General features: G+C 43.7%; 7 protein-coding genes and 2 pseudogenes across 16 annotated transcripts in view; 4 read left to right on the forward strand and 5 right to left on the reverse strand.

Moving 5' to 3' along the window:
• Positions 1–2,554: 2,554 nt before the first annotated feature.
• On the reverse strand, positions 2,555–91,595 carry LOC145359897 (uncharacterized). Its single transcript, XM_080214743.1, has 20 exons — positions 91,536–91,595; positions 86,446–86,559; positions 79,205–79,269; positions 77,060–77,133; positions 72,225–72,356; positions 62,549–62,628; positions 54,492–54,598; positions 53,062–53,248; positions 46,821–46,928; positions 38,635–38,787; positions 37,052–37,117; positions 35,041–35,148; positions 33,460–33,538; positions 30,866–31,059; positions 14,362–14,443; positions 12,451–12,590; positions 10,383–10,464; positions 9,219–9,494; positions 3,821–3,915; positions 2,555–2,755 (listed from the first exon to the last, which is right to left on the reverse strand). Exons 1-20 carry the CDS (start codon positions 91,566–91,568, stop codon positions 2,555–2,557), a joined length of 2,376 nt encoding a protein of 791 aa, XP_080070869.1. The 5' UTR covers positions 91,569–91,595.
• Positions 72,745–73,063, reverse strand: LOC145361680 (NADH dehydrogenase [ubiquinone] 1 alpha subcomplex subunit 5 pseudogene; annotated as a pseudogene).
• A 10,227-nt stretch (positions 91,596–101,822) lies between the features above and the next one.
• LOC145358853 (NEDD8 ultimate buster 1-like) lies at positions 101,823–140,049 on the reverse strand. 2 transcript variants are annotated; one of them, XM_080213195.1, is made up of 16 exons: positions 139,954–140,049; positions 134,058–134,187; positions 130,217–130,375; positions 122,674–122,741; positions 122,020–122,090; positions 120,983–121,165; positions 120,242–120,330; positions 116,072–116,178; positions 114,534–114,720; positions 114,090–114,197; positions 112,567–112,719; positions 109,591–109,740; positions 106,830–106,922; positions 105,661–105,829; positions 103,869–103,913; positions 101,823–103,303 (listed from the first exon to the last, which is right to left on the reverse strand). In XM_080213195.1, the coding sequence occupies exons 2-16, from the start codon at positions 134,184–134,186 to the stop codon at positions 103,146–103,148; spliced, it is 1,869 nt and encodes a 622-aa protein (XP_080069321.1). In that variant the 5' UTR covers position 134,187; positions 139,954–140,049; the 3' UTR covers positions 101,823–103,145. The 2 variants fall into 2 exon arrangements, with proteins under 2 accessions (XP_080069321.1, XP_080069329.1); XM_080213203.1 differs by lacking the exon at positions 103,869–103,913.
• Positions 140,050–211,651: 71,602 nt separating this feature from the next.
• Positions 211,652–908,017, forward strand: obscnb (obscurin, cytoskeletal calmodulin and titin-interacting RhoGEF b). Its single transcript, XM_080214757.1, has 127 exons — positions 211,652–211,912; positions 212,372–213,432; positions 249,881–250,150; positions 257,399–257,659; positions 273,626–273,931; positions 284,149–284,415; positions 289,380–289,664; positions 291,336–291,608; positions 296,890–297,165; positions 309,558–309,833; positions 326,197–326,472; positions 339,565–339,840; positions 348,026–348,301; positions 349,996–350,262; positions 352,863–353,132; positions 358,025–358,291; positions 366,670–366,936; positions 414,101–414,262; positions 415,189–415,293; positions 415,593–415,859; positions 418,839–419,108; positions 427,351–427,617; positions 434,913–435,179; positions 438,297–438,563; positions 443,938–444,207; positions 448,603–448,869; positions 449,832–450,098; positions 461,325–461,597; positions 477,617–477,883; positions 520,015–520,281; positions 522,587–522,853; positions 530,552–530,818; positions 535,358–535,624; positions 536,734–537,000; positions 537,905–538,171; positions 543,757–544,023; positions 544,919–545,185; positions 546,084–546,350; positions 547,245–547,511; positions 548,418–548,684; positions 549,582–549,848; positions 550,755–551,021; positions 551,928–552,194; positions 553,090–553,356; positions 554,263–554,529; positions 555,436–555,702; positions 556,608–556,874; positions 557,781–558,047; positions 558,943–559,209; positions 560,116–560,382; positions 561,286–561,552; positions 563,641–563,907; positions 570,200–570,466; positions 575,541–575,807; positions 578,155–578,421; positions 595,462–595,725; positions 598,658–598,924; positions 612,084–612,350; positions 615,550–615,816; positions 628,307–628,573; positions 630,952–631,224; positions 631,529–631,795; positions 647,020–647,292; positions 650,601–650,867; positions 651,237–651,503; positions 652,831–653,109; positions 655,720–655,977; positions 658,187–658,453; positions 659,496–659,768; positions 664,070–664,336; positions 680,739–681,014; positions 681,315–681,587; positions 692,836–693,126; positions 694,816–695,085; positions 701,577–702,908; positions 705,677–705,961; positions 706,364–706,439; positions 706,630–706,757; positions 713,616–713,813; positions 716,291–716,335; positions 720,174–720,272; positions 720,583–720,801; positions 721,247–721,313; positions 723,273–723,307; positions 723,790–723,939; positions 726,910–727,049; positions 733,906–734,106; positions 735,290–735,369; positions 735,661–735,834; positions 740,545–740,704; positions 743,417–743,533; positions 743,946–744,110; positions 750,024–750,182; positions 753,651–753,828; positions 755,917–756,030; positions 757,434–757,601; positions 759,954–760,056; positions 762,345–762,474; positions 768,480–768,582; positions 786,860–786,902; positions 789,221–790,785; positions 809,742–809,853; positions 811,392–811,849; positions 814,295–814,424; positions 814,664–814,785; positions 817,863–817,964; positions 823,094–823,181; positions 830,184–830,384; positions 838,652–838,712; positions 845,603–845,680; positions 852,857–853,029; positions 853,664–853,690; positions 856,633–856,785; positions 858,545–858,590; positions 864,910–864,987; positions 869,733–872,316; positions 875,968–876,105; positions 877,968–878,078; positions 881,648–881,815; positions 882,318–882,440; positions 884,553–884,714; positions 888,564–888,642; positions 890,077–890,316; positions 893,811–894,034; positions 898,162–898,237; positions 901,551–901,700; positions 906,536–908,017. Exons 2-127 carry the CDS (start codon positions 212,379–212,381, stop codon positions 906,723–906,725), a joined length of 32,499 nt encoding a protein of 10,832 aa, XP_080070883.1. The 5' UTR covers positions 211,652–211,912; positions 212,372–212,378; the 3' UTR covers positions 906,726–908,017.
• On the forward strand, positions 400,462–400,613 carry LOC145362000 (U2 spliceosomal RNA; annotated as a pseudogene).
• Positions 908,018–909,464: 1,447 nt separating the features above from the next.
• LOC145358865 (guanylate kinase-like) lies at positions 909,465–954,429 on the reverse strand. Of its 8 annotated transcripts, XM_080213261.1 has the most exons (10): positions 954,321–954,387; positions 944,940–944,997; positions 933,888–933,934; positions 925,911–926,024; positions 924,299–924,340; positions 918,612–918,708; positions 916,170–916,308; positions 912,637–912,721; positions 912,289–912,374; positions 909,465–910,250 (listed from the first exon to the last, which is right to left on the reverse strand). In XM_080213261.1, the coding sequence occupies exons 4-10, from the start codon at positions 926,020–926,022 to the stop codon at positions 910,218–910,220; spliced, it is 594 nt and encodes a 197-aa protein (XP_080069387.1). In that variant the 5' UTR covers positions 926,023–926,024; positions 933,888–933,934; positions 944,940–944,997; positions 954,321–954,387; the 3' UTR covers positions 909,465–910,217. The 8 variants fall into 8 exon arrangements, with proteins under 8 accessions (XP_080069387.1, XP_080069401.1, XP_080069394.1 ...); XM_080213275.1 differs by lacking the exon at positions 933,888–933,934; XM_080213268.1 differs by lacking the exons at positions 933,888–933,934; positions 944,940–944,997 and having other exon boundaries at positions 954,355–954,429.
• A 3,424-nt stretch (positions 954,430–957,853) lies between these two features.
• On the reverse strand, positions 957,854–1,062,019 carry ttc21a (tetratricopeptide repeat domain 21A). Its single transcript, XM_080213284.1, has 30 exons — positions 1,061,986–1,062,019; positions 1,061,775–1,061,832; positions 1,049,948–1,050,077; positions 1,039,650–1,039,760; positions 1,033,272–1,033,438; positions 1,031,743–1,031,865; positions 1,029,339–1,029,496; positions 1,025,306–1,025,390; positions 1,020,135–1,020,233; positions 1,019,316–1,019,508; positions 1,014,886–1,014,983; positions 1,010,557–1,010,757; positions 1,008,128–1,008,257; positions 1,002,852–1,003,009; positions 1,000,256–1,000,477; positions 996,754–996,992; positions 992,309–992,381; positions 989,976–990,086; positions 986,743–986,881; positions 982,818–982,924; positions 981,561–981,749; positions 978,894–979,004; positions 977,603–977,684; positions 974,556–974,706; positions 971,069–971,230; positions 967,745–967,943; positions 965,602–965,826; positions 959,294–959,414; positions 958,778–958,845; positions 957,854–958,020 (listed from the first exon to the last, which is right to left on the reverse strand). Exons 2-30 carry the CDS (start codon positions 1,061,799–1,061,801, stop codon positions 957,943–957,945), a joined length of 3,957 nt encoding a protein of 1,318 aa, XP_080069410.1. The 5' UTR covers positions 1,061,802–1,061,832; positions 1,061,986–1,062,019; the 3' UTR covers positions 957,854–957,942.
• A 4,277-nt stretch (positions 1,062,020–1,066,296) lies between these two features.
• Positions 1,066,297–1,103,973, forward strand: gorasp1b (golgi reassembly stacking protein 1b). Of its 2 annotated transcripts, XM_080213301.1 has the most exons (10): positions 1,066,403–1,066,418; positions 1,066,965–1,067,054; positions 1,076,009–1,076,089; positions 1,078,743–1,078,946; positions 1,081,988–1,082,074; positions 1,086,963–1,087,093; positions 1,090,374–1,090,509; positions 1,096,957–1,097,086; positions 1,098,097–1,098,258; positions 1,100,325–1,103,973. In XM_080213301.1, the coding sequence occupies exons 4-10, from the start codon at positions 1,078,818–1,078,820 to the stop codon at positions 1,100,594–1,100,596; spliced, it is 1,047 nt and encodes a 348-aa protein (XP_080069427.1). In that variant the 5' UTR covers positions 1,066,403–1,066,418; positions 1,066,965–1,067,054; positions 1,076,009–1,076,089; positions 1,078,743–1,078,817; the 3' UTR covers positions 1,100,597–1,103,973. The 2 variants fall into 2 exon arrangements, with proteins under 2 accessions (XP_080069420.1, XP_080069427.1); XM_080213294.1 differs by lacking the exon at positions 1,066,965–1,067,054 and having other exon boundaries at positions 1,066,297–1,066,418.
• Positions 1,103,974–1,121,798: 17,825 nt separating this feature from the next.
• LOC145361686 (uncharacterized) overlaps positions 1,121,799–1,153,433 on the forward strand; it is an 82,927-nt gene continuing 51,292 nt past the window's right edge. The window contains exons 1-2 of the mRNA XM_080217599.1: positions 1,121,799–1,122,081; positions 1,151,995–1,152,133. Of these exons, the coding sequence (XP_080073725.1) occupies positions 1,121,967–1,122,081; positions 1,151,995–1,152,133 (254 nt within the window). The 5' untranslated portion in view covers positions 1,121,799–1,121,966. The remainder of the gene's footprint in view (positions 1,122,082–1,151,994; positions 1,152,134–1,153,433) is intronic.

Below are 1,153,433 nucleotides of genomic sequence, written 5' to 3' on the forward strand. Positions count from 1 at the left end.
TCCTGGACAGAATCACAAAACAAAAAGTTTCAGAAGACTGGATACATTTATTTAAAATGTGTCTGCTATTGTTCATTTCAAATCTCTTTTTACTCTGTTTCACTCATGCTAACATTAGGTGCGGACATTGAAGAGGAGGACAGGAACATGACTGTGTGAATCCACTCACCTTCCCCTGACACCAGACGTTAATGTTCAGTTGAAGAGATTTCTTAATGCAGCTAATATTAGGTCAGATAGCACACAGTGAACGTACAACTTTGTCAACACAACACCTTCCAAGGAAACGATGGATAATTGTTCTAACTGCACACCTGAACTCTGAGTTGAGCACGATCCAAGTTTGAGGCTGACATCTTCTTATTTTGCAAAGATGTTCGCTGGGATTTACCACAAAACCCACCACGCTTTTACGCCGGTGAGCGGTGACTTGCTGGGGTCTTCTGGTCCTGCCATCATCAATGCATTATCCCATTGAATACACCCCTCGCTGCAGCAAAACCCACAGTGGGACTGGGAGATCCCGCCCACGTGAACACCAAAGTTCCATCCGGAATTTATTTTTCTCGTTCATTGTTTGTGCATGTTAAAGTATAGCTTTTGGTTTTGGGAATTGAAGTCTTAACTGTGGAAATGGCATCAATGCAATTCAAGTAATATTGAAATCTATTACACTTAAAACATGCTAACTTGATAGGTTAACAGCCAGAATGGTAAGATCATAAAACAGCAGCTAGACTTACTTAGCTGAAGAGGTGGAGTCAGGAATCTGTAATGCTTGCAATGAAGTACAGTCCGGAGAGATGCTGTTGTTCTGGGAGGCGGAGGTTAATTAGTTTGAAAACATTCAGTAAAGACTATTTGCTTCATCAGATCGAAGAAAAAATTGTAAATGGGGGGGCGGAGGGGGGTGATTAACTTAAAGGTCAAGGTGAGGACAGCACATTGCAGGCCGCTTCATCAAGGAAATAAGTGAAGCTTAGGAAGGATCTCTGGTTTCAACTTATCTGGATGTTTGCTGGGTGAAGATTTTGCAAAGCGGACCTTGTGTGGTTTGCAGCACACTGAGAGAAGTTAGCCAAAGTAAAAGACTGTTACACAGATCTGCACTGTAAGCAGATTAAAACACTTATTGATGGCATGGAATGCTGGTGAATTTTAATCTCCTTTTGGAATGTTATGATGAGCAGAAGCTGTAAGATTGACTTGTTTGGATTTGGAAGGATACATAGCAGGCCTCAGTGTCTTATTACTAAAGAGTATAACCTGCAGAGTAGCTTGGAAGTATTGGAAAATAACCTCAGCAAGGGACTGAGGTCTCCACAGTCAAGAGAGAATGAATGAAAGTTTTGCCTCTGAGAATTGAGAACAATTCTCCAAATGACTGTGGCATAATTATGCAGGGTCCCTGCAGGAATGAATCTATAGGAGGCACATAAAGTACCCAAAAAGGAGGAGTCCTGAGGAAGGTGATTGCCTCGTGGTATTATCACTAGATAATTAATTAAGGGGATTTTCACAGTAATTTCATTGCAGGGCTAATGTAAGCCTACTTGTGATGCTCATAAATAAACTCTAACTTTTAAACTTTAAAAACTTTAACTGAGAAACTCTGTTAATTGTGATGTTAGTGTGCCTTTAAGAATTTTAAAAAAAAATCATGTTCTCTGCAGATTATCTGTGAGATCCCCCTTCATTCATCTAAACTCCACCGTAACAATCCTAACCTCGTGCTATTCTAAAAGAAGATGAGTCTTTTCAGATTTGTGGAGATATTAATCAAACAGTAAACAAGGGTGATTGTGATTGATACTCACCCACTGCCTACCGATGAAGATTTGTTTTCTAACTTAGCCACTGGAAGATAATTCAAGATAAATTTGCCAAATGCGTATTTGGAATTAGAAATAGCTGACAAGAGACTGGAAGTACTTATTATTCATACATTATGAAAGGTTAGCATCTGGGCTGTCTACTGTAGTGTTCCAGAGTATCGTGGATCAGGTGTTAGGTGGGGTGAGTGCTTAGATTGCATTCGGCTCGGGGGGTGCCAGCGGAGTTGGAGACCCCAGCTTCAGAGGACCCTCATGTCCTTCGATGGTCTGTTAGGCGCCATGTGTCGCTGGAGACTGTTTCTCAGCAGGGGGACAGTGTGGCACTTGTGCCATGATCCAGTGGACCTGGCACCTCGTGGATGAGGAGGACGTCCGCTCCTGATGATGTTAAGAGCAGCTGTCAATTATTACGCGTCTGGGTCCTTCCAGGCTCGAGCGGGGATTTCTGCGGAATCTCACAGTCGTCTGCACACAAGGTTACCCGTGAGATTACGGGTGTTCTGTACACTCAAACATTCAATGACATCCACTTCAGTGTGGGCCAGGCCCAGCAGGATGCCCAGGCCGACAGGCTTCACTGCCATCACTGGGATGGCCCATGTGCAGGAGGGCTATTGACAGCACACACTTCGTCCTGCAGGCCCCATGAAATCAGGGGGGCCGTGGTGGTCTGCTGTGCGCTCCACAACCTGATGCAGCAGTGAGGGGCGGGGAGATTTTCAGGTGGAGGAGGAGGACCGGGAGGATGACAGCGAGGAGGAGTTGGAGGGCAGGTGGAGGCAAGTGTCCAGCAGGGCAGGGCAGCGAGGGAGGCCCTCATCGTGACAAGCTTCACAAACTAATATCCGGCAGCCCCAACTCCCAGTGGCTCCGGGGGACGATGAGGGTGCGATCCCAGGCTGTCCGTCATTGTGGTGTAGCTTCCAACGGTGTGAGATCAAGCTTATAAAGGTGAGGTTTGAGTTGTGGTTGATAGAGAGTGCTGTGGGGGTGGGGGGAGGGTAGGGCGGGGGTGGCGACAACATTTCTCAATCCCAACATCAATACCTTTTGGGGAAGAGAATGTTCCAGATTTCCACTGCACCCCTGAACAGCCAGTCTGAATTTTCTCTATTTACCCCAACAACTTGTTCAATCATCCTAAGCAGATCAATTAGCTCGCCCATTAATCTTTTATCTGCTAAGGAATACCAGCCTCGTCTGTAAAACCCATTTTAGCAGCCGTCATTCTGCTGAATCTGGGCTGCATCCCTGTCACACGATCTCTCTCTCTCACCCAGCGCCCAATCCTCTCTCCTTCCAGTCCAAACCAAATGGCATCACAGGGGTTTATTTTCCTCCAGCCCCTCAGGAATCATTGAATTATACAGTACAGAAAAGGCCCTTCGGCCCAACAAATCTGCACCGACATGTGTGAAACACCTGACCTCCCACCTAATCCCATTTACCATAGTCCTGAATGTTATGATGTGCCAAGTGCTCATCCAGATACTTTTTAAAGGATGTGAAACACCCTGCCTTTACCACCCTCCCAGGCAATGCATTCCAGATTGTCACCACCCTCTGGGTAAATAAGATTTTTCCTTAAGTCCCCCCTAAACATCCTGCCCTTTACCTTGAACCTGTGTCCCCGCATGGCCCTTCAACTGAGGGGAACAGCTGCTCCCTATCCATTTTGTCCATATAATCTTGTACACCTCAATCAGGTCGCCCCTCATAATAATAAACACCTAATGACGTGGCTGCCCCTTTTTTTATTCCTAAGCTCTACCCACATTTGATGTCCCCTCCACGATATCATCTCTCTTTACTGCAATAACTGAATCCTGAGCTAATACTGCAATGCTTCCTCCTCTTCTACCTCCTCCTCTGTCTCACCTGAAGATTCTATATCCCGGAATCGTGTCATTCCTTCAATGTCTCTGTGATGTTGACTATGTCACGCTTCCATGCGTCAATCATCGCCCTCGTCTCATCTGTTTTACCTTCAACACACTGGTGTTAAAGCAGAAGCCATCCAGCCTGGCCTTACTCCCTTGAAACTTAATACAGCTGCACTCCCTCTGACTTGACTGTTTTACTGTGAAAGCGGAAAAAAGTCATAAAGGTGGGTACCTGGCATAAAAATAGCTGTCCGGCATATAAGGGGTTAAAAGGCATTAAACCTGCACTGATTTCCAACACAGACACTGACTTTCAAACACAGACAGACAATCACTTAAAATTTAAACCACAGGACAGACAGTTAATTGAATTAAAACAGGGAACAGACGCTTCAGGAAGCCAGGCACCTTAAAAGAGACAAAGATAGTCCTGGGACAAAGGGGTCTGATAGGGAGATTGAGAGTAGAACATAGAACATAGAACATTACAACGCAGAACAGGCCCTTCGGCCCACGATGTTGCGCCGACCAGTTAAAAAACAATGACCCACTAATCTAAACCAATCCCTTTTCGTCCATAAACCTATCCACGGATCTCTTAAACGCCCCCAAACTAGGCGCATTTACAACTGCAGCAGGCAGGGCATTCCAATCCCTCACCACCCTCTGGGTAAAGAACCTACCCCTGACATCCGTCCTATAACTACCCCCCCTTAATTTAAAGCCATGTCCCCTCGTGCTAGCTTTCTCCATCCGAGGAAAAAGGCTATCACTATCCACCCTATCTAAACCTCTAATCATCTTACATGTTTCAATAAGATCCCCTCTTAGCCGCCTTCTTTCCAGCGAAAACAACCCCAAATCCCTCAGTCTCTCCTCATAGGACCTCCCCTGCATACCAGGCAACACCCTGGTAAACCTCCTCTGCACCCTCTCCAAAGCCTCCACATCCTTCCTGTAATGTGGGGACCAGAACTGCACACAGTACTCCAAGTGCGGCCGCACCAGAGTTGTGTAAAGTTGCAACATGACGCTGCGACTCCTAAATTCAATCCCCCTACCAATAAACGCCAAGACACCGTATGCCTTCTTAACAACCTTATCTACTTGATTCCCAACTTTCAGGGATCTATGTACACATACACCTAGATCCCTCTGTTCATCCACACTATTCAAAGTCCTCCCGTTAGCCTTATACTCAACACATCTGTTATTCCTACCAAAGTGAATTACCTCACACTTCTCTGCATTAAACTCCATCCGCCACCTCTCGGCCCAGCTCTGCAACCTGTCTAAGTCTCCCTGCAAACTATGACACCCTTCCTCACAATCTACCACACCTCCGACTTTGGTGTCATCAGCAAATTTACTAGTCCACCCAACTATACCCTCATCCAGATCATTAATAAAAATTACAAACAGCAGTGGCCCCAAAACAGATCCCTGAGGCACACCACTCGTAACCGAACTCCATGATGAATATTTACCATCAACCACCACCCTCTGTCTCCTATCTGCTAGCCAATTCCTGATCCAATTTCCTAGATTACCCTCAATCCCATACATCTGCATTTTCTGCAGAAGCCTACCATGGTGAACCTTATCAAACGCCTTACTAAAATCCATATACACCACGTCAACTGCCTTACCCCCATCCACCTCTTTGGTCACTTTCTCAAAAAACTCAATAAGGTTAGTAAGGCACGACCTACCCGCTACAAAACCATGCTGACTACCTCTAATCAATTCATTACTCTCCAAATAACTATAAATCCTATCCCTAATAATTTTTTCTAAAACCTTGTCCACAACAGAAGTAAGACTCACCGGTCTATAATTCCCGGGGAAGTCTCTGTTCCCCTTCTTAAACAACGGGACAACATTCGCTATCCTCCAATCTTCCGGTACTATACCAGAGACCAACGACGACCTGAAGATCAGAGCCAGAGGCTCTGCAATCACCTCTCTTGCCTCCCAGAGAATCCTAGGGTAAATCCCATCCGGACCAGGGGGCTTATCTATTTTCAAACCCTCTAGAATATCCAGCACATCCCCCTTATCAACTGCAATACTGTCTATTTTACACCCCTGCAACCCAGTGTCCTCCTCAGCTATATTCATGTCCCCCTGCGTGAACACCGAAGAGAAATATTGGTTCAATGCCTCTCCAATCTCTTCTGGTTCCACACACAACTTCCCTCTACTGTCTGTAACTGGCCCTAATCTTGCCCTAACCAACCTTCTGTTCTTGACATACCTATAGAACGCCTTAGGATTCTCCTTAATCCTATCAGCCAAAGTCTTCTCATGTCCTCTTTTAGCCCTTCTTAACTCACTCTTCAACTCCCTCCTAGCCAATCTAAAGCTTTCTAATGCACTACCTGAGCCCTCAAGCCTCATCCGAACATAAGCCTCCTTTGTCTTTTTAACCAACGAATCAACTTTTTTGTGCACCACGGTTCCCTAGCCCTACCAAATCCTCCTTGCCTGACAGGGACATACCTATCACGGACTCGCAGTAGCTGCTCCTTGAAAAAACTCCACATTTCGGACGTTCCCAGTCCCTGTAATCTCCTAGTCCAACCTATGCTTCCTAATTCTCTCCTAATAGCTTCATAATTACCCTTCCCCCAGCTAAAACTACTGACCCAAGGTTCATGCCTATCCCTTTCCATCACTAAGGTGAACATAACCGAATTGTGGTCACTATCACCAAAATGCACACCAACTTCCAAGTCTAGCACCTGGTCTGGCTCATTTCCCAACACCAAATCCAATATAGCCTCACCTCTAGTTGGCCTATCAACATACTGAGTCAAAAAACCTTCCTGCACGCTTTGTATAAAAACTGACCCCTCTAACGAGCTAGAGCTATAGCAATTCCAATCAATATTAGTAAAGTTAAAGTCCCCCATAACAATTACCCTATTACTTTCACTCCTAACCAGGATCGTCTCCGCAATCCTTTCCTCAACCTCTCTAGAACTTTTAGGAGGTCTATAAAAGACTCCCAACAGGGTGACCTCTCCTCTCCTATTTCTAATCTCCGCCCATACTACCTCAACAGACAAGTCCTCATCAAACTTCCTCTCTGACACTGTGATACAGTCCTTGACCAATAATGCTACCCCTCCCCCCCTCTACCTCCTTCTCTACTCCGACTAAAGCATTTGAACCCCGGGACCTGCAACAACCATTCCTGACCCTGCTCTATCCATGTCTCTGAAATGGCCACAACATCAAAGTCCCAGGTACTGATCCACGCTGCAAGTTCATCCACTTTATTGCGAATACTCCTCGCATTAAAGTATACGCATTTCAAACCCTGCTCTGCCCCACCCCCACGATGCCGTGCATTGCAGTCCCCATCTAAGCCCCCCTCACTTTCACCCCCTCTACTCAGGACCCCCCTACTCAGGAACGCATAAACACAAAGGAACCACAAGAATAGAATAAAATTAAGTCATTGATAAAGAGGAAATGTACCCATTCATGGAACAATGTGATATTGAAACAATAATGGCTGTACCTGTCCATAATAATGAACTAAGAAATGTTGTACCCATTTGACTATAACGATGTGATAATCGTGTCCGGTCCACCTATTGTGTAAAGGGTATAAAGATGGACCACTTCTATTGTTTCATCGAGAGGAGGTAGCTGTCCAGTACTGCGAGGTGCTGGTGCCTTTTCTCCACGAAGCTTCGTTAAATAAAACTGTATTGTTCCTCCAGCCTGACTCTGAAGTGGTAATTTTCCAAAAACAACTGTATGATGCTGCGCCCTTATCCTGCTAACAGCCTGTGCCCCCTCAGGAATGGCTGGGTAAGTGCATGAACACAGTAAGGAGTCTCACAACACCAGGTTAAAGTCCAACAGGTTTATTTGGTATATGAACACCATGTTGCCGATGTGTGGCGTCGCACTTGAAATGTGCGTAGAATGGACATCAGGTCTGGAGCATCTTACCTTCCCTCCCCCCATTCTCACACCTGGGATTAAATATAACCAAGATAACATTCTGAGTGGAACTTGTGAAGGCAAACGGCAGAAAATAAATCATATATTAAGCTGATCTTTCTCTTCACCCTATCTGTAACTGCAACACTATATTCTGCACCCTCTCCTCTCCTTCTCCCCTATGTACTCTATGAACGGTATGCTTTGTCTGTATACTGTGCAAAAAAAAATACTTTTCACCGTCTCCCAATACATGTGACAATAATAAATCAAATCAAATCAAAACTGGATTCTATAATTATCAAAATGATTGATAGGCAACAGCTCACAAGAATGGCAGAAATATTTGAACCAAAATCCGGTGAAAGGTTTAAGTAAAATTTTTGTGTGTGTTCTGAAATCTGTTTCTGTTGAGATAATATTGGATTTTTATATAAGACAGATCGAAAACACAGCACTTAAATCTGGGAAACTTTTCGAAGAAGGCTGTAACAGATGATTTCAAGAGTCTCAGTGGAAGAACGGCAATATATTTCCATGTCAGGGTAGTGAGTGACTTGGAGGGGGTCTTCCAAATGGTGATGTTCCAATAGCATTACCATCACTGAAATCCCCACCGGCACTTATCAGTGACCACAAACTGAACTGGGCCAACCACTGTGGCTCCAAGAGTAGGTCAGAGGCTAGGAATCCTGCGGCGAGTCACTCACCCTCTGACTCTCCTCCTGCTGCCCTTTCCCTCAAGTCATCATGGATTTGAAGGTGCGGCCTAAGGATTCTTGATGAGTTCGTGCAGTGCATACGGCTGCCACTGTGCATCAGTGGCGGAGGGAAGCAATATCATGGACGGGGTGCTAATCAGTTGGACTCTTGGTCCGGGATGATCTCGAGCTTCTTGAGTGTTGCTGGAGTTGCACTCATTCAGGCAACTGGAGAGTATTCCATCACACTCCCGAATTGATAAATATAGGACGGATGTCAGGGGTAGGTCCTTTACTCAGAGGGTAGTAAGGGCGTGGAATGCCGTGCAGTTGTGGACTCGCCAACTTTAAGGGCGTTCAAATGGTCTTTGGATAGGCATATGGATAACATTGGAATAGTTTGGGTTAGAGGGTCATTAGATTGGTTCCACTGGTCGGCGCAACATCGTGGGCCGAAGGGCCTGTACTGCGCTGGAATGTTCTATGTTCTAATTGTGCTTTGGAGATGGTGGACAGGCTTTGGAAAGTCAGGAATTGAGATACTTGCACAGGATTCCTAACATCTTGCCTGTTCTTGGATTTATTTGATTAGTCCAGTCAATAGTAATCTCCCAGGATATTGATAGTGGAAGTTTCTGTGATGGTCATGTCACTGAATGTCACATGGTGATAGAAGATTCTTTCTTGTTGGAGATGGTCATTGCATGGCATTGGGAGAAAATCTTGGAACTCTCTCCCTAACAGCACTGTGGGTGTACCTACACCTCATGGGCTGCAGCGGTTCAAGAAGGCGGTTCACCACCACTTTCTGAAGGTAGATAGGGATAGGCAATAAATACTATCCTCGTGAGCGATGCGCCATATCCGGCGAATGAGAAAACATAAAGAGATAGATAAAACAATCAGATAACAGCATTTCCAGCCCCAGTTATCTTTTTCCGCTGTCATCCCGCGTTCTGTTTTCACCTGTTTCGGCTCCTCCTTTTCATTGAAATTTTCATCATTAATTGTTAGGCTAGGATTGTTTGATTCATCTTCTGGTGGGTTCTGGATGGTGCTTAGGTCTGGGGTGTCTGGTTGGTCAATGATGCCTGCTGTGGGCTCAGGTTGTATCTCTGTGTTTAATAATAATAATGAAGAAAGTCAAATCCACTTATTACAGACAGACACAAGGACTTGTAGTTACATAATGCCTTTCATGTCCAAAGATCTTTACACCAACGAAATACATCTAAGAACATAAGAACTAGGAGCAGGAGTAGGCCATCTAGCCCTTCGAGCCTGCCCCGCCATTCAATAAGATCATGGCTGATCTGATAGTGGGTTCAGTTCCACTTACCTGCCTGCTCCCCATAACCCTTAATCCCCTTATTGATCAGAAATCTATCTACCTGTGACTTAAACACATTTAACGAAGTAGCCTCCATTGCTTCAATGGGCAGAGAATTCCAAAGATTCACTACCCTCTGGGAGGAGAAGCTCCTCCTCAACTCTGTTCTAAAGAAGTTTGAACTGTTGTGCTGTAGGAAAACTCAACAATTAACTTACGCATGGCAAGATCCCACATGTAGCATTGCAGAAATGACCAAATCATGGGTTTCTGCCTTCACTGGCCGTGGGATAAATATTGGTCAGGATATCAGCGGAGTACACCACTGCTCTTCTGGAACTAGGGTTATGGGACAGGGTGGATGGAACCTCAGCTTAATGTCTCACCCCAAAAGACAGCTTCTCCACACACTAAATTGAACCTGGAAAATGTGCTCTTGTCTCTGACAGACAGCCTGAGCATGACCTGTCTCATACGGGAGAGCGATACCAATGGCTATCATGGGCACCTACTAACATTACAAAGACCTTGGAGAACAGGATTGATTTGAACTTGGCTCTAGATAGAGCAAAGCAAATCGGAAGAGAGAGAGGCACAAATCTCTCTATGTCGCTCTTAGTCACAACGAAATGGACAGTTTTGCAGAATTCTTATCTAACATTTTCATTTTTACCTGGAGATGGGGGATTAGGGGTCGGTGAGACTGGAGTTGGGTCTTCATCAGGATCACTTGGTGAGGAGTCTGCAGGGAAATCCTGGACAGAATCACAAAACAAAAAGTTTCAGAAGCCTGGATACATTTATTTAAAATGTGTCTGCTATTGTTCATTTCAAATCTCTTTTCACTCTGTTTCACTCATGCTGACATTAGCTGTGGACATTGAAGAGGAGGACAGGAACATGACTGTGTGAATCCACTCACCTTCCCCTGACACCAGACGTTAATATTCAGTTGAAGAGAATCATTTCTTAATGAAGCTAATATTAGGTCAGATAGCACACAGTGAACGTACAACTTTATCAGCACAACATCTACACACTTCCAAGGAAACGATGGATAATTGTTCTAACCATGATGGTGATGTTCCAATATCATTACCATCAACATCCTGAGAGTTAACATTAACCAAAAACTGAACGAGACTAACCACGTAAATACTGTGGTCTCACTGTTCCTCTCTATGATGGTGGTAGTGAGTTAGGAAGGTGCTGCCTAAGGAGCCTTCTTGAGTTCCTGCGGGGCATCTTGTGTATGGTACACATGGCTGGCACTGTGCGTCATGGTGGAGTGAGTGATTGCGGATGAGGTGCTAATGAAACGGTTTGTTTGGTTCTGGATAGTGTTGAGCTTCTTGAGTGTTGATGGAGCTGCACTCATCCAGGCAAATGGGTAATGAATAAGGATGTGGAATGATACTAATGTTTTTCTCTTTTAATTCACAGGTTTTAAGTCGGTCCGCCTTGTTGTCCAACGAGGGGCATACACGCGATGGGTCGTACTAGGGCTGCTCTTGGACGTTCGAGAATAGCCTAGTGCTTCATGTCCTTGAGTGACCATCACTGTTTGCTGTGCAGACACATGGATTTGGGCCGGTGTCTGTGGAAGTTTGCGCATTCTCCCCGTGCTTGCGTGGGTTTTCTCCGGGTGCTCCCGTTTCCTCCCGCACCCCAAAGATGTGCTATTAGGCTGATTGGTGTAACAAATTGTCCCTAAATTAGTTTTCCCTCAATGTGGAATGCCATAAGCATAGATAAGGGTCATGGGTGGAGGGGGGACTGGTAATGTTAAAATGGCGGCGCAGGCTTGTTGGGCCGAAGGGCCTGTTTCCCGGGCTGTTTTTGTGCTTTGTTCTTTGTACTCCTGACCAGAGCCTTGGAGATAGTGGACAGGTTTTGTGGAGAAGGTGAGTTCCTTGCCACAGGATTACTAACCTCTGACCTGCTGCTGTATTTATTTAGTTGGTCCAGTTCAGTTTCTGGTCAATGGTAATCTGCAGGATATTGATAGTAGAGGCTTCAGTGATGGTCATGCCATTGAGTGTCCAGGGACAAGGGAAGATTCTTCCTTGTTGGGGATGGTCATTGCCTGGCACTGTCGCTGGGAGAAAACCTTGGAACTCCTTCCCTAACAGCAATGTGGGTGTACCTACACCACATGGACTGTAGTGATTCATCACCACCTTAAAGTTTATTTATGAGTTACAAATAAGGCTTACACTAACACTGCAATGAAGCTACTGTAAAATTCCCCTAGCCACCAGACTCCAGCGCCTTCTGAAGGGCAAATAAGGATGAAGAATAAACACTGGCTGAGTTGGCGATGCGCCACATCCCACCAGTGAAAAAACACAGTGAGATGGCATGGTGGCACAGAGATTAGCACTGCTGCCTCACAGCACCAGGGGCCTGGGTTCAATTCTGGCCTGGGGGCACAGTCTGCATGGAGTTTGCATGTTCTCTCCGTGTCTGCGCCATTTCCCCGGGTGTCCAGTTTCCTCCCACATTCCAAAGATGTGTGGGTTAGGTTGATTGGCCATGCTAAATTGCCCCTTAGTGTCAGGAGGTTAGGTGGGTAAATAAATAGGGTTATGGGAATAGGGCCAGGGTGGGATTGTGGTTGGTGAGGACGCAATGGGCCGAATGGCCTCCTTCTGCACTTGTAGGGATTCTATGTTTCTGTAGATAAATAAAATAATCGGACAAGTGCATTTCCAGCCCCAGCTATCGTCTCCAACAATCACCCTGCGATCCACCTTCATCTCTTCTGGCTTCTCCTCCGTGTCAGTGTTGTTTTCTTCACCTTCTGGTGGGTTCTGGGTGGTGCTTAGGTCTGGGATGTCTGGTTGGTCAATGGTGTCCGCTTTGGGCTCAGGTTGTATCTCTGTGTTTAATAATAATGAAGAAAATTAAATCCACTTGTTGCAGACTGAAGTAAGGACTTGTGGTATCTTGTGCCTTTCATGTCCAAAGTGTTGCCCAGCTGAGGAAACATAGAAACTCGAAGCAGGAGAAGGCCATTCAGCCCATCGAGCCTGCTCCGCTTTTCATTTTGATCATGGCTGATCATCAAATTTAATATCCCGATCCCCCATCACCCCCCCCCCCCATATCCCTTTAGCCCCAAGAGCTGTATCGAATTTCTTCTTGAAATCACACAATGTTTTGGCCTTGACTACTTTCTGTGGTAGTGAATTCCACACATTCACCACCCTCTGGGTGAAAACATTTCTTCTCACATCAATCCTCTTTATCCTCCAACTATGACCCCTCGTTCTGGACTCCCGCACCATCGGGAACACTCTTTCTGAATCCACCCTGTCTTCTCGGCCTTTTGGCCGAGATCAAGTGTAATATTGACAATGCTGTACTTAATTGAAGTCATTAGGTTACATTTTTAGCTTAATTTGAAGCAATTTTTAAAAGCGGCTTCTCGGCCTTTTGGCTAAGATGCAAATAAGATCAAGCCTTGGAGGAGGAGATATGCCTGCTCCAATCAGCTTGGATCATGTATTTCAAACCCAAGACAGGAGGTGAGAGCCCTGTCTTGTCAGCCTGGATCGGGAATGTCTCAACTTGTTGAGACTCTGAATAGGACTTGATTGGATTGAATTGGAATAAAAACAAAACAAAACAAAACAAAATTCTGTTTTTGAAAGTCTACAAGTTTCTATGAGATCCCCTTTTACTCTTTTAAATTCCAGTGAATATAATCCTGACAACATTCACAGAGAGACATTTAGAAGTGTAATAACTGTTGTGCTATAGGAAAATTCGACAACTAACTTGCACATAGCAAGGCCTAAGGATCGGAACTTTCCTGTCCCGCTCGCCATGGGAATTGTAGCGGGCGTGGGGCGGGCCATGAAAAGGTCTGTTGACCTCGGACAGGATTTTCCAGTCTTGGGGTGAGTGTGGCTGAAAAATCTCACCCCACAGCGGCACACTGCTGTTTTGCTGTGCTAGGGACCAGGGTTCGATTCCCTGCTTGGGTCACTGTTTGTGTGGAGATTGCACATTCTTCCCGTGTCTGAGTGGGTTTCCTCCGGGTGCTCCGGTTTCCTCCCACAATCCAGAAGACATACTGGTTAGGAGCATTGGCCATGCTAAATTCTCCCTCAGTGTATCCATACAGGCACTGAAGTGTGGCGACTAGGGAATTTTCACAGTAACTTCATTGCAGTGTTAATGCAAGCCTACTTGTGACTTAGAAATAAACTTTAACTTTGTATAAATGACCAATTCATGGGTTTTTGCATTCATTGCCTGTGGGATAAATATTGATCAGGATATCAGCGGAGAACTCCCCTGCTCTTCTGTAACTAGTGTCATGGGAGAGTGTGGCTGCAACCTCAACTTAATTCCCTCCAAAAGACAGCTTCTCCTCACCCTAAACTGAACCTGGAGAAGGTGCTCCAGTCTCTGACACAGAGCCTGAACCCCATGACCCGTCTCAGACAGGAGAGTGATACCATTGGCCATCGCTGGAACCTACTAACCTTACAAAGACTTTGGAAAACGGGATTGAATTGAACTCGGAGTAAACATGGCTCCAGGTAGCACAAAGGCAATCGGAAAAGAGAGAGGCACAATTCCCTTAATGTCGCTCTTAGTTACAACAAAGTGGACAGTTTATCTAACATTTTCATTTTTACCTGGAGATGGGGGATTGGGGGTCGGAGAGACTGGAGTTGGGTCTTCAGCAGGATCACTTGGTGAGGAGTCTGCAGGGAAATCCTAGACAGAATCACAAAACAAAAAGTTTCAGAAGACTGGATACATTTATTTAAAATGTGTCTGCTATTGTTCATTTCAAATCTCTTTTTACTCTGTTTCACTCATGCTGACATTAGGTGTTGCATGGATTAATAATCACATTAGTTTAAAAATCACAGAAGCTTCTGTCCTTTGAGTTTTTTTTTTAAGATACACAATGGGACATACTAGCATGTTAAGTTTTCTTGGCTCACTCTCCACACTTTTCGGTTCTGTAGAAACGTTAACTATTCCAGCAGACAGTTGACTTGTTTTTAAATTGGCCGGACGCTTAGTGTGTAATGGTGGCATTACGCAAAGCAATTAAATGTGGAAATTTTAAGCATCGGCTGGAGGTATTTGCAAGAATCCCGAGAATCTGATAGCTGTATTGTGGTCAGGTTAATTAAAATATGGGTTCGTTGAATTGTTTGATTGACGTTGGGTCAAAATCTGTCAGATCAAAAGATACGGGGACAGGATTTTCCCATCCTGCCCACCATGGGAAGCGTCGTGAGCAGGACGGGAACACGCAAAGGTCTATTCACCGGGACAGGATTTTCCGGTCTTGGGGCGAATGCGAACCCAAAGTCCTGCCCACATTCCTGATAGAATTGGCACAATAAAAAGAAAAATTCAACAATTAAATAGTGAGTAATCTAATTTAAAGAGAACCCATTCCCCCTTATAGGGAAGGCACAATGGCTGGAATTTTATGAGATATTTTTCTAATTTTTTTTCTAAGTGTCCAGCTAGTCTGAAAAAGGGAGAGTTTCAGGTCCGTTTTTTGGGTGAGTTTTTAGGCCTGATCTTATGCACTGAGTCTCTAAAAAGACGGGCTAGTCAGTTTCTAACCAAAGAGGCCGTGGGCAGCGTGTAACTCACTGCACAGACTGTAGAGGGAGGTATTGCGCATGTGCAGACCTCTCATGCCACACATGGGTATTAACAGTAACAGGGGTCTGACAGATAAAAACAGAGCTGTCAGACCCCTGCTACTGCAGGCAGCCTCAAACAGCAACCCCTCCCCCCACAATCATGGGGGCGTAGCCCCTGCCTCTCCCCATCAGCCCTGCCCTGTTGGCCCTGCCCCCATTGGTCCCGCCCCTCACACTGCCCGGTGGGCATTGCACAGGTGCTTAGGTGCCAGCCTGGCAGTGCTCAGGTGCCAGAGTGGCACTGCCAGTCTGGCACTTCCCAAGGGGCACTTCCGCCTTGTACTCATCCTCCCTGGGTGGGGGGTGGGGGGGCAGGGGGTCCCTGAAAGGTCTCCAGCTCCACTGTTCATGGGGAGCATGTCTATTCCTCACTGGAGAGAACCTCTCCCAGCAAGGCCATAAAGGCAAATGAGCCCGGATGATCGAGCGCCGAGCTTGTAAAACAGATGGAAATGAATGTTAGAATACATTTAAATAAATTAATCAGCCTCTCGCCCATTTCCGGTGCGAGGCTGACCGCGTCGGAAATCTGGGTGTCATAAAATCGTGACAGGCATGAAAACTGGCGCCAATCGCACGAGTCACGTTACGCCCAATTTTGCAGCATTTTCCCGCTGGAAAACAGGCGACCATAAAATTCTGCCCAATGTCAGTAAAGCCTTATTTTAGTAAGGCGTTTGATAAGGTTCCCCATGGTGGGCTGATGAAGGAAATTTGGCCGATTGGTTAAATAACTGGCTGTCTCACAGAAGACAGAGGGTGGTGGTGGAAGGAAAATTTTCAGACTGGAGGCCAGTTACCAGCGATGTACCACAGGGGTCAGTGCTGGGTGTCTGCTTTTTGTTGCTTTTATCAATGACTTGGAAGAGGGGGCTGAAGGGTGGGTGAGTAAATTTGCTGACAACACCAAGATTGATGGAGTAGTGGATGAGGTGGAGGGCTCTAGCAGGCTGCAAAAAGACATTGATAGGATGCAAAGCTGGGCCTAAAAGTGGCTGATGGAGTTTAACCCTGACAAGTGTGAGGTGATTCATTCTGGTAGGACAAACTTGAATGCAGACTACAGGGTCAACGGCAGGGTTCTGAGGAATGTGGAGGAACAGAGAAATCTTGGGGTTCATATCCACAGATCTCTGAAGGTTGCCACTCAAGTGGATAGAGCCGTGAAGAAGGCTTATAGTGTGTTAGCGTTTATTAACAGGGGGTTTGAGATTACAAGCTGTGGGGTTATGCTGCAACTATACTGGACCTTGGTGAGACCACATTTGGAATACTGTGTGCAGTTCTGATCACCTCACTATAAGAAGATGTGGAAGCATTGGAGAGAGTGCAGAGGAGATTTACCAATATGCTCCTGGTTTGGAGGGTAGGTCTTATGAGGAAAGGTTGAGGGAGCTGGGGTTTTTCTCTTTAGAGCAGAGGAGGATGAGAGGTGACTTAATAGAGGTTTATAAGATGATGAAAGGGATTGATAGAGTGGATGTGCAGAGACTATTTTCTCGGGTGGATGTTGCTGTTACAAGGGGGCATGACTGTAAGGTTCATGGTGGGAGATATAGGAAGGTTGTCCGAGGTAGATTCTTCACTCAGAGGGTGATCGGGGTGTGGAATGGACTGCCTGCTGTGATAGTGGAGTTGGATATTTTAGGAACTTTGAAGCGATTATTGGATAAGCACATGGAGCACACCAGAATGATAGGGAGTGGGATAGCTTGATCTTGGGTTTGGACATAGCTCGGCACAACATTGAGGGCCGAAGGGCCTGAACTGTGCTGTACTGTTCTATGTTTCTGTGTTTCTATGTCAGTTTTCCTGGCTCAGAATCATCACAAACTTATTAATATCCCCTTCTCAAACTAGCTTAAAGTTTATTTATTAGTGCCACAAGTAGGCTTATATTAACAGTGCAATGGAGTTACAGTGAAAATCCCCTAGTCGCCACACTCCGATGCCTGTTCGGGTACACTGAGGGATGGATGAACATTGAAGGAAAGGACCATGTGTGCGATGTGCAGATGAGATGTGAGGAATTCAGCAGGGTAACAGAAGAGGCGTTATAGGGGAGCTGATGTGACCTTCTTTGTTGATGGGTTTCAGTGGAGTTAAAGGAGAGCCAAGGACAGGATGGGCAACAGTTGAACAGGGTAAAAAATCTGCCTCGGTAGGATTTATTTGATGGATAATGAGAATGATGATGGTGATAAAAAAAAATTTAAAGGGAATCTAAACAGAATGCACTGTTTAGGTGGTAGCTACAGACGGAGGAATAGTTTTTTTAAAGAAGAGATAAGATAGGTATTAATAGACATTTGAAAGCCAACAACACTGTTTGAATTTAAGGTCATTCTGACATAGGGAAAATGCACTGTTACCTTAAAAATGATGCTATTTAAGACAAAGTGCGAGCAATCAAAATAGGTTATTGCTTGGAATCAAATAGAAAGATTAGCTTTCTGTTCTAAAGATGTTATGAGGTAATCTGGATAGGATTAAATAATTGAGGGTAGAAATTGGAGACAGGAACTTAAGCAGTAAATGGGAATTGGAATATTGAATGCAATTCAATTCATTGGATATTTCAATTTGACATGAATGTATATTTTAGCAAAAGGAAAGTATAGATGGGCTCGTACATTGATAACTTTCTATTGGTGATATTTGCGTCTTTGTCTACATTTTTTAAGAGAACAGAATTTGATACTCTGATTGCCACTTGAGGCATCTGGACCATACATAGAGAGATGAGTAAAGACTTCAAAATCTTTTGACAAAATCACCCAAAAATCAAGAAGGTATTGGCATGATATTGAGATCCTTCATTAGTGTGCAGATGAGTTATGTACAAAGTAACTAATATGCAGGAAATGAGTCCAAAATAGACCCATTCAAGGGCTTGGAAGTGCTTGCAATTATACATTTAAGGCCAGGTCTCAGACATGCACATCCCTCGACAAACAACATGACATAGAACAATAGGCCAAAAGTGATTAATGGACTCACGCATTGGGATAGAATTAAATATATCAGTGCCTGTCAAAAATTCAAGGAGCAAAACTATAGTGAAAAAGTAAATAATTCAGATGGGCACCAGTAAATGCTTAGTAGCAAATAAACCTGGTGAGGAATATCCATAAGCTAGATACAGATAAATGGAGAGCTGGGGAATATTTTAAGTCCATGAATGGTGTTATTTTGAATGATATTGAACAAAGAACAAAGAACAACACAGCACGGGAAACAGGCCCTTTGGCCCAACGAGCCCGCGCCGCCATCTTAACATTGTGCTTGTCCTCTTCCACCCTTGACCCGTGTATACGCTTATGGTACCCACATTGGAAACCAGATTGAGGGGAGAATAATTTAGGGACAATTTGGTACACCAATCAGCCTAAGAGCACATCTTTGGGGTGTGGGAGGAAACCGGAGCACCCGGAGGAAACCCACGCAACCACAGGGGGAATGCGCAAACTCCCACAGACACCGGCCCAAATCCATGTATCTGCACAGCTAGCAGTGATAGTCACCGAGCTGTTGTGGTGCCCATCTACTGGTCCAGTTTTAAGCACACACCACGACGCGAAGTACTAGGCCACTCTCGAAACATCCAAGAGCAGCCCACGCACGACCCACCGTGTGCATGCCCCTCATTAGACAACAAGGTGGACCAACACACCTGCGGAGTAAAAGAGACAAAACATCAATACATGTAACATTAGATTTCCTGGAACTTCCTGAGGCTCTGATCCTTATTTAAAACAGTCTCCTCCAACCCTCTGTCCCTATTTCGCTCATGTGTCTATCTAAGTAAACCTTAAACAAGTCCAGCGTGCCTGCCTCCACCACCTTACTTGGTAGCGCATTCCATACCCCCATGACCCTCTGTGTGTAAAACCTCCCTCTAGCATCCAAATTATACTTCTCCCCCCTCACCCTTAGCTCGTGGCCCCTCGTGATATTTGTCTCCAATCGAGGAAAAAGCCTGCCACTGTTTATCTATACCCTCCATTATTTTATACACCTCTATCAGATCCCCCCTTAATCTCTGTCTTTCTAAGGGAAACAGCCCCAATTTACCCAATCTTTCCTCATAACCCAGTCCTTCCATACCAGGCAGCATCCTGGTAAACCTCCTCTGCACTCTCTCCAGGGTCTCCACGTCTTTCCGGTAGTAAGGTGACCAGAATTGGATGCAGTACTCCAAGTGCGGTCTAACCAACGTTCTGTACAACTGAAGCATTAGACACCAGCTCTTGTACTCTATACCCCTTCCTATAAAGGCTAGCATACCGTAAGCTTTCTTCACAACCTTCTCCACCTGTGTTGCCACCTTCAGAGACTTGTGCACTTGCACTCCCAGGTCCCTCTGCATTTCTATACTCTTAATAGGTTAATAGATCTACCCTTTATCATGTAACTCCCCTCTACATTATTCCTTCCAAAATGCATCACCTCGCATTTATCAGGATTATATTCCATCTGCCATTTATCTGCCCAATATACCAGCCTATCTATATCCTGCTGTGTCACCTGACACTCCTCCTCACTGTCCGCCAATCCTACCATCTTGCTGTCATCTGCAAATTTGCTGATCACACCACGTACGCCCTCTTCCAAGTCATTTATATATATTACGAAGAGAAGAGGTCCCAGTATTGAGCCCTGCGGCACACCACTGGTGACAGACCTCCAGCTAGAAAAGGACCCCTCCACTACTACTCTCTGTCTCCTGTTACCTAGCCAGTTCTCAATCCTTCTAGATACCTGTCCCTGTATCCCATGAGCCTTAACCTTTTCTACCAGCCTACTGTGAGGGACTTTGTCAAACGCCTTACTGAAATCCATATAGATGACATCAACGGCTCGTCCTTCGTCGATCGTTTTTGTCACCTCCTCAAAAAATTCTGCCAGATTCGTAAGGCAAGACCTCCCCTTAACAAAGCCATTGTGTGTATCTCTAATCAGATCACAATGCTCTAAATGCTCATACATCCTATCCCTAAGAATTTTTTCCAACAACTTTCCTACCACTGCGTCAAACTCACTGGCCTATAATTACCAGGGTTATCCCTACTACCCTTTTTAAACAGTGGTACCACATTTGCTATCCTCCAGCCCTCTGGGATCTCACCTGTGTGCAAAGAAGAGACAAAGATTTGCGTCAGAGGCCCAGCAATTTCATCTCTTGCCTCCCTAAGCAGCCTGGGATAAATGCCATCAGGCCCCGGAGATTTATCAGTTTTTACGCTGCCTAAAAACCTGAACACTTCCTCCCTCATAATGGATATTTCCTTCAACTGGTCTACAGCTCCCTCCAAGACAGTACAAGACACGAAGACCCTCTCCTTTGTGAATACTGACGCAAAGTATTCATTCAGGATCTCCCCCATTCCCCACTCTATGCACAGTTCCCCTCCTTTGTCCCTAAGAGGACCAATTTTCCCTCTAATCACCCTTTTGTTCTGAATATAAGTGTAAAATGCCTTTGGATTTTCCTTAATCCTATCCGCCAAAGCAATTTCACACCCTCTTTTCGCCCTTCTAACTCCCCTTTTGTGCTCCCTCCTACTCTCTCTATATTCCTCCAGTGCTCTCTCTGTTCTGAGGTGATCTACAGGTGGAGATCTAATCATTCAAGAGAACACATTCAAGTCAATTTGATTTGATTTGGTTGGATTTATTATTGTCACACATGTTGGCATGTAGTGAAGAGTATTATTTCTTTGTGTCAAACAGACAAAGCATACAGTTCATAGAGGAGAAAAGATGGGCAGTGTGGCCAGTGGGCAGTGTCACGGTGCTAGGCTGGCAATAGCCAAGAGGTACCTCCCCTCGCCCCCGACCTCTCCGGTGGCCTGAATGGCCTTCGGTTCTGGGGATCACCTATGAGTCTTGCCGAGAGAAGCTCTCTCAGCGAGGCCACAGAGGCAAGTGAGTCGGAAGCTCTCTTTGTAGAACCTTAGTTAGGCCACACTTGGAATATAGTGTTCAATTCTGGTTGCCACACTACCAGAAGGATGTGGAGGCTTTGGAAAGGGTACAGAAAAGATTTACCAGAATGTTGCCTGATTTGGAGGGCATTAGCGATGAGGAGAGGCTGGAGAAACTTGGTTTGTTCTCACTGGAGTGACGGAGGTTGAGGGGAGGGAGACCTGATAGAAGTCTACAAGACTATGAGAGGCATGGATAGTCAGAAGCTTTTTCCCAGGGTGGAAGAGTCAAGTACTAGGGGGTATAGGTTTAAGGTGCGAGGGGCAAAGTTTAAAGGAGATGTACGAGGCAGATCTTTTACACAGAGAGCGGTGGGTGCCTGGAACTCGTTACCGGGGGAGTTAGTGGAAGCGAATATGGTAGTGACTTTTAAGGGGTGTCTTGACAAGTACATGAATAGCATGGAAGTAGAGGGATATTGTCCCCGGAACGCTAGGGGGGGTGGTTTTAGTTAAGTCAGGCAGTGTGGTTGTTGCAGGGCCAAAGGACCTGTTCCTGTGCTGTAATTTTCTTTGTTCTTTGTTTTTTGATTGAGTCTCGGGCTCACTAAACGCATGCAAAAGGTATTTAAATTTAATTTAAATAATGTATTCACTGGAAACGGACAGGAGGTTGACCTGGCCAGATACACGGTGCCGGTAAGATTGTGAGAGGCTAGAAGTTGGGCGGGAACCTGATTCCTCAGCTCTCGCCTGAGTTTACCAGCTTGCCCCACACGTGGGCTGGCAGGGCCAGTGATAGGATTGCCCCCAGGGAAGTTGGTGGAAGCATTATTATCAGCTCAAAATGTCTGAGGGCCCTAAACCCGAACAAACCTGACGACTGCCCAAATAGTGGGGAGCAGTTTTAATGTTTTCACTGGTTCTAGTTTATCCTGATGACTATTGTGGAATTGTGGACATTTAGCGACCCACAGTGGGGGACAGGAGAGCGGATAAAGAAACCCAACTTCAGGATATTGGATCAATTGTTCCCCCACCAGCCACTGGACACGAGTAATCGAGCCGTCATGGATAGGGTTCACCGAGCCGGGTCTAAAGGGTATATGACCCATCAGGAAGACCTTGACCTGCGTGAGTCAGAACACAGAATCAGAGTGTTTCTTAGTGTGGGCTTGTCAGACCCTCGCGCCTCCAGGGAAAATCAGCAAGGTAATCATTGATATCTTACCATTGATGGGGCTAGTTAGAGCAGTGCAGGTGGGACCCACACAGTTGTACGTATTTACCCCGGAAACAGAAATAATCTCTGGGGATTTACTTTGTGAAAGTAATCACAGTTTTCGTCTGCAAGTGACAGACTCATCGACTGGAAATCTACCAGCTCACCCACCACCGAACCGAAGCGGACGCGAGGCCGACAACGGAAATCTCCGTAGACCTCAGGTGGGAATTTCCGGTTTCACCCAAGCAAAGGCTGTAAAATCCCATCCATTGACTGTGGGAAAAGTTCCAGTTGGCTGGAAAAACATTGGGATAGTTGTTTGATGTCTGGTGGGATGACTCGTTATACACGAACGAGATACCAGAGGAAGTGGTCCGATCGGCCATGCATGAAGCTTTGGAAATCGTTCACGAATCTCCAAAGAACAGAGCCACAAGGGATATAACAGGTGAACCTGGCCACCCAGACTGCCACCAGACTAAAATAATCAGGAACACATTTGTTCTGGGAATGGCAGGCAACTGCCTAACCAATCGTTGGGAAATAATCGGGATGGGGATGGCTGTAAGGATAGGGCTAGTGTTTCCATACCTCCCTGTATTAAAGAAGGGAAAAGCTAGAAGCTAAAATTTACAGCAGAGTAGATTAGGATATGTCTCAACATCTGGACAACTGGCCACCCAAAGGATTCGGAGAGGTATTCTCAACATTTTATTGGCCTCTTTGGATGGTCACCCGATGGCCAAAAAGGGGGGACTTAAAGGGTTAATAATCACACAAGTTTATAAGTTACAGATCTCATTGAGACGTATAAGATGTTGAATGGGATGGATAGGATAGAGGTGGAGAGACTCTTCCTGCTCAGAAAGGACAGTAGGACTAGGGGGCACAGCCTCAAGATAAAGGGGGGACGGTTTAGAACGGAGTTGAGGAAGAACTTCTTCACTCAAAGGGTGGTGAACCTCTGGAATTCTCTGCCCGTTGAAGTGGTGGAGTCTGCCTCGCTAAATATTTTTAAGACGCGGGTTGATGGGTTTTTGATAAGAGAGGGGACTAAGGGTTATGGGGAGAGGGCGGGAAGGTGGAACTGAGCCACGACAGATCAGCCATGATCTTATTGAATGGCGGGACAGGCTCGAAGGGCCAGATGGCCTACTCCTGCTCCTATTTCTTATGTTCTTACATTCTTATAAGCTGCTATGAGAAAACAACAGAGGTCTTTATAAAAGTCGCCACAGATAAGCACCAAGGCCTTTAACCTGAGATAATTCATTAAATCAGACATCTGGACCTAGGAGAAGTAATATACACAGACACAGACACAAACTGGGACACCAATGATAGCTTCTAACAATGATAAATTAGGTCAGCTAACATGACTAAGTCTTCACGCTGATTGGATAGTATAATTAAGCAGGCATGCAATGATTGTGATTGGTTTTAATATCTGTACCTTATGAATGATACAACCTTAATCAATAGCTATAAATGGATAGAGATAACTTGTTCCTTGTTTGGTATAAGCTAATTATTTGTAATTGAATTTAAAACTATAACTGCTTGCGTATTCTTGAATTATGGACTCTGGCTAGTTACTGGCTCTGACCTGTGACTTTCCAGTGTCCTCACTGAAGCTTGAAATGAAAAACAACTGTTTAAGAGAACTCTGTGGCTTGGTCTGGTTACTTGAAGCCTCAACATTATTGACTATACCCCTCGCTGCAGCAAAGCATGCAGAGGGACCAGAAGATCCCGCCAGCATGAGCGACTGGAAAGCTGTGGCCAGAATATTTTTTTTAATTCATGGTTTGTGTGTGTCAGAGTATGGCTATTGATTTTGGGAATTAAGGTTTTAACTTCAGGAAATGGGATCAATGCAATTCACTTCATATTAGAGTCTATTGCACTTAACACATTTGGGCCATGCTGACTTGGTGGGTTAATAACCAGGATGGTAAGATTATGAAACAGGAAGTAGACTTATTTAGCTAAAGAGGTGGCGAGAGGAGTCTGCAATTCTTGCAAAGAAGCACAGTTCAGATAGATGTTTTTGTCCTGGAAGGTGGAGGCCAATTAGTTTGAAAACATTTAGTAAAGACCTTCATTAGATCAAAGAAAAAATTGTAAATGAGAGTTAATTAACCTAAAGGTCAAGTTAAGAACCGCACAATGCAAAACACATTATTGAGGAAATGAGTGATGCTTAGGGAGACTCTTTGTTTTCAATTTATTGGGATGTTTGCTGGGAGAGGACTTCAGTTACAGAGCGGACCTTGTGTGGTTTGCAGCTCACTGAGAGAAGTTAGCCAAAACAAATGACAGATAGACAGACCTGCTCGGTAAGCAGATTAAAATGCTAACTTCACTATTGATTGCATGGAATGCGGGTGAGGCTTAATCTACTTTTTGAATTTTATGAAAAACACAAGCTGTAAGATTGTCTTATTTGTGTTTGGAAGGATATATAGTAGGCCTCACAGTGTCTTATTACAAAATTACATAACCTGTGAAGTAGCTTTGTAGTACTGGAAAGTAACCGGAATAAGAGACTGAGGTCTCTACATTCAAGAGAGGGTAAATGCAAGTCTTGCCTCTGAGAATTGAGGACAATTCTCTAAATGACTGTGACATAATTATGTATGGTCCCTGCAGAAGGGAGTCTGTAGAGGGTCATATAGAGTACTGAAAAAGGGGAAAGCCCACTTGGCGGTCACCAGATTTCATGGAGTGGGGGTCTCCATATAGAGACAAAAATACCCTCAGAGGTGCAAAGCCGACCTTAACTGGCCAATTAAATGGCTCACTTAGGTTCTAATGGGCGGCCAATCAACATTCGTTCTTTCTGCTGGCGAAACGGCTTGGTGGTAGTTGGACAGAGGCCTTTCTGTGCCAGTTTTCCTGCCTACCTGCCTGCCAACCAATCCCAAAAAAACAGATCAAATATTCAGCCCAAGTCTGTTCACATCCCTTAAAAAGTATTCTGGGTGGAATTCTCCCATTTTCAGGCTAAGTTCCCAAACCGGCAAAAAAACAAGAGTGATTCCCACTGGTGTTGGGAGAGTCAGTCAGCTGGGATTCATCCACCTGAAATATGCTAATGAAGTCATTTTTGAGAACCTCGTCAGTCAGGCCCGCTGTTCCCAGATCGGGGCATTGATTATAAAGAATCGCCCGATCTCTGTGCTTAGAGACATTCCCCCTTCCCCCCAGAAAATGAAATGGTGAGTGGGGAAGAGGATGTTAAGGGGCTTCAAAGTAATTTAGACGAGTAAGTGAGTGGGCAGATGCATGGCAGATGCAGTTTAATGTGGATAATTGTGACATTATTCATTTTGGACAGGATATTTTGGCCTTGGAGGGAGTGCAGAGGAGGTTTACTAGGCTGATACCGGAGTTGAGGGGGTTGAGCTATGAGGAGAGGCTGAATAAACTAGGCTTGTACTCGTTAGAGTTTAGAAGAATGAGGGGAGATCTCATTGAGACGTATAAGATGATGAATGGGATGGATAGGATAGAGGTGGAGAGACTCTTCCCGCTCAAAAAAGACAGTAGGACTAGGGGGCACAGCCTCAAGATAAAGGGGGGGCGGTTTAGAACGGAGTTGAGGAGGAACTTCTTCACTCAAAGGGTGGTGAATCTCTGGAATTCTCTGCCCGTTGAAGTGGTGGAGGCTGCCTCGCTAAATATTTTTAAGAAGCGGGTTGATGGGTTTTTGATAAGAGAGGGGATTAAGGGTTATGGGGAGAGGGCGGGAAAGTGGAACTGAGCCACAACAGATCAGCCATGATCTTATTGAATGGCGGGGCAGGCTCGAAGGGCCAGATGGCCTACTCCTGCTCCTATTTCTTATGTTCTTATGTTATTTAAATGGTGATAGACTGGGAAATGCTGATGTACAAAGGGACCTGGGTATCCTTGTACACCAGTCATTGAAAGCACTGGCACTACAAATTGGCACTGCCGAGGCATCAAGTTGGCAGTGCCAAAGGGAGAGGTGGCTGAAAGGAAGGTGAGGGTGAGGGTGAGGAAGGGAAAGGCCTGAAAATTAGAGCATGGGGGAGCCTTAAAGGGGGACAAGGCCAAGGGTCCTGCGGGGGGGCCTTTGGTGACCCTCACTTGGGAGGGGGGGCATGTTGTTGGGGGTGTGGGCCTGATGTCAGTGAGTGGTGAGGGAGAGCCTGTTAACAGTGAATGGGGTAAGAACTGGATTATTAATTAACCCCTTCTCAATGGCCTTATTTGCTGCCAGTCCTTGTTCTTCTGCCTTCCACTTCTGCTTTCTACTTTTCTGTCTTTCATTTCTATCTTTGTTTCCTTCTCATGTGTCTCCCCGCTCAGGTTCTCATCCCCCTCTCACCCTAGTTTACACCCTCCCCACAGTACTAGCAAATACTTGTCCCGGTGCTACTGGTGTGCAACCAGAGGGGAACAAATATCCTGGGGGGTAAATTTGTGAAGGCTATGCGGGGTGGTTTAAACTGATTCAGAGGGGGGGTGGGATCCTGAGTAGAGGGGGTGAAAGTGAGGGGGGCATAGATGGGGACTGCAATGCACGGCATCGTGGGGGTGGGGCAGAGCAGGGTTTGAAATGCGTATACTTTAATGCGAGGAGTATTCGCAATAAAGTGGATGAACTTGCAGCGTGGATCAGTACCTGGGACTTTGATGTTGTGGCCATTTCAGAGACATGGATAGAGCAGGGTCAGGAATGGTTGTTGCAGGTCCCGGGGTTCAAATGCTTTAGTCGGAGTAGAGAAGGAGGTAGAAGGGGGGGTGGGGTAGCATTATTGGTCAAGGACTGTATCACAGTGTCAGAGAGGAAGTTTGATGAGGACTTGTCTGTTGAGGTAGTATGGGCGGAGATTAGAAATAGGAGAGGAGAGGTCACCCTGCTGGGAGTCTTTTATAGACCTCCAAAAAGTTCTAGAGAGGTTGAGGAAAGGATTGCGGAGACGATCCTGGTTAGGAGTGAAAGTAATAGGGTAATTGTTATGGGGGACTTTAACTTTACTAATATTGATTGGAATTGCTATAGCTCTAGCTCGTTAGATCAGTTTTTGTTCAAAGTGTGCAGGAAGGTTTTTTGACTCAGTATGTAGATAGGCCAACTAGAGGTGAGGCTATATTGGATTTGGTGCTGGGAAATGAGCCAGACCAGGTGCTAGACTTGGAAGTTGGTGTGCATTTTGGTGATAGTGACCACAATTCGGTTACGTTCACCTTAGTGATGGAAAGGGATAGGCATGAACCTCGGGTCAGTAGTTTTAGCTGGGGGAAGGGTAATTATGAGGCTATTAGGAGAGAATTAGGAAGCATAGGTTGGACTAGGAGATTACAGGGACTGAGAACGTCCGAAATGTGGAGTTTTTTCAAGAAGCAGCTACTGCGGGTCTGTGATAGGTGTGTCCCTGTCAGGCAAGGAGGATTTGGTAGGGCTAGGGAACCGTGGTGTACTAAAAAAGTTGATTCGTTGGTTAGGAAGAAAAAGGAGGCTTATGTTAGGATGAGGCTTGAGGGCTCAGGTAGTGCATTAGAAAGCTTTAGATTGGCTAGGAGGGAGTTGAAGAGGGAGTTAAGAAGGGCTAAAAGAGGACATGAGAAGACTTTGGCTGATAGGATTAAGGAGAATCCTAAGGCGTTCTATAGGTATGTCAAGAACAGAAGGTTGGTTAGGGCAGGATTAGGGCCAGTTACAGACAGTAGAGGGAAGTTGTGTGTGGAACCGGAGGAGATTGGAGAGGCATTGAACCAATATTTCTCTTCGGTGTTCACGCAGGGGGACATGGGTATAGCTGAGGAGGTCTCTGGGGTGCAGGGGTGTAAAATAGAAAGTATTGCAGTTGATACCGGGGATGTGTTGGATATTCTAGAGGGCTTGAAAATAGATAAGTCCCTGGTCCGGACGGGATGTACCCTAGGATTCTCTGGGAGGCTAGAGAGGTGATTGCAGAGCCTCTGGCTCTGATCTTCAGGTCATCGTTGGCCTCTGGTATAGTACCGGAAGATTGGAGGATAGCGAATGTTGTCCCATTGTTTAAGAAGGGGAACAGAGACTTCCCCGGGAATTATAGACCGGTGAGTCTTACTTCTGTTGTGGGCAAGGTTTTAGAAAGAATTATTAGGGATAGGATTTATAGTTATTTGGAGAGTAATGAATTGATTAGAGACAGTCAGCATGGTTTTGTGGCGGGTAGGTCGTGCCTTACTAACCTTATTGAGTTTTTTGAGAAAGTGACCGAAGAGGTGGATGGGGGTAAGGCAGTGGACGTGTATATGGATTTTAGTAAGGTGTTTGATAAGGTTCACCATGGTAGGCTTCTGCAGAAAATGCAGATGTATGGGATTGCGGGTAATCTAGGTACTTGGATCAGGAATTGGCTAGCAGATAGGAGACAGAGGGTGGTGGTTGATGGTAAATATTCGTCATGGAGTTCGGTTACGAGTGGTGTGCCTCAGGGATCTGTTTTGGGGCCACTGCTGTTTGTAATTTTTATTAATGATCTGGATGAGGGTATAATTGGGTGGATTAGTAAGTTTGCTGATGACACCAAAGTCGGAGGTGTGGTAGATTGTGAGGAAGGGTGTCAAAGTTTGCAGGGTGACTTAGACAGGTTGCAGAGCTGGGCCGCGAGGTGGCGGATGGAGTTTAATGCGGAGAAGTGTGAGGTAATTCATTTCGGTAGGAGTAACAGATGTGTTGAGTATAGGGCTAATGGGAGGACTTTGAATAGTGTGGAGGAGCAGAGGGATCTAGGTGTATGTGTACATAGATCCCTGAAAGTTGGGAATCAAGTAGATAAGGTTGTCAAGAAGGCATACGGTGTCTTGGCGTTCATTGGTAGGGGGATTGAATTTAGGAGTCGCAGCGTCATGTTGCAACTGTACACAACTCTGGTGCGGCCGCACTTGGAGTACTGTGTGCAGTTCTGGTCCCCACATTACAGGAAGGACGTGGAGGCTTTGGAGAGGGTGCAGAGGAGGTTTACCAGGATGTTGCCTGGCATGGAGGGGAGGTCCTATGAGGAGAGACTGAAGGATTTGGGGTTGTTTTCGCTGGAAAGAAGGAGGCTAAGAGGGGACCTTATTGAAACATATAAGATGATTAGAGGTTTAGATAGGGTGGATAGTGATAGCCTTTTTCCTCGGATGGAGAAAGCTAGCACGAGGAGGCATGGCTTTAAATTAAGGGGGGGTAGTTATAGGACGGATGTCAGGGGTAGGTTCTTTACCCAGAGGGTGGTGAGGGACTGGAATGCCCTGCCTGCTGCAGTTGTAAATGCGCCTAGTTTGGGGGCGTTTAAGAGATCCGTGGATAGGTTTATGGACGAAAAGGGATTGGTTTAGATTAGTGGGTCAGTGTTTTTTTTTAAAAAAAAACTGGTCGGCGCAACATCGTGGGCCGAAGGGCCTGTTCTGCGCTGTAATGTTCTATGTTCTATGTTAACTCCTTCCCCCAGCTTGTACTTGACCAAACACCCCCAGAATCAGTCCCAATGCCTCAGGAATCCAAATCCCTCTCACCAGCCATACATTCACCTGGTCTGTTCTTTTATTAGCATGTGGCACTGGGAGTGATCTTGTGATTACTACCTTTGAGGGCCCACTTTTTACTTTAGTTCCTTGCTTCTTATATTCAGCTTTCAAGACCTCATCCCTCTTCTTACAGACGTCACGGGTACTGGCATGGTTCACAACCTTTGGCTGTTCACCCTCCTTGTTCAGAATATCCTACAGCCTCTCTGAGACATCCTTGAGCCTGGCACTCAGGAGGCAACATACTACCCTGGTGCCCAGAAACATCTATTTGTTCCTCTTACAAAAGAATAGATGCATGCATTTGCTGCCAACGTACCCCAGTAGAGTAAGGAATCAAACTAAGGTGGTTAATTGGGTACCAAAAGAAAAAATGCAAGAAAATAGCAGATCGGGTGCCTATCAAGCAGGCTGCTTTGCCCTGGATGGTGTTGAGATTCTTGAGTACTGTTGGAGCTGTGGGGAGTATTGCATGTCACTAATGAGTGTGTCCTGTAGATGGCGGACAGACTTTTGCATGAGTTACAGATGCACAATTCCCAGTGTCTGACCTGACATGAGCAAGGTTCCCTCTAAGCTCCTGGTTTGAATGTCCACACAGCAATTGGGGATGTCCAGTGCAGGGAACCAATAGGCCACACACAAGAAACATTCCCTTTAAATGCTCGCATAAGTGGCCAGGCATAGCAGACAGAAAACAGGAGGTGATTGGAGACCATTGTAGTAAATGGGTGGATTCTGGGTTGACTTAAATTTCTTTTGTGGTAGTTGTAATCTCCACCTTTTCTGTTAGCCTTTTCTTCTTTGGGGTGGGTGGTGTATCCTCCTCAGGCTCCTTAACAGGTGGAGGAAGTTTGTTCAGATATTTCATGATAAGGTCTTCCTCTTCCTCCAGGGTCACATCAATATAGTCATCAGCATCCAGAGGCAGAAATGACAGGATTTCCTTAAGAATCTCATCATTGTTCTCAGAATCTGATAATAAAGAAACAAATATCTCAAACAAATATGTTAAAATAAAGACAGAAAGACTTGCATTTACATAGTCTTTTATCATTCATGTGTGGGACATGGCGTCACTGGCTAAGCCAGCATTTATTACCCATTTCTACGCTACCTGAGGGCAGTTGAAAGTCAACCACATTGCTGTGGCTCTGGAGACACATGTAGGCCAGACCAGGTAAGGAAGGCAGATTTCCTTCCTTAAAGGACATGAGTGAACCAGGTGGGCTTTTCTGACAATGGTTTCATAGCCATCAGTAGATTCATAATCCCAGACATTATTTTACTGAATTCAAATTCCACCATCTGCTGTGGTGGGATTCGAACCCAAGTCCCCCAGAACATGAGCTGAGTTTCTGGATTAATAATCTAGCGATAATACCGCTAGGACCATCCCACACTTCCTCATCCCCCTAAACATCCCATTATGTTCAACAGTTAGTGAAATACTTTGAGAAGAGTGTGTTTGAATATGTTTAAGTCACGGGTAGATAGATTTCTGATCGATAAGGGAATTAAGTGTCATGGGGAGAGGGCGGGAAAGTGGAACTGAGCTACTTCAGGTCAGCCATGATCTTATTGAATGGCGGGGCAGGCTCGAAGGGCTAGATGGCCTACTCCTGCTCCTATTTCTTATGTTCTTAGTAGTGACAGCAGAGAAATGTGACAACAAATGTGTGCACAGGAAGGTCCCAGAAATAGGATCCCAGAAACAAGGATATGGGAAGGTTCAAACTGTCGGCTTTTGCAGTGTTGGTGGAGGGATAGATATTGGTCAGAGCACCAGGGAGAACACTACTGCTCTCCTTCCAATGGGAGGAGGCAAATGGAGCATCATTTAAACTTCTCATCCTGAATGACAGGTTCTCCTCACACTGAACTAAAGGACAAGCTCAAAATACAAGAAACAAGATGCATAAACAGAGAGAGATTTGTGCTTTAGCAGAAGGAAGGAGACAGTCAGATAGCATACATAGCAGTGGTGGCACAGTGGCTAGCATGGCTGCCTCACAGCACCAAGGACCCAGGTTCGATTCCCAGCTTGGGCCACTGCCTGTGTGGAGTCTGCATGTTCTCCCCGTGCCTGTGTGGGTTTCCTCTGGGTGCTCTGGTTTCCTCCCCCAGTCCAAAGATGTGTGGGTTGGGTTGATTGGCCAAGCTAAATTGCTCCTTAATGTCAGAGGGATTAGCAGGGTAAATGTGTGGGGTTATGGGAATAGGGCCTGGGTGGTGCAAATTTGATGGGCCAATTGGCCTCTGCCTGCACTGAGAGGTTTCTGAGTCTATATCCCCCTATTCCTTTCTTCCTCATTTGTTTATTTTGCTTCCCCTTTATTGAATTCATCTATTATTGAATTTGAATTCATGTAATGAGGGTGATGGGGCTAAGTTGAGTTCTCTTTGGCACAGGTTGCCTGCACAATATGAGCAAAAGGGAATGTGGTCTTCGTATTCCTTAGTCCCATCAAGGAGATTACAAAATCTGCCCTCCGTCCAATTTAGGAAAATAGGCTCAAAGTGCACGGTGGAAAAGTGGTTAGCACTGCTGCCTCACAGCACCAGGGACCCAGGTTCAATACTGGCCTTGGGTGATGGTCTGTGTGGAGTTTGCATGTTTTCTCGTGGGTTTTCTCCGGCTGCTCTGGTTTCCTCCCACACTCCAAAGGTGTGGGCCTGCTAAATGACCACTTAGTGTCAGGGTGGTTATCAGGGTAAATACGTGGAGTTATGGGGATAGGGCCTGGGTGGGATTGTTGTCCGTGTGGATTCGATGGGCCAAATGCTTCCTTCTGCACTGTAGGATTCTATGATTCTATAATCTTATAGAGGTCTATAAAATAATGAGAGACGTAGATCAGCTAGATAGTCAATATCCTTTCCCAATGGTCGGGGAAAACTAGAGGGCATAGGTTTAAGGTGAGAAGGGAGAGACACAAAAGGCTCCAGAGGGGCAATTCTTTCACTCAGAGGATGGTGACTGTTTGGAACGATGTAGTAGAAGAGGTGGGTACAATATTTTAAAAAGCATTTAGACATGGGCAAAATGGGTATAGAGGGATAAGGGCCAAATGTAGGCAATTGGGACTAGCTTAGTGTAAAAACTGGGCAGCATGGACACATTAGGCCGTAGGATCTGTCTCCATGCTGTAAACCTATGATATCTTTTGACTCTATGAAAGTTGGAGCTCCTTGTGTATAATCCAATAGTGCCTGTAAGGGATGGTGTGGGATCTGAAGTGATTCCAGCTCAGTTGGCTCCAGCTAGTGTAAAGGTGATTGAAGAAGAGAGAGGGTCACAGGGTCCTTTCTGCAGCTCTCAGTAACAGCAAGGTTGGAGGTTTTGCAGAATTATTTCTGAAACTTTTCTCTTACCTGAAGGTGGAGAGGTTGAGTTTGGAGGGTGTGATGGTGCTGTCCCATCAGCAGGTTGTGAGGGATTCTGAGGCGAAACCTGGACATTAACACCAAATACACATTTAGAAAACTGTGACACAGGTGTTTCAATGTGTAAGAGTATTAATGTTATTTCTCATTTTGGAAGGCGGTCACATCAAAACAGGAATCGGCCATTCAGCCTCCTGAACCTGTTCTATCTTTCATTGCAATCTCTGCTGATCTGTGACCTAACTCCACCCTAATACCTTTAGTTCACAAAAATCTGTCAATTTCAGATTTAAAATTAATAATTAAAAGCTCATCAGAAACAAAAGCTCGGATTGGAGCCTGGTTTCTCACCTCTCACAATCTTACTGATCCCGGATATGCAATAAGATCAGCCCTGCACCTGGGAAAGGCGCAAGGCTGATTATAGTCTTTAAATCTATGTAAGTACTGATTTAAATATAATTAGTGAGCAGGGACTCACTTGTCTTAATGGCCTCGATGGTGAAGGTGCTCACCAACGGGGATTTGACGCAATGGTCTTGCCGGTGAGACCGGAGGCCATAGAGGTCCTCCTGGTAGGCTGGGGTCATGGAGTGCCGTGCTAGCCTGGAACCTTGACAATGCGAGCCTGGCACTACCCACCAGGCACCCTGGAACTGCCCACTGGGCAATGCCGAGGGGGTGTGGCCTGAGGAAGTGGGGTCCAAGGGGGCAGGGCCTAAGAGGTTGGGGCTGTGGAGGGATCAGGGCCATGATGAGGCTGGGGCCTGAGGAACAGCAGATTGGGAGGATCTGCGCACTCTACGGTGGGGATTGGCTGGAAGGGGAGAAATGCACTCAGCAACCAGCAGCTGGCAACCATCCGCGGTGGCAATAGATGGGCTGGTCAGGAGAGTGTGATCGGCCAGGCTGAGGGGGGAGTAGGGGGAGGAGAGGGTTGTGATCATCCAGGTCAGGGGTGGAGTGCAATCGGGCAAAGGTGAGTGGGGTGTCAACATCCAGTGGGGTGGAGGAGGGCAATCAGCCAGGGAGGCTAGTGACCATGAGGGGGGGAGGCGGATGGCATCCAGAGGGGGGGTGCTGATTGACAGAATTCTCTGCCCTGTTGCACAGAACAGAGACATTTGCACATGCATGATTGCACCCACTCCTGCTGGCTTTTTGGCAAACTTAGGCACCGCCCCCTCCCCCTACTGGTGGGAAACAGATTGTGTATAATTGTTTGCAATTGTTTGTAAGCGGTGTAAGATATCATTTGTAGCTTTGCTACAAAAACAGATCTGAAACTCTGTCATTTACGTGCGCGTTTAGTGCTTAGAATTGTCTTGGTAAGATAGCCCTCTCTATATTTTTGACCAAGCTTTAAGCCACTTGTTCTAATATCTCTTTATGTGGCTCACTGTCAGATATTGCCTGATAGTACTCCAGGGGAGCACCTTGGGAGATTTTACAGCTTTAGGGATGCTATATAAATGAAAGCTGCTGTTGTTGTAAACAGTGAAGTCCCTATTGAAACAGACTGCACTGCAGCGTCTGTGGGAATGTTAGCTGCTGTGTTTCCATTTGTACCTGGTTTGCCTGGTCAGCGACACTGTTCACATCAGGCACGCCTTGTGCTGGATTGTTCCCTGCTTGAAGCTGTTCCCCTCCTCCATCTCCTCCTGCTTGTTGCTCGCTCTGTTTGAAACCACAAAGTAAAAATTGATTAGTTTGAATTTACTCATGAAGAATAGTTGATGTGGGCAGTCACAATTCAATTCACAGAATCCACAGATTTATTCATGTCAATAAAGCGAGTCAGTGCGAAGAAAAATTGGCTAAATTTTTTGGGCTTGTCTACACAATGGCGATGTGGAGATGCCGGCGTTGGACTGGGGTGGATACAGTTAGGAGTCTCACAACACCGGGTTAAAGTCCAACAGGTTCATTTGGAGCTTTTGGAGCGTCGCTCCTTCTTCAGGTGAGTGGAGTAGGGGAGGACTGCTCACTTGATGAAGGAGCAGCACTCTGAAAGCTCTTGGTTCCAGATAAACCTGTTAGACTTTAACCTGGTGTTGTGAGACTTCTTACTGTACACAACCGTATGACAGGCTTCAGTGAATGACAGGAGCTGCACCTGTCAGCAAGAGAGCTGCCCGAGTCCTGGGTCACTTCCTCTGCGTAAGGCCCGTGATGTTAAGTGCCGGTCAGACACTCTCCCGTGAACAAGGACGCTGAGAGAGGGGGGAGGTAAATCCCACCTTCCTGAGAGCTGCTAGTCAACCAGAGGGCAGCAGCTCATCATTGGGGTGGCACGGTGGCACAGTGGTTATGTGGGGTTACGGGGATAGAACCTGGGTGGGATTGTTATCGGTGCAGGCTCAATGGGCTGAATGGCCTCTCTCCGAACTACAGGGATTCTATGATTGCCATCAGCAGCATTGTGGGAATGGTGGCAACCACCAGGCAATGCATTTCCCAAAGGTCAGAGGTGAACAAGAGACCAATGCCACAGATCAGCCAGGGCAGGATGGGGGTCACAGAGGGGTGCTCCCGGCTGAGTGCAGGTCAGGAGGTTGGAATAAAGGGCGGGGGCTGGTTCTCAGTGTGCTGCCCTTCCCAATGCCCTCCCTTCGATCGGGAACCAAAGGCCTGACCTTGGGCGATTGCCCCAAGAAGTCCGCAACCCAATACGGCTTCCTGCAGAGCAGCTCCCCCGCCCGTCGCTGGTTCAAAACCAGCAGCAGGAGGGTAACCACCTGCCTTCCAGCACAACCCTCCCACCCTCCCACACATACCACCCCCCACCATGACACTCTCACTCCACACCACTCTCCCACACCATACCCCCACCCACTCCATACCCCCACCCACTCCATACCCCCACCCACTCCATACCCCCACCCACTCCATACCACCCCCCCACTCCATACCACCCCCCCACTCCATACCCCCACCCACTCCATACCACCCCCCACTCCACACCACCCCCCACACTCCATACCACCCCCCCACTCCATACCACCCCCCCACTCCATACCACCCCCCACTCCACACCACCCCCCACACTCCATACCACCCCCCCCACTCCATACCACCCCCCCACTCCATACCACCCCCCACTCCACACCACCCCCCACACTCCATACCACCCCCCCACTCCATACCAACCCCCCCACTCCATACCACCCCCCCACTCCATACCACCCCCCACTCCACACCACCCCCCACACTCCATACCACCCCCCCACTCCATACCACCCCCCCACTCCATACCACCCCCCACTCCACACCACCCCCCCCACTCCATACCACCCCCCACTCCACACCACCCCCCACACTCCATACCACCCCCCACACTCCATACCACCCCCCACACTCCATACCACCCCCCCTTCTCCATACTACCTCACCACGGCCCTCCCACCCTCCCCACTCCATACCACCTCACTTATATCTCGACCCTCACAATCTCCTCCCCCCTCCTCTATACCCGGCACACAACTTCATGGCTCTCCTCCTCATCTAATCCCCCTCGCCCCCGCCCCCCCCAGCACTGACCGTCCTTCCTTATCAGTACCTCCTGCAGCAGTCCACCTACCGCCTCTGCCTCTCTCCTCAGCCGCTCTCTTCTTTCCTCTGCCTCTCTCCTTTCCTGCTGGGCTCTCTGTTTGAAACCACAAGGTAAAAACTGAGTGGTTTGTTTGATTTTACTCACAAAGAATAATTGATGCGAGCAGTTACCTTCCGACTCGCAGAACCGCAGCGCTTTGTTTATGTCAATAAAGCCAGTCAGAAAACTGATGAGAGTTTGCGTGTTAGCCTCCACAGCCACGTGACAGGCCTGAGTGAATGATAGGAGTGACGGGAGCACTGCCCCGAGTCCTGGGTCACTTCCTCTGGATAAGGTCGGTGATATTATGTGCCGGCCTGACACTTGGAGTGGAGTTTTATCGGCACGTCTGCCCAAGGTTTGTATGATCCCTCCCGAGGCCAACGGGGAATGCCTTTCTCCGAGCCTTCCCCACCCCCGGATTTTGGGCAGGCATGCCAGTAAAACTCCAACCTTTGGGTGCAACTTTTCCAGCCCACTACACTGTTTAAAGTAAGATGTTTACTCATTAGTCACAAGTAAGGTTTACATTAACAGTGCAATGAAGTTACTGTGAAAATCCCCTAGTCGCCACACTCCAGCACCTGTTTGGGTGCACTGAGGGAGAATTTAGCGTGGCCATCACACCTAAACAGCACGTCTTTTGGACTGTGGGAGGAAACCGGAGCACCCGGAGGGAACCCATGCAGGAACAGGGCAAACGTGTCTGCACAGACAGTGACCCAAGCCAGGAATTGAATGTGGATCCCTGGCGCTGTGAGGCAGCAATGCTGACCACTGTGCCACCATGCAATGGAGCAGGGCGGGAGGTTTAGGCAGGAGGTCAAAAACGGGAATCGTGATCTTCCCAGGACGTTTTTTTTCTGACATCCCCCGGGCGAACAGAGTGAGGCTCATTACAACATTCATCAGGTCATTTAAATCCATTTAGCGAGCCCAGGGCACAATCATCCAGGCTCACCTGGATTTCTGACCTCTCCAGTTGTGGTCCTCACCAGCAGGGATCGCATTTGGTTCCCCAGCAACTGGGACCGGACATGATGGCCTCGCCTGGTGGGATTGCAGGCCACTGCGCACCCCCCTGGTGGTGTGGGGCAGTGGAGGGCACTGCCAGCCTGGCACCTAGGCAATGCCCACCAGGTACTGGGCAGTGCTGAGGGGGCAGGGCCTCACAGGGAGGGAGGGGGCCTGTAGGAGGCGAAGGAAGGGGGAACTCTGCATCAGGGAGTGGTGGCTGCTGTGGGGTCAGTGATCAGAGGCCGGGGCTGGCCATCGGGAGGCCGCACTTACTTTCAAATTCCTCAAGGGGTCTTGTAGAACGGAGGTGAAGAAAAATTTCTTCACCCAGAGAGTGGTGAATATGTGGAATTCACTACCACAGAATGTAGTTGAGGCCAAAACGTTGTCTGATTTCAAGAAGAAATTAGATATCACTCTTGGGGCTAAAGGGATAGGGGGGAAACGAGGGATTAGGATATTGAATTTGATGATCAGCCATGATCAAAATGAATGGTGGAGCAGGTTCCAATGGCCTACTCCTGCTTCTCATTTCTATATTTCTATCTACTCACCTCTCTCTTTTTTTTAATATATCGCCTGGCCTTCTCCATGTCACCTTCAGCGGCTCGCAAAGCTAATCGTGCTTCCCGAGTAGTGAATCCTTCATTCGCAAGGCAAACGACATCAACATCATCCAATCTCAATTTCTCCAATTGCGCTTCTGCCTAAATACAGATGGACAAGGAACAAGCAACTGCTTCAGCCAATTCACCCCTTTAATCACAGTAAACAATTGAATTTTAGTGCTGGTTTCTGGGTTTAGTACTTGTTCTGGCATTGACACCTTAACCGGAAAAGACCTGCTTTTCTTTACTATTGGCCAATTCCGCAATTGTAATTTTTTTTTAAACCAAAATGGACTTTGCATTTTCTTGCACCTTTCAGCTTAAACTATGCAAAAATGCCAATGTACATATGAAATGTGTTAGGAAAACAAAAGTAGTTTTAAGGGATTTTTACTTTTATTGGTAAACATTAGAAATAAGGCACTGTTTTAAATGTATTTAATTTAATGTTTCAGTGCTGGGAAAGTTAAAACCTATAGTTACATTCATATTGGACAAAGGTGTGTGCGTAGGGTTTGATTAAGTTCCAATTGTGTTTCTATTAAGCTTAGGGAGTGCTATGGAAATGAATAAAAGGCATATGGCTAAAAGCAAATTAATATGGATGCTGGATCCTGAATCACAAATAGAAAATCTCAGCAGATCTGACAGCATCTGTAGAGACAGAATAGAGCCAATGTTTTGAGTCTGGATGATCCTTTTAAGAATAGAAAAACTTTTAGGTTTTGATTTTAGCTGAGTAGATTGCACTTGGAGACAATACACTGGCAAGTGAGCATCTCTCGACTCTGCTGGAAAGATTGAACTTGGTTGGAGCTGCAAAGAGGCATGCTTCCCAGGGAATAAGTTACAATCCAGATAACCAGGGAATTGGGACAGAAAGAATATCTTAAGACAACTGAAGTTAAGAGAGCAGAGACCAAGGTGCTGGTTAGAAGAATTCAAAGAAGAGTAAACAGTGTGTTCTGGGTTAAAGAGAAAATTGCAGTAACCAGGTTTAAAGTGGAAAGGCAGACTTTAGAGGTAAATCAAAAGTTTGATGCCATTTTAATACAGTCTAGGAATTGAGAATTAAAGCAATTGTGAACAGTTTGTGCAGCAGTCAAAACAAAAAAAATCCTTAAGGTATAAAACCAGGACTGGATCTGCTGTTAAAAGTGAAGCAGAAGTTTTATTTAAAAGTGCCATTTGGAAAACCTGGACAGGATTTCAGAATGTAAACCTCGAATGAAAAGCATTATTGTGAACAAAGATTATAAAATATGTTTTTTTGGGAGCAGAATTTTGAAACTCTCACATGACTCTCGTTTGGGGATTCTGAGGAGAAATCCATAGACACTAATTTGAGTTCCGAGCAGTGTGTGATTATTTGACCACAGCCAATCTGTGTGCTTAAAGGGATTTTGTGTTAACGAGACCACTGGACTTTGTAATTTAAAAAAAGCCATTTTATGGGATTATGGGCATCACTGGCTATACCAGCATTTATTGCCCATCGACATTTCCGGACAAATGTGAGGTAATGCATTTTGAAAGGTCTAATACAGATAGGAAATGTACAGTAAATGGCAGAACCCTTAAGAGTATTGATAGGCAGAGGGATCTGGGTGTACAGGTACACAGGTCACTGAAAGTGGCAATGCAGGTGGAGAAGGTAGTCAAGGAGACATACAGTCTTCATTGGCCAGGGCATTGAGTTAAAAAATTGGCAGGTCATGTTACAGCTTTACAAAACCTTAGTTAGGCCGCATTTGGTTCAATTAGTGTTCAATTCTGGTGGCCACGCTACTAGAAAGATGAGGAGGCACTAGCTATGAGGAGAGGTTGGAGAAACTTGGTTTGTTCTCGCTGGAATGACAGAGGTTGAGTAGCGACCTGATGGAAGTCTGCAAGATTATGAGGGGCATGGACAGAGTGGATAGTCAGAAGCTTTCTCCCAGGGTGGAAGAGTCAATTACTAGGGGGCACAGGTTTAAGGTGCGAGGGTCAAGGTTTAAAGGAGATGTACGAGGCAGATTAGTACATCTGCTCATACTAATCTGGAGGTAGTGGAAGCAGATACGATAGTGAGTTTTAAGAGATGCCTGGACAAATACATGAATAGGATGGGAATAGAGGGATATGGTCCCCAAAACGGTGGGGGTTTTAGTTCAGTTGGGCAGTGTAGTCAGTGCAGGCTTGGAGGGCCAAAGGGCCTATTCCTGTGCTATAATTTTCTTTGTTCATAGTTGCCGTCTTGAGAAGGTGGTTGTGTGCTGCTGTCTTGAACTACTGCAGTCCTGAGATATAGGTACAGATATAGGTACACCCAGGGCTGTTAGTCAGGGAGTTCCAGGATTTTGACCCAGTGACAATGAAGGAACAGCGTTATATTTCCAAGTCAGGAGGGCAAATCACTTGGGGGGGACCTTCCAGGATTGGTGTTCCCGTGTATCTGGCGCTCCTGTCCTTCTAAACAGTAGTGGTTGTCAGTTTGGAAGATGCTGCTAAGTGTCGTTGGTGAGTTCCTGCACTGCATCTCATAGGTGGTACACATGCCTGCCACTGTTCTTCAGTGGTGGAGGGATTGAATGTTTGTGGATGGAGTAGCAATCAAACAAGCTACTTTGTCCTGGATGGAGTCAAGTTTCTTGAGTGTTGTTGGAGTTGCACTTACCCAAACAAGAGTGAAGAGCAAATATGTAAGGAAATTACAGATAGCTTCAAGAAAAATAGGGTTGTAATAGTAAGGGATTTTAACTGTCCCAACATTGACTGGGATAGCCATTGTATTAGGGGTTTGGATAGAGAGAAATTTGTTGAGTGTGTTCTGGAGGAATTTCTCATTCAGTATGGGGATGGTCTGACTAGCGAGGGGGCAAAACTTGAACTCCTTTTGGGAAATAATGATTGGAGATGCTGGCGTTGGACTGGAGTAGGCACAGTGTGTGCGGTACAGTGAAGTGCTGAGGTGTCTGTACTTGATGGAGATGTGTGTGTCCAAGAAAGCAAAGAATTCTGGAAAATAGTTTCACGGTGAGTCCGATGGTGGGATGGGACTTGCTGATGTCATCATATAGTTGTTTCAGTGATTGTTCGCCACGAGTCCAAACAAAGAAAATGTCATTGATGTATTTAGTTTGTAGCACCGGTTAAAGGTCCTGTGCGGTGAAGAGGTCTTGTTCGAACCTGTGCATGAAGATATTGGCATATTGAGGTACGTATTTGGTTCCCGTGGCTGTTCCATATGTCTGGATGAAGAACTGGTTGTTGAAGGTGAAGATATTGTGGTCCAGGATGAAGTGGGTGAGTTGTAGAATTGCGTCTAGAGATTGGCAGTTGTCGGCGTTGAGTACTGAGGCAGTTGCAGCAATGCTGTTGCTGTGGGGGATGTTGGTGTAGAGCGCTGAGACATCCATTGTGATGAGGAGTGTTCCTGGTTCAACTGCTCCATGGGTGCTGAGTTTCAGTGAGAAGTCCGTAGTGCTGTGACAGAAGCTGGGGGTTCTTTGTACGATGGGGTTCAGGATGTCTTTGATGTAGCCAGAGAGGCTCTTACACATTGCCTGAAGGATGGTCACCTCAGCACTTCACTGTACCGCAAGCCCGTGGAAAATCTCACGATACTCCACTTCTCCAGCTTCCACCCTAAACACGTTAAAGAAGCCCTTATGGACAAGCCCTCTGTATACATAGGATCTGCTCAGGTGAGGAGGATCGCAACAGATTCCTACAGGCATTGAATGACGCACTTGTAAGAACAGGATATGGCGTTTGACTCATTGATCAACAGTTCTGATGTGCCACAGCGAAAAACTGCACCAACCTCCTCAGAAGACAAACACGGGACATGGTGGACAGAGGACCCTCCATTGTTCAGTACTTCTCCGGAGCGGAAAAGCTACAACGTCTTCTCTGAGCCTTCAACATGTCATCGATGAAGATGAACATCTCGCCAAGGCCATCCCCACAACTCGACAGTCACCAGGCAGGAGTGTTCCCTTCCAGTTGGGGAACACTTCAGCAGTCAAAGGCATTCAGCCTCTGATCTTCGGGTTAGCATTTTCCAAGGCAGCCTTCAAGACACACGATGACGCAGAATCGCCAAACAGAAACTGATTGCTAAGTTCCACACACATGAGGACAGCCTCAACTGGGATCTCGGGTTCATGTCACACTATCTGTAACAAGGCTGGTAGAAGTTTGGAACCCTAGACGACTCGGTATACTGAGACCCTAGTCAAGAAGAAGAAGGAGGCACATGACATGCATAGGCAGCTGGGATCAAATGGATCCCTTGAAGAGTATAGACAGTGTAAGACTAGAGTTAAGAGAAATCAGGAGGGTAAAAAGGGGACGCAAGATTGTTTTAGAAGATAAGGCAAAGAGAAACTCAATGAGTTCTACAAATACATAAAGGGCAAAAGAGTAACTAGGGAGGGAGTAGGGCCTCTTAAGGATCAACAAGGTCATCTATGTGCAGATTCACAAGAGATGGGTGAGATCCTAAATGAATATTTCTCATAAGAACATAAGAAATAGGAGCAGGAGTAGGCCAACTAGCCCTTCGAGTCTGCCCCGCCATTCAATAAGATCATGGCTGATCTGTCATGGCTCAGTTCCACATTCCCGCCCTCTCCCTATAACCCTTAATCCCCTCTCTCATCAAAAACCCATCAACCCGCGTCTTAAAAATATTTAGCGAGGCAGCCTCCACCACTTCAACGGGCAGAGAATTCCAGAGATTCACCACCCTTTGAGTGAAGAAGTTCCTCCTCAACTCCGTTCTAAACCGCCCCCCTTTTATCTTGAGGCTGTGCCCCCTAGTCCTACTATCCTTTCTGAGCGGGAAGAGTCTCTCCACCTCTATCCTGTCCATCCCATTCATCATCTTATACGTCTCAATGAGATCTCCCCTCATTTTTCTAAACTCTAACGAGTACAAGCCTAATCTATTCAGCCTCTCCTCATAGCTCAACCCCCTCAACTCCGGCATCAGCCTAGTAAACCTCCTCTGCACTCCCTCCAAGGCTAAAATATCCTTGCGTAAGTACGGCGCCCAAAACATCAATATTTACTGTTGAGAAAAGCATGGATGTGAGGGAACTTGGGGAAATAAATAGTGATGTCTTGAGGAGTGTACATATTACAGAGAAGGAGGTGCTGGAAATCTCAGAGTGCATCAAGGTAGGTAAATCCCTGGGACCTGATGAAGTGTATCCCAGGTCATTGTGGGAGGTTAGGAAAAAATTTACAGGTCTCTTGGCAGAGATATCTGAATCATCGATAGTCACAGATGAGGTGTCTGAAGATTGGAGGGTGGCAAATATTGTGCCTTTGTTTAAGAAGGGCTTGCAGAAAAAGCCTGGGAAGTGCAGGTCAGTGAGCCTCACATCTGTGGTGGATAAGATGTTGGAAAGTATTTTGAGAGACCTACAGGCATTTAGAGAAGCAAGGATTGATTAGGGACAGTCAGCATGGCTTTGTGAGTGGAAAATCATGTCTCACAAATTTGATTGAATTTTTTGAAGGGGTAACCATGAAGGTAGATGAGGGCAGTGCAGTTGATGTTGTCTACATGGACTTTAGCAAGGCCTTTGACAAGGGACAGCATGGTAGGTTGTTGCATAAGGTTAAATCTCACGGGATCCAGGGTGAGGTAGCCAAATGGATACAAAATTGGCTTGATGACAGAAGACAGAGAGTGGTTGTAGAGAGTTGTTTTTCAAATTGGAGGCCTGTGACCAGTGGTGTACCTCAGGGATCGATGCTGGGTCCACTGTTATTTGTCATTTATGTTAATTATTTGGATGAGAATTTAGAAGGCATAGTTAGTAAGTTTGCAGATTACACCAAGATTGGTGGCATAGTGAAGAGTGAAGAAGGTTATCTAGGATTGCAACATGATCTTGATCTTGGCTAGTGGGCTGACAAATGGCAGATGCAGTTTAATTTAGACAAATGTGAGGTGATGAATTTTGGTAGATTGAACCAGTGCAGGACTTACTCAGTTAATGATAGGGCACTGGGGAGAGTTATAGAACAAAGAAATCTAGGGGTACATGTTCGTAGCTCCTTGAAAGTGGAGTCACAGGTGGACAAAATGGTGAAGAAGGTATTCAGCATGCTTGGTTTCATTGGTCGTAACATTGAATACAGGAGTTGGGACATCTTGTTGAAGTTGTACAAGACATTGGTAAGGCCACACTTGGAATACTGGACACCCTATTATAGAAAGGATATTATTAAACTAGAAAGAGTGCAGAAAAGATTTACCCGGATGCTACTGATGGTTTGAGTTATAAGGAGAGGCTAGATAGACTGGGAATTTTTTTCTCTACGAGTGCAGAAGGCTGAGGGGTGATCTTATAGAAGTCTATAAAATAATGAGGGGCATAGATCAACAGAAAGTCAATATCTTTTCCAAAAGCTCGGGGAGTCTAAAACTAGAGGGCATAAGTTCAAGGTGAGAGGTGAGAGATACAAAAGGGTCCAGAGGGACACTTTTTCACACAGAGGGTGGTGACGACCTGGAACAAACTGCCAGAGGTAGTGGTAGAGGTGGGAACAATTTTGTCTTTTACATAAGAACATAAGAACATAAGAAATAGGAGCAGGAGTAGGCCATCTAGCCCTTCGAGCCTGCCCCGCCATTCAATAAGATCATGGCTGATCTGTCGTGGCTCAGTTCCACTTTCCCGCCCTCTCCCCATAACCCTTAATCCCCTCTCTTATCAAGAACCCATCAACCCGCTTCTTAAAAATATTTAGCGAGGCAGCCTCCACCACTTCAACGGGCAGAGAATTCCAGAGATTCACCACCCTTTGAGTGAAGAAGTTCCTCCTCAACTCCGTTCTAAACCACCCCCCCTTTATCTTGAGGCTGTGCCCCCTAGTCCTACTGTCTTTTTTGAGCGGGAAGAGTCTCTCCACCTCTATCCTATCCATCCCATTCATCATCTTATACGTCTCAATGAGATCTCCCCTCATTCTTCTAAACTCTAACGAGTACAAGCCTAGTTTATTCAGCCTCTCCTCATAGCTCAATCCCCTCAACTCCGGTATCAGCCTAGTAAACCTCCTCTGCACTCCCTCCAGGGCCAAAATATCCTTGCGCAGGTGCGGCGCCCAAAACTGCACACAGTACTCCAGCTGCGGCCTCACCAATGCCCTATACAGCTGCAGCAAGACCTCCCTACTTTTATATTCAATCCCCCTCGCTATGAAGGCCAGCATCCCATTCGCCTTCCTGACCACCTGCTGCACCTGCAGGCTGGGTTTTTGCGACTCATGCACAAGGACCCCGAGGTCCCTCTGCACCGTCGCCTGCTGCAGTTTTTTGCCACGTAAGTAATAGTCCTTCCTACCATTCTTCCTACCAAAGTGGACCACCTCACACTTGCCAACATTAAATTCCATTTGCCATTTCCTGGCCCATTCGCCCAGCCTATCTAGATCCTTCTGCAGACTCTCCACACCCTCCGCACAATTTGCCTTTCCCCCAATCTTGGTGTCATCAGCAAATTTCGACACCCTGCACTCGGTTCCCTCCTCCAGATCATCTTTTAAAAGGCATTTAGACAGTTCCATGGGTAAGATAAGTATGGAGGGATATGGGCCAAATGTGGACAACTGGGACTAGCTTAAAAAAAAGGTGGCATGGACAAGTTGGGTGGAAGGGCCTGTTTCCATGCTGTAAACCTCAATGACTCTATTTCATTACACTCCTGACTTGTGTGTTATACATGTTAGACAGGCTTTGGGAGGTCAGGAGGTAAGATCCCCGCCAGAGGATTCCGAGCATCAGACCTGCTCTGGTAGCCACAGTATTTATATGGCTAATCTTCTCTCCTCTTGTAACAGACTCTTTAAAACCTGCCTCTTTTACCAAGCATTTGGTTACCTAGGTAGCTGGGTGGACCATCAATCAGTCCTGTGGGGTATTTTATTGTGTTAAAGACAAATGCCATTCTGGGTATAGTTGACGTTGAAACCCAAATCAGTTGGTCAAGGTGACAGCAGGTGTCCCAGCCTAATGCAGCCATCCACCTCTATCCCCACAGACCTCCAGCACTAAGGTGTGGGTAATTAGAGTGAACAAGATAAGGGAACAGCTGGAGCCATCGATTTTACGCTGAAATTGGAGACTTTACCTTCTTCAGCTCCCTCCAAGCGTCTTTCTCCATATTTTTGTGATAGAAATATACCCCCCAGAGTAAATTGAGCCTCAGGTACAATATCTTGTGACGCCCACTGTCATCCTGCAAAAAGAAAGGAGAGTTTTTCCCAGGTGAATTTGTTTGCACCCATTTCACTTCAAGCAGCTTCACAATGTGATATCAGAGAAGATTTGTCCTCCGAATCTAACCCCCCACACAATGCCCACTACCCTGATCTGACCTTACCCAACCCTGCCACTCTACCCACCACATACCCCCAACCCCCTCACCCACCCTGCTGCCTGACACACCCTAACCCCCTGACACACCCTAACCCCCTTACACACCCTAACCCCCTGACACACCCTAACCCCCTGACACACCCTAACCCCCTGACACACCCTAACCCCCTTACACACCCTAACCCCCTCACCCACCCTGCTGCCTGACACACCCTAACCCCCTTACACACCCTAACCCCCTTACACACCCTAACCCCCTTACACACCGTAACCCCCTTACACACCCTAACCCCCTTACACACCCTAACCCCCTCACCCACTCTGCTGCCTGACACACCCTAACCCCCTTACACACCCTAACCCCCTTACACACCCTAACCCCCTCACCCACTCTGCTGCCTCACACACCCTAACCCCCTTACACACCCTAACCCCCTTACACACCCTAACCCCCTGACACACCCTAACCCCCTGACACACCCTAACCCCCTGACACACCCTAACCCCCTGACACACCCTAACCCCCTGACACACCCTAACCCCCTGACACACCCTAACCCCCTTACACACCCTAACCCCCTTACACACCCTAACCCCCTTACACACCCTAACTCCCATACACACCCTAACCCCCTTACACACCCTAACCCCCTGACACACCCTAACCCCCTTACACACCCTAACCCCCTTACACACCCTAACCCCCTCACCCACTCTGCTGCCTGACACACCCTAACCCCCTTACACACCCTAACCCCCTTACACACCCTAACCCCCTTACACACCCTAACCCCCGACACACCCTAACCCCCTGACACACCCTAACCCCCTTACACACCCTAACCCCCTTACACACCCTAACTCCCTTACACACCCTAACCCCCTTACACACCCTAACCCCCTTACACACCCTAACCCCCTTACACACCCTAACCCCCTTACACACCCTAACCCCCTGACACACCCTAACCCCCTTACACACCCTAACCCCCTTACACACCCTAACCCCCTCACCCACTCTGCTGCCTGACACACCCTAACCCCCTTACACACCCTAACCCCCTTACACACCCTAACCCCCTGACACACCCTAACCCCCTTACACACCCTAACCCCCTTACACACCCTAACCCCCTCACCCACCCTAACCCCCTTACACACCCTAACCCCCTTACACACCGTAACCCCCTTACACACCCTAACCCCCTCACCCACCCTAACCCCCTTACACACCCTAACCCCCTTACACACCCTAACCCCCTCACCCACTCTGCTGCCTGACACACCCTAACCCCCTTACACACCCTAACCCCCTTACACACCCTAACCCCCTTACACACCCTAACCCCCTGACACACCCTAACCCCCTGACACACCCTAACCCCCTCACCCACTCTGCTGCATGACACACCCTAACCCCCTTACACACCCTAACCCCCTCACCCACCCTAACCCCCTTACACACCCTAACCCCCTTACACACCCTAACCCCCTCACCCACCCTAACCCCCTTACACACCCTAACCCCCTTACACACCCTAACCCCCTCACCCACTCTGCTGCCTGACACACCCTAACCCCCTTACACACCCTAACCCCCTTACACACCCTAACCCCCTGACACACCCTAACCCCCTTACACACCCTAACTCCCTTACACACCCTAACCCCCTTACACACCCTAACCCCCTCACCCACCCTAACCCCCTTACACACCCTAACCCCCTGACACACCCTAACCCCCTTACACACCCTAACCCCCTTACACACCCTAACCCCCTTACACACCCTAACTCCCTTACACACCCTAACCCCCTTACACACCCTAACCCCCTCACCCACCCTAACCCCCTTACACACCCTAACCCCCTTACACACCCTAACCCCCTTACACACCCTAACCCCCTGACACACCCTAACCCCCTTACACACCCTAACCCCCTTACACACCCTAACCCCCTGACACACCCTAACCCCCTTACACACCCTAACCCCCTTACACACCCTAACTCCCTTACACACCCTAACCCCCTTACACACCCTAACCCCCTCACCCACCCTAACCCCCTTACACACCCTAACCCCCTGACACACCCTAACCCCCTTACACACCCTAACCCCCTTACACACCCTAACTCCCTTACACACCCTAACCCCCTTACACACCCTAACCCCCTTACACACCCTAACCCCCTTACACACCCTAACTCCCTTACACACCCTAACCCCCTTACACACCCTAACCCCCTCACCCACCCTAACCCCCTTACACACCCTAACCCCCTTACACACCCTAACCCCCTCACCCACCCTAACCCCCTTACACACCCTAACCCCCTTACACACCCTAACCCCCTTACACACCGTAACCCCCTTACACACCCTAACCCCCTTACACACCCTAACTCCCTTACACACCCTAACCCCCTTACACACCCTAACCCCCTCACCCACTCTGCTGCCTGACACACCCTAACCCCCTTACACACCCTAACCCCCTTACACACCCTAACCCCCTGACACACCCTAACCCCCTTACACACCCTAACTCCCTTACACACCCTAACCCCCTTACACACCCTAACCCCCTCACCCACCCTAACCCCCTTACACACCCTAACCCCCTGACACACCCTAACCCCCTTACACACCCTAACCCCCTTACACACCCTAACTCCCTTACACACCCTAACCCCCTGACACACCCTAACCCCCTTACACACCCTAACCCCCTAACACACCCTAACCCCCTTACACACCCTAACCCCCTTACACACCCTAACTCCCTTACACACCCTAACCCCCTGACACACCCTAACCCCCTTACACACCCTAACCCCCTTACACACCCTAACTCCCTTACACACCCTAACTCCCTTACACACCCTAACTCCCTTACACACCCTAACCCCCTTACACACCCTAACTCCCTTACACACCCTAACCCCCTGACACACCCTAACCCCCTTACACACCCTAACCCCCTCACCCACTCTGCTGCCTGACACACCCTAACCCCCTTACACACCCTAACCCCCTTACACACCCTAACCCCCTTACACACCCTAACCCCCGACACACCCTAACCCCCTGACACACCCCTACCCCCTTACACACCCTAACCCCCTTACACACCCTAACCCCCTTACACACCCCTACCCCCTTACACACCCTAACCCCCTTACACACCCTAACCCCCTCACCCACTCTGCTGCCTGACACACCCTAACCCCCTTACACACCCCTACCCCCTTATACACCCTACCCCCCTCACCCACTCCCTTACACACCCTATCCCCTCCCCACCCACCCTATCCCCTTACACACCCTGCCCCCCACCCAGCCTACCCCCTTACCCTTCCTACCTCTCTCACCCACCCTACCCGCTTACACACCCTACCCCCTCACCCACCCTTCCCTTTAATACCCTACCCCCCTCACCCACCCTTCCCTTTAATACCCTACCCCCCTCACCCACCCTACCCCCTTACATACGAGGAACAAAGAACAGCACAGGAAACAGGCCCTTCGGCCCTACAAGCCCGTGCCACCCATTTTAACACTCAGTGAGTGCCTTATTCGAGTCTTACGTCGCTCATCGACGTTTTTGTCAACCTCTAGTGGAACCCACAATAAAGGCGGGGGGGGGGGGGGAGTTTAGGGAATTATATGTGCGGCAGATTAAGGGAGATCCAATTAAGGGACAATTTATTGACGCCAATCAGCCTAAAAAGCACGTTTTTGGAATGTGGGAGGAAACCCTACCCCCTCACCTACCCTACCCCCTCACCTACCCTTCCCCCCTCACCCACCTTCCCCCTTAAACACCCTACCTCCCTCACCCACCTCCTTAGACTCTCTACCTCACCCACCCTACCTCCTTACACACCCTACCCCCCCCGCACCCACCCTGCTCCCTTACACACCTTACCCCCCTCACCCACCCTACCCCCTTATACTCTCTACGCCCCTCACCCACCCTACCCCCTTACACTCCCTGCCCCCCTCACCCACCCTACCATTTATCTACCTGACTCTCTTACCCACACCTTCCCTCCATCGCTTTTCAATCAAGCTTTGGGGCAACGAGACGCTTCACTGACCAGAATACGCTGGTCTTTCCCTGACGATCCGGTGACACAAAGAAGCAATTCCACTTCGGTCAAGCTCAGCATTTTGGGAGAAGCCAGGATCAGAAATCCCGGCCAGGAATGCAGAGTTCAGGTACGGCATGGGAAAGCAGGAGCGGAACAGCAATGTAATGGTGATAGTTGCTCCTCGGAAGATTCAGGCCGATATGTTTTGGGTAAAGTGGGAAATCACGTTGCGGCAATATAAAACCTTGGCTAGGCTGCATTTGGAGTATTGCGTGCGGTTCTGGTCACCACACTATCAGAAGAACATAGAAGCTTTGGAGAGAGTGCATAGAAGGTTCACCGGGAGGTTTCCTGGTCTCGAGGGCATCGGCTAAGAGGAGAGGTTGGATAAACTAGGATTGTTTTCACTGGAAATACGGAGGCTGAGGGGAGACCTGCTGGAGGGCCACAAAATCATGAGAGGCATGGACAGGGTGGAGAGTCAGGGGCTTTTACCCAGGTGGAAGTGTCAATTATAAGGGTGCACAGGTTCAAGGCAAAGGGGGGAAGCTTAAGGGAGGTGTGCGGGGAACGTTTTTCATGCAGAGTGGTGGGTGCCTGGAACGCGCTGCCAGACAAGCTGGAGGAAGCAGGCACTTTAGCAACATTTAAGAGACACCTGGATGGATACATGAATAGGGCGGGGATAGGGTGGTACAGATCGAGTAAGGGCAGAAGGTAGTTTTTTCAGTTTTATTAGGGCATCATGATCAGCACGGTCTTGGAGGGCCGAAGGGCCTGCTCCTGCGCTGTACTTCTCTTTGTTTTTTGTTCTTTGATTTGGTAATTTTAAACTTGACAGGTTCCTGGGATAAGGCGTGTTGGGAGTGAGAAAAGGTTGCACAGGCTGGGATTGTATCCATAGAGGTTTGGAAAGATGACGGGTGATCTAATTGAAACGTATAAAATCCTGAAGGGACTTGACAGGGTGGAGGCTAAAAGGGCGTTTAAAGTTAAAGTTTATTTATTGGTCACAAGTAAGGCTTACATTAACACTGCAATGAAGTTACTGTGAAATTCCCCTAGTCGCCACACTCAGGCACCTGTTCAGGTCAAAGCACCTAACCAGCACGTCTCTCAGAATGTGGGATGAAACCGGAGCATCCAGAGGAAACCCACGCAGACATGGGGAGAACATGCAGACTCCACACAGACAGTGACCCAAGCTGGGAATTGAACCCGGGTCCCTGGCGCTGTGGGGCACTAGTGCTAACGAGTGTGCCACCATGCCACCCATTTCTCCTTGTCAAGGGACTAAAACTAGGCAGACGTGAAAGTGGAGTTGAGACCACAATCAGATCAGCCTTGATCTTACTGAATGGCTGACATCAAGGGCTGAATGGCCTAATCCTGCCCTTAATTTATCTTCATTAACCAGAGTATGTTTAAAAAAGTAGACACAGTAATTTGGCATAAACTTATTATTAAGTTGAAATAGCAATAAAAAGCACATCAGGATTCTCTCTAAGAAATCTCACAACACCAAGTTAAAGTCCAACAGGTTATTTGATAGCACAAGCTTTCAGAGCACTGCTTCTTCATTACTTGAGTCGCTACTCACCTGATGAAGGGGCAGCGCTCCAAAAGCTCATGTTACCAAATAACCTGTTGGACCTTAACCTGGTGTTGTGAGACTTCCTACTATGCCCACCCCAGCCCAACACCAGCATCTCCACATCGAGGATTCCCTCTAAATACACCACTGGAAAAAAACAAATGTTGAATTTGCCAAAAAGGCTCAAATCTAAATGATGAATAAATTAAAGATATTATCAAGCAACCTGTAAGTTGAGGCTGATTGTCAAGGTGCCATACCCAGGTAAATAGGAAACTCTTGCAAACAAAATATCAACCAACCTCTAGTCGTTGAAGACGTTCTCCATTTTCTCCAAAACATTTGTTGAAATACTCCTGAGCTTTTTCTAACCTTTTCTTTGCATCATTGAGACAATCAATTTTCTCCAGCTGAAGGCAGCACCAGGTTACATCCAGGTTCAGCACTCCATAGTTGTCAATGCTGTTGAGATGTCCTTCATCGCATTCGCTGTAAAAGCAAGCAGTACATCAAAGCACTGAAAACAGAGAGTTCCAACCTTTCCCTTATCTCCCGAATGATGTGACTTTCCTGCTACACAGGGAAGGTTGATTTGGACTGAAATTACAGCACTTTTCACTGAGAGGAGAGACTGATCTCCTGGCTTCTTAACCTACCAACACGTATTTATACCAAATGAACAAATGATTTCAGCTATGAAGAGAGGCTGGTTAGGCTGGGGCTTTTTCCTTCGAGCAGAGAAGGCTGTGGGGGTGGGGGGGGTGATGGGTGGGTTGTGGATTGAGGTGGTTCAAAATTATGAGGGACATAGATAGAGTAGATAGGAAGGAACCTTTCCCCTGAGCAGAGGGATCAATATCCAGGGGGTGAAAATTTAAGGTAGAGGGGATTTGAGGAAAAGCTTTCTCACCCAGGGGGTGGTAGGAATCTGGAACTCACTGCCTGAAAGGGTAGTAGAAGCGGAACCGTCACAACATTTAAGAAGCATTTAGATGAGCACTTGAAACACCATAGCATACAAGGCTAAGGAACAAGTGCTGGAAAATGGGATTAGAATAGATAGATGCTTGATGGCTGGTGCAGACATGATGGGCCTAAGAGCCACTTTCTGTGCTGTACCACTCTAAAGTTTATTTATTTATTAGTTATCACAAGTAGGCTTATATTCACAAGATGATGAAATTACTGTGAAAATCCTCTAGTTGCCACACTCCGGCACCTGTCTGGGCACACTGAGCGAGAATTTAACATGGTCAATTCACCTAACCCACACATCTTTGGACTGTGAGAGGAAACCAGAGCACCTGGAGGAAACCCAAGCAGACACGAGGAGAATGTGCAAACTCCACACAGACAGTGACCCAAGCTGGGAATCGAACCCAGGTCCCTGGAGCTTTGAGACAGCAGTGCTAACCACTGTGCCACAGTGCTATGACTCAATGGCTCTGTTCAAAGTGATGGTGGAATTTGTCACAGGCTCAGCTCTGAAGAATGCCAATGTTATTACATTTGTAATAAATTAGATTTTTGTAACTTCAGGAATACTTTTACTGTGAAACACTCATGAGCTTGTGACAGGGTCCCATTCATTGTCCTGTTCTTACAACCTTTGGCTTCTCTCTGCTTGCTCAGAAAGCCGTGGTGAAGATAATATTAATAAATTTCAATGTTGATCAGGTTTAAAAAAAATACTTTCCATGTACCAAGAAATAAAAATGAGAAAATCCATCACCTGAATTTATTTTCTGCGAAATCTAAAAACTTGAGTGCTTCTTTATAATTGCTTTCCTTCATTTTGGACCGGCCTACCTCATGTAGGATCAGGGCTTCCAGAATAACCTGTCCCAAAATAAATACAAAGGACAAATTAACAAAGCAGGTCCAATTGGGAAGGCTTCACAGAAACTTACAGTGCAGAAGGAGGTCATTCAGCCCATCGAGTCTACACCATTCACAATTTCACCCAGCCCTATCCCCATAACCCCATGTATTTACCCTAGCTAACCCCCCCCCCCCATGACACTAAGGGGCACTTCAGCACGGCCAATCCATCTAACCCACACATCTTTGGCACGTGGGAGGAGACCAGAGCACTCAGAAGAAACTCACACAGACACGGGGAGAATGTGCAACCTCCCCTCAGACAGTAATCCGAGCTGAGAATCAAACCCGGGTCCCTGACACTGTGAAGCAGCATTGCTAACCACTGTGCTACCGTGCCATCCCTTTAAAATATTGTCTGATTGTGGCTCAACAGGTTTCACTCTCAGCAATCAACCAGAAGGCTGTAAGCTTAAGATGTCACTCCAGAGATTTCTGTGCAATGCAGAAGGCATACTTCACTGTCAGAGACGTCATCTTTGATTAAGATTTGATTTGATTTATTATTTTCTTGCACGCTATACAGACAAAGCATACCGTTCATAGAGAAGGAAGTGAGAGATTGCAGGATGTAGGGTTACAGACATAGCTAGAGTGCAGAGAAAGATCAACTTAATGCAAGGTAAATCCATTCAAAAGTCTGACAGCAGCAGGGAAGAAGCTGTTCTTCAGTTGGTTGGTACGTGACCTCAGACTTTTGCATCTTTTTCCCGAAGGAAGACGATGGAAGACAGAATGTCCGGGGTGTGTGGGGTCCTTAACTATGCTTTGCCGAGGCAGTGGGAAGTGTAGACAGAATCAATGGATGGGAGACTGGTTTGCGTGATGGACTGGGCTACATTCATGACATGTGGCCTTAAACCGACACCTTTCTTGCCCTTTTAGGTGGATGTAAAAGGTCCCATTGCACTGTTCTGTCTTTCTCCCCAGTGACACAATCAATATTTATCTCTCAATCAGCATCATTATAAAACACATTATCTGATCATTAGTGGTGTTTGGAGGTTGTTCTTGGTTGCTTGCTCTGTGCAAATTTGCTGCTCTACCTTCTGGTGTTTTCTGATTCTGTATAGTTCGAAGGGGTAGCCGAGAATTAATCATTGAACCATAGCAAGGTTACAGCACACAAGGAGGCCATTCAGCTCATCTTGTTCCATGTCAGCCCAAGGACACCCACTTAATCCCACTTTAGGAAACATAGGTTGGACTAGGAGATTACAGGGATTGGGAACGTCCGAAATGTGGAGTTTTTTCAAGGAGCAGCTACTGCGAGTCTGTGATAGGTATGTCCCTGTCAGGCAAGGTGGAATTGGTAAGGCTAGGGAACCGTGGTGCACCAAAAAAGTTGATTCGCTGGTTAAAAAGAAAAAGGAGGCTTATGTTCGGATGAGACGTGAGCACTCGGATAGTGCACTAGAGAGCTTTAGATTGGCTAGGAGGGAGTTGAAGAGCGAGCTAAGAAGGGCTAAAAGAGGACATGAGAAGACTTTGGCTGATAGGGTTAAGGAGAATCCTAAGGCGTTCTATAGGTATGTCAAGAACAGCAGGTTGGTTAGGGCAAGGTTAGGGCCAGTTATAGACGGCAGAGGGAAGTTATGTGTGGAACCGGAGGAGATTGGTGAAGCATTGAACCAATATTTCTCTTCGGTGTTCACGCAGGGGGACATGGATATAGCTGAGGAGAACACTGGGTTGCAGGGGAGTAGAATTGACAGTGTTACAGTTGATAAGGAGGATGTGCTGGATATTCTGGAGGGTCTGAAAATAGATAAGTCCCCTGGTCCGGATGGGATTTACCCCAGGATTCTCTGGGAGGCAAGAGAAGTGATTGCAGAGCCTCTGGCTCTGATCTTCAGGTCGTCGTTGGCCTCTGGTATAGTACCGGAAGATTGGAGGTTAGCGAATGTTGTCCCATTGTTTAAGAAGCGGAACAGAGACTTCCCCGGGAATTATAGACCGGTGAGTCTCACTTCTGTTGTGGGCAAGGTTTTAGAAAAAATTATTAGGGATAGGATTTATAGTTATTTGGAGAGTAATGAATTGATTAGAGGTAGTCAGCATGGTTTTGTAGCGGGTAGGTCGTGCCTTACTAACCTTATTGAGTTTTTTGAGAAAGTGACCAAAGAGGTGGATGGGGGTAAGGCAGTGGACGTGGTGTATATGGATTTTAGTAAGGCGTTTGATAAGGTTCACCATGGTAGGCTTCTGCAGAAAATGCAGATGTATGGGATTGGGGGTGATCTAGGAAATTGGATCAGGAATTGGCTAGCAGATAGGAGACAGAGGGTGGTGGTTGATGGTAAATATTCATCATGGAGTTCAGTTACAAGTGGTGTGCCTCAGGGATCTGTGTTGGGGCCACTGCTGTTTGTGATTTTTATTAATGATCTGGATGAGGGTACAGTTGGGTGGATCAGTAAATTTGCTGATGACACCAAAGTCGGAGGTGTGGTAGATAGTGAGGAAGGGTGTCATAGTTTGCAGGAAGACTTAGACAGGTTGCAGAGCTGGGCCGAGAGGTGGCGGATGGAGTTTAATGCAGAGAAATGTGAGGTAATTCACTTTGGTAGGAATAACAGATGTGTTGAGTATAGGGCTAACGGGAAGACTTTGAATAGTGTGGAGGAGCAGAGGGATCTAGGTGTATGTGTACATAGATCCCTGAAAGTTGGGAATCAAGTAGATAAGGTTGTTAAGAAGGCATACAGTGTCTTGGCGTTTATTGGTAGGGGGATTGAATTTAGGAGTCGTAGCGTTATGTTGCAACTGTACACAACTCTGGTGCGGCCGCACTTGGAGTATTGTGTGCAGTTCTGGTCCCCACATTACAGGAAGGATGTGGAGGCTTTGGAGAGGGTGCAGAGGAGGTTTACCAGGATGTTGCCTGGTATGGAGGGGAGATCCTATGAGGAGAGGCTGAGGGATTTGGGGTTGTTTTCGCTGGAAAGAAGGCGGCTAAGAGGGGATCTTATTGAAACATATAAGATGATTAGAGGTTTAGATAGGGTGGATAGTGATAGCCTTTTTCCTCTGATGGAAAAATCTAGCACGAGGGGGCATGGCTTTAAACTAAGGGGGGGTAGTTATAGGACAGATGTCAGGGGTAGGTTCTTTACCCAGAGGGTGGTGAGGGATTGGAATGCCCTGCCTGCTGCAGTTGTAAATGCGCCTAGTTTGGGGGCGTTTAAGAGGTCTGTGGATAGGTTTATGGACGAAAAGGGATTGGTTTAGGTTAGTGGGTCATTGTTGTTTTTTTTTAACTGGTCGGCGCAACATCGTGGGCCGAAGGGCCTGTTCTGCACTGTAATGTTCTATGTTCTATGTTCTATGTTCCTGCACTCAACTTAAAGCTCTTTATAGAATAGAACCAGAGGGTCATGGTAGGTTGGTTGTAAACGTTAAGGCTCATGGAATACAAGGAAGGTATCTAGATGGATTGATAACTGGCTTGGTAATCGGAGACAGAGAGTAGTAGTGGAAGGGTCTTTTTCTAGCTGGAGGTCGGTCACTAGTGGTGTGCCGCAGGGCTCAGTACTGGGACCTCTTCTATTTCTAATATATATAAATGGCTTGGAAGAGGGAGTACGTGGTGTGATCAGCAAATTTGCAGATGACACTAAGATGGCTGGATTGGCGGGCAGTGAGGAGCAGTGTCTGGCAATACAGCGGGATATTGATAGGCTGGTTGATTGGGCAGATAAATGGCAGGTGGAATTTAATCCTGATAAATGTGAGGTGATGCATTTTGGAAGGAATAATGAAAGGGGGAGTTATATGATAAAGGGTAGACCTATAAAGACTATAGAAATGCAGAGGGACCTGGGGGTCCTAGTGCACAAGTCTTTGAAGGTGGCAGTACAAGTGGAGAAGGTTGTGAAGAAAGCTTATGGTATGTTATCCTTTATAGGAAGGGGTATAGAGGATAAGAGCTGGAGTCTAATGTTGCAGTTGTACAGAACGTTGGTTAGGCTGCATTTGGAGTACTGCGTCCAGTTCTGGTGGAAAGACGTGGAGACCCTGGAGAGAGTGCAGAGGAGGTTTACCAGGATGCTGCCTGGTATGGAAGGACTGGGTTATGAGGAAAGATTGGGCAAATTGGGGCTGTTTTCCCTTGAAAGACGGCGACTGAGGGGAGATCTACTAGAGGTGTATAAGATTATGAAGGGTATAGATAGAGTAAACAGTGGTAAGCTTTTTCCTAGATTAGAAATCCACATTACGAGGGGCCACGGGCTTAGGGTGAGGGGGGAAAGGTATAACACGGATGTTAGAGGGAGGTTTTTCACACAGAGGGTAGTGGGGGTATGGAATGCTCTGCCAAGCAAGGTGGTGGAGTCAGGCATGCTGGAGTTGTTTAAGAGTTACTTAGATAGGCACATGAGCAGGATGGAGATGGAAGGATATAGGAGATTGTTTTAAATAAGGTTCAGGAGCCTTGGGACATCCCTGGGAATCAATTGATTCCTATGGACCTTCCAACATATTTTCTGGCTCACTTGTTTTACTTTTGAGCTTCTGGGAATTCCCTTAAATGTTTGTATAAGGATGTGCATGTTATTGATGTTTCTCTCTTTTAATCCACAGGTGCTTCGGTCCGCCTTGTTGTCCAATGAGGGGCGTACACGCGATGGGTCGTACGAGGGCTGCTCTTGGTTGTTTCGAGAGTAGCCTGGTACCTCATGTGGTTAGTGTGTGCTTAAACTGGATCAGATGCTGGGCAACACGACAGCTCAGTGACTATCACTGTTTGCTGTGCAGATTCTTGGATTTGGGCCGGTGTCTGTGGGAGTTTGCGCATTCTCCCCATGCTTGCGTGGGTTTTCTCCGGGTGCTCCTGTTTCCTCCCACATCCCAAAGATGTTCTATTAGGCTGATTGGTGTAACAAATTGTCCCTAAATTAGTCTTCCCTCAATGTGGAATGCCATAAGCATAGCCAAGGATCATGGGTGGAGGGGGGACTTATAATGTTAAAATGGCAGCGTGGGCTCGTTGGGCCGAAGGGCCTGTTTCCCGGGCTGTGTTGTTCTTTGACAGTTGGAGGAGGTCATTTCATTGGCCAGTGATAATGACTAACATATTTGCAGAAACTCGCCAAAATACATAGTACAATTCCACATACCCAGTTTTGCTCCATTTCCATAGCTAACCTCATCTCTATCTGAATCTTGACTGGTTTAATATTTTTATTCATTCGTGGGAGATGGGCATTTCTGGCTGGCAGCATTTATTGCCCATCCCTGGTTGCCCTTGAGAAGCTGGTGGTGAGCTGCCTTCTTGAATCGCTGCAGTCCATGTTCTGTGGGTTGACCTACAATGCCGTTAGGGAGGCAATTTCAGGATTATGACCCAGCGACTGCAAAGGAACATTCCCAAGCCAGGATGGTGAGTGGCTTGAAGGGGAACTTGCAGTTGGTAATGTTCCAATGTGTCCCTTGTCTTCTAGATGGAAGTGGTGGTGGGTTTGGAAGGTGCTGTCTAAGGATCTTTGGTGTATTGCTGCAATGCATCTTGTAGATAGTACACACTGCTGCTACTGAGCGTCGGTGGTGGAGGGAGTGGATATTTGTGGATGTGGTGCCAATCTAGCAGGCTGCTTTGTCCTGGATGGTGTCAAGCTTCTTGAGTGTTTTTGGAGCTGCACTCATCCAAACAAATTGAGAGTATTCCATCACATCCTTGACCTGTGCCTTGTAGATGGTGGATAGACTTTGGGGAGTCAGGAGGTGAGCTACTCAGCTCTGTATTCTGAGCCTCTTGGAGCCATTGTGTTTATGTGGTGAGTCCAGTTGAGCTTCTGGTCAATGGTAACCCCAAGAATGTTGACAGTGGGGGATTCAGTGATAGTTACATCACTGAATGTCAAGGGCGGTGGTTAGAGTGTCTCTTATTGGTGATGGTCATTGGGCATTCATGTGGTGCGAATGTTACTTGCTACTTGTCAACCCAAACCTGGATATTGTCCAGATCTTGTTGCATTTGAAAATGGACTGCTTCAGTATCTGAGGAGTCGCAAATGGTGCTGAATATTGTGCAATCATCAGCAAACGTCCCCACTTCTGACCTTAAGATGGAGGGGAGTTCATAGATGAAGACGCTGAAGATTGTTGGGCCTAGGACACTCCTCTGAGGGACTCCTACAGAGATATCCTGGAGTTGAGATGACTGACCTTTCACAATCACAACTATCTCCCTTTGTACGAGTCTGACTCCGATCCGCAGAGAGTTTGCCCCCCATAACCATTGATTCCAGTTTTGTTAGAGGCCACATTTGGTCAAATATGGCCTTGATGTCAAGGGCTGTCACTCTCACCTCAACTCTGGAATTCAAGTCTTTCATCCATGTTTGAACCAAGGCTGTAACGAGATCAGGAGCTGAGTGACCCTGACGAAACCCAAACTGAGCGTCACTGAGCAGGTTATTGCTGAGCAGGTGCTGTTTGATAGCACTGTCGATGATCCCTTCCATCTCTTTACTGATGATCGAGAGTAGACTGATTGGGCAGTGACTGGTCGTGTTGGATTTGTCCTGCTTTTTGTGTACAGGACATACCTGAGTAATCTCCCACATTGTTGAGTAGATGTCAGTGTTGTAACTGTACTGGAAGAGCTTGGCTCGGGGAATGGCATTTTCTGGAGCACAAGTCTTCAGTACTATTGCTGGAATGTTATCAGAGCCCATTGCCTTTGCAGTATCTAGTGCCTCCAATCGTTTCTTGATATTACGTGGAGTGAATTAAATTTACTGGAGATGCTGGGGACCACTGGAGGAGGCTGAAATGGATCATCCACTTATAACTTCTGGCTGAAAGTTGTTGTGAATACTTCAACCTTACCTTTTTAACAGAACTGCAATTTTCTAACGATCCATCATAGTCTCACATCCAGACATCTTTAATAGGCTCTTATTCCTCAAGCTACTCTCTTTTTCTTCATCTATTCAATAGATTAAGATTAAGTCCAGGGATATGCAGGTTAGGTGGATTAGCCACCATGGTAAACGTGTGGGGTTACTGGGATAGGGTGGGAAATGGGCCTGGGTAACAGACTCTGTCACAGAGTCGATACAGACTTGATGGGCTACAAGGCTTCCTTCTGCACTGTGGGGATTCTATGATTTTAAAAAAGTGCCGTTAGCTTTGGTATTCTTTGCAAGCATTTTGCTCACTTACCATTTTTGATCATTTGCTGTGTGACCCTTTCTTGTTTTTTGATAGATCTCTCAGCCTGCTGGCTTTAGAAACATTGAAAATCAGTGCAGAAGTAGGCCATTTGGCCCTTCGAGCCTGCACCAACATTCAATATGATCATGGTTGATCACGCTCCTCGAGTATCCCACCTTCTACAGTTGTGTGAGGCTTTTACTTTGTCTCTTACTTAATTTATTGGCCGTGACTGAAGCCAGAAACCAGACCAATTGGTTCGGGAGTGCAACGTTCTGTGCTCAGGAAAGAACAATGACCAGCGTTAGAAATAGACTTCCAACAGTAACTCACAGCCAAGAGGACAGAAACAGCTGATTGACTCTCCAGTTTGTACCAGTCAGCTGCTTGCCTGCAGCTAGAGCGGGAGAGGCCACCCTGGCTCACACAGTCACACCTGAATCTGCTCTACACGGAGATGTACGGACAACTGTGCCATCAGCAAAGCTGCAGAAGATTTCTCAGAAGCCTCCATACCTATTTCTACCAGCTGTACATCATCTAGGAATAGAAACATGCAGGTGGTACACTAATCCTGGGTTAGGCACAATAACATATCATGTGAACACTTCAAAAAGACAGTCATTGACTGCAAAGTTCTAGCAATTTGATACTGTGTTTTGTAAATACAAGTCCTGTAATTACTAGCAACACTCCGCAGGTTTAGAGTTCTGAAAAGGTTTAATGTGTGTTCCTATAAACACTCACCACTCGTTCCTCTTCAGGAACCTCAATCATTTCCCCATTATGGTTTACTATTTTTAAATAGGGCTTGTCGAAAACTTCATCTGAAAGTGAAACAAAAAAATTAGTCTCTGCATGCTTGCGCCTCTTCAATCAAGAGTCAACTTGCTTCACAAAATTATCTTACGTACCCAGGATACCAGCCTCTTCCTCATTCCCAAGTCCTGTTGTCTAGCACTGGTGTCATTCCTTCAACCATTCAGTTGTAGCTCCTGGAAATTCCTCCCCAAAATCTGCTACCATCCTTTCAGTTTTAATCATTCCCTTTGTTCACTCACTTTTTCCCCTCCAAGGTTGTGTTCCCCCTTTCTTAGCATCCACCATACTTTCTGAAAAATGTCCTTGGGTGGGGAGGTGGTGACGTAGTGGTAATGTTAATGAACTAGCAACCCTGAGATTACAACACAGCCTTACGTGTTTTTACCTGTTAATAACCCCTAGTTTTTTGAAGGGGTAACCAAGAAGATAGATGAGGGCAGTGCCGTTGATGTTGTCTACATGGACTTTAGCAAGGCCTTTGACAAGGTACTGCATGGTAGGTTTTTGCATAAACTTAAATCTCACAGGGTCCAGGATGAAGCATCTAAATGCATACAAAATGGGCTTCTTGACAGAAGCCAGAGAGTGGTTGTAGAGGGTTGTTTTTCAAACTGGAGGCCTGTGACCAGCGGTGTGCACACAGTAAAAAGTCTGACAACACCAGGTTTTAGTCCAACCTATTTATTTGATAATATTCTCACAAGCTTTCGAGGGGTTACCCTCTTCGTCAGGTGAATGGAGAGTTCTGGCCTCAGACAGAGCATATAACTCTCCATTCACCTGACGAAGAGGGTAACCCCTCGAAAGCTTGTGAGAATATTATCAAATAAATAGGTTGGACTAAAACCTGGTGTTGTCAGACTTTTTACTGTGTTTACGCCAGTCCAACGCCGGCATACCCACATCATGACCAGCGGTGTGCCTCAGGGATCAGTATTGGGTCCACTGATATTTGTCATTTATATTAATGATTTGAATGAGATTATAGAAGGCATAGTTATTAAGTTTGCAGATGACACCAAGATTGGTGGCATAGTGGATAGTGAAGAAAGTTACCTCCAATTGCAACGAGATCTTGATCAATTGGGCCAGTGGGCTGACGTTGACAGGTGGAGTTTACTTTAGATAAATGCATTTTGGTAGATTAAACCAGGGCAGGACTTACTCAGTTAATGGTAGAGTGTTGGGGAGAGTTACAGAACAAAGAGATCCAGGGGTACGTGTTCATAGCTCCTTCTAAGCGGAGTTACAGATGGACAGAGTGGTGAAGACGGCATTCGGCATGCTTGGTTTCATTGGTCAGAACACTGAATACAGGAGTTAGGACATCTTCTTGAAGTTGTACAAGATATTGGTAAAGCCACATGGAGTATTGTGTACAGTTTTGGTCACCCTATTATAGAAAGAATATTAAAAAGAGTGCAGAAAAGATTTACTAGGATGCTACTGGGACTTGATGGTTTGAGTTATAAGGAGAGGCTGAATAGACTGGGACATTTTTCTCTGGAGCTTAAAGGCTGAGGGGTGATCTTATAGAAGTCTATAAGAAAAGGTTGCAGGAAAGACATGTGCCCGTTGAGAGGAAGGATGGGAAAGGTAGGATTAGGGAGCCATGGATTACAGGGGATATTGAGGACTTGGTCAGGAAGAGACAGAGGCATATGTTAGGTCTAAGCAACTGGGAACAGAGAGAGCACTTGAGGAATATAGAGAGAGTAGGAGGGAGCTCAAAAGGGGAGTTAGAAGGGCGAAAAGGGGGCATGAAATGGCTTTGGCGGATAGGATTAAGGAAAATCCAAAGGCATTTTACTCCTATGTTAGGAACAAAAGTGTGGTTAGAGGGAAAATCGGTCCTCTCAGGGACAGAGGAAGGGAACTGTGCTTAGAGTCTGAGGGAATGGGGGAGATCCTGAATGAATACTTTGCGTCAGTATTCACGAAGGAGAGGGTCTTCGTGTCTTGTAATGTCTTGGAGGGAGCTGTAGACCAGTTGAAGGAAATATCCATTATGAGGGAGGAAGTGTTAGGGTTTTTAGGCAGCATAAAAACTGACAAAGCTCCGGGGCCTGATGGCATTTATCCCAGGCTGCTTAGGGAGGCGAGAGATGAAATTGCTGGGCCTCTGACGCAAATCTTTGTCTCTTCTTTGCACACAGGTGAGATCCCAGAGGGCTGGAGGATAGCAAATGTGGTACCACTGTTTAAAAAGGGTAGTAGGGATAACCCTGGTAATTATAGGCCAGTGAGTTTGACGCAGTGGTAGGAAAGTTGTTGGAAAAAATTCTTAGGGATAGGATGTATGAGCATTTAGAGCGTTGTGATCTGATTAGAGATACACACAATGGCTTTGTTAAGGGGAGGTCTTGCCTTACGAATCTGGTAGAATTTTTTGAGGAGGTGACAAAAACGGTCGACGAAAGACGAGCCGTTGATGTCACCTATATGGATTTCAGTAAGGCGTTTGACAAAGTCCCTCATGGTAGGTTGGTTGAAAAGATTAAGGCTCATGGGATACAAGGACAGGTATCTAGAAGGATTGAAAACTGGCTAGGCAATAGGAGACAGAGAGTAGTAGTGGAAGGGTCCTTTTCTAGCTGGAGGTCTGTCACTAGTGGTGTGCTGCAGGGCTCAATACTGGGACCTCTTCTCTTCGTAATATATATAAATGACTTGGAAGAGGGCGTACATGGTGTGATCAGCAAGTTTGCAGATGACACAAAGATGGCAGGATTGGCGGACAGTGAGGACGAGTGTCAGGCAACACAGCAGGATATAGATAGGCTGGTATATTGGGCATATAAATGGCAGATGGAATTTAATCCTGATAAATGCGAGGTGATGCATTTTGGAAGGAATAATGTAGGGGGGAGTTATATGATAAAGGGTAGACCTATTAAGAGTATAGAAATGCAGAGGGACCTGGGAGTGCAAGTGCACAAGTCTTTGAAGGTGGCAACACAGGTGGAGAAGGTTGCGAAGAAAGCTTATGGTATGCTAGCTTTTATAGGAAGGGGTATAGAGTACAAGAGCTGGCGTCTAATGTTGCAGTTGTACAGAACGTTGGTCAGACCGCATTTGGAGTACTGCGTCCAGTTCTGGTCACCTTACTACCGGAAGGACGTGGAGACCCTGGAGAGAGTGCAGAGGAGGTTTACCAGCATGCTGCCTGGTATGGAAGGACTGGGTTATGAGGAAAGATTGGGTAAATTGGGGCTGTTTTCCTTAGAAAGATGGAGGTTGGGGGGGATCCAATAGAGGTGTATAAGATTATGAAGGATATTTTAAATTCTATCAAGATAGATAAGTCACCAGGACTGGATGGGATGTACCCCAGGTTACTGTGGGAGGCGAGGGAAGTGATTGCAGAGCCCTGGCGATGATCTTTGCATCATCGATGGAGACGGGAGAGGTTCCAGAGGATTGGAGGATTGCGGATGTGGTTCCTATTTTCAAGAAAGGGAACAGGGATAGCCTGGGAAATTACCAACCGGTGAGTCTGACCTCAGTGGTTGGTAAGTTGATGGAGAGGATTCTGAGGGACAAGATTCATGAGCATTTAGAGAAGTTTAGAATGATCAGGAATAGTCAGCACGGCTTTATCAAGGGCAGGTCGTGCCTTACGAGCCTAGTTGAGTTCTTTGAAAATGTGACTGAACACATTGACGAAGGAAGGGCGGTGGATGTGGTTTACATGGACTTCAGCAAGGCGTTTGATAAGGTCCCCCATGCAAGACTTCTTGAGAAGGTGAGAGGGCGTGGGATCCAAGGGGCTTTGGCCTTGTGGATCCAGAACTGGCTTGCCTGCAGAAGGCAGAGAGTGGTTGTGGATGGGTCTTTTTCTGCATGGAGGTCAGTCACCAGCGGAGTGCCCCAGGGATCTGTTCTAGGACCCTTGCTGTTTGTCATTTTCATAAATGACCTGGATGAGGAAGTGGAGGGATGGGTTAGTAAGTTTGCCGATGATACGAAGGTTGGTGATGTTGTGGATAGTCTGGAGGGATGTCAGAAGTTGCAGCGTGACATAGATAGGATGCAAGACTGGGCGGAGAAGTGGCAGATGGACTTCAACACGGATAAATGTGTAGTGGTCCATTTTGGCAGGACCAGTGGGATGCAGGATTACAATATCAAGGGTAGGAGTCTTAGCTGTGTTGAACAGCAGAGGGATCTTGGGGTCCGGGTCCACAGGACTCTTAAATCAGCCTTGCAGGTGGAGGATGTGGTCAAGAAGGCGTATGGTGTACTGGCCTTCATTAATCGAGGGATTGAGTTTAGGAGTCAGGAGGTAATGCTGCAACTTTATAAGACCCTTGTCAGACCCCACTTGGAGTACTGTGCGCAGTTCTGGTCGCCTCACTACAGGAAGGATGTGGAAGCTATTGAGAGGGTGCAGAGGAGATTTACAAGGATGTTGCCTGGATTGGGAGGCATGCCTTATGAAGATAGGTTGAGGGAGCTAGGTCTCTTCTCCCTGGAGAGACGAAGGTTGAGAGGCGACCTGATAGAGGTTTATAAAATGTTGAGAGGAATAGATAGGGTGGATTCTCGGAGGCTATTTCCCAGGGCTGAAATGGTCGCTACGAGAGGACACAGGTTTAAGGTGCAGGGAAGCAAGTACAAAGGAGATGTTAGGGGTAAGTTTTTCACTTAGAGGGTGGTGAGTGAGTGGAATCGGCTGCCATCGGTGGTGGTAGAGGCGAACTCACTGGGGTCTTTTAAAAGACTTCTGGATGAGTATATGGGATCTAATGGCATTGGAAGTTACAGATAGTTCTACGGCTTGGTAGGTATAGATGTGATCGGCGCAACTTGTGGGCCGAAGGGCCTGTTTGTGCTGTACTGTTCTATGTTCTATGTATAGATAGAGTAAACAGTGGCAGGCTTTTTCCTAGATTGGAGACAAATATCACGAGGGGCCATGGGCTTAGGGTGAGGGGGGTGAGGTATAATTTGGATGCTCGGGGGAGGTTTTTCACACAGAGGGTCATGGGGGGTATGGAATGCACTGCCAAATAAGGTGGTGGAGGCAGGCACACTAGACTTGTTTAAGGTTTACTTAGATAGGCACATGAGTGAAATAGGGATGGAGGGTTACAGGAGACTGTTTTAAATAAGGATCAGAGCCTCAGGAAGTTCCAGGAAATCTAATGCTACATGTGTTGATGTTTTGTCTCTTTTACTCCACAGGTGCGTTGGTCCACCTTGTTGTCTAATGAGGGGCATGCACACGGTGGGTCGTGCGTGGGCTGCTCTTGGATGTTTCGAGAGTGGCCTAGTACTTTGCGTTGTTTGTGTATGCTTAAAACTGGACCAACAGATGGGCACCACAACAGCTCAGTGACTATCACTGCTAGCTGTGCAGATACATGGATTTGGACCAGTGTCTGTGGGAGTTTGCGCATTCTCCCCGTGGTTGCGTGGGTTTCCTCCGGATGCTCTGTTTTCCTCCCACACCCCAAAGATGTGCTCTTAGGCTGATTGGTGTACCAAATTGTCCCTAAATTATTCTCCCCTTAATCTGGTTTCCAATGGGGGTACCATAAGCATAGACATGGGTCAAGGGTGGAGGAGGAAAAGCACAATGTTAAAACAGCAGCGCGGGCTCGTTGGGCCGAAGGGCCTGTTTCCCGTGCTGTGTTGTTCTCTGTTCTTTGTCTATAAAATAATGAGGGGCATAGACAGAACAGATAGTCAATATCTTTTTCCAAGGTAGGGCAGTTTAAAACTAGAGGGCATAGGTTTATGAGAGGGAAGAGCTACAAAAGGATCCAGAGAGGAATTTTTTCACACAGAGGGTGATGAGTGTCTGGAACAAGCTGCCAGAGGTAGTAGTAGAGATGGGTACAATTTAAAAAGCATTTAGACAGCTACATGGGTACGATGGGTCTAGAGGGATATGGGCCAAATGCGAGCAATTGGGATTAGCTTATGGGTTTCAAAAAAGGCAGCATGGACTTTGGGCCAAAGGACCTGTTTCCATGCTGTAAACCTCTATGATTCTATGACTATATGACTCTCTAATAGCCCTACAGCCTTTTGAACTCTGGAGAGAGAGAGAGAGAGAGAGAGAGAGAGAGAGAGAGAGACAAAGAGACACCTCTTGCTTCTTTGAGGAACAGGCAGAAACTGACTGTTTAAAAATAAAAGAGAACTGTGTGTTTTCCCTGAAAGCCCATTCAATCAGTCTAATCAAAGCCCTACTCTGAAACCCCAGGAAAAAAACCCAAAATAAACAAAAATGCATTAACTTAGATTAAAACAAACATCCCTTGCTAACATCAATCATTAGCCTGCATTCTCAGCATGTGCAGACAAGCTGGCACCATGTAAACACAGAGCTGAATTTCAAATATACCCCTTACAAGACATGTGATACGAATACAATTTCTTAAAGGCACAGAATCATCACAAAATCTATGTGAGGAATATTCATACAAGTGTAAATTGGCTTTTCCTTGTAGGATAAGGAACATTCATATAAGACATAACATCGTTAAGGTGGGGCTGGGAAACAGTGTGTTGGAAAGAGACATAAGACTTGATCTCAGGAAAGTTGTGGACTCAACAAAGAGACCGATGTAGAAACAAGTAAATACATCGAACCCAGAATCACAGAAAAGCTGGATTATACATTTGAAAGCTGGAAAATTAAAGCAATAGCATTCTGACTGAAAGCACCTGAAGTGAAGGTAGAGAGGGAGATCGCCTGAAAGCCTATTTTTTATTTATTTGTGGGACTTGAATGTTGCTGTCTGGGCCAGCATTTATTGCCCATCCCTCGTTGCCCACGGGCATTCGAGACTCGAACACATCGCTGTGGCTCTGGAGTCGCATGCAGGCTAGATTAGGTAAGAACGACAGATTTCCTTCCCTCAAGGACATTAGTGAAGCAGATGGGTTTTTCTGACAATCAACAATGGTTTCACGGTCATCAGTGGATTCTTAATTCCAGCTATTGTTTTATTGAGTTCAAAGCAGCTCCATTGCAGAATCGTAAGCAGAAAGGCAGAAGAGAAAGAAATCTCATTGAGCAGCTAAGGGTTCCACAGGACCTCATGGAGACCCATTGTGAATGGCCACAGAGTGCAGAGTCAAAGGACCTGGAAGGATGAAGAGAACATTCAGTTCTTTAAAAACAGCAGAGACACCCATTCCTAAAATCACTGCGGGTTCAGAGTTGGCACCATATTATATATTGCAGCTGAGCTCATTGTAAAAATAAAACCCAAAGGTTTAAAAGCCTTGGCCAAACCAAGGAATCGATTGTAAAATGCTCGCAAACCCTGCAGTGTCACATGGCAGACCCCAAACTGTCAATTTAACAAATCACTACAAAAACACTAAAGCCTAAATAGGTCAGGACCATCATTGACATGGCTGCCCAGCCATCTTTCTGTGACAAGCGAGGGTCTTCAGCTCTGAACTGTCTTCATTCTTCGCAGGGGCCAGACGTCCTTTGATGGTCAGACTGGCCAAACCTTCAGATAATCACCACTGTACCTCAAGTGGAAGACACACAGGAAAATGACCAGCAACAGAAGCATGAGCCCTGATGCCAGGCTCCAACAGTTACTCTCATACGACCTGTAAACAGCAGAGCACAGACAATGTGCAAAGCAGTAAGGCAATGCTGGAGCAAGGAAGCAGAAACCTTCCATACACCTTAATGAGGAATGAACATACAGAAGGACACAGTATCGCAATAAAAATGCAAACTGCAAAGTGAGCCCTTTCTTGAAAAATATCCAAAAGAAGGGAGAGACATCTTCAACTACCACAAAGACCAGAGCAATCTACGTGGCAACAGAAAAACTGCGTTCATGTTACAAATGACCTGAGTGAACACCCTCTCTGGAAAGAACGGTCCAGCCAAAGGGCCCCAAGTGGAGCAGACAAAGAGTTCATCATGAGAAGTTCAACTCCAAGCGGCAGAAAAAGATAACCAAATCCCAGAGACACAGATTGCAACTCAAACTCCCAACTGAAAAAAAGGTCACCAAATCAACAGAGTGAATCAACTCCACCAAACATAACCAGAGTGAGAGCTCACGAGCTGTCAAGCCTTTAGACTGTCTAAATTTATAAAGTCAGGCATTTGAGTGGGGAGCAGGGAAAAGGGAGAACGTTATTGAAATGTAAATACACTGACTAAAGACTTTGAGGATGTGTAATATAAGGATATCCAGCCTAGAAAGAGTTCAAGAGAAACGGTACTGCCCACAGTGCAATGTGAAAAGATACATGTCATTAGGTTAGAGTGACTTGTAAACTGGACAGGGACCTGTGGAGAAGCAAGCATGGGGTTAACTCACAATGTGGTCTATGCCCTATATATGTGCCTAGTTATGTGTTATTAATAAACATTTTGGGAGTAATCTTACCTGCTGTTCATGCCAGGTCCGAGAATGCAGCGAGGTCCGAGAATTTGCTGCCCAGCTAAATCTCTGTTCACTGCAGCGGGAAGGGTGACATTCTGGTCTTCATTATTCAAACTTACAAGACTTGGAACTTCTTTGTGACACCAACTGAATATAGAACATTCTTCACAGTGCTTCAACTAAAATCTTATATACCAATAGGGAGTGCCTATTGGTATTCTAATGGTAACTTGGTGTCCAGGTTAACATTAATCCCTCAGTGAACAGCACAGAAAGCAGAATACCTGGTCATTAACTCATGGGCATTTGTGAGACCTCACTGTTCCCACATCACAGAATTAAATAATAGAAAGAGACCATTCGGCCCATTGTGTGTGGACCAGCTCTCCAAATGAGCATCGTGATTGAATGCCAGTCCCTTGTCCTTTCCCCATATCCCTGGACATCGGTTAAATAGAAACGATCACCTAATGCTCTCTTAAATGCTTCAATTAAACCTGCTTCCACCACACTTACAGGCAATGCATGCCAGGCCTGAGCCACTCACTGTGTGAAAATATTTCTTCACCTCAAAGTGCTTAATTGGATGTGAAGTATTTTGGATCCTCCTGTGTTTGTGGGAGGTGCTATGTAAATGCAAGTTCCTTCTCTTTTTGCAATCCATTCAGAGGAACACTCTCCATTGTTAGGCTACATGAATAGATTTAGTACAAAGGGGAATTAGAACGAAGAGAAAGGAGCACATGCCTGTGAAATGATTATAACCAAATGGATTTCACACACATCCAAGGACCTGAATCAGCAAGAACTCTCCAACAAGGCTTGAGTTGTTTCTGTCAGAACAGAGATTCTCTGGCTAGGGGGAGATAGTGGTCCTGCTTTTGGGTGAAAAGTCTAATAATACAAGATTGGAAATGAAACAATGTTCTGTATACTGAATAAACTGTGTATATCTATGAGTTAGAAGGGAAAGCTGCATTAGAGTTGTCTCCCTGTGAAAGTTGTATCAGAGGAGAGTGTTGCTGCAGAGGTTTCTCTGGGGTAGTGTCCTCCATGCTTGAATTATGAATAAACAATTGTAATCTGTCCCTGAGTCTCCTGCGGTTAGTTGGAAGAAGCCCACTGCAACACCATCTTTAGTCTTTATCTTGTCTATAGATAAAATTTTTAATAAGCTTCATTCAACATGTACTGAGATGGACTGGGGTAATAATGATACTGACCTTGTTTTGCCAGTAATTCTGCTCCTTTCTTAATTCTAGACAAAATCTGTGTCTTTTCTCGTTCTTCCACATTTACCAGTCTGAGCATCATCTGTCCTTTGTTCTTTACACGTTGTTCTTTCAGGCTCTTTGCTGGAGTGAGAAATTGGAAAAATTGTTTAGTCAGGCAATAAATTGGATCTCCATGGATTATAACAGTTGCTCAGCTGCTAGGGTCATGGATGTTTTGAATAGATAACAGTCAGTCAGAGCTAAGTAATGGATACCAGAAGGCTTGACAAGATGTCTTGGGGTTTCACTTGAATACCTTTAAGATTTATGAAGAAATGTTTGGAGTGTGAAGAATCTGGTTTGATAGTCCAAATGCTCTTTCTGATTTCATGCTTTCATATATTGTTGTTTTTTTTAATGTTTCAGAGATTCATTTTAATAACATCTATACAGGTTAGAATTAACAAAACAGGCAATGTGGTTTGCCAAATAAAGCAATGTAATTGACATGAAGTTTAAAGTGGCCTTTTCATTGATTGTGAGGGGTTTCTTCTATTCATGGTTCCCAAGGTTTCCACCTGGCCATTTTCTATGCCAGAGTAAGTTCATTATCAGCCTGAGAAATGACTTCCTCTATCTGCTCACAGTTGATTTTGCCTTCTAGTTTTTGAACGTCATGCTCCGATTTTACAAAGTGAAACCGTTTCATTGACGGTCTGCTCAGTGTACCTCCGGGAGGCTGCATCCTGAGGGATGGGTTGCAGGACAGTAAGAATTCTGGAGTACAAAATTCTCAACGCCTCACGAATATTCACCAACCCAGTCATTTTCTTCAGGATTCAAGACATGCTAACATTTTGTAGTCAGATAGTCTGGATATTACTTACTCTTGTCTGTAGAACCAAGAATCAAACAAGGTCAAATTAACTTTCTTAAGTAAATTTGTCTGGCTTGATTGCATGATTCCACTTGAACCTCGTCTGCCTGGCTCAAAGTCATAGGAATATAGGAACTTAGGAATTAAGAGCAGATTGAACTCTTTGAACCTGCTCTGCCATTCAGTCGGGTCATGGGTGATTTCTCCCAGGTCTCAAATCCACCTCCCCACCTGTTCCCCATATCTCTTTATCCCTTTTTATCAGAAATGTACCTATCACCTCCTTGAAACCATTCAATGATTCAGACTCCACTGTGCGAGGGGCAGCAAGTTCCACAAATTCACCACTCTCTGTGAGAAATAGTTCCTCCTCATCTCAGTGTTAAATCTACCGCCTTTCAACCTATACCTGTGCTCTCCTGTGCCCCATAAGAGGAAACATTTGGTCTACATTTACTTTATCAATCCCTTTTAAAATTTTATATACCTCAATCAGATTGCCTCTGCGAGTACAAGCCCAAACAATTTTACAAACTCGTGTTTGTAATCTCTCCTCATACATCAACTCTTTCATCCCCGGAATCCAATGCCACCAAATCCTTCCTCAAATAAGGAGACCAAAACTAGACACAGTACTCCAGGTGTTGTCTCAACCTATACAATTGCAACAACACTTCTCCAATTTTATATTCCAATCTCTTTGCAATGAATTCCAACATCTCATTTGCTTTTTTTTATTACATGCTGCACCTGCATTCTGACTTTCTATGATTCGGGAATATAGATACCCAGATCCCTCTGCCCAGAGGCATTCTGGTTTCCATTTAGGTAATAATTTGCCTTTCTGTTCTTTCTGCCAAAATGGATAATCTCTCACTTATCCACATTAAACTCCACCTGCCAATTCTCCTGGCCTATTTATATCCACCTGTAGAATCTTTATATCCTCTCCACTGCCTGTTTTCCCACCTATTTTAGTGTCATCCACAATTTTTGCTATGTTACATACTGTGCTTGCTTGCAGATCATTTATATAGATTGTAAGCAGTTGGGGTCCAAGGACTGACCCCTACGGCATCCCATTAGTTACATTTTGCCAGCCAGAGAAGGACCCTCTGCTTTCTGTCAGTCTGTCAATCCTCAATCCAATCTAATTATTTGCGAAAGGATATATCTATTTGCGAAAGGATATATCTATTTGCAAATGGATACATTGGCCTTGGAGGGAGTACAGAGAAGGTTCACCAGGCTGATACCGGAGATGAGGGGGTTAGCTTATGAGGAGAGATTGAATAGACTGGGCCTGTACTTGTTACAGTTTAGAAGGCTGAGGGGGGATCTTATAAGAACATAAGAAATAGGAGCAGGAGTAGGCCATCTGGCCCTTCGAGCCTGCCCCGCCATTCAATAAGATCATGGCTTGGAGACTTACAAGATAATGAAGGGGATGGATAGGGTAGAGGTAGAAAGATTCTTTCCGCTTAGAAAAGAAAACAGAACTAGAGGGCACAGCCTCAAAATAAGGAGGGGGTGCAGTTTAGAATGGAGTTGAGGAGGAACTTCTTCAAAGGGTGGTGAATCTCTGGAATTCTTTGCCCATTGAAGTGGTGGAGGCTGCCTCGCTGAATATATTTAAGTCACAGGTAGATAGATTTCTGATCGACAAGGGAATTAAGGGTTATGGGGAGAAAGCGGGAAAGTGGAACTGATCCACTTCAGATCAGCCATGATCTTATTGAACGGTGGGGCAGGCTCGAAGGGCTAGATGGCCTACTCCTGCTCCTATTTCTTATGTTCTTATTAGTATTCCACCCCCAATCCCCAGTGATCTCACCTTCTGGATCAGTCTTTTATGTGGCACTTCTGGAAGTCCAGATACACCACATCCACAGGTTCCCCACTATCCACCTTGCTGGTTATGTCCTCAAAGAACTCAAGCAAGTTTGTCAAGCATGGCCTATCCATCATAAAACCATGCTGGTAATGGTGGATTGAGCTTTGACTTTCTAAATGATCGTTCATCTCCTCCTTAATGATTAATCCCAGCAACTTCCCCACCACAGAGGTCAAGCTAACTGCCCCGTAGTTTCCTACTTTTTGCCTCTCTCCCTATTTGAACAGGGGCATCACATTAACATGTTTTTAATCCACCAGGACCTTATCAGAGTCCAAGGAAATTTGAAATATTACAACCAATGCATCCACTATCTCTACTGTCACTTCCTTTAATACCCAAAGGTGTAGGCCATTAGGTCCTGGAGACTTATATGCCTTTAATCCCATTGGTTTATTCAATACCTTCTTCCTAGTGATGGTTATTTCACCAAGTTCCTTTGCATTAACTACAGTTTTTGGAAAATCTTCATTATTCTCTACCCTGAAGACAAAGGCAAAATATTGGTTTTGTGCCTCCTCTGTGTTCCTCATTAAAACCTCACTAGCACTGTCCTCTAATGGGCTAACATTTAATATAGCTATTCTGTTTCTCTTCATATACTTACAGAAGCTTTGGTATCTGTGTTTATGTTTTCTGGTAGTTTCCTTTCGTAGTTTATCTTAGCTTTTTTGAATCAGTTTGGAAAGTCTTCAGACAATGACTGTTATCTCATAGAAATGTTTCTAATCTGAAGTTAGCTGGGCTTCAGGTAGCATTTTCAGTTCTGAGTCAAAGATTTCTAAGTTGGAGAGACTCAAGCACTAAAGTCAAGGCTGACTCTCCAGTGCAGCGCTGAGGGGATGCTTCAGTGTGGGAGGTTTTGTTAAACCAGGGCCCTGTATGATCCTCTGGTGGATATGAAAGACAGTCAAAAGTCTGATAACACCTTTCATATTCACATCATGGATATGAAAGACCCCATGGCATGATTTTGAAGAAGAGAAAAGACTGGTGACCTGTTCCAGGAATTACTCACCATGGAAAGGAATGAGAGTCTGCCTTAGTGCACCACTAGGTTTGGGAAGAGAATTAGAATGAAAGACCTCTGATAATTTCATACTAATAGACTTTATATTCTTATGTTTTTAAAGTTAAAATGTTTATTTATTAGTCACAAGTAAGGCTTATATTAACACTGCAGTGAAGTTGCTGTGAACATCCCCTAGTCACCACACTCCAGCGCCTGTTCAGGTCAATGCACCTAACCAGTACGTCTTTCAGACTGTGGGAAGGAATCAGAGCACCCGGAGGAAACCCACGCAGACATGGGGAGAACATGCAAACTCCGCACAGACAATGACCCAAGCCAGGAATCGAACCTGGGTCTGTGGCACTGTGAGGCAGCAGTGCTAACCATGAGACACCGTGCCACCCAACATTTCCATATTTGTGAAAATGTTAAAGGATGTGTATTGCTAGAATTTCGAGGAGACTTACACTATTGGACTGGAACATCTACAGAGTGCCCAATTTAGCACGGTCACTGCACCTAATCTGTATGGTGGCACAATGATTAGCACTGCTGTCTCAGTGCCAGGAACCTGCGTTTGATTTCTGGTTTGGCTCACTGTCTGTGTGGAGTGTGCATGTTCTTCCCATATCTGTGTGGGTTTCCTCCGGGTGCTCCAGTTTCCTTCCACAATCTGAAAGATGTGCTGGGTAGATGTATTGTCCATGCTAAATTCTCCCTCAGATGCCAGAGTGTGGTGATTAGGGGATTCTCACAGTAACTTCATTGCAGTGTTAATGTAAGCCTACTTGTGACGCTAATAAATAAACTTCAAAACTTCAAACTCTTTGGAGCGTGGGAGGAGGCCAGAGCACCCAGAGGAAACCCACGCAGACATGGGGAGAACATGCAGATTCTGCACAGTTACCCAAGGCCGGAATTGAATCCTGGTCCCTGGAGCTGTGAGGCATCAGGCCACCATGCCACCTTCTACAAAGTTTGCAGTAAGAATATGAACTTGTGATGCTACTATAACTTGTAAAGATCTAACATAAAGTAAGACCTCCAGAATTTGTACTTACTCTCATCCAGGTCGTTCCCTTTATATGTTAATATCATACTCTTCACATCAATGTCAGCAAACTGGTCTGCGATCCTAGAAAAATATCATTCAGCTAATTACAGATCTATAATAATCGAGGGCAGAATAAATATACATTTGTACAACAAGGTCAGGCGAGATTACAATGTGTCTATTCTTCTCGAATCCCTGGCTCCCACTAAGAGTCTCTCCTAAACCCGCGGTCTGCGCCCCCCTGTGATTGGCTCTACCTCCCACCGGAGCGATCAAATAGGGTCCTCGCTGATCACAAGATCTTCAGGAACTCCCCCCCGTTCCAAAATGAAATGCTACCGCAAGATCAATCAGTGAACATGGTGGTGAACCACTAAGAAAATGATCATTAGTTGACTGGAGCAGAGGCAACCCTTTCCACCACTACTCTCCTCTGACTAGAAAGTATGTGTCCTGTCCCTCAACATTTCTCCTTCAATTAATCTCATGTTCTGCAGACAAAAGTTGTGGCTATGGGCACCTGCACGTGCCCCATTTCTGCCTATCTTTCTGTGGGACACTCCTTGTTCCAGTCTCACTCAAGCCCCCTCCCACAATTCTTTTTCCGTTCCATCAATGACTGTATTGGTGTTGTTTCATGCTCACACTTGAATTTATCGATTTTACTTCCAATTTTTGCCTCTCTCACCTTCACGTTGTCTATCTCCGACACTTCCCTTCCCTACCTTTACCACTCCATCTCAATTTCTGACAATAAAATGATGACAAATATTCATTACAAACCCATCCACTCCCACAGATACACCGAGCACAGCTCCTCACACCCCACTTTCTGTAAGGACTCTATTTCATTCTCACAGTTTCTCCACCTCTGTCACACCTGTTCCAAAGATCCCACCTCCAAAAACAACACTTCTCAACTGAAGATTCCTCCCCGCTGAGGTCGGACAGGGCATTCAACCATGTCCAACATATCTCCCGTACCTCTATCTTTTCCCCTTCTCCACCCTCCCAGAACCATGACAAGGTCCTTGCCTTTCACCTCACCAGCCTTCACATTCAAAGAATCATTCTCCACAATTTCCACTAATTCCAGCATGATGCCAACTCAAAATACATCTTCTCCTGACCCTCCGGTCAGCATCCCTCCCTGATACCCTGGTCCACGCTTCCAACCCCCACAACTCTTCATCTCCTTTCCACGGCATCTTTCCATGCATTTGCAGAAGGTGCAACCCCTGCCACTTTACCTCCTCCCTCCCCACTGTCTGAGGCCCCAAACACTCCTTACAGGGTAAGCAATGTTTCACTTGCACTTCTTTCAATTTGGTCTACTGTATTTGCTGTTCCCATCACGATCTCCTCCTCACTGGGAGACTAAACACAGATTGGGTGATCACTTTGTCGAACACTTCACTCAGTCTGCAAGCGTGACCCCAATCTTCTGGTCAACTCAGTGTCTTGCTCTCATGTTCACATCCTGGGCCTGCTGCAGTGCTCCAGTGAAACCCAACCCAAATTGGAAAAACAACACCTCGTCTTCCAGTTTTGCATGTTACAGCCCTTTGGACTCAACATTGAGTTTAACAACTTTAAATTTGAACTTCCTCCTCCATCTTGATCCTTTCGGTTCCTTTGGTTTACCCAGCACAACCCCATTCTCCCCCACACAGCCATCTGTCCCTTGTTTATCAGTTTTGTTTTCACTGAGCAGTCATCTTTCTTCTCCTATTAACACATTCTGCTATCTTACTTTTATGCCACTATTAGACTTTGTTCACTCCTTAATGCTTTATCTTCTATCCATGACATCGTTGCCCATGTCTCCTTAGCTCCGACTGATCCCTGTCCTTCTATTCTGTCTCCTCCCTCACCTTCTCCAACAATATTATTCATTACATTACTCTTTAATTCTGTAGAAGAGTCATATGAACTTGAAACATTAACTACGTTTCTCCTTCCACAGATGCTGTCAGACCTGTTGAGTTTATCTTGCTTTTTTCTGTTCTGTTGTTGCTTTTGGGAATCATTGCAGCAGTTGCCAATCCATCTATACTTCAGGAATCAATGCCAGGGTTTTATATGCCTTAATGTAGGAGCTAGTTGATCAAATCTTTGTTACCATCAAATCCCAAAATTAATCATTACTTACTTCTTGCACAGCTGAAGACCTGTAGCATTTGGAGAGATTGTGATTTGTATTTTCCTTTTTGTTGCCTGAAAAATAGGATAAAGTTCAAGCTCAGGAAAGCACATCAAACCCAGACTTTGCAAAAGACAAGAACAAAGAACAAAGAATAGTGCAACACAGGAACAGCCCTTCGGCCCTCCAAGTCTGCATCGATCACATTGTCCTGTCTAGACCAAGCGCCTGTATCCCCCTATTCTCTGCCTGTTCACGTGTTGATCCAGATAAGTCTTAAATGTCACTAATGTGTCTACCTCAACCCCCGCCTCACTTGGCAGTGCATTCCAGGCCCCCACCACCCTCTGCGTAAAAAACTTTCCGCACACACCTCTACTGAACCTTTCCCTCTCTACTTTGAACTTGTGCCCAGTTGTAATTGTCATTTCTGCCCTGGGAAAAAGCTTCCAACTGTTCACTCTATCTATACCCCTCATAATTATATAAACTTCTATCAGGTCACCCCTCAGCCTCCGTCTTTCCAGGGAGAACAGTCCCAGTTTATTCAACCTCTCCTCATAGCTAATACCCTCCATACCAAGCGACATCCTGGTAAATCTTTTCTGTACTCCCTCCAAAGAACTTCCTTAAACAATAGAAAAAGAGGCTCGTTGGCCCACCCAGTTTGTGCTGACTCTTTCAAAGAGTGATAGCAAGTTTTGAAATTCAGCCCCACCCTTGCCAATGGGCTTGATGACAAAGTTGGGGTTGGACCTAAGAGAGCGAAGTGCAGCAAGTTCAGAGGGAGATAGGTTAGAGTGGGTGAGAGGGGCAGAGAAAATGAGATGGCCAATATTACGCCGACAGTTCTGAGTGGAAAGATCAAGAGCAGGTGAGAGGCCGGAGGGAGGGGTTGAGGTGGTTGGAGAGTGCTGGAGGCAAGTGAAAGGATCTGCCGAACAGGGTGAGGACTCCGGCCCAATGAGTTGAGCATGGAGACAAAGGCAGTGGAAGAAGAGTTCCGCATCGTGTCGAGCCCGAAGGTAGTTGAGATGAGGATATAAGGATAAGAAGCTGGGTCCTTTGCTGAGTACAGCACGTTCAGCCTCAGAGAGGGGGAGGTCAGAGGGTATAGTGAATACATGGCGAGGGCTGGGGTTAGGAGGGATGGAGTCCATGGGATGGGAAGGGGAGGAGGGTCCTGGATGGGCATTGGTGGCGATGAGTTGTTGGAGCTTGTATTCCTAAACACCTAAAAAGAAGAGAAAACTTTTCTTGTTAAGACACTGGATGAGACGATGAATGAAATGAAACTGGGAACCAGGGCAGCTTTGAGATAGAGTGAGTCAATGCAGCTGGAGACAGATATTGAGTGTGTACATACAGCAATACAAGGCACTGAGCATGGATCTCAGGATGCGGTAAGAACAGCAGCCCAAGGAAGGTTCTGGAGGGTGAACAAGGCTAGCATTTACTGACAATCCTAATTGCTCCTGGGAATGTCGTTGTCAGCCACTTCTTGAAGAACCATAAAAGTCCATGTGGTGTGGGTAGACCCACAGTGCAATCTGATCTGTTAATCAATTCAGAAGATTGTTAATCTGCAGAGTGCAGTGAAAGCTGAGTCACTGAAATCTTACGGTCTTAAGACTGGGTCACTGAATATATTCGAGGCTGAGTTAGACAGATTTTTGATTGAACAAGGCAGTCGAGGGTAATGGGGAGCAAGCAGAATGTGGAGTTGGAATCATAGAATCCCTACGTTAGTGTATTAGATACGAAGAGTGCTGTTCTATGCAACCACCCAGACTAACACCTGGAGCAAACATTTGGCATGTCTGGCAGCATCTATGGAGGGAAACTAAGTTAACACTTTGAGTCCAAATGACTCTTCAATAGAACTGCAGATAGGTAGAAATGTAATGAATTTATAATATCCTTATCCTCCTTTCTGTAGTCTGTTGTTTGTTTTCTTCCAGTTCCATTGCCCCAATGTAACCCCCCCGCCTTGCCCCACACAGCGAACTGTCCTTTGCAGTTCAGTTTTGATCTTATTGACACATTCTGCTATCTTACGTTTTGCTGCTATTAGCGCCCTTCATCCCTTAATCACACCGTTAACACTTCACTTTGTCGTGCGTCCATGACCTCTCCCTGTCAATCTATTCTGCCCCACCTCCTCCACCCACCTCTCCTACTAAATCATTCATTACATTACAGACTTTTCTTCAGGTCTATAGAAGAGTCACTTGGAAACATTAACTCTGATTCTCTCCACAGATGCTGCTTATCCTGTAATTTCTCTTTCACTGCAGATTTCCAGCATTGATAGTATTTTGCTTTTATTCGAGAGGCTGATACCTGGAGTGGGTGGGTGGGTGGGTTGTCTTATGAGGAAAGGTTGTACTCCGCTGGAGTTTAGGAGAGTAAGAGGTGACTTGATTGAAACAGATAAGACCTTGATAGGCCTTGACAAGTTGGGTATGGAGAGGATGTTTCCTCTTGTGGAACAGTCTAGAATCAGAGGTCGCAATTTATAAATAAGGGGTCACCCATTCAAAACAGAGATGAGGAGAAATTATTTCTCTCAGAGAATCCTGAATCTTTGGCACTATCTTCCTGAAAGGGATATGGAGGTAGAGTCTTTTTAAAGTTGAGGAGGATAGATTCTTGTTAAGCACAGGTTACTGGGTGTAGATGGGATGGAGATCTGAGGTTACTATCAGATTTGCCATGATCTTATTAAATGGCGGAACAGGCTTGACGGGCTGAATGGCCTAACCCTGCTCCTTGTTTAATATACAGCAATCTACTTAGAACATAGAACACTACAGCGCAGAACAGGCCCTTCGGCCCACGATGTTGCGCCGACCAGTTAAAAAACAATGACCCACTAACTTAAACCAATCCCTTTTCGTCCATAAAACCATCCACGGATCTCTTAAACGCCCCCAAACTGGGCGCATTTACAACCGCAGCAGGCAGGGCATTCCAATCCCTCACCACCCTCTGGGTAAAGAACCTACCCCTGACATCCGTCCTATAACTACCACCCCTTAATTTAAAGCCATGCCCCCTCGTGCTAGCTTTCTCCATCCGAGGAAAAAGGCTATCACTATCCACCCTATCTAAACCTCTAATCATCTTATATGTTTCAATAAGATCCCCTCTTAGCCGCCTTCTTTCTAGCGAAAACAACCCCAAATCTCTCAGTCTCTCCTCATAGGACCTCCCCACCATACCAGGCAACATCCTGGTAAACCTCCTCTGCACCCTCTCCAAAGCCTCCACATCCTTCCTGTAATGTGGGGACCAGAACTGCACACAGTACTCCAAGTGCGGCCGCACCAGAGTTGTGTACAGTTGCAACATGACGCTGCGACTCCTAAATTCAATCCCCCTACCAATAAACGCCAAGACACCGTATGCCTTCTTAACAACCTTATCTACTTGATTCCCAACTTTCAGGGATCTATGTACACACACACCTAGATCCCTCTGCTCCTCCACACTATTCAAAGTCCTCCCGTTAGCCCTATACGCGACACATCTGTTATTCCTACCAAAGTGAATTACCTCACACTTCTCCGCATTAAACTCCATCCGCCACCTCTCGGCCCAGCTCTGCAACCTGTCTAAGTCTCCCTGCAAACTATGACACCCTTCCTCACAATCTACCACACCTCCGACTTTGGTGTCATCAGCAAATTTACTAATCCACCCAACTATACCCTCATCCAGATCATTAATAAAAATTACAAACAGCAGTGGCCCCAAAACAGATCCCTGAGGCACACCGCTCGTAACCGGACTCCATGACGAATATTCACCATCAACCACTACCCTCTGTCTCCTATCTGCTAGCCAATTCCTGATCCAATTACCTAGATCACCCCCAATCCCATACATCTGCATTTTCTGCAGAAGCCTACCATGGTGAACCTTATCAAACGCCTTACTAAAATCCATATACACCACGTCAACTGCCTTACCCCCATCCACCTCTTTGGTCACTTTCTCAAAAAACTCAGTAAGGTTAGTAAGGCACGACCTACCCGCTACAAAACCATGCTGACTATCTCCAATCAATTCATTACTCTCCAAATAACTATAAATCCTATCCCTAATAATTTTTTCTAAAACCTTGCCCACAACAGAAGTAAGACTCACCGGTCTATAATTCCCAGGGAAGTCTCTGTTCCCCTTCTTAAACAATGGGACAACATTCGCTATCCTCCAATCTTCCGGTACTATACCAGAGACCAACGACGACCTGAAGATCAGAGCCAGAGGCTCTGCAATCACCTCTCTTGCCTCCCAGAGAATCCTAGGGTAAATCCCATCCGGACCAGGGGACTTATCTATTTTCAAACCCTCAAGAATATCCAGCACATCCCCCTTATCAACTGCAATACTGTCTATTTTACACCCCTGCAACCCAGTGTCCTCCTCAGCTATATTCATGTCCCCCTGCGTGAACACCGAAGAGAAATATTGGTTCAATGCCTCTTCAATCACTTCTGCCCTAACCAACCTTCTGTTCTTGACATACCTATAGAACGCCTTAGGATTCTCCTTAATCCTATCAGCCAAAGTCTTCTCATGTCCTCTTTTAGCCCTTCTTAACTCACTCTTCAACTCCCTCCTAGCCAATCTCAAGCTTTCTAGTGCACTACCTGAGCCCTCAAGTCTCATCCGAACATAAGCCTCCTTTGTCTTTTTAACCAACGAATCAACATTTTTAGTGCACCACGGTTCCCTAGCCCTACCAATTCCTCCTTGCCTGACAGGGACATACCTATCACGGACTCGCAGTAGCTGCTCCTTGAAAAAACTCCACATTTCGGACGTTCCCAGTCCCTGTAATCTCTTAGTCCAACCTATGCTTCCTAATTCTCTCCTAATAGCCTCATAATTACCCTTCCCCCAGCTAAAACTACTGACCCAAGGTTCATGCCTATCCCTTTCCATCACTAAGGTGAACGTAACCGAATTGTGGTCACTATCACCAAAATGCACACCAACTTCCAAGTCTAACATCTGGTCTGGCTCATTTCCCAGCACCAAATCCAATATAGCCTCACCTCTAGTTGGCCTATCAACATACTGAGTGAAAAAACCTTCCTGCACGCTTTGTACAAAAACTGACCCCTCTAACAAGCTAGAGCTATAGCAATTCCAATCAATATTAGTAAAGTTAAAGTCCCCCATAACAATTACCCTATTACTTTCACTCCTAACCAGGATCGTCTCCGCAATCCTTTCCTCAACCTCTCTAGAACTTTTAGGAGGTCTATAAAAGACTCCCAACAGGATGACCTCTCCTCTCCTATTTCTAATCTCAGCCCATACTACCTCAACAGACAAGTCCTCATCAAACTTCCTCTCTGACACTGTGATACAGTCCTTGACTAATAATGCTACCCCTCCCCCCCTTCTACCTCCTTCTCTACTCCGACTAAAGCATTTGAACCCCGGAACCTGCAACGACCATTCCTGTCCCTGCTCTATCCATGTCTCTGAAATGGCCACAACATCAAAGTCCCAGGTACTGATCCACGCTGCAAGTTCATCCACTTTATTGCGAATACTCCTCGCATTAAAGTATACGCATTTCAAACCCTGCTCCGCCCCACCCCCACGATGCCGTGCATTGCATTCCCCATCTATGCCCCCCTCACTTTCACCCCCTCTACTCAGGATCCCACCCCCACTCTGAATCAGTTTAAACCTCCCTGCATAGCCTTTGCAAATTTACCCCCCAGGATATTGGTTCCCCTCTGGTTCAGGTGTAAACCATCACTCTTATAGAGGTCCCACCTTCCCCAGAATGAGCCCCAATTGCTCAAGTACCTGAACCCCTCCCTCCTGCACCATCCCCTCAGCCACGAGTTCAAACTTTCCCTCTCTCTATTCCTCTCTAAACTATCCCATGGCACAGGCAAGAGTCCGGAGATAACCACTCTGTCTGACTTGGCCTTTAGTTTCCACCCCAACTCCATAAATCTCTGCTTAATATCCCCTTCCCTTAACCTCCCTATGTCATGCGTCCCCACATGAACTACGACTTGGGGTTGATCCCCCTCACCCTTAAGAGTCCTGAATACCCTTTCTGATACATCCCGGACCCCAGCCCCTGGTAGGCAACACACCAGCCCTGAGTCCCTACCATTACTTCCGACTCTCCTATCCGTCCCCTTAACTGTGGAGTCCCCAATCACGAGGCCCAATCTTTTACATCCCCTAACCACCTGAGCTTTCACAATAGGCTCACCCCCAGAGACCTGCTCCCTTTGGCCATCCCCAGTTGATTCCTCCTCAACTGTAGCCTCCAGGACCGAAAACCTATTTTGGAGGGGAACAGCCCCGGGGATTGTCCCCCCACTTGCTTCTTTCCCCTCTTCCTGGCAGTGACCCAAGACTCATTTCTAGGAGTGACTATCTCCTTATAACTCCTATCGATGTCCGCCTCCACCTCCCGAATTATGCGGAGTTCCTCTAATTCCACCTCCAGCTCCTTTACACGCTCCTCCAGAAGCTGCAATCGAACACACTTCCTACAGGTAAAATCACCTGAAACACTACTGGAGTCCCTCACCACATACATCCCACAGGAGATGCAGCTTACTGCCTGAACTGCCATCCCTGAAACAATTACCAGCAGAAAAATAAAAATATATAAAAAAAAAACTTCCCCCACACTTATAATTTAGGTTAGAGGAGGTGGGAGGGTGGGATTCTCTACCAGTGTAGAGGATCGGGTATCCTCTCTACACTAATTCATAGGGTTAGGGGCCCGAGAAAAAAGAACTACAACTACCGGTAAGCGTCCTAGTGACGATTTCCGGTTTCTAACTGATTTAAAAAAAACCGCCGATACTCGCGACTTTAAACTAGAAATAAAAAGTTAAACAATATAAACAGAAAATGTACCTTTCTTGCTGCCTCCTCACACGCCCAAAAATCGCTGCCTCTCGATACTGCTCCTCAGGAACAATGCCTCCACTATTCTAGTTTGATTGGATTATAAAGATCCTAGGACATTTCTTGAAGGAGAGCAAAAGAGTTCTTCTGATCTAGTGGACCGCTTTCCTTTTGCTATTAAAAGCAGCCTTACTGTATTGCTGTTTGTGGGATCTTGCTGTGCACAATCATGACTGCCATATTTGCCTACACGGCTGTTATTGTGAATGACCTTTCCTGTTCCTTTGGCACTACACAATCACTAGCACAGTGGCCAATGAGATTGTGGTGAGGAGCACTCTTACCTGAATTACCACTGGCAACTGGATCCTAATGACAAGATCACCAGAACTGCTGCAGGCCCCCTCTTGCCTCGCTCCCGTATCACTCTCCATAGCGTGATTGATGTCCTGTTCTTGCTGCAACAGAAAGAAAACACAATTGTCATTCCCATGGTGTCAGTTTTATTGAGAAGTAGATAGGGTGGTAAAGAAGAAGTGTGGCATGCTTGCCTTTATTGGTCGGGGCATTGAGTACAAGAGTCAGACTGTCATGTTGCAGTTTTAGAAAACTTTGGTTAGGCCGCACTTAGAGTATTGTGTTCAATTCTGGTTGCTGAATTACAGGAAGTGTGTGGAGAGGGTGCAGATGAGGTTTACTAGGATGCTGCCTGGATCAGAGGACATGAGCTATAGGAAAAGGTTGGACAAACTGGGGTTGTTTTCTCTGGAGGAGTGAAGGATGAGGAGAGACCTGATTTTTCTTTTTATTCATTTATGGGACATGGGCTTCAGTGGCTGGCCAGCATTTATTACCCTCCCCTAGCTGCCCGAGGGCAGTTGCGAGTCAATCACATTGCTGTAGCTCTGGAGTCACACGTAGACCTGATAGAAGTTTATAAGATTATAAGAAGCATAGATAGGATTGACAGCCAGAATCTTTTTTCCCCTGGAGTTGAATTGTCTAATCCTAGGGGGCTTGCACTTAACGTGAGAGGGGAGAAGTTCAAAGGAGGTGTGAGGGGCAAGTTTTTAACACAGAGAGTGATAGGTGTCCAGAACGCACTGCCAGACATGATGATGCAGGCAGATACAATAAGGGCGTTTAAGAGTCATTTAGTTTAAGATTAACTTTGATTTAGATTAACTAACAGAAGGATGTGGAGGCTTTGGAGAGGAAACAGAAAAGATTTACCAGGATGTTGCCTGGTATGGAGGGCATTAGCTATGAGGAGAGGTTGGAGAAACTTGGTTTGTTCTCACTGGAACGATAAGGCGATCTGATAGAAATCTACAAGATCATGAGTGGCGTGGACAGAGTGGATAGTCAGAAGCTTTCTCCCAGGATAGAAGTGTCAATTACTAGGCAGCATAGTTTTGAGGTGTGACGGGCAAGGTTTAAAGGAGATGTACGAGAGAAGTTTTTTACACTGAGGATAGTGGGTGCCCGGAACTCGTTGCTGGGGGAGGTAGTGGAAGCGGATACAGTCGTGACTTTTATCTTGACAAATTCATGAATAGGATGGGAATAGAGGATATGGTGCCTGGAAGGGTGGGGGGCTTTAGTTCAGTCAGGCAGCATGGTTGGTGTAGGCTTGGAGGACCAAAGTTCCTGTGCTGTAATTTTCTTTGTTCTTTGTTCTAGATAAGCACAAGAAAATGCAAGGAATGGAGAGATAGGGACAAAGGTCAGGCAGAAGGAATTGTTTAATTTGGCATCATGTTCAGCACAACATCATGGGCCAAAGGGCCTGTTCCTGTGCTGTACTGTTTTATGTTCTATGCCCTATAAGTATGAAGTCCCTTTAATATTTCCATTATCTCCTGTAATCAATCTACAGGTCTTGTTGAGTGGGTATCTGAACTTGTGTCCAGTGGGCAGTTCAGTGTTACAGCCACAAAATCTTAACGCCACAAATATCTTACGCCAATTCATTCACATGGTCAGTTTGATGATCACATTTTCAGCTACAACTAAGGTTAAGTAATCCCCACACCTTGAGAATGAATAAAGAGTAACTTGTTAATAAATAACTGAGCAACATGTTTAATCCAAGACTCAGGATTAAGGTCTCTGTCACGTTCTACAATACATATCTCAGACTGACTTTGAGGAACTCCAGTGACAAGCGTATCATTGACAGAAATTGGAAATAGTTGAGGTCCCTGTGACACTCCACTCATCACATTTTGTAACCCTTATCTGAAGAAGGACGTCCTTGCTATAGAGGGAGGTCTGACATATGAGGAGAGATTAAGTTGGTTAGTTGTGGACTCACCAACTTTAAGGGCATTCAAATGGTCATTGGATAGGCATATGGATAACATTGGAATAGTTTAGGTTAGAGGGTCATTAGATTGGTTCCACTGGTTGGCGCAACATCGAGGGCCGAAGGGCCTGTACTGCGCTGTGATGTTCCAGGATTGTATTCATTGGAGTTTAGAAGAGTGAGATAGGACCTCAGTGGAACTTATAAAAATCTAACAGGGTTAGACAGGGAAGATTCAGAAAGAATGCTCCCAATGGTGGGAGAGTCCAGAGCTAGGGGTCATAGCTTTTGGATAAGGGATAAACTGTTTGGAACTGAGATGAGGAGAAATGTCTTCACCCAGAAGACAGTGGATGTGTGGAATTTACTACCACAGAATGTAGTTAACTGATTTTAAGAAGAAAATAGATCTAGCTCTTGAGGCTAATGGGATCAAGGGCCATGGGATGAAGGCGAGATCAGGATATTGAATTTTATGATCAGCCATGATCAAAGTGAATGGCGGAGCAGGCTCAAAGGGCCGAATGCCTAATCCCGCTTCTAGTCTCGATGTTTCTATATTTCTATCCCAAATTTATTATTTTCCATTGTTAATTTCCCATTCTCATCCTCTAGAGAACCAGCACTCACTTTACGTACCCTTTTCCTTTTTAAAAACTGTAGAAACTCTTACTATCTATTCTTATCTTTTTAGTTAGTTTTCTTTCATTTCTCTTCCTTATTAGTATTTTAATCATTCTTTACTGTTCTTTATATTCAGTCCAATCTGCTGCCCTGTCATTCGTCGTTTCCCAAATGTACATATTTTCTTTTATTCTGACACTATCTTTAACTCCTTTAGTTTACCATGGATGGTGCATTCTTCCCAAGGCTCTTTCTTTCTCACTGGAATGTATCTATTGTGAATATTCTGAAACTTCTCCTTAAATGTCCACCACTACGTAACTATTGATTTATCCCTCAACGTGATTTCCCAGTTCACTTTCGCCAGCTCTTTTCTCAGACCCTCATAATTGTCCTTATTTAAGTTCAAACCACTAGTCTTAGACCCATTCTTCTCTCACTCAAACTAAATGTGAAATTCAATCATTTTATAATCACTGCTACCTAGGAGCGCTTTCATGTGAAGTCATTAATTGATCTTACTGCATTGTAACTGGTAATCTTTAAGGTGGAGATGCTTCAGGTATGGGCTGGTTACATTCCAAAAAGGGTGAAAGTTAAGGGAGCCAAAAACAGAGCTCCTAGGTTGATAAGGGAGACAATAATTAAAATGAAACAAAAAAGGAGGATATAGGATGCACATCAAATAAAGCTTCAAATGAGAAGCAGATCAAATAAAATGGATTGAGAGGAAAATAAGACCAATCAAGCGACTGCTTTGTCCTCAATGGTGTTGAGCTTCTTGAGTGTTGTTGGAGCTGCACCCATCTAGGCAAGTGGAGAGTATTCCATCACACTCCTGACTTATGCCTTGTAGATGGCAGAAAAGCTTTGCGGAGCCAGGATGTGAGTTAATTGCTGCAGGATTCCTGGTCTCTTGAGGTGTCTAAGATTGTGAGAGGTATGAACAGAGTGAGTATGAGAATAGAATGACAGTCAACATAAATCTCCTACCAGATGTAACTAATGAGTGAGAGGTGAAGTGGGCCCTATATAGGCCTCTAGTTTCAGTGTGAGTGCAAAGTGCCTTGTTTTAGCAAGATAACGCATATACATTCTCTATTGCTTCAAATAGTGAGTCATCACGTTGGCTTGTCAACTTTGCACAAGTAGCTTTCATTTTTAGCAACACACAAAAGGGGAACTACTGCTGGGAATCCCCAACTAACTTACCGAGCTCACAGTGAGACAGAGAGACAGAAACAAGCACATAGACACTCTGTGTGAGAGAGAGAGAGAGAGAGAGAGACATGTACACAGACACTCAGGGAGAGAGAGAGAGAGACATGTACACAGACACTCAGGGAGAGAGAGAGAGGGAGACATGTACACAGACACTCAGGGAGAGAGAGAGAGAGACATGTACAAAGACACTCCGAGAGAGAAAGAGAGAGACATGTACATAGACACTCCGAGAGAGAGAGAGAGAGAGACATGTACACAGACACTCAGGGAGAGAGAGAGAGAGAGAGACATGTACATCGACACTCGGGGAGAGAGAGAGAGAGGGAGAGACATGTACATCGACACTCGGGGAGAGAGAGAGAGAGACATGTACATAGACACTCCGAGAGAGAGAGAGAGAGAGGGAGACATGTACACAGACACTCAGGGAGAGAGAGAGAGAGAGAGAGAGACATGTACATAGACACTCCGAGAGAGAGAGACATTTACATAGACACTCCAAGAGAGAGAGAGAGAGAGAGAGAGACATGTACATAGACACTCAGGGAGAGAGAGAGAGGGAGACATGTACACAGACACTCAGGGAGAGAGAGAGAGAGACATGTACATCGACACTCAGGGAGAGAGAGAGAGACATGTACATAGACACTCCGAGAGAGAGAGAGAGAGAGAGGGAGACATGTACACAGACACTCAGGGAGAGAGAGAGAGAGAGAGACATGTACATAGACACTCAGAGAGAGAGAGACATGTACATAGACACTCAAAGAGAGAGAGAGAGACAAGCACATAGACAGACAAGGAGACAGAAAGAGAAAGGCGCAAAGAATTGGAGACAGGTGCACAGAGCATGAGAGAGAGACAGACAGACAGACAGGGACAGAAAGTGAGACAAACGCACAAATAGAAAGAAACACAGAGAAAGACAAACGCAGAAAGAGACAAACAGTCACATAAAGACAGAGGAGAGTTAAACAGACAGAGACAGAGTCATACACACACAAACACACTCAGACAGAGCCAAATACAGATAGAGAGCAGATACAGAGATACACACATACGGGGACACACACACACACACACACATATACTGACAGGGACACACACGGACAGAGAGACACAGACACACACACACATACATATGCATACAAACAACACATATTTGTGGTCCAATCTTTGCTCTTCTTGACATTTACAGAAATATATTTGCTTCATCGACTTTTCCTAATAATGTGCCAAAAAATTCCCAACACTGTTTTCTATCATATTTCAGCCTACCTGGTTCCCCAGAGTTTGTTTCCCTTCTGCCATGGCTTCTTGTTTCCTCTGTCTTAACAGTTATTTGAAATGGGCAAGTGAAAATGAAAGTAATTTGGAAGGGTTATAACGCACTTCCTTTAGCTTTTCTTTTAAATAAGACCAACAGATTGAACTTTCATTTTGCAGAGGAAAGCAAAGGTTGAATTGCAGTTTAATGAGTGACAATATTTCATTACTATTATCTCCTTTATCTGAACTGTAATTCTGCAGCTTGACCAGAGAACCATAGAAACAGGCCTTTTGGCCCTTCTTGTCTGTGCCGAACCATTTTTTGCCTAGTCCCACTGACCTGCACTTGGACCATATCCCTCCACACTCCTCTCATCCACGTACCTGTCCAAGTTTTTCTTAAATGTTAAAAGCGACCCCGCATTTACCACTTTATCCGGCAGCTCATTCCACGCTCCCACCACTCTCTGCGTGAAGAATCCCCCCCTAATATTCCCTTTAAACTTTTCTCCTTCCACCCTTAACCCATGCCCTTTGGTTTTTTTCTCCCCTAGCCTCAGTGGAAAAAGCCTGCTTGCATTCACTCTATCTATACCCATCAAAATCTTGTACACCTCTATCAAATCTCCCCTCGTTCTTCTACGCTCCAGGGAATAAAGTCCTAACCTATTCAATCTCTCTCTGTAACTCAGCTTCTCAAGTCCCAGCAACATCCTTGTGAACCTTCTCTGCACTCTTTCAACCTTATTTACATCATTCCTGTAACTAGGTGACCAAAACTGTACATAATACTCTAAATTCGGCCTCACCAATGCCTTATATAACCTTAACATAACACTCCAACTTTTATCCTCCATACTCCGATTTATAAAGGCCAATGTACCAAAAGCACTCTTTACGACCCTATCTACTCGTGATGTCACTTTTAGGGAATTCTGTACCTGTATTCCCAGATCCCTCTGTTCAACTGCACTCTTCCGAGTCCTACCATTTAGCCTGTATGTTCTACTTTGGTTTGTCCTTCCAAAGTGCAATACCTCACACTTGTCTGCGTGAAATTCCATTTGCCATTTTTCAGCCCATTTTTCTAGTTGGTCCAAATCCTGCAAGCTTTGAAAACCTTCCTCACTGTCCACTACACCTCCAATCTTTGTATCATCAGCAAATTTGCTGATCCAATTTACCACATTATCATCCAGATCATTGATATAGATGACAAACAACAACGGACCCAACACCGATCCCTGCGGCACACCACTAGCCACAGGCCTCCACTCAGAGAAGCAATCCTCCACAACCACTCTCCGGCTTCTTCCATTAAGCCAGTGTCTAATCCAATTTACTACCTCCCCAGGTATACCTAGCGACTGAACCTTCCTAACTAACCTCCCATGAGGGACCTTGTCAAAGGCCTTGCTGAAATCCAGGTAGACAACATCCACCACCTTTCCTTCATCCACTTTCCTGGTAACCTCCTCGAAAAACTCTAATAGATTGGTCAATCATGACCTATCACGCACAAAGCCATGTTGACTCTCCCTAATAAGTCCCTGTCTGTCCAAATATTTGTAGATTCAATCACTTATCATACCTTCCAATAACTTGCCTATCACCGACATCAAACTTACTGGCGTCTAATTTCCCGGATTCCTTTTGGAACCTTTTTTAAACAACAGAACAACATGAGCCACCCTCCAATCATCTGGCACCTCTCCCGTGCATACTGACATTTTAAATCTGTCTGCCAGGGCCCCTGCAAGTTTATTACTAGCCTCCCTCAAGGTCCGTGGGAATACCCTGTCCAGTCCTGGGATTTATCCACTCTGATTTGCCTCAAGACATCCAGCACCACCTCCTCTTTAATCTGTTAAGGTTCCATGACCTCCCTACCTGTTTGCCCGATTTCCGTAGACTCCATGACCATTTCCTCAGTAAATAGGGATGCAAAAAGCCCATTTAGTACCTCCCCCATCTCTTTTGGTTCCATACACAGTCTACCACTCTGGTCTTCAAGAGGACCAATTTTATCCCTCACTATCCTTTTACTCCTAACATACCTTTAGAAGCTCTTTGGATTTTCCTTCACTCTGTCTGCCAAAGTAACCTCATGTCTTCTTTTAGCCCTCCTGATTTCCCTCTTAAGTAGCTTCTTGCACTTTTTATACTCCTCGAGCATCTGATCTGTTCCTTGCTGCCTGTACATTTCATACAACTTCTTCTTCCTCTTAACCAGCGTTACAATCTTGCTCAAGAACCAAGGTTCTTTATTCCTATTCACTTTGCCTTTAATCCTGACAGGAACATACAAACTCTGCACTTTCAAAATTTCTCCTTTGAAGGCCTCCCGCTTTCCATTTACATCCTTACCAGAGAACAGCCTGTGCCAATCCACGCTTCCCAGCTCCCTTCTCCCTTGATTAGAAATAGTCAACATGGTTTTGTAGCGGGTAGGTCGTGCCTTACTAACCTTATTGAGTTTTTTGAGAAGGTGACCAAAGAGGTGGATGGGGGTAAGGCAGTTGACGTGGTATACATGGATTTTAGTAAGGCGTTCGATAAGGTTCACCATGGTAGGCTTCTGCAGAAAATGCAGATGTATGGGATTGTGGGTAATCTAGGAAGTTGGATCAGGAATTGGCTATCAGATAGGAGACAGAGGGTGGTGGTGGATGGTAAATATTCATCATGGAGTACAGTTACGAGTGGTGTGCCTCAGGGATCTGTTTTGGGGCCACTGTTGTTTGTAATTTTTATTAATGATCTGGATGAGGGTATAGTTGGGTGGATTAGTAAATTTGCTGATGACACCAAAATTGGAGGTGTGGTAGATTGTGAGGAAGGGTGTCATAGTCTGCAGGGAGACTTAGATAGGTTGCAGAGCTGGGCCGAGAGGTGGCGGATGGAATTTAATGCGGAGAAGTGTGAGGTAATTCACTTTGGTAGGAGCAACAGATGTGTCGAGTATAGGGCTAACGGGAGGACTTTGAATAGTGTGGATGAACAGAGGGATCTAGGTGTGTGTGTACATAGATCCCTGAAAGTTGGGAATCAAGTAGATAAGGTTGTTAAGAAGGCGTACGGTGTCTTGGCGTTTATTGGTAGGGGGATTGAATTTAGGAGTCGCAGTGTAATGTTGCAACTGTACACTACTCTAGTGCGGCCGCACTTGGAGTACTGTGTGCAGTTCTGGTCCCCGCATTACAAGAAGGATGTGGAGGCGTTGGAGAGGGTGCAGAGGAGGTTTACTAGGATGGTGCCTGGTATGGTGGGGAGGTCCTATGAGGAGAGACTGAGGGATTTAGGGTTGTTTTCGTTGGAAAGAAGGCGGCTAAGAGGGGATCTTATTGAAACATATAAGATGATTAGAGGTTTAGATAGGGTGGATAGTGATAGCCTTTTTCCTCGGATGGAGAAAGCTAGCACGAGGGGGCATGGCTTTAAATTAAGGGGGGGTAGCTACAGGACAGATGTCAGGGGTAGGTTCTTTACCCAGCGGGTGGTGAAGGATTGGAATGCCCTGCCTGCTGCAGTTGTAAATGCGTCTAGTTTGGGGGCGTTTAAGAGATCTCTGGATAGGTTTATGGACGAAAAGGGATTGGTATAGGCTAGTGGGTCATTGTTTTTGTAACTGGTCGGCGCAACATCGTGGGCCGAAGGGCCTGTTCTGCGCTGTAATGTTCTATGTTCTATGTTCTCATTTCATTAAATTTGGCCTTTTTTCAGTTCAGAACTTCAAGCCGAGGACCAGATCTATCCTTATCCATTGACCCCTCGGGCATTTGCCCACGTAACTGATCATTAGAATTTATTTGGTAGTTGTGGCACCCAGTCTGTCCCTGAACCATGCTCACTCCATCATAAAACACTGGAACCTGACCATGAAAATACTGAGGGAGTGCTGCACTGTCATTGCTGTCATCTTTCAAATGATCCATTAACCCTGACTGCTCGCTTAGGGGCTCTGTAAGCCTTTAGGGTTTTGAGGTATAAAACTGTCCTAATTAAAATCCCTCAAAGTCAAAGTTTATTTATTAGTCACAAGTAGGCTTACATTAACACTGCAATGAAGTCACTGTGAAAATCTCCTAGTCGCCACACTCCAGCACCTGTTCAGGTACGCTGAGGGAGTTTAGCATGGCCAATGCACCTAATCAGCAGGTCTCTCAGACTGAGAGAGGGAGCTGGAGCATCCGGAGGAAACCCTCGCAGACACAGGGAAAAAGTACAGACTTCACACAGACAGTGACCCAAGCAGGAATCGAACCTGAGTCCCCGGCATTGTGAGGTAGCAATGCTAACAAGTGTGTCATCCTCTCATGTTCTGATTTCTTAATTTCTCACATTAGGATCCTCAGTTGTGCCTGATCTAACACAGTGTGAATAATCATTTATTAATCAAGTAGAATTTATTAAGCAAGATTTTACACACACTTAATAAAAAGCAGTCAGGACAGCCTAGAAGTCTCTCATCCCTCAAGTTCGAAGGATTCCAACACAGTCAATATACTTGCCTTCTTCTGTCAGTGAAACAATTTTGAACTGTGTCTCAGAAGAATCATACCAGAAAAGTGTGCCAAAGACTCAAGAGTTACCAATAATGATTTCCACTACTGCATTTTGGAGTACCATTTTTAGAAATAGTCCAAATTAACCTCTTCCATTGGCTTAACTTAGAAACTGGAAGCAGGAGGCGGCCTTTTGGATCTTTGAATCTGCTTTGATCTGCTCTGATGATCATGGCTGATCATCAAATTCAATATCTTGATTCCCCCCTTCCCTTTGTGCCCCTTCAACCCTTTAGCCCCCAGAGCTATATCTAATTTCTTCCTGAAATCTCAGTACATTTTGGCCTCAATTACATTCTGTGGTAGTGAATTCCACACATTCACCATTCTCTGGGTGAAATCTCTCTTCACCTCAGTTCTAAAAGGTTTACCCCTTATCCTCAAACTATAATCCCTAGTTCTGGACTCTCCCACCATTGAGAACATTCTTTCTGAATCTACCCTGTCTAACCCTGTTAGAATTTTATAAGTTTCTATGCAATCCCCTCTCACTCTTCTAAATCCAATGAATACAATCCTAACCAACTTAGTCTCTCCTTATATGACAGACCTACCATCCCTGAAATCTTTGCTGCACTCCCTCTATAGCAAGGACATCCGTCCTCAGATAAGGGCAGCAAAACTGCACACAATATTCCAGGTGTGGCCTCACCAAAACCCTGTACAGGCTTAGGGCAAGGGTCATGTGGTATCACCCCACTCTGCAACTAGACTCATGCAAACTAAAGGCAAATGACCACCTATTTCTGGTGCCCCTGGAATTTACATTCCATAGTGGCTCATTTCCTTTAGATACAGAATAGTTACAAATAATGTAATCCACCCTCTTCAACCTATTTTAACCCATGTTCCACACATACTAAAGCCATAAACAACAAATTTTCATAACACTTCCCACCATAATGTCAAAACATAAAGCAAAGTTTCACTCTAATGCAAATATGGTAAATCAATTGCCAATGCATTGATTTTGTTTAAAGATAGCAAGGGAGATCTTGGGCCGGTGCTCTCCCTCCATGGGAATGGCACTGGAGGCACAAGATGTGGCAGAAGCTGGAATTCATGAATCTCACTGGCGAGATCATGATATCCAATTTTTGGCACCCTTCAACATGCATGAACTTGATCTAATACATTTAAATATATTTAAAAATTAACCACCCCCCGCTTTGCCAGATATAAACCCCTTGTCCTATTTTCAAACCTCGCCAACATGGTGTCACCATGTTTATAATAGCTTCACCCAGATATGAACCTGCTAATGGGGATATCCTGGCAGCTATACTCCCCTTTGCCCCTTGGTGCAAGTTGGCACTATGCCAATATGGCAGGGCCAACCTGCCAGTGCCAAACTACACTATGTAGTGCCAGGGCAGATGAATCACTTATTTAGGTGAAGGGTGGTTGGCTGACACAGGAGCTGGGGCTGCCAGCATTGACTGCTCGGGTTGGGGGGTATACAGGCTCTGATCGTGGGGTGGGGGGGAAAAAAGAGAGGTGATGGGAAAAGAGAAGCTGGCTCTGATCCAGGGCAGGGATCGTGAGGGGGGAGAATGTTTGCTATGATAGTGGCATGGATGGCCTGACACCTCTGTGGTGGGGAGGTGTTTTTTTCCCTCCTTGGATCAGAATGCTTCCATTTTGGTGCAACCAGGCTTTGTTGTGCTGTTTATGCCCTGCCTGCTAATGTGAAACACACCCATTTTTTTCATGACAAGGTCTCAAAAGATCTCGAGAGAAAACCAGCTAGTCATATCCTGTGTCATTCTAACTAAGTCAGAAAACACTGGTGGGAGTTGTTTATAGGCTCCCTGTTAATAGTTATACTGTTGTGCAGAACAATAAGCAAGAAACTACTGGAGCTTTCTAACAAAGCCAATGTAAAAATTGCAGGGGGCTTGAATCTTCAAAGAGACTGGGACAATTAAATTGGTAAGAGTGGTATAGAAGATTTTGTGGAATGCTTTTGAGACAGTTTGAGAGCAAAATGCTATGGAACATCTAGGGATAAAGCTATCATAGATTGTATTGTGTAATGAAATAGGGTTAATTGGTAATGCCATGGTCAACAAACCTCTCAAACAGTAGTCATAATACCATTAAATTTCATGTCAAGCTTGAAAGTGATATATTCCAATCATAACCATGAATCTCAAAGCCAATACACCAGGTACGAGTGGAGAACTAGCTAAGGTTAATTAGACAAACAGACAAGATAGGGAAGTAACCATTTAAATGAAACAGTTCGAAATCTTCAACAAAAATACATTCCATTGAAAAAAGTCCCATCAAGAGGTTCACAATGCTGCAAAAAGCAACAGTGGCAATTCTGAGGATTTGGATCATCTTAGAAACCAGAAGGTCATCAAAACATTGATGGAAATCGAAAATGTGGACTGAGTAAACTCATCATGAGTATAATTAATTGTAAGAGCATTTATAATTATACAGGAAGAATGTAGCTGAAGTAAATGTTGGCCCCTTTGAAGCAGAGTCAAGAGAAATCATCACAGGGATTGAGGAAATGGTAAAACCACTGAGCAAATATTTGGTGCCAGATTTCACAGTAGAAGACAAACTTCATATCAGAAATATGATAATCTAGGTGCTAAAAAGGAAATTGATATCAGCAGAGGAAAACATATTGGTGAAATTAAAGGACTACAATCTGACAAACTAAGATCTGATGGCCTCCATTCTAAGAACTAGCTGCAGAATCATTGAATCCCTACAATGCAGTAGGAAGCCATTCAGCCCATTGAATCAGTACTGACAGATCATCTGACCCACCCACTGCCCTCTCCCTGTAATCCTATGCATTTACCCCACTAATCCTCCTAACTTACATATCTTTGGACTATGGGGGGAAAATGGGAGAATCTAGAGGAAATTCATAGGGTGAATGTGCAAGCTCCACATAGACAGCCTCCCAAGGCTGGAACACAGGCCCCTGGCAATGTGAGGCAGCAGTGCTAACCACTGTGCCATCAGAACTTGTGGATGTACAAATTTAGCTTATATTCTCTAGAAATGAAGTACATTCGCATCAAAACCTATCCTGAAATTTAATAGGACAGACACACTGTTCCCATCTGTTGATGGGGGCGGGGGGTGGGTGGTTGTTGTGGAGGGAGTCTAAAACACAGGGGCATAGTTTCAGGATAAGGGGGCCAATCATTCACGATCAAGGTAAAGAGACATTATTTGGGTTGTGAATCATTGGAATTCTCTACTCTGTGTTATAGATGCATCATGATTTAAAACATTTTAGGCTAAGATGGAATGATTTTTGGTTTTGCAAGGAATTAAAGGGTCAAGTCCAAAGATGTGTGGGTTAGCTTGATTGGCTATGCTAAATTATCCCTTAGTGTCAGGGGACTAGCAGAGTAAATACATGCGATTACAGTGTTAGAGGCTGGGAGATTGTTGTCAGTGCAGTCTCAAAGGGCTAAATGGCCTCTTTCAGCATTGTAAGGATTCCATGGGGAGGGGTGGAGAAACAGTTGAAGCTCAAGAGCAGCCACAATCATACTGAACAGCAGCGGAGTAAGTTCAAAGGGCTGCATAATCTACTACTGCTCCTATTTTGTGCGTTTCAAGCCTGGCATGAAAATAAGTAGGAGAGTAGTAGTGATAATTTGGGTTAGGAATTAGAAGCAAAGTAACTGACAGGGAAGAAATGATCAAGAAGGGGAGGTAGCAGCAGAGAAGAGCCCAAAGGGATTAAGGGGAGATGATGGCCTAGTAGTATTATTGCTAGACTATTAATCCAGAACTCAGCTAATGTTCTGGGGATCAGCGTTCGAATTCTGCCACAGTAGATGGTGGTATTTGAATTCAATAAAAGATACCAGGAATTAAGAATTTACTGATGACCTTGAAACCATTGCCAATTGTCAGAAAAACCCATCTGGTTCAATATTGTCCTTCAGAAAAAAATCTGCCATCCTTATCTGGTCTGGCCTACGTGAGATTCCAGAACCCAGAGCAATGTGGTTGATTCAACCGGGGTTGGGCAATAAAACCTGGCCAACCAACGATGCCCATACCCCACGAATGAATTAAAGAAAATAGAACTTAGGGAAAGGCAGCAAGAATCATGGATCCAAAGTGACAACCAAAATGTAAATGGACAAGAGAGGAATTCCAATTACATAGCCAAGATGATGATTGCAAATTACCCATCCCAGCAAAAGAGAGAGAGAGAGAATGAACACTGCAGAAATTGATTATGAATTTGCACCTCATTTGTCAAGAGTGTCCCAGGTCTGTTATTGTGACATTGCTGACTTTGCTGGAGTAAATTGCTTTGGGGTTGAGGGGCATCCCACAGGAAGTGAAGGGGGATTATGGTTAAAAAAGGCTGAAAACAAGAACAGCATCATGATCTGAATACTGAGGAAAAAGCAGATACAAGCTTCATACGTGTCAGGGGATTAACAGCTGGCATGTGAACTGAAACCGAAAACTGTTTGTGACATTCCTAAACTTTGAGATAGACATCAACCCTTGAGGCAGCCAACAAAACAAAGACTTCTGCTGCAACTTCAGTCTTTTCCACACAGCCCTTTCTCTTTACAAAACTTCAGATGACCTTTCCCCCCCACCATCCAATCAAATATTTTATTACAATCCTTTCCGTGCCTTTAAGTTTTCTTATCCCCCCACACTTCTCTGCCAAAATAATCTCTTCACTTGTCGAAAGCACATCTAATCGCCTTTTTTTTGGCCACTGAAAGCTCAATGCTTGACCGTGTGCAAATTGTCAGCAAAGGAAACTTTGAATCAGCGGCTGGACAACAGATCCAGTCCCTGGAGCCTGCTGCCATCTACACATTTCAATTCCAACTATGCTGGAGGGTGTCAACTTTATCCTTTAGACTCATCTGACTTTTGCAATTTTGCTCAGGAGCCAACTAGGGATTTGAAACCGCGGCAGCACTATATTTAGCTTCTTTGACATCTAATTATTCCAGATAGCAACCACTCTAAATCATGTATACACACACACACAAAACATTCAGTACACAGTATCATTTTATTTGAATATTATAAACTACTTAAAAATTACAATTCCCAAGAAGCACGACTTCAAGAACAGAGGGGCAATAATTCATTGGTGAAGTAATAAATTAAAACAGAAAAAAAAAAGGAAAGGGAGAAGACATCCTAACAAAGCACAGCCATTTAAATTCGGAAATGTACTTGGGGACGGTCAGGATGGGAGGAACATTCAATCAGGCTGCAAAAATAAAAATTTGATCTTTTGAAGTTTGACAAATCACAATTGATTCAAGTTGCTGCATTCCCAATCTATCTGGTTAAAAGCATCTGATGAAGCAAAGTATTTGAACGGGGTTCTGGAACAAACGTTGGTCTGGACAGCAGGTAGAAACTCCCTATTCTTCAAATAGCGTCACAGGATGTTTTATATTTGATAGAGAAGGCCTTAGTTTAAGGTCAGGTGGCACCTCCTGACCATGTCAGCCTGGATTCTGGGCCCGAGGCAAAAGATGCCACTGAGCCAAGGCCAAATATGGATGAATTCCCATGTCGTGTGCCCAGTATTTAGTCAGAGAAATAAAAGGATACAATCAGCTCAGTTCAAGTGAATCCACTACAGCACATTTTACTTTATAAAATAATCTGTCAGTGTTATTGCTGAAAAGAATTGGCTCTGTACACATTTTATAAGACAAAATACATTTTTCAAAAATAGGATTGCATATGCTTTCTATTTAAATCTGTACATTCTTATTGAAGTTAAAGATCATTCCTATTTTCACATCTTTAAACTCCCAGCAGCCCCTTTTAGTCAGTATCCAGTTAATTTTAAGCACCCATTAGGATTTTACCATCAGCAGTTAAAAGCTCACTAATCAATCAAGTCCCAGGTATGTTATTTAGAAAATCAGTGAGAGGCACTCCTGACTTGCTGGAGCAAATTGCTTTGGAGGTTAGCCCTGAAGCACAGGAGATGAAAGGGGATTATGGTTAAAGGAAGTGCTGAAGACAGGAGCAACATCATGATCCAAATACTGAGCAAAAAGCAAATACAAGCCACTGAACAAGTGTGCCTCATCAGGGGTACGGTCGCTAAATATCTGCTTCAACAGGTACAATGTAATCAACCTCAATCTGTGGAATGAAATCACTTGCTTTGCAGATCATTCTCACTCAGATAAGACTTCAGTTTGGAGGTAGAACAGCTATTGCGAGTATACCTCTGCATTTGTCTCCGGCCTCAAATCTAACCCCTGGTTTAATTTGAGAGAATAAAATTTTGAGCATCGATGCTTGAAACACCACCTCTAGTTTCAGGGTGTATTACAATCAGACCCAACACTGGCGTGGAATCGAGAGCCATGGATAACTGCGACCAGGAAGCTTCCAATGTGGATTATATTCTCTGCAATCAGAAATCAGTATTGGGGCAAGAAAGTCAATTATATTGTCCACTGAACTGAGGTTCTTCTGTCAAAAAAAAAAATCACAACTTAAGGCTGTTGCACTAGCAGGTAAAAGCTTGGTGATGCAATCAAGCATCTTCAAGGGGATATACTTGACAGAAATCTGTCTGACTGAGCTCATAAAACTCGAATCAGACAAACTTTTCTTATGCTACCGAACTTTCCCCAACTAGAATTTGCAGTTCAGTAAATGTGAAACCAAAATCCAGAGAAGCCAAGTAATCGGCACCTCCTTGTCAAACAAGTACCCAGCATTAGCAGTAGCCAAATTTGGATCTGCTGTTTACTGCAACACCAGCATCTATTTTGGTAATGAGGACACTGCTGGTAAACTAACTGTCCACATTTACAGCAAAAGGTAGCAGAGCAACACATTCTCGTTGCTAACATTTGCACTAAAAGCTGGTTTCATTTTTAAAGGATGCCATGGCTTCAGGTTTTTAAATAAAAAAATTGGCAATTAAATCATTAACAAGTAGTTTAAAAAAGTTGGTGAACCATTAAAATATAAAAAGGCATATTTTCTAGACAGATGCATGAGGCACAATTCAGTGACTGGGTTTCAACACCAATTCCTTCACTGCTCATAATTGGTGTGACCCTTGTAGCCAAGTCTTGTACTTGATAATGACCTCCCTCTCTTCCTCCAGGGTCATGTCAAGGTAGTCCTCTTCATGTTCTGGGATATCTGCCAAAACCTCTTCCACAATTTCACGTTCCCTTTGTTTTTCTTCTGAGGACTCTTTGGTGGCAGGCACAAAATAAAAAGCAATTTTTAAATTCTTGGCTGAAATTTAGACACTTCAATTTAGCAAAAGATCAAAAATATAGTTCACACAATATTATCTGTTGGGCCTAAATACTACCAGCAGTCACTGCTAGATTTACATTTATGTAGACATTGGTCTTGGCTGTGACAGTCCCACATCAGGGTGGAAGGGACTTGAAGTCACCCACAATCAACATTCTATCATTAACTAAAAACTGAACAGAATCAGCTATATAAATACTGCTGTGGCTACAAGAGTAGTTCAGAGTCTGGGAATTCTGCAATGTCCAACACCTCCTGACTCCCTAAAGCCTGCAGTATCCACCATCTACAAGGCACAAGTCAGGAGTGTGAAGGAATACTCTCCAGTTGCCTGGATGAGTGCAGTTCCAACAACACAAGAAGCTCAACACTATCCAAGACAAAGCAGTTTGCTTGATTGGCACTGTATCCACTATGTTTAACATTCACTCCCTCCACCACTAGCACACAACAGCAGCACTTATTACTATCCACAAGATGCACTGCAGCAACTCACCACGGCTCCTCCGGCAACGCTTTCCAAACGCACGACCTCTACCACCTAGAAGGACAAGGGCAACAGATACATGGGAGCACCACCACCTGCAAGTTACCCCCAAGTCACACACCATCCTGACTTTGAACATTGCTGTTCCTTCACAGTCACTGCATAAATACCCTGGAACTTGATCCATAACAGCGCTGTGGACGTACCTACATTATGTGGACTGTGGCAGTTCACCATCACCTGCTCAAGGCAGTTAGGAATTGATAAATACCGGCCTTATCAGTTGACTTTCATATCGCAAGAATGAACAAAAAAACTGGATAGCTAAATTTGGACTGAAAGAATTGGAAGGATGGAAGTTGTTAAGCTCTGGCTGCTAATAACCCACAATTTTGTATAGATTTATACAGGATACATGTAAAATTAAGAGCAACCTGGTTTCCTTTAAATGTTGCATTTACTATTTCAGAACATTTGCTTCAATCTGCATTTGTCTGATGGCATTTTTCCAGAAAGGATCTGTGAAGATAATGAGTGTCCAACTTGATCTCCAGTGATTGGAGTCACAGTTAAGGCCCCACTATTAACCCTAGGCATATTATGCTGCTTACAGAAGCACAAAGTTCTGTTCAAAGAATGGATCCTCATACTATGGTGTTTCAGTGAAGTATTGGGCAGAAAGTCTGAATGGTAATGTTACCAGATGAAATCATATTTACCCAGGAGTAATAAATAGGAGGGAATATCTTTTCCACTCATCCATGCACATATTCCAAGAAACAGCAACACTAAGCACAAGAAATAAAGTCACCAAGTAACAGGAAACACCCTTTCAAACAGGGAGGTGAAGACTGCTAGGTGCAGAATTCTATATATGAAATTAATTTGTCATTTCTTAATCCGGTTCTTAGTCAGTGAAGATCTATAGTAAAAAAATTCATAATTATGTAAAAGATGGCAACCAGAGTGCTATGGGAAGAAATGTTGCACTGCTGTAGAGAACACTAGAATTAGGAGGAGAATGTGCCATTAAGATCTTGACTTATCTGATTGTGGTCTTGACTCTACTTTCCTGTATGCCCCCTATATAACCTCAATAGCCCCACTGATCAATGAACATATTCAATGACCAGTCTCCATTGCTCTCTTGTTGCCCATTGTGTAAAAAGATTTGCCCTTCAGTTCCGTGCATTACATTTGGCCTGGAGAGGATTATGCTGACAACAGTTGCCGAAAGGGATTCTAAAGTGTACCTGACCTTAAAATTCATCTCAATTTGTTTCTTATTTGTTGCTATATAAAACACGAATAGGAGTCAGGAGCTATTATAAGCCTCCATCACAGAGGAAATCTTTTCCTCGCAAGAGTGATTATACCACACAGCATAAGATAGAGCTGAAATGCCAGCCTGGAAATATTCTAAAAGAAACAAGGAAGGAATATGTTGAGATTGGTTGTATATACCAAATAGAACTGGAATAGAGAACTAGAACTATTAGAGGCTTTTGGACTTGGTACTAAAATTCCGGAGAGTTTTTCTTTCCTTAAAAGAAATGAAAGACAAAGACTCTATCCTCTATCACTGTCTCCCCAAGTGTGCCACCCAACGCTCAAGAAACTCACTCGGTGTGGGACACTGCTTTAAAAAGGAAACAGAGACAACACCCTCCGTTTGAAAGAGGGCACAGACTTAAAAAAAAAGGTGCTTTCCCCCCCCCCCCCTCATGTTTCACAATACTCACTTTTTGCACATTCACACACAAGCATGGTACAGACTTACTAATTAGGGAATTTAAATCACCTTCAATCTCCATATCCTCTGGAGAAGATGATGAGGGAGAGGAATTAAGTAGACTCGATGGAAGATAGCCACCATGATCTATCAGCGCCTGAACAGCACGCTCAATGTTCCCATTAAATCTCCTGAGGGCAATTTCTGCAGCAGAGTGATCAAAGCCCAGAAACGCCACCTATAATTTTTGGAAAAAGGGAAAAACCTCCTTTAAATGTATTGATCTATAATTAAAATCATCACGAAAATCAGAAATTTTGATACATCAGAAACTCATTAAAAGTAGACTCTGATTATCAAGGTTCTCTAGCCTTGAATTTTACGCTGAAGTACACTTATTTCATTACTAGCATAAATAATAATTTGGATCTCAGTAAACCAAAAAAGGATGTCAAAAAATAAAAAAGTCTGACACCAAGTTAAAAAGCCCAGCACCAAGTGCTCATCCATCTGTAACGAAGAGGCACTGACACTGAAATGTTTTCCATCAAAAAAACTACAAGGAACTCGGTTTAGAGGGCCAGTCCAAGAGCGACTGGTAATAACATAGGCCTTCATATCTGGGGTTCATTTGGCTAGAGACGTTAAAGGCAGAGACCGCATGGTTCTTGGTTGTTGCTAAGAAAATGTTAAACAGATTAAAACTTAGTCTAACATCTGGGTACACAACTGACTCTCCTGTCACAACGCCACCCCCACTATCCCCCCCCACCCCCTTCTGCTGCCCACTCCCTCTGCCACCTCATTCATCAACTACTGACCCATTCACGAAATCTCAGCTTACAACAGGCAGTGCAGTGAGGGGGGAATGCCCCACCTCCCCAAAGGACATACGTTCTGCATTTCTTTGGAAGCCAGACTTGGAAGAGCCCAGAAAAATGCACATCGGCATCAAGTTGAGGAAATCTACGAGTGAAGTGGCAATCTGATCATTGCAAGGAAGATCTGGGCCACTATTATATGTAGGTTCATGCAGAGAATGATTGCGCGAGACATACATAGTAGAGGTTCACAGCCATAAAATTATGCCTCAAGGCGATTGAGAAGGGGAAAATAAACTGGAGGGAGCAGAGGAAGAATTAAGAATTTGGGAGCGTTGTCAATAGGCAAGCAAGGCTGTGAAATTTCAGAAAGCTTGTGTAAGTTATCTGTGACTGCGGAACAGCAACAATGCACACCTGGTTGATAGTTTCTTCAGAGATTTCAACTCTGTTACTTGGTCCAGCTTCTTCATCGTCTAGGTGGGCTGGCTCAGGGCTGCGTTTAAGTATCTGAAAGAAAATTCAACGAATGAGGGCAAGTCATTATTACCTGTAATAATGAAACCCATCTTGATGAGCAAAGTTTAGTATATTGAAAATAGATGGGTTAAAATAGAATTTAATATCTCCGTTCAACAGTTGGATGTTAAGTGCATAAGTCTGAAAAACAAATCAGCATATTCAGAGGATGAGAATTTTGGTAGATTATTTCTACTAAACATGTCAGCAACTGAAGAGCCTCAGACGTTGCCAAGATTAGATTTCAGCTGAAAAATGCCATCGTGATAAAGGAGTTAAAGACTTGGCTAGGAATAGCCACTCAGCAGAACTGATTGGCATTTTTTTCTGCTACTGTTCATTAAAGAACTCTGCACAGCATTAAAGGAGGGGAATAGTGTTGACTGAACTAACAGCAATTAGTAGATTGGGAGTAAACACTGCCGATTGAGAGTAGCACTGCTGCCTCACAGTGCCGGGACCCAGTTTCAATTCCAGCCTCGGGTTACCGTCTGAGTGGATTTCGCATGTTCTGCGTGGGTTTCTCTCAGTGCTCCTGTTTCCTCCCACAGTCCAAAGATGTTCAAGTTAGGTGAATTAACTATGAAAAATTGCCCCTTAGTGTCCCAAGATTTGCGAATCAATTGGATTAGCCATGGTAAATATGTGGGGCGAGAGCCTGTCAAAGAAACGGTGCAGACTTGATGGCCCAAATGGCCTCTTCTGCACTGTAGGGATTCTATAAGTTGAAGATTACTTTGAACATCACTTAAAAAGGTAATGTTCATCTATTACAGTTCACTTGCTGCTAGAGGCTTCAGTAGGACTTACGAGTCATGCTGGGGGATTCTAACACTTCTGTAAATTCTGACCAGCTAAAAAGAGCAAGTAATGGTCTAACTCTTATCTAATAGGAGTCACCAAGAGAAAGGGAGTGTTTAGTCCATCAGCATCCAGCTCAGGGCCCCTTTTGGTCTGCAGCAAGAATGGGAGGACGCCTTTAAAGCTAAAGTATAGTTCATTTATTAATTACAAGTAAGGCTTACATTTACACTGCACTGAAGTTACTAAGAAATTCCCTTAGTTGCCACACTCTGGCGCTTGCTCAGATTAATGCAGTTAACCAACATGTCTTTCAGAATGTGGGGGGAAACTAGAGCACCTGGAGGAAACCCACACAGACATGGGGAGAACATGCAAACTCCACACAGACAGTGACCCAAGTTGGGAATCAAACCTGGGTCCCTGGCGCATTAAAAAGTCTGACAACACCAGGTTTAAGTCCAACCGATTTATTTGATAGTAAACTCACAAGCTTTCGAGGTTTCCCTCTTCGTCAGGTGACTGGAGAGTTCTGGCCTCAGACAGAGCATATAAAGCACAGACAGTTTAGAGATTACTGATTAGAATGCAAATCTTTACACCTAACCTGCTGTTCAAGTCCTAAAGTGGCTGACAATGTGTGTGGAAGGAGCACTGATCACATTGTCAGCCACTTTAGGACTTGAACAGCAGGTTAGGTGTAAAGATTCGCATTCTAATCAGTAATCTGTAAACTGTCTGTGCTGTTATATGCTCTGTCCGAGGCCAGAACTCTCCATTCACCTGACGAAGAGGGAAACCTCGAAAGCTTGTGAGTTTACTATCAAATAAATCGGTTGGACTAAAACCTGGTGTTGTCAGACTTTTTACTGTGTTTACCCCAGTCCAACGTCAGCACATCCACATCATCCCTGGCACATTAACAGTGCTAACGAGAGCTCATGGAATCTCACCTACTGCACTTTTGTTTGATTCAAACTACTTCACATTGATATCATTGGTTAGTGCATACAAGTGACATCCATAGATCAATTTGCAGTAACCCTCTGCCTATCATTTTTTTTGTAATACCAATAAATAAGTTTAAATTAAGTTTATTTGTTAGCGTCACAAGTAGGTTTACATTAACACGGTAATGAAGTTACTGTGAAAATCCCCTAGTCACTACACTCCGACGCCTGTTTGGGTAGGCGGAGGTAGAATTTAGCATGGTTAATGCACTGAACCAGCACGCCTTTCGGATTGTGGGAGGAAATCGGAGCACCTGGTGGAAACCCATGCAAACACGGAGAGAACGTACAGACGCCACACAGACAGTGATGCAAGCTGGGAATCGAACCAATATTCCTGGCGTTGCAAGGCAGCAGCTTGTACCACTCTGCCACCACTATGATGGTCAGTTTTCTAGGGTTATTTTTCATCAACTTTAACTGGAACCTCCATTAGTCAGCAGTAAAAATGCAGTGCAAGCTTATTTCATCTTATAAACTCAAACTCAACACAGTGGCACAGTAGTTAGCACTGCGCCTCACAACGTCAGGGACTCAGATTCAATTCCCAGCTTGGGTCACTGTCAATGTGCAGTTTGCATGTTCTCCCCGTTTCTATGTGGGTTTCCTCCAGGTGCTCTGGTTTCCTCTGACAATCCGAAAGACATGCTGATTAGGTGCACTGGCCACGTTAATTCCTCCTCAGTGCACCCAAACAGGCGACAAGTGCGGCGACTAGGGGATTTTCACAGTAACTTCATTGCAGTGTTAATGTAAGCCTACTTGTGACACTGATAAATAAACTAAACAAAAAACTCCCAATAATGTTTGGGGACACTAGACAATTCTGAGTAGTGAAAGTGACTGACCTCTATAGCACGATCCAAGTTATTATTCGCTGATCTAAATGCCTTGGCAGCAGCTTTTTCTGAATAGCCCATTGCCACCAAGGAATTTACAGCTTCTTGTTTTTTCCTTTTTCTCTCTGCTTTCTCTTTTCTCCGAATTTCAGCTTTCTCCTGCAGAATACAACACAGAAAATAAGTCAGTTAAAGTCTGGATAACTTCAGCTGGAAGAGTTCAAAGAGGCAAAATAAAAATCTTGGCCCATTTTTAAAAATAAAGAAACTGAATTTGGAAAAACACCAAGTTACAGAGCAGTTCACATCTCTAGGTGGCACTTGAACTATTAAAAACTTGAAATTTACTTCTAAACAAATTAAAGAGGAAACACTTCAATTCAATCTAATAGAGTTGGAGGGCATTAGGAGAAGTTGAAGAAACTTGGTTTGTTCTCATTGGAATGACGGAGGTTGAGGGGCGACCTGATATAAGTCTACAAGATTGAGGGCATGGACAGAGTGGACAGTCAGAAGCTTTCCAGGGTTGAAGAGTCAATTATTAGAGGGCATACGTTCAAGATGCGAGGGGCAAGGTTTAAAGGAGATGTACGAGGCAAGTTTTTGTTTTAAACACAAAGAGTGATGGGTGCCTGGAACTTGCTGATCAGGGAGGTAGTGGAAGCAGATACGATAGTGACATATGAATATGATAGGAATAGGGGGATATGGTCCCTGGAAGGGTAAGGGATTTTAATTCAGACGGGCAATGGCATGGTTGGTGCAGGCTCGAAAGGCTGAAGGGTTTGTTCTTGTTCTGTAATTTTCTTTGTACAAAATACAGTTGGAAGCAGAGTTAATGACCTCTATCTTGCTGCATTGGTGTCTTGACCCAACATCAACAATACCAGTTGATCCATTTAAAGCAGCTAAAGGTGAGTGTAGGGAGGTCTTGTGGCTCAGTGGTTGGGGCCTGTGTTTTGCAGCATAAAGTTCCTTATTCCAAGTCCTACTCTGCGATACGTTGGCTATGGAAGACCTGTGCATGACATGGCCAAACAGGTTGATAATGAATCTGCCCTCTCTTCCAATCTGCCCATAGCAGGGAGTGAAAGGGTCCCCTCATCAGCCATGCCTATGTGGGATGATGCCCCTCAATCAAAGCCTCTTGTCTCTCTCTGTTAAATAGATGCCTATGGCCTCTTGTGGACCAAGGCTAATGAAGGAAGAAAGATGGGATTCATCAAGTAAAGGCTGGTCATTCAAATCAGTAATCAGGCTTCTTCTGCCTTTACTGCCACATCCACAGTCCTAATCCAGAGATGCAGAGTAGCACTGGGAGAACATAATTCCTAGGTTTCAAATAAACAAAGTTAAGCAAATATCTGTAGGGGAACCTCCATTATCTGTCACAACGTAGGAACATTGTCATTCTCCATCAAGACACTACAAACTTCGGTGGTAGTCAGTGTTGTTAAGTGGTCACGTCAAGAGCAAAAATGAAGAAAAACCCACAACAAGCAGAGACAGGTCAGTCCTTTTTAGTCAGTCTTTTGACATGAAGGTGAAACGAGTCTAGGCAATTTAGTATATTGTAAAAATCTGCATAAACCTGAAATGCTTGAGTTAGACAAATAAGAACATAAGAAATAGGAGCAGGAGTAGGCCATCTAGCCCTTCGAGCCTGCCCCGCCATTCAATAAGATCATGGCTGATCTGTCGTGGCTCAGTTCCACTTTCCCGCTTTCTCCCCATAGCCCTTAATCCCCTCGCTTATCAAAAACCCATCAACCCGCGTCTTAAAAATATTTAGCGAGGCAGCCTCCACCACTTCAACGGGCAGAGAATTCCAGAGATTCACCACCCTTTGAGTGAAGAAGTTCCTCCTCAACTCCGTTCTAAACTGTCCCCCCTTTATCTTGAGGCTGTGCCCCCTAGTCCTACTGTCCTTTGAGCAGGAAGAGTCTCTCCACCTCTATCCTATCCATCCCATTCATCATCTTACACGTCTCAATGAGATCTCCCCTCATTCTTCTAAACTCTAACGAGTACAAGCCTAGTTTATTCAGCCTCTCCTCATAGCTCAACTCCCTCAACTCCGGTATCAGCCTAGTAAACCTCCTCTGCACTCCCTCCAAGGCCAAAATATCCTTGCATAAGTGCGGCACCCAAAACTGCACACAGTACTCCAGCTGCGGCCTCACCAATGCCCTATACAGCTGCAGCAAGACCTCCCTACTTTTATATTCAATCCCCCTCGCTATGAAGGCCAGCATCCCATTAGCCTTCCTGACCACCTGCAGGCTGGGTTTTTGCGACTCGTGCACAAGGACCCTGAGGGTCCCTCTGCACCGTCGCCTGCTGCAGTTTTTCGCCACGTAAGTAATAGTCCTTCCTACCATTATTCCTACTAAAGTGGACCACCTCGCACTTGCCAACATTAAATTCCATTTGCCAGTTCCTGGCCCATTCGTCCAGCCTATCTAGATCCTTCTGCAGACTCTCCACACCCTCCGTGCAATTTGCCGTTCCACCAATCTTGGTGTCATCAGCAAATTTCGACACCATACACTCGGTTCCCTCCTCCAGATCATCTATATAAATGGTAAAAAGCTGAGGCCCCAGCACCAACCCCTGGGGCACTCCACTAGTCACAACCGCCAATCCGAATAGCACCTTATCTTTCAGTCCGTAAGAAAATAGTGTTGTTTACTGCATTGCCTCATTTACAAAGAGGGAATTGAAGTTAAGATTGGAACATATTTTCTAGAAAACAAGCTGCTCATTAGCTGTGAGGTGAGCCTGAAATCTGCCCCAGAGTGGAGGTGGCATTATGCTGGCTTTCCAGCCCTATCAGGGTCACCACCAGCCTGAAATAATGGAACTCACGATGAGAGCATTGTTTACAAGAATGTCAGCACAGTGAACCAGAGGAGATCACTCAAGGCAAATTCCATACGAGGTAACAACAGGTTACATTGCTAGAAATACTTAAATTTAAATTACCTCTCGTCTCTGGTAGATGTGTGATGCAGCAAAATCAATATCACCGTTACATGCTCGCAAACTTAACCTTGCCTCCTGGGCTGTAAATCCAAGACTCATAAGTTGCACCACCTTTTTATCATCCACAGAAAGCTTTCCCAATAACATTTCTGCCTAAATCAAATAAGCAGGAGAGAAATAGTGATGAAATTTAATGCAGAGAAGTGCAAACTGATACAAAAAAATGACGTGGAGATGCCAGCATTGGATGGGGGTAGGCACAGTAAGTAGTCTCAACACCAGGTTAAAAGTCCAACAGGTTTATTTAGTAGCACAAGCTTTCGGAGCACTGCTCTTTCATGAAGGGACTCACCTGATGGAGTAACGCTCCGAAAGCTTGTGTTACTAAGTAAACCTGTTGGACGTTATCCTGGTGTTGAAAAAAAAATTAAGAAAGAAAGAGAGAGACAAAGTAAGATAGAGGGTATAATTCAAAACAGTGTGGGGACAGAGACCTGGAGTATAGGTACACAGTGAAAGGGCAGCCTGAGAACGCAAAAAGGCAGATGAGATTCTGGGCTCTAAGTACGAAAGATTCAGCATAATTTCCTTGCTTTATGAATCACTGGTTTGGCCTCAACTAGAGTATTGTGTTCAATTCTTGATTGGCCACACTTTAAGAAGGACGTGAAGGCTTTAAGGAAGGGTACAGAAGTGATTTACACAAACAATTCTGAGGGGCAGTGATGGGGAGATGCCGGCGTTGGACCGAGGTAAATACACTAAGAAGTCTCACAATACCAGATTGAAGTCCAACAGGTTAACAGGTTTATTTGATAGTAAATGCCGCAAGCTTTTGGAACGTTGTTTCTTTGTCAGGTGAGTGTAAAGTTCTTTCCACTCACCTGACGAAGGAATAGCGTTCTGAAAGCTTGCGGCATTTACTATCAAAATACCAGGTTAAAGTCCAACAGGTATATGTGAGACCTCTTACTCAGAAGCTGGATAGACAGGAGCAAGCTGAGGCTGTTCTCCCCTGGGAAGAACAAGTAGAGAGGAGATTTTGTAGAATAGTGCAAAATTGTGAAGGATTAGAGAAAGCAGATAGAGATTCACATTGGTGGAGGGGTCAAGGACTGGAGGGGGGGGGGGAAAAAGAGAGAGAGAGAGAGATGCAGATTTAAAGGGAAGGAGGTTCAATTATGATAGAAGAATTGGATGAACAAAGAGAAAATGTTTGTAGGACCATGAGGAACGAGGGACAGGGACTAACTGAATTCCTCTGGCAGAAAGCTGGCACAGACAATAGGTTAAATGGTTTCCTATGATTTTATTTCTATGAATCGTAGCAATATTTTCCCACACATTTCACTTCACATATTACTGGAATCCAAAACTCCAAAAAAAATTGTGTTTGAAATAAAAGAGTAATAAAAGGTAATGCATTTTACTGCCAAATGAAATAAACCTTACTGCAGAACCAAATGGAACTAAAAGTGATATTAAAGAAAACTACAAGCAGAAATCAAGATAAAAGCCTGCACCTCATTGAGATGATTTTTAGTTTGATCCAGCTTTCCTTTATGGTACAATACCACTCCCTGAAGAAGCTTGAGTCGCAAGTAAAGCACCTGCTCATTGGCAGTGTTACCCTATGAAATGCAAAATGAGTATGAAAAAAAAACAAAACAACATATAGGTGCACAAATCAACATCAACAGCGCTCAGTTCCGGCCATTGCTTGGAAATACTATCAAAGTCACCAGGTTGGCAGTGACTGCATGCATTAAAGCTCATTTAAAGGGTCAAATGACATGACAAAAGTAAACCATATCATTTGTAACAGTTAAGTCAAAATTGGGGAAATTATTGCTGCTCTCAGCTGTGTATTACATTGCAAATTTACAGTTGATTTGTAATTTGTAGAAAATCTGTATTTTACCTTAAAGCAAAGTTATCCAACAAGTTTAAGAACATGAATAATAAACCTTCAGGTTGTAGAGTCGCTCCAGGTTCTCTCCGTAGCAATTATTCAGTCGCGTTTGGGCGCGTTTTAATCTCCCTTCTGCATCACGAAGGCAGTCGAGCTGCTCCAGCTGCAGATAACACCAAACTACTTCCAGTTGTAGGACTGCGTAGTTATCTACGGTGTTCAGGAGCTCAGACCCACATTTTCTAGGACCGTAAACGATATATCAATACATCATTTAAATCCCAAAAGATTTATAGTCGACAGTTTGAGATTCATGCAAATTGTGCACACAAGGCAGACAATAAACAATGACTTCAAAAAGTACTTCACTGGCATGTACAATTCTGGGATCACAACTTAGGAAGGATATGAAGTCATTGGAGTGAATGCAGAATGATTCCAGAAATGATAAACTTCTGTGATGCATTGGTATTCACCAAGGAGAAGGACATGGAGGACAGTGAGATGAGTATGGAGCATACTAACATGCATTGAGATCAAGAAAGGCGGCAGGGGAACAGCACTGAATGGACAGCCCGTGCAGACACACAATGGGCTGAATGGCTTCCTCCTGCACTGTAACAATTCTGCGATTTTGGTTCTGTGATTCCAGAAAGCTCAGCTCATGAAAAAGCACTAAATAAACAGAAGCCTTTTCTTTTACGTAAAATAACCTTTCCATTTTGGGCATCCAGCATCATTATTAAAGCAGATCCAGTAAAGCAGATCTTGCTCGGGTGCAGATTAAATTGTATGCTTCACATTTCACATATCACTTATCCATGAAATTGTCAACTTTATTCCCATTAAATGTGAATCAAGACTCTATTTGAAACAAAGCCCAGCAGACAGATTGAAGTAGAAACTGTACAATTAAGTTAAGCAAATGCAATCGAAAAGGGAGAAAAATCTTCCAGTGAAACTAATTTATAACTAATAAACAATTACATAATTGCATAAATATTAAAGAGATGCAAACATTCGTTCGAAGAGAATTGAACAGGAGATAGGAGGGGGAAAGGGCAAGATCTTTAGTGTAGCTATCCAAATTAAATATTATTGATATAGAATAAGAAATGCGAATATTGAATAATATAAAGGAGGCACTATTTTTCTCTCCTCCAATAGAGTATATAGTCAAATATTTGAATTAGAAAGCAGACCTTCAATTATAAATGTTAATATTAAAATTGCAATCAGCATAATTCATCACAAATTGCAGGACAATAATTAAAGCCTGGGTAGCGTGGGAAAAAAGCCACAGAACAAATCCCTTTCAAGTAATACGAGTCTGAACTCCATTAGTCATGGCACTGATGAAAACTATGATGAGGGCAGGGATTAAGGTCCAGGTTCTCACTCCAGACCAAATGCTGATGAAACATTTGAATTTGGAAACAAAGTATTTGATAAAAATACTGTAGAATTTCCTGCAGAAGGAAAGTTCTGGAAGGCACAGGATTGTTGGGTGCAATAAAGGGGAAAACATCATCATCTGCCCTGGAAGCTCCTCAATGTCGCATGCAAATGAAGCAATGTGAAAAGAGTAGTTACCCAAATTCTTCGTCAGCATCCAATAGATACAACAGAGCCGAAGCATAATCTTTCTTCTTCATAAAGGCTCTGCCTTTTTCATGGAGTGTCATAGCTAATAAAAGTGCCTAGCAAGCAAATAAAACAGGAATTTAAAATCAAATTATTGCAGGAACTGTTAACAAAGAACAGTACTGCATAGGAGCAAGCCCTTCAACCCTACCAAGCCTGCGCTGTTCATGTTGTCCTTTCTAGGCCAATCGTTTGTATCCCTCTATTTCCACTCATCCATGAGTCTATGCAGCAAGTCTCAAATGTCATTAATGTCTCTGCCTCAACCACCTCACTTGGCAGTGCATTCCAGGTCCCCACCACCCTGTGTAAAAAATTTTCTCCGCACATCTGCGTCCAGTTCTGGTCACCTTATTACCGGAAGGACGTGGAGTCTCTGGAAAGGGTGCAGAGGAGGTTTACTAGGATGTTGCCTGGCATGGGGGGACTGGGTTACGAGGAGAGATTGAAGAGACTGGGGCTATTCTCCTTGGAAAGACGGAGATTGAGAGGGGACATGATAGAGGTATATAAGATACTGAAGAGAATAGATAGAGTTAATAGTGAGAGACTGCTCCCTAGACTGGGTACGAACACGAGAGGTCATCACTTAAGGGTGAGGGGGGGAGGTATAATTTGGAGGTAAGAGGAAGGTTCTTTACGCAGAGAGTTGTGGGGGTCTGGAATGCGCTACCGAGTAGGGTGGTGGAGGCAGGAACGTTGGACTCGTTTAAGATGCAGTTAGATAGGCACATGAGTGAAACAAGAATGGAGGGATATGGTAGGGGCTATTAAATAGGGTTAAACCTCAGGAGACACCGGAAGGGCAGGCTGTATGATTAATATTTTTTGTCTTTATTCCACAGGTGGAGGTCCACCTCGTGTCAAGCGAGGGGCATGCACACGGCGGGTCGTGTGTGGGCTGCTCTTGGAAGTCCAGGAGTGGCCTAGTACTTCATGTCGGTGTGTGCGCTTGATCCTGGACCGATAGACGGGCGCCGCAACAGCTCAGTGACTAGCACTGCTAGCTGTGCAGATACATGGATTTGGGCCTGTGTCTGTGGGAGTTTGCGCATTCTCCCTGTGGTTGCGTGGGTTTCCTCCGGGCGCTCCGGTTTCCTCCCACACCCCAAAGATGTGCTCTTAGGCTAATCGGTTTCCACCAAATTGACACTATTTCTTCCCTGAATCTGACTGAGTAGGGTCCCATTCGTAGACATGCAGGGTAAAATAGGTGTAGGGTGATGCGGCGGCACGGGCTCGTTGGGCCGAAGGGCCTGTTTCCCATGCTGGGTTGTTCTTTGTTCTTTATCTCTACTGAACCTTTCCTCCCCTTACCTTGAACTTGTGCCCCCTTGAAATTGTCATTTCTACCCTGGAAAAAAGGCTTCCACTGTCCACCTATGCCCCTCAATTTTATGAGCTTATCAGGTAACCCCTCAGGCTCTGACTTTCGAGGGAGGACAATCTCAATCTCTCCTTATAACTAATATTCTCCTTACCAGGCAATATCCTGATAAAGCTTTTCTGTACTCCCCCCAAAGCCTCCACGTCCTTCTGGTAGTGTGGTGACCAGGATTGGACACTATTCCAAATGTGGCCTAACCAAAGTTGCATATAACTAACGTAATCTGCCAACTTTTATACTCGATGCCCCGGCCGATGAAGGCAAGCATGCCATATGCTTGCATCATCTTTTCCACCTGTGCTGCCACTTTTAAGAATCTGTGGACCTCTACTCCCAGATCTCTGTGCGTCTATGTTCCTGATGGTTCTGCCATTTATTTTATCGTTCCCAGCTGAATTTGGTCTACCAAAATGCATCAATGTGCATTTGTGCGGATTAAATTCCATCTGCCTTTTCTCCATCCAATTTTCCAGCCTATAATCCTGCTGTGTTCTGACAATCTTCAACACTATCTGTAATTCCAGCAACCTTAGTATAATCTGCAAACATGCTAATCAAGGCCAGCTATGTTTCCACCCCCGCCCCCCCCACACCCCAAGTCATTTATATACTACAAACAGAAGTCCCAACACTGATCCCTGAAGAACACTACTAGTTACAGATCTCCATTTAGAAAAACACCCTTCCACTGCTATCCTCTGTTTTCTATGGCCAAACCAGTTCTGAATCCATCTAGTTAGTTCACCCTTGATCCCATATGATTCAACCTTTTGCTGCCATGACGGATCTTGTCTACTGCTTTACCAAAGTCCGTGTAGACAACATCCACGGGAATTCTCTCTTCAATCATTTTTGCCATCTCCTCATAAAACGCAAATTAGTGAGATATGACCTCCCTCGTACAGAACCATGCTGTCGCTAATAAGACCTTTCAGTTGCAAAAATGTATAGATTCTATCCTTGAGAATCTTCTCCAACAGTTTCACCATCAGTGACATCAAGCTCACTAGCCTATAATTACCCAGGTTATCCTTGCTACTCCTCTTAAATAACATCAGCTTTCTTCCAATCCTCTGGGACCTCACCTGTGGCTAACAGTGACACAGTAAAAAGTCTGACAACACCAGGTTTTAGTCCAACCTATTTACTTGATAATATACTCACAAGCATATAATAAATAGGTTGGACTAAAACCTGGTGTTGTCAGACTTTTTACTGTGTTTACGCCAGTCCAACGCCGGCATACCCACATCATGACTAACAGTGACACACAGATTTCTGTTAGAGGCCCAACAATTTCGTCTCCTGTCTCCCTAAGAAATCTGGGATAGATGCCATATGGCCATGGGGTTTTGTCTACCTTAATGCTTTTTAAACACACCCAACACTTCCCTCCCTCATAACGATGACTTGCTCTAGAGGGTTTACATACCCTTCCAAGGCATCAATCGACAAATCCCTCTCCTTTGTGAATACCGATGCAAAGTACTCATTAAGAATCTCATCTACTTCCTTTGGTTCTACGCATAATTTCCCTCCTTTATCCTTGATTGGACTAACTTCTCTAGCTATGCTTTTGTTCCTAATGTGTATAAAATATCTTGGGATTCTACTTAATCCTACCCACCAAGGACATTTCGTACCCTTCCTAACTCCCTACTTGAAGTCTTTTCTACTTTCCGTGTATTCTTCAAGTGCTTCATCTGTTTTTAGTTGCCTAGATCTAGAAAAAGTTGAACACTGCAATTAACAGCCAGTGAATCTTTACTAAGTTGCTTTCTGAAATTAAAAAAAATTAAAAGGGTACAACATTTGGAGCACTGGAAGTTTGGTATTGGTAACAACAAAAAGCCATAAACTAAAGTATGACACTGAGCCACTTAAGGAGATTATAGGTCAGACAGCCAAAAGGTTGGTCAAAGAGGTAGGTAGGTTTTAAGGAATGTCAGAAAAGGAGAAAAGCAAGATAAATTGGGAAGGCACGATACAAATTTTTGTTCATTTCAATGTCTTAGCTCATTCACTGCAGGAGAAAGGAAGCTCGTCCTGCTATTCCATGCTACTTTGCAGAACTCCCTGGGGGAGTGTGAAACCTACAAACGGGAACAGGCTGTCTCATTGTCTTGGCCTTGTATAGTGTATTGTGCAGGTGTGTGTGCCCACGCACATGTGTGGTGGCGGGGGTAGAAAGAGAGACAGAACATGTGAATTTCATGATGGGATGGAGTACTGCAGTTGACGTAGTGGATTTCATCGTTATTCTGTGAGTACCATCACCAGAAGGAATATAGCAGGGATTGAAAAAGGGAGAAATTAGTGAAGGTCAGCACATGTGGCTTTGTCAAAGTCACCAACATTCAGAAGAAATTTAAAAAAAAAAATGACTAATAAAATTCCCCCAACTCCTTCAAGAAAGATTCTTTTTGGGTCTATCTTAAAAGTAATCTAAGCATCAAGATTATCCAATCATTACCTGGACTCAGTGCCTTTAAAGAGGATAGGTGGAGTATAGAATTGATGCTAAGAAACTATTCATGATGGTTTGTTGGACACACACGAAATATCATATTTGATAAACAAACCTGATCTCAGCATAGAATTTATATATACTAAACCATATCCCATTCAGTCCTGATTCAAATGTAAAGATATTTACAAGCTAAGCATGGCAATATTGCTCGAAAGCTGTACAATGAGCTGAGAAACTTATCCATTAGACACAAGCCACTTGCCTTTTTTTCTACAGGTGGAATAGGGATGGGCCGTCCTTTCTGATCTGCAATTTCTAAGTATGGAACATTACTAAGATCTGTATTTTCACCTAGAGGAAAAGTTACATTCAATTTATTTCAAAATAGACAATCATAATGGTCTAAAAATAAAAAGCATTCTAGGTGAGCATCGGAAACTGAAATAATCACCATATAGTCCACAGCTTTCATATCAAGCCAAGAATATTGGCTGGATTTCAGGAGCAGACATCCAGGCTGATTTAACTCACCATATCATAAAAAAAGCATAGTTATAACATTCATGGCTATGGGCCAAGTGCTGGTAGATGGGATTAGGTGGGAGTTCAGGTGTTTTGTGCATGTCAGTGTAGATTTGATGTGCCGAAGGGCCACTTCTGCACTGTATGATTCTAACAGCGGAGAGGGGAATTGCAATATGTCATCCGTTTCCCCAGCCAAGGTCAGCCCAAGGGAAAATTGTTCACTCGCTGTTAAAATTCTATAGCATTTCAGATGTTGCTGGGAATACTTACCAGAATAATTGTCTCTTTCTTTCCTGCAACCATCGCCCCCTTGCTCATCCCTCAATCTACTCACTAACCTACTGAGGCAGTTACATATACAACCCTTGAGGGTCAGGGTAGACAAAGTACACCCAACTCTAATTAATGCAGTCAGGGTTCCACGAATAAGGCAGAGGGGCAGGAGACTTCATTCAATATTCTTCTTAGTGAAACTCACCATGCTGAGCTAAAATTTCAGCTCCCTTTCTGGTCCTCGATATTTTGGCTTTCCTTTCATCTTGTTCCCTCATCTCCTCTTGGAAGACTGTTTCTTGCTCTTTTGCTTCTTCTTCAGTTAGAGTTATTTGCATAACCATAATCATGGAATTATTTTTTACATTCTGTTCAGCAAGTGACCGATCTGAAAAATAAAAAAGACTCTTACCAGCAGAGAAAAAGAAATGCAACAGGTTTGCTCTGACAACGGCATTGCAACAGTGTGTTGAAGCGGAAGGATACGGGATGAACTTTCTCTAATCCTGGAATTATTGACCTCAGCTTTGCTGGTGAGTTTGATTTTTTGCTTTATAAAATCAAACACAGCACGTATAAAATAATGTACAAACACATTAGCTATTCAGAGCAACCAAATAATCAATGGTGGGATTGAATTCTGATTTAGTCATGTTAAAACGCATGGGTTTGGGAAATCTTGTGGCAATATTAAGATTAGCTTCAGCCTGTACCAAAGAACCCTTACAGTGCAGAAAGGGGCCACTCAACCATCTGAGTCCATTACAACTCTGAAAGAACATCTTATCCAGGCGCTGCCCTCCACGCTATCCCCACGCATTTACCACAGCTAACCCACAGAAACCAGCACATCTTTGGATTGAGGGGGGAAACTGGAGCATCCGGAAGAAACCTACACAGATATGGGGAGAACATGCAAACTCCACGCAGAAAGTCACTCATTGGGTTCCTGGCAATATGGCACCTGTGCTAACCGTTGTTGTAAATCTAGGAAGGCACATCAGTGAAATACAATTCCCTAAAAGGCGCCACAATTATTTAGGGAATTGCATCTATCGGAGTGAACATGCAATCTATATGAAGGTGTCATTGCCCTTTACGTCAGGTGTACAATTGTGACGGATATAAGTAATAGGAAAGCCACCCACTCGGAAGACCTTGGTAAGGGTCCTAAGGAGGTTAACATGGAGCTCTCTCCAGACTTGTTGCTAGAAAATTGCACTATTATGCTAACCTACTCACCCATTTTAAGAACTTTGGAGTTCATGATGAGTTTAACATGCTCTTCCTTCATTCCAGTCAATTTTGCAATTCTGTACAAGGAGGAAAATACACTTATGAAGATACCATTTTTATAGAAAAAGGGATGACTGCAAGTATAATAGAATTCTTTTCAAATAGAACCCAGTTTCCCTCAGTCCATCCTATGAATGAATGAAAAATTAGCCATCATATGTACAAGATAGGTATTTTAGAAACACTTGGCTTGCTTTTTGGCACTTTGAGGTTAGTGTGCAGAACCCTCAGTTTCTAAATTATATTTCAGTGTGCAGCTTTTTCCAGCACAGACTAAGCGTAAACATTTATCAATCTACTCCAATGATAGCTTACAGTCCATTTGTCAGTAGCCTGTGTAACATTTGTGCTACCAGCACTAAACATTGGACTTCCTAGCAATGCTCAAATCCAGAGAATAATCTTTGTATTGCATTTGAACGTAAAAAATAGAAATTATACTAATCAAATTATTTGTGGCAAGTATCAAGAGACTTAAAATGTGAATTCTCTTTCAAATGAGTGCAAAAGCGAATCGATGGCAGAAATCACATCAGTTTAAGTTTGGAACATAAACACTCATTTCAATTCCTCACAACACAAGAGATATGCAGGACTTACTCAGCTCTTAGATCTTTAGCTGAAATGTTTAGTTTAGTTGTCAACTTGGTTTTCTCTTTCCGCTTTGTCTGCAATAGTAAAAACAATGCGTCTTCAAATTGCAACATGCTCTAAACAACAAACTGGAACAAGTTTTAAAGAAAACTGCCAGTGACTAAAAAGTTTAAAATCAGTTCCTTTTGACTGCAAGTCAGCTGTATAAAACAGTCTAATGGTCTAATCAGTTGTACGCAAGGTTAGACATACTGATGAAAGTAAGAAACCCCACTACACTACGACTTAGTGGGTAATAATGTAGTCAACAACTACATTACTGCGCCATCATACTGCTCTTAATCAGCACTGCTGCCACACAGGGCCAGAGATCTGGGTTCAATTCCCAGCTTGGGTCACTGTCTGGTGGAGTCTACATGTTCTCCCCATATAGAACATAGAACACTACAGCACAAACAGGCCCTTCAGCCCACAAGTTGCACTGATTATATCCCTACCTACCAGGCCTAACTATAACCCTCAATCCCATTAAATCCCATGTACGCATCCAGAAGTCTCTTAAAAGACCCCTGCGTGGGCTGCCCCCTGCAGTCCAAAAAGTCATGCTGGTTAGGTGCATTGAACAAAAGAAAATTACAGCACAGGAACAGACCTTTCACCGCCGCCCCCCCCAAGCCTGCACCGACCAGGCTGCCACACTTAACTAAAACCCCATATCCCTCTATTCCATTCTATTCATGTATTTGTCAAGATGCCCCTTAAAAGTCATAACAGTATCCGCTTCCGCTATCTCCCCCAGCAACGAGTCCCAGGCACCTACCACCCTCCGTATGAAAAAAAATCTGCCTCGTACATCTCCTTTAAACCCCCCCCCCCCCCCCCCCCCCCCGACTTCGCACCATTAGAGGTTTAGATAGGGTGGATAGTGATAGCCTTTTTCCTCGGATGGAGAAGGCTAGCACGAGGGGGCATGGCTTTAAATTAAGGGGGGGTAGCTACAGGACGGATGTCAGGGGTAGGTTCTTTACCCAGCGGGTGGTGAGGGATTGGAATGCCCTGCCTGCTGCGGTTGTAAATGCGTCTAGTTTGGGGGCGTTTAAGAGATCTCTGGATAGGTTTATGGACGAAAAGGGATTGGTATAGGCTAGTGGGTCATTGTTTTTGTAACTGGTCGGCGCAACATCGTGGGCCGAAGGGCCTGTTCTGCGCTGTAATGTTCTATGTTCTATGTTCTAAACTTGTGCCCCCTAGTAATTGACTCTTCAATCCTGGGAAAAAACTTCTGACCATCCACTCTGTCCATGCCTCAATCTTGTAGACTTCTATCAGGTCACCCTTCAATCTTCATCGTTCCAGTGAAAACAAACCAAGTTTCTCCAACCTCTCCTCATAGCTAATACCCTCCATACCATGCAACATCCTGGTAAATCTTTTCTGCATCCTCTCCAAAGCCTCCATCCTTCTGGTAGTGTGGCGACCAGAATTGAACACTATATTCCAAGTGCGGCCTAACTAAGGTTCTATAAAGCTGCAATATGACTTGCCAATTTTTAAACTCAATGCCTTGGCTGATGAAGGCAAGCATGCCATACGCCTTCTTGAATACCTTCTCCACCTGACTCTTCAGCCCTGATCGCTTTGCCTATCAATATTCTTAAGGGTTCTGTCATTTACTGTATATTCCATATCTGTATTAGACATTACGAAATGCATTACCTCACATTTGTCTGGATTAAACTCCATCTGCCATCTCTCTGCCCATATCTCCAATTGATCTATATCCTGCTGTATCCTCCGATGGTCCTCATCACTACCTGCAAACCCACCAACCTTTGTGTCGCCTGCAAACTTACTTATCAAAGCAGTCACATTTTCCTCCAAATCATTTATATATACAGCAAAGCTCCCTACACTGATCCCTCAGAAATGCCGCTTGTCACAGCCCTCCATTCAGAAACGCACGCTTCCACTGCTATCCTCTGTCTTCTTTGACTGAACCAGTTTTGTATCCACCTTGCCAGCTCACGTCTGATCCCACGTGACTTCACCTTCTGCACCAGTCTGCCACAGGGGACCTTGTCAAAGATCTTACTGAAGTCCATGTAGACAACATCCATTGCCCTATCCTCAATCATCATTGGTCATGTTACATTCTCACTCAGTGTACCCAAACAGACACCAGAGTGTGCCAACTAGGGTATATCACAGTAACCTCATTGACTTAATGTAAGCCTACTGGTGACACTAATAAATAAACTTAAAACTTATTAGCTGCCACAGTGCCAAGGATAGAGTTTAATTCCAGCCTTGGATGACTTTCTGCATGGAGTTTGTATGTTCTCTCCTCATTGTTCCATGGGAGCACTGAAGAGAGGCTGTGATTTGCGAGTGGAGAGCTTGTGGGTGAGTACAGCGACTTTTTCTTTTAAAAAAAACTAACTTTGTTTTAGTGAGTTTAGTGGGGTTTTTTTTTTGCTTGCTTTAAGTTTGACCCCGGAAGTAGTTGCGAGGGCACTCGGGTCAAGTTTTTTCTTCACCTACTATAAATTAGACCGGAGGGGATTCCCGATACTCTACACAGGTAGAGTATCCCAGCCCTCCCCCTCCTCTAACCTAAAAAGGAGAGAGAGGGGCTCTGACTGAGAGCAGGTAAGACTGCTTTTGTTTTTGTGTGTGCTGTAAGGGCTTCGGCTCACAGGGCCAAAGAGATAAGGTAAGTTATAAGTTTTTTTTTTACTTTTTCCTCTGGGTTGCTATAAAGGGCAGGTATGGGTGTGAGACCTGTATGCTGTTGCCAATGCAACATGTGGGAGGTCTTGGAGGCTCCTGGTCTGCCAGACATCCACACCTGTGCTCGGTGTGTGGAGCTGCAGGCCCTACGAAACCAGGTTAAGGAGCTGCAATTGCAGCTTGAGGACCTTCGGCTCATTCGGGAGAGTGAGGAGGTTATAGATAGGAGCTACCAGCAAGTAGTCACACCAGGGCAACGGGATGAGGGCACTTGGGTAACTATTAGGAAGGGGAAACCACGGGTGATGGAGAGCACACCGGTGGATGTCCCCCTTCAAAATAAGTACTCCGGCCTGAGTACTACTAGGGGGGACAGCTCATCTGAGGGAGGAAGCGGTGGCCAGGTCTCTGGAGCTGAGCCAGTGAGTCAAAAAATCAAAAAAGATAGCAGAAAGGTAGTGTTAATAGGGGACTCCACAGTGAGGGGTGCGGACAGGCGTTTTTGTGGACGTAGACGGGAGTCGCGGATGGTGGTTTGTCTCCCTGGGGCTGGGATTCGGGATGTCTCTGGGCGTGTCCCAGACATCCTGAAAGGAGAGGGTGAGGAACCAGAGGTTGTAGTACATATAGGTACTACTGACGTAGGCAAGAGGGAGGCACTCGTGAAAAGGGACTATAGAGAACTGGGTAGGCAGCTGAGGAAGAGAAAAGCAAAGGTAGTAATCTCAGGATTGCTGCCTGTGCCATGGGAGAATGAGGGAAGAAATGAAATGAGGTGGAGGCTGAACGCGTGGCTGAGGGACTGGTGTAGAGGGCAAGGATTTTGGTTCCTAGATCACTGGGACCTCTTTAGGGGTAGGTGGGACCTGTACAGCAAGGATGGGTGGCACTTAAATCCCAGGGGGACTAATATCTTGGCGGGAAGACTGGCTAAGGCTACCGGGGGGACTTTAAACTAGAAAGGATGGGGGGAGGGAATTGCGATGGGGAAACTGGGACGGAGGAGGTTAGCTCCCAGGTAGGGGAGGACCGCAGGCAGTATGGGAGGGAGGTTAGACAGGGGGTGGAGAAGGGAAATGCCCAGACTGAGGGGCTGAAGTGTATATATTTTAATGCAAGGAGTGTAGTGAATAAGGTAGATGAGCTTAGGCCGTGGATTGCTGCTTGGGATTGTGATGTGGTGGCCATTACGGAGACTTGGATGTCTCAGGGACAGGACTGGGTACTTCAGGTGCCAGGTTTCAGATGCTTCAGGAAGGACAGGGAGGATGGCAGAAGAGGTGGTGGAGTGGCACTGTTGATCAGGGACAGTGTCATGGCTGCAGACAAAGAGGATGCCGTGGAGGGACTATCTACAGAGTCTCTGTGGTTGGAAGTTACAAACAGCAAAGGGTCAAAAACTTTGCTGGGTGTATTCTATAGGCCGCCCAATAGTGACAGGGAAGTTGAAGTGCAGATAGGGAAACAGATTCTGAAGAGATGTATTAATAACAGAGTTGTCGTGATGAGAGACTTCAATTTCCCAAACATCAACTGGAATATCCCTAGGGTAAGGGGTTTGGATGGGGAGGAGTTTGTTAGGTGTGTTCAGGAAGGTTTCCTGACACAGTATGTGGATAAGCCTACGAGGGGAGAGGCTGTACTTGACCTGGTACTGGTGAATGAACCAGGGCAGGTGATGGATCTCTCGGTAGGAGAGCATCTTGGGAATGGTGACCATAATTCTACCTCCTTCACAACTTCATTGGAACGAGATAGGACCAGGCAGGCTAGGAAGGTGTTTGTCTGGAGCAAGGGAAGATACGAAGAAGTCAGGAAGTTACTTGGACAAATAAACTGGAAGGAGGCGTTCTTAGGGAAAAGTACCAAAGGAAGGTGGCAGATATTCAAGGAATGTTTGTCTGGAGCTATGCATGACAACGTTCCGATGAGACAAGGGGGTTTTGGTAGGTCGCGGGAACCGTGGTGCACGAAGGCTGTGTTGAACCTAGTCAGGAGGAAAGGGAAGGTGTACAAAAGGTTCAGGGAACTAGGAGAGGTTAAGGATCTTGAGGAGTATAAGGACTGTAGAAAGGAGCTTAAAAGGGAAATTAGGAGAGCCAGAAGGGGTCATGAGAAGACCTTGGCGGGTAAGATTAAGGAGAATCCCAAGGCCTTCTATAAATATGTGAAAGGTAAAAGGATGAGAAGAGAAGGGATAGGACCTATAAAAGGTGAAGGGGGAAAGGTCTGTGTGGAACCAGAAGAAATGGCAGAGGTGCTCAATGAGTACTTTGCCTCAGTATTCACGGTGGAAGCTGATCTGGGAGATTTTGCTACGGATTTGCAGCAGATGGAAAAGATCGAGTTTGTGGATATTAAGGTGGAGGATGTGTTAGAACTTTTGAATTCTATCAAGATAGATAAGTCGCCAGGACCAGATGGGATATACCCCAGGATACTGTGGGAGGTGAGGGAAGTGATTGCAGAGCCCCTGGCAATGATCTTTGCGTTGTCAATGGAGACGGGAGAGGTTCCGGAAGATTGGAGGATTGCGGATGTAGTCCCTATTTTCAAGAAAGGGAACAGAGATAGCCCGGGAAATTACCGACCGGTGAGTCTGACCTCAGTGGTTGGTAAGCTGATGGAGAGGCTTCTGAGGGACAAGATCTATGAGCATTTGGAGAGGTTTGACATGATCAGGAATAGTCAGCATGGATTTGTCAAGGGCAGGTCGTGCCTTATAAGCCTAGTTGAGTTCTTCGATAATGTGACTGAACACATTGACGAAGGAAGTGCCGTGGACGTGGTGTACATGGACTTCAGCAAGGCGTTTGATAAGGTCCCCCATGCAAGACTTGAGAAGGTGAGAGGGCATGGGATCCAAGGGCCTTTGGCCTTGTGGATCCAGAACTGGCTTGCCTGCAGAAGGCAGAGAGTGGTTGTGGATGGGTCTTTTTCTGAATGGAGGTCAGTCACTAGTGGAGTGCCCCAGGGATCTGTTCTAGGACCCTTGCTGTTTGTCATTTTCATAAATGACCTGGATGAGGAAGTGGAGGGATGGGTAAGTAAGTTCGTTGATGACACGAAGGTCGGTGGTGTTGTGGATGGTCTGGAAGGATGTCAAAAGTTGCAGCAGGACAAATAGGATGCAGGACTGGGTGGAGAAGTGGCAGATGGACTTCAACGCGGATAAATGCGTAGTCGTCCATTTTGGTAGAACCAACGGGATGAACGAGTACACTATCAAGGGCAGGAGTCTTAGTAGTGTTGAAGAGCAGAAGGATCTTGGGGTCTGGGTCCACAGGACTCTTAAATCGGCCTCGCAGGTGGAAGAGGTGGTCAAGAAGGCGTATGGTGTACTGGCCTTCATTAATCGAGGGATTGAGTTTAGGAGTCGGGAGGTAATGCTGCAACTTTATAAGACCCTTGTCAGGCCTCATTTGGAGTACTGTGCGCAGTTCTGGTTGCCTCACTATAGGAAAGACGTAGAAGCTATTGAAAGGGTACAGAGGAGATTTACAAGGATGTTGCCTGGACTGGGAGGCATGCCTTATGAAGTTAGGTTGAGGGAGCTGGGTCTCTTTTCCCTGGAGAGACGAAGGTTGAGAGGCGACCTGATAGAGGTTTATAAAATGTTGAGAGGAATGGATAGGGTGGATTCTCAGAGGCTATTTCCCCGGGTTGAAATGGTCGCTACGACAGGACACAGATTTAAGGTGCGGGGAGGAAAGTACAGAAGTGATGCTAGGGGTAAGTTTTTCACTCAGAGGGTGGTGAGTGAGTGGAATCGGCTGCCGTCAGTGGTGGTGGAGGCGAACTCGCTGGGGTCTTTTAAAAGACTTCTGGATGAGTATATGGGGTTTTATGGGATTGGGGGTTATAGATAGGTGTTGATGTGATCAGCGCAACTCGTGGGCCGAAGGGCCTGTTTGTGCTGTAGTGTTCTATGTTCTATGTCTCAGTGGGTTTCCTCCAGATGCTCTGTTTTTGTCCCACAGTCTGAAAAATGTGTAGGTTAGTTAATGTAGACTGCTCTATTCTTGCAACATAAAATGATTGACAATTTTTCCTACTATTCAAGGACAATAGCTTAGCTCTCACTAGCCAATTTGCTTGCAATGGAATTTGGGCAGGGGAGGAAAAGAGATTTGCTATTGGGTTGAGATTGCTCCTCAATTCATTTCGTTTATTGCAATCATCCCAGTTTTCATGCAGTTCAAGCTAGATGTGGATGTGAATGTGAATCCAAAACAAAAGAGAAACAGTGCTGCTCAGGATAACTATGAAACATTTTTACACACTGGCCCTTCAAAAAGGCCATGATCTTATTGAATGGCGGAGCAGGCTCGAAGGGCTAGATGGCCTACTCCTGCTCCTATTTCTTATGTTCTTACATTCTTATGTTCTAAGAAAAGATTCCTTTGCAGCCTCTGAACAACACAACTTAATGACTTAATAGAATGTAAATGTATTAGTTTCTTTAATGGCTACACAACACATCCATAATTTATGCATTCTTTGCTTTGGGCACATAAATCAAAATTGCAATTTAGAATTCAATTGCCACAGATTCCAAGGGAAATAAGTTTTACTTGAGAAATCTTCACATTACTGGAACAGCAATCACTCAGTGTGCACTTAAAGCATCAAGTTTATTGAAAGGAGAATTTTTGTTAAAAAAACTTTCTTCAGTAGAACTACTGAAGCAAATGCTCATCTTGGCTTGACTAGAATATGTGGCCCTGTCTAGATTTTGCTTCTTTTTTTAAAGTTGATTTTTGTTCTTCAGGTCAGAGCTCATCAATCAGTTGTTCAATTAAAACAACAAGTCACTTACTTGACTGGTATAACTGATACGGATTGTTGCAAGTCCGGTGTCCTCAAATGTCTTTTTTGCACTTAGCCCTTGCAGTGAATTACATCTCAAACTTTCAAGAACATTTTCCACTGTACCCAGATCAACGCACAGCTGTAAAGCATACTTCTCACCCAGAACCTTGATTGGAATAGAAAAAGTAGTGATGGTTATTTTTATTCTCTGTACGAAGTTGATTATTCACATCAGAACATAACTAAACCAAGTATGGGCCAAGTGATTAACCAAAGCCTAGCTGGCAAACAAGTGACAAACTGGTTTTCTGGAAGATGTCAAGTTCCTAGGATGTATTTACTATTGCATTGAACAGCACCTTTATAATCAAGATTGCTGTTAAACAGCAAAACCAAATCCACTTTTCATTAGGTATAGAACATCGCCCAAGTGTTTTAAACAAACAAAATGCTGGTAAATACATTTGGCTCAAACTTTTTAAACACGTTACCCACGCATTTTCTCTACCCTACCTGAAAACTAGCATAGAAAATGGGAGAATCTGAATAGGGAAAAAAATCCCAGTTTACTCACTGGACTTCATGTTCCAGCTGTGCATTTATGGCACTAGCAACCAAATAAATTTCAGTCTGGCCTGTTTCTCTCACATCCAAACACTCAGTTATATAGAATCATACAACACAGAAAGGAAGGCAGGTGCTGACGTTCTACCTGTCAAAATAAGCACTTTTTTACTTTGGATCAGGCCTGCTAGTGTTGAACAAATCAGTGGAGTTTACAAAGTATCATGAGCAAGGACTTGGCAAGAGCTCGGATCCATTCTGCAGATTCTCATGGGATGGGGCACAAAAGGAATTTGATTATTGCCTAACAGCAATAAGGTTCACCATGGTAGGCTTCTGCAGAAAATGCAGATGTATGGGATTGAGGGTAATCTAGGAAATTGGATCAGGAATTGGCTAGCAGATAGGAGACAGAGGGTGGTGGTTGATGGTAAATATTCATCATGGAGTTCGGTTACGAGTGGTGTGCCTCAGGGATCTGTTTTGGGGCCACTGCTGTTTGTAATTTTTATTAATGATCTGGATGAAGGTATAGTTGGGTGGATTAGTAAATTTGCTGATGACACCAAAGTCGGAGGTGTGGTAGATTGTGAGGAAGGGTGTCATAGTTTGCAGGAAGACTTGGACAGGTTGCAGAGCTGGGCCGAGAGGTGGCGGATGGCGTTTAATGCGGAGAAGTGTGAGGTAATTCACTTTGGTAGGAATAACAGATGTGTTGAGTATAGGGCTAACGGGAGGACTTTGAATAGTGTGGATGAACAGAGGGATCTAGGTGTATGTGTACATAGATCCCTGAAAGTTGGGAATCAAGTAGATAGGGTTGTTAAGGAGGCATACGGTGTCTTGGCGTTTATTGGTAGGGGGATTGAATTTAGGAGTCACAGCGTCATGTTGCAACTGTACACAACTCTGGTGTGGCCGCACTTGGAGTACTGTGTGCAGTTCTGGTCCCCACATTACAGGAAGGATGTGGAGGCTTTGGAGAGGGTGCAGAGGAGGTTTACCAGGATGTTGCCTGGTATGGAGGGGAAGTCCTATGAGGAGAGACTGAGGGATTTGGGATTGTTTTCGCTGGAAAGAAGGCGGCTAAGAGGGGATCTTATTGAAACATATAAGATGATTAGAGGTTTAGATAGGGTGGACAGTGATAGCCTTTTTCCTCGGATGGAAAAAGCTAACACGAGGGGGCATGGCTTTAAATTAAGGGGGGGTAGTTATAGGACGGATGTCAGGGGTAGGTTCTTTACCCAGAGGGTGGTGAGGGATTGGAATGCCCTGCCTGCTGCGGTTGTAAATGCGCCTAGTTTGGGGGCGTTTAAGAGATCCGTGGATAGGTTTATGGACGAAAAGGGATTGGTTTAGGTTAGTGGGTCATTGTTTTTTAACTGGTAGGCGCAACATCGTGGGCTGAAGGGCCTGTTCTGCGCTGTAATGTTCTATGTCCTATCTACTTTTAGAAGTAAGCTCCCAGCAGTTGAAGATAGAAAAGTCTAAATGACAGCAATAAAATTATAAAACTTGACCAGCGTTAAATAAAATCAAATCTAATTCACTGTAGGTGGGCAGGCCAAGACCTTTTATGTGTCGATAGAGACTCGATGGGCCGAACAGCCTCTTCTGTACTGTAGTATTGTGTGATCTATGCCAACTTTGTCCAGCTAACCACTTTTGTTCCCTGGTCCTCCCCCCTTCACAGTAAAAAGTCTGACAACACCAGGTTTTAGTCCAACCAATTTATTTGATAGTAAACGCACAAGCTTTCGGGTTAGTCCCTTCATCAGGTGAATGGAGAGTTCTGGCCTCAGACAGAGCATATAAAGCACAGACAGTTTACAGATTACTGATCGAAAGCTTGTGCGTTTACTATCAAATAAATCGGTTGGCCTAAAACCTGGTGTTGTCAGACTTTTTACTGTGTTTACCCCAGTCCAACGCCGGCACATCCTCCCCCCTTCGCCAGGGGAAACTTCTCAAATACTTATCCAATTTTCTATACTGAATTTGCTTCCACCACTCTTTCAGACTTCAAAACAGATCAAGGAAATTAGTGAGTTTTTGTTTACACCAAGCATTGCTGGTAGAAGCCGTTCCACTTTACAAATTAGTAACATTCCACATGTCAAAATAATCACTTTTTTACTTGGATCAAACCTGCTAGTGTTGAATATAACATCAGACAGCATCATGCAATTAAACACCATATGCATTATTAAAACACCATTCTCTATGGGGCAACAGCACTTCCTGACTTTCTGTACTTTCTGTAGTGAAACAATATTGGTTTGTCAGGATAGACAGTAAATTGTCACCCATTATAAATCTTGTGAATTACTAAGCTGAACGCAGTCCTGAAAATACACTGGAAAGCTTAAACTGATCAAAGTGTTGTATAAAGCAACATGCTTGTCCTTCAGCTATAATGAACTAGATCTGATTTTATTTAACACTGGTCAAGTTTTGCAATTTTATTGCTGTCATTTGGAATTTTCTACATTCAACTGCTGGGAGCTTACTTCTAAAAGTAGATAACTATTTGGCAATAATCAAATTCCTTCTGTGCCTCATCCCATGAGAATCTGCAGAATGGATGTGAGCTCTTGCCAAGTCCTTACCCATAATACTTTGTAAACTCCACTGATGTTATATTCAACACTAGCAGGTTTGATCCAAGTAAAAAAGTGATTATTTTAACATGTGGAATGTTACTAATTTGTAAAGTGGAACAGCTTCTACCAGCAATGCTTGGTGTTAAAAATAAACTCACTAATTTCCTTGACCTGTTTTGAAGATTTGAATAGTTAGACCAAGACCTTGACATGAACAAATAGTCCATTGATATTTTCCATCTTGATTCATTCACTTTATAAAACTAATGTAGATCACAAAACACCTTGGATAATTAGAGAAAATAACATTTTCTGCATTCATATCAATTTGATATGAAATTAGATCAATGCTAGAATTTTGTCTCAAAGCACTTACAACAAATTCCACATAGCAAGAACATTTGCCCTAATGCATTCAGTCTTTTTCTTGTAGGAATCAGGGGGCAATCAGTCACAACAATTTACATTGCACCTTTAATACATTAAAACATGCCAAAGGAACTTAAACATTATTAAATGCTAGAATCCAGCATTGCTAAGACACCAGAACCAAAGTAGCTTAAAAGAGGAAAATATCAGATAGTTTGCTCTCTAAAATCTAACTAAAATGTAAAAATTTGATGCACTGCTAGTTACTACATAGTGCAAAGATTTCTTGCGATTTATCTTGTACCGTACTTTTAGCTCTGGTGAAGCAGATTTATCTTCTGTCGTGTAAGGAGGCTCCCAAAGTTTGACCTTTTCGCTCTCCAGCAGTGACCTAACTTGATCCTGAACCACATTCTCTGGTGGGCCATCAGTCGCCATTCTGCCAAAGGGGAAAGAAAGTTTCAAAACAAAATCCCAATTAACACATTGTATTGACGCCCAACACTTTCAGAAAAAAGGTTCTGTTTAATTAATGAAGATTGTACAAGTTGGAGGAAAGGATCATGGGAATTCATACCATTAAGTTAACACACAGTCAGTGATCATTTAATTAAAAAATGTATTTCTCAGTTTTGATGCAACATAATCTAGGAATACAAGTGCAATAGGCATTAAATGAGCAATTAAAATGATTTCAGACACATACTATGAGACCATCCTTAACATATAGGACACTGCTGACTTGTTCAAGGCTAACATTGTTGTTGAAGCCAAGTGGTATGCTCTCATTATTACAAGATGCAGGCAAGAAAACAATGCACTAAAACTACTACATTGCAAAGTAGCACACCCATGACCACCACTCTGCTAGACTATCTAGATATCCTTTGACACAGGGAATGCTAGTAGCATATATGAAAAGATCAAAAAGGCATCACTGAAAGCAAAGGCAGGGGATGGCATCATCAAAGGGATTGGAGGAACACCACCTCAAGTTGTATTCTAGGTCAAACAAATTCAGGAAGTTTTGTTGTGGATGTTGAACCTACAGTGGAAGAGTTTAGTGAAGCTATGACTCACTTGTTATGGATGAAGCACCAGATGCTGATGCTACATCACTTGAGTTGCATCAAAACAGAACTACAGAAACTTCTTGGACTCTGCTGGACAGAGGGGTCTGTGCCCCAGGATGTCTGATGCAAAGACTAACTACAGAGATTGCAACTATCGAGGCATTTACCTTAAGCATAATTTGCCCTCGTCAGAGGCTGAATGGATCTGAGAGAGTTTGGAGAATCATATTTTACATTTGTAAGATCTAAGACAAAAGGTACTTCAAGTTTGCAGGAATTACTCTTGTCTATAGTGCTGCAGTTTTTAAACAAATTATTGAGGGGACATGGGAACTGAGTGGCTTGCTAGGCCATTTCACAGGGCTGTTAAGAGTTCACCACATTGCTATGGATCTGGAGTCACATGAAGGCTGGACCAAGATGGCAGATTTTCTTCCCTAAAAGATACAGACTTTTAATTCCAGATTTTTATTGGATTCAAAATTTCACCATCTGTGTTGATGGGATTTGAACCCAGATCCCCAGAACATTATTCTGGGTCTCTGAATTACTGGTCCAGTGACAATATCATTACACTTTGTAGTCCTGCAGCTTCAAGAGACATACAATAAATGAAAGGAGACCAGTAGATGTTACCTCCATTGATCTCACCAAGATCTCACCAAATGATCTCACCACATGAGCTGAAGCAGAGTATTTAAGCTATTGGGAGAATGTTGTCTCCTTCCTAGAGATGATGGAGAAGGTCACCTACAAGTGGACATCAGACTTGCAGTGTGGTCAGACAGTGTTGTTTTCTGACACCGACACTCTTTGGCACATCATTCTCTTTGCTGCCTTCAAGTCATCTACAGAGGATATCTACTTACATACCAGAACTGGTGGAAAGTTATTCACCCTTGCTTCTCTGAGATCCAAGACAAAGGTGCACCAAGCCCTCAGTTGCTCTAGTCTATACTGAATGCTGCACTAGCATTCCATACAATGGAACATCTTCAGTAGCAAAATGACTCTCCAATGCCTGTAAAAGGTTTGGTTTGACCATCAGCATGTGATGGCAACAACTGGACCATACGACCATCTATTAGCATTGGCAACACGAGGCTGGAGGTTGTTACTAGTTTCACATATCCAGGTTCCATAATCACCAATCTGTAAATTGATGCCAAGATCAGCACAAGGATTGCAAAATCTTCAGCTGCTATTCCCAAAGAGTAAAACAGTCTGACTGAGAACAGCAGAGTCTACCAAACCTGTGACCTCAGTGCACTCTTTTACTGTGGAGAGACATGGCCAACAGATGCTTGGCAGAACAAAATGCTGAACAGTTTCCACTTTTCCCTCAGATCTACCCTTGGCATCTCTTAACATGACAAGGTCACCAATCCAGGAGATCCCACGAGTGTACTATTTCCATCAGAACACACTTATTGCTAAGCTAACAATATCTGTGTTGGGTCAGCACATTCATTTAATAGATGACAACTAGATACACAGACCTTCTGCATTGCAAACTGTCCATTCCTGGATGTCCATACCGCTGTGATATGGAAACCTGCAAGCAGGATATGAAGATGATGGATGTTAAGACTTACAGCTGGCAGCCAGCTGTTGATAGCTATGAGCTCTGGAGACTGAATATTCAGAAGAACATTGGATGAGGTGCTCAGAAACAAAAAGCTCAGCTGGCCAAGAAAAGGGTCCATTGAAAAACAAAGGGGCCGGTGAATTGCACACCTTCTCAGACCACTGTCTTCCTCTGCAGTAAATGCAGCAGAGACTGATGTGCCGGAGTGCACTTCTGAGTTACACCAGAGGTGCTTTTTAAAAATTACTCCTCCTTGGGATGCTGGTGTTGTTGGCTAGGCCAACATTCACTGCCATTTCTAATTACCCTTGAGAAGGAGCCAAACTGTCTTTTTGAACCACTGATCAAGTTTTACAATTGCACAAGAGTCAAGGAAATAAATTTGTTACCTATTAAGTTGATATGCAGGACTACAGTCTATTGTACTTTCGATATTGAAAGATGGGGATTTCCAATTGTTAAAATCAGCATTATGATCTAATGCTTACGTTAAACAACATTTGTGTAGAAGTAATTCTCCTAGCCTGGAGTTCCAACACATTCCCCACACCAAACAGTCCCTATCTTTGTTATTAATCATTCATAATTATGGTAAAGATAATTACGATCAAAAACAGGAATAATATGGTCAAATTGTTTACTGGACTAATCACCACCACTTTTGCAACAGCAATTAGGGATGGACAATAAAGAGTGTGCAGTCCCATGAAAAAAAATTTAAAAAATTAAGTAGTGTCTAAATGATTGTCTCAACTATTCATTACAGTATTACAGGAAAAAGGGATTAAATATTAGAAAAAGTATCTTCAGTGTTGGGTATTTTAGACATTCACACCTTGCTTTCAGTTTCATTTAACTGCTTAGGTATTGGAGGAAGCTGGGGTTTGTTTTAAAATAGGCAGCCTCCCTGCAGAAGTATCACAAGAGAGAATCTGGTCCCATCCATGTAACCTTTCCAACTTAACAGGTACCAAAAGTTCCATGACACATACTTAATTGTATAACTTACTTTTAGATCAAGTTTTGAGTCCTTTTGACACATTAAAAAAGTGTTTTTTTTCTCCCTAAAACTTTAGAAAATAAAAGGTAAGGTTAGAAAAGTGAGCTCTTCATAGAGCCCATGTAAAACGCCCTGGTTTCTTTTGAAGAAGATTGGGCCAGTAAGGAAATCTCTACTACCCTTACTCCCAAGTGCCACAGTCATGCAGAGATTGACCAACAGGATATTTTCTTCTTCTCTGTTGAAGTGTTTGAGAGAATGTAAAGTGATAAAACTACCAAGACAGATGATGGAGAACAAATACTACAAAGCTGTCTAGTTATAGCCTCTAAACATAACACTCAGTAATATTTCCAGAATATTGGATAGTTTGCTCAAATGTGATATACACTAGTCGACCAAACAACACAATTGGATCAGGAATTGGCTGGCAGATAGGAGACAGAGGGTGGTGGTTGATGGTAAATATTCGTCATGGAGTTCGGTTACGAGTGGTGTGCCTCAGGGATCTGTTTTGGGGCCACTGCCGTTTGTAATTTTTATTAATGATCTGGTTGAGGGTATAGTTGGGTGGATTAGTAAATTTGCTGATGACACCAAAGTCAGAGGTGTGGTAGATTGTGAGGAAGGGTGTCATAGTTTGCAGGAAGACTTGGACAGGTTGCAGAGCTGGGCCGAGAGGTGGCGGATGGAGTTTAATGCGGAGAAGTGTGAGGTAATTCACTTTGGTAGGAATAACAGATGTGTCGAGTATAGGGCTAACGGGAGGACTTTGAATAGTGTGGATGAACAGAGGGATCTAGGTGTATGTGTACATAGATCCCCGAAAGTTGGGAATCAAGTAGATAGGGTTGTTAAGAAGGCATACGGTGTCTTGGCGTTTATTGGTAGGGGGATTGAATTTAGGAGTTGCAGCGTCATGTTGCAACTGTACACAACTCTGGTGCGGCCGCACTTGGAGTACTGTGTGCAGTTCTGGTCCCCACATTACAGGAAGGATGTGGAGGCTTTGGAGAGGGTGCAGAGGAGGTTTACCAGGATGTTGCCTGGTATGGAGGGGAGGTCGTATGAGGAGAGACTGAGGGATTTGGGGTTGTTTTCGCTGGAAAGAAGGCGGCTAAGAGGGGATCTTATTGAAACATATAAGATGATTAGAGGTTTAGATAGGGTGGACAGTGATAGCCTTTTTCCTCGGTTGGAGAAAGCTAGCATGAGGGGGCACGGCTTTAAATTAAGGGGGGGTAGTTATAGGACGGATGTCAGGGGTTGGTTCTTTACCCAGAGGGTGGTGAGGGATTGGAATGCCCTGCCTGCTGCGGTTGTAAATGCGCCTAGTTTGGGGGCGTTTAAGAGATCCATGGATAGGTTTATGGACGAAAAGGGATTGGTTTAGGTTAGTGGGTCATTGTTTTTTTAACTGGTCGGCGCAACATCGTGGGCCGAAGGGCCTGTTCTGCGCTGTAATGTTCTATGTTCTATGTTCTATTTACAAATTCTGATCAAGTGAAGGATTTACCACAGTCAAAAAGCAAGATTTACAACAGTTGGTCATTCAACCCACCACATTAAAAACCATCTAATCTCATCTATAACTATTGTGTAATCCTTGAGCCTTGCCTGTCCCACCCAAATGATTTGCCCTTACACTTTCCCAGAATTAAATACATTTGTCACTTTTCTGGTCATCTTTCTGCAATCATCAGATCTTGGACCCTTACCATTACACAATTATCATGCATTTACTAAATCAGTGTCTCAGTTAAATCAAAACCCCTCAAAGCTCCCCATGACCAAGATCCTGAAGTTTAAATTTTCAAGGGCTGGAAGTGGTAGGCAGTTCTGATCGTGTCCAAAACCAAGAGTGAATAAATACCGAATTAAACATAATTTAACTGATATGCAGCTCTAGACAATCTTTAAAATAATCATTCAGGGTCAAAAGGAACCCCAAATATTCAAGTATTGGGGGCAACATTGACTAAAACAGAAACACAACTGTAGCTCAGTCGAGCCGGATGTGGTTTTGGTTTTTCTGGTCGGTCCTGTTGAACATTTTACAGCATTTTCTATTCTCAATCTAACAAGACGACAAGGTGGGAATTAAACTCGGGGCTGTGCAACCCTGGGTGGACCTGCAGAAATGGGTAAAAGGGCATTACAGCGGAAAAAAAGTACAGGAAAGTCTCAGTAGGTGCGACAACAATGTTAGTTAGCTCTGTTCCCTCTGCAGGAATGGGGGATATTGTCACAGCTTAGAGTGGAGGTGATGGTTTATCTTCCTGTGGATGAACAGTTGATGCTGGGTGATTTACCCCCCTCCCACCAGCATTGGGCTGAAGCCGTTGCCTGAATGGCTTCGGGACTCTGGTCGGTGCGGCTCCCCCGCCCCGTTATCCGGGACCATTGTTAACACTGAGCCACCGTTACAGTGCGGAGGGGGGAGGCCGCAGCCCAGCGGTCAGGGGGAGCGGATTTATGACCCGGCCCACCACCAAATACCGGACAAGGCCAGGTATTCTATTGTCGGACTGTGCCCCGGCTTACCCTCTGTCTGTCTGTGTGTGTGAGTCCCGAATCCCTCACTCAGCCACTGTGCTCCACTCCCGTTGTTGTTGTAATATTAGACATCTGATCCCGCCCCCCAGCCCAATGGCGGACTTCATCACGCGGCCTCCGGCGTCCTGACGTCAGACGTCAGCCCTGCCCACCTCACCTCTCTCCCCGCCCCCTTCCCCACGTGCCCCGTTCACCACGCCCCACCTCACGCGCCCCGCCCTTTCCCCATGCGCACCGCGCCTTTTCCCATTCGTCCCGCCCCCTTTCCTCACTCGCCCCGCCCCTTCCTCACTCTCCCCGCCCCTTCCTCATTTGCCCCCCCCTTCCTCACTCATCCCGCCCCCTTCCTCACTCGCCCCGCCCCTTCTTCATTTGCCCCCCCCCTTCTTCACTCATCCCGCCCCCTTCCTCACTCGCCCCGCCCCCTTCCTCACTCGCCCCCATCCCGTGTCCTGGCCGCTCAATCGACTGACATCTTGTGGCTCCGCCCACCCACCAGGACGCTTGCGCCATCGCCGTTGACTTCATTGCCGATAGGGAGTGGAGTCGGGGAGTTACCCCTGCTTCTCCACAGGCGCTGCCAGATCGGTTGAGTATTGTCAGCACCGTCTGTTTTTATTTCAGGGACATTTAAATTGGAAAACGGTTAATAGAGGGCAGATAGATTTCATACATTTAAAATATCTAGAAACTAACGGTTTGGCAGGGCGTTTCGTGTGTGGTCCCAGGCCCCGCCCCCGACCCATATCAGGGTGACGCCCCCTTTTCCTGGCCCCGCCCCTTCACATAGACCCGACCCTATACTAACGCCGGCCACGTCCACCTTCCCGGATACGCCCCTCCCGATTCGCCGCTTTTCCACTCCGGGCCCCGCCTCTCCTGTTTGTCAAGCCCCTCCCCCTCTGGGATATTGACCCCCTCAGGAGCATGGAGATGTTCTCACATTTATAGCTGAGTTAATTGGCTAAGCTGCAGTTCGTTCAGGATTGTGGAAATAACACAAGCTCATTACTCTTCTTCTAATCGTGCTTTTAATGTTTGTGACACTTCACCTTAGTGTTTGATTTGGACAAATGTGAAGACGGAAGGACCTTCAGCCCCAGTCTATCCAATCTTACAAACACTGCTCTCCATCCTGGATTATGCACATTCATCTAAATTCTCAACTGCCCTCCATGGACAGCTAGGGATGGGCAATAAATGCTGACTAGCCAGCGATGCCCATGTCCCATGCATGAATTAAAAAAAACTCCTCCTGTATTCCTTCAATATCTAATGAAATCAGACACAACTTTCCCATGCTAACAACCCTGGTTCATAATCACTGGTCTAAAATCAGCTTATCCTAGGCTGCATAGATAGATAAAATGTACAGCATCGAAACAATCCATTAAGGCCAACTGGTCTTCTTTATAACCCTTCTGATGAAGTAAGAAGTCTCACAAATACCAGGTTAAAGTCCAACAGGTTTATTTGGTAGCATGAATTTTAGGAGAGCTGCCCCTTCATCAGGTGAGTGGAGGATTGGGTCCATTCATCCGTTGTTGTGGCGTCTGCATGGTCTTGCCAATGTACCATGCCTCAGGACATCCTTTCCTGCAGCGTATCAGGCAGACAACGTTGGCCAAGTCGCAAGAGTATGTATGTATAGCTGGAGGATGATATTCTCATGTGAGATAATGGCACCTGTGTTGATGATCCGGCATGTCTTGCAGAGGTTGCTGTGGTATGGTTGTGTGATGCTGTGGTCACTTTTCTCCTGAAGGCTGGGTAGTTTGCAGCGGACAATGGTCTATTTGAGGTTGCGCTGTTGTTTGAAGGCAAGTAGTGGAGGTGTGGGGATGGCCTTGGCGAGATGTTTGTCTTCATTGATGACATGTTGAAGGCTCCGCAGAAAATGTCATAGCTCCTCCGCTCTGGGGAAGTACTGGACAACAAAAGATACTCTGTCCGCCATGTCCCGAGGCATGGTACATCGGTGAGACCATGCAGACACTACAACAATGGATAAATGGACACTGCTCGACAATCACCAGGCAGACATGTTCCCTTCCTGTTGGGAACACGTCAGTAGTCAAGGGCACTCAGCCTCTGATCTTCAGGTAAGCATTCTCCAAGGCGGCCTTCAAGACCCACGACAATGCAGAATCACCAAGCAGAAACTGATAGCCAGGTACCACACACATGAGGACGGCCTCAACTGGGATCTTGGGTTCATGTCACAGTACCTCACCTGATGAAGGGGCAGCACTCCGAAAGCTTGTGCTACCAAATAAACCTGTTGCACTTCTTGTGAGACTTCTTATGGTGCCTGCCCCAGTCCAACTCCGGCATTGCCACAGCTTCTGATGAAGATTTTCCATCCATGCTAGCCCCGAAACCAGAAAATCCCACCCAAGGTCAACAAACACAGTGGTTAGCATGGATGTTTCACAACATCAGGGACCCAATAATGGCCCCAGGTCACTGTCTGTGGAATTTACACATTCTCCACAATCAGCACAGGTTTCCCCTGGGTGCTCTGGTTTTCTCCCACACTCCGAAGATGTACAGGTTAAGCAGATTGGCCATGATAAATTGACCCTGAATGCCACGAGGATTAGTAGGATAAATATATGGGATCACGGGGCCTGGGTGGAATTGTGATCGGTTCAGATTCGATGAGCCAAATACCCTCCTCCTGCACTGTAGGGATCCTTTGAAACCTTTGCATGGTTCTTATCCACCCACTGTGATTCCCATGGTAGGCAAGACAGGAAATTTCAGCTCCCAGACTTGAAACATTGACTTTATTCTCTCTCCAAAGATGCTGCAGACCTGCAGAAATTTTCCAGCATTTTCTGTTTTTGTTTCAGATTCCAGCACCTGCAGTAATCTGCTTTATCTACATTCTTGTTTATGCTCCACTCAAGCTTCCTCCTACCTCTCTTCATCTAATCCTATCAGTATATTCTTCAATTCTTTTCTCCCTCATTGTTTATCTAGCTTTCCTGCTCCTCTGTACAGGACATTGGTAAGGCCACACTTGGAATACTGTATAGTTCTGATCACCCTATTATAGAAAGAATATTATTAAAATAGAAAGAGTGCAGAAAAGATTTACTAGGATGCTACTGGACTGGATAGGTTGAATTATAAGGAGAGACTGGATAGACTGGGACTTTTTTCTCTGGACCATAGAAGGCTGAGGGGTGATGTTATAAAGGTCTATAAAATAATGAGGGGCATAGATCAACTAGATAGTCAATATTTTTTCCCAAAGGTAAAGGAGTCTAAAACTAGAGGGCATTGGTTTATGGAGTGAGGGGAGATACAAAAGTGACCAGAGGGGCAATTTTTTCACACAGAGGTGGTGAGTGTTTGGAACAAGCTGCCGGAGGTAGAACATAGAACATTGAACATTACAGTGCAGTACAGGCCCTTCGGCCCTCGATGTGCACTGACCAATGGAACAAATCTAATGACCCTCTCACCTAAACTATTCCAATGTTATCCATATGCCTATCCACTGACCATTTGAACCCCCTTAAAGTTGGCAAGTCCACAACTGCTGCAGGCAGGGCATTCCACGCCTTTACTACCCTCTGAGTAAAGACTCAATTAGTAGTAGAGGCGGGTACAATTTTGTCTCTTGAAAAGCATTTAGACAGTTACATGGGTAAGATGATAGATGGCTATATGGGCCAAATGCAGGCAATTGGGACTAGCTTAGGGGTTTAAAAAAAAGGGCAGCATGGACAAGTTGGGCTGAAGGGCCTATTTCCATGCTGTAAACCTCTATGACTCTTAGATAATTCACATCTTTACCACTCTTTTGGTGAAGAAGTTTCTCCTGAATTTCCCCCTGGATTTATTAGTAGCCATCTTATATTTGTGACCTGTAGTTTTGGACTTCCTCCCAAGTGGAAAATATTTTCCGCACATAAGAACATAAGAAATAGGAGCAGGAGTAGGCCATCTAGCCCTTCGAGCCTGCCCCGCCATTCAATAAGATCATGTCTGATCTGTTGTGGCTCAGTTCCACTTTCCCGCCTTCTCCCCATAACCCTTAATCCCCTTGCCTATCAAAAACCTATCCACCCGCGTCTTAAATATATTTAGCGAGGCAGCCTCCACCACTTCAATGGGCAGAGAATTCCAGAGATTCACCACCCTTTGAGTGAAGAAGTTCCTCCTCAACTCCGTTCTAAACTGCCCCCACCTTATCTTGAGGCTGTGCCCTCTAGTCCTACTGTCCTTTCTGAGCGGGAAGAGTCTCTCCACCTCTATCCTATCCATCCCATTCATCACCTTATATGTCTCAATGAGATCTCCCCTCATTCTTCTAAACTCTAACGAGTACAAGCCTAGTTTATTCAGCCTCTCCTCATAGTTCAACCCCCTCAACTCCTGTATCAGCCTAGTAAACCTCCTCTGCACTCCCTCCAAGGCCAAAATATCCTTGCGTAAGTGCGGCGACCAAAACTGCACACAGTACTCCAGCTGCGGCCTCACCAGTGCCCTGTACAGTTGCAGCAAGACCTCCCTACTTTTATATTCAATCCCCCTCGCTATGAAGGCCAGCATCCCATTCGCCTTCCTGACCACCTGCTGCACCTGCAGGCTGGGTTTTTGCGACTCATGCACAAGGACCCTGAGGTCCATCTGCACCGTTGCATGCTGCAGTTTTTCGCCATGTAAGTAATAGTCCTTCCTACCATTATTCCTACTAAAGTGGACCACCTCACACTTGCCAACATTAAATTCCATTTGCCATGTCCTGGCCCATTCGCCCAGCCTACCTAGATCCTTCTGCAGACTTTCCACACCCTCTGCACAATTTGCCGTTCCACCAATCTTGGTGTCATCAGCAAATTTCGACACCATACACTCGGTTCCCTCCTCCAGATCATCTATATAAATGGTAAATAGCTGAGGTCCCAGCACCAATCCCTGTGGTACTCCACCAGTCACAAACCGCCAATCCAAATAGCACCCATTGACCCCCACTCTCTGCCTCCTACTAGACAGCCAATCCTTGATCCACGCTAACACCTTACCCCCAACTCCATGCCCCCTAACCTTCTGTAGCAACCTTTTGTGAGGCACCTTATCAAACTCCTTTTGGAAATCTAAAAACACCACATCTACCGGCTCTCCTCTATCCACCGCCCTAGACACATCCTCATAGAACTCCAATAAATTCGTCAGACACGACTTCCCCTTAACGAAACTGTGCTGCATCTGCTCTGTCAAACAATTCTCCTCAAGATGCCTCGCTATTTTCTCCTTGATTACGGATTCGAGCATTTTACCTACAACAGACGTTAAACTAACCGGCCTATAATTCCCTGCCTTTTGCCTGCCACCCTTCTTAAACAACGGCGTAACATTAGCCGTTTTCCAATCCTCCAGCACTTCCCCAGAATCCAGTGAGGTTTGGAAAATAATCACCAAGGCATCCACTATCACCTCTGCCATTTCTTTCAGAACCCTTGGATGCATTCCATCCGGTCCTGGGGACTTGTCCACAATCAGTCCCTCCAGTCTGTCGAGCACTGCCTCTCTAGTAACAATAATGTCATTCAGGCCCTCCACTCCTACCATCTTTCCATCGCTAACACCTGGCAAACTATTCACGTCCTCCTCCGTGAAGACCGAAACAAAAAAGTTATTCAAGGCCTCAGCCATTTCCCCATCCCCTACCACTAAGACCCCCTCTCATCCTCTAAGGGTCCAACGTTCACCCTAGTCAGCCTCTTCCTTTTTATATATTTATAAAAACTCTTACTATCCTTTTTTATATTTAGCGCTAGCCCAGCTTCATAGTTTATCCTACCCTTCTTTATCAACTTCTTCGTCATTCTTTGTTGATATTTAAACCTCTCCCAATCCTCTTCTCGCCCACTACTCTTAGCTACTCTAAACGCATCCGCTTTTAATTTAATACTCTCCTTTACCTCCTTCGTTATCCACGGCTGATGATCTCTCCTCCTATGATCCTTTTTAACCATCGGAATAAATTTCTGCTGAGCACCAAGAAAGATCTCCTTAAAGATCCTTCACTGTTCCTCAGCAGACCTACCTTCCAATGTGCTCTCCCAATCAACATTCGCCAATTCCTCTCTCATCCTATCGTACTCCCCTCTGTTCAAACAAAGGGCACAGGTCCGGGAACCCACTTTCTCCTCCTCCATCTGCATCAGAAATTCCACCATACAATGATCACTCTTCCCAAGAGGATCCTTCACCACAAGATCCCTAATTCTACCTGCCTCATTACATAACACCAGATCCAAGATAGCGCGCTCCCTTGTCGGCTCCAACACACACTGTTAAAGGAAACTATCCCGGCAGCATTCCAAGAACTCTTCCTCAAGCCCACTGCGTCCAACATGGGTCAACCAATCAATATGTAGATTGAAATCCCCCATAATTATCGCCGTTCCATTCCTGCACGCCTCATTTATTTGCGTGTTAATAGCCTGCCCCACCTCCAGATCATTATTCGGGGCCTATAGACGACACCCACCAGCATCTTCCTCCCTTTGCTGTTCCTAATCTCCACCCACAACGATTCCACTTTCTGCTCTTTGGCTCCTATATCATCCCTTACTACCACCCTGATGCTATCCTTAATCAGCAGAGCTACGCCCCCCCCTTTTTCCTCCTGCCTATCCTTCCTAAACTCTTGATACCCTTGTACATTCAGCTCCCAGTCCCTGTCACCCTGCAGCCACGTCACTGTAATGGCCACCAGATCATATCCATTTGTGCTGATCTGCGCCACCAGCTCATTCACTTTATTCCGAATGCTTCGTGCATTCAGATAAAGTGCCTTCATCCCAGCCTTCACCTGTACCCTATTTGCAGGAACGCCACCAACCTTACTCACGTCCCCTACTCCCTTTATTATTGGGACATCCTTGGCCTCTTCCCGTACCTGTACCCTCTCCTTTACTTTAGACTCTGTAATTTCACCTACCCTCGTACCCTCCCCCCCCCAATTAGTTTAAAGCCCTATCTACACGATTCGCCAGGACTCTGGTCCCAGCACAGTTCAGACCAACCCCATCCCACCTGAACAGGTCCCACCTATCCCAATACTGATGCCAATGTCCCATAAATTCAAACCCATTCTTCCGGCACCAATCCCTGAGCCACCCATTCACTTCCTTAATCTTATCAACCCTACGCCTGTCTGCACGCGGTTCAGGCAGTAGTCCAGAGATAACCACCTTGTTGGTTCTACTTTTTAATTCCATTCCCAGCTTTTCATACTCCCTCCCCAGATCCTCAGTTCGCATTTTGCCTACGTCGTTGACACCCACATGTACCACAACGACCGGATTCTCACCCTCCCACTCCAGGTTCCTCTGCAGCCCAGATGCGACATCCTGGACCCGAGCACCAGGCAGGCAACACACCCTTCTGTGCTCTTTGTCATTGTGACAAAGGACAGTGTCTATACCCTTAACCACACTATCCCCAATTACCACTACATTCCTTTTCACTTTCTCTTTGTCAATGCTCTGTGTCTGCATCACTGTACTGTGTGCAGTTTGCTCACCAACCTCACAGTCCTCGTTCTTGTCCACACTGGAAGCAAGAACCTCAAACCTGTTATGCAGATTGAGAGGCTGAGGCATTTGGTCCCCACCCTCCTTCCTCCGGTCTCCACCCTCCTTCCTCCGGTCTCCACCCTCCTTCTCCGGTCCCCACCATCCCTTGTGTTTGTGCCAGATCTTTAACAGAGCTATCCAATTTAGTCCAACTGCCCCTGCTCTTTCCCCATAGCCCTAACTCACTTATAAGATTGTGAAATAGCATTACCAAAACCTATTACAAGAGACAATGTGAAGATCTTCAAAATGAGGGTTTGTCAAATTGATTATTGAATAGCCTTGATTGTTAACCTTGGTCAAACCCTGGAATATTTATTGTACGCATTGCTGGTACCACACCTCAGGAAAGCTGGACAAACTTTGGAAAGGGAACAGTGAAAATTTTCCAAAATAATACTTTGCCTTAAAGGGTTAATTTATTAGGGCACAGTCTGCATAAATGTGGCCTGAATTTGTTTGTGCTTAGAGTGTTCAGGTATGAATTAGCAGCAATGTTTACAGTTATTACAGTAGTTAGCATTGCTGCGTCACAGCAGCAGAGACCCGAGTCTGATTCCCAGCATGGGTCACTTTCTGCGTGGAGTTTGCACTTTCGCCCGTGTCTGCGTGGGTTTCCTCCAGGTACTCCGGTTTCCTCCCACAATCCAAAGATGTGCAGGTTAGGTGCATTGGCCATGCTAAATTCTCGCTCAGTGTACCCAATAGGTGCTTGAGTGTGGTGACTAGGGGATTTTCACAGTAACTTCATCACAATGTGAATGTAAATGTACTTGTGACGAATAAATAAATAAACTTTAAACTTTAACTTTATTAAACAATTGTCCTCTGGTGCGGGGCGCACTTGAACAAAGAGGCACAATGTTAACATTAGCACTATGCCATTTGGGAGTGAAATCAAGAAGCACTTTTTCACATAAATGCAAGTGCAAATGTAGAATTCTCTTTCCCTAAGGCTGTGAATGTGGAATCAATTGAAATTTCAATAACTATGAATTAGATTACTTATTAAGCAAGAGTATTAAGAGAAATGGATCAAAGGTGGCCAAATGGAGTTGAGCTCCAGTTCAGCCATGATCTCGTTGTACAACATAGAACAGGCTAAAGAAATGAACTTGGCACCAACTCAAACCAACTTACAAGGACTTTGCTTGTAATGTTCAATAAATAAAGTCACTTACTGTACAAAGGGCACTTCATTACTTAAAATTAGAGAGACAACCTACATATTAGACTGAATGTTCATTGAATAAAAGGGTTGAAAATTGCCTTAGTAAAGATTAGAAATGGAATTGCTGCTGCCTGAAGGAGGAGACTATTTAACAAATAACTGAATCCTTCACTTGTAGTTAAATAAGAGGGAAAAAACCCACACTGTTCATGAACAAACAAATAGCAATTTAGCTTTCACAAAGCTGTCTGAGAGTGTGAGTGCTTTCCAATTCTGTTCGGCATTCTCAAAATCTGATGAGGAACTGGTCTCAGAGAATGTTATTGATTAATGTTAGGATTATAGGAAATTTAACTAGAATCATGAGACAGTGCCAACAAGGTGGAAGGAGTTAGTTTCAGCAGCAATACCAGTCCAACTCACCAGAAAGCTGGGACAATGACATAAGGAATTTATTGAATGAAGATTGATTATTCGTATCTTTTACAATACTGCTTGTATGGGAGTACAGATAAAAAGCAGCAGTATCCTGAAGTTCCATTCACCATGCTAGCTGTGGCTCAGTTGGTGGTATTCATGCCTCTGAGGAAGGGAGCTGGAGATTCAAGTCCCAGTTCAGGGCTTCAGTACAAAATTGAGCCTGACACTCACAGTAACACAAAAATGTAATATTGACGATTGGAGGTGCTGTCTTTCAGGTGTGATGTTAAACCAAAGCCCTAGCTGCCCTTTCAGTTAGATGTAAAAGACCCTATATTGCAATGTTAGAGAAGGGTCCCTTTTCCCCAATGACCCAGCTAATATTTATCCCTCAGTGGACAGCACTTAAAAAGAGAAACAGATTATGTGGTGATGATCATATTGCTATTTGTGGGAGTTTGCCAAGCACAGATTGACTGTTCCCTTCATGGATTAACTTCAAAAGTACTTCATTGGCTGTGAAGGTCTTTGTGGTGTCCTGAGGTTGTGAAAGGTGTTATAGAAGGCAAGTCTTTTCTTGATGAACTGGTTGCAATTTGCACATAGCCTCATAGAATCCCTACAGTGCAGAAGGAGACTGTTTGGCTCATCGAGTCTGCCTCAACAACAAACCCACCCTATCCCTGTAACCCCATTTATCCCCCTGACACTAATGGCCAATTTAGCATGACCAGTCAACTTAACATACACAGTGTGAGTGTGACACAGTGTCTGTGTTATCATGAAGGGCTAAGACTTTTGCCAAATGCGTTTTGCTTGGTTTGGGGTCTGTGGACTGAAAGCTGCTAGTACTGTGCATGCACTTTCTGGACACAGAAACTAGGATCCAGAGGAGAGGGAAAAAAACTAATCTCCCCACCATCAATTTCGAAACATCTGGCCCCCAGCTACTGGTGGCCCAAGGCAGAAGAGCCAAACAATAACTACTGAAAAGATCTTAAGAAGTGAAGTCCATTCTGTAATATGCTAGTCTGTGTGGTCTAAGCAAGAGTCCGTATAAGTTTAACATAACCTCTGTTTATAAATTTTATTTCACTCGCAATGGAGCCCAGTGTTTGGTTTGTTCTGCTCGTGGCTTTATTAACCTGCATTGCTTCTTTTAGTGCTTTGTGTAACTGTGCCCCTACTGTATCTGCCTCTGCTCCTCCACCACATTCAGACTTCTATTATCCAAGTATGTTGGCCCATTATTGTAGCTAGCCCAACATGTCACCCTTACCTCTTTTAAATGAATTTGCCAGTTACATGTTCATTCTGAAAGCTAATTGATTGCTTCTTGTATTGAAACATAGGAAGACAGGAAATAGGAGGAGCAGAAGGCTCCTTGCGTTCTCCTTACAATTCCGCCTAATGTCAACCAATTTTCAATCCATGCCAATACATTAACTCGTGCCATGTGCCTTAATTTTTCTCACTAACCTCTCATGAGGGACCTGTTATGCCTTGCTGCAGTGTGTCTTGAACCCTTATACAATGGACAAAGAATTGCGCGTCTACTTTTTATTAATATAATAATAACGTTTATTCATTCACACAATTAATATTAGTTACAGTAGTTACTTTTACAGAACAATCAGAAGTTTCAAACTTAATGCTGGACTTTGACTTAGCTTTGAGTGGCTGACAAGTACCCAAGCAGATATTGGCCTGTATCTACATGTTGGTCTCTGCAGGCATCTCGATATGGTCTGGTCTTTGGTCTGGTCTTATCCTCTTCTTCTGGGTCTGATCTGTTCTTCCTTCTCCTCTGGATGCTCCAGCGTCTTCCTTCATGGTAGTTAGTCTCTAGAGTCCCCACTGTTAGTACTGTGTGGCACAGCATCTTTATCCTTAGATTATTTCACACCCTTTAGGGCCGGCCATCGATCACTACCAATTAATCGACCAGGGCTCGATCACCCTAATCGATGAAGTCCAATCAGGTGCTGCCACACCAGTTTCGGGGTGTGTACCAAGCAGCCATGCCTGTGGATGCTGGAGGCATGTAGGTTACATACCTCCATCCCAAATAAAGGGCTAAGGTGTCCTTTGTTTGGTAATCAAGTATGTTTGATCAGAGAGTGTCCGTTGTCTTCAGGATGGCCTATTTCCTGTGTATTCCCATAGTCTAAGGCTGTGGCCCGCTTGCCTCAGTCCAATATTCCTTTAGGGTTGCACGCTGTTTGCCTTAGTCTTTACACACACTTAGCCATCCTATCCTACCATGCTTGAAATCACCATCTTTGGTGGCTCATTTGGCATGATGTTCCACACACACCTGACGAAGGAACAGCATTTCCGAAAGCTTGTGGGTTTACTATCAAATAAACTGGTTGGACTTTAACCTGGTGTTGTGAGGCCCATTTGGTCACAGACCTTATCAAAAGCCTTCTGAAAGACCACTTACATCACATCCACCGGTTCTCCCTTATCCTTTTTTAATTCATTTGTGGGAAATGGGCGTCGTTGGCTGGCTAGCATTTATTGCCCATCCCTAATTGCCCAAGGGCCGTTGAGAGTCAACCACATTGCTGTGGCTCTGGAGTCACACGTAGGCCAGACCAGGTAAGGACGGCAGATTTCCCTCCCTAAAGGACATTAGTGAACCAGATGGATTTTTTCTGACAATAAACAATGGTTTCATGATCATCAGTAGATTCTTAATTCTAGGTTTTTTAAAAATTCAAATTCCATCATCTACCATGGTCGAATTTGAACCTGGGACTCCAGAATATTAGCTGAGTTTCTGGATTAATAGTCTAGTAATGATAGCATTAGGCCATCACCTTCCCATGCTATTAATTACAGCCTCAAAGAACGCCAGTAAATTTGTTAAGTGTGATTTGCTTTTCATAAACTCATGCTGGCTTTGTCCAATCCCATTAATGCTTTCCAAATATTCTTTATCATGTCTTTTATAATAGATTCTAGTACCTTCCCCAATACCAATGTCAGGCTAACTGGCTAACTAGTAGAGTTTATTGCACTTTAAATTGACTAATTTATTGGAGCTTTTTGAGGAATTAACAAGCAACATGGGTAATAGGGAACTTGGTGTACTTGGATTACCAAAAGGTATTTGACAAAGTGCTGCATCAAAAGGTTCTACATAAAATAAGAGCTCATGGTATGGGGGGGTAACATATTAAAAAAAACTTAATATTAATCAGCAATGTATACACTGAGTTTGTACCTAACGTCCCTCCATCCTCCTCAGATGCCAGTTTACACCTGTGCAATACCTTTAATATGGGGTGGCACTGTGGTACAGTGATCAGCACTACCGCCTCACAGCTCCAGGGACTTGGGTCAATTCTGGCCTTGGGTCACTGTCTGTGTGGAGTTTCAACAGTCTCCCCGTGTCTGCATGGTTTTCCTGTGGTAGCTCTGGTTTCCTCCCACAGTCCAAAGATGTGTGGGTTAAGTTGATTGGCCATGCTAAATTGCCATGTAGTTTCCCGGGACCATAGGTTAGAGGGATTAGTAGGGTATATGTGTGGGGTTACTGGTTTGATTCCTAGCCTTCTTGGGTTGGATTGTTATTGGTGCAAAGAAATACCAAATCCTTGATGCATCACATAACCCATAAATACATTTATTTAATTTCCACAAAAGTCCTTGTGTATTACCTGCTTCTTCGGGTGGCCTCAAAAAAACTTCTCTTTGAAATATTTCGCCCTGCAAAAATGCTGCTTTAATGTCAATTGATTTAGACATCCAATTATGAGATGCTAGAATAGCAAAAAAAAATTTCAGTGTCAATTTCCCTGCTGTGGGTGAATCAACCCTAATGTCTCTCCCATCCAAATATTCCTCATACCCATGAGCTACTAATCTGGCTTTAGCTTTAAACATTTCAGTTTGCAAAACTTTCTCCATGTAAACCCACCTTTGGGACAAAGCATGCTGCCCTTCATCTGGTACCTTGGTGTACAGCCCAAACTCCTTCCAACTGTCCAGCTCCCTTTGTTTGGCCTCTCTTACTTCCGTGAGCTCTATTTTGTTTGCAGCTATCAATACTTCCTTATCATGGGGGCTTCTACTCCTATTCCTGTCATTGGTTTGATTTCTAGCCTTCCTTTTTAAACTCCGGCCTGTACTGCCATGTCTGTTTCTGTCAGGGCTGCTACTCTCAGACCACTGTTCTCTATTGACACACCTCCGGTCACAGATTCATGACATCGTCCTGGATTCAAAAATGTTTACTGTCTCATTCTCAGGGCTTAGGTCTAGCTTTTTTTGTTTCCATCTGTCCACCCCATTTTCCCAATCTATAGGTTTGGCTTGTTGCCCTCATTCTTGTATGTTGAGCCAGTGTTTGTACTTTCCTAAGGCCTTTCCTGCTTTCCTGATTATAGTGGCCTCCCTCTACTCTCTTGACCCTTCGGATATGTATACCACTGCACCTACTTTGGGTAGCTGAAGTAGCAGCTTCATCCCCTGCTTCCCTGGTCCTTTGTTGATCATCGGATTCCCTCTCATCTATTGATGACTACTCATAATAACTCAGGGTATGTATATGTGAGGTAGAAGATGCCTCCTGCACTTCTGCATCTTGCTCAGATGCTCCAAATTCATACCCAAGTCCCAGTACTCTTGAAGAGTGGGTTTGCACTGTCTGTACTGTAATAACCTTGCTGTCTATTCTGATCATTTTCCCAGGCTCTTTCTACTCTTTTTTGCCCTCGCTTTTATAGTAGACCCTATCCTCTTTCTCACAGTGTACCCCTGGTGGACTTATGTGATGTCTTATTTGTTTTGAAACCTCAGCTTTAATGAAGGCCTTTCTCCCTGCATGTTTAGCATTTAAGTGTGCAGAAAACACGGAGCTAATGCTTGTTCCCCCTGGCACTGGGGGAAGCATCTGTTAATATTGACGGCAACTTTGGATTCCTCCCGTATACCGACTGGTATGGACTTCAGCTCCCCACCATTTGTAACAAATTTTTTCACGTGCATTGAACATAAGAACATAAGAAATAGGAGCAGGAGTAGGCCATCTAGCCCTTCGAGCCTGCCCCGCCATTCAATAAGATCATGGCTGATCTGTCGTGGCTCAGTTCCACTTTCCCGCCCTCTCCCCATAACCCCCAATCCCCTCTCTCATCAAAAACCCATCAACCCGCGTCTTAAAAATATTTAGCGAGGCAGCCTCCACCACTTCAACGGGCAGAGAATTCCAGAGATTCACCACCCTTTGAGTGAAGAAGTCCCTCCTCAACTCCGTTCTAAACCGCCCCCCCTTTATCTTGAGGCTGTGCCCCCTAGTCCTACTGTCTTTTTTGAGCGGGAAGAGTCTCTCCACCTCTATCCTATCCATCCCATTCATCATCTTACACGTCTCAATGAGATCTCCCCTCATTCTTCTAAACTCTAATGAGTACAAGCCTAGTTTATTTAGCCTCTCCTCATAGCTCAACCCCCTCAACTCCGGTATCAGCCTAGTAAACTCCTCTGCACTCCCTCCAAGGCCAAAATATCTTTGCGTAGGTGCGGCGCCCAAAACTGCACACAGTACTCCAGCTGCGGCCTCACCAATGCCCTATACAGCTGCAGCAAGACCTCCCTACTTTTATATTCAATCCCTCTCGCTATGAAGGCCAGCATCCCATTCGCCTTCCTGACCACATGCTGCACCTGCAAGCTGGGTTTTTGCGACTCATGCACAAGGACCCCGAGGTCCCTTTGCACCGTCGCCTGCTGTAGTTTTTCGCCACGTAAGTAATAGTCCTTCCTACCATTCTTCCTACCAAAGTGGACCACCTCACACTTGCCAACATTAAATTCCATTTGCCATTTCCTGGCCCATTCGCCCAGCCTATCTAGATCCTTCTGCAGACTCTCCACACCCTCCGCACAATTTGCCGTTCCCCCAATCTTGGTGTCATCAGCAAATTTCGACACCCTACACTCGGTTCCCTCCTCCAGATCATCTATATAAATGGTAAAAAGCTGAGGCCCCAGCACCGACCCCTGGGGCACTCCACTAGTCACCATCCGCCAATCCGAATAGCACCCGTTGACCCCCACTCTCTGCCTCCTATTTGACAACCAATCCTCTATCCACGCTAACACCCTACCCCCAACTCCATGTCCCTCGACCTTCTGCAGTAACCTCTTGTGAGGTACTTTGTCAAACGCCTTCTGAAAATCCAGAAAGACCACATCCACCGGCTCTCCTCTATCCACCGCCCTAGACACATCCTCATAGAACTCCAGTAAATTTGTCAGACACGACTTCCCTTTAGTGAAACCGTGCTGCGTCTGCTCTATCAAGCAATTCCCTTCAAGATGCCTCGCAATTTCCTCCTTAATGACGGATTCTAACATTTTACCTACCACAGACATTAAACTAACTGGCCTATAATTCCCTGCCTTTTGCCTGCCACCCTTCTTAAACAATGGCGTAACATTAGCCGTTTTCCAATCCTCTGACACTTCCCCGGAATCCAGCGACGTCTGGAAAATAACCACCAAGGCATCCACTATCACCTCCGCCATTTCTTTCAGAACCCTTGGATGCATTCCATCCGGTCCTGGGGACTTGTCCACAATCAGCCCCTCCAGTCTGTCGAGCACCACCTCTCTAGTAACAGTAATGTCATTAAGACCTTCCAGTCCTACCACCTTTCCATCACTAACACCCGGCTAATGCAATTTACAGCCTGATTGATCCACCAAAATTTTATGCAACATGTCATCCATAACCATGTAATTCCTTTCACAGAGGCCATTGCTGAATGGGCCCTCTGCTGCAGTGTGCATTACTACAATATTTAAATTTTTGCACATATCTTGAAACTCATCATTTGCTAATTCGCCCCCATTGTCTGTCAAAAATTTAGACAGTGCCCCCAATCTTGTTCCAATCCAGTGGGTCATAATTTTATCTATAATGGTCTTTTTATCTTTGCTGTAAATCACCATGGTTATGCTAAACCGGGTGGCCATTACGACAAAATGCAATAGATAAATGCCTTTGTCCTTGTCCCATATCTTTAGATCCATCGCCACTACGTCATTGAAATCTTGTGCTAGTGGTAGACACACGACTAGACGTGGAGGTGTCCTATATGATATAAATTTCACATTGGGCTGATATTTGTTCTATGAGATCATTCTATCCTTTGTCCAGCGCACCTGCATCCTGCAGCAGTGCTCTCAGTCTGTGATGCTGGATGAGCAAACTGCTTATGGAGTTTCAGAATGATCTTTTTGACCATCATGCTGCTGCCTGTTAGTGACACCAATGCCTCATGAATCCTTTGGTTTGATAATTTTGGTTTGCTTAAAGGAAGACAATAATGGCCAGATCTTGTAAAATATAGGTCCACAGTTTTCCCAAATACCACAGCCTTATCCTGCTTCAAATCGATGGTCATCTGAGCTTTCTTCATTCCAGACGACAAAGGTGCAACACTGGAAACTACATTGGCACTTATAAATAAAATGATTCCTGCAATCTTACAGGGAAGCATCACCCTTTTGGAAGATGTTAGAGTGTTGTCATCTCCAAATCTAAAGCAGGTGGAACTATCACGTTCTTTTACTTTCGGTCTTTATGATCAAGAGACTCTAAATAACAAGCTAGCCAATCTTGGCCGCAGACAGTGGACGTACATCCACTATCTAAAACAGCACAATTGAAAGAGTCTATCAAGATGTTCATTATGGGACTCAACTTTTCTGCCACTAAAACAATGCTGTCCTGGTTCTTATCCTTGTCACTGTCAGTTTCCATGTATTCTGTGTGACATATGGTTTCAAAGACACTATTTCTTCTTTTTGGGCAATTTATAATGTAATGGTATGGGGAATTGCATTGGAAACAGCGATTCACAATTCCTCTAGCATTCTTTTGATTTAAACATCTTTTATTAATATCCCATGTGCATCTTCTTTCCCCATTTTCAAATTGGTTATAACCATTTTTGACACTATGTCTGTTATTAATGTAACTGTCTCTGTTTAAAGACCTTCATGTACCATTTGGTCTGGCATGCTGAGTCACCATTGGATCCTCCGTTCTGGGCACTATGGCATTCCAGTCTGTATTGAACAAGGTGGTGGGGGAGGACTATTTCCCAAAAATCTTTTTTTTAATGATGCTGCCATTTGATCAAAGATGGGCGCTGCTCCCCTTAATTGTGTTCCAGTCATTACTAAAATACAACAGACATGCACAGTCCAACAACTTAAAGACCAATATTGCATCTGGAATCTCCAAATTAAATTTCATTAGCCTGTTATGGCTCCTTTCAAAATCCGTAATATGCTCTTCCATGGACTGGGTATCTTGTCTCCTAATCCTGTCAAACATCACCCACCATTCATAATTCTCCAAGAACTCATCTTTCTGGTAGAACTTATCTAAGTATCAGGAGCTTCTTTATTCAGGGCATCTGCTGTTCAATCAGAAAATACATTCCTTCTTGTTCCTAAATGGAAGTGACAAAGCTAATGCCATACCTTGTTTTTTTTCGGTATTGTGGTGACAAGGGTCCACACTTCCACCTCTGCCTTCCATTGCTGATATGGTTTGGCGTCTGAAAAGAGAGGGGGACAATCCAATCCTACTGGTTTACTTCTACCTTCTGTCTTGGTTGTAGTACTTATTCAAAACCAAACATAAATTACAACGGGTTTTCCTCAACTACCAACATTTCTTCAGAACGCTTCAAAATGCAGCTAATGAAAATACAACACAACTTAATCTAGTTATAAATCAAAGAAAGGGTTTAATAAAGAAACATCATTACTCTAAACTTGGGGCTTTGCCCTGGGCCATTCCATACTTCCAACAATTATCATAGTTCTTTATTTATAGTGAATCAGCTGGTCAGCTGACTTTACATCACTCTATAATTTGTTCCATGTTTTATTGGATTAGCTGACCCTTACATCTTGTTTCCATTGGTCACATTACATCCAATACAAAGTTGTCACCGGTTATATTCTAAAATTATACCCCATGCATACCTTTTATACTCAAATTACCTCTTCCTAACCTGTCTCAATTACCTATTTCCTTTAACCCAAATTATACGAAAGAAGCTTGCTAACATCTATTGAACCCTCAGCATCTATCATACATTGTGGCCGGAATTTTACAGCCTCGTCCAGCCTGGAATTGGGGCTGGTGAGGATCGCAGAACAGAATTCTCTGTTGGCATTAGGTGGGATTTTACGAGCCTTGCCCAAGTGAGGTCGTAAAATCTCATCCAATGATTCCAGTTGATGCTAATACTAGACAAGTCAGATCCCAGAGTGTAACTTGGCTTAGTAGATGCTAACTGTATTTTTTTGCTTAAAAACCATGGCAGTCAGTTACTGAACACATTCACAAGAGTTTGTCAGTATACTGTTAAAACGAAGAATAAAATGTTTATTAAACAAGAAAAAATGAATTGTATTACACTAGACAAAAAAATTGGAAAGAATTCAATTTAAACACCAGAAAATGATTCAAACTCACATTATTCCTTTTAATGCAGCAACTCTTACAGACGCAAAACCCCAGTTAACATTTATCATTATCTCAACATTAAGGTTTCTTGAAACAAAAACAGAAAATGCTGAAAAGCCTCAGCAGATCTGACAGCATCTGTGGAGACAGAATAGAGCCAACGTTTTGAGCTGACGAGGGGTCAGACTCGAAACGTTGGCTCTATTCTCTCCCCACTGATGCTATCAAACCTGCTGAAATTTTCCAGCATTTTCTGTTTTTATTTCAGATTCCACATCTGCAGTATTTTGCCTTTACCAAGCTTTCTTGCTTGGGTTAGCTCTATTTCAAATGAAATTTTTTCCGGCGAGCTTCTGAACATTCACCAGATGCTTTTCATCATTTGTTTTCTTTCCATGAGATACCCAAAACCTGCAATCTAAAGTCACTATTACTTCATCTTCAGAGCAAATATATGAGTTCCTTAAAGTCAGTTCCCCAGTAGGCCTGCAGGATTTCTTAGTAGAGAGATTAGGCTTACTGCCTGCACTCTGGTATATACACACACTGACTGCCTTTCTGTCTTTTTCTCTCTCTCTTAGCACCCCTGGAATCCTGTCACTGTAGGCAACAGCACATTTTTGCTACTTGGTTTTTGTTTTAACTTCACTAAGCTAGTAACCACTTGGTAACCGATCTCTTCATTTCAAGAGTTGTAAACACCCATTAAAAATATATATTTTTGAATATATTATAGACATACTATATGTTTATAGTAATGATCTGGACCTTGATGTATAGGGCAAAATTTCAAAATTTGCACACGATATGACACTTGGAAGCATTATAAATGTTGAGGAGGTTAGTGTGGAACTTCAAAAGGTTATAGACAAGTTGGTGGAATGGGTGGGCAAGTAGCAGATGATGTTTAGTAGCAGTGTGAAGTGATTCATTTTGATAGGAAGAAAAGGAAAGACAATATAAAATAAAGAATACAATTCTAGATGAGGTGCTGGAGCAGACGCATCTTGGTGTATAATTGCATAAGTCATTGAAGGTGGCAGGAGAGGTTGAGAGAGCAGTTTATAAAGCATACAATGTCTTAGGCTTTGTTAATAGATACATAGAGAAAGGTTATGTTAAACTTGTATAAAACACTGGATTGACCGCGCTTGGAGTATAGCATTCATTTCTGGGTGCCACACCATTGAGAAGATCTGAAGATATTAAAGAGAGTGCAGAAAGGATTCATGAGAATGGTGCTGGAGATGAGGAGCAGTTATGTGAATAGATTGGAGAAGCTGGGATTGTTATCCTTGGAGATGAGAAGGTCGAGAGGAGATTTGATAGAACTTTTCAAAATCATGAGCAATCTGGACACAGGAAATAAGAAAATCTGTTCTCACTGGTGGAACGATTGAGAAGAAGAGGGGAGAGATTTAAGATAATTAGCAAAGAAGGAATGGAGACATGAGGAGAAACTTCACACGCAGCAGTGGTTAAGATCTGGAATGCACTGCCTGAGAATGTAGTGGAGGCACATCCTGTTGAGGCATTTGAGAAGGAACAGGATTATTATATGTAAAGGAAGAATATGTAGGGTTATGGAAGAAGATGGGGAAGTGGCAGTAAGTGCATTGTTCATTCGGAGAGCTGATACAGACATGCTGGGTTGCATGTCTTTCAATGCTGTGACACTTTTTCTAAAGTTTAATCAAACAGCAATTTTTTTTACTGGTATTGATTATGAGATATGAAAGAACTTCCTGCTCTTCTTCAATCTTTTACATTTACCTGAATGAGCAAAGTAGTACACATTTCATGTGCAGGAAGCCTGGTGCTCCTACTTAATGCTTTTATATGGGACTTCTTCCTTTACAATTTTAACTGAGGCTTTAATTTGTTTATGACTTAGAATCTCTACAGTACAGAAAGAAGCCATTCGGCCCATTGAGTCTGCACCAACCACAATCCCACCCAGGTCCTACCCCCATACCCCTACATATTTACCCACTAATCCTCTAACCTACGCATCTCAGGACACTAAGGGCAATTTTAGCATGGCCAATCAACCTAATGTGCACATCTTTGGACTGTGGGAGGAAACTGGAGTACCTAGAGGAAACCCATGCAGACATGAGGAGAATGTGCAAACTCCACACAGATAGAGACCCAAGCCGGGAATCGAACCCAGGTCCCTGGAGCTGTGAAGCAGCAGTGCGAACCACTGTGCCGCCCATTTAAACAAGAGAAGGCCCTTGTTAAAATAGAGGACATTCAAGTATGTTAGTATGCCATGGCATAATTTTAAGGCCTGTGGGCTTTAATCCAAACTTTAAATATAATTTGAATTGGCCTACCCTTGATGGATATGTTACATTGGATTTTGACTAGATCACTAGGGAAGAACAAAAGCAAAATACTGCAGATGCTGGAAATCTGAAATAAAAACAGGAAATGCTGAAAATATTCAGCTGGTCTGGCAGCATCTGTGAAGAGAGAAACATAGTTAACTTTTCAAGTCCATTTGACTCCACAGCTCTGAATAATTCCAGCATTTCCTGTTTTTATTTCATTGAGTAGTATGCTTTACAACAGCACAATGCTTTATCTCAGTGGGGGAGGAAAGTGAACAAGCTTAATTCTTTTTCTGCAACCTAGACCCTGACTAAAACAAGGCAGTATATAAATAACAAGAGAGTGTAAAGAAAAACAATAAAGTTGATTTTTCACAAAATACATCTAACTTAATATGTTTATAGCATTACATCATCTACATACATTTAACAACGCTTTAAAAACTAGTGACCTAACTTGGTCATGGAATAAAAATTCTTAATATTCATTACAATGCACATTTGATTTATAAGGTGTGTGATCAGCTAATGGTAAACCTGCATTATATCACTTGATATACTATCATTGCACTACTACATTGCATTTGTCTCCTTGGCAGATTATCTTAAGGAGCTCATTTCTTTTTAAAACTAAAATTCTTCTAACACAGGTTTTCAAAGAAACAAGTTGAAAGCTAAAATTCTCAAAATGGAGTAGACGTTGCTTTCATTCATAATTGCTTTTCTATGGAAAAATAACTCGGTCTTTGGGGCAACCATGATTACTCTTTTAGTGGCGGTGTCTTAATACTTGGCATATAAGCCAAGGCTCTTGGCAGTGTCGGACTTCCTTGGAGTTTTCATCTGAGGGAATGGGTAATAATTCCCTTTTGTGGCAGTTGGTGCTATCTTAGTGAGAAGCCCATTTTTGCTTGCCCATATGTTTGATCTCTCATTTGGAAATGAAAATCTTTTATGGATCTTGGGTATGCAGTGATTATGGTTGGTAAAAGAGTGGATTGCCTTTAATTCAATCGGTTTGCAGGCCACATGGGTTGTTGCTTCTCCATTGGCTCCTTTATAGTTACATGACTCAATTATACCTTTGTTGAGTTGATTTTGTTCATTTAGTTCCTTGTTTTCCTGAAAGAGACTTGTTTGACCCACTTTCTGTATCTGAACCACCCGATGAATATCTAGATGTGTACGCCAAGGAGTTTCACCTTTCTGGGTATAATCTTTGTTTGGAAAGTCAAGCGTGACATTGTTAACAGGAAGGCGTTCTTCAAATGCCTTTGGTTTTCTGACAGTGCAGTTGACTGACACTGTTTTGACTTGGAGCTTGAAGAATTCTTCATTTGCATGTTTACTTTTACCTGCAATTAAAACAAAATTTGAGACATATTTTTGTTCATGCTTTTAACATTACTGAAAACCAAGTGTTCATGAATAACCATGAATCCTTACTTACAGTGGCATCATCATTACTGACTACAAATCCAGTCTCAAGTTAATGGAAGAAATTACTGAAAAAAGTGTTTTGTATTCATGCAAGAGTGCAGAAACTAAGGAATTTGATGATGCAATTGGTTAAACCCTGGATTAGGTGAAAGTACACACTTACTCTATGATATTAGTTCAGGCATTTTCAATAAATTTATGAAGTTAAAATTTATTCACATGGAATAAATTGCCATGAATGTGCAAGGATGTGGAGTAAGTACATTAGCAGCAGTGGGGGGGGAATAGGAGGTGAAATAATGACCAGAGTTGTGCTTTTTCTGCTAGATTGGTTTGAGACAATGCCCATTCCTTCATATACATTTGACCTGTGAAGATAATATAATTTCAATTAATTGAGCATGATAGGTGTCTGAGCAAAAACAGATAAGGAAGCCGCCATTAGGGACAACAGCAAAGCAGTGTAGCAGCTCAGTAAATTAAGTATTAACACATTAATGAGGGAGAGGAATGGGATTTTTATGGTTTGAATGGAGTTGGCAGCTGAAAAATTGTCGACAACATTGTGCAAGTCAACGACTGCCTCATTTTGCATGAGACATTTATGTGAGGGCATGGGGAGTATGGGCCTGTTTGCCCATCTACGCACCTGTGTATATATACATGTCTACACTCTTGTGAACACGTCCACACAGCCCAATTTTTCTGCAGGTTTTCAAGTTTGGTGGAGGTGGCATTTGTTTAGGAGTTGCCTGCCTTAGGCTACCTGAATGTATGCATGAACCAAGTCAGAGAGGCCAGAATGGTTTTTACAGGAAGCCTAAATGCTGATTACAGTTGAAAGGACTTACGTCTTTGAAGTAAAAGCTGTGGCAGCTCATCACAAGTCAGGGAAGGAGTCAGCATTAAGAACTTTTATTTTTATAGTTTTTATTTATTAGTCACAAGTGAGGCTTACATTAACACTGCAATTAAGTTACTGTGAAATTTCCAAGTCGCCACAGTCCAGTGCCTGTTTGGGTCAATGCACCTAACCAGCACGTCTTTCAGAATGTGGGATGAAACCGGAGCACCCAGAGGAATCCCGTACAAACACGGGGAGAACATACAAACTTCACACAGACAGTGACCTAAGCCGGGAATCAAATCTGGGTCCCTGGCACTGTGAAGCAGCAGTGCTAACCACTGTGCTACTGTGCTGCCCCACTTGACCATTTCAGGGGATCATCACCCTCTTGGTATTGCTTGGGCTCTGGAGTTTGGGCCAGGCTGTTTGTACTCCACCTGAGCAGCAGGGAGGACACCGCTGGAACTGTGTGCTGTGCCCTCAGAAAAGCCATTGACGGGAAGGAGCAGCAGCTTGCACAGTAACGGAAAGCGACAAGTTGCACAAAGGAGACATTGGCCTGAACACTATTCAGTTTGAAATGAAAACGTGACTCTCAGTCCCCAAACATGGCCTCTCAGGAAAATAGAGATAAGGCTGATGTTCAACCATGATTGTATTGAATGGTACACCAAGCTAGAGGGGGCCATAGGATCTATCTTTGCTCCTAACTTATTATGTTATATGTTAAGTTTCTATGCAATATACCCAGTAACAATCCATGACCTCCTGCAATGCCCCATTATTCACTCTCTGAATTAGATTTATGGAGTGTTAGTAATAGTGTGGGTACATTACTATTGGACTTTCAATTCAATCTGTGATGTCATGATCCCACGCATGTGACAAGCCAAAAAAATGATACAAATGGCTGTCTGCTGGACGTCCATTGACTCAGCATCTGCTGGGAAACCTGATAAACTGACAATACATTGGACCACACAATGGCAGTTCTTAAGTTTGCACAGGGTTATCCAGTGACCTCATGAGCAAACACTGGGCTACACGATGACATTACTTAATCTGCACTGGGTCACATGATGATTATGCCAGGAATATGATTCTTATTTCCACACGAGGTGAAATAACTGCTTATTAAGTTCATCATTTAATGGTCTAAATCATTAGGAATGCTTTTTAATGTCACCCATGTAAGATTACAGCCCAGAAATAGACCATTCAGACTAACTTGTCCAGTGTTAATGAACTGCACAAGCTTCCTCCCATCCTACTTTATCTAACCCCATCACCATATCCTTCTATCTCTTTTCACCCTCATGTTTTCATCTCTTAATTGCATCAATGCTATTCACCTCAGGAATACTGTGTGGTAGCAAGATCTACATTCTAACCACTGTCTTAAGTTTCTCCTGAATTCCGTGTTGAATTTACTATTGACTATCTTATTTATGGCCCCTAGTTTTGGAAACAATTTGTCATAGAATCATAAAATCCCTACAGTGCCATTCAGCCAATCGAATCTGCACCAACGACAATCCCATCCAGCCCCTATTATGCTATGCCCCTGACTCAAGGGGCAATTTGCCATGGCCAATCAATTTAACCCATGCATCTTTGGACTGTGGGAGGAAACCCACACAGACACAAGGAGAAGGTGCAAACTGCACACATACAGTGACCCAAGCCAGAAATCAAACCCAAGCCCCTGGTGCTGTGAGGCAGCAGTGCTAACTACTGTGCCGCCTACAGCATTCCCATCAAACCCCTTCATCACGTGCTCCATCATATCATCTCTCAGCCTTCTCTTTTTTACAGCCTGTTCAGTATTTCCTGAAAAACATCTTCTCACTCTTGGACATTATTTGCACCGTCTATGGTACTCATACATCCTTTTTTTTTACTAGAGACCAGCACAGAATTCTAAATGAAAGGACAACTTGTCTGTTCCTATAGTATAATGTAAAACAATCTGTTCATCAATTACAGTGGTTTGAATGTGTGTTTTTTCCTACAAATTATTAATTGTGCCTGTTTACAATTATCACATCCTTAAAGAGTCAAATTCCATTCACTTGGCACAGCTGGCCTACATATGGTTTGACTCCAGTCAAAGAGAGCAGAGCATATTGTACAGAAAAATGGGTTGCAGTGCAAACATCATTCATATCTTGGAGTAATTCACCAATGCATATGATTCAACCTCTCATGACACATTTATACTGTAGCTATTACTCCCAGTATTGATTGATTTTAATTTTATCTCTGCTGTCTGTTTCTGGTTCAACTTTTTCAAGAGAGGAAGGCGATCTCTCCACAGGTTGTTGATAGTGCTAGGGGATGACATTGACAGTATATTTAAATAGATGTGGGTAAATAATGAAACATGAGCCAGATTTTTACGGCCCCAGCTCCCAAGCCAAAATGTCAGGCACAATCTCATTGGGAAGCCCTGACCTAATTTAATGGCTATTAGACTGTTAATTTGCTCAGGTCGAGACTTCTGCGGCTATCTAGGAGGAAGCCCCATCTCCTAGAGATGCTAGCCAATCAAATAGCCATTAGATCCCCAGTCCCAACAGTGCCACCAGGAGCAGTGGCCATTGCTAGGATTGCAGTCAGTTCCCCAGGAACTGGAGCAGGGTACAAAGATGAATGGATATGATTCATTGGGGCCAATCTGGCAGATGGGTTGGGGGAGCAGCAATCGAGGAATTGAGGACAAGACGTGAGAGTGGAAAGTATCATGGGACAGGTTTTCCATTGGGCACAGTGCCAGAACTGGAATGACCACTTCCCCAGTCCACAACAAGGCTGCCAGGGAGGCACCCGCTCTGTTGATAAAAAATGAGTGGAGGCTGGTGGACGATGGGTACAATGCCATCTGGTTTTATGTCCCTGTCATCTGCCAGGTTTCAGGTGGTGTAAAATTCCAAACATGCTTTAATGCAACACTGGAGTCATGCCCTATCCTTAAAGCCTACCACTTTGACCAAGCATTTGACCATCTTTCCTAATATCGTCTTAAGTACCTTCGTGCTTAATTTTGCTTCACAATGTTCCTTGGGACATTTTATTACATTATAGGTTTAATATAGAACCATAGAATCTTACATGTAGGAGGAGGCCATTTGGCCCATCAAGTCTTCACCGACCACAATCCCACCCAGCCTCTATCCCCATAACATTACGTATTAATCTTAGCTAGTCCCCCGACATTAAACAGCAATTTAGCATGGCCAATCCACCCAGCCTGCACATCTTTGGACTGTGGGAGGAAAGCCATTCAGGCACGGAGACAGTTTGTAAACTCCACAGACAGTGACCCAAGCCAGAAATTGAACCTGGGTCCCTGGTGCTGTGAGGCAGCAGTGCTAACCACTGTACCACCATGCTGCCTAAATTGTAGTTGTGTGGTGTGAAACACATACAGTGGGAGACTGCCTTCTGTAAGGTACTTCTTGGTGCACTTTATTATAAATCTAGTATTTTCAAGTGTGATTTACAAATTTCTTAGAGTGGGAGTTCTATGGTTCGTAAAATTGTCCATTTTAATGGATAGGAACAGAGTATTTGTGCATGTGTGTATTAATCCAGAGCTAAAAAAAATCAATTTGGATCAGCAGGAGCTCGGCAGTTATGCAAAACACTTTGCAGCAATGTTAAAGTTGCAGAACAACCACACCCTTTAAATTAAACTTGTGACTTGTGTTTAAAGTATATCTGACACAGGTTGTAAATCTAGAGGTCAATCCAGCCAGTCTTTCTATTTTAACATTACATTATCACGAGAAGTCTCCAGAACAAAGAGTTTAATCACAATGCCAAATATAGCATCTCCACTGAAGAAATAGTCACACCATTTGTGTTTCTTTTAAATGTTAACCAGTTAAGAGGTTATATTTAACTTAAATAAAAATAATTATGCTCATCTAGGTGAAGAAAGTTACTGGTAATACAAGGAAATGTTCTATATTACAGCAGTTACCACACTTCATCCTGAGATTGCAAAAAGGAACCTATTAATGCAAGTTCTTTTTTTTCTGAATGGAACTCTTCCCATTCAGCAACAAAAAACTCCAGGTCAGCTATTGCCCACAGTCAGTTGCACAACAATGTTCTGGTGTCCTCTCCTAACAATATGCAATAATCTCCATCTCTAAAGACCACATCCTGTTCCTGCAGTACGAACATTTTTCAATTTCTGCACCAATGTTTTATGAGCTGGCTGACTGATGAACTAATGCTGAAGTAGGGATAGTATTGTGATGTTCAAATCAATTTTTCATAGTTCCCTTAAAACCAGCAGGCAGAGGAGGCTGCTAAGACATTGACAAAGCTAGATATATGATTCTAATTACCTCTGGTTACACCCTCTCTCTCCCCAATGTAGTTGGACTGGATTTCAACTCATTCCGGAACTGAAAGGCAAATATTTAAATGATTTTACCACCTACCTTGAGTGATGATGTTTGTTCAGCTCCAGGCACCTAGCTGTTTGATTTTATATTATTTGTTTTTTGTTGCAATAATTTTAAATTAGAAGTCTAACTTTATTTAACAGATCCTTGTCTGCTAAAACTGTTCCAAACAAATTTCTTTTCAAACGTATATGCTCAATAGACCTACTTAAAGCAGGTTTCTGTCAGTGAAGGTTGAGTCCCTGCGCTGACTTTGTAAGGTTTAATATACAGTACTGTGGCACTGAAAACTTAGCATGACAGTGATATGTTAAATAGAATTACTTAGAAATTACAGCGCAGAAACAGGCAATTCAGCTCAACTGGTCTGTGCTGGTGTTTATCCTTCATATGAACCTTCTTCTGCCTTACGCTATTTTATCAGCATATACTGCAAAGCATATAATATTAATTGAACAAATAAACACTTTGAAGTTGAATAAAAGCAAAATACTGCAGATGGTGAAAATCTGGAAATAAAAGCAGAAAATGCTGGAAATACTCAGCAAGTCTGGATAGCAACTGTGGAGAGGGAAACAGTTAACATTTCAAGTCCAATATGACTTAGTTTTAGTAATATTCATTGACCGTTTCCAACTTATTCTAGCTCATTATGTATATTTTAATTACACCTTTTTTGGAAAAGGAAGCTGGCGTGGTTTGATGCTAGGATTTTCAGTGAATTAAAAACAACTTTAAATCATTTCAGAGTCCCTTTTGTAAAGGCTGGTCTGATTACTGCATAAGCACAATCAAGTTAATCTCTGATGTGTTGGTGCAGACTGAAAATGCAGAAGGCCAGCTGTTGATCTGTATTTACAGGGGTACAGTGAGACAGTGAACAATGATATGAAAGGGGCGGGGCGACACAGTAGCAAGCACTAGTCCCTCAGAGCTCCAGGGATCTGGGTTTGATTCCTGGCTTGATTCACTGTCTGTGTGGAGTTTGCATGTTCTTCCCATGTCTGCATGGGTTTCCTCCAGGTGCTCTGGGTTTCTTCTCCCATTCCAAAGATGTGTGTTAGGTTGATTGGCCATGCTAAATTGCTCCTTGGTGCCCTGGGATGCGTAGGTTAGAGGGATTAGTGGGGTAAATATGTGGGGTTATGAGGATAGGGCCTGGATGGGATTGTTGTTGGTGCAGACTTGATGGGACAAGTGGCCTCCTGCACTGTAGGGATTCTGTGAAAGTGTACTGCTAATTGTCTTTTTTCTAAAAGTAAAATTAAAAACTCATTATAGCAATACAATAATCCTAGTAGCCACACAGTTAAGAGATTTCTGGATGAGTACATGGGACCTATTAGAATTAAGGGTTATAGGTAAGCCTAGTAGGTAGGGATGTCATTGGTGCAACATGCAAGGAGTATAGTGAATAAGGTAGATGAGCTTAGGGCGTGGATAGCTGTTTGGGATTGTGATGTGGTGGCCATTACGGAGACTTGGATGTCTCAGGGACAGGACTGGGTACTTCAGGTGCCAGGCTTCAGGAAGGACAGGGAGGGTGGCAGAAGGGGTGGTGGAGTGGCACTGTTGATCAGGGATAGTGTCATGGCTACAGAGAAAGAGGATGTCGTGGAGGGATTGTCTACAGAATCTCTGTGGGTGGAAGTTAGGAACAGCAAAGGGTCAAAAACTTTGCTGGGTGTATTCTATAGGCCGCCCAATAGTGACAGGGAAGTTGAAGTGCAAATAGGGAAACAGATTCTGGAGAGATGTTTTAATAACAGAGTTGTCGTGATGGGAGACTTCAATTTCCCAAACATTGACTGGAATATCCCTAGGGTAAGGGGTATAGATGGGGAGGAGTTTGTTAGGTGTGTTCAGGAAGGTTTCCTGACGCAGTATGTGGACAAGCCTACGAGGGGAGAGGCTGTACTTGACCTGGTACTGGCGAATGAACCAGGGCAGGTGATGGATCTTTCGGTAGGAGAGCATCTTGGAAATGGTGACCATAATTCTATCTCCTTCACAATTGCGTTGGAACGAGATAGGATCAGGCAGGCTAGGAAGGTGTTTGTTTGGGGTAAGGGGAGATACGAAGAAGTCAGGAAGTTACTTGGACAAATAAACTGGAAGGAGGCGTTCTTAGGGAAAAGTACCGAAGGAAGGTGGCAGATATTCAAGGAATGTGTGTCTGGAGCTCTGAATGACAACGCTCCGATGAGACGAGGGGGTTTTGGTGGGTCGAGGGAACCGTGGTGCACAAAGGATGTGTTGAACCTAGTCAGGAAGAAAAGGAAGGTGTACAAGAGGTTCAGGGAATTAGGAGATGTTAAAGATCTTGAGGAGTATAAGGACTGTAGGAGGGAACTTAAAAGGGAAATTAGGAGAGCCAGAAGGGGTCATGAGAGGACCTTGGCGGGTAAGATTAAGGAGAATCCCAAGGCCTTCTATAAATATGTGAAAGGTAAAAGGATAAGAAGAGAAGGGATAGGACCTATAAAAGGTGAGGGGGGAAAGGTTTGTGTGGAACCAGAAGAAATGGCAGAGGTGCTTAACGAGTACTTCGCCTCAGTATTCACAGTGGAAGCCGATCTGGGAGATTTTGTTATGGATTTGCAGCAGATGGAAAGGATTGAGTACGTGAATATTAAGGAGGAGGATGTGTTGGAACTTTTGAATTCTATCAAGGTAGATAAGTCGCCGGGACCAGATGGGATGTACCCCAGGATACTGTGGGAGGCGAGGGAAGAGATTGCAGAGCCCCTGGCGATGATCTTTGCGTCGTCAATGGAGACGGGAGAGGTTCCAGAGGATTGGAGGATTGCGGATGTAGTTCCTATTTTCAAGAAAGGGAACAGAGATAGCCCGGGAAATTACCGACCGGTGAGTCTGACCTCAGTGGTTGGTAAGCTGATGGAGAGGCTTCTGAGGGACAAGATTTACGAACATTTGGAGAGGTTTGACATGATCAGGAATAGTCAGCATGGATTTGTCAAGGGCAGGTCGTGCCTTACAAGCCTAGTTGAGTTCTTCGATAATGTGACTGAACACATTGACGAAGGAAGTGCCGTGGACGTAGTGTACATGGACTTCAGCAAGGCGTTTGATAAGGTCCCCCATGCAAGACTTCTTGAGAAGGTGAGAGGGCATGGGATCCAAGGGCCTTTGGCCATGTGGATCCAGAACTGGCTTGCCTGCAGAAGGCAGAGAGTGGTTGTGGATGGGGCTTTTTCTGAATGGAGGTCAGTCACCAACGGAGTGCCTCAAGGATCTGTTCTGGGACCCTTGTTGTTTGTCATTTTCATAAATGACCTGGATGAGGAAGTGGAGGGATGGGTAAGTAAGTTCGCTGATGACACGAAGGTCGGTGGTGTTGTGGATGATCTGGAAGGATGGCAAAAGTTGCAGCAGGACATAGATAGGATGCAGGACTGGGCGGAGAAGTGGCAGATGGACTTCAACGTGGATAAATGTGTAGTCGTCCATTTTGGCAGAACCAACGGGATGAACGAGTACACTATCAAGGGCAGAAGTCTGAGTAGTGTTGAGGAGCAGAAGGATCTTGGGGTCCGGGTCCACAGGACTCTTAAATCGGCCTCGCAGGTGGAGGAGGTGGTCAAGAAGGCGTATGGTGTACTGGCCTTCATTAATCGAGGGATTGAGTTTAGGAGTCGGGAGGTAATGCTGGAACTTTATAAGACCCTTGTCAGGCCTCATTTAGAGTATTGTGCGCAGTTCTGGTCGCCTCACTATAGGAAAGATGTAGAAGCTATTGAAAGGGTACAGAGGAGATTTACAAGGATGTTGCCTGGACTGGGAGGCATGCCTTATGAAGTTAGGTTGAGGGAGCTGGGACTCTTTTCCCTGGAGAGACGAAGGTTGAGAGGCGACCTGATCGAAGTTTACAAAATGTTGAGAGGAATAGATAGGGTGGACTCTCAGAGGCTATTTCCCCGGGTTGAAATGGTCGCTACGAGAGGACACAGATTTAAGGTGCGGGGAGGGAGGTTCAGAAGTGATGTTAGGGGTAAGTTTTTCACTCAGAGGGTGGTGAGTGAATGGAATCGGCTGCCGTCAGTGGTGGTGGAGGCGAACTCGCTGGGGTCTTTTAAAAGACTTCTGGATGAGTATATGGGGTTTAATGAGATTGAGGGTTATAGATAGGTCTGTAGGTTGGTAGGTGATGATGTGATCGGCGCAACTTGTGGGCCGAAGGGCCTGTTTGTGCTGTAGTGTTCTATGTTCTATGTTCTAACATGTGGGCCGAAGGGCCTGTTTGTGCTGTAGTTTTTCTATGTTCTATGTTCTAAAGGGGACTATCACTTGCCACATGGTCACCAGTGCATACTTAACTACTTCAATGCTCTCCTGACCTACCTCCCATCTTCCATCCTCTGGAAATTTGAACTCACCCAAAACTCAAGTTTCCTGCACCTTAACTTGCATCAAGTCCCTTTCACTCATCACACCACACACACTGGATTATGTTGGCTTCTGGTCTGGTGATGGCTCGATCCTTGTTTTCAAATTATTCTATGGCCTCAGCCCTCTCAATGCCGTAAACTTCTCCAGCTCTACAACTCCGAGTGTTCTACCTTCATCCAATTCTAGCCTTTTGTACATGCTCAATTTTACTATTCACAACCATGCCTACAGCTGCCTAGGTCCAGAACTCTAAAAGTTCCTCTATTAGCTCTTTGCCTCTCTACTACCCCATCCTCCTTTAGAAAATACTTAAAACTTACCTCTTTATCAAAACTTTTGATCACCTGTGCTGCTGTCAGTTTATTTTTCTGATTATGATCCTGTGAAGTGCCTTGGGATGAGAACATTCAAAGCATAATATATACTGTTGTTGAATGTAGATGTGTTAGTGACTTGAAATAGTTAGGGCCTACATCTTCAAAATCGCCATTTTACTCACCACGAGAAAATTTACATCAGTTTAGAGGGTACGTCTAATTCAAAGCCTATGGACCTGGACCCCAAGGTCCTTCTGATCCTCTACACTGCTAAGAGTCTTACCCTTGATATTATACTCCTTCATCCCATTGGTCCTGCCAAATTGGACCACTACACATTTATCCGGGTTGAAGTCCATCTGCCACTTCTCCGCCCAGCCTTGCATCCTATCTGTGCCACGCTGCAACTTCTGACATCCCTCCAAACTATCCACAACACCACCAACCTTTGTGTCGTCAGCAAACTTACCAACCCATCCCTCCACTTCCTCATCCAGGTCATTTATGAAAATAATAATCAGCAAGGGTCCCAGAACAGATCCCTGGGGCACTCCACTGGTGACCAATCTCCATGCAGAAAAAGACCCATCTACAACCACTCTCTACCTTCTGTGGACAAGCCAGTTCTGGATCCACAAGGCAACAGCCCCTTTGATCCCCTGCCCTCTCACTTTCTCAATAAGCCTTGCATGGGGGACCTTATCGAACACCTTGCTGAAGTCCGTATAAATCACATCCACTGCTCTTCCTTTGTCAATGTATTTAGTCACATTTTCAAAGAACTCAACCAGGCTTGTAAGGCATGATCTGCCTTTGACAAAGCCATGCTGACTACTGTTCAGCATACTAAACTTCTCTAAATGTTCATAAATCCTGTTCCTCAGAATCTTCTCCATCAACTTACCAACCACTGACGTTAGACTCACCGGTCGGTAATGTCCTGGGCTATCCCTATTACCTTTCTTGAATATAGGAACCACATTTGCAATCCTCCAATCATCCGGAACCTCTCCCGTCTCCTTCGATGACGCAAAGATCATCGCCAGAGGTTCTGCAATCTCTTCCCTTGCCTCCCACAGTAACCTGGGGTACATCCCATCCGGTCCCGGCGATTTATCTATCTTGATGCCATTCAAAATTTCCAACACATCCTCTTTCTTAATGTCCACATACTCAATCTTTTCAGTCCACCGCAAGCCTGCAGTACACCCGCCCAGATCTTTTTCCACCGTGAATACCGAGGTAAAGTATTCATTAAGCACCTCTGCTATTTCTACCAGTTCTGTACAAACTTTCCCACCTTCACATTTTATAGTTCCTATTCCTTCACATCTCATCCTTTTACTCTTCACATATTTGTAGAACGCCTTAGGGTTCTCCTTAATCTTACCCGCCAAGGTCTTCTCATGACTCCTTCTGGCTCTTGTAATTTCCCTCTTAAGTTCCTTCCTACAACCCGTATACTCCTCTAGATCCCTAACATCTCCTAGCTCTCTGAACCTTTTGTACGCTTTCCTTTTCTTTTTGACTAGGTTCATTACAACTTTCATGCACCACGGTTCCCGTAACTTACCAAAACCTCCTTGTCTCATCAGAACGTTGCTGTACAGAATTCTAGACAAACATTCCTTGAAAATCTGCTACCTTACTTCGGTACTTTTTCCCGAGAATATCTCCTTCCAATTTAATTTCCTTTCTGATGGCTTCATATTTCCCCTTACTCCAGATAAACACTTTCCCAACTTGCCTGATCCTATCTCTTTCCGATGTTAGCGTAAAGGAGATAGAGTTATGATCACGATCCCCAAAATGTTCTCCCACAGAGATCCGACACCTGTCCAGGTGCATTAGCCAGTACCAGATCGAGTACAGCTTCTCCTCTTGTAGGCTTATCCACATACTGTGTCAGGAAACCCTCCTGAACACACCTAACAAACTCCTCCCCATCCAAACCCCTTACCCAAAGGATATTCCAATCGATGTTTGGGAAATTAAAGTCTCCCATCACAACTCTGTTATCACTACATCTCTCCAGGATCTGTTTCTCTACCTGCTCCTCAACATCCCTGTTACTATTGGCCAGCCTATAGAAAACACCCAGCAAAGTTATCGACCCCTTCCTGTTCCGAACTTCCACCCACAGAGACTCAGTAGACAATCCCTCCATGGCCTCCACCTTCTCTACAGCCGTGACACTATCCCTGATCAACAGTGCCACTCCCCCCCCCGCCAACTTCTGCATCCCTCCCTATCCTACCTAAAACATCTGAAACCCAATTAACAGCAATGTTTCTGGCACTCTTCTACACCTTTATCATTTTGAGGATTATTTCATTTAACGACGTCTCTGTCTCCATCCTTCAAAATTTCAGCTAATCTAGAAATCATAGAAATGTTCTAGCACAGAAGGAGGCCATTTGGCCTATGGCGTCTGCCTTGGGCAACATATTCATCTAACCACTTTCTGGTTCTTGATCTACATTTGGTTACAAAAGCATGTTTTACAAATATATATTCACGTACTTTTTAAGTATTTTGAGGGTTTCTGCTTCTACCCTTCCAGACAGAGTCCCAGATCCGCACTGCTGTCTGGGTGAATAAATTTCCCCTCTAAATTTCCGACCATTTTTTGTAAATCTATGCCCTCTGGCTATGGACCCTTCAGCCAAGCAGAATAGGCTATTAATAGAATCATAAAATGTACAGTGCAGAAGGAGGCCATTTGGCCCATCAAGCCTGCACTGACAATAATCCCACCTATGCTCTATCACGATAACCCTACATATTTACTCTCCTCATCTCCCAACACTAAGGGGCAATTTATCATGGCTAATCCACCTAACCTGCACATCTTTGGACTGTGCAAGGAAACCAAAGCACCCAGAGAAAACCCATGCAGAAACAGGGAGAACATGCAAACTTCACACAGGTAGTCACACGAGGCCGGAATTGAACCTGGGCCCTTGGCGCTGAGAGACAATAGTGCTAATAACTGTGCCACCATGTCGCCCATGTATTGTATTGTAATTTTATTCACCTTTAGCTATCCCCTCGGCCAGCTCGGTTGCTTTCCCACATGTTTTCCTTCATTTTCATCCACTGCTCATCAGAAATAATTTTCCTCTCTTGGTTAACTCTTTTCTCTCCTCCTTTATTGTGTTATAGTTTCAAGAGATGTTGAATTTCACCTATTTTGTTAAAATGTCTCATCTTAGTGAGTAAGTTTTTTTTGTAAACCTGTAAATCCAGATATTTACTAAAGAATGAAGCCACATGGTTCACAGTTTAAACAAATTTTACTACACAAAAATCAAAGTACAATAATAACTGATCATTTAAGGTAGTGTGTAGTTTAGATAAAAATATTACAAGTACACAAACACAGCTGCTTTTACTCTAAATCAAACTTATTAACTCAACTTTCCTGATCCTCATTTGACTTATACCCCCAATAAACTAAGTCAGGCACTGATCAGAGTTTGGAAAATGAACCACTTGATCTGAATACTGTTTCACGGATTCACATAAGGTTGAAATTTCCTGGGCCTTCTGCTCGTGGAAAGGCTATCCCTTCGAATCTCCTCCGTCCCAAGACTGTGGACTCTCAGTTCAACATTGGCATCGCTAGTGTATTAAGTGTAGCCACATCAGGTCAGAACTCTTCTGGAGGCTGCCTCGCTAAATATTTTTAAGAAGCGGGTTGATGGGTTCTTGATAAGAGAGGGGATTAAGGGTTATGGGGAGAGGGCGGGAAAGTGGAACTGAGCCACGACAGATCAGCCATGATCTTATTGAATGGCGGGGCAGGCTCGAAGGGCTAGATGGCCTACTCCTGCTCCTATTTCTTATGTTCTTATGTTCTTATGTTCTTATGTTCTTCTGATTTTAACTCTGGAGTCTCGTATGTAAAACTCTCTTTTTCTCTTCTCTGCTTGGCTGTTTGGCTCCTGTTCTTGATAGCTGCCAACTAGCTGTGGTTGAGTATACATATATGTGTTGGCTGAGGTCATGACCAAGTTTAATTCTGATGCTTTTCATAAACTGAATAGCCTGATAACATTCTGATTAGATTTTTAAATCTGGATTAATTCTAGTAAGGCTGGAGAAGCAGCCTTATTGTTCCTCAGGGGTAGTGGAGAAAAGTGAAAACCTACTAGTAGTTAGCACTGCTGCTTCACAGTGCCAGGGACCCGAGTTTGATTCCTGGCTTGGGACACAGTGTGAATGGAGTTTGCATGTTCTCCCTGTATTTGCGTGGGTTTCCTCTGGGTGCTTTTCCTCCCACGTTCTGAAAGACGTGCTGGTTAGGTGCACTGACCCGAATAGAACATAGAACATTACAGCGCAGTACAGGCCCTTCGGCCCTCGATGTTGCGCCAACCAGTGGAACCAATCTAATGACCCTCTAACCTAAACTATTCCAATGTTATCCATATGCCTATCCACTGACCATTTGAACGCCCTTAAAGTTGGCGAGTCCACAACTGCTGCAGGCATGGCATTCCATGACCTTACTACCCTCTGAGTAAAGAACCTACCTCTGACATCTGTCCTATAATTACCACCCCTTAATTTAAAGCTATGTCCCCTTGTGTTAGCCATTACCATCCGAGGTAAAAGGCTCTCACTGTCCACCCTATCCAATCCTTTGATCATCTTGTATGCCTCAATCAGGTCACCTCGTAACCTTCTTCTCTCCAATGAGAATAACTTCAAGTCCCTCAGCCTTTCCTCATAAGACCTTCCCACCACACCAGGCAACATCCTGGTAAACCTCCTCTGCACCCTTTCCAATGCCTCCACATCTTTCTTATAATGCGGCGACCAGAACTGTATGCAATACTCCAAGTGCAGCCGCACCAGAGTTTTGTACAGTTGTAACATGAATAGGAGCCAGACTGTGGCAAATAGGGGAATTTCACAGTAACTTCATTAGAGTATTAATGTAAGCCTTACTTGCGACTAATAAATAAATAAATATTTCAAATCTTAACATAAGAACATAAGAAATAGGAGCAGGAGTAGGCCATCTAGCCCTTCGAGCCTGCCCCGCCATTCAATAAGATCATGGCTGATCTGTCGTGGCTCAGTTCCACATTCCCGCCCTCTCCCCATAACCCTTAATCCCCTCTCTTATCAAAAACCCATCAACCCGTGTCTTAAAAATATTTAGCGAGGCAGCCTCCACCACTTCAACAGGCAGAGAATTCCAGAGATTCACTACCCTTTGAGTGAAGAAGTTCCTCCTCAACTCCGTTCTAAACCACCCCCCCTTTATCTTGAGGCTGTGCCCCCTAGTCCTACTGTCCTTTCTGAGAGGGAAGAGTCTCTCCACCTCTATCCTATCCAATCTTCTTTAAATACATATTCTTAAAATGGAACATGGGCATTTCCAGTCCACCAGTACATTCAATCTGCATCCAACAAGCCAGAACCATGGCTGGGATTCTCCAAAAAAAACTAAGTGTCCAATGGGTGGGGAAATTACACTTTGCCGCCCATTTTTTGGGCATACTTAGTTTCATGAACCTCTGGCACTCTATGCATGGTGTGCCTCAGAGAGATTCCGACCAAGAGGCCAGCGGCATAGGGTTAAGCAGGCCATTGTACATGTGCCAATCTGTCAGTGGGGACATTGGCACATGCATATTGGTCCCCCTTTGCCAGCCTCCCGATTGCTGGGCACCTCGATGTTCTCCCTGACTGCCCCCCCACCGCCCCCCCCAACCCCACACTGGCCTCCCTGATCATCCCTCTTGATTAATGACCTGCCTGACAACCCCCTCCCCCTACGATTGCTGGCCTGCCTAAACCTCTCCCCCTCTGATTACTGGCCTACCTGACCCTCCCCCAGGCCAGCCCCAATCACCAGCCCTGATGTTCTCCCACTCCATGGCCAACTTCAACCCCCTTGTCAATGGCCAGCCCAGATCACCCTCCTCCCTCCTTTCCCCACCGATCCCATTGCAGGGTGGGTCATCTCCATTGCCCTTGACCTCCCCGGGGGTTCTTAATGGCCTCTGTCCCCACCAGTGGGTGAGCACACCTGTTCCTTGTTGGTAGGGAACTGTAAATCCCTCAGTGGGAATCTTTTCTGGCTCGGAGGGAGACACTAGTGGGTCTGGAGACTATGTCCCAGGCTTGCTAATTATATGGAAATCTGCCCCACATCGGAAAAAAGGGCCTGGGAGACTCACATTCGCCGGACACCTGTCGCAAATCCCACTACAGGCCCCTTGTTGATGTCTCCCACCCCGCTGTGGTACTCAAGTAGCGCAACAGACCTAGAGAATCCTGGCCATGTCTTTACACTCGTCAGGAAAAATCTCCAGAGAAACAGAGAGTACGGCTGAAGTCAATTATTTCCCAAAGCCATTCTCCTCAAGGGGCAAGAAACAGAATTATTACTCACATAACCTTTGTGATATTTTCATATGTATGCATGAGGGTTTGGGTGTATGATTCATTGACTTCATAAGCTCATAAGAAATAGGAGCAGGAATTGGCCATTCAGCCACTTGAACCTGCATTGCCATTCAATAACTTAATGGTTGATCTGATTGTGCCTTAAGTCCATATTGTTGACTCTTAACTGTCCTCTGAAATGGCCTAGCAAGCCACTCAGGTGTATCAATCAAAGGCAACTAGGGATGGCCAATAAATGCTGGCCAGCCAGCAACACCCATGTGCCACCAATGAATACTTTTTAAAATGCTGCCTCCACCCTTCCCGCACCTCCCCTGTAACCCTTCGTAGATCAAAAATCTGTCTAACTCAGTCTTGAATATGTTCACGGATCCAGTCTTTGCTGCTCTCTGGGAAAGCCAGTTCCAAAGGGTAAAGAAATTCCTTACCTTTGTCTTAAATGAGGGATTTTTTTTTAGCTGTAACCCCCAGTTCTAGATGTCCCACGAGGGAAAAACTCCTCTCAGATTCTACCTTGTCAAAGCCCATCCCCAACTCCTCCCAGATCTTCTCCCATCCTTCTAAACACCAATGATTGTGACATATACCTGCACACTAAAAAAAAGTGTTTTCTTTATGCATTTTAAGACATGATCAAGGTTGGCCTCAGTTTTAAAGGCTTTTTGCTTTAGCTCTCCCGATGCTTCGTTGGATGAAAAGTCATTGACACGAAACATCAACTGTTCTTCTTTCCACAAATGTTGCCTTATCTAATAAAAGTCTCCAGTATTTTCCATCCTTTTTTTCTAATTTTCAGTATTCACACATTTTGCTACTGTAAAACAGGGTATCTCTGCGCTGATGGTAAGCGTTTCCGTTTCTGTGTTGCCAAACTCTGCCTCGTCTTTATAGAGCACCTTTCTCTACGACCTCCTAGAAAGAAAGACTTAACATAAATAAAAAGAAACGATTTTCACTGGCGTGAGATTTGGGCACACACAGTAAGAAGTCTCACAACACCTGAGGATAAAGATGTAAGGAAATTAGCAAGAGAACTGGAGGGAGCTGGAGACTTGCTTGATATTGTGTTGTGATGATCTGGAATCCACTGCCTGAAAGTGTGTGCAAGAACATTTCATAATCATTTTTATAAGGGAATTGGATATATGTTTATAAAGGGGTTATGAGAAATGGAATTATTTGGGCGACTTTTTTCAAATGGCCTCCTTCAGTGCTGTGTTATTCTACGATCGACAGAGCTCACTTCAAATTAAATTAAAACTTCTACTAGACCAACGAGATAAAATAAACACCCATCACGTTACAATTGCACACAGCAGCACACATGCACTCCGGTTCCCATTCCTATCTGAAGACAAAATCCTTATGCATGCGATAACCAAGCATGTTTTATCTCAGAATTCAGTACGTACCTGTTCTATAAACAACATGTGTCTGTTCTTTCTGTTTCTGTCGCATGGAGTCATACTGTTCTTCCAGCTCATTTATATCCATCAGCAGTGAGTTGTCTTCTAAACTGCTGCTCTGCCAGTGTGTGACTGCCGAGTGGCTACGCCTGTTGATTATTTGAGTCAGGTACAATTTCCCCCGAACTATCTGTTCCCAAACAAAGGTTAGCTTTGGGCAGCAGCTGAATACGAGCATCCTCGTTTGTTTAAAATTCGCAAACACTTCGCAGATGACTCAGAGGCCACTTTAAGGGATACTCAGTAGCCGCCAGGTTTCTGAATTCTCGGAATTGCCCTTTCGGATTGGCTTAAGTTTATTGAATGTGAACCGCTCTCAAAAAGTCACCTACCTGCAAAAAAAATCAAAGGCCGAGCAGAAAACCTTCTGTACCAAGGAACACGTTACACCATTTAGCTGTGTATGAAAAAAAAGCCAAGCGCTGCCAAAACAACTGACAAAAAAATTAACACATTCGTTTCTGCCAATTTGTGCTGTTAAAATTTGCAAAAGGATAAACTTGACTCAGTTAAACGGTAACTAAGGAGTTTCCACTTTGTTTCCAGTTGCAAAGGGCTTGGTAACCAGAGGGCACAGATGTTTAAGTGATCTGTAAAAAGACAAGAGGATGTCACGAGAAAGAAAGGTTAACAAAGCCACTTTTAGGATCTGGTATACATTGCCTGAAGGGTGATGGGACGGATTTAATAGTAGTTTTCAAAAGGGAATTGGATAAAACAGGGCTGTGGGGAAAGAGTAGGGGAATGGGAGTAACTGGATAGCACTTTCCATTGCACAGGAGAACCAAGTCAGCACAAAAACATAACACATAATTAGGATATAAAAATTTATATATGACATTAACAGACACATGAAATAAGGGAAGATTGGGACAAGAATTCTAAGAGGGAAATTCTCCCGTTTTGAGACTAAAAGTTTGTCTGGTGGGAAATTGAGAGTGAATTGCACTGCCATTGGCACATCACCAGGAAAGATGGCAGGAAGCCAGCTCTGCACTTCCTTGATGCAGATGTGGAGTGTATGTTGAGTACCATCAGGGTGAGGAGGGCAATCCTGTTCCCTGCTAATATAATGGCAGAAACCTGTGAGCTGGTGGCTGAGGCTGTCAGCAGCAATAGCATGACCAGGAGGAATGCAGAAAGAAAATAAGTGACAGGACTATGCCAGACTAAGTGGTTAACAGGTCCAGGTATGCAGGAGTCCAGATGGTCTCTGTGCATGGTCTCTATGAAGCCAGAAGGTTAGTGCTGAGATCAGACACAGAGAGAACCAACACTTACAACACTCAGGTTTCTAAAACTGATATGGATCAGGTTAGCTGGAACACTACAAAGAATCAATGGAAGTGGTTGAAAAGGTGGACACGGTTATTGCAAGGAGGGGTGTGGGGTTGCAGGTTCCCCTCCGGGGTGGGGGAGCAGAATCGGGAGCTGGAGCTACTGGACACCAAGCCTCCTAATCGAAGCACCTGGTGTCAATCAGAACCTCTCTGGTCCTCCTGGCATGCGAGACCCTTGCTGCATCCTTGAATTCTCTTCTGGCTCTCCCTCTACTCCCTCCTGGTCTGGCTCCTTCCAAAAGAATATGCATAGTTCTCCTCCAGAATGTCATCTCACTGCTGTGCAAGGCACAGCAGACTACCACAATGCAGGAGACCCTCTGGGGGTCATACTGAAGAGCATCGCCACAGCAATCCAGGCAGTGGAACTGCATCTTAAGCATGCCAATGCACTGTCCAATGATAGATTGGGTGGCAGTGCGGGCCTCATTGTCACAGGTCTCTCTACCTCAGTCTCAGGCTTCTGCACCAGCATAATTAGCTATCACTTCAGTGGGTAGATCTTGTCTTCCACAAGCCATCCTGTTAGCCTGGCCTGGTTCTCAAAGATCCCGGGGATGTCCGAGTGCCCCATGATGAAGCTGTCATGCTATCATACTCAATGCACCTGGGCAATCAGTGCATGAACTGTGACTTATAACTCAAAGGAGAGTCAGATGTTAGCCCCCTTCCCCACTCTCAAGGTGTCTGTCCTGCCTTCTCTGAGTGAAATATGGCTAGCCCCTTGTGCTAGTACATTTCAGTTGTGAAAGACCCACCCACTCAAGTACGGAACTCTGGCACCCCTGGTCATTGGCACCAGCATGTGGCACTTTAGGCTGATCTCTATGGCGCTCATGTAGATAATCAAGGTGGCTGTGGGGAATGCTTGCAGTGTGATTTCTGGGTGTAGCCAACTAAACTAGCCTCTACGAATGGCATACAGTTCAGAAAAAACCCTCCTAACTTCCATGTGATTAGACATTATGCTTCTTATTGTAGGAAGCAGTTCAGAGTTTTTGCAGTGTGAAGAGCAGTCCTGACAATCTCCCTTGATTGAGGCAACAGCTGCCAGACTGGTGCTTGTAGCTGTTAGTGGGGCCTGAGATGGAATGTCAAAAATAAACCATAGAGCCTTTCGAGCAGGGTAACCAGTGCGACATTAATGAGTTTTGCAATTGGCATCATAGATAATTAGGGGCCTCTCAGAAGCCAGTGAGAATACTCGCTACATAAGCTCCAACCAGGCGGTGGCTCTGACTGGCAGACCTCCAGCTTCACCAAGCTCCCCCCAAACCACTGCACCCTGAAGGGTTCCCTACTCCACTGCACCCTGCAACATGGCAGTGGCTGACTTGGCATTTTGCACCCTGGAGGTTTGTGCTAAGTGGTACTCAGCTCCTCGCTTGCCCTCGCAATCCATGGCGCCTGGACCACACTTCAAGGGGCAATAGTGATTTGTGCCTGTGTGAAATCCCCCTGGAGGGGGAAGTGATTGCATTCCAAACTCGAGTCAATCTCATGCTAATCAGCCTTGCACTTTTTCTGGGTGAGATCCAGTTTGCGCCAGCAGAAAGGGACTGGGAAGATTGCAAACCATTTGACGCCAGGCACAAAACCCATTTTTGGGTCCACACACAATTTTCCCAGATTAGCACAATCTGCACCAGGCGCAACATGGATGGAAAATCATGGCCATTGTCTGATTTCCCCCTAGGAACAATGAGCACTGATAGCCTCATTTTATTCTTACAGAAAAATTTAGGGCATTGTAATTAATCTCCCATGATATTGTTAGCAGACAAAAGATTGTCCAATTTCCTGTGTTCACTTCCTGTACACTCTCTAATTCTTTTTCTGTTGTTCTATCCTTGTCTTTAAGCCTACTTTTCCCACTGTACTATTAAAGCATATATGTTCTTATTTATAGCTTCAAAACAATAACATTTTAAATAAAAACATTGACCATCAGGCATCTCAGAGGTAATAAGCATATACAATACATGTGATAGTACGTAAACGCACACTTAAAAGGTAATGCAATCAGTCAGTTGGCTGGGGGCAAATTTGTTATAGACCTGAACACAACTTTTATGAATCCAAATTCTGATCACAAATGCCCATTTTTAGAAGTGTTTTTCTTACTCCTTCCACATGAAAGTAAATAAAATTCTACACTATGTAATACATCACTACACATCGGTAATTTTAATGAAGTTGTTCCTAAGCAATAACTTTAGTTTTATCTGGTTACTTTTCCATAGATGAGTACGTATCTCTTCTTTCTTACCTTATTGATCATTTCACTCGTCACATAAAATTGCTATTCCATTAAGTGAAATCTGCAATTATAAGTTTGTCTTTCATTCTGAACCATTTCAGATTAATCTCATGCTTCTAAAAAGGATGCTGTCTACTTTGGTGTTATTTATTCTTTTTCAGAACTGTCTGTTTCACCTGCACTTATATGTGCAAGCATAAGCACTTGAAACACCATAGCTTACAAGGCCATGGACCAAGTGCTGGAAATGGGATTAGAATAGATAGGCGCTTGATGGTGGTGCAGGCACAATGGGCTGAAGGGCCTCTTGCTGTGCTGTAAAACCCCATGACTTCATGCTTTTTAGTTAGGTTTATTGAAGTGACTAAGCTGACATCAATTTAAGGTCAGTCTTTGTTCAACATGTTCAGTGCTCAGTGCACTTAAATTGATTTTTACTTTTTCATCCAACATTTAAAAAAAGGATATTAATTAATTTTAAAGTGAAATTCAACTTCAGGGAAGTCTGATTAATCCTTTCCTTACTGTAAGACTATCACAGATTTTTCTTGTTGTGGGTTCACTTTCACTCCTTTTCAATTGTTTCTTTCACATTAGAAATGCAGATAATGGCATAGTTCCATCTAACACAATGGGTTTACAAGGCACGCCCTGAATAAAGAGTTGCTACATACAACCCTCTACCACTCTCCTGTTCATACACGCTCAAGACTAGTGAGCCCATCCTATGTTCTCACGAGCTGGGGCTGGTGCCAGCTCAGTTAGAAGCAGAAAGCAAACTCAACAACACAGAAGTGAATGAGGTACTGAGGATTTCAACACCTGTTTTCAAAGCCCTCAAATTGCAGCTGGAAAAGCTGACGTTTACACCTAAAGACAATTAGTAACAATGCATACGTGAGGCCACTAGATGTCAGCTTTCACAAATAATGGACTTGAGAAAAATGGTCCTAAATAAAAATCCCCAAATCCTATGTATTAAAAAGGAATTTAACTTAATCAAATTCCTTGAAACAATGGGCCTGGATCTTGGGCCTTCATTCAAAGCAGTTTGTCCACCATGAGTCATAAAACTTTCATTGATGATGTTGCAACTTTTGTAAATTTGTGTGTCAGCTTTTGTAGGTTGGCATGTACAGAATTGACTCAGATTGTGGCCTAGGTCTACCTGATTCAAAAACCAGGAAACACAGCACAGATACAGATCAGAAGCTGGTGTGCTGGGCCACATATCCTAAATGAATATTTCTCATCAGTATTTACTGTTGAAAAAAGCATGGATGTTAGGGAACTTGTGGAAATAATGATGTCTTGAGGGGTGTACACATTACAGAGAAGGAGATGCTGAAAGTCTTAAAGCACATCAAGAGAGATAAATCCCCGGGATCTGTGTCCCAGGACATTGTGGGAGGCTAGGGAGGAAATTGTGAGTCCCCTAGCAAAGATATTTGAATCATCGATAGTCACAGGTGAGGTGCCTGAAGATTGGAGGGGGCAAATTGGAGGGTGTGCCTTTTTTTAAAAAGGGCTGCAGGGAAAAACCTGGGAACTACAGGCCAGTGAGCCTCAGATCTGCAGTGAGTAAGTTGTTGGAAGGTATTTCGAGAGATAGGATCTACAGGCATTTAGAGACACAAGGACTGATTAGGGACAGCCAGCATGGCTTTGTGAGTGGAAAATCATGTCTCACAAATTTGATTGAATTTTTAGAAGGGGTAGCCAAGAAGGTAGATGAGGGCAGTGCAGTTGATGTTGTCTACATGGACTTTAGCAAGGCCTTTGACAAGGGACAGCATGGTAGGTTGTTGCATAAGGTTAAATCTCACAGGATCCAGGGTGAGGTAGCCAAATGGATACAAAATTGGATTGATAACAGAGAGTGGTTGTAGAGGGTTGTTTTTCAAACTGGAGACCTGTGACCAGCAGTCTGCCTCAGGAATTGGTGCTGGGTCCACTGTTATTTGTCATTTATATTTATGATTTGGATGAGAATATAGAAGACATAGTTTGTAAGTTTGCAGATGACACCAAGGTTGGTGGCATCATGGAAGAAGGTTATCTTGGATTGCAATGGGATCTTGATCAATTGGGCCAGTGGGTTGACGAATGGCAGATGGAGTTTAATTTAGATAAATGCGAGGTGATGTATTTTGATAGATTGAACCAGGGCAGGACTTACTCAATTAATGGTAGAGTACTGGGGAGAGTTACAGAACAAAGAGATCTAGGGATACAGGTTCATAGCTCCTTGAAAGTGGAGTCACAAGTGGACATAATGATGAAGAAGGCATTCAGCATGCATGGTTTCATTGGTCAGAACATTGAATACAGGAGTTGGGATGTCTTGTTGAAGTTGTACATGACATTGGTAAGGCCACACTTGGGATACTGTGTACAGTTCTGGTCATCCTATTATAGAAAGGATATTATTATCCTAGATATTATTAAACTAGAAAAAGTTCAGAAGAGACTTACTAGGATGCTACCAGGACTTGATGGTTTGCGTTATAAGGAAAGGCTGGGTAGACTGGGACTTTTTTCTCTGGGGCGTAGGAGGCTGAGGGGTGATCTTATAGAGGCCTATAAAATAATGAGAGTCATAGGTCAGCTAGATAGTCAATATCTCTTCTCAAAGGTCAAGGAGTGTAAAATTAGAGGGCATAGGTTTAAGGTGAGAGGGGAGAGATACAAAAGGGTTCAGAGGGGCAATCTTTTCACACAGAGAGTAGTGAATGTCTGGAACAAACTGCCAGAGGTAGTAGTAGAGGTGGCTATAATTTTGTCTTTTAAAAAGCGTTCAGACGATTACATGGATAAGATGGGTATAGAGGGATATAGGCTAAATGCGGGCAATTGGGACTTGATTAGGTGTTTAAAAAAGGATGGCATGGACAAGCTGGGTTGAAGGGTCTGTTTCCATACGTCTATGACCCTGTGACTCTACATGTACAAACATCAAGATTCAACAAGAAACATGCAAAGAGACTGAAGATAGTCTTCACATAGGAATGCACTGGAGCTTCCAAAACAAGAAGAAGATGATTAATTTTAATAGATTTATTGTTTTCTTAATAATCCATTAATGTGCACTTTTGTATTCTTCATGATTATTAGTGTTACAATTAGTGTGCTAGTTACATTAACTGAACAAATTTGTGTGGGAAGAGGAAGCAATCCAATTAATTTTTATTAGATTGCAAGTTCTGGAAAGACACATGGCAAACTCCAGCAGAGCTAGAAGTCTGACTCTGACCAGATCATTATATGGATGCACAGATGACAGCAGGCGGGGCAATTGAATAGCCTTTAACACTGAAGGGAAACTAGTTGGAGGGAATTATGGGTGTTGAAAAGTAGGACAGTAGGAACAGGGTTTTTCCAAAGACCTAGAATCTTTGTGTGTATTGTTATAGCCGTGTAAATGGTGTTTCCTCAAGCTAAGGTGTTTTCTGTGAGCTAAGAATGTACGTGTGTATGTACCAAGCCGCCTTTTCAATTGCGAGTGATTCAAGTAATTTAATATAATTTATTCTTTAATAAAAACAGGAAATGCTGGTAAAACTCAGCACGTGTGCCAGCATTTGTGGGAAGAAAAACAGTTAGGGTGGAATTTTTGAGATTTTTTCGAAGTGTCCAGCTTGTGTGAAAACAGGAGAGTTCTGGATCCATTTGTCGGGCGAGTTTTCACACTGAATCTTGTGCACTCAGTCTTTGAAAATATGGGCGAGACCATTTCTAACCACTGGAAGCAGTAGGCAGGATTTAATTCACCAGACAACCAGCAGCTCAGATCAGAGCCATAAACTGCGCATGCACAGAAAAAGGTAAACAAAAAGCAGCTCTCCTGATTGAACACCCCTGGGCCAGACTCAGCCTTCCCCTCCCCCCCCCATGGACATCAGAGAAGCTTCCCACCAATGTTACTGACCACTTTACACCACACCCCCCACATCCCCATGCATATGGCCCCCCTCATCACCTCCTTGGCCCTGACGGCTAACTGACAAGACCCACTCTCTCCCCTGCCTCCAACCATCACAGAGGCACACATCTCCTCCACAGCCACCCCTCCCACCCCCGCCATCAGCACATTAAAAACCAAAAGATGGACAAATAGGCAGGCAGTGCAGGAATAAATGGCCTCCAGAAGACAGCTCCCTGTTTTTCTGATGCGGATCTGGCCAGGTTGCTGGAGACGATGAAGGCAAGGCAAGGCGCCTTCTTCTCCCCAGCAGGATGCCAGGGGAAGGATAGAAACGCAGCCTGGGAGGTGGTGGCAGTATGTGTTTGTGCCAGGGCACTGGCCAGGAGAATGAGAAGCAGTGCTGCAAAAAAACTGAATGACCTAATCCAGATAACAAGGGTAAGTGTTTAACCTCATTTAGCATCTTCCCCTTAAATAATGCCCAGATCCCCCAATCCCCAGCACCCTGCATGCTTTCAGCCCCTCATTTCCAAGAACTCCCCCCCCACTCAAAGAGTATCCCAACACTTGCCTTCTGAGGACCACTCTCTGATACCCTGCAGGACTCGTGCTATCAGATTTTACATGGCTCCTCTATCCCAACAGGAGAAGAATGCCCATAATCACCGGGAGAGGGCAAAGACTAGGGGTCGTATGCCCAAAATTTGGGTCCCCACCACCTTTAAGGAGCAAGCACTGGTGCTTGCAGGAGAGGAAGGGATGTGGACAATCAGTGACAGCATGCTCAGGCTGGAGCATAGAAGTGAGCACCTGCCAATCCTCCAGTCATTGGAGATATCTCAAGTAAGTTGCCTGCAGCCCAGATTCCTCTGCCTCCTTTGCACTTAACCTTGTGTCCTGTATTGCAGGAAATGACCCCAACGTGCCTGGCCCATCTGGCATCATGGCCCCTACTGCTTGCTCCCACCAATCCTGCCCCTGACAGCTCCTCCGCAGATGAAGGGGCCTCTGAGGCAGGCACTAGTTTCGCATCAGCTTCCACCTCGCAATTCACCACCCCAGAGACTCTCACATCAGTGGTCAAGTTAGTGGTGAGGCATCTGGTTCACCCTCTGCTGATGTATATTGGGCGGAGGAGGGAACATCTGAGGCCTCTGGCATGTGGGAGCCTGCCGGAGGCAAGGACTCAGCTGGGGCCAGGCTGCATGCTGGGCCTCTGTGATTACTTCTCCCTTAGCTGCTGGAGATGCAGCAACAGAGCCAGGGAATACAGGAGAAGCTGACAACAACACTGGACCGGCTGTGAGGCTGTTGGGCCGAGTCTCAAAGCTGTTAGGAAGACCTGTAATTGCATGTCCTCTGTAGTTCCCAAGTCAACACTGCAAGGGTGGCATCTAGGGTGTCAAGCCTGGGCAGGAAATTTTCACCATAAGTGGCAGGTCCATGCGGTGACCAAGTCACTGCAAGTCATGACAGAGCCCCAGAGGGCCAGGGCCAAGTCACAGCAGGCCACAGCGGAGGGCTTCAACAGGCTTCTCAAGATTCTGTGGCCTATGGCTGAGAGGCTCGAGAGCTTGCAGGAGAACCAGCGGGCCAGTGCTGAGACACAGCGGGTTATGGCTGCAGCCCATGAGAACATGGCCCACTCACAGAGGGTCATGGCTGAGGGGCTGCAGAGCGTGGCCCAGTCTCAGAGGGCACTTGCACTGCCATTGCCAGCTGAGACCTTGCCTCTGTCAGCCTCCCGCATGTCAGAGGTCTTGGACATTCCCTCCTCCAGTTTCAGAAGACACTTGCTCCCGCCATTGTCAGGTGGCCCCCAACGCAGGAGGCCATCACAGAGGGCTTGGCCACCATGGCAAGAGTGATGGCCAAAGACTCCAGGACTGGCACAGCCAGGTGATTCTGGAGTTTCTGAGCTCACTGCAGAAGCACCGCTGTCCCATGGAGTGACCCAGGGGCGCACAGGAACCCTGAGGAGAAAGGGCTCGAGCCAGTGCCAGGGCTTCCACAGAGAAGACTGCGGTCGTGGCTACACCTTTTGACACCCCACCTGTTGACATCGGGACATCTCAGGGACAGCGGGATCAAGACATCCCTGACACCTGGAAGCAGGCCAATGCCCTCAAGGTCCAGGTCCTCCAGAGGACGTTCACCAAGAGCATCACAGCTCACAGGACGCAGTAGGCAGCTGGCCACTCCTAAAATCAGGGGGAGACACCAAGGTGTAGTGGTAGGCCACGTAAAGTTAAGAAGTTGACGGTGATTTTACCATTTTGATTCGACGTGCTGAATCTGGGCGCAATTCAGATCGATTTGGAAACCTGTTCTTATGCGCCCCATACCCACTTAGTCTGAAAACAAAATCGCGAGTCTGAATCGCGCTGTAGGCGGGGCCTATCGTGCCCAAAACAACTGCACATGCACAGTGGAGAAAAGTTTGAAAAATGCCCTCCCGTCACATCGCTCCTGGGCCGCACAAGCGAATAAAATGGCCCGAGAGCAAAATGCAGGAGTGATAGCCCCCACAGATATCTCCCCATCCCACAACATAACTGTCTCCCTTATCTACCCATCACCCCACTATCCAGACTGACTGTGACTCCCGCCCCCGATCCCCCCACCAGTCGCCCGCAGAGTGGCAGCGGCCCCCTTTTCTCCCCACCAATCACCCGCAGACTGGTAGCAGACCTCCCCCCGCCAACCATGCTGCCCCCCACCCCCAACACCAGAGAGCCATTTGGGCTCCTCTTCCCCTACTCACCAGAGAGCCATTTAGCCCACCTCCCTCCTCCCCCCCCACCCCCACAGAAAATGATTGGGCCTCCCTCCGCCACCTACCAGGTCTCCCTCCTCCCCCCACCCACCACTGATCTGAGTCAGAGAGCCGCTGGAAGCTCTGAATTTACCTCTCCAGAACCTGGAGCACCCAAAAGCGACCTTTGCCAAGCATGTCTGTTTCGCGCCCAATCTGGATGGGTGAATGCGATGGTAAAGGGGTAAATGCATTTAAATTGACGTTGTGCTTGTTTTGGGTACAGTCCTAAACCGTGGCCATTTTTGGGCCTTGGTAAAGTGGACATTTGCGCGGATACGGGTGTGGATCATGTTAATCGCCTCACGCCCAACTTTACCAAGCTTTTGTGCCCGTTTGGTAAAATCAGGTCCATTTTAGCGGCACTAAGATGGCACAGGTAAAGGCAACACTAGTTAGATAGAATATTTAGGCACTTTAATGTTTAAATGTTTTTATATTATCACTCCTTTTGAAGGAACTTTTATTGGCAGCAGTAAATATTATTTCACTCCACACCTGTGTCTAATTTGTCTCTAACAGGAATGTACTTACCACGACAGTCGCTGGAGGGATCCTGCACGTTGATGTTAATGGGGGAGGCCCCACAACGCATTGCTACTGTGAAAATCAAGGCGCTCAAATAATTCATTGGTTACAGCAGATGGCATGCATTGCCAGCGAGTTACAGCATCTGTCATGGCACTCCCAGAACCCCAGAGAGATCCACCCCCTCCCCCCCTCACCCTCCCTACAGCCCTGCATGGGTGTTTAGTGCTCCCTCACCCACCACCTTAATGTGGGCCCAGGTGCCAGCGTGCATGCAGAGCTCAGGTAGTAGTCAGACGAGTTCACACCACAGCATCATCACAATGGTGTATAGTGAGTCATTATTACTCTCCTGCCTGCCACAGAAACTCGCTAATACAGCATACCCAGGCCACCATGCTGGTGTTTCAATGTTGCAGGAGATTGTAGAATTGCACGGCGGTGGGGGATGGGGAATGGAGCCCACATGTGGCGACACAGACTCCTAGTGACCAAAGCACATGGTGATCAGAGCCCCCCTTGCCACCCTTGAATGCCTGACCCTTACTGTCGCCAGCTCTCCACCGCCTGGGTGGTGTTGCTCATCATTATCATCCTCCTCCTCTTCCTTTTGGGTGACCTCGTCCCCAGAAATATCAGAACAGACAGGATGTAGTCCTCAAGATCGATAAACTCTTCTGCATGTAGTTGATTACTCAATGCTTGACTTTTCAGGTGGATTCATCAGGTCAAGCAGATTTTGGGAGTGAGGGATTTGTTGTTGCTCACTTGTTCTGCTTGTTATAATACTTGAAGATTCTTAGATTCTTTTCAACAGTTGATTATTAGATACCTTCCTATTTGTTCTCCTTTGCTAAGAACCCTCTCTGATTATATCTCTCAAGAATTCTTCCCCGGGATTTTGCACACATGGTTTTTGCAGATTGCCTTTATCATAGCCAAAACTTAATGGCCACATTTGTAATTTCAAATAAGCTAATGTTCCACCAGGCAAATAATTTATTGAGCACCTTTGAAGTCCCCTCCTGATTCCTGTTCTCTCAGAAGCTAAGGAGTCTTTGTGCCCTTATAAGTTTAAATAGATAGCCCTGGAGGAGGCTTACATTTTAACAGAGTATGACAAGGTCTGAACAAACACAGAAAAGTGCCAAGATGTCTGTCCATACCTCTATTTTGAAAAAGGCTTTTAAACTTTTTGGAAGTCAAACTGTACATTTTTAAATCAGTTGTCCTTAAAATCTATGTTTTGTGACATCGAAGGAACAATGAATATTCAATTACAGGGTATCTTTTCTAGAACGCCTTGGCAGAGGTCCTTGAAATGGTGGAAATTATTGATAGCTCCAACTGTGAGAGCAGCTGTTCATTTGCTAAGTTGATTCCAATGTCAGGAGATGATCTCTCTTATGTTGGATCATGTCAACCTGTATTCTAGAGTGATTAATGCACTATTTCCAAAGGCTACTTCAAAAAATGTTAAAGACTATCTTAGGAAACAGATACATAGGCTATAACAGCAGCACTACACATGCAAGTTCAGAAGCACTCTCCTAAAAGTACATTATGCACTTTAAAAGTATTTCATTCTCAGAATGTTAGCTTGTTGGTAAGTCCAATGTTTATTACAGATCCTTAATTGTCCTGAGAAGGTGGTAGCAAACTTTCTTGAATTGCTGTCCTTATGTTAAAAGTACTCCCTAAAACTAAAAGTTACATCTAAGGAATTCCAGAAATTTAATTCAACTACGATATAGCAATGGTGTAATATGTCCAGTGCACAATGGTACAGTGTATGTATGATGGAGAAGAACTTGGAGAGTGTTCCCCGATTCTTCTCCTTCTGCTGGCATTGATCTCAGGTTTGGAAGGTGCTGCCAAAGAAGCCTTGGTGAGCTGTTGTTGTGCATTCTGTAGGTACTACAAATGGCACCCTCAGAATTTCTGTGATGATGGTGAATGTTTCAGCCAGTGGTGACATTCTTGTGTTGTTGCAACTTTTACATCCAGGAAAATGGAGAACATTCTTACATATTACTGGTATGGCTTTTAGGTGGTGGAAAGGCTTTCATCACCACTAGACTTCAGGACATGTTGATGTTGAGACTGAGCTTGTAATAATTTCTGGAGCTGAATGGTTCTGTCAGAATCCAAACTGAGTAAATATTCCTTGGTAGCAACATTGATGACCCTTTCATTAGTTTGCTGATCGATTTGTCCTCGATTGAGTGTTGCAGACTGGCACATTTGAAGATCCAAGGCTATGTGCTGAAGGACATTCTCAAGCTTGGGTCAGCTGCCACAAAGACGCAATGGGGAAAGGCCACCGTTTAAAGTCTTTCAACCAAGACAGATGGGCCAGTAACTATAAAAACCCCTCAGTCTGCATAATGGTGTGCAATTCTGTAAAAATAGCTGTGAAATGTGACAAACGTATATAATTTGTTGAGGAACTGAACTGTAATGTATGTAATGTCTTGAAACTGAGCACTGTAAAATATTGAAGTGAAGGAAATTGTAAATATGACTGTTTTTGTACTGTTTGTAATGGTTGAAAATGTCATTTCTGTAATGATTTATTTCAGAGTATTTATGAATAAAGTATATTTTTGAAAAAAAATCCTGGTCCTGGACTGTTATCTGGAAACAAATGCAATCTGCAGTTGCAGCCCTCTTGTGGTCTATCAAAGCTCCATTGTTTTTGCAGCTCTAGCAGTTTCCCAGCAACTTTTCTGCATTGAATGATTTTTAACCCTTTCACATGCATACAGGAATAGGTCAATTGGACCTTTGAGCCTACTCCATGATTCAATAGGATCATGGCTGTTCTGATTGTGGCCTTAAATTTACATTCTGCCTGTCCATGATAGCCTTTGACACCCTTGTTAGTGTCAAGAATCTATCTACCTCTGCCTTAAAATATTAATTGATCCTACCTCCATCATTCTCTGGGAAGAGAGTTCCAACAATTCATGACACAGAGAAAGAAAGTTCTTCTCATCCCCATCTTAAATGGGAGACCCTTTATTTTTAAACTGTGTTTCCTGGTTCTTCCATAAGAGGGAACACCCTTTCAGCAACTGTCATATTAAGTCCCCTCAAGAAGAGCTCATATGTTTTAAGAAAATCACCATTCAAATTTCTAAACTCCAATGGATACAGCCCGTCCAACCTTCCCCACCACCCCCCCCCGCATCCTCTACCCTTGCTCCCCCAGTATCAGTGAAGCGAGATTTCATAGTAAGAGATGTAAAGAAATTAGGCATACATCGTGAAGATTGTTAGGGCTAGGAAACTGAAAATTGTTTAAGTGATGTAAGGCTTCAGAAGAGCCATGATGTAGGTAGAAAGAAACTGGATAAGGGGAGAAAACAGGAAGAAATGAATTCCGTGGGGCAGGAGCACACAGAAAAAATGGATCAGCAAGTGCCAAGGTGACCAATTCCTATGAAGTCAAATAATGAATACTTTGACTGTATGACCAGCGACACGGGATGGGCAGCAGGGTGGCACAGTGGTTAGAACTATTGCCTTAGAGCGCCAGGGACTCAGGTTTGATTCTGGCCTTGGGTGATTGTGATTGATTATATTCTATAATTCTTGGGACCAGGGTTGTTGGTGATAAGAATGAGGGGTGGAGGGGGAGTGTTCTGTTGACACATAAAATCAGGGGTGAGGGGGTTGGTCTAAAACAACCAAAATTTACAACTTATCTTGTGGAGTCACAACATCATCATCTCTTTGCTGGCTGACTCATAAAATTGGTGTCCACCTCAAAAGACTCCCACCTAGTGGCTAACAAGTATGCTTGCACAAGAAAACAAAAAAGCAAAGGCAAGAGACCAAGTTCTGTCTCTCACAGGTTTGACACCCTAACCAGAAATTTCCCAAACTTTTCTGCCATGGAACCTTTTAACTTCCCAAGAGCACTGATGGAATCCGGAAGAAACATTCTTATTATATTGAAGAATTAAAGCACAAACAAATTGTGCAATAGTTACAAACATACAAAAACAAACTTAAATGTTTCTATGTCTTATATGTGTACATTTATTATAATTAATGTGTTCTGTTATTCAACAAATACTTCTGAGTCTTACCTTTTTGTGATTTATAATGGGACAAGTGATGCTGATCTTTTGCTCAAATTCATTTCAGATGTGTCCCTCTCTCACACATAGTCATGACACACACTCAGACCCTTCCCCTATGCACACACCTCAAGCCCCCAAATACAAACTCCCCTTCACTGGTCTCTCTCCTCATCCCTCTTCTTCCCTCTCCCCTCCCCTTCCCCCTCCTCTCCACCCTCTCCCCGTGCCCTTTCCCACCCTCCCCCTCTCTTCCCTCTCCCTTCTTCTCCCTCCCCTTCCTCTCCTTCTCTCCCCCATCTTTGTCCCCTCTTCTTCCCACCTCCTCTCCCCCTCCCTGCTCCTCTCCCCCACTGCTCCTCTTCCTCATCTCCTCCTCCCTCTTCTCTTTCCCACTTCACCCCCTCCTCTTTCCCCTCCCTTTCCCTCCTCTCCTCTTCCTCCCTCCCCCTCCTCTCTCCCCCCTTCTGCTTTCCCCCTCCTCCCCTTCTCCCACTCTTCCCCTCCCTGATTACTGTAGTTAAACTCTAAACAAAGACTTTGGGTTGGATTTTTGATCACATGGCAGGTGCACCTAGCTGGGAAATCTTCCAGCTTGGCACATCTGCCTTGGACATGCACCTCACTGGGAAATCTTCTGGCTCACCACATCTGCCTTGGGATAAGGTGCCCCGAATGACAGGATCCTCATTCCAGGGCCACCGGGGCTCTGCTTCTGGACATAGATTGGAGGCAGTCATTTGGACTACTAAGCACTAAGATTGACTGTCTGCCTCAGTTCTCTGGGCCTTTGGCCCAGTTACTAACAAGCATTTGCCTCTCTAGCCCTCACCCTGCAGTGTCCTCACCCATTTCCCCTGCCTATACATGCCAATCCAGATATCACCATAAACAATGGCCTATCTCACTCTCCATGCTAACCCATGTAGCCCCCCCTCACCTCTTACGTCCCAAATGCCAACTTAACCAGATTTCACCATAGACAGACTTCCAGAGCCATGCTAAGATAAAAAAAAAGTTCTAAACACCTATTGCAGACTTCCCTATTGAAAGATCTGTCATTCATGAAAGCCCATTCAATATACTTACATTCCTTCAAGTATTCATAACCTTACAGCAAAGACAGCTAATCCTTTAGTAACTTCTTTGGAGCTGTCAATCAAATTGTAAACTTACATCTCTCCACTTTAATAACGATAGGTTGTGGGAAACAGTGAAGCATTAATAATGCTATAATGATAGCATTTAGAGGCATGTCAACAAACAGCTATTGAAACCAGTAGAATAGATATTTTCCCAACTCAATTTTTAAAGAACTGGCAATTTAAATAACTTGGAAGCTTTTACAGTTCTACTGACTTTATCTGCCTTTCTCCCTGCCTTTCTCCTCCTCCCTGAAGATTCTTAACTTCCACACTGCTGCAAAATGTGATGTCTGAATCCAGCAGAGTTGAAATGGCCATGCTGATTTCAGTTTTCCCACACGTCACTCCTCTCCTCTGGAATTCTCTCCCTCTACAGTTAAAATGTATTCTGCCGGATACGAAAGGAGGCCTGGATCTGGGGTCCATCCACCATTTTGGATATGTTATGGAGTTGTAAAGAGTCTGCAAAAATCCAAGCCCATAGTTTTAAAATAATTTGCAAGAGAACTGGGAGGATTTAGAAGAAATTGCTTGATACAGAGGATTGTTAAGACCTGGAACACACTATCTGAAATGGCCTAGCAAGCCACTCATTTGTATCTAACCACTACAAAGAAAACAAAAAAGAATGAAACCAGATGCCCACCTGGCACCAACTTAGGCACCATAAGTAACAACATTAAACCCAGACCTATTGACCCTGCAAAGTCCTTCTTAGGAACATATGAGGGTCTGTGCAAAATTGGGATAGCTGTCTTACAGACTAATCAAGATAGCCACACTAAATCAGAGATTACAAACACCGTCATCACCGTTCTTGGGTCTGTCCTGTCCCAGTGGCAGGACAGACCCAGCAGAGCTGGCAACACAGTGAAACACAGTTGGGAATGAGTTGCCCTGAGGATCCTTAGCATTGACTTTGGACCCCATGAAATCTCATGGCACCAGGTCAAACATAGGTAAGAAAACCTACTCTATCCTCCCTCAGCTGACGAATCAGTACTACTCTGTGTTGAGCACCACTTGCTAGAAGCACTGAGGCTGGCAAGAATACAGAATGTACTCTGGGTGGAGGACCAAGAATGGTTTGGTAGTACCACCATAGGCAGAGCTGGCTGGCTCCTAAAGAACGTACTTGCTAGACTGGGACAGTGGCAGGTGGTGAGGGAACCAACAAGAGGAGAAAACATACTTGACCTCATCCTCACCAACCTGCCTGCATCTGTCTATGATGGTAGGAATGACCACCACACAGTTCTTTTGGAGACAAAGTCCCATCTTCACATTGAGGATACTAACTATTGTGTTGTGTAGCATTAGCACCATGCTAAATGGGATAGGCTTCAAACAGCAATACAAGACTGGGCACTCAGGAGGTGCTGCGGGCCATCAGCAGCAGCAAAATTGAACTCAACCACAATCTGCTACCTCATGGTCTGGCCCATTCCTCAGTCTAGCATTACACTGAACCAGGGGATCAACCCTGGCTCAATGAAGAGTTCAGAAGGGCATGCCAGGAGCAACACCGGGCATTCCTAAAACTTAGGTGCCAACCTGGTGAAGCTACAACACAGGACTACTTGCATGCCAGAAAGCATATGCAGCTAGTAATAGATAGAGCAATTCCACAACCAAAGGGCTAGATCTAAGTTCTGCAGTTCTGTCACATCCAGCCATGAATGGTGGTGGACAATTTGGCAACACACTCGAGGAGGAAGCTCCACAGATATCCCTTCCTTAATGATGGAGGAACCCAGCACATCAGTGAAAAAGAGAATGTTGAACCATTTGCATTAATCTTCAGCCAGAAGTGTCAAGTAGTGATCCATCTTGGCCTCCTCCAGAGTACCCCAGCATCACAAGATGATAGTCTTCAGTGAATTTGATTCAGTCCATATCATATCATGAAATAGCTGATGGCATTGGATACTGCAAAGCATATGGGCCCTGATAATATTCCAGCAATAGTGCTGGAGACTTGTGCTCCAGAATTTGCTGTGCCTCTAGTGAAGCTATAGATGTCTATAACACTGACATCTACCCAGCTATGTGGAAAAATGCCCAGATACACAGTACACAAAAAAACCAGGGCAAATCCAATCCGGCAAATTACTGCCCAATCAGTTCACTCTCAACCATCAGCAAAGTGATGGAAGCAGTTATCAACAGCGCTATCCAACAACATTTGCTTAGCAATAATATGCTCATGATCGTTCAGCTTGGGTCCTAGAAAGTGGAATCGTTGTGGGTGGAGATTAGGAACAGCAAAGGGAGGAAGACGCTGGTGGGTGTCGTCTATAGGCCCCCGAATAATGATCTGGAGGTGGGGCGGGCTGTTAACGCGCAAATAAGTGCGGCGTGCAGGAATGGGACGGCCGTAGTTATGGGGGATTTCAATCTGCATATTGATTGGTCGACCCATGTTGGACGCGGTGGGCTCGAGGAGGAGTTCTTGGAATGCTGCCGGGATAATTTCCTTGAACAGTGTGTGTTGGAGCCGACGAGGGAGCGAGCTATCTTGGATCTGGTGCTATGTAATGAGGCAGGTAGAATTAGGGACCTTGCGGTGAAGGATCCTCTTGGAGAGAGTGATCATTGTATGGTGGAGTTTCTGGTGCAGATGGAGGAGGAGAAAGTGGGTTCCCGGACACACGTCCTTTGTTTGAATAGAGGGGAGTACAGTAGGATGAGAGAAGAATTGGCAAATGTTGACTGGGGGAGCGCGTTGGAGGGAGGGTCTGCTGAGGAGCAGTGGAGGATCTTTAAGGAGATCTTTCTTGGTGCTCAGCAGAAATTTATTCCGATGGTCAAAAAGGACCGTAGGAGGAGAGGTAATCAGCCGTGGATAACGAAGGAGGTGAAGGAATGTGTTAAATTAAAAGCGGAGGAATTTAGAGTAGCTAAGAGTAGTGGGCGAGAAGAGGATTGGGAGAGGTTTAAATGTCAACAAAGATTGACAAAGAAGTTGATAAAGAAGGGTAGGATAAACTATGAAGCTGGGCTAGCGCTTAATATAAAAAAGGATAGCAAGAGTTTTTATAAATATATAAAAAGGAAGAGGCTGGCTAGGGTGAACGTTGGTCCTTTAGAGGATGAGAAAGGGGACCTAGTGGTAGGGGATGGGGATATGGCTAAGGTATTGAATAACTTTTTTGTTTCTGTCTTCACGGAGGAGGACGTGAATAATTTGCCGGGTGTTAGCGATGGAAAGGTGGTAGGACTGGAGGGTCTTAATGACATTACTGTTACTAGAGAGAGGCGGTGCTCTACAGACTGGAGGGACTGATTGTGGACAAGTCCCCAGGACCGGATGGAATGCATCCAAGGGTTCTGAAAGAAATGGCAGAGGTAATAGTGGATGCCTTGGTGGTTACTTTCCAGACATCGCTGGATTCCGGGGAAGTGCCGGAAGATTGGAAAACGGCTAATGTTACGCCGTTCTTTAAGAAGGGTGCCAGGCAAAAGGCGGGGAATTATAGGCCGGTTAGTTTAACGTCTGTGGTAGGTAAAATGTTAGAATCCGTCATTAAGGAGGAAATTGCGAGGCATCTTGAAGGGAATTGCTTGATAGAGCAGACGCAGCACGGTTTCATTAAAGGGAAGTCGTGTCTGACAAATTTACTGGAGTTCTATGAGGATGTGTCTAGGGCAGTGGATAGAGGAGAGCCGGTGGATGTGGTCTTTCTGGATTTTCAGAAGGCATTTGACAAAGCACCTCACAAGAGGTTATTGCAGAAGGTCGGGGGACATGGAGTTGGGTATAGGGTGTTAGCGTGGATACAGGATTGGTTGTCAAATAGGAGGCAGAGAGTGGGGGTCAACGGGTGCTATTCGGGTTGGCGGATGGTGACTAGTGGAGTGCCCCAGGGGTCGGTGCTGGGGCCTCAGCTTTTTACCATTTATATAGATGATCTGGAGGAGGGAACCGAGTGTAGGGTGTCGAAATTTGCTGATGACACCAAGATTGGGGGAACGGCAAATTGTGAGGAGGGTGTGGAGAGTCTGCAGAAGGATCTAGATAGGCTGGGCGAATGGGCCAGGAAATGGCAAATGGAATTTAATGTTGGCAAGTGTGAGGTGGTCCACTTTGGTAGGAATAATGGTAGGAAGGACTATTACTTACGTGGCGAAAAACTGCAGCAGGCGACGGTGCAGAGGGACCTCGGGGTCCTTGTGCATGAGTCGCAAAAACCCAGCTTGCAGGTGCAGCAGGTGGTCAGGAAGGCGAATGGGATGCTGGCCTTCATAGCGAGGGGGACTGAATATAAAAGTAGGGAGGTCTTGCTGCAGCTGTACAGGGCATTGGTGAGGCCGCAGCTGGAGTACTGTGTACAGTTTTGGGCGCCGCTCCTACGCAAAGATATTTTGGCCTTGGAGGGAGTGCAGAGGAGGTTTACTAGGCTGATACCGGAGTTGAGGGGGTTGAGCTATGAGGAGAGGCTGAATAAACTAGGCTTGTACTCGTTAGAGTTTAGAAGAATGAGGGGAGATCTCATTGAGACGTATAAGATGATGAATGGGATGGATAGGATAGAGGTGGAGAGACTCTTCCCGCTCAAAAAAGACAGTAGGACTAGGGGGCACAGCCTCAAGATAAAGGGGGGGCGGTTTAGAACGGAGTTGAGGAGGAACTTCTTCACTCAAAGGGTGGTGAATCTCTGGAATTCTCTGCCCGTTGAAGTGGTGGAGGCTACCTCGGTAAATATTTTTAAGACGCGGGTTGATGGGTTTTTGATAAGAGAGGGGATTAAGGGTTATGGGGAGAGGGCGGGAATGTGGAACTGAGCCACGACAGATCAGCCATGATCTTATTGAATGGCGGGGCAGGCTCGAAGGGCTAGATGGCCTACTCCTGCTCCTATTTCTTATGTTATGTCCTTCAGGATCACTCAACTCCTGTTCTCATTACAGCCTTTGTTCAACCATTGACCAAGAGCGGAACTCCAGAGGTAAGGTGTGAGTGGCAGCCCTTGACATCAAGGTTGCATTTGACTGAGTGTGGCATCAAGGAGCCCTAGCAAAACTGTAATCAATGGATATCAGGAGGCAAACTCTCCGCTGGTTGGAATAATGCCCGGCACATAGGAAGATGGTTGCGGGGGCTCAGTCATCTCAGCTCCAGGAAATCGCAGGGGAGTTGCTCAGGATTGTGTCCCGGGCCCAACCATCTTCAGTTGCTTCATCAATGACCTTCCCTCCGTCATAAGGTCAAAGGTGGGGATGTTCACCAATTTCCAGCACTATGTGTGACTCCTCAGATACTGAAGCAGTCCATGTTCAAATGCAACAAGATCTGCACAATATCCACGCTTGGGCTGACATGTGGCAAGTAACACTCGTGCCATACAAATGCTAGGCAATGACCATCACCAATAAGAGACAATCTAACCAATGTCCCTTGACATTCAATGGTTTTACCATCAGTGGTAACATTCATGGGGTTACCATTGACCAGAAACTCAATTGGATTCACCACATAAACACAGTGGCTACAAGAGCAGGTCAGAGGCTAGAAATACTGTGGCAAGTAAGTCACTTCCTGATTCCCCAAAATCTGTCCACCATCTACAAGGAACAAGTCAGGAGTGTGATGGAATACTCCTTATTTTCATGGATGGATGCAGCTCCAACAACACTCAAGAAACTTGACACCGTCCAGGACAAAGCAGCCTGCTTGATTGGCACCATAAACACTTCTCCACCCCTGATGCTCAGTAGCAGCAGTGTGTACTATATACAAGATGCACTACAGGAACTCTCCAGGATTCCTTAGACAGCATATTCCAAACTCACAACCACTTCAATCTAGAAGGACAGATACATGGGAACACCACTATCTGCAAATTCCCCTCCCAACAACTCACCATCCTGGCTTGGAAATATATTGCCATTCCTTCACAGTTGCTGGGTCAAAATCCTGGGATTCCCTCCTTTAACGGTATTGTGACTCAGCCCACAGCACATGGACTGCAGCATTTCAAGGATGCAGCTCACCACACCTTCTCAAGGACAAATAAGGTTGGGCAGTTAATGCTGGCTAGTCAGCAACACCCATGTACCACAATTGAGAATAAAAACTCTATTCATAACCTTATACACTTTTATCAAATCTCCTCACCATCTTTGTTGCTCCAAGGAAAATAGCTTCGCCTATTCAATCTTTAATCGCTCAGACTCTCCAGCCTAGGCAGCATCCTGATAAATCTTCTGTGCACCCTTTCCAGTGTAATCTTAAAATGTGGTGACTAGAACTGCATGCAGTACTCCAGTATTGGCCTAACCAATATATTTTACAGTTCCAGCATAACCTCACTCCTCTTGTATTCCATGCCTCAGACAATAAAGGCAAGTACCCCATCTGCCTAATCATCTTATCTATCACCTTCAGTGATCTGTGGATTTGCCCAAAGTCCCTCTGATCTTCAGTACTTTTCAGGAGCCTACCACTCAATATGTAATTGATCGCCTTAATAACCCTCCCTAACTGCTCATTTTTCTGGGTTGAATTCCATTTGTCATTTCCTGCACACATGTCCAATCCATCAATATACTCTGCAGTCTATAGCTATCTTTGACGTTATTTACCACCCTACCAATTTTTGTGTCATCCACAAACTTCTTGATCATACTCCCTACATTTAAATCCAAATCATTAACGTAACCATAAATACTAAGAGCCGTAGCGCTGAGTTCTGAAGAACCCCTCAGCCCTGGAAACATACTTTGTCACTGGAATATCCCTCTACTATCACCCTGTGTTTCTTGCCTCAGTCAATTTGGGATCCAATGTGCCACTTTGCCTTTGATTCCATGGACCCTTACTTTCTTGACTAACCTATCATGACATCCCTCTTTTAATAATGGGACAAAATCAGCTGTCATCTGGCATCTCACCTGTGGCCAGAGAAGATTTGAAAGTTACTGCTAGTGCCTGATATCTCCTCCCTCAACAGCCTGGGATACATCACATCTGGGCTTGCAGATCGACCCATTTTTAAAGCTGCTAAACCTGCTAGTACCGCCTCTCTATTTTAATTTCCTCTAATATTTCACAATCTTCCACCTTTAACCTGTTATGAATGCAGCTGTTGAGTAGTATTTTATACTAATTGGATGCTGCTGTCAATCCAAAAGGATGTTCTGCCAACCACACAACCAAGCAACAAAGTATATTAAGATCAGTGTTCAACATGATGTCAGATATGTTTTAATGTGAGTGTGATGCCAGGAACACATGCCATATGCCCAATGAGTGGCTGATCAAATCAAGCATCATGTTTTCCTGGCTGTGTGTAATGGACAGTATACAGACCATAATAATCAGCCTATGCCTGAAAACTTCTGCTGTTGGATGCAATTCCATGATTGTTCAGCAAACGCTGCCCAATCTTAAGTGCACTAATAATCACACTAACAACTAACTTAAGCAAATCAGTTGAGCTTATGTGACTGATTTACACTTGCTGGAAGTGACAGACAATACACAGGTGCCTATTCTCTGCCAACAAAATGAATACTGTTGAAGATTTGTGTCTTTTCTAAAATACCTGGAAGAATGGGTAGTCTATAGTTCCCAGTTACTTTCTTAATGGCAACATCTCAACCAATCAGTCAACTTACTAAGCAATCAGGACTCCTTTTCTCGTGGCATAATGTTTTTGTGATTGATTGGAATTTGACATTCTTGAATTTGTCCTGATTTGATTTATTATTGTCACATATATTGGGATACAGTGAAAAGCATTGTTTCTTGTGTGCTATACAAAGCACACCATTCACAGAGTACATAGGGGAGAAGGAGAGGGTGCAGATAAAGTGTTACAGTCATAGCCATGATGTAGAGAAAGATCAACTTAATAAAATGTAGGCCCATTCAAAAGTCTGATGGTAATGGGGAAGAAGCTGTTCTTGAGTCATTTGGTGCATGATTTGATTTTTAATTTGATTTATTATTGTCACATGTATTAAAATATCGTGAAAAGTATTGTTTGTTGCGCACTATACAGACAAAACACACCGTTCATTAAGAAGGAAATGAGAGAGTGCAGAATGTAGTATCACAGTAGTAGGGTGTAGAGAAGGATCAACTTAATGCAAGTCAATTCAAAAGTCTGACAGCTGCAGGGAAGGAGCTGTTCTTGTGTCGGTTGGTATGGGACTTCAGACTTTTGTATCTTTTTCCTGATGGAAGAAGGTGGAAGAGAGAATGTCCGGGATGCGTGGGGTCCTTAATTATGCTGGCTGTTTTGCTGAGACAGTGGGAAGTGTGGGTGGAGTCAATGGGTGGGAGGCTGGTTTGTGTGATGGCTTTTGTAGTTTCTTCCGGTCTTGACCAGAGTGGGAACCATGCCAAGTTGTGATGCATCCAGAAAAGATGTTTTCTGTGGTGCTTCTGTAAAAATTAGTGAAAGTTGTAGCAGATATGCTGAATTTCCTGAGCATCCTGAGAATGAAGAGGGGTTGGTGTGCCTTCTTAACTATAGAGTTCGCATGGAGGCCAAGACAGGGTGTTAGTGAAGGGGAGGGCACTTTAGAACGGAGTTGAGGAGGAGCTTCTTCACTCAAAGGGTGGTGAATCTCTGGAATGCTCTGCCCATTGAAGTGGTGGAGGCTACCTCGTTGAATATATTTAAGTCACGGGTAGATAGATTTCTGATAGACAAGGGAACTAAGGGTTATGGGGAGAAAGTGGGAAAGTGGAACTGATTCACTTCAGATCAGCCATGATCTTGTTGAATGGCGGAGCAGGCTCGAAGGGCTAGATGGCCTACTCCTGCTCCTATTTCTTGTGTTCTTATGTGATCTGGACACCTAGAAATTTGGAGGTCTTGACCATTTCCACTTCATCATTGTTGTTGTCGACAGCGGCATGTCCTTCTTTACGCTTCTTGATGTCGATGACAATCTTCTTTATTTTACTGACATTGAGTGATTTTTGTCATCGCACCAGTTCACCAGATTGTGCGGAATTTTATTTCTAAATGCTGGGCAGGTATGCAACTGGAGAGTTTCATATCCGTTTTTGGGGTGCATTTTCAGGTGTCCCCCCCATGCATATGCGCTGTGGCTGCAAAATTTTGAGCAAGTCCGTTGCTCGCTGCAGAAGTCTGTGGCAGGCTTAATGTGCCCAAATGCCTGCAGAGGGAGGTAGTGCGCATGTGCAGACCTCTGATGCTGCACATGTGCATTAGCAGAGGGAGCAGATGGGCCCCTGCAACAGCAGGCAGCCTGCAGTCACGGGGGCCCATGGCCTGAGATATAGCCCCTGCTGCCCAGACCAATCGTGACCCCTCTCCCTGCCCCACTGATCGTGGCCCTGCTCCCTCCCCCTACCAATTGCTACAGAGTTGCAGCAGGTCCCCCCTCCCTCTGCTCCACAATTGCTGCAGAGTGGCAGTGGGCCCTCTCTTCCATCGGTCCTGTCCCCCGGCATTGCCCAATGCGTATTGCCCAGATGCTAGGCTGGAGTTGCCAAGGTGGCACTGCCAGTCTGGCACCCACCCCGGGAGGCCTCAATGGCCTGAAGTTCCTCTGGCAAGGCCAAGACAAATGCTCCCCATTCATGGGGAGCATGTCTATTCCTTGCCAGTGGGAACCTCTCCTGGTGAGGCTATAAAGGCAGGTAAGCCCAAGCGATTGAGTGCAGGGGTCGCTAAACACATTCAAGAGGCGATTTGCATGTATTTAATCAACCTCTTGCCAATTTCCGGTGACAGACATGTAAAATGGCGCCAGTTGTGAAAATCGGCACCAATCACATTATTAGTTTTACACCCCACTTTACAACCATGCAGTGCCCGTTTTCGGACGTGACGTGGTGGTAAAATACTTAGCTCTATCTCTTTCCTGTACTCCGTCTCTTCACTGTTTAAGATCTGACCCATTATGGTGGTGTCATCAGCAAACTTGAAAATCAAGTTGGAAGAGAATTTGTATAACGAGTATAGTAAGGGGCTGAAAGTTTTAAAGTTTATGAGTCACAAGTAGACTTACATTCACACTGCAATGAAGTTACTGTGAAAATCCTGCTGAAAATCTATGGTGGGGATACGCATTTGGTGGGACTGTAAGATCCCACTGGCATGAAGAGCTGGAGAATTCAGTGAAAATGACGATATAGCATTGCAGGGCACCCGTGTTAGGGATAATTGTGGAAGAGATTTTGTTGCCTAACCTTACTGATTGCACTCTATGGGTTAGGAAGTCTTGGATCCATTTGCAGAGGGAAGAGACGAGCTCTAGGCCACAGAGTTTGGAGATGAGTATAAATTAAAAACTTTGACGTCTCTCTTTCAGAAATCAAATATGCATCTATTGGTTCCCCTGTGTCCTCCATTTAACATTTCAGTGATCTGATGATTAGCTCTGAATCACAGGGATTCTGATATCATCTAAGCGGCTATCCATTAGGTGGTTTAATAGATCCTTGTACACTTTTTTCCTGTGATTGAGCTAAAATTTATTCCTTAGTAATTGCTGAATTTCTATATGCTCTCAAAGCATAACAGAATGGTCAAGACCATAAGAACATAAGAAATAGGAGCAGGAGTAGGCCATCTAGCCCCTCGAGCCTGCCCCACCATTCAATAAGATCATGGCTGATCTGTCGTGTCTCAGTTCCACATTCCCACCCTCTCCCCATAACCCTTAATCCCCTTGCCTATCAAAAACCTATCAACCCGCGTCTTAAATATGTTTAGCGAGGCAGCCTCCACCACTTCAACGGGCAGAGAATTCCAGAGATTCACCACCCTTTGAGTGAAGAAGTTCCTCCTCAACTCCGTTCTAAACCGCCCCCCCCCTTTATCGTGAGGCTGTGCCCTCTAGTCCTACTAGTCTGCAGCAGGCGACGGTGCAGAGGGACCTCAGGGTCCTTGTGCATGAGTCGCAAAAACCCAGCTTGCAGGTGCAGCAGGTGGTCAGGAAGGCGAATGGGATGCTGGCCTTCATTGCGAGGGGGATTGAATATAAAAGTAGGGAGGTCTTGCTGCGGCTGTATAGGGCATTGGTGAGGCCGCAGCTGGAGTACTGTGTGCAGTTTTGGGCACCGTACTTACGCAAGGATATTTTGGCCTTGGAGGGAGTGCAGAGGAGGTTTACTAGGCTGATGCCGGAGTTGAGGGGGTTGAGCTATGAGGAGAGGCTGAATAAATTAGGCTTGTACTCATTAGAGTTTAGAAGAATGAGGGGAGATCTCATTGAGACGTATAAGATGATGAATGGGGTGGATAGGATAGAGGTGGAGAGACTCTTCCCGCTCAGAAAGGATAATAGGACTAGGGGGCACAGCCTCAAGATAAAGGGGGGGCGGTTTAGAACAGAGTTGAGGAGGAACTTCTTCACTCAAAGGGTGGTGAATCTCTGGAATTCTCTGCCCGTCGAAGTGGTGGAGGCTACCTCGCTAAATATTTTTAAGACGCGGATTGATGGGTTTTTGATAAGAGAGGGGATTAAGGGTTATGGGGAGAGGGCGGGAATGTGGAACTGAGCCACGACAGATCAGCCATGATCTTATTGAATGGCGGGGCAGGCTCGAAGGGCTAGTTGGCCTACTCCTGCTCCTATTTCTTATGTACTGTCCTTTCTGAGCAGGAAGAGCCTCTCCACCTCTATCCTATCCATCCCATTCATCATCTTCTCTGTCTCAATGAGATCTCCCCTCATTCTTCTAATCTCTAACGAGTACAAGCCTAGTTTATTCAGCCTCTCCTCATAGTTCAACCCCCTCAACTCCGGTATCAGCCAAGTAAACCTCCTCTGCACTCCCTCCAAGGCCAAAATATCCTTGCGTAAGTGCGGCAACCAAAACTGCACACAGTATTCCAGCTGCGGCCTCACCAATGCCCTATACAGCTGCAGCAAGACCTCCCTACTTTTATATTCAATCCCCCTCGCTATGAAGGCCAGCATCCCATTCGCCTTCCTGACCACCTGCTGCACCTGCAGGCTGGGTTTTTGCGACTCATGCACAAGGACCCTGAGGTCCCTCTGCACCGTTGCATGCTGCAGTTTTTCGCCATGTAAGTAATAGTCCTTCCTACCATTATTCCTACCAAAGTGGACAACCTCACATTTGCCAACATTAAATTCCATTTGCCAGTTCCTGGCCCATTCGCTCAGCCTATCTAGGTCCTTCTGCAGACTCTCCACACTTCCGCACAATTTGCCGTTCCACCAATCTTGGTGTCATCAGCAAATTTCAACACCATACACTTGGTTCCCTCCTCCAGATCATCTATATAAATGGTAAATAGCTGAGGCCCCAGCACCGATCCCTGGGGCACTCCACTAGTCACCAACCGCCAATCCGAATAGCACCCATTGACCTCCACATATATTGTAATACATTGTTATGTATGTAAGTCAATAAATAATTTTATTAATCTTCTGTTGGAGTTTGAACAGTTTGGTACTTAAATTACTTCCACCAATATTATGAAATAAAATCAACTCCTTGAAGCTTGCATATTGATCATGTGTAAAGAGTGCAGCAGAAGTTAAATGCTAGTTTCCCAAATCCCAGAAGAGAAATGCAAAATGCTTGTTCTCAACTATATTGTAGTATATAGGACGGCATGTTAGCACAGTGGTTAGCATTGCTGCTTCACAGCTCCAGGGACCCGGGTTCCATTCCTGGCTTAGGTCACTGTCTGTGTGGAGTTTGCATATTCTCCTCGTGTCTGCATGGGTTTCCTCCAGGTGCTCCGGTTTCCTCCCACAGTCCAAAGATGTGTGGGTTAGGTTGATTGGCCATGCTAAAATTGCCCTTAGTGTCCTGAGCGTCGGTTAGAGGGATTAGCAGGTAAATATGTAGGGATATGGGGGTGGGGTCTGGGTGAGATTGTGGTCGGTGCAGACTTGATGGGCTAAATGGCCTCGTTCTGCACTGTAGGTATTCTATGATTCTAATCTGATATAATGTGAAATGTGTGAAGACCAACAAATCCAGGGGAAAGGCAAAAGATGTTCCAGACGTTTTTGTGATGATTGTAAACAAAATAAATGTTTATTAAACAAAAAAACACAAGTCAACTAAAAACACTTAGCTACCTTACTGGCAATGCACTGGCCTCCCCATGATGTGTTTCTCGCAGCAGTCGATGACACATTGTTTGTTGGCAGTGGAATCTTCTGGTCATGCTGCAACGGGACTGTATCTCATGACACTGGAAACCTGCAGTGGGGAAACTTGTTTGGTGGGACCAAAAGATCCCACTGGCATGAACAGCTGGAGAATTCTGGCCAGTATCTTTAAATTTTACCAAGTTCCAAATCTCTCAGTTTTCCTAACCATGATGTGGAGATGCTGGTGTTGGATTGGGGTAGGCACAGTAAGAAGTCTCACAATACTAGATTAAAGACCAATAGGTTTATTCGGTAGCATGAACTTTCAGAGCATTGCTCCTTCATCAGGTGAGTGGGAGTTGGGTTCACAAACAGGGCATACATAGACACAACCTCAATTACAATGGATGGAATGCAACTCTTAACAGATAATCAAGTCTTTAGAGTTACAGATAATCACAGGTTAAAGAGGTGTGAATTATCTCAAATCAGGACAGTTAGTGAGATTTTGTAAGCTCAGGGAAGTCATGGGGGTTACAGATAGTGTGACATGAATTCAAAATCCTGGTTGAGGCCGTCCTGCTGTGTATGGAATTGGCTATCAGTTTCTGCTGGGCAAATTTGTGTTGCCTTGTGTCTTGAAGACCGCCTTGGAGAACACTTACCCGAAGATCAGAGGCTGAATGCCCTTTACTGCTGAAGTGTTCCCTGACAGGAAGGCAACACTCTTGCCTGGCGATTGTTGAGCATTGTCCATTCATCCATTGTCATAGTGTCTGCATGGTCTCACCAATGTACCATGCCTTGGGACATCCTTTCTTGAAGTGTAACAGATAGACAACGTTGGCTGAGTCGAAAGAGTATGTACCATGTACCTGGTGGATGGTGTTCTCACATGAGATGATGGCATCCACATCAATGATCCAGCATGTCTTGTAGAGGTTGCTGTGGCAGAGTTGTGTGGTGTCATGGTCACTGTTCTCTTGAAGGTTGGGTAGTTTGCTGCTTACAATGGTCTGTTTGAGGTTGCATGGTTATTTGAAAGCAAGTAGTGAGGGTGTGGAGATGGCCTTGGTGAGATATTCATCTTCATTGATGACATGTTGAAGGCTCTGAAGAAGATGTCGTAGCTTCTCCTCATCGGGGAACTTCAGAGTTAAACCTCTCCAAACAACATCCTACAGATCTTAATACTATAGACAAAATCTGGGAATAATTACCACACCAAACACATACCTTTCAGGATTGCTTCAGACTTAACACTTTGAAGAAGCTTTTCTTGAAATACGGCTTTTTGGTAGTTGACACATTCTCCTGCAGTGGCTGAGTTCTCAGTAATGGGTTGCATTGAATGAACACTGAAATATTGGTTTCCCTTATCTGAACTAAACTTCTCAGAAGTCATTCTTAGTTACCTTCATTTCACCTTTTAAAATGTAAGTGTAAAATTCAAACTTCATTACTTCCTTTGAACATCTAATTTTTTTATTTACAGTCTACCCTACATTATTACCAACTTGCCTTTACAGCATCTGTTTACAGTGTGGCTAGGTTTATTAAAGCAGGAGCTCCACCAACCCAGCCAACTGGTCTCTGCTATTTTAAAATAGTTTGTCCTTTAAACATACAACCGCCAGAATATATTCCCTATTGCTGGATTTTCTTGCATTTCATTTTAACACGATTTCCTAACACCTCGAATATACTAATAATCTGATACTTTACATCAAAATAGAACATTAAGGACGGATTGTGGAGAAAGCCAAAACTGATATTAAATTTCAGAAGGTTTCATTATAAAGCTGCAAACGTTTGCTGTTGTCAATCTCATCATGAGCTCCCATGAGATTACACTGTAGGACAAACCATCTGGAATCCGGGGACCATAAGCACCATACTCAGAAGTCTCTCAAACAGATTGGGGTTTCTTCACAAATTAACAGATACCAGAAAAGTTAATAAAACGTTATCCAAGGCACCTAGTGTGCCTCGGGTATTGCCCACAGAAGTAATGTTAAACGATGTCCGAAATGTCTCCCGAAACTTAGTGGTACTTTCGACGGAGTGCTTTGGAGATGCTGTCGCTTTCATCCGTCTGTAACGCTATCGCTTGCGCAAATGTCACCAATCTATTTTAGATTTTCGGCTGAGTGAAGCAAAGTACGTCAACGATTCAGCATTCGGGACCGAGCGGGGTGCAAGGCAAAATCGAAAACTACTGCAGGGGACTGGGGGACACAGCCCCAGCCAGCCATCGACTTTCACACAAACTTTTCATCCGAACTTTTGAAATTCGTTTTTGGACGAAGTATCTGGATGCGTGATTCAGGTCTCCTTGGAATCCACACACACACACCGATGTGTAACTTATATATTTGCAACTTTTTTTGATGGTCTTTTTGATTTCTCCAGATTTGAAAACAGGTAAGTTTACTTTTCTTTTTACAGGACTGCACAGATTTAATACGGAATTGTTAGAAACCGAGTCAATACACATATAGACACGCACTTCGGCTAAGATTCAGATAGGGACGAATGAATTTCTAGATTTTACTGCAAATTGAGATTATGAAGACCTCCAAACTTTCTAGCTGAACTTTTTAATCAACACAGATAGTTGTGTGTGCTGTTACTAATACTATTATGTATGTATTATCAAGGAGTGGTTCTAGAAATGGACATGTAGGAGAGATAAGCGGAGACAGCTGTTTCTATTTTTAAGACATTGCTGCAACTGAGGGAGGGGAAGGGGTGATGATTGACGACTTTTGTGTGACCTCGAAGAAAATAGCGCTCGGAAATATACCAGAAAGAACGGTTCTCATGACCTTCAAAGTGTAAGACTTCTTCGTTTCTGTCTTTTTTTTCCCCCTCCCATTCTAGATCAAGGATGGATTTCGGCGGAGCCCCCAGGTTTTTAACCCGACCCAAGGCGTTTGCCGTCTCCGCCGGCAAAGATGCCACCCTCACCTGTCAGATCATTGGCAACCCGGTGCCGCTGGTGGTGTGGGAGAAGGACCAGGCGCCCCTGAAATCGGGGGGCCGCTTCAAGACAGTGGAGGACGGCGACCTGTACAAGCTGACCATCTACGAGCTGTCCACGGCGGACAGCGGCCAGTACATCTGCAGGGCCAACAACACGGTGGGGGAAGCGTACGCGGCGGTCACCCTGCGGGTGGGCGACGGGCGGGACGAGGCGCCGGCGGCCCCGTCCTTCCTGCTCAAGCCCTGCTCCCTCAGGGTGTGCCTGGGCGGCGACGCCACCTTCTGCTGCAAGGTGGAGGGCAGGCCGACGCCGTCCGTCCACTGGGAGAAGGACGGCCAGAAGGTGGGCGACGGCGGCAATAACCGCTACTCGGTGGAGGCGACCGTCGACGGCAGCAGCCTGAAAATCCACTGCGTCAGGTTTTCCGACGGCGGCGCCCTGCTGTGCAGGGCCCTCAACCCGCTGGGCGAGAGCCACGCTGTGGCCGCCCTGGTGGTCCTCTCCCCGGATGAGGCCGCCGCCCAGCTGCCCGACTCCTCCTTGCTGGCCCACCTGCAACAGCGGCGAGTGCAAATGCGCGGCGTCGACCTCCTGCCCTCGGCGGCGGACGCCTCCTTCACGCCCGCCCTGCAAGAGCGCGAGAAAGCGGGAGGGCGTCGCGCGCCGGCGGGCGCAGGCGCGAGCGCGGCCGTTGGCTGGGCCCGCACGTGTACCGTGCGCGAGGGCAAGCACGCCAAGCTGAGCTGCCAGGTGACGGGCAAACCCAAACCCGACATCGTGTGGAAAAAGGACGGCGAGGTCATCTCCCCGGGCCGCCGCCACGTCCTCTTCGACGACGACGAGGACAACTTCGTGCTGAGGATCCTCTACTGCAAGCAGAGTGACAACGGGCGTTACACCTGCACCGCTTCCAATTTGGCCGGACAGACTTACAGCTCGGTGCTGGTCATCGTCAAAGGTAAAGGGACATTTTGATTTGATTATTGTCACGTATTTAGTATACGGTGAAAAGTACTGTTTGTTGCCTGCTAAACAGACAAAGCATACTGTACATAGAGAAGGAAAGAATCATAGAACTCTTGCAGTGCAGTTGGAGGCCATTTGGCCCATTGATCCTGCCCCAATAAAAAGCGCTATCGGATAACCCCATGGCATGGTGGCACAGTGGTTAGCATTGCTGCCTCACAGTGCCAGGGACCCGGGTTCGATTCCCAGCTTAAGTCACCGTGTGGAGTTTGCACGTTCTCCCCGTGCCTGCATGGGTTTCCTCCAGGTGCTGTGGTTTCCTCCCACAGTCCGAAAGATGGCCCAGTTAAGTGCATTGGCCATGATAAGTTTACCCTTAGTATACCTAACCACATTTATGAGAACGTAGGTATTAGGAGCAGAAGTAGGCAAATCCAACCTTGTGAGCCTGCTCCACCATTCAATCAGATCATGGCTGATTCTTCCATAGTCTCAAATCCACCTCTCTCCCTATGTTCCCCATATCCCTCTTTCCTTTTTTACTTAGAAATATGTCTGTCTCCCTCTTGAAACGTTCAACGATTCAGACTCCACCGCGCTATGGGGCAGCGAGTTCCACAAATTCACCACTCTTATGCAGCACCTTTTGCAATCTCAGGATGTCTGAAAATACGTTTGCAACCAGCGAAGTACTTCTGAAATGTGGTCACTGTCCTGTGGGAGATTTGATTTGATTTATTATTGTCACATGTATTAGTATACAGTGAAAAGTATTGTTCCTTGCAGGGTACACAGACAAAGCATATTGTTCATAGAGAAGGAAAGGAGAGGGTGCAGAATTTAATGTTACAATCATAGTTAGGATGTAGTGAAAGATCATCTTAATGTGAGGTAGGTCCGTTCAAAAGTTTGACAGCAGCAGGGAAGAAGCTTTTTTTGAGTTGGTTGGTATATGTCTTCAGACTTCTGTATCTGTATTCTGACAGAAGGAGGTGAAAGAGAGAATGCCTGGGGTGTGTGGGGCCCTGAATTATGTTGGCTGCTTTTCCGATGCGGTGGAAAGTGTAGACAGAGTCAGTGGATGGGAGGCTGGTTTGACTGATGGACTGGGCTTCGTTCACAATCCTTTGTAGTTTCTTGCGGTCTTGGACAGAGCAGGAGCCATACCAAGCTATGATACAACCAGAAAGAATGCTTTCTAATGTGCATCTGTAAAAGTTGGTGAGGCGTAGTGGTTATGTTAAATTTCTTTAACCTGCTGAGAAAGTAGAGGCATTGGTGAGCTTTCTTAATTATAGTGTTGACATGGAGGGACCAGGAAGGTAGTTGGTGATCTGGACATTAGAAAACATGAAGCTCTCGACAGGAGTACAATATCAAGGGTAGGAGTCTTAGCTGGGTTGAAGAGCAGAAGGATCTTGGGGTCCGGGTCCATAGGACTCTTAAATCGGCCTCGCAGGTGGAGGATGTGGTCAAGAAGGCGTATGGTGTACTGGCCTTCATTAATCGAGGGATTGAGTTTAGGAGCCAGGAGGTAATGCTGCAACTTTATGAGACCCTTGTCAGACCCCACTTGGAGTACTGTGCACAGTTCTGGTCGCCTCACTACAGGAAGGATGTGGAAGCTATTGAGAGGGTGCAGAGGAGATTTACAAGGATGTTGCCTGGATTGGGAGGCATGCCTTATGAAGATAGGTTGAGGGAGCTAGGTCTCTTCTCCCTAGAGAGACGAAGGTTGAGAGGCGTCTTGATAGAGGTTTATAAAATGTTGAGAGGAATAGATAGGGTGGATTCTCGGAGGCTATTTCCCAGGGCTGAAATGGTCGCTACGAGAGGACACAGGTTTAAGGTGCTGGGAAGCAAGTACAGAGGAGATGTTAGGGGAAAATTTTTCACTCAAGAGGGTGGTGAGTGAGTGGAATCGGCTGCCGTCGGTGGTGGTAGAGGCAAACTCGCTGGGGTCTTTTAAAAGACTTCTGGATGAGTATATGGGATCTAATGGCATTGGAAGTTACAGATAGTTCTATGGCTTGGTAGGTATAGATGTGATCAGCACAACTTGTGGGCCGAAGGGCGTGTTTGTGCCGTAGTGTTCTATGTTCTATGTTCTATTTCTACTTTATTCCTATTGATGTAGACAGGGGATGTCCTCCATTATGTTTCATGCTCCAAAGTGCATCCACTATGGTGGTGTCGTCACCAAAACTTAAAAATTGAGTTGAAGGGGAATTTGGTCATAGGTATAAATCTGTTGTGACAAATGTGTTGGAATCCTTTGAAGATGTAACATATTTAACAGTTGACAAGGAGGAGCCTGTCGTGGTATATTTGGACTTTCAGAAAGTGTTTGACAAAGCCCCGCACAAGAGATTATCATGCAAGATTAAAGTGCATGGAATTGGGGGAAGAGTATTGAGATGGATAAAAAAACTGGTTGACAGAGAGGAAACAACGAGTAGGAATTAATGGGTGCTTTTCAAATTGGCAGGCAGTAACTAATGGGGTGTCATAGGGGTTGGTGCTGGCACCCCAGCTTTTAACAATATATATTAATGATTTGGATGAGGGAACAAAATGTAACATCTCAGAGTTTGCAGATGATTATGTGGAAGGGTGAACTATGATGAGGATGCAGAGATCCTTCAGAATGATCTGGACAGGTAGGGTGAGTGGACAAATCAATGGCAGATGCAGTATAATTTGGATAAATGTGAGGTTATTCATTTTGAAAGCAAAAACAAGAAGGCAGATTACTACCTGAATGGCTGTAAGTTGGGAGAGGGGAGTGTGCAACAGGATCTGGGTGTCCTTGTGCACCACTCACTGAAGCAGGTGCAGCAGGTGGTAAAGAAGTCAAATGACAGGTTGGCCTTTATTGCGAGAGGTTTTGAGTACAGGAGCAGGGATATGTTGTTGCAATTATACAGGTCCTTGGTGAGGCCACACCTAGAGTATTGTGTGCAGTTTTGGTTTCCTTTTCTGAGGAAGGGTGCTGTTGCTCTCGAGGGAGTGCAGTGAATATTTACCAGGCTGATTCCAGGCGTGGCAATACTGATGTAAGAGGAGAGATTGACTAGGTTAGAATTGTCTTCACTGGAGTTCAGATGAATTGGGGGGACTAGACATTGTTAATGCAGGGAGGATATCCCTGATGGTGGGGGAGTCCAGAACCAGGAGTCACAGTCTGAGATTTCAGGGTACACGATTTAGGACAAAGGTGAGAAGACATTTCTTCACACAAAGAATGGTGTGCCTGTGGAATTCATCACCACAGGAAGTACTTGGTCCCAAAATATGGAAAGTATTCAGGAGGTTGCTGGATATAGCACTTGGGGTGAATGCGATCAGAGGTTATGGGGAAAAAGCAGGGTTAGGCTATTGTGTTCGATGATCAGCCATGATCATAATGAATGGCGGAGCAGGCCTGAAGGGCCAAATGGCCTCCTCTTGCTCCTATCCTCTATGTTTCTATTTGTATAAGGGGTATAGTAAGGGGCTGAGGGCACAGCCTTGTGAGGCATTGGTGTTGAGGGTGATCGTGAGGAGGCGTTGTTGCCTATCCTTACTGATTGTGGTTGATGGATTAGGGAGTTCAGGAACCAGTTACAGAGGGAGGAGCTGAGCCTCAGGCCACAGAGTTTAGAGATGAGTTTTGTTGAAATAATGGTGTTGAAGGCTGAGCTGTAGACAATAAATAAGAGTTTGACATAGGTGTCTTTGTTATCTCAGTATTCCAGGGTTGAGTGCAGGGCCAGGGAGATGGTGTCCGCTGTGGATATGTTGTGGCGGTAGGTGAACCGTAGTGGATGCAGCCCATCTAGGAGGCTGGAATTGATTCGTGCCATGACTAACCTTTCAAACCACTTTGTAATGATGGATGTCAGAGCCACTGGACGAAAGTTATTAAGGCATGCTGCCTGACTTTTCTTTGGTACTGGAATGCTGGTTGTCTTCTTGAAGCAAATAGGGACCTCAGATATTGAGATAGCGAGATATGGCAAGCAATCTGAGCACAGCAAACTCCGACATCTGCTGTCTCCCTGATAGCACTATGGGCGTTCGCAGAACATATGGACTGTGGTGGTTCAAAAAGGGTTACCATTTTCTCAAAGTAGTTAGGGATGGACAGTAATAAATGTTGGCTTGTCCTGTGAGGCCCACATCCCATGAATGAATTTTAAAATGAATCATTAATGATCATGGCCTGATAGCCTTTTGTATTTATGTTGTTGATTGAGCGATAAATATTGGCCAGGACACTGAGGATAACCACCCTGCTCTTTAAATAGCACCACAGGGTGCCTCAATTTAACATCTTAGTGGAAAGCCAGCATCCTAGTGACATTGCACTCCCTCTGATTACACTGGGTGTGTCACCTGAGCTTTTGTGCTCAAGTTTCTGGAATAGGGACTTAAACACACTGTCTTCTGACTTAAGATGTGAGGTGCTATCCATTAAGATGTGGCACACAGCCTTAATTATGCCTTTTATTCTGGGTGAACTAACTAACTAGCAGTAAGGTACCAATGAATTCTAAGACTACACAACCTGAATTTATAGATATTATCAGGGGATGACAAAGGGTCATTTGGCACATCCAACGCATTCCATCTAGACGTGACATGCAATATCAGTGTCTCTGAATCACTATCTTCTGGTAGAGAGACAAACAGGAAAATGTTGTCAATTTAGGGGCAAGAAACCAGAAAATTCCACTTCTGCAATCCTTTAAAGAAATCAAACAAATTTTCCAAGAAATTTCAGCAGTTCATGAATTAAAATTAATTGATAACTGGAATAATGTGGTAGATTAAATTCAATGCAGAGAAGTGTGAAGTAGTATATTGGTAGGATGAAGAAGGGAAAACAATATAAATTAATGAACACAACTTTAAAGTCGGCATGGGAGTAGAGATACCTGTGGGCTATATGCTTGGCCATGTCCCTCGTCCCCTGGGGGGTTATACTTACCTTTGCGCCCCTTGGAAGAACCCCACAACAGATTATGTGAATCTGTTGAAAACTGCACTGACATAATGTCATGTTGCTGTGGTTTGATGATTTGGCAAGTTGTCTAGGTATGGTGGTGGGTAGGGGGATTAATAATATTAAAATGCGTGCAAATACATGCAAAGCAGATTCACATTGTTAAAGATGTGAACCTAATGACGTTGCCGGTGAGGAATGGGGAAGATGTGAATTCACACTCTTGCTGATGAGGACTGCAACTTCCAGATCTTGAGCACCCGTCGGCAATCTTGCAGGTAGCAAATGCGGGTTTAAGATTTTGCTCAGTTTTTGAACAGTTCTGGGCCCCATATAGAAAGAAGGTAAGACATTGAAGTGCAAAGCAATATCACAGGGATGATATTTTGAAGACAGACTAATAAAGCTGGTACTGTTCTCTTCAGAGAAAAGAAAGGTGAAAGGAGAATTGACAGAGATGCTCAAAATAACTAGGAATCTCAACTGAGTAGATAAGGAGAAATTGCTTCCATTGATTAAAGAGTCGAACTGAAGGACCAAGGTGTTTGACAAAAGAAACTTCATTGACATGCAGTGAGTAATTAGATTTTTGAATGCACAGCCTGAGGGTGTGGTAGGGTTAGATTTAATTGTAGGTTTCAAAAGTGAATTGCATAATTATCTGAAGAGAAGGAATTGCCAGGCTAAAGAGAGAAGTGGGGAATGGGACTAGGTGAGTTACTCATGCAGAGAGTGACATGGTTATAAAATGCTGAATTACCTTTTGTGCTGAAACCTTTCAATGATTCTATAACTTCAGCAATTTTGCTGCCATTGTATGACGTGAGGGGAGTTGAAAAATAGCATTTAGAAAGAACAAGAAAAAAGAAAATTCCAGTACAGGAACAGGCCTTTTGGCCCTCCAAGCCTGCACCGACCATGCAGCCTGACTTAACTAAAACCTCCTACTCTCTATTCCCATCCTATTCATATATTTGTCCAGACACCCCTAAAAGTCACTATCGAATCTGCTTCAACTACCTCCCCTGGCAGCGAATTGCAGGCACCCACGACTGTCTGTGTGAAAAACTTGCCTCGTACATCTCCTTTAAACTTTGCCCGTTGCACCTTGTGAACACAAGTCCTCACTCATCTGATGAAGGAGCCTGAGACTCCGAAAGCTAGTGATGCCAAACAAATCTGTTGGACTTTAACCTGGTGTTGTGAGACTTCTTACTGTGCTCTCGTCCATTGCTCAGCTCAGTAGGACTCTTACTAGATAATTCCTTTATTTACTAATTTGTAGCCAAAACATCTTCAGCAATGGGGTCTTCTCACTTTTGCACTGCCATTATAGGAGCCTCTCCTTTACCCCCTACCACCCCTCCCACTCCCACATCGTGTACCCCTCTCCCTATCCACTTAACCCTTCAATCCCTTGCTATGTTAAGTCCCTCCCCCTCTCTACCACTACCTGAGATGGAATTCCTCCGGGACCTCCTCCTTGTCTGCATACTATACTTTGGTGATATATGTGTTGATAATACCAGCTGTGTTTCCTTACCACTTTTCACCCCATCTGCTGTTGTGCTTCCTGTTGTTTTCCAGCTTTTGGTGCCCTTTAATTTTATTCAACTAAATATTATGAAGACTAAAGTAGAGCTTTTGATTCAATCCCTGTGTCTTATCACTGTCTAAAATTCAACTAGAATACTTGCAATCTCAGTGACCTGTTTAGCTTGTTTGAACTCCATTAATTTTCCATTAAAATCCACACCTGGTTGTTTCTACATTTATTTATCCCAAACTGCATATCATTTACAGCTGAACCACAGAACCATGTTTTATTATCATTAATAGACATGAACACTCTTATGTTTCCTTGCTAATTATACTTTGCCCTGCATAGACTTCAGCTCAGCTAAAATTTTATTCTTGTAATTTGTTTGGTTCCAATTTTTGCTTGCCCATCACCCCTTTCCTAACTGATCGGAATTGGCTCCTGATACTCCAGTGTCTCAAATTTAAAATTGTCATTCTCATATTTCTTTATGTTGTCAAAGCTGTCCTTATTTTTGTAACTTGCAATACTGCAAATCCCTCAACCAAGTCGACATTGTATTTTCCACGTCTGCTAGTCCAGGAAATATTGTAGCTTGCAGTGTCTTTTTTTTATTCTTTCATGGGATCTGTCCCTGATGAGGCCGGCACTTATCTTCTATTCTTGGTCTCTAACTCCTAATATTGCAGGAAATTTCTTAAATTGACTGGTCCTTTATTAGACTTGAAGCCAGTACAGTTGGTCAGAGTACTTCCAGATGTTTGTGAAGTATGTAACGTGTATAACTTTATCATCACAAAATGGTAGAATGGGATTTTCAAGACAATTCAAACTGAAGCTAAATATTTTCTTTTTATGTTCACAATACAGGAGACAGTTAAAACATCCAGTGCTTTGGTTCCCTGGTTCTGTGACCAGATATGACAGTTGTCTCCAGAATTAATGAGGGAAACTTTCTGCTGGCATTTGCCATGGGTGAAAATGGCGATGCTGGTGGAAAATTTTGTGATACCGTGGGAACGAGAATCTCAATGGTGAGATCTCAATCTCTGATTTCCCCTGCTTCTTGCTGGTGATATAATGAATTCATTTTAATAAATTAACATATGCTTAAAGGGCTTCCCCGCCATACGTTGTTCCCAAGTAAAGAATTCCTCCATCGCCAATTTGACATCATGTTGACGAGGTTTACAACAAATGTTTAAAAACGCGAAGCAGTCAAGGGGAACCTGGCAGGCGCAAAAGTAAGCATAGCCACTGTGGGGAGGAATGATATGCCCTGCCCTTTGCATGTGCCAGGGAGTGGAAGGATACTGCTCCCTTGCAGTGCCAATCTGTCAGTACCACCTTGGCAATGCCAGGAACAGACCCTCTGGTGAGCCTCATGGGTGGGGGAGGGATTCCTTTGTGTGTGTGTGGGGGAGGAGTGGGGGAAAGGTGGGGGTTGCCCTGGTGCTAGTGGGGGACGGGATAGGTTGCTTCAGTACTTGTGGTGGGAGAGGGGGGAAGTTGGTTTCCCCAATGTTTGTGGAGGGAAGGCGGTTGGGGAGGAGGGTGGTTTCCCATACCCATGAGGGAGGGCGTGTGATCCCTGTCGAGCTGATGTTACTGGCTCTATCAGGCCCCATCCTGCTGATGTGATGGTGAAAACCACACTCCCAGATTTTTTTGCACCGAGTGGTGGAGAATCTTGAGAGAAAACGTGACTATGGCTGGCAAGCTGCGCGCTCGTTTTCTTGCCCCAGCCAGCACTCTGAGCACGGATGCAAAATTCTGCTCCATACGTGGGGGGAATGTTCTCTCACAGAAGAAGATTCACAGTGCTTACCCCTGCAAAACTTTCCCCTCATTAATTCTGGAGACAATTGTCATATTTGGTCACAGAACCAAGGGACCAAACCATGTCTCCATTATTGTGTTACATAAAAAGAAAATATTTAGCATCAGTTTGAATTTGTATCATCATTTTGTGATGGTAAAGTTGTACATATTACATATTTCACAAACGTCTGGAAGTACTCTGATCAACTGTATTGGCTTCAACTCTAATCAAGAACCAGTCAATTGAAGAAATTTTCTCCAATATTAAGATTTAGAGACTAAGAATGGACACCCTTAGTCTTATCTAGTCCAAAAATGTAAATGTAGAGTGAAAAGCGTTTTAAAAGTAATATATGAAAACAGAAGCACTTTTGACCTGGTGTTTCAGATGTTCTAGGACCAAAAAAAGAAGCACGATTATTTCTGTGACCACCAGCTATCTATTTTGTTATAAAACAGCTGTGTTTATTTCAAAATATTAACAAACTAAATAATCTCTGAAGAATCAAATTTGTAACACCAACACTGAGCAATTGCAGGAATATAATTAGTGCTTAAATTGAAAATAATTATAGTAATGTTTGTCTGTGATAGATTTTGAGCTTAGTAAGTTTCGTGCAGGTGCAGCAGGTGGTCAGGAAGGCTAATGGGATGCTGGCCTTCATAGCGAGGGGGATTGAATATAAAAGTAGGGAGGTCTTGCTGCGGCTGTATAGGGCATTGGTGAGGCCGCAGCTGGAGTACTGTGTGCAGTTTTGGGCGCCGTACTTACGCAAGGATATTTTGGCCTTGGAGGGAGTGCAGAGGAGGTTTACTCGGCTGATGCCGGAGTTGAGGGGGTTGAGCTATGAGGAGAGGCTGAATAAACTAGGCTTGTACTCGTTAGAGTTTAGAAGACTGAAGGGAGATCTCACTGAGACGTATAAGATGATGAATGGGCTGGATAGGATAGAGGTGGAGAGACTCTTCCCGCTCAGAAAGGATAATAGGACTAGGGGGCACAGCCTCAAGATAGAGGGGGGGCGCGGTTTAGAACGGAGTTGAGGAGGAACTTCTTCACTCAAAGGGTGGTGAATCTCTGGAATTCTCTGCCCGTTGAAGTGGTGGAGGCTACCTCGCTAAATATTTTTAAGACGCGGGTTGATCGGTTTTTGATAAGAGAGGGGATTAAGGGTTATGGGGAGAGGGCGGGAATGTGGAACTGAGCCACGACAGATCAGCCATGATCTTATTGAATGGCGGGTCAGGCTCGAAGGGCTAGATGGCCTACTCCTGCTCCTATTTCTTATGTTCTTATGTTTTTTATGCTAAAGCTTCCGTGTCAATATACTGATAATTTGCCTGCTTTTGACTGCTGATGTAGCAGTCAATAACATGTACTGGAGACACGTATTGTAATATTGAGTGTAGAGGATAATGAATCCATTGCATGGCCTACCTGATTTTCCATCCATTTATTTAATTGACAGAAAATCGGGTGACTTGTGTAATAGGTTTGCAATTCTGCATGCCTAATATTCTGGTATGCATTTCTGGCATGCAGTACTCGGTGCCAGAAGCTCACAGATGGAACATCAATCATCTAATTTTGTTGAAGCAGTAAATCTTCAGGTCTTCAAGAAAGGAGAATTTTATATTCAAAAGGGCCATTTATTGAATTTACTTAGTTCAGTTCATCAGCATCTTATCCGCTGTTTACACTTAGAAACTATTTCCCCTTGTGTTAGTATGTCACAAAGCTTTCTAATTTTTAGTTGTATTTGTATTTTAGCTTGGAATGATACCTTGTTACTGTAAATGCCAGAAATGTTTGACAAGCTTCATGTCATAATAATACTGGGTGTCTTTTGTAAAGTATGGGATGATTCTTACCAAAAATGGTGAACCGTTGCTTCCGGTGAGTGAACCAGCGTGTTTCACTCCAGAGAACGACAATGATTTTCTTTCCAGATCTGACGTTGGGCGGCAAGGTGGCACAGTGTTTAGCACTGCTGCCTCACAGTGCCATGAACCCGCATTCGATTCCTAGCTTGGGTCATTGTCTATGTGGAGTTTGCATGTTCTCCCATGTTTGCACGGGTTTCCTCCAATGTGCTCCGGTTTCCTCCCACAGTCCAAGGTTAGGTGCATTGGCCATGCTAAATTCTCCCTCACGCTGGTTAGTTGCATTCACAATAATAAATTCTTCCTCAGTGCACTGGAATAGGCATTGGAGTGTGGTGACTAGGGGATTTTCACAGTAACTTCATTGAAGTGTTAATGCAAGCCTACTTGTGACATTAATAAATGAACTTTAAACTTTAGAAACTGCCAAAAAAAAGGGGTCTTGTTTCATGCTCTCATGTGGGGAGGTGGGACCTCATCCCTCCAACAAAACACAACTGTGCAGAAATCAAGGTACCCTTTAAAGATGGTGCCCCGATCAGAGCATGTATATATCCACCCCCTGCCCCTCACCCATCATGGAGGTCTCAGGGGCTGCCCTCTCCACCCCTGATTGGAGTCGGCACTTCCATCCACTCCTGGCCATCACCATATTTAAATGAATCTTCCCTCTCATGAGGCTCCCGCTTGGGCCTGGCCCTTGGCACAGGTTGCCACTTCCAGGTTGGCACTGCCAGAATGGCATGGACGTGGTGACAGTCTGTGCCGGGGGCATTATGAGGGCACTGCCTGGCACTCTGCCTCCTATTTTACACCCCTGGAGTGACCCCCACAAAATGTTCATGTATAGATGAATCTGTTACAAACAATATTTTCTTTGGCCTCTGAACTGTAATGCTGTTTACTCTCTATCTCTCATTTTTTGTATGAATGTGTGGCATCACATCAGTGCAGCATCAATATACGGTGGAGGTCAATATCTGGAGATGGGGTGGGTTAATGATATGGAAATGCATTGAAATTCATGCCCCTTATGGGTGTGAATCTGATGATCTCACCGGCAAAGAGTGGGAAGATCTGAGATTATGATCTCGCTGGTGAGATCTGTGACTTCTGGATCTCAGCCCCCGCTAGCATTTGCACGTGTGGTGTGTGCACGCTCAAGATTGCCTCCTTTATTTCTAAAACTTTTTCCGATAGATATGAGTTGTAAATTGAGTGCCAGATTGATTTAAGAAGAAGTGTGATAAAAATTTTGGACACACCTAGCCTATATAGTTAATTTCTTCCCAACTAAAGTACATAAAAGCACTTCCAATCATTTGTAACACGCAGGTTCAGTATTAGAACTGTCATACCCATTAAAATTATTTTTATTTATTTCTCATTTGTCCCATAAGAGTGGTTCAAAATTTTAGTTTTTACAATTATTAAAACCTATTTTCCAAATGATGAATAGGTGTTGCAATTTGTAACTGCTGTGTTGGACAGAAGTTTTTATGATTAACTCAACAAATATATCTCAAAATACAAATGTAAAAATATTTATGTTTTTGTAAAGAGTGATACTAATAACCATTGTACATTTATATGTGCTTATGAAACAGAATGCAAATGTTATGGTTGAGTTTTAAATCTATCTTGTTTTATTCAAAAACAGTGCATTAGTTTACATAACAAAATAGAGGAGTCAACAATTGTGTGAAAATAATTCAGAAATTATTTTTTTAAACTAGTGTAGTACCAGAGGAAATTACAATACCTAGAACAGGATAATGAAAGTGTGAACAGTGTTATGGACTAGACGGGGGCCAATTTAAACGGTATTAATTTATCCTCACACCTCCCATCCATAAACAGAAAGGTGTTTTGATTTCTTTTCCCTATTTATAAGCAGTAGAGTATTTCCCAATCCCTCAGTTTTGGCGTGATTTCATCTGCACTATAGAATTCTTTGATTCTATGAATCCCATAGCAAACTCGAGATAGAACGTAAGAACATAAGAACATAAGAAATAGGAGCAGGCGTAGGCCAACTAGCCCTTCGAGCCTGCCCCGCCATTCAATAAGATCATGGCTGATCTGTCTTGGCTCAGCTCCACATTCCCGCCCTCTCCCCATAACCCTTAATCCCCTCTCTTATCAAAAACCCATCAACCCGCGTCTTAAAAATATTTAGCGAGGTAGCCTCCACCACTTCAACAGGCAGAGAATTCCAGAGATTCACCACCCTTTGAGTGAAGAAGTTCCTCCTCAACTCCGTTCTAAACCGCCCCCCCTTTATCTTGAGGCTGTGCCCCCTAGTCCTACTATCCTTTCTGAGCGGGAAGAGTCTCTCCACCTCTATCCTATCCATCCCATTCATCATCTTATATGTCTCAATGAGATCTCCCCTCATTCTTCTAAACTCTAACGAGTACAAGCCTAATTTATTCAGCCTCTCCTCATAGCTCAACCCCCTCAACTCCGGCATCAGCCGAGTAAATCTCCTCTGCACTCCCTCCAAGGCCAAAATATCCTTGCGTAAGTACGGCGCCCAAAACTGCACACAGTACTCCAGCTGCGGCCTCACCAATACCCTATACAGCCGCAGCAAGACCTCCCTACTTTTATATTCAATCCCCCTCGCTATGAAGGCCAGCATCCCATTAGCCTTCCTGACCACCTGCTGCACCTGCAAGCTGGGTTTTTGCGACTCATGCACAAGGACCCCGAGGTCCCTCTGCACCGTCGCCTGCTGCAGTTTTTCTCCACGTAAGTAATAATCCTTCCTACCATTATTCCTACCAGAGTGGACCACCTCACACTTGCCAACATTAAATTCCATTTGCCATTTCCTGGCCCCTTCGCCCAGCCTATCTAGATCCTTCTGTAGACTCTCCCCACCCTCCGCACAATTTGCCTTTCCACCAATTTTGGTGTCATCAGCAAATTTCGACACCATACACTCGGTTCCCTCCTCCAGTTCATCTATATAAATGGTAAATAGCTGAGGCCCCATCACTGACCCCTGGGGCACTCCACTAGTCACCATCCGCCAATCCGAATAGCACCCATTGACCCCTACTCTCTGCCTCAACTAAATTTAATAAGAATAAATTTAAAGGGTTAGTTTATTTGGATACACTCGAAATACAGAAAGCAGGGTTGCAAATATCACCTCCTCGTATTCATACAATTAATGATCAGAAATAGTCAGCACAGCTTTGTCAACAGCAGGTCGTGCCTTACAAGCCTAGTTGAGTTCTTTGAAAATGTGACTGAACACATTGACGAAGGAAGAGCAGTGGACGTGGTTTACATGGACCTCAGCAAGGCGTTTGATGAGGTCCCCCATGCAAGACTTTTTGAGAAGGTGAGAGGGCATGGTATCCAAGGGACTTTGGCCTTGTGGATCCAGGACTGGCTTGCCTACAGAAGGCAGAGAATGGTTGTGGATGGGTCTTTTTCTGCATGGAGGTTGGTCACCAGTGGAGTGCCCCAGGGATCTGTTCTAGGACCCTTGCTGTTTGTCATTTTCATAAATGACCTGGATGAGGAAGTGGAGGGATGGGTTAGTAAGTTCGCCGACAATACGAAGGTTGGTGGTGTTGTGGATAGTCTGGAGGGATGTCAGAAGTTGCTGCGTGACATAGCTAGGATACAAGACTGGGCGGAGAAGTGGCAGATGGACTTCAACACAGATAAATGTGTAGTGGTCCATTTTGGCAGGACCAATGAGATGCAGGAGTACAATATCAAAGGTAGGAGTCTTAGCAGTGTAGAGGAGCAGAAGGATCTTGGGGTCTGGGTCCATAGGACTCTTAAATCGGCCTCGCAGGTGGAGGATGTGGTCAAGAAGGCTTATGGTGTACAGGCCTTCAATAATCGAGGGATTGAGTTTAGGAGTCAGGAGGTAATGCTGCAACTTTATGAGACCCTTGTCAGACCCCACTTGGAGTACTGTGCACAGTTCTGGTCGCCTCACTACAGGAAGGATGTGGAAGCTATTGAGAGGGTGCAGAGGAGATTTACAAGGATGTTGCCTGGATTGGGAGGCATACCTTATGAAGATAGGTTGAGGGAGCTAGGTCTCTCTCTGGAGAGACGAAGGTTGAGAGGCGACCTGATAGAGGTTTATAAAATGTTGAAGGGCTGAAATGGTCGCTATGAGAGGACACAGGTTTAAGGTGCTGGGAAGCAAGTACAGAGGAGATGTTAGGGGTAAGATTTTCACTCAGAGGGTGGTGAGTGAGTGGAATCAGCTGCCGTTGGTGGTGGTAGAGCGAACTCGCTGGGGTCTTTTAAAAGACTTCTGGATGAGTACATGGGATCTAATGAGATTGGGAGTTACAGATAGTTCTATGGCTTGGTAGGTATAGATGTGATCGGTGCAACTTGTGGGCCGAAGGGCCTGTTTGTGCTGTAGTGTTCTATGTTCTATGTAATTGAGGGATAGAGAGTAGACAGCATTACAGTACAGAGACCAAAAGAAATAAATATTGTTTCACATGGGGCCCAGATTTCAGAATCAAAGTCCAATGAAGAACTCCTTCACAAGGTTGGTGGGTTGAAAATCAATGCTGGATAATTCACTTTTCTGGAGGTGCTGATTTTACAAGATGGGATCGACATGCAGAGATGAATCAGTCTTATAGGCGATGATACGTAATTTCCAGCAGAAATAGTATAAATGGGGCTACTTGTTCAGAGCTCCTTGTCTGTGATGCTGCTAGTCAGATGATAGAAAGTAGACAGTACTACTCAGCTCAGCAAGGCAATACTAACTTGTTACAAACCAGGGAACTAAGAAACATGACTCCCATCTTCCCACGAAGGATGAGTATCCATTGTTTGGAATGCGACTGGGTTTCAAAGATTGCTAAGTGTTTCAGCATTATGAATTGAAAGAAAAGATTGTAGGTACTTTTGTCTTAGAAGACCATCAGCTTCCTTCTGGCCAGATTGGGACTTCGTATAGTTCTTGTTGAATTTGGATGCGCAGTCCATAAGTGTTTGTTAGTAGCTCTTCAGAGATAATATACTTTAAGTTTTCTCGAAACTGCAATGTGGCTTCTTTTGTTCAATGTCACAGGCAAGTTCAGCCATTTTGAGGTCTTTGTTCAGCTTGAAAATTTACAATGTAGCAATGAGCAGGATGTCTATTTTATGAACATACACAGTCCCTCAACTGCCATTGTTGTTTGCTAGCAACAATGTTTTTGTGTGTCCATGAAAATAGCAGTGAAATATTGCAGGTTTTTGATACTTTGGCCCATGATTAGCTCTCAGAATAATGGCGAGACTAATAGCATTTGCTGTTATTTAAGTGTAGTTATGCAAATAGAGGTCAATTATTGTTGTCAAGAGCCTACTATAAATTCATCACCCCACCTTAAACTATGGGCGAGACGATTTGAGTGATATTTCCAGTGATATTTTAAGAGAACCCATCTCCACTGAGTAAAATTGGGGCGGGGGGGTGGAATTCTCTGGGCCTACTAGCTCGTGCGGGAATTGTGTTGAGCCTGGAGAATTGGGCATCAGAAAAAAGTGGCTTTCAAATGGTTTGAAGGCTTTTCAACGACTCTGAGCTTTTTTTAATAAAGTCTCAGAGACTTGGAATAATGCAGTATTAAAACAGTGAGGTTGAGTGGACACTGTGGAATTGGGAATTCCCCACCTGACCCTGTGAAAATAACTGTCTTCTGACAGTCAGAGGACTGTGTGGGTCTCCTCTGGGTGCTCCAGTTTCCTCCAACAGTCAGAATGATGTGTTGGCTAGGTGCATTGGCCATGCTAAATTCTCTCTCAGTGTACCTGAGCAGGTGCCGATGTGATAGTGTACGAATGAAGCAGTGGCATGATGGAAAAATGGTCAAGTAATTAGTATAAAGGAGAGCTGACCAAGCTATTCCAAATTGCCAGACCCCTGTAAAACTGACTCTGAATAACCTAAGACATGACGAACATCAGAGAAGGTCAAGACCTGATAAGGCTGACTCCACATAACTTAGGGCTGGAGGAGTGAGGTGAGATAAGGTCAGAATCACAGAAGCTTCTATTACATCAGAAAACGAGATATGGTCAGAGATCACGGAACCTTTCTGTTCCTTCAGAGGACAAGATAATGATATTATTGATGAGACAGAGGGGTCTCGGAGGTCACCGGATCCTAATACAATTGATGGTGTATTACTGCTTGTATTACACATTGAACATGTACACTGATAAGAAAAAGGTATATGGAACTGATTCTTGTAGCTGGTGTGGTCTTGGTATAGAATCAGCAGTTTGTAGGGACTGATCTCTGACTCCAAGACTGCCATATACTGCATGTAGTTTTGTGATAATAAAAGCTAGTTGTTTTTGCAAAGCAAACTTTGTTAAGTTTTACTATCACAGCTCAGAAAACAAGAAATTCTCCACTACAACACCAGAGTGTGGCAACTAGGGGATTTTCACAGTAACTTCATTGCAGTGTTAATGTAAGCCTACTTGTGACAATAAATAAACTTTCAGATGGATCTATTCACATTTTCAGCTTCTGAGAGAGAGAAAAGGAAATCCCTGATGCAGAATGGATTGCTGCTGTCATTTAAAAGCCTGCCAAATGACCAGGAACATGAAGATTAAAATGACCGGGCCACTTCAAAGTTCTCATAAATGACTGGCAGGAATAAAGATGTTCAGAGAATTGCCTGAAATCACCATGCCGAGGGTAATATTTAGGTCTTCCAATATTAGAAGAAGCAGTCCAGCCACACTACTCCCATCCTGGACAGAGGGAAAGAAAGACAAATTATTAAAATTTATTTAGAGGCCTTACCCCTAAATGCACGCAGTATTTGAAACAAAGTTGATGAAGTGACAGCACAAATAGTGGCAACCACATATGACCTAGGGAGTACTGAAACATGGTTGCAAGAGAATCAGGACTGGGAGTTGAATGTCCAGGGATATTCAGTATTCTGGAAAGACAGATGACGAAGAGTAGGAGGTGGAGTTGCTCTATTGGTTAAGAATGACATCAAGGCTGTATTCAGAAATGATATTGGCACTATAGGCCAAATGGTTGAGTCAGTCTGGGTAAAAATAAGAAGCAAGGAAAGAAACACATTGCTAGCAGTAATTTACAGGCCCTGAACAGTGCTTTAGAAGTAGTGCATAGTATAAACCAGGAAATGAGGAGGGCTTCTGAAAAGGGCACAACAGTAATTATGGTTGATTTTATCATGCATCTTGACTGGATAAACCAACTTGGCCAGGGTAGCCTTGAGGAAGGGTTCACAGAGTGTAGGTGGGACTGTTTCTTAGAGCAGCACGTTATGGAGGCAACCAGAGAACTGGCTACTTTAGATCTGGTATTATCCAATAGGGAAGGATTGATTAATGGCCTTGTAATTAAGGATCCACTTGGAAGGAGTGATCACAACATGATAGAATTTCAAATTCAGATTGGAAGTGAGAGGACAGAATCACATGCTTGAGTTTTAGCATTGGGCCAGGGTAATTATGCAGGCATCAGGAAAGAGTAGGCCCACATTGACTGGGCAAGAGTGTTAAAGGAGAGGATGGAAGAAGAACAGTGACAGATTTTTCAGGAGATATTAAAGACATCTCAACTAAGGTACATTCCTAAGAAGAGGAATTGCAAAAGGGTGAAAAATCATTCAGGACTTAATAAGGAAGTCAAGGTAACATAAGGGCGAAAACGAGAGCATATAATACTGAAAAAGTTAGAGGCAGTGTGAAGGATTGCGAGGACGTCGAATGACAACAAAAGATGGCTAAACGCAGTGTCAAAAATGCTAAAATGAACTATGAATGGAATCTAGCTGAAAACATAACCACTGACACCAAAAGTTTCTATAAATATATAAAGAAGAAGAGAATAATGGAAGTAGATGTTTGACCCTTTAGAGGATGGAAATGGTGGGATAATGGCAGAGGCACTAAACCAATACTTTGTCTTCACAGTAGGAGAAATAATTCTGCCCCCAAAACTGCAGTTAATACAGTGGAACTTGGTGAAATTACTATAACCAGAGAGAAGGTACTCTGTAAACTGAAGGGTTTAAAAGTAGGTAAGTAGATAAGATGGCCTATGCCCTATGACGTTAAAGAAGGTGATAGCAGAGATAGGAGATGCATTAGTTATGATATTCCAAAATTCCCTGAACTCTGGTGGACTGAAAACATGCTAATGTGACTCCCTTATTCAAGAAAGAAGCAAAAAGTGGGAAACAATAGACCAGTCAGTTTGGCCTCTGTGGTGGAAAAGTTGCTGGAGCCAATCATTAAGGAGGAGGTGACAGAGCATCTGGAACAGCAAAGCTCAATTCACCAATGTCAGCATGGTTTTGTGAAGGGCAAGTCTTCTCTGACAAACCTGCTAGAGTTCTTTAAGGATGTAACCAGCAAAGTAAATAATGGGGATCCTATGGATGTGATCTGTCTGGATTTTCAGAAGGCACTTGATAAGGTGCCACATGAGAGACTGATCCAGAAGGTTAGATCCCAAGGGGTTGGGAGTAGAGTAATGGCTTGGATTGAGGATTGGCTGATTGATAGAAAGTAGAAGGTTGGAGAATGGGTCCTTCTCCAGCTGGCTATCTGCAACTAGTGGGGTCCTGCATGGTTCAGTTCTTGGATCACAACTATTTACAATCGATATCAATGATCTACAAGCAGGGACAGAATGTGACATAGCGAAATTTGCTGACAACACGAAAATAAGTACGAAAGCAGGCTGTAATGAGGAGATTAAAAAGTTTATAAATGGATTTTGACAGGCTAGGGGAATGGGCCAGAATCTGGCAGGTGGAGTTTAATATGGATAAATGCAAGGTTATCCATTTTGGCTGGAAAAATGAAAGGGCAAATTACTATTTAAATGGGATACAGATTCAAAAGGCGTCTGTGCAGGGGGATCTGGGCGTCCTTGTGCATAAGTCTCAGGAAGTGGGTATGCAGGTGCAGAATGTTATCAGGAAGGCAAATGGAATCTTGGCAGTTATTGCAAAGGGTCTAGAGTATAAAAGTAGAGAAGTGTTGTTACCGTTGTGTAAGGCATTGGTGAAACTACACTTGGAGTATTGTGTTCAGGTTTGGCCATCTTCTTTGAGGAAGGATGTGGTGGCACTGGAGGCGGTTCAGAAGAGGTTCGCTATATTGATTCCAGGTTTGAAGAGGCTGTCGTATGAGCAGCATTTGAGTAGCTTGGGCTTGTACTTGCTGGAGTACAAAAGAATAAGGAGGACTTTGTTTGAGGTATATAAAATACTCCACCAGATTGATAAAATAAATATTAACCAAATGTTCCCCCTTCTAGAACAGTCTAGGACAAGAGGTCATAGTTGTAGAGTAAGAGGGAGGAGAAATGCCCTTTTATTTTTCCAGCCAAAGTGGATAACCTTGCATTTATCCATATCAAGCTCCACCTGCCAGATTCTGGCCCATTCCCCTAGCCTGTCAAAATCCATTTATAAACTTTTTAATCTCCTCATTACAGCCTGCTTTTGTACTTATTTTCGTGTTGTCAGCAAATTTCGCTATGTTACATTCTGTCCCTGCTTGTAGATCATTGATATCGATTGTAAATAGTTGTGATCCAAGAACTGAACCTGCAGGACCCCACTGGTTGCAGATAGCCAGCTGGAGAAGGACCTATTATCCAACCTTCTACTTTCTATCAATCATCCAATCCTCAATCCAAGCCATTACTCTACTCCCAACCCTTTGGGATCTAACCTTCTGGATCAGTCTCTTGTGTGGCACCTTATCAAGCCAAAGATAGGAGAATTTAGTTCTCACAGAGGGCTGTGAATCTATGGAACTCACTGCCCCAGGATGCAGAATCAATCAATCAATGGATTCAAGAAAGAGATAGATAAATACATGATCAAAAGCAGGATAAAGAGCTATGGGGAAAGGCGGGCAAGTGGAGTTAAGATGAGATGGAGATCAGTCATGATCATATAGAGTGGCAGAGTGAGCTTGAAGGGCAGCATCGCCTACTTTTGGTCCTAATTCCTATGTTCCTATGCTCCCAGGAAACAGTGCTGAGACAGTGCCCCTTCTTGCCAGCCTGAACCCAACCAACTCCTAAGACCCTTGGGGGATCCTTCTTCTGCAGCCTTGCAATGGCAGAGAGGCACTGGGCAGTGGACCTACTTCCTTCACCCTCTTCGAGTCCAAGGCACCAAGCCAGAATGTCAATCCCAGGGTGTCAGGGGGCAGTGCACTGTTGACACTACCAAGGCATGCGGCCTGAAGAGGGATGTGAATGGGGATCTGAGGGGGACGTTGAGGAGGAATGTGGTCAGGTTGTGTCACCTTCAATGCCTACATGGAATGACTCATTGTTTGAGTGGTGGGAAGGAAGATGCCTCTTTGCTGAGGGGTTGGTGATTAAAAAAAATTAGCATTTGTTGGGCCTGAGGATTTGTTCAAGACATAGAAACAGCCACTAAAAAGTTAGATGCAATACTTTAGCAAATCACGGAATCACAGAAATGTTACAGTACAGCAATTAGATGCCATTTGGTCTGTCATGTCTGTGCAAGTTCTTTCAGTGAGCAACACATCTACTGCCATTCCCTTGCCTTCACTCCACACATTCTTCCTTTGTAGATAATAATCCAGTTCCGTCTTGAATGCCTCAATTGATCCTACCTCCACCATTCAGGCAGCACATTAATATCTTAACGACTTGCTGGGTGAAAACACTTCCTGTTTTATTCACAGTGTTTGAACTTTTTGCCATTTAGAACAAGAACGTTCATCTGAAATAACTTAGTATTTTAGAAGAATATAGTGATTAGACATTGATTTCCATAGCAAAAGGAAAAAGTAATGTAGGAGACAAGGAGATTTAGGTTGGGCAGAGGGACGCAATTCTTTTAAAAAGGCCGAAAAGAACATTCTGAGGATTAAGCTAATATTGTTCACTTAACTGAGGCCAGTCAGAGAGTTTGTAAATGGGTTTGCAAGACTGGAGGAGGTTACAGAGACAAAGGGGGTGCAATTATGAAGAAATTTAAATATAAGGATGAGAAATTTAATTGTGAGGCTGTGGGGCCCAGGAGCCAATTCAGATCAGCAAAGACAGAATGATAGGGCTTTACAAGTTAGTCCAAACTAAAATATTGCATTGTTTGCACTAATTCTAAATTTCTAGAAAATTAAGAATTGGCCTTGCCATCTGACTTAAAACCAAAAAAGAGAAAAGAGAAGTTAATGTTTCAAGTAGTTATCAGAACTAGCAAAGAATAGCCATCCAAAATTTTTAAGAAGTGCTTATTGGGGCAGGCTCGAAGGGCTGAATGGGCTACTCTTGCTTTTATTTTGTATGTTTTACAGGCTACAACAGCCTCTCAGCAAAAGACCTCTTCTCTTGGCCTGACCAGCCTGCCATGTTGTATCCTCTGTAACCTTGAGGTTATCCAAAGCTTGGTTGCTTGTTGTTTATCTTGAATTATATTTCATTCATTCATCACCCCTGTGCTTGCTGATCAACATTGAATATTACAAAATAGAGGTGCTGCTTAACTGGTGGTCATTATTCTTTTCAAAGCCCTTGAGAGCCTTGTCTCTCTCTATCTCTATAATCTCTTCTAACACCACAATCCACTGGAATATCTGCACTTAGAATCAATAGAGGTTTACAACTTGAAAACAGGTCCTTCAGCCCAACTTGTCCATGTCACCCTTTTTTTATATACCTAAAAGCTATTCCCAATTGCCCACATTTGGCCCATATCCCTCTATACCCATCTTATCCATGTAACTGTCTAAATGCTTTTTAAAAGACAAAATTGTATCTGCCTCTATTGTTACCACCTCTGGCAGCTTGTCCTAGACACCAAAAAAATGCCTCTCTGGACACTTTTGTATCTGTCCCCTCTCATCTTAAACCTGTGCCCTCTAGTATTAGACTTCCCTACCTTTGGAAAAATATATTGACTATCTAACTGATCTATGCCCCTCATTATTTTATAGACCTCAGCCTCCTACACTCCAGAGGAAAAATGTCCCAGTCTTATCCAGCCTCTCCTCATAATCAAGCCATCAAGTCCCAGTTACAGTAAATCTTTTCTACACTCTTTCGAGTTTAATAATATTCTTTCTATAATAGGATGACCAGAACTGTACACTGTATTCCAAGTGTGGCCTTACCAATGTCTTGTACAACTTCAACAAGATATCCCAACTCCTGTATTCAATGTCCTGACCAATGAAACCAAGCATGCTGAATGCCTTCTTCAGCACTCTGTCCACTTTCAAGGAGCTATGAACATGTACCCATAGATCTCTTTGTTCTGTAACTCTGTCCAATGTCTTACCATTACCTGAGTAAGTCCTGCTCTGGTTCAGTATACCAAAATGCATCTCCTTGCATTTACCTAAACGAAACCTTGCATTTATCTAAATTTGTCTAAATTTTAGACAAATGCGAGGTGATGCATTTTGGCAGATTGAACCAGGGCAGGACTTACTCAGTTAATGGTAGGGCGTTAGGGAGAGTTACAGAACAAAGAGATTTAGGGGTACATGTTCATAGCTCCTTGAAAGTGGAGTCACAGGTGGACAGACTGGTGAAGACGGCATTCGGCATGCTTGGTTTCATCGGTCAGAACATTGAATACAGGAGTTGGGACGTTTTGTTAAAGTTGTACAAGACATTGGAAAGGCCACACTTGGAATACTGTTTGCAATTCTAGTCACCCTATTATAGAAAGGATATTATTAGACTAGAAATAGTGCAAAAAAGATTTACTAGGATGCTACCGGGACTTGATGGATTGAGTTATAGGGAGAGGCTGAATAGAACATAAGAACATAAGAAATAGGAGCAGGAGTAGGCCAACTAGCCCTTCGAGCCTGCCCCGCCATTCAATAAGATCATGGCTGATCTGTCTTGGCTCAGCTCCACATTCCCGCCCTCTCCCCAAAACCCTTAATCCCCTCTCTCATCAAAAACCCATCAACCCGTGTCTTAAAAATATTTAGCGAGGTAGCCTCCACCACTTCAACGGGCAGAGAATTCCAGAGATTCACCACCCTTTGAGTGAAGAAGTTCCTCCTCAACTCCGTTCTAAACCGCCCCCCCTTTATCTTGAGGCTGTGCCCCCTAGTCCTACTATCCTTTCTGAGCGGGAAGAGTCTCTCCACCTCTATCCTATCCATCCCATTCATCATCTTATACGTCTCAATGAGATCTCCCCTCATTCTTCTAAACTCTAACGAGTACAAGCCTAATTTATTCAGCCTCTCCTCATAGTTCAACCCCCTCAACTCCGGCATCAGCCTAGTAAACCTCCTCTGCGCTCCCTCCAAGGCCAAAATATCCTTGCGTAAGTACGGCACCCAAAACTGCACACAGTACTCCAGCTGCGACCTCACCAATGCCCTATACAGCCGCAGCAAGACCTCCCTACTTTTATATTCAATCCCCCTTGCGATGAAGGCCAGCATCCCATTCGCCTTCCTGACCACCTGCTGCACCTGCAAGCTGGGTTTTTGCGACTCATACACAAGGACCGTGAGGTCCCTCTGCACCGTCGCCTGATGCAGTTTTTCTCCACGTAAGTAATAATCCTTCCTACCATTATTCCTACCAGAGTGGACCACCTCGCACTTGCCAACATTAAATTCCATTTGCCATTTCCTGGCCCATTCGCCCAGCCTATCTAGATCCTTCTGTAGACTCTCCCCACCCTCTGTACAATTTGCCTTTCCACCAATTTTGGTGTCATCAACAAATTTCGACACCCTACACTCGGTTCCCTCCTCCAGATCATCTATATAAATGGTAAATAGCTGAGGCCCCATCACTGACCCCTGGGGCACTCCACTAGTCACCATCCGCCAATCCGAATAGCACCCATTGACCCACACTCTCTGCCTCCTATTTGACAACCAATCCTCTATCCACGCTAACACCCTACCCCCAACTCCATGTCCCCCGACCTTCTGCAATAACCTCTTGTGAGGTACCTTGTCAAATGCCTTCTGAAAATCCAGAAAGACCACATCCACCGGCTCTCCTCTATCCACTGCCCTAGACACATCCTCATAGAACTCCAGTAAATTTGTCAGACACGACTTCCCTTTAAGGAAACCGTGCTGCGTCTGCTCTATCAAGCAGTTCCCCTCAAGATGCCTCGCTATTTCCTCCTTGATGACGGGGAATAGACTTGGACTTTTTTCTCTGGAACATAGGAAGCTGAGGAGTGATCTTATAGAGGTGTATAAAATGATGAAGGGCAAAGACAAGCAGGTAGTCAATATCTTTTCCCAAAGGTAGGGAAGTCTAAAACTAGAGGGCACAGGTTTAAGGTGAGAAGGAAGAGATACAAAAGTGTCCAGAAGGGCAATTTTTTCACACAGAGAGTGGTGAGAGTCTGGAACAAGCTGCCAGAGATAGTAGTAGAGGCGGGTACAGTTTTATCTTTTAAAAAGCATTTAGATTGTTACATGGGTACATTGGGTATAGAAGGATATGGGTCAAATGTGGGCAATTGGGATTAGTTTAGTGGTTTTAAAAAAGAAAGGGAGGCATGACAAGTTGGGCTGAAGGGTCTGTTTCCATGCTGCAGAACTCTATGACTCGAGACTCTATCTGTCATTTGTCACTCCTTTAATTCTGGCTACTTATGCATTCTTGATTTTAATTACTCCATCGTTGGTGGCATTATCTTTAGCTGCCGAAACCTAGTGCTGTCGAATTTGTTCCCTAATTCTCTGTTTCTTGCTAGCTCTCTTTCTTCTCTTAGAATACTCATTAAAATCTTTTACCTAGCTTTTTGTCATCTGCCCTTGTACCTCCATAGAACCATAGAAAATTTACAGCTCAGAAACAGGCCTTTTGGCCCTTCTTGTCTGTGCCGAACCATTTTTTGCCTAGTCCCACTGACCTGCACTTGGACCATATCCCTCCACACCCCTCTCATCCATGTACCTGTCCAAGTTTTTCTTAAATGTTAAAATTGACCCCGCATTCACCACTTTATCCGGCAGCTCATTCCACACTCCCACCACTCTGTGCGTGAAGAAGCCCCCCCAATATTCCCTTTAAACTTTTCTCCTTTCACCCTTAACCCATGCCCTCTGTTTTTTTTCTCCCCTAGCCTCAGTGGAAAAAGCCTGCTTGCATTCACTCTATCTACACCCAACAAAATCTTATACACCTCAATCAAATCTCCCCTCATTCTTCTACGCTCCAGGGAATTAAGTCCTAACCTGTTCAATCTCCCTGTGTAACTCAGCTTCTCAAGTCCTGGCAACATCCTTGTGAACCTTCTCTGCACTCTTTCAACCTTATTTACATCCTTCCTGTAACTAGGTGACCAAAACTGTACACGATACTCTAAATTCGGCTTCACCAATGCCTTATATAACCTTACCATAACACTCCAACTTTTATCCTCAATACTCCGATTTATAAAGGCCAATGTACCAAAAGCATTCTTTACGACCCTATCCACCTGTGACGTCACTTTTAGGGAATTCTGTACCTGTATTCCCAGATCCCTCTTCATCTGCACTGTTCAGATTCCGACCATTTACCCTGTACATTCTACTTTGGTTTGTCCTTCCAAAGTGCAATACCTTACATTTGCCTGTGTTAAATTCCATTTGCCACTTTTCAGCCCATTTTTCTAGTTGGTCCAAATCCTTCTGCAAGCTTTGAAAATCTTCCTCTCTGTCCACTACACCTCTAATCTTTGTATCATCAACAAATTTGCTGATCCAATTTACCACATTATCATCCAGATCATTGATATAGATGATAAACAACAACGGACCCAACACCGATCCCTGTGGCACACCACCAGCCACAGGCCTCCACTCAGAGAAGCAATTCTCCACAACCACTCTCTGGCTCCTTCCATTAAGCCAGTGTCTAATCCAATTTACTACCTCCCCAGGTATACCTAGCGACTGAACCTTCTGCCTAACTAACCTTCCATGAGGGACCTTATCAAAGGCCTTGCTAAAATCCAGGTAGACAACATCCACTGCCTTTCCTTCATCCACTTTACTGGTAACCTCCTTGAAAACCTCTAATAGATTGGTCAATCATGACCTATCATGCACAAAGCCATGTTGACTCTCCCTAATAAGTCCCTGTCTGTCCAAATATTTGTAGGTCCTATCACTTATCATACCTTCCAATAACTTGCCCACCACCGACATCAAACTTAGTGGCCTATAATTTCCCGAATTTCTTTTGGAACCTTTTTTAAACAACAGAACAACATGAGCCACCCTCCAATCATCTGGCACCTCTCCCGTGTATACTGACATTTTAAATCTGTCTGCCAGGGCCCCTGCAAGTTCTCTACTAGCCTCCCTCAAGGTCCGTGGGAATACCCTGTCCGGACCTGGGGATTTTTAGCAAGTGTGAGGTTATCCACTTTGGCAGAAATAAAAGTAGGAGGGATTATTATTTAAAAGGTGAAAAGCTGCAGCATGCTACAGTGCAGAGGGACCTGGGGGTCCTTGTGCACGAGTTGCAAAAACCCTGTCTGCAGGTGCAGCAGGTGATCAAGAAGGCAAATGGAATGTTGGCCTTTGTAGTGAGGGGGATAGAATATAAAAGTAGGGAGGTCTTGCTGCAACTGTACAGGGTACTGGTGAGGCCGCAGCTGGAGTACCGTGTGCAGTTTTGGTCGCCGCACTTGCGGAATGATATACTGGCCTCGGAGGGAGTGCAGAGGTAGGCTGATACCAGAGATGAGGGGGTTGGACTATGAAGAGAGACTAAATAGTTTAGGTCTGTACTCGTTGGAGTTTAAGAGGATGAGGGGGGATCTTATAGAGACGTATAAGATAATGAAGGGAATGGATAGGGTAGAGGTAGAGAGATTCTTCCCGCTTAGAAAGGATAGCAGGACTAGAGGGCACAGCCTCAAGATAAGGGGGGGGGCTGTAGTTTAGATCAGAGTTGAGGAGGAACTTCTTCACTCAAAGGGTGGCGAATCTCTGGAATTCTCTGCCCGTTGAAGTGGTGGAGGCTACCTCGCTAAATATATTTAAGTCACGGGTAGATAGGTTTCTGATAGACAAGGGAATTAAGGGTTATGGGGAGAAAGTGGATCACTTCAGATCAGCCATGATCTTATTGAATGGCGGGGCAGGCTCGAAGGGCTAGATGGCCTACTCCTGCTCCTATTTCTTATGTTCTTATGTTCTTATTTATCCACTCTGATTTGCCTCAAGGCAGCCAGCACCTCCTCCTCTTTAATCTGTAAAGGTTCCATGACCTCCCTACCTGTTTGCCCTATTTCTGTAGACTCCATGACCATTTCCTCAGTAAATACAGATGCAAAAAACCCATTTAGTACCTCCCCCATCTCTTTTGGTTCCATGCACAGTCTACCACTCTGGTCTTCAACAGGACCAATTTTATCCCTCACTATCCTTTTACTCCTAACATACCTATAGAAGCTCTTTGGATTTTCCTTCACTCTGTCTGCCAAAGCAACCTCATGTCTTCTTTTAGCCCTCCTGATTTCCCTCTTAAGTAGCTTCTTGCACTTTTTATACTCTTTAAGCAACTGATCTGTTCCTTGCTGCTTGTACATTTCATATAACTCTCTCTTCCTCTTAACCAGCGTTACAATCTTGCTCAAGAACCAAGGTTCTTTATTCCTATTTACTTTGCCTTTAATCCTGACAGGAACATACAAACTCTGCACTTTCAAAATTTCTCCTTTGAAGGCCTCCCGCTTTCCATTTACATCCTTACCAGAGAACAGCCTGTGCCAATCCACACTTCCCAGCTCCCTTCTCATTTCATTAAATTTGGCCTTTTTCCAGTTCAGAACTTCAACCTGAGGATCAGATCTATCCTTATCCATGATCTCCTCATGTGATTTATCAAATTTTGTTCTGTAAGTCCCCTGTGAAGTGCCTTGGGACATTTTATTACATTAAATGTACTTTATAAATGCAAGTCGTTGTTGAGTCTTTCAAGGATATACTTGTTCCTTACTCTTCCTCGCTGTATTCTTATCTCTGTAACCACCTCTAGCACCACAATCCTACCAGCTATCTGTACTCCTCTAATTCTGATCTCTTTGGCAGCCATGATTTTTATCGTTCCGCCAAGGGTGGGCTTCAGTTTCCAATACTCTCAGTTCTGGAATAGCTCCCACATATCTCCACCTCTCTACCTCAGTTTTCTCCTTTAAGATACTCCTTAAAGTGTACCTCTTTTAGTCATCAGACTGAATATCTCCTTATGTGATTCAGTGCTATACTTTGGCCTGTAACTTCCTCAGAGTTGTGATCGGTTAAACTGAGAAAGGGGTTGGAGTCGGGTTAGACTGGGAGTGAGGTTGGACTGGGGGTGGGGTCGGGGACATGGGGATCCGCGGTGGTTGGAATGGGGGGGAGGGATTCTGTGTACATGGGGTGTCTTGTACTAGCTTTGGTCTGCTTGTTTTTCAATGTTTGGTCTGGAGTTAGAAGTGATTTTTATTTCCTCTAACTCCGTCAGAGTAACTGTCAGGATAAAACTGGCTGAACCATCCCAAGTTAGTGATTCAAATCACCTCTGTTGGATGGTTCCCAGACCAGCGCAATTGTTCAGCAGAAGCTAGCGTTTCTGTACAATTGCCAGGCAAACCCTTCTGTAGGAACCTCCTGGAGAGATTCCCCAGCATATCATTGAGTTACCCCCAAATTCGACACCGGAAAGTTAGGAAGTTACAGGATTTTGTTTCATAATTCTCTTTTGAAGTGCCTTGGGATGTTTTATTATGTTAGAGGTGCTAAACATATGTAAGTAGTTGTTGTTTTTACATCAGCTCCTTGGTTAAGCACCAATAGGTATGGAATCAAGCTCTGCATGTTTGCTGATGATACCCAGCTCCATCTGTCCTTTTCAGAATTTGTTAATGGGGTGTGGGCACTGCAGGCTGTGAGCATGTATTGCCTCTCCCTAAACCCATTGAGAAAGTGGCAGTGATCTGTCTTCCTGATCTGTTGCAGTCCATGTAATATAGGTATACCCACAGAGCTATCTTATGTCAGATCACTTGTCCAATATGTATGTAGTTGAGAATGAGCTACAATTAAACATTGGGAAGGCCCAAGCCATTGTTTTTATCTGTCATCACCAGTTCACTTCACTTGTCAACAGTTTCAAACCCCTGTAATCTGTCTAGAAATAAGTCATGCTGTCTTTTCTTCCTTTTCATTCCTCTGCTGTATTGACTTCCATTGACTTCCAGCCTTCATCTCATTCTTGTTATAAAACCCTTCAACACCTTTCATATTTCTGTAATCTCCTCCAACAATATAAGCTTAGATTCTGGCATCTTGTGCATTACCTCCACTTTCCTATCGCTTAAGAATGTCCTTAAAATTTATCGTAGAATACGTAGAATGTTTATAGTCCAGGAGGAGGCAGTTCAGCCCTTCTGTCTGCGAACCCTCTGAAAGAACAACACACCTAGTATCACTCCCTTGCCTTTCCCCTGCAGCCCTTAAAATTTTCCTTTACAGATAATGATTTAATGCCCTTTTGAATACTCTGATTGAACCTGCCTCCATTACCCTCTCAGTGCATTTCAGACCCTAACCATTCACTAAGTGAAAACGTTTTTCCTGATTTGCCAATTACCTTACATCTGTGTCCTCTATGGCTCTCAATCCTTCTACCAATGGAAACAGCTTCTCCTTATCTACTTTGTCTAGATCCTCTTTTGACTTCGGGCACATGTATCAAATGTTCTCTCAACTGTTTCTTCTCCAAGGAGAATGGGACCTAAAATAAATCAGGAAATAATTTGGCTATGTAAAAAATGCAGCTCATTAATCATGGGTGATTTTACTCTTCATGTGGGTAGGAAAATCGAATTGGCAGAGCCATGAGGAAGCATCCATAGAATGTATTCAAAACAGTTTGGAATTCCTGCCATCGGCAAGCCGCTGGTGAATCTGTACCGCAGGATTCTTAAGAAACTTGACAGGGTCAATGCTGAGGGTTTATTTCCCCTTGTGGGAGAGACTAGGACCAAAGAACATATTCACAGAGTAAGGGATCGCCCATTTAAGACAGAATTGAGGAGGAATTTCTTCTCTCAGGAAGTAGACAAGTCCCCAGGGCCTGATGGGATATACCCCAGAATACTGAGAGAGGCGAGGGAAGAAATTGCTGGGGCCTTGAGAGAAATCTTTGTATCCTCACTGGCTACAGGGGAGGTCCCAGAGGATTGGAGAATAGCCAATGCTATTCCTTTGTTGAAGAAGGGTAGCAAGAATAATCCAGATAATTACAGGCCAGTGAGCCTTACATCAGTGGTAGGGAAATTGTTGGAGAGGATTATTCATAAGAACATAAGAACATAAGAAATAGGAGCAGGAGTAGGCCATCTAGCCCTTCGAGCCTGCCCCGCCATTCAATAAGATCATGGCTGATCTGTCGCTGCTCAGTTCCACTTTCCCGCTTTCTCCCCATAACCCTTAATCCCCTCTCTTATCAAAAACCCATCAACCCGCATCTTAAAAATATTTAGCGAGGCAGCCTCCACCACTTCAATGGGCAGAGAATTCCAGAGATTCACCACCCTTTGAGTGAAGAAGTTCCTCCTCAACTCCGTTCTAAACCGCCCCCCTTTTATCTTGAGGCTGTGCCCCCTAGTCCTACTGTCTTTTTTGAGCGGGAAGAGTCTCTCCACCTCGATCCTATCCATCCCATTCAACATCTTATACGTCTCAATGAGATCTCCCCTCATTCTTCTAAACTCCAACGAGTACAAGCCCAGTCTATTCAGCCTCTCCTCATAGCTCAACCCCCTCAACTCTGGTATCAGCCTAGTAAACCTCCTCTGCACTCCCTCCAAGGCCAAAATACCTTTGCGCAGGTGCGGTGCCCAAAACTGCACACAGTACTCCAGCTGCGGCCTCACCAATGCCCTATACAGCTGCAGCAAGACCTCCCTACTTTTATATTCAATCCCCCTCGCTATGAAGGCCAGCATCCCATTCGCCTTCCTGACCACCTGCTGCACCTGCAAGCTGGATTTTTGCGACTCATGCACAAGGACCCCGAGGTCCCTCTGCACCGCCGCCTGCTGCAGTTTTTCGCCCCGTAAGTAATAGTCCTTCCTACCATTCTTCCTACCAAAGTGGACCACCTCACACTTGCCAACATTAAATTCCATTTGCCACTTCCTGGCCCATTCGCCCAGCCTGTCTAGATCCTTCTGCAGACTCTCCACACCCTCCGCACAATTTGCCGTTCCTCCAATCTTGGTGTCATCAGCAAATTTCGACACCCTACACTCGGTTCCCTCCTCCAGATCATCTATATAAATGGTAAAAAGCTGAGGCCCCAGCACCGACCCCTGGGGCACTCCACTAGTCACCATCCGCCAATCCGAATAGCACCCGTTGACCCCCACTCTCTGCCTCCTATTTGACAACCAATCCTCTATCCACGCTAACACCCTACCCCCAACTCCATGTCCCTCGACCTTCTGCAATAACCTCTTGTGAGGTACTTTGTCAAATTCGAGAAGGGATTTATTCCCAGTTGGAAATAAGTGGACAAATTAGGGAGAGGCAACATGGTTTTGTGAAGGGGAGGTTGTGTCTCACAAACTTAATTGAGTTTTTCAAGAAAGTGATGAAGATGATTATTGAAGGTAGAGCAGCAGATGTTGTCTACTTGGACTTCAGTAAGGCCTTTGACAAGGTCCCTCATGGCAGACTGGTGCAGAAGCTGAAGTTGCATGGGATCAGAGGTGAGCTGGCAAGGTGGATACAAAACTGACTCGGTCAAAGGAAACAGAGGGTAGCAGTGAAAGGGTGTGTTTATGAATGGACGACTATGACAAATGGCTTTCCTCAGGGATCAGTGCTGGGACCTTTGCTGTTTGTAATATATATAAATGATTTGGAGGAAAATGTAACTAGTTTGATTAGTAAGTTTGTAGACAACATGAAGGTTGGTGGATTTGCGGATAGCGATGGGAACCATAATGGATACAGCAGGGTATAGATCAGTTGGAGACTTGAGCGGAGATGGAGGCAGATGGAGTTTATTCCGGACAAATATGAGGCAATGCATTTTGGAAGCTCTAATACAGATGGGAAATATACAGTAAATGGCAGAATCCTGAAGAGTATTGATAGGCAGAGGGACCTGGGTGTACAGATACACAGGTGATTGAAAGTGGTGATGCAGGTGGAGAAGGTAGTCAGGAAGGCATACAGCATGCTTGCCTTCATCGGCCGGGGGAATGAATTTAAAAATTGGCAAATCATGTTGCAGCTTTATAGAATCTCAGTTAGGCTGCACTTGGAATATGGTGTTCAAATCTGGTTGCCACACTACCAGAAGGATATGGAGGTGTTGGAGAGGGTACAGAAAAAATTTACCAGGATGTTGTCTGGTGTGGAGGACATTAGCTATGAGGAGAGGTTGGAGAAACTTGGTTTGTTCTCATAGAAATCCTAGAGTGCAGAAACAGGCCATTTGGCCCATCGAGTCTGCACCGAACATAATCCCACACAGACCCTACTAATCCCTCTAACCTACACATCTCAGGACATTAAGGGGCAATTTAGCATGGCCAATCAACCTAACCCACACATCTTTGTACTCATTGGAATGACGGAGGTTGAGGGGCGACCTGATAGAAGTCTCCAAGATTATAAGAGGCATGGACAGAGTGGATAAACAGAAGCTTTTTCCCAGGGTGGAAGAGTCAATTATTAGGGGGCACAGGTTTAAGATGTGAGGAGCAAAGTTTAAAGGAGATGTATGAGGCAGAGTTTTTACACAGAGAGTAGTGGGTACCTGGAACTCGTTGCTGGGGGAGGTAGTGGAAGTGTATGCGGTAGTGATCTTTAAGGGGTGTCTTGACAACTACATGAATTGGATGGGAATAGAGGGATACAGTCCCCGGAAGGATAGGTGTTTTAGTTAACTTGGGCAGCATGGTCGGTGCAGGCTTGGAGGGCTGAAAAGCCTGTTCCTGTGCTGTAATTTTCTTTGTTCTTTGTTGTGAATCTGTGGAATTCATTACTGTAGAGGGCTGTTGAGGATGGGTTGTCAGGTATGTTAAGTATGTTCAATGTTGACATGGACAGATTTTTAATCAATATAGGAATCAAGAGTTATGGGGATAAGGCGGGAAAGTGGAGTTGAGGATTATCATAACATAGTCATGATCTCATTCAATGGTGGAGCAAATTTGATAGTTTAATGGTCTATTTCTGCTCGTATGTTGTACATCTCAGTCTTTCCTGCAGCCCTTCTCTGGGGGGGAGAAATTTCTCCTCATTTCAGTTGTTCACATCCTTCCTAAAATGTAGTGCCCAGAATTGGAAGCAATACTCTGAGGCCATACCACTGTTTTATGCAGGTTTAATATAACTTTCTTGCTTTTGTAGGGTGGCATGGTGGCACAATGGTTAGCACTGATGCCTCACACTGCCAGGGACCCGGGTCCTATTCCTGGCTTGGGTCACTGTCTGTGCACAGTCTGCCCGTTCTCCCCACATTCTGCACACCTTGGGCCCGCTAATGACATGGAAATGATGATTTACATATTGTAATCAGCATTGCAGTGATTTCTGGCACCATTATGCTTACAAAATAAGTCTGGGATAGTCATAATCGGCTGGTTGTTGGTCGTGACTCTTGCTACATGTTCCATGCTGACAGATTGTTATCTGAATGGCTGTAAATTAAGAGAGGGGAATGTGCAATGAGACCTGGGTGTGCTTTTAAACCAGTCACTGGAAGTAAGAATGCAGGTGCAGCAGGGTGTGAAGAAGGCAAATGGTATGTTGGCCTTCATAGCGAAATAATTCGAGTACAAGGACAGGAATGTTTTGCTGCAGTTATACAGAATACAGAACATTACAGCACAGTACAGGCCCTTCGGCCCTCGATGTTGCGCCGACCAGTGGAACCAATCTGATGACCCTCTAACCTAAACTATTCCAATGTTATCCATATGCCTATCCACTGAGCATTTGAACGCCCTTAAAGTTGGTGAGTCTACAACTGCTGCAGGCAGGGCATTCCACGCCCTTACTACCCTCTGAGTAAAGAACCTACCTCTGACATCCATCCTATAATTACCACCCCTCAATTTAAAGCTATGTCCCCTCGTGTTAGCCATCACCATCTGAGGAAAAAGACTCTTACTGTCCACCCTATCTAACCCCCTTATCATTTTGTATGCCTCAATTAGGTCACATCTTAACCTTCTCTCTAACAAAAACAACCTCAAGTCCCTCAGCCTTTCCTCATGAGACCTTCCCACCATACCAGGCAACATCCTGATAAACCTCCTCTGCACCTTTTCCAGTGCCTCCACATCTTTCTTATAATGCGGCGACCAGAAGTGTACGCAATACTCCAAGTGCAGCCGCACCAGAGTTTTGTACAGTTGCAACATGACCTCACGGCTCCGAAATTCAATCCCTCTACCAATAAAAGCTAACACACCGTACGCCTTCTTAACAACCTTATCAACCTGGGTGCCAACTTTCAGGGACCTATGCACATATACACTGAGATCTCTCTGCTCGTCGACACTACCAAGAGTCCTTCCATTAGCCCTATATTCTGTACTCTGTTACTCTTACCAAAGTGAATCACCTCGCACATTTCCGCATTAAACTCCATTTGCCACCTCTTAGCCCAGCCCTGCAGCTTATCTATGTCCTTCTGCAAACTGTAACATCAATCCTAACTGTCTACAACTCCTCCGACTTTGGTGTCATCAGCAAATTTACTAACCCATCCTTCTACACCCTCATCTAGGTCATTTATAAAAATGACAAACAGCAGTGGCCCCAAAACAGATCCCTGAGGTACACCACTTGTAACTGAACTCCAGGTTGAATATTTCCCATCAACCACCACCTTCTATCAGTTAGCCAATTCCTGATTCAAACTGCTAAATCACCCTCAATCCCATGCATCTGCATTTTCTGCGGTAGCCTACCATGGAGAACCTTATCAAACGCTTTGCTAAAATCCATATACACCACGTCAACTGCCTTACCCGTATCCACCTCTTTGGTCACCTTTTCAAAAATCTCGATAAGGTTTGTGAGGCATGACCTACCTTTCACAAAACCGTGTTGACTACCCCTAATCAATTTATTTCTCTCTAGATGATTATAAATCCTATCCCTTATAATTCTTTCCAAAACTTTGCCCACAACAGAAGTAAGGCTCACCGGTCTATAATTCCCAGGATGGTCTCTATTCCCCTTCTTGAACAAGGGGACAACATTTGCTATCCTCCAGTCTTCCGGCACTATACCTGTAGCCAATGATGACATGAAGATCAAAGCCAAAGGCTCTGCAATCTCCTCCCTAGCCTCCCAGAGAATCCTAGGGTAAATCCCATCTGGCCCAGGGGACTTATCTATTTTCATACTCTCAAGAATTGCTAATGCCTCCTCCTTATGTACCTCAATCCCGTCTTGTCTAAAAGCCCATATTTCAGTATTCTCCTCGACTACATTGACTACATTGACTTTTTCCTGCAGAACCTTAGTGTTTTTCCTACAGCACCTTAGAATACAGAGCCTTGGTGAGGTCACACCTGCAATATTGAGTGCAGTTTGGTCTCCTTATCTGAGAAAGAATGTTCTTGGTCTGGAGAGTGCACTGAAGGTTTACCAGACTAATCCCTGGGATGGCGGGACTGACCCATGAAGAGAGATTAAGTCGGCTAGGATTATATTCTCTGGAGTTTAGAAAAATGAGAGGGTTCTCATAGAAATCTATACATTCTAACAGGACTAGACAGGGTAGATGCAGGAAGAATGTCCCCGTTGGTGGAGGAATCCAGAACAAGGGGCCACAGTATAAGGATATGAGCTAAACCATTTAGGACTGAAATGAGAAGAAATTTCTTCCCCCAGAGTGGTGAACATGTGGAATTCTCTACAACTGAAAGCAGTTGTGGCCAAAACATTTTATATTTTCAAGGAGTTAGTTATTGTTCTTGGGACTAAAGGGATCAAAGGATATGAGGAGAAAGCAGGAACAGGTTACTGAGTTTGACAGTGAGCCATGATCACAGTGAATGGTGGAGCAGGATCGAAGGGCTAAATAGCTTATTCCTGCATCTATTTTCTATGTTTCCATGTTATTCTCATTTCTCTTTTTAAATGCATATTGAATAATAACAAGAATGCTAAAATATTCAAATGTATGACTATGTTCGATTTCAGAACCAAGTGTATCCTTTAAGACCAAACTGAAAGATGTTGAAGTTGTGGAGAAGGAAACTGCAACCCTCCAATGTGAAGTTCCTATTCCTGCCATACAGGCCAGTTGGTTCTTGGAGGAAACTGAGATATCAGAGAGTACCAAATATCAAATTGAAGAGGAAGGAACTCTTAGAAAACTTACTATCAAAAATGTTACTACTGATGACGATGCTGTCTATATCTGTGAAATGAAAGAAGGCAGCAGAACAGTTGGAGAGTTGACAGTAAAAGGTAAAATTCATGTGGCACTTCCATTGCATCAATATGTTTGAATGGTAAACAACTTGGCCGGAATTCTCCCATATAAATTCTAATTGTTGAATTTGCGGGAAAACTGGAGTAATTCGCACTGTTTTATTCAGTCCGAGTTCACACTAGAATCGGTGCAGTAATTAGCACTGCTGCCTCACAGTGCCAGGAACCCGAGTTTGATTCCTGGCTTGCGTCACTGTCTGTATGGAGTTTGCACATTCTACCTGTGTCTGTGTGGGTTTCCTCCGGGTGCCCTAGTTTCTTCCACAGTCCAAAGATGTGCTGGTTAGATGGATTGGTCATGTTGAATTCTCCTTCAATGTTCCCGAACAGGTGCCGGAGCGTGGCGACTAGGGGATTTTCACAGTAACTTCATTGCAGAGTGACTGTAAGCCTACTTGTGACACTAATAAATAAACTTGAAGAATCTCTCGCACTTTGTGCAATTGTACAATGCAGAGGCCACCAGCGTGTATATCATTAGATTTCATGGGGGCAGAGCCTATTCCTGCCTGGGAGCCTGAAATGAGCGGGCCTCTGCACATGCACAGTGGACTCTGTCAGCTTCCCATTCATTGGCCAGCCCAGGATCCCATGCATAAGCTGGCATTGCCTGGGTGCCACTGCCCAGAGAGCACTGCCCACCCACCGCTTGACCCCGTGGGGGGCCTCGATTTCCCCCCTTCTCTTCAGTGTAGTTGGGCTGCTAGCTCCCTGCTAGTGGGGATCTGGAGAATTCACACCTGGTTCAGGAGCACTTAAGTAGTATGCTAATTACTGTTTAAATGCTGACCCTGCCATCCAGCTGACTTCCAGTGCTGCTGGAAATCCGGCCTGGGGAGATGCATGCACAACGCGAACTCTCGTGGAAACCTATAAATTAGCTGAAGCACGATCCTTCTGGCTAGCTGTGCTAAAAAATTTAACGCCATGGGTTGGGAGAATTACAGAGCTTAAATCAATGTAACTTACAAGCGTTTTCAACTTTTCGAAGTAATGGGTCCATTATGTGTATTATAGAAATATAGAAACATAGAAAAGTACAGCACAGTACAGGCCTTTCGGCCCTCGATGTTGTGCTGAGCTTTGTCCGAAACCAAGATCAAGCTATCCCACTCCCTATCATTCTGGTGTACTCCATGTGCCTATACAAGAACCGCTTGAAAGCTCCTAAAGTGTCCGACTCCAGTATCACAGCAGGCAGTCCATTCCATTCCACACCCCAACCACTCCCTGAGTAAAGAACTTACCTTGGACATCCCTCCTATATCTCCCAACATAAACCTTATATTTATGCCCCCTAGTAACAGCTACATCCATCTGAGGAAAAAGTCTCTGAACGTCCACTCTATCTATCCCCCTCATCATCCTATAAACCTCTATTAAGTCGCCCCTCATCCTCCTCTGCTCTAAAGAGAAAAGCCTAGCTACCTCAACCTTTCCTCATAAGACCTACGCTCCAAACCAGGCAGCATCCTGGTAAATCTCCTCTTCACTCTCTCCAATGCTTTCACATCCTTCATATAGTGAGATGACCAGAACTGCACACAGTATTCCAAATGTGGTCTCACCAAGGTCCTGTACAGTTGCAGCATAACCCCACAGCTCTTAAACTCAACTCCCTTGTTAATAAATGCTAACACATGATACGCCTTCTTCATGGCTCTATTGACTTGAGTGGCAACCTTCAGAGATCTTGGATATGAATCCCAAGATCTCTCTGTTCCCCCACATTCCCCAGAATCCTGCCATTGACCCTGTAATCCGCATTCAAATTTGCCCTACCAAAATGAATCATCTCGCACTTATGAGGGTTAAATTCCATCTGCCATTTTTTGGCCCAGCTCTGCATCCTATCAATATCTCTTTGCAGCCTACAGCAGTCTCCACCTCATCTGCTACTCCACCAATCTTGGTGTCATCAGCAAATTTACTGACCCACCCTTCAGCCCTCTCCTTCAAGTCATTGATAAAAATCACATGATAGTTAAAGAATCACATTCATAATAATAGAGTTGACAACCTCAGATATATGGGAGCACCAACACCTGCAAGTTCCCCATCCAAGTCACACATCACCCTGACTTGGAAATATAGCACTATTCCTGTTCTCTTCCTAACAGCACTGTGAATGTCCCCACAACACTTGGACTGAATTTGTTCCAGTAGGCAGCTTAGGAGGAGGATTATAGGAACTGGCAGAACAGCAGAACAGATGCACCAGGAGAAAGAAATAAAATGGTGAGGTGGACTTCTTTCCCCTCCTGCGAGTGCAGGATATCTTCCTCTTTTGAATCTACTTCACCAGGACTCCCACTATCACATCCAAAACCTGCCGAAGTTACAGATCCAAGAAAGTTACCACCTATGGAACATGGATTGTGTAGGAAAAGGAATACAATAATATGAAAGAATATTAAAAATATTGTATTTTTAGTATAAGGACATAAGAACATAAGAAATAGGAGCAGGAGTAGGCCATCTAGCCCTTCGAGCCTGCCCCGCCATTCAATAAGATCATGGCTGATCTGTCGCTGCTCAGTTCCACTTTCCCGCCCTCTCCCCATAACCCTTAATCTTATCAAAAACCCATCAACCCGCGTCTTAAAAATATTGAGCGAGGCAGCCTCCACCACTTCAACGGGCAGAGAATTCCAGAGATTCACCACCCTTTGAGTGAAGAAGTTCCTCCTCAAATCTGTTCTAAACCGCCCCCCTTTTATCTTGAGGCTGTGCCCCCTAGTCCTACTGTCTTTTTTGAGTGGGAAGAGTCTCTCCACCTCTATCCTATCCACCCCATTCATCATCTTATATGTCTCAATGAGATCTCCCCTCATTCTTCTAAACTCTAACGAGTACAAGCCTAGCTTATTCAGCCTCTCCTCATAGCTCAACCCCCTCAACTCCGGTATCAGCCTAGTAAACCTCCTCTGCACTCCCTCCAAGGCCAAAATATCCTTGCGCAGGTGCGGCGCCCAAAACTGCACACAGTACTCCAGCTGCGGCCTCACCAATGCCCTATACAGCTGCAGCAAGACCTCCCTACTTTTATATTCAATCCCCCTCGCTATGAAGGCCAGCATCCCATTTGCCTTCCTGACCACCTGCTGCACTTGCAAGCTGGGTTTTTGCAACTCATGCACAAGGACCCCGAGGTCCCTCTGCACCGTCGCCTGCTGCAGTTTTTTGCCCCGTAAGTAATAGTCCTTCCTACCATTCTTCCTACCAAAGTGGACCACCTCATACTTGCCAACATTAAATTCCATTTGCCATTTCCTGGCCCATTCGCCCAGCCTATCTAGATCCTTCTGCAGACTCTCCACACCCTCCGCACAATTTGCCGTTCCCCCAATCTTGGTGTCATCAGCAAATTTCGACACCCTACACTCGGTTCCCTCCTCCAGATCATCTATATAAATGGTAAAAAGCTGAGGCCCCAGCACCGACCCCTGGGGCACTCCACTAGTCACCATCTGCCAATCCGAATAGCACCCGTTGACCCCCACTCTCTGCCTCCTATTTGACAGCCAATCCTCTATCCATGCTAACACCCTACCCCCAACTCCATGTCCCTCGACCTTCTGCAATAACCTCTTGTGAGGTACTTTGTCAAACGCCTTCTGAAAATCTAGAAAGACCACATCCACCGGCTCTCCTTTATCCACCGCCCTAGACACATCCTCATAGAACTCCAGTAAATTTGTCAGACACGACTTCCCTTTAATGAAACCGTGCTGCGTCTGCCCTATCAAGCAATTCCCTTCAAGATGCCTCGCAATTTCCTCCTTAATGACAGATTCTAACATTTTACCTACCACAGACGTTAAACTAACCGGCCTATAATTCCCTGCCTTTTGCCTGGCACCCTTCTTAAACAACGGCGTAACATTAGCCGTTTTCCAATCATCCGGCACTTCCCCGGAATCCAGCGACGTCTGGAAAATAACCACCAAGGCATCCACTATCACCTCCGCCATTTCTTTCAGAACCCTCGGATGCATTCCATCCGGTCCTGGGGACTTGTCCACAATCAGCCCCTCCAGTCTGTCGAGCACTGCCTCTCTAGTAACAGTAATGTCATTAAGACCCTCCAGTCCTACCACCTTTCCATCGCTAACACCCGGCAAGTTATTCACGTCCTCCTCCGTGAAGACAGAAACAAAAAAGTTATTCAATACCTTAGCCATATCCCCATCCCCTACCACTAGCTCCCCTTTCTCATCCTCTAAAGGACCAACATTCACCCTAGCCAGCCTCTTCCTTTTTATATATTTACAAAAACTCTTGCTATCCTTTTTTATATTAAGTGCTAGCCCAGCTTCATAGTTTCTCCTACCCTTCTTTATCAACTTCTTTGTCAATCTTTGTTGACATTTAAACCTCTCCCAATCCTCTTCTCGCCCACTACTCTTAGCTACTCTAAATTCCTCTGCTTTTAGTTTAACACTTTCCTTCACCCCCTTCGTTATCCACGGCTTATTACCTCTCCTCCTACTATCCTTTTTGACCATCGGAATAAATTTCTGCTGAGCACCAAGAAAGATCTCCTTAAAGATCCTCCACTGCTCCTCAACAGACCCTCCCTCCAACGCGCTCCCCCATCCACATTTGCCAATTCTTCTCTCATCCTACCGTACTCCCCTCTATTCAAACAAAGGACGCGTGTCCGGGAACCCACTTTCTCCTCCTCCATCTGCACCAGAAACTCCACCATACAATGATCACTCTCCCCAAGAGGATCCTTCACCACAAGGTCCCTAATTCTACCCGCCTCATTACGTAGCACCAGATCCAAGATAGCTCGCTCCCTCGTCGGCTCCAACACACACTGTTCGAGGAAACTATCCCGGCAGCATTCCAAGAACTCTTCCTCGAGCCCCCAACGTCCAACATGGGTCGACCAATCAATATGCAGATTGAAATCCCCCATAACTACGGCCGTCCCATTCCTGCACGCCGCACTTATTTGCGCGTTAACAGCCCGCCCCACCTCCAGATCATTATTCGGGGGCCTATAGACGACACCCACCAGCGTCTTCCTCCCTTTGCTGTTCCTAATCTCCACCCACAACGATTCCACCCTCTGCTCCTTGGCTCCAATATCATCCCTTGCTACCACCGTGATGCTATCCTTAAGCAGCAGAGCTACGCACCCCCCTTTTCCCTTCTGCCTATCCTTCCTAAACACTTGATAGCCCTGTACATTCAGCTCCCAGTCCCTGTCACCCTGCAGCCACGTCTCTGTAATGGCCACCAGATCGTATCCATTTGTGTCGATCTGCGCCACCAGCTCATCCACTTTATTCCGAATGCTTCGTGCATTCAGATAAAGCGCTTTCATCCCAGCCTTCAGCTGGACCCTATTTGCCGTAACGCCACCAATTATACTCGCGCCCCCTACTCCCTCTATTATTGGGACATCCTTGGCCTCTTCCCTTACCTGTACCCTCTCCTTAACTTTAGACCTCATAACATCACCTACCCTCGCACCCTCCCCCCCCCTAATTAGTTTAAAGCCCTGTCTACAGTCCTCTTTACTCGATTCGCCAGCACTCTGGTCCCAGCACGGTTTAGACCAACCCCATCCCGCCCGAACAGGTCCCACCTACCCCAATACTGGTGCCAATGCCCCATAAATTCAAACCCATTCCTCCCACACCAATCCCTGAGCCACCCATTCACTTCCTTAATCCTGTCAACCCTACGCCCGTCTGCAATCGGTTCAGGCAGTAGCCCAGAGAGAACCACCTTGTCGGTTCTACTTTTTAATTCCATTCCCAGTTTTTCATACTCCCTCCCCAGATCCTCAGTCCGCATTTTGCTTACGTCGCCGGCACCCACATGTACCACAACGACCGGATTCTCACCCTCCCACTCCAGGTTCCTCTGCAGCCCAGCTGCGACATCCCGTACCCGAGCACCAGGCAGACAACACACCCTTCTGTGCACTTTGTCATTGTGACAAAGGACAGTGTCAATACCCTTCACCCCACTATCCCCAATCACTACTACGTTCCTTTTCCCCCTCTCTTTGCCTATGTCCTGCTGCATCACTGTACCGTGTGCAGTTTGCTCACCAACCTCACCTGCCTCGTTCTCGTCCAGCCTGGAAGCAAGAACCTCAAACCTGTTATGCAGACTAAGAGGCTGAGGCCTCCGCTCCTCACCCCCCTTCCTCCTCCCAGCAGCCCCCTCTTGTCCCTGACCCTTAGAGTTAGCCAGTCTAGGGGGGGTGGATGTCACTTGCACCCCATTGACAATGGCACCCTCTCTCCCCTTGATGAGCCTCAGTGTCTGTAGCTCAGAGGCCAGCTCATTCACCTTGAGCTGGAGCTCCTCCAGCAACCTGCATTTACTACAGACATGGTCACTGGGATGGACCCTGGAGTCCACCAGTTCCCACATCGTACAGAATGAAATAAATGAAATAAAATAAATGAAATAAAAGGGCAAATTTTATTTATATTTATATTAAATATATAATATTTAAATATATTTATATATATTTATATATATAATATTTAAATATATATTTATATTAAATTTATATTTATATTAAATTTTATTTGTAGGCTGATACCGGAGTTGAGGGGGTTGAGCTATGAGGAGAGGCTGAATAAACTAGGCTTGTACTCGTTAGAGTTTAGAAGAATGAGGGGAGATCTCATTGAGACATATAAGATGATGAATGGGATGGATAGGATAGAGATGGAGAGACTCTTTCCGCTCAAAAAAGACAGTAGGACTAGGGGGCACAGCCTCAAGATAAAGGGGGCGCGGTTTAGAACGGAGTTGAGGAGGAACTTCTTCACTCAAAGGGTGGTGAATCTCTGGAATTCTCTGCCCGTTGAAGTGGTGGAGGCTGCCTCGCTCAATATTTTTAAGACGCGGGTTGATGGGTTTTTGATAAGAGAGGGGATTATGGGTTATGGGGAGAGGGCGGGAAAGTGGAACTGAGCCACGACAGATCAGCCATCTTATTGAATGGCGGGGCAGGCTCGAAGGGCTAGATGGCCTACTCCTGCTCCTATTTCTTATGTTCTTATGTTCTTTATTTACTGTTACAGAAAAAACCTACAATTATACTGAAGAAATAGGCTAATTACTTCATTTTCAAGGAATCTGAAGGAGTGTGTACTTTGCATCTGCATTGGGCAGGTGCACATGGATTTTGCAGCTTATAGCTACGGTTGCACTTTTTATTTTCTTGTTCATTTTTTCTAACAGGTAACATCGTTAAGAAGCTTCCAAGGAAAACTGCAGTACCAGAGAATGACACTGCTATTTTCTGTGTGGAACTGGACAGTGGCTGTAAGAATATCAGGTGGACAAGGAATGGAAAAGAGCTAGAACCAAATGATAGAACAACCATTACTGTTTCTGGCAAGCGACACACACTTACTATTCGTGAATGCAAATGGGAAGACATTGGAGAAATAGCTCTTTTGGCCGATGACTCTAGAACATCAACTCAATTCACGTTAACATGTGAGTTTTAAGACTGACGGTTAGTTTTCTGTTCCTAGTTCTGTCAAAAATGTTTTGTCTCTGCAGTTGTTTCTGGCAGAATTGGGGTGTTACAGGTTTAAGGTATATGGAACATCAGATGGTCTGATTGAAGTTAAACTGCAAAAGACATAAAGAAAATGGAAGTGTGAGAGGAATACAAAGAATGAGACATACAAGAGGGAGACATAAATGGAGAAATCTGCAGACAGGCAAAAGATTAGAAATAGTGTGTTCATGAAAAAAATGAGGACAATAAAACTTTACAGTGTAGAAAGATATTTTTATTGGCCAGGATTTTATTCTCCCACTGGAGCACCTCTGGAAGGAAGGATATAAATGCATTGGAAGCATTTCAGAGAAGGTTTACTAGACTAATACCTGAAATGGGACGGTTGTCTTATGAGGAAATGTTGAACATGCTAGGAGTTTTGAAGAGTAAGAAGCAACTGAGGGGTCTTGACAACACTGGCGGTGTGGTCTCCCTAATGCTCTATTATAGAATCCTACAGTGCAGAAGGAGGCCATTTGGCCCATCAAGTCTGCACCAACCACAATCCCACCCAGACCCTATCTCCATAACCCCATGCATTTACCTAGCTAGTCCACCTGACATTAAGGGGCAATTTAGCATCACCAGTCCACCTAACCAGCACATTTTTGAACTGTGGGAAGAAACTGGAGCACCTGGAGGAAACCCACACAGATACGAGGAGAATATGCAAACTCCACACAGACAGTGATCCAAGCCAGGAATCGAACCCAGGTCCCTGGCATTGTGACACAGCAGTGCTAACCACTGTGCCACTGTGCCGCAGGACAGGGTGGAGGTGAAGAGGATGTTACTTCTTGTGGAGGAATCTAGAACTAGAGGTCACTGTTTAAGAAAAGGGTCATCCATTTAATACAGAGGTGAGAATTTTTTTCACAGGATGGAGGTGGAGAGGATGTTACTTCTTGTGGAGGAATCTAGAAATAGAGATCACTGTTTAAAAAAAGGGTCACCCATTTAGTACAGAGATGAGAATTTTTTTTCGTGGATCTTTAGAGTCTTCCTCAAAAGGTGGTGGAAGCAGAATCTTTGAATACTTTTAAGGCAGAGCTAGTTAGATTTTTGGTACTAAAGGGGGGTGAAAGATTATACAAAGAACAAAGAACAAAATCAGCCCGGGAAACAGGCCCTTCAGCCCAACGAGCCCGTGCCGCCATCTCAACACCACCAGTCCACCTCTCTACCCATGACCCCTATCTAATGTTTTATGGCCATCAGGCATACATAGGTATGTGGAGCTCAGGTTGCAATCAGATCAGTTGCAAATTTTATTGAATGGTGGAGACGACTCAGTTTGTGCCAAGCGGCCTGCTCCTGCTATTAATTCATATGTCTGCATGAGTTGGGAGGCGAAAGGGTTGGTTGCTAGTTATTGTGGGTACTGTGCTTGTTACCTTCCTGTCTCCGTTATGACCACTTAAGAATTGTTTCCCATCATGTCTGGTAAGTCAGTAACTGGGGAGCACTGCTTAATAAAACCTTGTAGCCACCTGGTGGGCTTGCTGGAAGCCCATTTCTGCCCTCACGATTGACAACTGCAATCCTACCTTTGTTGTAGATAGCCTGCCTGATTTGACCTGGCTAGCCTCAATCCCACTTGGCTGCACTCCAAACCTGCTCTAGCATTACTAACTACTCCTGGCTCAGTAATGGCCATCACTCCCATTGGTGCTGCTCGTATTGCTTGGCTGCCAGCTATATGATTTGTTGATGGCACTTGAAGATGGGTTTCCTGCATTAGATGGCGGAAGCCATGACTGCAGGCAGTCAATTGCCTGAACGACATAAAATCGAGCTGTGACTTTTAGGACTAGCAGAGGTGGGCTAGCTCTGGTCTGACTTGCTAGCTTGTGGGTAGGGCCACTGTCTGAGTTGTCGTTTCTGTGCTGACTCATTGCTAAAGCAACCAAAAAGTAAGCCGAATATTCTGATCTGTGGATTGTTCATTAAAAGTTACAGTGAGTATGAGTAATTTGAGATCCGTCTTATGGTAAATGTAACATGTTAGAGAGACACAAGTGATTTTGTTACCTTATGCAACCATAAGCATATTAATAAGGCTGAATACTAAATATATCCTTTTAGCTGTTATGCATTCAGTAGAACATAGAACATAGAACATTACAGCACAGTACAGGCCCTTCGGCCCTCAATGTTGTGCCGAGCTATGCCCAATCCCAAGATCAAGCTATCCCACTCCCTATAATTCTGGTGTGCTCCATGTGCCTATTCAGTAACCGCTTGGAAGTTCCTAAAATGTCCGACTCTACTAACACAGCAGACCGTCTATTCCACACCCCAACCACTCTCTGAGTGAAAAATCTACCTTGGACATCCCTCCTATATCTCCCACCATGAACCTTATAGTTATGCCCCTGAGTAACAGCAACATCCACCCGAGGAAATAGTCTCTGCATGTCCACTGTATCAATCCCACTCATCATCTTATAAACCTCTATTAAGTTTGTGGAGGAATCTAGAAATAGATTTCTCATCCTCCTCCGCTCCAAAGAGAAAAGCCCCAGCTCCCTCAACCTTTCTTCATAAGACCTATCCTCCAAACCAGGCAGCATCCTAGTAAATCTCCTTTGCACTCTCTCCAATGCTTCCACATCCTTCTTATAGTGAGGTAACCAGAACTGAACAAATATTCCAAATGTGGTCTCACCAATGTCCGGTATAGTTGCAACATAACCTCAAGGCTCTTAAACTCAAACCCCCTATTAATAAACGCTAACACACACTATAAGCCTTTTTCATGGCTCCATCCACTTGAGTGGCAACCTTCAGAGATCTGTGGATATGAACCCCAAGATCTCTCTGTTCCTCCACATTCCTCAGAACCCTGCTGTTGACCCTGTACTTTGCATTCAAGTTTGTCCTACCAAAATGAATCACCTCACACTTGTCAGGGTTAAACTCCATCAGCCACTTTTAGGCCCAGCTTTGCATCCTATCAATGTCTTTTTGCAGCCTGCAAGAGCCCTCCACCTCATCCACTACTCCATCAATCTTGGTGTCATCAGCAAGTTTATTAACCCACCCTTCAGCCCCCTCTTCCAAGTCATTGATAAAAATCACAAATAGTAGTGGACCCAGCACTGACCACTGTGGTACACCACTGGTAACTGGCCTCCAGTCTGAAAATTTTCCTTCCATCACCACCCTCTGTCTTCTATGAGACAGCCAGTTACTTATCCAATCGGTCAAATTTCCTTCTATCCCACACATCCTTACCTTCTTCATGAGCCTACCATGGGAGCTTTATCAAATGCCTTACTAAAATCCATGTTTACAATATCAACTGCTGTACCTTCGTCCACACGCTTATTTACCTCCTCAAAGAGTTCAATCAAATTTGTGAGGCAGGACTTACCTCTCATAAAACCGTGCTGACTATCCCGGATTAAATTGCACCTTTCCAAATGGTTATAAGTCCTATCTCTCAGGACCCTTTCCATTAACTTACCGACCACCGAAGTAAGGCTAACTGGCCTATAATTACCAGGGTCATTCCTATTTCCTTTCTTGAAGAGAGGAACAACATTCGCCACTCTCCAGTCCTCTGGCACATTCCCCGTGGACAGTGAGGACCCAAAGATCAAAGCTAAAGGCTCCGCAATCTCATCCCTTGCCTCCCAAAGTATCCTAGGATGTATCCCTTCTGACCCAGGGGACTTATCCACCCTCAGGTTTTTCAAAATAGGTCTGAGGACTGTAGCAGGAACAGGAGGAGTCATTCTGTCCTTTGTGCCTGGTCTACCATTCAATATTGTTGAAAACCACTGTTTTATCTGTAAATTATACACTTACATGACTGTTGAACCTCAAAGTAGGGTAAACAAAGAGACACTAATAACATATTTCATAAAAATCACTCTTTATTAATGTTTGAAGCACTTGATAAACACTGAAATACTCTTAACTTCACTTAAGTCACTTGTTAAACTATTAGTTAACGGTTTAAAACACTTGATAAATACTGAACTACAATTTACTTGTTAGGGTACTGACTATTTGTTAGTTACAATGAATCAGTAGACTCGCAGTTTGAACCTAGATACTACTGTTTGCAAGATTAGGTGAACAAGCTCCCTTCAATGGATCTTCTTCTTCTTCTCTGAGTCCTGAACTCAGGGCGGTCTACTTATCTGATGGTTGATCCCACAGGTCTTATTGCTGCGGCCGCTAATTTCTCCCTTTTTATCCAGTTTCTCAGTGTTGAGAAAGTTGTTTGGCCATGTACATGGATGGCCTGTTACCCATTTTCCTCAATGCTGGCTTACAAAAACAGTGCACATTTGCTGGCCTTGTTTTCTTGGTTGAATACATCTTATCTCGCTTGCAAAAACAAGCTGTTTCAAAGACCTTGGGTGGGATTTTCTGGCCGCGCTCACCCCAAAATCCTGCCTAAGGTTAATGGACCTTTGCATGGTCCCCTTCCCCCGCTACAATTCCTGTGGTGGGCAGGATGGGAAAATTTCCCCCTTGTGTTGTGTAAGATTGGCTACATTTCCCATGATGCTTTGCAGACATTAAACCATCTGGCTTCATCACGAATGCAATTTGTTCAAATTCTAAGGACATTTAGCATAAATAGTTTTGGTTGGCTTTATCAGATGTTAAAATCATCAGACCCTTAGGCAGCGAAATTAGTCATTAAGTGAAGTCAGTCTAATATGTCTGGAAGCTATGTCTGAAATCTTACTGCCATCATTACACTTGTTAAACCTGCTAATGAGCATGTTACTATTTACAGACAGTTCATATGTCTTTTTGCTGGTGAGAGGTCCCAGTGTAATCAAGACACTTGACTTTGTCAACAACTATGAAAAAGGAGCTACCAAAGGGTATGATTAGAGAACTTGACTGATTAAAACATTGTGTACATTGCTTGGATTTAGTCTCGGTGGCATTTGGTTGACACATGTTTTGTAGTTTTATGAGAGATACGATACTTATCATCAACTGCCTATGCTCCTTCCCTTCTCATAGCTCACCAAGCCAAACTATTCCGGAAGATCATTTTTCTTTCTACCTCTCCAGCTCAATTTGTCCATGACACTCCTCCTCTCTCAACTCTATTCCTACCAAATTGTTCACCACCTAACTTCCCTTCCAGGCTCCGTGTTAACTGATATTGCTAAAGATATTGCTAAAGACACAAAAGTAGGTGGAAAGGTAAGCTGCGAGAGGGATACAAACAGTTTACAAAACGATATTGTTAGGTTAAGTAAGTGGGCAAAAAGTTGGCAAATTGAGTATAATGTGGGAAAATGTGAAGTTATTCATTTTGGAAGGGAGAACAAAAGAACTGAGTATTATTTAAATGGAGAAAACCTGCATAAAGTTGCAACGCAAAGGGACTTGGGGATACTTGGGCATGAAATGTTATTCATACGTTAGGAACAAATGAGTTGTCAGGGAAAAAATTGGACCTATCAAGGACAAAGGAGGAGAAATATGCTCAGAGCCCAAGGAAATAGGGGAGATCCTAAATGAATATTTTGCGTCAGTATTCACAAAGGCGAGGGACGTGTTGACTGGGAGTGCCTCAGAGGGAAGTGTTGACCCGTTAGAGAAAATCTCCATTACAAGGGAGGAAGTGTTAGGTTTTTCAGGAAACATGTCTGACAAGTGATGCCGGAGTTGAGGGGGTTGAGCTATGAGGAGAGGCTGAATAAACTAGGCTTGTACTCATTAGAGTTTAGAAGAATGAGGGGAGATCTCATTGAGACGTATAAGATGATGAATGGGATGGATAGGATAGAGGTGGAGAGACTCTTCCCGCTCAGAAAGGACAGTAGGACTAGGGGGCACAGCCTCAAAATAAAGGGGGGTCGGTTTAGAACGGAGTTGAGGAAGAACTTCTTCACTCAAAGGGTGGTGAATCTCTGGAATTCTCTGCCCGTTGAAGTGGTGGAGGCTACCTCACTAAATATTTTTAAGAAGCGGGTTGATGGGTTTTTGATAAGAGAGGGGATTAGGGGTTATGGGGAGAGGGCGGGAATGTGGAACTGAGCCACGACTGATCAGCCATGATCTTATTGAATGGCAGGGCAGGCTCGAAGGGCCAGATGGCCTACTCTTGCTCCTATTTCTTGTGTTCTTATGTTCTTATTAAGACTGACAAATCCCCAGGCCCTGATGGCATCTACCTTAGACTGCTCAGGGAGACAAGAGATGAAATTGCTGGGCCTCTGACAGAAATCTTTGTCTCTTCATTGGACACAGGTGAGTTCCCAGAGGATTGGAGGATAGTGAATGTGGTACCATTATTTAAGAAGGGTGGCAAGGATAACCCGGGTAGTTATAAGTCGGTGAGCTTGACGTCTGTGGTAGGGAAATTGGTGGAGAGGCTTCTTCGAGATAGGATGTATGCACATTTAGAACGGAATAATCTCATTAGTGATAGACAGCATGGTTTTGTAAGAGGGAGGTTATGCCTCACAAATTTGGTGGAGTTTTTTGAGGAGGTGACAAAAATGGTTGATGAGGGAAGGGCGGTGGATGTCGTCTATATGGATTTTAATAAAGTGTTTGACAAAGTCCCTCATGGCAGGTTGGTGCAAAAGGTTAAATCTCATGGGATAAAAAGAGAGGTGGCTAGTTGGGTGGAGAACTGGCTTGGCCACAGAAGACAGAGGGTAGCAGTGGAAGGGCCTTTTTCTGGCCAGAGGTCTGTGACTAGTGGTGTTCTGCAGGGCTCTGTACTGGGACCTCTGCTATTTGTGATATATATAAATGATTTGGAAGAAGGTGTAACTAGTGTGATCTGTGAGTTTGCGGACGACACAAAGATGGCTGGACTTGCAGATAGCGATGAACATTGTCAGAGAATATAGCAGGATATAGATAGGCTGGAAAATTGGACAGAGAAATGGCAGATGGAATTTAATCCAGAGAAATGCGAAGTGATGCATTTTGGTAGAACTAATGTAGGAGAGAGCTCTACAATAAATGGCAGAACCATCAAGAGTATAGGCACACAGAAGGACCTGGGTGTGCAAGTCCACAGATCCTTGAAGATGGCATCACAGGTGGAGAAGGTGGTGAAGAAGGCAAATGGCATGCTTGCCTTTATAGGACAGGGCATAAAGTATAAAAATTGGTGCCTGATGTTAAGCTGTATAGAATGTTGGTTAGGCCACATTTGGAGTACTGCGTCCAGTTCTGGTCGCCGCACTACCAGAAGGACGTGGAGGCTTTGAAGAGAGTACAGAAAAGGTTTACCAGAATGTTGCCTAGTATGGAGGGTCTTAGCCACAAGGAGAGATGGGGTAAACTGGGGTTGTTCTCCCTGGAAAGACGGAGAATGAGGGGCGACCTAATAGAGGTGTATAAAGTTATGACGGGCATAGATAGGGTGAACAGTGGGAAGCTTTTTCCTAGGTCAGAGGTGACAAACACGAGGGGTCACAGGTTCAAGGTGAGGGGGTAGGGGGGGGAGCGGAGGCAAGGTTTAACTCAGATATCAGAGGGATGTATTTTACAAAGAGGGTGGTGGGGACCTGGAATGCACTGCCAAGCAGGGTGATGGAGGCAGACACGCTGGGATTGTTTAAGACTTATCTGGATAGCCACATGAACACACTGGGAATGGAGGGATACAAATGAATGGTCTAGTTGGACCAATGATTGGCGCAGGCTTGGAGTGCAGAAGGGCCTGTTTCCTGTGCTGTATTGTTCTTTGAAACACAGAAAACTAACACAGAGATGCAGCAGGTAGTTAGGAAGGCTAATGGAATATTGGCCCTTATTTCAAGAGGACTGAAGTAAAATATTTGGGAATTCTTGCTGCAGCTGTACAAGGCACTGGTGAGATCGTATCTGGCATATTGCGAGCAGTTTTGGTCCTCTTATTTAAGGAAAAATATTATTTCATTGGAGGCAGTTCAGAGAAGGTTCACTAGGATGATCCCTGGTATGGAGGGATTGTTTTATGATGAAAGGCTAAACTGGTTGGGCCTTTACTCATTGGAATTCAGAAGAATGAGAGGTGATCTCATTGAAACATAAAGGGCAGAATTTTACAGCCTCGTTTGTCCTGAAACTGTGTAATCCCACCTGAGATCAATGGACCTTCCCATTGTCCGCCCTTCATCTGTTCCGATTCCCGTGGCAGGCGGATTAGTAAAATTCTAGCCATAGGATTCTTAAGGGGCTTGACAGGGTAAATACTGAGGGGATGTTTGCCTTCGTAGGAGTGTCCAGGATGAGAAGGCATGGCTTCAGAATAACTACCAAAATCACTACTAGAAGGGTGTGGAGGCTTTGGAGAGAGTCCAGAAAAGATTTATCAGGATGTTGTCTGGTATGGAGGGTATTAGATATGAGGAGAGGTTGGAGAAACTTGGTTTGAAAGACGGAAGTTGAGGAGCGAGCTAATAGAAGTCTACAAGATTATGAGGGGCATGGACAGAGTAGATGGTCAGAAGCTTTTTCTCAGAGTGGTAGAGTCAGTTACGAAGTGGGACAGGTTTACGGTATGAGGGACAAGGTTTAAAGGAGATGTACGAAGCAAGGTTTTTACACAGAGGGTGGTGGGTGCCTGGAACTCGCTGCCAGGGGAGGTAGTGGAAGCAGATATGATAGTGACTATTAAAGGGTGTCTTGACAAATAACGTGAATAGGATGGGAATAGAGGGATGTAGTCCCCTGAAAGGTAAGGGGATTTAACTCAGTCAGGCAGCATGGTTGGTGCAGGCTTGCAGGGCTGAAGGACCTGTTCCTGTGCTATAATTGTCTTTTGTTTTAAAGGGGCACCAATTTAAGACTGAGATGGGAGGAATTTTTTTCTGTCAGAGGGTTGTGTGTCTTGCCACAGAGTGCTGCGGGGGCAGAGTTCTTTTGTATTTTTAGCACTAAGATAGATAGATTTTGATTAGTAAGGGAATCAAGGGTTACGGGGAAAGTGCAGGGAAGTGAACACGAGGAATGTTGGATTAGCCATGTTCCCATTGAATGGTGGAACTGGTTCAGAGGGCTGAATGGCCTATCCTGTTCCTATTTCTTATGGTTTCCTCAGGTACAGTCCCCATGCCTTCTTATTTGCCACCATTACCACCTCTCAATCACTCAGCCTTGACTCCTTTATCCATGCAAACTACCACCCAAACTCCAATCTCCTTTCCTCTGTAGAATCCTTCAACATGTGCTCAACTGTCAAGTCCATGCCCATCTTTTCTGCAGTTCTGTATGCAAACCCTGCCAATCAGGTTTCTGCACCTGCTACAACACTTGAAAGACTTACTTCAAAACAACAAATGTAATCAGCTATGACTGTGATCATGGTGAACTATCCCTTATTGTTCATGTCTTGTTGACCCTCACTTGCTTTTATTCTTTGCTATCCAGGTATAGCCACAGAATCACTTCCAGTGGTTTCTTTTCCCACACTTGCAGTGTTGTTTCTGGTCTTCCCCATGGATCTGCCCTTGACCTGGTCCTGTTTCTGTTCTTCATAGTCTGAAAACAAGTTAGTTTCACTTGTATGCTGATGACTCCCAGCTCTATCTCACTACTGCCTCTCAACTATCCATTTTCTCAGAATTGCTGTTACCTATTTTAGTTGAAAAAGGTATATGTATGTACATATTTTTTCTGTTGAAAGAAATTTACAAAGGGCAGGGCCTTGTTTGTGCATTAACATGTGTAGCTTCTAGCACATGTAAGTGAGCTCACTGTGAGCCCAACTAATAATCTTAATTTGGTTGTCAGTGTAATTCTTAGTGCACTCAGGATTGTTTAGCAAATGTTGCCCCACCCCCTCCTGCATTGACACTGATTATGCCAACAAGTTTGTCAGTGATGGAGTGCAGTTCCCTGAAGCAGTGCAGGACTGATGTCCTGGACCAAGGTCTCCACAGCAGCTGCCACCCTACCAGTGTTGACCTCAGTGTGTGGGCATGCTGGACATTATCACTTCAATCTGAAGGCGGATGGACTCCTCTATTTCCCTTGCAATCTGAGGAGTGTAGTAGACATCCCTTCACAATGATCCTTAGCTTGGCTTCGCAGTTCCAGCAACTGAGGTATGGCTGAGTCCAAAGGCTCCTCATTTGACTTGGACTCAGCAGATTTCTGGCTGCCAGTATTCCTCCGGATGCCTGCACCTTGGGATGACTATACCTCTACCTGCTATGGATCAGCCAATGCATTATGTTCACCAGATTGTGAACTTGAGGCTATTCTAGATCTAAGTCCTGTCAAGTTGTGTGTCTCTATGCTGGTGGAGGGTATAGGCATGTGCTGCAATGAGTTCAGTGTTGGTGTCTGTTGATTTTTCTTCTGTCTCACCTTGGGGTTGGAGTTGAGAAACTGGTTTATGGACCCCCTAGATGTGCCTATGAAAAAAAGGAGAAACGATTAGTGTGTGGTAGGGGCCTGTGAAACAGGAGACATCATTCACAGCATGATTGTTGGATGGATATTGCAGTGTTGGATACTCACTTGATCAAATACTGCTGACCTTGCTGTGTGGTCCACATCCTTATTGGCCAGCTGAATTGCTCTATTTTACAAGTCAGTCAGGACTTTGAAGTAAACTTTGAGGACTTTGAGGTCATAGTACATGTAGGGGAGGGGGACATAGGAAGGAGGAGTAGGGTAGAGGTCCGTAGGCAATTTAGGGAGTTGGGGGCCAAACTAAAGAGTAGGACCTCCAGGGTGGCACTCTCTGGGTTGTTGCCCAGTACCAGCAGGGCAAAGAATGACGAGATCATGCAGCTGAATGCATGGTTGAGGGATTGGTGTAGGGTAGAGGGCTTTACTTTTGTGGATCACTGGGAGGTGTTTAGGAGAGAAGGGCAATTGTACAGGAGGGGTGGGGAGAATTTGAACGGGAGGGGAACTAATGTCTTAGCGGGGAGGTTAGCTGGGGTGTTTATGAAGGATTTAAACTAATATGGAGGGGGGGTGGGGAGGTGGCTGGGAGAGAGTCGGGTGAAAGGAAAAGTATTAGGGAGAAGGAGGTTCCGAAGGACACTTGTGGGTTGAACTGTGTCTGTTTCAATGCTAGGAGTGTGGCAGGGAAAACGGATGAGCTTAGGGCCTTGATGTTTGTGAGGCAGTTAGATGTGGTGGCTGTAACAGAGACATGGTTAAGGGAAGGGCAGGACTGGCAGCTGAATGTTCCTGGGTACAAGTGTTTTAGGTGTGACAGAGGAGGGTTGAAGAGAGGTGGAGGGGTGGCACTGTTAGTCAAGGAAAACATCACAGTAGTGCAGAGGGAGGACAATATAGAGGAGATAGGGATTGAGTCACTGTGGGTGGAGTTGAGGAATAAAAAGGGAGAGATTACGTTGCTAGGGGTGTATTATAGGCCACCCAACAGCCCGAGGTCAGTGGAGGAAGGCATTTGCAGGGGCATTTTGGATAGGTGCAGGAAGAATAGGGTGGTGGTAGTGGGTGACTTTAATCTTCCTGGAGTGAATTGGAGGGGGCCTAGAGCTGGGGGTACGGAGGGAGAGGAGTTTGTGAAATGTGTTTTGGAAGGGTCTCTAGAGCAGTATGTAACTAGTCCGACTAGGGGAGGGGCTATACTGGATTTAGTGTTGGGTAATGAGCCGGGGCAGGTGGGAGAGGTAGAGGTAGGCGAACATGTGGCTAATAGTGACCACAAGTCCGTCTACTTTAGGATAAAAATGGAAAGGGACGAGTGCTGGCCGAACGGGAGTGTGCTGAACTGGGGAAAGACGAGCTATGGCAGGATTAGGAGGGAGCTGCAGGACACTGATTGGGAGGGACTGTTAGCTGGCAAGTCCACGGTTGGCAAGTGGGAGGCTTTTAAGGGCAAAATGAAATGGTTGCAGGGGAGGTATGTTCCGGTTAAGCGGAAGGATGGGAAAGGTAGGATTAGAGAGCCGTGGATTACAGGGGGTATTGAAGACTTGGTCAGGAAGAAGAGGGAGGCGTATGTTAGGTCGAAACAACTGGGTACGGAGAGTGCACTGGAGGAATATAGAGAGAGTAGGAGGGAGCTAAAAAGGGGAATTAGAAGGGCGAAGAGAGGGCATGAAATGGCTTTGGCTGGTAGGATTAAGGAAAATCCGAAGGCATTTTATTCCTATATTAGGAGCAAGAGAGTAGTTAGAGGGAAAATTGGTCCTCTTAGGGACAAAAGTGGGGAGATATGTATTGAGTCGGAGGGAATGGGGGAGCTCCTGAATGAATACTTTGCGTCCGTATTCACGAAGGAGAGGGGTTCGGAATCGTGCGGTCTGTTAGAGGGAGCTGAGGATCAGCTGCAGGAAATATCTATTACGAAGGAGGAAGTGCTAGGGCTTTTAGGTAGCGTAAGGACGGATAAAGCTCCGGGGCCTGATGGTATTTATCCCAGGCTGCTTAGGGAGGTGAAAGATGAAATTGCTGGGCCTCTGGCGCAAATCTTTGTCTCTTCTTTGGACACAGGTGAGGTCCCAGAAGAGTGGAGGGTAGCAAATGTGGTACCGCTGTTCAAAAAAGGTAGTAGGGATAACCCTGGAAATTATAGGCCGGTGAGTTTGACATCGGTGGTAGGGAAATTAATGGAAAAAGTACTTAGGGGTAGGATGTATGAGCATTTGGAGCGTTGCGGTCTGATTGGGGATACGCAACGTGGCTTTGTTAGAGGGAGGTCTTGCCTTACGAATCTGGTGGAATTCTTTGAGGAGGTGACAAGAACGGTTGACGATGGGAGAGCCGTTGATGTCATCTATATGGATTTCAGTAAGGCGTTTGACAAAGTCCCTCATGGTAGGCTGGTAGAAAAGGTTAAGGCGCATGGGATACGAGGTCAGGTAGCTAGGTGGATTGAGAACTGGCTGGGTAATAGGAGACAGAGGGCAGTTGTGGAGGGGACTTTGTCCGGCTGGAGGCCAGTGACCAGTGGTGTGCTGCAGGGCTCAGTACTGGGACCTCTCCTCTTTGTAGTCTACATAAATGACTTGGAAGAGAGCGTAGGTGGTGTGATCAGCAAGTTTGCTGATGACACCAAGATGGCAGGGTTGGCAGGTACCGAAGTGGATTGTGAGGTGATACAACAGGATATAGATAGGTTGGTGCATTGGGCAGATAGGTGGCAGATGGAATTTAATCCTGACAAATGCGAGGTGATGCATTTTGGAAGGAATAATGTAGAGAGGAGCTATGTGATTAAAGGTAGACAAATTAGGAGTATAGAAACACAGATGGACCTGGGAGTGCAGGTTCACAAAGGTTGCGACACAAGTGGAGAATGTTGTCAGGAAGGCTTATGGAATGCTAGCCTTTATAGGAAGGGGTATAGAGTTTAAAAGCTGCCGTCTAATGCTTCAGTTGTATAGAACGTTGGTTAGACCGCATTTGTAGTACTGCGTCCAGTTCTGGTCACCTTACTACTGGAAGGACATGGAGGCTCTGGAAAGGGTGCAGAGGAGGTTTACCAGGATGTTGCCTGGCATGGAGGGGCTGGGTTACAAGGAAAGGTTGGAGAAACTGGGACTGTTCTCCTTGGAAAGACGGAGATTGAGGGGGGACATGATAGAGGTATATAAGATACTGAAGGGAATAGACAGAGTCAATAGTGAGAGACTGCTCCCTAGATTGGTTACAAATACAAGAGGACATGATTTAAGGGTGAGGGGGGAGACTGAGGATGGAGGGTTATGGTAGGGGTTATTAAATAAGGGTTAGAACCTCGGGAGACACCGGAAAGGCAGGCTTGTGATTAACGTTTTTGTCTTTTAATTCCGCAGGGGAGGTCCACCTCGTTGTCAAACGAGGGGCATGCACACGGTGGGTCGTGCGTGGGCTGCTCTTGGAGGTTCCGGGAGTGGCCTAGTACTTTGTGTCGGTGTGTGTGCTTGATTCTGGACCGGTAGACGGGCACCGCAACAGCTTGGTGACTAGCACTGCTAGCTGTGCAGATACATGGATTTGGGCCTGTGTCTGTGGGAGTTTGTGCATTCTCCCTGTGGATGCGTGGGTGTCCTCCGGGTGCTCCGGTTTCCTCCCACACCCCAAAGATGTGCTCTTAGGCTAATTGGTTTTACCAAATTGACACTATTCTCCCCTGAATCTGGCTAAGTCAGGGGTTCTATTTGTAGATACGCAGGGTAGAATAGGTGTAGGGTGATGCGGCGGCGCGGGCTTGTTGGGCCGAAGGGCCTGTTTCCCGTGCTGGGTTGTTCTTTGTTCTTTGTTCTAAACCATTCCACCCCCAATCTGGGACTTCTAGCTTTGTTATGTGCCAGCTTGTCCTGCATGAAGACAGATGATGAGGTATAAGCAGGACGCCTGAAAGGCCAGATGATAAGGATGCCTGCACGTGTGAGTGGTGAGTGGTACCATGATCAGGATGAGGGAACAATCTGCAGGGCAGATGAAGGTACATGTAGAAGAGTAAGATCTCCGTTGATGTGTGATAGATTTGTGGTGTGAGTTAGGAATGATGAGTAGAGTGTCTTAACCTAGCAGAATGGAGGAGATAATTCATCCAGTTGCTGTACTGGGTGTTTGTCCTTTTTTGGAGTGTGTTGGTGTTGACAACCATTGCCACCAGCTCTCATGCTGGATCAGTGACCTTGCTTGTTGGTCTTCACCCAGAGTGGTGGTAAAGGACACTGTGGCTGTCCTCCACTGTGGCTGGTAGGCAATCAAGAAAGGCGTCACTAAATTTGGAAGCAGCATGTTTCCTAGCTTTGGCATTTATCAGTGCCCAGTGGCTTCCTAGCCCTTGGAGAATGCTAGCTGGCGGCCTATAAATATGTCACTAAATATGACACCAGATTACTAAAGCCCTGAGATCATTAGCAGGGCAGGCAAATCAGCGATCCAGTGTAAAATCCATACCTCTTGCTTTTTTTAATGATGTTCCGCACAATATGATTAAAATTCCACCATTGCCAAATGCCAGTTTCCCTGTCTGATATTGGACTTTGGCGATTTCAGGGATTGCAAGCATAGGCTGGCTGGGTACCTTGCCTATTGCAGACAACTGAAAGGATGTGCTGTGTGATGCAATCCACCTGCCAGTATTTGGGACAGATGGCCTTCATACCTAGCATTTCACCACTGCTAAATACATGTCCTACATTACTAATTTGTGTGATAGACAGAATTTCCTTTTGGCTTGACAGCAGCATTCTGTTAAAGGCAAATATTACTTGTGTTGTTACTGCCTAATAGCAGTATGAAATGGACACCTTTTGCTCAAATATTTGCGATTCTTTATCCTCTCTGAGGTTGACTGTGTGATATTTGGTTCAGAGGTGGGGGTCCGTAGGCCCATTTATGAGTTTACCCGATGTGCAATCAGCAGTGATCTGATTGGGGTAGCCATTATGCAGCCATTTTCTGTCCCTTTAGCACTGCTGGCTAGGCTACTGAATGCCATTATAAGTGGACAGAGATTACACAGCACACTGGTTATTTATGTATCAAAATTGCAAATGGGATCCTTCTTCTGCATTGGAATTTGTATATTCCAAGTGGCCTTCCACACTAAATAATTTTTGTTGGGGGAGAAGATAGGTGCAGGAAGTAGAGTCTAGGAAAGATCCTTCAAAATTACTTTTAACCCTCTTGCTTTGCTTTGGATACTAATGGTAGCAAAATATTTGTACGACTGAAGTAGTGCAAAATTGAACTTCAACAATCTGAACAAAACTGAGTGTCTTCTATGAATTGAGATTTTTTTTAAAAGAAATTGTGATTTTAAGATTGTAGCATCTACTTAGTTGGGGATGTCCATTATTTGTGTACACTTTTATATGGAGAATCATAAGCACTTGGAAAAAAAATCTAATTTTCCAGGGTAGACATTTATTGTAATAGTGTTGATTTGAGAATTTCCATAGACAGTAGAAATATTTTTAATTATATCTGTTTTTCAAGTTTTCACAGAACTCTTGGGATATCTTTGTACTTTTTTCTAGCTCCCCGGAAAGTCCCTCCACATCCCCCAGTCAACCCTGTGGTGAAAGAGAAAACAGAAACATCTATCACTTTGGCCTGGTCTCTCCCTCAAGATGTGCCACCTACCCCTGTCACAGGATACATAATTGAAAAAATGAAAGTAAGAAGCAATACCTGGACAAGGTGTCACACTACAGACAAAATAACGGCACAAGAGTTCACAGTGAGTGGCTTGCTAGAAGGAGCCAATTATCAGTTTAGAATTAGTTCTGTAAACAACTTTACCCAGAGCACATATCTAGAAGTCCCAGGAACATTTCATATTGGTGAGTCAAAAATGTTTTTACAAACTTTAAAAAATATTTTCTCTTATTTTGTGTTTATTTTGTTTTGTTACTGTTCATTGGACATTTATTTCTGCTCTTATTTTTGTTCTTTAATTGAAAAATTAACTTTAATTTTGTTCTACTGATTGGCATGTTTTGCATCAGATACCTGCTAGACTTCCCTTTTGACTGTTAAAAGTCTAACTCTCAGAGTTAAAATAATTCTAGAATTCATGTGGCTAAAGTTAGGATGATTTGTTGTCTATATCAATCACTCTGTCCCATCACAGAACTCTAATGTTTTAGCTTCTAGTATCCTATGTGGAAAAGCATTCTGAAATATGCAGGTTATAAACACTAATGGGAAGTCCTCCTTGTAAATGTTTATAACCTGTATATCTTCAATTTCTATGGAAAATTAAATTCTGTGGGAGACCCAATGCTGTCCAGGTAACTGCCTGTTAATCTTGTAATTGTGTCAGACTTCCTTGAGAGAAGTGACACAGGGTTCCCACCTCCTCCAACCTGTGGGCAAGACTTCCATTGCAGGAGTTAAGTTCTATCCCTTGTTTTTCTGCAGTTCCTGCTTTCCTGTTTTACTTTGAAGTGATAGTCAGCACTACCTTTACCTTATTGATTTTAATATGCCATTTGACTCTCTCCTTCAGAGCTGCCTTTCTTTTAGATTAAAACATTTGGGGTGGAATTTTCCCATAAGAACATAAGAACATAAGAAATAGGAGCAGGAGTAGGCCATATAGCCCCTCGAGCCTGCCCCGCCATTCAATAAGGTCATGGCTGATCTGTCGTGGCTCAGTTCCACATTCCCGCCCTCTCCCCATAACCCTTAATCCCCTTGCCTATCAAAAACCTATCAACCCGCGTCTTAAAAATATTGAGCGAGGCAGCCTCCACCACTTAACGGGCAGAGAATTCCAGAGATTCACCACCCTTTGAGTGAAGAAGTTCCTCCTCAACTCTGTTCTAAACCGCGCCCCCTTTATCTTGAGGCTGTGCCCTCTAGTCCTACTGTCCTTTCTGAGCGGGAAGAGCCTCTCCACCTCTATCCTATCCATCCCATTCAACATCTTATACGTCTCAATGAGATCTCCCCTCATTCTTCTAAACTCTTAACGAGTACAAGCCTAGTTTATTCAACCTCTCCTCATAGTTCAACCCCCTCAACTCTGGTATCAGCTTAGTAAACCTCCTCTGCACTCCCTCCAAGGCCAAAATATCCTTGCGTAAGTGCGGCGACCAAAACTGCACACAGTACTCCAGCTGCGGCCTCACCAGTGCCCTATACAGCTGCAGCAAGACCTCCCTACTTTTATATTCAATCCCCCTTGCTATGAAGGCCAGCATCCCATTTGCCTTCCTGACCACCTGCTGCACCTGCAGGCTGGGTTTTTACGGCTCATGCACAAGGACCCCGAGGTCCCTCTGCACCGTCGCATGCTGCAGTTTTTCGCCACGTAAGTAATAGTCCTTCCTACCATTATTCCTACCAAAGTGGACAACCTCACATTTGCCAACATTAAATTCCATTTGCCATTTCCTGGCCCATTCGCCCAGCCTATCTAGATCCTTCTGCAGACTCTCCACACCCTCCGCACAATTTGCCGTTCCACCAATCTTGGTGTCATCAGCAAATTTTGACACCATACACTTGATTCCCTCCTCAAGATCATCTGTATAAATGGTAAATAGCTGAGGCCCCAGCACCGACCCCTGGGGCACTCCACTAGTCACCAACCGCCAATCCGAATAGCACCCATTAACCCCCACTCTCTGCCTCCTATTTGACAGCCAATCCTCTATCCACGCTAACACCCTACCCTCAACTCCATGCCCCTTGACCTTCTGTAATAACCTCTTGTGAGGCACCTTGTCAAATGCCTTCTGAAAATCAAGAAAGACCACATCCACCGGCTCTCCTCTATCCACCGCCCTAGACACATCCTCATAGAACTCCAATAAATTCGTCAGACACGACTTCCCTTTAACGAAACCGTGCTGCGTCTGCTCTACCAAACAATTCTCCTCAAGATGCCTCGCTATTTTCTCCTTGATCACGGATTCTAACATTTTTCCTACCACAGACGTTAAACTAACCGGCCTATAATTCCCCGCCTTTTGCCTGCCACCCTTCTTAAACAACGGCGTAACATTAGCCGTTTTCCAATCTTCCGGCACTTCCCCGGAATCCAGCGACGTTTGGAAAATAATCACCAAGGCATCCACTATCACCTCCGCCATTTCCTTCAGAACCCTCGGATGCATTCCATCCGGTCCTGGGGACTCGTCCACAATGAGTCCCTCCAGTCTGTCGAGCACCGCCTCTCTAGTAACAAAAATGTCATTCAGGCCCTCCACCCCTACCATCTTTCCATCGCTAACACCCGGCAAATTATTCACGTCCTCCTCCGTGAAGACCGAAACAAAAAAGTTATTCAGGGCCCCAGCCATTTCTCCATCCCCTACCACTAAATCCCCCCTCTCATCCTCTAAGGGTCCAACGTTCACCCTAGTCAGCCTCTTCCTTTTTATATATTTATAAAAACTCTTGCTATCCTTTTTTATATTAAGCGCTAGCCCAGCTTCATAGTTTATCCTACCCTTCTTTATCAACTTCTTTGTCATTCTTTTTTGACATTTAAACCTCTCCCAATCGTCTTCTCGCCCACTACTCTTAGCAACTCTAAACGCATCCGCTTTTAATTTAACACTTTCCTTCACCTCCTTCGTTATCCGCGGCTGATTATCTCTCCTCCTACGATCCTTTTTAACCATCGGAATAAATTTCTGCTGAGCACCAAGAACGATCTCCTTAAAGATCCTCCACTGTTCCTCAGCAGACCTACCTTCCAACGCACTCCCCCAATCAACATTTGCCAATTTCTCTCTCATCCTACCATACTCCCCTCTGTTCAAACGAAGGACACATGTCCAGGAACCCATTTTCTCCTCCTCCATCTGCATCAGAAACTCCACCATACAATGATCACTGTTCCCAAGAGGATCCTTCACCACAAGGTCCCTAATTCTGCCCGCCTGATTACATAACACCAGATCTAAGATAGCTCGCTCCCTCGTCGGCTCCAGCACACATTGTTTGAGGAAACTATCCCGGCAGCATTCCAAGAACTCCTCCTCAAGCCCACCGTGTCCAACATGGGTCGATCAATCAATATATAGATTGAAATCCCCCATAATTATCGCTGTTCCATTCCTGCACGCCGCATTTATTTGCACGTTAACAGCCCGCCCCACCTCCAGATCATTATTCGGGGCCTATAAACGACACCCACCAGCGTCTTCCTGCCTTTGATGTTCCTAATCTCCACCCACAACGATTCCACTTTCTGCTCTTTGGTTCCTATATCATCCCTTACTACCACCCTGATGCTATCCTTAATCAGCAGAGCTACGCCCCCGCTTTTTCCTCCCGCCTATCCTTCCTAAACACTTGATACCGCTGTACATTCAGCTCCCAGTCCCTGTCACCTTGCAGCCATGTCTCTGTAATGGCCTTGATGTGGGTATGCCGGCGTTGGACTGGCGTAAACACAGTAAAAAGTCTGACAACACCAGGTTTTAGTCCAACCGATTTATTTGATAATAGACTCACAAGCTTTCGGGGTTAGCCCCTTCATCAGGTGAATGGAGAGTTCTGGCCGCAGACAGAGCATATAAAGCACATATATATGTCAGACTTTTTACTCTGTAATGGCCACCAGATCATATCCATTTGTGCTGATCTGCGCCACCAGCTCATCCACTTTATTCCGAATGCTTCGTGCATTCAGATAAAGTGCCTTCATCCCAGCCTTCACGAACTGTACCCTATTTGCCAGAACGCCACCAACCATACTCACGCCCCCTACTCCTTTTATTATTGGGACATCCTTGGACTCCTCCCTTACCTGCACCCTCTCCTTTACTTTAGACCCCGTACTGTCACCTACCCTTGCACCCTCCCCCCCCCTAATTAGTTTAAAGCCCTGTCTACAGTCCTATTTACACGATTAGCCAGGACTCTGGTCCCAGCACGGTTCAGACCAACCCCATCCCACCTGAACAGGTCCCACCTTCCCCAATACTGATGCCAATGCCCCATAAATTCAAACCCATTCCTCCCACACCAATCCCTGAGCCACCCATTCACTTACTTAATCTTATCAACCCTACGCCCGTCTGCACTTGGTTCAGGCAGTAGTCAGGAGATAACCACCTTGTCGGTACTGCTTTTTAATTCCATTCCCAGCTTTTCAAACTCCCTCCCCAGATCCTCAGTTCGCATTTTGCCTACGTCGTTGGCACCCACATGTATCACAACGACCGGATTCTCACCCTCCCACTCCAGGTTCCTCTGCAGCCCAGATGCGACATCCTGGACCCTAGCACCAGGCAGACAACACACCCTTCTGTGCACTTTGTCATTGTGACAAAGGACAGTGTCAATACCCTTAACCACACTATCCCCAATTACTACTACGTTCCTTTTCACCTTCTCTTTGCCTATGTCCAGTGTCTGCATCACTGTACCGTGTGTAGTTTGCTCACCAACCTCACTGCCCTCGTTCTTGTCCACACTGGAAGCAAAAACCTCAAACCTGTTGAGGTAACAAACCTGGAAGGAAGAACCTCAAACCATCCTGCCAATTATGGGAATTGTAGCGGATGGGACAGGACCATGGAAAGGTCCATTCACCTCAGGCGGGAATTTCCTGTTTTGGGGCGCGTGCGGCCGGAAAATCCCACCCTTTGTCTCGTATCTAATAAACACACCCAGGTCCCCCTGAATGCAAACATTTCCCAGTCTCTTATTCAAAAACAATTATTTATTTATCCTACAAAAAATGACAAACTTCACGCTTCACCACACTATATTCCACCTACCATTTAAACTCTATACCCCTTTGCAACCTTATTGCCTCCTTCACACTATTTATTTTTCCATCTAACTTTACATTGTTATCAGACTTGGATACTTTACACTCGGTCCTCTTATCTAAGTTATTGATATAGGTTGTAAATATGTTAACTGCCCAATTACGATTTTGCAAGTAATCTGTTATCATGCTCCTAACAATAGATTCTAGCATTTCCCTATTACTAAAGTCAGGCTAACTGGCCTAACGTTTTGATAAAGGGTCACCAAACTGAAATGTTAACTTCTTTCTCTCTTCACGGATGCTGTCAGACTTGCTTACTCTTTTCAACATTTTCTATTTTTATTTCTGATTTCCAGCATCTGCATTATTTTGCTTTTGATTTGGTGGCTATAGTTCCCTGTTTTCTCTCTTCTTCACTTCTTGAATATTGAATTTATGTTTGCTACCTGTCAATTCACTGGAAACATTCTGCAATCTGAGGGATTTGAACAAAATCAGTGCATTCACTATTTCTGGTAGCTCCTTTTTTAAAAACCTAGAATGGAGACCATTAGGTCCAGGGGATGTCATCTTTTGACCCCATCCAACTCTCCAGTAATATTTCTTTACTAATATGAATTTCTTTAAGTTCATGATTTTCACTATACCCTTTGGGTTGTGGTGGGGGGTGGTGGTAAAATTGTTCTAAATTGGCAGCACAAAAATGGCCTTGTAGCAAATTTGCAGGTAATTTTTCACTGAATTTGAGAGAATGATAGTTCAAATTTTATTTGGAGACTTATTTCCTTGTCTAATTGTCAATTTTACTGATTAAAATCATGGCTATGTTTTCCAAGTTAATGGAAAATGAAAATTGGTACAGTGAAAAATCTTTGTTGATGATCACATTGTACGCACACAAAGTGGAATTTTATGAGATTTGGCAAAGTGTCAGTTCTGGTGAGAAAACTGGTGTAGAACTCTCCAACTGTTGCAAATGTGATACTAAAGTTTAAAAAAGGAGGTAGACAAAAGGCAGGTAACTATAGGCCAGTTAGCTTAACTTCTATAGTAGGGAAAATTCTTGAATCTATCATCAAGGGAGAAATAGCAAGACATCTCGATATAAATTGTCCCATTGGTAAGACACAGCATGGGTTCATGAAGGGCAGGTCATGTTTGACTAATTTGGTGGAATTCTTTGAGAACATTACATGTGCAGTGGACAGTGGGGAACCTGCGGATGTTGTGTATCTGGATTTCCAGAAGGCATTTGACAAAATGCTGCACCAAAGACTGCTACGTAAGATAAAGATGCACAGTGTTACAGGTAATGTATTAACATGGATAAAGGATTGGTTAACTAACAGAAAGCAAATTCCCTGCCCAGTAAATGGGTGTTTTATGGGTTGGCGATCAGTGACTAGTGGTGTGCCTCAGGGATCAGTGTTGGGACCGCAATTGTTTACGATTTACATAGATGATTTGGAGTTGGGGACCAAGTGTAGTGTGTCAAAATTCGCAGATGACACTAAGATGGGTGGAAGAGCAAAGTGTGCAGAGGATGCTGAAAGTCTGCAGAAGGATATCGATAATCTTAAGTGAATGGGCGAGGGTCTGGCAGATGGAATACAATGTTGGTAAATGTGAAGTCATCCATTTTGGTAGGAATAACAGCAAAATGGATTATTATTTAAATGGTAGAAAAAATTGCAGCATGCTGCTGTGCAGAGGGACCTGGGTGTCCTTGTGCAGGAATCTCAAGGAGTTGGTTTGCAGGTGCAGCAGGTAATTAAGAAGGCAATTGGAATTTTGTCCTTCATTGTTAGAGGGATGGAGTTTAAAAACAGCGAGGTTATGTTGCAGCTGTATAAGGTGCTGATGCGGCCACACCTGGAGTACTCTGTACAGTTTTGGTCTCCTTACTTGAGAAAGGATATACTGGCACTGGAGGGGGTGCAGAGGAGATTCAATAGGTTGATTCCAGAGTTGAGATGGTTGGCTTATGAGGAGAGACTGAGTAGACTGGGGCTATGCTCATTGGAATTCAGAAGAATGACGGGAGATCTTATAGAAACATATGAGCTTATGAAGGAAATGCATAAGATAGAAGCAGGGAAGTTGTTTCCACTGGCGGGTGAATTTAGAACAAGGGGGCATAGCCTCAAAATAAGAGGAAGCAGATTTAGGACTGAGTTGAGGAGGAACTTCTTCGCACAAAGGGTTGTGAATCTGTGGAATTCCCTGCCCAGTGAAGCCGTTGAGGCATAGACTCAAAGTAAGGGGAAGCAGATTTAGGACTAAGTTGAGGACGAACTTCTTCACACCAAGGATTGTGAATCTGTGGAATTCCCTGCCCTGTGAAGCAGTTGAGGCTACCTCATTGAATGTTTTTAAGGCAAGGATAGATACATTTTTGAACAGTAAAAGAATTAAGGGTTATGGTGTGCGGGTAAGTGGAGCTGAGTCCACAAAAAGATCAGCCATGATCTTGTTGAATGGTGGAGCAGGCTTGAGGGGCCAGATGGCCTACTCCTGTTCTTATGTTTTTTCTCCACATCTTGTCACTTTGGCTGACAAAAAAGGGTGGATGTCCCTAACATTTTGCCTTGTTCAGCATATTTTTAGTAAGTTGGAAAGGGAAGACCTTCCACTGATCTTCCCTTACAACATGGAAGCAATTGTGGAACATGACTGAGGATGTGTGCAGGTTGCTCTTGTTATTAAACCCAGCTGATACTACTACTGGACAAGTCAAATTCCAAGGTGAGACCCAGCTGGATAGATCCTAACTGTTTTTTGTTCAGATATGTGGAAGATGGCTATTGAACAGTCACTGCAGTCAACAGATGAATTTCTAACAAAAAGAGTAAAGTATTTATTAAAGAAGAGAAGGTGAACTATAATATGTGACTGCTTCACCTCAACTATACCTTTATAGACATATATAGTTTGAGAGGATTACACATGTGACTCTAATATTCTCAGTAAGTATACAATCTGTATGAACCAATAGCTGAAACGTGATCAGACATTCCACACTCTGAAGCCAAGTGACAGATGGCAATCAAAACAACTTTTACTTCTTTCAATTTCCCCCGAGATGCTTGTCACACTGTGAATCAGCTGTCTCATTGGAACTGTGTCTTTCACAAGGGGGAGTCTAATCTCTACTCTTCAAGAAAATACCTTAGAGTCTTCTCCCAAAGGTCGCTTTCCCTCTGATGTCTTCACCAAGGATCCACCTCCAGAGTTTCAACCTCTCTTATGTCACTCCGTTCTGGATTGGCACACACATTTAAGCTTTGGCTTTTACACACTGTCTGAGATACCTAGCTGTGCCAATAGAACACCACCCCTTCATAGGTCTTATTAAGGTGTCACCAACCTTTGGGTCACATTCGATCACTGGCCTTTACAAGCTCATTTTGCTTCATACCTGCTTCCTGCAGCTTATCTTTTTGGAGTCTTTATCAGTGTCTCACCATTCACTGAACTGTTTTGACTTCCTGGAACTTTCTGCTGCCCCATTCCCTGGTTTTTGGATCTTCTTGTTTTTTAGCTTTTGCGACTTGCTTCCTTTCCCTTTGTATTGTTCTGGAAGTTTCATTAGAATGCTGCTTCTTCAGGGTCACCTCTTTCCAACTGAACTTAAACTGATGTTGCTTTTCTGTGTGGGGCCCCTTGCAATTCAGATTTTTTATACTGTTATTGTTCAGATCAGGAACTCCGAAGTGTTTTATGGAGCCTGTCTGGTTCACAAGTTTATCTTCTTGAATTTGGCTACGATAAGCACGATATGTTTCACTTCAGGTATGATTCAAATGACCCACTAGCGAGGCTTTATCAAACAAAGTTTAATTCAGAATATAGTTAACATGTATGGAATGAAAATTAGCAATAACTTTTACTAATTACAACAAAAGCAACCACGATAATGAATGACCCTTTACAAATATATCTAAGATGTTCCAATCAAGCCAAAACCTTCTATAGACAAAACCCTTTAACTAACTTTAACACAGCAAAGTCTAATGTTCACGTGATACTGGAATTGAGACCTTTGGTTAGAGAATTGAAAACTCTTAGTCTCATAAATTCTAAAAGTCCTTTTGACACATTCAGAACAGTTTATAATCAGATCTGCTTCCCAGAACCCCAGGTAGACCCTGGTTAAGCCACCAATAGCAGATTTTCTACTCCAGGCAGGCAAGACCTTGTTTTCAGTAAACAGCAGGGTTTCCAAATAAAACAGAGAGAAAGACTTTTTTCCAGCTCTCTAAAAAAAACCTGCAGCACAGAATTGCAAATGAAAGAGTTTCTGTCACCTGATCTGCGAGCCAGTTTTTGCAGGGTTATAAAATTAATTTTAGAATCTACTTAAGGCCCCCATTTAAGGAGCATTGAAAGGACATCTGGCAGATACCTCAGCAGCAGTGAGAAACACTGAAGCTGTGAGTGCTCTAGAGATCATGATTAATAAAAACCTTTCTTAAAGATACGCCAACTTTGTACCATATTTGTTTTAGGGTCGTAAAAACATATTTAAAACACAGGCATATTTTAAAGTGAAACAAACTGAAATCTCCTTAATACACAACTGCAAAAGTATATATTAAGCCTAAAATTGTAGATTATGCACAACACACACAAATACAAATATAATTTACTGAATAAAACCAGAAAATGCTGGAAAAATTCAGCAGGTCTGACAGCATCTGTGGGGAGTGAATAGAACCAATGTTTCGAGTCTAGATGACCCTTTGTCAGAGCTGTAATTTACTTAAAACAACTTATATCTCCTAACACTCTGGAAATCCCAACAGGGATACCTCTGATATGTCCATTGAAAAGAAGTAAAGTGTCATTCTGGGTTGACCCTACAGAAATTAATTGCTGTAAGATTGTTGCATGCAAACAATGGAGTTATCAACTTGCTAAAAGGTGCTGCATTCAGTCTTTGATCTGACCAATCTGTAAGGGCCCCTTCTATTTATGTTATGTGTGTTCCTTTTTGCCACTGCTTGCAGGAATCACCTCTGTTTATAATATTTTCTCAGGTGACATCATTTAAAAATAAATTACTTAAGTGATGTGAAGGATTTGGCCTTTTTCATATTATGTTCAAACGGAAAATTCATTAAAATATTGATTGAAACAAAATGGAACCAGTAAAGTTTTCAAATCTTGATACAGTAAAGGATTTGGGCATGTATCATTATTAATTATTAATAATATGAGTAGTTTATTATTTGGTCCTTTAGCTAAGGTTCTTAATTCAACAAGTTAATTTTTTTTAATGAAATAGCTGACATTTAATTACTTATTTTCTTCTGACAGAACCAAAAGCTTCCATTGAGAAGCCGTTGCAAGATGTTGTAGCTTCAGCAGGTGAAGATGCTACTTTCTTTGTTGAACTATCTACAGTTGCTCCGGGGATGTGGTTCATAAATGAAAAAGCTATACAAAGCGATGAGAATTACATCATTCAGAGAACTAAAAATACACACACACTAATAATTAAACAAGTGAGGTCTTTGGATAATGACATTGAAGTGAAATTTGTAGCAAGTAATGCTGAAAGCACTGCTAAGTTAAAGGTGAAAGGTGAGTATTGCAGTTGATTCTTGGGTGCTTATTAAACTGTTATTGTTTGCTCAATAAATATTTGGCCTTGATCAATTTCTACCCTAATTCAAGGGTGTAGAACTTTTTGTAAGTATGCTGGTCCTGTTCAGTGCACAAGCCAATGCTATATTTGTGTACCAATGGAGACTACTATTTGGGAAGTATATAAACATTCCAGAGTTCTCAAGACATGACAGTATTATGTTTGCACGCAAAAGAAATACATAATTGGTAAGCCAGTATCTGCATTACATTACAGGTTATATTATGAGCATGCTGTTATTGTTTTTTTTGTGAGGAAACAGCCAAGAGGATGCTTGTGCAGTTTAAAAAAGATTTGGTTTCTCCCTCTCGCTGGGGAAGCTTCCTTCAGAGCGCTCAGGTGCCACCATGCAGTGTGTCCCAATCTGACAGTGAACTGGGAGTCCTCCTCCCATCCAACTCTCCCCATGGACATGAATGTTGCCCCCCTCACCTCACCATCATCAGCGGTATTGCTACCCTTACACACAAATATGGGTCATTGACACTGGGGCATCAGGACCCTCCTGATAAGCCACCTGGCAGACCCTTGACATGCCCTCCTTTCCCCCTGTCATGGTCCCCATGCATGCCCTCTCTTGTTGAACCCACCATGGGCAGGGCTCCCCCCTTGCCCTAGGGGATTTTCACAGTAACTTCATTGCAATGTTAATATTTAAAGTTTTTAAAAGATTATTTATTAGTGTCTCAAGTAGGTTTACATTAACACTGCAGTGAAGCTACTGTGAAAATCCTGTAGTTGCCAGACCCAGCGCCTGTTTGTGTACACTGAGGGAGAAATTAGCATGGCCAGTTCACCTAACCAGCACATCTTTTGGAGTTGGGAGGAAACCAGAGCACCCAGAGGAAACCCATGCAAACATGGGGAGAATGTGCAGATTTCGCACAGAATTTTGAAAAGGTGACCAAAGAGGTGGATAAGGGTAAGGCAGTTGACGTGGTGTATATGGATTTTAGTAAAGCCTTTGATAAGGTTCCCCATGGTAGGCTGCTGCAGAAAATGCAGATGCATGGGATTGGGGGAGATTTAGCAGTTTGGATCAGGAATTGGCTAGCTAATAGAAGACAGAGGGTGGTGGTTGATGGGAAATATTCAACCTGGAGTTCAGTTCTAAGTGGTGTACTTCAAGGATCTGTTTTGGGCGTTACAATTTGCAGAGGGACATAGATAAGCTGCAGAGCTGGGCTGAGAGGTGGCAAATGGAGTTTAATACGGAAAAGTGTGAGGTGATTCACTTTTGTAAGAATAACAGGAGTACAGAATATAGGGCTAATGGAAGGACTCTTAGTAGTGTTAAAGAGCAGAGAGATCTCGGCGTACATGTGCATAGCTCCCTGAAAGTTGGCACCCAGGTTGATAAGGTTGTTAAGAAGGCGTACCGTGTGTTAGCTTTTATTGGTAGAGGGATTGAATTTCGGAGCCGTGAGGTCATGTTACAACTGTACAAAACTCTGATGCGGCCACACTTGGAGTATTGCGTACAGTTCTGGTCACCGCATTATAAGAAAGATATGGAGGCATTGGAAAGGGTGCAGAGGAGGTTTACCAGGATGTTGCCTGGTATGGTGGGAAGGTCTTATGAGGAAAGGCTGAGGGACTTGAGGTTATTTTCATTAGAGAGAAGAAGGTTACGAGGTGACCTAATTGAGGCATACAAGATGATCAAAGGATTGGATAGGATGGACAGTGAGAGCCTTTTACCTCGGATGGTGATGGCTAACATGAGGGGACATAGCTTTAAATTAAGGGGTGGTAATTATAGGATGAATGTCAGAGGTAGGTTCTTTACTCAGAGCAATTGTGCCAATTGTGAACTCGCCAACCTTAAGGGCGTTCAAATGGTCATTGGATAGGCATATGGATAACATTGGAATAGTTTAGGTTAGAGGGTCATTAGATTGGTTCCACTGGTCGACACAACATCGAGGGCCGAAGGGCCTGTACTGCGCTGTAATGTTCTAAGTTCTATGTTCCCTTCCCTCCTTTGCAGAACTTCCTCCTGCATTACCACCCCCCCCCCGTCATTGTGCATATACTCCCATTGCCATAGACCCACCCCCGTTCAAGCCACATTCCCACTTACGCTACACCCCCTTGACATTGCCCCGGCACTTATAGTGCCGAGTAGGGCACTGCCAGGTTGCTAGGTGGGCACTGCCAGGCTGGCACTATTTGATGGCCACTCATGGTCATGCCACTGACCACCCAAGGGTTTCAATGGCCTCTGATCCCCCCAGCATGGCCGTGAAGCCTGGTCTCCGCTACTGCAGAGCAGTAGTGATTCTCGCCAGCATGACACTGCCAAGGCAAGAGCAGCTGGACCGGGACTTGCTTTACATAACTTAACGTTATGTAAATCCTGTGCGAATAGAACATAGAACATAGAACATTACAGCGCAGAACAGGCCCTTCGGCCCACGATGTTGCGCCGACCAGTTAAAAAACAATGACCCACTAACCTAAACCAATCCCTTTTCGTCCATAAACCTATCCACGGATCTCTTAAACTCCCCCAAACTAGGCGCATTTACAACCGCAGCAGGCAGGGCATTCCAATCCCTCACCACCCTCTGGGTAAAGAACCTACCCCTGACATCTGTCCTATAACTACCCCCCCTTAATTTAAAGCCATGCCCCCCGTGCTAGCTTTCTCCATCTGAGGAAAAAGGCTATCACTTGTCCACCCTACCTAAACCTCTAATCATCTTATATGTTTCAATAAGATCCCCTCTTAGCCGCCTTCTTTCCAGCGAAAACAACCCCAAATCCCTCAGTCTCTCCTCATAGGACCTCCCCTCCATACCAGGCAACATCCTGGTAAACCTCCTCTGCACCCTCTCCAAAGCCTCCACATCCTTCCTGTAATGTGGGGACCAGAACTGCACACAGTACTCCAAGTGCGGCCGCACCAGAGTTGTGTACAGTTGCAACATGACGCTGCGACTCCTAAATTCAATCCCCCTACCAATAAACGCCAAGACACCGTATGCCTTCTTAACAACCCTATCTACTTGATTCCCAACTTTCAGGGATCTATGTACACATACACCTAGATCCCTCTGTTCATCCACACTATTCAAAGTCCTCCCGTTAGCCCTATACTCAACACATCTGTTATTCCTACCAAAGTGAATAGGCTTCATGCGCTTTCTGGGCACAAAACCACATCTTGCTGGCAAAACATTGCCGGGGGATATGGGTGCAAATTGGAGTTTTGTCCTCGCCCACTATCTTAGAATAGAATCATAGCATCCCTACATTGCAGGAGGAGGCCATTTGGCCCATTGAATCTGCATTGACAACAATGCCACCCAGGCCCTATCCCCATAATCCCGCACATTTACCCTGCTAATCCCCCTGACACTAATGGGCAATTTAGTATGGTCAATCAACCTAACCCACATATCTTTAGACTGTGGAGGAAACTGAAGCACCTGGAGGAAATGCCTTGCAGGCACGGGAAAAATGTGTAAACTCCACGCAGACAATGACCCGAGGCCGGAATTGAACCCCGGTCCCTGACGTTGTAAGGCAGCAGTGCTAACCACTGTGCTCACCACGCTGATTGACCGGCGCGGCAAGCCGGTAAGGTTGCATTCTCAATTTTTTAAAAAAGCTTTAATGTGCTTTTGGTAATGGGGTTCTCAAAACTGAATGCAGCACTAACTGGTTGAACCAATGTTTTGAATACATATATAATTGCCTTTTTAACTATCCCTATCTGTAACATCTAAAATGTTATTGACTTTGTTATGGCTTTATATACATAGTTAGCTTTGAATTGGGAACTAAATTCATTTCTGGAGTTAAATTGAAAAGCTTGAATTGACTGATTGTAGCTGATTGTAGAACAGTCTGGAAAGATGTTGGCTGGAAATCTCTGATGTCGCCTGTGGCTGGGCTTCTCCAGTCCCACTGCAGTGAATGGAAATTTCGCTGAACGCCAAAAATATTTAGCAAGGCAGCCTCCACCACTTCAACGGGCAGAGAATTCCAGAGATTCACCACCCTTTGAGTGAAGAAGTTCCTCCTCAACTCTGTTCTAAACCGCGCCCCCTTTATCTTGAGGCTGTGCCCCCTAGTCCTACTGTCCTTTCTGAGCGGGAAGAGTTTCTCCACCTCTATCCTATCCATCCATTCATCATCTTATATGTCTCAATGAGATCTCCCCTCATTCTTCTAAACTCTAACGAGTACAAGCCTAGTTTATTCAGCCTCTCCTCATAGCTCAACCCCCTCAACTCCGGTATCAGCCTAGTAAACCTCCTCTGCAGTCCCTCCAAGGCCAAAATATCCTTGCGTAAGTGCGGCGACCAAAACTGCACACAGTACTCCAGCTGCGGCCTCACCAATGCCTATACAGCTGCAGTAAGACCTCCCTACTTTTATATTCAATCCCCCTTGCTATGAAGGCCAGCATCCCATTTGCCTTCCTGACCACCTGCTGCACCTGCAGGCTGGGGTTTTGCGACTCATGCACAAGGACCCCGAGGTCCCTCTGCACCGTCGCCTGCTGCAGTTTTTCGCCACGTAAGTAATAGTCCTTCCTACCATTATTCCTACCAAAGTGGACCACCTCGCACTTGCCAACATTAAATTCCATTTGCCAGTTCCTGGCCTGTTCGCCCAGCCTATCTAGATCCTTCTGCAGACTCTCCACACTCTCCGCACAATTTGCCGTTCCACCAATCTTGGTGTCATCAGCAAATTTTGACACCATACACTCGGTTCCCTCCTCCAGATCATCTATATAAATGGTAAATAGCTGAGGCCCAGCACCGACCCCTGGGGCACTCCACTAGTCACCATCCGCCAATCCGAATAGCACCCATTAACCCCCACTCTCTGCCTCCTATTTGACAACAAAGCAAAACTAAAAGATGTGCTTTTTTTTTAACAGCATTGCCAGTGGCGCCAGTGAATTTCAGAAACAAGTCAGCAGAAAAGGAAGTTATTTCTGTTTCACAGAAAGGTACAGCTCAGTTTGTTGCTGAGATTTCTGATAGAGCTGCAAAAGTAACCTGGACAAAAGATGGCAAGGAGATCAAGTCTAGTAAGAAGTATGAATTTCAAACTTTGGATCAGCGCCGCATCTTGAAGGTCAACAATGTAACTTTAGAAGATGCTGGGATTTACGAATGTGTTTGTGATGGCAATAAAATGTCATTTCAGCTCTATGTAAAGGGTGTGTATGATGCTAAGCATTTATCAGTAAATGTAATTTTTAAAAAAAGTAATGTTGTCTGCCCATATTCTTCCTATAAAAATTAATTGTTTCACATTTCCTTGAATTGAACTTCACCTGCCATTTGTCCACCCATTCCACCAACTTGTCTGTGTCCCTTTGAAGTTCTACACTATCCTCCTTATAATTCACAATGCTTCCAAGTTTTATATCATTAGCAATTTTAAAAATTTTGCCCTGAACATCAAAGTCTAGGCAATTAATGTATACTAGGAAGTTAAAGGGGCTTAATACTGACCCCTGGGGAGCTCCAGTTCAGATTTGCTCCACCCAGAAGATCTGCCACATGAAGGGTTCCAAAATTCCAGCCAATGTAACTATTAGTTTTGTCCCAGATTATTGTTTCCAGAATTTTCATTGAAGTTGGCTTGTAGTTGCTGGACTTATCTTTATACTCTATTTTGAACAGGTGTGTAACATTTACAATTTTTAGCTTTCTGAAACCATCCTGGAGTCAAAAGAAGATTGAGAAATTATGGACAATGTTACTGCAATTTCCAATCTCCTTTTCCTTAGTATTCTTTCAGCTTCTCCTCTCATTTAGGGATATGTTTTCTTCAAAAAGCTGTGAGTGTACTTGCAATTCTCCATGTGGGAACCCAGACAGTTAGTGTCTCAAATGTCTGGAATGCAAAGGTTAAGACCAGTTTGATTTCTTTTTGAAACACCCACATGTAATATCCAATAAGCAACACTCATACTCAGTCAGGACGAAGAGCCCTGTCTAATTGGGACGGTGCGGTGGCACAGTTGTTAGCACTGCTGCCTCACAGCTCCAGCAACTTGGGTTCAATTCCTGGCTTGGGTCACTGTCTGTGGAATTTGCACGCTCTCCCTGTGTCTGCATGGATTTACTCTGGGTGCTCCTGTTTCCTCCCACAGTCTGAAAGACATGCATTCACCTGAACAGGTGTCATTGTGTGGCAGCTAGGGTAATTTCACTGCAGTGTTAACATAAGCCTTACTTATGACTAATAAATGCACTTTAAATTGTTTTTCACTCTTTAATTCAGAGGCACCTTTTCTATTGTTGTGGCTAAAATGATCCCATTTACCATAAATTAAACCTGTAAGTATTTTATCTTGTGTGTTTAGCTAGGGTGGGATTTTAAGACTGTGTCTGCTCCAGAAATTCCCAATCGAAGTCACTGGACCTTTAAATAAAAGCAAATTACTATGGATGCTGGAATCTGAAACCAAGAGAGAAAATGCTGAAAAATCTCAGGTCTGGCAGCATCTATAAGGAGAGAAAAGAGCTAACCTTTCGAGTCCAGATGACTTTTTGTCAAAGCTCAATGGACCTTTAAATGGGCCGCCAAATTTTCTGTCCCACCCACTTCTTGCAGCGGGTGGGATGAGAAAATCCCATCTCTAGTAATTGAGAGAGATAACTGTTTCTTTTCAATGCTAAGTAATGTTTTAATATTCATATTAGATCAAATGTTTTTCAGCTTTTTTGATTAATTCCTACAGAGTAGGTACTGGAATTATCTTTTCTAGGGAATATATATTCTCCTATATTGTTTTGATCTGGCATTAGTTCTTTAATCACATATTGCAAATAAAAAAAGTTAAAGTACCCTTGTTTACCAATATTTTTCCCCACATCAGAGACTTCTCGATTTTTGAACAAGGAGAAAGTGAAACGTACTATTACTACTGTGTTTGGAGAGAAAACAGAGTTCTTAATTGAGACTGTTGACACCAATACCAAAGTACACTGGTACAAAGATGATAAAGAAATCAAGCAAACAAAAAAGTTTATAACAGAAAGCAAGGGAAAGCAACATAGGCTTCTTATTCCAACTACAAAAAAAGAGGATGAAGGCACTTATACATGCAAGTGTGGAGAAGACACTGTGAGTTTTGATTTGAAAATCATTGGTAAGTACAATTTTTCTTTCAGCACCAGTCTGTATCCGTTAAAAACCAAGGAGGAAGGCATAAGTGCTGATGCTATGGGCGTCACAATGGTACAGTGGTTAACACTGTTGTCCCACAGTGCCAGGTACCCGGATTCGATTCCTAGCTTGAGTCACTGTCTGTGTGGACTCTGCACATTCTCTCCATGTCTGTGTGGGTTTCCTCCAGGTGCTCCGATTTACTCTCATAGTCCTAAAGACGTGCTGGTTAGGTGCATTGGTCATGCTAAGTTCTCCCTCAGTATACCCGAACAGGTGCCGGAGTGTGACGATTAGGGGATTTACATAGTAATTTCATTGCAGTGTTAATGTAAGCCTATTTATGACACTAATAAATATATTTTAAACTTTAATAGTCAGAGCCTGGATGGAAATTCACCTTTATGTTCCAACATCTATGGGCAGAATCTTCCATTTTCTATACAGAGTTTTGGCTAAGGCTGAAAAACTGGCATGCAACTTGTAGGCTGTCTAGCTGGGTTTTCTCGCCAGATAATCCAGCAACCTGTGCAGAAGAATTCTTGAGTTGTAGCCCAGGCTGCAGTGCTGGTGGAGAGTAGGTCCAGAAAAAGCCAGCAGATGAGAATTTGTAAAGGGTGCACTGAGCTCAGTTCGACAACACAGAAACCCCATCCCCATAGGCAAGTGGAGACCACCCCCGTCCCGCCCCTGAACCAGTAATAGGAACCGACCCCTCCCTCAAAGGAGTTCCCCAGAGGGGAGCCCCAAACATTGCCCTTGCACTGCCTCTGCCCCCCCCCACCCCCCAGCTGCCAGAGGGCAGTGCCCAGGAATGTCCCTCTCCCTGATGGGTTATATCCACCTGTGTGCCTGTAGCATGTTGCATTTGCCTGATTCCCGTTTTTAAAAAGCAGTTGCAAACATTACTTTAGGAAGGCATTTGACAAAGCTTCTCACATCAGGCAGGTACAAAAGGTAAAGTCCCTTGGGATCTTGACTGGCTAGATGGATACAGAACTGGTTTGGTCATAGAAAGATAGAGGGTAGCAGTGGAAGGGTGCTTTTCAGAATGGAAATTAGTAACTAATGGTGTTCCACAGGGATTAGTGTTGGGACCTTTGTTGTTTATCATATAAATAAATGATCTGGAGGAATATGTAGGTGGTTTGATTAGTAAGTTTGCAGATGACATAAACATTGACAGAGTTGCAGATAGTGACAAGGATTGTCAAAGGATCTAATAAGATATAGAAAGATTGCAGACTTGGGCAGAGAAATGGCAGATGGAGTTTAATCCAGACAAATACAAAGTGATGCATTTTGGAACATTAAATTCAGGTGCGAATTATACACCAAATGGCTGAACCCTTAGGAGCATTAACATAGAGTGGGATCCCTGAAAGTGGCAACACAGGTAGATAAGGTGGTCAAGAAGGCGTATGGCATGCTTGCCTTCATCGGCCAGGGCATCGAATATAAAAGTTGGAAAGTTATGTTCCAGTTGTATAAAAACTTTAGTTAGGCTGCATTTGGAATAATGTGTATAGTTCTGGTCACCACACTACCAGGGTGGCGAGGGTGCAAAGAAGGTTTACCAGGATGTTGCCTAGTCTGGAAGATTTTAGGTATGAGGAGAGGTTGGATAAACTCAGATTGTTTTCTCTAGAAAAAGACGGAAGCTGAGGGGCAATCTGATAGAAGTGTACAAAGCTGCACAGATAGGTTGGATAGTCAGAGGCTTTTTCCCAGAGTGGAAGGGTCGACTACAGGAGGGCACAGGTTTAGGGTGAGAGGTGGTAAGTTTAGGGGAGATGTGTGGGAAATGTTTTTGACACCGAGAGTGATGGGTGCCTGGAATATACTGCCAATGGAAGTGGTGGAAGAGGAAGGTTAGCAATGTTCAAGGTTTATTTTGATAGACACATGAACGGAAGGCGGAAAGAGGAATAGAAATCGCGTTGGTGGGGCCCATTTGTGATCCTTGCCAATGAATACCCCGACCAGCGACGGGGCTAAAGTGAGTGAGCCCAGATGAAAGCGTCCGGGACTCATTAATGACGTGCGAATCAAGTTATTAATACTGAAATCGCCTTCGTGCCCTTCCTAGGTGCAAAGCTGATTTCACAGGCAAAATGGGGCTGGCAAGATCGCAAGTGGTGAAAAGCCGGACATGAACCTGATTTTTTGCCTCTCACTCTAACCAGCTTGCCATGTCGGTTATCGGCAAGGCGAGCCAGTAAATTTGTGCCAAGTGTGTTTAATCCACTTTATAGTTATGCCTTGCAATCTCATGGTAATATCAGCTCAAGAGTTAATGGAAGTGCAGTGCTATTTTAAGTTTTGTCTGTCATCACAGAAGTATCCAGTGCAGATTTGTTTTATGACTGCTGTAGAAATATAAATATTTTGTTTATACACTGCTTTTAGTAGAGACTTGTAGCACAGATATCTGGTAGTATGTTACTTTCGTCTGTGCTTATGTCAGAAACCTATTGTCATTTGAGTTGCAACAAGGTATTGATGATGATACAATTTAAGAATGAAAATAGGAATGTCCAAGCTTATACCAGCATAGTCCAATATTAATGCTGGAATATCAAAGCTAAAATTATCATCCTTCCAGCATCAAATTTGGTATCCCAAACTCAGTGCACATTCCAAGCAAAATGCTGAGCTTTCAAAACTAATGCTAGCGTACAGAAGCACAAAAGGATCTTTTTCCAGCCTAATTATTTTAATTCTAGTAAGTCATAGAATCTTACAGTGCAGAAAAGGTCCTTTGGTTCATTGAACATAAGAACATAAGAAATAGGAGCAGGAGTAGGCCATCTAGCCCTTTGAGCCTGCCCCGCCATTCAATAAGATCATGGCTGATCTGAAGCGGATCAGTTCCTTTTTCCCACTCTCTCCCCATAACCCTTAATTCCCTTGTCTATCAAAAACCTATCTACCCGTGACTTAAATACATTTAGCGAGGTAGCCTCCACCACTTCAACGGGCAGAGAATTCCAGAGATTCACCACCTTTTGAGTGAAGGAGTTCCTCCTCAATTCCGATCTAAACTGCCCCGCTCCACCCCCCCTTATCTTGAGGCTGTGCCCTCGAGTCCTGCTATCCTTTCTAAGTGGGAAGAATCTCTCTACCTCTACCCTATCCATCCCTTTCATTATCTTATACGTCGATATAAGATCTCCCTTCATCCTTCTAAACTCCAACGAGTACAGACCTAGTCTATTTAGTCTCTCTTCATAGTCCAACCCCCTCATCTCTGGTGTCAGCCGAGTGAACCTCCTCTCCACTCCCTCTAAGGCCAATATATCATTCCGCAAGTGCGGCGACCAAAACTGCACACAGTACTCCAGCTGCGGCCTCACCAGTACCCTGTACAGTTGCAGCAAGACTTCCCTACTTTTATATTCTAACCCCCTTGCTATAAAGGCCAACATTCCATTCGCCTTCTTGATCACCTGCTGCACCTGCAGACTGGGCTTTTGCGACTCATGCACTAGGACCCCCAGGTCCCTCTGCACTGTAGCATGCTGCAGCTTTTTGCCTTTTAAATAATAATCCCTCCTACTACTATTCCTGCCAAGGTGGATAACCTCACACTTGCTAACATTATACTCCATCTGCCAGGTCCTCGCCCACTCGCTTAGCCTATCCAGATCCCTCTGCAGACTTTCCACACCCTCCACGCAATTTGCTTTTCCACTTATCTTTGTGTCATCAGCAAATTTCGTCACCCCACACTCAGCCCCCTCCTCCAGATTGGCTATATAAATGGTAAATAGCTGAGGCCCCAGCACTGATCCCTGCGGCACTCCACTAGTCACTAACTGCCAATCAGAGTAGCACCCATTGATTCCAACTCTCTGCTTCCTATTAGACAGCCAATCCTCTATCCACGCTAACACCTTACCCCCAACTCCGTGCACCCTAACCTTCTGTGGCAACCTTTTATGAGGCACCTTATCAAACGCCTTTCGGAAATCTAAAAACACCACATCCACCGGTTCCCCTCTGTCTACTGCACTAGTCACATCCTCATAGAAATCCAATAAATTCGTCAAACACGACTTCCTGTTAACGAATCCGTGCTGCGTCTGCTCTATCAAACCATTCTTTTCTACGTGCTTCGCTATTTCTTCTTTTATGACGGATTCAAGCATTTTTCCCACAACAGACGTTAAACTAACCGGCCTATAATTCCCTGCCTTTTGTCTTCTACCTTTTTTAAACAGCGGCGTAACATTAGCCGTTTTCCAATCTTCAGGCACTTCCCCGGAATCCAGCGAATTTTGGTAAATAATTACTAAGGCATCCACTATCACCTCTGTCATTTCGAGGCATAAAACTGATTTAAAGCCTCAGCCATTTCCTCATCTCCCACCGCTAAATCCCACCCCCCATCCTCCAAGGGTCCAATATTCACTCTAGCCAGCCTTCTCTTCTTTATATATTTGTAAATATATACATTGAGTCTGCACCAACAATAAACTACCACTAAAGTTGCGGTAATTCCATTTTCCAGCACTTGTTCCATTTTCTTGATACGATTCAAGTGCTTATCCAAACACTTTTAAAAAGTTGTAAGGTTTCTGGCCTCCACTATCTCCCAGGCAGTGCATTTCAGATTTCCACCACCTCTGAGTGAAATGCTTTCTTTTCAAATCCCTTCTGAATCTCCTGCCTTCACCCTGTAACTATACCCCCTTGTGATTGACCCCTAAAATAAGGGGACCGGCTGCTTCCTATTCACCCCTCAATCTTATACATCTCCCTCTCAGCCTTCTCTGCTGTAGCAAAAACAATCCAAGCCTATCCACTCTCCTTTTGTAGCTCAAATGCTCCATCCCAGGCAGCATCTTGGTGAATCTCCTCTGTACCCTATCTGGTGCAATCACATCTTTCCTATAGCGAGATGACGAGAACTGCACAGAGTACTCCAGCTGTGGCTGAACCAATGTTCTGCACAGCTCCAACATAACCTCCTTGCTCTCATACTCTGTGCCATGACTGATAAAAGCAAGTGTCCCATCTGCCTTCTTAACTACTCTATTCACCTCCTCTGCTGCCTTCAGGGATCTGTGAATAAGTATCCCTAGATCCCCCTGTTCCTCTGAGCTTCCTCGTATCAGAGCTTCCTAAGTCTGAGATGCTAGCATAAAATTACTTCTTCTCCTAATAGTCTGTATTAAATTAAATACTAGTACCTGTTGTGATTTCCAGTCAGTTTGATTTAAGGTACCAGTTGTAATGAAAGTGCGTTGTTTTATTTGCAGATCAATGTGTGAAGTTTATAAACAAGCCAAAAACCCCTCCAGAAATGATAACAACAGCCTCAGAAAGTTTGGAACTGTCTTGTGAGGTGTCACCACCTAATGCCGTGGTCGTGTGGCGAAAGGATCAAAAAGAGGTTAAACAGGACCAGAGGATAACCATCATCTCTCAGGGAACACACCGCAAACTTGTCATCAAAAAAGTGCAGCAGAGCGACCAAGGAAACTACACCTGCATGTCTAATGATGACAGTCTAACATTCCAAGTTAAGATCAAAGGTAAAAGTAAATTTGATTGTTGCTTTAGTGACAGTGACAAACTAAGATTGCAGCAGCAATCTGCATTTATAAAGCACCTTCAACGTGGGTAACATGTATCAAAGTGCTTTTCAGATGTTTTATCAAACATAATTTGACACTGAGCCACCGAAGCATGTGTCACAGCAGATGACCAAAACCTTGGTCAGAGAGATAGGTTTTCAGGAACATTTTAAAGGGGCAAAGAGAGACAAAGAGGCAAAGAGGTTTTAGGATAGAATTTCAGAGCCTACGGCCCAGGTAGCTGAAGGCATGAGTACCAATGCTGGAGTGATTAAAATTTGGGATTTACAACAGACCACAATTGAAGAAGTGCAGCTATGCAGGATGATGGTAGAACTGGAGGAGGTAACTGAGTTATGAATGGGTGAAGTGAATGAAGGATTTGAAAACAAGAGTGGGAAGGAAACAAGAAAAAACTTTAATTGGTCAATGGGTGATCTTTAAGGTATGTATGACTTTTAAGGTGTCATATGATCTATTATGCACAAAGAGGGTGTATGGGGTGTCAGGGAGGGGCAGTACCTCTGTGGGGGGAGCATGTCGCGTCCTTTTCAGGGCAGTTTGTCCACCCTTTGTCCTCACCTGCCACTCAGTTCTCACCAGTGGCTCCCCGTAGCTGTTTGCACGCGACAGCGGCCGCACCCCGGGCAATGACTTTGACAAACTGGCTAAACCAGATGAGGATTGCCGACAGGTCTCAATACTCGATGAGATAGGGAGGTGTCTATCCCAACATGTGAAGACAGACTCTGGCGGATTGAGCGGACAAGACCAATGGAAGGTCCAGTGGTCAAGAAGGCAGTCTCTGCAAGCATTGTGGAACGTGAAGAGCAGGACAAGATACAGAAGACGTCCTGCTCATCCACTGCCCCTAGCCCCATCTCCAGCCGTCTTGACTCTTGTCTTGCCACTGGATCCAGATGGGAATTGGGAAGAGAGAATGAGACTGACGGTGCGCAACTCTCCCTCACTTTAATCCAAATCAAGCGCAAGTTTCGACACCACCATCATCATCATCATTATCATCATCTTCGCCCTGTTCAACCTTTGAAGTCCTGTGGCAATGGACGACGAGGAAGCAGCAGGTGCAGGTACACTGGGAGCTGTAGTCACGGACCTGCACACAGGCGGCTCAAGTCTAATGGTCGTTTTCCGCTGACTAAAGCAGCAGTGAAACTCGGCGTCTACCTGGGTGACTGAGCAGTTCTGTTCAGGAATGCATTGCTCATCTCTGTAGAATGAGGAAAGGTGTCCTAAACATTGCGTACTTCACTACACCCTGGCCAACTTACTGCAGCTGGCGGGGATCCCATTTTGTGGTCGAACAAACAAAATAAAACACAAGATGACACCGCTCACCATTGGCACTTGGAACGTGCACACTCTTTTGGACAAGCCTACAGCAGACAGACCAGAGAGAAGAACAGCCTTAGTTGCCAGAGAGTTTGCAAGATGCAATATTGACATTGCACCCTGAGCGAAACTCGTCTGCCAACATATGTCAGTTGACTAAAACTGGAGGTGGATACACTTTTTTCTGGAGCAGTCGGCAGCGATGAGCGTCGTGATGCTGGAGTTGGATTCGCCGTCAGGAGTCACCTTGTTCAGAAACTTGCTAGTCTACCCAAGGGCGTAAACAATCGACTTACGACATTACAGCTTCCGCTGCAGAACAGAAGTCAAGCCACCCTAATCAGTGCCTATGCCCCCAACAATGAACAACCGGAACGACATGAAAGACAAGTTCTACAAAGAACTGGACGCCCTACTATCAGCAGTGAGCAGTACTGACAAGCTGATCTTGCTTGGCGATTTCAATGCAAGAATAGGGTGTGACTCTGCAATCTAGCAGGGAGTCATTGGGAGGCATGGAGTGGGCAAGTGTAACAGTAACGGCCTACTCTTACTGAAGACCTGTGCAGCACACGACCTTCTCATCACCAACACAACCTTCTGTCTGCTTACCTGTAACAAGATGCTTGGGCCCTCTAACTGCAAGCAGCATGACTGGTTCGATGAGAATGATGAGGAGATACAGGCTCTACTTGTTGAAAAGCACCATTTTCATCAGGCCTGTCAGAACGACGTATCATCAGCTGCCAAGAAAAATGCTTTTACCAGTGCTTGCAAGACAGTCCAGAATAAACTGCGTAAAATGCAGGATGCCTGGCTGAGCGCCAAGGCAGATGAAATACAGGGATATGCTGACAGAAATGACTTGAAACGGTTCTTTGAAGCCCTCAACACTCTCTACAGATCTCAGTCTCTCGGGAGCTCCCCCCTCCTGAATACCGATGGTACAACTCTCATTACAGAGAGGGTTCACATCCTGCAGAGATGGGCTGAACACTTTGAAGCCGTCCTCAGCACTGACCGTCATGTATTAACGATGAGGCAATAGACAGCATTCCCCAGGTTGATATCAACAGCGCCATGGATGACCCACCGGTAGTAGCCAAAGTATTGAAAGCCGTCAGCCAGCTATACAGTGGCAAAGCCCCAGGGACAGATGCCATACTTTTAGACATCTACAAAGCTGCTGGTCCTGTACTTATCGAGAAGGTCACTGAGTTGTTCCAGTCCTTTTGGAAGCAAGGATCCATTCCTCAAGAACTTAAAGATGCTTCCATCGTACACCTCTATGAGAGGAAGGACAATCGGCAAGTATGCGACAACCACCGAGAAATCTCGCTGCTGTCCATCACAGGAAAATCCCTTGCAAGAGTCCTGCTAAATTGTCTGGTCACTCATCTGGAGCTGGGCCTGCTTCCAGAGTCACAGCGTGGCTTCTGCAAAGGTTGCGGGACTATTGACATGATTTTTGCTGTGCACCAACTTCAGGAGAAATCAGGAGTAGAATCGCGAGCTCTGCACAAGCTTTGTTGACTTCGCAAAAGCCTTCAACACTGTCAGCCGACAAAGCCTGTGGAGGATCATGTTAAAGTTCAGCGGACTCCCCAAATTCACTCATAGTATGCCAGTTCCAAGATGGCATGATGACCAGTGTACTGGATGGCGGAGAATCCTCTGAGGCATTCCCAGTCACCAGTAGCATCAAACAGGGCTGTGTGCTCGAACCCACACTGTTCAGCATGATGTTTACTGCCATGCTGAATGATGCCTTCCAGGATAGTGCTGCTGGAATCAGCCTCAAGTACAGAGTGGGTGGGACGTTCTTCAACTGAGGGGACTTCAAGCTATTACCAAAATAAAGGAAACTGTTCGGAGAGACTTCCTCTTTGCTGATGACTGTGCCCTGTATACTGGCTCAGAGCCAGAGATGCAAGTCAGTATGGACAAATTTTCCTTGGCTTGTGACAACTTTGGACTCACCATCAACATTAAAATGATGAAATCATGCACCAGCCTCCTCCTCATGCACCGTACACAGAACCCATAATCACCATCAAAGGGCAGAAACTACAGGCAGCGGACTAGTTCACTTATCTTGGCAGCAGCCTCTCCCAAGCAGTGACTATTGATGCAGAAGTTAACTGCAGAATAGCAAAGGCAAGTTCTGCTTTCGGTAGACTGTGCTCCACTGTACGGGAAGGTCGAGGAATCAGCCCAGCAACAAAACTGAAGGTCTATACTGCCGTGGTACTCACAACCCTCCTGTATGCCTGTGAAATGTGGACTGTGTATCGAAGGCATGCGAAACAGCTCAATCATTTCCACATGACTTGTCTTCGCAGAATATTACACATCAGATGGCAAGACAAAGTACCAGATACTGAAGTTCTCTCTAGAACATAAGAAATAGGAGCAGGAATAGGCCATCTAGCCCTTCGAGCCTGTCCCGCCATAAGATCATGGTTGATCTAAAGTGGATCAGTTCCACTTACCCGCCTGCTCCCCATAACCCTTAATTCCCTTATCGATCAGCAATCTATCTGCCCGTGACTTAAACATATACAACGAGATAGCCTTCACCACTTCAATGGGCAGAGAATCCCAGAGATTCACTTATTGAGAAGCTCACCGAGAGAAGAAGTTCCTCCTCGACTCTTTTCTAATCTGTCCCCCCCCCTTATTTTGAGGCTGTGTCCTCTAATTCTGGTTTCCTTTCTAAGTGGAAAGAATCTCTCTACCTCTACCCGATCTAGCCCCTTCATTATCTTGTAAGTCTCTATAAGATCCCCCCCTCAGCCTTCTAAACTCCAACGAGTACAGACCCAATATGCTCAATCTCTCCTCATTAGCTAACCCCCTCATCTCTGCTATCAGCCTGGTGAACCTTCTCTGTACTCCCTCCAAGGCCAATATATCCTTTCGCAAATAGGACGTCCAAAACTGCACACAGTACTCCAGTTGCGGCCTCACCAGTGCCTTGGACAGTTGCAGCAAGACCTCCCTGCTTTTATATTCTATCCTCTTCGCGATAAAGGCCAACATTCCATTCGCCTTCTTGATCACCTGCTGCACCTGCAGACTGAGTTTTTCTGATTTGTGTGCAAGGACCCCCAGGTCTTTTCACCATAAGAACATAAGAAATAGGAGCAGGAGTAGGCCATCTAGCCCCTCGAGCCTGCCCCACCATTCAGTAAGATCATGGCTGATCTGAAGTGACTCAGTTCCACTTTCCCGCTCTCTCCCCATAACCCTTAATCCCCTTGCCTACCAAAAACCTATCTACCCGTGTCTTAAATATATTTAGCGAGGTAGCCTCCACCACTTCAATGGGCAGAGAATTCCAGAGATTCACCACCCTTTGAGTGAAGAAGTTCCTCCTCAACTCCGTTCTAAACTGCGCCCCCCTTATCTTGAGGCTGTGCCCTCTAGTCCTGCTGTCCTTTCTATGCGGGAAGAATCTCTCTACCTCTACCCTATCCATCCCCTTCATCATCTTATACGTCTCTATAAGATCCCCCCTCATCCTTCTAAACTCCAACGAGTATAAGCCCAGTCTATTCAGCCTCTCTTCATAGTTCAACCCCCTCAACTCCGGTATCAGCCTAGTGAACCTCCTCTGCACTCCCTCCAAGGCCAAAATATCCTTGCGCAAGTGCGGCGACCAAAACTGCACACAGTACTCCAGCTGCGGCCTCACCAATGCCCTGTACAGTTGCAGCAAGACCTCTTTGCTTTTATATTCAATCCCCCTCGCTATGAAGGCCAGCATCCCATTTGCCTTCCTGATCACCTGCTGCACCTGCAGGCTGGGTTTTTGCGACTCATGCACAAGGACCCCGAGATCCCTCTGCACCGTAGCATGCTGCAGCTTTTCGCCCTTTAAATAGTAATCCCTCCTACTATTATTCCTGCCAAAGTGGATAACCTCACACTTGCTAACATTGTACTCCATCTGCTAGGTCCTCGCCCACTCGCTCAGCCTATCTAGGTCCCTCTGCAGACTTTCCACACCCTTTGCACAATTTGCTTTTCCACTTACCTTTGTGTCATCAGCAAATTTCGACACCCTACACTCAGCTCCCGCCTCTAGATCATCTATATAAATGGTAAATAGCTGAGGTCCCAGCACCGATCCCTGGGGCACTCCACTAGTCACCAACTGCCAATCCGAATAGCACCCATTGATACCTACTCTCTGCCTCCTATTAGACAACCAATCCTCTATCCACGCTAATACCTTACCCCCAACTCCATGCCCCCTAACCTTCTGTAGCAACCTTTTGTGCGGCACCTTCTCAAACGCCTTCTGAAAGTTGAGAAACACCACATCCACCGGTTCCCCTCCGTCCACCTCACTAGTCACATCCTCATAGAATTCCAATAAATTCGTCAGACACGACTTCCCCTTAATGAATTTAAGTAATATTCCATCCTACTGTTATTTCTTCCAAAGTGGATAATCTCACATTTGCAAACGTTATACTCCATCTGCCAGGTCCTCGCCCATTCACTCATCCTATCCAAATCTCTTTGCAGACTTTCTGCGTCTTCCATGCAATTTGCTTTTCCACTCATCTTCGTGTCATCAGCAAATTTTGTTACCCTACACTCAGCCCCCTCCTCCAGATCTCTATGTATATGGTAAACAGTTGAGGCCCCAGCACCAATCCCTGCTGCATGCCACTAGTCACCAACTGCCAACCAGAAAAGCATCCATTTATTCCAACTCTCTGCTTCCTGTTAGATAGCCAATCCTCAATCCATGCTAACACTTTACCCCCAACTCCATGTACCCTAACCTTCTGTAGCAACCTTTTGTGAGGCACCTTATCGAACGCCTTCTGGAAATCTAAAACACCACATCCACTGGTTCCCCTCTGTCTACTGCGCTAGTCACATCTTCATAAAATCCACTAAATTTGTCAAACATGGCTTCCCCTTCATGAATCCATGCTGCGTCTGCTTGATCGAACCATTCTTTTCTAGGTGTCCTGCTATTTTTTCTTTAGTGATGGATTCTAGCATTTTCCCAACTACGGACGTTAAGCAAACCAGCCTGTAGTTACCCACCTTTTGTCTACTACCTTTTATAAACAGCGGCGTAACAATAGCTGTTTTCCAATCCACTGGCACTTCCCCAGAGTCCAGTGAATTTTGATAAATAATTACTAATGCATCTGCTATTACTTCTGCCATTTCTTTCAGTACCCTGGGATGCATTCCATCCGGTCCCAGGAACTTGTCTACCTTCAGTCCCATTAGTCTACCAAGCACTACCTCTTTAGTAACAGTAATTGTATAAAGGACCTCATCTCCTACCAGCTGTCTACCTTTAGTATTTTGGTAAGCTATTAGTGTCCTCCACCATGAAGACTGACACAAAAAACATTTAAAGTCTCAGCCATTTCCTCGTTTTCCACCACTAAATCCCCCCTCTCGTCCTCCAAGGGTCCAACATTCATTCTAGCCAGTCTCTTCTTCTGTATATATTTGTAAAAACTTTTACTAGAGCAAGTCTACCATCAGTCCACACACTGCTGATGAGAGCACAGACCTGGTGGGCAGGTCTTGTCATCCATATGCCAGATGAGCACATACCCAAGTAGCTTCTTTTTGGGGAACTCTCTGCAGGCAGACACTCGCATGGACGCAGAAGAAACATTACAAAGACACACTCAAGGCCTCCCTGAAGTCGCTTGACATAGATACGACCACCTGGGAAGTGCTGGCAGAAAACTGCCCTACCTGGCGCTGCCTCATCCACAAGGGCTGTCAAGCTTACGAAGCAAGGTGCATTGCTGAAGCACAACTTAACCGCGAGCTGCGCAAGTCCAGAGCCACCAGTGCAAATTGCAGTGCCTACACAAGTCTGCCCAATATGTGCCAGGGCATTCCGTGCCCAAATTGGCCTGATCAGTCATCTTCGGACACACCGCATCCAGCCTCAAAATGACTAATGGTGTCGGGGTCCTCATTGATGACAATGGACAAACAACATGACCTATTCTGCACAAAGAAGCTGATATATGCTTAGAGGCTTAGGGCAAGATTAAAATATCGAACAAATATATTCCATTTACTCAGGTTGAGATTACTCTGAAAATAAAATAAAATAGAAGCAAAATGGTGCAAGTAACGAATGGGGTGAAAATTGGATGAAATACTGGAAAGGCTGGCTGTGCATAGAGTGGATAGGTCATCTGCTCCGTTGCTAAAGGAAGTGGGAGTGGAGGCAACAGAAAGACTTGCCTTATACGGACTTGCCTTATACGGACTTGATGTGGAGATGTCGGCGATGGAGTGGGGTGGGCACAGTAAGAGGTCACACAACACCAGATTTAAAACCAACAGGTTTATTTGATATCACGAGCTTTTGGAGTGATGCCTCTTCATCAGGTGAGTGGAGAGTTGAGTTCACAAACACTGCATGTATATACAGAGTACCTCTTTAACCTGTGATTATCCCTCTCTCCACTGGCATTGTCTGTACCTGTAAAGACTTACCTGTTAAGACTCATATTCCAACCATTATCTTGCAATTGAGTCTCTTTCTATGTATTGTGAGACTTCTTACTGTTACATGGAGTTGTAAAGGAAAGATCATATTTAACTGATCCAGTTGATTTTTTTGATGAATGAACAGAAAAGATTGATGGAGGGACTGTAATGGCTGCTGTCTATACGGAATTTAAGAAAGTCTTTGATAAAGTACAACATGAGAGGCTAGTTAATAAGATTGAGGCTTATAGAATAAGAGAGCCAGTGTCAATTGAACATGATTTTAAGGACAGAATACAGCAAGTTGTGGAAACTGACTTTCTGAGGTTGGAGAATGGTAGACAGTGATGTTTCCCAAGGTGTTAGGCTGACTGCTATTTTTGATATATATAAATTACTTGGTCATTGGAATGTAGAGCAGAGTTTCAAAATTTTCTGTTGGTAGAGGAGGTTTGACAGAAAGGATGATACCAATCAACTGCAACAGGGCATAGATAGGCTAACAGATTGGACAGACATATGGCAGGAGGTCATTTGGGCAGCCTGCTTGCCTATGGTCAATTAAGGCCCATAATTGGCATGTAAAGGCCTCTTCCGCACCACCTGTGTGCTGGACTGGTTGGGGAGGGGAGTGCCATCTTTATGTGCAATCTGTGCCCACCAGAGGCTTCCCTCGATGCTGGTAAAATTACAGTGGGTGTGCGCAGGGGTGGATAGGTGACAGGAATGGTACTGCTTGCATAACACCACGTTTATCCTTCCACCTGCCATCCTGCCCCTATGGGTTAAAATTTTGATCTATGACTCTAATATTAAAGTCGTTTTTTTCTTAACCTGGTGCCAATGAAGCTTAGTTAGCATGGTACGATGGATGAATGGGACCTGGTGCAAGTTAGGGCACAAACAGTAGAAATCATAGAAACCCTACAGTGCAGAAGGAGGCCACATTCAGCCCATGAAGTCTGCACCGACCACAATCCCATCCAGGCCCTACCCCCATAGCCCCATATTTACCCACTAATCCTTCTAACCTACGCATCTTACAACACTAAGGGGCAATTTTTAGCATGGCCAATCATCTTTGATCTGCACATCTTTGGACTGTGGGAGGAAACTGGAGCACCCGGAGGAAACCCACGCAGACATGAGGAGAATGTCTACACAGACAGTGACCCAAGCCAGGGATCGAACCCAGGTCCCTGAAGCTCTGAAGCAGCAATGCTAATCACTGTGCTACCGTGCTGCCTGTTTTGGATGACTTCAGCTTTTGAGATGGTAGAATGTGGCTGGACGAGAGTGTGTTGGAATAAGGGTAATAAAGTCATGGGTGAGTTTTACAGCAGCAGATAAACTGATGTGAGTTAGTGAAACGATGTTACAGGGGCTTCTCTTCAAAGTGCAAACCCCTCCCTCATTCCCCTTCTGTACTGTTTCCAACCATGATACCCCCTTCGCTCTCCATTTGCCCCCTCCTGCTTATCCAGTCCTGCCAGCCTATGCATGCTAAGACCCTAAACTCATCCTACATCCTGAATGTTTTCCTCTCAGTTTCTCTGCAGTTCATGCAGTGGTCCCCAGTCCCAATGTCATTGGGACATGAGAGCTACCAGACCCATGACTGATTAGCTTGTGGTTCTCTGAGGTGGAACTTCCTCTTGGTAAGGGGCAGGCATCCCATCTCAAGCTAATTAAAAGGCTGGTGCCCAATTAAAGGCGATGGGGCATGCTAACCATGTAAAGGCAGGTTCATCCCTATCTTCTAAGCAAAGGGGCAAAACCACCACCAGCATAAAATTCAACGATTTGAAAAAGACCATTTGGCTGTGGAGAATTCCAGATGATTCCATTATCCAACTTTAATCCCATAGCCCTACAAGTTTAATTCCCTCACTTCCCCACCCAATTTCCTATCAAAATAATTGATTTTCTCTGCTTCCCTAACATTATAAATTGTGGGGTAAAAAAAGTTCTTCCTCACGTCCCCCTGCACTTCGTGCCAAAAACCTAAAATGTGTGTCTCCTAGTCCTGGTGCTGTCAGCAAATGGGATAAGGTTTTCTTTGCCTGCTGTACCTACACCTGGTATAATCTTGCATGCTACTATCAAGTCTCCCTTCAATCTCCTTTGCTTCAAGGGAAAATAACCTCAGTTTCTCCAATCTAATTTGATAACTGAATTGTCTCAACCCAGGAATCATTCTGGTAAATCTCCTGTAACCTTTCATGGATCCTCACATCCTTCTTGAAGTGTGGTGACCAGAACTGGACACAATACTCCAGTTGTGGCTTAACCAAAGCTTTATACAAGTTTGCATAACTTCCATGTTTTTCATTTTTTATAATTTGGTTTGATTTGATTTATTATTGTTACATGTATTGGGATATAGTGAAAAGTATTGTCTCCTGCACACTGTACAGACAAAACATACCATTCATAGAGTACATAGGAGAGAAAGAAAGGAAAGGGTGCAGAATGCAGTGTTACAATCATAGCTAGGGTGCAGAGAAAGATCAGCTTAATAAATGATAGGTCCATTCAAAAGTCTGATGGCAGAGAAGAAGCTGTTATTGATACATGATATCAGACTTTTGTATCTTTGTCCCGATGGAAGAAGGTGGAAGAGTATGTCTGGAGTGCATGGGTTCCTTGATTATGCTGGACGTTTTTCCGAAGCAGTGGGAGGTGTTGACAGAGTCAATGGCTGGGAGGCTGGTTTGCGTGATGGACTGGGCTATGTTTACAACCCTTTGTAGTTTCTTGCAGTCTTGGTCAGAGCAGGAGCCATATCAAACTGTGATATATTTGGAAAGGATGCTTTCTATGGTGCACCCATAAAAATTGGTGAGAGTCGTAGCAGACATGCTGAGTTTCCTTAGCCTCCTGAGAAAGTAGAGGCATTGGTGGGCTTTCTTAACAAACGTCGGTGTGAGGGGATGAGGACAGGTTGTTGATGATCTGGACACCTAAAAACTTGAAGCTCTCGACCATTTCTACTTCATCCCTACTGATGTAAACAGGGGCATGTTCTCTACTGTGCTTTCTGAAGTCTTCATTTTACTGACATCGAGGGAGAGATTATCTTCATCATATTTCACCAGATTCTCTATTTCTTTCCTGTATTCTGTCTTGTCATTTTTGAGATCCGACTCAATATGGTGGTGTACTTAATATCTATATTTCAAGTCTGATATTTCCTCAGAAGTTCTAATGAAAGAATAACTCTGTTTTTCTCTCCACAGATAACTATTTTTTGTTTTTATTTAAAATTAGGGAGAGGCTGCCTAGATTTACTTAGAAACATAGAAACTAGAAGCAGGAATAGGCCATTCGTCCCTTTGAATCTGCTCCACCATTCTTTTTAAACATGGCTGATCATCAAATTCAATATCCTAATCCCCCCTTCCTCTCATATCTCTTGATCCCTTTATCCCCAAGAGCTATATCTAATTTCTTCTTGAAATCAGATGTGCGAAATATAATTCCTGTTTGAGATATTTAATAGATTTCTTAATGATGTACATTGATAAAGGAAATATAATCTTATATATACATAGACTTAAAGTATAGGTAAGATATGGTAGCTTAGTGATTATGTTGCTGAAAGAGTAAATTGCAGGTCTAGATTAATAATAGAATCATAGAACCATAGAATACCTACAGTACAGAAGGAGGTCATTCAGTCCATCGAGTCTGCACCGACCACAATCCTACCCATGCCCTATTCCTGTAACCCCTCATATTTTACTCTGCTAACCACCCTGACACTAGGGTTAATATTGCATGGCCAATCAACCTAACCTGCACATCTTTAATAATCCAGAGTTCATATCCCAATATAACAGTTTGAGAAACTGAATTAAGTTTATAAAAACCTCAAAACATGAGAAAAATCTGGTACCTTTAAATGAGTGCTGGTAGAAAGGGAATTCACGTAAATCCTCTGCTTAAGTGGATTGATTTATTCTGCTGTTTAGGCTTCCTTTTTGTTTACTAATATCATGGAATAGAACTTAGAACATAGAACACTACAGCAGAAACAGGCCTTTCGGCCCTCAAGTTGCGCCAATCATATCCATACCTACCAGGCCTATCAATAACTCTCAATTCCATTAAATCCCATGTACATGGGATTTAAATGATTACCAAATGGTTCTGGTGGAAATTATACAATCAGTTCAAAGACCACATTCTATTCATATTGGTCTCCGTTGTGAAAATTTCAATCTCAACACAAATAGTGCGTGGAATTTTAAAAAATTTTTATGGACTGACCTCTTATCTATATATGGAAATTAATTATGACACATAATTTGAAATATTAGAGATATTGTATTATGAATGTAATAATTTCTAAGTTATTCGCTAGGGCACAATTAGAAAAGACTAATTCCCAGGTAAAGTTCCATTGTTAACTATTTCTACTTGATCTAGTTTTCTACGTGCATCAGAACATAGTATTTTTCAACATTATGTTATTATTATTTCTTTTGCTTTTGCAGAATCAGCTGCAACTATCATGAAGAAATCCACAACGCAAACAGAGTACACAGCAAATGTGGGAGAGAAGGTAGTCCTCGTTTGTGACGTGTCTCAATCTACTGTTGAAGGGAAATGGTACAAAAAAGGACAGGAAGTAAAGTTGAGCAAAGCAGTAAGTGTTGAATCGGAAGGTACAACACGAAGATTAGTCCTTCACAATGCCAAATCTGAAGAATCTGGTGAATATGTTTTTAAAACAAAGGAGGATGAGATTGCTATGAGTGTCACTGTTAAAGGTAAGACAAATAAAATTAAATAACATTGTGGAAGTATAGATGTTGCATTCAAACTACTAGTTTTAGTCAATTCTCTTTATCTGAAGCCAGAAGGTGGTTGTAGAAGGTTGTTTTTCAAACTAGAGGCCTGTGACCAGCGGTGTGCCTCAGGCATCAGTGCTGGGTTCACTGTTAATTGTCATTTATATTAATGATTTGGATGAGAATATAGGAGGCATGGTTAGTAAGTTTGCAGGTGACACCAAGATTGGTGGCATAGTGGACAGTGAAGAACGGGCGCTGTACTTACGCAAGGATATTTTAGCCTTAGAGGGAGTGCAGAGGAGGTTTACTAGGCTGATGCCGGAGTTGAGGGGGTTGAGCTATGAGGAGAGGCTGAATAGATTAGGCTTGTACTCGTTAGAGTTGAGAAGAATGAGGAGAGATCTCATTGAGACGTATAAGATGATGAATGGGATGGATAGGATAGAGGTGGAGAAACTCTTCCCGTTCAGAAAGGATAGTAGGACTAGGGGGCATAGCCTCAAGATAAAGGGGGGGGCGGTTTAGAACAGAGTTGAGGAGGAACTTCTTCACTCAAAGGGTGGTGAATCTCTGGAATTCTCTGCCCGTTGAAGTGGTGGAGGCTGCCTCGCTAAATATTTTTAAGACGCGGGTTGATGGGTTTTTGATGAGAGAGGGGATTAAGGGTTATGGAGAGAGGGCGGGAATGTGGAACTGAGCCACGACAGATCAGCCATGATCTTATTGAATGGCGGGGCAGGCTCGAAGGGCTAGATGGCCTACTCCTGCTCCTATTTCTTATGTTCTTATGTTCTTAATATTATCTCAGATTGCAATGGGATTTTGATCAACTGGGCCAGTAGGCGGACAAATGGCAGTTGGAGTTTATGCATTTTGGTAGATTGAACCTGGACAGTTAATGGTGGGGCTTTGGGGAGAGTTACAGAACAAAGAGATCTAGGGGTACATGTGCATAGCTCCTTGAAAGTGGAGTCACGGGTGGACAGAGTGGTCAAGAAGGCATTCAGCATGCTTGGCTTCATTGGTCAGAATATCGATTACAGGAGTTGGGACAACTTGTTGAAGTTGTACAAGACATTGGTAAGGCCACACTTAAGGAGAGTATTAAATTAAAAGCTGATGCATTTAGAGTGGCTAAAAGTAGTGGGCAGGTAGAAGATTGGGAGAGGTTTAAAAATCAACAAAGATTGACGAAGAAGATGATAAAGAAAGGAAGGATAGACTATGAAGCTAAACTAGCACTAAATGTAAAAAAGGATAGTATGAGTTCTTATAAATATATAAAGAGGAGGAGGCTGGCTAGGGTGAATGTTGGACCCTTAGAGGATGAGAGGGGAGATTTAGTGGTCGGGGATGAGGAAATGGCTGAGGCCTTAAATAAGTTTTTTGCCTCGGTCTTCACGGAGGAGGATGCGAATAGTTTGCCGGGTATTAAAGATAGGAGGATGGTAAGAGTTGAGGGCCTGAATGCGATCACAGTTACTAGAGAGGTAGTGCTTGATCGGCTAGCGGGACTGATGGTGGACAAGTCCCCAGGACCGGATGGAATGCATCCCAGGGTCTGAAGGAAATGGCAGAGGTGATAGTAGATGCCTCAGTGATTATTTTCCAAACCTCGCTGGATTCCGGGGAAGTGCCAGAAGATTGGAAAACGGCTAATGTTACGCTGTTGTTTAAAAAGGGTAGCAGGCAAAAGGCAGGGAATTATAGGCCAGTTAGTTTAACGTCTGTTGTGGGAAAAATGCTTGAATCCGTCATCAAAGAAGAAATAACGAGGCACTTTGAGAAAAATTGTTTGATAGGGCAGACGCAGCATGGATTCATTAAGGGGAAGTCGTGTCTGAAGAATTTTTTGGAATTCTATGAAGATGTGACTAGTGCAGTAGATGGAGGGGAACCGGTGGATGTGGTGTTTCTCAATTTTCAGAAGGCTTTTGATAAGGTGCCGCACAAAAGGTTGCTTCAGAAGGTTAGGGGGCATGGAGTTGGGGGTAAGGTGTTAGCGTGGATAGAGGATTGGCTGTCTGATAGGAGGCAGAGAGTTGGTATCAATGGGTGCTATTCGGATTGGCAGTTGGTGACTAGTGGAGTGCCGCAGGGATCGGTGCTGGGGCCTCAGCTATTTACCATTTATATAGATGATTTGAAGGAGGGGGCTGAGTGTAGGGTGTCGAAATTTGCTGATGACACAAAGATAAGTGAAAAAGCAAATTGTGCGGAGGGTGTGGAAAGTCTGCAGAGGGATCTAGATAGGCTGAGCGAGTGGGCGAGGACCTAGCAGATGGAGTACAATGTTAGCAAGTGTGAGGTTATCCACTTTGGCAAGAGTAATAGTAGGAGGGACTACTATTTAAAGGGCGAAAAGCTGCAGCATGCTACGGTGCAGAGGGACCTGGGGGTCCTTGGGCATGAGAAGCAAAAACCCAGCCTGCAGGTGCAGCAGGTGATCAGGAAGGCAAATGGGATGCTGGCCTTTATAGCGAGGGGGATTGAATATAAAAGCAGAGAGGTCTTGCTGCAACTGTACAGGGCATTGGTGAGGCCGCAGCTGGAGTAGTGTGTGCAGTTTTGGTCGCCGCACTTGCGCAAGGATATTTTGGCCTTGGAGGGAGTGCAGAGGAGGTTCACTAGGCTGATACCGGAGATGAGGGGGTTGAACTATGAAGAGAGGCTGAATAGACTGGGTTTGTACTTATTGGAATTTAGAAGGATGAGGGGGGATCTTCTAGAGACGTATAAGATAATGAAGGGGATGGATAGGGTAGAGGTAGAGAGATTCTTCCCACTTAGAAAGGACAGCAGGACTAGAGGGCACAGCCTCAAGATAGGGGGGGGGAGCAGTTTAGAACAGAGTTGAGGAGGATCTTCTTCACTCAAAGGGTGGTGAATCTCTGGAATTCTCTGCCCGTTGATGTGGTGGAGGCTACCTCGCTAAATATAATTAAGACATGGGTGTATAGGTTTTTGGTAGGCAAGGGGATTAAGGGTTATGGGGAGAAAGCGGGAAAGTGGAATTGAGCCACTTCAGATCAGCCATGATCTTATTGAATGGCGGGGCAGGCTCGAGGGGCGAGATGGCCTACTCCTGCTTCTATTTCTTATGTTCTTATGTTATGTTCTTATGAATACAGTTGATTTACAGTTCTGGTCACTCTATTATAGAAAAGATATTATTAAACTAGAAAGAGTGCCGAAAAGATTTATAAGGATGTTACTGGGCCTTGATGGTTTGAGTTATTAGGAGAGGCTGGATAGACTGGGATTTTTTTTCTCTGGAGTGTAGAAAGCTGAGAGGTGATCTTGTAGAGATGTATAAAATAATGAATGGCACAGATCAGCTAGATAGCCAATATCTTTTCCCAAAGGTAAGGGAGTCTAAAACTAGAAGGCATGGGTTTAAGGTGAGAGGGGAGAGATACGAATGTGTCCAGAGGGGCAATTTTTTCACAGAGCGTGGTGAGTGTCTGGAACAAGCTGCCAGAGGTAACAGAGGAGGTGGGTACAATTTCGTCTTTTAAAAAGCATTTAGATGGGTAAGATGGATATAGAGGGATATGGGCCAATTGCGGGCAGTGGGGATTAGCTTAGGGGTTTTTAAAAAAAAGGGCAGCATAGACAAGTTGGTCCAAAGGGCTTTTTTCCATGCTGTGAACCTTTATGACCCTTTGAAGAAGAAACATAGGGTCATAGAGGTGTACAGTACACAAAAAGGCTCTTCGTACATTGAGTCAAAGACAAACCATTCAACTATTCTAATCCCATTTTCCAGCACTTGCGTGCACCATAGCCTTATATGTCGTAGCATCTCAAGTGTACATCTAACTACTTCTTAAATAGGAATCTTTGCCTCCACCACCCTTTCAGGCAATGTGCTCTAGATTCCCACCAGCCTTTTACTGAAAAAGATCTTCCTCACATCCCATCTCAATCTCCCGTCCCTTAAATCTATGCCCCCTGGTCATTGATCCCTCCACTTAGAGATAAAGTTTCTTCTCTAGGCTAGGCTATCACTATGTCACTTATGATCTTATATATCTCAATCATGTGATCCCCTCAGTCTCCTCTGCTGCAATTTCAGTGTATCCAATCTCTCTTTATAATTTAAAATTTCCAGCAACATCCTGATAAATCTCCTCTGTACCCTATCACATCTCTTTAATAATGTGGATTCCAGACCTACACATAATACTCTAACTGTGACCTAGTCAACATTTTATAGTTCCCATGTAACCTCTGCGCTGTAATGTTCTATGTTCTATGTTCCCTGCTGCTAAACTCTATGTGTTGGTTAATAAAGGCAAGTATACTGTCAGCCTTCTTAACCATTTTACCCACCTGCCCTGCTTAAAGGACCGGTGATCCTTGGTACTTCCTATGCTCCTGCCATTCATGATTTTTTCCCTTGCCTTGTTTGTCCTGCACAAATGCATTAACTCACACTTATCTGGATTGACTTTCACTTACCACTGACCAGCCCATCTATATCCTCCTTTATTTTAAGGCTATCATCTTCATTATTTATCACACTACCAATTTTCATATCATCTGCGAACTTAATGATCAATTGACCTACATTTAAGTCTAAATTATTTTTACAAACCACAAACAGCAAGACCCCAATACTGGTCTCTACGGGATCCCACTGGACACAGCCTTCCAATCAAAAAAAAATCCCTTGACCATCACCCTCTGCATCCTGCCACTCAGCCAATTCTGTATACAATTTGCCAAATTTCCTTGGATCCCATGGGCTTTTTCCTCCTCTATCAGCCTCCCATGTGGGATCTTGTCAAAAGCTTCACTGAAGTTTCCTTGAGAAGGTGATGGGTCTTCATGAATTGCTACTGTCCTTGTAATGGCATTAAATCCACAACTTAGTAGGAAATTCCAGGAGTTTGATTCCGCAACAATGAGGGAATGGAGATATATATCGAGTTCAGGGCGGTGAAAACTTGGGATGCTTCTGTGTCTTTCTTAGAGTGGTAGAGGTGATAGTACTGGGAGATTCTGCCATAAACTGGATAAGTTGCTGATTTGCATCCTATAGATAGCACCTACTGCAGCAACTTTTAACAAGTGGTGATGGTTCTGAGTCCATTGATAAGTTTGGCAATTAAGTGGACGGTTCTGTTTTAGATACTATGCGTGGTGCAGCTGGATCACTCAGATAAGACTTTTACATAGTGGAAAAGATTTAAGGAGTCAGGAATTGACTCACTTGTCAAAGAGCATTTACCCTCAATCCTGCTGTTGCAGCCATGTTGTTGATTGGTTGTTTTAATTAAGCTTTTGGTAAATGGTGACTCTCAAGCTATTTGAACATAAGAACAAAAGAAATAGGAGCAGGAGCAGGCCATCTAGCCCCTTGAGCCTGCCCCGCCATTCAATAAGATCATGGCTGATCTGTTGTGGCTCTGTTCCACATCCCCGCCCTCTCCCCATAACCCTTAATCCCCTTGCCCATCAAAAACCTATCAACCCGTGTCTTAAAAATATTGAGCGAGGCAGCCTCCACCACTTCAACGGGCAGAGAATTCCAGAGATTCACCACCCTTTGAGTGAAGAAGTTCCTCCTCAACTCCGTTCTATATCCCCTTTATCCTGAGGCTGTGCCTTCTAGTCCTACTGTCCTTTCTGAGCGGGAAGAGCCTCTCCACCTCTATCCTATCCACCCCATTCAACATCTTATACGTCTCAATGAGATCTCCCCTCATTCTTCTAAACTCTAACGAGTACAAGCCTAGTTTATTCAGCCTCTCCTCATAGTTCAACCCCCTCAACTCCGGAATCAGCCGAGTAAACCTCCTCTGCGCTCCCTCCAAGGCCAAGATATCCTTGCATAAGTACGGCGCCCAAAACTGCACACAGTACTCCAGCTGCGGCCTCACCAGTGCCCTATACAGCTGCAGCAAGACCTCCCTACTTTTATATTCAATCCCCCTCGCTATGAAGGCCAGCATTCCATTCGCCTTCCTGACCACCTGCTGCACCTGCAGGCTGGGTTTTTGCGACTCATGCACAAGGGCCCCGAGGTCCCTCTGCGCTGTCCCATGCTGCAGTTTTTCGCCACGTAAGTAATAGTCCTTCCTACCATTATTCCTACCAAAGTGGACAACCTCACATTTGCCAACATTAAATTCCATTTGCCAGTTCCTGGCCCATTCGCCCAGCCTATCTAGATCCTTCTGCAGACTCTCCACACCCTCCACACAATTTGCCGTTCCACCAATCTTGGTGTCATCAGCAAATTTCGACACCATACACTCGGTTCCCTCCTCCAGATCATCCATGTAAATGGTGAATAGCTGAGGCCCCAGTACCGACCCCTGGGGCACTCCACTAGTCACCAACCGCCAATCCGAATAGCACCCATTGACCCCCACTCTCTGCCTCCTATTTGACAGCTAATCCTCTATCCACGCTAACACCCTACCCCCAACTCCATGCCCCCTGACCTTCTGCAATAACCTCTTGTGAGGCACCTTGTCAAACGCCTTCTGAAAATCAAGAAAGACCACATCCACCGGCTCTCCTCTATCCACCGCCCTAGACACATCCTCATAGAACTCCAATAAATTCGTCAGACACGACTTCCCCTTAACGAAACCGTGCTGCGTCTGCTCTGCCAAACAATTCTCCTCAAGCTGCCTCGGTATTTTCTCCTTGATCACGGATTCTAACATTTTTCCTACAACAGACATTAAACTAACCGGCCTATAATTCCCTGCCTTTTGCCTGCCACCCTTCTTAAACAACGGCGTAACATTAGCCGTTTTCCAATCTTCCGGCACTTCCCCGGAATCCAGCGACGTTTGGAAAATAATCACCAAGGCATCCACTATCACCTCCGCCATTTCCTTCAGAACCCTCGGATGCATTCCATCCGGTCCTGGGGACTTGTCCACAATGAGTCCCTCCAGTCTGTCGAGCACCGCCTCTCTAGTAACAAAAATGTCATTCAGGCCCTCCACTCCTACCATCTTTCCATCGCTAACACCTGGCAAATTATTCACGTCCTCCTCCGTGAAGACCGAAACAAAAAAGTTATTCAGGGCCTCAGCCATTTCCCCATCCCCTACCACTAAGTCCCCCCTCTCATCCTCTAAGGGTCCAACGTTCACCCTAGCCAGCCTCTTCCTTTTTATGTTTTTATAAAAACTCTTTGTGATGTACTTAGTGAGGTTGAAAGTCATGGCATTGGACCTTTTCTCTGATTGTCTGGTCCTTAAGAGGCATGCATGTTACCTGCTATTATTCAGTCTAAGCATAGGTCCAGCTGTATTTCACATAGGTTGCTTGATTCTAATATTGATACAGTCTTTCGAGTTGAAAGAGTAGCTTTGGATGTTTTGTGAATTGAAATTTAACATCAGTTTGTCTTTCTCTGATAATAGAAAATGCATACATATTCATTATGTTTTGCTAATATACAATCAGCTAGGTTTGCTTCTAAGTGGGGAAACTGATTAAAGTTAAGATAGTCAAGTGGTTGAGCCCTTAAAAATTGGCACGGAGACAGGTTTGTTGTAACTGTGAGGGTGCCTCGATGTGAAAATTCCCTCTGAATCACTTTTAAAAACTTTAAAATAGAATAAGCAGCCAGTCCATCATTGTGTAGGAGGGGGTGGCGCTCGGGAAGAATCCCTTCATGGGATGATCTTTGACTGTGCCCCCCCTCAGGCAGGCAAGGTGGGCCTGGAGGACTGTCAGGAACATTGACACCGAGTCTGTTTCATTTCTCTCTGGAAGGCTGATCTGCTTTCTGCCACATGAGAAACTGAAGGCAAACTGGGAAATCCCGTTCAGTCTTCTGTTAAAGTTGCTCTTTAATAAGGCTCCGAATAAACCTAACTGCCTGTCCACCTTGTGGGGATGGGTGGCCTTCATGGGCCCCAAACTTGTCTCCTCCAAAATGGCCAGTGCTAGGAATGGCATCTTGCAACTGGCATGCCAGCTCTCTCAATCCTGTTCTGGGAGTGCTCTGAAAATTCAACCCTCTTAAATCACTGAATGAGACTATAAACCATTAAACTATTAAAATATCAATAACAGTGGCTTTAAACACTTCAAACCTTTTCATCCTGACTAAAAGAAATTGAGACATTGACAAAATGGATTGCAGAAAAAGCTGCTTAATGTGAGCACTTTTTTCTTTGAACTTGATGTTTTTATTTTTTCTCACCATAAACAAATGCAAAAGATTAAAATGGTAAAAAAGGTTAGAATTGTCTCTGACAATAATCGTCAGAGCTGTTGACAGAAATATAAACAAAACAATGTTAAAAGGCACTTTTAGCTTAGAGAATCAAGTTACATGCACGGCCAGGTGTTGATAAAATAGATAAACAAGAATTTGATGATGGTAATTGGTGTGTACAAAAGTTGCTTCCTTCCAAAGGTACCAGTGAGAAATGGCTATAGAAAATATGTGGAAAAGTACAGTAAGAAATGGTATGAAATAAATAAATACATTATAGAATCTACAGTGTAGAGGGAAGCCATTTGGCCTATCAAGCCTGCACTGACAACAATCCCACCCAGGCCCTATCCCTGTAACCCTACATATTTACCCTCTTATTCCCCCTGACACAAGGGGGCAATTTATCATGGCCAGTCAACCTAATCCATACATCTTTGGAGTATGGGAGGAAACTGAACACCCAGAGGAAACCCACACAGACATGGGGAAAACATGCAAACTCCACAGACAGTGACCCAAGTTCGGAATCGAGCCTAGGTCCCCGGTACTGTGAGGCAGCAGTGCTAACCACTGTGCCACCGTGCTGTACTTTAGATTGATAACAATGAATAAGATCAAACACACAAAGTAAGAGACAAAGAAAATAAGACAAATCATTATTAAAAATAAATAACAACAATAATACCAAAAATAATCAGTTATTCGTCCTGTGTCTGCGGGTGCTCAGGTTTCCTCCCACACTCCTAAGATGTGTGGGTTCGGTGGATTTGCTATGCTAAATTGCCTCTTGATGTTGGGGGACTAGGTAGGGTAAATGCATGGTGTTATGGGGATAGGGCCTGGGTTGGATTGTGGTTGGTGCAGACCTGATGGGCCAAATAGCCTTCTTCTGCACTGTCGGATTTTATGATTCTATGATAAAAATCAAATAACATATATATAAAATGAGATGATGAATGGTGCTGGATTAGTGTGTGGATGGGGTGCTGTCTGTGGTTTAGTTAATGTGAACAACATTCCCATTATTGGGATTCACTGTCAAAAGAATTTATCGCTTTGTAAGCATAATGCATGCATGATTTTTCCCATCTCAAATAACTCTCAAATAGGTTGGGCATGTGGGTTTCAACCAGTTGAGGGTGATGCCTTTAATGGCAGCTTTGAGCAAAATTTGTAAAAGATAGTTATATTTTTGTTTTTCCAGCCATCTGGAATTGTATTCAATAGAATAGTTAGTGGGGTGTGTGTGGGATTTCCATGTGGAATATCCCAGCCAATATTTTGAATATCCTATCCCAATAATTGTAACCACTTTAAAGGTGTTGTTGCCCTTGAACTCGGGTCAACTGACGCTATATACAAAGTCACTTAAACTCTTGAATTATTTAATCTCCTTTATTGAACTGTACCAAGTTACCTCAAAATTACACCAGGCCTTTTGGCTAAGATCAAGTGTAGTATTCAACTAAGCTGTGTTTGGTTGAAGTCATTAGGTTACATTTTAGCTTCATTTGAAGCAATTTTTAAAAGCGGCATCTCGGCCTTTTGGCTAAGATGCAAATAAGATCAAACCTTGGTGGAGGAGATATGCCTACTCCAGTCAGCTTGGATCATGTAGATCAAGCCCAAGACAGGAGGTGAGAGCCCTGTCTTGTCAGCCTAGATCGGGAATGTCTCAACTTGTTGAGACTCTGAATTGGACTTGATTGGATTGAATTGGAATAAAAACAAAAAAAATCCAAAATTACACAGGCATGAAACTTTGTTATACGCAAAGTAACTAACCTCTGACTTACTTTGTTTACAAAGTAACTGACCTCTGAGCTACTCCACTATACACACAAGTATTGAACAGGTATCAAGACTTCACAAAATCTCCAAACTCATGACTTAGAGATACTACCCAAGGCAAGACAAACTAATCACATTCCCTGGGTGGCAGTGTGGCACAGTAGTTGGCATTGCTGCCTTACAGCGCCAGTGACCTGGGTTCGATTCCAACGTCAGGTCACTGTCTGTGTGGAGTTTACACATTCTCCTCAAGTCTGCGTGGGTTTCCTCTGGGTACTCTGGTTTCCTCCCACAGTCCAAAGATGTACAGGTTACGTTCTTAGGACGTGACGAATTGCCCCCTAGTATCAGGGGGGTTAGCAGGGGAAATACGTGGGGCTGCAGGGATAGGGCCTGGGTGGGATTGTTGATGCAGGCTCGATGTGCCGAATGGCCTCCTTCTGCACTGTATTCTATGATTCTATGATTCGTCCTTATGGGCTTTGTTCTGATGTCTCAGAGTCCTCAGAGATTTGTGGTCTTGCTGCACCGTCTACAGTGGCTGTCCCAGGTTACTGTTGCCAATGTCTCTTTGCCTCTACTTCTTCTAGAGGTCCTACACTGATCATGCTTCCAGTCACGTATTCATGGAACAGCCACTAATCAATCACAGGGAATATCTTGAGTCAGTGTTCTCTGCCCATGGGAATGGCAATGGGGGCTCAAGATTTGGTGAAAGCTGGAAATCATGGCTGCGATTCTCCCAAAAATGTACAGAGTGTCGAATTTGCGGGAAAACTGGTGTAATCACGCTTTCTTCAGTGAGACTTCAGACAATAATCTCCCACACTCTGTGCACTGCAGAAGTCACAATTGGGAATATCATTTAAAACTTGGGAGGCGCGGTCTATTCACGCTAGAGTCTGACAATTCCGGGCCTCTGCGCATGTGCAGTGGCCCCGAACTGTCAGCCTGCAGTTTGCTGGCCAGCTCGATCGCTGGCCAGTCAGGGACCTTCACAGTTCTGCTGCTCCACACCCCCCGCATGGCCTGATTGCGGCCTCCCCTACCATTGGTGGCCAGCCCTGCTGTCCCCAAACCATGCCCCCCATCCTGGACGAGCCAATCGCCAGCCACTCACTGCCCTGACTGACCACACCCTGCCAGCCCGCCTCAATCACTGGCCTCCCCCTGCCTCCATCGATTACCATGGCAGAGTGTCAGAGGAACCCCCACTCCCACTGATTGCCCCAAGCTCCCCCCCAGATCCTGCCCCCTAGGTTCTGCCCCCTTGGCACTGCCCCATGTCTGATGGGCAGTGCCAAACTGCCTCCTGAGCATAGGCACTTTGCTCCTTGGGTAGTGCCAGGGAACACAGGCTGGCACTGCCAGGATGCCGATGCTGAGGGGCACCACCCCCGCCACCTGACCCCCTGCAGGGCCCTGATTGCCCCCCCTTCACTCCAGCGGGATGGCCCTGCTAGTTGCCCGAAAGTGGGGAGCTAGTCTGAACCCTGCTGGAGTGATGGGAGATGCCATCGGGCCCAGAGAATTCAGACCTGCTAATCACATTTAAATTACATTAAAAGTAGATTTAAATCACTTAACTGGTGTCCCCACCCGTTTCCAGTGTGGCTCAGATGGCGTTAGAAATTCAGTGCTGGCGGATGTGCACACAGCAGGAAAGCATGTGCCTTTCCTGCGAATCGGTGGACATGCTAAAACATTAGTGTGGCAGGATGGGAGATCCCCCCCCCACCCCCATGAATCTTGTCCGTGCGATCACAGTTTCGGATTGTCACCATCCCTCGCTGGCGACCTAATCGAGTTCTTGTCTGCTATAGACATGGATCTAATTTTAATACATTTTAATAAAATTACGTCTAATTAAAGGCCATATGTTACCCTAGCCATCTGGGCATTGAGATGAGTATAGTCGCTGGGGGAGAGGGACACTGCTAGGCAGTCCTTTGTTTAACTGTTTGGGGAGGAGAGATTGGTGGGTGAAAGGGGTATGATGCCAATGATGTTTCGGGTGGAAGTGGGGAGCGGGGGTGTGCCTGCTTTGACTGTTTGGAGGTGTGGGAGGTAGAGGAGTCCAGCAATGTTTGGGGGTGGAATGGGAAGAGTGCCAGCATTGACAGTTTTGGGGGGTGTGGGTGGGGAGGAGAGATATTCTTTGATCACAGGAGTGGGGAGGAGCCCCTGACACCTTCATGGTGAGGTGGGGGGAGTGGCTATTTTTTCCCTCTGATTGGGGCACCCTTTAAAAATGATGCTCTGATCACAGTCTGCTTTGCCGATGTGTTTAGACCCCGCCCCTCAATGTGACAGCGTGAAACATACCCACTTGTTTTCAGTCAGATCCAGTCATCTGGGGTGGAATTTCCTGAAAAAAAGTTTTAAGCAGGCGATCTTACCAAAAAAGGTAATGCCAAATGAGCGTGAAAGTGGGAGAGAGTCGAGCCAATTGTTTGGGCGATTTTCCAGATGCAATTGTATTGCACTTAGGAAAAATAAGAGCTCGACTTGATTCTTGTCAGCAGGGGCAGGGGGTGGAGCCTAATCTTGCGGGAAGCTGGCTGCTGAGCTTTCGGGGTGCCATTGCGCAGATCTCCCAGTGCACTTTGTACACACTGGGAGATCGGAGGATGTCACCCTGCTGGACTCTGTCCCCCCCATGAGAGTTCCCTCCTACCCTCCCATTCCTTATGGAGCTTCCCGACCCTGCCCTGCCTCCCCCATCATGGCCCTGCCTGTATCATGGGCTCACCCCTTCTGGCCTTGTCCCCTTGCCACTGCCTGATGCCCAACCACAGACCCACCACAGGGCTTAGGCATTGAGTGTAAAATCACGGAATCCATCTTATTAGGCTTTTAAACATCCTGGCCAGTAGTCCTTCTGCCTCCAATCCTGATTCCAGAAAAATGGTTCAGGGCAGATGAGTACCAGGACATAATTCTGTGCCAGTCCAATTCAATGATTGTCTAATTAGGGTCTAAAAATTGAGCTCAAAATATATGGTAGCTCATGTATATTTGTTTGAATTATGCAAAGTAGCTGAACAGCAGAATACGGTCAAATTTGAAAACTGCAAATCCAAAGAGGGAAAGAAACTCTTTTTACCTGTTGGGAAAGAGGGAAAATAAAGAAAGAGAAAAATTAAAAACAGAAATTGATCACAACACTCAACAGGTCAGGCAGCATCTGTGGCTATTTAATGAGCTGCATTTATGGCTGCATTGGTGACAACCCCACCACAGACATTTTGAGAAGTCCTTATGGAATTAAATAGGTGTCAGAAAGTTAACTATCTCCCATTCAGTTCCACTGCTTTTAAAGGCGAGAAGCATGCATCCAACTGCTGCTGGGAAATGAGATGGTCAGCAGCTCTTTAGTTCTAGCTTTGTCTGTGGAAGTGATGGCCATTACTGGTATTGCAGTGGCTCAGAGTAGTAGCAATTGAAGGCCCCAGAAGAAATGTGAGTGAAGGGAGGGCTCTGGTGAGGGAGTGTAGAGGGCATGTGAGAATCTTCCAGCGTGGTAGGGATTGGCACTAAGAGAGTGAGAGGGGTGGGGTTGCATTTCATGGGCACAGGATGCCTGATCAGGAAGGCCTCCCCCGAGCAAGGGTTCCAAAGAAGAGTCATATTGGAGTCATATAAGAGTAAAATTTTAAGTCTTGTTTGTCTCTTCATATTTGCTGAAAGATCTGCTGAGCTTCTGTAACAGTGTTTTTATTTGCAAAGGTATACCTGGTGACCTGCCAATGTGGCAACGCCCCTAGCAGCATTGAATGATAGCAGTGGCAGGACCTCATATGGCCCTTAAGAACGTAAATTGGCCTGGGGCCTGAAAGCTGACCTCTGTCTTCCCCATCCCTGCAGAGAGTTGGAATTATAGAACCATAGAATCATACAGTGCTGAAGGAGACCATTCGACCCATCAAGTCTGCACCAACCACAATCCCACCCAGGCCCTATCTCCATACCCCATGCATTTACCCTCACTAGTCCCCCTGATACTAAGGGGCAATTTAGCCAATCCATCTAACCACACATCTTTGGACTGTGGGAGGAAGTAGGAAGACCTGGAGGAAACCCACACAGACATGGGGAGATTGTGTAAATTCCATTCAGACAAGCCGGGAATCGAATCTGGGTCCCTGGCGCTGTGAGGCAGCAGTGCTAATCACTGTGCCACCGTGCCATCCTTTTGGAACGCTGAAGGGCTCTCCACCCCCTGCCTTCCCACCTAATTATGCGGGAATCTACTTCCTGCATTTGCTGGGAAGATGAGATGGTCATTAAGTTTTGTCCTATGTCTCAGGTTGATGCTCTTTCCATCAAAATTGGAAGTAGTTAGGGATTTAATAGTTTTCAGGCAAGTTAGAGAAGTGAAGAGAAAGGGGAAAGAACAAAGGCTAAATGTGCAAGACAAAAAGCAAGGAATATTAATTTACAATATTAAAAAAAGGAAGGGCTTGTTCGGTCTAATCACATTTTCCTATTCTTTAAGAAAAATCATAATCTTACTTATTAGCCAAACTTTTTTGTTTGCAGAACAAGGGCCAGTGTTTGTCAAGAAAGGATCAGTTCAGAAAGAGATAAAGATTTGAGCATCAGCGAATGCTATTCTCAGCTGTGAAGTGTCCCAACTCAAACCTGATGTTAAATGGTCCAAAGGTGGAAAAATTCTCAGTCCCAATCAGAAGATTAAATTTGAATCTGGTGGTAGAGTTAGAAAATTAGTTATTCGGAATGCAGGGTTAATGGACAGAGGTAATTATATCCATGAAGCAGCTGGAGAGCAATTAATTTTCCATGTTGAAGCTGTAGGTTAGTAATCAATGTTGATGGCTTACTGTTGACTTTAATCTGTTTTCTGAAGATATTGTCAAAGTATAATTATCTCTCAACATTGCATTTTGCTTAACGTATAGAATTCTTTGGCGTTTCTCTCTTACTATTGCCATAACTTTGCTGATTACTAAAACTCTCTCCCCTAATCCTTCTGCCTTGTTACTCTCGCCTTGCTTTGAAAACAGCAGTTTGTATGTATGTAGTACCTTTAATTGAGAAAACTGTCCCAAACGGTTACACAGAAATATAAGATACAATGCAACCAAACAGGGGGAATAAATAAGGATTGGAAAAGAGTTGGGTTTGAAAGAAGGTTTTAATGGAAGCAAGGGAAATGAATAGATGGAATAGTCTTGACTTTTGAACACCACATTGGTTCAGATATGTTTCAGACTGGTGTGTTTTCCTGCTGGCACTGCAGAGAATAGAGCTTTGGAGGAATGATCCGGGTCCATCTTGCATCTCCATTCCATTAGTGCGATGCAAATCAGTTTCACTCTGGCCTCCAGCAGGATTCCTCATCCATCATGGCAGGCAGCATTGGAAATATACCTGTAATTTCATGCAGGTGTGATACCAATGGTTTGGCCTTGTGCGAAACTCTTCTTCCCTCCCATTTGTCATCGATTCTCCTGGCAGGGGTATAGGAGAATTCCACCCAAGATAACAAAAGGCATTCCTGTCAATTGTGGGTTGAAGGGAGAGGTGTATAAGAAGCTGGAGCCAGGGGAATAGAGCTTTGAAACAGTGGTAAGGCTGGAAGATGAATAAGTAGAGAATATGAAACTATTGAGAGATTTAAACACAAGGATGGGTTTTCAATTTAAAGCATTTGTGGATGTTGTTAATATGAACAATAGAATTATAGGTGACTGCAGTTTGTGGAGCAAAGAGAATGGAAAGGCTGGAAATAAGGATGAGCAATGGAATAATCAAGTTCGAATTTTTATAACACCATTTATGTGGGATTCAGCAGCATGTGAAAAAGGAATGGAGATGGGAGATGTCATGAATATGGCAGCCATTTTTCTGATGGGAATTGACATTCAAGCTTTCAAAAGTTGTGTCATTAAGGCAGAAAGAATTAAAGTTGGTTGATCAATTCAGTGGTGGGAGCTTGAGGGAATGAGTTTTAACTTTCCGAGTATTTAACTTGGGGAAGTTATGGCTCATCCAAAACCTTTCCCTGAATCTGTTCACCCTTTACCTGCTCCTCCTTGGCGTTCAGTATGTTTTTTCTTCTTCATTAAGAGGTTTTTAACATTTTTCTGAACCTGAAGGGCGTGGTGGTATATTGGCCCTCTTAATGAGTTCAGATTAATTCTGGGCCAGTTTGGAGATTAGAAATGTTTATCTTATTAAATTCACATTTTTGTGTATATAAAATGCATAAGTATATCGATATCCCATGTTAAGCCTTCACGACTTCTGATCTCACTTTGTTGGTTAGATATATTTCTGCCACTTCTCTGCTCAACATTTCAACTGAATTTTTCTTGATTGCAGAACTGGAAACTGGATTTGCCAATAAAGATTCCGTTCAGAAGGAAGTGGTAGTTCACCATTCGGAGAATGCAACTCTCAGTTGTGAAGTGTCACAATCCAAAACTGAAGTCAAATGGTTCAGAGATGGAAAACTACTCAGTCGGAGTAAAAAGATAAAACTTGAATCTGATGGTAAAGTTCGAAAGCTTATCATTCAGAATGTGGAGTCAAAAGATAGAGGTGAATACATATGTGAAGCAGCTGGAGAGAAACTGATCTTCAACGTTCAGGTTACAGGTTAGTGACTGTAGAAGATTCCCAGCATTTGTTGCCTCTTTAATAATTCCAGTGTTCATCTGTTACACTTTAATGAGTCTTGTCAATGTGAAGGAACTTTTTTTTACCTTTACCTTGACCTCCTTGGCATTGATCATTTTTTTGTTAGGGATAGGGAATAAAAGCAGGCAACTGGAGTTGAGGTACCGATGTAAATCTGAAATTAAAACAGAGGGAATGAGCTTTAACTTAACTTGAAGGGAGAGGTGTATAAGAAGCTGGAGCCAGGAGAATAGAGCTTTGAAACAGTGGTAGGGCTGGAAGATGTAATAAAAGTAGAGAATATGAAACTATTGAGAGATTTAAACACAAGGATGGGTTTTCAATTTAAAGCATTTGTGGATGTTGTTAATATGAACAATAGAATTATAGATGACTGCAGTTTGTGGAGCAAAGAGAATGGTTAGAAAACCCAACTGGTCAGGCAGCAGTTATAAAGAGAGAAACAGTTAATATTTCAGGTCATTGACCTTTCATCAGAAGTGAAGTATGATTTGGCCCAGATCTGTTTGAGTAGATGAACAGACTTAAAGCTTTGAGTGTTTCCCTATGTTCCTATGAAGATTGTGAGCCTCTATAATGTATATCAGCAACTTGCTTAGTACTAAGAACTTAAGAGTTTTTGACATAGTGATGATTGGGTCCTGCAGTGTGGGACTGGGAGGTACATCTGTGATTTCCAAATCCACATGGAGGTGAGTAATTTAGTTTCTCAATTTGCCAATGTCCATTGGACAATTTTCCATGAATGAAGTCATGGCTGGTTGCCTCTGGGCAAACCATTGTAGGATGGAGCAAGTGTTACGCCCTGCTGTATACAAAGTGCTTAACAGTTGTTTAGGCATGGGCACAGGAGGCATTTTCCTTTGTTTATCCATTATATAGATTAATTCACTTTCTGTCAAATGTGTATGGCCTTAGAAACCAGCTTGCGCTTGAAAAGCGGGCGCTCTGCAGCCCAGTTCATAGGCATATATGTGGTATTACGATGAAAAGAGAACAAAATTTTTCCAGTCATATGCGAGTGACATGGTGGCACTGTGGTTAGTACTGCTGCCTAACAGTGCCAGGAACTTGCGTTTGATTCTGGCCTTGAGTGACTGTGTGGAGTTTGCATGTTCTTCCTATGCCTGCGTGGGTTTCCTCTGAGTGACCCAGATTTCCCCCGCATTCCAAGGATGTGTAGGATAGTTGGATTAGCCAAGCTAAATTGCCCTTTAGTTCCCAAAGGTTTGCAGGTTAGGTGGATTAAGAATCATAGAATCCTACAGTGCAGCCCACTGAGTCTGCACCGATCACAATCCCACCCAGGCTCTACCCAGATCTTGGTAAGATGCTGTTTTGGAGAGTCAGCGCAGATTTAGAATATTACCATAGAACATTACAGCACAGAAACAGGTCTTTTGGCCCTTCTTAGCTGTGCCAAACCATTTTTCTGCCTTGATGGGCCAAATGGCCCTGTCTACACTGTAGGGATTCTATGGAGAGGATAAGAGCAGAATTTTCCCATTATTTGTCAAATTATCATCTTGGGCAGGAAAAGCAGTGTGTTGCTCTTGTGTCTTGGCTGGCCTGGTCCAGTTGAAATTGATGTAATTGTGAGCCCGAGAACAGTGTATCCATCACTGCCTTAATGCGGAGGAGGCCTATGAGATACAACACAGGCCACTGGTGGAACCTCGAAAGGAGTAAAATAGAACATAGAACATAGAACACTACAGCGCAGAACAGGCCCTTCGGCCCACGATGTTGCGCCTACCAGTTAAAAAACAATGACCCACTAATCTAAACCAATCCCTTTTCATCCATAAACCTATCCACGGATCTCTTAAACGCCCCCAAACTAGGCGCATTTACAACTGCAGCAGGCAGGGCATTCCAATCCCTCACCACCCTCTGGGTAAAGAACCTACCCCTGACATCTGTCCTATAACTACACCCCCTTAATTTAAAGCCATGCCCCCTCGTGCTAGCTTTCTCCATCCGAGGAAAAAGGCTATCTGAGGGCAGCTGTGAGCCTTCAAAGTCACAGGCAGTGAATGCCCTCCAGGTTCATGCAGTGCCAACTCCTGCAGAAGGTTTGAAAAGAGGGGAGTACGGTAGGATGAGAGAAGAATTGGCGAATGTTGACTGGGGGAGCGCGTTGGAAGGTAGGTCTGCTGAGGAGCAGTGGAGGATCTTTAAGGAGATCTTTCTTGGTGCTCAGCAGAAATTTATTCCGATGGTTAAAAAGGACCGTAGGAGGAGAGGTAATAAGCCGTGGGTAACGAAGGAGGTGAAGGAAAGTGTTAAATTAAAAGCGGAGGCGTTTAGAGTAGCTAAGAGTAGTGGGCGAGAAGAGGACTGGGAGAGGTTTAAATGTCAACAAAGATTGACAAAGAAGTTGATAAAGAAGGGTAGGAGAAACTATGAAGCTGGGCTAGCGCTTAATATAAAAAAGGATAGCAAGAGTTTTTATAAATATATAAAAAGGAAGAGGCTGGCTAGGGTGAACGTTGGACCCTTAGAGGATGAGAAGGGGGATTTAGTGGTAGGGGATGGGGAAATGGCTGAGGTCTTGAATAACTTTTTTGTTTCGGTCTTCACGGAGGAGGACGTGAATAATTTGCCAGGTGTTAGCGATGGAAAAGTGGTAGGACTGGAGGGTCTCAATGACATTATTGTTACTAGAGAGGCGGTGCTCGGCAGACTGGAGGGACTGATTTTGGACAAGTCCCCAGGACCAGATGGAATGCATCCGAGGGTCCTGAAAGAAATGGCGGAGGTGATAGTGGATGCCTTGGTGGTTATTTCCCAAACGTCGCTGGATTCTGGGGAAGTGCCGGAAGATTGGAAAACGGCTAATGTTACGCCGTTGTTTAAGAAGGGTGGCAGGCAAAAGGCAGGGAATTATAGGCCTGTTAGTTTAACGTCTGTTGTAGGTAAAATGTTAGAATCTATCATCAAGGAGGAAATAGCGAGGCATCTTGAGGGGAATTGCTTGATAGAGCAGACACAGCACGGTTTCGTTAAAGGGAAGTCGTGTCTGACGAATTTATTGGAGTTCTATGAGTATGTGTCTAGGGCGGTGGATAGAGGAGAGCCGGTGGATGTGGTCTTTCTGGATTTTCAGAAGGCGTTTGACAAGGTACCTCACAAGAGGTTATTGCAGGAGGTAAGGGGGCATGGAGTTGGGGGTAGGGTGTTAGCGTGGATAGAGGATTGGCTGTCAAATAGGAGGCAGAGAGTCGGGGTTAATGGGTGCTATTCGGATTGGCGGTTGGTGACTAGTGGAGTGCCCCAGGGGTCGGTGCTGGGGCCTCAGCTATTTACCATTTATATAGATGATCTGGAGGAGGGAACCGAGTGTATGGTGTCGAAATTTGCTGATGACACCAAGATTGGTGGAACGGCAAATTGTGTGGAGGGTGTGGAGAGTCTGCAGAAGGATCTAGATAGGCTGGGCGAATGGGCCAGGAACTGGCAAATGGAATTTAATGTTGGCAAGTGTGAGGTGGTCCACTTTGGTAGGAATAATGGTAGGAAGGACTATTACTTACGTGATGAAAAACTGCAGCAGGCGATGGTGCAGAGGGACCTTGGGGTCCTTGTGCATGAGTCGCAAAAACCCAGCCTGCAGGTGCAGCAGGTGGTCAGGAAGGCGAATGGGATGCTGGTCTTCATAGCAAGGGGGATTGAATATAAAAGTAGGGAGGTCTTGCTGCAGCTGTATAGGGCATTGGTGAGGCCGCAGCTGGAGTACTGTGTGCAGTTTTGGGCGCCGCACTTATGCAAGGATATTTTGGCCTTGGAGGGAGTGCAGAGGAGGTTTACTAGGCTGATACCGGAGTTGAGGGGATTGAGCTATGAGGAGAGGCTGAATAAACTAGGCTTGTACTCGTTAGAGTTTAGAAGAATGAGGGGAGATCTCATTGAGACGTATAAGATGATGAATGGGATGGATAGGATAGAGGTGGAGAGACTCTTCCCGCTCAGAAAGGACAGTAGGACTAGGGGGCACAGCCTCAAGATAAAGGGGGCGCGGTTTAGAACGGAGTTGAGGAGGAACTTCATCACTCAAAGGGTGGTGAATCTCTGGAATTCTCTGCCCGTTGAAGTGGTGGAGGCTGCCTCGCTAAATATTTTTAAGACGCGGGTTGATGGGTTTTTGATAAGCGAGGGGATTAAGGGTTATGGGGAGAGGGCGGGAATGTGGAACTGAGCCACGACAGATCAGCCATGATCTTATTGAATGGCGGGGCAGGCTCAAAGGGCTGGATGGCCTACTCCTGCTCCTATTTCTTATGTTCTTATGTAAGGTTGCACAGATGAGAAAGTGTGTCCTTGGACAGGCAAAGTCTTTTTTGACTTTGATTGTTGCTCATATCCAGGAAGATCAGGTGCCATCTGTAGGCTGTAGAAGGTGCCACCAAGTGGTTGCTTTCTGGGGTATTTCCTGTGGCAGTGGAGCAAGCTTTGCCACCCCTTCCTTCTCAAGGTTAAGCTTCTGCTTCTGGAGAGCGTGATGCCAGAGTTGATACTTTTTCTTCTTGAAGCACTAGAACAATGATTGCCAGTTCCACAGGCTCTTGTATGGTGGGAACCCTATTACAGCACTGGTGGGGGTGGGAGCGGGGAGGAGGGTGGGGGGCTAGAGGAGGAAAATTGCTCCAGGCAATCTCACCAGGGAACTCCTGTTTTTTGCATTTTGCGATCATTTGCTATTTATGCCCGGTAAATGAGCTGTGCAAAATCCCAGCCAATGTAACAGTCTTGACTTAATGGTCATCCTCTTACCTGAAGCAGGCAGCTGACTTTAGTTCAAGTCCCACTTGACGAGTTGTGGACATAAACAAGATAATGGCCAGAATTTTCTGGCCCCACCAACAATGCACACCTATCTCAGGTTCCCTGTCGGCCTGGGTTGGAGCCAATGGGAAATCCCATTCACAGCAGTGGGACTAGATGATCCTGTTGCCAGCCAATGTTGCGTCACCTCCCATTGCGAGAAAGGTGCTATGGGGAGGGCAGAGAATCACCTGTGACACTTCGGTACCTTAATGAAGGAGTTCGGCACATCTGGTCTTGCACACCTCGCCATCACTGCCAGCAACAACAGAGAATTCGGCACTCAGCCAAATCTACATTTGCAATAGCAGGACTGGAGAATCTCAGCCAAGGACAGAGAATTCTGGCCACTGTGTTTCGAATTAGACGACACTTCCCAAGGTTATGTTACGTTAAACGCACACAAATGATTATTCCAATATGCGCAGCTGTCTTTTGGCGTGTCTTCAGTATGTGCAATTTTCTGGAGAACATTGGAGAGTCTGGTGCAGGGGCTGCCACGAGTTGTGGTATACTTTGTTGTTCTCATAATCGGATCAACAGAAGCCAAGCATTTAGCAAACTTAGAGGGAGTACTGAAGATATTTCAAGAGGCTGGAACTTGCCTCAAGAAGGAGAAATGTACTTTTTCAGCCACTTATGTAACCTACCTGGAGTACCATGTATAGATGCACAAGGATTACAACTCATGGAGGACCAAATCAAGGCCATAAAGGAGGCACCGGCCCCCAAAAACACATCTGAGCTCAAGTCACTTTTGGGAATAGTAAGAACATAAGAAATAGGAGCAGGAATAGGCCATCTAGCCCTTTGAGCCTGCCCCGCCATTCAATAAGATCATGGCTGACCTGAAGTGGCTCAGTTCCACTTTCCCGCTTTCTCCCCATAACCCTTAATTCCCTTGTCTGTCAAAAACCTATCTACCCATGACTTAAATATATTTAGCGAGGTAGCCTCCACCACTTCAACGGGCAGAGAATTCCAGAGATTCACCACCCTTTGAGTGAAGAAGTTCCTCCACAACTCCGTTCTAAACTGCGCCCTCCCTTATCTTGAGGCTGTGCCCTCTAGTCCTGCTGTCCTTTCTGAGCGGGAAGAATCTGTCTACCTCTACCCTATCCTTCCCTTTCATTATCTTATACGTCTCTATAAGATCCCCCCTCATCCTTCTAAACTCCAATGAGTACAGACCCAGTCTATTTAATCTCCCTTCATAGTCTAACCCCCTCATCTCCGGTATCAGCCTAGTGAACCTCCTCTGCACTCCCTCCAAGGCCAAAATATCCTTGCGCAAGTGCGGCGACCAAAACTGCACACAGTACTCCAGCTGCGGCCTCACAGTGCCCTGTACAGTTGCAGCAAGACCTCCCTGCTTTTATATTCTATCCCCCTTGCTATAAAGGCCAGCATCCCATTCGCCTTCTTGATCACCTGCTGCACCTGCAGACTGGATTTTTGCGACTCATGCACAAGGACCCTCAGGTCCCTCTGCACCGTAGCATGCTGCAGCTTTTCGCCCTTTAAATAGTAATCCCTCCTACTACTATTCCTGCCAAAGTGGATAACCTCACACTTGCTAACATTGTACTCCATCTGCTAGGTCCTCGCCCACTCGCTCAGCCTATCTAGATCCCTCTGCAGACTTTTCACACCCTCCGCACAATTTGCTTTTCCACTCATCTTCGTGTCATCAGCAAATTTCGTCACCCTACACTCAGCCCCCTCCTCCAGATCATCTATATAAATGGTAAATAGCTGAGGCCCCAGCACTGACCCCTGCGGCACTCCACTAGTTACCAACCGCCAATCAGAATAGCACCCATTGATACCAACTCTCTGCCTCCTATTAGACAACCAATCCTCTATCCGCGCGAACACCTTACCCCCAACTCCATGCCCCCTAACCTTCTGAAGCAACCTTTTGTGCAGCACCTTATCAAACGCCTTTTGAAAATCGAGAAACACTGCATCTACCAGTTCCCCTCTGTTTACCGCACTAGTCACATCCTCATAGAATTCCAATAAATTCGTCAAACACGACTTCCCCTTAACGAGTCCGTGCTGCGTCTGCTCTATCAAACAATTCTTCTCTCGGTGCCTCGCTATTTCTTCTTTGATGACGGATTCAAGCATTTTTCCAACAACAGACGTTAAACTAACTGGCCTATAATTCCCTGCCTTTTGCCTGCTACCTTTTTTAAACAGTGGTGTAACATTAGCCGTTTTCCAATCTTCCGGCACTTCCCTGGAATCTAGCGAAGTTTGGTAAATAATCACTAAGGCATCCACTATCACCTCAGCCATTTCCTTCAGAACCCTGGGATGCATTCCATCCGGTCCTGGGGACTTGTCCACCATCAGTCATAAGAACATAAGAAATAGGAGCAGGAGTAGGCCATCTAGCCCTTCGAGCCTGCCCCGCCATTCAATAAGATCATGGCTGATCTGTTGTGGCTCAGTTCCACTTTCCCGCCCTCTCCCCATAACCCTTAATCCCCTCTCTTATCAAAAACCCATCAACCCGCTTCTTAAAAATATTTAGCGAGGCAGCCTCCACCACTTCAACGGGCAGAGAATTCCAGAGATTCACCACCCTTTGAGTGAAGAAGTTCCTCCTCAACTCTGTTCTAAACCGCCTCCCCTTTATCTTGAGGCTGTGCCCCCTAGTCCTACTGTCTTTTTTGAGCGGGAAGAGTCTCTCCACCTCTATCCTATCCATCCCATTCATCATCTTATACGTCTCAATGAGATCTCCCCTCATTCTTCTAAACTCTAGCGAGTACAAGCCTAGTTTATTCAGCCTCTCCTCATAGCTCAACCCCCTCAACTCCGGTATCAGCCTAGTAAACCTCCTCTGCACTCCCTCCAGGGCCAAAATATCCTTGCGCAGGTGCGGCGCCCAAAACTGCACACAGTACTCCAGCTGCGGCCTCACCAATGCCCTATACAGCTGCAGCAAGACCTCCCTACTTTTATATTCAATCCCCCTCGCTATGAAGGCCAGCATCCCATTCGCCTTCCTGACCACCTGCTGCACCTGCAAGCTGGGTTTTTGCGACTCATGCACAAGGACCCCGAGGTCCCTCTGCACCGTCGCCTGCTGCAGTTTTTCGCCACGTAAGTAATAGTCCTTCCTACCATTCTTCCTACCAAAGTGGACCACCTCACACTTGCCAACATTAAATTCCATTTGCCATTTCCTGGCCCATTCGCCCAGCCTATCTAGATCCTTCTGCAGACTCTCCACACCCTCCGCACAATTTGCCTTTCCCCCAATCTTGGTGTCATCAGCAAATTTCGACACCCTGCACTCGGTTCCCTCCTCCAGATCATCTATATAAATGGTAAATAGCTGAGGCCCCAGCACCGACCCCTGGGGCACCCCACTAGTCACCAACCGCCAATCCGAATAGCACCCATTGACCCCCACTCTCTGCCTCCTATTTGACAACCAATCCTCTATCCACGCTAACACCCTACCCCCAACTCCATGTCCCCTGACCTTCTGCAATAACCTCTTGTGAGGTACCTTGTCAAACGCCTTCTGAAAATCCAGAAAGACCACATCCACCGGCTCTCCTCTATCCACTGCCCTAGACACATCCTCATAGAACTCCAGTAAATTTGTCAGACACGACTTCCCTTTAATGAAACCGTGTTGCGTCCGCCCTATCAAGCAATTCCCTTCAAGATGCCTCGCAATTTCCTGCTTAATGACGGATTCTAACATTTTACCTACCAGTCCCGCTAGTCGATCAAGCACTACCTCTCTAGTGACAGTAATCGCATTCAGGCCCTCAACTCCTACCATCCTTCTATCTTTAATATCTGGCAAACTATTTACGCCCTCCTCCGTGAAGACCGAGGCGAAAAACTTATTTAAGGCCTCAGCCATTTCCTTGTCTCCCACCACTAAATCCCCCCTCTCATCCTCTAAGGGTCCAACATTCACTCTTGCCAGCCTCCTCCTCTTTATATATTTGTAAAAACTCTTACTGTCCTTTTTTATATTTAGTGCTAGTTTTGCTTCATAGTCTATCCTTCCTTTCTTTATCAACCTCTTAGTCAGTAAATGAGTAAATAACAATGGGTGTTTTTTTAACCAAGCTTGTCAATGTTATTGGTCCTCTTGCATATTCTGTTATAGAAATACAAAGAAATACCAGCATTGGTCTTCAGAGACGCCCTGAATAAAAGCTTTCAACAGAGTAAAACAATTGCTGCATTCTTCAAACTTGTTGGTACATTTTGACCTGCCTAAGGAACTGTGTTAACCTGCATTGCCTCTCCATATTGCATTGGTATGTTGTTGTCTCATGAATGACGGATCTGAAAGGCCAATAGACTAGATCTCAAGAGCTGTCTCATAGGCTGAAAAAGGTTATTCACAAATTGAGAAAGGACTATCAATAGTTTTTATTATCAAGAAATTCCACAGTACTTTTTCTGGGAGGCACTTGCCCATCCTTTCTGACCACAAACTGTTCTTGGGTCTTTTTAAAGAAGACAAGGCTATTCCGCCAATTGCATCAGCAAGAATTCAACATTGGGTGTTAATTCTGTCCACCTGTGAATATATATTCAAACACCAAACTGGAATACACATAGTGAATGCAAATGCACTTAGCCACCTACCTTTACTAGAAAATATTACAGCTGCTCCAGTACCACAGGAAATTGTTATGGCATTGAATTTTTTGGACATGTTGCCACTTTTGGTGAAGCAAATCAGGTACTGAACCAATCGGGATGCACTTCTGCCCAAAGTAAAACATGAGATATTACAGGTGGAGCCAATGAGCCAGTTTTTGAAGAAATGAAACCACTTGTACATACAAGCATGAATAGAGTTACCAGGTTGGCATCATTTTCTGGGGAGCAAGAATATTTGTCCCTGTATTAGGCAGGGGACCACTTCTAATGGTAACTCAAAGATGAAGATGCTCACCAGAGGTTATGTGTCGTGGCCATGCATTGATGCCAATACTGAGATTTGGAAATTCCCTGAAAAACTTAATTTATAATTGACCAAATTCATGTACTAAATGTTTAATTATCTGGGACTCTGTGAAGTGAGTATTCACATTTGTATAAAGGGACTGAGGGGGAGGGAGGGGACGGTTATTGTCCTTTTAAGAATCAATCTTAAAGAATCAGTCAAAGCAAGGGTCGTGTGCCCTGGGCAACCAATTGGGGAGCAGGGTGGGGGAATCACCCTGGTAAAGTGTGGGCTTGGACTCAGCATCTCGGGTGCTGATTGCAGCCACAAGGCCGCAAACCTCTGTATAGTTTTAACATGTAAATAAATGAATTGTGTTGTGTCTAAACTCGTGAATGAGCATTTTTACGGCTTTGGATCTTTGTTGCTGTGGCTTCATGGGTCCCACCGTACAGTGCTGTCTACATAAACTCTGGTGTGTGGCACCAAGGAGAAACACAGCTACCCAGGCATTGTCCTGATTCGAGATGGTGACACAGGTGGGTCTGGGGTCCAGCAGAATAATGCTGTGCATTACAACCAGTTCAGCATGGAGATGGAGGCAGGAACTGGTCTTCCCTGGCAGAGTGGTGAACAGCACATCAGTCGTAGCATAGCACTATTGCAGAAAGCTGTCGTATTCAGTTTGAAGTTTCTTGCAAATTGAGGACAATCTTATGCACACCACTCTTTAAGAATAGGGTTTTAATTTCCTGCTGGTGTGACACAAGATTAAAAAGCCTGACGGAATGTCAATGGGCAGCTCTTTTAATGAGCCTTCATGAAATGCCAGTGACATTCATGCCACTAACTAGTGGGAAGACAGACACACCATTCATCTGCCTTTGGGAGAATTGCAGTGTGATTCTACACTGGTGTGTTTCCTATTTTTTGGCTCCTGCTAGATTCTCCACTTCTGCCACTAAAGCTGTCACGGGTAAGAGGGGAGAATTCAGCCCATAATCTTGTGGTAGCGGCAGAGACCAGATATGTTTCGTGCTGCAGAGGCATATCTTCCATTCCTGGCATAATTAATTATGCATTTGGGGATTTTGCAGGGCAGGCTTGATGGCACACATCCTCCCATCATATTTAAAATGCGCCCAACATAACTGACCCTCCATTAAATAAATAAGTTGCTCCTCCAGGTACATGCTGAGGCTCCAGGGGCCAGGGTTCCTGGTAGCATCCATCCTGAGCTCCAGGCCTTCTTCAGGTAGGTCCTGGCTTTTGCATGTCAAGTTGGTCAAGACATATACTGTAGATTGGCCAAGCTAAATTGCCCTTAGTGTCCAAAGATGTATAGATTAGGTTTGCTATGAATTAACCATAGCAAATGCAGGGGGTTACGGGGATAGGCCAACAAGTGGGGGCCTGGTGGTGCCTGGGTAAGATGCTCTTTTGGAGAGTTAGTGCAGATTTGGTGGGCTAAACGGCCTCCTTCTGATCTGTAGGGATTCTATGGTTTTCCTGTTGGTGTCGTGGAGAATCGGGCATGGGGGCAAGTTTGGGTTGGGCATATATCAGCATACTATCATTGGTTGCAAATTGGTTTCACTGTGACCTCCAGTGAGATTCCTAATCCACCATGCCGGCAGCATCGGAAAATCCCACTGTCAATTTACTCTGGTGTGAAACTGATGTTTTGGCCTTCACCCCCTACTTGTTCCACACATCCACTGGTCATTTATCCCATCAGCAAGAGCACGGGAGAATTCCAATCCCTGCCTGCTTTCTCAGATGGGTATAAAAGATCATGCGATTCAATTCAAAGAAAAGCTAGGAGGTTCTTTTTGTATTTTGGCCGTCACTTATATTTTAACCATCATCACTGAAATAGGTTATCGGTTAATTTACCTCACTGCCTTTGTAGAATTTTAATGTGTGCTGTGTACATTTTCTTAAGTTACATGTGGCTACATTTCAGAATTATTTAGTTGTGAAGAGCCTTGTTATAGTGTGGTGGAAGTAACATAGAGACAGTACGAACTCACATTTTGTGGCACCATTGTTATAGTGCCAATAAGGGGATTGGTGCTTCCCAGGTCCTGACATTCATCCTGTATTCCCTTGCCTTGTTTGTCCTGCCCAAGTGTATCTACGCATACTTATCCAGCTGAATTGCATTTGCCACTGATCAGCCCATCAGACTAGCCCATCTAGATCCTCCTGTAATGTAAGCTTAGCCTCCTCACTATTTACCACTCTACCAATTTTCATATCATCCACAAATTTACTGATCAATCCCCTACTTTTCTCGCCTGAACCAACATTGTGCACTTTTGGAAAGCAGCACATAGCAAATAATCCCCTTATTGGCTCTGGACCAGTTGGATAAGTATGCGTAGATACACTTGGGCAGGACAAACAAGGCAAGGGAATACAGGATGAATGTCAGGACCTGGGAAGCACCAAGAACCACTGGTCCCTTAAGAAAGCAGCACAGGTGGATAAAGTGGTTAAGAAGGCATATGGTATATTTGCTTTTATTAGCCAAGGCATGGAGTTCAAGAACAGGGAGGTTATGCTGGGAACTTTGGGCCATAGCTAGAGTATTGTGTGCAGTTCTGGAATCCACATCATAAGAGAGATGTCAGAGCACTGGAAAGGATGCAGAGGAGATTTATCATTATATTGCCTGGGCTCAAGAGTTTTAGTTATAAAGGGAGATTGTATGGACTGGTGTTGTTTTCCTCGAAGCAGAGGAGACTGAAGGGGGACAGGACTGAGATGTATAAAATTATGAGCAGCGTAGACAGACAGGAAGAGGCCTTTCCCATTGGTGGAGGGATCAATGACCGGGGGGCGTAGTTTTAAGGTAAGGGGGCAGGAGGTTTGGAGAGGATGTGAGGAAATTCTTTTTCACCTAGAGGTTGGTAGAAGTCTGAAACTCACTTCCTGAAAGGGTGTTGGAGGCAGAGATCCTCATAACATTTAAGAAGGATTTAAATGTGAACTTGTGATGCCAAGGCATAGAAGGCTATGGACCAAGTGCTGGAAAATGAGATTAGAATAGCTGGGTGGTTTGTCTTTGAGCGGCGCAGACATGGTGGGCCATGAGGCCATTTTCTGTGCTGTATGACTCTGTAAGGAAACATAGATATGTTGATAGAAGATAGACAGGTTCGAAGAGAAGCTGGCTAGGTAGGATTAACAGCACCAAAAGGGGTGGTCTTATTAAGCCTAACAACATCTTCCTATTTTGAAAAATTCTTGGTTTTGTTATCAGTGGAAACTTCTGTTTGCAGAACCAAAGCCAGTGTTTGCCAATAAAGAATCCATTCAGAATGAAGTCAAGGTTCGAGCAACAGAAAATGCTATTCTCAGCTGTGAAGTGTCCGATCTTAAAACTGAGGTCAAATGGTCCAAGGGTGGAAAATTTCTCAGTCCCAGTCAGAAGGTTAATCCCGAATCTGATGGTAGAATTCGAAGACTTATTATTCGGAATGCAGAGTTAAAGGATAGAGGCAATTATATCTGTGAAGCAACTGGAGAGAAGTTGATTTTCCATATTGAGGTTACAGGTTAGTAATCATTAATCATTGCTCATGGGATTACTGTCTAGTTTTCATTTTTTTTTGTTTGTTGGAGGTATTTACAGAGGTAATTATTACCTCTTGCATTGTATTTTTCTAACAAATGTTTGGAATTCTTTGGCATTTCTCATTTTTCCACTGTTGTACCCTTATCATATGAATGATGAAAAGCTTGTTTAAGTGAGAAAGACCAGTAATCATTTGGAAATTAAGTTTTTTGCCCTGCTTGCATTCCTCTATTATTTTCATTAGTCTAATGCTAACTGAGAAGAACATATTTCTCTGGTGTAGTATTGTTCCTACCTCATTTGAAATGACCATCAAAAAGAGCACTTACAATTCAACTATTCTGTTCAGTACATATTTCCCATGGACAGACTGCCTCCAGATAACAGATTTCACTTAACTACCTTTGCTGCAATATAAGTATAACATTGGACTAATTATTAGAATGTTATAATCTGAGAGGATGTTTCCTCTTGTGGGGGAATGTAGAAATAGGGAGAACAGTTTAAAAATAAGAGGGTTCACATTTAAGTAAAAGATTAACAGGAATTTCTGAATACATGAATAGGATGAGAATGGAAGGATATGGACTGCATAAGTTTTAGTTTAGGCAGGCATCATGAGATTTAGAGGGCCAAGGGGCCAGTTCCTGTGCTGTACTGTTCTTTGTTCTTCTTTGTTCTATTTCTTTATTTATTTATTAATGTCACAAGTAGGCTTACATGCCTAGATGCTCCTTAAATGCCACTATTATACCTGCTCCCACCACCTCCCTGGGCAGCGTGTTCTAAACATTCACCAATCTTTGTGTAAAAAACTTGCCTCGCACATCTCTAAACTCTTCCCCATGCACTTTAAACCTATGTCCCTGAGTACTTTATTTTTCTCCCCTAGGAAAGAGCACTTGACTTCCACTCTGTCCATGCCACTCATAATCTTATAAACTTCTATCAGGTTGCCCCTCAACCTCTGTTGTTTCGGAGAGAACAAACCAAATTTATCCAACCTCGACTCATAGCTAAAACCCTCCAGACAAAGCAACATTCTGGTAAACCTCTTCTGCACCCTCTCCAAAGCATCCACATCCTTCTGGTAGTGTGGCGACTAGAATTATACACAATATTCCAACTGAGTCCAAACTAAGGTTCTGTACAGCTGCAGCATGGCCTGCCAATTTTTATACTCGATTCCCCAATCGACGAAGGCAAGTATGCTATATGCCTTCTTGACTACCTTATCCATCTGCGTTGCCACTTTCAGTGATCGGTGGACATGTATGCCCAGATCTCTCTGCCAGTCAATACTCCTAAGGGATTTACCATTTACTATATAATTCTTACATGCAATGAACCTTCCTAAATGCATTATCTCACATTTGTCCGGATTAAACTCCATCTGCCATTTCTCCGCCCAAGTCTTTAACCGATGCTGTATCTTCTGACAATCTTCACTGTCTGCAACTCCATCAATTTTTGTGTCTTCTGTGAGCTTACTAATCAGACCAGCTACGTTTTCCTCCAAATCATTCATATATACTACGAACAACAAAGGTCCCAGAACTGATCCCTGTGGAACACTACTAGTCACAGCCCTCCATTCAGAAAAGCACCCCTCTACTGCTTTCTTCTGTCTTCTATAGAATCATAGGAAAATTACAGCACAAACAGGTCCTTTGGCCCACAAGTTGCCCCGATCATATCTCTACCTACTAGGCTTACCTATAACCCTCAATCCTATTAAGTCCCATGTACTCATCCAGAAGTCTCTTAAAAGACCCTATTGAATTTGCCTCCACCACCACCGACGGCAGCCAATTCCACTCACCCACCACCCTCTGAGTGAAAAAATTATCCCTGACATCTCTTTACCTACTCCCAGCACCTTAAACTTGTGTCCTCTTGTGGCAGCCATTTCAGCCCTGGGAAGAAGCCTCTGAGAACCCACCCGATCAATACCTCTCAACATCTTATACACCTCTATCAGATCCCCTCTCATCCTTCGTCTCTCCAAGGAGAAAAGACCGAGCTCTCTCAACCTATCCTTATAAGGCATGCCACCCAATCCAGGTAACATCCTTGTAAATCTCCTCTGCACCTACATCCTTCCTGTAATGAAGCGACCAGAACTGAGCACAGTAGTCCAAGTAGGGTCTGACCAGGGTCTTACACAGCTGCAGCATTATCTCCCACTCCTAACTCAATTCCTCGATTGATGAAGGCCAGTACACCATACGCCTTCTTAACCACATCCTCTACCTGCGAAGCCGACTTGAGAGTCCTATGAACCCGGACCCCAAGATCCTTCTGATCTTCCATACTGCTAAGAGTCTTACCTTAATATTGTATTCCTTCATCCCATTGGACCTGCCAAAATGTACCACTACACATTTATCCGGGTTGAAGTCCATCTGCCACTTCTCTGCCCAGTCTTACATCCTATATGTGTCACGCTGCAACTTCTGACATCCCTCCAAACTATCCACAACATCTCCAACCTTCATGTCATCGGCAAACTTACCAACCGGTCCCTCCACTTCCTCATCCAGGTCATTTATAAAAATCACAAACAGCAAGGGTCCCAGAACAGATCCCTGGGGCACTCCACTGGTGACCAACCTCCATGCAGAAAAGGATCCATGTACAACTACTCTCTGCCTTCTGCGGGCAAGCCAGTTCTGGATCCACAAAGCAACGTCCCCTTGGATCCCATGCCCCCTCACTTTCTCAATAAGCCTTGCATGGGGGACCTTATCGAACACCTTGCTGAAGTTCATATAAACCACATACACTGCTCTTCCTTCGTCAACGTGTTTAGTCACATTTTCAAAAAACTCAACCAGGCTTGTAAGGCACGATCTGCCTTTGACAAAGCCATGCTGACTACTTTTGATCACACTATACTTCTCTAAATGTTCATAAATTCTGGCTCTCAGTATCTTTTCCATCAACTTACCAACCACTGAGGTTAGACTCACCGGTCGATAATTTCCTGGGCTATCTCTATTCCCTTTCTTGAATATAGGAACCATATCCGCAATCCTCCAATCCTCCGGAACATCTCCTGTCTCCATCGATGACGCAAAGATCATCACCAGAGGCTCTGCAATCTTTTCCCTCGCCTCCCACAGCAACCTGGTGTACATCCCATCCGATCCCAGCAACTTATCTATCTTGATGCTATTCAAAAGCTCCAACACATCCTCTTCCTTGATGTCCACATACTCGAGCTTTTCAGTTCACCACAAGCCTGCACTACAACCACCTAGATCTTTTTCCACCGTGAATACCAAAGTATTCATTGAGCACCTTTGCTATTTCTACCGGTTCTATACAAACTTTCCCACCATCACATTTTATAGGTCCTATTCCTTCACATCTCATCCTTTTACTCTTCACATATTTGAGAACGCCTTAGGGTTTTCCTTAATCTGACCTGCCAAGGCCTTCTCATGACCCCTTCCGGCTCTCCTTATTTCCTTCTTAAGTTCCTTCCTACAAGTCGTATACTCCTCTAAATCCCCAATGTTACCTAGTTCCTTGAACCTTTTGTATGCTTTTCTTTTCTTTTTGACTAGATTTCTTACAACTTTCATGTACTATGGCCAAACTAGTTCTGTATCCATCTTGCCAGCTCTCCTCTGATCCTGTCTGACTTCACCTTTCATACCAGTCTACCATGAGATACCTTGTCAAAGCCTTCACTGAAGCCCATGTATGTAACATTCTCTGCTTTTCCCTCATTGATCATCTTTGTCATTTCCTCAAAAAACTCGATCAAGTTAGTGAGGCACAACCTCCCCTTCACAAAACCATGCTGCCTTCCACTAATAAGTCCATTTATTTCCAAATGTGGGTAAAGTTTCCAAATGTGAGTAAGCAGTCGTTGAGTCTTTGGAATTTCAACATGTCATGTGTTATTGTACAGATCATCCTGCATTCCTTGTTCCTCACCCCTTTTACTCAGCAAAGCACTGTGCCGTACTGTCTCACGATCTTTCCCCATATCTCTCTGTGCATCTGCTCTTACCTTGCTTTGAAAACAAGATTTAATGCAGAAAAATGTCACAAAGGGTTATAAAGTACAAATTCAAAGGCAAGCAGTGGACAATTACAGGATGTGAATACGATGGAGATAGGTTTTAAAGAAGGAGTTAAGGGAAGCAAGAAAGGTGGAGAAGTGGAGGAACTTTAAGAGGAAATTTTAGAAAGTGGATCAAGGTGACTGAAGGTTTGACCATTAACGTGAGTTTAAACGAGGGAGGGCTGGATTGGAGGATCAGAATTTAGAAAATGTTGGGGGTGGTTACACTAATGTATGGGTGAAACTGTGGAGGAATTTAAAAACAAAGACAAGGAGCACGATCTTACTGGCTTGCCACGTCGGTCGATCAGTGTAACGAGCTGGGAAGATCGCGGGTGAAGATAAGATGTGAATCGATTTGCTATCCTACTGCTGCTGAGATCTCTGGGCATGAAGCTGATTAGCGAGAATTAAAACTACTTACCTGCTCCCGCATGGCATCTTCCAGCCTCCTGGACTCTTAATCACTACTGGTCTCCACCAGTGGAAACAAGGTGCCAGGGTGATTGGAGGCCATTGAAGCTTTCGAGTGGTAGGGGGCATAGCCAGGCAGTGCCAGCCTAGTATGCCCACCTGGTACCCTGGCAGTGCCTGGTTGGGCGCCATAAGTGAGCCGCGCAATGCCAAATGGGTAGGACCTGAGTAGGGGTGGGGCCTGAGTGAGGGGATGGGGCTATGATGAGGGAAGGCAAGGGGGACTGTGAAAGGAGCAAAGCTATACAAAGAGAGTGGGTTTCCAAGAGGGGAGCTTGCAAGGCAGGCCTGGAAGGGGTCATGACGGGGATGGGGAGGGAGGCAGCATGTTGGGGATCTGTTAACGGACTCATCGAATGGAACCTGATGCTCTATGCTGGTGACTCCTGTGGGTGCTGGCTATGCCGCTGATGATGGAGGGGGAGGGAGTTGGGGATCTGATGTCTGTGAGGTGAGGAGGAGGTCTCCCAGTTCATACATTGATTGGGGCGCCCTGCACAATAGCATCTCAGCGCTCTGCAATCAGCTTCCCTAGTTTACTTAAGCTCTTCCCCTTCCCGACAGAGTTTGGAAAGGTTGCAGTGCCAAACCCGCCCAAAAAAGTGGTGTGCAACACTCCTGTTTTCAGACTTTTATGAAACTTCAAGATTTTTTGGGACGATTTCCACCAAGAGCTTTAAATTTATCTATTGAGGACCAATATAGACCGTGTTGACTATCGAAGACAGAGCTGTTATAACACAATTTGATGAATGTCCGGTAAAGAATGGGAAATTTATGGATGAGCTGCAGTTTTTGATGTGAGTGAGAAGATTATAAGTAGAGCATTTGTGTAATAACGTGTGTATTTTATGAAGACGTAAATGAGGATTTCAGCAGCAGATGTAACAATTAGAAATGAAGGTGGGAGATGTTCTGAAACTGATGGCAGTGTTTCTGATGGAGAAGAGAATGATGGCCATTTCAGTCTCCTGACAAGAACTGAGATGAATTCTGGGGAAATGTGGAGAATAAAAATGTGGCAAATTTATTTTACAAAATTTGGAATTATTAAATTGGTGTCTCTCCAAACTTTGCTAACTTTGGGTTGGCATCACTGATTAGATTTAAGAACGAAGAACAAAGATCAAAAACAGCCCGGGAAACAGGCCCTTAGGCCCAACGAGCCCCTGCCGCCATTTTAACACTACCAGTCCCCCACTCCACCCATGACCCTTATCTATTGTTTTATGGCCATCCACATTGAGGGAAACTAATTTAGGGACAACTTATTACTGCCAGTCAGCCTAATAGCACATCTTTGGGGCGCGGGAGGAAACCGGAGCACCTGGAGAAAACCCACGCAAGCACGGGGAGAATGCGCAAACTCCCACAGACACTGGCCCAAATCCATGTGTCTGCACAGCAAACAGTGATAGTCACTGAGCTGTTGTCTTGCCCAGCATCTGGTCCAGTTTAAGCACACACTAACGATATGAAGCCAATCTCGAACATTCAAGAGCAGCCCAAGTACGACCCATCGTGTGTATGCCCCTCGTTGGACAACAAGGTGGACCGACTTAAAACCTGTGAATGAAAAGAGAAAAAACATTATTATCATACCATATCCATTTACCTTACCAGGGACGCCCCAATGCTAATGAACCTTATTTAAAACAATCTCCTATATCCACCCGTCTCCAACCCACTCATGTGCCTGTCTAAGTTACTCTTAAACAACTCTAGCATGCTTGCCTCCACCATCTTACTTGGCAGAGCATTCCATACCCCCACTACCCTCTGTGTGAAAAACCTCCCTCTAATATCTGTGTTTTACCTCTCCCCCTTCACCTTAAGCTCATGGCCCCTCGTACTGTGTGTCTCTAACATAGGAAATAACTTACCTCTGTTTACTCTATCTATACCCTTCATAATCTTATATACCTCTATTAGATCCCCCCTCAGTCGCCATCTTTCAAGGGAAAACATCCCCAATTTGTTCAATCTTTCCTCATAACCCAGTCCTTCCATACCAGGCAACATCCTGGTAAACCTCCTCTGCACTCTCTCCAGAGTCTGCACGTCCTTCCAGTAGTAAGGCGACCAGAACTGGATGCAGTACTCTAAATGCGGCCTAACCAACGTTCTATACAACTGCAACATTAGACTCCAGCTCTTACATTCTATACCCCTTCCTATAAAGGCTAACATACCATAGGCTTTCTTCACAACCTTCTCCACTTGTACTGCCACCTTCAAAGACTTGTGCACTTGCACCCCCAGGTCTCACTGCGATTCTATACTCCTTATGGGCTTACCCTTTATCATATAACTCCCCCCTACATTATTCCGGCCAAAATGCATCACCTCACATTTATCCGGATTAAACTCCATTTGCCATATATCTGCCCAATATACCAGCCTATCAATATCCCGTTGTATTGCCAGACACTGCTCCTCACTGCCTGCCAATCCAGCCGTCTTAGTGTCATCAGCAAATTTGCTGATCACACCACTTACTCCCTCTTCCAAGTCATTTATATACACTACAAAGAAAAGAGGCCCCAGTACTGAGCCCTGCGGCACACCACTAGTGACAGACCTCCAGCTAGAAAAGGACCCCTCCACTACTACTCTCTGTCTCCTCTTTGCAAGCCAGTTCTCAACCCATCTAGATACCTGGCCCTGTATCCCATGAGCCTTAATCTTTTCTACCAACCTACCATGAGGGACTTTGTCAAACGCCTTACTGAAATCCATATAGACGACATCAACGGCTCGCCCTTCGTTGACCATTTTTGTCACCACCTCAAAAAATTCTACCAGATTCGTAAGGCAAGACTTCCCCTTTACAAAGCCATGCTATGTATCCTTAATCAGATTGCAACGCTCTAAGTGCTCATACATCCTATCCCTAAGAATCCTCTCCATCAACTTGCCTACCACTGACGTCAAAATCACTGGCCTATAGTTACCCAGGTTATCCCTCCTACCCTTTTTAAACAATGGTACCACGTTCGCTATCCTCCAGTCCTCTGGGAGCTCACCTGTGTCCAAAGAAGAGACAAAAATTTGTGTCAGAGGCCCAGCAATCTCATCTCTCGCTTCTCTAAGCAGCCTAGGATAAATGCCTTCGGGCCCTGGAGATTTATCAGTTTTAATGCTACCCAAAAGCCCTAACACTTCTCCCCTCATAATCGATAGATCCTTCATTTGGTCTACCTCTCCCTCGATGACCGTACCAGACATCAAGCCCCTCTCCTTCGTGAATACCGACGCAAAGTATTCATTCAGGATCTCCCCCATTCCCTCAGACTCTAAGCACAATTCCCCTCGTCTGTCCCTGAGAGGACCGATTTTACCCCTAGCCACCCTTTTGCTCCTAACATAGGAGTAAAACGCCTTTGGATTTTCCTTAATCCTATCTGCCAAAGCCATTTCATGCCCCCTTTTTGCCCTCCTAACTCCCCTTTTGAGATCCCTCCTACTCTCTCTGAACACCTCCAACGCTCTCTCCGTTCCCAGTTGCATAGACCTGACATACGCCTCTCATTTCTTCCTAACGAGGTCTTCTATATCTCTTTATCTTTAACACTTTCTCTCCAGTGTACCAATTAAACTTTCCTTATTGCAGAACTTGGAACAGCTTTTGCCAATAAAGATTCAGTTCAGAAGGTGGTGAATGTTCAACAATTAGAAAATGCAACTCTCAGCTGTGAAGTGTCACAGTCTAAAACAGAGGTCAAATGGTTCAAAGATGGAAAACTGCTCAGTCGGAATAAAAAGATGAAACTTGAATCTGATGGTAAAATTCGGAAGCTTATCATTCAGAATGTGGAGTTGAAAGATAGGGGTGAATACATATGTGAAGCAGCTGGCGAGAAACTGACCTTCAGCATTCAAGTTACAGGTTAGCAACTGTTGAAGGTTCCCAGCATTTGTTGTCCCTTTGATAATTTCAATGTTTGTCTCAACATTTTGATAAATGCTGTCAATGTAAAAATCCAATCCTGGTGTTCCTCTTCTCCCCTTCCATTTTCACTCATCTAATTCTATTTTGGGAGATTGCTAGTTCCAAAAATATATGGCAACATTTTCCTCCCTCCGCAGCTTTGGTGGCTGTATGTTGTGGGGATTTGGGTTCAAATCCCACCACAGCAGATGGTGGAATTCAATGTCAGTGAAAGATATCTGGAATTAAAAATCTACTGATGACCATGAAATATTGTCAATTGTCAGAAAAACCCATCTGGTTCACTAATGTCCTTTAAGAAAGGTAATCTGCCATCCTTATCTAGTCTAGCCTAATGTGACTCCAGAGCCACAGCAATGTGATTAGCTCTCAACTACCCTCCAAGGGCAGCTAGGGATGGGCTATAAATGCTGGCCAGTCAGCAATAATCAGGTCCCACAAAAAAGTGAAAAAAAAATTTGTCTTTCTGCAGTAGAAATTGAGAGAACAAGTGCTTGTAATATTGTAAGTAATAGTAACCCTGAGGACAGAAACAGCCCTTACATGAGTAATCAGTTCGTTTTATGAAAACATTGATTGGCTTAAGACTGTTTTAGGAAAAACAGATAGAACATAACATAAGAACATAAGAAATAGGAGCAGGAGTAGGCCATCCAGCCCTTCGAGCCTGCCCCGCCATTCAATAAGATCACGGCTGATCTGTCGTGGCTCAGTTCCACTTTCCCGCCCTCTCCCCATAACCCTTAATCCCCTCGCTTATCAAAAACCCATCAACCCGCTTCTTAAAAATATTTAGCGAGGCAGCCTCCACCACTTCAACGGGCAGGGAATTCCAGAGATTCACCACCCTTTGAGTGAAGAAGTTCCTCCTCAACTCCGTTCTAAACCGCCCCCCCTTTATCTTGAGGCTGTGCCCCCTAGTCCTACTGTCTTTTTTGAGCGGGAAGAGTCTCTCCACCTCTATCCTATCCATCCCATTCATCATCTTATACGTCTCAATGAGATCTCCCCTCATTCTTCTAAACTCTAACGAGTACAAGCCTAGTTTATTCAGCCTCTCCTCATAGCTCAACCCCCTCAACTCCGGTATCAGCCTAGTAAACCTCCTCTGCACTCCCTCCAAGGCCAAAATATCTTTGTGCAGGTGCAGCGCCCAAAACTGCACACAGTACTCCAGCTGCGGCCTCACCAATGCCCTATACAGCTGCAGCAAGACCTCCCTACTTTTATATTCAATCCCCCTCGCTATGAAGGCCAGCATCCCATTCGTCTTCCTGACCACCTGCTGCACCTGCAAGCTGGGTTTTTGCGACTCATGCACAAGGACCCCTAGGTCCCTCTGCACCGTCGCCTGCTGCAGTTTTTCGCCATGTAAATAATAGTCCTTCCTACCATTATTTCTACCAAAGTGGACCACCTCACACTTGCCAACATTAAATTCCATTTGCCATTTCCTGGCCCATTCGCCCAGCCTATCTAGATCCTTCTGCAGACTCTCCACACCCTCCGCACAATTTGCCGTTTCCCCAATCTTGGTGTCATCAGCAAATTTCGACACCCTACACTCGGTTCCCTCCTCCAGATCATCTATATAAGATAGATGTTCACTAAAATTATGTTTTTTCTCACAGAGTTACCTATCTTGTTTACAAAGAAGCTGGAAAATGTGAATGCGCTGTGCAGTGAGACGGCTGTGTTTACATGTGAATTAAATCAAGCAAAGGGCGATGTCTTGTGGCGACAAAATGGAACAGAAATCAAACCAAGCCGAAGGCTAAAAATACGGGCTGATGGACAAAAACGAAGTTTAACTATTTGTGAAGTAGCTGCTGAGGATGAAGGAGAATACCTGTGTGAATCAAAGGATGATGTTACAACTGCTAAATTAACCACCGAGGGTAACGCCTTGTTAAATTTTCAATCCACTTCAATAAGCAAGTTTTGTCATAGTCAAATATTTTCCTAAGAGTAAGCTGAGTTTGCCATCCCCCTGAGCTTTAGTAATTAAGGTTCTGATTTTATAGTTAATCATTACAATTAATTACCTTGCTATATTCATAGTTATCCTATAACTGAAAAAAATGTATTTGTATCATAAAGTTTTTTTGTGCTTTTATAAGGAAGTTTTTCTTGAAAAAAGAGAATGCAGATTCACTTTTTAATACTTAAAGCATAAGCAAAACACCAAAGCATAAACAAAAGTCAAAACACTGGCTGCTAAAAATCTGCCATTAAAAGAACAAAATCTGCAATAAAATCTCTGCTGAGTGTTTCCAATATTTTCTATTTATAACCGAAAGGTCTAACTTTGTAAAAGAAATCCCCAGATAGGTTAGAATGAACAGTCGATTCACATTTGCTACATTCCAGGAAGTGCATTCACTTTGTATATTGTGTTTCTTGGTTAGCATTGGCAATCATTGCTAATATAATTTGGATACTTTTTTTTAAATGAAGACTAATATAAAAATGAAAGGTACTACCAGCAATAGTACAATGTAATAATATTTAAAGTTGAATTAAACTCACATGGAAGCAGTTTCTTTTGAGTATGCTTCTTCCCAGTTCCATTGTGAAGTATTGCTCCAGAAATCTGTCTTGCCATTTGTAAAATGTCAATTTTCTGGTGTCACAGAGGCCTGTCAGTTTGGGTTTTCTCACCAGAACTGCTCTGATATTACAGATGGGAAAGAGCTGTTTCCTCTCATAACTATTCCTTGAAATAGCCTTGGATTCTTGCAGATAGTCGAAGAGCTCTTTGCAGCCTTTTAATTTATTTTTTAATGGAATGTGAGCTATGCTGGCAAGACTAGTATTTGTTTGTCTAATTCCCTTGAGAAGGCAATGGTGAGACGTATTCTTGAACCACCGAAGTCCATCAAGTCCATTTGACTACAATGCTATTAAGAAGGGAGTTCCAGTATTTGATTCCATGAAAGGTGGAGGTCAACCAGTATGCTTACATGCCATGAAAGTTTTATGTCCTGGACCTAACTATATTCAGTTTCGTCGTGTCCTACGCTCAACCATCTTCATCAATGCTGCTTCATCAATGACCTTCGGTCCAGCATAAGGTCAGAATTGGGGATGTTTGCTGATGATTGCACAATATTCAGCATTATTTGCAACTTCTCAGATACTAAAGCAGTCTGTGTCTATACGCAGCAAGACCTGGACAACATTCCAGGTGGCAAGTAACATTCCACACAAGTTCTAGGCAATGAGCATCTCCAACAAGAGAGATTCTCCCCATGACCTTCAGTGACAGCTGATAGCTGAATCCCTCTCTTGTCAATATCTTGAGAGTTCTCATTAGCCAGAAACTGTACTAAACAAGCCATATAAGTACTGTGACTACAAGAACAGATCAGAGCCTAGGAAATCCATTCTAAATAACAATTCCTAAAGTCTGTTGACCATCTAAAGGTACAAGTCAGGAGTATTGGAATGCTTTTCACTTGCCTGGAAGAGTACAGTCCTAACAAGAAGTTTAACACCATCTGGGGCAAAGTATTCTGCTTGATTGGCACCCCATCCATTACCTTAAACATTTCCTGCCTTCAACACTGACGCACAGTGGCAGCAATGTGTACCGTCCAAAAGATGCACTGCAGCAAAAAGACTCCTTTGAAAACACCTTCCAAACCTGTGACTTCTAGTCCTAGAATGACAAGGGCAGCAGAAGCAAAGTTCTCTTCCAAGCCACACACCACCATGACTTTGAACTAAATCATCATTCCTTCATTGTTAATGGACCAAATCCTGGAACTGCCTGCCTCACAGCACAGTAGGTTTACCTATGTCATATGTACTACTGTGGTTCAAAAAGGCACCTCACCACCTCCTTCTCAAGAGCAATTAAGTAACAAGCAACAGATGCTGGCTAGCCAGCGACACCCACATCCTGTGAATGAATAATATGAAAACAGAATTAGAGGAGCCCTTGTGAGTTTGTTTCCACCGCGTTGTCCTGTTGCTACCTTTCTGAGTTATGGTGTAAAACCAGCATACAGTCAGAGGGAATTAATCTAAATGAAATCTTCTTAAAGAAGGAACAGCAGCGAATGTTAAAAGTTTTCAGTTTCTGCATATTTGGTTGGGATGAAATAGACCCTAATAGAAACCTGCCAACATAAGTGAATTCAAATATAATTATAGTATAGATTTCAATTAGGTCTGTGAGTTTTTAGTACCTGCATTTAGTTTGTACATATTCTATTGTTCAATTTAAAAATGAGTGGTTCATTCTGATTTGTTTCAGTTTCCTGCATTTTGCGAAAATAAATTAAGCAATAGTATTGGAATCCATAGCTAGGAAGTGGGTAGGAATTTATAAGCTTACTTATTATTCATATTATTGATAGAACAGCTACATTCAGTGACACTTTGTTTCTCATCTGTTATTAGATTTTAATACTGATGATGTGTGCTATGTTAGTCTTGAAAAGGCAAGATTAATCAGCCCATAACATGCAAACTTTTGTTTTGTTCTGAGCAGTTCCAAAGATTATTAAGTTTGAAAGTGAACTTCACAGTATAGTGGCTGTGGAAGGAGAGGACGCTGCCTTTAAATGCAGTGTCTCCCATGAAGATGCTGCAATTACTTGGTATAAGAATGGAGTCAAAATTGAACCAAATGAAAAATATGTCATATCATGTGAAAGAACAAACCATGATTTGACTATTAAAAACCTGACACTAAAGGATGCATGTGAAATTTCTGCGCAAGTTGGAAATGTAAAAACATCTGCCAAGCTTCAAGTTCAAGGTGAGAAATCAAAATTATTTTTGTTAGCAAATATCCCAGGGACAGTGCACAGTAGAGCAAAACACCAATCTTTCTAAAAGAATCAATCCTCTTAAAAAATTGAACAGCAGCCTCTTTGACAGTGTGCTAAGGTGGTTGGCTATTTCCATTCAGTCATTAAGGCTATTTCAAAGATAAGTTAATGACTGGTACTGATTTCTGCAGAAGCAATTGGGTCACTTAAGTAGCTCAACTGAGTCCAGGGCAGACAGGGATTTTTAAAAATTTCTTTCTTTGGATATGGGGATTGCTGGAAAGGCCAGCATTTGTTGTCCATCACTAACTGTCCTTGAACTGAGTGGCTTGCTCTGGGCAGTTAAGAGTCAACTACATATGGGCATCACAGTGATCTGCAATGCTGCCTCACAGTGCTAGGGACCCGGGTTTAATTCTGGACTTAGGTGACTGTGTGGAATTTGCGCATTCTTCCCATGTCTGCATAGGTTTTCTCCATGTGCTCTGATTTCCTCCCAAGACCAAAAATGTGCAGATTATGTGGATTGGCCAATGCAAAATTTCCCCATAGTGTCCCAAGATGTATAGGTTAGGGGGGATTAGCAGGGTAAGTATGTAGGGTTACAGGGATAGGACCTGAGTAGAACCTGCCAGATAGTCGGTGCAGACTCAGTAGGCCAAATGGCCTCTTTCTGCACTGTAAGAATTTTATAATTCTATCATTCTACATGACCATGGGTCTAGTTACACATGTAGGTGAGACCAAGTAAATAGAGCAGAGTTCCTTTCCTAAAGGGACAATGGTGAACCAGATAGGGTTGTTTTATGATCTGGAGGAGGGAACCGAGCGTAGGGTGTCAAAATTTGCTGATGACACCAAGATTGGTGGAACGGCAAATTGTGCGGAGGGTGTGGAGAGTCTGCAGAAGGATCTAGATAGGCTGGGCGAATGGGCCAGGAAATGGCAAATGGAATTTAATGTTGGCAAGTGCGATGTGGTCCACTTTGGTAGGAATAATGGCAGGAAGGACTGTTACTTAAGTGGCAAAAAACTGCAGCATGCGACGGTGCAGAGGGACCTAGGGGTCCTTGTGCATGAGTCGCAAAAACCCAGCTTGCAGGTGCAGCAGGTGGTCAGGAAGGCGAATGGGATGCTGGCCTTCACAGCAAGGGGGATTGAATATAAAAGTAGGGAGGTCTTGCTGCGGCTGTATAGGGCATTGGTGAGGCCGCAGCTGGAGTACTGTGTGCAGTTTTGGGCGCCGTACTTACGCAAGGATATTTTGGCCTTGGAGGGAGTGCAGAGGAGGTTTACTAGGCTGATGCCGGAGTTGAGGGGATTGAGCTATGAGGAGAGGCTGAATAAATTAGGCTTGTACTCGTTAGAGTTTAGAAGAATGAGGGGAGATCTCATTGAGACGTATAAGATGATGAATGGGATGGCTAGGATAGAGGTGGAGAGACTCTTCCCACTCAGAAAGGATAGTAGGACTAAGGGGCACAGCCTCAAGATACAGGGGGGGTGGTTTAGAACAGAGTTGAGGAGGAACTTCTTCACTCAAAGGGTGGTGAATCTCTGGAACTCTCTGCCCGTTGAAGTGGTGGAGGCTACCTCGCTAAATATTTTTAAGACGCGGGTTGATGGGTTTTTGATAAGAGAGGGGATTAAGGGTTATGGGGAGAGGGCGGGAATGTGGAACTGAGCCACGACAGATCAGCCATGATCTTATTGAATGGCGGGGCAGGCTCGAAGGGCTAGATGGCCTACTCCTGCTCCTATTTCTTTTGTTCTTATGATAAATTCGTGTTCACCATTACTGAGGCTAGTTTTTAATCCCAGATTTTATCAATTAAATTTAAAGTCTACCAGATGCTGCTGTGAGATTTGAACCTGTGTTCTCTGCACATTAGCCTGGGCTGTTGGATTACTTGCATAGCAACATTACCACTATGCTACTTTCTCTCTCTTCTGTAGCTTTTGCTTCCTAACTTAGCACTAGCAAATGGCCTGGCCTGGCAGCAGCATGCCAAAAATCTTCCCATGCCATTTTGTCAGTCTTGCTATCTCCGACCGTCCTCAAAGGGCCCTGAAAATTCGAGCTGCTGTCAATGTAACATTGATGACTGAGGTTAAAAATACAATTTCTTGTCCTTATTTATTTATACTTTTAGCCTAGCCCTTTGGTTTTTGATCAAATTCAGATATTTCCAAAAATGTTTTTACAAAGTCATAATAGAAAATAACCATGTCCTCTTCAATAGTAAAGTTAAGATGATTAGAGCTGTCAGGGCCAGTGGGTAAGGCGGCGATTTTTCCACTGGTAAGCACTTTGTTTTTGTTCTGGAGAATTATACCCAAAGACCATGATTCTCCCAAAAATGCTGAATTGGCAAGAAAACTGTTGTAAATCTTGACTGTTCTGTCAGTTCAGCTTCCCACCTGAATCTCCGCATTCTGTGCACTGAAGAACTCCCAGTCCGGAATCTCATTAAAAACCCAAGGAACTGAGACCTATTTGCGCCAGAGTTTGACAGTTCTGGAGCTCTGCGCATGTACAGTTGTCCCAAACTGTCAACCTCCCGTTTGCTGGCCAGCCCAGGACTCCCTCCCGCCACAGCTCAATTCTGACCCTCACAACAATTCCCAGCCCAGCCCTGACCCCGTCCAGGCCTCACCCCCCCAGCAGTAGCGATCCCTTCACCCTGGCAGACCCCCCCCCCCCAATGTCAGATCCCCCAAATGCAGAGTGGCAGCAGGATTCCCCCACCAATTGCACCAAGGCTCTGCCTACAGTAGGCCCGCCCCTTGGCATTGCTCAATGCCTGCTGGGCAGTGCTAAGGTGCCTCCGGGCTTAGGCATGTTGCCCTTTGGGCAGTGCTGGGGCACAGGCTGGCACTGCTAGAGTGCCCATGCCCAGGGGGCACCACACCTTCTGCGTGCTGGCTGAGTGCGCGGGGGTGTCCATCCAGCACTCGGCCAAAGCCATCCAAGACCTTAGGATGGTCGTGCTCGGCCCCGAAAGTGCACATGGTCTCGAGGCAGCACAGGCGTGCAGTGGGATCCTGCCCGAGTGTTCCCCTGCTTGGACGGAATTCCACATTGGCCCAAAGCCTCAGCCCCCCTCCTCAGGTCAGGTGCCCCCCTGCATGTAATGCCTCGTGGAAATGTCCTCCGTGCTTTTTTCCGTTGCACGGAGGCATTTCCTGTACAGGCTGCTGCTGCACACCTTCCACTACCGCTTCCTCACCTGTTGCCCGGATACACCTTGGTGGGCCTTGTTGCTGTCGGGCAACGGAGGTCCCCAGTGGAGGTTCCTGTATGAAGGGATCTCCCCCAATTACGTCGGGGACATGGGGTCAAGAGTAATGTGTGCAGCAGTTCCGCACAATCGTAGGATTCACTTGTTCACGGGCTCCGAAGCTTGCCCCTTCTGTGGCCTTATGGAGTCCATGGACCATGTCTATGTTTCATGTCTTAGATTGCACTTCCTTTTTGTTTTCCTGAAGAACCTTTTATTAATGTTTTGTTTGCACTTCAGTCCCACGCTCCTGATCTATGGACACCTGGTACGGAGAGGGGTGGGTCAGGATGGCAACCTTCTCGTGAATCTGCTCCTGGGCCTGGCGAAATGCGCCATTTACTGGTCCAGGCAGTAGGCGATCGAGGGTACCATCCATCCTGACTGTTTGCCCCTCTACTGCAGCTACATTCGCAGCCAGGTTTCCCTGGAGAGGGAGCATGCGATGTCCATGGTCGCAGTTGATGCCTTCCGCGCCCATTGGGCACTGCAGGGGCTGGGGTGCATTCTCGATCCTAATTATCACATTATAAGAACATAAGAACATAAGAAATATTATCATTTGATGTTTTCAAGTTTCCTTTCTACTTTGATTTTATTCGGGCTGTTCTCCCTACTTTTGGGGAGCTGCCCTTTTTCTTTGTCCTGATTTAACTTGAGTTTGTTTATTTGGTTTGAACTAAAATAGGCCAACAAAAATGTTGCAGGTCGCAGTGGGAGAAGTGTGGCCGTAGTTTCCAACATCCGATGCGCTTCTGTGATTGGACATTTGCTGAAATCCAATTTAAGATTGTCAGACAGGATTGCAATGTGGTACATTTGAATGCATTGGAAGCTACATATATTGATACACAGGACCTTGTTCTTTGCAGGTAGAAAAAATATCATAGAACCGTACAGTGCAGAAAGAGGCCCTTTGGCCCGTTGAGTCTGCACCGACCACAACCCCACCCAGGCCCTACCCCCATATCTCTACATATTTTTCCCACTAATCCTTCTAACCTATGCATCTCAGGACACTAAGGGGCAATTTTAGCATGGCCAGTCAACCTAACCCACACATCTTAGGACTGTGGGAGGAAACCAGTGCACCCGGAGGAAACCCATGCAGACTTGAGGAGAATGTGCAAACTCCACACACACAGTGAGCCGAGCATTGAACCCAGGTCCCTGGATCTGTGAAGCAGCAGTGCTAACCACTGTGCTACTGTGCTGCCCTAAATATATGTACACATTGTGCTTGTTTCAACAGAAAACAGCTGATAGTCATTCATTGGTTCCTTCCTCAGGGCAATGCCTTTACCAATCAGTCAAGCTACCTGGTTTAAATTTTCAAACAGTGCTTGGCAGTTCATTGTCAGTCACCATTAACATGTGCATTCTCCATGGCAATGCCTTGACCAATCAGAGTCCATTTGCCAATGTGCCAATCAAAACTCTCTTCTCAAACAATATAAAGTTGTTTCTTCTGACAGTGGCATCCTTGCTGTTGTTCTGATGAGTGCAAGATGAAAAGCTTCGACAAAACTATTCTTTTTAGCCATGTTCAAGTTCTATACTACTAATTACAATAATGTTAATTTCTATTGACATTACAGAAGCTCCAGCTCTGTTTAAAAAGAAATTGGAGAACATAACAGTTGAAGAAAAAGAGACAGCTATTATGGAAGTCGAATTCTCAAAATCCTGTGGTGAAGTTAAATGGATGAAAAATAATATCATCATTCAGCCTGATGGAAAAATAGATATTAAAGTTGACGGAAATAAGCAGATCCTTACCATTAAAAATGTGAACTTTGCTGACCGTGGAAATTACTCCTGTGAAACACTTCATGAAAAGACAAAAGCCAAATTAAATGTGGAAAGTAAGTATTATACTTCATACTATAGCTGCCTTTCATCTTATGGTAGAATGGTTTCGGCCGTGATGTGTTTAGCATCAGCTATTGTGGCTCAGGAGCCCCACTTTGGCAAGGCAGCCTCTGCTACATTTGCTACATCCCACTTTCTATGCCTTTTAGCTTTGACAAAGAGTCATTTGGACTCAAAACATCAGCTCTTTCCTCTCTTTTCATTTCTTTGCACAAGTAATTTTTCATCGTAATCCTCTTTTGGAGGAAAATTGATAGGAATGCCTCCCATCGAATTCTCATTTATTTTTATTCATTTGTGGGATGTAGGCATCGCTGGCAGGGCCAGCATTTGTTGCCCATCCCTAGGCAGCTGCTAGTCATACACATTGCTGTGGCTCTGGAGTCACATATAAGCTGGACCAAGTAAGGATGGCAGATTTCCTTCCCTAAAAGACATTAGTGAACCAGAAGGGTTTTTACAACATTTAACAATAGTTTCATGGTCATCATTAGACTTGTAATTCCAGAATTATTTTTTACTTATTTAATCAAAACTCTTACCAGCTGTTATTGTGGGATTTGAATCCAGGCCCCCAGAGCATTACCTGGGTCTCTGGATTACTAATCTAGTGACAAAACCACTACTCCACTGTCTCCCCAAAAGTATACCTTGAGGTTGTTGCATTACTCTGCTGGCGATCAACTGTCATGTACTTTTTTCAGAATGATGGGCAGGAGAACTGTGATTGGCTGCAGAGTACCATTTCATCTGCCACCTGTCCAATAGCTGCCAAGAAACTGGACGGGAATTTCACACCAACATGGGGTGGGAATGGAGGCAGGCTGTGTAATAACATATGGAACATATAGGGCCTGATTTTACCATCGCGTTGCACCCATTTTCGGATGCAAAAACTTGGTAAAGTCGGGTGTGAGGCAAGTAGCGCAATCTGTGCCTGCCTCTGTGCTGGTTCTCCATTTACCAAGGCCCAAAAATGGATGCGATTGGGTCTGTACCCGAAACAGGTGTGACAGCCATTTAAATGCATTTGCATGCAATTAAATTGGTGAAATGGGCTGCACGCCCAACTTTACTGGCACATCTCCCTTTACCACCCCGTTCGCCCATCCAGAATGGGCGTGAAACAGACATACTCCATAGGAGTCCGATTTGGGCACTCCTGTTAATGAGGAAATAGGTGTCTAGTGTATGGTGGCTCTCTGCTTGAGATCAGTGGTTGGGGTGGGGAGGGGGGTGCGGGGGGAGGGGGAGCGGCGGGGGAAGGTGGGCCTGCTGTCACTCTGCTTGAGATCAGTGGGGGGGTGCAGTGGGCCACTGCCATTCTGCCTGAGATCAGTGGGGAGAAGGGGGTCCGCTGTCACTCCGCCTGAGATCAGCGGTGAGGATGGGGGGGAGAGGTCCATGATCAGTCTGGGTGGCGGAGGGTGGGGGGATATGGGGGTCAGTAATGTTGTGCGGGTGGGGCAATGTCTGTGGGGACCGGGGGAGCCATTTTCCACCTGGGAGGAATATAGTAGGGGAGCAGCATTCTACCGTATTTTTTCTGTGCATGCGCAGTTGGAAGGTGCCCATCAGAGCTGCAGGATTTTGGGCAGGCTTGTGCAGGGTGATTCAGACTAGCTGATTTTTTTGCAGACAGAGTGAGTATGGGGACACCTCAGTACGGGTCTAAAAGTCGGATCTGAAACACTTCTAGTTTCAAGTCCGCCCAGAATCAAAATAGTAAAATAGGGCCCTTAGAATCAAAATGGTAAAATAGGGCCCATAGTGTTTAGTGTGATTGCCTATAGCACTGCCCACACTGTGATATAAGAAGCACATAATTCTCACCCAGGATCAATGTAGTGTTACACAGAGCCGCATGCAGATCTAAACATGGAGACAGCTTCCAGCTTGTTTCATTTATTCTATATTTTTAAACAGTTCCGTAGTTAATAATGACTTAAAGTTAACTGGTTAAAGACATAAAGACTTCACCATACCTTCTGAGATAGAAACAATATGTTGGTAGCTTGTAAAAAAAAACAGAACTATGTTAAAATGCAGAGACAAACTGAAATGCTGGAAGACTGAAAAAAATCCGCCAAAAAATTCTGACTTGAAAAGAAGCCCAGAAGCAGAGACACAGAGGAAAAGTCAACAGGAGATTCCTTTTGTTTCGGAGTGAATGGCGATGCCAACTTAAAATTCAGACAGCTCTTAAAGTAGAGCATATACTTTTATAGTTTTGAGCATGGATCAGAATCTCACACTTCCAATTAATTCAGACTAATCCATGGCCCTGACCTATCACAAAATTAGAGATTTTGGGGAAAAATTTCTTAAGATACAGCATTGTCTTGGGGTTTAGTAAGAAGAAAAGCAGCTGAACACCATTCTTTACTTAGTCGCCCAATTCAGGATGACATGACTTCTAGACAGGAAATTATTGATTGATCTGCAAAATTCAAAGTTGTACTAAACTCATTTGACACTTGTTTTACTCTAAGAAGTAATAAAATACTCAAAAGAGCTAAATTTATTAAGAGTCCAACAGCCATGCTTGCAGCATAGAAATTCATGTTGATAACGACCTCCAGAAAAATTGGTCAACAGGACAAGCTTCAGAAGTCTCTGAGAAAATTGGCACTGCACAACTCATGAAGACAAGTCTCCTGACCCCCTCAAATAATCTAATTTCCTGACAAAACATTTACCCTCAGTGTTATTCAAAAGAGTGTTGTTAGAGTGCTGTGAATGGGGATCCCAATGTCCGGGCTGAAAGCAGCACCTCATAGCATCTGACCAAAGCAATGTGATAATGGTGGGTCATGCTGGGAGGGGTATGGCAAAGCACGTTGCTGATGGCGCCATGTGGCAGCCAAAAAACTGGTGCAACAACTATAATCTCCCCATCAGTGTCAGTAAAATGAAGGAGATAATCATCGACTTCAGGAAGCGTAGTGGACGAAATGCCCCTGTTTACACAAACGGTGATGAAGTGGATCAGTGCTCCAAGTTTCTAGGCGTCCAGGTCACCAACAACCTCTCCTAATCCTTCCACACTGACACTAGTGAAGCAGGCCAACAATGCCTCTACTTTCTCTGGAGGCTAAGTAAATTTGGCATTTCCGCTGTGACTCTCACCAACTTTTACACCGTAGAAAGCATCCTTTCTGGTTGTATCACAGCTTGGTATGGCTCCTGCTCTGTTCGAGACTGCAAAAAACTACAAAGAGTTGAGAACATAGCCCAGTCCATCACATAAATCACCCTCCCATCCATTGACTCTGTCTACATTTCCCACTGCCTTGGAAAAGCAACCAACATAATCAAGGACCCCTCGCACTTTGGACATACACTCTTGCACCTTCTTCCATCAGGAAAAAGATAGAAAAGTCTGAATCACATGCCAGTCGACTCAAGAACAGCTTCTTTCCTGCTGCCATTGGACTTTTGAATGGATCCACCTTATATTAAGTTGATCTTTCTCTACATCCTAACTATAACTGTAATACTATATTTTGCACTCTCTCCTTTCCTTCTCTATCTATGGTATGCTTTGCCTGTACAGCGCACAAGAAACAAAACTTTTCACTATATACTAATCCATGTGACAATAATTAATCAAATCAAACAGAATGTAGCCAGGAGATGGTACAATGATGTTTATGCTGCTCCCCGAGCAGAAATTGAAATGCTTCCTCTTTAACACAGACATTGTGCCCTCATGGCCAACCTTTTTCCTTGCAAAGTCCAAAATGCATACATACCATGAAGTCCTCAAGGACACATATTATTTCTAATAAGGAGCACACTTCAGCTTCAATGGATTGTCACTCTAATCCCCTCAACATTGTTTAAAATAATGATGTGCACTTTCCAGAACATGCTCGAAAGCTCTATTACCAGCAAGAAATCTCTGTTTAGAATTAGCATCAGTGATCTTGGCCAGTGCTCAGGTGAGAGGATACACAGTGCTGCATTCCTACTTTGTGCGGTAGGACTTGTCCCCGTAGTACACACAATTACAGAATGAGAGCTGCACAAGGTTGTACTTTTGAGCACCAGGACAATAATGTGGCTGAGAGGGGGAAAGCCTCATCACCTTAAGGCGGCAAAGTGCTCCACTTATTGCTGAACTTCGGAGATGTATGCTCTGAAAGTTGAAAATGCAGTTGCCTGACAGCAGCCCATACGAACTCTGAGTATAGGCTCATAGCATGAATGTCCTGCTGGGAGACAGCGAGTGCCTAGAGTTACAAGGTAGCACATGGAGTTACAAGGTATATGACCATTCCCCATGCGTAAACACATTTCTCCTTTTACACTACACTTTCACCTTCCAAAAATGCAGACAAGATAGGACACAGTCAAGAATAAATATGATGTTGACCGTACAAAGCATGTGAATGAGGTTTGTTCCACAAGCACACGTAACATTAAGATTGAGGCATCAGTGATGTTGAGAATGATCGTGTAAAGGGCCACATACTGATGATATGGAAGCACACTACAGAGAGGCCCATGATGGCCACATCTGTGATAAACAGTGGAAGGGATCATGGTATTATACCTGACTGACAGCAACACAGCTCATGAAGAGATATGTAATGGGTGGAATTCTGTTAGCATTTGTGAACAATATATATATGTTGTGAACACCTATACCACTGTCTGTTGTCCTCCTTGATTTTTCTACTTTTCCTAACTTAACCATTATGCCGAGATGCATATGCAACATTCACAGTGGGTGAGAAGGCAACTTGCTGGCTGTTACACCCTGTTGTCTGTAATGACTTTGGCGGGTGTTCTCTGGAGATCTGGGACTTGGTGGGCTCTGGCCTACTTTAGGTCTCTGTTGTGAGGCAAGTGGACCTTGCTGGGCCCATGGAACTGAAGGTGCTGGCGGTCACAGGAAGAGGGCATTGGGATTGGCTGGACACTCCTGGAGTCACCTGGATAGATCACTGAGGGGTGTTTATCTATTAGTCCTTGTCCGTATGGGTGCCCAAAGGTCCCTCGCTGATTCCTTGAGGAAAAGGGGGCAGCTGGAGTGGGATCGAGGTGACTGCAATGGAGTGTAGCTCCATCATCAGTGCAGGACTGATGTTCAGGATCAAAATTTCCATGGTGGCTGCCATCCTGCCAGTGTTGACTTATATGTGTTGGCATACTGGCACTGTCACATCAGATTGAAGGTGAAAAGACTCCTACATCGCCTGTTGCATTCTGAAGAATGTACCTGACATTCCTTCCTGATTTTCCTGTGATTGTCACTGCACCTTCACCAACTGATCTGGACCGAGTCCAGAAGTTCATCATTTGATTTGGACTTAGTAGAATTTTGGCCTTCAGCAGTCCTCTGGGAGCTGATGACCTTGGATGTTCCTATCTCCACCTGCTGTGGACCAGATTGTGTGCTGTCTTCACCAGATTGTGATTCCAAACTTGTTCTAGCACTAGGTTCCACCGAGATCTGTGTCACTGTACTGGTAGAGGACTTGGGTGAGCACTATAACAGAACATCTACTGTGGTGTCCTCAGGGTCCATATGTCCTCATCTGAAGTGTTGTTAGGACTCGAGCTAAGGATATGGCTGGTTGAGGCTATTGAATGCTTTGCAGAAGTTCCTGTGATAGAAAGTAATGATAATTAGAGGAAGGCAGATAACTAAAACAGAACAATGCTTGCAGAATAGGATTGTTTGAGGGAGGAGCTGGTGCAGGATCTTCATTTAGCTTTTTGCTGCAGGGCTCAGTGTCACCGTTAGATTGATCCATGTCTTTTTCTGGCTTAGTTTTTGAACTGAGAGAGAGCCTTGCTTTCTGTCACTTCACCCCCAGCTTGCTATTGTGCATGGGCCTGTCCAGTATAAAGACAGATGGAGAGAAGGTGAACATGACAAATGACAAGGATGTCTGGCATCTGTGGGTTGTGAGTGGATCATTCAAATAGAACACAGAGATCTGAGCATGGTGCCCTCTGCTGCTATCTGCTGGCTTTCAGTGAGCTTAAGCCCCATCTCTTTCCCCTGCTGGCTGGAAACAGATCTTGCATGAATTTTTTACTCGCCCAAAAAGCAATGCAGTTCTCTCTCATTTTCATGCCCATTTTGGCCCTATCTTTTCATTGCGTGGGGCATGAAAATGTGGTAAAGTTGGGTGTGAGGCCATTAACGCGATCCGCGCCTGCGCTGATGGCCACTTTACTGATACCCGGGAATGGCCGTGATCCGATTTGCAGCCGAAATGGGCGCAATGGCAATTTGAATGCATTTGAACCATAGAACCCTACAGTGCAGAAAGAGGCCCTTCAGCCCATCAAGTCTGCACCGAACACAATCCCACCCAGGCCCTACCCCCATATCCCTACATATTTTACCCACTAATCCCTCTAACCTACACATCCCTGGACACTAAGGGGAAATTTCTTAGCATGGCCAATCAACCTAACCTGCACATCTTTGGACTGTGGGAGGAAACTGGAGCACCCGGAGGAAACCCACGCAGACACGAGGAGAATGTGCAAACTCCACAGACAGTGACCTGAGCCAGGAATCGAACCCACGACCCTGGAGCTGTGGAGCTAACCACTGTGCTACTGTGCCGCCCAAGTTTGCATACATTTAAATTGAATTAATGAACTGCCCGCCCAACTTTATCAGCATTTCTCCCTTTACCACTGCTTTCGTCGATCCGGAATCGTGCCAACATGAACATGCTGAATAAAGGTCTGAATCAGGCGCTGCAGTTGCTGAAGAGGCAAGTTCAGAGTTTCCAATGGCTCTCTGACTCAGATCACTGGTGAGGCGGGAAGAAGGACGAGGGTCAGGTTATTGTCTGGTGGGGTGGGGAGTGGGGCCAAATCGTTGTCTGATGGTTGGGGGGGAGTAAGGCCGATCGTTGTCTGGTGGGGGAGGGAGGCAGGCCAGATCATTCTCTGGTGAGGGGGTGGGGAGGGAGGAGGAGGCAGGTCAGATGTTCCTTTTGAGGTGGGGAGGGGGTGGAATTAAGGCCAGATCGTTCTCTGGGGAGGGGGGGAGTGAGATCAGATCATTCTCGGGGGGGTTGGGGGCAGTTACGATATATCTCTGGTGGGGGGGTGGGAATCACTCACTGATGGAGGGGGGGGTGCAGATGGCTCTGTGGTGGTGGGGGGTGCCTGATCGCTCATTGATTAGGGGGGGAAGGATGCCAGATGGATGTCTGATGGGGGGGAGAGACAGGAGCGTCTGCTGCCACTCTGTGGGTGATTGGTAGGGGAAAGGGGGCGGGGGGTCGCGATCAGTCTGGATAGCGGGGTGGGGGTGCAGTGGTGGATAAGGGGGACAGTATTGACTTGAGGGCCATTGTTCCTGCTTTCCACTCCCGGGCCACTTTCTTCATTTTTTGTGGCCCGGGAACAATCTGACACAGGCGCGCTTTTTCAAATTGTTTTGTAACTGCGTGTGCACAGTTCAGAGCCCTGATAGTTTTGGGCATGATAAGTGCTGCTCACAGCACAAATGGGACTCATGATTTTTTTTTTCAGGTTAAGTGCTAATAGGGAACAGCCTGAAAGCTGATTTCCAAGTTGGATCTGAATTGCACCCAGATTCAGCACTTAAAATGAAAGTGGTAAAATCAGGCCTTTAAGAGTTTTTTTGTTAAGCTCACCCCATAGAAATCCTGAAGTGAGTTGAAAATCTGGACTGGATTTTCTGTTAAAAGTGGACCAGAAATTCTGTTTAAGTGTCATTTTGAAAACCTGGACTGCATTTTGAAACAGCTAAGAGAAAGCATTGAGAGGAGATTTTAAAACTTACTTTTGGGTGTGGAATTTAGGAACTTTTATGTAACAGTCATCTGGAGGACTCGGAAGAGAAAACCACAGACCACAACTTAATAGGGTGTGCTTAATAGGAACTTTGTGTTATTGGAACCATTGTAGTTCATGATGTACTTTGTAATCTGTGTTAATCTTAAAATTTTGTGTACACCTTGTTAAACTAAAGGGAGAGTAAAAGAGTATTGTATGAAAATCCATCCTTTCATGTTTAATAAATGTTTTATTTGTGTTGTTAAAACTAATTAGCAGTCCCATGACTCTGTTCCTCCATGTTTTATATGAAAAAAAGTCTTTTAGCTATGATTCCATTCTGGAATCTTCCCTTTCAGTTATAACATCAGCTGGAGTCATAATAATTCTCAGTGATACCAACTACAGTTTAACTAATGTATCAAACTAATTATAGTCATGAATATGTGGGGTCCTAATATCTAAACTTCAGTATCAAATTTTCCCTTATGCCTTCTTAATTTTGACCACTTTTAACTCTTTTTATTTATATTTTATAAATCACCAATTTATTATTCAGAACATTGATCTCAATTCTTTTTTGAAATAGTGAGAAAAATTAAACTGATCAAAGGGTTGGAGGAAATGAAAGTGCATGAGAAAGAAACTTGTACTTTTGAAGTTGAGCTGTCCCATGAAGATGTGGAAACAACCTGGTCGAAGGACAGTATTAGAATGAAACCTGGAGCCAACTGCAGGATTACCACACTGGGCAAAAAGCATGCCTTGACATTATCCAATTTGAAGATTGAAGATTCAGGGCTGATTAGTTTCAAAGCTGAAGACATACGCACATCTGGAAGACTCATCGTAACAGGTAAACATTGTGTTAAAGGCAAGAAATGCCCTGCGATTTACTGTGGGCCACAGAAAACTTTTATAAAAGGGAATAAACCCATTAAATATTTTCAATTTTAAAAAAATGTTAATTTTATTACTGTGAGGGAGGTCTTAGAGGTCCTCCCTACTAGGAGCCCCATGTGCCTAGTTTTAATTTACAGCCAGCCTTGGACCATTTTGAAATTGTGTCCCTGTCTCTAGTGGAACTGCTACAATATGAATGGGCTTCTTCCCATAATTCACATCACTGGGTTAATTTAGCAACAGAGAAAACAATCCTGATAGCATCTATTCTAACAATAAAAGTAATGTTTTAAAAATAGAGAAATGTAAGGTAACTTCCAGTTTTCTTCCAAGGGTTTGGTAAAAAATGATTTCCCTTACATTTTCTTCTAATTAAGCTGGATATTAAAATAGCTTAGTTATTTAGCTGGTATGTTCCTGCACTCCCAGCCACTGTTCAATGCATGGTGTGAAGAAACCTAAAGAATTATCAGTTTAAGGCATTGCTTCTCTGCCATTAGCTAAGATCAAGTGTAGTATTGAATGCTGTGCTTGGTTGAAGTCATTAGGTTACATTTTAGCTCCGTTTGAAGCAATTTTTAAAAGCGGCATCTCAGCCTTTAGGCTAAGATGCAAATGAGGTCAAGCCTTGGAGGAGGAGCTATGCCCACTCCAATCAGCTTGGATCATATAGATCATGCCCAAGACAGGAGGCGAGAGCCCTGTCTTGTTAGCTTAGATCGGGCATGTCTCACTTGTTGAGACTCTGAATTGGACTTGATTTGATTGAATTGGAATAAAAAGAAAAAAAATGTTTATTTATAGCGTCTCAAAACATGAATTTGTCTTTTTGGAAATAAGCAATCCATGGATGTTCAGTTCAAGTTATAAATTGTACAGATTCTAAAATGTAGATTGCAAAAATATTTTTTATGTTTTGGCTGCCACCAACACTGATCTTATTAAAGTAACGTTACCATTGCTAATGATTAGACATTTCAGAATTATATAGCCTAGAATATAAACAAGAAAATTCCCAGCTTTACTATTTTATAGAGATATTTAGAAACCAGAAGCAGGTGTAGCCCTTCAGCCGTTTGGACCTGCTCCACCATTCATTTTGATCATGGCTGATCATTGAATGCAATATCTTAATCTCCCCTTCCTCCCATATCCCTTGATCCCATTAGTGTAAAGAGCTATATCTAACTTCTTCTTGAAATCAGACAACATTTTGGCCTCAACTACATTCGGTGGTAATGAATTCTACACATTCACCACTCTCTGGGTGACAAAATTTCTCCCCACCTCAGTTTGATTCCTAGTTCTGGACTCTCCTGCAATTGGGAACATTCTTTCTGAATCTACCCTTTCTAACCCTGTTAGAATTTTATAAGTTTCTATGAGATCCCCTCTCACTCTTCTGAACTCCAGTGAATATAATGCTAACCGACTTAGCCTTTCCCCATATGACAGACTTGCCATCCCACGAACCAGCCTGGTAAACCTTCGGTGTACTCCCTCTATAGCAAAGACATCCTTTCTCAGATAAGGACACCAAAACTGCACACAGTACTCCAGGTGTGGTCTCACCCAAAGCCTAAACAATTGCAGCAAAACATCCCAATCCCTGTACGCAAATCCCCTCGCAATAAAAGCCAACATACCATTTGCCTTCTTTACTGCCTATCGTACCTGCGCTCTTATGTTCAGCACCTGACGCACGGGGACTCCAAGGTCTCGTTGAGTATCCACCTCTCTCAGTTTACAAGATACATAATCCATTTATTTTCAGTGGGTTAAAGTATTTAATAAAACACCAGACAAAAGAATTGCAGGCACAAGATCAGTGCAAGAGTGTTCAGATGAGAGTTTGATATATAAGAAAAGAAATTTCATGCAAATTTCTTTTGTATACACAATTTGATTGTTTTGTCACAACACAACTTTAAAAACACCGCAACCAATGGGATCACATTAAACAACATTATCAGGAATACATAAATTGCACTTCTATCCTGATATTAATTGATATCCCTGAAGTGTATTCTTTCAATGGTAATTATGCTATGCTTTCTGCACTTTTTAATAATACCTTAATCCTTTGATGGCTGTGGCTAATTAATCAATAATGCCTTTGTCACACTTAAGTGAACTGTGTTTAAATTTATCAAATAGCGAGGCAAGGAGGGATTCCTACTAAAAACGTACCTTAACAATAAAACTACAACTGCAGATTTAATAAGTATTAGATATAGGTCGATAGCTGTTTGTTTTGATGGGTAATAAATTTTGATTGTGCTGCCAACCCTTGGTAGACTTGAAACCTTTGTCTCTGTCACATTTCTGACAGATGACGATAGCGAACTGAGAAAGTGCAGGATTCACTGTCCTGTTTTCTCTGGGCTCCTTTCTAAGCCCAGGTGTACACTACTGCTGTTGTGAAAAAGACCGCTGTTACAGAATTTTTTCCAACTAATTTATAGAAAATTTAACCATTATACACAATTTTTTAGCATTCAATCCAGGATGTGTGGCAGCTACTTTTGCCCATCCTTAAGTATCTTTCAGAAGGTGGTGACTTGCTAGAGAAGTAGTGGGCAGCCAAGTGTTAGTGACTTTGCCAAAGATATTTGGAGTCACATATTAAGGTTATCAGATTTCTTTCCCTCAAGAACATTCGTGAATTAGATGGATTTTACGAGAACTCAGTAGATTCATGATCACCATTATTGATGCTCGTTTTTCATTCCAGATTTATTAACTAATTGAATCTAAATTTCTCAGTTGTCATGATGGTATTTGAAGTCATGTCTCCTGATCATTAATTCGGGTCCAGTCCAACAACATAATTGATATGATTGGGAAGGATTTCCGAATAGTATGATGCTCATTTTAAACTACTTAGCCATGATAAGTTTATTTTAAATTTTGTGGGACTTCAAGGGATTCGATAGGTCGGGTGCGAAATTAGATATTTTGCAATATTTAATTGTAAGGGTTAAAATAAGGCTACACATGCCTAGAATTATTTAAACAAATTTTAGTAGCGATATAGTTATGAGATGAGAAAAAAAACTTGCCTCATTACACATTACCAGATCCAAGATAACCTGATCCCTGGTTGGATTCACAACATCTTGGTCTCAGAAACTGTCCTGAATACACTCCATGAATTCTTCCTTATTGAGTCATAGAGGTTTATAGCATGGAAACAGGCCCTTTGGCTCAACTTGTCCATGCCGCTCTTTTTTTTAAACTCCTAAGCTAATCCCAATTGCCCGCATTTGGCTCATATCCCTCTATATCCATCGTACCCATGTAACTATCTAAATACTTTTTAAAAGACAGAATTGTACCCGCCTCTACTACTATCTCTGGCAGCTCGTTCCAGACCCTCACCATCCTCTGTGTGGAAAAATTGCCCCTCTGGACCCTTTTGTATCTCTCCCCTCTCACCTTAAACCTATGCCCTCTAGCTTTAGACTCCCCTACCTTTGGGAAAAGATATTGACTACCTAGCTGATCTGTGCCCCTCATTATTTTATAGACCTCTGTAAGATCGCCCCTCAGCCTCCTATGCTCCAGAGGAAAAAGTCCCAGTCTATCCAGCCTCTCTTTATAACTTAATACATCAAGTCCTGGTAGCATCCTAGTAAATCTTTTCTACACTCTTTCTAGTTTAATAATATCCTTTCTGTAATAGGGTGATGAGAATTGCACGCAGTATTCTAAATGTGGCCTTACCAATGTTATATACAACTTCAACAAGACATTCCAAGTCTTGTATTCAGTGTTCTGATCGATGAAGCCAAACATGTCTAATGCCTTCTTCACCACTCTATCCACCTATGACTCCATTTTCAAGGAGCTATGAACAGATACCCCTAAATCTCTAAAACGCCCTATCATTAACTGACTAAGTCCTGCCCTGGTTCAATCTACCAAAATGCATCACCTTGCATTTGTCTAATTAAACTCCATCTGCCATTCGTCAGCCCACTTGCCCATTGATGAAGATCCCGTTGCAATCTAAGATAACTTTCTTCACTGTCCGCTACGCCACCGATCTTACTGTCATCTGCAAACTTACTAACCATGCCTCCCATATTCTCATCCAAATCATTAATATAAATGACAAATAACAGTGGGCCCAGCACTGATCCCTGAGGAGCACTGCTAGTCACAGGCCTCCAGTTTGAAAAACAACTCTCTATAACCGCCCTCTGGCTTCTGTCAAGAAGCCAATTTTGTATCTGTTTAGATACCTCACCCTGGATCCCGTGAGATTTAACCTTATGCAACAATCTACCATGCGGTACCTTGTCAAAGGTCTTGCTAAAGTCCATGTAGACAACATCAACTGCACTCCCCTCATCCACCTTCTTGGTTACCCCTTCAAAAAATTCAATCAAATTTGTGAGACATGAACTTCCATTCACAAAGCTATGCTGACTGTCCCTAATCCGTACTTGTGTCTCTAAATGCCTATAGCTCCTGTCTCTCAAAATACCTTCCAACAATTTACCCACCACAGATGTGATGCTCACTGGCCTGTATTCCCAGGCTTTTTCCTGCAGCCCTTTTTAAACATAGGCACAACATTTGCCACTCTCCAATCCCCAGGCATCTCACCTGTGACTATCGATGGTACAATTATCTCGGCTAGGGGACTAGCAATTTCCTCCCTAGCCTCCCACAATGTCCTGGAATACCCTTCATCAGGTCCCAAGGATTTATCTACCTTGATGTGCTTTAAGACTTTCAGCACCTTCTTCTTTGTAGTATGTACACTCCTCATGACTATCAGAATCATCATAGGATCCCTACAGTACAGAAGAAAGCCATTTGGCCCTTTGGGCTTGGTACTGACAAAAATCCCACCCAGGCTGTTTCCCCCTAATTCCACATATTTACCCACATATTTGCCCTAAGGGGCAATTTAGTAGGCCAATCAACCCAACCTGCACACCATTAGAGTGTAGGAAGAAACCACAGCACCTGGAAGAAACCCACACTGACACAGGGAGATTGTGCAAACTCCAAACAGCCACCCTAGGCTGGAATTGAATGCTGGACCCTGGCATTGCAAGGCAGCAGTGTTAACCATTGTGCCACATGCTGCCCAAATTGGCTACCTCTGCCAATTTGATTTCCCCAATCCAGGTAAGATTAAAATCCCCCATGATTAATGTACTGCCTTTTTGACACTCACTCGTTATCTCCTGATTTATTCCCCATCCTATAGTAGAGATACTGTTAGGGGGCCTATGGACTACTCCTACCAGTATCTTCTTCCCATTGTTATTTCTTACTTTTATCTATGTGAATTCTACATCTTTTGATTCAAGATCATTTCTTGCTGTTGTACTTATTCCACCTCGTACTGTATATATGTTTATTGTACTCAGGCTGAATTACTGTTTTTCCAGCTTAAGAACAATATTAGTGCTACTAACAGTGATAGAAACACAGAAACATAGAAGATAGGAGCAGGAAGAGGTCATTTGGCCCATCAGGCCTGCTCTGCCATTCATTACAATCATGGCTGATCATCCAACTCTAAAGCCTAAACCTGCTTTTTCCCCAGAAACTTTGATCCCATTTGCCCGAAGTGCTATATTAATGTTTTGGCATCACTACTTCCTGTGGTAATGATTTCCACCGGCTCACCACACTTTGGGTGAAGAAATGTCTCTTCACCTCCATCCTAAATGGTCTATCCTGAATCTGTGACCTCTGGTTCTGGACTCCCCCACCATCAGGAACATCCACCTTGTCTAGACCTGTTAGAATTTTATAAGTCTCTATGAGATCCCCATTCATTTGTCTGAACTCTAGCAAAAACAATCCTAATCAAGTCAATCTCTCCTCATACATCAGTCTGCCATCCCCAGGGTCAGTCTGGTAAACTGTCGCTGCACTCCCTCAAGAGCAAGAATATCCTTCCTCAGAAAAGGAGACCAAAACTGCACACAATACTCTAGATGTGGCCTCACTAAGGCCTGGTATAGCTGCAACAATACATCCCAGCTCCCGTACTCAAAACCTCTCACAATGAAGGCCAACATGCCATTTACCTTCTTTACCTCCCGCTGTTCCTGCATGCTCACCTTCAGTGACTTGTGCACAAGGACACCCGGTCCTGTGCACACTCCCTCTCTCATTTTACATTATTCAGGTAGTAATCTGCCTTCTTGTTTTTGCTTTCAAAGTGAATAACTCATATTTATCCTGATCATACTATATCTGCTATTGATTTGCCCACTCACTCAACCTGTCCAGATCATTCTGAAGGACCTCTGCATCCTTGTCACAGTTCATCCTCCGATCCAATTTAGTATCATCTTCAAACTTTGAGATGTTACATGTTGTTCCCTCATCCAAATTATTAATATATATTGTGAATAGCTGGGGTCCCAGCACAGATCCCTGTGGCACACCACTAGTTACTGCCTGCCAATTGCAAAACGATCCATTAATTCCTCTCTTTGTTTCCTCTGTGCCAACCAGTTTTCTATCCATCTCAATACACTTACTCCAATCCCATGGGCTTTAATCTTGCACGATAATCTCATGTCTGGGACTTTGTCAAATGCTTTCTGAAAGTAGAAATTTGCCACATCTACTGGTTCCCCCTTGTCAACTCTACTAGTTACAAGAATTCCAACAGATTTGTCAAGCATGATTTCCCCTTCATAAATCCATGCTGACCCTGTCTGATCCTGCTATTGTTTTCTAAATGCTTTGCCATAAAGTCCTTGAAAATGGATTTGAGAATTTTTTCCACTACCAATTTTAAGATTACTGGTCTATAATTCCCTGTTTTCTTTCTACGTCCCTTTTAGAATATTGGGTGACATTCGCAACCCTCCAATCTGCAGGAACTGTTCCAGAGACTATAGGATCCTGGAAGATAACCACCAATGCATTCACTATTTCTAGAGCCACTTCTTTAAGTACCTTGGGATGTAGATTATCAGGCCCTGGGAATTTATCTGCCTTCAATCCCACCAATTTGCCCAGCATCATTTCTTAATTAATGTTGATCTCCTTCTCACTAAATCTTGCATTCTCCAACATTTCTGGCATCTGATTTGTGTCCCCTTTTGTGAACTCAAAACCAAAATATGTATTCAGTTGCTTGGCCATTTCTTTATCCCCTATTATACATTCCCCCGTTTCTGTCTGCAGGGAACGTACATTTTCTGAACCAATCTCTCTTTCTTCATGTATCTATGTAAACTCTTACTTTCGTACTGTATTTTCCCCTTAATCAATCCCTTGGTCCTTCTTTGCTGAATTCTAAATTGCTCCCAATCCTCAGACCTATTATTTTTCTTGGCCAATCTGTATGCTTCTTCCTTAGATCGGATACTCTCTCTAATTTCCTTTGTAAGCCATGGATTGGCCCTTTTACCCATTATGCTTTTGTGCCAGACAGAAATAAACAGTTGCTGCAGTTCCCTCTTTCACTCCTTGAATGTTTGCCATTGTCTACCCACTGTCATCCCTTTAAGTAATTCTCCCCAGTCTATCATGGCCAACTCACGCCTCATATCCTCATAATTTCCTCTATTAAGATTCAGCATCCTCATCTCCAAATCAACTACTATTCATCTTGATAAAAAATTCTATTATGTTATGGTTGCTCATCCCCAGGGGGTCTTGTATGGCTAGATTGGTAATGATTCCCTTCTCATGACACAGTATCCAGTCTAAGATGGCCTGCTCTTTAGTTGGTTCTTCCACATATTAGAACATAGAACATAGAACACTACAGTGAAGAACAGGCCCTTCGGCCCACGATGTTGCGCCGACCAGTTAAAAAACAATGATCCACTAACCTATACCAATCCCTTTTTGTCCATAAACCTATCCACGGATCTCTTAAACGCCCCCAAACTAGGCGCATTTACAACTGCAGCAGGCAGGGCATTCCAATCCCTCACCACCCTCTGGGTAAAGAACCTACCCCTGACATCCGTCCTATAACTACCCCCCCTTAATTTAAAGCCATGCCCCCTCGTGCTAGCTTTCTCCATCCGAGGAAAAAGGCTATCACTATCCACCCTATCTAAACCTCTAATCAACTTATATGTTTCAATAAGATCCCCTCTTAGCCGCCTTCTTTCTAGCGAAAACAACCCCAAATCCCTCAGTCTCTCCTCGTAGGACCTCCCCTCCATACCAGGCAACATCCTGGTAAACCTCCTCTGCACCCTCTCCAAAGCCTCCGCATCCTTCCTGTAATGTGGGGACCAGAACTGCACACAGTACTCCAAGTGCGGCCGCACCAGAGTTGTGTACAGTTGCAACATGACGCTGCGACTCCTAAATTCAATCCCCCTACCAATAAACGCCAATAAACATATTGGTCAAGAAAATTATCCCGTATACATTCCAAGAATTCCTCCTCTACGGCATTGTGGCTAATTTGATCTGCCCAATTTATGTGCAGATTAAAATCACCCATGATCACTGATATTGCCTTATCACATGCATAACTAATTTCATGTTTAGTACCATTCCCCACTGCAGTTTGGGGGTCTAAATATGACATCCACTAATGTTTTTTGCTCCTTGATATTTCTCAACTCTATTCACACAGACTCCATGTTGTCAGAGCTAATATCCTTTCTCAGTACTATGTTAATTTCCTCTTTAACCAGGAGTGCCAATCCACCACCTTTTCCTTTATGCCGGTTCTTCCTAAATATTGAATACCCTGGGACATTCAGTTCCCACTCCTGGTCACCATGCAGCCATGTCTCCATAATCCCAATTATATTGTACCAGTTTATATCTATGCGCGATTAGTTCATCCACTTTATTGCAAATGCTCTACGCATTCAGGTACAGAGCCTGTATGCAGACAGGCGTAGGGTTGATAAGATTAAGGAATTGAATGGGTAACTCAGGGATTGGTGTGGGAGGAATGGGTTTGAATTTATGGGGCATTGGCATCAGTATTGGGGTAGGTGGGACCTGTTCAGGTGGGATGGGGTTGGTCTGAACCATGCTGGGACCAGAGTCCTGGCGAATCGTGTAGATAGGACTGTAGATAGGGGTTTAAACTAATTGGGGGGGGGGGGGGGGGGGGGAGGGTGCGAGGGTAGGTGAAATTACAGGCTCTAAAGTAAAGGAGAGGGTACAGGCATGGGAAGAGGCCAAGGATGTCCCAATAATAAAGGGAGTAGGGTGCATGAGTAAGGTTGGTGGCGTTCCTGCAAATAGGGTACAGGTGAAGGCTGGGATGAAGGCACTTAATCTGAATGCACGAAGCATTCGGAATAAAGTGAATGAGCTGGTGGCGCAGATCAGCACAAATGGATATGATCTGGTGGCCATTACAGAAACGTGGCTGCAGGGTGACAGGGACTGGGAGCTGAATGTCCAGGGGTATCAAGTGTTTAGGAAGGATAGGCGGGGGGGAGGGGGGGGGGAGGGTGGTCGTAGCTCTGCTGATTAAGGATAGCATCAGGGTGGTAGTAAGGGATGATATAGGAGCCAAAGAGCAGAAAGTGGAATCGTTGTGGGTGGACAGCAAAGGGAGGAAGACGCTGGTGGGTGTCGTCTGTAGGCCCCCAAATAATGATCTGGAGGTGGGGCAGGCTATTAACGCGCAAATAAATGCGGCGTGCAGGAATGGAACGGCGATAATTATGGGGGATTTCAATTTACATATTGATTGGTCGACCCATGCTGGACGCGGTGGGCTTGAGGAAGAGCTCTTGGAATGCTGCCGAGATAGTTTCCTTGAACAGTGCGTGTTGGAGCTGACGAGGGAGCGAGCTATCTTGGATCTGATGTTATGTAATGAGGCAGGTAGAATTAGGGACCTTGTGGTGAAGGATCCTCTTGGGAAGAGTGATCATTGTATGGTGGAGTTTCTGATGCAGATGGTGGAGGAGAAAGTGGGTTCCCGGACCTGTGTCCTTTGTTTGAACAGAGGGAAGTACGATAGGATGAGAGAGGAATTGGCGAATGTTGATTGGGGGAGCACATTGGAAGGTAGGTCTGCTGAGGAACAGTGGAGGATCTTTAAGGAGATCTTTCTTGGTGCTCAGCAGAAATTTATTCCGATGGTTAAAAAGGATCGTAGGAGGAGAGATGATCAGCCGTGGATAACGAAGGAGGTAAAGGAGAGTATTAAATTAAAAGCGGATGCATTTAGAGTAGCTAAGAGTAGTGGGCGAGAAGAGGATTGGGAGAGGTTTAAATATCAACAAAGAATGATGAAGAAGTTGATAAAGAAGGGTAGGATAAACTATGAAGCTGGGCTAGCGCTAAATATAAAAAAGGATAGTAAGAGTTTTTATAAATATATAAAAAGGAAGAGACTGACTAGGGTGACTGTTGGACCCTTAGAGGATGAGAGGGGGGACTTAGTGGTAGGGGATGGGGAAATGGCTGAGGCCTTGAATAACTTTTTTGTTTCGGTCTTCACGGAGGAGGACATGAATAATTTGCCGGGTGTTAGCGATGGAAAGATGGTAGGACTGGAGGGCCTGAATGACATTATTGTTACTAGAGAGGCAGTGCTCGACAGACTGGAGGGACTGATTGTGGACAAGTCCCCACGAGCGGATGGAATGCATCCAAGGGTTCTGAAAGACATGGCGGAGGTGATAGTGGATGCCTTGATGATTATTTTCCAAACCTCGCTGGATTCCGGGGTAGTGCCGGAAGATTGGAAAACAGCTAATGTTACGCTGTTGTTTAAGAAGGGTGGTAGGCAAAAGGCAGGGAACCATAGGCCGGTTAGTTTAATGTCTGTTGTAGGTAAAATGCTCGAATCCGTGATCAAGGAGAAAACAGTGAGGCATCTTGAGGAGAATTGTTTGACAGAGCAGACGCAGCACGGTTTCGTTAAGGGGAAGTCGTGTCTGACGAATTTATTGGAGTTCTATGAGGATGTGTCTAGGGCGGTGGATAGAGGAGAGCCGGTAGATGTGTTTCTTCATTTTCAGAAGGCGTTTGATAAGGTGCCGCACAAGAGGTTATTACAGAAGGTCAGGGGGCATGGAGTTGGGGGTAGGGTGTTAGCGTGGATAGAGGATTGGCTGTCAAATAGGAGGCAGAGAGTGGGGGTCAATGGGTGCTATTCGGATTGGCGGTTGGTAACTAGTGGAGTGCCCCAGGGATCGGTGCTGGGGCCTCAGCTATTTATCATTTATATAGATGATCTGGAGGAGGGAACCGAGTGTATGGTGTCAAAATTTGCTGATGACACCAAGATTGGTGGAACGGCAAATTGTGCGGAGGGTGTGGAAAGTCTGCAGAAGGATCTAGATAGGCTGGGCGAATGGGCCAGGAACTGACAAATGGAATTTAATGTTGGCAAGTGTGAAGTTGTCCACTTTGGTAGGAATAATGGTAGGAAGGACTATTACTTACATGGCAAAAAACTGCAGCATGCAGTGGTGCAGAGGGACCTCGGGGTCCTTGTGCATGAGTCGCAAAAGCCCAGCCTGCAGGTGCAGCAGGTGGTCAGGAAGGCGAATGGGATGCTGGCCTTCATAGCAAGGGGGATTGAATATAAAAGTAGGGAGGTCTTGCTGCAACTATACAGGGCACTGGTGAGGCCGCAGCCGGAGTACTGTGTGCAGTTTTGGTCGCCGCACTTACGCAAGGATATTTTGGCCTTGGAGGGAGTGCAGAGGAGGTTTACTAGGTTGATACCGGAGTTGAGGGGGTTGAACTATGAGGAGAGGCTGAATAAACTAGGCTTGTACTCGCTAGAGTTTAGAAGAATGAGGGGAGATCTCATTGAGACGTATAAGATGTTGAATGGGATGGATAGGATAGAGGTGGAGAGGCTCTTCCCGCTCAGAGAGGACAGTAGGACTAGAGGGCACAGCCTCAAGATAAAGGGGGAGCGGTTTAGAACGGAGTTGAGGAGGAACTTCTTCACTCAAAGGATGGTGAATCTCTGGAATTCTCTGCCCGTTGAAGTGGTGGAGGCTGCCTCGCTAAATATATTTAAGACGCGGGTAGATAGGTTTTTGATAGGCAAGGGGATTAAGGGTTATGGGGAGAAGGTGGGAAAGTGGAACTGAGCCACGACAGATCAGCCATGATCTTATTGAATGGTGGGGCAGGCTCGAAGGGCTAGATGGCCTACCCCTGCTCCTATTTCTTATGTTCTTATGTCTTTAAGCTTTCCTTTTTCACATTGTGTGGCCTTGCTCCCTGTATTTTTGATGCAGTGATGTAAAATGCCATGCTTTCCATTTATTCTGCCATAGGAAGTATGTGGCATACCTCTTTGCCTAGTGCTGTGTCTAAATGTTCCTCGTGAAGAAAAATAACTTTGGTGGTAGGTTCAGTTTAATTTGACTAGGCTGTGGCCTCAATCCCTGGGTGTCGTGATGATCCTGGAAAGCGGCATTAGCATCTAAGGACACAGCCGTGATAGATCATCCAAATCCCTGTTCAAAAATTTACCAATAGAGAACTTGTTTCTCTGCCAATGTTAAAAAGATTGAACGAAAATTAGCAAGTACTTAAGAGGGGCAACTTTTAAAACTTGCTTCGCAGCAATAGCAGTTACTCTGTTATTTTCTTTAAACAGAACCTCCGGTGACTTTTTCCAAAGCTTTAGAAGACATCAAGGTTCCAGAGAAAGATAAAGTTATTTTTGAATGTGAACTCTCAAGAGCGAATGCAGAAGTTAAATGGTTTAAGGTATGAATACATGAAAATAAACTTCTTCTGTCAGAGAAAGCTGACTAAATGGAACAAAATAGAGAGTGATAGTATTCTGAAGGAAGGTAAAACTGGCTTAAACACATCAATAGCAACAGCTGATTTGTGTGCCAGGTGTGCCTTGTTTGGTCATTTTCTGCCCCAATGATGCTGCACAAACACTTTGAAATTATTTTATTGTCATTTGACTAATATTTTTGACTTATGGCTGAATTTTCCTGACCCATCCACAGTGGGAACAGTAGAGGGTGGGACATGGACCATGTAAAGGTCTGTTGACCTCGTGTGGAACTTTACGGTCTTGCGGTGACACAGCTGAAAAATCCTGCCGTTAATGTAAAAAATATTTTTTGCACCAAGACAACAACAGACTTCTGACCACTGCTTAGTTACCTTTGAAAAGGGATTGGAAGTATGATACTTTGCAATGTAGAGGAAATCTGATGGTTAGAGCAACCCAGATTTTACTTTACCTGTGGCAGTTTACAGGATGGAATTTATGGTGAAGTAATGGAAGAAAATAGGAGAAAGCATTGGAATGATCTAGTCTAGACATGACAAAGCAAATGTTGAGTTTTTTTTGCTGATTACAAGTTGAGGCAGACTTAGAAGCAAGTAGTGATTTGCGGATGAATGGAGACAGTCCTTTGATGGAGTGGATGGGAGCTGCATTCTTGTGTTATGTTGAATGCTGATGTTGTAATCTGTTTGAAATAAAATTATAAAATATTGGAAACAATCAACAGCTCAGACGGCATCTTAGAGAGAAAAAATAGTATTATGTTTCAGGTGGATTAACTTTAACCTCCAATTACATAGATAGATTGGAGAAGTTGAGTCTGAGGGCTTGAAACAGGATGTAGATAGTCCAGCTAAGGAAGGGGCCATATCGGACCTGGTATTGGGGAATGAGCCTGGCCAGGTGGTCAACGTTTCAGTAGGGGAGCAATTCGGAAACAGTGACCACAATTCAGTAAGCTTTAAGGTACTGATGGATAAAGATAAATGTAGTCCTGAAGTTGAGGGGCTAAATTGGGGGAAGGCTAATTACAACAATATTAGGCTGGAACTGAAGAATATAGACTGGGGGCAGATGCTTGAGGGCAAATGAACATCTGGCATCTGGGAAGCTTTCAGATGTAAGTTGATCGGGATTTAGGACCAGCACATACTCCTAGGAATAAGTCTTGGGTCACTGCCAGGAAGAGGGGCAAAAAGCAGTTGGGGGGACAATCCCCTGGGGCTGTTCCCCTCCAAAATAGGTTCTCGGTCCTGGAGGCTACAGTTGAGGAGAAATCAACTGGGGATAGCCAAAGGGAGCAGGTCTCTGGGGGTGAGCCTATTGGCAAGCCTCAGGTGGTTAGGGGTAAGAGATTGGGCCTCGTGATTGGGGACTCCACAGTTATGGGGACGGATAGGAGAGTTGGAGGTAAGGGTAGGGACTCTGGGCTGGTGTGTTGCCTACCAGGGGCTGGGGTCCAGGATGTATCGGACAGAGTATTCAGGACTCTTAGGGGAGAGGGAGATCAACCCCAAGTTATAGTTCATGTGGGGACACATGACATAGGGAGATTAAGGGAAGGGGATATTAAGCAAAGATTTATGGAGTTGGGGTGGAAACTAAAGGCGAAGTCAGAAAGAGTAGTTATATCTGGACTCTTGCCTGTGCCACGGGATAGTTTAGAGAGGAATAGAGAGAGGGAAAGTTTGAACTCGTGGCTGAGGGGATGGTGCAGGAGGGAGGGGTTCAGGTACTTGAGCAATTGGGGCTCATTCTGGGGAAGGTGGGACCTCTATAAGAGGGATGGTCTACACCTGAACCAGAGGGGAATCAATATCCTGGGGGGTAAATTTGCAAAAGCGATGCAGGAAGGTTTAAACTGATTCGGAGGGGGGGAGGGATAGTGAGGAAAGGGGGTGAAAGTGAGGGGGGCATAGTTGGGGAATGCAAGGCACGGCATAGTGGGGGTGGGGCGGAGCAGGGTTTGAAATGCGTGTACTTTAATGCGAGGAGTATTCGCAATAAAGTGGATGAACTTGCAGCGTGGATCAGTACCTGGGACTTTGATGTTGTGGCCATTTCTGAGACATGGATAGAGCAGGGTCAGGAATGGATGTTGCAGGTTCCGGGGTACAAATGCTTTAGTCGGAGTAGAGAAGAAGGTAGAAGGGGGGGTGGGGTAGCATTGCTAGTCAAGGACTGTATCACAGTGTCGGAGAGAAAGTTTGATGAGGACTTGTCAGTTGAGGTAGTATGGGCGGAGATTAGAAATAGGAGAGGAGAGGTCACCCTGTTGGGAGTCTTTTATAGACCTCCTAAAAGTTCTAGAGAGGTTGAGGAAAGGATTGCGGAGACAATCCTGGTTAGGAGTGAAAGTAATAGGGTAATTGTTATGGGGGACTTTAACTTTACGAATATTGATTGGAGTTGCTATAGTTCTAGCTCGCTAGAGGGGTCAGTGTTTGTACAAAGCGTGCAGGAAGGTTTTTTGTCTCAGTATGTAGACAGGCCAACTAGAGGTGAGGCTATATTGGATTTGGTGCTGGGAAATGAGCCAGACCAGGTGCTAGACTTGGAAGTTGGTGTGCATTTTGGTGATAGTGACCACAATTCGGTTACATTCACCTTAGTGATGGGAAGAGATAGGCATGAACCTCGGGTCAGCAATTTTAGCTGGGGTAAGGGCGATTATGAGGCTATCAGGAGTGAATTAGGAAGCATGGATTGGATTAGGGGATTACAGGGACTGGGAACGTCTGAAATGTGGAGTTTTTTCAAGGAGCAGCTACTGCGAGTCCTTGATAGGTATGTCCCTGTCAGGCATGGTGGATTTGGTAGATCTAGGGAACCGTGGTGCACTAAAAGAGTTGAGTCGATGGTTAAAAAGAAAAAGGAGGCTTATGTTCGGATGAGATTGGAGGGCTCAGATAGTGCACTAGAAAGCTTTAGATTGGCTAGGAGGGAGTTGAAGAGTGAGTTGAGAAGGGCTAAAAGAGGACATGAGAAGACTTTGGCTGATAGGATTAAGGAGAATCCTAAGGCGTTCTATAGGTATGTCAAGAACAGAAGGTTGGTCAGGGCAAGATTAGGGCCAGTTACAGACAGCAGGGGGAAGTTGTGTGTGGAACCGGAGGAGATTGGAGAAGTATTGAACCAATATTTCTCTTCGGTGTTCACGCAGGGGGACATGAATATAGCTGAGGAGGACATTGGGTTGCAGGGGCGTAAATTAGACAGTATTACGGTTGATAAAGAGGATGTGCTGGAAATTCTTGAGGGGCTGAAAATAGATAAGTCCCCTGGTCCGGATGGGATCTACCCTAGGATTCTCTGGGAGGCTAGAGAGGTGATTGCAGAGCCTCTGGCTCAGATCTTCAGGTCATCATTGGTCTCTGGTGTAGTCCCGGAGGATTGGAGGATAGCGAATGTTGTCCCATTGTTTAAGAAGGGGAACAGAGGCTTTGCCGGGAATTATAGACCGGTGAGTCTTACTTCTGTTGTGGGCAAGGTTTTAGAAAAAATTATTAGGGATAGGATTTATAGTTATTTGGAGTGTAATGAATTGATTAGAAATAGTCAGCATGGTTTTGTAGCGGGTAGGTCGTGCCTTACTAACCTTATTGAGTTTTTTGAGAAGGTGACCAAAGAGGTGGATGGGGGTAAGGCAGTTGACGTGGTATACATGGATTTTAGTAAGGCGTTCGATAAGGTTCACCATGGTAGGCTTCTGCAGAAAATGCAGATGTACGGGATTGTGGGTAATCTAGGAAGTTGGATCAGGAATTGGCTATCAGATAGGAGACAGAGGGTGGTGGTGGATGGTAAATATTCATCATGGAGTGCAGTTACGAGTGGTGTGCCTCAGGGATCTGTTTTGGGGCCACTGTTGTTTGTAATTTTTATTAATGATCTGGATGAGGGTATAGTTGGGTGGATTAGTAAATTTGCTGATGACACCAAAGTTGGAGGTGTGGTAGATTGTGAGGAAGGGTGTCATAGTCTGCAGGGAGACTTAGATAGGTTGCAGAGCTGGGCCGAGAGGTGGCGGATGGAATTTAATGCGGAGAAGTGTGAGGTAATTCACTTTGGTAGGAGCAACAGATGTGTCGAGTATAGGGCTAACGGGAGGACTTTGAATAGTGTGGATGAACAGAGGGATCTAGGTGTGTGTGTACATAGATCCCTGAAAGTTGGGAATCAAGTAGATAAGGTTGTCAAGAAGGCGTACGGTGTCTTGGCGTTTATTGGTAGGGGGATTGAATTTAGGAGTCGCAGTGTAATGTTGCAACTGTACACTACTCTAGTGCGGCCGCACTTGGAGTACTGTGTGCAGTTCTGGTCCCCGCATTACAAGAAGGATGTGGAGGCGTTGGAGAGGGTGCAGAGGAGGTTTACTAGGATGTTGCCTGGTATGGTGGGGAGGTCCTATGAGGAGAGACTGAGGGATCTAGGGTTGTTTCGTTGGAAAGAAGGCGGCTAAGAGGGGATCTTATTGAAACATATAAGATGATTAGAGGTTTAGATAGGGTGGATAGTGATAGCCTTTTTCCTCGGATGGAGAAAGCTAGCACGAGGGGGCATGGCTTTAAATTAAGGGGGGGTAGCTACAGGACGGATGTCAGGGGTAGGTTCTTTACCCAGCGGGTGGTGAGGGATTGGAATGCCCTGCCTGCTGCAGTTGTAAATGCGTCTAGTTTGGGGGCGTTTAAGAGATCTCTGGATAGGTTTATGGACGAAAAGGGATTGGTATAGGCTAGTGGGTCATTGTTTTTGTAACTGGTCGGCGCAACATCGTGGGCCGAAGGGCCTGTTCTGCGCTGTAATGTTCTATGTTCTATGTTCTATGTAAGGATGAAGGATAAGTATGGCAAGTTTTGGGAAGCTTGGGTAATGAGAGATATTGTGAGCCTAGTTAAAGAGCAAAAGAAAGCATTTGTCAAGGCTAGGAGGCTGGGAACACACAAAGCAAGTGTGGAACACAAGGAAAGTAGAAAGAAACTTAAGCAAGTAGTAAAGAGGGCTAAAAGGGGTCATGAAAAATCATTGGCCAGCAGGATTAAGGAAAATTCCAAGGCTTTTTATACATATATAAGGAGCAAGAGGGTAGCCAGGGCGAGGGTTGGCCCACTCAAGGACAGGGGAGGGAATCTGTGTGTGGAGCCAGAGGAAATGGGTGAGGTACTAAATGAGTACTCTGAACTCACCAAAGAGAAGGATATAGTGGATGATGAGTCTGGGAAAGGGTGTGTAGATAGTTTGAGTCATGTTGAGATCAAAAAGGAGGAGGTATTGGGGTTCTTGAGACAGGTTCCCAGGGCCTGATGGGATATACCCCAGAATACTGAGAGAGGCAAGAGAGGAAATTGCTGGGGCCTTGAGAGAAATCTTTGTATCCTCACTGGCTACAGGGGAGGTCCCAGAGATCTGGAGGATAGCCAATGTTGTTCCTTTGTTTAAGAAGGGTAGCAAGAATAACCCAGGTAATTATAGGCCAGTGAGCCTTATGTCAGTGATAGGGAAATTATTGGAGAGGATTCTTCGAGACAGGATTTATTCCCACTTAGAAATAAGTGGATGTATTAGCAGCATGGTTTTGTGAAGGGGAAGTCATGTCTCACTAACTTGATCGAGGAAGTGACGAAGATGATTGATCGCTACTGCGAGTCCTTGATAGGTATGTCCCTGTCAGGCATGGTGGATTTGGTAGATCTAGGGAACCGTGGTGCACTAAAAGAGTTGAGTCGATGGTTAAAAAGAAAAAGGAGGCTTATGTTCGGATGAGATTGGAGGGCTCAGATAGTGCACTAGAAAGCTTTAGATTGGCTAGGAGGGAGTTGAAGAGTGAGTTGAGAAGGGCTAAAAGAGGACATGAGAAGACTTTGGCTGATAGGATTAAGGAGAATCCTAAGGCGTTCTATAGGTATGTCAAGAACAGAAGGTTGGTCAGGGCAAGATTAGGGCCAGTTACAGACAGCAGGGGGAAGTTGTGTGTGGAACCGGAGGAGATTGGAGAAGTATTGAACCAATATTTCTCTTCGGTGTTCACGCAGGGGGACATGAATATAGCTGAGGAGGACATTGGGTTGCAGGGGTGTAAAATAGACAGTATTACGGTTGATAAAGAGGATGTGCTGGAAATTCTTGAGGGGCTGAAAATAGATAAGTCCCCTGGTCCGGATGGGATCTACCCTAGGATTCTCTGGGAGGCTAGAGAGGTGATTGCAGAGCCTCTGGCTCAGATCTTCAGGTCGTCATTGGTCTCTGGTGTAGTCCCGGAGGATTGGAGGATAGCGAATGTTGTCCCATTGTTTAAGAAGGGGAACAGAGACTTTGCCGGGAATTATAGACCGGTGAGTCTTACTTCTGTTGTGGGCAAGGTTTTAGAAAAAATTATTAGGGATAGGATTTATAGTTATTTGGAGTGTAATGAATTGATTAGAAATAGTCAGCATGGTTTTGTAGCGGGTAGGTCGTGCCTTACTAACCTTATTGAGTTTTTTGAGAAGGTGACCAAAGAGGTGGATGGGGGTAAGGCAGTTGACGTGGTATACATGGATTTTAGTAAGGCGTTCGATAAGGTTCACCATGGTAGGCTTCTGCAGAAAATGCAGATGTACGGGATTGTGGGTAATCTAGGAAGTTGGATCAGGAATTGGCTATCAGATAGGAGACAGAGGGTGGTGGTGGATGGTAAATATTCATCATGGAGTGCAGTTACGAGTGGTGTGCCTCAGGGATCTGTTTTGGGGCCACTGTTGTTTGTAATTTTTATTAATGATCTGGATGAGGGTATAGTTGGGTGGATTAGTAAATTTGCTGATGACACCAAAGTTGGAGGTGTGGTAGATTGTGAGGAAGGGTGTCATAGTCTGCAGGGAGACTTAGATAGGTTGCAGAGCTGGGCCGAGAGGTGGCGGATGGAATTTAATGCGGAGAAGTGTGAGGTAATTCACTTTGGTAGGAGCAACAGATGTGTCGAGTATAGGGCTAACGGGAGGACTTTGAATAGTGTGGATGAACAGAGGGATCTAGGTGTGTGTGTACATAGATCCCTGAAAGTTGGGAATCAAGTAGATAAGGTTGTCAAGAAGGCGTACGGTGTCTTGGCGTTTATTGGTAGGGGGATTGAATTTAGGAGTCGCAGTGTAATGTTGCAACTGTACACTACTCTAGTGCGGCCGCACTTGGAGTACTGTGTGCAGTTCTGGTCCCCGCATTACAAGAAGGATGTGGAGGCGTTGGAGAGGGTGCAGAGGAGGTTTACTAGGATGTTGCCTGGTATGGTGGGGAGGTCCTATGAGGAGCGACTGAGGGATCTAGGGTTGTTTTCGTTGGAAAGAAGGCGGCTAAGAGGGGATCTTATTGAAACATATAAGATGATTAGAGGTTCAGATAGGGTGGATAGTGATAGCCTTTTTCCTCGGATGGAGAAAGCTAGCACGAGGGGGCATGGCTTTAAATTAAGGGGGGGTAGCTACAGGACGGATGTCAGGGGTAGGTTCTTTACCCAGCGGGTGGTGAGGGATTGGAATGCCCTGCCTGCTGCAGTTGTAAATGCGTCTAGTTTGGGGGCGTTTAAGAGATCTCTGGATAGGTTTATGGACGAAAAGGGATTGGTATAGGCTAGTGGGTCATTGTTTTTGTAACTGGTCGGCGCAACATCGTGGGCCGAAGGGCCTGTTCTGCGCTGTAATGTTCTATGTTCTATGTTCTATGTTCTATAAGGATAGGGCAGTAGATCTTGTCGACGTGGACTTCTGTAAGGCCTTTGACAAGGTCCTTTATGGCAAATTGGTACAGGAGGTGAAGTCGCATAGGATCAGAGGTGAGCTGGCAAGATGGACACAGACCTGGCTCGGTCATAAAAGACAGGGTAGCAGTGGAAGGGTGCGTTTCTGAGCGGAGGGCTGTGACAAGTGGCATTCCTCAGCAATCAGTGCTGGGACCTTTGCTGTTTATAATATGTATAAATGATTTGGAGGAAAATTTAACTGGTTTGATTAGTAAGTTTGTGGATGACACAAAAGTTGGTGGATTTGCGGATAGCGATGAGGGCCATCAGAGGATACAGCAGGATATAGATCAGTTGGAGACTTGGGCAGAGAGATGGCAGGTGGAATTTAATCTGGACAAATGTGAGGTAATGCATTTTGGAAGGTCTAATACAAATAGGAAATATACAGTAAATGGCAGGATCCTTAAGAGTATTGGTAGGCAAAGGGATCTGTGTGTACCCGTACACAGGTCACTGAAAGTGGCAATGCAGGTGGAAAATGTAGTCAAGAAGGCATACGGTATGCTTGCCTTCATTGGCCAGGGAATTAAGTTTAAAAATTGGCAAGTCATGTTGCAACTTTATAGTACCTTAGTTAGGCCACACGTAAATATAGTGTTCAATTCTGGTTGCCACACTACCAGAAGGATGTGGAGGTGTTAGAGAGGGTACAGAAAAGATTTACCAGGATATTGCCTGGAATGGAGGGCATTAGCTATGAGGAGAGGTTGAAGAAACTTGATTTGTTCTCACTAGAATGACGGAGGTGGGGGGAGGTGTGGGATGGTGGGGGGGGCGACCTAATGGAAGTCTACACCATAGTGAGGGGCATGGATAGAGGGGATAGTCAGAAGCTTTCTCCCAGGGTGGAAGAGTCAATTACTAGGGGGCACAGGTTTAAGGTGCGAGGGGCAAGGTTTAAAGATGTACGAGGCAAGTTTTTTACACAGAGGACTTGGGTGCCTAAAACTCGCTGCCAGGGGAGGTAGTGGAAGCAGATACAATAGTGATTTTTACAGGGCGTCTTGACAAATACATGAATAAGATGGAAATAGAGGGATATGGTCCCTGGAAGGGTACGGGACTTTAGTTCAGTCGGGCAGCATAGTCGGTGCAGTCTTGGAGGGCCAAAGGGCTTGTTTGTTCCTGTGCTGCAATTTTCTTTGTTCTCTGTTTTCTTAGAGAAGAGAAGATTTGATCGCAGTATTTAAAATCACGAGAGCTCTGGACAGGGGTAGATAGAGATGGAGTGTTCCCATTGGTGGAAGGATCAAGAATAATAGAGAACAGTTACATAGAACACTACAGCACAAACAGGCCCTTCGGCCCACGAGTTGCGCCGATCACATCAACACCTACCAACCTACAGACCTATCTATAACCCTCAATCTCATTAAACCCCATTTACTCATCCAGAAGTCTTTTAAAAGACCCCAGCGAGTTCGCCTCCACCACCACTGACGGCAGCCGATTCCATTCACTCACCACCCTCTGAGTGAAAAACTTACCCCTAACATCACTTCTGAACTTCCCTCCTTGCACCTTAAATCTGTGTCCTCTCGTAGCAACCATTTCTACCCAGGAAAATAGCCTCTGAGAGTCCACCCTATCTATTCCTCTCAACATTTTGTAAACTTCTATCAGGTCGCCTCTCAACCTTCGTCTCTCCAGGGAAAAGAGTCCCAGCTCCCTCAACCTAACTTCATAAGGCATGCCTCCCAGTCCAGGCAACATCCTTGTAAATCTCCTCTGTACCCTCTCAATAGCTTCTACATCTTTCCTATAGTGAGGCGACCAGAACTGCGCACAATACTCTAAATGAGGCCTGACAAGGGTCTTATAAAGTTGCAGCATTACCTCCCGACTCCTAAACTCAATCCCTCGATTAATGAAGGCCAGTACACCATACGCCTTCTTGACCACCTCCTCCACCTGCAAGGCCGATTTAAGAGTCCTATGGACCCGGACCCCAAGATCCTTCTGCTCTTCAACACTACTCAGACTTCTGCCCTTGATAGTGTACTCGTTCATCCCGTTGGTTCTGCCAAAATGGACGACTACACATTTATCCGCGTTGAAGTCCATCTGCCACTTCTCCGCCCAGTCCTGCATCCTATCTATGTCCTGCTGCAACTTTTGCCATCCTTCCAGACCATCCACAACACCACCGACCTTAGTGTCATCAGCGAACTTACTTACCCATCCCTCCACTTCCTCATCCAGGTCATTTATGAAAATGACAAACAACAAGGGTCCCAGAACAGATCCTTGAGGCACTCCGCTGGTGACTGACCTCCATTCAGAAAAAGCCCCATCCACAACCACTCTCTGCCTTCTGCAGGCAAGCCAATTCTGGATCCACAAGGCCAAAGGCCCTTGGATCCCATGCCCTCTCACCTTCTCAAGAAGTCTTGCATGGGGGACCTTATCAAACGCCTTGCTGAAGTCCATGTACACTACGTCCACGGCACTTCCTTCGTCAATGTGTTCAGTCACATTATCGAAGAACTCAACTAGGCTTGTAAGGCACGACCTGCCCTTGACAAATCCATGCTGACTATTCCTGATCATGTCAAACCTCTCCAAATGTTCGTAAATCTTGTCCCTCAGAAGCCTCTCCATCAGCTTACCAACCACCGAGGTCAGACTCACCAGTCGGTAATTTCCCGGGCTATCTCTGTTCCCTTTCTTGAAAATAGGAACTACATCCGCAAGTTGTAGGGTAATTGGCAAAATAAGCAATAATACATGGGAGAAATGTTTTCACCCAGTGAACGGTTGCTTCTGGAATGCACTAACTGAGAGTGCGGAAGAGGCAGATTAAATCAAAGTACTTAAGTGGGAATTGGATTGTCTTAAAAGGAAGAATGTGCATGGCTATGGGGAGATGATGGGGGTATAACATTAGATAAATAGCTCACACAGGGAGCTGGTCTAGTCATGAATGGCCAGATGGCAGCCTACTGTGCTGAAACTATTCTGTATTTCTGTGATTCATCTAATCTGCAAAAATTCAAACCTGGACTTGTGGCAAAGATAACCTCATATTTGAGTCATCAACATTTTTAACAACTTTGAAAAAGAGAGTGAGATTTTAGTTTGTGATCTGATTGTAGTTTGCAAGCAGACAGGTGTCGACAAAGTTGCTTTGCAAGAGTAATAGTCACAAATTCAAACTGTACATTAGTCAACTTTGCAAACTCCTGTGTAGAAATCCCTTCTCTTGCTTTTGTCCGCAATCATCTGCATTTAGTTTTATATCTATATCCCCTTATTCTAGACTCCTCAGTGGTTTGCTTTTATCTTGGCAGTCCCATGCTTTCATAATTTTAAACACTTGTATCAAATTATTCCTTAGCATCTTTCACTTTTCAGAATTTTTAATGGGTGAAACTTTGTTTGATTAGTGACCATCATCAGCTGTCCTATTTCTCTGGTGCTCTTGTTTTCTAAAGAGTCATAATATATTGTTAAAAAAATGGTAGATTGTAGAGTTAGTTACCAGCATCAAAAGCAGCGATGAAATCAATAAGTAATATTCAATTTCAGAGACTGAGCAGATTCTCTGCTGCTATTCCTGTTGGGTAAAATGGTTTCTCATTCCACAAAATGTGGTTCTTGTATGAAACCTGCTGCTCTCTTGTTTTGACTAGTATACACTGATCTTATTGGAATTTGGAAGCAAAAAGAAAGCAATCTGTGAGGGGAAGCTCTGTAAGGGATCCCAACTCAAATGAAAGTTCCAGATGTAACCACCAAAACCTTGCTGCCATATCTGCCAGTTGGATCTTATGGTCTCCCCAGTGGCATACCCCTGCTATGGGTTTCTTGGTGGCGAGGGATGTTAACAGAGAAACCCATAGAAAATGGTGGGACCATAAGATCCCACTGCCAGTTAGCCCCCTGCTGCTGTGAAACACGCCATGGAGGGGGAGGAAAATCCTGCCCAGCAACTTGCCATTGGATATATTGTTCACAATTTGGTCTCTGGTTTCAAAGTGCCTCATTTATTTTACAATGTAAATTTTGTGAGTCTCAAAAATTGTCTGCCTTTTGTATGTGCTTTTCTTGAGAATTTCAGCTTATATGGATTTCACTATATTTGTATTTCATGACATCAGGCAGTAATATTGTGAGTCTCGCTGTGATACATACTCACTTTTTGAACATCCCATGCGTTTCTGAATAGGTAAATGAATCCTGTCAATATATGTTGTTCTTTTAAATTTAGTTTAATGATAAAATGTTTGAGTTGCCTGTCCTTGAGTCATCAGGCATGATAGGCAAGGTAGACTCACTTCATCCCTCCTCGGTTTATACTATCCAAGCATTGCTGGACTGTAAGATCCCCAGAAGCCACATGCTCTTACCATTACCATCTGTACCGTTACTCAGGAAGTTATCTACCTGCAACTGTTTCAGCCCTCTAAGTTCTTTCATGTGGGAAATTGCTAGCCTTTATACAATCTGGCCAGCAACTTCAACATCTGTCCACTGGCTGAAGCTATATCTAGCAAGAAAAAGATCATTGTTGGAGGCCAGTTATCTCAATCCTCAGATGTTGCTGAGGCATCTTCAAGGTAGTGAATTGGGCACGATCATCTTAAGATGCTTCATCAAGGAATGACTTACCCTCCATGTTTGCTGATAATTACAGTTTTCAGCTTCATTTACAACTCCTTAAATAATGTCTATATGCAGTAACACCTGGACAGCATTCCTGTTTGGGCTAATAGCTAACCACACAATTGCCACTCAGTGGCCATCTGCAACAAAGGAATATGAAGGGAAGTTAGTTAGTTCCTTCAATGGCAATACCATAGTTGTTTCATTGGAATATCATCCACCATCTTAAACATTCGCTCTCTCCACTACCAGTTAGCTATGGTAGTAGTATATACCATGTCCAAGTCCAGGTTCCTTCAACAGCACCTTATGAATCCAGGATTTGAACTAGCCAGAAGAACGAGGGCACTGCATCCATTGTATTCCAATTATAAGATTTTAAAAGATGGTTATGTTTTGGCACTATTTTGTGATTTAGTGTAAAATGGAGGAATGAAAGGGGGTTATGTGACTTGCCCTATATTTTATAACAGTGAAGCCCGGTAGTTTGATTGTTAAATATTAAAAAGGGCCCCTTGTTGTTTTACTCAGAGAAAGGTGTAAGGTGGACCCTGGCAGAAATATCTGTGTTATAGATGTTTCTGCCAGTGTCCACCTGTGGATAAACTGTTAAGCCTGGATTTTCAGAGTTATGATGCCACTTGAGCCATTTAGAAGTGGAGGCTGGAACTGATTCCGGGAATCCCATCCCTAGTCCTGAGGTTTCTAATTTGCAGCAGGGCCTTAAAAGGGTGTGATTGGTTCTGGTCAGTGCTCTGAACTCCTGACCTGGTTGGTACTATTCCAGAAATAGGCATGTTCAAGTCCTCAGCAATTTCTTTGGAGTTGAGCTGAATTTTCAATAGGTCGTGGATCATGACACTTTAGAGGTGTCATCAGCCATAGTCTGCAGTATGCCTCCCCCAGTGCTAAGTGTGCCCTCCAAATAACCCCTAGGAGCTGTTAGACCCCCATCCCATGCCCATCTACGCTAAGAATACATAATGAGCACGATTAAGAGATTAAGAGCCTCAAAATTATTTTGAAACACCTAAGCCCTGGAGAATTGAGGATTGGCTATCTAACAGGAAGCAGAGAGTTGGAATAAATGGGTGCTTTTCTGGTTGGCAGTTGGTGACTAGTGGCGTGCCGCAGGGATCGGTGTTGAGGCCTCAACTGTTTACCATATACATAGATGATCTGGAGGAGGGGGCTGAGTGTAGGGTGACAAAGTTTGTTAATGACACGAAGATGAGTGGAAAAGCGAATTGCGTGGAGGATGTGGAAAGTCTGAAGAGAGATCTGGATCGGCTGAGTGAGTGGACGAGGATCTGGCAGATGGCGTATAACGTTAGCAAATGTGAGGTTATCCACTTTGGAAGAAATAACAGTAGGATGGAATATTATTTAAATGGTGAAAAGCTGCAGCATGCTACAGTGCAGAGGGACCTGGGGGTCCTTGTGCACAAATTGCAAAAAGTCTGTCTGCAGGTGCAACAGGTGATCAAGAAGGCGCATGGAATGTTGGCCTTTATCACGAGGGGGATAGAATGTAAAAGCAGGGAGGTCTTGCTGCAGCTGTACAAGGCACTGGTGAGGACGCAACTGGAGTATTGTGTAGTTTTGGTCCCCTTATTTGTGAAAGGATATATTGGCCTTGGAGGGAGTACAGAGAAGGTTCACCAGGCTGATAGCGGAGATGAGGGGGTTAGCTTATGAGGAGAGATTGAATAGATCGGGTCTGTACTCGTTGGAGTTTAGAAGGCTGAGGGGGGATCTTATAGAGACTTACAAGATAATGAAGGGGCTAGGTAGGGTAGAGGTAGAGAGATTCTTTCCACTTAGAAAGGAGACCAGAACTAGAGGGCACAGCCTCAAAATAAGGTGGGGGGGAGCAGTTTAGACAGAGTTGAGGAGGAACTGCTTCTCTCAGAGAGTGACGAATCTCTGGAATTCTCTGCCCATTGAAGTGGTGGAGGCTACCTCGTTGAATGTGTTTAAGTCACAGGCAGATAAATTTCTGATCGATAAGGGAATTAAGGGTTATGGGGAGCAGGCAGGTAAGTGGAACTGATCCACTTTAGATCAGCCATGATCCTATTGAATGGCGGGCCAGGCTCGAAGGGCTAGATGGCCCACTCCTGCTCCTATTTCTTATGTTCTTATGAAAACATTGCTTGATTGACAGCTCTGGCACTCTTATCTGTTCTGTCAATTTCACAATACCTATTTGCATAAGATTAAGACGTTTCAAGTGCCAGCAGTTATAGTTATTGAACTTTAAAGGGTCTGGATAATTGTCACTTTTATTGGGCTATGGTAAAACACACTTTTATAAGAAGTTGGCCAGTTATCTACAAATTACTTTTTTAAAGCTGTTTTTACACATTCTACTGCCATCATATGGCTCATTGCTTCTGTACTTTGTATGGTGGGTGAATGGGCATGGAATTGCTGTAGCTTGACATGGGGGCATGAGGGACATTAAGGGTTGTTTTGGGGAGCATACCTTGTGATGGGGGCATGTGGAGGCGTTGGAGTTGTATGGGTGGCATATCTTGGCAAGTATGGAACATGAGGAATGTGTGGGTTAAGCCGATTACATGATTCCAAGATGGAATTGAGTTGGGAGTCTTTAAAGGAAAGCTGATCAGTGTTTATTTATTAGTTTCCAAGTAGTTTTACAATAACACTGCAATGAAGTTATTGTGAAATTCCCCTAGTCACCACACAGTCACAGAAAATCCCCTAGCCACCACACCTAGTTGCCTGTTCGGGTACACTGAAGGAGTACTTAGCATGGCCAATGCACCTAACCAGCATGTCTTTTTGGACTGTGGGAGGAAACCACTGCACCCGGAAGAACCTGTGCAGAACTGGGGAGAAAGTGCAGACTGCACACAGACAGTGACCCATGCCAGGAATCAAACCCAGGTCCTTGCTGCTTTGAGGCAGCAGTGCTAACCACTGGCACCATGCCACAGAAGTCCACATTTCTTTGAGAGTACAATGCCCATGTGATTCACTCTGCCATAACGATGGGGTTTGAGAGGGGAAGGGTCCACAGAAAGCCATTTGTGGGATCAGAGAAGCCACATGCCAGGATCTGTGTGAGGGAGTGCAGTTAGAAGTAGCTGGTCTCTGCTTCAACATGCAGGAATGTGGGTAGCAGCTTGCACTTGGACTAAAATGATCAAATGTATGAGCATTTAAAGTCAGCTGAAAGATTTGCTTGGAATCATAGGGCGAATGGAGGGCATTTGGCCCATTGAGTTTGTACTGACCACAATCCCACCCAGGCCCTATCCCTGCAACTCCACATACTTACCCTGCTGATCCCCTTGACACTAAGGGGCAATTTAATATGGTCAATCAACTTAACCTGTGGATCTTTGGAGTGTGGAAGGAAACCAGAGCACCCAGAGGAAACCCATGTAAACACACAGAGTCCACACAAATAATGACCTGAGGCAGGAATTGAACCGTGGATCCTTAATGCTGTGAGGCAGCAGTGCTAACCACTGTGCCACTATGCCGCTCCACACCCCAGTGCTTAGCTTGAGCTTGGGAGTGGATCTCCAGGGAAACCCTCAGTGGGAAGGCCAATTCTGTTGTCAAACCAGCTAGGAAAGAAGAACGGAAGTAAACTTTGGGAGCTGATAATCACTTTGGATTGGTTCCAAGAGAATTCAATGTCAACTTTGAGAGTAAAGTATAACCAGGAAGTGGGATTTTTGATTATGTTAAATATAAAAAGGGAAAATTCTGTTCTAAAATTTAAAGTATAAGTTGCCTTTAAAAATAGCATGTAGTCAGGAAAGATTTACTAGGATGCTACTGGGAACTGATGGTTTGCATTACAAGGTGAGGTTGTATAGACTGGGACTTTTTTCCTTGGAGCATAGGAGGCTTAGGTGTGATCTTATAGAGGTCTATAAAATAATGAAGAGCATCGATGAGGTAGTCAGCATTATTTCCCAAAGGTAGGGGAGTCTAAAACTAGAGGTCATAGGTTAAGGTGAGAGGGGAGAGATACAAAAGGGCCCAGAGGGGCAATTTTTTCACTCAAGGTGGTGAGTATTTGGAACGAGCCTCCAGAAGAAGTAGTAGAGGTACAATGTTGCTTTTTAAAAAGTGTTTAGACAGTTATATGGGTAAGATAGGCATAGAGGGCCAAATCCTCTCTCAATCACACACCATTTTGACATGGAACTATGTTACTGTTCCTTCACTGTTAATGATTCAAAATCCTGAAACTCCGCCCTGTTGTGTATGTGTCTATACCACATGGCTACATGGATGGCAGCAGTTCAAGAAGGCTGCTCACCATCATCTATTCACAGGCAATTAGGGATGAACAGTGAATGCTGGACAGGATTTTAAGCTGGGGGACTTTTTTCCAGTGTTTATCTGAGTTAGCCATGTCTGCTTTTCCCATTTCTGCCATATTTCCTATTAAAGTAGTGAGCAGCATTAATGACTAATCTCCCATTTGTTCCATTTGAAATCACCAGCTAACAGTTTATATCCATAAATCAGTCCATCAATATCACCCCCTTATAGTAATTCAGCCACACACAGCTTTCTGTCACCAATACCCTTTATTGTGCAGCAAAGGAGAAGGCTGCTCCCACGGTTTGCAATCAGATAGTCATCACCTTGGGACCTACAGCACCAGTCTAGGTAAAGATACAGACTTGAAAATCCTCGCTGGTTGCTTCCCATTGGGCCAGCCTCCATTCGCTCAATACGGCAATTCATACCCCATAATATATCTACACCTGTAGAGACATTATGACCCCCCTCCCCGCCCCTGTTAGAAACACCCACAAATGTTCTGTGCTCCTTGCTTTTGTAGAATTGAATTGGACTACTGGTGCATATTCCTTTGATTGCATAACTAGGACGTGAAAACACAAATTACTTCTCCCATTGCTGCAAAACCCTAATGTCACTTATCTCAGCTGTTGGTCTGGAATTTTCCTTTCTGAAGATTAAGAACAGCGGAGGACGGTAAAGTTGCCCAGATTCCTGCTCAGTGGTGGGTTGGGTGATCTTATGTGACCTTTCACTTTTCAGCTCATTAATTATGCTTCAGTGTGGAGATCATCGAATTTTGTAGTGGAGCAGGCAGGGATTTGCCATTCTGCCATTTGCTCAGTGGCTGAAGATGTTGGCATCATATCTAAAAAATGCCAGGGCAGACATTAACTTACTATAGGCCAGGTGTTATGTCCTTCAGGTAATCCATGGCGCTGAAAAGACCCAGACCTTCCCCTTCCCCTGGAGATTCTCCTCTAGGCCATCCAGGAAAAGGTGAGGATGAGGGCAAGAGGTCTTCTCACCTAACGGACAGCATGGTGGCACAGTAGTAAAAACTACTGCCTCACAGTACCAGGGTCCCAGGTTCAATTACAGCCTTGGGTGACTACTTATGCGGTTTGCATATTTTCCCCAAGACTAGGTAGATTTCCTCCAGGTGCTCTGGTTTCCTCCCACAATCCAAAGATGTGCAGGTTAGGTGGATAGGCCAAGCTTAAATTGCCCATTAGCATCCAGAGATGTGTAGTTTGGGTGGATTAGTCATGGTAAATGCACGTGGCTACAGGGATAGGGTGAAGGGGAGGGACTGTGTAGGATGCTTTTCCAGTGGGCCAAATAGCCTTTTTCCGTACTGTAGTGACTCTACGGTTCTAACCATGCCAGCCAGAGAGGAGGCTATTGGGGAGGTCAACACTTAAGGGAAACAAAAAAAGATTGCACTGCTGTACAGGAAAAGAATGAATGATCTGCTGTGCTGTCTCAAGAGATTGATGACTTTTCCTGACATGTTAGCACTCAGAAGGCTTGGTCGTGTCCCTTGTATTAAAGCCTAAATATAACTTTGATTGTGAACATTTCTGCTTGTTCCTCTTGAAATCTTGTAGCTATGAGGTTGTCACAGGTACATCTGCTATGTTGTGCCCTTGCAACAGCATTCTCAAGTAGCTCGTATGAGTCCTTGACCTCCTCAGAGTCACCCTTTTAAGTCCTACTCATCTAGGGAGACAACTAGTTCATCATTGCATCCCTTCGGTAGCACATCCCTCCTTTTGCAGCACTAGATTGTGCAGGGTGTAGCAGACAGTGTTGACTTTCTGATGAATATTGGAGAGCCTTGCCTCACCTGTCTCAAGATTGGAAACGCATCTTTAAGAGGCCAATAATTTGTCTGTTAGGACTTTGTGGCAGAACGTACAGCATTGTATTTTTCCTCAGATACACATTGTGGCCGAAAAACAGATGCCTTTAGCTATATCTTCTGCGGGTACCACATACGACCGAGGTGTTAACCCTTTACACACCAAGGCCCCTCAGATATCTCTGGCCCCTGCGAGTCATTCAAAATATGAGCCCTGTGAGCTCCTGAGCTAGTACAAGCTTGCTGAATCTTATCTCTATGATCACAAATGAGCTGCATATTCAAGGAATGAAATCCTTTTGTATTAATGAATTGCACAGGCTGCAGCCAGGTAGCACTCAAGGTCAAATGTGTACAGTTGATGGCATGCTGCAGTTGTAGGAAACCTGAGGCTGTAGAGGATTCCACATCCCTGGCAACCTGGCTTGCTTCATCCATAGAGTACTGCACATAATGGTGAACTTTACTGAAAAGGCCATCTTTGACCTCCCTGATTCATTTGTGAGTCACTGCTTGTGAGATTCATAAACAGCAGAAAGTTCCACCAACCTAACTTGGTCGGGTAACACTAATCTAACCTGCCTTTTTTGCAGTGTGTCAGAATGTACTTCATACTAATGTGGTATTATCACACATTGTGCTCACCATTTCCAATTTTATTGCTTCCATTTTTATTGATGGGAGCCTTCAAAATCTTATTCTTCACATGCTAATATTTTAAATGTATTTTCAGAAGTTTTGTTTTATTTCATATTTGTTGCATTTTCAGGTTTTCCTTTTTATATTTTTTCCAAAAAAAGCTCTCCAGCTTGTACTAAATTAAAGCTCTCTCTCTTGTAACTGAGAATGTTGTTTATCACTGTGTATTTTGATGGCTAATTTTTAATAATTTCCAGTTGTAGATCTGTATCATTTATACCTCTTCATTATGATTTGATTTTCTGCAGGATAATGTGGAGATTAAACCAGGGAAAGGATACAGCATTATATCTAAAGGAAGGCAAAGGAGCCTTATCATTCAGTGCTGTGGAAATGAACACCAAGCACAATATACATGTGATGCAGTGGATTGCAAGTCGACAGCTGTGCTTACTGTCCATGGCATGTGGTTTGTTATTATTGTACCATGTTTTTGGAAGTTTCCGACATTACAACAGTAATGACAGTTCAAAAAGTATTTAATTGGATACAAAGCACTTTGAGCATTCTGGTAGTGGTGAGAAAAATATATAAATACAAAGTCTTTTTTATCTTTGCCCATTAGATTCCTATTGAAATGTGAGACAATAGATAATTATATAACTAAATATTTGCTAAATTGTTTTGCATTTCAATATTTCTGTCATTCAAAGCTCGTGAGAAATCCCAGGGAATGTGCAGTCAACCTACTTTGAATTGTTTCTCATCAGCAGTGTAAAGTGGAGTCTGAAAATAGATAAGACTAAGAGGAATGAGATGTGATACCAAACCAAATAAATTAACATTGTTTTGGTTATACAGAGTCTACTACTGATTCATCTTGCATGCAGATTAAGAAATGGTTGATGTTCATGTGCTTGAAATAAAAGCAAGAGCTAATTTTCCTGGTCCATTGAAGGTGGGAGGTGGAAAGGTCCAAATGTCACGTGAGAAGGCTTGGGGATGGAAGCTTTAGATTTCTGTCAGATATAACAAAGAGGAGCAAGCGGGAGGTCAGCTTTGACTGAAAACAACAGTCATCACGATTACTGGTGAGCCTTGGCAAGGAAGGTACCGTAGCATGTACATGAGCGTAAAAAATGACGAAAAGGGGAAAATGTGACAAAGCTGTAGGAACACAGTACTAGAGTGGAATATTGAGGCGAGTAATTGAGCAAGCAGAAGACGGGATGGAAGGAAGCTTTGGATACTGAGTGATTCTAAATGCCATGTAAAAGAGGTATGTCTTCGCAACAAGCTAGACAATTAGATTGAGCGACCGATAGGATTTGGGGCCAACAAAGGATTTTCTTAAGTCAGACTGTGACCCCTGGTTCTGAACTCTGCCCTCCCCCATTTGGTAACATTCTCTTTTCATCTACCCTGTCTAGTTTTGTTAGAGTTTTATAGTCTGTATGAGGTTTCTCCCTCATTCATCTGAACTCCAGCAAAAACAATCCTAACCTAGTCAATCTGTTCTCATACATCAGTCCCGCCATCTCTGGAATCAGCCTGGTAAATCTTTGCTGCACTTCCTCGAGAGCAAGAACTTCCATCTCGGCCTTTTGGCTAAGATCAAGTGTAGTATTGACGTGTTGTGCTTGGTTGAAGTCATTAGGTTACACTTTAGCTTTATTTGAAGCAATTTTTAAAAGTGGCATCTTGGCCTTGTGGCTAAGATGCAAATGAGATCGAGCCTTGGTGGAGGAGCTATGCCTACTCCAGTCAGCTTAGATCATGTAGATCAAGCCCAAGACAGGAGGTGAGAACCCTGTCTTGTCAGCTTGTAGCGGGAATGTCTTAACTTGTTGAGACTCTGAATAGGACTTCATTTAATTGAATTGGAATAAAAACAAATAAAGGACATTCTTCCTCAGAAAAGGAGACCAAAACTGCGCGCATTATTTTAGGTGTGGCCTCACCAAGGCTCTGCATAATTGCAACAACAAATCCCTGCTTCTGTACGCAAAACCTTTCGCAATGAAGGCTAACATACCATTTGTCTTCTTTACCGCCTACTGTACCTGCATGCTTACCTTCAGTGAGCGTTGCACAAGGACACCCAGATCCCACTGCACACTCCCCTCTCCCAATTTACAGTTATTCAGCTAGTAATCTGCCTTCTTGTTTTTGCTTTCAAAGTGAATAATATAGGTAAGAGCCCACGGGATCCAGGGCAATTTGACAAATTGGTTCCAAAATTAGCTTATTGGCAGGAGGCAGCGGATGTTGGTTGAAGGCTGCTTTTGTGGCTGAAAGCCTGTGTCCAGCGGTGCATCACAAGGATTGATGCTGGGACCCATGCTGTTTGTAGTCTACATAAATGATGTAGACAGGAATGTGGGGGTTTGATCAGTAAGTTTTCAAGTGAAGCAAATATTGGTGGTGTGGTAAATAGTGAGGAGGAAAGCTTTTAGCAGAGTGAGCTACTAGGGCTTAGGATCTAAGGGCTTTGGCGAAAAGGGCCAGGTAAGTTTGCGTTGAAATTGTTGTTCAGTTTTACTACAGGGAATAATGGAGGGCCATGTGATGCGCTGTTTCTGTATGATGTGGGAGCTGGTGGACCCCAGGGTCCTTCCCAGTGACCATGTCTGCAGTAAGTGCAGGTTGCTGGAGGAGCTCCAGCTCAAGGTAGATGAGCTGGCCTCTGAGCTACAGACACTGAGGCTCATCAGGGGGAGGGAGGGTGACATTGATAATGGGGTGCAAGAGACATCCACCCCCCCCTAGACTGGCTAACTCTAAGGGTCAGGAACAGGAGGGGGCTGCTGAGAGGAGGAAGGAGGGTGGGGACCGGAGGAAGGAGGGTGGGGACCAAATGCCTCAGTCTCTCAATCTGCATAACAGGTTTGAGGTTCTTGCTTCCAGTGTGGACAAGAACGAGGGCTGTGAGGCTGGTGAGCAAACTGCACACGGTACAGTGATGCAGACACAGGACATAGGCAAAGAGAAGGTGAAAAGGAATGTAGTGGTAATTGGGGATAGTGTGGTTAAGGGTATTGACACTGTCCTTTGTCACAATGACAAAGAGCACAGAAGGGTGTGTTGTCTGCCTGGTGCTAGCTATTTACCATTTATATAGATGATCTGGAGGAGGGAACCGAGTGTAGGGTGTCGAAATTTGCTGATGACACCAAGATTGGGGGAAAGGCAAATTGTGCGGAGGGTGTGGAGAGTCTGCAGAAGGATCTAGATAGGCTGGGCGAATGGGCCAGGAAATGGCAAATGGAATTTAATGTTGGCAAGTGTGAGGTGGTCCACTTTGGTAGGAAGAATGGTAGGAAGGACTATTACTTACGGGGCGAAAAACTGCAGCAGGCGACAGTGCAGAGGGACCTCGGGGTCCTTGTGCATGAGTCGCAAAAACCCAGCCTGCAGGTGCAGCAGGTGGTCAGGAAGGCGAATGGGATGCTGGCCTTCATAGCGAGGGGGATTGAATATAAAAGTAGGGAGGTCTTGCTGCAGCTGTATAGGGCATTGGTGAGGCCGCAGCTGGAGTACTGTGTGCAGTTTTGGGCGCCGCACCTGCGCAAGGATATTTTGGCCTTGGAGGGAGTGCAGAGGAGGTTTACTAGGCTGATACCGGAGTTGAGGGGGTTGAGCTATGAGGAGAGGCTGAATAAACTAGGCTTGTACTCGTTAGAGTTTAGAAGAATGAGGGGAGATCTCATTGAGACGTATAAGATGATGAATGGGATGGATAGGATAGAGGTGGAAAGACTCTTCCCGCTCAAAAAAGACAGTAGGACTAGGGGGCACAGCCTCAAGATAAAGGGGGGGCGGTTCAGAACGGAGTTGAGGAGGAACTTCTTCACTCAAAGGGTGGTGAATCTCTGGAATTCTCTGCCCGTTGAAGTGGTGGAGGCTGCCTCGCTAAATATTTTTAAGAAGCGGGTTGATGGGTTTTTGATAAGAGAGGGGATTAAGGGTTATGGGGAGAGGGCGGGAAAGTGGAACTGAGCCACGACAGATCAGCCATGATCTTATTGAATGGCGGGGCAGGCTCGAAGGGCCAGATGGCCTACTCCTGCTCCTATTTCTTATGTTCTTATGTTCTTATGCTAGGGTCCAGGATGTCGCATCTGGGCTGCAGAGGAACCTGGAGTGGGAGGGTGAGAATCCGGTCGTTGTGGTACATGTGGGTGCCAACGACGTAGGCAAAATGTGAACTGAGGATCTGGGGAGGGAGTATGAAAAGCTGGGAATGGAATTAAAAAGTAGAACCGACAAGGTGGTTATCTCTGGACTACTGCCTGAACCGTGTGCAGACGGGCGTAGGGTTGATAAGATTAAGGAAGTGAGTGGGTGGCTCAGGGATTGGTGTGGGAGGAATGGGTTTGAATTTATGGGGCATTGGCACCAGTATTGGGGGAGGTGGGACCTGTTCAGGTGGGATGGGGTTGGTCTGAACCGTGCTGGGACCAGAGTCCTGGCGAATCGTGTAGATAGGACTGTAGATAGGGGTTTAAACTAATTGGGGGGGGGGAGGGTGCGAGGATAGGTGAAATTACAGGGTCGAAAGTAAAGGAGAGGGTACAGGTATGGGAAGAGGCCAAGGATGTCCCAATAATAAAGGGCGTAGGGGGCGTGAGTAAGGTTGGTGGCGTTCCGGCAGGTAGGGTACAGGTGAAGGCTGGGATGAAGGCACTTTATCTGAATGCACGAAGCATTCGGAATAAAGTGAATGAGCTGGTGGCGCAGATCAGCACAAATGGATATGATCTGGTGGCCATTACAGTGACGTGGCTGCAGGGTGACAGGGACTGGGAGCTGAATGTACAGGGGTATCAAGAGTTTAGGAAGGATAGGCGGGAGGAAAAAGGAGCTCTGCTGATTAAGGATAGCATCAGGGTGGTAGTAAGGGATGATATAGGAGCCAAAGAGCAGAAAGTGGAATCGTTGTGGGTGGAGATTAGGAACAGCAAAGGGAGGAAGACGCTGGTGGGTGTTGTCTATAGGCCCCCAAATAATGATCTGGAGGTGGGGCGGGCTGTTAACGCGCAAATAAATGCGGCGTGCAGGAATGGAACGGCGATAATTATGGGGGATTTCAATCTACATATTGATTGGTCAACCCATGTTGGACGTGGTGGGCTTGAGGAAGAGTTCTTGGAATGCTGCCGGGATAGTTTCCTTGAACAGTGTGTGTTGGAGCCGACGAGGGAGCGAGCTATCTTGGATCTGATGTTATGTAATGAGGCAGGTAGAATTAGGGACCTTGTGGTGAAGGATCCTCTTGGGAAAAGTGATCATTGTATGGTGGAGTTTCTGATGCAGATGGAGGAGGAGAAAATGGGTTCCCGGACCTGTGTCCTTTGTTTGAACAGAGGGGAGTATGACAGGATGAGAGAGGAATTGGCGAATGTTGATTGGGGGAGCACATTGGGAGGTAGGCCTGCTGAGGAACAGTGGAGGATCTTTAAAGAGATCTTTCTTGGTGCTCAGCAGAAATTTATTCCAATGGTTAAAAAGGATCGTAGGAGGAGAGATGATCAGCCGTGGATAACGAAGGAGGTAAAGGAAAGTGTTAAATTAAAAGCAGATGCGTTTAGAGTAGCTAAGAGTAGTGGGCGAGAAGAGGATTGGGAGAGGTTTAAATATCAACAAAGAATGACGAAGAAGTTGATAAAGAAGGGTAGGATAAACTATGAAGCTGGGCTAGCGCTTAATGTAAAAAAGGATAGTAAGAGTTTTTATAAATATATGAAAAGGAAGAGGCTGATAGGGTGACTGTTGGACCCTTAGAGGATGAGAGGGGGGACTTAGTGGTAGGGGATGGGGAAATGGCTGAGGCCTTGAATAACTTTTTTGTTTCTGTCTTCACGGAGGAGGACGTGAATAATTTGCCGGGTGTTAGCGATGGTAGGAGTGGAGGGCCTGAATGACATTATTGTTACTAGAGAGGCAGTGCTCGACAGACTGGAGGGACTGATTGTGGACAAGTCCCCACGAGCGGATGGAATGCATCCAAGGGTTCTGAAAGAAACGGCGGAGGTGATAGTGGATACCTTGGTGATTATTTTCCAAACCTCGCTGGATTCCGGGGAAGTGCCGGAAGATTGGAAAACGGCTAATGTTATGCCGTTGTTTAAGAAGGGTGGCAGGCAAAACGCAGGGAATTATAGGCCGGTTAGTTTAACGTCTGTTGTAGGTAAAATGTTAGAATCCGTTATCAAGGAGAAAATAGTGAGGCATCTTGAGGAGAATTGTTTGATAGAGCAGACGCAGCATGGTTTCGTTAAGGGGAAGTCGTGTCTGACGAATTTACTGAAGTTCTATGAGGATGTGTCTAGGGCGGTGGATAGAGGAGAGCCGGTAGATGTGTTTCTTCATTTTCAGAAGGCGTTTGATAAGGTGCCCCACAAGAGGCTATTACAGAAGGTCAGGGGGCATGGAGTTGGGGGTAGGGTGTTAGCGTGGATAGAGGATTGGCTGTCAAATAGGAGGCAGAGAGTGGGGGTCAATGGGTGCTATTCGGATTGGCGGTTGGTGACTAGTGGAGTGCCCCAGGGGTCGGTGCTGGGGCCCCAGCTATTTACCATTTATATAGATGATCTGGAGGAGGGAACCGAGTGTGTGGTGTCAAAATTTGCTGATGACACCAAGATTGCTGGAACGGCAAATTGTGCAGAGGGTGTTGGAAGTCTGCAGAAGGATCTAGATAGGCTGGGTGAATGGGCCAGCAACTGACAAATGGAATTTAATGTTGGCAAGTGTGAAGTTGTCCACTTTGGTAGGAATAATGGTAGGAAGGACTATTACTTGGCGAAAAACTGCAGCATGCAACGGTGCAGAGGGACCTCGGGGTCCTTGTGCATGAGTCGCAAAAGCCCAGCCTGCAGGTGCAGCAGGTGGTCAGGAAGGCGCTCAGGGATTGGTGTGGGAGGAATGGGTTTGAATTTATGGGGCATTGGCACCAGTATTGGGGTAGGTGGGACCTGTTCGGGCGGGATGGGGTTGGTCTGAACCGTGCTGGGACCAGAGTGCTGGCAAATCGAGTAAGGAGGACTGTAGACAGAGCTTTAAACTAATTAGGGGGGAGGAGGGTGCAAGGGTAGGTGACATTACGAGGTCTAAAGTTAAGGATAGGGTACAGGTAAGGGAAGAGGCCGAGGATGTCCCAATAATAGAGGGAGTAGGGGGCGTGAGTATGGTTGGTGGCGTTACGGCAAATAGGGTCCAGGTGAAGGCTGGGATGAAAGCACTTTATCTGAATGCACAAAGCATTTGGAATAAAGCGGATGAGCTGGTGGCGCAGATCAGCACAAATGGATACGATCTGGTGGCCATTACAGAGACGTGACTGCAAGGTGTCAGGGACTGGGAGCTGAATGTACAGGGCTATCAAGTGTTTAGTAAGGATAGGCGGGAGGAAAGAGGGGGTGGCGTAGCTCTGCTGATTAAGGATAGGATCAAGGTGGTAGCAAGGGATGATATTGGAGCCAAAGAGCAGAAAGTGGAATCATTGTGGGTGGAGATTAGGAACAGCAAAGGGAGGAAGACGCTGGTGGGTGTCGTCTATAGGCCCCCGAATAATGATCTGGAGGTGGGGCGGGCTGTTACCGCGCAAATAAGTGCAGCGTGCAGGAATGGGACGGCCGTAGTTATGGGGGATTTCAATCTGCATATTGATTGGTCGACCCATGTTGGACGCGGTGGGCTCGAGGAGGAGTTCTTGGAATGCTGCCGGGATAATTTCCTTGAACAGTGTGTGTTGGAGCCGACGAGGGAGCGAGCTATCTTGGATCTGGTGCTATGTAATGAGGCGGGTAGAATTAGGGACCTTGCGGTGAAGGATCCTCTTGGAGAGAGTGATCATTGTATGGTGGAGTTTCTGGTGCAGATGGAGGAGGAGAAAGTGGGTTCCCGGACACGCGTACTTTGTTTGAATAGAGGGGAGTACGGTAGGATGAGAGAAGAATTGGCGAATGTTGACTGGGGGAGCGCGTTGGAGGGAGGGTCCGCTGAGGAGCAGTGGAGGATCTTTAAGGAGATCTTTCTTGGTGCTCAGCAGAAATTTATTCCGATGGTCAAAAAGGACCGTAGGAGGAGAGGTAATAAGCCGTGGATAACGAAGGAAGTGAAGGAAAGTATTAAATTAAAAGCGGAGGAATTTAGAGTAGCTAAGAGTAGTGGGCGAGAAGAGGATTGGGAGAGGTTTAAATGTCAACAAAGATTGACAAAGAAGTTGATAAAGAAGGGTAGGAGAAACTATGAAGCTGGGCTAGCGCTTAATATAAAAAAGGATAGCAAGAGTTTTTATAAATATATAAAAAGGAAGAGGCTGGCTAGGGTGAACGTTGGTCCTTTAGAGGATGAGAAAGGGGACCTAGTGGTAGGGGATGGGGATATGGCTAAGGTATTGAATAACTTTTTTGTTTCTGTCTTCACGGAGGAGGACGTGAATAATTTGCCGGGTGTTAGCGATGGAAAGGTGGTAGGACTGGATAGTGGATAGTGGATGCCTTGGTGGTTATTTTCCAGACGTCACTGGATTCCGGGGAAGTGCCGGAAGATTGGAAAACGGCTAATGTTACGCTGTTGTTTAAGAAGGGTGCCAGGCAAAAGGCGGGGAATTATAGGCCGGTTAGTTTAACGTCTGTGGTAGGTAAAATGTTAGAATCCGTCATTAAGGAGGAAATTGCGAGGCATCTTGAAGGGAATTGCTTGATAGAGCAGACGCAGCACGGTTTCATTAAAGGGAAGTCGTGTCTGACAAATTTACTGGAGCTCTATGAGGATGTGTCTAGGGCGGTGGATAGAGGAGAGCCGGTGGATGTGGTCTTTCTGGATTTTCAGAAGGCGTTTGACAAAGTACCTCACAAGAGGTTATTGCGGAAGGTCGGGGGACATGGAGTTGGGGGTAGGGTGTTAGCATGGATAGAGGATTGGTTGTCAAATAGGAGGCAGAGAGTGGGGGTCAACGGGTGCTATTCGGATTGGCGGATGGTGACTAGTGGAGTGCCCCAGGGGTCGGTGCTGGGGCCTCAGCTTTTTACCATTTATATAGATGATCTGGAGGAGGGAACCGAGTGTAGGGTGTTGAAATTTGCTGATGACACCAAGATTGGGGGAACGGCAAATTGTGCGGAGGGTGTGGAGAGTCTGCAGAAGGATCTAGATAGGCTGGGTGAATGGGCCAGGAAATGGCAAATGGAATTTAATGTTGGCAAGTGTGAGGTGGTCCACTTTGGTAGGAAGAATGGTAGGAAGGATTATTACTTACGTGGCGAAAAACTGCAGCAGGCGACGGTGCAGAGGGACCTCGGGGTCCTTGTGCATGAGTCGCAAAAACCCAGCTTGCAAGTGCAGCAGGTGGTCAGGAAGGCGAATGGGATGCTGGCCTTCATAGCGAGGGGGATTGAATATAAAAGTAGGGAGGTCTTGCTGCAGCTGTATAGGGCATTGGTGAGGCCGCAGCTGGAGTACTGTGTGCAGTTTTGGGCGCCGCACCTGCGCAAAGATATTTTGGCCTTGGAGGGAGTGCGGAGGAGGTTTACTAGGCTGATACTGGAGTTGAGGGGGTTGAGCTATGAGGAGAGGCTGAATAAACTAGGCTTGTACTCGTTGGAGTTTAGAAGAATGAGGGGAGATCTCATTGAGACGTATAAGATGATGAATGGGATGGATAGGATAGAGGTGGAGAGACTCTTTCCGCTCAAAAAAGACAGTAGGACTAGGGGGCACAGCCTCAAGATAAAGGGGGCGCGGTTTAGAACGGAGTTGAGGAGGAACTTCTTCACTCAAAGGGTGGTGAATCTCTGGAATTCTCTGCCCGTTGAAGTGGTGGAGGCTGCCTCGCTAACTATATTTAAGACGTGGGTTGATAGGTTTTTGATAGGCAAGGGGATTAAGGGTTATGGGAAGAGGGTGGGAATGTGGAACTGAGACACGACAGATCACCCATGATCTTATTGAATGGCGGGGCAGGCTCGAAGGGCTAGATGGCCTACTCCTGCTCCTATTTCTTATGTTCTTATGTTTAGATTACAGGATGATATTGACGGGCTGGTCAGATGGGTAAAACAGTGACAAATAGAATTTAATCCTGAAAAGCATGAGGTTATACATTTTGGGAGGACTAAGGATGTTGCCTGGTATGGTGGGAAGGTCTTATGAGGAACGGCTGAGGGACTTGAGGTTGTTTTTGTTAGAGAGAAGAAGGTTAAGAGGTGACCTAATTGAGGCATACAGGATGATCAGAGGATTAGATAGGGTGGACAGTGAGAGCCTTTTTCCTCAGATGGTGGTGGCTAACACGAGGGGACATAGCTTTAAATTGAGGGGTGAGAAATACAGGACGGATGTCAGAGGTAGGTTCTTTACTCGGAGGGTAGCAAGGGTGTGGAATGCCCTGCCTGCAGCAGTTGTGGACTTGCCAACTTTAAGGGCATTCAAATGGTCATTGGACAGGCATATGGATAATATTGGAATAGTTTAGGTTAGAGGGTCATTAGATTGATTCCACTGGTTGGCGCAACATTGAGGGCCGAAGGGCCTGTACTGTGCTGTAATGTTCTGTGTTCTAATAAGGCAAGGGAATACCCAATGAATGGTAAGCCAGGAACTACAGAGGATGAGAGGGACCTTCAGGTGCATGTTCATAGGTCTCTGAAAGCAGCAGGATGTGTTGATTAGATGATGCAAAAGGCATCTGGGATACTTGCCTTTACTAGCCGAGGCATAGAATATAAGAGCAGGGAGGTTAAAATGCTTGGTAGGCCACAGCTAGAGTACCGTGTGCAGTTCTGGTCATCATACTACAGTAAGGATGTGATTGCATTGGAAAGGGTGAGAGGACTAAAACAGATTCGGCTATGAAGAGAGGCTGGTTAAACTGGGGTTATTCTCCTCAGAGCAGAGAAGGCTGAGGGGGAAAACTTGATCGTGGTGCGCAAAATTATGAAGGTGGTAGTTAGGAAGAAACTTTTCTCCTTAGTAAAGGGGCAAATACCATGGGACATAGATTGAAAGTAATGGGTAGGAGATTTAGAGGGGATTTGAAGAAAAAAACCAGTTCACCCAGATGGTGGTGAATCTGAAACTCACTGTGTGAAAGGGTGGTGGAGGCGGAAACCCTCACAACATTTAAGGAGCACTTGAAATGCCACAGTATACAAGGCTATATGTCAAGTGCTGGAAAATGGGATTAGAATGGATAGATGCTAATTGCTGGCGCAGACATGATGGGCCAAAGGTCCTCTTTCTGTCCTGTGTGACTCTATAACGAGAGACCCTATAGTGATTCCAGGCAAGATGCATTTCTATACTTACAAGAATTGCTTGGGATGCAGTCACACAGGAATGGTTTATCTGATTCTTACTGACACATTTGTACAATGATGTGGATATGCCGGCGTTGGACTGGGGTAAACACAGTAAAAAGTCTGACAACACCAGGTTTAAGTCCAACCGATTTATTTGATAGTAAACTCACAAGCTTTCGGGGTTTGTCCCTTTGTCAGGTGAATGGAGAGTTCTGGCCTCAGACAGAGCATATAAAGCACAGACAGTTTACAGATTACTGATTAGAATGCGAATCTTTACACCTAACCTGCTGTTCAAGTCCTAAAGTGGCCCACAATGTGAGTGGAAAGAGCACTGATCACAGGTTAAAGAGACGTGTGTTGTCTCCAGACAGTGCAGTAAGTGAGGTTTTGCAAACCCAGGCAAGTCACGGGGGTTACAGATAGCGCGACATGAACCCAAGATCCCTGTTGAGACCGTCCTCGTGTGTGGAACTTGGCTATCAGTCTCTGCTCAGCGACTCTGCGCTATCGTGTGTCGTGAAGGCCGTCTTGGAGAATGCTTACCCGAAGGTCAGAGGCCGAATGCCCGTGACCACTGAAGTGTTCGCCAACAGGAAGGGAACAGTCTTGCCTGGTGATTGTCGAGCGATGTTCATTCATTCATTGTCGTAGCGTCTGCATGGTCTCCCCAATGTACCATGCATGTTCCGAAGCATGGTACATTGGGGAAACCATGCAGACGCTACGACAATAGATGAATGAACATCGCTCGACAATCACCAGGCAAGACTCTTCCCTTCCTATTGGCGAACACTTCAGTAGTCACGGGCATTCGGCCTCTGACCTTCGGGAAGCATTCTCCAAGACGGCCTTCACGACACACGACAGCGCAGAGTCGCTGAGCAGAGACTGATCGCCAAGTTCCGCACACATGAGGACGGTCTCAACGGGGATCTTGGGTTCATGTCGCGCTATCTGTAACCCCCGTGACTTGCCTGGGTTTGCAAAACCTCACTTACTGTACTGTCTGGAGACAATACACGTCTCTTTAGCCTGTGATCAGTGCTCCTTCCACTCACATTGTCGGCCACTTTAGGACTTGAACAGCAGGTTAGGTGTAAAGATTCGCATTCTAATCAGTAATCTGTAAACTGTCTGTGCTTTATATACTCTGTCTGAGGCCAGAATTCTCCATTCACCTGACGAAGGGACAAACCCCGAAAGCTTACGTCTGTACAATCCAGTAAAGCTTCAGCACTCTGCAGTTCTAGTGCCTCCTCGTTCATGAACATTAGCATTTATCTAATCCCAGTTAGGTAGGATGCTGCAGCATGGGGAATGCCTCAACCTCATGTGGTTTGTGCTCTCACCCCTTGAATTCTTTGATGGAGCCAGGATACTCCTGAAATCCAAACAAACCATCCCAAGAAATGCAAGAACAAAGGCCTTGGGACACTAGAAACTTAATTATGCTATAAATTTTTCAAGAAACCCCAAATACAGATAATTTGCCTTTTCAAAACTCCCCCATGTGCTGCCATGTGGTGTTCCCAACATGCTTTCAGATGAAGTGGAGGTAGCCTACTGGTCTTCTTGGCCTATGGTTTGAGATCACCCTAGCCCTTATCCTCTAGTTGCCTGAGGCCAGGAAGGCCCTGATACATTAAGGGCCCCCTGCACAAGTCTAGGAGTCTCGTCTGTTACCATGGCTCTGAGTGAGACATTCCATGGTGTCATTGAAGAGGAGCTGAAGAGCCGCTGTCCACACCGAGAGTGTTTTGACTGGAGCCCTCTGGTGCTTATGGCATCTGCCTCTTCTCCCTTTCAGTGAGGAGCTCTACCTCCCTTATCAGTTGAGGGTCTGAGAACGTGGTGCTGACTTCTGGTGCTTGGTTCCATTCTCGGCCAAGCCACTGTTTCATAAGGTTTGTGGTGATGGTGATAATATGCAAATCCTTGTACATCTCTGGTATTCATAGTGGTCTGCTGCATATAGCTCACCATGAAGGTGGCCAATCACTTTGTGAAGGAAACCATGCATGTATATGGCAGAAACCTTAAGATCCTGAAGGGTGAATGTGGAGAGGATTTTTTTAAAGTTTATTTATTTGTCACAAGTAGGTTTACATTAACACTGCAATGGAGTTACTGTGAAAATCCCCTAGTCACACTCTGGCACTTGTTTCAGGGTGGAGGGGTAGTATAGCATGGCCAATCCACCTAAGCTACAATCTTTGGACTGTGGCAAGAAACAGGAGCATGCGGAGGAAACCCACGCCGACCTGGGGAGAACATGCAGACTCCACACAGACAGTGACCCAAGCCAGGAATCAACCTGGGTCCCTGGTACTGTGAGGCAGCAGGTAACCACTGTGACTCGTTTGGACCTCAGGCGCATCCTGGCTCCATCAAAGAATTCATGAGATGGGAGCACAAACCACATGAGGTTGAAGCATTCCCCGTACTGTAGCATCCAACCTGAGATTAGATAAATGCTAAGGTTAATGAACGAGGCACCATTAGGACTGCAGAATGCTGAAGCTTTACTGAATAGTACAGACGTGTTAGTCAGAATCAGATAAACCATTCCTGTGTTCGTCTTGTCGGACAATTTAGAACTTGGGGTCACTTTAAAAATAAGAGGTCACCTATTTAAGGTGAATGTGAGGAGAATTTTTTTCTCAGAGGATTGTGAGTCTCTGGAACTCTTTCTCAAAAGGCAGTGGAAGCAGAATCTTTGAATATTCTTAAAGCAAGAGTTTGATAGATTATTGATTAACAAGGGATGAAAGGTTATCGGAGTAGACAGGAATATGGGGTTGAAGTTACCATCAAATCAACCATGGTCTTATCGAATGGCAGAGTAGGCTTAAGGGGGCAAGTAGCCTCCTCCTGAACCTAATTTGTATCATAGAATTCCTACAGTACAGAAGGAGACTATTCAGCTCATCGTGCCTGTACTGACCCCAATCCCACTCAGACCTTATTCCCATAATCCTAACATTTACCCTGCTAAGCCCCTGAGACTAGGGTCAAGTGAATAAAGAACAAAAGAACAAAGAAAATTACTGCACAGGAAAAGGCCTTTCGGCCCTCCAGGCCTGCACCGACCATGCTTCCAGACTGAACTAGAACCCCCTACCCTTCCGAGGACTATATCCCTCTATTCCCATCCTATTCATGTATTTGTCCAGATGCCCCTTAAAACGTACGATCGTATCTGCTTTATTTCCTCCCCCTGCTGTGAGTTTCAAGCACCCACCACCCTCTGTGTAAAAAAAACTTAACCTCATACACCTCCTTTAAACCTTGCCCCTTAAACCTACAAGTTTTAAATGATCGACCTTTATCTTATGGCTATGTTCCCTTGTTCAAAACTGTCCCAGTAGTGAAAACATCTTATCACCTACCCTGCCAAGCCCCCTCAGAATCTTTTATGTTTGAATAAGGTCATCCCTCACTTTTCTAAACCCCAAGGACTATAGACCCAGACTATTTAGTCTCTCTCAAGAGTACAAAAAGGGACATTTGTTGTTTTACAAAATACCTTACTTTGTAGTAAGCGTAGAGGCAATCCGGTCCCACTTACAGGGTTGAGATCATAAAGCTATTGCCTGTCATCACTGTGCAGTCTTGACTGGTTAAGTATTTAATAATAGTAGTAGCATCCAAATAGCATATAAGTCATGCATCATTACCACGACTTATTGAATGTGTTAGAATATTTTCTCCTCCCAATTAAATCAAGGTTGTAGCAAACATGTAAAGAATGATCTTGCTTTAAAATATCGACTTTCATGCCAACAGTGTGTTTCTCAGTGCTTCATGTTCAGATTTACTTCTGAAGTGTATTCACTGTTGACAAATACATATGGTCAGTAGAAATATAATTTTCCTTAAAAAGATGTAGTTTTGACTTTTTGACTTCTATTTTTTTAGCACGTGACATCAAAATAATCAGACCCTTGGAGGACCTTGAAGTGATTGAACAAGAGAGTGCTGCCTTCTTATGTGAAATCTCTCATGATGAGGTTGATGTTCAGTGGTTTAAGAATGGTGTAAAAATCAAGGCTGGGGAAAACATAAAAATCCGTCAGGAAGGTAGAATTTTTTAATATTAATTTGTTTTAATTTTAATTTGAATTGTATTAGAATAGGCTTAAGCTATTTTTCAAATTATTTCTTCCAATAATAAGGTTCAAAGGAGATTTGAAAAACAATTAAGAGAAGCAAAGCAAGAATATAAAAGACTGCAGATAACTTAAAGGGAATCCAACATTTTTCTATAGGAATATAATAGTAAAAGAACAGTGAATGAAGAAGTAGTGCTGCTAATGAAATCAAAAGATCATTTATGCATGGAGGTCAGACTCATGTTGAAGTATTAAATGAACATTTTGCATCTTTTCCGAAGAAAAACATGCAATCCATGTCATGTGGAAAGAACAAGCAGTTGAGACACATAATCAAAAATGAAATGTAGCCTTTATTGCAAGGGGAGTGGAATATAAAAATAGATTAATCTGCCTACAACTATTATAAGTGTATTCTTTTTAGCATACAGTTTAGGTTACCTTACTTAAGGGGAGATATACTTGCATTGAGGGGTCTGGACCGTGTTTTTAGGAGAAACTGTTCAAGTTGGTGAAATGATCAAGAACCGGAGGACACCAATTTAAGGTGAAAAAGGTAAGGACAAAAGAAGCAATGATGACAGGACAAAAATATTTTTTTATTTAGAGAGTGGCTAGGATGTGGAATGCACTGCCCAAAAGTGTGATGAAGGCAGGTTCAGTTGTGGATGTCAAATGAAAATTGGAGCATTATCTGAAAAGAAAACATTTGCAGAGCTAAAGGGCAGGTGAATGGTGCTAGTGAATTGCTTTCCTCTCTTTTACAGAAAGTAGCAGCATAAAAAAGTTAAGATATAAGCAAAGAAATGACTAGGAAATCTGGTTTGAAAATATGCAATTTATTTATTTCCATGTTGCTGATATATAGCACACAATTTTGTGTTTTGCGCACAGGGAGGGCCCATATTCTGCTCTTTAAATCAGTAAAAACTGAAGATGCTGCAGAGATCAAGTTTGTTGCAGAAAGTACGACTTCCAAAGCTTTTCTTCGAGTTAAAGGTAAAACTTTTAAGAGACACTTTGTAGTTTTGAAGAATAAGGCTGTAATATTTTAGTGCTCTCTTGGTGCTGCCTACAAATACTTTCGCAGTAGTCTTCAAAATATTACATGTTGTAACTCTATAATGAAAATAACAGATTGTTTATTCACCTAATTGTTCTTCTCCATTGTAATGACTGTGCCTCGAATGCTAAGGCTAACAATATCTAGCTCTGACTGTAAAATCGTATTAATGGTCAGCTCTACTGTTTTGTGGTTTTAATTTAGGTATCAACAGTTGCTCTTATATCTGTTTCAGAATTGCCAGTTAAAATTGTGAAACCCTTAAAAGAGAAAATTGGTATCGAGAAACATCGTGTAATTTTTGAGTGCAAGGTTTCCAGGCCAAGTGCTGCTGTCAAATGGTATTACAAAGGCAAAGCGATTCATCCCAGTAAAAAATATGAGATTGTGAGTGATGATGTGTACAGGAAGCTCATAATCAATACTGTCAGTTCTGAAGATGAAGGTAGCTACATATGTGATGCCACAGATGACAAAACTACAGCAATGTTATATGTGGAAGGTAATGAAAAAACAATTTAAAATGCTACTTTTGAACTATTTTGTCATCACTAAGACTGGCCAGTGAAATCTCCACTCACAGTGGCAGGACCACAAGATCCCACCAGCCTGGCAGACTAGAAAATTCTGGCTTAAGAGTGGAGCTGAAAAACATGATTTAAATAATGCAAATTGTAAGATTTTTTGAGGGAGACAAGAGAAGAAATTGCTGGGCCTCTAACAGACATCTTTGTTTCCTCGTTGGCGACAGGTGAGGTTCCAGAGAATTGGAGGATAGCCAGTGTTGTCCCGTTATTTAAGAAGGGTAGCAAGGATAATTCGGGTAATTATAGGCTAGTGAGCTTGACATTAATGATAGAGAAATCGTTGGAGAAGGTTCTTAAGGATAGGATCTATACACATTTAGAACTGAATGGTCTTAATAGTGACAGACAGCATGGTTTTGTACGAGGGAGGACATGCCTCACTAATTTGATTGAGTTTTTTTTGTGGAGGTGACAGTAATGATAGGCGAGGGAAGGGCCGTGGATATTGTCTACATAGACTTCAGTAAAGCATTTGAAAAGGTTCCTCATGCCATGCTGGTGCAAAAGGTTAAACTACACCAAATCAAAATCTTTCTTAATAATTATGGGGGTGGGGTGGGGTGTTGATTTTCCCAGCCCACTGTGCTGCTCAAGTAGCACAGTGGGCCAGAAGATATCAGCAGGGGACCTGTACTGAGAGTTGCAACTGGCTTCTGGAACTCACAACTCTCCCAGCCTCATTTTTTTAATGTAATCAGTCTTGTGCCAGAAATCAGCATCAGGGTGTTTGCAATATGGAAACATCATTCGCGAGCCCAGGATGGTATCTTCCGGCTGTCTTATGTCTCCTATCCCACTGGGTGAGGTTCCCAATAACACAGTTAAAGCTGGCTTGATTACCCTGCTGGTGGGGACAGAGGCCATTAAGGCCCCCTCAGGATACCAGGAGCAGGGAGCTGCCCCTGGCACTGCTAGCCTAGGGGTGTGGCCGATCAGTGGTGGAGAGGCTTCTGCTGTTTGCTCTGCATTAGGGATTGGTGCGAGAAGGAGGAAGGGGGCAATCGGGGCTGGTTATCAGGAGGGAGTCGGGGCTGAACATGGGAAGGGGGAGTCAGGCTGGACGTGTGGAAGTGGTGATCAGGGCTGGAAATGAGGGTGGGAGTCACAGAGGCTGGTGATTAGGAATAGAACATAGAACATTACAGCGCACTACAGGCCCTTCGGCCCTCGATGTTGCGCCGACCAGTGGAACCAATCTAATGACCCTCTAACCTAAACTATTCCAATGTTATCCATATGCCTATCCACTGAGCATTTGAACGCCCTTAAAGTTGGCGAGTCCACAACTGCTGCAGGCAGGGCATTCCACGCCCTTACTACCCTCTGAGTAAAGAACCTAGCTCTGACATCCGTCCTATAATTACCACCCCTTAATTTAAAGCTATGTCCCCTCATGTTAGCCATCACCATCCGAGGAAAAAGGCTCTCACTGTCCACCCTATCTAACCCTCTGATCATCTTGTATGCCTCAATTAGGTCACCTCGTAACCTTCTTCTCTCTAATGAAAATAACCTCAAGTCCCTCAGCCTTTCCTCATGAGACCTTCCCTCCATACCAGGCAACATCCTGGTAAACCTCCTCTGCACCCTTTCCAATGCCTCCACATCTTTCTCATAGTGCGGTGACCAGAACTGTACACAATACTCCAAGTGCAGCCACACCAGTTTGTACGGTTGCAACATGACCTCACGGCTCCGAAATTCAATCCCTCTACCAATAAAAGCTGACACACTGTACGCCTTCTTAACAACCTGGGTGCCAACTTTCAGGGATCTATGCACATGTACCCCGAGATCTCTCTGCTCGTCAACACTACCAAGAATCCTTCCATTAGCCTTATATTCTGTATTGCTGTTACTCTTACCAAAGTGAATCACCTCACACTTTTCCGTATTAAACTCCATTTGCCACCTCTCGGCCCAGCGCTGCAGCTTATCTATGTCCCTCTACAAACTGTAACATCCATCCTCACTGTCTACAACTCCTTCGACTTTGGTGTCGTCAGCAAATTTACTAACCCATCCTTCTACACCCTCATCTATGTCATGCATAAAAATGACAAACAGCTGTGGCCCCAAAACAGATCCTTGAAGTACACCACTTGTAACTGAACTCCAGGTTGAATATTTCCCTTCAACCACCACCCTCTGTCTTCTATCAGTTAGCCAATTCCTGATCCAAACTGCTAAATCACCATCAATCCCATGCATCTGCCTTTTCTGCAGTAGCCTACCATGGGGATCCTTATCAAAGGCTTTACTAAAATCCATATACACCACGTCAACTGCCTTACCCTTATCCACCTCTTTGGTCACCTTTTCAAAAAACTCGATAAGGTTTGTGAGGCACGACCTACCCTTCACAAAACCGTGTTGACTATCCCTAATCGATTTATTTCTCTCTAGATGATTATAACTCCTATCCCTTATAATTCTTTCCAAAAGTTTGCCCACAACAGAAGTGAGACTCACCGGTCTATAATTCCCAGGATGGTCTCTACTCCACTTCTTGAACAAGGGGACAACATTTGCTATCCTCCAGTCTTCCGGCACTATACCTGTAACCAATGATGACATGGGGTCATGGAGATGGGGATGGGGGTGAGGTGGGAGTGGTCCGGGGAAGTAATCAGTGGGCCAGTGTGCCCATGGACAGATCATGCATGTGCAGTGGCCCACTCAGCATGCTGTCTCCAACAGGTTCAGAGAGAATCGCCCCCTATATCTTTCAATTTGTATTTCTGTAATTGGTATGATTTTAACAAGTATAGCTATTTATTTATTCCAACTGTTAGGATGAATTTTGGTTCTTTTGTGGAATGTAATGGTTTATGTACATTTTAGTATTCAAAAAGAATGAACTTTTATCATGTTTCTTTAAATATGTTTTACAGAGCAATCAATTGCCATCATTAAACAGCTAAGTGATGTGGAAGTAACAGAGCCAAATGATGCCTGTTTTGAGTGCGAGATATCAATAGCTGATGTAAAGCCTCCAAAATGGATACTGAATGGTGAAATTCTTCATGCTTCTGAAGATGTGGACATTGAACATCGTGGCACTATTCATCGTTTAACTCTGAAAAGAACAAATTGTAAGATGACTGGCTTGCTGCAGTTTATTGCAGGGAAATCAAAATCTGAGGCGAGGCTAACTATTAAAGGTATTAAGACTCTTTCTTTCCTCATTCTCCCAACTTTCTCCCTCTCTTTTGCACCATAATCCACATTGGCACAAGTTTATCAGCATTCTGCAGCATTTTTAGTTTCTTAGGCAGTCCCACGGATTCAGGGATAAAACATAGAACTCTACAGCACAAACAGGCCCTTTGGCCCACAAGTTGCGCCGATCATATCCATACCTACCAGGCCTATCAATAAGTCTCAATCCCATTAAATCCCATGTACGAGGGATGTTCTTGACTAAATGAATTCTCATGTGACTGAGGAGTCTAATGGGTGGCGCACATGCAGTCACAGGTGGGAAGAAGGTGGTTGCAAAAACGGGTGGGTGGGGATCCCGGTATGCCATGCACTTCTTTTGTTATCAATGCTTGGCTTCACGGCAGTGAAACTTGAGGTGTTCAGCTCATTCTCAAATCTTTTCCTCCATTTTCGGTGGACTTGGGCCAGGGATTCTCAGGTATCAGTGGGATGTTGCACATTTTCCAGAAGGTTTTGAGGGTTTCCTTGAAGTCTTTTCCCTGTCCTCCTGGAACTCATTTGTCATGTTGAAGCTCTGAGTAAAGCATTGGTTCGGGAGTCTTATGTTGGGCATGCAGACGATGTACCTGCCCAATGGAGCGAGTTGAACATAGTCAATGCTTCGATGCTGGGGATGGTGGCTTGAGCGGGAACACTGAAGTAGGTGCCCTACGTGGCAATGGATTTGAAGGATCTTGCAGAGGCAGCACTGATGGTAGATCTTGAGGGTTCTTGACGTCTGCTTTATACTGTCGACATCTCTGAGCCATATAGGATGGTGGATATCACTACTGCTCTCTAGACCATGGGCTTGGTGGTGGGTCTGAGGTCCTGATCTTCAAATATTCTCTTCCTCAAATAACTGAAGACTGCACGGGCACATAGAAGGAAATGTTGAACCTTGTCAGTAATGTCTACCCTTGTTGGGAATACGTTTCCAGGGTATGGCAAGTAGTCCACATTGTCCAAGGCCTCGCTGTAGATTTTGGTAATTAGGTAAGGGGGATAGGCCGCAGTGCCGGCAGCAGGTTAGTAGAGGATCTTTGTCTTCAGGATGTTTAACGTAAGGCCCATGCTCTTGTATACTTTGGTGAAGGCACTAGAAATGGCTTGGAACTCAGCTTCCATGCGTGCATAGAATCAACATTGCCTGCAAACTGTAGTTCAGTGATAGAGGATGGTACGACCTTGGATCTGTCTTCAGGCAGTGGAAGTTGAACAGATTCTCATTTGTTCTGTAGTTTTGTTCCACTCCAGGGAGCTTACTGAGATGAATTGGAACGTTGCAGCAAGGAAGATAAGGAAGAGCGTTGGTGTGATGACACAGTCTTGCTTGATCCTCATCTGAATGTGATTTTGGTCTATGCTGGATCTGTTGGTCAGAACTGTGGCTTGTATATCATCGTGAAGTGGACAGAGAATAGTGACGGTCATGGAGTTGCCTAGTAATGGCATGAACAAGATTTTATTAAGGAATGATAGGATTCCCTAATCACGTAATTACCCTACCTAATTACCAAGGTGTAAGGATGAAAAAACAAGGTTCAGTTGGGTCGCTTGAGTGTTACAAGGTAGCTAGGAATGAGTTAAAGAAAGGGCTTAGGAGAGCTAGGAGGGGGCATGAGAAGTCCTTGGCGGGTTGGATAAAAGAAAACCCAAAGGCTTTTTACTCTTATGTGAGAAATAAAAGAATGACCAGGGTGAGGTTAGGGCCAGTCAAGGATAGTAGTGGGAACTTGTGCATGGAGTCAGGTGAGGTGTTGAATGAATACTTTTCTTCAGTGTTCAGTAAGGAGAGGGGCCATGTTTTTGAGGATGAGTCCATGATACAGACTGATAGGATGGAGGACGTAGATGCTGTGAGGGAAGATGTATTAGCAATTTTGAAAAACCTGAGGGTTGATAAGTCCCCTGGGCCAGATGGGATACATCCTAGGACACTTTGGGAGGCAAGGGATGAGATTATGAAGCCTTTAGCTTTGATCTTTGGATCCTCACTGTCAATGGGGATAGTGCTAGAGGACTGGAGAGTGGCAAATGTTGTTCCTGTCTTCAAGAAAGGAAATAGGAATGACCCTGGTAATTATAGGCCAGTTAGTCTTACTTCAGTGGTTGGTAAGTTAATGGAAAGAGTCCTGAGAGATAGGATTTATGACCATTTGGAAAGATGCAGTTTAATCCGGGATAGTCAGCACAGTTTCGTGAGGGGTAAGTCCTGCCCCACAAATTTGATTGAATTCTTTGAGGAGGTAACTAAGTGTGTGGACGAAAGTAGAGCAGTTGATGTCAGATACATGGATTTTAGTAAGGTGTTTGATAAGGTTCCCCATGGTAGGCTCATGAAGAAGATAAGAATGTGTGGGGTAGAAGGAAATTTGGCCGATTGGATAAGTAAGTTATGAGGCTGTCTCATAAAAGACAGAGGGTGGTGGTGGAAGGAAAATTTTCAGACTGGAGGCCATTTACCAGTGGTGTATCACAGGGGTCAGTGCTGGGTCTTATGCTATTTGTGATTTTTATCAATGACTTGGAAGAAGGGGCTGAAGGGTGGGTTAGTAAATTTGCTGATGACACCAAGATTGATGGAGTAGTGGATGAGGTGGAGGGCTCTTGCAAGCTGTAAAGAGACAGTGATAAGATGCAGAGCTGGGCTTAAAAGTGGCAGATGGAGTTTAACCCTGATAAATATGAGGTGATTAATTTTGGACAAACTTGAATGCAGATTACAGGGTCAACAGCAGGGTTCTAAGGAATGTGGAGGATCTGAGAGATCTTGGGGTTCAGATCCACAGATCTCTGAATGTTGCCATTCAAGTGGATAGAGCCGCGAAGGAGGCTTATAGTATGTTAGCGTTTATTAATAGAGGGTTTGAGTTTAAGAGCCGTGGGGTTATGCTGCAACTATATTGGATGTTGGTGAGACCACATTTGGAATATTGTGTTCAGTTCTGATCACCTCACTATAAGAAGGACGTGGAAGCATTGGAGAGAGTGCAGAGGAGATTTACCAGGATGCTGCCTGGTTTGGAGGGTAAGTCTTATGAGGAAAGGTTGAGGGAGCTGGGGCTTTTCTCTTTGGAGCGTAGGAGGATGAGAGGCGACTTAATAGAGGTTTATAAGATGATGAGAGGGATTGATAGAGTGGACGTGCAGAGACTATTTCCTCGGGTGGATGTAGCTGTTACAAGGGGGCATAACTATAAGGTTCATGGTGGGAGATATAGGAGAGATGTCCGAGGTAGATTCTTTACTCAGAGAGTGGTTGGGGTGTGGAATAGACTGCCTGCTGTGATAGTGGAGGCAGACACTTTAGGAACTTTCAAGCGGTTATTGGATAGGCACATGGAGCACACCAGAATGATAGGGAGGGGATAGCTTGATCTTGGGATTGAACATAGCTTGGCACAACATTGAGGGCCGAAGGGCCTGTACTGTGCTGTAATGTTCTTCATTCCATGTTCTATGAATTGATCTGTCCAGAAATAAGTAAAAATCTACCTGGTGGCAGCAGTGGCCAGCATGCAAAGGACATGATGAGGTGCAACTTTTTCCAGTAATGAGATTAACAGACATCCAGGCAGAATCAGGTGTAAATAGTCCTATCATCAAGAAACAGCCTACCTAGATAACTGTGAAATTAGTGGAATTAGTGGAGATATACAGATGCTAACTTCAAGAGGCACTGAATGTGAGATGCAGACATCCCAAATATGTAAGGGAGAATCAAAGAGGAACCAGAATATAATTGCCAGCACCTGCAAAAGCAGGCAAGCCAATTTGACATCTCACAGCCAAGAGGCATTGTAACATCTCAAAGCCGATAGGCCTTAATACCTCACAGCCTAAAGGCCATTTTAACATCTAAGAAGCCTTAGGTAGTGCAGAAAGCTTCGGAAAGGCTGTTTAAATATCTTGGCTGGACCAGAAAAAGACATTTCCCATACTCGATCATTTATCATGTACTGTGTCTTTTTTATTTGTTCATGGGACATGGGGGTGTCACTGCTGGCCAGCATTTATTGCCCATCTCTAGTTGCCCTTGAGTGGTAGCTATTAGTTGGATTTGACTTATAGATTTTTTTAATTAGTATGTTGTTTGGAAAGGGGAAAGTCTGAAGGAGTTCAGGGATCGCAGATGTATATTTTGTACAATGGATAATTTCTCTTTAAACTGTGCATGTGTTTAGTAATTCATATATTTAATTGTCTTAGGGTGTAATAGTCCTATTCATGTGTATTTGACGTTTCTTTAAATTAGTAAATAGTCTTTAATAATTGAAACAGAACAACTGGGCTGGTAATTCTCATGGGATTTCACATGACTCCTCATACCATTCCAAAAACAAATTATACATCACCATATTGCAAGTTGAGATGCTCTCACGTCCACATAGTTTGCGACATGACTAATTTTTGGTCATAATGAAGGGGGTGCTCCATTATCTTTCATGGTTGACAATGTCAAATGCCTTTGTGATGTCAAATTAGACCATGTACAAGGTTTGGTGCTGTTCCGTATATTTCTCTTGTAGTTGCCATGTCGTGAAGATTATGTCTGTTGTGCCACTTGGCAGAAGCCGCACTGAGATTCCGGGAGGAACTCGTCAGCCGCACGGAGTTGACAATTGAGAAGGACCGTTGAGATTCTCTTCTCTGTGGCCGACAACAAGGAAATTCCTCTAGTTACTGCAGTCAGATGTGCCACCTTGCTTGAAGATGGTCTTGATTATGGTGTCATAAATCTCCTGGCATGTTCACCTATTTCCAGATAAGGGATATTAGGTCATATTTTCATGCCAGTACTGTTTCCCTCATGTTTTAGTGCTTTGGCAGGAATTCCATCAGTTCCTAATGCCTTGTTTTTTAGCTGAGTCTTTGTAAAAGAGGTTTTTGAAGTGCTTCTCCCAGTGGGTGCGGCTGCCTCTGTTCTTGATGAGAACCTCTCCATTCTTTGCCAGCAGTGGGATAGGTCTTGGATGTTTGGGCCTTCACAGATCTTGATACATGAAAGAAACATTGCATGTTTTGTTGACTAACTGCTTGATCTCCTGCACTTTTTCCATCCTCCATCTGTTCTTGAGGTTACGGATTTTTTGCTGGACCTTCAATCGTTTGTAAAGCTGCTTTCTTGCTCTCAGGTTAGGTTGTAGTTTCTGGTTCAGAGAAGTTTCGCTATTTTGGAGTGCTGCTCCTTCATCAGGTGAGTGGAGAGTTTGGTTCAGGAACAGGGCATATATCGACTCAATTGCAAGATAATGGTTGGAATGTGAGTCTTAGCAGGTAATCAAGTCTTTACAGGTACAATGTGAGTGGAGAGAGGGTTAAGCACAGGTTAAAGAGGCATGAATTGTCTCAAGCCAGGACAGCATGAATGATATGCATGTCCTTGTGGCCTGTCATTCAGACAGTGATGTAGTCAAGCAGCTGTCAGTGAGTGAGTGAGGGTGTTGCCGTGAGACTTTCTGCTTGTCTCCCTGATGGAACAAGGTGTTAGTTCAGAGAAGGACTTGTTTTAGGCATTACGTCAGGAGCAGAATACTGTTGGCATTAGATTTCCTTACTCCTTCTCAGCCAATTCTACCTCCCCATTTCTTTTCCAGCTCTGGCATTGAAATGTCCAAGGAAGATCAGCTTGTTGCCCATTGGGGTTCGGCTTAAGAATTGTCCAAGGCTGGAGTTATTCCTCTCAGGACTCATTTGTACCTCCCAATATTGCTGCATTGAGGACTGCAGCGTACTGGCTCTGGGTGAGCCAGCAGGTCATGAGACTTTTTTCTAATCCCATAAGAGAAGTCTCCAAGCCAGACAATTAGTTCATTTCTAATAGCGAAGCCAGTCCTGAGAATGCAGCGATTCTTCTGGTTTATCTTTCAATAAAAGGAGTAACAGCCATTGTTGTTCCTTTTGCTGGCTTCTCCCTGCCTGCTGGCATTTCGCTTAGGACAGCGATGTCAGTGGCGAAATGTCAGAGCTCATGGGCAATGATAGCAGTATGCGCGTTCTGGTCTGTCGCAATTGGAATTGTCCATGAGGTACCTGACGTTCCAGGTCCTGAACTTCATCTTAAGGGGTGAAAGATGCTTACGGGTGAATTATTTTAATTTAGAGTGTCTGTTGCACACCAGCTACCACATGAATTTGACAAAACAAAGCCTTGGTCCATTAGGGTTCAGAACACTGGAGACCAGGCTCTGCTGTGTGGACCTAGCACATACAAGCTCACATACTCCTACTGTTGTCATTTCACCTTCCCATAGGACCTCTCTTCCTGAAATTCATGAAGTGCAGTGGCACTTCACTCCTTGCTGAAGTCTTACCCCGCTTTCCTCATTGAAGTGTTGCATTTTATACCTTGCTCTCCTCACTGAAATCTCATTTTTTATACTCTGCTCTCCTCATTGAAGTCTTGCTCTTTGTGCCTCTTTATGCAGCATTTAGTACCTCACCAATTTAATCATTTGCCTTGTGACTTTCAACAATAAGAATTGGTGGTCCACTGGCAAAGTGAATATCGAGCCTCAAAATGATCTTTAAACTACTTACCTATTCTCTTAACTGAAAATCAATTGCAGCCAAATTCTAAATTTAAAAAGTAAGTAATCTATTAACAGTAGCTGAAGAAGAAAACCTGGACTTTAGCACTGAGTTGAACCTCTGACTCTATGGATGGAATTTTATGAGATTTTTTCTAAGTGTCGGGTGGACGTGAAACTGGGAGTGTTCCAGATCCGCTTTTTGGGTGAGTTTCCAGGCCCAATCTTATGCACTCAGTCTGAAAAATTTTGGACCAGTCTGTTCTGGCCAGAGAGGCTGTGGGCGCAGCTTAAAGCGTAGTAAAGTCAGGCGTGAGGCCATTAACGCGATCTGCGCCTACGTCTGTGCAGATGCCCACTTTACCAAGGCCCAAAAATGGCCACTATCCGATTTGCATGCATTTAAATTGAATTAATGGGCTGCCCGCCTAACTTTACCAGCATTTCCCCCTTTACCATTACGTTCGCACGTCCAGATTTGGGCGAAACAGCAAAGGTCTGTTGGCAAAGGTCTGTTTCGGGCATTCCAGCTTCTGAAGAGGTAAGTTCAGAGCTTCCAATGGCTCTCTGACTCAGATTGGTGGGGGAGGGGGAGGTGTGCCAGATCATTCTCTGGTAGGAGTTGGGGAGGTGGGAGAAGGGAGACCGGATTATTTTCTGGTGGGGTTGTGGGGGAGGTGGGTTAGATGTATTTCTGGTTGGGGGGGGGCAGAAGGTCAGATTGTTGTCTGGTGGATGAGGGGTGGGGGGGAGGTGGCAGAGGGAGGCCAGATTGTTGTCTGGGAGTAGGAGGGCACAGGGAGGCCAGATTGTTGTCTGGAAGAGGGTGGGAGGAGTGGGAAGGGTGGGACCATGCTACTCTGCGGTCGAAAGTGGGGCAGATGGTCACGATTGGTCTGGGTAGCGGGGAAGGAAATAAGGAGGACAGTTATGTTGTGGTGATGGGCAGTGTCTGTGGGGCCATCGCTCCTGCTTTTTGGTCCCAGGCCGCTTTATCCGCCTTTTGCGGTCCAGGAGCGATGTGACCAGGGCGCGTTTTTCAAATTTTTGTTCTCACTGCACATGTGCAACTTAAAGCTCCAATCGTTTCAGGCACGATAAGCCCTGCCCCATAGCGTGATTCAGACTGGCGATTTTATTTTCGAGGTAAGTGTGTATGGGGGCATCTGAGAACAGGTTTCCAGATCGGATCTGAATTGTGCCCAGATTCAGCACTTAGAATGAAAATGATAAAATCGGGCCCATAGCGTTCAGATCGTACTATGGCCTCACCCCTCCCTACCTCCCTGGCTTTACAGTTCTCCAGAATTGCTGCAGTCCTTTAATTTGAGCCTTGTGCATCAGGTTCGCTTCATCCTATCATTAGTCCCATTCAGCTGAAGGGACCAGTGCTCTAGTATGTGCTCCCTCAAGCTCCCTTTCTCTCTCTATCTCTTTCTCCCTCTTTCTCTGTCTCCATTCTCTTTAATGATGCCCCTAAAGCTTAGCTCTGACCAAATGTTTGTCACCTATGTTACTATTTCCTGATGTGGTTTGATCTCCCATTCTGGTTTATTATTGTACCCTGTTTCAACTTAGGACATGTTATTACATTAAAGTGCTTTATAAATACAAAGTTTGTTGTTATTTGACAACCTTAATTATAAATTTGCATGTGATTACTTTTCAGAGCCCCCAACAGAGGTAGTTAGAGAACTACAGAACATTAATGTTGAAGAGAGGAACTCTACTACTTTGAGCTGTGAGTTTACACCGACACCCAAGGTGGTCAGATGGTACAAAGACCAGACCTTAATCAAATCGTCTGACCGTTACAAATTCAATCAAAATAAAAATGTGTTAGAACTTACCATTTCAAATCTCAAACCTGAAGACTCTGGTGAATATAGCTGTAAATCAAGTAACGCACAGACCACAGCCAGACTCACAGTTGAAGGTAAGAATTGACACAATAAAAGTTAGTTACTGTTATATAATTATGTTGAAAGAGCATGATGGATAATTAGTCTATTCTGGATTGATTCCAGAAATTTGCCCCCTCTGCTCGCCTAAGTTTTTTTAGCTATATCCAATCAAAATCCAATTCAAAGTCATTACAGATCCAAGCTGACAAGACAGGCAAGCCTCTTCCTGTCTTGGGCTTGTTCTACCTGGTCCAACCTGATAGGAGCAAGCATTGCACCCCCTCCAGTGCTTGATTTGATTTGCATCCAAGCCAAAAGGCCTCAATGCTGTTTTTCAAAAATGCTTCAAATGAAGTGTCAGTGTAACCTCATTGACTCCTATCAAGTGCAAGACTGCCAATACCATACTTGATTTTAGTCATAAGGCCGAATTAATCACTCTCTAGATAATACCTAAGACCATTGTGCCTTACCTTTGAATATTGCTCCAAATCAACTGTTATCAGTCACCTCCTTTCTTCGATACCTTACGTGAGGTTCTGCTTCTTACTTACATTTTAAAGCTGAAGAATTGCAGACCAAAAGTTATTTCTGCTGGGTATGTGCTGCATGCCATTTTGGTTAGACCTTCTGTTGCATAAGGAACCCGGTTGAGAATGGCATGTGAATACTTGTATATGCAAGTTCTTGTGTTTAATGCATATTTCAATCCCTTTCTGTATTTGATCATGACAGATTACAGCATTTGCCTTGCAGGCATCTTTTCTGAGAAGATCAAGAAATAGAATCAGTATGGGTGGATTTAGGAAAGGTCAGAAGACACCGTTTGAAGATGTTTATAACCTCCTAACAGTAGCTATAATGTTAGACAGAATATCAAGCAAGAAATAATTAGAGATTGTAACAAAGGGGACTTTCATCTTCATAGACTGCACAAACCAAATTGGCAGAAGTGATCAGGAAGATGGATTTGTTGAATGCTTTCTGGACTAATACATTGTGGAACTAATTAGGGATCAAGCTATGTTAGATCTAATAGAACTCATGAACACGATAATTATAAGCAGGAGAAGGCTACAGGCCCTTTTTCCTGCCCTGCCATTCCGTATGATCATGGCTGATCTGTACCTCCTCAACTCCTTTTCTGTGCCATTTCTCCATAGCCCTTTATTCCTCATATTTATTGAATGCTTCTAATGATCTAGCCTTCACCACCCTTTGGGGCAGAGAATTCCCTCTGTGAGAAAAAATTTCTATGCACCTCAGTTTTAAACGATCGGCCCTTTATCTTGTAGCTATGTCCCCTTCTTCGAGACTGCCCCACTAGTGAAAACATCTCACCATCTACCCTGTCTAGGTCCTTCTGGATCTAGTATGTTTGAATAACGTTACCCCTCACTCTTATAAATTCCAAGGAACGCAGACCGAGACTATTTAGTCTGTCTTGAAAGGACAACTCTCTCAACCGAGAAATTAGCCTGGTGAATCCCCTTTGGTCTGCCTCCAATGTTACTATGCCCTTTCTTTGGTAAGGGATTGCAAACTGTATGAACTTTATAAGCTGTGTGTAATATATAACAGTATGGTACTGAGGCAAGGTTAATCAGTAATATCAAACGAAAAGATCTGTTGGAAAAAAATGATAGTATAATTGAATTCTATTTAAGTTTGAAAATGACACGTGCTAGTCCTAAAAAAGCATCTTTTATCAGTGGAGAGATGGCTAAGATCGATTGAGTATAGATAAAAAGTATTTTGGTAAATAAGAATGGGAAACATTTAAATAAGCAATTCAAAATGGTCAACAAAAATAGATTCCATTGGAAAACAAAATCTCGACAAGCAAAATCCTGACATGGCTAAGAGCAAAATACTGCGGATACTGGAACCTGAAACAAAAATGGAAAATGGTGGAAAATCTCAAGATCTGACAGCATCTGTGGAGAGAGAATAAAATTAGTGTTTTGAATCTGGATGACCTTTCATCAGAACTAGATTTGTGTTAGGTCGGCTGCTTACTTCCTCATGGGGTGCTCTTCATTGCCTTTGTGATTGACACACTGCCTCCAGGAACCAATTGGAACCTCTGATATGCCTGCTTTGCTTGAAGGGCTGGATGTTTGCAGAGTCAGGGAGATTCCCAGACCCATTCCTGGTGACCCTAATTTTCACTAACACGGAATAAGGGAACAGGCTAGCATGGGTCACAAATCTGCACTCCCTATTTAGCCATCTTCATTGTGAACATGGATATAGAACATAGAACATTACAGCGCAGAACAGGCCCTTCGACCCACGATGTTGCGCCGACCAGTTAAAAAACAATGAACTTCTAACCTAAACCAAACCCTTTCCATCCATAAACCTATCCACAGATCTCTTAAACGCCCCCAAACTAGGCGCATCCACAACTGCAGCAGGCAGGGCATTCCAATCCCTCACCACCCTCTGGGTAAAGAACCTACCCCTGATATCCGTCCTATAACTACCACCCCTTAATTTAAAGCTATGCCCCCTCGTGCTAGCTTTCTCCGTCTGAGGAAAAAGGCTATCACTGTCCACCCTGTCCAAACCTCTGATCATCTTATATGTTTCAATAAGGTCCCCTCTTAGCCGCCTTCTTTCTAACGAAAACAACCCCAAATCCCTCAGTCTCTCCTCATAGGACCTCCCCTCCATACCAGGCAACATCCTGGTAAACCTCCTCTGCACCCTCTCCAAAGCCTCCACATCCTTCCTATAATGTGGGGACCAGAACTGCACACAATACTCCAAGTGCGGACGCACCAGAGTTTTGTACAGTTGCAACATGACGCTGCGGCTCTTAAATTCAGTCCCCTTACCAATAAACGCCAAGACACCGTATGCCTTCCTAACAACCCTATCTACTTGATTCCCAACTTTCAGGGATCTATGTACACATACACCTAGATCCCTCTGTTCATCCACACTATTCAGAGTCCATCTTAGCCTTCTTCAATTTTATGGAGTCAGGCACCTTTTTCAGAACTTGTTGTTCGTAGTCTCCAGTATTGTGAACCATAGTCTGGATGAAGGAACCTTTTGAAAGGTAAGATCAAAAGGTTCTTACCCATGACCCCCATACCAAGCTAGTCCTCCACTCACGCCCAACATCTCTCACACACTCTGTTCCAGCCTATGGTACTCCCTTGCCCATTCACCCAGTTTATATACTATAGAACAACTGAACCCAATAGCATGTGTTATAAAGCTTTAAAAAATAATTATTCATAATGTTCTACATTCTTAAAAAGATAACAGCAGTCCTTTAAAAATGCCAGTCATCAGACCTTGTAAATAGTAGAAACTGAAAATACTTGACACCTGTTATCTTATGTAAATGAACATTGTACAATTGAGACATAGATCACTTAATAAGAGTTTTCAGTCAAGCAATGTTTTTTTAGGGCACAGCTGCTTCAGCAATAGATTTTGGAGCTCTCTAGTTGTAGCATGCTTCAGTTACTGTTGTCTTTCCAGACGGTAGAATTGTGGGTTTGGAAAGTGCTGTTAAAGGGGGCTTGATGAGTTGCTGCATTGCATCTTTTATATAATGTACACTGCTGTCACAATGGGCCCGATTTCACCATTGCATTGCAGCCGAAAACGAGTGCAAAAACTTGGTAAAGTCGGGTGTGAGGTGATTACCGTGATCTGCACTCACGTCCATGCAAATGCCCACTTTGCCAAGACCCAAAAATGGCTGCGATTCGAACTGCACCCGAAATGGACGCAACGTGATTTAAGTGCATTTGCATGCATTTAAATTGTATTAATGGGCTGCCCGCCCAACTTTACCCGCATTTCCCCCTTTACCATTGCGTTTGCGCATCCAGATTCCAGGCTGGGAGCAATGTGACAGAGGCGCATTTTTCAAATTTTTTTCACTGCGCATGTGCAGAGCTGTAGTATTTCAGGCACGAAAAGCCTCGCCCACAGTGTGATTCAGACCCGCAATTTTTTTCAAGCTACATGAGTATGGGGGCATCTGAGAACAGGTTTCCAAGTTGGATCTGAATTGCATCCAGGTGCAGCACTTAGAATCAGTGGCCCCACATTGCTAGCCTTCTGATTGCTGGCCAGCCCGATCACTGGCCAGCCCCGCAACCCCCCCATCGCTGGCCTTCCAACACATAGAACATAAGAACTTAAGAAATCGGAGCAGGAGTAGGCCATCTAGCCCTTCGAGTCTGCCCCGCCATTCAGTAAGATCATAGCTGGTCTGATAGTGGTTCAGTTCCACTTACCCGCCTGCTCCCCATAACCCTTAATTCCCTTATTGATCAGAAATCTATCTACCTGTGACTTAAACATATTTAACAAGGTAGCCTCCACTGCTTCAATGGGCAGAGAATACCAAAGATTCACTACCCTCTGAGAGATGTTCCTCCTCAACTCTGTTCTAAACTGACACCCCCTTATTTTGAGGCTGTGCCCTCTAGTTCTTGTTTCCTTTCTAAGTGGAAATAATCTCTCTGCCTCTACCCTGTCTAGCCTCTTCATTATCTTATATGTCTCTATAAGATCTCCCCTCAGCCTTGTAAATTCCAACGGGTACAGGGCCAATCTACTCAATCTCTCCTCATAAGCTAACTCCCTCATCTCTGGTATCAACCTGGTGGACCTTCTCTGTACTCCCTCCAAGGCCAATATATTCTTTCGCAAATAAGGGGACCAAAATTGCACACAGTACTCTAGTTGCGGCTTCACCGGTACCTTGTACAATTGCAGCAAGACCTCCCTGCAAATTCAATTACCACTGCTGCTCAAGCAGCGCAGCGGGCTTGGAGAATTGACTCCCTTATCTATTTCCTTCACAGCCTCTGCAGCATTCTGTGGTAGAGAATTCCACAAGTTCACCAGCCTCAGAGTAAAAAAATTTCATCTTATGTCAGTCTGAAATGGCCTATCACATATACTGAAACTGAGACCCCTTGCTCTAGCCGCCCTCCGATCCAGTCTGTCCAGCCCTATTAAAATTCTAGATGTTTCAATGGGATCCACTGTCATTCTAAATTCCAGTGAATACAAGTCAATCTCATGCGACCATCCTACCATTCCAGAAATCAGTCTAGTGAACCTTTTTTCTGCGACCTCTTTGGTAAATATATCCCTTTGTAGATAAAGAGATTAAAACTGCACACAGTATTTCTGGTGTGGTCTCACCAAGACTTTATACAGCTGCAGTAAGACATCCTTGTTCCTGTACTCAATTCCTCTTGAAATGAAGGCCAATATACAATTTACCTTCTAGCTGCTTGCTTGTTTTCTGAGTCTGGTGTATAGGGCACCCAAATCCTTTTGTCGATCAACATGTCCCAATTTATCGCCGTTTAAATAGAACCCTGTAATTCAGTTTTCTCTACTGAAGTGAGTAACTTCACACTTATCCACATTATAAGGTATCTACTACATAATGTCCAACTTGCTTAAGTCACTTTTGTGCTTCCGCTTCCACCTCCTCATCCACATTCCCACCTAGTTTTGTTAATCAGCAACCTTGGAAATATTACATTTGGTTTTCTTATCCAAAGCATTAATGTATATTGTGAATAGCTGGGGCCCAAGCACTGATCCTTGTGGTACCCACTTGTCACCACTTACCACTTTGTAAAAGACTCATTTATTCCTTTTTTCTGTTTCCAGTTTGCTATCCAATCCTCAATCTATGCCAATATATTATCCCCAATTCCATGGGCTTTAATTCTGCACACAAACCTCTCATGTGGGACGTTATCAAATGCTTTCTGCAAATCCAAATACATCACATTCACTGGTTCTCCCTTATCTATTGCTGTAATTGTGTCCTCAAAAAACTCCAGTAAGTTTGTCAAACATGATTTCTCTTTCATTGATGTATGCTGAACTTGTCTAGTCCCGTTGATATTTTCCAAACTGTTTTATGATCACACACTTTATAAAGTTTATTGGAAGAAAGATTTTGTGTCTTGTGTTTTTAGTAGAATTTAGTTTACTTTATTTCAGGGGAATAAAATACACTCGGGTTTATGGCCAAGATTGCTTCTGGTTTGGAGCGTGGATTTTTAAAAAATTCATTTGTGGGGTGAGAACATTGCTGGATAGGCCATTGTATGTTACATCCCTAATTACCCTTGAGAGGCTATCTTCTTGAACTGCTGCATCCTGTGCTGTGCAGATAGACCCACTATACTGCTAGTGAGGGACTTCCAGATTTTAACAGTGAAGGAACAGTGATAAAGTTCCAGAATGGTGTGCACCACTTGCAGGTGGTGGTGTTCCTATGTATCTGCTGTCCTTGCTCTACAAATAATTCTTCTGTAGCTTGGTTTGGTGCGGTCAACTTACAAATTCATAACATAAATAAGAACATAAGAAATAGGAGCAGGAGTAGGCCATCTAGCCCTTCGAGCCTGCCCCGCCATTCAATAAGATCATGGCTGATCTGTCGTGGCTCAGTTCCACATTCCCGCCCTCTCCCCATAACCCTTAATCCCCTCTCTTATCAAAAACCCATCAACCCGCGTCTTAAAAATATTTAGCGAGGTAGCCTCCACCACTTCAACGGGCAGAGAATTCCAGAGATTCACCACACTTTGAGTGAAGAAGTTCTTCCTCAACTCCGTTCTAAACCGCCCCCCCTTTATCTTGAGGCTGTGCCCCCTAGTCCTACTGTCCTTTCTGAGCGGGAAGAGTCTCTCCACCTCTATCCTATCCATCCCATTCATCATCTTATACGTCTCAATGAGATCTCCCCTCATTCTTCTAAACTCTAACGAGTACAAGCCTAGTTTATTCAGCCTCTCCTCATAGCTCAACCCCCTCAACTCCGGCATCAGCCTAGTAAACCTCCTCTGCACTCCCTCCAAGGCCAAAATATCCTTGCGTAAGTACGGCGCCCAAAACTGCACACAGTACTCCAGCTGCGGCCTCACCAATGCCCTATACAGCTGCAGCAAGACCTCCCTACTTGTATATTCAATCCCCCTCGCTATGAAGGCCAGCATTTCATTCGTCTTCCTGACCACCTGCTGCACCTGCAAGCTGGGTTTTTGCGACTCATGCACAAGGACCCCGAGGTCCCTCTGCACTGTCGCCTGCTGCAGTTTTTTGCCACGTAAGTAATAATCCTTTCAAAATTGTTCAGTGATTTGAAGGTAATGTGAGTCGGGGTTGCTGCAAATCAGCAGCTGATTTCCCAATTCATCTCCTATTGAATGTCAATGCTTAGAATGGAATCTCTGAAAGTTGACTCCACTGTGTATAGATAATATATAAAATTCAAAATAGAGACATTAGATAACCATGTTTGCATTTACATTTGCAGCTCTGAAAATAGAAGTAACGAAACATTTAGAAGATGTAGATACTGAGGAGGACAGCAATCTAGTTTATTCATGTGAATTGTCCCATGATGTTGAAGATGTTCAGTGGTTTCTAAATGATACGCCCTTATACTCAAACAATTTCAATGAGATAAAGAAAAAAGGAACGAGACACATGTTAATTCTGAAAGGTGTAACACTTGATGACACAGGAACGGTTATGCTGAAAGTGAGAGGTGTGACAGAAAAGGCACAGCTGAATGTTCGCGGTAAGCACCCCACATTGTTTATTCAGAATTAAGCAGTGGTTGCGTGAATCATTAAAGTTTTAATATTGCTAAATGTGAACTAACATTGACTCTATACTTCAGTTTTCCACTATGCAGATATGCTAGGCATTTTTGTCAAATGCATTTTTGCTACTAGCCATTGGTAGTACAGAAATTGAGTATTGCTAAAAATAGAGAAATGTTGAAGCCTTTTGTCTTGCACACATCAGGACGCTTTATAAGAATACTAATTTAAGGAGAAAATAACAGATTATACTATCTCAGAGAGTGCTGATTTGTTGGCAAGTGGACTCTGGTACAATGTAGAGGCATTGTCATGGAGAATGCACGAACAGGACTCTGCTGTCTAGCCAAATACATGTTCTGCATGCGTAATATGGGGGAGTGGGGGCGATTCTCCTTGCCTGTTGCGCTAATTTTTTAGCACAACAGGCCGGGAGAATCGCATGGGGGTGATTCCCCAGTCGTTCTGAAAGAAATGGCGGAGGTTATAGTGGATGCATTGGTGGTTATTTTCCAGACATCGCTGGATTCCGGGGAAGTGCCGGAAGATTGGAAAACGGCTAATGTTACGCCGTTGTTTAAGAAGGGTGCCAGGCAAAAGGCAGGGAATTATAGGCCGGTTAGTTTAACGTCTGTGGTAGGTAAAATGTTAGAATCCGTCATTAAGGAGGAAATTGCGAGGCATCTTGAAGGGAATTGCTTGATAGAGCAGACGCAGCACGGTTTCATTAAAGGGAAGTCGTGTCTGACAAATTTACTGGAGTTCTATGAGGATGTGTCTAGGGTGGTGGATAGAGGAGAGCCGGTGGATGTGGTCTTTCTGGATTTTCAGAAGGCGTTTGACAAAGTACCTCATAAGAGGTTATTGCAGAAGGTCAGGGGACTTGGAGTTGGGGGTAGGGTGTTAGCGTGGATAGAGGATTGGTTGTCAAATAGGAGGCAGAGAGTGGGGGTCAACGGGTGCTATTCGGATTGGCGGATGGTGACTAGTGGAGTGTCCCAGGGGTCGGTGCTGGGGCCTCAGCTTTTTACCATTTATATAGATGATCTGGAGGGGGGAACCGAGTGTAGGGTGTCGAAATTTGCGGATGACACCAAGATTGGGGGAACGGCAAATTGTGCGGAGGGTGTGGAGAGTCTGCAGAAGGATCTAGATAGGCTGGGCGAATGGGCCAGGAAATGGCAAATGGAATTTAATGTTGGCAAGTGTGAGGTGGTCCACTTTGGTAGGAAGAATGGTAGGAAGGACTATTACTTACGTGGCGAAAAACTGCAGCAGGCAACGGTGCAGAGGGACCTCGGGGTCCTTGTGCATGAGTCGCAAAAACCCAGCTTGCAGGTGCAGCAGGTGGTCAGGAAGGCGAATGGGATGCTGGCCTTCATAGCGAAGGGGATTGAATATAAAAGTAGGGAGGTCTTGCTGCAGCTGTATAGGGCATTGGTGAGGCCGCAGCTGGAGTACTGTGTGCAGTTTTGGGCGCCGCACCTGCGCAAAGATATTTTGGCCTTGGAGGGAGTGCAGAGGAGGTTTACTAGGTTGATACCGGAGTTGAGGGGGTTGAGCTATGAGGAGAGGCTGAATGAACTAGGCTTGTACTCGTTGGAGTTTAGAAGAATGAGGGGAGATCTCATTGAGACGTATAAGATGATGAATGGGATGGATAGGATAGAGGTGGAGAGACTCTTCCCGCTCAAAAAAGACAGTAGGACTAGGGGGCACAGCCTCAAGATAAAGGGGGGGCGTTTTAGAACGGAGTTGAGGAGGAAGTTCTTCACTCAAAGGGTGGTGAATCTCTGGAATTCTCTACCCGTTGAAGTGGTGGAGGCTGCCTCGCTAAATATTTTCAAGAAGCGGGTTGATGGGTTTTTGATAAGACAGGGGATTAAAGGTTATGGGGAGAGGGCCGGAAAGTGGAACTGAGCCACGACAGATCAGCCATGATCTTATTGAATGGCGGGGCAGGCTCGAAGGGCCAGATGGCCTACTCCTGCTCCTATTTCTTATGTTCTTATGTTCTTATTCACGGAGTTCCCATGAGCATTCACACTCCGCAAACTGTCTGCCGGCGCTGTATTTTTGGCACGGTCTGTCCTGCGTCTGAAATCTGGCATGGGGAGATGGGGCTAGCATTTAAATGGTATTTCGGACTGAATTCTCTAGGCCCGCGAGCCTCTCCCACCCCATCAGAGTGTTTTACTCCAGCGGGGTTCAGAGTACTCCCCACTTTCAGGGGGCTAGTGGCCTGACACCATTGGAATGAAGGGGGGCAATTGGGGATCCCCAGGGGGCTGGGTGGCATAGGCACCCTGATAGTACCAGCTGTGCCCTGGCACTGCCCTACGGGCAAAGTGCCCATGCCCAGGACACACTTTGGCACTATTCACCAGGCATGGGGCAGTGCCAAGGATTGGGGCCCATTGGGGCAGGGCCTAGGGGGAAGGGCCTGATGGGGTGGGGCCTAAACGGTCGAGCGGTGGGGGTGGGAGTTCCCACTGCCACTCTGCATTTGGATTGATGGGGAGGCCAGTGTTCAGGACGGGCTGGAGGATAGGGGACTCTCCCTGTGGTGTTTTTGACAAGAAGCCTCATGCAGATACTTTTCCACTGGAACATAGAAAGACTTGGCAGCAAGAAAGACTAACTGCATGATCCCCTGTCAACCATGACCATTCACACAAAAGGATGGATTTTCGGAGTTGCAGCTTGGGTGCCCCCCCATCAGCCATGCCCTTTCATCCCTGTCTCTGACTGCAGCAGATGGCAAATGGCACAGAATGAATGGTAGTTCCTCATTTTGCTGAAATCTCAGTGTTATGAGTTGGGAATAATTCTGTGTAATTACGTGCTTTACCAGCGTGAGGAGAATGCAAGTGAGTGCCTTGGACTTCAAGTCAACTCAATTATTAGGGTGTCCTATTGTTCACTTGTGCTAGCCTTAAACTCCACCTTGAGTGATCTTACTGACCACAACTATACCAAACGTCGAGGTCAGTTGTGTTAGAACAATTCACAGAGTAAGATGAATTTCTAGCTATTCAGGAGATTTTGAAAATGAGGCTCATAGTATTTGTCCTCAATCTGTCATATTACAGAAAAGCCAGTGGTCTTCATGAAACCCTTGGATGACATCGTTGGAGAAGAGAGAGGAATGATAACTCTGGAATGTGAAGTATCTAAGCCCAAAGTCAATCCTGTCTGGAAAAAAGATGATGTGGTTCTTGGCTCAAGTGATAAATATGAACTACTGCATGCTGGAAAAACACTTTGTCTTATAGTACATGACTTGAATAAAAGTGATGCTGGACTTTACACTTGTGACATAGGCAGCGACAAAGCAAGTGCTAAAATCACAATCCAAGGTAAGCAGTGCTTTTGGTTGTCTATTGTAGACTGATAAATAGTAAAGAAGCAAGTGGAGGAAGATATTTGTATACCATTCAGCAGTTTAAAAAGAAGTAAAGCTTTATTGGAAGATTTTTAAGAGGATGATTTTGCTGAAGTCTGTATCCTTGCAATGGCTAATCCCCATATTTAAAATTCATGAGAAGGAGGATGAAGGCCCTTAATACTGGATCTTTGTCATGGAATTTGTTGTGATTTTCCAGAGCAGCTCATCATGTTTTAAGGCTGGAATAGGATTGGTCAAATGTTCCTATCAAACTTTTCTGCGTAACTTCTTATTGTTTAATGTGAAATGTGCCCATTTTCAAGGGTGCTTTGAGAAGTTGCTAGTGCACCTGTAAATTCCTTGGGTTGTAAATCCCAAGGTCTTAGCGTCATAGAATGGTTAGAGCATACAAAAAGACTATTAGCATCAGCTCTCTGCATGAGCAATTCAGCTGATTCCAACACCACACCTTTCCCCATAACCCTATTTTCTTTTGGGTGCAATCTTACAACCTTATCCCGCCTGACTTTTGGTGAGGCTGTAAGATTGGACGGGAGGGGAAAAATCAGAAACATGCCTGGTTTCTCGCCTATCTCGATTGCACTGGTACTATTTTGCTGGCAAGATCAGCTTCACGGCCAAAAAAGCACAAAAGCTGAGTTAAATATTAATGTCGTGGTTTACATATTGTTAATGACTCCCGGATGCTGTCATTCTTGATCACTTACCTTTACCACGTTGCCAGTTGAGATTATCCTCGGCAAGAGTAATGTATGGTCTCCACCAGCGAAGACCAGACATGATGGCCCCACTGTAAGTGGTTGGGACAGGGTCGGGCAGTTCCCATTGGGTAGTGTCACCTAGCATAAGTGATGATTTTCTAGTTATGCAGAGGGGAAATGACTGGTTAAAAACACAATTGGCTCACTGAGGACTGAGGTTGGGAATGTTGTCAATGGCGATGGGGAAATGGCAGATTTGCTGAACGAGTATTTTCCTTCAATTTTCATATTGGAAAGGAAAGATAGTTTGCAGGAAGTCCCAAGGAAACTAACAGAGGATCAGGAAAAGAGTTTTCAGCGAATTAGCTTAAGTGATTCATCAATAATGGGGAAACTAATGGAACTGAAGCATGATAAATCCTCACGGTCTGATAGTTTCCATCCACACTTGTTGAAGGAGGTAGGAGAACACATTGCCGGTGCCCTAATTATATTCTTTCAGTGTTCCCTAGATTCAGGAGTTGTACCCCCGGGCATGAAATTGTTTTCTGTCACTTAGTTAGACTCCTGTAAGAGCATTGTGAGTAGCTCAGGGCACCATATCTTAGGAAAGATGTTTTGGCCCTGGGTGAAGTTCAATGCGGGTTTACAGGAATGATTACCATTTCCACTAATTGGAGGCTCTGGAAACAGGGGCTATAATCTAAAAATTAGGACCAAGTCATCCAGGAGAGATATTAGACACTTTTACACACACAGAGTGATGGAGGTTTGGATCTCTGTTCCTCAAACTGGTGGATGCTGGTTCAATTGTTAGGTTTAAATCTGAGATAGACATTTTTATTGAGCTGGGGTATCAAGGATTTGGGCCTAGGGCAGGTAGTTGGAATGAGGCCACAGATCTTATTGAATGGTGGAGTGGGCTTGGGGAGCTGCCCGGCCTACTCTGTTCCTATGTGCCTATAAGATTGTATTTTCAAACTCACTCAAAAAATGAGTCTGAAACTCTCCCATTCTCTTGTTCGTTTGGCACTTCAAATTTTTTTGTAAGATCATGCCGTTTAACTTCAGATGTTTAGCCAATTCCGTTTTGAATGCTGCAATTGAATCTGCCTTCACTATCCTTTCAGGAAGCCCATTCCAAATCCTAACCATTTACTGCTTTAAAAATGCAACAGTCCAAAGGGAAAAGTTTTCTTGAACTATTCTGTCTGGATGCATTACTTCTAATTTTCCAACATTTCCTAGATTGTAGAAAAGTCCTGGCAGATTGGAGTATAACAAATGTGACTCCTCTGTTCAGGACAGAAAGGAGACAGAAAGCAGAAAATGATGGGCCGGTTATCTTAACATTGTTATAGGGAATTGCTATAATCTGTTATTAAGGAGTTTACAGCAGGGCCGTTAGAAAATATTAGTGCAATCAGGCTAAGTCAACACGGTTTTGTGAAAGAGAATCATATTCGACTAATTTATTGGTGTTTTTCAAGGAAGTAACAAGCAACATGGATAAAGGGGAACCTGTGGATGTGCTATACTTATATTTATAGGGGTAATACATTCGTATGGACAGAGGATTGGTTAATAGGAAATGGAGAGTAAATGGGTAAATGAGTAAATTAGCAAAATGTGACAAGTGGAGTGGCACAAAGATCAGTGCAGAGGCCTCAACCATTTGCAGTATATATCAATAAATTGGATGAAAGAACCAAATTAATTGCTGCTAAATTTGCTGATGGTGCAAAAATAGGTAGGAAACTTGTTATAAAGAGAACATAAAGTTTCTGCAAAAGTACATAGATAGGCCAAATTATTGGGCAAAAATTTAGCAGATGGACTATATTGGGCGAACTTGCCCAAGTTGTCAGGAAAAACAGAAAAGCAACATTTTCTATAAATGGAGAGAGATCTGGATGTCCTGGTACATGAATCAGGAAAATAGTCATTTCGTGGTATAGAACTTGAGTAACGCTGAAAAAAGAAGATATGCTTTCAGAGCTTTTTTTATTGCACTCATCAGGACATACTAATTGTAAAGGGAAGAACAATATATACTGTATGAGAAGAGAGTGCTCATTGGGTGGCAGGTGGATTCTGATTGGTAGAGGCATTGCCAGGGAGAATGCACCAGGTAATTGGCAAAAGAAGCAGTGGCAACATGAGGAAAAACTTTTCAAGCACCAAGTAGTTAGGATCAGGAATGGTCTCGTTGAGAGTCTGATGGAGGCAGAATCAATTAAGACTTTCAGGATTGAATTAGATCATGATCTTAAAAGAAAATGTATGCAGAGCTACCAGGAACGGCAGGGGAGTGACACAAGCCGAATTCCTCCTTCAGAGGATCAATACAGACATGTCAGGCTGGTGGGCAAGGTCTCCCTGGAGCTTTCAAGGCTACCCAGAAGGTACTTTGCTTCAGGTTACCCTCTGGCTAGGGCTTCTCAAACGCCACCCCCATCTCCTTCTTTGTGTCCTGCTGGCTTAGCATCCAATGAGATTCCCAAATATTAACAGTGACGTCCAGTGCAGCTTGCTTCCTCATCACTTGAGTACAGTGGCTACCTGTTGATGCTGTCAACACTGGATCAGTGCCAGCCTCTGATTTGGCACATCTCTGAGGTGGGACTTTACGAACTTATGAAATATGAGTGTAAGTAGGTTATTTAGCTTTTCATATCCACTCCCTCATTTGGTAAGATCATGGGTGATCTGTTTATGTTTTGAATTCCACATTCCCATCTATCTCCGATAACGTTTGAGTCCCTCGCATTGCAAAAATCCACCCCCTGCCCTAAAAATATTAAATTATCCCGCCTCCTCCATTTTCTGAGGCTGAAAGTTCCAAAGTCGCACAACCTTCTGAAATATTCTGTCCCATGAAATGGCTGTCTCTCATCTGAACACCCTATGCATATTTTCTTAATTTCTTTTTTTAATGTTATAAGAAAGAAAGGCTTCGATGAATATCCCCCGAATGATAAAAAAAATTAATATAACTATATGGGATCATCAGACGTCTCATTGCTTAAATGTTGACTAGGCTACTGGGAATTATTCCTTCACTCTTCTTTGTGACAGTGTAATGGGATCTTGCACATCCACCCAAGCAGGCAGACACTCAGTTTAACATCTCATCGAAAAGGCAGCACCTCCAACAGTGCAGTACTCCCAAAATACTGCTCTCAGTGTCAGTCTTGAGTTTTGTGCTCAAGCTCTTAAGACGAACTTGAACTCAGAACTTGAGTAATTCAGAGGTAAGTGTTGCCTCTGTTGTTGCCTGGATTGGGTGGCATGCTTTGTGAGGATAGATTGAGAGAGCTCAGTCATTTCTCCTTGGAGAGACAAAGGATAAGGAGTGACTTGATAGAGGTGTATAAGATGATGAGAGGTATTGATTGAGTGGATTCTCAGGCTTTTTCCCAGGGCTGAAATGGTTGCCATAAGAGGACACAGGTTTAGGGTGCCCGGGGGTAGGTACAGAGGAGATGTCGGGGTAAGTTTTTCACTCAGAGGGTGGTGGGTGCATGGAATCGGCTGCCGGCAGTGGTGGTGGAGGCAGATTCGATAGGGTCTTTTAAAAGACTTTTGGATAAGTACATGGAACTTAGTAAGATAGAGGGTTATAGGTATGCCTTGCAGTAGGGACATGTTCGGCGCAGTTTGTGGACCGAAGGGCCTGTTTGTGCTGTAATTTTTCTATGTTTCGATGTCTCTATTAAGTGTGTTGCCAATTGAACCACGGCTGACATTATATGCTAAGAAGTTTATTTATTAGTCACAACATTAACATTGTAATGAAGTTACTGTGAAAATCCCCTAGTAGCCACACTCCGGCGCCTGTTCGTGCACACTGTAGGGGGGGAATTTAACATGGCCAATACACCTAACTGGCAAATCTTTGGACTGTGGGAAGAGACCGGAACACCCGGAGGAAACCCATGCAGACACAGGGAGAATGGGCAGACTCCATGCAGACAGTGATCCAGGGCGGAAATTGAACCGTGCTCTCTGGAGCTGTGAGGTAGTGGTGCTAGCCACTGTGCCGACAGCGTAAACTTTGACAATCTGCATTGCTGTTGCCTCCATTGCAATAATGGCCTCATAATATACCTTTAGAGTCTACATTGTCAACTGACACAGGTATACTAATAAACATTTTGTCTGCCAACAAACTTGAACAGCATTTTAAAAAATGTATTCATTTATGACATGTTGGCAGTGTTGGCTACGTCAGCATTTATTGCCCATCCCTAATTGCCCTTGAGAAAGTCGTGGTGAGCACCTCTCTTGAACTGCTGCAATCGATGTGTAGGTGCACTCACATTGCTGTGAGGAAGAAAGTTCCAAGATTTTGATCCATGTGTGAGAATGAAGAAACAGCAACATAAAAATGGTCTGAGGCTTAGAAGGGAACTTATAGATGATGCAACCAAATCTGTTTGACAGTACTTTACAAGAAATTTTTCTATATTTAAAATGCTTATGACTTGAGTAAGAGTGTTCCCCATTGCAGTCAGATAAGACCACTTGAATTGGTGCAAACTATTGCTGAAGCCCAAAGCCCATTCGAGCCAATGATTAAGCATATCTATAATTTTCATTTTAGTACCTACTTTGTTACAGATCTAAACATTGGAATCACAAAACGACTTAAGAGCACAGAGATTAAAGAAGGAGAAAATGGATCTTTTGAATGCATACTTTCTCATGAAAGCATCGATGAATATTACTGGACTGTAAATGGGCTGTCAGTGGAAGGCAATGAACGATTTGAGGCATTTAATATTGGCCGAAAGTACATCCTTAACATTAAGGAGACAACTCTTTCTGATGCTGGAGAAGTTATTTTCCATGTGCGAAATCTCAGCTCGAAGGCCTCATTAATGGTAAAAGGTATCAACTATTTAAATCATTAAGTTTTGCACCAGGCAGACAGTGATGAAGTCGTAATATCGCTGGAGTAGTAACAAAGAACAAAGAACAAAATCAGCCTGGGAAACAGGCCCTTTGGCCCAACGAGCCCACGCTGCCATCTCAACACCACCTCTCTACCAGTAATCCAGTGACCCATGCTGGGTTCATGTTGGGAACATGGGTTCAAATCTTGCTATGGCAATTGGTGAAATTTAAATTTACCATAGAACCATAGAAAATTACAGCTCAAAAACAGGCCTTTTGGCTCTTCTTGTCTGTGCCAAACCATTTTTTGCCTAGTCCCACTGACCTGCCTTGGACCATATCCCTCCACACCCTTCTCATCCATGAACCTGTCCAAGTTTTACTTAAATGCTAAAAGTGACCCCGCATTTACCACTTTATCTGGCAGCTCATTCCACACTCCCACCACTCTCTGCGTGAGGAATCCCCCCCTAATATTCCCTTTAAACTTTTCTCCTTTCACCCTTAACCCATGCCCTTTGGTTTTTTTCTCCTCTAGCCTCAGTGGAAAAAGCCTGCTTGCATTCACTCTATCTATACCCATCAAAATCTTGTACACCTCTATCAAATCTCCCCTCATTCTTCTATGCTCCAGAGAATAAATTAATTGATAATTAAAGCTAATCTTGGCTGGGATTTTACTGGCGTTTTTGATGCATGCATAAATCCCATTATGGCTGCTAACTCTTGCATGATTATCATCAGTTTAAATAGATTTACATATTTAAATACCTGAGTGCGGCATGGTGGCACAGTTGTTAGCACTGCTGCCTCACAGAGCCAGGGATTGGGTTCGTTCTGGCTTTTGGTATCTGTTAAGAGTTTGCTTATTCTCCCTGGGTCTGCGTGGGTTTCCTTTGGATGCTCCAGTTTCCTCCCACAGTCTAAAGAAGTGCAGGTTAGGTTGATAAATTACACCTTACTGTCCAAAGATGTGTAGGTTAAGTAGATTAACCATAGTAAGTGCGTGGCGTTACTGGGATAAATTGGGATGGGGGGGCCTGGGTAAAATACTCTTTCGGAGAGTCGGTGCAGATCGTTGGGCAGAGTGAAGGTGGAGGTGGAGCCTAAGCTCACCAGTGAAGCTGACTGCTGAGCTGACTGTTGAGTTGATGGGGCACCATTGCCCCATCACTCCCCTGCCCCTGCCAATCACACTCTGTGCTGGTTTGCCCCCTGCCAATTACCACCCCTGTAGAGTTCCCTTCCCTCCCTGATCGTCACCCCTGTGGAGCTTCCCTTTCCTCCTCTCCGTTATAGCCCCACCCCACTCATGTTCCACCCCCCACTCAGGCCCTGGCCCCTGGTTGGTGGAGTGGTCTTAGCTGTGGCGATGGTGCAGGTTGGGATGGGGAACTTGCATGGTCTGCAGTTTCAATGTCCGGAAGTCAGCCTGAGGCTCGTGTCGTGCACATTCCCCCTACTCACTGATCCCCAAAGGGTTGCATATGAGATTGACTCCCCAACTCACTGACAGCACCATTGTTACCATGCCATGTGTCTGCTGGACAGGCTGTCTGGCTGACTGTTAACATCCCATCCCAGGCTCTACTAACAGAAACAAGCAGCAAGCCTGGCAGCTGCTACTCAAATCAGGGGAGCTCTGATGTTGTTCATACTGCATGGTCTCTGCAGTGCTGCCCTCGATGAGCACAGTCATGAAGGTGATTCTCACCATATGTATGAATTGCAGGCCATTCCTGGAAGTCATTGTACCAAACACCAGGTGGGTTCACCCTTGCCATACTTCATGCGTTCCCAGTGGGGGTCCCTGCACAACTATCTGTATGCTCGATATATCCCCCATGGCAAGGGTACGGTGTCAGTCGCCAGCTCGTCGAAGTGGTGCATGGCACTGGGGATGGTGTTGGATTGGTACTGTCTACACTCATGTGGGGACATGGGTTGCTGGGATGGAGTGCCATTACCGGAATGGATAACCCCAAAGACAGTCTGTCTGTCTGTCTCTCTCACTCTCTCTTTCTTTCTCTGTCTCAGTCTCTCTCTCTCTTTCTTTCTCTCTCTCTCTCTCTTTCTCTCTCTCCCCCTCTCTCTCCCCCCACTCACCACCAGAGCAAATATGGATTTTGGCATGGAGCCAACAAACTTGGCAGTCATTCTTGAGCTTGCTATTGCTGCTGCTGCAGAGGAGGAAGATGTCCGTCTATTGCAAGGCCAGCCTGGGCTGCAGGCTGCAGCAGGAGAACTGGGGGCCACACTGGTCAGGGGTAGGATGTGGGCACCCATCAGCTCAATGAGGAGGTCAGGGGACAGAGGAGACAGAGGTCCCGACAGTTCAGGATGCTCATGTTCTTCAATGAGTTGACAGATGCCCTTTGCAGCCACAGGTTTGGGCTCAGCCAGGAGATGGCGCAGCATCATCACACAATGTCGGCAATATCTCTTGCATCTGCAGTCTCCTTCCAAATGCCTCAGTGTTGCTGACAGCCCCTCCTGCATTCTCCTGCTCTGCTGCTACATCTCCAGCAGCTTAGGAAGAACTAATCATAACAGCCCAGCACCTGGCTTGATTCCTCGCTTTCAGCAGACCTCTATGTGCTTGAGGCCACAGCAGTTCCTGCCTCTACCTGATGTACGTTAAGGGCGGTGTTATGTGCACCAGAAAGTGACCCAGAAGCCTCATCACTAACCTATCCTACTGAAGTGATAGTATCTGCATTGTGGATTGTGTGGTGGAAGCCAGTACCAATTGACTGGTCCTGGCCTCGGAGATTTCCTTGGCACCGTCGTCTAAAGTTTCTTCCCAGCTGTTTTGCAGATGCTTACTTCCTGGTCACATTCCAACCTGGCTGTCGCTCCCTGTCCTGTCCTCCTCCTCCCCTGTCAGATCAAGGGCCCTGTCCTCAAAGGGAGTGAGAATTTGCAGGTTGTGGGTCCCACCTCCTTTCTGGCACCAGACAGGAAACCGATTTTTAAGCCCAGACCCTATTTTCTGGGATCAGCACCGGTTGAGGTCAGAAGTTCTTCCCCAACATCTCACGTAGTATTCCATGTACAACTTTAAGAACCTGTCTCTTTTGTGTATTCCAAAGTGGGGAGATCCAATTTTTGAAGAGAGACCCCTGGACTCTTATAATATCTGAGTAGTTATAACCTAGCTGATAATTACTGAAAAAGCCATTTGTGCGAAGGTAGTATTTCTTGGTGATCATCTTACTTGAAGGAGAAGTAGTTCACTTACTCAGATCCACAACAAATATCTGTGGCAGGTGACTATTTTAAATTTAAACTCAAGTGAAGTTCATTATATCCTGATCTGGGATAGCCCCAAGGTGGGTGAGGGGAATAATCCATTTCAAAAACTCTTACAAGAGCACTTATTTGTACTAGCCATTTCAAAACAGGAGCAGTACCATTGCACAAAAAGCAGCATGTTGGCACAGTTGCAATTCCAGCCTTGAGTGACTGTGTGGAGTCTGCATGTTCTCCCCTTGTCTGCATGGGTTTCCTCTGGGTGCCCAGGTTTCCTCCCACAGTCCAAAGATGTGCAGTTATGTGAATTGGCCATGCTAAATTTCCTCTTATTCTCCAAAGATATGTAGGTTAGGTGGACTGGCCATGGTGGATGTGTAGGGTTGTAGGGTCGGTGGGCGGTGGGGGGAGCAAGGGTGTTGGTGGTGCTGATTTAGGATGCTGTTTCAGAGAATCGCTGCTGACTCAATGGGTCAAGTGGCCTCCTTCTGTATTGAAGGAATTCTGTGAATTCTGTGGGTCTAAGGCAAACAGACACCAACTTACACTAATAATATACCATAGTCCTAGAAAACTGAAGTGCTTTTACATAAAAATATGTTTTCATTGTTGCTAACTGAAGATCAACTTGGAATTATTTTGTTCAGCAAGATTATTGGGAGATTGAAGTTAGTTGTTGATCGCTAAACAAACTTAAGCAGACTACAGTTTCAGTTGTTTGATTTGAGTTTCATTCATGCTATCCTTAAGGAGCAGAAATATTGTAAAATAATTACTTTACCTTGTGTCATCTCAACATGTTAGATTCTTTAGAATGAAGGACCAGAGGTCTATAGATCATTTAAGGTAGGCTTATATTTTAAAGGTTAGTAATCTCTCTACTGACCAAATTATTATGTGCTGCCTTTCTGGACTCCCCAAATTACACAAGACCAGTATGGGAGGGGATAACCTTTTCATGATTAACCATTCATACTGCTCAAGAACAAACTGTTGAGAGGGAAAAAAAAATTCAGCAAGAACTCTGCATTGTATTTCGACTCCACTGCTCTAGCTTTCAAACAGTGCAGCTGACCTTTCAAAAAAGCCTATACTGCAAGAGATGAAAATGTATTAATGTGAACTTTTCTGTTTCAGAAAAACCAGCAGAAATCACAAAGCAACTTGAGAACATAGTGGCAATAGTAGGTGAAGAGATCGTATTGAGCTGTGAAACCTCCAAGGCTGATTCTTCAGTTAAGTGGTTTAAGGAGGACAAAAGAATTAGAAAGAGTAATAAATATGAAATATCTCAGCAAGGAACTGTAAACAAATTGATAATTCATCAAGTTACTACAAAGGATTCGGGACAGTATGCATGCGGAGCAGAGACTTCTAAAACCACTGCTACTGTCATTGTAAATGGTAAAAACATATATTTAATTTTGGATTTTCCCCACCACTTTTGTCAGAAGCAACACATGCACGTAACTTTGTAATATTAATTTAGCTATGGCCTATATGTGGATAGACACAGTAAGAAGTCTGACAACACCAGGTTTAAGTCCAACCTATTTATTTGATAGTAAACTCACAAGCTTTCGAGGTTTGCCTCTTCGTCAGGTGAATGGAGACTTCTTACTGTGTTTACCCCAGTCCAACGCCGGCATCTCCACATCATGACTGTATGTGGATAGAACAGTGCAAGTATATGTTCCATATCATGAGTCATGGTCCACTGATTATGCACTGTTTAATGCTTATTTTTGAATGTTTAAATCCCCATTCCTATACAATAAAGTTATGTTTGGTATAGCAGCCCACATTCATTGTACTGAAATGATCTTTTGCACTTCTGAATTGCAAAGTAGAGAATGGTGAATTTGAATTTGATCACTGAATTAAGGTTTAAAACAACACGTGAGAGAATTCTGTACCAGCAAAGAGAGAAAATTGTTGGGAAGGTCAGTGTCTGTTGCTCTCACCCATTTTCCTGAGATCAGCTACAGAATAGTTTTGGTAGATGACAGGGATTGGTTGCTTGCCTGTCTATCTACCTGGGAACTGAAAGGAGGGAGAAGAATAAGACAAATCAAGGAGCATAAAGATTAGTTTAAGATACTTTAAACATCACTAGTGTCAGGAAGACCCACTGTGGGTGATTTTGTGATCCACTATTGAAAGTAGGAAGTGGGTTGGAAAATTTTCTGTTTCAGCAGTTTCCTAAAATGGGCTCTATGCCATTGTCATTCCATGCTGGAAATTTTTGATTGTTAAAGCTCCCTGTATATCCATCAGTTAACTATACGACATATAGTTAGTTTGGTATCCAACATTAAGTTAATTTATTGGTAAATATATTACTTATATTTTTATATTCTTTCCAGAGGTAGTAAACCGATTTACCAAGGAATTGCATGACATTAAAACTGAAGAACAAGGAACTGCAGTTTTTAAATGTGAAACAGAACAGCCAGCACACAAGGTTGTCTGGAGAAAGGGGATGGCAGAAATCAAGCCCAACAAAAAATATGAAATGAACCAGGATGGTATTTCGCTAAGTCTTACAATTAATCAGCTGGAGAAGATCGATAGTGACCACTACACATGTGACATTGGTAATGCACACTCAAGAGCTCTCCTGACAGTTGCAGGTCTGGATCCTTTCTATTACATGCATTGTTTTGTGTTTACAGTTATTGCATACATTGTGAACTCTGATTTAATGATTTAATTTGTAATAACAGCTGTTTTTCTTGATCCAGCATTAATATCATAAAATGAGGAGATCATTAGTGAGAGGGGACTTCATAGAAACTTACAAAATTCTAACAAAGTTGGACACGGTAGATTCAGAAAGAAGGTTCCCAATGGTGGGGGAGTCCAGAACTAGGTGTCATAGTTTGAGAATAAGGGGTGAACCTTTCAGAACTGAAGTGAGGAGAAATTTATTCACCCAGAGAGCAGTGAATGTGTGGTATTTACAATCACAGAAAGTTGTTGCGGCCAAAACATTGTCTGATTTCTAGAAGAAATTAGATATATCTCTAGGGGCTAAAGGGATCGAGATATATGGGGGGAAGGGGGGATCAGGATACTGAATTTGATGATCAGCCATGATCAAAATGAATAGTGGAGCAGGTTCAAAGAAGCGAATGGCCTACTCCTGCTTCTAGTTTCTATGTTAGAACATAAGAATGTAAGAAATAGGAGCAGGAGTAGGCCATCTAGCCCTTCGAGCCTGCCCCGCCATTCAGTAAGATCATGGCTGATCTGAAGTGGATCAGTTCCACTTTCCTGCCTGCTCCCCATAATCCTTAATTTCCTTGTCTATCAGAAATCTATCTACCCGTGACTTAAATATATTCAGCGAGGTAGCCTCCACCACTTCAATGGTCAGAGAATTCCAGAGATTCACCACCCTTTGAGTGAAGAAGTTCCTCCTCAACTCTGTCTAAACTGCTCCCCCTCCTTATTTTGAGGCTGTGCCCTCTAGTTCTTGTTTCCTTTCTAAGCGGAAAGAATGTCTCTACCTCTACCCTTTCTAGCCCCTTCATTATCCTGTGAGTCTCTATAAGATCCCCCCTCAGCCTTCTAAACTCCAACGAGTACAGGCCCAGCTTATTTAATCTCTCCTCATAAGCTAACCCTCTCATCTCCGGAATCAGCCTGGTGAACCTTCTCTGTACTCCCTCCAAGGCCAATACATCCTTTCGTAAATAAGGGGACCAAAACTGCACACAGTACTCCAGTTGCAGCCTCACCAGTGCCTTGTACAGTTGCAGCAAGACCTCCCTGCTTTTATATTCTATCCCCCTCACGATAAAGGCCAACATTCCATTCACCTTCTTGATCACCTGCTGCACCTGCAGACTGAGTTTTTGTGATTCATGCACAAGGACCCCCAGGTCCCTCTGCATAGTAGCATACTGCAACTTTTCACCATTTAAATAATATTCCTTCCTACTATTATTTCTACCAAAGTGGATAACCTCACATTTGCTAATGTTATACTCCATCTGCCAGGTCCTCGCCCACTCACTCAGCCTATCCAGATCTCTCTGCAGACTTTCCACACCCTCCACGCAATTCGCTTTTCCGCTCATCTTCGTGTCATCAGCAAATTTTGTTACCCTACACTCAACCCCCTCTTCCAGACCGTCAATGTATATGGTAAACAGTTGAGTCCCTAGCACCGATCCCTGCGGCATGCCACTAGTCACCAACTGCCAACCAGAAAAGCACCCATTGATTCCAACTCTCTGCTTCCTGTTAGCTAGCCAATCCTCAATCCACGCTAACACTTCACCCCCAACTCTGTGTACCCTAACCTTTTGCAGCAACCTTTTGTGAGGCACCTTATCGAACGCCTTCTGGAAATCTAAAAACACCACATCCACCGGTTCCCCTCTGTCTACCGCACTAGTCACATCTTCATAAAAATCCAGTAAACTCGTTAAACATGACTTCCCCTTCATGAATCTGTGCTGCATCTGTTTGATGGAACTGTTCTTTTCTAGGTGTCCTGCTATTTCTTCTTTAATGATGGATTCTAGCATTTTTCCAACTATGGACATTAAGCTAACCGGCCTGTAGTTACCTGCCTTTTGTCTGCTACCTTTTTTAAACAGCAGCGTAACATTAGCTGTTTTCCAATCCGCCGGCACTTCCCCAGAGTCCAGCGAATTTTGATAAATAATTACTAACGCATCTGCTGTTACTTATACCATTTCTTTCAGAACCCTGGGATACATTCCATCTGGTCCCGGGGACTTGTCTACCTTCAGTCCCGTTAGTTTACCAAGCATCATCTCTCTAGTAACAGTAATTGTATTAAGGACCTCATCTTCTACCAGCCCTCTATCTTTAATATTCGGTAAGCTATTTGTGCCCTCCTCCATGAAGAGCGACCCAAAAAACATATTTAAAGTCTCAGCCATTTCCTCGTTTCCCACCATTAAATCCCCCCTCTTGTCCTCCAAGGGTCCAACATTCACTCTAGCCAGTCTCTTTATATATTTGTAAAAACTTTTACTATCATTTTTTATATTTAGAGCTAGTTTAGTTTCATACTCTATCTTTCCTTTCTTTATCGCTTCCTTTGTCATTTTTTGTTGTTTTTTAAATCTTTCCCAATCTAATTCCCCACTATTTTTAGCCACTCTGTATGCATTGGTTTTTAATTTAACACTCTCTTTTATTTCCTTTGATATCCACGGCTGGTTATCCCTCTTCTTACAGTCCTTCTTTATGACCGGAATATATTTCTGCTGAGTACTGAAAAAGATCTCCTTAAAAATCCTCCACTGTTCCTCAGCTGTCCTATCGACCAGTCTGCACCCCCAATCTACATTAGCCAATTCCACCCTCATCTTATCATACTCCCCTCTGTTCAAGCAGAGGACACTGGTTTGGGACCCTCCTTTCTCACCCTCCATCTGCATCAGAAATTCAATCATATTGTGATCACTCGTCCCAAGAGGATCCCTCACAAGAAGATCCCTAATTCTACCTGCCTCATTACACAGTACCAGATCTAAGATAACTCGCTCCCTTGTAGGTTCCGTCACATACTGTTCAAGGAAACTGTCCCGACAGTATTCCAAGAACTCTTCCTCAAGCCCACCGCGTCCGACTTGAGTCAACCAATCAATATGTAGGTTAAAATCCCCCATAATTATCGCCGTTGCGTTTTTTCACGCATCAATTACTTGCTTGTTTATAGCCCGCCCCACCTCAAAGTTATTTTTGGGGGCCTATAGACCACACCAACCAGTGACTTTCTCCCCTTACTATTTCTTATCTCCACCCACAACGATTCCACGTTTTGCTCTTTGGACCCTATATCTTCTCTTACTACCGCCCTGATGTTATCCTTTATTAACAGAGCTACCCCACCTCCTTTTCCTTCCTGTCCATCCTTCCTAAATGTCTGATACCTCTGGATATTCAGTTCCCAGTCCCTGTCACCCTGCAACCACGTTTCCGTAATGGCCACTAGATCATACCCATTTGTGCTGATTTGTGCCATCAACTCATTCACTTTGTTTCTAGATCTATCATATGGAAATACAGTGAAACCCCAATTTTATGTGCCCCGATTTAGCATGATTTCGGATATAACGTGATGAATCATTAGAGCCTTTTTGCTCTTTCCAGGGAACTGAAAAGTTTTTGGTTACTGCTGTCTATTTCTAAAGTGAAAATAATCTGCCTTAGAAAGAAATTGTGGACAGAAAACACTTGCTTCCCCCCTTGCCCAGTTCAGATAAAAGGAGTTCTCACTTAGGGAAAAACTACATTAGACAGTTGTTCAAAAGAGGAAGTACTTCACAGTTAATGGACCATGAAAGTGTTTGAGTAAATAAATATCCCACTGCCTGTTTTAAACTGGCTTGGACCTACCAATCAAAAGATTTGTAAAAATTAATAAAGCGTGTAGTGATTGTATAAACAAACAGAGCTCTGACGGATTCAGAGATCGTCTGTAACATAACGATAGCACCCCGATTTAGCACGACCCTGCTTTTTTCATGATAACATTTTATGGACCCCAACCATTGCATTATAACGGGGCTGCACTGTACTTTATTTGCTGCTATCATTATTCAGTTTTAATACGTACTATTTGTTAATTCTCAAGAAGAAATAAATATGGAAGAGAGAAAAATGTATTGCATTTAATGAGTGTTTAAAGAGATGTGTATAAATTACCTGTCCATTCGCTGGTGGTAAGCAGCTGTTATTTGGCATTAATCCATATACATCACCATAATTTTGTTTGACTGGTACAGTTAAATCTACAGTTGAATGTAACGTTAGTGTAGGGGAATCTATTACTACTGATTTTTGGATGCACTTGTTCCGTTTTTTCTTGTAAAGCTGAACATGTTTTTTGCTTTGTCTTATGAATAACACAAAGATTTCCCAATGCAGAATGGAATTATTATATTGTGCTTTTTTAAACCAAAGGATGCTCTTTGCTTAAAGATTCAAGAACAAAGTAAAATTTCCTAAACTATTGGATCAGTTTTGCAATTTCAATCATCTACTTTTATGAACATTTTAGCTTTACTGTCTAATATATATACTTTTCTTGCCCTGAATGAATTAATTTGCTCACACCCATGAGACTAGTTTGCATGCAGTGCTATAATTCATGGTTATATTTAATGGGTCACCTTATGCGTAGAGAGGACAGAAACGTATAGCAGAGAAGGAAGTGCTGGAAGTCTTAAAGCACGTCAAGGTAGATAAATGTCTGGAATCTGATGGTGTATCCCAGGACATTGTGGGAGGCTAGGGAGGGAATTGTTGGTCCCCTAGCCGAGATATTTAGATCATTGATAGTCATGGGTGAGGTACCTGAAGATTGGAGAGTGGCAAATGTTGTGCCTTTGTTTAAAAAGGGCTGCAGGAAAAAGCATGGGAACTACAGGCCAGTGAACCTCACGTCTGTGGTGGCTAAATTGTTGGAAGGTGTTTTGAGAGACAGGATCTACAGACATTTAGAGATGCAAGGACTGATTAGGACAGTCAGCGTGGCTTTGTGAGTGGAAAATCATGTCTCACAAATTTGATTGAGCTTTTTGAAGAGGTAACCAAGAAGTAGATGAGGGCAGTGCAGTTGATGTTGTCTACATGGACTTTAGAAAGGCCTTTGACAAGTAATGCATGGTAGGCTGCTGCATAAGGTTAAATCTCATGGGATCTAGGGGGAGGTATCTAAATGGATACAAAATTGGCTTCTTGACAGAAGCCAGAGGGTGGTTGTAGAGGGCTGTTTTTCAAACTGGAGGCCTGTGACCTGCAGTGTGCCTCAGGGATCAGTGGTGGATCCACTGTTACTTGTCATTTATATTAATGATTTGGATGAGAATATAGGAGGCATGGTTAGTAAGTTTGCAGATGGCACTAAGGTTGGTGGCATAGTGGACAGTGAAGAAAGTTATGTCGGAATGCAGTGGGATCAGTGGGCTGACAAATAGTAGATGGAGTTTAATTTAGACAAATGCGAGGTGGTGCATTTTGGTAAATTGAACCAGGGCAGGACTTACTCAGTTAATGGTAGGGCACTGGGGAGAGTTACAGAACAAAGAGATCAGGGGTACATGTTCATAGCTCCTCGAAAATGGAGTCACAGATGGACAGAGTGGTGAAGAAGGCATTCAGCATGTTTGGTTTCATCGGTCAGAACATTGAATATAGGGGCTGGAATGTCTTGTTGAAGTTGAACAAGAAATTGGTAAGGCCACACTGGGAATACTGCATGCAATTCTCGTCACCCTATTACAGAAAGGATATTATTAAACTAGAAAGAGTGCAAAAAAGATTTACTAGGATGCTACCAGGACTTGATGGATTAAGTTATAAGGAGAGGCTGGATAGACTGGGACATTTTTCCCTGGATCGTAAGAGGCTGAGAGGTGATCTTATAGAGGTCTATAAAATAATAAGGGGCACAGATCAGCTAGATAGTCAATATCTTTCCCCAAAGGTAGGGGAGTCTAAAACTAGAGGGCATTGGTTTAAGGTGAGAGGAGAGAGATACAAAAGTGTCCAGAGGGGCAATTTTTTCATACAGATGGTGGTGAGTGTCTGGAACAAGCTGCCAGAGGTGGTAGTAGAGGCGGGTACAATCTTGTCTTTTAAAAAGCATTTAGATAGTTACATGGGTACGATGGATATACAGGGATATGGGTCAAATGCGGGCAATTGGGATTAGATTAGGGGTTTTAAAAAAAAGGGCAGCATGGACAAGTTGAGCTGAAGGGCCTGGTTCCATGCTGTAAACCTCTATGACTCTAACTGCTGTTTGTGTAAAAGGAATGTGATCTTTTTGACACCCGGTGCAACAAAGGAAGCATTAGATTATGACATATTAAAAATTTTTCATTTAACATTTATCTTAAACTAAATAATATGTACATAATTCTTTGTACACCTAATTAACATTTATTGACTATTCCTGAGTAATGTCAGATGTTTTGATTCAGCAAGTAATTTATTTCTTTACTTTCTTCTTCCTCTGAGTCATGTTGTTTACTTGTATCTAACTTTAATTCACATCTATTTTCATCTAATCAAGCCTTTATTGTCTTTGTGAAACATTTGCATGTGATATCATGTAACAAAGGCCATGGTACTAATTTAGAAACTCTGGTCTGATTTTGTCTCTCTACTGTCTTGCTTTTTTTTTGAGGATGAGGTGATGGCAAGTCCAAAATAATGAGGAAATCATATCTTTTCTTTGTGCTTCTCCCATTTTGGGTTGAAATAGGCAACTGAGGCTCCTGCAACAAATATCCAGTAGCCTCATTCTTAAAGATAATTCAGGATCTTATGACATATTAGGACCCCCATACATTTTAGGTGAGTAAACACGCAGCATCCTGTTCAAACTGGAGGCAGGAATTTAAAATGATTTATTTTGTCTCTCAAATATTTTGTATGAATTAATGTTGCATGCTAAGCAGCCAAAATTCTGAAGGACAGAGGGGGCTGCCCCCACTTTGCTTAAGTCTTGCCCAATCTGACATAGCCAAAGACAGGCAAGCCAATTGTTGAAGGTCAACGAAAAAAAAACTGAACAAAGAACAAAAAACAGCCTGGGAAACAGGCCCTTCGGCCCAACGAGCCCCTGCCGCCATTTTAACATTACCAGTCCCCCCCTCCACTCATGACCCTTATCTATTGTTTATGGCATTCCACATTGAGGGAAACTAATTTGGGACAATTTATTACCTCCAATCAGCCTAAGAGCACATCTTTGGGGTGTGGGAGGAAACCGGAGCACCCGGAGAAAACTCACGCAAGCACGGAGAAAATGCGCAAACTCCCACAGACACTGGCCCAAATCCATGTGTCTGCACAGCAAACAGTGATAGTCACTGAGCTGTCGTGTTGCCCAGCATCTGGTCCAGTTTAAGCACACACTAATGACGTGAAGCACTAGGCTACTCTTGAACATTCAAGAGCAGCCCAAGTACGACCCATCGCGTGTATGCCCCTTGTCGGACAACAAGGTGGACTGACTTAAAACCTGTGAATTAAAAGAGAAAAACATTATTATCATACCACATCCTTTTACATTACCAGGGACGTCCCAATGCTAATGAACCTTATTTAAAATAATCTCCTACATCCTCCCATCTCCAATCCACTCATGTGCCTATCTAAGTTACTCTTAAACAACTCCAGCGTGCCTGCCTCCACCACCTTACTTGACAGAGCATTCCATACCCCCACTACCCTCTGTGTGAAAAACTTCCCCCTAATATCCGCGTTATACCTCTTCCCCCTCACCTTAAGCCCGTAGCCCCTCGTACTGTGCGTCTTTAACATAGGAAATAGCTTACCTCTGTTTACTTTATCTATACCCTTCATAATCTTATATACCTCTGTTAGATCCCCCCCTCAGTCGCTGTCTTTCAAGGGAAAACAGCCCCAATTTGCTCAATCTTTCCTCATAACCCAGTCCTTCCATACCAGGCAACATCCTGGTAAGCCTCCTCTGCACTCTGTTCAGAGTCTCCACGTTCTTCCGGTAGTAAGGTGACCAGAACTGGACGCAGTTCTCCAAATGCGGCCTAACCAACGTTCTATACAACTGCAACATTAGACTCCAGCTCTTATATTCTATACCCCTTCCTATAAAGGCTAACATACCATAGGCTTTCTTCACAACCTTCTCCACTTGTACTGCCACCTTCAAAGACTTGTGCACTTGCACCCCCAGGTCTCGCTGCGTTTCTATACTCTTTATAGGCTTACCCTTTATCATATAACTCCCCCCTACATTATTCGAGCCAAAATGCATCACCTCACATTTATCCGGATTAAAATCCATTTGCCATATATCTGCCCAGTATACCAGCCTAAAAATATCCCGTTGTATTGCCAGACACTGCTCCTCACTGCCCGCCAATCCAGCCATCTTAGTGTCATCTGCAAATCTGCTGATCACATCACTTACTCCCTCTTCCAAGTCATTTATATACACTACAAAGAGAAGAGGTCCCAGTACTGAGCCCTGCGGCACACCACTAGTGACAGACCTCCAGCTAGAAAAGGACCCCTCCACTACTACTCTCTGTCTCCTCTTTGCAAGCCAGTTCTCAACCCATCTAGATACCTGGCCCTGTATCCCATGAGCCTTAATCTTTTCTACCAACCTACCATGAGGGACTTTGTCAAACGCCTTACTGAAATCCATATAGGCGACATCAATGGCTCGTCCTTCGTCGACCATTTTTGTCACCTCCTCAAAAGATTCTACCAGACTCGTAACTGCCTATCAACCCTGGGAATACACAGGTAGCTAACCTTTCAAATTTAACCTATCCTCAATTAACAAATGGTTCAGGCATCCCATTGATAGCAGGTACATATGCTGCTCCAGCTAACTACTGCTTGACCAATGTATACTGCACATCAAATTGCTGCCTCTGCCCTTCAGAATTTTAGATGCTTAACAGCCAGAATCTGACCACTGTCCACACCAGTAGGTTTTTTCCATCTTACCGCAGTGAACGGAGATTTAGATGTCCTCCAGATTCTCTGACCTTATTGCAGTGGGATTGTGGTGTGAACAGCAGGTCAGATTGTGCCTGACATGTTTTCCATGGATGCAATTTTGATTTATACAAAAAAGATTGAATAAGAGGAAATAATGGAAGTCCGTGCCCCAAGTTGAACTGGAAAGGAGTGGAAAGGAAAATCACATTGGGATGCTTATGACCCGATCCCTCAAGACTCTAGTTTGTTGCCAGTTTAATGGGGCAGTTCTTTAGTCATTAAGGGGTCGCCTTAGCTCAGCTGGCTGGACAGTTGGTTAATAATGCAGAGCAATGCCAACAGCTTACGTTTAATTCCCTACTGGCTGAGGTTATTATTCTCAACCTTGCCCCTCACCTGAGATGTGGTGACCCTCAGGTTAAATCACCACTAGTCAGCTCTCCCCCCTCAAAGGGGACAGCAGCCTTTGGTGATCCGGAACAATGGTGACTTTACTTACTCTTTAGACATTAAAGCTGCCTGCTAGAAGCTGGCAAGAGTCTTGTAAATATGTGCAAAGACAGAAGTCCTGCCAAGCTCAGGAATCAGCTTTCTATTGCTTGTTGAATTTCCATAGGAGTATTTACTGTGAAGACTTATTCTGCGTACACACTATTGGGAAGCTTATGATGAGTGACATTTTTACTGCTTTGATTTGGTTGTATGAAGAGGATTAGCATCAGACAGTTAACTGACAAAGAGAAGCAACCAGGTCTTTTATAAGACAAAAGGTGAGGAGGGCTGTGTAAGCAAGGCTTTGTCTAACCCTTGGGATATGTCGCCCAAAGAGTTTCCTGGATATGTGTGAGTTGCAATGCATGAGGCTTCTCTTCTCCGAACAGGCTGCAGCAGACCGTTGCAGCCTTTTGCAACAACCTACTGCCTGCAGCTGTAGTTGGCTGTATTGTCTGTGCCACTGAAAATCACTGCAGCCGAGAGTTATTTGTCTCAGAATGTATCTTTGAATATTTACTGAATTTTTCAGTCGTCTGTTGATAAATGCTTCACACAAGTAACCGATGTCTCCCTTGCCAGAAAAAATGTCCATGTAATTTCCTGATCTAGCTTTGAGGTAGTGAAGTATAATTGCAAATTTAGGTGGAGCATTTTTATTCAGTGAAGTACCAGGCTGTGATGCAGACTGAATGAGGGACACCTCATATGATATGGGAAATCAAAGATTATAGGCCCAAGTATTATGAAATTTTTCTCCCCTGTATTTCTTTTGCCAACAACAATGGCATTTCTCTGATCATCCATGATAGCTGATGACAGCCTTGAAAGGACAGTCCCTCCTTCTGTGAGGATTTGTCCCCTTGAATTGTGCCCTAGTTTGCCCTGTGGGATAGAAATTAGTTTGTTAGTGAGTGGAATGCTGAGAAGTACTGAGCATTTACCTGAGGGTAGAATAATTTGTCTGATACTAAAGAGAGGCATCAGGTGTTTGCAAGAGTGATTGTAGAGTAATGACAGAGGCAGAAACTGAAGATAACAGCAGGAGGAGAGGCACTGACGGATATTCCAATGATTGGAGGATAAGAAACTGAAACTGAAAAATAGATTTTCATTGATGCTGTTAGAGTAAATCAGTGAAAGGCTGAACTGACAGTAACAACAGCATTATAAACAAGAGTGTTACTATAGCAACCCTTTCTGCACTAAATTTAAACTAAGCTTTCCTAGTAGTATGGCATTGCATCCTTCTTCCATATGACAGAATAAGACAGTTTCCTTCTTACTTCCTCCATTAAAGCACCCAGACTACTATCTAATAATGTGGGTTCTGCTAATGGATTTTTTTTCCCTTCCAATACACACAAACTTGCTTCAGCTCAGCTCCACAATGAGCACCATACCTCATTTCATGATGCACATGCTGACCACCAGAAACTTATTTTGGTCCAGCCTAGTATTTCCTCGCACCATCATGAGGAAATGATGTCTAAAATTGACCATGTTAATCAAAAGGATTTACGTATAGCCAATGATGCAATCTTTCCATCCACTTTGAGTCTATTTTAGCTATAAGTTAAACCCCAATAATACGTCATGTAAGAAATGATATATTTTCCAAATAACAAATTGCATGCAAACACATAAAATTCCAGCTAACTCCACTTCAGGATTAAGTTCTGCTGTGTACTCACGATGATTGAAAACTGCACTGAGACTCATTTTACTAATACCGTCAAAGAGAAGATCTTCAACTCATCGCTCTGGCTAGATATACACCTAAACCCTGAAAAGAAGAGTTCTAACTTGCTCCTCCACCTGATGGCCTTTATAAAGAAACAAAGTATGCAATTCATATGTACTAATTACAGGTCAGAAAGTTCGAATAGTTGAAGACCTTGAAGATGTTGAAGTCCTTGAAGGTGAATCAGCAATATTTAAGTGCAAAATATCACCGACAGATTATAGCAACGTTCAGTGGTTCCTGGATAAAACACCGCTACACAGCAATGATGTGAACGAAATTAAGTCACTAAAGGACGGCTTTCACATTTTAACAGTTAAAGAACTTTCAGTGAAAGATTCTGGGAATATAACATTTGAAGCTGGCGATAAGAAAACCTCTGCTGTCTTAACAGTGAAAGGTAAACTATTTACTAAAATAATTTTAAAACAACACCGACGGAATTTACCCAAAGATATGAGAAATCCTGTCTTATGGAATATTCAGCATCAGTGAATCGTGGTCCAACTAAACTGTTTTAACGATGTGCAATTATAACACTGGGATTTTGCTCAGAGACAGTTATCAGCAACTGCTTCTTCAACTGAATGTAAGATTAAGGTCAAGGTTAACATCACTAGTGTGGCCACAATGTACAGCTCTGCTCAGCAGCAGTATCCAGGCATTGGAGACAGAAAAGAGCACATTAACTGATAATTATCTTAAAACGACTGTAACTGAGAAGTTAAAACAACCAGAACTTGTTCACTTTGTAAAATAAAAGTCACAGAGGATAAATTGCTTATGTACTCAATATTGTTAAGGGAATGGATATACCGAACTTGTGCATGAACTGTGGGAGAGACTCATCTGGGGTGAGATTCAGCCAGATTGAGGGTGAGGCTATCAGGAACTTGGGGTTGAGTGGAATTTTGGTGCAGAGGGGAAAGAGGTGCTTTCTGCTTTTTCTCCGCTTTTGTTAAATTTTAAATCGTAGTAGTTTTACCCTGTTGCAGTAGTAGAGCACACAAGAGAAAGAGCTAATTGGTAAGTAGTAAGGTCAGGTAAGTATTTAATACTTTTATCACTTATAGTTTCAGTGGTTTTTGTGGTTTATGGTTTGTAAGGGTCCTATTTGGTAGTAATGAGGAGCAGGAAAGACAAGCCCTGGAGAATTGGATATAATCTGATATCAAGCATCCTCCAAAAGTTTAATTTAAAGGAGTAAGATATGGCAGGAGACCTCCAAGCTGTGGTCTGCTCTTCGTGCTTCATGTGGATGGCTGGTGCCATTTCTCGTGCCTGTGGCCAGCATGTGTGCAGGAAGTGTCTCCAGTTGCAACTCCTGGAAGCCCGTGTTTTGGAGTTGGAGCTGAGTCTGGGAACACAGTGGAACATCTGCATGGTGGAGAATTTCGTGGATAGCATGTATAGAGAGTTGGTCACACCGCAGGCAGGAAGGGACCACCGGACAGAGCAAGAGGGTTAGGCAGGCACTGCAGGAATCTCCTGTGGCTATTCTCCTGCAAAACAGATGTACTGTTTTAGATGTTGTTGAGAGGAATGGCCTCTCAGGTGAAAACAGCAACAGCCAAATCTATGGCACCAAAGTTGGTTCTGCTACAGGGGGGAGGAGTAAAAAACATGAGAATGCAATAGTTATAGAGGGTTCAATTGTAAGGGTGTTAGATGTTTCTGTGGCTGCAAATGAAGCTCCAGGATGGTATGTTGCCTCCCTAGTGCTAGAATGAAGGATTTCTCAGTGTGGCTGCAGGATATTCTGAAGGAGAAGGATGAACACCCAGTGATTGTGGTACACATTGGTACAAATAACATAGATAAGAAAAGAGATGAGGTCTTAAAAGCAGAACATAGGGAGCTAGGAAGCAAACTGAGAAGTAGGACCTCAAAGGTATTTGTCTCAGGATTACTACCTGTGCCACATACTAATCAGAGTACAAACATCGGGATGTATAGGGTGAATATATGGCTGAAAAGGTGATGTGAGGGGGAGGGTTTCAGATTCCTTTGACATTAGTTCTCCGGGGGGGGGGCGGACCTGTACAAACAGGACGGTTACATCTGGGCAGGACCAGGACTGATGTCCTTGCAGAGTGGGTACTTGCTAGAATGGTTGGGGCGGGTTTAAACTAATATAGCAGAGGCATGGGAACCTTTGTAAGGATTCAGAGCAGGGGAAATCAAGAACAGGAGGAAAAAACAGCAAGGAGAATAAAAAAAGTGATTGGCAGAGAAATCAAGGGCCAGAGTCAGATAAAGACACAGTAAAAAATAGTAGGAATGGTTCAAGAAACGTTAAAAGGTTTCCTTGAAGATTTGTAACAAAGCATTCGAAACGAAATTAGTTGCACAGATAGATGTAAAGGGATATGATATAGTTGGCAGGGCTCCAATGTGACCAAGGATGGGAACTAAACATTGAGGGCTAGTCAGTGTTTTGAAAAGACAGCCAGAAAGGAGAAAGTGGTGGAGCTGCATTGTTGGTTAAAGAAGATATTGATATATTGAGGAAAGCTATTAATACAGATGATATCAAATTTGTATGGGTTGAGTTAAGAAACAGAAAAGGGCAAAAAAACATTTGTGTGGGTGGTTTACAGACTACCAAACTGTAATGATAATGTTGGAATAGCATTAAATGAGAAACCAGAGATGCATATGTTAAAGGAACATTTGTGATTATGGGTGATTTTAATCTGCATATAGGTTGGGAGGGTCAAATTAGTCACAGTACAATAGAGGAGGAATTTCTGCACTTCATCCGGGATGGTTTTCTGGACCATTATATTTGACGAACCAACCAGGGAATAGGCCATCCTGGACTGGGTATTATGCAATGAGCAAGGATTAGTTGGCAATCTAGATGTGAGAGATGAATGACCATAACATAGTAGAATTGGAGTCACAGGTGACAGAGTGGTGAAGAAGGCATTCGGCATACTTAGTTTCATTGGTTAGAACATTGAATACGACAGCTGGGATGTCTTGTCGAAGTCATACAAGACATTGGTAAGGCCATATTTGGAATACTGTGTGCAATTCTGGTCACCCTATTATAGAAAGGGTATTATTAAACTAGAAAGAGTGCAGAAAAGATTTACGAGGGATGCTACCGGGACTTGATAGATTGAGTTATAAGGAGAGGCTGCATAGATGGGGACTTTTTCCTCTGGAGCGTAGGAGGCTGAGAGGTGATCTTATAGAGGTCTATAAAATAATGAAGGACACAGATCAGCTAGGTTGACTTAGAACTTAGACTTAGAATCCCTACAGTACAGAAAGAGGCATTCGGCCCATCGAGTCTGTACCAACCACAAACTCACCTAGGCCTTACCCCCATATCCCTACATATTTACCCACTAATCCCTCTAACCTACTCATCTCAGGACACTAAGGGCAATTTTAGCATGGCCAGTCAAACTAACCTGCACACCTTTGGACTGTGGGAGGAAATCGGAGCATCTGGAGGAAACCCACACAGACACTGGGAGAATGTGCAAACTCCACATAGACAGTGACCTAAGCCAGGAATCAAGCCCAGGTCCTTGGAGCTGTGAAGCAGCAGTGCTAACCACTGTGCTACCGTGCTGCCCCAAGCCAAAAAGATAGTCAATATCTTTTCCCAAAGATAGGGAAGTCTAAAACTAGAAAGCATAAGTTTAAGGTGCGAGGGGAGAGATACAGAAGTGTCCAGAGGGGCAATTCTTTTATTCAGAGGGTGGTGAGTGTCTGCCAGAGATAGTAGTAAAGGTGGATACAATTTTGTCTTTTAAAAAGCATTTAGATTGTTACATGGATATGATGGATATGGAGGGATATGGGCTAAATGCGGGCAATTGGGATTAGCTTAGGGGTTTTAAAAAAAATGGGCGGCAGGGACAAGTTGGGCCAAAGGGACTGTTTCCATGCTGTAAACCTCTATGACTCCAGTTCTTTGTTCAGGTGGATAGTGATGCAGTTGGTAACTGTGAGATCAATCATTTTGATAGGAATAACAGCAAAATGGACTATTATTTAAATGGTAAAATAATTGCAACCTGCTGTTGTGCAGAGGGAACATTGGTGTCCTTGTGCATGGATCACAAAAAGATGGTTTGCAGGTGCAGCAGGTAATTAAGAAGGCAAATGGAATTTTGTCCTTCATTGTTAGAGGGATGGAGATTAAAAATAGGGAGGTAATGTATATAAGATGCTGGTGAGACCACATTAGGAGTACTGTGTAGAATTTTGATCTCCTTATTTGAGAAAGGATATACTGGCACTTGAAGGGATGTACACGAGATTCACTAGGTTGAGCAGCAAGGACTTTGAGGCTTCAGATGGGTGCCAACAGGCCCTCAACACTGAGTTGGAAGATTTGGAGTGCGGGCTCGAATACAACATAATCTTGGGGTGGTTTTTCATTTTTCCTTTTGGCTTCGGGACTTTGACTACTATTCCTTGTGTGGATTCTTCTCATGAAGCTTCCTTTGGAATTTAGCCTGATGAGAGGTGATGTGATAAGAGTTTACACAATTATGTGAGGCATGGATAGACTTAATAGTTGGAGTCTTTTTCCCAGAGTAGAAGTGTCAATTACATGGGACATAAGTTTAAGGTAAAAGGAAGAACATTTAAAGAAGATGTGAGAGGCATGTTTCTGCACAGAGGATGGTAAGTGCCTGGAATGCACTGCCAGAGCATGTTGTAGAACCAGATAAAATAGCAACATTTAAGAGACGTTTTGACAGATAAGTGAATAGGCAGGGAACAGAGGGATATGGGGGGGAGGGGGAGGGTGATGAATGCTGATCATTTGCTCCCCACCCTGCCAGAGCCTTGTCTTAGATGACTTCCCTCACAGCCAAAACAGTCCTCGACTCATTCATATAAGCAAATGTGTTCCATTTGTCAACACGCCAAGAAAATGCGATGGAACTTTCAGAAAGCTAGCTGGACAAAAAAAAGTGAAACTTTGGGATGCAGCATCTCAACAATTCCACTGTGAAACATTACTGTTGATGAAGTATACAACTGTCTCTGTGAAGCCATCTGTAAAGCAGCCTGCCCGGTGATTCCATGAGGCTACCAACCCATCTATATTTCAAGCTTAGATGAAGAGGGTGCTGCCTTCCTAAAGGCATATGAAGCATCAGGGGACCCAGAGGGTGGAGACCACCTGATTGAGCCCCTCAGTTCTGTGCACTGCACCAAATGGAAGAAAACAGTGGCAGAGCTAAACCTCACACATTCTAGCAGACAATGCTGGAGCCTAAACTGTTGCCTTGGAATAGCCCAAAAGCTGCCCACTCAAAACTGCCCCTCAGGGTGAACAAAGATAACACAGCATCATAGAGAAGACATCAACCCTGCCTCTTTTGAGGTTGCAGAACTAAGGAAGGTTCTACGGGGCTTGAAATGTGGCAAAGCAGCAGGATATGACAATATCATGCCAGAATTTATGAATCACTTAGGCCCCTGAGCTCTTGCCTGGCTGACCTAGTTTTACACGATGCTCATAAATTCCAAAAGCATTCCAAAGAAATCGTGGACAGCAAAAGTCATTGCCATACTTAAACCCGGAAAAGATCCCATACTTGCAGCTAGCTGCCATCCAATCTCTCTCCTGTAGGTCTCATACAAAATCCTTCAATGCCTCATCCTTCAGTGCATATCCCCAATTGTAGAAGAAGTCTTTAGAGTTAAACAAGCTGGTTTCTGCAAGGAGTGCAACACAGAGCAATAGGAACTGATCCTTACCACCTACATTGAAAATGGCTTTTAAAAAACTTGAAGATAATTGCTATGTTCCTTTCCCTCAGTTGCCTACTGCACTGTTTGGAACATTGGCCTCCTGCTGAAGCTGTCACGGGCCCTCTCCCCCAGGCTACTAGATCAGGGTTTCAGGTATCCTGCGCTTGCAGAAACTTTGTCGCAGTTTCTTATGGTAGCATGGGAAGTGGTGGAGCCAATGCGACATATCTCCAATTGTTGGGAGTGAATGTGACCATAGTTAAAATATAGAACCCAAAAAAGGTCTGGTGAAGTCCACATGCACTCTCACCTGGGGAGATCTTCTTGGCATGACATTCACTGTCTGACAATTTGATAATGTCTGCATCAAAACCAGGCCACCATATGTAGCTTCTGGCTAACATTTTCATCTTTGAAATCCCAGGGTGGCCATGGTGTAATTCCATAAGTATCGAATGATACTCTGGACGAGAGACACTATGTTTTTGCCCAGTCACCCAATCTATCTATATCTCATTGAAAAATCACAGTGTCCTCATCACAACATGCCCTTGCACCTATATTCATATCATAAGCAAATTTGTAAACCTTTAAGTTTCTTCCTCCAGGTCAATGATGTAAATAATTAACAATTGCGGGCTAAGAACTGATCCTTGCGATATTCCACTGGTATACATTTCCACTCTGGAAAGGACCAATTTTTTCCAACTCTGTTTTCTATGTAACAGTCATTTCATAATCTATGCTAACACACTTCCTCCAATTCCATAGGCTTTTATTTTATTCACCAGCCTTTTATGTGGCACCTTGTCAAATGCTTTTCAGAAATCTAAACACACTACATCTGCAGGTTCCCCTGTATCTACTCTCCCTGTTACACCCTCAAAGAATTTGAGCAGATTTGTCAAACATGATTCATCTTTTATAAGACTATGTTGACTAGGTTTGTTTATATTCACTTTGCTAAATAATTAGTTATTTCCTCTTTGATTATTTACTCCAGCATCTTGCCAATAGTGGATGTTATACTAACTGGCCTATTGTTCCTTGCCTTCTGGCTTTCTCCATTTTTGGACAAGAGCATCACATTAGCTGTTTTCCAATCTTCTGGTTACCCCCTCCCCCGAGCCGAGTGAGTTACAAAAAATTACAACCAATGAACCCACTATCTCTGCAGCTATTTCCATTAAAAGCTTAGTGCTGGAAGGTTCTATTTAGTGAGTCTTGGTGAATTCCTGAAGTGCATCTTGTGGATGGTACACACTGCTGTCAGTATATGTCATTGGTGGTGGAGAGTGTGAATATTTGTGGATGGAGTGCCAATCAAGAAAGCTGTTTTTTTGTGAATGTTGTTGACCTTCTTGAGTGCCACTGGAGCTGCATTCATCTTGGGCATCATATTCCTGGCTTGCGCCTTCTAGATGGCAGGGAATCTTTGTTGAGTCAGGAGGCGAGTTAATTGCCACTTGTCAGCCCAAGCCTGGTTATTGTCCAGGTTTTGCTGCATTTGAATGTGGAATGTTTCAGTATCTGTGGAGTTCAAATGATGCTGAACATTGTGCAATAATCAGCGAGCATCCCCACTTTTGATCTTATGAAAGGAAGGTCAGTGCTGAAGCAGCTGATGGTGGTTGGGTCTAGGACATTCCCTGAGGAACTCATGCAGTGATGTTCTGGAGCTGAGATGATTGATCTCCAATCATCTTACTTTGTTTTAGGTTTGACTCCAATTGGTGGAGGGTTTTCCCCCTGATTCCCATTAGGACCAGGGCTAGGGCTTGTTGGTGCCATATTTGATCAAATGCTGCCTTGATGTCAAATGCAGTCATTCTTAACTCACCTCACCTCTGGCACCCATCTCTTTTGTCCATGTTTGACCCACTGCTGCAATGAGTTCCACAGTTGGATGACTCTGCGGAACCCAAACTGAGTATCAACGAGCAGGTTGCTGCTGATTAAGTGGTGCCTGATAATTCTGTTGAAGGTCCCTTGCATCACTTTTCTGGGGAAATCATTCACATTGCCACGTAGGTAGAACCATAGAGTTTTACAGCACAGAAAGAGGCCCTTTGGCCCATCTTGTCTACACCAAGCACCTATCTATTTTAATCCCATTTTCCAGCACTTGTTCCAAAAGTCTTATATGCTGTGACACTGAGGAGACTAAATGCAGACAGGGTGACTGCTTTGCGGAACACTGATGCTCAGTCTGTAAACAGAGCTCCAACATTCTTGTTGCTTATCATTCAACTCACCATCTTGCTCTCATGCCCACATTTCTGTCCTTGGTCTGCTACAATATTCCAGTGAAGCTGAACACGTACTGGAGGGATTGTACCATAATTTCCAATTTGGCACTTTATGGCCTCTGGATTTAGGATTGAGTTCAACAATTTCAGACCATGAAAGAACTCTTAAGTTTGATCTTTTAAAAACATTTTCCCCACTCCTGCCCCACAGAGCCATCCGTAACTTATTTTGCTTTCAAAGAGTACTGACCCTTGTTCTGCTTTTAATACATCCCGCCACCTTATCTTTATGCTGTTATCAGTGACTTCCTTAGTCTTAAAACAGTACCATCAACACTGCTTTTGTCTTCTATCCATGACATTGTCATCAAATATCTTTTTAGCTCCCACCTAGCCCTGACGACGTATTTCCTCAACCTGTGCCTCCTGGCTGTCCAACTACATAATCTGTTACATTTCTACCCCACTTCAGTTCTGCAGAAGAGCCATACAGACTCAAAACATTAAATCTTTCTATCTGCACAGGTGCTGCCAGACCTTTTGAATTTTTTTAGTATTTTCTGTTCTTAGTTCAGACTTCCAGAATCCACAGTATCCAGCACTTATAACTGCATCAGGTGAAATGGACAGTTGCTAGCCACAAACAGAAAAGCAACTGTCTAAAATATATTACCTGAATATGGAGTCAGGGAGAGCAGGAATGTTGCTCTCAATCCCAAATTAAAAGCATGTCCATATTTTGCCTGTGGAAAAGTTTAGCTGGTGGCACAGCAAACACTGGAGCACAAGTTTTCAGGATATTTGCCGCAATATTGTCAGGGCCCATAGCCTTTGCAGTATATAGTGCCTTTAGCTATTCTGGATGTCATGTGGAATGATTTGTGATGCTGGATGTGGCAGGACTGCAGAACTTAGATCTGTTCAGTTGGTTGTGGAATTATTTAGTTCTCACTGCTTATGCTGATTGGCACATGTGTAGTACTGTATTATAGCTTTACCAGGTTGATACTGGTTGATACTGCATTTTTAGGTACGCCTGGAATTGCTCCTGGCATGCTCTCTTGCAGTCTTTATTTTACTGAAGCAGTTGATCCTCTGGCTTAGTCGTAATAGTAGAGTAGGAAATTCCTGTAGCTGCTGACGCTTTGTGAAGACATGCATGTCATGGATCACCTTGGCGTCCAAAAGCGGCCACGTTTCACAGCTGTATACTACCTGTCCTGCCAATATTACATATGTTATCTAGTTAAATCCAGTTCTAGGGCTTTGTAAGTTGTGCCTATAAAAACAAAGGCCTCACAGTGCTGCCCTGACTGCACTGTGAGGGCTGCCTGGCCATGAGGAGTGCTTTTGGAGTTGGGTGAAAACAGGAGTTCATGAGATATCATGGTAAGTTATAAGGAGGTAAGTAGTCAATAAACTTGCTTTCAGGGTGAGCTAAATTAATTCTTATTTGGGAAGTTAAAAGCTGCATTTTAGTGCGTTGCTGCAATAGGAATCAGTTGAGTCGACTCTCAACTGAACTTGGCTGGTTCTTTGTATAACTAGTTAAAACCAATTCCAGGGCTTTGTAAGTTGTGCCTATAAAAACAAATGCTACTCTACGGAAAAGGGCAGTGCTGCCCTGACTGCACGGTGAGTGCTGCCTGGCTATCAGGCATGCTTTTGTAGTTGGGTGAAAACAGGGAGTTAGGTGAAACAGGCAGCACAGGCTACAAGGGAGAGTGCTGATTGGTAAGTAAGCGAGAGTGCTGATTGATTAGTGAGGGAGAGTGGTAAATAAGTATTACCCTTGATGTCTCTGAAACTGACAGTGTGTTTGGACTAAAACAATTTAAAACCAGCATCACAGGAGGACTGTGATTTGATTGGCTAACAGGGGGCTGTTCTAAATTTGAAAACCCATTTAAATTACTGGTTAGACATTGCATTGAGACTCAGGTAATAAGGAGATATATAATTTAAAAAATAAATAAAATTTTAAAATCCAAATTTAACCTAATTAAATAAAATAGAGATAGCGGGTCAGGCAATGTGTTGTTCATACGTGATGTGAGAGCTGGTGGACCCCATTGTGATTCCCAGTGAGTATGTAAATAATAAGTGTTGGTTGCTTGAGGAATTCCAGCTCAGAGTGAATGAGCTGAATTCTGAGCTTAGGAAGCTGCAACACATCAGGGAAGGGGAGAGATACCTGGACACGGTGTTCTAGGAGGCAGTCACATCCCTTAGGTTAAATACCTTGACTTCGGCTAGTGGACAGGGACAGGAGGGTGTGGCTGTGCGTGAGGCAGGTAGAGGGATCCAGGAGGTGGGGTTGCATGAGTCTCAGTCCCTGAACTTCTCCAATAGGTTCGAGATTCTTACTCTCTGTGTGGACGGCAATGGGTATTGCAGGGAGGGCGAGCAAACTGACCATAGCACTGTGGTACAGGGAGCCATTCAAATGGAGGGAGAAAAAAGAAATGTAGTTGTAATTGGGATAGTGTAGTTAGGGGCATTGACAATGTTTTCTGTGAGCAGGATCGAGAATCTCGAAGCAGTGGACGTGATTTATTTAGATTTGCAGAAGGCCTTTGACAAGTTGCCACAGAGGAGACTGTTAAATAAGTTAAGTGCCCAGGGTATTAAGGGTAAGACCTTGGCATGGATAGAGGATTGGTTAACTGGCAGAAGGCAGAGAATGGGGATAAAGGGGTCTTTCTCAGCATGGCAGCCGATGACTAGTCGTGTGTCTCAGGGGTCAGTGCTGGGACCACAACTTTTCATAATATACATTAACGATTTAGAGGAAGGAACTGAAGGCACTGTGGCTAAGTTTGCAGATGATACAAAGATATGTAGAGGGACAGGTAGTATTGAGGAGGCGGGGGGGGCTGCAGAAGGATTGGGACCAGTGAGGAGAGTGGGCAAAGAAGTGGCAGATGGAATACAATGTGGAAACGTGTGAGGTTGTGCAGTTTGAAAGGAGGAATGGAGACATGGACTATTTTCTAAATGGGAAAATGCCTGGTAAATCAGAAACACAAAGGGACTTGGGAGTCATTGTTCAAGATTCTCTGAAGGTTAATGTGCAGGTTGAGTCAACAGTTAAGAAGGCAAATGCAGTGCTAGCATTCATATCGAGAGGGCCAGAATACAAGACCAGGGATGTACTTCTGAGGCTGTATAAGGCTCTGGTCAGACCCCATTGGAATATTGTGAGCTATTTTGGGCCGTGTATCTAAGGAAGGATGTGCAGACCTTGGAAAGTATCCAGAAGAGGTTCACAAGAACGATACCTGGAATGAGGAGCTTGTCATATGAGGTATGGTTGAGGATTCTGTACTCATTGGAGTTTAGAAGGCTGAGGGGAGATGTTATTGAAACTTACAGGATACTGCAAGGCCTGGATAGGGTGTATGTGGAGAGGATGTTTCCACTAGTAGGAAAAACTAGAACCAGAGGACACAACCTCAGGCTAAAGGTACGATCCTTTAAAATAGAGATGAGGAGGAATTTCTTAAGCCAGAGAGTGGTGAATCTGTGGAATTCTTTGCCACAGAAGGCTGTGGAGGCCAGGTCAATGAGCGTCTTTAAGGCACAGATAGACAGGTTCTTGATTAATAAAGGGATTATGTGGAAAAGAGCAGGAGAATGGGGATGAGAAAAAAAAGTCAGCCATGATTGAATGACAGAGCAGACTCGATGGGCCGAGTGGCCCAATTCTGCTCCTATGTCTTATGGTCTTAACTTGATCATGCAGTGAAAAGCCTGTAGGATCGATCTTATTGGCTCGTCCCCTAGTCGATCAGAGTGGCGAATGGTAAGATCGGCATGAAGTGAAAAATTGGATTTGTGATGTTACCAGCATAGCATCACACTCCTGAAGCCAATTTCAATATTCATAGCAAAATACTGCGAATGCTGGAATCTGAAACAACATTTAGACTCAAAACGTTGGCTCTATTCTTTCCCTACAAATGCTGTCAGACCTGCTGAGGTTTTCCAGCATTTTCTGTTTTTGTTTCAATATTCGTAACCTTATTAAAATATCATTAATGAATCCCAGGCACTATTGGATAATGTGGTGTACACAGTATATTAGGAGATTGGTGTGCCTGTGCAATAGCGCCCCTAGAGCTTAGCAGCCGGCTTCTCAGCAAGAATAGGCTCTGACCCACCCCCTACTAATAATGTGCCACATGATTGTGACTGGGAGCTCACCCAAAGAATTGGCACGATCCTTTCCCATTTTCATACTATTTCGGCCTTCAGAATTTTCGTGGAATGATCACCCCGTCTCTTTTATAGACCCTCTGATGAGTCACCAGTTGGTTTAGTTTCCTGCTGCAACTGCTTTCAGGTAATCAACAGATGACTGCCAATCCAAACAGTTCTCTGTTTAACAAACTAGTTTACCTCACTTGAAGCTTAATATAATATAAGATCTTGATTCTTAGTTAATAGTTAAATATTAAAATGATTTTGCTGAATGTAATTTTCTTTCCTTTAATCATTTATTGCAGGATTCACTGTTGTGCTGGTTGATAACATCACTTCTTTCAGACAATGTAGAATAGAGTCATAAAGCCGTAGAGGTTTACAGCAAGGAGAGAGATCCTTCAGCCCAACTTGTCCATGCCACCTAGTCCCAATTGCCCACATTTGGCCCATATCCCTTGATACCCATCTTACCCATGTAACTATCTAAATGCTTTTTAAAAGACAAAATTGTTTCTGCCTCTGCTACTGACTCTGGCAGCTTGTTCCAGACACTCACCACTCTCTGAGTGAAAGAATTGCCCCTCCGGACCAGTCTGTATTTCTCTCCTCTCACCTTAAACCTATGCCCTCTGGTTTTAGATTTCCCCTACCTTTGGGAAAAGATGTTGACTATCTATCCTATCTATGCTCCTCATTTATAGAACTCTGTAAGATCACCTCTGAGCCTCTTATGCTCCAGGGAAAAACATCCCAGTCTATCCAGCCTCTCCTTATAACCCAAACCATCAAGTGCTGGTAGCATCCTTGTCAGTCTTTTCTGTACTCTTTCTAGTTTAATAATTTCCTTTCTATAATAGGATGACCAGAACTGTACACAGTATTCCAAATGTGGCCTTACTAGTACCTTATATAATTTCAACAAGAAGTCCCAACTCCTGTGTTCAGTGTTCTGACCAATGAAACCAAACATACTGAATGCTTTCTTCACCACCCTGTCCACCTGTGCCTCCGGTTTCAAGGAGCTATGAAGCTGTACTCCTAGATCTCTTTGTTCGATGACTCTCCATAACACCCTACTATTAACTGATTACCTATCTACCAAAATGCATCACCTCACATTTATTGAAATTAAACTCTGTCTGATTTTCCATTCGCAAAGCTATACTGATGTTCTGAATCTGTCCTTGCTTGTCTAAATGTCTATAGATTCTATTTCAGAATACCTTCTAACAACTTACTGACTACAGACATTAGGTTCACTGGTCTATAGTTCCTAGGCTTTTCCCTGCAGCCCTTCTTTAAGAAGTTTATCACCCTCCAATCTTCAGGCACCTCACCTGTGGCTGTCAATGTTTCAATGTATCTTTGCTAGGGGACTCACAATTTTCTCCCTAGCCTCCCACAACATCCATTTCTTCAGGTCTTGGGGATTTAACTACCTTGATGTGCTTTAAGACTTCCAACATCTCCTTCTCTGTAATATGTACACTCCTCAAGACATCACTATTTATTTCCCCAAGTTCCCCAACATCCATGTCTTTCTCAACAGCAAATACCAATGATAGATATTCATTTAGGACCTCACCCATCTCTTATGGATCTGCACATAGATGACCTTGTTGATCCTAATGAGGCTCCCTATTTATCCTCCCTACTTATTCCTTTGCCCTTTATGTCATTGTAGAAGTTCTTTGGATTCTCCTTTACCTTATCTGCCAAAGCAATCTTGTGTCCCTTTTTTAGAACATAGAAAAATTACAGCACAAACAAGCCCTTCGGCCCACAAGTTGTGCCGAACATGTCCCTACCTACAAGGCTTACCTATAACACTCTATCTTACGAAGTCCCATGTACTTTATATAGATGATCTGGAGGAGGGAACCGAGTGTATGGTGTCGAAATTTGCTGATGACACCAAGATTGGTGGAACGGCAAATTGTGCGGAGGGTGTGGAGAGTCTGCAGAAGGATCTAGATAGGCTGGGCGAATGGGCCAGGAACTGGCAAATGGAATTCAATGTTGGCAAGTGCGAGGTGGTCCACTTTGGTAGGAATAATGGTAGGAAGGATTATTACTTACGGGGCGAAAAACTGCAGCAGGCGACGGTGCAGAGGGACCTCGGGGTCCTTGTGCATGAGTCGCAAAAACCCAGCTTGCAGGTGCAGCAGGTGGTCAGGAAGGCGAATGGGATGCTGGCCTTCATAGCGAGGGGGATTGAATATAAAAGTAGGGAGGTCTTGCTGCAGCTGTATAGGGCATTGGTGAGGCCGCAGCTGGAGTACTGTGTGCAGTTTTGGGCGCCGTACTTATGCAAGGATATTTTGGCCTTGGAGGGAGTGCAGAGGAGGTTTACTAGGCTGATGCCGGAGTTGAGGGGGTTGAGCTATGAGGAGAGGCTGAATAAACTAGGCTTGTACTCATTAGAGTTTAGAAGAATGAGGGGAGATCTCATTGAGACGTATAAGATGATGAATGGGATGGATAGGATAGAGGTGGAGAGACTCTTCCCGCTCAGAAAGGACAGTAGGACTAGGGGGCACAGCCTCAAGATAAAGGGGGGGCGGTTTAGAATGGAGTTGAGGAGGAACTTCTTCACTCAAAGGGTGGTGGATCTCTGGAATTCTCCCGTTGAAGTGGTGGAGGCTGCCTCGCTAAATATTTTTAAGACGTGGGTTGATGGGTTTTTGATAAGAGAGGGGATTAAGGGTTATGGGGAGAGGGCGGGAATGTGGAACTGAGCCACGACAGATCAGCCATGATCTTATTGAATGGCGGGGCAGGCTGGAAGGGCTAGATGGCCTACTCCTGCTCCTATTTCTTATGTTCTTATGTTCTTATGTACTTATCCAAAAGTCTCTTAAAAGACCCTATCGAATCTGCAGCGCCACGCCAAGACATCCTTGACCTTTGCACCAGGGAGGCAACAACCATCCTGCAGTCTCGTTTGTATCTGCACAAATGCCTATCTATTCCCCTTATAATTGACAGTTATCACTATAACTCTGCCACTCTTTTTCCTGCCCTCCCGCACAGCAGAGCCAGTCACAGTGCCATGAACCTGGTTGCTGCCACCTTCCCCTGATGAGCCATCTCCCCCAACAGTATCAAAAACAATATATTTGTTTTGGAGGAAGAGGATCACAGGGGACCCCTGCACTGCCTCCCTATTCTTCCTCCATCTGGTGGTCACCCATTCCCTATCTCCTTTAGTAATTTTTATCTGCAGTGTATCCACGACTTCCTCAGCATCATGACTGTTCCAAAGTGAATTTATCCATAACTCCAGAGCCATCAAGCGGTCTAACAGAGCTGCAGTTGAATGCTCTTCTTACTCTTCTTACACGTGAAGGAGGCCGGGACACTGGAAAAATCTTGAAATTCCCATGGAGCATGACACGGGTCTGGGATTTCCTGCCATGGCTTAACCATTAAGTTAACATACCTCAATAACTACAATGCCAAGACAAATAAAAGAGAAAACAGAAAGGAAAAAGTACTTACCAGTCACCAGTCAATCACTTACCTGCTGGCTGTGATGGCACGGTTCGATTTCTTTCGACTCTCATTTGCCCTCGAGTCTCCCTCACAGGTCTGCCTCTCCACCCCTCCCGAAGATGAGCACCTCATTCCCCTCATCACTGAATTTCCACTCAGCTCCAAATACCCGATACCCTCACTGTGGCTGAAACTTACTCAGCCTGTGGTCTCTATCCCACTGGCTTGTGCAAGCTCACTGGTCAGTGAGCAGGGAATTATTAGTGAAAACTGAAAATACTGGATACACTCAGCAGATCAGGCAACAGCTTTGGAGAGAGAAACAATTCTGCTCTCCACAAATGCTGCCAGATCTGTTGACTGTTTCTAGCAGTTTCTGTTTATTTATCAGATTTTCTGGATGTGCAGTATTTTGCTTTTGTAAGGGGATGTTGCTTAAAACATGAGATCGACATGTGGGGTTGGGATAGTCCATGATAAAACAAACAGATTTTAATGGAACTTGTCTGATGGGTTGAATGGCATTTCCTTGCCTTAGGTTTTCTTTTGTTCTTGTGACAGCTGTGATATGCTCGAAATGAAATGCATGTTATGATCCTTAATTTGTTCATTCACTGTTATTTGCTGTAAGGGAGAGTGCAGTGAAAAACATTGCCTCATTTTACAAATGCAAGTAAATAGATGAGGCACTGTAAGTTGTTGTTATAATACTCAATCTTTAATGTTGCCCAAATAGCCTTGCCTACGACCTTCAAGCAAGAACTTACTGATGCAGAAGCGCAAGAGGATGATACTACTGTACTGCGTTGTGAAATCAGCAGACCAAATCTAGCAGTACAGTGGACAAAAGGATCTACTCCACTTCAGCCCAGTGCCAAATATGAAATGAAGCAAAAAGGATTAATCGTTGAACTGGTTATCCACAAACTTAAACTGGAAGATAGTGGAAGATACACTTGTGACATTGGAGGCCACCAGACTAGTGCTTCCTTGAAAGTTAATGGTAGGAACAAAATGTATAACAGAATTAGAACTGTTTTTTAACTTCTCATTTGATTCCTATTCAACTCTGACTAACATGGTTAATCTATACAGTAGTCCCTCTTATACTACTGTCATCTGGTGCTGTGCAAAATACGTGATTTAGGAAGGGACATATTGCGAAGAGATTATTGTGTTCTTTCGTCTGTTAGAGACCAAATCTAAACTGAGTGTATTGAATGCTTTACTATAATGTTGCAGTGAATGCTATTCCATAGTAATGGCAATTCAATCACGCATACTTATTTTCTTTCTTTCCTCTTGTCTTTGAAGCCATCTTTGAGGAAAGGTTCCACAGGTATTCTCAGGTGTTGAGATCAAACGACTTTTCCCTTGGGAAGAATGGTATCTGAGAATCTGTATGATGGCTCTAGACTTGGTGGGACATTATGGCCTCACTCATCTTGAAATCATAAAATCCCACCCGAGGTCAACGGACCTTTCCATGGCCTACCCCTCATCCTCTCCAATTCTCATGGCAGGCGGGACAGTAAAATTCCAGCCGTATTCTTACAGCACATATAAAGGCTGTTCTGCCTCTTATGTCCATACTGGTTCTCTGTAAGGACAACTCTGCTATTCTTGTTCCCCTGCCTTTCCACATGGCCATAGAGTCATAGAGGTTTACAGCATGGAAACAGGCCCTTCGGCCCAACTTGTCCATATTGCCCCTTTATTAACCCTTAAGTTAGTCGCAGTTGCCTGCGTTTGGTCCATAACCCTCTATACCCATCTTACCATGTAACAGTCTAAATGCTATTTAGAAGACAAAATTGTACCCGCCTCTACTACTACCTCTGTCAGCTTGTTCCAGACATGTGGTCCTACAGTGTTTTCCTCTGAAGATAATTCTCCAGTGCCTTTTTGAATTTCCACCATCATACTCAAGCAGTGTATTCCATATCCTAACCACTCATTCTGAAGGCTGCCACGTTGGATTTGCGCCAAGTGGGGAGAGAACCAACACGAGAGTCCAAATTTTCACCAACCTACTTGGTGCAGATACATCTATCATGACAATATTAATATCACAGAATCATAGAACTGTTACGTTGTGAAGGAGACAATTTGGTCCATCATGTCTACACCAGCTTCAAAAGAGCATCACAACTGAGGCCTTTTCTCTGCCTTTTCCCTATACCTCAGCATTATCTAGTGCCCTCTTGAATGCCATGATTGAACCTGCTTCCATTTCACTTCCAGGTAGTGCGTAGCAGACCCAAACCACTCATTGTGTAAAAAAAAATCTATTCTCAGATCACATTTGCTTCTTTTACAAAGCACTTTAAATCTGTGCCCTCTTATTCTCGATTCTTTTATAAGCAGGAACAGTTTCCCCCTATCTACTCTGTCCAGCTCCTTCACGATTTTGAACTTTTCTATCAGATCTCTTCTTAGTCTTCTTTGCTCCAAGGAGAGCAGTCCCAACATCTCCAACTCATCCGCACAACTGAAGTTTCTCATCCCTAGAACCATTCTTCTAAACCTATTTTGCAATCTCTCTCAATACATTCACATCAATACTGACCCCTGGGGAATACTACTACAAACCATCCTCCAGCCCAAAAACATCCATTGACCATTACTCTCTGCTTTTTATTATTCAACCATTTAAACAGGATGAAATCTTATCTTCACACTGAGGATGTCCTCTTTTGTTCATGTGGCACGACCACTGTGCCAAATGGAATAGATTCAGTACACTATAGTAACTTAAAGCTCAGTGCCCATGAAACACAGTGGGCCTTCATTAGCAGCAGAATGGTATTCCACTACAATCTGCATGCCTCATTTTAACATTGCTTACCTCATTTTAACATTGTCACCAATTCTGGGGACCAACCTTGATTCAGTGAGGAATGTGGAAAGGATTGCCAGGAGCAATACTAGGCCTACTTAGAAATAGTGTGCCATTATGGTTATCTTATAGCACAAGAGTTAACATGCCTGTTAAAAAAGGGAAACAGCACATTATAGTTAGAGCTAAATGATCCCACAACCATCCTGGTAATCAAAGCTCTGCAGTTCAGTCAAGTGAATAGTGATGAATAATTAAGTAACATAACTAAAGGAAGCTCTGCCAACAGCCCCATCCTCAAGATGGGGGGAGGGGAGGAGGGGTGCAGTGGGGGGGGAGGGGTACAGGGGGGAAGGGTGTGGGGGGGACAGCGGGGGGAGGGGTGCAGGGGGAACGGGTGTGGGAGGGAGGGGAGGTGGTGGTAGATTCAACACAAATGCAAAAGAGGAAGTTCCAATAAGTTCCTGCTATGTGGCTGATCTAACTTGACCTCCTCCTGAAGTCCCCATCTTCACAGAAGCTATCCTTTACCCAATTCCGCATGAGATTTAAAAAAATGCTCGGTGTATTAGGTACGGCAAATTGTTCATCAAAGAAGAAATAGTGAGGCACCTAAAAAAGAATGGTTTGATTGAGCAGACGCTGCATGGATTCGTTAAGGGGAAGTCGTGTTTGACGAATTTATTGGATTTCTATGAGGATGTGACTAGTGGATAGGGGATTGGTTGTCTAATAGGAAGCAGAGAGTTGGAATCAATGGGTGCTATTCTGGTTGGCAGTTGGTGACTAGTGGAGTGCCGCAGGGATCGGTGCTGGGGTCTCAACTGTTTACCATTTATATAGATGATCTGGAGGAGGGGGCTGAGTGTAGGGTAACGAAATTTGCTGATGACACGAAGATGAGTGGAAAAGCAAATTGCGTGGAGGGTGTGGAAAGTCTGCAGAGAGATCTGGATAGGCTGAGCGAGTGGGCGAGGACCTGGCAGTTGGAGTATAATGTTAGCAAGTGTGGGGTTATCCACTTTGGTAGAAATAATAGTAGGAGGGATTACTATTTAAAAGGCGAAAAGCTGCAGCATGTTATGGTGCAGAGGGACCTGGGGGTCCTTGTGCACGAATCGCAAAAACCCAGTCTGCAGGTGCAGCAGGTGATCAAGAAGGCAAATGGAATGTTGGCCTTTATAGTGAGGGGGATAGAATATAAAAGCAGGGCGGTCTTGCTGCAACTGTACAGGGTACTGGTGAGGCCGCAGCTAGAGTACTGCGTGCAGTTTTGGTCGCCGCACTTGCGGAAGGATGTATTGGCCTTGGAGGGAGTGCAGAGAAGGTTCACTCGGCTGATACCGGAGATGAGGGGGTTAGCCTATGAAGAGACACTAAATAGACTGGGTCTGTACTCGTTGGAGTTTAGAAGGCTGAGGGGGGATCTTATAGAGACATATAAGAGAATGAAGGGGATAGATAGGGTAGAGGTGGAGAGATTTTTCCCGCTTAGAAAGGATAGCAGGACTAGAGGGCACAGCCTCAAGATAAGGGGGGGGAGATGCAGTTTAGATCAGAGTTGAGGAGGAACTTCTTCACTCAAAGGGTGGTGAATCTCTGGAATTCTCTGCCCGTTGAAGTTGTGGAGGCTACCTCGCTAAATATATTTAAGTCATGGGTAGATAGGTTACTGATAGACAGGGGAATTAAGGGTTATGGGGAGAAAGCGGGAAAGTGGAACTGACCCACTTCAGATCAGCCATGATCTTATTGAATGGCGGGGCAGGCTCGAGGGGCTAGATGGCCTACTCCTGCTCCGATTCTTATGTTCTTACGTTAAGGCACAGCTGAAGATAAATACTGAGCTGCCAAAATCACATAAAGAAACTTGAAGCAGCTGCCAAAACAATTTTTGCAGTTTGTCTATCAGGAAATTAAATCTCCAACTAATTGTGATGATTTTATGTTAAAGTAAACATTTATTAAAAATAAGGAAAATAAATAAAAGTCACGCATGAACACAAGAATGGCTTCACATTGTCAACAGTACTTTAAAACAGTTCCTAAGATATTAACATCACCTGCAGTCAGAGTTAACCTTCCTTTTTCAGCTGGCAAGAGTCCTTGTAGGTTTTTAAACCCACAGAATCCATTAATTTTACCATGCAATGCCCTTTTGCTCTAGGTATGTCCTCTGAGGTTAATAACAACGGGTTCTGTGGGTCTGGCCCTTTTCACACTTCCTTCTGGGAGATCCGACCAGCTACCATGCTGTGTTCTGGGAGATCTAAGCAGCTACTGCCTCAGATAGGCTTCAGTCTTTTCTTAACTCTTTTTAATCTCTCTATCCTCTATTGTTTCACAGTCAGGCCTCTTGTCCCAAAACTGATCAAACTTCTTTATTTTGTGAAGCAAACTTTTCCTATCTTTGCCTCACTTCGTTACAACTTTTACAATTTGTATATGTACCCTTTTGAACTGGAACAACCCACTTCAAAACAATCTCTTACTGCCTTACGTAAATTTTTATCCAACTTTCTCTTTGCTCATTAACAAATCAAAATCATTTCTTACTAATGTTTTGACCCTTGCAGTTTATCTGCCTCTTTTTCCAATTACACCAGTCACATCTGCACCAACCTGTTTTCCAGTGTATCAGAAATAGGACAGTGACATTACCAAAGTGAAAAAAAAGTATAATTCCTCACTACTTGACAAAAGGCTGTAGGTCCTGACAACATCCAGGTTGGGATACTGAAGTCTTCAGATCTAAAATTAGCCCTTCCTCTATTCAAGCTGTTCTACTTCAGCTACATCAGCAGCATCTACCTGACAAAATGGGAATTGCTCATGTATGTTATGTCTGCAAAAAGCATATGTTGGCATAAGTATCCCAGGTGTTAGTGTGGAGGACTTCTGCTGGTTCGAGAGGGACAGATGTGCCTTTGTCATCTCCAGTGACTAGGTTGACAGTTACATTCTTTTTTGACTTTGTAGCAATTTGGTATAACTGAGTATCTCGCTTGGCCATTTCAAAGAGCATTAAGAGTCACCCACATTGCTATGTGTCTGGAATGAAATGTAGGCCAAACCAAGTAAGGACAGCAGATTTCCTTCCCAAAAGGGCATTAGTCAACCAGATTTATTTTTTTATGGTCACCATTACTTAGACTAACTTTTAATTCCAGATTTGTTAATTGAATTTAAGTTCTGCCATCTGCTATGGTGGGTTAAACCTGTGTCCCCGGATCATTGGCCTGGGCCTCTGGATTCTAATCCACTATTAGTATGCCACTGCCTCCCTATGTTGTCCATCCAATGCTTGATGGAACATGCATGGATGACGAGGGTGGGTGTGAGTGGACACCCCTCCCCTCACCCAGCTAGGAAATGTAAAGTCCAACCCTTTGCAATGAGGGCCAGTCATCTCAGCCCCAGAACATTGCTGAAGGAGCTACTCAGCTTAATGCCCTAGGCTCAATCTCCTACCCTTCATCATAGCATCAGAATTGGTGATGTTGGCTGAAGATTGTACAGTGATCATTTCCATTTGCAGCATGTACCTGCAAATAGCAAGACTGAAAAATATTTAGGATTATGTTGATAAGTTGGCAAATAACATCCATGGCATACAAAGTTCAGGCAAAGAGAAAATCTTACATTCTCCCCGTGAGATTCAATACCACTGCTATCATCAATCCCCCACCAGCAATGTCCTGAAGGTCACTACTGACTGCAAGCTTAACTGGACCAGCCAGGCAGCACTGCTGCCTCACAGCATCAGGGATGTGGGTTCAATTCCTGACCTGGGTCACTGTCCGTGCAAAGTCTGCATGTTCTCCCCATGTTTGTGGTGTTTCCTTCAGGTGCTCTGGTTTCCACCCATAGTGCGATAGAGATGCTGGTTAGGTGCACTGGCCATCCTAAATTCTCCCTCATTGTACCCAACCAGGCATCGGACTGTGGTGATTAGGGGATTTTCACAGTAACTTCATTGTGGTGTTAATATAAGCCTACTTATGATACTAATAAATAAACTTAAACTTAAAGTGATTTGCTCACCTACAACCTGCTAATATTATAGCCACATCAGCAGGTCAGAGTCTGGGTATTCTGACTCACTTCCTGCTTCCCATCTTTGCACTATTTAGAAGATGTAAGTCACAATGTGATGGAGTACTTTCCACTTGCCTGGATATGTGCAGCTTCAAAAACTCAAGTAGCTTGACACCTTCAAGTACATAGCAACTGCTTGATCAGCACCTCATCCATTCCCCCAAACCTTCAGTCCTTTCTCCACCAGTGATTGCATTGTGTACCTTCTCCAATATATTGCAGAACATTGCCAAGGTATCTTGAGCTTTACCTCCAAAAAGCATGAAAAGTCTGAAACAAAACATTCTTCAAAAGTTGAATTTGAAGGGGTAAGACACAACAGAAGAGCTCCAAACCTTGGTTTGCTCCTCTTGCTCCATGTGGCAGGTTGGGGACAGTTTCAATCCCCTGGGTCAGTAGGAAGTGTATCCAGCTACAGCCCCTGGAAGCTCAAGTTTCAGTGATGGAGACAGTATGGAGTTTCCACACGTCTGAGTACTGTGAATAGCACATATAGAGAGATGTTCACACCACAGGCTCAGACTCTGCAGGCAGGAACTGAGTGACAACCAAATAGAGCAAGAGAGATAGGCAGGTAGTGCAGGAATCTCCTGTGGCCATTCCCCTGCCAAACAGATATACTGCTTTAGTACTGATGAGGGGAATGACCTCTTTGAGGAAAGCAGCAGCAGCCAAACTCGTTGCACCATGATTGGTTCTGCTGCAGAGGGGAGGGGTAAAAAGTGTGCCAGTGCAATAGTTATAGGGGATTCAATTGTAAGGGGAATAGACAAGTATTTCTGTGGCCGCAAATGAGACTCCAGGATGGTTGTTGCTTCCTTGGTGCTTGGAGCGGCTGCAGGACATTCTGAAGGGGGAGGGTGAACAGCCAGTGATCGCAGTACACATTGTTACAAACAACACAGTTAAAAAAAGGAATGAGGTCCTAAAAGCAGATTACAGCGGGCTAGGAAGAAAGTTAAGAAATTGGACCTCAAAGGTAGTGACCTCAGGATTTTTACCAGTGCCACATGCTAGTCAGAGTAGAAATGACAGGATATATTGGATAAATACGTGGCTGCAAAAATGGTGTCGGGGGAGGGTTTCAGATTCCTGGGGCATTGGGACTGGTTCTCGGGGAGGTGGAACCTGTATAAATTGGATGGGTTACACCAGGGCAGGACAAAACTGATGTCCTTGGGTGACTTTGCTAGAGCTACTGGGGAGAGTTTAAGCTAATATGCCAGGGTGATGGGAACCTATGTAAGGAGTCAGAGAAGAAGGGAGCAAGGACAAAAACAAAAGGTAGGAAAGGGAATAAAAATAGTGATAGGCAGCGAAACCAAGGACAAAGTTCAAACAGGGCTATGGAGAAAAATACTTGGGGGGAAGGCCAACAGTGTTAGAAAGACAAGCTTAAAGACTCTGCGCCTTAATGTGTGGAGCATTTGCAATAAAGTGGATGAACTAATTGCACATATAGATATAAACGGGTACAATATAATTGGGATTACAGAGACATGGCTGCAGGATGACCAGGGGTGGGAATTGAATGTCACTGGGTATTCAATATTTAGGAAGGTCAGGCATAAAGGAAAAGGTGGTGGACTGGCACTGCTGGTTAAAGAGGAAATTAACACAATAGTGAGAAAGGATATAAGCTCTGACAATGTGGAGTCTGTTGGGTCGAGTTGAGAAATACCAAGGAGCAAAAAACATTAGTGGGTGTCATATATAGACTCCCAAAATGCATTGGTGACATTGGGAATGGCATTAAATACAAAATTAGTGATGCATGTGATAAGGGAATGTATGTAATCATGGATGATTTTGATTTGCACATAGATTGGACAAATCAAATTAGCCACAATGCTGTAGAGGAGGAATTCCTGGAATGTATACGAGATGGTTTTCTTGACCAATATGTGGAGGAACCAACTAGAGACCAGGCCAACTTAGACTGGATACTGCGTAATGAGAAGGGAATCATTGCCAATCTAGCTGTATGCGAAACCTTGGGGATGAGTGACCATAACATGATAGAATTTTCTATCAAGGTGGAGAGTGAAGTAGTTGATTCGGAGACTAGGGTGCTGAATCTTAATAAAGGAAACTATGAGGATGTGAGGCATGAGTTAGCCTTGATAGACTGGGGAGAGTTACTAAAAGGAATGACAGTTGATAGGCAATGGTAAACATTCAAAGAACGCACGGGAGAACTCCAGCAACTGCTTATTCCTATCTGACACAAGAGCAAAATGGGTAAGAAGGCCAATCCATGGCTTACAAAGGAAATTAGAAAGAGCATCCGATCCAAGGAAGAAGCATACAGATTGGCCAAGAAAAATAATAGGTTGGAGGATTGGGAGCAGTTTAGAATTCAGCAGAGAAGGACACAGGGATTGATTAAGAAGGGAAAAATACTGTGCAAATGTCAGCTTGCAGGGAACATAAAGACTGACACTAAGAGTTTGTATAGATATGTGACGAGAAAGAGGTTAGTGAAGACAAATGTAGGTTCTACTTGGAATATAGTGTTCAGTTTTGGACGCCACACTACCAGAAGGATATGAAGGCTTTGGAGAGGGTATAGAAAAGATTTACCAGGATGTTGCCTGGTATGGAGGGCATTAGCTATGAGGAGAGGCTGGAGAAACTTGGTTTGTTCTCACTGGAACAATGAAGGTTGAAGGATGACCTGATAGAAATCTACAAGATTAAGAGAGGCATGGACAGGGTGGATAGTCGGAGGCCTTTTCCCAGCATGGGAGAGTCAGTTTCTACGGGGGTACAGATTTAAGATGCAGGGAGCAAGGTTTAAAGGAGAGATACGAGGCAGATTTTTTACACAGAGAATGGTGGGTGCCTGGAACTTGTTGCCGGGGGAGGTAGTGGACGTGGATATGGTAGTGACTTCCACGGGGTTTCTTGACAAATAGTGAATGGGTTTGGAATAGAGGGATATGGTCCCTGAAAGGATAGGGGGTTTTAGTTAAGTCAGGCAGCATGGTCGGTGCAAGCTTGGAAGGCCAAAGGGCCTGCTCCTATGCTGTAATCTTCTTTGTTCTTTGTTTGTCCCTTACAGACAGAAACAGGGGAATGTATAGTAGGTGACAAAGAAATGGCTGAGCAACTGAATACATTCTTTGGTTCTGTCTTCACAATAGAAGACACAAACCAGATGCCAGAAATGTTGGAGAATGCAAGATTTAGTGAGAGGGAAGAACTGAAGGAGATCAATATTAGTAGAGAAATGGTCATGGGAAAGTTGATGGGGTTGAAGGCCGTTAAGTCCCTGGGACCTGATAATCTACATCCCAGAATACTTAGGGAAGTGGCTGTAGACTCTGGAACAGTCCCTGCAGATTGGAGGGTAGCGAATGTCACTCCAATATTCAAAAAGGGACGTAGAGAGAAAACAGGGAATTGTAGACCTGTAAGCTTAACATCGATAATGGGGAAAATTTTCAAATAAATTTTCAAGGACTTTATAGCAGAGTATTTAGGAAGCAATGGCAGGATCAGATAGAGTCAGCATAGATTTATGAAGGGGAAATCATACTTGACAAATCTGTTGGAATTCTTTGAAGATGTAGCTAGTAGAATTGACAAGGGGGTACTAGTAGATGTGATACATTTGGACTTTCAGAAAGCATTTGACAAAGTCCTGCACAAGAGATTATCGTGCAAGATTAAAACGCATGGGATTGGAAGAAATGTACTGAGATGGATGCAGTTTTGGTCACCTAATTACAGGAAGGATATTAATAAGGTTGAAAGGTTGCAGAGAAGGTTTACAAGAATGTTGCCGGGGCTTGAGAAACTGAGTTACAGAGAAAGGTTGAATAGGTTAGGACTTAATTCCCTGGAGCATAGAAGAATGAGGGGAGATTTGATAGAGGTGTATAAAATTATGATGGGTATAGATAGAATGAATACAAGCAGGCTCAGGGAGAAAAATAACTAGAGGGCATGGGTTAAGGGTGAAGGGCGAAAAGTTTAAAGGGAATATTAAGGGGACTTCTTCACATAGAGAGTGGTGGGAGTGTGGAATGAGCTGCCAGATGAAGTGGTAAATGCAGGCTTACTTTTAATACTTAAGAAAAACTTGGACAGGTACATGGATGAGTGGGGTGTGGAAGGATATGGTCCAGGTGCAGGTCAGTGGGTCTAGGCAGAAAAATGGTTTGGCACAGCCAAGAAGGGCCAATAGGCCTGTTTCTGTGCTGTAATGTTCTATGGTCCTATGGTTCTATGGATAGAAGACTGGTTGGCAGAGAGGAAACAAAGAGAGGAATTAATGGGTGCTTTTCAAATTGGCAGGCAGTAACTAGTGTGGTGCCACGGGGATCAGTGCTGGGACCCCAGCTGTTTACGATATATATTAATGATTTGGATGAGGGAACAAAATGTAACATCAGATGATACCAAGTTGGGTGGGAGGGTGAACTATGACAAGGATGCAGAGATCCTTGAGAATGATCTGGACAGGTTGGGTGGGCAAATCAATAGCAGAACAGTATAATTTGGATAAGCATGAAGTTATTCACTTTGGAAGCAAAAACGAAAAGACTGTTGAATCAGTCGAATCAATCAATCATTGTCAATTATCAGAGAAACCAATCTGGTTCACTGATGCCCTATTTGGTGCAGAAGATTTCCTTCCCGAGAGTAGTGAGTCTGTGGAATTCATTACCACAGGAAGTAGTTGATGCCAAAACATTCAAAGAACACATGGGGGAACTGCAGCAACTGTTTATTCCTATCTAGCACAAAAGCAAAATAGGTAAGAAGGCCAATCTATGGCTTACAAAGAAGCATACAGATTGTCCAAAAATATTGGTCTGAGGATTGGGAGCAGTTTAGAATTCAGCAAAGAAAGACCAAGGGATTGATTAAAAAGGGAAAAATGCAGTGCGAATGTAAGCTTGCTGGGAACATGAAGACTGACACTAAGAGTTTCTATAGATACGTGAAGAGAAAGAGGTTGATGAAGACAACTGTAGGTCCCCTACTGACAGAAATGGGGGAATGTATAATAGGGGACAAAGAAATGGCTTAGCAACTATTCAAGAGGCGGCTGGATATAGCACTTAGGGAAAAAGCAGGATTAGTCTGTTGAGTTGGATGATCAGCCATGATCGTAATGAATGGCAGAGCAGGCTCGAAGAGCCAAATGGCCTTCTCCTGCTCTTATCTTCTATGTTCCTATATTTCTCTGACCTTCACCAGAAGGACAGTGTTAGGAGATCCATGAAAACACCACCATCTGCAAATTCTTGTCCAACTCACACACCATCCTGACTTGGAAACATAGCATCGTAACTGGGTCCAAAACCCAGCATTCTCTACATCTTTGCAATGTTTATCTACATCACATGGACTGTAGTGGTTTAAAAGCACGGCTCATCATCACCATCTCATGAGCAGTTAAGGATGACAATAAATTCTGGCTTTGCTAACAGTGCACACATCCTGCAAAATGAATTTTTAAAAATTACAGAGAAACTGAAGGCCAAGATTTTTGTTATTGAAGCATGTTGTTTTGAAGAGATATTGGCAAGTATTATAATGAGTGGCTACTGTATATTTTCTGCTCCACATCTCCCTGTTAAAATTATCATGATTGCATTATTATTGTACCATTCCCCATTAACAGTTCTTTGTCTTTATTTGCCTGTCAAATAAATCTCTGATATTTCGTTCCCTTAATTGCTACCTTCTGTCTACTGTATTACCTTTTGTTTGTATCTCAATTTTACTAGTGCTATCATCTAACAACTTACCCATTTCATAAGATCATAAGAACATAAGAAATAGGAGCAGGAGTAGGCCATCTAGCCCTTCGAGCCTGCCCCGCCATTCAATAAGATCATGGCTGATCTGTCGCTGCTCAGTTCCACTTTCCCGCCCTCTCCCCATAACCCTTAATCCCCTCTCTGATCAAAAACCCATCAACCCGCGTCTTAAAAATATTTAGCGAGGTAGCCTCCACCACTTCAACGGGCAGAGAATTCCAGAGATTCACCACACTTTGAGTGAAGAAGTTCCTCCTCAACTCCGTTCTAAACCGCCCCCCTTTTATCTTGAGGCTGTGCCCCCTAGTCCTACTGTCTTTTTTGAGCGGGAAGAGTCTTTCCACCTCTATCCTATCCATCCCATTCATCATCTTACACGTCTCAATGAGATCTCCCCTCATTCTTCTAAACTCTAACGAGTACAAGCCCAGTTTATTCAGCCTCTCCTCATAGCTCAACCCCCTCAACTCCGGTATCAGCCTAGTAAACCTCCTCTGCACTCCCTCCAAGGCCAAAATATCTATTACCTCCTCTAATTCTGAAAATTTCTAACTAGTTGAATTTAATTTCTTGTAGATCATTAGACTGGGTTCTTGCCCAGACACGACAATCAATGGAAGTTGGACAGATTGCTGCCAATAACTCACAGGGTTTTGGTTGCACTATAATCTTATTAATTTCCCACATGTAGGTTACCAGGAGTAACAGTACAGGAGGCCATATGGTCCACTGAGTCTGCACCAACAGTCCCACGCAGGCCTATTCCCTTAGCCCTACACATTTACCCTGCTAATTACCCTGACACAAGGGTCAATTTAGCATAGTCAATCAACCTAACCCACACATCTTTGGAGTGTGGGAGGAAACCCACGCAGACATGGGGAGAAAATGCAAACTCCAAACAGACAATGACCTGAAGCCAGAACTGAACCTGGGTCCCTGGTGCTGTGAGGCAGCAGTGCTAACCACTGTGTCGCCCCAAGGCCAGGCGTTCTTTATTTTTCAGAGGCTGGACCCCGTCTCACATCTCTCCAAGTTTGCTCCTCTGTTATGGTAGCAGAGACTCCCATGGCAACTTCCATTTTCAATGGTCTACCATGCCTGCTTTTACATTATTTAACGAGAGGACGTTACTCAGCCCCAGGAAAATCTTCCACGTTATGTACTGGTGCTGATCTGTTCACTCTACTGCTACTATGCATGCTTACTCTTGCATCTGTGCCTCCAACTGCCCTTCCTGCAGTTCACAAATCACTTGTGCCTCCTTGAATCTGCAAATCTAAGCGGTAATTTCCTTCACACCTTTCAATACTCTAATGATCTTAGGATGCTGATTAATTCTGAATCTTTTAACTCTACAGCTTCTGTATTTGTTGGTTTAAACTGGCATCTTCAGTGTTGGCGCCATTGCTGTCTGCAGCTTCCCACTCTAACTGGTGGACTGCGCCATTGCTAACATTATTTCCAGCACCTTTTTAAAATCTGCCTTTGCCAGCAAATTCTTTTACTCCCAGCCCATCAATCGCACAGCATGTCATTTAGTGTTGCCCTGAAACCACAATGCTCCGTAATTTGCCTAAGCCTTGCCACGTAGGTTGCAATGCCCTGGTGCTCTCCCTAAAGAACTGAATTTAAATTACTGCAACATCATGAAGGGAAGGTGGTAGTATCCTTTTACCAAATTCATCTCTGCAAATCAGCTTGAATCATGCGTGCTTGGGGACATTAGACAACAGATCAACTTCTAAGTTTGGGTCTCATACATGCTTAATAACATTGCCGTCTTTATTCAGTCCTTTATTCCAATTGGTTTGAAGGAATATTCTATCGTTCAACATACTGTATCCACACTTCGGTGGAGGCATCAGAAGGATCCAGGCATCTCTGTTCTACTTTGCAAGCTTGATTTCCACTGGACCAGGTTCTATGCTGATGATCCTATAATTGCACTTGCTGCTTTTTACCTTGTTGTCAAATGTAGTACCTTGGCTCCACCAGTGAAGAACAATCAACAGACGTTTATTAATGAACTGTTCACAGACAGATTCAACGTTCCCAGATACGACTCTAGGATTGAATTGGCGGGACAAGTTGGAGTGAAGCCCCAGCTCAGTTCCCGATTGGTCAGCCTGGCTCATGTGACCCTGTCAGAAGATTTTCCCTTCAAAGTGACAGAACATCACAACAAAGAGAAGGATGTTTAATACCATCATCACATTGGCGTAATTAAAATCGGAGACAACTGTTCCCCCCACACCCACCGCAATATTTCTCTTCTCTGTTTGGAGTCAGTAGCACTCAGCCCAGGGTATCGTGAACAAAAACTACACAATATCAGGGCGAATAGTACATGGTATGTGCTGCACAACATGGATTAATGAAATGATGGATCTGCCCTTAGGTACTGGTTAAAGGTCATCAGTGTTGGCAGTCCATTTAATTGGTGGTACCTGTAGTTAATGCATTTCGTTTTCCTCACTGGGAAGCTAAAGGACTAAAAACTTACTTTTTTCATTCTTTTGTGAAACAAAATACCTACTATTGAGATGCGTATGTGAAAACATGCCAGTCAATTAATTTAAAACCATCCTACAAGAATGAATTTCACGATTAGTATCCCTTATTAAAATTCAACTAGTTATGATAGATAATTTCCTCAAGCCCCAACAGAAATCAACAAAAGGGATGAGACAAAATAAAAGGATATTGGCATTACTTCCTGAAGTTTGATGAGGACTTGTCTGTTGAGGTAGTATGGGCGGAGATTAGAAATAGGAGAGGAGAGGTCACCCTGCTGGGAGTCTTTTATAGACCTCCAAAAAGTTCTAGAGAGGTTGAGGAAAGGATTGCGGAGACGATCCTGGCTAGGAGTGAAAGTAATAGGGTAATTGTTATGGGGGACTTTAACTTTACTAATATTGATTGGAATTGCTATAGCTCTAGCTCGTTAGAGGAATCAGTTTTTGTTCAAAGTGTGCAGGAAGGTTTTTTGACTCAGTATGTGGATAGGCCAACTAGAGGTGAGGCTATATTGGATTTGGTGCTGGGTAATGAGCCAGACCAGGTGCTAGACTTGGAAGTTGGTGTGCATTTTGGTGATAGTGACCACAAATCGGTTACGTTCACCTTAGTGATGGAAAGGGATAGGCATGAACCTCGGGTCAGTAGTGTTAGATGGGGGAAGGGTAATTATGAGGCTATTAGGAGAGAATTAGGAAGCATAGGTTGGACTAGGAGATTACAGGGACTGGGAACGTCCGAAATGTGGAGTTTTTTCAAGGAGCAGCTACTGCGGGTCTGTGATAGGTATGTCCCTGTCAGGCAAGGAGGATTTGGTAGGGCTAGGGAACCGTGGTGTACTAAAAAAGTTGATTCGTTGGTTAGGAAGAAAAAGGAGGCTTATGTTCGGATGAGGCTTGAGGGCTCAGGTAGTGCATTAGAAAGCTTTAGATTGGCTAGGAGGGAGTTGAAGAGGGAGTTAAGAAGGGCTAAAAGAGGACATGAGATGACTTTGGCTGATAGGATTAAGGAGAATCCTAAGGCGTTCTATAGGTATGTCAAGAACAGAAGGTTGGTTAGGGCAAGATTAGGGCCAGTTACAGACAGTAGAGGGAAGTTGTGTGTGGAACCGGAAGAGATTGGAGAGGCATTGAACCAATATTTCTCTTCGGTGTTCACGCAGGGGGACATGAATGTAGCTGAGGAGGACACTGGGGTGCAGGGGTGTTAAATAGACAGTGTTGTAGTTGATACCGGGGATGTGCTGGATATTCTAGAGGGCTTGAAAATAGATAAGTCCCCTGGTCCGGACGGGATTTACCCTAGGATTCTCTGGGAGGCAAGAGAGGTGATTGCAGAGCCTCTGGCTCTGATCTTCAGGTCATCGTTGGTCTCTGGTATAGTACCGGAAGATTGGAGGACAACGAATGTTGTCCCATTGTTTAAGAAGGGGAACAGAGACTTCCCCGGGAATTATAGACCGGTGAGTCTTACTTCTGTTGTGGGCAACGTTTTAGGAAGAATTATTAGGGATAGGATTTATAGTTATTTGGAGAGTAATGAATTGATTAGAGACAGTCAGCATGGTTTTGTAGCAGGTAGGTTGTGCCTTACTAACCTTATTGAGTTCTTTGGGAAAGTGACCAAAGAGGTGGATAGGGGTAAGGCAGTTGACGTGGTATATATGGATTTTAGTAAGGCGTTTGATAAGGTTCACCATGGTAGGCTTCTGCAGAAATTGCAGATGTATGGGATTGGGGGTAATCTAGGTACTTGGATCAGGAATTGGCTAGCAGATAGGAGACAGAGGGTGGTGGTTGATGGTAAATATTCGTCATGGAGTTCGGTTACGAGTGGTGTGCCTCAGGGATCTGTTTTGGGGCCACTGCTGTTTGTAATTTTTATTAATGATCTGGATGAGGGTATAGTTGGGTGGATTAGTAAGTTTGCTGATGACACCAAAGTCGGAGGTGTGGTAGATTGTGAGGAAGGGTGTCATAGTTTGCAGGGTGACTTAGAAAGGTTGCAGAGCTGGGCCGCGAGGTGGCGGATGGAGTTTAATGTGGAGAAGTGTGAGGTAATTCATTTCGGTAGGAGTAACAGATGTGTTGAGTATAGGGCTAATGGGAGGACTTTGAGTAGTGTGGAGGAGCAGAGGGATCTAGGTGTATGTGTACATAGATCCCTGAAAGTTGGGAATCAAGTAGATAAGGTTGTTAAGAAGGCATACGGTGTCTTGGCGTTTATTGGTAGGGGGATTGAATTTAGGAGTCGCAGCGTCATGTTGCAACTGTACACAACTCTGGTGCGGCCGCACTTGGAGTACTGTGTGCAGTTCTGGTCCCCACATTACAGGAAGGACGTGGAGGCTTTGGAGAGGGTGCAGAGGAGGTTTACCAGGATGTTGCCTGGTATGGAGGGGAGGTCCTATGAGGAGAGACTGAGGGATTTGGGGTTGTTTTCGCTGGAAAGAAGGAGGCTAAGAGGGGATCTTATTGAAACGTTTAAGATGATTAGAGGTTTAGATAGGGTGGATAGTGATAGCCTTTTTCCTCGGATGGAGAAAGCTAGCACGAGGGGGCATGGCTTTAAATTAAGGGGGGGTAGTTATAGGACGGATGTCAGGGGTAGGTTCTTTACCCAGAGGGTGGTGAGGGACTGGAATGCCCTGCCTGCTGCAGTTGTAAACGCGCCTAGTTTGGGGGCGTTTAAGAGATCTGTGGATAGGTTTATGGACGAAAAAGGATTGGTTTAGATTAGTGGGTCAGTGTTTTTTTTAAAAAAAACTGGTCGGCGCAACATCGTGGGCCGAAGGGCCTGTTCTGCGCTGTAATGTTCTATGTTCTATGTTCTTCATATTTGTAAGAGATTGAAAATCAATCACTAGTGAGCTTTCTTTAAAAAAGTACTTTTATTGGTATTGATTTCAGAAGGAAAATACTATAACTTCATTCAATATTTTATTTCCTTCTTTATGTTCATTCAAACCATGCATAATTGGGAGTGATTTTTTGAGCTCATGAGTCTGAATCAGTTGTGTAAAAATATTGACAGTGTTTTGGTGCGATTAAGGTTTAAATAGTCGCAATCTTGCACGACCACTTTTGAAATCCATTGCCATGTTGTGGAGGGCAATAATACGGGTGTCCCATGTATGCATTGAAAGTACTTAATGTAGGTAAATATCAGTCTACATCTAAAATTAATTTGATACCTCGGCTTCCATTTTGGATTTTACTGCTATAAGTGCAGTCTTTGTTGAACAGGTTTTCAGCTGCATGAGAACCTCCTTTACCAGCATTAGTTAAAGGCACTGTTGTCCAACTCCCAGTTGAGGTGTTTTTGACTATCTACTTTATGTGATAGGGCAGTGATAGTAGAATTATTGCTTTGGAGGATGGCTTAGCTCAGCTGTGTATCCTGTTTGAATAGGGCTCATTTTTCTCTGGAAGTGGATTTTCTCTGATGGTGGTGATAAATTTTCACCTTGCAAAAGCCAGCGATATTTGGTTCAGCATGTGAATTTAGTGTTTAAAGGAAGGAGGTGCTCTTTTGCTTTCGACAGTATACGGAGATCTGGCAACACCCCTGTCCCATGGACATTGCCCCCACCACCACCACCACCACCTCATTTCTGTGATCGTAGATTTGACTCCAGGATGATATGTTATCTTTGTGGTGCCAGGATAAGGACGTCTCAGGACAGTCTTCTGAAAGAGGGTGAACAGCCAGAGGTCGTGGTACATATTAGTACCAGTGACATCGGTAGAAAGGGGACTGAGATGCAGAGCCAAAATTTAGGGAGCTAGGTAGAAAATTAACAGGCAGGACCTTAAATGTAGTAATTTCCAAATAACATAAGAACATAAGAAATAGGAGCAGGAGTAGGCCATCTAGCCCTTTGAGTCTGCCCCGCCATTCAATAAGATCATGGCTGATCTGTCGTGGCTCAGTTCCACTTTTCCGCCCTCTCCCCATAACCCTTAATCCCCTTGCCTATCAAAAACCTATCAACCCGCGTCTTAAATATATTTAGCGAGGCAGCCTCCACCACTTCAACGGGCAGAGAATTCCAGAGATTCACCACCCTTTGAGTGAAGAAGTTCCTCCTCAACTCCGTTCTAAACCGCCCCCCCTTTATCTTGAGGCTGTGCCCTCTAGTCCTACTGTCCTTTCTGAGAAGGAAGAGTCTCTCCACCTCTAACCTATCCATCCCATTCATCATCTTATATGTCTCAATGAGATCTCCCCTCATTCTTCTAAACTCTAACGAGTACAAGCCTAGTTTATTCAGCCTCTCCTCATAGTTCAACCCCCTCAACTCACAGTGCTATGTGCAGAAATGGGAGATAAGGTGAAGGCATGCCTGGAAAAATGGTGCAGGAGTTGGACTTTAGATTCCTGGGAACTGAGACTGGCTCTGAGAGAGATGGCATCTATGCAAGCTGGACAGGTTGCACCTGAACAGAGCTAGGATTAAGTTCCTTGAGGGCCTTTTTGCTAGTGCTACTGGGAGGGTTTTACACTAAACCAACAGGAGTGTGGGAACCAAGGGGAAATATTAAAGAGGACAAGCATTAGTATAAGAACAGTAAGTGAATAAATTAAGTCAGAGTAAAAGAGGAAGTAATGATAAAGTTTTAAGTTTTTTTAGTGTCACAAGTAGGCTTTGGAAGTTACTGTGAAAATCCGCTCGTCGCCACATCCTGACGCCTATTTGGGTACGCTGAGGAAGAATTTAACATGGTCAATGCACCTGGACAGCAGGTCTTTCGGCTGTGGGAGGAAACTGGGGCATCTGGAGGAAACCCACGTAGACATGGAGAGAATGTGCAGACTCCACACAGACAGTGACCCAAGCCAGGAATCGAACCAAGGTCCCTGGTGCTGTGAGGCAGCAGTGCTAACCACAGTGCCACCATGCCACCTGATATCTGAATTAGAGTTACTGTGTGTGTATATGGATGCACGGAGTACAATAAAAAAAAGATTGGGGAGTTACAGGCAGATTGTGTTGTGGAAATATGATGTTGTGGCAATAACAGAGATCTGGCTCAAGGAAAGCCAGTTAGAGTTTAGAAGAATGAGGGGAGATCTCATTGAGACGTATAAGATGATGAATGGGATGGATAGGATAGAGGTGGAGAGACTCTTCCCGCTCAAAAAAGACAGTAAGACTAGGGGGCACAGCCTCAAGATAAAGGGGAGGCGGTTTAGAACGGAGTTGAGGAGGAACTTCTTCACTCAAAGGGTGGTGAATCTCTGGAATTCTCTGCTCGTTGAAGTGGTGGAGGCTGCCTCGCTAAATATTTTTAAGAAGCGGGTTGATGGGTTTTTGATAAGAGAAGGGATTAAGGGTTATGGGGAGAGGGCGGGAAAGTGGAACTGAGCCACGACAGATCAGCCATGATCTTATTGAATGGCGGGGCAGGCTCGAAGGGCTAGATGGCCTACTCCTGCTCCTATTTCTTATGTTCTTATGTTCTTAAAGGCAGGACTTAACTTGGCTTCAAGATATTCAGAAAAGAAAGGAAAAGAAGAGGGGTGATGGAATTGGTCAAGGAGAATATTGAGATGCTGGAGAAAGACAATGTCCCAGAGGGTTCAAGGACAGAATCAATTTGGCTGGAGCTAAGGAACAAAAAGGGTACATTTATAATGCTTAGTGTAGACTATCAAACATCAACTGGTGAAAAGGATGTAAAATAACAAATCTGCCAGGACATTGGAGAGAAATGCAAAAACATTATAGAGCAGTTATAATGGCTGACTTAAATTACCCGAATCTAGATTGGGAAATTGATAGTGTAAAGGGCAGAGAGGGGCAAAACTTCATAGACTGCATTCAGGAAAACTTTCTACAGCAGTCTCTGTCCAGTCTATCAAGAAAGTTGGATTTGATGCTTCGAAATGAAGTAGCCCAAGTAGATCAAGTGTCAGTGGGAGAACATTTAGCAGACAATGAGCTCATAAAGTTTAAGGCAATGATAAAAAAGGAAAATGGGAAATCCCGAGTCAGAATAATTAACTGAGCAGAAGCTGGCTTTCTGGGGCAAGAGGAGAGGTGGGCCAGTCAGTTAAAAATGAAAAGTTGGCAAGAAAAACTGTAGCTGGACAATGGGCTACGTTCAAAATAGGTATTTGATAAGGTGCCACATAAAAGTTTATTGTGTAAAATAAAAACTCACGGTTTAGGGGGTAGCATTGGCGTGGCTTGAAGATTGGCTAGCTAACAGGAAAAAGAGTTGGCATAAATGGATCCTTTTCTCGTTGGCAGGATGTGATGAATTATTTGCCACAATTATTTGCCTCAACTATTTACAATTTATATTAATTACTTTGATGAAGGGACTGAAGGTATGAGCCGGAATTCTCCCAGCCCGCTGTGCTGCTCAAGTAGTGCAGCAGGCCAAGAGACGTAAGCCTCTGGTGAGATTTGCGACTGGCGTTTGGCTGATCGCGAGTCTCCCAGGTCTTTTTATCTGACGTAATCACCTGCACAGAGCTGATTATCATGTGGAAATGTCTTGGAAATTGACATTTTCACATTTGAAAATTGACAATTGAGGGAGTCCAGGGAAGGTTCACCAGACTGATTCCTAGAATGGCAGAGTTGACATATGAAGAGAGACTCGACTGACTGGGATTGTACTCACTGGAATTTAGAAAACTGAGAGGAGATCTCATAGAAACATGTAAAATCCTGGTGGGCCTGAACAGGCTATGTGGGAATAATGTTCCCGATGTTGGGGAAGCCCAGAACTAGGAATCACAGTCTAAGAATAAGGGTTAAACCATTCAGGACTGAGATGAGGAAGAACTTCTTCACTCAGAGTTGTGAATCTGTGGAATTCTCTACCACAGAAAGCTGTTGGGGTCAGTTGATTCGATATGCTCAAGAGGGATCTGGAGGCCTGAGTGGCCACTGTAATTAAAGGGAACAAGGAGTTTGGAGAGAAAGCAGGAGCGGGATACTCAAAGAGCATGATCAACCATGATCACATTGAATGGTGCTGCAGGCTCAAAGGGCCACGGCCTACTCCTGCATCTATTTTCTATGTCTCTACTTCCATATGATTAGCGGGCCCAATGAACTCATATCGATAGCAAGAAGCGATATAGGATCAGAAGGCATCGAATCTCTGTGGGTAGAGTTGAAGAATCGCAAAGGTTAAAAGACTGTGATGGGAGTTATGTACAGACCCTCGAGCAGTAGTCAGAGTGTGGGGCAGAAAATAAATCAGGAGATAGAAAAGGCATATAAAAAAGGCAATATTACAATAATTATGGGAAACTTCAATACGCAGGTGGACTGGAAAATCAGGTAGGCAGTGGATCCCAAGAAAAGGAATTTGTGGAATGACTAAGAGATGATTTTTTGGAGCAGCTTATGACAGAACTACTTGGGAACAGGCAATTCTGGATTTGGTGATGTGTATGAGGTAGAGTTGATTAGGGAACTTAAGGTGAAGGAAGCCTTAGAGAGCAGTGACCACAATCTGATAGAATTTACCTGCAGCTTGAGACAGAGAAGCTGGAGTCAGATGTAATGGCATTACAATTAAATAAAGGTAACTATAAAGACATGAGGGAGGAGCTGGGCAGAGTTGATTGGAAAGGGAGCCTAGCAGGGAAGACAGTGGAACAGCAATGGCAGGAGTTTTTGCGGGTTTTTCAAGAGGCACAACAGAAATTCATTCCAAGGAGGAGGAAACATGCCAAGGGGAGGACAAGGCATCCATGGCTGATGAGGGACATCAAGGATAGCATAAAAGCAAAAAGAAAAGCAGACAAAGTGGCGAGGATTAGTGGGAAGCCAGAGGATTGGGAAACCTTTAAAAGTTTACAGAGGACAACTAAATAGGCAATAAGGGGGGAGAAGATGAAATATGACTGTAAGCTAGCTAGTAATATAAAAGATGATAGGAAGAGTTTTTTTCAATATATAAAAGGTAAGAGAGAGGCAAAAATAGACATTGGACCACTGGAAAATGAGACTGGAAAAGTAATAATAGGAAATAAAGCAATGGAGAGGAACTAAATAGTTACTTTGCATCAGCCTTCACGGTAGAAGACACCAGTGAGATGCCAGAGCTCCAGGAGAGTCAGGGGCACAGGTGAATGTAGTGGCCATTACAAAGGAAAAGGTCCTTGAGAAACTGAAAGATCTGAAGGTGGATAAATCACCTGGCTGGACGAACTACACCCCAAGGTTCTAAAAGAGATTGCTGAGGAAATTATGGAGGAATTGGTGGTGATCTTTCAGCAATCGCCGAAGGCAAGGAAGTTCCCACAGGACTGGAAAATAACAAATGTAACACTGCTGTTTAAGAAGGGAGGGTGGCAGCAGATGGAAAATTATAGACCGGTTAGCCTGACTTTGGTCATTGGCAAGATTTTAAAGTTCATTTAAAAGATGAGTTCACAGAGTACTCGGAAGTGCATGATAAAATAGGACTGGCTCAGCATGGCTTTGCCAAGGGGAGGTCATGTCTGACAAATCTGTTAGAGTTTAAACTGATTCAGAAGGGGGATGGGAACCTGAATTGTAGCGCCAGTGTACAGGAAGTTGAGAGTATGGAGGTCATGGATAAGGTTTCAGGGTCGCAGGAGTGTACTGGCAGGCGGGTGGGTGGTTTGAAGTGTGTATTCTTTAACACTAGGAGCATACGGAATAAGATGGGTGAACTTGCCGCCTGGGTTGGTACCTGGGACTTCAATGTTGTGGCCATTTCAGAGACATGGATAGAGCAGGACAGGAATGGTTGTTGCAGGTTCCGGGGTTTAGATGTTTCAGTAAGAGCAGGGAAGGTGGTAAAAGAGGGGGAGGTGTGGCATTGTTAGTCAAGGACAGTATTACGGTGGCAGAAGGGACGTTTGATGAGGACTTGTCTACTGAGGTAGCACGGGCTGAGATTAGGAACAGGAAAGGAGAGGTCACCCTGTTGGGAGTTTTTTATAGGCCTCCAAAAAGTTCCAGAGATGTAGAGGAAAGGATTGTAAAGATGATTCTGGATAGGAGCGAAAGTAACAGGGTAGTTGTTATGGGGGACTTTAACTTTACAAATATTGACTGCAAAACTATAGTTCGGGTACTTTAGAGGGGTCAGTTTTTGTCCAGTGTATGCAGGAAGGTTTCCTGACACAGTATGTAGATAGGTCAACAAGAGGTGGAACCACATTGGATTTGGTATTGGGTAATGAACCAGACCAGGTGTTAGACTTGAAGGTAGGTGAGCACTTTGGTGATAGTGACCACAATTCGCTTATGTTTACCTTAGAGATGGAAAGGGATAGGTATATACCGAAGGGCAGAAGTTATAGCTGGGGGAAAGGAAATTATGAGGCGATTAGGTGAGATTTAAGATACATAGGTTGGAGAAGGAAACTGCAGGGGATGGGCACAATTGAAATGCGGAGCTTGTTCAAGGAGCAGCTACTGCGTGTCCTTGATAAATATGTGGTCGCGCGAGGGAACCGTGGTTTACTAAGGAAGTCGAATCTCTTGTGAAGAGGAAGAAAGAGACTTATGTAAAGATGAGACGTGAAGACTCAGTTAGGGCACTGGAGAGTTACAAGTTAGCCAGGAAGGACCGAAAAAGAGAGTTAAGAAGAGCCAGAAGAGGACATAAGTCTTTGGCAGGTAGGATCAAGGAAAACCCTAAAGCTTTTTATAGGTATGTCAGGAATAAAAGAATGATTAGGGCAACATTAGGGCCAGTCAAGGACAGTAGTGGGAAGTTGTGTGTGGAGCCTGAAGAGATAGGAGAGGCACTAAATGAATATTTTTCGTCAGTATGCACACAGGAAAATGTCAGTGTAGTCGAGGAGAATACTGAGATACGGTCTTTTGGACTAGGCAGGATTGAGGTTAATAAGGAGGAGGTGTTAGTAATTCTAGAAAGTGTGAAAATAGCTAAGTCCCCTGGGCCAGATGGGATTTATCGTAGGATTCTCTGGGAGGCTAGGGAGGAGATTGCAGAGCCTTTGGCTTTGATCTTTATGTCATCATTATCTACAGGTACAGTACTAGAAGACTGGAGGATAGCAAATGTTGCCCCCTTGTTCAAGAAGGGGAGTAGAGACTATCCTGGAAATTATAGACCGGTGAGCCTTACTTCTGTTGTGGGCAAAGTTTTGGAAAGGATTGTAAGAGATAGGATTTATAATCATCTAGAGAGAAATAATTTGATTAGGGATAGTCAACACGGTTTTGTGAAGGGTTAGTCGTGCCTCACAAACCTTACTGAGTTCTTTGAGAAGGTGACCAAAGAGGTGGATGAGGTAAAGCAATTGATGTGGTGTATATGGATTTCAGTAAAGCGTTTGATAAGGTTCCCCATGATAAGCTACTGCAGAAAATACGGGTGCATGGGATTGAGGGTGATTTAGCAGTTTGGATCAGGAATTGGCTAGCTGAAAGAAGACAGAGGGTGGCGGTTGATGGGAAATGTTCAACCTGGAATTCAGTTACTAGCGGTGTACTGCAGGGATCTTTTTTGGGGCCACTGCTGTTTGTCATTTTTATAAATGACCTAGATGAGGGTGTGGAAGGATAGGTTAGTAAATTTGCGGATGACAGTAAAGTCGGAGGAGTTGTGGACAGTGTGGGTGGATGTTGCACTTTGCAGAGGGACATAGAAAAGCTGCAGAGCTGGTCTGAGAGGTGGCAAATGGAGTTTAATGCAGAAAAGTGTGAGGTGATCCACTTTGGAAGGAGTAACAGGATTGCAGAGTATTGGGCTAATGGAAAGACTCTTGGTAGTGTGGATGAGCAGAGAGATCACAGTGTCCATGTGCATAGATCCCTGAAAGTTTGTACCCAGGTTGACAGGGCTGTTAAGAAGGCGTACAGTCTGTTAGCTTTTATTGGTAGAGGGATTGAGTTTTGGAGCCATGAGATCATGTTGCAGCTGTACAAAACTCTGGTGCAGCTGCACTTGGAGTTTTGCGTATAGTTCCAGTCACTGCATTATAGAAAGATGTGGAAGCATTGGAAAAGGTGCAGAGGAGATTTACCAGGATGTTGCCTGGCATGGTGGGAACGTCTCATGAGGAAAGGCTGAGAGACTTGAGGTTGTTTTCGTTAGAGAGAAGAAAGTTAAGAGGTGACTTAATTGAGGCATATAAGATGATCAGAGGATTAGATAGGGTGGACAGTGAGAGCCCTTTTCCTCGGATGGTGATGGCTAACACGAGGGGACATAGCTTTAAATTGAGGGGTGATAAATATAGGACAGATGTCAGAGGTAGGTTCTTTACTCAGAGGGTAGTAAGGGTGTGGAATGCCCTGCCTGCAGCAGTAGTGGACTCACCAACTTTAAGGGCATGCAAATGGTCATTGGATAGACATATGGATAATATTGGAATAGTTTGGGTTAGAGGGTCATTAGATTGGTTTCACTGGTCGGCGCAACATCGAGGGCCGAAGGGCCTGTACTGTGCTGTAATGTTGTATGTTCTATGTTCTTTGAGGTGGTAACAAGGAAGTGAGATAGAGAACCAATGGACAGGATTTATTTAGATTTCCAGAAGGCTTTGACAAAGTGCCGCATAGGAGACTGTTAAATAAGGTAAGTACCCATGGTGTTAAGGGTAAGACCCTGGCATGGATAAAGGATTGACTGACTGGCAGAAGGCAGAGAGTGGGGATAAAGGAGTCTTTTTCAGGGTGGCAGCCAATGACTCGTGGTGTGCCTCAGGGGTCGGTGCTGGGATCACAATATACATTAATGATTTGGAGGAAGGAACTCAAGGCACTGTTGCTAAGTTTGCAGATGATACAAAGATATGTGGAGGGACCGGTAGCATTGAGGAAACAGATAGGCTGCAGAAGGACTTGGACAGGTTAGGAGAGTAGGCAAAGACGTGGCAGATGGAATACAATGTGGAAAAGTGTGAGGTTATGCACTTTGGAAGGAGGAATGGAAGCATTAACTATTTTCTAAATGGGGAAATGCTTAGGAAATCAGAAACACAAAGGGACTTGGGAACCCTTCTTAAAGATTCTCTTAATGTTAACATGCAGGTTGAGTTAGCAGTTAGGAAGGCAAATGCAATGTTAGCATTCACGCTGAGAGAAGTAGAATACAAGAGCAGGAATGTACTATGAGGCTGTATAAGGCTTTGGTCAGAAACCTGGAAAGAGTGGGAACCTGTTGTCACTCTGCAAGAGGGATCGGTGGGGGAGGGAGTAAGAGGGTGATTGGGGCTGGCCATGGAGGGGGTTATGGGTGGGGTCAGGTTGAAGATTGGAGGTGGGTGGGGAGAGAGGGCCTTGCCTGGGAGGGGTGGAGAGGCAGGGCCAGCAGGCTAGCAATATTTTGGGGGGGGGAGGTGTTGGGAGGCCAGTGGGCCAGCGATCAGAAGAGGGGTGGCCAGCAATCAGGTGGGGGGAGGCCAGCAATCCAGAGGCCAGTAACGGGGGTGGGGGGAGGCAATGCGCATGTGCCGATCACCGCACGGACAGATTGGCGCTTCGCAGTGGTCCACTCAGCATGTTGATTCGGGCCTTTTGGGCGGGATGAGGCCTCGTCCCCCCACTTTCCGGCGTGAATCATTCCGAGATACTCTGTGTTACTCAGTGTCGGAGATTCGTTCAGTTAAGCCCAAAAAACAGGTGGGATATTCTCCCTTTTACTTACCTGTTACGTACTTAGTTTTATTTTGCGAGAACCCCAGCTACGGTGTTAAATTTGCCTAGATAGAACAAACAAAGAACAACCCAGCACGGGAAACAGGCCCTTCGGCCCAACAAGCCCGCGCCGCCGCATCACCCTACACCTATTCTACCCTGCGTGTCAACGAATAGAACCCCTGACTTAGCCAGATTCAGGGGAGAATAGTGTCAATTTGGTAAAACCAATCAGCCTAAGAGCACATCTTTGGGGTGTGGGAGGAAACCGGAGCGCCTGGAGGAAACCCACGCATCCACAGGGAGAATGCACAAACTCCCACAGACACAGGCCCAAATCCATGTATCTGCACAGCTAGCAGTGCTAGTCACCGAGCTGTTGCGGCGCCCGTCTACCGGTCCAGGATCAAGCACACACACCGACACGAAGTACTAGGCCACTCCTGGAACCTCCAAGAGTAGCCCACGCACGACCCACCATGTGCATGCCCCTCGTTTGACAACGAGGTGGACCTCCACCTGCGGAATAAAAGACAAAAACGTTAATCACAAGCCTGCCTTTCCGGTGTCTCCCGAGGTTCTAACCCTTATTTAATAACCCCTACCATAACCCTCCATCCTCGTTTCACTCATGTGCCTATCTAACTGAACCTTAAACGAGTCCAACATTCCCGCCTCCACCACCCTACTCGGTAGCGCGTTCCATACCCCCACAACTCTCTGCGTAAAGAACCTTCCTCTCATATCCAAATTATACCTCTCCCCCCTCACCCTTAAATCATGTCCTCTTGTATTTGTAACCAATCTAGGGAGCAGTCTCTCACTATTGACTCTGTCTATTCCCTTCAGTATCTTATATACCTCTATCATGTCCCCTCTCAATCTCCGTCTTTCCAAGGAGAACAGTCCCAGTTTCTCCAACCTTTCCTCGTAACCCAGCCCCTCCATGCCAGGCAACATCCTGGTAAACCTCCTCTGCACCCTTTCCAGAGCCTCCACGTCCTTCCGGTAGTAAGGTGACCAGAACTGGACGCAGTACTCCAAATGCGGTCTAACCAACGTTCTATACAACTGAAGCATTAGACGGCAGCTTTTAAACTCTATACCCCTTCCTATAAAGGCTAGCATTCCATAAGCCTTCCTGACAACATTCTCCACTTGTGTCGCAACCTTCATGGATTTGTGAACCTGCACTCCCAGGTCCCTCTGTGTTTCTATACTCCTAATTTGTCTACCTTTAATCACATAACTCCTCTCTACATTATTCCTTCCAAAATGCATCACCTCGCATTTGTCAGGATTAAATTCCATCTGCCACCTATCTGCCCAATGCACCAACCTATCTATATCCTGTTGTATCACCTCACAATCCACTTCGGTACCCGCCAACCCTGCCATCTTGGTGTCATCAGCAAACTTGCTGATCACACCACCTACGCTCTCTTCCAAGTCATTTATGTAGACTACAAAGAGGAGAGGTCCCAGTACTGAGCCCTGCGGCACACCACTGGTCACTGGCCTCCAGCCGGACAAAGTCCCCTCCACAACTACCCTCTGTCTCCTATTACCCAGCCAGTTCTCAATCCACCTAGCTACCTGACCTCGTATCCCATGCGCCTTAACCTTTTCTACCAGCCTACCATGAGGGACTTTGTCAAACGCCTTACTGAAATCCATATAGATGACATCAACGGCTCTCCCATCGTCAACCGTTTTTGTCACCTCCTCAAAGAATTTCACCAGATTCGTAAGGCAAGACCTCCCTCTAACAAAGCCATGTTGCGTATCCCCAATCAGACCGCAACGCTCCAAATGCTCATACATCCTACCCCTAAGTACTTTTTCCATTAATTTCCCTACCACCGATGTCAAACTCACCGGCCTATAATTTCCAGGGTTATCCCTGCTACCTTTTTTGAACAGCGGTACCACATTTGCTACCCTCCAGTCTTCTGGGACCTCACCTGTGTCCAAAGAAGAGACAAAGATTTGTGCCAGAGGCCCAGCAATTTCATCTTTCACCTCCCTAAGCAGCCTGGGATAAATACCATCAGGCCCCGGAGCTTTATCCATCCTTACGCTACCAAAAAGCCCTAGCACTTCCTCCCTCGTAATAGATATTTCCTGCAGCTGATCCTCAGCTCCCTCTAACAGACCGCACGATTCCGAACCCCTCTCCTTCGTGAATACGGACGCAAAGTATTCATTCAGGAGCTCCCCCATTCCCTCCGACTCAATACATATCTCCCCACTTTTGTCCCTAAGAGGACCAATTTTCCCTCTAACTACTCTCTTGCTCCTAATATAGGAATAAAATGCCTTTGGATTTTCCTTAATCCTACCAGCCAAAGCCATTTCATGCCCTCTCTTCGCCCTTCTAATTCCCCTTTTTAGCTCCCTCCTACTCTGTCTATATTCCTCCAGCGCACTTTCCGTACCCAGTCGTTTCGACCTAACATACGCCTCCCTCTTCTTCCTGACCAAGTCTTCAATACCCCCTGTAATCCACTGCTCTCTAATCCTACCTTTCCCATCCTTCCGCTTAGCCGGAACATACCTCCCCTGCAACCATTTCATTTTGCCCTTAAAAGCCTCCCACTTGCCAACCGTGGACTTGCCAGCTAACAGTCCCTCCCAATCAGTGTCCTGCAGCTCCCTCCTAATCCTGCCATAGTTCACCTTTCCCCAGTTCAGCACACTCCCATTCGGCCGGCACTCGTCCCTTTCCATTTTTATCCTAAAGTAGACGGACTTGTAGTCACTATTAGCCACATGTTCGCCTACCTCTACCTCTCCCACCTGCCCCGGCTCATTACCCAACACTAAATCCAGTATAGCCCCTCCCCTAGTCGGACTAGTTACATACTGCTCTAGAGACCCTTCCAAAACACATTTCACAAACTCCTCTCCCTCCGTACCCCCAGCTCTAGGCCCCCTCCAATTCACTCCAGGAAGATTAAAGTCACCCACTACAACCACCCTATTCTTCCTGCACCTATTCAAAATGCCCCTGCAAATGCTTTCCTCCACTGACCTCGGGCTGTTGGGTGGCCTATAATACACCCCTAGCAACGTAATCTCTCCCTTTTTATTCCTCAACTCCACCCACAGTGACTCAATCCCTATCTCCTCTATATTGTCCTCCCTCTGCACTACTGTGATGCTTTCCTTGACTAACAGTGCCACCCCTCCACCTCTCTTCAACCCTCCTCTGTCACACCTAAAACACTTGTACCCAGGAACATTCAGCTGCCAGTCCTGCCCTTCCCTTAACCATGTCTCTGTTACAGCCACCACATCTAACTGCCTCACAAACATCAAGGCCCTAAGCTCATCCGTTTTCCCTGCCACACTCCTAGCATTGAAACAGACACAGTTCAACCCACAAGTGTCCCTCGGAACCTCCTTCTCCCTGATACTTTTCCTTTCACCCGACTCTCTCCCAGCCACCTCCCCACCCCCCCTCCATATTAGTTTAAATCCTTCATAAACACCCCAGCTAACCTCCCCGCTAAGACATTAGTTCCCCTCCAGTTCAAATTCTCCCCACCCCTCCTGTACAATTGCCCTTCTCTCCTAAACACCTCCCAGTGATCCACAAAAGTAAAGCCCTCCACCCTACACCAATCCCTCAACCATGCATTCAGCTGCATGATCTCGTCATTCTTTGCCCTGCTGGTACTGGGCAACAACCTAGAGAGTGCCACCCTGGAGGTCCTACTCTTTAGTTTGGCCCCCAACTCCCTAAATTGCCTACGGACCTCTACCCTACTCCTCCTTCCTATGTCCCCCTCCCCTACATGTACTATGACCTCAGCCTGTGCCCCCTCCCCTTTCAAAATTCCCTCTACCCTGTCCGTTACATCCTTGACCCCTGCTCCAGGAAGGCAGACCACCATCCTGGAGTCACGCCTCTGTCCACAGAACCTCCTATCGATACCTCTGACCCTCCCGTCCCCTACCACTATCACCTTGCCAGCCCCCTTCTGTCCCTCTAAGTCAGTCTCCTCCTCCTGCCTATCTTTCTGTGCCCCTGTCGACGAACCATGGGGGGCCTCTGGGGAGGCCGGGGGACCCTGACTACTCTTCTTCTTCCTCTTTCCCCTCCTAACAGTCGTCCATCCTCCCTTCTCTTCAGCTCTTCAGATGTTAAGATAGGTTGGAAAATAAGTTGTGAGAAGGATGTAAGGAGGCTACAGAGGGACTTTTTAAAATTGATTTATAAGATCTGGGTGTTGCTGGCTCACCCAGCATTTATTGCTCATCCCTAGTGCGGCTGATGTAGTTTACATGGATTTCAACAAAACCTTTGACAAAGTCCCACATGGGAGACTTAATAAGAAGACATACAGCTTGATCTGATAAGGTGGATTCATAATTAATGTAGCCGTAGGAGACAGAGGGTGACTGGAGGCCAGTGACCAGTGGCGTACACCGAGATCTGTGCTCGGCCCCCTATTCTTCATCATTTATATAAGTGGCATAGCTGACTATGTGGGGGGTAGGATTAATAAGTTTGCCAATGCCACAAAGTTGGCCAAGTGGTTAACAGTGGGGTTAAGTGTCTTGGGTTACAGGAAGATATAGATGAGTTGGTCAAATGGATATATAAGTGACAGATTAAATTTAACCTTGAGAAGTGTGAAGTGATGCACTTTGCAATGAGTAATTTGACGTGGAAATGTACTATGAAAGGTTTGACACTGGGAAGTTCTGAAGAACAAAGGGACCTTGGTGTGTTTCTTCATAGACCTTTGAAGGTAGAAAGATAGGTTAATAGGGTGGAAAAAGGCATACGGCACATTCACCATCAATCGGGGTATAGATTACAAAAGCAGAAACGTCTTGATGGAGTTGTATAGAACTTTGATGAGGCCACAGCTGGAGTACTGTGTGCAGCTTTGGTCACCACATTATAGGAAGGATATGATCGTACTGGAAGGGCTACAGAGAAGATTCAGCAGGATGCCTGGAATAGAACATTTAAGTTATAAGGAGAGATTGGATAGCTTTGGATTGTTTTCTCTGAATGTAGAGATGCTGGCGTTGGACTGGGGTAAACACAGTAAGACATCTCACAACACCAGGTTAGAGTCCAAAAAGTTTATTTGATAGTAATCTCACAAGCTTTCGGAAACAGTGTCCCTTCGTCAGGTGTGTGGAAGGTTCTGATCAGAGAAGGGCATATAAAGTCACACACGGTTTACAGAATACTGATTAGAATGCAAGTCTTTACAGCTAATCTGCTATTCAAGTCTTAAAGATGCAGACAATGTGAGTGAAGATAGTATTAGTATAGGTTAAAGAGATGTGTATTGCCTCCAGACAGGACAGTAAGTGAGATTTTACAAGCCCAAGCAAGTCATGGGGGTTACAGATAGTGCGACATGAACCCAAGATCCCGGTTGAGGCCGTGCTCTTGTGTGCGGAACTTGGCTATCGGTCTCTGCTCAGCGACTCTGCGCTATCGTGTGTCACGAAGGCTGCCTTGGAGAACGCTTACCTGAAGATCAAAGACCGAATGCCTGTGACCGCTGAAGTGTTTGCCAACAGGAAGGGAACAGTCTTGCCTGGTGATTATCGGGCGATGTTCATTCATCCGTTGTCGTAGTGTCTGCATGGTCTCCCCAATGTACCATGTTTCGGGACATCCTTTCCTGCAGCATATTAGGTAGATAACGTTGGCCGAGTTGCAAGAGTATGTGCTGTGTACCTAGTGGATTGATGAAGACGAACACCTCACCAGGGCCATCCCCACACCCCCCAGTTCTTGCCTTCAAACAACCGCACAAACTCAAACAGACTGTTGTTGGCAGCAAACTACCCAGCCTTCAGGAGAACAGTGACCACAACACCACACAACCCTGCCACAGCAACCTCTGCAAGACATGCCGGATCATCGACATGGATGACATCATCTCACGTGAGAACACCATCCACCAGATACAAGGCACATACCCTTGCAACTCAGCCAACGTTGTCTACTTAATATGCTGCAGGAAAGGGTGTCCCAAAGCATGGTACATTGGGGAGACCATGCAGACGCTACGACAATGGATGAATGAACATCGCTCAACAATCACCAGACAAGACTGTTCCCTTCCTGTTGGTGAACACTTCAGCGGTCACGGGCATTCGGTCTCTGATCTTCAGTTAAGCGTTCTCCAAGGTGGCCTTCACGACACATGACAGCGCAGAGTTGCTGAGCAGAGACCGATAGCCAAGTTCTGCACACAAGAGCACGGCCTCAACCGGGATTTTGGGTTCATGTCGCACTATCTGTAACCCCCATGACTTGCTTGGGCTTGTAAAATCTCACTTACTGTCCTGCCTGGAGACAATACACATCTCTTTAACCTATGTTAATGGTATCTCCACTCACATTTTCTGCATCTTTAAGACTTGAATAGCAGGTTAGCTGTGAAGACTTGCATCCTAATCAGTATTCTGTAAACTGTGTGTGACTTTCTATGCCCTTCTCTGATCAGAACCTTCCACACACCTGATGAAAGAACATCGTTTCCGAAAACTTGTGAGATTACTATCAAATAAACTGGTTGGACTCTAACCTGGTGTTGTGAGACTTCTTACTTGTTTTCTCTGGAGCAGAGAAGACTGAGGGGGTGACCTGATCGAGGTGTTGAAGATTATGAGGGGCATGGACAGGGTGGATAGGGAGCAGCTGTTCCCTTAAGCAAAGGGTCAGTTACGAGGGACACAGCTTAAAAGTGAGGGGTGGGAGGTTTAGGGAATATTTGAGGAAAAATTTTTTTACCTAGAAGGTGATGGTCTGCAATGCGCTTTCTGGGAGGATAGTAAAGTGGGATGCCTCACGTCCTTTAAGAAGTACCTGGATGTATATTTGGCATGCCATAATATTAAAGACTGTGGGCCAAGTGCTGGCAAGTGGGGTTAGGTGGGCAGGTCAGGACTTTTCATTCGTCAATGCAGACTCATGGACCGAAGGGTCTCTTCAGCACTGTAGTATTCTGTGGCTCTACGAACATTTGATATGATTACATGATTGGACAACATTTGCTAAATACTCCTCAGTGTACCAAGAATTAAGCAACAATCCAATTTAAGATTATCAGTTGGGCTCGTAGTGTGGCATGTTTGTGTGTACTGGAAGCTGTATATATGAATACACTGGACTCTGTTCATTGCAGATAGAAAGAACATGTTCAGTGATTGAGCTTGTTTCAGCTGAACAAAATAAATGACAGCTGTTCACTAATTCATTTCTCAGGGCAATGCCTTGAGCAGCCAGAGTTGCCTGATTTAAATTTAAAACAATGCTTGACGGTTAACTGTCAGTCACAATCAAATGGTGTATTCTCCATGGCAACCAATCAGCAATCTATTCTAATACAGTATAAACTTGTTGCTTCCCCTGGGTTTGTATTCTTGTGAAATGCCCTGATGATTGCAAGATGAAAAGCTTTGACCAATATTATCTCTTTTTTATAGCAGTACTCAAGTTTTATACTACCAAACGACTTCTTTATTATCCTTTTCATACCTATATCCTACTCATCCATTCCAAGTAATGCCAAATTACGAAAACTTGTTCACTGATGCTTATTTTGAATACCACCAATACAAATTTCTCTCAGTTTTTGAGAGGGACTTGATGTAGGTATGGATGCAAAAGCCAAATGCAAGAAGGGTGGAAAACCTAGAATAGTTGCCCTTCACATGAAAGTTGCATTTGGTTAATGTGGCACTCAAGAATTCAAACAAAATCATGATTAATGGGAGCCCAGGGAAAATCCTGTAATAATTCTGGAATCACACACAGTAAGGTGGTTGTGTTAGGTTGAAGCAAGTAATTAGAGCGCCAGAAAGCTGGAGCTTTTTCAGGGATGTGTGCTTGGCCCAAAAGTGTTTAGCTGCTCAGCCTTCCACTTTAAGAGAAATATAGTGGAGTTGTTCACTGGTGACTTTACAGTGTGCAGCTCCATTTACAATTCCTCCACTAAATGAACTATACTGGGCTTTGGCTCACAAGTGACAAGTAACATCATAATACATGAATGCCAAGTAATAACAATCTCCAGTAATCCTGTCCACCACCCCTGCCTTCAGCGGTACCTATTGAGCCTTGTTATCTACATCCTTGGGGGTCACCATTGACCAGAGGTTTAACTGGACTAGCCACATGAGCATTGTAACCATTTAAAAGAAAAGGCAAAGGTTGGGTATTTTGTAAATAGTTGATAACTTTCTGACTCCCACAAAGAGATTTTACCATCTACCAAACTCAGTTCAGGAATCTAGCCACTTGACTGGACAGGTACCGGTTGCAGTCGTTATGCTGCTGGACTAGTAACTTACTGAGCATAACTTAAAAGTGACAACATGGTAATTTGAAAATTTTAAAGTTCTGATGTCACAAAACTGGTAGCAGTAAAAGTGACAATAAATCTAATTGGGTTATCATTAAAACCTGACAGATTTACTAATATCTCATTATGGAAGCCGTGATGTGGAGATGCTGGCGTTGGACAGAGGTGGGCACAGTGAGAAGTCTCACAACACCAGGCTAAATCCAATAATCCAAATTTATTTGGAATCACGAGCTTTCAGAGCGCTGTTCTTTCATCAAGTGAGTGATTCCAGCTCTCTGAAAGCTCGTGATTCCAAGTAAACCTGTTGGACTCTAAGCTGGTGTTGTGAGACTTCTCATTATGGAAGGAAAACTGCCATCTTGCTAAGGCCCATGTGTGGGCTCCGGACCAACACCAACATTCTTGCCTGCGAGGGGATAAGCGAGGGGATTAGGGGTTATGGGGAGAGGGCGGGAATGTGGAACTGAGCCACGACAAATCAGCCATGATCTTATTGAATGGCGGGGCAGGCTTGAAGGGCTAGATGGCCTACTCCTGCTCCTATTTCTTATGTTCTTATGTTCTTTTTTAAAGTAGACCATGTTTTAGCTAGTCACTTCATGTAAGATACAGAATCTTTCAGAAATTGCATTTTATTTCTAATTGTGTCCATAACCATCAAATGCTAATAACATTAATACTTACTAATTTCATATGCAACATTGTACATGCAAGAATTGATTTTCTTAGTTGGATGTGTGGTGTGATTTGCATACAGTTTCAAAAAATTATGTGCTTTTGATTTACAGCTATATAAAACTACTAAACTTGCTGCTTTTCCTATCCTCATAGATAACTTAGTGTCAAAGATCAATCATTTATTTATATCAATGAACATAACAATGGAAAATGAAAAAAAGTGAATTAAATATTCTGGTTTTGTCTTTGCATAAACAGCCAGTTAGCACTTTTAAAGTTGTTTTCATTTTGTAGTTTCTTTATCAAGTTAAATTATACTTTTGTTGAATCAGAGAGTGCAGAAGAGGCTCTTCAGCCCATCAAGTCTGCTCTGACGTGTGAAACACCTGACCTCCCACCTAATCCTATTTATCAGCATTTGGATGTAATGACGTGCAAAGCGCTCATCCAGGTTCTTTTTAAAGGATCTGAGGCAACTTGCCTCTAACACCCTCCCAGGCAGTGCATTCCAGACTGTCACCACCCTCTGGGTGAAAACGTTTTTCCTCACATTCCCCCTAAACCTCCTACTCCTCAGAAAGAACAAAGAAAATTACACTACAAGAACAGGCCCTTCGGCCCTCCAAGCCTACACTGACCATGCTACCTGATTTAACTAAAATCCCCTATCCTTCCTAAGACCATATCCCTCCATTCCCACCCTATTCATGTATTTGTCCAGACGCCCCTTAAAAATCAAGAATTTGTGCCTGACTGTGACTGACCGTTTTACTAAGGGGAACAACTTTTCTTTCATCCACTCTGTCCATGCCCTTTGTAATCTTGTACACCTCACTCAGGTCACCCCTCAGTCTTCTCTGCTTCAACAAAAATAATCCAAGCCTTTCCAACCTTCTTCATAACTTAAATGTTCCATCCCAGATAGAATTCTGGTGAATCTCCTCTGCAATCTCTCCACTGCAATCACATCCTGTACTCTAGCTGTGATCTCACCAAAGTTCTGTACAACTTCAACATGACTTTCCTGTGTAATCTATGTCACAGTTAATAAAGACAAGTGTCCCATATGCCTTTTTCACCACTGTGCTAACATACTCTTATATCTTCAGAGATCTAAGGACAAAGAAACCAAGGTTCTACAGAATGTTCAAGTGTCTTGCTGTTCATTGAATGTTTCCTTGTCAAATTATTCCTTCCAAAGTTCACCTCACACATTTCAAGATTAAATTCCACCTGCTACTTATCTGCCACTTGACCATCCTGTCTATATCTTCTTATAGTCCAAGACACTTAATTTCACTGTTAACTGTGGCCAATCTTTGTGTCATCTGCAAAGTTACTAATCTTACCCCCTACATTGTCATGTGTGTCGTTTATATAAATTATGAATAATAGGGGACCCAGCATAGATCCCTGTGGTACGTCACTGGACACTGGCTTCCAGTCACTAAAGTAGCCTTCTGTCATTACCCTCTGTCTCCAACAATTGAGCCAATTTTAAATCCATTTTTATCAAATTATACTATATCCCCTGTATTGCGTTCTTTATAAGTCTCCCATGTGACTTTGTCAAAGGCTTTGCTGAAATTCATATAAACTACATCAACTGCACAACCCTCATCTACATACCTGGTTACCTCTTCAAAAAATTCAATCGAATTTGTTCAGCATGATCTCCCTCTGACAAAGCCATGCTGGCGATCCCTAATCAACTCTTGGCTGTCCAAGTATAAACAAGAATCAATTCACCTATACATATTCCTAATAAAAATTGATTTAGCATAGACAAAATTAAAATATGGTTTATTACTCATTATGGATAATTCTAGTTTTAAACTTGAGAGGATATAAACTTTAAATCTTGAAAATCAAATGTATAAGAAGGAAAGAAATAATTGCATAACAGCTTATATTGTTTTGTTTTCATTGTAAATGCATTATAACCTTGCCCGAGCAGCCCTTCCGGTACTTATCAAACAAGTGCTTCAGGACAAGGAAGCTGAAGAAGGTAGCACCACCACTCTACACTGTGAGCTTACAAAACCTGATGCTCCATTGAGTGGAGAGAGGGAACTGTGGTGCTTCATCCCAGTGACAAGTATAAAGTAAGATTGCTGAACTGTTAATCAGCAACCTGAAGCTAGAAGATACGGGCAAATATACCTGTGATTCAGGAGATCAACGGACCACAGCTTCCCTTTTTGATAACTGAAGTATTATTTTATTCAGACAATACAAATATATCTCTTCACCTTTTGTCTCCCTACCTTTACATTTAAGAAGCAAGTTTACGAACTGGTGTTCCATTCATTTATAATTTATTGAAAATCCTGCTAAGCTTGATTACTTCCACAATCCAATTTCTAAAATGAAGCACATTCATGACATAAATCATCAGTATCTCTTCTGTGCTATTTGCATTCTACTTACTGGTATCTATTGCCATCGGTAACAAATTCATTTTTATTTTTCTATGTCTCTGCATACAAGTTTAGAGAGATACTGTATAGAAGTCTTTTTTTTAGAAAAGTTCAATTGTAATGGCCACTTTTTAGGTGCAAAAATTGGTACTCAGGGCCCAACATGGCATGTGCAAACATGTGTACATTCAACGTATGCATGTTTGAATAAGCAACAGGTCTCATGCCTGAAACTGACATGAGACCTGTTGCTTATTCAAGCTCAATTCAAGGCTCCTTTGCAAAGTTATTTACAGCTGCTGATCCCAGCATACACCATACATGCTATGGTTAGTTTTTTCAAGCTCATAGCAGTCAAATTAGCAATCCTTAAAACCACTTGAGGTCGCCACCTACAAAATAAGTTAAAAATTTATAATACTTACAGAGGTAAAAGGAATAAGGGTGCCCTTCCCAGATTCACATTGGAACAGCGGACTGCTGCCAGCCATCGCTAATTCACTGGATGATTTGTCTCCCTTCCATCTGGGCTTACCTATCTTGTTCGCATGCCATTCCTATGCTCAGTGACCTAAGTAATTCTTGGACTGGTAGAAGTTCTTATTCTCTTTTTTCAAAATTCTCCATGACCTCTGTTTCACTAATGCCATGTACAGTTTTATTAAAATTTTCTTACTTCTGTACTCCTTCCTAATTACTTGCTGTAACTGCATGCTAACTTTCATTTATGTACAAAGACGGCCAAATCTTTCCGAACCGTGGTGTTTTCCAGTCTCTCTCCAGTGTGTTTTAATAGCTAATTAAGAGATGAAAGGCAGGAGGGCTCGGACCCGCAGAGTGCACAACCTGTTCCTTGTGGGAACTACAGGATACTTCTCTGTCCTGGATAACTATATGTGCGGGAAATATCATCAGGTACCATAGCTCTTTTCAGAGTTTGAGCAATACCTGATATCACTGTGGTGTCTCCGCAAGGTGGAAGCTTTGTGGATAGCACACTTATAGATGTTGTTACTCAACAGCTTAAGGGTATGCAGAACTTGATGGAATGGGTGACTATCAGACAATCAATAAAGACCAGACAGTTGATTCAGGAGTTTCCTGAGTGCATTTCCCTCTTTGCCTAATCTGAGCCAAGTCCATGGCACCACAGCTGGCTTAGCTGTACATGGAGCACAGAGAGGACTGGAAAAGCAATCGAGATAGGGCGGTCAATGATTGCAGGAATAGATAGGTATTTCTGTGGAATTCAGGGTGGTATGTTGGTCCCCTGGTGCCAGGATCAAGAATGTCACTGAATGGCTCTGGAGCACCCTGAATGTGGAGGGGGAACAGCCAGTCGTGATCCACATCAGTACCGCTGACGTAGGTAAAAATAGGGATGTTATCGTGCAGTCGGAATTCAGGGAGCTAAGTAGGAAACTAGCAAGCAGGACCTCAAAAGGAGCAATCTCCAGACTACTCTCAGTCCTATCCACAAGTGAGTATCGAAATAGGAGGAAAGAGCAGACTGGTACAGGAGGGAGGACTTTAAATTCCTGGCATCTTGGGACCAGTTTTGGGGAGCTGGAACCTGGACAAGCCAAATGGGTTGCACCTAAACAAAGCCAGGATCACTTTCCTTACTATTTGAGAGGGTTTAAACTAACCTGGTAGTGGTGTGGGGATCAAGAGGTAAATCTAGACAGGAGCACCAAGGTGCACAGAGAATTGTGAGAGTCAAATAGCATTTGAGTAGCAAGTGGTAAGGTATTAGAATCTATTGGAATCCTTTGAGAATGCAACTCGTAGAGTTGACTCTAGACATCACTTGTCTATCTTGTTCCTGATGGAAGAAGGTAGAAGAGAGTATGTCTGGGGTGCGTGGGGTCCTTGATTATGCTGGCTGCCTTTTTGAGGTAGCAACTGGTTCATGCCGGATCTGAGTGCATGTCCGGGTATCCCATCTGGGCCAGTTACTTTCCGTGCATTGACTTACAAGAAAGCTGCTCTGAATTCTGCGATGGTGGCCTCGGATACAGTTTCGTTTGAGGTTTCCGGGGTGGAGAGCATGCTCTCACTGACCTCTTGTTCAAAACGGGCATAGAATGCATTGCTGGCGATTTTACATGCCTTCATTTTTTAGCCTGTTATGTCTTGCAGATCTTGCCATAGTCGGTGAGAGTGCGTGTAGCTAGCCTGGGACTCTAGCTTGGCCTGGTACTGTTTTTTGACTTCATTGATGGATCTCCATAGATCGTATCTGGATTCCTTATATAGTTTAAGGTTGCCTGACTTGAACGCCTCAGACCTGGACTTCAGCAAGCAGTGGATATCCCTGTTCATCCGTGTTTCTGGTTGGGAAACTCATGGATTTGTTTCTTTGTTCCTCCAGCTTCCTCAACCCTAAGCTTTGGAATCCCTCCCTAAACCTGTCTGCGAGTATCTCTCTCCTCCTTTAAGCTATTTGCTAAAATCTTCCTCTGACCAATCTTTTCTTCACCTGTCCCAGTATATCTATAGATTCAGTATCAAATTTTGTCTGATAATGCCTCTGTGGGCAACTTTATTGTAACATTCAGTGATTCGGTAAAAGGAATAGTTCCATGAATTGGGAAGCATTTTAGAACAAAGAGATCTGAAAGTACAAGTTCATAGCTCCTTGAAAGTGGAGTCACAGGTGGACAGGGTACTGAAGAAGGCATTCTGCATGCTTGGTTTCACTGGTCTGAACATTGAATACAGAAGTTGACAAGTCTTGTTGAAGTTATACAAGACATCAGTAAGGCCACACTTGGAATACTGTGTATAGTTCTGGTCACCCTGTTATGAAAGGATATTATTAAACTAGAAAGAGTGCAGAAAAGATTTACTAGGTGCCACCAGGACTTGATAGTTTTGAGTTAGAGGAGAAGCTGGATAGACTGGGACCTTTTTCTCCGGCGCGTAGGAGGCTTAGGGGTGATCTTATAGAGGTCCATAAAATAATGAGTATAGAAAAGGCAGATTGTCAACATCTTTTCCTAAAGGTAGGAAAGTCTAAAATTAGAGGGCATAGGTTTAAGGTGAGAGGGGAGAGATACAAAAGGATTCAGAGGGGTAATTTTTTTCCAGTTCGAGGGTAGTGAGTGTCTGGAACGAGCTGCCAGAAACAGTAGTAGAGGCAGGTACAATTTTGTGTTTTAAAAAGCATTTAGACGGTTACATGGGTAAGATGGGTTCAGAGGATAGGGGCTAAATGTGGGCAATTGGGACTAGCTTAGTGGTAAAAAACTGGGTGGCATGACAAGTTGGCCGAAGGGTCTGTTTCCATGCTGTAAATCTGTATGACTCTATGACCAGGTAAAGACGGCTGATTTCCTTTCTTAAAGGACATTAGTGAAACAGATGGGTTTTTCTGACAATCAACAATGGTTTCATGGTTATCAGTAGACTCTTAATTTCAGTTATTTTTGTTGAATTCAAATTCCACCATCTGCAATGGTGGATTTCAAACTGGATCCCTAAAACATTAGCTGAGTTTCTAGATTAATAGTCTAGTGATAATACCACTAGGCCATTGCCTCCCCACATAGTACCATCAGATCTTAATCGTCGATTAGTAAGGGCAGATGGTGTCTTAGTTTAGCTAAAAAATGGTACTTCCTCATTACTGCACAGAAGGGTTAGCCTAGATTTTGTCTTCAAGGCCTGAAGTGGAACTTCAACTCATAGCCTTCTGAGTCAGGCAAGATTACCATCAATTAATAAGTAATTGATACTGTTGATGCCTTGTACTCATGCATTTGCTAACTGGTAAACTGTCAAAATGTTCTTTTGAGGCATTTGTTCAAGAAGATGCTTCAATTTATTTTTCTAGCACTTCCGGTGCTTTTCAAGAAGAAGCTTCAGAATAAAGAACACAAAGAAGGGAGCGTGGCCACATTGCGGTGTGAGCTGTCAAAAGCTGATGCCCCTGTAAAATGGAAGAAAGGATCCATACTACTCACCACTAATGATAAATATGAAATGAAGCAAAAGGGTTCTAACGTTGAGCTGATTATTCATGATTTAAAACTTGAAGATGCTGGAGAATATACCTGTGACTCTGGGGACGAACAAACAACTGCCTCCTTAAAAGTGAAAGGTAAGGCAGCATCATTAATGACTAATTATTTGAAGTAGGCCATTCAGCTCATCAAGTCTGTTCCATTATTCAGTTCGATTATCGCAGATCACCTGCGTCAATGTCACTTTCCCTCACTATCTCCATATCCCTTAATGTTATTAGAATCCAGAAATCTATCGCTTTCTCGGTTGAGCTTCCACAGCCTTGTGACATAGAGAATTCCAGAGATTCACAACCCTCATGAATGAAGAAATTACTCCTCATCGTGGCTTTAATGGCCTGCGCCTTATCTTTTGTTGGGAACAGAAAATCTTGACTGTTGTCCCCTGATTTTAGACTGACCAGGCAGGGGAAGCATCTACATCTACTTCGTTAAGCTGTGTAAGAATTTCACAGTTTCAATGAGATCACCCGTCATTCTTCAAAATTCTAGAGAATATTGTTTCCCTCGTGTCTCTTCATATGACAGTTCCACTATCTCAGGGCTTAGGCTGGTGAACCTCCGTTACACTCTGTCTATGGCAAGTGGATTCTTTCTTAGATAAGAAGAACAAACTGTGCACCGTCCTCCAGATGTGATCTCACCAAGGCTGACCAGACATCCCCACGCCTGTTCTCAAATCTCCTTGTGATGAAGGCCAACATAACATTTGCCTTCCCATTTGCTTGCTGCACCTGAATGATGGTTTTCATTGACCCATGAGCAAGGACGTCTAGGTTTCATTGGACAGCTGCACTTCCCAACCTTTTACAATTAAGAAATATTCTACCTTTCTGTTTTTTTGCCAAAATGAATAACTTTTGATGTATTGCTATTATATTCCATTTGCCATGTTCTGGCCTACTCACTTAGCCTGTCCAAAACCACTTGAAACCCTGATGCATCTCTTCAAAACTAAGTTTCCACCCAATTTGGTGTCATTTGCAAATCTGGAAATATTACAATCGATCCCCACAGCTAAATCATTTATGTAGAATGTGAATAACTGTGGCCCAAGCACTGATCCTTGCAGCATCCAACTAATCACAGCCTGCTGTCCTGAGAAGGATCCATTTATTTCTGCTGTCTCCTTTCTGTTTGCTAACCAATTCTCTATGCATACAGTTGTTTTTATTCTTGGGATTGGGGCACCCCTGGCCGGGCCATCATTTATTGCCTATCCCTAATTGCCCCTGAAGGGATATTTAAGTGTCATCCACATTGCTGTGCCTCTGGGGTCATATGTAGGCCAGGACCAGGTAAGGATGGCAGATTTCCTTCCCTAAAGAACAATAATAAATGGGTTTTTATAACAATCATTTCATGCTCATCATTAGATTTTTAATTCCCAGATTTTTTTATTGAAATCAGATTTCACCATCTGTTGTGGTGGGATTCAATTCTGGGCCCCCAGACCTTTACATTGGGTCTCTGAAGAATGAGAAGTGATCTGATTGAAACATGTAAGATTCTGAAGGGCTTTGTCAGGGTGAATGCTGAGAGGACATTTCCCCTCTTAGGGGAATCTAGAACTAGGAAGCACAGTTCAAAAATAAGGGGTTTCCCATTTAATACAAATAATTGCTTCTCTTAGAGGGATGTTAGTCTTTGGAATTCTCTCCCACAGAAAGCAGCTGTGGCTAGTTATTGAATATACACAAGGCCGAATTAGATAGATTTTTGATCTACAAGGGATCACCAGTTAGAGGGGAAAGTGGAGTTGAGCACACAATCAGATTAGCCATAATCTTATTGAATGGCAGAGCAGGCTCAATAGGCTAAATGGCATACTCACTTTCCTATTTCTTATGTGTCAAGGTTAGCGATAGCTCCTTGAAGCCAGCAGTGTTCAAACAATGAAATAATGAGATAATGGCAATCTTGTACAGTGGTTTATTTTTTTTTCTATGGTAGTGTTTCCCAGAATCCTTGACCATGAATTTCCCTGGAGTTCCTCCTTCTCTGCTGAGTTAAGACGTTAGGAAAAAGTCCTGGTCAAGAATTTTTACAGTATACATTTAGGCCGTTCTCACTGCATCTTGCTGGCAATAATATCTAACAACCATTTCTCTCTTTAACTTGTTTACCTTCTTTTACTGTCTATCTGTTTTTGCACACTTTTAATAGTGTGCTCTTCCTATGCATGAAGCACTTAATGAAATGCCTTTGGAATGTCTTTCAAATATTTATAACATCCATTGCATTCCCTTTATTAGGACAATAATATCAGGCTGTTCTGAGTTCAGAAGTTTGGGTGTTGGAAAATTCTGAAATAATGTTTTGACATCTTTGAGCCTACCTCATCTTCTTGAGTTAAGTAGATACGATTCTGTTCTCTCTTAGCCCTGCCTGTGCACTTCAAAAAAGAGCTTCAGAATATTGAAGCTCAGGAGGGAGATACTGCCACGTTTTGTTGTGAGCTTACGAAGGCAGCTGCCCCAGTGAAGTGGAGAAAGGGATCAATTCCACTTCATCCAAGTGACAAACATGAAATGAAGCAAAATGGTTTCATAGTTGAATTGCTCATTCATAACCTAAAGCTAGAAGACTCTGGAGAATATGTCTGTGATTCTGGTGATAAGAAGACAAAGAGCAGTTTAACAGTGAAAGGTAGGTAACTTTACCTCAGTAGTTAAATCTTGTTTTTTCTAAACATTTATAAACATTCCGTTCTCTGGATTAAGAAAACAGAAAGAGGTGAATTCTCTACAAAAAAATGTCGGTGATATATTTGTAACCACTTTTCTAATCTGATTTGAATTATCACTTGCATAATAAAGATAATTTGCATTATGAAATTGATAATTACATATGTTTTCAAATTTATGTTGATTTATGGTATAAAAAGACCTGCAAATGCATGAGAGGTACTGTGTAATCTCTAAGTAAAAAGACAAAGATGTAATTAAGGACCGAGATTCACTGGGCCCACTAGCCCCTGACTGGAACCCAGATGGCCCACTGAATCAAACTTCGGGCCTAAAATGGGAAATATGCAACCTGTCAATCAAAGGCTGAATATTTATAAATATTTTGGTTAGGCTGGATATTTTGATAGGTTTCACTTTGTTTTCTTCTAAGCATAATGTTTTCAAAGTGCTTGAGATATATTAAAGCATGAAGTGGAAGAGAAACAAACAAAGCTAGCCCATAAGTAATCCATACCTGTCAATCAAACTACTTCAAAGGGTACAGATATCAGATGCTACCCTTGCAATGTAAAAACGATACTTGCCAATTAAACAGACTATTAAAGCACTTCACAGGGGTTTCACCACAGTTGTGGGCTATGAGAGAAAGCAACAGGTTCTTCCTGGAAATCCTGACAGATCATTTCTATAAGTGTACTTCAAAGAGGATTTTTAACACATGGGCCAACCCTTCTTGTGGACTGGACTGCTGTAGTGATTTTGAAAGCTTTCAAGTGTCCAAGGAGCATGGATGTCAAAGTGACCAGGACACTTCAAAGATTTTAGGGGACAGCAGCAATAATGAATATGTTACCCCAGAATGGCAACTGAATTCACCAATCTGAAAGTGAACAAGTGCAGCCACGAGACCCGCATCCTGGGTGGGAGTCCCCCGAGGTCAAATCCTTTTCCATAGCCCAAACCCATTCAATACCCAGGTTCCTTGGAGGACCTTCTGTCTGCAGCCTGGCAGTGTCAAATGCGCCGTCAGGACACCACTTACCTCCTTGCTCCCCCTTCAGAGTACAAGGCACCAAGACAGAGTGTTACTGCCAGGGTCAGTACAAGGTTGGCACTGGGGGTCCTGTGGGATGTGGGGGTCCTGGCAGTGGCAGAGGAGCACATGGGCACACCACTTACCTCCTTGCCACCCCTCAGAGCACAAGCTGTGTTTGTCAGCACGTGTGGCACTAAAACTTGCCTAATGAGTGTCCTGCTGTGGGGTGGGTTGGGTGCAGGGTGGGGGAAGGGGGTGAATTGCAGGAGGCTGTGGAATTGGGCTTCTATCCTGCTAATTACATGCTTATGAGGACTTTTACATATTCATTGGGTTCTTTCCTGCTCTGGGCAGGAATCCGATCAGGGCTGAAGGGTGGGCCACATTGCGACAGATTTGCTGCCTGGCAGGAATTCTATTTTGAGCCCGACACCTGATTCAACATGCCGTCGGCATTCCCGCCAGGGACTAGCTGGTCCAGTGAATCCTGGCCAGAGTGCAACCTGGAGAATCATGCTGAAGTTGTCTGACAAAACCACCTGTAGGTACTATGGGTAGAATCTACCACTCTGACCAGCAGTGGGAATCATGGCAGGTGGGGGCATTTAATTTGGCATGAGTGGAAAAATATCAGCTTCCTGGCAACAAAAATATAGAATTTAGAATAGAGTTTAGAATTTTGATCTCCCGTCTTCAAGGCAACTGGAATCTCCCCAAGCAATGTCGCGAACCATATTTATATTCATTAATATCTCATGAATAATCATTACATGGCCAACTTGCGAACCTCCAGATTAGATGCCCCGCCAATGGCTAATTAGAGTGTTCTGCTTTACTACTGTATATAACTGGCATGCACTTGCTGAGCTTTACTTCATCTGAGATTTGGAAGTCAGTAGTTACTGCTTTCACCTTCCTTTAACATCTCAGTCAGATATATTGGCAGCCTGCAGTGCAGGCTGCGCCGAGGCCTAACCCAGGAGGCGTGGCTAGAGGAGACAAATGAGAAGGAGGCATAGAAGGAGAAAGCGAGGACCAGAGGGGGAGGGTGAAATGGGAGCAGGAATGAGTCGGGGTGGTGGGGAAGATGTACATGTTTACGTGGAGAAGGCGGAAGGCTGTCTGTAAGTGTAGAGAACCATTGCAGATACGATAGGCCGAAAGGTCTCCTTCTGTACCATAACTAGCCTGTGATCTGCAGGTAAAACTGCCTTCTTAATTGCTATGATTCGAATGAGGAGAAAAAGAGTCCATAACCAATTGGCACCAATCCAGGAAGAGCATCAAGAGTAACAGGCCTCAGGAAGCTACAGATGCTCCTGTGGAGGAATAAAAGTGCGTCTTGCAGATGGTACACATGGCTGCCACTATTTGGTGGTGGTGGAGGGATTGTGAAAGGAGTAGGGCTGCTTTATCCTTCATGGTGTTGAGTGTTGGATCTGCATTCATCCAGGCAAGTGGAAAATATTCCATCACACTCCTAACTTTGACTTGCTCTGGTAGCCACAGTTTTTATATGGCTAGTCTTGTTCAGTTTCTGGTCACTAGTAACCCCAGGATGTTGATGGAGTCATTCAGTGATGGTATTGCCATTGAATGTAAAGAGCCAACGGTTATATCCCCTCCTGTTGGAAATGGTCATTGACTGATACGTGTGTGGCACAAATGTTTCTTGCCACTTGTCAGTCCAAGCCAGAATATTGTCCATTTCTTGCTACATTTCAAGATGGATTGCTTCAGGCTCTGATGAGTTGTGAATGGCACTGAAAATTGTGTCATCATCAGTGAACATGCCCACTTCTGACCTTATGATGGAAGAAAAGTAATTGATGAAGCAGCTGAAGATGGTTGGGCCAAGAGGAACTCCTGCAGTGATGTACTGGGGCTGAGATGATTGACCACCAACCACCACAACCTTCTTCCTTTATGCCAAATATGACTCCATCCATGGAGAGTTTTCCCTTTGATACCCATTGACTCCAGTTTTGCTAGGGCTTTTTGGTACTTACTGGTCAAGTGCTGCCTTGATGTTAAGGGCAGTCACTTTCACTTCTGGAGTTCAGCCTTTTTGTCCATGTTTGAACCAAAGCTGTAATGTGGTCAGGAGCTAAGTGATCCTGGCAGAACTGAAACTGAGTATCTGTTAATCCACAGAATCCCTACAGTGTAGTAGGTCATTTGGCCCATTGAGTGTGCACTGACTCTTCAAAAGAGCATTTTACTCAGGCCTACACCCCCATCCTATCACTGTAACTCCGCACATATACCACAGCTAATCCACTTAATCTGCACGTTTTTGGATTGTGGGAGGAAACCAGAGCACCTGGAGAAAACCCACACAGATTCAGGGAGAAAGTACAGACTCACACAGGAAGTCACCCAAGGCCAGAGTCAAACCCATCCCTGGCACTGTGAGGCAGCCAGTGATAAGGAAGAACTGTAGAAAAAGGGATAATCAGCCATGGATATCTAAGGAAATAAAGGAGTGTATCAAACTGAAAGAAAAGACATATAAATTGGCAAAGATTAGTGGGAAACTAGTGGACTGGGAAATCTTTAAAGGTCAACAGAAAGCCACGAAAGGGCTATGAAGAAAAGTAAGTAGATTATGAGGGTAAACTAGCTCAGTATATAAAAACAACTAGCAAGTGTTTCTGCAAAGATATAAAATGAAGAAGAGTGCCTAAGGTAAACATTGGTCTTTCAGTGAATGAAAAGGGAGATTTAATAACAGGAAATGACGAAATAGCAGAGGCATTGAACAGATAGTCAAAAATAACATCCCAAAAATTGATGACAAGAAAGCTATGGCAGGTGAGGGCCTAGAAACGATCACCAAAGAAATAGTGTTGGGCAAGTTAATGGGGCTAATGCTAGACAAGTCTCCTGGCTCTGATGGAATGCATCCCAGGGTACTAAAAGAGATGGCTGGGAAATAGCAAATGCACTAGTGGTAATTTGCCAAAATTCGCTGGACTTGGGCAGTTCCGGGCAGATTGGAAAGCAGCAAATGTGATGCCACTGTTTAAAAAAAGGAGGTAGACCAAAGGCAAGTGACTATAGGCCAGTTAGGTTAACTTCTGCAGTGGGAAAAGTTCTTGAATCTGTCACCAGGGAAAAAGTAGCGAGAACCTGGATAGTAGTTGTCCCATTGCGAAGACTCAGCATTGGTTCATGAAAGGCAAGCCATGTTTAACTAATTTAATGGAATTCTTTGAGAATATTACGAGCGTGGTGACAATGGGAACCAATGGATGTGGTATATCTGGATTTTCAGAAGGCATTTGACAAGATGCCACACCAAAGGCTGCTGCATAAGATAACGATGCACAGTGTTATGGGTAATGTATTAGCTTGGACAGAGGATTGGTTAACTAACAGAAAGCAGAGAGTGGGGGTAAATGTGTATTTTTCTGCCTGGCAATCAGTGACTAATGGCGTGCCTCAGGGATCAGTGTTGGGACTGCAATTGTTTACAATTTGCACAGATGATTTGGAGTTGGGAACCGAGTGTAGTGTGTCCAAGTTCGCAAATGATGCTAAGCTGAGTGGTAGAGCAAAGTGTGCAGAGGATGCTGAAAGTCTGCAAAAGGATATAGATAGTTTAAGTGAGTGGGCAAGGTTGGTAAATGTGAGGTCATCTTTTGGTAGGAATAACAGCAAAATGGACTATTATTTAAATAGTAAAATAAATACAGCATGCTGCTGTGCAGAGGGACCTGGGTGTCCTTGTGCAGGAATCACAAGGAATTGGTTTGCAGGTGCAGCAGGTAATTAAGAAGGCAAATTGAATTTTGTCCTTCATTGCTAGAGGGATGGAGTTTAAAAACAGGGAGGTTATGGTGCAGCTGTATAAGATGCTGGTGAGGCCACACCTGGAGTACTGTGTAAAAGTTTTGGTTTCCTTACTGGAGAAAGGATATACTAGCAGTGGCGGGTTGCAGAGGACAGTCACCAGGTTGATTCTGGAGTTGAGAGGGTTGGCTTATGAAGAGAGACTGAGTAGACTGGGATTATACTCATTGGAATTTAGAAGAATGAGGGGAGATCTTACAGAAACTTAAGTTTCTGAAGGGAATAGAAGAAGCAGGGAAGTTGCTTCCATTGGTGAGTGAAACTGGAACTAGGGAGCATGGCCTCAAAATAAGGGGGAGCAGATTTAGGACTGAGTTGAGGAAGAACTTCTTCACCCCAAAGGGTTGTGAATCTGGAATTCTCTGCCCAATGAAGCAGTTGAGGCTATCTCTTTGAATGTTTTTAAAGCAAAGATAGATTGATTTTTCAACAGTAAAAGAATTAAGGGTTAAGATGAATGGGTGGATAAGTGGAGCTGAGTCCATGAAAAGATCAGCCATGATCTTATTGAATGGCAGAGCAGGCTTGAGGGGCTTACTTCTGCTCCTGTTTCTTATGTTCTTATCTTCTAACCACTGTGCCACTGCTGCTGGGGTTTTGCTGAGTATGTGCTGCTTAACAGAGCTGTTGATGTTCCCTACTATCACTTTACTGGCGATTGAGAGTACACTGATGGTGTGATAATTTGCCACGTTGGATTTGTCCTGTTTCCGAAGTACAGGACATATCTGGGCAGATTTACACATTGCCAGCTGCAGAGCTGGTCTGAGAGGTGGCAAATGGAGTTTAATGGGAAAAGTGTGAGGTGATTAATTTGGAAGGAGTAACTGGATTACAGAGTATTGGGCTAATGGAAGGACTCTTGATAATGTCGATGAGCAGAGAGATCTTGGTGTACATGTGCATAGATCCCTGAAAGTTGGCATCCAGGTTGATAAGGTTGTTAAGAAGGCGTACGGTGTGTTAGCTTTTATTGGTAGAGGGATTGAATTTCAGAGCCATGAGATCATGTTGCAGCTGTACAAAACTCTGGTGCAGTCGCACTTGGAGTATTGCGTACAGTTCTGGTCGCCGCATTATATGAAGGATGTGGAAGCATCGGAAAAGGTGCAGAGGAGGTTCACCAGGATGTTGCCTGGTATGGTGGGAAGGTCTTATGAGGAAAGGCTGAGGGACTTGAGGTTGTTTTTGTTAGAGAGAAGAAGGTTAAGAGGTGACCTAATTGAGGATACAAGATGATCAGAGGATTAGTTAGGGTGGACAAAGAGAGCCTTTTTCCTCGGATGGTGATGGCTAACATGAGGGGACATAGCTTTAAATTGAAGCGTGATAAATAAAGGACGGATGTCAGAGGTAGGTTCTTTACTCAGAGGGTAGTGAGGGCGTGGAATGCCCTGCCTGCAGCAGTTGTGGACTCGCCAACTTTAAGGGCATTTAAATGGTCATTGGATAGGCATATGGATAATATTGGAATAGTTTAGGTTAGAGGGTCATTAGATTGGTTCCACTGGTCGGCGCAACATCGAGGGCCGAAGGGCCTGTACTGCGCTGTAATGTTCTATGTTCATTTTGTAGCTGTACTGGAACAGCTTGGCTAGCAGTACGGCAGATTCTGGAGTACGAGTCTTGTGTTCAATTGCTGGAATGTTGTCAGGGCCCATAGTCTTGCTGTGTCCAGTGTCTTCAGCCGTTCCTTGATATCAAATGGAGTAAACTAAATTGGCTGAAGACTGACACCTGTGATACTGCAGGTCATTGGAGGAGGCCAGGACAGATCATCTACTCTGCACTCCTGGCTGAAGATTGTTGCAAATGCTTCAGGTTTTTTTTTTGCACTGATGTGCTGGGCTCCTCCATCATTGATGATGGGGATATTTGGGAGCCTCTTCCTCCAGTGAGTTGTTTAATTGTCCACCACCATTCATGGCTGGATGTGGCAGAACTGCAGGGCTTATTCTGATCTACTGGTTGTGGAATCACTTACCTCCATCCCTTACTGCTTATTCAGTTTGGTACACATGTAAGTCCTGCATTGTAGCTTCACTATGTTCACATCTCATTTTTATGTATGCCTGCTGATGGTCCTGGCATGCCCTTCTTCACTTTTCATTAAACCATATAAGATGCTGAGGGGATTGATTGGATTGATACCAGGAGGATGTTTCTCTTGTGGGGAGAGTAGAGCTCATGAACACATTTAAAAATAGAGCTCTCCCATTTAAATTAGTTTCACAATACCAGGTTAAAGTCCAACAGGTTTCTTTGGCAGTGAGTGTGTCACTCATCTGATGAAGGGGCAGCGGTCCGAAAGCTTGTGCTACCAAATAAACCTGTTGGACTTTAACCTGGCATTGTGAGAGACCTTACTGTGCCCATCCCAATCCAACGCCGGCATCTCCAGATCATTTAAGTTAGAGTTGAGGAGAGTTATTTTCTCTCAAAGGATCATTAGTCCATGGAATTCTCTTCGGCAGGAAGGAGTGGAGGCTGGATCATTACGTTTCCTCAAAGCTGAAATAGATAGATTCTTGATGGACAAGGAAGTCAAGGGTTTTGGAGGAATGGGGCTGTGGGCAGATAGGTAAATGGAATTGAGCCCTCAATCAGACCAGTCATGATCTTATTGAATGGCAGGGAAGGCCTGACAGACTTACTCCTGCTCCTAATACTTGGGTTCTGTGGTTTTTATCACAATATTATGTGACTCATAGTTACCATTAGTTTTCATGTTAATTGAACTAATTCTTGCAAATTACTGTCTCCCAGCCTTACCTGTACTTTTCAAGAAAGAACTTGAAAATCAGGAGGTTGAAGAGGATAGAACCGCTCGACTGATTTGTGAGGTCACCAAACCTGATGCCGCTGTGAAATGGAGAAAGGGATCAATGCTGCTTCATTCAAGTAACAAGCATGAAATGAAGCAAAATGGCTGTTGTGTTGAATTGCTTATTCACAGCCTAAAATTAGAAGATGCTGGAGAATACAGCTGTGATTCTGGAGATCAACAGACCACTGCCTCCTTAACAGTGAAAGGTAACACAACACTTGTCGGATATTGCAATGCAAAGAGAGAAATTTTGTCATTTGTGATTCTTCACACAATTCATAATTTTTGCTAATCTTTTGTTAGCAGGATAGTATCATTTACTTTCATTATCTGTAAAATATTGATTTTTAAAAATTCTTTGTTTGGCAAGGTTCAGGTTTGCCATTTACCTGATTCCAACATTGTCTCAATTTTTCATTCCATTGACTTAAATGAAAAATGAATGGAATTCAATTGGAGTAAATTGAGTGTGATGTAAAACCAGTGGCAAATCCAATAACACCACTTACCACTTACTGAAATTTCTTATCAGTATCTCTACTAAGCTTCATTTTTAAAAAATCATGGACACTAAGGATTAGTGATTGTGGTAAACTATGCAAAAGAAGCAATTTATGTGTTGAATTTTTTCATCCACACATGGTTAGATTGATGGGCAGGAGAGCTCAGATGTTGAGGCTGGTTCTGATGCATTCCCACCATCTTTACTTACTCCAGACTGGGTGTGGAATATATTTTGTGTAGAAAATCTGTGATGCTATTTAACTTGAGATCATAAAACACCAAACCTAGTGAGAGGCAGCATATGTCCTGGTAAGATTAGTGTTTTAAATTCTACATACTCCTTTTGGACCAAAATAAGCAAAAATCATTGGATCTCTGTATCCACGACAATACCATCCTCTGTCACCACTTGCAGCCTATTGGAAGCCCTGCACCAGCACTATTCTTTTGCACCTGTCCATGTTGGTCTCAGTCTCCACCTGATTTTTGCTTAAACCTGCTAGATCTTAACCTCACCAATGCCCAAAAGTTAGAATCAAACTTTTAGTTTTGTCATGGATTCCGATTGTCATTATAAAATAATATTATGCCACATATAATTCAAATGTTATATTGAATTAGCACAATCAGATTTGAGATTCTGCAAAGTATCTAAATGTAAGAAAATGGATAAATATCAGGAATTACAAAGCAATAACTGACCTGGGGAATTTGAAGACATCTTGCAGCTACACAGTGAGTAGAAAGTGTAATGAAGGACTGATGAAACTGATTGAAGACAATATAACATAAAAAAATCTGCCATTATAGTATGGTCAAGTATTTTATGCTGCCGTTTAATCAGAACTTACTATTAGAATGCATTATTTCAGTAAAGTTGAATAGAGCGGTATTTTGATAACCACAGTCTCTCTGATATCACAGACAGGTATCCATGCTGTGACACATTAGGAATTAAAATACTGTTTCCCTCAGTCTTGGCTCCGCTTTTTAATCAAGAGCTGCAAAATGCAGAAGCTGGTATCATTGCTATGTGAGGTTACATAAATGTAATACAGTTTTAAATTAACAGCAATTTCTTAAACTAATCCAATCCTGCAGTTCTGTGAAGCAGCTAAGGCAGCGATGGCCAGAGTATTGAAGAAGCAGAATTGTTACAGTGCAAAAGAAGGCCATTCGGCTTATCATGTCTGACAGAATATTAACTGAATCCTCATATTGAATCACTTCCTCAGACCCTGTTTTTTAGTCAGTTTATTTGAAAATTCGTGGATGTTCCGAAATCAGACTTGAATCTCAAATTCATCATCGTTAATTCAATTACTGTTTCCCTTAGCCCTTGTATTTTTCAAACAAGAGCTTCAGAGCAAAGAAGCTGAAGAGGACACTATTGTCATTCTGCAGTGTGAGATTTCAAAACCTGCTGCCCCAGTGCAATAGAGGAAAGGATCTGTGGTGCTTCATCCCAGTGAGAAGTATGAAATTAACCAGAATAGTTGTTGGATTGAGTTACTTACTCATAACCTAAATTCCGAAGATGCCGGAAAATATACATGTAATTCAGGGGATCAGCAAACAATCACAATCCTAAAAGTAAAGGGTAGATCAAAGAGCATTGCTCTTAATGAATAGATTGTCACCTTATAAAATTTAATTTACTATTTTATTCATAATGATATAGGAACAGAGAAAAAGGAGTAGACCATTCAGGCAATCGAGCCTGCTGCGCCATTCATGGCTGATCAGACATTTCAATGCCCTTACACACTAGCCCCGTAATGCTTTACATTATTGTTAATCAGAAACCTATCAGTACTCTACTTACAAATTACACAATGACTGACCTTCCACAGGTTCACAACCCTCGGTTTGAAGAAATTTCTCTTCATCTCAGGTCTCAGTGGCATCCTTTTTGTTTTGAAATAATGCCCCTGGCTCTAGACTCCCCAACCAAGGGAGACACCGTGGATGGGATTTTCTGGCTGCACGTGCCCCAAAACCGGAAAATCCCACCTGAGGTCAACGGGCTTTTGCATGGTCTGTGTCCCATTTGCTATGATTCCCATGGCGGGTGGGACTGGAAAATTTCACCCTTTGTCTGCATCAACTGTGTATATTCCTTTAATTATTTTGTAGATTTCAATTAGGTCACCTCTCATGCTTCAAAACTTGAGAGTATACAGGCTTAGCTTGAGCAATATCTCATCACAAGTTTGATGAACCTATGTTGCATTTTCTCTATGGCAATAATACCCTTTTTGAGGTAAGAGACTGAAAACTGCACACAACCCACAAAGTGTGGTCTAATCATACCTCTATACAATTGAAGAAGACCTCACTACCCCTGTACTGATATCCTCTTGCAAGAAACATTTGATGGACCTCCATGTTAGCATTCACTGATTTATGGACAAAGACACCGGGTCTGCTTTTACATCATACTTTCTAATCTCTTTTCATTTAGGAAATACTCTGCACATTTGTTCCTTCTACCAAAGTGGATAACCTGACATTTTTCCATATTATATTCCATCTGCCATGTTCTTGCCCACACAGTAATCTGTCCAAATTCTCCGTAGCCATTATTCCTGTCTAATTTTGTGTCATTCCCGAACTAGAAGATATTCCTTATAGTCTCCATATTAAGAAAGTCAGCACTTTTAGGAGGTGGAAATTGCAATATGTTTTATAGTTCATGTTCTATATTTTTACTCATTAGAGTGGTATTTGTTGGAAATATGTCAGCATTTAAATTCAAAAAATATTCGGAACTGGTTTGAAATTTATGCTGAGCAGCCTGGAATTACATAAAAATGGTTGGGGGGGGGGTGCAATTCTCCCATCCTGACCCTCAACTTTTTTGGCAAGTTGGGGTAGGAGATGTGTGTTGCCGGCCTTGTTTCAGGATTTGCGCATGCGCTGGGAACGCATGTGCATCTCCCAGACCTGGAGAAAGGTCGGAGACCAGACCACGCTGGAAACCAGTGGGAAGACAGATAAATCATTTGAGTTTTGTTTTAATATGTTTTAAATGTATTTTAAATGTGATTATCAGGAACTTACCGGTCCTGATTGAATCTCTCACTCCACCAGGAGTACTTCAAACCGACGGTTTTAGACTAGCTCTCCATGTTGGGGAAACTTCTGGGAGGCTACGCTGAAATGGAGGGGGGCAATCTGGGCCCCCCAGGGGGAGGTGTCCCCTGGGCATGGGCACCCTGGCAGTACCAGTTTGTGCCCCCTGCCACTGCCCAAGGAGCAAAGTGCTCATGCCTAGGGGGCACCTTGGCATTGCCTATCAAGCATTGGACATTGCCAAGGGGGCAGGGCCTATTGTGAGCGGGGCCTAGGAGGGATTGGTGGGGGTGGGGGTTCCCGCTGCCACTCTGCATGGGGATCGGTGTGGGATGGAGAGAGGGCAGCAATTGGGGGGGCTTGGTCTACCGGAAGTGGGGGGTGGGTCTGCTGAGGTGAAGGATGATGGGAGATCGCCACTGCTGGGGGGTTTGGGCTGGATATCGAGATGCTCCAGGGAGACGGGGTGGCTCACGCTGGCTCGGGAATTGTTGTGAGGGGCTACGTGATTGGGCTATGGGGAAGGCTGGAGGGGCAGCATTGCGGGGGCCCTGTGCTGGCTCGCAATTGAGATGGCCAGCAAACGGGGAGACTGACAGATATGGATCACTGCACAGTCTTCCAGCACTGTCAGAGTCCGGTGTGAATAGCACCCCCTGCCCCCGGTTTTTAATGAGATTCACGATTGGGACCTCTGTAGTGGACAGAGTGAGGAGATTCGAGTGAGAAGTTGAACTGACAAAACAGTTGTGATCTAGTACAGTTTTCCCACAAATTCAGTGCTTTTGTGAGAATTCCCCCAGGGTGTCCACTTGATAGAGGCTAAGTTAACAATGGGTAGGAGACTAGTTGTTATGTGAGGTATTGTCAAGGTATATGATTTAATGACACTATTACAAACTGTAACATTCATCGATTCAGGCTGGCAAAAGGGATGACGTAAGAAAGTAACATTTTATATGTTGATATCCAAGAATGACCTAATTCAACAGTTCTTCTGATAACAACAACTCTAAGAGCAAGTATGGCTCTTGAGGATTAATAGTGGAATCCTGATGGTCATTAGCTTTTTCAGGCATTTTTTTACCTGAGTTTATTTGAAATTGAAATAAAACATGAATTTTAGCTGAAGTTCATCAGCATGAACTCAATATTGTCTCTCTTAGCCCTTCCTGTGCTTTTCAAACAAGAGCTTCAGAACAAAGAAGCTGAAGAGGACAGTACTGCCATTCTGCAGTGTGAGATTTCAAAACCGGGTGCCCCAGTGGAATGGAGGAAAGGATCTGTGGTTCTTCATCCCAGTGAGAAGCATGAAATAAAGCAAACGGGTTCCTGTGTTGAGTTGCTTATTCGTAATCTAAAGGTTGAAGATGCCGGAAAATATACGTGCGACTCAGGGGATCAAAAGACAACTGCATTGTTAAAAGTGAAGGGTATGTCATTATTCAGTAAATAAACTTCTAATTTTCATCACTTGGGATGTCTTACTGAGATACATGTCACATCATCTACTTTATTGTTTGTAATGTTTAAACTGAATATGTTACTATCAAAATTTTGAATTTTACTACATTTTGGCAATAATTTATACCCGGTGGGGAGTCAGGGCTGGCACAATTAATTTTCCTCCCGGAACTGTAAGAAATTTGCAGAGTGGGTGTTGTGTCCTCTGCAGCCTGTCAGGAATAATTAGACTTTCGGTCTCAACTTTTTCTTCTGGTCTCATTTGAACATTGCTGTCAGCTTATGTTCTTTTTCTTAGCCGAGAGTGTCAGTTAGTCCCTTTGCAGAAGCTTTCTAGGTTATTGAATGATGGAAAATTGGCTGGGTTTTGTGCTGAGCTATATGTCAGGCAGTAATTGAACATACAGTCTTTCTGCTTTTTGCACAAGTCGGGAGAGCATTATGAGGGTACATATTGATTAAAGGCAAGTGAAGATGACAGCTACGAAGAGACAAAACCCTTATAGCATTGCAGAGTGGCAACTATTACCTGTCAAATTACGCAGCCTATGGAATTCTGAAGTTCACTTTTGCTCAGAAACGAATCTCATTCTTAGAATGGAAGGTTCACAAGTACAAGCCTTCAGTGCTACAGTATGCTTAGTCTTAGCAAGCAGCAAGGCAGATGAATTACTGCAATTTTAGCATAAGGCTATCCTGGGACAATAGGCCTGGATTTTCCACCACCTTTGTGAGGAGCCTTGAAAGAGAACTGGAGAGTGGAGAACGTAAATTCTGTTCAGAAATGATCACTTCAGATACTGCCCTTAAGAGTTGTGGATAGCTTGTTTAGTCATAAAGTTGCATAGATTTGATAACAAGGTACCTAAAGTGCCAAGTAAATGTAAATATTGACTGCAACCTATGGGCTTATACCAATTTCGCATGAAGTGTAAAGGGACAGTGGGATATCAGAGCTCAAGCAAGCATATCAGGTGAGCAAAGCTGTGGCAGGAAAGGTCTGAGATTTGGTGGATGTTAAGAAATCAGACATGAATCTTACATTCTTCAGCATGAACACAATTGCTATCTCTCTTAGCCCTTCCAGTGCTTTTCAAACAAGAGCTTCAGAAGAAAGAAGCTGAAGAGGACAGTATCGCCATTCTGCAGTGTGAGATTTCAAAACCGGGCGCCACAGTGGAATGGAGGAAAGGATCTGTGGTTCTTCATCCCAGTGAGAAGCATGAAATGAAGCAGGAAGGTTCCCTTGTGGAATTACTTATTCATAGCCTAAAAGCCGAAGATGCTGGAAAATACACGTGCGACTCAGGGGATCAGCAGACAACAGCAATCCTAAAAGTAAAGGGTAGGCCAATAACCATTACTCAAAATGAATAGTTTATTGTCAGCCAATGAAATTCCATCCTGCATTTTATCCTGATATTATGGTGAAATGGATTCCTTTTGTAAACTTTGGCGGAAATTCTCTGACTGTTCACACAAAAGGTCCCGTCGATGGCTCACCCTTGTAGTTTCCTTGGCAGTGTGAGGTGGAGTCAATAGGGAAGATCTTTTGACAGCGGTTGAACCTGAAGGACCTGGTTCTGGCGAACGACATGCTGTATCTCACCGCAAGAAACGCGCGGCTGGAAGCCAGAGAATTCCCCCCAAAATCTTTTGTGCCAAACACCTCGACATATTAAGAAAGTTAACACTTTTGAGGTGAAATCTGTAGTATGTTTTATAGTTTGTGTTCTATATTTTTGTGCATTAGAGTGACAATTGTGGGTAATATGTCAGCATTTAAATTCACTAAAATATTTTGAATTATTTTGAAATTAATGCTGAGGAGACCGGAGCCACATCGAAATGGAGTGCCTACTTAATATGCACTTGTTAGAGGCTAATTTAATAGTGGGTAGGAGATGAGTTGTTTTGTTAGATAGTGTTGAGGTATATGATTTTATAACATTAGTGCAAACTATAATATTCTTCAATTTTGGCTGACAAATATTATGACACCAGAAAGTAGTATTTGTGCGTTAACAGCCAGGAGTTATCTGACAGCCGTTCTCATGATAACAACAACTCCAAACACAAGTATGGCTAAATATTGCTCTTGGGGAATTGTAGTAGAAGTCTGAAAGTCATTGGCTTTCTCAGGGGTTGTTTTTTCAACTGAGTTTGTTTGTAATTTTTTGCTATGCAGAAATAAAATGTGAATTTAAGTTGAAGTTCATCAGCATGAACCCAATTGCTATCTCTCTTAGCCATTCCTGTGCTTTTCAAACAAGAGCTTCAGAACAAAGAAGCTGAAGAGGACAGTACCGCCATTCTGCAGTGTGAGATTTCAAAACCGGGTGCCGCAGTGGAATGGAGGAAAGGATCTGTGGTTCTTCATCCCAGTGAGAAGCATGAAATGAAGCAGGAAGGTTCCCTTGTGGAGTTATTCATTCATAGCCTAAAAGCTGAAGATGCTGGAAAATACACGTGCAACTCAGGGGATCAGCAGACAACAGCAATCCTAAAAGTAAAGGGTAGGCCAATAATCATTACTCCAAATGAATAGTTTATTGTCAGCCTATAAAATTCCATCCTGCATTTTATCCTGATATTATGGTGAAATGGATTCCTTTTGTAAATTTTGGCTGGAATTCTTCGACTGTTCTCACAAAAGGTCCCGTCGATGGCTTACCCTCTTAGTTTCCTCAGTAGCATGTGGTGCAGTCAGTAGGAAAACCTTTGGACAGCGGCAGAACCTGAAGGACCCGGTTCTGGCGAACGACGTGCTGTATCTCACCACAAGAAACATGCGGCTGGAGGCCAGAGAATTCCCCCCAAAATCATTTGTGCCAAACACCTCCACATATTAAGAAAGTTAACACTTTGTGGAGGTGGAATCTATAATATGTTTTATAGTTTGCATTCTATATTTGTATGCATTGGAGTGACAGTTGTTGGAAATATATCAGCATTTAAATTCACTAAAGTACTTTGTAGTATTTTAAAATTAATGCTGAGGAGATCGGAATTACATAGAAATGGAGTGCCTACTTATTGTCTACTGGTTGTTGCAGGTTCCGGGGTTCAGATGTTTCAGTCAGAACAGAGAAGGTGGCAAAAGAGGGGGAGGCGTGGCATTGTTATTCAAGGGCAGTATTACGGTGGCAGAAAGGACGTTTGATGTGGACCTGTCTATTGAGGTAGTATGGGCTGAGATTAGAAACAGGAAAGGAGAGATCACACTGTTGGGAGTTTTTTATAGGCCTCCAAAAAGTTCTAGAGATGTAGAGGAAAGGATTGCAAAGATGATCCTGGATAGGTGTGAAAGTAACAGAGTAGTTGTTATGGGGGACTTTAACTTTACAAATATCGATTGGAAAAGCTATAGTTCAAGCACGTTAGAGGGGTCAGTTTTTGTCCAATGTGTGCAGGAAGGTTTCATGATACAGTATGTAGATAGGCCAACAAGAGGTGAGGTTACGTTGGATTTGGTACTGGGTAATGAACCAGGCCAGGTGTTAGACTTGGAGGTAGGTGAGCACTTTGGTGATAGTGACCGCAGTTCGGTTACGTTTACCTTAGTGATGGAAAGGGATAGGCATATACCGAAGGGCAGAAGTTATAGAACGTAGAACATCGAACATTACAGCGCAGAACAGGCCGTTCGGCCCACGATGTTGCGCCGACCAATTAAAAAAGCAGTCACCCTCTAACCTAAACCAATCCCTTTCCATCCATAAACCTATCCATGGTTCTGTTAAACGCCCCCAAACTAGGCGCATCTACAACTGCAGCAGGTAGGGCATTCCAATCTCTCACCACCCTCTGGGTAAAGAACCTACCTCTGACATCCGTCCTATAACTACCACCCCTTAATTTAAAGCTATGCCCCCTCGTGCTAGCTTTCTCCATCCGAGGAAAAAGGCTATCACTGTCCACCCTATCTAAACCTCTAATCATCTTGTATGTTTCAATAAGGTCCCCTCTTAGCCGCCTTCTTTCTAACGAAAACAACCTCAAATCCCTCAGTCTCTCCTCATAGGACCTTCCCTCCATACCAGGCAACATCCTGGTAAACCTCCTCTGCACCCTCTCCAATGCCTCCACATCCTTCCTATAATGTGGGGACCAGAAGTGCGCACAATACTCCAAGTGCGGCCGCACCAGAGTTTTGTACAGTTGCAACATGACGTTGCGGCTCCTAAATTCAATCCCCCTACCAATAAACGCCAAGACACCGTATGCCTTCCTAACAACCTTATCTACTTGATTCCCAACTTTCAGGGATCTGTGTACACATACACCTAGATCCCTCTGTTCATCAACACTATTCAGAGTCCTACCGTTAGCCCTATACTCTACACATCTGTTATTCCTGCCAAAGTGAATTACCTCACACTTTTCCGCGTTAAACTCCATCTGCCACCTCTCGGCCCAGCTCTGCAACTTGACCAAGTCTCTCTGTAAACTATGACACCCCTCTTCACTATCTACCACTCCTCCGACTTTGGTGTCATCAGCAAATTTACTGATCCACCCATATATACCCTCATCCAGATCGTTTATAAAAATTACAAACAGCAGTGGCCCCAAAACAGATCCCTGAGGCACACCAGCTGGGGGAAAGGTAATTATGAGGCTACTAGGTGAGATTTAGGATACATAGGGTGGAGTAGGAAATTGCAGGGGCTGGGAACATCTGAAATGTGGAGCTTATTCAAGGAGCAGCTACTGCGAGTCCTCGATAAATATGTACCTGTCAGGCAGGGAGGAAGTGGTCGAGCGAGGGAACCTTGGTGTACTAAGGAAGTTGAATCTCTGCTGAAGAGGAAGAAGGAGGCTTATGTAAAGATGAGATGTGAAGGCTCAGTTAGGGCACTGGAGAGTTATAAATTAGCCAGGAAGGAGCTAAAGAGAGAGTTAAGAAGAGCTAGAAGAGGACATGAGAAGACTTTGGCGGATAGGATCAAGGGAGATTCTAAAGCTTCCTACAGGTATGTCAAGAATAAAAGATTCGTTAGGGCAAGATTAGGGCCAGTCAGAGACAGCAGTTGGAAGTTGTGCGTGGAGCCTGAAGAGATAGGAGAGACACCGAATGAGTATTTTTCGTCAGTATTCACGCAGGAAAATGTCAGTGTAGTCGAGGAGGATACTGTGATACCAGGTAGTAGACTAGACGGGATTGAGGTACATAAGGAGGAGGTGTTGGCAATTCTTGAGAGTATGAAAATAGATAAGTCCCCTGGGCCGGATGGGATTTACCCTAGGATTCTCTGGGAGGCTAGGGAGGAGATTGCAGAGCCTTTGGCTTTGATCTTCATGTCATCATTGGTTTCAGGTATAGTGCCGGAAGACTGCAGGATAGCAAATGTTGTCCCCTTGTTCAAGAAGGGGAGTAGAGACCATCCTGGGAATTATAGACCAGTGAGAATTCCTTCTGTTGTGGGCAAAGTTTTGGAAAGAATTCTAAGGGAGAGTATTTCACATCATCTAGAGGGAAATAAATTGATTAGGGATAGTCAACACAGTTTTGTGAAGGGTAGATCATGCCTCACAAAACTTATCGAGATTTTTGAAAAGGTGACCAAAGAGGTGGATAAGGGTAAGGCAGTTGATGCGGTGTATATGGATTTTAGCAAAGCATTTGATAAGGTTCCCCATGGTAGGCTATTGCAGAAAAGGCAGATGCATGGGATTGAGGGTGATTTAGCAGTTTGGATCAGGCATTGGCTAGCTGATAAAAGACAGAGGGTGGTGGTTGATGGGAAATATTCAACCTGGAGTTCAGTTACAAGTGGTGTACCTCAGGGATCTGTTTTGGGACCACTGCTGTTTGTCATTTTTATAAATGACCTAGATGAGGGTGTAGAAGGATGGGTTAGTAAATTTGCTGACGACACCAAAGTCAGCGGAGTTGTAAACAGTAAGGATGGATGTTACAGTTTGCAGAGGGGCATACATAAGCTGCAGCGCTGGGCCGAGAGGCGGCAGATGGAGTTTAATACGGAAAAGTGTGAAGTGATTCACTTTGGTAAGAGTAACAGGAGTACAGAATATAGGGCTAATGGAAGGACTCTTGGTAGTGTCGACGAGCAGAGAGATCTCGGTGTACATGTGCATAGATCCCTGAAAGTTGGCACCCAGGTTGATAAGGTTGTTAAGGAGGTGTACGGTGTGTTAGCTTTTATTAGTAGAGGGACTGAATTTCGGAGCCGTGAGGTCATGTTACAACTGTACAAAACTCTGGTGCGGCCGCACTTGGAGTATTGCGTACAGTTCTGGTCGCCACATTATAAGAAAGATGCGGAGGCATTGGAAAGGGTGCAGAGGAGGTTTACCAGGATGTTGCCTGGTATGGTGGGAAGGTCTTATGAGGAAAGGCTGAGGGACTTTAGGTTATTTTCATTAAAGAGAAGATTACGAGGTGACCTAATTGAGGCATACAAGATGATCAAAGGATTGGATAGGGTGGACAGTGAGAGCCTTTGACCTCGGATGGTGATGGCTAACACAAGGGGACATAGCTTTAAATTAAGGGGTGGTGATTATAGGACGGATGTCAGAGGTAGGTTCTATACTCAGAGGGTAGTAAGGGCATGGAATGCCCTGCCTGCAGCAATTGTGGACTCGCCAACTTTAAGGGCATTCAAATGGTCAGTGGATAGGCATATGGATAACATTGGAATAGTTTAGGTTAGAGGGTCATTAGATTGGTTCCACTGGTCGGCGCAACATCAAGGGCCGAAGGGCCTGTACTGCGCTGTAATGTTCTATGTTCTAATATGCACTTGTTAGAGGCAATTTAATGGTGGGTAAGAGGTGAGTTGTTTGTTAGGTACTGTTGAGGTGTATGATTTTATGACATTAGTGCAAACTATAAACTGTAGGGTGTCGAAATTTGCTGATGACACCAAGATTGGGGGAACGGCAAATTGTGCGGAGGGTGTGGAGAGTCTGCAGAAAGATCTAGATAGGCTGGGCGAATGGGCCAGGAAATGGCAAATGGAATTTAATGTTGGCAAGTGTGAGGTGGTCCACTTTGGTAGGAATAATGGTAGGAAGGACTATTACTTATGTGGCGAAAAACTGCAGCAGGCGACGGTGCAGAGGGACCTCGGGGTCCTTGTGCATGAGTCGCAAAAACCCAGCTTGCAGGTGTAGCAGGTGGTCAGGAAGGCGAATGGGATGCTGGCCTTCATAGCGAGGGGGATTGAATATAAAAGTAGGGAGGTCTTGCTGCAGCTGTATAGGGCATTGGTGAGGCCGCAGCTGGAGTACTGTGTGCAGTTTTGGGCGCCGCACCTGCGCAAAGATGTTTTCGCCTTGGAGGGAGTGCAGAGGAGGTTTACTAGGCTGATACCGGAGTTGAGGGGGTTGAACTATGAGGAGAGGCTGAATAAACTAGGCTTGTACTCGTTAGAGTTTAGAAGAATGAGGGGAGATCTCATTGAGACATATAAGATGATGAATGGGATGGATAGGATAGAGGTGGAGAGACTCTTCCCGCTCAAAAAAGACAGTAGGGCTAGGGGGCACAGCCTCAAGATAAAGGGGGGGCGGTTTAGAACGGAGTTGAGGAGGAACTTCTTCACTCAAAGGGTGGTGAATCTCTGGAATTCTCTGCCCGTTGAAGTGGTGGAGGCTGCCTTGCTAAATATTTTTAAGACGCGGGTTGATGGGTTTTTGATAAGAGAAGGGATTAAGGGTTATGGGGAGAGGGCGGGAAAGTGGAACTGAGCCACGACAGATCAGCCATGATCTTATTGAATGGCGGGGCAGGCTCGAAGGGCTAGATGGCCTACGCCTGCTCCTATTTCTTATGTTCTTATGTTCTTATAATCTTCAATTGTTGCTGACAAATATAATGACACAAGAAAATAGTAATTTGTGCGTTTACAGCCAGGATTTACCTGATCCAATCAGTCTCAGGATAACACCTAAGTACAAGTATAGCTAAGTATGGCTCTTGAGGAATGGGAGTGGAAGTCTGAAAGTCATCAGCTTTCTAAGGGTTTGTTTTTTTCAACTGCAGTTATTTGTAATGTTGTTGCTATGCAGAAATAAAATGTGAATTTAAGTTGAAGTTCATCAGCATGAACCCAATTGCTATCTCTCTTAGCCCTTCCTGTGCTTTTCAAACAAGAGCTTCAGAACATAGAAGCTGAAGAGGACAGTACCGCCATTCTGCAGTGTGAGATTTCAAAACCGGGCGCCACAGTGGAATGGAGGAAAGGATCTGTGGTTCTTCATCCCAGTGAGAAGCATGAAATGAAGCAGGAAGGTTCCGTTGTGGAGTTACTTATTCATAGCCTAAAAGCCGAAGATGCTGGAAAATACACGTGCGACTCAGGGGATCAGCAGACAACAGCAATCCTAAAAGTAAAGGGTAGGCCAATAATCATTACTCCAAATGAATAGTTTATTGTCAGCCTATAAAATTCCATCCTGCATTTTATCCCGATATTATGGTGAAATGGATTCCTTTTGTAAATTTTGGCTGGAATTCTCCGACTGTTCTCACCAAAGGTCCCGTCGATGGCTCACCCCTGTCGTATCCTCGGCAGCATGTGGTGCAGCAAATAGGGAAAATGTTTTGACAGCGGCAGAACCTGAAGGACCAGGTTCTGGTGAACGACATGCTGCATCTCACCGCAAGAAACACACAGCTGGAGGCCAGAGAATTCCCCCCAAAATCTCTTGTGCCAAACACCTCGACATATTAAGAAAGTTAACACTGTGGAGGTGAAATCTGTAATATGTTTTATAGTTTGTGTTCTATATTTTTATGCATTAGAGTGACAATTGTGGGTAATATGTCAGCATTTAAATTCTCTAAAATATTTTGAAAATAATGCTGAAGAGACCGGAGTTACATCGAAATGGAATGCCTACTTATGATGCACTTGTTAGAGGCTAATTTAATAGTGTGTAGGAGATGAGTTGTTTTGTTAGATAGTGTTGAGGTATATGATTTTATAACATTAGTGCAAACTATAATATTCTTCAATTCTGGCTGACAAATGTTATGACACCAGAAAGTAGTAATTTGTGCGTTAACAGCCAGGAGTTATCTGACAACCGTTCTCACGATAACAACAACTCCAAACACAAGTAGGGCTAAATATTGCTCTTCAGGAACTGTACTGGAAGTCTGAAAGTCATTAGCTTTCTCAGGGGTTGTTTTTTCACATGAGTTTATGTGTAATTTTTTGCTATGCAGAAATAAAATGTGAATTTAAGTTGAAGTTCATCAGCATGAACCCAATTGCTATCTCTCTTAGCCCTTCCTGTGCTTTTCAAACAAGAGCTTCAGAACACAGAAGCTGAAGAGGACAGTACCGCCATTCTGCAGTGTGAGATTTCAAAACCGGGTGCCGCAGTGGAATGGAGGAAAGGATCTGTGGTTCTTCATCCCAGTGAGAAACATGAAATGAAGCAGGAAGGTTCCCTTGTGGAGTTATTCATTCATAGCCTAAAAGCCGAAGATGCTGGAAAATACAAGTGCGACTCAGGGGATCAGCAGACAACAGCAATCCTAAAAGTAAAGGGTAGGCTAATAATCATTACTCCAAATGAATAGTTTATTGTCAGCCTATAAAATTCCATCCTGCATTTTATCCTGATATTATGGTGAAATGGATTCCTTTTGTAAATTTTGGCTGGAATTCTCCGACTGTTCTTACAAAAGGTCCCGTCGATGGCTTACCCTCTTAGTTTCCTCAGTAGCATGTGGTGCAGTCAGTAGGAAAACCTTTGGACAGCGGCAGAACCTGAAGGACCCGGTTCTGGTGAACGACATGCTGTAACTCACCACAAGAAACATGCGGCTGGAGGCCAGAGAATTCCCCCCAAAATCGTTTGTGCCAAACACCTCCACATATTAAGAAAGTTAACACTTTGTGTAGGTGGAATCTATAATATGTTTGATAGTTTGCGTTCTATATTTTTATGCATTGGAGTGACAGTTGTTGGAAATATATCAGCATTTAAATTCACGAAAATACTTTGTAGTATTTTAAAATTAATGCTGAGGAGTTCGGAATTACATAGAAATGGAGTGCCTACTTAATATGCACTTGTTAGAGGCAATTTAATGGTGGGTAAGAGATGAGTTGTTTGTTAGGTACTGTTGAGGTGTATGATTTTATGACATTAGTGCAAACTATAATCTTCAATTGTTGCTGAAAATATTATGTCTCAAGAAAATAGTAATTTGTGTGTTTACAGCCAGGATTTATCTGATCCAACCATTCTCAGGATAACACCTCAGTACAAGTATAGCTAAGTATGGCTTTTGAGGAATGGGAGTGAAAGTCTGAAAATCATTAGCTTCCTAAGGGTTTGTTTTTTTCAACTGAGTTTATTTGTAATTTTTTGCTATGCAGAAGTAAAATGTGAATTTAAGTTGAAGTTCATCAGCATGAACCCAATTGCTATCTCTCTTAGCCGTTCCTGTGCTTTTCAAACAAGAGCTTCAGAACACAGAAGCTGAAGAGGACAGTACCGCCATTCTGCAGTGTGAGATTTCAAAACCGGGCGCTACAGTGGAATGGAGGAAAGGATCTGTGGTTCTTCATCCCAGTGAGAAGCATGAAATGAAGCAGGAAGGTTCCGTTGTGGAGTTACTTATTCATAGCCTAAAAGCCGAAGATGCTGGAAAATACACGTGCGACTCAGGGGATCAGCAGACAACAGCAATCCTAAAAGTAAAGGGTAGGCCAATAATCATTACTCCAAATGAATAGTTTATTGTCAGCCTATAAAATTCCATCCTGCATTTTATCCTGATATTATGGTGAAATGGACTCCTTTTGTAAACTTTGGTGGGAATTCTCCGACTGTTCACACAAAAGGTCCTGTTGATGGCTCACCCCTGTCGTATCCTCGGCAGCATGTGGTGCAGTCAATAGGGAAAATCTTTTGACAGAGGCAGAACCTGAAGGACCCGGTTCTGGCGAACGACATGCTGCATCTCACTGCAACAAACACACAGCTGGAGACCAGAGAATTCCCCCCAAAACCTTTTGTGCCAAACACCTCGACATATTAAGAAAGTTAACACTGTGGAGGTGAAATCTTTAATATGTTTTATAGTTGGTGTTCTATATTTTTATGCATTAGAGTGACAATTGTGGGTAATATGTCAGCATTTAAATTCACTAAAATATTTTGAAAATAATGCTTAAGAGACCGGAGCTACATCGAAATGGAGTGCCTACTTATGATGCACTTGTTAGAGGCTAATTTAATAGTGTGTAGGAGATGAGTTGTTTTGTTCGATAGTGTTGAGGTATATGATTTTATAACATTAGTGCAAACTCTAATATTCTTCAATTTTGGCTGACAAATATTATGACACCAGGAAGTAGTATTTGTGCGTTAACAGCCAGGAGTTATCTGAGAATCGTTCTCACGATAACAACAACTCCAAACACAAGTATGGCTAAATATTGCTGTTGAGGAATTGTAGTAGAAGTTGAAAGTCATTAGCTTTCTCAGGGGTTGTTTTTTTCAACTGAGTTTATTTGTAATTTTTTGCTATGCAGAAATAAAATGTGAATTTAAGTTGAAGTTCATCCGCATGAACTCAATTGCTATCTCTCTTAGCCCTTCCTGTGCTTTTCAAACAAGAGCTTCAGAACACAGAAGCTGAAGAGGACAGTACCGCCATTCTGCAGTGTGAAATTTCAAAACCGGGTGCCGCAGTGAAATGGGCGAAAGGATCTGTGGTTCTTCATCCCAGTGAGAAGCATGAAATGAAGCAGGAAGGTTCCCTTGTGGAGTTACTTATTCATAGCCTAAAAGCCGAAGATGCTGGAAAATATACGTGCGACTCAGGGGATCAGCAGACAACAGCAATCCTAAAAGTAAAGGGTAGGCCAATAATCATTACTCCAAATGAATAGTTTATTGTCAGCCTACAAAATTCCATCCTGCATTTTACCCTGATATTATGGTGAAATGGATTCCTTTTGTAAACTTTGGCGGGAATTCTCCAGCTGTTCACACAAAAGGTCCCGTCGATGGCTCACCCTTGTAGTTTCCTCGGCAGCATGTGGTGTAGTCAATGGGGAATATGTTTTGACAGCAGCAGAACCTGAAGGACCCGGTTCTGGCGAACGATATGCTGTATCTCACCGCAAAAGACAATCGGCTGGAGGCCAGAGAATTGCCCCCAAAATTTTTTGTGCCAAACACCGCGACGTATTAAGAAAGTTAACACCTTTGAGGTGAAATCTGTAATTTGTTTTATAGTTTATGTTCTATATTTTTGTGCATTAGAGTGACAATTGTGGGTAATATGTCAGCATTTAAATTCACTCAAGTATTTTGAAATATTTTGAAAATAATGCTGAGGAGACCGGAGCTACATCGAAATGGAATGCCTACTTATGATGCACTTGTTAGAGGCTAATTTAATAGTGGGTAGGAGATGAGTTGTTTTATTAGATAGTGTTGAGGTATATGATTTTATAACATTAGTGCAAACTCTAATATTCTTCAATTTTGGCTGACAAATATTATGACACCAGAAAGTAGTAATTTGTGCGTTAACAGCCAGGAGTTATCTGAGAACTGTTCTCACAATAACAACAACTCCAAACACAAGTATGGCTAAATATTGCTGTTGAGGAATTGTAGTAGAAGTCTGAAAGTCATTAGCTTTCTCAGGGGTTGTTTTTTTCATCTGAGTTTATTTGTAATTTTTTGCTATGCAGAAATAAAATGTGAATTTAAGTTGAAGTTCATCAGCATGAACCCAATTGCTATCTCTCTTAGCCGTTCCTGTGCTTTTCAAACAAGAGCTTCAGAACACAGAAGCTGAAGAGGACAGTACCGCCATTCTGCAGTGTGAAATTTCAAAACCGGGTGCCGCAGTGAAATGGGCGAAAGGATCTGTGGTTCTTCATCCCAGTGAGAAGCATGAAATGAAGCAGGAAGGTTCCCTTGTGGCGTTATTCATTCATAGCCTAAAAGCCGAAGATGCAGGAAAATATACGTGCGACTCAGGGGATCAGCAGACAACAGCAATCTTAAAAGTAAAGGGTAGGCCAATAATCATTACTCCAAATGAATAGTTTATTGTCAGCCTATAAAATTCCATCCTGCATTTTATCCTGATATTATGGTGAAATGGATTCCTTTTGTAAATTTTGGCTGGAATTCTCCGACTGTTCTTACAAAAGGTCCCGTCGATGGCTTACCCTCTTAGTTTCCTCAGTAGCATGTGGTGCAGTCAGTAGGAAAACCTTTGGACAGCAGCAGAACCTGAAGGACCCGGTTCTGGTGAACGACATGCTGTATCTCACAGCAAGAAACATGCGGCTGGAGGCCAGAGAATTCCCCCCAAAATCGTTTGTGCCAAAAACCTCCACATATTAAGAAAGTTAACACTTTGTGGAGGTGGAATCTATAATATGTTTGATAGTTTGCGTTCTATATTTTTATGCATTGGAGTGACAGTTGTTGGAAATATATCAGCATTTCAATTCACTAAAATACTTTGTAGTTTTTTTAAATTAATGCTGAGGAGATGGAATTACATAGAAATGGAGTGCCTACTTAATATGCACTTGTTAGAGGCAATTTAATGGTGGGTAAGAGATGAGTTGTTTGTTAGGTACTGTTGAGGTGTATGATTTTATGACATTAGTGCAAACTATAATCTTCAATTGTTGCTGACAAATATTATGACACAAGAAAATAGTAATTTGTGTGTTTACAGCCAGTATTTATCTGATCCAACCATCACAGGATAACACTTAAGTACAAGTATAGCTAAGTCTGGCTCTTGAGGAATGGGAGTGGAAGTCTGAAAGTCATTAGCTTTCTCAGGGTTTGTTTTTTTCAACTGAGTTTATTTGTAATTTTTTGCTATGCAGAAATAAAATGTGAATTTAAGTTGAAGTTCATCAGCATGAACCCAATTGCTATCTCTCTTAGCTGTTCCTGTGCTGTTCAAACAAGAGCTTCAGAACAAAGAAGCTGAAGAGGACAGTACCGCCATTCTGCAGTGTGAAATTTCAAAACCGGGTGCCGCAGTGAAATGGGCGAAAGGATCTGTGGTTCTTCATCCCAGTGAGAAACATGAAATGAAGCAGGAAGGTTCCCTTGTGGAGATACTTATTCATAGCCTAAAAGCCGAAGATGCTGGAAAATACACGTGCGACTCAGGGGATCAGCAGACAACAGCAATCCTAAAAGTAAAGGGTAGGCCAATACTCATTACTCAAAATGAATAGTTAATTGTCAGCCTATAAAATTCCATCCTGCATTTTATCCTGATATTATGGTGAAATGGATTCCTTTTGTAAATTTTGGCTGGAATTCTCTGACTGTTCACACAAAAGGTCCTGTCGATGGCTCACCCTTGTAGTTTCCTCTGTAGCATGTGGTGCAGTTAGTAGGAAAACCTTTTTACTGTGGCAGAACCTGAAAGACACAGTTCTGGCAAACGACATGTTGCATCTCATTGCAAGAAACACGCGGCTGGAGGCCAGAGAATTCCCCCCCAAAATCTTTTGTGCCAATCACCTCGACCAATTAAGAAAGTTAACAGCTTTTGGAGGTGAAATCTTTAATATGTTTGATAGTTTGCGTTCTATATTTGTATGCATTGGAGTGACAGTTGTTGGAAATATATCAGCATTTAAATTCACTAAAATATTTTGAACTATTTTGAAATTAATGCTGAGGAGATCAGAGTTACCTAGAAATGGAATGCCTACTTAATATGCACTTGTTAGAGGCTAATTTAATATTGGTTAGGAAATGAGTTGTTTTGTTAGATAGTGTTGAGGTATATCATTTTATAAAATTAGTGCAAACTATAATATTCTTCAATTTTGGCTGACAAATATTATGACACCAGAAAGTAGTAATTTGTGCATTAACAGCCAGGAGTTATCTGAGAACCGTTCTCATGATAACAACAACTCCAAACACAAGTATGGCTAAATATTGCTGTTGAGGAATTGTAGCAGAAGTCTGAAAGTCATTATCTTTCTCAGGGGTTGTTTTTCAACTGAGTTTATTTGTAATTTTTTGCTGTGCAGAAATAAAATGTGAATTTAAGTTGAAGTTCATCAGCATAAACCCAATTGCTATCTCTCTTAGCCCTTCCTGTGCTTTTCAAACAAGAGCTTCAGAACATAGAAGCTGAAGAGGACAGTACCGCCATTCTGCAGTGTGAGATTTCAAAACCGGGTGCCGCAGTGAAATGGGCGAAAGGTTCTGTGGTCCTTCATCCCAGTGAGAAGCATGAAATGAAGCAGGAAGGTTCCCTTGTGGAGTTACTTATTCATAGCCTAAAAGCCGAAGATGCTGGAAAATACACGTGCGACTCAGGGGATCAGCAGACAACAGCAATCCTAAAAGTAAAGGGTAGGCCAATAATCATTACTCCAAATGAATAGTTTATTGTCAGCCTACAAAATTCCATCCTGCATTATATCCTGATATTATGGTGAAATGGATTCCTTTTGTAAACTTTGGTGGGAATTCTCCGACTGTTCACACAAAAGGTCCCGTCGATGGCTCACCCTTGTAGTTTCCTCGGCAGCATGTGGTGTAGTCAATAGGGAAAATCTTTTGACAGCGGTTGAACCTGAAGGACCCGGTTCTGGCGAACGATATGCTGTATCTCACCGCAAAAGACAATTGGCTGGTGGCCAGAGAATTCCCCCCAAAATCTTTTGTGCTAAACACCTCGACATATTAAGGAAGTTAACACTTTTGAGGTGAAATCTGTAATATGTTTTATAGTTTATGTTCTATATTTTTGTGCATTAGAGTAACAATTGTGGGCAAAATGTCAGCATTTAAATTCACTCAAGTGTTTTGAAATATTTTGAAAATAATGCTGAGGAGACCGGAGCTACATCGAAATGGAATGCCTACTTATGATGCACTTCTTAGAGGCTAATTTAATAGTGGGTAGGAGATGAGGTGTTTTATTAGATAGTGTTGAGGTATATGATTTTATAACATTAGTGCAAACTCTAATATTCTTCAATTTTGGCTGTCAAATATTATGACACCAGAAAGTAGTAATTTGTGCGTTAACAGCCAGGAGTTATCTGAGAACCGTTCTCACGATAACAACAACTCCAAACACAAGTATGGCTAAATATTGCTGTTGAGGAATTTTAGTAGAAGTCTGAAAGTCATTAGCTTTCTCAGGGGTTGTTTTTTTCATCTGAGTTTATTTGTAATTTTTTGCTATGCAGAAATAAAATGTGAATTTAAGTTGAAGTTCATCAGCATGAACCCAATTGCTATCTCTCTTAGCCGTTCCTGTGCTTTTCAAACAAGAGCTTCAGAACAAAGAAGCTGAAGAGGACAGTACCGCCATTCTGCAGTGTGAGATTTCAAAACCGGGTGCCGCAGTGGAATGGAGGAAAGGATCTGTGGTTCTTCATCCCAGTGAGAAGCATGAAATGAAGCAGGAAGGTTCTCTTGTGGCGTTATTCATTCATAGCCTAAAAGCCGAAGATGCTGGAAAATACACGTGCGACTCAGGGGATCAGCAGACAACAGCAATCCTAAAAGTAAAGGGTAGGCCAATAATCATTACTCCAAATGAATAGTTTATTGTCAGCCTATAAAATTCCATCCTGCATTTTATCCTGATATTATGGTGAAATGGATTCCTTTTGTAAATTTTGGCTGGAATTCTCCGACTGTTCTTACAAAAGGTCCCGTCGATGGCTTACCCCCTTAGTTTCCTCAGTAGCATGTGGTGCAGTCAGTAGGAAAACCTTTGGACAGCGGCAGAACCTGAAGGACCCGGTTCTGGTGAACGACATGCTGTATCTCACCACAAGAAACATGCGGCTGGAGGCCAGACAATTCCCCCCAAAATCGTTTGTGCCAAACACCTCCACATATTAAGAAAGTTAACACTTTGTGGAGGTGGAATCTATAATATGTTTTGCAGTTTGCGTTCTATATTTGTATGCATTGGAGTGACAGTTGTTGGAAATATATCAGCATTTAAATTCACTAAAATACTTGTAGTATTTTAAATTAATGCTGAGGAGATCGGAATTACATCGAAATGGAGTGCCTACTTAATATGCACTTGTTAGAGGCAATGTAATGGTGGTAAGAGATGAGTTGTTCGTTAGGTACTGTTGAGGTGTATGATTTTATGACATTAGTGCAAACTATAATCTTCAATTGTTGGTGACAAATATTATGACACAAGAAAATAGTAATTTGTGTATTTACAGCCAGGATTTATCTGATCCAACCATCTCAGGATAACACTTAAGTACAAGTATAGCTAAGTATGGCTCTTGAGGAATGGGAGTGGAAGTCTGAAAGTCATTAGCTTTCTTAGGTGTTGTTTTTTTCAACTGAGTTTATTTGTAATTTTTTGCTATGCAGAAATAAAATGTGAATTTAAGTTGAAGTTCATCAGCATGAACCCAATTGCTATCTCTCTTAGCCGTTCCTGTGCTTTTCAAACAAGAGCTTCAGAACACAGAAGCTGAAGAGGACAGTACCGCCATTCTGCAGTGTGAAATTTCAAAACCGGGTGCCGCAGTGAAATGGGCGAAAGGATCTGTGGTTCTTCATCCCAGTGAGAAACATGAAATGAAGCAGGAAGGTTCCCTTGTGGAGTTACTTATTCATAGCCTAAAAGCCGAAGATGCTGGAAAATACACGTGCGACTCAGGGGATCAGCAGACAACAGCAATCCTAAAAGTAAAGGGTAGGCCAATAATCATTACTCCAAATGAATAGTTTATTGTCAGCCTATAAAATTCCATCCTGCATTTTATCCTGATATTATGGTGAAATGGATTCCTTTTGTAAATTTTGGCTGGAATTCTCCTGACTGTTCACACAAAAGGTCCTGTTGATGGCTCACCCTTGTAGTTTCCTCTGTAGCATGTGGTGCAGTTAGTAGGAAAACCTTTTTACTGTGGCAGAACCTGAAAGACACAGTTCTGGCAAACGACATGTTGCATCTCAGTGCAAGAAACACGCGGTTGGAGGCCAGAGAATTCCCCCCAAAATCGTTTGTGCCAAACACCTCGACATATTAAGAAAGTTAACAGCTTTTGGAGGTGAAATCTGTAATATGTTTGATAGTTTGCGTTCTATATTTGTATGCATTGGAGTGACAGTTGTTGGAAATATATCAGCATTTAAATTCACTAAAATATTTTGAACTATTTTGAAATTAATGCTGAGGAGATCGGAGTTACCTAGAAATGGAATGCCTACTTAATATGCACTTGTTAGAAGCTAATTTAATAGTGGGTAGGAGATGAGTTGTTTTATTAGATAGTGTTGAGGTATATGATTTTATAACATTAGTGCAAACTATAATATTCTTCAATTTTGGCTGACAAATATTATGACACCAGAAAGTAGTAATTTGTGCATTAACAGCCAGGAGTTATCTGAGAACCGTTCTCATGATAACAACAACTCCAAACACAAGTATGGCTAAATATTGCTGTTGAGGAATTGTAGCAGAAGTCTGAAAGTCATTATCTTTCTCAGGGGTTGTTTTTCAACTGAGTTTATTTGTAATTTTTTGCTATGCAGAAATAAAATGTGAATTTAAGTTGAAGTTCATCAGCATGAACCCAATTGCTATCTCTCTTAGCCCTTCCTGTGCTTTTCAAACAAGAGCTTCAGAACACAGAAGCTGAAGAGGACAGTACCGCCATTCTGCAGTGTGAGATTTCAAAACCGGGTGCCGCAGTGAAATGGGCGAAAGGATCTGTGGTTCTTCATCCCAGTGAGAAGCATGAAATGAAGCAGGAAGGTTCCCTTGTGGAGTTACTTATTCATAGCCTAAAAGCCGAAGATGCTGGAAAATACACGTGCGACTCAGGGGATCAGCAGACAACAGCAATCCTAAAAGTAAAGGGTAGGCCAATAATCATTACTCCAAATGAATAGTTTATTGTCAGCCTACAAAATTCCATCCTGCATTTTACCCTGATATTATGGTGAAATGGATTCCTTTTGTAAAGTTTGGTGGGAATTCTCCGACTGTTCACACAAAAGGTCCCGTCGATGGCTCACCCTTGTAGTTTCCTCGGCAGCATGTGGTGTAGTCAATAGGGAAAATCTTTTGACAGCGGTTGAACCTGAAGGACCCGGTTCTGGCGAACGATATGCTGTATCTCACCGCAAAAGACAATTGGCTGGAGGCCAGAGAATTCCCCCCAAAATCGTTTGTGCCAAACACCTCAACATATTAAGGAAGTTAACACTTTTGAGGTGAAATCTGAAATATGTTTTATAGTTTATGTTCTATATTTTTGTGCATTAGAGTGACAATTGTGGGTAATATGTCAGCATTTAAATTCACTAAAGTATTTTGAAATATTTTGAAAATAATGCTGTGGAGACCGGAGCCACATCGAAATGGAATGCCTACTTATGATGCACTTGTTAGAGGCTAATTTAATAGTGGGTAGGAGATGAGTTGTTTTGTTAGATAGTGTTGAGGTATGTGATTTTATAACATAAGTGCAAACTATAATATTCTTCAATTTTGGCTGTCAAATATTATGACACCAGAAAGTAGCAATTTGTGCGTTAACAGCCAGGAGTTATCTGAGAACCGTTCTCACGATAACAACAACTCCAAACACAAGTATGGCTAAATATTGCTGTTGAGGAATTTTAGTAGAAGTCTGAAAGTCATTAGCTTTCTCAGGGGTTGTTTTTTTCATCTGAGTTTATTTGTAATTTTTTGCTATGCAGAAATAAAATGTGAATTTAAGTTGAAGTTCATCAGCATGAACCCAATTGCTATCTCTCTTAGCCGTTCCTGTGCTTTTCAAACAAGAGCTTCAGAACACAGAAGCTGAAGAGGACAGTACCGCCATTCTGCAGTGTGAGATTTCAAAACCGGGTGCCGCAGTGGAATGGAGGAAAGGATCTGTGGTTCTTCATCCCAGTGAGAAGCATGAAATGAAGCAGGAAGGTTCCCTTGTGGCGTTATTCATTCACAGCCTAAAAGCCGAAGATGCTGGAAAATACACGTGCGACTCAGGGGATCAGCAGACAACAGCAATCCTAAAAGTAAAGGGTAGGCCAATAATCATTACTCCAAATGAATAGTTTATTGTCAGCCTACAAAATTCCATCCTGCATTTTATCCTGATATTATGGTGAAATGGATTCCTTTTGTAAACTTTGGTGGGAATTCTCCGACTGTTCACACAAAAGGTCCCGTCGATGGCTCACCCTTGTAGTTTCCTCGGCAGCATGTGGTGTAGTCAATAGGGAAAATCTTTTGACAGCGGTTGAACCTGAAGGACACGGTTCTGGCGAACGATATGCTGTATCTCACCGCAAAAGAGAATTGGCTGGAGGCCAGAGAATTCCCCCCAAATCTTTTGTGCCAAACACCTCGACATATTAAGGAAGTTAACACTGTTGAGGTGACATCTGTAATATGTTTTATAGTTTATGTTCTATATTTTTGTGCATTAGAGTGACAATTGTGGGTAATATGTCAGCATTTAAATTCACTAAAGTATTTTGAAATATTTTGAAAATAATGCTGAGGAGACCGGAGCTACATCGAAATGGAATGCCTACTTATGATGCACTTCTTTGAGGCTAATTTAATAGTGGGTAGGAGATGAGGTGTTTTATTAGATAGTGTTGAGGTATATGATTTTATAACATTAGTGCAAACTATAATATTCTTGAATTTTGGCTGACAAATATTATGACACCAGAAAGTAGCAATTTGTGCGTTAACAGCCAGGAGTTATCTGAGAACCGTTCTCACGATAACAACAACTCCAAACACAAGTATGGCTAAATATTGCTGTTGAGGAATTTTAGTAGAAGTCTGAAAGTCATTAGCTTTCTCAGGGGTTGTTTTTTTCATCTGAGTTTATTTGTAATTTTTTGCTATGCAGAAATAAAATGTGAATTTAAGTTGAAGTTCATCAGCATGAACCCAATTGCTATCTCTCTTAGCCGTTCCTGTGCTTTTCAAACAAGAGCTTCAGAACACAGAAGCTGAAGAGGACAGTACCGCCATTCTGCAGTGTGAGATTTCAAAACCGGGTGCCGCAGTGGAATGGAGGAAAGGATCTGTGGTTCTTCATCCCAGTGAGAAGCATGAAATGAAGCAGGAAGGTTCCCTTGTGGCGTTATTCATTCACAGCCTAAAAGCCGAAGATGCTGGAAAATACACGTGCGACTCAGGGGATCAGCAGACAACAGCAATCCTAAAAGTAAAGGGTAGGCCAATAATCATTACTCCAAATGAATAGCTTATTGTCAGCCTACAAAATTCCATCCTGCATTTTACCCTGATATTATGGTGAAATGGATTCCTTTTGTAAACTTTGGCGGGAATTCTCCAGCTGTTCACACAAAAGGTCCCGTCGATGGCTCACCCTTGTAGTTTCCTCGGCAGCATGTGGTGTAGTCAATGGGGAATATGTTTTGACAGCAGCAGAACCTGAAGGACCCGGTTCTGGCGAACGATATGCTGTATCTCACCGCAAAAGACAATCGGCTGGAGGCCAGAGAATTGCCCCCAAAATTTTTTGTGCCAAACACCGCGACGTATTAAGAAAGTTAACACCTTTGAGGTGAAATCTGTAATTTGTTTTATAGTTTATGTTCTATATTTTTGTGCATTAGAGTGACAATTGTGGGTAATATGTCAGCATTTAAATTCACTCAAGTATTTTGAAATATTTTGAAAATAATGCTGAGGAGACTGGAGCTACATCGAAATGGAATGCCTACTTATGATGCACTTGTTAGAGGCTAATTTAATAGTGGGTAGGAGATGAGTTGTTTTATTAGATAGTGTTGAGGTATATGATTTTATAACATTAGTGCAAACTCTAATATTCTTCAATTTTGGCTGACAAATATTATGACACCAGAAAGTAGTAATTTGTGCGTTAACAGCCAGGAGTTATCTGAGAACTGTTCTCACAATAACAACAACTCCAAACACAAGTATGGCTAAATATTGCTGTTGAGGAATTGTAGTAGAAGTCTGAAAGTCATTAGCTTTCTCAGGGGTTGTTTTTTTCATCTGAGTTTATTTGTAATTTTTTGCTATGCAGAAATAAAATGTGAATTTAAGTTGAAGTTCATCAGCATGAACCCAATTGCTATCTCTCTTAGCCGTTCCTGTGCTTTTCAAACAAGAGCTTCAGAACACAGAAGCTGAAGAGGACAGTACCGCCATTCTGCAGTGTGAAATTTCAAAACCGGGTGCCGCAGTGGAATGGAGGAAAGGATCTGTGGTTCTTCATCCCAGTGAGAAGCATGAAATGAAGCAGGAAGGTTCCCTTGTGGCGTTATTCATTCATAGCCTAAAAGCCGAAGATGCTGGAAAATACACGTGCGACTCAGGGGATCAGCAGACAACAGCAATCCTAAAAGTAAAGGGTAGGCCAATAATCATTACTCCAAATGAATAGTTTATTGTCAGCCTATAAAATTCCATCCTGCATTTTATCCTGATATTATGGTGAAATGGATTCCTTTTGTAAATTTTGGCTGGAATTCTCCGACTGTTCTTACAAAAGGTCCCGTCGATGGCTTACCCCCTTAGTTTCCTCAGTAGCATGTGGTGCAGTCAGTAGGAAAACCTTTGGACAGCGGCAGAACCTGAAGGACCCGGTTCTGGTGAACGACATGCTGTATCTCACCACAAGAAACATGCGGCTGGAGGCCAGAGAATTCCCCCCAAAATCGTTTGTGCCAAACACCTCCACATATTAAGAAAGTTAATACTTTGTGGAGGTGGAATCTATAATATGTTTTGCAGTTTGCGTTCTATATTTGTATGCATTGGAGTGACAGTTGTTGGAAATATATCAGCATTTAAGTTCACTAAAATACTTGTAGTATTTTAAATTAATGCTGAGGAGATCGGAATTACATCGAAATGGAGTGCCTACTTAATATGCACTTGTTAGAGGCAATTTAATGGTGGTAAGAGATGAGTTGTTCGTTAGGTACTGTTGAGGTGTATGATTTTATGACATTAGTTCAAACTATAATCTTCAATTGTTGGTGACAAATATTATGACACAAGAAAATAGTAATTTGTGTATTTACAGCCAGGATTTATCTGATCCAACCATCTCAGGATAACACTTAAGTACAAGTATAGCTAAGTATGGCTCTTGAGGAATGGGAGTGGAAGTCTGAAAGTCATTAGCTTTCTTAGGGGTTGTTTTTTTCAACTGAGTTTATTTGTAATTTTTTGCTATGCAGAAATAAAATGTGAATTTAAGTTGAAGTTCATCAGCATGAACCCAATTGCTATCTCTCTTAGCCGTTCCTGTGCTTTTCAAACAAGAGCTTCAGAACACAGAAGCTGAAGAGGACAGTACCGCCATTCTGCAGTGTGAAATTTCAAAACCGGGTGCCGCAGTGAAATGGGCGAAAGGATCTGTGGTTCTTCATCCCAGTGAGAAACATGAAATGAAGCAGGAAGGTTCCGTTGTGGAGTTACTTATTCATAGCCTAAAAGCCGAAGATGCTGGAAAATACACGTGCGACTCAGGGAATCAGCAGACAACAGCAATCCTAAAAGTAAAGGGTAGGCCAATAATCATTACTCCAAATGAATAGTTTATTGTCAGCCTATAAAATTCCATCCTGCATTTTATCCTGATATTATGGTGAAATGGATTCCTTTTGTAAATTTTGGCTGGAATTCTCCCGACTGTTCACACAAAAGGTCCTGTTGATGGCTCACCCTTGTAGTTTCCTCTGCAGCATGTGGTGCAGTTAGTAGGAAAACCTTTTTACTGTGGCAGAACCTGAAAGACACAGTTCTGGCAAACGACATGTTGCATCTCATTGCAAGAAACACGCGGTTGGAGGCCAGAGAATTCACCCCAAAATCGTTTGTGCCAAACACCTCGACATATTAAGAAAGTTAACAGCTTTTGGAGGTGAAATCTGTAATATGTTTGATAGTTTGCGTTCTATATTTGTATGCATTGGAGTGACAGTTGTTGGAAATATATCAGCATTTAAATTCACTAAAATATTTTGAACTATTTTGAAATTAATGCTGAGGAGATCGGAGTTACCTAGAAATGGAATGCCTACTTAATATGCACTTGTTAGAGGCTAATTTAATAGTGGGTAGGAGATGAGTTGTTTTATTAGATAGTGTTGAGGTATATGATTTTATAAAATTAGTGCAAACTATAATATTCTTCAATTTTGGCTGACAAATATTATGACACCAGAAAGTAGTAATTTGTGCATTAACAGCCAGGAGTTATCTGAGAACCGTTCTCATGATAACAACAACTCCAAACACAAGTATGGCTAAATATTGCTGTTGAGGAATTGTAGTAGAAGTCTGAAAGTCATTATCTTTCTCAGGGGTTGTTTTTCAACTGAGTTTATTTGTAATTTTTTGCTATGCAGAAATAAAATGTGAATTTAAGTTGAAGTTCATCAGCATGAACCCAATTGCTATCTCTCTTAGCCCTTCCTGTGCTTTTCAAACAAGAGCTTCAGAACATAGAAGCTGAGGAGGACAGTACTGCCATTCTGCAGTGTGAGATTTCAAAACCGGGTGCCGCAGTGAAATGGGCGAAAGGATCTGTGGTTCTTCATCCCAGTGAGAAGCATGAAATGAAGCAGGAAGGTTCCCTTGTGGAGTTACTTATTCATAGCCTAAAAGCCGAAGATGCTGGAAAATACATGTGCGACTCAGGGGATCAGCAGACAACAGCAATCCTAAAAGTAAAGGGTAGGCCAATAATCATTCCTCCAAATGAATAGTTAATTGTCAGCCTATAAAATTCCATCCTGCATTTTATCCTGATATTATGGTGAAATGGATTTCTTTTGTAAATTTTGGCTGGAATTCTCCGACTGTTCACACAAAAGGTCCTGTCGATGGCTCACCCTTGTAGTTTCCTCGGCAGCATGTGGTGTAGTCAGTAGGAAAACCTTTTCACAGTGGCAGAACCTGAAGGACCCAGTTCTGGCAAACGACATGTTGCATCTCATTGCAAGAAACACACAGCTGGAGGCCAGAGAATTCCCCCCAATATCGTTTGTGCCAAACACCTCGACATATTAAGAAAGTTAACACTTTTTGGAGGTGTAATCTGAAATATGTTTGATAGTTTGCGTTCTATATTTTTATGCATTGGAGTGACAGCTGTTGGAAATATATCAGCATTTAAATTCACTAAAATACTTTGAACTATTTTGAAATTAATGCTGAGGAGATCAGAGTTACCTAGAAGTAAGTAGGCACTACTTATTTCTACTTATGATGCACTTGTTAGAAACTAATTGAAAGTTAGGTCGGAGATGAGTTGTTTTGTTAGATAGTGTTGAGGTATGTGATTTTATGATATTAGTGCAAACTATAATATTGTTATTACATTATGACACCAGAAAGTAGTAATTTCTGTGTTAACGGCCAGGAGTTATCTGAAGCAACCATTCTCAAGGTAACAAAACTCCAAGTACAAGTATGGCTAAGTATGGCTCTTGAGGAATTAGAGTGAAAGTTTGATAGTCATTAGTCTTTTCAGGAGTTTTTTCGAACTGAGTTTATTTGAAATTTTGTTGATGTTCAGAAATAAAATGTAAATTTAGCTGACATTCATCAGCATGAACTCAATATTGTCTCTCTTAGCCCTTCCTGTGCTTTTCAAACAAGTGCTTCAGAATAAAGAAGTTGAAGAGGACAGTACTGCCATTCTGCAGTGTGAGATTTCAAAACCAGGTGCCCCAGTGGAGTGGAAGAAAGGACCTGTGGTGCTTCAACCCAGTGAGAAGTATGAAATGAAGCAAGCGGGTTTGTGTGTTGAGTTGCTTATTCACAGCCTAAAGGTTGAAGATGCTGGAAAATATACGTGCGACTCAGGGGATCAGCAGACAACTGCATCTTTACAAGTGAAGGGTAGGTCATTAGTCAGCGAATGAACTTCTCTAAATTTTCATCATTTGGGATGTCTTATTGAGCCACATATCACATCAGCTTTCTTTATTGTCCATAAATGTTGAACTGAACATGTTGTTTTCAAAATTCTGGATTGTGCTGTATGCTTTGGCAATAATTTATACCTTGTGGGATGTCAGAGCTATTAATTTTCCTCCTAAGACAGGAGAGAAATCTGTAGAATAGCTACTGTGTCCACCCAAAACCTCTGCCTGAAGACCATAATAATTAGACATTTGGTCTCATTTGAACATTACTGTCATCTATGGGTGTCAGTTGGCCCCTTTTCTGCAACTTTCTGGATTGTCAGATAACGGAAAATTGGCTGGGTTTTGTGCTAAGGTATATGTCATGCTACAGTTGAGTATCAAGTTTTGCTGCCTTTAGTAGAAGTACGGTGAGCATTATGAAGCGCATATTGATGAAAGACAATTGAAGATGACAGCTACACGGGGACATAAAGCCTTATAGCATTGCAGGGTGGGCAACAATTACCTTTCAAATCACGCAGCCCTTGCAATTATGCAGTACTTTTGCTCAGCTACAGAAGCTCATTCCCAGAATGGAAGGTTTACAAGTACAAGCCTTCAGTGCAGTATAGTATGTTTATCCATAGCAAAGAACAAGGCAAACGATGTTAAAGAATCAGTGTACCTTTAGCATAAGACCATCGGAAATGAACAGGAGGCTGAATAATTTATTCAGATATATTGTAATGAGGATTACCATGTGATTAACGAGCCTGGCGCTGAATCATCCGGGCTCGCAGGGAGAGGTTGTCTCTGGCAAAGGAAACATCTGCTTCCCATGAGTAAGGAACAATCGTGTTGGCCTCGCCGGTGAAACCTTGGGCCATTGAGACCCCCCAGGGTGGCTGAGAGCAAGGGAGTGTGCCAGCCTGACAGTGTCACCCTGGCACATTGGCACTGCTAGCTTGGCATCTGGGAAAAAGGAGAAGCCTTTGGTGTGGCACTTGGAGGGGGAGGGTGGCTCACTGCCACTCAAAATGTGATCGGGGAAGGTGGGCGCCGCTGAAGCAGGAAGGTTCCTTTGTGGATTACTTATTCATAGCCTTAAAGCTGAAGATGCTGGAACATACACATGCAACTCAAGGGATCAGCAGACATTAACAATCCTAAAAGTAAAGGGTAGGCCAATAATCATTACTCAAAATGAATAGTTTATTGTCAGCCTATAAAATTCCATCTTGCATTTTATCCATAATAAATCCATTAAATCCATGGTGATATGGATTACTTTTGCAAATTTTGGCTGGAATTTTCCAGCTGTTCATGTGAAAGTCCTGCTGAAGGCGCATCTTTGCTGCCAGTCCCTAGTGGTGTACAGTCAATGGGAAATCTTTTTACAGCTGCAGGACTAGATGAAATGCTGCCAACAAATGGTGTGTTGCATCTCACCTCAAGAAACATGTGGCGGGGAGGTGAGAAAATTTCCCCAAAATCCTTTTTGGACAAATAACCTGCACATATTAGGAAAACTAACCCTTTTTGGGAGGCAGAAACTGTAACATGTTTTGTAGTTTATGTTCTATATTTTTACCCATTAGAGTGACATTTGCTGGAAATATGTCAGCATTTAAATTCACAAAATTTATTTTGAACTGTTTTGAAACTTATGCTGAGCAGTCTGGAATTATAATGAAATGCGGTGTCCACTATGATGCACTTGTTAGAGGCCAATTTAATGGCGGATAGGAGATTAGTTGTTTTGTTAGATATTGTTGAGGTATATGATTTTATGATGTTAATGCAAACTATAACATTCTTCAATTCTAGCTAAAAAATATTATGACACAAGAAAGTAGCAATTTATATGTTTACAACTAAGAGTTATCTGATCCAGCTGTTCTTGTGATAACAACTCCAAACATTCCTCGTGAGGAATGGCAGTGGAACCTTTATAGTCAATAGCTTTCTCAAGTGCTGTTTGCTTTAACTGAGTTAATTTGAAATTTTGTTGCTGTCCTTAAGGAAAATGTGAATCTTAGCTGAAGTTCAACTTTGTGCATTCAATTACTGTCTCTTTTAGCCCTTCCGGTGCTTTTCAAACAAAAGCTTCAGAACAAAGAAGCTGAAGAGGACAGTACTGCCATTCTGCAGTGTGAGATTTCAAAACCGGATGCCGCAGTGGAATGGAGGAAAGGGTCTATGGTGCTTCATCCCAGTGAGAAGCATGAAATGAAGCAGGAAGGTTCCCTTGTGGAGTTACTTATTCATAGCCTAAAAGCCGAAGATGCTGGAAAATATACGTGCGACTCAGGGGATGAAAAAACAACTGCATCCTTAAAAGTGAAGGGTAGGCCAAAATCATATCATGAAATGAAACTTTTCTAAATTTTTATCACTTGGGATGTCTTATTGATTACAAATCACTTCAGCTGTCTTAATTGTCTCTAAAGGTTCAATTGAACATGTTGCTTTCAAAATTCTGAATTTTACTACACGTTCCGGCAATATTTGATACCTGGTTTGCACTCAGGGCACCACTATTAATTTTCCTCCTAAAACAGATAAGAAATCTACAAAGTGTGTGTTCTATCCATCCAAAGCCTCCGCTGAGAGGCCTGAATAATTTTGACTTTGTTTCATTTGAACATCACTATCAGCTGTTCGTGTTAATTGGCCCCCTTTCCAGCTGCTTTCTGGGTTGTTGGAATATGATGACTGGCTTTTGATGGAAAGCAAGAAAAGATGATTGCTATATTGAGACAAAAACCTTATAGCATTGCAGGGTGGGCAACCTTACCTCAAGCTACACAGCCCATGAATTTGTCAAGTATATCGTTTGCTTAGTCCCAAAGAATAAGAGATTGCTGAGCCTCTGGCGATGATCTTTGCATCATCAATGGAGACGGGCAAGGTTCCGGAGGATTGGAGGATTGCTGATGTTGTTCCTTTATTCAAGAAAGGGAATAGAGATAGCCCTGGAAATTATAGACCAGTCTAACCTCAGTGGTTGGTAAGTTGGTGTAGAAGATCCTGAGAGGCAGGATTCACAAACATTTGGAGACGTATAATATGATTAAGAGTAATCAGCATAGCTTTGTCAAAGGAAGATCATGCCTTATGAGCCTGATTGAATTTTTTGAGGATGTGACTAAACACATTGATGAAGGAAGAGCAGTAGGTGTAGCATATATAGACTTCAGCAAGGCATTTGATAAGATGCTCCATGCAAGGCTTATTGGGAACGTGAGGGGGCATGGGATCCAAGGGGACATTGTTTTGTGGATCCTGGCTTGCCCACAGAAGGCAAAGAGTGGTTATAGATGGGTCATATTCTGCATGGAGGTTGGTCACCAGTGGAGTGCCCCAGGGATCTGTTCTGGGACCCATACTCTTTGTGATTTTTATAAATGACCTGGATAAGGAAGTGGAGGGATGGATTGGTAAGTTCGCTGATGACACAAAGGTTGGAGGTGTTGTGGATAGTGTGGAGGGATGTCAGAAGTTGCAGCAAGACATTGATAGGATGCAAGACTGGGAGGAGAGGTGGCAGATAGAGTTCAACCCAGATAAGTGTGAAGTGGTTCATTTTGGCAGATCAAATAGGATGGCTGAATATAATATTAATGGTAGGACTCTTGGCAGTGTGGAAGATCAGAAGGATCTTGGGGTCGAAGTTCATAGGACGCTTAAAGCTGCTGCGCAGGTTGAAGCTGTGGTTAAGAAGGAGTCTGGTGTACTGGCCTTCATCAATCAAGGAATTGAGTTTAGAAGTCGAGAGATATTGTTGCAGCTATATAGGACCCTGGTCAAACCCCACTTGGAGTACTGTGCTCAGTTCTGGTCGCCTCATTACAGGAAGGATGTGGAAGCCATAGAAAGGGTGCAGAGGAGATTTACAAGGATGTTGCCTGGATTGGTGAGCATGCCTTATGAGGATAGGTTGAGTGAACTCGGCCTTTTCCCCTTGGAGAGACGAAGGATGAGGGGTGACCCGATAGAGGTATATAAGATGTTGGGAGGTATTGATTGAGTGGATAGTCAGAGGCTTTTTCCCAGGGCTGAAATGGTTGCCACAAGAGGACACAGGTTTAAGGTGCTGGGGAGTAGGTGCAGAGGAGATGTCAGGGGTAAGTTTTTCACTCAGTGGTGGGTGCGTGGAATGGGCTGCCAGCAACGGTGGTGGAGGCGGATTCAATAGGGTCTTTTAAGAGACTTTTTGATAAGTACATGGAACTTAGTAAGATAGAGGGTTGTAGGTAAACCTAGTAATCTCTAAGGTAGGGACATGTTCAGCACAACAATGTGGGCTGAAGGGCCTGTATTGTGCTCCAGTTTTTCTTTATTTCTATGTTTCTATGTTTCAAAGCGGATCCCCAGAATGGAAGGTTCATAAGTACAAGCCTTCAGTTCAGTATAGTATCAGAATCTTTAGCAGTCAGCAAGGCAGATGGTATAGATGAATCACTGCAACTTTAGCAGAATGCCACCCTTTGAAAATACACCTGGATTTTCCACTACTTCTGTACGAAATCTTGAAAGAGAGCTGAAGAGTGAAGGATGTAAATCGCATTCCAATCACTGAGGGTGGGATTTTCTGGCCAAGCTAGCCCCAAGCCTAGCTTGGCCAGAACTAGAGGGTGCGGGGGGGGGGCAGTTTAGATCAGAGTTGAGGAGGAACTTCTTCACTCAAAGGGTGGTGAATCTCTGGAATTCTCTGTCCGTTGAAGTGGTGGAGGCTACCTCGCTAAATATATTTAAGTCACGGTTAGATAGGTTTTTGACAGACAAGGGAACTAAGGGTTATGGGGAGAAAGTGGGAAAGTGGAACAGATCCACTTCAGATCAGCCATTATCTTATTGAATGGCGGGGCAGGCTCGAAGGGCTAGATAAAGAACAACCCAGCACGGGAAACAGGCCCTTCGGCCCAACGAGCCCGCGCCGCCGCATCACCCTACACCTATTCTACCCTGCATGTCTACGAATGGGACCCTACTCAGTCAGATTCAGGGAAGATGACCTACTCCTGCTCCTATTTCTTATGTTCTTATGTAAATCCCACCCGAGGTCAACAGACATTTTCATAGCCCACGTCCCACCTTCTACAATTCCCATGGCGAATGGGACGGGAAAATTCTGTCTCTGATAAATGACTTTATAAGGCATGGATGGTTTTTTGAATCAAAATGCTGCGTAGACCTGATAACCAGGTCATTAAAATGCCAAATAAAAATAAATATTCACATGGATGCTAGATTTCCTGCCTTTTAGCATCTCTGGACAGAGACCCAGAAAAACACCTGTCTTTTAACCCTCATACAACTACCTCCAGATCTACGCTAAATGGCAGAATCTCAGAGAATGAGGGCAGGATTTTACGGCCTCGCTGGAGCATGACTGAAAATTCCCTCCTGAGGTCAACGGACATTTCTGTTGTCTGCCCCTCACCTGCTCCAATTTCATGGTAGGTGGGACGGTAGAATTTTGGCGAGAGACTTGTTTCCTGGCAGATTCCTGTTCTCAACTCCAGAGAGAGAAATAAAGGCACTGCTCTCTTAACGACTCCATTGACCAGAGACTGAATTGGACTTGCTATGTAAATACTGTGGCTGCAAGACCAGGTCAGAGGCTGGGAATTCTGCAGGAAGTTACTGACACCCTGACTCCCCAAACAAGGTACAAGTTAGTATTACGATGGAATACTCTTCCCTTGCCTGGATGACTTCAACAGCACTCAAAAAGATTGACACCATCCAGGACTAAGCAACCTGCTTGTTTGGCACCCCATTTATCACTTTAAACATTCACACCTTCCACCACCAACGCAAAATGGCAGCAGCATATACCATCTCATGATGTACTCCTTCGACAGCACTTTCCAAACCTGCAACTTCCACCATCTAGCTGAACAAGGGCTACAGATGCATGGGATGCCACCAACTGCAAGTTCTCCTCCTAGTCACATACTATCCTAACTTCACACTATATCACCATGCCTCCATTGTCACTGCGTCAGTCTTGGAATTTCCTTCCTTACAGTTCTTTGGGTGTTCCTACAACATTCAAGTGGCACAGTGTTTAGGACAGTTGTCTCACAGCGTTAGGGATCTGGGTTTAATTTTGGTTTCAAGTCAATGTGTGGAGTTTGCATATTCTCCTGTGTCAGCGTGTGTTTCCTCCAGGAGTTCTGGTTTCCTCCCACAGTCCAAAGCTGTGTGGATTAGATTGATTGGCCAAACTAAATTGCCCCTTAGTGTCAATGGGACTAGAAAGGTAAATACATTGCGTTACGAGATTAGGGCCTGGGTGTACCTTATGTTGACGCAGGCTCAGTAGGCTGAACGGTCTCCTTCTGCACTGTTTTGTTTCTGTGATTCTATCAGGACTGCAGAAGGTAGTTCAAGAAGGTGGCACACCACCAGTTTCTCAAGGGCAATTAAGGATCGATAATAAATGCTGGCTTAGCTTGCAACTCCCACACCCCCTGAATTAATATTTAAAAAATGAACTCACTACCCAAGTTACCTGCTCACAGTTCTTGATGTGCTGATTTGCCTCATCCCAATTCCTAATGTATTTACATTTTATCCTGCTATCCTATCCTGTAAAGGTTTGGATGTCTATTTAGGTGAAGTGAAAAGAAGTGAAGTGAAATGGTAGCATTTGTACAGCTTTCCCTGGATTTGAATTTAGCTACAATGGGTGGATTTTATGGCCTCACTCATTCCGAAATTGAAAAGTCCTGCCTGAGGTCAATGTACCTTCCCATTATCCGCCCCTCGCTCATCCTAATTCCTGTGGTGGACAAGGCAGTAAAATACTGGCCAATGAGCCAAGATTTGAAGTCACTGGATACCCATCATGACATGAGGAAAACACTTTTTTACACTTTGCAAGTGGTTAGGAACTGAAATTTACTACCTGAGACTGTGTTAGAGGCAGTGCTTTCAGAATGGAATGGATTAGCATCTGAAGAAAATCTTGCAGGGTTAGGAAGAAAGGATGGGGAGTGCCATGAGCTGAGGTGCTCTTGCAGAGACAAGCCAGGAACACAACAAGCCAGATGGCCACCTGCACTATAACTATTCACTAATTCTATGGTAGGATTTTATGAATCCGAAATCCTCCCTTCTGTGCCATCCAGCCAACCCAAGATTGAGAATCCTCATCTTCCTTTCCCTACCTTGTTCAGTGGGAATGACAGTGGGAATAACCTAGAGATCACTATCCTGGGAGTCCTGCTTCTGAATGTTGAATTTGACTTCTTTAATTTCCTTTGTAGAACCTTAAACATAGTCATAGCTGGGATATTGATTCCCATTTGATCTATGAGGCTGTTTGACCTCATATTACAGAATCTTTTGCATTCACTCTGTTATGTCCCAAACAGTGGAACTTGGGAAGCAGCAACATTTTTGGGATTCTGGATTGCATCTACAAAGAAACTATTTATCCTTCTGATTATAAAATCACCCACAATTATCACTTGTCTTATTTTTCTACCAATGCTGTTTACCCCATGAGTTGCTTATGGTTCCCCTCCTTGGTGTGTCATTTATTTGTCTACATCTCTGGTACTTATGCAGGTGAACATTAGACCAATCCAACTTCATAGATTATACTTTTTAATCTTATCTGTTGCCTTCTATCCTATTTACAAATGGTGATCCAGTGTTCTTTACTACCTTCTCTGTTCCTACCAATTCTAGGACTGACAGTCTCAGGAAGATTTATCCATTAATCTCAGATGTGGTAGAGTACATTCAGCTGACAGTCAAATTGTGAACCATTTTACTTGAAGAGTGCAGCATTCATACATTTGCTGATCCTACATGGTTTAGCCTAAGCATGATCACATTATGATCTAGACCCTGATCCTGTCATTACTTATTTATATATATAACCTAAAAACTTAAATTCCCACCTACTTTTATATCACCAGCAAATTTGAAAATATTACATTTGGTCCCAAATACAAATCATTTATAAAGCTTATGAACAACTATGGCCCAAACACTGATCCTTGCACCACCCCACCAATAGCAGCTTTCATCCTGACAATGAACTGTTTATTCCTACTCTATGTTTTCTGTCAACTAATTTTCAATTCAGAGCAGTATATTGTCCCCAGTCCCATGTGCTCTAATTTTATTCAGCACTCTCTTATGCAGTGTAAGTGGCTCTTCCCTTTACTGTTGGTAATCTTATGATCTGTCTTGATGAATGCAAGACAAACATCTTAGACAGCAAGTCTCTTTTTTCAGGAATACTCAAGTTCTGTACTGTCAACTTTCTTTTTAAGTTGTTAATTGAATTATTTCTATTTATTTACTTTAATTTATTTTAATTTATATCTTGAGAATGTCTCTCTGTCCAACTCTGTGAAGTTATTAGAAAGTTAAATTTGTTATATAAAACAAGATGTACTTAAACAAACTAGGTACTTAAATCATTAGATTGTCCTAACTGCCATTTCTCCTTATTTGCAAGTTTTTGTGTTTTTATTGAGTGGCAGTGTATGAAAAAATAATTTGGAAACCTATTTTCAGCTGGTTAGATCAGAATTGTGTGAAAACTGAGAGACAAGATTTGGATGTTGACTAATCAGTGTCATTACAAATGAAATTTAATGTGTCCATAGCACTGCCTGTGTTTTTCAAGCAAGAACTTCAGAATGAGGAAGCTGAAGAGGGTGGCACTGCCACTTTACGCTGTGAGATTACGAAATCTGATGCCCCTGTAAAATGGAGGAAGGGATCGCTGGTACTTTTTCCATGTGACAAGTATGAAATGAAACAAGAAGGTTCCATTTGTGATTTGCTCATTCACAGCCTAAAACCTGAAGATGGTGGAGACTATACATGTTATTCTGGAGATCAACAAACTACTGCATCTTTAAGAGTGAAGGGTAGGATAAAAGCATATTACTCATTTTTCATCATAACTAAAGCCTATCATGCTTAATTTTTTTATCCTCCTCTAAATAACAGCATGCCACTCACTTAGTATTGTATACACTTTTACTGAATTGTTGAATTAAATTATTCCCTTCCACCTATTTTATTTGTGGCTCACTGTGAAAATAAATTACTTTCTACTTGGAACTCATTAAAAATTTTCAATCTAAAAATAATTTTGTCAGTCTAGGATTAATGCTAGTGAATTATGTTAAAATGTTGTCCTGGCAACAGTCTAAGGTTAAACTAGTGTGTCACATTTGGCACTGAGATGATCTTCCAATCTCATCTTCGCACCATCACTAAAATTGATTATTTCCAACTCTGTATTTTGCGCCCCCCCCCCTTCAGCTCATTAGCCACTGAAACCCACGTTCATGCCTTTATTGCTGCTAGATTTTACTATTCCAATTAATTCCTAGCTGATCTCCTACTTTCTATCTTCTGTAAAATTGAGGACGTCCAAAATTGTGCTGCCTGCACTTTAACTTGTACAAAAGGATTTGGGCGCCGCACCTGCGCAAGGATATTTTGGCCTTGGAGGGAGTGCAGAGGAGGTTTACTAGGCTGATACCGGAGTTGAGGGGGTTGAGCTATGAGGAGAGGCTGAATAAACTAGGCTTGTACTCGTTAGAGTTTAGAAGAATGAGGGGAGATCTCATTGAGACGTATAAGATGATGAATGGGATGGATAGGATAGAGGTGGAAAGACTCTTCCCGCTCAAAAAAGACAGTAGGACTAGGGGGCACAGCCTCAAGATAAAGGGGGGGCGGTTCAGAACGGAGTTGAGGAGGAACTTCTTCACTCAAAGGGTGGTGAATCTCTGGAATTCTCTGCCCGTTGAAGTGGTGGAGGCTGCCTCGCTAAATATTTTTAAGAAGCGGGTTGATGGGTTTTTGATAAGAGAGGGGATTAAGGGTTATGGGGAGAGGGCGGGAAAGTGGAACTGAGCCACGACAGATCAGCCATGATCTTATTGAATGGCGGGGCAGGCTCGAAGGGCCAGATGGCCTACTCCTGCTCCTATTTCTTATGTTCTTATGTTTCTTATGTTCTTATGTTCACTTTACATCCCTGTGCTTGATGACATACATCGTCTCCTGGTTAAGCAATGTCTTGATTTTAAAATTCTCATCTTTGTTTTCATATCTTTCTCTATCTTTGTATTTTCCTCCAGCCCCACATCCCTCTGAGATAGCTTCAGTCCTCTAATTCTGATCTCTTGAGCATCCCCAATTTTAATCAGTCCAGCATTAGTGGCCACACTTTCAGTTGCTTAGACCATAAGCTATGAAATACCTATCCTACACCTCGCTGCCTGTCTAATTAATTTTCCTTCGACATGCTCCTTATATGTAGTTCTTTGATCAGGCTTTTCTTATATTTCCTTATGTGGCTCGGTTTCATTTATTATGTGATAATGCTATGAGGAAGCACCTTGGGACTAGTGGTGTGCCTCATGGATCAGTGTTGGGACTGCAATCATTTACAATTTATACAAATGATTTGGCATTGAGGACCAAGTGTAGTGAGCCACAGTTCATAGAATACATGAAGATGAGTGGTAGGAGGAAAGTGTGCAGAGGACACTGAACATTTGCAAAGGATAACAGCAAAATGGACTATTATTTAAATGGTAAAAAATGACAGTATGCTGTGTGCAGAAGGAGCTGGATGTCCTTGTGCATGAATCACAAAAAGTTAGTTTGCAGGTGCAGCAGGTAATTATGAAAGCAAATGGAATTTTGTCTTTCGTTGCTAGAAGGATGGAATTTAAAAACAGTGAGATTATGTTGCAGGTGTATAAGGTGTTAGTGAGACCATACCTGGAATACTGTGTACAGTTTTGGTGTCCTTACTTGAAAAAGGATATACTGGCACTAGAGTTGAGAGGTTTGTCTTTTGAGGAGACACTGTGTAGACTGGGACTGTACTCATTGGAATTTAGAAGAATGTGAGGGGATCGTTTGAGAACATAAAAGATTATGAAGGGAATAGATAAGATAAAAGCAGGGAAGTTGTTCCTACTGGTGGGTGAAACCAGAACTAGGGGGCATACCCTCAAAATAAGGGGGAGCAAATTTAGAACTGAGTTGAGGAGGGACTTCTTCACCCAAAAGGTTTTGAATCTGTGGAATTCCCTGCCCAGTGCAGCTGTTGAGGCTACCTTGTTGAATGTTTTTACGGCAAAGATAGACATTTTTAATCAGTAAAGGAATTATGGGTTGTGGTGTGCGGGCGGGTTGGAGAAGCTGAGATCTACGAAAAGATCAGCCGTGATCTCATTGAATGGAGGAGCACGCTTTAGGGGTCAGATGGCCTTCGCCTGCTCCTAGTTCTTATGTTCTTATGTATTGTATTACTTTAAAGGTGCTACCTAAATGAAGGTTGTTGTTTGTTTGAACTCTGGTGTTTACAATTTAAAAAAAATGAATTTATAGGATGTTGGTGTTACTGGCTATGCCAGCATTTATTGACCATCTCTAGTTGCCCTTGAGAAGGTGGCCCCTGTGGTGTAGGTACAGCAACTGTGCTGTTAGGGAGGGAGTTCCAGGACTTTGACCCTCTGACAGTGAAAGAATGACAATATATGTCCAAGTCAGAATCATGAGTTGCTCCAGGTCGTGGTGTTCCTATGCATCTGCTGTCCTTGGCCCTGAGGACCCTTGGTGTGTTCCTGCAGTGCAGCTTATTGATAGTACACACCACTGCTTGTGTTCATAGGTGGTAAAGTGAATACTTTTTTGTTGAAGAGGTGCCAATCAAGGACTGCTTTGTTCTGGATGATGTTGAGCTTCTTGAATGTCTTTGGAACTGCACTCATCCAAGCAAATGGAGAGTAATCTGATTTGTGCCTTGTTGATGGTGGATAGGCTTTGAAGATGCAAGAAGTGAGTTGCATCCCACAGGCCTCCTAGCCTCTCACCACAGTATTTATATGGCTGGTCCAGTTCAGTTTCTGGTTAATGGTAATCCCTCCAGAATGTTGATAGTGGGAAATTCAGCGATGGCAATGTCATTGAATGTCAATGGTCATCTAACCTCCTATTTCTTAATGTGGCTTGGTGCCACATTTTGTTGATAATTCACCTAGGATGCACCTTGGGATGCACCTTGATTACATTAATCATGCTATCTAAATAAAGATTGTTATTTGAACTTTTTCTAATTTTTTTAATACAAATTGCATAGAATGCTGTTCCATTTGGATTACAATACTTGTGTTACTTAACACTCTGCCACTTTGATTGATAAAACATTTGGAGACAATTTTTAAATAGTGCACAAAACTCATGTAAAGTCAGTGAAGTGCCATTACTACTCAGCCATTTGTGCTGCCTTGAAGTTCAAGCCAATATTTAGCTTGAGCTTCATTGAATTGCCACCATTAACAAAGTGTACAAATGGTCCTGTGCAAAGTTTCATGTGGGCCATGAAAGTTATTTCAAAGGACCAGGAGAAATAATCGTTCTTCTCCTAGTTCTTCTAGACCTGCAAAAAGTGAAATGCTTCATGGAGCTTTATCTAAGCACCCAAAGATGGACCACAAGTCAGCGCCTGCTACAAATGGCTAGAGCAGACATAGAACACGCTGTATCGATTTGTATATAGAAGGAGGAGAATTATAAATGAACAGCACTTGAAGAAGAGAAAGGAAGAGAAAGCTGAAAGAATAGATAAGTCAGACAAGCAGAAAAGTGGAGAATAAAATAGCCACACTAAGGTGACATGGCGCATAAGAGAGTATCCTCTGATTTAAAAGAACAGCAACAACAACAACTTGCATTTGTCTAAAAGACCTTAACTTAGACAAATGTACTATGAGTATGAATATTGTCATTCTATCCATTACCTGTATTGTTGAGAATAGAAACATGCTGTCAAAGCTCTTCATCTTGGATTCACTGGGACAGATGCAACAGTGCCAAATTTTAAAGAGAACTGCAAGTGTTATTGTATGAGAAAGGAGGTGCTAATTGGTTGGCAAGTTGGCTGTGATTGATCAAGACATTGCCATGGTGAATGCACTTGGAAGCTATTGTTCCCATGCTTCTGTTTTCAAAAAAATGCAATGTCTGACATATTCCTTTTGCTTACATAAAATTAGATGTGATTCTGTGATTGGGCAACTAAAAAATTCCGAGTGTGCTAAGAATTACACTAACAACCAATTTAAGATATCATTTGGGCTCGCAATGTAACTCACTTGTACTCACTAGAAACCACATGTATTTGTTTGCAGGGACCTGTCCTCTGCAGGCAAATTTTAATTGCTGTAGAAATGAAACCGTGTGCTTTTTAAGTTTTTTTATGGCCTCATTAATCTGTGTTACTACTTTTAATGAAGTGTGTATTTGTAGTCCCAGCTCCTTCTGTTCCTCAACTCACTTAAACACTTCTTTTCTGAGGAGAATGTGGCGTCTTTATTCTTCCCCAAAATTGTACCACTTTATATTTATCTATGTTAAATTTCATTTGCCAATTACATGCTCATTTCTCCCTGTATTTTCCTGCGGTTCTCCTCTGTATCAAATATACTTCCCATTTGGTGTATTAAGTTGGCGGATTAAATTTACTTTTCTGAATTCAAGGACATACCCTATTTTTATCAAATATGATGATACCACTATGGCTGAAATTTTCCGATTGTTTCTGCCAGTGGGATCTTCCAGCCTCACCGACAGTGAGCCACTGCTGCGGCTTCCCCAGTGGTGGATGGAAGGTGCAAACAACGGGAAAACCCGTAGTCAGCCAATGGTAGGCTGCCTCCACTCCTGGAAAACACACCACATTAGCGTGGAAACTCTACCCCTGTGTGTGATTAGAATGAGTGTAATTAAAATGACACATGTTTAGTTTATCATTAACAAGGATTTTGCACAGCCAATATTAATAATGTAATAAGTTTTCAACAGACTAGCTTTTTCTAGGGAAAACAGATTCCATTTGATTACTGAGAATTTAAACAATCATAGTTTGACTAAACTGTGTTATCAGGAATTAATTTGTTATCTTCCTATTAGCGCTGCCTGTACTTTTCAAAGAAAGACTTAAGGATGTTGAAGCTGAAGAGGATGGCACTGCTGTTCTACACTGTGAAGTTACTAAACTTAATGCCTCAGTGGAATGGAGGAAGGGATCAATTGTACTTCACCCCAGCGACAAGTACAAACTGAAGCAAGAAGGTTCAAGCATTAAGCTGCTCATTCACAAACTGAAGCTTGAAGATGCTGATGAATATACCTGTGATTCTGGTGATCAACAGACTACTGCATCATTGAAAGTAAAGGGTATGGAAAGAAAAATTAATTCATTGTTGATTTTCATCTTGGAGTTAGTTGATCATCATTTTCATCTCCTGATAACATTCACAGTTTCCTTTGTTCTGTGTATATGAAGAATATATCTGTTTTGTTCAAAGTACTATGTGCGAATGTGTGCCTGTGTGATATTGTCATAGAGTCCTTTCAACGAATCACTTTGTCAAACCTGATACCACTGAACTTTCACTCAATTGCTTAATAGTAACTTGTCAGACACATCATGTTAGCAGATCACATGTCTCTGGCAACAAGTTTCCAGAGTAGAAGGATATGTGCCACTGTGACTTTCTGTTCTTATATCTTCACTTCCATTTCAACACAGCTCAGCATGTTTAACCTCTCACCTGAAGTACCCCTCAGGACTGCAGTGATGGGCCAACCCAAATTATATACTGTGATGGTTCAGGTCAGAAACTCAAAAGGAGCCCATCTGGATCATAGGTTTTACATCTTGAATTTGGTTAAGAAAAGCATGATAGGTTTCACTCCAGGTATGATTCAAATGACCACCAGGGAGCTTTTATCAAACAAGGTTTATTTAAGAATATGGTGAACATGTATAGTTGGAAAATTAGCAAGAACTTTTATCAATTACAAACAAGAAACAAACATGATAGAGAATAACCCTTAAAACATATCTAATGTGTTTCAGTCAAACCAATCTCATAGACAAAAAAAGCCCCTTTTCAAAGGTTTAACGCAGCAAAGACTAATGCTCACGTGATATTGGACTTGAGACCTTTGGGTCAAGTCTGTAGTTCTCTGGACAAACTCAGAACAATTAAAATCAGACCAGCTTCCCAAAACACCAGAGACTCTAGGGAAGTCACCACAGCCAATTTCCCCCTTCAGAAAGGCAAGCTTTTGCTGTCAGCTAACTAGCAGAATTTCCAAAACCAGGGAGAGAGACTTCTTTTTAGCTTGATGCCCCTTCTAAAACTAAGGGTCAAACCTGCAGCTCCAAACTGAAAAAAAAATTTCCTATCACCTGACCTGTCAACTGGTTTTTCTTCTGACATTACAGCCATAACCACCCCAGTAGAAATAAACAAACCCCCATTTAAGCAGCAATATAAAGAGTCTCATAGACAGCTCAGCAACAATGAGAAAAGCAAACTGAAAAAGTTTGCCTGACTCTGTGGCCAAATCCCCCTCCAACTCGATTTTCAAATTTGCAGGTGACACCACTGTAGCGCGTCTGATCTCAAACAATGATGAGACAGAGCACAGGAAAGAGGTAGGGAATCTGATGAACTGGTCAATGACAATAATCTTTCCCTTAATGTCAACAAAGCAAAGGAGGTAGTCATCGACTTCAGGAAGTGTAGTGGAGGACACGCCCCTGCCTACATTAATAGGGGTGAAGTAGAAATGGTTGAAAGCTTCACGTTTTTAGGTGTCCAGATCACCAATAATGTGTCCCGGTCCTCCCATGCCAACACTATAGTTGAGAAAGCCCACCAATGCCTCTACTTTCTCAGAAGACTAAGGAAATTTGGTATGTCCACTATGACTCTTACCAACTTTTACAGATGCACCATGGAAAGCATTCTCCTGGTTATATCACAGCTTGGCATGGCTCCTACTCTACCCATGACCGCAAAAAACTACAAAAGGTCATGAACAAAGCCCAGTCCAACACTCAAACAAGCCTCCCAACTACTGACATTGTCTACACTTCCCGCTGCCTCAGCAAAGCAGCCTGCAAAATTAAGGACTCCACACACCCTGGATATACTTTCTTCCAGCTTTTTCTGTTAGGAAAAAGATAGAAAAGTCTGAGATCATGTACCAACTGCCATCAGATGTTGAATGGAGCTACTTCGCATTAAGTTGATCTTTCTCTATACCCTAGCTACCACTGTAACATTACATTCTGCACTCTCTCCTTTCCCTCTCTGTGATCGTATGCTTTGTATAGCGTGCAAGAAACAATACTTTTCACTATATACCAATACTTGTGACAATAATCAATCAAATCAAAATCAAAAATGCAGAGTTCATGATTTTTAAAAAAGCACTTCTTAAAGATACACTAAAATTACAATAACCAATTCCTGGAATGGGCCTTGAACTTGTAACTTTCAGTCAGAGGCAAAACCTAATCAATGTTATATGTTTTTTCACTTCATCTCTGTACCATAAACATATAAGTGTGGCATTGTTGAAAGTATAACAAGGTTGATAGTACTGTTGTACACAATCTCACATGGTTGTTGCATTTGAATAGAAATTTGCTTGTGTGTGGTCATTTACGCATCACAATTTTCCTTTACTAAATGATGCATTCACAAATTGAATTACTATTCCTTAGCTTTGCCTGTGCATTTCAAACAAGAGCTTCAGAACATAGAAGCTGAAGAGAACAGTTGTGTCATTTTGTCCTGCGAGGTTACTAAACCAGATGTTCCAGTGGTATGGAGAAAGGGATCTATAGTACTTTACTCAAGTGACAAGTATGAGATGATAAACAAAGATTGCTCCATTAAACTGCTTATTCGCAACGTAACACCAGAAGATGAAGGGGAATATACCTGCGATTCTGGAGATCAGAAGACCACTGCCTCTTTGAAAGTGAAGGGTAGGACATCTATCCTTACTGATCATAATCAAATCCTTGTGAATTTTCATCAAAAAAAGTCTTATGAAGCTCACTTTGTGATATTCACTACTTTATTGATCCTCTAAACTTGCTTTGGATTTTTTTTTCAATATTGAATTTTAGATCATAACTCCCACCTCGTTGCTGCAAAATACTTTGCACTTTGTGATTAATTGTAAACTGTAACAGTTTACAATTAATGTTTCACGTTAGATGAAACATTCATTCATCCCAGGATAAACCTTAGCATTAGTATATACTTATATTTTAGTGAAGATTGATACAAGATACTTATTGAATACCTGTGCCATATTTTGTCAGCACCTGTAAGTTGGCAATCCTTATTCTTATTTTTCTTCTGAACTTTTTTTGGAAGTATTTTTCTTTCATATTCTTACTTGTTATGCTGCTCAACCACTTTAATTTTTCACATATTGTCCTTTTTTGTTTTATTTTGTCATTATTCTTGTAAACTTTATTTATTCCTGGCATCCTAAAATTACTTGAAGTTTCCATTTTTAATGAAATATACTGCTATAAACTCAATTTTTAGTTCTGTGTGCCAATTTCTCCTTACAGCTTATCTCAACAGCAGAAATATTTCTTACTTCAATATCGTTAGGAACTGATAAGCAATCAATTTAATGGAATTTTTCCTCTTATTTCCATTTGCCATTTCTACTCATTTACATGGCAAGTGAGGCTATTGTACAAGGAAGGCTTAGCTGTTAATATCAATAAAATTATCTGCTCTGCAAAGTTGATCTGTGAACTGATGTACTTCGTTCAGGGTTTGGCTCAAGTACCTACCCAAATCGTCACAAATTTGGCACTAGTCATTTGTTTTGGCTTTATCTTTAATTTGTCCTGGATAACTGGGAGATCTAGGACTGAAGTTTTGGCAAGGGCCATAAGAAACTGCTACCACTAGGGTGGAATGTAGGCTGAGGATCCTAATTCTATGGCAGTCAGCCATTTAACAGCAGTGAGACAAAGGAGGCATCCAATGAGCTGGCAGTGGCAGCATCATATTTAAAGGGCTAGTAGTGATTATTGAAATCAAGCCAACCTAAAAGCCAACCTGTGAAAGAAAGCCTATCAAGGCATAGTAGAACAAAGATCCTGTGGCCACTCCTTGCAAATTCACCACCAGCTTGGGGAGCAAGGTGGGTAGTCCTCTTCACCAAGAATGGGAGGAGGAAGCCTGCCCACCAGATGAAACAAGCCTGTGTGGAGGGCACAGAGGAAGTTAGCCATTGGGTTGACTCTAGAATCTGGCTGCAGTGCCACAAGTGGGGTCATCTCTTCAAGTATTCCACTATGTTGAGTGCACCACACAGTACTTTTTATAGGTGCTCACATGTAGCTATGTGTATGGGTGAACTTGTCAGAAAAAGCATGCTACCTCTTCAGTAGCAATCGACTAGGCAGCAGCACTGCCTGTCATAGGTATGGAAGCATCTTGGTGAATGGCCCCAAATATATCAGTTGACTCCTGCATTGTCTTGACTGGCTGCATGCAAGAGGCATTTCTTTGGGCATCATGGACAGTCAGTTGGCTACCAGCAAAAGCGTTGTGCTTGTCCTTGTGCGTTGACTAACAGTGGCCATCTGTGCAGGAGAAAACTTCCCAAAATACCAAGTTAAGGATGAAGACTGAAGTGGTGTCCTTTATCTCTCAATCCTGATTCTCATGGAAGAAGATACATTGGTATTTGGTACATTGCATGGGTACCATTCCATTGCTGATTATAAGACAGGAGTACAGACACAGACGGGAATGAGTGACCAAATAGATGGACATGAGAACAAGAGAGAACAAAAGAATCTTTTGTGAAATTGCTTTTGTGAAAGTTTTGTGACAGTTGGGTAAACAGAAAAAGAAAGACTTACTAAAACCTAAGTATTCTGAAGGAAGATATTGTTGGCTTCAGCTGAATGTGTCAGTTAGGCGCTTTTAGGGCATTGTTCTTCCACAATGATGCTGGACAGCATGGTGACATAATGGTTAGCACTGCTGCCTCACAGCGCCAGGGATCCAGGTTCAATTCCGACCTCGCGTCACTGTCTGTGTGGAGTTTGCACATTCTCCTTGTGTCTGCATGGGTTTCCTCCCACAGTCCAAAGATGTATGGGTTAGGTTGATTGGCCATGCTAAATTGACCCTAGTGTCAGGGGGATTACTGGAGTGAATGTGTGGGGTTATAGGAATAGGGTCTGGGTGGGATTGTGGTTGGTGCAGACTCGATGGGCCGAATGGCCTCCTTCTGCACTGTAGGGATTCTATGATTCTATGCACAAATATGTTGGAATTATTTTATTGTTGTATTGACTTTTTTTACTGTTTTAATGTACAAGTTACATTTTTTACTCAATTTCAAGACTTCAAAAAACTTTACTGTTAGGTCATCTTGGAAAAATATAGATTGGAGATGAGATTTTGTTTTGATTTATTATTATCACATGTATTAGTATACAGTGAAAAGTATTGCTTCTTCCTTGCCATACTGACAAAGCATAGGGAAGGAAAGAAGTGAGTGCAGAATGTAGTGTTACAGTCATAGCTAGGATGTACGGAAAGATCAACTTAAAGCGAGGTAGCTTCATTCAAAAATCTGATGGCAGCAGGGAAGAAGCTGTTTTTGAGTCGGTTGCTACGTGATCTCAGACTTCTGTATATTCTTCTCGACGAAAAAGTTGAAAGAGAGTATATCTGGAGTTCACGGGATCCTAATTACGCTGACTGCTTTTCCGAGGCAGCAGGAAGTGTAGACAGTATCAATAGATGGGAGGCTGGTTTGAGTAATGAACTTGGCTTAATTCACAACCCTTTGTAGTTTCTTGTGGTCTTGGGCAGAGCAGGAGCCATACCAAGCTGTGATACAGCCAAAAAGAATGCTTTCTATGGTGCATCTGTAAAAGTTGGTGAGAGTCGTAGCTGATATGCCAAATTTCCTTAGTCTTCTGAGAAAGTAGAGGCATTGGTGGGCTTTCTTAACTGTAGTGTTGGCATGGAGGGGACCAGGACAAGTTGTTGGTGATCTGGACACCTAAAATCTTGAAGCTCTCGACTATTTTCGCTTCATTAACGTAGACAGAGGCACGCCCTCCACTATGCTTTCGAAAGTCAATGACTGGCTGTTTCATTTTGTTGACATTGAGGGAGAGATTATTGTCGTCACGCCAGTTCACCAGTTTCTCTATCTCTTTTCTGTACTGTGTCTCATCATTGTTTGATACTTTCCAATGTAGAGGAAATCCGATGGGCAAATCAGCCCAGTGTTTTCTTTGATTTGCGGTAGTTTACAGGACAGAATTAATAGAGAACTGAACAGAGATATTAGAGGACTGGCAAGAAAAGCATTCAATCTAGATACGACAAAATAAATAATGAGATTTTGGCTGATGACAGATTGAGGCAAGGTTAGTGGCAAGTAGTATTATGCAGATATAAGTAGAGAGTTGTTGTGATTGAGTGGATAGGGACTGCTTGATGGTGTTACTCATAATACTGAGGTTGTAAACAGCCTGAAGTGAAATTAGAAACAGTTGTCGCTACGACAACGGATGAATGAACATCGCTCGACAATCACCAGGCAAGACTGTTCCCTTCCTGTTGGTGAACACTTATGTGGTCACGGGCATTCGGCCTCTGACCTTCGAGTAAGCATTCTCCAAGGCGGCCTTCACGACACACGACAGCGCAGAGTCGCTGAGCAGAAACTGATAGCCAAGTTCCGCACACATGAGGACAGTCTCAATAGGGATCTTGGGTTCATGTCACACTTTCTGTAACCCCCATGACTTGCCTGGATTTGCAAAATCTCACTGTACTGTCTGGAGACAATACACATCTGTTTAACCTGTGCTCAGTGCTCCTTCCACTCACATTGTTAGCCACTTTATGACTTGAATAGCAGGTTAGGTGTAAAGATTCGCATTCTAATCAGAAATATGTAAACTGTCTGTGCTGTTGTATGCTCTGTCTGAGGCCAGAACTCTTCATTCACCTGACGAAGAGGGAAACCTCGAAAGCTTGTGAGTTTACTGTCAAATAAATCGGTTGGACTTAAACCTGGTGTTGTCAGACTTCTTACAATGTCATTCATACCATAGTGTCCCATGACTGCTGGCTGTTCATCCTCTCTCCATGAGGGGGCTCTGCAGCTGTTTAGCAACATGCTTGATCCTAACACTAGAGAGACAACAATAGCATCCTGGATTTAGCCACATGAATTCCTGTCTATTACCCTGACTATTGAATCACCTGTCATTATTGCTTTTCCAGTTTTCCTTGTATCTGAAGTTACATGTGATGCTGTGCTGTTGGCTCAGGCTGCATTTTTCAGATGAACCATCACTCTCCTCAATAGTCAGAACTGAATTTTTATTGAAGAATGGGATACACTCAAGGGCAATTTCTACTTCACTGCCTGGTGGTCACCCATTCCCTCTATCCGAATACTTTTAAGCTGAAAGATGCCCAAATCTATAAATATCCTATCCCCAAATCAACCACACAGATGCCACACAGAGATACCTTGCTGCTCGAATTCCAAAATCCAGAATTCAAGCTGCTGAAACCGACAACACTTTCTGCATAGATGATTATCCAGAGCGTGGGAAGTATCTTAGATATCCTAGCATAGGATAAGCACTGTGAAGGTTGTCATTCCTTTTGCTATTAGTTAATAACCTTGTTACTGCTAATAAGCCTTTACGAGTGCTAATAAACATTACTATTAATAAACAAAGAACACAGGAACAGGCCCTTCGGCCCTCCAAGCCCGCACCCACCATGCTGCCGGACTGAACTAAAACCCCTACCCTTCCAGGGACCATAGCTGTCTATTCCCATCCTATTCATGTATTTGTCAAATCGCCCCTTAAAATTCACTATCATATCTGCTTCCACTACCTCCCTGGCAGCAAATTCCAAATTCCCACCACCCTCTGTGAAAAAACCTTGTCTCTTATATCTCCTTTAAACCTTGCCCCTCGCACCTTAAACCTATGCCTCCTAGTAATTGACTCTTCTACCCTGGGAAAAAGCTTCTGACTATCCACTCTGTCCATGTCCCTCATAATCTTGTAGACTTCTATCAGGTCGTCCCTCAAACCTTATTAATGGAATCATAGAGGTCATTAACTTTACCAGAACTAATACATCTGCTAATACTCTGTAACACCTTCCAAGTGTTATGATCTCCTCTCTGAGAACTAACATGCAACCACTCAAAGATAAGTACTTCCGCTCATAATCTGTTAAAGTGTGTGAGAAGAGGTAATTTCTGCGCTTCAGCAACTTTTAGTGGTTAAATCAAAATATCTACATGAGATCCTCTCTGTAAAAGCAACAAGTAACACTTTAGTTATCTAACTGTGAACAGGTTAACTAAACTTATCAACAACCTGAATTAAACACTATTCTAATGGAATACTGTTTAGATAAATACAATTCCCACTTAATTACAAAAAAAAATTTCTAGTCACTCTCAAAATTTTAACCAGATTTGATGCCTTCTGGAATTTCCTGTCTTCTTTGCTGATTTCATCTGTCTTCGTTATCTTCAGTTGATACCTTTGCGATTGAGATGAGGCTTTCTTTTAAAATATAAATGCAGCAATGAGAGATTCAGCAAGCAAGTCTCTGTCTGTCTGTGTCTGTGTCTCTGTCTCTCTCTCTTTCTCGGAGCTGAACCAAGCTGTTACTTTGCAGCTGGCAGGTGTTCTCCTACTGTTTGTGCCACTGTTCCTATCTTTTATACTCTTGATGAAGTAACAACATCCCCACAATAGGATTGGTTTAGAGATGATCAAAATATCAAATTCAAATCTGATAGGCTGTGGTTATTCAAAAGCTTAGTTTAAACTGATTAGTTAAAATTCAGAAACAATCTGTTATTTTGGCAGTACCACTGCCTAGCCTCGCGATACAACGTTTCACTCTATGCTCTCTGTCTAAAGTATTTTGCACCTGCATCTCTTTTAAAAAAATATTTTTAATAGACCATGCAATTTTACAGTTCTTAGTGTTTTACAATTTTTTAATGATTTTACAAACATCAACTTCACAACACAAGTAAGAAGAAAACTTACTTTAAAAATGGAAAAATGCAACTCACTAGTTTATTCCCGAGTTTAGGTCAGATAAATAGGAAATGCTCACCAGCCAATCACCTGTGTGCTTCTGTATGATGTTACACCTTGTTTTTTCCTTTCCAAATGTGGGCACTGAACCCCCTTGTGGGCTGCTCCCCCTTGTGGACAACAGCTTTATGGCCCACTGTGTTCTCACCCCTTTCTGCTGCTCTGACAATGAACAGTCACTCCTGTGCTGCTTTATACCCTATTGTGTTCTCAACCCTTCTTGCTGCCCTCATGGTGAACTCGCACTCTCTCCTACACTTCGCTGGATGGAAGGTCCAGAACTAGGGGTCACAGTCTAAGAATAAGGGGTAAGCCATTCAGGACCGAGATGAGAAAGAACTTCTTCACTCAAAGAGTTTTGAATCTGTGGAATTCTCTACCACAGAAAGCTGTTGGGGCGAGTTCATTAATATGTTCAAGAGGGAGCTAGATGCGGCCCTTGAGGCCAAAGCGATCAAGGGGTATGGAGAGAAAGCAAGAGTGGGATACTGAAAATACATGATCATATTGAGTGGTAGCGCAGGCTCAAAGAACTGAATGGCCTACTCCTCCCCTTATTTTCTATGTTTTTATGTTTTATACCTGACTCTGTTTTCACCCCTTCATGCTGCCCTTGCAATTGTTATAAGAATGATACAACACAAGAACAAACCCGTAGGCCCACAAGTTTGAGCAAATGTGCGGTTTCTATCCCTCTGTTCACCTCCCATTCATGTGTCTTATTGAGATACACCTTAAACATTGCTAATGTGCCTGCTTTCACTACCTCCACTGGTGGTGCGCTCCAAGCACCCACCACTCTGTGTGAAAAACTTACCCTGCACATCTTCCCTGAACTTACCAGCTCTGACCTTAAGCCTACACCCTCTCATGTTCAACCATTCCATCCTGGGAAAAAGCCTCTGACTTTCCACCCTACCTATGCCTCTCATAATTTTGTAGGCTTCTATCAGGTTGCCCTCTCAGCCTCTGTCTTTCTAGTGACAACAACCCAAGTTTATCTAGCTTCTCGTACCTAAAACCTTCCATCTCAGGAAACATCCTGGTAAACCTCCTTGCACCCTCTCCAATGCATCCATGTCTTTTTGGTAGTGTGGTGATCAGAAACTGCACACAACATTCCAAATGTGGCCTAACTAATGTATTTGTATTTATTCCTATTGGCTCACTGGAGCCATATGACATAAATCAGTCTGGTACTCCCTCTATAGCAAGGACATCCTTTCTCAGATAAGGCACCAAAACTGCACACAATATTCCAGATGTGGCCTCACCAATGCCCTATACAATTGCAGCAAAACATTCCAATCCCTATCCTCAGATCCTCTCGCTATGAAGGCCAACATACCACTTGCCTTCTTTACTGCTTGCTGTATCTACGCACTTACTTTCAGCGACCGATGCACAAGGACTCCAAGGTCTTGATGAGTATCCACTTCTGTCAATTCACACCCATTCAATTAATAATCTGTCTTCCTATTATTGCTAACGAAGTGCTACCTCACATTTATCCACATTATACTGCATCAGCTATGCAGATGCCTACACATTCAGTCTGTCCAAATCGCACTGAAGCATCCCTGCATCCTCCTCACAGTTTACCCTCTCACCCAACACTGTTACCATCTGCGGATTTGGAGATAATACATTCAGTTCCCTCTTCCAAATCATTAACATATAATGTGAACCATTGGGGTCCTAGCACAGATCCCTGCGGAACCCCATTAGCCACTGACGTCCAATCAGAAATAGCCCTAGTTATTTCAATTCTTTTCTTTGTATCTGCTAACCAGCTTTCTATTCATCTCAAGACATTACCTGCAATCCCATGTGCTTTAACTTTGCATAGTATTCTGTTATATGTGGCCTTGTCAAAAGTCTTCTAAAAGTCTAAATAAACCACATCCACTGGTTCTCCTTGCCAACTCTACTAGTTACATTTCTCAAACAATTCCAATAGATTTGTCAATCATGATTTGCCTTTTGTAAATCCATGCCGACTTTATCTGATTATACCACTGTCTTCCAAATGCCAAGTTATGAAACCCTTGATAATAGACTCAAGCAAGTTCCCCAGTACCGATGTTAAGCCCACTGGTCTATAGCTCCTTGTTTTCTTTCTACCTCCCTTTTTCAATAGTGGGCTTACATTAGCTACCCTCCACTCTGTTAGAACTATTCCAGAATCCAAAGAATTTTGAAAAATAAATGGATTTACTATTTCCAGGGCCACTTTCTGTAGTGAAGATGATCAGGACCTGGAGATTTATACCTTCAATCCCATCAATTTCCACAAAACCATTTCTCTACTAATGCTGATTTTCCTTCAGCTCCTGACCTAAACCTGTTTCTCTCAGCACTTCTGGAACATTATTCATGTCTTCCTTTGCGAAGACTGAAGCAAAGTACAAATTTAATTCCTCAGCCATTTCTGTAGTCCTCGTTATGAATTCCACATATTACATTTCCAGTACACAACATAAACTGGCAATGAGGACGACAGATACATGCTTTTGATAGCCAACTGGAAAAAAGAAATTAACTGAGGAAAAGTCGAAGTAGAATGAAAACTTTCACACGTGCTATGGACACTAATGGGCTAAGTGGACAGATGGAAATGATACTCTGCCAACAGATTATAGAGCTGGCTGCAGTAAATAAGAGGCTAAATCTCGATTAAATTCCTTGCACTTAAGAAAATTGATGTTGCTGTTGGAAATGTTGTTGCCAAGCATGCAGGGAAATTTGATGAATTGAAAAAAGGCGGGGATGTTTGGTATCGTGGAATCTTTTGATAAAAATTGAGAGCAATAAAGCTCTTATACTAAGCATTTTGACAATTTCGCACAGGCAAACCAAATAGCTGAAGGTATGCTGTACACACTTTCCTATGCGTAGTGAAGGGAAAACCTCATCCATAAAAGAAACCAAGAGGAGAATCACAATTTCTTTTTGTGCCAGTGCTTAAAAGACTCGCAGAATATCATGAGTTTGGAGATGTGCTGAATGACACTATTCGGGACGGATTTCTTTGTGGTCAGTACAGTGAAGTGACACAAAAATGTTTGTTAATGGAGAGTAACCCTACTCTGCAGAGGGCCTTTGAACTTGCTGTTTTTAGGGAGCTGACGACAAAGGAAGTCCAACAATGGAATTTGTGTCCTCAAATGCACAAAATGTCCACTGAATCGATACCCAAAGCTGCTGACACTTGGACATGTCGGAGGTGATTCTCCCATTTTTTAGCACAGCAGGCTGGAGAATCATGTGTGGGCCAATTTGTGGGATTTGCGTATGTGTCCCTAACGCATCTCCCTCTCCCAGTGCCAGATATCCAGTGCTATCCAGGGGACCACATGGAAACTGAAGTCCCCGGATCTGCTAGCATCTCCCACCCCATCAATGAAATTTCACTCCAGTGGGGTTTAGACTAGCTCCCCACTTTTGGGGAACAAGTGGGAAACTCTGCTGGAGTGAAGTAGGGGCAATTGGGGTCCCCCAGGGAGCTGGGCAGTGGGGGATGGTGCCCCCTGGGCCTGGACACCCTGGCAGTGCCAGTCTGTGCCCCCAGTAAAGTGACCATGCCCAGGGGACACCTTGGCTCTGCCCACCGGGCATCGAGTAGTGCCAAAGGGCTGGGCCTAGGGAGCAGGGCTTAGATGTGATCAGTGGGGATGGGGGTCCATGCCACTTGACATGCCATGTTTTTACACCAGCAGTCAGGAGCAGAATGCCTTGGCTTTACACACAGATTATAGGGAAGGGTTGGGGGGCGGAGGGGGAGGGGGGGTAGTTCATAATGCTGAATTCACAGGAAAACTGGTGTAAATCACGATTGTTTTTCACTGCGATTTCAGAGAAGAACCTTCCACACTCTATGCAATGCAAAGGTCACAATCATGAATATCTTTAAAAGCTCGAAGGGGCTGGCCAATTCATGCCAGAGTCTTAACAGTTCTGGGCCTTGATTGGGGCAGGAAGGAGGCCAGCGATCGGGGTGAGTTGGGGGTGTGGTCTGCTGGGGATGCCTACCTCCCGTGGCAATTGGGGGATCTGCCAAAGGTGTATCATCATTTGGGCCTGGAATGCGCTGCCAGGTAGGGTGGTGGAGGCAGACACGCTGGCATCGTTTAAGAATTACCTGGATAGACACATGAGCAGCCTGGGAACGGAGGGATACAAATGAATGGTCTAGTTGGACCAATGCGCAGCACAGGCTTGGAGAGCCGAAGGGCCTGTTTCCTGTGCTGTACTGTTCTTTGTTCTTTGTTTGTTCTTTATCTAAGCGAAGCATATGTAAGCTAAAACATATAAGAACATAACATAAGAAATAGGAGCAGGAGTAGGCCATCTAGCCCTTTGAGCCTGCCCCGCCATTCAATAAGATCATGGCTGATCTGTCGTGGCTCAGTTCCACATTCCCGCCCTCTCCCCTAACCCTTAATCCCCTCGCTTATCAAAAACCCATCAACCCGCGTCTTAAAAATATTTAGCGAGGCAGCCTCCACCACTTCAACGGGCAGAGAATTCCACAGATTCACCACCCTTTGAGTGAAGAAGTTCCTCCTCAACTCCGTTCTAAACCGCACCCCCCTTTATCTTGAGGCTGTGCCCCCTAGTCCTACTGTCCTTTCTGAGCGGGAAGAGTCTCTCCACCTCTATCCTATCCATCCCATTCATCATCTTATATGTCTCAATGAGATCTCCCCTCATTCTTCTAAACTCTAACGAGTACAAGCCTAGTTTATTCAGCCTCTCCTCATAGCTCAACCCCCTCAACTCTGGTATCAGCCTAGTAAACCTCCTCTGCACTCCCTCCAAGGCCAAAATATCCTTGCATAAGTGCGGCGCCCAAAACTGCACACAGTACTCCAGCTGCGGCCTCACCAATGCCCTATACAGCTGCAGCAAGACCTCCCTACTTTTATATTCAATCCCCCTCGCTATGAAGGCCAGCATCCCATTCGCCTTCCTGACCACCTGCTGCACCTGCAGGCTGGGTTTTTGCGACTCATGCACAAGGACCCCGAGGTTCCTCTGCACCGTCACCTGCTGCAGTTTTTCGCCACGTAAGTAATAATCCTTCCTACCATTATTCCTACCAAAGTGGACCACCTCGCTCTTGCCAACATTAAATTCCATTTGCCAGTTCCTGGCCCATTCGCCCAGCCTATCTAGATCCTTCTGCAGACTCTCCACACCCTCCGCGCAATTTGCCGTTCCACCAATCTTGGTGTCATCAGCAAATTTCGACACCATACACTCGGTTCCCTCCTCCAGATCATCTATATAAATGGTAAATAGCTGAGGCCCCAGCACCGACCCCTGGGGCACTCCACTAGTCACCATCCGCCAATCCGAATAGCACCCGTTGACCCCCACTCTCTGCCTCCTATTTGACAACCAATCCTCTATCCACGCTAACACCCTACCCCCAACTCCATGCCCCCTTACCTTCTGCAATAACCTCTTGTGAGGTACCTTGTCAAACGCCTTCTGAAAATCAAGAAAGACCACATCCACCAGCTCTCCTCTATCCACCGCCCTAGACACATCCTCATAGAACTCCAATAAATTTGTCAGACACAACTTTCCCTTAACGAAACCGTGCTGCGTCTGCTCTATCAAGCAATTCCCCTCAAGATGCCTCGCTATTTCTTCCTTGATGACGGATTCTAACATTTTACCTACAACAGACATTAAACTAACCGGCCTGTAATTCCCTGCCTTTTGCCTGCCACCCTTCTTAAACAACGGCGTAACATTAGCCGTTTTCCAAACTTCCAGCACTTCCCCGGAATCCAGCGATGTTTGGAAAATAACCACCAAGGCATCCACTATCACCTCCGCCATTTCTTTCAGAACCCTCGGATGCATTCCATCTGGTCCTGGGGACTTGTCCACAATCAGTCCCTCCAGTCTGTCGAGCACCGCCTCTCTAGTAACAATAATGTCATTGAGACCCTCCAGTCCTACCACCTTTCCATCGCTAACACCCGGCAAATTATTCACGTCCTCTTCCGTGAAGACCGAAACAAAAAAGTTATTCAAGACCTCAGTCATTTCCCCATCCCCTACCACTAAGTCCCCCCTCTCATCCTCTAAGGGTCCAACGTTCACCCTAGCCAGCCTCTTCCTTTTTATATATTTATAAAAACTCTTGCTATCCTTTTTTATATTAAGCGCAAGCCCAGCTTCATAGTTTCTCCTACCCTTCTTTATCAACTTCTTTGTCAATCTTTGTTGACATTTAACCCTCTCCCAATCCTCTTCTCGCCCACGGCTCTTAGCTACTCTAAACACCTCCGCTTTTAATTTAACACTTTCCTTCACCTCCTTCGTTATCCACGGCTTATTACCTCTCCTCCTACGGTCCTTTTTAAGCATCGGAATAAATTTCTGCTGAGCACCAAGAAAGATCTCCTTAAAGATCCTCCACTACTCCTCAGCAGACCTACCTTCCAACGCACTCCCCCAGTCAACATTCGCCAATTCTTCTCTCATCCTACCGTACTCCCCTCTGTTCAAACAAAGGACGCGTGTCCGGGAACCCACTTTCTCCTCCTCCATCTGCACCAGAAACTCCACCATACAATGATCACTCTCCCCAAGAGGATCCTTCACCACAAGGTCCCTAATTCTACCTGCCTCATTACATAACACCAGATCCAAGATAGCTCGCTCCCTCGTCGGCTCCAACACGCACTGTTCAAGGAAACTATCCCGGCAGCATTCCAAGAACTCCTCCTCGAGCCCACTGCGTCCAACATGGGTCGACCAATCAGTATGTATCCAAGACAACATTTAAGCAAAACAAAAGGAAATATGTCCATGCTGTACAACAGGGTCAAAAGAGTGAAGTGAAACATAGTCAGAGGTGGAGTTATCGCTAAATGTGCTAACTGTCTCTGAAACAACACCGAAATACTGGGTCACTCCATTGCTGCATAGACTGCCTGTAAAGATAGAAGTTAACATGGGGGCGGCAGCCTTGCTGGTGCCAGAGACTGTCCACAATAAAAAACTTCCCTCGATACTAATTGTACTGTTAACCAACTAGTCACGTTGAGACTCTGGCTTCCACACAAGTGATTCCACTTTCAAAAAGACATGCCTTGGAATCTTCTCTCAACCAGTGCTTTCTTTCAAATGTCTCACCACTGACCTATTTCCACGATTCCACGTCTCTCAGAATTTCTCTGCTTTGAATTGCCACCTTTATTCAAGCTTACACGCAATCTTTCAGGTACTCAGTCGTGCAATCAAAACTCCATTGCTTCACACGCTGCACTAAGGTTACCAACTTTAGGATTTGGCTCCTTGCTAGCCAACTTCACCAGTTCTGCAACTTGCAGCGTTATCTTTAACTGGCAGCCTTACTCAATTTCCAGTTCTCTTTATCCCTTTGACCTCAGTCTTCCTGGGACTTCCATTTTCTTTTCTGATTTCATGAACTACCCATTCTTTAGCTTTGAGGATCTTACCTTCATTGTTCTACTTTTCGGTTTCTGGCAGTTTTCTGTGAGAGATGCTGCCTTTCCAGCTGAATTGTTCTAACTGACTCGGGTTCAACAAAACTCAAAAATTACTTTTAACCAAAGTGGCCATGATGGCTAACCAATAACCTGGTCTTCATTTTCATTTGTTTGTTTTCATGTTGCAAGCTTTATAATCTCAAAGTTGCATAGTTTGAAATTAAACCAAAGTCTCCATATATGCAGCTTTCTCATTACATCAAGCTAGAAATTGCATCTTGTTTTAAATGGATCTCTGTTTATTGTTTGATACATGGCAATAATAGAGAAGGCTATTCCATTTATCCAGTGTCATGAACCTAACTAAAGTTTGAACCCTTTCTTACACAGAATCACACAATTAAACTCCCCTAAATCTATATCTAAAACTCAAAAATACAAATATAGATCACTTAAACTACCTCTGTCTCCTGACAATAGTAATAGTAAATAGTAAGCAAAGAACAAACAAAGAACAAAGAACAACACAGCACGGGAAACAGGCCCTTCGGCCCAACGAGCCCGCGCCGCCGTCCCACTGTCTCAGTGTCCTATTCATGATTTTAGCCTACGCCTAATGTGCGAGGATCAGGGAGGTCCAATTTAGGGACAATTTAGTACCCAATCAATCAGCCTAAAAGCACATCTTTGGGGATGTGGGAGGAAACCGGAGCACCCGGAGGAAACCCACGCAACCACGGGGAGAACGTGCAAACTCCCACAGACACAGGCCCAAATCCATGTGTCCGCACAGCAACAGAGATAGTCTCTGAGCTGTCATGTTGCCCTCGAGATGGTCAGAAAGCAGAAAGAGGACCTCTGGGCCAGTTAGGTTCATGACAGCCAATACATTTTTAATATAAAAATTATAGATCAGGAACATACCCATTCTTATTACAAGCTTTCTTATGGGATTGTGATTTCTGTTTAGCATATTTTGTCTAGAACACTATTTTTTAGGAACACTGAGTGCAAAATAAGGAATAGATGAGGTTTTCTGAAAATGTACAGTAGGCTTTTTAATCGTACTGAACTTGAAAGGAATAATATGTTTACTCTGTTATTGTTTTCATGATATATACACTATAACCTGTAAGTTCTTGTGGTAAGTGTACAAGCGCAACTCCCCTGTTTGCTTTTTGATACATGGCAATAACAGGAAATGCTATACCATTTATCTACTTGTCCGTTTATCACCACAGTCCATTTCTAGGTTGATATAATAAGTTTGAAAGTGAGTTAGTTTTGTAATGTAAAATTAAGATGATGTTGCCCACTAGTTCCTGACGAGTCTCGTGTTAGCTTAATGAATCGGGCATTGGGCAAAGAATGGGTTTTGCATGGATGCCAGATTTGTCACAATGCACTTGGCCTGCCTGGCGCGGGAACCTGATAAATATTCAAATTAATTATTTTAAATATAATTAGTAGGCTTTAAGCCCAATTCAAATATCTCCGCTATTCACCTGGCTCCTCAGCTGAACCTGGAGTGGCTTAGGACAATTCCTCATGTGCGAGAACCTGGTGTGTTGGACCCCAAGGGTTGGGGAAGCACCAAAAAACCTTCAAAAATGAGAGGCACCCTCCCCCGATCATGCAGGCATAAGGTTTTGTCCAACCCAACTCCCTACTCAGACCCCCTTTCCCCCCAGATCCCCACTCGGCCTCCATTCAGGCCACGTACCTTGGCAGTGCTGCCTGCGGCTCCGAGGGGGCTTGAGGAGGTCGGTCCAGTAATCATTATCACCTTCACAAAATGATGTTGTCTGTCATAATAAGTGTATTCCATTCCCGTGAATACATCCTGAGCCTAAGAAGCTTCTCCAATAATTTTCCCTGGCTCACAGGCGTGTAATTTTCTGGATTGTTTCTTCCGCCTTTCTTAAACAGAGGAACAATGTGAACTACACTCCAATCCTCTGGCACCTCGCCCATGACTAAAGAGGATACAAAGATTTAGGCCAAGGCCCCGGCAATTTCTTCCCTTACCTCTCTCAGTATTTTGGGATAGACCCTATCTGGCCCTGGGAACTCGTCCACCTTAATGTTTTTCCAAAACCTCCAATTTTTATCTCAACATGTCTTAGAATGTCAATATCCTCCTTTCTACAGTCCCCATCGAACACATTCATCTCACCTGGCTTTACAAACAAATTCCCTCCACTATCCTTGAGTGGACCCATCCTTTCCTTGGCTACCCTGTTCCTCATTATATACACATAAAAAGCCTTGGGATTCTGCTTAATCCTCCCTGCTAAGGACATTTCATGGCCCCTTTCAGTCTGCCTAAGTCCCTGTTTAAGCTCTTTGCTGCTCTTTTTGTATTCCTCAAGAGCAATATCTGTTTTCAATTTCCTGAAATTTATGTATGCCTCATTTCTCACTGAGCTTACAATCTTGCTTGTCATCCAGGGTTGTTGATTTCCAGTGATTTCAGGCAGCTCTTTGATTAACATCTACACTTTTGCCTGCTATCTGTGAAAATTCTGAAGTGACCAGGTCCCTTTAATCTTCTTGCCCCTCCATCACCTGGATGGCTTCTAAATCACTGCAGCACTCTATCCTGCAGCAGAGATTTTCCTTTTGCATTGTCAGAAGCTACAGGTCTGAGCAGACCCCTTTGAAGTCCTCTGATGGAGAGGAGATGTTAATTTCACCTGGCTGTGGGGGGTGGGGGGCGGTGGGGGGCTTGGCATAATCATGACTGAAAGAAAGTCTGATTGACAACCTGTGATACCCTCAAAATGATTGTGGTTTGCAGATGAAGAAGTGAAATTAAAATAAACACAGGTGGGTAGAGGATGATAGAAATTCATTGAGCTGTCAATGAAATCTTTTTCAAAGCATTGCATGTTGAATTTGTTAGAGATCAAAAGGTTCCATTGGAGAGGGTTTCAAAGAATTCAACTTGCTAGGAAACCTCAGAAATTTCAAATCAAAGCTGTGTACATACATTGGAACTGAGTGCATAGCTGTAACCACATCTCTATAATGGCTGTAAGATCATACCCGTTAACCTCAATTTGTTCACTAATTCGTTTATTTTGTGCTGAATACGATGTACATTTCGTTAATAAGCCATTAAAGTAAATTTTGCCTTGTTACCAATTTTCCCCTCTCTGACTCCATTTGTTGTATTTTTTTTATGCCTGTAAACTCTGTCCCTTCCTGTCACATTCTGGGTATCATTACCTAAGTGGATGCCTTGCAATACTGCCATATCCTTATCTATCAAATGTTAGCCTTAGTGGAAATGAAAGGAATTCCATTTTGTTGCTCAATGGTTCCTAGAACTCTTCGGCAAGCTTGGATCTTGAACAACATTATGACCTGATTAAATTAATTTCTCCCTTAGCCCTGCCTGTGTTTTTCAAACAAGAACTTGAGAACACAGAAGCTGAAGAGGATGGTATGGCCACCTTGTGCTGTGAGATTACCAAAGCTGCTCCAGTGGAATGGAGGAAAGGCATTGAAGTCCTTCAGTCAAGTGATAAATATGAATTGAAGCATGAAGGCACCTGCATTCAACTGTTAATACACAACCTCAAGCCAGAAGATCAAGGAGAATATACCTGTGATTCTGGGGACCAGAAGACTACTGCATTTCTAAAAGTGAATGGTAGGAGCCACTTTTGTGAAAGAAAATATATGTCTCAGTCCTCTTGTTTTGAAGAATTTAATTTTATGTAGACTATTTTGAGATATGTGATTCTTATTTTGCAGTCAGTCATGTCACACTTTATGTATGCCTCTTTTCATCTGTTGTCTTTCTTCATTGTGTTAATTGTGGCGATTCAACAACCCAAAACACATTACAGATGTGCTTCTGGTTGTTTACAAGATTGTAAATACGTCTGGAGGGCACTGCAATGCATGGTTCAATACTAGTTTATACTTTGGATGGAGGTTATCAGCTTCTGACAGGTTAGTGAACCTGTTGGGAAATACAAAAACAGGTAAAGGATCCAATTAAAACATATTACACTGAAATTTCAAAATACCTAAAGGATTCAAATATCCTTTGAATGTGACAGGAATTAGCAACAGTTCAGAATTGGTCCTGATGACGTTACTGCAATAATTGTGTACCAATCAAACATTTTTCAGTGTTAGTGACTGTAATCATCCTTTCTAACAAGACAGTATTCTAGATAGATTCCATTTGGCCATTCACACCCTTTATTCTCTGTGTGGACAACTATTAGTCGTCTTTTCCCCTGGTTTCTTTGGCTATGATTCATCTTTCATTCCCTCACCCTGCAGTATAAATATTTCCCACTTTCTATGCCTTTTAGCTTTGATAAACAGTCGTCTGGACTTGAAACGTCAACTCTTTTCTCTCCTTACTGATGCTGCCAAATATGCTGAGATTTTCCAGCATTTTCTCTTTTGGTTTCAGTATTCCAGATAGAATATTTACTGGTCTTAACCTTGTTGTTAACATATAATCGTTGTTGGAAAATTACTCAAGTACTTAATGAACCTTGCCAAATTATAATGGAATTAAGAATTTCCTGCATCACTAAAAATGCCCTGTCAATGACTAAAGGCCACACCCGCCTTGGATTTCTTCTTTTGCAGTTATCTTTTCAAATTGCATTGGGGAACAACTAGTTAATCTCATCTCACGAGTTCAGAACAAGAAAGGTGCGCTGTTCCAAAGGAATTACAGATTCAACTGTTCCTACAGAAATAGTCCTGAATTTTACATTCGGAGCATGGCCCAAGTTGGCGTGAGTGGGAGTGGATGTGACACCTACTCCTGCCCAGTCGCATAATACTATGCTGGCTGACCAATTAATGACCATCCAGCATAAAAAGTGCAGTGCCAGGGAGGCCATGCATGCTAATTGCTCCCCCAATGGGGACAGCAACTGCAGAGCTGTGTCAGGGAGTTGCTGAGCTGTAAAAAATAAATATCAGCAGAAATACTGTGCCATGGCTGTCTCAGCAGCACAGTCATTAACAAACCATGGATCTTGCGCATTCATCACCAATCTTGTGGACAGAGAGTGCAGGCTCAAGATCAACCCCATCATCAGTCATGGTGAACATTACATCTATTACTGATCCTGATCAAGTAAAGTAATCTTACTCTTAAAGAAGTTTGTTTTTCTGAAATAAACTGGAGCACACTGTCAGAAATAACACTTCAGTTATAGGATTGTCACCACTCTTCAGCAGTGTATATTCAAAAGCTTGCTTTGCAAAATCCTCTTGAAACTGTTCTCCTGGCTCTGGAAGTGAGAATATTACTCCTGACTTCAAATGGTTTAAAACCTCAAACGTAGGCCGGTAATTTACTGGACAGAGAAAGCCTATAAAATTGTGTCGGTTGAGAAATCACGCCCAATTTCTCAGCCCTTCCGATTTTACGAGAGTTGGATTTCTGTGGAGCTGGGTGGGCCCCTGTGATTTTGGCGGAGTGGAGGGGTGGTTAGTTTAGGGGCCTGACAGCTCTCTTTGTCTGTCAGACCCCTGCTGTTGCAATTATGCATGTGGAGCGTCAGAGGTCAGCACATGCACAGTAGCTCCCTCTGCAGGCTGACTGGTGAATTAAGCCCTGCCCAGTGCCTGTGGCTGTTAGAAACAGTCTGGACCATTTTTACTATGACTAAGTACGTAAGATTGGGCGTGAAAACTCACCCAAAAAACAGATCAGGACCTCTCCCATTTTCACACTAGCTGGACACAGAATCATTCTCGTAAAATTCCATCTGTAATTTCAAAAGCTGAGTATCTGTTTTTGTTAATATATACATTTTATATCATGTGGAGATTGTAGTGTGTAGTGCTTCAAGTTTGGAGAACATCAAAATCCTGTAAGATTTTGCTGATTGAGACAGAGGACTATTATGCAAGGCGAAAGAAGTTACCCTATACTGAGAGCAGTCTGGGCACCACACCTTAGTCTGGAGAGAGTGTGGCATAGATTGACCAAAATTTCACCTGCACTCCAAACATTAGATTATGAGGAGAGATTACAGACATTTGGGTTGTATTCCCTGGAATTCAGTTAGTTAAGATATAATTTGATCAAAGTTTTCGAGATGTTAAGTTCAACACCGAGGGTAGGTCGTGAGAAATTATTTGAGAATTCTCGGACTAGGGAGCTTGATAAACATTTAAAACAGACCTTTCAAGACTGAAATTAGCAAACATTTCTAAATACAAATAAATGGCAGAAGTTTGGAACCATCTTCTGCAAATAACAGTTGATGCCAGGTCAGTTGCTAAGTTTGAATCTGCAATTCATTGGTTCTTATTCTCCGAAGGTATTAAGGGGTACGAAGCAATAGTAGGCATATGGAGTTAGGCTATTCAGCTATGATAAAATTGAATGATAGACACACTTGAGGAATTAAATTATTACTCATGTTTAAATGGTTTTATAAATAGAGGGGTTTCTTTCCATTGTAACCAAATAAATAATAATATAACCAGAGTGCATTTTATGACAAAATAATAAATAATGAAAATGATTTATAAATAATGGTATCCTGAAGAGTCGATTAACCCCTGTTCTGATAGATTTGTAATTTATTTCTTAGCTTTGCCAGTACTTTTCAAGCAAGAACTTCAGAATGTAGAAGCAGAAGAGGGCGCTACAATCAAACTGCACTGCGAGCTAACTAAACCTGATGCTACAGTAGAGTGGCGGAAAGGATCAGTGATACTCCTGCCATGTGTAAAATATGAAATGAAACAGCAGGGTCCCACAGTAGAATTGTTCATCTGTGATGTAGAACCAGAAGATGCTGGTGAATATACATGTGATTCTGGAGATAAACAATCCACTGCATCTTTAAACGTGAAAGGTAAAATGGAAGAAATTCATTTTGGAATTTGACTTCTGCTTTTGGAAGTTATCACCCTCGTCCAGGCTTTACACTTAATTGCATAAATTGGTTATGTTCTTCACAAATTTGTTACTATTTCAACATCAGTTAACTTGATGCTTCAGATTATTTGTTTATTGTTACATGGGTTAGAATTGATAGTATATTTTTATTTAGTGAAGGAAAGTGAGAGCAGTTCGGAGAATCAAATGTAACTATGTGATCTAGGTTGGTGATTGGACTTGTAGAATAAAACTAAATGCATTTAAATAGGAGCAGCAATGAAATATTCAACTTTTTGCTACTTGTAATATATGGTTAGGATTATGAAAAAGTTCAAGAAAAGTGAAGCACCACACAATATGTGATTGATTTTTATTTTACAGGAAGAAAGTTTGTTGATTGAGCAGAAGGAGGTTGTAGAGGTTTGCATATTCAAGATTGCTTGAAAGTCAAAACAATTGAATGGTGTCACAAGAGTAGTCTGGTGGATTTTTAAAAATTTATTCATTCGAGCATCACTGGCTAAGCCAGCATTCATTGTCCATCTCTACTTGCCCATGAGAAAGTGATGGTGAGCTGCCATCTCAAATCGGTGCTGTCCAGGAGAGAGGCAATGACGGAGTAGAACAAAAACAGAAAATGCTGGAAAACCTCAGCAGGTCTGACAGCATCTGTGGAGAGAGAATAGAGCTAACATTTGCAGTCTGGATGACCCTTTGTCGGAGCTGATGTAGTGGTATTGTCAGTGGATGAGTAACTCAGAGACTCAGAGTAATAATCTGGGGACCTGAGTTCAAATCCCACCACAGCAGATGTTGAATTTTAATTCCATAAAACTTTGGAATTAAAAGTTTAATGATGACCATGAAACCATTGGCATAGAAACTAGAAGCAGAAGTAGGCCATTCGGCCCTTTGAGCCGACTCCAGTAATCATTCTGATCATGGCTGATTATCAAATTCAATATCCTGATCCCCCCATTCCCCCAGTATCCCTTGATCGCTTTAGCCCCTCGAGCTGTATCTAATTTCTTCTTGAAATCAGACATTTTGGCTTCAACTACATTCTGTGGTAGTGAATTCCACATTCACTATCCTTTGGATGAAGAAATTTCTCCTCACCTCAGTTCTAAAAGGTTTACCCCTTACTCTCAAACAACGATCCCTAGGTCTGGACTCCCCCACCATTGGGAACGTTGTTTCTGAATCTATCCTGTCCAACCCTGTTTGAATTTTATAAGTTTCTATGAGATTCCCCTCACTCTTCTAAACTCCAGTGAATATAATCCTAACCGACTTAACCTTTTCTCATATGACAGACCTGACATCCCAGGAATCAGCCTGGTAAACCTTTGCTGTACTCCCCATTGTCAGTTGTCATAAAAATGCATTTAAATCACTAATGCCCTTTAGGGAAGGAAATCTGCTAACTTTACCTGGCCTAACCCAGAAGTGTCTCCAGGTCCGCAGCAACGTGGTTGGCTCTTAAATGCTCTCAGGAATGGCACAGCAGGCCACTAGGTTCAGAGCAATTAGAAATGAGCAATAAGTGTGTCAATAAGTGCAGAAGCAGATAGTGACACCCACATGCCATGAACAAATTCTTAAAAAGTCCATGTGATATAAGTACACCACCACTACTTGTAGGGAATTCCAGGATTTTGACCCAGTAGCAGTGCTGGAACACAGATGTATTTCCAGGCCAGAATTGGAGTGGCTTGGAGGGGAATTTCCAGGTTATGTAGTTCCCATATATCTGCTACCCTTGTCATTCAAGATGATAGTGGTTATCGATTTGGAAGTTGCTGTGTCTGGAGCCTTGGTGAGTTCCTGCAGTCCATCGTCTGTATGGTACACCTGGCTGCCACTGTTCATCAGTGATGGAAGGGGAAAATGTTTATTAATGGAGTCCCAATCAAGTGGGATTCTTTCCCCTTCATGAATGTTATTATCCAGGCAAGTGGAAAGTTACTGACTTTACTGACATTACTAACCTGTGCCTTGTAGATTTTGGGTAGCCTTTGGAGAGTCAGGAGATAAGTTACTCACCATGTGATTTCTAGCCTCTGACTTGAACATTATGCAATAATCAGCGAACATCCCAACTTCTGATATTATGATGGAAGGAAGGATATTCATGAAGCAACTGAAGATGGTTGGGCCTAGGACAAAGAACAAAAACAGCCTGGGAAATAGGCCCTTCGGCCCAACGAGCCCGCGCTGCCATCTCAACACCACCAGTCCCCCTCTCCACCCATGACCCTTGTCTAATGTTTTATGGCCATCCACATTGCGGGAAACTAATTTAGGGACAATTTATTACTGCCAATCAGCCTAACAGCACATAGAACATAGAACATAGAACATTACAGCGCGGAACAGGCCCTTCGGCCCACAATGTTGCGCCGACCAGTCTTATTTTTAAAAAAAAAACATTGACCCACTAATCTAAACCAATCCCTTTTCGTCCATAAACCTATCCACCAATCTCTTAAACGCCCCCAAACTAGGCGCATTTACAACTGCAGCAGGCAGGGCATTCCAGTCCCTCACCACCCTCTGGGTAAAGAACCTGCCCCTGACATCCGTCCTATAACTACCCCCCCTTAATTTAAAGCCATGCCCCCTCGTGCTAGATTTCTCCATCCGAGGAAACAGGCTATCACCATCCACCCTATCTAAACCTCTAATCATCTTATATGTTTCTATAAGATCCCCTCTTAGCCGCCTTCTTTCCAGTGAAAACAACCCCAAATCCCTCAGTCTCTCCTCATAGGACCTCCTTTGGGGTGTGGGAGGAAACCAGAGCACCCGGAGAAAACCCACGCAAGCACGGGGAGAATGCGCAAACTCCCACAGACACTGGCCCAAATCCATGTGTCTGCACAGCAATCAGTGATAGTCACTGAGTTGTCGTCTTACCCAGTATCTGGTCCAGTTTAGGCACACACTAACGACATGAAGCACTAGGCCAATCTCGAACAACCAAGAGCAGCCCAAGTACGACCCATCGCGTGTATGCCCCTCGTTGGACACAAGGCGGACCGATTTAAAACCTGTGAATGAAAAGAAAAAAAAAATTATTATTGTACCATATCCATTTACCTTACCAGGGATGCCTCAATGCTAATGACCCTTATTTAAAACAATCTCCTATATCCACCTATCTCCAATCCACTCATGTGCCTGTCTAAGTTACTCTTAAACGACTCTAGCGTGTTTGCCTCCACCACCTTACTTGGCAGAGCATTCCATACCCCCACTACCCTCTGTGTGAAAAACCTCCCTCTAATATCTGTGTTATACCTCTCCCCCCTCACCTTAAGTCCATGGCCCCTTGTCCTATGTGTCTCTATCATAGGAAATAGCTTACCTCTGTTTACTCTATCTATACCTTTCATAATCTTATATACCTCTATTAGTTCCCCCCTCAGTCGCCGTCTTTCAAGGGAAAAGAGCCCCAATTTATTCAATCTTTCCTCATATCCCAGTCCTTCATAAGAACATAAGAAATAGGAGCAGGAGTAGGCCATCCAGCCCTTCGAGCCTGCCCCGCCATTCAATAAGATCATGGCTGATCTGTCGCTGCTCAGTTCCACTTTCCCGCCCTCTCCCCATAACCCTTAATCCCCTCTCCTATCAAAAACCCATCAACCCGCGTCTTAAAAATATTTAGCGAGGCAGCGTCCACCACTTCAACGGGCAGAGAATTCCAGAGATTCACCACCCTTTGAGTGAAGAAGTTCCTCCTCAACTCCGTTCTAAACCGCCCCCCTTTTATCTTGAGGCTGTGCCCCCTAGTCCTATTGTCTTTTTTGAGCGGGAAGAGTCTTTCCACCTCTATCCTATCCATCCCATTCATCATCTTATACGTCTCAATGAGATCTCCTCTCATTCTTCTAAACTCTAACGAGTACAAGCCCAGTTTATTCAGCCTCTCCTCATAGCTCAACCCCCTCAACTCCGGTATCAGCCTAGTAAACCTCCTCTGCACTCCCTCCAAGGCCAAAATATCTTTGCGCAGGTGCGGCGCCCAAAAATGCACACAGTACTCCAGTTGCGGCCTCACCAATGCCCTATACAGCTGCAGCAAGACCTCCCTACTTTTATATTCAATCCCCCTCGCTATGAAGGCCAGCATCCCATTTGCCTTCCTGACCACCTGCTGCACCTGCAAGCTGGGTTTTTGCGACTCATGCACAAGGACCCCGAGGTCCCTCTGCACCGTCGCCTGCTGCAGTTTTTCGCCCTGTAAGTAATAATCCTTCCTACCATTCTTCCTACCAAAGTGGACCACCTCACACTTGCCAACATTAAATTCCATTTGCCATTTCCTGGCCCATTCGCCCAGCCTATCTAGATCCTTCTGCAGACTCTCCACACCCTCCGCATAATTTGCCGTTCCCCCAATCTTGGTGTCATCAGCAAATTTCGACACTCTACACTCGGTTCCCTCCTCCAGATCATCTATATAAATGGTAAAAAGCTGAGGCCCCAGCACCGACCCCTGGGGCACTCCACTAGTCACCATCCGCCAATCCGAATAGCACCCGTTGACCCCCACTCTCTGCCTCCTATTTGACAACCAATCCTCTATCCACGCTAACACCCTACCCCCAACTCCATGTCCCTCGACCTTCTGCAATAACCTCTTGTGAGGCACTTTGTCAAACGCCTTCTGAAAATCTAGAAAGACCACATCCACCGGCTCTCCTCTATCCACCGCCCTAGACACATCCTCATAGAACTCCAGTAAATTTGTCAGACACGACTTCCCTTTAATGAAACCGTGCTGCGTCTGCTCTATCAAGCAATTCCCTTCAAGATGCCTCGCAATTTCCTCCTTAATGACAGATTCTAACATTTTACCTACCACAGACGTTAAACTAACTGGCCTATAATTCCCCGCCTTTTGCCTGGCACCTTTCTTAAACAACGGCGTAACATTAGCCGTTTTCCAATCATCCGGCACTTCCCCGGAATCCAGCGACGTTTGGAAAATAACCACCAAGGCATCCACTATCACCTCCGCCATTTCTTTCAGAACCCTCGGATGCATTCCATCCGGTCCTGGGGACTTGTCCACAATCAGCCCCTCCAGTCTGTCGAGCACCGCCTTTCTTGTAACAGTAATGTCATTAAGACCCTCCAGTCCTACCACCTTTCCATCGCTAACACCCGGCAAATTATTCACGTCCTCCTCCGTGAAGACAGAAACAAAAAAGTTATTCAATACCTTAGCCATATCCCCATCCCCTACCACTAGCTCCCCTTTCTCATCCTCTAAAGGACCAACATTCACCCTAGCCAGCCTCTTCCTTTTTATATATTTATAAAAACTCTTGCTATCCTTTTTTATATTAAGCGCTAGCCCAGCTTCATAGTTTCTCCTACCCTTCCTTATCAACTTCTTTGTCAATCTTTGTTGACATTTAAACCTCTCCCAATCCTCTTCTCGCCCACTACTCTTAGCTACTCTAAATTCCTCCGCTTTTAGTTTAACACTTTCCTTCACCTCCTTCGTTATCCACGGCTTATTACCTCTCCTCCTACTATCCTTTTTGACCATTGGAATAAATTTCCGTTGAGCACCAAGAAAGATCTCCTTAAAGATCCTCCACTGCTCCTCAACAGACCCTCCCTCCAACGCGCTCTCCCAGTCCACATTCGCCAATTCTTCTCTCATCCTACCGTATTCCCCTCTATTCAAACAAAGGACGCGTGTCCGGGAACCCACTTTCTCCTCCTCCATCTGCACCAGAAACTCCACCATACAATGATCACTCTCCCCAAGAGGATCCTTCACCACAAGGTCCCTAATTCTACCCGCTTCATTACATAGCACCAGATCCAAGATAGCCCGCTCCCTCGTCGGCTCCAACACACACTGTTCGAGGAAACTATCCCGGCAGCATTCCAAGAACTCTTCCTCGAGTCCCCCACGTCCAACATGGGTCGACCAATCAATATGCAGATTGAAATCCCCCATAACTATGGCCGTCCCATTCCTGCACGCCGCACTTATTTGCGCGTTAACAGCCCGCCCCATCTCCAGATCATTATTCGGGGGCCTATAGACGACACCCACCAGGGTGTCAAGACTTCCATACCAGGCGACATCCTGGTAAACCTCCTGTGCACTCTCTCCCGAGTCTCCACGTCCTTCCGGTAGTAAGGCGACCAGAACTGGACGCAGTACTCTAAATGCGGCCTAACCGAAGTTCTGTACAACTGCAACATTAGACTCCAGCTCTTATATTCTATACCCCTTCCTATGAAGGCTAACATACCATAGGCTTTCTTCACCACACTCTCCACTTGCACTGCCACCTTCAAAGACTTGTGCACTTGCACCCCCAGGTCTCGCTGCGATTCTATACTCCTTATGGGCTTACCCTTTATCATATAACGCCCCCCTACATTATTCCGGCCAAAATGCATCACCTCACATTTATCCGGATTAAACTCCATTTGCCATGTATCTGCCCAATCAACCAGCCTATCAATATCCCGTTGTATTGCGAGACACTGCTCCTCACTGCCCGCCAAACTCCCTCTTCCAAATCATTTATATACACTACAAAGAGAAGAGGTCCCAGTACTGAGCCCTGTGGCACACCACTAGTGACAGACCTCCAGCTAGAAAAGGACCCCTCCACTTCTACTCTCTGACTCCTCTTTGCAAGCCAGTTCTCTACCCATCTAGATACCTGGCCACGTATCCCATGAGCTTTAATCTTCTCTACCAATCTACCATGAGGGACTTTGTCAAACACCTTACTGAAATCCATATAGATGACATCAACGGCTCGTCCTTCGTTGACCGTTTTTGTCACCTCCTCAAAAAATTCTACCAGATTCGTAAGGCAAGACTTCCCCTTTACAAAGCCATGCTGCGTATCCTTAATCAGATCACAACGCTCTAAGTGCTCATACATCCTATCCCGAAGAATCCTGTCCATCAACTTGCCTACCACTGACGTTAAACTCACCGGCCTATAGTTACCTGGGCTATCCCTCCTACCCTTTTTAAACAATGGTACCACGTTTGCTATCCTCCAGTCCTCTGGGACCTCACCTGTGTCCAAAGAAGAGACAAAGATTTGCGTCAGAGGCCCAGCAATCTCATCCCTCTCCTCCCTAAGCAGCCTAGGATAAATGCCATCGGGCCCCGGAGATTTATTGGTTTTAATGCCAGCTAAAAGCCCTAACATTTCTTCCCTCGTAATCGATAGATCTTTCAATTGGTCAACAGCTCCCTCTATGACCGTACCAGACATCAAGCCCCTCTCCTTCGTGAATACTGACACAAAGTATTCATTCAGGATCTCCCCCATTCCCTCTGCCTCTAAGCACAATTCCCCTCGTCTGTCCCTGAGGGGACCGATTTTACCCCTAGCCACCCTTTTGCTCTTAAGATAGGAGTAAAACGCCTTTGGATTCTCCTTAATCCTACCTGCCAAAACCATCTCATGCCCCCTCTTTGCTCTCCTAACTCCCCTTTTGAGATCCCTCTGACTCTCTCTGTATTCCTCCATTGCTCTCTCCATTCCCAGCTGCTTAGACCTGACATACGCCTCTCGTTTCTTCCTAACCAGGTCTTCTATATCTCTAGTAATCCACGGCTCTCTAATCCTACCTTTCCCGTCCTTTCTCCGAACCGGCACATGCCTTTCCTGCACCCATTGCAGTTTTCCCTTGAAAGGCTCCCACATGCCTAACGTGGTCTTGCCTCCCAACAGCCTATCCCAGTCTGTATCCCTAAGCTCCTGCCTAATCCGGCTGTATCTAGCCTTCCCCCAATTTAGCACCCCCCACTTAGGACAGGTCTCATCTTTTTCCATTCGTATCCTAAAGTAGACGGAGTTGTGGTCACTATTAGCCACATGTTCGCCTACTGCAACCTCAACCACCTGACCTGGCTCATTGCCCAGAACTAAATCAGTCTCCTAATGAATTCCTGCAGTAATATTCTGGAGCTGAGATAATAATTTCAACAACCACAACCATCTTACTTGGTGCTAGGTACGACTCCAAGCATGGAGAGTTGTCCCCTGAATCCCATTGACTCCAGTTTTGCTAGGGCTCCTTGATGCCACATCTGAAGTTCAACTCCTTTGTCCATGTTTGATCCAAGGCTATAATGAGGAGTTGACTGATTGTGGTGGAATCCAAACCGAGCGTTGCTAAGGTTATTGCTAAACAAATGTGGTTAACAGCATTGTTAATGACACCTTCCATCACTTTATTGATGATCAAGAGTAGACTGATGGGACGGTAATTGGTTGGGTTGGATTTGCCCTGCTTCTTTCACATTGCCGGGTAGATGCTAAATGTTGTAGCCGTACTGGAATAGCTTGGTTAAGGGTGCGGCATGTTCTGAAGTATAAATCTTCAGTACTGTTGCCAGAATATTGTCAGGGATAGCCTTTGTAGGATCAGTGCTGCCAATCGTTTCTTGATATTACATGGAGTGAACACAATTCGTTGAAGACTGGCATCTGTGATGCTAGTGATCTCCAGAGGAGGCTAAGGTAGGCCATCCACTCGGCACTTCTGGCTGAAGATTGTTGCAAATGCCCTAGCCTTGCCTTTTGCAAGGATCTGTTGTGCAGATCCCCTATCATTGAGGATGGGGATATTTGTGAGACTCCTTCTCCAGTGAGTTAATGCCCACCACCATTCATGGTTGGATGTGGCAGGACTGCAGAGTTTAGGTCTGCTCCTTTGGTGGTGGGATCACTGAGCTGTGTCTATTACTTGCTGCTTATGCTGTTTGACATACAAATCCTCTGCATAGCTTCACCAAATATGCCATCCTATACTCTTAATTGAACCAGGATTGATCCCCTGGCTTGGTGGTAATAATAGAGTGGAGAAATGCCAAGTCACGAGGTTACAGATCGTAGTTGAGTAGAATTCTGCTGCTTTTGATGGTGCACAGTGCCTCATGGATGCCCAGTCTCTAGTTGCTGGATCTGAATGAAATCTATCCCATTTAACATGGTAGTAGTGCCATAGCAATGTACCCTCAATGTGAAGAAGGGACTTGATCTCTATAAGGACTCTGCAGTGGTCAATCCTACTGATACAGTCATGAACAGATGCTTCTGTGGCAGACAGTTTGGTGAGGAAGAGATTAAGTATGTTTTTCCCTCTTGTTGGTTAATGATGGTGCCTGACATTGCCTGTAAGGTATGACTCCTTCAGTATGACTATGTCAAGCTGCTGCTTGACTAGTCCAAGAGACAGTGCTCTCAATTTTGGCACAAAAGCCCTGATGTGAATAAGGAGGACTTTGCAGGTTCAACAGGACTTGGTCTTCCATTCTGGTTTCCGATGCCTAGGTCGATGTGCGTCTTGTAGATGGTATACATTGCTGATACTGTGCATCAATGATGTAGAAAATGAATGTTTGTAGAAGGGGTGCCAGCCAAGCAGGATGCTTTGTCCTAGATGGCATTATGCTTCTTGAGCATTGTTGGAGCTGCCCACGTCCTGGCCAAAGGACAAAGAAAGAACAAAGAAAATTACAGTGCAGGAACAGGCCCTTTGGCCTCCAAGCCTGCACCGACCATGCTACCCAACTTAACTAAAATCCTCTGCCCTTCTGGGGATCATCCCTTTATTCCCATTTATTCATTGTATTTGTCAAGATGCCCCTTAAAAGCCACTATCATATCTGCTTCCACTACCTCCCCCGGCAACAAGTTCCAGGCACCCTCTGTGTAAAAAATCTGCCTCGTACATCTCCTTTAAACTTTGCCCCATGTATACTGTGCCCCCTAGTAATTGACTCCTCCATCCTGGGAAAAAGTTTGTGACTATCCAGTCTGTCCATGCTTCTCATAATCTTGCTGATTTCTATCAGGTCACCCCTCAACCTCGGTCGTTCCAGTGAAAACAAACCAAGTTTCTCCAACCCCTTCTCATACCTGATGCTCTCCATACCTGTTAACACCTTGGTAAATCTTTTCTGTACCCTTTCTAAAGCCTCCACACCCTTCTGAAAGTGTGGCGACCAGAATTGAACACTATATTCCAAGTGCAGCCTAACTAAGGTTCTCTAAAGCTGCAACATGACTTACCAACTTTTAAACTCAATGCCCCTGGCCAATGAAAGCAAGCATAACTATCTTCTCCACCTGCATTACCACTTCCAGTGACCTGTGTACCTGTACACCCAGATCCCTTTGCCTATCAATGCTGTTAAGGGCTCTGCCATTTACTGTATATTTCTTATTTGTATTAGACCTTCCAAAATGCATTACCTCATATTTGTCCAGATTAAACCCCATCTGCCACCTCTCTGCCCAAGTCTCCAACTGATCTATATCCTGCTGTTTCCTCTGATGGTCCTCATCACTATCTGCAAATCCATCAACCTTTGTGTCATCTGCAAACTCACTAATCAATCCAGTTACATTTTCTTCCAAATCAGCACAGATCCCTGAGGAACACCACTTGTCACAGTTCTCCATTCAGAAATGCATCCTTCCACTGTTACCCTCTGTCTTCTTTGACGAGCCAGTTTTGTATCCACCTTACTTCTGATCCCATGTGACTTCACCTTCTGCACCAGTCTGCCATAAGGGATCTTGTCAGAGACCTTACTGAAGCCCATGTAGACAACATCCACTGCCCTACCCTCATCAATCATCTTAATCACTGCTTCAAAAAACTCAATCAAGTTATTGAGACACAACCTCCCCTTCACAAAACCATGTTGCTTCTCACGAATATGTCTACTTATTTCCAAGTGGGAATGAATCCTGTCTCGAAGAATCCTCTCCAATAATTTCCCTACCACTGATGTAAGGCTTATCTGCCTGTAATTACCTTAAACAGAGGAACAACATTGGCTATTCTCCAGTCCTCTGGGCCCTGCCCTATAACCAGCGAGGATACAAAGATTTCTCTCAAGGCCCCAGCAATTTCCTCCTTTGCCTCTCTCAATATTTTGGGGTATATCCCATCAGGCCTGGGGACTTGGCTACCTTAACATTTCTCAAGAACCCCAATACCACCTCTTTTTTGATCTCAATGTGACTCAACCTATCTACACACCCTTTCTCAGACTCATCATCCACCAAGTCCTCCTCTTTGGTGAATACTGATGCAAAGTACTCACTTAATACTTCACCCATTTCCCCTGATTCCACGCATAGTCTCCTCCCTTGTCCTTGAGTGGGCCAACTCTCTCGCTAGCTACCCTCTTGCTTCTTATATATGTATAAAAAGCCTTGGAATCGTCCTTAATCCTGCTGGCCAAGTTTTTTTTTTGTGATGCCTTTTAGCCCTTCCTACTCCTTGCTAAAGTTTCTTTCTACTTTCCTTATATTCCACACTTGCTTCCTGTGTTCCCAGCCTCCTAGCTTTAACAAATGCTCCCTTTTTCTCTTTGATGAGGCTCACAATATTTCTCGTTATCCAAGGTTCCCAAAACTTGCCATACTCATCCTTCGTCCATATAGGAATGTGCCAGTCCTGAATCCCTATCAACTTACATTTGAAAGCCTTCCACATTTTCCCGCAAACATTGCCCCAATTTACATTCTTCAGTTCCTGGCTAATATTGTTGTAATTAGTCTTCCCCCCAATTTAGCACCTTAACTTGAGGACTACACTTAGCTTTATCCATCAGTACCTTAAAGCTTATTGAGTTGTGGTCACTGTTCCTGAACTGCTCCCCTTCTGAAACATTGACCACCTGGCCAGGCTCATGCCCCAGTCCAGTATGGCCCCTTCCCTAGTTGGACTATCTGCTTACTGTTTCAAGAAGCCTTCCTGGGTGGTCCTTACAAACTCTTCCCCATCCATGCCCCTAGCACTAAGTGAGTCCCAGTCAATATAGGGGAAGTTAAAATCTCCCACCACAACAACCCTGTTACTTTTACACCTTGCCAAAATCTGTCTACATTTCTGTTCCTCTATCTCCCACTGGCAGTTGCGTGGCCTATAGTAAACCCCCAACATTATGACCATACCCTTCTTATTCCTGAGCTCTACCCATATTGCCAGTGAAGAGTATTCTATCACACTCCTGATTTGTGCCTAATAGATGGTGGATAGGTTTTGGGGACTCCAAGCTGAGTTACCTGCAGGTTTTCTACCCCCTCACCTGATCTTGTAGCCACAACGCAGAACTTTAAGGTCTTGTTCATCCCGAAACGTAAAAATCCCACCTAAGGTCATCAGACCTTCCCATGCTTTGCCCCTTATCCACTCCAATTCCTGTGGCGGGTGGGGCAGTAAAATTCCAGCCACAGTGTTTATATATGGCTAGCCCAGTTAAATTTCTGGTCAATGACAGCCCCTAGGATGTTGACAGTGGGAATTCGGTGATGGTTGTGCCATTGAATGTCTAAATTCTCCTTGAGTATACCCAAACAGGCGCTGAACTGTGGCGACTAGGGGATTTTCACAGTAGCTTTATTGCAGTGTTAATGTAAGCGTACTTGTGACTCTAATAAATAAACTAAACTTTAAGGAGCAATGTTTAGATTTTCTCTCCTTGGAGATGGTCATTCTCTGCACTTGTGTGGTGCAAATGGTCCTTGCCACTTAGCAGCTCAAGCCTGGATATTGTCAGGTCTTGCTGCATTAGAACATGGACTGCTTCAATATCACGGATTCACAAATGGTACCAAACATTGTGCAATTATCAGTGAACACTCCCACTTTTATCCTTATGATGGAGGGAAAGTCTTTAGGCTTTGAACACCATCTTGAGAAACTTGTGGAGTGATGTCCTGGAACTAAAATGACTGACCTCCAACCACCACAACAAGCTTCCTTTGTGCTAGGTATCAGTCCAATCTTCCTGTGAGTTAATATAGTAGAGGATGTGTTAACAGCAAAAGGTTGTTACAGTCCACATAGAAGATATCTGCATTTAAACAATAGCTACTCCTAATGAAAAATATACAACTTGTGGCTCAAAGTTCATTTGTAATGTTTTAGAATGTAGTCAAATCAGCAGTTCTTTATTTTAAGTAAAACTGCTTAGCTGTAAATAACTTGAAGAATCTGTTAGGTGTTGCCCATATTTGTTGTAATACATTAAATCGGTGTGTTGCAGTCAGTATTTTTAGAATTGATGTTCTGATACTTGCTATGAATGTTTTTCTATGTAGCGTTACCTGTGTTGTTCAAAAAAGAGCTACAAAATCAAGAAGCTGATGAGAACCATTTGGTCACACTGCAATGTGAACTTACTAAGCCTGGAGCTCTAATTGAATGGAGAAAGGGACCTCTTACGCTTCATCCCAGTGAGAAATACGAAATGAAGCAAGCTGGTGCCATTGTTCAGTTATTAATCCATAATGTGAGCGTGGAAGATACCGGTCATTATACCTGTAATTCTGCGGACCAACAGACTGATGCCTACTTGAAAGTTAATGGTAGGAGGAAAGTTACTATTCGGTTGAGATCTATTATAAATTGTGATTCTTGCTGATTTTCTATCGTTGCTCTTGGCTTCATGCTTCATAATCTGGGTTCTTTCCATTACATGCTTTTCACCTGTTCCTGATAATTTCATGTATTTTATGATTGTATTGTGGGAAGTTCATTAGAAGTAGAAAATAAAGCTGGCATTTGAATGTGATCAAGTGCTCCTGTTTGTAAAGAAAATTAATTATATTCCTCTGCCACATTGAAACTTTTAGATTTTATGTCACTTTGTAGGCTAGAATTCTCTGACCTTGTCTGCAGCTGGAATTCTCCCATCCCACTACAGTGAGTGAAGATTTGTCTGAATGCCAAATTCTCTGTTCTCACTGGCAGCAGTAGTGGGGCTTGCGAGACTGGAGAATTCCAGCCGGAATATTTTATATTGTGCTGCACTAAACTGACCTTACAGTTCATGTTTTCATTGTAAACCATAAACACGCTTTGCCTTGCTACTTAAAGTTAGATTTCATCTCTGTTGTAGTTTGATGATATTTGGTGTCAGAAATCAATATATTAGCATATTTGTGTCAAATTGTTCTGTACTATTAGAACATAGAACATAGAACACTACAGCACAAACAGGCCCTTCGGCCCACAAGTTGCACCGATCACATCAATACCTACCAATCCATAGACCTATCTATAACCCCCAATCCCATTAAATCCCATATACTCATCCAGAAGTCTTTTAAAAGACCCCAACGAGTTCGCCTCGACCACCACTGACGGCAGCCGATTCCATTCACTCACCACCCTCTGAGTGAAAATCTTACCCCTAACATCACTTCTGTACTTGCCTCCCTGCATCTTAAATCTGTGTCCTCTTGTAGCGACCATTTCAACCTGGGGAAATAGCCTCTGAGAATCCACCCTATCTATTCCTCTCAACATTTTATAAACCTCTATCAGGTCGCCTCTCAACCTTCGTCTCTCCAGGGAGAAGAGTCCCAACTCCCTCAACCTATCTTCATAAGGCATGCCTCCCAATCCAGGCAACATCCTTGTAAATCTCCTCTGTACCCTTTCAATAGCTTCTATGTCCTTCCTATAGTGAGGCGACCAGAACTGCGCACAGTACTCCAAGTGAGGCCTGACAAGGGTCTTATAAAGTTGCAGCATTACCTCCCGATTCCTAAACTCAATCCCTCGATTAATGAAGGCCAGTACACCATACGCCTTCTTGACCACATCCTCCACCTGCGAGGCCGATTTAAGAGTCCTGTGGACCCGGACCCCAAGATCCTTCTGCAAGCACTTATTGCAAGCACTTTTTCCAACGTTTAAAGTAAATTGGATAAAAATGCATTAAAATAGCACATAGAGGAATTTGATATGAACAATCTGGCATCGCTAAAATTTTAGCTTGTTAAGGCAGAATGTAAAAACTATAAAGAGTCCTGGCACCTTTCTTGATTTATGAGAACCAGACATCACCATAATAGAAGGGCAAAGAATGTGACTGCATTTGACGATGAAGATGCATTATGAGCTCATAAAATTTCACATGCAAGTTTAATAATCAGTGGAAACAAGATTAAGTTATTCTTGGGAACAGTTCACTCAATCAAATTTTGAAAATTTAAGGATTCATTTGCCCTTGTTCAGTAAAGTTGCACAAGAAGAATTTAGTATTTTGTACTTCAGATTTGGATTGCATGTTTAATTAGAAGAGCTGCCTGTAAAGGATGACATACCTACTGAAGTATTTGAAGTTAGAGGGACAGAAATTGACGGTGGTCCATTTCTGGGTTTATGATTAGTGCGCTTCAACTGGATAGCCTGAGGCTCACCCCCTATTGGTCTTTAGTCTCTGATAATTTTTTGCAAGTGGTGCTGACCACTGACATGATTCCATGAATTTCAAGAGGACAATATAAATCCCAGGAACAGGAAAGCAACTGGTGTGGGAAACGTTTGCAAAGATTGTGGAATAAGGGTTTCTCCTGTTCCAAAGGAATGATTTTTAAAAATATATTGTTACAATCCCCATAGAGACCAATAACTTTCAAAAAGAGAGACAAAATATTTTTTTAAATTTTTCAGCAAACAATGGAAAGAATTGCAGGATAAAATTTTGCATTTTAAGACTTTTACTGTATCAAACAACAAACCAATGTCAACATAATGTTAATATTATTTAACAGGCAATTAAGACATCAAACTAAAGAAAAGGTACTGTCCCATTAACCAACTAACCCAACAAAATATTTTTTGACTGATTTGTATTTTATGTCACGGTCCCAAAAAATATTTAGCTTTGAAGATTAATTCCCAAACAACTTCAGGCTTCTCAGCAGGCTCCTTTCTCCTTGACTTGCCATATCAGTGTGAATCTTCCATCATCCTTTGAAAGCCATTCCACTTGGTCTCCTGAACCAATTTTCAGCATTTAGGCCCATTCTGATAACTCCTTGTTCCTTAAACCTTCATATGTCCCATCTCTTTGATCAAAGAACCATTTTCACCAGCATCCTGCTTGGTGGTTAACACAAAACATTCATTTCCTTGCTTTTCACAGCAGAAGCTGTTTTTCTCCTTCCCCGTGCCACTATGGCTTAACAAAAACAACTGTCAAGATGTGAAATCTGTCACTTGAGTTTCAATTGGTTTTGTTTACAGACCACAATGATCTATCTCGTAGGCAGAATTAATACGATCATCATCCGCCATTCCAGGACATCCTGTTTTACCCTTAAGGTAAAAGAGACAGTTTAAAACATTACTGTCTTATAAAGTCTTGCATTCGTAAAGTATTGCATTTTGTTGATATGCTAAAGTAGCAGCTGAAGAATCCTGAGGGGTGTAGGCCCACCATCTACTCTACTTATCGGAAACAGATTTACTAGAGTGGTCCTTAAATAGAGGCCTTCAATAATGTATGCAAGCTGATTAATGGCTGCTGTAGGTGTCCATCCAAATTGCCTAAAAATGCACTTAACTAATTTAGAAACGATTTAAAAGTATACGCAGTTTGAGGCCTCGCTGTGCTGCTGTTTAAAGTGCATTCTTTGTGACTTGAACCTGCAGTTGTGACATAATTATTTGAAAGTAAGAATAGTTTTCTTCTTTCCCGTTAATATTCCTTGTAAATGGATGATTGAAATTTTGAAAAATTCTGTGAAATCCATGTATTTTGCTGTATTTCAGCTGCACCCATAATCTTGAGAAAAGAACTGCAAAACATAGAGGTGGAGGAATACGATACAGGGACTCTCTTTTGTGAACTATCAAAACCTAATGTCCCTGTTACCTGGAGGAAAGGATCAGCGTTGATCTCTCCAAATGAAAAGTACGAAATAAAACAGGATGGTCCGATACAAATATTGCAGATTCATGACTTGAAATTGGAAGATGCAGGAGAATATACCTGTTCTTTTGGGGATCTACAAACAACAGCTTCGGTAACTGTTAAAGGTACTTACATGCATAAGATAAACGCAAAATACTGCAGATACTGGAGTCTGAAACAAAAACAGAAAAATGCTGGAAAATCTCAGCAGGTTTGACAGCATCTTTGGAGAGAGAATCGAGCCAACATTTCAAGACTGTATGACCCTACATCACAGTTCTGAAGAAGGGTCATCTCGACTCAAAATGTTGGCTCTACTTTCTCTCCATAGATGCTGTCAGACCTGCTAAGAAATTCCAGCATTTTTCTGTGCTTTTGTGGATACCTTATTTAAAAATGCTTTTTGAAACTTTTTTATGGTTGCCTTTTGTAGTTAATTAGTGAATAATGAACAAAAGAGATTGTTGTTACTGAAGTAATTTTCAATATGCAAACAGGCACTAAAAGTGGACCAATTGCACTTTCCAGTTGTTGCTAATATTAGGGACAAGATCAGAAACTCCAAGTTATTATGAAGTTAAACTAGAACACAAATATTTTTAATTTTAGCACTAGTATGAGGATAAGGTGTTTCACTTAAGGTACGATTCTGTTGCCCCACTAGGAAATTTTTATTAAAACAAACTTTATTTAACAATACAGTTTAACTATAATAAGGAGAATTAGCATAACCTTTACCAATTGAAGTATTTAAACATGACAGGATTCAATTCTTAACTGCTAGTATATCTCTTATTAGTTCCAGTTTAAGCAATATTCCGCATATGCCTAAATTCCTTATTCAAAGTCAATTAGCAAATAACAGGCTTGTGTGCTGGTATGCAGACTGCAAGTTCTCAAACCTTCAGAGCATCTCTGGAGCAAGATACCTATTTTCTAGCAAGTCCCAAACTTCAATTTCCGGAGACAGAGAGAGAAGAACTGCTGCTCCTTGCAAATCCGAGCAGAAGCTGCCTGCTTTTTCCCTCAATAAACCTAGCTCCTCCTATTACTCTTCTGCATTCTCAGCAAGTGGGTTGCCTGGAGCAAGTAAAGTGGCACCTTTTACCAGAATTGAATTTTAACATATTTTTCACAAGAAACATGGCAAAAAATACATGTTTTAAAGCACAATATCATCACACTAAAACATTTTCCAGACAAGATTTCACTCAAATTTCATGAGGCAAAATTACTAATCCTGGTATTTACAAATTATTATTTAATAATTTACTTGTAGCCTTAATTCTTCAACGTACTATCAAATATCCATTGTCTATCCCTTAGTTAAGGCAAAGGTTTTGTGAGATAAGCCTTCATCCCAGGCAAACTGTTCTGGCTAGCCACCGATATTACCATCTACGCACTGAAGGTGAAACATTAGCCCACCTGTCTCAAGGGACAGGCTGGCATTTGGCATTAGAATTATTTGTACTGCTTCGATCTGCCACATTAAATGATGCAAGCCAGTTTTAGTATTGTGTCACTTCAACATTTGCAGTATGGTGGCAAATGAGGAATCATTAACCCATTTGACAGCTGCTGAAGGAATTTCCCTGTCCAACTCCAAGGGCCAGATTTTCACTTTTGAACTGAAATCAGGAGACCGGACAAATCCCACTATCGCAATTTCCCTTTTGTTGCCAGGCTGACAGGAAACAAGATTTTCCAATAGCTGTGGTGGCAGACCTTAAGGCAGGGATTGAAGCGTGATTTTCTCAGAATGGACAGGTAAAAGGCCATCCTCCATTTTCCAAGAAAACATTGGCCCAATTTTTCCAATGAAATGAAAGGCAAAGGTTGTTCTGTATTGGGAATTCCTCACAATATCCCCAAACTAAAAGACAGCAAAGCCAGCAAGCAAGAATCCTCTCTGCCCAACCATTCAACAACTTATTAGCATCTTGAATAAAATGAAAAACCATAGACAGCTTGGCAACCTCTTTCATCCACGCATTAGTTCAAAGACCCATACTTATTTTCTTTGTTCCTCCACATTAAAAGGGCAGAATTTTCCTAACCCAAGATGACAGATGAGGGAGCTCAGAAAATAGTGGAGTGTCACACCAGATTGACACACTGATGCATTCCAGGCATCAAGGAAGTTTCCCAGCAGCAGGAAGGGAGATGATTCAGATGTGCAATGAATTGAGGCACGTGCAAGGCTCCAGTTAGGTGATTTAGAGGGCCTCATTTCTCTTGTGGATGCCCCCCGCTTAAGGCACACTGCCTCCATGTGGAAACTGGAGTGGGAGGAGGGGCCTATCAGAGCCACAGGCTCAATACCCAAGTAGGAGGGCACTGGCAGGAATGACAGCCCCCGCAGCCCCATTCAACCATTTGAAATGATCTCTACTCTGTTCCAAGGGACCAGACTCCTCAGCTACTCTGAGGTTTTATTTTAAACTTACCCATCGACCTGTGACCTGCCTTCCTCTCTCAGTGGAGATGATGGCCCTCTGATTGTACTGTGAACTCAAGAAGCCTCTGATTAGGAAATAACTCCACCCGTTCGGCTGCCAGCTGGAAACCACTACCTGGAAATTGTCCTCCAAGGCTTGCACCACCCCAGCTTAGAAATATATTGCAATTCCTTCATTGTCACTGGGTCGAAATCTAGGAATTCCTTCCCGAACAGCACTGTGGGTTTTCACTACACTATACGAACTGCAGCAGTTCATGTGCCTTCTTACATCACTGTGTGAGTGGTACTGAACTCAGTCGCTTGTTAACCCTGTATGTGCCTGTTCCATAGATTAAATAAAGCAGGCGGTGTGTAACTGCATTGATGCAGGGAGAAAATGAGAGACCAATAATGTTGAGACTATCCATTTAATTAATAGCAGGTATGGGAAATGGCCAATTAAAGAAGGTGAGAGAAGGGCTACCAAACTGCTGTCCCAATCGGAAGGCTGGCATTTCTGCTGCCTCAACCATACCACTGGAAAGGTGGCTGCAGCTGAAGTGGTAAGGAACCACTGCAAAGATAACAGTTATTTGTTTTCTTTTGTCAGGGTCACGGCAGACCCTGACTTGAAGACAGGAAAGACCTTCAGAAATGGTTCCAGGGCTGCAGCAATGACTTCACTACTGGATATTTCCTCTTTGAGTCATGAAACCTCTGGCTCTAATACCGCCCTCCGCTATGTCCAAGCATCTGGCAGCCTTCTGGTCTACCACCATCAAAAAGCCAGCAGTCCAACTAAAATGGCTGTTAATTTGGGCAATTGATTATTATAACTGGCCGACTGCTTCTGATGCAAAGCTTTCCCAGTGATGCAGCTGTATCTGGGAGCCACCCTGAAAGGCTGCCTGCCATTATAGTGCCAACAGAAAAGTGCCAAATGTAGAAGTAAAAGGATTGTTGCAGCGGGAGACCAACTTTCTTTATATTGACTAGAAGTACCTTCGGGCTCGGGGTCCGGATGGTGAGGAATTTGTTAATTTTGGCCAGGAAGGTTTTTTGGAACAATATGTAGATAGTCCAATTAGAGAGAGGGCTATACTGGTCCTAGTACTAGGGAATGAGTCTGGCCAGGTCATCAAAGTTGCAGTGGGGAACCTGCAGTGAATAGTGACCACAATTCTGTAAGATTCCATAATACTCATGGAAAAGGATGAGCGTTGTCCTAGGGTTAAGGTGCTAAATTGGGGAAGGCTAACTATAACTGGATTCGGCAGGATTTGGTAGCTGTTGTTTGGGAAAGGCTGTTTAAGGGTAAGAAGCAGTTGACTGAGTGTAAGACAGGCAATGTGCCTATAACAGGGAAGGACAGAAAAGGCAAGATCCAGGAACCATGGATGACCAGGGAAATTGCGAGTCTAATCAAAAGAAAAAGGATACATACATAAGTTCTAGGTAATTAAAAACAGATGAAGTACTTGAAGAATACAGAAAAAGTAGAAAAGAACTCAAACAGGAAGTTACCAGGGCAAAAAAGGGTCACGAAATGTCCTTGGCAGGCAGGGTTAAGGAGAATTCCAAGACATTTTATATATTAAGAAAAAGAGATTAGCTTGAGAAAGAGTTGGTCTACTGAAGGACAAAGGAGGGAAATTGCGCATAAAACCAAAGGAAGTGGGTGAGACTCTTCACAAAGGAGAGGGACATGTTGATTGGTGATGTCTCAGAGGTATATGTAAACCCTTTGGAATAAGTCATCTTTATGAGGGAAGAAGTGTTAGATGTATTAAAAAGCATTAAGGTAGACAAATCCCCAGGGCCAGATGGCATCTATCTCAGATTACTGAGGGAGATGAGATGAAATTGCTGGGCCTCTAATAGAAATCTTTGCTTCCTCGTTGGCCACAGGTGAAGTTTTAGAGGATTGGAGGATAGCCAATGTTGTCCCGTTATTTAAAAAGGGTAGCAAGGATAACCTGGGTAATTATAGGCAAGTGAGCTTGACGTCAGTGATAGCGAAATTGTTGGAGAAGATTCTGAGAGATAGGATCTATACATATTTGGAACTGAATGGTCTTGTTAGCGACAGATTACAGGGTTTTGTATGATGGAGAACATGTCTCAATAACTTGATTGAGTTTTTTGAGGATGTGACAAAAATGAGTGATGAGGGAAGGACCATGAATGTTGTCTACACGAACTTTAGTAAAGCATTTGACAAGGTCCCTCATGGCAAGCTGGTGCAAGAAGTTAAATTAAACACGATCGGGGTGAACTAGCTAGATGGATTCAGAACCGTTTTGGCCATAGAAGACAGAGGGTAGCAGTGAAAGGGTGTTTTCCTGAATGAAGGTCTATAGCTAGTGGTGTGCCGCAGGGATCAGTGCTGGGACCTCTGCTGTTTGGAGTATATATAAATGACTTGGAAGGAAACGTAGCTGGTCTGATTAGCAAGTTTGCAGATTGTACTAAGATTGCTGGAGTTGTGGATAATTCAAAAATGCAAGATTTAGTGAGAGGGAAGAGCTGAGGGAGATCAATATTGGTGGGAAATGGTGCTGGGAAAGTTGATGGGATTGAAGGTGGGATAAATCCCCAGAGCCTGATAATCTACATCCCAGAGTACTTAGGGAAGTAGCTCGAGAAATAGTGAATGCATTGGTGTCATCTTCCAGGATTCTGTAGACTCTGGGATAGTCCCTGCAGATTGCAGGATAGCGAAAGTTACTCCAATATTCAAAAAGGAAGGTAGAGAGAAAAGAGAGAATTATACTTCAGCGATGTATAATTCCCCACTGATATCAGTAATGGAGAAGATCCTCGAATCCATTATCAATGACTTTACAGCAGAGCCTTTAGAAAGCAGTGGCAGGATCAGACAGAGTCAGCATGAATTTATAAAGGGGAAATCATGCTTGACAAATCTGTTGGAATTCTTTGAAGATTTAAGAAGTGAAGTTGACAAGGAAGAGTCAGTCGATGTGGTATATTAGGACTTTCAGAAAGCTTTTGATACAATAAGAACATAAGAACATAAGAAATAGGAGCAGGAGTAGGCCATCTAGCCCTTCGAGCCTGCCCTGCCATTCAATAAGATCATGGCTGATCAATCCCGCATAAGAGATTACCATGCAAGATTAAAGTACATGGGATTGGGTGAAGTTTATTGAGATGAATAGAAAACTGGTTGGCAGAGAGGAAACAAAGAGTAGGAATTAATAGACCCTTTTCAAATTGGTAGGCAATAACTAATGGGGTGCCACAGGGATCGGTACTAGAACACCAGCTATTCACAATACATATTACTGATTTGGATGAGAGAACAAAATGTAACATCTCAAAGTTTGCAGGTGATACCAGGTTGGTGGGAAAGTGAACTGTGACGAGGATGCAGGGATTCTTCAGAATGATCTGGACATGTTGGGTGAGCGGGCAAATCAATGGCAAGTGTAGAATTTGGATAAATGTGAGGGAAGTGAAAACAAAAAGGGGATTACTACCTGAATGGCTATAAATTGGGAGAGGGGAATGTACAGTGGGTGTCCTTACGCATCAGTCACTGAAGGTAAGTATGCAGGTACAGCTGGCAGTAAAGAAGGCAAATAGTATGTTGGCCTTCATTGCAAGAGGTTTTGAGTACAAGAGCAGGGATGTCTTGTTGCTAATATACAGGGGATTGGCGAAGCTATATTGTGTAGCCATATAGTTTTGACTCCTTTTCTGAAAAAGGATGTTCTTGCTCCCGAGGGAGTGCAGCAAAGATTTACCAGGCTGATTCGGGATGGCGGGCCTGATGTATGAGAAGAGATTGACTAGTTTAGGATTGTTTTCACTGGAGCTCAGAGGAATGAGATGGGGAGGGGGATCTCATAGAGACTTATAAAATTCTAACAGGACTAGACAGAGTAGATGCAGGGAGGATATTCCTGATGGCGGGGGAGTCCAGAACCAGGGGTCACGAACTGAGAATTCACGGTAGGCCACTTAGGACGGAGATGAGGAGACATTGGTTCACCCAAAGAGTGGCGAGCCTGTGGAATTCATTGCCACAGGAAGTAGTTGATGCCAAAACTTTGAATATATTTAAGAGGTGGCTGGATATAGCACTTGGGCCGAATGGGATCAAAGGTTATGGGGAGAAATCAGGATTAGGCTATTGAGTTAGATGATCAACCATGATCGTGATGAATGGCGGAGTAGGCTCGAAGGGCCAAATGGCCTCCTCCTGTTTCTATCTTCTATGTTTCTATCGTGATGAAAATTGTCAGAGAATACAGCATGATATAGATAGGCTGGAAAATTAGGTGGAAAATTGCAGATGGAATTTAATCCAGACAAATGTGAGGTGATTCATTTCGGTAAATCCAATTCAGGTGAGAGCTATAAATAAATGGCAGAACCATCAGGAGCATAGACACTCAGAGAGATCTGGGAGTATAGGTCTGCAGATCCTTAGAAGCGGCAGCACAGGTAGAAAAAGTGGTGAAGAAAGCATATGGCATGCTTGCCTTCATTGGATGGGACATCGAGGCTAAAAGTTGGCAAATTATGTTACAGTTATATAAAACGTTGGTTAGGCCACATTTCTGTGTTGAATCTGGTCACCACACTACCAGAAAGATGTGGATGCTTTGGAGAGAGTACAGAAAAGTTTTATCAAGATGTTGCCTGATAAGGAGGATATTAGCTATGAGGAGAAATGGAATAAACTGGGATTGTTCTCCCTGGAAAGGCAGAGGCTGAGGATTGATCTGACAGTTTATAAAATCATGAGGGTTATAGAACAGTTGGAAGCTTTTTCCCAAGACAGAAATGACAATTACAAGGGGGCACAAGTTCAAGGTAAGTGGGGAAAGGTTCAGTGGAGATGTGCGGGCGAGGTTTTTTTACACAGAGGGTGGTAGGAGCATGGAATGTACTGCCAAGTGAGGTGGTTGAGGCAGACATGTTAGTGACATCAAAGACTTACCTGGATAGGCACATGAACAGACAGGAAATAGAGGGATATATGCGGTTGGTCTAGATAGGACAATGTGATCGGTGCAGACTTGAAGAGCAAAAGGGCCTGGCCCTGTACTGTACTGTTCTTTGTTCTAACTCACCTCCCAGCAAGTTGCACCTGGGCCAGTAAAATCCAGAGCACTGTTCCTTGCTGAGATTGAAATAAGATAATTGTTTCCTCAATATTTCCTGCTGAGAACCATAGAATTAGAGAAGAACCATATAATCCCTACAGTGCCAAAGGAGGCCGTTCAGCCCTTCGAATCTGCACTGACTCCCCAAAAGAGCTTCCACCTGGTCCCACTAATCCCTGCCCTATCCATGTAAACCTGCACTTTTGCCTTGGCTAATTCGCCTAACCTACAAATCTTTGGACACTAAGGGGCAATTTAGCGTGGCCAATCCACCTGAATACCTTTGGACTTTTCTCTCTTTCTCTCTCTTTTCCTTTTCTCTCTTTTCCTCCTTTTTCCAGCAGTTTTCCTGTCACCTCTGCTCATTCTCCTTGCCATGCTGCAGACCAGGGGAGATAAGACTACTGCATTGGGAGCCGATGGTTGATGGTATATATAGAGTCACAGAGGTTTACAGCATGGAAACAGGCCCTTCGGCCCAACTTGTCCATGCCAGCCTTTTTTTCAAACCCAAAGGTAATCCCAATTGCCCACATTTGGTCCATATCCCTCTATACCCATCTTATCCGTGCAACAGTCCAAATGCTTTTTAAAGAACAAAATTAGACCCGCCTTTACTACTACCTCTGGCAGCTTGTTCCAAACACTCACCGCCCTCTATGTGAAAAAATTGCTCTTCTGGACACTTTTGTATCTCTCCCCTCTCACCTTAAACCTCTGCCCTCTAGTTTTAGACTCACCAACCTTTGAAAAAAAATATTGACCATCTACCTTGTCTATGCCCCTCATTATTTTATAGACCTCTATAAGATCACCCCTCAGCCTCCTACGCTCCAGAGGAAAAAGTCTGAGTCTATCCAGCCTCTCCTTATAACTCAAACCATCAAGTCCTGGTAGCACCCTAGTATGTCTTTTCCTAGTTAGTCTTTTCTGCACTCTTTCTAGTTTAATAATATCCTCTCTATAATAGGGTGACCAGAACTGTACACAGTACTCCCAAGTGTAGCCTTACCAATGTCTTGTACCACTGCAACAAGACATCACAACGTCTGTACTCAGTGTTCTGATCAATGAAACTAAGCATGCCAAATACCTTCTTCACCACTTTGTCCACCTGTGACTCCACTTTCAAGGAGCTATGAACATGTACCCCTCGATCTCTGTGTTCTGTAACTCACCTAACACCCTACCATTAACTGAGTAAGTTCTGCCCTGGTTCAGTCTATCAAAATGCATCACCTCGCATTTATCTAAATTAAACTCCACCTGCCATTCATCAGCCCTCTGGCCCAAATGCTCAAGATCCAGTGGCAATCACTATCCACTACGCCACCAATCTTAGTGTCATCTGCAAACTTACTAACCATGGCTCCTATATTCTCATCCAATTCTTTAATATAAATGATAAATAACAGTGGACCCAGCACTTATCCCTGAGGCACACCACTGGTCAAAGGCCTCCACTTTGAAAAACAACCCTCTACAACCGCCCTTTGGCTTCTGTCATCAAGCCAATTTTGTATCCATTTAGATACTTCACCCTGGATCCCATGAGATTTAACCTTATGCAACAACCTACCATGCGGTACCTTGTCAAAAGCCTTGCTAAAGTTCATGTAGACAACATGCACTGCCCTCATCTACCTTTTTGGTTACCCCTTCAAAAAACTCAAATTTGTGAGATATGATTTTCCACTCACATAGCCATGCTGACTGTCCCTATTCAGTCCTTGCACCTCTAAATGCCTGTAGATCCTGTCTCTCAAAATACCTTCCAACAATTAACCCATCACAGATGTGAGGGTCACTGGCCTGTAGTTCCCAGGCTTTTCCTTGCAGCCCTTTTTAAACAAAGGCACAACATTTGCCACCCTCCAATCTTCAGGCACCTCATCCGTGATTATTGATGATTCAAATATCTCTGCCAGGGGACCCACAATTTCCTCCCTAGCCTCCCACAATGTCCTAGGATACACTTCATCAGGTCCTGGGGATTTATCTACCTTGGTGCGCTTTAAGATTTCAAGCAGCTCCTTCTTTGCACAATGTACACTCCCCATTTATTTCCCCAGGTTCCCTCACATCCATGCTTTTCTCAACAGTGAATACGGATGAGAAATACTCTTGTAGGATCTCACCCATCTCTTGTGGATCCGCACATAGATGACCTTGTTGATCTTTGAGAGGCCCTACTCTCTCCCTTGTTAGCTTTTACCCTTTAAGTATTTGTAGAAGTTTTTTGGATTCTCCTTTGCCTCATCTGCCAAAACAATCTCATGTCCTCTTTTGGCTTCCTGATTTCTCTCTTAAATCTACTCCTACACCTGCTATACTCTTCAAGGGCTATACTTGAGCCCAGGTGCCTGTGCATGTCATGTGCCTCCTTCTTCTTCCTGACCAGGGCCTCAATATCCCGAGTCATCCAGGGTCCCCTACTTCTGCCAGACTTGCCTTTCAGTCTAAGAGGAATGTGCTTATCCTGGACCCTGGTTAACACATTTTTGAAAGTCTCCCACTTACCAGATGTGCCTGTGCCTTCCCACAGACTCCACCAATTAATTTTTGAAAGTTCCTGTCTGATACCATCAAAATTGGCCTTGCCCCAATTTAGAATTTTAACTTTTGGGTCAGATCTATCATTCTCCATAGCTATCTTAAAACCAACAGAATTATGGTCACTGATCCCAATGTGATCCTTCTTCTGTTACCTGCCCTTCCTTATTTCACAACTCAAAGGGTGGTGAATCTCTGGAATTCTCTACCCGTTGAAGTGGTGGAGGCTGCCTCGCTAAATATTTTCAAGAAGCGGGTTGATGGGTTTTTGATAAGAGAGGGGATTAAGGGTTATGGGGAGAGGGCCGGAAAGTGGAACTGAGCCACGACAGATCAGCCATGATCTTATTGAATGGCGGGGCAGGCTCGAAGGGCCAGATGGCCTACTCCTGCTCCTATTTCTTATGTTCTTATGTTCTAGTCGGGCCATCCACATACTGAATGAGAAATTCCTCCTCAACACACTCAACAAATTTCTCTCCATCCAACCCTCTAATACTATGGCTATCCCAGCCAATGTTGGGAAAGTTAAAATCCCCTACTATTACTACCCTGTTTTTCTTGGAGCTAACTGTAATCTCCTTACGTATTCGCTCTTCCATTTCCCTATCACTATCACTAGACTATTAATCCAGAAACTCAGGTAATGTTCAGGGGACCTGGGTTTGAATTCCAGCACGGCACATAGTCATCCCATGTCCAATGAATGAATTTTAAAAAAGCAGAACCTTTGAATTTAGGAACAAGACCTTCAACACCTGACCCACCACTTCATGTATACTTCAGCAATTTTAAATACAGTACAAACCACAAAACAGTTTCACAAACTCAGCAACAGCCAGTAGAAATTAATCAACAGCTAACCCAAAAGTAGTTGCTGATCTCTTTAAATAGCTCTCCTGCTGCTGCTGAACATATGCTCAGGTTTCGAGATTAAGATAGCTGATGTATTAAGTTTCAAAACGGCAAGGCTGGTGTCAAAACTATGTTACACAATGATCAATAGCACAATGTGCATACATCAGCATATACTCCATGTACCCATAATAATGCCCTACTCAACATCCCAAGCATGGTGCACACCAGAGGTATGTGCACAAGCCTCAAATGTAATTTTTGAACTAAAATGACTCACTAAAAATATTAGCATTATGCTACAAAATTTGCAATGTTTTGTTGGAATTAAATTCTGCGTTGACCTTGTAAGGTTATGAATTGAAATTTCTGTGCTACAACCTGCCATTGAAATTGTTGATATAATTGCATCAAGAAATCGTGATTTCATTGATGGCTAATTCAACACTAATATCTTTTCTGAGTTTACTCCGCATGAAGCAAAACAAGATGAGGATGTTTAGTTAATGTCTGCAATGGGGATAATTCTCCAGCCTTGCGTGTTCATGCACAGATCACATTGGGGCTGCATGGAGCTGGGGAAGGGCCCATAGCATGTTTAACACCAGGGAAAACTCCCTTTGGGACTCTCCCTGCCTCTGAACACCAATGTAATCTGATTCCCACCCGGCAAGGAAAACTTCCATCTTCGTTTGCTGCTGGGATTCTCCAATGCTGCTGAAATTGAATGGAGTTATGGCTGGAACTCAGATTTTCCATTCTCACTTGCACGGGTGAGATCAGAGAATCCTGCCTGCTGTGTCATCTTGAAGCTGGGTTCTCCCTCCTCCCATGATTCTCCAACCCTCTGGGGCAATGGAAACCCAGCACCAATCATACTGGTTTCCAAAATCAGAAACCAGTTGTGGTGGCCATACCACAGGGAATCAGTGGCCATTGAAGCCCTAGTGATAGGGGAATCAGCTGGGTAGTGTACCCCGGCAGTGCCAACCTGGCAGAGCCAACCAACTGGGTAGGAGATTGAAATGGGGAGAATGCAGGGAGGTAGGGTGGCTTTTGGCGACCCCATACCAAGGTTTCAGGCACATGGGAATGGAGCCTGAGGCCAGTGAGTGGGGGGAGTAGTCTTAGCTGGCTTGGGGGTGGAGTGTGTTCTCTGGAGATCGGGACACCCTTGTAATATGGTACCTTGATATCCAAGAAGCCGGCCTTGCTGGGGTCATTTGGTCCCCACCTCAGGAATTCAGTGAGCATCTCCCCAGTCTCCAAAAAAATTTCTGACTGTGGTTACATTGTGAACTGAATTGCACCGACTCTCCCAGTGGGAATCTCACCGGTCTTCCCACTCGGAGCAACACTTTGTCCAAGTTCTCTGACTTCGCCCATAGCTGTGACTCTCCAGTTCTGCTTCTGTGAACGGAGATTTGACTGAGTGCCAAATTCTCCATTCTGACTGACAGCAGTGGAGGTGTGTATGAGACTGGAGAATTCCAGCCTTAGAATTTTTTTGGGAGAATTCTGCCCATTCTAGGTTTGGACTTTCCACTCTAAAGTTGTCCATTCTTGGTGATTTGACCAATAAACATTTCTTGCTGCTATAAGATTGACAATACTGAAAATATTTTTCAGTCTTGCCTGCACTTTTCAAGCGATGGCTTCAGAATGTGGAAGTGGAAGAAGGCCACACTGCCACACTGCACTGTGAACTTACTAAATCTGATGCCTCAGTAGAATGGAGAAAGGGATCTGTGGTGCTCCAAGCAAATGACAAGCATGAAATTAAACAAACAGGCCCCATTGTTGAGTTATTAATTCACAATCTGAAGGTAGAAGATGCTGGAGAATATACCTGTGATTCTGGTGATCAACAGACTACTGCCTCCTTAATTGTCACAGGTAAACAAAAAACTATGGCTTTCTTATCATAGGTCAGAAACAGATTACTGTTTCATTGGGTTAGACCTTTGGTGTATGCCAAGGTCAGTAATGGAAGCAGATGGGGCGCAGAAGTTACGAGGCCAGCTGCTGTGCCTTTCCGAACCCTGTTCCCTGCATCGGCTGCCTTGGTTGACACAGGTTAAACACCCACCAAGGCATTCCAATGCCGTGAGGATCTTTTTATGGGTAATTAATGCAGGCTGGCTGGGATTTTACCTTTTATTGCAACCGAAATTGGAAGCCCACTGATTTGGCCTTTGCACCCCACCCCCCCCAACCCTGTTAATTGGACAGGGAAATCTGCAGGTCCTGGAAACAGACTGGGCACCTGTTTCCAGGACTGAACTATAGGACAGTTGAGAAAAGTAGCCAATATTTAAGGAGATATTCAATTCCTGCCAAAAGATAATGTAAAGGCAAAAACTAAGACATACCGTATTGCAAATGTCAGTGGCAGGCTGGAGGAATTGGAAACTTTTAAAGACCAAAAACGGGTTACTAAAAATGTAATAAAAAGAGCAAAGGTAAATTACGAAAGAAATCTAGTGTAAAGTATAGAAAAGGATAGCAAAAGATTATGTAAGTGTATAAAATTGAAGAGTAGCTAGAGTCAGCAATGGTCCCTTAGAGGATGAGACTGGAGAATTAATAGTAAGGAACAGAGAAATGGCAGAGACATTAAATCAGTATTTTGCCTCAGTTTTCAAGGTGGAGGACACTAGACCATCCCAAATGGTAACACGTAATGCAGAGGTTGTGGAAAAGGAGAACTTAAAACAATGGCCATCATTAGGGAAAATGTACTGACAAGATATTGGGATTAAAAGCAGCCAAGTCTCCTTGGCGTGATGGCCTATATCCTAGTATAATGGTTCAGGTTAGAAACTCCAAAGTGTTTTATGAAGCCCACCTGAATCATAAGCTTTGCACTTTTAATTTGGCTAGTATAAGCATGAGATGCTTTACTTCAAATGTGATTCAAAAGACTCACTAGGGAGCTTGTATCAAATAAAGTATTTAAAAATATAGTTAACATATATAGTAAGAAAATTAGCAAGAACCTTTGTCAATTACAAACAAAAACAAAACAATCTCACCAGTTTATAACCCTTAATGAATATATCTAATGATATTCCAATCAAAACCAAAATCCAACAAACAAAACCCTTCAAATAGATTTATCACTGCAAATATTAAAGCTCACATGATACTGGAATCCAATTCCCTGGGTTGAGTGTTGATTTCAAATGATCTTAAAAACTCAGAGTAGCCTGCAATCATATCAACTTCCCAAAACACCAAAACACAATTTGTGTTTGATTTGTTGCAATGCTGCAATTTGTGCAGCATTGCAACAAGCCATTCTTTCAGCTAACATAACATTTTCAAAGCAAAACAATGAGAGAAAGAGACTTTTCCAACTTGCTTCTAAGACTGCCTCTAACACTACAGCCAAAACAAAACTGAAAGCTGAAAAATTTTGATCACCTGACCTGCCCGCAGTTTTCTTTCCCCTTTGGAGCAATGACATCACCCAAGGCTGTGACCATGATTTTAGAAACCTCTGAAAGGTACACTAATCTCAAACTAGGGTCTAGGAATTGGCAACAGAGTGGAGAGGCCATTGTTTTAGGCTAAAGGGTGACAGATTTAAAATAGAAATGAGGAGGAATTATTTTACTCAAAGGTCATGAATCTGGAATTCCCTATGCCAGAATGAAGTGGACAGTAAACAAACTTAAGAAGGAAATAGGTAGGTTTTTAGTTTTAAGTTCTTATTTAAAGGAGATACACTTAAAAGGTTTTTAAAAGGTGTAGTGTTACTTTGGGTATAAGTAACAATCCCAGTCTCAAAATCCACATGGAGCCCACAGTTTAGTTGCCTGATATTCTGTTCCACCAGGGTGGCATAGTGGTATTGTCAATGGACTTGTAATCTGAGACCCAGGTTAATTTTAACAGGACGGAGGCTTGAATCCCACCGTGGCAAATGGTGAAATTTGAATTCACTAAAAATCTGGCATTAAAAGTCTCAAGAAATCATTGTGGATTGTCATGTTAAAACCTATCTGGTTCATGAATGTCCTTTAGTGAAATAAACCTGTTGCCCTTACCCGATCTGGTTTATGTGTAACTCCAGATCCACAGCAATGATTCTTAAATGTCCTCTTAAAAAAACCACTGAGTTCAAGGGTAATTTTGGGCATTAAGTGCTGGCCCAGCTAGCCAGGCCCACATCCCCTGAGTGAATTGTTTTTTAAATTCCATCCTCTCAGTCCTTCCTAATCCACTAAATTTTAAGACATAAGTGTTTTCATTTTTATGTTTATTTTCAGAGCCAGATGTAACAATTGTTGATGGTTTAAAAAACATGGAAGTAGTTGAAGGGGAAGATGCTTTGTTTGAATGCAAAGTCTCCCATGAGAATGCACGAGGTGTTCAGTGGGTTCTGGGAGGAATTGAACTACAGAATAATGAAATGAATGAAATTTCAGTGAAGAATGGTAATATTCACACCATGATGTTGAGGAAGGTCACACAGGATGACACTGGTGCTGTGCTCTTCAAGGTTGGGAAATACGTATCTTCAGCACAACTTAACGTCAAAGGTAATCATTAATTATTAAATTTGGGAATAACTAGAAATAAATAGAATTCAAAGAAAATGGAAGATGTATTTTTTGGATTTTTGAGCAGAGTTGTTGGAAAAAACATTTTAAAATTGGATCAGAAATAAACTCGACAGGTGCTGATTTATATTTCAAATCAGCATAATTTGTTTTAATTTTTGAACCAATTGCAAATGTCAGATTTCATTGTGCACTTTAATACAAGATGATGTTTAATTCCTGTGATAGTCAATTTCAAAGGAAAAGGTTGAAAAATAATTCTACTGATTTCTTGTTTCTTTAGCTATTCCAGCAACTTTCACTCAACTGCTTCAAAACATGGAGGTGGATGAGACTGAAACAGTAACTTTAATGTGTGCACTCTCACAACCCAATGCGCCAGTTGTATGGAAGAAAGAATTAACAACAATCTCTCAAAGTGAGAAATATGAAATCAAGCAAAAAGGTTGTGAACATATGTTACGAATATGTGACCTAAAGTCAGAAGATTCAGGTGAATATACTTGTGTTTCTGGAGATCAGCAAACCACAGCTTTCTTAACAGTTAAAGGTGAGTTCAAATCATTTTTTTTAATCTTAATGATTTTGAAGATTCCGTGTAATAATCTTTCAGATGCTGACAGATCTAATATGTGATGACATATTCTGTTCATATTTCCAAGTTCCGACATTAATTTTTAATCAGTGCATGGTTGTTGCAGGTTCCGGGGTTTCAGATGTTTCAGTGAGAGCAGAGAAGGTGGTAAAAGAGGGGGAGGCGTGACATTGTTAGTCAAGGACTGTATTATGGTGGCAGAAAGGACGTTTGATGTGGACCCGTCTATTGAGGTAGTATGGGCTGAGATTAGAAACAAGAAAGGAGAGGTCACCCTGCTGGGAGTTTTTTATAGGCCTCCAAAATGTTCCAGAGATGAAGAGGAAAGGATTGCAAAGATGATCCTGGATAGGTGCGAAAGGAACAGGGTAGTTGTTATGGGGGACTTTAACTTTACAAATATCGATTGGAAAAGCTATAGTTCAAGCATGTTAGAGGGGTCAGTTTTTGTCCAATGTGTGCAGGAAGGTTTCCTGACACAGTATGTAGATAGGCCAACAAGAGGTGAAGCTACATTGGATTTGGTATTGGGTAATGAACCAGACCAGGTGTTAGACTTGGAGGTAGGTGAGCACTTTGGTGTTAGTGACCACAATTCGTTTACCTTAGTGATGAAAAAGGATAGGTATATACCGAAGGGCAGAAGTTATAGCTGGGGGAAAGGTAATTATGAGGCTATTAGGTGAGATTTGAATATAAAAGTAGGGAGGTCTTGCTGCAGCTGTATAGGGCATTGGTGAGGCCGCAGCTGGAGTACTGTGTGCAGTTTTGGGCGCCGCACCTGCGCAAAGGTATTTTGGCCTTGGAGGGAGTGCAGAGGAGGTTTACTAGGCTGATACCGGAGTTGAGGGGGTTGAGCTATGAGGAGAGGCTGAATGAACTAGGCTTGTACTCGTTGGAGTTTAGAAGAATGAGGGGAGATCTCATTGAGACGTATAAGATGATGAATGGGATGGATAGGATAGAGGTAGAGAGACTCTTCCCGCTCAAAAAAGACAGTAGGACTAGGGGGCACAGCCTCAAGATAAAGGGGGGGTGGTTTAGAACGGAGTTGAGGAGGAACTTCTTCACTCAAAGGGTGGTGAATCTGTGGAATTCTCTGCCCGTTGAAGTGGTGGAGGCTACCTCGCTAAATATTTTTAAGACGCGGGTTGATGGGTTTTTGATGAGAGAGGGGATTAAGGGTTATGGAGAGAGGGCGGGAAAGTGGAACTGAGCCACGACAGATCAGCCATGATCTTATTGAATGGCGGGGCAGGCTCGAAGGGCTAGATGGCCTACTCCTGCTCCTATTTCTTATGTTCTTATGTTCTTATTTAGGATACATAGGTTGGAGTAGGAAACTGCAGGAGCTGGGAACAACTGAAATATAGAGCTTGTTCAAGGAGCAGCTACTGCAAGTCCTTGATAAATACATACCTGTCAGGCAGGAAGGAAGTGGTCGAGCGAGGGAACCGTGGTGTATTAACAAAGTTGAATCTCTGGTGAAGAGGAAGAAGGAGGCTTATGTAAAAATGAGACATGAAGGCTCAGTCAGGGCACTGGAGAGTTACAAATTAGCCAGGAAGGAGCTAAAGAGAGTGTTAAGAAGAGCTAGAAGAGGACATGAGAAAACTTTGGCGGATAGGATCAAGGAGAACCCTAAAGCTTTCTACAAGTATGTCAAGAATAATAAATTGGTTAGGGCAAGATTAGGGCCAGTCAGAGACAGCAGTGGGAAGTTGTGCGTGGTGCCTGAAGAGATAGGAGAGGCACTAAATGTGTATTTTTCGTCAGTATTCACGCAGGAAAAACTCAATGTAGTCGAGGAGAATACTGAGATATGGGCTTTTAGACTAGACGGGATTGAGGTACATAAGGAGGAAGTGTTAGTAATTCTTGAGAGTATGAAAATAGGTAAGTCCCCTGGGCCGGATGGGATTTACCCTAGGATTCTCTGGGAGGCTAGGGAGGAGATTGCAGAGCCTTTGGCTTTGATCTTCATGTCGTCATTGGCTACAGGTATAGTGCCGGAAGTCTGGAGGATAGCAAATGTTGTCCCCTTGTTCAAGAAGGGGAGTAGAGACCATCCTGGGAATTATGGACTGGTGAGCCTTACTTCTGTTGTGGGCAAAGTTTTGGAAAGAATTATAAGGGATAGGATTTATAATCATCTAGAGAGAAATAAATTAATTAGGGATAGTCAACACGGTTTTGTGAAGGGTAGGTCGTGCCTCACAAACCTTATCGAGTTTTTAGAAAAGGTGACAAAGAGGTGGATAAGGGTAAGGCAGTTGATGTGGCGTATATGGATTTTAGCAAAGCATTTGATAAGGTTCCCCATGGTAGGCTACTGCAGAAAATGCAGATGCATGGGATTGAGGGTGATTTAGCAGTTTGGATCAGGCATTGGCTAGCTGATAGAAGAGGGTGGTGGTTGATGGGAAATATTCAACCTGGAGTTCAGTTACAAGTGGTGTACCTCAGGGATCTGTTTTGGGGCCACTGCTGTTTGTCATTTTTATAAATGACCTAGATGAGGGTGTAGAAGGGTGGGTTAGTAAATTTGCTGACGACACCAAAGTCGGCGGAGTTGTAGACAGTGAGGATGGATGTTACAGTTTGCAGAGGGACATAGATAAACTGCAGAGCTGGGCTGAGAGATGGCAAATGGGGTTTAATGCGGAAAAGTGTGAGGTGATTCACTTTGGTAAGAGTAACAGGAGTACAGAATATAGGGCTAATGGAAGGACTCTTGGTAGTGTCGACGAGCAGAGAGATCTCGGTGTACATGTGCATAGATCCCTGAAAGTTGGCACCCAGGTTGATAAGGTTGTTAAGAAGGCGTATGGCGTGTTAGCTTTTATTGGTAGAGGGATTGAATTTCGAAGCCGTGAGGTCATGTTGCAACTGTACAAAACTCTGGTGCGGCCGCACTTGGAGTATTGCGTACAGTTCTGGTCGCCGCATTATAAGAAGGATGTGGAGGCATTGGAAAGGGTGCAGAGGAGGTTTACCAGGATGGTATGGTGGGAAGGTCTTATGAGGAAAGGCTGAGGGACTTGAGGTTATTTTCGTTAGAAAGAAGAAGGTTAAGAGGTGACCTAATTGAGGCATACAAGATGATCAGAGGGTTAGATAGGGTGGATAGTGAGAGCCTTTTTCCTCGGATGGTGATGGCTAACACGCGGGGACATAGCTTTAAGTTAAGGGGTGGTAATTATAGGACGGATGTCAGAGATAGGTTCTTTACTCAGAGGGTAGTAAGGGCGTGGAATGCCCTGCCTGCAGTAGTTGTGGACTCGCCAACTTTAAGGGCGTTCATAGAACATTACAGCGCAGTACAGGCCCTTCGGCCCTCGATATTGTGCCAACCAGTGGAACCATTCTAATGACCCTCTAACCTAAACTATTCCAATGTTATCCATATGCATACCCATTAACCATTTGAACACCCTTAAAGTTGCCTAGTCCACAACTGCTGATGGTCATTGGATAGGCATATGGATAACATTGTAATAGTTTAGGTTAAAGGATCATTAGATTGGTTCCACTGGTCGGCGCAACATTGAGGGCCGAAGGGCCTGTACTGTGCTGTAATGTTCTATGTTCTATTTATTAAAGGAGAGATTTTGGCTGCAGACCTGTCATGCTACTCCAGTTTTTACTGGTCTTTAATTACTAAACTGTGCATAAAATTTAACAGCAAAACTAATGTAGGTGTTATGTAAACCTATTTGTCATCTAAGTGATTGCAGAAAGGAAAAAGTCAGTTTATAAAAGGCACATTAACTGAATAATAATACTGAAATTCATTTCCAATAGGGCTAAACAGTGTCCTTACAGGAGGACCCTCATACATTGCTGGTGATGTGCAAAAGGATTTGAGCCATGGTGCATGTCTAAGAGATCTTAATTTATTGTTGTAAAATGGTACAACAGGCCACACTCACCACAGACACAAATACTGTTATGCCCACTAACTCTCACAAAAGGGCCGTAACTTGCATCAGGGAGACCTCAGAATGAAATCTACCAATGCCCCCGCCCTCTCCAGATAATGAGGAACACAGCTGGCAGGGTCTCTAGGGAACCCCATTGGGGCTTCCCATTATGGGTTATGCCTGCATTGTGATGGTATGGGAGAAGCCTGCGTTGCTGAGGGCTTGGGTGGAAGACAGACAGAAGAGTTTGCGGGAGGGAGGGGAGAATACTTCATTGAGGGGTGTCAGGCAGAGTGGAGGGAGTGCTCTGACACCCTGATACCTGTGACGATGGGGGAGGGTGGTGTTTAATTTTAATTTGAGATTAGGATAGGGGTCGTGGGTGGAGAGGGTGACTGGTGGTGTTGAGATGGCGGCACGGGCTCGTTGAGCCGAAGGGCCTGTTTCCCGGGCTGATTTTGTTCTTTGATGCCAGTATTCATGGCTGGCTGCTGCATGCAAAGTTTTGCCACCAGCTGTATGCTGTACAGCTGAAGAAGGGAGGGGGCAACTTTGACACCTCTTCTCTGGCCATACTGGACATGAACAACTCAGCTGATTGTGATACTATTAAATTAAACTGCCATTTACCAGCAGTCCCACATCTTACAGTCCATCAGAGTTTCACTTGGCTACAATGCAAAAATTAAAAGCATAAGATAAACATTACAGACCAAATTACAAATGAATGCAAGCTATATTGACTTATGCACCCCCTGAGTATCTTTTGATTTTATGCTGTTCTAGTACTTCTCTGCACTCCTACCCGAATCTTCATGCAGCATGGTTATTGGAAGGCTGCTGACTTCCAATGGGGAAGTCTGCAGAGGAAACTTTTTAAAGAGGATTACCTTAAGTGGGTGTTGAAGGACCTGAAAGGCTTGGCTTTGGACTGCACCATCTTGGCACAAGCACCTGTTTGGGATGATTAGCTAACAGGTACCAGCCTCATGTCCTTTCATCTACCTGCACAGGAGAAGTAGCAGTGATGAGAGGACATGTGATGCTATCTTGAGGGAGAACAGCAGTTTTGTTCTTCACAAAGCCACAGTACTCTGAGCTTCCAGGACAGAATGAAACCTGAGATACTTGAACAGTTTCGTTCCCCTTATCTAAGGAAAGATATACTGGCATTAGAGGCAGTCCGGAAAAGGTTCAGTAGATTGATCCTGGGTATGCAGAGATTTTTGTATGAGGGGAGGTTGAGTAGGTTGGGTTGGTACTCATTAGAGTTTAGAAGAATGAGAGAGGACCTATTTAGACATATGTGATTCTCAAGGGGCTTGACACGGCAGATGCTGAGAGGTTGTTTCCTCTATGGGTGAGTCTAAGATCAGTATGCGTAATCTGAGTAAGGGGTCACCCATTTAATACAGAAATGAGAAGGAATTACTTCTCTCAAGATAGTGACTCTGGAATTCTTTACCGCGGAGGCCTGTAGAATCAGGATCGTTAAGTATGTTCAAGACTGAGATCGACGGATTTTTAATCAGTGAATGAATGAAGGGTTATGAGGATCAGGCGGGAAGGTGGAGTTGAGGATTATGACATTATATCAATCGTAATCTCATTGAATAGCGAAGCAGACTCATTCGGCCAAATGGCCTACTTCTGCTCCTGTGAATTACAGTCAAATAGAAATCTAAGATTCCATTTTATACCCACAGTGATTTCTGTTTGAGCACCAGTATGCTGCATCATGTTTGGGTTTACAAGTGTACTAATGGAGTACTTCCATGCTAGAAATAATGTACTTCATGCCTAGCTGAAAGCCTTCTACAAGGCAGGTGCCAGACTCCTTCATGCTCCTTGACATTGCATAGAGCCTTTCTGGCAGGTTTGCCAATGTACCAAGTATTTAATTGTGCATACTGAATTGTCTGTTCCAGCCCATCTCTTCAAAGTACTCACCTGAGTCCTCTGCAGCAGAATTTACATGTGGCCTCCATTCTGCGAGCTGGCACCTGTGCACAGCCTAGCTGTAAACCACTTGTGGCCTGTGTATCACCACATGGAGATCCTGCCTCTAAAAATCTGGCTTGGATTTTCACCACTGGGTTAATAACAGGAGTTATGGAAATTCCTGGCTTGGCTTGCCCACCTTAGGAGAAAGCGCAAAGATGGGATCTTCATTGCTGGGGGCTGGATGCAGGCTGGAGTCAGGCCAGCTGACCTGGGAAAGAGGTCAAAGGCAGCAACAAAGATTGTTGGGTGCTGAATTGAGCTATTTGCAGGGCCTACCTCAATACTGTGGGACTTTGTCCATGTTAAAATAAAAGCAAAAGGCCCTCCAGCTTTCACCCCTAACCCCCACCCCACACTTCCCATAGCACACCCATGTCACCTCATGACCCCTCAAGTCCCTTATGTCAAGCTGTGGCACTCCACCCACCCCCAATAGGTCCATGTGTCCCCAAGCCAAGCTGTGGCACCCCACTTCCTTGACCCCTTCTCATTCTTCTAATTCCCAATGAATACAAACCCAAACAGCCAAATCTCTCCTCATATAGCAATCCTATCAATCTAGGAGTGTATAGTGGGTCAGTGGGCATGCTTAGTAGCTTGGCTGAGGAGCCATGCAGATAGATGAAAGGACATGAGGCTGCATTGGGGTGGGTGGAGTTCCACAACTTGGCATACAAATCAAATGGGGCTACGGGGATTGGATGTGGGTGCAAGGCCTGGCATTGGGGGCATGAAGAACCATGGGGGGGTATGTGGTTTCCTATGGCACGGTGGAGAGAGGCATGAAGAGAACCTTTTGAACTCACTTTTTAAAAGATACCCTCATGCAGACAAGGGTTCATGATTCTTCTGAGCGGCCATGAACTACAACTCTTTAAAAACCTGGCCCGACTCTGAAAATTGCTGAGTTTATCTATATGGAGTCAATTGAGTCAGCAGTGTTGGTGTGGGCTTCTAACACAAACCAGCTCACACCCTTTAAAATACACACAAAAAATAAGATAGCCCAGGAATGAGGTCAGGAATCCTGGACCCACCTGCCATTTTTAAAGGGCCCCCATGTCAACCCCACTACTTAAAAATCTAGCCCTCAGTGTCAGTACCTGAGCTGGTAATTGCAAATGTTAAATCAAGTGATGATGTTTCTTCATTGTCAGTTGTTTGTGCAACACCACCTGACTAAGTGAAAAGAGAAAGGCACAAAGCTAAGTTGCCAAAACAGCAGTGGGGAAAACTAGAGGTGCATTCTGGCATCCACTGCAGTTTGTATAATGTGGATTGTGGATCTGGGAAGGAGGATTAGGTCTGAGGATATTGGCACCTTCAATCCCTTCACTGACCATGCTCTCATGAGTGAAGGGTGGGTTAAATCTAAACTGGAGGGGCATAAATATTCTGGCCAGGGGGGTTTGCTAGTGTCACATGGGAAGATTTAAACTAATTTGGCAAAGGGTTGGGAATCCAAGGTGAATTAACTGAAGGGGAACTAGACAGTAGGGCCAGTAAGACTCAGAAGAAGAGCAGGCAGGGTGCGGTTGCTGATCAAAGAGGGTCTGGTGGACTGAAGTACATTTGTTTCAATGTGAGACGTGTAACAGGTAAGGCAGATTAACTTAGAGCTTGGATTAGTACTTGGAACTATGATGTTGTTGCTATTACAGGGACTTGGTTAAGGGAAGGACAGATTTGGCAGCAATGTTTCAGGATGCAGATATTTCAGGCAAGACAGAGGGAGTTGTAAAAGGGGTGGGGGAGTTGCACTACTGGTTTAGGAGAATATCATAGCTGTACAGCGGGAGGACACCCCGGAGGGCTCATACAATGAAGCAATATGGGTAGACCTCAGAAATAGAAAGGGTGTAGTCACGGCATTGGAGGTTTACCATAGGCCTCCCAACAACGGGAGCTAGAGGAACAGATACATAGGCAGATTTTGGCAAGGTGTGAAAATAACAGGGTTGTTGAAGTGCGTGATTTAAACTTTCCCTATATTGATTTGACTTAGTGCTAGGGGCGTGGATGGGGCAGAGTTTGTAAGGAGCATCCAGGAGGGCTTCTTGAAACAGTATGTAGAAAGTCTAACTAGAGGAGGGGCCGTACTGGACCTGGTATTGGTGTCGACGTTTCAGTAGGGGAACAGTGTGGGAATAGTGACTACAATTCAGTAAGCTTTAAGGTACTAATGGATAAAGATAGGTGTGGTCCTCAGATGAAGGTATTAAATGAGTACTTTGCATCAGTATTCACCAAAAAGGACTTGGTGGATGATGAGTCTGGAGAACAGTCTGTAGAAAGTTTGGTTCATGTTCAGGTCAAAAAGGAGGAGTACTGGAGGTCTTGAAAAACATTAAGGTAGACAAATCCCCAGGGCCTGATGGGATATATCCCAGAATACTGAGCGAGACATGGGAAAAAGTTGCAGGGGCCCTGAGAGAAATCTTTGTACCTTCACTGGAGGTCCCAAAGGATTGGAGAATAGCCAGTGTTGTTCCTTTGTTTAAGGGTAGCAAGGATAATCCCGTGAGCCTTATGTCAGTGGTAGGGAAATTATTGGAGAGGATTCCCCAAGATAGGATTTATTCCCACTTGGAAATAAGTGGACACATTAGTGAGAAGCAGCTTGATTTTGTGAAGAGGTGGTCGTGTCTCACTAACTTGATCAGGTTTTTTGAGGAAGTGACAAAGATGATTGATGAGGGTAGGGCAGTGGATGTTGCCTACATGGACTTCAGTCAGGCCTTTAATTAAGAAGTCTCACAACACCAGGTTAAAGTCCAACAGGTTTATTTGGAATCTCGAGCTTTCGGAGCGCTGCTCCTTCATCAGGTGAGTGGAGAGGTAGGTTTCACAGACATGCCATATATAGACAAAAGACACAATTGCAAGATAATGGTTAGACTGTGACTCTTTTCAGGTAATCAAGTCTTTACAGGTATAGACAGTGTGAGTGGAGAGAGAGATAATCACAGGTTAAAGAGGTGTGAATTGTCTCAAGCCAGGACAGTTAGTAGGACTTTGCAAGCCAGGCCAAATGATGGGGGTTACATTTAGTCTGACAAGTAACCCCCACCATGCTCGTGATTCCACATAAACCTGTTGGGTTTTAACTTGGTATTGTGAGACTTCATACAGTGTGCCCACTCCAGTCCAATGCCAGCATCTCCACATCAAAGTCCCTCATGGCAGACTGGAATAGAAGGTGAAGTTGCACGGGATCAGAGGTGATCTGGCAAGATGGAGACAGAACTGGCTTGGCCATAGAAGATAGAGGGTATCAGTGAAAGGATGCATTTCTGAATGGAGGGCTGTGACTAGTAGCATTCCTCAAGGATCAGGGAATAAAGAACAGTACAGCATAGGAACAGCCCTTCAGCCCTCTAAGCCTGCACCAATCACATTATCCTATCTGGACCAACTGCCTTTATTCCTCTATTCCGCATGTGTTCATCCAGATGTGTCTTAAATGTCGCTAATGTGTCTGTCTCAACCACCTCACTTGCAGTGCATTCCAGGCCCACCATTCTCTGTGTAAAAAAACTGGGACCTTTGCTGTTTGTGATATGTATAAGTGATTTGGAGGAAAGTGTAACTGATTTGATTAGTAAGTTTGCAAAGGTTAGTGGAATTGTGGATAGCGATGAGGACCATCAGAGGATATAGCAGAGTATAGATCATTTGGAGACTTGGGCGGAGAGATGGCATATGGCATGCTTTGCCTCATCGGCTGGGGCATTGGGTTTAAAAATTCTGAAGTCACGTTGCAGTTTTAGGACCTTAGTTAGGCCACACTATAATATAATATAATAGAATATAATGTTCAATTCTGGTTGGCGCATTTTCAGAAGGATGTGGCGGCTTTGGAGAAGGTACAGAAAAGATTTACCAGGATGTTGTCTGGTATGGAGAGCATTAGCTATGAGGAGAGGTTGAAGAAACTTGGTTTGTTTTCATTGGAACAACAGAGGTTGAGGGACAACTTGATGGAATTCTGTAAGATTATGAGGGGCATGGACAGAGTGGATAATCAGAAGCTTTTTCCCAGGTCGAAAGAGTCAGTTATTAGGGGGCATAGTTTTAAGGTGTAAGGGACAAGGTTTAAAGGAGATGTACCAGGAAAGTGCCGGAAGATTGGAAAACGGCTAATGTTACGCCGCTGTTTAAAAAAAGTAGCAGACAAAAGGCAGGGAATTATAGGCCGGCTAGTTTAACGTCTGTAGTTGGAAAAATGCTAGAATCCATCGTCAAAGAAGAAATAACAAGGCACCTAGAAAAGAATGGTTTGATCGAGCAGACGCAGCACGGATTCGTTAAGGGGAAGTCGTGTTTGAGAAATTTATTGGATTTCTATGAGGATGCGACTAGTGTGGTAGACAGAGGGGAACCGGTGGATGTGGTGTTTTTAGATTTCCAAAAGGCGTTTGATAGGGTGCCTCATAAAAGGTTGCTACAGAAGGTTAGGGTGCACGGAGTTGGGGGTAAGGTGTTAGCGTGGATAGAGGATTGGCTGTCTAATAGGAAGCAGAGAGTTGGTATCAATGGGTGCTATTCTGATTGGCGGTTGGTGACCAGTGGAGTGCCGCAGGGATCGGTGCTGGGGCCTCAGCTATTTGCCATTTATATAGATGATCTGGAGGAGGGGGGCTGAGTGTAGGGTGACGAAATTTGCTGATGACACGAAGATGAGTGGAAAAGCAAATTGTGTGGAGAGTGTGGAAAGTCTGCAGAGGGATCTGGATAGGCTGAACGAGTGGGCGAGGACCTGGCAGATGGGGTATAATGTTAGCAAGTGTGAGGTTATCCACTTTGGCAGAAATAATAGTAGGAGGGATTATTATTTAAAAGGCAAAAAGCTGCAGCATGCTACGGTGCAGAGGGACCTGGGGGTCCTTGTGCATGAGTCGCAAAAACCCAGTCTGCAGCTGCAGCAGGTGGTCAGGAAGGCGAATGGAATGTTGGCCTTTATAGCGAGGGGGATAGAATATAAAAACAGGGAGGTCTTGCTGCAACTGTACAGGGTACTGGTGAGGCCGCAGCTGGAGCACTGTGTGCAGTTTTGGTCGCCACGCTTGCGGAAGGATATCTTGGCCTTGGAGGGAGTGCAGAGGACGTTCACTAGGCTGATACCGGAGATGAGGGGGTTGGACTATGAAGAGAGACTAAGTAGACTAGGTCTGTATTCGTTGGAGTTTAGAAGGATGAGGAGGGATCATATAGAGATGTACAAGATAATGAAGGGGATGGATAGGGTAGAGGTAGAGAGATTCTTCCTGCTTAGAAAGGATAGCAGGACTAGAGGGCACAGCCTCAAGATAAGGGGGGGTGCAGTTTAGATCAGAGTTGAGGAGGAACTTCTTCACTCAAAGGGTGGTGAATCTTTGGAATTCTCTGCCCGTTGAAGTGGTGGAGGCTACCTCGCTAAATATATTTAAGTCACGGGTAGATAGGTTTTTGATAGACAAGGGAAGTAAGGGTTATGAGGAGAAAGCGGGAAAGTGGAACTGATCCACTTCAGATCAGCCATGATCTTGTTGAATGGCGGGGCAGGCTCGAAGGGCTAGATGGCCTACTCCTGCTCCTATTTCTTATGTTCTTATGTTCTTACAAGGCAAGTTTTTTACACAGAGGTGATGAGTGCCAGGAACACGCTGCCAGAAGAGACAATGGAAGCAGATATGATAGTGACTTCTAAGGGGCATCGTGACAACAAATAAATAGAATGAGAACAGAGGGATATGGTCCCCAGGAGGATAGGGGTTTTAGTTCAGTTGGGCAGCATGTGCAGGCTTGGAGGGCTGAAAGGCCTGTTTTTGTGCTGTATTTTCCTTTGTTCTTTGATGGCGAGTATCATTTCCCATGGGAGTAAGAACAAGTGAGGATCCCTTTCCATGCTACTTATGGAGAGGTAGGAGCGTACTGCCATGTGTATCCGGAGGCCCAGAGTAATGCTGAAAAGATCCAGGCTTGAATTCCACCACAGCAGCTTGTAAAATTTGAATTCCATAAAAATCTGGAATTAAAAATTCATTGATGGCCGTGAAAATATGATCAATTGTTATAAAAGCCCATCTGATTTACCAATGTCATTCAGAGAACGAAATCTGCCATCCTTAGCTGGTCTGGCCTACGTGTGACTCCGATCCACGGCAATGGGGTTGACACTTAAAAGCCGTCCACAATGCAAGCTAGTCAGTTCAAGAGCAATTTAGGGAGGACAAAAATGCTGGCCCAGCCAGCAATGCTCATATCCCATCCTGTGGTACAGTGGTTAGCACAGTTGCCTCACAATGCTAGGGATCTGGTGCGATTCCCGGTGTGGATCACCGTCTGTATGGAGTCTGCACGTTTTCCCCTTGTCTGTGTGCATTTCCTCCGGGTGTTCTGATGTCCTCCCACAGTCTATACCACAGGATGGGATGTGAGCATTGATGACTGGGCTAGCATTTTTGTCCTCCCTAAATTGCCCTTGAACTGACTAGCTTGCATTGTGGAGGCTTTTAAGAGTCAACCCCATTGCTGTGGATTGGAGTCACATATAGGCCAGACCAGCTAAGGACAGCAGATTTCGTTCTCTGAATGACATTGGTAAATCATAGAACATAGAACACTACAGCACAAAGAGGCCCTTCGGCCCACAAGTTGCGCCGATCACATCTATATCTACCAAGCCATAGAACTATCTGTAACTTCCAATGCCATTAGATCCCATATACTCATCCAGAAGTCTTTTAAAAGACCCCAGCGAGTTCGCCTCTACCACCACCGACAGCAGCCGATTCCACTCACTCACCACCCTCTGAGTGAAAAACTTTCCCCAACATCTTCTCTGTACTTGCTTCCCAGCACCTTAAACCTGTGTCCTCCCGTAGCGACCATTTCAGCCCTGGGAAATAGCCTCCGAGAATCCACCCTATCTATTCCCCTCAACATTTTATAAACCTCTATCAGGTCGCCTCTCAACCTTCATCTCTCCAGGGAGAAGAGACCTAGCTCCCTCAACCTATCTTCATAAGGCATGCCTCCCAATCCAGGCAACATCCTTGTAAATCTCCTCTGCACCCTCTCAATAGCTTCCACATCCTTCCTGTAGTGAAGTGACCAGAACTACGCACAGTACTCCAAGTGGGGTCTGACAAGGATCCTATAAAGTTGCAGCATTACCTCGCGACTCCTAAACTCAATCCCTCGATTAATGAAGGCCAGTACACCATACGCCTTCTTGACCACATCCTCCACCTGAGAGGCCAATTTAAGAGTCCTATGGACCCAGACCTCAAGATCCTTCTGCTCTTCAACCCAGCTAAGACTCCTACCCTTGATATTGTAATCCTGCATCCCGTTGGTCCTGCCAAAATGGATCACTACACATTTATCTGCGTTGAAGTCCATCTGCCACTTCTCCGCCCAGTCTTGCATCCTATCTATGTCACGCTGCAACTTCTGACATCCTTCCAGACTATCCACAACACCACCAACCTTCGTATCGTCAGCGAACTTACTAACCCATCCCTCCACTTCCTCATCCAGGTCATTTATGAAAATGACAAACAGCAAGGGTCCTAGAACAGATCCCTGGGGCACTCCACTGGTGACCGACCTCCATGCAGAAGAAGACCCATCCACAACTACTCTCTGCCTTCTGCAGGCAAGCCAGTTCTGGATCCACAAGGCCAAAGCCCCTTGGGTCCCATGCCCTCTCACCTTCTCAAGAAGTCTTGCATGGGGGACCTTATCAGATGCCTTGGTGAAGTCCATATAAACCACGTCCATCGCTCTTCCTTCGAATCAGATGGGCTTTTATAACAATTGATCATGGTTTCATGCTCACCAATGGATTTTTAATTCTAGATTTTTATGGAATTCAAATTTTACAAGCTGCTGTGGTGGAATTCGACCCTCGACCTTCTCAGCATTACTTTGTGAAGCCAAACAAAATTACAGCACAGGAACAGGGCCTTCAGCCCTCCAAGCCTGCACTGACCATGCTGCCCGACTGAACTAAAACCCCCTACCCTTCCAGGGACCATATTCCTCTATTCCCATCTAATTCATTGTAAAGGTCATTATCGTATCTGCTTCCTCTACCACGCCAGCAGTGAGTTCCAGGCACCCACCACCTTCTGTGTAAAAAACATGCCTCGTACATCTCCTTTAAACCTTGCCCCTCGCACCTTAAATTTATGTCCCAAAGATGTACTGGTTAGGTGCATTGGCCATGCTAAAATCTCCCTCTGAACTAGCGCCGGAGTATGGCGATTAGGGGATTTTCAAGTTAACTTCATTGCCATATTAATGTAAGCCTACTTGTGACATGAATAAATACATTTTTAAAAAATTAGTAAAGAATAAACAAATCTGCTGCCTCAGCTTTGCCTGCAAGGGAGAGGGATTTGTGTGCTGCTATTTGTTTGGATGATATTGGAGAAGACGTCTTGTGGGCTGCTAACCCCTGGTAGTAATGTCAGTGGCATGTAGAATTGGGCGTTATGTAAGAAGAGGGATTCTCGCTGGGCCGCAAACCTGTTAAAAGTCTCCGTGCCCACTGGGCCAACCCGATCAGGTTCTCAACAAGAGCTAGCGGGAATCTGATGAATAATGGGGTAGAGTCGGGGGAATGTTGTCTCTGAATGTTGAGATCGGAGCTCCCTTTAAGAATGGCATTCTGATATCTGTGAAGTCAAGTTTGCCAGTATGTTTTATGTCTTGCATATCGTTACATACGAAAGGTTGCTGAATTCCATCTGGCAGGTGCACTGTGCCAGTGGAAAACACTAGTTTTCCTGTTGGTGGGAGAATCATATCAGTTGTCTCTTTCCATGTCAGAGTTATGTGCGCTAGGATTTAACCTGCCTCATTCAGATACAATTCCCTTTAAGACACGCAGGCTGGCTTTACTTTCTGAAGGCTAGCTTTAACTTGTGCCAACCTCACAATTTTGGGCCACCTGCTGAAACATACAATAACTCAACAATGCTGAAGTCAGCGCTACCTGCATGCTACATTCAGGGTAACGAGAAAATTTCACCTTCTTGTGCTGCCTGCACAGGGTAATCAGACATTGCAAATCCAGTGTCTGACACCGGATTCGCTCCAGTCTTCTACACTGAATGCATAATCTCACATCTCACAATAAGTAACTAACAATGGTGTATTTGACTGAATTTACATTAGTGCATAAATTGTGACTTGTAAGGTGATTGTTTCAGGTAATTGTTAGCTAATGTGAAACTATAATTTTGTGCTTTTTTTATATAGCATCGGGAGTAAAAATTGTTGAAAGCCTGAAGGATATAACAGTTTTTGCTAATGAAACTGCTGTGTTTGAGTGCCGAGTACATCCTGAAAATTTTGCCGATGTACAATGGTGGTTGGGAGACATTCCTTTACAGCCCAATGAAATGAATGAAATATCTGTTGAACATGGAATGATTCACACTCTGAAATTAAAGAATGTCACTCAGGATGACTGTGGCACTGTAACTGTTAAAGTTGGAAAACACGCTTCTTCTGCAAAACTTCTAGTCAAAGGTAAAAGGAATGCAAGCTTACTTTATTGTGTCAAAGTCTTGTGTTTTTTTTGCACTGGAATTATGTTGTATAGTATGCTGAAATAGCTAGCAGATAATTATTATTCCAAATAGGGAGAATTAAATTTTCACAAGATTTGGGTAGGAGCATAGCAACTCCGAGGGGAGCATGGTGACTGGTGTTGGAAAAGGTCAAAGGGCTGAGTGAGAGTAAAGGTTAGGAGTACAATGGGGTCCAGTGGGGGACTGAGAGTGGTTTACTCACCCTGGCTGAATGAAGATCATTCATCTTCTTCCGACATTGCTGCCCTGTCCTCTTCTGGACTACTTGCACTAACCAGGGCTGTCATTGCATCGCAAGCTTGGTTGGTGAGCCTTCTGGAAGGCCATCTTCTGTAGCAAGGGTAGAGTGTTTCCTGTCTCTGCTCCACTCCATCCATCATCCATGTGAGGGCTCTTTCTGAAAGGTGTGCTGCTGCCTTCTTGCCTGTAGTTACTGCCATCTCATGCAGTTATTGCAGAACAAAGAACAAAGAAAATTACAGAACTGGAACAGGCCCTTCGGTCCTCCAAGTCTGCACCGACCATGCTGCCTGACTTAATTAAAAACCCCTACCCTTCCGGGTACCATATCCCTCTATTCCCATCCTTTTCATGTGCCTGTCAAGCTGCCCCTTAAAAGGGACTGCCATATCCGTTTCCACTCCTCCCCCGGCAACAGAGTTCCAAGCACCTACTACTCTCTGTATAAATAAAAATCTGCCTTGTACATATCCCTTAAATCTTGCCCCTCGCACCTTAAACCTATGCCCCCTAGTAATTGACTCTTCCACCCTGGGAAAAAGCTTCTGACTATCCACTCTGCCCATGCCTCTCATAATCTTGTAGACTTCTATCAGGTCTCCCCTCAACCTCCATTGCTCCAGTGAGGACAAACCAAGTTTCTCCAACCTCTCCTCATAGCTAATGCCCTCCATACCAGGCAACATCCTAGTAAGTCTTTTCTGTACCCTCTCCAAAGCCTCCATATCGTTCTGGTAGTGTGGCGACCAGAATTGAACACTATATTCCATGTGCGGCCTAACTAAGGTTCTATAAAGCTGCATCATGACTTGCCAATTTTTAAACTCAGTACCTCGGCCGATGAAGGCAAGCATGCCATATGCCTTCTTGACTACCTTCTCCACCTGCATTGTCACTTTCAGTGACCTATGTACCTGTACACCCAGACGCTTTGCTTATCAATGCTCTTCAGGGTTCTGCCATTTACTGTATATTCCCTATATGTATTAGATCTTCCAAAATGCATTACCTCACATTTGTCCGGAAGTGCTGGGAAGTCGTTTATATGGAGCTTCCCTTTGCTTGAACAGTTAAGTCAATCAGAGGGGATATGTGCAGGAACATAAACATTAGGCATAAGATTCAGCCCGAAAACACACCGGTGCCATTGATAGGAAACACTCCAATACTGTGCCACTTTTTTTGGTAAGATTCTGCCAGCAAAACTTACAGATGACACAAAGCTGGGTGAGAGGGTAAGCTGTGAGGAGGATGCAGAGATGCTTCAGTGTGAGAGAGGAATGTCCAAAGAAACCTGGATGTTCTTTTACAGCAGTCACTGAAGGTAAGCATTGGCGGTGAAAAGGCAAATGGTATTTTGGTCTCCATAGCATGAGATTTCAAATACAGGAAAAGGGATGTCTTGATGCAATATACAGGGCTTGTTGAGGCTACACCTGGAATATGGTGTGCAGTTTTGGTATCTTTATCTGAGGAAGAATGTTCTTGCTACAGATGGAGTGCAGCAAAGATTTACCAGACTAATTCCTAGGATAGTAGGACTGGCATATGAGGAGAGATTGAGTCGGTTAGAATTATATTCGCTGGAGTTCAGAAGAATGAGGGAGATCTCATAGAAAGCTATAGAATTCTAACAGAGTTACATAGGGCGGATGCATAAATGATATTCCCAATGGTAGGGGTGTTTAGAACCAGGCATTATCCAGGTACAGGGTAAACCTTTAAGGAATGAGATGAGGAAAAATTTCTTCAACCAGATGGTATGAGCCTGTGGAATTTGATACCACAAAAAGCAGTTGAGGCCAAATGTTTTCAAGAAGGAGTTGGATATAGCTCTTGAGGCAAAAGGGATCAAAAAATATGGGGGAAATGTCGAATCAGACAATTGTGTTGGATGCTCAGCCATGATCAAACAGAATGCCTAAGGTGGGTCAATACCCTACTCCTGTTCTGTTTGTTTTTTTTGCCAAGTTTCCATTACATCTTCTAGCTGTAATTTATATTCATTCATGGGCTGTGAGAGCCAGCATTTACGCCCATTCCTATTTACACTACTAACACATATCTTCAGAAGTAGTGACCATCATTAATATCAAACATGCTGATGGGGATAGTGTGGATGTAGTAGTAGCTATGTTTATAAGCCAGTAAACCAGAGACCTGGGCTAATAATCTAGAAGAGCAGGAGTTCAAATCCCACCACTTAAGTTTGAGAACTTAACTTTGGGAGAGAGGCAGAAAAGAACAGATCTGCACAGGATACACAGCCGGGAGTGGATGAATACAGCCCGAGGAGCAAGCCCTACACCACTTACTTTCAGGAAAGAGGCAGAGATGAATGGACCTGCAGGGTATACACAGCCAAGAGTGGATAAGTACAGCTCATGGACCAAGGACTACATACATCCTTCAGGAGAGAGGCAAAGAGAAATCCAGGAGCATCTGAGCTTGAGAAAAAAGTGATGAGTGGAATTACAGGAAAGTTATAAGGTGATTGGCTGGTGAGTAATGTTGCAAAATAACCAAATATAAACAATAATAAGTTTAAGAAAGCATTAGTAATACTTACTAAGTAGCCGATGAGTCATTTTTAAAATTGTAAGTGAGGTTTATTTCTACTAATAAAAAGATTGGCAGCTAGCTAGGGACCAAAAAGGGGATTTAGGTGTTGAGGCAGAGGGCGTAGCTGAGATATTGAATAATTGTCCAGAGATGCAAGCATTATTCTAATCCACCATACTTGAAAATATGTTTCTCAGCCAGTGTGTGCGGGGTTAGATAATGCTATGGAATTTCTATTGATGAGTACATGCTGACTCATGCAGGGAAGAATGAAGGGCATTGGGTTACCTCCTCAACTCTTGAGAGTACAGATTAGCATTTACGTTTTTTGGAACTTCTGCCATAGTTAACGATTTCCAAGTGAGTTGAAGCTGTCCAATCCTGTACTGTATGCAGAAGATGAAAATAGTGTCCACTCATGATCATTTGATTCAATCACTTTAGGTGCCCTGCCTACTTTCACACAAGAGCTTGAAAATGTAGAAGCAATGGAAAATAGTACAGCAATCCTACTTTGTAAACTGTCACAGCCTAGTATTCCAGTCACATGGAAGATGGGCTCATTGGCCATTTCTCCGTGTGGGAAATATGAAATCAAACAAGAAGATTACGTGCACATGTTACTGATTAATGAGCTGAACCTGGAGGACTCTGGAGACTATACATGTGATGCAGGATTCAAACAAAGCACTGCAACACTGCAGGTGAAAGGTAACTGCTTACCTTTGGAAGAATAAATGGTTTATTGTCTAAAAGGATATTGTAATTGAAGCTTAGTGGTCAATTTCAAGTACCTCAAACTTAAAGTAGCATAAGTGAAAAAGACTTCAGAAAATCAAGTTTAAACCTAGCCTTTGGGAAGGAGATCAAACCTCACGTGATATATGGATGATAGTGTAAAATCTACACTGTGATTGTTTATAGTATTTAAATTTACAAAAATATTGAATGGCTTACAATACATACTATTTTTAACTATATTGCCCCTTATTTGTGGCTGGATCATTGTTTAAAGTAATATACATTTTGTTTGATTAATTTTGCAGTTTCTCAAGTTGTGTTTTGTTTTATGAACTTTAGCTACACCTGTGCATTTTATAAAGAAACTGCAAAGTCAGGAGGGTGAAGAAGGTAGTGTGATAACACTCCACTGTGAACTCACTAAGGCTGGGGCACCAGTCACGTGGAGAAGAGGAGCCCAGAAACTTTGTCATAGTGATAAATATGAACTAGCTCAAAAAGGCTCTGCTGTTGAATTGTTAATCCATGATCTGAAGCAAGAGGATGCTGGAGAATACACTTGTGATTGTGGTGATGACCAAACAACTGCTATCTTGGCTGTCAAAGGTTTGCAATGCATTTTATAATATTTATGCTACTTATAAAATTATGCATATGAAATATGAGATTATATCAGCCCAATAGATTGGACTGATACAATTTCTCATATTGTGTTTGCTGGACCATAAGACTGTTCCTTCTGGCAAAAAGTTGTTTAAAATTGCCATGCATCAAAATCCACATAAAGCAAATGTCATTAACAATAACAAAAAAAAATAGCAAATAAGATGTCTGTTCTTGAAAAATGTCAAAATAAAAGGTCATCTGATGGAACATAATCAATCTGAAATGTGGGCCAGAATTTTCTGGCCATTCACACCAGCGAGATTCTCCGGTCCCGCTGGCAGGGCACCCCCGCCTGCAGGTCTCCCACTGGCATGGGATGGCATCAATGGGAATTCCCTTTGACTGCAGTGGGACCAGAGAATCCCACCACTGGCAAGCAAAATGCCATCTCCCGCCAGCGGGAAACATGAGGCTGGAAGGCCTGGGAATCTCGCCCATTAACTCTGTTTATCTTTCCACAATGCTGACGGTTATGCCCAAATTTTTCTCAAAATCCTGGTATATCTTATGATTCAACAAATATGGTATATTTAGATTTTTCAAATGTTATTCTTTCTGTTCTTCCATCATTGTTTTCCCTTTAATAAATGCAGGTTTTTATAGCAAAATATTGATGGATTTACTTAATAACATTAGATCAGAGAATATGGAGTTAAATCCCCACTTTATCTTCTGTTTATAGCTAGTATCATACATAAGGCACAATTTTGTATCACCGTTGGCAGCTGTGCCTTCAAGTACGTAGACAGTATGCTCTGGAATTTCATCTTTAAGCTTTCCAACTACCAACCTCCCTTTCCTCTTTAAGGCCTTCCTTAAACGCATTTCTTTGATCAAGATTTTGTCCACTTTATGATATCTCCCCTTTGGCTGGTCATTCCGTTCTGAAGCACCTTTGTGTGTTTTTCTGCATTAAATATACTATATTGATGCAATATGTTGTTTCAGCTATTTGTAATGTAGAAAATCATGATAAATATTTTGTGAACAGCACGTCCCACAAGTAAATGTCCGGCTGATCTACCTTAATGATGTTGTTGAGGGTTAACTGCTAGCAAGGAAAATTTTTGCTGATCACCTTTGATTCTGCAACCCACGTAAATATGAATATCAGTGCCCAAAGTTTTTTGTAAATGCAAGAAATCTTCATTGCATAATTGTTACTTCTGCCTTTTCACTAATATTTGGAAGAACTGAAGAATATGATTCCACTGTACAAATAAATGTTTGTCTTAACTCAAAGGCACTCTCTTCTCAACATTTTCAGAACCCGTAAAAATTGTTCGTGGGCTTGAAGATATTAATGTATTTGCACAGAACACTGTGAAATTTGTATGTGAGGTTTCTCGTGAAGATGCTACAAATGCGCAATGGTGGTTGAATGGAATATTAATTCAAAATGATGAACTTAATGAAGTTACAGCTACCGATAAGATACACACCTTGACACTGAAAAATCTCACACCAGATGATTCGGGAACAGTTGTTTTCAAAATCGGTTGTGAAAGTTCAACAGCTAAGTTGGTAGTACAAAAAAAACCTGAAGGTATTTTATTGCATTTTTGTATCTCAGAGGAGTTGAAATTATTAGGGTGCTCTTAACAAGCATTTCAGGGCATGTATAACACCACAAAATGGTTGTAATCATTTTTCAATAGTTTTACATGTGGACTATTTCTCTTAAGAACATAAACATAAGAACATAAGAAATAGGAGCAGGAGTAGGCCATCTAGCCCTTCGAGCCTGTCCCGCCATTCAATAAGATCATGGCTGATCTGTCGCAGCTCAGTTCCACCTTCCCGCCCTCTCCCCATAACCCTTAATCCCCTCTCTTATCAAAAACCCATCAACCCGCGTCTTAAAAATATTTAGCGAGGCAGCCTCCACCACTTCAACGGGCAGAGAATTCCACAGATTCACCACCCTTTGAGTGAAGAAGTTCCTCCTCAACTCCGTTCTAAACCGCATCCCCTCTATCTTGAGGCTGTGCCCCCTAGTCCTACTGTCCTTTCTGAGCAGGAAGAGTCACTCCACCTCTATCCTATCCATCCCATTCATCATCTTATATGTCTCAATGAGATCTCCCCTCATTCTTCTAAACTCTAACAAGTACAAGCCTAGTTTATTCAGTCTCTCTTCATAGCTCAACCCCCTCAACTCCGGTATCAGCCTAGTAAACCTCCTCTGCACTCCCTCCAAAGCCAAAATATCCTTGCGTAAGTGCGGCGCCCAAAACTGCACACAATACTCCAGCTGCGGCCTCACCAATGCCCTATACAGCTGCAGCAAGACCGCCCTACTTTTATATTCAATCCCCCTCGCTATGAAGGCCAGCATCCCATTCGCCTTCCTGACCACCTGCTGCACCTGCAGGCTGGGTTTTTGCGACTCATGCACGAGGACCCCGAGGTCCCTCTGCACCGTCGCCTGCTGCAGTTTTTCGCCACGTAAGTAATAGCCCTTCCTACCATTATTCCTACCAAAGTGGACCACCTCGCACTTGCCAACATGAAATTCCATTTGCCAGTTCCTGGCCCATTCGTCCAGCCTATCTCGATCCTTCTGCAGACTCTCCACACCCTCCGCACAATTTGCCATTCCACCAATCTTGGTGTCATCAGCAAATTTCGACACCATACACTCGGTTCCCTCCTCCAGATCATCTATATAAATGGTAAATAGCTGAGGCCCCAGCACTGACCCCTGGGGCACTCCACTAGTCACCAACCGCCAATCCGAATAGCACCCATTAACCCCCACTCTCTGCCTCCTTAAAAGTGCAACCAAAGAAATCAATAACTTTCCCCTGCACTTTCTTCTAAAAGTTTTAGGTAATAATATTGTTCACATAACAGTTGCAACCCTCAGTTAAATGGCCACAATACCGATTATTTGTGCATGAGCGCCCTGTTGACCTCTGATGCTGCACATGTGCATTAACAGTAGCAAGGGTCTGACTGATAGAGAGAGAGCTGTCAGGCACCTGTTACTGCAGGCAGCCTGAAGCAGCACCCCCCCCCCTCCCCCACCCCCAACCCCCACAATCACAGGGACCTCTGGCCTGAAATGCAGCCCCTGCTGAACCCCCTGCTGCCCAGGTTGATCATGGGCCCCCTTTCCCCCATCGACCACAGACCGGCCGCCCTCCCCCATTGGTTGCGGACCTGCTACCCTCCCCCCTCCTATTGCTGCAGCATGCCCCATCTCCCTCCCTCCTTTCACCGATCACTGCCCAGTGAGTGGGGAGGGGGGCAGGCATGTTCATGGGCCGATTCCGTTTTTTAGTTTTTTTTCATCAGAGAGCCATGGTTGCTGGCAGGGCATGCTTATTCAGAATCCTCCCTGCCAGCATGAATTTATGGCACATGTCTGTTCCATATATTTTCCAGCTGTTTAAATATACTACAGAAGAATCCAAAAAAGTAACTGAAACAACCTGCAAGAGGGATCATTGCTGCAGCAGAATCTATTGATGAAGTTGGCAGAGGTTGGCTCTTATCATATAATTAGGCTGACTGAGAGGGCATTAAATTGGTGACCCTGACTTACTTCCAGTTCATGGCCAACCCCCTCTTCTGCCTGATCCTAGACATATGATTGGATTTGAAGCTCCAACTTCTTCACACTAATTGGTCAGGCACCCTCGCTTTATTTGCCATGGTGGGATAAAGAATCAGGGGCGCGGAGCGGGCCATCCACTTCTCTTCCCACCTCCCCACCCTGCTGGTAACTGTGTTCCATTCCTTGCAAAATTTAAAAACAAATTGCTCCATAAAAGGTGTGAAGATTACTCAGTAAACATATTCTTGAAACAGTTGCAAAAACTGACTATCTTTCAACTCTGTTGGTTATTTGAACATGTCGAATTGGCTGTCCACAGCTAAGCACATTGTAACATTTATCAGGCCTTGGGTGGTCTAAGCTAGTTTTGGTCACCTAAGGGGATTGGACAGGAGTTTTCCATATTTTGTTTACTAAAAATTTCCTTGCCTGTCTTGGAATTACATAGCTTCAGGTGAAGTGGGAGCGTATTTGTTAGGATGCACACATGCATGGGACAGGCTGGATCCACCATTAGGTCCTGACCTAACTTGTCATTTTTTATATGTTTGTAAATTTATAACTCACTTTAGCCCTTATGATTTTCATTTCTAGTTATTTTCAAACAAAAGCTCCAGGACGTACAAGCACAGGAAGAAGGTACAGCTATTCTTCATTGTGAGCTTTCTGAAGATGGAGTGCCTGTTACATGGCAGAAAGGCTCAGAAACAATTAGACCGAGTGACAAATATGAATTGAGGCAAAGGGGTCCAGTGGCTGAGTTGGAAATTTCTGACTTAACACCAGAGGATGCTGGAGAATATACCTGTGATTCTGGGGATCAGCAGACTACAGCTTCCCTGAAAGTGGAGGGTAGGAAAGGGACAGATTTATTTTAGAATCTTCGTGGTCATCCAGGATAACAAAATCATTCCTTTTTTTGTCTACATATCTATTTGTTTCCACCTTCGTTTTTTGTCAGTTCTCTTAATTTAGGTTTAATATGCTCTTTTGTCATTATTTGTAGAGGGGTAGACTGCTTTCATGTATTTGGTAGCCAACTCTAGTTACTATACGTAGTACTGTGGTACTTAATTTCACACTTAAAACCTTTCAGAGGCATAGCTGAGATTTTTATTAACCTATGAAGAAATTATTACTAACGTCCAAAGAGGAAAGTCCAGTACTATCCGTCTTGATTACAGATGGTACTTCTCATAAAATATATGTTACAAAGTGCTTTAAAAAACTGAAGACTGGAAACTGAGTAAGAAATATAGGAAAAGATAAAAAGCGTGGTCAGAGAATATCACTAATAGAGCAATGCTAAAGATGGAGCCTTCAAAGGCAAGAGGTGGTAGCTGCTTTGCAAAATGATGGGAATGAAAGGAATCATGGGTTGGATTTTACAGCCTCAGATTTGACAGCCTGCTCTCCCACATGCATCATGTGGCATGATGATGTTGGGCCAATCCAATGTCATCCTGCCAGCCTTTGTTAATACGGAAGATGAGGAGGTGCCAAAATTAGAAGCCTTGCATGCAATTTTGAAAGAAAACAATTAGCAAACTAAGCTTGTTAAAGACTCAGTTGACTGCAATTTTTTGTTGCCCACTCTACATTTTCAATAGTCACATGGGAAAGACGTGGGGAATGATTTGTGGTCAGTGTGAGGAAGTGGAAGGTAGAGAGAGAGAGAGATGAGCGAGAAAGGTAACATAGCAAAGTTTGGTGATTTTCAGAGGGTAGGAACATAGCACTGAATTCTCCAGTCCTTACTGAGAGAATTTTCGGTCTCACTTACGTCGACCCGGCCATGGGGAGCAGAGGATACTACAAGGGCTGCAACCCACCAGGAGCAGCAAGACGAAGAAGAGTCTGGAATGGAGCTGAGTGGGGTAAGGATAGCTTAGGCTGGTTAGTCAGGCCCCAGTGAATGGCTGCGTGTGGAAGGGTAAGGATATGCAGATGTATTTTCCACAGGATGGCCCAGGCCACTGCAAGTTGAGGAGGTGCCCCCTCTGGGGGCCACAGGGGTGTCCAATCAGGAGGGCCCTACCTGGATTCTTAAGGACCTCTTGACCTTAACCGTCCCTGCCCTTTCAATGAATTAGATGCAGTGAAAAGGTGATGGGCACTCCACCCCCACCCTGCTTTATACCCTTCCCGTCACTACACACTCCCATGCGTCAGATTAAGTCCTACCATTATCAGTTGTGAAACAGTGGACAAACAGGGAGAAATTAGATTCAGAGAGTGCAGGCAGGTAATTGTGGTTAAAAATAATGTTTCAAGTTATTTGGAAAAATCTGAATATCTTAGGGTCCAGGCAACCAGTAAATTGGCAAGCAGGTATGTCATAAAGTGATGATTTCAACAGTGTCTTTGGAGCAGGAGGCAGTCCAAGGCAGGCTACTGCTTTTCTTTTGAGGTCAAGAGAAGTTCTGCTCTTCCTGGTCTCTCAAAAAAAAATCCCAGTATTCTGCTTTGTATTAATTTATGAAGCTTCCACTTTCCTCTGATGGGTCCTCAATCATGCAGCTGCAGTGGGCAATTAAATTGGTGACCATGAGATTCAATTATGGTTAAGACAGTAAAGCACCCCATTTTAGGGGCCTCCTCTCTCCCCTGGTTGAGATCTTGACGTGGAACAAAAAGCTGAGCTTCGAATTGTACAGTCCCAAAGTTACACATACTTGATTTGACCTGAGAAGACAGTCATAATGTTAAGAATGTGGGGAGACGTACCTTCACCATGCCAGGAGCTAGAGTGTATGGTTTTTGCCACCGTTAATCTGAAGGAATTTTGTCTCATGCAAGCCACTTACTCAGAAAAGATGACAGCAGCTTTGAGTGAAGTGGACATTTAGGGTTAGCTTGGGTGTCAGTGTGCATGCGAAAATTGTTGTGGATGATTTGTTTAATTAAGAAATTAAAATAATAATTGAATATTTGAATCTTTCTATGTTTGATGTAAGTAAAACAAGAGTTTTAGAACATGACTCTTAAAAGTTTTTATTTGCATTCTTAATTGCATTCATTGTTAAAAATCTTATATCTTTTATATTTATATAAACTTCAGCTTTACCTGCCTATTTCAAGCAAGAGCTTAAGAATGAGGAAGCTGAGGAAGGTCACACAGTCACATTCTGCTGTGAACTATCTAAGTCTGATGCTCCTGTGGAATGGAGAAAGAGACTAGTAGTGCTTCAACCAGGCGAAAAATATGAAATGAAGCAAAATGGTGCAATTGCTGAGTTGGTAATACACAATGTGAAACGAGGAGATGCTGGCAAATATACTTGTTATTCTGGGAATCTACAAACAACAGCCTCCTTAATTGTTAGAGGTGATAAATCAGTTATCGTAACTGCAAATTTTTTTTCATGGGGAAGTTTTTTGGATGATGAATTCGAGCAGTGGAACAGCTTAGATCCTTGCTACCCTATTCAAATATTTATAAGTCAAAAAGCTTTCCCATGGAAAATGTGGTCTTTCATTAATTAAAGGCCACTAAAGGAATAATGAAGACTGCTTAATAGTTGTTTAAAATATAACAGGATTCGTGTTTTTATAAACCAATGAGAATAGACAATATCATTATATTTGAATTTAACTTGAAGGCATGCTTGTTTATTCCAGGCACAGATTGAATAGTACAAACATACTTTATTGATTAATAAAGCATGTTAGGGAAGAAAGCTTTCCCAAGTGGAATGGATAATAGGATTTGATCTATATTACGTTATAATAATAGTACTGATGTTTAAAACAAATCCTGTTTATATATTTAACAATATGGCTTTGATAATTCATAGAGGCCATTCAGCCCATTGAGTCTGCACCTTCTCTCTGATGGAGTATCTCACCCAGGCCCTCTCCTCTGCCCTATCCCCATAACCCGCACCTTTCCCACAGCCAATCCACCTAACCTGCCACATCTTTGGAATTAAGGAGGGATGGGTTGATTTGTATATTGAGAATAAAGAACCATCATAGTCAGAAAATATGTGAAAACATTTCACAAGCCCTTCAACAGCTTTATCGAATCTAAATTTAAAAGTTTAGCATCTTCTGGAAATCTAAATAGAGTTTTATAGAAATTGATATTGATCCATAAATCTTAATCCTATATATAATCCTATAAGTAAAATGTATCCCCTTTATGATTCTGCCAGGCTATTTTTCACAAAGTAGACTCCTTTATCCTCTAGTATACTTTTGTGTACTACTTACGACACTTATGATGCTTATTAAACATCTAAATAGGTTTTGTATTTGTTAGTTAAGAACCTTAAGTGACTGTGTGTGCATATTTGAGTTCTATTAGATAACACAGATAAAGAAAGTTGTTGATAATTGTTTAATTTTAAAATGTTTTTGTTTTCCAGAATCTGAAATAAAAGTGGTATCTGGTTTAAAGAACACTGATGTCTTTGCTGGTGAGTCAGCCACATTTAGTTGCGAGCTTTCACACAAAGACGTGGAGAACGTGCAATGGTGGTTGGATGGTTCACCTCTACAGAACAATGATCTGAATGAGATAGCCGTTCGAGATGGAAATATCCATACACTGACGTTACAAAGCCTGGGAACGGATGACTCAGGAACGGTGACATTTAAGGCTGGGTCACTTATTTCTTCAGCAAAATTATTAGTTAAAGGTATTTTGTGAGACAAGGTCTGTTTTACCCATTTTTCTGGAAATGCTTTTGGTTTCACTAAGTTTCCTTGCATCTTAAGATTGTAAGAAGTCACACAATCTCATTTTGGGAATAGCTAGTGGATGGGTGAATGTCTGAACTGCAGAGCAGTAAACTATTGATTTGGCTATAGATTTCTCATAAGTTGATCTGAGGTGCACAAATTCTTATTTTTCCAGCTTGCCACAGAAGGGGGAAGGAAGAAAATCAAGGTTGAGAGGAGAGCTGGGGAGGGCATCCATAGTGAAAAGGTTCAATGCCGGAGATCAAATCTTGGAGAGGTGGATGGGGAGACCATCACGGGGGGAAGGCTAGATATTGATGTTTATGGAGGAGGTTGAATGCAATATCTGCATGGAGTGATCATCAGTGCAGAGGATGGGTGGCTGTCTAAATTCATGGTGGAAGAATGAGAGAAGTCAACACTCTGCAGGGTCATGCCATATGTTTACTTCTGAGATAGGGGTGCACTCCTGAATTTCTCCTTTTTGTTAACTCCTTGATACTTTTGTACTTGCCTTATTTAATAGACAAAAAGGATATATAAAAGTATTTTTTAAAATGAGATTGCAAAACAAAAGCATATAAATAAACATTTTATAACAGTTCAGATGGAGAGGTAATTGATAAAATTAGGTAAATATTATTTAGCTTTGAAGTCAATTGAGGGGCTTTACAATGTGGGGGGAAAGTTATTGACCTGTTATTTTGTTAATACTAGAGGTAATTTACTGGAAACAAGGCACTGGTAGGTCACCAGCCCCAGAGGAGCAGATGCCTAATTTAAGTAGCAAAATTGTATTCCAGTAATGCCTTTCAAAGGCTCATACCATTTTAAGTGGAAATTAATATCTTGCTGCAGTAATTTCAATGATTATGTTTTAATATGTTAAGACATTAAAAATGTCAAAAAATAAAATAAATTTTGTTGCAGTGCCTACTATACTAAATGATACTTTAACAAGTCAATGTATAAGAAAGAATATTTTATCTGGTGGAGATCGTATAATTTAATCTGTTGGTGTGATATATCTGCATGCCTGCAGCACGTTAACCTGTTAAGCTTACTTGCTCTAGGCTGTCATTCAGGCTTAAATATCAAATCATTTTCACTTTCCTTGCTTGTTTTAGATTCAGCAGTAGTAGACTCAGTTTGTTATTAACGTGTGGAGAGCACCAAAATGAATGAGGTTAAACATCCTTATTGACAGCAGTTCCACATTGGGTCAAGTGCCTTTTTATTTTGCAATATTTCATTCGCTGTGGATATCAAATCAGAGGTGAACTATTACTAAATATTTCTGTTGTGATCAGATCTCGACTGAGGTAATGTGCTTAACTTTGGGTAATCAACCTCAGGAAAGATGAATGACCCTCTGAAGAAATTCAGTGCAGATTCATCAGCCTGTACCAAGGCCTAAAAGGTTAAATTCTGAAGATAACTTGGTTTATATTCTCCTGAATTTAGGAGATTGAGGAGTGATCTAACTAAGATGTTTAAATTGATAAAGGGATTAGATAGAATAAACACAGAGAAACTATTTCCCCTGGTAGCAGACCCAAAGGGAGTGGGCGTAATATTAAATTAGAGCTAGACTTCTTTAGAAATTAAATCAAGAAGCACTTTTTTCACATGAATGGCAGTGAAAAAGAAAAACTTGCTGTCAATACTGGAGTGTTTGAAATTTTCAAGACAGAGACAGTGTTAGCACTGCTGCCTCACAGCATCTAGGACCTGGGTTCAATTCCTAGCTTTGGTCACTGTCCGGAGTTTTCACGTTCTTCTCATGTCTGCATGGGTTTCCTCTGGGTGCTCCGGTTTCCTCCCACAGTCCAAAGATGTGAGGGTTAGGTTGATTGGTCATGCTAAATTGACCCTAGTTTTGGAGGAATTGGCAGGGTAAATATGTGGGATTGAAGGGATAGGGTGAGATTGTTGTCGGTGCAGCCTTGATGGGCTGAATGGCCTCCTTCTGCACTGTGAGGATTCTATAATTCTATGAGATTGATAGATTATTGTTAGGTAAGGATATCAAATGTATGGAACAAAGAAAGTTTATTGGAGTTGAGGTTCAAATCAGCTGAATGGTCTGCTGTTCCTATGCATTTGCTGTCAACTCAATTAACATAAAATATAATGCTGTATGAAAAGGGGGATGGTGAGGGGCAGGATGGTATTTGCACTACAGTTCCAACAATCCTTATTTTAATTTACTGGAGACAAGGCACTGTTAGGTCACCTGCCCCAGAGGAGCAGATGCCTAATTTAAGTAGCAAAATTGTATTCTAATAATGCCTTTCAAAGGCTCATACCATTATATAACTGCAAGCCAGTTAATGGCTGCAGAGCCTCAGATGAAGCAGTATCAAGTTCAGGTAAGTTTTTTTGCAGTAACTGGTATTTTCCTTAAAAATCCTAAACTGTAGCTAAAGATCAATGCTCGGATTATATTCTGTGATCAATTGCAGATTGTCATTTAGATCAGATGTTAAATCAAGGGCTCATCTACATATTAGATGAACATAAAAGATCTAATATAATATTTAGATTAGAGTTCTCCCAGCATCATGCTAACATTCTTCTCATCCCATAGTTCAAAAGCAGACTGGTTTATCTCATTTGCTGTTTGTGGGATCTTGCTGTGTGCTGATCGCTTACCTCATTGACTGACAGATCAACGCTAATTATACTTGAAACTCAGATCTGAAACATTTTGGAATGTATTCAGGATGCATTGAAGTGCTATTTAAATTTTGTTTGTTGGATCTTTTTCTCATTCTTTTCCACAGGCTTCCAAGGAAAGTTTAGCCTGTGTAAATTCCTTCCTGCAATGTGTTCTTCTCCATGATGGCATAAAACTGGTGTTGTCTCTTGAATCTCATGCGACATCTTTGCCCACATTTTGCAGTATATAGGACATTAGTTTGCATAAAACTCTTAACTTTCTTTGGCATTCATCTAATGACCCATGAAGATGCTTTAATGCAATATTCATGCCCTAACTTTGTGGCCTTTTTAAATTGTATAACCTCTTTAGGATCTTCTGCTAGATCTTGAAATTGGTTGATAATACATTAGCTTTGTGCATAACTTGCAATCATAATTGCATTGTTTCCTTTATATTGTTGGAGGCTGTCCTTTGGAAGTCTGGCCATACCAGCCCATGACGGTGGTAACCAGTGCGTTTCGGGACCTGGTCTCACGAATGGGCTTTTTGAGTGTGCTGTGACTTTGACATCACTTGCAGTCATCAGTTACATAAATAAATGTTTTACTTGTGCAGCTTAAGTTACTGATGAACTGCTTTAAGGTTGTTCGCAGTGGAATTGAGTGAATAAAAAGTGACAACTTCAAAACTGTTGAAGAAAACAAGCTCTGAACTGTCTAATTCTGACTTTATTCAAAGGTTTAGAGGGTAGCATTATTTGTGAAATTGAATGTGTTTAAATACTTCAATCCCTTTATTAAAGTAACAGAGGCGATCCATAATGGATTTGTTACCACCTTTCTAGGCAACATTTGACAGGTACTGTTTCTCCCATAAATGTGAACTATATAACAGGGAATTCGTACAGTTATTAAGAGGCTAATCATTAGGAAGTTAAAAGCAAAATAAGTCGGGAAATTCTTTTTAACAAAGATTTGAGAAATAAATGATCAGAGAATTCCATTATAGCAGACAGTTGAAAATGTTCCATAAGACAATACGACATTTTTTTTGGAAATAGAATGTATGAGGGATTTGGTAAAAACGTGGTAGATCAGGTTTAGATCAATCATAAATTGGGAATGGCTTATTAAATGCCATGGCCTTTTTCTGTTCCTAATCATTCTTGAATTTCTTGTGAAGTAGATAATTCTAATGACTGGGCAAATGTTTACTCAATGATGCTGATTTGAAATTTCAGTCTGATTAATATTCAAAGTTACATCTGATGAATTTTGCTGGTTCTGAATCAAAATTTAAAGTAGCTTTTAATTAATGTATAGAACTTAAATGCATATAGTACAACCAATCTTTCTCCAAAGTTTTGGATTAAAGCTGTCTCATCAGTATTAATTGTGACCATATTAGTACACATGTAGAAAGGTAAAATACTTCTCTAGCACTGTGATGTAAATTCTCCTCTTTGGACCAGGAAATAATCAAAACTGCTGATACTTGATCCCGTGTGGCTATTCATTAAACTAAAATATCTTGCAAATATTGGGCTTTCTTTCAGTGCTACTAATGAGCTTCTTATGGCATATTGATTGACAGATCCAACAGTTGAGGTAGTAAGTGAAATGGAAGATGTTACTAGAGAGGAACATGGCACAGCAGAGTTTATCTGTCAGTACTCCAGACCAGTCAAGGCTGTGTGGAGAAGAAATGACAAAGAGATTCAGGCTGATGGTCATCACGTGATTATTGACCAGGACTGGAATGTAGCAAAACTGAAAATCTATGATGTCACTCCTGCGGATAGTGGGACGTATACTTGTGAAGCAGCTGGAACAAAGGTTGCTGCAGTGCTCAGTGTTCCAGGTGAGCGCTGGAGAAATATAATGCTGCACCAAAACGTAGTGCATTTTGTGCTTAATCTTAAATATCAAATTAGTGTTGCAAGAAGATAAACATAATACTGAAAGATATATTTGTCAATTTTATGTACAATAACAGAATTTAAAACCTAGGCTTAGAATTATTAAACAACCACATTAATCTCATCTTTTCACTAACTCTTCTCAACCATTGTGATGATTTGCATCCTTGGTTCTAACCCTTCACCCATGTTTCTTATTTCATTAAAATAATGATGATCACAATCATCCCATTCAGTTAAGGAACAAATTTAGTGTTTCTTCTATTTTCAAAACATTCTGTTGTGTCGATAAACCCATTTTAACACTGGGCTGTCCCAAATTTATCTGTCAATTGGCAGAGCCTCAGGGGCTAGCTTACCAAAAATATTCCAAATCCAGAACATGAAAACAGGAGAGTTTCAGATCCATTAAGACCACCAGTCGCATCTTATGCATTCTGTACAATAAAAAAAACCCTCAATTTGTTTCTCACAAGTAGGGGGAGTGGGGGGCCTAAATCGCTCAAAAGCCAGCTGATAGCAGCAGAATGCGCCATTGCACAGGTACAGATTTCTGTGTTCTGAGCGCAGCAGAGCGTTTTCACTGCCTCTGTTGCAATAGCTGGTCTCCATGGCCCTAAGGCCAGTTGTGAGCACCTCACTCTTCCCGGCTCAGACTGATCGTCACCCTCCCTCCCCCATCAATCACTGCAGAGTGGCAGTGGGCCTCCCTGCCCCCACCAATTGTTGTGCAGAGTGCCACACCACCCCCACCCCTGTTGATGGCAGATCACACATGATCGTCTCTGGAGAGAACCTCCCCTGGGCAATTCTCTCCCAGGTTCACTAATTCAGTATTACATTTAAATGAACATTTAAATAATTGAAATAATATATTCAGAGAGCGCGAGGCTGCATGTGCCAGTGCCAGTAAGATTGCAAGAGGTGAGAAATCAGGCCCAATCCTGATTTCCCGGCTCCCTTGCAATTTTTGGCTGGCAGGGCACAATGGTAGGATCACACACACACACACCCCCCGCACCCCCATATCTCCAATTCTTATATAGGTTATAACACATGGTAAATATCATAGAATAATGTAGCGTAGACTGTTATAGCAGAGAAGCAGTTATTCAGTCTTATCAGGGCGTCACTGGTTCTCTCACACAGCAATCCAGTTAACCCTGCACTCCAAATCCTGCAATTTCTTTCTGCCTCAATTATTTATCTGATTCCCTTTAGAAGGTCACTGTTAAATTTGTGTCGACTACTCTATCAGAAAGCATAATCCAAAGTCAAGTCACTCATTGGGTAGAATTTTACTCTCCAAGGTCAGCATGTTTGCAGGCTATGGCTGCCATTTCTGGCATTTACCTGCCCCCCTGCCTAGCCATAATTTTAGGAGCAGTGGGGGAGGCCGCAATGGTGCCAGTTGAGGCCTAAGTGCCACTTCCTATCTCCGCTGCTATGTCATGGGTGGCAGACTGAGGCTGGTGATGGGTGGAACCCCAGTAGGTAAAATGGCTTGAATTTTAGGTGGGAGAGCGGGGATGCCTTATATAATCTCCTCACTTTACAGAAACTTACATTGTGAGCAGCAAATACAATATGTTAAATTGAAAGAAGTATAAATTGCTATTTCATCTTGAAGGGAGTGTTAGCGTCTTGGATGGCGAAGAGAGAGGAGATAAAGGGAAGGTGTTACATCTCCTGTACTAGCATACAAAGTTTTCATGGGGAGGTATGGTTGGGGAAACTAGGAATTGGACCAGGTGTCATAGTGGGAACAGTCTCTGCAGAAAGCTGAAAGGAAAGGAGACATCATGCTAGAGATGATGGAATGTGGTGCAGGATAATCTATTGAACGAAGAGCTGATGGGATGGAAGGTGAGGATAAGGGGGACATCTTGAGGTTCTGGAAGAGCTGAAAACAGAAAAATAAGAAACAGACACAGTCAAAAGCCCTCGTTAACCACTATATTAAGCAAACAAAATTCTCCCTCTTAGTGGATTAATTCTGCAACTGACATGGCTATGTTTAGCATTCCTGCCATAGAAAATCTAGTGGCAGCTATGACAAGCATATTTTGCCTGGAATAAATATTTTTGGAAGACATGTTTTATGAAATTTGCAAAATTTTAAGAAAGGTCAACAGAATAGTCAGGTGTAGGGTAGAATCTCTTATAAATGCAAATCCCATTTTGTAATGCAATCCAATTTCCTCTGGTATTACCCACTGGAGCACCCTCTCTTTTGGACCTCATGTCGTGGCACTATATCAACAGTATACAGCAGATCATTTTGCAACAGTCTCAATCGTATTGGATTATGGTCACAGATGTACATCTGTGAAAAGCTCTCCAAGATGTAACTAGTACATTTTATATATTAATCATTTAGATCTAAGGGCTGCAAAGTGAACTCCAGGATACTTTCAACCTTAATGCAAGGCAGGCATTTAAATATATGTATACATAATATGTATTTATTTTGTATACTATGAAGGCTGGCTTTACTGGGCTTGCTGCATGTTCTGAGAGAATCAATATGGGGGAAAAATCTACTGACCCCATCCTCACCAATCTCCCCATTATTTGTCCATGATAGTATATAGGTAGGGGTGACCATCGTATTGTCCTGGTGGAAATTGTCCACATGAAAGATACCTTCCATTCTTTGGGAATAACATCATGCAGAACGGATCGAGTAGCGTAAAATTGGACAAACTTAGAAACATAGTAGAATTTAGGAGCCTTCCCCCCCATCCCCACCCTCTCTGCAACACTCTGAGAAAAAAAATCCTAATTTTTGTCTTAGATTGGAGATCTTTTATATTAAAACTGTGACATCTAGCTCTAATCTTGCCCATAAGGTTAATCATCGTCCTAAAGTTCGGCCTGTCAACTACCCTCTGGATCTTATATCTTCTAATAAAATCACATGAGGTGCAGTAGTACCACAGGAACGCCTAAATTATATCCCACTACAATACAACCCAGCCTATCCATTGCTGTACTCTGCCGTTGAGACTGGAGAATCAATCATGGTGTAAATAAAAATGAGATACCAACTTAACTGCAATTCAAGATTGCATGCATGCTAAACCAATTTTCTGATTTATTATTGTCATGTCTATTGGTATGCAGTGAAGACTGTTGTTTCATTTGTGCTATACAGACAAAACATACTGTTCATAGAGTATATTGGAGAGAAGGAACAGGTGCAGAATGTAGTGTTACAGTCACAGCCATGCTGTAGAGAAAGATCAGCTTAATAGATGGTAGGTCTATTCAAGTCTGGTTGCAGCAGGGAAGAAGCTGTTCTTGAGTCAGTTGGGATGTGACCTCAGATTTTTGTATCTTTTTCCTGATTTAAGAAGGTGGAACATGTCCAGCATGCATGAGGTCCTTGATTATGCTGACTGCTTTTTCGAGTCAACGGGAAAAGACAGAGTCAGTGGATGGGGAGCTGGTTTGCGTGATGAACTGGGCTCCTTTACAATCCTTTGTAGATCCTTGCGGTCTTGGACAGAGCAGGAACCGTACCAAGATGTGATACATCTGAAAAGGATGCTCTGTATGGTGCATCTGTAAAAGTATTTGTATAGAGAGAAAACTAAATAAACCAGCAACCAACAGATAGATCAAAGAATTAAAATCCTGCCACATTCAGTCATAAATGATGGTAGACAATTAAACGAATACCAAGAGGAGAGGGCTGAGTAGACATGCCCAACCATAGTGATAGCAGAACACAGCACAGGAGTGCAAGTGACAAGGCTGAATCTTTTGCATCCATCTTCAGCCAGAGTGGTTGAGTGGATGATTCAGCTCAGCCTGCTCCTGAAGTTCCTACCATCTCAGAAACCAGTTTTCCTCCATTTCAATTCAATTCATGAAATATCAGAAAATAACTGGCCACACTGATCATAAGTCTTAACCGCATCTTGACTATAATGTGTTCCAGAACTATCCATGCCTCATGCCTTGCTGTTTCATGAGGTACAACTACAGTTATTCAACAAAATAATTGAAAATTGCCCAGAAAGCAAGAAAGGTTGAATCTGGTCAGTTATCATTTGATTAGCCTCCTATCAATTGTCAACAATATTACAGAAGGAAGCATTGATAGTGCCATCAAGTGATGTTTACTCATCAAATTCTTGCTCACCAAGCTCAACCAAATCACTTGGCTCCTGAAGTCAGTCGAGCCTTAGTCCAAAGGAGCTACATTCCACAAATGATGTGGGAATGACATCAAGACAATACTTGACGTATTCTACAAAGGAGCCTGAGAAAAATTGAAATCAATGGCAGCTAGGGGGAAAAAATTCTTCACTGGTTGGAGTTATACCAGGTTCGAAGGAAGCTGGTTGTAGTTATTAGAAGGCCAATTATCTCATCACTGCAAGAATTCCTCAGAGTAGTGTCAAACGCCCAATCACCTTTAGATGCCTTATTATTACAATCCCAGTTAGTATTACTATTGGATGAGAAGATTCCAGAATGGAACCTTGGGTCAAAAGGTTATTACTTACTCTTTTGAAGAAATGTGGAAGAATCAAGCTACAGAGTTGTTTATTAGTTTTAACAACAAGAAATAACATTTATGAAACATGAAGGGCCCTATTTTACCATTTTTATTCTAAGTGCTGGGCAGATTTGAAACTGGGAGTGTTTCAGATCCGATTTTTGGACCCATTCTCAGGCAGAGAATGCACACCATATGCGCTCTGCCTGAAAAAATATCAGGTGGAAGCCTGTGGGCAGAACTTAATGCGCCCAAAACCCTGCAGCTCCAATTGGCACTTCCTACTACTCACGTGCAGAAAAAAATGATAGAACGCCACATCGCTCCTGCGCGGATATTGCTTCCCCCTGGCCCCCGCAGACATTGTCCCACCCCCACAACATTGCTGACCCCCTTATCTCCCACCCACCCACCACAGAGATTGATCACGAGCCCCTCCCCCCTTCCCCCACTGATCTCAGGCAGATTGGCAATGGAACCCCCTTTTCCCTCACTGATCTCAGGCACAACCGCAGCAGACACCCCTTCCTCCTCACCCATCTCAGGCAGAGTGGCAAAGGACACCCCGTCCCCTCCACCGATCCCAAGCAGAGAGCCGTCGCACCCAATTCCAACCACCCCCCCCCCCCCAAATCACCACCACCATCGATCTCAAGGAAAGAGCCATCGGACGCTCAGCACTTACCTCCTCACTAGCTGGACTGCCCGAATTAGACTTTTGTAATGCATGTCTGTTCTGCATCAAATCTGGATGAGCGAACATGGCGGTAAAGGGGGAAGTGCCGTTAAGGTTGGGTGTGCAGTCCGTTAAGTCAGTATAAATGCATGCAAATACATTTAAATGGCCGCTGTGCCCGTTTTGGGCTTGGTCCCAATCGTAGTCATTTTCGGGCCTTGGTAAAGGGGGAACTGGCATGAAGGCGGGCATGCATCGTGCTACTCGCCTCATGCCTGATTTTACCAATTTTTCATGTCCGAAGACGGGCACAACTTGATAGTAAAATCGGGCACAAGGAGTTTGATTATAATACAATCTCCTTTACTCCACCTTAGCTTCACAAATGCATACAGTTTTGAAAAATAACAACCCACCCTAAACCAAATGGCCAACGCCATTAGACTAATCTTCTGTATATTTCTTATGCAATGATTGTCACATGAAGTTTTCCCAAATTCCACTCCCAAAAAAAGTTTTAAAATCTTCTTTCAAATAATGCCTTCTGTCAGCTGCTTGTATTAAAGATTTGCTCCAGTTTTTCCAACTATCCTTTCAATTCTGCTCTTTTTAACAGGGCATTCAGCACCAGGTTTTCCACCTCTTCTTTCGGGTTCCATAGAGTCATAGAGGTTTACAGCATGGAAACAAGCCCTTCAGCCCATCTTGTCCCTGCTGCCCTTTTTTTTAAAACCCCTAAGCTAATCCCAATTGCCTGCATTTGGCCATATCCCTCTTTCCCCATTGTACCCATGTAACTAACTAAGTGCTTTTTAAAAGATAAAATTGTACCCTCCTCTACTACTACCTCTGGCAGCTTGTTCCAGACACTCACCATCCTCTGTGAAAAAATTGCCCCTCTGGACACTTCTGCATCTTTCCCCTCTCACTTTAAACCAATGCCCTCTAATTTTAGACTCCCTATCTTTGGGAAAAGATATTGACTATCTGCCTTGTCTATGCCCCTCGCTATTTTATAGACCTCTATAAGGTCACCCTTCAGCCTCCAATGCTCCAGAGAAAAAAATTCCAGTCTATTCATCCTCATAACTCATTCCATCAAGTCCTGGTAGCATCCTAGTAACTCTTTTCTGCACTCTTTCTCGTTTAATAATATCCTTTCTATAATAGGGTGACCAGAATTGCACACAGTATTCCAAGTGTGGCCTTACCAATGTCTTGTACAACTTCAACAAGACGTCCCAACTCCTGTATTCAATGTTCTGATTGATGAAACCAAGCATGCTGAATGCTTCTTCATCACTCTGTCCATCTGCGACTCCACTTTCAAAGAGCTATGAACATGTACCCCTTGATCTGTTTGTTCTAAAACTCTCCCTAATGTCCTGCCATTAACTGAGTAAGTCCTGCCCTGGTTCAGTCCATCAACACACATCACCTCGCATTTGTCTAAATTAGACTCCATCTGTCATTCGTCAGCCCTTTGTCTTAAATGCCAAGATCCAGCCCTGACTTACTTAATTGCTTAAACTCGCGCTTCACGGGCTGCAGTAAAATCTCACAGACATTAAAATCACTTCAGATATATTTCTGGCTTCTCACTCGTCAATTTCCTCTCAACCCTGTCAGTCTGAACTGAACAGTTCTTTATTTTAATACTTTTTTTTTGTTCCTTTAACCTCAGACTTTTTGGAAACTTCATTTCTTTAGTTTCTTTAATTAGCTGTTCTTTAAATCTTCAGCACTTAACTCTTGTTCCCTGGTAAGGCTCTTCTTCCAGCAAAGCTGAGAGAGAAGTTCTCTCTTTAGCTTTCTATAACCAACTGCTGTGATTTCAGCTGAAAACTACACTCAAGGAGCCTTCTGACCCTAAAGGTGTCCCTGTTTTTTTAAATTCATCATGGGACATGGGTGTCGTTGGCTGGCCAGTATTTATTGCCCATCCCTAATTAATTGCCCTTGGAGGGCAGTTGAGAGTCAAGCACACCAGTGTGGCTGTGGAGTCACATGTAGACCAGACTACTTTTGATCTTATTGATCTTATTGAGTGGCGGGGCAGGCTCGAGGGGCTGGATGGCCTACTCTTATTCCTATTTCTTATGTTCTTATTTCTTATGTTCTTACTAGGTAAGGGTAGCAGATTTCCTTCCCTAAAGGATATTAGTGAACCAGACAGGTTTTTCCAAAAATCGACAATGGTTTCATGGTCTTCAGTAGTTTCTTAATTCCAGATTTTTCTTAATTGAATTCAAATTCCACCATCTGTTGTGGCAGCAGTCGATCCTGGGTCCCCTGAACATTAGCTGAGTTTCTGGATAATAGTCTAACAATGATATCACTAGGTCATTGCCTCCCAAGCTGGGAGAAGCAATAACTTTTGTTTCCTCTAGCTTGTTTACTTTTCACGTTTAACCCTCTCTAAGAACAGCAAAAGCACAGTTGCAACTAAAACCCTCAGATACAAACATCCTTGTTGAACACACATCTAACTATCAGGTTATCCTCCCTTACACGCAATACTAAATTAAACCCACTTAAAATTATACCTTATTTCTAATATTTAACAACGCAAATATAGTTCAAGTAAAATACCTCGCTTTCTTTATTATAATGTCAGAAATTGAGATATCCACTGATGATTGCACAGTTGCATGTGCAACCCCTTAGATATTGAAGCAGTCCAAGCCCTCCTGTAGCAAGGGAACATTACTCAAGAAAGGAAATAAGAACAATCAGGTAATTACAGGCCAGTGAGTCTTAACAGTAGGGAAATTATTGGAAGAAGTTCTGAGGGACAGAATTAATCTCTACTTGGAGAGGCGAGGATTAATCAAGAGTAGTCAGCATGGCTTTGTCAGGGGAGGATATTTTCTAACAAATTTGATTGACATTTTCAAGGAGGTGACTAGGTGTGTAGATGAGGGTAATACTGTTGATGTGGTCTACACAGGCTTCAGTAAGACTTTTGACAAGATCCTGCTGGTCTGCTGGGAGACTGATCAAGAAGGTAAGAGCCCACTTCATTAAGCACCTCTGCTATTTCTTCCAGTTCCATTCAAACTTTCCCACTGTCACACTTGATAGGTCCTATTCTTTCACGTCTTATCCACTTGCTCTTCATATACTTGTAGAATGCCTTGGGGTTTTCCTTAATCCTGCCTGCCAAGGCCTTCTCATGACTCCTTCTGGCTCTCCTAATTTCCTTCTTAAGATCCTTCCTATTAGCCATATACTCTTCTAGATCGCTAACATTACCTACTTCTCTGAACCTTTTGTAAGCTTTTCTTCTTGACAACATGAGGGATACTTGCCTTTAATAGCGGAGGCATAGACTAAAAGAGCAAGAAGTTTTGATAGAGCTGTATAAAATACTCATTAGGTCACAGCAGGAGTACTGTTTGCACTCAACAGGAAGGATGTGATTGCACTAGAAAGAGTTTGGAGTAGATTCACCAGGATGTTGTCGGGTCTGGAGTGTTTCAGCTATAAAAAGAGGCTGGTTAGAACATAAGAACATAAGAAATAGGAGCAGGAGTAGGCCATCTAGCCCTTCGAGCCTGCCCCGCCATTCAATAAGATCATGGCTGATCTGTCGTGGCTCAGTTCCACTTTCCCGCCCTCTCCCCATAACCCTTAATCCCTTCTCTTATCAAAAACCCATCAACCCGCTTCTTAAAAATATTTAGCGAGGCAGCCTCCACCACTTCAACGGGCAGAGAATTCCAGAGATTCACCACCCTTTGAGTGAAGAAGTTCCTCCTCAACTCCGTTCTAAACCGCCTCCCCTTTATCTTGAGGCTGTGCCCCCTAGTCCTACTGTCTTTTTTGAGCGGGAAGAGTCTCTCCACCTGTATCCTATCCATCCCATTCATCATCTTATACGTCTCAATGAGATCTCCCCTCATTCTTCTAAACTCCAACGAGTACAAGCCTAGTTTATTCAGCCTCTCCTCATAGCTCAATCCCCTCAACTCCGGTATCAGCCTAGTAAACCTCCTCTGCACTCCCTCCAGGGCCAAAATATCCTTGCGCAGGTGCGGCGCCCAAAACTGCACACAGTACTCCAGCTGCGGCCTCACCAATGCCCTATACAGCTGCAGCAAGACCTCCCTACTTTTATATTCAATCCCCCTCGCTATGAAGGCCAGCATCCCATTCGCCTTCCTGACCACCTGCTGCACCTGCAAGCTGGGTGTTCTCCTTAGAGTAGAGAAGGCTGAAAGGGGAACCAAATGAGGTGTAGAAAATTCTCATAGATAAAGTAACTAGGAAGAAACATTTCCCCCTTAGTACGGGTTCAATTACTAGGAAGCATTGATTTAAGATATAGAGGAAATTTGAGAAAACCCTTTTTCCCACAGAGGACGATGGGAATCTGAAACTCACTGCAAGTGAACCCTCAATATTTAATAATATTGAAAACGTATTTATGAGCGTTTGATGCACCATAGCATACAAGGCTACCGACCTAGTGTTGGAAAATGGGATTAGAATAGATTGGTGCTTGTTGGCCAGTGCAGACACAATAGTCTCTTGCTGTACTACAAAACTCTGATTCATTCAGGCATGGTCTGATATTTGGCAAATTCCGCTTGTATGCCAGGCAAGAGTTCTCAAGAGTCCAAGAACATTATTCCAAGAGCATTAGAATCACTGATTCTTTAACTGTGGATATCCAGGGAGATGGGGTCACCCTTGACCAGAAACTGAACTGGTTCAAGCACATAAATACTATTGCTACATGTGCACGTCATAGGCAGGGTATTCATGCCTTGATTTGCCTAGTTTTTCCACCATCTACAAAGCACACATCTTGAGTTTGATGGAATCATTCGACTTGCTTGGATGAGTGCAACTCCAATAATGTGTTAAAAGCTAGATACCATCTAGGACAATGCACTTCAATTGACAGATACCTATCCACACTTTAAATATTCACTACTGGTGCACCATAACAGTTGTGCATACATATACAAAATGCACTACTCACCAAGCAGTGAACAATTCACTGAGGCTGCTTTGACCAATGACCCCGTACCACTGAGAAGGATAAGGGCAGTATGTGCATGGGAGCACCGCCACTTGTAAATTACCCTCTTAAGCCACAAACCACCCCAGAAATTTATCACTGTTTCTTCATTATAACTGGATCAACATCCAATAACACTCTACCGAAAAACATTACCTGCCTTCACTATTTGTATTGCAGCAGATGAGAAAAGCAGTTCAGTTATCACATTCTCAAGGGCAAATATGGATGAGCAATTAGTGCTGGTTTTGCCTGCATTGCTTCTATCACTGGAATGAATTGAAAAAGTATGGTCAGGCAATACCAATGATATCTTCTACATTAAAATTGGGGAATTCATACTTTTTGCTGGACTTCCTTTCTTTTAATGCTATATGATCGATACATTCTGGACTATCTTTACTATCTGTTTACTTAAAAACTAAAAATGTTGATCTAAGAGCTAGTTCTGTTTGGGTTCATGCTGAGGTCATTTCTGTTGGATTGAGTGAGAGACCTGTTAGATCACATCTGCCACATTCTTCTTAAAGACCTAAGATACTGTTGATTCAGACGCGACCCCCTACCAGTAGCTTTGAAGGTAATCGCTGCCTGCAGATCATTCCAGGGATTGACAGGGGACCCGAGTAGCATCTCGCAATCCTCAACACACAGATACGTCTAGGAGATCACAGATGTCTTCTCCTACAAGGCATATTACTACATGAGGTTTTCATTCGATGAAGATAACCAGGCTGCAAGATTCAATGGCTTTATAGCTATCACACAAGTTACCAAGCATATCTTACACTGTAATATTCACAATATGTGTACAATCCACGTAAACTAAGCAAGCTGTGGTCAGACTAACCACATTCCAAAAACAAGTTACAAATGCCACCGAAAGCAAATGTAATGGCTCTCCAATGAATTCCGCCCCACCCCCCCAAAACACTTGTCACACTGTGAACCAACTGGTCTCATGGAAATTCTGTCTTTCACATGAGGTTTTCCAGTGTCAATGCTTAAAGAACTCACCTTGGAATTTTCTCCCAAATAATGCTCTCCTAGAACATCTTCAACAAAAATCTGCCTCCTAGGTTTCAAATTCTCCTGCTGTTCCTTTCCCTGATCTCTTCATGCATTCCAGCTTCACTTTCCACATGCACTCTCAGATTTCAACCTTGCCAACAAGATACCATTGCTCCAAAAATCTGTAGTAAAGAATCAGCAATCTTCAGCTGTCTCCTCAGATCATCTGGCCTTTTGCAAATTCGCTTTGTTCTAAGTTTGTTCTCTGCAGCTTTCTCTCTTTAATTCAAAGCCTTTTTCTCTGCTCCTTACTCTTGACTTCATATATCAGAACCTTGCAGATTCCTGTTCTTTTTTTCTTGACTGGACCGTGTCCCTGGGACCTGCCTCATGCAATTCTTGCACTCTGCTTTTTCTGGCACTTCTGCAATGGTTCTCCACTGTGGAGATGTAGAAGGTCACCTGACCTTTTCACGCTCTTTCACTTGCTATCATTTTTCTTCTGCATAAGTGCCTCAAGCCTGGTTCCAGATAAAAAGAAAACAAATTCTGCGCAAATGGCCTGACAATGAGAATATGCCCCAATTGTGCATGCATGACTATTCTCCAGCTTACTCATACTCAATAGCCTAAGAACATAAAAAACATAAGCTATATGTGTGTGGCCATTCCAGGGCCACATGATGCCCAGAGGCTGCTGATACCCACTGGGATCTACAGTTCCCAACTGCGAGGATCTGATATTCTATTGAAAAATACATTTTTATAGTATTTTTCTTGTTCAGTTAATAACAATTGCCAGTGGTTGTAAAGATGGGTTTCAAAGGATGCACCTCTCTCTACCCAACTCCGATTTGCTGCTTCTCCCTGCAGCTCTGCACTCTCCACTCTCTTCCGTGCATGAGAAATGAATTGTGTGGAGAGGGAAGGACAGTATTTAAAGAGAGTGATTGTGAAGCATGGTTGTCAGATGGCACTAAAACTAAAGAGGAGTGTGAGTGCTGCTCATTTGATGGGACTCTGAGGATGTACCTGAATTAGCAAAGTGTGTCGGTTAAGATGTGTAATGCACAAGAATGCTGGTAAAGTCAGAATGTGAGGATTGGTATTGAAAATGTTATGCCACACCATTCTTGGGTACTTTGAACCCCTTGGCACTCTAGCTAGTTTAGGGGACCACTCTGCTGGCGCCTATTCCCTCCGCCACTTCCTGCAGATCTAATTTATTGGAGACGCTAGCCACTTCCATGTCGTTGACAAACATCATGTCACTTCAGTCCCTCCAATCTCACAGGAGAGTCGTCAGGTTAGAGCTTGGGATCCTGGGCAGCCTTCCCAGATCTCATTACCATTGCTGTGGTGTCTGACACAGCAGGAACTAATGTATAGTTTAAGCATTCTGACCCATGTTTGGGCCCCTTTCAGTGGAAATCCTTCTGCTGCCAATCTGATGCCCTCTCTGAATGGTCCGGAAGCCCGGAATCAGAATGTTAGTCCTGTGGTGGAGTTAACTAGCCACGCTAAAGGGCAAAAAGTTTCTGACCTACTCGCTGCCTGTGTGCCCATTGAATTCATTGCATCTTAATTTACTAGGTAAGTACTTACCTCAGAATGCCAAGTCAAGAAAAGCACAGCTGCAATTTGTTTTTCCTTCAAATGTACTGATTTTTCCTTGGCTTGCTTCATTCTTTTTGGCAAATAAATTAGAACTGAGTATTTACAGCAAATACCCAGATTGTTTGAGGTTTCAAATTTGTATCGATGTATTTATAATGATTCAGGAATTGAAATTAATGTTGGATTTTGATGCAAAACAGGTAATATCAGATCTGCCACATTAATTCTATTGACTTCAATGGAACTGAAATCTGCTACCTAGAATGGGCAGATGATCTGATACCACCCATTTTGCTCCATACCCAAAACATACTGCTACTCTGTATTCTATGCTCACTGGTACGGTGTCCATTAATCTTCTGACATAACATTTGTATTATTTTTCTTGCCTTCACAGTGCAAGACCTTTCTTAAAATAAAGAGAAATGTTTACCTGTTAGCTTGGGGTTACGGCTAATACTGCACAGATTGGAAATGTCACAATAATCATGAAATGGTTGATATAATTTTTTATATTAATTTATGTCATGTGGGCATCACTGACGAGGCCAGCAACTATTGCTCATTCGTAATTGCCCTTGAGAAGGTCTTGGGGGCAACACAGTGGTTGGCACTGCCACATCACCGCAACAAGGACCAGGGTTCAGTTTTGGCCTTAGGTGTCTGTGCAGTTTGCATGTTCTCCTTATGTCCGCATGGGTTTCCTCTGGCTCCTTCGGTTTCCTCCCACGGTCCAAAGATGTGCAGGTTAGGTGGATTGGCCGTGCCGTATTCTGCCTAGTGTGTAGGTTAGATGGATTAGGTATGGGTGTAATGCTCTTTGGAGGGTTAGTACAGACTCAATGGGTTGAATGGCCTTCTTTTACACAATAGGAATTCTATGCTGAGCTGTATTCTTGAACCACTATGGTGTAGTTACACCCATAATTCTGTTAGGGAGTGAGTTCCAGGATTTTGATCCATTGACAGGCTTTGGGGAGTTAGGAAATAAGTTACTTGCTGCAGGATTCTTAGCTTTTGACCTGCTTTTGTAGCCACAATAGTTATATAGCTGGCACAGTTCAGTTTCTGGTAAATGGCAACCTCCAGGATTTTGATAGTGGGGGGATTCAGCGATGGGAATGCCACTGAATGTTAAGGGACAATGCTCCAGTTTTCTCCCACATTCTGAAAGACATGCTGGTTAGGTGCATTGACCTGAACAGGCGCTGGACCGTGGCAGCTAGGGAAATTTCACAGTAACTTCATTGCAATGTTAATGTAAGCCTTACTCATGACTAATAAATAAACTTTAGATTCTCTCTTATTGGAAATAGTCAGTACCTGGCACCTGTGTGTTACGAATGTTACTTCCATTTGTCACCCCAAGTCTGGATATTGTGCCGATCTTGTGCATTTGGACACGGACTGCTTCAATATCCGAGGAGTCACAAATGATTCTGAACATTGTATGATCACCAATAAACATCCCCACTTTTGACATTAGAATTGAAGGAAGATCAGTGGAAGACAGTTGGGTATAGGGCACTACCGTGCAGAATACTGCAATGATGTTGTGGAACTGAGATAATTCACTTCCAACAATGAAACTATTTTCTTTTGTGCTAAATATGACTCCAACCAGCAGAGAGCTTTTTCCTTGATTCACAATGACTCAAGTTTTGCTACAGCTGCTTCACACCCAGTCAAATGCTAGGCTGATGTTGAGCACAGCCATTCAGCCCCCCTCTGGAGTTTATCTGTTTTGTCCAGATTTGTCCAGGCAGAGTGACCTGAGTGGAACCTAAACTGAGCATCACAAAGCAGATTATTGGTAAGCAAATCTTGCTTGATAGCACTGTTGATGACTCCATCCATCACTCCTGGTGATCAAGCGTAGACATTGGGGATATAATTGGCTGAGTTGGATTTGTCTTGCTTTTTGTGTACAGGATATACCTGGTCAGTTTTCCACGTTGCCAGGTGGATGTCAATGTTGTAGTTATAATGAAACAACTTAGCTAGAGGTGCATCAAGTTCTGGAACATAAATCTTCGGTACAATTGCTGGAATATGTTAGAACCCATAGCATTTGCAGTATCCAGTACCTTCAACCGTTTCTTGATATCATCAGGTCAAACATAGGAATAGTTTGGAGTGAATCAAACTGACTGATGACTGTCATCAGTGATGCTGGGGACCTCCAAGGAGGCTGAGATGGATCATTTACTCAGCATTTCTAGCTGAACATTGTTGTGAATGCTTCAGGCTTATGTTTTGCACTGACATGCTGGTCTCCTCCATTATTGATAATATTGGGGATATTTGTGGAGCCTCCTCCTCCAGGGAGTTGTTTAATTGTCCACCATCATTCATGGCTGGATGTGGCAGGACTGCTGAGCATAGATCTGTTGATTGTGGAATTGCTTAACTCTATCGCTTGCCACCTACACTACTTGGCACACAAGCAGTCATGTGTTGTAGTTTCCCTCCTCATTTTAGGTATGCTTAGTGTTACCCCTGGCATGCCCTCCTGCAGACTTCATTGAACTAGGGATCCCATGGCTTGACAGTAATGAGTGGGGGACATGCCAGGCCATGAGGTTGCAGATGTGGTTGAGTACAGTTTTGCTGCTGCTGATGGCCTAAAGCGCCTCAGTATGCCCAGTCTTGAATTGTTGGATCTGTTCAAAATCTATCCCATTTAACACAGTGGTCACGACACACAACTTGATGAAGAGTATCCTCATTGTGAAGTCAGGACTTTGTCTCCACAAGGGCTGTGCAGTGGTCATGGTATCAATACTGTATCCTCCAAGAGGTGTTCAACACAGAGGCATACTGATTGATCAGTTGAGGAGTGGTGGTTTATAGTAATCAGCAGGAGGTTTCTATTCCTGTGTTTGACCTGATGCTATCATATGTAATGGGGTCCATTGTCAATGTCGAGGATTCCCAAGGCAATTCCCTCTTGACTGTACACCACTGTGCCACCATTTCTGCTGGGTCTGTTCTGCTGGTGGGACAGGATACACCCAGAGAGGGTGATGATGGTGTCTGGAACACTATCAGTAAGGTTTGATTCCATGAGTATAATTATGTCAAGCCATTGTTTGACTACTCTGTGTGACAGCTCTCCCAATTTTGGCACAAGTCCCCAGATGTTAGTAAGGAGAACTTTGCAGGGTCAACAGGCATTTAATAATTGACGATCTTGCTGTGGATCTGGAGTCATTAGACTTTTAATTCCAGGTTTTTACATGAAGTAGAAAATAGCTTACTTGTTAAGGAACATTTTTTTTCTGAGGGTGAGAGTATGTTGCTGGGCAGACTAGAAGGGTTCAATTCTGTATCTAATCATGCTGTACCTAACCTAGGAGTATTTTATCATAGCACTAAAATTGCTCTTTGTTTTATTTCTAAACTTGGATATCCCTCACTTTGAGGAATAAAAGAATGACCTAAAAAGTTTAACATTAAAGCATTATGAGTCACAGAGGTATTTATATCTTTTTCAATCAGCAAAGCAACCCGATATTGTCGAAGGGCTGGAAAATGTAGATACGTCAGAAGGTGGTGAAGCTTTGTTTGAGTGCCACTTGGCCAGGCCAGAGTTACACGATTACAAGTGGTTGATGGATGACATTCCCATTTCACAGTCTGAAAATGTAGAAATGGCAATCCTAGAAGCTGGAAAACGACATCTGTTACTCTTAAAGAACTTAATTCCCTCAGACAGCTGTCGAGTAACCTTTGTATCTGGAAATGCCATGTCATCAGCCTATTTAACTGTTAAAGGTAAAAGAATATTGTGATGTCCTTGTTATAAAATTTTCTCCAAGTAATCAAAAGGAAACTTGTCCTTCAAAATTAATTTAAATTAATTTATCTTCAGTTATTACAACAATAGAGAGGAAAAAATATTTTATGCTTTCTATATACAGTTGTCAAGGTATTGGTTATAAATGTTTTATAACTCTACATTCCTTTCCTGTGATTGGTTAAACTAAAATAGCTTATACTTGAAATCTGACTGATTTGATATTTGTTGCTGTGTTTGGTGTGTATGCCTTATATTTATATATTTCTTCTGTGTAGGGTGGCATGTTAACATTTTGAAGACTTTGAGCAATACTGAAGTGGTCCAAGGTAATGATGCTGAATTTGAATGTGTACTGAGTGAAGTGGTCCCTCCCACTGAGGTGAACTGGTATCTGAATGAAACTGATATTCATTCAGATGAACATTGGGAAACAAAGACAGAGAAGAACACTCACAAACTCATTCTGAATAATGCCCAACTTAATCATTCTGGAGAAATAACGTTTGCTTCAAGGGATGCCATTACATCAGCAAAATTAACTGTTATAGGTAAGCTGCTAGATGTTGACATCAATTAAATGATGTAAGATTGATGAATGACATTGTTTAAAAGTTTTTAAGAGATTTGAGTGAACAGCCTGATAATAGAAATGTTTAAATTCTTATGTTATAATCCATTGGAGACTAGTTGGTGTTCTTGGATTGCCTGACTGTTTACATAATAATTAGAAACGTGCATAGACCATACAGTCCCCAAGCTTGCTCCGCCTTTCAGTACAATCATGGTTGATCTCCTGTCTCAACACCACTTTCCTACTTATTTGCCATATCCCTAAGAGATCAGAAAACTGCCTTTTCTGGCCTTGAATATACCGAATGAAGGAGGATCCAATGATCCACAGCCCTCAAGGGCTTTCCCTTCATCTCAGTCCTAAATGATTAGGCTGTGGCCTGGTGTTCTAGCTTACCCAGACATAAGAAACAGCCGCTCAGAGTAAAACCGCTAGCGTGTAAAACCCCTTCAGAATCCTTCATGTTTCAATGAGATCACTATTAATTTTTCTAAACTCCAAAGAATATAGGCCCAAGCTACTCAGCCTGTTATCATAGGACAGCCACTGAACCAATCTAGTGAATCTTTGCCATGCCAAACAGAATCCAGCATTTTACCACCCACTTACCTCAGGCTAACTGGCCTGCAGTTTCCCTCCCTTTTTGAATAACAGTGTTACCTGAGCTACCTTCTTTCTTCAACATCATCTTTCAAACCCTCAAACTCTGCTACCCAGAACACAAGGGCAGCAAACAAATGGAAACATCATCACCTGCAAATTCACAGGAACATAGGAATTAGGAGCAGAAATATGCAAATTCAGCCTTCCAGCCTGCTTTGCCATTCGATCAGATCATGGCTCATCACTGCTTGGTCTCAAATCCACTTCCCCACCTCTTCCCCATATCCCTTTACCCTTTTTTTAAATTAGAAATATACCTAAATCCTTCTTGGAATCATTCAATGATTCAAACTCCACCGCACTATGAGGCAGCAAGTTCCACAAATTCACCACCCTTTCCACAAAGTAGTTCCTTCTCATCTGAGTTTTAAATCTACTGCTTTCAACCTATACCTGTAATACTCTTGTTCTAGATTGCCCCTTAAGAGAAAGTATATGGGCCGGGCTTCTCTTCAAAACATAGTGTTGAATTCATGTAAAACCTGCAGTAACTCACCCTGGTTCTTTTTAGTGGGATTTTCAAAATGAATCTCCCAACTCTGAGTACTGCAGAGTGCCTCAGGGAGATTCACGCTGAAAATGAGAGGGCAGGACCTATTCCCACAGGAGAGGACAGCAGCATGGCACAGAGCAAGCTACTGCACATGCACCAAGCTACCATTGCAGTGATTGGCCCATGTGCAGTAGCAGCGCACTGCCACCCTCCCAATCGCTGGCCAGCCCTGCAACCCTGCCCGCATCACTAGCTGTACAACCTCCCAAACCCCGGTCACCGGCCTCCCCAATGTCTCCAGATGTCCACCCTCCCTCAGCAGTTCCCCCCCCCTTCCCCCCCCAATACAAAGGTGCCCCTTGGGCATTGCCATATTGCCCTGGGGGCAGTGCCAGGGGGTGGGCTGGCACTGCCAGACTGGCATTGTCCAGGAGGCACCACCCCCTTACCTCCAGGGGGGTCTCCTTGGCCACCCTTCACTCCAGCGGGTTCAGGCCACCAGCTCCTAGCTGTTATAAACCTTGCTGGAGTGAACCACTGCTGGAGGAGGGGGTAGGGGGGAACACCAGCAGACCCAGACAGACCTGGGCCTGCTAATGATACTCAAATGAGGATTTCAATATAGAAATCAGCTTCACACTGATTTCCTGAAATCCTGGCCCCAGAGATGCGTGGAGGCTGTAATGCCCAGCGTGGAACCCGCTAATCCCCTTGGTTTATATTTACTTTATCAATCCCTTTTAAAACTTTGTATACACTTCAATCAGATCCTCTCTCGTCCTTCTAAACTCCAGCGAGGATGAGCACAAACAGTTTAATCTCACCTCATATGTCAACCCTTTCATTCCCGGAATCAATCTGACTTGCCTCTGATGCCACCACATCCTTCCTCAAATAAGGAGCCCAAAGCTGGATGCAGTACTCCAGATCTGGCCTCAGCAGCATTCTATACAATTTCAACAACACTTCTTTACTTTTATACTCCAGTCCCTTTGCAATAAATGCCAACATCCCATTTGCCTTTTTGATTACATGCTGCAACTGCATACTGAGCATAGACATCCAGATTTGTCTGCCCAGGCACATTTTTAATTTTGTTTCCATTTAAGAAATAATTTCCCTTTCTACTTTTCTGCCAAAATCCCTGTCCAAGTTGCACAGCATCCTGACTTGGAAAAGTATCATCATTACTTCATCCATTGCTGTGTCAAAATCCTGGAACTCCTTATCTAGGAGCATTGCACCAAATAAACTGCAGTGGTTCAAGAAGGTAGCTCACTACCACCTTCTCGAGGGCAATTAGGGATGGACAATAAAGCCTGGCCTTGCCAATACCAAGCACAAACAAAAAGAATCCACTGCAAACATTCTGGTATTTACAGAATTTTAGAAATTCATAACCAGTGCATTCACTATCTGAACAGATCCCCTTTTTAATTGTTGTTGTTGTTCGTCCATTGTCGTCGATGAGGACCCCGACACCATTAGTCATTTTGAGGCTGGATGCAGTGTGTCCGAAGATTACTGATCAGGCCAATTCAGGCACAGAATGTCCAGGCACATATTGTACAGACTTGTGTAGGCACTGTAGTTGTTGCGCTGGTGGCTGTGGACTTGCACAGCTCGCGCTTAAGTTCTGCTTCAGCAATGCACCTTGCTTCGTAAGCTTGACAGCCCTTGTGGATGAGGCAGCGCCAGGTAGGGCAGTTTTGTGCCAGTGTTTCCCAGGTGGTCATGTCTATGTCAAGTGACTTCAGGGACGCCTTGAGTGTGTCTTTGTGATGTTTTTTCTGCCCTCCATGTGAGCATCTTCCAGCAGAGAGTTCCCCAAAAAGGAGCTGCTTGGGTACACGCTCATCTGGCATACAGATGACATGACCTGCCCGCCAGGTCTGCGCTCTCATCAGCAGTGTGTGGACTGATGGTAGACTTGCTCTAGAGAGAACTTGAGTGTCTGGTACTTTGTCTTGCCATCTGATGCATAATATTCTGTGAAGACAAGTCATGTGGAAATGATTGTGTTGGACTGCATGCCTTCCATACACAGTCCACGTTTCACAGGCATACAGGAGGGTAGTGAGTACCACTGTGCTGTAGACCTTCAGTTTTGTTGCTGGGCTGATTCTTCGACATTCCCATACAGTGGAGCGCAGTCTACCAAAAGCAGAACTTGCCTTTGCTATTCTGCAGTTAACTTCTGTATCAATAGTCACTACTTGGGAGCGGGTGCTGCCAAGGTAAGTGAACTGGTCCACTGCCTGTAGTTTCTGCCCTTTGATTGCAATTAGGGGTTCTGTGTACAATACATAAGGAGCAGGCTGGTGCATGACTTCGGTCTTTTTAATGTTGATGATGAGTCCAAAGTTGTCACAAGCCAAGGAAAATTTGTCCGTACTGATTTGCATCTCTGGCTCTGAGCCAGTACACAGGACGCAGTCATCAGCAAAGCGGAAGTCTCTCAGAACAGTCTCCTTCACTTTGTTAATAGCTTGAAGTCTCCTCAGGTTGAAGAGTTTCCCATCCACTCTGTACCTGAGGCTGATTCCAGCAACACTGTCCTGGAAGGCATCATTCAGCAAGGCTGTAAACATCATGCTGAACAGTGTGGGTGCGAGCGCACAGCCCTATTTGACGCCATTGCTGACTGGGAATGCCTCAGAGGATTATCTGTCATCCAGTACTCTGGCCATCATGCCACCTTGGAACTGGTGTACTATCTGAATGAATTTGGGGCGGCAGCTGAACTTTGACATGATCCTCCACAGGCCTTGTCGGCTTACAGTGTCGAAGGCTTCGTGAGGTCAACAAAGGTTGTTTGGAGCTCGCGATTCTGCACATGACACTTCTCCTGAAGTTGGCGTGCAGCAAAAATCATGTCAGTAGCCCTGCAACCTTTGCGGAAGCCACACTGTGACTCTGGACGCAGGCCCAGCTCCAGATGAGTGACTAGACGATTTAGCAGGACTCTTGCGAGGGTTTTTCCTGTGATGGAGAGCAGCGAGATTCCGTGGTGATTGTTGCATACTTGCCAATTGCCCTTCCTCTTGTTGACATGTACGTTGGAAGCATCTTTGAGTTCCTGAGGAATGGATCCTTGCTTCCAAAAGGACTGGAACAACGCAGTGAGCTTCTCGATAAGTACAGGACCAGCAGTTTTGTAGATCTCTGTGGGTATGGCATCTGCCCCTGGGGCTTTGACAATGGATAGCTAGCTGACAGCTTTCGTGACTTCGGCTACTACTGGTGGGTCATCCATGACGCTGTTGATATCAACCTGGGGAATCCTGTCTATTGCCTCATTGTTAATAGATGACGGTCAGTTGAGGACGGCTTCAAAGTGTTCAGCCCATCTCTACAGGATCTGAGCCCTCTTTGTAATGAGAGTTGTACCATCTGTACTCAGGAGGGGGGAGCTCCTGAGAGATTGAGGTCCATAGAGAGTGTTGAGGGCTTCATAGAACCGTTTCAAGTCGTTTCTGTCAGTGTATCCCTGTATTTCATCTGCCTTGGCTCTCAGTCAGGCATCCTGCATTTTACGCAGTTTATTCTGGATTGTCCAGCAAGCACTGGTAAAAACATTTTTCTTGGCAGCTGATGATGGGTCATTCTGACAGGCCCGATGAAGATGGTGCTTTTCAACAAGTAGAGCCCGTATCTCCTCATCATTCTCATCGAACCAGTCATGCTGCTTGCGGGTAAAGGGCCCAAGCATCTTCAGTGCAGATGAATGGACAGCATCCTTGAAGCATTCCCAGTCGTCCCCAGCGCTGGCTGCGAGGTATAGGTCAGCAAGTTTGATTTCTAAATCTTCAGCCAGTGCTAAAACTATGCTGGGGTTCTTTAGCTTGGCCTCACTGATTCTTTTCATAACCTTGCTTTCTTATGGTCACCCCTTGGGTCTAATGCAGAGCCTCATTTTGGAGATAATGAGCCTGTGGTCTGTCCAGCAGTCAGCATCACGTATGGCCTTGGTCACTCTGACATCCTGCCTGTCTTTTCTCCTGACAATGACATAGTCGATAAGATGCCAATGCTTAGAGCATCCAGGAGGTCTTGTTATGGGTAGGCAGACAGAAGGTTGTGTTGGTGATGAGAAGGTTGTGTGCTGCACAGTTCTTCATTAAGAGTAGGCCTTTACCGTTACACTTGCCCACTCCATGCCTCCCAATGACTCCCTGCTAGATTGCAGTTACACCCTACTCTTTCATTGAAATTACCAAGCACGATCAGCTTATTGGTACTGCTCACTGCTGATAGTAGGGCGTCTAGTTCTTCATAGGGTGTCTAGTTCATCTTGTCCAGATTGTTCATTGTTGGGGGCATAGGCGCTGATCAGGGTGGCTTGACTTCTGTTCTGTAGCGGAAGCTATAATATCATAACTGGTCATTGGCACCCTTGGGTAGACTAGCAAGTTTCCGAACAAGGTGACTCCTGACAACAAATCCAACTCCAGCATCACAACGCTCATCGCTGCTGTGACCGCTTCAGAAAAAAGTGTATCCACCTCCAGTTTCAGTCAACTGACCTACGTTGGCAAGACGAGTTTCACTCAGGGCTGCAATGTCAATGTTATATCTTGCAAGCTTTCTGGCGACTAAGGCTTTTCTTCTCTCTGGTCTGTCTGCTGTAGGCTTGTCCAAAAATGTGCGCACGTTCCAAGTGCTAATGGTGAGCAGTGTCACCTTGTGTTTTATTTTCTTTGTTTGACCGCAAGATGGGATGCCTGTCAGCCGCAGTAAACTGGCTAGGGTATAGTGAAGCAGGCAATGTTTAGGGTGCGTTTTCTATCCCTTCCTCATTCTACAGAGGTGAGCAGTGTGTTCCTGAAGAGGACTGCTCAGTCGCCCAGGTAGACGCCAAGTTTCACTGCTGCTTCAGTCGTTGGAAAATGACCATTAGACCTGACACACCCGTGTGCAAGTCCATGACTACAGCTCCCAGTGTATCTGCACCTGCTGCTTCATCGCTCACTCATCACCACAGGATTTCACAGGACGATGATGATGATGATGGTGTCGGGACAAGGGCTTGATTTGGATTAAAGTGAGGGAGAGTTGTGCAGCATCAGCCTCACTGTCTCTTCTCAATTCCCATCTGGGGATCCAGTGGCAAGATAAGAGTTAAGATGGCTGGAGATGGAATTAGGCACAGTGGATGACCAGATCACAGAAGACATGTCTTCTGTATCTTGTCCTGCTCTTTGCATTCCATGACGCTTGCAGAGACTGCCTTCTTGACTGTTGGACCTTCCATTGGTCCTGTCCACTCAATCCGCCGGAGTCTGTCTTCACATGCTGGGATAGACATCTCCCTATCTCACCAAGGGTTGAGACCTGTTGGCTACCCTCACCTGGTTTAGCCAGCTTGTCAAAGCCGTTGCCTGGGGTATGGCCGCTGTTGTATGTAAACAGCAACGGGGAGCCACAGGTGAGAGTTGAGTGCCGGATGGGGATAAAGGGTGGACAAACTGCCCTGAAAAGTACGCAACATGTTCCCCCACCACAGATACTACCCCTCCTTGACACCCCATACACCCCTTTTTTAATTAAGGAAAATAGAGCATCAAATCCTGCAAGTTAGTCTGTTTTCAGTCCCTTCATTTCTCCAATTTTTTTCCCTGCAAATACAGAGGAATTTTAGTTTTGAGGAAATATTGAAAGGCCGGGGGGGGAGGGGAGTATGGATTTTAAGCTCACCAGTGAAGCCAGCTGCTGAGCTGTTGGAGTGTCACTGTGTAGGCGCCCAATCTCCCAATGAATTGGGAGATCTCCTGCTATCCCCCGCCCCCTCCCTCGAACACCCGCTTTGCTGGCAGCTCTGATGAAAGGTCATCCAGATTCGAAACATTCACCAGAATTCTACTGCCCTTCCTCCCACAGGAATTGGAACAGTCAATGGGTGGACAGTGGGAAGGTCTGTTGACCTCTGGCAGGATTTTCTGGTCTTGCATCAAGCAATGCAGGAAAATCCCATTGGCTCTATTCTCTTTCTACAGATGCTGTCAGACTAGCTGAGATTCTCCAGCATTTTCAGTTTTTGTTTCAGATTCCAGAATCCACAGTGTTTAATGTTTAAGGTTTATTTGTTAATGTCTCAAGTACAAAGAACAAAGAAAATTACAGCACAGGAACAGGCCCTTCGCCCCTCCAAGCTTGCACCGACCATGCTGTCTGATTTAACTAAAACCCCCTACGCTTCTGGGGACCATATCCCTCTATTCCTTTCTCATTCATGTACTTGTCAAGATGCCCTTAAAAGTCACTCCCATATCTGCTTCCAATACCTCCCGTGGCAATGAGTTCCAGGCACCCACCACTCTCTGCATAAAAACTCTGCCCCGTACATCTCTTTTAAAACTTGCCCCTCACACCTTAAACCTATACCCCCTAGTAATTGACTGTTCCACCCTGGGAAAAGCTTCTGACTATCCATTCTGTCCATACCGCTCATAATCTTGTAGACTTCTATTAAGTCTCCCCTCAACCTCCCCTCAATGGTCGCTACGAGAGGACACAGATTTAAGGTGCGGGGAGGGAGGTTCAGAAGTGATGTTAGGGGTAAGTTTTTCACTCAGAGGGTGGTGAGTGAATGGAATCGGCTGCCGTCAGTGGTGGTGGAGGCGAACTCGCTGGGGTCTTTTAAAAGACTTCTGGATGAGTATATGGGGTTTAATGAGATTGAGGGTTATAGATAGGTCTGTAGGTTGGTAGGTGATGATGTGATCGGCGCAACTTGTGGGCCAAAGGGCCTGTTTGTGCTGTAGTGTTCTATGTTCTATGTTCTATGTTCAACCTCAGTCGCTCCAGTGAGAACAAACCAAGTTTTGCCAACCTCTCCTCATAGCTAATGCCCACCATACCAGGCAACATCCTGATAAATCTTTTCTGTACCCTTTCCAAAGCCTCCACATCTTTCTGGTAGTGTGGCGACCAGAATTGAACACTATATTCCAAGTACGGCCTCACTAAGATTCTATAAAGCGTCAACATGACTTGCCAGTTTTTAAACTCAGTATCTAAGCCGATGAAGACAAGAATGCCGTAAGCCTTCTTGACTACTTTCTCCACCTGCTTGCCACTTTCAGTGATCTGAGTACCTGTACACCCAGATCCCTTTGCCTATCAATACTCTTAAGGGTCCTGCCATTTACTGTATATTTCCTATCTGTATTAGACCTTCCAAATGCATTACCTCACACTTGTCCAAATTAAACTCCATCTGCCATATTTCTGCCCAAGCCTCCAACTGATCTATACCCTGCTGTGTGCTCTGATGGTCCTCATCGCTATCTGCAAATCCACCAACCTTTGTGTCAACTGCAAACTTACTAATCAATCCAGTTACATTTTCCTCCAAATCATTTATATGTATTACAAACAGCAAAGGTCCCAGCACTGATCTCTGAGGAACACCACTTGTCACAACCCTATATTCAGAACCACACTCTTCCACTGCTACTCTCTCTTCTTTGACCGAGCCAGTTTTGTATCCATCTTGCCAGCTCACCTCTGATCCCATGCAACTTCACCTCCTGCACCAGTCTGCCATGAGGGACCTTGTCAAAGACCTTACTGAAGTCCATGCAGACAACATCCACTGCTCTACCCTCATCAATCAAGTAGGCTTACATTAACACTGTAATGAAGTTACTGTGAAAATTCCTTAATTGCCACATTCCGGCACCTGTTCAAGTGCACTGAGGGAGAATTTAGCATGGCCAATGCACCTAACCAGCACATCTTTTGGACTGTGGGAGGACATCGCAGCACCTGGAGGAAATCCATACGGACACAGTGAGAACGTGCAGACTGCACAGATAGTGACCCAAGCCAGGAATTGAACACAGGTCTCTGGCACTGTGAGGCAGCAGTGCTAACTATTGTGCCACTCTTTTGCTCGTATATAAAGCTGAGCAGTTAACTGTTTCATGCTGCATTCTCCATGGCATGCCCCCATCAAAAAGAGTCTACTTTCCAACCAATCGGCACTCACTTTTCATGCAGCATAAATTATTGTTCCCCATTGCAACTGGAAAATTCTTGTGAGCTATCCCGATGAGTACAAGACAAAAGGTATTGATGGCATGTCTCTTTTTTTCAGCAATACTCAAGTTCTGTGCCACAAAATGCCTATTTGGAATAGTATCTGGTTCTTTTTTGTTGCAGATATAATGATCACCTGTACAAAGATGAAAAGTCAAAATATCAGTTTAAATAAAAGTGTTTTTAAAGAAATTAGTAGGATTAAAGTAATGACAATTGTATTAAAAAATTAGGGGTGTAATTTTCCATTTTATGCACATAGTGCCAGTTGAAAGGAGAAATCTGACTCGCAGCTCACAGATTGCAAAGTCAGCTTTTCTGTCCAGAAATCCAGCCTGCTGTGGAGAAAAAAATCTTGAGACACAGCCCTCACAAATGGGTCAGGACTGGGAGAAGCCAGCAACCGGCAATCTGGAGATTGGGGGTACCCAATCTCCGATGGAAAAAACAGGAAACTCTCCCCTTCCTTAGAGAACAAGGGATTCACATTTTCCGAATCTTGCAACATTTTGCACCCATGTTACTCTTTGCACTCGTGGCAAACGTGGGTACAAAATAGTGACCAAGAGTTAGAAAATTGAGGTCTTCTAGGTGAAAGGAAAACTGTATTAATGCTATAAATCAAGTAAAATGGAAAATGCTGGAAGTACTCTGTGGATCAAGCAGCATTTGTGGAGAGAGAAACAGAATTGATTTTTCAGGTCAATTCTCTTTCATTAAAACTGTTAGGTTAGTGGTTGTTTTTAAGCAAATGAAAGGGAAGAATACAAAAGGGAAGGGTAGGGTGGAAGATAGGGAAGATCAATTGACAAAAAAATTGCTGGTGCAGGACCAAATGGAATGGTAATGGGGCAAGTGAAGAAAACACTGTTGAGAAGCTAGCTGCAAATGCAGAATGACCATCCCAAAGCAAAAGGAGAAACATGACTAAAACCAAAACCTGCAAAGAAAGGGGAACAAAGTGAGTGGAAAAAATAGTGTCTGAAATTAGTCATCTAGAGTTGGGTTTAATATTGTGCTTGTTTGTAAGCCAGTTTGTTGATTATTGATCCCTATATATATATCAGCAGAGAAATGGAATATTGGAAAGAAATATTTCTGTTTGTTAATGGTACATTTTCCTCCGACTCACGCAGTTACAATTACAATGGTTCAGCATGAATCAAAGCAAAGGAAAAATAATAAAATCATACTTCATAATAATTAGTAATTACATGAGCTAGTTACTGTTGGGTTATTTTGCCCACTGTTTTATTGGAAATATTAACCCATTTATAATAGTTATGCTAAAAATTTCAAGTAAGAAGAATTTCATAACTAGCAGTGCACATGTGACTTCAACCCTGACGTTACATTTGAAGTCAGAACATAGAAAAACTACAGCACAAACAGTCCCTTCGGCCCACAAGTTGTGCCGATCGTATCTGTACCTACGAGGCTTACCTGTAACCCTCAATCCTGTTAAGTCCCATGTACTCATCCAGAAGTCTCTTCAAAGACCCTGTCAAATTTGCCTCCACCACCACCGACGGCAGCCGATTCCACACATCCACCACCCTCTGAGTGAAAGACTTAAAGTTGATCAGCTTTCAGTAGAAAGATAGGTGGTAGGGCACATTTTGTTATACCATAAAGATAATCAATTGCAACCTATTGAGATAACTAAAAATGCATAAAGTGACAATTACCTTTGTAAGGTTTTATTTTACAGGTGGTTTAACTAACTGGTTTATTTGCAGTTCACAAGTCTGAAAGTCAAGTCTGTCTTTATGGTCAATTACTTTTAGATAATTTATGTACATGACAACATCAGTGACTTTGTGGATCTTTAACTTAATAGTTTAGGTTAATTTAGTCTCTAAATGAAGAGTGTATGTTAATTGAATCTAGCTAAGAACAAATGCAATTTATCCATTAAAGGTGCTGATTTCTTCTGATGTGTACCAAATTAATAATATATTTGAATTTCATTTGTATGATCACCATTTCAAAAATTAAGATAATGATTCTAACTCTGCACATTTAGGCCTTCCTGACCCTCCTGAGGATCCAGAGGTCGTTAGAAAGAACCATCAGTCTGTTACCCTCTCTTGGTTCACACCATTAAGTGATGGTGGCAGTGTTATACTAGGCTATCATATTGAGATGAAACCTGCTGACAGCGATTGCTGGTTGCCATGTAATACGAAAGTGATTGAAGAGACGGAGTTCACTGTTGATAACCTAATACCAGGCACTGGTTACAGATTCCGTGTTTCAGCTCTGAACCGGGCTGGTGCCGGAGAACCTGTTCATTTACCGCAGACGGTTCTGCTGGGTGAGAATTACAAATAGACCCATTTAAGCAGCACGTGCACTTGCATGTACTTCACGCTTTTACAACTAAACAGAGCTGCAATCGGACTTTAGTTCTCTGGAAATCAAAATTGGGAAGCTTATTAATTTCAATAAGAACTTCAGTGTTAAAGTGCATGTTTGCTTCTTTTGTCACACTTTCTTTCTCAATGCACTATTGGAACCTCCAGATACTTGAGTCTTAAAAATCGCTAACAATGATTAGTCAGTTTAGAATTGTAAGAAAATGATGTGGCATTACTTCTGTAAGTGTTTTCACTTTCTTGAAAACAGTGATGTGTACCTGGCAAACAATAACTACAATACATTGTAATTATTTTCTGACAATTATTTTGTTTAATTAGGCAATTCATGCACACAAGCCACAATGGCTTGCTGAGCTGACAAATCCATTTAGTTTTATCTCTAGAAAAATCCTTCTGCAGTTTCACTTTATGCTTCTTGCTTAAAACGGAAGAAAAACACAAACTATTTTTAACTTAACTAGGTTTTGTTAAATTTTATTATTAGTCTACTTCATTTCAATTTGCAATATCCATATTTGGAATTCTGTTTTGACTATTTCATATGTCATTAAGAATTAGGCTAATGGCTCAACACTAAATGTATGGCATATTTTCTATTAATTACTTAGATTCCTTCATTGTTACTTTCATGTTTATTGTTGCGATCAGATCTGTCATAAAGTAATTAAATGACAGAGCAGGCTCAAGGGGCCTTGTTCGTATGTCAGTGTTATTTGATTTTTGAATGCCATAATTCTGATATAGATTGTAAAAAGTACTCATATTTTAACTTCTTTTTCCTCTCAAATGTTTTGATGAATTTGACTTGTTATTAAAATGAAGTACTGGCAGTAGACTACTCAATTGCAAAGGATACCCACCTCTCCAGTGCTGCCATCATATTTACACATGCATAATTCAACCAGAGGCTGCGATACAGCTGCCATAAATGGAAACCTTGACTACCTCTCCCATCCCTAACCTTAATGAACAAATGATTCCACCCATCATGTCAGCCAATGTCCCTTCCACCCACCTCCTTGGGCAGTCTATACCAACCTATGCTCCTCCATCTACTTTACATGACCTTCATACTCCTCATGTCAACCTATGCCCTGCTATCCACCCCCATGACCGCTCAGATACTCCATGCAAACCTATGACATTTGCAACTTGGTCAACTCTACACCATTTGGCTGTTTAGGATATAAGTTTTGGAAATCCTTCCCTAAAGATCTTTGACTTTCGCTCCTCCTTTAAGATGCTTCTAAAAGTCAACCCTTTTGACTATGCTTTTGACCCCTGTCCTAACAGCTCTTTATGTGGCTCAGCATCAATCTATTTTCGATAGAAGCTCCTGTGGATCATTTTGGAATATTTTACTATGTTAGTCCAAGTTGCTGATATTCAATAGCACACACAATCCTTAATAGCATAGAAACTGTTTTCTTCAAACACTTGTCAATTTTTATTGATGCTGTGTTTAATGTTCTGACCCAAACTACACTATTGTAGTAGCTCTTAGTTTTTGTCTATATTTTATTTGGATTGTACATTTACAATGTTATTTGCGTAGTGTAAAAGAATATTTGCATTGTATGTAGTGGATTCATCCCTCTGAGTCTTTATTTTAATCTGTTTTGCAGAGGTTCCTGTGGTTGTCATCATTCCTCTCTCTAACATTACTATAAGTAGTGGAGAATCTCGCAAACTGGAATGTGAATTTTCCACTGATGTTATTAATGTAACATGGCTAAAGAATGATCAGCGCATTGAGACAAGCAGCAAGTATGAGATCATTTCTGACAGAAAGAAACATTATCTCATTATTCACAATTGCAGTGCTGAAGATGAAGGGAGGTACACCTGCATGGTGTCCTCAGAGATTAAAACATCTGCTGAAGTCTATTTTGATGGTAAATCATCATTTTGCTCTATTTGTTGCGATAATTTTCAATCAGTTTTACTGTGAAGCTTCTTAAAATCGTACAGTGAAGTAGAAATTCTTCACAAACATAAACCTTCATCTATAGTGGGTATAGTAGTGTAGTGATTACAATACTGAACTAACGACTCTTGATGTTTTGAGTTCAAATATTACCGTGGCAGAATATCATAGAAACCCTATAGTGCAGAAAGAGGCCGTTCGGCTCATTGAGTCTGCACCGACCACAATCCCACCCAGGCCCTACCCCCATATCCCTACATATTTACCCGCTAATCCCTTTAACCTACGCATCTCAGGACACTAAGGGGTAATTTTTAGCATGGCCAATCAACCTAACCCACACATCTTTGGACTGTGGGAGGAAACTGGAACATGCGGAAGAAACCCACGTAGACACCAGGAGACTGTACAAATCCACACAGACAGTCACCCAAGCCAGGAATCGAACCCAGATCCATGGAGCTGTGAAGCAGCAGTGCTAACCACTGTGCTACTGTGCCGCCCATATGAAGTTTAATTCAATAATTCTGATAATTTATGATCCAGCACTAACAAAGTACAATGAAAGCAGCTGGTTCACTGATATCCTTTAGGAAGAAAAGTGTCACTTACACAGAATAACCTCACATGACTGCAGTCCAAAGTATGTAGTTGGTCCTTAATGCCCTTGGCTTAACAAGTTTCTTGCTGTGCAACAATTTCTAAAATAATTCATTACCTTAACACTGATTTCATTACACAAGATCTCGCCAGTGCCATACAAAAATCAAACTTTAAATTCTCCCATTTGAGTTATATATTTTTTCTGTTTTTAATCATGCAGTAAAAATTTATTACTGAAATACAGATGAGATTAAAATCATCAATATAGATAAGTGACACAGCAATCTTTCATCTGGCCCCAGCTATTCACAACATACATCAACAATTTGGATGAGGAAATCAAATGTAATGTTTCCAAGTTTGCTATTGACACAGAACAAGATAGAATTGTGAGTGGCGCAGAGTATGCAAAGAGGCTTCAAGGTAATTTACGCAAGTTGAATGAGTGAACATGACAGCTGCAATATAATGTGGACAGATGCAATATAATTTGATCCACTTTGGAAAAATATTATGACAGAATATTATTTAAATAGTGATAGATTGGGAAATGTTGACGTATAAAGGGACCTGGGTGTCCTTTTACACCAGTAATTGAAAGCAAGTATGTAGATGCAACAAGCAGTTAGGAAGGCAAATGGTATGTTGACCTTCATTGTAAGAGTATTTGCCTACAGGAGCAAGGAAATCTTACTGCACAAGGCCTTAGTGAGACCACATTTGGTATACCGTGTTCAATCTTGGTCTCCTTACCTTAGAAAAAGATTTTTCTGCCTGTTTTGGGGGTGTATTTAGTTCCATGAATCTCTGGCACTCTGTGCATCACAGAGGACCCCAGAGAGATTCACGCTGATGAAGGGGGAGTGAGAGCTAATCCCACTGGAGAGGCAGCAGCACAGTGCTGAGTGGGCTGATCTGTCAGTGGGGAGATTGGTGCATGCACACTGCATCCCCCCCCCAATCACCGTGGAAATGTTAAGTCTTTCTCTTAAGAATGTCGGAGTAGAGTTAAGAGAGAAGTCAGGAGGGCAAAAAGGAGTCATGAGATTGTTTTGGCAGATAAGGCAAAAGAGAATCCAAAGAGCTTCTACAAGTACATAAAGTCAAAAGAGCAATCAGGGTGAGAGTTGGACCTCTTAAAGATCAACAAGGCCATCTTTGTGCGGATCCTCAAGAGATGGGTGAGATCCTAAATAAATATTTCTCATCAGTATTTACTGTTGAAAAAGACAAGGATGTTAGGGAACTTGGGAAAATAAATAGTGATGCCTTGTGGCATGTACATATTACAAAGAAGGAGTGCTGGAAATCTTAAAGTATATCAAGATACGTAAATCCTCAGGACCCGATGAAATGTATCCCAGGATGCTGTGGGAGGCTAGGGAGGAAATTGTGGGTTCCCTAGCAGAGATATTTGAACCATTAACAGCCACACAGTTATAGTATTGAAGACATTGTATAATTTACTAAGTTAGGAACAAATTTGTCATAATAATGTACTAAGCCTATAAAGGATCTCAATTACATCATATTCGTCAGACATGCTGGTTCTAAAATAGTGTCCATCTCTTTAGGTGCTTTAGACCTTTTACTATCAGTAATGTGACTCAAATACTAGACTGATGTCTGGAAAAAGGTTAGGCCTTTCTCTCTTGGTATGCAGACCATGGGCCCAATTTTACCATCATGTTGCATCCGTTTTCAGGCGTGAAAACTTGGTAAAGTTGGGCATGAGGCAAGTAGCATGATCCGTGACCGCCTCTGTGACCGTTCCCCCTTTACCAAGTGCCTAAAATGGCTGCAATCTGGACCATGCCCAAAATGGGTGCAACAGCAATTTAAATGTATTTGCATGCATTTAAATGGACTTAATGGGCCAGACGCCCAAACTTATTGGCATTTCCCTCTTTACCACTGCATTTGCTCATCCAGATTCGGTGTGAAATAGACATGGTCCACAAATGTCCAATTTCGGCGCTCCAGCTTCTGAGGAGATAAGTTCAGAACTTCTGGCGGCTCTCTGACTCAGATCAGTGGTGCTGGGGTGGGGAGGGAGGTGGGTCAGATGGCTGTCTGTCAGGAGATGGGGGAGGTAGGTCAGTTCACTCTCTGGTAGGGGGAGGAGGGAGGTGGGTCAGATGGCTCTCTGGTGGGGGGGAGGAGAGATGTGGGTCAGATGGCTCTCTGGTAGGAAAGAGGGAAGTGGGTCAGATGGCTCCCTGGTGGGGGGGAGGAGAAGCGTGTCAGATGGCTGCCTGGAAGGGAGGAGGGAGGTGAGTCAGATGGCTCTCTTGTGGGGCAGGAGGGAGGCAGGTCAGATGGCTGTCTGGTTGGGGGGGGGTAAGGAGGGATTCGCTGCCACTTTGTGTGATCAGTGGGTGGGAAGGGAGGCAGGGGCCCTGGATGGTGAGGGGGTAGGGGATAAGGGAAATAGTTATGTTGTGGGGATGAGGCAATATCTGTGGAGGCCCGGGGGGAGTAGGTATTATTGGGCCCAGGAGTGATGTGGCAGGGGAGCGTTTTTCTATTCTTTTTACCGTGCATGCATAGTTGAAGGCTCCAATCGGAGCAGCAGTGTTTCAGGCGTGATAATCCCCACCCACAGGCTTCTTCAACGCAATTCAGAATTGCTTTTTTTTTCAGGGTGTGTATGGGGCACCTGAGAACAGGTCTAAAAGTAAGATCTGAAACATTCCCAGCTTCAGCGCATAGAATCAGAATGGTAAAATTGGGCCCATGTGTTTCATGATGTTCTAATGTTGCTTCAAAATTCCCCATGTGCACCTGTTCACTGGACTCTGTAATTAGAATATCATCCAGGTGACATTGTACACCAGAGAGATCACTTGAAATCTGATCCATCAAACTTTATAATCAGGAATGTTATTCCAAAAGGCAATCTTTTATAACAAAAAAGACCTTCATGAGTAACGATGGTAAGCAATGGTTAATTTTCAGTGGCTGCATTCATCTATAAATATGCCTGTGAAAGATAAATCTTGCCCACCCATGTTGCAATGTGACCCATTTTGTCACAATTCTTGCATTGACTGACCTTGCTCCAACATCCATTCACTTAATGCCCATTTTGGCATATGTATGACATATTTCTTACTGTTTTGACTTCTTATGGACTATTCCCAACTTGTGGATCTTCAATTCTGCACAAAATTGTGAAGCCTCTTGGCAGCCATTTCCATCGACAGTGACTTCTGCTGTCTTTGAAGTCAAAACATGTTCAGTAAGCAGTGTTCTTTGGATAGCCTCATTTTGGAGACTACAAACTAGATGATCTCAAATGGTATCTTCTTATGTCTTTCACGGTGGCACTGTGGTTAGCACTGCTACCTCAAAACACCAGGGACTAAGGTTCAATTCCCGGTTGGGTCACCATTTGTGCAGAGTCTGTATGTTCTCCCCATGGGTTTCCTCTGGGTGCTCTGGTTTCCTACCACAATCCAAAAGATGTGCTGGTTAGGTGGATTGTCCATGCTAAATTCTCCCTCAGTGTACCCAAACAACATCTGAGTGTGGTGACTAGGGGATTTTCACAGTAACTTTATTGCAATGTTAATGTAAGCCTACTTGTGACACTAATAAACCAACTTTAAACTCACAATGTTGTGCTAGCCTTTTTAAGGTTGCCACTAACTGAGCAATGATTTCGCCTTCCACTTGATTCCTTCAGTGGAACCTGAACTGTTCCACAGTAACCAGTGGCTTTGGAGAATATTGCTCTTCAAGGATCTTTTTCGAATCATCGTATGTTTTGGTTCCTGGCTTTGCTGGAAGAGCTAAGTTCTGCAGCCAATTAAAGGTCTTACTGCCTATTGTACTGAGAAAAGATGGTATGAGCAACTCGTTTGCAATTTTCTTCGCTTCTACAAAATACTGAAAACATTCTGCATAGAAACTCTGTGATTCAGTTCTTCATTGAAGGGCTCATGGATCCTAATTGACCCACCATTTGGCTTGAAGGGACTAGAAACTCAAGACTACTCAGTAGTTTTATTTTATTTACCCTCTTCTCAGTACTCCCCTTTTTACCCTGGAGACTGTTCACTTCATGTATTTTTTTCAAACAACTCAGCCATACAACAAAAAAATCCTTCTTTTCAAATATGTAGGTTACTGCCTGGAATCTCTCCCTTCTCTGATCAGGAAAAAACCCTCTTTTAAAACTACACAGAGAGCTCCCACCCTTTATCAAAGAACAAAGAACAGTACAATACAGCACAGGAAACAGGCCTTTTGGCCCTCCAAGCCTGCGCCGCTCATTGGTCCAACTAGACCATTCATTTGTATTCCTCCCTTCCCAGTCTGTTCTTGTGGCTATCCAGATAAATCTTAAATGACCCCAGCATGTCCGCCTCCACCACCCTGCTTGGCAGTGCATTCCAGGCCCCCACCTCTGTGTAAAATACGTCCCTCTGATATCTGAGTTAAACCTCACCCCCTTCACCTTGAACCTGTGACCCCTCGTGATCATCACCTCTGACCTGGGACAAAGCTTCCCACTGTTCACCCTATCTATGCCCTTCATAAGTTTATACACCTCTATTAGGTCTCCCCTCATCCTCCGTCTTTCCAGGGAGAACAATCCCAGTTTACCCAATCTCTCCTCATAGCTCGCCTCATAGCTATCAACTTACTTGACCTTCTATCACTGGCATTTCACTCTTTTATCTTTTTATTGATTTTCCCTAGCCTTCTTTATACAAAATGTGAGGACCCATAATGTTGGTTTTAAAGAAATAGAAAACAAACATGATTTGCACACATAGATTCAAAATAACACACAACAAATTTATTGAAAAAGATAGTTCTGGTACTATGTACAAATTGAAACTAAAAGCAGGAATCCATGAAACATCCTAATTACATTACCATCAAATCATGATCAGCTGTTAAAGCAATCATGCAACTACTTAATTATATAACAGCATCTGAGTCGCTTGTTTAGTTTTGCAGAGAAAATGGGTGCTTAAAATACACAACAGATTGCCTTGTCAGATGTTCTTTCTCCATCTGTCCACTGACCCAAAATGGTCATGGTAAGTATATTCCAGTTAAATTAATGGGATCATCATAGAATGACCACAGTGCAGAAAGAGGCCAACTGGCCCATCAAGTCTGCACCGACCACAATCCCACCCAGGCCCCATCCTCACAACCCATGTATTTACCCTGCCAGTCCCCCTGACACTAAGGGGCAATTTAGCATAGCCAATCCATTTAATCTGCACATCTTTGGAATATGGGAAGAAACCGGAGCATCCGGAGGAAACCCATGCAGACAAGGGGAGAATTTGCAAACACCATACAGACAATCACCTGAGAGCTGGAATTGAATCCATGTTCCTGGTGCTGTGAGGCAGCAGTGCTAACCACTATGCCACCATGCCACCCATGGCTGGGAATTCAACCCTCAGTCAGGGTCCTATTGTCAAAGTGATTTGCTGATGGAATAGAGATGGCTGCCATTCAACCTTTTTCAAGGCCATTGGTCTATGTGCAACTTTGCAGACAGTTTGCCTCCATTTTCGTAGTTTTGAAATGCAGAAGGTACATTGATGAAAAATGCAGCCATTTTTAATATGATTCCCAAGTCACTGGAATGTAGATTTAGCCTTTGTTTAAAACAATCAATATGGGTTTTCAGCTAGTAAATTCAAAAATCATTTTTTGATATAAAGCATGGTTTCACAACACTATCAATTATGTCTTATTATTTTGTGTGAACTTCATTTTGCTTTAAATTGTTGGGATATATTTGCTTCTAATAGCATTATTTCAATGTGGTTGTATAATTAATAAGTGCTAGTCTTGAATAATTTAGTGCCTTACTATCTGCAGTTACGAAAGAACCCATTCCTGCCCAAGACTTGGAAATTCCACGGGAGCCAGATGAAGTAACTGTTGAACTAGTAGACGGAGAAGAGGTTCCTCCCAAACCAAGCTTGCCACCCGAGGCAGCACAAGAAGGTGACTTACATCTTCTGTGGGAAGCCTTGGCCAAGAAGCGAAGAATGAGTCGAGAACCAACACTTGATTCCATCAGTGAAGTACCAGAAGAAGATGACAAGGCTCAGAAGCGAAGGCTACAGAAAGCTACAGAAATTGAAGATTTATCTACAGATGAAATGTCTAGAACATGCGATTCTTACACAAGTTCTGATGATGAATCAAGATCTGGTACTCCATCCCTTGTTCATTACCTGAAAAAGGCAGGAAAATCAACTGTAACTGTAGCTGGAAAAGTGCAAACTATTTCTACAAACAAATTTTGGAAACACTGGGAGTCTTCAACCCCTGAATATGAACAGTTGCAAGATGTACCTATCATAGAAGAAGACCCATCTCTTGTTGAAGCTGCTACAAAAATCCAGGCTGCATTTAAAGGTTATAAAACTAGGAAGGATCTTAAACAACAAGTCACACCTATGTTTACTGAAGTTTTTAAACCTCAGATAAGTAGACCCAGCCAAACTGTTCACCTTAAGTGCGTGATCCAGAGTAAATCTGAAATCAAAGTGCGATGGCTCAAAGATAGTGAAGAAATTGTTGATGGAAGGCATTACCACATTGACAATTACAGTGATGGAACCTGCTCCTTAGTTATTACAGGAGTAGAACAAAAAGACACTGGAATATATACTTGTGAGGCTTCTAACAAGTTTGGCACAACTTCTCACAGTGAAAAGGTTACAATCGCAAGTGATGCAAAGGAAACAATTCAGAATGTCAAACAAGATATTACCATTAAATACAGTGCCGACAGTGAACCAGAAAGTTCTTCAGGAAGTGACGTCGATGATGCTTTCCGTAGAGCAGGTAAACGACTTCGTAGACTTTTGCATTCAAAGCTGTCTTTTGAGATTTCCGATGTGGAAGAAGAATTTTTTATTAGTGCTGATGAAGGAGATGAAGATATCTTGGACAAACAGACATACCATGAGGATGAAAATTACATTTATATTAAGTTTGATACCTTGACTGAGGCTGAAATGGCAGCAACCAGATTTAAGGAAATATTTATTGGTCAAGGAATTCCTGTTCACATTGATATCTGTGAGGAAGGAAGCAGAGCTGAGATACGGATTAAGAAGGTTTCTCGACCCCCTGCTGCATCAGGAGAAGATCGCACCACTAAAGAAGACGGATTACATACTAATCTTGTTGAATCTGGTAGGTTTGTCATTTCATTTTGATTTTTTATTGCTTAAACAATACAGGCACCAACAAATAATTTAATGGTCCCATCGTTTAAGGAAAGATGTTATTTCATTGGAGGCAGTTCAGAGAAGTCTCACGAGAATGATCCCTAGTATGGAGGGATTGGCTTATGAGGAAAGGTTAAACAGCTTGGGACTCATTGTAATTTAAAAGAATGAAAGGCAATCTCATTGAAATATATGGGATTATTAAGAGGCTTGACAGGATAAATGCTGAGAGGATGTTTCCCCTGATGCGTGTATCTAGAACCAAAACGGATAGTCTCAGAATGAAGGGGTGCCAATTTAAGACTGAGATGAGGAGGAATTTCTTCTATCAAGAGGATTGTGAGTCTTTGCAACTCATTGCCACATGCAGCTGTCCTTGTGTATATTTAAGGCTGAGAAGAATAGATTTTTGATTAGTAAAAGAATCAGGGCTTATGGGGAAAAAGCATGAAAGTGGACATGAGGAAATGAGAGCCACATGGTGGCACAGTGGTTAGCACTGCTGCTCCACAGCACGCAGGGCCTGAATTCAATAACGGCCTCGGATGACTGCATATTTGTACATTCTCCCCATGCCTGTGGGTTTTCTCACATGCTCCGGTTTCCTCCCACAGCCCAAAGATGTGCAGGTTAGGTGATTTGGCCATGCTAAATTGCCCCTTCATGTCCAAAGATGTCTGGGTTAAATGAATTAGCCATAGTAAATGCATGGGATTATGGAGATTGGGGGGGGGGGGGGGGGTGCGACCTGGGTATGATGCTTTTCCAGAGAGTTGGTGCAGACTTGATGGGCCAAATGGTCTCCTGCATTGTTGGGATTCTATGTTGGATCAACCATAATTCTATTGAATGGCAGTGCAGGCTGAAGGAGTTGAGTAACCTACTCCTATTCCTGTTTTTTAAGGTTTTATTTTTTAAATAGAGCTTAAAAATGAATATAACCTTAGAATAGATACAGTACATTTTAATCTATGCACATTATTTTATTAATACTAATGACAAAGTTTAATCTTTGCAGTTATCAGATTCATAACTGATAGTTTATAACAAATATATTTATTAGGTTAGGTCTTGCTGCAGCTGTATAGGGCATTGGTGAGGCCGCAGCTGGAGTAGTGTGTGCAGTTTTGGGCGCCGCACCTGCGCAAAGATATTTTGGCCTTGGGGGGAGTGCAGAGGAGGTTTACTAGGCTGATACCGGAGTTGAGGGGGTTGAGCTATGAGGAGAGGCTGAATAAACTAGGCTTGTACTCATTGGAGTTTAGAAGAATGAGGGGAGATCTCATTGAGACGTATAAGATGATGAATGGGATGGATAGGATACAGGTGGAGAGACTCTTCCCGCTCAAAAAAGACAGTAGGACTAGGGGGCACAGCCTCAAGATAAAGGGGGGTGCGGTTTAGAACGGAGTTGAGGAGGAACTTCTTCACTCAAAGGGTGGTGAATCTCTGGAATTCTCTACCCGTTGAAGTGGTGGAGGCTGCCTCGCTAAATATTTTCAAGAAGCGGGTTGATGGGTTTTTGATAAGAGAGGGGATTAAGGGTTATGGGGAGAGGGCGGGAAAGTGGAACTGAGCCACGACAGATCAGCCATGATCTTATTGAATGGCGGGGCAGGCTCGAAGGGCTAGATGGCCTACTCCTGCTCCTATTTCTTATGTTTTTATGTTCTTATATGTGAAGGTCAGGGTAAAGCTACTCTTCAATACAAACAGTTATTAAATTTTGTATTTGACAGAAGTACCTGTAATACACAAAAAATGTCTGCATGAAAGTTAGACGAAATAAAGCAGAAACAATAAAAGCCATAGAGAAACTAAAAATGAAATGACTGAAAAAGTCCAGAGAGAAAATCAGTACCCATTGCCCAATCTCTGGACACAAAATATGAGTTAGGGGAAGGGAGGAAGATCTCTAGTGCAATCTGCAATGCATGATCCCTGTAAGTATCCTATCTTCCAATTTCCAAATGTTCAGGGCACTACTTAAAAGAAGCATTAGGCGCCCTGAATATGCAAATGAGAAACTAAACTTCTGCTTTAGGACCCCAATGCTGAGTAGAGCATGCACCCACGTTCAAGGAGGAGAGGTCTAATAAAGGAAAGGAAGGTGAACTAATGTGGCTCTATGAAGACTGTAAGAGAACCTTTTCTTCCCCACTCCTAGTCACATAAAATAGAATTAAAACTTAGCTTGTAGATGCCTCTAACCTAGGCTGCAAGCTAAATCCGAGCAAAGTAAAGCCTCCACCATTTTTGGAGCACTACCTTCCTGATTTTCCCAGATGGATGATGGAAAATCTCTCTCAAAGTAGTCAATCAAAAGCAACAATACAAGGAGGATCCATAATATTCTTTCTTAGGAAAGTATGTAATTAGCTTGGGAAAAAAATTGAAACAGCAATAAAAGACCATTGGAGTGGTTTGAGTATCTCTTGCAGACTGCAGGTTTTTTTCTGTGCAAGAAAGACCATTTATAGACCTTGGGCAGAATTTTACCATCCTGCCCACCACGGAAATTGTAGCAGGCAGGACATGAACCATGTAAAGTTCCATTGACTTCAGGCGAGATTTTCCGGCCTTGGGGCAAGTTCAGCCGGAAATCCTGCCCCTTTTCTCTCACTTATTTGCCTCAATTAGTTATTACTAAATTTAGTTATGATTTTAGTGTCATTCCAGAAATAACGTTTTCTAACATTAATGCATTATTTCTTTTGATATCCTTTTTGTCAGGTAAAGCACCCCATGTTATATCAGAACTCCAGAATCAGGACGTTCAAGAAGGCTACCCTGTCAGTTTTGATTGTATGATAGCTGGTTATCCATCTCCAGCAGTTCGATGGTTTAAGGATGGCAAACTGATTGAAGAGAATGATCATTACATGATCAATGAAGATCAAGATGGATGCCATCAACTTATTTTAACATCTGTGATTCTGAGTGATATGGGAGTGTATCGATGTGTGGCAGAAAACTATATTGGCGTTGCTTCAACAAAGGCAGAACTAAGAGTCGACAGTAAGTCTGATGGAGCTAAAGCAGAAACCAAGATTGGGGAAAAAATTATGTAAGCCAAATAATAATTAAATTGGCCAATGTCATTGGTGTTGATTTGGAAGAATTTGGTGAAATAAATATTTATTGTTGAGATGGATCTACAAATGAAAATAGTGAAAATTTCACACTGCAACGTTGATCAGGATTCTCCAATGCTATTCCCCCCACCACCCCTGCCAGCAAGGACGGAGAATTTGGCGCTCAGCTAAAACACCATTCACTGCAGCAGGACTAGAGAATCCCAGCCGTGGGTGAGGCCAGAGAATTCCGGCTGTGGGTGAGACCAGAGAATTCTGGCCATTGCATTTTAGGAAAAATAATAGCTAGTGCTTTGCTTAAAATAGTTTTACTTCTTTCTTACAGTTAGCAGCTCAGACTATGATACAGCAGAAGCTACTGAGACATCATCCTATGTCAGTGCCCAAGCTTCTCTTACACGGTTTGTATTGAAGCATACTGCATATTAACTATTTCACTACACAACACAGCTGTTAAATCTTATGAATGTAAAGATTGTCATAAAACATGTTTTAGATTACTTTGATTCCATGATAAAGTCTTAATACAATTTCAGTTCAAGATTCTTGAGTAGGGATTGTAATAATTTATAACATAATTTTTAATTACAGGGAGCAGAATTTGGAAGGTTTGGAATCACAGGCTGAAGAAGAACAGCTACCTCAGATCATAGAGGAACTTCATGATGTCTTTGTTACTGATGGGGCTCCAATAGTAAAACTACAAATTAAAGTTAAAGGTATTTCAAGTTGTAATTTTAGCAACATAATTTCTGAAATTTTCAGTAAATAATGGAATTTCAGTTAAGTATTCTCTCAGCATATAACTTTTGGGAAAAGTCCTAACTCTAGAAAACTCAGGTTTCTCTCACAAATGGGGCAAGAATTTTAATCTGGTTCAAAATGTAAACGAGTTACTTTCTTCAGCAGCATGGTGACAGTGATTAGCACTGCTACCTCACAGTGCCAGGGACCCAGGTACAATTCCCAGTTTGGATCACTGTCTGTGTGAAATCTGCATGTTCTCTCCATGTCTGCGTGAGTTTCCTCTGGATGCTCCAGTTTCCTTTAATAGTCCGAAAGACGTGCCAGTTAGGTACATTGGCCATGCTAAACTCTCCCTCAGTGTACCCAAACAGGCACTGGAATTTAGCAACATGGGGATTTTCACAATAACTTCATTACAGTGCTAATGTAAGCCTATTTTTGACTAATAAATGAACTTTAAACTTCTTTTCTGTAACTGTTACTCATTTTCTGTTGATCACAGCAATTTCTCACTACTGTTGCCTTTTTCAGCTTACTCCCCGGTTCATTGATACTTGAAAATTGCATCAGGGTCCTACATTTTTTGTAGGAATGTAGTTTAAATCTTTATGGAAGGATTCCAATGGATTGGAGGATAACAAATGTAACCCCACTTTTTAAAAAAAGGAGGGAGATAAAACCGGGAATTATAGACCTGTTAGCCTGACATCTGTGGTGGGGAAAATGCTGGCATCAGTTATTATGGATGCAACTAAGCATTTGAAAAGTAATTACAAGATCGGTCCAAGTCAGCATAGATTCACTGAACAGAAATCGTGCTTTACAAAACTCCTACAGTTTTTTGAGGATGTGACCATTAGAGTGAAGAAGGGGAACAAGTGGATGTTGTGTATCTGGATTTTCAGAAGACTTTTGACAAGATCCCACACAAGAAATTAGTGAGCAAAATTAATGCACATGGTACTGGGGGTTATGTATTGACGTGAATAGCGAACTGGTTAGCAGACAGGAAGCAGAGAGTGGAATAAACAGCCCTTTTCAGAGTGGCAGGTAATGACTAGTGGTACTGCAGGGTTCACTGCTGGGACCCCAGCTATTCCCAATATACATTAATGATTTGCGTGAAGGAATTGAATGCAATATCTCCAAATTTGCAGATAACACTAAGCTTGGCGGCAGTGTGTGCTATGAGGAGGATGCTAAGAGGCTGCAGGGTAACTTGGACAGGCTGGCTGAGTGGGAAAATACTTGGCAAATGCAATACAATGTGGATGAATGTGAGGTTATCCATTTTGGTGGCAAAAACAGGAAGAAAAATTACTATCTGAATGGTGGCAGTTTAGGAAAAGGTGAAGTGCAACATGTCCTGGGTATCATAATGGAACAGTCGCTGAAGGTTGGCATGCAGGTACAGCAGGCAACAAGGAAAGCTAATGGTATGCTGGCCTTCATAGCAAGAGGAATTGAGAATAACAGTAAAGATGTCTTGCTGCAGTTATCCAGAGTCTTGGTGAAGCCACACTTGGTGTGCAGTTTTGATCTCCTAGTTTGAGGAAGGATGTTCTTGCTATTGAGGGAGTCCAGTGAAGGTTCGCCAGACTGATTCCTGGAATGGCAGGAGTGACATATGAAGAGAGACTGGATCGACTGGGCTTGTGCTCACTGGAATTTAGAAGAATGAGAGGGGATCTCACAGAAATATATAAAATCCTGATGGGACTAGACAGGCTAGATGTGGGAAGAATGTTCCCAATGCTGGGGAAGTCCAGAATAAGAATAATAGAATCATAGAAACCCTTTAGTGCAGAAAAAGGCCATCTGGCCCATAGAGTCTGCACCGACCACAATCCCGCCCCGGCCCTATCCCCATATTCATACACATTTACCCACTAATCCCTCTACGCATCTCAGGACAGTAAGGGGCAATTTTAGCATGGCCAATCAACCTAACCCACACATCTTTGGACTGTGGCAGGAAACCTACGCAGACATGAGGAGAATGTGCAAACTCCACACAGACAGTGACTCAAGCCAGGAATCAAACCCAGCTGCCTGGAGCTGTGAAGCAGCAGTGCTAACCACTGTGCTACTGTACCACCCATAAGGGGAAAAAGGGGAAACCATTCAGGACTGAGATAAGAGTTGTGAAACCAGCCTCCCATTCATTGACTGTCTACACTTCCCACTGCCTCAGCAAAGCAGCTAGCATAATTAAGGATCCCACGCACCCTGGACATTCTCTCTTCCACCTTCTTCCTTTGGGAAAAAGATACAAAAGTCTGAGATCACGTACCAACCAACTCAAGAACAGCTTCTTCTCTGCTGCTGTCAGACTTTTGAATGGACTTGCCTTGCATTAAATTGATCTTTCTCCACATCCTAGCTATGACTGTAACACTACATTCTGCAATCTCTCATTTCCTTCTCTATTATCGGTATTTTTTGTCTTTATAGTGAGCAAGAAACAATACTTTTCACTGTACGCTAATACATGTGACAATAATAAATCAAATCGATCAAATCAAATCGAATCAAATCAACCTGTGTTTCTCTACCACAGAAAGCAGTTGGGGCCAGTTCATTAGATATGTTCAAGAGGGAGATGGACATGGCCCTTGTGGCTAAAGGAATCAAGGGGAATGGAGAGAAAGCAGGAGTGGAATACTGAAAGTGCATGATCAACCATGATCATATTGAATGGTGTTACAGGCTTGAAGGGCTGAATGGCTACTTCTGCATCTATTATCTATTTTCTGTGATTGAATCTATTTTGAAATGGCCACCCCTTTCAAGGCTCATTTGAAGTCAAATTGAATTTCAAGCTTGGTTTCAGTGGTTGATTTGTTTATAGAAAAATTAATCTCACCAATAAACTATTCATATTGAAATTTCTGACCATAGTCATATAAAAATTGCACCCCTCTCCAACGTATCGCAGTCAATCTGTAGTTTTATAGCACAGTGTTGATAATTTACCAGACAGATTTATTTACGAATAGAACCTGGAGGAATAAGATTTGATACTGAAATAAAAACAGAAAATGGTAGATAAACTCAGCGGTTCTGGCAGCATCCATAAGGAGAATCAGAGTTCTTGGAGCTCAATGGCTTCAACTGAATTGAGGCTGAGATTGTTCCTACTTGCCTCTGAAAACCAAGGGTTGACTGTACAAGTAGTGGGAAGTGGATCATATTGGTAGGATATATATCTTATCTGCTTAAAATTCAGCAATACCTTTAAGCGTGTGTTTGTGTCTGTAAAACTTGGTTCAGCCAACTTGCAACAAAGTTTGCTGTTTAGAGATTAGGGGTGGCATGATGGTCAGCACTGCTGCCTCACAGCAACAGGGACTTGGGTTCGTTCCAGCCTTAGGTGACTGTGTGGAGTTTGAACATTCTCCCCCCATTCTCCTGCAGTTCAAAAATGTTCGGGTAGGTGGATTGGCTATGTTAAGTTGCATCTTAGTGCTGCAAGCTGTATAGGTTACGAGCATAAGCGAGGTAAATGCAGGGGGTTACAGGGAGAAGGCAAGGGGTGAGCCTAAGTAAGATGCTGTGTCGGAGAGTTGATGCAGACTTGATGGGCCAAATGGCTTCCATCTGCACTGTAGGGATTCTGTGATTCAATGATTGTGACTGCACCATATGCTTGGAAAAAACATTTATGGTTGTTCAAAGTTCTTATAATAGCAGTGTGTATTATAAAGGGGTTTTAGTATAATTAGTTATCTCACAGTACTTCACAGAAGCATTATAAAACATTGATAGTGTGATTAAAGTTACAGGGAGCTGAAATTTGGGTGACCTCAAGTTTACAGAGGATAGAATGTGGGAGGCTAGCCAGGAGTGCATTACATCAATCAAATCTAGATGCAACAAGGACATGGATGAGGGTTTCAGCTGCAAATAAGTTCAAGCAGGATAGAGAAGGACAATATTGTGGAGGTGAATGTAGGCTATCTTAATGATGGCACAGCTATGTGGTTGGAAACTCACCTTGGTGTCAAAACTTTCTGCTTCACCCTCGAAAGGGGATTCATTCAGTGGGTAGGCAGTCAAATTTGTATGTTGTGTGGAGAATGGCTAAGAAAGGGTTAGTGAAGAATGCCAGGGCAGTGGCTGCGCAAAGATAGGAATGATAGTGCCAACTGTTTGGGTACCCTTTAAATATGTACCCGGCTCTTCAACCCCAAAAGATAATGGCAGAAACAGCAAATTCCTGCCTGCTTCCACCATGAGTAGCAACAAGCTCCTCATGGGTTCATATTTAAAGAACTGACAAGCTCAAGATATAGAACATAGAACACTACAGCGCAAACAGGCGCTTCAGCCCACAAGTTGCACCGATCATATCCATACCTACCAGGCCATAGAACTATCTATAACTCTCAGTCCCATTAAATCCCATGTACTCATCCAGAAGTCTTTTAGAAGACCCCAGCGAGTTCGTCTCTACCACCACCAACAGCAGCCGATTCCACTCACTCACCACTCTCTGAGTGAAAAACTTACCCTTGACATGTCCTCAGTACCGGCTCCCCAGCACCTTAAACCTGTGTCCTCTCGTAGCCACGATGTGGATGTGCCGGCGTTGGACTGGGGTAAACACAGTAAAAAGTCTGACAACACCAGGTTTTAGTCCAACCGATTTATTTGATAGTAAACTCACAAGCTTTCAAGAGGATTCCCTCTTCGTCAGGTGAATGGAGCCTCTCGTAGCAACCATTTCAGCCCTAGGAAATAGCCTCCGAGAATCCACCCTATCTATACCTCTCAACATTTTATAAACTTCTATCAGGTTGCCTCTCAACCTTCGTCTCTGAGGGAGAAGAGACCTAGCTCCCTCAACCTATCTTCATAAAGCATGCCTCCCAATCCAGGCAACATCCTTGTAAATCTCCTCTGCACCCTCTCAATAGCTTCCACATCCTTCCTGTAGTGAGGCGACCAGAACTGCGCACAGTACTCCAAGTATATGATGTGGAGATGCCGGCATTTTACTGGGGTAAAAACAGAAAGAAGTCTCACAACACCAGCTTAAAAATCCAACAGGTTTATTTGTAGCAAACGCCACAAGCTTTCGGAACACGCTGTTCATGTAAATTGAGTTTGTGTCTTTGTGCCCTGTTTATGATCAGAACTTCCACCCACCTGACGAAGGAGCAACATGTTCCGAAAGCTTGTGGTGTTTGCTACAAATAAACCTGTTGGACTTTAAGCTGATGTTATGAGACTTCTTTCAAGCTCAAGATAGCCATGGGAATCATTCCCACTTCCATACCCACCACAGAACGTAGACTTCAGAGCAGAAAATTATTTAATTATGAAAATTTAAGTTAAACTTTAAATACCAAGATGAACCATTAGAAATAGGTCATGTTCTGGTGTCAGTATTTACTTCATCCTGCATTAAGAACATAAGAACATAAGAAATAGGAGCAGGAGTAGGCCATCTAGCCCCCCGAGCCTGCCCGCCATTCAATAAGATCATGGCTGATCTGTCGTGTCTCAGTTCCACATTCCTGCCCTCTTCCCATAACCCTTAATCCCCTTGCCTATCAAAAACCTATCAACCCGCGTCTTAAATATATTTAGCGAGGCAGCCTCCACCACTTCAACGGGCAGAGAATTCCAGAGATTCACCACCCTTTGAGTGAAGAATTACATGTGCTAACTGTTTAAAACACTGAGATCACTGATGATTTAATAGAAATGTATGGGTCCAAATACATTTATATTAGGAAAAGCTAATGTTTCAATCCACTCGCTGTCAAATAATTTCACCCAATTGAAGTGGCCTAGGAGTATCTGCATTCACTACACATTATAAAATTACATGATTCCTTGTCACAAAAAATGCTCAGGTCTTTTTATCTTTGATCACTAATTTTCAAACCATTTTGCCTTTTGCCACTCTCATTCATAAAGATCTCTCAGAAGAAGTTATAGAAAATTACTTCGTTAGTGTACTGACTGTTATGTAGGCATTTTGCATGCAACAAGACTCAATATACATCAATAAGATGAATGAACATTTGTGTAAAAATTGAAAAGCTTTTATTCTACTGTTTGGGCTTACATCCAATCTGTGTAGGCATTGGACCCACTACTAAATTTGTGGAGACCATTTTCTGAGCAGAAATCCATAACATCTTAGATTGAGGGAATACTGACCATAACACAGAGGATTTTCTACACTTCCTCAAGAACAGGAATTATGACCATCTAAATCACTGGAACAGTGTGACATAGGTCTCGGTTTGATATATCACTTGAAATATCAAACAGCACTCCCTCAATATTATATAGGACCATAGAATCCCTACAGTGCAGAAGGAGGCCATTTAGCCCATCATGTCTGCACTAACTCTCCAAAAGAGTTACACAGGTCCATCCCCAATCCTGTAATCCCATCTACCATGGCTAATTCATCCAAACTACATTTCTTTGGACTGTGAGAGAAAACCAGAGCACCCAGAGGAAACTCATGCAGTGCAAAGTCATCCAAGGCCTGGATCGAACCCAAGTCCTTGGCGCTGTGAGGCAGCAGTGCTAACCACTGTGCCACTGGAGTCACAGCCTGAATTTTGTGCTGGAGTAAGGCCTAAAGCAGCAATCTTCCATCTCAGAGGTCACTGCATTCATAAAGGGACTCAAATGGGTTCTTATATTAGAAGGAGGTATAGCGGTGTATGTCTAAGTAGCTTTAATGAGATAAAATGGATTGCTTGCGTAAAAACTGCCACAATTTGGAACGCCTGATTGATTCTTTGTAAATCATGATTTTATTGAATATTTTCAATAAATTGTTGTAACTCTTCACTCTGCAGGTTACCCAGTCCCTCGTGTTTATTGGTTTAAAAGTGGTAAACCTCTGCGTGCCACAGATGCAATTCTGATGACTGACAATAAAGGAGATCATTCGCTAGAAATTCTCAATGTTTCCAAAGAAACTGGTGGTGAATATGCAGCTTACATAAGCAATTCATTAGGCTCTGCCTATACATCTGCTATTGTACACGTTCAAAGTAAGCAGAACATTTTTGGTCCTATTTTCTCTTTGCTGATAAATGCGGGAATACAGTTTTGTGGGTCCTCCTGCATGCCTCCAGCAGCCCAGTGTTGTTTTGCGTGACAGTTAAAATTGTGGTGGCGTCTGAATGCAACATTGGACCCCATTGTTTAAATATCAGTGAGTGCACTGTTTGTTTGATGGGCAATCCCAAAGCTGCCAAAATTCCTGTAGTTAAAATGGTGATAGACACTGGCATAGAATCACAAAATGGTTACAGCAGAGAAGGAAGCCATTCTGTCCTTTGTGTCTCCGCAAATGTAACTTAGCTAGTTCCACTCTCCTCCCCTTTCCCCATAGTTCTGCAATGTTTCCTTCATCAGATAATTATCCAGTTTCCTTTAGAAATGCATGATTGAACCTATCTCTGCCACACTGTCAAGCCGTGAATACAGACCCTAACCACTCAGTGAGTAAAAGGTTCTTCCTCTTGTTGCCTTTTGTCTTCTTGCAGTTCACTTTAAATCAGTGGCCTTGGTTTCTCGATCCTTCTGCCAATATGAACAGTTACTCTATGTACTCTGTCCAGACCTCTTATCAAATCTCCTCTCAACCTTCTTTCCTCTAAGGGCAACAACTACAGATTTTCCAATCTTAACTGTTTAACCAAAGTCCTACACACTTGGAACCATTCTCACAAGTCTGTTCAGTTTGCTGTCTAATGCCTTCACATTAGTACTAAGATTGGTGCCCATTCTGTGGCATGACAGGAATGATATGCAGCATTTCCACCCCCCGCTCCCCCCCCACCTGCCATCTACTCCCCAGTACGGAACTAGGTTGGGAGTGCCATCAAATTAGGTGGTATGGCAGAGGCATAATGCCTGTCATATGTACATTTGCTGGAATTTTATCAGCAGCAGGTGTAGAGCCTGAAGGCAATTAACAACTGCTTTGAGGGCCTCCTCCCATGTCCGCTGCTGGTATTTGACACATAACAAGAGTTCCCTAGGCCAGGCTGGGGGTCACGAGGCTTCCTTTGGTCAACAGTCATCGTTTGAGACAGCCTGCTATCCCAGCACTGGCAATCAATAACTTCCAATGGAACATGAGAGCTGCAACATATGATTGGCCAGCAACTATCAAAGCAGGATTTCCTCCCAGAGGAAGTTTCACTCTGACCAGTTAATGGCCTGATAGCTATAAAATCAGTTCAGGCTTCCCAGTTACGAGGAGATAGATTCGTCTCCAACTTTCAAGCTGGAGTGTGGTGACACTACCTCCATGTAACATAAATCGCAATAGCCCAGTTGACGCAAAAGCAACATTTGTAACTTCCTTGATTTTACACTCTGCTGCTATTTATAAAGTCTAGAATCCTTATGCCTTACTAACCAGTCTCTCAATCTGCCATTGACCTCCAACGGTTTATACACCCAAAGGTCCATCTGTCCTGCACCACTTTAAGAATTGTATCCTTTATTTTGTATTGCCTCTCCTCATCCTTCCCACCAAAATTGATCACTTCACACTTCTTGCATTAAATTTCATATCATGGTTAAATGGAAAAAATGTCCGACTATCATTTCACTTTGGTAGGAAGAATGGTAGGAAGGACTATTACTTACGGGGCGAAAACTGCAGCAGGCGACGGTGCAGAGGGACCTCGGGGTCCTTGTGCATGAGTCGCAAAAACCCAGCTTGCAGGTGCAGCAGGTGGTCAGGAAGGCGAATGGGATGCTGGCCTTCATAGCGAGGGGGATTGAATATAAAAGTAGGGAGGTCTTGCTGCAGCTGTATAGGGCATTGGTGAGGCCGCAGCTGGAGTACTGTGTGCAGTTTTGGGCGCCGCACCTGCGCAAAGATATTTTGGCCTTGGAGGGAGTGCAGAGGAGGTTTACTAGGCTGATACCGGAGTTGAGGGGGTTGAGCTATGAGGAGAGGTTGAATAAACTGGGCTTGTACTCATTAGAGTTTAGAAGAATGAGGGGAGATCTCATTGAGACGTATAAGATGATGAATGGGATGGATAGGATAGAGGTGGAGAGACTCTTCCCGCTCAAAAAAGACAGTAGGACTAGGGGGCACAGCCTCAAGATAAAAGGGGGGCGGTTTAGAACGGAGTTGAGGAGGAACTTCTTCACTCAAAGGGTGGTGAATCTCTGGAATTCTCTGCCCGTTGAAGTGGTGGAGGCTGCCTCGCTAAATATTTTTAAGACGCGGGTTGATGGGTTTTTGATAAGAGAGGGGATTAAGGGTTATGGGGAGAGGGCGGGAAAGTGGAACTGAGCAGCGACAGATCAGCCATGATCTTATTGAATGGCGGGGCACGTTCGAAGGGCTAGATGGCCTACACCTGCTCCTATTTCTTATGTTCTTTAACATCCCACCCCCTACTCAGTTCCTAACCTGATCCGTCAGATAAAAAATTGTTTTTTTGATCAAAAGACAAATCTTTCAGACAACATTGGATGAACTTGTAATGTATTTCAGGCTCTGGAGAAGAAATTGAGAAGCGTAAAACTGAAGAAAAACCAGGTAAAACCGAAACTGTGTCATAAAACAGCAATAACTTGTATTTTTATAGCACCTTTAATATATAAAAAATATCTGGGTCATTTAAACAGATAGATACATTGAACATTTTTAGGCCTCGTTAGGGGCAAGTGTAGAAGCACTAAAAGTCACAGATATTAAAATTAGCACCACCAATCAGCATGGCAGTTTACCATCATAATTTCTACTGTCAGCAATTTTGCTCATGAAAGGAGAGGCAAGATGAAGCAAGCCACCCGATTTTGATGAGTAGTTAATCTTGTTAATGAGCTTGTTATCAGCTCATCGAAGGCCAGTGGGTGTGCATGGGTTACATAATGGAGTAAAGAACAGGCCAGATACAAGGATGTGACAATGTAGCAGGCAGCCAATCATGGATGCAACATAGAGTTCGGTAGGCCCATAAATTAAGGGAACATGGTAGTCAGCCATTGGTGTCATCAGGAGAGCAGAGATAGCAAAACAAGTGGTTATATTTACTTCAGTATTGCAGGGAGCTGTGATCCTCCTGGAACCAGAGGCCATATAAGAGTGAGAGATACTGTCCAGAAATGATGAGTGCAGTTGGACATGAATTTAAATTTTTCAAAGATCAGATGTAATAGTAGTTATGAAAAAAATCCTCAGGCACGAAGTGAGGCAGCAAAGGCAATATCCATAACATTGTATGTTGCAAAGAAGAAGCCACCTGGTCACATCAGCAAATCAGTGCTGCAGGAAACTGCTCATCGAGATTGATAGATGGTGATATTTGTGCCCTCGTGGTGGAAGACCTCACGCTACTTGCCTTGCCCTGCCAATAGCTGTCAAAGTCACTGTGCCTTTGAATACCTTCACCTCCAGCTCCTTACAAGGATTAGTATTGGACTTTGGTAGCAGCTCTCAGTAATAGCACATCATTACGTACAATTGCTTACATTGAAAGCAGGAGCAGAAGTAGTCAAATTCAGCCCTTTGGGCCTGCTCTGCTAATCAATCAAATCAAGCCTGATCTAATTTGATTTATTATTGTCACAAGAATTGATATACAGTGAAAAATATTGTTTCTCGCGTACTATACAGACAAAGCATACCGTTACTAGAGAATGGTCTCACAACACCAGGTTAAAGTCCAACAGATTTATTTGGAATAATGAGCTTTCAGAGCACTGCTCCGAATCCCACTCAACTGATGAAGGAGCAGCACTCCAAAAGCTTGTGATTCCAAATAAACCTGTTGGATTTTAACCTATTATTGTGAGACTTCTTACTGCGCCCACCTCAGTCCAACACCGGCATCTTCACATCATGGTTACCACCGACACCGCAAACTGCTGGTTCAAAGTGGAGGCAATGTCCCGAATGGTTGTGCATATTGACACAGAAATAAAGTTTCTACAAAGATGCAAGAAAGCACCCGCTCACCTGATGAAGGAGCAGCGCTTTGAAATCTTGTGATTCCAAATAAACTTGTTGGACTTTAACCTGGTGTTGCGAGACTTCTTAGTGTTCATAGAGAAGGAAAGGAGTGAGAGTGCAAAATGTGTATTCAGTCACAGCTAGGGTGTAGCGAAAGATCAACTTAATGGGAGATAGGTCCATTCAAATGTCTGATGGCATCAGGGAAGAAGCTGTTCTTGAGTCAGTTGGTATGTGTTTTCAGACTTCTGTATCTTTTTCCGATGGATGAAAGTGTAAGAGAGTATGTCTGGGGTGTGTGGTGTCTTAATAATGCTGGCTGCATCTCCAAGTCAGTGGTAAGTGTAGACAGTGTCAGTGGGTGGGAGGCTGATTTGAATGATGGACTGGGCTTCGTTCACAATTCTTTGTAGTTTCTTGCGGTCTTTAGACATGGCAACGCAGATGGTCTGGTCGTAATGGAAGAATTAACCACATGAGCCCATGTCAGGCAGGCCCATTCCCCAGGAGAATGGAGGTTTGTAATCGTGACTTGGCTGATGGTGGAAAGGATGATTCTACTCTGATAAAGTTTATTGTTAAGCAGATAATAATTGATCAGTAGCCTGTAAACTGAATAGCCTGCTAAACTATGGGCCAGTTTTTCACCATTGTGGCAGAATACCTGATAGACATAGTTCTGGCTCCAAAATGGCACTTCTAATTTTTTCGAGAACAGAAATAAAGGGACAATTGATGTTTCTCATATGCTTGGTTAGTGGAGATAGCTGGCCATTTTAATGATTGGCTGCCTCCATTGAAGTTGGATTTTGATAACCTAGGAGTGTGAAATACGAAATGTGCAGAACCGATAAGATTAGATTTGTTTATAAAGTTTATTTTTTATTAGTCAGAAGTAAGGCTTACATTAACACTGCAATGAAGTTACTGTGAAATTCCCCTTGTCGTCACAGCTCTGTGCCTGTCTGGGTCAATACACCTCTCCAGCACGTCTTTCAGACTGTGGGAAGAATCCGGAACACCCGGAGGAAATCCGTACAGACATGGGAAGAACGTGCAAACTTCATGCAGACAGTGACCCAAGCCAGGAATCGAACCCAGGCCCCTGGCACTGTGAGCAGCAGTGCTAATTACAGCTACCATGCTGCCCATTTGAACTTTGTGGATTTGTTTGGATAGGCAGGATACTCAATTTGGAGAATTCAGGTATTCCTCAGAACCTGGCACTGGGAACCTATGGGAGAGGTCAAATGCTCTTTGATGGAAATCAGGTGACCTTTGAAGGAGTGTTAAAAGTTGGAAACAGACCTTTCAAAACTGTCAAGTGGACACATCAATAATGTCAAGAGAACCTGTCAAAAGTATCACAAAGACCTGTGAAAAGCACCTGTGAAGGAGAGCAGTCAACTATAAGCATTTAAAAATCTTGCCCTTAAATCTTTGAAAAAAATGTCTGCAATGATTAAAATACATCATTGCTTTCTATTTCACTTTCTCTGTTGACATAAGTCATTATTGGATTAGTGGTACATGACTGATTTCACTACCATCCATTATCGCAGTAGAGTGCCTGCCATTTCACAGCTTGATCGATAGCTTTAAGTGGATATATATCCCTTTGAAGTGGGACTATGAATTTCAATCTATATTCAAAGAATTGTGCACTTGAATGAAGTGTTTGTTATTATCAGGCTTTATGTAGTTAAAGCAATATTAATATAGTAAATGGGCATTTTGAATTAGTGTATTTTCCAATGTAGCGAAGTCTGCAGTAGACACTTAGAACTTTAGATTATAGAACTTCATCTCACCTCAGCATGGATTCTGAGGTGTGCCATACTGGGTGAGTTGGCATTTAGGTGTAAGAGCAAAAGATGGGTGGAGGAAGTAGGCTGATATGAATTGGCATGAAGTTGGCATAGGGACTACAGAGGGCCATAGGGATTGGTACAGGAGCATAGGTTGGCATGGAGGGCATGAGGGGTCATGGGATGAATATATGTACAGGTGGCATGAATTGGCATTGGTTGGGAATGAGATGGATGTGAAGGTGTGTGAAGGGTGAGGGTTACAGGGATGCTTTGTGTTAAATTCTTTTTCAAATTTTTGGACACAATGCTGGAGCCCCTGGCTTTCCGCCTAGCTTACCTCCAAAGCAAGCAGATTCCTCACTTCCTGTGAGGTATCTCTCTGACTCCTAACCTCGCCTGCTCCCATCTCCTCCCCTGACAGATAATCCGACATCCAGGCAGCCATTTATAGTCAGGTTCACAGAGCCAGGAATTCTCCCATCTCACAAATGAAAATCCAGGCCGATGTGTCTTTCTTAACATTCCACACTTTTATGTTCTTTGCAACAGAAACTGTATTAGTGGCACTTAAAAAACAGTAGTTTTTTTTTTCCTGATTGTTCCTCTTATAGGAAAACCGGAGAAGCTAGTTCCACCAAGATTTCTGGAAAAATTCACAAGTAAGAATGTAAAGAAAGGAACGAGCATTACTTTAACTGTCAGGGTTGAAGGTAAGATGGATTTCCCACCAGCAATTGTAAAATCTCTTTATGTTATGAGTATTTATATAGTTATTTGGAAAAACCATGTAACATCAGGAGCATTGCTGTAATATATTTTGCCAATGTTTCACGCTCAGCAGCTTGCGCTCCCCTGTGAAAGGTGGCTAAGCTCACACAAGAGGATACTTACTGATCACCCCAGATCATTCTCATGCAGTCTTTATGCCTTGAGGACATGAGAATAATTTTAAAAAGCTCTTCTAAGACGGAATATATTAGAAAGCTTCAAAATAATTTGTCAATAATACGCTTTTTACAGGATCTCCGATACCCGATATAACGTGGCTTAAAGAGGAATCAGTGGAAGATGTTATCTGGATTAAACAAGATACACCGGGTTATAAATTGGCCAGTTCGAAAATGCAGCACAGTCTGATCCTGTTGGATGTTGGGAAAGAATACACTGGCATCTACACCTGTATTGCTACAAACAAGGCTGGCCAGTCTATCTGCTCTGCCCACCTGGATGTTGTAGATGGTGAGCAAAAGTTATTGAGAGTTTTCATAGGCAGTGTGGTTAATAGAGTTTCTTCAATTGGAATAGTTAATTTAAACGGAACTTCTAGTATATTTTTCAAATTCATATTGATTGTATTTCAGTTTTCTCTGAAGGATGCGATAAGGTATTTCATAAATACAAGTTTTTCAGATTATGTTTGCCAGCAAGGTACTGGTTGCATATATGATTTGTAGAATCAAATTGTTTTTGGTCAATTTATTGCAGCACAATTTGCACAACTTGTTATGTGACAATAAATTGTTGACAATTTAAGTGAGGTTTCTTTTTACAATTGTGGAATTGCTATGCCATTTATAGTGAAAACGCATTTTTTTAATTGCATCAATTTCTAAACTAAATAGGTGAATTAATGGTAATATTGCATTACCAATTTACGATGTTTGTGTTTCTGCTTTCATGCAAGAAGTTGAAGCTTCAACAGAAGAAACTACAACTGTGAAAGAAGCTATTATGCAAACATTCTTACACGGGTAAATTCATCTAATTAGATATTACTCTGAAATATCACTTTACCTGTTTAAATTTAGACGGTAGCTCCCCTGACTGGTATAGTTTCTGAGCTGTACAAATCAGGTACATTCCAGCTTTGACCCCCTTCATTTGTTGAGTTAACTGATCTCATTAAGGACAGCAATAAAGATGTTGCAATAGATCTTGGTGTCCTTAGCACACCAGAGAATGTAAACCAGAGTTTCTAATGCAGATTCCTATGCAGTTAACTCTGCTGAAAACTGCACGTGGATGATGATACAAAAATGTACTTGTCCATCTACTCTCAAGACATACAGATGAAGAATGGCTTTTTATACCAGATATGGGAGGATGAGACTTATTCATAGAATTAACATCAGCATTAATGTGTGGTTTCAGGAGAAGAGATAGGAGGAAACAGTTGAAGGAAAGAAGCACAAATGACACTTGCACCTGGAAGCCTATTTTACTCAGATCAAATCATTTTCTTTGAATTTGTTTCTCCCCCTCCTGATCTCTTCCTCTTCTTTACTTGAATAAACAGAACTGGCAAATGAGCAACCCAAAAAAATGTAGGGCAGAAGTTTCCCAAAACATTTCGAAGTACCATAACAGTGAGAAAACAGGAGTCCTCCATACTGGTATTTTTGGTGAGCTCAGCACTACAATCTTCCGGCATTCTGTTAATTCTTTTGACAGCTGGAAGTTTTTTGCGAGGCGGGTGGGGGGGCAGGGGGGCTAAGTACGGCAGTGAAGGCGACTACAGAGTGCTCGGGCGCCACTGCACAGGGTGCCCCAAACTGTTGAACCGGGACCTCCTCCCACTATTGCTCATGGACATCAGACCTCCTCTGCCTTCACCAGCAGCTTCACTGGCCAACCATGCTCCCGACCACCCTTGGGCTTCAGTGGCTTCTGATCCATGGCCATGGCGGCTGGCCTCCACTACAGAGCAGCAGTGATTTTCTCCAGCACGATGTCGTGCCAGTGAGTTTGGAAGCATTAGACAGGAAGGAGCATGCCAGTCCAGTTCAGCAAATTGTATGCAGATGCAGGCAGTCTAATGGTAATGAGCTTTGCCCCCTTTCTGAGCACGAAACCGTTCTCACTGATAAAATGGTGCCAGGAAGAAGGCAATCTGATCGATGTACATGGCGAGCTGGTAAGATCAAGCCAGTAAATTTCTGTTTGGCCAAAAGGTTTGAGATGCACCAATTTTTGCACTTTGCTCTTCTGAATTAGAATCTCTTTTGAGATGCTGAACTTGAATAGATTGACTGAAAATAATCTAATAACAGACTAAGGGATAAGATTAGTACACATTTAGAAAAAGAATGGGTCAAGGATTGTTGTGCAGGTCGCCACAAAGATTTAAAGAAGAAATCAAAAAGATCATGTAAGAGATGTGTTGAAATCTTGAAATTGCAGGAGCAATTTAGAAAGACATTCAGAGTACAAGGTAACACTGGCCAGTTAGCTCAGAGTCAGGAGGGGGATTGTCACAAGCTATACACATCACACCTACCACCTCCCCGCCCCCCCGCCCCCGCCCACCCACCCCACCCCACACCTTCCATATTTGTAAAATATAGCCCGCAAATTTAGATTCATAGACTAGCACAAGACAAAAACTTTTTCACATCAAAAATTATAGCCAAGTTTCTAAGTTTCTTCTTGAATGTACAGTGGCAAAATGGTTGTGACAGTACCCTTCTTGCCAGGATTGTAATAGCTCCAAAAGTGACCTTCTCTGGGTGGTAAGACAGTAAATGCTTGTCTTGCCAGTGATCCCCACATCCTGAGACTGAAAAGAATTGTGGTTAGATGTTAAAAAAAAGTAGCAAAATTTGGTTTTAAAAACTGGCTGTAGAGAGTTTTAAAGAAAGAGTTCTTAATTCTTATTTTTATTTAATTTCTCTTTCTTCCCTTCAACTGTGTGATATTGCTCTCTGACAAAGACCACAAGAAACTGATCATAAAGAACCAGTGAAAAGTGAGTATCTTTATAGAACTTAATGAAATGGTAAACTTGATGAAACATTAAATATTGTTCTTATGGAATCTTATACTTTCAAAATCGTGCCTACCTGATGAAGCAGAAATGGTGCTAAAACCTATGAATATTCTCTTGATCAATCAATGCCCACTTTGTTTTTAATTTGCAGATATTTATTTTGCACCCATTTTAAATTAAAAATGAAATTGCATATAAAACATAAAATATTTATATTTTATCCTATAATCTGAATGCAATATGTATAGTTGTAGGGTAGAATTTTCAGGCCACACTTGCCATCAAGACCAGAAATTTCCACTTGAGCTCAACGGACTTTTAAATATTCCACCAAATTTTCTGTCTCGCCCACTACAATTCCCGCGGCAGCTGGGATGGGAAATATTCAGCCATATTCTTTTTGGATTTTACAGCACAAATTCTTCTCTAGTTACATTACTTTTCCTTTTATTTTCTTTCAGATCAGAGGGAAATACCAACAGAAGTTAGCAGAGAAGATTCTGCAACCACCACATTACCCCATTTTTCACTAGCAGATGTTGGCACAGAAGAATTCCTGCAGAAATTAACATCTCAGATCACACAAATGGTCTCTGCAAAGATCACCCAAGGTGAGCCCTGGGGAATAAAGATTTTCTCATGTTTTAAGAAAGCTGATTTAGAGTGTAAGTAACCTCCACCAACATCCACTAATAGTGTTCACAACAGACAAGCATTCAAATTGAAATCTGTTTGATGTTCTGCAGTATTTGAATGATCCCCTGCAAATCTGGATAGTACCACTAATTTGCGGTTTAAACAACAGAAAATAGAATTACATTCTTATAATTTCAGGCCTAGAAGAGCCTTTTATCAGAACAAATCTGAAATATCAGCCAGGATTTGACTGTCCTTATGGCATATCGCCTGCCCAGCAGATGTGGTGGGCCATTTAAATTGTCGTTTACTTCAGCAGGACTGTACTATCCTAACCATTAACCCTCTTTCTCTCTCCTCAAGTGCTGCATGCCTGCTTGAATATTTCCAACGTTTTTGTGTTTTCACTTCACATTTGCAGTTTCCACAATATTTTGCATTTGTAGAGTTACAGTATTGTTAAGTTCACAGCACTAACCTTTCCTCAGCTGTAATTTTATCTGCCCTTTGAAGGCAGGCTGGGAGGCAGAAGGGGTGGTAAAATAGTAACAGTAGACATCGACAGGGAAGCCTGATCTGTTCCAGCTGCCAAGAAGTGCAACCAAAAAAAGGAACGGTAGCAGCTCAGCCACTGGCCAACTAATTGATCTGATGGTGGCTATTTTATCAAGCCATTGGTAAGTGGCCATTTGGATTTTAGAAACCTTCAAACAGCCCCCCACCACATGTTGAGTCTGCCGCTGCATCAACACAGCCTGCGAGTAGATTCCCTAATGGGGCTTTTGAATTCGCAACAGTTTCATAGCCCAAGGACAGGATCCTGGTGGAAGTGGGCACCCCAGTGGCTCTGATATGATATTCAGTGTGCGCCCCTTTGGTCCCTACCCATGACTCACTTATCAGCCCTTCAAGAACTGTTTGATATGGGATGCCATCTTCCCTCTGCAGCTTCAGCAGCAGCCTCTGTCAGTGAAACTGCAAAGCTGCCAGACATCTCATTGGGCAACATTTCAGAGAAGCAGGCTACCATCCTTAATTACACTGCAATGGCCTTTTAATTGGCTGCCAAAAGTAAAGTTGCTCCTGCAGTCCTCTCTGCCAGTGTGGATCTAGGAGCTGCATTTGGTCCCAACATCGGGATTAATGGTGTACCAGTTAGATTCCATTCTTCCTTTCTGTCTTTGCTTCTCTATCCATCCATTTCTCTCACTTGTTCCCTAAATAAATGACACGCTTTAGGCCCGATTTTACCATTGCATCGCATGAAAATGTGATAAAGTCAGGCATGAGGCCATTAACACAGTCCTTGTCCACACAGATGCCCACTTTACCATGGCCCAGAAATGGCTGCAATCCGATTTGAGCCGAAACAGGTGCAACGATGATTTAAATGCATTTGCATATATTTAAATTGAATTAATGAAATGCCCACCCAACTTTATCAGCATTTCCCCCTTTACCATTGCATTCGCGCATCCGGATTCGGGGCAAAGCAGACATGCTCGGCAAAGGTCTGTTTCAGGCGCTCCAGTTCCTGAAGAGGTAAGTTCAGAGCTTCCAACGGCTTTCTGACTCAGATTGGTGGTGGGAGGGGGAGGCGGGCCAGATCATTCTCTGGTCGGGGCTGGGGGGATTGGAGGAGAAGGCAAGCCCAATCATTTTCTGGTGTGAGGAGGTAGAAGGCGAGTCAGATGTACCTCTGTTGGATGGGGAGAGGGAGGACAGATCGCTCTCTGGTGGGGGTTGGGAGGGGCGCAGAGGGAGGCCAGATTGTCGCCTGGTGGGGGAGGAAGGAGGAGGTGGGTCAGATGTACCTCTGGTGGAGGCAGGGGGAGAGGGAGGAAGGAGGCCCAATCATTGGCTGGTGGGGATGGGGGAAGAGAGGCGAGTCAGGTCATTTTCTGGTGAGAGAGGGGTAGGAGAAGGGAGGCCCGATCATTTCCTGGTCGGGGGGGAGGCGGGTCAAATGTATCTCTGGTGGATGGAGGTGAGGGAGGAGGGTGGCCCAATCATTCTCTGGCGGGAGGGGGAGGGGGAGGCAGTCCACTGCCACTCTGCGGGTAATTGGTGGGGGGGAAGGGGGACAGGAGTTGCGATGAGTCTGGGTGGCAGGGGGGTGGGTGGATAAGGGGGAAAGTAATGTTGTAGGAGTGAGGGTGATGTCTGTGGGGACTACCACTCCCGGGCCGCTTTATCTGCTTTTTGCAGCCCGGGAGGATGTGACAGTAGTGCAATTTTCAATTTTTTTTCTAACTGCGCTTGTGCATTTCAAAGCTCCAATCGTTTCAGGTGTATTAAGCTCCACCCACAGCACAATTCAGACCCACAATTTTTTTTTCAGTCTAAGTGTGTATCGGGGCGCCTGAGAACAGATTTCCAAGTCGGATCTGAATTGCGCCCAGATTCAGCACTTAGAATGAAAATGGTAAAATCAGGCCCTCCAAGAATAGCTCACCAATAAAATAGAGCTCAAGTAGCTCAATGTTGAGAGACTTGTCATCAGGGCACGTGCTGAGCAGAGCATAGGCACTTCCATACAAAAATACAGATCCCAAAAACCATCCTTGTACACCAATTGTTGGATAGCACTGCAGAGGTTGAAATCGAGGTGCACAACTTGAAAAAAAGATTTTCAAAAACAAAACAGAAACAAAACTCTGAATTTTCTTAGGGATTCTCCTGTTTGATCAAGCTGTGGATATCAGGGGGCAATGGTAAACAGAATATCCATGAAAGTTACGGTAGCTGACTGAGAGAACCTCTGAAGAATTTCTTGGTGATCTTTTTGCAGTGAATGGAACAGATTTTGAACATTTCTTGAGAAAGCTATTTGAAGTGTCACAGTGTACGGTGCAGGACACCATGAAGAGTGGAGAAAAAGACCAGCTAAGTTTAGAAGTAATTGGACACAAAGTTGAGCTTGATCAAAATTTGCTGTGTTTCAGCTTCGCTTCGTGTTCCTGGAGCAGAAAGTGATGAAGAAACAAAGACTCCATCTCCATCTCCACGTCATGGTAGATCCAGGCCTTCTTCTATTGTCAATGAATCCTCCTCTGAGTCTGAAGATGCAGAAACCAGAGGCGAGGTAGAGTGTGAACCATAAATTTCCTTCATAATAGTGAGATAAAAGAGATGCATGCAGTCGTTTGATCCGTCTTAGCTTACATGTCCTGGAAAAGAAGTTACAGTCTACCGTCATATTACCATCATATTTGGAGAGGTTTGACATGATCAGGAATAGTCAGCATGGTTTTGTCAAGGGCAGGTCGTGCCTTACGAGCCTAGTTGAGTTCTTCGATAATGTGACTGAACACATTGACGAAGGAAGTGCCGTGGACGTGGTGTACATGGACTTCAGCAAGGCGTTTGATAAGGTCCCCCATGCAAGACTTCTTGAGAAGGTGAGAGGGCATGGGATCCAAGGGCCTTTGGCCTTGTGGATCCAGAACTGGCTTGCCTGCAGAAGGCAGAGAGTGGTTGTGGATGGGTCTTTTTCTGAATGGAGGTCAGTCACCAGTGGAGTGCCCCAGGGATCTGTTCTAGGACCCTTGCTGTTTGTCATTTTCATAAATGACCTGGATGAGGAAGTGGAGGGATGGGTAAGTAAGTTCGCTGATGACACGAAGGTCGGTGGTGTTGTGGATGGTCTGGAAGGATGTCAAAAGTTGCAGCAGGACATAAATAGGATGCAGGACTGGGCGGAGAAGTGGCAGATGGACTTCAACGCGGATAAATGTGTAGTCGTCCATTTTGGCAGAACCAACGGGATGAACGAGTACACTATCAAGAGCAGGAGTCTTAGTAGTGTTGAAGAGCAGAAGGATCTTGGGGTCCGGGTCCACAGGACTCTTAAATCAGCCTCGCAGGTGGCGGAGGTGGTCAAGAAGGCGTATGGTGTACTGGCCTTCATTAATCGAGGGATTGAGTTTAGGAGTCGGGAGGTAATGCTGCAACTTTATAAGACCCTTGTCAGGCCTCATTTGGAGTACTGTGCGCAGTTCTGGTCGCCTCACTATAGGAAAGACGTAGAAGCTATTGAAAGGGTACAGAGGAGATTTACAGGGATGTTGCCTGGACTGGGAGGCATGCCTTATGAAGTTAGGTTGAGGGAGCTGAGACTCTTTTTCCTGGAGAGACGAAGGTTGAGAGGCGACCTGATAGAAGTTTATAAAATGTTGAGAGGAATAGATAGGGTGGATTCTCAGAGGCTATTTCCCCGGATTGAAATGGTCGCTACGAGAGGACACAGATTGAAGGAGCGGGGAGGAAAGTACAGAAGTGATGTTAGGGGTAAGTTTTTCACTCAGGGTGGTGAGTGAATGGAATCGGCTGCCGTCAGTGGTGGTGGAGGCGAACTCGCTGGGGTCTTTTAGAAGACTTCTGGATGAGTATATGGGGTTTAATGGGATTGGGGGTTATAGATAGGTCTATAGATTGGTAGGTGTTGATGTGATCGGCGCAACTCATGGGCCGAAGGGCCTGTTTGTGCTGTAGTGTTCTATGTTCTATGTTCTAACTAGATCTTGTAAGGTTTTATTCTGAACTCTGCTCATCTTTTGTATATTTGCAGAAGGTTGAGGGACATGGAGTTGGGGGTAGGCTGTTAGCGTGGATAGAGGATTGGTTGCCAAATAGGAGGCAGAGAGTGGGGGTCAACAGGTGCTATTCGGATTGGCGGATGGTGACTAGTGGAGTGCCCCAGGGGTCGGTGCTGGGGCCTCAGCTATTTACCATTTATATAGATGATCTGGAGGAGGGAACCGAGTGTAGGGTGTCGAAATTTGCTGATGACGCCAAGATTGGGGGAATGGCAAATTGTGCAGAGGGTGTGGAGAGTCTGCAGAAGGATCTAGATAGGCTGGGCGAATGGGCCAGGAAATGGCAAATGGAATTTAATGTTGGCAAGTGTGAGGTGGTCCACTTTGGTAGGAATAATGGTAGGAAGGACTATTACTTATGGGGTGAAAAACTGCAGCAGGCGACGGTGCAGAGGGACCTCGGGGTCCTTGTGCATGAGTCGCAAAAACCCAGCTTGCAGGTGCAGCAGGTGGCCAGGAAGGCGAATGGGATGCTGGCCTTCATAGCGAGGGGGATTGAATATAAAAGTAGGGAGGTCTTGCTGCAGCTGTATAGGGCATTGGTGAGGCCGCAGCTGGAGTACTGTGTGCAGTTTTGGGCGCCGCACCTGCGCAAAGATATTTTGGCCTTGGAGGGAGTGCAGAGGAGGTTTACTAGGCTGATACCGGAGTTGAGGGGGTTGAGCTATGAGGAGAGGCTGAATAAACTAGGCTTGTACTCGTTAGAGTTTAGAAGAATGAGGGGAGATCTCATTGAGACGTATAAGACGATGAATGGGATGGATAGGATAGCGGTGGAGAGACTCTTCCCGCTCAAAAAAGACAGTAGGACTAGGGGGCACAGCCTCAAGATAAAAGGGGGGCGGTTTAGAACGGAGTTGAGGAGGAACTTCTTCACTCAAAGGGTGGTGAATCTGTGGAATTCTCTGCCCGTTGAAGTGGTGGAGGCTGCCTCGCTAAATATTTTTAAGACGCGGGTTGATGGGTTTTTGATAAGAGAGGGGATTAAGGGTTATGGGGAGAGGGCGGGAAGGTGGAACTGAGCTGCGACAGATCAGCCATGATCTTATTGAATGGCGGGACAGGCTCGAAGGGCTAGATGGCTTACTCCTACTCCTATTTCTTATGTTCTTATGTTCTTATTCAATCTGATATCAGTCCTAAATAGAACCAAATGGAAGTTGAAAGTTTTTCCCACCGTAAGTACGGTGAGGGCCTCTCAAGTTAGTCTTCCGCTTTCCTTTTATAAGTCTATCCTGCTAATCCTGGATTGCATATGGAATGGTTTTCTGGAACAATATATTGAGTAACCAACAAGGGAGCAGGCCATTTTGGACTAGGTGTTGTGCACTGAGAAACAGTTAGGAGGCAATCTAGTTGTGAGAGAATCCTTGGCGATGAGTGACCATAATATGGTAGAATTCTTTGTTAAGTTGGATAGTGCTGTAGTTGATTCTGAGACAGGGTGCTGAAACTCAATAAAGGTAACTATGATGGTATGAGGCATGAATTGGCCATGATAAACTGGGGAAAATTACCAAAAGGAAAGACAGTGCTCAGGCAATGGCAGGCATTTAAAGAATGAATCAGGAAACTCCAGTAGTTGTTTATTTCTGTTTGGCACAAGAATGGTAAGGGAATTGTCACCAACCATGGCTCACAAAGGAAATTAGAAAGAATATCATTTTCAAGGAAGGATTGGTAAGAAAAAGCGAAAGGCCTGACGATTGGGAGCAGTTTAAAATTCAGCAAAGGAGGACCAAGGGATTGATTAAGAAAGGAAAAATAGAGTAGGCAGGTAAGCTCACAGGGAACATTATAGGGAAAATGCTTGAATCTATCATCAAGGAAGAAATAGCGAGACATCTGGATATAAATCATCCCCTTGGTAATACTCAGCATGGGTTCATGAAGAGCAGGTCATGTTTAACTAATTTGGTGGAATTCTTTGAGAACATTACATGCATAGTGGACAGTGGGGAACCTGTGGATGTGGTGTATCTGGATTTCCAGAAGGCATTTGACATGGTGCTGCACTAAAGACCGCTGCATAAGGTAAAAGTGCACGGTGTTACAGGTAATATATTAGCATGGATAGAGGATTGGTTAACTAACAGAAAGCAAAGAGTCGGGGTAAATGGGTGTTTTTCTGGTTGGCGATCAGTGGCTAGTGGTGTACCACAGGGATCAGTGTTGGGATTGCAATTGTTTACGATTTACATAGATGATTTGGAGTTGAGCACCAAGTGTAGTGTATCAAAATTCTCAGATTACACTAAGGTAAGTGTGCAGATGACTTTGAAAGTCTGCAAAAGAATATAGATAGTCTAAGTGAGTAGGCAAGGTCTGGCAGATGGACTACATTGTTGGCAAATGTGAGGTCATCCATTTTGACAGGGATAACAGCAAAATGGACTTTTATTTAAATGGTAAAAAATTGCAGCATGCTACTGTGCAGAGGGACATGGGTGTTCTTGTGCAAGAATCACAAGGAGTTAGTTTGCAGGTGCAGCAAGTAATTAAGAAGGTAAATGGAATTTTGTCCTTCACTGCTAGAGGAATAGAGTTTAAAAACAGTGACGTTATGTTGCAGCTGTATAAGTTGCTGGTGAGGCCACACCTGGAGTGCTGTGTACAGTTTCGGTCTCCTTACTTGAGAAAGGATATATTGGCACTGGAAGGAGTGCAGACGAGATTCATTAGGTTGATTCTGGAGTTGAGAAGGTTGGCCTATAAATAGATTGGGGCTGTAGTCATTGGAATTCAGAAGACTGAGGGGAGATCTTATAGAAACATTTAAGATTATGAAGGGAATAGATAAGATAGAAGCAGGGAAGTTGTTACCACTGACAGGTGAAACTGGAACCGGGGGCATGGCCTCAAAATAAAGGGGAGCAGATTTAGGACTGAGTTGAGGAGGAACTTCTTCACACAAAGGGCTGTGAATGTGTGGAATTCCCTGCCCAGTAAATTAGTTGAAGCTACCTCATTGAATGTTTGAAGCAAGGATAGATAAATTTTTGAACAGTAAAGGAATTAAGGGCTATGGTGAGTGGGTGTGTAAGTGGAGCCGAGTCCACAAAGAGACCAGCCATGATCTTATTGAATGGCAGAGCAGGCTCGAGGGGCCAGGTGGCCTACTCCTGCTCCTGGTTCTAATGTTCTTAGGTTCTTATAAAAGCTGACTGCAAAAGTTTCTATAGTATGTAAAAAAGTATGTAAACAGAAAAAGATTGACAAAAATGAATGTAGGCCCCTTACATTCAGAAATAGGAGAATTTATAATGAGAAATAAAGAAATGGTTGAGGAATTAAATTTGTACTTTACTTCAGTCTTCACAAAGGAAGACATGAATAATGTACCGGAAGTGCTAAGAGAAACAAGTTTTTAGTGAGGAGCTGAGGAAATCAGCATGAGCAGAGAAACGGTTTTGGGGAAATTGATGGGATTGAAGCTGGATAAATCTCCAAGTCCTGACCATCTTCATTCCAGAGTATTTAAGGAAGTAGCTCTGGAATTAGTAGATCCATTTATTTTCCAACATTCCTTGGACTCTGGAATAATTCCTAAAGATTGAAGGATAGCCACTGTAAGCCCACTATTCAAAAAGGGAGGTGGAGGAAAAACAGAGAAGTATAGATCAGTGAGCCTAACATCGGTACTGGGGAAGTTGCTAGAGTCTATTATCAAGGAATTCATAACTTTGGTATTTGGAAGGCAATGGCATAATCAAACAAAGTCAGCATGGATTTACAAAGCGGAAATGATGTTTGACAAATGTATTGGAATTCTTTGAGGATGTAACTAGTAGAGTTGATAAGGAGAATCAGTGGATGTGGTTTATTTAAACTTTCAGAAGGTTTTCGACAAGATCTCACATAACAGACTATGTAAAGTTAAAACACATGGGATTGCAGATAATGTCTTGAGATGGATAGAAAGTTGGATAGCAGATAGAAAGCAAAGAGTTGGCATAAATGCGTCTTTTTCTGAATGGCAGTCAGTGACTAGCGGGGTTCCGCAGGGGTCTGTGTTAGGATCCCAATTGTTCACATTATATAATAATGATTTGGAAGATGGAACTGAATATATTATCTCCAGATTTGCGGATGATACAAAGTTGGGTGGAAGGTTGAGCTGTGAGGAGGATGCATCAATGTTCCAGCGTGATTTGGACAGGCTGTGTGTGGGCATGTGCATGGCAGATTCAGTATAATGTGGATAAATATGAGGTTATCCACTTTGGTATCAATAATATAAAGACAGATTTTGACCTGAATGGGTGTAAATTAGGGAGGTGGCTACTGAACAAGATCTTGGAATCCTCGTGCATCAGTCACTGAAAGTAAGTACGCAGATACAGCAGGCAATAAAGAAGTCAAATGGTATGTTGGCCTTCATAATGCAAGGGTTTGAGAATAGGGGTGTTTTGCTGCAATTGTATTTGCTGCATTGTTGAGGCCACACCTGGAGTATTGTGTGCCGTTTTGGTGTCCTTATCCAAAGAGGATGTCCATGTTATATCGTACAGCAAAGGTTTACCAGGCTGATTGATGGGATGGCAGGCCTGCCATGTGAGGAGAGACTGAGTCAGTTAGGATTATATTCACTGAAGTTCAGAAGAGTGAGAGGAACCTCATGGAAACTTATAAAATTCTAACAGGGTTAGATAGAGTATATTTGGAAAGAATGCTTCCAGTGGTGATGGTGTCCAGAACTAGGATTCATTGTTTGAGGATAAGGAGTAAACCTTTTAGAACTGAGGTGAGGAGAAATTTCTTCACCAGAGTGTGGTGAATCTGTGGAATTCACTACCACAGAAAGTAGTTGAGGCCAAAACCTTGTGTGATTTCAAGAAGAAATTAGATATAGTTCTTGGGGTCAAAGGGATCAAAGAATATGGGGGGAAGAGCAGATCAGGATATTGAATTCGACGATCAGCCATGATCAAAATGAGTGGTGGAGCACGCACTAAGGGTCGAATAACCTACTCCTGCTTCTGGATTCTACGTTTCTATGTTAATCACCACATTAACTCCCTCATCCATGATGTAGTAAGACCCAACCCCCTTCACCTGATTGCTGAGAGACCCTACCTCTCCTCATCCCAGCCATAGTACATCATTCTTGCCCACACCCACCCGATCTCTATCATTTCAATTGTAACTCCAAGCCCAAAAACCTAGAACTGCCAAACACCATATACTTGTGCTTCTACCCACTGGCACTGCTATTAAACTGAAGACTATAGCATTTTATTTCAGTATAATGCAAAGAGTAAGAAACTGTAAGGAAAATAAGCAGATTGTCTTCCTGAATATTAGTTAAAAATTCATCCTAATTCTATCCTTTTCTTATGGCAGGTTTTTGACATTTACGTGGCCACAGCAGATTACAACCCACTACCAACTGAGAAAGAATCTATTCATCTTAAAGAGCGGCAATATGTGGAGGTTCTTGACTCTGCACATCCACTGAAATGGCTGGTTAGAACCAAGCCTACTAAAACCACACCTGCCAGACAAGGTTGGGTATCTCCTGCCTACCTGGACAAAAGATTAAAGGTAAACTTCACAACTCAAGCATTAGTTAAGCACATATAGGTGCAAAAACATTAAAAAGCAAAGTTCTGTTGCACAGAAAGATATTAGCTGAGATGTTGCTGTTGAAAAATGATGTGAGATGCTGGCGTTGGACTGGGATAAGCACAGTAAGAAGTCTCACAACACCAGGTTAAAGTCCAAAGGTTTATTTGGTAGCATGAGCTTTTGGAACGCTGCCCCTTCATCAGGTGAGTGAAAAATTGAGTTCACAAACGGGATATATAATGGTCGGGATGCAAGTCTTAACAGGTAATCAAGTCTTTACAGGAGCAGACAATGTGAGTGGAGAGAGGGTTAAGCACAGGTTAAGAATGTATGTATTGTCCCCAGCCTGGACTGTTAGTAAGATTTTGCAAGCCCAGGCAAGTTGTGGAGGTTACAAGTGGTGTGATATGATCCCAAGATCCCAGCTGAGGCCGTCCTCATGTGTGGAACTTGGCTATCAGTTTCTGCTCGGCGATTCTGCATTGTGTGTCTTCAAGGCTGCCTTGGAGAATACTTATCCAAAGATCAGAGGCTAAATGCCCTTGACTGCTGAAGTGTTCCTCTATAGGAAGGGGATACTCCTGTCTGGTGATTGTCAAATGGTGTCCATTCATTAATTGTCATAGCATCTGCATGGTCTTGCCAATGTACTCTGCCTCAGAACATCCTTTCCTGCAGCCAACACAGATATCAAAAGTGAAGTGGCTATTAAAATCACAACATGATGTGCAAACAATATGTATCAATCTCAACAATGGCTGTCAGAAAGTACATTTAAAATTTTGATTTACTGTAGTAGAGCATTCAGTTAACGATTATAAACTGCTTTGATCTTGCAATTAATAATGCCACTGAAATGCTTAGATTGCCTTGGAATCACTCCCCATTTTAGTAAAGTATTATCTGTTTTTAATTGTTACGATAGCAAAACTATTTGCAAGGCACTTGAAGGAAAATTGCCCTCAAAAAGGAAAGAGAACGTACTTATACTTTCATAGGTTGCTTCAATTGAATATTCAGATAGTAATAATGAACTGTTTAGCCAAACTGGCTGTTCACCAATTCCTAGTATCTCATTTTGTACTTTGCACCACTTATGAAGGGCTTGTTTGTTATACAACGAGTACATTAAACAGGATTTATTTCTCATGTGTTGTAGTTCTCAGCTGACGTTGCACAGGAAAGTCCTGAAATCTCTGGGGAGATTGAATCGGAAGAGGAGTACAGGAGAAAATTATAGTGAGTGGACTTGAGTTCCATTTCTACTTGCTACTTTTGAAATTAGCATTATTCTCTCCTAAAAATGAGAAACTCAGATCCTTTTTAAGAAAAGGATTTTCAAGTTAATTTTGTTTCATGAAATAAGATCGGCTTACTCTGGCATAATGGTTTTCCTGATTTACATGTTATTCAACAGAAACATTCCTTTAATTATGCAAAACATTTATGGAATCAATATTTTCTTGTATTTAAAATGTATTATTCAGAGAAGTTTTTTCTAACAATGTATTGTGATTTATCTGATTACAGCCTCCTCATGCAGGACCTGATTGCAACTGAGAAAGAGTTCACAAGAGATTTACAGTTCTTTGTTGACCATTATGTCAAACGTACTGAAACAGATCCCCACGTACCACCCTCAGTCGCTAATAGTAAACAAATGATTTTCCAAAATATTAATGAAATTACTGATTTCCACCTCAGGTTTGTAATACAGAAATGTGCAAGCAAACTATTATGAAATTACTTTGATAATGGACAATCTAAAAAATTGATCTTAGAAAGATAAACATTATTAAGGTTCTGAAAAAATGAAACATATGCCTCCATTTACTAGGATAAACCTGGAATGTAATAAAAGGCAGATCTGTTGTTTGCATCAGCTGAAAAGGTTAAAAGTGACTGGGCTGCCTGGTGTCACCTCCAACCCTTCATTGACATGATCGTCTGGCAGAAAAAATGCTAAACGCCTGACCTGTTTTGCTAAGAAAAAGAGGCCTCTTGCAGGTTTAACCATTATCATTGCAATTAAATCTGGAACCAAAATTTGATTAACAAAATGGTTGCTCTAATGGCAGCTGGCAAATCCTGTGAAATCCAAAGTCACAGCCTTCATGTGCCATTCTTCTGCAGTCTGATCTGAGACCCTTCATGTAGGTGTGATATTCTTTCAGCATCCTCCTTTTCAGTCAATTATCCATTATTCTGAATCATAAGACTCCAAAACCTGTGGTCACTCATACCTCTGCCTCTACTGGGAAGGTCTTAGACATAGAACATAGAATATTACAGCACAATACAGGCCCTTCGGCCCTCGATGTTGCGCCGACCAGTGGAATCGATCTAATGACCCTCTAACCTAAACTATGCCCATAAAGTTGGCGAGTCCACTACTGCTGCAGGCAGGGCATTCCATGCCCTTACTACACTCCGAGTAAAGAACCTACCTCTGACAACTGTCCTATATTTATCACCCCTCAATTTAAAGCTATATCCCCTCGTGTTAGCCATCACGAAAAGGGATTGGTTTAGGTTAGTGGGTCATTGTTGTTGTTTTTTTTTAACTGGTCGGCGCAACATCGTGGGCCGAAGGGCCTGTTCTGCGCTGTAATGTTCTATGTTCTATGTTCTATCACCATCAGAAGAAAAAGGCTCTCACTGTCCACCCTATCTAATCCTCTGATCATCTTATATGCCTCAATTAAGTCACCTCTTAACCTTCTTTCTAACAAAAACAACCTCAAGTCCTTTCCTCATAAGTCCTTCCCACCATATCAGGCAACATCCTGGTAAATCTCCTCTGCACCCTTTCCAATGCTTCCACAAATTTGATCATTATTAACGCACCACTCCTCAGGCTTAGAACCATAGAATGATTACAGTGCAGAAGGAAGCAACTCAGCCTAGCATGTGTGCTGACTCACTGAAGAGGCAATTCCCCTAGTGTCACCCTCCTGTCTTTTCCCCATAGTCCTGCAAATTTTCCTTTTCAGATAATAATGCAATTCCTTTTGAAAACCTTAATTAACTTTAACTCCATCACACTCACAAGCAGTAAGTTCCAGCTGTAAACCATTCAAGGTATGGAAACTGTGCTCTTCATGTCACCATTGCTTCTTTTGCCAATTATCTGGCCCTCTGGTTCTTGATCCTTCCACCAGTGGGAACAGTTTGTCCCCATCCATTCTGCCAAGGCTCCTAATTGTTTTGAATACATGATCAATTCTTTTCTTGATCTCTTCTCCAAGGAGAACAATCATAAGAACATAAGAAATAGGAGCAGGAGTAGGCCATCTAGCCCTTCGAGCCTGCCCCGCCATTCAATAAGATCATGGCTGATCTGTCGTGGCGCAGTTCCACATTCCCGCCCTCTCCCCATAACCCTTAATCCCCTCTCTTATCAAAAACCCATCAACCCGCGTCTTAAAAATATTTAGCGAGGCAGCCTCCACCACTTCAACGGGCAGAGAATTCCAGAGATTCACCACCCTTTGAGTGAAGAAGTTCTTCCTCAACTCCATTCTAAACCGCCCCCCCTTTATCTTGAGGCTGTGCCCCCTAATCCTACTGTCCTTTCTGAGCGGGAAGAGTCTTTCCACCTCTATCCTATCCATCCCATTCATCATCTTATACGTCTCAATGAGATCTCCCCTCATTCTTCTAAACTCTAACGAGTACAAGCCTAGTTTATTCAGCCTCTCCTCATAGCGCAACCCCCTCAACTCCGGTATCAGCCTAGTAAACCTCCTCTGCACTCCCTCCAAGGCCAAAATATCCTTGCATAAGTACGGCGCCCAAAACTGCACACAGTACTCTAGCTGCGGCCTCACCAATGCCCTATACAGCCGCAGCAAGACCTCCCTACTTTTATATTCAATCCCCCTCGCTATGAAGGCCAGCATCCCATTTGCCTTCCTGACCACCTGCTGCACCTGCAAGCTGGGTTTTTGCAACTCATGCACAAGGACCCCGAGGTCTCTCTGCACCATCGCCTGCTGCAGTTTTTCGCCACGTAAGTAATAATCCTTCCTACCATTATTCCTACCAAAGTGGACCACCTCGCACTTGCCAACATTAAACTCCATTTGCCATTCCCTGGCCCATTCACCCAGCCTATCTAGATCCTTCTGTAGACTCTCCACACCCTCCGCACAATTTGCCGTTCCACTAATCTTGGTGTCATCAGCAAATCTCGACACCATACACTCGGTTCCCTCCTCCAGATCATCTATATAAATGGTAAATAGCTGAGGCCCCAGCACCGAACCCTGGGGCACTCCACTAGTCACCAACTGCCAATCCGAATACCACCCATTGACCCCCACTCTCTGCCTCCTATTTGACAACCAATCCTCTATCCACGCTAACATCCTACCCCCAACTCCAAGTCCCCTGACCTTCTGCAATAACCTCTTGTGAGGTACCTTGTCAAACGCCTTCTGAAAATCCAGAAAGACCACATCCACCGGCTCTCCTCTATCCACCGCCCTAGACACATCCTCATAGAACTCCAGTAAATTTGTCAGACACAACTTCCCTTTAATGAAACCGTGCTGCGTCTGCTCTATCAAGCAATTGGCCTCAAGATGCCTCGCTATTTCCTCCTTGATGACGGATTCTAACATTTTACCTACAACAGATGTTAAACTAACCGGCCTATAATTCCCTGCCTTTTGCCTGGCACCCTTCTTAAATAACGGCGTAACATTTGCCATTTTCCAATCTTCCGGCACTTCCCCGGAATCCAGCGACGTCTGGAAAATAACCACCAAGGCATCCACTATCACCTCCGCCATTTCTTTCAGATCCCTTAGATGCATTCCATCCAGTCCTGGGGACTTGTCCACTCCCATCTTTACTTTATATGTAACTGAAATTCCTCATCCCTGAAGCCATTCTCATGAATCTTTCAGAGCCATAGAGGTATACAAAACAGAAAAAAGCCCTTTGGCCTATCACCTCTGCGCCGGTCAAAGTCAAACCACCTAAATATTCTAATTCCATATTCCAGCACTTTGCCTATAGCCTTGTATGTTTTGGCATTGCAAGTGCACATTCAAATACTTCTTAACTGTTATGGGGTCTCTGCCTCCACCACCTTTTAGACAATTCAGGTTGCCACTAACACTGCTGCACTCCCGAAGTAAGCCATCTCTTTCATCAGTATTCAGAACTGAATACTGTTTGTAGAGTGAGATGCACCGAGGAGACTCTTTTGCTACCTATTTCATCCTTCTTGAATGCCTGCCAGTTACCCATTTCCTCTTGCCTTGCATAATCTTAAACAGCAAGTAGTCACATCTGTAAAAGTGCTATCCACAAACCTCTCAATCACAAAGAAGTCCCACAGTAAGGCGCCTATTTTTAATTTTTTCATTTATAGGATATGGATGTTGCTGGCTAAGCCAGCATTTATTGCCAATCTGCAATTTCCCTTGAGATGGTGGTGGTGAGCCAGTAGCCTGAGCTTGAGCTACTGCAGCTGATACCATCTCCTGGATGTATGGTTGCCCAGGACACAGAAAATATCCTTTAGTTCCACATTTTATAAAGCTAATTTATGGAATGTGGGCATTGCTGGCTAGGAATTTATTGCCTATCCTTTGTTGCTGTTCAGAATGTGGTGGTGAGCTGCCTTCTTGAACTGTTGTCGTCCCTGAGGTGTGGGTACACCCACAGCTCAGTTAAGGAGGGAATTCAAGTGACAGTGAAGGAACGGCAATATATTTCCAAATCAGGATGATGCATAACGTCCAGTTTCGTGATGTTTCTATGTGTGCGCTGCTCTTGTCCTTCTAGATGACAGTGATCATAGGTTTAGAAGATGCTGCCTCAGAAACATTGATGTTTCTGCAGTGCAGCTTGTAGATGGTGCACACAGCTGCTACTGTTCACTGGTGGTGGAGGGATTGAATGTTTGTGGAACAGGATCCAGAGCTGTCATTCCTTTATCTATTAGATAATAAAACTCTCACTTTTTTTCCTTAAATATAATGAAGTGATTTGAAATGTAATTTACCTAATTTTTCAAAACAATATCTAAATTTTTAAATTTCTAGTTCATTAGACTAACTTTTTAGAAAGAGAAACAAAGTTAATCAACACTTGACTTTCCTCATTCTCACTTTAAATGCTTCTTAACACAAGCTGTTTCACAGATTGGATTTACTAATCTGCTTTGGAACCTATAGTTAATTTCCCTGGCTGCTCAGCCCTGTAACCTGTTGGAGGTGTCTCCCCTCGGCAACATGAGCAGGTGTCCGTATTCTCCATCTGCAGTGTCCCCGGCACAAACTGTGAATCCCGCCACAGGCCTGCAGAGAAAAGTTACATAAGGCTAATGCTTAAGGACTTAAGGAAAATGCTGAAAAACTAAAACATTACGTAAGTTAACCATGTTTCACTTTATTTCAGCACCTTCCTGAATGACCTTATGAAATGTCAGACAGATGATGATATTGCATTATGCTTCATCAAGAACAGAGATGGATTTGATAAATACATGCAATACCTTGTTGGAAGGGTACAGTCTGAATCTCATATCACTAACCCAGCTGTCCAAGACTTTTTTAATGTAAGTGCTATCTTAAGAAATTGTAAGTAAAACTCTCATGAGTGTTGCTGCTGAAGAATTTAAACCAACATCTAATTATATTTTTAATGAAACTTTCAAATACAAGCAGTAAAGTTATTTATAAAATTCAGAATAAATTAGGACACAGATTTATATGGATTCAACCAAAGAGTAAAATCAGTTGAATCAGAAATAGCAAGATACCCGGATAGAAATTGTCCCATTGGGAAGATGCAGCATGGGTTCATGAAAAGCAGGTCATGTTTAACTAATTTACTGGAAATCTTTGAGGACATTATGAGCGCAGTGGAAAATGGGAAACCAGTGGATTTGGTGTATCTGGATTTCCAGATGGCATTCGAGAAGGTGCAGTACCAAAGACTATTGCATAAGATAAAGGTTACGGTGTTACAGGTAATGTATTAGAGGATTGGTTAACTAACAGAAAGCAAAGAATGGGGGTAAATAGGTATTTTTCTGGTTGATGATCAGTGACTAGTGTGTGATTCAGAGATCAATGTTGGGACCATAATTGTTTATAATTTACTTAGATGATTTGGGGTTGGGGACCAAGTGTAGTGTACCCAAGTTCACAGGTGACACTAAGATGAGTGGTGATGCAAAGTGTGCAAAGGACACTGAAAATCGCGAAGGGATATAGATAGTTTAAGTGAGTGGGCAAGGGTCTGGCAAGTGGAGTACAGTGTTGGTAAATGTGAGATCATCCATTTTGGTAGGAATAGCAGCAAAATGGACTATTATTTAAATGGCAAAAAATTGCAGCATGCTGCTGTGCAGAGGGATCTGGATGTCCTTGTGCTTGAATCGCAAAAAGTTGATTTACATGTGTAGCAGGTAATTAAGAAGGCAAATGGAATTTTTTCCTTCATTACTAAACAGATGGAGGTTAAAAACAGGGAGGTTATGTTGCAGCTGTATAAGGTGGTGAACGGAAATCCCTGCTGGAGAGTGAAGTGCTGCTGTGTTTAAAGTAATTTTCACAGCAGACAGACAGGAATGAAGAGCTTGCTCATTGAGCTGCCTGAAACCACGATGCAGGTCTTCTGAAACCCCAGCCTGAACTACCCAACCCCCAGGACAAATGTGGCACCCTCCACTGCAGCCTGACAGCTACAGGGGGGCAAATGGCCACTGGTTTTACATCCTTGTCTTTCCTTGGGGCCCAAAGTGCCAGGCCAGGGTATTAGTGCCTGTGGGCAGTGCAACATTAGTACTGCCCAGGTGCGTAGCCTGAAAGGGGGCCTGAGCTGAAATCTGACACGGGAGGAGTGCTGAGTGGGGGGCTGGTGGGAGTGGTTTGAGGAGGGATAGGGTCTGAGGGGAGCTGTGTGGGGGTTCTGAACTGAATGGGGACTAGGTGGTTGAGTGGTGAGCTGGTTGAATCAGCCTCACACTGCATAGTGTGGTGGGTGACCCATTATTTGAGTGGTCGGGCGGAGGACGTCCCTCTTGCTGAGTAGTTGGAGGTGCTCTCCTGGACCCTTGGGGTCTAGCACACTAGGTCCATGCTGATAATCACCAACACCAAAGCCCGCCTGATGCATTTCCTGTTGGAGAGGTGGGTGAATGGCAGAAGGGCCCGTGAGTGGACCATCAAATTGTATTACAGTTAGCGGTTTGTATACTGTGGAGCTGCCGCCCACTATGGGTGGGAACCCAACTGAGGCCAGCAGGTTAAGCGAATCCGGACAGCCCTCGCACCCAGCGGGAATTCACATTTTTGGCCAAAGCTCCATTTATTGGGGCACTGGCATTCCCACTGGCTATCTGGCGACAGTGGTGAATCCCCTCAAATATGTTTTAACCAACTTTGAACAAACCCTGCACATTGGTTTAAATTTCCCATTTTCTACAGAAGTCAACCTGAGCAAGATTGCCAGGCTAAGGCCAATTTTTGTCAGTGATCCTGGTTCTCACCGATAACTCAACATTTTATAAATTTGACATTTGATTAAATTTAAATAACTTTTTTTGTATTTTGAAGATCACATATGGGAGATATTCAGGTTGAATTCCTTTCAAACAGTTTACATTCTCCTGTCTGAACAGCATCGGGTGTGTAAGTACAGAAGTCAGCTCACTTCCAACTTCTCAAGGAAAATTATTGATGGGCAACAAATACTGGCCTTGGCAGATTCATAGAGGTTTACAGCATGGAAACAGACCCTTTGACCCAACCTGTCTGTGCCATCCTTTTTTTAAACCCCCAAGCTAATCCCAATTGCCCACATTTGGCCCATATCCCTCTATACCCATCTTATCCATGTAACCGTCTAAATGCTTTTTAAAAGACAAAATTGTGAGCAGCTATGCTCACATCCCACAAATATGTAAAAACATTGTTTTGTAGTGTAATAAAAACTTTCCTGTTAAGATGTTTTAGGAATGCATTGTAAATGAATTCCAAATTAAAATCCAACATTGAATAATTGAATATAGCTCTCCATTGACCATTCTGCATTAATACTGTGATCAGTGTTAGAAAGGTACTTTTATAAAGTCCTGAACTGATAATCAGTCAGTTTTATTTAAAAACAATGTTATGGTCAGATGTTTTAAGCATTGGGATGAACATTGTGCTCATTATCCTTCCTGTCGTTGCTAATAAAAGAAAGATGGTCATGTTGTCATTTATTACATTCTTCAAAGATGAACTTTGTTTTCTAACAATAGCTAATACCTTATTCCCAGAAATACACAGATGAAATGTTATCAACACACGACCCATCAGAACCCCCGGTGTTACCTATACATGCTTACTTAGAAAAACCTCCCAATAGACTTTTAAAATATCAGAACTTTCTCAAGGTAAGTCATGGATTATCTCGAGTTTTAATATAAGAATTACCAGTAGTCTTCCTGAAAATTTACTCAATCATCTAAGACTAAGCAAAAGATTAATTGTTATAGTTGAACTTTTTTTTAAATTCATTTGTTTGTTTGTAATGGAGTTCTTGAAATAAAAAAAGCACTCAGCATAAATTAGTGCTGAGATTTTTAGAATTCAGAGGACAGTAGACAACCAAAACTTCCAATCATGTATGCCTTAGTAAATCCCATAATTTTGGATTCAAAACTTCACAGAAATTTGCCAAGATCATGGTCATGTGAATTGTTTTGATTAGTAACAGTAGCCAGCTTACCAGTTGAGCTTTTTCAATTTTGTTTGAATTTTTTATAAGGCTGTAAAATGAATTGTGAATGTATGTGCCCTTTTCAGGAGCTAATTCGGAACAAAGCAAGAAACAATAAAAACTGTGCTCTTTTAGAGGAAGCATATGCTATAGTGTCTGCTCTTCCCAGGCGTGCTGCCAACAACCTGCACGTTTCAATGATTGAAAACTATCCAGGTACTTTGGAATCTCTTGGTGACCCCATCAGACAGGTATTTGTCCAAGTATCTTTTCATTACTTAACTAAACAAAACCATGTACATATATTATACAATGTCAACATTAATACACTGATTGCAACCTTTGAATTTTTTTTCAATATTGTATGGATCGGGGTGACATTGATGACAATATTTATCACTCCTAATTTTCTTTAGGAACAGGCTCAAGAATTTGAATCTTGTACTGCTTTTCCTATACTCTGAGGGCATTAAGAATCAATCTACATATTGTGAAACTGGAGTTGTATGTAAATTAGTCCATGCAGGGTGATAGCTCATCCCTGAAGGATGTTTGTGATTCTGTTCTGTTTTTACTACAGTTGGCAGAGTTCATGATCATTTCCCAGCTCATAAATTACCATATATTTTGAATTAGTTTCATAGCTTGCCATCATGGGATTTCAATTCTTGACCACTGGGCTGTTAGTCTATAATCACGAGGATACTTCAGTCCACCTTATATGTTTAGGCAATTAAGATGTCACATTGGTTCTGTATCTTTAAAAGTTTCATATTATACATTCTTGCATTTATGTCGAGAATGTAAGGGGCGATTTTCCCCAAAAGAACGAAGTGCTCACAGACAGGAAAATGGGAGATTTTCCTGCCTATTATTTGGGTGAACTTAATTGGTTTAATTTTTGGCAGTCTATACCTCACAGGGTCCGCTGGGGGATTCACATTGGTAGTGAGGGTGGACTAATCCCGTCTGAGAGGCCTGCATCAGCATGCTGAGCGGGCCACTGCACATGTGCACTATCTCCCCCATCGCCAGCCTCCCGATGACTTCCCAGGATGCTCCTCCCCCCTCCCATGGCCAGCCCAGATTGTCCCCTTCCTCCCACGCTGATCGCTATGCAGAGTGCGCAGTGGTCCCCTTCCACCACCAGTCGGCCTGCCCCTGCCCCCTCAGGCCCCACCCACTCAGCACTGCTTGGTGTTCAGTGACCTGGTAATGCTACCGTCCCGGGCTCACTAATGACAGTCAAATGATGATTTCCATATTGTAACTAAGAACATAAGAACTAGGAGTAGGAGTAGGCCATCTGGTCCCTCAAGCCTGCTCCACCATTCAGTAAGATCGTGGCTGATCTTTTTGTGGACTTATCTCCACTTAACTGCCTGCTCACCATAATCCTTAATTCCATTACTGTTCAAAAATTTATCTATCCTTGCCTTAAAAACATTCACTGAGGTAGCCTCAACTGCTTCACTGGGCAGGGAATTCCACAGATTCACAACCCTTTGTGTGAAGCAGTTCCTCCTCAACTCAGTCTTAAATCTGCTTCCCCTTATTTTGAGGCTATGTCCTCTAGTTCTAGTTTCACCTGCCAGTGGAAACAACTTCCCTGCTCCTATCTTTTCTATTCCCTTCATAATCTTAAATGTTTCTATAAGACCTCCCCTCATTCTTCTGAATTCTAATGAGTATAGCCCCAGTCTACTCAGTCTCTCCTCATAAGCCAACCCTCTCAACTCCGGATTCAACCTTGGTAATTCTCCTCTGCACCGTCTCCAGTGTCAGTATATCCTTTGTCAAGTAAGAAGACCAAAACTGTACACAGTACTCCAGGTGCAGCCTCTTAGCACCTTATACAGCTGCAATATAATCTCATTGTTTTCAGATTCCATCCCTCTAGCAATGAAGGACAAAATTCCATTTGCTGCCTTAATTACAAACTAACACCTTGAGATTCCTGCACAAGGACACCTCGGTCCCTCTGCATAGCCGCATGCTGCAATTTTTTACCATTTCAATAATTGTCCATTTTGCTGTTATTTGTACCAAAATGGATGATTTCATATTTACCAACAATATACTCCATCTGCCAGACCTTGCCCACTCTATTAGACTATCTGTATCCCTTTGCAGATTTTCAACATCCTCTGCACACTTACCTTAGTGTGATCTGCGAATTTTGACACACTACACTTGGTCCCCAACTCCAAATCATCTATGTAAATCTTAATCAGGCTCACGCCAAGAAGCAGCTGCAAAATGCCATAAAAAATGGCTTAGGAAAGTCAATTCCCATTTCAGCCCTCCCACCAGTATTTCCCAGCCTGCTACTCGAGCAACGCAGTGGGCCAGGAAAATCGTGACAATAGTTTTGAACTTTAATTCTGGATTAACTGAAGTAAATATAAAGTTACGGTGGTCAAAAATTCATTAGGGCCATTTTTAATTCTGTTCACTTAGTGCAAGCTGTTGTTTTCCTTTAAGGGAAATCAGCATGACATTACAAGAAAAGAAATGAATAGTAAATAAGCCCAATGTATTAATATCATCACAATAACAGGATATGGTGATCAATGGGGGTGACACAAGTGGAGCAAGATTAAGTACAGATATGACATGGTTAACAACCTTAGATCATGCCATTTGCGTGAGACATCCTACAATGTTTTGATCAGACTACTACAAAGTCATAGCATCAGGGAGTTGAAAACACAAGTGCTGATGCAAAGAAAAACTTTGGAGACACAGCACCAGGCCAGTGCTCAAGTAAAAAGCTGGTAAGCAGATGGACCCCACATGATGCGTTTGCAGTGCATAGTCTGCCAGTGGATATCATGTTGAGAGGACCAACACCACGTTAGCTCAGTCAGGAAAGGCAGGTGACCAGGGTTTCAGCTAGGTCAATAACCAGCAAGGGAGGCTCAAATGAAAAAGAAGTCATAAAAATCAGACCAGAGAAGATTGCAATTATAACGGGCAACTTCAAGAGTTGCTGAACAATAAATTGGGTAAAAACCAATAATGCAATTACTTAGTGGTATGTTCCCTCTACATCTTGCCTTTGTGGATGGATCTTCGAAAAAGTGCACTAAAGCATCTCAGTGACACACATTCCAGATACTACAGAATAAGGTGACCAGGGTTTCAGCTAGGTCAATAACCAACAAGGGAGACTCAAATGAAAAAGAAGTCATAAAAATCAGACCAGAGAAGATTGCAATTATAACGGGCAACTTCAAAAGTTGCTGAACAATAAATTGAGTAAAAACCAATAATGCAATTACTTAGTGGTATGTTCCCTCTACATCTTGCCTTTGTGGATGGATCTTCGAAGAAGTGCACTAAAGCATCTCAGTGACACTCATTCCAGATACTACAGAATAAGAAGGGTCAAAGGGGTATTGTCAGAATGCAGAATGTCCACAGAATTCCCTAGTTTGAATTGGGATGGTGCTTGACCTACTATCCATATTCAAAAGGCTTAAACAGCATATGAAATAATGGTTTCTTGATTGAGCTCTGTCAAGTGTGGGGAGGCAATAGTGTAGTGGTCTTTGAATGAGTAATCCAGATGATCAGGTTAATGCTGTGGGCATACAGAATCAAATCCCACCACAGCAGATGGTGGAATGTGAATTAAGTAAAAATCTGGAATTAGAAATCTGGCCTCAGACAGAGGAAATCTGGCCTCAGACAGAGCATAAAATCTCTAAACTGTCTGTGCTTTATATGCTCTGTCTGAGGCCAGAACTCTCCATTCACCTGACGAAGAGGCAGTCCCCTCGAAAGCTTGTGGGTATATTATCAAATAAATAGGTTGGACTAAAACCTGGTGTTGTCAGACTTTTTACTGTGTTTACGCCAGTCCAACGCCGGCATCCCCACATCATGATGACCATGAAGCCATTGTCGATTGTCATAAAAACCCATCTGGTTCACTAATGTCCTTTATGGAAGGAAACCTGCTGTCCTTACCCAGTCTAGCCCACAGGAGACTCCATATCCAAACAGTAATGTGGCTAACTCTGAAATGGCCTAGCAAGCCACTCAGTTCAAGAACAATAAGGGTTAGACAACAAATGTTGGCCTTACTTGTGATGCCCACATCCCATGAAAGAATAAAGAGGAGAAAAATTGGGAGTGAAGGCCTACACAGGCTGAACGCATCAGGATTAACAAAAGAAGACCTAAAGGGTCCCCAAAAAATGCAGAGAAAAAGCTAAGTACAAATTGATCCTCACTCTTCAACAAAACTTACAGGTCCTAAGCACGACTCCAATTGTTGGCACACACACAAGAACATCAAGCAAATTATGGACTTTTGCATCCACCAAAGAAATGCTCAGCTTTTCATCAATTCTACAAGCCAGGTGTCAGAAAGATGCTTTGGCAGTGGCAGTGCATGTGGGTAAAAGGTGATAAAAAGAGCTCTGCACTGACCTAAACAGACAGTAGGTAACTGGTACATTCAAGCAGTAAGAATAACCAGTATCCATTCAGAAATATGTACATGATGTGATTGACAAACCAGAAAATGACAATGATGTTGTGACGATACAGTGCCTTTAAGAAATGTATTTATATCATGCTTCTGGTGAAGATTGTGTTTATAAGCCAGCTTTGCTTAACGGTACCGAATTATCTATAACCAGAAGCTCAAGCATGCAGCAAGTTTATATTAAAAGAAACTTTATTTAACAATACAGTTTAACTATAATAAATAGAAATAGCATAACTTATGCCGATTTAAATATTTAAACATGACAAGGAATAATTCTTAACTGTTAGCTATCTCGATTAGTTCCAATTTAAGCAATATTCATCATAGATGTAAACTCCTCTCAGAACCAGTTAGCAAAAACACAGAGGCTTACTTGAGCTGCTAGTTTTTGAGTCTTTAACACTGTGGACAGAGATACAGAGAGACACCTATCTTCTCAGTCAGCAGGCTCCAGAGAAAGAGTGAGAAAACACCTCTTTTGCAGACTTCTGGAGAGAGATACCTCTTTTCTAGCAGGTCTGAGACTTCAATTTCCAGAGAGAGAGAACTGCTGCTCTGTTCAAATTCAGTTGGCAATTAACTGCCTATATCTCTGTAAGCGTAGTTCCATTTACTCATGATTTCCTTCTTCTCAATCAACCTAATCAAACCCTACGCTGAAAACCCCAGGGTACAATTCCACTATAACAAAGCTTAAAACAAACACTCCAATAATTAGGAGCAATTAGTGGGTCAATAGAATCACACTTGGAGAAAAACTCCTTATGTTCACACTAATACTAGAATTAAAAATGGTTGGGGTCAAGGCTAACTTCATAGTATATCAATTTCACTTTCCCATCCAGTCCCCATACCCCATGGATTGCTGAGAAACGAAAAATCTGCCTGTTTCAGTCTTGAAGATATTCAATAAGTAAACATCCCCATAGCTCTCCAGAGTAGAGAATAACAAAGAATCAGAACCCTTTGAGTGAAGAAATTTCTCCTCATCTCAGCTCTAAGTAATCTGCTCCTCATCGTGAGAATATTCCCCCATGTTCTAGATTCCTCAGTCCAGAGAAATAACCGCTCAGTGTCTTGTCCTATCAGGCCCTTTAAAAATCCTGTATAGTTCATTCTTCTAAACTCCACAGAATCTCTACCATCAGTGTGTTATACCAAAGTGAAGTACTGACAGCATGAAACTTCATGGCATTGTACTTAATAAACATTAGGACATGTGTTACTTTGGCATAGCCATATTTATTGCCCATCTCTCATTTTCCTGAGGAGGTGATGGTGGGCTGTGTTGTTGATCCATTGCATCCTTATGATACTCCTACAATGTCCTTAGGTGGGAAATCTATGGTTCTTGACCCAGTAATGATGAAGGAACATACCATTTATCTCCAAGTCAGGACGGTGCATGACTTGGATGAGAATTTGGAGGCATTGATGTTTCAATAACGTTGCTGTGTTCATATCTTTCTTTGTGGAGGTCATTAGTGCTTTGTAATTTTTGGGAGAGAGGAATATAATCTCATTCTGTCTGATAATATATCTACTTGAAGAACAAGAGTGCATATAATATTATAGAGCTATTTGAACATTTATTTAACTTTATTGTTTCCACCAGGAAAGCAAACTGGCGTGAAATACTGTAAATAACTGCACTTTTTTCTAGGGACATTTCATAGTGTGGGAGGGAGCTCCTGGTGCAAGGCTGTCATGGAAAGGTCACAAACGCATTGTTTTTCTCTTCAAAAATCATTTGCTGATCTGCAAACAAAAAAGAGATAGCAGGACAGACTCACAATGCTACATCTTCAAAAATCTGATGAAGGTTAGTTGCATATTTAGTATCAAATGCTGAATTGAATTGGTCTCTTCTAAAGCATGCATCATTCCTAATTCTAAAAGTTAGGTCAATTATGCTTTTCCTTCATGAAATTGTAGAATCTTATTGGGTACAATTGTGATAGAAACCCTCCAATAATTTACATGTGTAGCTGTTCCACTGTGCGAGTGAGCCTTAGCATTTTCAGACGTGCAGGGGGTATTTCAAGTGGAGCCAGTGCACCCACACATACACACACACACACATATCCCCCACCTCCTTCAGCTTCAAAGCCTGGGGTTAGCACATTTCTGTTTGGCAGGTTGCCCAAACACAGTAGCAGGGCTTCACTTATCTGAAAGAGGCCTCGCCTCTGAGAGCTGCCAGCCAATCAATTTTTGACATATCTCTAGTTCGAACAGCACAACAGGAAGAAGTGGCCACTGCTGACCCTGTATGTGACCTCTATGCCAAGGAGCCATGGATCAGTCTGGAGTTTTCTCAGGGCCAGACTGATAGGCCCAGCAAGAGGGTTGGGAGTTGAGGTTCTACAGGGTGGGGGTTGGGAAGGCTCCTACCTCCGTGAGCCAGGTGCTGGGGATGAGGGAGTGTTCTTCATTGGGCACAGCTCAAATAGGAGGCTGTTTGACCTACTACCTCCCCCTTAGCTAGTCATCTCATCCAGGCATCTACCAGTAAAATACCAACTTCAGTTAAAGAAGTTTCTTAAGAGGTCACTAATTAGCCGTGAAAGGGCCTCAATTGGCCAAGGTGAGAGTCCACAGCCTAAGCATGCTAAAATACCAGCAATGGCAGGTAGAATATGAGATGGCACAGCTACTATGGCCCACAATTTTACACTGCCTACCAGCCTGCTCCTGGCAGGGAGTGTAAAATTTCACCCATTGGAAATGATAAATCCAAGCCAAATCCTTATCTCATTTCTGCACAAGAATATTTTCCAGCAACAGTCATTGGATTATGATCAAGTCAGGCAACATAGTTGAATTCCACTCCCAACCAGACACTCTGAGACTAATTGTAACATTCTTACCTGTCATATCAGTGTGACAAACCTCTGCCAAAACCCTGACCAATCTGACAAACTGACAGTTGTTCCAGTATGCCAAGTATATTGAGTAAGATATATCAACGAGATTTAGATGGCTAAGGTTTCTTTCTTATTCTTGATGGTATGAGTGATTAGAACCATTTAAGGCATTTCACAAAGGAGAGGGTAGTGTTGACTGGGAGTGTCTCAGAGGGAAGTATTGACCCGTTAGAGAAAATCTCCATTACAAGGGAGGAAGTGTTAGATTTTTTAGGGAACAATAAAACTGACAAATCCCCAGGGCCTGATGGCATCTATCCTAGACTGCTCAGGGAGACAAGAGATGAAATTGCTGGGCCTCTGACAGAGATCTTTGTCTCTTCATTGGAGGTCCCTGAGGATTGGAGGATAACAAATGTGGTACCTTTATTTAAGAAGGGTAGCAAGGATAACCTGGGTAATTATAGGCCGGTGAGCTTGACATCCGTGGTAGGGAAATTGTTGGAGAGGATTCTTAGAGATAGGATGTATGCGCGTTTAGAACGGAATAATCTCATTAGCGATAGACAGCATGGTTTTGTAAGAGGGAGGTCGTGCCTCACAAATTTGGTGGAGTTTTTTGAGAAGGTGACAAAAATAGTTGACGAGGGTAGAGCCGTGGATGTCATCTATATGGATTTTAGTAAAGCGTTTGACAAAGTCCCTCATGGCAGGTTGGTGCAAAAGGTTAAATCTCATGGGATAAAAGGAGAGGTGGCTAGATGGGTAGAGAACTGGCTTGGCCACAGAAGACAGAGGTTAGCAGTGGACGGGTCTTTTTCCGGCTGGAGGTCTGTGATCAGTGGTGTTCTGCAGGGCTCTGTACTGGGACCTCTGCTATTTGTGATATATGTAAATGATTTGGAAGAAGGTGTAACTGGTGTGATCAGGAAAATTAGGTGGAGAAATGGCAGATGGAATTTAATCTGGATAAATGCGAAGTGATGCATTTTGCTAGAACTAATGTAGGGAAGAACTATACAATATTTGGCAGAACCTTCAAAAGTATAGATGCACAGAGGGACCTGGGTGTGCAAGTCCACAGATCCTTGAAGGTGGCAGCACAGGTGGAGAAGGTGGTGAAGAAGGCATATGGCATGCTTGCCTTTATAGAATGGGGTATAGAGTATAAAAATTGGCATCTGACATTACAGCTGTATAAAACGTTGGTTAGGCCACATTTGGAGTACTGCATCCAGTTCTGGTCACCACACTACCAGAAGGATGTGGAGGCTTTGGAGAGAGTGCAGAGAAGGTTTACCAGGATGTTGCCTGGTATGGTGGGTCTTAGCTATAAGGAGAGATTGTGTAAACTGGGGCTGTTCTCCCTGAAAAGATGGAGAATGAGGGGAGACTTAATAGAGGTGTATAAAATTATGAGGGGTATGGATAGGGTGAACAGTGGGAAGCTTTTTCCCAGGTCGGAGGTGACAAACACAAGGGGTCACAGGTTCAAGGTGAGGGGGTTGAGGTTTAACTCAGATGTCAGAGGGACATATTTTACACAGAGGGTGGTGGGGGCCTGGAATGCACTGCCAAGCAGGGTGGTGGAGGCGGACACGCTGGGATCGTTTAAGACTTATCTGGATAGTCACATGAGCAGACTGGGAAAGGAAGGATACAGAACAATGGTCTAGTTGGACCAATGAGCGGCGCAGGCTTGGAGGGTCGAAGGGCCTGTTTCCTGTGCTGTATTGTTCTTTGTTCTCTTTGTTCTTTGCTAAAATACATCCAAGGTAATTGGTTTTATTAGCGTGAAGATAAAACGTTTTTACAGATAAGGTTGTGAAAAGATTGTTATATTCTTAAAACTATGCCTAAAATGCTTGAAATGAACAAGTATTGTCAACCTCTTAGGAGAAACAAATATTAACATTCTGAATGAAAACCTATTAGTCCGCAGATGCTGGGGATGGACATTAATTGATCACCTTAGAATGTCAGTAGGCCACAGAGCAGGTGGGAACCAGCCCCACATCCTCGCCCATGTAAAATTTCAGACAGGTCCAGGGTGGATGTGAAGGCTACATTCTGAGGACATATCTACTGCATTTGTTTGAGACTAAGACCTTTTCACAGAGATGTATACCTGGGATGGGATTCTCCTGCCTCCCAACGATGGGAGTCACGTGCCATTCATGGGCAGTGGGATTCTCAGGTCCCACCGCTGTCAATGGGAATTCCCATTGAAGCCATACCATGCTGTCGGGAAACCTGCAGACAGACTTGTGCTGCAGGCAGGACCAGAGAATCCCACTGGTGTGAACAACTGGAGAATTCTGGCCTTTGTCTACTTGTTTATAAGACTTGAAGATGAGTCATCTGAATTGAGAAATATTTTAATTCATTGTGCAGAATTTTGCTGTTTTATTTTCTTGATGTAGCTCACTAATATCGACGTGAATGACTTTGTGGAAGGTGATGAACGATCCTTTGAAATCTGGCATGAACGAGAAGATTCAGTGCGTAAATACACGCTCCAGGCACGAACTGTCAACATAAAGATTTCATGGATAAAAGATATTAATGGCATACAACAGCGCTTTAGTCTACCTGCCTGGAGTAAGTACCTGTCAAAATTGTGCTACACATGTTCTAACTCACACTATCCCATTTACCCATTATCCCTTTTTTGCTGCCCTGTCAAAAATGCCACATTTTTAAAATCCTGAATTTGTATTTCTCCATGACCTTGCCCCTCCCTCTGTCCAACCTCCTACAGCTCTCCAAGATCTCTGTGTTCTTGCATTTATGAATGTTTAAAACACCCCTGATTTTAATTACTTCACCAGGTTTTAGTCCAACCTATTTATTTGATAATATACTCACAAGCTTTCGAGGGACACCCTCTTCGTCAGGTGAATGGAGAGTTCTGGCCTCAGACAGAGCATATAAAGCATAGACAGTTTAGAGATTACTGATTAGAATGCGAATCTTTACACCTAACCTGCTGTTCAAGACCTGAAGTGGGTGATAATGTGAGTGGAAGGAGCACTGATCACAGTTTAAAGAGATATGTATTGTCTCCAGACAGTACAGCAAGTGAGGTTTTGCAAACCCAGGCAAGTCACGGGGGTTACAGATAGTGCGACATGAACCCAAGATCCCTGTTGAGACCGTCCTCATGTGTGCGGAACTTGGCTACAAGTTCCGCACACATGAGGACGGTCTCAACAGGGATCTTGGGTTCATGTCGCACTATCTGTAACCCCCGTGACTTGCCTGTAAGTTCCGCACACATGAGGACGGTCTCAACAGGGATCTTGGGTTCATGTCGCACTATCTGTAACCCCCGTGACTTGCCTGGGTTTGCAAAACCTCACTTGCTGTACTGTCTGGAGACAATACACATCTCTTTAAACTGTGATCAGTGCTCCTTCCACTCACATTATCAGCCACTTCAGGTCTTGAACAGCAGGTTAGGTGTAAAGATTCGCATTCTAATCAGTAATCTCTAAACTGTCTGTGCTTTATATGCTCTGTCTGAGGCCAGAACTCTCCATTCACCTGACGAAGAGGGTGTCCCTCGAAAGCTTGTGAGTATATTATCAAATAAATAGGTTGGACTAAAACCTGGTGTTGTCAGACTTTTTACTGTGTTTACGCCAGTCCAACGCCGGCATACCCACATTTTAATTACTTCACCATTGGTGGCAATGTCTTAACTTTCCAAGTCATTAAGCTCTGAAACACCTGCCCTAAATCACTGGGCCTTATATAAAGAAAGTAACATTGTCTTTCATTTCCCAAAGCTTTGAACAAAATGTTTCTATAATCTGTCCCATTCTGGCCAAATTTTCAGTGCATCAGTATAATTTCTGAGGCATGGGATATATTTAAATATGTAAAACACTCCAAAGTCTTCTCATGAAAGGATAAATGAAACTCTTTCTACACTGGATTAGTTTTAAGTTTTTTAGTTTATGTTTAGTGTCACAATTAATTTACATTAACACTGCAATGAAGTTACTGTGAAAGTCCCCGAGTTGCCATAATCTGGCACCTGTTCAGGTACATTGAGAGAGAATCTTGCATGGCCAATCCACCTAACCAGCACGTCTTTCAGACTGTGGGAGGAAACCAGAGCACCCAGAGGAAACCCACACAGACACAAGGAGAACATGCAGACTCCTCAGAGACAGTGACCCAAGCCAGGAATTGAACCCCCTGGGTCCCTGGCACTGTGAGCCAAGGGGAGCTGAGTCCACAAAAAGATCAGCCGTGATGTTATTGAATGGCAGAGCAGGCTCAAGGGGCCAGATGGCCTACTCCTGCTCCTAGTTCTTATGTTCTAACCACTGGGCCGCCCCAAATTTATTCCAACTTCAGATAAGCCCCTCAACTGTAACAGTGAGAATTTTTTGATATTCTGAACGTTCAAACTTCATATCACAATAGAATGAGATTAAAAACATTTTATTTATGGGTTATTTTATGTCTTCTGCCTGAAAGGAATTCTTAGGACCTTTGTAGCCAGTAAATTTTTAAAACCTGCAGATCTTGGATGTGTAGCAGAATCATTTTCTTTTTATGTTCCACTTTATATTTGGTTATTTTATACCTAAATGGAAACAAGTGAGAAGTTCCAATGAGAAAACATGACAGATAAAGCAGAATGTATTAACTAAGTGAATATGTTTTCTGAATTAGATCCCCCCGAATTTGTGGAGAAACTAGCAGATTGTACAGCTGAAATGGGACAAACAGTGAAATTGGCGTGTCTGGTTATTGGGAATCCCAAGCCAGTTGTCACATGGTATAAAGGTAATTTTTTTTTTAAATGTCACCATAACTTACTTTCAATCAAGCAAAAAATACCTTACAGTTAATGTTGTTGTCTACATTTGTCTTTTAAGAGAACCTTTCAATAAATAAATTAAGCAACAGAGGCTGGAAAATTCCAACTTTAATTACTATCTTGAATGAGTTGAAAACATCTGGGACAGCTGTTGAAATGATAATGTATTAGTCTTCATACTATATATGAAGTGATATAAATTCTCAAAATGGCTTTTTGGCAGAGCACATTGACCATATAGCTCTGCGTCATTACAGTTTGACGAAATAAGTAAACAAATCACTAGATGGCCAAAAGAACATTCTTCACCCTTAATTATTTGTAAGAAATTTTAAATATACTTGTTTCCTGTTTATTGAAAATAAGCCACTTAAACTGAAATGAGCCAAAATTTCAAACAACCCTGAGTGGAACAGTAGATCTGAGGCCTTAAGTTTTATGCTTTGCACTTTTTCACGGAAAGTATCCAATGAGTATGTTCCATCAAATCATCACACACATATGAAGTGGAATCTTGTGGACGCTTCGAGAGCCTGTCCTGCCAGATGGAAAACTGGCAAGAATCTCTTAAATTCTTTATGTTTTCAATTAGTCGTTACCTTAAATGTATGCCCATTTTTTGGATTCATTCACAATACTATTCCATGCCAACCTATTGAACCCTTCCATAGTTTTGGGTATCCTCTTAGTCCTTTTCTTTGGAGAAAAATGTTGCAGCCTACATGCGAATGAGGAGCATGAGAAGGCCATTTCAGCCGTTCGAGCTTGCTCCAGTATTCATTAAGATGACTGATTATTGCCTCAATCCACAATCTGCCCTATCCCAATAGTCTTTGACTCCCTTATTAGTCTAGAAGCTATCTTTCTCTTCTTTAAAAATATTAAATATTAAATTTAAAAATATTAATTGAACCTGCCTCCACCTCTCTCTGGAGAAGAAACTTCCAAAGATTCACAATCCTTTGAGAGAATTTTTTTTTCATCTCTAATAGAACCACAAAACCATAGAACACGACAGAAACAGGCCTTTTGCCCCTCCTTGGCTGTTCCGAACCATTTTTCTGCTTAGTCCCACTGACCTGCACCTGGACCATAACCTTCCACACCCCTTCATCCATGTAATCTTAAATAGGAAACCCCTCATTTTTTAAACTTTGTCCTGCTCAATATTTCCTTGTTGCATTCTTTCAATTCTAGTATCATGCTTGTAAATCTTTCAATACTTTCTCTAGCTAAATGTCGAAATCAACAAAGTTTTCTTCTGTGTTAGAAAATAGATATCTGTGTCATTTCAAGTGATAACTTTGTAAAACATTATTGTTGATTCACCTGAATATGTTGAAAATCCCATATTCATTTGTGACACTAGATGGCAAAAGCGTGGACGTTGACCCACACCATATCATAATAGAGGATGAAGATGGCTCTTGCACGCTGATCTTGGATACTCTCACTGCTGCCGATTCAGGGCAGTATATGTGTTATGCAGCCAGTGCTGCAGGAAATGCCAGTACCCTTGGAAAGATTCTTGTGCAAGGTAGGAACAAATCAAAAGTTATTTCGCTAAACATTTAAAACTTAAAATAATGAAGCTCCAGTGGCATTGGTTGTGGAAATTAAGATTGTTATTATTTCAAATACTTAAACTTTGCTTTTTCTTAGTAGAGAACAAAATGTTCTTTTTAGAGTTGAAATAGTTATCTATTTTTGTGATCCTCTCAAGTCTTATCACAAGTTTTGGAGGTGAAAAACGTTTCATTTAAAACCAACTTCTGATTGGCTAAAAGCTAGTTCAATTTTCAGGTCAGCCAAGTCTCAGGAATATAAGTGTGAAATTTTCCTGAGAGACCAGTGATACCACTTGATAATCTACCCAAGTCAGTTATTGCCATGACTGTTTTATAAATGTAAATGTCCTGAGTTTCCGTTATGGTGGGCTTTCTGTAGAAGAAGTGCACAACTTGCCATGACTCTGAAGATAGTCTCTCGGGCCTGTTTCCTTTGTAAATTAGGAGTCTCATAAAAGTAAAGCTTATTTATTAGCCACACATAGGTTTATATTAACAATGCAATGAAGTTACTGTAAAAGTCCTCTAGTTACCACATACCGGCGCCTGTTCGGGAACACTGGGGGAGAATTTAGCGTGATCAGTCGACCTATCCCACACATTTTTGAACTGTGGGAGGAAACCGGAGCACTTCGAGGAAACCCACAGAGACTCTGTTGTTTGTAGTATATGTAAATGATCTGAAGGAAAAAGTGAGTGGGCTGATTAGCAAGTTTGCGGCTGACACAAAGATTGGCAGAGTTGCGGAGAATGCCGAGGATTGTCAGAGAATACAACAGGATATGGATAGATTGGAGAGTTGGGCACAGAAATGGCAGTTGGAGTTTAATCTAGATAAATGCGAGGTGATGCATCTTGGAGGATCAAATTTAGGTATGAATTATATTGTAAATGGCAGAACCCTTAGGAACATTAAAATACGGAGGGATCAGGGCATGCGGGTCCACAGTACCCTAAAAGCAGCAACACAGGTGACCAAGGTGATTAAGACGGCAAATGGGATGCCTTATCAGCTGGGGCATTGAGTACAGGAGTTGGGAAATAATGTTGCAGCTATATAAAGTCTTGGTATAGCTACATTTGGAGTTCTGGTCACCATACAATCAGAAGGATGTGGAAGCTTTGGAGAGATTGCGTAGAAGGTTCATCACGATGTTGCCTGGTCTCGAGGGTGTTAGCTTTGAGGACAGCTTATACAAATTAGGATTGTTTTCACTGGGAAGATGGAGACCGATGGGCAATCTGATAGAGGTCTACAAAATTATGAGAGGCATAGACAGGGTGGGTATTCAGAGACTTTTTCTCAGGGTGAAGTGTCAGTTGCAAGTGGGCACACATTCAAAGTGAGAGGGGGACATTTAACGGAGATGTACAGGGTAAGTTTTTACACAGAGAGTGGTGGGTGCTTGGAACGCGCTACCAGAAGATGTAGTGGAAGCAGGCACATTAGCAGCATAAGAAGCATCTGGATAGGCACATGAATAGGGAGAAAACAGAAGGATACAGACCGAATAAGGGCAGAAGATTTTTTTTTAGTTAGGGCAACATGATTGGCATGGGCTTGGAGAACGAAGGGCTTATTCCTGTGCTATCTTTTTCTTTGTTCTTTGACATAGGGAGAACATGTGAACTCTGCACAGATGGATACACAAGCCAGGAATCGAACCCTGTTCCCTGGCACTGTGAAACAGCAGTGCTAACCCCGTGCCACCTTGCCACTCTTCAGATCCCTTTCTGAAATTGGCCCTCCTAGAATGCAACTGATGCCACAGCAGCTGTGTTTAGGAAAGCCAGGTCCATATAAAGTCCAACCAGTAATCCTTAAAGGGATCACTGGAAGTCACCACCAAAAATATTGGTATTGCTTGAATGTGGAGTTGGGAGAAAAGGAGGTGCTAATTATAACTCCATAGCACTCCTAATAACCACTGCATGTCCCCATCCAAAAACTTCCTCCTTCCCTCCCAGAACCTAACTGAAGGCTTCCAATACTGATGAACTGCCCATTCTTATGTAACTAAGTTTTAAGACCAAATATCAGGTATTCCTCAGACATGCCCTTCTAGTACAGAACTCGTTCCCCTGCGTAAATCAGTTTCTTGACCATAATTTCTCATAAAACTACTAATGAATCAAAGGGGCTTCAGGGATTTTGGTTGTTAGCATTGATAAACATAAATGTCAGTAACATTCTGTTAAACTTTGAAATAATGAACTCCAGTGCCCAATTAGGACCACTTGCTTGCTAAATTTGATAATGTTCCAAACTTGATTTTTTTTTATGAATAATTGTCAATTAAAATTTTCACTTTAACTTTCAGTCCCTCCAAGGTTTGTAAGCCGCCTTCGAAACATCCCATTTATAGAGAATGAAGATACACAGTTTACATGCACTATTGAAGCTGCACCAGTCCCACAGATAAAGTAAGTTCCATTAATTTAACAACATCTAGTTCTTAGATTGGTTGTTAAAAAAATCTTCTGATACTTGAAAATTGTGGTGTAATGAATATTTTATGGGTAAATAACAATGCCACAAATCGAGCACAACAACCTTTGCACTCAATTCACATGTTCCTCAATTGAGGCTCTGTGTTAGCAAAGTACAAAAAACAAAGAAGAACAAAGAAAATTACAGCACAGGAACAAACCCTTCAGCCCTCCAAGTCTGCACCGACCATGCTGCCCGACTTAACTAAAACCCCCTACCTTTCTGGGGACCATATCCCTCTATTCCCATCCTATTCATGTACTTGTCAAGACGCCCCTTAAAAGTCACTACCGTATCCGCTTCCACTACATCCCCCAGCCGCGAGTTCCAGGCACCTACTACTCAGTGTAAAAAAATCTGCTTCCTACATTTCCTTTAAACCTTGCCCCTCACACCTTAAACTTATGCCCCCTAGTAACTGACTCTTCCACCCTGGGAAAAAGCTTTTGATTATCCATTCTGTCCATGCCTGTCATCATCTTGTAGCTTTCTATCAGGTCTCCCTTCAACCTCCGTCGTTCCAGTGAGAACAAACCAAGTTTCTCTAACCTGTTCTCATAGCTAATGCCCTCCGTATCAGGCAACATCCTGGTAAATCTTTTCTGTACCCTTTTCAAAGCCTCCACATCCTTTTGGTAGTATAGCAACCAGAATTGAACGCTAAATTCCAAGTGCAGCCCAACTAAGGTTCTATAATGCTGCAACATGACTTGCCAATTTTTAAACTCAATACCCCAGCTGATGGAGGCAAGCATGCCGAATGCCTTCTTGACTACCTTTTCCATCTGCATTGCCACTTTCACCTGTACACCCAAATCCTTTTGCCTATCAATACTCTTAAGGGTTCTGCCATTTACTGGATATTTCCTATTATATTAGACCTTCAAAATGCATTATCTCACATTTGTCCCAATTAAACTCCATCTGCCATCTCTCCACCCAAGTCTCCAACTGATCTATATCCTGTTGTATCCTCTGATGGTCCTCATTGCTGTCTGCAGATCACTAACCTTTGTGTCATCCGCAAACTTACTAATCAATCCAGTTACATTTTCCTCCAAATCATTTATATGTATATTAAAAGCAGCAACGGTCCCAGCACTGATCCCTGAGGAATGCCACTTGTCACAAGTAACCCCAGAAGACTTAAGTTGCGCACTGCAAAAGCTCAGACTAATATCAGGAAATACCTCCCTAAGTCCCTTTACCTTATCATCTTCCTCTGCTTTAACCAGGTTTTGGTCACCCCTTGCTTGGGTCAGCATTTGTTTCCATTATGCTTCTGTGATGTACTCTTGCCTAAATTAAGGGTGCTACATAAATTGTTGTAATTCTGAACACAAAATTAATGGATATTAATGAAAGATCCAGCAAATTGTTTATTTTTCCCACTGAAATAGAATAATTTGAGATATAAGTCAAATAATAATTCTCCAAATTGTAATTAAATTGCATCCTAAAAACACTACGAAGTATTAATTATTCTACGCACTGTATAATGTGTGCATTGAAAACAAATAAAGACTAAGCTTTATTTCTTTTGATAAAAATGGATGCCATGGCTTAGATTTCTGGTGAAACCACTTTAAATTGATCAGGTCCTGTCTGGACATGGGGCCAATTAAATAGGAAGTGAAACTGTGTCCTTGTAATGCGTTGGAGCCATCCAGCCTCAAGAAGACAGGATAATCTCAGGAAACAGACAACCGTTGCCAGAAGAGCAGCCAAAGGTCTGAATAGGACCAAAGATCAAAGTTTGAATTGTTTTTCTCCCTGACAGATTGAGAAGACCCAATCTAGAATAGTGACTAACCCTCATGGACCAATTGCTATTTGATCCTTAGGTGGTAGGGTCCATATTAAACCCAGAATTTAATCTACACTTCCTTCAGAAGGAAATGTTAGACCTATCAGTCTCAAATCTGACAGGTTAGGCCTTGAAAGCACACAGGTTGCCCCAAAAATGTAAGTGGACGTGACAGTAGAAGAAAGTTGCTATATATTTTCTGGAATTTTCTAAATGGAGCAGAAACCATACGCATCTAGGTTCCTCCTTTTCTGATTTGCCTACTGGATTAATGGCTGTATTGAACTAGTTTCTGGTCTTAGGCTCTTCTCTGTTGAACTGGATTTTGAAATATTCCATTGAAAGCTGATGTTTTTTGAAGTGTTATCAAATATCAGTTACATTGATTTACAATTAATTCTGTTTTCCTTGAAGATGGAGTATTGATGGTTCACCCTTAACAAATAAAACAAAGTACCAGACTTTCTATGATCCACAGTTTGGAGTTGCAGTGTTGATCATCAAAAACACAGAGAAGAATGATCTTGGAGTCTATGAATGTGAAGTGAGTATGATGAAAAATGCTTTTGCTCAAATAATTTTTATCTGTCTGAATGAACAGGACATCCCTTCTTTTCAATTTATAAGCATAACCAGTTTTCTTCTGAGGTTGGGCGGCTTGAAGGTGGATGCCGTGGAGAGGCTGTCTACGGAGTCTCTGTGGGTGGAAGTTAGGAACAGCAAAGGGTCGATAACTTTGCTGGGTGTTTTCTATAAGCTGCCCAATAGTGACAGGGAAGTTGAGGTGCAGATAGGGAAACAGATCCTAGAGAGATGTAGTAATAACAGAGTTGTCGTGATGGGAAACTTTAATTTAGAACATAGAACATTACAGCGCGGAACAGGCCCTTCGGCCCACAATGTTGCGCCGACCAGTCTTATTTTTAAAAAAAAACATTGACCCACTAATCTAAACCAATCCCTTTTCGTCCATAAACCTATCCACCAATCTCTTAAATGCCCCCAAACTAGGCGCATTTACAACTGCAGCAGGCAGGGCATTCCAGTCCCTCACCACCCTCTGGGTAAAGAACCTGCCCCTGACATCCGTCCTATAACTACCCCCCCTTAATTTAAAGCCATGCCCCCTCGTGCTAGCTTTCTCCATCCGAGGAAACAGGCTATCACCATCCACCCTATCTAAACCTCTAATCATCTTATATGTTTCTATAAGATCCCCTCTTAGCCGCCTTCTTTCCAGTGAAAACAACCCCAAATCCCTCAGTCTTTCCCAAACATCGACTGGAATATCCCTAGGGTAAGGGGTTTGGATGGGGAGGAGTTTGTTGGGTGTGTTCAGGAGGGTTTCCTGACACAGCACGTGGATAAGCCTATGAGAGGAGAGGCTGTACTTGACCTGGTGCTGGCTAATGAACCAGGACAGGTGTTGGATCTCTCGGTAGGAGAGCATCTCGGGGATGGAGATCATAATTCTATATCCTTCACGATAGCTTTGGAAAGAGATAGGATCAGGCAGGCTAGGAAGGTGTTTGTCTGGAGTAAGGGGAAATGTGAAGACATCAGGCAGATAATTGGACGGGTAAACTGGAAGGAGGTGTTCTTGGGGAAAAGTACTGAAGGAAGGTGGCGGATTTTCAAGGAATGTTTGACTGGAGCTCTGCATGACAACGTTCCGATGAGACAAGGAGGTTTTGCTAGGTCGCCTGAACCGTGGTGCACGAAGGTTGTGGTGAACCTAGTCAGGAAGAAAAGAAAGGCGTATAAAAGGTTCAGAGAGCTAAAAGATGTTAAGGATCTAGAGGAGTATAAGGCTTGTAGAAAGGAGCTTAAAAAGGAAATTAGGAGAGCCAGAAGGGGACATGAGAAGGCCTTGGCGGGTAAGATTAAGGAGCATCCCAAGGCATTCTACAAATATGTGAAGAGTAAAAGGATGAGAAGAGAAGGGATAGGACCTATAAAAGGTGAAGGGGGAAAAGTCTGTGTGGAACCGGAAGAAATGGCAGAGGTGCTTAATGAGTACTTTGCCTCGGTATTCACGGTGGAAAGTGATCTGGGAGTTTGTACTACAGGTTTGCGGCAGATTGAAAAGATTGAGTTTGCGGATGTTAAGAAAGAGGATGTGTCGGAACTTTTAAATTCTATCAAGATAGATAAGTCGCCGGGACCGGATGGGATGTACCCCAGGTTACTGTGGGAGGTGAGGGAAGTGATTGCAGAGCCCCTGGCGATTATCTTTGCATTGTCAATGGAGACAGGAGAGGTTCCGGAGGATTGAAGGATTGCGGATGTGGTTCCTATTTTCAAGAAAGGGAACAGGGATAACCCTGGAAATTACCGACCGGTGAGTCTGACCTCAGTAGTTGGTAAGTTGATGGAGAAGATTCTGAGGGACAAGATTTATGACATTTAGAGAATGATCAGAAATAGTCAGCACGGCTTTGTCAAGGGCAGGTTGTGCCTTACAAGCCTAGTTGAGTTCTTTGAAAATGTGACTGAACACATTGACGAAGGAAGAGCGGTGGACGTGGTTTACCTGGACTTCAGCAAGGCATTTGATAAGGTCCCCCATGCAAGACTTCTTGAGAAGGTGAGAGGGCATGATATTCAAGGGGCTTTGGCCTTGTGGATCCAGAACTGGCTTGCCTGCAGAAGGCAGAGAGTGGTTGTGGATAGGTCTTTTTCTGCATGGAGGTCGGTTACCTATGGAGTGCCCCAGGGATCTGTTCTAGGACCCTTGCTGTTTGTCATTTTCATAAATGACCTGGATGAGGAAGTGGAGGGATGGGTTAGTAAGTTCACCGATGATACGAAGGTTGGTGGTGTTGTGGATAGTCTGGAGGGATGTCAGAAGTTGCTGTGTGACGTAGATAGGATGCAAGACTGGGCGGAGAAGTGGCAGATGGACTTCAACACAGATAAATGTGTAGTGGTCCATTTTGGCAGGACCAAAGGGATGCAGGAGGACAGTATCAAGAGTAGGAGTCTTAGCTGTGTTGAAGAGCAGAAGGATCTTGGGGTCCGCGTCCATAGGAGTCTTAAATTGGCCTCACAGGTGGAGGATGTGGTCAAGAAGGCATGTGTTGTACTGGCCTTCAATAATCAAGGGATTGAGTTTAGGAGTCAGGAGGTAATGCTGCAACTTTATGAGACCCTTGTCAGACCCCACTTGGAGTACTGACCGCAGTTCTGGTTGCCTCACTACAGGAAGGATGTGGAAGCTATTGAGAGGGTGCAGAGGAGATTTACAAGGATGTTGCCTGGATTGGGAGGCATGCCTTCCGAAGATAGGTTGAGGGAGCTAGGTCTCTTCTCCCTGGAGAGACAAAGGTTGAGAGGCAACCTGATAGAGGTTTATAAAATGTTGAGAGGAATAGATAGGGTGGATTCTTGGAGGCTATTTCCCAGGGCTGAAATGGTCACTACGAGATTACACAGGTTTAAGGTGTTGGGAAGCAAGTACAGAGGAGATGTTAGGGGTAAGTTTTTCACTCAGAGGGTGGTGAGTGAGTGGAATCGGCTGCCATCGGTGGTGGTAGAGGTGAACTCGCTGGGGTCTTTTAAAAGACTTCTGGATGAGTATATGGGATCTAATGGGATTGGGAGTTACAGATAGTTCTATGTCTTGGTAGGTATAGATGTGATCGGCGCAACTTGTGGGCCGAAGGTCCTGTTTGTGCTGTCATGTTCTATGTTCTATGACTTCACGTCAACTTTGAGCATTGAGTTAAATGTTGCAGCAGTTCTACACATTTTACACATATAGAATGCTTCCCCAACCTGGGTTATCGTTCCATTTCAGTGAATCGAGTGGCAAATTAGTGGCTGTCACCAGAATTCCTGATCTCACAGATATAGAACTTTCTGATGCTATTTTAGAGGCAAGTTCACCACATCATACCTAAAGGTGCTTCTGCATCCTGCTCTTCCTCTTTCTGTAAGAGAACATGGACAACCATGGACTTTGTTTGGGTTGTCCACAATTATGATTGGCAAACTTGTGCAGAATGGTTGACCAGGAAACTCTACAGCACTTACCCCCTGCAATAAAGCATATTAGAAGGATTTACAGGCTGATAACCATCCTGTTTGGCTGCGGTATGAACACACCTTCCTTGGCCTTTAAGTCCTGGACTGGAACTAGAATCCAAAGCTATAATTCTAGAGGCGGCACGGTGGTACAGGGGTTAGCAATGCTGCCTCACAGCACCCTGGACCTGGGTTCAACTCTAGCTTTGGGTGATTGTCTGTGTGGAGTCTGCACATTCTCCCCGTGTCTGCGTAAGTTTTCCGGGTGCTGTGGTTTCCTCCCACTGTCCAAAAATTTGTAGGTTAGGTGGATTGGCCATGCTATATTGACTCTTGGTGTCAGGGGGATTAGTAGGGTAAATACGTGGGGTTACAGAGGCAGGGCCTGGGTAGGATTGTTGTCAGTGCAAACTCGATAGGCTGAATGGCCTCCTTCTGCACTGTAGGGATTCTATGATTTAAAGCAAAATACTGCAAATTCTGGAAATCTGAAATAAAAATAGAAAATGCTGGATAAACTTAGCAAGTCTGGCAGCATCTCTGGAAATAAACTTATCAGCCATGATCGAATAGCAGAGCAGGCTCAAAAGAACAAAGAAAACTATTGCACAGGTACAGGCCCTTCGGCCCTTGATCATGATGCTCTCACAGAACTGAAAAAAACCTTATGCCCTTAGTCCATATCATTCTGTTTCCTCCCTATTCATGTACCCATCCAAATGCCTCTTAAATGTTGTGAATGTGCCTGCTTCCACCAGCATCTCTGGCAGCACATTCTGGCACCCACCACTCTCTGCGTGAAAAAAACCTTCCCCACATATCTCCCTTAAACTTTCCCTCTGTCACCTTGAACCTGTGCCCCCTTGTAATTGGCACTTCCATCCTGGAAAAAAGCCTCTGACTATCCACCCTGTCAATGCCTCTCATAATTTTGTAAAATCTTTATTAAGTCTCCCCTCAGTCTCCGTCTTTCCAATGAAAACAATTCTGGTTCATTCAACATCCCCTTATAGCCAACATCCTTAAGACCAGGTGATAGCCTAGTGGTATTATCACTAGACTATTCATCCATAAACTCAGCTAACATTCTGGGGACCCAGGTTTGAATTCTGTCACAGCATGTGGTGGAATTTGAATTCAGTAAAAAATATCTGGAATTAGAAATCTACGGATGACCAGGAAACCATTATCGATTGACGCCAAAACCCTTTCGGGAAGGAAAACTGCCGTTCTTACGTACATGTGACTTCAGAGCCACAGCAATGCGGTAGATTCTTAACTGCCCTCTGAAATGGCCTAGCAAGCCACTCAGTTTTACTTGGGATGGGCAATAAATGCTGTGATGTGGAGGTGCCAGCGTTGGACTGAGATAAGCACAGTAAGAAGTCTCATAATACCAGGTTAAAGACCAACAGGTTTATTTGGTAGCACAAGCTTTTGGAATGTCAAACTCACCTGAAGAAGGAAAGACACTCCGAAAGCTTGTGCTACCAAATAAACCTCTTGGACTGGCTTGTTTGAAATGAACTCAGCTTCCTGGGGAATCCTATTTGAACAGCCAGTTGTTTCTCTTCTAAATGAGAAACAATCCCAAAAGAGATATTGGTGCCAAGCGTCGTAACTTTGCTGGATTTTGCTTATCGTTTTAAAACCTATGGGATGTTGTTTGGGGAGGTTTAGCTCCGAGTTTAGGAAAATATAAGGGTTTGGAACAAGGTCAATTTGACAATTTCGTGTGTGTAGCCATTATTGCCATTCAGTGCATGTTTTTAGTTGCCTGTTCAGCACAGTATACCCTTTAGTGAGTAAGAAAATTATGGATCCGTTTCTAAAATGTAGAAAATTGTTCCAGTATACTGGAACAGCTCTGCCCAGCTCACCAGAAAGGATGAACCCTGACATTGATGTAATGCTTTTTTCTTTGATTTTTTTTATCTGAAGTATACTTGTCTCTATGATATTCCTTAAGTGAGCTCACCCTTTTACAACTTAAGCATGAAATTCACCCTCACCTTGTTTGAACTTTTATCATCTGTGCTTTAACTCTTAAAATTCGATGCCCTATTGTTATCTACTTCTCTTAGGTAAATATCAATTTACAGCAGAGTTTTTAGGCCAATCCACACATCAAATACCCCAGTCAATCTGTCTTCTTAACAATTTCCATTTAAAAATAATTTGCTGAATTTTTGTCATACATTCACCAGAACATATTCCCAATTATCAGATTCCTTAATTTCATTTTATCACAACTCCTTGACAACTGCCACCTTCCCCAATTCCTGGCCTATGATTTTCCCCATACTTCAAAGCTCCAGCCTCACAAAAGTAAATATGCTTTAATAGTGCTGCTTTTTAATATATATAATTGTCCAATAATTCAATAGAATACACAACTCCTTTAACTCCTTTAACACAGAAAAGGAGAAAGGAATCAAGTTATTTTAACATAAAACTGAGAGACCATACTGTTGCTCTAGTTTATGTTTATCTATCTGCATTGTTGTGTTTTTATTATCCTAGGTTACAAACAAATTGGGTACAGCCAGAGATGTTGCAGAACTGTACCTTCACGCTCCTGCTCTGATGCCAGAAAGGAAAGGAGACCAGGTTGTCATGATTGAAGGTAAGTTCAGTCATTATTTTTGCTACTCGAAGCATATTTTTGGGAGCTGAAGGTTTAGAAAAATCCTTGATGCAGAAGCTGTTGTATTGTCAGGAAGTGAGATCAAGTTAATTGTGATCAGAATTTGTATACTTGCCTGAAAATAACCAAAATGATGAAATCAATTATTTAAATTTACAAATAATATTTTTTTCATGATATAGTTACAGAAAATCTGCATTTTCTGCCCCCTTTCCTTCTACAAACCTCACAGCAAGGAGCTGACAGATTGCTAGCAAAGAGCACAAGTGAGGTTTACTTACAAAATGGGACCCAACGTGGATGGGAGACAAGTAACAGAGAAATGATTTCGGACTTTGAAAGAATAGTTGAATTAGGCTCAAGGCCGAATGGGAATTAAGGTGTGGGAGGGCTATACTAGTTGGTGAGAGGTGAAGTTCGGGAAAGGTGAGGGTGGTGGACAAAGGGCTTTTGGGGTGAGCAAAGGAAATGGCATTCAGGGATGAGGCCATGTGGCTGGAGAAGGTAAATTGGGGGTTGAATGAAGGGTGGATATTGAGGGGTGCGTGATAGAAATGCATTTCATATGGAGGACACAGATTACATAGGCAAATGACAAACATGACATGGATGGTAGTAGTGCTAATGGGAGAGGAGCATGCAAACATAGTGCAAAGTGGACAGAATACAATGGTATTGAGGTCAAGGGCTTTGATTGAACACATTAGAGTATAAGAAGTAGGAACAGTAGTAGGACTTTTTTACCCAGAAGATGATGACAGTCTGGAATGCATTGCCTGGGAGGGTGATAGAGGCAAGTTGCCTCACATCCTTTAAAAAGTACCTGGATGAGCACTTGGCACATCATAACATTCAAGGCGATGGGCCAAGAGCTGGTAAACAGGATTTGGTGAGAGGTCAGGCGTTTATCACATGTTGGTACAGACTCGGTGGGCTGAAGAGCTGATTCTATACAATGACAGAACCACAATTTATGTCCAGGTTGGAATGGTGTAGGACCTGAAAGTAATGTTTTTTCTGCTGCCTAGAGCTTGCAATTTTGGGAATTGCCATTGTAAAAACAGGGAGATGATTGTGTAGTGATAATAACACTGGACCAGTAATCTGGAGGCCCAAACTATTGTTCTAGGAACATGGGTTCAAATGCCACCAAGGCAACCAGAGATATTTATAAACATCTCCACACATAATTATATTTTGACAGGAAATTGCAAGAGCAGAGCAAGGCTTAAAATAGTGTGCAAAGAGCGAGAGTTGACTTGGTGAACAATGTGAAGACAGCAAGGCTTCACTAGGTGAACAATAGGGGGGAAACCAGTAGAGCAGAGCAGGGCTTAAAATTCCCCGTCAGAAGTTGGTCTGTAAGCTCAAAGTCTGTGTTTGAAAAGAAAAATAGAGGTATGCTTCACAAGAAGGCAGGTAGCTAATTGGCTGGTAAATATTTTGAATGTTAAGAGTCATTAATGTATCACAAGACAATTAACTAACAGATGACATGGCTGTTCCAACTTTTAGCAAGCACATCCTATGCTATGTGGGAACTCCATGATGTTTCTCTATGTCTTAGATAACCATTTGTGCAGAAAGTGTCATCAATTGCAGCACTTGAAATCTGGTTTCAGAACTTCGAAACAACAGCTGATGTCACTGAATAAAGCCGTGACATTGAGAGCTTTGTGGATAGCACGTTTATAAATCTGTCCAGCAGTTTACGAGTATGCAGGGAGAAAGGAAATTGGTAACCACCTGACTCTCAAGCGGAAGCAGGCAGATAGTGCTGGAGTCTCCTTGGTATATCCCACTCTCCAATCAGTATTCCGTTCTGTCTGATGGTTCATCTCAGGAATGCAGCCAAAGCCAAGTCCCTGGCACCACAGGTGGCTCAGCTGTACAAGGAGGAAAAGCAACACTGGGAAAGGTAACTAACACTAGAATAGAGAATGGTAAGTTATTAGATAAGATCAGAGTAGGGAGGCATGTTTTAAATCCTAAAACAGGGTTACTACTAATGTATGTGAATGCGAAGAGTGTGGTTAGAACATAAGAACATAAGAAATAGGAGCAGGAGTAGGCCGTCTAGCCCTTCGAGCCTGCCCCGCCATTCAATAAGATCATAGCTGATCTGAAGTGGATCAGTTCCACTTTCCCGCCTGCTCCCCATAACCCTTAATTCCCTTATCTATCAGAAATCTATCTACCCGTGACTTAAACATATTCAACGAGGTAGCCTCCACCACTTCAATGGGCAGAGAATTCCAGGGATTCACCACCCTCTGAGAGAAGTTCCTCCTCAGCTCTGTTCTAAACTGCCACCCTCTTATTTTGAGGCTGTGCCCTCTAGTTCTGATTTCCTTTCTAAGTGGAAAGAATCTCTCTACCTCTATCCTATCTAGCCCCTTCAGTATTTTGTAAGTCTCTATAAGATCCCCCCTCAGCCTTCTAAACTCTAACAAGTACAGGCCCAGTCTATTTAATCTCTCTTCATAAGCTAACCCCCTCATCTCCAGTATCAGCCTAGTGAACCTCCTCTGTACTCCCTCCAAGGCCAATGTATCCTTACTCAAATAAGGGGACCAAAACTGCACACAGTACTCAAGTTACGGCCTCACCAGTGGCTTGTACAGTTGCAGCAAGACCTCCCTGCTTTTATATTCTATCCCCCTCGCTATAAAGGCCAACATTCCATGCGCCTTCTTGATCACCTGCTGCACCTGCAGACTGAGTTTTTGCAATTCGTGCACAAGGACCCCCAGGTCCCTCTGCACCGTAGCATGCTGCAACTTTTCACCATTTAAATAATGAGGAGAGATTAAATAGACTGGGCCTCTACTCGTTGGAGTTTAGAAGGCTGAGGGGGATCTTATAGAGGCTTACAAAATAAATAACCATTTAAAACCTCACATTTGCTAACATTATACTCCATTTGCCAGGTCATTGCCCACTCACTCAGCCTATCCAGATCTCTCTGCAGACTTTCCGCGTCCTCCATGCAATTCGTTTTTCCACTCATCTTTGTGTCATCAGCAAATTTTGTTACCCTACACTCAGCCCCCTCCTCCAGATCGTCTATGTATATGGTAAACATTTGAGGGCCGAGCACCGATCCCTGCGGCACTCCACTAGTCACCAACTGCCAACCAGAAAAGCACCCATTTATTCCAACTCTCTGCTTCCTGTTAGATAGCCAATCCTCAATCCACACTAACACTTTACCCCCAGCTCCGTGTACCTTAACCTTCTGCAGCAACCTTTTGTGTGGCTTCTTATCGAACGCCTTCTGGACATCTAAAAACACCACATTCCCCTGTTCCCCTCTGTCTACCGCACTGGTTAATAGGACTGATGAGTTACAGGTGCAGATTGACGTGTTGGAATATGATTTTGTGGCTGTAACAGGGATTTGGCTTAAAGAAGAATAGGTCTGACTATTAAATATTCCTGATTCCATGGTTTTCACAGAAGATAGGAAAGGAAAAGTGGGAGAAGGAATGGTAGTTTGACTAAGGCGAACACTGCAGTGTTGGAGGGAGAGGATGTTCCAATGGGATCAACCTCAGATTCTTTTTGGCTGGAGCTGAAGAACAAAAAAAGTGCAATTAATTGCTCAGTGAAGGCTACAGGCCAACGACTAGCGGTAAGCATGTAGAGCAATAAATTCACAAATAAATCACAGAGCAAGATTTATAGAGCATTTATAATGGAGGACTTTAATTATCCAAATATGCATTGGGAAAGTAATAGTATAAAGGGCATAGAGGGCAAGAGTTCTTCACATGCATTTAGGGCAGTTTTCTTGAACAGCATTTTCCAGTTTAATGACAGAGGAGGCACTGCTGACCCTAGTTCTTGGGAATGAGATGGGCCAGCCATTAGTGGAAGAACATTTAGGGAACAGTGATCATTGTATCAAAAGGTTAAGGTTGGCTATGGAAAAGGACAACGAACAATCCAGATTAAGAATAATTGACTGGTGGAAAGTTAACTTCAGTGGAACAAGAACAGATGCAGCAGGTGATCAAGAAGGCAAATGGAATGTTGGCCTTTATAGCGAGGGGGATAGAATATGCATACACACGGTGGGTCGTGCGTGGGCTGCTCTTGGAGGTTCCAGGAGTGGCCTAGTACTTTGTGTCGTTGTGTGTGCTTAATCCTGGACCAGCAGACGGGCGCCACAACAGCTCAGTGACTATCACTGCTAGCTGTGCAGATACATGGATTTGGGCCTGTGTCTGTGGGAGTTTGCGCATTCTCCCTGTGGTTGCGTGGGTTTCCTCCGGGCGCTCCGGTTTCCTCCCACACCCCAAAGATGTGCTCTTAGGCTGATTGGTCTACCAAATTGGCACTATTCTCCCCTGAATCTGGCTACATTAGGGGTTCCACTCACATACACACAGGGCAGGGTAGGTGTAGGAAGATGCGGCGGCATGGGCTCGTTGGGCCAAAGGGCCTGTTTCCCGTGCTGGGTTGTTCTTTGTTCTATAAAAGTAGGGAGGTCTTGCTGCAACTGTACAGGGTACTGATGAGACTGCAGCTGGAGTACTGTGTGCAGTTTTGGTCGCCGCACTTGCGCAAGGATATATTGGCCTTGGAGGGAGTGCAGAGGAGGTTCACTAGGCTGATACCGGAGATGAGGGGGTTGGCCTATGAAGAGAGGCTAAATAGACTGGGTCTGTACTCGTTGGAGTTTAGAAGGATGAGGGGGGATCTTATAGAGACGTATAAGATAATGAAGGGGATGGATAGGGTAGAGGTAGAGAGATTCTTCCCCCTTAGAAAGGATAGCAGGACTAGGGGACACAGCCTCAAGATAATTGGGGGGGGAGTTTAGTTCGGAGTTGAGGAGGAACTTCTTCACTCAAAGGGTGGTGAATCTCTGGAATTCTCTGCCCGTTGAAGTGATGGAGGCTACCTTGCTGAATATATTTAAGTCGCGGGTAGATAGGTTTTTGATAGACAAGGGAATTAAGGGTTATGGGGAGAAAGCGGGAAAGTGGAACTGATCCACTTCAGATCAGCCATGATCTTATTGAATGGCGGGGCAGGCTCGAAGGGCTAGATGGCCTACTCCTGCTCCTATTTCTTATGTTCTTACGTTCTTAGATCTGGGCCAAATAAATTAGAATCAAAGGTTTGTAGGAAAAACCAAATAAACAAGGAATAAAGAAGAGACAGTTCGGACACAGTCGAGGTATATTCCCCTTGGTAAGTACACAGGGTTATGGGATAAGGCAGAGGGTAAGATACTCTACTGGAGAGTTGGTGCAGACTCGATGGGCTGAACAGCCTCTTTCTCCACTGTAGTGATTCTATGATTCTGATAGCTGGGGTATTAAATTAATACTTTGCATCTGCCTTTACCAAGGAAGAAGATGTTACAAAGTCCTCAGTGAAATAAAAAGCAATTAATACACTCAGATTTAAAGTGACTATGGAGGACAATAAGAAGTCTCACAACACCAGGTTAAAGTCCAACCAATTTATTTGATAGTAAACTCACAAGCTTTCAGGGTTTGCCCCTTCGTCAGGTGTTGTGAGACTTCTTATTGTGTTTCTAAAATTATCACAGAGGACAGAAGGATTGCACATGTTACATCTTTGTTAAGAAAATATGTGTACAAATAAGCTTGGGCCCAAATCCAGGTGGTAGAGAAAATTCTAAAGCTTGCTAAGAGTGTGATGGAGACAGGTTGAAAAGCATTCAAAATGGAATTAGACTTGTCTGAAAAGGAAAAATGTGCAGGGTTGCAGGGAAATGCACAAGATGAATTGCTCATTTGTAGAGCCAGCATGAGATGGGATAGGCTGAGCAGTCTCTTGTGCTGTGACAATTTTGTGAAGTCTTGGCAAGTTGCTGCATTATATCATCCTGCATCCACAGTATGTCAGTGATGGAAGAAGTGGATGTTTAAGCTGGTAGATTTGCCACAAGCAGATTGTTTTAGCTTGGATAGTGTTGAATTTCTTGAGAGATTTACAGCTGTGCCCATCAAGGTAAGTGACGAGTACTCCATCATGCTGCTCACTTGCCACTTTTGGGTGGTGAGTCACCCTCATCACAAAGTATCTAGTTTCTGAATAGTTTTACTGTCCATAGCATTTATTTGACTATCTCAGTTTTGAGTTCTTATCAGTGGTGACCTCTTGGATGTTGATAGTAAGTTGTTGAAGGAAATGAATGACATTGCATTGCGTATCATGGGGAGGTGGTTAGACTCTGTCTTGCTGGAGATGGTCTTGGCCTGGCATTTGTTACAATGGTGCAAATGTTCTATTCTTCTCATCAGTCAAAGCGTGTATCTTGTCTAGAACCTGCTATATGTCGGCATGGACTGCTTCACTGTAAGCAAAATGCAAATACATTGTGTACAATGCCTTCATATAATAGAAAAGGTCTCAAGGTGCTTCACTGATGCATAATCAGTCAAAAATTGACACAATGCCAAAGAACAATTATGAATAATGACTAAATGCTTAGTCAGAGGTAGGCTTAAGGAGGAGTGTCATAAAGAAGGAGAGAAGTGGAGGTAAAGAGACTTGGGGAGAAAACTGAAGCCAAGGCCTAGACAGCAGAACTTAGTCCCTAAATGCCAACCAGAATTTTTAAATTTCTGTTTGAAAAAATACAGAAACAATGTCCTAAAAATATGCATTAAAAACATCAATGACAGTATTAACTAGAGCAAACTGAAATCCAACAGGAAACAGTCAGATGTTGGTTAAATATTCTTTCTTGCAGCAACCAAAACATGAAAGGAGTCTGTCTCAATTTAACCCCTGCAGACTGAGGAAAACCAGCCATAGACTTTCCCCCATACTCACATTCTGCCTGGAAACATTTACTGACCCCCTCAGAATCCTTCAGCCATCTGGAGAAAAGACTCTGCCTCAACTCGCGTTTCCTGTCTTATCCTTTCCGTTCCCATTCTCTTATCTCTTAACTCACATTAGATTAGGTGCATTGACCCAAACAGGCACCAGAATGTGGCAACGAGGGGAATTTCACAGAAACTTCATTGCAGTGTTAATGTAAGCCTTACTTGTGACTAATAAATAAACTTTTTTAAAAAATGTTTTACATGCATTCTTTTTAAATGTAATCACCAGTTACAGAAATAGGTGGCTATTGATTTCCAATTATCGAAGCGTTATTCATTCACCTGCTTTAAAGAAAAATAAGAAAAGCATGATAAACAAAAAAATTGAGAATTCGGAGACCTGAACTTGCACATTTTAATTATTTTAATAAATTTGATAACTAATCCATGTCAATGTTTTCCTTATCGTGCAACCACCTTGGCAATAGTTTGTTTCTTCTATATTCTATTCAAATCCATTTTGTTTTCTAGTCTATAAAGTAAAATTTACTGCTAAATCCCATTTGCCCAAACTTTAACAAACTCCAGTACCCATATTCATCTGTGATTTGAAATCATGGATGAGCCTCCTTTCTTTTTATGATTTCAGTAGAGACCAGTAATGTTTTTGAAGAAAAAAAGAAATCCAAAATCCCAGTTATTTATTAAGAGTGAAACCATAAGATTCTATCATTTAAAACAGAATAATCTTTACTCTACAAAAGTCAAAGAAGGCAAACATTAAATATTTAATGACCTATCACTCTAAAGATCCAAAGTCAACATTAGTTTAAAATGAATTAGCTGGTTATTTGCAGTTGAAATGCAAACTATAAACTACAAATCAAACAGCAGATAGAATTAAGACTATATTATGTATTGGTTCAGCAGTCTACTCAGCATATAAATCATCAAACTCGGTCACAAAATCCTTCAAAATTCTGTTGTCCTCACAAAAATTTCAGTTCCTCTTTAGAATATAGTCTGATCCCCAGCTGAGAGCAGCACAACCAATGGCACACATTTGCAGACTCACCTAAATTCAGCCTCAATGGTATAGATCCAGTATTATCTTCAAGTAATAGAAATAGCTGTACCTATTCCCAGCTTTTGGGTCTAACCCCAGTCTTCTTCAACCTGCCTGTACTGCACCACGGGACCCATCATCTATAAGCTCTGAGAGCTCTCTATGTCCTTTCGTATATAGGAGTAAATCTTACCAAAAATGGCAGTGTGTTGTTTCTGTCAAGAAGATCGGCATGTTTCTATCCATAGAAATTGAACGGTTTTCTCTCCAGATCTTATGGCACTATGCCAAAAGAAAATCAAGGGGCCCAATTCATGCTGTCATACAGGGATGCGGGGCCTCAACATAGCAGCAAAATCCCACCACTTGTAGATTAGGGTGCCCTTTAAAGATGGCTGAGTAAACCTTCCTTCAGCTCACCATGGAGCTGACCAGGAGCCCCCCCTCTGGACTCCACCCATCCCTAATCAGAGTGGGCAGTTCTCAACCCCGCCTCCCCCCCCCCCCGACACCTGTGCCGATCATTATCGGCCCCTTCTCTCCCTCCCCCCACCTCTGCCCTTTTTGTTCTGCGCTCCCGCTCCCCTCCCAATAATCTGCACCTTCCCTGACCTCATATACATAACCTGAGTCAGCACCCACCTCCACTACCCCCATTCCCACTGCTGACATCCGCTGTTCCTCCAACCACTCCCAGCCACCACCACCTCTAAATAAATTCCGCATCCCTAATGACGCTCCCACTGGGGCCCACTCCTTGGCAAATTGGCACTGTCACTGTGCCAACCTGGCAATGCCAGGATGCATTGCCCAGCCACTGCCTGGCCATGTTCTTCTCCCCTGGGGACTATACTTAGCTTTGAGGAGAGAAGTCCTGGAATGAGTGTTTGCTAATGACATGCTAATGCATTAAAATGGGTTTTCTGGAATCCTGCGGCATGATTCATGCCACTGCACCAGCAAGGAGCCAGTAACATCAGAAATTCGCGAATACAAATCACGGTCTCTGAATTTTGAGCTGATGCCACCATTCCCACATCTAGAGTGTGTGAGCTCAGAATTGCCCCCAGTAGGATTTCAACCAGCTTCTGTCTTAATCTCCTTAGCAACTGGGAAGGTCAGTTTCCTTTCTCAATTTCTCTTTTCTGTTTTCAATTAGGATCTGTCTCAAAAATATATGTTTTGCTCACAAATTCCATCATGATAAGAATGTTTTGTTACTGTACATTTGTAGTTATGTTCAAAAGTTGTAATTGTTGAAACACACTAAGGATTGAAGACAGGCAAAGATGGAGGGAAAATTATTTCAGCTCCCAGTGGTGTGATTGAATTGATGTAATTGTTTTGTTAACTATATTTCATGGTGCAGTGTTTTTACTTATAATGTATTATTGTAAAGATAATAATAGATATAATGTGTAACACTGTCTGCTTTATGTTTGCCCAAAACTTTCCGTTAATGTTCTTGTACAAAAGGGTCACGTTACCAGACACATCCATTGCGGCATAAACATTTCTTCCTGCAGCTACATTTCAGTTTCCTTAATGGGATAACGATGCTGAAACTTTTCTTATCACAGTAATCCATTAATATTGTTGTTGATGCAGGTATTTGTATATGACTTTACATTCAGCCCTAATGTTCAGCTGAGCACTCATTGGTGATGAAGCTTTGGTGTTATTCATAAGTCAGTTATTGACTTTGCCACCAGTTTTCAGGGGACACAAAATGATAATTCTTTTCATACACACCCACATTTGTATAATATTTGCTTTCTGGATTTAGTAAAAGGAGCAGTCCATTTGCTACATAATTAAAGATGTCCATAAAAAAGAAGTCAGACTAATGGCACTATATTTGATTTGTATCCAATCATGTCATTGCTCCATTATGTTTTAATTAAAATTATATATATATATACATTGTCAGAAAAAATACAGTTAGAAGTTTTAAACTTTTGTTGTGCCGAAGGTAAGATATCTTAAAATCAATATTGAATACAATGGAAAAGACTATACTCTGAAAATTATGTTTTATAAAAGCTTTGTGCACTGGTGTCCCACTATTAAACAGATGAGTTCTAACCAATTTAAAATAAATGGTTAATAATTCCATTAAAATAATATTGAGAGGAATTTGATACAAGTTAATTAAGACACATACAAAATAGCAGAATGTAATTTCCCAAGACTAAGTGATAAATACAGGCTGATGGCAAGAAATAAAAACACGATGTGAAAGTCAGAATCTGTAAAGAGAAAACATAGGTTATGATACTTTGGACCTCACAGGGAACACACCCAAAATATTAATCTATCCTTTCCTTTACAGAAATTCAGCCACTCATTATATATAATCAGCATTTTCTGTTTCAAGACAGATTTTCAGAATTTGCAGGCTTCCTTTTTCTCTTGACTCAAAAGACTAGTATCACCTCTGGAATTGTTAGCAATCAGATTACATTCTAGTACTAATAAAGCTGTGATGTGAAGATGCTGTTGTTGGACTTGGGTAAACACAATAAGAAGTCTCACAACACCAGGTTAAAGTCCAACAGGTTTATTTGATAGCAAAAGCCACTAACTTTCGGAGCGCTGCCCCTCGTTGTGACACTTCTTACTAATAAAGCTGAACAGGTGAAATTGTTCTCACTCTATCATTCACTGCAATTTTTTTTGTTTAGTTTTTTTTACTTGTAATCTTCATTTTTAGAGGTGTCCTTTTCAAAATCATGCAATTAAATCCCATGGGAAACAAAAGTTATTTCAGGGAATGCACATTTTCTGCTTCACTTTATACCATTAAAGCTGCAGTAGCATTTTTGTTAATAATGTGGCATTGTCTGGCATCACAGTATTCACAGTGTCTTGATACCACGCAAATGAGTTTTCACATGTTCATTATAATTACATTTTTTTAGAGAAGTCATAAAGAAATCCTCTTTGTGATTTAGAAAGGTCATTCCTCATTAATTGGGACAAAGGGGAAGAGAGGTGATTTCTGATTTTTTTGTTAGACATGGTATTGTACCAAGTGACCCAGGAGTCCATGATACAGTTGCCAAAAGTAAAGAAGGATAAAAGCTTTTCATTTCCTCAGCTTTCATCACTCAACTTGTTCAGCATGAAATGAACAGAAAATGTGAAGAAAAAAAGAAGCATCTCATAACAGAGCCACTGTAAGATACAACTTACCAAGTAACAAATGACAGCTCCAGCTTTATCTTACATTGGACTTCTTTTTAGATACTTTATGTCACTCCTGATTATTTTTTGTTTATTTGAATACTTTTATTAAGGATCTCTTTCAATGGTGTTCATCTCTCTTTCAATTATTTGGAAATTGTTTAGTTTCGAAGGCTGATATTTTGTTGTGTGCTGGATAATCTGCAAATCCATTAGAATCCAGTTTAAACTGGAATATATGACACCATTGTCCCACTTTGTTCAATGTGTGTGAGCTATGCATTAACAAATGTCATTTTTTTCATCTGCAATAAAAACCATGTCAGTAGCATATAAGATATTCATGCAAGAAAGAATTGGCACTTTTTTAACAAGACATTTATTTGGTCAAATTTAGACTCAAACATAAAACCAAAATATTTCAAACTAATTTATGTGATAAATTCTAGTCTTATTACGTGTCTTTATTACACAATAGCAGTCCAGGAGTGCAGTTTTTCTGACCTGGTTTTGTTTGGTTTGCATTTGGTGTGTGTCTGCTTTCTGTATATTTATGCAATGTTAACCATTTTAGTTGCACTTAAGCTCTGTTGCATTCCAGAAATAACTACAGTCAAATATTTAAATGATGGAGGCAGTGATTGTATATGAACACCAGTTATTTTTCACCATGATTCATAGCACGAGAGAAAAATCGGATCCCGGAAATAGTACGGAGGCTTCTAGGTATGGGATGGGCTGGGCAGAAGGCTTGTCTTGGTGCACCAATACTTTGTCGAAGCAAATAAAATAAATCAATAAGGTACCCACACCCACAAACAAACTTCCCATGCCCCCCGTAAGGCCCTTCATACCCTCCATGTCATCATGTGTGCTTCTACCTGCCCCATACCCCCTGCCCCATACCCCCTCATAAAATCTGTGCCAATCTATGCCCCTTTCTTTAAATTATCCTTTACATCCCCAATGTAAACTTTGTGCTAATTCACCTTCCCACACACCATTCTTTACCTTTTCATTTACCATGCCAAATCACCGAGTACCACTGCATTGGAGGTGGGGCGATCAGTGGGGGGCCCACTACTACTCTGCATTTAGAATGACTAGGAGAAGAAGAAAGGAGGGCGATTGGGGCTGGCCATCAGATTGGCAAGGGGGTGGTGGTGGCCAGGGCTTCCTGAGGGGTTTGGGGCTTTTTGACGATGGGGGGTGGTGGAGCTGGTACTATCGGAGAGAGGAGTGGGGACTGTCGAGGGTTTCAGGACTGTCTGAGGGTTCAGGACTGTCCGAGGAGGAATGGGAGATCAGGGCTGGCTAGGTGGGGTTCAGGGAGATTGGGGCTGCTCGAGTGGGAGGGCTGGTGTCGGGGAGATCGGGATGGTCGGGGTGGGGGGGGAGACATCGCGGCTTGCCTGGGGCGGTCCAGGAGGTCAGCAATCAGGGTGTGGGAGGGTCAGAACGCCAGCAATAGGGGTTTGCGGTGCTGGCCAGCAATTGGGCTGGCCAGTGATCAGGAAGCCGGCAATAATTTGATTTGATTTGATTTATTATTGTCACATATGTTATCATACAGTGAGAAGTATTGTTTCTTGTGCATTATACAGACAAAGCGTACCATACATTGGGAAGGAAAGCAGAAAGTGCAGAATGTTGTGCTACAGTCATAGCTCGGGTGTAGAGGGGTCATAGCACATGCGTCAATCTCCATGCTGACAGATCTGCACATGCGTAGTGGCCCACTCAGCACTTTGTTGCCAGCCCCTCAGGCAGGAATAGGCCCCACCCACAGATTTTCAGAGTGAATCCGGTAGGGCACTTTGTGATGCACGGTGTGTCAGAGATTCATTCTAGAAATCACGCTAAAAAATCCAGCAGGATTTACTCCCATTTTCCCATATGTTGCAGAGTAAGAATTATTTTGGGAGAATTTCAGCCAAGATTTTTTACATCCAGTGGATGGGGCTTTAGCTTAGTATTCCTTTTGAAATGTAGCTTTCCCTCACTATCATGCTGAGGTGCCAGCCTGGAATGTGTGCTCAAGTTCTTCAGAAATTTGCAGCCGCAGCCTGACTCAGAGCTGAGAGATCTAGCAACTAAGCCAAGATGAAGGGTAGAGGAGACTGAAGCAAATTATGAAATAGCTGCTATTTCCTTTCTTAATTGCAGCCTCAAGCTGGTCAATCAAATCAAGCTAATAACTTCAACTATGGTTCCACACTTTTAGCCAAGAACTAGACAGATAGATAAACCAGGATGGAGGTGGGTTAGAGCATCAGTAAATGAATGAAAGAAAGTAAGATAGTTAACATATGGTTTAGATTGATTCCTGTCAGTTTATGTACAGTAACAGTCATCAACCAACTAAACTGAAAAAATAAATAGCTATTCTGATTGGGGAAATATTTATAAATGTTTAATATGTTCAATAAAAAAATTGTGCACCACATATTACCAAGGACATGAAGGCATTGGTTCAAACAAATTTACTAGAATGGGATTACAGTCATGTGAATAGAATGGAGAAGCTGTCATTGCTGTCCTTACTTCAGGACAATTGAAAATACCTCTTAAAAACAAGAAGGGCTCAAACAGGATTGGGGAAGGCCATTTAGCCCCTCAAACTTGTTCCATTATTCAAAGAGGTCATGGCTGATCTCTGACCTAACTCCATATACTCAAATTTGACCATATCCCTGAATACCTTTGGTTAAAAGAATTTTAAATTAGAGATTGATAAATAACAGTTGACCCAGCTGCTGTTTGCAAAAGTGTGTTCAAAACTTCTACCACCTTTTACATGTAGAAATGTTTCCTAATTTCACTGTTAAATCCCCTAGTCCTGGATTCTCTAACTAGCAAAAATAGTTTCTGTCTATCCAATTGACTCTCCTTAATCTTGAAAGATTTTCTTCGATATTTATATGGTTGTACTAGTTCAGTTTCTGGTCAATGATAACCCCCAAGAAGTTGGTAGTAGGAATTCAAGGATGGTAATGCCATTAAGCGTCAAGGGGAGATGTTTACATTCTGTCAAGATTTAGCTGGGCGATTATTTGGAGGTGGGAGTGATTAGTCTTGCTGATGCCATGGATCTGTGTTTGGAAGCTTATCTCAAGCTCAAGTATAGAATGAAAGTTGGTTCGGCCTCAGAGAGTTGCAAGGGAGAGAGATGGATTTGGTGTAGTTTATGGCAGGAACCCAAGTCAATGGCTTTAGTCTTCCCATTAGATAGAGGAAACTTCTGCAAATCCAGTACTGGTTGTCAGATAAGCAGTTAAACAGTTAGGGGTCAGGAGAGGGAATAGCAGGGTAGAGTTGAGTATGGTAGTATTAATATGGAAACAAGCACTGTATTTTCAGATGATGTCACCAAAGGGCAGCAGGTAGATGAAATATAGGGTGACAAGGAATAGATATTTAGGGGGCATCAGAAATAGTGTGAAGTGAGAGAAAAATCCATTACAGGTGATTCTTTTGTAACAGGAAAGTTAGCTATGCCTCAACAGCATCTTGGAAAACTCGATTCCCATTCTGTGGCCAAAGGCAGGGGAGCCTAAAACTAGAGGGCATAGTTTTAAGGTGAGAGGGGAGAGATACAAAAAGGTCCAGAGGGGCAATTTTTTTCTCACAGAGTGGTGAGTGGTAGCAGTAAAGGCAGGTACAATTTTATCTTTTAAAAAGCATTTAGACAGTTACATGAGTAAGATGAGTATAGAGGGATATGGGTCAAATGTGGGCAACTGGGACTAGCTTAGTCCTTTAAAAAAAGGGGCAGCATGGATAAGTTGGGCCGAAGAGCTTGTTTCCATGCTGTAAGCCTCTATGATTCTTTGACTCTAGGTGCCCGCTTCCAAGATACCTCAGGTCAATTCAAATTGCAATCAGCCTCTGAACTGTCCTTTAAACTAGCCTAATAAGCTATCCACCACTTGCAAGCAGGTAACTGTTCTGAGTTTCATTTGTTGTTGTTGAAGGCAGTACTCATTTAAAAGGCTGTCCCTTTAATTTTTGATTTGATTTTATTTATTGTCACACATATTGGGATGCAGTGAGGAGTATTATTCCTTGTGTGCTCTACAAAGTATTCCGTATATAGAGAAGGAAAGGAGAGGATGCAGAATGATGTGTTATAGTCATAGCTAGGGTGTAAATCAACTTAATACAAAGTAGGTCTATTCTAAAGACTGACGGCAGCAGGGAAGAAGCTGTTCTTGAGTCAGTTGGTACATCACCTCAGACTTTTGTATCCTTTTCCTGATGGAAGAAAGTGGAAAAGAGTATGCCCGGGATGTGGGGGTCCTTGATAATGTTGGCTGCTTTTCCGAGGCAGCGGGAAGTGAAGACAGAGTCAATGGATGAGAGGCTGGTTTGCGTGATGGATTGGGCTGTGTTCACAACCCATTGTAGTTTCTTGTGGTCTTGGTCAGTTTAGGAGCCAGACCAGTGATACATCAGTCCCTGAACTGATCTCCAACAGAAAGGTTTGGAGGTGGAATGGTGCCATTTTATGTAACAGCAACAGGCTAATAAAGTTGTATTTGATAGGCATTGATAGAACAAATACCAGGGTAGACTTTGGGCACAATGGTAATCCAAGTGCAAATTTCATCCAAAACTAACGCTGGATTTTGAGAAATTGTTTTCTTCTTGAGGTTCCATTCAAACATATTTGCATAGTGCCGAATGTAAAATCTGCCATGAACCAACACAATTGGCCAACAGGTGAAAACATGATTTAAAAGAACATTTGCTTTATTAAAAATGACCTGATATATTTTTTAAATGGTTAAAAAATGTCCTGACATATTTTAAAAGTGGTAATTAGGTACAATTTGAGTAACGTATTGGAAATTGGTATATCAGAAACAAATAGATGTTTGTAAACATAGAGCTAAATCTGATCAAAAAATTGCAGAGTACGCCGATTTTCTCTTCAGGTCTTACAACACTGCCAAAAGAAATCAAGGGGGTGTGCTTGACACTGCCATACAGGGGTCGGGAGCTCAACACACTGGCAAAACCCAGCTGCACAGAGTTTGGAGCACCATCTTTGAAGGGCGCCATGATCATAACCTGAATATGCTTCTCGCCCCAGCCCATACTGACACCAGTAATGCTGGAGTTACATTATAAAATATGTAAGACCAGCTCGGAGAGATTTTACTGGTACTTCCATTTCCAGGTTTGACTGGTTTTTCCTTCTGAAGGACCTAGCTTCTATATGCAATTTATGAATGTTTACACCAGTTTTTATGTCCAGATAAAAATTCAGCTATTAACGTGCAATACAAAGTATTCCAATACATATTTACTCAAAAAGTTGTAGAGTAACCATTGAATCATAGAATCTTACTGTATAGAAAGAAGCCACTCAGTTCATCGTGCCTGTGCTACAAGTTTTGATAGAGATCCATTTAGTCTCTCTCACTTGCTCTTTTCCTTATAGATCTGTGACTTTTTTCTCTTCCAAGAATATATCCAGTTTCCATTTTGAAATTTAATATTATTCCCTTTTTGAATCTGTTTCTACTACTCTTTTGGCTTGTGCGTTCCAGATCATCATTACTCACAATAAATACATTTCTCCTCAACTCACCTCTGGCTCTCTTACCAATCACAGTAAAACGGTGAACTCTGGTTATCGACTAATTTATGAAACAGTCATTTAATAAAATCTAACAGAGACTATGAAGCATGTTAGTTAAGTTTCAAAAACAGAGTTTTACAGCAAATTGCACTGCAATTCCTGATGATTCCTCAGCTTTTAGCGGTCCTCTGGTTCTATCACCCATAGAACTGAGTAGAAGATGCATCATGTAGTTTTTAACTGATTTGACCATAAATAATTACCAGGGCCACTTCTACATCATAGGACTTCAAGTTCAATATATGGGCCTGGAACAGGCAAATGTTTTAAACACCAATAGTGAGCCCCTTTCAAAATGGATCAGACTACACATTTTGAGATGTTCAATCATCAACAGGGTCGGAATCAAGTATAGGAGCAATTGAAAAATCACATTCCTGGAGGGTGTCTCTGAATCTCAATGCATTTGTGACAGTCTCTAATTTTCAAAGTAGGGGAGGATTAGGGAACCTAACCACCTCCAATTCAGCAACATTATGCTCCTCAAGGAATTTGTCAACAAGCCAAGGAGGGAAGAAAATCCAATTCTCAAATGTGATTTTGGCAAATCTGAACTGTCTGCTGCACATTCATGCACAGAGTTCAAAGCAGGGCAAAGTGAAAGTTTGTTTATCATGGGCATTACCTCTGATTTGACCTTATAGCACATTCTTCAGCCTATATGCTGCTTGACCCTTGAGGTGTTTCCTGTTATATTCAATTGTGCACTAAGGTAATCATGCGTGTATTACTTGTGATGTCCATTCAAGACTTTGTACTCCCACAAGTTGCCTAAAAGCCACTCATTCCAGGAAGCCTGATCAGTTGTGCTGTGTCACAAAAATGTCACCTCATGATCTAGGATTGGGACTGACATTTTGGATTAAAGTTGAAAGTATGCTGCAGACATTCTCCCAAGTATCGTTGATAAAATAGACCAACTGCCATTATAATCATCAGTGATGCAGAACAATATCCACACTTCCATCAAAAGAAAACAAGGGTGAATTTCTGTGTGGACTGTTTTGCTTATTTGCCCCAACTTTGGTAGTGGAGAAAACTGTGTCAGCGCTGATGGTGTTATTTTCCTTGGGTTTTACATTGTGACAAATGAGCAGAAGATCCCCAGAAGTATTTTATCCCCATTTTCTCAGTCACACAGTTTGATTTGATTTAAACTGAAGTGACAACCGTTTCTTTATTTGCACACAAACTGCATAAATGGTAACATTTTCATAAAGTTAAATTTAAGTAGTATCGTACTTGCCTGTCAGTGATCATTTGCAAGAACAATTGTAGACCATTAAATTTCAATAGTTTCTACTTGAATGCTGCTTTAGTGGAATGTTACCATTTGATTAGCATGCAGAAATGCAGCTAGACATTGATCACTTAAGTAAGCACCAAAGAAAAGTGAATTCATAGAACCGCAGTACATGTGATTGTGGGAATAAGTAATGAAGTGACAGTACAGTTTTATCAAAACAGTGACTGCAAGAGTGGGTTCCATCATTTCAGCTTTGTCCATTTCTGATTCCACGCTTTTCATCCTGTTTCTTGTAGTCACTGAACAAGAGACTAAAGTTCCAAAGAAAACCATCATCATGTAAGTGCTTAGTTTCTTCATTACTGCTTATGTAAGCTGTCATGGTTGTCCATCTCACCGCATGCTTGACGACATTGTGCCATACATATCAGATAATCACTGTTTTCCTGTGCATGTCAGTGTTTGTCAGAATTAATTTAGTTAACTTAAGATTTTAGCCTGGAAGCACATTGTATTTGAGGAATTTTGTGGTAGAGGAAATGGGGGATATAAATGAGATGAGTCCAGGAAACCCAGCAGAAACAGCTTCCTGAATGTCCTATGGAATTTAACTTTTTAGCTCCCTTAAGCTGAGTTCCCGCCCTTAGGCAGCTCAGTTGACAGGCCATAGGCCTTTCGGCTGGATGGCTGGCTTTTTATGGTCGAAGCCTAAAAGAGCAGGGAGATACTTTGGAGAGTGCAACTAATTATGGTAGGGAGTTCCTAATCATAGGTAGGAGAGGTCCCATGCTGGCCTGGGGAGGTTCTGTTGGTGACTGTGGAAAGCAGATAGATTGCCTGACTGGAGAGGGGATGAGGGATGGGTGTTGTGTGTCGCCACATTTATGATCTCAAACCATCATTTTTTGAGAGTTAAGATTCATGGTTTCCCCACATTTCAGAAAGGCAATATCAGAATTACAAGGATCCTCCTTAACATTAATTTGATTAATATAATCAGTTATATTTGGCTTTAAACATTTGTCAAGAGCTTTCAGAATACAGCTTCTATTACGGTCGAAATCATGTTCACGGCAAATGCTCAGAGCTGAATGCTTATGAATGCTAATTCTTTTCTGTTTTGATGTGCATTTTGAATGTAATTACTGATGACCACTAAATGTTATAATTAGAGCATAAAACTGATATGCATAATGCAAAACAAATCAGTGGCTATACATTTCAGATAAACCTGTGTGTAAGTTGGAAATAATGTTGAATCAAAATTTTAACTTCAACATTATTTCCTGAAACTTAATCCAAATTAATAGTTGGTCTATTAATTGATTATTAATGTTTATTTATTAGTCACAAGTAAGGCTTACATTAACACTGTAATGAAGTTACTATGAAATTCCCCTGTCGCCACACTCTGGCGCCTGTTCCGGTCAATGCACCTAACCAGCACATCTTTCAGACTGTGGGAGGAAACCAGAACACCCGGAGGAAACTCTGGCAGACATGGGGAGAACGTGCAGACTACGCACAGACACTGACGCAAGCCAGGAATCGAATCCGGTTCCCTGGCGCTGTGAGGCAGCAGTGCTAACCACTGTGCCGCTCCTGACTGCATAATTTCTCAAGAATCAGTTGTCCAGAAAAAGCCTAATTAGTACATGCCAATCTTTAATTGTTCAGTACTATTAATAACGTGGTTCAATCAGATGCTTTACACTTACCACCAGAATGCAGCAAAAAAGTAACTACTGGCAAATACTGAAACTGAATAAAACAACATCTGCAATCTTAAATTAAAAGTGGTTTCAAATCCATAATCACATCACACATTTTATACGTTGATTATAAACTTACTTACAGCACCATCTGAAACCACCTACCAAGCAATTATGAGCTGTATTCAATGTTATTAATCAACTTTTAAGTCAACAAAGCATTTTCAGTTGGCACTATATATCATGGATATAAAGTGATACAAAGTAGTAGGATCTTAGTCTTTATGATCTATATGATAAAATGGGAGAATTAAATTGAGTTTATTTTTCTGATAACCTCGAATTGATGTTGTTTCTTTCACCACCTGCATGACCATGCCTCAAATAAAGCACAGGTAGAGATTCAATTTCCAGCCATGGAAATTAGTCAAGAAGTTAGTCAGTTCACAACTGTTGAGAAAAGAATTTGTGCCTTTATGTAAATTAGTATTCTTTCTGCCAGCTAGCTGAAGACGTTATATTAGGTAATAAACATTCAATGGAAAATTATACAGATCTCTTTTTGTATCTCTTTTAAGAACTAAAGCATGGTGTTAAAACAACAATTTTAAGTTACTGCCAGAGTGTAATTTAACAGAATAAGTTACTACTGACATTATGTCTGACTGATTTGGGTTGAACACGCATGTCAGCATTAGTACCTAAAATGAAAAAGATGCAGATTTGATGAAGAAGCACCTTTTTTTAACCGCTGTGTCATTTTTAACTTGACTGCTGTGCGTTGACATGTGATAAAATGTATTGCATCTAACTGATACTTAAGATTGCTTTGCTCACCAACTAATCCAAAGACTGTCTGTATTGGAGCTAATGATGCATTTTGTACAGTGCGGACAATGGGACCCTTCTGATGGTTAAATTGTTAAAATACTTTTTTATGATTAGTGAGGAGACTATAACAACAGTAGTCAAAAGCCCAAAGGTTAAACGGCGGACACCTTCAAGTACCTCACCTGCAAGATCTCCAAGACCAGAGGAAACAATACCAGAAATACCTTTCTCAGCTAGGCCCAAGAGACCGACTCCTAAGTTTCAGTCTGAACCCAGAGAAACCCCCATGGGAAAGCCACCTATTCCTGCAGTTATGATAACAGAACCAGAAGAACAAGGTGCAGCTGCAAGACATATTTTTGTAGAAACTAAAGAACACAAACCAAGCTGGATAGAAGTTGAAGAAGTGATTGAATTCAAAGTGAAGCAAAGCACAAAACCTGAAAGGAAAAGATCAGCCTCCCCTTCTGCTCGGACTTTATCTGAGCAAAGACAGGTGAGGCACAGATCTTCAAGTCCAAGACCTAAGCGACCTCTAAAGATTGATCCTAACATAAACAACTCAAATAATAATCTGGTGGAACAAATGCAAACTTCTATTTCAGAAGAAAATCTAAACAATGTAGATATTCAGTCTCTTGTCTGTGAACCTGAAACTACCACAGAATTTGAACCCATCACATCAGAAAACATTAATCCTGACTATATATTAGATCATTTTGCTGATGCTTTTGACAATGTATCTGCTCATGAATTGAACAAGTACAATATTCAGCCAAGTGCCACTGAAGATCAATGCAAGTCTAATATCCAGCTACTGGAAGTGGAAACACCACTTGTTGCACATGTAGGTGAAACAATTATGTTAAGTTTTGAAACACCTGAACCCATGGATGATGAACACCTATCCTTCAAAAATCTATCTGATATTAAAACAACATCTCCTTTGGCAGTTGTGGATCTCCCATTGGATATTTCAGATGATGAAACAGAGGAATTCAAACCAGAGCATGAAGAAGAAATAGACACAGAAGATGAGCATGTCATTATTGATGAACCCCCTGAATCCAGTGATGATGACCTAGTAAACAGGGACACCAAAATTTTGACTCATAACGGCAAGTTATTGACTTTGGAAGACCTTGAAGACTACGTTCCCACTCAAGGAGAAACATACAAGTGTGAGGATTCAGTTGACCAAGATTTTGCATCAGCTGCTAGTTCCAGAGAGCCATGTGAAATTTCTGTTCTACAGGCAGAAATAAATGAACCTACAATCGGCAAACCAGTTTTACTTAATGTTGGGAGACCGGTTGTTCCTAAGGTGAAACCAAGTTATTTGCATCAGTTTGGCGATCAACGCCCTGGAGGCATGTTCATGTCAACATCTCGAGTAAGAGAAATGCATTCAATGGGGCCGTCAAATTTATCAGTGCATGTCAGTGGATCATGTGCTGAATCAGTCATCCACTCCTCAACAGCAATAGAGAAGAAACCACCATTTGAATTAAAAACATCTTTTTGTACTGAAGTGCAGTGTTCTGTGGACAGTGGACAACCAAGCTTTAAAACTGAAGTTTCTACAAGAACTCTTAACTATGGAGAAACTGTCACTTTACATATCAATAAGAAAGACCCATCAGAGGAGCCCAGCAAAAGTAAACATGATAAACTTCAAAAATAATCTTACGATGAGGGAGCAACATGTCGTGTTTAAGATGAAATATAACAATGGAGAAAATGTAATTTATAAAGCATTTCTAGTCTTAAGGGAGAACATTTAGAAGAACCTCTAATAAAGTTAGTGCTCACTATTCCAAGTAATGCAAAAGTTTCAGTAAAACTTATTGGACTTCCAAATTGATAATAAACTTCTATATGTTATTAATAATTTATAGGATATCATGTGGTCTTCTTCATAGGTATTAGTTTTCCAAGAAATATTTAAAAAATCATTCAAATGTTCTCTCTTTAGGTGGGTATTTAACATTGCATAACAGATAACTGACAGTATACTCAGTTTCAGTAAGTGTGTTATCATCACTGTGACTCCTTGATTTAATGCCAGTATGATCAAAAATGCTGGAGGATACAAAGATGCTGCTGAGATTATCATGCACCCTAAAATGCCTAATTTAAAAGAATAAGAATTGCTTTGTGTTTTCAAAGTGAAACTACAGTGACTTATTCTACATGTCATATCAATCATTGGAACATTTTGTTTTGAAACTTTTGTCCTGATATTGCTGATTTGGCAGACACTTTTGCTGATTTGGCAGCAGATGATCTTTTGTTGCCCCTTGTGGATTAATTACTAAATCTTGCTAAGAAAAAAACTTCTAGTACGTGGAACTCAATTTTGTATTTTTGCAACAATTTCATCACAGTTCTACTGACATTATTGAGAATTCCTCTTAAGGGTTGCCTAATGAAAAGATGTTAGTGGGTTGTGGAATTCAACCATTTTAGACTAATGTTGCTCAAGCTATGAGACAGACATGCACTTTGTTGCTGATTGTTTGTCTCAGAACATCCAATAATATACTTGTTGTCCCCAATTTTTCAAAAGAATCAAAATAAGGGGAAGAAGATAACCGGAATACAGAAATATTAAATAATAACGATTAACGTGTGGAAAATTTTAGTGAGCTTAGAATATCTTTATACTTGTCTGTGGCCGTAGGGCTTGTGTCTGATATGATCAAAATAGCAGGCTGTTTTCCAAAATGACTGACTTACAGGCCATAGAAAACTTACTCCCAAAACTAAAGTCTTCTGATCAATATTATTTATTTTCTCCCAATTTATTTTAGAGACTGGGAAGTGTGTTGCAATCTTGAATGTTTGTGCATTAAGGATCCTTCCATCTGTTTAGATGTCAACATGTAACTTCCATAATGCTATCTGAATGATTTATGATATTGTATTCTTTATAAAATGTGCACATATACAGCAGAAGAAAACTAATTGAATCAATTGATACTAAAGTTTCTGTTGTGTGTTTTTAAAACATTTTGTGGAAGAGCTGAAAGAAAGTAGATGAAAAATAGAACATGATTCTATGCAGCAGTAGGTGACATTTTTGGAAGAGAGCTGCAGGCTGACATTTGAAGTGTTTGTTTGCTGACTTTTTTTTTCAAAACATATACTTGTGGTCACTAGCCTTTGCAGAAAAAGTAATCTGTCATATTAAGGAAGTGACTTATTGAAGTGACATATTTAAATTTCTTTTAATTACGTGGATGATTCATATTTTAATTTAAAGACTGAAATAAGATTATGATGCATTTATTTGTTCACCTATTTTCCTGTTTTAAGTTTCATTTCGTTATTCCTAATATTGTTCAGGTTGAAGTAAGAAATAATGCTGAGTTCAACAAAATTCTAATGACTTCCGCAGTCAGGTGGATAGTTAAAAATTTTGTAAGGGAGGTTTAAACTGGGTTATAATTTATTTCACCAATGTGAGTTAAGTGCAGGATGTGCAGCACATTTTGATATGTGTATTCTCCATGCTGTGGATTGTTAAAAGGAAATCTGGTGGTATGTATTAATACAGTTATGTTTTTCTGGGAGCATTAAAAGACCTAGGATTTTAATGCAACATGAATATTGAATTACTTCAAAAAATGCCAGCTTACAAATGGTGAGCTCCAGCAGACAGATTGCCATATGAAACTTAACAGCACACCAACATTTGCAAATATTGAAACCTTACAGCAAACAAAAGTTAAAAGGTTATTTAAAAAAAAGTAAAACAGCCATGACTGTATTGCATTGTGAAAAGAAAACTTGTGCAATATACATTATCTTTGACAAACTGGTACCTTCAAATATATTAAGTAATGTATCTTGTACAGTGTTTCAAACAGCATTAAATGTTTGGTGCATACTTATATGTTTTGTAAGGGGATAATATTTTTTTAGATATACACAGTGTATAAAAAAAACGAAGTGTGTCTCCTAATTTCTGTGTGGCATTTTTGAACCCCTTAATAAAGTCTAGTTTCTGCAATGAACTTGTCATCTAAGTTAACTTTAAATATATATAAAATATACATATAGCATCTGCAGGAAATGACTTGAAAAGATCATTCCACAAAGACAAATAGAGCTTCATGTGTGGGTTAATAGTTAATTTGAAATGAAACTGAGAAAAAAAAGTTCATATTATCCGAGTCTATATCTTTTTAAGTGAATCTTAGCCTTTTTAAAAGTGTATGCATGATTGTTTATTATCAAATGTAGCAACCATGGGCATGGTTTTTAAGCAGAGTCAGACAGCACTAAAATAGCATCATTAGGTGCCAGTTTCCCATGCTGTTCTTCAGGACAAGAGAACCCACCTAATTATGCAATGACGCAAATTAAAGTAGTTAAGGAGTTCTCTGAGGGTCAGCTTGAAATTTTGGCAGGCTTTTTAGGCTGGACGCTGGATCAGGGGCAGACCAGGTGCACAGATATGGCATCAAAGCAGGGACCTAGGGGGTGATTTAGCGCGTCAGTCCAGGAGAATCGCGTGTGGGCTGATTTGCGGGATTTACGCATGTGTTCCCGATGTGCTTGCATCTCCCAGCGCCAAATATCCAGCACGTTGGGGACCCTGCTGCAAACTGGCAGGACCAGCAGGTAAATAATTTTAATTTTATTTTTATGTCATTTAAATCTTATTATTGGGCCCAGTAGCACCTCCCATCCCATCAGTACAATTTCACTCCGGCGGGGTTTAGAGTAGCTCCCCACTTTTAGGGAACTAGCGGGAGACCCCACTGGAATGAAGGGGGGACAATAGGGGCTCCCCCAGGTCAGGCAGAGGGGGATAGTGCCCTGGGACATGGGTGCCCTGGCAGTGCCAGTTGGTGCCACCTGACACTGTCCAAGGGCAAAGTGCCCATGCCCAGGGGGCACCTTGACACTGGGCATGGGGCAATGCCAAGGGGGTGGAGCCTAGGGGGCAGGCCTGAGGGGCAAGCAGTGGGAATAGGGGGTCCCGCAGCCACTCTGCCAACAGGATCAGACAGGGCTGGAGGGAGGCCAGTGATAGGGTGGGCTGGAGGGAAGTGGTCTGCTAGGAGGTCTGCCTCCCATGGGACGGGGTGGGGTGTGGGACTGGAGATCGGGATGCTCTGGGACAGAAAGGAGGTTCGGGAAATGACTGTGGGGGCTGTGATCAGGCCGTACGGTGGGCCGGAGGGGCAGCACTGCGGGGGTCCCAGGCTGTCCAATGATCAAGCTGGCCAGCAAACTGCGCATGCGCAGAGTTTTGGAATTGTCAGACTCTGGTCTGAATATGCCCCACTCCTGAGCTTTTAATGATATTCACGATTGTGACCTTGCTTCACACAGAGTGTGGGAGCTTTGAATCTGAACTCCCATTGAAAAAACAATCGTGATTGACACCAGTTTTCCCGCAAATTCAGCACTTAGAACTTCTTTGGAAGAATTCCCCCCCCCCCCCCCCAGTCTTTCTCACACCGTCAACATAGAAGATTGGAAAGGGTCTCAGCCGTTGGCAGATAGGTGCTATTAGTTACGTGCAGGTTTCAAGTTGTGGGAGGGGAGGGTGTGGGGTTTTATCATCCTCTTGACAATGGAGGTTGGGTGGGGGGAGCATAAGAGAAGGCCTCCAGACATTATTGGGAGTCTAACTGAGTGCAAGGATACCATTAGCTGACAATCAGAGTGCAATACTCAGATTTTGAGTCTAGTTGTGATGAGGATCAACATCCCCAATGGGAAATGCACAGGTACATATGTGAGGAGGGCAGTGGAGAAGGACAAGGAGCAGAAAGGCTAAGGGCATCATAACCTTAGCATCGAATCTACCGCCGAAGACGAAGCTACCTAGATACGTCGGAGAACCAGTGCCTCTGTAGACTGTGCCTATCTAGACAGATTTATGATACATGTCATAGCTGGAGACTTAACAGCTCACGGCACTGCTTACCATGCCCAGCCAGTGGCTGCCAAAGTCACTGTGGCTTGTTAAACATTCGCCACTAGATCTTTCCAAAGATCAGTTGTGGACCTTGTTGGCACCTAACAAATGGCTGCACACCATTTCATCCTGTAGGTCATTGATGCCTGTTTGCAAGTGGTGGGCAGTATATTGATAGATAGGCAGATAGATGGGGTCTCACAGACGCAAAGGGCATCCATCTCTAGATTCTCCTGGTGGAGGACATCAATTTCACCCATTTGGCCTTCAAGGCACCAATTGACCACCTAGTGATATTCTTCATAAGAATAAGATGGCATAGTAGTTAGCACTGTTGCCTCACAGCACGTGGGACTCAGGTTCAATTCCAGCCTTGGGTGACTGTCTGTGTGGTGTTTGCACACTCTCCCCATGTCTACATGGGTTTTTCCAGGCGCTGTGATTTCTTCCCACACTCCAAAGATGTGCGGGTTAGGTTGATTGCCCATGGTAAATAGCCCCATCATGTTAGGGGGCTCAGCAGGGTAAATACAGGGGATAAGGCTGCGTGGGGATTGTTGTCAGTGCAGGCTTGATGGGCCAAATGGCCTCCTTCTGCACAGAGATTCTACTTTAAACAGAAACAGGAGTAGGCCATTCAGCTCTTTGAGCCCACTCTGATATTTGATGAGATTTTTCTACTTCAACACCACTATCCCTATATCCCTGATATCCCCTGATATTTTCAATATGTATAAATCTATCAATCTCAGTCTTGAATATGTTCAATGACAGACCCCACAGAACCCTCTGGGACAGAAAATTTCAAAGATTCACCACGCTTTGAATGAAGAAATTCCTCCTCATCTCAGTTCAAAGTGGTCTGCCCCTTATAATGAGACTGTGTTCCCTGGTTCTAGACCCCTGGCTAGGGGAAACATCCTTCCTGCATCATCTCTGCCAAAGCTCTGTAAAAACTTTGTATGTTTGAATGAGATCATCTCACATGATAATCCCTCCATCCCAAGAATTGTTGATCCTTTGTTGCATTCCCTGTATGTAAATTATCTGGGGCTTAAGATCTGAAAGTTGCAGATATCATCAGCAAGATCATGATCTCGAATCTTCCCACCCCTTGACGGCGACATCATGAAGTTTACACTCATAACAGACAAGAACTTGCTTTACATGACTATGAATGAATTTTAATATCATTAACCTGCCCCCTCATCATACGTTAATCCTCGCCAGATGACATCACATCGGTACAGTTTACAACAGGTTCACCTGGACGTGAACCTGTCATGGAGTCTCCCCAGGGCATAAAGGTAAGTATAGGCCTCGGGGAGAGGGACATAGTCTAGAGGTGCAGCCGGGTTGGCTGGAGTATTAAGGCCCCACCCCGCTGCATGATGGCATGAAACATGCTCCCTTGACTTTTTTAGGCAGCATTGTAAGATCTGGAGAGAAAACAAACCTGTGCCAGAAAAACAACATTCATACCATTTTTTCGTAAGATTCCCCCCCATCTTTCATTAGGTAAGAAGATCAGAACAGCACATAATACTCCACAGCCCTGTACAAATTTTCTCGTTTTCCCACCTGTTGATCACTTAAGTTATTTTTTGGGAGAATCCCGGCCTTTATCCTTCTGAACAGCAGACAACAGTTTACATTGTTACTGGGGAATATATATGTTGCATTAAATATATATAACTAGTTAAGCTACTTGTTATAAGTATAGACAACAGTTGAGTCATATCACTAAACTTGAAATCTCGTTAGTTAAATTAAACATAATAAAGATGGCAGGGCAGGTGATGTTACAGCTGTAGCATATGTGACCAAATGGCCACCAATGTGATCCATGATAACCATACCTGCAGTGAGCATCTGCAGCTTAATAACTTTATCTCTGAGTTGATGAGCTGGATTTCATCTTCAGACACTGCAATGCATCATGGAGTGGGAAAGTTACTTGGACTCTTTGTCCTGGAGGCCGTCACATTCCTTAGAATAAGCACTTCATATTTGCTTTGTGATCAGGGACAGGAAGATGTGACTTCAAGTGAGGCGAGTGTAGCGATCCCGAAGGTAGCAATATTGCTCTTGCAAGTTCAAGGTTCTTGAAACTTGGGTGCAGGAGAGCAGGAACTGGAAAAAGGATGAGGCAACTGACCACGACACGGGGAACCATTCAAGCAGGGGGGAGGGAAAAGTAACCTGGTTGTACTGGGAGCAATATAGTTAGGGGAAAAGACAGCAGAGAGTGAGTCCCAAAGGTTTTGTTGCCTGTCTAGTGTCAGGAAATCTCAGGACTGAAGAGGAACTTTGAGTGGGAGGGGAAAAAATCCAGTTGTCAAGTATGCCTGGGTACCGGCAACATGGATAAAATGTTCTGCTGAGGGAGTATGAGCAGCCAAGAGTTAAATTATAAAGCAGAGCCACAAAGGGAATCACTAGATTACTGATCCACAAGAAAGTTGGTATCGGGTAACTAAGGTTGGAGATTTGAATGAATTAGTTCAAAGATTGGTGTGGGGGAAATGAGTTTCAATTTGGGTTAAGTCTGCAAATTAGATTAGTGTATGCAAAAAGAATGAAGGACAAGATTAAAGGCTCCTTATCTGAATGCACATAATATTCAGAACAAGATGAATGAATTGATAACACAAAGAGAAATAACTGAATATGATATGATAGCCATTATAGAGAAATGGGGTAGATTTTCTGCTTAACTTTCTATAACATGGCAGTCCAGTGAGGTCTGGATCCTGAAGAGGCTGAGAAACTAGAACAATACAAGTGATTGAAAGAAGAGAAGACAGCATTGGTTAGCAGTGTTGCCTCACAGCGCCAAGGACCCGGGTTTGATTCCAGCCTTGAGTGACTGTGTGGAGTTTGCATGTTCTTCCCGTATCTCCATGGGTTTTCTCCAGGTGCTCCAGTTTCCTCCCACAGTCCAAGGATATAGAGGTTAGATGAATTGGCTGTACTAAATTGCCCCTTATTGTTCAAAGATTGTAGGGAAGGTGGATTAGCCATGGCAAATGTGCAGGGTTATAGGAATGGAGGAGAGGGTCTGGGTGGAAAGCCTGTTTGCAGAGTAGATGCAGACTCGATGGGCTGGATGGCCTCTTCCTGCATTAAGGATTCTACAGTGTAGTGTGTATAGGTAGCCTGGCTGCACACGGGATTGCCGGAGCTGACACATGGCTCAAGGGTCTTATTAGGAGGCTGTTACTGTCAGGGATCATTTGATCCAGGCACATTTCACTTGAGCCCTTCTAACCAGGAGGGTGGTGTGATTTGAAACCTAGTTTGAACTGCTCATCTTTTTCCAAAAATGCAGTTCGGAACAGATCAACTCCTATCACCGGTGAATGAACAGTAAAGTTTGGGACAGCACGGTGGCACTGCTGCCTCTCAGCACCAGGAACCTCGGTTCAAATCCAGCCTTGGGAGACTGTGGATTTTGCACATTTTTCCTGTGTCTGTATGGGTTTCCTCTGAGTGCTCCGGTTTTCTTCCATAGTTCAAAGATGTGCACAATAGGTGGGCTGGCCTTGCTAAAATTGCCCCTTAGTGTCCCAAGATGTGTAGGGTGGGAGTATTAGCAGGGTAAATATATGGGGTTATAGTGATTGGGCCTGGGTGGGATGTTCTGTCAGAGAATTGGTGCAAACACAATGGACCGACTGGCCTCCTTAGATGTGATATAGAAATGTGAAGAGAAAAAGACTGGCGAAGACAAATGTAGGTGCCTTAGAATCAGGTGAATTTATAATGGGCAACAAAGAGATGGCAGACCAGCTGAACAAATTCTTTAGATCTGTCTTCACTGAGGAGGACACAAATACATGGGATTATCGGGATAGGGCCTGGGTGGAATTATTGTCAATGCAGGCATGATGGGCCAAATGACCTCCTTCTGCACTGTAGATTCCATATTCTATAAATACTAGGGGACAGAGGGTCTAGCACGAAGGAAGAACTGAAGAAAATCCTGATTAGTCAGGACATTGTATTGGGGAAATTGCTGCGATTAGAACCCAATACACCCCCAGGGCCTGATCTTCTGCATCTCAGAGTATTCAAGAAAGTGGCCCTAGAAATAGTGGGTGCATTGATGATCGTTTTCCAGCGTTCTATAGACTTTGGAAGACTTCCAGTAAATTGGAGGGTAGCTAAACTAACCCCACATTTTAAAAATGGAGACTGAGAGAAAACAGGGAATTATAGACCAGTTAGCCTGACATCAGTGGTGAGGAAAATACTGGAGTCAATTATTAAGGAAGCAATTAATGAGCACTTGGAAAGCAGTGACAGGATCGGTCCAAGTCAGCATGGATTTACTGAAGGGAAATCTCGTTTGACAAATCTTCTTGAATTTTTTGAGGATGTGACCAGTCGAATGGACAAAGCTGAACCAGTGGATGTTGTATGTCTGGACTTTCAGAAGGTTTTTGACAAGGTCCTGCACAAGAGATTAGTGAGCAAAATTAAAGCTCATGGTATTGGGGGTAATGTATTGTCGTGGATAGAGAACTGGTTGGCAGACAGGAAGCAGAGTGGGAATAAAAGGGTTCTTTTCAGAGTGGCAGAGAGTGACAAGGGGGGTACTGCAGGCTTCAGTGCTGGGACCCCAGCTATTCACAATATCCATTAATGATCTGGATAAAGGAATGGAATGCGATATCTCCAAATTTGCAGACGATTCTAACTTGGGTGGCAGTATGTGCTGTGAGGAGGATATTAAGAGGCTGCAGGGTGACTTCGACTGGCTGCCTGAGTGGGTGAATACTTGGCAAATGCAATATAATGTGGATAAATGTGAGGTTATCCACTTTGGTGGCAAAAACAGGAAGGAAGTCACTAAGTTGGCATGCAGGCGCAGCAGGTGAAGAGGAAAGCTAATAGCATGCTGGCCGTCACAGCAAGAGGATTTGAGTATAGGCGTAAAGATGTCTTGCTGCAGTTATACAGGGCCTTGGTAAGGCCACACCTTGAGTATTGTCTGCAGTTTTGGTCTTCTGGTCTGAGGAAGGGCACTCTTGAAGGATGAAATCCAGTGAAGGTTCACCAGACTGATTCCTAGAATGACAGGACTGATATATGAAGAGAGACTGGATTAACTGGGCTTGTACTCACTGGAATTTAGAAGAATGAGAGGGGACCTGATAGAAACATATAAAATCCTGATAAGACTGGACAGGCTAGATGAGGGAAGAATGTTCCCGATATTGGGGAAGTATAGATCTTGGGGTCACAACCTAAGAATAAGGGGCAAGCCAGTCAGGACTGAGGTGAGGAAGAACTTCTTCCCTAAGAGAGTTGTGAATCTGTGGAATTCTCTACCATTGAAAGCTATTGAGGCCAGTTTGTTAGATATGTTCAAGAGAGACTTGGACGTGACCCTTGTGGTGCAGAGGGACCTCGGGGTCCTTGTGCATGAGTCGCAAAAACCCAGCTTGCAGGTGCAGCAGGTGGTCAGGAAGGCTAATGGGATGCTGGCCTTCATAGCGAGGGGGATTGAATATAAAAGTAGGGAGGTCTTGCTGAGGCTGTATAGGGCATTGGTGAGGCCGCAGCTGGAGTACTGTGTGCAGTTTTGGGCGCCGTACTTACGCAAGGATATTTTGGCCTTGGAGGGAGTGCAGAGGAGGTTTACTAGGCTGATGCCGGAGTTGAGGGGGTTGAGCTATGAGGAGAGGCTGAATAAACTAGGCTTGTACTCGTTAGAGTTTAGAAGAATGAGGGGAGATCTCATTGAGACATATAAGATGATGAATGGGATGGAAAGGATAGAGGTGGAGAGACTCTTCCCGCTCAGAAAGGATAGTAGGACTCGGGGGCACAGCCTCAAGATAAAGGGGGGGCAGTTTAGAACGGAGTTGAGGAAGAACTTCTTCACTCAAAGGGTGGTGAATCTCTGGAATTCTCTGCCCGTTGAAGTGGTGGAGGCTACCTCGCTAAATATTTTTAAGACGCGGGTTGATGGGTTTTTGATAAGAGAGGGGATTAAGGGTTATGGGGAGAGGGCGGGAATGTGGAACTGAGCCACGACAGATCAGCCATGATCTTATTGAATGGCGGGGCAGGCTCGAAGGGCTAGATGGCCTACTCCTGCTCCTATTTCTTATGTTCTTATGTTCTAAAGGGATCAAACGGCATGGAGAGAAAGTGGGAGTGGAATACTGAAAATGCTTGATCAGCCATGACCATATGAAATGTTGGTGCTGGCTCGAAGGGCCAAATGGCCTACTTGTACATCTATTTTCTATGTTATTTTCTGTACTGTAGCGATTCTATGATACTGTGCCTTTAAAAAAGAGATTTATGTCATGTTTCTTGAAAGGGTATGTTTAGAATTCAGATCTGTTTTGCAGGATGCCGATTTGTCTAGAAAAACCTTTAAGTTGGTAGCTGGGAGAACAAGATAAGTACTCATTTTAGAGAGAGCTATTGCATTTGTGTTTACTTAGGTGCTCCCGAGTTTCAGAGTAGAATTTTGATTAGGTTATTTGACAGAGACAGATTCATGTGTTGAGTGGGAGGAGCTAGGCTTGCAGGAAAGAAAGAATTTCAGTTTCCTTTTAAAAACAGTGGGAGTTGCTACCTGGACTGCCAGAAGAAAACAGTGGCTCTCTCTCTCTCTTAAAAGATCTCTCTGAGAGCTCCAGTACTACAACCCAAAATCACAGTAAGTATGCCTGTGTTTTGTTAACTAACTTTAAAGAGGAGGTTTCAGTCAAAAAGGAATATTGCGTGAATTGGAACTCATAGGAATAGCTGAGCAGTTAAGACTTGTATCTTGTCATGTTTAAGTATTATTCAATTGTTAAAGGTTAAGCTCATTCATTTATAGTTAAACTATTGTTAAATAAAGTTTGTTTTGATAAAAGCTTCCCAGATTGTCAGTAAAATCGCACCTGAGTTAAACATCTTACTCTCATTCTAATGCCAAAATAAAAAATTGTTGGGGTCTGGTTTGGCTTCATAATATGCTTTTGGTTTCTGATCTGGTATCCTAAAAGTATCACTGTTCTTCAAGGATCCTTGCTTCAATTCTCTACCCTTTACCAGTATTGCTGTTAATGAATGGAAGCTCACGTTCCTTGTGTCACGTGTATTATGATCCTTGGCAAGAATGCAGGCTGCGGAGGGGATATCCAGTTATGAACCAGTTATATTTTGCTTAAATTGGATTAAATTTGAGATTCAAGAAGTTTACTAAGTGAATAAAGCCAGAATATTCCACAGTTTTTGAACAAACAGAAATAAACTTGACTATACATCATCAGAAAGATAAAACAACTTACAATATGTATCTTATACTTGAACATTCAGGGTAATTATGAAGTACATGTGAATTAACAGGTGAAGTGTGGTCAAATACACTTCTACTCAATAAATGACAGATGAAACCAAATCTGATTCCAAGGATTTCTAGATTACTTATCAAGCAACAATATCACTGCACACTCATTCCCTTCCCCAGTTATTTGTCACATTGTGAGCCAATCAACCTCACTGAAGCTTTGTCCTTCCCACAAGAGTTTTCAATCTCCATTTCTGAAGATCCTGCTTTGGAATTCTCTTCACAAGTCACTCCCACTGGTTTGTTCAACAGTGATCAACCTCACAAGGGTTGAAATCCCATCTTCAGACATTCCTTTCCACTAGAGGTGAGGAAAGAATTTGAACATTGTCAAAGGATAAGATAGCAGGTTGGAGAGCAGCAGCAGGGAGGTCAAATGCTGACCCCCCCCCCCCCGCCCCCATCCATGGGGGTCGGGGGGGGGGTGGTGGTCAGTGGTAATTGTGGAAAGGGGAGGGGAAATGGTGCCAGAGAGCAAGAAAAATGCCACAACAACCATGCTAGTCTGGTCGACACTAAGCAAAGCCTCGTGTCAGAGGTCCTGAGGTGCTACATGGGAATTCAGTCAGTGGGTGGCAGACAGACAGGTCATCTCTGCTGGACAAGCAAAAGGGAATCCCAGCAAGCAGTTTTGACCAATCTGGGGACTGAGATATGAGACTTTTATGTAAGAAGGCTCAGTATGCATGGGAGAGTGCTTGCATATGGCTCACAAAGGCCCTACCATATACTACTGACTCCCTGCCAAGTTACTTGGGGGTGTATACAGGACAAGGAAGGATTGGGGTTGTTGATAAAACCTTGAGGACGGTGCTGGGACAAGACAGTAGACATAATTGGAGTGTAAATGATTATGCTTAGATAACTTCTAATTGTGGCAATCAGTCAAAATGTATTTGGCCTACTATTTCTAGATGCTCAGGGAAAGGAATGAGTGTGCAGTGATATTGTTGCTTGATAAGTAATCTAGAAACCCAAGCTAATGCCTTGTGAAAAAAACCTGGGTTCAGATTTTTTTTATTCATTCATGGGACATGGGTGTCGCTGGCTGGGCCAGCATTTATTACATATCCCTAGTTGCCTGAGAGCAGTTGAGAGTCAACCACATTGCTGTGGATCTGGAGTCACAGGTAGGCCAGACCAGGTAAGGATGGCAGATTTCCTTCCCTAAAGTACATTGTGAACTGGATGGAGTTTTCCAGCAATCGACAATGGGGGTTTCATGGTCATCAATAGATTTTTAATTCCAGGTATTTTTTATTGAATTAAAATTCCACCATTTACCGTGGTGGGATTCAAACCCAGGTCTCCAGACCATTAGCTGGGTTTTTGAATTAATAGTCTTGTGATAATACCACAACACTATCGTTTCCCCTGTAAATCCTACCATGACAGATGGTGGAATTTAAAAACTCAAGAAAATATCTGGAATTAAGTCTAGCAATGACCATGAAATCACTCTTGGTCTTACAGCACCTGTGATGGGATAATAAAGGCAACATTTCAAGTCTGGATGACCCTTCATCAGAGCTAAGAGCAAAGAAAATCAGACTAGATTCTTCAAGGACCGTTCTCTCCGGGACATTCTAGTCCACTCCTCCATCACACCCAACACCTCAGCCCTTGCCCACGGCACCTACCCATGTAATTGCAGAAGATGCAATACCTTCTCACCATCCAGGGCCCCAGCACTCTTTTCAGGTGAAGCAGCATTTCACATACACCTCCTTCAACCTAGTCTATTGCAATCACTGCTCTCAGTGGAGCCCATTCTACGTTGGAGAGTCCAAATGCAGACTGGGTGACCGCTTTGCAGAATACCTTTGGTCTGTCCGCAAGGAGGACACTGAACTTCCTGTCACTTGCCACTTTAACACTCCATCCTGCTCTCCTCTCCATACATCCGTCCTTGGCCTTTTGCAATGTTCTAGTGAACCCAAAAACAAACTGGAGGAACAGCACCCCATCTTCTGATTGGGTATTTTACAGCCTTCTGGCCTAAACATTGACTTCAGTAACTTCAGAGTGTGAACTCTCCCCACAACTGGCACGGTAGCACAGTGGTTAGCACTGCTGCTTCACAGCTCCAGGGTTCTGGGTTTGATTCCTGGCTCGGGTCACTGTTTGTGTGGGGTTTGCACATTCTCCTTGTGTCTGCGTGAGTTTCCTCCAGGTACTCCAGTTTCCTCCCACAGTACAAAGATGTGTGGGTTAGGTTGATTGGCCATGGTAAGAAATTGGCCCTTAGTGTCCTGGGATGTGTAGGTTAGAGGGAATAGTGAGTATAATATGTAGGGATCTGGGGGTAGGGCCTGGGTTGGATTGTGTTTGGTGCAGACTCGATGGGCTGAAGGGCCTCTGACTGCACAGTAGGATTCTATGAGCTATGAACCTTCACATCATTTCCATTTATTTTATGTCATCTCTTTTCATCTCATTCATCCATTTTTATCACCCTTCATTCTCACTTTCATTTTCCACTTTTCCATTTTTGCTCTCCATTTTGCCTGCCGCCTCCTCCTCTCTCCCCCCCACCACCTCCCACCCACCCAACTTCTGGGCAACTGCCACATCCTTCAGGTAATCCCTGAACAATGCGTACCTCTGTTTTGTCAGACATTCTGGTCACTTAATGGACACTTTCAACACCTTTCTCAGCCTTCTTCATCATCATTTACATTTCCTTTGTCCAATTACAACCCCCTCTCTCCCTCTCGCCAGTATAAATCTCGTCTGATTTTCTTTGGTCTTAGCTCTGACAAAGCGTCATTCAGACTCAAAACATTGGCTCAATTCTCTTTCCACAGATGCTGTCAGATCTGCTGAGATTTTCCAACATTTTTGTTTTGGATTCCAGCATCCGCAGCACTTTGCCTTTATGAAACCATTGTCAATTGTTGTAAAAACCCATCTGGTCCATGAATGTCTTTTAGGGAAGGAAATCTGCCATCCTGACACAGTCTAGCCTATATGAGACTTCAGATCCACAGTAATGTGGTTGATTCTTAAATGCCCTCTGAAATGACCTAGCAAGCCACTCAGCTATATTCAACCGCGACAAATGGAAGAAAATGGAATGAAACTGGACAAACCACCCAACAGCAAGCTAGGCACCAGAAACAACAATGGCAAACCCAGCTATCTCACAGCCTAGTCAAGCAACAACCTGACATAGTCATACTCACAGAATCATACCTTACAGCTAATGTCCCAGACACCACAATCACCATCCTTGGCTATGTCCTGTGTCACTACAGGACAGACCCAGTAGAAGTGGCACGGCACAGTGGGAGTTGGGAGGATGGGAGTTGCCGTGGGAATCCTCAACATTGATTCTGGACTCAATGAAGTTTCATGGCACTAGGTCAAACATGGGGAAGGAAGCCTCCTGTTAATTACCTCCTCAGCTGATGAATGAGTACCCCTTCCCTCTGAACACTGAAGGAAGCACTGAAAGACACAGAATGTACTGTGGGGGCATTCAATGTCAATCATCAAAAGTGGCTCAATACTACCACTACAGACAGAGCTGGCAGATGATAAGGCAACCAATACCTCATCTTTGACTTCATTCTTGACCTCATCCTCACCAACTTGCCTGCTGCAGATGCACATGTCCATGACCATATTGGTAGGAGTGACCTCTGCACAATCCTTGTGGAGACAAAATCCGGTCTTTGCATTGAAGATACGCCCTGTGTTGTGTGGTACAACTACTGTGCTAAATGTGATAGATTTCAAACAGATCTAGCAGCTCAAAAATGAGCATTCATGAGGTGCTGTGGGCCATTAGCAGCAGCAGAATTGTACTCAACCACAATCTATAACGTTATGGCACGGCGTACCATTCTACCATTACCGCCAAGCCAGGGGAACAAACTTGGTTCAATACAGAGAGCAGGAGGGCCTGCCGGGAGCAACTCCAAGCATACCCAAAAATGAGGTGTCAACCTGGTGAAGCTATGAAACAGGACTACTTGCATTCCAAACAGCATAAGCAGCAAGTAATAGAGCTAAGCAATCCCACAACCAAAGGATCAAATGTAAGCTCTGCAGTTGTGTCGCATCCAGCTGTGAATGGTGGTGGACAATTAAACACCCCCATCCTCTATGATGGAGGAGCCCAGCACACCAGTGCAAAAGATAAGGCTGAAGCATTCAAAAAAGTCTTCAGCCAGAAGTGCCCAGTGGATGATCCATCTCAGCCTCCTCCAGCATTATGGCTGTCAGTCTTCAGCCAATTTGATTCATGCCATGTGATATCAAGAAATGGCTGAAGGCACTGGAAACTGCAAAGGCTACGGATTCTGACAATATTCCAGCAATGGTAATGAAGACTTGTGCTCCAAAACTTGTCACGCCCCTAGCCAAGCTGTTCTAGTACAGCAACAACAGTGGCATTTACCTGGCAATGTGGAAAAGTGCCTAGGTATGTCCTGTACATAAGGAACAGGACAAATCCAACGTGGAAATTATTGCACCGTCCGTCTGCTCTCAAATATCAGTAAAGTGATGGAAGGGATCATCAACAGCACTATTCTGTGGCACTCACTCAACAATGACTTTCTCACAGATTCTCAGTTTGCGTTCCACCAGGGTCCTCAGCTCCTGACCTTACTACTGCCTTGGTTCAAACATGGATGTAAGAGCTGAATGCCAGATGTGAGGTGAGAATGACAGCCCTTGACATCAAGGCAGCATTTGACTGAATGCTGACAAGGAAGCCTAGCAAAAATGAGTCAGTGAGAATCAGGTAAAAATCTCTGCTGGTTGAAGCCATATCTGGCACAAAGGAAAATGGTCGCGGTGGTTGAAGATCGATCAAATCTGCTCCAGGACCTCACTGTAGGAGTTCCTCCAGGCAGTTTCCTCAACTCAACCATCTTCAGTTGCCTTACCAATGAGCTTTTTTCTATCATAAGGTCAGAATGGAGATATTCACTGATGGCTGAACAATGTTCAGTATCATTCATGACTACTCAGATACTAAAGCAGCCTTTATCCAAAATTCCAAATGCAGCAAGACCTGGACAGTACCCAGGCTTAGGCTAACAAGTGGCAAATGATATTTGTGCCACACAAGTGTCAGACAATGACCATCTCCAACAAGAGGGGATCTAACCATTGTTCCTTAACAGCCAATGGCATTACCATTGCTGATTCTCCCTCTATCAACATTCTGGGGTTACCGTTGACCAAAAATTGAACCAGACTCGCCATATAAATACTGCAGCTACCAGAGCAGGTCAAAGGCCAGGAATCCTGTGGAAAGTAAATCACCTCCTGAATCACCAAAGCCTGTCCCCAATCTACAAGGCACAAGTCAGGAATGTGATGGAATACTGCCCACTTGCCTGGATGGGTGCAGCTTCAACAACACTCAAACAGCTTGACATCATCCAGGATAAACCAACCCACTTGATTGCTATCTTTCATCACCAGCGAGAAGTGGCAGTTGTGTGTACCATCTACAAGATGCATTGCAGGAACTCACCAAGATCCCTAAGGCAGCACCTTCCAAACCTATGACTAAATCCATCTAGAAGGACAGAAGTAGCAGATATCTGGGAGCACCAACATCTAGAGTTTCCCCTCCAAGTCACTCACCATCATGACTTGGAAATATATCGCCATTCCTTCACTGGGTCAAAATCCTGGAATACCCTCACTCTCAGCACTGTGGATGTATCTGCATCTCAGGGACTGGAGCAATTCAAGAAGGCAGCTTACCACCATTTCCTCAAGGGCACCTATGGATGGATGACAAATGCTGGTCTATCCAGCAATGCAGGGTTGGAGGCAGCCTGCTGACTAGATGGGTCTGTTGTCTTGGGTGAATTTGGCAGCTGTCCTGTAGAGAGTTGTGACCTGGAGGGCTCTGACTTCGTTTGGCTTTCCTTCTAGTGAGAAGTCTGACAATACCAGCTTTAAATCCAACCAATTTATTTGATAGTAAACTCACAAGCTTTCGAGGTTTCCCTCTTCGTCAGGTGAATGAAAAGTTCTGGCCTCAGACAGAGCTTATAACAGCACAGACAGTTCACAGATTACTGATTAGAATGCGAATCTTTACACCTAACCTGCTATTCAAGTCTTAAAGTGGCTAATAATGTGAGTGGAAGGAGCACTGAGCACAGGTTAAAGAGATGTGTACTGTCTCCAGACAATACAGTAAGTGAGGTTTTGGAAACCCAGGCAAGTCATGGGGGTTACAGATAGTGCGACATGAACCCAAGATCCCTGTTGAGACCGTCCTCGTGTGCGGAACATGGCTATCAGTCTCTGCTCAGCGACTCTGCTCTGTCGTGTGTCATGAAGGCCGCCTTGGAGAATGTTTACCCGAAGGTCAGAGACCGAATGCCCGTGACCACTGAAGTGTTCGCCAACAGAAAGGGAACAGCGTTGCCTGCTGATTGTTGAGCGATGTTCATTCATCCTTTGTCGTAGCGTCTGCATGGTCTCCGCAATGTACCATGCTTCGGGGCATCCTTTCTTGCAACGTATCAGGTAGACAACGTTGGCCGAGTTGCAACAGATCAACAAATGTACCTGGTGGATGATATTCTCACATGTGATGATGTCATCCATACCAATGATCCAGCATGTCTTGCAGAGGTTGCTGTGGCAGGTTTGTGTGGTATTGTGGTCACTGTTCTCCTGAAGGCTGGGTAGTTTGCTGCGAACAATGGTCTGTTTGAGGTTGTGCGGTTGTCTGAAGGCAAGAAGTGGGGGTGTGGGGATGGCCCTGGCGAGATGTTCGTCTTCATTAATGATATGTTGAAGACTCTAGAGAAGATGTCATAGCTTCTCCGCTCCAGGGAAGTACTAGACGAAGAAGGGTACTCTGTCCACCATGTCCCATGTTTGTCTTCTGAGGAGGTCGGTGCGGTTTTTCGCTGTGGCGCATCAGAACTGTCGATTGATGAGTCGAGCACCATATCCTGTTCTTATGAGGGCATCTTTCAGCGTCTGGAGGTGTCTGTCACAATCCTCCTCATTCAATCGACAGTTCCAATGTGCCACAGCAAAAAACTGCACCGACCTCCTCAGAAGACAAACAGCTCCCAAATTCTTATAGAGAATCCATGGAAACAGTCCCTTTACAATCTTTTGAACTGGGGAGAAGACTTGATGTTTTAGAAAATAAAAGGAATGGAAGCCATTGATATACGATTTGCTGGAAAGATAAAGTTATTGAACCTTGGGTGCCCACTTTGAATTAGCTGTCAACAATGAGAAAACTAAAAGGCCTCATTAGAGCAATTTCAGTTGAGAATAACTTTTTAATTGCAAAATCTATACTCCTGAGTTGAACTCATTGCTTTGTCCATTTCCAGGAAGAGTTGCTGATATTGCACTGGAAAACACTGGAGCTAGAACAAGAACAACAACTCAAGTACAGATACCAAGTCCAGAGTACGGAGTGCAAAGGAGCAAGGCTGATACAAAGTGAGTACTGACTCTGCAGGTTACCTCGTGTCCTTTAAGAGTTACATTAAAGTAAGTGCCATCACAATACTCTCTTTAAAAATATCTCATGGATTGTAAGTCGAGATGTTGCTGCAGATGGTAAGTGCTTTTCGGTATCTATGATGGACTTTTACTCTGTTGCCGGGTTGGAATTTACCATTGGTAATAACCAGTTACCACCAATGGCAGTTTTGTCAAATTGCAACATAGCAATAGAACACTAGCAATAATATCAGTAGTCAATAAAAGATTTTTAAGTGGTGTGCTATCTGTCATTACCAGCTTTCCTTGTACTAGGTGCTCAGTTGTTTATTGATACTGAATTAAGAGAGGAATAAAAATCCCAGTTGCAATCAGACCATTTCTTATCCACCCGAGCTGCTTTTTTGATCTACCTTTACTCCAACTCTTGCAGTGTAAATACTAACATGATTGTTTCCCCTTTAAATTTGGCATTCCCCACCAATAATGTAACAGACTCTAAGTAGGCAATTCATCAAACTGAAATTAAAGTAATTTCCAGTTCCTTCAGAGTTGTAAGATTTTCTAGTATGTTTAGTATCCTGTGGTTAAAGTAACAACGTATGAGGGTGATTAGCATATTTGGCAGAAAGAAAATTGATGAGTGGGTTTTCTACATCATAACAGTGATTCTACTTCAAAAAGAGCTTTGTGGACTGTAAAGTACTCTAGGACACCCTGAAGTGACAAAAACTGCCAAGTAAATGCAAGCTTTTCTTTTGAGGGATTCTTGAAGGATTGTCTGCTTTGTTTTTAACATCATTGCATTATGAACATTAGGGAGGGAATCTGAGAGGTGGGAGTATAGCAGAGGGATAGAAACAGAAGTTGAAAAGAGACAACAGTTCAACAAATGGGCACTAAATATCAACAGAGAAACAAGAAAGAGACCACCCACATGATTTAATGCCTACCTACATGGTAAATGGTGATGGAAGGCATGTAATCAGGCTGGAAGGTGGTGGTAGGATCCCCAAAGCTTCCCACCTCTTCCCTGATTAAGGACAGGGCAAGAAGATTTGTGGAAGGCCTTCCCACTCCCAACAACAATTGAGGCAATTAAATGGGACTGTCAGTTTACCTGAAGCCCAAAGAACAAACCCTTTTGGAATTGCCTGAGGACTTCCAGTGATGGGGGACAGGGGTGGTCACTCTTCCCTTGTCAAGCCCTATGACTGGTAGCTCTCACAGGCAGGATTTCTGCCTTCAGAATCCTTGGTCCAGGAAGGCCCAACACTGTCCACTTAAGTGCCTGATTCACACTTAATTTGGGTTGTCCTCCCATATGCAGGTTACTCAAGGCTCTCCAGCTGGCAGGCAAGAGCCCCATTGCCTACATTAAATTTCACCCTATATTACAGAAATGGCAGAATGAGCAATAGAAACAATAGAGACAAATAAATACATTTGCAATGGATGCAATTGCAATACCTTAGGATGTTTAAACTAATTAATTGTAAGATTAAAATTCTCAATGCCTCTGATTGCCTTTCCAGCAAACATGCATTACAAGAAAAATATTTGCCAGAATTCACATGTGCAAGTACGTCCCAAAAGTCAAAGAGAAAAAGTGTAACATTCTCAGAGATCAACTTAAACAATGAAGACGAAACACCTCCCTTGGCTGCAGAATATAATCAACACTCAACCAACAGAAAAGATGATGAAAAGAGAAAAGAAACTTATTCAAACAAAGAAGAGACAACAACACCTTCAGAACTGGAAGAAGCTATTCAAGTCTCACCTGTACATGAAGGCATGGAAATAGCTTTCAATAAATTGGCAGATTCGCCAGTGATTTATATGGATCTACCACAAGACAGTAGGGTAGTGGCAGAAATTCCAGAACAGTTTACAGAACGGATGAAGCCACTTGAAATTGAGAAACCTTTTAAACCAGATACATCAGACTCTCAACCTAGCAATGTTGATGGTCAAGCCAGGCCTGTAAAAGGTTAGTCACATTCCAGATTAGTATGGTTGTCTGTTATTTGTCAGCATTATCTTTTCATGGAGATCATGGTGAGAGCAAACTCTTATGCCTGCATGTGCAGAAGCAGAATAACACTAAAAAAGGCATACTCTCCACGTGAACATGTTTGGGAAAGGAATGAAGTGACAAGAATCCACATTGTCTTTATAACCATACAATAATAACACAATGATATAATTTATGTCTTTCAAATGTATGTTTTCAAGCATTGAGATATTTTGTCAAACACTTTTTGTTTTCAATGCCCTGACTATATAGGTAACATCCAACTTTGAATTATATGAATATTGTTAAGTTAGGATATATTTGGCAAGCAATCATGCTGATTTTATTTCTGATATTTTCTGAGATAAATGGGGAAGCACACACTCATCCATTTTGCAGTATTTAACAAAACCAGGAAGGTGGAATGAAATGCAATGAATTTATAATCATCTTTTAAACACAGTAGTGCCAGAAATGTTGATTAGATGCACTGTACAAAGATTTGCTCACTCTACAACATTCTAACTCTGCTTCCTGAACATTTTCCTGCTGTGACCCGATTTGATGGTTTCTAAATTGCCATTACCACTCAGTGACACCTGTGAGAGTAAGGTGGAGAGACCTGTGGGAGTGAGTGTGGAGATTGGGAGCCAGGGAGGTGTAGGGGGGTTGGGCGGAAGGGGGGACGCCTGAAAGAACATGGATCAGAGATTTTAGTCTTCGTGGATATTTAAAATTTGCTTCCTTAGTGGGTTTTTTGAACAGGCATCAGGCCTCAAGCACTCCTATCATTAAAAATAGCAACGATTTAAAGGGGTTCACAGCTTTTAACGTTCAGTCAAAATTCAGACAAGATTCTGGGGTTATAAGCTGCTGTGGAGCTCTGACTTTTGAATCTAAACAAATCAAATCAAGTCAAAAGTCAGAGCTCCATGGCAACTTATAACCCCAGAGTCTTGTCTTGCAACTCCACTGGGGGTCACCATCCCCAGTTTGAGAAGCCCTGTTCCAGCTGCATTTCACTAAATGGATGAGGAGAATAACTCAGAAATAAATCTATATTTGTTTTTTAAAAGGGCGCATCTAATGGGAGATAATTGCATGGTAAAGTAATTATTCCCTTTGATTCTATTCCATTAATACATCTCTAGTTTTTAAATACTTAAGCATTCATTACCACAGCAAGTGTAGTAGATCCATTTCAGAGATGCCAAAACCTCTGAAATATCACTTACAGATCTCGCATATTTGTCAAGAATCAGCATACTTTACGCTCCTTTTACGTCTTTTACACAGGAGAAGGAAAAAGTTTATTCCTGCTCCTGAATAAGAAAGAATTATGGAAGACCATAATGGTTGCTATAGTGTCGAGTGTTGTTTCGTGACAGGAAGCCAGAGATTAACAGTGGATGAATATTCCCACATTTTGAGGCAATTCTCCCATCCCATTGCGCTGCATTTTTAAAAACAGCGGACCCGGAGACTCTGGAGGTGGCTGATTTGCATGATTTGCACTCGATGTCTGGGTCTGAGCGTCAGCTCCGTGCCGGAAATCACTTGCGGGGAGCTCGTGGCCTGGCCTCTTTGGAGTGAAGGGGGGGCAATCGAGGCTCCCCAGAGGGTCGGGGGGTGGGGTGGAATTGGAGATAGGCCCCCTGGCACTGCCCAAGCGGCAAAGTGCCAATGCCCAGGGAACATCTTGGCACTGCCTATTGAGTATGGGGCACTGCCATGGGGCCGGAGTCTGACAGAGCTCTTGGGGCTCATGCTGCCATTCTGCAGTCAGGATTGGTGAGGGGGTGGGGGGCACGGTTTGGTCGGGCTGTCGATATGGGAGGGGTGCGGGGATCAGGAGGGGCTGGGGTAGGGAGGGGAGGATGTCAGAGCATATTTGGGTGGCCAGCATTCGGGCCATGGTGGGGGGGTGTTGTCGCACAGCAGGCGATGTGGGGGTTATCGAGTTAGCGATCAAGTTGACCAACAATCAGCAGGCAGGCAGATAGGGGCCACTGCGCACGCACCGATCTGAGTGCTGACAGATTGGTGCATGTGCAGTGGCTCACCCAGTGCGATTCTGTCAGCCTCTCCAGCAGGAACAGACCCTGCCTACAGATTTTTGGAGTGATTCATGCTAGTGCACTCTGCAGTGCACGGAGTGTGGGAGATTCATTTTTAAACTCCCGCTGAACAAACCAGCATGATTTACTCCAGTTGCCACACAAATTCAATACTTAGAATTTTTTTGGGAGAATCTCCCTCTTTGTTTTTCATTTTCTTTGGGATTTAGTGTTGTTTGCCACTGCAAATTAAATAAGTGAAGAGTTCATGTCAGGATACACAGGTGTGTATGTAGATGATGTGCTTGCTCTGCCTTTTCTGATTCCTGTGCTTACTTATGAATGTAATTTTTCTCATACACAGGTTTGGGGAATGAGAATATTCAACCTGTTACTGTGAAGAAGCTGCGTGAAATACAGTTTAGCCCAACCACATTCAGAAGAAAAACATTTGAAGTTCATTTAAATGTAACTGAGCCAAATATTTTCTCAAGGTAACCCTTCCCTTGTAGTTTTAAGTAAAATATAATCTGCATCCAAAGGGAAGAAAAGTTAATGATAATTACAAGCATACTGCAACATTTAATATTGAAATGGAGTTCATGACTTGTCAGTTTGAAATCACAGTAATGACATGCATTCTCTTGAAGTACCACATTTTAACTGAATCATTCTTTTGCTATTATTACTGTCTATACCTTACATTGACACTTACCTTTTTATTTTTGTCAAGGATTTTAAGTGAAAGAGTTGGTAACAGGGAAGAAGAAGTGCACACACTGCCTGAAATCAAGAGGCACTCTAGGGGTCATCTGGAGAGCTACCGTGCTCATTTGGCTGCACAAGAGTGTCCAGGTGATATGAATGACAATACTTAACAGTCTTCAATACTAACCAAGCATAGTTATAAATGTTATTACGTATATTACAATATGTTGCTGTGTGATGATAAAGATTTAAGTTAACTATAGTTAATTAGTATATTTCAACTGAAATTTAAGGAAACATTTGGTATTCCCTTCTGCACGTGAAACGGTTAACATTTCAGGTCAGTAAATTTTCAAGCTCAGCAACTTGAAGTGGGTTAGATCTTTGCTCCTGAATGAGACAGATCACAGGAGCCATGGTGAGATGATGTAAAATAAAGTATCTATTACAAACTTCAAAATATTAAAAAAATCTCATTGATAAAAGCCCATTCTATGTTAAGATTATGAAGGGGATGGATAGGGTAGAGGTAGAGAGATTCTTCCTGCTTAGAAAGGATAGCAGGACTAGAGGGCACAGCCTCAAGATAAGGGCGGGGGGGGCAGTTTAGATCGGAGTTGAGGAGGAACTTCTTCAGTCAAAGGGTGGTGAACCTCTGGAATTCTCTGCCCTTTGAAGTGGTGGAGGCTGCCTCGCTAAATATATTTAAGTCACGGGTAGATAGTTTTTGACAGACCAGGGAATTAAGGGTTATGGGGAGAAAGCGGGCAAGTGGAACTGATCCACTTCAAATCAGCCACGATCTTATTGAATGGCGGAGCAGGCTCGAAGGGCTAGATGGCCTACTCCTGCTTCTATTTCTTATGTTCTTATGTTCTTATTAATCATAATTACCCCTGTCCCAATTATAAACCTTGCCCTGTTGCGTGACCCTATCCCTCTTCATTGCAATAATGAAAGACACCAAATTGTGGTCACATCTCCAAAGCGCTCTCCCACAAACAAATCTAACACTTGGCCCGGTTCATTACCCAGTACCAAGCACTCCTGCAACCTTGATACCTTCCTCAGTACCTCTCACGACCCTCAACATTGGCTTCTGGGCTACAGCTTGTTTTCCCATCCCCCTGACAAATTAGTTTAAACCCCCCCCCCCCGAACAGCTGTAGCAAATTTCCCTCCCAGGATATTGGTGCCCCTCTGGTTCAGATGGAAACCGTTGTGTTTGTACAGGTCCCATCTTCCCCAGAATGTGTTCCAATTATCCATGTAAATGAAACCCTCACTCCTATACCATCCCAGCAGCCACATGTTTATCTGCATTCTTTCTCTGTTCCTCAACTCGCTAGCATGTGGCAATAAATCAGAGATGACAAATGCTTTTTCCTGGCTCTCAGTTTCCATCCTAACTCCCTAAATTCCTGTTTAAATTCCTGTCCCTCCTCCTGCCTCTGTCGTTGGTACCGATGTATACCACGACCTGCGACTGATCCCCCTCCCCCTAAAGGATCCTGGAAACATGGTTCGAGATGTCACGGACCCTGGCACCGGGAGGCAACATACTATCCGTGAGTCTCTTTTGCTGCAGCAGAACCTCCTATCTGTCCCTCTAACCATCGCTTCCCCGATAACTATTGCTCTTCTGCTCTCCCCCTTCCGTTCTGAAGCACAGTGAGAGACTCAGTGCTGGAGGTCCGATCACCTTGGCTTACCACTGGTAGGTTGTCCCCCTCAACAGTATCCAACACAATATACTTGTTGCTGAGGGTAACGACCAGAGGGGATCCCTGCACTGGCTGCTTCCTCCCAGCCCCTCTCACCGTCACCCACCTATCTTCATCCTTCAGAGTAAATCCACTTTTATTTATGATCACCTCTGCCTCCCGAATGATCCTAAGTTCATCCAGCTCCAGCTCCATTTCCCTAACACGGTTTATGAGGAGTTGGAGATGGGTGCACTTCCCACAGGTGAAATCAGCAGGGACACCGACAGCATCCCTCACCTCAAACATCCTGCAGGACGAACATTGCACTGCCTTTCCTGCCATTCCCTCTAGATAACTTGCTGATAAAAAGAAAAACCTTGCCTGACATTCCCTCAGCCCTGTTAGGTTAGAGGAAGAAACAAACAAAAAGAAAGAAGAAAGCTCACCTGCTCTCACTCCAAGATGTTTTTTTAGGTTAGAGAAGGGGGAGGGTGGGAGACTCTTCACATGTAGTGTCTCCGGCTTCCTCCCCGTTCAAATTTATTAGGCAAGAAAAAACTTCCTAGGTCTCACTGGGGCCTACTTCCGGTTTTACACTTCGGGCTGCCTTAGAAAAAACTCCGAAAAAAAGTAAATTAAAAATCCCTCTTACCTACTAGCTCTCCTCACTTGAATCACCTCTCGAGCTGCTCCTCTGGAACAGTGAGATCAAAACCTTGAAGGTAAGTACATTTTAAAGAGAAAAAAAAACTTCTCAGGTCTCACTGGGACCTACTTCCGGTTTTACACTTCAGGCTGCCTCAGAAAAGCCTCCAAAAAAAGTTAAAAATCCCTCCGACCTACTAGTTCTCCTCATTTGAATCACCTCTTTAGCTGCTCCTCTGAAAGACATGCTGGTTAGGTGTATTGGCCATGTTAAATTTTCACTCTCTGTATACCTGAAGAGGCACCAGAGTGTGGCAAGGAGGGGATTTTCACAGTAACAGTGTTATTGTAAGCCTACTAGTGACACAAATAAATAAGCAGAAGTTGCTGCTGAGTCACCTTCTTGAACAGCTGCAAATCATGTAGTATAGGGACAGTTACAGTGCTGTTGGGAAGAGAGTTCCAGAATTTTTGACCTAGCAGCTGTGAGAGAATAGTAGTAAACATCTAAGTCAGGATAGTGTGTGACTTGGATTTAGAATTTGCAGGCAATGATATTTTCATGTGTCTACTTCCCCGATTCATTTAGTTGGTGGAGATTGTGAGTTTGAAAGGTGCAGTTACAGGTTTGGTGGATTGCTGCATTGCAATTGTAAGTGATACTGCTGCCACTGAATCCCAGCAATGAAGAGAGTTAGTGTCTAAAGTGATGGTTGCAATAATAGTTAAGAAAGCTTATTTCTCCTGGATGATGTGGAGCTTCTTGGGTGTTGCAGTCATGTATGCAAGTGGCTCAGGCTTTTGGCCACTACAAACCAATTTGCCCATTCCTCAGATATCAGTCTAGCATTTCTTACTTTTCTATTTCTATAGCTATTCCTGAAGAACAAGACATAGAACCTAGCGATTCCCAGAATATCAGCACCTTGCAACAGTTATTGTCACTCAAGACACCTGTTTTTAGCACCGGCACAGGTACATCTATTCTTTTGTCTCTCCTAGGAGATCACATTGGCTTTCTGTTGGTTTGGGAAGTGTATGTGTTTTAATGCACAGGACATCATAGCAGAAGAACACTGTGGAATAGTGTTTTTCCTGTCTGTCATTGTCCAAATGTTGTAAATCCACATCAAGGGATTGTCTATCTAGCCGACCCTTTTAAACCTGCCAGTAGAATCTGTGATTCTAGAATCACTAACAATAATGTATCCAGTTATTTTTTAAAACATGCTGGGTTTTTCTGTTTCATCACCTCTGGTGGTAATTCATGGTTGAATTTTATCTTCCTCTTGTTATTTAAATTTGTTTCCACTGAAACACTTAACAATAAACTGTCAATACAGTACTGCTGAAAAGAGAGACATGTTGTTGAAATCTTTTGTCTTGCATTCATCAGAGTAAATGCAAGAACACCAAATTTCACATTGTCACAGCAATACAGGAGGAAAGAATGCTGATTGGTTGGGAAGTTGATTCTGATTGGCTGAGGCATTAATCATTCGTGCCTTTGACGAAAAATTTCATCAACATCTCGCTTTTTTCAGCAATGTTTAAGTTTTGAATAAACTAAGTAATTGTTCATAAACCGCCACTTCGTGCTCACATCCGACATTTAACAGACAGAATTTCTTGGATTTAGATATTTTCTAACAGTGAAACCAGCAGAACGCTCTATCAAATTATTTTCTTTCCTGGAAAGTAAAGTCCCAAGATTTTAAAAAACTTTCAGAACTCAGCCTTCCAAATTTGAGGAATTGACCTCATTGTCCTCTATGGACTTCCTCCAGTAATTTTAGAACATAGAACACTACAGTACAAACAGACCCTTCAGCCCACAAGTTGCGCCGATCATATCCCTACCTATGAGGCTTATCTATAACCTTCAATCCCATTAAATCCCATGTACTCATCCAGAAGTCTCTTAAAAGACCCCAGCGAGTTTACCTCCACCACCACCGACGGCAGCCAATTCCACTCACTCACCACCCTCTGAGTGAAAAACTTACCCCTGACATTTCCTCTGTACCTGCTCCCCAGCACCTTAAACCTGTGTCCCCTCGTAGCAACCATTTCAGCCCTGGGAAATAGCCTCCAAGAATCCACCCTATCTATACCTCTCAACATCTTATAAACCTCTATCAGGTCACCTCTCATCCTTCGTCTCTCCAGGGAGAAAAGACCTAGCTCCCTCAACCTATCCTCATAAGGCATGCCACCCAATCCAGGCAATATCCTTGTAAATCTACTCTGCACCCTTTCAATAGCTTCCACATCCTTCTTGTAGTGAGGCGATCAGAACTGCACACAGTACTCCAAGTGGGGTCTGACAAGGGTCTTATAAAGTTGCACTATTATCTCCCAACTCCTAAACTCAATCCCTCAATTGATGAAGGCTAGTACACCATACGCCTTCTTGACCACATCCTCCACCTGCGATTTTACATCTTTGGTAGGATTTTTATTAACATTCTTGCTGCTTGCAAAATTATAGGACTGTCTTTTGACCCATTGTCAACTTCTTGCTCTGATGATGCAAAAGGCTGTCTTCACTACTTGCTTCATGGTTGTGTTCTGGATGAAGAAGCAACGAATGTTAGCAAGTGTGAGGTTTTCCACTTTGGCAGAAATAATAGTAGGAGGGAGTATTATTTAAAAGGCGAAAAGCTGCAGCATTGTACGGTGCAGAGGGACCTGGAAGTCCTTGTGCACGAGTCGCAAAAACCCAGTCTGCAGGTGCAGCAGGTGATCAAGAAGGCGAATGGAATGTTGGCCTTTATAGTGAGGGGGATAGAATATAAAAGCAGGGAGGTCTTGCTGCAACTGTACAGGACACTGGTGAGGCTGCAGCTGGAGTACTGTGTGCAGTTTTGGTCGCCACACTTGCAGAAGGATATATTGGCCTTGGAGGGAGTGCAGAGGAGGTTCACTAGGCTGATACTGGAGATGAGGGGGTTGACCTATGAAGAGACACTAAATAGACTAGGTCTGTACTCGTTGGAGTTTAGAAGGATGAGGGGAGATCTTATAGAGACGTATAAGATAATGAAGGGGATGGATAGGGTAGAAGTAGAGAGATTCTTCCTGCTTAGAAAGGATAGCAGGACTAGAGGGCACAGCCTCAAGATAAGGGGGGGGGTGCAGTTTAGATCAGAGTTGAGGAGGAATTTCTTCACTCAAGGGGTGGTGAATCTCTGGAATTCTCTGCCCGTTGAAGTGGTGGAGGCTACCTCACTAAATATATTTAAGTCATGGGTAGGTAGGTTTTTGATAGACAAGGGAATTAAGGGTTATGGGGAGAAAGCGGGAAAGTGGAACTGATCCACTTCAGATCAGCCATGATCTTATTGAATGGTGGGGCAGGCTCGAAGGGCGAGATGGCCTACTCCTGCTCCTATTTCTTACGTTCTTATGCTTCATACAGCAGGCTATAGCAATCTTGGAGGCTAGCAAAGCTGTGTTGTAAGATGCCCCCTGAAAATTTCTGGGGGGAGCAATTCTCTCATTCTGACCCACTAATTTTTTGGCGGGTCGGTACAGGAGAATCAGGCGTGCGCTGATTCGTGGGATTTGTGCATGCATTCCTGATGTGCGCGCATCTCCCAGCAAAGGATATCGGCATGGTCAGGACCATGCAGCAAACCAGCAGGACCAGCAGTTAAGTAATCTTATTTTAATGTTATTTAAATGTAATTATCGGGCTCAGGACTGAATTCTCACATCCTATGTCCTACTCTGGCGAGAATAGGCCCCTCCCCTAAGCTTTTAATGATATTCACAATTGTGACCTCTGCAGTGCACAGAGTGTGGGAGATTCAAATCTGAACTTCCAATGAAAAAACAATTGTGATTTACACCAGTGTTCCCACAGATTCAGCACTTAGAACATTTTTGAGGCGTTCCCCCGCCCCCCAGTATTGAAAATGCTGGCTGTGTTTGGTGGCGGCATGAATTACATATTTTCCGTTATCCATTGACACAAGAATGTTCTCCTGTACTTCTCCTGTCACTGAAGCTTTTTCCCAGGGTGGAAGAGTCAATTACTAGGGGGCACAGGTTTAAGGTGCGAGGGGCAAGGTTTAAAGGAGATGTACAAGGTAGATCTTTTACACAGAGAGTAGTGAGTACTTGGAACTTGTTGCCGGGGGAGGTAGTGGAAGTGGATAAGAACAGAAGAAATAGGAGCAGGAGTAGGCCATCTAGCCCTTCGAGCCTGCCCCGCCATTCAATAAGATCATGGCTGATCTGAAGTGGCTCAGTTCCACTTTCCTGCTTTCTCCCCATAACCCTTAAACCCCTTGCCTACCAAAAACCTATCTACCCGCGTCTTAAATATATTTAGCGAGGTAGCCTTCACCACTTCAACGGGCAGAGAATTCCAGAGATTCACCACCTTTTGAGTGAAGAAGTTCCTCCTCAACTCTGTTCTAAACTGCCCTCCCTTTATCTTGAGGCTGTGCCCTCTAGTCCTGCTGTCCTTTCTGAGCGGGAAGAACCTCTCCACCTCTATCCATCTCTTTCATCATTTTATACGTCTCAATGAGATCTCCCCTCATCCTTCTAAACTCTAACAAGTACAAGCCCAGTCTATTCAGCCTCTCCTCATAGCTCAACCCCCTCAACTCCGGTATCAGCCTAGTAAACCTCCTCTGCACTCCCTCCAAGGCCAAAATATCCTTGCGCAAGTACGGCGACCAAAACTGCACACAGTACTCCAGCTGCGGCCTCACCAGTGCCCTGTACAGTTGCAGCAAGACCTCCCTACTTTTATATTCAATCCCCCTTGCTATGAAGGCCAGTATCCCATTAGCCTTCCTGACCACCTGCTGCACCTGTAGGCTGGGTTTTTGCGACTCATGCACAAGGACCCCCAGGTCCCTCTGCACTGTAGCATGCTGCAGCTTTTCACCCTGTAAGTAGTAGTCCTTCCTACCATTATTCCTACCAAAGTGGATAACCTCACACTTGCCAACATTGTATTCCATCTGCCAAGGATACGATGGTGACTTTTAAGGGGCATCTTGACATGTACATGAATAGGATGGGAATAGAGGGATATGGTCCCCGGAAGGGTAGAGGGTTTTATTTAACCCAGGCAGCATGATCAGTGCAGGCTTGGAGGGCCGAAGGGCCTGTTCCTACGCTGTAATGTTTTTTGTTCTTTGTTCTTTGAACTTTTTTTTCAATTGTGAACCTCTTTGAAGTGTTATCTTTGATCCAGTTTTGGCCACACCCAGGTGATCACTGCCCCGATACACTCTCCCCCTCCTTCCCTCCCCTTCCCTCCCCAACAATGATTGCTACCCCAATACCACCCACCACCATTCCCCCCCTCCGACAATCACTGTTCCAGCCAGCCCCCAGTTGCGGAGTGCACAGCCCTATCATCCTCACCCCCGCGTCCCCTTAAGCCCTGCCCCTTCCCCAAGGGGCACTGCCCCTTATCCAACCCCACCCTCAACCACACAAGGGGCCTCAATGGCCTCTGGTCTAACTGGCGAGACTATCAAGTCAGGTTCCTTTTGGTGGGGACCATATGTGATCTGCCCAGGCCTTAAAGGCAAGTGAGCACGATGATTCCGTCCTGGGCATACTAATAATACTTAAAATTAGATTTAAATATCCAAATCAGTCTGTTTTCCTGGGGCAAGGCTGATCATGCCAGCAATCCAGAGTCGGCAAGATCGCTGGAGGCAAGAACCTGGGCGCGAACCCAGTTTTTCACCTCTCTCGTGATCTTATCAGCTTGCTGATCAGCTGGCATGACAAGCCGGTAGGATTGCTCCCTTAATCCTTACCACAGCACTACCGCTTAATTTTCCACTTCATTGATGCTTAGTTACAGTGCCTCACATGTTGACTTTTTCCTGTTATGTAAACAAATCAGGCAGCTTTACTGTGCCAGAAATGTCCAAGAGAATTTAGATGAGATGAGTGACCACTTAATTTGCCTTCTTTTTGGTAGTAAAAAACAAATGGCGGCCTTTTGGGAGGACTCCTTGCCTTTCCTTAAATATTGCCTTGACATCAGATGATTTAAAAACAAAAGTGAATAATGCAATTTTACATCTTAATATTGTTTTCTTGTTCAATTATGGGCAATTCAGAAACAAAAGTTGATAAAGAATGCTCCTTCAAGCTAGCGGGGAGAAGAAAACTGCGTTCCTACTATGATGTTAAAGAGGAAATTGGAAGGTAAATACATTTGTCAGGGAATTCTCAAGTTCTTCTAGTAAGGCATTATTACTGTTTTAATAATGAGCATATTACTCTGGAGATACTCAACAACTGAAAAGATTACTAACAAGAAAGACCATGCCTTGTGTTGTAGAGTATTGCTGAGATAAATGCAAATTATTGTTATTGAATGAGTCCTTACACTGAAGTTTACCTCTAAAGTTTGGCTAGTTGATTGTTTTTGCAATGATTCCTTACTTTTAATAAAAATACTTGAACAGTTAAATAGGTAATTTAAATATCCTGCAAGACCCATTTCTATATCAATTTTAGGCCCCTCAAACCAAATAATTGTCTTAATGTTGTTAATCAATGAGAAGTAACTAATAATTTGATGACATTCATTTAACGAGACTTGATCATGATTGTACTCTCTGCCCATTGGATTTACATTGATTGCAACCTTAAGTAACCAAGCTTCAATTATGAATCCTCTTCAACACAGAATTAATGTAGCATTGAGGACTTGACTAAACCACAAAAGAAACCAAATTAAATAAACAATCACTGTAAAGTGTATCTTATAGCCTTGATCGAAATATGGACAAAAGAGTTGAGTTCCAGAGGCAAGATTAGAAAGACTGCCCTTGACATCAAGGTTGCAATTGACTGAATATGGCATCAAAGAGTCCTAGCAAAACTGGAGTCAATGGGAATCAGGAGAACCCCCAAATCACATCCCCCGCCTCCTCCCCTGCCCCAGACACACCATTGGTTGGAATCATTACTAGCACAAAGGAAAAATGGTTATAGTGGTTGGAGGTCAACTATCTCAGCTCCAGGGCAACACTGCAGGAGTTCCTCAAGATAGTGTCCCAGGCTCAACCATCTTCAGCTACTTCATCAACGATCTTTCTTTCATCCTAAAGGTAGAGGTGGGGATGTTCTCCGATGATTGCATAATGTTCAACACCATTCACAACTCTTAAGATACTGAAACAGTCCATGTTCAAAATCAGCAAGATTCATTTGTTATAGACAGTGGGCAAGTAACATGCACCTCACACAGGAGACAGGAAATGACCATCACCAAAAAGAAAGAATCTTACCATTGCTCCTTGACATTCAATGTCATTACAATCGCTGAATTCAGCATCATGAGAGTTACCATTGACCAGAAACTGAACTGGACTAATCATGAAATTACTGCTGTCACAAGAGCATGTCAGAGGCTAGGGGTCCTACTGTGATTATCTTATCCCCTGACTCCCCAAAGCCTGTCTACAATCTATAAGGCACAAATCAGGAGTAAGATGGAATAGTCTCCACTTGCCTAGGGGGTGTAGCTCCAACAGTACTTGGGGAGCTTAACACCATCAAGGACAAAACAACCTGCTTGATTTGCACCCTTCTACACCCTCCAAGACAGATGCACAATTGCAGCAGTGCATACCATCTACATGATGCACTGCAGGAACTCACCAAACCTCCATAGGCAGCACTTTGAAACTCATAGCTACTACCATCTGGAGAACAAGTACAGCAGACACCTGGGAACATCACCACCTTCCAAACTACTCACCATCCTGACTTAGAGATATATCACCATTCATTCACTTTCATTAGGTCAAAATCTTGGAACTCTCTCCCTAATAGCACGTTGGGGGTACCTACACCTCAGGGACTGCAGTGGTTCAAGAAGGTAGCTCCTCATCACTTTCTTAAGGGCCAGCAAAGCCCACGACCTGAATTTTTGGCCATTCATGCTCCGCTGCTGCTGCAAATAAGGACAGAGAATTTGGCACTCAGCCAAATATGAATTGCAGCTCCACATAACTGGAAGGTAGCAGAGCAGAAAAAGGTAAATTGAACCCATTTTTTGGGTGTTAAATGGGGCAAAAGGTACCAATTTAATAGTGGAATGGCATTTTGCCCAATCTGCAGAATCATTGGTCCCACTGCTAAATTTGTTAAACCCCATTTTATTTAGGGATTATAGGTGAACACGTAGAATGAGTATTATGTTAATGAAGGTCCTCACTGTTCTCTGCAATATGCAAATCACTCCCATCCCTACCCCAACCTCCTCCTGCTGAGTGAGATACCAGAATTAACTGGAGGTCTGAACTGTCACTGAGCACTTCCTCAATGTCCTTGTTGCTTTACTGATAGTCACCACCACTCCCACTGGTGCTGTCAGTATTGCAGAGTTGCCAGCCTCTGTTTTACCAACAGCTCTTATGAGGCAAATGTTTGTTCTGGAGGCCTGTTGGCCAAAAAATTAAAGTGGGGTGAGCCAGCCAAGCAGAGAAAGGGTACAAGGAGCCCACCTTCAAAGTATAATCCAGCTCAATTGGGCATGGATGGACAACCCACCTAATACTTCTCCACTGCTTGTAAAATTGCTGCAGATGGGCCAGCAGTATGTCACCAATGGCACAGCATCCATTTTAATGGCCCATCCCCCTGTTTTCCCACCTGATGATGGCCTGTAAAATGTAACCCCTTATGTTTTAACAAAAGGTCATCAATGACAGTTTCATAGAATCCCTACAGTGCTGAAGGAGGCCATTCAGCCCATCAAGCCTGCACCAATAATAATCCTACCTAGGCCCTATCCCCATAACCCCACGTATTTTACCAGCTAGACCCTTGACACTAAGGGGCAATTTAGCATGGCCAATCAACTATACCTGCACAAATCTATTTCTCAAAAATACCAATGATTGAAGAATTGTTAATTAATTTTCTTTTGCCTGCAATCAATATTTAGCAAGAGTAATGACAAAAGGGAAAGAACTCTAATTATGATCAGATCTTTCTAATTGAATGTAATTCCTGTATTATTATATACTTCTCACTAATTTTATTTGATCATAAATCCACTCATGTTTGTTTAAGGAATCTATGATTGAGGTAGAAGTGGTTTTTATTCAGCACACTGAGCTGTTCAGCTATATTTTTTGAGGTCAAGGAGCTATTGTAAAACACTGAACTTACCCAGCCAGATCAAGCAGTATGTTTGGTGTACAATCAAGAAGGAGTTACCAGTACAATGTTTATTGACATTTTTTCTCAGGCAAGAGTTGGGTTTGCTACTCTGAATAGCTTCAATGGCCCCAATTGTCACAATCCCAGTTGATGTTACAACTGGATGGGAAGGTCCCAGAACTGAATCCTGGATCAAAAGACTGTGGCTTTTACTTCTTTTTCAAACATGGAGGAACAGAGTTACAGGACTGCTAATTAGTTTTAACAACAAGAAAAAAAATTTATTAAACATGAAAATGGATTATAATACAATATTCCTTTATTACTTCTTTAGCTAATGCGCACAGATTTTAAGATTAACATGGATGACAAAACCTATCTGAAGCTACAAAGTTAGTGTTTGTGGATTTCTGCTCAGAATCCTCCCAAATGATTATCATATGAGAGTTTGTACACTCCACTCTGAAGATATGCTTTAAAATTTTCTTTCACAGTAAGAGGTTCAATTAATGATCTACATTTCAAAATTCTGAAAGATATGTTTTACTAGAGCAACGTGCTCCACGTTCAGCAGTAAGACGATGCCAAGATTTCAGGGTTACACTGTGGCACCGATTCTGTTATCCAGCCAGTACTTAACAATTTAATAAGACAGTTCAAATTTTAGGATTACTTTTAGAAAATATTTCATTAATATCTTCAACCCATTTCTTGTCAGCTTTATCTGATATCTCTGAATAGAATGTTGTTCTATTTTCCAATTTCTTCTTTGTTCCCATCAAACCTTCTAGAGACAATTTTTCATTTCTTTACCGTCTTCACGAGTTGCTCTTTAGATCTTTGGCATTGGCTATCTGAACCATGATTCCATTATAGAGTTTTTCTTACAGCAAAGCTAAAAGAGCTTGTTTCTCTTTAGCTTCCCCTAGCAGAGTTGAGAGAGAGTTATTTGCTGTTTCATTGTCTGTATCCAACCGCCTGCAACAGCTGCCAGCTTTCAACTAAAAGCTAAAGAGCCTTCACCAAGGCTCCTCCGACAGCATCTTCCAAACCCACAACCTCTATTACCTAAAAAGGACAAGGACTTCAGATGCATAGGAACACAACTATGTTAAGTTCTCCTCCGAACCATACACCATTCTTATTGGCAAATATATTACGATTCATTGTTGCTAGGTCAAAATCCTGGAACTCCCTCCCTAACAGCACAGTGGGTATATCTACATCACTGCAGTGGTTTAAGAAAACAGCACACAACCACCTTCTCAAGGGCAGTTAGAAATGGGCAAAAAGTGCTGACGTAGCCAGGGATGCCCATATCCCATGAATGAACAAGAAATAAATACCCACTGGAGTTTCCATTAACCAGAAACGTAAGTGGCCAGCCGTATAAATTTATTTCCATTTTAGTAAGATTCTCATTAAATTATACTGGTGTTTGTCTGGAGTAAGGGGAAATATGAAGTCATCAGGCAGATAATTGGACAAGTAAACTGGAAGGAGGCGTTCTTGGGGAAAAGTACTGAAGGAAGGTGGCGGATTTTGAAGGAATGTTTGACTGGAACTCTGCACAACAACGTTCCGATGAGACAAGGAGGTTTTGGTAGGTTGTGGGAGCCGTGGTGCATGAAGGTTGTGGTGAACCTAGTCAGGAAGAAAAGAAAGGCGTATAAAAGGTTCAGAGAGCTAGGAGGTGTTAAGGATCTAGAGGACTATAAGGCTAGTAGAAAGGAGCTTAAAAAGGAAATTAGGAGAGCCAGAAGGGGACATGAGAAGGCCTTGGCAGGTAAGATTAAGGAGAATCCCAAGGCGTTCTACAAATATGTGAAGAGTAAAAGGATGAGAAGAGAAGGGATAGGACCTATAAAAGGTGAAGGGGGATACGTCTGTGTGGAACCGGAAGAAATGGCAGAGGTGCTTAATGAGTACTTTGCCTCAGTATTCACGGTGAAAAGTGGTCTGGGAGGTTGTACTACAGGTTTGCGGCAGATTGAAAAGATTGAGTATGTGGATGTTAAGAAAGAGGATGTGTTGGAACTTTTAAATCCTATCAAGATAGATAAGTCGCTGGGATCAGATGGGATGTACCCAAGGTTACTGTGGGAGGTGAGGGAAGTGAGTGCAGAGCCCCTGGCGATGATCTTTGCATCATCGATGGAGACGGGAGAGGTTCCGGAGGATTGAAGGATTGTGGACGTGGTTCCTATTTTCAAGAAAAGGAACAGGGATAGCCCGGGAAATTACCGACCGGTGAGTCTGACCTCAGTGGTTGGTAAGTTGATGGAGAGGATTCTGAGGGACAAGATTGACGAGCATTTAGAGAAGTTTAGAATGATCAGAAATAGTCAGCACGGCTTTGTCAATGGCAGGTCATGCCTTGCGAGCCTAGTTGAGTTCTTGGAAAATGTGACTGAACACATTGACGAAGGAAGAGCGATGGACGTGGTTTGCATGGACTTCAGCAAGGCGTTTGATAAGGTCCCCCATGCAAGACTTCTTGAGAAGGTGAGAGGGCATGATATTCAAGGGGCTTTGGCCTTGTGGATCCAGAACTGGCTTGCCTGCAGAAGGCAGAGAGTGGTTGTGGATGGGTCCTTTTCTGCATGGAGGTTGGTCACCAGTGGATGCCCCAGGGATCTGTTCTAGGACCCTTGCTGTTTGTCATTTTCATAAATGACCTGGATGAGGAAGTGGAGGGATGGGTTAGTAAGTTTGCCGACGATACGAAGGTTGGTGGTGTTGTGGATAGTCTGGAGGGATGTCAGAAGTTGCTGCGTGACATAGATAGGATGCAAGACTGGGTGGAGAAGTGGCAGATGGACTTCAATGCGGATAAATGTGTAGTGGTCCATTTTGGCAGGACCAATGGGATGCAGGAGTACAATATCAAGGGTAGGAGTCTTGGCTGTGTTGAAGAGCAGAAGGATCTTGGGGTCTGGGTCCATAGGACTCTTAAATCGGTCTCGCAGGTGGAGGATGTGGTCAAGAAGGCGTATGGTGTACTGGCCTTCATTAATCGAGGGACTGAGTTTAGGAGTCGGGAGGTAATGCTGCAACTTTATAAGACCTTTGTCAGACCCCACTTGGAGTACTGTGTGCAGTTCTGGTTGCCTCACTACAGGAAGGATGTGGAAGCTATTGAGTGTGCAGAGGAGATTTACAAGGATGTTGCCTGGATTGGGAGGCATGCCTTATGAAGATAGGTTAAGGGAGCTAGGTCTCTTCTCCCTGGAGAGACGAAGGTTGAGAGGCGACCTGATAGAGGTTTATAAAATGTTGAGAGGAATAGATAGGGTGGATTCTCGGAGGCTATTTCCCAGGGCTGAAAGGTCGCTACGAGAGGACACAGGTTTAAGGTGCTGGGGAGCAAGTACAGAGGAGATGTTAGGGGTAAGTTAGGGGTGAGTGAGTGGAATCGGCTGCCGTCAGTGGTGGTAGAGGCGAACTCGCTGGGGTCTTTTAAAAGACTTCTGGATGAGTATATGGGATCTAATGGGATTGGGAGTTACAGATAGTTCTATGGCTTGGTAGGTATCGATGTAATTGGCGCAACTTGTGGGCCGAAGGGCCTGTTTGTGCTGTCGTGTTCTATGTTCTGTTTTTCTTGTGATTTCTTTTAATTTGTTTGTGGGATATGGATTTTGTGAAAAGGCCAGTATTTATTTCCCATCCCTAATTGACCTTGAGAAGGTAGTGATAAGCTACCTTCGTAAATTGCTTGTCTGTGTGCTTAGAAAGAGAGTTTCAGGATTTTGACTCTGTGACAATGAAGAAATAATATTTCCAGGTCAGGGAAATATGGTGGAGAACTTGCAGGTGACAGTGTTTCCGTTCACCTGTTCTTCTAAGTGGTAGAAGTTCAAAAAGTGCTATCGAAGGAACCTTGGGTAATTGCAGCAATGATGTGTTGATTAAGGAGAAATAAGTGTCAAAGCTGCTGAAGTACTTGAACTATGTTGATTACAGTGTATGCTCAGAAACATCATTAAAACCTAAAATCAATGTATTGTGTTTCCTTTTTGTTTAAAGAGGCTCGTATGGTTTTGTGAAGAGAGTTGTGAATAAACAGAGTGAGATTTCCTGTGCTGCTAAATTTATCTCACTTAAAAGAAGTACCAGGTTACAAGCTTATGAAGAATTTGCCATTTTATCCAAAGTTAACCATCCAAAGATTTCCTGCTTACTCGATATGTTCGAAACCAAGCGAACACTTGTATTGGTGCTGGAAATGTATCCTTTCCGTGATTTTTTTTCCCTGTTTATTTTTTCTTACTGTTTCTGTTAAGGTTTGGATCCATGCTTTTAATCTCCATGCAGCCGATAAAAGAGATATCCGAGGTAGATGGGTTTCTATGCGTGATGCATAGGAGGTCACTGCTTGTTGCTGAAATGATTCATTTCAACAGTGGTGACACTTGGGATATCACTTCGTGGTCTCAGCACTATCAGGCCAGGAACCTAAAAAAAAGTCTTAGCTCATAGTTCTGATTACTATTCAGTAATTCATATCGTATGTGAATGTTGAATGAGGATAGAATTAGGCATTACTTTGTTCCACATTGTTAGGGTACAGTTGGATGGTTAATCCCGATCTGTTCAAATCCCAGGAGAGAAACTAGAAACAGTTGCATTTGTGTTTATATTTTCAATTTGTCTCGATCATAAGATCATAAGAAATAGGAACAGGAATAGATTGTTCCGTCCCTTGAGTCTATTCAGCCATTCATAGGATCTTGGCTGATCCGACATTCCTCATGCTTACTTCCCTGCTCTTTCCCCACAACTCTCGATGCCCTTACTGATCAAAAATCTATCTATCTCAGTCTTAAATGTACACAAGGACTCTATCCCCACAACTTTCTGTGGTAAGGGGTTCCAAAGACTCAAAACCCTCTGAGAGAAAAACATAAGAACATAAGAAATAGGAGCAGGAGTAGGCCATCTAGCCCTTCGAGCCTGCCCCGCCATTCAATAAGATCATGGCTGATCTGTCGTGGCTCAGTTCCACTTTCCCACCTTCTCCCCATAACCCTTAATCCCCTTGCCTATCAAAAACCTATCTACCCACGTCTTAAATATATTTAGCGAGGCAGCCTCCACCACTTCAATGGGCAGAGAATTCCAGAGATTCACCACCCTTTGAGTGAAGAAGTTCCTCCTCAACTCTGATCTAAACTGCCCCCCCCCCTTATCTTGAGGCTGTGCCCTCTAGTCCTACTGTCCTTTCTGAGCAGGAAGAGCCTCTCCACCTCTATCCTAGCCATCCCATTCATCATCTTATATGTCTCAATGAGACCTCCCCTCATTCTTCTAAATTCTAACGAGTACAAGCCTAGTTTATTCAGCCTCTCCTCATAGTTCAACCCCCTCAACTCCGGTATCAGTCTAGTAAACCTCCTCTGCACTCCCTCCAAGGCCAAAATATCCTTGCGTAAGTGCGGCGACCAAAACTGCACACAGTACTCCAGCTGCGGCCTCACCAGTGCCCTGTACAGTTGCAGCAAGACCTCCCTACTTTTATATTCAATCCCCTTCGCTATGAAGGCCAGCGGAGGTTATAGTGGATGCATTGGTGGTTATTTTCCAGACGTCGCTGGATTCCGGGTAAGTGCCGGAAGATTGGAAAACGGCTAATGTTACGCCGTTGTTTAAGAAGGGTGCCAGGCAAAAGGCAGGGAATTATAGGCCGGTTAGTTTAACGTCTGTGGTAGGTAAAATGTTAGAATCCGTCATTAAGGAGGAAATTGCGAGGCATCTTGAAGGCAATTGCTTGATAGAGCAGACGCAGCACGGTTTCATTAAAGGGAAGTCGTGTCTGACAAATTTACTGGAGTTCTATGAGGATGTGTCTAGGGCGGTCGATAGAGGAGAGCCGGTGGATGTGGTCTTTCTGGATTTTCAGGAGGCGTTTGACAAAGTACCTCATAAGAGGTTATTGCAGAAGGTCAGGGGACTTGGAGTTGGGGGTAGGGTGTTAGCGTGGATAGAGGATTGGTTGCCAAATAGGAGGCAGAGAGTGGGGGTCAACGGGTGCTATTCGGATTGGCGGATGGTGACTAGTGGAGTGCCCCAGGGGTCGGTGCTGGGGCCTCAGCTTTTTACCATTTATATAGATGATCTGGAGGAGGGAACCGAGTGTAGGGTGTCGAAATTTGCGGATGACACCAAGATTGGGGGAACGGCAAATTGTGCGGAGGGTGTGGAGAGTCTGCAGAAGGATCTAGAAAGGCTGGGCGAATGGGCCAGGAAATGGCAAATGGAATTTAATGTTGGCAAGTGTGAGGTGGTCCACTTTGGTAGGAAGAATGGTAGGAAGGACTATTACTTACGGGGCGAAAAACTGCAGCAGGCAACGGTGCAGAGGGACCTCCGGGTCCTTGTGCATGAGTCGCAAAAACCCAGCCCGCAGGTGCAGCAGGTGGTCAGGAAGGCGAATGGGATGCTGGCCTTCATAGCGAAGGGGATTGAATATAAAAGTAGGGAGGTCTTGCTGCAGCTGTATAGGGCATTGGTGAGGTTGCAGCTGGAGTACTGTGTGCAGTTTTGGGCGCCGCACCTGCGCAAAGATATTTTGGCCTTGGAGGGAGTGCAGAGGAGGTTTACTAGGCTGATACCAGAGTTGAGGGGGTTGAGCTATGAGGAGAGGCTGAATAAACCAGGCTTGTACTCGTTGGAGTTTAGAAGAATGAGGGGAGATCTCATTGAGACGTATAAGATGATGAATGGGATGGATAGGATAGAGGTGGAGAGACTCTTTCCGCTCAAAAAAGACAGCAGGACTAGGGGGCACAGCCTCAAGATAAAGGGGGGGCATTTTAGAACGGAGTTGAGGAGGAACTTCTTCACTCAAAGGGTGGTGAATCTCTGGAATTCTCTACCCGTTGAAGTGGTGGAGGCTGCCTCGCTAAATATTTTCAAGAAGCGGGTTGATGGGTTTTTGATAAGAGAGGGGATTAAGGGTTATGGGGAGAGGGCGGGAAAGTGGAACTGAGCCACAACAGATCAGCCATGATCTTATTGAATGGCGGGGCAGGCTCGAAGGGCCAGATGGCCTACTCCTGCTCCTATTTCTTATGTTCTTATGTTCTTATTTCAGTCTTAAAATTGGTGCCCCTTCATTCTGAGTCTATGCTCTTTGGTCCTAGACTCTCCCATGAGAGGATAGTCCTAAACTCTATTTTCCCATGAGGGGAAGCATCCTCTCAGCATTTACCCTGTCAAGCCCCTTAAGAATCCTCTACTTTCAATGAGATCATCTCTCGTTCTCTGAAATTCTAATTAGAGTTCCAATCTGTTTAATCTTTTCCTCAAAGGACAATCCCTCCATATTAGGTATCATCCTAGTGAACCGTATCTGAACTGCCTCCAATCTTTCCTTAAATAAGGGACCAAAACTGCTCACAGTACTCCATATGTAGTCTCACCAACACTTTGTACAGTTGCAGCAAGAATTCCTTACTCTTAAGCTCCAACCTCCTTGGGCCAACATTCCACTATCCTTCCTGATTACCTGCTGCACCTGTGCGCCAGCTTTCTGTATTTCCTGCACAAGGACTCCCAAGTCCTTTTATGTTGCAGCTTTCTGCAGTTTTTCTCCATTTAAATAATGCTCTGTTCTTTTGTTCTCCTATCCAAAATGAACAACTTCACATTTGCCCACATTATACTCCATTTGCCAGCTTTTTGCGCAATCACTTAATCTATCAATATCTAGAACATAAGAACATAAGAAATAGGAGCAGGAGTAGGCCATCTAGCCCTTCAAGCCTGCCCCACCATTCAATGAGATCATGGCTGATCTGAAGTGGATCAGTTCCACTTTCCCGCTTTCTCCCCATAATCCTTAATTCCCTTGCCTATCAGAAATCTTATCTATCCGTGACTTAAATATATTCAACGAGGCAGCCTCCACCACTTCAATGGGCAGAGAATTCCAGAGATTTTCTTTGTAAACTATTTGTATCACTCATGCAACTTATTTTTCAACCTATTTTTGTGTCGCCTGTAAATTTGACTACAAGAATCAAAGAATTCCTACAATATAGATGAAGGCCGTTCATCCTGCAGCAACAACAGGGAGGAAACCAGAGCACCCGGAAGAAATCCACATTTGCATCCTTCCTCCAAATCATTAATATACATAGTAAACAGTTGCGGTCCCAACACTGATTCCTATGGAACCCTGCTGGTCACATGTACCCAACCTGAAAAAGAATCCCTTAGCCCCACTGGCTGTTTCCTGCCCATTACCCAATTCGCTATCCATGTCAATTTACTACCTCCAAAACTATAGCTCTTATCTTATGACTTAATGTTTTGAGAGGTACCTTGTTGAACGCCTTCTGGAAGTCCAAATACAGTACTGATTCTCTTCTATCCACTCTATTTGAGACTTCCTTGAAAAATTTTAATAAATTATGAAAATTTACCTTTCACGAAGCCATGCCATGAAAGCCAACATTTTACTTGCCTTCTTTACTGTCTGCTGTACCTGCACTCTTACTTTCAACAACTGATGCATAAGGACACCAAGATCTTGCTGAGTATCCTCTCTCAATTTACACCCATTTAAATAATAATTGGTCTTTGAAGTAGGGAAAGGGTTAATGCATTTTGTACCTTGAAGGAGGGAAAGAGTTAATGAATTTTGTACCTAGAATATATCATAAACATAACCCTTCATCATGGCTGATCTCCCCAGGCTTATATTGCTCCCGGCGTTAATGTAAATTACTTGTTTATGTCTTTCATTCTTTAACTCTCATAAAGACAGGTGGTCAGATGTGAAAGTAAAGACAAATGGTCAGATGTGAATATAGATGGTCTGGTGTGGATGTTATTTTGCAGACATTGCAAGCCTTGCCTATTTATATTAATCACACAAATAACTTCAAAGACAGAGATGCTGAAGCAGTCACAGGCATTGTAATTGAGGAAGGAAGATCAAAAGTTTTGACTGGAATTGGAAGTTTATGTCATGTTTGTTACTAAGACTCATGATGTATAAATACCTGTTTGTATTTGTGTTCCATAAGAAGTCTAGCAGTCCAATCTTAGGAGCCAGTTCTCCCTAAGCTCTGGAACAAAAGCCGGAGCTTTGAAATAAAAATAACTGTATTTTGACTCACTAACAGTCTCAGAGGTATTATTTTACCTACAACAGTCTTCCTATTATTGCTACCAAAGTGGATAACCTCACATTGATCTGCATCAATGTGCTGCATCTGCCATGCACATGCCCACACATCCAGTTGTCCAAATCATGTTGAAGCATCTCTGCATCATCCTCACAACTCCCCCTCCACCCAACTTTCTATCATCTGTAAATTTGGAGATAATACACTCATTTCCCTCTTCCAAATCATTAATATATAATGTGACCAGTTGGGGTCCTATACAGACGGCTGCAGAACCCACTAGTCACTGACTGCCAATCATAAAAAGACTTATTTATGCCAAGTTTTTGCTTCTTATTGGCTAATCAGCTTTCTATCCATCTTGAGACATAATCTGCAATCCCATGTGCTTCAACTTCAGTAGTCTGACTATAGTCCTCTAACTATATTATAGGTGACAAATGTGAAATGCATGTTGTTGTTTTCAAACAAGATGTGAGGAAGAGCAAAAATTGAACATTAATTATAAATTAGATACTCAGAATTTAATCTACTGATCTGTGGTACCAGAATTAAACATTTAGATTAATAATAATTCAGTGATTAGTGATACATACAACATTGCAGCTTTTTCACCAATGATGATTAAGCACTAACTTTGAAATGTTTTGATTGGAGAGTGAGGGCATGTTGATTATTGAATCATTTCAGTTTAAGATAAAGCCCTAATTGTGTTATGAGTGAGTTGCAGAATGGTTCCTGATGATTGTAAATACACAGTTACCTGTTGTAAAATATTTCTATTGCTCAATAAAATCACTACTGAGCTGATCTTGCCCTCAAAAAGTCACATCTATGCTTGTAAACTTTGATTCCTCTACTGTTCAAAAACCTGTCTCTCTCAGCCTTGAATATATTCAATGACCCTGCTTCCACAGCTCTTTGGGATGGAGAATTCTGAAGAGCACCAAGCCTCTGAAAGAAAGAATTCCTCCTCATCTTCACCTTAAATGGGCAACCCATTATTCTGAAACTATGGGCTGGAGATCTAAATTACCCAACAATGGGAAATAAACTTCTGCCTTTCCAAGTCTGCTCAGGATCTTAAATGTTTCAACAAGATTGGTGGGAGGTGGGGGGCTTCTCCAACCTTGGCATGGTGTTATTAGATTGCTGGAGAATAGGCCAAAAATCTGTCATGCACCAGAACAAAACAGTTTGTGTTTCTCCCAGACCTTTTTAATGGTGCAAACCGTTTTGCACCCATTCTTGCTCTGAAATGGCGCAAGGGTGATCAGCAGGGGATTGACTCCATTTCAGTATCATTAGCGAAATCGACATGCTTTGCAGTCCCTCTGCAATTGCCCATTATGTCTCAAGCATGCTCTCGGGCCGTCAGTCATGGTCCTCAGTGACCTGGACATGCCTTGGACGTTGCCACCTTGGCTACCAGTTTCTGCCCAAGGCTTTCAATGCAGTCATCACTGTTGCAGTGTTGATGTGGATATTACGCAATGCTTGCACCATCTCCCTCACCTGAAGGCTTTTTGGACTCTTCCAAACAGTAGTTGCTGAAATGTCTCCGACAGCTGCTTCTGCAGTCCCTGACTCTGCTTCTGCATCCCCAGCTGTGAGAATAATTTCCAGCAGCCTGACATCTGGCTGGGAGCTTGGATCCAGCAGACCTCCACCTGCCCAATCCTTGGAACTCTCCCACCACCAGCAGCTGTGTGGTGCTTGCTAAAAAGTGACCCCGATGTCTCTCTGTTAATTCTACCCACCAAAGTATGTGTCTCTGCGCTGGCGGATGCCTGTGACGCATGGATCAAGGGTTTTTTTGGATCCTCACTTCTGTGGCACACCCCAACATCACAATGGCTCATCACCCTCCCGTGAGCTCCATCAGCCATTCCGCATAGGAGATCAGGAAATACAACTTGGGGGTTCTTCTCCCACTGTCTGCAGTTATGTGCCATCTTCTCCTGCAGAGACATAAGGGATGATGGGAGCTTGAAGGCTGGCTGCGTGGGGGCGTTGTATGGCAGATGGGTGGCGTTGCTCGGCACCATGCTTCACCAAGCAGGGGTTGTGAATGGGGGTGCCAGAGGATTTTGAGGAGGATGCTGGGTGTCTGCAGGTGTCTGGGAGTGGGTAAGGTGGACATTCCAGGTGTCACAGATGGGACTGCTGCCAGGATGAGACAGATGGGCACTCACACTTGGAGGTCAAATGAGGTTGTTCATTTCTTTTCTGCATTGGGTACAGGACCTGCATGTCAGGCAGTGAGCATCCACTGCCATAGCCACTACTTCTTATGGTGCATTGCAGTCCTTGCTACTCAGTTGTCTTCTCTCCCGGGCATAAAGGGCAGCCCGCCTTGCCAACACAATCTCCAGCAGCCTTCCCAGCTCTCCATGGGGCTTCATGTCATCTTCCTGGTGTGACTGGCTGTGTGGAGTTTGCACATCCTCCCTGTGTCTGTGTGGGTTTCCTCCGGGCGCTCCGGTTTCCTCCCACAGTCCAAAAATGTGCGGGCTAGGTTGAGTGGCCATTCTGAATTGCCCTTAGTGTCCCAGGATGCATAGCTTAGAGGGATTAGTGGGTAAATATGTAGGGATATGGGGATAGGGCCTGGGTGGAATTGTGGTTGATGCAGACATGATGGGCCGAATGGCCTTTTCCTGCACTATAGGATTCTGTGATGATTCTATGATGAGTACAACAGAATCATTTAAAAGCAGCTCCCCTTTGTTAATGGCACACAGCTGCAGCCACCTCAAGGGAGTGACACATCTGGAGACTCCATAACAGTGTTATTTATGTGACGACTCCTTTCAGTGCACTAAGTGTCAGTGAATTGCAGTGTGGAGTGTGCCAGAGGGACCAGCGCAGATCATTTGTTCCCGCTGTAATGACACTTGAAATCTTTTTGGGAGAATTCCATCCTTATACCATTTATTCTTGGGATGTGAGCATTGTGGGAAATGCCGGTACTTATTATCCATCCTTATTTGCCCTTGAGAGCCACCTTCTTGAACTCTTGTGGTCCATGTGTTGTGAGTACACTCAATGCTCCTAAAGAGGGAGTTCTAGGATCTTGACCCAGCAAGGGCGACATAGAGGATCAGAATGATGAGTGACTTGGAGATGAGCTTGCAGAGGTGGTGTTCCCATATCTGCTGCCTGTTCTTCTAGATGAGAGAGGATGTAGTGATATCTCTTACCAGAGATTAAAAATAACTCAGATATCAGGTGATAACTCTATCCCCATGTTCCCCAAGCAAGACCAGGTCAACTGTCAGTCACTAATTTAAATGTGTTTCCTCCTGCGCCACCTGCTCTTCATGTTATTTATTTTGTTATCCTGAGCTAGGTTAACAGGTGTTCTAATGAAGGACTGCTGGACCGTTTGTTCAGAAAAAATATGGTTGCAGAAGCCAAGGTAAGATTTATTCTCATTTTTAAATGTAATTTATTTATTTGGTGTATGCAGAGCCATGCAATAACCTTGCCAATGGCTAAATAGAGTTATTTCAGTCTACCTTCATTTTGGTGAGCAGACACCCTTTGACGTTGTGAGTCATTGCTCAGACTGCAACACAGCTTCATCCTGGATGGTCTTGGCGACCCTACTGATGTTGGGTCTGCATAGAAACCTTGGCCAATGTGGAAGTGGTTTAAAAGGGCTCACTCTCGCCATGGAAGATAAAAGCCTGATGGGCAACCAGTGGTCTACACTGAGAGAATAGTTTCTGGTGGATGCTTTCTCCTGCCAAACCTCTTGCCAAGGATCTTCAGCTGTTACTTCTCAGTGTAGTATGGGTGACATGAAGGAAAATACTGCTATTGGGTTGAGGAGGTAATTGAATAAAGGCAGACTTGGGTTGAGTAATATTTCTCCAGCAGCTTGCCATTTTTAATTATCCTCCAAATATGAGAGTGGGCGGTGTTGCTCAGGACTGGGAGCCAGGGGATATGAATTGGTCAAAGACTGCCAATGATGATGCACAAAGTTGAGTTCCATATCAATAAGTTTGGTGAGGCAGGCTGGTACCATACTGGGGTGAAGTATTCTGCTAGTCCAAGATGCCATGAGCAGACATCCTTTGGTACGTGGTCCCCATGAGGTATCAGCCAATTTCTGCAGGGTTTTTTTTCTGTAGTCTTGATGGAGTGATGTCTGTACATGAGGGCTCAGTCATGGTTGGTGCCTTGATAACCAGAATGGGGACTGTGCTTCAGTCTTTAGCCATCCAAGGTGATGATTAGTTCCCTCTTAGTGCTGGCATTGTGAAGGTGCTAGAGATTGATTTATTGCATTGGGTGTCAGCATCATGTCTTGCAGTAGTCAGCCTACTTTGCAATATCACGTTTAGTGTGCCATCTAGCTCAGCGAAAGATTGAACCCATCTATGTCATCTGAACAGATAAACTTCCAGGACCAGGTTGAAGCAGGTCATTGGTATACCAATAAAACAGAGTTGGGCCTAAAACAGATCCCTGGGGTAGTTCATTTGTTTACTTCCTCCAGGCTTGCCTTGTTACCCATAAGCACCGTGAACTGTCTGTTCTGGGAGGGAGAAATTCAGATATTTTGACAGATAGGCCAATGTGCCAGACTGAATCGCAAATTGGGGGAGTGAGGTCAAGGAAAACGACCCCTGCTTTGAGATTCCATGGAAAGCCATTTTCAGTTAAAGTGATTAATACAAGAGCCTCATCACATATGCTTCTTCTTTGTTGAAAGCCTAGATAGAATAAAATCCTTCCGGTGCAGGAGACGACTATTCAGCCCATCAAGTCTGCGCCGACAACAGTCCCACCCAGGCCCTATCCCCACAACCTCCATGTATTTACCCGACGAACTCCCCTAACCAGCACATTTTTCAGAATGGGGGGTGTAACCAGAGCACCCAGAGGAAACCCACACAAACATGCAGAGAATGCACAAACTTCATACAGACAGTCACCCAAGTCAGGAATCAAACCCAGGTCCCTGGTGCTATGAGGTAGCAGTGCTAACCACTGATCCTCATTCAAATTCTGGATGCTCTCCACTGCTGACTTGATCTGCTGTATAGATCGGCACTCTATTAACTTGAAGTATGCTGACAGGATGGATATTGGATGGTACTTTGATGTTAATTTTGGATTGTTGTCTGGTTTTGAGAAAACCTGTGCCAGGATTTTGGCAGTTTTTCCTCATCTATGACCCTTGTGAAGATTTGGGCTAACCAGAAGCCAGCTCACGAGCCTAAGTATTTTAGAAACTCAGGGATGATGTGAAGCTACAAGTTATTGACAGGACAGTTAAGAGAGCAATCTGGAGGGCAAAAGGGGGACACCAGATTGTTTTGGCAGATAAGGCAAAGGAGAAACCAAAGAGCTTCTACAAATGATAAAGGGCAAAAGGGTAACAAGGGAGCAAGTAGAGCCTCTTAAGGATCAACAAGGTCAGCTGTGTGCAGATCCACAAGAGATGCTTGAGATTCTAAATGAATATTTCTCATCAGTATTTACTATTGAGAAAAGTGTTAGGGAACTTGGGGAAATAAATAGTGATGTCTTGAGGAGAGTACATATTACAGAGAAGTCTTAAAGCGCATCAAGGTAGATAAATCCCCGGAACCTGATGAAGTGTATCCCAGGACATTGTGGGAGGCTAGGGAAGAAATTGCGGGTCCCCTAGCCAAAATATTTGAATTATCAATAGTCATGGGTGAGGTGCCTGATGGCAAATGTTATCTTTTGTTTAGAAAGATCTGCAGGGAAAAGCCTGGGAACTGTAGGCCAGTGACCTCACATCTGTGGTGGGTAAATTGTTGGAAGGTGTTTTGAGAGACAGGATCTACAGACATTTAGACATACAAGGACTGATTAGGGACAGTCAGCAAGGCTTTGTGAGTGGAAAAATCATGTCTTTCAAATTTGATTAAGTTTTTTGAAGGGGTAACCAAGAAGGTAGATGAGGGCAGTGCAGTTGATGTTGTCTGTATGGACTTTAGCAAGGCCTTTGACAAGGTACCGCATGGTAAGCTGTTGCTTCAGGTTGAGGTATCTAAATGGATACAAAATTGGCTTCTTGACAGAAACCAGAGGATTGTTGTAGAGGGTTGTTTTTCAAACCATCCACCTGTGACTCCAGGTGGAGTTTAATTTAGACAAATTCGAAGTGATGCATTTTGGTAGACCATTTTGCATTTTGTGACCAGTGGTGTGCCTCAGGAATCAGTGCTAGGTACACTGTTATTTGTCATTTATAGTAATGATTTGGATGAGAATGTACGAGGCATGGTTAGTTAAGTTTGCAACTGACACAAAGATTGGTGGCGTAGTGGACAGTGAAGAAAGTTATCTCCAATTGCAACGGGATCTTGATCAATTGGGCCAGTGGGCTAACGAATGGCAGATGGAGTTTAATTTAGACAAATGCTAGGTGATGCATTTTAGTAGATTGAACCAGGGCAGGAGTTACTCAGTTAATGATAGGGCACTGGGGAGAGTTACAGAATAAAGAGATCTAGGGGTACATGTTCATAGCTCCTTGAAAGTGGAGTCACAGGTGGACAGAGTGGTGAAGAAGGCATTCGGCATGCTTGGTTTCATTGGTCAGAACATTGAATACAGGAGTTGAGACATTTTGTTGAAGCTGTACAAGACGTTGATAAGGCCACACATGGAATACTATATGCAGTTCTAGTCACCCTATCATAGAAAGGATATTATTAAACTAGAAAGAGTGCACAAAAGAATTACTAGGATGCTACTGGGACTTGACACTTCAAGTTATAAGGAGAGGTTGGATAGACTGGGACTTTTCTCTCTGGAGCGTAGGAGGCTGAGGGATGATCTTATAGAGGTCTATAAAATACTGAGGCGGAGGGGATTAAAGGATACGAGGAGAAGGCAGGATCAATCTAGTGAGTTAGATAATCAGCCATAATCTTAATAAATGGTAGAGCAGGTTCGAAGGACTGAATGACCTCCTCCACTCCTATTTTCTGTGTTTCTACATCACTGCGGTTATCCTGGCAGTGACTCCCAATGCTGGGTTGGTGACCTTGCTGGTTAGTTTTCTTTCTGTGCATGTATTGAGGACCTCTACTGCATCTAGGAGTCTCTCCAGGAGAGTGTGTGAATAATGGAGGCAGATTTCCTGGCAGCCATCACTTCCTGGTCACATAAGAACATAAGAAATAGGAGCAGGAGTAGGCCATCCAGCCCTTCGAGCCTGCCCCGCCATTCAATAAGATCATGGCTGATCTGTCGCTGCTCAGTTCCACTTTCCCGCCATCTCCCCATAACCCTTAATCCCCTCTCCTATCAAAAACCCATCAACCCGCGTCTTAAAAATATTTAGCGAGGCAGCCTCCACCACTTCAACGGGCAGAGAATTCCAGAGATTCACCACCCTTTGAGTGAAGAAGTTCCTCCTCAACTCCGTTCTAAACCGCCCCCCTTTTATCTTGAGGCTGTGCCCCCTAGTCCTATTGTCTTTTTTGAGCGGGAAGAGTCTTTCCACCTCTATCCTATCCATCCCATTCATCATCTTATACGTCTCAATGAGATCTCCTCTCATTCTTCTAAACTCTAACGAGTACAAGCCCAGTTTATTCAGCCTCTCCTCATAGCTCAACCCCCTCAACTCCGGTATCAGCCTAGTAAACCTCCTCTGCACTCCCTCCAAGGCCAAAATATCTTTGCGCAGGTGCGGCGCCCAAAAATGCACACAGTACTCCAGTTGCGGCCTCACCAATGCCCTATACAGCTGCAGCAAGACCTCCCTACTTTTATATTCAATCCCCTTCGCTATGAAGGCCAGCATCCCATTCGCCTTCCTGACCACCTGCTGCACCTGCAAGCTGGGTTTTTGCGACTCATGCACAAGGACCCCGAGGTCCCTCTGCACCGTCGCCTGCTGCAGTTTTTCGCCTCGTAAGTAATAGTCCTTCCTACCATTTTTCCTACCAAAGTGGACCACCTCACACTTGCCAACATTAAATTCCATTTGCCATTTCCTGGCCCATTCGCCCAGCCTATCTAGATCCTTCTGCAGACTCTCCACACCCTCCGCACAATTTGCCTTTCCCCCAATCTTGGTGTCATCAGCAAATTTCGACACTCTACACTCGGTTCCCTCCTCCATATCATCTATATAAATGGTAAAAAGCTGTGGCCCCAGCACCGACCCCTGGGGCACTCCACTAGTCACCATCCGCCAATCCGAATAGCACCCGTTGACCCCCACTCTCTGCCTCCTATTTGACAACCAATCCTCTATCCACGCTAACACCCTACCCCCAACTCCATGTCCCTCGACCTTCTGCAATAACCTCTTGTGAGGCACTTTGTCAAACGCCTTCTGAAAATCTAGAAAGACCACATCCACCGGCTCTCCTCTATCCACCGCCCTAGACACATCCTCATAGAACTCCAGTAAATTTGTCAGACACGACTTCCCTTTAATGAAACCGTGCTGCGTCTGCTCTGTCAAGCAATTCCCTTCAAGATGCCTCGCAATTTCCTCCTTAATGACAGATTCTAACATTTTACCTACCACAGATGTTAAACTAACCGGCCTATAATTCCCCGCCTTTTGCCTGGCACCCTTCTTAAACAACGGCGTAACATTAGTCGTTTTCCAATCATCCGGCACTTCCCCGGAATCCAGCGATGTCTGGAAAATAACCACCAAGGCATCCACTATCACCTCCGCCATTTCTTTCAGAACCCTCGGATGCATTCCATCCGGTCCTGGGGACTTGTCCACAATCAGCCCCTCCAGTCTGTCGAGCACCGCCTTTCTAGTAACAGTAATGTCATTAAGACCCTCCAGTCCTACCACCTTTCTATCGCTAACACCCGGCAAATTATTCACGTCCTCCTCCGTGAAGACAGAAACAAAAACGTTATTCAATACCTTAGCCATATCCCCATCCCCTACCACTAGGTCCCCTTTCTCATCCTCTAAAGGACCAACATTCACCCTAGCCAGCCTCTTCCTTTTTATATATTTATAAAAACTCTTGCTATCCTTTTTTATATTAAGCGCTAGCCCAGCTTCATAGTTTCTCCTACCCTTCCTTATCAACTTCTTTGTCAATCTTTGTTGACACTTAAACCTCTCCCAATCCTCTTCTCGCCTATGAAGTGTAGCTATTGTGCACTAGGGAAAGTGATGATGCCCCAATGATTATTATTTTCATTATTGTCACATGTACTGGGGTACAGTGAAAAATATTGTTCCTTGCTCACTACGCAGGCAAAGTAAATTTTTCACAAAGTACATAGGGGGAAAGGAGAAGGAAAGTGTGCAAAATATGTGTTGCAGTTACAGGTAGGGTGAAGAGAAAGATCAGCTTAATTTATGATAGGACTATCTTTTGAATAGACTGTAGATCTTTTCAAAAGACTGTAAACAGCAGTGAAGGAGCTGTTCTCGAGTCTGGTGGTATGTGTTTTCAGACTTTTGTATCTTTTTCCCAACTGAAGAAGGTAGAAAAGTGTATATTCAGAGTGCATGGGGCCCTTGATTATGCAGGCTGCTTTGCCGAGGCAACAGGGAGTGTAGACAGAGTCAGTGGATGAGAGGTTGGTTTGCTATGTTCACAACACTTTGTAGTTTCTTGCAGTCTTGGTTAGGGCAGGAACCATGCCAGGTTGTGATACATCCGGATAGGATGTTTTCTATGGGGCATCCATAAAATTTGGTAAGAGTCAAAGTGGCCATGCCGAATTTCCTTAGTCTTCTGAGAAATTAGAGGCTTTGGTGAGTTTTCTTAACTATAACATTGGTGTGGAGAGTCCAGGACAGGACACGTCCAGGATTGTAGCACTGAGATGATTGTGGGGTGAGCAAATTAAAGGCCTGCCTGCCAGTGATATGGCATGGGGCCTGTGGCTGAAAATATTTGGTACTAAATACTGCAGTATATGACAGAAAAGGCTGACATTGCAGGCTCAACTTTTCCCGCTTGCTACTAACCTTTGCTGATTCCTGGAAAATCTTGCCCACGTTTTCATCTTTGCAGATTGCATAATGTTAACAACTGGAGACTATTAAAATGTACAAATTAACTAGTAATTTAATGAAAAAGACAGAATGTTCGTGATATCTGCTCACTGAATATTCGTTTGTGTGTGCTTTTTAAATTTTAATGACCGACTTATTAATATGTTTGTTGAGTTTGTGAGGGTCAATTGGCAGCATATCCAAAATCACCAAATATTGATTTGTTCAAGAAAATTCATCATCTTCAATCCATTGCTCAATTAACAGTGATCAAGATGTGACTGTATGGTTAATCTTTCTTATTTTGTTGTTTTATCTAGGTTAGGGACTATATCCAACAGATTTTAGAAGGGATCCAATATCTCCATGACAGCAATATACTACATCTTGACATAAAAGTAAGGCTTAATTCCTTTCAAAATACTAAAACACTGGGTACACTCTCACTGTTTTACTCAAGGTGTTCCATGTTTTTATTTGTGTGTAGCTGCATTAAATGTAAAGTTTAAAGTAAAGTTTATTTATTGGTCACAAGTAATCTTACAATAACATTGCAACGAAGTTACTGTGAAAACCCCCTAGTCGCCACAGTCCGGTGCCTATTCAGGTACACTGAGAGAGAATTTGGCATGGCCAATTCACCTAACCTGCATATCTTTGGATTGTGGGAGGAAAACTGGAGCACCCAGAGGAAACTGGAGCATCTGGATGAAACCCACACAAACACAGGGAGAATGTGCAAACTCCGCCCAGACAGTGACTCAAGCCGGGAATCGAACCTGGATCTCTGGCTCTGTAAGGCAGCAGTGCTAGGATACCACACATCATTATTTCTTCATTCATTTTTAGTGTACTTGTTCAGCAGTACAAATGAAGAAAGATGAAAGACATAATTTTAAGCACACATCCAGACTGGGCCTGTGTCAGTATTATGTTCACTGCGTCCTTACAAAACAGTTAGTGGGAAGGCTGAAGCAATAAAGAATTAATGGCAGTTACACACCAGACAGCCTTTAAGCGATGACGCCATAAGCCAGCCAAGTCTCAAGTCTGCACTACTAAGAACAACCCAGCACGGGAAACAGGCCCTTCGGCCCAACGAGCCCACGCCGCCATCTTAACAAAGCATTTTCCTACACCTACCTTGCCCCGTGTGTATGTGAATGGTACCCCAATTGTAACCAGATTCAGGGGAGAATAGTGTAGGGTCAATTTGTTGCACCAATCAGCCTAAGAGCACATCTTTGGGGTGTGGAAGGAAACTGGAGCACCCGGAGGAAACCCACGCAACCACGGGGGGAATGCGCAAACTCCCACAGACACTGGCCCAAATCCATGTATCTGCACAGCTAGCAGTGATAGTCACTGAGCTGTTGTGGTGCCCATCTGCTGTCCAGGTTTAAGCACACACCACGACGCGAAGTACTAGGCCACTCTCGAAACATCCAAGAGCAGCCCACGCATGACCCACCGTGTGCATGCCCCTCATTTGACAACAAGGTGGACCGACACACCTGTGGATTAAAAGAGACAAAACATTAACATGTAGTAGTACATTTCCAGTATCGCCCCGAGGCTCTGACCCTTTTTAAAACCGTCTCCTATAACCCTCCATCCCTATTTCGCTCATGTGCCTATCTAAGTAAACCTTAAACAAGTCCAACGTGCCTGCCTCCACCACCTTACTTGGTAGCGCATTCCATACCCCCACGACCCTCTGTGTGAAAAACCTCCCTCTAGTATCCAAATTATACTTCTCCCCCCTCACCCTTAGCTCGTGGCCCCTCGTGATATTTGTCTCCAATCTAGGAAAGAGGGGGCGTGTGGGGGACCCTATCCATTGGCTGATAGCAGAATGTGGTATTTTGTTTGGCCCAAAGGAGCATTCTTGATCCTGTCCTGCCCAAAAGCTTTTAAGAATTCTGAGGGACTGGTTAGAAGGAGTAGTGGGCCAGCCAGCTTTAATTATCAAGTGGTCACACGGTGAAGCCTTCCATTGTATGCTGGAGCAGATGAGTGAAGGAGCAGAGAGAGAGATAAGATTTTACCTGTTAAAAACCTGTTTACATAAGTTTAAAGCACTTTGTTCTTTGTAGAACTGTTTAAAGCATTTATTTTATTGTATTTACTGCTTTAAGAATTCTGAGGGAGCGGTTAGAAGGAGTTGTGGGCCAGCCAGCTTTAAATCAGCGCCAGGTTTAAAAGGAGGCCTGGTGTAGACAGCGGGCAGCGTCTGAGCGGGCAGCGGAGTGAGAGGGAAGTAGAGTGAGCATTTAGGGCTTAATATCAAAAGGGCTGGAGAGAAAAAGGGCCAGGTGAGTTCATCTGGAAATTTTCAACATTACTACACTGAATAATGGAGGGGCATGTGATGTGTGGTTTCTGTATGATGTGGGAACTGGTGGACCCCAGGGTCCTTCCCAGTGACCATGTCTGCAGTAAGTGCAGGTTGCTGGAGGAGCTCCAGCTCAAGGTAGATGAGCTGGCCTCTGAGCTACAGACTCTGAGGCTCATCAGGCGGAGAGAGGGTGCCATTGTCAATGGGGTGCAAGAGACATCCAACCCCCCCCTAGACTGGCTAACTCTAAGGGTCAGGAACAAGAGGGGGCTGCTGAGAAGAGGAAGGGGGGTGGGGAGAGGAGGAAAGAGGGTGGGGAGAGGAGGCCTCAGACTCTAAGGCTGCATAACAGGTTTGAGGTTCTTGCTTCCAGTCTGGACGAGGACGAGGGAGGTGAGGTCGGTGAGCAGACTGCACACGGGTACAGTGATGCAGCAGGACATAGGCAAAGAGAAGGGGAAAAGGAACGTAGTTGTAATTGGGGACAGTGGGGTTAAGGGTATTGACACTGTCCTTTGTCACAGTGACAAAGTGCACAGAAGGGTGTGTTGTCTGCCTGGTGCTCGGGTCCGGGATGTCGCATCTGGGCTGCAGAGGAACCTGGAGTGGGAGGGAGAATCCGGTCGTTGTGGTTCATGTGGGTGCCGACGATGTAGGCAAAATGCAAACTGAGGATCTGGGGAGGGAGTATGAAAAGCTGGGAATGGAATTAAAAAGTAGAACCGACAAGGTGGTCATCTCTGGGCTACTGCCTGAACCGAGTGCAGACAGGTGTAGGGTTGATAGGATTAAGGAAGTGAATGGGTGGCTCAGGGATTGGTGTGGGAGGAATGGGTTTGAATTTATGGGGCATTGGCACCAGTATTGGGGTAGGTGGGACCTTGGTCTGAACCGTGCTGGGACCAGAGTGCTGGCGAATCGTGTAAAGAGGACTGTAGACAGGGCTTTAAACTAATTGGGGGGGGGAGGGTGTGAGGGTAGGTGACATTACGGGGTCTAAAGTTAAGGAGACGGTACAGGTAAGGATAGAGGCCGAGGATGTCCCAATAATAGAAGGAGTAGGGGGCGTGAGTATGGTTGGTGGCGTTCCAGCAAATAAGGTCCAGGTGAAGGCTGGGATGAAGGCGCTTTATCTGAATGCGCGAAGCATTCGGAATAAAGTGGATGAGTTGGTGGCGCAGATTGACACAAATGGATATGATCTGGTGGCCATTACAGAGACGTGGCTGCAAGGTGACAGGGACTGGGAGCTGAATGTCCAGGGGTATCAAGTGTTTAGGAAGGATAGGCAGGAGGGAAAAGAGGGGGCGTAGCTCTGCTGATTAAGGATAGCATCAGGGTGGTAGCAAGGGATGATATTGGAGCCAAGGAGCAGAACGTGGAATCGTTGTGGGTAGAGATTAGGAACAGCAAAGGGAGAAAGACACTGGTGGGTGTCGTCTATAGGCCCACCGAATAATGATCTGGAGGTGGGGCGGGCTGTTAACGCGCAAATAAGTGCGGCGTGCAGGAATGGGATGGCCGTAGTTATGGGGGATTTCAATCTACGTATTGATTGGTCGACCCATGTTGGACGCGGTGGGCTCGAGGAGGAGTTCTTGGAATGCTGTCGGGATAGTTTCCTGGAACGGTGTGTGTTGGAGCCGACGAGGGAGCGAGCTATCTTGGATCTGGTGCTATGTAATGAGGCGGGTAGAATTAGGGAACTTGCGGTGAAGGATCCTCTTGGGGAGAGTGATCATTGTATGGTGGAGTTTCTGGTGCAGATGGAGGAGGAGAAAGTGGGTTCCCGGACACGCGTCCTTTGTTTGAACAGAGGGGAGTACGGTAGGATGAGAGAAGAATTGGCGAATGTGGACTGGGGGAGCGCATTGGAAGGTAGGTCTGCTGAGGAGCAGTGGAGGATGTTTAAGGAGATCTTTCTTGGTGCTCAGCAGAAATTTATTCCGATGGTCAAAAAGGACCGTAGGAGGAGAGGTAATAAGCCGTGGATAACGAAGGAGGTGAAGGAAAGTGTTAAATTAAAAGCGGAGGCGTTTAGAGTAGCTAAGAGTAGTGGGCGAGAAGAGGATTGGGAGAGGTTTAAATGTCAACAAAGATTGACAAAGAAGTTGATAAAGGAGGGTAGGAGAAACTATGAAGCTGGGCTAGCGCTTAATATAAAAAAGGATAGCGAGAGTTTTTATAAATATATAAAAAGGAAGAGGCTGGCTAGGGTGATCGTTGGTCCCTCAGAGGATGAGAAGGGGGACTTAGTGGTAGGGGATGGGGATATGGCTGAGGTCTTGAATAACTTTTTTGTTTCTGTCTTCACGGAGGACGTGAATAATTTGCCGGATGTTAGAGATGGAAAGGTGGTAGGACTGGAGGGTCTCGATGACATTACTGTTACTAGAGAGGTGGTGCTCGACAGACTGGAGGGGCTGATTGTGGACAAGTCCCCAGGACCGGATGGAATGCATCTGAGGGTCCTGAAAGAAATGGCGGAGGTGATAGTGGATGCCTTGGTGGTTATTTTCCAGACGTCGCTGGATTCCGGGGAAGTGCCGGAAGATTGGAAAACGGCTAATGTTACGCCGTTGTTTAAGAAGAGTGCCAGGCAAAAGGTGGGGAGTTATAGGCCTGTTAGTTTAACGTCTGTTGTAAGTAAAATGTTAGAATCCGTCATCAAGGAGGAAATAGCGAGGCATCTTGAGGGGAACTGCTTGATAGAGCAGACGCAGCATGGTTTCCTTAAAGGGAAGTCGTGTCTGACAAATTTACTGGAGTTCTATGAGGATGTGTCTAGGGCGGTGGATAGAGGAGAGCCGGTGGATGTGGTCTTTCTTGATTTTCAGAAGGCATTTGACAAGGTACCTCACAAGAGGTTATTGCAGAAGGTCAGGGGGCATGGAGTTGGGGGTAGGGTGTTAGCGTGGATAGAGGACTGGTTGTCAAATAGGAGGCAGAGAGTGGGGGTCAATGGGTGCTATTCGGATTGGCGGATGGTGACTAGTGGAGTGCCCCAGGGGTCGGTGCTGGGGCCTCAGCTATTTACCATTTATATAGATGATCTGGAGGAGGGAACTGAGTGTAGGGTGTCGAAATTTGCTGATGACACCAAAATTGGTGGAAAGGCAAATTGTGCGGAGGGTGGTGAGAGTCTACAGAAGGATCTAGATAGGCTGGGCGAATGGTCCAGGAAATGGCAAATGGAATTTAATGTTGGCAAGTGCGAGGTGGTCCACTTTGGTAGGAATAATGGTAGGAAGGATTATTACTTACGTGGAGAAAAACTGCAGCAGGCGACGGTGCAGAGGGACCTCGGGGTCCTTGCGCATGAGTCGCAAAAACCCAGCTTGCAGGTGCAGCAAGTGGTCAGGAAGGCGAATGGGATGCTGGCCTTCATCGCGAGGGGGATTGAATATAAAAGTAGGGAGGTCTTGCTGCGGCTGTATAGGGCATTGGTGAGGCCGCAGCTGGAGTACTGTGTGCAGTTTTGGGCGCCGTACTTACGCAAGGATATTTTGGCCTTGGAGGGAGTGCACAGGAGGTTTACTAGGCTGATGCCGGAGTTGAGGGGGTTGAGCTATGAGGAGAGGCTGAATAAATTAGGCTTGTACTCGTTGGAGTTTAGAAGAATGAGGGGAGATCTCATTGAGACGTATAAGATGATGAATGGGATGGATAGGATAGAGGTGGAGAGACTCTTCCCGCTCAGAAAGGATAGTAGGACTAGGGGGCACAGCCTCAAGATAAAGGGGGCGCGGTTTAGAACGGAGTTGAGGAGGAACTTCTTCACTCAAAGGGTGGTGAATCTGTGGAATTCTCTGCCCGTTGAAGTGGTGGAGGCTACCTCGCTAAATATTTTTAAGAAGTGGGTTGATGGGTTTTTGATCAGAGAGGGGATTAAGGGTTATGGGGAGAGGGCGGGAATGTGGAACTGAGCCACGACAGATCAGCCATGATCTTATTGAATGGCGGGGCAGGCTCGAAGGGCTAGTTGGCCTACTCCTGCTCCTATTTCTTATGTTCTTATTATGTTCTTATGTTTGAAATTTCTTCCTTTTTAAGGATTATTAGACTGTTCAATAGTACAAATGTAGCCCTATAAAATGTCATCATATAACCTATATAGGATCTTAACCAGTACATCAAAGCAATCCATTTTGGAGTACTAGGTGTCCACCTGCCTGAATATTGTACCAGTGAACCTTCCATATTCAACATTTTTAACAAATGAACATACATAAAGGGACCAGTCACAAATTGAATTCTAAGTTTTGAATTGGGTTTACAGCTGCAAAGCCCTTTATAGATTTTAGCACATTTCAACTCACTTGCAGTTGGAGATTAACTTGCTGTGTTATTTACATATTATTCCCCATTTCACTGGCTTTTTCTGTCTTTGTACTTCAGTGTGAATTATCCACATCTGATTAATTAATCCTTTGCAGATAATACTCTGAGGAATTTGTGATTTGCAAGCACAAATTCTTGAAGCTAATGTTAGCATACTGACAATGCCCCCAAGGGAATATTTCCAGGTGTGAACAATCAATAACAGGATGGGTTCAATAGTTTTCAAATCCCAGCCTCTGATGTTTTGTAAGCCGTGTTTTATACAGGCCTAGCTATGACTGAGGACACTCCTTCTTAAATCCACAGCATTGTTTTCTAACTAGTTCCTTTCCAAAAATTAAAAACTGTAGAAAGTCTCACCTCCTTCCGTCCTACACCTGTGATTTAAAACACAAATTTTGCATCTTTTAAAGATTTATCCTCAATCTTACTATTCCAATCTTATTTATGTCCCACTCTGTAAACGTTAGCTTTAAGGCTCTCTTATTCTATTAAGGTGGCATGGTGGCATAGTTGTTACCACTGCTGCCTCACAGCACCAGGACTGGGGTTTGATTCCCAGCTTGGTTTACTGCCTGTGTGGAGTTTGCACTTTTTCCCCATGTCTGTGTGGGTTCCCTCTGGGTCCTCTGGTTTCCTCCCACAGTCTGAAAGACATGCTGGTTAGGTGCATTAGCTATGCAAAATTCTCCCTCAGTGTACCCAAACAGGCACCGGAATGTGCCGACTCGGGGAATTCCACAGGAACTTCATTGCAGTGTTAATGCAAGCTTCTTTGTGACTAATAAATAAACTTTAAAATCAAACTTTTAAAAAGACTGCAGTGGAATATACAGTATACCCTGAGAAGCAGTTTATTGCTGACAGGCTTATAATGTTTTTTTTTCTCAATTAGCCAGCTAACATTCTAATGGTGCATCCAGAAAAGGACGATGTTAAGATATGTGATTTTGGATTTGCACAAGAATTCTCACCTGTCCAGCCACAGTTTAGCAAGTATGGCTGCCCGGAGTTTGTGGCCCCTGAGATTGTTTCCCAGGATCCTATTTCAACTGCCACTGATATATGGTAAGCTATCAGAATGATGGAAAAATCAAGAAATGAAAGTAGACGCTCAGAGTTCAGCCATCTTAGGGTCCTGGTGTCATTTTTACAAAAGGACAATTTTATCTTCTTCAGAATTATGGATAAGGACACCAACCACTGAGCTAAGAGAGCATTTCAGATCAGGAAAAGTCTAATTTCAATCCTGGACTTAGAGGGAATTAGTTAATCACAGCTGGAATAATAGTAGGAGACACTACAGTTGATCTCAGATCCTTTGTGATGGGCAGAATTCCCCCCTGCAGCCAATAAATGTGCATTCAAGTGTGAAATGGCTGTGGGACAGTCAGAGTTGATGGAGGGGGGTGTTCCCCACCAACTCTACGGATGGCTGGAGAGGAAATTCCATCACCCAAAATATTCAGGCCATCAATTTCTTCAAGAAGGGTTGGTAACTGGAAAAAGCAATAGTTGCTAATAGGAAAAATACCAAGTTAGTTGCACTGTTTTCATCTAAAGACTAAGGAATTAGAAATTATGTTGCTCATTTTGTGTTGTAACCTTTTTATTCAGAATCCTTTTATTCAAGGATTTTTTATGGTAAAAGATTATTACTTGCTTATTTCATGCTCCTTTTTAAATTTTTTTTCTTATATAGGGCTGTTGGTGTTATCACGTTTTTATGGTAAGATGAGCTCTGCAATTTTGAATCTTACATATTTAATTTTCAAATTAAGAATGTTTTTGTTATTTATGGGGAGAATTTCTGCTTCACGACCTCCTAGCGCTGGGATTCTACCTTAAGAAATCTGTCACGTCTAGCCCTTAATTGTCGATTCATTTATTTTAATAGCAAATAGATCATGGATTGGGCAACTATCCTTGGGGGACTGAAGCAGATATGTTTATTTTGTTCCGTGAGTTTAATATTACCTCTGCTGAGGAATGGAGCCTATGGGTGGCACTCACTGTTAGATTCAAGCACTTGTAATTCAGATTAGACTTAAGAGCCCTTTCTATCCTTAAATAATCAACCTTCACCCCAACTTACATTGAAACTAGAAGTAGAAGTGGGCCATTCGGCCCTTCAAGCCTGGTCCACCATTCATGGTTGATCATCAAATTCAATATCGTGATCCTACATTTCTCCCCCATATCCCTTGATCCCTTTTGCTCCAAGAGCTATATCTAATTTCTTCTTGAAATCACACAAGGTTTTGCCCTCAACTATTTTCTGTTGTAGTGAATTCCACAGATTCAGCACTCTCTGGGTGAAGAAATTTCTCCTCATCTCAGTCCTTGTCTGTATAGCATGCAACAAACAATACTTTTCAGTCTATCCCTATGACAATAATAAATCAAATCAAAGAAGAAATTTCTCCTTACCTCAATCCTAAAAGGTTTACCCCTGATCCTTAAACTATGACTCCTAGTTCTGGACTCTTCACCATTGGGAACATTCTTTCTCAATCTACCCTGTCTAACCCTGTTGAAATTTTATAAGTTTCTATGAGAACCTCTCTCACTCTTCTAAACTCCAATGAATATAATACTACCAGACTTAGTCTCCCTCATATGACTGACTTGCCTTTTCAGTTACCAGCCCAGTAAACCTTTGCTGTATTTCCTGTACAGCAGGAATGTCATTCCACAGATAAGGACACCAAAACTGTTCACTCTAGGTGTGGCCTCACTTTCGCCTTATACAGTTGCAGTAAAACATCCCTATCCCTATACTCAAATTCTCTCACTATGAAGGCCAACATACTTTTGCCTTCTTTACTGCCTGCTGTACCTTCATCCCCTGGCTGCATTTTCTGTTTTGTAAATTGCCAATTTTGTGGCCTTTCTGAACAAGATTATTAGTTTGTAGCAAACCACATGGAATGTACACAATGGAAATTGGGCTAATGAATCCTAAAATCACAGAAGCACTACAATCTTCAATGGTATGAGATGAACAAATCGTAAGTGAGAATACTCAACATAGAACGCTCAACATTGAAACCTTCCTCCTCAAGGTAACCCCACTCAGAGAAAACATTTGCTCTCTTACAGGCAAGTGATCTACTCAACCAAATTACTGTTAAAGTCATGAGACAAAATTTTGTCCCATTATTTTCAAATATCCCAACTCTTTATGCTAATGAGCAGACTGGTTCATTAGCAAGTACCTGTCCTGAAAAGAAATTCCACGGATCAACAAAATCATTATTTATAGATTCCAATCAGGAGTTAGTTTTGACATCTAAATTTCACTGCTGCCTGTTCACTTTACATTTGAAATTAACTTGCAAAAAGTGGTGGTCTTACGGGACAGTGTAAAGTGTTCCTACCTCTGGGCCAGAAGCTCTGGGTTCAAACCCTATGTTGACCATGAAAGGATCATTCATGAGATGGTTCAACGGGCTAACATCAGCCTGTGAATCCTTCCACCACATTCCTGCAATTCTCCAAAGGGAAACAAGTCTGTATGAAGATATGCTCAAAAACATCTTGAGAAGTAAACTTTCAATGTGGGGTCTCCCGATCCCCTTCTGCAACTTTGACAGGAGATCATCAGAAATCCTAGAGAAATTACTTAGACAACCATTTCTGTGGAGCTCATGCAGTGGAAGCTGTACATTTCATCCTTGACTTGGGGTGGCACGGTGGCACAGTGGTTAGCACTGCTGCCTCAGAGCACCAGGAACCCAGGTTCAATTCCAAGCTTGGGTCACTGTCTGTGCAGAGTCTGCACATTTTCCGCATATCTGCAGGATACTCTGGCTTCCTCCCACAGTCCAAAGTTGTGTAGGTTAGGTTAATTGGCTGTGTTAAATTCTCCCTCGGTGTACCCGAACAGGTGCCAGAGTATGGCAACTAGGAGATTTTCACAGTAACTTCATTGCAGTGTGAATGTAAGCCTACTTGTGACTAATAAATAAATAAATATTATATTATATATATATATATGTTTAGTGACTCACTGCACCCTTGGCTTCAGGGTGTGTGAAGCTTAAACTATGTTTAAGTCTCATTTTTGTGGGCGCCACCATTTCTATTAGCTACTCATATAAAAAATATTTCAACATTTTATAATTTAAACTTTTTTCCTTTGCATCTGAGCATAATAATGTATTTCGAATAAGTTAGACACTACTTGGACATGCTTCTAAATTAACTTAATGTAGTGTTGGGATGTTCAGAACTGTAAGGGTTAATATGGCACTGGAGAAACAGTACCACTGACATTACATAGAGACTCACATGGGAATAGTAGGTGGTAATAGGGGCAGTAGTGATTCTGGTAGAAATCAGCGCAAAGGTGGTTCTAGTCAGGATTGTATCCTATACATAGCTATGTGTTATTAATAGACAGTTATTGTTCAACCATACAAGCCTCTAGACATTTTCATGAGACAACATACAAATTACAATGATGTAAATCAGGAAAAATTGTGTAATTCCACTCAGATTCAAATTTTAACCTTAGGCTGTTTAGCATTACAGATTTTCTGAATGTTATTTTGTGTTTGTACAACTAGGAGTCACCTAGTGTATGGGTTTGTCCACAAATAGTTAATTAATTCATTTCAGGTGTTCACAATCATGCTGACTAACTTACCGATTTGTGGTTCATTAAAGTCTGACAGGTACTTCTCCATTTGTTGGTGAAAATGACAGAGCTACACTGCTGAATGTGAAAGAAGGATCTTTCTCATGGGATGAGCGTGATCTAGATTGTATAAGCAAGGATGCTCAAAATTTCATCATGAGAATAATTAGACTAATTCCACAGTGAGTTTAAATTGGCATGTGTTTAATCAAAGCTACAAACTGGCAAGGATTGATGCTATGTCTGAAAGTATTGATTCACTATGGTGTTCTGACTTAAATGTGATTATTTTTTAATGTTGTTACTGTAAATCTTAATGAATAGAAAGGTTAGCTGCTTGTTTTAACTTTTTATATTTTAATTAGTAAGGGAAAGAACACCAGCTAGTGCCAAAAGCCCTGGAGACTTTTCAGCTTCAAGCAGTGTGCAGCTGGAGAGTCATGGGCATCAAACAAGCTGTGGCTTTGTTGCAGCTCATCAGTAGTGGGAGAGCAAAGATTCGGCCGGTTGCTACATGGAGCCCTCTGGCAGGTCAACCTTCACCCATTCAACAAAGGAAACTAAAGAAGCGACTGGCACAAAAGTCACAAACTAGATGGCTTTGTTTTCCAATTATTAAAAAAACTGTGCCATAAAAACGCAGGTGGTTCAAGCGTGTGAGCACTGCATGTTTTGATCCAAATATAGGTCAGTTGGGAAAAAGGGCACAATAATTAAAGGTGAGAAATACAAAATGTGCGGAAAAAACCACTAAGGTTTCATTTCCTTTCTAATTTGTTATTGAAGCTTTAATTAAGCTATGGGGAGGCATTGACATAGCGGTATTGTCACTGGATTAGTAATCCAAAGGCCCTGGGCAAGATCTCGAAACTCAGTCTTAAATCCCACCATGGCAGATGGTTATATCTGAATTCAATTTTTAAAAATCTGGAATTAGAAGTCCAATGAATTAGACCATGAAACTTTTGTTGATTGTCATAAAAACCCATCTGGTTCACTGATGTCCTTTAGGAAAGGAAATCTGCTATTCTTACCTGGTCTGGCCTACATGTGACTCCAGACCCACAGCAATGTGGTTGACTCTCAACTGCCCTCTAAAATGGAAGGCATTTAGGGATGGGCAATAAATGCTGGTGCAGCCAGCGATGCCCACATCCCATAAATGGAAAATAAATAGTCTCCAAGTTAACGTCTCAGTGAAATTACAATTTCAGACAACAGATGATTGGTAAGAACCCAGGGGCATGATTTTCTGGCCGTGCTTACCCCAAGGTTGGAAATTCCCACCCAAGGTCAATGCACCTTTACATGGTCTGCCCCCATCTGCTACCATTCCCATGGCAGATGGGACTGTAAAATTCCATTAAATGTTTCATACAGATTTCACCATTGGTGACTTTGCTTTCAGTTTCCTGGCCCCCTACATTTTGGAATTCCCACCATAAACCTCGCCACCCCTGTCTCTTTCTTTTACTTTGTCCATAAAACCTACCTCTTTGCCCAAGCTTTTGATTACTTGTCTCCTCAGTAGCTTAATATCAAAATTCATTTCATAGCTTCACTGTGAAGCTCCTTGAAATGTTTTACTACCTTAAAGTCACTATTTAACAGCAAGTTGTTTCAGCCAACTGCAATGAAAACACAATTGCTGGAAATCTGCAAATGTCGATCATTTACCATTGAAGACTTCGAGCAGTTTCTGGTTTTATTTTGAAACAGATGGAGGAATTTCCTAGAACTGGGGAGGGGAACAAGATGTCCAGGTTTCCCTATGCTGTGGAGTATTATAATTTAAATATACAACAATTTCATTGAGCTTGAGGGAAATCATTACTTTATAAAATATATTTAATTTCCAACAATGCGTGTTGCAGTTGCAGTTATTTATTGATGCATAGTTGTGGTAACTTGTTTAAGAGCTACTTGATTTCCATCCTTTAGGGATAGACCAACAGCATCTGAATGTTTAAAAGAACCATGGGTTCAGGTAAGTTATTTGCTTTCACAATATAACAAAATGCCAACTCTGCCTTCATGCTTTTCTGCCTAATGATAATACAGTTACACTTCCTTTGCAGGAATAAAAACGAAATGTTACAAAAGCAAACATACAAATTAGGAGCGTGAGTGGGCCATTCTAAAGAATAACCATCAATACACTTCGTGTGTTGTTTTATTTTCTGTGTTGTTTATAGATTTTTGTTTTGTTGTTGCTGAAACGTTGATGGAACAATTACTGAACCCAAAGGCAACTTATTTTGATAATAGCAGCGTGTTATTCAGCATTAAGATTTTAAGGACATAGAAATGTTTCAATAGAGGCATTAAAAACTGATAAATGCTGTTACTTTCCTAAAACCGTGACAATAGAAATTGTAAACAACTGGATTGGGACAGAGCTCGTAGAGGAAATGATGTAAAAACTCAAACTTTTTGTTGCTTGTTTCGAATTATTTTATGAAACTATTTTACATATATCCGCATCAACAAAAATTTTACATTTAATGAAAAACTCAAATAGAAACAGGCCATTTGGCCTGTCATGTCAGTCTTTTTCCCACATAATCCACCTAGTCTAACTTTTCTGTTTGCTCCATATATCCTTTAACATCTTTTAAAGTGGCTAATTCTCCTTTTGAAAACAGTTATTGGTACTTAACAACACTGCTTCAAATGCAATTTATCGAAGAGCATTCTATATTTAAAGTACCCTCTCTGTAAAAAAAAAGTGTTTCTAACTTCCCCTTTTCTTCTGTGGTAATCTTCAATTCATTCCTTGACATTACCATTGCACTGACAAATGGGAACATTGGGGACACAAGGAGACATAGGTGAGGAGCAGAGCATTTAGGGCGATGCGAGGGAAAACTTCTTCACACAGTGGGTGATGATGGTCTGGAATGATGGCCTGGGAGGGTGGTAGAGGCGGGTGGCTTCACAACTTCTAAAAAGTACTTGGATGAGCACTTGGCATGTCATAACATTCAAGACTATGGGCCTGTTGCTGGTCGGTGGGATTAGGTGGGAGTTCAGGTGTTTCTTCTGTGTCGGTGCAGACTCAATGGGCCGAAGGGCCTCTTCTGCACTGTGTGATTCTGAGTCCAGAGAAGGTTCACTTGGTTGATCCCAGGTATGTGGAGGGATTTTCTAATACAGAGAGTTAACTAGGTTGAGCTATACTCATTGGAGTTTAGAAGAATGAGAAGCAATCTTATTAAGATATATAGGATTCTCAGGGAGCTTGACAGAGTAGATGCTGAGAAGTTTTGTGATAGAGCCTGGGACCAGAGGGCATAATCTCAGAGTAAGGAGTCACCCATTTAAGACAGAGATGTGGAGAAATTCTCTTTCTCAGAGGTTAGTGTATCGGTGGAACTCTTTACCGCGGAGGGCTGTAGAGGCTAGGCAGTTAAGCATGTTCAAGACTGAGATAAACAGATTTTTAATCAGTTAGGGAATCAAGAGTTATGGGATTAAGGAAGGAAAGTGGAGTTATCACAGAATCCTTATAGTGCAGGAGGAGGCCATTCGGCCCTTCGAGTCTGCAGTGACCACAATCCCACCTAAGCCCTATTCCCATAATCCCACATATTTACCCTGTTAATCCCCTGACACTAAGGGTCAATTTAGCACAGCCAATCAACCTAACATGCAGATCTTTGGACTGTGGGAAGAAAACCACGCAAACACGGGGACAACGTGCAAACTCCACACAGCCAGCAACCTAAGGCTGGAATTGAACCCAGTTGCTTGGTGCTGTGAGGCAGCAGTGCTAACCAGGCTGCCATCAGAAGATTATTACATTAGATCGAGCAAACTCAAAGGGCCAAATGGTTACTTCAGCTCCTACTTCTGGTACCTACTGATAATCTGTTATGATCTACTCATATTATTTAGTGATGTTTAAGATTATTAAAAATTATGCATAATTTTAATGGTCAGTAGGGAAAAACTTGCCTCATCATTAATCACCAAATGACTGGTGGGAGGGCTGTCAGCGCATTAACGTTTAGCTTGGGAAATGTGCACCCCTAGTACGTAAAGTAAGCCTTTGTCCCATCCCCTTTTATCTATTCCCGATCCTCTAGATTAATTTTTCTTTCCACAAAATTTTGGAAAAGTTAACCAGAACTTATCTGCCTTCATTTGTTATCACCATATCTGATCCCTGTCATTTGTATATCATAAATCAGAGTAATTTATTTAATTCTATAATTAACAAACAGTTCTGCCCTCGTGTCCAATGATTCTTGAATCACAATATCAACCTTTTGTCAAAATTGAGGCATTTATTTTGTATTTCTGCCATTATTGCACTCATTCTACATGCTTGTCCCTTTCAATTCTTAGCACTCAAACCTCAACTTACTACTAATTTTTTTTTTATTTATTCACTGGAAGTGCACATCACAGGCTAGGCCAGCATTTTTATTGACCATCCCTAACTGGCTTTGAGAAGGAGGTGAATTGCTCCAGTCCATGTGGTCTAGGTAAACCCACAATGTTGTTTTGGAGGGAATTCCAGAATTTACAGCTACGTTTCAAATTTTATTTATTATTGTTGCAAGTAGGCTTACATCAGAACTGCAATGAAGTTACTGGGAAAATCCCCTAGTCGCCCCACTCTGATGCCTATTCAGGTATACTGATGGAAAATTTAGTATGGCCAATGTACCTAACCAGCATTGGACTGTGGGAGGAAACCAGAGCACCCTGAGGAAACTTACGCAGACGAGGAGAAAGTGCGAACTCCACACAGACAGTCACCCAAACCGAGAATCAAACCTGGTCCCTGGTGCTGTGAGGCAGCAGTGCCAACCATTATGCCATTGTGCCGCCCTAGTGACAATGAAGGAATGGCAATATAGTTCTGTAGGATGGTGTGTGATGTGGAGGGGAACTTGCATGTGGTGGTGTTCCATGCAGTGACTGCCCTTGTCCTTCTAAGTGGTAGAGATCCTGGGCTTGGAAGATGCTGTCGAAGGAACCATGATGAATTGTTGCATTGCATCTTGTGGTTGGTACAGAGCTACCGGTGTACATTGATAGTGGAGAGTGTGGATGTTGGAGGTGGTGTAAAGGGTGGCAAAAAGCAGACTGCCTTGTCTTGGATGATGTCAAGTTTCTTGAATGGAGCTGCACTCACCCAGATGAGTGGAGAATATTCCATCACATTCCTGACTTGTTGGAGAGTCAGGAAGTGACTGCAGGATTCCTAGCTTCTGACCTGCTCTTGTATCCATAGTATTTATATAGTTGGCCGAGTTCAGTTGTTGATATTAAATTTCATTTATTTATTAGTCACAAGTGAGACTTATACTAATACAGCAATGAAGTTACGGTGAAATTCTCCTAGTCGCCTCACCCCAGTTTCTGTTCAGGTCAATGCACTTAATCAGCACATCTTTCAAGCTACGGGAGGATTCCGGAGCACCCGGAGGAAACCCACGCAGACAAGGGGAAAACATGCTAACTCCACACAGACAGTGACCCAGGCCGGAAATTGAATCTGGGACCCTGGTGCTGTGAGGCAGCAGTGCTAACCATTGTGCCACTGTGCCACCCAGAAAATCTGTGAGAGATTTAGTAATTGTGTTGCTATTGAATGTCATGGCATGATGGTTGGAGTCTCTGTCGGTGGACATGGTCATTGTTTCGCACTTCTGTGGCATGAATGTTACTTGCCACATACCCTCCCAAGCCTGAATGTTGTCCGGATCTTGCTGCAAATGGGCAACGAGTGCTTCAGTACCTGAGGTGCCACAAATAGTGCTAAACATTGAGCAATCATATGAACATCCCTACTTCTGACCTATGATGGAGGAAAGGTTATTGATGCATTGATGAAGCAGCTGAAGATGGTTGAGTTTAGGATAATACCTTGAGGATCTCCTGTAATAATATCCTGAGACTGAGATGATTGACTTCCAACAATCACAGCCATTTTCCTTTGTGCAGATATGACTGCAATCAGTGCCGAGTTTTCCCCCTGATTCCCATTGCCTCCAGTTTTGTTAGAGCTCTTGATGCCACATTTGCTCAAATGCTGCCCAAGGTGGCACAGTTGTTAGCACTACTGCCTCATAGCGTCAGGGACCAGGTTTGATTCTCGACTTGAGTGACTGTCTGTGCAGAGTCTGCATATTCTCCCCTTGTCTGCATGGGTTTCCTTCAGATGCTCAGTCTGAAATACATGCTGGTTAGGTGTATAGACACTTAGTGTACAGGCACTGGAGTGTGGCGACTAGGAGATTTTCACAGTAACTTCATTGCAGTGTTAATGTAAGCCAACTTCTGACACTAATATGAAAACATTTTAAACATGATGCCAAGGACAGTCACTCGCAGCTCACCTCGTGAGTTCAGTTCTTTGATCCATATTTGAACTAAGGCTGTAATGAAGTCAAGATCTGAGTGGCCCTGGCAGAACTCAAACTCAGTTGTTTCTGACTAAGTGCCACTTAATAGCATTGTCGATGATGCCTGGTTTGATGGTAATGGTAGAATGGATAAATGCTCTGTCATGAGGTTGCAGACTGTGGTTGAGTGCAATTCTGCTGCCACTGAGGACCCGTAGTGCCTCATGGTTGCCCAGTCTGTTCAAAGCATATCCCATTTAGCATGGTTCCACACAACCTGATGGAGGATTTCTTTAATGTGAAGATTGGTCTTTGTCTCCACAAGGACTGTGCAGTCATTACTCCCACCAATACTGTCATAGACAGGTGCATCTACGAAAATTAGATTGGTGAGGACAAGGCCAAGCATATTTTTCCCTCTTTTTAGTTTCCTCACTACCTGTAGTGGACCCAGTCTATCATCTATGTCCTTTAAGCTAGCTTGGTCTACTTAGGTGCTATCAAGCCACTCTAGGTGATGGATATTGGAGTTCCCCATGCAAAGTACGTTCTGTGCCTTTGATACTCTCAGTGCTTCCTCCAAGTGATGTTTCATCTGGAGGAGTACTGGTTCATCAGCTCAGGCAAGATGCTAAGTGGTAATCGTAAGAAGGTTTCCTTGCCCATGTTTGACTTGATGATGTGCAATTTAACAGCATTTTGCTGATTTCAAGGCTTTTAATTAGGTAACTTGTTACTGTGAACTGTGCTAAGCTGAATTTTCAGAATTAGGGCAGTGATTTTAAAAAAACATCATCCATCAAGTATCAATTTGTAATGTGATACCCTAGGTTCACAATATTGTCAATCAAATCTGTAGAATGAGAAGAAAATAATCTTTCAAATCCGGCAAAAAGCTGAAGTCCTGAGGCACTAATAAAACCCTGAAGAGGTTGAAAATGGGAATTTATCGCGCAGAGTGCAATATATATCTCAAAGCCAGTGAATGAACTGAATATGATTATTTATAAATCTGAGCCATATGCACAGAAAATCAAAACAGCTTCATGTAAAGTTATTGGAAACATATCAGCAAGTTCCAAAACTACCCATAAATAGAAGAGAGATAGAGAAGGTCTATGCAAGTTCTCCCCGTGTCTGTGTTTCATCTGGGTGCTCCAGTTTCCTCCCTCAGTTCGAAAGACATGCTGGTCAGTTGCATTGCCCATACTAAATTCTCCCTCAGTGTACCCGAACAGGCACTGGAGTGTGGCGACGAGGTGATTTTCACAGTAACTTCACTACAGTGTTAATGTAAGCCTACTTGTGACATTAATAAACTCTAAAACTTTAGATACAAGAAAATAAGATGACAAAAACATACAGAGACAATATAATAAAAATAAATTCAAATACACTGCTTCTTTGCTCAATCTCAGTCCTTTTCCCATTATGTTCTTTTCTCCAATTCCCATTCCCCATCATTTATCTATCCTTAAGGTTAAGATTGAAAATTGAGTAACTGCAGGCTGTGTTTTTTTAAGCCTCCCATGATTCGAAAACTGGTAAAGTCTAATTGTGCTTGGTGGTTGCCCATCTAATTAATCCAAATCTACCAGTCTGCATTTTGATATCTCAGGATATTTTAAGAGGACAGTGAATTAAAGCAAAAATTAATTTTACGCCCAAGCATGCAAAGTGAAAAGATTGGCAGGGATTAAGCAGGGCAAATAAAATTAATAAGCAAGTGGACATTATGCAAAAAGTCTCCAAATCCACTGAGAGGCATGGTTGAAGTGTGTTAGAAGAAGGGAGTTAGTGTATTTGATTTATGATAAAAGGCTTGTTAGGCCAAATATCCTTTTCCTGTTCTTACAATTCCAACAATGTTAAGAAGCTGTAGATGTAATATGTGGATAATTGTACAGTTAGGAACCAGAAACTTAAATAACTTGTCTTTCTTTCAAGGAAAAACAGAAACTCCACGAATCCCACCTGATTAACACCAGGAAATTGAAATTCTTCATATCAAGAAGCAAGTGGCAGGTAAGAAGATAACTGTTGTGGTACAGTGAACATTTCTAAGAACCATGAAGGCCCTGCTTCTCAACCTTGCTCCTCACCTGAGATGTGGTGATCCTCTGGTTAAATCACCATCAATTAGCTCTCCCCCTCAAAGGGGAGAGTGGCTTAATGCATCTGTTACTATGGCAACTTTATCCAAGAACCATCAGTAAAAACTTTCTCTAACAAGTATGCTTAACAATTATGACAAAATTGAGGGAGGGCGTAACTTCAGCCATTATGCCTCTTTTTTTTGCATTTATTTAGGGTTGTCATCATTTAGTAAGTCCAAAATCACTTAGCATGATGGGACATTGGGGAGGGGGCAGCAGTGGGGTTTATCTTGAATGCAGATGGCTGTTTTCCTGATCATGGAATAATATAAGTTGCAGCAAAATAGGAGGCAAAAGAAATTCCCTATAATTATAGATTTTATCTTAATAACTACATGTGGTAAGGTTCCCATATCCTAATTAATCAGGCATAAAAAAAACTCTCACATTCCCTTTTGTCATTCCATTAAAATGGGACAATTCTTAGCTCTGCCACGCTGACCTAGGAAACAACCCCAAAAGATTGGATTTTCTAGTGTGTTTTCTGGTGGTGGAGGCAGCTTGCCATTGGCCAATAGTAAGATCTGTCGCTTCATCCAATGTCCACGATGTTTTGCGTAGCACACACCCTCTGCTGCCAGAGAGTCCACCACAGGATTGCCATCAATAGGACCAAAAGATTGCTTTAGCTGGAAGGACCAGAAAATTCTACCCTATGTGTCTGTTGATGGCATCTCTATTTAAAAAACACTTGATGTAAAATAATACATTCAACACATTGAAATTCCTTCAACTATTCTCTGATGAAGGCAAAATTTTCACTTAATTACTTACTGTCTTATGAAAACCAACATTTCTATTCTATAGCCATTTAGAATTGTCAATCAAACTGATCACTTAACAGGCATCCCACTGTGATAATATCAGGTTATAAAATAAGTCATGCAGCTGAAATTCTATAATGCTAGATCTTAGGCTAATGTCAACAGAGCTAGCCTTTAAAACTCTACAATTTTTTTTTAAATTTGAAGCTCAGTAGAGTTAAAAACCTTGACAATTTCAATGAGCTTTGACAGTTCTTTGGCAGCATTAACAATTCTTTGACAGTTCCAGTGAGGTTATGCACTTTTTATGCAGAATCATGCCGCCTTTCAACAATCCCAAAGACCACCTGACATACCCCAAAGGATGCCTTACCTGACCCAAAGCTTTCCTAAGGGCCTATCCAAAGGGGTACCTTGCCTCTCCAAAAGGATAGCCTGCCTACCCAAACAAATCTACAAGATGCAGACGTGTTTCTACCAGGTCTAACATGCACAATTTGGGTTTTGAACATCTACAACACCAAAATCAAATGATTGGAGATAGTTGCTGTTTTATATGGGCAACTGCCTCCATAAAGCACCGCCAACCATATGAAAATAATAAGAACATAAGAAATAGGAGCAGGAGTAGGCCATCTAGCCCTTCGAGCCTGCCCCGCCATTCAATAAGATCATGGCTGATCTGTCGTGGCTCAGTTCCACTTTCCTGCTTTTTCCCCATAACCCTTAATTCCCTTGTCTATCAGAAATCTATCTACCCGTGATTTAAATATATTCAGCGAGGTTTCCTCCACCACTTCAACAGGCGGAGAATTCCAGAGATTCACCACCCTTTGAGTGAAGAAGTTGCTCCTCAACTCCAATATAAACTGCCTCCCCCCTTATTTTAAGGCTGTGCCCTCTAGTCCTGCTACCCTTTCTAAGCAGGAAGAATCTCTCTACCTCTAAAAAAGAAATCTTGTTTTTTGAACCTTAGTGGACACAGGTTGGGTAAGGCCATCACACTGCTAAAATAAATGATCCATAGAACATAGAACACTACAGCACAAACAGGCCCTTCGGCCCACAAGTTGCACCGATCATAACTATACCTACCAGGCCTATCTATAACTCTCAATCCCATTAAATCCTATGTACTCATCCAGAAGTCTCTTAAAAGACCCCAGCGAGTTCGCCTCCACCACCACTGACGGCAGCTGATTCCATTCACTCACCACCCTCTGAGTGAAAGACTTACCCCTGACATCTCCTCTGTACCTGCTCCCCAGCACCTTAAACCTGTGTCCTCTCGTAGCGACCATTTCGGCCCTGGGAAATAGCCTCCAAGAATCTACCTTATCTATACCTCTCAACATTTTATAAACCTCTATCAGGTCACCTCTCAACCCTCGTCTCTCCAGGGAGAAGAGACCTAGCTTCATCAACCTATCCTCATAAGGCATGCCACCCAATCCAGGCAACATCCTTGTAAATCTCCTGTGCACCCTCTGAATAGCTTCCACATCCTTCTTGTAGTGAGACGACCAGAACTGCGCACAGTACTCCAAGTGGGGTCTGACAAGGGTCTTATAAAGTTACAGCATTACCTCCCGACTCCTAAACTCAATCCCTCAACTAATGAAGGCTCGTACGCCATACACCTTCTTGACCACATCTTCCACCTGCGAGGCTGATTTAAGAGTCCTGTGGACCCGGACCCCAAGGTCCTTCTGCTCCTCTACACTGCTAAGAGTCCTACCCTTGATATTGTACTCCTTCATCCCATTGGACCTGCCAAAATGGACCTCTACACGTTTATCTGCGTTGAAGTCCATCTGCCACTTCTCCGTCCAGTCTTGCATCCTATCTATGTCTCGCTGCAACTTCTGACATCCTCCAGACTATCCACAACACCACCAACCTTCGTGTCATCGGCAAACTTACTAACCCATCTCTCCACTTCCTCATCCAGGTCATTTATGAAAATGACAAACAGCAAGGGTCCTAGAACAGATCCCTGGGGCACTCCACTGGTGACCGACCTCCATGCAGAAAAAGACCCATCCACAACCACTCTCTGCCTTCTGCAGGCAAGCCAGTTCTGGATCCACAAGGCAACAGCCCCTTGGATCCTGTGCCCTCTCACTTTTTCAAGAAGTCTTGCATGGGGGACCTTATCAAACGCCTTGCTGAAGTCCATGTAAACTACATCCACTGCTCTTCCTTCGTCAATGTGTTCAGTCCCATTTTCAAAGAACTCAACTAGGCTCGTAAGTAACGACCTGCCCTTGACAAAGCCATGCTGACTATTTCTGATCATACTAAGCTTCTCTAAATGTTCATAAATCCTGTCCCTCAGTATCCTCTCCATCAACTTACCAACCACTGAGGTCAGACTCACCGGTCGGTAATTTCCCGGGCTATCGCTGTTCCCTTTCTTGTAAATAGAACCACGTCCATGTCTAAAGGGGATGGGTCGTGTGGAAATATTAGAGAAATATGACACAAAACAGAAAATGCTGGAAAAACTCAGTAAGTCTGTTGAGAGAGAATAGAGTAAGAAGTCTCATAACACCAGGTTAAAGTCCAGCAAGTTTACTTGATAGTGATCTCACAAGCTTTTGGGGTTTGCCCCTTCGTCAGGTGAGTGGAGAGTTCTGGTCTCAAACAGAGCATATAAAGGCACACACAGTTTACAGAATACCGATTACAATGTGAGTCTTTACAGTTAATCAATTCTTAAAGGTGCAGACAATGTGAGTGGAGATAGCATTAAGCATAGGTTAAAGAGATGTATTGTCTCCAGACAGGACAGTAGGTGAGATGTTGCAAGCCCAGGCAAGACATGGGAGTTACAGATAGTGTGACATAACCCCCAAGTTTACTATCAAATAAGCTTGTTGGACTTTAACCTGGTGTTGTGAGACTTCATACTGTGTTTACCCCAGTCCAACACCGGCATCTCCACATCGGGAGAGAATAGAGCCAACGTTTCAAGTTTGGATGACCCTTCGGCAGAACTGAGAGTTTCCAGCAATTTTTGCTTTTGTTTCACATTCCAGCATGTGCAATATTTTGCTTTTATCTTTGTGAAATGTCAGCTCTACAGTCTCAATAATTTTTTTAAAAATTATTAAATATTAATATAAATCTTATGCAGATAAAATACATCCAGAATATAGTATCAAGATAAATTATCTCAGTGGAATCCGAGCACATAAATTTAAATTAATAAATCCAGTTTCAAATTTTGATGCGGTGCTGAAGCTTTTCTGCATTGCCTGAGGTGTCGGTTTTGAGAATAGAGTTTAAATTGAGGTCCCACCTATTTGCTAAGATGGCTGTAAGACATTCCATAGAATGCCTGCAGTGCGGAAGAGGCCATTCAGCCCATTGAGTCTGCACCAGCTCTCTGACAGAGGATCTTACCCAGCTCCCAAACCCCGAGAACAATGGTATAGTTGAGTCTGAAGGTAACAAAAGCATGGATTACGGTTTCAGTAGGCATGGATTTATGGAAGTGCAAGATGGATGACATTTAGGAGGTGAAAATGATTTTCTGTTGCTGTTGGATTCTCTAAAGAATTCCTTTAAGTTACATTTTCTTGGACTCATGAATGTTTTGAGAATTAAAAGCAAATTGAGAATATGTCTGAAGCCATCAGCTTTTTACAAGAACCTCAAACTTAACATATGTCTGTTATTTTGAAAAGGCTAGAGCTTTTTACCCCTCGTGTTTGAAACATGTTTACGAATTTGACATGAAGCAGATTTTTTTTGGAGCTATTCTTGATTTTAAAAAATTTAGATTGTTGTTTTTAAAACATATTTTCTTCAGCCTTTGAATTTGTCATCTTTGTATTATTTTCAGCACTCTCTCATGAGCTACAAACCAGCACTTGTAATGAGGTCAATTCCTCAACTTTTGGAAGAGGCTTCTGAAGGCCTCTCTCTTGGCATGCCTCAGCATTTACTTAATGAAAGTAACTCACCAGCAAGTAGTGGTTCTTCTTCTGATTTTGAAGACTGCACCCGCCAGACAGAACCATGTTCATCCCATACTCCAGATGTCAGTCAGGCTTTGTTTCGTCCATATTTTGCAAATGAAGGTGAATATTTTGAAACCCCATCGTCTGCTTCCTTGGATCCAAATATCAGTGAGCACAAGAGCAATAGGCCACAGTTAACCAGATGTACTCCTGTTGAAAAGCAGGCAGCTGTGAAACATGAAATAGGTGCAGAACATGAAGAAGGTATGAAAGCACAATGTAAATATCCTGAAGCATATGAAGATCTGAATTCAAGTCCTAGGGCCATGAAGCATCTCATTTCCAAAGCAGCAACTATAGAGATTTCAGACTGTTCAAGAGTGGAGGGAACAGCAACTCACAATTTAGTTCGAGGCAAATCAGCTGATAGTGCTCTCTCACTTCAATTAGCAGAACCAGGCACCTTACTGGATACAAACACCAAGCAATCACCCAAACTTTTACCAAGGCATTATCTAATAAAAAGTACTTTCTATACTGATACGCTGGAGGATAGGGATATTTCCGCCAGAGATGCTAAATATACAAGGAGCCTTGAAAGAACTAGAAAACGTTTCGTAGAGGCAGGTTACACAAAAGGAAAAGTAAGTGGGCTCCGCCAGCCACTATTGGAGTGCTTTCAAATGTCTGTCCAGGACAGAAGGTCTGATGTTGAAAGACTTGATGAAACCTTAAGCCACATCTCCGGAAAGTTGGCAAGATCAACATCTTGCGATGATGGCAACATTGTGGCTTATTCTCCCAAGGAAAGTTCGAGGAGGAGCAAGTCATTGGATGAATGTGAAGCAGAATTCTTAGCTCAGACTATAGCAAAAGAATCTGTAAGTGAAATGCGGGAGCCATTTCCCCAGCAGTCAGATCCAAATTCCAATACAATAACTAGTGTTCATGATGCCTTAACAGCCCAGCCTGTTTCCCCAGATGTGCAAGAGTCAGCTACACAGGAATCAGGAATGAGCAAAAGCATATTGAGTGACACAGTTTGCTTATCTCAAGAGGACACCTTTTTAACAGACTTAAAATATATTTCAGAATGCCCCACAAAGAATATTTCTTTTGAGATTGACCAATCTGTGCGAGCTCATGCAGCTTCTTCATGCTCATCAGAAAAAGGAGAGAACGCAGAGCTCAACACGGAGAGGAAAACCTGGATTACTGACAGGAAAGACACTGACGTTCAACATTCAGAGATGGACTCTAGTGAAGGTGCTTCCCCTCAGAGTCCACCATCAGATCTGCAAACCAAGGACTGTGAATTTTCACAGTCGTCTGAAAATACAGAGAGCTCACCTCTTTTCGAACCTCCAACGTTGGAGCCCATAACAACAAAAAAACAGCATTATGACAAACCTACTAATTCACATTCTGATGTTTCAGAGATCAGGCCTTATGACTTACAATGTCCTATGGATTCTGAGTTGGAGAGTGAAATCTCCTCTGTTGCTGCTTCAGTTGTAACATCTGAACCTCAGGAGCAATGTTCAAGTGAAAATGTCAGCTCTTTATACTTTGATGCAGTAGAACCAGACGCAGATTACTTTGATCTATCAGAGCCATACAGCTGTGGACTAGAATATGAACAGTCTCAAAAGTTTGCAGAGGAAAGCACTTCTCAAGCCAAAACATTGCCAGTGCAACATACATCTGAAGAATCATTTCCTTCAAGGAAAATAAAGACCAAAAAGGATAGCCGTTTACAAGGAAAGTCAGATCAGACATCAACCAGCTCATATGAAATACTGTGCGATGAGACTGAAACAGCAAATGAGTGTTCCTGGAATCTGAACACGGATGAATGGGAATCAGATTTATTGGAGTTGCTCAAAGATACTGAAGATGATGAGACCACATCAGATATTGAGGAAGGAGAATCAAAGTATACAAAAAAATCAAAAAGATCCTCACTGGAAAACAAAATACATCGAAGCTTTGAAAGTCTAAAAAAAGCATTCAAAAACCAAAAGGATGCAAAATCTCCAATTGCTTCAAGTGAAGCAAGTCTGACTGGCAGTGAAACCCATACAGACCCATTGTCAAAGTCTACTTCAGAAACCTTTGGCAGTTCTAGTCTCTTAAGATTGTTTCATAGGTCTGCTTCACTAAATTGGGATAAAGGTTTACATCGACTTGATGAAGATGGAGGAGGAAATCGATATTCTTTATCAGTCTTGCGGGATTTAAACTCGAGCAAACGTTTGCAAAATTCATGGGGAACTAGAAAAAGTCAGACATTGCCAGCTCGCTTTTCATGGCAGATAAAAAGCAAAGAGAAACCAAAATTGAGAAGGAGAAAAGAAGGAGATGTGAGCAAGATCCAGGAAAGCACAGCTCCATCTAACACGGAATTGCACGGGAACCAGTACATGGAAGTTTTGAACGTGCCTTTGATACCCCCTTTAAAAGAATGTAAGTGCCAAACACCTTCCAACAGACATGCGAGTTATTTGCTTTGGAATTGTTTATTGTTGTATAATTACATTTTCATTACAGTCAGGGTTAATGTTGGAATGATTTTCATACTTAGTGAGGTGCCAGTTTACTAAACTCAAAGTCCTTTGAACATGGTGATTTATAAGTGCTTTTCCAGTAATATTTTACAGCTTATGCAGCATTTAGTGTTACAAGGAAGCATATTTTCTGAACACACTTACATAATATTGTCACAGGTTATAGTTTGTCCCTATCTACTCTTATCAATTCATTTGATTATCATGAACACCTTGCCTTATACACCTCATATGCAGTTCAACAAGTTTCTGTAAGTTAACAGACATTAAAATCTCACTTGATCTCAGTACGCTTCAAAATTCAATGTCTGAGAGTTTGGTGAGAGGCAGATTAAATTGAGGCCTTCAAAAGGGAATTGGATAATTATCTGAAAAGAAAATGTTTGCAGGGCTATGGGAAAAGGGAGCAGATGAACTGTTTTTGCAGAAAGCCAGCACAGGCATAAAGGGTTGAACATGATGCAACAATTCTACAATTCTATAATCCTTCTTGTATGCATTGTATATTGTGCAGTTCCTGATCTGAACTTTTTTCTTTAGCCTTTAGTTAGCAGCTAAGTGATAAGGTTGAATCTGTTTCAGAAAAAAACAATAGCAATTTAGCTAAGTGAAAGACCCACACCACCTATTCTAAAGCAGTTGATGTCAATGGAGAAACGTAACATTAATAGTACAATGGCTATGCCAAATTCGAAGCAGTTCATGCGTACGGTTTATCTCAGAGCAGAGTGTTCAGCCCTTTATTACTGTTCCTGGAAATCACAGCCCTAGTAATTGAATCATTACAGTTCAGGGCCATAACACCCATTTTAGAGGTTCAATGTCTATGCGACCAGGGCAATTGAATTACTAGATAATCTTTGTTAATATAAAATTCAAAATTTTCCAGTGAAGAATACCTGCTGGCCTCTATGGAACCACAGTGCCAGTTTTTAAAACTCACCTTATAGGATGTGGTCAATTTTGCAATTTCAACAGTTAGCTGCCCCTTTCATCCACTGGGGAAGATCTTACCAGAATTTGGCAAAGTTTCAGGATCCGATGACAATCAGCGTGTTTCTCTGAAGATGCAGAAAACACACTGGCTTTCTCTCCTGATCTTCTAATACTTTGTCAAAAAAAAGGTGGGTGTGTTTCATGCTGTCATTTTGAAGGGCAGCGCCTAAAAACACCAGCAAAACTGGGCTGCACTGAGGTCGGGGTGCCACTTTTAAAGGGTGCCCCAAAGAAAGTAAAAAATAACTTTCCCCACATTCCCACTACGGATGTCTCAGGAGCTCCCCCACCCCATGATTAGAGCCAGCATCTCTCTGTCTCCAACCCACACACACACACACACACACACACACACACGTGATCAGAGCTGGCATCCCAAACATCAGTCATCAGAACCATTTCTCACCCCCCCCCTCCCCCAAACGATCAGTGCCAGCACTATCCCCCCCTAACCCCCAAACCTCACCAACATCCAACCCCTTCATCATCTGGGTGAAGCTGGGTGTGTAAATTTATTAAAATGTATTCAACTCCAGCTCACGTCACAGATCGCAACCTTGCCAGTGAGATTTGTGATTGTCCTGGTTTTGCTGGATCTTGAGCCTCCGCTGCTGCCATTCCTACACACAGAGCACAGCTCAAAGTCCTCCCACCCCCACCATTATCCTTTCTTTAAATGCAGATGAGGAAATATTGGCTACACTACTACCTAAATCAGAAAGTTTGTGCAATAACACCTCAGTTTCAATGTGCTATGAGGCTCTTGAGAAAATGGCAGCTTTCTTTATATGACATTGAGCGGCTTTATTACTTTTCTAGGTTAGTGTGCATCAAATATTTTACTATCATAGCCATAATGGCGAAGGACTTCCCTGGGTCAATAGTTTAATATGAGGTCTATGTGACACTTGAATCTGATGGCCTCAGTTGTGTAGATTTTAAGAAGAAGGCTGGATTTTACCAGCCTGCCTGCCACGGGAATCAGAGCAGGCGAGGGGTGGACCATGGAAAAGTCCATTGACCCCAGACAGGATTTTACAGTTTCAGTACAAACAAGGCCGTAAAATCCTGCCCTAAAGGCCTGATTTTACCATCAAGTTGCGCCCGTTTCTGGGCATGAAAGTTTGGTAAAGTCAGGCATGAGGCGAGTAATGCGATCCGTGCCCACCTCAGCGCCGGTTCCCCCTTTTACCAAGGCCCAAAACTGGCCGCAAGTGTGACGGCCATTTAAATGTATTTGCATGCATTTAAATTGACTTAATAGGCTGCATGCCCAATCTTGCTGGCACTTCCCCTTTTGTCATCATGTTCACCCATCCAGAATTGACGCTAAAAAGACATGCTCCAGAAAAGTACAATTCAGGCACACCAGTTATTGAGGAGGTAAGTGCCCAGCATCCGATGGCTTTCTGCTTGAGATAGGTGGGGGGTGGGAGAGGTCCACTGCCACTCTGCTTGAGATCAGTGAGGATGAAGGGGGGTGTCAGCTGCCACTCTGCCTGAGATCGGTGAGAGTGAAGGGGGTTCCGCTGCCACTCTGCCTGAGGTCAGTGGCAGGGAAGAGGGAAAGGGCCTGCAATCAATTGAGGTGGTGGAGGGATAAGGGGGTCAGTAATGTTATGGGTGTGGGGAAATTTCTGTGGGGGCCAGAGGGAGGCATTATCTGGCCTGGGAGTGATATGGCAGGGGAGATGTATTCTATCATTTTTTTTTCCTGCCCATGCACAGTTGGAGGCGCCAATCGAAGCTCTGCTTACAGACTGTGCAGCGCGATTCAATAGTGATGATATTTTTGCAGGCAGAGTGCATATGGGGGCACCTGAGAACAGGTCTAAAAATTGGATTTGAAACACTCCCAGTTCCAAGTCAGCCCAGCACTTAGGGCCCTATTTTACCATTTTGATTCTAAGTGTCCATTCCTTCATCTCTACTATCAGATTAAAAAACTACACAGAGACCAGGAAGTATTTGGCAGTTCCCATTTGATTATAGAAGCTCATTGTCAGTGAACATAAAATGATTAATTGACTATGTTTTATGATCTGATTATTTAACATGGTGGACTAGTTCACTCTATATTGCAGTAAGATTCAAAGAAATAAATGATTGCACAATTGGGACTAAAAAACAAACGTAAAATTTGAATAGCTACCTAATTTCTTCTAGCCTGTGGTGAATTGCATAAGAACATAAAAAAAATAGGAGCAGGAGTAGGCCACCTAGCCCCTCGAGCCTGCCCTGCCATTCAATAAGATCATGGCTGATCTGATAGTGGTTCAGTTCCACTTACCCGCCTGCTTCCCATAACCCTTAATTCCCTTATTGATCAGAAATCCTGTGACTTAAACACATTTAATGAGGTAGCCTCCACTGCTTCAACGGGCAGAGAATTCCAAAGATTCATCACCCTCTGAGAGAAGAAATTCCTCCTCAACTCTGTAAATTTAATAAAGGACATAAAGTTAATCAAAATCATTTCTTCCAAGAAGATCTGCATATGAATTGTCCTAATGAAAGATTAAGATTACATTAACTGTATTATAATTCTTTGCAGCCATAGCCAAAAAGCAGGTGAGTGAACAATCAACAGACACCAAAGACAATTCCAGCAGTTTCTTGAAGAAAAAATCTAGACTGTTTTCATTCAAGCTTCCCAGTTCAAAAGCAAAGGAAAAAGGTATTGCTGATGCATGTAAGCTTCTCTTAATATTTCATAATTTACACGAAGCAATGGGTATGAGTAGTAGCACAGGATACCTGATGATGGACTTTCCTGTCAAACAAGATTTTCAGCTGTTAACTTAAAATTAGCTGTAAATTGCTTTTATCGAAGAATGAGAAAGATATGTTTAATCCTTTCATTTTTGGGCAGATCCTCAGAATTCACTATCTTTGAAGCCAATTCATGTGTTCTTCTTATGTGAGGGACAAGTTAGTTACAAGTTTGACAGTATTTTATGTATAATTTTTATAAAGTATTTCTGTTTAGTAGGTTGTGTTCACACAAGAATCTTAAGATATTTTGGGAACAAGAGAAGACAGTTTTCCACTAGGCAGTTGTTTTCTCATTCTATATTTCAATTTTTTCTTTCACCTGAAACATGTCCAAAAGGGCATGAATCCATTCATTCAGAACTTTCATGTTAATCATTCCCAAACATCCCTTGTTCTTGCTGTGAAAGAGTTGTGGCTGACTTCCCTGCTTACTCTGAAGGCATTTATTACCTTATTGGAGAGCAGTCAGTCAAAGTCTCATGACTCTTCTGCTCTCATTTGAAATTGAAAATATAAAATGTCAAACCTTCTTTGTTCACCACCACAGACCCATTTTAGGGAGGTGTTCTGAACGATTCGCTGCACTTTGACTGCAGGGAAGTGCCGAGTGAGAAAACAAAAGTGTGCAAGTGGAAGCAGAGTGCCAATACAGCATTAATCCCACTGAACCAGAGCAGTAATATTAGACGTTCCTCTAATTTTACAATGAAATGGACAAGATTTTATGTGTCGGTGAATTTCCTGTGCCCAGCAAAAGAGCCAGTGTTGAACTTAGGAGGCTGCCACGTTGGCATTTAGCACACAGAGGAGCATTAATTATCTCAGGACGAGACTTCCACCCTGGGGAGGAAGCCCCAGCTCCATGAGTTGCTGACCAATCAAATAATTGGCAGCTGCCTGGCGTCAGCAGCGCCACCTGGAGCAATGACCACTGTTAGTCCCAACTGAAATTGTCATTGCAGCCAGAAAGAGAGGTAAGTTGGGATTGTTCTCAGCAAAACCAGGCTAGAAGGCCTGGTGAGGAGGAGTGAGAGCCAGGTTGGAAGGGGAACTGGGAGGCCTCCAGTAGGCCAAAGGGCCTCTGAGGAAGGTATACATCCCCCCCCCGCCACCTTCCCACCAGTTGCTCAAGAAGTGAATCATGACAGGCTTCAAAAGGGCTCTCTCCTCTGCCTACCATGGGAAAAGTTGTGACAGGGCAGAATAGACCGCTAAGTAGCCATTAATTGGCCACTTATGAGATTTATTTATTTATTAATTAGTCACAAGTAAGGCTTACATTAACACTGCAATGAAGTTGCTGTGAAATTCCCATAGTCACATAGTCCGGCACCTGTTCAGGTCAATGCATCTAACCAGCACGTCTTTTAGAATGTGGGAGGAAACCAGAGCACCAGAAGAAAACCCACACAGACACAGGGAGAACATTCCAACTCCCCACAGAGTGGGAATCGAACCTGGGTCCGTGGCACTGTGAGGCAGCAGTGCTAACCACTGTGCTACCGTGCCATCCAAGTTGAAATGTGGGGCACCAAATGTGTTCCCCACCACATGTAAAATTGCAATAGGCCCTGGGGAAAATGGGCCAATGTCAGAAAAAGTACCAATGGCATTATTCCCAATTTTATACAGCCCCACCTACCAACCCACCATAGGAGCATAACATTCCAATCAATGTTTTACCTTGCTTCTCTATATTTGAATGATTTGTGCAAATCAACCTTGTCAATTCTTTTCCTACCCTTGGAATATGGTAACTTATCTCCCTTTCCCTTTCAGCACCATCATTTCTTGAAGACCTCATAAACCAGTCAGTTGTTTTGAGTCAGTCTGTGACCTTGTCCTGCAGACCTTCAGGGTACCCAAACCCTGATATACTGTGGTTCAAAGGTTAGATCTATTTTATATTACTTCTCTACACTTTTGATTCCTGTTTCAAAAGAAAATCTGAATATCGATTGCTAATCTAATGAATGCAGGAGCCTTACAATGCACAAGGAATCTTTCATTCTGTACTCAGTTAAATGATCTCTCAGCTGTGGTTCCTAAATGGGGGCTATGACTTACCTCAGTATCCCAGATTGGGTGGGTCCATACTCCTGGTCACAAAGCAGTTAGTTACCTCTTGGAAGGTTTCACAATCAGATATACTGCTGACATTACCATACTGTCATAATCCATTTTGCTGGATTATGGTTCCACCATTGCTGGTTGCCCTCTAGTATTTTATTCAAGGGTCATTACTTTTAGCGGAGAGGCTAAATTGGTTTAATAAAAGGGAAGAAAATATTGTTGAACATTTTTTAAACCTTGTTTTATTGGTCCTGTCTTTCTGTTCTGTTCTAAAATTGACAGCATTTGTTTTAGTTTTTTATGGTTCTGTAGTTCCTGGAAGCTTGGGTTTCGAAGCTGGAGCAGTGAACTGAGGACACTGCGCAGTACCCACGAGGCAGAGGGTATTGCGAATAGCACATATAGAGAGGTGGCCACACCACAGACTAAAACTCCACAGGCAGGAAGGGAATGGGTGACCACCATACAGAGCAAGAGGACTAGATAGGCAGTGCAGGAATCTCCTGTGACCATTCTCCTGCAAAACAGATACACCTTTCACTCAGGCAGTTACAAAAGCAGCAAAATGATCTAAGTTCTTCTTCTGTGTAAACATTGTAATTAGGAGCAGTGGGGGTAATTCAGATATATTCAACCATGAAGAGAAAGATAAATACCGCATGCTGTGCAAAAACCATTAAGCTGTCGATCAATACCTTGTTAGACTGCACTATGAGATTGAATGAAAGCAAAGTATTTCAAAGTATTGCAAAGGACTTCTAAGAAGTTCCAAGCATTTGTGCTTTCTAGCAATGCTCTGATTCTAGGGATAAATGCAGTGTTAAAAATGGGACTGAGTGAGCACCTGTGGAGAAGGAACCCAGCCACCACCCCCAAAGTGAAAATGTCAGTCAGAGGACTGGAAAAGGGGTCTTCTCACACCTGCAGTTTCAGAGCGAGAGAAAGGGGCATCCCAGCTGTGGAATGGAGTGCTGCTAGGATCTGGAAGACTGCCAGCTATCTGGGGGAGGGGGGGGTGCAAGTATCTTTGTGGGGGGAGGGGAACATGGAGATCAGAATGACAAGCACACCCCACAGGACGCAGACCAGAATGAAGACTTTGAAATCATCACGTTAAGAGTGATGTGCTGGTTTCCCAGGGCTCAAAGGGGCAATTTAGCCACTAGACCCCCATCTCAAGGGAGAGTGCCAAGGACGTTTGCCCCCCTTCTGAAGCCACCTAACCCCAAGGATCCTTGGGGGTCTCTCCTTCTGCAGCCTCCCAATGTCAAAGGGATACAAGAACACTGCACTTATCTCTTTGAGGGGTGGGGAGTGACTTTACAACCTGAAGTACCATCTTACATTTGAATAGCTGAGTACATATAAAAATGGGCACTTGGAGGAGAATTGAATACAGGGTGCCAGTGGCCAGTGAAAGGTTGACACATTGGGGGATCCTGAGGAAGGTCCATCTTAGAGTGTCTCTCTTTTATTGGGGGAGGAGGGGAATGCACAGAGGGGGGGGTGCTGTGGCCTCTGGCTGGGGCAGGGTCACCCTCATGCCTGCATGGTGTTAGGGGATGGATGGCCCATTCTTTCCATGGTGGCGGGAGGATGCCCATTTTTGATGAGGGATGGGTAGTGCTCCCTAAGTCAGCAGGGGGAAGGGTGTAACCATTTCAGTTGTGGGGGTGAGGGGCCCCATGCCTGTCAGAGCAGAGATGAGGTGCCCTTTAAAAAGGATGCCCAGATCTCTCAACAGCCAGAATGTGGGTTTGTTACATGCTCTGCATAAATTTAAGTAAATAAGGTGAGTGAATCCCACGTCACAGCCATTCCAGCTTTCCTGTAATATGTGGGCACTTAGATTCAAAATAGATGAATCAACGTCTCTGTTTCTCTTCCCACAGCCGCTGTCCAACCTGCAATTACTTCCACCATGTGGAATAGGATTCACCATGTGGATCCACCATGTGGATAGGATTTATAGTTATTTGGAGAGTAATGAATTGATTGGAGATAGTCAGCATGGTTTTGTGGAGGGTAGGTTGTGCCTTACTAACCTTATTGAGTTTTTTGAGAAAGTGACCAAAGAGGTGGATGGGGGTAAGGCAGTTGACGTGGTATATATGGATTTTAGTAAAGCGTTTGATAAGGTTCACCGTGGAAGGCTTCTGCAGAAAATGCAGATGTATGGGATTGAGGGTGATTTAGGTAATTGGATCAGGAATTGGCTGGCGGACAGGAGACAGAGGGTGGTGGTTGATGGTAAGTATTCGTCATGGAGTTCAGTTACGAGTGGTGTGCCTCAGGGATCTGTTTTGGGGCCACTGCTGTTTGTAATTTTTATAAATGATCTGGATGAGGGTATAGTTGGGTGGATTAGTAAATTTGCTGATGACACCAAAGTCGGAGGTGTGGTAGATAGTGAGGAAGGGTGTCTTAGTTTACAGGGGGACTTGGGCAAGTTGCAGAGCTGGGCCGAGAGGTGGCGGATGGAGTTTAATGTGGAAAAGTGTGAGGTAATTCACTTTGGCAGGAATAACAGATGTGTGGAGTATAGGGCTAACGGTAGGACTCTGAATAGTGTGGATGAACAGAGGGATCTAGGTGTATGTGTACATAGATCCCTGAAAGTTGGGAATCAAGTAGATAGGGTTGTTAGGAAGGCATACGGTGTCTTGGCGTTTATTGGTAGGGGGATTGAATTTAGGAGCTGCAGCGTCATGTTGCAACTGTACAAGACTCTGGTGCGTCCGCACTTGGAGTATTGTGTGCAGTTCTGGTCCCCACATTATAGGAAGGATGTGGAGGCTTTGGAGAGGGTGCAGAGGAGGTTTACCAGGATGTTGCCTGGTATGGAGGGGAGGTCCTATGAGGAGAGACTGAGGGATTTGGGGTTGTTTTCGTTAGAAAGAAGGCGGCTAAGAGGGGACCTTATTGAAACATATAAGATGATTAGAGGTTTAGATAGGGTGGACAGTGATAGCCTTTTTCCTCGGATGGAGAAAGCTAGCACGAGGGGGCATAGCTTTAAATTAAGAGGTGGTAGTTATAGGACGGATGTCAGGGGTAGGTTCTTTACCCAGAGGGTGGTGAGGGATTGGAATGCCCTGCCTGCTGCAGTTGTAAATGCGCCTAGTTTGGGGGCGTTTAAGAGATCCGTGGATAGGTTTATGGATGGAAAGGGTTTGGTTTAGGTTAGAGGGTCATTGCTTTTTAACTGGTCGGTGCAACATCGTGGGCCGAAGGGCCTGTTCTGCGCTGTAATGTTCTATGTTCAGTTTTTATTTCAGTGTTACTAAACATTGCTCAATCTAGCAGTATAGACAATAGGAAGTTTCACATTTTACATGTTTCAATCCAGTACTTACTTATTTTTCATGATTTATTATTTTCCATAGAGGATCAGCTAGTGTGCTACAATGAACGAATACTGTCATCAACTACAAGCAAAAATTGCCAACTTTTAACTGTCCTAAATGTGAGAGAGGATGATCTTGGTAGATATACATGTGTGGCTGAAAACCACTTAGGCAAAGCTTCAACTTGCTGTTTACTGAATCTTGAAGGTAATTAGCCCTATGTACATTTGCTAATGATTGATTTTGTCCAACTCTGGAGAGCACTCATAAGCTACACTCAATCCCATGAATCATTCACCTGATAACCAGGTCAGAAATAGAACAATGCCTCTCTGATCCTGGGCTGGGGATGGGGGAGAAAATGATCTAGTCACTGCTGATGCAATCTTGTGAACCTTATATGAAAAGTATACCTGTCTGTATTTCAGATGAAGTCAGGATGAGGGGTGGGGAGTGGCTTTACAACCTGAAGTACCATCTTATATTTGAGTGGCCGAGTTCATATAAAAATGGGCACTTGGAGGAGAATTGAATGGAATTGAACTGTGGAATTCAGTGCTTTCAGGCGAGGAAAGGGTAAAATTGGGACAGGGAAAGTTATTACAAATTACTTGGTACACCAAAGGCATGGCTAAAACGTATTCACTTTTTTGATGAACGGTTAGTAGTCATTTTGGTCAAATTGACTTCACTTTCTTTCTATTTATAGTTGCGCCTTGTCGCCCGGATTCTCCTGAAATAGCACAGGTCTATGAAGATGGAGCTCTAGTAATATGGAAGCCGCTTATCACTAACACTCCAATCATGTATGTTATTGAGTGCAAGAGAAAGGGTAAGTACAGATGTCACTTTATTTTCACTGATGACTCCACAATTTGGAAAGCATGACACTACACTTGTATCTGACACAAGGGGCTGAATTTCCATTCTGAAGACTCCGAGTGGGAAATTTGGCAGGATGAGTGAATGTACATGATCTTAAGCTTTTCAGCTTGTTAATTATACATCAGCAAAGAGCTCAGCAAATGTCATGACGGAACGAACAGGAGGTCGCTTGCCCCGCCATTACTACATTGGAACCGAAGATCCTGGCACCGTTTTAAGCGGCACCTGAACACATATTTGCATATTTCAAACCAGGATCTTTGCATCACTCGGTCAGAGTCCTTGTAACTGCAACTCATACTGGAGAAGCTTGCAGATGTAAGCAGTTATTTCTCAGGACATTACCTTTCATTCATCTTTAGATAACAGCATCACCCAATGATATATCCATCCTCAGAGCAATGCTTACAGTTGCAGTGCTCTACATTTGTCAGCATCTTGCCCGTCTAGAGGTCCCACTGTGTCTTGCTGCTCAGGCACTTGCTTGTCATTAGCACTGTGCCAACTGCCCCTCCATCTCCTCATCTGGATGAGAGTCATTGCCAAGGCAGGTTTGCCTGCCACCTGCATCGTCGATGCCTCTGTGAATAAATGAAAGAATTGAAGTGAGCGTGTTGTTTACAGATTTCCCTCCATCTCAAAGCCAGTAGACAAGTGCTAAGTTCTTCTTTGACCTTCATTGAGACGCTACTCCTTCCAGTTAAAGGACATCCTGGAGGATTAGGGATGGGTGTTTCTCCTGTTTATACATGAATGAGTATGGATACATTGCTCTTTGACCGAGATAAGGCCTGGACCCTCAAGGTCCCACCCCCCAAGGGCACTCACCAAAGTCATTTCAGGTCAGTGAGCATGGAAGTTAGCAGACTGCCTCAACTTCAGCTGTGGATCCTGGGAAATACCTAGGTCAAGTGGGAGGGTGAAATTGTAGGCACTTAGTGGGCATGGGTAAATATAGGCATCGCTGCAGTAAGGTCACCATTTTGTTCCAAACGTTTATCGATAAATTTCACATTGTTCACCCACAGAGCCACCACTATGTCTGTTCATGCCACCAAGCTTGAGGACCCACTGTGCTCACCCATGCTTCAGCCACATGGAGTGTGAGAATGGCAGTGCTACGTCTCTCCCACCCTCTTGCCAGCCCTTGTGAAGGAACGTCATTCTCTCAGCTGCGATATGGACAGGAACCCAGGAAAGAGGAACCCGGGAAGTGCTGCCTGCACACTAGCCTTCACAATCCCTTCAGAACAAGGGCGCCTCAACATGAAGGGTAGCAAAGGCCTACAAATGATCCCTCCCAAGCCCTCTCCCCAAAATGGTGATCCTTGCAAGAGGGTGGGAGGGACATAGCACTGCCATTCTCACACTTTGGAGGGTGCAATTTGCGCCAGCAAGTTTCCAAGTTCTGATCTTCCCGCCTCTCACCGGTGGACATGATGCATTAATCCATTAGCATGTCATTAGCGAGCACTCTGTCCGGGTATTGAGCCCATACAGTATTTACAACAGGTCTACAGAAGTGTGAAAATGACACTTTAACCTCTGAGGGGAGTTTTGGATGTGAGCACTCAGGCAGCCAGCACCATCCGCGGTTTGCGCTGCTCAGGGGGACCAGAGAGGACTCAGGGGCATGGATAGGTTCAGCTTGGGATTTTCAGCACACACCACTGTTCCCGCAGATGGAAAGTGCGGGCTCAAAATCAACCCCGTCACTTAAATAAAATTCCTTTCTGCGCTGCTGTAACACAGAAACATACTTTTTTCCCTGTACGCTAATTGGTGCATGGGAAAATGTAATGCTAAGCTCCAAAATTTTTTATGAACCCACAAAGCTATGGACCAATAGGTTGAAGGTATTAGGCTGGATAGCTCTTTTGTGACCAAAGTGGACACAATGGGCCAAAACCCCTTCAGTTTTCTTAGTGCAGTCTTATTTATCTACCACCTTGCCATATTTCTCAATCACTTTGTCCCAGTAACATCAATCTTTTTCTTGAACTGGGTTAAAGCATGTTATAACATATTATTTTTATCCCAAAACTGCAACCTTTTTCAGGTGACGAGTGGAAAAATGTTGCATCTGACCTTTCTGAATCCTGCTTTTATGCCAGTAACCTGCGTAGAGGAGAAACCTATTCATATAGAGTTGCTTATGTCAACAAAGCTGGGAAAGGACAATTTAGTAGACCATCTGCTGAAGTTATCATTGGGGAGACAGGTAAGCTCACAATACCCTCCAGTCTGTTCAACAGTATATCAGTATTTGACTTTACCTAAAAGATAATCAATTACATAGAATTTAGAGCAGAGAAAAAATACCTTTGCCCAACTGGTCTGTGCCAATGTTTACGTTCCACATGGGCCTCCTCTCTCATGTCAATTGTTACTCAGTTGAAAACTCTTTTGACTCTGGGTCAGATCGTTGTGTGTTTAAGTCCTCTTCTAAGACTTGAGCCCAAAAATCTAGGCTTGAGCTCTCGCACAATATTGCATTGTTAGAGACGCCATCTTTTGGACGAAATCTTAAACGAACTTCCCATTTGCACTCACAGGTGAATGTGCAAGTAAACATGTGAATTAGGAGCAGGAGTAGACCACCCAGACCTTCAAGCCATCTCTGCCATTAATAAGATCATAACTGATCTGATTGCAACCCCAATTCCTGCCTACGGTGATAGCCTTTCACCCCTTTGTAAATGAAGAATCTATCTATTTTTGCCTTAAAAATATTCAAAGATTCTGCTTCCACTGCCTTTTGAGGAGGATTCCAGAGGCTCATGGCTCTCTGAGAGAAAACAGTTCACTTCATCTCTCTCTTAAATGAGACTTCTCTTAAAACAGTGACCCCTAGTTCTAGATTCTCTGACAAGAGAAAACATCCTCTCCATGTCCACCTGCCAATACCCTTCAGAATCTTAAAAGTTTCAATCAAGTCATCTCTTAATCTTCTAAATTTCAGTGGATGCCAACCTAAAATCTCCAACCTTTCCTCATAAGGCAACCTACCCATTCCTGGTATTGGTCAGTCAACCTCAACTGCTTTTAGGGCATTTACATCTTTCCTTAAATAAGGAGACCAATAATGTGCGTAAGACTCCAGATGTGGTCACACCAATGCTGTGTACTTCTTTTTGTAATCAATTCCCCTCACAATAAACAATAGCAATCTATTAGCTTTCCTAATAGCTAATTCCTAAGTGGAGCTAAGTCCACGAAAAGACCAGCCATGCTCTTATTGAATGGTGGAGCAAGCTTGAGGGGCTGGGTGGTCTACTCCTGCTCCTAGTTCTTATGTTCTAATAACTTGCTGAACCGGTGTGCTGGCCTTTTGTGATTCATGGACTATGACACCCAAATTCCTCTGCACCTCAGAGCCTTGCAATCCCTCACCATTTAGATAATAAGCTTCTTGTTTATTCTTCTTGTCAAAGTGGACAATTTCACATTTGTCCGTAATTGTAGCCACTTGCCAGATTTTTGCCCACTCACTTAACCTATCCGTGTCCCTTAGTATCCTCCTTGCATCCTCTTCACAATTCGCTTCCCTACCTATTTTTGTGTCATCAGCAAATGTCGTAGGCAACCATATCTTCAATCCCATCATGCAAGTCATTATATGGATTATAAAACCTTGAGCCCCCAGCACTGATCCCTGTGGCATACCACTTACCACATACTGCCGACCAAAAAAAAAACAATTCCTGTCAACACACGGTTTCCTGTCAACTAGCCAATCTTCAATCCATCCATGTTACCTCCCTATACCACAAGCTTCTATTTTTCATAGTAACCTTTGATGTGGCACCTTATCAAATGCCTTTTGAAAATCTAAGTACGTCAATTGGATCTGCTTTATCCACAGCATTTATGACTCCTTCAAAGAACACCAATGAATTGATTCAGCATGATTTACCTTTCTTAAACCCATGTTGACTCTGCCTGATTATCTTTTTTTCCAAGTGCCCTGCTATAGCATCTTTAATAATGGCTTCTAACATTTTCCCTGTAACAAATGTTAGGTTAACTGGCCTGTAGTTTCTGCCTCCCTCTCATTGTTATCCTCCAATCAAATATCTACAAATATATAGAATTTTGGAAAATTAAAACCAATGCATCAACGATCTCATTAACCATTTCTTTCAAGGCCTAAGATGAAGTCCATCCAGACCTGGTGGTTTGTCAGCCTGCAGACTCAACAATCTGCTCAATACCAATTTGTATTGAATATAAAAGATTCCATGGCACTACTTCAAAGATAAGCAGAAGAATTATCCCTGCTATCCTGGCAAATGTTGATCCCTGAAACAACTTCACAATAAACAGATTATCTGATTGTTATTATTATAGAAAGTATTGTAAACTGTGGAGAGGACAATATAAAATTTCAAAAGGATGTAGACAAGTTGGTGCAGTTGGCAGATGTGTGACAAATAAATAAAAGCAAAATATTGTGGATGCTGGAATCTGAAACAAAAACAGAAAATGCTGGAAAATGTCAGCAGGTCAGAACATTCTAACGAAGGGTCATCTAGACTTGAAATATGGGCTCTATTCTCTTCCCACAGATGCTATCAGACTTGCTGACATTTTCCAGCATTTTCTGTTTTTCAGGTGGCAAATGAAGTTCAATGGGAAGAAATGTGAATTGATGCATTTTGATGGGAAGAACATCGAGAGACAACATAAAATAAAAAGTAAAATTCTTAAAGAGGTGCAGGAGCAGATGGACCCGGATGTATATGTGCAGAGGTCATTGAAGGTGGCAGGATATCTGGAGGGAGCAGTTAATAAAGCAGAAAGAATTCGAGGCTTTATTAATATGGAAATAGAGAACAAGAGCAAAAAGATTATGCTGAATGTATGCAAGACACTAGTTAGATTTCAGCTGGAATACCTGTAAGTTGTACACCATGCTGCCACAGTGCATTGGCACTGGACGGAGTGAATCTTTAAGATGGTGGATGGGGTGTCACTCAAGTGGGCTGCTTTGTCCTGGACTGAGTGGTGTTGGAGCTGCACTCAACCAAACAATTGGAGGGTATTCCATCATATCCCTGACTTGGATTTGGGGAGTCAGGAGGTGAATTACTCTCAGCAGAAGTTCTAGTTTCTGACTTGCTCTTGTAGCCACAGTATTTAAATGACTGGTTCAATTCAGTTTCTAGTCAATGGTAATCCCTCAGGATTCTGATAGTGGAGGATTCAACAATGGTAATGCCATTGACTGTCATGGGAAGATGGTTGAATTCTCCTTTGGAGATGGTCATTGCCTGGTATTTATGTGGAGCGAATGTAACTTGTAACATATCAGCCCAAGCCCGAATGTTGTCCAGATCTTGTTGCATTTGGACATGGACTGCTTCATTATCTGCAGAGTTTGTGCAGCACAGTGGTTAGCAATACTGCCTCACAGCTCCAGGGTCCCGGGTTCAATTCTGACCTTAGCTAACTGTCTGTGTGGAGTTTGCATGTTCTCTCCATGTCTGCGTTGGTTTCCTCCAGGTGCTCCAGTTTCTTCCCATAGTCCAAAGATGTGTAGGTTAGGTGGATTGGCCATGCTGAATTGCCCCTTAGTGTTCAAAGGTGTGCAGGTTAGGTAGACCAGCCATGGTAAATGTGTGGGGTCACTGGGATAAGGGGGAGAAGGCCTGGGTATGATAGTCTGTCAGAGAGTCGGTACAGACTCGATGGGTCAAATGGCCTATTCTGCATTGTAGAGATTCTGTGAGTTATAAATGGTGCTGAACATTGTGTGAACATCAGCAAACATCCTCACTTCTGACCTTACGATAGAGGGAGGATCATTGATGAAGCAGCTGAACATGGTTGGGCCTAGGACACTACCCTGGTTGGCCCTCAGACCCTGATGAACTCCTTCAGTGATGTCCTGAGACTGAGATCATTTAACTTGAACAACCACAACTATCTTCCTTTGTACCGGCCAAGACTTTAACCAGTGGAGAGTTTGTCCTCTGATTACCATTCAAAAATGTGAAATATTTTCTGAAATGTTCCTTCATTACATTTTTAATTTTCTTCCTTTCTTTTCTCTATTCTTTTCTTTTAGAAGTAGAATCACATAGTGTACATGGAGAAAAGCTAGCATCAGTGCATCAGACATATACATTTTTCACAGAGATAAACAGGTACATGAACAATCCTTAACATAAGGTGTGAATAACGTAGGCAAACTGGATTGTGCAAGTTGTAAAATAATGCACAGGCATGATTGTCTTAACATAGAGCATAAAACGTAGGATGGAATTAATTATGTAAAAGATAGCACATTGCCGGAAATATGCGCAAAAGATAAAACGTGACTTACGTACTGGAGGATGCAACTATAGGCAAAGAGTTATGGTTTGCATAATTTACTAGAATTGGGGATATGAGTTCATGCAGGTAACCACTTATGAACGTGAGAAATAAGAATAGGCCATGCAATTGTTCAGCAGAATCATTTTCATCTTGTATCTTCTTTTTACTGACTGATCCCAAGTTTTTGATAATTCAAACTTTAATTATGATCAATAAATCTAAAAGAAGGCACTTTAACACTTACCACCTGAAGTGAGTTTGAAAGTTGGGAAGGGAACATTGAAGCAGGCTGGAGGGTGCCAGGTGGAGACCCTACTGCCTTCCTGCCTCTGCCCCAATTAAGTCTGGGTTGGGAAAGCTCATCAGTGACTTTAGTGCCCACTTAACAGCCTCATTCCTGTTGTCTTTAGTGTTTAATCAATAGCAGACAGGGCAGAATCCATGCAGGAATCCGAAAAGCTGCAGGCTTTGTAGAAGGGGTGGGGGAGGGAGTCCATCTTTCAGAGGCATTCAGTGTCTGATCAAGGGACCCAGCATTAAACAACCTCCCTTTTCATCCAAACGTGTCCCCTCCATTTCCTTCTTAGTCAGCAACCTCCTCTCTGCCATCCTAATTCCATCCTCAGCTGTGGCCTGGGATTCTTGCTGTTATTGAGCTTCTGTTGGATGAGTTATCAATTGTTGCCAACACTACCCTGATGGCATTGCCTGCAATGAAGAACTTCCAGCCTGTTATTAGCCAGAAGCTCTTGGGAATGAGGGTGGTTTGGGGTAAGAATTTTAACCTCCTGGGCCCTTGATCCATTGTTAATAGATGTCCTGAATGCAGGATTAAAGGCAATTGGCCAGGAATTTCATAGAAACATACAAACTAGAAGCAGGGTAGGCTATTTGGCCCTTCTAGCCTGTCCGCCATTCCTTTTGAAAATGGCTGGTCATTGAATTTCCTCCAGCTTTCCTGTATTATTCTTGGCAGAAGCCTGCAGAAATCCCAATTCTATGTGTACAAATGGTCTTTGCTACACATTCAGCAATGGAGCAGTTACAACTCTCAAGAAATTCCCGGCCACAATATTTTTTAAGGGTTTTTTTTGTTGGAAGGCGAAAGGGAAGAGGGTAAGGTGGTTTTAAATAAGATTGGAAGTATAATAATATCATGATTAATACTTTTAATTATTACTATTATTTATTTAGTTTATTTTATGTAAATTAGATTAGCTACATTATTTTATACTTAATTCTATACATTTTTTTTTAAAAAGGGGGCGCTTCAGCATCATAAAGAAATGTACAGAAAACTCTTCGGGAAAATCACTTGCAGCTAAAATCACTCCTTATAAGAAACAGAATAAGCCATTTGTCCTGAAGGAGTACGAAATCCTAAAGAAGCTCCATCACAACAACATTGTTCAGCTTCACGGTGCCTATATCACACCAAAATACTTGGTCTTGATTCAAGAACTCTGCAAAGGGAAAGAGCTATTTCACAACTTGGCTGAAAGGTAAAGACGAATCAGTTTAGAGGATTTAATTCTGCTTCTGGCCATGCTGGTCCAAACTTCTCCATCCTCTTTCTGTAAAAGTACCATTATCTGAGTGTTGTTCATCCATCGAGACAAAGGTGACCATATTCAGCATCTGTGGTGTTTGGTAGAGTTTCAACATACATAGATGAATGCTAAGACCAACTTGTGCTCAGATGATTCTTCTTCTGGGGTCGATTTTCCCACAAAGAAATTAAGTGCGCAACCGTGGGAAAACGGGATATTTTCCAGCCCATTTTTTGGGTGGACTTAATAGGATGAATTTACAGTGCTTTACAGAGTCGCCGGGGCATTCACCCCAGTAAGGGGTGGAAGGAGCCTATTCCTGCCCTAGAGGCTGGCAGCTGTCACTAGGTAGATAAGCACATGCGTGCTGCCCCCCTGCCACCCCCCACCCCCCCCCCCCATTGCTGGCCTCCCATTGCAAGCCCTTGACTACCATCCCCCAGGCCTGACCCCATCCCCCATGACCAGCCCCAATTACCCCCTCCCTCTCTCACCAGTTCTTAAGCAATGGTCCCCCACTATGCCCGATCGACCCACCCCTCCAGTAAGCCATGCTCCTTTAGGTCCTAACACCTTGACACTGCTTGGTGCCTGGTGGGCAGTACAAAGCACCAGGTGACAGACTGACACTGCCAGGGTGCCAGAGATTAGCGGTAGGCAAGGAGTTAGGTGATAAATTCAGAGGCAGGACCTGTAAGTTAGTAATCAGAGTAGGCAGTAAAATTGCACGTAAGGATGGACAACAAATGCTGGCTCAACCAGGGGTACCAACATCCTGAACAAATAAAAAAAAACACACCCACTTTGCTAGGGTATAGACAGAAATATCCATTTAACATAGTTTCCTCATATTTGTTCAGCATTACGATATGGTGACCCATTTCTGATTGGTCATATTCAACTTAAGTCCAGGCAGAAAGGTGTCAGTGTCTCCTTTATAACTGGCTTACCAAGATAACAGTCTTTGCAGTTTGCATAAAACTAAAGTTCATCTGCTTTCTGATTCAGCCAAGCGTGTTGCACCTGTCCAAGTGTTTAGCAAGCTCAGAGAAATGTTCACAGAAGGTGTTTTTGTAGACAAAGGGCGAGATTCCTCAACCACTGTCATATGGGAGATAGATTGGATGTGGGCAGGAAGGTGATATAAAAGTTTCCCTCTTTATTTTCCCAAAACCTGCTTATCTTCAAATAGTCAGGCAGTGGGCAGGGAGGGGTGGTTGTGGGTAGGGGGGTGCTGTCAATGAACCAATATTGAGGCTCAGGAGGGGCAAGGTCAAGGACCCCTAGAGCAGTGGAGTATACCATATTCCTGAAGATCATCCTCAATGCTGTATCTATTTAATCCTGAGTGTCTCTGAGAGAGAATCCTTTCTGACTCTCTTCTTGAGCCTTGACACATGGAGACTCTTGTGGACCTGCATGCCGTGAGGATGTCTAAGGAGATAGATCTTGATATTTAGCTTTACAATGATAATCCACTGCATCGTCCAGCAATCAGCATCTGATATCGCTTCCATTACACACGCATCTTGCTTTGTCCCTCTGTCTGATGATGGCATAGTCGATTAGTTGCCAATGTACAGAATGATCTTGTTGAGATTAGGAATGAAAAGGAAGGCAGAAAACTGTGTTGGTGATTAAAAGCTCATGTACGGTACATATCTTCAGCAAGAGGACCATTGCTGCTACAAATACCTACCTTGTTTTTTTCCAATGACCTCTTGCCACACTTCATGATCTGCACCAGGTCTTGAGCTGAAGTTACCAAGAATAATTGACTTATCTGACTTGGCATATTAGCAATCAAGGAGTGAAAATCATTATAGAATTTATTCTTGAATTCATTGGGGTTGTTCATGGTTAGGGTGTACATGGTACTGGCAGTTGCTTGCACGCAGCCATGCATGGAGAGTTTAAGCATCATCAGATCATTAATACCCTTGGAAAGACAAGTCAACTTCCTCATGAGATGGTTCATGGCAAAAAAGGCTACACTATCTTTGCACAGTTCTTTCCACAGCTACTATAAAAGAATGTGTAACCTACACTAGTTTCCTTGAGATGAATATCCTTGTGCCGTTGGTTTATTTATCTTCTGTTTTATGCTCTGTGCATTAAAATGCAGAACTTTTAATTTTTTTTACCATTTTTCCTTCATTAAGCCCATCTCTAGGGACAATAGGATCAGTTTTTTTCTTGCCTTTTATTTTCATGTCTTCCTCTTTTGCTTTCACTTTTTTTTCTGACCCAATTAACTCTCCGTTCAGGTCCTGCCATACTAGTTTAAAGCCTCCCCTACAGTATGAGCAAACACCCCCACAAGGCTATTGGTGCCAGCCCTGTTGGTGTGTAACCTAATCAGTTTGTACTGGTCCTACCTTCCCCAGCCCTGTCCCAATGCTTCAGGAATCTGAAATCCATCGTGCTACACCACCCCTCGAGCCACACATCCATTCTATTTCTGCTCTTGCTGGCGCAGCACTTCCTCTTTTTATTTCAGAATTGCATAATTCAGAACTAGCATAACTTTTAAAAGAAGAGGTTGTTCATTTTTTTTAATAATTTAGGTTGTAGGTATATGCCACTGTACATTTCCAAATGATCCATTCCTTCCCATTGCCCCAAAACCCAACCAAAGCAACTATGCAAGGGACTTGCTATCAACTAAACACAAGAAGCAGTGGAATGAACGCAGCAAAGCAAGAAAAAAATTGCATAGCCCTATCTTCAAACAGGCTGCTGTCTGTGATGTAGGAATGTGGGAAAATAATCTATTTCCCAGGGCAAATATCTTCCACTTTGAAAGCATAGCTAATTTTGTTTGTCCCAGCTTTTCTGCCTCTCTTCATGATGTGACAAGATCTGATCTAAATTTGTTACTTATTTCTCTCCCTTTTACCTGTGCAGAAACCTGCAATATATTGGAGAATTTACACTGAGTTCTCCTGCAGAAACATAGAAGATAGGAGCAGAAGGAGGCCATTTGGTCCTTCGAGCCTGCTCCACCATTCAATTTGATCATGGTTGATCATCCAACTCAATAATCTTATCCTGCTTTTCCCCCATGCACTATATTGGAGAATTTCCACTGGTTCTCCTGATATTTTGCAATAAACATTGCAGAAACCTTGGAGGTAAATTGTACTTGGTTGGGTTTTAGATATTCAGAGTTATACTGGGTGTGGGGGATGTGGTCCTGCGAAATCATAGAACAGTGCAGAACAGCATTTGATCCATGAGGTCTACACCAGCTATTTCGAAATGCAATCAAGTTAGTCTCATTCTTTCTCCATATCCTCCAATTATTTTCCTTCTAGTTAAGAAATCTGGAGACCCTCACAGAAATGTTTTGTTTTGAAATGTATGAATGAAGAAAGCTGCTTACACTGCCCTCAGATTTGAAAAGTTTTACCAAAGTGTAATGTAATTTTTTCCTTCCGTTGTAGATCGTCTTACACTGAGCACCATGTGGTAGAGTTGCTCACACAAATACTTAGTGCTGTTGAGTATCTCCACCTCAATAATACTCTTCACCTTGATCTGAAATCGGAGAACTTGATCATCGTGGAGCACAATGTATTGAAACTGCTAGATTTCGGCAATGCTGAGATTCTCATGCCTGGCCGTCCTGTGCTGGTGGAAAAGTGCAGAGACTTTGTGGAGAATATGGGTGAGTCATGCTTTTATTTTATTTGACAGTTAGAAAGAAACGGGTAAATTTATATGGCACCTCAGGAATTCCCAGAGCATATTACAACCAGTAAGTGCAATCACTAATTGAAAAGCAGCATATTGCAGATGTTGGAAATCTGAAACAATACTGGAAAGACTCAGCAGATCAGCAGTACCTGTGGTCAGAGAAACACAGCCACAGCTTCAGGTTAATGACTCTCCATCACAACATAAGAAAATCAGAAGTGTCGTGTTATGACCAGATGAGGAGGAGTCAAATGATTCCCCTCTTTGGCCTTGTTAGATCCCAACAAGTCCATTGGCCATGTTAAATTCTCCCTCATCGTACCTGAGTACAGGTGCCAGAGTGTGGCAACTTGGGTTTTCACAGTAACTTCATGCAGTTAATGTAAGCCAATTTGTGATACTAATAAATAAACTTTAAACTTCAATTACATGCATCACAATTCAGTGAGTTGTTAATTATTTACATTCTGTGATCGTAAAAGAACCAGTAGGACAGGCTTTCCTGAATTTCACGTAAAAAGGTTAACTTTATTATACTTAAACCGATTTACTTAAAATAGTGAAATAGGAACTGACTTTTGCACGTCTGCTCGAAGTCCACACAAACACAGATTATTGAGTGGGAAGGATAGGTTAACTGAATTAGAGTCCATAAAAAAAGTAAAAGAGTATACAGTGTGTAGTTTAGTGACTCGGCTGAGTTCAGAATGCTTTAAAAATGTAGGCGACTGTGTTGGTTGTTCTTTGGGAGATGGTAGGGCTGGTTTGGATTCTTTTACTAAATCTCTGTCTACAGCAGGGTGTCCCTGAATGATCGCAGTCAGCAAACAGGGCTCAAAACTTCTCGAGTAGGTTGGGGAGAAAAATGAAACAGGAGGGACCACATTTAGGTATTGTCCACAAGCAGCTTGTCCTCAGTAAAAGACAGTGGCATCCGACACCAGTTGGAACTACTGGCATAAATGGGAACAGATAAGGTGGTTTTAAAAAAAAATTGGGATATTTATAATTAATATATATTTTGTGCTTTTTAAAACAGAAAAAGCGTTGGCCAGTCATATGACTTCCCTTCTCCAACTGCCAGGGGATTCTATTGGCCTACATTTTCCAACCATTCTAGCTTCAGTATCTGAGGAATTGTGAATGGTGCTGAATACCAAAAAGGGTAAGGGCACCAGCCAGATGGGAGCACCACTACCTGCAAGTTCCCCTCTAAACCTCGCACTGTCCTGACTTGCAACTATATCATCAGTCTTTCAGTGGAAGCCCTTTCTTAAGCACTGTGGGTATATCACTCACAAACATTGCAGTGGGTTGGAAGGTGGCTCACCACCACCTTCTCAAGGGCAATTAAGGCTGGGCAATAAATACTCACCTACCCATCGATACTCACATCTGATTAAATACTTTTTTAAAAAGCCCCGGTTCCATTCTGATATATTTACCAAAAAATATAAGTATATGGATTAGTTGATTACATGTGTTATTGCTTGCTATAAATCAGTTTATTGAGGAAAAAGAGTATTATGTAATGAAACTTATTCAGCTAATTCGAATAGTGTGTAGTTATGGCCTGTCCATTGAAGGTAGCACGTTATGAATCAATACACAATATCTATCTCTCTGCGGATTTCAATACTTGTAAATTCTTAGCACCTATACAAGGTGAGGGACACCAATCAGAACTACCTGGCATAAATGGGAACAGATAAAGTGGTTTTAAAAAACATTTGGGATATTTACAATTAACATATATTAATATATTATTTGAATATTTACAAACTCTGGTGTGGCCTCCACTGGAGTATCATGTCCAATTTTGAGTGCCATGCTTTTAGAAAAATGTGAAGGCTTTAGACATGTGCAGAAGAAATTTACGAGGATGGTTCCGAGGATGTGATGCTTCATGGATAGATTGGAGAAGCCAGATTTGTTCTGCCTAGGTTGAGAGGGGATTTGATATGAGTGTCAGATGATGAGGACTCTGGACAGAGTAGACGGAGAGAGAGGATGCTCCCATTAATGGAAAGATCAAGAGCTAAAGGACATAAATTGAAGTTGATTGGCAAGAACCAATGATGATATGAGGAAAAACACCTTTAAAGATCAAGTAGTTAGGATCTGGAAAATACAGTCTGAGAGTATGGTGGAAGCAGATTAAATTCCCTTTCAAAAATGAACTGGATAGCACTTGAAATGAAACACCTTGCAGGATGGGAGAATGGGACTATCTAAGTTGCCGTTGTGAAGCACCAAACAGTCCTCCGACACTGTAGCCATTTATGATTGTATTCTTTTAAGATTATTTTCCATCTGTTGTGAAGTGTCAAACTTCGAAGCACAGCATCCAAAGTATGTGACATTTGTGCTTAATATTGTGTTTCCCACTGCCTCAGGCCCACCCTAATTCTGTTTCAAGACCATTGGAAGATTCTTTCAATCTCAGCCAATAACACAGATTTGCTTCTCAGAACTGAAGCAAAATATTTTAAGCACCTGCACAAGGGCATTTTATTCACAGAGCTGCCAGAACATCTCATTTCCAGAATATTGATCCTATGCTTCTAAAAAGACAAATGTTCAGCCTGTTTTGATAAAAAGAACATTTTACAGATTTTCAGGGGAAAGGATAAATAGATCTATGTTACATCTTATTGTGTGCCTCCAATATATCTTTTTTAGAACACATGGCATTTGGAAGAGACATTCTTGTCAGGAAAACAAAGGCAATTTAAAGGATTTAAATTTGTATTGGTAAACATTAGAAATAAAATATAGTTTTATATGTGGTTAATTTAGTGTTTTTGTGCCTGGAACGATAAAACCTATAGTTTGATTTATGCTGGACAAACATGTTTGAATGTGTGGGGCTTGGCTTTAATTCAAAATGTAATGCTGTTGTGCTTAGAGAAGGCTAAATCATAAAGAATAAATAGACCATCAGAGGTATTGTATTGCATAGCAACTGGAGGCCGTTTTAAGGGTGGAAAAGCTTTTAAGTTTTAGTGTTAGCTGGATATATTGCAGTTGGACACAGGATACTCAGGAATGAGCATATTTCAACTCTGCCAAGATAAGCTGGACAGGACAAGGGAGTTCCAAATATGCAAGCTTCCTAAGGAAAAGGTAAAGTACAGATAACCAGGGAACTGGGACAAAGAATGTTTTAGGGCAACTGAAGTTAAGAGAACAGAGACCAGGGTATTGTTCAGATGAATTCAAGGAAGAGTAAGCAAAGTGTTTTGAATTAAAAAAAACAATTGCAGTAACCAGATTTAAAATCAGAGAGCAGACTTCAGAGGTAAATCAAATGTTTGATGTCATTTTACTGTCCTTTTACAGATGTACATTTTTACTGGAAAATGTTTGATGTCTGGGAATTGAGAGTTAAAGCAATTGCATTATTATGAGAAAAGATTTTAAAGTGTGTTATTGAGAATGGAGTTTGGAAATTCTCATGTGACAATCATCTGGGCAGAGGAGAAATCCACAGACACTACCTTGGGTTCAGAGCAGAGTATGCATATTTGACCACAGTCATCTTGCGTGCTTCAAATGCTTTGTGTATTAATGAGACCATTGTAATTTAAGATGTACCTTGTAATCCATGTTACTGTTAAAAAATCTGTGTGTCATTATTAAGGTAAAGGAAGAAGTAAAAGAGTATTATATCATAAACCAGTTCTTTTCATGTTTAGTAAATCTATTAGTTGTTAAAACTAATTTAAGGTTCTGTGATTCAGTTCTTCCATGTTTTATTAAAAAAAAGTAAATGTTGCGATCTTTTGAGCCAGGGCTCCATTTCTGGAATCTTCCCGTCCAATTATAATGTCAATGGGGGTCGTAACATTCTCAAATGGAATGTTCATTTTTTAATATCCTGAGGTTTTTGTAAAGTGCTGGTTTAAAGGCTGGTAATACACTTTGGGATGTGGATCAGTTTTATTTGTCTTTTTAATCTAGTGATGTGATTGAGATTTAAGTAATTGCCAGTTTGAATATTTATAAACCTGATTGAGTTTTAAATAAGTTTGTCATTTATACATATAACAGGATCTCATAATACTACAGTTTACAAGTAAAACTTCCTTTTTCCAGCTCCAGAAATTCTTGAAGGGAAGGCAGTTGTTCCAGAGACAGATATCTGGGCAGTTGGTGTGCTGACCTTTACAATGTAAGTTTGTTGCACTTATATCTCTGACTTATTGCTACAGGATTTAGTTATCTGTCAATCTTCCCACCCTCACTCAATTCTTATCCTCAACATCCAGCCGCCCCGCAAATTCAGTATGAAAATGTGTTTTTCACTACAAGAATCAGAGGATTTATTAGAGAATGATAGTGTAGTGATTACGGTACTGGACTACCATTTATATAGATGACCTGGGGGAGGGGGCTGAGTGTAGGGTGACAAAATTTGCTGATGACATGAAGATGAGTGGAAAAGCAAATTGCGTGGAGGGTGTGGAGAGTCTGCAGAGGGATCTGGATAGGCTGAGTGAGTGGGCGAGGACCTGGCAGATGGAGTATAATGTTAGCAAGTGTGAGGTTATCCACTTTGGCAGAAATAATAGTAGGAGGGATTACTATTTAAAGGGCAAAAAGCTGCAGCATGCTACGGTGCAGAGGGACCTGGGGGTCCTTGTGCATGAGTCGCAAAAACCCAGTCTGCAGGTGCAGCAGGTGATCAAGAAGGCGAATGGGATGTTGGCCTTTATAGCGAGGGGGATAGAATATAAAAGTAGGGAGGTCTTGCTGCAACTGTACAGGGTACTGGTGAGGCCACAGCTGGAGCACTGTGTGCAGTTTTGGTCGCCACACTTGCGGAAAGATATCTTGGCCTTGGTGCGGAGGAGGTTCACTAGGCTGATACCGGAGATGAGGGGATTGGACTATGAAGAGAGACTGAATAGACTGGGTCTGTAATCATTGTAGTTTAGAAGGATGAGGGGAGATCTTATAGAGATGTATAAGATAATGAAAGGGATGGATAGGGTAGAGGTAGAGAGATTCTTCCTGCTTAGAAAGGATAGCAGGACTAGAGGGCACAGCCTCAAGATGATAAGGGGGGGCAGTTTAGATCGGAGTTGAGGAGGAACTTCTTCATTCAAAGGGTGGTGAATCCCTGGAATTCTCTGCCCATTGAAGTGGTGAAGGCTACCTCACTAAATATATTTAAGTCACGGGTAGATAGGTTTTTGACAGACAAGGGAATTAAGGGTTATGGGGAGAAAGCGGGAAAGTGGAACTGATCCACTTCAGATCAGCCATGATCTTATTGAATGGGCGGGCAGGCTCAAAGGGCTTGATGGCCTACTCCTGCACCTGTTTCTTATGTTCTTATGTTCTAGCAATCCATCAGCACTGACTTCACATCCCACCATTCTACATTGTGAAATTGATTTCAATAAATTTGTTAATTTATGAGTGACTGTAAATGTTCTTGGATGATTGGTGAACTGGTTGGGCTGTTTCAATGTCGAGGAATAGAAAGCAGTTCTCTAATTAATAACTCTTAATTGCATCGTCAAGTAGTTACATCATCAATTTCTCAGGCCCACTAGAGATGGGCAGTTTACCAACTTCCTGATAAAGAACAAAATTTAACAACTACCTGTGCTACACTAGCCCAAGACCATTGGTACACACGCCCTTGTCCACCCTTTGAGGTTAAGATGATCATGTTCATTCCCAGGGGTGTTTTGTCCCATACTAAGAGCTAACAAGAAGGTGAGAATATTTTGGCTATTGTGTGTTGCAATCAGAATAAAGATCAACTTCAACAATTGCTTTTTTTATTACATCGTTTCATTAGTTATCCAGGCAGGGATTTCCTTTTAACATTTGCTCATCTGTATAAAGTATGTTTCTCTGCCTTCTTAGGAGCTTAGGTAATTGTTTTATTGAGTAGAAGAGTTCAAAGTAAATTATGCTGATTTAAGGTATTTATCCATTCCTGGTCCCATACTAAGAGCTATCAAGAAAGTGTGAATATTTTTGCCATTTGTGCAGGGACCACAATAAAACACTTCATCCCGAATTCTTCAGTTCAGAATTGAGTGAAATCATAAAATTCTTTATTAAAAGTATTAAAATGACCACATTTTCTGATGCACTTATATATCACTACACTTAGCAACCAGGAGATTTTTCTTCAGCACCACTAAGTCCTGCACCATTGGAGGGAGAGAGGGGCACATATTTCTCCAGCTGTCAATGAGTTTCTAACCCCAAATAGAGTCCTCATAAGAACAGGATATGGCACTCAACTTGTCGATCAACAGTTCTGACGCACCACAGTGAAAAACTGCATAGACCTCCTCAGGAGACACACGGGACAGGGCAGACAGAGTATTTTCTGTCGTCCAGTACTTCTCCAGAGTCAATAAGCTACAACATCTTCTCCGGAGCCTTCAACATGTCATTGATGAAGATGAACATCTCACCAAGCCACCCCCACACCCCCACTTCTTGCCTTCAAACATTCGCGAAACCTCAAACAGACCATTGTCTGCAGCAAACTACCCAGCCTTCAGGAGAACAGTGACCACGACACCACACAATCCTGCTACAGCAACCTCTGCATGATGTGCAGGATCATCGACACGGATGTCATCATCTTACGCGAGAATACCATCCACCAGGTACACGGTACATACTCCTGTGACTCAGCCAACATTGTCTACCTGATAGGCTGCAGGAAGGAATGTCCTGAGGCATGGTACATTGGTGAGACCGTGCAGACGCTATGACAACAGATGAATGGACACTGCTCAACAATCGCTAGGCAGGAGTGTTCCCTTCCAGTCGGGGAACACTTCAGCAGTCAAGGGCATTCAGCCTCTGATCTTTGGGTAAGCGTTCTCCAAGGCAGCCTTCACAAACACACAACAATGCAGAATCGCTGATAGCCAAGTCCGCACACATGAGGACAGCCTCAACCGGGATCTTGAGTTCATGTCACACTATCTGTAACCCCCACGACTTGCCTGGCTTCAAACCATTCACACCTCCTTAACTTGTGCTTAACCCTTTCTCCAGTCACATTGTCTGCCTCTGTAAAGTCTTGATTACCTGTTAAGATTCAATTTGATTCGCAATCTTTAACTATGTTTGTGTTTGTATATATACGCAGTTTATGAACCTAACTCTTAACTCACCTGATGAAGGAGCAGCACTGTGAAAGCTCATGCTACGAAATAAACCTGTTGGACTTTAATCTGGTGTTGTGAGACTTCTTACTGTGCCAACCCCAAGGAGAGGCCCAGAAACACGAATTAGTTGGGTTTCCCAATAGCAAGTGAGAGGCTAAATGTTAAGTCAGCTCGGGCAGCTCTCACAAAGCAGCACTTTGGGTAGCAGGGCATTTGCTTGTCCTTTTAAGCAACGCATTGTGGAGGGTTGAGGGGGGGGCAATGATAAAATAAGGAAATACAAATTGAATTAATGAAAAGGTTACCAGAGACAACATTTTCTTTCTTTTATAGGTTGAGTGCAGATTGCCCTTTTAGGTCTGACAAAGATTGTGACAAAGAGAAGAATATAAGAAAAGGAAAAATCAAGCTGGGGAGATGCTACGCTGGCCTTTCACAAGGTGCAGTTTCGTTTCTGAAGAATACATTATGCTTTAATCCAGGGTGAGTGTTCCATTTTTCTTGCTCTCAAATCAGAACAAAGTAAGAAGTAGGAAAAGGAGCATACCATACAGGCCTTCCAGCCGGCTTCAGTATGCAATACGATCGTGGCTGACCTTGGGCTTCAACTCCACTTTTTTCAGCCCTCTCCCCATGTCTTGCAATTTCCCCGAGAATCCAAGAACCTATCAATCTCAACCTCAAATTTATTCAGGGATGAAGATACACAATCTTTTCCTGGAGGAAGTTTCTCCTCATCTCAGTCTTAAATGATCAGCCCCTTACCCTGAAAGTGTGCTTCCATGTTCTAGAATCCCAGCCAGCCGAAGGGTGGGATTTTCCAGCCACGTTCACCCCAAAACCGGAAGATCCCGCCCAAGGTCAACAGATCTTTCATGATCCGCGTCCTGCCTGCTACGATTCCTGTGGCAGGCAGGACAAGAAAATTCCACCCAATGTCTCGATAGAAAAGTTAGGAAGAGCTTGACAATGAAACCACTTCATAGCCTTCTAAACTCCAGATAATATAAAAGTCTAATTACTCGCCTTGTAATAAAAGATAAACCCCCACCCCCCAATCCTAGACACTAATCTAATAAACTTCACTACAGCACCTCGAATGTAAGTATATTCTTCCTTAAGTATGGAAAATACACACAGAATTCCAGCAAGACGACTTTATTCTTGTACTCTAAGCTCCTTTCAGTAATGGCTAACATGCCAATTGCTTTTTTTCCTAAATGCCAACTTTTTGAGTTCTTTGTACAGATACAGCCAAGTCACTTTGAACATCAATGTTTTATGAGTCTCACCCTTTTAAAAAATATTCTGCTTTTCTATTCTTATGCTCAAATGAATAATTTCACCTTTCCCCACATTATACATAGAAAATAGGGGCAGGAGGAGGCCATTTGGCCTGTTGAGTCTGCCCCGCCACTCATTGTGATCATAGGCTGATCATTCAACTCAGTAGGCTGATTCCGCCCATATCCTAAAGAAACAAATCCCATCAGCCATCTTTTTGTCCACTTACTTAACCTGTCTTGTCTCTTTACAGCCTCTCTATGTCCTCCTATGTCCTTGCATTCTTTCCTAGCTTTGCCATCAACAAATTTAAATATATTAAAGATATGTATTTCTATCGTAGAGATATCTCTGTCTGTTTGTCTAAGTCACTATATTTTCTATCCTTAAATCATTAATATAGATTGTAAATCACTGAGTCTCAACCCTGATACTTGCAGCACTATACCAGTCTCAGCTTGCCAACTTGAAAATGCCCAATTTATCCCTGCTTTATGCTTTCTGTCTATTAACCAATACTCTATCCATGTTAATATATTACCTCCAACTTTGCCTATTACCCTTTGTACCCTTTATTCAATGCCTTTGAAATTTGAAGATCCAAATATGACAAATCAAGTTTTCCTTTATGTACCCTGTTAGGTAATTCTCAAAAAAAATCTCCCTTTCATAAACTGATGTTGGACTAACTGGCCAGTAGCTCACTGTTTTCCCTTCCAGCCTTTCATATGTTTGCTAACGTCCAATCAGTTCAAGATCTAGAGACTTTTGGAAATGCGTCCAGTATCCCTGTAGCAATCTCTTTTAAAATCTGAGCATGCAGATCATCAGGCCCTAGGAATTGGTCAGATTTTAGTCCCTTGCGTTCCTGTCGTACTTCCTGATATTAATTACTTTCATTTCCTCACTCCTTTTTAGCTCCTAGATGACTCTTCATTTCTGATGTATACTTGTGAACTTGTGTCTTCTATTGGGAAGATAGACAGAAAATATTTGTTTAATGTCTGTCATTTCCTCCTTCCTCATTCCTCATATGCTCAGTTCAAAGCTCCAATCAGAGCTGCAGCATTTTGGGTGCACTAAGCCCCACCCACAGACTTGCAAATTTTTTTCCCAGACTAACAGATTGCCAAGTCAGATCTAATTGCACCCAGATTCAACAGTTACGGCCTGATTTTTACCATTTTGATTCTAAAGCGGTTTTTAGCATGGCCCATCAACCTAATCCGCACATTTTTATATATTATATATTAATTAATAGGACTGGGGGCACAGCCTCAAGACAATGGGGGGGTCAGTTTAGAACAGAGTTGAGGGGGAACTTCTTCACTCAAAGGGTGGTGAATCTCTGGCATTCTCTGCCCGTCGAAGTGGTGGAGGCTGCCTCGCTAAATATTTTTAAGACGCGGGTTGATAGGTTTTTGATAGGCAAGGGGATTAAGGGGTATGGGGAGAGGGCAGGAATGTGGAACTGAGCCAAGACAGATCAGCCATGATCTTATTGAATGGCGGGGCAGGCTCGAAGGGCTAGATGGCCTACTCCTGCTCCTATTTCTTATGTTCTTATTAATGACTTGTAAGACGGAACTAAATACATGGACCAGTATTCTGCAGCTGTTCACGTTGTGGGATTCTGCAGTCCCATTCGCAGATTTCCTGCCAGTGTGGGGTGACTTCAGTGGTAATTCCCATTGACAGTGGCAGGACCAGAGAATCTCACTGCTAGCAAACAACTACCTCCTGCTTGCAGCAAATACGCAGCTCGGAGGCTGGAGAATCACGCCCATGATCTCCAAATTTGTCGGTAATACAAAGTTGGGTGGGAGGGTGAGCTGTGAGGAGGATGCAGAGATGCTTTAGCGTGATTCGGACAGGTTGTGTGGACATCGGCATAGCAGATGCAGAGCAATGTGGATAAATGTGAGGTTATCCACTCTGATAGCAATAATAGGAAGAAAGATTACTATTTGAATGAGTGTAAAGTGAGAGAGGTGGATATTCAGCAAGATCTTGGTATCCTTGTGCCATCAGTCACTGAAAGATACAGCAGGTAGTAAAGGCAAATGGTATGTTGGCCTTCATTGCAAGAGGATTTGAGTTTAGGAATAGGGATGTTTTACTGCAATTGTATAGGGCATTGGCGAGGCCACACTTAGAGTACTGTGTGTAGTTGGACATCCTTCCACATATAAGGAATCTTTGTTATAGGAGAAATGCAGCAAAGATTTACCAGATTGATTCCTGGGATGGCAGGTCTGTCATACAAGGAGACACCAAGTCAGTTAGGATTATAGTCACTGAAGTTTAGAACAGAGAGAGAGGACCTCATAGAAATTTACAAAATTCTCTCAGAATTAGACAGGATGGACTCAAAGAATGTTCCCAATGGTGGGGAGTCCAGAACAAAGGGTCATAGCTTGAGGATCAGAATCACTGGAGGGATTAAGTTTCGTGCAGAGAATCCAGTTACGAAATCATGTCAACTAATGAAGGTAGAGCTGTATTAAAATTGCTGGATTTGTAACTAATATATTTTGTTTAATTTTCTTCGTAAAAGTTTTAATCCAAACCTTTTACGAAGTTTCTTAACCCAGTGTGTGGCGAATCTGTGGAATTCACTACCACAGAAAGTATTGGGGGCCAAAACATGTGCTTCTAAGAAGAAAGTAGATATAGCTCTTGGGGCTAAAGGGATCAAGGAATATGGGGCAGAGGGGGGAGTCAGAGAGAGAGACAGGATCAGGCTATTGAATTTGATTATCATGATCAAAATGAATGAGGAAACAGAAAATAGGAGTAGGCCATTTGGCCCTTTGAGCCTATGTTTCTAAAGCACATGGGTTATATGGTAATGTATTGGCATGGATCAAGAATTGGTTGATAGGGAACAGAATGTGGGAATAAATGGATCTTTCTCCAAGTGGTAGTTAGTGACTAGTCAGGTATTGCAGGGATCAGTGCTTGGGCTCTAGCTGTTCACAATCTATATTATATACATACATACATACGACCGTGATAAGGGAACCAAATGTAGCATTTCCAAATTTGCTGATGATAAAACTGGGCATAGTTGTTATGATGATACAGGGAGCTTCAAGGTGATTTAGGTGAGAGAGTGGGCAAACACATGGCAGATGCAGCACAACATGGCTAAGTGTGAAGTATATTCTCTTTAGTGGGAAAAACAGGAATGAAGAGTATTATTTATATTGGGAAGTGTGGCTATGCAAAGGAATCAGGGCATCCTTATGCACCCAGTCAATGGAAGTGGAGAGGCAGGTGCAGCAAACAATTAGGAAAATTAACCTTCATTGGTTTCTGCTTCCAGCGATTCTGCTCTCTGTCCGACGTGGGGGATTATCCTGATCCTGGAGGAAGGACAGAAATGTTACAGGGAACCAGTAATATCTGCCCCTATGCCCACCACATCATCCGGAAAGTAACAAACAGAAAATACCCCAAGTTATAAGAGGTTGCTGATGTGTTGGATGGAGCTACTGCTTCGGAAAATATTGATTCTACAGCAGAAACCAAGTAGTTGGTATTAAAAAGTCTAGTTCTAAAAATCAGAATGCAACACAAGGGCATCATGTAGAATTAATGTTGGCCATCAATAGCTCAGATAAACTATCCACATCAGTTTTGATCCTTTGTCCAACCTAAAATAATCTCAGCTGGGCCAAAAATTTACCATTGTGGACTTGAGAACAAACTCCCTCTGCTAGATGTTCAAATTTTGAAGAGTTGTTTAAAAAAAAAATCATCAGGTTCATCTGTGAGGTTCTCCACAGCTGCATAGTCTGCCAATAGTGACTATCAAACTCCACACAATAAACAGGCTTTGGGGGTGAAGCAGAAGGTGCCAGAGTATGTTAGATCAAATCCTCTGGAAGTATTAATTTTAGGTTATGAGAATTGGAGCAATTTAAAAAAGGAACCAAGCACTTTTAAAATTGTGCATATTACTCTTAACATTGTACCTTGGCACGAGGGATATTCATTATATGTTTTTCCATTTTTATTGCACATTGTAGGGGAAGGCCATGTGCCTCTGAATGCCGCTCATTTTCATGGTTACAAGAGGAGTCGCAAACAAAGCTAAGACACTCAACAGTTTCCTTTCAAACAACAAAGCTCAGGAATTACCTAAAACAACGTGAGAAACGGAGGATGCTTCTTTGTACAAAGCATGAAGTGCTGATACCTAGTAACAAGGAGAAATGAAAAGGAACAAGAACAAAAACAAAATGAACATACCAGAATTGTAGTTCATTAACATAAAGAAGCTCTGTCTGTAAACAGATTTGTAAGCAAAAATTTGTGCTTGCACAATCTCATGGCAATAAACATTTAATAATTTGATCAGCAGTATTAATGCTTAAAAAGTCGGTCCAATCATGTGAGTGGTAAAATCTAATGAAATATTTCAATAATAAAAGCTTCAAAAATGAATTCATTGCAAATAGCTGCACCATTACTACAATTTCAATAGTTATGATGCAGAGACCTGCATTTATAATCCAGACCACTGTGAATTGAAATGCCACCCAAGCAGATTGGGAAGTCAAATTTTATTTTTAAAAAAAATCTGGATTTTTAAAAAAAAAACTGATGTCAGTGAAATTACAATGGCGTGCGGGGATTGTTATTAAAATTCATTAGGTTCTCTAATGCTGTTCAGGGAAGAAAATCTATCATCCTGGCACCAATATGGTAATCGCTCAGCTAACCTTTGATGTGGCCTTGCAAGCCAGCTCAACCTACCAGTGATGCTCACATCCTGAGTTAATATACTAAAAAAAATTACAAACATTGCAGCCAGTTGTGTCACCCTAGCTCTACCACAATACTTTTTGTCTGTTGTTCTCGCTTTGGTTAGCTTGCCACTTTCAACCTTGCTCTAGATACCCTCCATACACATGACACAGGCCAGAATTGACAGTAGATGGAGCTGTCAAATTGGCTTCCATTCTGAGCCAATGAGACTCTGGTTGTCAGTTTTAAACACACGTGACTTAACACATTCTCAGCATATCCTAGCAATTTCATTACAAGTCTTGTCAGATTATAACAGCCATAAGTTTATTTTAAAAGCTACTGCTACAAGTCATATTGCTTACAATAATATTCCTGGATAATAAAAAGGCTCACATTTTCAATCTCAAACTTTATTCCACTCACATTAACTATTATATAATATTTTCAGATTTCTGGCTTAGTATCGATTTTAGTGTGGAGATTTCGTTTGATTTTGTGCATTTGTATTCTTTGCTTGTCATCCATCGTGAAAGTTGATCCAATTTTCTTAAAGAAATTAATGTCTTTTGGATTACTTGATGGATATCTGTGCTATAATGATCAAAACATCTTTATGTAGAACAGAATCCAAATGGCACCCATCACTTTCAGAAAGTTTCATTCTAAAGGCTATTTTTAAATCAAGGCCCTAGTCTGCATGGAATCTCAATATGCAAGCGTGAAAGTGTTTTATTTTAATAAATTTTTGCTGTTTAAAATGGCATTAATTTAAAATTATTTGTAAAAGTTGTACGTGGACTATCAAATAGTAGGGACATTTTAGCAATTTCAATTTAAAGGTTTGATAGGAGCCACTTGTTATCCTGTGCATGACAGGAGCTAGTCTGGGGTTGCTCATTGGGTATTGACTGTCCTGCAACACATAGGGTAGTTGCCTTTTTTTTAAAGTATGCATTTTCCAGGATCAAATACGTGAGACAGATGCTATATTGTGAAAAATACGCAAAGAAGAATGAACCGTAATTTGGCTAGGTCCTATGTGATCCTCAGAAGGATTGAAGGGAAAATACAACAACAGCCACTTGTGCAGAAATTGTTATTAAGCTATAATTTAAAGTATCATCTAAACTGTTGCCAAATTTACAAGAACGTGCTTTGGGACTTACTCCTAGCTGGAAGAACAAAAACAAAGTACTAGAGATCAAAAAACAGATACAGCATGCTCTGCTCTGACTTCTGCTCAAAAAGATCTAAAGTCACATTTCACACCATTAACCTGCCATTGTCAAAGCTACAATACACTTGTTGAGATTCTTTCGGCTTCAAGGTTCATTTTCTGGTGAACACCAACACCCAAGAGTTTCCCAGATGTCGTTTGGAGAATTTCAGCCTGTGCCCTTTGAATACTCTCTAGTTTCCTGACCTGCTGATGCCTGTATTTTGCCAGCTTTTTAGGCTTTGATTTATTCCTGCCTATTTACTACCCCCTTCAGCTTAAAAGACTTGCATTTATGACATCCCAAAGCACTTTAACAGCCAATTAAGTATTCTTGAAGTATAATTCACTATAAGAAAAGCAAAGTCAATTGGCATACAGCAAGTTACCTCAAACAGTAACGTATGAATAACCAGTTTTTGTGATGTTGAATGAAGGCTAAGTATCGATTAGGACATGAGGATAATTCACTTGTTGTTCTTCAAAATATTGCCAAGGGATCTTATGCCCACCCAAGGGGGCTTAAAAGATGATGCAATACACCAGAGTGTCCGCCTAGATTTTTGTGCCAAAGTCTCTGGAATGGGACTTGAAGACATGGCCTTCTGAATCAGGCAACAGCATCACCAATTGAACCACAGCTAGCCACAAAATGTTGAGTATATTCGATTAATTACGTTTTTGATTTCTTTCATTGGCTATTACCACATACAAATACCATTTACCCACTGCCCGTTCTCCAATTAAGTAGGCCACGGATCATTCTATTTTTAAGAGTGTATGTGCATAAGAGCTTCCCCCCCCCCACCTCAGCTTTTAAAGAAGTTTTGGTCTTCAAGAATGTTCAAAGTTACTGAAGGATCCATACCTGAAACATATGTCCATTCTTTCCACAGATGCTCCTTGGCCTACTGAGCTTACTGCACACATATGTGCTTCATAACCATGGTCACTGTCTTAACAGTCATAGCCAGAGAATAAACACAATATTCAAGCTTTTCTCATTGGTTTTATTTAGTCCCCCATGACATTAGTAAATAATTAAGCCATCTAATTTTGTTTGGGAGAGGGAATTCAAAGTAAAAAGTCCAAACGTATTTTTTCAGTAAAATAATTCTGCTCTTCCTATTTCAATAAAGTAACTGTAAGCCCACTGATGAGACAACAACAATTATTGATTATATATATAAATTTCTGAAAAAAGTTGTGGGATAGCATCAGTTTTCTCAAATTATCTTCATTTACAGTCTTAGCCAAGTCTACATCATTTTTCCACTGGTCCAGTCTCAATTACATTTTCTGCTTTTAAACATTACAAAATGCAACAGTAATAGCAGCTTGTGTTTGGAGTGTCACATTACTGTTGACTCTGGAGTTAGTGTCCAGTATATACAGTTAAAAAAACACAAGCTATAAAAATTGCACACAGGTACTTTCTGCAATGCGTTACAGAAAGAGTATTCCTCATACTGAGCAACAAAATAGATAAAGCCATGGTTTTAATCAAAAAGCATTCCCTAATATTTGTAAAATATTCTTCAGACATGGGACGATAGCAAAAATTGGAATGCCAGTCAACAATAACAGACCAACACAAAAATAAAGTTTTTTTTAAAAAGCATGCTAGAACATTAAATAAATACATGGATGTTTTGTTTAGAAGTTTTCATTCTTCCTACTTTGCACACAATTGCTGAAATGGAATGTCAAAATTTCTGGCTGCAATGGAGTTTGGAACTAGTTCAGTTCTGTAAGGCTCTCACCTTTTCAATTTCCTACAATAAAACAAGAGAAGACATAAGGAAGCAGTTTGATTTAAATCACAACAAATGAAGCACAATTCAAAGTACAAATTACTTTCACTGATCTGAACTTCGCTTGCAGCAACCTTCCAAGTTTGTCTCCTTTTAATCTAGGCCAAGCGCATTCAGTTGCACCATATCTCCCAATTCAGTTTTCTACTCCTCCAGTTTTCTCCCATCATTCTCTTTTCCAAAAGGCAATAGTTAATGTTATACACAGCTCCATCACTCTGTCCCCACTGGAACTGAATTTTCCATCACCAGCCCACCCTCAAGATAACAATTTGACACTCTCTCTCATTTCCCTTTTCTCATAGTTTGCTAGAACATGTTAGTGGATGACATATCCCATCAGCCAACACTGAAGATTCCACAGATCTTTCAAGAGGAAACGAGCAGAATACCAGAGATCAGTGCTTCAGGTCATGACTTTTACTACCCGTACAAAGAGATCTATCCCTTCTTTAAGTACCAGGATCACCTCTTACATTCCAAACCCAGCATAGTCTCCTTGAATATTTCACTGATTAAAAAAACTTCTCCTTCAGTAATTTGACATAAGGCCAATTGTTCATTAAGACTGACTGTCCTACTGTACACTGACCAGCTTGTAATTGTCATAGATGACATCTTCCAGAAGGTAAACAGCTCACAATCTTTATAATGCACAAAGTATTCTGAGAACAAAATCTATTTATGTCCACTTTAAGTGCTAAAATTAAATTATTAAACTCGAAAAGCCTCAGTATTAACTATTTTGGTACTTTGCAGTCCTGCATTCACCAAGAACATCAACACAATGGGAACACCAGCACCTCCAAGTCACACTCCTCATTTCTAGGATCCCAAAAACATGAGATAAAGGAGCAGATAATAATACTTCTTGGAGGGAGGATTGCCATTGGCTTTGGAGAACCTGTTCCTCTTCAATTAACATCATGGGATTGTTTACTAAGCCTGTCATTGTAGCAGTCCCAGCCAACACTGCAAAGTATCATTTTGCACATAAACTGGGTTGAACCCAAAACCTTTTGACCCAAAGAAAAGATTGGTGCAACAAAAGCAATCAAACTTGCACTTTACAGAAAACTCTTTTGCTCCCATTGGTGTTAAGTGGCCACATTCCATAATAACAACAGTTCAATGCACAACCAGAAGGGGCAGCATGGTGGCACAATGGTTAGCACTGCTGCCTGTGCCAGGAACTGGGGTTCAATTCCCAGCTTGGGTCACTGTATGTGGAGCTTGCACGTTCTCCCTGTCTCTGTGCGAGTTTCCTCCCACAGTCTGTAAGATGTGCTGGTTAAGGGCTTTGGCCATGCTAAATTTTCCCTTAGTGTACAGGTGCCAAACTGCAGCAACCAGGGGATTTTCACAGTAATTTCATTGCAGTGTTAAATGTAAGGGGGTCACAGGCTCAAGGTGAGGGGGGGCGAGGTTTAACTTAGATATCAGAGGGACTTTTTTTTAAACACAGAGGGTGGTGGGGGCCTGGAATGCACTGCCAAGTACGGTGGTGGAGGCGGACATGCTGACACTATTTAAGACTTAACTGGATAGTCACATGAGCAGGCTGGGAATGGTGGGATACAAACAAATGGTCTAGTTAGACCAATGAGCGGCACAGGCTTGGAGGGCCAAAGGACCTGTTTCCTGTGCTGTACTGTTCTTTTTCTTTTTGTAAGCCTACTTGCGACTAATAAATAAACTTTAAATTAATTCAGCTCTGCTGATTCTTTATTCCCATGCCCTGCAAATCTTTAATTTTCACCAATTTCCTACTGAAGTGAAACTGCTTCTGCTGTCCAAAGACGTGCAAGGTAGGAGAATTGACCATGCTAAATTCTCCCTTGATGTACCCAAACAGGCACTAAAGTGTGGCAACTAAGGGATTTTCACAGTAACTTCATTGCAGTGTTAATGTAAGCCTACTTGTGACACTAATAAACAAACTTTAAATCATTGTTCCTACTAAAGGTGAAGTGTCCAGGTTGATCTGCAATTAGCTCACCTCAATAAGAACTGATCTCAATTGATTGTAGGCATCTTCTAAAACATCATTAATTAGTACTTCATCAAACATACCAGGCTCTTTACCTGCAAAACAGAAATCCACACACGGCTCACTGTATTTACAATTATGATCCCATCCCAAATGATTCTCCTCCAAAAACAAAGCTAACATTCTAAAAAGTTTGGTTAAGAGGAACATTCACCCATCCTTTCCAATGCCATTCAAGCATAGGCACAAGGAGATATGTGGTGTTCCTGCTCCCAACAATGTTACACCACAACACAAATAGGAATTTATACAGGTACAATACACAAAGAAAATCAAAGTGTGTGTCCAGGTACTTACTGAATTCCATGTCCAATTTTGCTGCTAGCAACCTCTTTTGTAAACTTTCCTCAGTTTCAGTTTGTCTCTCTCTCAGTCGTTGTTCCTAAATATGGAATTTAGAGACAAGTTTATTTTTTATTCCAATCATTTCCCAGGTATCATTTTGAAAAGTAATGTCAAGGTGACTGGAGGATTATATGATTAACCTAATTTGAAAATGAAACCTGAAAATGGCACAACTTGCTTTAATAACTTCAGAATGTCCTGCAATCAAAATAAAGTCCCAGTTTTAATGTTTGTGGATAATTTTCATTTTTTAATCAGATTTATTGATCCATTAGGATTATTAAAACCATAAAACTAACAATTAATAAAACAATTATTCAAACTCCCAGCCTTTAGCACAGTGAATGGATAATTAAGAAATAATGAATATACACAAGGGAATTGATGTAAAATCCATTCTGAATGTGACACGATACTGGTTACAGTCATATTCAAGTCTCAACATTACAGCTGATCCAAATATGAAAAGCAAGGCTCAGTACTTGTATAGCTGTAATATTACTTCAGCTTTTAAAGTTTGAAGTTTATTTATTAATGTCACAAATAGGCTTACATTAACACTGCAATGAAGTTACTGTGAAAATCCCCTAGTCACACTCCAGCGCCTGTTTGAGTACACAGCAAGAATTTAGCACGGCCAATACACCTAACCAGCACATCTTTCAGACTGTGGAAGGAAACTGGAGCACCCAGAGGAAACCCACACAGACAAGGGAAGAACGTGCAGACTCCACACAGACAGTAACCCAAGCCAGGAATCGAACCCAGCTCCCTGGTGCTGTGGGGCAGCAGTGCTAACCCATTGTGTCACCATGTTGCCTACTACTTTTATACCCCAATCCCCTTGCAGTAAAGGCTAACATTCTGTTTACTCTCCTAATTACTTGCTCTACCTGCATGATGACCTTTTGGGATATATTACAAGGACTCCCAGGTCCTTTTATACTACAGCATTTAGCAGTCTCCCTTCATTTAAATAATATTCTGTTTTTTTATATATCCTGTCAAAGTGGCAACCATGATGTGGATATGCCGGCATTGGACTGGGGTAAACACAGTAAAAAGTCTGACAACACCAGGTTTAAGTCCAACCGATTCATTTACTATCAAGTAAAATCGGTTGGACTTAAACCTGGTGTTGTCAGACTTTTTAAAGTGGCAACCTAACATTTTCCCCACATTATGCTCCATCTAATTTCTGCCCATTCACTTATCTATCTATATCCCTTTGCAGACACTCTGTATCCTCCTCACAACTTGTTTTCCTATCTATCTTTGTATCAGCAGCAATCTGGCTGCTATGGTCAGTCCCTCACTGAAGTCATTAATATAGACCGTAAATAGTTGAGGTCCAAGCACTGATCCCTGTGGTACTCCATTTCTGTTTTCTATCCTGAAAATGACCAATTTATCCTGACAGTCTGTGTGCTTGCTGTCTCGTGCAGTAATTTTGTATGTGGCACCTTATCAAATGCTACTGGTTCCCCTATACCCACCCTGCTTGTCACACCCTCAAACAACTCAAAAGATTAGCCAAACAATTTCCTATCCACAAAAACATGCTGATTCTGCCTTGTGGTAAAATCATTTTTTAAATGTTCTGCTACTATCTCGTTAATAATTAATTCCAGCATTTTCCCAATGACAGACTGACTGGTCTGTAACTTCCGGTTTTCTTCAACAAAGGTTTGCAGTTTTCCAGTTCTCTGGGACCTTTCCAGAATCTATAGGATTTTGGAAGATTGCAGCCAATGCATCCATTAGCTTTGCAGTCACTTCTTTTCATAAGCCATCAGGTCGAAAAGAGTTGTCAGCCTCAAGTTCCATTAGTTTTCCCATTATTTTTTCCTAGTGACAATGATTGTTTTAAATTCCTCCTTCCCTTTTGCCTCTTGATTTTCTACTGTTCCTAGGATATTTGGAAGACATGTACTAAATACTTGTTCAAAGTTTCTGCCAGTTTTTTGTTTACCCATTACTAATTTCCCAATCTCAATCTCTAAGAACGAACAACACTCACTAACTTTAGCTAGTCTCTTCCTTTTTGCTGTCTGTTTTTTTTTGCTAATTTTCTCTCATTCTCTAATTTCTCTTATTTCTTTAGTCATCATTTGCTGGTTTCTAAAATTCTAAAACCAATTTTCTGGACTACCACATTTTTCACGAGCCTACACCCCATTTCTTTCAAAATTCATGCCACCCTTAACTTTGTTTACCAAAAGGCTGAAGCATCCTTTTCACTGGAGTTCAGACGAATAGAGGGGGGAGGGGGGGTGGGGGGAAACCACCTCAGAGACTTATAAAATTCTGACAGGACTAGACAGTGTAGATGCAAGGAGGATGTTCTCGATGGCAGAGATGTCCAAAACCAGGGGTCACACAGTCTGAGGATTCAGGGTAGACCATTTTAGGGTGGAGGCGAGGAGATATTTATTCACCCAAAGAGTGTGATCCTATGGAACAAGAAGTAGTTGATGCTAAAACATTGAATATATTCAAGAGACAGCTGGATATAGCACTTGGGATGACTGTGATCAAAGGTTATGGGAGAAGCAGGTTTAGGTTATTGAGCTGGATGATCAGCCATGATAGTGATGAATGATGGAGAAAGCTCGAAGTGCCAAATGGCCTTCACCTGCTCCCATCATCTATGTTTCTATCTGTGGTGGAATCTTTCTTCTTCAGTAGAATATATCTTTGTTGAGAGTTACAAAATATCTCTTTAAATGCGTGCCATGGCTTCTCTGTATTTCTGCAATAGTGCAAGTGCTTTTCTTAACTCCTGAAAACAATCCTACAATTTTCACTAAATATGCCAAATTCTTGACTTATGAATAAAAATATTGTTTGTGAATGGAAATTAACTTTAACTAATTTTAACTTAACCTGCCAAAGAAGTCAAATAAAGCAAAACATTTTCATGGAATTCTGAAAACCTTTTTTAAAAATACAAAACCTTAGAAGATCTACTCTTTTATATGAAATAACAATATTATTTGACAAAGGCAAAATACCGTGGATGCTGGAATCTGAAACAAAAACAGAAAATGCTAGAAAATCTCAGCAGGTCTGACAGCATCTACGAAGAGAGAATAGAGCCAACATTTCGAGTCTGGATGACCCTTAGTCAGAGCTAGCTCTGGCTAGATGCTGTCAAACCTGCCGACAATATTAATTGATCTGTTTTATTACAAACAGTCATATCCACTTTAGAGAAGTACAGCAAGAATGAGCATCCAGCGACTGCAAGACTGAGGGCACAAGATTAAAAATAAAAGCCTACACATCTTTCCATACTCATCTTGTAGGCAGCCATGGTTATATTTACAATGCTGCTCAAGTACTGTTCCTTTAAAGAAAGGATAATTCACACCATTGCATTTTTCTGATTATTTATGGCTTTCATGAAAAGCACACCCCTGCCCCTGATACCCTCCAGCCCAACACCACTGTTTGGTGTCAATACTAACCAGTACTCTACTTACAAGCATTTCAAATGATGGTGGTTGAATGGAAAGGTAGATCGGGCAGAGGTCTGTTTTCTTGATATTCCTCACACCCTGCATGTCGATGTCAAGAATACAGATTTGGTTCCTGGCTTGCACCTCCTGGACTGCTGCTTTGCTGCAAGTAAAAAAGTCCACTCATTATCAGGACTCATGCTGAAACTTTTCCCCCACAGAAAAAGCCCTGGTGGAGGTTTGCCTGTTACAACATGAACCCAAAACACAATGTAAAGTTATTAGAATAATTCTAAAATCAATGTTAAATTATAAGGACAGTTGAACAGATGTGGTTTAAAATGACCAAAGAATTATAGATAGATAAAATAAACATTTTGTCTGATTGGAAGGTTGAGGTTAGAAGTTCAGAAAAAGGAGGCATCATCAAAAAGGCATTCAGCAGTGACGTCAGGGAGCACTTCTGCAGAGTCATGGAAATCTGGAACACTTTTCCCCTAAAAACCCAAGACTGGGTGATGGGTTTATTAAGGCTGAGATCCCAAGCTTTACAACACAAAACGGAGGCCATTCAGCCCACGGTATCTTTCCGCTTCTCTGAAGGAGCAATTCATTTAGTGCCCTGTCTTCTCCCTGCAACCCTGTGCATTCTCCCTTTTCAGATAATAATCCAATTCCCACTTAACTGTCTTGGCTAAGCCTGCCTCCACCACACTCCCAGGCAGTGCATTCCAGATATTCACCATGTAAAACGTTTCTCCTCTAGTCTCCACTGCTTCTCTTGGCAATTGCCTTAAAATTTCTGTTTCCTTACTGTCAATCATTCCACCAATGGGAACTTCGTCTCCCCTTCTATTCTGGCCAGACCCCTAGTGACTTTGAACACCTATTAATTCACCTCTCAACCTTCTCTTCTCCAAGAAACAGTCCCAACTTCTCCATTCCACATATTTGAGACTGACAAAGTTGTTAAATGATGGTGATAAGGGTTACAGAATAAAAGGTAGCCAGGGTGGAATTAAAATATGGATCAGCCACAATCTAACAGAATTACAGAAAGGGCTTGGGGGACTGAATGGCCGGTCCCTACATAAGGTAGCCAAAAGAATATTGATCCTTTTAGTGGTAATTATCTTCAGTGAAATCTAATAAAAAGTCACATTCAAACCATTAACTTGTCCTTTCAGAAGAATATTCCTGTCCTTCAGAATTTTCCCTTTGAACCGATAAACCTTCTTTGGTTCAACATTTTTAATGTTCATTAAAAATACTGCAGCATTATTCAAGACAGAGTACACTTTCTCGCTTAATTAGCATCCTAGTATGATTTTGCTTTCCTTCTACGTGCTCTTTCATGCAATTTTTGGAGGAGGGGGGATTAAGTGATTGAACATATACTGGGGGAAGCAGCAGTTTTGTGAAAGGGGCAGAAGGGAGTGGTGGTGCAATCTTACCAGAGCTACAGGTTGCAAGGTTGTGGTGCAGGTGATAGATGTGTGGGTAGATCCAAACCACATGCTGCAATTTCAGTGGTGGCTCAGACTTTAAGGAAGTACTTTGAGCAGACATGCTGATCGTTTAATACGGACTACACAACAGCTGCTGGGTGCCACTAATTGGATTACTCCCTTGAAAAGGTGATTGAAATCTAAAGGGGATTCAACAGAATTTGAATTAATGCAGATTTCTGCCATCTACTTTTAGAACCCCCAGGAATTGATCATTCTTTGCCCAACAGACCTTTATTTTGTGTACAAATGCCACTAGTTCAAGTCATCCACAGGATTAAATAGTTACCAAAATACAGGTGAATCAAGTGCAATAAATAGATTTTAAAAAACCATCAGATGATCCTTTAGAATAACACATCTGGCTGGAGTTAAAAGCTGAAGGAACATCAGCGAGAAGTAAAGGATAAGAGTACAAGAGGAAAGAGAGATCAAGAAAGTATAAGAGACTGAGAAACGAGTGAGGGTGAGGGATTAGTTATATGATTAAGCTTCAAAGTTTCAAGATAACAGCTGTTGGGCGGACGAAGGGCAGTGTGTATAATAGGGAAATGTCACACAAACTACACAGCAGAACTACGCTGCCTCAATAGCTCCAGTCACTTTTTTGGTTAGGAAGGTTCCCAGCTACAATGCTCCCTAAAAACTGATGTGCCACCTCAAGAAGAGTAATTTCTTACGAACATACCAGCAAGGAACAGGAGTAGTCAACCCTGTGAATTATATCTCCCAATGGCTAACTTGAAGCAATCCCTTAGCTTGCTAACTAAAACCAAAACCTTAATATGTGGTGTTGGAGTGAAAGGAAATGTTAATTCACCTCAAGGTGCTATGACCAAATTTTAATTTAAAGGCTGGGTCACGTTAAATGTCACCAATGTCTTTTACAGAGGACTGTTTTCAGCCGATAACTTGCACTATCGGCATTAAACTGCTCCAGGATTCCCATAACACAAACCTTGTTCCATACAAGTTTCCCGAGAATTCTGCATTTTCTATAAATTCCCCTGCTTCAATGCCACGGAGCATTTCTTCTCTTGATACAAAATGGTAATCTGGGTAGAGAACAGACAAAACTATTGAATCCTTACTGCACAATTTGCAGACATTTGCAGAGTGCAGTGCAGGCCACCCTAGCCCCATGAGACAGGATACTATTTTGAGTACTAAGTAAAAGAATATCTATTATATCCTTTTGCCATTTCTAAAAGCATTTCCCCATTTCTAAAAATGGCAAATTGATGGATAGGCAAAGAGGAAGCCATTCAACGCTAGAATCATTCAAAAACACAATGAGTCAACTGGAATCTTCAAAAACCCTCAAGCTTAAAATAATTTCAGTCAATGTTTTCCCCCCAAATAAAGAAATTCAGCTACTCTGAAAGTTTAATTTGGTTTTCTTAACAGGCACAAGGAATGGGAGAAGGTACCTCAAACCCATTCATTCAATCAGGTCTTGGGACAATTCCTACATCAAAAAACTAACTGATCCCAAGAGCTCAACACAACCCACTGGTTAGAGAATTCCACAATTCACAATCCATGCATCCGGTGAATATGCCCTACATAATAGATTCAAGCATTTCTCCAACCACTGATGTCAAACTAATTGATCTATAATTCACTTTCCTCTCTCCTTTCTTGAATAGCAAGGTTCCATTCATAGAACATTTACAGCACAGGAGGCAGCCATTTGGCCCACTGTGCCTGTGCTAGCTGAGAATAAAACACACAACCCAGCCTAATCCCACTTCATAGCACTTAGTCCACAGCCCTTTGGGCACCTTTTAAATCAGATTAGGTTTCCTGCCTGTATTACTCTTTCAGACAGTGACTTCCAGACCCCTACCACCCTCTGTGTGAATCACTTGTTCTTCATATCCCCTTTAATCTCACTACCAATTACTTTAAATCTATGCCCCCTCTAGCCAGTGAGATCTCCACTAAATAGGCCCTTCCCATCCACTTTATCCAGGCCCCTCACAATTTTGTGCATCAAATCTCCTCTATTCCAAGGAGAACTATCCCAACCTATCCAATCTTTCCACACAATTTTCCAATCCTAGCAACATCATAGGAAATATCCTCTACTCTCTAATAAAGTTAGATCCTTTCTGCAATGAAGTGACCAGAACTCCAGAGTATTCAAAGCAGTGGCCTAACTCGTGTTTATATAGCTCAAGTTCTAGAACATAGAACCCTACAGTGCAGAAACAGACCCTTCGGCCCATCGAGTCTGCACCGACCACAATCCCACCGAGGCCCTATCCCCATATATTTACCCACTAATCCCTCTCACCTACATATCCCAGGACACTAAGTGGCAATTTTAGCATGGCCAATCAACCTAACCTACACATCTTTGGACTGTAGGAGGAAACTGGAGCTCCTGGAGAAACCCATGCAGACACGAGGAGAATGTGCAAACTCCACACAGTGACCTGAGCCAGGAATCGAACCCAGGTACCTGGAGCTGTGAAGCAGTAGTGCTAACCACTGTGCTACCGTGCCGCCCAAGGTTATCTAGACTAAAATGTTGGCTTTACTCTCTCTCCACAGATGCGGTCAGATCTGCTGAGATTTTCCAGCATTCTTCTGTTTTGGTTTCAACAGCAATGGTTTCATGGTCATAGTGAAATTTGAATTCAATAAAACTCTGGAATTAAAGTTTCACAATCTGCTGTGGAGAGATTCAAACCTGGGTCCCCAGGGTATTACCCTGGGTCATCTGATTACTAGTTCAGTGATAATACCACTACAGCACACCTCCCCTTGATTCTAGTAATTTACTGAGCCAAGACTAACTAGCCTGCAATTATTTGACCTATATCTCACTCCCTTTTTAAAAGGAAGGTACAGCATTACCAGACTTCTGATCTTCCAGCACCACACCTGTATCTAGTGAGGATTGGAAACCAATGGTCAGTTGAGGCTTCTTTTAACCACCTGGGGTACATTTCATCCAGCCTGGTGATTCATCCATTTTCAAAGTTGCTAATCCTCTTAATACTTCCTCTCTTCCTATGTTTATCACATCCAACTCCTCCTTATCTACAATATCTGCATCACCACCTCTACTGTGAAAATTAACACATTTATTAAAAACTAGGCCCCTATCTTCCAGCTCCAAACATAGGCCACTTTTTTGGTCCTTTATGGGCCCTCCTCTTTCCATAGTTCTACAGTTGCTTCATTAGAATGAAAGGAATCCTGCAAGCTCAAAACCAATGCATCCATTACTTGCGTTGCCCCTTCTCAAGGCCCTAGGACCTAAGCAAAAGTTTCAGCTTTTATTCCCACTAATTTCTTCAGCGTTTTCTTTCCATTGATATCAATTATTTTAATTTCCTCAGTTTCCCTTCGTCCTTTCCCACTATTTCTGGTATGTTTTTTGTGATAATGAATCCCTGCCATTCCTTATCCACCTTTAAAAATTTGCTCATCTCTCAGAGGCCAATGTTTACTTTTGCTAATATTTTCCTATTTGAAAAAGATCTCGCAAATTGTTTCTTATTCTTTCTAATCCTCTCTTCTCCCCTTCAATATCACAGTCAACATTTGCTGATTTATAAACAAACATTTAAATACAATGAAACAACAAATACAAAAGAAGTACTGATGCCAAGAACATTGGAGCAACCTCCTCTGAAACAAGAGTACAGAGGTAAAGTGTGTATTTGGCAAGTGAAACTAATTTGAACATCCCTCCTGATAATTTAATTTACCAAAATTCACTCGACTCTGGGGTGGTTTGCACAGATTGGAAAACAGCAAACGTGACGCCACTGTTTAAAAAAGGAGGTAGACAAAAGGCAGGTAACTATAGGCCAGTTAGCTTAACTTCTGTAGTGGGGAAAATGCTTGAATATATCAAGGAAGAAATAGCAAGACATCTGGATACAAATTATCCCATTGGTAAGATGCAGCATGGGTTCATAAAGGGCAGTTTCTGTTTGACCAATCTGAGAATTCTTTGAGAACACTACATGTGCAATAGACAGTGGGGAACTTGTGGATATAGTGTATCTGGAGTTCCAGATGGCATTTGACAAAGTGCCGCACCAAAGACTGCTACATAAGACAAAGAGTAACCGGTAATGTATTAGCATGGATAGAGGATTGGTTAACTAACAGAAAGCAAACAGTGGGGGGTAAATGGATGTTTTTCTGGTTGGCGATCAATGACTAGTGGTGCGCCTCAGGGATCAGTGTTAGGTCTGCAATTGTTTATGATTTACATGGATGACTTGGAGTTGGGGACCATGTGTATGGTGTCAAAATTTGCAGATTACACTAAGATGGGTGGAAGGAGCAAAAGTGTGCAGAAGATGCTGAAAGTCTGCAAAGGGATATAGATAGTCTAAGTGAGTGGGCAAGGGTCTAGCAGATGGAGTACAATTCTGATAAATGTGAGGTCATCCATTTTGATTGGAATAATAGCAAAATGGACTATTATTTAAATGATAAAAAAATTGCAGCATGCTGCTGTGCAGAGGGACCTGGGTATCCTTGTGCAGGAATCTCAAGGAGTTGGTTTGCAGGTAATTAAGACGACAAATTGAATTTTGTCCTTCATTGCTAGAGGGATGGAGTTAAAACAGCAAGATTATGTTGCAGCTGGTGAGACCATACCTGGAGTACTGTGTACAGTTTTGGTCTCCTTACTTGAGAAAGGACATACTGGCACTGGAGGGGATAGTTTCCTCAAACAGTGTGTGTTGGAGCCGACGAGGGAGCGAGCTATCTTGGGTCTGGTGCTATGTAATGAGGCGGGTAGAATTAGGGAACTTGCGGTGAAGGATCCTCTTGGGGAGAGTGATCATTGTATGGTGGAGTTTCTGGTGCAGATGGAGGAGGAGAAAGTGGGTTCCCAGACACGTGTCCTTTGTTTGAACAGAGGGGAGTACGGTAGGATGAGAGAAGAATTGGCGAATGTGGACTGGGGGAGCGCACTGGAAGGTAGGTCTGCTGAGGAACAGTGGAGGATGTTTAAGGAGATCTTTCTTGGTGCTCAGCAGAAATTTATTCCGATGGTCAAAAAGGACAGTAGGAGGAGAGGTAATAAGCCGTGGGTAACGAAGGAGGTGAAGGAAAGTGTTAAATTAAAAGCGGAGGCGTTTAGAGTAGCCACGAGTAGTGGGCGAGAAGGGGATTGGGAGAGGTTTAAATGTCAACAAAGATTGACAAAGAAGTTGATAAAGGAGGGTAGGAGAAACTATGAAGCTGGGCTCGCACTTAATATAAAAAAAGGATAGCAAGAGTTTTTATAAATATATAAAAAGGAAGAGGCTGGCTAGGGTGAACGTTGGTCTCTTAGAGGATGAGAAGGGGGACTTAGTGGTAGGGGATGGGGATATGGCGGAGGTCTTGAATAACTTTTTTGTTTCTGTCTTCACGGAGGAGGACGTGAATAATTTGCCGGATGTTAGAGATGGAAAGGTGGTAGGACTGGAGGGTCTCAATGACATTACTGTTACTAGAGAGGTGGTGCTCGACAGACTGGAGGGACTGATTGTGGACAAGTCCCCAGGACCAGATGGAATGCATCCGAGGGTCCTGAAAGAAATGGCGGAGGTGATAGTGGATGCCTTGGTGGTTATTTTCCAGACGTCGCTGGATTCCAGGGAAGTGCCGGAAGATTGGAAAACGGCTAATGTTACGCCGTTGTTTAAGAAGGGTGCCAGGCAAAAGGCAGGGAATTATAGGCCTGTTAGTTTAACGTCTGTTGTAGGTAAAATGTTAGAATCCGTCATCAAGGAGGAAATAGCAAGGCATCTTGAGGGGAACTGCTTGATAGAGCAGACGCAGCACGGTTTCCTTAAAGGGAAGTCGTGTCTGACAAATTTACTGGAGTTCTATGAGGATGTGTCTAGGGCGGTGGATAGAGGATTAAGGGTTATGGGGAGAGGGCAGGAATGTGGAACTGAGCCACGACAGATCAGCCATGATCTTACTGAATGGCGGGGCAGGCTCGAAGGGCTAGTTGGCCTACTCCTGCTCCTATTTCTTATGTTCTTCTGTATGTTCAGAGGAGATTCACTAGGTTGATTCTGGAGTTGAGAGGCTTACAAGAAGAGACTGAGTAGACTGGGGCTATGTTCATTGGAATTCAGAGAAATGAGGGGAGATCTTATAGAAATATAAGATTTTAAAGGGAATAGATATGATTGAAGCAGGGAAGTTGTTTCCGCTGGCGGGTGAAACTAGAACTAGGTGGCATAGCCTCAAAAATAAGGGGAAGCAGATTTAGGACTGAGCTGAGAAGGAACTTCTTCACAACAAGGGTTGTGAATCTGCGGCATTCCCCGCCCAGTGAAACAGTTGAGCCTACCATTGAATGTTTTTAAAGCAAGGATAGAAAAATTTTTTGAACAGTAAAGGAATTAAGGGTTATGGTGAGCAGGTGGGTAAGTGGAGCTGAGTTCATGAAGAGATCAGCTATGATCTTACTGAATGGCGGAGCAAGCTCGAGGGGCCAAATGGCCTATTCCTGCTTCTAGTTCTTATGTTCTGACACTTGTCTGTCTTAAAATAATTGTTCGAATACAGAGATAAGTAAGAACATTAACTAAAAGGTTTAAAGGTTACATATTTAAAATGCCAAGTACTGAACAGATTTGTAAATTCAATTAAACAAGTGCTAACCTTTGCCATTTTCTTCACCTGGTCTTGGATTTCTTGTTGTATCTGTAAAACAATTCTCACCATCAGGTAAGTGCCACTTGAAATAAAATACATCAACAACCTTTCAAACTCAAGAATCCCACTTTTGTGAATTAGCCTCAGCAGAAAAGATCCCCAAAAATGTCAAGTTAATCTGTTTTAAGCCAAACAAGACAATCTACTGTGCATCTAGGCTACCTCATTTCATTGTTAGTGAAGATGAGTCATATTGATTAAATAGTGAATCTAATCATAAATATTGCTCTAAATATTGAACTTGGTACAGAATAAAGCATTTTAAAATGATTTTAACCAAGCCTCCCCTGATGTAGTGTTAACTCAGTCGATGTATGGAGAAATTGAAGAAATCTACATGCAGACATGAGTATTCAGTTCTAATCACAAGGGAGTTCTACTGTTACAGTCCCAGGCACTGATATTGTACAACCTAGTAAGAAGTCTCACAACACCAGGTTAAAGTCCAACAGGTTTATTTGATAGTAAACGTCACAAGCTTTCAGAACGCTGTTCCTTTGTCAGGGGAGTGGAGAGTTCTGATCAGAAACAGGGCACATAAAGGCGCACACAGTTTATAGAATACTGATTAGAATGCAAGTCTTTACAGCTACTCTGCTATTCAAGACTTGCAAAGGGAAGTATTGATCACAGACCCAAACGCAAAACAGCACATTCCAAGTACCATAAATTCCCTACAGTACAGAAAGAGGCCATTTGGCCCATCATGTCTGCTCCAAATCTCCGACACAGCATCCCACCCAGGACCTCCTCTTTCCCTGTCCCCATAACTCCACGCATTTAGCCTGGCCAATTCACCTAACCTGCACATCTTTGGACTGTGAGCAAAACTTTAATATTTGTATGGAATCACTTCAATTGTTGCTAGATTTCTTTTAACCAGTTTAGTTTTACCTTGATTTCCAATTCCAGATTTCTAACTTAAAGTGTTTAAAATAAATATTAATAGGGTGGGTAGGGTACAAGTCTTCTCTCCAAAAGAGAAATTGGAGAACAAGGAAACAAGTTATGTTCTTAAACCAAAATAAACTGGTGAAAGTAAATCCCAAAAAAAATCCTTCATTTGCTCAGAAGGCTACTGCTATTGTATCAATGCTTAAAAAAGATTACAACTAAATGGGAAGGTAATAAGAAAATGTCATAGGTATTGAATTTTATGGAGACAAGACATGACTAAAGACAGAGTTGATGTAATCAAATGAATGGCCAATTCGTTTAAATTCCTCAAAGGAAACTACTATTTAATGGTATTGTCCTTTTCAAAGCTTAAAATCAGATTGTTATATCGCTCATGTATTCTGCTAGTGCCTTGAATCAACTAGCTTACTTGCTTTTTCCCCCCCCAAGTAACATGGGGGAGTTTTGATCTGTTTAGATTCGGAGCAAATTGGAAAGCCACGACTGACTAACTCAGTTTTTTATATAGATCCTGCTCATATTTGAAATATAAAAATTTGCCAAATAGCAGGCATACCAAATCCATTTGACTTTCCTACTTAAGCACAGGCAATTGCTTTTCAAAATCCTGGCAACAAAAAACATTAAGAGAGTTACTAACGAGAGACGCTGAATCCAAAAAGTTTGTCGTACTCCTTAAGAAGCAGTTTCAGGAGAGTACTTTTTCCTGCTCCAGATGGTCCACTGATTACCACTGGTCTAGGTTTTGCCATTGCTAGAGAAAAAACAAAACAAAATTACTGGATTCAACAGATGGTGGAATCCACTAGAACATTTAAAGCAAATACTTCACGCAAACACGATATATAAATGGTTCAAGGTTTCCCCAAGTATCCAAGTGGAACTAGTTTCTGCATTAGCAGACAAGAATTAACCATTCAACATCTGAACTGCAGTGACTGAAATCATCAACAAGTCACATTATGGCTGAGGTCACAAAGCTCAACATCTTTACAGTAAATTCATCATGAATTTGACTATGGTGTTTTTAAATAGTTAAATGGAGATGAGATTTCATTTCAAGAGGGAACACTACCAACATTCACACTGCACATTGTGCAAGTGTGACTGCATCAAAAATCAGTTACTGCAGTTCAGAGTAATTCATTATATGTACGAAGAACATTTTTGATGACACTTTGCTCATTTGGGAACTGGGTTCCAGCATTATCTAGAGCACCATAGGAAAAATTTCAAGTCCTAAATAAATGCTATCATGTTAGGTTCCATTAGTAGCTGCCCTCGTGCGTTGAGTACCTTCTTTAAATTCCAGTCACTACATCCATTAACTTGTTCTGAGTTTTACATCCTCTTGGAAACACCTTTAACCATTCCCTACCCTCAAAAAGACCTTGCTTACCTTCCTGTTCCCTCCCCAAGGAAATCGGTCATTCAAACATGAGTTTGAGCTTTTAGAGGAATGACAATACAGGTGGCCATTTGGCCGATTGAGTCTGCACCAACCACAATCCCACTAAGGCCCTTTTCCTGCAACCCCACACATTTACCCCATCAATCACCATACGGGGGTCAATTTAGCATGGCCAATCCACCTAACCCGCACATCCTTGGAGTGTGGTACGAAACTGAAGCACCCGGAGGAACCCATTCAGACAGGGGGACAGAGTGCAAACTACACATAGACAGTGACCAGGGCTGGAGTTGAACCTGGGTCCTTGGCGCTGGAAGGCAACAGCACTAACCACTGTCACCATGCCGCAATGAATAGCGCAACTCAAGGTGTGAGGCTGCACTGCACTATCTTTCTAACCCATGATGTGCACAATATACACTATATCACATTGAATGACAGTTCACAGTTTGGAAGACAGTAAACTCAAAAGCAGCTGCCTGTGTCTGTGGAATGAGTCACAGCAAGCACTAGTAATCCACAAGCCCAGACTAATGCTCGGAAGACAGGAGTTCAAATCCCACCACAACTGCTGGGAGATTTAAAATCCAATTAAGTTGAAATAAAAAGTAATTACCAGATTGTCATTAATATCCAGCACTTTTACTAATACTGTCCAGGGGTGGAAATCTGTTTCTCTTACCCAGTCTCGCCTACATGATTCCAGGTTCATATCAACGTGGTTGACTCTTAATTGCCTTCTGAAATGCTGCAAACTATTCAATTGTGGGTGACTCATCACCACCAGCTAAGGTTAATAAGGGATGGGCAAAAATGCCTTGCTGCCCACAACCCAAAGTGTACAAAAAAAGCTTGTATTTCTGTAGTGCCTTTTATAACCTTCCAAAGTACTTCATAACCAATTAAATACTTTTCCAAGCATAATCATTGCTTAGACACAACAAGGACCCATTATCAGCAATGAAGAAAAATGGGCAGATACTGATTTTCTATGTTGGCTGAGAGATAAATAATCAAAGCATGTAGTATTAGTGTTTCAGCAAATGAGTTGGAGGCAGGTTGGGATTTAGAGTAATCTATTTCATAACAACACAACTTATTTATTCTATACTTCAGTCATCACATTTAAATAAATAGCCAATTTCTGCACACATTACATTTACAAGAGTCTCTATGAACTACACCAAACATCAAAAAAACCCGCAACCTCTGCCAATACTAGATTTTTGCTTCAATGAAATACCTTGAGTGAAGAATGGTTACACAATTTTTTTGAATTCATGTTTAATTATTCTTCTGACCAAACACACAGGTCAATCCATCTGTTTTATAGTTGGACCAAATTACTCCCACAACAATCCTTCAAGTGTAGCATGGCTCAAAATTACCTCTAGACAAGGTAATTTTAGAATAACAAACCTTTAATTTCAATTCTAAATGTTAAAATAACTCTGGGCTGGAAAAGGAACAATCTCAAGTGCCCTTAAAGAGTGAAGATTAAGACTGATTTAAAATATTACTGAAATTTAGCACAATCAAAATGTCTCAAAGTTATTCTACCTCCATCATCTACTCTTCCCATTCTCTTCCATCACACATGCCTTTAGCAACACACATTTCCACTTCAAGCTACATAAATACCACAACCTAATCCAAAATTTTGATCTCTTAATCCCTCACATTAACAACTTGAGAAGGCATTTATGCAAGTGAAGACAAGGTTATGAAGGGCAACATTAAACAAAGGCCACATTTCAAGCAGTAGCAACAGCACATGAAGCTAATGTCCTTATTCCTTAATTTAAATTTGATTTGGGTGCTTAGAGCTGACGTTACAAGTGGATTAGACTTAACTATGCAGAAGGAGGCTATTCAGCCCATCAGGCCTGCACTGACGACAATCCCACCCAGACCCTATCCCTGTAACCCCACACATTTACCCTGCTAATCTCCCTGACATTAAGGGACATTTTATCATGGCCAATCCACCTAACCTGCACATTTTTGGACTTTTAGAGCTGCTTATGACAAAGCACAGTGATTGCAGAACACAAGATATTGAGATAGTTTTAGTGATGGAACGAGACAGCACTTCCTGACAGCTGCTGTTCCTTTTTGATCAAGTGACAACTTTATGTTGACATCCTTGCTTTCCTAATACATTCTCCCCACCCTCAACCCACCTTGCTTACTCTTTTCAGTTATCCAAGGTCATTAGTTACTTGTTTGCTTTTTCTTTCATTTCATCAAATTATTGGACTAATTGTCTGACAGAGTGCGGGATGAGCAAAGTTCTCTTTCAATTAAATATTGCGAACAGACAGTAATTATTTTTGGCTCTCACTACAAATTCCACTTCTTTGCCACCCGTTGCATCTCTGTTCCTCGCAACAGTTTGAGACTAAACAGACCATTGACAATCTTGCTACCACACTGGACACCAAAATGAGCTTGCAACCACATATCCATCAAGACCATCTATTTCAACCATGGTAACATCATGTGCTCTCTCTTCATAAGTTCATCTGTTACTGAAACCCTCATCCATGCTTTTTCAACCTCCTGATTTGTCTATTCCAACAAGCTCTTGGTTGGCCTGACATGCTATCTGCTACAAACAGGTAGTCGTGGGATGTTGGCAAATGGAATTTAATGTTGGCAAGTGTGAGGTGGTCCACTTTGGTAGGAAGAATGGTAGGAAGGACTATTACTGCAGCAGGCGACGGTGCAGAGGGACCTCGGGGTCCTTGTGCATGAGTCGCAAAAACCCAGCTTGCAGGTGCAGCAGGTGGTCAGGAAGGCAAATGGGATGCTGGCCTTCATAGCGAGGGGGATTGAATATAAAAGTAGGGAGGTCTTGCTGCAGCTGTATAGGGCATTGGTGAGGCCGCAGCTGGAGTACTGTGTGCAGTTTTGGGCGCCGCACCTGCGCAAAGATATTTTGGCCTTGGAGGGAGTGCAGAGGAGGTTTACTAGGCTGATACCGGAGTTGAGGGGGTTGAGCTATGAGGAGAGGCTGAATAAACTGGGCTTGTACTCATTAGAGTTTAGAAGAATGAGGGGAGATCTCATTGAGACGTATAAGATGATGAATGGGATGGATAGGATAGAGGTGGAGAGACTCTTCCCGCTCAAAAAAGACAGTAGGACTAGGGGGCACAGCCTCAAGATAAAAGGGGGGCGGTTTAGAACGGAGTTGAGGAGGAACTTCTTCACTCAAAGGGTGGTGAATCTCTGGAATTCTCTGCCCGTTGAAGTGGTGGAGGCTGCCTCGCTAAATATTTTTAAGACGCGGGTTGATGGGTTTTTGATAAGAGAGGGGATTAAGGGTTATGGGGAGAAAGCGGGAAGGTGGAACTGAGCAGCGACAGATCAGCCATGATCTTATTGAATGGCGGAGCAGGCTCGAAGGGCTAGATGGCCTACTCCTATTTCTTATGTTCTTATGTTCTTAAATATCTATCCAAAAATAATTCCCAAACATCATCTGACCTTTTTGCCATTTTCTCTCTGGATAAAATTCTCACTGCAGTACAGTGTACAATCACGTGAGGCAAAAATAAACAGGTCAGCATGCCCTGCACTTACACTTGGCACCAAGCATCCTGTACATACATGCACTTACACACCAATTTTCTTTCCCTTTCTAGCAAACCGGTTGTAGACATGGATTGTTTTGTTACATGAACAAGAAAGCTACAGGCAGATAGTAAATGAACATGGGCATGGGTCGTGAGGGACAACCATTTGGTAAAAGTGGGCCACCGGAAAAATGTTTCAAAAACACTCACAGCAAGTTCAGTTCACATAATTATCTTCATGCATGCTGACTTATTTGGGTTCCTTTCTAGCAACAATTAAAACGTTCATCCTTATATTCAAATCTCTCCAGAGATTCACAAAATGTTATGAGCCAAGTTTATTCCGCTCAAGGACAGATTTTGTATAATAGTCATCATCTGATTATGGCTAAATGCAAGTAGAATATTTGCCATTTTGTTACAAATGGGAGAAAAATTTTCATGTAATCAATCTAATTTTCACTACTTGATAGATTTCATGAATACATTTAAAATAAGACCATGGAAAGACCTGAGCAGAATAATCCTTTAAACTACTGCTACAGATCAGTATTGCAGTCCTTGCAAAATTAGGATGCAAGCACTACAGTAAGCAAAAAGATAAAAAGGGGTTAATATACACAAAAAACCCAGCAAAACAGGCAAATTTCTTGACAACATTGCTTAATTGGAAGCCTCTACTAATATTAGCATTGAGCTTGCTCTGCAACAGTCGACACTGATTGCATTAGTAGCTAACTAGCTTCCAGTATTTGCATACAATAGCATCAATTCATTTATTATATTAACATTAGCATACCGTTTAACTAGTTGTTTAGCCCCTGATGGATCCTGCTTCCAGTTAAAACACAAGCTCTCCGAACATCAGAAGCACACAGAGTGCATTGGTCTGATAGCACTTCACCAGCTTTAATTAAGATTCAGTCACTCACGTGGACACACAGCTAAATCTTCCAGCACGGCAAACAGCTAATCTGCAGCTAGCAGAAGGTTAACTCCCTTTAAAAAGGAGGGCAAACTATATTCGGCATCCTTAAAACTATTTTCTGCACCCTATCCTTTCCTTCTCCCCATGTACTTTACAAATAGTATGTTTTGTCTATATATCTTGCAAGAAACAATATTTTTCACTGTATCCCAATACGTGTGACAGTAATAAATTAATTTTATCTATTCCATATTTGCTTATTTTAAAATTAGTGTACTCACAGAAAACTTGTATTAAATGTTAAGTTTCATATTTGTGGCTCCTTTTCCCCCCCAAAATTAAGTAACATTGGATTATATGAAAGAACACACACTTTAAACTCTCCTATTCTTACTCCTTTCTCTCTAAGTATGCAATCCAGCACTGAATTTATACTTGGCAGTTTGGATATTTGAAAAATATCAGCAATAGATTCAATAATTTCAACATCCTTGCAAATAAATCTTGTTCTCAAAAAACTCAAATCTCTGGTTCCCATTAAGAGTTCTCTTTTGATGTTCACTCCACATGAGACTGCTCAATGAATGACTAGCCCATAACTGTTTAGAATTAGAAAGCAGTCATTTCTCCACTTTAAGATCAAACACATCTGTATTTAAGACCCAAAAAGAACAGGGATACATGAACACAGGCAGACATAATAGTGGCAGCATCGCTCAAAATAAAAGCCAGATTAACAGAATACATGGGGCCAAATTATGACAGGTCATCAATGCATGCAATTAGTAAAGTACAAAATTAGCCAGCAAGTTTAGGCAATGAAGAAGCACTTCACACAATAAAGAAGCTCTGCACGTAAACTGTTTGATATGGTCACATTTTTAATGTGCATCTTGCTTTTCCTTTATCTGTTTTCCCTCTCAGTCCAATCTTTCTTTCAAACCCAATTTGATTTTACTTTTTCTTTCTATCTTAATCCATAAATCCCAGTGGTTGGGGAGATTTGGGGGGGGATTATATTGTTAGCTCTGTCATTTAAGGTCCCAGATGTGCCATATTGCCTTCCCTGTGCCCCAGCTCTCAAAACTGAAGGCAAATCCTATCAGGTGCGGGGAGATGGCTCCCTCCAGCAAAATATGTTCCAAAGTTAACGTTTGATCCAGGGTTAAATGTTTGAGGACAATATCTATTCTTCCACGTTTAACCATGCATGATTCCAGATTAATTTTATAATTGGTTCCTTCCAGAGAAAAGTATAACTTCAGAAATAATCACTTTTAATCTCAGGTTTTTCAAAACCTTTATGGGGAGGCAATGCCCCAGTGGTATTATCGCGAGATTATTAATCCAGAAACTCAGCTAATGTTCTGGGGTCTCAGGTTCAAATGCCACCAAGCCAAAAAGTATCTGGAATTAAGAATCTATTGATGACCATGAAACTGTTGTCAATTGACAGAAAAACCCATCTGGTTCACTAATGTCCTTTAGGGAAGGAAATCTGTTGTCCTCACCTGGTCTGACCTACACATGACTCCAGGGTCACAGCAATGTGGTTGACTCTCAACTGCCCTTGGGCAACTAGGGATGGCAATAAATGCTGGCCAGCTAGCAATGCCTATGTCCCACGAATGAATAAAACAAATGCTGAAACAAGATTGACTGCATTCCTTCAATAGTAAAAAAGTATATCTATAAGGCAACAGGCATATCAAAACTTCCATGTCTGCTGAAAGATGCCACCACACAATGGATAGTTACTAATTAAAGCTTATTGCTTGTGTTTCAACCATACCTACAGGCATCTGTCTATAAAAAGGTGGTGCATCAAAAGGCTTTGAAGTAAATAATGGTTTCCATTTATAGAAATAAAAGGTGCCACAATAGAAACTTCAGCTCAGACAGAATCAGGGCCAAATTTCACAGGCTTAAGTTATATGAGTTTTTCAAAATCCCATTTAAATACTTCCTGGCTTCGTTCATTTAGTAGCAGGTTAATGACTATTTATTTGCAATATCCCTGCTAAAACCTCACATGACTCTGCTTTTTTAAGCTTAAAGTCTGTTGCAACTGGAGGATTACTTGAAACTCAATTCTCAAGTCAAGTCAAGCTAAGAATGTACACTGATAATTAATCCTAAACCCAAAGAGAAGGGTTGGGTTGCCAAGTGACACAATAGAATAGTTAAATAGAAGATCTCAACCAACAGGAAAAGCCAGATAGATAAGCTGAGATTCCTGATGTAGAGTTATCAGGCTAGAGGGGCTTACAGAGATACACTGCTAGCTGGAAATCATGTAGGACAGCTCGGGACGTTAGCAGACTTGATGAAAGTCAGGATATAGATAGGCTTTTCTTTCTCTGCTCCTAATCATTTCCTTTAATACAAGGAGGGAAAAAAACACACTGCACAATATCTAAATTGATTTACTTTGGCTGCTGAGGTTTATCCTCCTATTGCAGGTATATCATGGAAGATTTTTAAACATGGCCTCATTTAGCGATTAATTTGGGTGTCCCATGATGTTATTCATCAGCTTTAAATCCAATATTCAAGAAATTCTCGTCAAGTCCCAAGAAATTTGAGTTTTCGTAATACTGCTGTACATTGTAAAAATTTAACAAATCAGAAACATTTCTAGCCGCCACCGATTTGCTGGTTACTCTAGAAATAATAAATAAGGAGCAATTTACTTACAAAGACTAGGCAGCTGCACGTGACAAGGCGGTCTTCTGAACACCTGACTTGCAATAGAAACATCTATTTAAAGCAACATTCTGTCAAAATCAGATTGCTGACATTGAGATTATTGTAGAATAACAGGGCCACAAGAGCACACACTTACGATTCAAATACAAATGCAGTATTTTCCAATGAGCTACAATGACTTGCAAACTAGTTAAATTTAACAGGTGCTATCACAGTACTCATACTGATTAAAGTAAAACAGATAGGATTTTCCATGATACACCAAGCAATTCATCAGGGTCATTTAGAGGTACATGAGGCAACGGAGAGATTTGAAAACAGGGATTTTTTTTTTTTTAAATTGAGGCTGTGCCAAATTGACGAAGGTCAGTGAATGTGGTTAGAATTCTTGCACTCGCTGCTATGAAATACAACAAATTGGTCCTATTGTATTTTATTTATTGGTTATCCTTAGTCACCCTGAAGGCATTAAGAATCACATGCGGTCCAGGCAAGTGAACCAGTTGAGATTTTAAAATAATCTATAATACTCAGTTTTTGCCTGTCTGGACTACTTTGATTTTCATTCTTACTTTCAAATCCCTCCCTGGCCTTGCCCCTTCCTAACTCTAATCGCCTCCAGCCCAAAACCTTCCAAGATATCTCCACTCATCTGATTTTGGCCTCTTTAAACTGCCCGATTTTAATTTCTACGACATTGCCCTCAGGAAACAAATCCCACGGGACTATTTTGAAGAGAAGCAGGGGTGTTATCTCCAGTATCCCGATCAATATATGTTAGGGTGAACAGATTTTTGGAAAGTTAAAAGCAGAACATATTCAGAAGCACAGAATGATTACAGCACAAAAGGCAGCCATTTGGCCCAGCACATCTGTGCCATCTCTTTGCAAATTCACCTATTGCTATTCTCCACCTTTTCCCCAGAGCCCTGAAACTTTTTGCTCTACAGGTAATGAGCCAATTTTCCTTTGTAAATCTTGATTGAATTGGATTTCAACTTATTCAGGCAGCACATTCCAGATCCTAAAGACTTTCCTCATGTCACCACTGCTTCTTTTGCCACCAACTCCAGTCCCTGGTATCACAACCACTCCACCAATGCATTTGTTTTGCCTGCAGCCAGCCAATCCAGACTACTACTGCCCATATTAAGTGTTACAGTCTGAAGTCAGATCCCTCAGTCTCCCTCACCAAGAGTCAACCATGCTGCTGCCACTAGGTCAGTATTGTATGGGAACATTCGGGCAGGAAAAGCCATTGGTAGATAAGTACAAAGGAACTGCACAACAGGGATGGTTGACTATTGCATGCAATAGTTTATCTGGACAACATTGGTCTGGAATGACTGATCTAGTTGGGGTGTGTGTGCGTGCGTGCACGCACGGTTTGGGGGGGGGGGGGCGGGGGGGGGGGGGGTGCTGGTGCCATAATGATCAGATTATGGAAGATACAGCACAACACCACGAAGTGGGACATTTGCATTTGATTTGCTGATGTCAGAGTCAAAAGGAGGGAAATTGGTGAGAGTGGAAATTCTCAGTGTTGGTGAGTATTTCTCAAACTGACATTTAGTTTAACATTTGAAATCCAATTAGAATTTAAAAACTGTTAAAGAAACTGCAAGCTAGTTAACAGAAACTATCAGTGGTAATTAAATGTCAATTTACTGTAAAGTATTTCCTGAATAAATGAGAGTGTAACTTGGGTGTAGTTTGAAAAGGTGCATACACAGTATCAGCTGGTCCAGAGTGGCATAATAGTACTGCATCATGAGTAGAGACCAAAATTGGGAATTTGGTGATATTGTGTGCAGGAGGGGAAGGACTTGCTGTTTTTTGCCCCAACTACTTGTCGTGGTTCAAGTAAGCTTGAGTCAAGAAGTATTTATGAACATATAAACGTATGAATTAGGAAGCAGAGCACATTCTGCTCCTTCACTTTACCACCAAACAAGATCATGGCTGATCTGACTGTGGCCTCAACTTTACTTTCCTGTTTCCCTCCCATGACTTATGACTCCCTAACTCAGCCTTTTAAAATACTGAATGGCCCAGCATTCACAGCTCTCAGGGTAAGAGAGGTGCTGGCCGTTCGATGGCTGGGATCTGGGGGAGGACAATTGGAGAGAGGGTCACATGACAACATCTCCTAGAATATGGCCAGCCAGAGATGACAACCCTATTATTGCAGACAGTTACAGACCACAGATGTTTGCTTCAATTAATTTCTGCCTCGTTTTCACAAGATTTCAGGATTCTTTACTCCTCTAACTTTATTGCACAATGCACAAGGGTTCTAAGAGGAGATGTTTTCAGCCAGAAACTGAAGATTAAACTACCAATTGGACCTCAAGTGTGGGAGATTTTCTTGCCCCCAGAACCACAAGCTTGTGGTTTACCAATGGGTGCTCTGCTGCCATCTGGCTACACACAAGGGTATTTATTACAGCATCAGATTCACCCCTCCTCCCTTTTTCCCCCCACCTCAGTTCCCATCACACAGCCAAATAATGTCAACACCCACCATATGTTCATGTGTACCATGCAGGGGAAACGAGGAACAGGCTGCACCAGCCAGTATGCACCCACGGGATCATGTCAGAATGGCACAGTCAGCAGAAAATTGGAAGTGGAGGGGCAATTACTATAAACAGTTAGGGAATTCCTATTCTAGGAAGGAGCTGGATGTGACATGGAATGTTCCACATGGAAGGTAACATCCCCACTACTGAGGAGTAATTTATATTGAAACTGAACAGTACAGCCAGTTAGATGTGCGCATGCTTGGGGTTTTTTTTCCCCTAATCCAGCTGTGACATGTAAACTGACACCAAACTAAAAGCAAAGTTGCTGAATTCCCTGTATAAAACCCAACTCCTTTTCACTGAGTGCTTTAACCCATTGTGCCAAAGAAATAATAATCAGTGATCCAACAAGAACTGTCATTGAGACTTGCTGATAGTGTGAATAGGACTTGCACCCATTCTTTAAATTCTCCCTAAACTATTCCAGCTAGTCTGTTTTGATTCAGTAAATCAATTCTGGTACCATTTCTTGGTTGCAATTACTTAGAACGCTCAGGAATTATTTTGAGATGCCCAGTGGTTGTGACAAGCACTGTATAAACACAAGTTTATTTTTCCCCAATCTGCACTTCTAAGGAATTGGGAATGCAACAGAAGTGAGAAATTATAAAGCAGAAGCAAATTAGGAAGAGAGAAATGTTTATTGAAAGTACTCAGCTTCTGAAGAAAACAAATCATTTATTTGACCAAAAGAAACTTACCCTCAGTATTAGGCTGTTCTAGTGACATCAACCACATTTGCTACGGCAACTTCACTGTAAATAGTGCAACATTTCAGCATCCATTAAACTGCTTCAGTGGTTCCCAAACTGTTACATAAATGTTGTATTCCTGTCTTGTAGCAGATTTTCAGTGCTAAAGAAAATGCCAAAGCTACTTTCCCACCGCCTGTGTGCCTTGGCTGCTCCTCTGCCTCAAGGAGATTGAGAACAAGTGGAGTGGGGAGGGCAGAGTCACCTTCCAACCAATATTCAATACTTCCTCGTGTGGCACAGGAGGTGTTTTGGTGATTGGCTGTGTCAGAGCTGTTCACTCAATTCAGCATCTTTTCATTGGGTGTGGTGGTCGCTGGCTGGATAGCATTTATTGCTCAAAGTAGTTCTTTATTCAAGAGTAGTAAGGATGTGGAATGCCCTGCCTGCAAACAGTAGTGGACTCACCAACATTAAGGGCATTTAAATGGTCATTGGATAAACATATGAATGATATTGGAACAGTGTAGGTTAGATGGGCTTTAGATTGATTTCACAGGTCGGTGCAACATCAAGGGCTGAAGGGACTGTATTGCACTGTAATGTTCTATCCCAGTTGCCCTTGAATTGCGTGGTTTGCCCATCCTTCATTGTCCTTCAGAAGGTGATGGAGAGCTGCCATCTTGATCCACTGCAATTCCAAAGGTGTAGGTACACCCATACTGATGTTAGGGAGGGAGTTCCAGGATTTTGACCCAACAACAGTGAAAGAATGGCAATATATTGCCAAAGTCAGAACAGTGAATGGGTTGGAGGGAAACCTTCAGGTGGTGGTGATCTTAGGTACCTGTTGCTCTCATCCTTCTAGATGGTAGTGGTCGTGGATTTGGAAGGTGCTGCCGAAGGAACCTTGGTGAGCTCCTACAGTGCACCTTGTACATGGGATGTGCTGCTGCCACTGTGCATCAGTAGTGGTGGGATTGAATGTTTGTAGAAGGAATAGCAATCAAGCAGGCTGCTGTGTCCTGGATGGCGTTGAGCTTCTCAAGTCCACAACATTCCTTGTAGATGGTGAAAAGGTTTTGAGGGATTAAGTGACAAGTTACTTGCCACAGGATTCCTAACCTTTAACCTGCTCTGGTAGCCACAGTATTTATATGGCTAGTCCAGTTCAGTTTCTGATCAATTAGGGGCAGCAGTGGCACAGTGGTTAGCACCGCTGCTTCACAGCTCCAGGGACCTTGGTTCAATTCCCAGCTTGAGTCACCGTCTGTGTGGAGTTTGCACAGTCTCCTCGTGTCTGCATGGGTTTCCTCCAGGTGCTCCGGTTTCCTCCCACAGTCCAAAGATGTGTGAGTTAGGTTGATTCGCCATGTTAAAATTGCCCCTTAGTGTCCTGAGGTGTAGGTTAGAGGGATTAGTGAGTAAATATGTAGGGATGGGGGGGTAGGGCCCGGGTGGGAATGTGGTCAGTGCAGACTCAGTGGGCCAAATGGCCTCTTTTTGCATTGTAGGGTTTCTTTCTTTTCTAAGTGGGTTGTCCTGCATATGATGGATTGTATGTAGTCTTTTCCATGAACACAACGAGCAGTTATACTAAGACAAGGGCTGATTTTCATTGTTTAATGAAGCTCTACTTTTCTCAAAATTATTCAAGAACAGATTTTGTCGAGAGGTTTGCTCATCAAATATCTGTCCTGCCGGGTTCAATAATCTCTTGTACCCTTAAAGACTCTGCTTTCCTCAGACAACAGTACCAAGCAAGACATTCAAAAAACGTGAGCACTGTCAACTGTAGAATCTGTATAAAAGGATATTAATTTTGACAAAGAATAATCATGCATGTCCATCAGCCACCACATTCATAACTGTTCCTTCCAATTCAACTAATCAGCTGCTTTGAGACCTCAATACTTGCATTAATTAACTATTTCGATGTCCACATCATGAATGTTCACAGAACAATATTAATTTTTCCCCCCCCAAAATCTCTGACTAGTTCTTTCATCTGGTTTAGGAAAATTGTTATCACATCATTTTAGGAACTTCATCACATTCTCATTAGTTTAATCTATCATACCTTATGTGACCCACATATCACACCATCATCGTTATATTGTCATACTCGGAATTCCATCAGGTTAAGGATCGGCAAATAAATTAGCCTGGTTGACACGAGTTATTCAGCATTCTACAATTAAGTGACAACTGTCACTTAAAGTTCATCAAAAACAAACTTGTGACAAAGTCTGTGATTAAAGAATTCCAGTTTCATCACATGCAATTTCCACAACTTGTCCTAAATTAAACTTACACATTTACTAGTAATCCAACGGCATTGTCTCTCCATTTCATCAAGCATTAGAACATGAAGGACACTTACTCCTGCTCTGGGTTATTCCAAACGACTTTCTCTTCAAAATACACCCTGCTCCAGTTAGCAGTTTCGTAACACGGTTGAAATACATGGAGTTGAAGGGAAAGGAGTATAACAAAACACTCGTACAGTTCTGCTGGAATAGCAGGTTCAGAGTGGGTGTGAATCTCTAAAGCAGTTGCTTCCTGGTATCTATCCTGATACTGATAACGTGTTAATTATTAAACATCCCACGCAATCACTATGCTCCCTTCAGCTGGAAGTACTCTTCTCAATAAACATATTCCAATACAAGTAAATTTAATTTACATCTGTAATGCAATTAATCTATAGCACAAATTGTTAGCCATGTGCTCCTGGCAAAATCTAAAACTCGTGTATCCCAAAATAGATCTGGCTTAAAATATTTTTTGATGTTTATTCACAAACTAAACCCTCTGTCAAACATTCCTAAGCACACACCAACACACTATTTTACCATGTGGAAATGCCATTGTTTTCCCTTCCTGTCATGTACAAATTGCACTGCAGATACTGTTGTTCGTCCATTGTCATCGATGAAGTCCTCGACACTATTAGTCATTTTGAGGCTGGTTGCGGCGTGTCCGAAGATGACTGATCAGGCCAATTCGGGCACGGAATGTCCTGGCACATATTGGACAGACTTGTGTAGACACTGTAGTTGTTGTGCTAGTGGCTCCGGACTTGCGCAGCTCGCACTTAAGTTGTGCCTCAGCAATACACCTTGCTTCATGAGCTTGATAGCCCTTGTGGATGAGGCAGCGCCAGGTAGGGCAGTTTTGTGCCAATGTTTCCCAGGTGATCGTGTCAATGTCAAGCGACTTCAGGGAGGCTTTGAGTGTGTCTTTTGCCCTCCATGCAAGCGTTTTCCAGCAGAGAGTTCCCCAAAAAGGAGCTGCTTGGGTATGCGCTCATCTGACATACAGATGACATGTCCACCGGGTCTGCGCTCTCATCAGCAGTGTGTGGACTGATGGTAGACTTGCTCTGGAGAGAACTTCAGTGTCTGGTACTTTGTCTTGCTATCAGTTGCGTAATATTCTGCGAAGACCAGTCACGTGGAAATGATTGAGCTGTCTTGCATGCCTTCGATACACAGTCCACATTTCACAGGCATACAGGAGGGTAGTGAGTACCACAGCGCTGTAGACCTTCAGTTTTGTTGCTGGGCTGATTCCTCGACGTTCCCATACAGTGGAGTACAGTCTACCAAAACCAGAACTTGTCTTTGCTATTCTGCAGTTAACTTCTGCTTCAATAGTGACTGCCTGGCACGCAGCAAAAATCATGTCAGTAGTCCCACGGCCTTTGCAGAAGCCACAGTGTGACTCTGGAAGCAGGTCCAGCTCCAGACGAGTGACCAGACGATTTAGCAGGACTCTTGCAAGGGCTTTTCCTGTGATGGAGAGCAGGAAGATTCCTCAGTGGTTGTCGTATACTTGCCAATTGCCCTTCCTCTTAAAGATGCATCCATTGTACACCTCTACAAGTTCCTGAGGAATGGATCCTTGCTTCCAAAAGGACTGGAACAACTTGGTGAGCTTCTCGATAAGTGTAGGACCAGCAGCTTTATAGATCTCTGTGGATATGGCATCTGCCCCTGGGGCTTTGCCACTGGATAGCTGGCTGACAGCTTTCATGACTTCAGCTACTACTGGTGGGTCATCCATGGCGCTGTTGATATCAACCTGGGGAATCCTTTGGACAGATCACAGGCTCATTGTCTCCAAAATGAGGCTCCGCATCAGACCCAAGAGGCGACCACAAGGAAGCAAGGTTATGAAAAGAATCAGATACTAAATTAACAGTGAAACAAGGAATCTACTGATTTTCACCCACAAGGCAAGGATGATGTACACAGTTATGCAGCTGTGACCACATCTTTAAAATTCAGGCCCTGGGCTTTGGAACCAGTTTTAAAATAGCCGACCAAAGACTGAAGAAATCTGACTTGGCACCAGCTGTGACCCAGTGGCTAGCATCCTCCACCTTGGATCAGAAGGCCATGGCATTTAATTCAAGCTCCAGGTACCTGTGCAAAAATTCAGGCTGACAGTCCCAGTGAAATACTGGGGTAGTGTCATGTTGTCAGAAGTACTATGGGACATGAACATTGCTAGCAAAGCAGCATTTGATGCCCATCTATAATTTCCTCTGAGGAGCTTGTGGTGGGCCACCTTCTTGAACTGCTGCAGTCCCCGTGGTGTAGGTACACCATAGTACATGGTGGACTGGATGTGGCTTTGGATAGGTTGTGCCTAGGCTAATATCGGTTTGTTCTACCAGTTTTCTAACTTTTCTACAGTGATCTGATACAAATCGAGTCGCTTATTAGACCATTTCAAGGGGGAAATAGAAATCAACCACATTGCTGTGGTTGCAGTGTCACATGTTGGACAAACCAAATAGAACAAATTTTCTTCCCTGCAAGAACTAATGAGCCAGATGGGTTTTGATAACAATCTGTAGTTGTGCGGTTATCATGACTGATACTAACACTTTAGTACTGATTTATTAATTAGTTGATTTTAAATTCCACCACGTGTTAGGATTTGAATGTAGGTCCACACAGCATTAGTCTATGCCTCTGAATTACTTGTCCAGTAACACTACCACATGCCACTGTAAAAGTTAGAGAATCATCTCGTGAGACACAACAAATCTAGGTCTCGCTGCCCTTTCGGGTGGATAGAAAAAACAAACACAATTCACTATTGTCAGCCCAATATTCATCCCACAGTTGATAGCACTAAAATTATCAGGTCATTTAGGGAGACAGTGACGTAGCTGTAATGTTACTGGACTGGTAATCCAAAGGCTCAGTCTAATGTTCTGGAAACATAACAAAGAACAAAAAAGTACAGCACCGGAACAGGCCCTTCGGCCCTCCAAGTCTGTGCCAATCATGATGCCCTAACTAAAAAAAAAACCTTCTGTCCTTACTTGGTCAGTATCCCTCTATTTCCCTCCTACTGAAGTACCCGTCCAGATGCCTCTTAACATAGGGTCAAATCCTACCATGGTAGGTAGTAGAATTTAAAATCTGGAATTGGAAGTTAGTCTCAGTACCAGTGACCATGATAACTATTATCAATTGCTGTAACAACACATCTCATTTACTAAAATCCTTTAGGAAAGGAAAAATACCATCTTTAGCTGCATGTGACTCCAGACCCACAGTGAGTCGTAACTGCCTTCTGAAATGACCCAGCAAACCACTCAGTTCAAGGGCATGATGTGCAAGTGCCAGCGTTGGACAGGGATAAGCACAGTAAGAAGTCTTAAAACACCAGGCTAAAGTCCAACAGGTTTATTTGGTAGGAAACGCCACTAGCTTTCAGATGCTGCACCTTCATCAGGTGAGTAGGAACTCTCTACAGTGACCACGATACAACAGAACCCTGCCACAGCAATCTCTGCAAGGCATGCCGGATCATCGACATGGATGCCATCATCTCACGTGAGAACTCCATCCGTCAGGTACACAGTACATACTCTTGCAACTCGGCCAACGTTGTCTACCTGATACGCTGCAGAAAAGGGTTCCCCGAGGATGGTACATTGGCGAAACCATGCAGACACTAGGACAATGGATGAATGGACACCACTCAACAATCACCAGGCAGGAGTGTTCTCTTCCTGTTGGGGAAGACTTCAGCAGTCAGCTTCTGATCTTTGGGTAAGCATTCTCCAAGGCGGCCTTCACAACACACGACAACGTAAAAATCGCTGAGCAGAAACTGATAGCCAAGTTCTGCACACAAGGACAGCCTCAACCAGGATCTTGGGTTCGTGTCACACTATCTGTAACCCCCACAACTTGCCTGGGCTTGCAAAATCTCTAACTGTCCTGACTGGAGACAATACACATCTTTAACTTGTGCTTGACCCTCTCTCCACTCACTGTCTGCACCTTTAAGGCTTGATTACCTGTAAAGACTCGCATTCCAACTATTATTTTGTAAATTGAGTTTGTATCTTTAGATGTCCTGTTTGTGAACAGAACTCCCACTCACCTGATAAAGGCATTAGGGTCAGGGGTTAGGGTTAGGCTTGTGTCTTGTGCTACCAAATAAACCTGTTGGACTTTAACCTGGTGTAGTGACAGTTCAAGGCAGTTAAGGATGGGCAATAAATGCCTGCCTTGGCAGTGACAGTGACATCCCATGAAAGAAGAAAGTTGAATTAATTGCCGAATGTGGGTCATTACTGAATGATTGGCAAGCTCACCTGAATTACAAGTGTGAACAACATAAAAATTGCCATAGTCCCAGATGACCATAGGCCTCAAAGGGGATAGCTGGTGGTGATTTAAACTGAGGATCACCACACCTCAGGTGAGGGGCAAGGTTGAGAAGGCAGGCATTCATGAATAACCACCTGGTACAGAAAATGAATCCAGCTGTCGGCATTGCTTTACACCACTAACCAGCTGTCCAGTCAACTGAGCTAAACTGTAGGCAAGTGTGAGTATACTTCAAAAGTTGACAATGAAAGATTTCTGAACTGTCCTAAGACCATGAAAAGCACAATATGAATGCAAGTTCTTTTAGAAGTCATTTGACTAGTTCCTATTTTCAAATTACTCCGTCATTGGCAATTCTCTCCACCTCAATTCCTTTGAAATGTCTTAAGACTTGTCTATGAACAAGCTTTTTTTTTAAAAACATTCCACCTTTGAAGTTACAAAGCCGATGCTCAGAGTGGGCCAGGCAGACCCAAATCCATTCCTTGCTTACTCCAAAAACCAAATTCAAAATCTAATTGAATTCAATTCACAATCCCCATAAGAGAGACCATCAAGATCCAAGTTGACGAGATAAGGCATTGCACCCCATCTTGTTCTTGATCCAACTTTTGTTTAGCTACCTTAATCTCTCCCTATGCACATTAGTGTCCTATTAATGTGCTTCAGGGTATTTTACATTGATAACAATGTTGTCTAAATGCAAATTATTGTTGTGAGTCAACATTAGCCAGTTACTTAAGGATAACCCTTCATAACCATGAAGCACATCAGGAGAGAAATGAGCCAGGGATTAAGTACTTTCAGAAAGTCATGGTATATTGCTACATGCAGATTACCACCAGCCACCAATTAAGTTTTAGTCCAGAAAGAATAACAAATTTATAAGTTTAATAATTTGTTTAATGCACTTGAATCAATCTACTTGAAACTCCAATGTTCTCCCAATTACAAATAGCAGTCTAATGATCTTAAGGTTCAGTTCTCTCTTCAGTCAAGACAAATGATATGCATTTAGACATGACAAAGAAACTAAATATGCAAATCACATGCAACATCATGGCTCCAATACAGGAATAAGAAAGTTGCCTGACTGAGTTAGTACACTTGATAACTTACTTGATCTTCAATATAATAGTGTTGATGTAGAATCCGGTCTGTCACAGGTAAACTAAACCTACATTAAAATCACAGAAATTGTTGAAAACTTGTGTGAGGTAATATGAAAGGTCTTCCCTATTTTGGGCACATTAGTGCAAGGTATGCTAAAGTTATAACCACAAACAGCATGGTGGAGTTTCTGGTGCAGATGGAGGAGGAGAAAGTGGGTTCCCAGACGCGCGTCCTTTGTTTGAACAGGGGGGAGTACGGTAGGATGAGAGAAGAATTGGCGAATGTGGACTGGGGGAGCGCACTGGAAGGTAGGTCTGCTGAGGAACAGTGGAGGATGTTTAAGGAGATCTTTCTTGGTGCTCAGCAGAAATTTATTCCGATGGTCAAAAAGGACAGTAGGAGGAGAGGTAATAAGCCGTGGATAACGAAGGAGGTGAAGGAAACTGTTAAATTAAAAGCGGAGGCGTTTAGAGTAGCTAAGAGTAGTGGGCGAGAAGAGGATTGGGAGAGGTTTAAATGTCAACAAAGATTGACAAAGAAGTTGATAAAGAAGGGTAGGAGAAACTATGAAGCTGGGCTAGCGCTTAATATAAAAAAAGGATAGCAAGAGTTTTTATAAATATATAAAAAAGGAAGAGGCTGGCTAGGGTGAACGTTGGTCCCTCAGAGGATGAGAAGGGGGACTTAGTGGTAGGGGATGGAGAAATGGCTGAGGTCTTGAATAACTTTTTTGTTTCTGTCTTCACGGAGGAGGACGTGAATAATTTGCCGGGTGTTAGAGATGGAAAGGTGGTAGGACTGGAGGGTCTTAATGACATTACTGTTACTAGAGAGGCAGTGCTCGACAGACTGGAGGGGCTGACTGTGGACAAGTCGCCAGGACCGGATGGAATGCATCCAAGGGTTCTGAAAGAAATGGAGGAGGTGATAGTGGATGCCTTGGTGGTTATTTTCCAGACGTAGCTGGATTCCGGGGAAGTGCCGGAAGATTGGAAAACGGCTAATGTTACGCCGTTGTTTAAGAAGGGTACCAGGCAAAAGGCAGGGAATTATAGGCCGGTTAGTTTAACGTCTGTTGTGGATGAACAGAGGGATCTAGGTGTATGTGTACATAGATCCCTGAAAGTTGGGAATCAAGTAGATAGGGCTGTTAGGAAGGCATACGGTGTCTTGGCGTTTATTGGTAGGGGGATTGAATTTAGGAGCCGCAGCGTCATGTTGCAACTGTACAAAACTCTGGTGCGGCCGCACTTGGAGTATTGTGTGCAGTTCTGGTCCCCACATTATAGGAAGGATGTGGAGGCTTTGGAGAGGGTGCAGAGGAGGTTTACCAGGATGTTGCCTGGTATGGAGGGGAGGTCCTATGAGGAGAGGCTGAGGGATTTGAGGTTGTTTTCGTTAGAAAGGCGGCCGCTAAGAGGGGACCTTATTGAAACATATAAGATGATTAGAGGTTTAGATAGGGTGGACAGTGATAACCTTTTTCCTCGGATGGAGAAAGCTAGCACGAGGGGGCATAGCTTTAAATTAAGGGGTGGCAGTTATAGGACGGATGTCAGGGGCAGGTTCTTTACCCAGAGGGTGGTGAGGGACTGGAATGCCCTGCCTGCTGCAGTTGTAAATGCGCCTAGTTTGGGGGCGTTTAAGAGATCCGTGGATAGGTTTATGGATGGAAAGGGTTTGGTTTAGGTTAGAGGGTCATTGCTTTTTAACTGGTCGGCGCAACATCGTGGGCCGAAGGGCCTGTTCTGCGGTGTTATGTTCTATGTTGTAGGTAAAATGTTAGAATCCGTCATCAAGGAGGAAATAGCGAGGCATCTTGAGAGGAATTGCTTGATAGAGCAGACGCAGCACAGTTTCGTTAAAGGGAAGTCGTGTCTGACAAATTTACTGGAGTTCTATGAGGATGTGTCTAGGGCGGTGGATAGAGGAGAGCCAGTGGATGTGGTCTTTCTTGATTTTCAGAAGGCGTTTGACAAGGTACCTCACAAGAGGTTATTGCAGAAGGTCAGGGGACATGGAGTTGGGGGTAGGGTGTTAGCGTGGATAGAGGATTGGTTGTCAAATAGGAGGCAGAGAGTGGGGGTCAATGGGTGCTATTCGGATTGGCGGATGGTGACTAGTGGAGTGCCCCAGGGATCGGTGCTGGGGCCTCAGCTATTTACCATTTATATAGATGATCTGGAGGAGGGAACCGAGTGTAGGGTGTCGAAATTTGCTGATGACACCAAGATTGGTGGAACGGCAAATTGTGCGGAGGGTGTGGAGAGTCTACAGAAGGATCTAGATAGGCTGGGCGAATGGGCCAGGAAATGGCAAATGGAATTTAATGTTGGCAAGTGCGAAGTGGTCCACTTTGGTAGGAATAATGGTAGGAAGGATTATTACTTACGTGGCGAAAAACTGCAGCAGGCGACGGTGCAGAGGGACCTCGGGGTCCTTGTGCATGAGTCGCAAAAACCCAGCCTGCAGGTGCAGCAGGTGGTCAGGAAGGCTAATGGGATGCTGGCCTTCATAGCGAGGGGGATTGAATTAAAAGTAGGGAGGTCTTGCTGCGGCTGTATAGGGCATTGGTGAGGCCGCAGCTGGAGTACTGTGTGCAGTTTTGGGCACCGTATTTACGCAAGGATATTTTGGCCTTGGAGGGAGTGCACAGGAGGTTTACTAGGCTGATGCCGGAGTTGAGGGGGTTGAGCGAGCTATGAGGAGAGGCTGAATAAATTAGGCTTGTACTCGTTAGAGTTTAGAAGAATGAGGGGAGATCTCATTGAGACATATAAGATGATGAATGGGATGGACAGGATAGAGGTGGAGAGACTCTTCCCGCTCAGAAAGGATAGTAGGACTAGGGGGCACAGCCTCAAGATAAAGGGGGGGCGGTTTAGAACGGAGTTGAGGAGGAACTTCTTCACTCGAAGGGTGGTGAATCTCTGGAATTCTCTGCCCGTTGAAGTGGTGGAGGCTACCTTGTTAAATATTTTTAAGACGCGGATTGATGGTTTTTGATAAGAGAGGGGATTAAGGGTGATGGGGAGAGGGCGGGAATGTGGAACTGAGCCACGACAGATCAGCCATGATCTTACTGAATGGCGGGGCAGGCTCGAAGGACTAGATGGCCTACTCCTGCTCCTATTTCTTATGTTCTTATAAGCTATGCCTTCAGCTGGGTGAATCTCTGCACATCCTGCAAAAGTGCAAGACATGACTAAGGAGCTGCAAAGACACAGACAGATGCAATAGACAGATTCTTTCACTGGTGCATCATTTTAAAAGTCCTGAAAAATACAAAAGTTCATATGACCTTAAACAAATTGGGCCAAAATTTATAAATAAGGACATATGAAGTCAGTTTATAATGTCAATTTAAAAACCCAGTTTTCAATTTTTAGCATAAAAAAAAGAGTGGAACCAGAGCCCAAAAAAACCTTGGGAAAATTCTACACAAGGCATTAGTTTTACTCTGTACATCCACAAAACTGTAAAAAAAAAAGCAATAGATTATATGTCATAAAATGCTGGCTGCCTACATCACAGCAGTAACTGACTTGAACATTCAATCTAACATTAAAATATTAGCAATTTACTCCACAGGGTCTGTAAAATTCAAACTTGCAACGAGCCCATTATCTAAATATAGCTAGAACATCCAATGCTAACATTTAGAGTGTACTGAACAAGGCCATTCAGCTGAACCAATCTACGCTGCACATCAGTTCCTCCCACCACTCTAGCAGTCTGATTTATTTAACTGTACTGTCCCTTAAACATACCTGTGTTATTTTTCTCAGTTGACCACCACAAAGACCTTGCCCGATTACTCCTTACATTAGGGAATTGTACACTGTCTAGGTGAAGATGTTTCTCCTGAATCATCAGTGACTATCATATTTATATCCCCTCACTGCACCCAAACCTCCTACTGAAATCTCACAAAAATTTCGAACATCAGCTTTGACAAAGGATCTTTTACAGCAACCATAAATCAGCAGAGTTGATTGAACTTCTCAAAAATAGTACTTCTGACCATACAGCCCCCTCATAACTGGTCAACAAATTATGTGAATGCCCCAGACTAGGGCTTTGATAGGTAGCTCGAGTTGCTCATTAGACAATTAGCAGACACTGGCTTGGGCTTCTGTGGTCTGTCACTGAACTGGTAAACTACAAACCTAGAGCAATGCTTTGGGGTTCCATGCTTGAATCCCACCAGGGTAGATGGTAAAAATCATCCTCAAGCTACTAACAGCTGGTATCAGAAACTCAATGTTACATTTTATGGTGATCTGTGCTACTTCTTGTGAATGCGCCACAAACATCCTTCTGGATCAATGAGACACAGCTTCAACAGCAACCATCTCCTACAACTCACTCAAATCAAGAAAGATATCAAACCATCTTTGTTCACATATTTGACTGCTAGAAAATGTCATCCTGAGTCTCCCCACACCTTATCCAACTTCTGACACAGGCATTTCCCTTCAGTATGATGGAACATGTTACGTGGGTCCTCTCAAATCAAAGACCACACTTTAGGTGCATTCCTCACGCAAGAACTTGGCACAGATTCAATCAGCTGGCTTCACTCCAAAGTACTCCATAAGTCAGTACAAGTCAGAATCCTTCCTATATCCCAGCAATTTCTCTTCCCCCCCCTCTCAAATTCATCACCCAGCACAGTCCTAGGTCTTGAACTTGGCATGACTTCAAATAATGCTAGGAAAGTCAAAACCAAAGACAGCTTCTTGAGTTGCATATCTTATTCAGTAATTCACAAGCTTAATCTGCATTTTTGTACTTCAACAGCACAAGAACTGGTAAGGTCACACCTGGAGTAGCACACTAGCAGTAGTGTACAGTTCTGGTCTCACTACGTAAAGAGGACATAGGTGCATTGGAGGTTGCCAAAGAAGGTTCCCTGGAGAGATTCCTGAGTGGACCGGGTTAGCTTAGGAGGTCGAAACATTTGGGCTTGTACTCATTCGAAGTTAGAAAAGTGAGAGGCGATTTTACTGAAACTTAGAAGATTCTGAGAGGGCTTAGCATGGTAGATGCCAAATGGATGCTTTTTCAATTTGAAAATCAGCAAGAACAAAAGGTATCAGGTCTTTTCGTTATAAAAGACTGGCTTTTGGGATAACATTTGCATCAGTCTCATTCCAAAAACTGATGGATCAGGTTTTAAGTGGTCTCTTTGTTGTACAATGTTACCTGGATGATATTCTAATTACAAGATCCAGTAAACACGTGCATTTGAAATAATTTAGAAGCAACATTAGAATGTCTTCAAGCATATGGTCTGCACTTTTTCTTACATAAAGCACCTAAAAGATGGGCACTATTTTAGAAGTACCATGCCCAATGAATGTGATGCAATGAAGGGCCTTTCCAGGATTAGCAGAAGTCTGAAGTATTGGTTCATTTTAAGCCAAAGCTCCCATTACTGCTTGTTTGCTACACTTAGCTTATGGAGTAGGGGCAGTAGTTCCACATCGTATGCCATCAGGAGATGAAAAACCAATAGCTTTTCACACAAACATACAAAGAATCATCATACAAAACCTATAGTGCAGAAAGAGGCCATTTGGCCCATCGAGTCTGCACCGACCACAATCCCATCCAGGCCCTACCCTATATGCCTACGTACTTACCTGCGAATCCCTCTAACCTAGACATCTCAGGACATTAAGGGGCAATTTTTGGCATGTCCGATGGACCTAACCCGCACATCTTTGGACTGTGGGAGGAAATCAGAGCACCTGGAGAAAACCCACAAAGACATGAGGAGAATGTGCAAATTCCACACAGATGGTGACCCAAGCCAGGAATCCAACCCAGGTCCCTGGAGCTGTGAAGTAGCAGTGCTAACCACTGTGCTACCATGCCACCCAACAATGGGAAGTTATCCATTTTGGCAAGGAAAGCAGAAATGCAAGGCCTTTTTTTGTTCATGAGCTACCGAAAGCTAGCATGCAGGTGAAGCAAGCAATTAAGTAGACAAATAGTAAAATTGGCCTTTATTGCAAGAGGATAAGTACAGGAATAAAGGAGTCATGCAGTAATTGTATAGAGTCTTGGTGAGACTATACATCGAGTTTCCTGTACAGTTTTGGTTTCTTTATCTAAGGAAAACTCATATTTGAATAGATGGAGTAAGTGAAGGCTCATAAGAACATACGAAATAGGAGCAGGAGTAGGCCATCTAGCCCTTTGAGCCTGCCCCGCCATTCAATAAGATCATGGCTGATCTGAAGTGGATCAGTTCCACTTTCCCGCTTTCTCCCCATAACCCTTAATTTCCCTGTCTATCAAAAACCTATCTACCCACGACTTAAATATATTTAGCGACGTAGCCTCCACCACTTCAACAGGCAGAGAATTCCAGAGATTCACCCCCCTTTGAGTGAAGAAGTTCCTCCTCAACTCCGATCTAAACTGTCCCCCCCTTATCTTGAGGCTGTGCCCTCTAGTCCTGCTATCCTTTCTAAGCGGGAAGAATCTCTCTACCTCTACCCTATCCATCACTTTCATTATCTTATACATCTCTGTAAGATCCCCCCTCATCCTTCTAAACTCCAACGAGTACAGGCCCAGTCTATTCAGTCTCTCTTCATAGTCCAACCCCCTCATCTCCGGTATCAGACTAGTGAACCTCCTCTGCACTCCCTCCAAGGCCAAAATATCCTTACGCAAGTGCGGCGACCAAAACTGCATACAGTACTCCAGCTGTGGCCTCACCAGTACTAGATTACCCTATGAATGGACTGAGCCTATACTCTCTTTGGTCCACTTTGGTAGGAAGAATGGTAGGAATGACTATTACTTACGTGGCGAAAAACTGCAGCAGGCGACGGTGCAGAGGGACCTCGGGGTCCTTGTGCATGAGTCGCAAAAACCCAGCTTGCAGGTGCAGCAGGTGGTCAGGAAGGCAAATGGGATGCTGGCCTTCATAGCGAGGGGGATTGAATATAAAAGTAGGGAGGTCTTGCTGCAGCTGTATAGGGCATTGGTGAGGCCGCAGCTGGAGTACTGTGTGCAGTTTTGGGCGCCGCACCTGCGCAAGGATATTTTGGCCCTGGAGGGAGTGCAGAGGAGGTTTACTAGGCTGATACCAGAGTTAAGGGGATTGAGCTATGAGGAGAGGCTGAATAAACTAGGCTTGTACTCGTTAGAGTTTAGAAGAATGAGGGGAGATCTCATTGAGACGTATAAGATGATGAATGGGATGGATAGGATAGAGGTGGAGAGACTCTTCCCGCTCAAAAAAGACAGTAGGACTAGGGGGCACAGCCTCAAGATAAAGGGGAGGCGGTTTAGAACAGAGTTGAGGAGGAACTTCTTCACTCAAAGGGTGGTGAATCTCTGGAATTCTCTGCCCGTTGAAGTGGTGAAGGCTGCCTCGCTAAATATTTTTAAGAAGCGGGTTGATGGGTTCTTGATAAGAGAGGGGATTAAGGGTTATGGGGAGAGGGCGGGAAAGTGGAACTGAGCCACGACAGATCAGCCATGATCTTATTGAATGGCGGGGCAGGCTCGAAGGGCTAGATGGCCTACTCCTGCTCCTATTTTCTTATGTTCTTATGTTTTCTTTTCTCTAGTTTAAAGAGAGGGGCAATCTCGTTAAAACTACAAAAAAAAACTTTACAGGGCTAGAACAATGGTGCACAGTCTCAAGACAAGGGATACAACATTTAGGATTAAGGGGAAGAAGAATTTCTTTACTGTGCAGGTGATAAATCTTTGGAGGTGAAGTCACTATGTTCAACACAGAGCGATCAACCGGCACAAGAATGACTTCTTCCTGCTGTCATCTTTTTATTAATTTTAATCTTTCTCTACACCCTAACTATGAATATAACACTATACACTGCACCCTCCCCTTTCCTTCTCTCCAATACACTCCACAAACAGTATGCTTTGTCTGCATTGCACAAGAAACAATACTTTTCACTGTATACCAATACACATGGCAATAATAAATCACATGAAATATCAGGTTTGTAAAGACCTATGGGATTTGGAGATAGCATAGCAAAATGATGTTGAGGTAGAAGATCAGACATGATTGAATTGAATGACAGAGCAAGCTCAAGGGGCCAAATGACATACTCCTACTGTTATGTGCCACTCACAAAGGAATTCAGACAAGGGGGTGGGTCCTCATTTCAGGTTGCCATCCACAACAGGAATGTGAATGATCAGAGACCGAATGCCTGTGACTGCTGAAGTGTTCGCCGTAAAAAGACTGACAACACCAGGTTTTAGTCCAACCGATTTATTTGATAATAAATCGGTTGGACTAAAACCTGGTGTTGTCAGACTTTTTACTGTGTTTACGCCAGTCCAACGCCGGCATACCCACATCATGAAGTGTTCACCAACAGGAAGGGAACAGTCTTGCCTGGTCACGGACATTCAGTCTCTGATCTTCGAGTAAGCGTTTTCCAAGGCAGCCTTCACGACACACAACAGCGCAGTCGCTGAGCAGAGACCGATAGCCAAGTTCCGTACACGTGAGGACGGCCTCAACCGGGATCACATCACACTATCTGTAACCCCCATGACTTGCTTGGGCTTGTAAAATCTCACTTACTGTCTTGTCTGGAGACAATACACATCCCTTTAACCTATGCTAATGCTATCACCACTCACATTGTCTGCATCTTTAAGACAGGTTAACTGTAAAGAATTGCATTCTAATCAGTATTCTGTAAAGTCTGTGTGACTTTATATGCCTTTCTCTGACCAGAAGTTCCACACACCTGATGAAGGAACACCATTTCCGAAAGCTTGTGGGACTACTAGCAAATAAACTGTTTGGACTTTAACCTGGTGTTGTAAGACTTCTTTCTGTGTTTACCCCACTCCAACACCAGCATCTCTACACCGTGTGGAATTTGCACATTCTCCTCCTGAGGTTCCTCCTACAGTCCAAAGGTGTGCAGGTTAGGTTGATTGGCAACGCTAAAATTGCCCCTTACTGTCCCGAGATGCAGAGGTTAGCGGGATTAGTGGATAAATATGTAGGGATATGGGATTGCGGCAGATGCATAATCGATGGGCCGAACGGCCTCTTTCTGCACACTAGGGTTTCCGAGATCGCCATCCACATCATTGTTACAACACGCCCGCCCCGACAGCTGGACGATTGACAGCTGAACGAACCAACAGGAAGCGTCAGAGACCCTGAAGGCACCGCCCAGTCCGGCTCGCCCGAGGGGAGGGGGCGGGAGCTCCACGCCGTCAGTCACCGCTCCGGCTCCGCACGGGGTGCTTCATCCCCTTCTTCCACCCACCCCGCGCCGCGCCCCGGGCAGTTAAAAAACCGTATCCTTTCCCCTTCATCGCCGGAATACGGGCACAATATCCCAAGGAACCCGCCCACTTCACCTAGTCGCTGGATGAGCTTTGGGACGTTCCGTACCAACATGAGACGATGCAACCACTCATCGCGCTCCGCGGCGCCGCTGCCGTTTAACGGTTCCGGCTCGCGCTGCAGGCCGTTGCGACGTCTGCCGTCACTTCCGGTCCTGGCCTCGCCCACCCTGTTTTGATTGACAGGGAAAGTGTGGCAAAAACCATCCCGACAATAGACTATTACATGGCACTTCTCATAACTATAGGACTTTACAGCCAATTAATTTCCTTTTTAAAGCAAAGGGGAGGTGATGGTCAATGGCTAAAGTTAAAGTTTATGTATTAGTCACAAGTAAGGCTTACATTAACACTGCAATGAAGTTGCTGTGTCTCCACAGTCCAGCACCTGTTCAGGTAAACTGAGGAAGAATTTAGCATGGCCAATGCACCTAACCAGCACGTCTTTCAAACTGTGGGACGAAACCAGAGCACCTGGAGGAAACCCTCACAGAGAACATTCAGACTCTACACAGACAGTGATCCAAACTGGGAATCAAACCTGAGTCCCTGGTACTGTGAGGCAGCAGTGCTAACCACTGTGCCACTGTGGCGCCCAATGGCCCATTGATATTATAAAATCTAGAAGCAGGAGTAGGCCATTTGGCCCTTTGAGCCTGCTCAGTCATTCATTTTGATCAAGGCTAATTATCGCTCAACTATTAATCCAGGAACTCAGCTAATGTTCTGGGGACCTGGATTTGAATCCTGCCACGGCAGGTGGTGGAATTTGAATTCAATAAAAATTATCTGGAATTAAGAATCTACTGATGATCAGAGCTGAAAAACCGATCTGGTTCACTGATGTACTTTAGGGAAGGAAATCTGTTGTCCTTATCTGGTCTGGCCTACATGTGACTCCAGACCCACAGCAATATGGTTGACTCTCAACTGCCTTTTGCATAAGGATAGGCAATAAATGCCAGCCAGCCAGCAATGCCCATGTCCCACAAATGAATGAATAAAAAAGCAAAGTTGCTATTGTAATGTAGGAAACAGAATCACAGAAACCCTGCAGTGCAGAATGACACTGTAGTGGCGTTTACTACCAAATAAACCTGTTGGACTTTACTTGGTGTTGTGAGACTTCTTAATGTGCAGAATGAGACGATTCAGCCATACAGCCTGCACCAACAGCAAACCCACCCAGGCCTTATCCTCATGATCGCATGTATCCACCGTGATAAGCCTCCCTGACACTATGGGGCAATTTTGTATGGCCAGTCAACCTAACTCACATATCTTTGGAGTGGGAGGAAACAGGAGCACTTGGTGAAAACCCACAGAGACATGGGGAGAATGTGCAAACTCCACACAGTCACCCGATACCAGAATTGAACTAGGGTCCCTAATGCTGTGAGACAACAGTCCAACCACTGTGCCATCCAAAACACGGCAACCAATTCACGCATTGCAATCTCCCACAAACAACAATGTATACTGACCAGATTATCTGTGTGTGTGATGTTTGTTGACTGATATAATATTTTGGGTGACCAGATGTCATGCTTTTGTGAAAACAGCGCTGGTTCTTCATTAATTGTCCCGGTGTCCTGACAGTATTCTCCAATGTATTCAAGTGTCCCCTTTTTGCCTCACATGAACCTTGATTCAGAGATTTCTGTCAGCACTTCATCTTTCCTCATGCAAGGTATCAGCATCTCTTCACTTCCTCTCCTGAGGCTCTGCCCCTCTTTCCCCCCCCTCCACACTCCATTTACTGTTGGCAGCACCCCCCCCAAAAAAATTCCTCTGCACTCTGAGGATCAGAATGGTACCAGTGGCTGAATGTTGAGCAGTTTTGATGTTCCTGCTCTTGCAGAGATCCTTCTCGCTGGCATCTAGAGCTAGGAGGGAATTAGCCTCTAGATGATGACAAGATGTCCGACAACCACAAGCAGAACTTGTATGGGTAATCCTGATGCAGCGTGGTAGCTGACACCAATCCTAAAATGAAGCACTGCTGATTACCTGATATATAAAACAGTACCTTTTCACCATGCACTCTATATCATTATAATCAGGAAATAGCATCAGAAGTGATTTATCAGGATAGTTGGAACAATTAGGGAAATTTGAGGAGTAGGATCCCACTTACACGGTTTTGGCAAGTCTCAGTGATGCGTCTAGGCAGACCACTAGTTTCGTTTCCAGGTCACAGTGAATTTAAAAGCATTCGGTGAAAAGTCATTGTGTTTTGTACCAGAACATCAGCAGGCTTTTATTTCTGGCTTGTTGACAGTTTATACACAGTGGCTGGACTGGCTAAAAAAATGCAAATATATGCACAACTAACCAGCTCAAGCTGTGCCTCAACCCCAACATCCAGGAATTGTTTGTTGCTAAAGTCTTTTCAGCAATGGTTGAAATTTCCCAATCTAATGATCATAGATTTCTCACAGTGCAGGAGGAGGCTATTTGGCCCATCTGATTATGATAGGCTGAACCTACCATAATCTTATGAAGTTAGGTTGAGGGAGCTGGGACTCTTTTCCCTGGAGAGACGAAGGTTGAGAGGCGACCTGATAGAAGTTTACAAAATGTTGAGAGGAATAGATAGGGTGGACTCTCAGAGGCTATTTCCCCGGGTTGAAATGGTTGCTATGAGAGGACACAGATTTAAGGTGCAAGGAGGGAAGTTCAGAAGTAATGTTAGGGGTAAGTTTTTCACTCAGAGGGTGGTGAGTGAATGGAATCGGCTGCCGTCAGTGGTGGTGGAGGCGAACTCGCTGGGGTCTTTTAAAAGACTTCTGGATGAGTATATGGGGTTTAATGAGATTGAGGGTTATAGATAGGTCTGTAGGTTGGTAGGTGTTGATGTGATCGGTGCAACTCGTGGGCCGAAGGGCCTGTTTGTGCTGTAGTGTTCTATGTTCTATGTTCTATAATCCCACCCGGGCCTTATCCCCAAGTCCCATGCATTTATCCTATTAGTCCCCCTGACACTAAGTGGCAATTTAGCATGGCCAATCAACCTAATCCACACATGAGATGTGTGGACAGGCAGGTCAGCCTAAATATTAAATTTAAGTGGAAGGTAAAGTCCCTGGCAGTAATGGCTGCCTGCTACAAATGGGTTGGATGTCCTAAGATATATCTCTCTTGCCAGAACTGATTACCTTTCTTTGGTTTGCTGACACATGTCATTTTTAATCATACATCCTGGTGGAAGTGAATATTTTGTTGGATATGTTTATCGCAATAATGAAGCTATGCCAGATGTGCCTTCTATTTCAGTGAGGCCCGTGTATATTTCCACAACAGTTTCACTCAATATTGTCCTGACTCAAGGTGACGTTTCTGTTTCTGTCTCAGAACGTTAGGGAATTATACATCCAATCTCTCTAACTTCATGTCCGTGTGAAAGGGAATATGCAGCCAAAGACAAGCAAGAAGGAAATGAATTAAAGATTTTGCCTCAATAAATGTTAAGAAGCTGCACAAAGCTTAATATAAAGATAAATTAACAAGCAAAAACTCTCTTTCATTGAATACAATGAGGCCAATCTTTGTGAGTTTTATTGTCAATGGCTACATGTCCATGCACAAGTTTCTTAGATTTTAGGAAATGACAATCGGTGTAAGGTGTTTGAACTTCTTATTGCTTAAGAGAAGCTCTTGCCTTTTCAAAAACTTCCTTTTGAATCTTTGGATAAGTGGGATGATTTTTCAGCACCTGAAAAACGGGAAGGTAAAACTGTTCAGAACAGTTGGCCTGGAGATACAATTTTAATTACAAAAGATATAGAACAGACTTGGCCGGGTTCCCAATCATTATGCTTTGAGCAGGAGTCCACTGGATTGGGCGACTGGACTCCCAAATGCTGCTGTTGGTGGCACGGGAAGCTTAGGCAATGATTGTTACATCTCAGAGGCTGCAGTAGGTTGTTAGAAGAAAATATCTCTCTTGTATTACATTGGAACACAGGGACAGGAGTGTGTTATTTAGCTCTGCTGAGCCTGTTCCGCCATTCAGTGTGATCAGGGCTGATCTGTAACCCAATTTCACATATTTGCCTTTGGCTGTAATTCTGGATACCTTTGGTTAACAAAAACCTGTTCACCTCACCCATCAGACATCGCTTGTTCTACCTAATCGGTTCCTCTCAATAGCTTGAAATCTCTGATTGAATCACTACTCAACTTGCAGGGAAAATAACCTGAACTTGTATAGAGCAATATCTCCTTCTAATTTCACCCTTAGGGTGGGATGTTTCGGCCATGTTCATCCAAGACCTGAAAATTCCGCCCAAAGTCAACGGATCTTTTTATGGTCCTGTTCCGCCCGCTATGATCCCTGTAGTGGGCGGGATGGGAAAATTCCTCTCTTATCGTCCACATACCTTTATTGTTAAGGGAACAAAACCCAACTCCATCATTTTCTTTCAGTGAATAAAATATTCTGGTTTAAAACTTCTTGACACAATACTAACCTTATGACAAACGTCGATTGCATGCATGTACATTTTTGCTTTCAAGTAATTGAAAGCAAGTTTGTAACCTGCACAGAGAAAAGAGATGTACAGAGTTAAAGAGACTATTAGAGTTATCAAATATTCACATATCCATCAGTGGCTAGCACGGTCCACATCTATCCCACGCAGTGAAACCTGCCATGCTGACCATCTTCCTTCTGCCTTCCCCAGCCTTCCCACATATTTTAGCAGCAGTGGTTCCAGAAGAGACTCACTACTGTCTTCTCAAGGGCAGTTAGGGATGGGCAATAAATGCTGGCCTAGCCAGCGCCCATACCTCCCCACCAGCACGTTACCTTCTTGCCTGTTCCCTACCAAGATCCAAAGATAGGAATCTGGAAAATTTCTTATTCCAAATCCCGCTGTTTAAATTTCCTGCAATGTACCCTGTAGTCCTGTTTTCCCATGGTATTATCAATAACCTCTGTCATACATTAAAGATGCCCATCAACAACAAGAGATGTATGAGCTCACCAATAGCAGGATTTGCCTCATTGCTGCACTTCCAGGCCAACTTGTAGTTTGTAACTGCATCCATGTAGGATTGCTCTTTCTCCATTATAAACCCCAGGTATTCGTATGCCTTACAACAAGACTGGACAGATTAAAAAAAACAGAAGTGGAGTGAAATTTGTTCACAACTGAGTGAAAGAAACAAATAAATAATTCATATTTCACAAACTCAGGGATTTGGTAGCACACTGGTGAGACTGCTGCCTCACAGCGCCAGGGACCTGGGTTCAATTCCTGGCTTTGGTGAATATCTGTGTGGAGTTTGCCCATTCTCTCTATATCTGTGTGGGTTTTCTCCAAGTGGTCTGGTTTCTTCCCATAGGCCAAAGATGTGCAGGTTAGGTGGATTGGCCACACTAAATCACCACTTAGTGTCTCAAGATGTGTAGGTTAGGGAGATTAGCCATGGTAAATGGTAGGGGATAGGGCGGGAGAGTGGGCCTTAGATAGAATGCCCTTTCAGATAGTCAATGCAGACTCAATGGGCCGAATGGCCTCTTTCTGCACTGTAGGGATTCAATGGATTCTTATATAATGATGCACAAAACATGTGGGATGGGTTGGCTGGATAAGAGGATCTTTACTTTGCTATTGGTTTTCTCATTTTTGCAAATCAGGTACTTTGAAAATACGAAAGAGATGAATTTTGAATCCAACCTATTCATGGTGAATTGTCAGAGAAAATCATATTCATACCATTACTGTTCTCATTACTGTTCATTGATTGAGAAGCAAATGCCTTGATTGTAATTGGCACTGGTTACATAACATAGAAAAACAAATCAACTTGTATCTTGGCGAATGAACTTTGTTTTGTGTGGCATACAGGGCAAAGCAAATAAAGTCAGATATGATGCAAAAGGGGATGAGAAGATTAGAAAGACTTGAACCTGAACTTTCAGAAACATATCCCTGCTAACTCCAGCAATCCCGATCAGATTGGCCGGCAGCCTGCAGTCACTCCAGCATTGCAGTGACTAAGAGAGGTACTTCAAGGAACTTCCTGGTGTTAAATCCCAGAAACCAGAGGAGAAGGAAAGAGGCAGAGGGGCAAGAGCAGGGAGGGTATGGGGCATCTGGGGAATCATGAAGGAGTGATCAGAAATTTGGCATGTCAGCTACGACTCTCACCAACTTTTACAGATGCACCATAGAAAGTATTCTTTCTGGTTGTATCGCACCTTGGTATGGCTTCTGCTCTGCCCAAGACCGCGAGGAACTACAAAAGGTTGTGAATGTAGCCCAATCCATCACACAAACCAGCCTCCCGTCCATTGACTCTGTCTACACTGTCCACTGCCTCGGAAAAGCAGCCAGTACAATTAAGAACCCCATGCACACTGGACATACTCCCTTCCATCTTCTTCCGTCCGGAAAAAGATACAAAAGTCATGATCACGTACCAACTGACTCAAGAACAGCTTCTTCCCTGCTGCCATCAGATCTTTGAATGGACTTACCTTGCATTAAGTTGATCTTTCTCTACACCCTAGATATGACTGTAACACTATAATCTGCACTGTCTCATTTCCTTCTCTATGAATGGTATGCTTTATCTGTATGGCGCACAAGAAACAATACTTTTCACTGTATACTAACAAGTCAAATCAAATCAAAATCAAAACAAAGGCCAAAGAGACGGAGGGGAAGAAAGCCTGGAAATCGCCCAGCCTCCAGTCAGAAGGGCCTTCTAAGAACATAAGAACATAAGAAATAGGAGCAGGAGCAGGCCATCCGGCCCCTCGAGCCTGCCCCGCCATTCAATAAGATCATGGCTGATCTGTCGTGGCTCAGTTCCACTTTCCCGCCCTCTCCCCATAACCCTTAATCCCTTCTCTTATCAAAAACCCATCAACCCGCTTCTTAAAAATATTTAGCGAGGCAGCCTCCACCACTTCAACGGGCAGAGAATTCCAGAGATTCACCACCCTTTGAGTGAAGAAGTTCCTCCTCAACTCCGTTCTGAACCGCCCCCCCTTTATCTTGAGGCTGTGCCCCCTAGTCCTACTGTCTTTTTTGAGCGGGAAGAGTCTTTCCACCTCTATCCTATCCATCCCATTCATCATCTTATACGTCTCAATGAGATCTCCCCTCATTCTTCTAAACTCTAACGAGTACAAGCCCAGTTTATTCAGCCTCTCCTCATAGCTCAACCCCCTCAACTCCGGTATCAGCCTAGTAAACCTCCTCTGCACTCCCTCCAAGGCCAAAATATCCTTGCGCAGGTGCGGCGCCCAAAACTGCACACAGTACTCCAGCTGCGGCCTCACCAATGCCCTATACAGCTGCAGCAAGACCTCCCTACTTTTATATTCAATCCCCCTCGCTATGAAGGCCAGCATCCCATTCGCCTTCCTGACCACCTGCTGCACCTGCAGGCTGGGTTTTTGCGACTCATGCACAAGGACCCCGAGGTCCCTCTGCACCGTCGCCTGCTGCAGTTTTTCGCCACGTAAGTAATAGTCCTTCCTACCATTCTTCCTACCAAAGTGATGGAGGTACCCCTCCACCTCCCCCACCATTGCCCCCCTGAGTTCCAACTACATTTATTTTTTTTCCACCCTGAGTCACAATCTGCTTGCTGGCCTAAAAATTGAGCCTGGTTGGGAAAGTAGCTACTTAAGGGCCTTAATTGGGGCAAGCGCAGGTTTGCCGTCTGCGGCCCTGTCAGCTCCAGCATAAAATCTCTACTGGGTCACGACGTGTGGGAATACAGAGGGAATTCCATCCATGGAATTTCACAGTTTCTACCCCCTCCCCCACCCCACCTCTGAATCCGCCAGTGTTAAATTCTGGCATTGGAAGAATGGTTACCAGCTGGCAGAAATCACCCTCCCTCTAATGCTGCTCCAGTAAAAGTTTTTAAACTTTTATTTTAAGGGAAAGGGGCTCTGAGTAATGTCACCATCTTTCAGCAGCAAAAATAGATGTAGGCCGAAGTTTTTGGGCTCAAGCAGCTTGGAACTTGTGCAACTTGCTGATGCAGTATCTTTTGCATCCGGGATTTAACGTAGTTACCTGGCTTAACTACAAGCTGCAGCTGTGGCTCTACCCCAGTCGTGACCCTGTGGGATTAACAAGTGGACTCCATCTCTTTGACATTGTACAAGACAGGCTCCAGTAAAATCAAATCAAATCAATACCATCAAGGCCAACAGGTCTACTGGACTGAATATTTGCTGGCTTCACTTTTCCAGTTCTTAATGTTCAGTTGTATAGAACTTTGTCAAACTCCGTTTAGAATACTGAGATATCCACGCTTGGACTGACAGGTGGAATCATAGAATCATAGTGGCAAGTAGCATTCATGCCACACAAATGCCAGGCAATGACCATCACCAACAAGAGACACCCTAACCACCAGCCCTTGACATTCAATGATGTTACCACCACTGAATCCCCCATTGTCAACATCCTTGGGGTTACCATTGGCCAGAAATTCAACTGGATTCACCACATAAACAGAGTGGCTATAAAGAGCAGGAATACTGTGGAGAATAACTCACCTCCTGACTCCCTAAAGCCTGTCCACCATCTACAAGGCACAAGTCAAGAGTGTGATAGAATACTCCTCACTTGTTTGGCTGGGTGCAGCTCCAACTACACTCTTAAAGCTTGACACCATCCAGGACAAAGTAGTCTGCTTGATTGGCACCACATCCACAAACATTCACTCCCTCCATCATTGACACTCAGTAGCAGCAGTGTGTACTATCTACAACGTGCACTGCAGAAATTCATCAAGGATTTTTAGACAGCATCTTCAAAGCCCACGGCCACTTCAATTTAGATGGACAAGGGCAGCAGATATATGGGAACATCACCACCTGCAAGTTACCCTCCAAGCCACTCACCATCCTGCCTTGGAAATATATTGCAGTTCCTTCACAGTCACTGGGTCAAAATCCTGAATTCCCTCCCTAATGGCATTGTGGGTCAACTCACTGGACATGGACTGCAGTGAAGGCAGCTCACCCCCACCTTCTCAAGGGCAACTAGGGATGGTCAATAAATGGTGGCCAGCCAGTGACGCCCGTGTCCCACATGTGAATTTTAAAAAATTTGGCTGGGGCATTGCATCCCAGGAAAAATATATGGGCCTTGGAAGGGTGTAGTGCAAATTCTGCAGAATAATGGTACTGGCGCTAGCAGGCTTAAAACATTAGGACAGGTTGAGTAATTTGTCTTGTATTGGAGAGAGTGCAGAGGAAGCTTTTACAAGAATGGTTCCAGAGATGGGAAACTTCAATTATGAAGATAGATTAAGAAGATTGGGACTGTTTTCCTTGGAGAAAAGAAGGCTAAGTGGAGACTTTATAGAGATGTTCAAAATCATGAAGGGGCTGGGCAGTGTAGTGAGGGAGAAAACGTTCTTCCTCTTAAAAAGACTAGAGGGCACAGATTTAAAGTTATTTGCAAAAGAAGCAAATGTGATGTGAAAACTGACTGGTTTGAGAGTCAAGCACATTGCTAATATCTGGAGGCATATGTAGGCTAGACTGAGTAAGGAAGGCAGATTTCCTTCCTGAAAGGACATTAATAAACAAGTTGGGTCTTTATGACATTCGATGATAGCTTCATGGTCACCATCACTGAGATTATTCCATATTTTGTTAGTTGAATTTAAATTCCACCAGCTGCTGTGGTGGGATTTGAACCCATGTTATCAGGGCATTAGCCTGGACCACTGGATTATCAGCCCGGTGACATTACCACTACTCCGCAGAGAAATTATTTTCTCTTATCGGGGGTTCCAGAACGAGAGGACATAATCTGAAATTAGAAGTCGGGCCTTTCAGGAAGGAAATCAGGAAGTGCATTTTGACATGAAGCAGAAATCTGTAATTGTGCCAGCTTTCATGCTGGCACAATCTTTTGACATGCTTTTGACTAAGTTTGATAGATTATGGGTTAGGTAAGGGTATCCAAACTCTGTAGACAGTGGTTAGCATTGCTGCCTCACAGCGCCAAGGACCTGGGTTTGATACCAGCCTTAGATCACTGTCGGTGCAGAGTCTGCACATTCTCCCCATGTCTGCGTTGTTTTTTTTTTCTGGATGCTCCAGTTTCCCCCCACAGTCCAAAGATATGCGGGTTAGGTGGATTGGACATGCTAAGTTGCCCTAAGTGGATAGGTTTGGCAGATTAGCTATGATGGAAATACTGTGTTGCAGTGATAACAGAAGTCTCACAACACTAGGTTAAAGTCCAACAGGTTTATTTGGTAGCAAAAGCCACTAGCTTTCAGAGTGCTTCTCCTTCATCAGGTAAGTGGGTCACTGAGTCACTGTCTGTGCGGTGTCTGCACATTCTCCCAGTGTCTGCGTGCGTTTCCTCTGAGTGCTCTGGTTTCCTCCCACAGTCTGACGGTGCAGAGGGACCTCGGGGTCCTTGTGCATGAGTCGCAAAAACCCAGCCTGCAGGTGCAGCAGGTGGTCAGGAAGGCGAATGGGATGCTGGCCTTCATAGCGAGGGGGATTGAATATAAAAGTAGGGAGGTCTTGCTGCAGCTGTATAGGGCATTGGTGAGGCCGCAGCTGGAGTACTGTGTGCAGTTTTGGGCGCCGCACCTGCGCAAGGATATTTTGGCCTTGGAGGGAGTGCAGAGGAGGTTTACTAGGCTGATACCGGAGTTGAGGGGGTTGAGCTATGAGGAGAGGCTGAATAAACTAGGCTTGTACTCGTTAGAGTTTAGAAGAATGAGGGGAGATCTCATTGAGACGTATAAGATGATGAATGGGATGGATAGGATAGAGGTGGAAAGACTCTTCCCGCTCAAAAAAGACAGTAGGACTAGGGGGCACAGCCTCAAGATAAAGGGGGGGCGGTTCAGAACGGAGTTGAGGAGGAACTTCTTCACTCAAAGGGTGGTGAATCTCTGGAATTCTCTGCCCGTTGAAGTGGTGGAGGCTGCCTCGCTAAATATTTTTAAGAAGCGGGTTGATGGGTTTTTGATAAGAGAGGGGATTAAGGGTTATGGGGAGAGGGCGGGAAAGTGGAACTGAGCCACGACAGATCAGCCATGATCTTATTGAATGGCGGGGCAGGCTCGAAGGGCCAGATGGCCTACTCCTGCTCCTATTTCTTATGTTCTTATGTTCTTATGTTCTTATGTTAGGTGAATTGGCCGTGCTAAATTCTCCCTATGTGAATGCAAACAGGCGCCAGAATGTGGCGACAAGGCAACTATCACAATAACTTCATTGCAGTGTTAACGTAAGCCTACTTGCGACACTAATCAATAAACTTTAAACTTAGCAGTGGCCCACCTGGTTGTACTGTAAGCAGTGTTTCAGCAATTCTGTTGCAAGGTCATGTTTTCCTGATTTAATGTAAATATCGGCCAGCAGAAGCCAACTCTTCTCAAACTCCTCGGAGTCCTTCAAATTCCAGTTTATTTTCGTTATTCTCTTCAGCTGGTTCCTGGCACGGGGGATCAGCTTTAGGACCATGCAGGCCTGAGCTCCAGCCAGCAGTGAAGGAACGTGATCCTTCTGACAAATAAACAATTTGCAAGAAACAGTCCCATAAAATGTTAGCAATCATGGAATGTGACATTACACACCATTGAGTTGTAATCAACAGAAAGAAAAACTTCTATCTATGACTTGTTGAGTGGTGCTACCAAGCTAAATATCTCACAAAGCAGGGGTAAGTTTTTCACTCAGAGGGTGGTGAGTGAGTGGAATCGGCTGCCATCGGTGGTGGTGGAGACGAACTCGCTGGGGTCTTTTAAGAGACTTCTGGGTGAGTACATGGGATTTAATGGGATTGAGAGTTATAGATAGACCTGGTAGGTATGGATATGATCGGCGCAACTTGTGGGCCGAAGGGCTTGTTTGTGCTGTGGTGTTCTATGTTCTATGTTCAGGCTCTTTTAGGTTTAAGTATTTTCTGCCAAGTTGTTTAAGAGTTACTTAGACAGGCACATGAGTGGGTTGGAGATGGGAGGATATAGGAGATTGTTTTAAATAACGTTCATTAGCATTGGGACGTCCCTGGTAATGAATAAGGATGTGGAATGATACTAATGTTTTTCTCTTTTAATTCACAGGTTTTAAGTCGGTCCGCCTTGTTGTCCAATGAGGGGCATACACGCGATGGGTCGTACAAGGGCTGCTCTTGGATGTTCGAGAATAGCCTAGTGCTTCATGTGGTTAGTGTGTGCTTAAACTGGACCAGATACTGGGCAAGACGACAGCTCAGTGACTATCACTGATTGCTGTGCAGACACATGGATTTGGGCCGGTGTCTGTGGGAGTTTGCGCATTCTCCCCGTGCTTGCGTGGGTTTTCTCCAGGTGCTCCCGTTTCCTCCCGCACCCCAAAGATGTGCTGTTGGGCTGATTGGAGGTAATAAATTGTCCCTAAATTAGTTTTCCCTCAATGTGGAATGCCATAAGCATAGATAAGGGTCATGGGTAGAGGGGGGACTGGTAATGTTAAAATGGCGGCGCGGGCTTGTTGGGCCGAAGGGCCTGTTTCCCGGGCTGTTTTTGTGCTTTGTTCTTTGTTGTTTTTTGTTAGTCCAATGGAAAAATTGGTAAAGATGTAGGGTGAAATCTGATCAGAAAATGGCAGAGTGTTGGTTCCAGTGACAGAAATACCAGTCTCCTCCCCAGATCCTACCACAAGTAAACAGCTGGCCATCATGAGGGGGAGTTGTGGCCACAATGCTGGTATAGCCAGTGGCACAGTGATTGGGGTGCCATGTTTAATAGGTGCCCCGATCAGAAGAAACAATGACGTCCCCCTACCCCACCTCAGCACGCATGGAGGTCTCAGGGGCTTCCCCACATCCCTGCCCCGTGATCGGAGCTAGCATTAATCCCACCCCCTTCCCCAGTTGAAGCCAGCATTCTCCCTCCTCGATCAGAGCCAGCATTTACCACCCTCTCCACTACACCCACTGGAGCTGGCATTCAGCCCCCCTTCCCTTCCCCCTGAACATTGGACCCCTTCCCACCCAAACAGCCAACACTGGCATCCCCAGCTCCCATGGCTGTTCCCCTCACCACAACAAGTAGATGATTTCCCCCCCTCTCTCCCATGAAGCTCTCACTGGGGTCCATCCCAGCACTGGTACAAGTCAACCTGGCAATGCCAGCTTGTGCCAAGGAGTGATGCCAGGGCACTGCCTGGCCATGTCCCTCTCCTCCGGGGGCAATATACACCTTTATGCCCTGCGGGGGTGGGGTGGAATCCCCATGACAGGGTCACCAGCAGACAGGGTGTAGCAGAGTGACCAACATCATCGCTCCTGCAGGGCAAACTAGTGATGACACCAGCTGATGGGCACATACTGATGATCAGCAGCGGGAGAAGCCACACGTGTGCTGACGGTGGCGGAGTGAGCTGAATGCACACGCACAACTGTTTCTGGCACTTGCCTACTGCTTACCCTACTGCCCACCTTAACTGAGGCCATTTCGGTGAACACTTCAAGGGCCTTTTCCACCTTGGAGCGATCATTAGTGGCCATTAGGCAAATGTTCTGCAGCAATATGCGTTGCTCCTGTTCTTCCTGTGTTTGAGGATGATAGTCTTTCAGTAGTTTCTCTGCTGTTCTCACAGCGAGCTGGTCTGTCTCCTTCTTTTCACTGGACTCTTCACTGTTTCAGTGTTTTTTATAAAGGAGGGTAAAACAACAGAATATCCAGCTTAGATATTACTCCTGGTAACATTAGGAATTGACTATGTAGTGCGCTCGTGTGACTTTCCTATTAGAGCAGAGACGTTGGGCCGGATTCTCTGACATTACCCGCAGCTGGGATTCTCCAGTCCCGTTGCAGTGGTTGGCTGAGAACCAAGTTTTCTGTTCTCACTGGCAACTGCAACAGGACAGAGAACTCTGGCCGTTAACTCATTTCGAATGAATTATTATCAAATGTATTCAAACTTCAGTGCCTTCCCAGTAAAGACATATCATATTCAGAACCTTGCACATGCACTGAGCTGCTTTGGAATCTTCTGGAACTGTCTTCCAGAACTGTCTTTTACCGGTTTAAAATGGGCACTAATAAATGGTGAAGTCAAGGGATCATGTAACCTTTGCTTATTCTACACAGAATATCAAGCTTCTAGAAAATTCTGATTGAATAACCACAGTTGGGAGACTCCCCCTAGAATGCACACACCAAGGCAAACGTTATCTGTGGAATTTACATCTGCTATTGTTCGAAGTTTACGCAAAACTCAAAAGTCAATGGACTGCACACTCTCTGGTCTATGACCTTGATTTCCACACTCTACAGCCTGGAGTTTGACTTCCACACCCAGGGTCTAGGACTTTGTATTCCACACTTTGCGGCCTGGGACTTTGGATTCCACACTCTACAGCTTGGGACTTTGATCTCCACACTCTATGAGCAAGGACTTTGGATTCTACACTCTACGGTCTAGGACTTTGGATTCTACTCTCTACAGCCTGGGACTTTGATCTCTGCACTCTACGGTCTAGGACTTTGGATTCTACACTCTACAGCCTGGGACTTTGGATTCTACACTCTACAGCCTGGGACTTTGGATTCTACACTCTATACAGCCTGGGACTTTGGATTCTACACTCTATACAGCCTGGGACTTTGATCTCCACAATCTACGGTCAAGGACTTTGATCTCCACATTCTACAGTCGAGGACTTTGATCTCCACACTCCACAGTCTCGGGCTTTTCTGAGTCATGATGACTTGGGGACCCTTTAAAAATGGCGGTGGATCTCAATTACAGAATTCCCAACCCTATTTCCAGAATGTGCGATTTTCAGGATCTTTTGAAGGCGTGGGTTGGTTCGGTTCATAAGCCTGCATCTGGCACTCCCAATCTGGCCAGTTCCATTGTAGATAGGCATCTTCTACTTCTTGACAATTTTCATGGAGTCTGGCCAGTTATTTTTTTAAAGGCCTGGTTCACAGCCCTTAGAGGAGTTGTGAACCATAGTCTGATTTGAGCTTTTTAAAGTGGGAGTACAAAAAGCTGTGCTCATATCTACCCCCATGGCCTCTCATGCCATCTATGCCATGCATTGGCACTTCTATGCCCCTTTCACATACTATATACTGTTCAGAATCAATGAATTTTAAAGTGACAACAGCAAACGTAAAAATAAGCTTTAAAAACATCATCAATCATTTCACCACAGCCCAATAAAAGTCTCAATAATCCGGGTTCTTTTAAATATCAAAAATAGAAACTATAAACACTTGAAACCTCTTAATCCTGTGTAAATAAACATTGTGAAATTCATAGTGTGGATAAGAGACCTTACAACCTGCTTTGAACCCTTTGTTTTATAAAACCCTCACTTCAACTCTAAATCATCAAATCCATTCAAAAAGCTGCTTGCCTGTCATGTGAGAGACTGGAAATTAAAGGTGAATTAATTGTAATCTGTAAATGTGTGTATGTGTGTGTGTGTGTGTGTGTGTGTGTAAGATTTAGGTAAGACAGAGGTAAGATTTAGAAAAGGAGAAGCAAAGATCGAGGAAAGGTAAGGGAAGAGGAATAAGTAGGGAGAAAGAGTGGGGGGAAGACAAGTGAAGAAAGACAATAAAGAAATAAAAGGTAGAGAAGAATAAAAAGTTAGATAAAATAGAATGAAAACAAGAGGGGTAGAGCAAATCATCTGAACTTGTTGAATTAGATGTTGAGACTGGAAGGCTGTAAAGTGCCCAGCCAGAAAATGAGATGTTGTTCCATGAGTTTGCGTTCAGCTTCACTGGAACATTGCAGCAGGCCAAGGACAGACATGTGGGCATGGGAGCAGGATCGTGTCTTAAAATGGCAAGCTCCCAGAAGATCAGGGTTTTGATTGCACACAGACCAAAGGTACTCAGCAAAGCAATCACCCAGTCTACGCTTGGTACCTCTATATAAAAACAAAGAAAATTACAGCACAGGAACAGGCCCTTCAATAGTCTTAAAGGTTCTGCCATTAACTGTATATTTCTTATCTTTACTAGACCTTCCAAAATGAGACCCGAATGTTGTAAAGGAGCCTTTGCATTGGGAACAGTGAATGCAATGCACCAAATCGAAAGCGGTGCAAGTGAAACACTGCTTAACTTGGAATGACTGTTTTGGACTTTGGATGATGAGCATAAAAGAGGTAAAAGGGCAGGTGTTATACCTTTTGCGATTGTATGAGAAGGTGCCATGGTGACAGGAGAGATGTTGGGTATAGTGGAGGAGTGGTCTAGGTTATTCCAGAGGGAACAGTCTCTGCAGAATGCTGACAGAGGGATCAAAGGGAAGATATGTTTGGTGGTGGCATCACGCTGGAGTTGGTGAACACATTTGGCCATTCACACCCTGTATTCTCTCTATGGACTGTCATTAGTTGTCTTTTCCCCTAGTTTCTGTGGTAATGACTCATCTTTCATTCCCTCACCCTACAGTATAAATACCTCCCATTTTCTATGCCTTTCAGCTTTAACAAAGGGTTGTCTGGACTTGAAACATCAGCTCTTTTCTCTCCCTACAGATGCTGCCAGACCTGCTGAGATTTTCCAGCATTTTCTCTTTTGGTTTCAGACTCCAGCATCTGCAGTAATTTGCTTTTAACATCATTGCAGTATTAATGTGGGCCTACTTGTGACACCAATAAATAAACCTTAAACAACTTTAAACTTTGTTTCGATTAACATATTCACAGTGAAAGCCAGATGTCTCATTTCACTGGGGACAACAGGGTTGTGTCTAACGTTTAGTCAAATAATGAAATGTGGCAGCACCGAACCTCAAGTCTTCATCCAGGGTTTCAAACAGGTTGCTTCCTATGATCTCATTGTCTGGGTTAAGGCATATCTGGATCATATTGTAAATGGAGCTTTGCCCCCAGTCGCTGTCCTTGCGTGCCTTGTTAAAGTGTCTCAGTGCTTCATTTGGCTGCCCCGTATACCTATCAACAGAAAAATGTTAGCTGCACAAGATTGATTTGTTTAAGCAACTCAGTATCAGTGAGAAAGTTCTCAAAACCTCTTAGATTTGAACTTCCTTTCTACCCGCCCCCATAATTTTTTGACACTAATAAATAAACTTTAAACAACTTTAAACTTTGTTTCGGTTAACATATTCACAGTGAAAGCCAGATGTCTCATTTCACTGGGGACAGGTCCTTTTCTGAAGGCTTGGACTCACATGAGAATCTGGTTGCAAGGGTATGGTGATACTGTGCCTTTAAGAACTATGTGTATATCATGTTTCTTGTAAGGGGTACGTTTAGAATTCAGATCTACTTTGCAGGGTGCCAATTGATCTAGCAAAACTTTTAAATTAGTACCTGGAAGCATAAGATAAGTGCTCATTTTAGACCTGGAGTGTTTGTCTTAAGCAGAGCTAATGCATTTGTGTTTAGTTGGGTCCCCCTGGGGCTTTTGGTATAGAGTTTTGATTAAGTTGATTGACAGAGCAGAGTCATGTGCTTAATGGAAGGAGCTAAGTTTGCAGGGAAGAAACACTGTTTCGGCTTCATATTTAAAAAATGCATGCAGACTGCTAGTAGAAACAGGTGCCTCTCTTGCTCTCTCTCTCCAGTGGTGTTCTGAAAGCTCTAGGACTGTTAACCTGAGATAAGCAAGAATGCCTGTGTTTTGCTAACTAAATTTAAAGAGATGTTTAAGTTTATAAGAGGGACTTTACTTGAATTGGAAATGTAAGCAGTTATTAATTGTATCTTGTCGTGTTTTAGTGATGTTCAATTGTTAAATGTTAAGCTGATTCATTTGTTATTGTTAAACTGTGTTGTTAAATAAAATTGTTTTGTTAAGAGTTCTCCATCATGTCAGTAGTATTGTGCTTGGAATGAAACATTATATGCTCACATTAATGATAAAATCGCAAATAGTTGAGATCTAATATATACCTTGGGGTTTCAGATTTGGTACCATAAAACCATCCACTCTCTGGTACTTTGTCTAAATGATTGTTCTTAGTGTGAATAAAGAACAGTCACGAAAATGGTAAATTGTCAGTTCATACAGCAGGATTCATTCAGAATCACACCCAAAGTCCCACCATATCCTCACTTGATGTTTAAAAATATTCATTTCTGGGATGTGGGCATCAGTAACAAGGCCCGAAGGTGTTGCTCGTCCTTAGTCACAGTTGGATACAACTGATTGGGGTAAGTAGCACAGTAGCTATGTCACAGGGCTAATGATCCAGCAGCCCAGACTAATAATCCGAAGATGTGAGTTCAAATCTCATCCTGGAAGCTGTGGAATTTAAATCCAGTTAATTAGATCAATCTGGAATTCAGATTGTTTGCAGTATTCGGGTGCAGCCAGGCAATCCTTATTACCCACTCTCTCTGGGTGCCTTTTAAACTTTCCCTGCCCAGAAATGTTGCCAAAAGCATTTGGATGTTGGGTCGAATTCTCCAACCTAGCCTGCAGCTGGGATTCTCCAGTCCCAGTGCAGTGAATGGAGATTTGGCTGAGTGCCAAATTCTCCATTCTCGCTGGCAGCAGAGGTGGGGCATGAAAGGCCAGAGAATTCCGGCTTGTGATCAAATGCTGCTAGGATGGAAAGTACACAACAAGTGTGATTGGGACCGAGGCTTAAAGCAATGGATTTCTGACCCATTTTCTCCATCTTTGACATAAAAGCAACAATGGTCCATCCTGATGAGGAAGGTCTGGCCCAAAAAGTATGAACTAATTTACATTTATCTCAAGGGATTTGATGTTGGATTCATCCATCATTGAAGCACTGGGGCTAAGAATAGACTTTTCAAAAACCCCAGCCCTCACATTCCAAGCAGCTCAAACTCGTGAACAAGAAAGTTGTAAAGGTGGCATATGGAGTGCTCTCCTTCATTGGCAGAATATAAAAGTAAGGACATCATGTTGGAATACCATAAACGCTGGTAAGGCCACAACTGGAATATTGTGTGCAGTTCTGGTCACCATATTACAGGGAAGAACGTAATTGCTCTGGACAGAGTGCAAAGAAGGTTAACAAGAATGTTGCCAGGGCTGGAAAAGTGTAGCTCTGAGGAAAAATTGTAGAGACTGAGGTTATTTTCCTTGGAGCAAAGAAGGCTAAGGGATGACTTGATAGAGGCGTACAAAATTGAGGGGAAGAGATAGAGTAGACAGGATAAAATTGTTCCCTTTGGCGGAGAATTCTAGAACCAGAGAACAAAGATTCAAGATAATCAGTCAGAACATTGAATTAGAGGAGTTGGGAGATCTTGTTGAAGTTGTACAAGATATTGGTAAGGCTACACTTGGAATACTGTGTGCAGTTCTGGTCACCCTATTATAGAAAGAATATTATTAAACTAGAAAGAGTGCAGAGAAGATTTACTAGGATGCTACCGGGGCTTGATGGTTTGAGTTATAAGGAGAGGCTGGATAGACTGGGATCTTTTTCTCTGGAGTGTAGAAAGCTGAGGGGCGGTCTTATAGAGATCTATAAAATAGTGAGGGGCATCTATCAGCTAGATACTCAACATCTTTTCCCAAAAGTAGGGAAATCTAAAACTAGAGGGCATAGGTTTAAGGTGAGAGGGGAGAGATACAAAAGTATCCAGAGGGGCAATTTTTTTCACACAGAGGGTGATGAGTGTCTGGAACGAGCTGCCAGAGATAATACTAGAGGTGGGTACAATTTTGTCTTATAAAAAGCATTTAGATAGTTACATGGGTAAGATGGGTACAGAGGGATATGGCCCAAACACGGGCAATTGGGATTAGCTTAGGAATTTAAAAAAGAGGGTGGCATGGACAAGTTGAGCCAAAGGACCTGTTTTTGCGCTGTAAACCTCTATGACTCTATGACTCTATAAGTGGCAGAAGGTATAGAGGGGACACGAGAAAGAACCTTATTATGCAAAGGTTGGTGGGTACCTGGAATTCACTGCCCAGGTTGTGATGGAGGCAGTGACCTTAGGCTCTTTAAAAAAGTACCTGAATCAGCACCTTAGGTGCTGGAAACTGCAGGGCAAAGGGCCAAGTGCAGGAAGATGAGATTAGAAAATGCATCTGAGTGTCCTCAGACCGGCAATGGACAAGATGGGCCGAATGGCCTCCTTCTATTCTGTAATGTTTCTGTGGTTCTATGGTAAGAAGCAGCACAAGCAGATGTGAGATGACCAGGCCTTTTTGGCCAAACTACTTCAGGGCTTACATCTGGTCCCTAGACATTATTTTTCACTCTTTATTCTAAATTATTTTGGAGCAAACATGCAGGTCAAGACAGTTCATTGAAGCTTTCTTTACCAGAGATAAAGGCCTTTGCAGTAGTTGAACCCAGGTTCCATAGCTGTCCTTGCTGATCGCCTCACTGCCTGCTCCAAAAATCCTGGAGCTTTGTCAAGTCGACCCGTTTTCCTCAACAGCTTCATTAATTTGCTTAAGATCAAGATGTTGTCTATTCAAAGGAGAGGAAAAGATAAACACATTTACAGCTCTTTAACTGTGTCGTGAATCCTTGTTATCGGAAGGTGATGGCCTAATGGTATTATCGCTAGACTATCAACCTAGAAACTCAGCTAATGTTCTGGGGAACTGGTTTTGAATCACGTCATGGCGGATGCTGGAATTTGGATTCAGTAAAAAAAAATCTGGAATTAAAGAATCTACTGCTGACCATGAAACCATTGTTGATTGTTGAAAAAACCCATCTGGTTCACTAGCGTCCTTTAGGGAAGGAAATCTGCCATCTTTACCCGGTCTAGCCTACATGTGACTCCAGAGCCACAGCACTGTGGGTGATTCTCAACTGCCCTTCAAGGGCATCTAGGAATGGACAATGGCCAGCCAACAGCACCCATGTCCCACAAATGAATAAAAAAACTGCATTTTTCTTGAAGAAAACATCATTTCATAAACAGGTGATTCAATGAACAAGGCGGACAGAGCATCCAACCTGCCCTTGGAAAACACCCAAGTGCAACATAGTATTAATTATTCAACAGCAAGGAAACACAATATATATCTATGTTCTATATATATCGAAGAAGAAAAAATAAATTCAGGGCTATGGAGATAGAATGGGTGGAGTAGATTTGGCCTCCTTTGTCATGTATGATTCCACGATGAATATCAGAGTTCAGTGACATATGGATCTTAGACCATAAGACCATAAGATAAAAGGAGCAGAATTATGCCATTCAGCCCATCATGTCTGCTCTGCCATTCAACCATGTCTGATAAGTTTCTTAACCCTATTCTCCTGCATTTTCCCTGTAATCTTTGATCCTATCTATCTCTGTCTTAAAGACACTCAATGACCTGGTCTTCACAACCTTCTATGGCAATGAATTCCACAGATTCACCACCCTCTGGCTGAAGAAATTCCTCCTCATCTTCATTCTAAAACGTCGTCCCTTTATTCTGAGGCTATGTCCTCAGAACCTATTCTCTCCTACTAATGGAAACATCTTCCCCATGTCCACTCTATCCAGGCCTTTCAGTATTCTGTAAGTCTCAATGAGATTCCCCCTCATCCTTCTAAACCCCATCGAGTTCAGTCCCAGAGTTCTCAAATTCTCCTCATTCATTCCAGGGATCATTCTTGTGAACCGCCTCTGGAACATTTCCAAGGCCAGCCCATCCTTCCTTAGAAACAGGGTCCAAAATTGCTCACAATATTCCAAATATAGTCTGACCAGAGCCTTTTCAAGCCTCATCAGTATATCCCTGCTTTTGTATTGTCTCAAAATGAATGCTAACAAATAATATATGTTTATTTAATGACATGTATCACAGAGTCAGAGAAAATTGATTACAGGAGAAGTATGTATAGATGAATTTGCCCATGTGAATGACAGCTGCACATTGGAGGTCCACACTATTTCCCCTCATCTTTCTGCTTCATCTTCATCCAAATCCTTCTTTAAAGGGAGTGATTGACATGACTTCAATAGACACTTTTAGTAATGCATTCCATTCTGCAATATTACTTTGGCTGAAAACTACCACAACCCCAAACCCTGCTGTCCTTTGTCTTCTAGCACTAACCTACTTGGAGTCCAGAGGAACACCAGTGCCTCTGCAGGATTCCTGAGGGTTGCTGTTAGCCCACAGTCATCCGCAAATTTGCCCTCATCACACCAGCCAACTCTCTCTGGATGCCCAGTTAGCATCTACAGTTCACTGGCAGGATACTGAATGGTGTCTGAGGTCTATTTTCAAATTAAGTTTGGGCCTTCGGATTCAGGCAAGCACTTCCAGCCATGCCATCAATCCTCCACCTGAAAACAGGCCTCAACAAAATTTAAGGCCTAATTTTAGGAAAGACCTGAGGGCAGCACGGTGGCACAGTGCTGCCTCACAGCACCAGGAACCCAGGTTCGAATCCAGCCTTGGATCACTGTCTATGTGGAGTTTGCACGTTCTCCCCGTATCTGAAGGGGCTTCCTCCAGGTGCTCTGGTTTCCTCCCACACTCCAAAGATATGCAAGTTAGGTGAATTGGCCATGCTAAATTGCCCCTTCATATCAGGTCAGAGGCAGATGGGTAAACAATGGGAAAAATATTGTACAATTGTATGGGCTCCTCCACCTGCAAACCCACTGTCTGGGAACTGTAACATTCTACCCATTAATTCTGTTTCTCTCTCCACAGATGCACCTGTCTGGTTGAGTATTTTGAGCATTGTTTTAAAATTTTCATTACTAAATTAATGCTGTTTTCAGTCCAAGGCAGCAACAATTTGCAAAGCTTTACTCAAATGAAGTGATGCTCTCTTCAAGTGTGGGTATTGTAATCATTAACACAAATATTGTGCTATATATGGCTCCTGCTCTATTCAAGACCCAAAGAAACTACAAAGGGTTGTGAATGAAACCCAGTCCATCACGCAAACAAGATACGCTGACACTGTCCACACTTCTTGCTGCTCGGAAAAGCAGCCAACATAATCAAGGGCCCCACATACCCCAGGCATATTGTCTTCCATTTTCTTCCGTTGGGAAAAAGATACAAAAGTCTGAGGATATGTACCAGCCGACTCAAGAACAGCTTCTTCCTTTTTGAATGGATCTACCTTGCATTAAGTTGGTTTTTCTCTGCACCCTAGCTATGACTGCACCCTTTCCTTTCCTACTCTATGTATGGTACACTTTGTCTGTATAGCATGCAAGAAACAATACTTTTCACTGTATGTTAATACATGTGACAATAATAAATCAAATCAAAAATCAAATCAAATCAAAATAGCAGCAAAAGCAACCAGATATGGTTATAATTGATCTTCCAATTCACTTACAATGCTATTTATCAATGGTCAGAATATGTGTATTATACACAGAGCCAAAAGATACCTGGTGATCTCTGCAACAGCTGTTGGCAATAGAATATAGCACGGTCATACTCTTGTTTTTTAAACATGAGGTCTGCCATCATCTATGAACAGAAGGAGAAAGACAGCATGTATTAATATTTCACCTACCACTATCGTCCCTTATCTCATCTCCCCCCTTCACCTCTCAGTCACTGCCAAAGATCCATTCCAATAATGTCTAATGATCACTAATATCATTTCTTTCCAATACCTCTTCTCTCCTGGATATACCTTTTCCCATCAATACCTGTCCCACATAATATTTTCCTTTTATCAATAGCTCACCAACTAAATTCTCCCATCTTTTTCTGATATGACCCTTCACAAACTTTCAGACTGGACAATATGTGATTGTTCAGTGGATGGGTGAGACACTGACTGGCAGTTCTCCTTGTGGTTCAGTGCCTTTTAGAGACTAGTGGTATTGGTGAAGGTTTTTGTGTGATAGAGGATGTTTGTCACTGAGATATCGGTGACAGTGGGATTTACAGTGGGGCAGAACGATCACACGGACGGAAGTTAAATCAAATGGAGTCAAGTCACTGGAGATATTCTGAGGGGCTCCCAAGTGGCAAGTTACACAGTTCCAATTGCAAAACCAATGTGGGTGGTGCAGTGGCACAGCAGTTAGCACAGCTGCCTCACAGCACCAGGGACCTGGGTTTGGTTCCCAGCTTTGGTCATTGTTTGTGTGGAATTTCCATATTGTTCCTGTATCTGCATGGGTTTCCTCCGGGTGCTCCAGTTTCCTCCCACAGTTCAAAGATGTGCTGGTTGGTGCATTGGCCATGCTAAATTCCCCCTCAGTGTACCCAAACAAGCACTGGACTGTGGCGACTAGAGGATTTTCACAGTAACTTCACTGTAGTGTCAGTGTAAGCCTACCTATGATAATAATAAATAAATTTAAAACTTAAAAATGTGTAGGTTAGGGGTATTAGTGGGGTAGATGCATGTGGGACTGCAGGGATGGGATCTGGGTAGGATGTTGTATTGGAGAGTCGGTGCAAACACAATGGGCTGAATGGCCTCCTTCTGTACTCTGGGGATTCTATGATTCTATGAAATGGATGTTTGATGTAGGGAAGCCCCACAGCGGGAAAACATGGTGGTTGTTGCAGTGGTGAGAGAGGAAAGGGGAAGAGGTGGGAGCCAGGGAGTAGGGGAGGGGAGGGAAGTATGGATCCAATGGCCAGAAATCAAATAAATAAAGAAATAGAATAAAACTATCTTGGTAAAAATTGAGCAGAAAGATATATGAACAAACATACCATGTTAACATCATTGTTGTTTTGTACGTTTTTCAGTAGCTTTATACACAGATGCTCGCACATATCACTGTCTCCTTTGGCCAAGTATAACTGGGCAAGTTCTATCATCAGCTAAGAGAACAAACAATGTTATGGAAAGGATTGTTATAAAGTGCAAAGGGAAACTAATTCCAAAAAGAACAAAAAGCCCTTGATGTATAGAAATTATTTTATAAGCACAGAATGAGGCATTTCAGCCCAACAGATCCATATCGATGTCCTTTCCCCACACAAGCCTCCTCAAACCGTACTCCATCTATCTCTTTGTACATTATTCTGTTCTTTTCTCTGCTATTTGCTTCACCAGCTTCCACCTAAAGGTATCAATGCTATTAATCTCAACTACTCCATAGTGTGCCGTATCTGAAAACATTACTAATTTTGCTGGACCAGAATTTATCCATGTTTCTTTTAAGGTTCTTTCATGAGATATGGCCATTGCTGCCTCGGCCAGCATTTGTGGCCCATTCCTAACTGCCCTTGAGACAATGGTGATGATCTACCTTCTTGTACCGTAAGAAGCCTCACAACACCAGTCTAAAGTCCAACTGGTTTATTTGGTATCATGAGCTTTCAGAGCACTGCTCCTTCATCATATTCTTGAACTGTGGCAGTCCATTTGATGGATGTACACCCACAATGCTGTTAGGAAGGAAGTTCCAGGTTTTAAATGCAGTGACAGTGAAGGAACAGCAGTATATTTCCAAGTCAGGATGGTGTGAGGTGTGGAGGGGAACTTGCAGATGGTGGTGTTCCCATATGTCTACTGCCCTTCTCCTTCTAGCTGGTAGAGATCGCAGGTTTGGGAAGTTTGGCTGTCAAAGGAACCTTGGATAGTTCCAGCCGCACAACTTGTATAAAGTAACTATCAATACCACTCTGCATCGGTAGTGGAAGGATTGAGTGTTTAATTTGGTAGACAGCGTGCCAGTCAGGCAGGCTGCTTTGCCCTGGATGGTGTCGAGCTTCTTGAGTGTTGTTGGAGTTGCACCCATCCCGGAAAGTGGAGACTACTCCACCACACTCCTGACTAGTGTCTTTTAGATGATGGACAGGCTTTGGAGACTCAGGAGGTGAGTTACACATAGTAGAATTCCCAGTTTCTGACCTAGTCTTATAGCAATAGGATTTATTTAGCTGGATAGTTCAGCTTCTGGTCAATACTACATCCCCTGGATGTTGATAGTGTGGACTCAGTGATGATAATGCCATTTAATATCAAAGGGCAATGAGTAGATTCTCTCTTGGTGATTAGTGATTACATGGAAGCAATGTGACTTGCCACTTATCAGTCTAAGCCTGAATTTTGCCCAGGTCTTGCTGGCATATGGATGGACTGTGTCAATATCTCAAGACTTGTAAACATTATGCAGTTATCAGTGAACATCTCCATTTCTGATATTACAATGCAAGGAGGGGCACCGATGAAGTAACTGAAGGTGATTGGACCGAAGACACTCCCTTGAGGAATTCTTGCTGTCACGGCTGGATTGGCTTCAAGTGGAGTGATTTTGGTGTCTACCGCACTCTTAACTCTGACAATGGTTCACTTGTTGGTGCCAATTTTATCTTTGCCAGCTTGGCATGCATAAAGTGGCAGCTTTGAAGCAGGATCATTAGTCTGAGCAAACTAACACCAAAAGCCCTCATGATCCAGCCTCCACTATTTCCAAAAAGGCCGATTGTTGAGTGATCAAAGAACAACCCCCTTATTCCCCTCTACCCCCACATCTGCTATTTCAGGAAATATGTTAATTATCTTACTATGTTAATTAGGGGCATATGACACGCTACAGGAACCTAGTCCATTGAAGGCTGGGCCTTGTAAAGGACAAGGACTCTACAGGCGGTGGACAGTAAACAAGCAATAACTAATGTCTTTTAGGGAAGTAAAGATGCTGGCCTTGCACACAAACCAATCCCCACCAATGCAGCTGACTCTGAATTGCCCTACAAAGTTGCCTAGTTGTATCAAACTAGGGGTGGAGAATAAATGCCAACCTCGCCAGCAATGCCCACATCCCAATAATGAACTTTTTTAACAATCGTGGACATGCAAAAGAGACGCTACACTCCACACCTGGCATGCATTGCTCATTCTGGTAATGTCCAGGTACCATTCTAAGCACATCTAGGGATGCTGGGCTGTATGTGTCAGATAACCGGCATGGGGTGGCATATTGGTACAGTGGTTAGCCCTGCTTCCTTACAGCATCAGAGACCCGGGTTCGACTCCGGACTTGGGTAACTGTCGGTGGGGAGTCTGCACGTTCTCTCTGTGTCTGCGTGGGTTTCCTGTGGGTGCTCTGGTTTTTTCTCAAGGTCCGAAAGACGTGCTGGTTAGGTGCATTAGCCATGCAAAATTCTCCCTTCATGTACCCACAATGTGGCGACTAGAGGATTTTCACAGTAACTTCACTGCAGTGTTAATGTAAACCTACTTGTGACACTAATAAAGTAAACTTAAACTAGAAGCCAAGTGATATCAGCAATAAGTACTTCATTGAGCAGAGACAGTCTAGCTGTATCTTATACCCTTAAACAGGAAAAAAAATCAAACAATCTGTCACAATTGTGATTTGAGGCAGTTCTATAATTGGAAACACGAAAAAAAAATTTCGTTCTCACTTTAGGGTCGTTTTCCAGAAAGCCCAGTCCTTCTTTATAGTAATGGATCGCTTTGTCGTAGTCCTGCTTATCCACATAGATGTGCGCTATCTCAGCGCAAACAGAGGCCGCCAGCTGTGTTTGGGCTGGAATGATGTCAGTCTGCTCCAACATCAGACGTTTCAGTAACCGTCCTTGTAAGTCGTAAGCCTTAAAAACATTTCAAATGGGGCTTGAGTAAATCAAATAGCTGCCACACATCTATGACTCTCACAAGAGTAATTTACAGAGCAGAAAAAGCTGACAGGAGGTTTGATGAAGGTCTTCAAGATCGTGAGGGGTCTAGACAGGTGGCTTCCAACTAGTGGGCAGCATGGTGGCACAGTGGTTAGCACTGCTTATGTAGCACAATGGCCTTTTGTATTTGGGATCTGAGCTCGAGTCAAGTCTGTGACAGACTTGCTGACAAGTTAGAGTTTAGAAGTATTATAGTACTGGAGCAGTTTGGCTCGGGGTGTAGCTAGTTCTGGAGCAGCCAATTCCAATGTCAGCTGAAAGCCAGCTAATATACAAAGAGCAATCCACTGGAGACTCCCTTCTCCTCCTCTTCCACTTGGGTAGCTTAAAGCTTTCATTCACGTCCAAGATTTAGTATCATAATTGAGATCAGTAACACAATGGAATAAGAGGTAGCTCAAAAGGGCAGCGTGGCACAATGGTTAGCACTGCTATCTCACAGCACCAGGGACCCGGGTTCAATTCCAATCTTGGGTGGCTTTCTGTGGAATTTGCACATTCTCCTCATATCTGCATGGGCTTCCTCCCACGCTCCAGAACTAGCTACACGTCTAGCCAAACTGCTCCAGTACTATAATACTTCTAAACTCTAACTTGTCAGCAAGTCTGTCACAGCAGACTTGACTCAAGCTCAAATCCCAAATACAAAAGGCCAGTGTTAAGTGTTATATTTAATTACCAAATTAGTATCAGATTATAGGCAAAGAAATATGAATATATTTAAATTAACATGAGATATTCAAAAGAGAAATGGATTTCTGTGATTCTGAAGTGCAGCGGGAGTGTACTAACCAACTTCATTGCCAGGACAGCTGATATTTTAACTATTTGTGATCTGAGTGTGGGGCATATTCACTAAGTAATGATGAGCCATTGGCATCAGTCTTCAGCTGAGTGAATAACTGGTCTATTACTGAGGGTGCAACGCTGACTCATAAATGGTGCATAGAATGCATACAACGTATATCAGGATGTCCTCACCTTGCTTAATGCGGTCAGTGCTTCCTCTACTTCGTTGGTCATCTTGCAGATCTTTGCCAACAGCATCAGGCACTTGACATCCCTCATCATGGAGACTAAATCGTTTTCTGGAATACAGTAATATCTAATAGTAGTATTTGACAGACAATAGGTAACAGATATCCTGGGTTGCCTTACTAAAGTTGAACAGCAATGTTCTAATGTGGAAGGTAGCAAATATAATTCCTTTATTCAAAAAGGGAGGGAGACAGAAAGCGAGAAACTACAGGCCAGTTAGTTTAACATCTACCGTAGGGAAAATGTTAGAAGCTGTTATTTCAGATATTAAGGGAAATCATGTTTAACAAACATATATATGGTGCAGTAGTATTATTGCTAGACTATTAATCCAGAAACTCAAGTTATAAGAACATAAGAACATAAGAAATAGGAGCAGGAGTAGGCCATCTGGCCCTTCGAGCCTGCCCCGCCATTCAATAAGATCATGGCTGATCTGTCGTGGCTCAGTTCCACTTTCCCGCCCTCTCCCCATAACCCTTAATCCCCTCTCTTATCAAAAACCCATCAACCCGCTTCTTAAAAATATTTAGCGAGGCAGCCTCCACCACTTCAACGGGCAGAGAATTCCAGAGATTCACCACCCTTTGAGTGAAGAAGTTCCTCCTCAACTCCGTTCTGAACTGCCCCCCCTTTATCTTGAGGCTGTGCCCCCTAGTCCTACTGTCTTTTTTGAGCGGGAAGAGTCTTTCCACCTCTATCCTATCCATCCCATTCATCATCTTATACGTCTCAATGAGATCTCCCCTCATTCTTCTAAACTCTAACGAGTACAAGCCTAGTTTATTCAGCCTGTTCTGGGAAACCAGGTTCGAATCCCACCACAGCAGATGGTGGAATTTGAATTCAATAGAAGAAATCTACTGATGGCCATAAAACCATTGTTGATTGTTGGAAATCTGCCGTCCTTACCTGGTCCAGCCTGTGTGTGACTCCAGAGGCATAGCAATGTGGTTGACTCTGAAATGCCTGTCCATAGTTGTCCTCGGCAATGAATTTTGGCCTGCCAATGACACCCATGTTCCATGAATGAATAGAAAAAGTAACTTGTGCTTTGAATGAAGGGGAACCAGTGGATGTATTGTACTTAGATTTTCAAAGGCATTTGATAAAATGCCACATGAACAGTTTAGTGGAAAATAAAAGCTCATGTTGTAGGAAATAACATATCGGCACGGATAAAGGATTAGTTGGCTAATAGGAAGCAGAGAACAGGCATAAATGGGTCTTTTTCAGCTTTACAAAATGTTTGCCACAGGCTGGGACCTCAACTGTTTACCATTCATACAAATGATTTGGATGAAGGGATGGTTGGGATGGCTGCCAAATTTCCTGATGACGCAAAGATAGGTAGGAAAGTAAGTTGTGAAGAGGATATAAGGGCATTGTGGTATTGTCGTTGGACTAGTAATCCAAAGACCCAGGGTCATGCTCTGGGGACCCAGGTTCTATTCTCAGCATCACAGATGGAGATATTTGAATTTGATAAAAAAAAGGAATTACAAGTTTCATGATGACCATTGTTGTAAAAACCCATCTGATTTGCTCATTGCCTTTAAATGGTCTAGGTGTCCAGATCGCCAATAACCTGTCATGGTCCTTCCATGCCGATGCTATAGTTAAGAAAGCCCATTAATGCCTCTACTTTCTCAGGAGGCTAAGGAACTTTGGCATGTCCACTACACCTCGCATCAACTTTTACAAATACACCATAGAAAGCATTCTTTCTGTTTGTATCACAGCTTGCAATGACTCCTGCTCTGTCCAAGACTACAAGTAACTACAAAGGATCGGGAATGAAGCCCAGTCCATCACACAGACCAGCCTTCCATCCATTGACTCTGTTTATACTTCCCGTTGCCTCGGAAAAGCAGCCAGCATAATCAAGGACCCCACATTCCCTGGATATACTCTCTTCTACCTTATTCCATTGAATAAAGGATACAAAAGTCTGAGGACACATACCAACCATCACAAGAACAGCCGACTTGTGACGCTAAGAGATAAACTATAAACTAAAATAAAAAAGCTAGATGAGAGAAAAACACCCTTGACGTGCTGTTTGAAAATTTTAACAGCAAGTGATTTATGCCATGGTAGCTAATAACAAAATAATTATTTGTTTCTTACCCACTAGCCCTTTAATTATACTTTTTGAACTTCTAAATTGCTGTTTGTGATTTGAGTACATTTGAGTATTATTTTAGCACCTGTATTAATGCATCTATTTTAAATGTTATTGTCATTTTATAATGATACAGGACTTTTTAAAGAAGTTTTTTAATGCAGTAACTACCAACAGAACCTTACAATTATTGTGAGATGATCAGTCTCCACATTATCTTGAGTTTGCACCGTTTGTTATAGGAATAGACCAGCATAGGAGCAGGAATAGGCCATTCAGCCCCTTGAGTTTGCTATGCCTTTCTAGAATATCATGGCTGATCTTCTCAACACCATTTTCCCCACACCATCCCCATATTCCTGAGATTTAGAAATCTATCAGTCTCTGTCTTGAAATACTTAATGAGTGGGGGAGCTGATGGCCTGGTGGTTATTTTCACTGGACTATTAATCCAGAAACTCAGCTAATGTTCTGGGGACCTGGGTTGAAATCCTACCATGGCAGATGGTGGAAATTGAATACAATAAAAAAATAAAGATTACCTTGTTGAATGCTTTAAGGCAAAGATACACAGATTTTTGATCAGTAAAGGAATTAAGGATTATGCTGAGCAGGCAGATAAGCGGAGCTGAGTCCATGAAAAGGTCAGCCATAAGCTCACTGAATGGTGGAACAGGCTTGAGGGGCCAAATGTCTTACTCCTACTCCAAGTTCTTATGTTCTTATATCTGGAATTAAGAATCTATTATTGACCGTGAAACCATTGTCGATTTTCAGAAAAATCTACCTGTTCACTAATGTCCTTTAGGGATGGAAATCTGCCATCCTAACCTGGTCTGGCCTACAAATGACTCCAGAGCCACAGCAATGTGGCTGACTCTCAACTGCCCTTGGGCAATTAGGGATGGGCAATAAATGCTGGCCAGCCAGTGATGCACATGTCCCATGAATGATAGTGAGCCTCTCCAGTTCTCTGGGGTAGAGAAGTCCAAAGATTCACAACCCTCTGAGTGAAGAGTTCCTCCTAATCTTAGTCCTAGATGGCTTTCCTCTTAACCTGAAACTGTGTCCCTTGGTTGTAGACCCCCTTGCTCCACCCTTCCCCCCCATCCATCCTTTCTGCATCTATGCTGTCCAGCACTTTAAGAATCTTGTATGTTTCAAAGAGATCATCTCTCATTCTTCTAAATTCTAGAGAATACAGCCCAGCCTCCTCAATCTCTGTCCAAGGACAGTCCTGCCATACTAGCAATCAGTCTGGTGAACCTCCGTTGCACTCTCTCGATGGCAAGTATATCCTTCCATTGGTCAAGAGACCACAACTCTACACAGTACTTACCTTGCGCGTTTGAAGCAAGGACCTTAGCCTTAGAAAATGGAAAAGGGAAGGTGAGTGCGCTTGGTGAACCCTCCTCTACATGCCACCAAATGAGCCATCAATAGGGATTCAAGAGAAATATCTTCAGCCAGAGAACGGTTAGCATGAGGAACTCACTTCTACGCAGAGTAGTTCACTTAACTAAAAGTCTTTAAAGAGAAGCTAAATTAAGCAGAAGAGGAGAAAGTAATAGGACAATATGCAGGTAAGTTCAATGAAGAAGTGTTGGAGGGGGTTCAGGGTGGGACATAAACACCAGTATGGACCACTTGGTCCAAATAATCTGTTATTGCACTGGAAATTCTATGCCGCTTTCCGCAGTTTTCCTCGATGACAGTAAATAGCAGTGATACAAACCAACGTACTGAAATCGTGTTCAAGGGCCTTTCTGAGCACTTTCTTTGCTTTTTCAAATAGCTTCAGTTTCAGAAGGAGTTCAGCCAAATCATGGCACAAGAAGTCCTGTCCACCAATTTTTAATGCAGTTTCAAAATAATGAATGGCCTGAAGATGAAAAGAAAATACACGTCACCCTGGTGAAGTTCCTACTTATGGAATCCTGACAGTGCAGAAGGAGGTCATTCGGCCCATTGAGTCTGCACAGACTCTCCTAAAGAGTCTTACCCAGGCTCTATCCCAGTAACCCCACGGCACAGCGGCACAGTAGTTAGCACTGCTGCCTCACAGCATAGGGACCTGGGTTCGATTCCGGCCTTGGATAACTGTCTGTGTGGAGTTTGCACACGCTCCCCATATCTGCGTGGGTTTCCTCCGGGTGCTCCAGTTTCCTCCCACACTTCAAAAATGTGCAGGTTAGGTTGATTGGCCATGCTAAATTGTCCCTTAGTGTTAGGGGGAACCAGTGGGGTAAATAAGTGAGGTTATGGGGATAGGCCCTGGGTGGGATTGTGGTTGGTGCACACTTGATGGGTCAAATGGCGTCCTTCTGCACTGTAGGGATCCTATGATACTTAAAATTAACCCCTCTAATTCCCTAAACTATACATCTTAGACACTAAGGGACAATTTAGCGTGGCCAATCTACCTAACCTGCACATCTTTGGATTGTGGGAGCCCACGCAGATACAGGGAGAACATGCAAACTCCACACAGATAGTCATCTGATGTCAGCATTGAACCTGGGTCCTTGGCGCTGAGAGCCAGCTGTGCTAACGACTGTGCCATCGTGCTGCCCTTGGTGACATTGTTAACATAAAAACAAGTAAGAGGTTGAGATGCAATAAGAAAGGTGCTTTAATCAGCCTTGTGGATTTCATAAGATAGTTCTGAGTCATGCAGATCAGGATATGACAGATTTGATCCCTGATCTTTATTAAATAGCCTAGACTGAGAGAGATTGGACATGGTGCGAGGAAAGATATGGAGCAGGATTTTCCAGTCCCTCCCACTGGTGGGACCTTCCAGTCCTGCTGATGGTAACCACCCCCTCCCACCACCCCCCGCCCCCCATTGCGAGTTCCCCAGTGGAGGGGCAGGCGAGCCATACCAAACTCTGTAGACTTTGGCAGGACCAGAAGGTATGGCCGGCAGCCAACGGTGAGCCGCCTCTGCTGCTGGAAAACACGTCAGGAAGGGGCTGGAAAATCCCACCTGTGGGACTTGATGGTCCATCTAACCTCCACTTGTTCCATACTTTCATAGGGGGGAAAAAAAGTGTCTTGACATAATTTATTAAGTTTGACAGTCATATAGGCAGGTCTTGGGAAGCTAGAAGCAACAGAGGCAGGAGAAATAAGTAATTAAAATTAAACTCGCTAACCTTTGTCAAGCTGAGAGATGGAAATAAATGCTATTGAGCGAAACAACACAATACAGGCAGCGAGAGACATGAGGGCTTTAGTTTATGAAGTCTCAGCCTTGAACCTAAATAGGATGCAGCGCAATGTTCCAACAACATGCAAACACTATTTTCTAGAAGGGGTTCACAGAATGGAAAATTACTGGAAGAAACAAAAGAAAGATGGACAACTTTCTGTATGGATTCAAATCAAAACAAAGAACGCAGAATAGAACTGGGCATGGTCCCTTTTAAAAAGCAGCTTCTGAGGATGGTGTGGCCTGTGCAGGAAGAAAACTAATGCCATCGCCTGAAAAATGATAGAAGTTGAACCCAACGGAATAACATTGCTGAACCATTCTGGGGCTGAAGTAAAAAAGTAACTGCTATTTTTTATTGTTATATTTCGTTTCTCTTTCTAACTCAACCTTTTTAAAATCTGTAACCATTTTTAATTTTCCTGTAACAATTTCAAATCCATGCCCATTTTAAATATGTAATGGTGGGTGCAAATAAGCTAACAAAATTAAGGATACCAAACTTTTGAATGAGTTGTCGATTTGTCCGTTTGTAGTTTATGGGACAAGATGAACTCTGAGTAGAGTGAGGTTCTGATAAAAGATAGTCTTAAACTTTCTGACATGTATAGCTAGATCCTCCTGGCGGGATTCTCCTGTCCAGTGCAGTGCCGCCCATGGGTTTCCTGCTGGTGTGGGGTGACATCAATGGGAATCCCCATTGACAGCAGTGGGACCAGAGAATCCTGCGCTGCTGAACAACATGCCACCTCCTGCCAGCAGGCAACACGCGCCTGGGAGGCTGGAGAATGTTACCCTTCATCTTTAACCCAGATGTAATTAACTCAATGAGGAATCCACTGTCAACATCCAGTAAGCGTGTGTGTGGTGGGAGAGGACAGAAAACATGATCGAGTTCTAGGACCATAGAATCATAGGATCCCTACAGTGCAGAAGAAGGCCATTTGGACCATCGAGTCTGCGCCAACCACAATCCCACCCAGTCCTCTGCTAGTCCCCTGAGGGGCAATTTACCGTGGCCAATCAACCTAACCCGCACATCTTTTGGAGTTTTTTCTGTAGTGATGTTCCCTCCCACCTATTCCTAAGAGTAGCATAGAGGCACATAGTTAGCACTGCAGCCTCGCAGCACCAGGGGGCCGAGTTCGATTCCTGGCTTGGGTTACCGCCTGCACATTCTCCTCGTGTCTGCGTGGGTTTCCTCCGGATGCTCCGGTTTCCTCCCACAGTCTGAAAGACATGCTGGTTAGGTGCACTGGCCGTGCTAAATTCTCCCTCAGTGTACCCAAACAGGCGCCGGAGTGTGGCGATGGGGGATGTTCACGGTAATTTCATTGCGGTAAGCCTATTTGTGACACTAATAAATAAACTTAAAACTTTAAAACCTTGGTTGAATAAAACCGTCAGGAGATGGGTGGAGCAAATAGAGGAAGAAAAGCGAATAAAATCTGTGATCTTGAATTTTATGAATCGATGTACAAAGTAAAGAATTCAGTGTTACATGTACTGGGCGGGATTGTAGTTGGGAAGTTTCACAATATAATGCCTTCAGGTTGCTTTTGAATTTGAAAGTAAAGGTTTCTTTTTGCAAGGGAGCTGAGCGTTGGGCCCAATTGAAGATACAGCTTTACTGTAAATTAACTAAGAGTACTGCATAATCTTCACGGCAAGCAATACAAGCAACAACTAACATTAAAACAATGTTGAGGAACGTTAAGCTGATTATGTATCAAGATTCTGTCAAAATGTGGATTCACCATACCTTTGTGTAGTGATGAGTTTTAACTAGAGCTTGACCAATCTTTCTCACCAAGTGTCCATCATGAGGGTTTTTCTTCAAGACCTGCTCGTATATCTCTATAGCTTTCTCCGGCTAAATTCAATGAGAAACAGTCAGTCCCAATTTAAAAACAAGAAACAAAAATAACAAGCACTGAAAACCTCCGACCTCGCCGCGTAGCTGGGATTCTCCGGTGTCGCTCCGTTCTGGCTGGCAGCAGATCAGGTACGGACGAGATTGGGGAATCCCACCCCAAGACGTGAAGATATTGCACTTATAACATCGAGAGACACCCCAGCAGCTTCAGAGAGGCATAAGGTTGCCACATCAAGAAGCAAAGAGATGAGAGAAGGGAACCGAGTCTTGAGTGAAAGCGATGCGTTTGCAAAGAAATTTCCAAGGCTTGGTTATCAGCTCCTGCCAACGCCAGGAATGAAGGCAGATGAGAAAGGAATTTCATGCCACCGGTCTTTGTGTCAATCGTCCAGCTCCTTCCCACCCTAGGGCCATTTTCCCAGGAGGGTGAGAGAGGAAAGGGACGTAGAGGCAGTGATGGCGTAGCTACCTGTCACCACACAGTGGGTGGCTGATTGTCCCAAATAAAGATCAATTAATCCTCTTCTGAGGAAGGATGTTTTTGCTCTCGAGAAAGCGCGTCGAAGATTTACTGGGCTGATTCCGGGCATGGTGGGACTGATGTATGAGGAGAGATTGACTCGTTTAGGATTGCTTTTACTAGGGTTCAAATAAATGAGGGGGGGATCGCATAGAGACTTATAAAATTCTAACAGGGCTAGATAGGTTAGATGCAGGGAGGATGTTCCCAATGGTGAGGGAGTCCAGAACCAGGGGCCCGAGTCTGAGGATTCAGGGTAGACCATTCAGTATGGTAATGAGAAGACATTTCTTGACCCAAAGAGTGGTCAGCCTGTGGAATTCGTTATCACAGGATGCCAAAACATTGAATGTATTCAAGAGATGGATAAATGTAGCACTTGGATTGAATGGGATCAAAAGTTGTGGGGAGAAAGCAGGATTGGGCTATTGAGTTGGACGATCAGCCATGATCATGATGAATGGTGGAGTAGTCTCGAAGGACTGAATGGGATCCTGCTCCTATCTTCTTTGTTTCAATGTTTCTAAGGACTGTTAATGGAGGGTAACTTTGGATTTGGAGTTGAAACCCAAGATCATGATGGTATTGAAAGGCTAAACCTGTATCAAACCTTGGTTAGATAGCACTAGACAGCACAGTTCTGCTCACCATTATTATAAACGGGGTATCGAGACACATCGCGAGGATACAGAGAAAATTTTACAAGGATGATGCAAGTATATATAGCAGGAAAGGACTGGCAGTCTGAGAAAAGGAAAGCTGAACTTTCAGGTTAATAGAGATATTTAAAATTCTAAAATGTTTTGAAAGTGTAGCTACATGGAGAATGTTTTCTCTTGTGGAGAAGAGTGATAGTCACCAATAAATCCAATAGGGAATTCAAAAGAAACTTCTTTATCCAGAAAGGTGAGAATATGGAACTTGCTACATAGCGAGTGGTTGAAGTGAATAGTATAAATGTAGTTAAGTGGAAACTACACAAGCAGACAAGGGAATAGGTTACAATGGCAGATTTAGATGAGGAAGGATCAGTGAATGGAGCATAAACACTGGCACGGGCTGATTGAAGCAAATGGCTTGTTTCTATGGACATACCTTGCATTAAGATGATCTTTCTCTACACCCCAACTATGATTGTAACACTACACTTTGCACTCTTGTTTCCTTCTCTATGAACGGTATTCTTTGTCTGTATTGCGTGCAAGAAACAATACTTTTCACTGTATGTTAATACATGTGACAATAATAAATCAAATCAAATCAAGAATGTTTGCTCAGTTTGAACAATTTAGTAAGAATACTGCACTCGAGGAAAGGCTAGGGTTACATTTAATGGTGAACTAGACAAATACACAAACTGTGTATTAAGATTACTTAAATTAGCTGATGGCCTCGACTATATTTTATGGTAGTAAATTCCACTGTTCACCACTCTCTGGGTGAAGAAATTTCTCCTCGTCTCAGTTCTAAAAGGTTTAGCCCTTATCCTCAGACTACCTCCTGGTTCTGGACTCTCCCGCCATTGGGAGCCTGATCAGTCATGTTAGTTACTCCTCAATGAACGTTTGAAATGCAAAGCTCCTTGGTTTCCCAGCACTAAACTGAGGAGAAAAAATAATTTTTAAATAGGATGGAGGAAGTTCAGGGTCCAACTTGACAAAATCTATAGGTGCGCTTGTCTCTAATCCTTCTCACATACCTCCTGGATAGTTATATATGCATCGCCAAGCAGAAGGCTTATCTGTGGATTTGGGAACCGTTCATACAAGTCTCTGCAAAACAGAAAATATGAAAATGGTTTTGCAGAAGTCATTATTTGAAGTAGCTGATATTCAAATATTATGTCCTGTGTTGCAAAGATTCACTTAAATTAGCTGATGGTACATCACAAGTTTGCCTGAGTTATGGTTTATTTTTACTCGTTCATGGATGTGGTCATCACTGGCAATGGCAGCATTTATTGCCCATTTCTAATTGCCTGTGAGAAGGTGCTGGTGAGATGTCTTGTTGAATCACTGCAGTCCATGTGGTGCAAACAGCGTAAGACTGCTGTTTGGGAGGGAAGTCCAGCATATGATCCAGTTACACTAAAGAAACCACAAATATACATGTCCAAGTCGAGAGGGAGTGTGACTTGGAGGATAACTTGCAAGTGATGGTGCTCCCATGCACCTTCTGCCCATGTTTTTCTAGGTGGTAAAGATTGCAGGTTTAGAAAATACTGTCAAAGAAGCATTGGCAAGTTTCTGCAGTGCATCTTGTAGACAGTATGCATTCATAGAATCCATAGAATAGAATCCCTACAGTGCAGAAGGAGACCATTTATCCATTTAGACTGCACTGACCACAGTCTCATCCAGGCCCTATTGCCTTAACCCCATATATTTATCCTGTTAATCCCCTTGACACGATTGGGCAATTTACCATGACCAATCAACCTAACTGGCACATCTTTGGACAAAGTGCCTGCGATGAAGGGAGTGAAATTTTGTGATGTTGGATGGGTTACCTTTGAAGCAAACTGCTTTGTTCTGGATGGCGTCAATTTTTCTGAGTTTTATTGGAGCTGCACCCAGTCAGAAAAGTGGAGAGTATTCAACCACACTCCTGAATTGTGTCTTTTAGATGGTGGACGGGCTTTGGGGAGTCAGGAGATGAGTTATTGTCACTGAATTCCTAGCCTCTGGCCGTCTTTGCAGCCTTTGGGTGATCCAGTTAAGTTTCTGGTCAATGGTGAGCCTGGGGGATTTAGCTCTGATAATACTGTTGAATGTCAAGGGGAGATGGTTGGGCTCTCCTTTGTTGGAGATGGTGCTTGTCAGGTACCCGCGTGGCACTATTATTGCTCTGAGGCAGCGCTCCCTCTCAAAACCGACATCTTAAGAATCCTTTCAGACTTTGGCAATGAACTCTCAGGCGTCTGATGCTGGAATGGTGAAGAGGCAAAAGGATTACGCAGTATTAAATTCTGCCCCAAGCTTCCTGAACTTTCTCAGCTGCAGCTGCAACATTGATTTGACATGGTGGACACCTTGTGAAATTTCTAACTGTATTGTTAACAAGGGGAAGTGGTTCCTCCTGACTCGAGGGTTTGTGACCAGAGGGCATCATTTGAAGATAATTGGCAAAAACACCTGAAGGCAAATAAGAGAAATATTTTTCACAAAGTGGGTTATGTTCTGGGAAGCACTGCCTGAAAGGGCAGCAGAGGCAGTTTCACTTCAATTGAAAATTAAAGATTAGCGGGGCATGGGAACAAAGAATCAGCAGAGCTAATTAATTGTTTAAAGTTTATTTATTAGTCACAAGTAGGTTTACTGTGATGAAGTTACTGTGAAAGTCTCTTGATTGCCACACTCTGGTGCCTGTACACCAAGGGAGAATTTAGCAAGGCCAATGCACCTAACCAGCACGTCTTTCGGAGTGTGGGAGGAAACTGGAGCGCCCGGAGGAGACCCACGCAGATACGGGGAGAATGCGCAGACTCCACACAGACAGTGACCCAAGTGAGAATTGAACCTGGGTCTTTGGCGCCTTGAGGCAGTAGTGCTAATCACTGTTTCACCATACTACCCTGACATCAGTGAAGTATGAGCAATCAGAGTGAATTGACAGGGGGATGATGAAAATCTGGGTTTGGTATCTGAGGAAAGTGGAAAATCAACCACTCACACTATGATTGATGTTCAGTGCTCCCTGCTACACACGTTTGCCACTGTTCGATAAGAGGCAACAACTACTATCAAATCTTGCACAGATGTTCTTTACCATCCTCACCAACTCATAACATGGTATACGTAGCATTCTTGAGAGGAACCAGGTGACTTTGGACCTATGGGTCAGATTTTCAATCAGGAGTTGGGAAGCAGAAAGGGAGGGTGGGGAGGGGGAGGCGGGCTTGTTCCTGGTTGCCCCCCACCCCCCACCCCACACCCCCACCCCAGAACAGCAGGCCTTAGGCACACCCACTGCGATTTTCCAAATCTTCAGCCAATTAAAGGTAAGGAAATGGACCTACCATCCAAACAGAGTTGTCAGGTGAGGTTCCGATGCTGGAAGGGCCAATGGAAGGCTTTTCAAATCTCAAAGATCAACACCTTCCTTGGCCCAGGTGGGAGCTATGGATTTGAAGCTGGAGGCTGCTTTAAAAGGCCGCAGCTGCTTACAAGGCCTGAAGGGGCAGTCACAGTTGTGATCTGGGGCTTATTCTGAGTTCGGGAGGTGGATTGGGAGGGCCAGGGCGGACTGGGGCATGGTTGGGAATGGGAGGGTGGCGGCAGGGTTGCACAGTTCCCTCACTTGATTCATCAGACACCAGTCCCGAGTTCACCACAGGTTGGCTGCCCACACTGTCGACTGGAGATTCCAGTTGATATGGGAAGGTAATTACACAGAAACATAGAAAATAATAGCAAGAGTAGGCCATTCGGCCCTTCGAGCCTGCTCCCCCATTCATTTTGATTCATGATCATTGAATTCCCCCCTTTCTCTCATATCCCTTGTTCTCTTTAGCCCCGAGAGTTATATCTAATTTCTTCTTGAAATCACACAATGTTTTGGCCTCAACTACATTTGCTGGTATCAAATTCCACACATTCACCACCCTCTGGGTGAAGAAGTTTCTCCTCACCTTAGTTCTAAAAAGTTTAACCCTTATCCTCAAACTATGACTCTTAGTTCTGGAATCCCCCACCATCAGGAACATTCTTTTTGACCTGTTATAATTTTAGAAGTTTCTATGAGATCCCTCTCACCCTTCTGAACTCCAGTGAATATAATCCTAATCAGTTTAGCCTCTCCTCATATGACAGACCTGCCATCCCAGCAATCAGCCTGGTAAGCTTTCACTGCTCTCCTTCTATAGCAAGAACACCTTTCCTCAGATAAGGACATCAAAACTGCGCACCATACTCCAGGTGTGCCCTCACCAATGCCCTACACAATTGCAGCAAAACATCCCTATACCTATACTCAAATCCTCTGGGCCATTGGCCATTTGTTCCTTCACAACAGCAGTCAATCTGATCCTGAGCCACCATGACAGTAGTCAGTGGCACCAAATTGCATGCCTGTCTGCCTCCAGCCCATGGTCTCTATCACTGAGGATCTTCCCCATGTCCAGCTTGGGTCCCTCACCACACAGGTCAATTGATGGAGATTGATGTGATTGGCCAACAGCTTCCTCACTGAGTTATCATGTAATTGTTGGATTAGGTGGACCACACTGTTTGTTTCATCCAACAGTTCCTGTGTTCCTAATTATTTCACCGTGCATTTGACAAGTTTAAAGAGGACAGGTGGGTTCCTTTTGTTCTTAAGCTTCCAGCAATGAGATTTATTCTGTGTTTTATGTCATTAGCGCCTGTACAGAATGAGATTGTCTCAGATGAATCTGCCTCATCGAGAAATGTCCGGTTGAGGGAGATGAGAAAAAGTATAATTTTGGGTTCTGATGGAAGTTCCACTCCCTTTCTCTTTCACATTCAGACTGATATTTCCTGCGTGCATAGCTATTCTGGGAGGTTTATGGTCTGGTGAAATTTTAATAAATGTAAAATTTCAAAACCAATCTCAATCCTCCTCCAACCTACCCACTTCTAGTTGGGACGGGCAACCAACAGACTCTGAGCAGATAGATTGACAACGAAAATATTGTAGTAATGTTACATGCCTTATACTTAACCTGACTTCTAGGTTTAATCTTGACCAACCATGATTCCCAGGCCTTGCAAAATCCAATAGCTGATGGGAGGTGATAATTGCTTATTGAAAAAGGTGTGTGCCTTTACAGCACTGCTTGTGGTGCAACAGTAGTAGAGATTCTTCCCTAACCACTGTCCACCTCCAACCTCCAACCCACACCACAAAGCTTACTTTCTTGACCCCTTATCCAAAGACCCCGCACTCGCTGTGTCCCCATCCTCAGCAGAGTTGAAACTCCACTCAACATGCATCCAACCAAACCTGTATATAACCCGCCCCAGCTACTATTGGTGCCTCTGTGACATTTCAGGTATTCAGCTTTTTGGTGTTTTCCTTCTATACCAGTGATGGACAATGTAAGCCGATGAGTGGGCTTGGATGGGTCGCATGCGGTCCATGGGCCACAGGTTGCCCACCAACTGATACACATCTTTTACATACGTGTAACATCTGATATAAAGCCTCTGATCCTTCTGCTTGTGCAGGTAGATCTGAGCCAGCTTCTTCTGGGCTTCGATGTAATGCGGCTGCTCGGGCAGGATGCTCTTGAGCATGCTGAATGCACTATCCACGTCATCCTTGCTGAGAGCCAGATCGACATTGGCGATGGTGATTCGGGTCTCTTCGGGCGTCCCGGCAAACTCATGGATAGCATCTTGCATGACTTTGGCAGCTTCATCCTGGAAAGGCAATTTGTACAATTAGCAGGGGTTGCATTTACAACGACCCACCAAGCTTACCTTGGCAGTGTTTCTCAGCCCTGCCACCTGATTGGGGGTGGGAGTCATAGAGTCCTACACTGCAGGAAAGGTCCTTTGGCCCATCCAGGCTGCACCAACAATATCTATTACTAAAGACATGTATACAATCATAGAGTGTAATGTCATTGTCTGTAGGTTCCCATTTAAGTTACAACCAAAGGCATAGAACTAGACCATTCAGCCTACTCTGCCATTCTATTAGATTATAGTCAATCAAAATCTTTACTCTATCCACTTTGGTTCCCTGTACCCTTACTGAACAAAGATCTATCCATGTCAGTTTTGAAGCTTCCAGTTGCCCCTGACCCTCAACATGTTGTGGCTGACTGCTCCAGATTTCCACAATCCTTTCAGAGTGCTTCCTGTCATCATCAGTGAACAGCCAAGTTCTAATTCCTGTTGTGGAATCACCCTGCCAAAAGAAATGGGACCTGGCTGACACAGGTGAGAGCTAGAAGGAAGGAGGAAGAGAGAGATGGTGAGGTGAAAGGAGGGAGGACTCTGAGATGATCACCATCACTTTCTAGGAGAGACAGCTCATAGCCTATCCCGTGGCAGCCTTGGAGAGGAAATCCTGCCAGGGTTGGCCATTCGGGCACTTGAGATATCTTCAAGTGTGTAGGGAAAGGTAAACTAACACAGTTGGTTGCATCATGACTAAAACCATTAAGCTGTCAATCAAATGAAAGTTAAATGGGTTGGACTGAAATTGAGTGGAAAGAAAGGTTTTCAAATGGTTTGAAGGAATTTCAAAGACTCTTGAGTTTTTTTTTATAAAGGCTCAGAGACCCAAAATAGATGCAGTAATAAAACAATGAGGCTGAGTGACAGCTGTGGAGATGGGAATTTCCCACCTCCTCCAAATGGAAGTGATTGTCTTCTGACAGTCAGAGTACTTCAAAGGGGTCTGCTCACACCTGCAGCTTCTGAGAGAGAGAAAGAGAAATCCCTGATGCAAAATGGAATGCTACTATGATTTAAAAGTCTGCCAGCTGACCAGGGGATATGAAGGTTAAAATGACCAGGCCACTTCAAAGCTCTCACAGGTGACTGACAGGAATGAAGAATAAAGGGAGCTGTCTGTGGGGGAGAATTTTGGGATGTGCCCAAAGTTGAAAGGATGCTGTTGATGGAGGCATCGCATTCTCTTCCTGCCTGAAGCCTGAAGAGAGTCACTTTTTGGGCTTCGGACCTATCCTGAGCTCCTCTGAAAATTGAGGCTGGGTGAGAACACTCTCAGGTAGTCATTAATTGGCTGCAATTAATGGGTTGCAACTGGGACAAGGGTGAATGCCCGAGAAGCCAGGGTGGCCTGGAGCTTAGTTAGAAGGCTACCTGAGGAATCATACATCCACCTGCTTCCCATAAAAATGCTGGTGGTGAGTGCAAGATTCTGCCCAAAGTCAGTACAGAAAGAGACCATTTGTCCCTATTCATCCATACTGACATTTATGCTGTGCACAAGCCTCCTCTCAATGTGGAGAAAGAAAATGACTCACTCCCTATGCAAAGTGACCTCTGTAACCTCCTTCACCCCAACACATAGAATCTATGGCACAGAGACAAGCCCTTTGGACCAAACTAGTCTATGCCAACCAAAATGCCCATCTAAACTAACTCCAATTGCCTGCATTTGGTCTGTATCCCTCTAAACGTATCCCACCTATGTATCTGTCTTTTCAAATGTTGTCAATGTCCCTGCCTCAACCACTTCCTCCGGAAGTTCATTCCACATATGTACCACCCACTGTGTAAAAACATTGCTCCTCAAGTTCCCATTAATTCTTTCAGTTTTTAACTTAAATTTATGCCCTCTAGTTCTCGATTCTCCAACCCTGGGAAAAAGACTGAGTGCATTCACCCTATCCATGCTCCTCATGATCTTATACACCTCTATAAGATCATCCCTCAGTCTCCTATGCTCCAAAGAAAAAAGTCCCAGCCTGTTCAATGTCTCCCTACAACTCAGTCCCTTGAGTCCTGGTAATATCTTTGTAAATCACTTCTGTCCTCTCTCCAGTTTAAAATCATCTTTCCTATGGCAAGACGACCAAAACAGCCCTTCTCCAATTCTGGTCGGCGAATGGGATGCTGGCCTTCATAGCGAGGGGGATTGAATATAAAAGTAGGGAGGTCTTGCTGCGGTTGTACAGGGCATTGGTGAGGCCGCAGCTGGAGTACTGTGTGCAGTTTTGGGCGCCATACTTACGCAAGGATATTTTGGCCTTGGAGGGAGTGCAGAGGAGGTTTACTAGGCTGATACCGGAGTTGAGGGGGTTGAGCTATGAGGAGAGGCTGAATAAACTAGGCTTGTACTCGTTAGAGTTTAGAAGAATGAGGGGAGATCTCATTGAGACGTATAAGATGATGAATGGGATGGATAGGATAGAGGTGGAGAGACTCTTCCCGCTCAGAAAGGACAGTAGGACTAGGGGGCACAGCCTCAAGATAAAGGGGGAGCGGTTTAGAACGGAGTTGAGGAAGAACTTCTTCACTCAAAGGGTGGTGAATCTGTGGAATTCTCTGCCCGTTGAAGTGGTGGAGGCTGCCTCGCTAAATATTTTTAAGACGCGGGTTGATGGGTTTTTGATAAGAGAGGGGATTAAGGGTAATGGGGAGAGGGCGGGAATGTGGAACTGAGCCACGACAGATCAGCCATGATCTTATTGAATGGCGGGGCAGGCTCGAAGGGCCAGATGGCCTACCCCTGCTCCTATTTCTTATGTTCTTATGTTCTTATGAGTGTGACTGACTTTGATCATCGCTCCATTGGTGCACTGGCAGCCATGCCTAGACCCTAAACTCTGAGGTTCCCCTTCGGCTATCTGAGTCTCTTGAGTCTCTGTCCTCACTTTTAGGATACTTGTTCAAACCTGCCACATCTCTCCTTTTATCCTAGGCATCAAGTGTTTTGATAGCGCTCTTGTAAAGAGTCTTGGGACATTTTTACTACATGAGAGCTGCTACATAAATGCAAGTTGTTGTTGTTGCAGATTGGGGAGAAAAAAGCAGAACTGCTGGGAATCTACAGAGTGAGGTGTACACCAGTCAACATCTGCTGCAGATTTCCAGCATTTCCTAGCTTTTCTTTCCAAAATACACAATTTGTGAGCCGGAACTGTTTAACTACTTAAACGCGGTATATAAATGTAAGTTGTTGTTGTGGTAGCGGGGCACAATACCTGTTCACCATTCCAGTGCTGAGCCTCTGCCAGTTCCAGATACACAGAGACACTGTCACTGGTACTGATGTTGCCCGATGCCCATCTCCCCTTTCCTGTGGAGCCTCTCCTCACCCCCGGCAGAGTGATCGCCATCTTTAGTGTTGATATGGCTTCCGAGATCTTACCCATCTTCTTCAGGGCTCTGGCTTTAATCAGATGGTAGATGGGGTGATCTCTGACCTGCAAAGTTGAGCATAAACACAACTTGCACTTCTATCAATCAGAAACATTTACAAAACAATGTCCTGTGGCCTGGGCGAAAAGGGCTCCTTTGCCTCATCACAGAATAATAATGTAAAGAATGGCATAGACTTTACAGCATAAAAATAGGCCATTCAGCCCAAATGGCCAATGCTGCTGCATATGCACCACATTCTATTCATCTAACCCCATCAGCATATCTTTCTTTTCAGTAATGACCGTGAACGAGGCCCTTGAGGTAGACCTCTTGGAGTATGAACTCCCTGACTGAGGTAACGATTGCCTGGCCAATCAGGGGGTCTCACCTGTGTACATAATATGAGGAGCATTAGGGTTACTAACACTCCAGATTCTGACTTTGTACCTGGAGCACTCTTAGGGGTGGAGATAAGTTTCTAAGTAAAGAGAATCTGGTGAAGGGATACTGGCTTCTGAGGAGCTATTTCATATTCCTTTCTACCTTACGTACTTATCTAGCATTTCCTTAAAGGCATAAATAGCATTTGTCTTAATTACTCTCTGTGGTGTCAAGTTTCACATTCTGAGAACTCTTCCTAAAGGCATTTGATAAGATGCTGTACAACAGCCTTGTTATAGCTCCTGGAATAAAAGAACAGGAACAACATGAATATAAAATTGGTTTAGTGACAGGGAACAGAACGTAGTGGTTAATGGATGTTTATTGCCCTGGGAGGAGGTTTGTGGTGGAGTTCCCCTAGGATCTATGTTGGGGTGCTTGCTCTTCCTGATACATATTAATACAATTTTAAAATCTGTGGGTGATATAAAACATGGGAGAATTGTGAACTCTGAGGAGGATAGTGTAGAACTTTAGAAGTACACAAACAGGCTGATGGCATGGGTGGATAAAGGCAGATAAAATCTAATGTAGAGAAGTGTGAAGTGATTAATTTTGGCAAGCAGGCCACAGAGACACAAAATCAAATAATTCTAAATGGGAACCAGCAAAGAAACATTGAAACTAGAAGCAGGTATAGACCATTCAGCCCTTCAAACTTGTCCCGCTATGCTAAAGCTACTCCACGATGCTAAGTGACCAAAGTCTGAAAAGATCAGATCTGATGAAGGGTCATCCTAACTCGAAACAGAGGAACATAGAAGCAGGAGTAGGCCATTCAGCCCTTCGAGCCTGCTCTGCCGTTCATTATGATCATGACTGATCATAAAATTCAATATCCTGATCCCCCTTTCCCCCTCATATCCTTTTGATTTCTTTAGCCTCAGCAGAGGGGCTGTGGTGTGCAAGTCATTGAAGAAGGCAGGACAAGTTGAGAGCGTATTTAATAAGAACACAATTTCCTCAGCTTTATAAATAGGGGCATTGAGTACAAGAGCAAAGAGGTCACATTAAACGTATACAAAATACTGGTTTGGCTTTTTTGGTTCTGGGCACCAGGCTTTAGGAAAGATGTGAAGGTATTATAGAGAGTGCAGAAAAGATTCACAAGAATGGTTCCGGCATTCTTGCTGAGTAACGTAGACAGATTGGAGCAGTTAGGACTGTTTTCTTGGGAGAAGGTGAGAGGAGAGTTGCTTCAAAATTATGAAGAGATTGGGCGGGATGAAACTATTCTCATTGATGGAATGACTGAGAACAAGATGGCACAAATTTAAAGTATTTGGATAAAGAAGCAATGGAGATATGAGGAGAAGCTTTCATACAGCGAGTGGTTAAGATCGGGAATGTACTCTGATGGTATGGTGGAGGTAAGATCAGTAGAGTGGACATGGAGAAGATGTTTTCACCAGTAGGAAAAGCTAGAACCAGTGGGCATAACCTCAGGCTAAAGGGATGATCAGAGATGAGGAGGAATTTCTTCAGCCAGAGAGTGGTGAATCTGTGGAACTCTTTGCTGCAGAAGGCTGTGGAGGCCAGGTCATTGAATGTCTTTAAGACAGAGATAGATAGATTCTTGATTAATCAGGATCAGGAGTTATGGGGAAAAGGCAGGAGAACGGAGATGAAAAAAAACAGCAATGATTGAATGGTGGAGCAGACTCGATGGACCGAGTGGCCTAATTCTGCTTCTGTGTCTTGTGGTCTTATAGTCTAATTGAGACATTCAATTGGGAATTGGCTTATTATCTGAAAAGGAAGAATGTGCAGCGTGAGGGGGGTGGGGAAGAAGTTTGGAGAGCAACACTGGGTGCATTACTCATTTCGAGAGCCCAAGCAGACATGATGGACCAAATGGCCTCCCTCGGTGCTGTAGCAATTCTGTGATTCTGCATAAAATGCAATTACTTTTTTTAAAAATCCCTTTTGTTTCAATGAAAGCAGAAATGTTCATTCATCGTCGGATGCGGTTACAGCTGAGGAGGAAGATCTCACCTGAAAGTTGTAACTAAGGCCCATCTCCAGAGATTGGGAACATTCTTCAAAGTTGCTCTGGGCCAGGTATATCTGAGCCATGAGCAGGTGGGCATCGGAATAACAAGGGTCCAGCTGGAGATATTGCTGCAGGATGGTCTGAGCTGTATTCAAGTTACCTGCACAGGATGAAGAACAGGTTACATGAAAGCCACTTCCTGCACCTATTTTCTATCCCTCTCATCCCCAAAGCACAGGCCATGAGTTTTGCACAATGCTGAGGCACAGCTCCTATAGGGTTTTTATATTTAGCATAAGTAAGATGAGGCAGTGAATTGGGTGGAGTGGACTGACCTATCCCTTCACGTATGGCATCTTGGTTTCAGCTCTGAAGTCCCCTCCCAGTGGTCCTGTGCAAAATGAGTTTAGACAATCTCAATTCATTTCTTCATGGACACAACACTGAAGCCACTGTAGCACTATGAAGAAATATAGGAACAAGAATGGACCATTCAGCTTCTCCAACATTCAACCAGTTCATGACTGATCCGTACCTTAACTCATTTACCTGCCCTATCCCTCAATGCACTTGCCCAGGAAGAATCAAATGATCAGAGTTGGCAAAGTGCCAATTGCCCCCATGTGGGTGGCAGGGTGGCATGTGGTTAGCACTGCTGTGTCACAATGCCAGGGACCTGGGTTCAATTCCCAGCTGGGGTCACTGTCTGTGTGGAGTTTGCACACCCTTCCTATGTTTGTGAGGGTTTCCTCTGGGTGCTCCAGTTTCCTCCCACAGTCTGAAAGACATGCCAGTTAGATGAATTGGTCATGCTAAATTCTCCTTCAGTGTACCCGAACAGGCACCGGAGTGTGATGGCTAGGGGATTTTCACAGTAACTTCATTGCAGTGTTAATGTAAGCCTACTTGTGACACTAATAAATAAACTTCAACTCATAGCCCTTTTTTTTGGGATTGAATTTCAGATTTCTACTATCTTGTTTGAGGAATACTTTCTGCTTTCCCTCCTAAATGGTTTGGCTTTAATTTTAACATTATGCCCCCTTTTTGCTAGATTCCCTCTTCAAAGGAAACAGTTTACCTATTTCCACCCTACTGAATCCTTGGGACATCTTAAGCAGCTCAATTAGGTCTCTCTGTGCTTAAGAGTACTTTCTATCATATTTGACTAGAGGTGGGATTGAAAAAATTTATTGCAGCCTGTTTCAGTCATTCTGTAATTTTCTTTGTTTGCATTCCTTTTGTCATTTTGTATCTGTTTCTCTCTTGTCCTTTTTCTCGATAGTTTTTTGTTTGCAGATTTGAACCTTTCTGCGCTCCTGAGTTCTTGATGTCAATTCATTTGAAAGGACCTGCACCCAAACTGCTGTAACCTGTAAGGTTACAGACCAGCTACTGGAAAGTGGGATTAAAATGAGCAGCTACTTTCTTTCTTTTTCTTGGCCAGTGCAGACATGATGGGCCGAATGGCCTCTTTCTGCTCTCTGGCTCTATTTGGCACTCTCAGTGGGAGATTCTAAAGGAGGGATCGACTGGGAAATGTGTCTTAATCCTGCACTCGACAATGCTGCATGTACTTTCATGATCAGTCAGTGGTGTGTGCTTGGGTTTTGAATATGCAAGGTGACTCTGCCATGAGGCAAGGCTGCCATTTCGGAACAGCTGAATAAAGAGTCTCACTGAGACAAGGCACTAATGAAAATTGCTGTCCTTATGCACAAAACGTAAGTGGAGAAAAACAGATTTTTGGACGCTGGAAAAGTGCAGAGGAGACACTGAGAACATGAGAACTCAAAAAGATTCAAATCTGTGAAAAAAAAAACTGCTGAGAAGGGAGCAAAAGAAAAGCAGACACAAAAGAAATGCAAACAAAGGCTGCAAGAAAATTATGGAATTAATAAAAATGGCTGCAGTAAATTTTCCAATCCCATCTCCGAGCAAATTGAAAAGTCTTTTCCACCTACAATCACAAGATGTTTCCAATAGACTTAATTAACGAGCCTAAAATTATATAAGGGACTACTACAATGTGTATACCACTGTAAATCTAACTGATGAGTAGTGAAAATAGATGGCAGAGATTTCAAATGTCATGAACAAACATTTTGAACCCCAAGTGAATGTTACATATGAACGAAAGGTATTCAACACTTGAATTCAGGGTGATAATGGGACCATTGAACAATATGTGATGACGGTAATACAGCTCGCAAAATCATGTGAATTTAGACAGCTAAAGGATTATCCTAATAAAGACAAATAAATCTTAGGCATGAGGGACCCCTTCAGTGAGATTAAGTCGACTGAAAGTGAGAAACTAATGCTAAAGAAAATGATAGACATACATCGAAATACTGATGTTGTGAAATGTCAGCTAGAGCATATGTGTGGCAGAGCAGACTAGGAGATACATTATACTGAGAGACCCATCCAAACCAAAAAAATGGAGCAATCACAAACATAGGGCAGGATGCACATACTATGGAACTCATCATGCACGGGAAAGGGATTGTCCAGAATGTGAAAAGCAATGTTTTAGCTGCAAGAAGCAGAATCATTTCACACACTAGTATCTTTTAACTCATTTACAGGATGTGTGTCAGTATCACAGTGGGAACGCATACCCTGTAAAAGCGAGTGAAGAGCCACACACACACACTCTGACCCTGCCATGCTCTGGTCATCTTTATTCCTTCCTCTGTTTTGTGATTTAATAACTTATTGCTGTGACATTGTTTATTTTTCATCAACATTTATTTTGTTTCATTAAATTTCTTTCGCTTCCATTTGAAAGTTGCATCAAATCCTATCTTTCAAAAATATGTTCCTTAAGTCAGAACAAAATGTTGTACAGGTCTGCTCTCGCTTGTCTTTTTCCTACCACTTTTCACCTTGTGCAACTCTTAAGTGTAACATTTTCAATTCATGCTGTGTCTATTCCTCAGAAACAATGCACTTAGAGTGGCACTGGGGTGGAATGGTGGCAAGCGTTCCACCCCAGTGCCTACGACCCGGGTTCAATTCCAGCCTCGGGTCATTGTCTGTGTAGAGTCTGCACGTTCCCCTCGTGTCTGCATGGGTTTCCATCAGATGCTCCAGTCTCCTCCCATAGTCCAAGGATGTGCGGGTAAGGTTGATTGGCCATGCCAAATTGCCCCATAATGTCAGGGGGACTAGCAGGGTAGATGTGTGGAGTTAAGGGGGAATAGGGCCTGGGAAGGATTGTGGTTGGTGCAGACTCAATGGGCCGAATGGCCTCCTTCTGCACCATAGGGATTCTATTCTATGAATACTTCAGCCAGAGGCAATATGGTTTCATGAAAGGGAAATCATATTTGACAAATGAGTGTTTTTTGAGGATAAGGAAAATAAAGGACAGCCTGTAGATGATGCCTATGATTTTTTTTATTCAATCGTGGGACATGGGTGTCGCTGGCTGGCCAGCATTTATTGTCCATCCCTAGTTGCCCTTGAGAAGGTGGTGGTGAGCTGCCTTGTTGAATCACTGCAGTTCTTGTGCTGCGGGTTGACCCACAATGCTTTAAGGGAGGGAATTCCAAGATTTTGACCCAGCGACTGCAAAGGAATAGTGATATATTTCCAAGTCAGGATGGTGGGTGACTTGGAGGGGAACTAGCTGGTGTCTAGCTTCTTGAGTGTTGTTGGAGCTACTCCTCTAAAGGCAATCTCTTGCAAGATTTAGAGGCCATGAAGGGATTTCATGGCGGTAGACAGAGGGGAACCGGTGGATGTGACGTTTCTCAATTTTCAAAAGGCGTTTGATAAGGTGCTGCACAAAAGGTTGCTACAGAAGGTTAGGGTGCACAGTGTTGGGGGTAAGGTGTTAGCGTGGATAGAGGATTGGCTGTCTAATAGGAGGCAGAGAGTTGATATCAATGGGTGCTATTCTGATTGGCAGTTGGTGACTAGTGGAGTGCCGCAGGGATCGGTGCTGGGGCCTCAGCTATTTACCATTTATATAGATGATCTGGAGGAGGGGGCTGAGTGTAGGGTGTCAAAATTTGCTGATGACACAAAGATGAGTGGAAAAGCAAATTGTGCGGAGGGTGTGGAAAGTCTGCAGAGGGATCTGGATAGGCTGAGCAAGTGGGCGAGGACCTGGCAGATGGAGTACAATGTTAGCAAGTGTGAGGTTATCCACTTTGGCAAGAATAATAGTAGGAGGAATTATTATTTAAAGGGCGCAAAGCTGCAGCATGCTACGGTGCAGAGGGACCTGGGGGTCCTTGTGCATGAGTTGCAAAAACCCAGTCTGCAGGTGCAGCAGGTGATCAAGAAGGCGAATGGGATGTTGGCCTTTATAGCGAGGGGGATAGAATATAAAAGCAGGGAGGTCTTGCTGCAACTGTACAGGGCACTGGTGAGGCTGCAGCTGGAGTACTGTGTGCAGTTTTGGCCACTGCACTTGCGCAAGGATATTTTGGCCTTGGAGGGAGTGCAGAGGAGGTTCACTAGGCTGATACCGGAGATGAAGGGGTTGAGCTATGAAGAGAGACTAAATAGACTGGGTCTGTACTTGTTGGAGTTTAGAAGGATGAGGGGGGATCTTATAGAGACGTATAAGATAATGAAGGGGATGGATAGGGTAGAGGTAGAGAGATTCTTCCTGCTTAAAAAGGATAGCAGGACTAGAGGGCACAGCCTCAAGATAAGGGGGGGCAGTTTAGAACGGAGTTGAGGAGGAACTTCTTCACTCAAAGGGTGGTGAATCTCTGGAATTCTCTGCCCGTTGAAGTGGTGGAGGCTACCTTGCTAAATATATTTAAGACACGGGTAGATAGGTTTTTGACAGACAAGGGAATTAAGGGTTATGGGGAGAGAGCGGGAAAGTGGAACTGATCCACTTCAGATCAGCCATGAACTTATTGAATGGCGGGGCAGGCTCGAAGGGCTAGATGGCCTATTCCTGCTCCTATTTCTTATGTTCTTATTTGCGGCCACAGCTAACGTGGCCATTAGACCATGGACTATGTGGCATGAACATACCAATCTTTTCCCAGCTAGGTTTGGCCCAATGTAATTGAAAGTCCATCGAGAAGGGTGCATCCCCTTGCAAGTGATGAGCTATATGTAAACTCTGCCATTGACCTCACCACCAGCACCCTCTGTGGCCCGATAGGGTCACTCGAATTCATACTAGTCAGTTTATTCTTAATGATTTTGGGGCCAGCAGGAATGGGCAGCATGTGAGTTTTTTGCCCACTTCCTGAGTACGAATTAAGAAATAAAATGAACAATCTAACCAAAATTACCTCACCTGACATGTACCTAATTCTGGCCACAATGTACAGAAGTTCCCTAATCCCAGGGGCTGCCTTAACCACTGGCTCCAGAATCATTGCAGACTGCCTCAGTAGAGGAGAAAGAGGTTGTCCTTGCAGTGTAGACTAAAAAGAGAAACGACCACATAGTCAGCAATTGTAATATTTGCACTCTAGATCCCGTTATTGTCAAAATACAGACCTTAAATGAAACTGCAAAACTTGATTTGACTACAACTTTATAAGGAATTGTGACTGAAATAAGCTTTGTACATTGCCAATGAGGAAGCTCCTGGCATTCTACGGGCTGGCTGGTACCAATCATTTGTACATCGGGCACAATGCAGAGTTGGAACACTCTGACTCTTATACTTCTGGGTTCTCGAGTACAAAAACCGAAGCTGGTACTCCAGTGTAGCACTGAGGGAGTGCTGCACCATCACCAGTCATCAAAACCCTGGCCACGGCTTAGGTGGACGTAGAAGATCCCGTCGCATTATTCTGAAGAAGAGCAGAAGCTTTATCCCCAAAAGTCCTGGCCTATTTATCCCTTGAAATGCATCACAAAAGAACAGTTCATCTTGTGCTTATCAGTCACATTGACTGGGATTCAGTTGAGAAGGGTTAAAACCATTCTAACTCCTGGTTAATAATAGTACTGACTTCCCCGACCCACCTCTGGACCCCCCAACCCCCCTACCAATTCCTTGAATACCCCCTGTTGTGGGAAATTCATCACTTCAGAGTCAGACTTGCCGGTTCAACAACAGTTTTATTTGGACAAAGCTTTGGGAGAAGCACTGGTACTCCGCAGTACTGGCAACCCCCTTCTCAACTATACAATGGCAGTTGAGCATCTTTTATACTTTTTAGATAATAGACAGTAGCACATCGTTACAAGTTGAGTAACCACTTGCTGTGGCTCCTAGTTCGGTATCATCAGCGAGCTTGTTAGAGCACCCTCTGGAGAAGCAGAGTATTTTAACTGCAAGTACACAGGCACAGCAGTTTCTGTCTAATTGATCCTACTGTAACGGTCAGCTTTATTTCTGTCATGAAAGCATAATAGTTCGTATGCAGGTCATGGTGAGAAAGAAGGTTGAGTAGATGAATGGTCCTTCCTCATTCCAAACTCTTTCTCCTTCTCAATGACATTTGATAGAGTCACTGGGCGGAATTTTATGGCCTCGCTCATCCCGAAACCATAAAATCCTTTCCACGGTCCGCCACTAGCCCACCCAGATTCCTATGGTGGGTGGCCTGGTAAAATTCCAGCCATTGAGTCACAGAGCAATACAGCACAGAAACTGGCCCTTCGGCCCAACTAGTCCATGCTGACCATGGTGCCCTTGCAGCTAGTCCCAGTTACCTGCGTTTGGCCCATATCCCATATTCTTTCCTATCCATGCACTTATCCAAATGCTTTTTAAATGTTGCTATTGGACCTGCCTCAACCACTTTCACTGACAGCTCATTCTAAATACACAACACCCTCTGCATGAAGAAGTTATCCCTCAGTTCCCTCTTAAATCTTTTCCCTCTCACCTTAAGCCTATGCCCTCCAGTTTTCAATTCCCCTACCCTGGGGAAAATAAACTATTTGTGTTCATACTATCCATGCCCCTGATGTTGGAATTTTACTTAAAATAAAGATTGCACTAACTCTATGAGAAAGTAAACACTTAACAGCTAAGCAAGAATTGAAGAAAAAAAGACTTGCATTTATACAGTCCTTTTCATGATCACTTGACATCTCAAAGTGCTTTACAATGAAGTACTTTTGAAATTGTAATGTAGGAAATGCAGCAGCCAGTTTATGCATAGCAAGATTCCACAAACTACAATGTGATAATGGCCAGATAATTTGTTTCTTTGTGGTGTGGATTGAGGGATAAATATTGACCAGATACCTGCTCTTCTTCAAACTAGTGCCGTACGCTCTTTTATATCCATTTAAATAGCAGAGAGGGCCTCAGGTTAATATTTCATCTGAAAGAATTATTAACAACTATTTGTGGTTATCTTGAGCAATGCTTTGGTTTTAAAATTCTCATCTTTGTCTTTCAATCCCTTCATGAACTTGCCCCTTCCATCCAGCCCCACACGCCAAAAGATCTCTGTGCCCCTCCAATGTTGCTCTCTCGCAATTTTAATCGTTCCATTATTAACAGCCACGCCTCCAGCTGCCTGGGCCCAAAGCTCTGGATTTCTTTCTTAAACCCCTCCAACTCTCCACCTCACTCCTCCTTCTGGATATCCTTTAAAACCTAAGGATCAGGTTTGGTCAGGCTCTTGGCCACCAACCCTAATATCTGCTTATGTGGCTCATGTCAGATTTTGATCGATAACAAAGCACCTGGGATCCATTTGGTGCATTGAAAGCGCTGTGTAAATGCAAGTAGTTGTTGTTGTTGCTGGCACTCACCTGATCTGGACAGAGGGCCAGAAGTTTCTTGACAATATCAAGCAGGAACTCAGGGTTGAGCTTCTCATAGTACTCCAGGCCCAGAGGAAGATCGTCCAAAGAAGTGAAGTGAATATCCACAGCCCGGTTCAGGAACTTGATGATCACCTTTGGCTCTTTACCTTTATCGACAGCTAACAATGCTTGAAGATAGGCCAGCTCCTTTAAGAAAATATAGTTTCAATTTCTCAAAAACACCAGCCTGACATTTTCAGCTGTCTTTAGTGCAGAACAAATGGGCAGGTGTCACACGTTCATGCTGTTACAATCATTTCAGTATTAAGTCCATAAGATATAGGAGCAGAATTAGGCTATTTGGCCCAACCAGTCTGCTCAGCCATTCAATTTTGGCTGATAAGTTTCTCAGTCCCATTCTCCAGCCTTTTCCCCATAACCTTTGATCCCCTTACCAATCAAGAACATATCTATCTCTGTCTTAAATACACACAGTGGCCTGCAACTTCTGAATTTGAGAATTTAATTATAAATGTACGCAAGCAAGAGTTGGTGTCTGATTTATCTTGTAATGGAAAGCTCTGCCAGCCATTTTCCTGTTTCACATGCTTAGCCCAAAATAATGCTCATTTCTACACAAAAAAAGACAATTTGGGAATTTCAGGACTACTTTTGTAAATAGACATTTCATCTGACAATACTAATGAATTAAGGCTTTTATTGGCTATTTCTGATAATACTGAATACTGAAAGGCCTGGATAGAGCGGAGTTGGGTAAGAAACTTCCATTAGCATTCACAATGAGGATCCAAGGGCACAGCCTCAGAATAAAGGGACACCCTATTAGATGTGGAGGAATTTCTTCAGCCAGAGGGTGGTGAATCTGTGGAACTTATTGCCACAGAAGGCTGTGGAGGGCGGGTCATTGAGTGTATCTAAGACAGAGATAGAAAGCTTCTTGATTGGTAAAGGGGACTAAAGGTTATAGGGAAAAGTGGGAGAATGGAGTTGAGAAATTTATCAGTCCTGATCAAATGGCTGAGCAGGCCTAATGGGCCAAATAGTCTAATACTGCTCCAAATCTTATGGTCTGATGTTCTTATAAATTTAAAATGATTTACCGAAAAGTACGTGATTGGGAAGATTTTGGTCTAATGAATGTTCTTAGAAAAATCATAGGATTTCTTTTGCAATGCAATCATGTGTAGAAAGCAATTTTCTTTTTAGCCCTGTCATAGTGTGGAATCATAAAATTCCCTACAATCCAGAAGGAAGCTATCGAGTCTGCTCCAATTCTTTCTGACAGAGCATCTTACTCAGGCCCTCTCCCCCACCCTATTTCCATAACCCCAAACATTTACCATGGCTAATCCATCCAATCTACACATCTTGGGACACTAGCGATGGCCTAGTGGTATTATTGCCAGACTATTAATCCAGAAACTCAGCTCATGTTCTGGGGACTCGGGTTCGAATCCCACCACAACAGATGGTGGAATTTGAATTCAATAAAAATATCTGGGATTAAGAATCTACTGATAATCATGTGAGCCATTGTCAATTGTCAGAAAAATCCATCTGGTTCCCTAATGTCCTTCAGGGAAGGAAATCTGCCAAGCTCACCTGGTCTGACCTACATGTGACTCCAGAGCCTCACCAATGTGGTTGACTCTCAACTGCCCTTGGGCAACTACGAAAGGGCAAGAAATGCTGACCCATGAACAAATAAAAAAAAACTAATAGGCAATTTAGCATGCCAATCTATCTAATCTGCACACCCTTGGACTGTGGAAGGAAACCGGAGCACCCGGAGAAAACCCATGCAGACATGGGATGAACATGCAAACTCCACATGGACAGCAACCTGAGGCCGGAACTGAACCCGGGTCCATGGTGCTATGAGGCAGCAGTGCTAACCTCTGTGCCATCGTGCCACCTCATCTATGCCACCATGCCACCATTTCATTTCCTTGTATATTTGTTGTCTTGGGGAGAAAGGGGCACAGTGATAAAATTAATCCACATCAGCAATGTGAAACAGGCTTACAGCGAATTGGCTACCTGTAATGGATTGCACCAGCTTTGACATTAGGAAATACTGCCAAGAATTTTTAATTTTTAACTAAAAGTGGCATTGAGACTGAGAAATGAGTCTCGAGAAGAACAAACAGCAAAGAAAATTACAGCACAGGAATTGCCCTTCGGCCCTCTAAGCCTGCACCGACCATGCTGCCTGACTTAACTAAAACCCCCTACCCTTCCGGGGACCATATCCCCTATTCCCATCTTATTCATGTATTTGTCAAGGTGCCCCTTAAAAGTCACTATTGTATCTGCTTCCACTACCTCCCCCGGCAGCGAGTCCCAGGCATCCACCACTCTGTGTGTAAAAACACTGCCTCGTACATCTCCTTTAAACCTTGCCCCTTGCACCTTAAACCTGTGCCCCCGAATAGCTGACTCTTCCACCCTGGGAATAAGCTTCTGACTATCCACTCTGTCCATGCACCTCATAATCTTGTAGACTTCTATCAGGTCGCCCCTCAACCTCTGTCATTCCAGTGGGAACAAACCAAGTTTCTCCAACCTCTCCTCATAGCTAATGCCCTCCATACCGGGTAACATCCTGGTAAATCTTTTCTGTACTCTCTCCAAAGCCCCCACATCCTCCTGGTAGTGTGGCGGCTAGCATTGAACACTATGGGCCCGATTTTACCATTTTCATTCTAAGTGCTGAATCTGGGCACAATTCAGATTTGACTTGAAAATCTGCTCTCAAGCGCCCCATATGCACTTAGCCTGAAAAAAAATCGCGGGTTTGAATTGCGCTGTGGGCAGGGCTTAGCGCTCCCGAAACGATCAGAGCTCTGAACTGCATTTGTGCAGTTAGAAAAAAAATTGAAAAAGTGCGCTCCGTGTCAGATCGCTTGCGGCCGCAGAGGGCAGCCCGGGAGTGAAAAGCAGGAGCGATGGCCCCCCCCGAGAGCATGATCTGGCCTCACTCCCCTTCCCCTCCCCCCCACCCCCGAGGTACATCTGACCCGCCTCCTCCTCCTCCCTCACAATCCCCCTCCCCTCCAGAGAATGATCTGGCCTGCCTTCTTCCTCCCCCCCAACCCCCCAACCAGGCAATGATCAGGCCTCCCTCCTCCCCCCCCCGTCACAGAATGATCTGGCTCGCCTCCATCACTGATCTGAGTCAGAGAGCCGTTGGAAGTGTTGAACCCATCTTTTCAGCAGCTGGACTTTTATTTAGCAGTTGCATTTTGGCCTGATTCTGACGAATGCAGTGGCAAAGGGGGAAATGCTGATAAAGTTGGGGGGGAAGTTCATTAATTCAATTTAAATGCATGCAAATACATTTAAATCACTGTTGTGCCCGTTTCGGGCACGAATCAGATCGCGGCCATTTCCAAGCCTTGGTATAGTGGGCGTCTGCACTGACGTGAGTGCGGATTGTGTTAATGGCCTCACATCCAACTTTATCACACTTCTGTGCCTAACGCAATGGTAAAATTGGGCTCAATATTCCAAGTGTGACCTAACTAAGGTTCTATAAAGTTGCAACATGACTTGCTATTTTTTAAACTCAATGCCCTGGCTGATGAAGTCAAGCATGCTGTATGACTTCTTGACTGCCTTCTCCACCTGCCTTGTCACTCTCAGTGACGTGTGTACCTGTACACCCAGACCTCTTTGCCTATCAATATTCTTACGGGTTCTGCCATTTACTGTATATTTCCTATCTGTACTCAACCTTCCAAAATGCATTACCTCACATTTGTCCTGATTAAGTTCCATCTGCCATCTCTCCGCCCAAATCTCCAACCCATCTATATCCTCCTATATCCTCTGATGGTCCTCATAGCTATCTGCAAACCCACCAACCTTTGTGTCGTCTGTAAACTTACTAACCAATCCAGATTTTCCTCCAAATCAATTATAAATATTACAAACAGCAAAAGTCCTAGCACTGATCCCTGAGGAATGCCACTTGTCACAGCCCTCCATTCAGAAATGTGCCCTTCCGCTGCTATTCTCTGTCTTCTCTGATTGAGTGAGTTCTGTATCCATTTTGCCAGCTCACCTCTGATCCCATGTGGCTTCACCTTCTACATCAATCTGCCATGAGGGAACTTGTCAAAGGCCTGACTGAAGTCTGTATGCCATTCTGTGAACTTGTTTTGAAAGTTGTCTGCCAATTCATATTTCACAATTTTAAAGAAAGGAATGGATTTTGGCAGGCTCTCACTTTTGAAAGGAAGTTTAAAAGCTGAGTTAGCATGAAGCCTTATCTGATTATATTCCAACAACAGAGCAAATTCTATTCCTTACCGCCGATGTTCCAATGAGCCCTTGCATTTCTTTCAGGAGCTCCAGCTGTTGTTCTGCATCTTCTAACTGCCCAAGCAGGATCTCTGCTCGAATTTTCCCTGAAGACAACACACTGTTTTCATATCATCCAGTTACACAATCTTTGGGAAACATTTGGGGCTGTTTCTTTGTGTGAGTTATTGAAAACATAAAGAAATAGTCAACTGCATATCTGTATATTCATAGTAAAATAAAAGCTCCTTTTTTTTAAAATCAGAAAATGACTCCCCACTTGCCTGGGTGAGTGTAACTCCAACAACACTAAAGCAACTCAACACCATGCAGCATCCTGGCGCACAATGTTGTATCACTTGCAAGATACAGCAACTCACCAGAACTCCTGCGACAGCCTGGTGATAAAACACCCACCTGCAAGCTCCTCGCCAAGTTACGCACAGAATCACAACATTGTTATTTATTTATTATTATTGCCAAAAGTAGGTTACATTAACACTGCAATAAAGTTACTCTGAAAATCCCCTTGTCACCACACTCTGGCGCCTGTTCGGGTACACTGAGGGAGCATTTAACATGGCCAATGCACCTAGCCAGCACGTCTTTTGGACTGTGGGAGGAAACCGGAGCACCTGGAGGAAACCCATGTTGACACAGGGAGAAAGTGCAGACTCCACACAGACAGTGACCCAAACTCGGGGCACCACACTTTGAAAAAGGGGCTGAAGGCTTTGGGGAGGATATGTGAAATACTTACTAGAATGGTTCCAGGGATCTGGGACTTCAGCTACATGGCCAGATGAGAGATGCTGAGTTTGTTCTTAGAAGGTCAATAATTACAAAAGGTTTAAGCAAATAAAGAGAAACTGTTTCCAAAGACTGAGGGCACAAACTTAACCTAACTGGCAAAAAGCTTGAGACAATACAAGAAAAAACTTGTGTGGGTAAGGAGTAGTTATACTTATAGGGTGGTGGCTACAATTTCGGCAATAGCTTTCAAAAGGAAATTACAGCACAGAAGGAGGCTATTTGGCCCATCATGTCTTATCGGCTTGTCAAAGGAACATAATGACTTAGTGCCATTCCCCTGCCTTTTGCCCATATTACTGCACATTATATATATTCAAGTAATCATCCAATGCCCTCTTAAATGCCTCGATTGAAACGACAGAATACCATTCTCATTTGGAACTCTATATCCGTTCCTTCAGTGTCACTGTGTCCACCACCTGAAACTCCCTCCCTAACAGCATGGTGAATGTACTTCCATCACAGGGACTGCAGCCCTTCAGGAAGTGGCTCGCTACCACCTTTGCAAGGACAATTAGGGTTGGATAATAAATGCTGGCCTTGCCAGCCATGCCCATATCCATGAATGAATAAAAAGGTTTTATTCTGACTAAACCCAGACCATTGAAAAACCTTGTGATCGAGCTGTATTTTCTGCCTAATGTTTATCTTTCTGAAATGCAAATATGTTGAAGTTCTGACTTACTGGTCGTCACAAAAGCACTTTTTTTCTGCAGCAAAAGACTGCGGGCCTTTATATGATTTTCTCATTCATCCCTTAGTACTCCAGTATACTGGGTTTTAAAACCCAAGTTGACGCACTAAATGCATACTTCTTGATTTATCTTTGGTCTTCCCCTGCATGTGACCTCTTCACCACACTTCCCACCCCTTTCCCCAGTTCCTTATTAGATTTAAACGTTTCTACCTCTCAGAATTTCCACCCTGAATGGAAGGCCCTTGGCCTGAAGCGTTAACTCCACAGCTGCTGTCTGACCTGCTGAGAATTTCCAGCATTTCTCTATGTGAGATTTTCAACAATATTTTCTTCTTGTTGTTGCCTAATCTATTCTGCAATCTTGTTGGGAGTCCTGCAGATCCCAACTCTGGCTGTTCACCAAAATCTAAATGCAAGAAACCATCTACATCATCATAGAAATGATAGAATCCCTACAGTGTGGAAAGGAGGCCATTCAGCCCATTGAACCTGCACCGAAAACTGCACTGCCTGGGGGCAAACCAACAATGCACCTTTGGCACTGCCCACTGGGCATTGGGCAGTGCCAAAGGGGCAGGGCCAAAGGGGTGGCAGAACTGACTAGGGAGATGATTAGTGAAGGTGGGATTCCCACTGCCAAAGATCTCCAAAGATGTCAAGGAGTATGGGGAGTGAGCTGGAGTGTGATGTTGGGCTAAAGGATCAGCCATGATTGTACTGAATGGCAGAGTAAACTCATACTGTTATTTCTTGTGTTCTTGTGTACATTAAACACAAGCTTGTTCTTTCTCAGCCTTCTTTTCTCAGTTTCTCATCACCCTGGTGATGTAACAGCTGAGGGAACGTGAGAAACTGAGTGATTACATTCTACGAAACAACTTAAAAGTAGAGATTTCAGTCACGTGACTTGAGGAATGTTGATGCATATAGAATAGCTTTCCTCACTATCTCATCAGAGTGCTAATGTATTTCAAATAAATGAGATAACACTCTAGTTAAAATAACAGATGGAGAAATTTGGGATGGGCATGTTCATGCAAATGTCTACAATGGCCATTGGGCATCACTGTGGCACAATTGTTAGCACTGCTGCCTCACAGCGCCAGGGATCCAGGTTCGATTCCTGGCTCGGTCACTGTCTGTGTGGAGTCTGCACATTCTCCCCATGTCCGTGTGGGTTTCCTCTGGCTGCTCCAATTTCCTCCCACAGTCCAAAGATGTATGGGTTAGGTACATTAGCCACGCTAAATTGTTCTTTCGTGACCTGGGATTAATAGGTTAGGGGGATTAGTGGAGTAAATATGTGAGGTTAGGGGGATAGGGTCTGGGTAGGATTGTTATCAGTGCAGGCTCAATGGGCTGAATGGCCTCCTTCTGCACTGAAGGGAGTCTGTGATTCTATCTTATATGTTTATCTTTCCGGACATGGAACCTTCCAAACTTCCAGGCCCAAAGCTACGATGTCTGGAAATTTCTGATCAGCTCATTCATGTCTACTTTCATGCATCTCTCTAAACCCACAATCTGATTCATTCGACTGTGTGGTTGAAATATGAGACATCTATTGTTCAAACGGGATTAGAGGAGGATTTTCCACTGTGCCCAAATTGGCTTATCTTTACATGTTATTCCTATTCAATCTATCCTGTACCTGGTAACCATATCAGACCCTGTTCAATCTATCCTGTAACTGGTAACCACATCAGACTCTGTTCAATCTATCCTGTAACTGGTAACCATGTCAGACCCTGTTCAATCTATCCTGTAACTAGTAACTATATCAGACCCTGTTCAATCTACCCTGTAACTAGTAACCATATCAGACCCTGTTCAATCTATCCTGTAACTAGTAACCATATCAGACCCTGTTCAATCTATCCTGTAACTGGAAACCATATCAGACCCTGTTCAATCTATCCTGTAACTAGTAACCATATCAGACCCTGTTCAATCTATCCTGTAACTAGTAACCATATCAGACCCTGTTCAATCTATCCTGTAACTGGTAACCATATCAGACTCTGTTCAATCTATCCTGTAACTGGTAACCATATCAGACTCTGTTCAATCTATCCTGTAACGAGTAACCATATCAGACTCTGTTCAATCTATCCTGTAACTGGTAACCATATCAGACTCTGTTCAATCTATCCTGTAACTAGTAACCATATCAGACTCTGTTCAATCTATCCTGTAACTGGGAAGCATATCAGACTCTGTTCAATCTATCCTGTAACTAGTAACCATATCAGACTCTGTTCAATCTATCCTGTAACTGGTAACCATGTCAGACCCTGTTCAATCTATCCTGTAACTAGTAACCATATCAGACCCTGTTCAATCTATCCTGTAACTGGGAAGCATATCAGACCCTGTTCAATCTATCCTGTAACTGATAACCATACCAGAATCTGTTCAATCTATCCTGTAACTGGTAACCATGTCAGACCCTGTTTGATCTATCCTGTAACTAGTAACCATATCAGACTCTGTTCAATCTATCCTGTAACTGATAACCATATCAGAATCTGTTCAATCTATCCTGTAACTGGTAACCATGTCAGACCCTGTTCAATCTATCCTGTAACTGATAACCATATCAGAATCTGTTCAATCTATCCTGTAACTGGTAACCATGTCAGACCCTGTTCGATCTATCCTGTAACTAGTAACCATATCAGACCCTGTTCAATCTATCCTGTAACTGGTAACCATATCAGACCCTGTTCAATCTATCCTGTAACTAGTAACCATGTCAGACCCTGTTCAATCTATCCTGTAACTGGTAACCATATCAGACCCTGTTCAATCTATCCTGTAACTAAGTAACCATATCAGACCCTGTTCAATCTATCCTGTAACTAGTAACCACATCAGACACATGCTGCATCTAACCCCAGAGTTTTCAGCAAGTTTCCAGCTTGCCCACCTGTCAGTGCCAGCATGTTGGTTTCCTTCAGTTTTATTGCATTCATGTACTGTTTCACAGCTTCCCGCAGTTTATCCTGGAGAACCAGCTGGGAACCCAACTCCGTTGCAATCTGTGCATCTGTGGGGACCATGTACAGTGAGCGCTCCACCAGACCGTACGTCTGATCCAGAATGTTCGGGTTCCTGCCACACTGTCAAAGTTATAAAAATACAATACGTCAAATCTCCATCAGCAAATATAACATTCAAAAGGAAATTGGATATTTAAAGTTTATCTGTTAGTGTCACAAATAGACTTCCATTAACACTGCATTGTAGTTAATGTGAAAATCCCTTAGTCGCCACAATCTGGCACCATTTCGAGTACACTGAGGGAGAATTTAGCATGGCCAATGTAGCTAACCAGCGCGTCTTTCAGACTGTGGAAGGAAACCAGAGCATCCAGAGGAAACCCACACAGATAAGAGAAAACAAGCAGACTCTGCACAGACTGTGACCCAAGCTGGGAATTGAACCCAGGTCCCTGGCACTGCAAGGCAGCAGTGCTAACCACTGTGCTACCATGCCACCCACTTCAGTGAAAGAAGAGGAGAGAAAGGGACTGAGTGGAAAGGTCTTTGAAAGAAACAGCACAGACACAATGGTCTTCATTTGGGCTGTACCATTCTATGGCTTTATAAAGACATAAAGACGTACAAAGACAGAATTCTCACGATATCAAAATTAAAATTAGAATTTACCCTTGCTAGGCTTTCACTCCAATTCTTTATAGTAGTTAAGACCAAATGGCCAAAATGTGAAATATTGTTTTACTTACCATCCTGCTTAATAAAACAGCAACAGACAGATAAAGCTTGGGATTTTGAGGTTCTCTTTTCTCCAAGGCGCTAATCAACTGTTTCACGTAATTGTCAGCCTATGTTAATAAATAAATTGTAAAAATGTATAAATGATGATCCCTCATGTTCAGAGAACTATTTGTCTCCCAAAACTTTGGGGGTTTTCCATTTGATGGCACCTACCATTGTCCAACCCCAACTTTAGTTTTGCCCAGAAAAGATCTCACACCGGATCAAATGATGCCTCTCCAGTGGCATTCACCTCTTGTGTTCTTATATGGATTAAAGTTTAAGGTTTATTTACTATTGTCACAAGTAGGCTTACATTAACACTGCAGTGAAATTACTGTGAAAACCGTCAAGTTGATACACTCTGGCACCTGTTCGGGTATACTGAGGGAGAATTTAGCAAGGTCAATGCACCTAACCAATATGTCTTTCGGACTGTGGGAGGAAACCAGAGCACTGGTGGAAACCCATGCAGGCACGGGGAGAAGGTGCAAACTCCACACAGTCACCCAAGCCGAGAATAAAACCCGGGTCCCTACAGCTGTGAGGCAGCAGTGCTAACCACTGTGCCACCGTGTAATGAAATTTAGAGCTGAGTTCTGGTAGAACCTAAAGTGGCATGTAGGAGACCGTCGATGAAGTTTTTGATGACTGTGTCCATCGGATTATTGATGATTAGTCGGAGGCTGAAAGGACAGCAATTGGCTGCCTTGTATGTCTTCTGAATTATGTGTCTAGGACAAACCTGGGCAACTATTTCAGTAATGGATGGATACCAGCATTCTAGCTATACTGGAACAGCTTGGCTAGCTCTGCTGCATACTGCAGCTGGGGTGTTATTAAATTCTACAGCCTTTGTTGTGTCCAGTGCACTTACATGTATCCTAATGCCACACAGGAGTGAACCAAATTGGCTTTGCATTAGTACCCATGATGTGGAGACCTGAGGAGGAAGCTTGTACTTTTGGTTGATCACTCCTGCATGATGCACAGGGCACAAGGAGAGATGCCACCAGGAGGCTGGAACAAGTAAATGAAGGGAAGCCAATTCTCAAAATGAACCAGGCAACATCCATTCCTTGCTTGCTCCAAAAACCAAATTCAAAATCCAATTGAATCCAACTCAAGGTCCCCTCGAGACAGACAAACAAGATCCAATCTGACAAGATGAGGTATTGCATTCCATCTTGGGCTTGATCTTAACCAAAAACCCAAGAAGCGAGTCAGGAAATAGCCAAATGTGCCACTTCTGCAAACAATACCAAGACACTCACAGAAAAGTTCCCATCCAACCATGACATTAGCCAATCTCTCACATCTGTATCACAGTGGCTAAAACCATCTTCTCCAGCATTGGCCTGTGCAATTATGAATTAACTATTTTTTTCACCTTATATTACAGCACTAAAAACAGAACAATCTAACCACAGAAGTAACGGACCTTGACCATGATGCTTTCCCTGAACAGCATTTTCTGGTTTGTGTACAGCACGTAACAACATAAAATAATGACCCTTCTCGATGCTTGCTGAGTGGTTGATGTAAAGTGAGGAGTTGCCAGGACCCTTACAAGTGGAAGCAGGGAAGTGAGGTTAGCGGTGGAGGAGGGGGCATTGCAGATGTCATGCCGATCTTGCTCTTTGGTCCCTTGCCACACAATGAACCTGCAGCTGCTCCCTACCTTTCCTCTGACATCAAGTTTAAAGTTTTTTAATGTTTTTACTTCTTAATCACAAGTAAGGCTTACCTTAACACTGTTACTATGAAATTCCCCTACTTGCCATACTATGGCGTCTGTTCGGGTCAATCCACCTAACCAGCACGTCTTTCAGACTGTGGGGGGAAACCGGAGCACCTGGAGGAAACCCACACAGGCATGGGGAGAATGTGTACTCTCCACATGGACAGTGATCCAAGCCAGGAATCGAACCTGGGTCCCTGGTGCTGTGAGGCAGTGGTGCTAACCACTGTGCCACCGTGCCACCCTCCACACTTTGAAAGCACGCTGGGCTGAAAATTGTGAGATATTATAAAGTTTCCCTGCAGATCCCTGAACGGACCAACTCCTGGAAAATTTCGGGGGGGGCTGGAATACCTTCCCAGTCCTTCCTTAAACCTGCTCCCTCCAGATCAGGCAGATTCCAGCCAATCCACCATGAACAGTGAGTGACTTTCCTCACAAGCCTCCTTATGACACCTATCCTTTATACATCTTCACGGGGTGAGCACTGAGGTTATAGCCTAAAGGATAGAAGGAGTGAAGAGTTTGCAAAGGTCTCTCCAAACCTTTGACTATTTTCCTAAGTCTCCTTGTTCTTTAACCAAAAATACCAGCTTGCTTTCTCCTCCTGATCTGAAGAATGGAACCTCTGATTTTTGAACACTGAAGCCACTTTCCACTGTGGCCCCATTGGAAACATAGGCCATATTGTTCCTCTCCACAGCTCTTGCTGTTTGGTTGATGCAATGGGCGGCATGAGTGTTGGTTTGCCCCTGCATTAGCTATTAATGAATGGAGTCACCTATGGGTTTGGGGTGGATTACATGGGGCAACAAGATTGGTGTCTATTACTCTCATTTCAGCTCTAACAATGCTGCTCCATGTTAGGAGTTTAGAGCTCTTTCTTGTGGCTGGCTGCTTTTTAGAGGAAAAACAATGAGACCACTGATCCTGGCAAAGAATCAATCAATAGCAACAATTTATCACATTTGTCATTGGAGACACGAGTTAAACCAACAAAACTTTTGCCCATTCTTTTATTTCCTCACGGGATGTGGGCATCGCTGGCTAATACAGCATTTATTGCCCATCCCTAATTGCCCCTGAGAAGGTGGTAGTGAGCTGCTTTCTTGAGCTGCTGCAGTCCGTGTGGTTTAAGTACACCCACAACGCTATTAAGAAGGAAGTTTCAGTATTTTGACCCAGTGGCAGTGGAGGAGTGGCCGATATATTTCCAAGTCAGGATGGTGAGTGTCTTGGAGGGGAACTTTCAGGTGGTGGCGGTGTTCCCAGGTATCTGCTGCCCTTGTCCTTCTAAATGGTGGTGGTCATGCGTTGGAAGGTATTGTCTAAGAGGTGTGTTTTGCAGTGCATCTTGCAGATGGTGCACACGGCTGAGTTCATCAGTGGTGGAGGGATGAGGTGCCAATCAAGCTTTGACCATAGTGGCATCAAGCTTCTTGAGTGTTGTTGAAGCTTGAACAGGGGAGAGTATAGCATTACATTCCAGCCTTATGCTTTGTAGACAGATAAGCTTTGGGGACTTAGGAGATGACTTATTCACTGTAGGATTCCTTTGACCTGCTCTTGTAGCGACCATATTTATACGGGCCAGGATATTTATCGGATGGGATTCAGCGATGGTAATGTCAGTGAATGTAAAGCGGCAATGATTAGATTCTCCCTAGTTGAGATGGTCATTGCTCGGTACTTCTGAGGTGTTAGTGTTACTTGCTACTGTCAGCCCAAACCTGGACATGGACTGATGAGTTGAAAATGGTGTTGAACTTTGTGCAACCATCAGCAAACATCCCCACTTCTGAGCTTAAGTTGGAAGAAAAGTCATTGATGAAGCAGCTAAAGATGGTTGGGCCTAGGACACTACCCTGAGGAAATCCTAATGTGGAGATGCCAGCATTGGACTGGGGTAAGCTCAGTAAAAAGCCTCACAACACCAGAAAGTCCAACAGGTTTATTTGGAATCACGAGCTTTCGGAGCACTGCTCCTTAATCAGGTGAGTGGCGAGGTAGGTTCACAAACACAGCACATATAGACAGAGACATTATTGCAAGATAATGGTTGGGATGTGAGTCTTTCCATGTAATCAAGCTCTGAAAGCTCGTAATTTCAGATAAACCTCTTTGGACTTTAACCTGATGTTGTGAGATTTCTTACTGAGGGACTCCCGCAGTGATGTCTTGGAGCTGAGATGATTAACCTCCAACAACAACAACCATCTTCCTTTGTGCCAGGTATGCTCCAACCAGCGGAGAGTTTTCTCTCTGATTCCCGTTGATTCCAGTTTTGTTGGGACTCCTTGATGCCACACTCAGTCAAATGCTACCTTGATGTCAAGGGCTGTCACTCTCACCTACCTCTGGAATTCAACCTGTTTGTCCATGTTTGACCCAAGGGGATAATGAGGTCAGGAGCTGAGTGATCCTGGCAAAACCCAAACTGGGCATCACTGGGCAGGTTATTGTTAAGCTGGTGCTGCTTGATAGCACTGTCAATCACCCCTGCCATCACTTTACTGATGATCGGAATTAGACTAATGGGGTCAAATTGGCTGGGTTGGATTTGTCCTGTCTTTGTAGACAGGGCATACCACGTCAATTTTGCCAGGTAGATGCCAGCTTATAGCTGGACTGGAACAGCTTGGCCAGGGTCATGCCAAAATATCCATAGATGGACAATCTCAGTTCTTTCTGAGAAATGCAATGTTGTCAGCCAGGCACCCAAACTCAGGTTCCCTCTGATGAACGGTCATCCAGACTCGAAACCCTGGCTCTATTCTCTCTCCACTGATGCTGTCAGACCTGCTGAGATTTTCCAGCATGTTCTGTTTTTGTTTCAGTTTCCCTTATTTCTTTTATCAGACAAAACAGTGCCAAAGCCCATCAGTTATTAAGTGACATGGCAATATACTGTTAACAAACAGAAGTTAACAGGTTGGCTTCTCCCTTCAACACCTCTGCTAAATGGATGTTTAGTAATTTAGGTTCTCCTCAAACTTTGAAATCACATTACGGGAAGGTGCTTAATTTATAACAGACCTTTGTGCCTCTTCACAGCCTCTTAACTTCCTATAGAACATTATAGAAACCATAGAAACCCGATAGTGCAGAAGGAGGCCATTCGACCCATCGAGTCTGCACCGACAACAATCCCACCTAGGCCCTATTCCCACAACACCACATATTTACCCCATTAATCCCTCAAGCCTAAACATCCCGGGACACTAAGGGGCAATTTTGCATGGTCCATCAACCCAATCTGCACATTTTTGGACTGTGGGAGGAATATGAAATAAAGTCTTGGGGTTCAACAGCCAAAAAACACTGATTCGCAGTTTGGAAAACCTGACATTGCATTGTATTAATAGATTAATGCAGTTGACTATCTGTAAGCTTCCTCACCTTAGCCAGATCTCCTTCTTTACAAAGTGAATAGAGACACAAGATCAGCAGTGCATCCACATTGGTGCCGTCCTTCAGGATAATTCTTGTTTAAGTGAGGAGAAATGAAAGTTTAGTAACTGCAGAGTCATTTCTTAAAAATTCCATTCACGTACCTTTCTGTTACAGAAAACTTGCACAACACCTGTGCACAATGCTGTTTCAGGTATAAACAGACTTATACAATTATAGCTAGACAAAGGTGATTCATTTCCACATTATTATTCAAATATTCACTAATTTGTTCAGCATTAGTTTGTTTGATTTGTGAAGGTGGCAGTGTTGTGGTGTTGCTGGAAATCCAGGGGACCTGTGTTCGAATCCCACCACCGCAGGTGGTGAAATTTGAATTCAATAAATAAAACCTGGAATTAAAAGTCTTCTGATGACCATGAAACCATTGCTAATTGTCATAAAAACAAACTGGTTTCACTAACGACCTTTAGGGAAGAAAATCTGTCACCCTTACCTAGTCTGGTCTACATGTGACTTCAGAGCCACAGCAATGTAAATCTTAAATTCAATGATTTATTCACAATTTAGACACGTCATTGCTTTTGCATTCTTAGTTCTCTCCAGCTGGTGGTAAATATATATTGAGAGTTGGGACCAGGGTCTAACTGTGGAACATAATAAAGCAGGAGGTGTGGGCCACTTCTGGCTGGTACTCATACTGCTTTGGGTTTCACACAGTATGCAGTATGACTCCATCTTTGTCTGGATCTTTATGGACTTGGGCTGAGATTCTAGAATTTCTGCCTCCTTTTCTGTTTCTGGCAACTTTTGGAGATGGCAGACCTGATACCATCCAGCTCCCACCGGGGGCCATTCTGGGGAGGCATGTTGGATCAATATAGGTAAGGGAAGTCAGTAAGTTAGATCCATAACTTCAGGATCCTTAACAGAGATGGGTCTGTGGAGTCGGGAGCTTTCCATACTCTGCTTCCCATCTCCAACATGAAATCATCATTAAATTGACATTCTCATGTCATTACCACCATATCCCTTTCTCACAGCATCAATGTAGGAATTGTGGGCAGGGTGGGGAGAGAACTGAAACCTTTGTACCCTTTCCCTTACCTTCTGGCTTTGGAAAGGAAGATATTTATGTTTCTTTGCCCCTGGAAGTGTGATGAATTCAAATAACAGTAGCAAGCTTTTGTGAGTTTAAATGAAGAGGATTTGTTTATTCACACTCACTCTGAAAATTCACACACACACACGCATGCACAGACACACACACACATTCAACAGACACACACATACACGCACACACACACACAACATGCACACACACACACGTTCACACACACACACATACTCACACACACACTCGCACACACACACATGCACACATACTCACACACACATACACACGCACGCACACATACTCACACACGCATACATACACACAAACATACACACAAGAAAGATACAGTTCAAGAGAAAGATGTATTGTTGTGGCTCATCATACAAAAAGCAGTCTATGCAGGCCTGGCAAAGATGGCTTTTTCATTCTGAAAGGGTACTTTAGGTAGTTACTACAAAATGTATTGCATCTGTGAGTGCACGTTCCAAACCCATGACCTCTACCATGTCAAAGAAGGCAGCAGATGCATGGGAGCATCTACACTTGCAAGTTCCCCTCTAAGCCACACACTACCCTGTCTTGGAAGTATTTTGCTGTTCCTTCACTGTCAAAATCCTGGAACTCCTTCCCTAACAGCATTGTAGGTGTGCAACACCACATGGTCTAAAGCAGCTCACCACCACCTTATCAGGGGCAATTAGTGATGGGCAATAAAAACACTGACCAAGACAGCGGTGCCCACAACCCATTAAAAAATAAGTTTCAATAACAGAAGCTGTATGTCAGGGATTGTTGTATGATTCCCTTGATGTTTAGTGGTTTCTTTGTACCAGAATAATAACTTTCTTTAAGGTGGGCTTGAAGACCTATTATGACAACAAGCACCAGGTTTAAAAAGGTGTGAGCTTACTGCCTTTTCTGCTGCTGATGTTCAGTGGCTGGTGGTTGGTGCAGTCTGCTTAAGTTTTTTTTGGGGTCTTGAGACAAGTTGATTAAGTCGAATTAAGTTGATCTTTTTCTACATCCTAGCAATGACTGTATCACTACATTCTGCACTCTCTCGTTTCCTTCTCTATGAACTGTATGCCTTGTTGTATAATGTGCAAGGAATAATACTTTTCACTGTATACTAATACATGTGACAATAATAAATCAAACCAAATCAAAGTACAATTAATTCCCTAAAAACAGTTTCAGTCTCATGACTAAATTTTATTGTCCACCTAGAATTATCTGAAAGCCCAAAACCAGGTTCAAAGAATGGAGAAAATAGATGAGTTCCTCATACTTATTTGGGATGAACTGATTTATGCCCAGCTGTCATTGTTAAGGTTCAAGTTCAGAGACATGGGGTGCAATTGAACCAGCACCAATAACAATCCACCCAGGCCCTATCCCTGTAACTCCACATGTTTACCCTGCTTATCCCCCTGATATTAAGGGACAATTTAGCATGGCCAATCAACCTAACCCGCACATCTTTGGGCATCAGCTTGCCTCTATTAGCCAAGACACTAGTCTAGCCTTGTGCAAATGTCATTACTGTAATCTTTGTGCTCTGTAAGCCATGATCATTATAATGTGAGAATATTGAGGCTTGTAGTGCTTGTCTGTCCAGTATCCATGACCCTTGATTGTTTGATACTGTTTAACTTTTTATATGTCCCTGTCAGGTATAAATGGCCAAACAGACCATTCCAAATATAGGCCCCAAAACCTAATGGATTCTCACATGAATGCACATCAGGAATGAAAGGAGCAATGTTTCTTCAATGGGTACTTAACGCACAAAGCCAATTATCAGCTGACCCTTGATCTCTAATCTCAGTGGGCTGACGAATGGCAGATGGAGTTTAATTTAGATATGTTGCATTTTGGTCGATTGAATCAGGGCAGGACATACTCAGTTAATGGTTTGGTATTGGAGAGAATTATAGAACAAAGAGATTTAGGGGTACAGGTTCATAGCTCCTTGAAAGTGGAGTCACAGGTGGACAAAGGGGTGAAGAAGGATTTGGCATGCTTGTTTCATTGGTCAGAACATTGAATACAGGAATTTGGATGTCTTGTTGAAGTTGTACAAGACATTGGTGAGGCCATACTTGGAATACTGTGTACAGTTCTGGTCACCCTATTATAGAAAGGATATTATTAGACTAGAAAGAGTGCAGAAAAGATTTACTAGGATGCTACCGGGACTTGATGGTTTGAGTTATAAGGGGAGGCTGGATAGACTGGGACTTGTTTCCATGTCCAAAAGGCCCTGTTTCCATGCTGTAAACCTTTATGACTCTATGACTCTGCACTGAAACCCTGCAGAAACCATTTGGTCCATTGAGTCTGCACTGACAACAATCCCACCCAGCCCTTATTCCTATAACACCAGGTATTTCCCCTATTAATCCACCAACTCTAAGGGGCAATTTAGCATAGCCAATCCACCTTACATGCACATTTTCGGAGTGTGGGAGGAAACTGGAGCACCCAAAGGAAACCCATGCAGAAATGCGGAGAACGTGCAGACTCCACACTGACTAGTCGCCCGAGGCCAGAATTGAAGGTAGGTCCCTGGCGCTGTGTACCATCGAGCCTTCAGGTCTTTAGCAGATCATTATTGGGGTGCCTATTCAATTGGTCCAAAGCAGTCATCAATTCCTCCCACTTGCCTCAGGATTTTTTAATGTTGATGTTTCCGTGCCCTTTACGGACCCAACCCAGCCCCTTCTCAATGCCACACAAAGAATAAAAATCATGTGCTGTAGTACACAACTGATCGTGCATATTCAGAACCTGATTGATGTTATCCATTAAGCTGTGCCATGGTCAGGGTCACGTGCTCGACCTGAACACTGGGCAAATTAACACTACTGCTTCCTTTTGTACAACCGTCACCTTAACATTTACCTTTGTGCAGTTTCTAAAGTTTGATCCCAGTTGTTCTGGGCAAAAAACAGCTTCATCTTCAGAATGAGTGCTGGCAGGAATGTGGGAGCGATGGCAATGATCTGGTTAACTGTGTCCAAGGCAGTGATGAAATTCTGTTCCTTCTGAAAGTAGTGGACCTGTGGTTGAGAAATCAAGAAGGAGGTGGGTGACAAGCCAGAGATTTTAGCAACAAAGCTCTGTAAGCAATTGCAAAATTCTGAACTTGGAGCAAGGGTAGGCCATTCAGCCCCTCGAGCCCCTCCACCATTCAATAAGATCATGGCTGATCTGATTTTGGTTTCAACTCCATCACTGGAATTCCACATCTTGCCCACCATGGAATCTGAGTGGGCGAGGGGCGGACAGCGGAAATGTCCATTGACTTTGGATGAGAATTCCCATTCTCACGTGAGCGAGGTTGTAAAATCCCACCCCATATTCCTGCCACCCCGGATAACTTTTGACCCCCCCTTACTAGTCAAGAATCTAATTACCTCTGCCTTTAACTTGATCAATGACCCTGCCTCCACCCATCTCCAGGGAATTTCTTCTCAAGAAGAGGAGTGGGCCATTCATCTCCTTGACCCTATCCTGTCAGTTAGTTCAACCTTAGCTGATCTTTGTCTTAATCCCATTTATCTGCCTGGCTCCCATTTGCCTTAACAACATTGCCCGGTTCATGTTGTTATTGAAACTTTCAATTGAACCCTAGCCGTAACAACTTTTTTGGAGAGAATGTTCCAGATCTCTGCTACCTGTTGTGTGAAGCACTTTCTGATATCACTTCAGAATGAGTTGGCTCTAACTGTAACATTGTGCCCCTTTGTTCTGCACCCACCCCCCTCTCCCAACCCCTCCACCCCCACCCATCTGAGGATACAGTTTCTCTCTATCCACCATCTCAAATCCATTAATTATCTTAACATCTTAAATGACGAGGGTGGATTTTAGAATCTTCTACATTCGCTGATGGCACATTTGGAGTTGGGTAGGTGGGATGGGGCAGAATTTGTTCAGGTGTGTCCAAGAGATTGTGGCAATATGTAGATAGTCCAACTTGGGAAGGGGCAGTCTTAGACCTGGTTCTGGGAAACGAGCCCGGACAGTGGGGACCATTTTGGGATTAGTGATCACAATTCTATAATGATTCTATAATAGAATTTATAGAATCCTATAAATTCTATAAATTTATAGAAAAGGATAGAAGTAGTCCCAGAGTGAAAGTATTAAACTGGGGGAAGGCTAATTACAACAGTATTAGCCAGGAGCAAGAGAATGCGGACTGGGGATGGCTGCTTGAAGGTAAATCTACATCCAATATTTGGGAGTCTTTTAAAAGTCAGTTGTTAACAATTCAGGACAAGTATGTCCCCGTAAAAATGAGGAATAACGATGGCAAGATTACGGAACCGTGGGTGACAAGAGAAATAGTGAAAAAAAAGGAGGCATTGATGAATTTCAGGAAATTGAAAATGGATAAGGCTCTTGAGGAATACAAGGATAGCAGGAAGGAGCTTAAACAGGGACTTAGGAGGGTACAAAGAGGCCATGAAATGTCCCTGGCAGGAAGGATTAAGGAGAGTCCCAAGGATTGTTATGCGTTTATAAGGAGGAATAAGATAGTAAGGAAAGGGTGGGTCTGCTCAAGGACAGTGGAGGGAATTTGTGTGTGGAGTCAGATGGGATGAATGAGGTCCTGAACGAGTACTTTACATTAGTATTCACAAAGGAGGAGGATGTGGTGGATGGTGAGTGCAGAAAAGAGGATGTTGAGATGTTGACATTCTAGGACACGTTGAGATAAAAAGGGAGGAAGGGAGGAGGTACTATTTCCATTTCATTTTTAAAGCAAAGGAAGTTGCTCCCTAGGGCTGCTGGAAGAAAACAATGGCTCGTTCTCTCTCTCTCTTAAAAGACCCCTCCGAAAGCTCCAGGGCTGGTAACCTAAGTCATAGCAAGAATGCCTGTGTTTTGCTAACTAATTTTAAGGAGGGGGTTTAAGTCTATCAGAGGAATAGGGCGGGGATAGGATAGCATCTGGGTAGGATTGTGGCTGATGCAGACTCAATGGGCCAAATGGCCTTTTTCTGCACTGTAGGATTCTATGATAATAATATTGCTTGAATTGGAACTCATAGGATATGTTAACAGTTAGGAATTGTATCTTGCCATGTTTATGTACTGCTCAATTGTTAAAAGTTGGACTAATTCATTTGTTATTGTTAAACATCATATCCTCACACTAATGCCAATTTAGAAAATAGTTGTAGTCTAGTCTGGCTTCATAATATACCTTGGGGTTTTGGATCTGGTATCCTAACACCAAGGACGTTATTTCTGCTTACCAAATTGAAAGTTACAAAATTAATGGGCAATAGCTCACCTTTCCCATCAGACCGAATATATCTTTCGAATCCTGCAGCCCTTCTTCGAAGTAATTGATCGCTTTCTTCACATTGCCATTATTGTTATCAGTCAGTTCAATCCATCCTTTAAGTATTAAGATCTGGCAGCAAAAACAATATGGAAACTGATTACAAACAGAACACAACAGATACTGGAAAACTGAAATGAAAATGGAAATGCTGACTTGGGGGGGAAAAAAGAGTTCTGATAGAATATCGTAGACCCAAAATGATATTTTATGGTACCTGTAAAACCAGGAAATGAGTTGGCTGGGATACTTATTGTGGATAAATATGAGATTATCCACTTTGGTAGCAATAATAGGAAGATAGATTATTTATTTTATTAGTCACAAGTAAAGCTTACATTAACACTGCAATGAAGTTACTGTGAAATTCCCTTAGTTGCCACACTCTGATGCCTGTTCAGACCAATGCACCCTAACCAGCACGTCTTTCAGACTGTGGGAGGAAACTGGAGCATCCAGAGGAAACCCACACAGACACAGAGAGGACATGCAAACTCCACACAGACAGTGACCCAAACCGGGACTCGAACCTGGGACCCTGGCACTGTGAAGCAGCAGTGCCACTGTGCTGCCCCAGTTATTATTTGAATGGGTGTAAATTGAGAGAGGTGGACAATCAGCGAGTCCTTGGTGTCCCCATGCATTAGCCACTGAAAGTAAGTGTGCAGGTACAGCTGGCAGTAAAGAAGACAAAGTTGGCCCTCATAGCAAGAGGATTTGAGTATAGGGATAGGGATATTTTACTGCAATTGTAGAGGGCATTGGTGAGGTTAGGTTAGGTTAGGCCACACCTGGAGTATTTTGTACAGTTTTGGTGTCCTTATCTGAGGAAGGATGTTCTTGCCATAGAAGGAGTGCAGCGAAGGCCTACCAGGCTGATTCCTGGGAGAGGAGAGACCAAGTTGCTGAGCATTATATTCACTGGAGTTTAGAAGACAGAGGATCTCATGGAAACATAAAATTTTAACAGGGTTAGACAGGATAGATTCAGAAAGAATGTTCCCAATGGTGGGGGAGTCCAGGATTACGGGTCATAGTTTGAGGATAAGGGGTAAGTTTTAGAATTGAAGAGAAATTCTTCACCCAGAGGGTGGTGAATGTGTGGAATTCACTACCACAGAATGTAGTTGAGGCCAAAACATTGTCTGATTTCAAGAAGAAATTAGATATATCTCTTGGGGCTAAAGTGAACAAGAGATATGGGGCGGTATCAGGATATTGAATTTGATGATCAGCCATGATCGTAATGAATTGTGGAACAGGCTTGAAGGGCTGAATGGTCTACTCCTGCTTCTAGTTTCTGTGTTTCTATGAGACACTGGTGTACACAAACTGGCTGTAGCTTTTGCTAATATAGCAATAATGACCACAGTTCACAAGTAATGCACTGATTTTGAAGTGCTTTGGGCAATCATGATATTATAACAAGTTGTGATATAGGCACAGGTTTCTTGCTTAACACAACATAAGCTACATGCCTCCTTTGATCCATCGGAGATTTTCAACAGCCTGTCAATGTGTTGTCTCGCTTCCTCATGCCGATTCACAAACCACAAGAACATACTAGCATAATAGAGTGTTTTATTGCCTGCAGTGTCCTCGCTTTCTCTCAGCTTTGTGTCAAGTTCCTGAATGGCATCCTGATCTTAGAAAGGCAAAACACTCGTTAATCACTTTATGCACCAGGATTTTGTGACTCTAAAATTTGTATGGAAAATGCATTTCTATAGCACCTTATCCTAAGGCACTTCACAGAAGTGTTAGCAACCAAATCTTGAAACTACTTACCTGGCAGGGGTGAGTCTGGCATAAGTCAGGAGTATGATGGAATACTCCTCGCTTGCCTGGATGGGTGCAGCTCCAACAACACTCAAGAAGCTTGACACCATCCAGGACAAAGTTGTTTGCTTCCACATCCACAAACATCCACTCCCTCCACTACCGACGCTCAGTAACAGCAGTGTGTACTACCTACAAGATGCACTGCAGCAATTCACCGAAGATCCTTAGACAGCATCTTCTAAACCCACAACCACTTCCATCTAGAAGGACAAGGACAGCAGGTACATGGGAACACCTGCAAGTTTCCCTCCAAGTCATTCACTATTCTGACTTGGAAATATATCACCGTTCCTTCGCAGTCACTGAGTCAAAATCCTGGAATTCCCTCCCTAACAGGTGGGCTTCAGCAATTCAAGAAGGCAGCTCAGCACCACCTTCTCAAGAGCAACTAGCAATGGGCAATATTCTGGTCAGCCGGTGATGTCCGTGTCCCATGAATGAATAAAAAAGACAATGATCAGGCAGGTTTAACTCCCAGGCTTGGGCAGAGCCAGAGTAACCAATGGGGTTCAAAAGGGGTATCACCTGATGCAATTTTTCAAAGCCATTTTGGCCTTTTGGCTAAGATGAAATGTCAGATCAAGCCCAAGATGTGTGAAAGCCTCACCTTGTCAGCTTGGATATTGTTTGTCTCTCTCATGACAGCAAGGACAGTAGGACTAGAGGGCACAGCCTCAACATAAGGGGGGTTGGGGGGGGGGGGGGGGTTTAGAACGGAGTTGAGGAAGAACTTCTTCACTCAAAGGGTGGTGAATCTCTGGAATTCTCTGCCCGTTGAAGTGGTGGAGGCTGCCTCGCTAAATATATTTAAGATGCGGGTAGATAGGTTTTTGGTAGGCAAGGGGATTAAGGGTTATGGGGAGAAAGCGGGAAAGTGGAACTGAGCCACTTCAGATCAGCCATGATCTTATTGAATGGCGGGGCAGGCTCGAAGGGCTAGATGGCCTACTCCTGCTCCTATTTCTTATGTTCTTATGTTCTCATGGGGACTATGATTCAATCTGAATTTGGTTTCTTGGATGAAATTTTTTTTAAATAGTGGGAAGGACAGATGTCCAAAAGCTTGACCAAGGTGGGTCTGAAAGGAGGTGAGAGAGGTAGAGAGACACGATGGTTTAGATAATTGCAGAGTTTAGAGTCAAAGCTGCTGAAAACATGGCCACTGATGGTGGGGCGATTAAAATTGGGGATGTGCAAGAAGCTAGAATTGGAGGAGAGCAGTTCTCCCAGAGGGTTGGAAGGCTGGAGGAGGTTAAAGAGGGGTGGAGCTCTGGAAGGAATCTGGAAATAAAGATGAGAATTTAAAATGGAGTCATTGCAGGACTGGGAGCCAATGTAGGTGGTGGTAGATGAATAAGTTTAACTGTATATGAGGAAGAGTGGATGGAGAAAAGACTCCCTCAGCCCATTAGGTTTGTTCCTTCCACAGATTACAGAAATAGCATACTATTTCACAAAGGAAAATTGTATAAAATCTGTTGAATAATCTTTCATATTCCATCACTGAAGGATGGGGAGGCTGTGACGTAAGGGTATCATTACTGAACTAGTTATCGAGTGATCCAGGATAATCTTCTGGTGATCCAGGTTTGAATCCCATCATGGCGGATGGTGAAATTTGAATTTAATAAAACCTAAAAATCTACTGATGACCATGAAACCATTGATGATTGCCATAAAAACCCATCTGGTTCACGAATGTCGTTCAGGAAAGGAAATCTGTTGTCCTGACCTGGCCTGACCTACATGTGGCTCCAGATCCACAGCAATGTGGTTGACTCTTAAATACCCTCAGGGATGGGCAATAAATGCTGGCCTAGCCAGTGATACCCACACCCCATGAACATTGTTTTAAAAAATCACCACTATCGAATCTAAACCTTAGTAGTTTGCAGATTTTTGGTTTTCTTTATGTCAAGTTCTGGAATGGCGTGACTTTAAAGTGTTTATGAAAACTGCATTTTTATAGCATTTTTAAAGTAGCCAGGTGAGAGAAATGAAGCAGGAGGACTTCCAGTTTAGGGGAAAGGTGTTCTGTATTTGATGGGCACAGGATTTTAACTGACAGGTTCTCAGCTTAAAAGATGAAATTAGAGAACGTAAACTGTTAAGAAAATATTCCAATTTGTATTGCTTGGATTCGCATTGAACTCCACCTTCCATCGTGCTGTCCACTCTTTTAATCTGTGCTTTTTTTGTAACATCCTGCTCTCATCTGAACTTACTGTGCTTCTCCTTCTAGTGCTGTGGTAGCATCACCTACCCCTGGAGCAGAAGCTCCTAGTTCAACACCAGGACTTAATGGCCATGGAAGGAACATTCAACGCAGTTCAATGGGCTGACAATCACCTCGGAAATCCTTCCTTTACTATTCCCTGAATGGTAAAAAGTCTGAGTGTAGAGATACGCTAACCGCAACAACTGTGCCTCCTAATTTAGTATCACCATCGAACTTGGACATACAATTCTTTATTCTCTCATATGGATTATTGATGCATATGGTGCAAAGCTGAGACCCCAGTATACAGCCCTCAGGAACACTACTTATCACAATTAATTACAGAGAAGACAGTCGCTTTGTCCTTACACTGTCTCCTACCTCCCAACCACCTACCAACTCATGTCATGAAATTACCTCCAATTCCCTACACGCTCATACTTGTTCATGATCTCTTATGCAGAACATTATCAAATGTTTCTGAGAATCTGTTCAGACAAAATATAGGACACCACTGTTTCGGGTCCATGACCATTCAACATAACTGAAGAAACGGTTTGGTGGGATTTTCCAGCTCGTGCATCACAAGACCAGAAATTCCTGCCTGAGGTCAATGGACCTTTATATTAATTTTCTGTCCTGCCATTACAATTTCCGTGGCAGGCAGGACCAGAAAATCTCACCCTTCATTTCTCATCACAGATACTGCCAAATATTTCCAACTTTTTGTTTTTATTTTAGACTTCTAGCATCTGCAGGGTTTTGTTTTTCTGCGTGGACACTATCCTATCCACCAGTTAATCCACCTGAAAAAAATGCAGTGAGATTCGGCAGACAAAGGCTCTCCATCACAAATTCCTGCGGACTCTCCTTGATCAATGTTCAATTGTTCAGTCATTCTCTTTCCCCATGACAGATTCGGGCAATCGTCCCACGGTTGACAAAGCAAAGGGCTTACCACTTCCTGGGGCTGAATTTCACAAAGGGTCCCCAGCCCACAACTTGAATTTAATAAAATCTGGAATTAAAAGTCTACTGATGACCATGAAACCATTGTCGATTGGCATAAAAACCCACCTGGTTCACAAATGTCTTTCAGGAAAAGAAATCTGTTGTCCTGACCTGGTCTGGCCTACCTGTGACTCCAGATCCACAGCAATGTGGTTGACTCTTAAATACCCTCAGGGATGGGCAATAAATGCTGGCCTAGCCAGTGATACCCACGCCCCATGAACATTGTTTTAAAAAAATATCCACTATTGAACCTGAACCTTAGTCACCTGCAGATTTTTGGTTTTCTTCATGTCAAGTGCTGGAATGGCATCCTGACCTCAGAAAGGCAAAATACTCATTAATCACTTAAGCCCCAGGGAAGAACCCTGACAGGGTACAAAGTGGGTCCCCAGCCCTCAATTTGGTAGCAGTGGGCCCTGCTTGGCAACTTTGCTAGCCTGCCTGTGGGCCCTCTGTCCAATTAATCATCATTAATAGATCAATCGTCAATTGCTGAAATAAGATTTTATTGAATCAAATGGTAGATAGTCAACATCTTTTCCCGAAGAAAGGAGAGTCTAAAACTCGAGGCATAACTTTAAGGTGAGAGGGGAGAGATAGAAAAGGATCCAAAGGGGCAATTTTTTCACACACATAGTGGTGAATGTCTGGAACAAGCTGCCAGAGGTAGTAGTAGAGGTGGGTACAACCTTATCTTTCAAAAAGCGTTCCAACAGTTACATGGGTAAGATTGGTATAGACGGATATGGTCCAAATGTGGGTAATTGGGACTAGCTTAGTGGTTAAAAACTGGGCGGCATGGACAAGTTGGGCCGAAGGGCTTGTTTCCATGCTGTAAAACTTTATGACCTGCCCAGTTACATGTGACTCATTTTAACTGTGAATAATATACTTTCTAGTGTAACATAAAACAATGTACAGAGCAACATAGCTATCTCATATTCAGTTGATCTTTCTTGACACTCTAGTTATGACTGTAACACTGCATTCTGCACTCTCTCCTTTCCTTCTTTACATATGGGATACTTTGTTTTAGCACGCAAGAAGCAATACTTTTCACTGTATACTAATACACATGTGACAATAATAAACCAAATGAAATCAAATCAACTTACCATGAATATCCATGAATTATGACTAATTCACTTGACTGATACCTAGGATTGGGGAAGGGGTGTTACTTTATGAGGATCATAGAACCCTACAGTATCCTACAATCCCACTCAGGCCTTACCCCCATATTCCTACATATTATACCCACTAATTCCTCTAACCTACACATCCCCGGACTTCGGTGCAGACTCAATGGGCCAAAGGGCCTCTTTCTGCACTGTAGGGTTCTATGATTCTTCAGTTATGTTGAATGGTCATGGACCCGAAACAGTGGTGTCTTATATTTTGTCTGAATGGATTCTCAGAAACATTTGATAATGTTCTGCATAAGAGATCATGAACAAGTATGAGCGTGTAGGGAATTGGAGGTAATTTCATGACATGAGTTGGTAGGTGGTTGGGAGGTAGGAGACAGTGTAAGGACAAAGCGACTGTCCTCTCTGATTAATTGATTGTGATAAGTAGTGTTCCTGAGGGCTGTATACTGGGGTCTCAGCTTTGCACCATATGCATCAATAATCCAGATGAGAGGATAAAGAATTGTACGTCCAAGTTTGAAGGTGGTACTAAATTAGGAGGCACAGTTGTTGTGGTTAGCGTATCTCTACACCCAGACTTTTTACCATTCAGGGAATAGTAAAGGAAGGATTTCCGAGGTGATTGTCAGCCCATTGAACTGCGTTGAATGTTCCTTCCATGGCCAACGAGTCCCGGCGGGGCCTGTCACCATTGGAATTTGGAGGATTGAGAGGTGACCTTTTTGAAACGTATAAGATACTGAGGGGACTTGACAGGGTGGAGGCTGATTGGATGTTTTCCCTTTTGGAGGGAATAGTACTAGGGGCACAGTTTAAAAATAAGAGGTCTCCCATTTAAGTTGGAGGTGAGAAGATTTTGTTTTCTCCCTGGAGATTGTGAATCTTTGAAGCTTCCTTCCCCAGAGAGAGGCAGAGGCAGGGTCAACAGAGATCTTAAATTCAGAGGTTGCTCAATTCTCGACAAACAAGGGAGTCAAAGTTTATTAGGGGTAGGTGGAAAGTCGGGTTTGAGGCCACAATCAGATCAGCAACAATCTATTGAATGGTGGAGCAGGCTAGAGGGGCTGAATGGCCCGCTCCAGCTCCAAATTGGCATGTTTATTATAAAAGGATAGGAGCATAGGAACAGTAGACCATTCAGCCCATCGAGCTTGCTCCACCATTTATTACAATCATGGCTAATTGGACACTTCAATGCTGTTTACACCCACTTTCCCCATAACCCTTAAAGGAATCATAGTGCCTATAGTGCAGAAGGAGGTCATTTGGCCCATTAAGCCTGCACTGACAGCAATCCCACCTTATCCCCACAACCCTGCCAATCCCCCTGACACTAAGAGTCAATTTAGCATGGTCAATCCACCTAACCTGCACATATTTGGAGTGAGGGAAGAAACCAGAGTACTTGGAGGAAACCCACACAGACACAGGGAGAACGTGCAAATCCCACACAGAACGTTAGCCAGAAAGCCATCAAAGTAAACAGGATTTGAGAGGGACCTGCATGTTTCTTCAGAAAGCGATCAAAGCAGTGAATCCAATGAATATCTCAGCTCCTCTGTGCCTGTCTACATTTCTTAACAGTTCAAGGTAGGATTAATTGAAAGCATAATAATTCTTGAAGGACCTACCAATTATTGAGCTCTTTCTGTGCGCATAAATAAGAGCAATAATTGAGCACAGTGAAACATTTTGGTTACTCCTGACTTCCTCAAGGAGCCTGATGGTTTCCTGGATTTGGCCTGTAAAGGTAATGGTGCAACTTTCAGTCCAGAGGTGAGGTGCATTCAATCCACTGATGCATGTTGCATCTCTTTATCACATTAACTGTACCATCACTACATCCACCATTGCAGCTTGGCTAGCGAGGTAGACTCTTGCCTCTGAGTCCTAGTATGTAAAATTTTAAAGTTAAAGGTTATTTATTAGTTGCAAGTAAAGCTTAGATTAATGCTGCAATAAAGCTACTGTGAAATTCCCCTTGCAGCCACATCTGGTGCCTGTTCAGGCCAATGCACCTAACCAGCACGTCTTTCAGACTGTGGGAGAAAAGCAGAGCACCTGGAGGAAACCCACACAGACACAGGAAGAACATGCAGTCTCCGCACAGATAGTGACCCAGCCAGGAATCGAACCCAGGCCCCTAGCGCTGTGCTGCAGCAGTGCTAACCACTGTGCCATCATGCTGCCCTGGTTCTATCTGAGGGATAGAATCCCTACAGTGCAGAAAAAGGCCATTCAGCCCATCGAGCCTGTATCGACAACAATCCCACCCAGACTCTATCCCCATAGCCCCATTAATTTATCTCCCTGATGTTAAAGGGCAATTTAGCATGGCCAATCAGCCTAACCTGCACATCTTTGGACCCATGCATCCCAGAACAAAACTTCAATATATGATTTAGATTTGCACACTGCAGTACAGCACTGATGCTGTACTACATTGCTAGCAGTGCTACCCTTTGCACAAGATGTCAAACCTAAAATCATGTCTGCATATTGAATTGATTACACTGGATGTTAAGGTTCTCAACACCAGCTAGTCAAAATCTAAGAAACTCCCTCCCTAACAGCACTAAGCGTGTACCTACACCAGGTGCTACAGTGATTTAAGAGGGTGGCTCACTCCCACTTTCTCAACAGCAATTAGAGTTTGGCAATAAATTCTGGCCTTGTCAAAGATGTGCACATTCCAAAAAAAAATGTTATTTTTAATGTTAATTTATTAGTGCCACAAGTAGGCTTACATTAACACTTCAATGAAGTTACTATGAAAATCCCCCAATCGCCACACTCTGGCACCAATTTGGGTACACTGAGGGTGAATTTAGCATAGCCATTGCACCTAACCAGCACATCTTTTAGACTGTGGGAGTAAACTGGAGCACCCGGAGAAGATCCACAGTCATGGGGAGAATGTGCAACCTCCACACAGGCAGTGACCCAAGCCGGGAATCGAACCTCTGTCCCTGGCGCTGGGAGGCAGCAGTGCTAACCATTGTGCCACCACTAAAATATTACTAGAAGTGTGATGGTGCTCAGGCCAACATTTCATGCTCAATCATTACATCTATAAAACATATTGGCCAGAGTTTTACTGGCCTGCCTGTCACAGGAATCAGAGAAGGCGAGGGGCGGAGCATGGGAAGGTCCATTGACCTCAGGAGGGATTTTATGGTTTCGGGATGAGCGCGGCCATTAAATCCCATCTATTATAGAGTTTATCAGCTCATTTGTTGGTTATATTTTCCCACGAAAGGACAGTCACTGCACAGGAAAATAATTAATTGCTTGCAGATCTCAGATTAATTTTCATTGAAGTGTTCTATTTATTGAACTTCCCGGAGACATGACTTAAATTGTGAAAGGGCAAGTAGATTGGGATGCCCACTGGTATATAAATCACTAAAAAAACTAATGCACTGATACAAAATGTGATTTTGCAAAGTTGACAAATTGTTGGCCTCCATCTTAAGGGAGTTGGATGTTTACAGCACAGAACAGACCCTTTGACCAAACTGGCATGTGCTGGTCTTCATGTTCCATATAAACATCTTCCACCTCTATTCACCTCAGCACATCAGCCTGCTCTTCTATTTTATTTCTCCCTTGCGTACTTATTTAGCTTTCCCTTAAATGCATCTAAACGCACTCTTCCCTCTTTTCCTGAAGGCATTAACTTTACTACTTTCACTACTTTACTACTTTTTACACTATGACTGTGTGGCCAAATTCCCCTCCAACTCGATTTTCAAGTTTGCTGATGACACCACCGTAGTAGGTTGGATCTCAAACAATGTTGAGATGGAGTAAAGGAAAGGGACAGAGAATCTGGTAAACTGGTGCGACGACAATTAATCTCTCCCTTAATGTCAACAAAATGAAGGAGACAGTCATTGACTTCAGGAAGTGTAGTGGAGAACATGCCCCTGTCTACATCAATGGGGACAAAGTGGAAATGGTCGAGAGCTTCAAGTTTTTAGGTGTCCAGATCACCAACAACCTGTCCTGGCCCCCCTCCCATGCCAACACTATAGTTAAGAAAGCCCACCAACTCCTCTACTTTCTCAGAAGACTAAGGAAATTTGGCATGTCAGCTATGACTCTCACCAACTTTTACAGATGCACCATAGAAAACATTCTTTCTGATTGTATCACAACATAGTATGGCTCCTGCTCTGTCTAGGATCACAATAAACTACAAAGGATCATGAATGAAGGCCAGTCCTTCACTCAAATCAGCTTCCCACCCATTGACATTGTCTATACTTCCCGCTACCTCAAAAAAGCCACCAGCATGATGAAAGACCCCATGCACCTCGGACATAAACTCTTCTACCTTCTTTCGTTGGGAAAAAAGATACAAAACTCTGAGGTCATGTACCAACCTGACTCAAGAACAGCTTCTTCCCTGCTGCCATCAGAATTTTGAATGGACCAATCTGCATTAAGCTGATCTTTCTCTACACCCTAGCTATGACTGTAACTTTACATTTTGCACTTTCTCCTTTCTTTTTCTATGAATGGTATGCTTTGTCTGCATAGCGTGCAAGAAATAATACTTTTCATTGTATACTAATACATGTGACAATAATAAACCAAATCAAATCAGTGGGTTATTTGGCTGTAGGGGGCGTCACTTACTCTCTCATAGGAACATAGGAATTAGGGGTAGAAGTGGGCAAATTCAGTCCTTCGAGCCTGCTGCGCCATTCAATCAGATCATGGCTCATCTCTCCCTTGTCTCAAACCCACCTCCTGTTCCCCACATCCCTCTTTTCCTTTTTTTGCTGAAAATAAGTCTATCTCCCTTTTGAAACGATTCAATAATTCAGACTCAACCTTGCTATGGGGCAGTGAGTTCCACAACTTCACCACCCTCCGCCAGAAGTATTTCCTCTTCGTCTCAGTGTTAAATCTCCCACCTCTCAACCTACATCTGTGACCCCTTTGTCTGAGATTGCCCCACAAGGGGAACCATTCGGTCTACATTTACTTTATCAATCCCTTTTAAAATTGTATATATCTCAATCAGATCTTTTCTCATTCTTCTAAACTCCAGCAGGGACAAGCCAAACTGTTCAATCTCTCCCCGTATGTCAACGCCTTCAGCCCTGGAATCAATCTGGTGAACTTCCTCTGAACTGCCTCCAATGTCACCACATCCTTCCTCAAATAAGACCAAAACTGGGCACGGTAACCAGATGTGATCTCACCATTACCCTGTACAATTGCAGCCAAAGAGACCAGTAGGGATGAGCTGGTGTTCAGGATTGAGGATTAAACCCGGGAGCAGCGTTCCCATCACAAATTCGCCCGAGGTCATCAATATCAGCCCAGGGCAGGAATTGAACTTGGAATTCATAAAAATGGGAGGAAGTTAAGCTTCAGTCATTTGGAGCCTTGGTCAGATACTATGTGAAACACAGCATTCAGCGTTGGGCACTCTACCACAGCAGTGCTATGTTGGTTTACGGAAAGTATTGAGTGTCAGCTGCAGTTTAGCAGTAAAACTCTCACATTTAGGTCATACTGTAATTACACTATGTATTGCTATAATGCATAGCTCCTCTCCCTTACATCCAATAGTCACTACATTGCCCATTACGTTCGGTCATCCCTTGAAAATCCATAAATACTATACCAACCAATAGGAGCAAGAGTAGACCATTCGCCCCCCCCTCAAGCAGGCTCCACAATTCAATCAGATTATGGCTGATCTTCAAACCAACACCATCTTCCTACACTATCCCTTGATATCATTTTTTGTGTAGAAACCTATCAAAGAACCATAAAATCTCTACAGCGCAGGAGGAGGCTGTTTGGCCCATGGCGCCTGCACCGACTCTCTCATAGAGCGTCTTATCCAGATCCAGCCCTTGCCCTGTCTCACTAACCCCAAGCATTTACCCCATTAATTCCCCCAACCCGCACATCTTTGGACTATGGGAAGAAACTGAAGCACCCAGAGGAAACCCTCACAGACATGGGGAGTACGTGTAAACTCCACCCAGTATCCCGAGGCTGGAATTGAACCCTGATCGCTGGCGCTGTGAGGTGGCAGTGCAGATCAATATCTGCTTTGAACATGATATTAATAATTAAAGAATACTTTTATTGATATAACAGAAAGAACTTGTATCGATATCACCTCATTGTATTGAAATGTCTCCAATTGCTTCATTTAATGAATTATTTTTGAGATCCATTGACTTATTTTGGATGGCTATCTTAATAATTGGTAAAACCTAGTCCCACATCCGAATTACTGTTGGTGTGTTTACTGGCGTTATACATTAGTTACCAGCTCAGTTTCATTTTCATCATAGTGTTTATTGAACTGATGGAAAGGTGGGTGAGTTCCATCATTGTTTTTATATCTCCTTCTTACCTCAGCATAGAATGGGCCAAATCTTAGGGGAGACTGGCAGCATGCTAACAAAGCAAGAAATCTGCAAGTCAGTCAGCAAATTTAAGGAATTAAGTGACAGGTCATGCATTGTGAATCCCTAAGGGTGTGCTGTGCTGGTCTATTTCCACTGTTTCCTTGGGATCAATGGCATCTTGCCTATCAACCTCTCCATTATTTGCAAGGGCTTGCTGGATTTGCGCATTCATTGTCCATTAAACTCACTGCAGAAATTAGCATTGTAACTCAGTCAGCACTAGGTGAATGAGGAAGATGAGTCGAGGGCACAGGCAGACATTTGGAGGCATGATATGATAACAAGGGCAGTAACTTGGCTTTAAAAAGGAGGCAGGAATAGTGGATCATAGTTCATAGTTGCAGTGTTTTCAGGTGAAGGAGAGAGGGTGGATTAAAAAATATCAGTTAAACAATTACAGCTGTGAGGAAGGATGAAATGCTACTTGGATCATTAAATGATGCCATGTGGGTTCAACTGAAGACAAAAATGATGAAATCACACCGCTGGGAGGGTACCATCATCCCACTCCCCCCAACAACCAGAGTGGGTGGGAGAGTGGCACAGTGGTTAGCGCTGCTGCCTCAGAGCACCAGGGATCTGGGTTTGATTACTGGCTTGGGTCAATGTCTGTGCGGAGTCTGCACATTCTCCCCGTGTCTGCGTGAGTTGCTCCGGGTGCTCCAGTTTCCTTCCACAGTCTGAAAGATGTGCTGGTTAGGTGCACTGGCCATGCTAACTTCTCCCTCAGTGTACCCAAACAGGCGCCGGAGTGTGGCGACTGGGGGATTTTCACAGTAACTGCATTGCAGTATTAATGTAAGACTACTTGTGACACTTATAAACAAACTTTAATTGTTGTTAGAGATCTCGCCATGTTAATGTTAAACAAAAAATCCTTGCTAATTTCCTTTTTTTCTCTTTTCTTGTCTCTTTCTCTTGGCTCAGACTTTTGTATCCTCTCTTTATTTCTTTTCCTTTACCTGTATCTAATTTACCCTTTTTTTGCCATTCCGCTGATTCTTTCTAAATTCCTAAATCTCATTAAGGTCAATTGTTGGTCCCATTTTTCACTAAGGTCCAAGACGCCTCAATGCACCATCAGCACCTTAAGACGTCCAATGCATTCCAATGCAAAATACTTCCAAGCCAAAGAGTGAAGGGAAAAGCATAAAGCTGTGTGGCACGATCCTTGGAAGTCCTCGTTCAAGATTCTCTTAAGGTTAATGTACAGGTTCAGTTGGCAGTTTGGAAGGCAAATGCAATGTTAGCATTCATGGTGTGAGGGCTAGAATACAAGAGCAGGGGTGTACTTCTGCGCCTGTATAATGCTCTGGTCAGACCCTATTTGGAGTATTATGAGCAGTTTTGGGCCCGTGCCTAAGGAATGATGTGCTGGCCTTGGAAAGAGTCCAGAGAAGGTTCACAAGAATGATCCCTGGAATGAAGAGCTTGTCATAGGAGGCATGGTTGAGGACTCTGGGTCTGTACTCGTTGGAGTTTAGAAGGTTAAGGGGGGATCTTATTGAAACTTAGCAGATACTGCGAGACCTGGTCAGAGAGGACATGGAGAGGATGTTCCCATTAGTGGGAAAAACTAGAACCAGAGGGCACAATCTCAGGCTAAAGGGATGATCCTTTAAATCAGAGATGAGGAGGAATTTCTTCAGCCAGAGAGTGGTGAATATGTGGAACTCTTTGCCGCAGAAGGTTGTGGAGTCCAGGTCATTGAGTGTCTTTAAGACAGAGATAGATAGGTTCTTGATTAATAAGGGAATCGGGAGTTATGCGGAAAAGGCAGGAGAATGGGGATGAAAAAAAATATTAGCCAAGATTGAATGGCAGGGCAGACTCGATAGGTCAAGTGGCCTAATTCTGCTCCTATGTTTTATGGTCTTAAATTCCAGTAATGTTTAGTCTAACCTATTGTCATTATTCTAATCCCAACTAGAATTTGTAGATAACCCCTTGTTAATCCACCTGTTTGTTTATGAGCAAATTAAAGCCATGTTATTTGATTTGGTGCCTTCTATTAATTCAACTTGCTTGATTCTAATTTATCCCAAAGATAAAGTTTCCCTTTTTCCACCTCTGTCTTTTCAAATGGAAATTATTCCTATCATCTGGGATGAGCCCCCATTCTGTAACGTAAAGTTATTGCAACCTATTGCCACATTACAACAGTAACTACATGAAAATAAATTAACTGGCTGTACTTTGGGATGCCCCGAGGTTGCAGGAGACACTTGATAAATGCAAGTCCTTAATCTTTTTATTCAAGGAGCTGGAGAAATGTGTAGTTATAGCCCCAACACACTCTTGTCTGGCCAGGCTGCTTCCTGGAAATGTGAAGCCCCTAACAAACGTTTCACCTCGACAACCGGGAATTAGAGGCTGGGGGTGGTTCTGAAATTAGAAAGGAGAAAATAGATCCACACCAGCCATAGAGCTCCTACAATGCACAAGGAAGCCATTGTGACCGTCCTATCTGCATCAACTCTCTGAAAGACAATCTTACTCAGGCCCATTACCTGCCCTATCCCTGTAACTCAGCATATTTACTATGGCCAATCCACCATGCACATCTTTGAACAAAGAACAAAGAAAATTACAGCCCAGGAACAGGCCTTCGGCCCTCCAAGCCTGTACCGGCCATGCTGCCCGACGGAACTAAAATCCTCTGCCATTCCAGGGACCATATCCCTCCATTCCCATCCTATTTATGTATTTGTTGAGAAGCCCCTTAAAAGTCACTAACGTATCTGCTTCCATTAGCCCACCACCCCCCCCACGGCAAAGGGTTCCAGGTGCCCACCACCCTCTATGTAAAAAAAACTTGCCTTTAAACCTTGCCCCCCACACCTTAAACTTTTGCCCCCTAGTAATTGACTCTTCCACCCTGTGAAAAGCTTTTGCCTATCCACTCTGTCCATGCCCCTATAATCATATAGACTCTTATCAGATCGCCTCTCAACCTCCGTCATTCCACTGAAAACTGAGTTTCTCCAACCTTTCCTCATAGCTAATGCCCTCCATACTAGGCAACATCCTGCTAAATCTTTTCTGTACCTCTCCAAAACCTCCACATTCTTCTGGTAGTATGGCCACCAGAATTGAACATTATATACCAAGTATGGCCTAATTAAGGTTTTATAAAGCTGCAACTTGCCCATTTTTAAATTCAATGCCCCAGCCTTGCGTATACCTTTTGGACTACCTTCTCCCCCTGAGTAGTCACTTTCAGTGACCTTGTATCTGTACACCCAGATCCCTTTGCCTATCAATACTTTTCAGGGTTCTGCCATTTACTGTATAGTTCCTATCTGTATTAGACCTTCCAAAATTACCTCACATTTGCCTGGATTAAACTCCATCTGCCATCTCTGTGCCCAAGACTCCAACCAATCTATATCCTGCTGTATCCTCTGATGGTCCTCATCACTATCTGCAAATCCACCAATCTTTGTGTCATCCGCAAACTTACTAATCAAACCAGTTACATTTTCCTCCAAATCATTTATATATATTACAAACAGCAAAGGTCCCAGCACTGATCGCGGAGGAATGCCACTTGTCACAGCCTTCCAATCAGAAACACACCCTTTCACTGCTACTCTCTGTCTTCTATGACTGAGCCAGTTTATAATCCACCTTGCCAGCTCACCTCTGATCCCTTGTGACTTCACCTTCTGCACCAGTCTGCCATGACGGACCTTGTCAAAGGCCTTATTGAAATCCATGCAGACAACATCCACTGCCCTACCCTCATCCATTATCTTCATCATTTCCTCAAAAAGCTTGATCAAGTTGGTGAGACACTACCTCCCCTTCACAAAACCACGCTGCCTCTTGCTAATACACCCACTAATTTCCAAGTGGGAGTAAATCCTCTCCAATAATTTCCCTACCACTGCCGTAAGGGTGACCGGCCTGTAGTTTCCTGGATTATCCTTGCTACTCTTCTTAAACAAAGGAACAACATTGGCTATTCTCCAATTCTCTGGGATCTCCCCTGTAGCCAGTGAAGATATAAAGATTTCTCTAAAGGCCCCAGTAATTTCCTCCCTTGCCTCTCTAAGTATTCTGGGTTAGATCCCATTAGACCCTGGAGACCTGTCTACCTTAATGTTTCTCAAGAATCCCAATACCTCCTTCCTTTTTGATTTCAACATGACTCAAACTATCTACACATCCTTTCCCAAACTCATCATCCACCAAGTCCTTCTCTTTTGACTGATAGATCAGCATTTCCCAAGTTTTCCCAATCAATGAAACTCAATGAAAATCATGGAAGGAAGCAGGTGATTGGATGAGGCATTTCTGACATTATGTAGGTGACGTAAGATCTTGAGATCCCACTTACAAAGTACATCACGAGCTGTACATTTTGGGGATGTTCTGATGTCATGAAAAGCTCTATTTAAGTGCAAGTTGGCTGAGATAGACAGGCTTTTAATCAGTAAGGGAGTCAAGTATTATGGGGATAAGCAGGACTCTGGAGTTAGGCATTATCTTCTCAGGTCAGTTGTAATCTCATTGAATGGTGGAGCAGATGTAATGGGCTGAATGGCCTCCTTCTGCTCCTACATCTGATGGTCTTTTACTTTTGGCAATACTGTATGTTGAACAATGGAATCCATGTCCACTTCATTCCGAGGTACCTAACAACACGAGCTTCAATGCTCTGCTGTGCTGTGCTGCTGGAGAGGGATGCCTATTTGAAGCAAATACCAAAGCTTTTTTTTATTTATTAGCATCACAAGTAGGCTTACATCAACACTGCAATGAGGTTACAGTGAAAATCCACAGTCGCCACACTCTGGTGCCTGTTCGGGCACACTGGAGGGAGAATTTAGCATGGCCAACGTACCTAATCAGCATGTCTTTCAGCCTGTGGGAGGAAACTGGAGCACCCGGAAGAAACCCACGCAGACACAGGGTGAACGTGCAAAGTCCACACAGACAGTGATCCAAGCTGGGAGTCGAACCCTGGTCTCCAGCACTGTGAAGCAGCAGCGCTAACCATGGTGCCACCCCTAGCTTGAGGGAAATGCACTTTATTTACTTCTTAGATGAGGAGTTGTGGGAAAAGGGAGCATTTTCTCCAACTGCACAATGAAGTACTGAAAAGAAAAGAGGAAAGACTTGCATTTATGTAGCGACTTTTACAACCTCAGGATTTTACAGGCAGTGAATTCCATATGAAGTACAGTCACTTTTGTCAGAGATTACAGCCCAATTGGTCAAAAGTCTTCATACAGATGAAACTGAGCATGGAATGATCACACATCTGCAAAGGAGAATCACCTGATTCTCCTCAAATTCAGCACCATGCACAGAACAGTGATGCGGACTCTTAAAAATGACTGATCTTCTTGGCACAGCTTTCCTCTGCACCTTCTGTCCAGGAAATGGTTTATGCCCAAGTGCTAAGGATGAATGATCTGCCCACAAGATCTGGAAAGCCCGGGATGCCTTCTTAGAAAGGTATATATTTTTTTAACCTTCCATTAGATTCGCAAAGGCTTTGAAGAAAGTCAGCACAGGCTTGTTGCAGCAATCCAGCAACCCTTCATTAGCTGCGTCCAGTACATGGTGGAAATATTTTTCCTGACTGTAGTAAGCGATCGTTGCCTGAAATCAAAGCAAGAAGAAAAAAGCTACAAGTTAAGAACATGAAGGGTGCAATAGCCCACAGGATGTTATACATTCAGTGATATATTATTCAGCGGTATTCTCTGAACAAACATTCTCTCCACGTATATCACATATTACAATATGGAAACAGGGCCGATGGGTCTGACTGGAATAAAATGGATGATTTGGCTGCATAGATAGAATGTAAAGGGATATGATATAGTTGGGAGGATGGACATGTCCTCATGGATGGAAACTGAACATTGAGGGCCATTCAGTAACAGGTACAGATGGTTAAGGGACTGTCTGGGGATCATGGCAGTTGCCCTGAAAAGGGGTGGCAGAAGGGGAGGAGGTGGAGGGAGGCAAGGAGGAAGGCTGGAATGGAGAATCCTTCAGGGCAACTGTCATAATCCCCAGGCAGTCCCTTACCCACCTGTACCTCGGTCCTGCCATTCACACATTCTAATCATTTAATGGACACTTCTGGCACCATCTCAGCCTTCTGCATCCTCATTTACATTCTCTTTGTCCCATTCCAGCACCCACCCTCCCCCACCCTCACAGTATAAATCTCTGCTGATTTTCTTTGCTCTTAGCTCTGACAAAGGGTCATCTAGGCTCGAAACATTGGCTCTATTCTCTCCCCACAGAAGCTGTCAGACCTGCTGAGATTTTCCAGCATTTTTGTTTTGGTTTTGGATTCCAGCATCTGCAGTATTTTACTTCTATCTGAGAGCTATTCAGTGTTTAAGGAGGACAAACAGAAAGGAAAAGGTGGTGGTGACACATTGTTTCTTAAAGGAGATATTGATATGATACTGAGGAAAGATACTGGCATAGATGATGTGGAATCTGTATGGGTCGAGTTCAGAAATACCAAGGGGCAAAAGATATTCATGGGAGTGGCATACAGATTCCCAATATATAATGTTGGGAATAGCATTAGATAGGAAATCAGAGATGCATGTGTTTGAGGAACATCAGTGATGATGGGTGACTTTAGTCTGCATGTAGATTGGGTGAATCAAATTCATCACAGTACAACAGAGGAAGAACTTCTGGAGTGTATATGGGATGTTTTCTGGACACATACATTGAGGAACCAACAAGAAAACAGGCCATCCCGGATAGGGCTTGTGCAATGAGAAAGGATTAGTTGACAATTTAGATGAGAGAGAACCCTTGGGGACAAGTGACCATAATATGGTAGAATTCTTTGTCAAGCTGGATAGTGAGGTGGTTGATTCAAAGACCAGGGGTCCTGGATCTCAATAAAGGTAACTACGATGCTACGAGATATGAATTGGCCATGATGGATGGGGAAACAATACTGAAAGGAAGGACAGTAGACAGGTAAAGGCAGGCATTCAAAGAATGAATAGGTGAACTCCAAAAGTTATTTATTCCTTTTTGGCACAAGAGTGGAAAGTTTCTTGCATGCTATACAGACAAAATATACCATTCATAGACAAGGAAAGGAGAGAGTGTAGAGTGTAGTGTTACAGTCATAGCTCGGGTGCAGAGAAAGATCAACTTAACGCAAGGTAAGTCCATTTAAAAGTCTGACAGCAGCAGAGAAGAAGCTGTCCTCGAGTCGGTTGGTACGTGACCTCAGACTTTTGTATCTTTTCCTGACGGAAGAAGGTGGAAGAGAAAACGCCCGGAGTGTGTGGGGTCCTTAATTATGCTGGCTGCATTGCCAAGGCAGTGGGAAGTGTAGACAGAGTCAATGGATGGGAGGCGTGATGGAGTGGGCTACATTTGCGACCTGTATAGTTCTTTGCGATCTTGGGCAGAGCAGGAGCCATACCAAGCTGTGATACAACCAGAGAGAAGGCTTTCTGTGGTGCATCTGTAAAAGTTGGTGAGAGTCGTAGCTGACATGTCAAATTTCCTTAGTCTTCTAAGAAAATAGAGGTGTGGTGGAATTTCTTAACTATAGTGTCAGCATGGGAGGACCAGGGGAGGTTGTTGGTGATCTAGACACCTAAAAACCTGAAGGTCTCAACCCTTTCTACTTTGTCACCATTCTCCTTTACGCTTCCTGAAGTCGACAACAATCTCCTTCATTTTGTTGACATACAAAATAATACAATTAGTTAGCCCTTCCAAGCCGATTATAAATGTAAAGAGAAAAAGATTGATAAAAATTAATGTAGGTGCCTTACACTCAGAAATGGGGGAATTCACAATGAGGAACAAAGAAATCGCTGAGGAACTAGTGCAAGTGTGAGGTGGTCCACTTTGGTAGGAATAATGGTAGGAAGGATTATTACTTACGTGGCGAAAAACTGCAGCAGACGACGGTGCAGAGGGACCTCGGGGTCCTTGTGCATGAGTCGCAAAAACCCAGCTTGCAGGTGCAGCAGGTGGTCAGGAAGGCGAATGGGATGCTGGCCTTCATAGCGAGGGGGATTGAATATAAAAGTAGGGAGGTCTTGCTGCGGCTGTATAGGGCGTTGGTGAGGCCGCAGCCGGAGTACTGTGTGCAGTTTTGGGCGCCGTACTTACGCAAGGATATTTTGGCCTTGGAGGGAGTGCAGAGGAGGTTTACTAGGCTGATGCCGGAGTTGAGGGGGTTGAGCTATGAGGAGAGGCTGAATAAATTAGGCTTGTACTCGTTAGAGTTTAGAAGAATGAGGGGAGATCTCATTGAGACGTATAAGATGATGAATGGGATGGATAGGATAGAGGTGGAGAGACTCTTCCCGCTCAGAAAGGATAGTAGGACTAGGGGGCACAGCCTCAAGATAAAGGGGGGGCGGTTTAGAATGGAGTTGAGGAAGAACTTCTTCACTCAAAGGGTGGTGAATCTCTGGAATTCTCTGCCCGTTGAAGTGGTGGAGGCTACCTCGCTAAATATTTTTAAGTCACGGGTTGATGGGTTTTTGATAAGAGAGGGGATTAAGGGTTATGGGGAGAGGGCGGGAATGTGGAACTGAGCCACGACAGATCAGCCATGATCTTATTGAATGGCGGGGCAGGCTCGAAGGGCTAGATGGCCTACTCCTGCTCCTATTTCTTATGTTCTTATGAACTAAATTCATACTTTGCATCTGTCTTCACAATGGAAGACATGAATAATGTACCAGAAGTTCTGAGAAACAAAAGTTTTAGTGAGAAGCTGAAGGAAATCAGTGTTAGTAGAGAAATGGTTTTAGGAAAATTAATAGGACTGAAGGTGGATAAATGATAATCTTCATCCCAAAGCACTTAAGGAAGTGGTCCTGGAAATGGTAGATCCATTGGTAGTCATTTTTCAAAATTCTTTGGATTCTGGAATGGTTCCTACAAATTGGAGGATAGCTAATGTACGCCCACTACTCAAAAAGGGAGATAGAGAGCGTATAGGGAATATTAGATCAGTGAACCTAACGTCTGAAGTAGGGAAGTTGCTCAAGTCCATTGTCAAGGATTTCATAGCACAGCATTAGGAAAGCAGTGGTATAAGCAGATAAAAATCAGCATTGACTTATGAAAGGAAAATCATGCTTGACGTATCTATTGGAATTCTTTGAGGTTGTAACTAGTAGAGTTGACCAAAGAAAACCAGTGGATGGTGGTTTACTTAAACTTTTAGAAGGCTTTCAACAAGGTCTCACATAGCAGATTACAATGTAAAATTAGAGCACATGGGATTATGTTTTGTGTCTTGAGATGGCCAGCAGTAAGGAGGAAGCAAAGAGTTGGAATAAATGGTTTTTTTCCGATTGGCAGGCAGTGATCTTGTGGAGTACCACAGGGCTCTGTGCTGGGACCCCAAATGTTCACGATATATATTGATTTGGAAGGGGTAATTAACTGCATTATCTTCAAATTTGCAGATCATACAAGGTTCAGTGGGAAGGTGAGCTGTGAGGAGGGTGCAGAGAAGCAGGCTGATTAAGTGGGCATATTTAATACAATGTGGATAAATGTGAAGTTATCCACTTCAGCAGCAAAAGTAGGAAAATAGATTATTATTTGAATGGGTGTAAATTGAGAGAGGTGGATACTCAGCGAGACCTTGGTGTCCTTGTGCATCAGTCGCTGAAAGTAAGTGGCAGGTACAGCAGGCAGTAAAGGCAGCAAATGCTATGTTGACCTTCATAGCAAGAGGATTTGAGTACAGGAATAAGGATGCTTTGCTGCAATTATAGAGGGTGTTGGTGAGGCCACACCTGGAGTATTGTGAACAGTTTTGGTGTCCTTATTTGAAGAACGATGTTCTTGCTATAGAAGGAGTCCAGCGAAGGTTTACCAGGCTGATTCCTGGGATGGCAGGTCTGTCATATGAGGAGAGACTAAGTAGGATAGGATTATATTCATTGGAATTTAGAACAGTGATGGGGATCTCATAGAAACTTTAAAAATTCTAATAGGGTTAGACAGGATAGATTCAGAAAGAATGTTCCCGATGGTGGGAGAATCCAGAACTAGGGGTCATAGTTTAAGGATAAGGGAGAAACCTTTAAGGACAGAGGTGAGGAGAAATGTCTTCACCCAGAGGGTGATGAATCTGTGGAATTCACTACCACAGAAAGTAGTTGGGACCAAAACGTTGTCTGATTTCAAGGAGAAATTAGATATAGCTCTTGGGGCTATAGGGATCCAGGGATATGGGGGAAAGGTGGGATCAGGGTATGAATTTGATGATCAGTCGTGATCAAGATGAATGGCAGAGCAAGCTTAAAGCGTTGAATGGCCTACTCCTGTTCCTATTTCCTATGAATTTTTTTATGTATCTGGTTGATGCTAGTGGTTATGCTCCACACGCACTTCCTTCCAACGCTACTTCACCTCACCCTACCAGCAATGCCTTTCTCCTTTGTATGCTTATCTAACCCCCAAATCTATCTATGCGATTTGTCTCAACCACTCCATGTTGTAGCGAGGTCTACTTATTTCTAGCTTGCAAAGTAGCTAGAAAGGGCAAGTTATATTTATTTTGCAACATCAGCAACCAGCCTCCCATCCATTGACTCTGTCTACACTTTCCGCTGTCTCGGCAAAGTAGCCAGCATAATTAAGCACCCCACACACCCCGGACATTCTCTCTTCCACCTTCTTCCATCGGGAAAGAGATACAAAAGTCTGAGGTCACGTACCAACCAACTCAAGGACAGTTCCTTCCCTGCTGCTGTCAGACTTTTGAATGGACTTACCTTGTGTTAAGTTGATCTTTCTCCTGGAAATTGTATCAGAGATGGCAGTTCAGGCAGTACGCTGCACCTCCTGCGGTATGTACGAGGTGAGGGACACCAGTAGTGTTCCTGCTGATTATACCTGCAGAAAGTGTGCACACTTGCAGCTCCTAGAGGATCGTGTTAAGGAGCTGGAGCTGGAATTGGAGGAATTCCGGATAATTCGGGAGGTTGAGGCAGACATTGACAGGAGTTACAAAGAGATAGTCACTCCTAAAAATCATTCTTGTGTAACTGCTAGGAAGAGGAGTAAGAAGCAATCGGGGAGACAATCCTCCAGGGCTGTCCCCCTCCAAAATAAGTCTTCTGTCCTGGAGGCTACAGTTGAGGAAGAATCAACTGGAGATAGCCAAAGGGAGCAGGTCTCTGGAGGTGAGCCTGCTGTGAAGGCTCAGGTGGGTAGGGGAAGTAAAACATTGAGCCTGGTGATTGGGGACTCCATAGTTAGGGGAACAGATAGGAGAGTCAACAGTAATGAACGGGACTCAGGGCTGGTGTGTTGCCTCCCAGGGGCTGGGGTCCGGGATGTCTCAGAGCGGGTGTTCAAGACTCTTAAAGGAGAGGGGAGTCAGCCCCAAGTCATAGTTCATGTGGGGACACATGACATAGGTAGGATAAGGGAAGGGGATATTAAACAGAAATTTATGGAGTTGGGGTGGAAACTTGTGGCCAAATCAAATAGAGTGGTTATCTCGGGACTCTTGCCTGTGCCACGGGATAGTTTAGAGAAGAACAGAGAGAGGGAATGTTTGAACTCGTGGCTGAGGGGATGGTGCAGGAGGGAGGGGTTCAGGTTCTTGAACAATTGGGGCTCATTCTGGGGTAGGTGGGACCTCTACAAGAGAGATGGTCTACACCTGAACCAGAGGGGAACCAATATCTTGGGGGGAAAATTTGCAAAGGCTATGCAGGGGGGTTTAAACTGATTCAGAGGGGGGAGTGGGATCCTGAGTAGCAGGGATGAGATTAAGGGGGTCATAGATGAGGACTGCAATGCACAGCATCGTGGGGGTGGAGTAGAGCATGGTTTGAAATGCCTATACTTTAATGCGAGGAGTATTCGAAATAAGGTGGATGAACTTGCAGTGTGGATCAGTACCTGGAACTTTGATGTTGTGGCCATTTCAGAGACATGGATAGAGCAGGGACAGGAATGGTTGTTGCAGGTTCCGGGGTTCAAATGCTTCAGTCGGAGTAGAGAAGGAGGTAGAAGTGGGGGAGGAGTGGCATTATTAGTCAAAGACTGTATCACAGTGACAGAAAAGAAGTTTGATGAGGACTTGTCTGTTGAGGTAATATGGGCTGAGGTTAGAAATAGGAGAGGAGAGGTCACCCTGTTGGGAGTCTTTTAAAGACCTCCTAAAAGTTCTAGAGAGGTAGAGGAAAGGATTGCAGAGACGATCCTGGACAGGAGTGAAAGTAATAGGGTAATTGTTATGGAAGACTTTAACTTTACCAATATTGATTGGAATAGCTATAGCTGTAGCTTGTTAGAGGGGTCAGTTTTTACACAAAGTGTGCAGGAAGGTTTTTTGACTCAGTATGTAGATAGGCCAACTAGGGGTGAGGCTATATTGGATTTGGTGCTGGGAAATGAGCCAGACCAGGTGTTAGACTTGGAAGTTGGTGAGCATTTTGGTGATAGTGACCACAATTCGGTTACATTCACCTTAGTGATGGAAAGGGATAGGCATGAACCTCGGGGCAGTAGTTATAGCTGGGGGAAGGGTAATTATGAGGCTATTAGGAGAGAATTAGGGGGCATAGGTTGGACTAGGAAACTACAGGGGCTGGGAACATCCGAAATGTGGAGTTTATTCAAGGAACAGCTACTGCGAGTCCTTGATAAGTATGTCCCTGTCAGGCAAGGAGGAAATGGTCGAGTAAGGGAACCGTGGTGCACTAAAAAAGTTGATTCGCTGGTTAAAAGGAAAAAGGAGGCTTATGTCAGGATGAGGCTTGAAGGCTCAGGTAGTGCACTGAAAAGTTATAGATTAGCCAGGAGGGAGCTAAAGAGTGAGTTAAGAAGAGCTAAAAGAGGACACGAGAAGACTTTGGCTGATAGGAATAAGGAGAATCCTAAAGCTTTCTTCAGATATGTTAAGAATAGAAGATTGGTTAGGGCAAGATTAGGGCCAGTCAGAGACAGCAGTAGGAATTTATGTGTGGAGCCGGAAGAGATTGGAGAGGCACCAAACAAATATTTCTCTTCGGTATTCACGCAGGGAGACGTAAATGTAGTTGTGGAGAACACTGGGTTACAGGGTTGTAAACTGGATAGTATTGAAGTAGATAAGGAGGATGTGCTAGATATTCTTGAGGGTTTGAAAATAGATAAGTCCCCTGGGCCGGACGGGATTTACCCTAGGATTCTCTGGGAGGCAAGAGAGGCGGTTGCAGAGACTCTGGCTCTGATCTTCAGGTCGTCGTTGGTCACAGGTATAGTGCCAGAAGACTGGAGGATAGCAAATGTTGTCCCATTGTTTAAGAAGGGGAATAGAGACTTTCCCGGGAATTATAGACCGGTGAGTCTTACTTCTGTTGTGGGCAAAGTATTAGAAAAAATTATTAGGGATAGGATTTATAGTTATTTAGAGAGTAGTGAATTGATTGGAGATAGTCAGCACAGTTTTGTGAAGGGTAGGTTGTGCCTTACTAACCTTGAGTTTTTTGAAAAAGTGACCAAAGAGGTGGATGGGGGTAAGGCAGTTGACGTGGTATATATGGACTTTAGTAAGGCGTTTGATAAGGTTCACCATGGAAGGCTTCTGCAGAAAATGCAGATGTATGGGATTGAGGGTGATTTAGTTAATTGGATCAGGAATTGGCTAGCTGATAGAAGACAGAGGGTGGTGGTTGATGGAAAGTATTCGTCATGGAGTTCGGTTACAAGTGGTGTGCCTCAGGGATCTGTTTTGGGGTCACTGCTGTTTGTAATTTTTATAAATGATCTGGATGAGGGTATAGAAGGAAGGATTAGTAAATTTGCTGATGACACCAAAGTCGGAGGAGTGGTAGATAGTGAAGAGGGGTGTCATAGTTTACAGAGAGACTTGGACAAGTTGCAGAGCTGGGCCAAGAGGTGGTGGATGGAGTTTAATGCGGAAAAGTGTGAGGTAATTCACTTTGGCAGGAATAACGAATGTGTAGAGTATAGGGCTAATGGTAGGACTCTGAATAGTGTTGACGAACAGAGGGATCTAGGTGTACATGTGCATAGATCCCTGAAAGTTGGAAATCAAGTCGATAAGGTTGTTAGGAAGGCATACGGTGTCTTGGCGTTTATTGGTAGGGGGATTGAATTCCGGAGCCGCAACGTCATGTTGCAACTGTACAAAACTCTGGTGCGACTGCACTTGGAGTATTGTGTACAGTTCTGGTCCCCACATTATAAGAAAGATGTGGAGGCATTGGAGAGGGTGCAGAGGAGGTTTACCAGGATGTTGCCTGGTATGGAGGGAAGGTCCTATGAGGAGAGGCTGAGGGATTTGAGGTTGTTTTCGTTAGAAAGAAGGCGGCTAAGAGGAGACCTTATTGAAACGTACAAGATGATTAGAGGTTTAGATAGGGTGGATAGTGATAGCCTTTTTCCTCGGATGGAGAAAGCTAGCACGAGGGGACATAGCTTTAAATTAAGGGGTGTTAGTTATAGGACGGACATCAGAGGTAGGTTCTTTACCCAGAGGGTGGTGAGGGATTGGAATGCCCTGCCTGTTGCAGTTGTAGATGCGCCAAGTTTGGGGGCGTTTAAGAGGTCCGTGGATAGGTTTATGGATGGAAAGGGAATGGTTTAGGTTAGAAGGTCATTGCTTTTTTCTTAATTGGTCGGCGCTACATCGAGGGCCGAAGGGCCTATTCTGCGCTGTAACGTTCTATGTTCTATGTTCTCTACACCCTAGCTATGACTGTAACACTACATTCTGCACCCTCTTGTTTCCTTCTCTATGAATGGTATGCTTTATCTATACAGTGTCCAAGAAACAATACTTTTCACCGTATGTTAATACATGTGACAATAATAAATCAAATCAAAATCACTGCAGTTTTAATTCAAAAAGCAGAATTCATCAGAAAGAAATTATGATCTTCCCCAAAGAAATAAACTTTTGGTGCAGGTACAAACTTATTATCGTTAAAGGAATGAAATTTGGACTAGAGTTAAATGGATCACTTTATCTTGGTTCCCAAATGGTGACACAATTCTCCCTCAGTGTACCTGAATAGGTGCCAAAGTATGGTGACTCAGGGATTTTCACAGTAACTTCACTGCACTATACTCAATATCATCAAATAGTTACAGCAGAGAAAACCATTTGGCCTGTTATGCCTGTGCCAGCTCTCCGAAGGAACAATTCACCTCGTGTGGGGAAGTGGTGGCATGGTGGGATTGTCACTGCAGTACTAATGCAGAGACTCAGTGTAATGCTCTGGGGTCCAGAGTTTAAATCCCACCACGGCAGATGGTGAAATAATAATCTGGAATTAAAAGTCTAATGATGACCAAGAAAACATTGTCATAAAAAACCCTCATCTGGTACACGGAAATCTGTTAGGAAAGGGAATCTACCATCCTTACCTGGTCTGACCTACACGTGACTCCAGACCCACAGCAATATGGTTGACTCTTTAAGGGGATAAAAAGGCCTCTGAAATGAGCTCAGTTCTAGGGCAAATTGGGATGGACATAAGAACATAAGAAATAGGAGCAGGAGTAGGCCATCTAGGCCTTCGAGCCTGCCCCGCCATTCAATAAGATCATGGCTGATCTGAAGTGGATCAATTCCACTTTCCCGCCTGCTCCCCATAACCCTTAATTCCCTTATCGATCAGAAATCTATCTACCCAAGACTTAAACATATTCAATGAGGTAGCCTCCACCACTTCAATGGGCAGAAAATTCCAGAGATTCACTACCCTCTGAGAGAAGAACTTCCTCCTCAACTCTGTTCTAAGCTGACCCCACCTTCCCCTTATCTTGAGGCTGTGCCCTCTAGTTCTGGTTTCCTTTCTAAGTGGAAAGAATCTCTCTACCTCTACCCTATCTAGCCCCTTCATTATCTTATATGTCTCTATAAGATCACCCCTCAGCCTTCTAAACTCCAACGAGTACAGGCCCAATCAGCTCAATCTCTCCTCATAAGCTAACCCCATCATCTCTGATATCAACCTGGTGAACCTTCTCTGCACTGCCTCTAAGGCAAATATATCCTTTCACAAATAAGGGGACCAAAATTGCACACAGTACTCTAATTGCAGCCTCACCAGTACCCTGTACAGTTGCAGCAAGACCTCCCTGCTTTTATATTCTATCCCCCTCACTATAAAGGCCAACATTCCATTCGCCTTCTTGATCACCTGCTGCACCTGCAGACTGAGTTTTTGCAATTCATGCACAAAGACGCCCAGGTCCCTCTGCACAGTCGCATGTTGTAATTTTTTACCAGTTAAATAATATTCCATTTTACTATTATTTCTTTCAAAGTGGATAACCTCACATTTGCCAACGTTATACTCCATCTGCCAGGTTCTCGCCCACTCACTCAGCCTATCCATATCTCTCTGCAGACTTTCCACGTCTTCCACGCAATTCGCTTTTCCACTTATCTTCGTGTCATCAGCAAATTTTGTTACCCTACACTCAGCCCCCTCCTCCAGATCGTCTATATGGTAAACAGTTGAAGCCCCAGCACCGATCCCTACAGCACTCCACTAGTCACCAACTGCCAACCAGAAAAGCACCCATTTATTCCAACTGTCTGCTTCCTGTTAGATAACCAATCCTCAATCCATGCTAACACTTTACCCCCAACTTCTGCAGCAACCTTTTGTGAGGCACCTTATCGAATGCCTCCTGGAAATCCGGCTGATTCAGCCAGCGATGCCCAAATCCAATTCATAGGAGAAAAGCTCTCCCACCTTCTCCCCATAGCAGATATAGACTTGATGGGCCAAAGGATTCTCTTTCTGTGCCATTCCCCCTCTGATTCTAAACCATTGGACCAAGGACACTAATTAAAGAATGTACAAATCAATTGTGGAGTCTCTGAAATGGGGGAGGAAACTATAGAAATCCACATGCTCAGGGATGGTTGAATGAATTCAGAACAAGGAGTTGTTAAGAGAAGAGGAGCAGCACCATGGTGAGCACTGATGTCTCCCAGCACCAGGGACTCAGGTTCGATTCCCAGCTTGGCTCACAATCTGTGTGGAGTTTGCACGTTCTCCCCATGTCTGCGTGGGTTTCCTCCAGGTGCTCCAGTTTCCATCCACAGTCTGGTGGGTGGAAACCACCATGCTAAATTCTCCCTCAGTGTACCCGAACAGGCGCCGGAGTGTGGTGACTCGGGGATTTTCACAGTAACTTCACTGCAGTGTTAATGTAAGCCTACTTGTGACTAACAAGTAAACTTATAAATGGACGGGCACACTTGAAAAATAATCCGTACAATCTGACAGGAATTTGACGAGTTGTCCCAAAGCTTAACCAGATGGAAGAGAAACAACTTACCAAAGTGAGAGACTCGCTGTCAGCCATGCTTCAGCTGGCGAGTTCAGCCCTCCAGGTTCTGCCGTTAGAAAAACAAAATGAAAAAGAAATAATAATAAATTGCGACAATGATCACGACTAGCGACAAGCAGATAAGGTTCCAGCAACTGCGGAAAGAGGAGACTATGTTATTTAGCAGAGCCCCTCCCCACATTGACACACACACACTGGCCCTTGCCTGGAACTGGCCGCTTCCCTGTTGCTAATTAGCCGCTCGTTGCTACACAACAGGACGCGGGCCGGCGTCGCTCATTGGCCAAGGACAGGTCAATCGGACAGAGAGGGGGCAAAGTGATTGGCCGACAGCGCAGCGCTGGACAAGAGACCGGGCAGAATGATTGGTCCGCTCCTGAACCCAGAGTTAGAGGGAAACGCCTCCAAAACTTCCCCAACTTTTTCAAAAATGCCAAACATGTTCATACTTTTTCTAATTTTCCCCAACTTTCCCAACTTTTTCCACCTTTATCAAACATTCCAAACTTTTTCTAATTTTCTCCCAACTTTTTCGACCTTTTTCAAACATTATAAACTTGTAACTTTTCCCAACTTTTCCTAGTTTTTTCAATCTTTTTCAAATGTGCCAAACATGTTCAAACTTTTTCTAACTTTTCCCAACTTTTTCAACCTTTTTCAAACATTCCAAACTTCTTGTAACTTTTCCCAACTTTTCCAACTTTTTCAAACTTTCCAAACTTGTTTAAACTTTGGACCCATGCAGTTGTGTCACCCCCTTTTCTTGTTTTGTTTTCTTTTGGAATTAAGGTGTGAATTTAAAATTTAACTTTAAAATTCAAATACAATGGGCTGCAACAAAAATAGAAAATGCTGGAAAATCTCAGCAGGTTTTAATTTTAAAGTTTATTTGTTCATGTCACAAATAGACTTACAGTAACACTGCAATGAAGTTACTGCGAAAATCTCCTAGTCACCATACTCCGGTGCCTGTTTGGGTACACTGAGGAAGGATTTAGCATGGTCAATAATTTAACATGTCTAATAAATAAACATTAAAATCCAGGCACCATCAATACTATTTTAAGTTTCAGCCCAATTAATTTCAATTTTGAGTGAAAAATTATTTGTAGCTGTGTCCTGCCTTCTTTTGCTATTCATTCTGAGGGTGTATGTTTCATTGCAAAGGCAGTTCCTGATTGTCCAAACAGGCCCCGACAAACTGGTGGCCTTTTTCATGAATTGCTGTCTCAGTTTGATACATCTGAGAGCTTACCAGGCTGCACAAAAGGGCAGTTTAAGTTATTTTCTACATTTGGGCAGCATGGTGGCACAGTGGTTAGCACTGCTGCCTCACAGCGCCAGGGACCCAGGTTCAATTCCACTGTTTGTCTGTGAGGAGTTTGTATATTCTCCCTGTCTCTGCATGGGTTCCTCCAGGTGCTCTGGTTTCCTCCCACAGCCCAAAAGGTGCGCTGGTTCGGTGGATTGGCCATGCTAAATTATTTCTTATTGATTTGATTTATTATTTTCACATGTATTGGGATACAGTGTTTCTTGCATGCTATACAGACAGGGCATATCATTCATAGAATACATGGGGAGAAGGAATGGAGAGGGTGCAGAATGTAATGTTACAGTCATAGCTAGGTTGCAGAGAAAGATGAGCTTAATATATGGTAGGTCCAGTCAAAAGTCTGTTTATGAGTTAGTTGGTACACAATCTCTTTTGTCCCTTTTTCCTGATGGAAGAAGGTGGAAGACAGTGTGTTCAGGGGGTTGGTGCTTGGGGTCCTTGATTATGCTGGCTTCTTTGCCGAGGCAGGGGGTTTAGCAGGGTGAATAAGTGGGGTTAGGGCCTGGGAAGATACTCTGATGGAGAGTCAGTGCGGACCTGATGAGCTGAATGACCTCTTTCTGCACTGTAGTGATTCTGTGATCTTGGTATTTAAATTATCTTCATTCTTACTGATATGGACACCTCTGGAACTTGTAAATCATAGAATGTCTATTTTGAATCAGCTTTTACATGTAAAAATGTGCATTTGTTTACATCTCATCAGAAAGACAGATTGTAACAGGAAGAGCACCCCCTCAGAGGTATTCGACTCAATTTTGAATTCAAGTCTCCAGAGTGAGATCGGACCCATAACATAGACGAGATCGTTATCTACTGAGCCACAGGTAGGATCTTGCAATTCAGGCAATTGTTCCTTCGGACATCTCATGCATCCTTGAAGCACTGTATCATGCAAAGTTTGTGAGCTAACTTTGTGACTTTTTTTTATATTTCTTTATGGGTGTCGTGGCGAGACCAGCATTTATTGCCCATCCTGAATTGCATTTGCGATGATGGTGGTGAACTGCGTTCTTGAACTGCTGCAGTCCATATGGCTTAGGTGCACCCACAGTGCTGTTAGGAAGGATTTTAACCCAGCAACAGCGAAGGAACGGTGATAAATTTCAAGGATTACAGGTAGAAGGCAAAAGAATGGGGATGAGAATCATATCAGTCATGATTGAACGGCAGAATAGACTCAATGGGCCGAATGGCCTAATTCTGCTCCTGTGTCTTATGGTCTTATATTCTTCTGTAACCAATGAAGCACCTTCTGTGCAATCACTGCTTTGTACATATAGAGCCTAGATAGTGTACAGCAAGATCCCAAAGTCAGCCATGGGACAAATTACCCTCTGCTAATGGTGAATTTGGTCATCATTGCCGGATTAGTGCCACAGGACCTTTAGCGTGGATAGAGGATTGGTTGTCAAATAGGAGGCAGAGAGTGGGGGTCAATGGGTGCTATTCGGATTGGCGGTTGGTGACTAGTGGGGTGCCCCAGGGGTCGGTGCTGGGGCCTCAGCTATTTACCATTTATATAGATGATCTGGAGGAGGGAACCGAGTGCAGGGTGTCGAAATTTGCTGATGACACCAAGATTGGGGGAAAGGCAAATTGTGCGGAGGGTGTGGAGAGTCTGCAGAAGGATCTAGATAGGCTGGGCGAATGGGCCAGGAAATGGCAAATGGAATTTAATGTTGGCAAGTGTGAGGTGGTCCACTTTGGTAGGAATAATGGTAGGAAGGACTATTACTTACGTGGCGAAAAACTGCAGCAGGCGACGGTGCAGAGGGACCTCGGGGTCCTTGTGCATGAGTCGCAAAAACCCAGCTTGCAGGTGCAGCAGGTGGTCAGGAAGGCGAATGGGATGCTGGCCTTCATAGCAAGGGGGATTGAATATAAAAGTAGGGAGGTCTTGCTGCAGCTGTATAGGGCATTGGTGAGGCCGCAGCTGGAGTACTGTGTGCAGTTTTGGGCGCCGCACCTGCGCAAGGATATTTTGGCCCTGGAGGGAGTGCAGAGGAGGTTTACTAGGCTGATACCGGAGTTGAGGGGATTGAGCTATGAGGAGAGGCTGAATAAACTAGGCTTGTACTCGTTAGAGTTTAGAAGAATGAGGGGAGATCTCATTGAGACGTATAAGATGATGAATGGGATGGACAGGATAGAGGTGGAGAGACTCTTCCCGCTCAAAAAAGACAGTAGGACTAGGGGGCACAGCCTCAAGATAAAGGGGAGGTGGTTTAGAACAGAGTTGAGGAGGAACTTCTTCACTCAAAGGGTGGTGAATCTCTGGAATTCTCTGCCCGTTGAAGTGGTGGAGGCTGCCTCGCTAAATATTTTTAAGAAGCGGGTTGATGGGTTCTTGATAAGAGAGGGGATTAAGGGTTATGGGGAGAGGGCCGGAAAGTGGAACTGAGCAGCGACAGATCAGCCATGATCTTATTGAATGGCGGGGCAGGCTCGAAGGGCCAGATGGCCTACTCCTGCTCCTATTTCTTATGTTCTTATGTAAATTCCGATTATAGTCTTGGTTCAGGGTGAAGGCCGATCCGATGGAGACAAGTTTTGATTCCTAACTATTTAAAAAATAAATTATATTTTTAAAAGCTTTCGAGTTGGTTGTGACGGCAGTCGGCAGGGAGAGGGCGGTGTTGCTGGAGTCGGGCGGGAGGGGGCGGTGTTGCTGGAGTCGGGCGAGAGGGGACGGTGTTGCTGGAGTCGGGCGGGAGGGGGCGGTGTTGCTGGAGTCGGGCGGGAGGGGGCGGTGTTGCTGGAGTCGGGCGGGAGGGGGCGGTGTTGCTGGAGTCGGGCGGGAGGGGGCGGTGTTGCTGGAGTCGGGCGGGAGGGGGCGGTGTTGCTGGAGTCGGGCGGGAGGGGCGGTGTTGCTGGAGTCGGGCGGGAGGGGGCGGTGTTGCTGGAGTCGGGCGGAATGGGGCGCTGTTGATGGAGTCGGACGGGAGGGGCGGTGTTGCTGGAGTCGGGCGGGAGGGGGCGTTGTTGCTGGAGTCGGGCGAGAGGGGGCGGTGTTGCTGGAGTCGGGCGGAATGGGGCGCTGTTGATGGAGTCGGACGGGAGGGGCGGTGTTGCTGGAGTCGGACGGGAGGGGGCGGTGTTGCTGGAGTCGGGCGGGAGGGGGCGGTGTTGCTGGAGTCGGGCGGGAGGGGGCGGTGTTGCTGGAGTCGGGCCTGGGTGCAGTCGTAGCTCGGGGGTCGGAGTGAAGCGAGCAGCAGGCGGGGAGCCAGCCAGCACAGAGCCCGAGGATGGGAGGCTCCCAGAGCAGTGGCAGCGAGGGTTATCATGTGTATGGGGTGGGTATCCTGGGGAAGGGAAGGTGTCGGTGCGATGTCTCCTCGTGTTGGGCCCCGGTAAATCAGTCAATCCTGTCCGGCTGTAGGTGCAAGGCCCCCCCCCCGCCACCCCGGGCACACTCCCAGCCTTTACCCCAGGGTCTGGAGGCTGATAGCCGGGCAGGAGGGACTGAGTTGTCCCCAGTTACCAACGTAGTAAGTTATCCCCATTCCCTATTCCCTAACATTGAGGGAAACTTTTAAAAATGATGATATTTTATCAATTTTAATTCTTCCCTTTGATGAATTTTCGCCTAAAGGTTAAACTTTCCAATTCACTAAAAGTTGAAAAATAACAAAACTTGAGTATATAAAAGATATTTTAACCCCCACCCCCGAGAGTAAAGGCATTTATCTAACAAACCTGACTGATACAGATGGTGTAAACATTTCACTTGTTTAGCTTTTAGTTAAATTAATATTTTTTAAAAAATATATAAAAATAAATAATTTAACATATTAGGTCGATGTTTGGGCAAACCTCTAGTGTTTGATCATTTTTTAAAGAAGGATGAAATGTCTGCAGACTCCAGTCCTGATGTCTGGAGGTCTTGCTGATGTGGCACCTTTGCTAAAGGCAGAGGAGTATTAAATCAGGTAACTATCGGGAATTTTGCCTGACTTAAGTTGTGTGTGAAATTTTTCAATCCGTAATTCAAGTAGCCTTATATATCTATTTTGGAAATAGATATACGAGGCTATTCCATGCTAATTTCTTAAAGGAAAAGTTGTGCTTGGCAAACAAACCTGGCTGAGATGTGTGTGGCAGTTGTGGGTGAAATGTACTGTGTTGTGTGTGTATGTGTGGGTTTTAGAAAGCAGCATATTGGAAAAATTCAGGTGAATGTTTTCAAATGGTGTGCGGTATTCTGGATGGAAGATAGATTAATGACAGGAAGCTGAGTTTATAAATGAGTTTTGCTGGGACTGCAGTGAATTGTTAGTGGTGTTTCCCAGGACTGAAGAATTGAAACAGCTTAAGAAATTACAAGGTTTAAACTTGCTGTCTAATGAAATCATAGCCTGACACGTAGCTTTAAAAATGTTACCTGATCTCCCTCCTGACAGTTTAGAAAGGGTGGCACAGTGGTTAGCACTCCTGTCTCAGCATTGGGACTGGGTTCAATTCCTGGGTTGGGTCACTGTCAGTTCTGTGTGGAGTTTGAATGTTCTCCCAGTGTCTGTGTGGGCTTCCCCCAGCCATTCTGGTTTCCTGTCACAGTCCAAAAGACGTGCTGGTTAGGTCCATTGGCCATGCTAAATTCTCCCTCGGTGTGCACGAACAGGTGCCTGAATGTGGTGACTAGGGGATTTTCACTACATTGTAGTGTTAATGTAAGCCCACTTGTGAAAGACTTGCATTTATATAGTGAGCACCAGATCTTTCAAAGTCAGATTGCAGCTTATCAGTTGGGGTTCACATAAAACACATACTAACCCTGAAGATTAGAGTATAAGGTAGATATGATGAATTATTTTATCTTTCTGAATTTGGTCTGAGGAGCAGTGGAGGATCTTTAAGGAGATCTTTCTTGGTGCTCAGCAGAAATTTATTCCGATGGTTAAAAAGGACAGTAGGAAGAGAGGTAATAAGCCGTGGATAACGAAGGAGGTGAAGGAAAGTGTTAAATTAAAAGCGGAGGAATTTAGAGTAGCTAAGAGCAGTGGGCGAGAAGAGGATTGGGAAAGGTTTAAATGTCAACAAAGATTGACAAAGAAGTTGATAAAGGAGGGTAGGAGAAGCTATGAGGCTGGGCTAGCACTTAATATAAAAAAGGATAGCAAGTGTTTTTATAAATATATAAAAAGGAAGAGGCTGGCTAGGGTGAACGTTGGTCCTTTAGAGGATGAGAAAGGGGAGCTAGTGGTAGGGGATGGGGATATGGCTAAGGTCTTGAATAACTTTTTTGTTTCTGTCTTCATGGAGGAGGACGTGAATAATTTGCCGGGTGTTAGCGATGGAAAGGTGGTAGGAATGGAGGGTCTTAATGACATTACTGTTACTAGAGAGGTGGTGCTCGACAGACTGGAGGGGCTGATTGTGGACAAGTCCCCAGGACCGGATGGAATGCATCCGAGGGTTCTGAAAGAAATGGCGGAGGTGATAGTGGATGCCTTGGTGGTTATTTTCCAGACGTCGCTGGATTCCGGGGAAGTGCCGGAAGATTGGAAAACGGCTAATGTTACACCGTTGTTTAAGAAGGGTGCCAGGCAAAAGGCGGGGAATTATAGGCCGGTTAGTTTAACGTCTGTGGTAGGTAAAATGTTAGAATCCGTCATTAAGGAGGAAATTGCGAGGCATCTTGAAGGGAATTGCTTGATAGGGCGGACGCAACACGGTTTCATTAAAGGGAAGTCGTGTCTGACAAATTTACTGGAGTTCTATGAGGATGTGTCTAGGGTGGTGGATAGAGGAGAGCCGGTGGATGTGGTCTTTCTGGATTTTCAGAAGGCGTTTGACAAGGTACCTCACAAGAGGTTATTGCAGAAGGTCAGGGGACATGGAGTTGGGGGTAGGGTGTTAGCGTGGATAGAGGATTGGTTGTCAAATAGGAGGCAGAGAGTGGGGGTCAATGGGTGCTATTCGGATTGGCGGTTGGTGACTAGTGGGGTGCCCCAGGGGTCGGTGCTGGGGCCTCAGCTATTTACCATTTATATAGATAATCTGGAGGAGGGAACCGAGTGCAGGGTGTCGAAATTTGCTGATGACACCAAGATTGGGGGAAAGGCAAATTGTGCGGAGGGTGTGGAGAGTCTGCAGAAGGATCTAGATAGGCTGGGCGAATGGGCCAGGAAATGGCAAATGGAATTTAATGTTGGCAAGTGTGAGGTGGTCCACTTTGGTAGGAAGAATGGTAGGAAGGACTATTACTTACGTGGCGAAAAACTGCAGCAGGCGACGGTGCAGAGGGACCTCGGGGTCCTTGTGCATGAGTCGCAAAAACCCAGCTTGCAGGTGCAGCAGGTGGTCAGGAAGGCGAATGGGATGCTGGCCTTCATAGCGAGGGGGATTGAATATAAAAGTAGGGAGGTCTTGCTGCAGCTGTATAGGGCATTGGTGAGGCTGCAGCTGGAGTACTGTGTGCAGTTTTGGGCGCCGCACCTGCGCAAGGATATTTTGGCCCTGGAGGGAGTGCAGAGGAGGTTTACTAGGCTGATACCGGAGTTGAGGGGATTGAGCTATGAGGAGAGGCTGAATAAACTAGGCTTGTACTCGTTAGAGTTTAGAAGAATGAGGGGAGATCTCATTGAGACGTATAAGATGATGAATGGGATGGATAGGATAGAGGTGGAGAGACTCTTCCCGCTCAAAAAAGACAGTAGGACTAGGGGGCACAGCCTCAAGATAAAGGGGAGGCGGTTTAGAACGGAGTTGAGGAGGAACTTCTTCACTCAAAGGGTGGTGAATCTCTGGAATTCTCTGCCCGTTGAAGTGGTGGAGGCTGCCTCGCTAAATATTTTTAAGAAGCGGGTTGATGGGTTCTTGATAAGAGAGGGGATTAAGGGTTATGGGGAGAGGGCGGGAAAGTGGAACTGAGCCACAACAGATCAGCCATGATCTTATTGAATGGCGGGGCAGGCTCGAAGGGCTAGATGGCCTACTCCTGCTCCTATTTCTTATGTTCTTATGTACATTGTTTGCTGGAGCAGACGAGGAAGGAGCATCAGAGAGAAAGCTAAGACTTTACCTGTTAAAAACCTGTTTAAAATAAGTTTAAAGCACTTTGTTCTTTGTAGAACTGTTTAAAGCATTTACTTATTGTATTTACTGCTTTAAGAATTGTGAGGGAGTGATTATCAGGCAGTTGTGGCCCATCAGCTTTAATTATCAAGTGTCCACACGGTGAAGCCTTACATTGTTTGCTGGAGCAGACGAGGAAGGAGCATCAGAGAGAAAGCTAAGACTTTACCTGTTAAAAACCTGTTTAAAATAAGTTTAAAGCACTTTGTTCTTTGTAGAACTGTTTAAAGCATTTACTTATTGTATTTACTGCTTTAAGAATTGTGAGGGAGTGATTATCAGGCAGTTGTGGCCCATCAGCTTTAAATCAGCGCCAAGTTTAAAAGGAGGCCTGGTGTAGATAGCGGGCAGCGTCGGAGCGGGCAGCGGAGTGAGAGGGAAGCAGAGTGAGCTATTAGGGCTTAATATCAAAAAGGGCTGGAAGGTAAAAAGGCCAGGTGGAAAGAACAAGGAAAAAAAAAAATTTTTCAAAACTACTACAGCAAAAAACAAGGAAAAAATTTTTTCCCACAACAAATTATATTGAATAATGGAGGGGCATGTGATGTGCGGTTCCTGTATGATGTGGGAACTGGTGGACCCCAGGGTCCTTCCCAGTGGCCATGTCTGCAGTAAGTGCAGGTTGCTGGAGGAGCTCCAGCTCAAGGTGGATGAGCTGGCCTCTGAGCTACAGACACTGAGGCTCATCAGGGGGAGAGAGGGTGTCATTGTCAATGGGGTGCAAGTGACATCCACCCCCCCTAGACTGTCTAAATCTAAGGGTCAGGAACAAAAGGGGGCTGCTGGGAGGAGGAAGGGGGGTGAGGAGCGGAGGCCTCAGCCTCTTAATCTGCATAACAGGTTTGAGGTTCTTGCTTCCAGTCTGGAAGAGGACGAGGCAGGTGAGGTTGGTGAGCAAACTGCACACGGTACAGTGATGCAGCAGGACATAGGCAAAGAGAAGGGGAAAAGGAACGTAGTAGTGATTGGAGATAGTGGGGTGAAGGGTATTGACACTGTCCTTTGTCACAATGACAAAGTGCACAGAAGGGTGTGTTGTCTGCCTGGTGCTCGGGTACAGGATGTCGCAGCTGGGCTGCAGAGGAATCTGGAATGGGAGGGTGAGAACCCAGTTGTGGTGGTACATGTGGGTGCCGGCGACGTAGGCAAAGTGCGGACTGAGGATCTGGGGAGGGAGTATGAGAAGCTGGGAATAGAATTAAAAAGTAGAACCGACAAGGTGGTCTTCTCTGGGCTACTGCCTGAACCGAGTGCAGACGGGCGTAGGGTTGACAGGATAAAGGAAGTGAATGGGTGGCTCAGAGATTGGTGTGGGAGGAATGGGATCGAATTTATGGGGCATTGGCACCAGTATTGGGGTAGGTGGGACTTGTTCGGGCGGGATGGGGTTGGTCTGAATCGTGCTGGGACCAGAGTGCTGGCGAATCGAGTAAAGAGGACTGTAGACAGGGCTTTAAACTAATTAGGGGGGGGGAGGGTGCGAGGGTAGGTGATGTTAGGAGGTCTACAGTTAAGGATAGGGTACAGGTAAGGGAAGAGGCTGAGGATGTCCCAAGTGGTGGCGTTACGGCAAATAGGGTCCAGAAGAAGGCTGGGATGAAAGCGCTTTATCTGAATGCACGAAGCATTCGGAATAAAGTGGATGAGCTGGTGGCGCAGATCGACACAAATGGATACGATCTGGTGGCCATTACAGAGACGTGGCTGCAAGGTGACAGGGACTGGGAGATGAATGTACAGGGCTATCAAGTGTTTAGGAAGGATAGGCAGGAGGAAAGAGGGGGTGGCGTAGCTCTGCTGATTAAGGACAGCATCAAGGTGGTAGCAAGGGATGATATCGGAGCCAAAGAGCAGAAAGTGGAATCGTTGTGGGTGGAGATTAGGAACAGCAAAGGGAGGAAGACGCTGGTGGGTGTCGTCTATAGGCCCCCGAATAATGATCTGGAGGTGGGGCGGGCTGTTAACGCGCAAATAAGTGCGGCGTGCAGGAATGGGACGGCAGTAGTTATGGGGGATTTCAATCTGCATATTGATTGGTCGACCCATGTTGGACGAGGTGGGCTCGAGGAGGAGTTCTTGGAATGCTGCCGGGATAGTTTCCTGGAACAGTGTGTGTTGGAGCCGACGAGGGAGCGAGCTATCTTGGATCTGGTGCTATGTAATGAGGCGGGTAGAATTAGGGACCTTGAGGTGAAGGATCCTCTTGGGGAGAGTGATCATTGTATGGTGGAGTTTCTGTTGCAGATGGAGGAGGAGAAAGTGGGTTCCCGGACACGTGTCCTTTGTTTGAATAGAGGGGAGTATGGTAGGATGAGAGAAGAATTGGCGAATGTGGACTGGGGGAGCGCGTTGGAAGGTAGGTCTGCTGAGGAGCAGTGGAGGATCTTTAAGGAGATCTTTCTTGGTGCTCAGCAGAAATTTATTCCGATGGTTAAAAAGGACAGTAGGAAGAGAGGTAATAAGCCGTGGATAACGAAGGAGGTGAAGGAAAGTGTTAAATTAAAAGCGGAGGAATTTAGAGTAGCTAAGAGCAGTGGGCGAGAAGAGGATTGGGAAAGGTTTAAATGTCAACAAAGATTGACAAAAAAGTTGATAAAGGAGGGTAGAAGAAGCTATGAAGCTGGGCTAGCGCTTAATATAAAAAAGGATAGCAAGAGTTTTTATAAATATATAAAAAGGAAGAGGCTGGCTAGGGTGAACGTTGGTCCCTTAGCGGATGAGAAAGGGGACCTAGTGGTAGGGGATGGGGATATGGCTAAGGTCTTGAATAACTTTTTTGTTTCTGTCTTCACGGAGGAGGACGTGAATAATTTGCCGGGTGTTAGCGATGGAAAGGTGGTAGGACTGGAGGGTCTTAATGACATTACTGTTACTAGAGAGGTGGTGCGCGACAGACTGGAGGGGCTGATTGTGGACAAGTCCCCAGGACCGGATGGAATGCATCCGAGGGTTCTGAAAGAAATGGCGGAGGTGATAGTGGATGCCTTGGTGGTTATTTTCCAGACGTCGCTGGATTCCGGGGAAGTGCCGGAGGATTGGAAAACGGCTAATGTTACGCCGTTGTTTAAGAAGGGTGCCAGGCAAAAGGCGGGGAATTACAGGCCGGTTAGTTTAACGTCTGTGGTAGGTAAAATGTTAGAATCCGTCATTAAGGAGGAAATTGCGAGGCATCTTGAAGGGAATTGCTTGATAGGGCAGACGCAACACGGTTTCATTAAAGGGAAGTCGTGTCTGACAAATTTACTGGAGTTCTATGAGGATGTGTCTAGGGCGGTGGATAGAGGAGAGCCGGTGGATGTGGTCTTTCTGGATTTTCAGAAGGCGTTTGATAAGGTACCTCACAAGAGGTTACTGCAGAAGGTCAGAGGACATGGAGTTGGGGGTAGGGTGTTAGCGTGGATAGAGGATTGGTTGTCAAATAGGAGGCAGAGAGTGGGGGTCAATGGGTGCTATTCGGATTGGCGGTTGGTGACTAGTGGGGTGCCCCAGGGGTCGGTGCTGGGGCCTCAGCTATTTACCATTTATATAGATGATCTGGAGGAGGGAACCGAGTGTAGGGTGTCGAAATTTGCTGATGACACCAAGATTGGGGGAAAGGCAAATTGTGCGGAGGGTGTGGAGAGTCTGCAGAAGGATCTAGATAGGCTGGGCGAATGGGCCAGGAAATGGCAAATGGAATTTAATGTTGGCAAGTGTGAGGTGGTCCACTTTGGTAGGAAGAATGGTAGGAAGGACTATTACTTACGTGGCGAAAAACTGCAGCAGGCGACGGTGCAGAGGGACCTCGGGGTCCTTGTGCATGAGTCGCAAAAACCCAGCCTGCAGGTGCAGCAGGTGGTCAGGAAGGCGAATGGGATGCTGGCCTTCATAGCGAGGGGGATTGAATATAAAAGTAGGGAGGTCTTGCTGCAGCTGTATAGGGCATTGGTGAGGCCGCAGCTGGAGTACTGTGTGCAGTTTTGGGCGCCGCACCTGCGCAAGGATATTTTGGCCTTGGAGGGAGTGCAGAGGAGGTTTACTAGGCTGATACCGGAGTTGAGGGGGTTGAGCTATGAGGAGAGGCTGAATAAACTAGGCTTGTACTCGTTAGAGTTTAGAAGAATGAGGGGAGATCTCATTGAGACGTATAAGATGATGAATGGGATGGATAGGATAGAGGTGGAAAGACTCTTCCCGCTCAAAAAAGACAGTAGGACTAGGGGGCACAGCCTCAAGATAAAGGGGGGGCGGTTCAGAACGGAGTTGAGGAGGAACTTCTTCACTCAAAGGGTGGTGAATCTCTGGAATTCTCTGCCCGTTGAAGTGGTGGAGGCTGCCTCGCTAAATATTTTTAAGAAGCGGGTTGATGGGTTTTTGATAAGAGAGGGGATTAAGGGTTATGGGGAGAGGGCGGGAAAGTGGAACTGAGCCACGACAGATCAGCCACGACAGATCAGCCATGATCTTATTGAATGGCGGGGCAGGCTCGAAGGGCCAGATGGCCTACTCCTGCTCCTATTTCTTATGTTCTTATGTTCTTATGTTCTTATGTATGTTTCTGTGAATAGTTAGCTAGATTGAAGGAATAGTGAATATCTGAATCATTTTCTTGTGTTTATGTTGTGATCGTTCCAATCTTTCTGTCTTCTGTAAAGTAGTTAATTTTTCTTGTTTTTTTTTGTTTAAAGTTCATTAGTAAACTTCAGTAACTTTCCATTGTGGTTGGGAAAAAAGGTTAGGATTTACCAAGGCAGTTTTCACTCTGACTTGTGAAGTATTAACATCAGCTGGGATCACAAGTACTGTTGCTGGGGTGTTGCCTTTGCAGTATCCACTGCTTTCAGCCCTATCTTCATGTAGAGGTGCCGAGTTGCCTGAAGATTGGCCTCTGTGATGCTGGGGATCTCGGGAGGAGACTGAGCCGGATCATCCACTTGGCATGTCTGGCTGAAGATGGTTGTGAATGTTTTCAGCCTTTTGTACTGAGGTGCTGAGCTCCCCCATCATTGAGGACGAGGCCACATGTAGCTTAATTGCCCATCATCGTTCACAGTTGTGGCAGAACTGCAGGACTTTGATTTGATCCATTGGTTCTGGGTTTGCTTAGTGTTCTCACACATGCTGTTTTGACTGTTCAGTCTGCATGTGGCCGTCTCAAGTCAGGACCTAATTTTTAGACGTGCCTCACACTGCTTCTGGCATTCTTTCCATTTCCTTGAGTATAGACATAAGAAAGATAGATCGGAGTACAGTATGAACAGTGAGATGCTCAGGAACAGTGAAACTTATGGGTTTATGTACAGAAACCACTAAGTAGTGGATAGATGCAGAAAATGATGAGTACAGCTTTCAGTTCTAGGCACCACTGCTCAGGAAGGAAGTGTTGGCTTGTACAGGGTACAATAGAGATGCACCGGAACAACAACGAGGCCAGCAAGACTAAATTATGAGGAAAGGTTGCTGGTTGACTTAGAGACCCTGATGTATCTAAGAGTAAAGGGTGATCTAGTTGAGGTGTTTGAGGATTTAAGGAGCCAATGGGGTAGACAGCAAGAAGCTTGCTTCTGGTGGGGGGGAGGGGGTCCAGAACAATGGGTTTAAGCTGAAAATTAGAGCTAGTCTATTTCAGGGTTGATGTCTGGAAACATTTCTTCACATACCAAAGAGCAGGGACAATGAGAAACTCTTTCCCCTACCCCATTCCCAGTGGTCAATTGAAAATTTTGAAATGGCAATCGATTGAATCTGGTTAGAGAATTGCCCTCTCCAGCCCGCCTGAATTCAGGCTTCGCTGCTTGTGTTTTACTCTTCTGCCTCCTTGTTGTTGCAGATACAAGACAACTCCCCAGCCCAGATTGCAGGCTTGGAACCATTCTTTGACTTCATCCTTGCTATAGGAAACACCAGGCTGGTAAGTCTTGCTTGTGTAAGAGGTATTCATGGCAACATTTCAGTTGCTTTTGGGTTTGCCAGAAACTTTTTAACCACAGATAGCTTTTATCCTTGCTGTCATTCGACAAGTTGGGTGAATTGCATTTTAGCTACGGATAAAAGCTTCTTCTTTGGTGATACTGTTAAGGTATTGTCCTCTATTGTTCCCTTTATCTCTGCTATCATCAGCAACCACCAACTATTCCGTGACATCAAAATGGTGATGCTATATATGCCATGTATTTGAGGGAGAAAAAAAAATCTATAATTCAGCCTTTGAGCTAACCTTGCTAGTGAGACTGATGTGGAAGGTTTCCTTTGATAACATTTAGTGTATTTTACCTGTGCTAAGATAGGGTGGCACTGCTGCCTCACAGCACTAGGGACCTGGGTTCAGTTCTGGCCTCAGGTCACTGTCTGTGCGGAGTCTGCTTATTCTCTGTCTGCATGGATTTCCTCTAGGTGCTCCAGTTTCCTCCCACAGTCCAAAGATGTGCAGGTTAGGTTGATTGACCATGCTAAAATTGCCCCTTAGTGTCAGAGAGATTGGCAGGTAAATAAGCAGGGTTACAGGAATAAGGCCTGGGTGGGATTGTCTTCAGTGTGGACTCATTGGGCCGAATGGCCTCCTTCTGCGTGGTAGGGATTCTATGAAATGCTGGTCTTACCAGTGGAACCCACATCCTGTAAAAGATTAAAGAAAAAATATTGCTAATTATTTGTGGTAAGATGTGGATGGCTGTTGCTTACAAATAAAAATTCCACTTTTTGTTTGGGAGAACAGTTTGATGGCAGAAAGGAAGGCTTTGAATTGTGGTCTTTCCACAAGATTATGAAACAATTATATATCGGGGTTGATTCGGTCCTAAAAACACCCTGTTACAAACTCCAGCTGGTTCCTGAATGATTCCTGGATTTTCATAATTCTATCTCTTTTTTGACGATCTTTTATAAATTCCATTAGCCTTTTTTCTTACCCGTTAAATGTTCAAACCTGTGTGTGGGCAGCCATGCAGCAACCTGTAATGTGCCGCACAGGGTACAATCGGCCACACACAGGAATGTTCCCATCTTATAGGAACCCTTACAGTGCAACAAGCTGGCCGTGTGCAGCAAGCGGGTTTTAAAGGGACTATTGTGTATGATCCTTTGCCTTACTCAATTTAATCTGAAGTAAATTTTCCGTAGAGCCCTCACTCTTGTCTATCTCCACAGTGATTAACACTGCTGCCTCTCAGCGCAGGGATCCGGGTTCAATTCCCGGCTTGGGTCATTGTCTGTGCGGGAGTTTGCACATTCTCCCTGTGTCTGTGTGGGTTTCCTCCAGGTGCTCTAGTTTCCTCCCACAGTCCAAAGGTGTGTGGGTTAGGTGGATTGGCCATATTAAATTGCCCCATGGTTTCGGGGGACTAGGGTAAATATATGGGGTGAGGGGGATAGGCCTGGGTGGATTTGTGGTTGGTGCAGACTTGATGGGCCGAATGGCCACCTTCTGCACTGTAGCATTCTACGATTCTATAAGATCACTTCTCAGAATTGTCCTGTGGAGCCAAAAGAGCCAAAATTGACCAATCTTTCCTCCTGCCTAAGAATCAGCCTTGTGGCACTAGTGTGACAATGATTTAATGTCTACTTTGTGTCTGTCAAAATAGAATAATACTGAGCAGGAGAAGCATTAATCAATTAGCGAATGAAGGGTTATTGGGATAAGATGGGAAATTGGTGCTGAAGATTGGTTCTGCTCTGCCATTCAAAGACGATCTGAAATAATGGGCCGAACGGCCTACTCCTGTTCCTATGTTTTAGGCCATTTGGCCCGTTGTGCCTGTGCTAGCTCTTTGAAAGAGCTATCCAGTTAACAGTGCTCTCTCATTCTTGTTACCATGCACATTTCTGCTATCCAATCCTTTGTGATATTTACCATTGAATCTGATTCCTTTGCCCTTTCAGGCTCTGCATTCTAGGTCATGACAACTTTGTATTTGGTTTCGAAAGAAGTTTCTCCTTTCTCCCCCTTTCCCGTTCTATATCTCTTAAAGCTGCTTAACATTGAACAAATGTCAAATTCTTTGAGCAATCAAAACTCACTTTCCCTGCCTATATAAATGGGATCACGAACAATTAGACATTATTAGAACTGAAATATTGCTGGTAGTGACCCACTTCCCACATCTGTGCAATGAGCTGCTTCTGTTTCTTAGCTATTACCATTCAGGTGTGGTTTAACCAGGCCTTGGGTAGCTGTACCATGACTTTGATCCGCTTGCATTTGAATTATCAAAATATCATATGAAAATTCTGGAAAAGCCTAGCAAGTCTGGCAACATCTGTGGAGAGAGGAACAGAGTTAATATTTTGAGTCTGCATGATTCTGCTTCTGAACTGATAATAGACTTGAAACATTAACTCTGTTTCTCCGTCTACAGATGTTGCCAGACCTGCTGAGCTTTTCAAGCACTTCTGATTTATATTTTACTTCTGTTCCTCTAGATAAAAAGCCAGCATTCTGTTAGCCCTTTTCTTTTATTTACAATATCAATTCACCTGCAGTGTCCTGAAGAAAACCCGTTCAACTTTGCGATGAGCCAACTAAAAAGTAGTTTAAAAATACATATATACTTTTCACTTCCCAGAATAAGGACAATGACACTTTTAAGGACCTGCTGGTTGTCAACGTGGAGAAGCCAGTAAAGCTGGAAGTATACAACATGAAAGCGGCAAGGGTCCGGGAGGTAGAAGTTGTCCCCAATAACATGTGGGGTGGACAGGGCCTGCTGGGAGCCAGTGTTCGCTTCTGCAGTTTTGAAGGTGCACATGAACATATCTGGCACGTGCTGGTGAGTTACCCTAATTCTCTGTTTAAATGGAACTTGGTAGTGCCAAAGAGCAAAAGTAGTAACTAAATTGGTATAAATGAGGCAGATTTATAAAGCTTAATCATCTGATTTGATTCATTATTGTCACTTGTATTAGTATACAGTGAAAAGCATTGTTTCTTGCATGCTATACGGACAAAGCATATCGTTCATAGAGAAGGAAAGGAGTGTGCAGAATGTAGTGTTACAGTCATAGCTAGGATGTAATATAGGACAGGTCCATTCAAAAGTCTGATGGCAGCAGGGAAGAAGCTGTTCTTGAGGCGGTTGGTACGTGACTTCAGACTTCTGTATCATTTTCCCGACAGAAGAAGGTGGAAGAAAGTACGTCCGGCGTGCGTGGTGTCCTTAATTATCCTGGCTGCTTTTCCAAGGCAACAGGAGTGTAGACAGTCAATGGATGGGAGGCTAGTTTGCATGATGGACTGGGCTTCGTTCACGACCTTATGTAGTTTCTTGTGGTCTTGGGCAGAGCAGGAGCCATACTCAGCTGTGATACAACCAGAAATAATGCTTTCTATGGTGCATCTGTAAAAGTTGGTGTGAGTTGTAGCAGCCATTCAAATTTCCTTAGCCTCCTGAGAAAGCAGAGGCATTGGTGGGCTTTCTTAACTACACCATCGGCATGGAGAGACCGGGACAGGTTGTCAGTGATCTGGATACCTAGAAACGTGAAGCTCTCGACCATTTCCACTTCATCCCAGTTAATAAGGAATAACTATTTGAGTATCGACTACTCCAGTGCTCTCCTGGCTGGGTTCTGTTCTCCCTCTTAAGCTTGAGCTCACTGAATTACATCAACTCCCACATAATAACATCAAAATGCTGGAAAAACTCAGGTCTGGTAGCATCTGTGGGAGAGAACAAATCCAATATGACTCCTCTTCGAAACTGATGAAGAGTCGTTTAAACTCAACACTAACTGTTTCTTTCTCCATAGATGCTGCCGAACCTGAGTTTTTCCAGCATTTTCTGCCGAAGGTTGGTATCTCTGTGCTACAGGTCACTAGGACAAAGGTATCCTTTTGGAGATGTAGGATTCGGCTCGACGCAGTCGAAACTCAGCAGGTCTGGTAGCATCTGTGGACAGAGAAACAGAGTTAAAATCATGACTGTGAGTAGGCACTTGATTGCGTGCGTGCTTAGGCATCCAGGGGAGTGGAATCTTGGGAGAGGAGATTGAAGTCCTCTGAGATGGGTCATTGTTATGCCACCTAGTCTGGTAATTGAAGAGGGCTCAGAGGAAGTCCTGAAGATCAGAAGGTTGGTGACTCTGTGCCACAGTCCTTTGGTGCAAAGGTATGCCTTTGGAGCACTGGCATTCTGCTCGGCCCAGCACGAGTTGAAGGTGTGTTTGTGAATTGGTGCTTGAATACAGACTCAGGAGTCCAAAGGAACAGATATTTGGGAGATGAGATTGAAAGAAACCTTGTGAGGTGGGAGATTATTGATGTCGTCTGAGCTGGAACAACCTTTGGAGAGAATTCCTAGCTTATACTCTTGAAGGTGAGGACTGGAATTTGCATAAGAGGGATGAAGGGTGGAATTTTCCCATCTCACCCACCACAGGAATTGTAGTGCACAGGATATGCAGAGGTCCACTGATCTTGGATAGGATTTTCCCGTCTTGGGTTGAGTGCGGCTGCAAAATCCTGCCCATGGTTTCAGTTAGATTGGTTGACTCCATGTTACTGGTATCTAAATGGGTTGTTGAGAAACCCATGGACTCTGTCTTGGGTGTATCTGCAATTTATTGTGCTGTCTGTTTTTATCTATAGTTTGCCTGTTCATTCAAATATATCTCATACCTCCTATACCTGATTGTCAGAGTATAAATAATATGGTAAATTGTTTTCTGATCTTGTATGGTAAATTTATTTTTGTTTGTTCAAACTCCATGGAATCTTGTGCCTCTTTTCACTGAGCAAGAATTTTGAATCTCAAACATTGTCTACTTTGAACAAAAGGTAATTGGTTGCCTATGTGAGTCTGGTTTAGAATTGTAATAGTGCCAATAAATCATGCATTTGTGGGATGAAAAATTAAAGCTTGTGCAAGTATAATATGACATGGCTGAAAAGAAAAAAAATCTGAAACTTGTACACCAAGTCAGTGCAAAAACATTGAAACTAGAAGCTGGAGTAGGCCATTTGGCCCTTCGAACCTGCTCTGCCATTCACTTTGATCACGGCTGAAAAACGAATTCAATATCCTGATCCCCCATTCCCACGTATCCCTTGATCCCTTTAGCCCCAAGAGCTATATCTAATTTCTTCGTAGGATCATAAGACGTTTTGGACTCAACTACTTTCTGTGGTAGTGAATTCTACACAATCCCCTCCAGGTGAAGAAATTTCTCCTCACCTCAGTTCTAAAGGTTCCTTATCCTCAAACTATGACCCCTAATTCTGGACTCCCCCCACCATCGGAACATTCTTTCTGAATCCACCTTGTCTAACCCTGTTAGAATTTTATAAGTTTCTGTGGGATCCCCTATCACTCTTCTAAACTCCAATGAATATAATCCTAACCGACTTAGTCTCTCCCCATATGACAAACCTGCCATCCCAGGAATCAGCCTGGTCAACCTTCATTGCTGTCCCTGTAGATGAACGGACATGACATTTGGTGCTGGAAAAATAGGATAGTCTTATAAGCTGGTTCAACTTGTATGCCGTGTTATCCGAAAGTGGCATTGGATCAATGTTTAAGAAATATTGGAGGTTGAATCCATGATTGTATTGGGGATTTACAAGAAGGAGCTCAAATGTGACTGACCATCATTGCTGCTACTTGTGTGATTCTGAGCCAGAGTTCAAAGTTAAAGGTTTTTGTTTTACTGATTGGTGTATCAGTCCTTGTTCTGTGAAACTATGATTAAATCTGCATTTATTTTCCTTGGTATGGGTTGGTGTTTTAACTTGAGCTAAGTGTTGTCACACTTGTCAACAAAGGAAACATCAACAGCTTCACCGTCACTCATCTCTTCTCTTCTCCAACAGGATGTTGAACCAAATTCGCCGGCAGCCCTGGCAGGTCTCAGGCCGCAAACTGACTATATTATAGGCGCCGATCAAGTGCTGCAAGAGGTAACGAACTCTCAGGGTACGTTTATGATATGGTCTGAGGCTGGTAGCTCTGGTTCAGGCTCCAGCCAGACAAGTAACATAAAATACATTGCTTCTGCTTGAATTCAGAATGGGTACATGGAATGGCACACTGGTCAGCACTGTTGCCTCACAGCGCCAGGGACCAGGGTTCGATTCCCGGCATGGGTCACTGTTTGTGCAGAGTCTGCACATCTCCCCGTGTCTGCGTGGGTTTCCTCCAGGTGCTCCGATTTCCTCCCACACTCCGAAAGACGTGCTGGTTAGGGTGCATTGGCCATGCTAAATTCTCCCTCTGTGTACCCGGACAAGTGCCGGAATGCGGCGACTAGGGGATTTTCACAGTAACTTCATTGCAGTGTTAATGTAGGACTACTTGTCACGCTGGTAGAATAAACTTGTGTGCGTGTGGCGTGCTCTCCCAGCAGAGCTGATGGAGTACTTTTGAAGTGAAGGGAAATGCGGGAGCCAGTTTGTGCTCAGCAAGGTATCACAAGGCGGTCTAATAGTGATGTTGGTTGAAGATTAAATATTTTACTGGAACCTGGGAGAACAACCCCCACCCTCAGAGTGGAGCCATGGAATAATTTACATCAATCCAAGAGGGCAGCCAGGCTTTGGTTTACCGTGTCGAAAGAAAGACAGCACCTCTGACAGTGCAGCACTCACATGTTACTGTTTTGAAGTGTCAGCCCAGTCCTCAGGTCTCTTGAGTAGGACCTGATTTCACAGCATTCAGAAGCAGAAATGAGATTATAACCACCAAGCTATACCTGACTTTTAAATTAAAAATGACTTGTGGCGGATGGAGAGTTTTCAACAGGTGATGGAGCATAAAGAAAGAAATGATGGGAGCTTCTTAGAAAGGCACAGTGATAATCAAGAGAAATTTTAATCTGCATACTGACTGGAAACCCATAAATTAATTCATAGAATATTTTTGCAACAGTTTTGGAGAACAGCATGTTCTGAAGCCAACCAGAGAGCAGGTTTTACTAGACCTAGTATTGTGCAACGAGGTGGAATTAGTTAATGATTTCATAGGGAAGGCACCCTTAGATAGCAGCAACTACAATTTGATTAAATTTCACATTCCGTTTGAGGGGGAGAGGAATGAGTCCGAGACTGTGTCCTAAAACTTAAATAAGGGCAATTACACGGGTGCAGAAGCAGAACTGGCTAAAGTGAATCAGCAAATTAGGTTCAGGAGTATGACAATAGAAGTGAAGTGGTAAACATTTCAGACATTTCAAAATAGACAGAATGGATACACTCCAACATATAAGTTCAAGTCCAAGGAATGAGCGCATCATCCATGGTTAACTGGAAAGGTTTGAGATAGCTAATCCCCCTAACCTACACTATGTTAAATGTGTGTGAGTTGGGCCTGAATAATTTGCTCTATCAGAGAATCAGTGCAGCCTTGATGGGCCCAATGGCCTCCTCCACTGTCGGGATTCTCTGATATTATTGAACTTAAAGACAAGAAACATGTAATTGTGCAGAGATAGGTGGCGGTCAGAAAATTGGGCAGAAGATAAGTAGCGGTGAGGGATGAATAAAAGATTAATAAAAAGGGGGAAATTACAGTACACGAGAAAGCTAGCCAGAAATTTAAAAACAGATAGCAAAAGTTTCTATCAGTATTTAAAGAAGAGAGTTAGCCAAGTCGGCATTGATCCTAACAAAAGTGAGTGTGGAGAGTTGATACTGGAAAACCAGGAGATGGCAGGTGAACTGAACAGTTGTTTTGCATCAATATTCACCAACAGAGAGTACAAGTAACACCCCAGAAGTGGCTATAAACCATGAACTGGAAAGGGGGGGCGGTTTAGAACGGAGTTGAGGAGGAACTTCTTCACTCAAAGGGTGGCGAATCTCTGGAATTCTCTACCCGTTGAAGTGGTGGAGGCTGCCTCGCTAAATATTTTTAAGACGCGGGTTGATGGGTTTTTGATAAGAGAGGGGATTAAGGGTTATGGGGAGAGGGCGGGAATGTGGAACTGAGCCACGACAGATCAGCCATGATCTTATTGAATGGCGGGGCAGGCTCGAAGGGCTAGATGATCTACTCCTGCTCCTATTTCTTATGTTCTTAAGCTCAGGAGGTGGTACTGAGGAAATTGTTGGAGTTGTGAGCATAAGATATAGGAATGGAATTGGGGTGCTCGGCCCAGCGAGTCTGCGCTGCCATTCAGTTGTGGCTGATGCGATTCTCATCCCCATTCCCCTGCGTTCTCCCCTAACCCTTGATCTCCATATTGATCAAGAACCGATATAGCTCTGTGTGAAAGACACCCAGTGACCTGGCCTGCACAGCTGTCTGTGGTAATGAGTTTCACAGATCCATCACTGTCTTGCTTCTCTCAATTTTAGAGGAGCGTCCCTTTAGCCTGAACTTGTACCCTTGAGTTCTAGTGTGTCTCACTAGTGGAAACATCCTCTTCATGTCCACTCTGTCCAGGCCTCTCAGTATTCTGTGGGCTGACAAGTGCCTGGAACCTGATGGGCTTCATCATAGGGTCCTAAAGTAAGTGACTAATGAGGTTGTCGATGCATTGGTTTTAATTTTTTAAAACTCCTAGATTTGAGGAAGGTCCTGTTAGATTGGAAGATAGTAATTGTAACTCCATCATTCAAAGAGGGAAGGATTGTGAGAGGTCTTCACAACATGGATGTGGAGAGGATGTTTCCTCTTGTGGGAGAATCTAGGACTAGCGGTCACTATAAATAAGGGATTGAGTGGAGATGAATTTTTTTGTGAGGGTTGTCAGTCTTTGGAACTCTGGAAGGTGATAGAAGCAAAGTCTTGGTGCTCCTGCACCAACTGTAGAATTATATCCTTTATTTTATATTGATTTTCCTTGTTTACCACCAAAATATACCACTTTGCACTTCTCTGCACTAGATTTCATCTGCCTTGTGTCTGCCCATTTTCCCCATCTGCCTCTGTTCTCCTATCTTTCCCTGAGTTCACAATACTTCCAAGATTTTTGTCATCTGCAAATGCTTGATGCTGAAACTTTTAATGAGGACAGCTTCTCCAGTGTTTGTGAGGATGGGAGGTTACAGTGTCCCTCTTGGGTCACTATTGGTCTGGTCATGTTTGCCTTGAAATTGTCTTTGTTGATATTGATGAATTAGCACTTGGGGTGTTTACACACAGTTCCTTTGTGCACTATTCTAGTGCTGTCGTTAACCTGCTCACACAATACAACATGTATCAAGCATTTGCCTACTAACCTTTCTAGCAGAAATATCTAAGTTAGTGTTGAGCCAGAGTAGAAGGAGAATTTGCCCGAGTCTCACTGCATTTGGGGCTTTGGAACTCTGTGTCATCTCTGAGGCTGTTTCTGCAAGTTGGATCCTGACACTCTGGGAATCTAGATGATGTGGGAAGTACTAGTTGACTTGTTTGGCAAGCACCTTACGGTAAGCAGCTGAGAATGAATTGTTTAGTTCTTCACAGATTAGAACCTTAAACTAAACACCTCGCTGTCTTGTCTGACTTACTTTCAAGACAAGAACAGCCGGATTAGGAGGGAGCAACATCTCATTTTTGCCAGCCACAAACTCTTGTAACGATTCTGGTGGCTGGAGAATTGCAGACCCCCATGGACCTTGATGATACCTGCTGCCAGTCTTGCTAGTGATGCTCATGTCCTCTGAATGAATAAATAAACAAGAAAAATCATTCTTCTTCTAACCAACTGAACTCATTTTTAATTTTGTTATGACACAGAAGTTAATCTCCTTCACCTCGCATTGTAATCTGGTAAAAATATTTGGGAAGTTGTTAACTGTTTTTCATTAATGTTTAGATTCATTAACACAAAGGTGTGACACTCGTTTTAAGTGAATAATCAACAGGTATTTTATTTGAATAACTGGGAATAAGTAATGTATTAACTAAGGTATGTTTCGACTGCAATGCTGTTCGAATAATACAAGGAATATTCATTACGTATTGTTTACCACCAAAATATACCACTTTGCACTTCTCTGCACTAGATTTCATCTGCCTTGTGTCTGCCCATTTTCCCCATCTGTGTCTGTCCCTCCTATCTTTCCCTGAGTTCACAATACTTCCAAGATTTTTGTCATCTGCATTTTTGAGTCACACTCAAAAAATATATATAGCCAGGACTGGGAGATTTTGTAGTTCTTCTGTAGCCATCTGTCAGGTATTTCTGATTCTGTAGCCTCCTGTTAGATAGCTGGATAATTCTCAAGAGCTATTTAAACTGGTGGAGAGCTGCCCTCAAGATGAATGCTAGCTTATTTGACTGGATGCCCTGGCCTCTGGAGATGTTATTCCAAGATGCTCTCCCATAAAATGGCCGTTGCTTTGGCCTTTGTACCTGCCATGACTCTGCAATTTTCTTACACCATAATTGATTTGATGCAGTCAGCACTATCAAATTCAAATTTGATAGGTTCTTAATAGTTGAGTGTCTTCTTTAAACTTGTAGGCTAACAAAAATACAAAAACCTGCAGAGCCGGTTATCAAGGCAACTCTGATGCTTTTGGCCCTTTTGAAACCAATGCTGCAACCTGGAGTTTGTGTGCACACTGCATTTTAGTACAGAATTCAAAAACAGCTTTTAAAGGGATCACGCGCTGTTTTCTTTTCCTCCAGCAATTTTTACAATTCTTTTATGTCTCTATAAACATTCTTTTCATCTTTTACAAACTCAACTTCAGAACAATTTCCAGTGAAGGAATTCATTTTTCTTTTCATGGACCAATCTGTGTGGGTTCTATTTCACCCACATCAACTTTTGATTAGCGATTTTGTGTGAAAAAATTATAAGAAGTGGGGAAGCTTTGTGTTTAAAAAATTTAAAAAATGTGTTTTTCCTCAACTAGACTGAAGATTTTTTCAACCTGATTGAAGCCTTTGAAGGAAAACCCCTGAAGCTGATGGTTTATAACAGCGAGACAGATAGCATCAGGGAAATCGTGGTTACACCCAATGGGGCTTGGGGAGGAGAGGGGAGGTACGTGCTGAGTGACGATTTATAAGCTGTTAAAGCACACTATTTTGAGAGCTTTACATTAAACATGCTAGCAATGTATCTACCCCCATTGTCCACTCAGTGTTTGAGCAAACCATTAATGAGGTCATAAGAAATAGGAGCAGCAGCAGGTCATTTGGCCTATCACGCGTGCTCTGCCCAAGTGATGCGACTGTTTCCTGGAACAAGTGTCCCAAGTAATTTGCCCCATCACAAATGTGTTATTTGCTCCAAAGCTCTGATTCTAGGTCAACTGAAAGCTTGTGTTCCTCGACCTGAAGACACTTACTGCAGATGTGATTGCCACGTATCCCACAGGTATCCACTAGCCCCACATACTACAGCTGCAACATATCACCTACCCTATCATCTTGATGTTATTTGTGTTTAACTAATTAGATTTCAAGTTTAGGATTTCACTCAATGATTATCTGTAGTTATGAAGTTTGAATAGATCTGTGAAAAATTTGACATACTTATACCACTTTAGTACTGATTTGAACTAACTTAAAAATAAACATTAAAGCTAAACTCACCAATTATCTTAATGCCTCTGGGCATCAACTGTTGGGTCTCACTGTCCAGAACAGCACCACCTCCATCATGGCACTGAATCCCCCCTCAAATTTCCAGATTTAAGCATTTAGTCTTGTTGTATTCAGTCTCCACTGCCACCTTTGGGTGTGTGTTAAGCCTTCTGTATTCCTGTTAACTCAGGTTCCAGTGAGATGAATCAGCCACATACTGGTTGCGAAACCAATCTAATTGATTACCCTGCCTCTGGGCAGGGATGTTATTTATCAGTCGTCAAGACCGCGAAATAATGTACAATTTATTGTTGCAGCTAAATTAAATGCTAAATGCAACTTGTCTAGATTTTTAAAAAAGAGATCAAGCCTTAAAACTGCCTCACCTCTGAAATTCCCAGAGTTAAGCACTCGGTTTTGTTGCGCTCATTGTCGAGCTGCACCTTTGTGTGACTTAACAGAATGACCAGAAAGGTTTGCCTCCTCACCCCTTTAAAGTTTCTAAGCATTGTTCCAAACCTCTTCCCAGTGCTTATTGTGCTACTGGAACAAAAGGTTAGGTACCTTCAGCATGTTAGTGTGGCATTTTAATCAAGAAAATTTTGCAGTCATGTACCGGGGCAGATTGACTTTCAGCAATCAGTACCTTTTGCTGCTTCAACCATTGCTTTTCTCATAGAAACTAGGAGCAGGAGGAGGCAATTTGGCCCTTTGAGCTTGCTCTGCCATTCAGTTTGATCATGGCTGATCATCCAACTCGAGCCTGATTCTCCCCTCCCCATATCCTTTGATCCCCTTTGCCTCAAGTGCTATATCTAACTGCTTCTTAAAAACATACAATTTTGCCTCAACTACTTTCTGTGGTAATGAATTCCACAGGCTGACCACCCTCTGGGGGAAGAAATTTCTCCTCAACTCTGTCCTAAATGATCTACTTTGTATCCTCAGACCCTGGCCCCTGGTTCGGGATACCCTCGCCATTGGAAACATCCTTCTCGCATCTGCCCTGTCTAGTCTTGTTAGAATTTTATAGGTTTCTATGAAATTTCCCCCCCCCATTCATCTGAACTCCAGCGAATACAGTTACAGAGCAGTATGGTGGCACAGTGGTTAGCAGTGGGATCTAGATAGGCTGGGCGAATGGGCCAGGAAATGGCAAATGGAATTTAATGTTGGCAAGTGTGAGGTGGTCCACTTTGGTAGGAAGAATGGTAGGAAGGACTATTACTTACGTGGCGAAAAACTGCAGCAGGCGACGGTGCAGAGGGACCTCGGGGTCCTTGTGCATGAGTCGCAAAAACCCAGCCTGCAGGTGCAGCAGGTGGTCAGGAAGGCGAATGGGATGCTGGCCTTCATAGCGAGGGGGATTGAATATAAAAGTAGGGAGGTCTTGCTGCAGCTGTATAGGGCATTGGTGAGGCCGCAGCTGGAGTACTGTGTGCAGTTTTGGGCGCCGCACCTGCGCAAGGATATTTTGGCCTTGGAGGGAGTGCAGAGGAGGTTTACTAGGCTGATACCGGAGTTGAGGGGGTTGAGCTATGAGGAGAGGCTGAATAAACTAGGCTTGTACTCGTTAGAGTTTAGAAGAATGAGGGGAGATCTCATTGAGACGTATAAGATGATGAATGGGATGGATAGGATAGAGGTGGAAAGACTCTTCCCGCTCAAAAAAGACAGTAGGACTAGGGGGCACAGCCTCAAGATAAAGGGGGGGCAGTTCAGAACGGAGTTGAGGAGGAACTTCTTCACTCAAAGGGTGGTGAATCTCTGGAATTCTCTGCCCGTTGAAGTGGTGGAGGCTGCCTCGCTAAATATTTTTAAGAAGCGGGTTGATGGGTTTTTGATAAGAGAGGGGATTAAGGGTTATGGGGAGAGGGCGGGAAAGTGGAACTGAGCCACGACAGATCAGCCATGATCTTATTGAATGGCGGGGCAGGCTCGAAGGGCCAGATGGCCTACTCCTGCTCCTATTTCTTATGTTCTTATGTTCTTATGTTCTCACAGCACCAGGGACCAGGGTTCAAATCCCGGCTTGAGTCATTGTGCGGAGTCTGCACATTCTCCACATGTCTGTGTGGGTTCAGGATTCTCCGGTTTCCTTCCACAGTCCGAAAGAAGTGCTGCTTCGGTGCATTTGCCACGCTAAATTCTCCCTCCGTGTACCCGAACAGGCGCTGGAGTTTGGTGACTAGGGGATTTTCACAGTAGCTTCATTACCATGTTAATGTAACCCTACTTGAGACACTGATAAATAAACTAAAAAAGTACAATCCTAACCGATTCGATCTCTCTTCGTACATTAGTCCTGCCATCCCAGGAATCAGTCTGGTAAACGTTCTGTGCACTCCCTCTAGAGCAAGAACATCCTTCCTCCACAACTGCACACACTATTATACATGTGGCCTCTTCAAGGCTCTGTAATTGCATCAAGATGTCGCTGCTCCTGTAAACAGAGTATAACTAAATTCTGTGTGAAATCAAATCACACTCAGTCATTAACAGTGGTGTGGCCTAGATGTGATTGATGGAGCAGTTACCCTATACTCTCCAATCTAGCTGGGATTTGTAAAGTCACTATAGGTAACTTCTTTGTGAACAATTTGTTGGGATGTGAGTATTTCTGACAAGATCAGCAATTATTGCCAACACCAGTTGCCCTTGAGAACGTACGTAATGTATGATTATGTATGTCTGTGCTAATTTTAAAATTACCTTAACCTGATTCTCATTTTTAGCTTGGGCTGCGGCATTGGCTATGGCTATTTGCACAGAATCCCCTCCCGTCCTGTGGTACCAAAGAAAAAGGTTGAAGTTCCAGCACCACCTGTAGCAAGCACCCCACTCCAGAGTCCAGAAACAGGATACACAGAGGTGGGTAACCCACTGCTCGCAAAAATGCGCTGACCCTAGTCTTACAGCTCAACATAAATAGCATGCTTACCCATCAACTCTGTCATTTATTGGCAAGGTTTTTTCATGCTATTTCAGATTCTTCTACATCTCATTAAATTTTGCCACTGTTGTCACTGAAGTTTTTTTAAGTTTTATTTATTGGTCACAAGTAGACTTACATTAACTCAGCAATGAAGGTACTGTGAAAATCCCCTAGTCACCACACTCCAACGCCTGTCCGGGTACACTGAGGGAGAATTGAGCATGGCCAATCCACCTAGCCAGTGCATCTTTTGGACTGAGAGAGGAAACCGGAGCACCTGGAGGAAACCCACTCAGACACTGTGCTGCCCACAAGGATGAGCAGAAGGGGCGGCACAGTAGCACAGTGGTTAGAATTGCTGCCTCACCGTGCCAGGGACCTGGATTCGCTTCCTGCCTTGGGTCACTGTGCGGAGTCTGCGTGTTCTCCCGTGTCTGTGTGGATTTCCTCTGGGTGCTCCAGTTTCCTCCCACTGTCTGTAAGTCGTGCTGTTTAGGTGTGTTGGCCGTGCTAAATTCTTCCTCCATGTACCCGAACAGGCATCAGAGTGTGGCGACTAGGGGATTTTCACAGTGACTTCATTGCAGTGTTAATGTAAGCCTACTTGTGACAAATAAACTTGATGTCAGATGAAGGCTTTGAACCATCTCTTCACCCCTGCACTGCTCGCTGAGTTCATAATGTGATTGTAATATAAGGAATAACTTGCCTATGTTTCCCAATCAGAATGTTGTCTTTTTTAATTGACTCGGCCAAGAGGGAAATTCTATGTGCTTCCTTTCAAATTCCCTGCTGTACCAGTTTATTACCAGCTGGGGGAGCCAGAAGCCTGACAATTGCAAATGTTTACAATGAGTAATTTACATGAGCACACGCATAACTTTAAAAGTTTATAAACACAACCAGACACAACCTTTACACAATTTACAATAGTCTGAGTAGAAAATCACCAGGTCTAAATTTGTATCAAATTGTTAAGCTTCTTAGATTCATATTGGTATAATTGTACAAGATGCAGATAATCTAGCACTTTAAGTTTTAAGGTTTATTTATTGGTGTCACTGATGGATTTACATTAACATGGCAATGAAGTTACTGTGAAAATCCCCTAGTCATCACACTCGAGTGCCTGTTCAGGTGCATAGAGGGAGAATTTAGCATGGCCAGTGCATCTAACCAGCACATCTTTTGGACTGTGGGAGGAAACCGGAGCACCCGAAAGAAACCCACGCAGCCACGGGGAGAAGGTGTAGACTCCACACAGACAGTGACCCAAGCTGGGAATTGAACCTGGATCCCTGGCGTTGTGAGGCAGCAGTGCTAACCACTGTGCCACTGTACTTACAAAGGAAATACATTTGGTTTGTAAACCTTGAGAATGACTTTACATTGTAATTTTTTTTTGCCATCTCCTTGCTGTGCTACTCTGTTAATGGTGCTGTCTTCTTGCTGGGTTATGGTTTCACAAGACCCAGATCATTGAATCACGGAATATCACAGCACAGGAAGACCATTTGGCCTATTGTCTGTGTGCCAGCGCTTTTGAACAGCAGTCTAGTTAGCCCCACTCACTAGTTCTTTACCCATGTCCTTGCAATTTTTTCTCCTTCAGACAGTTCTCTAATTGCCTTTTGAAAGCTTTTGCAGAAGTTGTAGCTGCCATACTGTAATAACTCATTGCCCACACACGTCTTTTCTCGTATCGGCTCAGGTTCTTTTGTCAGTCTTGTTAAGTTTGTGCCCTTGGTTTCTGGAAACAGTTCCTCTTTAAGTACTTTATCTTAAACCTTTTGAAACTTGTTAATGCCTCTTGCAAATCTCCTATTGATCTTCTAAGAACAATCTCAGCTTCTCTCATCTGGCCATGTAACTGAAGTTCCAGATTCCTGGAACCATTCTAGTAAACGTTTCACATATCCTCCCCAAAGCCTTTAGCCCCTTTTTCAAAGTGTGGTGCCCAGAGTTTCGGGCTTGGGTCACTGTCTGTGTGGAGTCTGCACTTTCGTCCTCTGTCAACGTGGGTTTCCTCTCACAGACGTGCTGGTTAGGTGCATTGGCCATGCTAAATTCTCCCTCAGTGTACCCGAACAGGTGCCAGAGTTTGGCAACTAGGGGATTTTCACAGTAACTTCATTGCAGTGTTAAAATAAGCCAATTTGTGATAATTATAATAAATAACTCCAGCTGGGATGGAAGTAGTGTAGTATCGGTTTAGCATAAACATTTGTGCACTATACTTGGATCCCTGATATTTTATTAAGTGCTGTGTTAACCTGACTGCCACTTCCAAAGGTGTGTGTGCAAACACCCACGCAATGTCGCTCCTTTTGAACCCCCTTTAAAAATTGTATAGTTCAGCAAATTATTTTTCTTCATTCAGCAAACTAAAAATGATCAGCTCATACCGCTACGCAACCAATTTCATCTTCCTGTGTTTGTTATCTTGAAGAATATTGATATCTACTTCATCCTTTACTCATTTTGGGTAATCTGCCAGTGTCCATGTCCAAGGCATTAATGTGAGTCAGTAACAGCTATTCACAACTCTCTGACTTCATTCCTTAGCCAATTTTATATCTGTGCTACTAATGCTTTTTCTAATCTCTCAGGATTCAAATCAGCTAACAAACTTATTACATAATTTGTCAAATGCTTTCCTTCTCAAGTCAGTATACACGACACAAGACTGCCGCTGTCTCTGCAACCCCGTCAGAATTCTCAAATCAAGTTGGTCAAACACAATTTGCTTGCAACAAACCCATGCTGCCTTTCCTGTCCTCTAACACCTAGTCCAAGTCACTATTACTTGTGTGTGAGTTCCAACAGTGAGTGTTGACAGACTGTGGAAGCATACTTGTCGCAAGGGTCAAAATCCTGGAACTCCCTCCCTAACAGCTCTGTGGGTGCACCTACATGACATGGACTGCTGCAGTTCAAGAAAGCAGCTCATCACATACTTGAGAACATAAGAAATAGGAGCAGGAGTAGGCCATCTAGCCCTTCGAGCCTGTCCCGCCATTCAATAAGATCATGGCTGATCTGTCGTGGCTCAGTTCCACCTTCCCGCCCTCTCCCCATAACCCTTAATCCCCTTGCCTATCAAAAACCTATCAACCCGCGTCCTAAATATATTTAGCGAGGCAGCCTCCACCACTTCAACGAGCAGAGAATTCCAGAGATTCACCACCCTTTGAGTGAAGGAGTTCCTCCTCAACTCCATTCTAAACCACGCCCCCTTTATCTTGAGGCTGTGCCCCCTAGTCCTCCTGTCCTTTCTGAGCGGGAAGAGTCTCTCCACCTCTATCCTATCCATCCCATTCATCATCTTACACGTCTCAATGAGATCTCCCCTCATTCTTCTAAACTCTAATGAGTACAAGCCTAGTTTATTCAGCGCCTCCTCATAGTTCAACCCCCTCAACTCCGGTATCAGCCTAGTAAACCTCTGCACTCCCTCCAAGGCCAAAATATCCTTGCGTAAGTGTGGCGACCAAAACTGCGCACAGTACTCCAGCTGCAGCCTCACCAGTGCCCTGTACAGTTGCAGCAAGACCTCCCTACTTTTATATTCAATCCCCCTCGCTATGAAGGCCAGCATCCCATTTGCCTTCCTGACCACCTGCTGCACCTGCAAGCTGGGTTTTTGCAACTCATGCACAAGGACCCCGAGGTCCCTCTGCACCGTTGCCTGCTGCAGTTTTTCGCCATGTAAGTAATAGTCCTTCCTACCATTATTCCTACCAAAGTGGACAACTTCACACTTGCCACACTTGAGGGCAGTTAGGGATGAGCAATAAATGCTGGCTTAGCCCACATTTCATGAGTGAAATAAAAATAATCAGAGCCAGGTATCACCATCTCTCTCATATCTTCCCAAGAAATTGTGTCTCAAGTGCATTTTTCAGCAGGGTTTCACCAGAGAGTTGTCGGGGAGGAAGCGGTGTATTGGCATTGTTCTTGGACTAGTAATCCAGCGACCTAGGGTAATGCTCTGGGGATCTGGGTTCGAATCTCATCACAGCAGATGGTGAAATTTGAATTCAGTATAACAAATGCGGAAGTCTACTAATGGCCATGGAACCATTGTCAATTGTGGTAAAAACCCATCTGGTTCATCCATGTCCCCGAGGGAAGGAAATCGGCCGTCCTTACCTGGTCTGGCCTACATGTGACTGCAGAGCCACAGCAATGTGATTGACTCTTAAATGCCCTCAGGGATGGGCAGTAATTGCTGGCCCAGCTGCGATGCCAATGTCCTGTAAATGATTAAAAAAAGAGCGAGCACTGTTCAACAACTTCCCCACCCCATTCCACCCTCTTTCGAACCAATATAACTAAGAACAGTAGCTCCCATTCCAGCATTCAACCAGGGTCAGCTAATGAGGTACAGCTCAATCGTCAATACTTTTTAAAAATATTACGGGGTATGGGTGTTCCTGGCCAGGCCAGCATTTATTGCCCATCTCTAATTGCCCTTGAAAAGGTGCTGGTGAGTTACTGCCTTGAATTGCAACAGTCCATGTGCTGTAGGTACACCCATTGTGCAATTAGGGATGGAGTGAAAGCATTTTGACTCTGCGACAGTGAAGGAATGGTGATCTGAGGGTGGCACAGTAGTTAAAGCTGCTGCATCACAGTGCCAGGGATCCAGGTTCGATTCCCAGCTTGGGTCACTGTGGAGTCTGCTTGTTCTCCCCATGTCTGCATGGATTACCTCCAGGTGGTGTGGTTTCCTCCCACAGTCGAAAGACTCGCTGGTTAGGTGCATTGGCTGTGCTAAATTTTCTCTGTGTACCGGAACAGGCGCCAGAGTGTGCAATTAGAGGATTTTCACTAACTTCATTGTGGTATTAATGTAAGTCCACTATGACACTAATGAATAAACTTTAAACTCAAACTTAAACGTATTTGGTCAGAACATTGAATACGTAAGAACATAAGAAATAGGAGCAGGAGTAGGCCATTTAGCCCTTCGAGCCTGCCCCGCCATTCAATAAGATCATGGCTGACCTGAAGTGGATCAGTTCCACTTTCCCACTTTCTCCCCATAACCCTTAATTCCCTTGTCTATCAAAAACCTACCTCCCTTGACTTAAGTATATTTAGCAAGGTAGCCTCCACCACTTCAATGGGCAGAGAATTCCAGAGATTCACCACCCTTTGAAGAAGTTCCTCTTCAACTCTGATCTGAATACAGGAGTTGGGATGTCTTGTTGAAGTTGTACAAGACATTGGTAAGGCCACACTTGGAATACTGTGTACACTTCTGGTCATCCTATTGTAGAAAGGATATTATTAGACTAGAAGGAGTGCAGAAAAGATTTACTGGGACGCTACCAGGACTTGATGGATTGAGTTATAAGGAGAGGCTAGATAGACTGGGACTTTTTTCTTTGGAGCATAGGCGTCTTAGGGGTGATCTTATGGAGGTCTATACAATAATGAGGAGCATAGATCAGCTAGATAGTTAATATCTTTTCCCAAAGGCATGGGAGTCTAAAACTAGAGGGCATAGGTTTAAGGTGACGGGAGAAATACGAAAGGGTCCAGAGGGGCAACTTTTTTCACACAGAGGGTAGAGAGTGTCTGGAACAATTTTGTCTTTTAAAAAGCGTACCAATAGTTACATGGGTAAGATGGCTATAGAGGAAATTGGACCAAACATGGGCAATTGGGACTAGCTTAGGGGTTTAAAAAAAGGAGGTGGCATGGACAAATTGGGCCGAAGGGCATGTTTCCATGCTGTAAACTTCTTATGACTCTATTTCCAAATCAGAACAGCGTGTGATGGGGAACTTCTAGGTGGTGGTGTTCCCATGCATCTGCTCCTCTTGTCCTTCTGGATGGTAACGGTTGTGGGTTTGGAAAGTGCTGCCTAAGGAGTCATGATGAGTTCCTGCATCTAGTAGATGGTGCACAGTGATCGTGGAGTGAGTGAATGTTTGTAGATGAAGTGCCAGTCAAGCAGGGGCTGCTTTGCCCTGGGTGGTGTCAAGTTTCTTGAGTGTTGTTGGAGCTGATAGCTTCTGGTCTTTGCAGCTTCATATATCAGATTTCACTAACCGGGAATGAAAACAAACATTCAGCTGGCCAGGCAGCACCTGTGGAGAGAGAAATGAGAAGCTCAGTATTGATGGTAATTTGAATTGGGCACACATTCTTTATTGTTTGACTTTGGCTATAGATCACTTGACGAACCGGATCTGGGTAAAGTACATTCTTACTATAGTCCAAAATTGACTTCTTTTCAGTTTTTTTCCCAAAAAAAAATTTGTGATTACTTTCGCAATTTTGAAAAATGATTCATTTGAAATGTGAGACTGGCACTCTACTAAATACTGGTTGAGTTCACCATAGAGCGTATCTTTGTGCTTATTCACCAGGCACCTTTAGTAGCTCCCAGCTCACCGACTGGCACAACGAGTGAGAGTTCAGGCTTAGAACAGCAGCTGACCAACCTAACAATGGAGAACTCCCTTCTCCCTCCTCCCATACAACGTGTCATGGATCCAGGTACTGGACATTCTTAAGTAGCTTTTTTTTACGCTTGTTACTTTCTTGAAACTGAAGAATCAGCTGTCTGCTCAGCCACTGATGTTTTGATATGATTTATTATTGTCACGTGTATTAACATTCAGTGAAAAGTATTGTTTCTTGCATGCTGTACAGACAAAGCACACCGTTCATAGAGAAGGAAACGAGAGAGTGCAGAATGTAGTGTTACAGTCATAGCTAGGGTGTAGAGAAAGATCAATTTAATGCAAGGTAGGTCTATTCAAAAATTTGACAGCAGCAGGAAAGAAGCTGTTCTCGAGTCGTGTCGTCAGACTTTTGTATCTTTTTCCAGGTGGAAGAGAGAATGTCCTGGGTGCATGGGGTCCTTAATTATGTTGGCTGCTTTGCCGTGGCAACAGGAAGCATAGACAGAGTCAATGGCTGGGAGGCTGGTTTGTGTGATGGATTGGGCTACATTCATGACCTTTTGTAGTTTCTTGTGGTCTTGGGCAGAGCAGGAGCATTACCAAACTGTGATACAATCTGAAAGAACGCTTTCAATGACGCATCTGTAAAAGTTGGTGAGACGTTCTTGCCAATGGTGCTTTGATGTGGAACAAAATGGGTTCCTATTCGACAAACAACTGATCGTGCTGGAGTTGAACGCTCCCACCAGGGTCGAAGGTTGCAGCAAATAAGCAAAGTTTTCGGGGTTTAGGGTGACAGAGTAAAGACTGCATTCTGGACACACATCATTTCCACTGCTCTGCAATTCTTACTAGCCTGGAATGGAATCAATGACAAAATTCTACAACAAATAGGGTAATTGTTCATGTTACTGCTACACATTTCAGTACTTGGTTTTTGTAGAGGCTTGTTTTGAAATAAAGAAGCACTTTTGAATAGAATTTAGAAGGCTTTGAATTGAAACAGGGTTGGGAGGCTGCACTCAGTATGGCACTGTATTGAGTTTCCAGCAGGTAGAGATAAGGTTCATGATTTAATTTGACTTTTGTATTCTTAAACAGGTTTTCCACCTGGATCCACAGAGACTCCAGAAGCTCATGACTTGTCCGGTGTATTAAATGAGGCAGTGTCCTTCTCCTCCTCGCCTATTTTTAACACAATAGCAAAACAAAACACTGGAACAGATGGGATCCTCACCAGCAAAGAACTTGATCTCCAATTTGGTAAGTGTAGCCAGCAGTCAACTTATTATTTTTTCCCTGCTCCCCCCTCCCCCTTCCGCCCGTCCACCCCACGGTCCCCTGTCCCTCTCCCACTCAGTGTACAGGTACCAGCTGCCCTATGCTCTCTGATTCAGATGATGGTAGTTCTTTGTGTGCAGGTCAATGCAGGCAAATTTTGCAGCCTATCCACCCACAATGTTATCACAGACAAACCCAATACTGTCTTGGCCACTTCAGTTCAAGTTTTTTTGAGTTATGTTTATTTATTAGTGTCTCAAGTATGCTGTCATTAACACTGTATTGAAGTTACTGTGGCAGTCCACTTGTTGCCACACTCTGCTGCCTGTTCAGGTGCACTGAAGGAGAATTTAGCATGGTCACTGCACCGAACCAGCATGTCTTTTGGACTGTGGGTGGAAACTGCAGCGTCCAGAGGAAACCCACGCAGACACAGGAAGAATGTGTAAACTCCACACAGACGGTTACCCGAGGCCAGAATTGTACTCGGGTCCCTGGTGCTGTGAGGCAGCAGTGCTAAGCACTGTGCCACCATGCTGCCCAACACAACACAACTTACCAACACAAGTCAGGAAAGTGATAGAGCATTTGTTTTTGTTTTAAATTTCTATACATACAATTTGATTCAAAACAATTTTTAAAATAGTAATCAAAATTTAGTTTGAATTTTGAATGAACTGTTTTGTGGTAACAGACAATGTGCACAGAATTCAGTTAATATATTTCTTTGCTTTTCTTTTCTAAACTGTATTTTAAGTCTGGAAGACATGAGATGCCAGTCATGGTCTCTAGCAGAATAATGCAAATGTCTCAAATTTCCTCCTGTCTCTCAAACTGCATTATGATTGAATAAGCATTAGCTACTCATTCTGATGCTTTTAAATAAATCTAATGCAGGAAAAATGAAGAACTCGATGCAGGACATTGATTCCATCTGTTGGATGAATTTGTGTGACTGACTGACAGTGAATTAGTGGTTAGCATTGCTGCCTTACAGCGCCAGGGACCTGGGTTTGATTCCCGGCTTTGGGTTACTATCTGTATCGCGTTTGCACGTTCTCCCCGTGTCTGCATGGGTTTCCTCAGTGCTCCAGTGCCCTCCTACAGTCCAAAAATAGAACCATAAAAAATTACAGCTCAGAAACAGACCTTTTGGCCCTTCTTGTCTGTGCCGAACCATTTTTTTTGCCTAGTCCCACTGACCTGCACTTGGACCATATCCCTCCACACCCCTCTCATCCATGAACCTGTCCAAGTTTTTCTTAAATGTTAAAAGTGACCCCGCATTTACCACTTTATCCGGCAGCTCATTCCACACTCCCACCACTCTCTCTGTGAAGAAGCCCCCCGTAATATTCCCTTTAAACTTTTCTCCTTTCACCTTAACCCATGCCCCCTGTTTTCTCCTCTAGCCTCAGTGGAAAAAGCTTGCTTGCATTCACTTTATCTATACCCATCAAAATCTTATACACCTCTATCAGATCTCCCCTCATTCTTCTACGCTCCAGGGAATAAAGTCCTAACCTATTCACTCTCTCTCTGTAACTCAGCTTCTCAAGTCCTGGCAACATCCTTGTGAACCTTCTCTGCACTCTTTCAACCTTATTTACATCATTCCTGTAACTAGGTGGCCAAAACTGTACACAATACTCTAAATTCAGCCTCACCAATGCCTTATACAATCTTACCATAACACTCCAACTTTTATATGCAGTACTCCGATTTATAAAGGCCAATGTATCAAAAGCACTCTTTACGACCCTATCCACCTGTGACGTCACTTTTAGGGAATTCTGTACCTGTATTCCCAGATCCCACTGTTCATCTGCACTCTTCAGAGTCCTGACGGAGATGTGTGAGTTAGGTGGATTGGCAGTGCTAAATTGCCCCTTTGTGTCAGGGGGACTAGCTAAGGTAAATGCATGGGGTTATAGGGATGGGGCCTGGGTGGGATTGTGTTCGGCACCGACTTGAAGGGCTGAATTGCCGCCTTCTGCAGTGCAGGATTCTATGAATGTTTGTGTATGTTCCCTTTTGTTTTTAAATAGACCAGGGTGGTGCTGCTGTGTCCGAGGATTTGAATCCTGCCGCTGCTCTGCCTCCTGAGGCTTCTTCACTGGAGCAAAGCCTGGATCCGGGTTGTTCCTCGATCTCTGACATGACTGCCCCACTTCTTCCCAGCCCCACTGAAACGCCACTGGAGGCTCATGTGGATGTTGACCACACTGAGCCCTTGCCAAAGGATCTTCAAGAGTGCCCACCTGCAGAGGAAAACAGCCTGCTTGATTCCTCAGTGATTGAAGGTGAAACCAAAGGTTGAAGAGGTTGTGAGGACAATGAGCAGCAGCGATGGAGACTGGCCTTGATGCTGAAGTCTCACTCGCGTTTACTTTTAATCTATCTGATTACATTGATAAGTGTCTTTGAAATATAAACCGTTGTAGGTTGAGGCTATTTTGTTCGCTCCTTGTCCAAAGGCAGCCTGATGCTGTTCCGTAACATCTGTCACATATCCATTATAGACTATTCTGCTGTATGCTATAAGCAATAAGGAGGTATTTAAATGCTAGTCATTTCACATTAGATCAGCTGCCTGTGAAACTCAAGTTCTGGTGACGGTGCTACTGTTTCCGAAAAAATATAATCACCTTATTTAGAAGTTCTTGACAAGTCATGAATAAGTAGAGCTCGACCTTCATAGAGAGGAGGGTGGTGGGAAGATTCAGGTTGCTGGTTTTGGGAAAGTTATACAGTTTGTGATTAGGTTCTAACCAAATCATACTTTAGGCATCTTTTTTTGGGTGCGTTTTTGAGTGTAGAACACTACCGTGCCAGTACTGTCATGTTCCTGAGCAGAATGGCGCTCAAGGTGACAGACACCATGTCAAACATTGAAGGACTTCTTCCAAGCCCTTATTAAGCCAATCGCTTTTATTCCCCGAACTGCGAATGCTTTTACCTCACTACATGGTGTTCAGATTGAAACATTTTCGATGATTCCTCGTGGCAATTGGGGGCAGACTATAAATTCTGTCCTTGTCAGTGATACCCAAATCCTGTTAATGAATATAAAATAAGGTACTGTTTAATGAAAATGTGTTATGTGTCACTATTGGGCTGCAAATGCGCAGTGAGGGAATGGGAAAATAATTGTACGTACATGCAGATAGGGATTTGAAGCATGCAAATGTTACTTGCTTTCATTCACAGTCTGGGGTGGGGTAGTTCACTGGTTTTTCTTCCTTAATTAGTGAATTGGTAGGTTGGTCTCGCAACTTTCTCCCCCCATCCATAAAAGAAATACAGCTACCAAGTTGGCGCAAATAATGAGGCACCTTTACTGTGGGAAAGAAAAACTCAATGCGTTTAGAGAATCAACATCCATTGACATTAGATAATGACACAACTCCCCTCCCCAAATCCCTCTGAGCTAATGAAGTCTCATGGGTTATATCTATTGTGCTTTCACCCTTTCATGCACTGACCATTACTGATTGTTGTGGAGTTGCTGGAAAGGAAACCTGTAAGCTAATAACCTCCATTTATACTTCCACGTTTCGCATCTCACTGTTGCGATTTTCAGTACAGATTATATTTCATTTTTCACTATGACTCTGATGTCAAATTATTAGCCACTTGCCACCATAAAGGCTACAAAGAAAATGGCCAGCAATTAATTTTGGACAGACTTTCCCCTCCTGCTGGCTAAGAAAACTCAAATCTGTGCAGCAATATAACCTTATTTCTTTCCCACTACTGAAGCTACTGATTTTATTTTACTGGCACACAATTCCTCATGGAGCTGGCCAGTCTTCACTGGTTGTCTGAACTTGTCAGGAATGGGAATCCATGTCCAGTTCTGTGTTCACCTGATGTCCTCTTATGTAGCTTCCAATATGATGCATCCATTCATTAAGAGCAGGGATTTCTTCCCCACATTGCCACCGAGCTGCTCTCATTCTGCTGCGTTCAGGTCCACTAAAGCCAAAGAAATCAAAAAGCCTCATTTTAGCCTCTTGGAATCAGCCAATGTGCTCATTTGCAGGCAATGGTTGATGACTATCAATTATGCAACTAGCCTATCACAAATATATGTAGATGACATTAATTTTGTTTTTGCATAATTATTGTTGTACATTTTAACACTATAAACATATCTTGTGTAGCAGTTTCACCAAGTGAAACATTCAGTTATAACACAGCTTCCCAGGAGTGTAGGATTGTGCCGAGGCATCAGCTTAGTAATTTAGTATGCTTCCTGGAACTTGTGCCAGCTAATGAAGGGTTTGGAACATTTTTATTACTTTTACTAGTGATGCGCAAGGTAATGAATGATTGAAAATGTAATAATGGGGGTGATCCTACACGTAGGTGTAATATCTGCTGGTGGGGTTTTTGGATGCTGTCAGGGCCAGTGTTTAATTGGGTTTTGATGCTTAGTTTTCCATCTGCGCGGTTACGATGGAATGTTCCCTTTTAAGTTGGATTTTTTTTTTTCGTTCCACTTGACCTCGTTGAATCTATTTGGCCGTGAAGTTCTATGAAACCTCTATTCTGTAAGGTACAGACACTGATTAAATGATAGCCCTTAAACAGGGTAGGAGGTGATATTTACAGAAGTCACATTTACATCTTGTTGGAGCAATAGCTTACTGATGCACATTAAGTGCATCGTGGACAAGCTACACACCAACTGTGTGCGATCGAAATGAAATGCTGCGACATGAGTTTGAAGGATTGGACTTTTCAAAGATGCTGAGACAATTTGTACTTAGTTGCTAGAGTTTGTATTTAGTCCTTAGTATCAAGATTCTTCCTTGCCAGTTTCACCACTTAAACCATGTTTGCGTCGATAGGTACCCCCCACCTCCCCCGTCACCTTGTGTTTAGTTGCGCCTCTCATTTTTTGAGCGTGCAACTAAATGTGCTTTTGGCATGGGCTGGTGAAAGGCCATTGATAAGGTGCAGTTTAATTTTAGAAAGGAAAATTGCCAATGCTGGAAATGCAAGGGGGCACTTGGTCAGGAAAGTTACATCTCAAACTGTATTGGCCACCATCCTCTTTGAGATGTTCAGTGCCTGTTTTCTAACATTTTGACAGTATTAACAGATATTAATTTTATATCAAATAGCAATTTTTAAAAAGCACCATCTACACGTCCTGAAGCGCTTGCTCGTCAGTTGCATACTTCCCGATTATCCGGAATTTTAGTAGTCACATTGCATGTACTGGTGAACCAGGCTTATACCATGATTTTAAATTTGCTCGTTATTATTTAATGTCCTGAAGAATTATGTCAGGTCTGTGCTGAATGTCTTACTGAGTTACAGCCCTCCAGAGGAAGGATTGAGAATATGGCTGCTTGGCCCTTCTGATAAGTCGTACCACTGACTGACAACCACCCAGTTGTGTAAAGCTCTTTAAATGGTGTGGAAAAACCACAGGACTGGATTTGATATCTTACAGAATCGAGGTATGGTCCGATTTCCACATCCTGGTATTTTCATATGGGTAGATGCTTTTCATAAATAATTATACATAAATGTAATTTTGATGGTGCAGGAAAAACTAATGAAGAGGTGAATGTTGACAAAGGGAATTTGTATTTTGGCAAAGCAATGATGTAATTGTAAGTGGGAGAAATGGGCCAGTGAATGGCACATGTAAAGTTTTTTCATTAAAGTATTTAATTTGGATGTCTCACTTGTAATCATTATAGTTTTGGTTCAGGCTGTAACTTACTGTAAATCGCAGAGGTTGTCCCAAGAGCCTGGTCTTTCAGGCTTGAGATATTCAGATGGCTAAACTCACGCTTGTTTAGCAGGCTTCACTACTACTTTATGGAAAGCAGATGAACAGGAAACCTGACAGTAATGGTGAATGTAATGAATATCTGGGTTTGTGTGAAAACAATGGGTTCTCGAGAATTTGAGGCAGAGGCCATCAAATGTTTTAACAGAGGGGTAAATGTGAAATTCAGGGGTGTACAGGACCATGCGTTTTGGATTTTTACATTAAACAATGGATATCTACATAATGGCTTCTTCTTTTGCTATGAATCTCTCATTCTAAATGAATAGAACATTGGGCAAGAAATAAATTCTAATTAGTGATATAAAACTGTCGGAGCTAAAAAGATATTCAGACATAGCGTTAGTGAGTGATGGATCCTTTATTGCCTTCTTATCGATAAGAAGAGAACTAAAGAATTCCTAAGGCTTCCTCAGTCTGCTCTGCTCAATTGTGTACAGTCAGCTTTTCTTTAGGGCTCAACATTTAGTAAAGATAATTGTTTTCTAGTCATGCATACTGGTAAATTATTTACATATGATGCAACGAGGTACACCCGGGACAATAGCTGTTTAATCACATCCCATTGGTAATGTCATAATCTTTAGTGGTGGACAGGTAGAATGATCATATCATGTCATAATCACAGTTTTGGTGCAGTTAGCAAGGACATTCAGCTGTGTCTTGTTCATTGATATAGTGAAACGTCTAACTTTTGTCTGCGCTGTCTATTATATGCAGAGACAGCCAGTCTATAGTGAGGGTGCTGCTAATTTTCCTGATCTCCCCCGCCCCCCCCGCCACCCCACCCCACACACCCACACCCACACACACACCCACCCACCCCCCCGCCACACTGAGCTCAGTTCTCTCCCACAGAATGTGTTCCGGAGTTTTATGCAAAGGAATTTGGCAATTGAAAGAGTGCTCCAAGTTTTTAGGTGTCCAGATCACCAACAACTTGTCCTGATCTGTTCCACATCCCCCCCCCCCCCGCCTGCCCTTGTAGTTAAGAAAGCCCATCAATGCCTCTAGTTTCTCAGAAAACTAAGGAAATTTGGCATCTCAGCTATGACTCCCACCAACTTTTACAGATGAACCATAGAAAGCATTCTTTCTGGTTGTATCACAACCTGTAATGGCTCCTGCTCTGCCCAAGACTGCAAGGGACGACAAAAAATCATGAATGTAGTCCAATCCATCACGCAAGCCAGCCTCCCACCCATTGACTCTGTCTACACTTCCCGCTGCCTTGGCAAAACAGTCAGCATAATTAAGGACCCCATGCACCCCGGACATTCTCTCTTCCACCTTTTTCATTCGGGAAAAAGATACAAAAGTCTGAGGTCACGTACCAACCGACACAAGAACAGCTTCTTCCCTGCTGCTGTCAGACTTTTGAAAGGACTTACCTTGCATTAAGTTGAGATTTCTCTACACCCTAGCTATGACTATTTGCATTCTGCACTCCCTCATTTCCTTCTCTATGAATGGTATGCTTTGTATAGCCCGCAAGAAACAATACTTTTCACTATGTTAATACATGTGACAATTATAAATCCAATCAAAAAAATGTATTGCTACCTGATTTATATGTCACACCTGACATCTGGAGCAGCTGTGGTCACTGGAATGTGCAATAGTTGTGTAATTTAGATTCTGTAAACTCTGCTATACTATATGTTGGTACATTTTTCATAAACTGATGAATCAATCTTTTAGCAGCACCGGCAATCCTAACAGCACTGTTGGTAGACCTACACCACACGGAGGTGGCTCACCAAACCTTCTCAAAGGCGATAACACAGGGACAATAAACGCTGGCCTAGCCAGCAAGCCCTCATCGAATTTTGAAAAGTTGCACACGTCATTGGATGGGAAAACAAAGATGCACAGTGGGAGATGGGGACCTTGGCTGCATAGTTAGTAGTTGCAGAGTGACGATGGTAGAGATAAAGGTGGCTTGTGACCTGAACTAGATCAAAGCTATAGTAACTCAAATGCAACTGTTTAAACAGACATGAAGTTAATTGGCTGCATAAGTTTTAACTGGGTAATAAACTAATTGACCATTAGGTTACAGGATGGCCGGTGAAACTGGCAGTTTTACAGACTTTGAGATCTATGGGGAGGGTGGGGGTGGCAGCAGAAACGCAACATTGAGCTGTTGAATCTGATCACGCTATGCAGATAAGTACCTATAAATGGAAGGTGGTTTATCCCATTGCTTTGCACAGCTTTGTTTCCATTGACAACTTACTTCTGAAGCATCTTTAACTCAATAGAGTCCCAAACAGCTTCACGGCATTATAAAACAAAATATGACACAGCAGTATGAATCCAAGTGTGTCATAAAGGGGGAAGGTGAAGTGGACCAAAGAGCAGAGGAGTTTATTGCAGAGTGTGGGACTTCAGCAACTGCCCATGGACGCCAGTGGTGGAATATTTAAAGACTGGGCTGCACAAGAGGCCGGAGCTGGAAGAGAGCAGTTGTCTGGGAGGGTTGTGGGTCGGGAGGAGATTACAGAGACAGGGAGAGGTGAAGCCATGAAGGGATTTGAAAAGAAGGATGAACGTTTCAAAATGAAAGGATTGCATGATCAGGAGCTGACGTTGGGCAGCGATCACAGAGGTGACTGGGGGAACGGGACTTGCACCACTGTCCTAAAGGTTACGGCCGTAAAAATAATGGATGCATTGGTTTTCACCTTCCAAAATTTTGTGGGTTCTGGAACAGTCCCAGCAGATCATAGAAGTGGCAAATGTAACTGACTATTTTGAAAATAGATCAATAATAGGGAAAATGTTGATTATAAAAGATGTGATAACAGGACACTTAGAAAATATAAATTGGGATGAGACAAAGTTTACATGGATTTATGAAAGGGAAGTCACGTTTGACAAAGCCAATGCTCCGCCATTCATTTCGATCATGGCTGATCGTCGAATTCAATATCCTGATTCCCCTTCCTTCCCTTATCCCTTCATCCCTTTAGCTCAAGAGCTATATCTAACTTCTTGAAATCAGGTGTTTCGGCCTCAATTACATTCTGTGGGAGTGAATTCCACACGTTTACCACCCTCTGGGTGAAGACATTTCTCCTCATCTCAGTTCTAAAGGTTTACCCATTATCCTCAAACTATGACCCCTACTTTTGGACACTCTCACCATCACGAATATTCTTTCTGAATCTACCCTGAGCAACCCTGTTGGAATTTTATAAGTTTCTATGAGATCCCCTCTCGCTCTTCTAAACTCCAGTGAATGTAATCCTAACCGACTTAGTCTGTACTCATTATGACAGACCTGCCATCCCAGGAATCAGCCTGGTAAACCTTCACTATACTCCCTCAATAGCAAGACCATCCTTCCTCAGATAAGAACACTAAAACTGCACACAATACTCCAGGTATGGCCTCACCAATGCCCTAAACAATTACAGCAAAACATCCCTGGCTCAATGCTCAAATCCTCTCGCTATCAAGGCCAACATACCATTTGCTTTCTTTGCTGTCTGCTGCACTTGCTTTCAGCAACTGATGATGAGGACACCAAGGTGTCACTGAGTGTTCACCTCTCTCAATTTACACCAATTCAAGGAATAATCTGCCTTCCTATTATTGCTACCAATATGGATAACCTTACATTTATCCGCATTACTGCATCTGCCCACACTCAGCCTGTCCAACTTTGTATCATCTGCAAATCTGGAGATAATGCATTCAGTTCCCTCTTCCAAATCATTAGTATATAATGTGAACAGTTGGGGTCCTAGCACAGATCCCTGTGGAACTCCACTAGTCACTGATTGCCAATCAGAAAAACACCCATTTATGCCAACTCTTTGCTTCCTATCCATTAACCAGCTTTCTATCAATCTCAAGACATTACCTGCAATCCCATGTGCTTTAACTTTACATAATAGTCTGTTATGTGAGATCTTGTTGAAAGCCTCTTAAAAGTCTAAATAAACAACATCCACCGGTTCTCTTCAGTCAACGCTGGTGGAGTCGACTGCCTTAATTTGGACAGAGGATTGCCCATCATGTTCCTATATCACCCATCGAATCACCTGAAGGAAGCTGAACCACCACTGATAGGAAATGATTCTGATCCAGGAATGACTAGATGCAGGACAGGTGGCGAGAGGAAAAGAACACACCCCCACATGGCCAGACAAAATGCAGGTAATACAGAGTCAGTAAATTAACCTGTAAAAGAGAAAGACTAACATTTCATGTGTGCACTAGCCAGGAGCCAGACAGAAACTGACCCAAATGCAGGTAGGAAAGGTCAAAAGTTCAGACACACAACTACTTTCACACTGAAGTAGTGGATTTAAAATACAAATGTCAACTTGCTTTTAAGTCCCAGATTTCGGGACAGCGTGACAAAGCAACTTCCTCATTTATACTTCTTTGCACCCTGGTGCTCTGTTACCTAATCTGCTTTCTCTCAATGACCTACAGTGGAGTGAGGCATATGATGTAAGGTTCACATTCAGTGTATTTCAAGTAAATTTTCTTTTGGAGCAAGCAAGGAATGGATCTGGGTTTGCCCGGTCCATTCTCAGCATTGGCTTTGAAACTTTAAGAATGGAGGGGACAATTGGGGGTGGGGGTGATGGAGGGATGGAGGTGGGGGTGGGGGGGATGGAGGGATGGAGGGAAGGAATCGGTCAGATAAAGTTCTTCCATCAGATTCTCTGAGTCTGATTCAAAGCAACAGATGGTGATATGTGTTAAGCTTTCTGGATCTGGATACCAATATACATTAATGCAGACCTATTAAGGCATTGAACCAATTGAGTGATGGCCATAGCATAAGCTTGTCATTCTGACACATTTTGACTCCCCACAAAAAATGGGCTGTTGCTCTATTAAAGACAATTTTGCACCTCAGAAGCTGACAGCAGCTCCATCATGTCCCTTCAAGTTGAACGAATACTGAATGACTTGACTTTAGTCCCTTCGTGACCTTAGATTTAATCTCCAGTCCAAAAAATAGAACCGTACCAACAGTGCAGCACTCCCTAAGTACAGCACTGAGATGGCTGTCTGGAAGTATTGAGAGTGTGGACTGAAGTTCTGACCACTGTGATTGAGTTGAAAACAGAAAATGCTGGAGAAGCTCAGCAGGTCTGACACCATCTGTGGAGAGAGAATAGGGCCAACGTTTCGAGTTCGGAGAAGGGTCGTCCAGACTCGAAACACTGGGTTCTATTCTCTCTCCACAGATGCTGTCAGACCTGCGGAGTTTCTGTTTTTGTTTCAGATTCCAGCATCCGCAGTATTTTTCCTTTGTGACTGAAGTGAGCCCGTGTTTGACATTTTACAGTTCTTGGAATGCTGCCGGGATAGTTTCCTCGAACAGTGTGTGTTAGAGCCGACGAGGGAGCGAGCTATCTTGGATCTGGTGCTATGTAATGAGGCGGGTAGAATTAGGGAACTTGCGGTGAAGGATCCTCTTGGGGAGAGTGATCATTGTATGGTGGAGTTTCTGGTGCAGATGGAGGAGGAGAAAGTGGGTTCCCGGACGCGCGTCCTTTGTTTGAACAGAGGGGAGTACGGTAGGATGAGAGAAGAATTGGCGAATGTGGACTGGGGGAGCGCGTTGGAAGGTAGGTCTGCTGAGGAGCAGTGGAGGATCTTTAAGGAGATCTTTCTTGGTGCTCAGCGGAAATTTATTCCGATGGTCAAAAAGGACCGTAGGAGGAGAGGTAATCAGCCGTGGATAACGAAGGAGGTGAAGGAAAGTGTTAAATTAAAAGCGGAGGCGTTTAGAGTAGCTAAGAGTAGTGGGCGAGAAGAGGATTGGGAGAGGTTTAAATGTCAACAAAGATTGACAAAGAAGTTGATAAAGAAGGGTAGGAGAAACTATGAAGCTGGACTAGCGCTTAATATAAAAAAGGATAGCAAGAGTTTTTATAAATATATAAAAAGGAAGAGGCTGGCTAGGGTGAACGTTTGGTCCCTTAGAGGATGAGAAGGGGGACTTAGTGGTAGGGGATGGGGATATGGCGGAGGTCTTGAATAATTTTTTTGTTTCGGTCTTCACAGAGGAGGACGTGAATAATTTGTCGGATGTCAGAGATGGAAAGGTGGTAGGACTGGAGGGTCTCGATGACATTACTGTTACCAGAGAGGTGGTGCTCGACAGACTGGAGGGGCTGATTGTGGACAAGTCCCCAGGACCGGATGGAATGCATCCGAGGGTCCTGAAAGAAATGGCGGAGGTGATAGTGGATGCCTTGGTGGTTATTTTCCAGATGTCGCTGGATTCCGGGGAAGTGCCGGAAGATTGGAAAACGGCTAATGTTACGTCGTTGTTTAAGGAGGGTGCCAGGCAAAAGGTGGGGAATTATAGGCCTGTTAGTTTAACGTCTGTTGTAGGTAAAATGTTAGAATCTGTCATCAAGGAGGAAATAGCGAGGCATCTTGAGGGGAAATGCTTGATAGAGCAGACGCAGCACGGTTTCCTAAAAGGGAAGTCGTGTCTGACAAATTTACTGGAGTTCTATGAGGATGTGTCTAGGGCAGTGGATAAAGGAGAGCCGGTGGATGTGGTCTTCCTGGATTTTCAGAAGGCGTTTGACAAGGTACCTCACAAGAGGTTATTACAGAAGGTCAGGGGACATGGAGTTGGGGGTAGGGTGTTAGCGTGGATAGAGGATTGGTTGTCAAATAGGAGGCAGAGAGTGGGGGTCAATGGGTGCTATTCGGATTGGCGGATGGTGACTAGTGGAGTGCCCCAGGGGTCGGTGCTGGGGCCTCAGCTATTTACCATTTATATAGATGATCTGGAGGAGGGAACCAAGTGTAGGGTGTCGAAATTTGCTGATGACACCAAAATTGGTGGAAAGGCAAATTGTGCGGAGGGTGGGGAGAGTCTACAGAAGGATCTAGACAGGCTGGGCGAATGGGCCAGGAAATGGCAAATGGAATTTAATGTTGGTAAGTGCGAGGTGGTCCACTTTGGTAGGAAGAATGGTAGGAAGGACTATTACGTGGCGAAAAACTGCAGCAGGCGACGGTGCAGAGGGACCTCGAGGTCCTTGTGCATGAGTCGCAAAAACCCAGCTTGCAGGTGCAGCAGGTGGTCAGGAAGGCGAATGGGATGCTGGCCTTCATCGCGAGGGGGATTGAATATAAAAGTAGGGAGGTCTTGCTGCGGCTGTATAGGGCGTTGGTGAGGCCGCAGCTGGAGTACTGTGTGCAGTTTTGGGCGCCGTACTTGCGCAAGGATATTTTAGCCTTGGAGGGAGTGCAGAGGAGGTTTACTAGGCTGATTCCGGAGTTGAGGGGGTTGAGCTATGAGGAGAGGCTGAATAGATTAGGCTTGTACTCGTTAGAGTTTAGAAGAATGGGGGGAGATCTCATTGAGACGTATAAGATGATGAATGGGATGGATAGGATAGAGGTGGAGAGACTCTTCCCACTCAGAAAGGATAGTAGGACTAGGGGGCATAGCCTCAAGATAAAGGGGGGGCGGTTTAGAACAGAGTTGAGGAGGAACTTCTTCACTCGAAGGGTGGTGAATCTCTGGAATTCTCTGCCCGTTGAAGTGGTGGAGGCTGCCTCGCTAAATATTTTTAAGACGCGGGTTGATGGGTTTTTGATAAGAGAGGGGATTAAGGGTTATGGGGAAAGGGCGGGAATGTGGAACTGAGCCACGACAGATCAGCCATGATCTTATTGAATGGCGGGGCAGGCTCGAAGGGCTAGTTGGCCTACTCCTGCTCCTATTTCTTATGTTCTTATGTTCTTACGTATCTGAAAATGCATTGGAAGGGCAAAGATGAATTGAACATATTCCTGAAGTTGATTTTCCCCGGGTACACAGAATAACAACATTATAAACTCAGCTATAAATGACATTGTTGCAGGCAACACAGAATACTGACCATAGAACCCTACAGAGCAGAAAGAGGCCCTTCGGCCCATCAAGTCTGCACCAAACACAATCCCACCCAGGCCCCAACCTCATATCCCTACATATTATACCCACTAATCCCTCTAACCTACACATCCCTGGACACTAAGGGGCAATTTCTTAGCATGGCCAATCAACCTAACTTGCACATCTTTGGACTGTGGGAGGAAACCGGAGTACCTGGAGGAAACCCACGCAGACACGAGGAGAATGTGCAAACTCCACACAATGGTACCCCACCCCCAACCCCTCCAACTGCTCCCCATTGATGGTGCAGAGTTTCCCTGGTGATCGAAGGTTAAGCTGGATGCTTCCTCAGCATTGATATTCTTTACCGCGGCAGGTACTTATACAGCCTTTTGCTGGCTTCACATTTTGAAAAAAAAAGTTTTGTGAAGCATTCATATTAGATTTTCTTGTGGGTTTTTTCATTCTTTTAACTCAAACAATTTGCATTTCCCAAACACCTTCAGAACAAAAAAACTGACCAGTAAAATTTGAGACTCAGCCACATGTGAGATGTGGTTCTCAAACTTTTTTCAAATGGATTAATGATTACGATGCAGCTACCAGATTATAATGTTATATAGTACTCATTATGTGAAAGTACTAAGTTTAAAGCGTGAAGCTATTTACAAATAGATAGCAGTGAGATGGGTGTGCCTCGTTCTTACTGAAGAGTTTGCCTATCATAGAGTCCCTACAGTGCAGAAGGAGGCCATTTGGCCCATTGAGTCTGTAACAAGTCTCTGGCAGAGCCGCTTACACAGGTCCCTCTCCCGCCCTATCCCCATAACCCCATGCATTTACCATGGCTAACCTCCCTAACCTTTACATCTTTGGATACTAAAGAGCAATTTAGCCTGACCAATCCTTCAACCTGCACATCTTTGGACTGTGGGAGGAAACCAAAGTACCCAAAGGAAACCCATGCAGACACGGGGAGAATATGCAAACTCCACACAGTCACCCAAGGCCAGAATCAAACCCAGGTTTCTGGCACTGTGAGACAGCAGTGCTAACTGTTGTGCCATCACACTGCCCATCTATCATCAGTGTAATGTTTTACAATAACATTTGTAAATAATTTTCCACTTACAGATGGGACCTGTACTCTGTCTTCATTGCTGTCATAGCAAAGATTATATTTCACAATTGTATGTTGTTGGGAAAGGTAGCAACATTTTTGTTACAGATTGGAGTGAGAGACAGACTGAACATGTTCATCCTCTTGCTGTCTGTCTGAAAGCAGTGGTGTTTTTAATTGTTTGGAAACTAGGCAGTGGCATGTTTCTCCAAACCCTCAGTCCAATTGTATAAATAACTCTCAGAAAATTATCTTTATGATTTACTCAGGTTAATTTGTTCACACATTCAAACCCTCGGAGAATGTTCACAACTCCACATGAATATGCACATATACCATAAGAGGGATAGAGAAAAAGGGAGTTTTACAACTACAGAAACTATGGCGAATAGTAAAACAGCCACTGAAATTAATATTAGCATGTATGATTTCCAAAGTCCAGTAAGTCAAAATCCAGGGGGGAATCTGGGATTTCGTCATGAAGACGTTCCAATTCCCATAGTTACCTGGTTGAGGACAGCAACACAAAATTTAAAGTGGAGGATCGTGCAGCAAGATCATATTGAAATTTCAAGACTTGTTCTGCTTGGTAGGTGGTGGCCAGTAGCTTTTAGATGAACAAACTTCAAGGAGTCAGCTGCTTGTTCAGCAAGAATCCTGCTGTTGTTCTTTTCTGGGTAAAGATAAATCAGTAGACTGGTCTACATCTGAGTTATCAACTGTATCGAAGTTTCAAAATAATCACTCGAATTGAATGGTGTTCCACCACAATGATGCCTGGACTAGCTTTTGTCTCACGCCTTAGAATGTCCCAGTCATTAGCCTCTGAAAGAGTCACCATCCATACTGATGACCCTGTTTTGGATAGCCATTATGTTGGAGTTTAGAAGGATGAGGGGCGATCTTTACTGAAACTTAACAGGGTACTGCGAGCCCTGGAAAGAGTGAACGTGGAGAGGATGTTTCCATTAGTAGGAAAAACTAGAACCAGAGGGCACAACCTCAGGCTAAAGGGGCAATCATTTAAAACAGAGATGGGGAGGAATTTCTTCAGCCAGAGAGTGGTGAATCTGTGGAACTCTTTGCCACAGAAAGCTGTGGACGCCGGGTCATTGAGTGTCTTTAAGACAGCGATAGATAGGTTCTTGATTAATAAGGGGATCAGGACTTATGGGGAAAAGGCAGGAGAATGGGAATGAGAAAAATATCAGCCATGTTTGGATGATGGAGCAGACTCGATGGGCCAAATGGCCTAATTCTGCACCAGAATTAGCATATGATCTTATGGACAAATTCCTATAATTCCACCACAGGGGTAAGCTTGTAAATATGCAAATAACGTCAATTTCCCTTCATAATAGTTCCTTCTGGAAATGGACCTTGAGAGTCCCAGCTGTGAGGTGAGGTGTGGTGTGTCTGTGAGTGCTCTGGTTTCATGGTTAGAATATTTTCTCAGAATGGAGTGTAGGATTAGACAAGGACGAGGGTGGAATTCTTCTCTCATTGTAACTGCTTTTGGAGATTTCCAGAAGAGATAGCTGATCTTGTGAGTCACATGACCTGTAGCAGGGACAGAATCACAGAGTTGTCCCAGTGTGGAAGGAGGCCATTCTGCCCATTGTGTCTGAACTGGCTCTCTGAATGAGCATAATGACTTGATGCCATTCTCTTGTCATTTCCCCTTGTCCCTGCACATTGTTTCAGTTCAAGTAATTACCTACAGCCCTTTTGAATGCCTCAATCGAATGTGGCTCCACCACACTTCCAAGCAATGTATTGCAGATCTGAACCACCCAGTGTGAAAAAGATTTTTCAAATTGTATCTGCTTCTTTTGGAGATCATTTTACATCAGTTATATTTTGATCCTGGCTGAAGGCACTGGATACTGTGAAGGCTATGACCCTGGCAATATAACTGAGGACTCATGCCCCTAGCCAAGCCGTTCCAGTACAGTTTCAACACTGACATCTACCCTACCCTGGGTGGAAAAATACCCAGGTATGTCCTGTTTCCAAGAAACAGGACAAATCCGACCCAGCTAATAACCTCTCCGTCATCAGCAAAGTAATGGAAGGCGTCATCAACAGCACTATCAAGTGATACTTACTCAGCAATAACTTGTCCAGTTTGGGTTTCACCAAGGTCATTCAGCTCTGCCTTGCTTCAAACATAGACAAAAGAGTTGAATTCCAGAGTTGAGGTGAGAGTGACTGCTCTTGACACCAAGGCAGTAATTGGCCAAGTGTGGCATCAAGGTGCCCTAGCAAAACCGGAATCAGAAGAAAACTGGTTGGATGGTTGGAGTCATATGTGGCACAAAGGATATGGTGTTGGAGGTCAATCATCCCAGCTCCAGGACATCACTGCAGGAGTTTCTCAGGATAGTGTCCGAGGCTGAACAATCTTCATCTGCCTCATTAATCACCTTCCATCATAAGGTTGGAAGTGACGATGTTCGCCAATTACTGCACAATTTTCAGCACCATTTACAACTCCTCAGATATTAAAGCAGTCCATGCCCAAAGGCAGCGAGATCTGGACAATATCCAGGCTTGGGCAGACAAGTAATATTCAAGCTAGGCAAGTGCCTGGGATTGACCATCTACAACGAGAGAGAATCTAACCATCGCTCTTTGACATTCAAGGACATCATTGAATCCTTCACTATTAACATTCTGGGCGTTACAAATGACCAGAAACTGAACTGAAACAGCCACATTAATACTATGGCTACAATAGCAGGTCGGAATTTAGGATTTCTGTGATGAGAAACTCACCTCCTGTCTCTCCAAAGCCTTTCTACAATCTACAAGGTACAAGTCAGGAATGTGATGGAATACTCCCCTTCCTAGAATGGGTGCAACTCCAACAACTTTCAAGCTACTTTACACCATCCAGAACAAAACAGCTTGTTTGTTTGGGTTGCTGTGGTTGGGTCTGGTCTGGTTTGATCCAAATTGGTTTGCTCTAGTTTGGATCGATCTGGTTTGGTTTGATCTAGTTTGGTTTGTTTGAGTTGCTGTGGTTGGGTCTGGTTTGGTTTAGTCTGGTTTGATTCAGTTTGGTCTGGTCTGGTTTGATTGAGCTGCTGTGATTGGGTCTAGTTTACAAAGAACAAAGAACAACCCAGCACGGGAAACAGGCCCTTCGGCCCAACGAGCCCGCGCCGCCGCATCGCCCTACACCTATTCTACCCTGCATGTCTACGAAAGTCTGGTTTGGCTCGGTTTAGTTTAGTTTGAGTTGCTGTGGTTTGGTTTGCTCTAGTTTGATTTGTTTGAATTGTTGTGGTTGGGACCGGTTTGGTCTAGTCTGACCTGGTTTGGTTTGTCTGAGTTGCTGTGGTTGGGTCTGGTTTGGTTAGGTCTAGTTTGATCTAGTTTAGTTTGTTTGAGTTGCTGTGGTTGGGTCTAGTTTGGTCTGGTTTGGTTTGGGTGTGAGTTGCCATAGTTGGATCCAGTTTGGTCTGATTTGTTTTGGTGTGATTCGCTGTGGTTGGGTCTAGTTTGGTTGGATTTGGTTTGGTCTAGTTTTGTTTGTTTGATTACTGTGGCTGGGACTGGTCTGGTTTGGTCTAGTTTGGTTTGATTTAGTTGGCTGTAGTTGGGGTTGGGTGTCTGGCTCTGCTTACACTGGGTGGTTTGGTTTAATTTGGTTGGGGTTCGCTGGCTGTGACACTGGGGCTGGCTCTGCTTACATTGGGGCTGGTTTGGTGTAGTTTGGTTTGGTTGAGGCTGGGTCTGTCTCTGGGGCTGAGTGGTTGGGTTTGGTGTAGTTTAGATGGGTTGGGTTGGGGCTGACTCTGCCTCTGACACTGGAGTTGGGTGGTAGGGATTGGTTGGGGCTGGCTGTGGTTGGGGCTGTTTTGGTGTAGTTTGGTTTGGTTTGCTTGGGGCTGGTTCTGACACTGGGTTGAGTATTTGGGTTTGGTGTAGTTTGGATGGGTTGGGTTGGGGCTGGCTCTGACACTGGAGCTGGGTGGTTGTGTTGGTTTTCTTGGGGCTGGCTCTGACACTGGGGCTGGGTGGTTGGGTTGGGTTTCTTGGGGCTGGCTCTGACACTGGGGCTGGGTGGTTGGGTTGGGTTTCTTGGGGCTGGCTCTGACACTGGGGCTGGGTGGTTGGGTTTGGTGTAGTTGGGTTGGGTTTCTTGGGGCTGGCTCTGATACTGGGGCTGGGTGGTTGGGTTTGGTGTAGTTTGGTTGGGTTTCTTGGGGCTGGGACTGACACTGGGGCTGGGTGGCTGGGTTTGGTGTAGTTTGGTTGGGTTGGGTTGAGTTTTTTGGGGCTGGCTCTGATACTGGGGCTGGGTGGTTGTGTTTGGTGTAGTTGGGTTGGGTTTCTTGGGGCTGGGACTGGCTCTGATACTGGTTGAGTTTGGTGTAATTTGGTTGGGTTGGGTTTCTTGGGGCTGGCTCTGGCTCTGGGTTGGGTGGTTGGGTTTGGTGCAGTTGGGTTGGGTTTCTTGGGGCTGGCTCTGATACTGGGGCTGGGTGGTTGGGTTTGGTGCAGTTGGGTTGGGTTTCTTGGGGCTGGCTCTGACACTGGGGCTGGGTGGTTGGGTTTGGTGTAGTTGGGTTGGGTTTCTTGGGGCTGGCTCTGACTCTGGGGCTGGGTGGTTGGATTTGGTGCAGTTGGGTTGGGTTTCTTGGGATTGGCTCTGGCTCTGATACTGGGGCTGGGTGGTTGGGTTTGGTGCAGTTGGGTTGGGTTTCTTGGGGCTGGCTCTGACACTGGGGCTGGGTGGTTGGGTTGGGTTTCTTGGGGCTGGGACTGACACTGGGGCTGGGTGGTTGGGTTGGGTTTCTTGGGGCTGGGACTGACACTGGGGCTGGGTGGTTGGGTTGGGTTTCTTGGGGCTGGGACTGACACTGGGGCTGGGTGGTTGGGTTTGGTGCAGTTGGGTTGGGTTTCTTGGGGCTGGGACTGACACTGGGGCTGGGTGGTTGGGTTGGGTTTCTTGGGGCTGGGACTGACACTGGGGCTGGGTGGTTGGGTTTGGTGCAGTTGGGTTGGGTTTCTTGGGGCTGGCTCTGACACTGGGGCTGGGTGGTTGGGTTGGGTTTCTTGGGGCTGGGACTGACACTGGGGCTGGGTGGTTGGGTTTGGTGCAGTTGGGTTGGGTTTCTTGGGGCTGGCTCTGACACTGGGGCTGGGTGGTTGGGTTGGGTTTCTTGGGGCTGGGACTGACACTGGGGCTGGGTGGTTGGGTTGGGTTTCTTGGGGCTGGGACTGACACTGGGGCTGGGTGGTTGGGTTTGGTGCAGTTTGGATGGGTTGGGTTTCTTGGGGCTGGCTCTGGCTCTGATGCTGGGGCTGGTGAGGCCGCAGCTGGAGTACTGTGTGCAGTTTTGGGCGCCGCACTTACGCAAGGATATTTTGGCCCTGGAGGGAGTGCAGAGGAGGTTTACTAGGCTGATACCGGAGTTGAGGGGATTGAGCTATGAGGAGAGGCTGAATAAACTAGGCTTGTACTCGTTAGAGTTTAGAAGAATGAGGGGAGATCTCATTGAGACGTATAAGATGATGAATGGGATGGATAGGATAGAGGTGGAGAGACTCTTCCCGCTCAAAAAAGACAGTAGGACTAGGGGGCACAGCCTCAAGATAAAGGGGAGGCAGTTTAGAACAGAGTTGAGGAGGAACTTCTTCACTCAAAGGGTGGTGAATCTCTGGAATTCTCTGCCCGTTGAAGTGGTGGAGGCTGCCTCGCTAAATATTTTTAAGAAGCGGGTTGATGGGTTCTTGATAAGAGAGGGGATTAAGGGTTATGGGGAGAGGGCGGGAAAGTGGAACTGAGCCACAACAGATCAGCCATGATCTTATTGAATGGCGGGGCAGGCTCGAAGGGCTAGATGGCCTACTCCTGCTCCTATTTCTTATGTTCTTATGTTCTTATGGGTGGTTGGGTTTGGTGTAGTTGGGTTGGGTTTTTTGGGGTTGGGTCTGGGTGGTTGGGTTTGGTGTCGTTGGGTTGGGTTTCTTGGGGCTGGCTCTGGCTCTGGGGTTGGGTGGTTGGGTTGGGTTTCTTGGGGCTGGCTCTGGCTCTGGGGTTGGGTGGTTGGGTTGGGTTTCTTGGGGCTGGCTCTGGCTCTGGGGTTGGGTGGTTGGGTTGGGTTTCTTGGGGCTGGCTCTGGCTCTGGGGTTGGGTGGTTGGGTTGGGTTTCTTGGGGCTGGCTCTGGCTCTGGGGTTGGGTGGTTGGGTTGGGTTTCTTGGGGCTGGCTCTGGCTCTGGGGTTGGGTGGTTGGGTTGGGTTTCTTGGGGCTGGCTCTGGCTCTGGGGTTGGGTGGTTGGGTTGGGTTTCTTGGGGCTGGCTCTGGCTCTGGGGTTGGGTGGTTGGGTTGGGTTTCTTGGGGCTGGCTCTGGCTCTGGGGTTGGGTGGTTGGGTTGGGTTTCTTGGGGCTGGCTCTGGCTCTGGGGTTGGGTGGTTGGGTTGGGTTTCTTGGGGCTGGCTCTGGCTCTGGGGTTGGGTGGTTGGGTTGGGTTTCTTGGGGCTGGATCTGGCTCTGGGGTTGGGTGGTTGGGTTGGGTTTCCTGGGGCTGGCTCTGGCTCTGGGGTTGGGTGGTTGGGTTGGGTTTCCTGGGGCTGGCTCTGGCTCTGGGGCTGGGTGCTTGGGTTGGGTTTCCTGGGGCTGGCTCTGGCTCTGGGGTTGGGTGCTTGGGTTGGGTTTCCTGGGGCTGGCTCTGGCTCTGGGGTTGGGTGGTTGGGTTGGGTTTCCTGGGGCTGGCTCTGGCTCTGGGGCTGGGTGCTTGGGTTGGGTTTCCTGGGGCTGGCTCTGGCTCTGGGGTTGGGTGCTTGGGTTGGGTTTCTTGGGGCTGGCTCTGGCTCTGGGGTTGGGTGGTTGGGTTGGGTTTCTTGGGGCTGGCTCTGACACTGGGGCTGGGTGGTTGGGTTTGGTGTAGTTGGGTTGGGTTGGGTTTCTTGGGGCTGGCTCTGGCTCTGGGGTTGGGTGGTTGGGTTGGGTTTCTTGGGGCTGGCTCTGGGGCTGGGTGCTTGGGTTGGGTTTCTTGGGGCTGGCTCTGACACTGGGGCTGGGTGGTTGGGTTTGGTGTAGTTGGGTTGGGTTTCTTGGGGCTGGCTCTGGCTCTGGGGTTGGGTGGTTGGGTTGGGTTTCCTGGGGCTGGCTCTGGCTCTGGGGTTGGGTGCTTGGGTTGGGTTTCCTGGGGCTGGCTCTGGCTCTGGGGTTGGGTGCTTGGGTTGGGTTTCCTGGGGCTGGCTCTGGCTCTGGGGTTGGGTGGTTGGGTTGGGTTTCTTGGGGCTGGGACTGGGGCTGGGTGCTTGGGTTGGGTTTCTTGGGGCTGGCTCTGACACTGGGGCTGGGTGGTTGGGTTTGGTGTAGTTGGGTTGGGTTTCTTGGGGCTGGCTCTGGCTCTGGGGTTGGGTGGTTGGGTTGGGTTTCTTGGGGCTGGCTCTGGCTCTGGGGTTGGGTGGTTGGGTTGGGTTTCTTGGGGCTGGCTCTGGCTCTGGGGTTGGGTGGTTGGGTTGGGTTTCCTGGGGCTGGCTCTGGCTCTGGGGCTGGGTGCTTGGGTTGGGTTTCCTGGGGCTGGCTCTGGCTCTGGGGTTGGGTGCTTGGGTTGGGTTTCCTGGGGCTGGCTCTGGCTCTGGGGTTGGGTGGTTGGGTTGGGTTTCCTGGGGCTGGCTCTGGCTCTGGGGCTGGGTGCTTGGGTTGGGTTTCCTGGGGCTGGCTCTGGCTCTGGGGTTGGGTGCTTGGGTTGGGTTTCTTGGGGCTGGCTCTGGCTCTGGGGTTGGGTGGTTGGGTTGGGTTTCTTGGGGCTGGCTCTGACACTGGGGCTGGGTGGTTGGGTTTGGTGTAGTTGGGTTGGGTTGGGTTTCTTGGGGCTGGCTCTGGCTCTGGGGTTGGGTGGTTGGGTTGGGTTTCTTGGGGCTGGCTCTGGGGCTGGGTGCTTGGGTTGGGTTTCTTGGGGCTGGCTCTGACACTGGGGCTGGGTGGTTGGGTTTGGTGTAGTTGGGTTGGGTTTCTTGGGGCTGGCTCTGGCTCTGGGGTTGGGTGGTTGGGTTGGGTTTCCTGGGGCTGGCTCTGGCTCTGGGGTTGGGTGCTTGGGTTGGGTTTCCTGGGGCTGGCTCTGGCTCTGGGCTTGGGTGCTTGGGTTGGGTTTCCTGGGGCTGGCTCTGGCTCTGGGGTTGGGTGGTTGGGTTGGGTTTCTTGGGGCTGGGACTGGGGCTGGGTGCTTGGGTTGGGTTTCTTGGGGCTGGCTCTGACACTGGGGCTGGGTGGTTGGGTTTGGTGTAGTTGGGTTGGGTTTCTTGGGGCTGGCTCTGGCTCTGGGGTTGGGTGGTTGGGTTGGGTTTCTTGGGGCTGGCTCTGGCTCTGGGGTTGGGTGGTTGGGTTGGGTTTCTTGGGGCTGGCTCTGGCTCTGGGGCTGGGTGCTTGGGTTGGGTTTCTTGGGGCTGGCTCTGGCTCTGGGGCTGGGTGCTTGGGTTGGGTTTCTTGGGGCTGGCTCTGGCTCTGGGGTTGGGTGGTTGGGTTGGGTTTCCTGGGGCTGGCTCTGGCTCTGGGGCTGGGTGCTTGGGTTGGGTTTCTTGGGGCTGGCTCTGGCTCTGGGGTTGGGTGGTTGGGTTGGGTTTCCTGGGGCTGGCTCTGGCTCTGGGGCTGGGTGCTTGGGTTGGGTTTCTTGGGGCTGGCTCTGACTGAGGGAAGCTCAGGTGAGCTCTCCGCCTGCAGGGAGTGTCAGCCTCCCAGCGCGTCACTCCCGGCTCCACTTTGCTCTCTATATCCGCCACCAAACAACAACACATCACCCTCACATCCACAAACATGGCTGACCCGCTTATCTGTGTACAGCCTTATCATCCTCCCTCACCCTGATGTGCGGGCTTTAACCTCCCCTCTGTCTCTCTCACACACACAGGGAGGTAATGGAAAGCAGTGGCGGAGACAACAGCCCGTCTCTGAGTGGAAGCGCCGGCTCCAACTCCAACCCCTGGCTCAGATCCTGGGAGAACAGCAGCACTTTCTCAGCTTTCCACATCGGTAAGAAATCTGCCCTGCGCCTGGCACCCGCTGCGGATCCGTGTTTCTTTTTGTTATTCTGGGGAAACTTGTCTTTTCCTCTCCAATGAGCTACATATTTTCCTCTTCACTTTAGTTCTGTCTCTCTCTCCCTCTGTGTTTGTGCTGGATTCTGAACGATTTGCAGAGGCAGCTAGCAGTCTTGTTGGACTGCACTGCCTGTTATTCCCCTGCCCTGGCACCTCTCATTATTATTGGCAAGTAGCAAATCCTGACCCCCTGAAGGCAGAACCCCCCACCCACCAAACCAGAGAACCTGCCATCACCCCCCTGTACTCAAATGTCTCTCTGCTACTGGGGAACCGCTGAATATCGATTTACGAGAGCTGTCTCTTGCCGTTATCTCCCCCCAACTCCCCATACTTTGCTTCTTCGATGTGCTAAAGTCAAATTGTACCCTTTATTTCCCCCTCTCTCCCTTAGTCGTCCTCCTTCATTGGGATGCCTTAATACAGCACAGAACGGAGAGTGATACCTGGGACTGGATAAGTTACTGAATTAGATCCCTGAATTCTCAAGGACCCCTTCCCATAATACTAATAACGTGGGAGAAGGTTCACAGAATAGTTAGTTTTAGTGTTCTGTTTGGGGACCTGTGGTTTGTAATCTAACCGCCCCCCCCTGCCCAATCATTTGTGTCTGTCAATTCTCAATATATAAAGTTTATTTTTTTTAATCGGTGTCACAAGTAAGGCTTACATTAACACTGCAGTGAAGTTACTGTGAAAATCCCCTAATCGCCACACTCCGGCATCTGTTCGGATACACTGAGGAGTAATTTAGCATAGCCAATGCGCCTAACCTGCGCATCTTTGGACTGTGGGAGGGAACTGGAGCACCCAGAGGAAACCCACGCAGACACGGGGAGAATGTGCAGACTAAACACAGACAGTGACCCAAGCCTAGAATTGAACCTGAGTCCCTGGCACAGTGAGACAGCAGTGTTACCCACTATGCCACTGTGGTGAACCTTTGCTAAAAGTCTTATTCTTCGAACTTTACTTTCTAACTGGTTTAAAGGCTGGGCTTATTTATGAATGGATTGGCTTCCAAAGTATTGAACTTACGCTTCATTATTGTCCAACGTAGCAACAGAAACATTATTTACACTTGGTTCTGCAAAGTTGAAATAGATATTCACTAATTTTGTTTCAGTTCTATTATGCACTATATCATTAAGTTGCTCAGTTGGTTAGAATATGGAATATAAGCAGTACGGGTTCAATACTTATATCAGCTGAGGTCGTTCTTGAGTTCTACTTGCTCCATTGTACAATGATTAGTAACCTTTTGATAATAAGATGTACTACAAAGAGCGAGAGAGACGACAAATTGTCATTTTCAATTTTTTTCCCCAAAATGTACCAATGTTTTGCACTGCTGCCTCACAGCGCCAGGGACCCAGATTTGATTCCTGGCTTGGGTCACTGTCTGTGCGGAGTTTGCACGTGTCTCCCCGTGTCTGCATGGGTTTCCCCCTGGTGCTCCGGTTTCCCCTCACAGTCTGAAAGACGTGCTGGTTAGGGTGCATTGGCCTTGCTAAATTCTCCCTCAGTGTACCCGAACAGGCGCCAGAGTGTGGCAACTAGGGGATTTTCCCAGTAACTTCATTGCAGTGTTAACGTAAGCAGACTTGTGACGCAAATAAATAAATGTATTCATACAATTTGTAAAGGTGCACTATATATAATGTGCGAAACAGATAAGTTTCTTCCAGTACAGCATGTGGGACAATTTCAAGTTTAATTTACAGTACTAATTTCATGCCAAAAAACATTTTCCCCAAATATATTTTATTCATCAAATTTATGAAGGTTTATTAGATGACAGTTCAAAGTTGACTTAAAGTGAAATTGTGATCAGTTTACTTTGATACAGTATGTCACACTGAAATGTCTCACTGCAATTACATTCACAGCTTATTTTTACAATATTCATTCCATATCTAACGTACAGCCCGAAGGGTTTTACAGTTCCCGGACCTGTGCTATCCCAGGGCAGGAGAACCTTAAGTGAATCTGTGGAAATCGCTAATGCAGAAAGTAGCTGAGGCCAAAATGTGTGATGTCAAGAAGGAATTAAATGTAGCTCTTGAGGCTAAAGGGATCAAGAGATATGGGTGGAGGGTGGGATCAGGGAAGGGAATTTGATCAGCTATAATCAGAATGAATGGTAGAGCAGGCTCAATGGACCGAATGGCCTACTCTTGCTTCTATTCACTGTTTAAAGAAAACAAAGAAAATTGCAGCACAAGAACAGGCCCTCCAAGCCTGTGTCAAAATGATGCCCTAACCAAACTTAAAAAAAAACTTCTGCCCTTATTCAGTCCATATCTCTCTATTCCCTCCCTGTTCATGTACCAATCCCTTACATGTTGCGAATGTGCCTGCTTCCACCACCTCCTGTGACAGCCTTTTGCAGTAGCTGCCCCAAGCTTCTGTGCGTCCCTCCACGTGTGCTAATCTGCAACACTCTGCCACCGATAGCTCTTTGCACTGCAGACTGGCAGGTTTTGGGCAGACTAAAGAATGTCTTGAGTTGATGGTTATCCAGCAGCATAAGTTGCCCTTTAGTGTCAGGAGGACTAGATAGGGTAAATGTACAGTGTTATGGGGATAGGGGCTGGGTCGGACTGTGTTTGGTTCAGGCTGAGTGGGCCAAATGGCCGCCTCCTATGATTCAATGATTCTATGATGCTTATTTCAGTATGTCTCCATGGGAACCAGACCTCAGAGCTCAGGGTCTTGAGATGAGCCTTGATAAAAACCACTACCTCTTTTCCTGGACCTGCTTTGCAAGGGCACAGTCCAGTAGGAGGTGGACCACTGCCTCTTCCTCACTGCAGCCACCCTGAGGGCAATGTGCGGTCGGGATGGGATTGGGCATGCAGGAAGGATCTGGCAGCGAGGGCCTATCTCCCCATCATTTCGTATCAAACATTTTTATTTTCCAATCATTACTTTGTTCATAAAATTAGTAAAAGTGCATTACAAAACACTTTGAATTGAATATTACAGAAATAACGATTTTCTCCATGCAACATGTTCCACTCCAAGGTGCCTCAATACTCTCGATATTCACAGTGTACATTCCATGTCAGACATACAGCTCCAAGGGTTCCACTGTCATGTTCCGTGTTCCTGTACACAGTTCCAGCCTCTCAGTGTATCATGGCTGGACAACTTAATAAGAAGTAATTTATTCCTTTCTCAGAGTTACAAAGCCAATGTGCAGAGTGGGCGGGGCAAGCCCCTAATCCATCTCTTTGTGAGCTCCAAAAACCAATTCAAATTACATCCAATTCATGGTCCTCTCAAAAGAGACAAGCTAGATTCAAGCTGACAAGAAGACACATTATACCAGATCTTGGGCTTGACCCTACGCTTAATCTTAGCCAAAAGACTAGGTTGAACAAACACTTATTCCAATTTTCTAGCTTCCTGTCCTGGAAACACTAAGTTCCCACATGTGCTGGGTGCCTCATCCAAGGGCGCACACTTTATGGTGAGCCTAGGAAGTGTCAGAAGACTATTTGACTGTGGAAGGCGTCAGATTTGATTCCAGATTTTTTTCTTCGTCTGTTTGACCTCGCACAAATGCTGGAAACATCGCAGTAACGTCATTGGAAATTTAAGCCTGTTTATTCCTGTTTCCCATACTGAGGTCAACCATAGCATTGGTATAACTGACTCGCCAAGATCAACAAACGTGGTATAGAGCAATGATTGAATGGGGGAGTTTCCCCGGCCTGTGAGTCTGTTCCGTAATGACCACATCACTTACACACGCAGTCTTTGGGAAATTCTACCCCATTATAAATATAGAGGTGATAAATCATGAGCCAGTCTGTTATTGTGATTGGATGTGCTGCACCTTCAGTATATAAAAAAACACACGTGCCTCTTGCAAGGCAATTCAGGCTGGACAATACACCTGTCGCCACTGATAAATAAAGTCGAAAATCATACTTTATTGACAATTTTCCACAATTGTATGTCGATAAAGGATATGCCAGGAAAACCTTCAGATATACATTGCAACCAAAGTGTTCATTATGAAATTGGTGTCAGTCTATTGAGTAAGTGCCATACTTAGTGGCCATTTGATATCTTCACAGAATATGTCGAATTGTAATTAAAAATGTTTCATTTCTAGTGGTGATGTCAGCTTTCATCTCTGGTTTGCATTGATATAGTTAATCCTAGACTCGTGGCTTCAGTTGGTCTTGGACAATTAATGTGCGTTGATTGAAAATGGCAGACTTGGTTTACAGATGAACGTAAAATGCATAAATGAACATGATGCTGCCCTTAAAAAGCAGAGTGCCATCGCACATGGTGTATATGTTTATTGAAGCGGCTGTTGTCATGGTTGTAACCAGATGATTCATGTTTAGGAAATTCATCTGCGGCTCTAGAGAATTTTTTTTCAATGAGGAGATGCTTTTTTCTGGTGTCCTTTGCCAGAATTTTGCCGCCTCGCCTGCAACAGGAATTGAGGGGGCAGATCATCTTTTGACCCCAGGTGGGATTTTATGGTTTGGGGACGAACGCAGCCATAAAATCCTGTCCTCGGTCTTTGTGTCTCTTTCCAGCTCATTTGAAATAGCGGTACATTAATATTAGGGATCACATTAAACCAGGGAATTCTGGAAACACTCAGGCATCTGTGGAGAGAGTGAGGGAGTTCACGTTTCAGGTTTCTAAAACATTTCTGGCCTTTTTGTTTTTTTTTTAATTTCAGTTTTCCAGCCTCCACAAGTATTTTGCCTTTTGCCTTGACTTAGAAATAGTCACTTCAACTTGAACTGGGACCCTCAGACTTTACAGATCCCATTTTGAACAATGGCGGCGAGCTTTCTTGGTGTCGTGGCCAAATATTCTGCCCCATTGACAGCCTCACAACTCCAGGGACCCAGGTTCGATTCCCGGCTCGGGTCACTGCCTGTGTGGAGTCTGCACGTTCCCCCCATGTCTGCTTGGGTTTCCTCCGGGTGCTCCGGTTTCCTCACACAGTCTGAAAGACGTGCTGTTTGGGTGCATTGACCTGAATACGCGGCAGAGTGTGGCGGCTAGGGGAATTTCACAGTAACTTCATTGCAGTGTTAATGTAAGCCTACCTGTGGCAAATAAATAAACTTTACTTTTAATCAAAATCCAATCTTGTCCCCTCAGACAGATACAAAAAGATCCTGCTGTGTTATTTTGAACAAAAGCAGACGAGGTATCCTTTGTGTTCTGGCCAATATTAATCCTTTACTTCATGTCAGAAAAGCAGATTATTTTCTCATTGTCACACTGTCATTGAATCCTTACAGTGCAGAAGGAGGCCATTCAGCCCGTTGAGCCTGCACCGACAACAATCCCACCCTAACCCCGTAACCCACACGTTTACCCTAGCTAATCTCCCTGAAACTAGGGTCAATTTAGCATGGCCAATCAACCTAACCCACGCATCTTTGGATTGTGGGGAGGAGACCGGAGCATCTGGACGAAACCCATTCAGAGACGGGGAGAACGCGCAGACTCCACACGACTACCCAAGGCAGGAATTGAACCCAGGTCCCTGGCACTGTGAGGCAGCAGTGCTAACCACTGCCACTATGCCGCCACGTTGTTTATGAGTGCTTGCTGCGTACAAATCTGCTGCTGATTTTTTCCAAATTTCTTTCATAGGATGTAGGCTTTGCTGTCTGTTGCTCTTGGGAAAGTGGTGGTGAAACACTTACTTGAACTGTCACAGTCAATCTGGTGTAGGTACACCCACAGTGCTGCTGAGAATAGAGTTCCAGGATTTTGACCTAGCAACAGTGAATGATTAGCAGTATATTTCCAAGTCAGGATGGTGTGTGGCTTGGAGAGGAATTTGCAGATGGTGTTATTCTCCATGTGTCTGCTACCTTTGTCTTTCCATCTGGTGGTGACTGCAGGTTTGGAGGAGCCATAGTGAGTTGTTGCAATGTATCTTGTAGATGGTACTGTTAGTGTGCATGGTGGTGGAGGGAGTGAACTGTGTAAGTTGGCAGATAGGGTGCTGATCAAGGGGCATGCTTTGCCCTGGATGGTGTCAGGCTTCTTGAGTGTTATTGGGGCTGCACTCAACCAGGCAATTGGAGAGTATTCCATCACCCTCCTGACTTTTATCTTGAAGACGGATAAGCTTTGGGTAGTCAGGAGGTGAGTTACTCACCTCAGAATTCCCAGCCTGTGACCTGCTCTTGTAGCCATTTATATGGTTGGTACATTTCAGTTTCTGGTTAATCATCCACAGGACGTCGATAATAAGAGATTCAGTGACAGTAGTACTATTGAAGGGAGGTGGTTAGATTCTCTATTGTTGCTATTTATTAGCCTATGCCTGAATTTTGTCCAGATCTTGCTCGTGTTGACACAGATTCCATACCTAAGGAATCATGAGTAGAATTGAACATTGTGCAATCATCAGTGAACATCCCCACTTCTGACCATCTCAGAGAAGAAAGGTCATTGATGAAGAGATTGAAGATGGTTGGGCCTTAGACACTCTCCTGAGGAACTCCTGCTGTAATGTCTTGTGGGTGAGATAATTGGCCTCCAACAACCATCTTGCAGAGAAGATTCACCAGGATGCTGCCTGGGATGGAACATTTAAGTTATGAAAAGAGGTTGGATAGGCTTGGATTGTTTTTGTTGGAGCAGAGAAGACTGAGGGATGACCTGATCAAGGTGTACAAGAGTGGATAAGGTCCCCTTAGTTGAAGGGTCAGTCACAAGGGGACATAGGTTCAAGGTGGGGGGCGGAATTTGACCGAAGTTTAAAGGGGATGTGATGAAAAACATTTTACCCAGATTCAGGGCTATGGGCCAAGTGCTGGCAGATGGGATTAGGTAGCAGGTCAGGTTTTTCTTGTGCGTCAGTGCGGACTTGATGGACTGAAAGGCCTCTTCTGCGCTGTATGATTCTATGATTCCTTTGTGTCAGGTAAGAGTCCAACAAGTGCAGAGATTTCTCCTGACTCAAGTTGACTCCAGTCGTTCTAAGACTCCATGCTGTCACTTCATTAAAAGCTGCCGTGCTGTCAAAGGCAGACACTCTGACCTCTATTCCAATTCCTACATTCCCACTTCACCAATACTTGGTTGTTTGTGATGCTGGAGCTATGATAGTCGCTGTACGAATGCAAGACTTTCTCTTTGTCTCTGTCTTGCTTTCTTCTTCTCGACAGGACCTGCAAATTGGTCTAAATGCTGCACTCACTCACTCACAAACTTTGGGTTATTAAATGAGTCGAGGAGAACGTACTCTTGTTAGATTACCCTGCGATTACAGATTGTGGACAACATTTGTGGCAATTCTCAGCCACACAGAGGTTCAGGAAATGGGAAAGCAATATTAGTTTATTTATTAGTGTCACAAGTTACATTAACACTACAATGATTGGGGCAGCACGGTAACCCAGTGGTTAGCATTGCTGCCTCTCAGAGCCAAGGACCTGGGTTCAATTCCTGGCTTGGGTCACTGTGAGAAATCTGCACATTTACCCCATGTCTGTGTGGGTTTCCTCCAGGTGCTCTGGTTTCCTCCCACAGTGCAAAAGACGTGCTGGTTAGGTGCATTGGCCATGTTAAATTTTCTCTGGGTGTATCTGAACGGACACCGGAGTGTGGCGACTTGGGGATTTTCACTGAGAAACATTAGCTGGTGCTGTGAATGCCTTTCTGTTACAAATTCACAAGGTACTTACTGCTGGGTGTTTATGCTCCAGATGAGCCTCCTCCTATCCCTCAGCATCCAACTCCATCTGCATATCCTGCTATTGCATTCACCCTCATCTGCTTATTCAACTTCCACTTCAATGTATCTGTGTTATTTGCCTCCTTTGGTAGCGAGCTCCTCATTTTCACCACTCTCTGGATAAAGAGGTTTCTCCTAAATTTCAAATTGAACCTATCAGTGGCTATCCTATGTATATAGAGGAAGTGGTAGTGGAGTGGTATTGTCATTGGACTAGTAATTTTGTGATCTGGGTTTGAATCCCACCATCACAGGTGGCGAAAATTTGAATTCAACAGAAATCTGGAATTAAGGGTCTAATTGACCCATTTGGTTCCTTAATAGGGAAGGAAGTCTGCCATCCTTCCATATGGCTCCAGATCCCCAGCAATGTGGTTGATTCCCTGAAGTGGCTTTGCAAGTCACTCAGTTTAAGGACGGTAAATGCTGGTGACGCCCACATCCCTTGAAAGACCTTAAGTTCTGGACTCCTTTGCAAGCAGAAACATCTTCTCAATGACTATCCTATGTCAAGATCTCTGTCAGGTCACCCTCAGCATTCTCTTTCCGGAGAAAGGAGTTGTAAACCTGTTCAAGTATTTCCTGATGGGTATAATCTCCCAGTCTCTGTCAGGAGAAAAAGAGAGAAGGTAAATGTTTACAGGGACTATCAAACAAACCTATGCCACTCCAATTCCTAATGTTTAGTGTGGAAGAAGGCGGCTTAACTCTAATTGTCTTCACTGTGTCTGACTCGCATGTGGTCCGGGGATTTTGATTTGATTTATTACTTTCGCAAGGGTTAACATACAGTGAAAAGTATTGTTTCTTGCGCCTCATACAGACAAAACGCATTCATAGAGAAGGAAAGGGGAGAGTGCAGAATGTAGTGTTACAGTCACAGCTCGTATGTAGGAAAAGATCAACTTCATATGCGGTAGATCCATTCAAATGTCTGGTGATAGCAGGGAAGAAGCTATCCTTGAGACAGTTGGTACGTGATCTCATTTTGTACCTCTTTCCCGTTGGAAGAAGGTGGAAGAGAGTATGTCCAGGGTGCGTAGGGTCCTTGATTATGTTGGCTGCTTTTCCGAGGCAGCAGGAAGTGTAGACAGAATCGACGGATGGGAGGCTGTTTTGCATGATGGACTGGGCTGCATTCATGATGTTTTGTAGTTTCTTGTGATCTTGGTCAGAGCAGGAGCCATACCAAGCTGTGATACATCCAGAAAGAATGTATGGTGCATTTGTAAAGGCTGGTGTGAGTTGTAGAGGACTTGCCAAATTTCCTTAGCCTCCTGAAAAAGTTAGTGGGCTTTCTTAACCATAGCGTCAGTGTGGAGAGGCCAGGACAGGTTGTTGGTGATCTGGACACCTAGACACCTGAAGCTCTTGGCCATTTCCACTTCATCCCTTGGGCCATCAGAATCACTGAAAGGTAACCCTGATGCCAGTCATTCATTCATTTTTGGGATTCGCTCAGAAGTGGAACTGTCACGTATCTGTAACAAAGCACAATTACCAAGGGGCAGCACCATGCCAAGTCATGCTGCCAGCGTTCACACACGACACAATAGAGGAAATCACTGATCTGTGAACTTTGCTTAGATGCTGTGCTCAGTGTTTTATGCTTACAATAGAGTGAGTCCCGAGATGACTTAGAGGAATAGAAAAGTTTGGCTGAAGGAGACAATGATTCCTAATGTAGAAAAAGATTGATTTACACAGTGAGAAGCCAGGAACCGTGAAGCAGCAGAAAACATTACTGGACAGAAGTACAGAAATTGCTAACAGCTGTGTGGAGTCTGCACATTCTCCCCGTGTCTGTGTGGGTTTCTTCCGGGTACTCCAGTTTCCTCCCACCATCCAAAGATGTGCAGATTGGGTTGATTGGCCATGTTAAATTGCCCCTTGGTGTCAGAGGGACTAGCATGGTAAATACATGGGGGTTACAGGGGTAGGGTCTGGGTGGGATTGTTGTCAGTGTGGGTTCGATGGGCCGAATGACCTCCTTCTGCACTGTAAGGATTCTATGATCTTGCATTTATATAGCACCCTTAACATTGTTAAATGTTCCCAAGATGCTTCACAGGAGTGTTAGAGGAGAGAGCAGTGGAGAGGTGAAGGGCTTTCTGGTGGGCTTTTCAGAGCTTAGGAGCTAGGTATCCAAAGGCTGTTCCGTCAATGGAATGACCAAAATTAGGGATGAACAAGAGGCCAGAATTGGTGGAGTGCAGAACTCTGTGAGTGTTGCAGAGCTTGAGGAGGTGACAGAGGTAGGGAGGGGAGAGGCCACGGAGGGAGTTGAAAACACAAATTTTAAAGTGACGATATTGCTTGACTTGGAGCCAAAGAGAACAGGGCTGATGGGGGACTTGGTGCGAATTAGGACAAGGTCAGCGGAGTTTATGGTGGGTGGGAGGTGGGAGGCTGACTAGGAGTGCATTGGAATCGTCAAGTCTTGAGGTACGAGTGAGCGAGGGTTCCTGCAGCAGATCAGCTGAGGCAGTGTTGGGTGATGCCTCAGAGGTGGGAATGGACAGTCTTGTTGACAGCATCAATGTATATCTATTCAGAAACTCATCTCAAGGTCAAATACAACACCAAGGTTGAGAATGGACTGTTTCAGCCTTGGGCAGTTGTCAAGGAAACGGATGGAGTCAGTAGCTATAGAACAGCTAGTGTACAAGTACAAAGAGTAATTGGAAAAGCTAATGGAATGTCAACCTTTGTCTTAAGGAGGCTGGAATACAAAGGGCTGAAATTTTTGTTACTTCTTAGTGCGACAAGGTGGCAGAGTGGTTAGCACTGCTGCCTCACAGTGCCCAGGGACCTGGGTTCAATTCCGGCTTCGGGTCACTGCCTGTGCGGAGTCTGCACATTCTCCCCGTGTCTGTGTGAGTTTTCTCTGGGTGCTCTGGTTTCCTTCCACACCCCACAGATGTGCGGGTTAGGTTGATTGGCTGTGCTAAATTGACCTTAGTGTCAGGGGGATTAGCATGATAAATAAGTGGGGATACAGGAATAGGGCCTGGGTGAGATTATGATCGGTGCAGACTCAATGGGCTGAATGGCCTCCTTCTTTTACAGTAGAGATTCTATCTTTACACAACTCTAGTTAGACTACAGCACTAGATTTAGTTCCGGGTTAAACAGAGTTTAAAAATAAGGGGTCACTCACTTTAAGGTGGAGGTGAGGAGAGGTGCATTGACCTTGGAGAGAGTGCAGCGTATATTCATCAGAGTGATAGGGGATAAGAGAGGTATAAGACCAGGCTCATATTCCCTCACGTATCCTGGATTAAAGAGCAATTTCACTGAAGTGTTTAAGATGATTAAAGGATTTGATAGGGTACATAGGCCATTTAGCCTCTTGAACGTGTCATACAAACATACAAATTAGAAGTTCGCCCTTTCGAGCCTTCTCCGCCATTTAAATTCGATCGTGGCTGATCATATAGCGGCCTTGACGCCACGTTCCCGCCAAACCCCAATACCTTTTGGCTCCCTCGTTAGTCATAGAATCCCTACAGTACAGAAGGAGGCCATTCGGCCTATTGAGCCTATACCGACCACAATCCCACCTAGGCCCCATGCCTGTAACTCCACACATTTACCTTGCTAACCACCCTGACGCTAGGGTCACTTTAGCATGACCAATCCACCTAACCCACACATCAATAATTTATCCACCTTCATCTTATAGATATTGATTGGCCCCCCCCCACCTCCACCGCTCTCCGGGGAAGAGAATTCCAAAGACTCTCATCCCTCTGGGGGGAAAACAAACTCTCCTCATCTTCATCTTACATGGGTGACCCCTTATTTTTAAACTTTGTCCCCTTGTTCTCGTCTCTCTCAGACAGGGGAACATCCCTCAAAGGATGAGGAAGGTCATTATTGAAGCAGCTGAGGTTGGGTTTGTGCCGAGGACACTGCCACGAGGAATCCCTGTGGCGATGTCCAGGGGGAATTGGCCTCCAACTTCCACAACCATCTTTCCCTGATTTCCACTGACATTTTTTGCTCGGGCTTTTTGATACTACGCTGGTTTAAAAGCTGCCTTGGTATGAAGGGCAGTCACGCTTACCTCACCTAGAGTTCAACCCTTTTGTCTATATTCAGACAAGGCTGTAATGAGGTCAGGAACTGGAATCCTAATTGAGTGTCGGTGAGCAGTTTATTGCTGAGTAAGTTCCATTCGCTAATCAACTATTGCACTGTCTTCAACCCCTTTCATCACTTTACTGATGAGTAGGAGCGGCTGATGGAGCAGTAATTGGCCAGTTTGGGATATAGATAATCCGAGTGCATGGGTAAGGGTCTGGAGTACAATGCTGCTAAATGTGAGGTCATTCATTTTGGTAGGAATAACAACAAAATGGACTATTAGTTAAATGGTAAACACTGCAGCATGCTGCTGTGCAGAGGGACCTGGGTGTCCTTGTGCAGGAATCTCAAGGAGTTGGTTTGCAGGTACAGCGGGTAATTAAAAAGGCAAATGGATTTTGTCCTTCATTGCTAGAGGGATGGAGTTTAAAAACAGCGAGGTTATGTTGCAGCTGTATAAGGTGCTGGTGAGGCCACACCTGGAGTACTATGTACAGTTTTGGTCTCCTTACTTGAGAAAGGATATACTGGCACTGGAGGGGGTGCAGAGGAGATTCACTAGCTTGATTCCAGAGTTGAGAGGGTTGGCTTATGAGGAGAGACTGAGCAGACTGAGGCTATACTCATTGGAATTCAGAAGAATGAGGGGAGATCTGTTAGAAACATATAAGATCATGAAGGAAATAGATAAGATAGAAGCAGGGAAGTTGTTTCCACTGGTGGGTGAAACTAGAATTAGGGGGCATGGCCTCAAAATAAGGGGGAGCAGATTTAGGACTGAGTTGAAGAGGAACTTCTTCACACAAAGGGTTGTGAATCTGTAGAATTCCCTGCCCAGTGAAGCAGTTGAGGCTACCTCATTGAATGTTTTTAAGGCAAGGATAGATAGATTTTTGAACAGTAAAGGAATTAAGGGTTATGGTGAGGGGGTGGGTAAGTGGAGCTGAGTCCACAAAAAGATCAGCCATGATCTTATTGAATGGCGGAGCAGGCTCGAGGGGCCAGATGGCCGCCTCGTGCTCCTAGTTCTTATGTTCTAAGCCATTCACCATCCTGACTTGGAAATGTATATCCATTCCTTCACTGTCACTGGATCAAAATCTTGGAGTTCCCTCCCTAACTACACTGTGTGTGCGTGTACACCTCATGGATTGTAGCTGTTCAAGAAGGCAGCTCATCATCACCTTCTCAAGGAGAACAAGTGATGAGCAATAAATACTAGCCTCACCAGTAATCCCTTAAGTGAATCAAAAAAAAAGACCACTTCAACACCGTAGCACTCCCTCAGCATTGTGCTAGGGAGCACCAGACTAGTTTTTAGAATCATAGAATAGTACAGTGTAGAAAGAGGCCATTCAGCCCATTGAGTCTGCACTGACCACTATCCCACTCAGACCCTATCCCCAAAACCCCATGCATTTACCCTACCTAGTCCCTCTAATACTAAGGGCTAATTTAGCATGGTCAATCCATCTAAACAACACATCTTTGGACTGTGGGAGGAATCTGGAGCACCTGGAGAAACCCACGCAGATACAGGGAGAACATGCAGCCTCCATATAGACAGTGACCTAAGCTGGGAGTCGAACCCAGGTCCCTGGCGCTGTGAGGCAGCAGTACTAAACACTGTGCCACCGTGCTGCCCTTGTGAAAGCTTTAAAGCCACTGCTGATGTAGAAGTGAGAATGTTACCCATGTACGAGGGGCTCCTGAGTGACTGATCTGTCTTCTACACAATGTGCTTTGTCCCTGTGCTCCCTGTGCCTCTTTTCTCGGTCCCAGTGTGAAGTTGACAAGAAGCGGAAATGTGCACGGTACACACAGGCACGCACACACACATACATACGCGCACACACTCATACACACACACACATACATACGCGCACACACGCATACACACACATACATACACACACACATACATACACACACATACACGCACACACACGTGCACACACACGCACGCACATACATACACACACATGCATACACACATGCACACACGCGCGCGCACACACACATGCACACACACACACGTGCACACACATGCACACACACACATGCACGCACACACACATGCACGCACACACACATGCACGCACACACACATGCACGCACACACACATGCACGCACACATACACATGCACGCACACATACACATGCACGCACACATACACATGCACGCACACATACACACACACACAGACACCCGTGGAATACTCTGCTAACCAGAACGGGGATTGCAGACAGGCTGGACGGGCTGAGTGCCAACCTGTTTGTTAACCCTGGAATCCTAAAGGCTGAGCTCTCGGGAACGCCTTCAGACGTTCAAATGGAGTGTTTAAAAAGCTGGCTTCGTGCATTGTGCCAGCACTGGTGTGAGGTTACCCTGTTGGCCCCAGCACCTGAAGCTGAGGTGCCTGGTTCAGCTCCAGTGATTGTGTGCATCACTGTGACTCTAAATGTGTACAATGTGCTGTGATCTGCCCTATTAAATATGGATCATTGCCCAGAACCAAGACCACAAGATTTGTTTGGCAAACTTGCAGGGCTGCAGTTAACTTGAGTTTAGATCCTTAGCAAGCCCAGGTGCAGATCAAGTTAAATGTCAGCTCCAGGCATGAGAGGTATTTTTATTTGTTCTTCTCTCTTCTTCTTCCTACATCAGTTCTACCCCCCCACCTCTTCCCACACTTCTTGAAGGAATTACAAAATTGGGAGAAAAGACCAGCCTGCCTCACGTTACATGATCATCATAGAATCCCGACAGTACAGGAAGAGGTCATTCAGCCCATGGAGTCTGTACTGACCACAATCCCACACAAGCCCTATTCCTGTAACTCTCATTTACCCTGCTAATCCCTCTGACACTAAGGGGCAATTTAGGACGGCCAATCCACAGGACCCGCACATCTTTGGACTGTGGGAGGGAACCCATGCAGACACGGGGAGAAAATGCAAACTTTGCACAGACAGTGACCCAAGCCAGAAGATGCTCAGAGAATCCTGACTGAACACTTCTTATTCCTCCCCCCACCGCACCCACCCATACATCCACACCTCCCCTCCTTCCTCACATCCCCAAAACGCCACTCCCTCTGTCCCCACATCCCACTCCCCCAGCCCCTTGCCTAACCTGGCACAGTGACACAGTGGTTAGCGTTGCTGCCTCACAGTGCCAGAGATCCAGAGTCGATCCCAGCCTTGGATCACTGTCTGTGCTGAGTCTGCACGTTGTCCTCGTGTCTGCATGGGTTTCCTCTGGGTGCTCCGATTTCTTCCCGCACTCCAAAGATGTGCAGGTTGGATGGATTGGCCACGCTAAATTGCCCCCTACCTGCCGCCTACACCACGCTCCCACTGCAGGAGTTTCAGAGAATTTGGCAGCCAGCCAAATCTCTGTTCATTGTGGTGGGAGTGGGGAAATCTCATCGATGCTGTGAATGGTTGTAAGATTCTGGCCTTAGTGCCCTGAGAGTGGATTAGGGGTTTTGGGAATCAGGCAGGTAGGGGGAGGGATGGGGCAAGGTGCTGAGTTGGTGCAGACACAATGGGCCGAATGGCCTCCTTCTGCGCTATAGGGATTCTATTTCATGATTTTATGGTTACGTATACGAAAAGAGAAACTACCCATTGTCAGTAAGAGACTCTTTTACAAACTGCACCCCAAACTTTCAAGTGATTAAAACCAGTCCAGGAGATCACTCAGAACGGGCCACATTTTTTGATTTGATTTATATTGTCACATGTATTAGTACACAGTGAAAAGTATTGTTTCTTGCGGTCTATACAGACAGAGCATACTGTTCATAGAGAAGGAAAGGAGACAGTGCAGAGTGTAGTGTTACAGTCATAGCTAGAGTGAAGAGAAAGATCAATTTAATGCGAGGTAGGCCCATTCAAAGTCTGACAGCAGCAGGAAAGAAGCTGTTCTTGAATCAGTTGGTACGTGTCCTCAGACTTTTGCATCTTTTTCCCAATGGAAGAAGGTGGAAGAGAGAATGTCCACGGCAGCTGGAAGTGTGTCTGTTAAGACGCTAATCATCCTTGTGAGGTGGAGATGCCGGCATTGGACTGGGATGGGCACCGTAAGAAGTCTCACAACACCAGATTAAAGTCCAACAGGTTTATTTGGAATCACGAGCTTCCGGAGCACTGCTCCTTCATCAGGTGAGTCGAGCAGGGGAGGCCCACTCACCTAAAGTAAAGTTTATGTATTAGTTACAAGTAAGGCTTACATTAACCCTACAATTAAATTTACTGTGAAGTTCCCCACACTCTGGTGCCTATTTGGGTCAATGCACCCTAACCAGCATATCTTTCAGACTGTGGGAGGAAACCAGAGCACCCGGAGGAAACCCACGCAGACACGGAGAGAACGTGTGGACTCCACACAGACAGTGACCCAAGTTGGGAATTGAACCCGGGTCCCTGGCGTTGTGAGGCAGCAGTGCTAACCACTGTGCCACCGTGCCGCGCACACATCAGACCTGATGAAGGAGCAGTGCTCCAAAAGCTCGTGATTCCAAATAAACCTAATGGACTTTAACCTGGTGTTGTGAAAATTTTTACTGCGTCCTTGTGAAGTTCTGATGACTGACTCCCTTCTCCAGTATCTCAGCCAAGTGACTGTTTTGAATGTTTTTGGTACAAATGTTTATTTGACACTGAACTGAGTTTTCGAGCACATACCCTCTCGGTTATCTACTCTCACCTCTGTAATATTGCCTGCCTCCTCCCCTACCCCATCCGCTGCCAAAACCCTCATCCAATCCTTCACTACCTCCAAATCCAACTACTCCAGTGCTTTCTTAGCCGACTTCCTTCCTCTTACCCCCTGTAAACCTTGCCACCCATGTTCTGACTTGCATCCGGCCCTTTTCTCCCACGTGCGTACTAACCCCAATGGTCCCCATTCCAGCAATACGTCCATTTTAAAGTAAAATTTATTTATTAGTGTTACAAGTAGGCTTACATTAACACTGCAATGAAGTTACTGTGAAAATCCCCTAGTTGCCACAGTCCCATGCCTGTTCAGGTACACTGAGGGAGAATTTAGCACGGCCGATGTACCTAGCCAGCACGTCTTTCAGCCTGTGGGAGAAAACCGGAGCACCCAGAGGAAACCCACGCAAACACGGGGAGAACGTGCAGACTCCATTCAGACAGTGACCCAAGCCGGGAATCGAACCTAAGTCTCTAGTGCTGTGAGGCAGCAGTGCTAAGCACTGTGCCACCGGGCCACCCACACATCAGGCCAGCCGCTAATGTAGATCAGCAAGTACAAGGGTGATGGACGAATGGGGCTTCAGGAGCAGCAGAGTCTTGGATGAGTTCAAGTTTATGAAATGTGGAAGGTACACCCGGTATAATGCAGTATTATTATTGACGGTTAGCAGTAAGCCCCGACAAATGGACTGGAGAAAGGAGAAGGACCTGGAACAAGCTTCTACTGTCTCAATTAGTTCTGCATGTGATGGGAATTGTTATTAAGCTAGTGAGATGTCAGGGATCAGTGTGTAGCAGGAAGGTGCTGCTGCTACAGGATATACGGAAGACAGTGTGAATAGCTGAAACAAGACAATCCATCAACACCTCTGCAGGGTGGTGATATCTTGTGAATAGTAGGAACTTGCAACAAAAGAGCACAGTGAGGTGTGAAAAGGTTTTTGGAGTTGCTGTGTCTCCTTTTATATGAATGATTATATAAGAAACAGGCAGTAAGATCTAAGGGGGAAACTGTGTGGATTACCTCTGAAGGAAATGTGTTATGCGGAATGTGTTTGAAGGGAAGAAGTGTTTTCTATTCTTGGAGAAAATGTTAATATCGTGATGTATGTATTTGATATCCTTATAATAGTTATTGATAAGGAAGCTTGCTCCCTTAAGTATAAGGGACGCAGACTTGAAAGGATAAGACTGAGACTATCTGATGCACTGTCTTTGCTGTGTTGCTCCCTTTCACTAGCTCACTTTGATCAAACTTCCTTCCTGGTTCCTAGCCCTGAACATGCAACTTTCACCAGTTTCACAGGATAACAGAATTGTTATGGCACAGAAGGCCATTTGGCCCATCACATTTACCCTGGTCTCCAAATGTGCTTTCTGACTTAGCCCCTGTCTTTCCCCTGTACCCCTGCACACTGTTCCAACAGAATAATCATCTAATGCCCCCTTGAATGCCTCAATTGAACCTGCCTCCACCATACTGGCAGACAGAGCATTTCACACTGCTGTGTGAAGAAGGTCTTTCTCACATCACATTTAACAAGTCACTGTAAATTTCTGCACTCTCTCATTCTTGAACCATTTTTGAGCAGGAACAGTTTCTCCCTCTCTACTCTGTTCAGCCCCTTCATGAGTTTAGAAACCTCTATCAAGTCTCCTCTTAGCCTTCTTCCCTCCAAGGAGAACAGTTCCAATCTTTCCAGTCTATTCTCATAACTGAAATTTCTCATCCCTGTAACCATTCTTCTAAGCCTCTCTTGCACTCTCTCCAATGCATTCACATCCTTCCTTTAGTGTGAGATCCAGAACTGTACACAGTATTCCAGCTGAGGTCTAACTAGTGTCTTGTGTATGTTCAGCATAATCTCCTTGCTCTTGTACTCTGTGCTCCTGTTAATAAAGTCTAGAATATTGTCTTCTTTATTGACTGTTCTCTGCACCTGTCCTGCTACTTTTAATGATCTATGAACAGAAACACCCAGGTCCCTCTGATCCTGCTCTCCCTTATAAGAACATAAGAACATAAGAAATAGGAGCAGGAGTAGGCCATCTAGCCCTTCGAGCCTGCCCCGCCATTCAATAAGATCATGGCTGATCTGTCGTGGCTCAGTTCCACATTCCCGCCCTCTCCCCATAACCCTTAATCCCCTCTCTCATCAAAAACCCATCAACCCGCGTCTTAAAAATATTTAGCGAGGCAGCCTCCACCACTTCAACGGGCAGAGAATTCCAGAGATTCACCACCCTTTGAGTGAAGAAGTTCCTCCTCAACTCCGTTCTAAACCGCGCCCCCTTTATCTTGAGGCTGTGCCCCCTAGTCCTACTATCCTTTCTGAGCGGGAAGAGTCTCTCCACCTCTATCCTATCCATCCCATTCATCATCTTATACGTCTCAATGAGATCTCCCCTCATTCTTCTAAACTCTAACGAGTACAAGCCTAGTTTATTCAGCCTCTCCTCATAGCTCAATCCCCTCAACTCCGGTATCAGCCTAGTAAACCTCCTCTGCACTCCCTCCAGGGCCAAAATATCCTTGCGTAAGTGCGGCGACCAAAACTGCACACAGTACTCCAGCTGTGGCCTCACCAATGCCCTATACAGCCGCAGCAAGACCTCCCTACTTTTATATTCAATCCCCCTCGCTATGAAGGCCAGCATCCCATTCGCCTTCCTGACCACCTGCTGCACCTGCAGGCTGGGTTTTTGCGACTCATGCACAAGGACCCCGAGGTCCCTCTGCACCGTCGCCTGCTGCAGTTTTTCGCCACGTAAGTAATAGTCCTTCCTACCATTATTCCTACCAAAGTGGACCACCTCGCACTTGCCAACATTAAATTCCATTTGCCAGTTCCTGGCCCATTCGCCCAGCCTATCTAGATCCTTCTGCAGACTTTCCACACCCTCCGCGCAATTTGCTGTTCCACCAATCTTGGTGTCATCAGCAAATTTCGACACCCTACACTCGGTTCCCTCCTCCAGATCATCTATATAAATGGTAAATAGCTGATAGAATTGTGCATCTCATAGGACAGCACCCTAACCTGTAACCTAAACTTAACCTTAACTCTAACCCTAACCCTAATGGCTAGCATTGCTGCCTCACAGCGCCGGGGACCCCGGTTCATATCCCGGCTTGGGTCATTGTCTGTGTGGAATTTGCACATCCTTCCCATGTCTGCGTGGGTTTCCTCCGAGTGCTCCGGTTTCCTCCCAAAGATGTGCAGGTTAGGTGGATTGGCCATGCTAAATTTCCCCTTAGTGTCAGGGGGACCAGCTAGGGTAAATGCATGGGGTTATGGGAATAGGGCCTGGGTGGGATTGTAGATTGTGCAGACTCAATGGACTGAATAGCCTCCTTCTACACTGTAGGATTCTGTGATTTTACATTGTCTTTCCATGTTCTTCCTACCAAAATGCATCACCTTACTCTTCTCCACATTGAACTGCATCTGTCACCTATCTGCCCACTCTAGCAACTTCTCGATGACACTTTGCAATTCTACAACTATCCTCCTTACGGTTTGCAATGCTTCCCAAGTTTTGTATCATTGGCAAATTTTAAAATTGTCCCCTGCTCACCAAGATCGCTATCATTAATGTATATATCAGGAAAAGCAAGAATCTTAATACTGGGAACACCAATGGAAAACTCCCACCAGCCTGAAAAATATCTATGAACCATTACCCTGTGCATCCTATTACCCAGCTAATTATGTATCCATGTTCCAAGGGTCCCTTTTGTTCCATGAGCTCTAACATTTCTCACAAGTCTGTTGTGTGGCACTTAATCAAATGCCTTTCATGAGTCCATGTACGCCGCATCCACAACACTACCCTCATCAACCCTCTCTGTTACCTCTTCAAAAAAACTCCAGCAAGTTGGTAAAACACAGCTTCCCCTTTAGAAATCCATGCTGGCACTTCCTAATCAACCTACATATTTCCATGTGACTGTTAATTCTATCCTGAATAATAGTTTCTGGAAGCTTCCCCACCACCAAAGTTAAATTAACTTGTCTGCCATTGGAGTGTTACAGTCAGAGTTAGGGTGTAGAGAAAGATCAACTTAATGTCAGGTAGATCCATTCAAAACTCTGATGGCAACAGGGAAAAAGCTGTTCTTGAGTCGGTTGGTATGTGACCTTAGACTTTTTCCCAACAACAAGAGAGTATGTCCGGGGGGAGTGATGCCTGGATAGATCCATCAAGTCCCTGCAATATCTCCAGCCAGAGTCTTCCTCATGGTCATGGTCTGCCCTGTGCTGCACAACCTGGCTGTCCGGAGAGGGGAAACCCTGTCAGAGGAGGAACTAAGGGAGACATCAGGATCTGTGATTATTTGAAAATTCTCCACCTCTCTTTCATTTCTTCCTCCTTTAAGACACTCCTGAAAACCTACCTCTCTGGCAAAAATTTTGGTCAGCTGACCACCTATATCTGACATGTGATATTTTATAACGCTCCTGTGTCATGTTATGGGGCATTTTCTTATGTCAAAGTTGCATTAATTGCAAGTGGTTAATGTTGTGACAATGAAGAAAACAAATGATGGATGATGTTTGTTTTGGAGGACAACTTTGGGTTGAGCGTATTCCTACAATACTACCAACTCTCCCATTTCTTGGTGGCAGAGGTGGAGAGAGAGGGAGGTGATGATAAGTCATTTTGGTATATTGCTGCAGTTACACCATCAACATCCTGGGGGTTACCATTGACCAGAAACTGAACTGGACCAGATAGAAATACTGTGGCTACCAGAATAGTCAAAGGCCAGGAATTCTGTGGCACGTAACACACTCCTGACTCCCCCAAGGCCTGCCCACCATCTACAGGGCGGAATGGAATATGCTCCACTTGCCTGGATGAGTGCAACTCTAACAACACTCAAAAAGCTCTATAACATCCAGCTCAAAGCATCCCGCCTGATTGATATCCCGTTCACCATTTCAACATTCACTCCCTCTACCACCGATGCACAGCGGCAGCAGTGCCTACCACCTACAAGATGTACTGCAGCAACTCACCAAGGCTCATAGAATCACAGAATCCTACTCCTTTGAGAGCACCTTCTGAACCTGTCACCTCTACTGCCTAGAAAGACATGGGTGGCAGATGCATGGGAACATCACCCTGTTCTCCTCCAAGCCACACACTATCTTGTCTTAGAGCCATTTCACTGCTCCTTCACTGTTGCTGAGCTAAAATCCTGGAATTCCCTCCCTAACAGCATGGTGGGTCTACCTACACAGTATGGTTTGCGGCGATTGAAGAAGACAGCTCATTACCACCTTCTCAAGGATAATTAGGGATGAGCAATAAGTGCTGGCTTAGCCAGCAACGCGCAACATCCCAATGAATAAAACAAATCCTGTAGACTGTGCATACAGCAACCTCTGTCCTGCTCACTGTGTTGCTATGCCTGGATTGTTATATCGGAGTGTATTTGAAAAGCGGTGGTTATTATGTGGAACCGCATAGAATAAAAAGCATAGAATTAGGTCACTGAACCCACCAGGCCAAACCTCCTCCCATCTCTACATCACCTAACCCTATCGGCACATCCTCCTGGCTCTGTGTTTATCCAGCTTTATCATAAACATATCAATGATATTTGCCTCAACTCGCCCTGGCCTTCATACAGGAGGTGAGCGGGGCTGATTGATTGGAAATTTATCCAGTCATCACCATTGTAGCTGTGATTGGTGGTGTCGCAATCTGGAGTTTTATTCTAATAAACAAGATGGCAATTGAGTTGGGAGAGAGAGACTTCAAAGACTAATCTACACAACCCGTTGCAATTACCTTGTTACAAGCAGTTTTACACTCAAAATATTTCCATTGTAAATGCTTAAATTGGTGGTTTCAGTATTAAGTATCAAAATGAGGAAGTTCAGGATAAGCAGATTACTTGAAAGGACCAAAAATAATGGGAATGGAAAATGGAAAGAGTTGGGGATCCTGACTGATGACGAGCCATTGCAAGCTGTGTCTTAATAGATTGGGGCACCGTTACTGTACTCAGCTGTACAGACTCCCAGAGCCAATTCCTGGCTTGTGTTAGTAAACCGTGGTGGGAATGATATAATTGCACCTTGGATCTCCTTCCTCATACAGAGTACAAACTTCAAAAACCGCAAACTAAAAATAGGAAAAATGAATATACTCTTTTCTGAAGAGTGTTTGAGAGAGTCCGGGGAAACAACCCCAGACCCCCCAAAACTGGGGAAACAGCCCCAGACCCCCTAAAACTGGGGAAACAGCCCCAGACCCTCTAAAACTGGGGAAACAGCCCCAGACACTCTAAAGCTGGGGAAACAACCCCGGACCCCCTAAAACTGGGGAAACAGACCCCGGACCCTCTAAAACTGGGGAAACGACCCCGGACCCCCTAAAACTGGGGAAACAGACCCCGGACCCTCTAAAACTGGGGAAACGACCCCAGACCCTCTAAAACTGGGGAAACAGCCCCAGACCCTCTAAAACTGGGGAAACGACCCCGGACCCTCTAAAACTGGAGAAACGGCCCCGGACCCTCTAAAACTGGGGAAACGACCCCGGACCCCCTAAAACTGGGGAAACAGCCCCAGACCCCCCAAAACTGGGGAAACAGCCCCAGACCCCCCAAAACTGGGGAAACAGCCCCAGACCCTCTAAAACTGGGGAAACAGCCCCAGACCCTCTAAAACTGGGGAAACAGTCCCGGACCCTCTAAAACTGGGGAAACAGCCCCAGACCCCCTAAAACTGGGGAAACAGCCCCAGACCCCCCAAAACTGGGGAAACAGCCCCAGACCCCCCAAAACTGGGGAAACAGCCCCAGACCCTCTAAAACTGGGGAAACAGCCCCAGACCCTCTAAAACTGGGGAAACAGTCCCGGACCCTCTAAAACTGGGGAAACAGCCCCAGACCCCCTAAAACTGGGGAAACAGCCTCGGACCCTCTAAAACTGGGGAAACAGCCCCGGACCCCCTAAAACTGGGGTAACGAGTCTGGACCCTCTAAAACTGGGGAAACAGCCCCAGACCCTCTAAAACTGGGGAAACGGACCCAGACCCCCTAAAACTGGGGAAACAGCCCCAGACCCTCTAAAACTGGGGAAACGACCCTGGACCCTCTAAAACTGGGGAAACAGCCCCAGACCCCCCAAAACTGGGGAAACAGCCCCGGACCCTCTAAAACTGGGGAAACGGACCCGGACCCTCTAAAACTGGGGAAACAGCCCCAGACCCTCTAAAACTGGGGAAACGACCCTGGACCCTCTAAAACTGGGGAAACAGCCCCAGACCCCCCAAAACTGGGGAAACAGCCCCGGACCCTCTAAAACTGGGGAAACGGACCCGGACCCTCTAAAACTGGGGAAACAGCCCCAGACCCCCCAAAACTGGGGAAACAGCCCCAGACCCTCTAAGACTGGGGAAACGGCCCCAGACCCCCCAAAACTGGGGAAACAGCCCCAGACCCCCCAAAACTGGGGAAACAGCCCCAGACCCCCCAAAACTGGGGAAACGGACCCGGACCCTCTAAAACTGGGGAAACAGCCCCAGACCCCCTAAAACTGGGGAAACGGCCCCAGACCCCCTAAAACTGGGGAAACGGCCCCGGACCCTCTAAAACTGGGGAAACGGCCCCGGACCCTCTAAAACTGGGGAAACAGCCCCAGACCCTCTAAAACTGGAGAAACGGCCCCAGACCCCCCAAAACTGGGGAAACAGCCCCAGACCCTCTAAAACTGGGGAAACAGCCCCAGACCCCCCAAAACTGGGGAAATGACCCCGGACCCTCTAAAACTGGGGAAACAGCCCCAGACCCTCTAAAGCTGGGGAAACGACCCCGGACCCCCTAAAACTGGGGAAACAGACCCCGGACCCTCTAAAACTGGGGAAACGACCCCAGACCCTCTAAAACTGGGGAAACAGCCCCAGACCCTCTAAAACTGGGGTAATGACCCCGGACCCCCTAAAACTGGGGAAACAGCCCCAGACCCCCTAAAACTGGGGAAACAGCCCCAGACCCTCTAAAACTGGGGTAATGACCCCGGACCCCCTAAAACTGGGGAAACAGCCCCAGACCCTCTAAAACTGGGGTAATGACCCCGGACCCCCTAAAACTGGGGAAACAGCCCCAGACCCTCTAAAACTGGGGTAATGACCCCGGACCCCCTAAAACTGGGGAAACAGCCCCAGACCCTCTAAAACTGGGGAAACAGCCCCAGACCCTCTAAAACTGGGGAAACAGCCCCAGACCCTCTAAAGCTGGGGAAACAGACCCCGGACCCCCTAAAACTGGGGAAACAGACCCCGGACCTTCTAAAACTGGGGAAACGACCCCAGACCCTCTAAAACTGGGGAAACAGCCCCAGACCCTCTAAAACTGGGGTAATGACCCCGGACCCCCTAAAACTGGGGAAACAGCCCCAGACCCTCTAAAACTGGGGTAATGACCCCGGACCCCCTAAAACTGGGGAAACAGCCCCAGACCCTCTAAAACTGGGGTAATGACCCTGGACCCCCTAAAACTGGGGAAACAGCCCCAGACCCTCTAAAACTGGGGTAATGACCCCGGACCCCCTAAAACTGGGGAAACAGCCCCAGACCCTCTAAAACTGGGGAAACGACCCCGGACCCTCTAAAACTGGGGAAACAACCCCAGACCCTCTAAAAATGGGGAAACGACCCCAGACCCTCTAAAACTGGGGTAATGACCCCGGACCCCCTAAAACTGGGGAAACAGCCCCAGACCCCCTAAAACTGGGGAAACAACCCCAGACCCTCTAAAACTGGGGAAACGACCCCAGACCCTCTAAAACTGGGGAAACAGCCCCAGACCCTCTAAAACTGGGGAAACAGCCCCAGACCCCCTAAAACTGGGGAAACGACCCCAGACCCTCTAAAACTGGGGTAATGACCCCGGACCCCCTAAAACTGGGGAAACAGCCCCAGACCCCCTAAAACTGCGGAAACAACCCCAGACCCTCTAAAACTGGGGAAACGACCCCAGACCCTCTAAAACTGGGGAAACGACCCCGGACCCTCTAAAACTGGGGAAACGACCCCAGACCCTCTAAAACTGGGGAAACGACCCCGGACCCTCTAAAACTGGGGAAACGACCCCAGACCCTCTAAAACTGGGGTAACGACCCCGGACCCCCTAAAACTGGGGAAACAACCCCGGACCCTGTCAAACCAAAGATGCCATCTGAACCCACAGCCAAATTGCTCTAGAAGGACAGGGCAGCAGAAGCTTGGGAACACCAGCAAATTCCCCTCCAACCCACTTACTGTCCTGACTTGGAAATATATCAACGTTCTTTCACAGTCACTGGGTTAAAATCCTGGAATTCCCTCCCTAACGGCGTTGCAGGTCAACCCACAGCAAGTAGACTGCAGCGATTCAAGAAGGCAGCTCACCACCACCTTCTCAAAGGTAACTTGGGGTGGGCAATGAATGCTGGCCAGCCAGCGACACCCATGTCCCACGAATGAATAAAAAAAAACTGAATATGTGGCCCTGACTGGCAGATATGTAAAAACAGTCACCAAAATGGAAAAATAACTCTGTCCAAGGCTCTGTGAGGTGGTTCAATCGCTGTGACCCTGAGTAAAAGCAAGTCCTGTTTTATTAGCACAGCAGGGTAAGGGCAGAATTCTCTGTTGTTGCATTGACCCAGTTATTGAAGGTAATGATTGTAGCCACATCTGCTAATCAATCACAGATCCCACATTACTTTCTTTAAGCCAGTTCACCCGATGATGCTGTGATCCTTGAGAGGCTTTTTACATTAATTTTTCATACCATCCTCCTCCCAATGAACAAAGATTGAACAAAGTGAAGTACAGTACAGGAACAGGCCTTCGGCCCTCCAAGGCTGTGTCGATCATGATGCCCTAACTAGAAACAAACACCTTCTTGGCCCTTACTTGGACTGTATGCCTCTGTGTTCCCTTCCTGTTCATGTACCCATCCAGATGCCTCTTAAATGTTACTAATGTGCCTGCTTCCACCACCCCCTCTGGCAGTGGGTTCCAGGCACCCACCACCCTCCCCTGCACATCTCTCTTAAACTTTCCGCCTCTCACCTTGAACCTGTGCCTCTTTGTAATTGACACTTTCACCCTGGGAAAATGCCTCTGAATATCCACCCTGTCTAGATCTCCCATAATTTTATCAGGCCTCTCCTCAGCCTCCATCTTTCCGAGTTTATTCAACCTCTCCTCAAAGCCAACACCCTTGAGACCAGGTAACATCCTGGTGAACCTTCTCTGCACTCTTTCCCCGACCCTCCTCCCGAGTTGTTATTGACTTTTCTCCCCCCCCCCCAGCCCCGGGCTACAGTTGCACTAACAGTAGTTATTCCCTGGTGTCCCAAGTGACTATTTTTCACCTTTGAACTTTGACAGCAGGTATTGCGAAAGGTGCTGCTCAGCAGAGGTCACAGTGAAAACGCTTCAGATTTGTATGTGGACAGCAATCAGGTGTGTCAGGGTTAATCTAACCCTGGCCCTTCCCAAACAGGGATACTGAGTCCTACTGTGCCAATCGGTGCAGCCTGGATCAGTGTACAGATGTGGGGCTTTAACAGGATATCTGACTTGCACAGTTTACATCAGTCTCTCATCAACAACAATGGCAACAACTTTACCCTGCTAAACAGCTCACAGTAGCTTTATAAAACAAAGTACAAGATCAAACTGTGTAGTAGTTCAGATGGTCGTAAGCTTTGTCAAAGAGGTGGCATATTAGCACAGTGGTTAGCACTGCTGCTTCACAGCTCCAGGGACCTGGGTTCGATTCCCGGCTTGGGTCACTGTCTGTGTGGAATTTGCACATTCTCCTCATGTCTGCGTGGGTTTCCTCCGGATGCTCCAGTTTCCTCCCACAGTCCAAAGATGTGTGGGTTAGGTTGATTGGCCATGCTAAAAATTACCCCTTAGAGTCCTGAGATGCGTAGATTAGAGGGATTAGCGGGTAAATATGTAGGGATATGGGGGTAGGGCCTGGGTGGGATTGTGGTTGGTGCAGACTCGATGGGCCAAATGGCCTCCTTCTGCACTGTAGGGTTTCTATGATTTCTTGGTGCCTTAAAGGAAACAAGCAAGATGGAGAGGTGTAGGGAGGGAGTCTCAGAGCTTGGGGCCTAGGCAACTGAAGGAGCAATTAAAATCAGGAATGGAGGAGGCCACACGGTAGCACAGTGGTTAGCACTGCTACCTCACAGAGCCAGGGACCCGGGTTCAATTCCTGGGTCACTGTCTGTGTGGAGTTTGCACATTCTCCCCGTGTCTGCGTGGGTTTCCTCCAGGTGCTCCTGTTTCCTCCCACAGTGCAAAGGTGTGCAGGTTAGGTGGATTGGCCATGCTAAATTTCCCCTTAGTGTCAGGGTAAATGCATGGAGTTACGAGGATAGGGCTGGGTGGGATTATGGTCGGTGCAGACTCGATGGGCCAAATAGCCTCCTTCTGCACAGTAGGATTCTATGATAAGAGGCCAGAGTTAGAGGAACACAGATGTTTTGGAGGATTGTGGAGATGGAGAAGAGTTATTAGAGAGGAGCAAGATCATGGAGGGATTTGAAAACAAGGATGAGAATTTCAAAATCAAGATGCAAGTTTATTTATTAGTGTCCCAAGTAGGCTTACATTCACACTGCAATGAAGTTATTGTGAAAATCCCCTATCAGTGCCTGTTCAGGTACACTAAGAGAGAATTTAGCACCACCAATGCACCCAACCAGCAGGCCTTTTGGGAGCGTGGGAGGAAACCAGAGCACCCAGAGGAAACCCATGCAGACACGGGGAGAATGTGCAGACTCCGCACAAATGGTCGCCCAAGCCAGGAATTGAACCTGGGTCCCTAGCTCTGTGAGGCAGCAGTGCTAATCACTGTGCCACCCCTTTGCGGTGATTGTCATGTTAAGAGCAACACAGCAGAAGAGAGTCACCTGCCTGGGGAAACCAATTGGAACTGAGTGTGGGTAATCACTCCAGGGGTGGGGAACTCTCTTGGCCAGAAGACAGCTAGAGGACATGGAGGGACTGGGGCAACCAGTGGGCTGCCGGCCTCTGTAGAGTTTTTCCTTGTTAGTAAATATCTTTGTGTTCCTGGGCCGAATGGCCTCCTTCTGCACTGTAGGGATTCTATGAGCATTGGAGCTGTTGAATGTGGGATTATAGTTTCAGCAGCAGATATTTTCTAGAATGCCCTTTTGCCAGTTCTGTCTGTCTCTCTCTCTCTGTTTCTCAGTTACCATGACAATGTTAAATCCTGGCCCCAAACTCCCAGCGTATACAGGTGTGGTGAGCAGGGCTTATGACTATTTTGGGAATAACTGGTCAGGTGCTCAAAGACAGGATTAAGAACACAATTGACTCGTTGTACTCACAGACGGTGTACAGTTGTTGATGGCACACTCTGGTGTGGTGGGTGAGAACAGGTTGCTACAATGAAGAATTGGGTCGAAGCAACTTCTCCTGAAGTCCTTCTTAGGAGGGGGTGCAGCGCAGTTACAGCAGAATGATACGGGCAGAGCACCTCAACTTTGGCAACCTCGGCACCGAGCCCGGACCGGCTTTCAGAACTTGATGGTTTTCAGGGAAAAAAATTTGGAACCACCACCCCCCCCCGCCTCTTAATTCAGAGAATAGAGGACACAGGAAAACCAAATGATACGATTGCAAAGCACTTCAGGTTAATGGCCCCATCACTGCTGATATTGATTCACTTTCATGCATTGGATTTAATTAATCTTTCATGCCTTCCTCAGTTTTATTTATTAGTGTCACTTGTTGGCTTACATTAACACTGCAATTAAGTTACTGTGAAAATCCCCTAGCTGCCACATTCTGGCACCTGTTCGGGTACACTGAGGGGCAACTTAGCACAGCCAATCCACATAACCAGTGTGTCTTTCAGACTGTGGGAGCACTCAGAGGAAACGCGCACAGTTACGGGGAGAATATGCAGACTCCACTCAGACAGTGACCCAAGCTGGGATTCGAACCCAGGTCCATAGAGCTGTGAGGCAGCAGTGCTAACCAGTTTGCCACCGTGCTGATGCTTTGGAAGTGCTTCATCATCTATCATGTGCCTTGAGACAAACTGTGGGTGTTATGAAAGGCATTTCACGAATGCAAGTCTTTCTGTCCTGACCCAACTCCAACTGGGTGAGGAGATTTGAAGCCCGTTCCCCTGGGGGATGTGTAGCTCGGTGATTCCGTTTCTCGGGAACACAAATGGACCGAATTGTTGCTAATCCCCCTTCCTGTTCCGAAAATCCTTTCTTCCAGGAAGTGGTTCAGAAATAGACGGTGGGGACGAAGATAAGGAAATTGCATCGAAAGCGGTGGCGTTTGTTATCAGAAGTTCTCGAAAGGGTGTCGTCTCACTCTGTGCGGATGTTGCCAATCTCCTGAAGATCAAGTGGCGGTAAGTGTCAGCAGCAGCAGGTAGATTGTAACACATCAGGGCAAATTTTAATATCAAAAAAACAGGTAAATGGGGCTCGGTCAGATGTTAAATTGTGAAACTCACACACTGCCATATTTCATGGAGATGAGACAAAGAGTTGGCCAGGCAGCCTGCTCCCGGGAGATGGGTATTGATTTGATTTGATTTATTATCGTCATGTGTTGCGATACAGTGAAAAGTATTGTTTTTTGTGTTCTATACAGACAAAACATACCCTTCATAGAAAAGGAAAGGAGAGAGTGCAGAGTGTAGTGTTACAGTCATAGCTGGGTGTAGAGAAAGATCAATTTAATGCGAGATAAGTCCATTCAAAAGTCTGATGGCATCAGGAAAGAAGCTGTTCTTGAGTCGGTTGGTACATGTTCTCAGACTTTTGTATCTTTTTCCCAATGGAAGAAGGTGGAAGAGAGAATGTCCGGGGTACGTGGGGTCCTTGATTATGCTGGCAGCTTTTCCAAGGCAGGGGGTAATGTAGACAGAGTCAATGGATGGAAGGCTGGTTTGCATAACGGACTGGGCTACATTCATGGCCCTTTATAGTTCCTTGTGGTCTTGGGCAGAGCAGGAGCCCATACCAAGCTGTGATACAACCAGAAAGAATGCTTTCTATGGTGCATCTGTAAAAATTGGTGAGAGTCTGGGGCAGCATACCAGGAATACAAGGTGGCACAGGGGAAACTACCTGCATTGCTGTAGGTTGACCCACAATGCCATTAGGGAGGGGATTCTAAGGTTTTGACCCAGAAACTGTGAAGGAACAGCGATACGTTTCTAAGTCAGGATGGTGAGTGGTTTGGAGGGGAATTTGCAGGTGGTGGTGTTCCCGTGTATCTGCTATCCTTGCCCTTCCAGATGGAAGTGGTTGTGAGTTTGGAAGGTGCTGTCTAAGGATCTTTGGTGAAGTGCTGCAGTGCATCGTGTAAGTCGTACACACTGCTGCAACTGAGCGTTGGTGGTGGAGGGAGTGAATATTTGTGGATGTGGTGCCAATCTAGCAGGCTGCTTTGTTCTGGATGGTGTCGAGCTTCTTGAGTGTTGTTGGAGCTCCACCCATCCAAACAAGTGGGGAGAATTCCATCACACTCCTGACTTGTGCCTTGAAGATAGTGGACAGGCTTTGGGGAGTCAGGAGGTGAGTTACTTGCCACAGTATTCCCGGCCTCTGACCTGCTCTTGTGGCCACTGTGTTTATGTGGCGAGCCCGGTTGAGTTTCTGGTCAATGGTAACCTCAAAAATGTTGACAGTGGGGGATTCAGT

This window comes from Carcharhinus amblyrhynchos, chromosome 2, assembly GCF_965287045.1.
Source record: "Carcharhinus amblyrhynchos chromosome 2, sCarAmb.v2.hapA, whole genome shotgun sequence".
NCBI lineage: Eukaryota > Metazoa > Chordata > Chondrichthyes > Carcharhiniformes > Carcharhinidae > Carcharhinus > Carcharhinus amblyrhynchos.

Coding starts and splice junctions, on each gene's coding strand:
- LOC145359897 (XM_080214743.1), bottom strand. CDS start 91,568: ATGGCAGAAGGGAAACAAACTCTGGGGAACCAG. Junction 79,270..86,445: donor AGTTGCCAGTGGTAATTCAG/GTAAGAGTGCTC, acceptor CCTATTTTTCAG/GCAACAAAAAGGAAAATACA. Junction 46,929..53,061: donor AACGTCTTCAACGACTAGAG/GTTGGTTGATAT, acceptor TTCTTTTTGCAG/GATGACAGTGGGCGTCACAA.
- LOC145358853 (XM_080213195.1), bottom strand. CDS start 134,186: ATGGCGACTGATGGCCCACCAGAGAATGTGGTTCAGGATCAAGTTAGG. Junction 121,166..122,019: donor CTCCAAAGTTCTTAAAATGG/GTGAGTAGGTTA, acceptor TTTATTTTTCAG/ATCGGTCACTTGCTGAACAG. Junction 112,720..114,089: donor CTAAAAATCATCTCAATGAG/GTGCAGGCTTTT, acceptor TATTTGATTTAG/GCAGAAATGTTATTGGGAAA.
- obscnb (XM_080214757.1), top strand. CDS start 212,379: ATGGATTTCGGCGGAGCCCCCAGGTTTTTAACCCGACCCAAGGCGTTT. Junction 881,816..882,317: donor CTGTTTACTGAATCTTGAAG/GTAATTAGCCCT, acceptor TTCTATTTATAG/TTGCGCCTTGTCGCCCGGAT. Junction 901,701..906,535: donor ACATTATGCTTTAATCCAGG/GTGAGTGTTCCA, acceptor TGCACATTGTAG/GGGAAGGCCATGTGCCTCTG.
- LOC145358865 (XM_080213226.1), bottom strand. CDS start 939,644: ATGTATTTCAACCGTGTTACGAAACTGCTAACTGGAGCAGGGTGTATT. Junction 912,722..916,169: donor CACCATCATTTGAAATGCTT/GTAAGTAGAGTA, acceptor TTCCATATTTAG/GAACAACGACTGAGAGAGAG. Junction 910,251..912,288: donor TGAGATCAGTTCTTATTGAG/GTGAGCTAATTG, acceptor GTTTTATTGTAG/GAAATTGAAAAGGTGAGAGC.
- ttc21a (XM_080213284.1), bottom strand. CDS start 1,061,801: ATGGCTGACAGCGAGTCTCTCACTTTG. Junction 1,020,234..1,025,305: donor AAGAAGGAGATCTGGCTAAG/GTGAGGAAGCTT, acceptor TTATTAACATAG/GCTGACAATTACGTGAAACA. Junction 1,003,010..1,008,127: donor CAGAATTAGGTACATGTCAG/GTGAGGTAATTT, acceptor CATCCTGTGCAG/GTAACTTGAATACAGCTCAG.
- gorasp1b (XM_080213294.1), top strand. CDS start 1,066,371: ATGGGAGGCTCCCAGAGCAGTGGCAGCGAGGGTTATCATGTGTATGGG. Junction 1,066,419..1,076,008: donor AGGGTTATCATGTGTATGGG/GTGGGTATCCTG, acceptor TTGTTGTTGCAG/ATACAAGACAACTCCCCAGC. Junction 1,076,090..1,078,742: donor CTATAGGAAACACCAGGCTG/GTAAGTCTTGCT, acceptor TTCACTTCCCAG/AATAAGGACAATGACACTTT.